Below are 1126408 nucleotides of genomic sequence, written 5' to 3'. Positions count from 1 at the left end.
ACTTTGCAATATATCCTGGCAACGTTTTAAAATATATATTTTATTTTATTTTTTTATTTATTCATTTTAGAGAGGAGAGGGAGAGACAGAGAGAGAGGAGAGACAGAGAGAGAAGGGGGGGAGGAGCTGGAAGCATCAACTCCCATATGTGCTTTGACCAGGCAAGCCCAGGGTTTTGAACCGGCGACCTCAGCATTTCCAGGTCGACGCTTTATCCACTGCGCCACCACAGGTCAGGCCTAAAATATATTTTTAAAATTATTAATTTAGAGAGAAAAAGAGGAAGGGAGGGGGAGAGAGAGACAGAGAAAAAAATATTGATTTGTTATTCCATTTATTCGTGCATTTGTTGGTTGTTTCTTGTATGTGCCCTGACAGGGGATCAAACCTACAACCTTGGAGCATTAGTACGATGCTCCAACCAACTGAACTACTAGGCCAGGGCTATCCTGGCACATTTTCCATGTAAATTTCTACAGATCCATCTCATTTTTTGTATCTGCTGTTGAGAATTGCAGTATATATGGTCAGCCTGTAATTGTGATTTATACAGTGCTTGAGGTTGAACATGTAAGTTGTTTCTAGCTTTTTGTTAGAATGAGACAAGGACCAGTTCTTGCATAGATATTTTCATGCACATCTATCTACTAGTGAACTTATCAGATAATTTCCTACCTGAAGCACAGTTAATTAGATCTATAGATCTGCACATTTTCAGGGCTAATAGACACTGTCTAAATGCTCCTAGTCCTCTTTAGACAGCTCCTGAAATAGTAAATATTCAACATTAGATTCAATATATTAAGAAAAATCCAGCCTGACCAGGCGGTGTGCAGTGGATATAGCATCAGATGCAGAGGACTCATGTTCAAAACCCCGAGGTCGCCAGCTTGAGCGCTGGGCTCATCTAGTTTGAGCAAAGCTCACCAGCTTGAGCCCAAGGTCACTGGCTTGAGCAAGGGGTCACTTGGTCTGCTGTAGCCCCCTAGTCAAGGCACATAGGAGAAAGCAGTCAATGAGAAACTAAGGTGCCACAACGAAGAATTGATGCTTCTCATCTCTCTTTCGGTCTGTCTGTCCATATCTGTCCCTCTCTTTGTCTCTGTCACACAAAAGAAAGAAAGAAAGAAAGAAAGAAAGAAAGAAAGAAAGAAAGAAAGAAAGAAAGAAAGAAAGAAATCCACACAAGAACTATATGTGGTCATTAAATATGATATAAAATCTTTAATGTCATGGAAAAATTTCCAGGGTAGATTGTTTATTTAAATTTCAGTCATTGGAATTATAAAAGCAATATATCCTGATTGTCCAATTCAAGCAACACAGAAATGTTCAAAGAACATGTTACTGCCTTACCCTTGGCCTCTCTAACTCTGCCTCCACAAGTGTGCCCACTGTTAACTTCATATTGTTTCCTTTGCTGATAAAAACCTTTATGGCCCTGGCTGGTTGGCTCAGCGGTAGAGCGTCGGCCTAGCATGTGGAGGACCCGGGTTCAATTCCCGGCCAGGGCACACAGGAGAAGCGCCCATTTGCTTCTCCACCCCTCCGCCGCGCCTTCCTCTCTGTCTCTCTCTTCCCCTCCCGCAGCCAAAGCTCCATTGGAGCAAAGATGGCCCGGGCGCTGGAGATGGCTCTGTGGCCTCTGCCTCAGGCGCTAGAGTGGCTCTGGTCGCAACATGGTGACGCCCAGGATGGGCAGAGCATCGCCCCCTGGTGGGCGTGCCGGGTGGATCCCTGTCAGGCGCATGCGGGAGTCTGTCTGACTGTCTCTCCCTGTTTCCAGCTTCAGAAAAATGCAAAAGAAAAAAAAAAACCTCTATGTGCTTGCATTTCATTTTTTATAAAAATAGGATCATACTATGCAAATTATTCCATAACTTTGTTTTGCCTCAAGCAACATATGTGGAAACATTTGGAAGGCAATACATATTAGCTCCACCCTTCTCTTCCAACAAGCTGCATTGTATTGAATGGTGTGTATGTCCTGTCATTTACCCAGACATTTCCAATATTCTCCTACCGATGAGTAATCAGGTGGTTTACAAGTTTTTTTCTACTAGAAACCACACTTCAATAAACATTCTCATATACCAATACACACACTTCTACATTCTGATACTCTAAAGTCTATCAGATATTTGTATGATCCCATTTTTGTTAATCTATTGATGTATCTTATCCCTAAATATTAGATAGAGGGGTTAATGTGATTTTTATCTAACTTTGCTATTCTGTTTACTAATATTCTATATCACCATGTATTTCTTTTGTGTTCTGAGAGAAGACAAATATCACTTTTAAAAGAAAGACAATGTTTTGAGGGTTGAGCTGAACTCTCCCTCCCAGTATTTTCTTGCCTCTCCCAGTTGTGTTTGACATGGTGTATGGTTTGAAGAGTGTTCTTTAATATATAGTAAATAGTGGATCTGGAATCCAGCTTTCCTGACATTAGGAGAGGATTCGGGCTTTTCCCATTTCACCATTATCATCTGACCAGTTCTACTGTTTAACTTGTGGGAAGCTCTTCAGAATTGTAAAGGCATCTCTTTTCCCTAGAATTTCTCCCTCCAGACCAAACTCCCTGTCCTTTCCTCAAATAACAGGGTTCTGTGCTCTCACCATTGTGGTATCTCTGCTCTTTTTGCTTCTTACCATGGCAACAATGTCCCCTTTAAAGTATGACTTTGTGTGTGTGTGTGTGTGAGAGAGAGAGAGAGAGAGCGCGCGCGAGAGAGAGACAGACAGACAGACAATGGAACAGGCAGGGACAGACAGACAGGAAAGGAGAGAGATAAAAAGCATCAACTTGGCCCTGGCTGGTTGGCTCAGCGGTAGAGCGTCAGCCTAGCGTGCGGAGGACCCGGGTTCGATTCCCGGCCAGGGCACACAGGAGAAGCGCCCATTTGCTTCTCCACCCCTCCGCCGCGCCTTCCTCTCTGTCTCTCTCTTCCCCTCCCGCAGCCAAGGCTCCATTGGAGCAAAGATGGCCTGGGCGCTGGGGATGGCTCTGTGGCCTCCGCCCCAGGCGCTAGAGTGGCTCTGGTCGCAACATGGCGATGCCCAGGATGGGCAGAGCATCGCCCCCTGGTGGGCAGAGCGTCGCCCCATGGTGGGCGTGCCGGGTGGATCCCGGTCGGGTGCATGCGGGAGTCTGTCTGACTGTCTCTCCCAGTTTCCAGCTTCAGAAATATATATTAAAAAAAAAAAAAAAAAAAAAAGCATCAACTTGTTGTAGCATTTAGTTGTTCACTGATTGCGTTCTCATATGTGCCTTGACTGTGGCTTCAGCTGAGCTAGTGATCCTGGTCACATCTATGATCCCACGCTAAAGCCAGCAACCCCCCCCCCCCTCAAGCTGGTGAGCCTGTGCTTAAGCCAGCAACCTTGGAGATTCAAACCTGAGTCCTCAGCATTCCAGGTTGATGCTGCATCCACTGCACCCCTGTCTGGTCAGGCTAAAGTATAACTCTTGGAATTGAACCCAGTTGGGAATAAAGCTGAACTTTCACCTTCCCTTTCCTAGAGTCTACTCCTCCATTAATATGGCCTTACACTGAATTAATGTTTCTGGCAGCCACATTGCTTTGTTGCCCACTGTTGATCTAGTAGGTTTTCCACATCTCTTTGTGTGTAGTTGGTTTCTTGTGAGAGAGACAGACACATAGGAAGGGATAGACATGAGAAGCATCAATTTATTGTTGTAGCAGTTTTTTTAGTTGTTCATTGACTGCTTTCTCATATGTGCCTTGACTGGGGGCTCCAGCTGAGCCAGTGACCCTTTGCTTAACCCAAAGACCTTGGGCTCAAGCCAGTGACTATGGGCTCATGTCTATGATCCTTTGCTTAAGCTGGTGAGCCTGAGCTCAAGCCGGATGAGCCTGTACTCAAGCCAGTGACCTTGGTGTTTCAAATCTGGGTCCTCGGTGTCCCAGGCCGATGCTTTATCTACTGAGCCACCACCTGGTCAGGTGTAGTTGGTTTCTTGACCCTCATTGTTTACATTAAAAAAAAAATTTAGCCTGACCAGGCAGTGGTGCAGTGGATAGAGCGTTGGACTGGGATGCAGAGGACCCAGGTTTGAGACCCCGAGGTTGCCAACTTGAGCGCGGGCTCATCTGGTTTGAGCAAAAGCCCACCAGCTTGGACCCAAGGTCGCTGGCTCCAGCAAGGGGTTACTCGGTCTGCTGAAGGCCTGCGGTCAAGGCACATATGAGAAAGCAATCAATGAACAACTAAGGTGTTGCAAAACGCAATGAAAAACTATTGATGCTTCTCATCTCTCTCTGTCCCTGTCTATCCCTCTCTCTGACTCTCTGTCTCTGTAAAAAAAAAAAAAAAAGAAAAAAAATTTACTGATTTTAGCAAGAGAGATAAACTGACTTGTTGTTCCACCCACTTATACATTCATTGGTTTTTTCTTGTATGTGCCCTCAACCTTGACACATCAGGCTGATGCTCTAATGAGCTACCCAGCCAGGGCCAAGAGTCTACATTTTTTTAATGTTTATTTTATCATGTTGGATCTATCCAGTTGTTCTGATCTTGTAGGAAGTTATCTGGATCCTGGTTCTGTATATAATAGATAATAAGCATTTTAGGGTATTGTTATTTCTCTTGCTGACAGCATCCCAATTTCTTTTGGGGGAACTGTCTTTTCCCACTGTGGGCAACCCTGGTGGCAGATAGTTCCGGGACCCACCACAGAAGCTGAGGAGTATAGAACCCTTCTCTCAGTGCCTCATGTGAACTCTCTGGTGAGCATCCTTTGGGGAAGTCAAGATGCCCTAGCAGGCTCAGAGCTGGCCCGGTTCTCTTCCTCAATGTCACTCCATTCATACCCCTGCAAAGACTTCCTGGCCTAACAGTGCTCAACACCTCAATCCAGGCAGCATCATCTGGCTGCTCCCTGGCTCTGTGTTTGGAGCCAGGAGCCCCAGTCCCATTGTGTTTCTAAACCAACAATTGCCATGGGTTTCGAGATTCCAGACAAAAACAAGAGATTATGATCCTTTTGACCAGAAGCCAAGAAGAAAGCTGATCTTAAAGAAGAGACTGGCTGGGGGTGGAGGTAAGTGTTAGTGGGGAACATAGAGTGCCAGGTATAGATGGGAAGTATCCTGGCTCCAAAAGGAGCTCCCAGAGTCAGGGGAGGAATGGGAAACATCAACTCAAAGTAGCTGCATCTCATTGTGCCTTGACTGGGCAAGTCCGGGGTTTCAAAATGGTGACCTCAGCATTCCCGGTGGATGCTTTATCTGCTGCGCCACCACAGGTCAGACTCACTGGTTGCTTCTTGTATGTGCCCTGACTGGGGATCGAACCCACAACCTTGGCGGATCAGGACAATGCTCTTAACTAACTGAGCTACCCAACCAGGTCGTATTTTATTTATTGTTCAGCAGTTGATGGACATTTGGGTTGTATCTACTTTGGCTATTATGAGTAATGATCAGTGAATATTTGTATATAAGTTTTTATGTGGATATGTTTTCATTTCTCTTGGGTATATATCTATCTAGAAGTGGATCATAAGGAAACTTTATGTTTAACTTTTTGAGGAACTGCCAGACTGTTTTCCAAAGTGGCTGCAACATATGATCTCCTTTTCACAGACAGAAGACTGAGGCCCAGACAGCGGAAGTGCCTTATGCAAGCCACACTAAGTTAGACAGCAGGAGTTTAGCCTCTAAATGGTCTGAACTCCATCTGCACTTTCCTCTCATCTCACTACCATCTATCTGTAAGGCTCACGCCCACCTAGCAGCAAATCTCTTCACATCTGTCCTTCCCAAAGGATTCTACTGCCATGTCAGGATCAAGTTTCCCTTTGAAGGATCACTTACAAGCTCTCTGCCAGCTGGCCCTGCTCATGGCATCGTCTTTTTTTGCTTTTTAAGCAGCTTTACTGAGATATAATTAACTTACCAACTCTTCACCCACTTAAAGTGTACAACCCAATGCTCATCACATCTTTTTAATTCTCTATACTTCAGGGTCACAAAGGTCTTATTTCAGTTTCATGAAAACAGCCACCGCCTTTTGGGACCTTACACACATTGTCACCTCTGCTTGTAGTCTTTCCTTATTTACTTCCCTGACTCTGTCTATTTCCTTGTGATCCTTCACATCTTGAAATGACACTTTTACTAGAAAGACTTCCCTGAATACCTAGGCTGGTTGGGTGGTCACTGGACAGAGGCAATACCTCCTTATGGGAACATTTGAGACAGTTTGGTTGATTAAAGTGTAAAGAGCACTGTTACTGTTTTCTTGCCTGCTACCCATGCCATTTTATTCTGGCAGCTGCACCCCTGACTTTAGGGAATCATCCCTATCCCACCTTCAATCCCTATAGTTGGGTGGGGCTAAACAGTTTCTGGAATGTGCATATGACCTAGATCAGGTCAATTATCCTGTTATTGAAATTTTCCAAAAATGGGTGCTTTCTCTTCACTGGTGTTACTAAGCTGGTGTCCCATAAGAAGACAGACTGTGAAGAGGAAAAAGCAGACTTGAGAAACTGCCTCCAATAACATTTGAAGCCCTGGATCCAGCTGTACCTGAAGCCAACAGACCATTAGGCTTTTTGGTTGAGTCCATTTACATTCTTTTTTAAAATTGCTTAAGCCAGGTTGATTTCTGTCACTTGTAACTGCAAGATTCCTCACATAATTAGTAATCCTCCACATCTTTCACATATGCATCTTTCCAAAGCACTACTTATAGAACACAAGAACCACACTGAAGAACCACACTGACTTGCCACTAAGTGCAAATTTACCCACTGTCCTCAAATCTGTCATTATTTTTCTGAGTTGCATTGTGCAGTTGACTGTCAATATTTAGCCTTCCATGAAAGCTTCCTTCTATACCATGACCAGTAAGTAGATATTTCAGATTACCTTAGCTGGTTTCGGGTGATAAGTCCAGGTTGATGGAAATGATAAAATGTTCAGTGATTTGGCCCAAACTGAATTCTAAGAAACACACAATAGCATCAATCCCTGAACTTGTGTACTGGTTCTGGGAAGAGCCTACTAAAACAAACTTGGCTTTTCCTTTTGACTTGCTGGTGCCAAGGACATGGGTATTCACCACCAACATGATGGGTCAGAAAAGTCTCACATTCTATCCACCCAATTTTGTTACACGGAAAAGACAAACTGTGTGGGGTAAGAGGAAGACTGAAATGCTCTGAGGATGCCTTGTGGGTGACCTTAATCACCAGTCATTGCATTCACTCCAATCTTGATCTTTCCGTATATACCACACTGCTCACTTCTCCTGGGTGCAATGAACGGTGGACATTTTTTTTCCTTGAGAGATACAGGAAGGGAGAGATGGGAAGCATCAACTCATAGTTACGTCACTTTTAGTTGTTCATTGATTGCTTCTCATATGTGCCTTAATGGGAGTTGGGGGGCTCAAGCCGGATGAGTCCATGCTCAAGCCAGTGACCTCAGGTTTTGAACCTGGGTCCATAGCGTCCCAGGTCAATTCTCCATCCAATGCACCAACACCAGTCTGGCTGAACTGTGGACATTTTAATGTGGGCCTTTGCTAGTTCTATTTCTTCTGGAATGCTTTTTTTTTTTTTTTTTTTTTTCTTTTTTCATTTTTCTGAAGCTTGGAAACAGGGAGAGACAGTCAGACAGACTCCCGCATGCGCCTGACCGGGATCCTCCCGGCACGTGGGCGACGCTCTGCCCACCAGGGGGCGATGCTCTGCCCATCCTGGGCGTCGCCATGTTGCGACCAGAGCCACTCTAGCGCCTGAGGCAGAGGCCACAGAGCCATCCCCAGCACCCGGGCCATCTTTGCTCCAATGGAGCCTTGGCTGCGGGAGGGGAAGAGAGAGACAGAGAGGAAAGCGCGGCGGAGGGGTGGAGAAGCAAATGGGCGCTTCTCCTGTGTGCCCTGGCTGGGAATCGAACCCGGGTCCTCCGCACGCTAGGCTGACGCTCTACCGCTGAGCCAACCGGCCAGGGCTGGAATGCTTTTCTGCTCTGAACTCTTTCAAGGGTTAGATCAAAGGTTAGCTCTCCTGTGAACCCTTGGTCTCTTAATATTTTAAGCAGCTATTTTAAATATCTGCATTTCTTATCAAAAGTTCCATGGGTCACTATGAATAGGCTTTGGAGAGTCTTTCAATACCCCTGGGATTATCTGAGAAATCTGTGTCTGTGCCCCTGTTTATTGCTCTGGAGGAGAGGGTCAGAGCTTCCATCAGATTCTCAAAGAGTTTCTGTGACCCAAAGATTAAGAATCACCAATTCTTATGTGTATCTCTTATGAGTTCAGTGAGGGCAAGGATCACATATTTTCATCTTTCTCCATCACTGTTCCACAATAGACATGCCAACTATTGTCAAGGGCTGACAATGACCCACAGAGGCAAAATTTTTCCAGGCAAAGAAGAGAAAACAGGACGGTTTAATTTGTAGAGGCAAGAGTTGTTTGTTCTTGATTACAGTGCTCAACATGCAAATTACATTCACCTCTAGGTACAGAAATGGCACCCTGCCACTTCCTTGGGAGTTAATACAGACAGAATTATTCCTGGGTAACCTTTGACTATGTGTCCGCCAGCAACTGCCCTCTCTCCCTTCTTAGTGATACGCAAACTCTCTCTTATGCAGAATAACTGGGAAATGCGGTCTTTCATTCAACTGAGAAGCCATATACAGTATAGCACCATTGATTTGTCAATGGATTTCATATATTCTGAACTCCAGAGTAAGACCTCACATTATTTAACCTGTCTTTAATGATACCAAAGGCACTTGAGAATCGAGCAGTGTCTCATGGTCACTGATTTTCACTGGACAATATTAGGAGACAGTGAAGGTTTGCTAAGTCTGTCCTGGCCCTGGGTATTGGTTTTGACATATTTGCTCTTTATGTCGTTCTGTAGGCTCAAAATGAACAACACAAGGAGCTTCACTTTTTGCTCATCGATAAATTGCAAAGTTCTTAAATTTTCCATAATGAAAAGGTATTATTTGTGTAAAGAAAGTTATACAAATATTAACAAAAAAATAAAGGTAAAATGCAGGGTATTCTGATACCAAGAAAACAGGAGTCTACTGTGGTTAGAAGTCAGGCTGACTACACATAATAATTAGGTATAACTGACAACGCCTTTTCCAAAGACTGTATTTTTGCTAAGTTTTATATATTATCACTAGTTTGCGTTTCCCCTCTTTCTCTTTCATTACTCTAGTCACCAGATGGAAAATTTAAAACATTTTTAAAATAGCTGTTTCTGGGTAAGTCACCCAGCACACTCCTTGTATTTCCTCTAGTTGCAAACATAAAGGGCTCAGACAAGAATGATCCCTGCTGCATATCCGCCAGCTCACGCATCCTCCTTTTTATTCCGAGAGGCTCCTGCTCAAACTTAAGTTACAAGGTTAAGTGCTATTCCGAGTTCCTGACATAGCTAATTCCTGCTTGGTCTTCAAAAAATAGAGGTCTGTAATTCCTTTTTGAACATGCCTTCAAAGTGGAGGTCTTTGGCCATGAGTTCCTCTTCGACATCATCTAGGGCCCACTGGTGATCTGTCAGCTCCAAGGCTTCCCACTCTGTCTGCAAAGGAAGAGAATGCCAGGAGAGGGAGAGAGGGGCAGAAGGGTGTTACTAAAAGCTGTGCTGACCTTTCCTAAATGCATACTCTGGGCAAGGAGCTGAGTTAGGTTATTTACATGACTAAGTTCATTTAATCCTATGAGGTAGGTGCTGCCACCCACCCCATCCATGCCCATCACCAATTTATAGACAAGGAGACTAAAGCTAAGAAAGTTAAATATCTGTTCAAAGTCACCAGAGTAGTAACTAATTACATTTCTCAAATAGTCTATTAATGCTGAATATTTTGCATTTAATTAGTGGCCTTTAAAAATATGCCTATGAAAGTTAACATGCAATACAAATATTAGCTCATGGGTATACTCTTAAAAAAGCTGTAATTCACCTGGCATAAAATTCACTGCTTTAATATCTGCAATTTAGTGGTTTTAGTATATTCACAAAGATGTGCAACAATTACCACTACCTAATTCCAGAATACTTTCATCACCAAAACAAGAAACTCCATATCAAATAACAGACACTCCTCTTTATCTCTCCCCCAATCCCTGTAACTACTTTACTTTCTGTATCTTTGGATTCATCGATTCTGGACATAATATGTGGCTTCTTGTTACAGGTTTCTTCAATTAGCATGTTTTCAAGGTTCCTCCCTGTTGTAGCCTGATTCAGTACTCATCCCTTTTTATGGCTAAATATTCCATTTTATACTTTTGTCTAGACATTGTACACATATACCAAAATGCTCCATCTTGTTTTTTTGATCATCATATGATGAATATTTGGATTGCTTATACTTTTTGACTATTATGACTAGTACTCTGAACATTCTTGTATGAGGTTTTGTGTAGATATATGTTTTTAATTTACTTGGGTATTTACCTAAGCATGGAATTGCTAGGCCACATGGTAACTATTTTTAACTTTTGGAAGAAAGGCTAAAAATGCTTTCCAAAGTGGCTTCACCATTACCACCATACATCAGGGTTCCAATTTCTCCAAATTCTTGTCAACACTTGTTATTCTCCATCTTTTTCTTTTCTTTTTTTAAACAGAGAGAAATGTTCAGAGAGGAACAGAAAGGGACAGACAGGCAGGAAGGGAGAGAGATGAGAACCATCAATTCTTCTTTGCGGCTCCTTAGTTGTTCATTGACTGCTTTATCATAAGTGCCATGGCTGGGGGGCTGCAGCCAAGCCAGTGATGTCTTGTTCAAGCCAGCGATCTTGGGGTCATGTCTATGATCACATGCTCAAGCCAGCGACCCGCGCTCAAGCTGGTAAGCCTGCATTCAAGCTGGCAACCTCAGGGTTTCAAACCTGGGTCCTCTGCATTCCAATCCAACACTCTATCCACTGCACCATGGCCTGGTCAGGCTATTTCTAAAATTTTTAATCCCCAAAAATCAAAACTCTGTACCCAGTAAGTGGTAAGACTATTCCTTTTCCCACTGCACTGTCTTGGTACCTTTGTCAAAAGTCAATTGAGCCTGACCAGGCGGTGGCGCAATGGATAGAGCGTCAGACTGGGATGCCGAAGACCCAGGTTTGAGACCTCGAAAACCTCAGCTTGAGCGCAGGCTCATCTGGTTTGAGCAAAAAGCTCACCAGCTTGGACCCAAGGTCACTGGCTCCAGCAAGGGGTTACTCGGTCTGCTGAAGGCCTGCGGTCAAGGCACATATGAGAAAGCAATCAATGAACAACTAAGGTATTGCAATGCACAATGAGAAACTGATGATTGACTGCTTCTCATCTCTCCATTCCTTTCTGTCCGTCTGTCCCTTTCTCTGTCTCTGTAAAAAAAAAAAAAAAAGTCAATTGATAGGGCTTACTTCTTAACTCTCAATTCTGTTCCATTGGTCCATGTATCCATCCTTATGCTAGTCCCATGTTGTTTTTATTTTATTTTTTTAGTGAGAGACAGACACAGAGACAAAGAGACAGGAAGGGAGAGAGATGAGAAGCATCAATTCTTTGCTGCAGCACTTTAGTTGTTCATTGATTGCTTCTCATATGTGTCTTGACTGGAGGGGGTAGGTGGAGGTGGCTCCAGTTGAGCCAGTGACTCCTTGTTCAAGCCAATGTCCTTGGGCTCAAGTCAGCAACTTTGGGCTTCAAGTCAGAGACTATGGGGTCATGTCTATGATTCCACACTCAACCTGGCGACCTTGGGCTTTCAAACCTGGGTCCTCAGTATCCCTTTGGATGCTGTATCCACTGTGCCACTGCCTGGTCAGGCAGTCCCTTACTGTTTGGATTACTGTAGTTCTGGGCCAGTTGGCTCAGTGGTAGAGTGTCAGCCCAGCATGTGAAAGTCCCAGGTTCAATACCCCGTCAGGGCACACAGGAGAAGCAACCATCTGATTCTCCACCCCTTCCCAACCTGTCTCTCTTTCTTCCCTTCCCACAGCCATGGCTTGAATGATTCAAGGAACTTGGCCCCTGGTGCTGAGGATGACTCCATGGCCTCACCTGAGGTACTGAAATAGCTCCATTTGGAGCAAGCCTCAGATGGGCAGAGGATTGCCCCCTTGTGGGCTTGCTGAGTGGATCCCGGTCCAGGCGCATCCCAGTCCAGGTGCACGTCTGTCTCTCTGCCTCCCCACCTCTCACTTAATTTAAAAAAAAAAAGTTTTAGCCTGACCGGGCGGTGGCGCAGTGGATAGAGCATCAGACTAGGATGCGGAAGACCCAGGTTCGAGACCCCAAGGTCACCAGCTTGAGCGAGGGCTCATCTGGTTTGAGCAAAAAGCTCACCAGCTTGAGCCCAAGGTTGCTGGCTCAAGCAAGGGGTTATTCAGTCTGCTGAGGGCCCGTGGTCAAGGCACGTATGAGAAAACAATCAATGAACAATTAAGGTGTTGCAATGCGCAACGAAAAACTAAAGATTGATGCTTCTCATCTCTCTGTTCCTGTCTGTCTGTCCCGGTCTATCCCTCTCTCTGACTCTCTCTCTGTCTCTGTAAAAAAAAAAAAAAAAAGTTTTAAAACCAAGAAGTCTGCCTGACTGGTGGTGGAATAGTGGATAGTGTGTCAACCTGGGATGCTGGGCTCCCAGGTTCAAAACCCTGAGGTTACCAGCTTGAGTGCAGGCTCATTTGGCTTGAGCACAGGCGTCACTATTCAGGGCACATGTGAGAAGCAATCGGTGAACAACTAACATGCCACAAGTACGAGTTGATGTTTCTCATCTCTTTCCCTCTCTCTCTATTCCTGTCTTTCTTTCTCATACATACACACACACACAGAAAAAAACCCTAAGAAGCCTGACTCTTCCAACTTTGTTCTTATTCAATATTGTTGGGCTATTTTAGGTCCCTTGCATTTCCATATGAACTTCAGAATCAGCTTATCAATTTTTGTAAAAAAGGTAGGTGGGATTCTGGTAGGGATTATACTGAATCTGTGGATCAATTTTGGGAGTATTGCCATCTTGACAATATAAAGTCTTCTAATCCAGGAACATGGATGTCTTTCCATTTATTCAGGTATTCTTTAATTTCTTCAGTAATGTTTTATAATTTTCAGTGTATAAGTTTTTACTTGATTTGTTAAATTTATTCCATAGGGTTTTATTCTTTAAAAAAAATTTTTTTTAAAAATTTTATTCATTTTAGAGAGGAGAAAGGGAGAGAGGCAGAGAGACAGAGAGAGAGGAGAGACAGAGAGAGAAGGTGGAGAAGAGCTGGAAGCACCAACCCCCACATGTGCCCTGACCAGGCAAGCCCAGGGCCTCGAACTGGCGACCTCAGCATTTCCAGGTCGACGCCCCATCCACTGCGCCACCACAGGTCAGGCATGTTTTATTCTTTTTGATATTATGATAAATGGAACTATTTTCTTAATTTCAGTGTCAGATTCTTTATTGTGTGTGTAGAAATACAATTGATTTTTTTTGTTTGTTTGTTTTTTTAGGGACAGAGAGAAAGTCAGAGAGAGGGATAGATAGGGACAGATAGACAGGAACGGAGAGAGATGAGAAGCATCAATCATCAGTTTTTCGTTGGGACTCCTTAGTTGTTCATTGATTGCCTTCTCATATGTGCCTTGACCACGGGTCTTCGGCAGACTGAGTGACCCCTTGCTCGAGCCAGTGACATTGGGTCCAAGCTGGTGAGCTTTTTTTTTTTTTGCTCAAGCCAGATGAACCTGCGCTCAAGCTGGCAACCTTGGGGTCTCGAACCTGGGTCCTTCCGCATCCCAGTCCGACGCTCTATCCACTGTGCCACCGCCTAGTCAGGCACAATTGATTTTTACATATTTGCCTTGTATCTTAAAACCATGCTGACTTGTTTTTTAGCTCTTATAGTTGTTTTGGGGGGCAGAGGGATTCCTTAGAATATTCTCTATATCAGACCATTTCCTCTACAAACAAAGACAGCTTTATTTCTTCCTTTCTAATCTGAATGCCTTTTATTTCTTTTGCTTGACTAACTTTCCTAGAAGTTAGAACCTCCAGTACAATGTTGAGTAGCAGTGAGAGTGGACATCCTTATCTTGCTCCTGATCTCAAAGGAAAAGCTTTCCGTATGAGTATGATGTTAGTTGTGGATTTCTCATAAATGCTCTTCAGCAAGATTAACCAGTTCCCTTCTATTCCTAGTTCTTATGATGAAAAATTATAAGATTTTTAAAAATTATAAGTGAGATTTTTCTGTACAAAAAATATACTGGATTTTATAAATTACAAAATCATTTCAAGAAAACTGAAATGATTCCAATGTACTGAATATTGAAAATGTATTGAAATATTCCAAGTGTTTACCTGGTACCTCTGATTGGACTGTTTTTACAGCTTCATTTACAGGGAAGATTAAATTTGGTGAGCATTAAAAAACCAGTAAAAGTATCAAGAATTTCCAATTGACTTAACAGATAATTCCCTCAGGAAAAAGAGACATATAAACTAAAATACATTTTTGCTGAATTTAAATTTAATTTTTTTTTCTTTTTTCTTTTTTTTTTTTTTTTTTTGTATTTTTCTGAAGCTGGAAACAGGGAGAGACAGTCAGACAGACTCCCGCATGTGCCGGACCGGGATCCACCCGGCACACCCACCAGGGGCGATGCTCTGCTGCAACCAGAGCCACTCTAGCGCTTGGGGCAGGGGCCAAGGAGCCATCCCCAGCGCTCGGGCCATCTTTGCTCCAATGGAGCCTTGGCTGCGGGAGGGGAAGAGAGAGACAGAGAGGAAGGAGGGGGTGGGGGTGGAGAAGCAAATAGGCGCTTCTCCTATGTGTCCTGGCCGGGAATCAAACCCGGGTCCCCCGCATGCCAGGCCGACGCTCTACCGCTGAGCCAACCGGCCAGGGCTAAATTTAATTTTATTTAAAGACTTTATTTATTCATTTTAGAAAGAGGAAGAGAGAGAAGGGGGAGGAGCAGGAAGCATCGACTCCCATATGTGCCTTGACCAGATAAGCCCAGAGTTTTGAACAGGAGACCTGAGCATTCCAGGTTGACACTTTATCCAATGTGCCACTACAGGTCAGGCCTGAATTTAAATTTAAACGATGGAACAATATATGCTACACTCACTTCAGGGAACCCATCTTTAAAATAAGTCTCTAGCCTGACCAGGAGGTGGTGCAGTAGATAAAGCATCGGACTGGGATGCAGAGGACCCAGGTTTGAAGCCCCAAGGTTGCTGGCTTGAGCACGGGCTCATATGGCTTGAGCATGGGCTCATCAGTTTGAGTGTGGGGTCGCTGGCTTGAGCGTGGGATCATGGACGTGACCCCATGGTCTCTGGCTTGAAGCCCAAGGTTGCTGGCTTGAGCAAGGGGTCACTCACTCTGCTGAAGTTCCCTGGTAAAGGCACATATGAAAAAGCAGTCACTGAACAACTAAGTTCCACAAGGAAGAATTGATGCTTCTCGTCTCTCTCCCTTCCTGTCTGTCTGTCCCTCTTTCTGACTCTGTCTCTGTCAAAGAAAGAAAGAAACAAACAAACAAAAAAAACAAAACAGAAAAGAAAAGATAACTCTCTAGTAATGCTTTCTGGAGCTTCAGTGAAGCTGGAAGAGGCGAGTGTACCTTGAAAGCTTTGTTGGTGTCCGCAGGCATGGCCATGGCTGCTCCAGTCATCTGCTCCTGCATCATCCGTGACTGGTCAGCGGCTGCAGAGACAGACGCACCTGCATGAGTGTCAGGCTCAACATGCCCCTCCGTATGCTTGGGGTAGATGGTCCTTACACAGAACTTTCAGATTCTTGGTAGTGAGTTAAAGAACCATATGATAGAGTCAGTGCCTGGCTGTACCTCGCACTGGCTATATGACCATGGAAAAGTCATTTTATCTCTCCTGAAAATGGGGATAATAACAGCAGCAGAAGATAACTAAAGAAAATGCTAAATTTTATTTCAAATTTAAACAGCAGCTCTCAGTTGAACTACTACTGTATGGCAAGTATGTCATTAAGTGCTTTACAGATCTAACAATAAACCCTGAAGTGAATTATTCAGGTTCCCATTTTTTTTTTTTTTTTTTTTTAAAGCTGGAAACGGGGAAAGACAGTCAGACAGACTCCCGCATGCGCCCGACCGGGATCCACCTGGCACGCCCACCAGGGGCGACGCTCTGCCCACCAGGGGGCGATGCTCTGCCCCTCTGGGGCATCGCTCTGCCGCGACCAGAGCCACTCTAGCGCCTGGGGCAGAGGCCAAGGAGCCATCCCCAGCGCCCGGGCCATCCTTGCTCCAATGGAGCTTTGACTGTGGGAGGGGAAGAGAGAGACAGAGAGGAAGGAGAGGGGGTTGGAGAAGCAAATGGGCACTCCTCCCATGTGCCCTGGCCGGGAATCGAACCCGGGTCCCCCGCATGCCAGGCCGACACTCTACCGCTGAGCCAACCGGCCAGGGCCTCAGGTTCCCATTTTACAACAGAGAACTAGAGTAAGTAACTTGCCTGAAATCCTAGCCATTAAGTAAGACAGCCAGGACAGGCACTGGTAGCAACTCTAGTCAATGAACTGATCAAACCAGGCCTTTCAGCTTCAGGTTTATAGGCTTACACTGCTGATGCTGGATCCCTCACCTGAGGGTACCAGACTTTGGGGGGCTACATATTATCTCCTATTACCAGGGAAAATGCAGATCTTCCACTTGACTCTGGAATTTTTATGACTTTCAGAATACGTCAGAAACTTAGTAAGTTTAAAGAATGAAGCATTGTACTTGACTATGCTAACAAATAGCATAGGCTACATGATTTTTCTGGATGGTTCATCTATCAGAGTATTTGCTTATTAAACCTGACATGCTCCTTACCATTATCTTGGCCCAAAATCAGAGAGTAAATGCTCCGAAGCCCAAAGACATTGAGGAAGTACCAGGATGCAGAACTTACCCTAAAGAAAAACGTGAAACAATGTAAATAGTTATGTCAGAATTTACATAGTTCACACTTTTCTAACACACAAAGTTGTCCAGAGTATGTAAAGAAATCCCATGGGATAAGCTATATTCATTCAAAGCACAACCAATGAAGAAATACAATTTGTTAGGACAGTCTTACAAATAGTTATAGCTTACTGCAGGAAAACTGCTACTTAAGACTATATAATAAATTCTCCTTCATTAGCAGGAAATGAACTCACAACTGGTATGCTTCCATTTAACCGGGAAATGTAAGCTTTGCTAAATTTTCCTTTCTATATAATGGGTTTTTATTTTAATTTTATTTTTGTTGCAGAGACAGAGAGAGTCAGAGAGATGGACAGATAGAAACAGAAAGGGAGAGAGATGAGAAACATCAATTCTTCGTTGTGGCTCCTTAGTTGTTCAGTGACTGATTTATCATATGTGCCTTGACCGGGAGGCGGGGGGGGGGGGGCTACAGCAGACCAGTAACCCCTTGCCCAAGCCAGTGACCCTGGGTCCAAACTGGTGAGCTTTGCTCAAACCAGATGAGCCCGCGCTCAAGCTGGTAACCTCGGGGTCTTGAACCTGGGTCCTCCGCATTCCAGTCTGACGTTCTATCCACTGCATCACATTATAGCCTGGTCAGGCTATAATGGGTTTTTAAACCCTTTGTTATTTTTAATTATAAAACCAACATACACTCGCTATAAATAATGAAAAAAAAATACAGAATTATATTGCAAAAAATACAGAATTATATAAAATAAAAAGTCCTGAATCCCATTCTCTGGAGGAAATTATAAGTGTTGGTGTGTTTCATATTTACAGGAAAGAATTAGAGTTGGTTTTCAGGAAATACTAGTAATAGTGAAGACTAGTTACTTGGAAAGCCAAAGTTTTTTTTTGTTTTAAATGTAGTTTTCATATTTTAAAAAGATTTTTTTCATTTATTATTTTTGGGAGTAGAGAAAAGGCGTGGGGACGGAAACCACCAACTCACAGTAGTTGGTTCTAGTATGTGCCTTGACTGGGCAAGCCCAGGGTTTCAAACCAGCATTCCAGGTTGATGTTTTATCCACTGTGCCACCACCAGGCACCATTCTAAGTTTTAAATTTTATCACCAAAGCTTTCCTTACTCTAGATTTCCCACTGTGCCATAAAATAAATATGCTTGGATATAATAAAAACTAAATGGAGTATCAGAAATGATATAGAAATGGCAAGAATCCACACTCTGTTCCAATACTTAGGTTGCACAACAGCAGGGGTCTATCCACCAAGCTGCAGGAAAGTAAACAACCTATCTGTACATAATGTGGTAGGTCTACAGCTAACAGTAAGCTAGTTGTAAACCCACGATCCAGTCTCCTTTGTCTACACAAGCATGCCAGTTACAGATGCTGAGTAAAGATAAAAAAGTTTTTCTCACACATAGTTTTTTGCTTAGTCCAGTGGTTGGCAAACTCATTAGTCAGCAGAGCCAAATATTAACAGTACAACGATTGAAATTTCTTTTGAGAGCCAAGTTTTTAAACTTAAACTATACAGGTAGGTACATTCCTTATCGAGGAGGCACCCACACATGGTATTTTGTGGAAGAGCCACACTCAAGGGGCCAAAAAGCCACATGTGGCTCGCGAGCCGCAGTTTGCCGACCACTGTTCTAGGTATAATAGTTAGTTGAGTTAGTGTATGCTTTTACAATTTTCTAAACCAGAAAAACATTGCCTAGGTATTTCTTATTTATATGCCATATTTTGCTTTAAAAAAGAAGTGGTATGTTTATTTCTTTGTTGACTCTCTAAATATATGGCCCTTGAAAGACCTGTGCCACTCAGATACAAATGTAAAATCAGGAGTATCCTCTCACTTTTCTGGAGGTCACTTGATAACATCACCTGGTGACTCCATGGCCCATTCTTTTCCTCCTCCTCTTGTCTGGCTTCAAATGTCAGTCTCTGGGAAGCCATAGACAAAATACTCTAGAGAGGCAATATGAAGAAGCACTGTTGGGTTCCAGTAGTGTTGTAAGAGCTTTACAGATTTTGGGTACAGAGCGGTAGCCTGACCTGTAGTGGGTGGCACAGTAGGTAGTGTAGACTTGGAATGCTGAGGTCGCTGGATCAAAACCCTGGGCTTGCCTAATTCAAAGTTCCTACAAGAAGAATTAAGAGTTGATACTTCCTGCTCCTACCCTCCCCTCCTTTCTCTCTCTCTCTCTCAAATCAATCAATAAATAAAAAATAGAATATTAAATAAGATATGAGTGCTGAATTTGGATAGGCTTTGTGGTCAAATTTCAATTTCTCCATTTATTTCATAGGGTTGCTATGAGGATAAAAATAATATATGAGCCTGACCAGGCAGTGGTGCAGTGGATAGAGTGTTGAACTGGGATGTGGAGGACCCAGGTTTGAGACCCTGAGGTCACCAGATTTAGTGCGGGCTCATCTGGTTTGAGGAAAAGCTCACCAGCTTGAGCCCAAGGTCACTGGCTCGAGCAAGGGGTTACTTGGTCTGCTGAAGGCCCGCAGTCAAGGTACATATGAGAAAGCAATCAATGAACAACTAAGGTGTTGCAACGCGCAACAAAAAACTAATGATTGATGCTTCTCATCTCTCCGTTCCTGTCTGTCTGTCCCTGTCTATCCCTCTCTCTGACTCTCTCTCTCTCTACAAAAAAAAAAAAAAAAAAAAAAAAAAAAAAAAAATATATATATATATATATATATATATGAGAAACATCTAGTACAGTGACTGGTATCAATGAAAAGGATTAATGTTATTACTAATAAGTAATGTATTTTGGGAAAATAATACAAATATCCACTCCCATAAGCTCCAGGGTATTGCTAAAAGGTTTGCTTAGACAAAGTTTCTGGTTTTATCTTTTAACTTTTTTGGGGCAGATACATCTACCCTTGCACTCCTAAGACCCAAGCATCTAGAGAAAAAAGGCTGACACACTCTCTCCTTTTGAAAGATTCATATAAAAGTTACCATAATCTACCTGTGTCATTTTGAGTAGAGTTTCTTCTTTTTTTAAAAATTTTTTATTGACTTTAGAGAGAAAAGGGAAGAGAGGGAGATGGAGAAAGAGAGAAACTTCAATTTGTTGTACCATTCACTCATATACTCACTAGTTGACTCCTGACCAGGGATCAGACCGGCAACCTTGGTGTCTTGGGACAATGCTCCAACCAACGGAGCTACTGGCCAGGGCTAGAGTGCAGTTTCAATGAGAAAAACTCCAAAACCTATTCTAGTGAAGTATGCAAGTTGCAAATCCTGTTCTTTAAAAGATACCAGCTTTAGCCTGACCAGGTGGTGGCGCAGTAGATAGAGCATCAGACTGGGACGTGGAGGACCCAGGTTCGAAACCCCGAGGTCACCAGCTTGAGTGCGGGCTTATCTGGTTTGAGTAAGGCTCACCAGCTTGAGCCCAAGGTCACTGGCTTGAGCAAGGGGTCACTCAATCTGCTGAAGGCCCGCGGTCAAGGCACATATGAGAAATCAATCAATGAACAACTAAGGAGCCGCAACAAAGAATTGATGTTTCTCATCTCTCTCCCTTCCTGTCTGTCCCTCTCTCTGACTCTGTCTCTGCCACAAAAAATAATAAAATAAAATAAAATAAAATATACCAGCTTTAGATTTTTGGTTGTGCTATTATTAAATCAGTTCTTACCAGGATGCATCTAATGTGAGTAATTCAATTCCTTGCTGTAGCATAGGCTTAAAACGAAGGGTCAGTGGAAATGGAACCTTTGCTGCAAAGAAAGAAAAAGTTCATAATCACTGCTACCTTCTTTATTTTTAGAACAGTTTAACTGTGAATGCATATATTCTTTCCCTGGAGAGGTGGGAACTCTGTACCATAGAGAGTTTGGTAAAAGATTTCCACAAGTAAATTTCTGTCACTTTCTGAAGAAATAAGTCAAATGTCATTCCTTGAACATCAGCTTCTCTATTGCTTAAGAAACAGGGACTCAAACTGAACTGTGACCTAAAATCTCAAAGGAAACCTGCACTAATCTGTTAAATCTAAAATGGACTATATATACACAGAGAACTACATTACTAAGAAATCAAATTAATTTAATTCAAATCAACTTATAAACAAATAGACTTCCCTTTATCCTCAACTAGAAAACTAAATTAGTTTCAAATACAAACTAGCAAGCTGCTCATTCCAATTCCTATTAATAGAAAAATGTTAACATTATGAACTTACAATCAGCTTGCACAACGAGCCATAAATTCATAGCAAATTTCTTTTTTTGTTGTTCAAAGGATACTACCAGTTTTCCCTACAGAACATTAACCCATGGTTTTACTACTTTGATTTCTCTGACTAGGGAGAAGGGAAAGGAGAACAGATGAAATAAATCTTGAGTCTTCTTGGTAGCGACTTACTTGTGACAAAGCCTGAAAATGTCATGTTGATCCAACCACCAATAAGAATCATAGGGAGAACATTTGTTACATTGCCTTTCATCATGTCTGTGAGCATAGTGGGATCTAAGACAAAAACACAAGAGACCATTACCTTTTACCACTGTTGGCAAAACTTCCTAATTTTCTGTGAATTTTAAATTTATTTGATAATTAAAGTAATACAAGTTCATGTAAAAAGTTCAAATGACATATAGACAGGAGATAGATGGTTCCTCTGAGCCCACTCTCTTTAACAGTTGTATATCCTTCCATCTTTTTATTTACACATGTACACACACACACACACACAATTGAGGGATACTACGCTAACTATTCTGCTTTCTTTTTTTGTGACAGAGACAGAGAGAGGGACAGATAGACAGACAGACAGACAGGAAGGGAGATGAGAAGCATCAATTCTTCGTTGCAGCACCTTAGGTGCTCATTGATTACTTTCTCATATGGGCCTTGACTGGTGAGGTCAGCAGACCAACTGACCCCTTGCTCAAGCCAGTGACCTTGGGCTCAAGCTGGGGAGCCTTGCTCAAACCAGATGAGCCTGCGCTCAAACCAGCAACTTCAGGGTTTCAAACCTGGGTCCCAGTGTCCCAGTCTGACGCTCTATCCACTGTGCCACTTCCTGGTCAGGCTATTCTGCTTCTTAATTTAAAAAATTTAATACATTGTGAATGCTATTTCTACATTAGCATTTCTAGAATATTTCTCTCTTTTTTTTTTTACAGCAATGGAGAGAGTCAGAGAGAGGGACAGACAGGAAGGGAGAGAGATGATAAGTATCAATTCTTCGTTGCGCCATCTTATTTGTTTGTTGACTGCTTATTCATTGATTGCTTTCTCATATGTGCCTTGACCAGGGGGCTACAGCAGAGCAAGTGACCCCTTGCTCAAGCCAGTGACCTTGGGCTTCAAGCCAGCGACCTCTGGGCTTAAGCCAGTGACCATGGGTCATGTCTATGATCCTACGCTCAACCCAGCAACCCCACACACAAGCTGGTGAGCCTGTGCTCAAGCCAGTGACCCCAGGGTTTTGAACCTGGTCCTCCATATCCCAGTCTGATGTTTTGTTTACTGCGCCACCGCCAGGTCAGGCAATATTTCTCATTATTTTTAATGTCTGCTTAAGAATCCACAATGTGATCACAGTCATCACTATTGAATGGACCTACAGATTATTTCTGATTTTTTTTCTTTTGTCTTTTTCTGAAGTGAGAAGCAGGGAGGCAGAGAGACAGACTCCTGCATGTGCCTGACCAGGATCTACCTGGCATGCCCACCAGGGGGTGATGCTCTGCCCATCTGGGGCATTGCTCCGTTGCAACCAGAGCCATTCTAGCACCTGAGTCAGAGGCCACAGAGCCATGCTCAGCAGGAAGGGAAGAGAGAGATAGAGAGAAAGGAGAGGGCAAAGGGTGGAGAAGCAGATGGGCGCTTCTCCTGTGTGCTCTGGCTAGGAATCAAACCCAGGACTTCTACACACTGGGCTGACACTCTACCACTGAACCAGCCAACCAGGGTGCAATTTTTTTTATTTTTGCCAATAAACAATGCTACCAACAACTACCTTGTACACAAGTCTGCATGTTTTGTGTTTCTGTAAGAGGAACTCATAGACTTTCTAGGTCAAGGAGTTAGAACATTGAAAATTGGACAGATACTGTCAGAGTGTCCTTCAACAACAGTGAGAGGGCCTAACTTCACATGACCTTGACAATAGCAGTTTTGGTCAAGCTTTTCAATCTTTGCCAATTTATGGGCTAAAAAGGACATCTTGTTTTAATTTATATTCCACAGATTTTAGTGAGGTCAAGTATCTTTTCATACACTTATTGGTATTTTGTTTCTTGTAGGTTTACTAAAAGACTTATTAAAATAAATTCTGGTACCTTCTGTATGAGTTTAAAATAGCTGGTTATCTCACCTAAAGAAATAGGTACTGAAATGAGTGAACAGTTGACATGGAATAACTTTTGTTTTACTTTAAAGATGCTGTAGTTTTCACCCAACTGGGAGAAATCTGTTAGAACAAAAATTGTAGAGTGGGCCAAGTAATCATGTCTGACAAAGAAATAGCCGGTCTGGGGAAGGAGAGAGAACTCCTCCTCACTTAAGCAGAAGCTGGGTAGCCATCTGTCAGCAATAGGAGCCAGGCACTGGGTGGGAGCCCCAGCTTTTCCAACTGTGCTCCACAGCGCCCTGGGTCCTGAGGAACAGCAATGGGAGAAACGCGGAGACAATGGCTCTAGCCTCCCAGAACCCCTTAGATGAGAGCTCTTTTAAAATCCAGTTTATATATTAAGGTTCCCAGAAGATCTACATGAAAAAGAGAACTCTACTTCTGTAGATCCCTGTACTTGATGATATCTAAGGTCCCTCAGATAACTATCTTCTATACTTTAACATTTATATCAAATGACATCCTTCCAACCCCCCTTGCTCTCCCACTCATGTTAAACATCTTCCTTAAAGATGAGAGAAGGGAATAAACATACCAGTCATAGGAGAAGGAGGCACTACCTTCCTTTTAGTTTTTTTGAAAAATCCATCCTCTGGGTTGTTGAAGTAATATTTTCGTGTCAGGAAAGACTAGTAGAAAAAAAGAACTTTTTAAATCTTAAAACTGTGACATAGCAAATTGTCAAATTATTCCCCAGAGGTTTAGTTAGAAGACCTTACAATATGCTGTTACACTAAGAGATGGCAGCCTATTTGGCAGCTGAGCTGACACTTTAGCTGAGTCACATTTAAAAACAATTTCCTAAGAAGGGCAAGGTCACAATGACAGCAAACACCACAGGCCACAGCTTAATTCCTGACTTGCCAGCCTTCAGTTTTCCCCAGAGTCCCCTTATAAAACATTGAGATATCTACTGCCCTCAACAGTGAATCATGGGGCTTTTCATAAAAGATAAGTGAGTACCTGTTTGGGAATGTATTTTCCATTTTCCCTGAGGACTCTGCTTCGAATTAGGACTTGACTGAAAAATACAACCAAGACAATGAGATTTTTAAAAGTGAAATACTAGAAGAAAATGAGAGAATAAAGTAGAAGACCTATTTAAACACAAGAGAAGGCCTATTTGGCAACAGTCCTGTGAGGAAACTTTTCAAACCACAAGTATCCTTAAAACCAATCTAACATATTTAACCCCAAATCAGGTTTTCAGAAGAGCATTTTTCCAGAAGTGACTGTGTTTCTGAACAAAGATTCTGAAAAAGGCACATTTGGAACACTCTGCTTTCTCTTGCTTTATGAGCTAAGGAACTTTTTCTGAGTGAAAAGAGTAGCAGTCGGATGTTACTCAGATGATTTGGGGGCAGGAAGAGGGTGGAAGGGTGAAAATTGAGAAAGAAACTTTTTTTTAAAAAAGATTTTATTTATTGATTTTAGAGAGAGGAGAGAAAGGGTGAGTAGAAGCTGGAAGCATCAACTCCTAGTAGCTGCTTCTCGTATGTGCCTTGACCAGGTAAGCCTGGGGTTTCAAACTGGTGACCTCAGTAGTGTTCCAGGTCAACACTCCCTTCACTGCACCACCACAGGTCAGGCTTTCCTTCCTTTTAATTTTATTTATTTATTTTTACAGAGACAGATAGTGAGTCAGAGAGAGGGACAGAGAGGGACAGAGAGGAATGGAGAGAGATGAGAAGCATCAATCATTAGTTTTTCATTGCGCGTTGCAACACCTTAGTTGTTCATTGATTGCTTTCTCATACGTGCCTTGACCGCGGGCCTTCAGCAGACTGAGTAACCCCTTGCTGGAGCCAGCGACCTTGGGTTCAAGCTGGTGGGCTTTTGCTCAAACCAGATGAGCCCGCACTCAAGCTGGCGACCTCGGGGTCTCGAACCTGGGTCTTCTGCATCCCAGTCTGACGCTCTATTCACTGCACCACCGCCTGGTCAGGCCTTTCCTTCCTTTTATAAATTGATTTGAGAGAGAGAGAGAGACACACACACACACACACACAAAGACACAGAGAGAGAGAGAAACATCGACTTGTTGTTCCACTTATTCATACCATCACTGGTTGTTTCTTATATGTGCACTGAGCAGGGATCGAACCTGCAACCTCAGCATGTTGGGACAATGCTTTAACCAACTGAGCTACCTAGCCAAGGCCGAAGAAGCAACTTTTAAGCCCACAGAGAAATGAGCACAGGGCTTGACAGGGCTGTTATCTGACAGACAAGAAATAGAAATCTCACTCAGTATTTAAACTGTAAGCTCTCAATAAATATTTATTAAATTAATAAATGAAATTATTTGTTGATATTTGAACATAATTGATCACTGAAGATAATAGAGTGCAATATGACAAGCAGGGGGCGCTTAGTTTCCTTAGCTTAAAGCCCCCTTAGGTTAATGGAAATCCTTCTTGAAGAGTGGGAAAAAAGATCATAGACAAATAAAAGTAGAAAACTTCGCTTGGCTTTCTCTCTACCTTCAGTATAAACCACCTGCTCTAAGCAGTTGGTGAGTACCCGTAGGGTCCCCTTGCCACTTTCTGAGTATTCTAGCTTTTTTCACATGCTGGGAATTCTCTAGTGTCCCTGTCCTTCACCAATTATATCCCATCAGGACTAACACCTTCTTCAAGCTCCGCCTTTGCCATGAGACTCTTCCTGATGCCTGGCACCATCAAGGAATTCTCTCTGGTTTTCCTCCTCCTGACCTTGTTGTACTGTTACTGTTACTGTACAGTTGACTGCTCCATACACAGACTTATAAAGGTGACACGTATTATATTCTGTTCCTTGGGAGCTGGTTTAAAACTACTCACAGTGTGGCCCATGTACCAACACTGGTCTGTGATAAGTACAGACACTGAGCTTATGGGTTTAGAAACGTTTATAATCATTTGACATTGTCACAACATTCAAATATGTGAATAAATATTTTATAAAAGCATCAGTCTGTGATAGATTGGAAATGAAAAAACTAAATACTGTCTGACCAGGCAGTGGTGCAGTGGATAGAGCATTGGACTGGGATGTGGAGGACCCAGGTTCGAGACCCCGAGGTCGCCAGCTTGAGCACGGGCTCATCTGGTTTGAGCAAAGCTCACTAGCTTGGACCCAAGGTCGCAGGCTCAAGCAATTGATTACTCGGTCTGCTGAAGGCCCATGGTCAAGGCATATATGAGAAAGCAATCAATGAACAACTAAGGTGTCGCAACACGCAATGAAAAACTAATGATTGATGTTTCTCATCTCTCCGTTCCTGTCTGTCTATCCCTGTCTATCCCTGTCTATCCCTCTCTCTGTCTCTGTAAAAAAAAAAAACCCACAAGAAACCAAAAAAACTAAATACTGGTCCTTCACCATGGATAGTTTAAACAGCATTGGGTCAAGAATGGGTAAAAATTTAAGCTCTGGATTTGATACACACACACACACACACACACACCCATGAGAAAGAAGGAAATCCTGCCTTTTACAATAACATGGTGAACATGCAAGACATTATGCTAAATGAAATTAGCCAAAGACAACAATGTATGATCTCACTTATATGTAGAATCTTAAAAAAAACAACAATGAAATGCATAGAAACAGAAAGTAGGCCTTGGCTGGTTGGTTCAGTGGTAGAGCACTGGCCTGGCATGTGTATGTCCCAAGTTCAATTCACAGTCAGGGCACACAAGAGAAGTGACCATCTGCTTCTCTCCCCCTCCCCCTCCTTTCTCTCTCTCTCTTTTCTCCTCCCATAGCAATGGTTCAATTGGTTTGAGCACATCAGTCATGGGTGCTTTCTCCTCTACCTCAGGCACTAAAAATAGCTTGGTTATGAGCCTGGCCCCAGATAGGGGTTGGCAGGTGGATCTTGGTGGGGTGCATATGAAAGTCTATTTTTCCTCTTCTCACTTGGAAAAGAAAAAGAAAAAAAATTAAAAGAAACAAAGTAGAATGGTGGTTACTGGGGGAAGGAGATGAAGAGATACTGGTCAAAGAGTTCAAGGCTTTAGTTATAAAATGAATAAGCACTGCAGATTAACATATAGCATGGTGACTATAGTTAATAAAATTGTGGCTTGACCAGGCAGTGGTGCAGTGGATAGAGCATTGGCCTGGAATGCTGAGGACCCAGATTAGAGACCCCAAGGTTGCCGGCTTGAGCGTGGGCTCATCTGGCTTGCATGTCGGCTCACCAGCTTGAGCGCAGGGTTGCAGGCTTGAATGTGAGATCATAGACATGACCCCATGGTCGCTGGCTTGAGCCCTAAGGTCACTGGCTTGAAGCCCAAAATCACTGGCTTGAGCCAGGGGTTACTGGCTTGGCTTGAGCCCCCTGGTCAAGGCACATGAGAAAGCAATCAATGAACAACTAAGGTGCTGCAACTATGAGTTGATGGTTCTCATCTTTCTCCCTCCCTAAAAACAAAAACTGTGTAGTACCTAGAATTTGCTGAGAGTAGACCATAAGTGTTCTCACAACCAAAAAAAAAAAAGTAACTATGTAAGGTGATGAATGTACAATTACTTGGACTGTGGTAATCACAAAATATATGTATATCACATCATCATGTTATAGACTTCATTTAGCTGTAAAATGGACTGAAATTATGATACATGCTACAAAATGGATAAATCTTGAAAATAAAGTCATCCTTTACCATATCGCGGTTAACTTTTCACGGTCTCACTGTATCGCGTATTTTTAAGTTGTATATATCTATATCTAATTTTGTATTGTGGGTTTTTTGCTATATCGTGGGATTTTGTGGTATATAGGTATTTTAATATATTTATTATTTTAATTATCTTTGTGGTAAAATAAGCATTTTCTAGAGTGTAGAAAGTGTTTAAGCACATAGGAAGTTTTTATAAGTGTGGAAAAGGTTTATGAAAGTGTAGGAAGGGTTTATAAAGCCTTAAAAAATATATAAATAATAAAATAAATATAAGGTAACTATGTCGCAGATTTTTCACCTACCACGGAGGGTTCTGGAACCTAACCACAGCAATAGACGAGGGACCACTGTATTATCTTAAGTGAAACGAACCCAGACACAAAAGAATTGTCTGAATCTACTTATATGACATTCCTTGAAGAGTCAAACCCATAGAAACAGAAAGTAGAACAGTGGTTACCAAGGGAGAAGAGAATGGGGAATTACTATTCAATAGGTTCAGAGTTCCTATTTGAGATGATGAAAATATTGTCGAGTGCACAGTAATGCCATGGAATTTTACATTTAAAATTAGTTAATGATAAATTTTATGTTATGTACAATTTTTTTAAAGGTAAAAAGGAAATACTAAAGGTCTTTCTCTTCTTTTGTATTTTTCTTAAGTTAGAAACTGGGAGGCAGTCAGACAGACTCCCACATGTGCCTGACCGGGATCCACCCAGCATGCCCACCAGGGGGCGATGCTCTGCCCATCTGGGGCATTGATCTGTTGCGGTGGAGCCATTCTAGTGCCTGAGGTGGAGGCCATGGAGCCATCCTTAGCACCCAGGCCAACTTTGCTCCAATGGAGCCTTGGCTGTGGTAGGGGAAGAGAGAAATAGAGGAGAGAGGGAAGGATGGAGAAGCAGATGGGCACTTCTCCTGTGCCCTGGCTAAGAATCAAATCTGGGACATCTACACGCTGGGAGGATGCTCTACCGCTGAGCCAACTGGCCAGGGACAATACTAAAGGACTTTAACCTGAGTTTTTCATATATAATGTCTTTTTTTTTTAAGTGAGAGGAGGGGAGATAGTGAGACAGACTCTCACATGCACTCTGGGATCCATACCGCAACCCCCATCTGGGACTGAAGCTCAAATCAACTGAGCTATCTTCAGCGCCTGAGGCTGACGCTTGGACCAACTGAGTCACTGGCTGTGAGAAGGGAAGAGAGAGAAAAGGGGATAGGGAAAAGTGAGAAAGAAAGGGGAAAGGGAGGGGAAGAGAAGCAGATGGTCAATTCTCATTTGTGCCCTGACCGGGAATCAAACCTGGGATGGCCATATGCCTGGACGATGCTCTACCCACTGAGCCAACCAACCGGCCAGGGCCATAATGTCTCATTTAAAGTGATTACCACTGTATTTGGCACATCCTAAGCAGAAAATTAAGTATATTGTTTTCCTTTTGCATGCTTTATCACTTGGATTAAAACTTCTGAAAGTAGGGTCTTGGCTTTGTCTTATTTTTACATCCCTGCCCATAGAATATAAGCACAGTGCAAGGCACATGGTAGGTTATCAGTACAGATTTGTTCACTGCAGACAACTCAGGACCACTACAGGCACTGGGATCAATGGAAATTCAGCTAAATCTCCTATATGCTGCTGAGCAATTCTGTAGAATTAGGGTTGAGAATCATAACCTTATGGCATTTCAACCCTGAATTAAGCAAGCTTAAATTATCCTGTATAGTCTAAACACTCAGTTTATTTTTTTCATTTATTTATTCATTTGAGAGAGAGGAGAGAGAGGAGAGAGAGGAGAGAGAGAGAGAGAGAGAGAGAAATGGGAGTATCAACTCCCACGTGTCTTGACCAGGCAAGGGCAGGGTTTCGAACTGGTGACCTCAGCACTCCAGCTTGATGCTCCATCCACTGCGCCACCACAGGTCAGGCTACACACTCAGTTTATTAAACTGAAATCTACAGGTGTATTCTCTGAGATCTGCAAATTCTACAAGAAATGTTTAATTCTGCATTTTCATTTCCATTAATATCTAAAAATAAGTCTTTGTACTGGTTATGAGGATAAAGCTTCTCTTTATGGTGGTAATTTGAAACTGAAAGGTATTTTCTTTTCTTTTTGTTTTTTGTTTTTTACAGAGACAGAGTCAGAGAGAGGGATAGATAGGAACAGACAGACAGGAACAGAGAGAGATGAGAAGCATCAATCATCAGTTTTTCAGCCCTGGCCGGTTGGCTCAGCGGTAGAGCGTCGGCCTAGCGTGCGGAGGATCCGGGTTCGATTCCGGCCAGGGCACACAGGAGAAGCGCCCATTTGCTTCTCCACCCCTCCGCCGCGCTTTCCTCTCTGTCTCTCTCGTCCCCTCCCGGAGCCAAGGCTCCATTGGAGCAAAGACGGCCCGGGCGCTGGGGATGGCTCTGTGGCCTCTGCCCCAGGCGCTAGAGTGGCTCTGGTCGCAACATGGCGATGCCCAGGATGGGCAGAGCATCGCCCCCTGGTGGGCAGAGCTTCGCCCCTGGTGGGCGTGCCGGGTGGATCCCGGTCGGGCGCATGCGGGAGTCTGTTTGACTGTCTCTCCCTGTTTCCAGCTTCAGAAAAATGAAAAGAAAAAAAAAAAAAATCATCAGTTTTTCCTTGCGACACCTTAGTTGTTCACTGATTGCTTTCTCATATGTGCCTTGACCGTGGGCCTTCTGCAGCCCGAGTAACCCCTTGCTCAAGCCAGCGACCTTGGGTCCAAGCTGGTGAGCTTTGCTCAAACTAGATGAGCCTGCGGTCAAGCTGGTGACCTCGGGGTCTTGAACCTGGGTCCTCCGCATCCCAGTCCAATGCTCTATTTACTGTGCCACCACCTGGTCAGGCTGAAAGGCATTTTCTTAAAATAAAACTTTAGATTTTAAAGTTAGTATTTCTCAAACTGGAGTTTCATATTCTTAAAGATCTTGTTAGGTATTTTGTTTTCCTTTCCAAAGAGTCAGTATATTCTTTAAGCTTGAGAACTACTATTTACATAGTCTATCCAGCCACCTCTGTGCTTTGGGATGATGCCAATAGAGCAGGGGTAGTCAACCTTTTTATACCTACTGCTCACTTTTGTATCTGTTAGTAGTAAAATTTTCTAACCATCCACCAGTTCCACAGTAATGGTGATTTATAAAGTAAAGTTACAGCAAGTTAAATTATAATAATAATTACTTACCAAGTACTTTATGTTGGATTTTCGCTGTTTGGCAGAATAAATCTTTATAAAACAACTTACTATAGTTAAATCTATCTTTTTATTTATACTTTGGTTGCTCTGCTACCGCCCACCATGAAAGCTGGAACACCCACTAGTGGGCGGTAGGGACCAGGTTGACTACCACTGCAATAGAGTATCCATTCAGGGCTAAAAACATCTTTTGCCTTGGACTTTGGCCAGTTAATAATCATGTGATCACCCTGGCCGGTTGGCTCAGTAGTAGAGCGTCGGCCTGGCGTGCAGAAGTCCTGGGTTTGATTCCCGGCCAGGGCACACAGGAGAGGTGCCCATCTGCTTCTCCACCCCTCCCCCTCTCCTTCCTCTCTGTCTCTCTCTTCCCCTCCCGCAGCCAAGGCTCCATTGGAGCAAAGATGGCCCGGGCGCTGGGGATGGCTCCTTGGCCTCTGCCCCAGGCGCTAGTGGCTCTGGTCACGACAGAGTGACGCCCCGGAGGGGCAGAGCATCACCCCCTGGTGGGCAGAGCGTCGCCCCCTGGTGGGCGTGCCGGGTGGATCCCGGTCTGGCGCATGTGGGAGTCTGTCTGACTGTCTCTCCTCGTTTCCAGCTTCAGGAAAAAAAAAAAAAATCATAATCATGTGATCTGCATCCTACCCAAACTCAAATGATGAACTGGTGGGGTACAGTCACACTATGTCAGAGCTGGCATGATCCAACCATCTCACTTAAGGGAGATGGAGTAATTATGACCACAAGTGTTGACTTTTCTTTATAGCAGTGGTTTTTAATGTAGGTGGTACTGCCCTCTAGAGGGCTTTAGGGAAATCTGTGGAACTTTTTTAAGTGTCAAAATGATGGGATGGAGAGAAACACAACAACGTATTCCTCAGTGCTGGGGACAGGTGTGCAATATAAAGAACTGTACTATGTCTCACACTGCTTCTAATATCTCACAAAATTGGTTTTCATTATATGAGTCTCAATCCTAATTCAATTTTTTGCAGTGGTTGGGAGGGGTGATTGTTATATATATTGAATTTCCAGATATGTAACCAGCAAGTAAATATAGGGAAAACTGCACTTTGTTTTGCTTAGAACTTTATCAAGAGAAGCTCATCATTTAGGAAAATCGCATCTAAACATTGCCTTCTGTTATATCTAAGTAGCTAACATACTGTATCAGCCTATAGTTGAATCTGTCCAAATATATAGGGATTTTATAGCTAGGTGATTGCACCTGACTTCTTCATTATATTTTCTTGGACCATTGTGCACAAGCACTTATGAAAGAGAAATTGTCTACGGCCATACCACCCTGAACGCGCCTGATCTCGTCTGATCTCGGAAGCTAAGCAGGGTCGGGCCTGGTTAGTACTTGGATGGGAGAAAGAGAAATTAATTTCCTTTTATTTCTCCCGATTGTTACACTAGAACATTATGTTGCCTTTTTTGAGTCTGGTATCATTCTGAACCAGCACTCTGAAATCACACAGTGAACCAGGAACAAAAATTGTGGCAGAGAATCTATGACAGCAGGAATTGTAGTTAAGAAAATTTAACTTGGGAGGGAGACAGATCTGGGTTCAAGTATAGGCACAATATTTTACTAATTTGGGGAAGGCTACTTAACTTTTCCAGGCTCCCTTTTCTTATTTTCCTATTTTTTAAAAAAACACATTTATTTATTGATTTTTAAAGTGAGAGGAAGGAGGAGAGAGAGACAGGAACATCAATCTGTTCCTGTAGATGCCCTAAACAGGGATTGAACCGGCAAACACTGTGCTTCATGATGATGCTCCAACCAACGAAGCTATCCAGCCAGGGCAGTCTCCCTTTTCTTCAAATGTAAAAGTGGGTTCAGGATTAACTATCTCTGTTAATTTGAGGGTAAAGTGAGAACAATTTATTGGCATCAACACGTAAATAAGTGCTTACTGAGCTCTCTCCACTTTACATCTTTCCATAGCCTTCCTTTCTGTGGTGAACTGACTTCTTGAGGTTACCCTGCAGGAGGTTGGTTCCAATCATTTGTGAAACCATTCAGTGGCTTTTGTAGTGTAGTGGAAAGAGCTCCAGACTTGGGAACCAAAACACTTGGTGTTGAATTCTAAATATTACCATGTGTGACCAGGAAATCTCTTAGGCCTTAGTTTCTATAATGGGACAGCATCTACCTAATAGTGTTGCTTTGAATCTTAAATAAGTTAATGAATATAAGTGCTTAGTACAGTGCCTGGAATAGAATAAGTGCTTAATAAATGTTGGTTTGTTATTTTTATTCTTAGCATAATCGGGAAGCACAACTGAAAAGGATAGAGGTCCTTCCCAAACTTCAGTCATTCTCATTCCATGGTTATTATTTTTATCTTATTCACCTAGTACTTTTACTATTAAAATCTTAGTATTTTCTTATATATCAACTTTTCTACTTATATAAATTTTAAAAGAAATCTTTAAATCACCAGCTAATGTAAAAACAAGTATTACTTGCCACAAATAGAAAGTATTAAAATAAATACAGTAAAAACAAAATTATTAAATTTTAGCTAGATATAGTTGCCTGTGGAAAATTCCGAGCCTGAGGCTTGCTCTTTGTTAAAAAAGATTAATAAATGCTATGGAAGTGTTAAAGACATAACAACATTTACCTGAGATAATCTCTGAAAATAATCAGGACTGACTGAAAATGCTTTGTATTTTAATATGGAGGGGCACATAACATGTCTATATACCACCTAAAGTCATCTCGAATTACCTCTCTTCACAGATAAATACTGTAATGCACATGAAGAAGCTGCCTCCACACCAGGAGGGGAAATGATAATTACAACCCCTCATATCTCTAAAGCAGTTTTATGTTTGCCAAGCACCACTGGAGCTTGGAAAAATGAGTATAATCACACCCATTTTATCACTAGTACCTGGATAAAACCACCGAGAGTTGACGACTAGCCTAACAATATTAATAGCAACATTTTTTGAGCACTTAATTTGTCCCAGCTAAAGGCTTTATAGATATCATCTAGAATTTAATCCCCATCCCTGCTCTAAAAGGCATATCTGCTACCCCCATTTAACAGATGACGAAATTGAAACACAGAGGTAACAGCCCAGGTCACTCAGCGAGTGGGGAGCGCGGCACTGAACCACGGTAAACTGACAGAATTCCTGCACTTTCTTGCCCAAGGTCACGGGGGAGTGAGGTCGCCGGATCCCGGAGGGCGCTGACCTGTCGGAGACTTGTTCCTGGGTGAGTTTCTTGTCGCTCTGCAGCAGGATGGACACGTAGTGGCGAATCATGCCCACGAAGAACGTGATGAAAACGATGGGAAGGACCACCCAGAGGCGGATGTTGGAATCGAGCAGCAGCTCCGGCCCCGCCATCTTCACCGAGCGCCGGCTCCGGGCCCGGTGTAGCTGAGTTTTTCTTCCCTCTGGTGCAGGGGCTCTGCCTCAAGTTCGCCTCCGAGCCTTCTCACACCCTCCGCCTGGCTGGCCCGGGACCCTACCGCAGCCGAAGCCCTGGCGCACTGCACTCAGCCAGCCGCCTGGCCGCCCACTTCCGGCGCGGAAGTTTGAAGTCATTGCGCCGCGCGCCTCGGCTACGTGATGTCAGAGTGGCGTCGCGCCGGGCGGGAAAATCGAAAACCAGGGTTGGCGACAGCTTGTCGTCGGGTGAGTGGAGCAGCGATTGTCGTCTGACTTGTATGCTCCGGCCGAGCTCGGCTTTTCCCTCCGGAATTCTGTGCCCTGAACCTCAGCTTCCTCATCCGTCCTGTCGTGGGATAGACCTTCAGGTACTTCCCTGCGTCGTTAAAATAACGAAACGAGGCCCTGGCCGGTTGGCTGCCGGTTGGCTGCCGGTTGGCTGCCTGTTGGCTGCCTGTTGGCTCCATGGTAGAGCGTCTGCCTGGCGTGCAGGAGTCCCGGGTTTGATTCCCGGCCAGGGCACAAAGGAGAAGCACCCATCTGCTTCTCCACCCCTCCCCCTCTCCTTCCTCTCTGTCTCTCTCTTCCCCTCCCGCAGCCAAGGCTCCATTGGAGCAAAGTTGGCCCGGGCACTGAGGATGGCTCTATGGCCTCTGCCTCAGGCGCTAGAATGGCTCTGGTTGCAACAGAGCGACGCCCCAGATGGGCAGAGCATCGCCCCCTGGTGGGCATGCCGGGTGGCGCATGCGGGAGTCGGCCTCCCCGTTTACAACTTCAGAAAAATAATAAATAAATAAATAAATAAATAAATAAATAAAAATAATGAAACGAAAAGGGCTTTTATCCCCAACCCCTACCCCAATGGCCTGGGCTGGGGAGCCGGCCCCCTCTTTCCATCTTGTAGGTTTCTCTGTTAACCAGAAGGTAGCATACGGTTAAGGGCATGTCCTGAAGTAAGCAGGCCCTGACTTCCCTTAGTTCTTCGGCCTGCAAAATGGGTGATAATGGTTATAACTATTAAAGGAGGCAACAAATGGAGGAAACCCTTAGTAGTAGGGGTGCCTGGTTAATAGCAAACGTGAGCTCTTATTGGTAGTCATTGTTATAATCAAGAATGTATAGGTGGTAGTTAAGGGGGCAGATTCTGGAGTTAGTATGCCAGCTCTGTTACTGATTAAGAAACTAATAATGGTACCTACCTCAGAAAATTCTGCGAGGAACTTAAGTAAAATAGTTCTTCTTAGCTATTAGTGTTTACCTGCCTACCAGCCATTCTCATGTAGCAAATAGTCTCAATTGTTTTTAATGCAAGATACTGTGCTGGGCTCTAAGGATACTGAGTGAAGCTGGGTTCCTTCTTTGACTGAGTCCCACAGTCTAGTATGATGTCCTGAGGGCTCAGTGGAGTAGCAAACTTTTTTGGGGGAAAGGAGGAACATTTTTCAAGGAAGATGACATATAATTGAGTCTTTAAAGATTAATAGGTTCTGGCCAGTTGGCTCAGTGGTAGAGCATTGGGCCGGGTGTGTTGATGTCCCAGGTTCAAATCACAGTCAGGGCACATAGAAGCGACCATCTGCTTCTTCACACCTCCCCCTCCCTCTTTCTTTCTCTCTCTACCTCCTCCCGCAGCCATGGCTTGTTTGGCTCGAGGGAGTTGGCCCTGGGAGTTGAGGATGGCTCTGTGGCCTGAGCTTCAGGTGCTAAAAATAGCTCAGTAACACAGCAACATCCCAGATGGGCAGAGCATTGCCCCAAAGGGGGCTTGCCAAGTGGATCCTGGTAGGGGCACATGTTGGAGTCTGTCTCTCTGCTTCCTCTGCTCACTTAGTTTAAAACAAAAACAAAATGAACGAGTAGTAGTTTCCAGGCAGATAAGCACATTTGGGGTTAAAAGAACACTTTAGGTAAAAGCACTGAGACCAGGAAGATTCTGGTTTACAAGATACACTAGAAATCCCTGTGGTTCTGGCACTCCTCTACCTTTGTAGTCTCATTTCTAACTCTACAAGCTTCTATCTGTTTCATGTTGAGTTTTTCTCTTCCTGGATGACTCTTCTCTTACCTCTTCTATTGCCTTTTTCCTATTTCAAGCCTCAAGTTCCTGCTTAAAATCACTTTCTCAATGAGATTATCCCTGAGAAATTGTCCCTACTTTATTCATCACCCCCACCCCAGACTAAATTTCCTTGTAAGCCCTCATAGCACCCATGCTTTTCTTTTATAGCATACAACTGTATAGTCATGTATTCTTTAATCACAGGGCTACATTCTGAGAAATGCATCCATGGGCAATTATATCATTGTGTGAACATCATAGAGTGCACTTACACAAACCTAGATGATACAGCTTACTGCATACCTAGGATGTATGGTATTATTGCCTCTTGCTTCTAGGCTAAAACCTGTATAGCATGTTACTGTGCAGTACAACACAAGATTAAATCAAGCACAGGAGAAAATGATGTAATTTAGCCGTAAACACCAATTGTATGAGGTTGCTGCTGTGTACATGGCTATTTTATAGCAAACTGTTTTATTTATTTATTTTATAAATAGAGCATACTATAAATAGCAATAAAAATTTAGTAAATACTTAAAACGATAACATAGTCACTTATCAAGTATCATTTATTGTACATAATTGTATGTGCTATACTTTTATATGACTAGCAACACAGTAGATTTGTTTATACCAGCATTATTACAAACATATTGCGCTATGACATTAGAACAGCTATTATGTTTACAGGTGATAGAAATTTTCCAGCTCCATTATAATCTATAGGACCACTGTGGTGTGTATGTGGTCCATCATCTGAAACATCCTTATGCAGGGTATGATTGTAGTTAAATAACTACATCAAGCCTGACCAGGCAGTGACACAGTGGATAGAGTGTTGGTGTGGGACACACAGGACTCAGGTTTGAAACCCTGAGGCCGCTGGCTTGAGCATGGTGTCATAGACTTGACCCCACAGTCACTAGCTTGAAGCCCAAGGTCGCTCACTGGCTTGAGTCCAAGGTCACTGGCTGGAGTAAGGGGTCACTCACTCTGCTGGAGCCCCCTGGTCAAGGCACATATGAGAAAGCAATCACTGAGCAACTAAAGTGCCGCAATGAAAAATTGATGCTTGTCATCTCTCCTTCTTCCTGTCTGTCTGTCCCTCTCTCTATTTCTGTCTCTTTTGCTTTAAAAAAAAAACTACATTAAACCTACTCATTATTATACTGTGAACTCACTGAGGTCAGGTATCATGTCTGGTTCATGTGTATAGTATTGGATTATTAAATTAAAGGAGAGGCCCTGGCCGGTTGGCTCAGTGGTAGAGCGTCAGCCTGGCGTGCAGGAGTCCCGGGTTTGATTCCCGGCCAGGGCACACAGGAGAAGCGCCCATCTGCTTCTCCACCCCTCCCCCTCTCCTTCCTCTCTGTCTCTCTCTTCCCCTCCCACAGCCGAGGCTCCATTGGAGCAGGGATAGCCCGGGCGCTGAGGTTGGCTCTGTGGCCTCTGCCTCAGGTGCTAGAATGGCTCTGATTGGGCAGAGCGACACCCCAGATGGGCAGAGCATCGCCCCCTGGTGGGCATGCCGGGTGGATCCCGGTCAAGTGCATGCGGGAGTCTGTCTGGCTGCCTCCCAGTTTCCAACTTCAGAAAAATACAAAAAATAAATAAATAAATAAATAAATTAATTAAAGGAGAGATATAGCCTGACCGGGTGCTGGCGCAGTGAATAGAGCGTCGGACTGGGATGCAGAGGACCCAGGTTCAAGACCCTGAGGTCGCCAGCTTGAGCGTGGGCTCATCTGGTTTGAGCAAAGCTCACCAGCTTGGACCCAAGGTCGCTGGCTCGAGCAAGGGGTTACTCAGTCTGCTGAAGGCCCATGGTCAAGGCACATATGAGAAAGCAATCAATGAACAACTAAAGTGTCGCAATGAAAAACTAATGATGCTTCTTATCTCTCTCTGTTCCAGTCTGTCCCTATCTATCCCTCTCTCTGACTCTCTCTCTGTCACTGGAGAAAAAAAAAAAGGGAGAGATATAGTTTGGGGTTAGAAGATAAAGAATCTTGAATGTCAGAGAACTGGGTTTTATACTTCAGCAAGAGGAAAGTGGTCTGGCTGAAAAGGCAACTATGTAAACAAGTCTTGAAAGCAAGGGAGTATTGACCAGATAGAGGAGTTGGAATTTTCTCAACACCTTGATTTAGATAACATTAGTGTAAACACTAGAACCACTTTGGTTTTGAAGACAGCAGTTTTCTTTGAGCTATAGCTTTAACTTCTCAGAATTTTTCTAGTTTTGAGAGGGTAAATTCTTTTCTCTCTTTTTTTTTTTTTTTGCTGTAGAAAGTAATTTAATTGCAGAAAACCAATCAAATGGTTTCCAAAAGAAGACTATCAAAATCTGAGGGTAATGAGAGCCTGACAGAAGATGCTTCTAGTAAGTGCCTACTCAATTGTTGTTTTATTTCCTATAACAAATGTGTGTGACAATACTTCATCTTTTCTTATGGATGAATACTATTCCTTTATATATATAGTACCACATCTTCTTTATCCAATCATAATGGAATACTAATCAACCATAAGAAAAGATGAAATACTGCATTTGTGACAACTTGTATGAATTTTGATAGTGTCATGCTAAGCAAAATAAGTCAGATGGAAAAAGCACGAGAACCATGATTTCACTCATATGCAGGCTATAAAACAGAAAGCAACAAATGAACAGATAAAACAAAAAACGCATAGACAACAGTGTGGTGGTTATCATAGAGGTAGGGGAATGATGGAAGGTTGAAGAGGTCAAATATATGGTGATGGAAGGAGACTTGACTTTGGGTGGTGAGCATACAATGCAATATACAGATGCTATTTTATAAAATTGTACACTTGAAACCTATACTTTTTAAAAAAAATTTTATTGATTGATTTTAGAGAGAGAAAGAGGTACTAACCAGCTGAGCTACCAGGCTAGGGTATATATACTCTTATTAACCTATGTCACCCAAATAAATTTAATAAAATAAAAATGGGTGAGGTACTTAAAAGAGATATGGAGTTCCTACTTTCCAATGCTAGGAGTCATCAAGGCTTATTGGATAGAACATACAGAATCTATATTAGGAGATTTGGGGCTGAGTTTCTGCCTCTGATTCTATGTATGACTTTGGGCATGCCCACAGTCTCCACCTCCGTAAGAGGAGTTAGTATAGAGCTTATCAATTGTACATTATCTAGATGCTGGGACATAAAGATACAACAAAGTCCCTATGCTTTAAAAAAAGTCTTATGATACTTACCTGGCAGGGGAAGTCCCATGATCATGAAGCACTCCAGGTGTGCTGACCCCTGTGTTTTCTTCAAATTTGGAAACTCAGTTGTGTAATTTATGGTAGTGAGAGACAGTATCCATGCTCTCCTTTGAAAGAAAGGGAAAAAAAACTTATGGCCCCCTTTCCTTATAAAAATTATGGTATAGATAAATGCTATGACAGTGATATGTAAAAGAAAGGCATCGCCTGACCTGCGGTTACACAGTGGGTAAAAACGTCAACCTGGAACACTGACGTTGCCGGTTTGAAACCCCGGGCTTGCCTGGTCAAGGCACATATGGGAGTTAATTCTTTCTTCTCCTCCCCCCACTTCTCTCTCTCTGTCTCCTCTCTCTAAAATGAATAAATAAAATCTTAAAAAAATATTAGGAAAAAAAAAAAGGCATCATATCAAAGCAAGCATACCAGAGGCAAAGAAACTGCAGACTCTGTCCATATGAAAATGTGGTTGCCAGAGGCCCTTAATATTCCAGTAAGAAGTTGACAACCTATTTTATTTATTGTACTCATCTACTAAGGACATTTTTTTTTTACAAAGACAGAGAGACAGGAACGGAGAGATGAGAAGCATCAATCATTAGTTTTTCGTTGCGCATTGCAACACCTTAGTTGTTCATTGATTGCTTTCTCATATGTGCCTTGACCGCGGGCCTTCAGCAGACCAAGTAACCCCTTGCTTGAGCCAGTGACCTTGGGTCCAAGCTTGTGAGCTTTTGCTCAAACCAGATGAGCCCGTGCTCAAGCTGACGACCTCGTGGTCTCGAACCTGGGTCCTTGGCATCCCAGTCCGACGCTCTATCCACTGCGCCACCACCTAGTCAGGCTACTAAGGAAATTTTAACTTATTACATCATTAAGGGAGAAAAGTAGATCATCATATTTCACTTCAAGTACCTGCTTGCTTCTGTTTGTTAATTATGTTTTATTAGTTCTCCTGGGTTAAAAGTCTTTGTATGAAACCAGTCTGGGCTTTGTACTCAAAAGATATGATGCAGGAGAACCTGCCCCATTCTTTCTATCCCTACATCTAATAGTTCTCAAACTTTGGTGTGCATCAGGATTATTACCTGTAGAGTTTGTTATAAATTCAGACTCCCAAGCCCCATCCATGAAATTTTGATTTCATAAACTATGGGATATGACCTAAGAATATGCTTCTAATAAGCTTTCTAGTTATTCTAGAGCGGTGGTCGGCAAACTGCGGCTTGCGAGCCACATGTGTCTCTTTGGCCCCTTGAGTGTGGCTCTTCCACAAAATACCACATGTGGGTGCTACCTCGATAAGGAATATACCTACCTATATAGTTTAAGTTTAAAAAATTTGGCTCTCAGAAGAAATTCCAATCATTGTACTGTTGATATTTGACTCTGTTGACTAATCAGTTTGCCAATCACTGTTTTAGAAAGCAGTCATTTGCAGACAACAGCTTGAGAAACGCTGAGTGCTCTAGAATATGTATGGAAACGTTTCCATGGTTATTGTTAGAAGTGGCACATTGTAAATTCTTCAAATGAAAATTAAATAGGTGAAAACAGTTCTATTTATTATTTTGTTTGTAAGCCACTATTGCTGACCATTGTTAGAAATAAAATTTTAGCCTGACCAGGCGAAAGCGCAGTGGATAGAGCATCGGACTCGGATGCAGAGGACCCAGGTTCAAAACCCCGAGGTTGCCAGCTTGAGCGTAGGCTCATCTGGTTTGAGCAAAAAAAACAAAAACAAAAAAAAACTCACCAAGCGGTAGAGCGTCAGCCTAGCGTGCGGAGGACCCGGGTTCGATTCCCGGCCAGGGCACACAGGAGAAGCGCCCATTTGCTTCTCCACCCCTCCGCCGCGCTTTCCTCCCTGTCTGTCTCTTCCCCTCCCGCAGCCAAGGCTCCATTGGAGCAAAAATGGCCCGGGCGCTGGGGATGGCTCTGTGGCCTCTGCCTCAGGCGCTAGAGTGGCTCTGGTCGCAACATGGCGACGCCCAGGATGGGCAGAGCATCGCCCCCTGGTGGGCAGAGCGTCGCCCCTGGTGGGCGTGCCAGGTGGATCCCGGTCGGGCGCATGTGGGAGTCTGTCTGACTGTCTCTCCCTGTTTCCAGCTTCAGAAAAAAAAAACAAAAACAAAAAAAACTCACCAGCTTCAACCCAAGGTCACTGGCTTGAGCAAGGGGTTACTAGGTCTGCTGAAGGTCTGCTGAAGGTCAAGGCACATGTTTGAAAGCAATCAATGAACAACTAAGGTGTTTCTATCTGTCCCTCTCTCTGACTCTCTGTCCCTGTAAAAAGAAAAAAAAAAAGAAGAAAACAAAAAAAAGAAATAAAATTTTATACTTAACAATAAAGAAGTCCAGGAGATATTACAGGAGCTAGGGGATAAGAGTGATCAGATATTTTGCTACAGTGTTTAGAAGGAAGAAAATAAAAAAGGAAGTATATTCATAATAAAACAGAATTTTAGACATTATCAACATGATGTACATGAAAGGACCGTAAGAATATTAAAGTTATTGGCTCTCGCTGGTTGGCTCAGTGGTAGAGCATTGACCCCACATGTGGATATCCCAGGTTTGATTTCCAGTCAGGGCACATAGAAGGAAGTGCCCATTTTCTTCTTCACCCCTCTCACTCTCCTTTCTCTCTCTCTATCTCTCTCTTCCCCTCCCACAGCCATGGCTCGGTTGGAGCAAATTGGCCCTGGGTGTTGAGGATGGCTCCATGCCCTTGCCTCAGGTGCAAAAATAGCTTGGTTGCCAAGCAACAGAGCGATGGCCCCAGATGGTCAGAAATCGCCCCATAGGGGGTTTGCTGGGTGGATCCTAGTCGGAGTGTGTGCAGGAGTCTCTCTGCCTCCCCATTTCTCACTTAAAAAAAAAAAAATATCTATCTATCTATCTATCTATCTATCTATCTATCTATCTCCTGACCAGGCAGTTGTGCAGTGGATAGAGCCTCAGACTGGGACGCAGAGGACCCAGGTTTAAAACCACAGGTTGCCTGACCAGGCAGTGGCGCAGTGGATAGAGCGTCAGACTGGGATGTGGAGGACCTAGGTTCGAGATCTCAAGGTCGCCAGCTTGAGCGGGGGCTCATCTGGTTTGAGCAAAGCTCACCAGCTTGGACCCAAGGTCGCTGGCTTGAGCAGGGGGTTACTCGGTCTGCTGTAGCTCCACGGTCAAGGCACATATGAGAAAGCAATCAATGAACAACTAAGGCAGGGGTTGGGAACCTTTTTGGCTGAGACAGCCATGAACGCCACATATTTTAAAATGTAATTCCATGAGAGTCATACAACGACCCATGTACATTACGCATTATCCAAGAAAAATTTGGTGTTGTCTCGGAGGACAGCTGTGATTGGCTCCAGCCACCTGCAACCATGAACATGAGCGGTAGGAAATGAATGGATTGTAATACATAAGAATGTTTTATATAGTTTACGTTATTTTTTTAATTAAAGATTTGTTTGCGAGCCAGATGCAGCCATCAAAAGAGCCAAATCTGGCCCTGGCCGGTTGGCTCAGCGGTAGAGTGTCGGCCTAGCGTGCAGAGGACCCGGGTTCGATTCCCGGCCAGGGCACACAGGAGAAGCGCCCATTTGCTTCTCCACCCCTCCGCCGCGCTTTCCTCTCTGTCTCTCTCTTCCCCTCCCGCAGCCAAGGCTCCATTGGAGCAAAGATGGCCCGGGCGCTGGGGATGGCTCTGTGGCCTCTGCCTCAGGCGCTAGAGTGGCTCTGGTCGCAACATGGCGACGCCCAGGATGGGCAGAGCATCGCCCCCTGGTGGGCAGAGCGTCGCCCCTGGTGGGCGTGCCGGGTGGATCCCGGTCGGGCGCATGCGGGAGTCTGTCTGACTGTCTCTCCCCGTTTCCAGCTTCAGAAAAATGAAAAGAAGAAAAAAAAAAAAAAAAAAAAAGAGCCAAATCTGGCTCGTGAGCCATAGGTTCCCAACCCCTAAACTAAGGTGTTGCAACGAAAAACTAATGATTGATGCTTCTCATCTCTCTCCATTCCTGTCTGTGCCTGTGTCCTTTCATGTCTGTGCCTATCTGTCCCTCTCTCTAACTCTCTCTCTGTCTCTGTAAAAACAACAAAACCCCCCCCCCCCAAGGTTGCCAGCTTGAGTGTAGGCTCCTGTGGTTTGAGTGTGGGGTCGCCAGCTTGAGTGTGGGATAACCCCATGGTCGCTGGCTTGAGCCCAAAGATGGCTGGCTTGAAGCCCAAGGTCGCTGGCTTGAGGGAGGGGTCGGGTCACTGGCTCTTCTGTAGCCCCCCAATCATGACACATATACGAAAGCAATCAATGGACAACTAAGGTGCTGTAAGGAAGAATTGATGCTTCTCATCTCTCTCCTTTCCTGTCTGTCTGTCCCTAGCTCTCCCTCTCTCTGTCTTTCTTGCTAAAAAAACCAATCATATATATATTATGTATATATTAAAGTTGTTTTTATTGATTGATTGACTGATTGATTTTAGAGAGGAAGGGAGACAGGAGACAGAAACATCGATTTGTTCCTCTGTGTGACCTGACTGGGGATTGAAGCTGCAACCTTTGTGTATCGGGACGACACTAACCAACTAAGCTATCTGGCCAGAGCAGAATGTTAAAATTCTTGCCTTGTTAGAATTAAGGTGTAGATATAAAAAATGACAAACTTTATTATTATTATTTTTTTGTATTTTTGTATTTTTCTGAAGCTGGAAATGGGGAGAGACAGTCAGACAGACTCCCACATGCGCCGACCAGGATCCACCCGGCACGCCCACCAGGGGCGATGCTCTGCCACCAGGGGACGATGCTCTGCCCCTCTGGGGCGTCGCTCTGCCGTGACCAGAGCCACTCTAGTGCCTGGGGCAGAGGCCAAGGAGCCATCCCCAGTGCCCGGGCCATCTTTGCTCCAATGGAGCTTTGGCTGCGGGAGGGGAAGAGAGAGACAGAGAGGAAGGAGGGGGGGGCGGGGTGGAGAAGCAAATGGGCGCTTCTCCTGTGTGCCCTGGCCGGGAATCGAACCCGGGTCCCCCGCACGCCAGGCCGACGCTCTACCGCTGAGCCAACCGGCCAGGGCCAAAAATGACAAACTTTAAAAAGTGAAGTATGTCATTCAGTAAAGTGCACAAAAGAAAGAATAAATATTTCAGTAAATTTTCACAGAGTGAGCACTTGTATAACACCATCCAAGTCAAGAATGAGAACGGGCCCTGGCCGGTTGGCTCAGTGGTAGAGCGTAGGCCTGGCGTATAGAAGTCCCGGGTTCGATTCCTGGCCAGGGCACACAGGAGAAGCGCCCATTTGCTTCTCCACCCCTCTGGAGGCCCCCTCCCTCTCTGTCTCTCTCTTCCCCTCCCGCAGCCAAGGCTCCATTGGAGCAAATATGGCCCGGGCGCTGGGGATGGCTCCTTGGCCTCTGCCCCAGACGCTAGAGTGGCTCTGGTCGCTGCAGAGCGATGCCCCGGAGGCGCAGAGCATCTCCCCCTGGTGGGCAGAGCATCGCCCCCTGGTGGGCGTGCCGGGTGGATCCCGGTCGGGCGCATGCAGGAGTCTGTCTGACTGTCTCTCCCGGTTTCTAGCTTCAGAAAAATACAAAAAAAAAAAAAAAAAAAAAAAGAATGAGAACGTTGCCAGCCCCCCAGAAAGCAATCCCCATCCTATTCCTAGTTGTAATCTTTTCTCCTTCTAGAAGTAAACACTGTTGCTGACATTATCAATAGGTTAGTTTTGCCTGTTTTTGAACTTTCAAATGGAATCATACATCATATATATTCTTTGACTCCTTTTACTGAGCATTATGTTTGTGAGTCATCCATTTATGTCATTTCTAGTTTGGAGTTATTTAAATAACTAAATAAATGAGAGAAGCTTTTATGCTTTTTGATGTAAAAAAAAATAAAAAGTCAAATTTTACTATACCATCAATTACAGTATAATTCTTCAGGAAACTATCAGATTTCCTCTTAGACTTACTGTTTTAGGGTTTACTTTTTTTTTTGTAGTGTTTTCAGAAATATATTTGGAGCAGATTAGGGTTTACATTTTTATCTTTGCTTTACTATTTGTCACATTCCTGTAATTTTTGTCTATTTTCAGGTGCCAGGAAGCAACCACTTTCCAAAAAGACACGGAAATCTCATGTTTATAATGAAGTAGAAGAAAACGACAGTGCCTTTGTAACGCTTCTTAAGACATCAGGAATTATTCTTAAAACAGGAGAGAGTCAGAATCAGCTAGGTGATATTTTAATCTAAATCTTTTCTTTGGGTATAGTGAGTCATGGATTTTCTAAATAGAAAAGCAATGAAAATTAAAAATGGAATACCATGTATCTTGAGACAATGATGAAATTGAAACTGCTTTTTAGAGACTTGTTACAGCCCTTGGTCCTGATAAATACATGTTAAGTAGAGTACTTACTTCTCTCCTCCCCTTTAGAAAAATATTATATACTAGTATTGCTTTGTGTTTTCTTGTGAAAAACTACCCAGAGCGCAATTAGTTATGTGTCAGAATAATTTTAGAATATTTATAAAGCCATATAAAGCATGTAAGTGCCTATTTTTTGGCATAGATTATTTTATCTGGCTAAGATTATGGCATGTCTTTTTTATTTTGTTTTTATTTATTTTTAAGAGAGAAGAGAGGAGATAGTAAGACAGACTTCTGCATGCACCCTGACCCAGATCCACCCTGTAACCCCTGTGTAGGGACGATGCTTAAATCATCCAAACTGTCCTTAGCATCTGAGGCTGATGCTTGGACCAGTCGAGCCACTGGCTGTGGAAAGCAGAGAGGGAGGAGGAGAGAAGCAGATGGTCGTTTCTCTTGTGTGCCCTGATCAGGAATCAAACCCCGGATGTTTAAATTCTAGGCTGATGCTCTATCCACTGGGCAAACCGGCCAGGGCCATGGCATGTCTTTTTTTAGAACACTTGGTAGCTATCCTCTGTGAAAGCTAAGTTTGTTTTACTGTGGGTTTAGAAGATTTGGCACTGAATTAGATTGTAAATATCATTATTTGTTTCATCAGATATGAAACTTAGGACTTAAGGAAAGTAAAACTATGGTAGGAGATGTTAAAAACTTGTGACCAGCTATTCTTTTTTCCTCATAGCTGTGGATCAAATCGTTTTCCAAAAGAAGCTCTTCCAGTCTCTGAGGAAACATCCTTCTTATCCCAAAGTATGTCTTTTCTCCCTAGTACTTTTACCTTTGCTGCCAGTATTGGGAATTTAAAGACACTGGCATAAAGTTGAATGCATTAGAATGATTTTTAGCTAACCCACAGCAAGTGTGAAACTAAAAAGCGTACTCTTACTGTCTTTCTTTCTCTTCTTTTCTTTTTTTAATTTCATTAAGATAATAGAAGAATTCATTAGTGGCCTGGAATCTTACATTGAGGACCAAGATATTTTTAGGAACTGCCTTTTGTCTTGTGAGCGTCTGCAGGATGAAGAAGCCAGGTGTGGACAGGAGGCATGGAGCATTGCTGAAATTTAGTCTTTTGCACTAACCAGTGGGGAAGGGTGGAGCAGGGTGGTGATGGTGATGCAGAGTACAATTTTTTGGAATTTCACTTTTGATTTATGGCTCTTTTCCTCAGAGTTTTATCCTGACCTGTAAATTTTTAAGTTTATGGTTATGAGACTAAGAACCAGAGTGTTTTCTAGAATGTGTTTCACCTGTGTTGATAGAAATTCAGCTCTCTACTTTTCCCTGGCTTAAAAGCCATCTTTTCATGTTCTGTATATCTTATCTACCAGTTTAGTTTTTCTTTAAAGACTATATATTTAACAAATTTTATGGAGAAAAAATAAGAAATACATTGAAACAAGGAAACCAAAATAGAAAACAAATTCCTTTTTTTTACAGCATGGGTACATCTTACTCTAAAAGCCTCATTAAATTGCTTCTGGGGATTGACATATTACAGGTGAGACTGGACCACTATTTTGTGAACATTTGTTGGGTGTGATTTGTGATGTATGCCCAAGCATAAGTGTCTGGAGCACAGTAGAGTGGGCCTAATGGGAGGGTGTGGGTTTGCAACAGTTTACTATAGTCCTGTTGCTGATATGCATCTGGTAGGGCAGGATCTGTGTCTTTGGCTGAGCTGATTAGCTCAATACATCTTGAAGTCTTATTTATTCCTTTGGCCTCTGTTTTCTCTTTCGAAAAGCTTCATTCTGTGTGCCGAGTCCCTTATATATCTCTACCATGCTCACATCTATGTCATTTCCCATTTAGCTCTTTATTATTAAATTTATTTTGCCCTTTTCCTTTCCTTTATCTTTTAATTTGCTGAGTAGACAATATATTGACAGTATGTATGTATGTATGTATGTATTTATTTTCAGTGAGAGGAGGGGAGGCAGAGAGATTGACTCCCACATGTGCTCTGACTGGGATCCACCAGGCAAGCCCACTAGGGGGGTGATACTCTGCCTGAGGCGATGTTCCACTGTTCAGCAACCAAACTCTTAGTGCCTGAGGAGGAGGCCGTGGAGCCATCCTCAGCGCCTGGGGCAAACTTGCTCTAGTTGAGCCATGGCTGCAGGAGGAAAAGAGAGAGCGGGAGGGAGAGAGAGAAGCTAGAGGGAGAGGGGGAGAGAAGCAGATGGGCACTTCTTCTGTGTGCCCTGACTGGGAATTGAACCCGGGACATCCACACACCGGACCAACGCTCTACCACTGAGCCAACTGGCCAGGGCACACTGACACGTTTTAAACATCTCAATTATAAAACCGTGGCCCTGGCCGGTTGGCTCAGCGGTAGAGCGTCAGCCTAGCGTGCGGAGGACCCGGGTTCGATACCCGGCCAGGGCACACAGGAGAAGCGCCCATTTGCTTCTCCACCCCTCCGCCGCGCTTTCCTCTCTGTCTCTCTTGTCCCCTCCCGCAACCAAGACTCCATTGGAGCAAAGATGGCCCGGGCGCTGGGGATGGCTCTGTGGCCTCTGCCCCAGGCGCTAGAGTGGCTCTGGTCGCAACATGGCGACGCCCAGGATGGGCAGAGCATCGCCCCCTGGTGGGCAGAGCGTCGCCCATGGTGGGCGTGCCGGGTGGATCCCGGTCGGGCGCATGCGGGAGTCTGTCTGACTGTCTCTCCCTATTTCCAGCTTCAGAAAAATGAAAAACAAACAAACAAACAAAAAAAACCGTGTATACAATGAAAAGTCTTCCATGCCATCCTCCATTTTTTCTCTTTTTTTCTCTCCCACTGTTTATCTTTCCGTATTCTTATCTCTTCCCCTTTTTTGGAAATCTTGAATATAATTTAGTTAGTTTAAATCTAAGAGCACTCCTGTTTCTCTGAAGAGAAATCTTACTTTCTTGCATGTTAAAAGTCTGCATTACGTGTGTTAACAGTTCTCGTCATACTTAATGATATTTTTGATTATTTATTTTAATAGTGCTTTGATAGACATTTTGCAATTTTTCAGAAGGCAAATTATTGATGTCTTTGTGTTCCAACAACTTAATATTCACAATTTAGGCAGTATTCATGTGGACATTCTTAAAACAAGAGGATTTCAATTATAGCAGGGATTTTCCTCCAAGAGCACTTGTAGAGAATTATGGCCAATTATACAGTTCTGTTTTGTATTTTGAGACCATTTCCTAATTCCCTATGTCTTCTTTTTCAGCCTGCCATTATCAAAACCTTATTTGAAAAGTTGCCAGAATTTCTTTTTGAAAGGTAAGTGGAGTTATTCCGGAATGCTTAGATTACCGTGGTATACTTGAGTTTTTCTGAAAAGATTACTGTGGAACATCATTGATTTCTCTAAAGGTCATATTTCTCATGATGCCAGATTCTTAAGTGGCTACTGAAATTTTACTGGGGTATCTTTTTTTGAAATTTCACTTATTAATATGAAAACAGTGCCAGAAGGACACACAATAAACTGATAATAGTAGTGATCTCCAAGGAAGGGAGCCAGCTGGCTAGAGTCACATATTCTCTGAATACTGTTCTTTACCTCTTTTTGTATTTTTTTTTTTGTATTTTTTTTTTCTGAAGTTGGAAACGGGGAGGCAGTCAGACAGACTCCCGCATGTTCCTGACTGGGATCCACCCGGCATGCCCACCAGGGGGCGATGCTCTGTTGCAACCAGAGCCATTCCAGCGCCTGAGGCAGAGGCCATAGAGCCATCCTCAGCGCCCGGGCCAACCTTGCTCCAATGGAGCCTTGGCTGCGGGAGGGGAAGAGCGAGACAGAGAGGAAGGAGAGGGGGAGGGGTGGAGAAGCAGATGGGCGCCTCTCCTATGTGCCCTGGCCGGGAATCGAACCCAGGACTCCTGCACGCCAGGCCGACGCTCCACCACTGAGAAAACCGGCCAGGGCCTGTTCTTTACCTCTTAAGTTTTATAATATACCATTTAAAAAAAAATTTACTTACCACTTTTTAAAAAATTTATGAGCCCTGGCCGGTTGGCTCAGCGGTAGAGTGTCGGCCTGCCGTGCGGGGGACCCAGGTTCGATTCCTGGCCAGGGCACATGGGAGAAGCGCCCATTTGCTTCTCCACCCCCACCCCCTCCTTTCTCTCTGTCTCTCTCTTCCCCTCCCGCAGCAAGGCTCCATTGGAGCAAAGATGGCCCGGGCACTGGGGATGGCTCCTTGGCCTCTGCCCCAGGCACTGGAGTGGCTCTGGTTGTGGCAGAGCGACACCCCGGAGGGGCAGAGCATCGCCCCTTGATGGGCAGAGCTTCGCCCCTGGTGGGTGTGCCGGGTGGATCCCGGCACATGCGGGAATCTGTCTGGCTGTCTCTCCCCGTTTCCATCTTCAGAAAAATACGAAAAAAAAATAAAATAAAATAATTAAAAAAAAAAAATTTACTTGGTTGAACCTGGTTAGCTCAGTCAAGAGCATCATCCCGAAATCACAAAGTTGCGTGTTCGACTCTAAGTTAGTGTACACACTGGAAGCAACCAAAGAATGCATGCCTCCCTTACCACTCCCCTCTCTCTCCCTTCTTTTCTCTGTCTTTCTAAAAATCAAGAAAATTTTGGCCCTGACTATAGCTTGGTTGAGTGTTGTCCTAGTGTGTGGAGGTTGTTAGTTGGATTTCAGGTCAGGTCACATACAGGAGCAGTTCCATGTTCTTGTCTCCTCTCTCTCTCCTTGCTTCTCTCTCTCAAAAAAAAAAAAATTTTACTTTAAAAATAACTTAGAGCCTGACTTGTGGTGGTGGAGTGGATGAAGTGTTGATGTGGAGTGCTGAGGTTGCTGGTTCAAAACCCCATGTGTGCCCAGTCAAGACACACAGAAGAAGCAACTATGAGTTGTTCCTCCCCAATCCTTTCTCTCTCTCTCTCACTCTTCTCTCTCTAAAATCAATAAATAAAATCTTAAAAAAAAAAAACTAATAGAAAAGCCTAATAGAAAAGTAGATAATGGTCACGAATAGACAATTCAAAAAGAAGAAATACAAGAGCACCAAATATTTTTTAAAATGCTCAATTTCATTAATAATCAAAGACAGAAATTTAAAACAATAAATACATTTTTTTTTCCATTCTCAGAAGATCTCCCTTGTTGAGGATAATGAACAGGCATGCTCATTGCTGGTGAACATATAAATTGGTTTAATCATTCTGAAGGAAGTAAGTTGTATATATCAAAATCTTATATTTAGCCCTGGCCAGTTGGCTCAGTGAATAGAGTGTCAGCCCAGCATGCTGATGTCCTGGGTTCAATCCCTAGTCAGGGCACATATGAGAAGCGACCATCTGCTTCTCTCCTCCCTCTCCCCCTTCTCTCTCTGTTCCCCTCCCACAGCCAGTGGCTTGATTGGTTCAAGCATCAGCCCCAGGTGCTGAGAATAGCTTGGTTGGTCCAAGTGTCAGCCTCATATGCTAAGTATAGCTAGGTTGATTTGAGCATCGACCCCAGACAGGTGGTGCCGGATGGTTTCCAGTCAGGGTGCATGTGGGAGACTATCTCCTCTTCCTTCACTTAAAAAAAAAAAAAACCTTAGATTTTTGCATACCTTTTAATGCTCAATCATATCTCCTAATTTATCCTAACGTAATAATTGTGAATAAAAGTAGTGATAAATAAGATTACTGTTTAAAGTAACAAAAAAGTATAAAAAACTGAGATGTTCAACTGTAGGAGGATGATTAAGTAAATTAGGTACGTCCACACAGCAGAATATCATATGGACATTGAAATTATAAAGAGGACTATTTAATACCATGCATTAATTTAAAAAAATTACAAATCAGTATTTACAGTTCAGCCTAGTACTGTTTTTAAAACATCAACATATACATACACGTATATGTGCATATCTTTTTATTTTTATTGATTTTAGAGAGAGAGAAAGAAAGGCAGGAAAATTGATCTGTTCCTGTATGTGCCCTGACTGCGATTGAACCGGCAACCTCTGCACATCAGACAATGCTCTAACCAACTGAGCTGTCCGGCCAGGATAGAGAGAGAGAGAGAGAGAGAGAGAGAGAGAGATATATATATATATATATATATATATATATATCTCTCAATAATGGATATCCTCTGGAAGACAGGATTATAGGTCATTTTAATTTTCTTCCTATGTATTTTTTCAGGGTTTTGAATATAATAATAATAAGCTTGGAGATTTACCCTCAAAAACTTGTGCTTTGTCTGAATGGCTCACACTGGATACTTTAGGTCCTGGCTAAATCTTTTTTAGCAGTTAAATTCAATGGTAGTAAACAGAGACTGAGAGTGCTGTCTAGAAAAGAAACTGGAGATGGTCCAAAATTTCAGATATAGGAGGTTGAGAGGAAGGCAGAGAAGGTCATTTTGGGGAAATAATAACAACTGAGGCAATGTTTTTTACCTATAAATGGTTTTCAATACTTTACAAACAATATAATTTGACCTGCCACATTTTCATAGCAGTATGCTTACCACATTGCTGCTTTTCACCTTTAGAAAATACTCATCTTACTCACTTTTTAAAAATTTGTTACCTTTTAAAAAAATTTTTATATACTGATTTTAGTGAGAGAGGAAGGGGAGAGAGAGAGAGAGAGAGAGAGAAAGGGATATTGATCTGTTCCTGTATGTGCTGTGACCAGGGATCAAACTGGCAACCTCTGTGCTTCAGGATGACACTCTAACCAACTAACCTATCTGGCCAGGGCTACCATTATTTTTTTAAATTGTTTATAACAGATACTCTCCAGACCTTTCTTTCCCTCTCTGTATACAGTCCCCAGATGTAGCCATGGTTAACTGTTTAGTGCCTCTTATTGCAGACATTTTTCTCAGGGTATATAAGCATATAGCTCATGCTTTTTTTTTTTGGACAGAGACAGAGAGCGAGTCAGAGAGAGGGATAGATAGGGACAGACAGACAGGAAGGAAGAGATGAGACACATCAATTTTTTGTTGTGGCACTTTAGTTGTTCATTGATTGCTTTCTCATATGTTCCTTGACTGTGGGGCTACAGCAGGCCGAGTAACCCCTTCTCAAGCCAGCAACCTTGGGTCCAAGCTGGTGAGCTTTGCTCAAGTCAGATGAACCCGCGCTCAAGCTGGCAACCTCAGGGTCTTGAACCTGGGTCCTCCTCATCCCAGTCTGACACTCTATCCACTGCGCCACTGCCTGGTCAGGCTGCTTATGCTTTTTTTGTTTCACATATTTGTCTAGCGCAGTGCACAAGGCATAGTAATTATTAAGTAAATGTTCATTAATGGCTAAAATGCTTGCTGTTGTGTAAGGCAGAAAGGCTAAGTTCCTTGTTCTTTTATCCTAACATTTCAGCACGAACAGTGATGGAATCAACATGCCTCGACTCATCATCAGTCAACTGAAATGGCTTGACAGAGTTGTAGATAGCAAGGTAGGCTTTGGGACTTCTTCTGACTCTGAGATTTAGAGACCACATTTTCCACACTTAAACAAACTTTTGGAATTCACAGGATGTCCCCCACCATCGTGTTCTAAACAGAAAAATTCACGTTTTTTAAAATCTATCCATTAACTTTTCAGCTTTGATAATTTAAGAATCGTAGGCATTTCACCCTTCAAGTTTCTCAAAAAAAAAAGAAATTTACCTACTTATGATGGCTAGCTATCATTTATCAAATACACTAAATATTTGGAAAGAAGTTTAGTTTTTCAAAGAACATAATTACTGTGTTTTATTTTTCAGAAGTGATGAGATTCCAAACCACTGCACTTCACTGTAAATGTTTTATTTTTTATTTTTATTTTGTTTGTTTTGAGGCTCCCATGTCAAACTGACTACCATATTAACCTGGCATTTTTTCCAGCCCAAGTGACCATTGTAGATGTGAACAAATCAACAGCATTTCACTTAAAACCATACACATGTGTTGTTGTTTTTTAAGGTACTTTTGCTTGAGTGTGATAGTCATCAGCTTAAGCTATCTCAAGAACAAAGAAGACATCATTATAACAATTCAAGGAGGTTCTATTAACCATAAGGAAAGGAGATAAACTGGGCTTTTTGAGAATGGCAGGCCTTGGGACTAGGAACAAAGGGAACCATTCTCTTAGCTTCTCTTGTTTTAATTTTTTTATAAACAGTAGTCTCCACTTATCTGCAGTTTTGCTTTTTGTGGTTTCAGTTACCTGTGGTCAACCATGGTAAGAAAATTTTAAATTTTCCCAACTTTTGAATTTTTCTGCTCCTGACATACAACTGTCGACACCATCATGACTCGATGGTCCAGGATCACCTGACACAGATAGATCCTCCTTCTGACAATATGTCAAAAGGTCAATAGTAGCCTAATGTTACAGCACAGCATCTGCATCATTCATTTCACTACATCCTAAACATGTAGGCATTGTATCATCTCACATCATTTCAAGAAGAAGGGCAAATACAATACAATAAGATATTTTGAAAGCAAGACCATAGTCACATAACTTTTATTACAATATATTGTAATTGTTCTATTTTATTATTATTGTTAATCTTTTACTGTGCCTAATTTATAAATTAAAAAGTTTATCATAGGTAGCCTGACCAGGTGGTGGCGCAGTGGATAGAGCATTGGACTGGGATGTGGAGGACCCAGGTTCGAGACCCTGAGGTCGCCAGCTTGAATGAGGGCTCATCTGATTTGAGCAAGGCTCACCAGCTTGAGCCCAAGGTCGCTGGCTCGAGCAAGGGGTCACTCGGTGTACTGTAGCCCCCTGGTCAAGGCACATATGAGAAATCAATCAATGAACAACTGAGGAACCGCAAAGAAGAATTGATGTTTCTCATCTCTCTCCTTTCCTGTCTGTCTGTCCCTATCTGTCCCTCTCTGTGACTCTCTCTGTCTCTGTCACACACACACACACACACACACACAAAGTTTATCATAGGAATGTATTATTAGAAAAGCCATAGTATATATAGGGTTTGGTATTATCCATGGTTCAGGCATCCACTGGAGATGAGGGGTGACTGAAGAAAATTTCAGAAGGTTTTTTATTTATTATTTATCTTACTTTTATTTTTTATTTTTTTTAGGTGAGAGGTGGGGAGATAGAGAGACAGACTCCCGCATGCCCCTTGACCGGGAGCCACCTCACAACCCCATCTGGGGCCAGTGCTCGAGTACCAAGCTATTTTTAGTGCTGAGGTTGACAGTGGGATCAGCAGAACTATCTTCAGTGCCTGAGGCTATGCTTGGACCACTGGAGCCACTGGCTGCAGGAAGGGATGAGGGAGAGAAGGGGGAGATGGAGGGGAGAAGAAACTGATGGTCGCTTCTTCTGTGTGCTCTGACCAGGAATCAAACACAGGATGTCCATACCGTGGGCCGACACTCTATCCACTGAGTCACCAGCCAGGGCAGAAAGTATTTGCAATTGTTATTTGTTATCAAACACCTTGGTAAAGTTGAATCTGTTTTGAGCCTAGTGCTTAAGGTCCATTTCATTTCAGAGTTCTTAAAATCATTTGTTAGGGCCTGACCTGTGGTGGCGCAGTGGATAAAGCATCGACCTGGAAATGAGGTCGCCGGTTCAAAACCCTGGGCTTGCCTGGTCAAGGCACATATGGGAGTTGATGCTTCCTGCTCCTCCCCTCTTCTCTCTCTCCTCTCTCTCTCTCTTCCCCTCTCTCTCTCCTTTCTAAAATGAATTAAAAAAAAAAAATCATTTGTTAGTTTCTGTCAGATATTCCAATGCTAAATCTACTTGGAAGAATATGAGTTCTGGAATCTCATCTGGGTTGGAATTTTAGGTCTGCCATTTGTCTATCATTGAGCAACACATATCTCCACATTTTAAAAATGGGAGTTGTTGCGGAAACCCCCTAAAGTTATGAATGTTAAATGAAATAAAGTATATAATAGACCAATTTGATAATATACATAATATATACTATCTACTCTACTCTTTTTTCTATTTACCATCCCAGTATGAAAATTTCTGGCTTGACCTGTGGTGGTGCAGTAGATAAAGTGCTGAACTAGAACGCTGAAGTCCCTGGTTCGAAACCCTGGGCTTGCCTGGTCAAGGCACATATGGGAGTTGATGCTTCCTGCTCCTCCACTCTTTTCTTTCACTTTCTCTCTCTCTCTCCTTTCTAAAATGAATAAATAAAATCTTTAAAAAAAAAAAAAGAAAATTTTGGGGTTAATTAGCTCTGAATTTTTACTTTGAGCTTGAGTGTGTGTGTAGATGTCATATTTTACACAAAATAATTCCAGGTCTATACTTCACAAGTAGGAAGTCTTTCTCTACTCTGGGAATAGGCTCCAGTTCTAATAGTCTCCTCCACTGCAGGATCTCACCACTAAGATCATGCAGCTGATCAGTATTGCTCCAGTGTACCTTCAACATGACTTCATCACCAGCCTACCTGAGATCGTAGGGGATTCCCAGCATGCTGACGTGGGGAAAGAACTCAGGTGAGTAAGCACCTGGTTGCCATCCTAAACAAGGCTCACTCCTGGGAACCTTATCATTGCAGTATGAAAAGAGTAGTAGTAATATGTTCCTTTTTATTTAAGAAGATGATACCTACCTATAATGAGTGGGCTTTGGCATTTGACTTGTTATTCTAATAATGAGTATGTATACTTTTTTTTTAGTGAGAGAGAGACAGAGGCAGACAGACAGGTAGGGAGAGAGATGAGAAACAGCAACTCGTAGTTGCATGTTTTTTAGTTGTTCATTGATTGCTTCTCATATGTGTCTTGACTGGTGGGCTCTAGCTGATCCAGTGACACCTTGCGCAAGCCAATGACCTTGGGCTTCAAGCCAGCGACATTTGGGCTCAAGCCAGCAACCATGGAGTCATATCTATGATCCCATGCTCAAGCTGGTGACCCCACACTCATGCCTATGAGCCTGCACTTAAGCTGATGAGCCTATGCTCAAGACAGCAACCTCAAGGTTTTGAACCTGAGTCTTCAACATCCCAGGTTGACACTGTCCACTGAGCAACCACCTGGTCAGGCTGTTTTCTTTTAAAGGTATATCTGTTGTGAATATTCGGCCTGGTGTATGAATTTGGTCTGTGGAGACTTAAACATGATCCCTTTGTTTCATTAGCATTTCCTCCACCCAAGAGGTCCTCAGTCATGACCACATCCAAATCATATGTGGAGCTTATTAAACATCTACATTCTTTGATCTCTAACCAAGTCATTAAAATGCACATTGTTGTATCAGATCCCATTGCCAAGACTCACTGCTTACTATCATTTATGTGAAAAATAGTAATTCGTAGAGCAATAATTAAGAAGGGGAGAACAATATGCTTATGTAACAATGTTTCTGTTTTAATGAAACTTCTTGTTTATCCTAGTAGTAGGAGTTTAAAAAAATTTGGTTTGTAATGCTTTTTTTTCTCTAGCTGTCTGCAAAGCTATCCAAAAATGTTCAGTGATTTCTTGCCTTTGTACTTTTGAGCAGGATACTCCTGCTGGGTATAGCGTTGTGCCATCCACTTTGCCTGCTTAATTCCAGCTTGTCCTTTTACATAGCCTTAGAATCTGTCACTGTCCTTTCCTTCTGTACCCTGTGCTCCTGTAGCATCCTGCACAGGTATCTATCATATTTATCACACGTCATTGTAATTGTAGGTTTTTTCCCCCCTTATCTCAGGAAGACTATACATCAAACTCACTGGTGGGTTACCTTTGGGTAGTGGGGATGGTGAGGAGGAAGGCATATTGTTTCTTTTCTGTTGTTTGATTTTTTTATAATGAGCATGTGTTTTTTTATTTATTTTTAATTTTTACTTTAGTATGACTTTTTTTAACCAGAAAAAATTTTAATGAAACATATAAACAAATTTGATGGGAAGTATGTTCTTTCATCTAATACTCCGAGTGATTTTCCCAAGTTGTTATCTGTCCAGTTCTATTAAAAGTTGTATGGCTTTTCTTTTTTTCTACCACTCACAGTGACCTTCTAACAGAGAATACTTCACTCACCGTGCCCATCCTGGATGTCCTTTCCAGCCTCCAACTTGACCCACAGCTTTTGTCTAAGGTAGGAAAGGCTCTGGTCTCCAGAAGCAGAGCTAGCTTTCTCACCTTTCACAACCAGTGTCAGTCAATTATTGCTTTGGAGCAGTTGTATGTAATGAAATTTTTCTCTTGAAACAATATTAAATGACATTTGATCTCTTTTGTTCTTTCCAATGAATTTCCTGTGCCATACTATGATAGAATCACTGCTCTGTTATAAGCAGTAAGTTTAAGTGGTAATCTATACTGCCTGAATATTTTCAAACTATTCCCCATAGGAATGACAATTTTGTGTGTGTGTGTGTGTGTGTGTGTGTGAGAGAGAGAGAGAGAGAGAGAGAGAGAGTCAGACAGAGGGACAGATAGGGGCAGACAGACAGGAGAACGGAGAGAGATGAGAAGCATCAATCATCAGTTTTTCGTTACAGCACTTTAGTTGTTCATTGATTGCTTTCTCATATGTGCCTTGACCATGGGCCTTCAGCAGACTGAGTAACCCCTTGCTCAAGCCAGCGACCTTGGGTCCAAGCTGGTGAACTTTGCTCAAACTAGATGAGCCCACGTTCAAGCTGGCAATCTCGGGGTTTCGAACCTGGGTCTTCCGCATCTCAGTCTGATGCTCTATCCACTGTGCCACTGCCTGGTCAGGCAGGAATGACAATTTTTTATGCTTTCCTCTAGCCAGTGGAAAATTCAGGTACCAAAATGTAAGATCATAACATGCATTTATCACAAGAAGCTTTGATGTTAACAATTGAGAGCTTGTGATTTGGAAAAAAAATAAAACAAGGTGTTTTTCTTCCTAAATTACATGTGAGAAAACTGAGTATGAGAAGTGATTTTTCTTTTTTTTTTTTAGCGAGAGAAAAGGAGAGAAAGGGAGGGGGAGAGAGGGACAGACAGACAAAGGGAGAGAGCTGAGAAGCATCAACTTCTTGTTATGGCACCTCAGTTGTTCATTGATTGCTTTCTCATATGTGCCATGACTGGGGGGTTCCAGATGAACCAGTGACCCCTTGCTTAAGCCAGCGACCTTGAGCTTCAAGCCGGTGACCTTTGGGCTAAAGCCAGTGACCCCACGATCAAGCTAGTGAGCCCACGCTCAAGTTGGTGACCTCGGGGTTTCAAACCTGGTCCTTAGTGTCCCAGGTTGATGCTCTATCCACTGTGCCATCGCCTGGTCAGGCGAGAAGAGATTTTTGTAATTTTACCTACCGAGTTAGTACTAGGTTGAAGTATTAATATGAAACTGTTTAAGGTTTTTGTGCATTTCATGTTTAGGTCCGCCAATTGGTAATCAGTAAGCTGTCATCAGTCAAATTGGACGACTTACCTGTGATAATCAAATTCATTCTTCATTCCATAACAGCCACGGATGCACTTGAGGTAACCTATTATTTCCCAACAAATACCAGTAGGGTGCTAGATCCTAGAGAGTGCAGAGAGAGTGGTGCCGTTGTGAAACTCAGCAATTGAAAAAGATTAAACTAGCCCTGGCTAGCTGGCTCAGTTGTAGAGTGTTGGCCTGTTGTGTGGAGGTCCCGGGTTCCATTCCTGGCCAGGGCACACAGGAGAAGCGCCCATCTGCTTCTCCACCCTTCCCCCTCTCCTTCCTCTATCTTTCTCTTCCCCTCCTGCAGCCAAGGCTCCATGGAGCAAAGTTGGCCCGGGCGCTGAGGATGGCTCCATGGCCTCCGCCTCAGGCGCTAGAATGGCTCCGGTTCCAATGGAACAAGACCCCAGATGGACAGAACATCACCCCCTAGTGAGCTTACCGGGTGGATCCTGGTCAGGTGCATGCGGGAGTCTGTCTCTGCCTCCCTGCTTCTCACATCAGAAAAATATAAAATAAATAAAAAAGACTAAACTAGATGAAGATAAATTATTTAATAAGTTCTAATGGTTCTTCTCATTCCCAAACTAATTGATAATGCTCATTAGTCCAGATGGTATTCAGGAGAGAGAGTGGAACTACTAACCAACTTTATTGTTCTGTATAAGCTGCTAAAGGTTATATCTGCTATTTCAGTATAATACCTCAAGTTCCAGAATTTTGAAGGGCATGACACTATTCTTTCATTAACTATTTTCACCAACTCTTCTTCTTTTCTTTCTCTTTTCGTCAAAGGGAGAGAGAGAGAGAGAGAGAGAGAGAGAGAGCGAACAGGCATGCATGAGAAAGACAAACAGGAAGGGAGAGAGATGAGAATCATTAACTCATATTTGTGGCACCTTAGTTCATTGATCGCTTTCTCATATGTGCCTTGATTTGGGATTCCAGCTGAGCCAGAGACCCCTTGCTCAAGCCAGTCAACTTGAGCTTCATGCCTGTTGGGCTCAAGCCAGCAACCATGGGGTGATGTCTATGATTCCATGCTGTAACTGGTAAGCATGCTCAAGCTGGTGACCTCGGGGTTTTGAATCTGAGTCCTCAGCATCCCAGGCCCACACTGTGCTACCGCCTGGTTAGGCAACTCTTTTTCAAATTGCCTTGTCTAACATTTAACAATTCTACTTCCTTAGTCTTTCAGGAGATTGTTACAGTTATCTTGAGAGACTGGATTGTACCTCCTATCTACTGTGCACAAGCAGAACACATAGCTAATATTTATTTTTGCAGGTAATTTCTGAACTTCGGGAGAAGTTGGATCTGCAGCATTGTATTTTGCCATCACGGTTGCAGGCTTCCCAAAGCAAGTTGAAAAATAAAGGACGAACAAGGTATAAGCTCATCAACTGTTACTATTCTTACTTTTACATAGGCAAGGAAAGTTTTTTAACATTTATCCTGAAGCCAGGGCAGTAGATCTTAATACTTACAACTATAAGTAATGGTGGTAATATTATATTCATGTAATACTGTACATTTTTTCAATTCATATATGTACATAGATACTGCTCACAAAAATTAGGGGATATTTTATCGCTTCATATTAATTTTGTAATATTACTTAATTTTCGTGAGCAGATATATGATTTGTGTGTGTATTCTCTTGGCTAGTCACATGAATCCCAAATAGATTGGCGTATGATTATTAGCCATTTTGCACTGAAGGTATGATTTGTTCCAAGGTACATGACTAGTAAACAGGAACCCAGATCTTACAGATTCCTCTCTGTTACGTAGAAGAATGATTTTTCCTCCTTCTGCTACTTAGTTCCTCAGGAAATCAAGAAAACAGCAAGGACTGTGTTTTTCTTCTCTTTGATGTAATAAAGTCAGCTGTTAGATATGAGAAAACCATTTCAGAAGCCTGGATTAAGGTGAGTGAGATCTTTGGAACTTTGAACATTAAAGAGGAAGTGGGTGGCAATTAGTGACAGATTTGTAAGCAAAGGTAAGTTGAAATAAAACTCTTAAAAAAAAGATTGTTTTTAATAGAAAAAATTTTATGACCACTAAATACACAAGGTAAATTAAACTTTTAAAAAGAAAAATTATTGCCCTGGCCGGTTGGCTCAGCGGTAGAGCGTCGGCCTGGCGTGTGGGGGACCCGGGTTTGATTCCCGGCCAGGGCACATAGGAGAAGCGCCCATTTGCTTCTCCACCCCCTCCCTCCTTCCTCTCTGTCTCTCTCTTCCCCTCCCGCAGCCAAGGCTCCATTGGAGCAAAGATGACCCGGGCGCTGGGGATGGCTCCTTGGCCTCTGCCCCAGGCGCTAGAGTGGCTCTGGTTGGGGCAGAGCATTGCCCCCTGGTGGGCAGAGCTTCGCCCCTCGTGGGCGTGCCAGGTGGATCCCGGTCGGGCGCATGCAGGAGTCTGGCTGGCTGTCTCTCTCCGTTTCCAGCTTCAAAAAAATAAAAAAAATAAATAAAAAAATAAAATTATTATAAGAGCAATGGAACTTGAGTGATAAATGTACTGAAACAATTTTTTGAAATAAACCACCTCTAGAGAAAAACATTAATTCATACAAGACTCTATTAAAGTGCATAAAAAGGAAATTTAAAATTTATACCAAAGGAGCATTTATAAATACATGAAGCCCATCCTCAATGTAATATAGCCTTGGTCTTAATATAGTCTGCTTCTTAGTAGTGCCTCATAAATAGTTTGTTCCAAAAGTTGAAAATTCCTAACCCTAGGAAGCAATTTTCATTATTCATAGCTGTAATGAATAATTTTGGCAAAAGAATAAGTCTTAAACCTTTTTTTTTTTTTTTTTTTTTTGCATTTTTCTGAAGCTGGAAACAGGGAGAGACAGTCAGACAGACTCCCGCATGCGCCCGACCGGGATCCACCCGGCACGCCCACCAGGGGCGATGCTCTGCCCATCCTGGGCGTCGCCATGTTGCGACCAGAGCCACTCTAGCGCCTGAGGCAGAGGCCACAGAGCCATCCCCAGCGCCCGGGCCATCTTTGCTCCAATGGAGCCTTGGCTGCGGGAGGGGAAGAGAGAGACAGAGAGGAAGGCGCGGCGGAGGGGTGGAGAAGCAAATGGGCGCTTCTCCTATGTGCCCTGGCCGGGAATCGAACCCGGGTCCTCCGCACGCTAGGCCGATGCTCTACCGCTGAGCCAACCGGCCAGGGCAGTCTTAAATCTTACTTTGCTAATTCTCTAAAGTCATCTCAGTCTCACAAAAAATAGCTAATTATTGTTTTGAATGAAAATTGACAGAAAAGGGATATTTTCAGACCATTGAAACCATAAATACTTATCATATGTAAAAATAAAACAAAATGTAAATTTTAGGATATCTTTAGATTTTAATTTTTTAAAAGACATTAATCATTTTCTGCAATGGTAGATTAAAATAATGAAAAGAATAACTTGTGGAGCCAACAGTTATACAGTTACTTTCTCAGGGCAATGGTAAGACCTGTGCAGAAGTGCTGAGTGACAGTCACGCCTATCACTGACATGCAGCTTCCTACAAAGTCAACCTGCTATAATTTTTTAAATACTCACTTTTAAAACTTGCTCAATTTTAAAACAAACATCATCGTGGAGTTAACGCATATATGCTTGTTTGGGTTTTTTTTGTGGTTTTTTTTTTTTTTTGTATTTTTCCAAAGCTGGAAACGGGGAGGCAGTCAGACAGACTCCCGCATGTGCCTGACCGGGATCCACCCGGCACGCCCACCAGGGGGCGATGCTCTGCCCATCCCGGGCGTTGCTCTGCGGCGACCAGAGCCACTCTAGCGCCTGGGGCAGAGGCCAAGGAGCCATCCCCAGCGCCCGGGCCATCTTTTGCTCCAATGGAGCCTTGGCTGTGGGAGGGGAAGAGAGAGACAGAGAGGAAGGAGAAAGGGAGGGGTGGAGAAGCAAATGGGTGCTTCTCCTGTGTGCCCTGGCCAGGAATCGAACCCCGGACTTCCGCATGCCAGGCCGACGCTCTACCACTGAGCCAACCAGCCAGGGCCAGAAATAAAACTCTTAAAAGTCATGCAAGTAGAAGTGATAGATGGTGGTAGTTTGGTTCACAAGAGAACAGGGCATGCTGAATAAGGTGAAACATGTTCTGCTAATGTGTTTTGATGTAGGTGACCTTTGTTTTTCCAGGCTATTGAATGCATTGCCCCAGAGTCTGAACACAAGGTAATGTTCATGTATTATGAATTTTAAGTTCTAAAATTAGTGACATTGGCTAGTGGGGTTTTTTTTCTGCTTTTTTTCCAGTCATCCCTTCTGTGCCTCCTCTATCTGCTTTAATAAAAATTAGCTGTCTGAGGAAGGTAATATGAGGGGTGACTTGCCAGATGGTCGTCCCTACTCATTTATTTTGGTAATAAAATCAGCCTAAAATATTCATAAGGGAAAATATTAACATTCCAAACAAGTATAGTGAGTTGTAGTCAAAGAAGCCAAGTCCCTACTTCTGAGAAGTTAAAGCCTGGATTCACCTGTGTCATCATTCCAGTCCCTGTATCTGTCTGATTGCCCTTCCTCCCACCTAAAAGAATTGTCAAGATAGTGTCATTCCATATTTTACTTCCCTTTGCCTGTGTAGACCAGACCAGAGTTAATCCATCCACTGTCAAGATAATGGTACTGAATCTGTCTTAATTCTGGAAATATTTTCTTCTCTCAAGAAGCCAGATGATTCCATTTCTTATATACTAATTAGTTTCCATTAAGGGTTTTATTTTTTAGTTGGAATCTGTTTTGTTTTGTGGGTTTTTTGTTACTTGGATTATTTAATTATTGGATGACTATTTTTAAAGCTTTTGAAATACTGAATTACGACCTGGAAATGCTGAGGTCACCAGTTCAAAACCCTGGGCTTGCCTGGTCAAGGCACATATGGGAGTTGATGCTTCCAGCTCCTCCCCCCTTCTCTCTCTCTCCTTTCTGTCTCTCTCTCTCCCTCTCTCTCTCTCCTCTCTAAAAAATGAATAAATAAAAATTAAAAAAAAAAAAAAAAGAAATACTGAATTAAGCAATGAAAAGGTCAATTTTTAGTGTGTGTGTGTGTAGTCAAAATACTCTTAACACAACTGTTTTATTTTTTGCATGACTCTTGATCACCTGCATACTTATTTTTATAGATTTCTAATCATTGTATAAATATAATTTTGCATTCTGATTTTTTCTATTGCTATTATATCATAAGCTTTTTGCATACTTCTGTATTGTCTTTAGTGTCATTTTTAATAGCTGTATTCTGTTTTGTTCCAACGATCCCCAATTTTGGTGTCTAAAAAGGGCCTTAAGTGATCAATGTCACAAGTAAATTTTTTTTAATTAGAACATATAACCTTCATTAAAATATCTTAACATATTAGTTTCAAGTGTACTATATAATGATTCAGTATTTGTGTATGTTGCAAAATGATCACCATAAGTCTAGTTAACATTCATCACCACACAGCTACAAATTTTTTTCTTGTTATCTACCCTCTAAGCAACTTTCAAATATATAGTACAATATTATTAACTATAGGCACCATGCTGTACATTACATCCTCATCAGTTATTTTATAACTTGAAATTCATACCTTTAAACTACCTTCACCCATTTTGTCCTTCCCCCACTCCCTGCCTTTGGCAACCACTGATATGTTCTCTGTATCTATGAGATTGGTTTTTTTGTTTTATGTTTATTTTTAGGTTCCACAAATAAGTGAGATAGTGTGGTATTTGTCTTTCTCTGTCTGACTTATTTACTGAGCATAATGCTCTAAAGGTCCATTCATGTTGTTGCAAATGGCAAGGTATATATTATGCCACATTTTATTTATCCATTCATCCATCGGTGGATGCTTAGGTTGTTTTCATGTCATTGCATTAAAAGTAGTGCTGGAGATGCAGACATCTTTTCAAATTAGTGTTTTTGTTTTCTTCAGATAAATACTCAGTAGTAGACTTGCTGGATCATATGGTATTTATTAAGGAAAATCATTCTTCTAAATTTTCCCCCCTATATTTGCATAGGTTGTATGTGTGTGTGAGTACAGGCATGTTCACTGTTATACATATATGGACTTTATATTGTTTTTACAAAAATGGAATTTTATGGCTCTGGCTGGATAACTCAGTTGGTGAGAGTGTTGTCCTGATATACCAGGGGTCGGGAACCTATGGCTCGCGAGCCAGATGTGGCTTTTTTTTTTTTAATTAATTTTTATTTATTTATTCATTTTAGAGAGGAGAGAGAGAGAGAGAGACAGAGAGAGGGGGAGAGAGAGACAGGGGGGAGGAGCTGGAAGCATCAACTCCCATATGTGCCTTGACCAGGCAAGCCCAGGGTTTCGAACCGGCGACCTCAGCATTTCCAGGTCGACGCTTTATCCACTGCGCCACCACAGGTCAGGCTAGATGTGGCTCTTTTGATGGCTGCATCTGGCTTGCAGACAAATCTTTTTTTTTTTTTTTAATAATTTTATTTTTTTAATGGGGCGACATCAATAAATCAGGATACATATATTCAAAGATAACATGTCCAGGTTATCTTGTTCAATTATGTTGCATACCCATCACCCAAAGTCAGATTGTCCTCTGTCATCTTCTATCTAGTTTTCTTTGTGCCCCTCCCCTTCCCCCTTTCCTTCTCCCTCTCCCCCCTTCCCCCGTAACCACCACACTCTTATCAATGTCTCTTAGTCTCACTTTTATGTCCCACCTACGTATGGAATAATGCAGTTTCTGTTTTTTCTGATATACTTATTTCACTTCGTATAATGTTATCAAGATCCCACCATTTTGCTATAAATGATCCGATGTCATCATTTCTTATGGCTGAGTAGTATTCCATAGTGTATATGTGCCACATCTTTATCCAGTCATCTATTGACGGGCTTTTTGGTTGTTTCCATGTCCTGGCCACTGTGAACAACGCTGCAATAAACATGGGGCTGCATGTGTCTTTACGTATCAATGTTTCTGAGTTTTTGGGGTATATACCCAGTAGAGGGATTGCTGGGTCATAAGGTAGTTCTATTTTCAGTTTTTTGAGGAACCACTATACTTTTTTCCATAATGGTTGTACTACTTTACATTCCCACCAACAGTGTATGAGGGTTCCTTTTTCTCCACAGCCTCTCCAACATTTGCTGTTATCTGTCTTGTTAATAATAGCTAATCTAACAGGTGTGAGGTGGTACCTCATTGCAGTTTTGATTTGCATTTCTCTAATAACTAAAGAAGATGAGCATCTTTTCATATATCTGTTGGCCATTTGTATTTCTTCCTGGGAGAAGTGTCTGTTCATGTCCTCTTCCCATTTTTTTATTGGATTGTTTGTTTGTTTGTTGTTGAGTTTTATGAGTTCTTTGTATATTTTGGATATTAGGCCCTTATCTGAGCTGTTTGAAAATATCATTTTCCATTTAGATCATTCCCTGTCTGTTTATTTTGTTATCAGTTTCCCTTGCTGAGCAAAAACTTCTTAGTCTGATGTAGTCCCGTTCATTAATTTTTGCCTTCACTTCTCTTGCCTTTGGAGTCAAATTCATAAAATGCTCTTTAAAACCCAGGTCCGTGAGTTTAGTACCTATGTCTTCTTCTATGTACTTATTGTTGTACTTATTGTTTCAGGTCTTATGTTTAGATCTTTGATCCATTTTGAGTTAATTTTAGTACAGGGGGACAAACTGTAGTCCAGTTTCATTCTTTTGCATGTGGCTTTCCAGTTTTCCCAGCACCATTTATTGAAGAGGCTTTCTTTTCTCCATAGTGTGTTGTTGGCCCCTTTATCAAAAATTATTTGACTATATATATATGTGGTTTTATTTCTGGGTTCTATTCTGTTCCATTGGTCTGAGTGTTTATTTTTCTGCCAATACCATGCTGTTTTGATTGTCGTGGCCCTTAATATAGTTTGAAGTCAGGTACTATAATGCCCCCAGCTTCATTCTTTTTCTTTAGGATTGCTTTGGCTATTTGGGGTTTTTTATAGTTCCATATAAATCTGATGATTTTTTGCCCCATTTCTTTAAAAAATGTCATTGGAATTTTGATGGGAATTGCATTAAATTTGTATATTGCTTTGGGTAATATGGCCATCTTGATTATATTTATTCTTCCTAACCAAGAACAAGGAATTCCAGACAAATCTTTAATAAAAAAAATAACGTTAAAAATATAAAACATGCTCATATATTACAATCCATTCATTTCCTACCGCTCATGTTCATGGTTGTGGGTGGCTGGAGCCAATCTCAGCTGTCCTCCGGGACAATACCAAATTTTTATTGGATAATGCATAAGGTACATGGGTCATTGTATGGCTCTCATGGAATTACATTTTAAAATATGTAGCGTTCATTGGCTCTCTCAGCCAAAAAGGTTCCCAACCTCTGTGACACACCAATGTTCTGAGTTCCATTCCTGGTCAGGGCACATATAAGAAGCCATTAATATAAAAAACTGAGACAATAAATTGATCTTGCTATCTTTCTCTCTCTCTCTCTCTCTCTCTCTCTCTCTTCCTCTCCCCCTTTCTTTCTCTAAAATTAATAAATTAAAAATGCATATTATTTTACTATGATTATCATCTTGTAGGTTTCCTTTCCTTTTTTTAAAAAGATTTTATTGGCCCTGGCTGGTTGGCATAGTGGTAGAGCATCAGCCGGGCGTATGGATGTCCCATGTTTCTCTCTCTCTCTCTCTCTCTCTCTCTCTCTCTCTCTCTCTCTCTTCTCCTTCTGTAACCATGGCTTGGTTGGAGACAGAGAGAGAGTTGGCCCCAGGCAGTGAGAATGGCTCCCTGGCCTCTGCCTCAGGTTCTAAGAACTCGGTTGCTGAGCAACAGAGCAACACCCCAGATGGGCAGAGCATTGCCCCCTGGTGGGCTTGCTCAGTGGATCCTGGTCAGGGTGCATGTGGAAATCTGTCTCTGCCTCCCCCCTCCTCTCACTGAATAAAAAAAAAAAAAAGATTATTGATTTTTAGAGCGAGGAGGGGGTGGTGAAGAGCAGGAAGCATCAACTTGTAGTAGTTGCTTCTCTTATGTTCCTTGACCTGGCAAACCCGGGGTTTTGAATTGGTGTCGTCAGCATTCCAGCTCTATCTAGTAGTGTGTCAGGCTTATAGGGGTTTTTTTGTTTTTTCTTTTGTGTGTTTTTTTTAAGTGAGAGGACAGGAGATAGACTCCTGCATGTGCCCCACTGGGATCCACACGGCAACCCCTGTCTGGGGCTGATGTTCAACCAAGCTTTATTAGCACCTAAGGCTGATATGCTTGACCAACCAAGCTATCCTCAACGCTTGGGCAAATGCTCGAACCAATGGAACCACTGGCTGTGGGAGGGGAAGAGGGAGAGTAGGGGGAGAGGGAGGGGAAAAGATGCAGATGATCGCTTCTCCTGTATGCCCTGACCTTGAATTGAACACGGAACATTAATACACCGAACTGGTGCTCTATCCACTGATCCAACTGGCCAGGGACAAGGTTGCTTTTATAAAACATTTTTCCATAGTGTCGTGAATGTCTTTGTCAAAATTATAGTCTCATTTTTAATGGCTGTATGATGTTCTGAAAGTGACTGTCATAAATGTATTCAACCTTTTTCATATTGACAGATATTTATAGTCTCCAGCTTTTTAAAAAGTAATTTTCCTAATATTGGAAATATATACTGAAGTTGGCAAGTGGTTTAATTTTTTTTTTAGTAAATGTGAAGATATTTAAAATTACTTCTGTAATAATGTCACTTTCATTTATATTCCAGTGTTTTCTTAAAAGATACCAGTGAATAATAGTTGTAGCACTTTATTTCACTGAGAAATATTTCTGGGTTTTGTAGAAATGTAAGTGATACTCCCAAGGGTTGAACAAATGAGTGTCACACACTCTGTGTTTTAATAGAAAAAAGTTGAGAGCTGCTATTTCGTTGTATATTGATTTATTAAGAACTATTTTCCTGTTGTATATTTATTGAAAATAGACTTTTGACCTGGTGATGCTTCTCATCATCTATAGCACCAACACTCAGACCAAGAAGTACATTGAAAGGGTGCTAAGAAATAAGATTCGATCAGACTGCTTTCAAGAACAGCTGCTGCATAGTACATTTTACATTCATTACTTGGTAAGTGTGAGAGCCTCAGACAACATTACTGTGAAAGATACAGAGAGGTCATTTTAACCTTTCCTACTTAGTGTAGGAATCTTGATAGCATAACCGTTGCTAAGTGTTGATCCTTGATAGGAAGCTCAGTATATTTCAAAGCCTAGTATGATTAATACTTACCTTGATGGACACATTATGATGTTAATAAAACCAACCTATGATTATTTTTCATCTTTTTAGTAAAAGGTCACAAAAGTCGTTTATGTTGAGCTTATTAGAGTTAATTCTTTTTTCTTTTTTCTTTTTCTTTTTTTTACAGAGACAGAGAGAGAGTCAAAGTGAGGGATAGACAGGGACAGACAGACAGGAACAGAGAGATGAGAAGCATCAATCATTAGTTTTTCGTTGCGCATTGCAACACCTTAGTTGTTCTTTGATTGCTTTCTCATATGTGTCTTGACTGTGGGACTACAGCGGATCAAGTAACTCCTTGCTTGAGCCAGTGACCTTGGGTCTAAGCTAGTGAGCTTTTTGCTCAAACCAGATGAGCCTGCGCTCAAGCTGGCGACCTTGGGGTTTCGAACCTGGGTCCTCAGCATCCCAGTCTGACGCTCTATCCACTGCGCCACTGCCTGGTCAGGCTTAATTCTTTTTTTATAGGAAGTATTTTAATTCTGGTTTTTTAATTATATATTTATATAACCTGATTTAAAATTTATTTTTAATTGTATTTATTTTAGAGAGGTGGGGGGAGAGAGAGAGTCAGAGAGAAGGGCGGGGAGAGGCGCAGGAAGCATCAACTCCCATATGTGCTTTGACCAGGCAAGGTCAGGGTTTTGAACTGGCAGCAACCTCAGCATTCCAGGTAGATACTTTATCTGCTATGCTGCCACAGGTCAGGCTATGTAACTTGATTTTTAACTTAAAATGGAAGGCTTTACAGCTCCCATCCAAAATTTCATTTTGATTTCAGCTCATTATTCAAGCTGATTGAGACTTTTGAATCTTAATTTGCATTAATCATTTAGTTGTCTAGCTCTGTTTATCTGAAACTTGACAAACTTGCCTTGTATATCTGTCCTGAGTAGCTTTTTAAAACCCTGACCTGCCCTGGCCTGATGGCATGGTTGGTTAGGACATTGTCCTGATATGCAAAGGTTGTGGTTTCAATTCTGGTCAGGGCACATACAGGAACAGATCAATGTTTCTGTATCTTTCCCTTTCTCTCTCTCTCAAATAAATAAATTAAAAAAAAAAAAGAACCCTGACCATATCAGAACCAGAGGAATACTGATAGAGACAAAATTATGCATCTATTGAACCATTAGTATTTAGTCATTCAACACTGTGACCTTAGGTGATCATTCCTATTGAAATAGAAACCATTCGAATTAGGATTGTGTAAGGTAGGAATGGTATTTTCAGGTGAATATTTAAGATATTAATGGTATATACCTTCTTAGAAAACTGGTGGTCAGTGGTTTGGGGCTTGACTTAGGAACTAGTGAAAATATGTAGTTGGATTTTTTCTTAGTTTTTTTTTTTCTTTTTTGGCAAGAGAGAGACAGACAGAGAGATACAGACAGACAGGAAAGGAGAGAGATGAGAAGCATCAACTCATAGTTGCATCACTTTAACTGTTCATTGATTGCTTTCTCAAATGTGCCTTGACTGGGGGGCTTCAGCTGAACCAGTGACTCCTTTCTCAAGCCAGTGATCTTGGGTTCAAGCCAGCGACCATGGGGTCATGTCTATGATCCCATGCTTAAGTTGGTGGCCCTACGCTCAAGTTGGATGAGCCTGTGCTTAAGCCAGTGACCTTGAGGTTTCGAACCTGGGTTCTCAGCATCCCAGGTTGATGCTCTATCTACTGTGCCACCACCTGTTCAGGCTGTGTTAGATCTTAAGATTTTATATTTAGAAATGGATTTAATGTTTGTAATTTTTTTTTTTTAATGAGAGGAGGGGAGATAAGAAGGCAAACTCCTGCATGCACCCTGACCAGGATCCACCTGGCAACCACATCATGGGCTGATGCTCCAGTACTGAGCTTTTTTTAGTGCCTGAGCCTATGCTTCAATGGAGCTATCCTCAGCACCTGAGGTCATGCTCAAACCAATGGAGCCACTGGCTGCAGGAGGGGAAGAGGGAGAGAGAGACAGAGAGAGAGAAGAGGGAGAGGGAGGTGTGGAGAAGCAAATGGTCGCTTTTCCTATGTGCCCTAACTGGGAATCAAACCTGAGATTTCCATATGCCAGGTCAATGCTCTATCTACTGAGCCACCAGAAGAGGCCATTATTTCTAATAGTAACCAAGGCAGAGCAGGCCTGTGTATCACTGGGGAGGCAATATGATTGAGTGAGGAAATTGGGATTTAGAAGATATAGATTCTAGCCCCAAATTGGTCAGATATGAACAATACTATTAGGCTTGTAATTTAACTTCTTTGAGCTTCAAGGTCATTTCTTATTTATATGTTGAATCTCATTGACCTGGGGAGAAAATTTAGCATGATGAAGGATTATTCTGAGTGAAACAAAGATTAAGGTTTCTTTAGTTAAAATGAGAGTAGGCTAGAGCTCTCACATTCCAAGAGTGTTAGCAACTCTTGGTGTTCTAGTAACTAAGTTTCTCCCACAGCTTTTTTTCTCTCTCCTCTTTCCCCTCAAGGTTCTTAAGGATGTTTGTCCTTCCATTCTGTCGCTGGCTCAGAATTTGCTGCACTCCCTAGACCAGAATATAATTTTGTTTGGCAGCTTCCTGTACAAATATGCATTTAAGTTTTTTGACACCTACTGCCAGCAGGTATGTTGAAATATTTATTTTGGAAAGGGGGGAACAGGGAAAAGGGAAGAAATGCAATTCTAGGTGACTTGCGTATGATCTGATGTTTATTTCTTGTTGGTTGGAGGCATTGAAGTAGAAAGAGCTCTGAACTGGGAGTTGCGAAATTAGTTCTAGTCCTATTCTTGATAAAAGGAAAAGGTTGGACTGGAGGATCAAACTATGTTTTGAGCTCTAAAATTCTCTGAGTCTAAAATGAAGATTCAGATCCAATGTGCTTTGAATAAACTATGGCTTAAAGGGCTGGAGTTATCAAGAAGTTTTCATAGTATAGGAATTGCAGTCTTAAAATGTAGCTACAGCCCTGGCTGGTTGACTCAGCAGTAGAGGGTCTGCCTGGTGTGTGAAAGTCCCAGATTCAATTCCAGGCCAGGGTACACAGGAGAAGCAACCATCTGCTTCATTACCTCTCCCCCTTCTCTTTCTCTCTCTTCCGCTCCCACAGCCATGGCTCAAAAGGTTTGAGCAAGTTGGCCCCAGGTGCTGAGGATGGCTCCATAGCTTCACCTCTGGTGCTCAAGTAGCTCGGTTGCTGAGCAGCAGAGCAGTGACCCCAGATGGGCAGAGCATCCCCCTATAGGGGGCTTGCCAGATGGATCTTAACCCCAGTCCGGGCACAAGTGGGAGTCTGTCTGTCTGCTTTCCTGCCTCTCACTTAATAATAAAAAATAAAAAATAAATTAGCTGCAAATATTTAACTACCAGTTGATCCTGGAATTGCCTAGGAAAAAATGTGGCAAAAAACAAATGGAGGAGAAAGCCTGAGGGCTTAACACATGAACATGAGACACAAAACTTAACAGCACCTATCCAAGGAGGGAGAGCTGTACTTGTAGGAAATGATTGTGAAAACAAATAACAGTGTCTTATTATGTTTTTGTTATATATATTATACCTATTATCAGCAATGTTAAAACACATTTGTATGGAACTTTTAAAAATGAAGACAAAAGTGTTAAATATTTAAAGCAGAGCAATAAATTCAGCTGGCATTAGCTAGCTATTGCAGTTGAGGAAGCCATGTAACTCGGTATGGAACAGCAGGATAGAGGAAAGGGAGGATGGCATCTAAGACTTTTTTTGGAACCATCTTATTGTCTTAAAAACATTATCATGACACGTTTGCTTGAAACACATAAGTTTAACAGATAAAAACTTTAGCTCCTCGAATACTACCTTTTCAGTAAATTTCAATAAATTAAATACAACTACAACTTAAAGGGTAATGTGTAATCATATGAGAAAGAAAGACGACACCACTGAGAAAAATCAAAAGGGTTTATTTCAGAGATTTATAACCTTTTTCATCTCATGGCATGCATAAACTAATTACTAGAATTTTATGGCAAGTCAAAAAATATTTTTTTGCCCCTCTTAAAAAAAAATAGGTATGTAGTTGTATTGGCTGTTGTCATTTTTTTACTTGACATTCTAAGGGAAAAGAGGTCAATGTCTCTGACTAAATAGTCAGTTATTGCATGCTTTGAAAATTCTTGTGGCGCACCAGATGAAAAGTGCTGGTTTATATAGTGTTCACTATCTAAGTTAATTATGGGAAATGACTGGATGGTAGTGTAGCTAGATTTGGCATAATCCTAAACCTCCTGAATCTAACATTAATGAAAACTAGATAATAAAATTAGAGCATAGGATAGAGTGGGTTGAGATTTTAACCAAGTTGAGATTGGAATGACCTCAAGACTTGAACCCCTTTAAGATGGTCGTACCTTATTTTTGCTTCACACTGCCCATTGACTCTTCTCTGTATAGGAGGTGATTGCTGCCTTAGTGACCCATATCTGCAGTGGGAATGAAGCTGAAGTTGATATTGCATTGGATGTGCTCCTAGACTTGGTAGTTCTAAACCTGTCTGCTATGAGGCTAAATGCTGTCTTTGTGAAGGTACCTAGTCCCTCAGTTGACATATATTGAATCATTTTTCTTTCTTGTGTATATCTGAGAGATAGCCACTATTTGTTAGCAACATTTATTTCGTACTTGAAATATTAAGCACTATAATTGGTAGGAGGGAGTAAGTAGGAGGTGAGGTAACAGGCAAAAAGAAAAAAAATAACTTGTCTAATTATTATGTGTTAATTCATTCAACAAATACTTTTTTATGCTTAACTATGTGCCAGGCTCTACTCTGGGTTTGTGGATATAAAAGTCAGTCCTTGCTTTTGATGATAGAAAATAAGACATATGATGAATTCTCTAATAAAGAGAAAATGATACATCAGAACAGGAATAATTTGGGAAACTGAGTCTTCAAAGAGGAGATAACATTTGAGTGATTTTTGGGAATAATTGAATAAGGAGAAGTGCGTGTAGGCAGAAGACAGTTTGAACAGAAGCAAACTGGCACCCAAGTCCATGGTGTGCCTGAGAAACGACAAGTAAGACTAGCATAGTTGGCAAATAGGATATGTGCTGAGAGGTGGTGGGGGTGAAGCTGGAAAGACGTAGGACAGGGCCAGATTATGAAGGGTCCCAAAACCCGTTCTAAAAGTTTCAACTTTATCTTAAAGACAATAAGGAACTATTTTAGGTTTCTAACAGGGAGTTGATATAATTAAGTCTGAGCTTTGAAAGATAATTGGGTAGGCCATATTATCTCCACATTGGGGATAAGAAAGCTAAGGCTTTACCCAAGGTCAAAAAGTAAGTACGGTAGTTCCTATGACTCCTTCAGAATGAATAAATAATATATGAAGGAGAAGCTGAAAAGGGATTATATGATATGGAATAAGGTCAAAGGCATAACTTTTAGCAGAGTATTGCTTTCATTAAGAAAAAGGAAAAGATAGAGAAAAAGAATAGGAAGAATAAGGAGGTATGTTAGGATGACTAAGCAGAATGTCAACCCCCCTGGGCTCTTAGCATAGCTTTAGAGAACCTGAGCTTTCCTGGAACAGATCTGTGTGTACCTCTTATAAGGATTGATTTTTTTTTTTTAATTCAAAAGGAAAAAGAAGTTAGTTGCTAAGCATATCATTGACATATTTTTCTTCTCAGGGCATTTTAGATTATCTGGATAAATTGTCCCCTCGGCAAATACGAAAACTCTTCTATATTCTCAGCACACTGGCATTTAGCAAACAGCATGAAGGCAGCAGTCACATCCAGGTAAGAGGCAGTGCGTTGAGAAAGAATTTTAAGCCTTTTTAATTGAAATGTGCTGAAAGAAATCACTCCAGTGTGTGCAGTAGTAGAAATAGAGTACAGCCCTGGCTTGGCAGCTCAGGGTTCGATCCCAGGTCAGGGCACATACAAGAATCAACCAATCAATGCATAACTAAGTGGAACAACAAATTGAAGTTCCTCTCTTTCTCTTCCTTCCTCTTTCCCTAAAATCAATCAATAAAAAAATTTTAAAAGAGAGAAATATAGGCCTGACCTGTGGTGGCGCAGTGGATAAAGCGTCGACCTGGAAATACTGAGGTAGCCGGTTCGAAACCCTGGGCTTGCCTGGTCAAGGCACATATGGGAGTTGATGCTTCCAGCTCCTCCCCCTTTCTCTCTCTGTCTCTCCTCTCTCTCTCTCTCTCTCTCTCTCTTTCTCTCTCTGTTGCTCCCTCTCCTCTCTAAAATGAATAAATAAATAAAAAAATTTTTAAAAAACCATAATATAAAAAAAAAAAAGAGAGAGAGAGAGAAATATAGCCTAACCTGTGGTGGCACTGTGTATAGAGCATTGACTTGGAATGCTAAGGTTGCTGGTTTGAAACCCTGGGCTTTCTTGGTCAAGGCACATATGAGAAGCAGCTACTATAAGTTGATGCTTCCTGCTACTATCCCCCCTTTTTTCTCTCTCTCTCTTACCTCTCCCTCCCTCTCCTCTGTCTCCTCTCTCTAAAATCAATAAAATCTAAAAAAAAAATAAAAGAGCCTGACCAGGTGGTGGTACAGTAGCTAAAGTGTCAACCTGAGATGTTGAGGACCCAGGTTCGAAACCCTGAGGTCACCAGCTTGAGTGCAGGCTTATCTGACTTGAGCATGGAGTCGCTGACTTGAGTTTGGGATCATAGACATGACCCCATGGTTGCTGGCTTTAGCAAGGGGTCACTGGCTCGGCTGGAGCCCCCTACCTCCACCCCCAGTCAAGGCACATATGAGAAAGCAATCAATGAACAACTTTTTTTTTTAAGACTGTTTTTATTCATTTGAGAAAGAGGTATGTGTCTTGACCAGGAAAGCCCAGGGTTATGAACTGGCAATTTCAGCATTCCAGGTCTGTACTTTATCCACTGCACCACCACCTGGTCAGGCAAATGTTCATATCTCTGTGAGTGATATCGTTATCATAACAATAGTAAGTCTTCTAATTCATTAACATGGGATATCTTTCCATTTATTTAGTAGTTCTTTAATTTCTTTCAGCAATATTCTGTAGTTTTTATATAGAAGTCTTTGTCTTGATTAAATTTATTCCTAAGTATTTTTTCTATTGCATTATTTTAGTTGAGCAGTAAACATTATGATAATTTACATATGCTTACCAAGCTACGATCCAACAGTAACAATAATAATAATTATTATTATTATTGAATGTCTACCGTGTGTCAGGAATTGTTCTAGGAATTTTCATAGTCTGTCTCTGATCCTTTCAAAACCTTTCCCATTTTATAAATAAAAAAACTGCGACTCAGAGAGAGTAAATGACTTGCCAAAGGCCACACAGCGAATGATAGAACACTTGCTATTCTAAGTTCTTTGGCTCCAATATCTGTAGGCTCTTTTGCTGTACCAGTTTCAGCATTTTGTTCTTTCCTGTATCGTTGTCTACTTGCAGGATGACATGCATCTGGTGGTACGGAAACAGTTGTCTAGTACAATATTCAAATACAAACTCATTGGTATTATTGGTGCTGTCACCATGGCTGGCATCATGGCAGCAGACAGGTATGCATGGAAATTCTGACTTCTGTGGCTCAAGGTCAGTTAATCAAGTTGCTGCCTTAAGAAATAAAGTATTACACGGTATAGATGTCATTGTAATGGTAGACATTAAAACCAGAACAAGAAAAATGAACAAATGTTAGTTGCTATTTTTCCATGTTTCCTTACAATCTTAATGCATATATCATATATAACTTTATAGAATTGTGATCATAGCCATTACAATCTAATGAATAAAAACTAGGGACTGCCAAGAAATAGTGTTCTAGAAATTTTTCTACAGAAGGGGAGCCCTGATTCTCCTGGGATGCATTTTTCTGTATCTGCTCTGTATAGGCACTACACAATATAGGGTTCTTCGTTGCTGTTATTCCCGTCTGGGGCATCATCTTTGAAACAAGTAAAGTCTTCCTATGGATTTTTTCTCCTTTTCACTTTGATTCCACAGTTGTAGCACCAAAGAAACATTTGAGTCTTTCCTTCTCTGTGCCTTTATATTCTCACATCTGTGAAAAAGATAATAGTATTTACTTTATAGAGTTATTGAGAGCATTAAAGAGTTAGAACAATGCTTAGTGTTAGCCCTTAGGATTATTACTAGTTTTAGTGTGCCCTTAAAAAAAAAATCTGAGTTAGCAATTGTTTTGCTCAAATCTACATTTTGTATAACCTAATTAAATACTCTGTGCCTTCATGCACTTTTATCTCCACCCCATCCCAGGGAAAGCGAGATTCTTAAATTTAATTGCCAGTTGTTATAAAATATTATAAAAGTGAAGCTAAAATTTCTTAATTTTGAAATAGATCTTCAAGTTTGACCCAAGGGAAAGCAGACTTAACTAATGAACAGTACACACAGGTGAGTTTTTATAATGTAGCTGGATGTGTTTATGAGTAATTGAGGAATTAATTCTGGTCACTATCAGTTTATCAAAAAGTGTGCTTCTTTTTTCAAAATATATTTTCCAGAACTGATAATTTTTATGATTTATACCACTCTTATGGCACTTAGAATCTATTGACTTGCGTTGCATTTCTTACCATATCTGTCTAATCTCCCTAATTTAATTAAATTGTAAGATCCAAGAGAGCAAGAAAGATAGCTATGTTTGAAGAACAGCAGATTGACCAGAGCATAGTCAATGTGTAATTGGAGAGTTGGAAAGAAAGCTATTTCAGAGACAGAAAACAGGGCATTGGATTTAAATAAAAACAGAGGTAGTCCTTACGGGTTTCTTAACCTAGAAATGACATAATCCAAGCTTTGCTTTAGAAAAATTAATCTGGCTGCATGTGTCTGATGGGTTGGAATAGAGGTGAAATTGGAAAGAGAGAAACTGGTTCAGAGGCTCAAGAAAACCTTAGGTGAGAGGGAATAAGACCTTTGCCAGTGAAATTGGAAAGAAAAAACTCTATAATGAGGTGAATGGTTTTAGGGAAGCATTGGCAGCCCAAGGGGTAAACCATTCTTTCTCTTTGGCTGCTCCAGGTGACCTCCTTGTTGCAGTTGGTTCATTCTTGCAGTAAGCAGTCTCCTCAGGCCTCTGTACTGTATTATGATGAATTTGCAAATATGATTCAAGGAGCAAAGCTGGCTCCAAAAGCCCTGGTAAGGCCAAGTATCTTTTCTTAAACGAAGCATGAGGGATCCTTTACTACATGTTCTTCAACCCCTTTCTCTGTGTGCTGCAAAAATAGGTTATTCTTTAAGCTTTCCCATATTCTAGGTGAGAAGGCTGATCTGATTTACCCTGTCCCAGGCCTCTCAGAGGCCTCCTTCACATCATAGTAAGGATGAGGTATTGATAATGTTCATGATATTGTTGATAACAACCATTTATTCTATGCCAGACACTATGTTAAGCACTTTTCATACATTATGTTTTTTCTATTTCATATAATGAGGCATGTATTATTATTATTGTCTTTTTAGTTCAGCAGTTCTCAACCTGTGAGTCGCGACCCACAGGTTGAGAACCGCTGTTTTAGATATAAGGAAACTGAGGCTTAGAAAAGTCAATAGTTTGGCCCTGGTGGATTGGATCAGTGGTAGAGTTCTGGCCTGGCGTGTGGATGTCCTGGGTTCAGTTCCTGGTCAGGGTACACAGGAAAAGCGACCATCTGCTTCTCCCCCCTTCCTTCTCTCTCTCCCCCCCGCATAGCGCCCCCAAACCCCACCTCCCACAGCCATGGCTCGATTGGCTCTAGTGAGTTGGCTTTCGGACTGAGGATGGCTCCATGCCTCAGCCTCAAGCACTAAAAAAAAAAAAAGGCTCCAGTTGCAATGGAGCAACAGCCCCAGATGGGCAAACATCGCCCCCTACTGGTCTTGCTGGGTGGGTGGATCCCAGTCAGGGCACATGCGGGGAATCTGTCTCTGCCTCCCCACCTCTCACTAGAAAAAAGAAAGGTCAGTAGTTTTTCTAGGTCTCCACAGCAAGTACAACCTGGGCTACCCAGCATTATTTGTTTTTGTTTCCTTGAAGGAATGGGTTGGGCAAACCATCTTTAATGATTTCCAAGATGCCTTTGTGGTGGACTTGTGTGCTGTTCCAAAAGAGTAAGTACTGTTTACTCACTGACTTGATTGTATTGCTAAAGAAATTACATATATCGACAACTGGTACAGACATCAGAATGCTCTTAACCTCAGCCAAATCTGGCCCATCCCCATAGCTTCTTTCATCCCAAACCCAGCACCCCCAGCTCCAGAATTGCAAAAATGTTCCCCACTTATTATTTCTCCTGCTTCTCTTTTCTCCTTATAATACAGAAATAGGAGACTGATTTGTTCTAGTGATTTCCCCTATAGGTTTACATACCCTTGAGGTGGGGCTTTACATCCTGGCTTCTCTCCACAGTGACTATCAATTTCCTGTGAAAGCTCTCTATGGACTAGAAGAATACAATAGTCAGGATGGGATCGCCATCAACCTCATGCCACTGTTGTTCTCTCAGGATTTTGCAGAAGTTGAGGGTAGAATGGCTTCACAGGAACCAGACCACAAGTCAGTACACTTTTTCTTTTCTAAAACTTCTGCTAAAGTTTTGAATGTTCACAGGGAATTCCACAGTTCTTGAAATCTGTGGGAACAATTGAAAAGAGTTTCTCCCAAGACAGGTGATATTTGGATGGGTTAGTGAGAATGGATCTGAATCCTTTTTTTTCTTCTTGGACCTTTTCATTGTAATTTTCATTGCCCCATGTTAGCCAGCTTGTCTCGAGGAGGCTGTTTTTGTTTCTGTCTCTTTTTCGCTCCCATAGACATTGTTGTCTACCTTTGCCATTCTCACTTGCTCTTTCCTAACACAAGGATATTCATTCTACTCACTTCTGCCTTCCTCCAGTTCAGCTCATTATTTATTTGCTGAGCATCCATTAAGATCCTTGTCATATGTTCCACTTTTTTTTGGGGGGGGGCAGAGAAAGAGAGACAGAGAGAGGGACAGATAGGAACAGACAGACCGGAAGAGAGATAAGAAGCATCAATTCTTCATTGCAGCCAGAGGTGGATTAAGGTTGGTTGAGGCCCCAGGTGCAAAAGAAAATTTTGGGCCCCTTAATAAAAAGAGAGAGACAGGGAAAATAAAAATACATGTTAACCATATTTTTAAAAATAAAAAATATTATGTACTATTAATGTTAAAATAGCACATATGAAACCAATCTTGGTGTCATTAGAAAAAAGTGTAAAATTGGGGTTTTGTGGGGCTCTTCAGAAGTCAGGGCCCAGGGAATATGCCTGGTGTGCCTGCCGTTAAATCCGCCTCTGGTTGCAACTCTTTGTTGTAGCTCCTTAGTTGGTCATTGATTGCTTTCTCATATGTGCCTTGACTGGAGGTAGGGGGTTTACAGCAGAGCGAGTGACCCCTTGCTCAAGCCAGAGACCTTTGGGCTCAAACCAGCAACCATGGGGTCATGTCTGTGATCCCACATTCAAGCCAGCAACACTGCGCTCAAGCCAGTGACCTTGAGGGTTTTTTTGTTTTGTTTTTTATATATATATATATATATTTTATTCATTTCAGAGAGACAGGACGGGACAGAGAGGGAGACAGACAGACAGACAGAAACATAGATCTGTTTTTGTATGTATCCTGACCGGGGATTGAACTGGCAACCTTTACATTTTGGACAAATGTTCCAACCAACGGAGCCATCTAGCCAGGGCAACCTTGAGGTTTTGAACCTGGGTCCTCTGCATCCCAGTCCGACACTCTATTCCCTGTTCTACTGCCTGGTCAGGCTCATATGTTCCACATTTATTTTGGGAAGAACTCCTTTAATTATAAAGTTGGGCTTCCTGTAAATATGGACTAATAGGCCTATAAAGCATTGTCTAGAAATGGATTTTTCCTTCCCAGATTGGTATCTCCGTTGTGCCTGGCTCCCTGTTTCCGGTTACTGCGACATTGTGTGGAGAGACAACATAATGGAAACTTGGAGGAGATTGATGGTTTGTTAGGTATAGAACAAAGTTATCAGATCCTTTTCTCTCTGTAACCTTTCTTTGATAAACTTAGAGTTGTGGTAGACCAGTACATGGTATGTGGGGGAGGAATTTTCTAACTTTACAAAAGTAGTATAGCAATAGAGTTCCCAAGACAAAATAATGCATATAGAATCCCAACATGTTAACAAATAAATTGTTATCATAATTCTATATTGCTTTCTGGTCCTTATCTGTATAATTGTTGCAAAGACTTCTTAATATATTTGTTGACTGCTGCATAACTGGAATTATTTTGAGACTTATCAAAGCTTAATCTTCACATACAAGTTAAAGGGGAAACTACATAGAAGGAGAGCTTGGGTTCTGTTGATCTGAACGAAAGGGAGTCAACAATCTCTTCTCCTCTTTCAGATTGTCCTATATTGCTCACTGACCTGGAGCCTGGAGAGAGGCAGGAGTCCATGTCTGTTAAAGAACATTCATTCATGTGTTCACTCATATATCTTACTCTCAACTGGTTCCGAGAGGTGAATGGAATTACTAGAACATTTTGCCTATTACCACATAGTTTCTCTCAAAACGAAACTTTTCTTGGTTCCCACAAGACTCCCTGAAATGTCTCTACCACACATTAACCCCTGTGTACTTCTCTCACTATTATGTTCCACCTCTTCCTAATTATATGTACCTTCTGATGTTGCCAAATAAAAACACTAGGATTCACTTAATGTTGCCCATGCTTTACTACCTCAAACCCTTCTCACAGTATTTTTACTTCTGGCTGGAATACTTTACCATCTCTACTGTGAAAATACTGTTCATCTTTGATTAAGTACACACCTAATGTGTTTTACGCTTCTTTTCTCATATAATAGTTCTGAGACTGTTTATTTACTTGAATTATCTCTTCTTCTCCTCAAAATTATGACATATAATATCCTCTTTTTACATATTGCATGTAATGTGTCATTAAAATTTATCAAACACCCTACTATGCCAAATGCTGGGCTAATTTCTTTCTTTACACTATTTACAGGTGATTCATACAACAATTACATTCCCATTTTATTTTATTTTATTTTATTTTACTTTTTTTTCCAAAATATTTTATTTTATTGATTTTAGAGAGGGAGAGAGAAGAACATTGATCTGTTCCTATATGTACCCTGACTGGGGATCAAACTGTCAACCTCTGTGCTTCTGGATGACGCTCTAACCAACTGAGCTCTCTGGGCAGGGCTGCATTCCCATTTTATAGTTAAAGATATAAAAGCTCAGAAAGGTAGAGCAGTGGTTCTCAAACTTTTTGAAATCGGGGCACATTTAAAATCCTACAAATAATTGTAGGTGCACTATATACAAATTTCTGAGAAATATGTTATAATAGTTAAGTCAAATATTAAAGAAAAAAATATAAAGTCCAAGCATGCTTTTATGGTAATTAAATGAAATAAATATGACAAAATTAAATTTATTCTCACATTAAGAAACATTTTTATGTTACATTTTTTGAGGTATGCTTGTTAGAATTTATAAAAAAGGGGTTAAAAATTTTTAAAAAGGACAAAAAAGTTATTTTTTATATATTTAGATACATTCATAGTAAGATTTAGTAAATATGGCAGATCCCGATGTGAATATGTTAAATAAGTTTTTTCATTCTTGTGTTTATGAGAAACAGCCTGATGTGTCCTAGCGATTTCTTCAATGTTTGGGCATATATTTGAAAGGCAAACTCTCATTTCCTCATCAATACATTGAAGAATTCCTCTATCTTTACTCCTAATTGTGTTGACTACAGAAAGCCCCCACCATACATATCATCTTAACTATACACCAAACAAAGGATAGAAGAAACTTGCCACCAGTCTTTCCGGGAAACATGGGGGGTAGTGTAACCAACCCAACACCACAGCTTACCAGCCTTTTGCAATCTAATCAGGCAAATGAGGTGGAGAGTTGGTTTTTGGTCCCCAACAGGCACATATTTCTCTGGAATACCATAGGGCGCACCTGGAAATCTTCTAGGATACACCAGTGTGCCCTGGTGCACACTTTGAAAACCACTGGGTTAGAGACTTGACCAAGTTCACACAACTAGTAAATAGTAGAATAAGACTTGTTTCACCAATGTGTGTGCTCTTCAGCCACTGTGCTATTCCACCTTGTCATTTAACTTATAATGAATAGAACTAGGATTAAAAGGCAGATTTGCACCTGACAAGGTGGTGGCACACTGGATAGAGCATCGGACTGGGACACAGAGGACCCAGGTTTGAAATCCCTAGGTCTCCAGCTTGAGCGGGGGCTTATCTGGCTTGAGTGCTGGGTTGCTGGCTTAAGCCTAAGGTCGCTGGCTTGAGCAAAGGGTCACTCGCTCTGTTGTAGGCTTCCCCCCTACACCATCCCCTCACCCCCGTCAAGGCACATATGAGAAAGCAATCAATGAACAACTAAGGTGCCGCAATGAAGGATTGACGCTTATTTCTCTCCCTTCCTGCCTGTCTGTCTCTTTCTCTGTGTCTCTGTCTCTCTCACTAAAAAAATAATAATAATAGATTTCCTGTTTTGGCCCAAGGCTTTTTCCTCTACAGCACTTTGTTGAGAACACTTTATAGACTAAACTCAAAGATCCTGCCGTTGAAGAGCATCTTTTGGCTCTAGATGAACAAGGTTAAAATCTGAACAGTTCATCCTGACCAAGTAGCTTAGTTGGTTGGAGTGTCATCCCAATATGCCAAGGTTTTAGGTTTGATCCCGGTCAGGCCATATACAGGGATCAACCAATGAATGCATGAATGAATAGAACAACAAATCTCTCTCTTTCTCTCCCTCCCTTCTCTCTTCCCCCTCCCTTTCTTTTCCCTTCCCTCTCCCTTTTTCTCTCTCTAAAATCAATAAATAAACATTTTTTTAAAATTTGAACAGTTCAAGGAATGAGAATATAATTTGTACTTTTGCAGGTTGTAAATGCCTTTTGCCAGCAAACATTACCTGAGATGAAGGGGAAGGTGCTCACCCGGTTAAAGCACATTGTAGAACTACAGAGAATCCTGGAAAAGTACTTGTCAGGTAAGGGAAGTATCCTGGTAGCCCTACTCAGACAGTAGCAGAAGATAAAGAATTTAGCTTTTAAGCCAGGCTCAAAGATAGCAATGAATGTGTCTATTTTCCTCCCATTGTTACTTATCTCCAAGAGCTCTTGCTGCTTAAAAAAATATAAAACACCTGGCGTGCGGGGGACCCGGGTTCGATTCCCGGCCAGGGCACATAGGAGAAGCGCCCATTTGCTTCTCCACCCCCCCTCTCCTTCCTTCCTCTCTGTCTCTCTCTTCCCCTCCCGCAGCCAAGGCTCCATTGGAGCAAAGATGGCCCAGGTGCTGGGGATGGCTCCTTGGCCTCTGCCCCAGGCGCTAGTGTGGCTCTGGCCTCGGCAGAGCGACGCCTCGGAGGGGCAGAGCATCACCCCCTGGTGGGCAGAGCGTTGCCCCTAGTGGGCGTGCCGGGTGGGCTGGGTGGATCCCGGTCGGGCGCATGCGGGAGTCTGTCTGTCTCTCCCCATTTCCAGCTTCAGAAAAATACAAAAAAAAAAAAAAAAAAAAAAAAAAAAAATATATATATATATATATATATATATATATATATATATATATATATATATATAAAACATTGGTTGGATTTTTGTAAAGTTACTTTGCTTCTTTGGAGGTCAAATGCATAGTGTCCTTTGATTTCCTAAACATAGTTTATGACCAGGAGTAAAGCTGAAGGCTCTTAATACCTTCTGACCATTATGTAAACTTGTCCTTTTAAAGTGCTAGCTTGATTCTCTGAGGAAAACATAGAGTTTCTCTCAAGTGCTCAGCTAAATAATTGTGTGTGAAACCAACTGTTCTGTGACCAAATATTATTAATATCTTTAGATTATAAGCTAGTTTATTTTAGTCTTTATTTACTTGTCTATTTTATATTATTATTTAGAATGGTTTTAAGTTAATCAATCAATTAATATGATATTACTAAAAGTTATCTTTGGCCATTTTCCTATGCCAAAACAGTTAAGGTCAGATGACTTGAATGCATCTTTTAAATTTATTTTTAAAGATTTATTTATGTATGTATGCATGTATTTTTAATGAGAGAGGTATAGACAGACAGGGACAGACAGCCAGGAAGGGAGAGAGATGAGAAGCATCAGTTCTTTACTGCAGCACCTTAATTGTTCATTGATTGCTTTCTCATATGTGCCTTGATCGGGGGCTCCACCGAGGCAGTGACCTTGGGCTTCAAGCCAGCGACCATGGGGCCAGGTCTATGATCCTGCTCTCAAGTCGACAACCTCGGGGTTTTGAACCTGGGTCCTTGGCATCCCACACTCTTATCCACTGTGCCACTGCCTGATCAGGCTAAAGATTTTTTTATTGATTGATTTGAGAGAGAAGAGCGAGACAGAGAAAGGGGGGAAGGAGCAGGAAGCATCAACTCATAGTTGCTTCTTGTATGTGCCTTGATCGGGCTAACCCAGGGTTTCGAACTGATGACCTCAGCATTCCAGGTTAAGGTTCTAACAATGTACCACCATAGGTCAAGCCTGAGTGCATCTTATATGAAGATAGCCATGCTTGGTAGTTCTAGAAACTAGGTTTTAGCCAATTGGGTGATTAGCATTCCCAGTCTAACAGTGGAATATGGTTGTTATGTACTGAGCTTCTGCCTGCTTGCTATCTATTTCAGGCATGCCAGACTGTATTCCTCTCCTTGCAACCTTTCATTTGGAAACTTTAGATGTAATGTCTCATACCAGTACTGCTGTTTCAGCAAAAGTAAAAAAACAAGAAATGACAGGTATGTTCTTATATCTTATTCTGTGTCCCTATATGGGCTGCATTGAATTGACCTATGAGGTGTTACATGCATCAAAGCATCAGTAATTGAAGAGATTATATAATTGAACCCTTTCTTTGGCATGGTTATAAATAAACTATAGTTTGGGGTTATAAAATTACTTCCTCTGTCTCTAGGTAGTTGTTTCCTAAAGGCAGTGATATCTAGCAAACATGATTGTTAATTCCTTGAGTCACTTTTCTCTTTTTGAAACATAGGAGGAAGGAAACGAAAAGCAGGAGGCAACAAAACATCCTCCCATGACACACTTTCAAAGGAGGATGGTTCAGAATGCGATCCTACACCATCTAATAGAGGCCAGCTGGAAAAGGTATTGGAATGATGCATATCCATGAAGGTGTGTGACAGCCCAGTGAGATTAACAGAGGGCACCTTTATTTGTCTGCATTTTACAGAGAAAAATTAGGAAAAGGAGAGGCACATAAACTTTTGTAGGCCTTACTGTCCCTGTCAGTAGCAGAGTTTACATCAGACTCCAAGTTCTTATCACTACCACACACTGTTTTTCTAATTATTTTCTTTAATGTTTTACTCCTTTTTTTGCACCCTAGCAGTACTTTGAATTCTCTCTTGTAGTAATTATCAGATTCTGATTTTTGCCTGACCAGGTGGTGGCACAGTGGATAGAGTGCTGGCCTGGGACACTGAGGATGCAGGTTTGAAATCCCAAGGTCTCCGGCTTGAGCACAGGCTCACCAGCTTGAGTGCAGGGTTGCCGGCTTAAGCATGGGATCATGGATATGACCCCAAGGTCGCTGGCTTGAGCAAGGGGTCACTGGCTCAGCTGGAGTCCCCACGTAAAGGCACATATGAGAAAGTAATCAATGGATAACTGAGACACTGCAACTATGAGTTGATGCTTCTCATTTCTCTCCCTTCCTGTCTTTTTGTCCCTGTCTGTTCCTCCTTCTCTCTCTCTCTCTCTCTCTTTCTCGCTTTAAAAAAAAATTTGTCTCCAATGTAGTTGTAGATATACTTATTTTAGCTTCTTTCTCCTGTCAGTCCCAGATTATCAGATTCTTGATGACTCAAGATAACATTGAATGCTTCATACAGTTTCTGGTACTTAATAAACAGTGGTTTTCTTTCATTGATTGAATGATTTTTATTGATTTTAATTTATTGTGTTTACATAGATTTTAGTGTCTCCCCGAATGCATCCCCCTCCGTATTAGTAGTTTTCTTTTCTTATAATTCTGTACCACTCACAAAATGGGTTTCATATGTTTGTGATACTGCCTGAACCACATGGATCCCAATTATTTCTGTTTTATAGCTACTGTTTATTGAATATTTATTACGTATGAGTCCTCTAAAAACCCAATATTAATTTTGTTCTTTGTTTTTTGTTTTTTGTTTTTTGTTTTAGCGAGAGAGATAGGGATAGAGAGGGAGAAGGACAGTAGGGACAGACAGGCAGGAAGGGAGAGAGATGAGAAGCATCAATTTTTTGTTGCGGAACCTTAATTGTTCATTGATTGCTGTCTCATATGTGCCTTGATTGGGGGCTACAGCAGAGTGATGACCCCTTGCTCAAGCCAGCGACCTTGGGCTTCAAACCAGCGACCTTTGGGCTCATGCCAGCAACCATGGGGTAATGTCTACAATCCCCCTCTCAAGCCAGAGACCCCATGCTCAAGTTGGTGAGCCCGTGCTCAAGCCGGCAACCTCCGGAATTTGAACTTGGGTTGTCTGCATCCCAGTTTGACACTATCTACTGTGCCACTGCCTGGTCAGGCAGTAGTATGGACATTTTAACAATATTAATTCTTCCAACCCATAAACACAAAATATCTTTCCACTAATTTGTGTCTTAATTTCTTTCCTCAGTTTTTGGTGTACAGGTCTTTTTTTTTTTCCAGTTACAGTTGACATACACTATTAGCTTTAGGTGTACAAAATAGTAGTTAGACATTCATGTACTTTATGAAGTGATCACCCCAATAAGTCTATACCTGTTTGAACACCATGCATAGTTATTACAATATTATTGACTATATTTCTATGCTGTACCTTATATCTTTGTGACTGTTCATAACAGGCAGTTTGTACTTCTTAATTTCTTTTACCTTTTTCACCCACCTCCCCCACCACCCATCTGGCGGCCATCAATTTGAAGAAGCCATATCTTTCTGGCCCCAAAGCTCATAGTGTTCTGTACCACACCATAATACCTTGATTTGTCTAATACATCCCGAAGTAGAAAACAACCAAGAACCTCAATCTGTGACCTATATCCCAATATTAAACTATGTGTTCTGTCTCAGGAATATTTGGGGACTTTGGAGAAAGAAAATTGGTGATATGATAAAAATATAACTTTTTGCACAAGATGAATGCATAATTGTACTTCATTATCTTCATTAAAAATTAAGCTAAATAGATCCTTATTTATTCTGTTGGTTATTGCTACTTTCCCCTAGGAGTTCAAAGGGAAAGAAGAAAAGACAGTGTCACTACAAGACTACCACTTTTTATTCCGAGAGCTGGATATGGAGGTTTTCTCTATTTTGCATTGTGGGCTTGTGACCAAGTTCATCTTTGATACTGAAATGCACCCTAAAGTAAGTGACAGTGATGAGATCTCAGAACTTAATCTTTCAGAATGTGCCTCAGTTTTGTTTTGTTTGTTTGTTTGTTTGTTTTTTAAGAGAAGGGGAAGGGTGGAGAAGCAGATGGCTGCCTCTCCTGTGTGCCCTGACCAGGAATCGAACCCGGGACGTCCAAACGCCGGGCCGACACTCTACTGCTGAGCCAACTGGCCAGGGCCTCAGCTTTGTTCTTATCTCAAAAAGAACATCATGACATTGAGAGAAGTCGGACTCTGGCTTTCAAAACCTTTATGTGTGAAAGTAATGATGAATAATCATCTTTGTCATCTTGATATTTATAAGTCTATTTTTTTTATAGTGTGTTAGACATTATAAAAGATTGTGCTAGCCTGACGTGCGGTGGCATAGTGGATGAAGCATCAACCTAGAACACTGAGGTCACTGGTTAAAACCCTGGACTTGCCTGGTCAAGGCACATATGAGAAACAACTATGAGTTGATGCTTCCGTCTCCTCCTCTGCTGCCTTTCTCTCTCTCTCCTCTCTCTAAAATCAATAAATAAAATCTTTTAAAGCAACAACAAAATTGGCCCTGGCCAGTTGGCTCAGTGGTAGAGCGTTGGCCTAGCGTGCAGGAGTCCCGGGTTCGATTTCCGGCCAGGGCACACAGGAGAGGCGCCAGTCTGCTTTTCCACCCCTCCCTCTCTCCTTCCTCTATCTCTCTCTTCCCCTCCCACAGCCGAGGCTCCATTGGAGCAAAGATGGCCCAGGTGCTGAGGATGGCTCTGTGGCCTCTGCCTCAGGCGCTAGAATGGCTCTGGATGCAACAGAGCAATGCCCCAGAGGGGCAGAGCATCGCCCCCTGGTGAGCATGCCGGGTGGATCCCGATCGGGCACATGCGGGAGTCTGTCTGACTGCCTCCCCAGCTTCGGAGAAATGCAAAAAATAATAATAATAAAATAAAAGCAACAACAAAATCATGTAAACGTGGTGGTCCTTACCTTAGTTACTAATAATAAGCTGTTTAGATTACTTTTGTCAAGTAGCACAGCACTGTTCTGGTTTGTAGAGGTCAGTGCTGTTTTCACTTTTTCGTGGCATTTGTTTAGCATCCATGAGATGCTTATCAAGACATTTTGTGTTTGCCAGTAATCTAGACATTGGCACTTTAGTAGTATGTACAGCATGATGCTTACCTTCAAATAGTTCATAATCTAATAAAGGAAAGAGGCAGAACTATAGCAGTACATGCCATATTGATGGTCTGAACCAAATTTCAATGAAACCGAAGAGAGAATGGACATGTTTCACAGAAAAGCTAACATTTTTTTTTTTTTATAAATAAATTTTTATTTTAATGGGGTGACATCAATAAATCAGGGTACATACATTCAAAGAAAACATTTCCAGGTTATCTTGTTATTTAGTTCTGTTGCATACCCATCACCCGAAGAGAAATCGTCCTCCGCCACCCTCCATCCAGTTCTCTCTGTACCCCTCCCCCTCCCCCTCTCCCTCCTTCCCTCCCCCCACCCCCCATAGCCAGCACACTCCTGTTCATGCCTCTTAGTCTCGCTTTTATGTCCCACCAATGTATGGAATCCTGCAGTTCCTGTTTTTTTCTGATTCACCCATTTCACCCCGCACAATCAGAAAAGCTAACTTTTGATAGGGGATTTCACCAGAGAGTAAAAGTTCTCCAGGTTAAAATATTGAGGAATAGCTTTGATTTTTACCATAGATTTTTACAAGAATGTAAGCCCCTTCAAAACAGACACAGTATCTTTTTTTTTTAATCTTCCTACATCATGTATACTTGGAGATTCACCCTGGCTGTATACTGAGTGAACAGTTTGAAGTAATAGTGTATTTGGCCCATTCTGTTTCTGATAGTGTTTCTGATATACATTCTGTTTTGATACTTATAGGGATACTGACCAAAGTTAACAGTGACAAAATATTAAGGGGAAATAAATATGATAGGATTATTTAATGAGCAGAGAAAAGGGAAATTCCCTTGAATTAGTCATTTTTTTATCTCAAGGTGCTTAGGAAATGTACCTCGGGTCCACAGCTGGAAGGATACACAGAGGCATTTATTTCTAGAGAAAAAGTATATCTTCCAAAACTATACTACCTGCTAAAATTTTACTTTAATAATTTGAAATTTTGTTTTACTTTAGAAATGCTTGATTTTTTTGGCTTATTGACATAGCGCAACAGCCATTTATTTATATGAGGTGGGGGAAATTTCCTCCTTTTTAAATAATGGTCAGATTCTTCACCCATTGGGAAGACAAAACATAAAATGTACTCCCCAAAATAGATGGCTGAGGCATGCTTAGTAGTCTTTTTTTATTCCTTGTGACAGGCTACAGAAATTGTACAACTTCAGCCCCCTGAACTGCTTTTCTTGCTGGAAGATCTCTCCCACAAGGTTGAGAACATGCTGACACCTTCTGTTGCCAAGAGAGTCCTCTTCCTCAAGGTCAGTATAGGCAGAATCCCAGCCCCTGGCCTTAGTGGTATCTGGAAAGAAGGAGGTCTTAGTAGTGAATAAGTTGGTACTTTTTCTGGCATTGTGTTTGAATCACTGGGTAGTATGGTGACAGCCTCATTGCCAGACTGTATTCACCTTGCTTTAGAAAAGAACTCTGAAACAGAGAAAAAAAAACAAAAAACACCCTAAATAGGAAATGTATTTCTAAATGCTCCAAGCATTCCTGAATCCTGTTCTGTCCTTGGGTTTTGGTGTTTTTTGTTTTTTTTTTAATTTATTTATTCATTTTAGAGAGGAGAGGGAGAGACAGAGAGAGAGAAGGGGGGGAGGAGCTGGAAGCATCAACTCCCATATGTGCCTTGACCAGGCAAGCCCAGGGTTTTGAACCGGCGACCTCAGCATTTCCAGGTCAACGCTTTATCCACTGCGCCACCACAGGTCAGGCCTGGGTTTTGGTTTTGACAGCCTCCCAAACTAAGTTCATGCCCAAGCTTCAGTGTAATAATTAATTGTCTAGAGAAGGCCAGAACTTTTTTTTGCATAAAAAAAAAGTTGTGCCATAGCATATGGTGAAGCAGTTGGATGATGCAAACAATAAAATGTGAAAGTTTTAGGTATAAACATTTAAAAATTAACACATTTAGTTCCTTGAGTCTTTCTTGTTTGTACTCACTATTTGCTCTACATTCTTATCATCCTAAATGATCTATTTCTGTGTGAGCTTTCTCGTAAGTAATTTGTGGATCTATACTTCTCAAATACTGGTCATACTTTGCATAAGCCAGTAGCTTTGTTATTTGATTAAGGAGCAAGATCCCTCTGTCAGAATAGTCTTAGACAAGCACTTAATTTGTCTATCTACCCCTACATGGTGGCATAGATTTAACTAAATCCCACAGTGAACTTTTAATATCAGAGAAGCTATCTAGCGTATTTTCCCCAGTAACTCTGAATTTATTATAGAGTAAAGGAAGCCAGAATATTGGATTGTCAAATCTACAGCAGAGATCCAGCCAAGAAGTTGCTCGTTGTATTGTTCAACTGCTGACCCCAATGTGTAATCATCTGGAGAACATTAACAACTACTTTCAGGTTAGAAGCTTATCTTATTATTACAGAGACACAGAAATCACTAAGTTAACAAGAACCTTCATTTTTGGCTAAGAAATGTTGAGGAAAATGAGGACAATTGCTGAAGCAATTATCCTAAAAGCTTATTTTCTTTTTAGTGCTTAGCTGCTGAGAATCACAGTATAATTGGTGGACCAGGAATGCAAGTTCAGGAGTACCACCTGATGTCTTCCTGCTATCAGAGGCTACTGCAGATTTTTCATGGACTTTTTGCTTGGTGAGTACATGGCAGGTACAGTAGGCAGAAATAATTCAGTATGTTCTTGCTTTTACTTGACAGTCACCAAGAAACTGAGGTATAAAAAAGAAGGAAAAGGCTCCAAAAGTCTTATGTAACTATGGTGCTTATTTTTTGGAGTGTTTTTGTCTGTATCATTTCATTTGATCTTGTACCCTCTGTGTCTTATGGAGTTGCTATTATTAACTCATTTGGAAATTAGGTGACTTAAAAAAAATTAGGTGACCTGCTATTGGCTAGCCTCTAACAAATCTAGCCATCTGATTCTTACCTGAGTTTGCTGGGGCAAGCTTTTTTGTATTAACAATGGAGAAATTGTTACTTAAGAAGTTGTTACCAAACAGCCTGACCAGGCCATGGTGCAGTGGATAGAGGATTGGACTGGGATGTGGAGGGCCCACGTTTGAAACCCCAAGGTCACCTGTTTGAGCGCGGGCTCATCTGGTTTGAGGAAGGCTCACTGGCTTGAGCCCAAGGTCGCTGGCTTGAGCAAGGAGTCACTCGGTCAAGGTACCCTCTTACCCCGGTCAAGGTACATATGAAAAAGCAATCAATGAACAACTAAGGTGCCACAACGAAGAATTGATGCTTCTCATCTCTCTCCCTTCCTGTCTGTCTGTCCCTATCTGTCTGTCTCTGTCTCTGTCACACACACACACAAAAGAAGTTGTTGTTAAACAAATTCTGGATAAATTCCAGATTATGTGGTAAAGAACTGAGCACAGTTGGAGCTGGGGTATTTGTGGGTGCCTTCATGGAAACAATACACCTTCATTGGGCCCCTGAAGGGTAGATGGCCTTTGAGGAAGTAAAGGAAGGGCCTGGAAAGCACAGCATGGATGAAAGCAGAGATGAAGGAAATGTGTTCCTTAAATTTTATGTTTCCTGGGCAATCTCACTCAAGCTTGAATTTGTGCTAAAATTTGTCTTCTGAGCTGCAGGCATTTATATCCAACTGCCTATGTAACACCCTCTTAAGATGTGTTTTTGACACCTCAGACTCACCACATCTAAAACGAAGTGTATCATCCTTACCACCACTCCTTCAGCTTTGCCTAGCTAGGTAAATGACATCACCAGCTATCGGAACCAGAAACCAGGAATTACTCTTTTTCCCTTCCTCTACTGTCTGCCTTTTCTCTCTCCCATATCTTTTCACAAAATCCTATTGATTTTTGCCTTCTATATAGCCATCTCATTCTTCCCTGTTTCCAAACTTCCAACATCTCTCACTGGACTAGATTAGTTTCATATTTGGTCTCTGCCTCCAGTTGCCATCCCTTCGTCCATTCTTTACACAGCAGAGTGACCTTCCAACACAAACTCAGTCTTATCCTATCCCAACTTTGGTTTCTGATTGCCCTTAGATATTTCTTGAGTTCAAAATGTTTTACCTAGCTTCTGAAAACTTAAATGAGAGACGGGAGGCAGAGACAGACTCCCACATGTGCCCAGACTGGGACACTAGGGGGTGATGTTTCTCGACAGCCGAGCTATTTAGCACCTGAGGCAAGGCCATGGAGCCATCTTCAGTGCCTGGGGCCAACTTTGCTCTAACCATTCAAGCCACAGCTGCAAGAGAAGAGAGAGAGAGAGAGAGAAATAAAAGAGGAGGGAGGCGTGGAGAAGCAGATGGTCGCTTCTCCTGTGTGCCCTGACCGAAAATTGAACCCAGGACTTCCATTTGTCGGGCTGACACTGTATCACCGAGCCAACTGGCCACTGAGCTACTGCTTCTGAGATCTGCCGTTTTTATTCGATCAGACTCCTGCTAGTCCATTTATTGTCTTATACTCTGCCCTTCAGCTCTACTGAATTAATTTCAGCACCCTATAATATAGCTTTCACCTGACTTCACACATACTCATTTTTCTACCAGGATCCCCACCTTCCTGATCCTAGTCTTTTCTAACTCATCCTTGAGATATGGAATTTCCTTGCCTGGATAGCTCAGTCAGTTAAGAGCATAGTCCCAAAGCATAGAGTTTGCCGGTTCGATCCCTGGTCAGGGCTCATACAGTAACAGATTGATATTCCTGTCTCTCTTTCTTGCTCTTTTCCCCCTGCCTCTCTCACTAAAATAAATAAATAAATAAAAATATTTAAAAAGAAAAAAAGAGAGATCTGGATTTAAACTTTACTTTCCCAGAGGCATCTTCTTTGACCCCCTAGGCCAGGTAAGCCTCCTTCCTGCCTCTCTGACCCCAGTTCTCCCCTTTTACTCTGGTATTCTCTTATGATAAAACTTACTACATGTTATTATAATTACTTGCTCATCTATCTGGCTTCCCTCCTGAACTGTGAGTTCTGTGAGAACCAAGACCAGTCATTGTTGTATCATCATTACTAAAGAACAGTGCCTGACAAAAGATTTTATTAGATGCTTCATCAAGGAAATATATGAATGGCAAATAAACATATGCAAAGACATTCAATAGTATTAGTTATTTAGGAAATGCAAGTTAAAAATCATTGCATTGCTAAGTTAAAAATATTTATCTTGCCTGACCTGTGGTGGCGCAGTGGATAAAAGCGTCAACCTGGAAATGCTGAGGTCGCCGGTTCGAAACCCTGGGCTTGCCTGGTCAAGGCACATATGGGAGTTGATGCTTCCAGCTCCTCCCCCCCTTCTCTCTCTCTCTGTTTCTCTCTCTCCCTCTCTCTCTCTCCTCTCTAAAAATGAATAAATAAAATTAAAGAAAACTGTTATTTAAAATATATATATATATATATAGCGTGTGGAGGACCCGGGTTCGATTCCCAGCCAGGGCACACAGGAGAAGCGCCCATTTGCTTCTCCACCCCTCCGCCGCGCTTTCCTCTCTGTCTCTCTCTTCCCCTCCCGCAGCCAAGGCTCCATTGGAGCAAAGATGGCCCGGGCGCTGGGGATGGCTCTGTGGCCTCTGCCTCAGGCGCTAGAGTGGCTCTGGTCACAACATGGCGACGCCCAGGATGGGCAGAGCATCGCCCCCTGGTGGGCAGAGCGTCGCCCCTGGTGGGCGTGCCGGGTGGATCCCGGTCGGGCGCATGCGGGAGTCTGTCTGACTGTCTCTCCCTGTTTCCAGCTTCAGAAAAATGAAAAAAAAAATAAAAATAAAATATATATATATATTTATATATATATATATATATATATATATATATATATATATATATATTTATCTTGCACTCTGGCCAGATAGCTCATTTGGTTAGAGCATCATCCCAAAGTGTAATGGGTTGCTAGTTCAGTCCACAGTCAGGGCTTATACAAGAACAGATGGATGTTCCTGTCTCTCTGTCTCCCTTCCTCTCTCTATTTCTAAAATCAGTAAATATTAAAATGATTTACCTTGCCAGGTGTTGACGAGGATGTGGAGCAACTGGAACTCTGGTGGGACTATAAAATGTTACACCCACTTTTTTTTTTTTAAGTAAGAAGAAGGGTGATAGTGAGACAGACTCCCGCATGCAGTCCAACCACGATCCACCAATGCCATCTAGGGCCAATGCTTGAATCAGCCGAGCTATTTTTAGTGCCTGAGGCAGACATTTGAACCAGTTGAGCCACTGGCTGTGGGAGGGGAAGAGGGCGAGAAGGAGGGGGGAAGAGAAGCAGATGGTCACTTCTCTTGTGTGCACTAACCGGGAATCAAACCCTAGACATTCACACACCAGGCCAGTGCTCTATCCACTGAGCCAACTGACCAGGGCCGACACTTTTAAAAACACTTTTTCAGTTCCTTAAGTTAGACATACACCTACCATACAACCCAGCCATTCCACTCCTAGGTATTTACCCAAGAGAAATAAAAACATATATCTGTATAGTCTTGTGCATTGTTTATATTAGCTTTATTTATAGTAGCACCAAACTGAAAACAACTTCATGTTGATCAAACGGTGAATGGATACATTGTGGTATATTCATGTTGTGGAATACTACGTGCAACACATGAATGAAAACAGAATTATATTCAATAAAAAGCAAGACCATAAGAGTATATATATGAAATTATACCAAAAAAGCATATAATTTTTAAAAAAATTATTATTATTATTATTATTATTATTATTCAGTGAGAGAAGGGGAAGCAGAGAGACAGACTCCTGCATGCAACCTGACCAGGATCCACTCAGCAAGTCCACTAGGGGGCGATGCTCTGCTCATCTGAGGCTTTGCTCCATTGTTCAGTAACTGAGCTCTTCATAGTGCCTGGGGCAGAGGCCATGAAGCCATTCTTAGCTGCTGGGGCCAACTTGCTCCACTTGAGCCATGGCTGCAGGAGGGGAAGAGAGAGAGAGAAGCAAGAGGATGCAGGGTGGAAAAGAATATGGGCGCTTCTCCTGTGTGCCCTGACTGGGAATCAAACCCGGGATATCCACATGATAGGCTGACACTCTACCACTGAGCCAACAGGCCAGGGCCATATAGTCTTTTTATTATTATTATTATTATTACTATTATTATTATTAGAGAAAAACATCAATTTGTTCCACTTTATTCAAACATTCATTGATTGATTCCTGTATGCGCCCTGACCAGGGATCAAACCTACAATCTTGGCATATCAGGATGATGCTCTAACCAACTGAGTTACCTGTCCAGAGCCAAATCATATAGTCTTTTTAGAGAGAGAGAGAGAGGAAGGGAGAAAGATGAGAAGCATCAACTCGTAGTTGCGTCACTTTAGTTGTTCATTGATTGCCTTCCATACATGCCCTGAGTGGGCGTACAGGGGGCTCAAACTGAGCCAGTGATCCCTTACTCAGGCCAGCAACCTTTGGGCTCAAGCCAGTGACCATGGGATCATGTAATTGATACCGTGCTCAAGCTGGGGACCCTTTGCTCAAGCTGATGAGCCTGTGCTCAAGCTAGGTGAGCCTGCGCTCAAGCTAGCGACCCTGGAGTTTTGAACCAGGGACCTCAGCATCCCAGGTCAATGCTCTATCCACTGTGCCGCCACCAGTGAGATTCATAAAGTAGGATAGTGACAGAAACACATCAGTAGTTGCCTAGCCTTGGCAGGAAGATTGAGGGAGGGATGGATTACAAGGGAATATAAAGAAATTTTGGGCGGTAATGGATATATTTATTATTTTCATTATGGTGATGGCTTTATGGGTTTACATGTAAGTCAACTGATCGATTCCAACATTTTATTTCATTTTTAAAATTTTTATGCATTGATTTGAGAGAGAAAGAGCAGAAGGTGAGGAGAGAGAGGCATCAACTCATTGTTCCTCTTAGTTATTCATTTAGTTGTACACTCGTTGGTTGCCTCTCATATATGTACCCTGGCTAGGGATCAAACCTGCGATATCAGCACACCAGGACAATGCTGTATCTACTGAACTACCCGGCCAGGGCCTCAAATTCAACAGTTTAAATACATGCAGTTATTCTATGTCAAGTTTACCTCAATAAAGCTGTCCAAAGAAAAAAGAAAAGAATCTGACTCATCATAGACCCTCAAAATACATTTGTTGAAAAGAAAAAAGACTACTTGTGATGTGGAAATGTTTCTAGAGGAACAGATCTAGGAGCTCAGATTGTGCTGGGCCTTGAAGGTTAGGCAGAAGAATTTGAAGATTGTCCAGGGCAGCAGTCTTGTAGTTTTTATGTCACACCCCAATATAATGAAAGTGTTTTAGGAAAATTCTTTTGGCAGCAGTGTTTAGGGAGATTGAAAAGGAATGCATTAAGACCAAGTGGTTTCACCATGCCTGACCTGTGGTGTCCCAGTGGATAGAGCATCGACCTAGAATGCTAAGGTTGCCAATTTGAAACCCTGGGCTTTCCTAGTCAAGACACATTTGACAAGCAACTTGTTGAAACTTGAAAGCAATGAACAACTAAAGTGAAGCAACTATGAGTTGATACTTCTCACTCTGTCCCCCTCTTCTCTCTGAAAATTCAATCAATAAAATGTTTAAAAAAGGAAAAGTTATCACTATGATCTCTACATATGGTGATAAGGGCCTGGCCTAGAAAAGGAAGGGACTGGCCTAGTCTGTGGTTGTGCAGTGGGTAGAGCATCAGCCTGGAATGCTGAGATCACTGGTTCTAAACCCTGGGTTTGCCCAGTCAAGTCAGAACAACTAAAGTGAAACAATTATGAGTTGATACTTCTTGTCCCCTCACCTCTCTATAAAATCAATACATAAAATCTTTTTAAAAAAGATCATCTAAAGATAGAGTAGTTAACACTTTTTTTTTTTTTTTTGTATTTTTCTGAAGTGAGAAGCAGGGAGGCAGAGATAGACTCCCGCATGCACCCGACTGGGATCCACCCGGCATGCCCATCAGGCGACGATACTCTGCCCATCTGGGCTGTTGCTCCCTTGCAACTGGAGCCATTCTAGTGCTTGAGGCGGAGGCCATGGAACCATCCTCAGCACCCAGACCAACTTTGCTCCAGTGGAGCCTTGGCTGTGGGAGGGGAAGAGAGAGATAGAGAGAAAGGATAGGGGGAAGGGTGGAGAGAAGCAGATGGGTGCTACTCCTGTGTGCCCTGGCCGAAAATTGAACCTGGGACTTCCACATACTAGGCCGATGCTCCACCATTGAGCCAACCGGCCAGGACCTAGTTAACACTTTTTTTTTTTTTTTTTGCATTTTTTCTGAAGCTGGAAACAGGGAGAGACAGTCAGACAGACTCCCGCATGCGCCCGACCGGGATCCACCTGGCACGCCCACCAGGGGCGATGCTCTGCCCACCAGGGGGCGATGCTCTGCCCATCCTGGGCGTCGCCATGTTGCGACCAGAGCCACTCTAGCGCCTGAGGCAGAGGCCACAGAGCCATCCCCAGCGCCCGGGCCATTTTTGCTCCAATGGAGCCTTGGCTGCGGGAGGGGAAGAGAGAGACAGAGAGGAAGGCGCGGCGAAGGGGTGGAGAAGCAAATGGGCGCCTCTCCTGTGTGCCCTGGCCGGGAATCAAACCCGGGTCCTCCGCACGCTAGGCCGACGCTCTACCACTGAGCCAACCGGCCAGGGCCCTAGTTAACACTTTTTAACAGGGAAGAAGGAATAAGTTCTTTATTGAGCACCTACTGTGAATTAAACATTGATTTAGCAATTTGACAAAATTATTCCTGTTTTTTTAGAGAAGACAGACTTATCTCTAAAATATAGGGAATGACCTTATCAGTTAATGACACAGTCAGTAGAGCGTCACCCTGAGTTGCTGAGGACCCAGGTTTGAACCCTGGGGTCACCGGCTTTAGTGGCATTGTAGACATGATCCCATGGTCACTGGCTTGAGCCCAAGGTTGCTAGCTTGAACCAAGGGGTCACTGGCTTGGCTGGAACCCCCCAGTAAAGACACATGAGAAGGAATCAATGAACAACTAAAGTGAGACAACTGTTAGTTGATGTTTCTCATCTCTCTCTCTGTCTGTCTCTCTCTATCTCACTCTCTTTCCTTGCAAAAAAAAATAAAAATAAAAATAATAATAATTAAAATGTAGGGCATGAACGAGAGCATTTTTCCTAAAACTAAACTTAGGTGTACTGTTAGGAAGGAAGGCTGTTTTAGGTACACTTCAGCTTCTAGTGTGATACTCAGAGCTGTGACTGAATTTGGCAGTTGAATACTTTTAGTACTTTAGTTATGCTTTTTCTTCTGTTGCCTTATTTATGGTACAGACTAGAGGTCAAGCTCGTCAGATGCTGTCCAAGTGATCTTCCTGAAACTAAGCTAAACCATCTTACTTTGACTTTCCCTTAGGAGTGGATTTTTTCAACCTGAAAATCAAAGTTTACTATACTCAGCCCTTGAGGTCCTTACTAACCGACTGAAGCCGAGAGAGCCTGACCAGCCCTTGGAGGAACTGCTCAGGTAGGTCTGACCACATATCCCAGAGTTTCTCAAGAAACTCATAGAAACAAGATTTCTTGGATATAACTTGGATGTCTCTTGGTGGTTGTGAGAGAAATTGGTATTTTTTAGCTATTTTTCCTCAGTTATATGAGCTTTCTTTCATATATATGAAATTACACAAAAAATACTCAGATAAACCGTGAAGCATTAGAAAGCATTAAAAAAAATCATTCTAAATCTTCATGCATCTTTCATCATGTAAAGTTTGCCTTTTCAGTTAATGACAATGACAGCACTACCCATCTATAGTCAACTCTTTGATTATCCTGAGACCTGCCGTTTCCCTGTAGGGTTGGGTAATTAGGTAGCAGCTAGTTATTGCTGATTGTCTATATACTTTGCCCAATCTTGGCAGAAAAGGAGCCTGGGTGGAGGACTAGGCAGTGGAGGAGGGAGCAGAGAAGATCTAAAGAGCATGGCTCCCAGCCTCCTACCCCAGCTTCCACCAGAATAATTGGGTCTTTCTCTCACCTGCCCTGATAGCCTAAGGCCCTAAGCTGTCTCTGGGTCTGCAATCAATGTTTATCATCTTGACCTTTAAGGCAGGACTTTATTTTATTTTAAATACAGTACTTTTAAATTTGTTTGACCTCCTTCCCACCAATCCATCAGAAGTTGACTCTAGTTTTATTTCAGTTACAATTTTGGATTAATTGTGGCTCCCATCTCCCATTACTTCAGTATTTTGAAATCTGACCCTATGTGGTGTATTTATTAAAAGCTCTGCTTTATAATTTTCTTTTACTTTGTCTCTGTGAACCCAGAATTTAAACATTTTTTAGCCTGGCCTGTGGTGGCACAGTGGATAAAGCATTGACCTAGAATGCTGAGGTTGCTGGTTCAAAACCTTGGGCATGCCTGCTCAAGGCACATACCACAAGCAACCAATGAAGTATCTACTTCTTGTCCCCCAATACTCCTCTCTCTATAAAATCAATAAGTACAATCTTAAAAAAAAAAAAAGGCCCTGGCCAGTGACTCAGTGGGTAGAGAGATGGCCTGGCATATGGACTTCCTGGGTTTGATTCCTGGTCAAGGCACACAGAAGAAGCAACCATATGCTTCTCTCCCCTGCCCCTCTCCCTTTTCTCCCTTTTCTCCCTTTTCTCCCTTTTCTCCCTTTTCTCCCTTTTCTCCCTTTTCTCCCTTTTCCCCCTTTTCCCCTCCCACAACCAGTGGCTCCATTGGTTCAAACATGGCCCCGGGCACTGAGGATAGCTCAGTTGGTCTGAGTAGGTCAGCCTCAAGCACTAAAATAGCTCAGTACTGAAGCATCATCCCTAGATGGGGTTGCCTGGTGGATCCCAGTTGGAGCACATGCAGGAGTCTGCCCCACTATCTTCCCTCCTCTCACCTAAAAAATCCCAACAACAACAACAAAAAACTTTTTAATGTGTTGCTTCAGGCCTTAAAGAGCAAATAATTGATTTAGGGTTATGCATATAAATATAGCCTAGACTAGTACTTGGACATCTTGGCATACATGACCCCTTTAAGGCCAGTATTCCACCCAATAGACTCTTTACTTCTCTGGCTTTCTCCATATAGAATTATAGTTCTCTGTCAAGGTCTTGAAAGAAGGTTGCTACTAAAGCACCTGAAAAGGAGGAGTCTTTTATTTTTTTGTATTTTTCCAAAGTGAGAAATGTGGGGGAGGCAGTCAGACAGACTCTTGTGTGCGCCTGACCGGGATACACCCTGCATGCCCACCAGGGGGCAATGCTCAGCCCCTCTGGGACGTTGCTCCGCTGTGATTGGAGCCTGAGGCAGAGGCCGTGGAGCCGTCCTCAACGCCTGGCCAACTTTGCTCCAATGGAGCCTTGTGTGCAGGAGGGGAAGAGAGAGACAGAGAGAAAGGAGAGAGAAAGGTGGAGAAACAGACAGGCACTTCTCCTATGTGCCCTAACCGGAAATCAAACCTGGGACTTCCACATGCTGGGCCGACACTCTACTGCTGAGCCAACCAACCAGGGCTGGAGGATTCTTATAAACTATCAAACACTTAAGTGGACTTGAACAACTAATGGACTTAGATAATACTTATGATGCTTATTTTATATTCTTGTTTACAGCCAGAGCTTCCATTACTTGCAGCATTTCCATCAGAGTATTCCCAGTTTCCAATCTGCTCTTTATCTTATCAGACTTTTGATGATCATTTTGGAGAAATCTACAGCTTCTACTCAGAACAAAGGAAAAATTGGTAATGGACCCTGATTCTCTCTTTTTCTTCATAAAAAGGATCAGTAAGTCAAGCTTGTAATCTTGGGGCTTCCTAGGACCTTGAATGTTTTACATGTAAATTCCCCCATAGGCCCTGGCTGGTTGGCTCAGTGGTAGAGCGTCGGCCTGGCATGCGGAAGTCCCAGGTTCGATTCCCGGCCAGGGCACACAGGAGAAGCACCCACCTGCTTCTCCACCCCTCCCCCTGTCCTTCCTGTCTCTCTCTTCCCCTCCCGCAGTCAAGGCTCCATTGAGCAAAGATGGCCAGGGTGCTGGGGATGGCTCTGTGGCCTCTGCCTCAGGCGCCAGAGTGGCTCTGGTCGCAACAGAGCGACGCCCCGGATGGGCAGAGCATCGCCCCCTGGTGGGTGTGCCCGGTGGATCCCGGTCGGGCGCATGTGGGAGTCTGTCTGACTGCCTCCTGTTTCCAGCTTGGGGGGGGGGGATAAATAAATAAAAAAGTAAATCCCCCCATAGCTGCAAATGTGCCTTATTGCTATACCAAGAAGGATATTTCCCCAGAAGGAGTTATGACTGATCCCTGGTGACATTGCTTAGTCTGAATTTAGTTAGTTCAGTTGGCTAATTTTGTTTGGCTTCTGTTAATTTCTGTCTTTCCTTTATTTTTTTCTTATTTTTTAAAATTATGTGAGACATTTGGCAAAAAAAGACATAAACTATGAGTTTAATAAAATGGAATAAAAAGGAGAAGTCAGACCTGTGGTAGCGCAGTGGATCAAGCATTGACCTGGAAATGCTGAGGTCGCCGGTTCGAAACCCTGGGCTTGCCTGGTCAAGGCACAGATGGGAGTTGATGCTTCCTGCTCCTTCCCCCTTCTCTCTCTCTCTGTCTCTCTAAAATGAATAAATAAAAATAAATAAATAAAAATTAAAAAATTTTTTTTAAAAAAGGAGAAAAGATTAAGTGTAAGGAAAGGCCTAGCCCCATCCGTGATTTTTTCCTTAAACTTTTATATCACGGAAAGGCCTAGCCCCATCCGTGATTTTTTCCTTAAACTCCTGGAAAGCAGCTCACTGATTTTACATCCTAATTGGCAGAGGGAAAGCAAAAAGAAAATGTAAAATAATCCTTTGTTATTCCCTATTGATTGAAAGGGGAGGGTTTGGTCTGATCTGTGGTGGTGCAGTAGGTAAACAGTGTTGATTTGGAACACTGAGGTTTCAAACCCAGGGCTTGCCTGGTCAAGGCACATATGAGAAGCAACTACCACGAGCTGATGCTTCTCGCTATTCCTTCTCTCTCTCCTCTCTCTTTAAAAAAAATAGTAGGGGGTTAGTTTGAATCTATGAGGTGGCTACTGCTTATTGGCCTGCCCAGGAGGAATAAGATTGGCTTTCCCACAGCCTAGCAGTGTTCCTTTTCTTTGTATGTATCTGTGTAGTTCATATTTGTGTTTGGTCAAAATTGGGTGAGAGGGTAGAACATGTTGGGTCTTAGACACAAATGTGTTTATTTTGTTTTTTAACATTTTTTTATTTTAGAGAGAGAGAGAGGAAGGAAAGAGAAAAACATTGATTTGTTCCACTTATTTGTGCATTCATTGGTTGATAGATTTTTTTTCCTTTTTTTTTAGAGAGAGAGAGAGGGACAGATAGGGATAGACAAGAAGGGAGTCAGATGAGAAGCATCAACTCATAGTTGCGGCATTTTTAGTTGTTCATTGAGTGCTTTCTCATATGTTCCTTGACCAGGGGGCTCCAGCTGAGCTAGTGACCCTTGCTCAAGCCAATGACCTTGGGCTCAAGCCAACAATCGTGGACTTCAAGCCAGGAACCAGAGGTCATGTCTATAATCCCTCACTTAAGCTGGTGAGCCGGCATGCAAACCAGCAACCTTGGGGTTTCGAACCTGAGTCCCCAGCATCCAGGCTGACTCTATCCTCTGTGCCACCTCCTGATCAGGCATTGGTTGATTCTTTTGTGTGTCCTAACTGGGGATTGAACCTGCAACCTTGGTTTATCAGGACAATGCTCTAACCAACTGAACTACCTGGCCAGGGCTCAAATATGTTTATTTTTGATAGAAGGGCCAGTGGTCCAATGGAATAGGACCCATAGCAGCTTTTTTTTTTTTTTAAGATTTTATTTAGCCTGACCTGTGGTGGCACAATAAAGTGTTGACCTGGAATGCTGAGGTTGCGGGTTCAAAACCCTGGGCTTGCCTAGAAAAGGTACATATGGGAGTTGATGCTTCCTGCTCCTCCCCCCCCTTCTCTCTTTCTCTCTACCCTCTTCTCTAAATTGAATAAAGGATGGGATCAGAGAAGGGAAAGAGATTGGTGAAATTATATATACATAACAGCATTATAGAGAGCAGAAAAGCAAATCCTGGCGAGAAGGGGGAAGGTCGTAAGGGGTAAGGAGGATGTTGATGGGAACATGGGGGTGGGGGTGGATGATTCGGTGGGACACTTGAATCTATGTAAACACAAATTTAAATCAATTTTAAAAAATTATTTCTTGCCTGACCAGGTGGTGGTCCAATGTATAGAGGGTTGGCCTGGGACGCTGGGGACGCACAGTCGAAACCTCAAGGTCGCTAGCTTGAGTGTGGCACATCCAGCTTAAGCTTGGGTTCACCAGCTCTAGTGCAGGGTCACTGTCTTGAGCGTGGGATCATAGACATGACCCCATGGTTGCTGGCTTGTCTGCAGCCCCCTGGTCAAGGCACATATAAGAAAGAAATCAATGAACAACTAAGGTGCTGCAACTATGAGTTAATGCTTCTTATCTCTGACCCTCCCTGTCTGTCTCTTCTTATCTGTCCCTCTCTCTTTTTCACCCCCTCCCACAAAAAAAGATTTTATGTATTTATTTTAGAGAGAGGCTATGTAGAGAGGAAGGCAGCAGGAAGGATCTGGAAGCAGTAACTTGTAGTAGTTATAGACAGGCAAACCTCAGCATTCCAAGTCGATACTTCATCCACTGCGCCACCATAGGTCAGACCATGACAACTTTTTAAAAATTGTCTGTTAGGCCAGGAACTTTATAGTAACTAGAAAATAATAGATTTTTATTATTATTAATAATAATCATCTCTGGAAGCCTGAAAAACAGTCAAGTGTATTTTCCACGCATGAGATAACTATTTTTTTTCACAGCTTCCCTGGCCAGACATTTTCTCTGTCGTGTGTGGCCAAGTGGAGAGAAAGAGAGGAGCAGCATCCCTAATGACCAGCTCCATGCTTTGCTGAGGTAAGGTGCTCAGTTTCTTTCTGTGAGCCAAATAGCCTTCCATTTTACCACTGTGGGGGTCCCTTATATGGTCAAAGACTGAGAAATTACCTAAGTTACAGAGAACTTAGAAGCCTCGAAACAGATTTAATTAACAAAATTTAGAGAAGGTGGATCATAAGATCCTCTTGTTCTGTTTTTAGTTGTTAGCTAGTTCCTTATTATTGAATCAAAGAGGAAGAGAAGAATCTCCAGTTTTATCCTGCCTTGTTAACCTGCGAATTAAATATCAATATTTATCACCTACCATATCTGAGACACATTCGCCACTTCTAAGGTGTTGAACTGTATTTCTAATTGAGACATCATTTTCTTCCTGTCATGTATCTGGAAACTTTATTTTATTAGAAAGCTTTTTTGCAAATGTCAGTAGTTATTTTAAAGCTTACTATCTGGTAATATCTCAAGAATGAAATCTTGATTTAGGAATTTCATAGCATGTGTTCATACCCCTATCGCTTTCAATGCAGCATCTACCTGGAGCACACTGACAGTGTTCTGAAGGCCATTGAGGAGATTGCTGGTGTTGGTGTCCCAGAACTGGTCAACTCTTCTAAAGATGCATTCTCCTCCACATTCCCTACCCTGACCAGGTAGGGAGCTTTCTCCTCTGGTTCTTTCCCTAAGTTAGAATCACACTGTTCAATATATATAATTTCCAACTAACTACTTTACTCTTTATCTGATTCTGATATAGATAGTAGGTGCAATCATTCACTTAACACATGGAATGTCTACTAGGCATTCTTTCTTTTTTTTTTTTTTTTTTTTTTGTATTTTTCTGCAGCTGGAAACGGGGAGAGACAGACAGACTCCCGCATGCGCCCAACCGGGATCCACTCGGCATGCCCACCAGGGGGCGACGCTCTGCCCACCAGGGGGCAATGCTCTGCCCCTCCGGGGCGTCGCTCTGCCACGACCAGAGCCACTCTAGCGCCTGGGGCAGAGGCCAAGGAGCCATCCCCAGCGCCTGGGCCATCTTTGCTCCAATGGAGCCTTGGCTGCGGGAGGGGAAGAGAGAGACAGAGAGGAAGGAGGGGGGGTGTGGAGAAGCAAATGGGCACTTCTCCTATGTGCCCTTGCCGGGAATCGAACCCGGGTCCCCCGCACGCCAGGCCGACGCTTTACCGCTGAGCCAACCGGCCAGGGCCTAGGCATTCTTTCTTAGGGACTCTCAGCCAAACTATGTGAAAGGATCTTGTTGAGAAATGAATTTTTAGTCATTACAATCTTAAAAGGCAATGAATATTTAGTCACTAAACTTTCATCCTTTAAACATAAGATTATTTTTCCAAATTTTAACCACCTTTAGAAGGAGAAAGTGATTTTTGTTATCTAATTCTGTATGTCTTAATGGATTTTGTGTCTCAATATTAATGGTTCTTATATTCATATAGAATTTACAATTTATAAAGTACTTTTACATTCTTTATTTCATTTGGTCCCTTCAAGGATTTTGTGAGGTGTAGGTATCATTAACCCTATTTTACTGATGGGGAAAATGAGAGTTAACAGGGGAACTTGCTCAAGCTTATACAGGCGATAAAGTAAATATGGAATAGAAAGCTAGAGTCAGATCCTCACTGCTCTTTCCATACCACCATACTATCTCCCTTCATAAAGTTAATTCCTTTGTTTCACAGGCCATCTTCTTGGTCTCATTTCTAAATTTTTATCGGTTCCTCATCCTCTTACAGTGGACCCCAGTGAGAGGACATTCAGAGAGATAGGGAAGGAAATGACTGTTGGTTCCTTGGCTTCTGCCAGGAAGTTCATTCTGACCAGTGCATCATTATGTGGGTGTGCATGCTCTTCCCCTCCTCTAGACACACCTTTGTCATTTTCTTCCGAGTGATGATGGCGGAACTGGGGAAGACAGTGAAGGGTCTTCAGGCTGGCACAGCATCAGACTCTCAGCAGGTGAGTTGAATAGTCCCAACCCAAGAAGTAGACTTTGAATTACAGTAAGTACTTGTTGTATTGTTGATGGGTTCTTGGAAACTTCACCTTTAAGCAAAACTTTGTATAACTAAACCAATTTTACCACAGGCTAATTGATATAAATTAAGAATTAAGTTCCTACAGTATATTTCCGGTCACAAAAACATTACCAAATTTCTAAATAAAGACCCAAAACATTTTCTAATATTAAACATTGAAATAGCCTGACCAGGCGGCGGCGCAGTGGGTGAGCATCAGCCTGGAACACTGAGGGCCCAGGTTTAAAACCCCGAGGTCACCGGCTTGAGCACAGGCTCACCAGCTTGAGTGCAGGGTCGATGGCTTGAGTGTGGGATCATAGACATGACCCCATGGTGGCTGGCTTGAGCCCAAGGTCAGGCTGAAGCTCAAGGTCACTGGCTTGATCAAGGGGTGACTGGCTCAGCTGAAGTCCCCCCACCCCATCAAGAAAGCAATCAAAGAACAACTAAGGCACTGCAACTATGAGTTGATGCTTCTCATCTCCCTTCCTGTCTGTCTCTATCTCTCTCTGTCTCTCTCTAGCTAAAAAAAAAAAAAGAAAAGCCTGATCTCTGGTGGCGCAGTGGATAAAGCGTCGACCTGGGAACACTGAGGTCGCCGGTTCAAAACCCTGCACTTGTCTGGTCAAGGCACATATGGGAATTGATGCTTCCTGCTCCTCCCCCCTTTTGGTCTCTCTCCTCTGTAAAATGAATAAATAAAAAAACCAAAAAACATTGAAATAAATATGAGCTCTTTTATGTTTAAGAAAGATTAATAAGCCTTACCAGTGGTGGCACAGTGGATAGAGCATCGACCTGGGATGCTGAAGACCCAGGGTTTTTTTTTTTGGTTGTTTTGTTTGTTTGTTTGTCTTTTTACAGAGACAGAGAGAGAGTCAGAGAGAGGAATAGATAGGGACAGACAGGAAAGGAGAGAGATGAGAAGTATCAATCATCAGTTTTTCGTTGTGGGACTTTAGCTGTTCATTGATTGCTTTCTTATATGTGCCTTGACCGGGGGGCTACAGCAGCCCAAGTAACCCCTTGCTCAAGCCAGCAACCTTGGGTCTAAGCTGGTGAGCTTTTTGCTCAAACCAGATGAGCCCCCACTCAAGCTGGTGACCTTGGGATCTCGAACCTGGGTCCTCTGCATCCCAGTCCGACGCTCTATCCGCTGCACCACTGCCTGGTCAGGCAGACCCTGGTTTAAAACCCAGAGGTCGCCAGCTCGAGCATGAGTTCATGTGGCTTGAGCCCAAAGGTCACTGGCTTGAAGCTTAAGGTTTCTAGCTCGAGCCCAAGGTCACTGGCTTGAGCAAGGGGTCACTGGTTTGGCTTCAGCACCCTCCAGCCACTGTCAGAGCATATATGAGAAGCAATCAATGAACAACTAAAGTGATGCTTCTCATCTTTCTCCTTTCCTATCTTTCTCTCTTAAAAAAAAAAAAAAAAAAAAAGGGAAAGAAAGATTAATAAAAGCAAGCAAGATAATTACTTTCCAACCCACTTATACCAGTTCAGAGTTGGGATGGCCAGAGCCTATCTTGGTAGCTCATGGCACAAAGAAGGAATCCACCCTGGAGAGGATGCCCTTCCACCTGAGGGCTCTCTCTCTCTCTCTCTCTCTCTCTCTCTCTCTCACACACACACACACACACACACACACACACACACACTCAGACTGAATCATTAGACATGCCAATTAAGTTAACATGCACATCTTTGAGATGTGGGAGGAAACTGGAATACCTGAAGAAAACATACTCAGACATGGGGAAATGTGCACAAACTCCATACAGAAAGTGGCCCCAGCTGTGGATTTTTTTCTGATTGTTACAACACAATGATGTTGAACGGAATGACATCATTCGAAGATCTGCTGTACTTTCTGTGTCCAGGGTTGTTCGTAAGCTATTTCCTTTGACTTATTGAGATCTAGGATTATTTTCAAAGATATCCTGGCTTAATTTCCTTTCCTGCTAGTTGAAGATGAGGCTTGGGCTCTGTTTTCTCTGGTTACTGTGCAGGGAAAAGCTTAGACTGCTCCATAAATTTTAGCTCTGGAAAAAATGTCTTTGGTTGCAGCGTCATGTGCTCAGCAGTATGCTGCTTGTGAACTGGCATGAGGTGAGCAAACCTGTTTGAGATGCAGTGGTTCTGGGCCTTGGTAGCCTGCTAACCAGAACTAAGCTAGAACTGCTAAGAGCACCAGCTAACACAGGGAATCAGAGAAGCCACAGGGAGCTGATGGCCAACAGGTATATTTCAGAGACTTTTTTCCACCTGGAAATTACTGAAAAGGAGTCATCTTATTAGAAAGACTCTATGAGGTACCCTGATGTTATCAAATATAAACAGACCTCAGAACCATCTTGGCGGTTCATTGGTTGCCACATCTTTCTGGAGGATAATTGGCTTAAGTCTCCAAATAGTTGTGTAATTCAAGAACCATGCATTAGTAGTTCAGAAAAAGACATATTTGGTTCTGATTCAGAAGTGACTATACATTTGTCTGTCCCCAGGTTCATGAAGAGAAGCTCCTCTACTGGAACATGGCTGTTCGAGACTTCAGTATCCTCATCAACCTGATAAAGGTGGGTGTGGACACTCCTTGACCCATCTCACTGGCTGACTGCAGAAACCAAAAAAGGTCCTACTTTCCAAAATGGACTCTCCCTGATCCTCTCCCCACCCTTCCTTGGGGACCTGCTCCCTCTGTCTTCTTCCCTGTGCCCCTACTCATCCTGGATAGCCTCTTCTTCTCTCCCCAGGTGTCTTTTTCTATCTTTCCTTTCCTCCTTATCATCTGTGCCACAATAGTACTATTTAATGGCTCCTTGCTCATGTCATTCCCCTCCACCACCTCTTTCACCTTGGGTCCTCTGTGATCTGGCACATATCCCACTATTTCCCTCTTCCAACCCTGAATGCCTTCTTTATCCCTCAACACACTACTCTGACCCATGCCATGATTTTGCTCGAGCTATTCACCCAGCTTAGTGTTCCTCTGCTTTCCACCTCTTATCCATTCTTTCTTAAGGCTCTTTGTCAAGGTTTTGGACCTCTACGATGTCCTCTTCTTAACATCCCCAGTTAGAATCAATTTCTTGTTCCTTTTTGCTCCCCCGTTTTCTTGAACTTTAATTACGATAATTACTTTATTCTACTTTATGATTAATTTAACTATTGATAGGCCTTCGTTTTAGAATTCTATATAACATCCAGAGCTGTGCTTTGCACAATGAGAAAGTTGGATGCTCAGTGGAGTAGACCTCAGCTTTGGTTTCTTGCCTTTCATCTCTCCAGGTGTTTGATAGTCGTCCTGTTCTGCATGCATGTTTGAAGGTGAGAGACTGACCTAGCCCTCCTTGGCTTTTATTCTCATTGTGGGTCTCTCTAGAGAGGGCCTTAGCTGGAAGGAATTGCTTAATACTTTGCTCACAAGCCAGAGTCTCCAGAATCTGTCCTAACAGATGGTATAGAAAAGACAGTGGATACGTTTTCCTATATAGTTGGATAACTAGAGAAACCAATTTTCCTAAGAGTTTGAAAACTTGCCTGACATGTGGTGGCATAGTGGATAAAGCATTGACCTATAATGCTGAAATTACCAGTTCAAAACCCTGGGCTTGCCTAGTTAAGGTACTTACAAGAAGCAACTATGAGTTGATGCTTCCTGCTCCTCCTCCATGCCTTTCTCTCTCCTCTCTATAAAATCAATAAATATAATCTAACAAAAAACAGAAGAAGAAAATTTTTGGTTCTAGTCTTAGAACTAGGAGTGTGTCAGGGCCAATGACTTTAGGAACAGTAGTCATTCCCTACCATTTCTTCCCAGGCAACATGGAGGAAGGAGTACAAGATCCCTCTTTATAAAGCCCATGGGTGGCTTCATGAATGTGAAAGCTGATATCCTCATAACTGCAGTTGGGCATGTGCTTTCTCAGTTCTTCCCAATTTTTTATTCTTGGAAATAAGTTGTCCTCAGAGAGCTGGGGTTCCCCTCTGTTCTCTGCCCTCGTTTATAAGCTGAACCAGGCCCATTGTTTATGTCTAGGGTAGGCAAATCTGCCTCATTCTGTTAGCAGGCCTGTTTAGTTTTGCATTAAGCCACATTCTCAAAATTAGCCTTTTAGACCCCTCCCAACTCTGTGTGTGTGTGTGTGTGTGTGTGTGTGTGTGTGTGTGTGTGTGAGAGAGAGAGAGAGAGAGAGAGAGAGAGAGGAAGAGAAAGAGATAAGAAGCATCAACTCGTAGTTGCAGTACCATAATTGTTCACTGACTCTTTCTCATACATGCTTTGACTGGGGCGCTCCAGCCAAGCCAGCAACCCCTCGCCAAGCCAGCAACCCCTTACTCAAACCAGCAACCTTGTACTCAAGCCAGTGATCATGGGGTCGTGTCTATGATCCCATTCCCAAGCTGGTGATCCGTGCTTAAGCCAGTTGAGCCCATGCTCAAGCCAGCAACCTTGGAGTTTCAAACCTGGGTCTTCAGTGTCTCAGGTCAACACACTAACCACTAGCCCAGCGCCACCATCTGGTCAGGCCCAGCTTATTTTTTTATACACAAAAATAGGAAAACCCTGGGCTGAATGATGTTATGCTGCCTCAGGGAGGGGCCTTTCGGGTGAAAGACCTCAGCTAAGATCATCACCAGTGTTTATTTTCTCTTCTTCAGTACGGACGTCTCTTTGTGGAAGTATTTCTGAAGCAGTGTATGCCACTCCTAGACTTCAGTTTTAGAAAACACCGGGTAAGAACTGAGCAGAGAACAAAAACATGCTTGATACATTTGTTCAGAAGATACATCTCTGTTGACTCCTAGGCTGGGCATGGGGGCAGTTTCCTTGTCGATGTTCTGGGCCACAGTTCCACTTCGGCATCTTTGGTCCACTCCAGCTATTATCAGAGATGCCCGTTTAGATTGAATATTCCAAAGTAGGCTGAAATCAGACTCACTCTGTCTGAAACCCACCTTCATACTTCTACTCCAGATCAGAGGTGGTTGTTCCTTTTAGCTTGATTTTATTCTGTTGCTACACTCTTGGGACCTCTTATATCAATATATATTTTGCTTATTCTTTTGTACTTATCTGGGTCTACTTTCAGGAATAATTTTTTTACTTATTTAAATATATTAAAGGAAGTTTATTTAGAAAGTCACAGAGGGCCCTGGCCGGTTGGCTCAGCAGTAGAGTGTCGGCCTGGCGTGCGGGGGACCCGGGTTCGATTCCCAGCCAGGGCACATAGGAGAAGCACCCATTTGCTTCTCCACCCCTACCCCTCTCCTTCCTCTCTGACTCTCTCTTCCCCTCCCACAGCCAAGGCTCCATTGGAGCAAAGATGGCCCGGGCGCTGGGGATGGCTCCTTGGCCTCTGCCCCAGGCACTGGAGTGGCTCTGGTCGCGGTGGAGCAACGCCCTGGAGAAGCAGAGCATCGCCCCCTGGTGGGCAGAGCGTTGCTCCTGGTGGGCGTGCCGGGTGGATCCCGGTCAGGCGCATGCGGGAGTCTGACTGTCTCTCCCCATTTCCAGCTTCAGAAAAATAAAAATAAATAAATAAATAAAAAATAAAAAAAGAAAGAAAGTCACAGAGGTAGAAGAAATAATCTTTAGGAAACAAGTTACAGAGGCAAAAGAAGTGTCCTTAGAGCTTAAGAGAAAGAGAGAGAAATGGCTGGTGTTGGGGAGGGGGCTATGAGAGGCCTAGGCGTGCTCTGGGAAGAGAGAGCACCAGGAATAATTTTTTGTTTAAAAAAGAATTCATGGTCCATGCAGCCCAGCTGGCCCACTTCTTCTACGACTCACTTCTACCTCTGTGACTTTATGGTGAACTTTTACTTGCGATTTGGGGGGACAGGGGAAAACTTGTTTCATAAACTCTTTGTTATAATGGAGTCTTGAGAGGTTTTTTTAGTCAAATGGGATCCAGGACTAGAATAGTGAAATTAGAATAGAAACAGATGATTTCTTACACTTTTTTTTTTTAAATAAATGCCTATTTATTTATTTATTTACAGAGACAGAGAGAGTCAGAGAGAGGGATAGACAGGGACAGACAGACAGGAACAGAGAGATGAGAAGCATCAATCATTTAGTTTTTCATTGTATGTTGCGACACCTTAGTTGTTCATTGATTGCTTTCTCATATGTGCCTTGACCAGAGGCCTTCAGCAGATGGAGTAACTCCTTGCTGGAGCCAGCGATCTTGGGTCCAAGCTGGTGAGCTTTTTGCTCAAGCCAGATGAGCCCGCGCTCAAGCTGGTGACCTCAGGGTCTCGAACCTGGATCCTTCCACATCCCAGTCCGACGCTCTATCCACTGCGCCACCGCCTGGTCAGGCTGATTTCTTACACATTTTTAGCAAGTTGAACTTTGCAAAGTACTCGCACAGTATTTGGTTGGTCTCTCATAACTAAAAAGAGAGGGGAGAGGACAGCTAGACATTCTTCTATTTAGGCCTAATTAAGATGATTATTGATAAATAGCTGGAACCTGCAAGGCTTATCCTCTTTGGAGCCCTTTGTTGCAAGGATATCTTGCATCTAAAATGTAATGAGAATATTTCAGATTGCATTTATGAATTTTGTTGGTTATAGGAAGATGTTCTGAGCTTACTGGAAACCTTCCAGTTGAACACAAGGCTGCTTCATCACTTGTGTGGGCATTCAAAGGTAAGAGGGAAAGCAGGGTACATCACCAGCCTGCTTGTTGGCTTCATCAATAGTTGTGATTGGGAGATACACAGGCTTCAGTTCCTTCTTCCTTTTTTACCCATCTAGAGTGTTTATTTCTAGGACTGTATCTGTCTAAGGGCAGTTTTTTCAAAGTGGTCAAATTCTTAGGCACTGGTTAAGATCAGGCAATCACCTGGAGAGGAGTTTTCTGCATCTGAAAGTCGATTCAAACTTCATAGCCCTATTTCCTTCTTTGGTGAGAGATATGGAATGTTGGTAGATGTGTTACTGCCACAAAATACATTGGGTAGGAGGAATATTATGTAAGTGAAGACTCTGCTAGAGACATGAGGTAGTTCTAAAAGTAGCTATCTTTAGTGTCTTTCAGCTGTGCTACTTGTCAAGGAACACATTTGTCTCTTGTGAGAACATTTTAGCATTAAAGGACTTTTCCACCTACAGCCTACAGTTGAATCATTGTCACTTTTTGTCTGAAGGAACACAGAGTTCTACAGTAACTGACAAACCAAATGATTTTTTTTAATTTATCTATTTTATTTATTTATTTATTTTAAAGATTATATTTATTGACTTTAGAGAGAGGGAGAACATAGGAAGAAGGGGGGAGGAGCAGGAAGCATCAACTCATAGCATTTGCTTCTTGTGTGTGTGCCTTGACCGGGCAAGCCTGGAGTCCTGAACCAAGACTTCAGCGTTCCAGGTCAAAGCTCTATCCACTGCGCCACCACAGGTAAGGCTAATTTATTGATTTTAGAGAGGAAGAAAGGGAGAAGGGAAAGAAAGAGAAATATCGATTTATTGTTCCACTTATTTATGCATTCATTGGTTGATTCTTATATATTCCCTGACTGGGGATCAAACCTGCTCCTTGGTATTATTGGGACAATTGAGCTGCCAGCCAGAGCATTAATTTTATTTTATTTTTTCTACTTCTTTTTTTTTTTTTTAAATAAATTTTTATTAATGGTAATGGGATGACATTAATAAATCAGGGTACATATATTCAAAGAAAACATGTCTAGGTTATTTTGTCATTAAATTATGTTGCGTACCCCTCGCCCAAAGTCAGATTGTCCTCCGCCACCCTCTATCTAGTTCTCTGTGCTCCTCCCCCTCCCCCTAACTCTCTCCCTCCCTCCCTCCCATGTCCTCCCTCCCCCCACCCCTGGTAACCACCACACTCTTGTCCATGTCTCTTAGTCTCATTTTTATGTTCCACCAATGTATGGAATCATGTAGTTCTTGTTTTTTTCTGATTTACTTATTTCACTCCTTATAATGTTATCAAGATCCCACCATTTTGCTGTAAATGATCTGATGTCATCATTTCTTATGGCTGAGTAGTATTCCATAGTGTATATGTGCCACATCTTCTTTATCCAGTCTTCTATTGAAGGGCTTTTTGGTTGTTTCCATGTCTTGGCCACTGTGAACAGTGCTGCAATGAACATGGGGCTACATGTGTCTTCACGTATCAATGTTTCTGAGGTTTTGGGGTATATACCCAGTAGAAGGATTGCTGGGTCATAAGGTAGTTCTATTTGCAGTTTTTTGAGGAACCACCATACTTTCCTCCATAATGGTTGTACTACTTTACAGTCCCACCAACAGTGAATGAGGGTTCCTTTTTCTCCACAGCCTCTCCAACATTTGCTATTACCCGTCTTGTTGATAATAGCTAATCTAACAGGGGTGAGGTGGTATCTCATTGTAGTTTTGATTTGCATTTCTCTAATAACTAATGAAGCTGAGCATCTTTTCATATATCTGTTGGCCATTTGTATCTCTTAGTCCAGGCCCAGACGGTTATACTAGTGAATTCTATCAAACATTCAAAGAAGACTTGGTTCCTATTCTACTCAAAGTCTTCCAAAAAATTGAAGAAGAAGCAATACTTCCAAACACATTTTATCAGAGCATTAATTTTAGATCCAGTTCCTATTACTTCTTCTCCTGGTTCTAACTTTAGAAGGTAATGAACAGGCCCTGGCCGGTTGGCTCAGTGGTAGAGCGTCGGCCTGGCGTGCGGGAGTCCCAGGTTCGATTCCCGGTCAGGGCACACAGGAGAAGCGCCCATCTGCTTCTCCACCCCTCCCCCTCTCCTTCCTCTCTGTCTCTCTGTCTCTCTCTTCCCCTCCTGCAGCCAAGGCTCCATTGGAGCAAAGTTGGCCCGGGCACTAAGGATGGCTCTATGGCCTCTTCCTCAGGCAATAGAATGGCTCTGGTTGCAACAGAGCAGCACCCCAGATGGGCAGAGCATCGCCCCCTGGTGGGCATGCCGAGTGGATCCCGGTTGGGCGCATGTGGGAGTCTGCCTCCCCGTTTCCAACTTCAGAAAAATACAAAAAAATAAAAAATAAAAAGAAGGTACTGAACAGTGGAATTTTAAGGACTCTTAGCTAAACAGGGCTATTCTATGTTGTTTAATAAAAAGTGTAGTGTATGTTCAAGAATATTTTAAGTAAATTTATTTATAATTGGTCCATAAAAGGTTATGAAGAGGAATCAAGAGGTGTTGATATGTATTCCAGCTTCTCTTAGCTTGAAGGACAGCAGCCATTCTCTTTGAAGTATACTCTGCTAAACTACTGCTGTTTACTGGAACATGTCTCTGGCCTATTATGGCATGGCTTCTCTTCTTACACTGTGTTCAGGATGTTGGGAATACACAAGTTTTTATATAGGAAATGTGGAAGCATGAGGAGAAACCCAGGTAAGTTAGGTGTATTTGTTTTCACTCAGATTCACCAGGACATGAAACTCACCCAACATGTGCCTTTGCTCAAAAAAACCCTGGAACTGTTAGTTTGCAGAGTGAAAGCCATGCTGATTCTCAACAATTGCAGGGAGGCTTTCTGGCTGGGCAATCTCAAAAACCGGGACTTGCAGGTAAGCCTGGGGCCTTGCCAGGGATAATCTCCTACTCCCTTTCTTTGTGAGAGCATTGGAAAGTATGTGAGGGAGGTCACCTGAGCCCTGCTCTGTCAATAAGACTGCTTTTCTCTGTGGTCTGGGCTTTTTTTTTTTTTTTACCATTCATTTGACAGGAGGGGAAGGATAAAATGAGAGAGGAGCATCAATTTGTTGTTCTACTTGGTTGTTCCATTTAGTTGTACATTCATTGGTTGCTTCTCATATGTGCCCTGACTGGGGATCAAACCCGTGGCTTCAGCGTGCCAGGACAACACTCTACTGAGCCAGTTGGCCAGGGCCTGGACCGTTTATCTCTTTTAAGTTAGGGTGCATTGCCTATGGGCCCTTGTCACAGGCAGCACCCCCCTTCCCAGCCAGCAAAGGTACCAAAATATACCACTGATACAAACAAGACCTTGGAGATAGAGGAGTCAGATCCATAAAACTTTGCTCCTGGTCTGACCTGTGGTGGCGCAGTGGATAAAGCGTCAACCTGGAAATGCTGAGGTTGCCGGTTCAAAACCCTGGGCTTGCCTGGTCAAGGCACATATGGTAGTTGATGCTTCCTGCTCCTCCCCCCCCCTTTTCTCTCTCTCCTCTCTCTCTCTCTCCTTTCTAAAATGAATAAATAAAAAAACAAACAAAAAAAACTTTGCTCCTAAGCCAAAGAGATACCTGTAAGCCCAACTGAGAGTAGATTCATAATAACATTTTTCTATATGGATAAACTTTTAAAAATTGTTTTGTGTTTTTTTCTAAACCACACTGTCTTATTCTTGAAATTGTTATCTGGCTAATTTTAAAAAGTGAACATTCCTAAGGTCTATCAGTTGTCTGACTAAATTCTCATGTTGCTTATAGTACTGCTTTGGAGTTATAGCATTTTTTAAGTAAAGTTCAAGCCCTTATTCATGCTTACATATCTGAGTTTTATAGTACTATATGAAAAAAATAGCACCCCATAGAATTAGTTTCCTTTCTTCACAGCAGCCATATGAAGTAGATACTATTGTTTCCATGAGAAAATTGAAGCTCAGAAAGGTTAAGTAACTTAGCTAAAGTCAGCAATAAGTGAGTGGAGCTAGGGTTTGAATGTAGACAATCCTGTTCCAAAATTGATGTTCTTAAACCATTTCAGTGTACTGTCCTTCAGCGTCTGCGTGGTCATTCATGATTGGTATGTTGGTGCTCATATACCTTCAGGTATTTGAGGAATTTTAGAACTATATTCAATATTAATTGTAAAATCTAGTATATTAGAATACAAAGGTGGACTTTTTATAAAAACTACATATTGTATCAGCCACATACATCTCAGAAACCTTAGGTTGATTTTCACTTTTCTAGATGCTGGATCACAGTTTGGTGCCTATGTTTGAATAGCTAGAATATATTCCTTTATATTCCCTGTAAATTAAGCATTTCTCCCCTGGAGACTCCAAATATGATCACTTTAACCCCTACCATTTGTCTTGGCCCTTCCACATTTAGGGTGAAGAGATTATATCCCAGAATTCCCAGGAAAGCGCAGCAGAAGACGAGAGTGTGGATGACACATCATCTCAGGTCTCCAAGAGCAAAGCATCGGAGGTATCTGTATAAGGCACCACATATGGCATTAATGTTGCATTTTTAAAATTATTCTGAGTTAGCTCATAAAGAATGAGGTTTCCCTACTTCTGTTTATGATCAAAGACTTCCATGCCTATCTCTATTCCCTCCAAAAATGCTTCTATGCTTATATGAGTTCTTTTTTTTTTTTTTTTTTTAATGTTTATTCATTTATTTATTTGAGAAAGGCAGAGGCAGAGAGAGAGACAGGAACGTTGAGCTGCTCCTGTATGTGCCCTGACCTGGAATCAAACCGGCAACCTACGTGCTACGGGAAGATGCTCCAACCGACTGAGCTATGTGGCCAGGGCAATATATGAGTTCTTTGGAGGCCAGATAAAAAGCCCACACAATCTTAAAATCACTCTTGAGTATCTCAAATTGTGGCACGTGTTACAGAGTTGAAAATCCCCTTCAGTTATAACCTATTTTCCCTGAATTCATGTCTAAAATCATTTGAGAGGGGAGAAAAGAAGAGATCAGAATGTTCCCTGGATGTTGAGAACAGTGAGTTAAACCATTTAAACATCATTTTACTGTATGAAATTGAAATGTGAATACATTTGGTGAAAGCACAGAACCAAAAGCTGCTATTAGGCCCTGGCCAGTTGGCTCAGCAGTAGAGCATCAGCCCAGCATGTGAAAGTCCCGGGTTCGACTCCCAGTCAGGGCACACAGGAGAAGCAATCATCTACTTCTCCCCTTCCCCCAATCTCTGTCTCTTTTTCTCTCTCTCTTCCCCACCCGCATCCATGGCTCAAATGGTTCTAGCAAAGTTGGCCCTGGGCACTGAGGATGGCTCCGTGGCCTCACCTCAGGTGCTAAAATAGCTCAATTGCCAAGCAACAGAACAACAGCCCAGACGGGTAGAGCATTGCCTGGTAGGAAGCTTGCTAGGTGGATCCTGGTTGGGGCGCATGCAGGAGTCTGTCTCTGTTTCCCTGCCTCTCACTTAATTTAAAAAAAAATCTGCCATTAGTGAGGACTGAAATAAAAGTAGGACGTCCTTATTCTTTTCTGGACTACTACAGATACTTTTGAAACTTTAAAGAAAACTAAAGAAAGATGTATATGTTTATAAAATTTTGGTGCAATTCAGCTGAGTTATAAACAGCATGAAGTTCATATCTGGGGAGCCTCTCTATAATGTAATTTGAGAGTGTTGCAGAAAGATCACCTAGTATAAAATTTTATTTTATTACATAGTCCTCTGAGTAGTATACCTCTACCTTGTGGTTTTTGGGTTTTTTTCTATTGATTTTAGACAAAGAGGAAGGGGGAGAGAAAGAGAGAAACATTAATCTGTTGTTCCACTTATTTATACATTCAGTGTTTATTTTTTTAGGGAAAAAGAAGAGAAGGAAGGACAGGTACAGACAGGAAGGGAGAGAGATGAGAAGCATCAACTCATAGTTGCGGCACCTTAGTTGTTCATTGATTGCTTTCTCATATGTGCCTTGACCGGAGGGTTCCAACTCAGCCAGTGACCCTGGGCTCAAGCCAGCCACCATGGGGTCATCTATGCTCAAGCTGGTGGCCCTGTGCTCAAGCCAGCAACCTCAGGGTTTCAAACCTGGGTCCACAGCATCCCAGGCTGACTCTCTTTCCACTGAGCCACCACCTGATCAGGCACATTAATTCTCATATGTACCCTGACCTGGGGATTGAAATTGCAACCTTGATGGTGTCAGGGTAATGTTCCAACTAACTGAGCTACCCAGCCAGGGCCTACTTCTACCTTTTTCTCTATTAGTTTATTGCTTTCTTCTAACCACCCTCCAAGATTAGAGTTGCAGACTAGAGAGAATTTGATGCTGGATTTCTGTTGGGATACACAAGAAATTTTAATTAAATATTTCCTTCTATATTAAATGCCCATTATAGCCTAACCAGTGGTGGCACAGTGGAGGTCCCAGATTTGGGTTTTGTTGTTGTTTGTTTGGTATTTATTTATTTATTTATTTATTTATTTATTTATCTTCTTTTCCAAGTGAGGGGAGGAGAGATAGACAGACTTTCACATGCGCCCCAACTGGAATCTACCCAGCACACCCCCTCTGGAGCTGATGCTCTGCCTATCTGGGGCCATGCTCGCACCAAGCTACTTTTAGTGACTGAGGTGGAGGTTCCACGGAGCCATCCTCAGCGTCTGGGGCCAAGCACTCAATCCAGTCGAGCCATGGCTGTAGGAGAGGGTGAAGGGGGGTGAAGCAGCAGATGGTTGCTTCTTCTGTGTGTCCTGATCAGGAACCAACCCAGGATATACACATGCCAGGCCAGTGCTCTACCACTGATCAAACCAGCCAGGGCCTGAGCTCCTAGGAAAGCAGCCAGTATCCCAGGAAACCAGCTTGAGTACAGCCTCACCAGCTTGAGCACAGGATTGCCAGCTTGAGTATGGGATTATAGACATCACCTCCTGGTTGCTGGCTTGAAGCCCAAGGTTGCTGACTTGAGCAAGGGGTCACTGGCTCTGTTGGAGCTCTACCCCCAACCCTGTCAAAGCATGTATGAGAAGCAATCAATGAACAACTAAAGTGACACAGCTATGAATTGGTGCTTCTCATCTCTCTCCCTTCCTATTTCTCTCTCTCTCTTGTGCTATAAAAAAAAAGAGTCCACCTGCCCTGGCCGGTTGGCTCAGTGGTAGAGCGTTGGCCTGGCATGCGGAAGTCCCGGGTTCAATTCCCGGCCAGGGCACACAGGAGAGGCGCCCATCTGCTTCTCCACCCCTCCCCCTCTTCTTCCTCTCTGTCTCTCTCTTCTCCTCCCACAGCCGAGGCTCCATTGGAGCAAAAGATGGCCCGGGCGCTGGGGATGGCTCCTTGGCCTCTGCCCCAGGCGCTAGAGTGGCTCTGGTCGTGACAGAGCAACGCCCCAGATGGGCAGAGCATCGCCCCCTGGTGGGCGTGCCAGGTGGATCCCGGTCGGGCGCATGCGGGAGTCTGTCTGACTGCCTCCCCGTTTCTGGCTTCAGAAAAATACAAAAAAAAAAAAAAAAAAAAAAAGAGTCCACCTGACCAGGCGGTGGCACAGTGGATAGAGTGTTGGACTGGGATGCGGAGGACCCAGGTTCGAGACCCCGAGGTCACCAGCTTGAGTGCGGGCTCATCTGGCTTGAGCAAGAAAAGCTCACCAGCTTGGACCCAAGGTTGCTGGCTCGAACAAGGGATAACTCGGTCTACTGAAGGCCCGCGGTCAAGACACATATGAGAAAGCAATTGATGAACAACTAAGGTGTCAAAACGAAAAACTGATGATTGATGCTTCTTATCTCTCTCCGTTCCTGTCTGTCTGTCCCTATCTATCCCTCTCTCTGACTCTATCTCTGTCCCTGTATATATAAAAAATAAAAAGAATCCACTGTGTTCCTATGTCACATACATGCAGTAGAGCAGAAGGGCCATGGCTTATAATAAAATTATGCAAATTTAGCCTGACCAGGTGGTGGCGCAGTGGCTAGAGCATCAGCCCGGGATGCAGAGGACCCAGGTTTGAAACCCCGAGTTTGCCGGCTTGAGCACATGCTCCACCAGCTTGAGCACAGGGTCTCTGGCTTGAGCCCAAAGGTCACTGGGTTGAGCAAGGGGTCACTAGCTTGGCTGGAACCCCCTGGTCAAGGCACATATGAGAAAGCAATCAGTGAACAACTAAGGTGCCACAACGAAGAATTGATGCTTCTCATCCCTCTCCCTTCCTGTCTTTCCATATCTGTCCCTCTCTCTGTCTCTCACTTAAAAAAATAAAATTATCCAAATCTGATTGTTGCAGAATGGCATAAATCAGTATCAAATGGTCTCCATCCATGGTCTTGGCTTAGAGATCATAATATAAAAATGAGGGAACCTGGCTCAATGATAGAGCATCGACCTGGCATGCAGGAGTCCCAGGTTCGATTCCCGGCCAGGGCACACGGGAGAAGCGCCCATCTGCTTCTCTGCCCCTCCCCCTCTCCTTCCTCTCTGTCTCTCTCTTCCCCTCCCATTGGAGCAGGGTTGGCCCAGGTACTGAGGATGGCTCCATGGCCTCTGCCTCAGGTTCTAGAATGGCCCTGGTTGCAGCAGAGTAACCCCCCTGATGGGCAGAGCATCACCCCCTGGTGGGCATGCTGGGTGGATCCTGGTCGGGTGCATGTGGGAGTCTGACTGCCTCCCAGTTTCCAACTTCAGAAAAATACACACACACACACACACAAAAATGAGGGAACGTTTGATTCATTTTTCAAATTAATGGTTTAAAACCTATTATTTGTTATAACAACAATACAGTACAGTTTAAATTTTGCAATATTGTAATTCATGGGGTCACCCAGATGAGTTAAAGTAGTTAATTATCCTTTGCCCCTTAGCATGGTGAAGAAGATGAAGCAAGTGATGGAGATAAGGAGCAAAAGAGTGATGAGAGTGATGATGACTCTAATTAGACCACAGAAGAACCGATTTCCCTCCTTATCTCTGCCAGCCTCTTATGATTTTGTGTTCAGAGTTTGAAATCTGCTGTCTACCTTACTCACTGGAAGAATCCTATATTGTCCTTAAAGAGGAGGCTTTATTGAATTAACTTAATTGTGAATTTCATAGATCATCTAACGTCATCATGGACCCTGGCTCAGAACTCCATTGTAGCATTACTTACTGGTTTGGGCAAACATGGCAGTGTTCTGCTGCAGAGTAGTCATGATTCTGGGCTTTGGGAGTTTTAAATTTTAGAATTTAGATTTGTACCAGTTTTACAAATAAAGTGTTTTAAGTTCTGCTTCAGCTACCTTTTTTTCTGTTCCTAGATTTCCTTCATTAGAAAAGAATTAGATGGAATTAAATTGGGTTTTCAGCAGAGAAATAATGAAGACTGGTGCCAACATCAGTTCTATCATTAAAATCATGTTTCTTGTTCTAAGGACCATCTTTCTTTGAGATGAGAAGATCCTTGTGTTCTTTTTGGAGTGATAAAATTTCTTGTCAATGCCCAATGAAAACAAAAAGGAATATTTTGGCTGCTTTAAAAAATTGTTTTTGGTTATCGTGAGTTATAAGACAAAGGGGAAAAGGCACCATCAAACTCATTCATGTTTTGTATATGTAATGTTTATTTTATTTCTACATTATTCTAAGTTATACCTATAAACTAGTTACAACCATGTACAAAATTACTTGTTTATTAGAAATAGAACATTAGAAGTACATTCCAAATAAAATGGGAAGTCTCACATCTTCTGCCAGAAAGCCCAGTTTCACTGCTGCTACCAAGTTCTTTCTTGATGTGCTATAAATATTGTTTAATATTTGTTAATATTTACCCACTTTTGTATTCTTCAGTGGTATTAGGATGTGGCAGGTTAGGTTTTTTTGTTGTTTTTGATTGAGGAGGGTGGGTGGGCGTGTTTTGATTTGTTTAATTTTTGTTTTTAAAATTGCTCTTGACCCCTTCATCCTCAGGTATATAGAATCAATTATCTCCTTCCTTGACACCTTTTTGTTTCCCCAGTTCATTGTGGTCTTAGATGTTTAAGTGAGTTCACACTAGGCTTATTTATATGGTTTGTTTAATGATTCTTTATCACATGTACATGTCAATGCTAATTTGATTCTTTTAAATGATTGTTCAACATTACAGTGGAAATCATTCTCCCCTGCTCTGTTACTGGCCCTTTTTTGGAAGGTAAGGGAGAAAGAGACTCCTTAATTGTCACTGCTTGACAGAAAAACAAAAAACTTGGAGCAATGCCAGTTTCCTTTACGTGGACAGGTTTCTGCAAGCTTCAGGCACATAGCAAAGGGCATAGTGTGAGGAATGGGAGTCAGATGGGGACCCCTTTACTTGGAATGTTGCAAGGCAAAGGTACACTTCTTGTACGTTGCATACAGCAAGAGGATAGAGCGCAGCATCTGTTTGCACATGGTCACTGTCATCTGAATCTGAGGTTCCTTTAGTCCAGTGGGCCACTGATGCTCCCGACTGATGATTTTGCAAAAGGCTGACTTGTCTGAAACTCTGAAGGTCCCAGTCCACTTTGGGGGCTGAGCCGTGATGACCCTGCCAAAGACTGAATCCACTCCATTGAGGCGGACAGGCTGAGGCTTCCTGACCAGCCCTTTCTTGTTGTTCATGGTTCGGAGCTCTGATGTATGGCAGGGTAACTTGGGACTCACCCCAGGTTCCAGGAATGGGCTGTCTAGGACTAGAGTGACCTCTTGAAAGCACAGCTGCACTTCAATGTCAGAAGGGGTGTTTGGGAAGCAGGGGGAAACCCTAAAGGGGTGCTTGGAAGAGGGTGTAGGTGTTGTATGCCGCAGCCATTGGAAGCTCTCATCCAGTGGGGTCCATGGTGACCAGAGCTGGTATCCAGCCATGGATAGTTCTAAAGGAAAGGAATCAGAACATGGAATTTCCCTACCATGGTTTTGGTGAGTGCATGGCTGTTCAAATTCACATCTCTTTGTCTCATAATGACTTTAACTTACTCTAGTTCCCAGGAACAGTGTCCATTAGATGTTAGAGTACCAGTATCTATAAAAAGTAGTAAGGGATGGTAACAAGTATTGAATCTGTCAAATGATATGGACTAAAACTTTATTCAACCTTATCACAAGCCTCTGAATGTAAGTTTTAACCCATTTTACAGATGAGGAAATACAGGGTGGGCAGAAGTAGGTTAATAATATTATATAGTAAATAATACAATAATAAAGTAATGTAAGAATAAACTTTCTTGTACTCAAAACTATAAACCTTCTTTTGCCTACCCCGTAGAGCTTTTCTAAATGGAGTATTCCAGTTCACCATTAGTACCTGTGCTGTGTTGGTAACTGCTAAAGACAAAATCTACACCTCTGAGGTTGCAGAGGCTACTGGCACTTCATGATGAGATGTTAATCGTGGTTAGAAGTTCAGAAAGGCCACATCTTACCAAATATCTGTGACTCTGAATTCCATGTACTTTATACCAGTGGTCCTCAAAGTATGATCCCAGAACTAGCACCTTCAGTGTTATCTGGTAACAACATGGTAAAAATGCAAATTCTTGGGTCCCATGTCAGACCTATAGAATCAGAAACTCGGGGGATAGGGTCCTGTAATCTGTGCTTAAACAAACCCTCTGGGAATTCTGATGCACCTACAGTTTGAAAACTTATCCTGTTCCTTTTAAAGAACTTCAGCTTTCACTATTCATAATTATGAAGACAGTCTCCTCTTGGCCCTAAAAATCTGTTTTCCAACACAAGGGAGCCATTTTCTCAGAGCCCTGAGCTACTTACATACCACCCCGGAGGAATTACACCAGCCTGATAGGGAAAATGGTCCCAAAGGCCAGTCTTTAAAAATTTCTAAAGATTTTTCTGGTTCTTGTAGGTGTGCTTTGTTTTTTGTTGTCTTATCTATGGGAAACCCACTGGGTAAGAGCTTTATTTTTCTTTTCCCCTTGAAAATAAAAGGCTGGGAAGGTGTTACTGACTCAAAATATATCCAAGTAGAATTTGGATTTTCCATCAGCCTACCTTAAAATTGCTAGTATAAAAAGGGTTTTCCTGAATTCAGGAGAAGCTAACATTTTTTTCAGCATGAGCTATCATGTTAAGGGACATAGCAGATCCTTTTTCTTTCTAGCCAAGTGTATTTCTGTCCCTTCTCTCTTCTCCCACAAAAGGGAACAGCTGCAGATTTTATTCCATCCAGGACTGCTGTGAAAAGTTGACACTTCCACCATAGTTTTTGAGACAGTAAAGTTCATTTTTTAAAAGGACATTTCAAACCAGAAAACCTGCCCCAACGATGGTTAGTATAAAAGAGATTTCCTTCAAGTGGTATGTCTCACCTGACCTATGCAGGCCCTTTTGCCTACTGAGTTCAAATGTCTGGACTGAATTAGAATGAGAAACTGACCCCCAAGGAATACTTACTAACAGCCTACCAAAGGCTTCTGATGCTTGAGATCATGACCCTAAGAACATACATCCGAGATCAGTGCTACTCTGGTACACTACCATGGCAAGGCGGGGTAGTGGGTGGTAATACCTCTTAGCATATGACAAAATAAATAAATAAATTTGATCCCATCACCCTTTTCCTGACTCAACTCCTAAGAGCAAAAAGAGCCAGAGGTAAAAAAATAATAATAATTTAAAAACTATTTTGTCAAATGTCCAGCCTAAGCAGCAAAACCAATATGAGATGAGAAGGGCTTCTGACAGGTCTTTCCACCGTTTTTAGCAAGCTTTACATAAAGATGGTTCACAGACTCCCACCTCTCGGTTGTCACTGTCATCCATTCCATGAGGGACTGAACCTAGGGAGTCCGTTCAAGTTGCTCTAATAACTCCCAGGTAGGGAACCCCTTGTTCTGACCAAAAAGGTTTCCCCTTCATACCATTCTTCCTGTTTCAAGAAGCCTGGTTGCCCAATTTCCCCACCTGGGAAAGGGGAAGGCAGCGTCAAAGTGCCACTGAGGTCCTTGTAAACTGCGATCCAGACGAGCTGAAGCTACCCGGTGGAAGGGTAGCTTCCCCTCCCAGCCAGAAGGGGCTTGTTTCCCGGGGGTCCCGACCCGGGGGCGGGAGCCAGAAGGCTCTGGCTGTGGAGGCGGAGGTGGAGGTGGCAGTGGGAGCCCAGGCCCGGTCCCACCATCCGGGCTGGGGGCTCACCTGCTGAACTCCACAGGCCATACGCTGCAGAGTGGCAGCTGCTGTTTCCGGGCCGCATCTTTTCACCACCAGGCGCCTGGCAACCGCCTTTGTGACCCAGGACCGTGGAGGAAGTTGGGGGCGGGGAGACCCAGCCGCTCAGGGGGAGGGGGCCTCGAGACCCCGTGCTCGGGGGCGGGGGCGTCTGGGCTGGACTCTCCACTACCATCTTTTTGGAACGCCAGGTCCAGAACTTTGCCTTCAGCAGTGCAGGTTCCAGTCCTGTCCCCTCGATTTCCTCTGCTACCTCCCCACAGCTGTGTGCCTTCGATTTAGTTGTACAAGTTGGGCATGTCCACTTCAAAGCGTATGGTCTGAAACATGCGTAAAAATCCTAGCACCTGTAGTTAGTATTAAAACTCTTTATCATCGATTCCGGCCAGGGCACACAGGAGAAGTGCCCATTTGCTTCTCCACCCCTCTGCCGCGCCTTCCTCTCTGTCTCTCTCTTCCCCTCCCGCAGCCAAGGCTCCATTGGAGCAAAGATGGCCCGGGCGCTGGGGATGGCTCCTTGGCCTCTGCCTCAGGCTCTAGAGTGGCTCTGGTCGCAACATGGCGACGCCCAGGATGGGCAGAGCATCGCCCCCTGGTGGGCGAGCCGGGTGGATCCCGGTCGGGCGCATGCGGGAGTCTGTCTGACTGTCTCTCCCTGTTTCCAGCTTCAGAAAAATGCAAAAAAAAAAAAAAACCTCTTTATCAGCCCTGGCCAGGTTGCTCAGTTGGTAGAGCGTTATCCAGATATGCAGAGGTTACAGGTTCCATTCCCGGTCAGGGTACATGGAAGAATTGACCACTGGCAGCATGAATAAGTGGAACAAAATTGGTTGTTTCCCTCTTTCTGTGTGTCTCTCCCTCTCTTAAAAAAAAAATGGTGGCACAATGGATGGAGTGTGGACTGGGATGGGGAAGACCCAGGTTCGAGACCCCAAGGTCACCAGCTTGAGCGCAGGCTCCTCTGGTTTGAGCAAAAGCTCACCAGGTTGGACCCAAGGTCGCTGGCTCGAGCAAGGGGTTACTCAGTCTGCTGAAGGCCCGTGGTCAAGGCACATATGAGAAAGCAATCAATGAACAACTGAAGTGTCGCAACGAAAAACTGATGATTGATGCTTCTCATCTCTTTGTTCCTGTCTGTCCCTATCTATCCCTCTCTCTGACTCTCTCTCTGTCTCTGTAAAAAAAAAGTTCTTATTAAACCCTACTCAGTAGGGTTAAGGTGGAGTTACCTAGACTTCTGTTCTGAGTCTTCATTTTTTTTTTTTTTTGTATTTTTCTGAAGTTGGAAACTGGGAGGCAGACAGACTCCCGCATGCGCCCGATCGGGATCCACCTGGCATGCCCACCAGGGGGCGATGCTCTACCCATTTGGGGCATCGCTCTGCTGCAACCAGAGCCATTCTAGCGCCTGAGGCAGAGGCCACAGAGCCATCCTCAGCGCCCGTGTCAACTTTGCTCCAGTGGAGCCTTGGCTGCGGGAGGGGAAGAGAGAGACAGAGAGGAAGGAGAGGGGGAGGGGTGGAGAAGCAGATGGGCGCCTCTCCTGTGTGCCCTGGCTGGGAATCGAACCTGGGACTCCTGCACGCCAGGCTGATGCTCTACCACTGAGCCAACCGGCCAGGGCCTAGACTTCTGTTCTGAAGGCTTTTGTTGCTGCATTGGAATGATCCCAATGCAGATTTATAAATGCTTGCCTATCAAGAGCAAAAAGAAAGACAAATGTGTTCCCTTGACTTACTGACCGAAAACCGTTCTCTGCTTTCTATTAAATCTCAGAAAAGATAATGCTGTCCCATTCTCAAAAAGCTAAAAAACTGACCCTTTCACCATATTGAGAGTGATCTGACAACTTTGTAAGAATCACTCAATTACCCTGGACTACTGAGTGAAAACGGATCTGCCCAGTTGATTTCTATATCCCTGGTGCCTGGAAGTGTGCAGGAAATATTTGCGGGACAAATTAACTAATGGCCCACCTGCCCTTCCCTTAGAACCCAAATGTTTCCCTTGCACTTTGGGAACTGTAGAACACAGCACACAAAAGAGCTGTAACTTTTTGTCTGGCTCTTTGGAAGAAGCTGAACTGGAGAGATGGAGGTGCAGAAACTGGGCATAGAGGAATGGGTTCAGGCTGAGAGCCTGGTTTAGAAGGCCAGATAGTCTTTTTTCTTTAATTGATTTTAGTGAGAGAGGGAAAGAAAGAAAAAAAGAAACATTGATTTGTTGTTCCACTTATTTGTGCATTCATTGGTTGATTCTTGGATTAAACTAGCAACCTTGGCATATGGGGTGTATACCCTAACCAACTAAGCTACCTGGCCAGGGTAGGTCAGTTGTTCTTTTTAAATTGTTTTAGGTGGGGGAGAGAGATGAGAAGCATCAACTTGTAGTTGTGTCACTTTAGTTCTTTGATTACTTCATATGTGCCTTGACTGGGGAGTTCCAGACAAGCCAGTGACCCCTTGCTCAAGCCAGTGACCTTGGGCTCAAGCCAGCAACCTTAGACTTCAAGACAGTGACCTTTAGGCTCAAGCCAGCAACCATGGGATCATATCGATGAATCCACACTCAAGCGGGCGATCCCGTGCTCAAGCTGGCAAGCCTGCACTCAAGCCAGATAAGCTGTGTTCAAGCTGGCAACCTCAGAGTTTTGAAGCTAGGACCCCAGTGTCCAGGGCCACACTTTATGCAACCACTGATCAGGCCCAGATAGTCTTGGTCTTGTCAAGAATTGACGGCCCTGGCTTGACCAGGTGGTGGCGCAGCAGATATAGCGTCGGACTGGGATGTCGAGGACCCAGGTTCACGACCCCAAGGTCGCCAGCTTGAGCACGGGCTCATCTGGTTTGAGCAAAACCTCACCAGCTTGGACCCAAGGTCACTGGCTCGAGCAAGGGGTTACTCGGTCTGCTGAAGGCCCGTGGTCAAGGCACATATGAGAAAGCAGTCAATGAACAACTAAGGTGTTGCAATGAAAAACTAATGATTGATGCTTCTCACTCTCTGTTCCTGTCTGTCTGTCCCTTTCTATATCCCTCTCTCTGACTCTCTCTCTGTCTCTGTAAAAAAAAAAAAAAAAAAGAATTGACAGCCCTGGCCAGTGGCTCAGTGAATAGAGCATCGGCCCAGTATATGGATGCTCTGATTCGATTCTGGTAAGGATGCCCAGGACCGATGTTCTAATCAATGCTACTGGCCACGAGAGGGGAAGAGAGAGGAGGGAGGGAGGGAGGAGGAAGACGCAGATGGTCACTTTTCACGTGTGCCTTGACCAGGGATCGAAACCTGGGATGTTCGCACGCAGGCCGACTATCCACTGAGCCAACTGTCTGGAGCTTAAAATGATGATTCTTGTAAGAGACTAAAATTATTTTGAATTACAAAACTTTGTATTAAGTTTTTTATTTTCCTCTTATTATTTTAAAAGCAAATAAAGTAGGGTTTTTTGCACAGTTGTGTTTTTTTTAAGACTTTATTTATTTTAAATGGGGCGGGGAGAAAGCATCAACTCCCATATGTGCCTTGATCAGGTAAGTCCAGGGTTTGGAACTGGTGACCTCAGCATTCCAGGTTGACACTTTGTCCACTGCACCATCACAGGCCACACAGTTGTATTTTTAAAATAAAAGTCCCCAAAGCAAAACTGTATAATCAAAAATTGTTGTCTGCCTGACCAGGCGGTGTCACAGTGGATAGGGCATCAGACTGGGATGCGGAAGAGCCAGGTTTGAAACCCCGAGGTCACCGGCTTGAGCACGGACTCATCCGCCTTGAGAATGGGTCCACTAGCTTGAGCACAGGTAGCTGGCTTGAGCCCAAAGGTTGCAGGCTTGAGCCTAACGTCACTGGCTTGAGCAAGGGGTCTCTCGCTCTGCTGTAGCCCCCCACCCCCTGGTCAAGGCACATATGAGAAAGCAATCAATTAACAACTAAGATTCTGCATTAAAGAATTTATGCTTTTCATCTCTTTCCCTTCCTGTCGGTCTGTCCCTATCTGTCCCTTTCTCTGTCTCTGTAAAAAAAAAAAAAAAAAAAAAAAAAAGCCTGACCAGTCAGTGGCGCAGTGGATAGAGCATCAGACTGGGATATGGAGGACCTAGGTTCAAAACCCCAAGATCGCCAGCTTGAGCATGGGCTCATATGGTTTGAGCAAAACCTCACTAGCTTGAGCCCAAGGCCACTGGCTTGAGCAAGGGGTCACTCAGTCTGCTGTAGCCCTACGGTCAAGGCACATATGAGAAATCTATCAATAAATAACTAAGGAGCCACAACAAAGAATTGATGTTTCTCATCTCTCTCCCTTCCTGTCTGTCTGTCCCTTTCTCTGACTCTCTCTGTCTCTGCCACAAAAACAATAACAAACAACTGTTGGACAGAGAGGGCTTTATTCTTCCCAGCTCTAAGGGATGTATTCTCAGAGGTTCCATCTGCCATCCCTGCTGAGTCTGATCTCCATCCACCTCAGTGTGTACCATGCACATATGGAAAGCCAGAATTTCCCCCATATAGCATGTTACAACATCAACTTGATCTGTTTCATTCGGCAGTCAACATTCTGGTTGCACTGTTTGGGTATTTTCATGACAATAGCCACATTCACTGTGCTGAAAGCCAATTTGATACTTTCTTTTTAAAATTTTTTTAAGACTTTATTTATTTTAGAGAGGAGAGAAAGAGAGAGAGAAGAGGGGAGGAGCAGGAAGCATCAACTCTCATATGTGCCTTGACTGTGCAAGCCCAGGGTTTCAAATCAGCAACCTCAGCGTTCCATGTTGATGCCTTATCCACTGCGCCACCACAAATCAGACCAATTTGATACTTTCAAAGCAGCCAGCAACATCACCATGGTGCACATGCCATATCCATAATTGTGCAAATGATGGGCCTAGTTCACATGACAGTAAAGGAGACTCTAATGATCACACAATGCAACTGACGAACTTCAAGAATTTGATTCCATACTGATTATTATACCTGGAGTCATTGACAAAAATACCCAAGTTCCATGAAGCACATGACCAACAAAGAAGACAGGGACCTGTTTGTCCTATACTGAGGCTGTCAGCCGTATGGAAGCACTCCTTGTTCCACCAACTGCATTACCAAAGGGCTTGCCTCTGCAACCTTGAATCTTCCATGGGAAATAATTCCTACATTGAAGAATTACTGTACTGGCAAATCTATAGCTTGAGGACTGCCTGACAGCAAACTCCATGAGACATTTAGGAAAAATCTCCAGATGCTCTGGAGGAACATTTTTTACTCCAGGACAGCATTATATCCTTGAATTGTTTGGAATTACAGGGGAGATCCTGAAACAGGTAAATAGAAAGGCAAACAACAAGAGAAGGGCTGAAACTGATTGGTCTATGGAAGACCATTAATCATTTCATTTTTTTTTTTAATTTATTTCAGAGAGGAGAGTGAGAGAGAGAGAGAGAGTTAGAAAAGGGGGAGGAGCAGGAAGCATCAACTCCCATATGTTCCTTGACCAGACATGTGCAGGGTTTTGAACCGGCACCCTCAGCATTCCAGGTCAACGCTTTATCCAGTGTGCCACCACAGGTTAGGCCCGTTAATCATTTCTTTTTTTATTTGTTTTTTTTTTTTTTTCTGAAGTTGGAAACGGGAAGGCAGTCAGACAGACTCCCGCATGCACCTGACTGGGATCCACCTGGCACGCCCACCAGGGGGCGATGCTCTGCCCATCTAGGGCATCACTCTGCTGCAACCAGAGCCACTCCAGCGCCTGAGGCAGAGGCCACAGAGCCATCCTCAGCACCCGGGCCAGCTTTGCTCCAATGGAGCCTTGGCTGTGGGAGGGGAAGAGAGAGACAGAGAGGAAGGAGAGGGGGAGGGGTGGAGAAGCAGATAGGCACCTCTCCAGTGTGCCCTGGCCAGGAATCGAACCCAGGACTCATGCACGCCAGGCCGGCGCTCTACCACTGAGCCAACCGGCCAGGGCCCCGTTAATCATTTCTTAAATTCTATAAATATGTGTTAATTTTCTGCTTTCTTCAGAAAAAAAAGAAAATGTAAACTAATCATGAATGCATGCTTTGTAAAGAGTTAGGCACTGTGTTTAATGTTTTATTTATTCTTTCTCAGATAATTCTCCCAACAATCCTAACCCATCCATGCTTTATTTCTTGTATGTGAAGTGACTCCTATGTAGTAGATTTATGATTTAACAGTGAGGTGCCAGGCCTGACCAATGGTGGCTCAATGAATAAAGCATGCATCAACCTGGAATGCTGAGGTTGCTGGTTCAAAACCACTGGCTTGCCTGGTCAAGGCACATATGGGAGTTGATGCTTCCTGCTCCTCCCCCTTCTCTCTCTCTCTCTCTCCTTTCTCTCTCCAAAAATGAATAAATAAAAATCTAAAAAAAAAAAAAAAGGTGCCCTGCAGATCTAACTTCTCTGATACATATGAACAAAATACTGACTTCCAACAACGTCACTTGGGAGTAGGGTCTTGAATGGCAGAGAGGACCTTCTGGATGTCTGGGGTTCAATATTTAAGGTTGATATTTGTTACTTTAGAAATAATTTATATGAATACCTAGGAGAGCTCACATAGACTAAACTGTTTTCAGATTGGTACAGTGAGAGATAGTGGAGACTGATATCAGCTGGTGAAGGTCCCCACTTAATTGGCTTGTGACCTTGAACTTCAATTTTCTGTTCCGTAAAATGAGAAATCTCTTCCTGACTTCGTTCTACAAGGTTTGTGAAGGTCCAGCAAGGTAATAGCTGTACAAACAGTTAATAGCTTATAAAATCTTTTTTTTCTTTATTGTATTTTTCCAAAACTAGAAGTGGGGAGACAGACAGACTCCCACATGAACCCAACTGGGATCCACCTGGCATTCTTATCACAGGGCGATGTTCTGCCCATCCAGGTGTTGCTCCGTTGTGGCTGGCTGGAGCCATTGTAGGGCCTGGAGCCATTGAGGCCCTCCTCAGCACCGAGGCCAACCTTGCTCCAATGGAGCTTTGGCTGCAGGAAGGGAAGAGAGAGAGATACAAAGGAAGGAGAGGGGGAGGGGTGGAGAAGCCAATGGGCACCTCTCCTGTGTGCCCTGACTGGGAATCAACCCCGAGACTTCCACATGCCGGGCCAACGCTCTACCGCTGAGCCAACTGGCCTGGGCCTTGTAAAATCTTTTGAGTAAAAGAATGAGTAATGATTTGTCCCCAGCTCCTGTTAGAAGACTGTTCAACCACATTTTCTTAAGTAACATAAAAGGCACTTACTATACAAATCAGATTGCAAATATTCCCTTAAGCAAAAAATCAAATTGTCCTTAATTCCACTACCTTAACAAACCAGATATTTACATATCTGGTGCATCCTTATAGTCCTCAAGCAGTCATAGGTTTTGCACAGTTGCACTTAACGAAAAATTTGTAGTACGACCAGGTGGTGACACAGTGGATAGAGCATTGGCCTGGGATGCTGAGGACCCGTGTTTGAAACCCCAAGATTGCCAGCTTGAGCATGTATTCATCCAGCTTGAGCGAGGGCTCACCAGCTTGAGTGCAGGGTTGCCGACTTGAGTGTGAAATCATAGACATGACTTCACGGTTGCTGACTTGAGCCCAAAGGTTGCTGGATTGAAGCCCAAGATCACTGGCTTAAGGTCACTGGCTCAGCTGGAGCTCCTCACTTCCATCAAGGCACATATGAGAAAGCAACCAATGAACAACTACAAGTTGATGTTTCTCATCTCTCTCCCTTCCTGTCTGTCTCTCTTGCACACTAACGTTAAAAAGAAAAATTTTTATTTTGTGTTTATTTCCAATTTATCGTCTGTGTTATGTTGCCACAGTGTTCGTAATTAGTATTTAAATAATTGCTGTGCCCTGGCCGGTTGGCTCAGCGTTAGAGCGTCGGCCTGGCGTGCGGGGGACCCGGGTTCGATTCCCAACCAGGGCACATAGGAGAAGCGCCCATTTGCTTCTCCACTCCCCCCTCCTTCCTCTCTGTCTCTCTCTTCCCCTCCCGCAGCCAAGGCTCCATTGGAGCAAAGATGACCCCGGGCACGCTGGGGATGGCTCCTTGGCCTCTGCCCCAGGCGCTAGAGTGGCTCTGGTCGTGGCAGAGCGACGCCCCGGAGGGGCAGAGCATCGCCCCCTGGTGGGCGTGCCGGGTGGATCCCGGTCGGGAGCATGCGGGAGTCTGTCTCTCCCCGTTTCCAGCTTCAGAAAAATACAAATAAATAAATAAATAAATAATTGCTGTAAATGGCTATGCTTTTGTTTAGTCATTCCCAACTGTGGAGATTTAGTTGTCTTTTTTAAAATATATATATATAGATAATGCTATAAAGAGTATCTTTGTGATTAAATTGCTATTTCCTTTTCAGTTACTTAATGAGATTAGGTAAAAAAAAGTTTATTTTTTTTACAACTCTTTTTTTTTTTTTTACAGAGACAGAGTCAGAGAGAGGGATATAGACAGGGACAGACAGACAGGAACGGAGAGATGAGAAGCATCAATCAGTAGTTTTTCGTTGCACATTGTGACACCTTAGTTATTCATTGATTGCTTTCTCATATGTGCCTTGACCACGGACCTTCAGCAGCCCGAGTAAACCCTTGCTCTAGCCAGAGACCTTGGGTCCAAGCTGGTGAGGTTTTGCTCAAACCAGATGAGTCCGTGCTCAAGCTGGCGACCTCGGGGTCTCAAACCTGGGTCCTCAGCATCCCAGTTCGACGCTCCATCTACTGCGCCACCGCTTGGTCAGGCACAACTTTTATATTAATTGGCCAATCACACCCACAACGAGTCTAAGCTCACAAATTTTCTGAAGGACTATATCAGTTTATAGTATGACCAGATTTTATGAGCCTATCAATTTACCCTCAATCTTTCCATCACTGGATATTATTGTTAACACACACACAGACACACACACATTTTATTCATATGATAAATGTATGGTGGAACATCATGCTGTTTTTTGGAATTTATTTATTAGTTTTACAGAGAGAGGAGGCGAGGGAGCCAGAAGTATTAATTCATAGTTCCTTCACTTTAGTTGTTCATTGCTTGCTTGTTGCTTGTATTTCTCGTCTTGATCCTGTAAGCCTAGGGTTTGGAACCTGTGACTTCAGCATTCCAGGTTACATTACCCACTGCGCCAGCACAAACCAGGCTTGCTGTGTTATGGAAAGGCTTTTTTTTTTTTAATGACTTGCATTTAATGTGGTTAGTTATGCCCAACTTATTGCTGATACAGATGGTAACCTAAGTCTGAAGCAGCTAAGGGAGGGATGGGTGACGGAGACCCACGCTAGCGGTAGCGACCCTCACATCCAGTGACCTTGTATTTTGGTGGGTTGAGGACTCTTGACGCCTGCGCATTCTATTCTCGTCGGAGTTGAAGTGACAAGTTTCAGGGGCGTGGTAGCAGAGGGTAAACGCAGGCGAGGACGTGACGTCGCGCAGGCGCACCACAATGCCAGTTGATTCGTGGGTGCCAAAGGATGGGTGTGGGCTGGCGGCGCAGGCGCACGGTCGTCCTGGAGGATCGAGGCGCTTGCGCAGTCGCTTTACTTAGGCAGCAGCCATGGCGGGACAAGAGGATCCGGTGCAGCGGGAAATTCACCAGGACTGGGCGAACCGGGAATACATTGAGGTCATCACCAGCAGCATCAAGAAAATCGCAGACTTTCTCAATTCATTCGGTCAGTGGGTGATCAGCGGGAGGCGGGATGGAGGGAGTCCTTGGAGGCAGTTTGGCCGAGGTGCTGAGAAGCTTTGAAAGGGCTCTCGCCGGGAGCCCTTAACTCCTGCTGCTTTTCACTTTCTCCTTCAGGTCCCACTTTCCTCCTCCCTCCCTGACCCTGAGGCCCTACTGGGCAGTTCCTGTAGGGTTATCCTGCTCCATGCTGAGCTCATCGGCCTTATTGCCATCATTCCGCAGCCATTAACCTGTCCTTTTCCCGGACATGTCAGGCAGCCCTAACTACTCTCTGCGTTTTATCTTCCATAGTGTCCCTGCTTCCTTTGTGCTCCGCTTCCTTTCTGGCTCCCACTTTACACTCAGAATGCACCTTCCAGAACATAGCCGTGGCCGTGTCGTTGCCCCTGACGGTTCCCCATTTTTAGGATCGAGTCGAGACCCTTTAGCGCCCCTTTACTTGCTCTTTCAGCCTTCTCCTGACTGTCCTTTCCTGTCTCCCGTTTGTTGTGCTGAAAGTGGTAGGAGATGAAGTCAGAAATAAAGCACAGCCTGACCTGTGGTGGATAAAACGTAGACCTGAAATATTGAGGTCGCTGGTTCAAAACCCCGGGCTTGCCTGATCAAGGCACATATGGGAGTTGATGCTTCCTGCTCCCCTCCTTTTCTCTCTCTCTCTCTCTTCTCTCTTTCTAAAAATGAACAAAAAATTTAAAAAAATCAAAAATTAAAAAAAAAAAAGGAAATAAGGTCCACGTTGTTGTGTAAAGCTATGGAAATCTCTGTATTGCTAGTATCCAGCCGGCAGTAGGTGTTCTATCTGCTTCTACCAAAATCTTCCAAGGCATGGCCTACTCTTGATAGTCTTTATTCTGTATCCTTCTGGAAAGCAAGCCTGTAACAGATTCCCATCCCATGGTCCGCAGGTGTTTAAGAGAAATTGAGTCCTGGCTAGATGTATGTAATCACAAGGTGTAGGGGGAAAAGGAGCAGGAAGCATCAGCTCCTAGCAGTTGTTTCTCTATGTGCCTTTACCAGACAGACCTGGGGTTTTGAACCTGAGACCTCAGTGTTCCAGGTCAACACTTGATTCACTGCGCCACCAAAGGTCAGATTTAAAAAAAAAAATTCATTTGTTGATTTTTTTTTTAGAGAGAGAGGAAGGGAGAGAGACAGAAACATCAACCTGTGTTGATGTGCCCTGTCCATGCTGGAACCTGCAACACCTGTGTATGGGGACAATGCTCTAACCAACTGAGCTATCCATCCAGGGCTAGAAATGTCTTTATTCTGTTTTATTAGCAAAGAAATACCTACTCTGGGCGTGACCTGTGATGGCACAATGGATAAAGCTTCTACCTGGAACACTGCAGTCACCAATTTGATACCCTGGGCTTGCCTGGTCAAGGCACATATGGAAGTTGATGCTTCCTGTCCCCCTTCTCCCCTTCTTTCTTTCCTCTCTAAAAATGAATAAATAAAGTTAAAAGAAAAAAAAAAAGGAAATACCTGCCCTGAGATTTTATGAAATGTCAGTCACATTTTGTGATTGATAGAGAATAAAGATTCTTGTTTTTATTCAGAGATTTCCAACAAGTCTTAAGCTGAGGAAATAGATACACAGAATTCCAATCTTCAGGAGCCGGAAGGAATGGCTTCTCTTAGCTTTTCTTCTCCTTTTTTTTTATTGAATATATTAGAGTGATATTAAATAGCATAATTATACAGGTTTCAAGTCACCAACTCTACAACACATCTTTGCACACCATGTTGTGTGTTCACCCTACCTATTACTCTTATTTTTCTTTTTTTTTTTTTTTTTTTTTTTTTTTTTTTTTTTTTTTTCATTTTTCTGAAGCTGGAAACAGGGAGAGACAGTCAGACAGACTCCCGCATGCGCCCGACCGGGATCCACCCGGCCCGCCCACCAGGGGCGGTGCTCTGCCCCCCAGGGGGCGATGCTCTGCCCATCCTGGGCGTCGCCATGTTGCGACCAGAGCCACTCTAGCGCCTGGGGCAGAGGCCACAGAGCCATCCCCAGTGCCCGGGCCATCTTTGCTCCAATGGAGCCTTGGCTGCGGGAGGGGAAGAGAGAGACAGAGAGGAAAGCGCGGCGGAGGGGTGGAGAAGCAAATGGGCGCTTCTCCTGTGTGCCCTGGCCGGGAATCGAACCCGGGTCCTCCGCACGCTAGGCCGACGCTCTACCGCTGAGCCAACCGGCCAGGGCCCTACCTATTACTCTTAAAGTGATTACAGTGGCCTGATATTTGGAATGGTTGCTAGGTGGTTTTTGAAGATTTTAGAAAGGGAATTTAGTTCTTTAAAGAAAAGAACAATTAATTACTAGTAAGAACAGAATTATGGCCTGACCAGGCGGTGGTGCAGTGGATAGAGTGTCGGACTGGGATGCAGAGGACCCAGATTCAAGACCCCGAAGGTCGCCGGCTTGAGTGTGGGCTTATCTGGTTTGAGCAAAGCTCACCAGCTTGTACCCAAGGTCGCTGGCTCGAGCAAGGGATTACTCGGTCTGCTGAAGGCCCACGGTCAAGGCACATATGAGAAAGCAATCAATGAACAACTAAGGTGTCACAACGAAAAACTGATGCTTCTCATTTCTCTTTGTTCCAGTCTGTCTGTCCCAATGTATCCCTCTCTCTGACTCTCTGTCTCTGTTAAAAAAAAAACAAGCAGAATTATGAAGCAAAATTAAATGTTAAAGTAGCGCTGGCTGGATAGCTCAGCTTGTTAGAACATCGTTCTTGTACATCAAGATTGCAAGTTCAATCCCTGGTCAGGGCACATACAAGAATCAGCCAATTGCTGGACCTGTGGTGGCTTATTGGATTGAGTGTTGACCCGGACACTGAGAACCCTGGTTCAAAGGAAACCCCAAAGTTGGTAGCTAAAGCATGGGCTTGCCAGATTGAGCATTGGGTGACTAGCTTGAGTGGAGGATCATCAACATGATTTCAAGGTCACTGGCTTGAAACCCAGGGTCGCTGGCTTGAGCAAGAGGTCACTGACTCAGTTTGAAACCCCCCCCCCCCCCCCCCGCTCAAGGCACGTATGAGAAGTAATCAATAAACTAAAGTGAAGCAACTATGAGTTGATACTTCTTATATCTCTCCTTCTCTCTCTCTCTCTTCCTGTCTCAAAAAAGATCCCAAACAAAAGAACAAAAAATCAACCAATTAATACATAAATGAATGGAACAGCAAATCCATGTTTCTCTTTCTAAAAATCAATAAAATAAAAATTTAAAAAAGTGCCTGACCTGTGGTGGCACAGTGGATAAAGCATCGACCTGGAAAGCTGAGGTTGCCAGTTCAAAAACCCTGGGTTTGCCTGGTCAAGGCACATATGGGAGTTGACTATTCCTGTTCTTTCCCCCTTCTCTCTTTATCTGTCTCTTTAAAAATGAATAAATAAAATCTTTTTAAAAATTTTTAAAAGTTAAAGCAATCTGAAATAGTTATAAAGCTGGTGAAGGCTGGCAATGTCACAATACAAGTGTTTAGACCAGTGGTAGTCAACCTGGTCGCTACCGCCCACTAGTGGGTGTTCCAGCTTTCATAGTGGGCAGTAGCGGAGCAACCAAAGTATAAATAAAAAGATAGATTTAACTCTAGTAAGTTGTTTTATAAAGACTTATTCTGCCAAACTTAGCGAAAATCTGACATAAAGTACTTGGTAAGCAATTATTATTATGTGCTTTAACTTGCTGTAACTCTGCTTTATAAAGTTTATAAAGTTACTTTCTTACTTTATAAATCACCATTACTGTGGAACTGGTGGGCGGTTAGAAAATTTTACTATTAACAGAGATACAAAAGTGGGCGGTAGGTATAAAATGGTTGACTACCCCTGGTTTAGGCAAATACCAACAGGCCAGAAACTGGATAAGTCATAAGGATATGCTTGAGTATATTATCTTGGCATTGGATGGCCCTGGATGGGCATGTATGGGAATGTATTTTTCCATTCTAAACACTTAGTATGACTTCTTGGTTTTGATGTATATCTGTGAGTCTTCTATTGAGGTTAGGATAATATGATTTGGTTGTACAAAGATTTAATACTTTACTTTGAGGAGGCATCTGGAGCTCTCTGAAAATGGCAGCAATACTACAGTCCTCATCCTGACTCAGAGAGTCTGTTGGCCATGTGCTTTGGAGAAGGGACAGCTTTTGCCCTGTGATTCCAGCTAGTAAGAGTAGAGTTACAATCTTTTGTGGTTTTCCCTTTAGTGTTGGAGCACCACCTGAACCTGAGCACATACTGTTATCACTGTTAGCAGTGATAACGTCCTAACACTAGGCCTGTACTAGGAATTGGTGAAGTTTCTAAAATTAGATTGTCACAGATGATAGTATTTTATTTTTATACTTTTATTCTGTTTCTAAGGCTAATATGTGCATAGAAATGTAATGAAAAATAGAAAATGTGATTATTTTTAGATCTCAGTTTTCTTTAAAAATTGCAATTTTTGATTAATTTTAGAAACATTGATTTTTTATTTTTATTTATTTTTATGTTTTTAGATGTTATTTATTAGGCCCTGGCCATTTGACTCAGTGGTAGAGCGTCAGCCCAACATGTGGAAGTCCCATGTTTGATTCCCAGCCTGGGCACACAGAAAAGGCGTCCATCTGCTTCTCCACCCTTCCCCCTCTTCTTTCTATCTCTCTCTTCTCTTCCTGCAGCCAAGGCTCCATTGGAGCAAAGTTGGCCTGAGCTCTGGGAATGGCTCCATGGCCTCTGCCTCAGGCACTAGAATAGCTCTGGTTACAACAGAGCAACGCCCCAGATGGGCAGAGCGTCGCCCCCTAGTGGGCTTGCTGGGTGAATCCTGATCGGGAGCATATGGGAGTCTGTCTTTGCCTTCCCACTTCTCGCTTCAGAAAAATACAAAAAAATTTTTTTTTAATTTATGGATTTTACAGAGAGAGAAGGGTGGGGAACAAGAATTAGTTACTTCACTTAGTTGTTCATTGGTTGATTGTTGTATCTGCCTTGGCCACGTAAGCCCAGGGTTTCAAACCAGTGACCTCAGCATTCTAGGTTGACACTATTCACTGGGTCACCACAGGCAAAGCAAAAAATTAATTTGTTGTTCCACTTATTTATGCATTCATTGGTTGATTCTTACACGTTCCCTGACAGGATTGAACCCACAACCTTGGCGTATTGGGATATACTAAAACCAACTAAGCTACCTGGACAGGGCCTTAAATCTCAGTTTTTATACTTTGCCAACAGATAGATATAACATGCCAGTTGTGACCCAGCTGTGTGTCAGATACTATGGAAAGGAATTATTAGGAAGAAATGAACATCATAGCCACTCTAAAGAAAGTTAAAATTTTGTTGGAGAAATAAGACTTACCTGCAAAAACAATTCAGGAGAAAGATTTGCCTGACTGATGGTGGACCACTGGATAGAGTGTTGATCTGAGATGCTGAGGACCCTGGTTTGAAACCTCAAGATTGGCCCTGGCCAGTTGGCTTAGTGGTAGAGCTTCAGCCTGGCATGTGGCTGTCTGGGGGTTGATTTCTGGTCAGGGCACACAGGAGAAGCACCCATCTGCTTCTCTATCCCTCCCCCTCTCGCTTCTCTCCCTCCCCCTCTCGCTTCTCTCCCTCTCCCTCTCCCTCTCGCTTCTCTCCCTCTCCCTCTCCCTCTCACTTCTCTCCCTCTCCCTCTCGCTTCTCTCCCTCTCCCTCTCGCTTCTTTCCCTCTCCCTCTCGCTTCTCTCCCTCTCCCTCTCCCTCTCGCTTCTCTCCCTCTCCCTCTCCCCCTCCCTCTCCCTCTCCCTCTTCCCCTCCTCCTCCCCCTCCCCTCCCCCTCCCCCTCCCTCACCCCTCCCTCTCCCCCTCCCCCTCCCCCTCCCCCTCCCTCTCCCTCTCCCTCTCCCTCTCCCTCTCCCGCGGCCATGGCTCGATTGGAGTGAGTTGGCCCAAGTTGCTGAGAATGGCTCCATGGCTTCTGCCTTACACAGTGAGAAGAGCTCGGTTGCTGAGCAACGGAGCAATATCCCAGATGGGCAGAGCATTGCCCCCTAGTGGACTTGTAGGGTGGATCCTGATCTGTGCACATGTGGCAGTTTGTCTCTGCCTCCCATCCTCTCTGAATTAAAAAAAAAAGCATAGGTTGCTGGCTTGGAGCATAGGATCATAGACACAACCTCATAGTTGCTGGCTTGAGCAGACTTGATTTTTATTTATTATTTATTTATTTAATTTTTGGCAACAGAGAGAGACGGACAGATAAGGACAGGCAGACAGGAGGGAAAGAGATGAGAAGCATCAATTCTTCGTTGTGGCACCTTAGTTGTTCATTGATTGCTTTCTCAATATGTACCTTGACCAGGGGGCTACAGCAAAGAGAGTGACCCCTTGCCCAAGCCAGCGACCATGGGGTCATGTCTATGATCTCACGATCGAGCCAGCAACCCTGCACTCAAGCCGGTGACCTTGGGGTTTCAAACCTGGGTCCTCCACATCCCAGTCCGACGCTCTAGCCACTGCACCATTGCCTGGTCAGGATGAGCAGACTTGATTTTTGATCATCAGGTAGGATAATTCTTATCTAGTCCTCTTTTGGGAGGGCATATTGGAACATGATAATTGGAGATTGCATGATTCATGATTGACATTTCTGCATGATAAGAAAGAAAAAAATGGCCTGACCTGTGGTGGCGCAGTGGATAAAGCACTGACCTGGAAATGCTGAGGTCGCCAGTTCGAAACCCTGGGCTTGCCTGGTCAAGGCACATATGGGAGTTGATGCTTCGTGCTCCTCCCCCCTGTCTCTCTCTCCCTCTCTCTGTCTCTCTCCTCTCTAAAATGAATAAATAAAATGTAAAAAAAATAAAAAATAAAAAGAAAGAAAAAAATGATTCTTGTAGGGTAAGGCTATGTGCAGAAGAGTTCAGATAAGAAGCTGGTAACTGGCATTTATTAGCAGTCATAATGTATACAACTGTCACCCCTTATCTACTGTTTCCCTTTCCATAGTTCAGTTACTTTCAGTCAACTGTGGTTTGAAAATATTAAATGGAATATTCCAGAAAAAAACAATTTTTAAGTTTTAAATTGTATATGGTTCAGAGCAGCGTATTGAAATCTCTTATTGTCCCATTCTCTTCTGCCCAGGACATGAACCATCTCCTTTTGTCCAGTGTATCTACGCTGTAGATACTATCTGCCTATTAGTCACTTAGTAGCCAGCTGAGTTACCAGATCCACTGCTGTGTTTCCATAGTGCTTGTATTCAAGTAACCCCTTGAATACAAGGTTGAGAACAGGTTGAGAACCGCTGAACTAAGTGGAACAGCAAGTTGATGCTTCTCTCTCTCTCTCCCTCCTCCTCCCCCAGCTCCTTTTCCTCTCTCTCTCACCCCATTGCTCTCTCTCACCCCATTCTTTTCTCTCTCTTTCTCAATCAATGGGAAAAGAAATTTAAAAGATATTTTGAAAGAGAAAGACCACATTCACATAACTTGTTATACTTGTTCTATTTTATTATTAGTTATTTTTATTAATTTCCTTTTTTTCTTTTTTTTTTTCAGAGACAGAGAAAGTCAGAGAGAGGGATAGACACGGACAGACAGACAGGAATGGAGAGATGAGAAGCATCAATCATTAGTTTTTCATTGCACGTTGTAACACCTTAGTTGTTCACTGATTGCTTTCTCATATGTGCCTTGACCACGGGCCTTCAGCAGACCGAGCAACCCCTTGCTTGAGCCAGCGACCTTGGGCTCAAGCTGGTGAGCTTTTTGCTCAAACTTGATGAGCCGGCACCCAAGCTGGCAACCTCAGAGTCTCAAACCTGGGTCTTCCACGTCCCAGTCCATCGCTCTATCCACTGCGCCACTGCCTGGTCAGGCTTATTAATCTCTTACGTGCCTAATTTTATTTTTAAAATTTATTTATTTTAGAGAGGAAGGGAGAAAGAGACAGAAACATCGATCTGTTTCTGTGTATGCCTTGACTAGGGATCAAACCAGCAACCTTTGCACATCTGGGTGATACTTTAACCCAGGGGTCCCCAAACTTTTTACACAGGGGGCCAGTTCACTGTCCCTCAGACCGTTGGAGGGCCAGACTATAAAAAAAAACTATGAACAAATCCCTATGCACACTGCACATATCTTATTTTAAAGTAAAAAAACAAAACGGGAACAAATACAATATTTAAAATAAAGAACAAGTAAATTTAAATCAACAAACTGACCAGTATTTCAGTGGGAACTATGCTCCTCTCACTAACCACCAATGAAAGAGGTGCCCCTTCCGGAAGTGCAGCAGGGGCTGAATAAATGGCCTCAGGGGGCCACATGCGGCCCACGGGCCGTAGTTTGGGAACCCCTGCTTTAACCAGACAAGCTATCTGGCCAGGGCTTATGTGCCTAATTTATAAATAAAACTTATGTATGTATGTATGTATGCATGTGTAGGGAAGAACATAGTATATATAGGGTTTGGTACTATCTGTGGTTTTAGGCATCCACTGGGGTCTTGGAATGCATTTTTTGTGGTTAAGGGGGGGGTCATCCTGACGAGAATGCATTATCAAGCATCCTCACAAGAATAACTGACATTTTCAGTTAAAGTCTCTTGATAATGTACACATAAATGACCCTCTGTTTTCAGATTTGTTCAGCTGTTGAATGCTTTCCCTGTATTTTGTTTGAACCAGTATGTATTTAATAGGCTCTGAAATATAACCAAAGTTTCTAGAGTTCCACATTTTATATTTCTCAACAGTGCTTATTCATAGAGTCCAATAGCATTGTGTTGTTCTTGGATTCTGATTATTACCAGGTTGACAGAACAGCCATCCAGGAAGGAACCCTCCCTCTCACCACCCACCCCTTCAGATAATTTTGGCTCTTTTTATGGGAAATGACAGATTGTCAGTGATAACATTAATGCTGTTACTGAATAGCATATATGATATGCATTTGAAATTCTAAAAGCCGGACTGAAAGAGATATGGTCCTGTTGGGCAGGCATGACAGTGTATTAAGGAAAGGAAGGGTGCTGGTATGCTTCCACTCAAGCTATACCTGGACATTAGAAGAAGCAGTACTGCACTGGCTTCTTCGCTCCATTAGTTAGGAATGTTGGCCTGAAACAAGATTATGGGTTCAATTCCCAGTCAAGGCACACAAGAGAAGTGACCATCTGCTTCTCCACTCTTCCCCATCTCCCTTTTCTTTATCTCTTTCTCTCCTACAGCCAAGGCTTCACTGGAGTAAGTTGGCCTGGGCGCTGAGGATGGCTCCATGGACTCACCTCAGGTGATAAAATGGCTCTGGTTGCAACAGAGCAACGCCCCAGATGGACAGAGCATTGCCCCCTGGTGGATTTACTAGGTGGATCCCAGTAGGGCACATGCTTCCCCACTCCTCACTTAAGAAAAAAACTATTTAAATAATGCACGACTGAGTGGAACAACAAATGCTTTCCTTCCCCTTCCCCCTCTTTCTCTTTCACAGGTCAGACAATAAAGCTATTTTTGAAAACAGATAATGAAGAACTCAACTGATGGGTCGTGGTGCAGTGGATTGAGCATTGGCCAGGGACGCTAAGAGCCCCAGTTTGAAACCCCGAGGTTGCCAGCTACCAGCTGAGTGTGGACTTGTCGGCTAGAGTACAGTCTTGTCTTGAGTGCGGAGTTGCAGCTTGAATGTGGGGTCACTGGCTTGAGTGAACACTGGCTTAAAGCCTAAGGATGTTGTCTTGAGCCAGGGGTCACTGGTTAAGCTTGAGTCCTGTCTCCCCCACCAGGCAAGTAGGAGAAGCAATCAGTGAACAAAGTGAAGCAACAAGAGTTGATGCATCTCATCTCTCTCACTTCCTCTCTTCCCTTCCTATCACTATAAATGAATGAATAATGAGTGAATGAATGAAAAGGGTAATAAAGAGCAGTAGTAAAGATGGATGAGTGGAAAAGGATCTAATATGGAAATAAAAAGGAACTAGAAAGTGGAAGAATTGGGGTATAAGCAGATTTTAAGGGATGCAGAGAATGAATGATGGCCTCAGTGGCTTAGAAAGATGGTAACAGTGTGCACTAGGACAGTGTGATGGGAAAGAGTACCAAACTGGGCCGTGAGGGAACTGAGTTGTTGTTGTTTGTGGGAGAGACAGAGAGAGGGACAGATAGGGACAGACAGTCAGGAAGGGAGAGAGATGAGAAGCATCAGTTCTTCGTTGAGGCTCCTTAGTTATTCATTGATTGTTTTCTCATGTGCCTTGACCGGGGGCTACAGCAGACCGTGACCTCTTGCTCAAGCCAGCGACCTTGGGTTCAAGCTGGTAAGCCTTGCTGAAACCAGATGAGCTTGCGCTCAAGATGGCGACTTCGGGGTCTCGAACCTGGGTCCTCCTCATCCCAGTCCGACACTATCCACTGCACCACTGCCTGGTCAGGCGGGAACTGGGTTTTGAACTCAGCTCTGCTGTGCTATTGTCTCATCAGTTACCCATGATGGCCCTCCACTTATCCGAGCTGTGGTTTATCCACTTGTAAAATTACGTAGTGGGATCACACTAGAGTCAATCTTTTGTTCAATTAATATACCAGAATCTAGCTATTTTTTTCAGTAAACTTTTATGTGCCAGGCAAGACCCAAGGTTACAAAGATTTATAGAGTATCTGCCTTTTTATTTATTTATTTATTTGAGAGAGGGAGACAGAAAGGGAGAGATTGGAAGCATCAACTCATAGTTATGTCACTTTAGTTGTTCATGGATTGCTTCTTATATGTGCCTTGACTGGGGGGTTCAAGACGAGCTAGTGACCCCTAACTCAAGCCAGCAATCTTGGGCTTTAAGCCAGCAAACTTGGGATCATGTTGATGATCCTGCACTCAAGCTGGTGAGCCTGTGCTGTTCATTGTTTATTGCTCATTGGAGACTGAGGTTTCAGACCAGGTCAATGCTCTATCCACTGCGCCACATCTGGTCAGGCTATATCTACCTTTGATTAACTCATTTTACTAGGGAAACAGCCATGTAAATAAATTATAAATTACAGGTACATAAATATTTAGTTTTGTTGCATGAACATTTTCTCTTGTCATTAAATATTCTTCAAACTGGTATATATATTTTTTCAAACTATAAGAGAAAGTTTATTGCCTGACCAGGCGGTGGCGCAGTAGATAGAGCGTCAGACTGGGATGTAGAAGGACCCAGGTTCAAGACCTCGAGGTCGCCAGCTTGAGCACGGGCTCATCTGGTTTGAGCAAGGCTCACCAGCTTGGACCCAAGGTCGCTGGCTTGAGCAAGGGGTTACTCGGTCTGCTGAAGGCCTGCAGTCAGGGCACATGTGAGAGAGCAGTCAATCAACAACTAATGTGTCGCAACAAAAAAAAACCCCTGATGATTGATGCTTCTCATCTCTCTCTGTTCCTGTCTGTCCCTATCTGTCCCTCTCTCTGACTCTCTCTCTGTCTCTGTAAAGAAAAAGAAAAAGAAAAAAATAAGAGAAAGTTTATTAAGAAAGTCTGAGAAGTAGAGGAAATGGACTCAAGAGGTAACTGGCCTAGGGGAAAGCGGAGAGAGAGTGGAAAGGCACAGGAGTGCTTCCATGTCCAAACTGGTCACTTTTTTCCATTGATTTGAGAGGAATGAGGAAGAGTGGGATTGAGAGAGAGAGAGAGGGAAAGAGAAGCATCAATTCATTGTCCCACTTAATTTCATTTACTTGTGCACTCACTGGCTCCTTCTCATGTACTCGGGATTGAACCTGCAACCTCTGCACGGAGCCACCTGGCTAGTGCCCATACTGGTAATTTGTAGGGGCTGTTTTAATAGTGTTTCCTAGATATGTCATACTTTATCAAAGCTTTGCTAAGTAGTAGTGGCGAACCTTTTATTTTCTTAAGTATTTATTTTATTGATTTTTGGAAGAACAGGAAAGAGACAGGAACATCTGTTCCTGTGTGTGCCCTGACTGGGGATCAAACCAGCAACCTCTGTGCTTTGGGACGATGCTCTAACCAACCAAGCAATTTGGCCAGGGCATAGTAAACATTCTTGATTGTTAAATTTTTATCCAAAGCAAGAAATGATAATCAAGGATTAACTATATTAGTAATTTACAAATTAGAAATTCCATCATAAATGTTTAGGTAAATAACAAAAAAGGGAGAATTATATCAATCTGGCAAAGACCTTTCATAGTTTCAAGTTGAAGGAGAATATTTAGATGAGTGAGATTTGGATATGATGAAATCAAAATTGAGGCAAGAGCCTGACCTGTGGTGGCGCAGTGGGATAAAGCGTCGACCTGGAACACTGAGGTCGCCGTTTCGAAACCTTGGGCTTGCCTGATCAAGGCACATATGGGAGTTGATGCTTCCTGCTCCTCCCCCTTCTTTCTCTCTCTTTCTCTCTCACTCCTCTCTCTCTAAAAATTAATAAAATTTAAAAAAAATTGAGGCAAGGTCAGGGTATAGGAAGATTTGTTTCAAACTGGGTGCCAAAACACTTTTGCCTAACAGCCAGGAAAGATGAGAAGGAAGATTGTGAGCTAAATGTTAAATTTACTGAGTGGGAGTGCATCTCAGAGGGTGGACATTTTAAACTTAAAAAGTGATGATTATTGAGAGATGATTGAGCAACAAAGTTGGAGGAAGTGGTAGGAAATAATTAGCATGTGTAGAAACCTTTTGCTCCTGTATGTTGAGAATGGTTATGGAAAGAGTAGTCAGGTAGTTTCTGTTAGAGATTTTTGCAGAATAAAAGGCATTTTAGGGAAAATCTAACTTTCATTTTGAGTGAGGTGGTGAAAGATTAGAAAAGGTAAAGCCCTAGCCTGGATAGCTTAATTGGTTAGAGCAGTAGTCCCCAACCTTTTTTGGGCCACAGACCGGTTTAATGTCAGAAAATATTTTCACAGACCGGCCTTTAGGGTGGGACGGATAAATGTATCATGTGACCGAGACAAGCGTCAAGAGTGAGTCTTAGATGGATGTAGCAGAGGGAATCTGGTCATTTTTTTTAATATTATTTTGTTTTTATTTTATTTTTTTATTTATTGATTTTAGAGGGGGAGGGGGAGAGAGAGAGAAAGAAAGAGAAAGAGAAAGGGGAGGAGCAAGAAGCATCAACTCCCATATGTGCCTTGACCTGGCAAGCCCAAGGTTTCGAACCGGCAACCTCAGTGTTCCAGGTCGACGCTTTATCCCACTGCACCACCTCAGGTCAGGCGGGAATCTGGTCATTTTTAAAAATAAAACATTGTTCAGACTTAAATATAAATAAAACGGAAATAATGTAAGTTATTTATTTTTTCTCTGCGGACCGGTACCAAATGGCCCACGGACTGGTACTGGTCTGCGGCCCAGGGGTTGGGGACCACTGGGTTAGAGCATCGTCTCAAAGCACAGAGGTTGCCAGTTCGATCCCCAGTCGGGGCACATATAGGAGCATCTCTGTCTCCCTGAAATCAATAATAAAATACTTTTTGATAGAGACAGAGAGAGAGTCAGAGAGAGGGACAAATAGGGACAGACAGACAAGAAGGGAGAGAAATGAGAAGCATCAGTTCTTTGTTGCAGCACCTTAGTTCATTGATAACTTGCCTTTTTTTTTTTTTTGTATTTTTCCGAAGCTAGAAACGGGGAGAGACAGTCAGACAGACTCCTGCATGCGCCCGACCGGGATCCACCCGGCACGCCCACCAGGGGGCGACACTCTGCCCACCAGGGGGTGATGATCTGCCCCTCCGGGGGCGTCGCTCTGCAGCCACCAGAGCCACTCTAGCGCCTGGGGCAGAGGCCAAGGAGCCATCCCCAGCGCCTGGGCCATCTTTGCTCCAATGGAGCCTTGGCTGCGGGAGGGGAAGAGAGAGACAGAGAGAAAGGAGGGGGGGAGGGGTGGAGAAGCAGATGGGCGCTTCTCCTGTGTTCCCTGGCAGGGAATCGAACCTGGGACTTCTGCACGCCAGGCCGACCCTCTACCACTGAGCCAACCAGCCAGGGCCTTTTTTTTTTTTTTTACAGAGACAGAGAGAGAGTGAGTCAGAGAGAGGGATAGACAGGGACAGACAGACAGGAACGAAGAGAGATGAGAAGCATCAATCATCAGTTTTTCATTGAAACACTTTAGTTGTTCATTGATTGCTTTCTCATATGTGCCTTGACTGGGGGCCTTCAGCAGACCGAGTAACCCCTTGCTCAAGCCAGCGACCTTGGGTCCAAGCTGGTGAGCTTTGCTCAAACCAAATGAGCCCTCACTCAAGCTGGCGACCTTGGGGTCTCTTGAACCTGGGTCCTCCACATCCCAATCCAACGCTCTATCCACTGCACCACTGCCTGGTCAGGCTCATTGATTGCTTTCTCATATGTGCCTTGACCGGGCGGCTACAGCAGAACAGAGACCCCTTGCTCAAGCCAGCAACCTTAGGCTTAAGCCAGTGACATTTGGGCTCAACTGGGTGGGGTCATGTCTATGATCCCATGCTCAAGCCAGCAACCCCGCGCTCAAGCTGGTGAGCCCAAGTTCAAGTGACAACCTCAGGATTTCGAACCTGGGTCCTCTGTATCCCAGTCCAACACTCCATCCACTGCGCCACCGCCTGGTCAGGCTCAATAAATCTTTTCTTTTTTCTTTTTCTTTTTATGTTTTTGCAGTGAGAGAGGGGGGGACAGACGGGGACAGACAGACAGGAAGGGAGAGAGAGAAGTATCAACTTGTCATTGCAGCACTTTAGTTCATTGATTGCTTTTTTATATGCCTTGACCTGGGGGGCTTCAGCCGAGCCAGTGACCCATTGCTTAAACCAGTGACCATGGGGTCATGTCTATGATCCCACGCTCAAGCTGGAGACCCCACATTCAAGCTGTGTGAACCTGCATTCAAGCCATCGACCTCGGGGTTTTGAACCTGAGTCCTCAGTGTCCCAGGGCAATGCTCTATCTACTGTGCAACCACCTGGTCAGGCAATAAAATTTTTTTAAGAAAAGAGCCTGGCCCTGGCTGGTTGGCTCAGCGGTAGAGCGTCGGCCTGGTGTGTGGGGGACCCGGGTTCGATTCCCGGCCAGGGCACATAGGAGAAGCGCCCATTTGCTTCTCCACCCCCACCCCCTCCTTCCTCTCTGTCTCTCTCTTCCCCTCCCGCAGCCAAGGCTCCATTGGAGCAAGGATGGCCCGGGCGCTGGGGATGGCTCCTTGGCCTCTGCCCCAGGTGCTAGAGTGGCTCTGGTCGCGACAGAGCGACGCCCCGGAGGGGCAGAGCATCGCCCGCTGGTGGGCAGAGCGTCGCCCCTGGTGGGCGTGCTGGGTGGATCCCGGTCGGGCGCATGTGGGAGTCTGTCTGACTGTCTCTCCCCGTTTCCAGCTTCAGAAAAATACAAAAAAAAAAAAAAAAAAAAGAAAGCCTGACCAGGCAGTGGTGCAGTGGATAGAGCGTCGGACTGGGATTCAGAAGACCCAGGTTCGAGACCCCAAGGTCACCAGCTTGAGCGTGGGCTCATCTGGCTTGAGCAGAAAGCTCACCAGCTTGAACCCAAGGTCGCTGGCTCCAGCAAGGGGTTACTAGGTCTGCTGAAGGCCTGCGGTCAAGGCACATATGAGAAAGCAATCAATGAACAACTAAGGTGTTGCAACGCGCAATGAAAAACTAATGATTGATGCTTCTCATCTCTCTTCGTTCCTGTCTGTCCCTGTCTATCCCTCTCTCTGACTCACTCTCTGTCTCTGTAAAAAATAAAAATAAAAAAATAAAAATTTACAAAAAAGAAAAGGAATTTTGCATAAGGAATGTGGGCTTCACAAGGTGTTTTATGTTCAAGTTTTCTCATTCTGAAAGGCCTGTACAAATACTGATGAAAGGTTAAATGCCCTCCTAGAGCAAGAGTAGTGATATGGCTTCCATTGACTTAGAAATGCTGACACCTTCCCTTCTCCCCATTGTGTCTGTTGCTTTCTTGGCCTCTGCTTACCCTGTTGAGATTGAGATTATTTTCTTCCTCTTGTCATTTTTTCTCTCTTGAAACTTTTAATTTGCCTATTAGCAAATGGCCATTTGTACAGCCTTGATCTATTAGTTTTCTATTGCTGCTATAACAAATTACCACAAATACAGAGGCTTAAACCACATAAATTTATTATTTTTTAATTTTTATTTTATTTTATTATTTTTTTTTTTTTCTGAAGTTGGAAACGGGGAGGCAGTCAGACAGACTCCCGCATGCGCCCGACCGGGATCCACTCGTCATGCCCAGGGAACGATGCTCTGCCCATCTGGGGCATCGCTCTGTTGCAACCAGAGCCATTCTAGTGCCTGAGGCAGAGGCCACAGAGCCATCCTCAGCGCCTGGGTCAACTTTGCTCCAATGGAGCCTTGACTGCGGGAGGGGAAGAGAGAGACAGAGAGGAAGGAGAGGGGGAGGGGTGGAGAAGCAGATGGGCGCTTCTCCTATGTGCCCTGGCCGGGAATCGAACCCAGGACTCCTGCATGCCAGGTCAACGCTCTACCACTGAGCCAACCGGCCAGGGCATAAATTTATTTTACAACTGTGTAGATCAGAAGTCCAACAGTGGCTCATTGGGCTGAAATCATGATGTCAGCAGGGTGCCTTCCTTTCTCGAGGTCTAGGAAAGGATTTGTTTTTTCGCCCATTGGCTTGTTAGTACACTTTAGTTTCTTAGATCTACAGGACTGACATCCCTGTATTTTTGCTAGCTGTCTCCTGAGAGTGTTCCTAGCTTTTAAAGGTCACTCGCATCCCTTGGCTCATGATCCCCTTTCTCCATCTTCAAAGCCAACAATGGCAAGTTGAGTACCTCTCACACTTCAAATGTCTTCTGCCTTTACTCTTCCTTTCTCTTCTACATTTATGGGTTTGTGATTAGATTGAGGTCATCTACACAATCCAGGATCTCAAGGCTCTTAACTTTAATCATATCCACAAATTCTCTTTTGTCATGTAGGATACATATTCACAAATTCCAGGGATTAAGATATAGACATATTTGGAAGCTATATTCTCTGCCTACCACATTTGGTAGAAAGTCTAAGTGGCTAAGACTTTAGCCACTGAGATACTTCTTACGTTGTCCTCTCCACTCCCTTCCTTTGCCCACCTGTTCTCATGTGTACTCTGTATGATACAGCATTCCTCTTTTTTAGCTTAGGGGTGTGTGTGTATGTCTGGAATGACATTAATCCTGAACATCAGTCTCCTTTTACCAGATATGTCTTGTCGTTCAAGACTCGCAACACTAAATGAGAAATTGACAGCCCTTGAACGGAGAATAGAGTACATTGAAGCACGGGTGAGTATAACGGGCTAGATGCTTCCTCATGAGGCTAGGCAATGGCTGTGCAGGAGAAAATGCACATTTCTACTTTTCTTTTCTTTGTTTTTTTTTTGTTTTTTGTTTTTTTTGACAGAGACAGAAAGAGTCAGAAAGAGGGACAGATAGGGACAGACAGGAAGGGAAAGAGATGAGAAGCATCAGTTCTTTGCTGCAGCACTTTATTTGTTCAGTGATTGCTTTCTCATATGTGTCTTGACCAGGGGGTTACAGCAGAGCGAATGACCCCTTGCTAAAACCAGCGATCTTGGGCTCAAGCCATTGACCTTTGGGCTCAAGCCAGCAACCATGGGGTCATGTCTTGGATGCCACGCTCAGGCCAGTGACCTTGAGGTTTCTAACTTGGGTCCTTCGCATCCCAGTCCAATGCTCTATCCACTGCGATACCACCTGATAGGCCACATTTCTACTTGCTGAAAAAAACCTAGAAGCAGAAATAGGTTTAGGGAAGTTAAGTACCTTATGTGAATTTAACCAGGTTTCTGAGACCCCAAAGCTGTCTTTTTTTCTCCCATTCCCTACACCTAGGATCTAAAATAAGATTTGTGTGTGTGTGTATATTTTTCCAAAGTGAGAAGCAGTGGGGACACAGACAGACTCTCGCATGTGCCAGACTGGGATCCACCCCGGCATGCCCACCAGGGGGCGATGCTCGGTACTCTGGGGTGTTGCTTCATTGCAATCAGAGCCATTCTAGCCCCTGAGGTGGAGACCATGGAGCCTTCCTCAGCACCCAGTCCAACTTTGCTCCAATTGAGCCTTGGCTGCAGGAGGGGAAGAGAGAGATAGAGAGGAAGGAGAGGGAGAAGGGTGAAGAAGCAGATGGGCGCTTCTCCTGTGTGCCCTGGCTGGGAATTGAACCCGGGACTTTCACATGCTGGGCCAACGCTCTACCACTGAGCCAACCGGCTAGGGCTTAAAATGAGATTTTTTTACACTTTCTAATCCTTTTCAATATTTCTAATTTTTAATTTTCCTTCAACAGGTGACAAAAGGTGAAACCCTCACCTAGAACTGTGCCAGGCTGCTGCTGGGAAGTTGCTTTACAGAACACAGGCCTACGTGGGAAAGGTCCCAGCAGCCTTCAGCTCCTTCCTCTCCTTAAAGAGCAACAGGGCTTACTCTTGTTTTTCTTTCTTTAAAAATGTGGCCTTTGGGCTCTGCCATATACAGCTGGCAGTGTGATGTGGCATGTGGGAGAAGTCCAGGGGAACTCTTGAAAATATTAGGCATTTTACCTTTTCAGTAACATTTTGTAGAACTACTTGTCAATATGTTTGAAGCGCTCAGAGCCAAAAGCCTAGGACCCTTTGTTAGGGTCTTCCCCACCTCCCTCTTTCTCTCTCAGACTTTCCTTAAAGCTCTCATTGCCTCTGCATTGATTCTGTAAACAGTCTTTGTCTCCCCCTACCTTTGTTGGGGGTGGCAGATAATCCTGGCTGAGATACTCATGCCCTGGCTAGAAAGCTGCCAGAGAATGTGGTTGCTAATCTACCAGTTTTTTTGTCCTTCTGGGGAGGTCAAGGCCAGACCCCCATTTTGCTTGAAGGGACATTTTCAGAGTTTTCTTTCTGTCACTTGGGGTATCTGCCTCTGATACTTATGTAATAAACTCCTCGACTTTATCTGACTGCTGTGATTGTGGGGGGGAAGGAGATAGAGATGGGACTCGCCGATTCCGCGGAAATCTAATGTATGGGATTATTATTCTAACATAAGAATTGCAGGTGTAGCTGCTTGATCAAAGCCTTGGTGGCTTACCTGTCGGAGCCCCTGTATTTGGACTTTTAGCTGACTAGTTTATCGTAGGAATCATTTGGTCATTCAGCAGACATTAGCTAAGTGCTTACTTTGTAGGTATGTTATGCTCTAATAAAAGATACAGTGTTGAACTAGGCATGATGCTTACAGTCTCTTGCAATACTAGCATTCATACAATTTAACTACAATCCAGGGTTTTAAAACCAAGGTTTGAAGCAAATAGTTTAAACAGAAGACTCTAAAACTCTGTTATAGGTTCCAAAGCTTGATATAAGCTTGTGCCAACCTTCTTCTAAAGGCTATACAATCACATAGAGGTCATTCAGTACTGCCCTTTTCCTTTACTCAGTCCCTCCCATCCTGCCGTGCTCACACTATAACTCTGGGTTTACGAATCGTTCTCCAATTTCGTGTCTGCATCCTACAATATACATGAGTTCCTGTTCTTATTGCCCAGCTGGATGCCTTGCAGAAGGCACGTGGTCAGTAAATACCAATTGAACCGATTTATAGAGCTCAAGCTGCTTTACACTTTAAAAAAAAATTTTTTTATTTATTGATTTTAGAGAAAGAAACATCAACCTGCTGCTCTACTCAGCTGTGCTTTCATTGGTTGGTACATTTAAAAAAAAAATTTCGTTGATTTGAGGCCCTGGCTGGTTGGCTCAGCGGTAGAGCGTCGGCCTGGCGTGCGGGGGACCCGGGTTCGATTCCCAGCCAGGGCACATAGGGGAAGTGCCCATTTGCTTCTCCACCCCCCCCCCTCCTTCCTCTCTTTCTCTTCCCCTCCCGCAGCCAAGGCTCCATTGGAGTAAAGATGGCCTGGGCGCTGGGGATGGCTCCTTGGCCTCTGCCCCAGGCGCTAGAGTGGCTCTGGTCGCGGCAGAGCAATGCCCCGACGCCCCGGAGGGGCAGAGCATCACCCCCTGGTGGGCAGAGCGTCACTCCTGGTGGGCGTGCCGGGTGGATCCCGGTCAGGCGCATGCGGGAGTCTGTCTGACTGTCTCTCCCCATTTCCAGCTTCAGAAAAATACAAAAAAAAAAAAATTTTCATTGATTTGAGAGAGGTATTAATTCATTGTTCCACTTAGTTGTTCCATTTAGTTGTATATTCATTGATTGCTTCTCCTATGTGACCTGACTAGAGATTGAACCCAAGATCTCAGCACACCAGGAAGATGCTTTATTCACTGAACCACCTGGCCAGAGCCCAGTTGATGCTTGTATGTGCCCTGACTGATCAAACCAATACCTTGGAGTATTGGAGACGACACTCTAACCAACTGAACTACCCAGCCAGAGCAAGCTGCTTTGTATTTTTAGAAGCCCTGTTCAATCTTTGGAAGACAATTGTAAACAGTACTTTCATTTAGCCTGACCAGTGGTGACGCAGTAGATAAAATGACCTGAAACACAGAGGTTGCCAGCTGGAAACCCTGGACTTGCCTGGTCAAGGTACCTAAGAGAGCGACCCCTATGAGTTGATGCTTCCCACTCTTCCTCCCTTCTCTCTCCTCTCTCTAAAATCAGTAAATAAAATCTTAAAATGGTAGCTTCATTTAAAAGTGGTGGTTTTTGGCCTGACCTGTGGTGGCGCAGTGGATAAAGCATCGACCTGGAAACGCTGAGGTCGCCGGTTCGAAACCCTGGGCTTGCCTGGTCAAGGCACATATGGGAGTTGATGCTTCCAGCTCCTCCCCCCTTCTCTCTCTCTGTCTCTCCTCTCTGTCTCTGCCTCTCCCTCTCCTCTCTAAAATGAATTAAAAAAAAAAAAAAAAAAAAAGTGGTGGGTTTTTTTTCAAGTACAAGTAAAAGTTTAGAAAGTCATAGAGGACCCTGGACCCCGGTGCACTGAGGTTGCAGGGTCTATCCCGGCTCAGGGTATGTGTGAGAAGCAGCCAATGAGTGCGCCATTAAATGGAACAAGAAGTTGATGCTTTACTCTCTCTCTAATCAATGGGAAAATTAAAAAAAAAAAAAAAAAGTCACAGAGGTAGAAAAAGCGAGCCAGCTAGGCATGGATGTACTCCAGAGAGAGCGTAAAAATGGGATTTTACAGTAGAAACAAAACTGACATCCTTTGCTTTGCTAAGTGCTGGTTTTTTTGGACATTATTGGGTGCGTGTATAGTGTTTTTAACAGTCACTTGAGTTTATTATAATACCTTTTCTATTCTTTCTAGGATAAAGAATTAAGTACTTCTAGAGTTCAGGTTTATACTCTGGTTTCTCTTCAGATTGAATAAATCTTTTGCCTTTTACTAAGTTCAGGTTTTAGGTTATCTGGTGCTCTGAAGTCAATTTAACAGATATTTATTGAATTCCTACTATATGCAAGGACTAGAACATGAGATAATAGGGGCAAAAGTGATGATAATATATAAAAAATTCTTCAATGAAATTACGTGAAAATGCTTAATAAATTTTTTATGGTCCTGTAGCTATTGGTTAATATATTAATATCAAAGTAATATTTTTTAATAAGTTAAGTGCCCTAAATAATACCTGTTGCTAATGGTAACCTGCTGCTTGTAAAGAGAGCAACTGGTAACATTTGATATGGGAGAGAAGTGGATCTGGCCTTTTCTAGTAGTATCTCCTCTGTCTTACCTGGCACTTTAAGGTGTCAATATTTTCCTGTTATCACACCCTTTATAAAATGAAGCCTTGGCTAAATCAAAGATATATAACTAATATTGTCTATAATTTATTGAGTGTTCCCATGGTGCTAGATATGCTAAGTGCTTTATATACTTTATTTAATCTTTAAGCCCTAAGAAGTAGGCATTTTTATCTCCATGTAATAGGTGAAGAACAACTTTAGAGGCTGAAACTTGTCCAAAGTCCTACAATGTAAGTGAAGGTACTGAAATTTGAACCTATACCTACTTGACTCAGACTGTTCTAACCATTCTGCTTCTGAATGTGGTATAACCAGATCTAAAACTTATTTTTTCATACCTTGTCCAGAACTGTTTCACTATATTCACATTAGATACTTTTAAGCACACCCATATATCAGGTCTACTGGAAAGTTCTGTCTGTTTCTATCACAAGTTTCGACACGTAAGCGCATGTTTATTTGGCGCATGTGTGCCTCTCTATTTTTTTTATTCATTTTAGAGAGGAGAGGGAGAGACAGAGAGAGAAGGGGGTGAGGAGCTGGAAGCATCAACTCCCATATGTGCTTTGACCAGGCAAGCCCAGGGTTTTGAACCAGCGACCTCAGCATTTCCAGGTTGACGCTTTATCCACTGCGCCACCACAGGTCAGGTGTGCCTCTCTATTTTTATCACTTAATGTATATATACTGATGTAGCAAATTAACTAAAACAAAGTTGATTCACATTAGTCTTATGTGTGAAGCAATAGTGTACCCATGGCTACTGATAAAGTTCATTTACGGTTCTGTATTGATACGAATTTCAACAAGGAAGAAATGCTACAGAAGCATGTAGAAATTTATTGAAAGTGTTTGGTGAAGGTACAGTTTCTGATAGGACATGCAGAAGATGGTTCGAAAAATTCAAAATAGGTGATTTCGGCCTGACCTGTGGTGGCGCAGTGAATAAAGCGTCAACCTGGAAACGCTGAGGTTGCCGGTTCAAAACCCTGGGCTTGCCTCGTCAAGGCACATATGGGAGTTGATGCTTCCTGCTCCTCCCCCCTTCTCTCTCTCTCTTTCTCTCTCCCCCCTCTCTATAATGAATAAATAAAATCTTTAAAATAAAAAATAAAAAATAAATAAATAGGTGATTTCGACTTTTCTGATAAGCCACGTTCTGGGTGACCATCTTTTTTTTTTATTTTAAAAAATTTTATTTATTTTAGAGAGGAGGGGGGAGAGAGATAGAGAAAGGGGAGGAGCAGGAAGCATCAACTCCCATATGTGCCTTCACCAGGCAGGCCAGGATTTTGAACTGGCAACCTCAGTGTTTCCAGGTTGACGCTTTATCCACAGCACCACCACAGGTCAGGCTGGGTGACCATCTTTGATCGATGACATTGTTAAGACCATGTTGGAACAAGATCCTTTTCTGACAACATCGGAGATCGCAGAAAGGCTTAATTCAGCTCAGCAAACCATTTCGGACCATATTCGGAAGATAGGATTGGTGTGGAAATATTCAAGATAGGTGCCACATGAATTAAATCAGAAGAATTTGGATGATCGAGTTGTCATATGCCCATCTCTGCTTGCTTGGAACAAAATCGAGCCCTTCTTGAACCGGATGATAACTGAGGATTAGTTTCAGTGGATTACCTACGAAAATATCATAAGGAAAAGGGCATATTGTGAACCCGGAAAACCTAACCCACCTCTAAACCAAATTTGACTGAATAAGAGAATGTGTATATGGTGGGACATTCGAGGACCAATACATTATGAGCTTTTAAAACCGAATGAAAAGCTCAATTCAGAGAGGTATTGTCAACAACTGGATAATTTAAAGACAGCAGTCCAAGAAAAGAGGCCGGTGATATTCAATAGGAAGAACATCATACTGCATCATGATAATGCCAGGCCACATGCTGCTTTGGGGACTCGTCAAAAAATTGCAGAACTAGCCCTGGCTGGTTGCATTCACCTGGCATGCAGGAGTCCCAGGTTCGATTCCCGGCCAGGGCACACAGGAGAAGCACCCATCTGCTTCTCCACCCCTCCCCCTCTCTGTCTCTTCCCCTCCTGCAGCCAAGGCTCCATTGGAGCAAAGTTGGCCCAGGTGCTGAGGATGGCTCTGTGGCCTCCGTCTCAGGCGCTAGAATGGCTCTGGTTGCAACAGAGCGATGCCCAAGATGGGCAGAGCATCGCCCCCTAGTGGATCCCGGTCAGGCGCATGTGGGAGTCTGTCTGACTGCCTCCCCATTTCCAACTTCAGAAAAATACAAAAAAAAAAAAAAATTGCAGAACTAGGCTGGGAAATTCTGTTGCATCCACCATATTCCCCGGAATTAGCACCCTCCGACTATCACTTGTTTTTGTCCTTACAAAATTTTTTGAAGGGCAAAAAATTCAAAAATGAAGAAGATATCAAACAAGCACTGGTTCAATTTTTCACATCAAAAGATAAAACATTTTTCAAAAATGGGATATACAAATTGCCCTCACGCTGGCAAGAAATCATTAATAATAATGGCAGTTATATTATTTAATAAAGTTTATTGACGGTAAGAAAAATTTGTATTTTGTTTTATTCCAAAAACGGACAGAACTTTCCAGTAGACCGTATATATGCACCTGTATTTGTCTTACATGTCTCCTCACCATCCTTTTGTAAAGGAGGCTTCATGGGTTTTCCTTGCTGTGCCTGGCAAACACTGCTTGCATTAATGTCTATATTGTCTAGTTTCACTTTCCCCAGCTTTCCCCAGCTTTCTTTCTCTGAAGGTTTAATAGTGCGTGATATTTTCTGGAAGTCCTGGCTAGGGAATTTAATCAACTCCAGCACTTCCTGTAGTTATCTCTGGGTTAGAAATACTTCTGAAGCCAAAAGAGACAGCTGTATCCCCTTCTGAAAGATCTTATTTGGTTAAGCTCCAGAAACTGGAATTTTACTCTCAAGTCATACACATCTTTGTTCACAGGTTATTGTAGTCTGCAAATAGTGTTATGCCAAACCATTTCTTTCATCCCCAATATGTCACTCGTCTTACGTAGTTAAGAGTTCTGATCACAGGCATACTTTATTTTATTGGTTCCATATAAATTTTTGGAATATGTGTTCTATATCTTTGAAGTAAGTCATCGGTATTTTAATCAGTATTGCATTGAATTGATAAATTGCTTTGGGTAATATAGACATTTTAATGATGTTTATTCTTCCTAACCATGAGCACGGTATATGCCTCCACTTATTCGTATCTTCCCTGATTTCTTTTATCAATGTTTTATAATTTTCTGAGTACAAGTCTTTAATCTCCCTGGTTAAATTTATTCCTAGGTACTTTATTTTTTTGGTTGCAACGGTAAAGGGAATTGATTCCTTAATTTCTCTTTCTGACAGTTCATTGTTAGTGTATAAAAATACCTCTTATTTCTGAGTATTGATTTTATATCCTGCCACCTTGCTGAATTCATTTACCAGGTCTAGTAGTTTTTTTACTGTGACTTTAGGATTTTCTATATACAATATCATATCATCTGCAAATAATGATAGTTTTACTTCTTCTTTTCCAATTTGGATGCCTTTTATTTCTTTTTCTTGTCTGATTGCTGTGGCTAGGACTTCCAGAACTATGTTGAATAAGAGTGGAGAAAGGGGGCACCCCTGCCTTGTTCCCGATCTTAAGGGGATTGCTTTTAATTTTTGCCCATTGAATATGATGTTGGCTGTGGGTTTGTCATAGATGGCCTTTATCATGTTGAGGTATAATCTCTGTATTCCCACTTTGCTGAGAGTTTTTTTTGTTTGTTTGTTTGTTTTGTTTTTTTACAGAGGCAGAGATAGACAGGGACAGACAGGAACGGAGAGAGATGAGAAGCATCAATCATTAGTTTTTCGTTGCGCGTTGCGACTTCTTAGTTGTTCATTGATTGCTTTCTCATATATGCCTTGACCGCGGGCCTTCAGCAGACTGAATAACCCCTTGCTGGAGCCAGCAACCCTGGGTCCAAGTTGGTGAGCTTTTGCTCAAGCCAGATGAGCCTGCACTCAAGCTGGCGACCTCGGGGTCTCGAACCTGGGTCCTTCCACATCCCAGTCCAATGCTCTATCCACTGCGCCACCACCTGGTCAGGCTTGCTGAGAGTTTTGATCATGAATAGGTGCTGGATTTTATCAAATGCTTTTTCTGCATCTATTGAAATTATCATATGGTTTTTCTCTTTCCTTTTATTTATGTGATGAATCACATTGATTGATTTGTGAATATTGGATCAGCCTTGCCTCCCAAGAATAAATCCCATTTGATCATGGTGTATGATTTTTTTCATATATTGCTGGATCTGGTTTGCTAATATTTTGTTGAGGATCTTTGCATCTAAATTCATCAGGGATATTGACCTATAATTTTCTTTTTTTGTGTTGTCTTTGCCTGGTTTTGGAATCAGAATTATGCTCACCTCATAAAAGGAGATTGAAAGTCTTCCTTCCCCTTGAATTTTTTGAAATAGCTTGAGAAGTATAGGAGTTAGTTCTTCTTTGAATATTTGGTAGAATTCACTTGTGAAGCCATCAGGCCCAGGACTTTTCTTTTTTGGGAGTTTTTTGATAACTGTTTTAATCTCATTTGTTGTAATTGGTTTGGTTAGGTTTTCTGATTCTTCCAGATTAATTTTTGGAAGATTATATGTTTCAAGGAATTTGTCCATTTCACCTAGGTTGTCTAGTTTTTTTGCGTACAGTTCTTCATAGTATTTTCTTACAATATTTTGTATTTCTGTTGTGTCAGTTGTTATTTCTCCATTCTCATTTCTAATTTTATTTGAGTCTTCTCTCTTTTTTTCTTGGTGAGTCTGGTTAAAGGTTCATCAATCTTGTTTACCTTTTCAAAGAACCAGCTCCTGGTTTCATTGATCCTCTGTATTGTTTCTTTAGCCTCCATGTCATTTATTTCTGTTCTGATCTTTATTATTTACTTCCTTCTACTAGCTCTGGGCTTTACTTGCTGTTCTTTTTCTAGTTCTTTTAGATGTAGGGTCAAGTTGTTTATTTGAGCTTTTTCTAGCTTCTTGAGGTATGCCTGTAATGCTATAAACTTCCCTCTCAGGACTGTTTTTGCTGTGTCCCATAAATTTTGAGTTGATGTATACTCATTATCGTTTGTTTCTAGGAATTTTAAAATTTCTTCTTTGATCTCATTGTTTACCCATTCGTTATTTAAGAACATGCTATTTAGTTTCCAAGTGTTTGAGTATTTTTCAGTTTTTCTGTTGTGGTTGATTGCTAGTTTAATGCCATTGTGATCAGAGAAAGTGCTCGATATGATTTCAATCTTTTTAAATTTGTTGAGACCGCTTTTGTGCCCTAACATGTGATCTAGTCTAGAGAATATACCATGAGCCCTTGAAAAGAATGTATATTCTGCTGTTTTAGGATGAAAGGTTCTGAAGATATCTATTAAATCGAGTTGATCTAATATGTCCTTTAAGTCTGCTGTTTCTTTGTTAATTTTTTTTCTTGAGAATCTATCTAATGATAATGGGGTATTGAAATCCCCTACTATTATAGTATTGCTGTTGATCTCGCCCTTTAAGTCCATCAGAGTCTGCTTTATATATTTAGGTGCTCCTATATTAGGTGTGTAGATATCTATAACGGTTATATCTTCCTTTTGGATTGCTCCCTTTATCATTATGTAGTGACCTTCTTTATCTCTAACTATAGTCTTTGTTTTAAAGTCCATTTTGTCTGATATAAGTATTGCTACCCCAGCTTTTTTTTTCCATTTGCGTGAAATATTTTTTTCCATCCCTTTATCTTCAGTCTATGTGCATCTTTTGATTTAAGGTGTGTCTCTTATAGACAGCATATGTATGAGTCCTGTTTTCTTATCCATGCAGCTACCCTATGTCTTTTGATCGGATCATTTAATCCATTTACATTTAAGGTTATTATTGATATGTAATTATTTATTGCCATTTTATTCTTTAAAACTGTATTCCTCTTTTGCTATATTCTTTTTCTCCTTTGATCTGTTTACAACAGGTCCCTTAGCATTTCTTGCAGCCTTGGTTTGGTTGTAGTGAATTCCTTGAGTTGTTTTTTTTTTTTTTTGTCTGTAAAGCTTTTTATTTCTCCTTCAATTTTAAATGATAGCCTTGCTGGATAAAGTAGTCTTGGTTGTAGGCTCTTGTTCTGCATTACTTTGAATATTTCTTTTTTTTTAATTTATTGATTTTAGGGAGAGAGAGAAAGAGAGAGAGAGAGAGAGAAACATAAATCTGTTGTATGTGCCCTGACCCAGGATTGAACCATCAACCTTTGCACTTTGGGATGATGCTCTAGCCAACTGAGCTATTTGACCAGGACTACTTTGAATATTTCTTGCCATTCCCTTCTGGCCTTAAGTGTTTCTGTTGGGGGCTCCTTTGTAGGTGATAGTCTTTTTTTTGTCTAGCAGCTTTTAATATTTTGTCTTTATCACTTAGCTTTGGTATTTTAATTATGATGTGTCTTGGTGTTGATTTCTTTGGGTTTCTCCTTAATGGAGTTCTCTGTGCTTCCTGAACATGTGAGATGTTTTCCTGCCTTAATTGAGGGAAGTTTTCAGCTATGATATGCTTGAACAAAGTCTCCATCCCTTGTTCTCTCTCTTCTTCAGGAACCCCTATGATGCGGATGTTATTTCTCTTCATGTTGTCACAGAGCTCTCTTAGAGTTTCCTCAGACTTTTTGAGTCTCTTTTCTTTTTTTCTGCTCTGCTTCCGTGCCTTTATTTATTATGTCCTCTAACTCACTGATTCGATTCTCCACTTCATCCATTCTGCTTTTAATTCCTTCCATTGTGTTCTTTATTTCAGATACTGTATTTGTCATTTCTGACTGATTCTTTTTTATTATTTCAATGTCCTTTTTTATGTTTGCTATCTCTTTATTTAGGTGTTTGTAATGACCATCTATTGTTGTTCTAATATCTTTGAGCATCTTAACAATCGTTATTTTAAACTCTGCATCTGGTAATTTGGTTATATCTGATTCATTTAGGTCCTTTTCTGGGGATTTCTCTTGGTTCATTTGTGTTGCATTTCTTTACTTTCGCATTTTCTCTGTGTAAAGGAAGGTTTTGGCCACTGGAGTCCACTGGGTATGGCCTCTGTTCCCTAGGTGTGGTCTGTCTGCAGGCCCGCCACCCCCTCTTCTGTTGCTGCCTAGGGCTTTTGGGTTTGGGCGTTGCCGATGCCTGCCCACTGGGGCTTTTGCTGTGGTTTCCACCTCTCCTTCATGGGAGTGGCTGTGATCACGTGCTCGGGTGCACAAGCCTTGGTGGCCTTGGCCTTTGCCCCACCCCCATGGGTGGCGTTATGCTCGGCCCTGAGTGCAGTAGTGAGCACCTTTGCTTAGCTGTGGGTCTCTGCCTGTTTCTGGGCTTTCGTCCTGCCCTTGCAGGAGGAGTCCATTTGTGGAACAGCTGCTAGCCTTGGCTCTACCAGCTGGGCAGTACTCCGTGCCCACGCTCAGCTCAGTAGTGGAACTCCGCCTGTTCTGGGCTTTTGACTCCACCCCCGCGGGAGGAGCCGGCTCCCAAGTCAGGCCACAAGCCTCAGTTGCACGAGCAGAGCAAGGCTGTGCTCCTGCACCCTTGCTCAAGGGCTGGTCTCCACCTCTTCCGGGGTTCCCGCCCTTCTCCTGCAGGCTGGATTGCAGGCTGCCCACAGCTGGGCTTGACCACTTATGCACGTCTACTCCTCCCCAGCCAGGCAAGACTGAGCTCACATGTAAGCCCAGTGGTGGCCAGCTGGCTTCCACCCCTGCCAACAGAACCGCGCCCCCATGTCCTGCCTCCAGCAAGCCCTCAGCCGTGTGGGTTGCGGGTGCTGCAGCTCAGACCCTAACACTACTGTAAACCCGAAAGCTTCCTCCTTCTAAGCAACTCTGCCCTGAGTGCCGCGGGAGAGCTTGTTTGGCTGGTGTCCTTCTTCCCTTTGCTGGTATTGCTGTTTCCAGGGGAAATATTCGCTTCAGATTTGGGAGTGACTTGTCCCAGGGGCTAGGGTGGCTGTCTCCCAAAATGTTTCTCCCTGTGCCTCCTAGATTACACTCTCTTCCTGCTACTCCGGTCCTCTCCTCTCTCCTCGTTCCCCAGAGCCCTGGGTGAGTGTTTGTGAAAGAGGTTTTCTGCGTGGTCCCTTTAAGAAGAATCCTGGGTCTGAGAAATCAGACTCTTTCTCACAAACAGTATCCTGACTTGTTTCCAGCTAAATACTGTCCTTACGCCTCTTCTAAGCTCTGGGGATGCAGGCTGGGGCTTTGTTCCTGGGACTCAGGACCCTCTCCTCTCTGCTAAACTCACTTCCCGCCACACGAGTCTCTCCCGGCTGCCGCTCACTCCAGGGAGCTGGGCAGCCCTCTCCGTGTTTCCGCTCTTCCTACCAGTCTCGATGTGGTTTCTTCAGTGTCCCTTGGTTGAAGAGTCCTCTTACTTTAGTCCAAAGTTGTTTTTTCCAGATGATAGTTCTTAAAATTATTTTGTAATCCACTTTGGTTCTGGGTGGTGGATGTTGGTACGTCCACCTACTCCAGCACCATCTTGTCTCTCTAACAGTTCTTTTTATTCTTTTTTCCAAATGAGAGGAGGGGAGACAGTCTTGCACACATGAGCCCTGACCAGTACCACCCGGCAGCCCTTGTCTGGGGCTAATGCTCTGCCTGTCTGGGGCCATACTTGCAACCAAGCAATTTTTAGTGTCTGAGGTTAGAGGCTCCACGGAGCCATTCTCAGTGCCTGGGCCCAATATGCTCAAACCAATGGAGCCATGGCTGTGGGAGAAAAGAGAGTGAAGGGGGAAGGTTGGAGAAGCAGATGATCACTTCTGTGTGTACTGTCCGGAAATTGAACCTGGGCCATCCACATGCTAGCCTAATACTCTACAACTGATCAAACCAGTCAGGGCCATAACATATTTTTTAAAATATTTTATGTATTGATTTTATAGAGGGCAGGAGATGAGAAGTAGTTGCTTCATTCTAGCTGTTCATTGGTTCTCATGTGCCTTGACCAGGCAAGCCCAGGGTTTTGAACCAGCGACTTCAGCGTTCCAGGTTGGCACTCTATTCACTGCATGACAAGCCAAGCATAACTTTTTTATTTTAATTTTTTTAAACAATTTTTTTTGTGTGTGTGACAGACACAGAGAGACACGGAGGGACAGATAGGAACAGACAGGAAGGAGAGAGATGAGAAGCATCAATTTTATGTTGCAGCACCTTAGTTGTTCATTGATTGCTTTTTCATATGTGCCTTGACTGGGGGGCTACAGCAGAACAAGTGACCCCTTGCTCTGCCAGCGACCTTGGGTTCAAGCCAGCAACCTTTTTCTTGGCTCAAGCCAGCGACCATGGGGTCATGTTTGATCCCACACTCAAGCCAGTGACCCCTCGCTCAAACTGGTGAGCCTGCACTCAAGCCAGCACCCTCAGGGTTTCTAACCTGAGTCCTCTGTATCCCAGTCCAATGCTTTATCCACTTTGCCATTGTCTGGTCAGGCTTAAAACAATTTTTAGAAAAGCTGCTACAATAGTACAAATAACTTCTATATAAAACATTTTTGAATTGAGATTTATTTTTAACCTCAAATCTGAACTCATTCAATGTGTCAATCCCCATGTGACTTTAAGCATAAAATGGAGCCTGACCTGTGATGGCGTAGTGCATAAAGCATTGTCCTGGAATGCTGAGATTGCTAGTTTGAAACTCCAGGCTTGTCTAGTCAAGGCACATACAAGAAGCAACTACAAGTTGATACTTCCCACTCCTCCCCTGGCTTGCTTTCTCTCTCTCCTCTCTCTAAAATCAATAAAATCTTTTTTTTAATTTATTTATTTTAGAGAGGAGAGAGAGAAAGTGGAGAGGGGGAGGAGCAGGAAGCATTAACTCCCATATGTGTCTTGACCAGGCAAGCCCAGGGTTTCAAAACAGTGACATCAGTGTTCCAGGTCTATGCTTTATCCACGGTGCCACCACAAGTCAGACCTAAAATCAATAAAATCTTTAAAAAAAATTTTTTTAAAGTAAAATGGGAAATAGTGCATTATGAGGTAGAACCCATAACAGTAAGATGTTCTAACTTAATAAATGATAAGTAAATCAGTTTGGCTTTGACAAACCTTTTGCCTAAAAACTTGTTCATTAGAATTAAGAACATTGTCTACTATGTATGAGGTGCTGAGATAAAATGTTGAGAAACACAATTTCTACTTTTTGAGCTTATTGTGTAGTCATTTACTATGTTTTCCCATGCAACCCAAAAGACAGGAAAATGACATTTGCAGAAAACACAAAGAACAGAGCAGTATCCACTTTATTTAATAGGAAAGGTATAGGCCAAAATTGTATGTCTAAATCAAGGGTTTTGATTTATGATCACTTAAAGTTTTTTTACCATTGCAAAATACATCACTACATATAGATTATAGCTACACACTAATGTTAGAAAAGCATTAAAATAAATGGCCTGGCCTGACCAGGCGGTAGCGCAGTGTATAGAGCATTGGACTGGGATGTGGTGGACCTAGGTTCGAGACCCCGAGGTCGCCAGCTTGAGCGCAGGCTCATCTGGTTTGAGCAAAGCTCACCAGCTTGGACCCAACGTCGCTGGCTTCAAGCAAGGGGTTACTCGGTCTGCTGAAGGTCCGCGGTCAAGGCACATATGAGAAAGCAATCAATGAACAATGAAGGTGTTGCAACGAAAAACTAATGATTGATGCTTCTCATCTCTCTCTGTTCCTGTCTGTCTGTCCCTATCTATCCCTCTCTCTGACTCTGTCTCTGTAAAAAAATAAAAATAAAATTTTTTTAAATACCCTTTAAAAAAAAATGGCCTGGACAAATAGACAAAAGACTAAAAACAGCAATAAGAAAACAACCTAACCCTGACCTGTGGTGGCACAGTGGATAAAGCGTCAACCTGGAACACTGACGTTGCTAGTTCAAAACCCTGGGCTTGCCTGGTCAAGGTACATATGGGAATTGATGCTTCCTGCTCCTCCTCCCCTCCCTTTTCTCTCTCTCTGTTTCTCCTCTCTAAAATGAATGAATAAATAAATAAATTAATAAGAAAACAACCTAAACAAAATGGACAAAAGCTCTGAACTGATGCTTGAAAGAACACAAAAAGATGGCAAACAGCTCATGAAAGATGTTCAACATTATTAGTCACGGAAAATACAAGTTAAAACTTCAGTGGATGCAGACCTGGTTGGTTTGCTCAATGGATAGAGCATCAGCCAGGCATATAGATGTTCCAGGTTCAATCCCATGTCAGGGAACACATGAGAGGCTACCATCTGCTTCTCTTCCCCTCCCTTTCCCCCTTCCCTCTCTCTTCCCCTATCTCAGCCAGTGGCTCAACTGGTTTGAGCATCAGCTCCGGGCAAGCGTTGAGAATAGCTCAGCTGGTCTGAGCATCTGTCTCAGGCGCTGAGGATAGCTCAATTGAATCAAGCATTGACCCAGATGGGGGTTGCTGGGGGGTTGTCAGGTGGATCCCGGTTGGGACGCATGCTGGAGTCTCTTATCTCCTCTCACTTAAAAACAAAACAAAACCCTCAATGGCAACTATATGATCTATTAGAACAGCAGTTCTCAACCTGTGGGTCATGACCCCGGCGGGGGTCGAACGACGAAAACACAGGGGTCACCTAAAGCCATCGGAAAATACATATTTATTATACAATACATTTTTTTTTTTTTTTTACAGAGAGTGAGTCAGAGAGAGAGATAGACAGGGACAGACAGACAGGAATGGAGAGAGATGAGAAGCATCAATCGTTAGTTGCGCGTTACAACACCTTAGTTGTTCATTGATTGCTTTCTCATATGTGCCTTGACCATGGGCCTTCAGCAGACCAAGTAACCCCTTCTGGAGCCAGCGACCTTGGATTCAAGCTGGTGGCTTTCACTCAAACCAGATGTGCCCGCGCTCAAGTTGGCGACCTCAGGGTCTCGAACCTGGGTCCTCTGCATCCCACTCCGACGCTCTATCCACTGCGCCACCGCCTGGTCAGGCTACAATACATTTTTAAATAAAATATGTATTTCTGATGGCTTTAGGTGACCCCTGTGTTTTGGTCGTTCGACCCCCGCCGGGGTCGCGACCCATAGGTTGAGAACTGCTGTATTAGAATGATTTAAAAAATTTAGCCCTGGCCTGACCTGTGGTGGCGCAGTGGGTAAAAGCGTCGACCTGAAACGCTGACGTAGCTGGTTTGAAACCTCAGGCTTCCCTGGTCAAGGCACATATGGGAGTTGGTGCTTCCTGCTCCTCCTTCCCTTCTCTATCTGTCCCTGTCTCCTCTCTCTAAAATGAATAAATAAAATTTAAAAAAAAATTAGCCCTGGTTGGATACCTGGGCTGGTTAGAGCAATGTCCTAAAGCACAGAGATTGCCAGTTGGATCCCCAGTTAAGGCACATACAGGAACAGATTGATGTTCCTGTCTCTCCCTCTCTCTCACTTCCTCTCTCTAAAACCAATAAAACAGCCCTGGCCAGTTGGTTCAGTGGTAGAGCGTCAGCCTGGCGTGCAGAAGTCCCAGGTTCGATTCCCGGCCAGGGCACACAGGAGAAGCGCCCATCTGCTTCTCCACCCCTCCCCCTCTCCTTCCTCTCTGTCTCTCTCTTCCCCTCCCGCAGCCGAGGCCCAGGCGCTGGGGATGGCTCCTTGGCCTCTGCCCCAGGCGCTAGAGTGGCTCTGGTCGCAACAGAGCGACGCCCGGAGGGGCAGAGCATCGCCCCCTGGTGGGCAGAGCGTTGCCCCCTGGAGGGCGTGCCGGGTGGATCCCGGTCGGGTGCATGCGGGAGTCTGTCTGACTGTCTCTCCCCGTTTCCAGCTTCAGAAAAATAAAAAATAAAAATAAATAAAAAATAAAAAAATAAAACCAATAAAGCATTTTTAAAAAATTTAAAGTGGCCTGACCAGGTGGTGGCACAGTGGATAGAGTGTCATACTGGGAATCAGAGGACCCAGGTTTGAAACTCCAAGTTCGCCAGCTTGAGCGCGGCTCATCTGGTTTGAGCAAGTCTCACCAGCTTGAGCCCAAGGTCGCTGACTCGAGCAAGGGGTCACTCGGTCTGCTGTAGCCCCCACCCCACCCCCATCAGGCACATATGAGAAAGCAATCAGTGAACAACTAAAGTGCTGCAACGAAGAACTGATGCTTCTCATCTCTCTCCCTCCTGTCTGTTCCTACCTGTCCCTCTCTGTCTCTGTCACCAAAAAGAAAAAAAAAAAGAAAAAGAAAAAGAAAGATTTTATTTATTGATTTAAGAGAAAGAGAGAGAAAGATGGGTGTGGGAAGCATCTGCTATTAGTTTATTTTCTGTGTGCCTTGACCAGACAAACCTGGGCTTTTCAACTGGTGACGTCAGAATTCCAGGTTGATGCTTTATCCACTTTGCCACCACAGGTCAGGCATTATCATTAAAAAAAAAAAAAAAAGATTAATATTATATGGTGAGACTATCAGTATTTGTTTTATTGTTGTACTGTGTTTTTAATTGGTCAAAAGATCAATAAGGCAAAATATATTGTCCTAAAAGAAAATTTAGAAAAGATGAGAAAGGGGAAATAATCACCAATTGTCTTAAAACATTAAAGGGCATTTTCTTCTATTACTATGTTTTTGCATTGTGAAAAGTGTACTGTATGACAGTATAGTCTGTAGTTTTTCTTAGTATGTCCTAACTATGTTTGTTTTGCTTTAAAATGATCTTTATAGTGTGACCTGAGGTGCTGCAGTGGATAAAGCGTCGACCTAGAACACTGAAGTCAATCGTTCAAAACTCTGGGCTTGCCTGGTCAAGGCACATATCAGAGTTCATGATTCCTGCTTCTCCCCCCTTTCTCTCTCTCTGTCCTCCTCTCCTTCTCTCTCTCTCTCCTTCTCTCTTAAAATGAATAAATAAAATCTTTATTTTTCTTTATTTTTTTCACAAGAGAGATAGCGAAAGGGACAGATAGGGACAGACAGAAAGGAAGAGAGATGAGAAGCATCAATTCTTCATTACAGCACCTAAGTTGTTCATTGATTATTTTCTCATATGTGCCTTAACTTGGGGGCAAGGAGGCTCCAGCCAAGCCAGTGACCTCTTGCTCAAGCCAGCGACCTTTGGGCTCAAGCCAGCAATCATGGAGTCATGTCTATGATCCCACACTCAAGCCAGATGAACCTGCACTCAAGCTGGCACCTCAGGGTTTCAAATTTGGGTCCTTTGTGTCCCAGGCTGACACTCTATCCACTGTCTGGTCAGGTGAATAAATAAAATCTTTAAAAAGCAAAGAAAGAAGTAAACAAACAAATAAAATAGAATGATCTATATACACATTTTTTGCAATGATGCAATTTTAAGGCCTGTGTTTAAAGAACTCTCATTTTATGGATGTAGGTGTTTCTGTAATATATTTTTCTTTTGACAGAGAGAGGGACAGATAGGGACAGACAAGAGAGATGAGAAGCGCCTGACTAGGCAGTGGTGCAGTGGATAGAGCATAGGACTGGGATGTAGAGGACCCAGGTTCAAGACCCAGAGGTCACCAGCTTGAGTGTGGGCTCATCTGGTTTGAGCAAGGCTCACCAGCTTGAGCCCAAGGTCGCTGGCTCGAGCAAAGGGTCACTCACTCTACTGTAGCCCCCCAGTCAAGGCACATATGAGAAAGCAATCAACAGACAACTAAGGTGCCACAACAAAAAGTTGATGCTTCTCATCTCTCTCCCTTCCTGTCTGTACCTCTCTCTGTCACTAAATAAATAAATAAAAATTAAAAAAAAAGAAAAGAGATGAGAAGCATCAATTCTTCATTGCTACATCTTAGTTGTTCATTGATTGCTTTCTCATAATGTGCCTTGACCAGGGGACTACAGCAGAGCAAGTGAATCCTTGCTCAAGCCAGCAAACTTTGGCTCAAGTCAGCCACCTTGGGCTTCAAACCGGCTACCTTTGGGCTCAAGCCAGCAACCCCACGCTCAAGCTAGTGAGCATTCACTCAAGCTGGATGAGCCTGCACTCAAGCCAGCGACCTCGGGGTTTCGAACCTGGGTCCTCTGTGTTGCAGTCTGTTGCTCTATCCACTGTGCCACTGCCTGGTCAGGCGGTGTTTCTGTAATATTAAACTGATACATTTCACTTCACTAGCCTAAGAGTACAAATGAGGGTATGTTTACATGAATCCTGCAAATTATAATGGCTCTGAGCCATTGTAATTTATTATTATTATTATTATTATTATTCTTTAGTAAGAGGAGGTGAGGCAGAGACAGTCTTGCATGTGCTCCCGCTAGGAATGACTCAGCAAGCCCACTAGGGGGTGATGCTCTGTCCATCTGGGGCCCTTGCTGCTTTGCAACTGGAGTCATTTTTTAGCGCCTGAGGTGGAGGTCATGGAGCCATCCTCAGTGCCCAGAGCGAACTTGTTCTAATTGAGCCATGGCTGCAGGAGGGGAAGAGGAGAGAGAGAGAGAAATGACTGGGGAAGGACAGAAAAGTGGATTGGCACTTCTACTGTGTGCCCTGACGGGGAGTCGAACCTAGGACATCCACATGCTGGGCTGACGCTCTACCACTGAGCCAGTCGGCTGGGGCTTGAGCCCTTGCAATGAAAAAGAATTTATTGATTTTATTTATTTATTTTGTATTTTCATATTTTTCTGAAGTGAGAATGAAGTGAGAAGCGAGGGTCAGCAGACAGACTCCTGCATGTGCCTGACCGGGATCCACCCAGCATGCCCACCAGGGGGCGATGCTCTGCCCATCTGGGGCGTTTCTCTGCTTTGGTCAGAGTCATTCTAATGTCTGAGGTGAAGGGCATGGAGCCATCCTCAGCGCCCAGGCCAACTTTTCTCCCATGGAGCCTTGGCTGCAGGAGGGGAGGAGAAAGATAGAAAGGAGAGAGGGAAAGGTGGAGAAGCAGATGGGCACTTCTGTGTGTCCTGGCCGGGAATTGAACCCAGGACTTCCACACACCGGGCTGATTCTATTCCACTGAGCCAAATGGCCAGGGCCAAAAAAATTACTGATTTTAGAAGAAGGGAGAGCCAGAGACAGGAACATGGATCTGTGCCCTGACTGGGGATCAAACCAGAAACCTCTGCTTCAGGATGAAGCTCTAACCGACCAACCTATGCAGCCTGGGCTGAGCAATTGTGATTTGATTAACAGGAAGTCCTATCTTTTCTTGTGACTTCACAACTTTTTTTTTTTTTTTTTTTTACAGAGACAGAAAGATAAATAGGGACAGACAGACGGGAACAGAGAGAGATGAGAAGCATCAATCCTCAGTTTTTCGTTGTGACATCTTAGTTGTTCATTGATTGCTTTTTCATATGTGCCTTGACTGCTGGCCTTCAGCAGACTGAAGAACCCCTTGCTCAAGCCAGTGATCTTGGGTCTAAGCTGGTGAGCTTTTGCTTAAACCAGATGAGCCCACACTCAAGCTGGCGACCTCGGGGTCTCAAACCTGGGCCTTCTGCATCCCAGTCTGATGCTCCATCCACTGCGCCACCGCCTGGTCAGGCCCTTCATAATTTTTTCATGTTGTTAATGTTCAATATAGCTGCAGGTCCAGAGTTACTGTTGGTCATGTAATTCTGCTGGAGGCCATCCAGATGTGCCATCTCTATGTAACACACTGCCAAGGACAGCCAATGGCAAAATAAGTAGACTCTGAGTGTTGGTTCTTTTATAGTTTTGTATGATTCCTCAGATTTACTCATTCTGTCATTTTCCCGCAAGGTACCAGGTGAGGAACCTCTCTGATCCAGCACTTTCTTCTGATCACCCTCTTCACACCTTTAAACAGTGCCTGGAACTTTTTTCTTTCTCTTGGAAGTTCATCTTTGACTAAAATGAAACCATCTGACCCCTGCTATATCTGTGCTGCTTCTGAGAGTCTATTCCTTGTCACTGAGCATTTACACAGTATTGTGTGCCATCTTACTTGATCATCAAATCTCCAGCCTTTCTGCCCTGACTGGATGATGCTAAGAGCATCATCCCAAAACACAGAAGTTACAGTTCGATCCCCAGTCAGGGCACATACAGAAATAGCTCAATGTTCCTGTATCTCTCTCTCTCTCTCTCTCTCTCTCTCTCTCTTTCTCTCTCTCTCTCCCTCCCCCCCATTCCTCTCGTGCTCAAATCAATTTTTTTAAGTGGTTTATTTTTATTTTTTTTACAGAGACAGAATCAGTGAGAGGGATAGATAGAGACAGATAGACAGGAATGGAGAGAGATGAGAAGCATCAATGATCAGTTTTTCATTGTGACACCTTAGTTCAATGATTGCTTTCTCATATATGCCTTGACCGCGGACCTTCAGCAGACCGAGTAACCCCTTGCTCGAGCCAGTGACCTTGGGTCCAAGCTGGTGAGCTTTGCTCAAACCAGATGAGCTTGCGCTCAAGCTGGCGACCTCGGGATCTCAAACCTGGGGTCCTTCCACATCCCAGTTCGACGCTCTATCCACTGCACCACCACCTGGTCAGGCTTGCTCAAATCAATTTAAAAAAAATCCAGCCTTCTATAGCACCACATGTATCTCCTTTGTTGCACTAGTCATAACTGCAAGTTTGTTTTTATTTCTGAGATTGATTATTCTGTTACCGTCCTATTGAAGTGCTGTTAAGGTTCTCTGCAGCACTTTTTTTTCTCAGCATTCTTAATACAATACTTAGCACAGTATCTTCACACAGTAGGTCCTCAATAAATATTTTTAGACTGTATGTGACTTGTTGGTACCGCAGTGGATAAAGCATTGACTTGAAGGGCTAAGGTTGGCAGTTCGAAACCCTGGGCTTGCCGGGTCAAGGCACGTACAAAATGAGACACAACTATAAGCTGATGCTTCCCGCTCCTCCCCCCACTTTCTCTCAATCCTCTCTAAAAATCAATAAATAAAATATTATAAAAAATAATGAATAAGGCCCTGGCCGGTTGGCTCAGTGGTAGAGCATCGGCCTGGCGTTCAGTGGTTCCGGGTTTGATTCCCGGCCAGGGCACACAGGAGAAGCACCCATCTGCTTCTCCACCCCTCCCCCTCTCCTTCCTCTCTGTCTCTCTCTTCCCCTCCCGCAGCGAGGCTCCATTGGAGCAAGGATGGCCCGGGCGCTGGGGATGGCTCCTTGGCCTCTGCCCCAGGCGCTAGAGTGGCTCTGGTCGCGACAGAGCGACGCCCCGGAGGGGCAGAGCATCGCCCCCTGGTGGGCAGAGCGTCGCCCCTGGTGGGCGTGCCGGGTGGATCCCGGTAGGGCGGATGCGGGAGTCTGTCTGACTGTCTCTCCCAGTTTCCAGCTTCAGAAAAATGCAAAAAAAAAAAAAAATTATAATAATGAATGAATAAATTAGTGGTTATATTTGCAGGGTTTTAAAAAAATTATTGATTCATTTTAGAGGAGGGAGAGAGACAGAAACATCAATCTGTTCCTGTATGTGCCCTGACTGGGGATCTAACCTGCAACCTTGGCATATCTGTACACTGCTCTAGTCAATGGAGCTATCTGGCCAGGACATACTGTGCAGTTTTAATATCCCAGAAATAAATGTCTCATTTCCCAAATTTCACTATAGTGTTCTGCACATAGTAGGTCTGATTATTTGCCCCAGCTCACCAGTAATCTATGGCTTTCACAGAGGCGGATTTAATGGCGGGCGCAGTTGGCGCATCCTGGGCCCTGATTTTTGAAGGCCCCGCAAAATTCCAACTTTACACTTTTTTCTAATGACACCAAGTTTGGTTTCATATGTGCAATTTTAACATTAATAGTACATAATATTTTTTATTTATTTAAAAATATGGTTAACATGTACAGTATTTTTATTTTTCCTGTCTCTTTCTTTTTTTGGAAGAGGAATAACATGTTTATTGAGTATTTTTCATACTTCATGCAGGATCTCCCTTTGTTCCATGAGGCAATCACTGCAGTCACCACCATTTCACCTCCCTTGAGGAAACTGAGGCATAGAGAAGTTTCTCAAAGTCTCACAACTGTTAAGTGATAAAACCTAGAGTCAAATTCTTGTCTATGTGAATCAAGAGCCAAACGCTAACCATTAGTATTCTTTAACTTCTCTTGTGCCGTGAACCCCTTGAGCAGTCTGACATGTCTATAGAACACTTTGCAGAAAAATGGTTTTTTTGGGTTTTTTTTGTTTTGTATTTTTCCAAAGCTAGAAACGGGAGAGACAGTCAGACAGACTCCTGCATGCGCCCGACCGGATCCACTCGGCACGCCCACCAGGGGGCGACGCTCTGCCCACCAGGGGGCGATGCTCTGCCCCTCTGGGGCATAGCTCTGCCACTCTAGCGCCTGGGGCAGAGGCCAAGGAGCCATTCTCAGCGCCGGGCCATCTTTGCTCCAATGGAGCCTCGGCTGCGGGAGGGGAAGAGAGAGACAGAGAGGAAGGAGAGGGGGAGGGGTGGAGAAGCAGATGGGCGCTTCTCCTGTGTGCCCTGGCCAGGAGTTGAACCCGGGACTTCTGCACGCCAGGCGGACACTCTACCACTGAGCCAACTGGCCAGGGCCAGGAAAATGGTTTTAAAGCATAAAAGAAAACATATAAAGTACAAAAAATTCTACTGAAGTAAAGTTATCAAAAGATTCTTTTTAAAATTAATTTTAATGGGGTGACATTGATAAATCAGGATACATATGTTCAGAGAAAACATCTCCAGGTTATTCTGACATTTGATTATGTTGCATACCCATCACCCAAAGTCAAATTGTCTTCCGTCACCTTCTATCTGGTTTTCTTTGTGCCCCTCCCTTCCCCCTCTTTTTTTTTAAAGGGCCCAATATTTTCTTCTGTGCCCGGGCCCCTAGCCGACCTTAATCTGCCTCTGGCTTTCAAGAATTGACATAGGTTGCCTGACCTGTGGTGACACAGTGGATAAAGTTTAGACCTGGAACGCTGAGGTCGCCTGTTAGAAACCATGGGCATGCCTAGTCAAGGCACATACGGGAGTTGATGCTTCCTGCTCCTCCTTCCCTTTTCTCTCTCCCTTTCTCTCTCTCTCTCCTCTTTAAAATGAATAAATTTTTAAAAAATTTAAAAAATTGACAGGTTAATTATATCTCATAATTTGGGGAAAAAATTTTGTTTCATTATAAAGATAAAACTAAATTCAAGAGAGTGGTGGTAGGATGGGGTAGGGTGTATATATTTTAGATAAATGTCATCACACTACACATTTAATTTGATAGGTCTTACCCCTCCCTTTTTTTGTGGCAGAGACAGAGTCAGAGAGAGGGACAGATAGGGACAGACAGGAAGGGAGAGAGATGAGAAACATCAATTCTTCATTGTGGCTCCTTAGTTGTTCATTGATTTCTCATATGTGCCTTGACCAGCTACAGCAGACGGAGTGACCTCTTGCTTGAGCCAGCGACCTTGGGTTCAAGCTGGTGAGCCTTGCTCAAACCAGATGAGCTCACGCTCAAGCTGGTGACTTCAGGGTCTCAAACGTGGGTCCTCCACATCCCAGTCCAACGCTCTATCCACTGTGCCACCACCTGGTCAGGCTCTTTCCCCCTTTAGTTTCACTGCCATATCCTCAATAAGCTTGCCCTCATTTAATGGGGTTGCCATTTTCCAGCGTGGTTTGTAGAGAAGAGTTTGCATCAGTCTTTCTTGTGAGGCAATTGAAGAAGCTGAAATTTTGTTCATATAGGTGGATATCATAAATCTAATCCTCTTCATTTTGCAGATTTATTTGAGAACCAGAAGTGTAGCCAAAAACAAGAAAGCTTATTTGCTCCCTTCTCCCTTCCCCCTGTTTTAAATGTGAGGGCTGTAGTGCTAGTCCTTGGGCATAACATTTGTATCTTTTTGCTGTGGGCCACCAGGTGAGTTTCCAGTAAATGGTAGGCCTATAGGAGTTCTGGACTTAGAGGCAGTGGATATAAAATCAATAGGAAGCAAACTGGACTGCGGAATCAGAACTGTGGGTTCTGCCCACTCTCCTAAGGAGTGTGAGCCCTGATCTGACATCCAGGCGACTGATGAGAGATAGGAATGGAAAACTCTTACTCTATATTCAATGTTCAGCTCAGATATAACCCCTTCTGGGAAGACTTGCTTGATTCCTTTCAGGTATAGCCAGTTCTTTCCAGCTATTCTCTCTTTTTTAAAATTTATTTTAAAGAGAGAGACAGGAAGGGAGAGAGACGAGAAGCATCAACTCATAGTTGGGGCACCTTAGTTGTTCATTTGATTGCTTTCTCATATGTGCCTTAACGGGGGTGGGGGAGGGGGGCTCGAGTTGAACCAGAGCCTTGCTCAAGCCAGCAACCTTGGTGTTCAAGCCAGTGACATATGGGTTCAAACCAGCAACCATGGGGTCATATCTGTGATCTCATACTTAAGCCAGTGACCCCACACTCAAGGTGATGAACCTGCCCTGAAGCCAGCAACCTTGGGTTTCGAACCTGGGTCCTCAGCATCCCAGGCTGATGCTCTATCCACTATGCCACCACCTGATCAACTATTCTTTTACACTCAATTTCACACTACTATAACAACATGTCCTGTATGCTTGCCTAGTAGCCCAAGAGCATTCTTGAGGGAAGAGACAGTGTATTTAACTCATTGTCATAATAACTGCTACTATTTGCTAAGTGCTTACTACACTGCTCACAAAAATTAGGGGATCAGGGAACATGCAGATACTCCAGTACTTCCAGCCTTTTGTATAGTGCATTTTCACCAATGAAATAAAAGTTGGTTTAACATCTCATTTACATAATTGAACAACTTTCTTTGACTTGTCGTTTGCTTTTTTGATGTTCTTGTTTAATAAAAAAAATCAAATGCTTCTATTTTTTTTAATCTTTATTATATGTGGCTTAAGTGTCTGTCGCCGATAGCTTATTGGTTGCTTGCGTAACTGTACTAGCCAATGGGGTGAAGTTGCCACGGCTGAATGCAAATTGAGCAGGTCAGGGGGAAGGTGAACATTTGTTTGCATTGGCAATCATCTGTTTTACATAAAAACTACGTCTTAATGTAATTTCTTTTAAGAATGCCTCCTAGCCTGACCTGTGGTGGCGCAGTGGATAAAGCGTCAACCTGGAAACGCTGAGGTTGCCAGTTCAAAACCCTGGGCTTACCTGGTCAAGGCACATATGGGAGTTGATGCTTCCTGCTTCTCCCCCCCCTCCCCCTCCCTATAATGAATAAATAAAATCTTAAAAAAAAAATGTCACTAAAAAAAAGAATGCCTCCTAGAAAATACAGCACTGAAGAGGAGAGAAAAGGAGCTAAAGCTGCACAAAAACGGCTTTTTCGACAAAAAGAAACCACTGAGCAGAGAAAGACAAGGCTTGCTTCGGTTGCAGAGCAAATGCGTCTTTCTCGGCAAAATGAGACTGATGAGCATAGAGAAACAAGGCTTGCCTCAGATGCAAGACAAAAAGCCTGTCTCGACAAAATGAGTCCCTTGAACAAAGGCAGGAGAGAAATGCAAAAAAACGACAGAGTAATGCTGACCTAAATGCAAAAAGGATTAAAACAGTTTCAAACGGAGAAACTTTAATTTTTGAGCATTCCTCTGGTGACATGAATATTAAATGTGAACACTGTCAGTCCTTAAACTTCAAGTTAGAAACTAATCGCCCTGGCCGGTTGGCTCAGCGGTAGAGCGTCGGCCTAGCGTGCGGAGGACCCGGGTTCGATTCCCGGCCAGGGCACACAGGAGAAGCGCCCATTTGCTTCTCCACCCCTCCGCCGCGCCTTCCTCTCTGTCTCTCTCTTCCTCTCCCGCAGCCAAGGCTCCATTGGAGCAAAGATGGCCCGGGCGCTGGGGATGGCTCTGTGGCCTCCGCCCCAGGCGCTAGAGTGGCTCTGGTCGCAACATGGCGACGCCCAGGATGGGCAGAGCATCGCCCCCTGGTGGGCAGAGCGTCGCCCCATGGTGGGCGTGCCGGGTGGATCCCGGTCGGGCGCATGCGGGAGTCTGTCTGACTGTCTCTCCCTGTTTCCAGCTTCAGAAATATAAAAAAAAAAAAAAAAAAAAAAAAAAAAAAAAAAAAAAAAGAAACTAATCGATTTGACCGTGGCAAGAAAGGATTTTCTCAATGTTGCAAGTACGGAAACATTGTAAAAAATGATGGAAAGATCTACACAAGAAATGTTGTGTACAAAGAGATCTTTGACATGTGAATTAACATTTTATTATTTAAATCACCTTTATTTATTGAGCTAGCGGTGGCTCTTAAGAAATGTACTGCCAGTGGTTTCCTTCATTGCACTCTACTTTAAGCAATTAAGCAAGTAGAAGGGGGAAACCCCGTGGGGCAGTAAGCAAAGGGGTGTCCTCGCCGCCTGCCCTGGGTAATTCAGTTTGAATTAGCAGACACCTTTGCACAAATCATTTTAATTACAATTTATAATATCTAGAACAGTGGTCATTTCGTATGGCAGCCGGGCTTTCTAGTTGCTTCATATTCATTTTGAAATATCCCCTAATTTTTGTAAGCAGTATATGTATGTGCTAGAGGCTGAACACTTTTCCATTTAATCCATGTTATGATAATAAGTACTTCTTTAAAATGACAATTTCATTGTACACCTAAACCTATATAATTTTACTAACCAATGCCATCCCAATAAATTCCTTTTATTTATTTATTTATTTTTAATTTTTTTTACAGGGACAGAGAGAGAGTCAGATAGAGGGACAGACAGGGACAGACAGACAGGAACGGAGAGAGATGAGAAGCATCAATCATCAGTCCTTCGCTGTGACACCGTAGTTGTTCATTGATTGCTCTTTCATATGTGCCATGACCGCGGGCCTTCAGCAGACTTGAGCAACCCCCTGCTCGAGCCAGTGACCTTGGGTCTATGCTAGTAAACTTTTTTTTTTTTTTTTTGCTCAAGCCAGATGAGCCCGCGCTCAAGCTGGCAGCCCCGGGGTCTCGAACCGGGATTCTTCCGCATCCCAGTCCGACGCTCTATCCACTGCGCCACCGCCTGGTCAGGCCATCCCAATAAATTCAATAAAAAAATTAAAATATGCCAATTTCAAAGATGAGCAATTAAAAGCTCAGAGAATTTCAAGAGCTTTGCTCAACATCACATACCTGAAGTTAAACCTGGAATCCATGTAAATGAATGCCTGACCTGTGGTGGTGCAGTGGATAAATAAAGCATCGACCTGGAATGCTAAGGTCACCAGTTCAAAACCCTGGGCTTTCCTGGTCAAGGCACATATGCAAGTTGATGCTTCCTGCTCCTCTCACCCCTCTCTCTTTCCCTCTCTCTCTCTCTCTCTCTCTCTCTCTCTCTCCTCTCCAAAATGAAATAAATAAAATCTTTAAAAATAATAATAATCCATGTAGGTGAATTTCAGAGGGCACACACTGCAGTGGGGAAAGTTATTCTCTTTTCAGTTTCCTGTAATCTATGTTTAGAAGGTTGGTTTGACAACTAACACCATCTAACAACTAACTCTTGTCTAAATCCTTTTAAATCATGAGCAGGGTCAGAACTTTTAACAGACAATAGATAAAATTTAATAACTTGTTTTGTTTTCTTTGAACTTAGTTCCACTGTACTCTTCTATGGCAAGGGAAAATGAATTTCTATTGGTGGTAATGATATAAAATTTCTTCTCAAACTTGTTTGCTTGCACATGCATAGAATACCTTTGAAAGGAACCGCAAAAAACTGAGATTCTTTTTAGGTGACTACGGGAACTGGGATGAGAGGGAAAAATTTAACCTTATTATCCACTTCTGTATAAAATTTTAATTTTTGTCACCCAAAATGGAGACAAAACAAACTTGATTAATGTGAAAACTATTAAATAATAGCGCAGATGGAAAATATGGCAAAATATCGCAGGAAAAATACGGCAAAACCATAAGGTCTTAAGAGAATGAACGAAGCTACTGGAAACAGAAGGGCAAAACCCTATTCCTAAAGTTAACATGGGAATGGGGTGGGTGGTCGGTCACCCACCGCCTCAGTAGGATTAGGCCCCTGTGGCTAGATGATCCATTGCGCAAGCGCTCAGCCTCAAACCGGCGATTTCTACGAGTGTGTACCCCAGCCCGGAACGAGAGCGCGCGAAACTGCACGTACGCCTGCCCGGGAGTGCGCGCGCACGCACGCATGACCCTCCCTGCTAGCAAGTGCTGCGGGTGTGGCGTGCGAATCCGAGAGGCAGAGGCTAGGGTTCTCTAGGCTCGGGGAGGTAATGCCCCGAAAGGCAGGGAGCCTGGAAGAGGTCGAAGCGATCGTGGAGGAGTACGGACCTGAAGAGTACTGCGGAGAAGAGTCGGATTCGGGGGAGTCCAGCCCGGAAGAATCCGATCGCGAGGAGGCGGACGCCGCGGAGGAAAATGGAGGCCGCGAGGCCACGGCCAGTGCTGCGCTCAGTGAACTCGCGCGAGCCGTCCCAGGTCATCTTCTGCAACCGCAGCCCGCGCGTTGTGCTTCCCGTGTGGCTCAACTTCGATGGCGAGCCGCAGCCCTACCCCCCGCTGCCGCCGGGCACGGGCCGCCGCATCCACAGCTACCGAGGTAGGGTGGCCCTTCGCCGCCCCCTTCGTCCCGCTGCTTATGCGCCTGCCCGCCGGTGCTGAGCTGTGCCCAGTCCGTGGCCTGTGGCTCTAGGCCTGTTAGCAACAATAACGGTGGCATGAACTCATAGAATCCCCTCCATCATCCAGGGCGGCAGGTGCTGTAGTCATTTTTATTACCTTTAACGCATGAGGAAGTGGGGCCCCAAAGAGGTGGTGACAGATCCAAGTTGACGCTACTAATAAGTGGCAGAGCATTCTTCTTTATAAGACTGATTAATTTGCATTTGATGGTGGCCTTTCCCCAACCCTCTTCCACATAAAGTTACCCTTAACGAAGTGCTCCGTCCCCTAATGCCCAGTTGTTCAGTCCGTGGTTGGGAGAATCACATTTTCCAATGTCTCCAGTGGGCCAGGCCCGTGAGGGGCCCTGCCTGCATGGAGAAAAGAGCTCTGTGGGGAGACGGATGAATGCATAGACACACGAGAACAAGCTAGTGTCAAAATTGCTGCAATAGGAAAGGAGCACACTGGGGTGCTGGAGCTAGAAGATGGCATCTGTCCGGTGGTGATGGTGGTGTGTACACACGTGTAGTTTCAACTAGGGAGAGCAGTTGAAAGGGAGTCCTGCAGAATGAATGGAAACTAACCAACCCAAGACAGCACTTCTAGGCAGTGGGAACCATATGGTCTAAAGGAGAAGAGGGTATAGAATGGTGGGAGAGGAAGCCCTAAAGCTGATTTTACCCCTAGGTAATTGGGACCATTTAAAGTTTCCTGGCAGTGACATGACATTGCTATATTTATCAATACGTTCTGAAAAGCTCACTCAGTTTGCAGAGTGGTTTAACTACGGGGAAGACTGCTGTTGTAATAACCCAGTGGCCTTATGTTGCCTAAGGAGGTAGTATTCATCCAGTTGCTTTCAGGAAGAAAAGTAGTCATAATCTGGCTTAGTTTTCAGAGCCATGGAGACAGACTCCTAGATTCAGAGAACAAACTAAGGTTGCCAGAATGGAGGGATGTTGGGGGACTGGGTGAAAAAGGTGAAGGGATTAAGAAGTACAAATTGGTAGTTACAGAATAGTCATGGGGTGTAAAATGCAGCATAGGAAATAGAGTCAATAATGTAACAACTATATATGGTGTCAGATGGCTACTAGACTTAAGGGAGAAGTCACGTAAATTACATAAATGTCTAACCACTATACTGTATACTTGAAATTGTTATATAGTAATATATATATATGTATGTATATTTGTATTTTTCAGAAGTTAGAAGCAGGGAGGCAGAAAGACAGACTCCCGCATACATCTGATGGGGATCAACCCGGCAAGCCCACTAGGGAATGATGCTCCCTTGCAACCAGAGCCATTCTAGCACCTCAGGCAGAGGCCACAGAGCCATCCTCAGTGCCCTGGCCAACTTTGCTCCCATGGAGCCTTGGCTGTGGGAGGGGAAGAGAGAGACAGAGAGGAAGGAGAGAGGGAAGGGTGGAGAAGCAGATGGGTGCTTCTCCTGTGTGCCCTGGCCGGGAGTTAAACCTGGGACTTCCACACGCCTGGCCAGCACTCTGTCACTGAGCCAACCTCTGTCACTGAGCCAACTGGCCAGAGCTGTTATACAGTAATATTGAATGTCAACTGAAACTGAAATATAAAAAGTTTTTTTAAAAAGGAAAAAACAGCCTGACCAGGCAGTGGTGCAGTAGATAGAGCATCAGACTGGGATGCAGAGGACCCATATTTGAGACCCCCAAGGTCCCCAGCTTGGGTGCAGACTCATCTGGTTTGAGCAAAGCTCACCAGCTTGGACCCAAGGTCGCTGGCTCGAGCAAGGGGTTACTCGGTCTACTGAAGGCCCATGGTCAAGGCACATATGAGAAAGCAATCAATGAACAACTAAGGTGTCACAACGAAAAACTAATGATTGATGCTTCTCATCTCTCTCCGTTCCTGTCTTTCTGTCCCTATCTATTCCCCTCTCTGACTCTCTCTGTCTCTGTTAAAAAAAAAAAAAAAAAAAAAAAAAAAGGGAAAAGGAAAAAACAGTTTCAAAACCATCCTGAGAGGAGCCTGGTAGATCTTTTTCCTTGAGAGTGGTATAATCAATAATGCCTCTTCAACTTTAACACCAAACTTTTCAAAATATTAAGTGAAGAAGAACATGGTTCTTCTAGGGATTAATGTTTTTGTGGTCTCCTACTTTATCTAGAAAACTTGTATCAGAACAGAGAGAAACAGACTTTTTGCCACACAATTAAGTAGCCAAATTAAGGAGTGTTTATTTTAAAGCTGGCGACCACACGGAGACCTAAGTCAATCAAATCATGCCGCCCAGAACACAGTTTGGGCCTAGCTTTTAAAGACAAAATTACATAGTGGTGTTGGGGTATGGGAAGGAGGGGGAGCTCAAGGAAGCATGGTACAAAAGCAATAAAACATATTCATTAATCTCACTAATAAGCTCATTAAATCTTACTGTCTTGTTACAATGTTTATCTGTAAGATCAATTTAAAGAAATATTTTTACACACTAAGATCATAAGCTCTGAAGATGATAACATAGTAGTGATAAATGTTTCACATGCTTAACAAAAACATTTCTAAACATTCTAGGATTTACCACCCATCCCTGACACATCTGCAATTTGGCAAAACTAACTTCAAGGCCAGGGGTCGGGAGTTTTAGACCTAAGTAAGTCCTGGGGTTACTTAGAGTTTAAGATGGAAGAGAAGCTAAATGAAGTCATTTATGCAGAGAGCCTTTATAAAGTTACCTGTTGCTAAAAGCCTTTTTTTTCCTATATTTCAAACTGTAAATAATATATTCAAAATTTATTTGTTCCTGAGTTAATATAATATAAATTTAAAAATATATTATTTGCCATGTGAATGTACTTAATGTCACTAAACTATGCACTTAAAAATGGTTTAAATGGTCAATTTTATGTTATGTATAGTTAACCATAATAAAGAAATTATGTACCAGTTTACATTTCTTTATTTTATTTTTTAATTTTTTTATGCAAGAAAGAGGAGAGAGACAGACAGACAGACAGAGACCAACAGGAAGGAAGAGAAATGAGAAGCATCAATTAACTCATAGTTGCGGCACCTTAGTTCTTCTATTGCTTCTCATACATGCCTTGACCCTGGGGCTCCAGCGGAGCCAGTGACCCCCTGCTCAAACCAATGACTATGGGGTTGTGTCTGTGATCCCATGCTCAAGCTGGTGAGCCCACACTCAAGCCAGTGAGTGACCTCTGGGTTTCAAGCCTGGGTTCTCAGCGTCGCAGGTCAATGCATTATCCACTTTGCCACCGCCTGGTCAGGCATCCAGTTTACATTTCTTAAATTTTCCCATCAAATCTTTAAGTTTTATGTCCCAGAAACACATGCTGTGTTTATTCTGAGATACCTCCTCACTCCTTTAACAGAATTTTAGGCCTGGAGGTTTGCTTTTCTTTCTCTCTCTCTCTCTCTCTTTTGCATATGATGTATTTGTTTCTTGGTTGGTTTTTGGGTTTTTTTGTTTTTTTTTTAAGAAATGGAAAGAACGCCTGACCTGTGGTGGTTCAGTGGATAAAGCATCAACCTGGAATGCTGAGGTTGCTGGTTTGAAACCCCGGACTTGTTGGGTCAAGGCACATACGAGAAGCAACTGCTACAAGTTTATGCTTCCCATTCCTCCTGCCACCTTTCTCTCTCTGTCCTCTCTCTAATATCAATAAATAAAATCTTTTAAAAAAAAGAAGAGCCCTGGTCAGTTGGCTCAGTGGATCAGCCTGGCGTGTGGAATCCTGGGTTCAATTCTTGGCCAGGGCACAAAGAGAAATGCCCATCTGCTTCTCCACCCTTCCCCCTCTCCTTTCTCTTAGTCTCTCTCTTCCCCTCCTGCAGACAAGGCTCCATGGGAGCAAAGTTTGCCCGGGCACTGAGGATGGCTGTATGGCCTCCGCCTCAGATACTAGAATGACTCCGGTTGCAGCAGAGCAACGCTCCAGAGGGGCCAAGCATCACCCCCTGGTGGGCAAGCCGGGTGGATCCCAATCAGGTGCATGTGGGAGTCTTGTCTGTCTGCCACCGCCACCGCCACCGCCATCACCCCCTCAGCTTCTCACTTCAGGGGAGGAAAAAAGAAGAAGAATACTCCCTCTCCCCTTTTCTTGCTCTCAGCCCCTCACCCTTCCACGGCCTACCAGTCATTTGAACACCCTTCCTCCCACCTTTTTTATTGTTGTGGGTTTTTCTTTTCTTGTTTCTTTTTTTTTTTAAGTTTTTTTAAATTTTATTTATTCATTTTTAGAGAGGAGAGAGAGAGGGAGAGAAACAGAGAGAGAGAAGGGGGGGAGGAGCTGGAAGCATCAACTCCCATATGTGCCTTGACCAGGCAAGCCCAGGGTTTCGAACCGGCGACGTCAGCATTTCCAGGTTGATGCTTTTATCCACTGCGCCACCACAGGTCAGGCCGTATTTTGTTTTTTTGTTTTTTTTTTTAAATGACCTTTTCCCCTGCACTTTGTTTTTTTATTTTGTGATGTTTACAGAATTTTTTTAAATTTTTATTTATTTATTTACTTTTTACAAAGAGAGTGAGTCAGAGAGAGGGATAGACAGGGACAGACAGACAGGAACGGAGAGAGATGAGAAGCATCAATCATCAGTTTTTCATTGTGCGTTGCAACACCTTAGTTGTTCATTGATTGTTTTCTCATGTGTGCCTTGACTGCGGGCCTTCAGCAGACCGAGTAACCCCTTTCTGGAGCCAGCAACCTTGGGTTCAAGCTGGTGGGCTTTTCCTCAAACCAAATAAGCCTGCACTCAAGCTGGTGACCTCGGGGTCTCGAACCCGGGTCCTCTAAATCCCAGTCTGACGCTCTATCCACTGCGCCACCGCCTGGCCAGGCTCTTGTTTCGTTTTGCTATGAGTCTACATTCCTGTTTGTAATAACTTGGTTTCTTTGGTTTTTTATTTTCAGTAAAGTCTCCTTATGCCAAAAAAAAAAAAATTTACACTGAGTATAAGGTACAGATCTTAGGGTTTGAGGTGTTTTGATAAATGGAGCAACATCTAAATCAAGTTGTAGATTAGAACTTTTCTGTCACCCTAGAAAGTAGCCTCCTGCCTCTTTCCACTCAGTTCTCTCCCTCCCAGAGGCAACCACTCTTCTGATATTTTGTACATTATAGATTAGTTTTAGTTTTATCTGTTCCTAGAGAACGTACATTTTCTGTCTCTCAACATAATATTTTGCCACATTTTTTTTTCTTTTGAGAAGAGAGAGAGAGAGGGACAGACAGGAAGGGGGAGAAATGAGAAGCATCAACTCATAGTTGTGGCACCTTAGTTGTTCATTGAGTGCTTCCTCATCTGTTCCTTGACTGCAGGGGCAGGGGACTCCAGCTGACTGGCCTTTTGCTCAAGCCAGTGATCCCGGGCTCAAGCCAGTGACCCCGCACTCAAGCTGGCAACCCCGGAACCTGGGTTCTCAGCTTCCTAGGCTGATATAGCATCAGACTGCCCCTTCTTGTTTTTAAGAAGCATGTATTTGAGGAGTTAGTGACCTCCTCTCTTAGTTTTCATTGTTGGTGTGATTTGCAATTCATATACTTTGCTTTTTCTCCGTGGTAAAAGATAGCGGTAGGATTTGGAGCCTCAAGTACATGCTTTTCTCTTTATTGGTCCTATTGCCTTGAGCAAGTCACTTGGTTTTTTTTATACCTGCTTTCTCATTTGTAAATGAATCTATTGTGAAGATTGAGTATGCTAGTATTATTGGAAGGCCTTTGTATGATATTTAAACAGAATGGTAAATATTTCAATGTCAGTCCAGGGAGATGAAGAGAAGAGATGTGTGGCCATTTAACAGCCTCTGTTTGTATTAACAGGTCACCTTTGGCTCTTCCGAGATGCGGGGACATATGATGGGCTTCTGGTTAACCAAACTGAGCTATTTGTGCCATCTCTCAATGTTGATGGACAGCCTATTTTTGCCAACATCACACTACCAGGTACTGATGTTTTATCTTTTTAAAAAGATAAGGCTGTTGGCCCTGCTGGTTGGCTCAGTGGTAGAGCCTTGGCCTGGCGTGCAGGAGTCCCGGGTTTGAGTCCCGGGTTTGATTCCCGGCCAGGGCACACAGGAGAAGCGCCCATCTGCTTCTCTACCCCTTCCCCTCTCCTTCCTCTCTGTCTCTCTCTTCCCCCCCTGCAGCCAAGGCTCCATTGGAGCAAAGTTTGCCCTGGCGCTGAGGATGGCTCTGTGGCCTCTGCCTCAGGTGCTAGAATGGCTCTGATTGCGGCAGATCGATGCCCCAAGATGGGTAGAGCTTCGCCCCCTGGTGGGCGTGCCGGGTGGATCCCGGTCGGGCGTGTGCGGGAGTCTGTCTGACTGCCTCCCCATTTCCAGCTTCAGAAAAATACAAAAAAAAAAAAAAAAAAAAAAAGATAAGGCTGTTGTAATAAGTAAGTAGAGAAAAAGCCACTTGCAGGAGCCAAGCCCTTATGGCTTGGGAAGGTATTCAACCTTTCTACATCCTATTCTCTACCACAAATAAAATGAAAGTAATATATTTGTAGGTCCTGTATTGAGCAGAGATGTTGCAGTGCCTCAGGAGCTCTTTGGGCTTGTTAGAGGTAGGCTAAATTAAAGTACCTGATTGTAGAATTATAAATGCATTTGGTTTCCCTGGCCTTAGAGCAGAATTATGCCCTGGAGTCTTAGGAGAAGAACAGATGTAGAGAATGAGATACAATGGCTTATTTCTATGACTTCTAGTATTGTATCTTTTTATTTTTTTATTTTTTTAGTATTGTATCTTTTAATATTATTTAACCTGGTCAAGCTCACAGTGCTAATCAGGGGTAAATAAATAAATACTGAAACCCTGAGATTGCCAGCTCCAGCATGGCTCATCCAGCTTGAGCGCGGGCTTACCAGCTTGAGTGTGGGATTGCTGGCTTGAACGTGGGATCATAAACGTGACCTCATGGTCACTGGCTTGAGCCCAAGGTCACTGGCTTTGTTGTAGCCACATATGAGAAAGCAGTCAATGAACATCTAAGGTGCCACAACGAAGAATTGATGTTTCTCATCTCTTTCCCTTCCTGTCTGTCTGTCCCTACCTGTCCCTCTCTCTGTCTCTGTCAAAAAAAAAAAATCACTGAATTGAACATTACCATCAGAGTGTACCATCTGTTTAAAACTCAAATGATTAGGCCCTGGCTGGTTGGCTCAGTGGTAGAGCGTCGGCCTGGTGTGCAGGAGTCCCAGTTTCGATTCCTGGCCAGGGCACACAGGAGAAGCGCCCACCTTCTTCTCCACCCCTCCCCCTCTCCTTCCTCTCTGTCTCTCTCTTCCCCTCCTGCAGCCAAGGCTCCATTGGAGCAGCGTTTGCCCAGGCGCTGAGGATGGCTCTGTGGCCTCTGCCTCAGGCGCTAGAATGGCTCTGATTGCGGCAGAGCAATGCCCCAAGATGGGCAGAGCATTGCCCCCTGGTGGGCATGATGGGTGGATCCCGGTCAGGCACATGCAGGAGTCTGTCTGACTGCCTCCCCGTTTCCAACTTCAGAGAAATAAAAAAAAAAAAAGAAAAAATTAAAACTCAAATGATTAGCCTGACCAGGTGGTGGTGCAGTGGATAGAGTGTTGGACTGGGATGCAGAGGACTCAGGTTCGAAATCCCAGAGTCACCAGCTTGAGCATGAACTCATCCAGCTTGAGCGCAGGGTTGCTGACTTGAGTGTGGCATCATAGACATGACCACATGGTCGTGGGCTTGAGCCTAAAGGTCACTGGCTTGAAGCCCAAGGTTGCTGGCTTGAGCAAGGGGTCATTAGCTCTGCTATAATCCCCCCGCCCCCGTTCGAGCACATATGAGAAAGCAATCAGTGAACAACTTAGGTGCTGCAACAAAGAACTGGTGCTTCTTATCTCTCTCCCTGTCTGTCCCTATCTATCCTTCTCTCTGACTCTCTGTCTCTACAAAAAACAAAAAACAAACAAGTGATTAGGGTGCAAATCTCAGTCCATTGAGATTTTGCTTCCTGGAAGTTGCTGTCAGTTTTGTTCAGATAAAGTCATAAAAATTCTTTTAGAACAAGAAAAATATCTGACCTGTGGTAGCACAGTTGATAGAACATCACTTAGAGACAGTGAGGTCCCAGGTTTGAAACCTGAGGTTACCAGCTTTAGTGTAGGGTCATAGATAATGACCCCATAGTCGCTGGCTTGAGCCCAGAAGTCACTGGATTGAAGCCCAAGGTTGCTGGCTTGAGCTGGGGACACTGGCTCGGCTGGAGCTCCCTGGTCAAGTCATGTATGAGAAACAATCAGTGACCAACAAAAGTGATGCAACTACAAGTTGATGTTTCTCATCTCTCTCCCTGTCTTTCTCTCTCACTAAAGAGTCAAACTAATATGTGTATATAGATCCTATTTTAAGGAAGTGTGTATACAAAAATGACACTTGATAAGTTAAATGTAAATTTTGCCTTATGGGCTACCCTTCAAGTGTAAGTTCCCCAGTGAGTAAAATCAGATTTCAGTTCCCCCAAAATCCAATTATACACTGGTTTTGTTATCTATTGCCATGTGACAACTACCCTCAAACTAATAACAACCATTTAATTTGTTCATAATTCTGCAGTCTGGGCTGAGCTCAGCTAGGTGGTTATTCTGCTCATTGGTGGTCCTTGGGGAGGCTGTCTTCTGGCAGGTTGGCCGAGGGCTGGGTTTCTCTCCCATGTAGTTTCAGTGCCTGTCCCTCTTTCTGTGGCCTCTCCTTCAGCTCAAGATTTCTGAGAGGGTAAAAGTGAAAGTTGCCAGGTTTTTTTAAGGCTTAGACCCAAAATTGCCGCAGTGTTACTTCACCCACATTCAGTTATAAACACATCACAGGTTCAGCCCACTTTCAAGGGGAAGTTATTACACAAGGTCATAAATACCATGGGGTTTCATTTGGGGCCATCACATTACATTCTGCCACAACACACATACTAATTTTTTTTAACCTGGAGTGAGGTGCATCTGTAGTAAGTGTAATTGCCATGATTGGCAAAACCTCTTGCTCATCCTCATTTCTTGGCTCAAGGCCTGCCTGATTTTGCTGCTGAAGATTCGGTTTTCTGCCCTTACAGTGTATACCCTAAAAGAGCGATGCCTTCAGGTTATCCGAAGCCTAGTGAAGCCTGAGAATTACAGGAGGCTGGACATTGTGAGATCACTCTACGAAGATCTGGAAGACCACCCGAATGTGAGGAAAGACCTACAGCGGCTGACACAGGAGCATATTGAAAATCAACAGATGGAAGAGGAGACCGTAGATTTTAATGGAAATTTGCACTCCTGAGTCTCAGCTTTTGAGGGAACTGACTAGTTTTAATCTAGATAGAGGACTGGTCACTTATTCTCAGTATCAAGTTATCTCATTCTTAGAGTAAAAAATGCTCCATTGCTTAAAAGAAAGTTAACTGACTTTACTAGGTTGTGATATTTAGGGACAAATATCACAAAATGTAATGCCTACCCTCTCTGGAAGTATTTCTCAAGGGAAAGTAGTTGCATTTTTTAACTTGTGTAAATAATTCAATGAGAATTTCAGCATATTCTTTGATTGTAAGAAAGCAATGTCGGCCCTGGCCGGTTGGCTCAGTGGTAGAGCGTCGGCCTGGTGCGCAGGAGTCCTGGGTTCGATTTCCGGCCAGGGCACACAGGAGAAGCGCCCATCTGCTTCTCCACCCCTCCCCCTCTCCTTCCTCTGTCTCTCTCTTCCCCTCCCGCAGCTGAGGCTCCATTGGAGCAAAGTTGGCCCGGGCGCTGAGGATGACTCTATGGCCTCTGCCTCAGGCGCTAGAGTGGCCCTGGATACAACAGAGCAGCGCCCCAGATGGGCGGAGCATTGCCCCCTGGTGGGCATGCCGAGTAGATCCCGGTCGGGCGCATGCAGGAGTCTGTCTGACTGCCTCCCCGTTTCCAACTTCAGAAAAATACAAAAAAAAAAAAAGAAAGCAGTGGCATGTGCTTTTAATTGCTGTGTAGGGGTTGGTGATGTGTCTGCCAACTGCTTTGAGAAAACAGATGTTCTCTAGGCAGGGACAAATCTGTCCTTTGAGACCCCAGTGCCATTCACATGAGCCTTCATCAGCATTTGTTGAATGAACAAACAGGTGGATACTTTGGTAGAAAGTATTTGGAAGGTTTACCCTTTGATGTCTATGTGTGTGTGTGTGTGTGTGTGTGTGTGTGTGTAGGGTGGGGGAACGGGATCTTAAAAGTGTGTATAGTGAATAAATGTCTTAAAGAGAGTCATTTTGTGCTTGCTTTGGCAGCTGATATACTAAAATTGGAACAATACAGAGAAGATGAGCATGGCCCCTGCACAAGGATGACATGCAAAATCATGAAGTGTTCCATATTTTGTGCAGTACTCTGGTGGGTGTCCTCACACCCTCTAATTAACTTGGAAGAACGATGAGTCAAAACACAATATGTGGCACTCAGTAGCACAATCATGATTTCTCACTATAAAATACTTGTGCAAGGCAATCTATGAAATGAAAACATAGCTGTGTTATACCTGGGCTATTTGTGCTAATATGTTAACTACATTTCCTTCATAAACTTAAATATTCTGAAATTGACTTATTTTTTTTTAAATGGAAATGATTTTTATCGAAAGGACTTTTTTTATTTTTATTTTTATTTTTTTATTTATTTATTCATTTTTAGAGAGGAGAGAGAGACAGAGAGGGAGAGAGAGGAGAGAGAGACAGAGAGAGAGAGAAGGGGGCAGGAGCTGGAAGCATCAACTCCCATATGTGCCTTGACCAGGCAAGCCCAGGGTTTCGAACCGGCGACCTCAGCATTTCCAGGTCGACGCTTTATCCACTGCGCCACCACAGGTCTATCGAAAGGACTTTTGATGATTTTCTAAATTTTGCGCTTTTTCTGTTCACTGTTACAGTGCTGTTTTACTTCTGTTTCTAAACCAGGATTAGCTTTTTATAATTACTGTGATTATAGCTTTTTTGAAACTTGCCCTCTGCACAGAAGCTGGGAGAAAATAGCTGTCCTCTTGTTTAGCTCTAGTATTAAGGGGAGATTACAGTACCGTAAGTTGGTTTTTGGCAAGTATGGATATTTCTGTTGTTTTTGTAAATCCATGACATTTCTGTTTGGTTCAGCATTTTTCACCAGGCAAGGTCTGGTGACACTTGGCACTTGGCTGAAGGAGAGGCCAAAGTGCTCTAAGCTCTAGGAAGTGATTGTTCACACACAGTGGATTCAGAGTGGCCTGAAACGTGTTATAGTTCTATAAATGTAGAAATACTATCTTATAGGCCTGACTTAAATCTATTCAGTACTTTTATAGGGCTTCTTTTTTGTTTTGTTTGTTTTTATTTTTTATTTTTTTTACAGGGACAGAGAGAGAGTCAGATAGAGGGATAGATAGGGACAGACAGACAGGAACGGAGAGAGATGAGAAGCATCAATCAGTTTTTCTTTGCGACACTGTAGTTGTTCATTGATTGCTTTCTCATATGTGCCATGACCACGGGCCTTCAGCAGACTGAGTAACCCTCCGCTCAAGCCAGTGACCTTGGGTCCATGCTAGTGAGCTTTTTGCTCAAGCCAGATGAGCCCGCTCTCAAGCTGGCAACCCCGGGGTCTCGAACCTGGGTCCTTCCGCATCCCAGTCTGATGCTCTATCCACTGCACCACCGCCTGGTCAGGCTGGGGCTTCTTTTTTGTAACAATTAAAATTCCGTAGAGAAAAATTTTCGAAAAGGCAAAAAGTAAAAGGAAGGAAAAGATCATTGTAGAAACAGTAAGCACAATTACCACATTTTGGATTTGTAACCCTTTTTAGGACAACTTTTAGTTGGTTTATTTTTACACAGTTGAGGTTATACTGTACATACAGTTTTGTATTCTTTCACATTTATCTTTATAACTTAAATGTCTTGTCATGGCATCTTTATAAGCTCTTTGTAGACATTACTACAGTCTTTCTTTAGTAAGTAATGCTGGTCTGTTTCTTGGCATCTTTAGTTCTTCATGCTAACCTGTGAGCATAGTTCCTAGGAATGAAACAAACACCCCACAGTTATCTTACTATACTTGAAGTTTCACCCAATCTTGTGCCTCTCTTCCACATTCAGCAAGATACTTGGCTTTTTAAAAAGCATGTTGTGGTACTCACAGATCTAATTTTGTGTGTTGAATTGTTCAGTATGAAAGAATTGCTGGTACAGAAGGTAGCAGTGTGAGTTCCAGAGAGGGATAAGGTGGGAATTTAAGGAAGTCTGTTGATGTTGGATTAGTTCAATGTTGGTTTTATTTTCTTTTTAACCTGTCTTTGTGTCAAAATGTGATTTCACATTCCTCTAGTTAAAACATGCAATTTGAGTACTGTGTTTTTTGTGTCGTCCACAGAATATTGAAAATCTGCAGTGTGATTAATATGTTTTTCATTCGAAGCCTTATGAATGTATTAAATGTATTAAGAGCCTGTGCTGTTTCTATTTTGAATGTAAAGAAGCTGTTCTTTAATACATTAAATGGTGCTGAGTAAAGTAAATAGGGAGGGTGTGTTGTGTTATTTTACCCAGGCTCTTCTTGAGTAGTATAAGCCATATTTATTTAAAGGCCTAAGATGGGGTGGGGAGTAGCAGACACTAGCAACTAACTTCATTCTAGGTCCCTTCTCTTTCCAAAGCTGGATTTAAAAAACCCAAAAAACAAAAATAATGGTTTTTTCCATCTTTATTTTTCTCATAAATATGAAATTATCACTGTAAAATAAATTTAAGCACTACAGAAAAGTATTAAGAAAAATATTTACAGCCTGGCTAGTGGTGGCTCAGTGGATAGAGTGTTGACCTGGGACACTGAGGTCCCAGGTTCGAAACTTAGAGGCCGCCAGCTTGAGTATGTGGTCATCTGGCTTAAGTGCAGGGTCACCAGCTTGAGCATGAGATCATCGACATGATCCCATGGTAGCTGGCTTGAGCCCAAAGTTGCTGGCTTGAGCAAGGAGTTACTGGCTCTTCTGGAGCCCCCTCCAGTCCAGGCACGTATGAGAAACAGTCGATGAACAACTGAAAGTGCTGCAACTACAAATTGATGCTTCTCATCTCTCTCCCTTCCTGTCTTTCACTTTTAAGAGAGAGGAGAGAGAGAAAGTGGGAGGAGAACAGGGAACATTAACTTGTAGTAGTTGCTTCTCTCTCGTATGTGCCTTGACTAAGCAAGTCTGCAGTTTTGAACCAGTGATCTCAGCATTCCAGATCAACACTTTACCCACTGCACTAGCACAGGTCAGGCTCTCTCTTGCTAAAAAAAAGAGAGAGAGAGAAAGGAAAAATATTTACATTGGAACAAAGTGAGTTTTTTTTCTATGAAAACAGAACCAACCTTCACAGACACCTCACTGAAGAAGATAACATAGATAACAACTAAGCATGTGAAATGATGCCTCACATTGTATGTCACCAGGGAAATGAAAATTAAAACAATGAGATAGGGGAGGAGAGGGAGGGTGTTGTGGGAGGGGAGGGGCACAAAGAAAACCAGTTAGAAGGTGACGGAAGACAATTGGACTTTGGGTGATGGGAATGCAGCATAATCAATGTCAAAATAACCTAGAGATGTTTTCTCTGAACATATGTATCCTGATTTATCAATGTCACCCCATTAAAATTAATTTTAAAAAATAGATTAAAAAAAAGAAAGTCAAAATCTAGAATTAAAGTTGTTACTTAAAAAACAACAACAATGAGATACCACAGGGCACCTATTAGGAATACCAAAATCTGTAATACAGCGTTGAATGCTGGTGAGATTGCAGAGCAACAGGAACTCTCATTCACTGCTGGTGAGAATGCAAAATGGAACAACCAGTTTGGAAGACAGTTTGGCAGTTTCCTGTAAAATTAAACATATATGATTCACCATCATGTGATCCATTTGTACTCCTTGGTATTTACTCAAGTTCAAAACTTAACTTCTAAAACCCTGCACATGGATATTTATAACAGCTTTATTCATAGTTACCAAAACTTGGAAGCAACTAAGATGTCTTTCACTAGGTGAATGGATAAACTATGGTACATCCAGACAATGGAGTCTTCAGGACTATAGAGAAATGAGCTGTCAACCATGAAGAAAAATGGAAACAAATGCTTATTACTAAGTGAAAAAGCCAATCTGAAAAGGTCATATACTGTATAATTCAAACTATACAATATTAAGGAAAAGGCAAAATTACAGAGTAAAAACATAAGTGGTTGTCAGGGTTTGGGAGAGTGGGGTGAATAGATCACAGGATTTTTTAGGACAGTGAAACATCTGTATGTTTCTATAGTATCATATACTATACTATTGGTATATACTACACTACATGGTCTGTGACATTATACATTTGTCCAACCCCATAGATTGTACAACACCAAGAGTGAACTTTAAGGTAAACTGTGGACTTTGGGTGATAATGATGTGCCAGTATAGGTTCATTAATTATAGCAAGTGTGTCAGTTTGGTGGGGATGCTGATAATAGAAGCGACTGTGTATGTGTGTGGGCAAGAGGTATGGGAAATTCCTGTACCTTCCTGTCAATTATGCTATAAACCTAAACCTGCTCTAAAAAATAAAGTACTGTATTAAAAAAAGATAAGTGTCGGCCCTGGCCGGTTGGCTCAGTGGTAGACCGTCGGCCTGGCGTGCAGGAGTCCCGGGTTCGATTCCCGGCCAGGGCACACAGGAGAAGCGCCCATCTGCTTCTCCACCCCTCCCCCTCTCCTTCCTCTCTGTCTCTCACTTCCCCTCCTGCAGCCAAGGCTCCATTGGAGCAAAGATGTCCCGGGCGCTGGGGATGGCTCTGTGGCCTCTGCCTCAGGCGCTAGAATGGCTCTGGATGCAACAGAGCGACGCCCCAGAGGGACAGAACATCGCCCCCTGGTGGGCATGCCGGGTGGATCCCGGTCGGGCGCATGCGGGAGTCTGTCTGACTGCCTCCCCGTTTCTAGCTTCGGAAAAATGAAAAAAAAAAAAAAGAAAAGATAAGTGGTTAGTATTTCACCAGTGCTTACATTGAGAAAGTGCTAAAAGGACGGGGTACTGGGCTAGAAATCAGTGCACTGAGGATATGAAATAGTTATTAATGTTTTGCACTCAAGACATAAGAATCCCAGTGAGCTTTCCAGATACTTTCATGTTAGGTTTCTTTCTTAGGATTCTTACCACCTCAGTCCCTCTCTGCAAGTCATGAGGCTTCATGTTCACCCTTCGCTATTTCCCCTTTATGTCGGTGCACCTAAACTCCCTACCCCAACAAAATATTTTCATGGGAGCCCCGCCCACACTCACCACTCCTCCCAGTAATCCATTGGCAGAGCACAGAAAAATTAGGTACACTTGTGGTAATCAAAAGGCTTGGGCAATAGCGCTGGATATTTAACAGGGAAACCCAAAAAACTTATTTCAGAACTTAGTCCCTGAACCTCAGGAAAACTTTTGTCTGTTTAACATACAAACAAATATCAAATAGCAATATACTCGCTCCCCAGACTTTAGGTAGAAAACATCAAAGATTGTTTTGTTGGGAGAAGTTAACAGTCCTAAAGGACTGGGGCTGGTCCACAGATGTTAATAAGAGACCTAAGACTGCAGAAACTTTCAGAGGAAATCCTAATGAACCATTTTATTTTCAGATAAATTGAAGTAGGGTTAATTGGGCAAACGATAGTTTAGCAGCAGTTTGCTTGGTAGGGAGTGACATGGGATGACATCTTCACCTGTAGGAGGGTGATCATTACCTAGGTACAACCCAAGCATGTTGAGAATACTCACTGTAGTTATTCATTGCTCAGAAGCATAGATAGGAACTAAAGGTTATTCTAGCCTACTCTGTCCTGTAGCAACGACAGAGAGTGGGGAGAATTTTGAGGGTGGTCTGGTGTGCCCCTGGGCCAGCAGTTTTCCAAATACTGGTTTATGATTTTTCTTTTCTTTTTTTTCTTTTTTAAGAGACAGAGAGAGAGAGGGACAGATAGAGACAGACGGGAAGGGAGAGATGAGAAGCATCAATTCTTTGCTGCGGCACCTTAGTTGTTCATTGATTGCTTTCTCATATGTGCCTTGACCAGGGGGCTACAGCAGAGCAAGTGACCCCTTGCTCAAGCCAGCGATCTTGGGCTCAAGCCAGCGACCTTGGGCTCAAGCCAGCGACCTTTGGCTTCAAGCCAGCGACCTTTGAGCTCAAGCCAGTGACCATGGGGTCATGTCTTTGATCCTACACTCAAGTCAGCGACCCCGCGCTCCAGCCAGATGAGCCCACGCTCCAGCGGATGAGCCCATTCTCAAGCCAGTGACCTTGGGTTTCAAACCTGGGCCCTCTGAGTCCTAGTCTGACTCTCTATCCACTGTGCCACCGCCTGGTCAGGCTGATTTTACTTTTCTTTTTTTTTTAATTTTTTTAAATTTTTTTATTTATTCATTTTTTTTTTAGAGAGGAGAGAGAGACTGAGAGAGAGAAGGGGGGGAGGAGCCGGAAGCATCAACTCCCATATGTGCCTTGACCAGGCAAGCCCAGGGTTTCGAACCAGCAACCTCAGAATTTCCAGGTCGATGCTTTATCCACTGCGCCACCACAGGTCAGGCCTGATTTTACTTTTCTTAAAAAAAAAATTATTTGCCTGATCAGGCAATGGCGCAGTGGATAGAGCGTTGGACTGGGCTGAGGAGGACCGTGGTTCGAAACTGAGGTCGCCAGCTTGAGCGGTTGAGCAAAGCTCACCAGCTTGGACCCAAGGTCGCTGGCTAGAGCAAGGGGTTACTCGGTCTGCTGAAGCCCCACGGTCAAAGCACATATGAGAAAGCAATCAATGAATAACTAAGTTGTCGCAACGAAAAACTAATGATTGATGCTTCTCATCTCTTTCCATTCCTGTCTGTCTGTCCCTATCTATCCCTCTCTCTGACTCTCTCTCTGTCTCTGTAAAAAAAAAAAAAAAAATTATTGATTTTAGAGAGAAAGGAAGGGAGAGAGACAGAAACATTGATCTGTTTTTGTATGTGCCCTGACCAGGAATTGAACCTGCACCCTTTGCATTGTGAGACGACATGCTAAACAACGCAGCTATATGGCCAGGGCAAATAAATCCCTCATTTTTTTCTCCTTTTTTAAAAAAAATGTTTATTTTATTAACTCAGAGAGAGAGAGAGAGAAGGAGAGACAGGAACATTGATCCGTTCCTATGTGCCCAGACTAGGAATTGACCATGCAACCTTTGCATTGTGGGACGACAGATCTGGACAGGGCAAATAAATTCACTTTTTTTCTTCTTTTTTTTTTCAGCCAGAGAGAGGGAGTGATGTGGACAGACAGGAAGGGAGAGAGATGAGAAGCATCAATTCTTTGTTGTGGAACCTTAGATCATTGATTGCTTTCTCATATGTGCCTCATCGGGGGGCTCCAACCGAGCCAGTGACCCCTTGCTCAAGCCAGCAACCTCGGGCTTCAAGCCAGCAACCTTTGAGCTCAATCCAGTGCCCATGGGGTCATATCTATGATCCCATGCTCAAGCCTGTGACCTTGCCCTCAAGCTGGTGAACCCATGCTCAAGCTGATGAGCCCATGTTTAAGCTGGTGACCTTGGGGTATGAACCTGGGTCCTCAGCCTTACAGGCCGTCGTTCTATCCACTGTGCCACCGCCTGGTCAGGCTTAACTATTTTTTATTTTAATGTTTATTTTATTAACTTGAGAGAGAGAGGGAGATGGGAACATCGATCTGTTCCTGTAGGTGTCCTGACTGGGGATTGATCTGGTAATCTCTGTGCTTTGGAACAATGCTCTATTCAATCAAGCTCTCGGCTAGGAATTTAAAAAAAAATTTCCACTGATTGAGAGAGAGAGAGAGGGAAAAAGGGGGTAAGGAGAAGAAAGAAAGTGAGAGAGAGAAAAAAAGAAGCATCAACTCATTGTTCTAATTAGTTATGCACTCATTGATTGTTTCTCACATGTGCCCTGACTGGGAATTAAAACGGTGACTGACCTCAGTGCACTGGGATGATGCTTGTCAGAGCACACCTGCTCCACAAGGGATGATTTAGGTGGTGAGATCCCCAAGGTGAAGAAAAAAGCATGAGGAGCCAAAGGCAAGGCAGTACATTTTACTTTTTTATTTTTATTTATTTATTTATTTATTTATTTATTTTTACAGAGACAGAGAGAGAGTAAGAGAGAGGGATAGACAGGGACAGACAGGAACAGAGAGAGATGAGAAGTATCAATCATTAGTTTTTTGTTGCGACACTTTAGTTCAGGGGTCCCCAAACTACGGCCCGCGGGCCACATGCGGCCCCCTTAGGCCATTTATCCGGCCTCCACCGCACTTCTGGAAGGGTATCTCTTTCATTGGTGATCAGTGAGAAGAGCATAGTTCCCATTGAAATATTGGTCAGTTTGTTGATTTAAATTTACTTGTTCTTTATTTTAAATATTGTATTTGTTCCCGTTTTGTTTTTTTACTTTATTTTTTTATTTATTTTATTTATTTATTTTTTTTTAATTTTATTTTTTTAATGGGGTGACATCAATAAATCAGGATACATATATTCAAAGATAACAAGTCCAGGTTATCTTGTCTTTCAATTATGTTGCATACCCATCACCCAAAGTCAGATTGTCCTCTGTCACCTTCTATCTAGTTTTCTTTGTGCCCCTCCCCCTCCCCCTTTCCCTCTCCCTTTTCCCCCTCCGTCCCATAACCACCACACTCTTCTCAATGTCTCTTAGTTTCACTTTTATGTCCCACCTACGTATGGAATAATGCAGTTCCTGTTTTTTTCTGATTTACTTATTTCACTTCGTATAATGTTATCAAGATCCCACCATTTTGCTGTAAATGATCCGATGTCATCATTTCTTATGGCTGAGTAGTATTCCATAGTGTATATGTGCCACATCTTCTTTATCCAGTCATCTATTGACGGGCTTTTTGGTTGTTTCCATGTCCTGGCCACTGTGAACAATGCTGCAATGAACATGGGGCTGCATGTGTCTTTACGTATCAATGTTTCTGAGTTTTGGGGGTATATACCCAGTAGAGGGATTGCTGGGTCATAAGGTAGTTCTATTTTCAGTTTTTTGAGGAACCACCATACTTTCTTCCATAATGGTTGTACTACTTTACATTCCCACCAACAGTGTATGAGGGTTCCTTTTTCTCCACAGCCTCTCCAACATTTGCTATTACCTGTCTTGTTAATAATAGCTAATCTAACAGGTGTGAGGTGGTATCTCATTGCAGTTTTGATTTGCATTTCCCTAATAACTAAAGAAGATGAGCATCTTTTCATATATCTGTTAGCCATTTGTACTTCCTCCTGGGAGAAGTGTCTGTTCATGTCCTCTTCCCATTTTTTTATTGGATTGTTTGTTTGTTTGTTGTTGAGTTTTATGAGTTCTTTGTATATTTTGGATATTAGGCCCTTATCTGAGCTGTTGTTTTAAAATATCATTTCCCATTTAGTTGGCTTTCTGTTTATTTTGTTATCAGTTTCTCTTGCTGAGCAAAAACTTCTTAGTCTGATGTAGTCCCATTCATTAATTTTTGCCTTCACTTCTCTTGCCATTGGAGTCAAATTCATAAAATGCTCTTTAAAACCCAGGTCCATGAGTTTAGTACCTATGTCTTCTTCTACGTACTTTATTCTTTCAGGTCTTTTTTATTTTTTATTTTTTTTATTTTTATTTTTATTTTTTTAAGTGAGAGGAGGGAAACAGAGAGTCCCATAAGCAAGCCACCCTGCAATCAATCCCGTCTGGGGCAATCAATCCCTTCTGGGGCAATCAATCTCTTCTGGGACTGATGCTCGCAATGCTCTAATTAGTCTAGCTACTTTTAATTTATTCATTTTAGAGAGGAGAGAGGAAGGGGGGGAGGAGCTGGAAGCATCAACTCCCATATGTGCCTTGACCAGGCAAGCCCAGGGTTTCGAACCGGCGACCTCAGCATTTCCAGGTCGACGCTTTATCCACTGCGCCACCACAGGTCAGGCTTCTTTCAGGTCTTATGTTTAGATCTTTGATCCATTTTGAGTTAATTTTTGTACAGGGGGACAAACTGTAGTCCAGTTTCATTCTCTTGCATGTGGCTTTCCAGTTTTCCCAGCACCATTTATTGAAGAGGCTTTCTTTTCTCCATTGTGTGTTCTTGGCCCCTTTATCAAAAATTATTTGACTATATATATGTGGTTTTATTTCTGGACTTTCAATTCTGTTCCATTGGTCTGAGTGTCTATGGCCTTGTCCTGTTGGCTCAGCGGTAGAGCGTCGGCCTGGCGTGCGGGTCTGAGTGTCTACTTTTCTGCCAATACCATGCTGTTTTGATTGTCGTGGCCCTATAATATAGTTTAAAGTCAGGTATTGTAATGCCCCCAGCTTCATTCTTTTTCTTTAAGATTGCTTTGGCTATTCGGGGTTTTTTATAGTTCCATATAAATCTGATGATTTTTTTTGCTCTATTTCTTTAAAAAATGTCATTGGAATTTTGATGGGAATTGCATTAAATTTGTATATTGCTTTGGGTAATATAGCCATCTTGATTATATTTATTCTTCCTAACCAAGAACAAGGAATATTCTTCCATCTCATTATATCTTTTTCGATTTCTCTTAACAATGGTTTATAGTTTTCATTATATAAGTCCTTTACATTCTTTGTTATGTTTATTCCTAAGTATTTTTTTGTTGTTGTTGTTGCAATTGTGAAGGGGATTATTCTTTTGAGTTCGTTCTCAGTTGTTTCATTGTTGGCATATAGAAAGGCTATTGACTTCTGTATGTTAATTTTGTATCCTGCGACCTTACTGTATTGGCTTATTGTTTCTAGTAGTCTTTTTGTGGATTCTTTGGGGTTTTCGATGTATAGGATCATATCATCTGCAAAAAGTGATACCTTTACTTCTTCTTTTCCGATATGGATGCCTTTTATTTCTTTGTCTTGTCTGATTGCTCTGGCTAGAACTCTAGTACCACATTAAATAAGAGTGGAGAGAGTGGATAACCCTGTCTTGTTCCTGATTTAAGGGGGAAAGCCTTCAGTTTTAGTGCCATTTAATATGATGTTAGCTGATGGTTTATCATATATGGCCTTTATCATGTTGAGATATTTTCCTCCTGTACCCATTTTGTTGAGAGTCTTAAACATAAAATTGTGTTGTATTTTATCGAAAGCCTTTTCTGCGTCTATTGATAAGATCATGTGGTTTTTTTTCTTTGTTGTGTTGATATGGTGTATTACGTTAACCGTTTTATGTATGTTGAACCATCCTTGAGATTCTGGGATGAATCCCACTTGATCATGATGTATTATTTTTTTAATATGTTGTTGTATTCGATTTGCTAGTATTTTGTTTAGTATTTTAGCATCTGTATTCATTAGAGATATTGGTCTGTAGTTTTCTTTTTATGCCATCCTTGCCTGGTTTTGGTATGAGGGTTATGTTGGCCTCATAAAATGTGTTTGGAAGTATTGCTTCTTCTTCAATTTTTTGGAAGACTTTCAGTAGAATAAGAACCAAGTATTCTTTGAATGTTTGATAAAATTCACTGGTATAGCCGCCAGGGCCTGGACTTTTATTTTTGGGGAGGTTTTTAATGTTTTTTTCTATTTCTTCTCTACTAATAGGTCTGTTTAGGCTTTCTGCTTCTTCTTGACTCAGTCTAGGAAGGTTGTATTGTTCTAGGAATTTATCCATTTCTTCTAGATTGTTGAATTTAGTGGCATAAAGTTTTTCATAGTATTCTACAATAATTCTTTGTATATCTACGGTGTCCGTGGTGATTTCTCCTCTTTCATTTTGGATTTTGTTTATATGAGTTCTTTCTCTTTTTTCCTTGGTAAGTCTTGCCAAGGGTTTGTCAATTTTGTTGATCTTTTCAAAGAACCAGCTCTTTGTTCTATTAATTTTTTCTATAGTTTTACTGTTCTCTATTTCATTTATTTCTGCTCTGATTTTTATTATCTCCTTTCTTCAGCTGGTTTTGGGTTGTCTTTGTTCTTCTTTTTCTAGTTCCTTAAGGTGTGAAGTTAAGTGGTTCACTTGGGCTCTCTCTTGTTTGTTCATATATGCCTGAAGTGATATGAACTTCCCTCTTATCACTGCTTTTGCTGCATCCCATAGATTCTGATATGTCGTATTGTCATTTTCATTAGTCTGTATATATCTTTTGATCTCTGCACTTATTTCTTCCTTGACCCATTCATTCTTTAAAAGTATGTTGTTTAGTTTCCACATTTTTGTGGGATTTTTTTCCTCTTTTTTGCAGTTGAATTCTAGTTTCAAGGCTTTATGATCAGAAAATATGCTTGGTACAACTTCAATTTTTCTGAATTTGCTGATGTTGTTTTTGTGGCCCAACATATGGTCAATTCTTGAGAATGATCCATGTACACTGGAGAAAAATGTATACTCAGTCACTTTGGGATGAAATGTCCTGTAGATGTCTATCATATCCAGGTGCTCTAGTGTTTTGTTTAAGGCCACTATATCTTTGTTGATTCTCTGTTTGGATGACTGATCTAGAGCCATCAGTGGTGTATTGAGGTCTCCAAGTATGATTGTATTTTTGTCAGTTTTTGTTTTAAGGTCAATAAGTAGCTGTCTTATATATTTTGGTGCTCCTTGGTTTGGTGCATATATATTAAGAATTGTTATGTCTTCTTGATTCAGTGTCCCCTTAGCCATTATGAAATGGCCATTTTTGTCTCTGAGTATTTTTGTTGTCTTGTAGTCAGCATTATCAGATATGAGTATTGCTACACCTGCTTTTTTTTTGGATGTTATTTGCTTGGAGTATTGTTTTCCAGCCTTTTACTTTGAATTTATTTTTATCCTTGTTACTTAGATGAGTTTCCTGTAGGCAGCATACAGTTGGATTTTCATTTTTAATCCATTCTGCTACTCTGTGTCTTTTTATTGATGAGTTTAATCCGTTTACATTTAGTGTAATTATTGACACTTGTGAGTTCCCTATTGCCATTTTATAGATTGCTTTCTGTTAGTTTTGTGTCTTGTTTGATCCTTCTCTTTCGTTTTGCTATCTTTTGTTTTTATTTGGTTGTATTCCATACATCTTTCCTCTGTTGCTATCTTTTTTATCTCATGTGCTTCTGTGGTGGTTTTTTCAATGGTGGTTACCTTTAAGTAATGAAAAGGGTTCCTACCCTGTTCATTGTAGTGCACTATTTTGTGAGTACTTTTGCACTCCATCGTCCTTTGCTACTGTTAATCTCCATCCTCTTCCCCCTTTGTTTTTGTTGTTGTCACAGTTTAAATTTGGTTTTATTGTGTTCTTCTTGGAGCTTTTACTTGTGGCTTTATTTTTTTTTGTTCTTTGTATCTGATTGGAGAACCCCCTTTAGTAATTCCTGGAGTGGGGGTTTTCTGATGATAAATTCCCTCATCTTTTCTGTATCTGTGAATGTTTTTATTTCTCCTTCATATTTGAAGGATAGCTTTGATGGGTATAGTATTCGTGGCTGAAAGTTCCTCTCTTTCAGGACTTTAAATATTGGGGTCCACTCTCTTCTAGTTTGTAGAGTTTCTGCTGAGAAATCTGATGATAATCTAATGGGCCTTCCTTTGTATGTTGTATTCTTCTTTTCCCTGGCTGCCTTGAGAATTTTTTCTTTGCCATTGGTTTGTGCCAATTTCATTATGATGTGCCTTGGAGTAGGTTTGTTGGGGTTAAGAAAACTCGGAGTTCTGTTTGCTTCATGAATTTGAGGCTTTAGTTCTTTCCATAGGCTTGGGAAATTCTCATCTATTATTTGTTTGAGTATGTTCTCCATTCCATTTTCTCTCTCTTCTCCCTCTGATATACCTATTATTCTTATGTTATTCTTTCTGATGGAGTCAGATAATTCTTGTAGGGCTATCTCATTTTTTAAATTTTTGAGTCTCTTTCTTCTTCTCTCTGTTGTGCTTCAAGTTGCTTGTCTTCTATTCCACTAATCCTCTCTTCTATCTGGCCTGTTCTATTAGCTAAGCTTGTTACCTCGTTTTTCAGCTCGTGAATTGAGTTTTTCATCTCTGTTTGATTTGTTTTTATAGTTTCAATTTCCTTGGACATATATTCTTTGTGTTCATTGAGTTGTTTTCTGAGTTCCCTAAATTACCTTTCTGTGTTTTCTTCTATATCTCTGAGTATTTTTAGGATTTCTATTTTGAATTCTCTGTCATTTAGCTCCAAGGTTTCCAATATATTATATTTTTTCTCCATAGATTTTTCCTCATCTATCTGTGTTACCTTCTTTCTTTTGTATCCATGATATTCGATTTTCTCTTCCTTAATGGCATCTGAGGGTGGTTTGTTGATAGTATTAATGAGATTTAATAAAGAATAAAAGTTAAAAAAATAAAAAATTGAAAAAAGTTGTTTTTTTAAATTAATAATGAAATAAAGAAAAATAAAATAAAATAAAAATTTTTAAAAAATTTTAAAAAAAGGAAATTATTCTCCCCCTCCTTTTTTCTTCTCGTCTCTTCTCCCCTCTTTCTTGAGAAAATCTTGTGGTGAACTGTGAATTATATTGTATTTAATAGAACAAACAATGCCTGTAATGGAGGGCCTGAATTGGGGAAAAGTAATAAAGGGGCAAAAAAATAAATAAATAAATAAAAATTTAAAAAAAGAAAAAAAAGGGGAGTATGGACCCACAAAAAGCAAATAATGAAAAAATTTGGATCAAGAATAAAATGATTTGCGTTTAGGTGTTGGTTGACTAAGAGTTATGATGAGAGGAATAAGAGGGAAACAGGAAAATGGGGGGACAAATTAAAAAATTACTATTGTATTTAGTGGAACAAGAGCTTGATAAAATGGAGAGCCAGGGATGGGAGCACTGCTAGTGAGTTAAAAAGGTGAAGTAAAAACCCCCCAAAATGCCACAAACATAAGTTTGAGTCCCAGATAAGATAATTTGTTTGTTATTGAGGTTTGAATGAGAGGACACATAAAGGAGAAAGGAAGAAACTAATATAGAGGGAGAAAAGAAAGAGAGAGAGAAAAAAAAAAGAGGAAACCACTAAAAGAAGAAAAAAGAAAAAAGAGGAGAGAGAGAGAGAGAGTTAAGGGTTTTGGAGTGCAACCCTCATAGAGAGAAAGGAAGAGGAAAGAAAAGATAATGTGAGATGTAACACTTATGGGTAGTGTAGTTCAAGGAGAGGAGAGAGTAAGACCGGCAGAGAGTTAAACGACCAAATTGGAGGAGGAAAAAAAAAAATCAAGAATGAGGATAAGAGAAATAAATGAACAAATATAATAAAATGGGATAGGTTATAAAGTCTGCGGATTATTCTTGATTTTGAGAGGTTATCTTCTTGCTTTTTCTTTTCTTTCCCTCTTCCTGGTTGGTGACTCTGTACCCCGGGTTCTGCCCCTTTGGCACGCTCAGGTAGAGGTTTGCAGTTGATAAGTCTCTATGGTGATGTCATGTATTGTGCTTTAATCACGTTGGCGGTTGAAGCTCATTAGCATTTATAGGCTCCGACAGTGAGAGAGTCCATCCATGTTCCTGGAGCCTCTCTCCTAGTCTTTCCTTCCTCAATTAGTAGCCTGATAATCCAGCTATGGGGTTGCTGCTGCCTCTGCCTAGATAGTAAGAGGCTCAAAGAGCTGGCCACTCCCCACTCTATTCCCACTTAGCACAGGGCTCTGGGTAAGGCTCAGTCAGTCAGAGCTGCTAGCATAATCAGCCGGGGCTTCCGCTCACTCAAAGACCTCTGGCTCTGCCACTCTGTCCAGTAACACAGGCGGGCACCCACTCCTGGGGCGCTTGGAGGAAACTCTCACTCACTATCTGCGCGCGCAGACCAGGATGTCAGACCGGAAGTCTCGCCCTCTGAGTGAAACCCCCGCCCGCACTGAAAAGTTCCAGCGTTGGAATTGGCTCTCGCTCCGTCCCCGTGTGCAGCTTTTTCAAGGCGCTGGGGCGGCCTGAGATTCTGCTTTTGGCCCACACAAAAGCCCCTGACTCTGCCCTTCTGTGGGATAACACGGGCAGGCACTGCAGAGGCACTCGGAGGAATCTCTCGCTCACTATCTGCACGCGCAGACCAGGATATCAGACCAGCGGCCTCACCCTCTAAGTAAAACCCCCTCCTGCACGGAAAAGTTCCAGTGTTGGAATTAGTTCTCACTCCCTCCCCGTGCACGGCTCCCCCAGGGCGCTGGGGTGGCCTGGAGATTCCACTTTCAGCCCACACAAAGGCCTCTGACTCTGCCTCTCTGTGGGACAACACGGTCGCACACTCCCGGGGCTTTGGAAGGAATCTCTTGCCCACTATCTGTGCACGCGGACCAGGAGTTCGGGTAAAATGGCTGCCCCGCTTGTCTTTCTTTGTCTGGGTTTGGCGCGAGTGTTAGCTGTATTGCCCGGGTTGTCACAGGAACAGTTTTTCCTCAGCTTGGATCTCTGTGCCACAGCCTGGTTCGGTCGTTTGTGCTGCGGCCTGGATCTATTCACCCCCTTTGCCCATCTTAGTTTCTATATTCTCAGTTTCCAGTGAAAGCCGCCCTGTTTAGGTTAGTGAGGAAGGCGGAGCATTTCTTACTCCCTATTTCCTTTGGGGTTTGGTTATATATTTAGCCAATTTTTCGCTCGATCATACCTTCAGGTGTATTGTGAAACATCTGGAGGCTCCAAGGATAGGTTTTTCTGTTTCTGGTTGAAGATCTTGTTGAGTTTTGGGGGAGATTTATCGGTATCGCTTCCTACCCCGCCATTACTCTGACGTCATCTCCTATTTTTTTTACTTTAAAATAAAATATGTGCAGTGTGCATAGGAATTTGTTCATAGTTTTTTTTTATAGTCCAGCCCTCCAACAGTCTGAGGGACAGTGAACTGGCCCCCTGTGTAAAAAGTTTGGGGACCCCTGCTTTAGTTGTTCATTGATTGATTTCTCATATGTACCTTGACCGTGGGGCTACAGCAGACCGAGTAACCCCTTACTCGAGCCAGCAACCTTGAGTCCAAGCTGTTAAGCTTTGCTCAAACCAGATGAACCCACGTTCAAGCTGGTGACCTTGGGGTCTCGAACTGGGGTCCTCCTCATCCCAGTCTGACGCTCTATCCAAAAAAAAAGGAAAGGTCAGAGTTCCCCTTTGGCACTTACTGATGATCAAGTAACTTTAATTCAAAGTAATCAATATGCCATTATAGGATATATTGGGGTGGCCTGTCTTGGGCCCCAACACTCCATTCATTACACTGGGGAACAATTTTTTTTTTCATTTTCTGTTGCATGAGGTTTTAGAACTGTTTCTATATATTTCTGCATCGCTGATTCCAAATCTGAAATCCGTTTTTTTGGTGCATGCTCTAGTTTTTATGCAATTTTAATTTCTTTTTGGTTCAGTCAATGGCATGCATTGGTTTTTAAATTGGAGTTAAGAGCAACAACACTTGGATTGAACATAACCACGAGGTAATTAATGTTTTACAAACATCACTTTTACATAATTGTAATTGTTTTTAAATGTAAAAACTTATTATCTGATAAAAACACCCTCTTATTTGTTTTAAGATTGAATCATGGTTTCTTCAAATAGGTATAAATGTTCGAATAGTCCTGACACCTTCTGTTATATATGTGGCTGTTACACTCTTCAACGTCAAAGGCACAATATTTCATCATTTATGACATGTGCATATATTACCTATTTTCAGTGGTTCCAATTGGTTATTCAACTCATCTGCTAGAAGATTATAATGACATAAAAATTGTCCTCGACTTTCTGAAGTATGAGGAGCAAAACTGGATCATTTGTGTGGATCTTAAAATGGTAAATCCTGCTAGGACAACAGAGAAGTTTCACAAAGTATCCTTGCTTTCTGTGTTTGTGGTACAGCCAAGCCCGGGAGAAACACTGGACACATAAAGAGTGGCCAAAACGTGAAGTTCTGGAAGTATTGTGAACGAACCTGTAGTTAATCGAGACAGGATCATTTTCCCTCCACATCACATCAAACTTGGCTTAATGAAGCAGTTTGTTCAGGCTTTGAATAGAGAAAGTGAATACTTTCAACATATTATTTCTGCTTTTCCTGCCTTGTCTTTCTAGATGATAAAAGCAGGTGTATTCGATGGACCTCAAATTCGAACCCTCATATGTGACAAAGAATTTGCCAGGAAGATGAATAAGGAGGAGAAAGCAGCATGGCAGTCTTTTGTGGCAGTTACAAAGAACTTCCTTGGCAACAAAAAAGCAGAAAACTATGAACTCTGGTTCAAAGGATGCTGTTGGCTTTCCACGACATTGGATGTAACATGAGCGTTAAGATTTACTTCCTGAACAGTCACCTTGATAAGTTTCCTGAAAATCTTGGAGCTGTTAGTGATGAGCAGACTCCTGCTGGAGCATCAAACAAGATTGTCCTGAACAAGTACACAAACACAAGAGCTACAAACGCAAATTTTTGCCTGGATAGAATTTAAATAAGTTTTGAGCAAATTTTATAATTAAAATAAGTGTTTTAATGTTCTATTTCAAAATTGTAGACAAATTCTGATGCAATCATATCTTTTAGTGTATTAGTGTATTTACTGCATTATATAAATTATTATATTTTCACAAAGATGATGTCCAAGAAGACATTCTACTTCATTATGTTAAATTAAATGTTGAAAATTTTACAATAAGATGAAAACCTAAAATCTTGAATTGCAAAGAAACTGTAGCTTGCAGAGAAAAACTAATGTCAGAATTGAGATCAGCACACTCAAATTAGGTAAGAACAAGTGTTTTTGTGGATGCAACAAAAATTTTGTTCCCCAGTGTTATTTTCATATAGAACATTTCACTTTGACGCTTCTGGGTGTTTTCTTTAAGATTTTTTTAATTCATTTTAGAGAGGAGAGGGAGAGAAAGAGAAGTGGGGGGAGGAGCAGGAAGCATCAACTCCATATGTGCCTTGACTAGGCAAGCCTGGGGTTTTGAACTGGTGACCTCAGCATTCCAGGATGACAGTTTATCCACTGAGCCACCACAGGCCAGGTGTTTTGCCCTTTCCTAATCTCTTTGAAAGCTGTAAGTAAATCTCTCCTCTGAAAGGTGTCCTTCTCGTATCCAGAACATACTTATCGCTAGAGCCACAGGTCAGAATAAGAAAATCTTAATGTCTCCTTTCTAACTTACCACTTTATTTAAATTCCACATCAATGAATACCCAAATCTTGCTTAGACTCTTCATTAGCACTTTTTTATTTCAGTGAGAGAGAGAGACAGACAGACAGGGACAGGTAGACAGGGAGGGAGAGAGATGAGAAGCATCAACTCATAGTTGTGGCACCTTTGTTGTTCAATGACCGCTTTCTCATATGTGCCTTGACTGGGGGGTTCCAGCCAAGCCATGACCCCTTGCTCAAGCCAGTGACCTTAGATTTATGTCTATGATCCCATGCTCAAGCTGGCAACCTTGGGGTTTCGAACCTGGGTCCTCAGCATCACAGGCCATCACTACCCACTGCACCACCACCTGGTCAGGCAGTATTAACATTTAAAAAAATTTTTATTTATAAAATTAAATTTAATGGGATGACATTGATCAATAAGAATACATAGGTTTCAGGTAAACATTTCTATAGCATTTGAACTGTTGATTGTGTATGTGCCCGTCACTCAAAGTCAAATCATTTTCTGTCACCATATATTTGTCCCTCTTTACTCCTTTCCCTCCATCTCTTTCCCTATGTCCCCCTCCCCCTGGTAACCACTTCACTTTTATCTATGTCCATGAGTCTCAGTTTTGTATCCACCTATATGTAAAATCATAGTTCTTAGCTTTTTCTGATTTACCTATTTCACAGCACTTTTTGTTGTCAATTTTTCACACATTTTTGTTTCTTTATGTAAATAATACAAAAGTTACCCAATTTGACCATTTCTTTGAGCTTCATTTTATGAATTGAGCATCATATTGTGATTCTCCTGTGTGCACATATTAAAATGTTTTTTCTCCTGTTAATCTAGTCTTATGTCAATTTTATTATTACTAATCCAGCCGTAAGAAATATCTAGAGAAGGGTAGAAGGGTAGAAATCCCCCTGCCCTGACAGGAGAAGATGGGGAACGAGGTTTTTCACTACACAAGAGAAGGAAAGAGAAAGGTGGGTTTTTTCTTAATTCACTCTCCTGTATTTTGTTTTTTTTTTAAATATTTTTATTTTTAACTTTATTCAGTTTTTTTTTTTAAAGACACAGAGAGAGAGAGAGAGAGAGAGAGAGAGAGAGAGAGAGAGAAGGGAGAGGAGCAGGAAGCATCAACTCTCATATGTGCCTTGGCCAGGCAAGCCCAGGGTTTTGAACCGGCGACCTCAGCGTTCCCAGGTCGACGCTTTATCCACTGCGCCACCACAGGTCAGGCTCTCCTGTATTTTGGACAATGATCCTGTACTGCCAGAAAAAACAATAAAGGTGTTTTTTTTTAAATTTATTTATTTACAGAGACAGAGAGAGAGAGTCAGAGAGAGGGATATATAGGGACAGACAGACAGAAACAGAGAGAGATGAGAAGCATCAATCCTCAGTTTTTCGTTGCAACACCTTAGTTGTTCATTGATTGCTTTCTCATATGTGCCTTAACCGCGGGCCTTCAGCAGACCGAGTGACCCCTTGCTTGAGCCAGTGACCTTGGGTCCAAGCTGGTGAGCTTTGTTCAAACCAGATGAGCTGGTGCTCAAGTTGGGATCTCGGTGTCTCGAACCTGTGTCCTCCGCATCCCAGTCCGACGCTCTATCCACTGCACCACCGCTTGGTCAGGCTAAAGGTTTTATTTATTGGTTTTGATGAGGGGAGGAGCGGGAAGCATCAACTTGTAGTTGCTTCTCATATGTGCCTTGACCATGTGGGGTTTTGAAGCAGCCTCATTATTCCAGGTTCAATCTCTATCCATGCACCACCACAGGTCAGGTGATTTATTTCTTGGGGGTGGGGGGAAGGGAGGGAGAAAGAGAGAAGCATTGGTTGTTTGTTTTTTTCCTAGGATTCACTCCTTCTCCAGTTGTACAGCCACATCCTTCAGCTGGCCTTAATGTTGACTCTGAATCTGTGTTTGGAAATAAATCTACCAACGTTATTGTAGATTCTGGGGGCTTTGATGAACTAGGTGGACTTCTCAAACCAGCAGTGGCTTCTCAGAACCAGAGTCTTCCTGTTGCCAAACTTCCACCTAACAAGTTAATATCTGATGACTTGGATTCAGTCTTAGCCAACCTTGTGGGCAATCGTGGCATTGGAAATGGAACCACTAAGAATGATGTAAATTGGCAACCAAAAGTAGCACCAACAACTGCTTGGAATGCTGCCACAATGGCACCCCTGTAATGGCCTATCCTGCTACACCAACAGGCATGATAGGATATGGGATTCCTCCGTAAATGGAGTGTACCTGTAATGACACAACCAACCTTTTTTTTATATATATATAGAGACAAAGAGAGAGTCAGAGAGAGGGATAGATAGGGACAGACAGACAGAAACGGAGAGAGATGAGAAGCATCAATCATCCTAGTCCGATGCTCTATCCACTGCGCCACCGCTTGGTCAGGCACAACCAACCTTAATATACAGCCAGCCTGTCATGAGACCACCAACCCCCTTTGGCCCTGTATCAGGAGCACAGATACAGTTTATGTAACTAGATAGAAGAGAATGGAATTATTCCAAAAAGACAAGTGTTCAAGTAGCAAATACTTACTTCCAGCAAAGTCTAAACTGTTGTCTCTAAACTCTCTTCTGTTAGAATGCTACAGTAACCTCGGGGGGTCCCATGAAGGAAATTGGGACTAGTTTATAGGAGAACGTATTAACACTGTTTATAAAGCCAAGAATTGCCATGATTGTAGACTAAGATTTCTTTTTGGTGACTTAACTCTTCAGTTCTGTCAACTTCTATTAATATCCATAATCAGTAACTTACCAAGAAAAGTTCTTATTTGGAAAATGTGAAATTTGTATTTGGAAAAGCTGTCTAGAGAGAAGAGCTGTATCCATTACTATACTGCAACAGGGTTTGGTGGAATCAAAACCACAACTCATAATTATGCAATATCTTTCTTTTCTCCAGTCCTCACAGATACAGAAACAGTAACTAAAGTTAACTTTTCTTTGTTTTAAAGAAAAATTATATATTCAGTTTACAGTAGACATTTGTATTTATTTATGATTATCAATTTATATAACAGTAATATTGTATCAAACAGCCTTATAAAAATGAGTATGGATGTACACAGTATGGGTTTTTTTTGGTTGTTTTTTTTTTTTTTTTTCATTTTTCTGAAGCTGGAAACAGGGAGAGACAGTCAGACAGACTCCCGCATGCGCCCGACCAGGATCCACCCGGCACGCCCACCATGGGGCGACGCTCTGCCCACCAGGGTGCGATGCTCTGCCCATCCTGGGCGTCGCCATGTTGTGACCAGAGCCACTCTAGCACCTGAGGCAGAGGCCACAGAGCCATCCCCAGCGCCCGGGCCATCTTTGCTCCAATGGAGCCTTGGCTGCAGGAGGGGAAGAGAGAGACAGAGAGGAAAGCGCGGCAGAGGGGTGGAGAAGCAAATGTGCGCTTCTCCTGTGTGCCCTGGCCGGGAATCGAACCCGGGTCCTCCGCACGCTATTGGTTTTTTTTTTTTGACAGAGACAGAGAGAGAGACAGATAGGGACAGACAGACATTCTGGACAGGGAGAGAGATGAGAAGCATCAATTCTTTGCTATGTCACCTTAGTTGTTCATAGATTGCTTTCTCATATGTGCCTTGACCCAGGGGAGCTACAGCAGACCAAGGAACCCCTTGCTTAAGCCAGCAACCTTGGGCTCAAGCTGGTGAGCCTTGCTCAAACCAGATGAGCCTGTGCTCCAGCCAGCGACCTTGGGGCTTTGAACCTGGCTTCTCTACGTCCCAGTCCGACGCTCTATCCACTGCACCACCGCTTGGTTAGGTCAGTGGGCGCTCTTTTTAAAATGAGTTTGATGTCCTTTACTCAAGGGAAAACAGTCTATGTATTGGGGGAGTAAAATGCCTCACAAGCTGTGGAGCACTCTTTCCTGTGTACTTTTTGTTGTTGTTTTTTTAATTGATTTTAGAGAAAGGGGAAGGGAGAGAGGAGAGAGAAAGAAACACTGATTTCTTGTTCCACTTATTAAAAAGTTTTGTTGTTCTTGTTCCACTTACTTATGCATTCATTGGCTGTTTCTTCTTGTATGCGCCCTAACTGGAGATCAAACCTGCAACCTTGACATATCAAGATGATTCTCTTACCAACTGAGCTACCTGGGCAAGGCTCCTGTGTACTTTTCTTATCAATGATGGAAGCTACCATTTAAAAAAAAAAGACTTTATTTATTGATTTTAGAAAGGAGAGAGAGAGAGAGAGAGAGAGAGAGAGAAGGGGGGAGGAGCAGGAAGCATCAACTCCCATGTGTGCCTTGACCAGGCAAGCCCAGGGTTTTGAGCTGGCCACCTCAGCATTCCAGGTCGATGCTTTATCCACTGCACAACCACAGGTCAGGTGATTGCTTCTCATATGGGCCTTGACTAGGGGTTTTGAACCAGCAACCTCAGCATTCCAGGTCAATGCTTTATCCACTGCTCCATCACAGGTCAGGCAATGGCCCTTACCATTTTTAAAGTACATTATCGGTGTAAGAAAGACCCTGGAGTAGGTGTTGTACATATATGGGCTGCCTAATTGACTTAATCCATTTTTCTGACTCACTATGCTAAACAGTGGGAAGGTTTTTTGTTTTTTAATTTATTGATTGATTTTACAGAGAGAGGAGGCGGGGCTAGGCAGGGAATGAGAAGTAGTTGCTTCACTCTAGCTCTTCATTGGTTGCTTGTTGTATGTGCCTTGACTGGTCAAGCTCAGGGTTTAGAATTGGCAACCTCAGCATTCTGGGTTGAAGCTTTACCCCACTGCACCACCACAGGTCAGGCAGCAGTCAGAATGTTTAGTCCCATTTTACAGATGTGTAAAGCAAGGGTTGAGAAATGAAAATGGTTTGTCCAGAATCACAAAGCCTGTTGGTGGCAGAACTGGAACTTGACATCAGGACTTCTCACTTTCATTTGTTTCCTTCTTTGGCAGGCATACTGCATAGCTGATAGTACAGCTGCAAAGTGGTACTCTAGTTTTTTATCTGCCCTCCATGCTGTTGCCTAACCTCTTGGAACCTATTTACTGGCTCATCAGCTTTGTAAAAATGGGATAATAACCATAGTATGGGCTCATGAGAATTACATAAAATAATTTATGCAAAGCACACTACTATAGATAATGGTAGTTATTATAATAAAGAGGCAGTCTGTAGCCAGTGGTCAGACTGCTAGGTTTCAAATCTCAGCTCTGTGGCTTAGTTTCCTCATCTGTAGAATGGGGGTAATAAGCACACCCACCTCATGGAGTCATTGTGAGGAATAAGTGAAATAACCCAGGTGAAGTCTATTTAGTAAATTCTAGCTATTATTAGTATAAGTTCTACCCTATTTAATAATTCACAGCCCCTCTTACCATACTCCTCCAATAATATTTATCACATTTGAAGATAATGCATATGCAATTAGCCACCCCCACTCTCTTTCATCATACTCTACTTTTATTATCTAATATTACTGATCATCTTCTATAATGCTGTTATTTACTTATTTTGCATTTTTATTGCTTACTATCTGTCTTTCTCCTGGGCAGGGATTTTGTTCAGAGGTATCCTTAGTACCTAAAATAGTGTCTGGCACATAGTGGCTGCTCAATATGAATTAGCCATTATTGTGATAAAGTCTGTCTTGATTAGTCCTCCCCCTGATAGCTCTGAATTCCTAATTCCCCTTAGTCAACTTGCCTTTTTCTTTTTGGCAATAGCACTTGCTGCCTTTTAACATACTATGTAATTTACTTAGTATTTTTATTATTTTTAAATATATTTTTGTTATTGATTTTAGAGAGAGAGAGAAAGGATGGGAGGAACACGAAGCATCAACTTGTAGTAGTTGCTTTTCATATGTTTTTGTGTATTTTTTTAGCGAGAGAGACTGATGGGGGGGGGGGGGCTCCAGCAAAGTGAATGACCCCTTGCTCAAGCCAGCAACCTTGGGCTTCAAGCCAGTGGCCTTTGGGCTCCAGCCAACAGCGACCCTGGGCTCAAACTGGTGAGTCCACGATCAAGCCAGTTTCGAGCCTGGGTCCTCTGAGTCCTAGTCCGACACTCTATCCACTGCACCACTGCCTGGTCAGACCTGGCAAGCTGGGGGCGAGGGTGGGGATAGGGGTGGGGGAGGGTGAGTGTTGAACCAGTGACCTCAGCATTCCAGATTAATGTTTTATCCACTGCAGCACCACAGGTCAGGCTGTATTCTTATTATTTTTTAAAGATTTTATTTATCGATTTGAGAGAGGCAGTGGCGAGAGAGGAACGAGAAGTACCAAGTCGCAGTTGCTTCTCGTTTGTGTCCTAACCAAACAAGCCCAGGGTCTTGAATCCGCAACCTCAGCGTTCCAGGTGGATTGAAAGTCCCATGAAAGCAAGGACTTTTACAGGTTTTCTTACTTATGTATCTTCAACACCTAGAACAGTGCCTACCCTATAGTATGTAATTAACAGAATATCTGTTGAATCAATTATATGTGGCAGAGCGCCCAAAGCACTGGAAGTGGAGTCAGAAGGCCGCCTAGGACTGCCACGGAATCCCCGGATGGCCTTAACCATATTTCCTCTCCACTTTGGACCTCAGTTTCCCCTTCTAGCGCTGACCCTTTTGGTTCCCAGCCGCTCGGTTCCAACCCGCCAGATGGCGTCGCGCCGTAGGTCGCAGTTCGGAGGCAGTGGTGCCCATTGCCCGTCCCACCCTGCTTCCCAGGAAGCAGGGCGGGGCGGGAGGCGGGGCGGGAGGCGGGGCGGGAGGCGGGGCGGGAGGCGGGGCGGGGAGGTGTAAGCCCACGGAAGGGAAGGCGAGTGCCGGGGCGTCTGGCTCATTTTCCAGCGAACTTCTACAATCGTCTCATTCTCGTCATGTCCTGCTACATCTACCAGTTGCCCTCTTGGGTGCTGGATGATTTGTGCCGCAACATGGACACGCTCAGCGAGTGGGACTGGATGCATTTCGGTGAGTCGGCCTCCTGGAGAACTCCAGGGACATTTTGGACCCGTGTCTCGTTGTGTGCTCGCGGGCAGGCCACTGCCCCTTCTCTGGACCTTAGTACGATCATCTGGAAGGTGTTTTGTGATCTTTAAAGATTTCTGCTGTCAATCTGTCGCTAAGTAATGACCACCTTCTCTGTGCTATGAGCAGTTACAGTAAGCCATCAGTGTGCCGTGCCCTTGCCTGGGATTGATTACTTCATTTATTCCTATAGCCTATAAAGTGCATGTATCTTTTTACCCCATTTTACAGAGGAGGAAATGGATTTAGAGGTCTAGAGTCGCTTGTGTGGAGTCATGGCTTTGTTAAGTGGCAATGTGTTGTTTGAACCCAGCGTATGGCTCCACCAAGGCATTGTAACTCCTTGGTGTGTTTTGTTTATTTGCGCGTAATTATTGGCTGAGAGCGCTTGGCACCTGGTAGAGGTTGTATCTATGGTTCTCAGGTTCCCAAGTGGAGATCTGCATTCCAGGTCTACCACATCTTAGTTGGTGATTTTGAGTGAGTTGCTTAACCTCTCTAAGCCTCAGCTTCTTCTTTATTTTATTTTATTTTTTCATTTTTATTTTTTAAATTTTCTTAAATTTTTTTTTTTTGTATTTTTCTGAAGTTGGAAACAGGGAGGCAGTCAGACAGACTCCTGCATGCCCACCAGGGGGCGACGCTCTGACCATCTGGGGCGTTGCTCTGTTGCGACCAGAGCCATTCTAGCGCCTGAGGCGAGGCCATGGAGCCATCCTCAGTGCCCCGGCCAACATTGCTCCAATGGAGCCTCGGCTGCTGGAGGGGAAGAGAGAGACAGAGAGGAAGGAGGGGGGGGTGGAGAAGCAGATGGGCGCTTCTCCTGTGTGCCCTGGCCGGGAATTGAACCCGGGACTCCTGCACACCAGGCGGACTCTCTACCACTGAGTCAACTGGCCAGGGCTTAAATTTTTTTAGTTTTTATTTTTTACAGAGACAGAGAAAGAGTCAGAGAGAGAGATAGACAGGGACAGACAGACAGGAACGGAGAGAGATGAGAGGGGCTACAGCAGACCGAGTGACCCCTTGCTCAAGCCAGTGAGGCTGGGTGCAAGCTGGTGAGGCTGGCTCAAACCAGATGAGTCCATGCTCAAGCTGGTGACCTCGGGGTCTCAAACCTAGGTCCTCCGCATCCCAGTCCGACGCTCTATCCACTGCGCCACCGCCTGGTCAGGCTCTTCTTATTTTAGAGAGAGAGTTTTTTTTTTGTATTTTTCTGAAGTTGGAAACGGGGAGGCAGTCAGACAGACTCCCGCATGCACCCGACCGGGATGCACCTGGCACACCCACCAGGGGGTGATGCTCTGCCCATCTTGGGGCGTTGCTCTGTTGCAACCAGAGCCATTCTAGCACCTGAGGGAGAGGCCACAGAGCCATCCTCAGCGCCCGGGCAAACTTTGCTCCAATGGAGCCTTGGCTGCGGGAGGGAAAGAGAGAGACAGAGAGGAAGGAGAGAGGGAGGGGTGGAGAAGCAGATGGGCGCTTCTCCTGTGTGCCCTGGCCGGAAATCGAACCCGGGACTCCTGCACGCCAGGCCAACGCTCTACCACTGAGCCAACTGGCCAGGGCTAGAGAGAGAGATTTTATTTATTAATTTTAGAGAGAGGAGAGAGAGAGAGAGAGAAAAGGACAGGAGTGACTTGTAGTTGCTTCCTGTATGTGCCTTGACCTGGCAAACCCAGGGTTTCCAACAGGGGACCTCAGCGTTCCAGGTCTAGGCTTTATCCACTCTGCCACCCCAGGTCAGGCACTGAGCCTCAGTTTCTTAATCTGTAAATTGGAGGTAGTTGTGAGGAATGAAAATTCTATGAAAACTACCTGACACTTAAGTGTCAGAGATTCTTGTAAGTAATAAGGTTGCATTAACAATGGTCATTCTAAGAGGGACAAATAAACAGTGATGGAAAATGATTTGACTTTGGATGATGGGCACACAACACAATCAACAGTTCAAATGATATGGAGATGTTTACCTAAAACCTATGTACTCTTATTGATCAATATCACCCCCATTAAATTTAATTTAATGAATAAAAAAGACAGTGATCATTCTTTTATTAATTTTTTTTTAGATTTTATTTATTCATGTTTTAGAGAGAGAGTGGGGAGGAGCAGGAAGCATCAACTCTCATTTGTGCCTTGACCAGGCAAGCCCAGGGTTTCCAACAGGGGACCTCAGCCTTCCTGATTGATGCTTTATCCACTGCGCCACCACAGGTCAGGTAAAAGACAATGATCATTATTAATTATTAGTTTTATGTTAAGTCAGTGCAACTCATGCAACTTTATTTTTAAAATAATAGTCTTTCTTTATTTTTTATTTTTTATTTTTTTCTGAAGCTGGAAACGGGGAGAGACAGTCAGACAGACTCCCGCATGCGCCCGACCGGGATCCACCCGGCACGCCCACCAGGGGCGATGCCCCTCTGGGGCGTTGCTCTGCCGCGACCAGGGCCACTCTAGCGCCTGGGGCAGAGGCCAAGGAGCCATCTCCAGCGCCCGGGCCATCTTTGCTCCAATGGAGCCTTGGCTGTGGGAGGGGAAGAGAGAGACAGAGAGGAAGGGGGGGTGGAGAAGCAAATGGGTGCTTCTCCTGTGTGCCCTGGCCGGGAATCGAACCCAGGTCCCCCGCACGCCAGGCCGACGCTCTACCGCTGAGCCAACCGGCCAGGGCCAATAGTCTTTCTTTAAATTTTAGATTATAATATATACAGCTTATTCAAGAGTATATTATATATGTACCTTTGAGAGAAATGAACATGTGTGTGTTTATTGATCCACTTTGAGCAAATAATGTATCTTTTAAGCCTGGCCTGTGGTGGCATAGCAGATAGAGTGTTGACCTGGAACAGTGAGCTCTCTGGTTTGAAACCCTGGGCTTGCCAGGTCAAAGCACATGCAACAAGCAAGCAATGAACAACAAAAGTGAAGCAACTATACTTCTTGCTTCCCCCTTCTCTCACTGTAAAATCAATAAATAAAATCTTCTTATTTTATTTATTGATTTTAGAGAGAGAGAGAGAGAAAGGGGAGTGGGGAGGAGTGGGAATCATCAACTCACAATAGTTGCTTCTTGTATGTTCCTCAATGGGGCAAGCCCAGGTTTCGAACTGGTGACCCTTGGTATTTCACTGCGCCACCACAGGTCAGGCAGAAGCTGTTTTAAACCAGTAACAAGCATAAGATAACAATGAGGGGGTTTGTTGTCTGCGCTGGTGAAGTGGCTGCCCTGAGGGGGCAGGAAAAGATTACATTTCAAATGTATGTTATCAAGTAAGTTATTGTAGATGCAAAATATGGCAGGTTCAATAAAAGCATTGACCTTTGGCCTGATCTGTGGTGGTGCAGTGAATAGTGTTGACCTGGAACGCTGAGGTCGCAGGTTCAAAACCCTGGGCTTGCCTGGTCAAGGCACATATGGGAGTTGATGCCTCCTGTTCCTTCCCACCTTCTCTTCTTTCTAAAATGAATAAATAAAATCATTTTTTGTTTTGTTTTGTTTTTTCTGTTTTTGTTTTTGTGGCAGAGACAGAGTCAGAGAGAGGGACAGATGGGGACAGACAGATAGGAAGGGAGAGATGAGAAACATCAGTTCTTCGTTTGGCTCCTTAGTTGTTCATTGATTGATTTCTCATCTGTGCCTTGAGGGGGGGGGGCTACAGCAGACCGAGTGATCCCTTGCTCGAGCCAGCGACCTTGGGCTCAAGCTGGTGAGCCTTGCTCAAACCAGATGAGACTGAGCTCAAGCTGGCGACTTCAGGGTCTTGAACCTGCGTCTTCCACATCTCAGTCCAACGCTCTATCTGTTGCGCTACTGCCTGGTCAGGCGAATAAATAAAATCTTTAAAAAAACCCCACATTGACCTTTGTTTCGGAAAAAAAAGTACAGCCCTAAGATGTGACTACCTACCATGAACTGCTTTTAGTTAGAAAGTTGGTTTTCTTGTTTGTTTGTTTGCTTGTTTGTTTTGAGAGAGAGATACACAGGAAGGGAGAGCGATGAGAAGCATCAACTCGTAGTTGCGTCACTTTTAGTTGTTTATAAAGATTTTATTTATTGATTTTATTTTATTTTTTTAAGTAAATTTATTTATTTTTTAATTTTATTTATTTATTCATTTTAGAGAGGACAGGGAGAGACAGAGGGAGAGACAGAGAGAGAGAAGGGGGGGGAGGAGCTGGAAGCATCAACTCCCATATGTGCCTTGACCAGGCAAGCCCAGGGTTTCGAACCGGTGACCTCAGCATTTCCATGTTGATGGTTTATCCACTGCGCCACCACAGGTCAGGCTATTTATTGATTTTAGAGAGAGGAGAAAAAGAAAAAAAGCAGTGGGGTTGGGGGTTTGGGAGGAGTGGAAGCATTGTCATAGTTGCTTCTCTTTTGTGCCTTGACCGGGCAAGCCCAAGGATTTGAACCAGAGACCTCAGGGTTCCAAGTTGACGCTTTATCCACTGTGCCACCACAGATCAGGCTACACGTGGCCCCTTTTTGTCTACAGTAGCTAACATTTATTGGCTTCTTGCCACATGTCACCAGAGTGCTAAGTGGGTTTTTTTTTTTTTTTTTTGTATTTTTCTGAAGTTGGAAACGGGGAGAGACAGTCAGACAGACTCCCGCATGCGCCCGACCGGGATCCACCCGGCACACCCACCAGGGGCGATGCTCTGCCCACCAGGGGGCGATGCTCTGCCCCTCTGGGGGGTCGCTCTGCCACGACCAGAGCCACTCTAGCGCCTGGGGCAGAGGCCAAGGAGCCATCTCCAGCGCCCGGGCCATCTTGGCTTCAATGGAGCCTTGGCTGCAGGAGGGGAAGAGAGAGACAGAGAGGAAGGAGAGGGGCAGGGGGGGAGAAGCAAATGGGCGCTTCTCCTATGTGCCCTGGCCGGGAATCGAACCCGGGTCCCCCGCACGCCAGGCTGACGCTCTACCACTGAGCCAACCGGCCAGGGCCAGAGTGCTAAATGTTTTATGCTTTATGTCCTTTTTTGTAAACATACTCATTTATGTGTATACATTTTTCAAAAATCATATAATTTGAACATTCCAGTAACCTGCTTTTTCCTTAAAATATATCACAGTTATTTCTCCTTGCCAAGCAGCATTCTTTAGCAACATGGATTTCTTTTCAGTGTGTATTTTTATTAATTTTTAAAATTGATTTTAGAGAAGAAGAGAGAGAGAGGAAATATTGATTTGTTGTTCCACAATTTATGTATTCATTGGTTGATTTTTGTAATGTGCTCTGACTGGGAATTGAACTTGCAACCTTGGCATATTGGGACAATGATCTGATCAACTGAGTTACCAAACTGAGCTATTAATTATTATTATTATTATTTTTTTATTAAGTGAAAGGCGAGGAGGCAGAGAGACAGATTCCCGCATGCACCTTGCCTGGGACCCACCAGGCAGGCCCCCTACAGGACAATGCTCTGCCCATTTGGGGCTGCTGCTCCATTGCTCAGCAACCGAGCTATTTCAGTGCCTGTGTTGAGGCCATGGAGCCATCCTTAGTGCCTGGGGCCAAATTGCTCAAAAACCATTGGAGCCATGGCTGTGGGAGGGGAGGAAAGAGAGAGAAAAAGAGAGAGTTGGGGGAGGGGAAGGGGTGGAAAAGCAGATGTGCTGCTTCTCCTGTGCGCCCTAATCAGGAATTGAACCCGGGACTTCCACACGCCAGGCCGACGCTCTACTACTGAGCCAACCGGCTAGGGCCCTATTAATTACTTTTAATGCATTAAAGTAACAAATGCACTAGGTTAAATGATGTAAATACTATGCCTGTGATAGAAAGAAGTATACCTTTCCCCTCCTCGGTCCTCAACCTCTCTGTTTCTCTCCCTAGAGACAGTCATTGGTAACTTGTCAGGGCTCTTCTGATAATGTCTCTTGCTACCTGATTTTCTAGACTTCACTGTGTTACTTTGCTTCGATGATATGTGATTTACCTGCTTTGAATATTTCCTGGGCAGTGCACAAACTTTGTGTAAGAGAGCCCCTCTAGTTTTTCCTATGTTGGCCTCAATTGTGAATGTGAGAAGAACTTAGGCTTCTAGGAAACTACATAATTTAGAGGGCATTCCAGGTCGACATTTTATCCATTGCACCACCACTGGTCAGGCACGATTTGTTTTGTTTTATTTTATTTATTTTTTGATTTTGATAGTATGTTTATTTATTTAGTTTTTTCATTTTTCCGAAGCTGGAAACGGGGAGGCAGTCAGACAGACTCCCGCATGCGCCCGACCGAGATCCACCCGGCATGCCCACCAGGGGGCAATGTTCTGCCCCTCTGGGGCGTTGCTCTGTTGCATCCAGAGCCATTCTAGCGCCTGAGGCAGAGGCCACAGAGCCATCCTCAGCGCCCGGGCCATCTTTGCTCTAATGGAGCCTTGGCTGCGGGAGGGGAAGAGAGAGACAGAGAGGAAGGAGAGGGGGAGGGGCGGAGAAGCAGATGGGCGCTTCTCCTGTGTGCCCTGGCCGGGAATTGAACTCGGGACTCCTGCACGCCAGGCCGACGCTCGACCACTGAGCAAACCAGCCAGGGCCGATAGTATGTTTATTAAAGCTGGGGATAGTGAAACAAGGAAGGACTTAAGAAAGAAGAAACAACAGGAGAGCCTGGATGGGGCTGTTTTGGCTGCCTGGAAATGTTACAGGAAAGAAATGAGCCCAGGCAGGGCTGCTTTGGCTCACTGGGAAGTTAGAGAAAAAGAGGATCCTGAAGACAGGTTCAGGACATTAGCCTGGGATGAGATGCCTCTGCCCATTGCTCCTCTGGTTGCAAGTCTCATAGGGACCCTTAGAGTTTAGGAGATGCACACCTGTGCAGTTAGAAGAGGGGAAAGGGCCCTGGCCAGATAGCTCGGTTGGTTAGAGCATCATTCTGAAGTGCAGAAGTTGCCAGTTCAGTCCCTGGTCATGGCACATACAGGAGTCAATGTTCTTTTTATTTCTTTTGTGACAGAGAGAGTCAGAGAGAGGGATAGGCAGACAGGAAGAGAGAGAGATGAGAAGCATCAATTCTTCGTTGCAGCACCTTAGTTGTTCATTGATTGCTTTCTCATATGTGCCTTGACCTGGGGGCTATAGCAGAACAAGTGACTCCCTGCTCAAGCCAGCGACCTTGGGTCCAAGCTCGTGAGCTTTGCTCAAACCAGATGAGCCCGTGCTCAAGCTGGAGACCTCGAGGTCTCGAACCTGGGTCCTCGGCATCCCAGTCCGACGCTCTATCCATGGCGCTACCGCCTGGTCAGGCAGGAGTCAATGTTCTTGTCTCTATCTCTCCCTTCCTTTTTCTCTAAAATCAATAAAATAAACATTTTTCTTTTTTTCTTTTTTTTTTTTTTTTACAGGGACAGAGAGAGAGTCAGAGAGAGGGATAGATAGGGACAGGAATGGAGAGAGATGAGAAGCTCGATCATCAGTTTTTCGTTGTGACACCTTAGTTGTTCACTGATTGCTTTCTCATATATGCCTTGACCGGGGGCCTTCAGCAGACCGAGTAACTCCTTGCTGGAGTCAGCGACCTTGGGTCCAAGCTGGTGAGCTTTTTTGCTCAAGCCAGATGAGCCCGTGCTCAAGCTGGCGACCTCGGGGTCTCGAACCTGGGTCCTTCCGCATCCCAGTCCAACGCTTTATCCACTGCGCCACCGCCTGGTCAGGCAAAATAAACATTTAAGAAAAAAAAAAGAAGAGGATAAGGGGAAGAAAAAGGGGGAAGGAAAAGGCACGGGTGTGCTCTCAGGAGGGAGAGTGCACTGAGTTTATTCTTTATTTTTATTTTATTTATTTTTTTGTGTGTGTGTGGCAGAGACAGAGAGAGTCAGAGAGAGGGACAGACAGACAGGAAGGGAGAGAGATGAGAAACATCAATTCTTTGCTGAGGTTCCTTAGTTGTTCATTGATTGATTTCTCATATGTGCCTTGACCAGGGGGCTACAGCAGACTGAGTGACCCCTTGCTGGAGCCAGCGATCTTGGGCTCAAGCTGGTTAGCCTTGCTCAAACCCGGTGAGCCCCCGCTCAAGCTGGCGACCTCGGAGTCTCGAACCTGGGTCCTCCGTGTCCCAGTCTGATGCTCTATCCATTGCGCCACTGCCTGGTCAGGCCTGAGTTTATTTTTTAAACAGCTTTATTGAGATATAATTCACATGCCATATAATTCACCTATTTAAAGGGTACAGTTCAGTGGCATTTAGTATATTCAGAGTTGTACATCTCTCTCTATGGTCAATCTTAGAACATTTTAATTACCCCCAATAGAAACCTTGTACCCCGCCAACCAGGCAGTGGCCCAGTGGATACAGCATCAGACTGGGATGCGGAGGACCCAGATTTGAAACTCTAAGGTCACCAGCTTGAGCCCAAGATCCCGGTCAAGGCACATATGAGAAAGCAATCAATGAACAACTAAAGTGCCCAACAAAGAATTGATGCTTCTCATCTCTCTCCCTTCCTGCCTGTCCCTATCTGTCCCTCTCTCTGTATCTCTCTGTCTCTGTCACAAAAAAAAAAGAAAAAAGAAACCTGTACCCCTTAACTGTTAACCTTTATACTCCCACACACACTTCTTGTTTTTCCCTTTTAGGCATTATCAAATGTCCATAATTGGACATTTTATATGAATATAGTCATATACTACATGGTGTTTGTGACTAACTTCTTTCATTTAACATGTCTTTTTTCTTCTTTTTAAAATTATTATTGATTTTAAAGAGACAGAGAGAGGAAGGGAGAGAGAGAATGCATGAAAGAAGCATTTATTTTATTGTTCCACTTAGTTGTGTACTCATTGTTCGCTTCCCATATGTGGTTGACCAGAGATCGAACCCACAACCTTGGTGTTTTGAGACGAGCATGTTTTCAAGGTTCATCATGTTGTAGCATGATCAGTGCTTAATTTCTTTTTATTACCGAATAATATTCCATGGTATGGATATACTGCATTTTATTTATTCAGTTATCAGTTGACAGTCATTTGGGTCCTTTCCACGTTTTTGCTATTGTGGATAATACTCCGGCACACATTCATATGCAAGTTTTTGTGTGGACATATATTTTCATTTCCCTTGGGTAGATCTTTTGGGAATGGAATTACTGAGTCATAGGTTTACTCTATGTTTAACATTTTGAGGAACTACCAGATTGCTTTCCATTTAATGGAAAAAAAAATCAAAGTGACTGAACCATTTTATGTTCCCACCAATATTGTATAAGGGTTAGTTTCTCTAAATCTTTACCAATACTTGTTATCAACATTTGTTATTGTCTTTTTTTAAAAATCTAGTGGCATGGGTGTGACGTGGTATCTCCCTGTGGTTTTGATTTGTATTTCCCTGAAGACTAATGATTCAGTTGCATATCTTTCATGTATATTGGCCTTTTGTACATCTTCTTTGTGGAATATGTCTTAACTTTTTAGGCCCTGGAGACCAGAATTGCTCAAAGTCGTAAGAGGCTTTCCATTGTGTTTAAGGATATAATCCAAACTCCTCACCAGGCCTGCCCAATCTGACACAATCTGACCCCAATGATTGTGCCCTCCTCTTCTGCTACATTATGTTGCTCACCCTCTTTCAGCCACACTGGCCTCCTTGGTCCAGACTTAGGGCATTTGCTCTTGCTGTTTCATCTGCCTGAGACATTCTTCCACCTGAGTTCCCCATTGCTGGCTTTCTAGTCTGTGTTAGTTTTCTTTTGCTGCTGTAACAAATTACCATATATTTAATGGCTTAAGAACAGCATAGATGTATTATATGACAATTCTGGAGGTCAAAAAACAAACAAACAAACATTCTGGTGATCAGAAGTTCTAAAGCCAAGGGGTTGGCAGAGCTGCATTCTTTCTGGAGACTCTGGGGAAGAATCTGTTTCCTTGCTTTTAATAGCTTCTAGAGGCTGCCTGCATCCCATGGCTTGTGGCCCCTTCCTTCAAAGCCAACAGTATAGCATTGTCTGAAAAAAAGGAGCCTGGCCAGGCGGTGGCACAGTGGATAGAGTGTCAGACTGGGATGCAGAAGAACCCCAGTTCGAAACTCCAAAGTCGCCAGTTTGAGCGCGGGCTCATCTGGTTTCAGCAAAAGCTCACCAGCTTGGACCCAAGGTTGCTGGCTCGAGCAAGGGGTTATTTGGTCTAACTGAAGGCCCGTGGTCAAGGCACATGTGAGAAAGCAATCAATGAACAACTAAGGTGTCGCAATGAAAAACTGATGATTGATGCTTCTCATCTCTCTCCATTTCTGTCTGTCTATCCCTCTCTCTGACTCTGTCTCTGTTAAAAAAAAAAAAAAAAGGAAAAAGAAAAAAGAGGCCTACCCTGCTTCATTATTTTCTATCCTATAACTATATTTTATTTCCTTTATTCCACTTTGACATTACCTTGTTTCTTTTTTGGTTACATCTCTCTCTTCCCAGAGAATGTAATGAAGATGGGGAGTTGACCCATCCCGTTCACTCCTGTATTCCCAGAGCCTGGGGACAGTACCTGGCCAAGGGCAGATATCAGTGACCACTTAAATGTATGATGAGCTGAAGGACGTATGAACGGTGGAGTGGTGAAGAAGTCAGGGTGTGTCCATTTCTTGCCCTACGGAGATGGCTTTGAACCCCATGGTCACCCAGCTCTCCATTTTGGATCAGTGGTCACTGGGCTGGAAGCTAGCCACCCCCCTGCAGTTGGCTGGTCCTTACCAAGTTACGCCACTCTTTGATTTCCTCTTCAGCAGAACCAGTAATTGCGATTGTCCTTCTAATCCTAAAGGGTCTTGGCTTCTGCAAATCATTTTAGAAAAGATTGTCCTGAGGGTTGTTTGTGGTCCTGGGGGATGGAAGTGGGAAGATTCTTAAAGTGACTCAAAATTGCACGGTCACAAATGTGCACTCTCTTTCATTTTGACAGTTCTTGGCAGATAACAGGGCTGCCTCCTGTTCATTTTCCTGATTGTAGCTCTATCCATTATTGCTCTTAGGGAAAAACAGGCTTCTTATAGCTTCCCCCGTCATCCCAGGTGTATTCTGAGGGACCCAGAGGCAGGGGTTCTTTTGTTGGACCGCTCCCCATCTCGCTTACACATGCAAGTACCAGTCTTCATGCAAAGCCCTGCCTTGTTTTTGCCCAGCTGTGGCTTGAGGCTGTCTCTAAGCCTTTAGTTTCCTCATCTGTAAAATGGGGATGAATTGCTGAGAGGCTTCAGAGACATGATGGTGGGGAAGGTCCTTAGCTCTTTTCCCCTTCTGTTAATCAGACAAGGGGCATTTGACCCTAGGGTGGGTAATTTCAGGAGGCTCTGTGCTTTGAAGAGGGCCAAGCTTTTCTACTACATCAGGTGAACTGCAGGATTCAGGAACTCAGACCTTGAGGGATGGTCTCCATGTAGTGTTAACCAGTGGGGATAAGAGCAGGTTTTTGTAGAGCAGGGGTCCCCAAACTTTTTACACAGGGGGCCAGTTCATTGTCCCTCAGACCGTTGGAGGGCCAGACTATAAAAAAACTATGGGCCCTGGCCGGTTGGCTCAGCGGTAGAGCGTCGGCCTGGCGTGCGGGGGACCCGGGTTCGATTCCCGGCCAGGGCACATAGGAGAAGCACCCATTTGCTTCTCCACCCCCCCCTCCTTCCTCTCTGTCTCTCTCTTCCCCTCCCGCAGCCAAGGCTCCATTGGAGCCAAGATGGCCCGGGCGCTGGGGATGGCTCCTTGGCCTCTGCCCCAGGCGCTGGAGTGGCTCTGGTCACAGCAGAGCGACGCCCCGGAGGGGCAGAGCATCGCCCCTGGTGGGCGTGCCGAGTGGATCCCGGTCGGGCGCATGCGGGAGTCTGTCTGACTGTCTCTCCCCATTTCCAGCTTCAGAAAAATACAAAAAACAAACAAACAAACAAAAAACTATGAACAAATCCCTAAGCACACTGCACATATCTTATTTTAAAGTAAAAAACCAAAACAGGAACAAATACAATATTTAAAATAAAGAACAGGTAAATTTAAATCAACAAACTGACCAGTATTTCAATGGGAACTATGGGCCTGCTTTTGGCTAATGAGATGGTCAGTGTCTGGTTCCATATTTGTCAATGCTAGCCGTAACAAGTGATATGATGTGCTTCCGGAGCCCTGATGCATGCGTCCCGCATCGCTGTGCTTTGTGGCGCCACCACATACAGCACACAGGATGCATCCTGTGCTCTCTCACTGACCACCAATGAAAGAGGTGCCCCTTCCGGAAGTGCGGTGGGGGCTGGATAAATGTCCTCAGGGGGCCGCATGTGGCCCGTGGGCCGTAGTTTGGGGACCCCTGTTGTAGAGTATAGATCAGGAGTCGGGAACCTATGGCTTGTGAACCAGATGTGGCTCTTTTGATGGCTGCATCTGGCTCGCAGACAAATCTTTAATAAAAAAATAATAATGTAAAAAATATAAAACATTCTCATGTATTACAATCCATTCATTTATACCCGCCCATGTTCATGGTTGCGGGTGGCTGGAGCCAATCACAGCTGTCCTCCGGGGCAACAACAAATTTTTATTGGATAATGCGTAATGTACACGGGTCATTGTATGGCTTTCATGGAATTATATTTTAAAATATGTGGCATTCATGGCTCTCTCAGCCAAAAAGTTTCCTCATCCCTGGTATAGATGGTTTAACAATTACAGCTAACTTTTTTTTTTTTTTTTTTTTTACAGAGAGAGAGAGTCAAAGAGAGGGATAGATAAGGACAAACAGACAGGAACGGAGGAGAGAGATGAGAAGTATCAATCATTAGTTTTTCATGGCGACACCTTAGTTGTTCATTGATTGCTTTCTCATATGTGCCTTGACCAGGGGGCTACAGCAGACTTAGTAACCCCTTCTTTGCTCGAGCCAGCGACCTTGGGTCCAAGCTGGTGAGCTTTGCTCAAACCAGATGAGACCGCGCTCAAGCTGGCAACCTCAGGGTCTCGAACTGGGGTCCTCCGCATCCCAGTCTGACGCTCTATCCACTGCACCACTGCCTGGTCAGGCTACAGCTAACATTTTTTTTTAAAAAGATTTTTTTAATTTATTATAGAGAAGGGGGGGGGAGGAGCAGGAAGGATCAACTCCCATATGTGCCTTGACCCTGCAAGCCCAGGGCTTTGAAGCAGCAACCTCAGTGTTCAGGTTGATGCTTTATCCACTGCACCACCACAGGCCAGGCACAGTTAACATTTTATTTTATTTATATTTTTCTGAAATGTAAAGTGGTGAGGCAGAGAGACAACTCTTGCATGTGCTCAACCAGGATCCAACTGGCAAGCCCACTAGGGGGCGATGCTCTGCCCATCCAGGCATCGCTCTGTTGCAGCCGGAGTCATTCTAGTCCCTGAGGTGAAGGCCATGGAGCCATCCTCAGCACCTGCGCCAACTTTGCTCCAATGGAGCCTTAGCTGTGGGAGGAGAAGAGAGAGACAGAGAGGAAGGAGAGGGGGAGGGGTGGAGAAGCAGATGGGCACTTCTCCTGTGTGCCCTGGCTGGAAATCGAACCTGGGACTTCTACACACTGGGCTGATGCTCTACCACTGAGCCATCTGGCCAGCGCCACAGCTAACATTTCTATCTCTTAATATATGCCAACCACTATTGCAAATGCTTCTTACATATAATTAATCTAGTCCTCTTAGCAGTCTCTGAGGCTGGTGCTGTTCTTATTTGTAGATGAGGAAACTGAGGCACCAGGAGAGGTGAAATGCCTTCCCCAGGCACACAGCAAGTCAGTGGTAGAGATAAGATTTGAAATGAGGCTTCTGAGACGGAAGTCTAGGCCTGGACCATCACTATCCTGCTGACCTAAACATGTAATTTTTTAAAGATGTTATTTTTATTGATTTTTGTTGTTGTATTTTTCTGAAGTAAGAAGCGGGGAGGCAGACAGACAGACTTCCTGTATGTGCCTGACGGGGATCCACCCAGCATGCCCACTAGGGGGCGATGCTTTGCCCATCTGGGCCGTTGCTCCATTTCAACCAGAGCCATTCTAGCGCCTGAGGCAGAGGCCATGGAGCCATCCTCAGCGCCCGGGTCAACTTTGCTCCAGTAGAGCCATGAGTGTGGGAAGTGGAGAGAGAGACAGGGAGGAAGGAGAGTGGGAAGGGTGGAGAAGCAGATGGGCACTTCTCCTGTGTGCCCTGACTGGGAATCGAACTTGGGACTTCCACACACCAGGCCTACGCTCTACCACAGAGCCTACCAGCCAGGGCCTTTTTATTGATCTTTTTAGAGAGAGTAGAGAGACAGAAAGCAGCAGGGAGGAAGAGCAGGAAACAACAATTCATAGTAGTTGCTTTCCATATGTGCCTTGACCAGGCAAGCCCCGGGCTTCAAACCGGCATCCTCAGCATTGTGGGTCAATGCTTTATCCACTGTGTCACCACACAGGTCAGGCATAAACACATATCTGGAAGATTAGAAGCAAAAGCATAAGCAGTGCTTACAAGACCTTTCAAGTGGGATGTCATGGGGAATTTGATTTTCTCCCTTTTTCCAAATGTTCTGTTACCTGTGTGTGTGGAGAAAAGAAGTATGGATGTAACAGGACCCTCGGCAGTGACTCACCCCCCCCCCCCCCGCCCCGCAGGATCCCTATCTGGTTTGGACCCTGTTTTAAAGGTGTGATTAGATGCTGTTAGGTCAGTACCTTAAGATATATCCCTTTCTCAGGGAGCTAAGATGTCCAATCTACATTTAGTTTCCATTTCTCCTACATTATCTGTCAGGACATGCCATCCACGGAAGCTAAAGGTCATTTCTCACACCCATGGAGCTCCAGGGGCAGCCCGTGTGCTGCTGGTTTATCATGCTATGCTGCCTCCAAGGGTGGCAGTTGTGAGCAGTAGTTTCCTCTGTTCTTTTTTTCTCTGCAGCTGGAAGCAGCCCCGGACCCTGCTGACATCACTTCCCACTGTCCTGGAACCCAGCCTGGGATTTCCAGTGACTAAAGTTGTAACTCAAGGAATTTTCCATTCTAACAGGGCGCCTTCCTAGAGTCTTTCTGTCTGCAGGAAGCTGGCTTTCTCAACCTCCCCCATTCCTTCAGAGGGGAGGGGATTGTGCAATATGGTTATGTCCCTCCTGGCTCTGAAGTCTAACATGGTATCTGTGGCTCGTAGGATCAATCCAAACTCCTAGCCCAGGGTTTGAGGCTCTTAGTTATGTTTTCCTGGGCTTCATTTTATCTCCCTTTCTTCACTCAGTTCATTTATGTTTGTATATTAATTTATTTATTTTTAAAGATTTTATTTACTGATTTTAGAGAGGGGAGAGCAAAAGAAAGAAAGATGCGTGGTGGACGGGCGGGGGTGGGAGCAGGAAGCATCAAGTTGTAGTTGCTTCTCATGTGTGCCTTGACTGGACAAGCCTGGGATTTCAAACTGGTGACCTCAGCATCCCAGGTCAACACTGTACCCACTGTGCCACCACAGGTCAGGCATGTTTCTATTTTCAAACAGCAAAGCTCCATGGGCTTCCGGTTTACTCACCACAGGCTCTCTAGAGCTCATCACAGGCCTGAAGCACAGTAATGCTCAATCGTATTTTGTTGAATGAATGAATGACTTGATGTGTTTCTTTTTTAAAAAAATTCTTTAAAATTTTATTTATTGATTTGAGAGGAGAGAGCGAGAAACATTGATTTGTAGTTCCACTTATTATATATTCATTGGTTAATTTTTGTATACGCCATGACCAGACATTGAACCCGCAACCTTGGCATACTGGGACAATGCTCTGGCCAACGAGCTCCCTGCCCTAGGCCTGAATGACTTCGATGTTCACATAGATTCTTGCCCTGTGATCTCTGAAACCCTAGAACTGAAGCATGATTATTTTATTCCTAGTTAAATAAAATGCCTTTCTCACTTCACCATACTCAGTGAAATACTTTGTGACCATTCATAAAGCTATTTGTAAAGAACTTGTAACAACTGGGAAAATGCTTATGGTATAAAGTTAATAAATGAGAGCAGGTTGCAAAATCTTTTTTTTTTTTTAAGTGAGAGGAGGAGAGCTAGTGAGATAGACGCCCACATGTGCCCTGACTGGGATCTACCCAGCAACACTGCCATCTGAGGCTGATGCTTGAATCATCTATCTACCCTCAGCGCCCGAGGTGGACACTCAGACCAACTGAGCTATCCTCAGCACTTGGGGCTGAGGCTCGAACCAATCCAGCCACCGGCTGTGCGGGGCGAAAGAGGGAGAGAAGAGGGAGATAAAGGTAGATAGAGGGGAAGAGAAGCAGATGATCACTTTGCATATGTGCCCTGACCAGGGATCAATCCTGGGACATCCATATGCCAGCCGACACTACATACTGAACCAACTGGCCAGGGTGCAAAATCTTATAGTCTAGTGACAACTGCATCCAGAACCACACCTACATCTGTGTGTGTGTGTGTGTGTGTGTGTGTGTGTGTGTGTGTGTGTAGGGGGGTGTTAAGAATTGAAAGTACTCTAATACGATGCTATGTAACTTGTTTTATTAGTTTTTCCCCTTACATTTCCCAAGTTTTCTTTAGTGAACAATCATTAATTTTAAAATAAAAAATGAGGCCCTGGCTGGTTGGCTCAGTGTTAGAGCGTTGACCCGGCTTGTGGAAGTCCTGGGTTCGGTTCCCGGTCAGGGCACACAGCAAAAGCACCCATCTACTTCTCCACCCTTCCCCTTCTCCTTTCTCTCTCTCTCTTCCCCTCCTGCAGCCAAGACTCCATTGGAGCAAAGTTGGCCCGGGTGCTGAGGATGGCTCCATGGCCTCTGCCTCAGGCACTAGAATGGCTCTGGTTGCAGTGGAGCAATGCCCCAGATGGGCAGAGCATCGCCCTTTAGTGGGCATGCCAGATGGATCCCTGTCAGGTGCATGCGGGAGCCTGTCTCTCTGCCTCCCTGCTTCTCACTTTAGAAAAATACCCCCCCAAATAAATAAATAAAAGAAAGAATGCATTGTTTTTAGTATTGCCAGTGGTAGCCCCCTGCTGCAGAATTGGCAAAGTGCTTTTAGATTCACAGGCTCTCTTGATCCTTATAACTGTTCTGTGAAGATGGTGGGCAATGGTGGGTTTGGCTCATTCATTCATTCAAGTTTCCTGTAACAGGGATGGGACTTAGAGGTGAGGAGGATGAGATGCCCAGGGTAAAATTTAAGGAGGCATAAGGAGGCACCTACTCTTCAGGCGTTGCAAGTGTTATTGGCGATATTGGCAGCAAAATGGTACCCGTTGTTACTGGTGAGGTTGCGCCTTAGTTCTTGAGTTCAGCAAAGAAAGAATTCAGAGTCAGGAACTCAAAGTATAAGAGAAAGGTTATTTAGAAAGTTCAGAGATAGTAGAAATGAGCCAGCAGGGCTGCGTAGGCTTAGGAAACAAGTTACAAATGCAGAAGAAGGGCTCTTGGAGTTGAGGAGAGAGGCAAAGTAACGGGCCTGGGGGGAAGAGGAGGTAGAAAGGAAAGGTGTGGGTGTGTCCCAGAGAGTGAGAGAGAGAACACATGCTGAGTCCTTGGGCTTAAAGATTTTAAAGGCTGAGAGTTTAGGGGAGACTCTCAATAGAATTATGCTGATGTGCCAAAAAGAGATTTATCTTCCTGACTTCATCTGTGTTTGAGTGGGGTTGACACAAATGTCACTAATTGGGTTTTTGCTACCTATCTCCCTGAGGAGGGTGTTTTAAGATATTTACCCTCCAGTTGAGGAGAAGTATAAGTCATTTTTTTCTTTTCTTTTCTCTCTCTCTTTTTTTTTTTTTTTTGACAGAGTCAGAGAGAGGGACAGATAGGGACAGACGGGAAGGAGAGAGATGAGAAGCATCAGTTCTTTGCTGCAGCATCTTAGTTGATCATTGATTGTGTCCTCATATGTGTCTTGATGGTAGGGGGGCTACAGTAGCGTGAGTGACCCCTAGCTCAAGCCAACGACCCGCGCTCAAGCTGGTGAGCCTGCGCTCAAGCCAGTGACCTCAGGGTTACAAACCTAGATCCTCCGTGTCCCAGTACGACGCTCTACCCACTGCGCCACTGCCTGGTCTCAGGCTGAACCATTTCTTAAGTGTCCTTGGTTAGTGAAGTTAGGATTTTGTGATTTACTGGATGGCTGTGAACTGCTTGGCCCTTGAACTGTCTGTCTCAGTTTCTCTATTCCACTTGTCCTGGCCTAATAGCCAGTCTCACAAGTGTATGTTCAGCACTGACAATGAGCCTCTCCTTAAAATTTTCCCCCTGGGCACCTCCCCTTCTTCGTCCTTGTCCTGGCCTTGCCTGCACTCTGTGTCAGGCACTGTTCTTTGTTCTGGGGATCTAATAGTGAACAGAACACATAAAACTATACAGGGCTTTTATTCTGGAAGGGGAGGCAGGCAGAGTTAGCCCACTATTACAGTTATGGAAACAGGCTCCACAGGGGAAGTGATTTGCCCAGAGCAAATCAGCAGCTAAAGCTTAAGGTCCCTGACCCACTCTATTGTAGGAATCAAAGGAGGACAAAAATGCCCAACTTGATGAAGGAAGTAGGATTTATTTAGCCTGTGGAGCAGTGTGACCCCAAAAGAGGCAACCAAACACATGTTCCACAAAGTTAGATTTCTTACATCTTATATACTTTTTACAGAACACAGGTTCACATACAAGGGGCTCGTGATCCCTTTGTCTAGTAGAGGTACACACATCAATCACACGACTCTAGAAAGGGAGGAGGTTTAGGTGAGGTCAGAGAATAAGCGTTGGAATTTGTAAATTAATGTCTTTTGGCGGGGGTGGGGCAGGCAGACAGACTCCTGCATGCGCCCGACTGGGATTCACCCCAGCATGCCCACCAGGGGGCAATGCTCTGCCCATCTGGGCTGTTGCTCCATTGCAACCGGACCCATTCTAGCGCCTGAGGCAGAGGCCATGGAGCCATCCTCAGCACCCGGGCCAGCTTTGCTCCAAGGGAGCCTCGGCTGTGGGAGCGGAAGAGAGAGACAGAGCAGAAGGTGAGGGGGAGGGGTGGAGAAGCAAATGGGTGCTTCTTCTGTGTGCCCTGGCCGGGAATTGAACCCGGGACTTCCACACGCCAGGCCAATGCTCTACCGCTGAGCCAACCAGCCAGGGCCAAATTAAGGTCTTAAAAACTTTTAAGAAAGGAAAGAGGAAGGGGTTTTCAGATAAGTTCTATCTTCCTTTCTCTGTACAGCAAGTGACCCTAAACACCCTTTTCAGAGAACTATAGAAAGTAGTTAATCCATAATTGGTTGACTCAGCTACCCCCCTGGCTCCTTTCCCTTTATTCTTGCTTCTTCCTCCTCGGGGATCTGACTTCTCCTTCCTTAACTCATCCAGTGGTCTTTCTAAAGTCTTGTGTGGCAGCCATGTTGATACTTAGGTTCAAGGGTTAATGTGCTGGTCCCTGTGGGTATTAAATAGAATCAGCATTAAACTTGATCTGCCTGTGTGTTCCTAGCTCATCCAGGTAGGGTGGATGGGGAAAATGTTATGAACAAAGCCCATAACATGCTGACCGTCTCAGGGAGGGGCTGCTTTTCTAACTCTGAGCAGATCCTCTCACTCGCCTTCCAGCCTCCTATGTGATCACAGACCTGACCCAGCTGCGGAAGATCAAGTCGATGGAGCGAGTGCAGGGTGTGAGCATCACCCGGGAGCTGCTGTGGTGGTGGGGGATGCGGCAGGCCACTGTCCAGCAGCTGCTGGACCTCCTGTGCCACCTGGAGCTCTACCGTGCCGCCCAGATCATCCTGAACTGTGAGTAACAAAGATGGCCCTATGTGGCCAGCCCTGAGTGTGTTTCAGCAGGCACTGTGTACTCTCTGTTCTTAAAACCTTTTTCTTTAATCTTAAAATTTGATGAAATAGTTTACCATCCAACTAAGAAATTAGTCACAGATGTTACCTCTGGTCATGGTGAAGCTGGAGGCCACACCCAAGTCGCTTGGATTTGTAGCCCTCACTCTTAGCTTTTCTCATGGGAACCACAGAATGAAGTGTTTGGGCTTCCAGGAAACACTGACATTTTATCTGTTAGCCTGTCTTCAGGTAGAACTTTACTCAGATCCCTGCTTTCCTGTTTGCAGCTGCCTCAATCCTCTCAGCTCTGAGTCTACCTTTGTTTCCCCACCCTCACTCTCTTCCTCTTAGCCTTGCTGATTAAAATTGCCCCAGGAAGCCTGACCAGGCGGTGGCGCAGTGGATAGAGTGTCGGACTGGGATGCAGAGGACCCAGGTTCGAGACCCCCGAGGTTGCCAGCTTGAGCGCGGGCTCATCTGGTTTGAGCAAAATTCCACCAGCTTGAGCCCAAGATCGCTGGTTCCAGCAAGGGGTTGCTCGGTCTGCTGTAGCCCCATGGTCAAGGCACATATGAGAAAGCAATCAATGAACAACTAAGGTGTTGCAACACGCAATGAAAAACTAATGATTGATGCTTCTCATCTCTCCGTTCCTGTCTGTCTGTCCCTCTCTCTGACTCACTCTCTGTCTCTGTAAAAAATTTAAAAAAATTTTAAAAAATTAAAAAAAAAATTGCCCCAGAAAGAGGAAGGGAGATTAAAGCCTGCTTTTACATCCACAAATCTTCTGGTGGTTATTCTGTTTTGAGAGTCAGGTTGTGTATTTACTATTGCTTTGAGTCCACAGGTAACACTTCTTTCTGTATCTTTTTTTTTTCTGGAGGAAAAATGTGCTATAAATTTCTGTTATTTTTTGGAGGCGAATATAAAAGGTGTGTGTAAAGCATTTTAAATTTCTGTATTCCAGCTGGTCTAAGGTTTAATTGTAGCATTAATTAAACCTTACTTTGCTTGTACTTGTTGAAGATTGTTTGTGACCTTGCTCAGCTGCATGGGGTAGTTTGAGAACCTGATTTCTACCCATCAGTTAAAGGGGGGTTTAAATAGATTTGAATAAAACAGTGCTTGATAACCACACATACACAAAGTCCTAGAAGTAAAGTGGCTTCCTCAGAGGCTTATGGTCTCCAGGTAGTATTATTACCTGTATTTAACTGAGGCCTTCTGAAGGGTTAGGCCTGAACCAAAAGGTGATGTGTGGGAGTCATGGGGGACCAGGGAGGCATCTATCTAGTCTTTTTGAAATCGTGTACAGTGGGTGGCTGCTGGTCTGACTGTGCAAAGCTGGGTATGTGGGCCTCTGTTCCTTGGTATATGTATTTTTAAATTTTACTTAATTAATTTTAGAGAGAGAGAAAGGGGGAGAGAGGAGAGAGAGAGCCAGGAGCATAAATCTGTTCCTGTGTGTGCTCTGACTGGGGATTGAATCGGCAACCTCTGTGCTTTGGGATGACGCTCCAACCAACCAAACCATCTGGCCATCCAGCCAGGGTCCTTGATATTTTCTGGGTCTTTATTGCCAAGACCATTGTTATTCAATTTGTCAAACTTTTTAATTTTTATTTTTATTCATTGATTTTAGCAAGAGAGGAAGGGAGGGGGAGAGAGAGAGAGAGGAACATTGATCTGTTCCTATGTATGCCCTGACCAGGGCTGGAACTGATAACCTCTGTGCTTCGGGATGATGCTGTAACCAACTGAGCTATCTGGCCAGGGCTAATTTGTCAAACTAAATGTCAAACATTAAGTGTTGGCGCAGCGTGTGGAAGTCCCGGGTTTGATTCCCGGCCAGGGCACACAGGAGAAGCACCCATCTGCTTCTCCACCCTTCTCCCTCCTCCTTCCTCTCTATCTCTCTCTTCCCCTCTCGCAGCCAAGGCTCCATTGGAGCAAAGTTGGCCCGGACACTGAGGATGGCTCCATAGCCTCCATCTCAGGTGGTAGAATGGCTCCGATTGCAATGGAGCAATACCCCAGAGGGGCCGAGCCTTGCCCCCTGGTGGGCATGCCAAGTAGATCCTGGTCAAGTGGGAGTCTGTCTGTCTGACTCCTCCCAACCCCCCAACTTCTCACTTTGGAAAAATACAAAAAAAGAAAAAAATGTCATAACATTTAGTATAAATTACTACAGAAGGCTTATTACCCAGCTACCCATTCTATCCTCCAGCACTGGCAAAGTGTCAAACCTCTGTCCCCTTTTTTTTTGTGACAGGGACAGACAGGAAGGAAGAGGTGAGAAGCATCAATTCTTTGTTGCAGTACCTGGTTGTTCATTGACTGCTTTCTCATATGTGCTTTGACCGGGGGGCTACAGCAGAGCGAGTGATTCCTTACTCAAGCTGGCAACCCTGTACTTAAGCTGGTGAGCCCGCGCTCAAGCGGTGACCTCAGAGTTTCAAACCTGGGTCCTCTGCGTCCCAGTCCGACACTTTACCCGCTGTGCCACCGCCTGGTCTGGCAGCATCAACCCCTTTTTACTCTTTTAGCCATTTCTTGGTAGTGTCCTGTATTAGCATTCCAGGTCCACTGCTGTTACTAAGGTCAGACTACAGTGGAAAGTATCCAACAGTTTATTTCTCTCTCCTGTGACAGTCCAAGCTGTCCAGGGCTGATAGGGCAAGCTCCATGGTATGGAGGACCAGGTTCTGTTTCATTGCCTTGCCATCTTGGACACCTGGCTGCCAACTCGTACCTGAAATGGCAACCCTGTGCCCACACATGGATATTCAAGCAGCCAGCAAGAAGGGCGCACCCGAAAAGCTGCACACCTAACTTCCTTCACAAGCCATTGGCCAGGACCTAGTCACATCATCACTCCTATTTGGAAGGGAGGCTGGGCAGTGTATGTAATCTTTAGCTGGGAGGTTATGTGTACAACTAAACCTTCTATCATTCTAGAAGAGGAGTGAATAAATATTGGAGGGACAGCAGCCTGCCACCCAAATGTCCACGTACACTTGTCTTTTCACACAGAAAACAGCTCACCCTTTCTCCCAGGGAAACAGGCCTAGGGTCCTCATCAGCTCCTTCCTTTAGCTCAGGGACTGGGATCTGAGGGTGATGAGTAGTTTTCTCTGTCAGTGGTGCCATTAGTACAGGAAATCATAGTCAAAACTCTCATTTGAGATGACAAACATGCTGTAGTACCTGTTAGAGTAACTGACAAATTGGCTGACAACAATTGTAAAAGGTTCCTTCTGCTAGGAGTTAAGTCCTTGGCTTGGTCCATTTAGCAGCCCCTTGTCTCCATGAACCAGTAATTCTCAAAGCGTGTTTCCCAGATTTTTGTTTATCACCTGAGAACTTGTTAGAAATGCAAATTCCTAGAGCATTTGAGATCTTGCTCCCCAGCAAGAGTTTTGCTCAAATAAACTCTTATAAAAATTCAAAAAAAGAAAAAAAAAGAAATGCAAATTTCTGGGCCTTACCTCATCTGCTGATTCAGAAACTTCAGGAGTGGGGCCTGATTCTGATGCAGATGATGGTTTAAGAACCACAGCTTTGCCTGACCAGGTGGTGGCGCAGTGGATAGAGCGTCGGACTGGGATGCAGAAGGACTCAGGTTCGAGACCCTGAGGTCGCCAGCTTGAGCGCAGGCTCATCTGGCTTGAGCAAAAGAGCTCACCAGCTTGGACCCAAGGTCGCTGGCTCCAGCAGGGGGTTACTCGGTCTGCTGAAGGCCCGCAGTCAAGGCACATGTGAGAAAGCAATCAATGAATAACTAAGAAATCGCAATGCGCAACGAGAAACTGATGATTGATGCTTTTCATCTCTCTCCGTTCCTGTCTGTCTGTCCCTGTCTATCTCTGCCTCTGTAAAAAAAAAAAAAAAAAAAAGAACCACAGCTTTAACACCTGGTGTTCTAACTTCTGGCTGTGTCTTAGGGGGTTGGGGGAGGATGTAGGCCTTGGGAGGAGCTCCACTGTTCATTATTCTCTGTGGCCTCATCTGAAGTAGGAAGTGGAGAGAGTCAGCCCTTAAGGAGGGCTACACAGCTTTCACAGTTTACTGTCTGTGGGTGTGGGTTTGGGAGCCTGAGGGGAGCTACATGTAGGAGCCAAATAATTACAAGCTTTTCTTGCACCAGGCCTGTGGTTTCTTTGGCAGTGCAGCCCTCTTAAACCAGAAGCTTCTGGTCTTTTGCCTTCTAATCAGTTCTTATTCAGCCTAGACATATCTTAGCCCTTAACCCTGGAGCATTTGATCTTTCATTTAGTGGCCTGTGCACTGGTCCTGCCTGCCTCTTCTCCTAATTTAATGTACGTACCTGGAGCAGTAACTTGGATGGGCAGGAAGCACTCTTAGTTTGACATTGCCTCTGGGCTCTCTGTGTCTGTCAGAGAACCCCTTCAGGGGTTCATTGGTGGAACTGAGAAAGGTGATTGGTGGTTAGAAAGGTTAGGGCCATCATCTTATCTCCTGCTGAGGCTGTCTCTTCAGAGCCCCTGAAATGGGGGTTTTTGGTCAACCTGGATTGTCAACTACAGGCTGAGTCTTCCTTTTAAACTGTGCTCATACATGGTCTCATGCCACTAGAGTTCATCTCTTTTTGTTGGAGTTTCCTGAAAAAGAAGCCACATACAGCAACATTCAGAACATTTTCAACTTCTCCCCTTAGTTACAGGTGCCCTCAGCACACTGCCTTCTGAGTGTCACAGTTGGGAATGTTTAAACAACTGCTTTGCTTTGCTTTAAGAAGAGTAACCAGCCTTCCAGCCTGCAGTGTTTGGATCCTTGCTGCTTGGAGCTTCACTCCTGGGTACTGAATTCTATATTAGTTATTACATTGGTTTGGCTATGATAAGAAAAGCCAAATACAGGAGCTTAAACTAAAACAGGGTTTCTTTCAATTAGTTGCACGTGTGTTGGCAATCCAAGGTTGATATGGTAGATTCACAGTGTCAGGGATTCAGGCTTTTTTTCTATTATTTTCTATTATTTTATGTGGCTTACATATTGTAGTTTGAGATACTTGCTTCTTCTTCTACTGCCATTTCCTCATTCCAGACAACAGAAAGTGGAAGGCACTTTCCTTTCCTTTGAAGAATATAATTTGGAAGATACACTAATCATTTCACTAGATTCTATTGGTTAGAACTTAATCACATGATCATAAGTTAGCTGCAAAGGAGTTCAGGAAGTATAGTTTTTAGTCAGGCAGCCATATGTCTAGCTGAAACTTCCTGAATGTAGGAAGACATGGGGAATAAGTGTTCTTTACCACATTAGTACTATCTCTAAATACTGTGCTTCTATTGGTTTTTTTTCTCATTTATTAATTTTTATTAATGCAGTTTATTTAGCATTAAATAAAAATGTTATTGTTCACTTTGTATGAGGCACTGTATAGGTATTTTCTTGCTTTTTATTGAATTTATCGGGGTGACACTAGTTAAAAAATTCTACAAGTTTTAAGTACATAATTCTGAACAAATCAACTGTATACTGTATGTGTGTTTACCTCCTTTTTCATATTTTTCTTTTTTTTAAAATATTTTATTTATTAAGTTTTAGAGAGAGGGGAGAGAGAGAGAGAGAAGGGGAGGAGCAGGAAACATCAACTTCCATATGTGCCTTGACCAGGCAAGCCCAAGGTTTCGAACCGGCAACCTCAGTGTTCCAGGTCGACGCTTTATCCTACTGCGTCACCACAGGTCAGGCCTTTTTCATATTTTTCAATTTAAATATTATTCACTGCCTGACCAGGTGGTTGCACAGTGGATAAAGTATCAACCTAGGATGCTGAGGACCCAAGTTTGAAACACTGAGGTTGCCTGTTTAAGCATGGGCTCATCTGGCTTGAGCATAGCCTCACCAGCTTGAATGTGGGATCGCCAGCTTGAGCATGGGAGTCATTGATGTGACCGCATGGTCAATGGCTTGAGCCCAAAGGTCACTTTGATTTGTTTTTGTTATTTTTTTGGATTTTTTTTTTTTTTTTTTTACAGGGACCGAGAGAGAGTCAGAGAGAGGGATATACAGGGACAGACAGACAGGAATGGAGAGAGATGAGAAGCATCAATCATCAGTTTTTTGTTGCGAGACCTTAGTTGTTCATTGATTGCTTTCTCATATGTGCCTTGACCGCGGGCCTTCAGCAGACTGAGTAACCCCTTGCTCAAGCCAGCGACCTTGAGTCCAAGCTGGTGGGCTTTTGCTCAAACCAGATGAGCCTGCGCTCAAGCTGGCGACCTTGGGGTCTCGAACCTGGGTCCTCTGCATCCCAGTCCAATGCTCTATCCACTGTGCCACTGGCTGGTCAGGCTTTTTTGGATTTTATTTATTGATTTTTGGGGTTTTTTTTGTTTTGTTTTGTTTTGTTTGTATTTTTCTGAAGCTGGAAACGGGGAGGCAGTCAGACAGACTCCCGCATGCGCCCTACCGGGATCCACCCGGCACGCCCACCAGGGGTCGATGCTCTGCCCATCTGGGGCGTTGCTCTGTTGTGACCAGAGCCACTCTAGCGCCTGGGGCAGAGGCAAAGGAGCCATCCCCATCCCCAGTGCCAGGGCCATCTTTTTGCTGCAATGGAGCCTCGGCTGTGGGAGGGGAAGAGAGAGACAGAGAGGAAGGAGAGGGGGAGGGGTGGAGAAGCAGATGGGCGCTTCTCCTGTGTGCCCTGGCCGGGAATCGAACCGGGGACTTCTGCACGCCAGGCCGACACTCTACCGCTTAGCCAACCGGCCAGGGCTATTTATTGATTTTTGGAGAAAGAAAGAGGGAGAGGGAGAAATAAGAGGGAGAAGCAGGAAGCATCTACTCATAGTAGTTGCTTCCTGTATATGCCTTGACTGGGCTAACCCAGGGATTCGAACTGGAGACCTCAGCATTCCAGGTCGACACTTTATCCACTGTGCCACCACAGGCCCAGCCAAAGGTCACTTTGAATCCCAAGGTCACTGGCTTGAGCAAGGGTCACTGGCTCTGCTGGAGCCCCCTGGTCAAGGCACATATGAAAAGAAATCAATGAACAACTAAAAGTGCTGCAACTACAAGTTGATGCTTCTCATCTCTCTCTATTTCTCCCTCCATCCCTCTCTCTTTTTTTTAGATTTTTTATTTATTAATTTTTAGAGGGGGGAGAGAGAAAGAGAGATAGAGAAGGGGGGGAGGAGCAGGAAGCATCAACTCTCATATGTGCCTTGACCAGGCAAGCCCAGGGTTTTGAACCGGTGACCGCAGTGTTCCAGGTTGATGCTTTATCCACTGTACTACCACAGGTCAGGCTCTCTCTCTCTTAAAAAAAATTATTCACTAACATCCTAGAAGACGTTTTGGCTTATACACACTTCTCCTTCCCAATACATTTATTTATTTGTTTGTTTGTTTGTTTATTTATTTATTTTTTAGAGAGAGAGAGATAGACAGGGACAGAGAGAGATGAGATGCATCAATCATCAGTTTTTTGTTGCAACACCTTAGTTGTGCATTGATTGCTTTCTCATATGTACCTTGACTGTGGGCCTTCAGCAGACTGAGTAACCCCTTGCTCGAGCCAGCGACCTTGGGTCCAAGGTGGTGAGCTTTTGCTCAAACCAGATGAGCCTGTGCTCAAGCTGGCGACTCAGGGTCTTGAACCTGGGTCCTCCGCATCCCAGTTCGATGCTCCATCCACTGCGCCACCGCCTGGTCATGCAAGAAGCATCAGTTCTTCATTGCGACACTTTAGTTTTCATTGACTGATTTCTCATATGTTCCCTGACTGAGGGGCTGCAGCTGAGCCAGTGACCCTTTGCTGAAGCTGGTGAGCCCAAGCTCAAGCTGGATGAGCCCACCCTTAAGCTGGCGACCTTGGGCTTTTGGACCTGGGTCCTCAGCATCCCAGGCCGTTGCTCTATCCACTGCATCACCACGTGGTCAGGCCCAATATATTTATATCACTATTTTTAGTTCCTCTATAGATGAGTTTTGCAACTTTTGACACATATTCTTTCATTGCTAATTCTTTTTCCATTAGCTCTAGGCATTGCCTCTTGATACTTCACTCTGTAAGATGATGTTCATTCTATTGCCTTTCTTTCACTCTCCTCTCCATTTCTCCCAACTTCTGAGTCTGCCATGGATGTTGTCATATCTCCAGGCTCTGCTGAGGCCACAGGGAAGAGCTGGATCTTAGATGAAGCCCCACTTTCTGGGGCAGGACAGGAAGGGGAATGCTGCCTTTGTGTCCTGGTTGTGATAGGGACTGTGTATATGGGGCATCTGCAGGGCAAGCTATTTCCCAAACTGTGTCCCTTAGGAGAGTGCTCTAGCAAGACACCTGTTGCAGACTAAGTGTTCAGGAATAAATAAACTTGGGAAATCTTATATGCTGTATCAGTGCCCCTACCTTTGGAGATTTGCAATATACACTAGCATATTAAAGCTCTGATAAGTCCTATAGCAAAGTAACCTATTTGGGCCAGTGTTTTTCATTTATGTTTGACTGTGGAACCCCTTTTCATTTGATACTTAGTAGTATTCCCATGGAACTAACACACTGTGGGAACATTGCTGTAATGAAAAGGTGATCATGGTGAAATTGCTGGGAGCTGAGTCTGGGGGTTTAGTGGTAGCACTTATATGATCAGGCCAGCATTCAGCATCAGAAGAGTCTGACTCTAGGCCCTGGCCAGAGGCTCAGTGGATAGACTGTCGACTTGGCCTATGGATGTCCTGGGTTCTATTCCTGGTCAGGGCACACAGGAGAAGTGACCATCTCCTTCTCTCCCCCTCCCTCTTCCCCTTCTCTCCCTCTTCTCTTCCTGCAGCCAGTGGCTTGATTGGTTTGAGTATGGCCCCAGGCACTGAGGATAGCTCAGTTGGTCTGCAAATCAGCTTCAGGCACTAAAAATAGCTCAGTACTCAAGCACTGGTCCTAGATAGGGTTGCTCAGTTGATCCCAGTTGAGGAGCATGTGGGAGTTTGTCTGTGTTCTCCTCTCACCTAAAAAAGAAAAAAAAAAAGTTTGACTCCAGGAATTAGCGCCAACCATCACCCTGGGGCTTAAAACAAGAGTGTTAATCCTAAATGGTATTTTTCCAGACTGCCAGGTTTAGGAGGGCCTGTGAGTTAGGCTTCAGAACCTATGTGCCATCATCTTGGGAGCTTAGGGGCAAGAATCAAGGGAGAGGCCAAAGTGTCAGAGCTGTGGCTTCCAGCTAAAGACAGTTTGTCTACTGTCATTGTTGAGTTCTGGAATTAGTTATTTATTTATGTATATGTTTTTAAAAGATTTTATTATTGATTTTTAAAGAGAGGAGAAAGAAAGGTGGTGGCAGGGGGAGCAGGAAGCAGCAACTCACAGCTGCTTCCCACATGTGCCTTGACCAAGCAAGTCTGGAGTCTCTATCTGGGAACCTCAGCATTCCAGGTCGACACCTTATCCACTGCACCACCACAGGCCAGGCTGGAGCTAGTTAAATGCCACCAAAAGCAGACCTGTTGATAGTGGCTCTAGCTCTGAGGATGAAGGCTAGAAGCCAGGTATGCCTTACCTGTGAGGTGAAACTCTCCCTTATTCCTCCCCATAGGGAGTTAGATGCCCAGAGCTGGACAAGAAACTCAATAATGAACTGAAGGAATGTGATATTTATCAAGTGCCTGCTATGTGCTAGGCACTAGGGACACAGCAGTGAAAATACAGTTATGGTATCAGACCTCAAGGAGCTTTCAGTCTAGTGTGGATGATGGCATGGAGATGCCTCACCAACCACAGTGTGGGGCTCAAGGAAGTGTAGGTGGGGGATGGGCAGACAGGTAGGAGAGGGAAAGATTTGATCTCATCAGGGAAGCTTCCCTGAGAAGGTGAGACTGAAGCCTCCATTTGGAGGATTAGTGGGCTAACTGAAGTGAGGGAACACACAGGCATTTCTAGGCAGAAGGGCTAACACGTGCCAAGGCTTGGTCATGGGAAGGAGCGATGTTTGAGGACCCAAAGAGAGACCATGGAGCTCTTCAGCTGGAGGACAACGGGAGTGTGGTAGACTTGAGACTGGGGAGAGGGCAGGGTCAGGCCACCCAAAGTTGCACAGTCTGTGGTCAAGTTTGCTTTCACGGGGAGCCAAGGGGAGATTTTGGAGGGCTTGTAGTATACTTGGGAAGTATCCCACTGTTCTGGTTCCTGTGTGGAATGGGAGCCTGAGTGGTTCTAGGTAGAGCAATAGGAGAGCAAGGAGCTTCTGTAATCTGAAGGGATTTGGGAGGTGACCAAGGTTTATCTTCTCATCTGTTACCATTCTCCTTGGAGTCTTAAATTTCTCAAAATTTTTTTGCCTGACCCGGCGGTGGCTCAGTGGTAGAACTTCAGCCTGGAATGCTGAGGACCCAGATTTGAAACCCCAAAGTTGCCAGCTTGAGTGCAGGGTCACCGGCTTGAGTATGGAATCATAGACATGCCCCCATGGTTGCTGGCTTGAGCCCAAAAGTTGCTGGTTTGAAGCCTAAGGTCACTGGCTTGAGCAAGGGGGTCACTGGCTCAGCTGGAATTCCCTGGTCAAGGCACATATGAGAAAGTAATCAATGAACAACTAATGTGCCACAACTATGAGTTGATGTCTCATCTCTCTCCCGTCCTGTCTATCTGTCCCTGTTTCTTTCTCGCTCGCTCGCTAAAAAAAAAAGTTTCTCAATTTTTGTGTAGTCTCTTCTTGGTTGTGCAGCTGTGACAGTTTCTAACTTTTAGTTTGGCATCTCATCCAAAGTCATTTCCTTCTTGGAGTTGAGCTTTCATTGGGTGGGGAATTTTGGGCTGCTGCCTAATGTGAAACAGAAAAGAGTAAATCTCTATCCTGAAGAGGCTGAGCTGTTGCAAGGGCCAGACAGGGCTTGTGTGTTTGCACTTTTGGATGCATCCATCCCTTTCCAACCACCAGAGAACACTAAAACATGGATAGGAGTCAGATCCTAAGGCCACTGGGGACTTGCCACTGGAGGTGGCACTGTGTTGGGCCAAGACCCCCCCAGGTTAGGAGTCAGTGTATCTGAGTGTTAGTCAAACTTGGATTTGGAACCTAATATATGCCAGGCAAGCATCTTATCTCATAAATCTTTATTTATTTATTTAATTTTTATTTATTGATTTCAGTGAGAAAGAAAGAGGGAGAGAGAGAGACAAGAACATCAAGCTGTTCCTGTATGTGCCATGACCAGGGATTGAACCAGCAACGTCTGCACTTTGGGACAATGCTCTAACCAACTGAGCCATCCAGCCAGGGCTCACAAATCTTTTTTTTTTTTTTAATTTTTATTTATTGATTTTAGAAAGAGAAAAATATCTAGTTGTTGTTTCGCTCATTCTTTGGTTCTTTTTCTTTTCCTTTTTTTTTTTTTTCTTTCTTGTATTTTTCTGAAGCTGGAAACGGGGAGAGACAGTCAGACAGACTCCCCGCATGCGCCTGACCGGGATCCACCCGGCACGCCCATCAGGGGCGATGCTCTGCCCACCAGGGGGCGATGCTCTGCCCCTCCTGGGAGTCGCTCTGCCGCGACTAGAGCCACTCTAGCGCCTGGGGCAGAGGCCAAGGAGCCATCCCCAGCGCCCGGGCCATTTTTGCTCCAATGGAGCCTCGGCTGCGGGAGGGGAAGAGAGAGACAGAGAGGAAGGAGGGGGGGGGTGGAGAAGCAAATGGGCGCTTCTCCTATGTGCCCTGGCTGGGAATCGAACCCGGGTCCCCCGCACGCCAGGCTGACGTTCTACCGCTGAGCCAACTGGCCAGGGCCTCTTTTTCTTTTTTTTAGTGAGAGAGAGAGAGGCAGACAGAGACAGACAGATAGGAAGGGAGAGAGATGAGAAGCATTAACTCATAGTTGTGGCACCTTAGTTGTTCATTGACTGCTTTCTCATACATACCTTGATTGGTGGTGGGGTGCTCCAACCGAGCCAGTGACACTTTGCTTAAGCCAGAGACCTTGGGCTCAAACCAGCGACCATGGGGTCATGTCTCTGATTCCATGCTCAAGCTGGTGGCCTTGGGGTTTCAAACCTGGGTCCTCAGCATCCCAGGGTGACGCTCTATCCAATGCGCCACCGCCTGGTCAGGTCATTGGTTGATTCTTGTATGTGCCCTGCCTGGGGATTGAACCTGCAACATTAGGAGTATCAGGTCGACACTCTAACTAACTGAGCTATCTGGCAGGGCTTATCTCACAAATATTGTTTATCCCCATTTTAGAGATGAGGAAACTAAGGCTCAGAGATTAACATGCCTAAAGTCACATAGTGTGTAAGTAATGGGCCAGGATGGGCAATTAGATTCACTTTTGACCCTTACTGGGGTAGGTCACTATATGTATCAAGTCTCACTTCCTCCCTCTAGACATTACCCTGTCTGCTTTTTAAAAAAAATTGATTTTAGAGAGAGAGGAAGGAAGAGAGAGAAACATTGATTTGTTGTTCCACTTATTTATGCATTTATTGTTTGATTCTTGTATGTGCCCTGACTGGGGATCAAACCTACAATCTTGAAGTATTGAGTAGACATTCTAACCAGCTGAACTCTCAGACCAGGACTTGCTGTGTCTATCTTTTTGTAAACTGGAAAGCTTGAAAACTTAAGAGATAGTGAGGTTTTTCATTTTCTTTTTTTTTTTTTAACAGAGAGAGAGTCAGAGAGAGGGATAGATAGGGACAGACAGACAGGAATGGAGAGAGATGAAAAGCATCAATCATTAGTTTTTCGTTGCTACACCTTAGTTGTTCATTGATTGCTTTCTCATATGTGCCTTGACTGTGGGGCTACAGCAGACCGAGTAACCCCTTGCTCAAGCCAGCGACCTTGGGTCCAAGCTGGTGAGCTTTGCTCAACCAGATGAGCCCATGCTCAAGCTGGCGAACTCAGGGTCTCGAACCTGGGTCCTCCACATCCCAGTCCGATGCTCTATCCACTGTGCCACCGCCTGGTCAGGCGATAGTGAGGTTTTTCTAAAGATATTGCTGTGTGGCCCAGGACAGGTCCCTTGACTTTCCTTTCACATATTAGTTATTCCATTAGGGAAAAGTGAAGCTTTAATCACTGTATGTATGGCCAGTATTTGTGGCCTCCATCAAAGCCGCCTGGCCAACGCAGGTTCAGATTTGATTCAGATTGATTGTAAAGAAACATTGAACCGAAAACTGATGGTCCATTTTCCTTTATTCTAGACTTGCACTCAGCAAGCAAGTACAAACAAACACACTGGGCTCCAAAACCCACTCATTCGGCACTCACAAAGCTACCGACTCATCTGAGTTTTCCTGGAATCAAAGGCTTCCACCTCACCAGTCTTATTCACCTCTGTTTCCCATCTCTTTCTCCTCCACAAACTGGCTTCTTCTTCCCCATTCTGCTATTTTGGCTGCCTCCTCCATGTGGCCTCCCTGCCCTGCCTCCATGGACTCTTCTTCTCTACAAGAATGTGGCCACTCTCCTCCAAATGGCCTCTTAGCTCCTCCTTTTAAAACCCTTTGGTGTGAAAGCCCTCCCTCAACACACATTAGCATAACCACGCCTCTTCCCAAGCATGAAGGCAATCACTATTATCACCTAGGCGATGGGCACCGCCATCTTTAACAAAAATACGGATTTTACAACTCATTTGCTCGACATTTGCTATGGGTTTCTTAGAAGTAGTGTGAGAATAAACAGAGGGGTATGTGCAGTACATCTAAACCAGTTCCCAGTGTTTTAGAGAAGAAGGGTAAGAGCTGGAGGGAAAGGAATGATCACTTTTTGAGCTCCTGCTCTGTGCTAAGATGTAACTGGGCTCCTCTGGGTTGCAAGTTTTAGACACATATTAAGATTATCTATTAATCTGGATTATGTTATGTTATGTTATGTTATAGTCACAGATAAAGAAAGCCTGAATTCTTAGTTGTTCGAGACAACAAAATTTGATTTTTCATAGTCCAGTACTGCCTTGTGCATTCTTGTTGCTGGCTGTGTCATCTAGAACTCATGGCTTCCAGGGTCACTGTGGCAGGAGAAGAGAAAGATGGAAGAGGCATACTACATCTTAATTGCTTTGTCTAGAAATGACGATAGCATTGCCACTTAAAATCCATTGGCCAGGCAGTTATGTGGCTCCAGTTTGATTGCAAGGGAGGCTGGGGTGCAAGAGGGAGCAAATGACTATTTGATAAGCACTGTCTTGGCTACAGATTATCTCAATTCAAGGGGCATTATGGTAAGCTTCTACCCAACCATGGCCTTCAAAGTTGCACATAGTCTAACCTTTGCTCAACTCTTTCACCTTTTATCTGCTACTTTCCCTCTCTTTCATTCAACTCAACCACATTTGAGGCGATACATCAAACTGTTTTCTACCTCAGGACCTTTGCCTATGCTATTCCCTGTCCTTAGAGTGCTGGCCCCTCCCCACCTCCCTTGCATTCTTCCCATAACTAGTCCTTTTCATCTTTTGGGTCTGTGCTTAAATGGTACATGTTCACAGAAGACTTCTCTGGCCACCTTAGATAAGTAAGTCTGTCAGGTACCCCTTTCTCCTTGTTTATTTTCTGCACAGAAGTCATCCCAGTTTATAATTAGATATCTCTCCAATGTCACCCCTGTTAAAGTCAATTTTCTAAATAAAGTTGTTTTTTTTTTAACTTTTTTTAGATTTTTTATTTATTTTTTAGAGAGAGGAAACAGAGAGAGAGAGAGAGAGACAGAGAGAGAGACAGAGATACAGAGAGAGAGAAGGGGGGAGGAGCAGGAAGCATCAACTCCCATATGTGCCTTGACCAGGCGAGCCTGGGGTTTTGAACCAGCGACCTCAGCGTTCCAGGTCAACACTTTTACCCACTGCACCACCACAGGTCAGGCTAAATAAAGTTTTAAAAAGATAACTTATTTAGCTAGCTTAATATCAGGGTCATGTCATGTGTTTGTTTGTTTGGAGGAAATCATGTCAATTTTGATATCAAATGGCATTCCCCAGTCCTTGACACAACAATTGAATAATGAGGAAGGATGAGTCATTTTAGCAGCTGTTGGAGTACAGGTCCAATGGGGAACCAGAGACAAAGTGAGCAAGTGATTGGGAAAACACATCATGCCTTCAAATTTGCCTAATTTTGTGTTTAGTTTGAATTGGAAATTTTAGACCAGGCGGTGGCGCAGTGGATAGAGCATCGGACTGGGATGCGGAAGACCCAGGTTCGAGACCCCCAGGTCACCAGCTTGAGCGCGGGCTCATCTGGTTTGAGCAAAAAAAAAGCTCACCAGCTTGGACCCAAGGTCACTGGCTCGAGCAAGGGGTTACTCGATCTGCTGAACGCCCACAGTCAAGGCACATATGGGAAATTTTAGGTGTGAGTGTGTACTTTGGATGCCCAGAAGGGTCTAGCCCAGGGATTAGGAAAGGAGAAGAGAGGGGCCTAGAAAGTTATGTTTGGCCAGCTAGCACCAGGGTTGTTTAGTTATGGCTGAATCACTTTCATTTGTTCTAGAAGAGATCCATATCAGCCACCCGAGTCAGCTGAAAACTGAAAATAAATGAATAAGTATTACATCATTGTTTAAATTGAGGGCTATGAAGGATGGGGGGATTTCCAGAGTGTGGCCACAGAGGAAAGACCTTGTCAGCAGCAGCTAGAGTCCCCTCTGCTCGTGTGTGTAGTGCTTGTATTGGCTGCTGTGTTAAATGTACCCGGGCAGCCTGGGAAGAAACCCCAGACCCCTTAGCCAGGTGCGCACCATGCATAAGCCTTTCAGACGAAGGAAGTGGGGCATAAACGGAACACAATAAGATAACTATTCTAGGTTTCGCTTATGTTGAAGTATAAGGCATAGATAGCAATTGGACCTTTTCCCCAGAGCTGTTATCTGAATTAAATAGGCCATGCATATGGGAAAGCACTTAGAACAAAGCCTGACCTAGAGTTAGGGCTAATGATAATAACAATAGTAAATAATGCTAACAGCTTATAACAGTTCAGCACTTCCTTATTTCATTCTCATGGCAACTCTCTGAGGTGGGGGTACAGTTCCTCATCTCATTTGTGAGATGAGACTTAGAAAGGTCACCTTGCCAGCAAGCCCAACTAACTGGTGAGAAGCATGTTGGAGTGCTGTGAGTCCATTTCTCTGCACAGCAGAAGTGACTCCTACCCCTTAGGTAGTGTGGGCTATCCTGAAAATACAAAGCAGAGAGAAAAAGAAGTTAGGCCTGTCACCTCCTGGAAACCTTGAAAGGGAGTACAGAGAAATGCTTCTGCTCCCCTGCCTCTGTCCCCTTGGTACCTGAAACTCAACCCTCATCACCTAGGGAACTTGCAAAACTTCTAGACTCTAATTTACTTGGTCTGAGAACCACTATGTCAACCCCTCCGCCCTCACAGCTACCAAAGCCAAAAGGTTCCCGATGCCTGGTTTAAATAGTCGTCCACCCAAATATTTTCTTCAGAGATCCTAAGTTAGCAATCAGAGATTTCTCTTTCTGTGCCATTCAGGCAGGGAGAGAGGACAAAGGACAGAGGATGACCATTTGTATATAGTTTGTGCCCTGACCTTGGGCCAGCTATTTTACATATCTTATCCCATTGAATCCTGGGATAGCTGTATATTTTTACAGTCCTATATTTTATAATGAGTTATAAAATTTTATAATTTTATAAATCTCAGGGGATTAACAAATTTGCACTTAGACACAGCTAGGAATTTCAGAGGCTGGATCTGGAAATGGGAGCTTCCCTACACTTACTCTTGGTTCTGTTTTTTTATTGCAATTTATGTTTTTGTGTTTTACAATCCTGCAAAATCACCTTTGTGTGGAATCTTTTTGAGACTGTAATTCCAGGGGGAAAAGAATGTTGTCCTGGAAGCCTGGGCTAGCTTCTATGTACCAGTCATAGTAAACTGATATATGGCTTGGCATTCACAAACAGGAAATTCAGAGGGAGATTAGAAGCTCATTATCACCCTTTCTCACGAACCCTGTGGCCTCCTTTGCCCTGTCCTGCCCTTGATGTTCTATTTTTATTTCCACAGCATTCTGGCGTACTTGCCTGATAGAGTAGGTATTGTATCTGCTCAACTATCAGAGACCAGGTTTCAAGGCATGACGGGCAGAGAAACCATACTTTCTCCTATTTCTGGTTTGTTTGTTTTTTAATTCAGTGAGAGGAGAGGAGGCAGAGAGACAGACTCTTGCATGCGCCCAGACTGGGATCCACCTGGCAAGCCCACTAGGGGGTGATGCTCTGCCTATCTGGGCTGTTGCTTGGTTGCTCAGTAACCGAGCTTTTCTTAGCACCTGAGGTGGAGGCCATGGAGCCATCTTCAGCGCCCAGGCAACTTGCTGCAATCGAGCCATGGCTGCAGGAGGGAAGAAAGAAAGAGAGAAAAAAAGAGAGAAGCGAGAGGGGGAGGGGTAGAGAAGCAGATGGGCGCTTCTCCTGTGTGCCCTGACCAGGAATCAAACCTGGGATGTCCACATGCTGGGCCGATGCTCTACCACTAAGCCAACTGACCAGGGCCCCCTTTTCTGGTTTTAATGGTGGGAAAAGAGACCAAAAAAAGTCCTGCTCTGTACCTTCCAACTCAGGTCAGATGTCAGCAACTCAAGAGTAGAAATGAAGATGTTTAAACATCTTACTTGTTTTCCACATCTAAAAGACATCTGAAAACCCACAACGTACTGAAATGGGGGTTTCACAGGAAACCAGAACTTCTCATCAGAATGTCACTTGGGCCTGACATGCGGCTCTGTCAGCTGAGCTCTGTGGGTGAGGTCCTGAAAGTATGACTAGCCTGAAAGGTGCTAACAGGCTTAGCTACCAGCGATAGCCCCTGCCAGTGCCACAGGGCAGTTTTTCCCTTCCGTGAGCACCCACCCCACCCCTGCATGTTTGCCTGTCCCCCACTGTGCCAGCTGTAGGCCATGGGATGTCATTGGAAAGAGCAAGTAAAAAAAGAGAAAAACTGGACTCTCCTTAGGATGAAAACATAATAAACTTTTATATTCCCTGTGAGTGGAGGCCATAAAGGTCAGCAGCCTCAATGTTCCTGCCAGATATGTCTTGACTAAGAAGCAAAGATCTGTGCAGAAGGAGAAACAAAGTTAACAGGAATGGGACACTGAGGTCAGGTCAGGCCAGGATGGTCACGTGTGTGTGTGTGTGTGTGTGTGTGTGTGACAGAGACAGAGAGAGGGACAGATAGAGACGGACAGACAGAAAAGGAAAGAGATGAGAAACATCAAGTCTTTGTTGAGGCACTTAGTTGTTCACTGATTGCTTTCTCATATGTGCCTTGACTGGGGGACTCAGTCGAGCCAGTGACTCCTTGCTCAAGCCAATGACCTTTGTGCTCAAGCCAGTGACTATGGGATCATGTCTATGATCACGTGCTCAAGCCAGTGACCCCGGGCTCAAGGCACTCAAGCCGGATGAGCCCACGGTCAAGTTGGCGACCTTGGGGTTTCAAACCTAGGACCTCTGCATCCCAGTCTGATGCTCTATCCACTATGCGACCGCCTGGTCAGGCAGGAGGATATTCACCTTTAACCTCGTTTGACTGATGTGGAAACAGGCTCAGCAGGGCCTCTTCTTCTGGGGTCATAGGCAGTTAGGGGTGCAGGTGGGACCTTCAGAAAGCTGGGGCAGTTCCTACAGCTGTTGTCTCGCTCTGCATGAAGTGGCAGTTTCAGGCTGCCTTCACCAGCAGGCCCGGCAGCCTAGCATGAGAGGAGCTGGGGCCAGGCTGTCGCTAATCTTGCACAGAGGAGCCACCTCTGCCTTTTTGCCTCATACACAGATGTCATGAGGACACCACTAATGTAGCCCTTTGAGGAACATGGGATCCTATCCTAGGCAATTTGTAGAGGGAGGGTGCCAGAAAAGAGGCCATCTCCTAAGCTGGGGTGGGGGAGAGGGACAGGAAAGATAAGGACACTGAGTGGCATGGATTGGTCTCCTCCTCCTGGGACTACACACTCTGGCAACAGGCAGCTCATAAATCAGCGTTCACTGCTGGTGATGGTTCACTGTCGCGTTTTGTACAAAGAATTGTGCTCTCCCCTACCTGTGGAAGGCAGCGGATACCTAATACAAAAACATGTGATTGCTGAGTGCTGCCTTTAGGGCCACCATTGGTGAAGAACCAGCTTGGAGGCTCCCAGTATCAGCCAGAAAGGCTGATGCGAGTTAGAGACAGGGTGGTGTGGTCCATGGATGCCCTTCTGAGATACCTGAGGACCCCTGGTGGGGAGAAATGAAATGTGTGTTCTCCAGGGACTATGGGTCAAGAATTCTGCCCACAACCCTGTCTCTTCGCCTTGGTTCTGGGAGGGCTTCTAAAGAGCTAACCAATATTTTATTTTATTTTATTTTATTTTATTTTATTTTATTTTATTATTTTTTTGTGTGTATGGGAGAGTCAGAGTCAGAGAGAGGGACAGATAGGAAGGGACAGACAGACAGGAAAGGAGAAAGATGAGAAACATCAATTCTTCATTGTAGTTCCTTAGTTGTTCATTGATTGATTTTTCATATGTGCCTTGACGAGGGAGCTATCGCAGACTGAGTGACCCCTTGCTCGAGCCAGCCCCTTGGGCTCAAGCTGGTGAGCCTTGCTCAAACCAGATGAGCTCACGCTCAAGCTGGCGACCTTGGGGTCTTGAACATGGGTCCCCCACATCCCAGTCCGATGCTCTATCCACTGCGCCACCGCCTGGTCAGGCTAACCAATATTTTAAAACTAGAACAACAACAATAATGAAGTTCCTGTGTCTTATTTTTATTTTTTTATTATTATTATTTTTTTTTTGTATTTTTCCGAAGCTTGAAATGGGGAGGCAGTCAGACTCCCGCATGTGCCCGACTGGGATCCACCTGGCATGCCCACCAGAGGGCGATGCTCTGCCCATCCGAGGTGTCGCTCTGTCGTGACCAGAGCCACTCTAGCGCCTGGGGCAGAGGCCAAGGAGCCATCCTCAGCACCCAGGCCATCTTTTGCTCCAATGGAGCCTCAGCTGCGGGAGGGGAGGAGAGAGACAGAGAGGAAGGAGAGGGGGAGGGTTGGAGAAGCAGATGGGCGCTTCTCCTGTGTGCCCTGGCCGGGAATCGAACCCGGGACTTCCGCATGCCAGGCCGACGCTCTACCACTGAGCCAACCGGCCAGGGCCCTGTGTCTTATTTTTAAAAAAAAATTTTTTTTTTAAGTACTGTATTTTCCCACATATAAGAAGCTCCCATGTATAAGACACACCTTAATTTTTAGGCCTAAAATTTGAAAAAAACATGTATTACATAAAGTTATTGAACTCAAGTTTTATTCATCATAAAATTCATATAACTCCTCATCATTGTCAAAACTCCCATCCATTAGCTTGTCCTCATCTGTGTCTGATGATGAATCACTGTCTTCATGTATTGCCTCATCCTCAGTTCCATCTAATGGCATTTGAAATGCCACACTTCTTAAATGACTGGACAACGATCTCAATCTTTAAATGTCTTTTATTTATTATATATATTGGGGTTTTTTTTTTTGTTTTTGTTTTTTTGTTGCTTTTTTTACAGAGACAGAGAGAGAGTCAGAGAGAGGGATAGACAGGGACAGACAGACAGGAATGGAGAGAGATGAGAAGCATCAATCATTAGTTTTTCATTGCACATTGCAACACCTTAGTTGTTCATTGATTGCTTTCTCATATGTGCCTTGACCATGGACCTTCAGCAGACCAAGAAACTGCTTGCTCTAGCCAGAGACCTTGGGTCCAAGCTGGTGAGCTTTGCTCAAGCCAGATGAGCCTGCGCTCAAGCTGGCGAGCTTGAGGTCTCGAACCTGGGTCCTCCACATCCCAGTCTGACGCTCTATCCACTGTGCCACTGCCTGGTCAGGCTCAATCTTGATATTATCCAGGATCTTTTCACCCAGGTACAAACTTCTTCTATAGTTGGTTTCTTCACTCTTCCTGCTGGTGTCAAATTGTCCCCAGAAGACTTCATCCATTGGTTCCATTCGTCTCTCATGGCAGCTTTGATTTAACTTTGAGGTTTAACAAACCTCTCAAGGGTTTGTTAATGCTGACATCAAATGGTTGGAGTTGGGATGTCAAGCCTTCAGGTATGACGGCAAGTTTTGTTTTTTGCTCTGCAGCAATCTTCTTTGTGTTTTTTGTTATGTGTGCCCTGAACTTGATCAAGCACCAATAGGGCAGGTTTGCATAAGAGCCCACCTGGTCTCCTTCTCCAAACTTTCTCAAACCAGATCTTCATCTCATCCTGATCCATCCAACCCTTGTCATGAACATGGACAATCACTCCTTGAGGAATGTCTTCCTTTGGCATTGTTTTGCATTTGAAAATCAGTATAGCAGGCAGCTTGGTTCCATTGGCACAACAAGCCAGAACAACTGTATAATGGCTCTTTTCATGTCCACTTGTCTTCACAGTTACAGTTTTCACCCCCTTCTTATCAACAGTTTTGTTACTTGTGACATCACATTGAAGGGGGACTTCGTCCATATTTGCAATCTGTCCCAACTCAAACTGATGTGTCTTCTGACATTGAATGACAAAACAATGAAAATCAAGGACCTTCTGCTCATTGCTTTCAGGCATCTTTTGGCCAAGTCTGGTGCATGTACCATGTGCGCATGCTTAGTCCATTATGTTTAATGAATCTGAAGCTCCAATTGTGTCCTCTTTTGAAATCAGTAACTTCTTTTTCATCAGCAATTCTTCTTGCCTCATGCTGAACCATCTTTGTGGACACAGGAATTCCAATTGCCTTTTGCTCTTTAATCTGTATCTTCAGTTCCCTCTCTAAATTAAATCAGGCCATTTTGATGAGAGCATGGCCTTCTTCTTCTGTGGTGTTTTCAGTAGGGTTTCTTCTTCCTGTAGCCAGTCTCAGATTGATTGCTCACTTGGAGGAGGACCAAACTTAACGTTCAGCAGCACGATTGCCATTCACTTTTGCAAACTGGATCACTTTTAACTTGAATTCAGCACTGTACAAAAATCTTTTCTGAGCCATTTCTGGGCAGAATGTAGCAAAACATAACCTACTGTAATATACTGGTAACAAATGCCAAACAATGAGCACAAAGACAACAAGCGTGAAAAAGCAGGAAACACAAGTAAAAATACTACACCACTATATAAGATGCGTCTAGCCTGACCAGGTGGTGGCGCAGTGGATGGAGCCTCGGACTGGGATGCGGAAGGACCCAGGTTCGAGACCCCGAGGTCGCCAGCTTGAGCGCGGGCTCATCTGGTTTGAGCAAAGAGCTCACCAGCTTGGACCCAAGGTCCCTGGCTCCAGTGGGGGGTTGCTCGGTCTGCTGAAGGCCCACGGTCAGGGCACGTGTGAGAAAGCAATCAATGAACAACTAAGAAGTCGCAACGCGCAACGAGAAACTGATGATTGATGCTTCTCATCTCTCTCCGTTCCTGTCTGTCTGTCCCTGTCTATTTCTGCCTCTGTAAAAAAAAAAAAAAAAAAAAAAAAGATGCGTCTAGTTTTTAGAGTCCAAATTTTTTAAAAGGGTGTCTTATACATGGGGAAAATACAGGTAAGTGATAGCAGTAGAGGCAGAGAGACAGACTCCCACATGCACCCCAAGTGACTGACCAGGGTCTACCGGGCAAGCTCCCTATGGAGCGATGCTCTGCCCATCTTGGGCATTGCTTGGTTGCTATATTTAGCATCTGAGGTGGAGGCCATGGAGCCATCCTCAGCACCCAGGCCAACTCCCAACTTGCTGGAAGCTGTGGGAGGGGGAGAGGGAGAGAGAGAAGGAGTGGAGAAGCAGATGATCCCTTCTGTGTGCCCTGACTGGGAATCCAACCAGGACATCCACATGCCCTGCCTATGCTCTACCACTGAGCCAAACGCCCCGCCCGAAATTTCGAAGTTTCAGTTTTGAGCTATGCTGTTGACACACAGTATCTTCTAGTTCTAATGGAAGTCTTCCAAAGTAAACACAGCTGGGAATTGATAGAACTGATTGGTTTCTATTCCAGGGCCTGAAATCTAAAGAGCTAAATTCTGCTACTTCTTTTCAATTAGCAATAATCGCACCTGGGATAAACCTCATTGGCTATGATACTGCTACTTTATAAGATTGGTTTATTTAAAAGAATAATTCCCTGTAGCCTTTCTTCACAGGTTCTCACCCCGTCTTCTGGCTTTTCAGCAGGCAGGGCCATGGTGTGGTGCCATCTGCAGAGGGGAGCAGGGCTTGGGGGTGATGGTAATGACCTTGGTATTTGAATAGTTCTACCCTAACCAGATGGGAGGGGACAGTGAAACCAGTCCTAGGTTTAAATCTATCAGCTGTTTGATTCAGGGAGAAATCATTTTACCTCTGGGAGCCCTAAGGTGCTAAAACAAAAAACAATAATTGTTAACCACCAGAGATTGTCCTGAGAATCAAATAAATCTGCTTGGTGCCTTACAAGTGTAGCACTGTGCATTTAGGTGTTAATATTGTTCTACTCCCAAAGCTTGTGTTTGAAAAGCTTGGTTCCATGGTAATGATTAGTGGTGTTTGTTTGTTTGGGTTTTTTTTTTAATATGTTGGTTTTAGAGAGAGAGGAAGGGAGAGAGAAACATTAATTTGTTGTTCCATTTATTTATGTTTATTGGTTGATTCTTGTATGTGCCCTGACCAGGGATCAAACCCATAGCTTTGGCATATCAGGTCAGTGCTCTAAACCAGTGGTCCCCAACCTTTTTTGGGCCATGGACCGGTTTAATGTCAGAAAATATTTTCACGGACTGGCCTTTAGGGTGGGATGGATAAATGTATCACGTGACCGAGACAAGTGTCAAGAATGAGTCTTAGATGGATGTAACAGAGGGAATCTGGTCATTTTTTAAAAATAAAACATCGTTCAGACTTAAATATAAATAAAACAGAAATAATGTAAGTTATTTATTCTTTCTCTGCAGACCGGTACCAAATGGCCCCCGGACCGGTACCGGTCTGCGGCCCGGGGGTTGGGGACCACTGCTCTAAACAACTGAGCACAGCCAGGGCACAATCGGTTTTGTTTAGAGAGAGACACAGTTTACCTATTGAGTGGTTATTACTGAGTACTCAAAGACTGGAGGCAGTTTGTCCCAGCACCACCTGATGATGCATGTGTGAGAATTAGCAAGTCGGAAGTCTTCCCTGGGGCTTTAGTGCCCCCATTTTTGTGGTTCTCAAATAAGGATCTACCTCAAACAACCAGAGAGTGAGTGGCCTTGAATGCAGGGCTGTAGAATTTGGATTTGATCTGGGAGTCAGGTGAAGTGTGCTCTTTATCTGGACGATGGGGTCATAAAGGCTTTAAGCTGGGAAGTGATGAGGCCTGATCTGTATTTTAGTAAGATGCAACCTGGGAGGGATCTGAAGGCCTCTCAGTTGGAGGCACCACCGGGGAGTGTGTGTGTGGGGGGGGCATGTAGGGGGTTGGGGGGTGGTGACACTAGGGCAGCGGTGGAGGAAGCTGCTTCATACAGAGTAGGCTCTGAGAAGCTGGGTGGAAGCCAGTGTGGACACATCTTTACAATACATTGCGGTTTCCCAAATCAATATAAAGGGGAAGTGATTGCTCTTCAGAAGGCAGGTGACCTCCACCCACGCTCCTTTGGCCAGCCCTGTTTACCCAGGCTGTGTGATCTTGGGGAAGCCACTTAACCTATGCAGGCCTCAGTTTCCTCATCTCTAACAGGGATGAAATGCAAAATCCTCGGGAGGATTTGATGTATGCAGTCAGTACTCAGTTGACGTAGCTGCTATTTTCAGAGTTCCTATCTATAAAACAGGGAAGGACGCATATGTATGCACTGCTTATGATAGGCGAAACTTTAAGACTAGCCAGAACTTTTCTATTTAGGGGCCCGACTAGGGACTTAGCAGGATGGATATCTTTAATTTCCATGTATTCAGGGGAAAGTATAGTTCACCGAGCACTTTCACGTCTGTGTTCTCATATTCCCCCTCAAGAGTCTGTGAGGCCTGACCAGGTGGTGGCGCAGTGGATAGAGCGTCGGGATGCAGAGGACCCAGGTTCGAGACCCAGAGGTCGCCAGCTTGAGCGCGGGCTCATCTGGTTTGAGCAAAAAGCCCACCAGCTTGAACTCAAGGTCACTGGCTCCAGTGAAGGGTTACTCGGTCTGCTGAAGGCCCGCAGTCAAGGCACATATGAGAAAGCAATCAATGAACAACTAAGGTGTTGCAATGCGCAATGAAAAACTAATGATTGATGCTTCTCATCTCTCTCCATTCCTGTCTGTCTGTCCCTATCTATCCCTCTCTCTGATTCACTCTCTGTCTCTGTAAAAAAATATAAATAAATAAAATAAAAATAAAAAACTAGGCTCCAAACTGGATCTTTAAAAAAAAAAAAAAAAGAGTCTGTGAGGTCGGTGAGCGGATAGTATCATTATGTCCATTTTATAGGTGAGGGAACAGGCTCTGGGAAGGAAAGTGACTTGCCTAAGGTAACACAGGAGGATTAGAAGTCAGGTGTTCTGACTCAGAATGTCAGAGCTGACCAATCTCAGGGATTGTCATGTGTACCCACTATATTTTACTGATGGAGAGGCTGAGGCTCAAAGAGGGAAGGAAGTCTCTGGGGTACACTGTCAGTTTGAGGCAGAGCCCAGACTAGACCAGCCTCTGGATGGCTATTCCACTTCACTGAATGATAATAACTTTCATTCTGCCTGTTTCAGGGAAGACAGTTCCTGAAATCAAGTCTTCTGTGCCAGATTTCCCGGGTGCTGTGAAGCCAGGAAGGCCTTGGTCAGCTTCTGTAAGAAACACCAAGGATGAACAGGAAAAGGGGCTGCCTGTGAGGCCAGTTACCTGTCTGGGCTCAGGTATTATTATTATTTTTTAAAGATTTTATTTATTGATTTTAGAGAGGAAGAGAGAGAAAGGTGGTGGTGGGAGGGGTGCAGAAACTATTAACTTGTATTTACTTCTTGTATTTGCCTTCATTGGGCAAGCCTGGGGTTTCCAATGACCTCAGCATTCCATGTTGAGCTTTATCCATTGTGCCACTACAGGTCAGGCCAGGCCCAGGTATTTTTAATTATAAAAAAAATTTTTTTTAAGCAAGAGAGAGAGAGAGGAACAGATAGACAAGAAGGGAGAGAGATGAGAAGCATCAACTCTTTAGTTAGTTGTGGCACTTTAGTTTGTTCATTGATTGCTTTCTTATACATGCCTTGACTGGAGGGCTCCAGCTGAGTCAATAATCCCTTGCTCAAACCAGTGATCTTTGGGCTCAAGCCAGCGACAATAGGGTCATGTGCATGATCCCATGCTCAAGCTAGCAACATGTGCTCCATCCAGTGACCTCAGAGTTTCGAACCTGGGTCCTCAGCATTTCAGGTTGATGCTCTATCCACTGCACCACCACCTGGTCAGGCTAAATTCAGCTTTTTTAAATGAGAGGAGGGGAGATAATGGGATAGACTTCTGCATGTGCCCCAGCCAAGATCCACCCAGTAACTCCTGTGTGGGGCCAATGTTCGAATCAACCAAGCTATTATTAGTGTCTGAGGCTGAAGCTTAGACCAGCCAAGCTATCCTCAGTGCGAGGGGCTGATACTTGAACCTATTGAGGCACTGGTTGCAGGAAGGGAAGAAGGAGAAAGGTGGAGAGGGAGGGAGAGAGAAGCAGATGGTTGCTTCTCTTGTGTGCCCTGGTCAGAATTCGAATGCAGGACATCCATGTGCTGGGCCAACACTATTCACTGAGCCAACCAGCCAGGGCCTACATTCAATTTTTTATTTGAAGAAAATTTATTTAAGTAAATGACTTATCTATAAGGATATTCAGCTCAGTGTATAATAGCAAAAAATTAGAAGCAGTAGTGAGGATGGTAAAATTAATGACAGAAGGTCATTACAATAATACTGTTAGCATATAACATAATAGTGTTACCATATTAACATGACAATACTATTAATGATTTGGATATGTATACATACATGAAAACATGATATATTAAGTTAAAAAAGTGAAAAAAGTCAGATAAAAGAATATATACCTTTTCTTTTTGTTTTTTTAAAAAATATATTGCCTGACCTGTGGTGGCGCAGTGGATAAAGCGTCGACCTGGAAATGCTGAGGTCGCCGGTTCAAAACCCTGGGCTTGCCTGGTCAAGGCACATATGGGAGTTGATGCTTCCAGCTCCTCCCCCCTTCTCTCTCTCTGTCTCTGTCTCTCCCTCTCCTTCTCCTCTCTAAAAATGAATAAATAAATTTAAAAAAAAATTAAAAAATATATATACCATTTTTTATGATTTTTATAGAAAGAATTCAGTAAACGAGGGCTTTCTGTGTGCCAGACACTGTTCTCAGCACTTCAACGATGTTGACTTAATATTTTTTAAAGTGTTCAATTTTAAAATTTTTTTATTGATTGATTTTAGTGAGAGAGAAATGGAGGAAGAGAGAGAAAGAGAAAGGGAAACATTGATCTGTTCCTGTATGTGCCTTGACTGGGGATTGAACTGGCCACCTCTGTGCTTTGGAACGATTCTCTCACCAGCTGAGCCATCTGGCCAGGGCAGATGTTGATTTATTTAATCCTTATTAGCTGTGAGTTAGGTATCATGAGTATCCCCATTTCACAGATGAGAAAACCTGAAGCGCAGAGAGATAAACAGCCTGCTAGGGTCATATGTATGGGGCCCAGGTATTTTACCTGTGTTTGCCTAAGCCGCCAGCATAGACTGGCCCTGCATGCCAGCTCTACGTCAAGAGCCTAACGACCTGTTTGTCTGCTCTGCAAAGGATCATGGCCTGGCCCTCACAGCCATGCAGTAGGGTGCTATCTACCCCTCCACCTTCCTCCTCTTCGCCAGTCACAGATATTCTTTGTTCTATGGCATATGAATAACTGAGGGAAAATGATTTGTTCAAAATCACATGAGTAGAAAGTAGCATCTGAGCAGTGTCACTTAAACGATTATGACCCTAACCTCTATACACACCACTATCCTACAGCCTTGACCAGTTCAGATTTGTCTCCATTCCTTCATGGCGATGAAAGGGCTCAGGGACAGTTTGCAAATGATGGAAGGGCTCACTCAGCCAATGATGACTTCCCTGAGGGGAACTGCTACTCATGCCCACATCTTTGTTCTCACCACCTCTCCCCAGGAGCTCAGCCTCCCTTCTGCCCTCCTACAACTTCTTGAATCGTGAGCCAAAGATCACAAATCCATGAAACCTCAGTTCATTAATGTAGATCCTGAAGTCAAGGTCAGCATGGGCTGAGAGGAACATGCATAGGCTTTTGCATTAGACGGACCTACATTTGAATTCCAACTCTGCTACTTTCTAGCAGAATTATTTAGTCTCTTTGTAGCTTAGTTTCATCATCTATAAAATGGGCACAAAAAGTAGAATGTATGTTGTCATGTTGTGGTAAGGAATCATACTTCTCAAGGTTACCACCATGTAAATGCTCATTAAATGCTAGCTGATGAACATTCCAGACATCTCAGATAGGTCAAGTCTGTAACATTCTCTGCTAAGGAGTCTAAATTATTTCCTGTAGCCAAAGAAAAAACAAGTGCAGACCTTTGATCAGCAATTACAGATAAGGGCAAATAGTCACAAAGCAAATGTGATACTGGTTGATGGCCAATGGGAAACATAGTAATAAAATAGGGAAATTCTCTGGGAATGTTGGTGGAATGGAGGAGATTACAGGTATAGCAACTTCTGTTTCTTAGTTAGGTGACTGGGAAAACAAGCGTCATATGTTTATGAGAGTCTTTGCACCAGTCACTTTCTTGAATGGCCCTCGGAGCATGTGTGCCCTGGCAGGTTGAGATGATAAATATAATCTGTAGACAGAGATAGGAAGTCGATTATTTGTCTTTGCCCAAAGTGCAAATAAGAGAGTAATCATTCATTTCATCTAAGAACCCAAAGCTTGTCTTTTCTTGGGAAAACCCCAAACTTCCTTTGGGCTCCAAAGTTCAAGCTGATTGATATCATTGTGGAGTAGAGAATGTGGAGGCAATGGTAGCTGGGGTGGGCATGACAGGTGGGAACAATGAGTGCCTATCTGCAGGCACCCTGGGCTGAGATCTTCTAGCCCTAGCCTCACAAATCACATTGACAACCAGGGAGCTGCCCACCCTGATAGCTGGGGAAGGATGCTTAACCTGCCAGAGCTTCCTGGCTGACTGAATGGTGGGGCCAGAATTCAGCTCAGGTGGGTTGCCCAGAGCACACATCTTAACCCGTATATAGTCTGACCCCCTTGCAGTAGGTGAGAGGAAATAAGGGAGAGACGTGGAAGGGGGAAATACTTGAGCAGATGAGCTACGGACAGGTTCTGAGCACATCATGAAACATTCATAAAGCTAGAATTCAGATAAATGGGCTCTGAGTACCTGAAATAACTCAAAACAACCTTCTTAGCTATAGGAAAGGCCATTGGGCTGTCAATAAGAATCCATTTACTCTTATTCTCACACAGGTATACTAGCCTTGGAGTACTCCAAACAGTACCAGAGACTGATCTTTGTGTGTTGTGCCTGTCATCTCTTAATCTAGACAAGAACTCTCCAAAGAATGAACTATTATTGCTCTTTTTACATTTGAGAAAGCTAAAGAAATGAGGCACAACTCACCCAGGTCAAATCTTTTAGTAATGTCAGAGCCAGGACTTGAGCCTAGTTCTGTCTAGTAAACAGAAAGGAGATGGGGAGGCTGCAGAGGCTGACCCACCGCCAGCCACAGGGCAGGGAACAGAAAACCCCAAATGAGCTATGGCACCTTTGTGTGTTTTATTCTCAGGCCTACAATGATTCAATGCAGCAAGATAGGATTTGCTGCATTCTGCTTTGAAAAGCAGACATTCTAGAAAGATTTTCTTAGGGAAAAAAATTTATTTTTGGTAATGTTTTGGCACACAAAGAGTTAACTCTTAAGAGAGTAATCATTCATTTCATCTAAGAACCCAAAGCTTGTCTTTTCTTGGGAAAACCCCAAACTTCCTTTGGGCTCCGAAGTTCAAGCTGATTGATATCATTGTGGAGTAGAGAGTGTGGAGGCAGTGGTGGCTGGGGTGGGCATGACAGGTGGGAACAATGAGTGCCTATCTGCAGGCACCCTGGGCTGAGATCTTCTAGCCCTAGCCTCACAAATCACATTGACAACCAGGGAGCTGCCCACCCTGATAGCTGGGGAAGGATGCTTAACCTGCCAGAGCTTCCTGGCTGACTGAATGGTGGGGCCAGAATTCAGCTCAGGTGGGTTGCCCAGAGCACACATCTTAATGTTTTAGAAATGACATCTATGTAGTCCAGTGTCTTCTCTGGCCCAGTCCTTCCATGAACATTTACAAAGCAAGAGCTAGTTCTTACCTTATGTGTCAGCCTTGCAGTAGTGGTCCAAATCCCATTCCTTTTTATTTTTTACAAAACCACAGGAATAAATAGACTCAGCCACTCCTTTAGTTAGTAGCCCTCATATATCACAAGAGCAGACCTCAGTGATCCCTCCAACCCAAGAGACCTGGTACAGCCCCCAAGTAAACCCCAGGCATCAAGTCAGACCAGAAACTCCTGGCTGTGTGAGGCCAGTGCTGACCCGGGAGTCACAGGACAAAGGAAGAGGACAAGGGACCATGCGTGAAGCTCTGCTCTGAGCCAGCACTGGGTCAGGGAGAGGGGAGGTGGATGCACATAAGGAAAGAATCAGGAGGGAAAGTGAGGTGGCCTGGAGCAGCGGTCCCCAGCGGAACCTGTACCCCCAGTGGTCCACGAGAACATGGGTGTTAGAAAAAACATGTATCACATGGACACAAAAATAGAAATTTTAAGGCTAAATACATTCTCTGTGAATTAAAATTGATTGAAAGAAAAACAAGTTCCTCAGTGAGGTGGCACAGAGACATGGCCAACGTTTAGGAGATGGATGACCGTGGTTGGCCAAGGGCCTTGGACAGAGGCCAAGAGAAGGCAGGACAAGGGCGGAGACTTCACCACTAGAGGAGCAGTAGCAGGGGCCTTCCTGCAAGGCAGGGTCCTTGTGCTGCTGGCTAGTGGGCACCTGTATTCCAGGTCACCTGTGGAGCAACAGCCAAAATGAACATGCAGGTATTTTCATAGGACAAATTCCTGAGATAAACAGAGAAGGAGCTGTCCTTCTTGTAGTCTAAGGCAGGCTCAGGGGTGTCCTTGGGGAGACTGATCTCCATCAGAGCGCCTGGGTGCAGATGGGGTGTGGCGTTGTGTGAGCAGCCGGGCCAGAGTCTCCACCAGTTATGCTGCCAGCAGCTGGTCTGTCAGTGCGTTGCTGATTTTATTTATTTTATTTTTCAATCTGGATTAATTGGTGTATTTGCCAAGGGTTTACTTCCAGTGTCTGAGCTATAGCTCTTACCCTGAAGCTCAGTTTACAGTTGTAGTGCCCTGATGGACTGAGGTGTATGTGTGTGTGTGTTTATTTTTAGTGCCCCATTCTGGGATTCTTTGATGCAGTGGATGTACAAACACAGTACCTTCTCAAGTGTAGTTCTTTCAGATGTAGCCGATGCTGGGAAATGGGGGGGGGGGGCAATCTAAAGAGTCTAGAAGCAGCAGCAGACCAAGGAGAGAGGCTCAAGGGGCCCTCCTTTTGGGTTCTGAGGGGATGAAAGAGCCTCAGGCTCTGTGTCAGGTCAGTTTTGTTTATCAGCTGCCTGGGTTAATACATAGTTTGGCAGTTCTAGTTTCGGCCTGGTACTATATTCAGGCTTCTGAATTATTTTTTAGGGCCAATGTTCCAGATTAATCACTTCTTTCCTGATGTCATAAGCCAGAAATATGGGAAGCAGGTGAATTTGGCCTTGCAACCGTGGGGTAAATATCAAGTGCCCTTGGAAGGGCCAGCCCCCACTTACTCAGAGCATCTGCAAAGAGTAGACGATAGTGGTACCTATTTCCAGGGTGGTTGTGACGGTTAAATAAGTTAACACAGTGAGTCATTTAGAACACTCCCTGACATGATGTCAATGTTTGCTAATTAAGTGTGCCTGGAATACTTACCACACACCTGGGCTTGCCTCTGAATGGGCCGGTTCCACTGCCTCGGTGCCCTCCTACTTCACCCACTTGTCGGAAGTGTTCGCCCATCTTTCAAGCCCAGGTCAATGCTCCTTCCTCTGTGAAACACTCCTTGATCTCCTAACATGTTATGGCCAGTCACTCCTGCCTCTGACCTCAGAGGCTGGTTATTGCGTGGTGGAGGTTGCGGAAGGCATGTAGCTAACTTGCCTGTGTGTTCTCTGATCCTGGTGAGGGAAGTGTGACAGTATAGGGGCTAGATGTCACACAGATGACATTCCGTTTGAAAGTTGGCTCTGCTACTTACTGTGTGGCCTTGGGCAAGTGGCCACATCCAGTGCCTTTATTTCTCCACTTGCCAAATGGAGGTCGTTTGTAGGACCAACCCATAGAGTTGTTATAAAGATTTATTTAGGTAGCACTTGAGGATTGTGTAGGCTGGTGCTTGGGGATGTCAGAAGCAGTTGTCATTATTGACAATAAGTGTTTGTGGAGTGAATCAGAGTCTAGCTTGGTCTGGGACTGACAGGGACCCCCTCTCTCTCTGTCCTCAAGCGGGCCACTTTCTGACCCACAGTCCCTTCTTTCCAGGTCCTGCTCCAGCTAGAGCCAGCCTCCTGCCTCCTCCTGATGATGCCCCACCCTCCTTGAAAACTGACCTTCCTGCTTCATCTGATTCAAAGGTAAATCCTCCACCTGAAAGCCATATCCCTGGTTTGTGACACTCCTTCTCAAAACTGCAATGTGTTTATTCCCTGAGACCAGTTTAGGGGATAGGGGCAAGGTGAAGGGGAGAAAGGAGACCCACTGAATTACTCTGAGTTTCTAAGACAGTAAGCACTGACGGTCAATATAGCTGGGATGGGGCTGGAGGTGGGGGGAAGGTGCACTAGTGAATATACATTTTTAAAGAACTTTTCCATTATTTGTGTTTAAATGAGAGCTGATAATTGGAATCCTTCTCCCTCAAAATATATTGGTTATAGTAGTCATTTGCTTATCAACTGCCTCCCCTCCAATTTTTTTTTTCAACCCACAAGGTATTTATGTTCTGGATTTTTAGTGACTTGGGTTTAGTACCATATATGACTTTTAAGGGTTTTAGGCACTTGTGCCTTCAATGGCCCTTTCTTCCATTAAAAAAAAAAAAAAAAAAAAAAAAAAAAAAATATATATATATATATATATATATATATATATATATATATAAAACCAAAAAGAAAAACAACACAAACAAATAAAAATTATATTTTACAATTGCATTGATATAAAGATGATTATAATTCAAGCTAGATTAAAAATGAGCCCTGTCTGACCAGGTAGTGGTGCAGTGGATAGAGTGTTGGCCCGGGATGCTGAAGGCCCCAGTGCAAGCTGCTCCTCCACTTGCTGTCAGGGCAAAGTGAGAAGCAATCAATAAACAACTAAAATAAAGCAATTACGAGTTGATGCTTCTCATCTCTCTCCCCCCTTCCTTTCCTGTCTTTCTAAAAAAAGAGAAAACATTTTCTTTGACTTTAAAAGGTGTTTTGCTTGTTTGTTTTGCGAGAAAGAGGGAAAGGGAGACAGGAAGGGAAAGATGAAAATCATTAATTAATAGCTGCAGCACTTTAGTTGTTCATTGATTGCTTTCTCATATGTGCCTTGAATGGGGGCTCCAGGCGAGCCAGTGACCCCTTGCTCAAGCCAGTGACCTTGAGCTTCAAACCAGTGACATTTGAGCTCAACTCAGCAACCATGGAATCATGTCGATGATCCCACACTCAAACTGGTGACCCCGTGCTCAAGCTGAATGAGCCCATGCTCAAGTCGGTGACCTTGGGTTTCAAACCTGGGATCTCATTATTCTAATCAACGCTCTATCCACTGTATCACCACCTGTCAGGCTAAAAGTTTGTTTTTGTTCTTCTGATTTTACAAGAAATTAAAATGTATTCATTGGCCCCTAAAAGTGTGGGCAAGGTGCCTGGTAAAGAAGCCAGCTCTGTGTGGGTCTGTAATGAAGCTGTCTAAAAAGGAGACTGTCACTTCAACAGGTTTTGATTTTCTTTGAAATTTAATCATACTCAAAGATGATAACTTGGGAGAATGATTACAGTATGCTGTTAAGTGAAAACACCAGGTATCAAAACTATGTGTACATTCTCATTCCAGTTTGTTAAATAAATTCTTTTTTTTTTTTTTGTATTTTTTCTGAAGCTGGAAACGGGGAGAGACAGTCAGACAGACTCCCGCATGCGCCCGACCGGGATCCACCCGGCACGCCCACCAGGGGGCGATGCTCTGCCCCTCCGGGTCATCGCTCTGCCGCGACCAGAGCCACTCTAGCGCCTGGGGCAGAGGCCAAGGAGCCATCCCCAGCGCCCGGGCCATCTTTGCTCCAATGGAGGCTTGGCTGCGGGAGGGGGAGAGAGAGACAGAGAGGAAGGAGGGGGTGGGAGTGGAGAAGCAAATGGGCGCTTCTCCTATGTGCCCTGGCCGGGAATCGAACTCGGGTCCCCCGCACGCCAGGCCGACACTCTACCGCTGAGCCAACCGGCCAGGGCCTGACACTGCTTCTAAGAGCATAAAAATATTTCAAAAATTTAAGTTTCTGTATGCCTGTTTGGAAGAAGGAAGTGATGAAAGCCAAGCTACTTTTCATATGCTTACAAATAAGCAGTCTCTGAAGCTGATTACAGAATTGTGCTTGGTTATATGAAGCTGCTTTCCAGTATGAGTGACATGTACAGGGCCAGGGGCACGTGCCAGGGGCACCAGCTTGGCCATTGACCAGCTGTGTGGTCTCACAGCTCTTTGACCCCCTTGGTGCTTACCTTTGCAAACTGAAAAACCAAAAAAGCAAACTTCAACCATTTGCCATATTTTTGTTAATTTCGAATTTCTCTCCAGAGTACGATTGTTATGCTCATTTTTGCTGATGCAGTTAAAGTTCAGAGAGGTTAAGTAATTTGTCTAAGGACACAGAGCAAGTTAGGGGCAGAGCTGGGATTTGAGCTGTCCCTATTCATGACCTTTTTTTCATTCCCCCTCACTGGATAAGATGATTCCTTCTAGCCTTTCAGCTCTGGTGTTCTAAGATCCCTGTGGTAGCAGGGAAAATAATATTTTCCTTGTTAATTTCATATTATTCTCAGTTTCTGAAACCCCAGGATATCAGCACCTCCATTCCTCAGCAAGAAACACCTCTGAACCTGGCTGGAGACGGCCTTTCCTGGAGTGAGGTGGATGTGGTTCAGGCAACCGATAACTTTAACCAAACCCACAAAATCAGTGAAGGGTTTTTTGCTGACATCTACAGAGGACAAAGGCAGGGCATGCCATTTGTCTTCAAGAAGCTCAAAGAGGTGAGTACTTCCTGGTTTCCAGTAAGGGGTGGAGACTGCCTGGGTGAGGCTGGATTTTCATGTTTCAGCGTCTGTTTTCCTACAGATGGCCTGCCGAGGTCCAGGATCAGTTGAAAAATTCTTACAAGCAGAGATGCAAATTTGTCATAGGTAAGCCTCTCCTATGGGAGATCTTTTTTAAATCATGCTGACAGTTAACTCTTATCAAGAGTGCTTTCTGTGCGGCAGGCATGTTTTAAGCATTCTGTGTATATAAACACAGTTTATCCTCTTGAGAACCCTGTAATGTAGCTCCTGTTATCATGCTATTTTACATATGGGAAAATTGAGGCACAAAGAGGTTAAGTGTCTTGTCTAAGACCACACAGCTAATAAGTGACAGCCAGAATTATTTGAACCTAGATTGATCTGGTTCCATAGTCCATACTTTTCCTATAGTTGCATATATATGTATGTGTGTGTGTGTGTGTGTGTGTGTGTGTATATACACACACACACACACACACACATACTTAAATTATAAAAGAACCTTGGCTCTCTTGGCCCAATGCCTTTCATCCAGGAGGAAGAGATATCTGTTTCTATCTCATTTTTTTTCCTTTTTTTTTTTTTTTTTTTTTTGTATTTCTCTGAAGTTAGAAACGGGGAGGCAGTCAGATAGACTCCCGCATGCGCCCGACCAGGATCCACCCGGCATGCCCACCAGGGGGCGATGCTCTGCCCATCTTGGGGCATTGCTCTGCCACAATCAGAGCCATTCTAGCGCCTGAGGCCATAAAGCCATCCTCAGCGCTCGGGCCAACTTTGCTCCAATGAAGCTTTGGCTGTGGGAGGGGAAGAGAGAGACAGAGAGGAAGGAGAGGGGGAGGGTGGAGAAGCAGATGGGTGCTTCTCCTGTGTGCCCTGGCCGGGAATCGAACCTGGGACTCCTGCACGCCAGGCTGACGCTCTACCACTGAGTCAACCGGCCAGGGCCTCTATCTCATTTTTTGAGATGGGCAGAGACTTACTGATTCCAACTGTAAGGGTGAATCCATCTTTTTTTTTTTTTTTTTTTTTTTTTTACAAAGACAGAGAGAGGGATAGATAGGACAGACAGGAACAGGAACGGAGAGAGATGAAAAGCGTCAATCATCAGTTTTTCATTCAACACTTTAGTTGTTCATTGATTGCTTTCTCACATGTACCTTGACTCTGGGCCTTCAGCAGACTGAGTAACCCCTTGCTCGAGCCAGCGACCTTGGGTCCAACCTGGTGAGCTTTGTTCAAACCAGATGAGTCCATGCTCAAGCTGGTGACCTCGGGGTCTCGAACCTGGGTCCTCCACATCCCAGTCCAACACTCTATCCTTTGCGCCACCGCCTGGTCAGGCAGGGTGAATCCATCTTAAAATCTTAGTGCTCTAGGGCAGGGTCTGGCATATGATGACCCGTAAGCTGAATCTGGCCCCTCCTATGTTTATATGGCTTGAGAGCTAAGAAGGGTTTGAAAGAAATAAAAAGAGTATTTCAGGACACATGAAAAGTATAAAAAACTCAAGTTCAGCATTCAGAGTAAAGTTCTGTTGGAACACAACCACACCTGTTTGTATCTGTATTGTCCGTGGCTGCTTTTATGCGATGGTGCACAGTTGAGGAGTTGTCACACAGAACATATGGCCTACAAAGCTGAAAATATGGACTAGCTTGCTTTTTACCGAGAAATTCTGCTGACCTCTGGTCTTGAGCAATAAGAGCCTACACAAGTCATCCTCAAACCTGCTCATTTTACAGATGGGGAAACTGAGGTTGGAGAAGTGAAGTGAGCCTCCCTGTCATAGAGCTGGGTGGGGACTGTTTGGAGACTTGGGGACTTGTCCTGGCTCTACCATCACTGACTGATGATGAATTGAACAAAGTAGATTGGACACCGGTCATGTGGTGTACACCAGCTGTCATTCTACTTGGGCAAGTCACTGTTGAGTTTCCTCTGTCAACGTGCAGCCTTGGGCAAGTTATGCGTGATAACTGTAGAGTATTTTAAGAAATAAAGAAAATTATAAATAAGAAAATAGAAATCACCTATTTTACATAGCACCTACAAATAACCATTACTGTATTAGTATTTTGATATATTTTAATCCTTTGATAATCTTTAATTCTTTCTCTATTCATACATGTGAGCACATTTATCATATACTTATATAACACACATTTTATGGAAACTGGAAGTCTCAAATCCCTTCCACCTTGGCATAGGGCCATCTTGGAGATGGCAGTCATTCCTTCACTCATTGATTTGGCAGATAGAAGTGGTTAAGGCCTTACTTGGCTTTAGGGAGTACAGGCCATGAAGAAAACACTGCCTCTGCTTTGGGGAAGTTATGGTTCCGTGGGGAAAGCAGTGTGTAAATAAGGAGTGTGAAAAGTGTGAAGTAGGATGGCCTGGGGGAAGTGGAAGAGACCAAAGGGGTCAGGCAGGAGGCCACTACAATAGTCCTGAGGAGAGTCCTTCAGAGGTAGAGGAGGGGGGAATGAAAGGGATTGCTTTTTTTAATCAAATTTTTTATGTCTTTTTATTTTTTTTAGAGAAAGAGACAGACAGACAGGAAGGGGGAGAGATGAGAAGCATCAGTTCTTCATTGTGGCTCCTTAGTTGTTCAGTGATTGCTTTCTCATATGTGCCTTGACTGGGGGCTACAGCAGAGCGAGTGACCCCTTGCTCAAACCAGAGACCTTGGATTCAAGCCAGCAACCGTTGGGCTCAAGCCAGTGACCAGGGATCATGTCTATGATCCCATGTTCAAGCTGGTGAGCCTGTCCTCAAGCCAGCAGCCTTGGGGTTTTGAACCTGGGTCCTTGGCATCCGAGACCGATGCTCTATCCACTGTGCCTCTGCCTGGTCAGGCTTTAATCAAAATTTTTAAATATTTTTTTTTTGTTTTAATTGATTGATCTTATATAGACAGAGAGAAGAACTGGGGTGGAGGAGCATCCATTTGTTCCACTTAGTTGTGCATTCATTCGTCACATCCTGTGTGCCCTGACTGGGGATTGAACCACAACCTTGGTGTTTTGGTATAATGCTATAACCGACTGAGCTAACTGGCCAGGGTGAAAGGGTGTTTTTAAATTATTATGATAGCGATTGGTGACTAATTACATGGGGGCAGTAAGGAGGTTTCTAGAAAACTGAATGGATGTTGGTGCACTTTGCTGAGATAATAACTATGGGCGGAGAGGGGGTTTGGGATTTGTTGAGTCTAGGTTGTTCACCTACCTAGAGCATGGAGATGAGAGACTTGGGAGCCTCCCTCATAGAGGTGGGAGATACCTAGAGGAGCAGACTGGAAGGTGAAGGAGGTGGTTCTTAGTGAAAAAGGCCAAGAAAGAGTGGTCAGAGAGGTAGGAGGAGACTCAGGAGGGACCTAGCAGAAGAGGGTTTGGGGGAAGAACTCCAGTCCTGGGAATCAAACCAACCTGCAGTCCTGTCCTGGCTCCACTGCTTACTAGTTGTAACCTTGGACAAGTTCCTTAATCTCTAAACCTTTGCTTCCGGAAGATGGTGAGATGAGGAATTGGAGCAGTGTTTGGTTACTCTTTCTATCTGACTCCTCACCCCTGCACTAATGCCTGCTTTCAGATGCTGCCACCCCAACATCTTGCCTCTGCTGGGCTTCTGCACTGGAAAGCAGTTTTACAGCTTGATCTACCCCTACATGGCAAATGGTTCTTTACAGGACAGACTCCAGTGTCAGGTAAGAAGCTGGGTCATGGTCACAGGACGGGACCAGGAAGCACCCAGTTAGAGAACCAAGAGTTAAGGACATATAGGAGTCCAGAGAGGGAGGGGCCATCCAGAGAGACTCTTTAAGAGAAGTTGGTCCAGGAGAGATAAGATCTAGCTAAATAGGTCTTCAGATAAAAACCTATAAAAATTTATTTGACAAGAGGTGTTTTTAGTTAAGTCAAGCGCAAGACAAAGTTATCCCATAACACTAATTTTATTCAACATTCTTTTGGAGGTGATAGCTAGTGCTATAGAACAAGAAAAAGTATTAAGAGATATAGAGTGTGGAAAAGTAGAGGCAAAAATTTTTTTTTAAAGCTACTTCTTTTTTTTTAATATTTTATTTATTGATTTTTAGAGAGAGAGAGAGAGAGAGAGAAGGGGGAGGAGCAGGAAGCATCAACTCCCATATGTGCCTTGACCAGGCAAGTGCAGGGTTTCGAACCGGCAACCTCAGTGTTCCAGGTCGACGCTTTATCCACTGCGCCACCACAGGTCAGGCGAGGCAAAATTTTATTTAACACTTTGAGTAGCGAGTTTTTTTCATGCTCGCTGACCCCACAGGAGTGAGGGGTTTTTTTTCAAAAAATGAAATTAGTTCCAGTTCCAGTTTTATTAACTTAAAATCATGTTTGTTTGATAACCAACTCATGGAAACAAGAAAAACATACATTTGCCTTTTTTTAATGTTGCCTTACACATTTTTAAAATAAACTGATCATACTCTGGATGGTCAGGAGACATGGGGATGTACATGAACGTTCGTACTACTCAAAGAGTTAAAAATGCCATTCTGCCTGACCTGTGTTGGTGCAGGGCATAAAGCATCAACCTGGAATGTTGAGGTCACCGGTTCAAAACCCCTGGCTTGCCTGATCAAGGCACATATGGGAGTTGATGCTTCCTGCTCCTCCCCCCTTCTCTCTCTTTCTCTCTCTCTCTCTCTCTCTCTCTCTCTCTCTCTCTCTCCTTCCCTTCCTCCCTCCTTCTGTCTGTATCTCTTTCCCCCTCTCTAAAATGAATAAATAAAAAAAGTTTTTATAATGCTATTCTAATGTATACCTATTTGGTTGTGTATTTGTGGAATATATCTCTGGAAATATAAAAGAAAATGGTGCTGTGGTTGACTCTGGGGAGGGGAACTAGGTCTCTGGCTAAGGACAAGAGGAAAATTTTTACTACACATCCTTTTGTACCTTTTGCATATTATACCATGTGAGTATAATACTTATTAAAAATTTTTAAACAATTCTCCCTCCCAGAAAATTTTCAAACAGAGGGGAAAAAAGTTATTCCACATGGAATTATTGCTTCCTTTGGCAGGGACCAGACAAAGCAGTTATTCATGGTATAATAATGATCTTTAGCTTTGCTGTGCTCTTCCTGTGTGCAAGGCACTGTGATAGGGCTTTACACAGGTCTCCTCCAGGCCTTGCCACAACCCAACAGGTTTTCTCCATTTTCCAAAAGATGAATCTCTGGCTCAGGATGGCAGGATGACTTGCCCAGGGGAACACAGCTGAGAAGTGTCAGGGCTGGGGTTTAAACTGGCTATACGTGAATCTGGATTTCAGAGTTTTTGAGAAGAAATCTATTGGCGAGGCCAGTTCTTAGAGGATGCGGGATCTAAGACAGACCTTGAATAATAAGTGGTGATTTAGCCTAAAGATTCAGTCTTAGAACAACAGTGGTAGCGACTAGGGACGGGTGGCAGACTTTAGCCCATCCCAGTTTTCATTAGCCCTTGTAAAGTCTTCCCAAACACACATAAAATGGGTATAAGGCCCATGTGCCAGGTGTGCCAACACAACTTCCATAGCTCCTCTCCCAACCAGCCTCTCTTAGAAAAGAATTCCAGAGCTGCCACTGTAATAGTCATGACAAAAGTAGCTGCTGCCTGACCAGGCGGTTGCGCAGTGGATAGAGTGTCAGGCTGGGATGCGGAGGACCAGGTTCAAGACCCCGAGGTCACCAGCTTGAGCGCGCTCATCTGGTTTGAGCAAAAGCTCACCAGCTTGGACCCAAGGTCGCTGGCTCGAGTAAGGGGTTACTCCATCTGCTGAAGGCCCACGGTCAAGGCACATATGAGAAAGCAATCAATGAACAACTAAGGTGTCGCAATGAAAAACTAATGATTGATGCTTCTTCTCATCTCTCTCCATTCTTGTCTGTCTGTCCCTATTTATCCCTCTCTCTGTCTCTGTAAAAAAATAAATAAACAAGAAGAAGAAGAAAAAAAAAAGTAGCTGCTGTTTGTTGAGTACCTACTAAGTGGCAGGCACTATGCTAGGGACATACCATACACTTCCTTGACTCTTTAGAACAACCTTAAAGCATAGGGATTAACATTTCCATTTTAATCCAAAGAAAGCGAGGCTCAGAGATATTGAGTTTTTTTCCAAAGTCACACAGCTCCTGCATGTCTGAGCTGGGATTTACACTTGGGTCCTTCTGATGTCAAAACTGGACCCCTGCCAGTAGACCATGCTGGTTGAGCCCTGTTGCGGAGGACAGGAACGGCTGGAGGAGAGACAGGAGCCCAGGACCCTGCTGTTGGGACTTTAAAAGGCACAGGTATCACTGTTTCTCCTCCTTTTCTTTCTTTCAGGATGGCTCAGACCCCCTTCCCTGGGCCCAGTGCATCAGCATCTTCTCAGGGCTGCTCCGTGCCGTGGAACACCTTCACAGCCTGGAGATCATCCATGGCAACATCAAGAGGTAAGGGGGGCGCTGGACCCCACCAAGGGCTCAGGCTGCAGGGATGAGGCAGACCCATATTCCAGCGGCCCCTTTCTCTCACTCGGTCTCTCTTCTTTTTACTTTTCTCCCCCCACTTCACCTCCCTTGGGTCTCTCTTTGTTATACTCTCAAAAATCAGTGTTTCCGATTGCTGCCAGCATGAATTGCCTACTTGTCACCACATTCATCTGTCTGAGCTAGTGTTTCCCAACAAGCACCCTATATTCCCTGATGGATTTTACTTCCCACATACCCAGCTGGTCGGTACCCGGTCCTTGAAGTCTGAGTCATATCTGCTTGAGATTTTGAGCTCTGTGCCCAGGGTCTTTTTGGAGACCAGCCCCATGCTTTTGTACCTGTTGATGAAAGCAGTTCATACCAGGGAAGCTTCCTGCAGGTTAGTGTGCACCATAGCTGTCAGGCTCCCAAACATCCAAGAGCAAGCAATCCCTGGCTAGGGATTGGCTGCGTGGGGAGAGGTTTCAGAAGATACCAGAGACTTCGGCAAAACTGAACTCAAAACCATAGAACTCACACTTCCCCAAAGTGCCTGTCCATTTGGCAAGGGGAAACCCTTTCCTCTTCTCTCTCCACTGATTCTTACTTGGTTGCACAAACAACAGTAATAACAGGAAAGGAAATGAAAGGACGAGAGGTTGTCCTACTTCACCAACCTGACTCGTCAGTTAGCCTCCATTTCTTTATTTCTTTTCTCAGCCCCTTCCCACACAGAAGCCTTAGCCCTAAGGCAGCACAGTTACCTGCTTACTAATTCATATTCTCTTTTCCTGCTTCATTTAATCATGATAAACATTTGCCTGGGTTGCATATCATCATTCTCAGTGACTTCTTAGTCTTGCATAGCAGGGATTGCCCAATTTACTTACCCACTCCTAATAGTGGAGATTAGAACTGGTGTCTTTTTTTTTTTTTTTTTTTTACACAGAAACGGACAGACAGACAAGAAGGGAGAGAGAAAAAGCATCAATTTGTAGTTCTGGCACTTTAGTTGTTCATTGATTGCTTCTCATATGTGCCTTGACCAGGGGGCTCCAACTGAGCCAGTGACCCCTTGCTCAAGTCAGTGACCTTGGGCTTTAAGTCAATGATCTTGGGCTTTAATTCAGTGACCATGGGATCATGTCGATGATCCCATGCTCAGACCAGCAACCGCACATTTAAGCTGGTGGTGATCCTGTGCTCAAGCTGAGTGAGCCCACGCTCAAGCTGGCAACCTCAGTTTCAAACCTGGGACCTCAGTATCCTAGGCCAACACTCTATCCACTGTACCACCACCAGTCAGACAGAATTGGTGCCTACTTTTAAATAAAACACTGAATATTTTTACACATATAGTTGAGTTTTTGCCCCCCCCCCTTTGGAGTACTTTCTGAGAATTCACTCTCATGGTTTAAATGATTAGGTTCAAGAATATTTTTATTGCAGCCCTGGCCAGCTGGCTCATGGTAGAGCATTGGCCCAGCCGGTGGAAGTCCTGGGCTCGATTCCCAGCCAGGGCACACAGGAGAAGCACCCATCTGCTTCTTCACCCTTATCCCTCTGTTTCTCTCTTCCCCTCCTGCAGCCAAGGGTCCACTGGAGCAAAGTTGGCCCGGGGCTGAGGATGGCTCCATGGCCTCTGCCTCAGACACTAGAATGGCTCCAGTTGCATTGGAGTGATGCCCCAGATGGGCCAGGTATTGCCCCCTAGTGGGCATGCCAGGTGGATCCTGGTTGGGTGCATGTGGGAGTCTGTCTCTGCCTCCCCGCTTCTCACTTCAGAAAAATAAAAAATTTAAAAAAAAAAGAATTTTTTTTTTTTTTTGTATTTTTCTGAAGCTGGAAACGGGGAGAGACAGTCAGACAGACTCCCGCATGCGCCCGACCGGGATCCACCCGGCACGCCCACCAGGGGCGACGCTCTGCCCACCAGGGGGCGATGCTCTGCCCCTCCGAGGCGTCGCTCTGCCACAACCAGAGCCACTCTAGCGCCTGGGGCAGAGGCCAAGAAGCCATCCCCAGCGCCCGGCCATCTTTGCTCCAATGGAGCCTTGGCTGCGGGAGGGGAAGAGAGAGACAGAGAGGAAGGAGGAGGGGTGGTGGAGAAGCAAATGGGCGCTTCTCCTATGTGCCCTGGCCGGGAATCGAACCCGGGTCCCCTGCACGCCAGGCCGACGCTCTACCACTGAGCCAACCGGCCAGGGCCAAAAAAAAGAATATTTTTATTGCTCTATTTTCTACAGTCTGGGCAGGTTCAGTCACCATGGATGCTGGCATTTAGACCTGAGTCAGCTGAGCCAGAGCTGGGGTCAGAACAGGTTCAGAAGGGACTGAGCCAACACAGCCTATAGGGTTGGCCAGCTGAGATTGATTAGGGTGGACACTGTGGGGAGCAAGATGGCCAGACCTCTTTGGCCATACTAAATACCATTCCTGAGGCTGCTGGATTAATCTCAGCTCCATCCTCATTGGCTGGTGGGTGTCGGCTTCCCTTTTAGGACTGGCTCAGAAACTCCATGTTAAGGATCTTCAGTGACCTTAACTTGCTGCGGCCAACACTGCTCACTGCCAAGTTGTTTTCCCAAAAAGGTCTCCAAGGAAACCTCTTCTTGTCCAGCCTAAAATGAGAAGGTTCTGTTTATTTTCTTTTCCACAGCTCTAATGTTTTGCTAGATCAGAACTTTACCCCCATGCTGGCTCATCCAGTGGCTCACCTGTGTCCTCTCAACAAAAGGTCAAACTATACCATGATGAAGACCCACCTTTTCCAGGCCTCAACTGCGTATCTGCCAGAGGATTTCATCAAGGTGGGGCAGCTGACAAAGCGAGTGGACATCTTCAGCTGTGGCATAGTAAGAGTTTCCTTCTCTGCTGAGTACTCATTTGCCCTTTCCATGGCTCCTTTGTAAGCACAGGCTATAGTAGAGGCTCAGATATGTTCTATGAAAGTACAGTAGGGGTTGGCACACTATGGCCCACAGGCCAAAACTGGCCCATGGCCTATTTTGTATGTAATTTTTACATTTATAAAAGATTGAATAATAATAATTTTAAAAAACAAAGAAGAGGATGTTTCAGAGATGTGGTGTGTGGCCCACAGAGCCTAACATGCTTACTCTCTAGCCCAGGCATGGCCAACATCCAGCCCGCATAATTAGTTTATGTGGCCTGTGATTAAATTTTTTTTAAAAATATTTTATTTATTGATTTTTTTTAGAGAAAGAGAGAGAGAGAGAAAGGGGAGGAGCAGGAAGTATCAACTCCCATATGTGCCTTGACCAGGCAAGCCCAGGGTTTCGAACCAGCAACCTCAGTGTTCCAGGTTGATGCTTTATCCCACTGCGCCACCACAGGTCAGGCTAAATTTTTAATATTCTCCGCACGGCATACTGTGGAAATGAAATAAGTAGTACTTTTAAATCGTTATACATAAATTACAATATCTTCAGTAATCTCCAGCTCAACTTATATTTGTGAACAAACTTTTTCTTTAATCAACCTAAATAAAAGTACAAGATCAAGATTGAATGATTTACATTTGGATGGTGTGTTAAGAATAGCTACTACGGCCCTGGCCGGTTGGCTCAGTGGTAGAGCGTCGGCCTGGCGTGCAGAAGTCCCAGGTTCGATTCCCGGCCAGGGCACACAGGAGAAGCGCCCATTTGCTTCTCCACCCCTCCCCCTCTCCTTCCTCTCTGTCTCTCTCTTCCCCTCCCGCAGCTGAGGCTCCATTGGAGCAAAGATGGCCCGGGCGCTGGGGATGGCTCCTTGGCCTCTGCCCCAGGTACTAGAGTGGCTCTGGTCACAACAGAGCGACCCCCCGGAGGGGCAGAGCATCGCCCCCTGGTGGGCGTGCTGGGTGGATCCCGGTCGGGCGCATGCGGGAGTCTGTCTGACTGTCTCTCCCCGTTTCTAGCTTCAGAAAAATACAAAAAAAAAAAAAAAATACAAATAGAATAGCTACTACAAGAATAGAGCCAGGCCCTGGCCGGTTGGCTCAGTGGTAGAGCGTCAGCCTGGCATGCGGGGGACCCGGGTTCGATTCCCGGCCAGGGCACATAGGAGAGGCGCCCATTTGCTTCTCCACCCCCCCCCCTTCCTCTCTGTCTCTCTCTTCCCCTCCCGCAGCCAAAGCTCCATTGGAGCAAGGATGGTGGCCCGGGCGCTGGGGATGGCTCCTTGGCCTCTGCCCCAGGCGCTAGGGTGGCTCTGGTCGTGGTGGAGCGACGCCCCGGAGGGGCAGAGCATCGACCCCTGGTGGGCAGAGTGTCGCCCCTGGTGGGCGTGCTGGGTGGATCCCGGTCGGGCGCATGCGGGAGTCTGTCTGGCTGTCTCTCCCTGTTTCCAACTTCAGAAAAATACAAAAAAAAAAAAAAAAAAAAAAAGAATAGAGCCAGATATTAAAAAAATTATATGTGATGCAAAGCACCTCAACAGGTCACATTAGTTTTTTTGTTAATTTGTTGTACTAAATTACTTACATTTATTCATAAACAAATTACATAGTAAAATTTTGTTTACTTACACAAATCGTTTTTGTATTTAACATTTTTTAATTTTAATATTTCATCTGGCCTGTGAAAAAAGTTTTCTTTCTAATCTGGCCCGGGGGCAAAAACTGTTGGCCACTCCTGCTCTAGCCTGTTAAAGAAGTAATTCGCCCAATCCTTGAAGTAAAGCCACTCAGGAGAGTCCAGATTTTAGGTGGCCACAGATATCATCTCCTGACTTCTCTGATTTCCATCCATCCATCCTTCTAATTTTCTATCTAGTTGTGTGTGTCCTTATTTGTTCATCCATCTGTTTTGTCCATCTGTCCATCCATCTCTCCAACCATTTATTTAACATTCATTCACTTATCGATCCACCTATCTGTTCATTGTCCATCCATCCAGCGCCCAGCCATTCATTCACTGTCCATCTCTCATCCTCATCGCCATCCTGGCTATCATTACTGTGTGTAAAATTTGTGTAAAATACAAATGTAACTAAAACACAATCCCTTCCCGAGGAATTCATGGTCTGAAAAATAGCAGTTTTCGTTGTATATTTCTACAGAACACCAATTCCTTGAGATCGCTGTAGGTTTGGTGTGTTTAAAGGTTTGTGGCCAAATAGATTTGAGAAATCTGGGTTAAGCAAAGTCAAGCAGATTTCTTTACCACAAAATTAATCAGAGAATTTAATCTGATAATTGTGAATTTACCACAGCTGGGCAAACACTGTGCTGTGTTTTCCAAATTAATTTGATAATTGAACCTTTTTTCCTTAGTATCTCTTAGCATCAGTGTTCCATGGAACCAGGTCTGGGGAATGCTGGCTGAGAAAACTGACAGTCTCTGGTTGACCTCTGCCAAAAGCAAATAGCTGTATTTTGGACCTTGCCCTCTTTCTTCCTGCACTTCCTCTCTCTGACCACAATCTTGTGTCTGTCCACCTCTCCTACTAGTACCCTCCCCCTAAGCCACCTTCTGTCCTCAGCCCTGCCCTCCACATATCAGATTCCACTTCCTCTGTCTCCTGGCTCATCAGCTCTTCTGGTTTCCTTGGCCCCACTGAGTGGTCAGTGCAGCTCAGCAGGCTCTCCCAGGCTTCTGCTCCTTTAAGACATTTTGGGACTGCCTGGTCTGTGGTGGTGCAGTGGATAAAGTGTTGACCTGGAATGCTGAGGTTGTCGGCTCAAAACTCTGGGCTTGCCTGGTCAAGGCACATACGAAAAGCAATCAGTGAACAACTAAAGTGGAGCAACTATGAGTTGATACTTCTTGTTCCTCCCCCTCTCTCTTTTCCTACTCTGTAAAACCAATAAATAAATAAATAAAATACATGATAGGACTGAACCCCGAAACCACCAGGCATGGATTTGGGTCTCAGCTCAGTTACTTTCAGCTGTGTAATGTAGGGTACATCACCTATAACCCTGGGCCTCAGTTTTTTTGTTTGTTTGTTTTTTATTGATCTACAAGAGAGAGAGAGAAACATCAATTTGTTGTTTCACTTTATTCATGCATCATTGGTTGATTTTTGTCTGTGCCCTGACCAAGAATCGAACCCGTAACCTTGGTGCATGGGGATGACTAACCAACTGAGCTACTTGTCCAGGGCTAGGCCTTAGTTTTGTCCTCTGTAAAATGGGAGTAATGATACATATGTAGATTAATAAGATGTTATATAAAATGGTTAGCATAGTACCCTGCACATACCAAGATGATGATGATGATGATGATGATGATTATAGTGGTTTATTTTATTATTTCTATCTTTACACCTTCATTCTTGATTTTGGTTTACAGTTGACTTCCTTATGCATTCATTCATTCAGTCATTCAGTGCCCACTGACTCTCTGCACTCTGTTTCTCAGCTCTGCCATTGACTAAGTATGATTTTGAACTTTGATTTCTTTTATGGGGAATACTACATTTCTCAGTGTTTTTGGTGAGCACTAAATGACCTCTGTAAAAGGCCCAGCACAGAGCCTGAAGTATGGAAGCAACAGAGGAAATGTTTATTTCCTCTTGTTTGTCCCTTCCTTTCTGGCAAGTGCTGGTGGGAGTCTCTTTCCAAATGGCTCCTGTCCACTTGCTGCAGGGGTGCCCGCAGCTGCCCCCTCCTGGTCAGTGCCAGTCTGTTATTAACCCAGTGGGCCCTCTCTACAGTGGAGGATTTCTTGGCAGTAAATGGGAACCTATTATGAATTGCTTCTTAGAGGGGTTGTGGAAGAGAGATTTGACATGAGAGGTTGGGAACTCATTCCCTATATTCACTACCACCAAGCCCCCATTTACTGAATGAAGACACAGGCTCATTTTAGTTACTTGCCCACTTGCATGTATAAGGAACAGTCAGAATTTGTCTTTTTTTTTTAGAGAGAAAGAGAGGCAGAGAGAGGGTCAGACAGACAGGAAGGGAGAGAGATGAGAGCTGTTAACTTTTTGTTGAGGCACCTTAGTTGTTCATTGATTGCTTTCTCATATGTGCCTTGACCAGTGTGCTGCAACTGAGCCAGTGACCTTGGGCTCAAGCCAATAACCATGGGGTCATGTGTATGATCCCATGCTCAAGCCAGTGATCTGCACTCAGTGTTTCGAACCTGATACTTCTGTGTCCCAGGCAGACTCTCTGTATACTGTGACAACGCCTGGTCAGGCCAAAGCCAGAATTTAAACCCAGACCTGACTATAGAGTCCTTAACTACCATGCTATTACCTATGTCAAGAATTTCTGTTCAAAGCAGGTTTCCTGTTTGCTAAGACATATACCACAGTTTGTTAATTTTGTGGTGGTGTATACTGGCTCAGGTCTGTGCTCCTTTAGTGAATAGATGAATTAATGAACAAATAATGTTAATAAAGGCAGATGGATGAAACATGCAATAGGTGTTGATGAGATTTTCTGCACAGAATATATATCTGCACATGGATTACAGTTTCCTGAGATTGACATAACAATGCCTGCTTATCATTTCTGATGGATTTTTAAATGAAATTATCTTTAAAATATAGTGTGTGTGTATAAATGTGTATATGTAGATAAATATAAAGAGATATGTGTACATGTATAACATGTATTATGTATATATGCATATATATGCAAATAGTTTATAGTTTATGTATATATACATATAAATGTACTTATAAAATTGATGGTAATACACATACATTTGGTTCCTATTCCCTTGCCTTGTTACCAATTAATTTGAACTTTCCACTACCAGCTAGGTGGCACCTTTAATGGAGGAAGTATAGTGATATTCTCATGTTGCGGATTTTGGGCATGTGTCTATGCTGGCCAGTGGCAGAACCAGACTTAGAGCTCAGACTTTTGTTACCGAGAAGAAGCTTCTCTCACCTGACCAGACGGTGGCACAGTGAATAGAGCGTCAGACTGAGATGTGGAGGACCCAGATTTGAGACCTCGAGGTCGCCAGCTTGAGTGCGGGCTCATCTGGTTTGAACAAGGCTCACCAGCTTGAGCCCAAGGTCGCTGGCTCGAGCGAGGGGTCACTCGGTCTGCTATAGCCCCCCGGTCAAGGCACATATGAGAAATCAATCAATGAACAGCTAAGGAGCCGCAACAAAGAATTGATGTTTCTCATCTCTCTCCCTTCCTGTCTGTCTGTCCCTATCTGTCCCTCTCTCTGTCTCTGCCCCCCCCAAAAAAGAATAAAAAAAAAGAAGCTTCTTTCTTTGCCAGAATCTCCTGCCCAACCTTGTGCATGATTGTGTAAGCTGCGCTAACTCCATTGTTCTCTCCAGGTGTTAGCTGAGGTCCTCACTGGCATCCCTGCAATGGATAACAACCGAAGCCCAGTTTACCTGGTAAGGGAACCAGTCACTTCTGTACCCCACCTGTAGCCAGCAATTACTTTTTCACAATAGTAGAATTTAGAATGTATAGACGGAACACTTCTTCTCTCTACACATCAGGCAATCAAATAGGGTTTATCCTCATATTGGTAAAAGTTAACTTAAGCCCTTTGAAATAGGTTTCTATATGTATAGTGTCATTTAAAAAATATAACAACAGCCTGACCTGTGGTGACGCAGTGGATAAAGCATCAACCTGGAAATGCTGAGGTTGCCAGTTCGAAACCCTGGGTTTGCCTGGTCAAGGCACATATGGGAGTTGATGCTTCCAGCTCCTCCCCACCTTCTCTCTCTGTCTCTCTCTCCTCTCTCTCTCTCCCTCTCTGTCTCTCTCTCTCTCCCTTTCTCTCTCCTCTCTAAAATGAATAAATAAATAAAAATAATAATAATCTCACCATCAAAAATTTAAAAAAATAAAAAATATAACAACACAGCTTGATTATATTTGGCACTTTCCAGAAATAATCTTTCTAAGTCATCACAGCATCCCCATAAGATTGATAGAGGCATCATATCCATCTATCAATGAAGAAAGCACGCTCTGAAATTTGCCTGCTCTGGAATTCTGAGTCAGTTCCTCTGGATTGCACATCCTGAGTGCTCAACCCCGACACTCCTCTGACTGTTGAATTCTCATGGCAGTTCCACCATATGAATTCAGTATTATCATCCCCATTTTACAGCGAGAAAACCAAGGCCAAGGTGAAGAGACTTGTCTCATGCTCCTCAGTGGTCATTGATCAAACTGTGATTTGAACCCATGTCTTTGGTAGAGTTCCAAATTTCTGCAAGTTCTGGTCTTCTTTATCAGTTTGAGAGGACCCCCTTCTGAGTTGATGTTGAGGCTATTGGAGCAGTTGACTTTTGTGACTGGGCCCCAAAAATATTCTCTGAGTTTTGGGGTGGGGAGCTGAAGGCCTCCCCAATCCATAGAAAGTCACAACTTATCCCTCTAATGAACTCCCCAAGCTCTGTCTCTTATGGGCACTGAGTTCCAGATACTGCAGAGGTCAGTTTGGGCAGCTCATGTGGTTTGTGTGGTTTGGGACAGTTTCTCATCTGACAGTTTTCTCGAAATGCACCCCTCAGCAGTCTTCTGGGACTCCCTAAGTGAATGTCACAGGAGGAGGCTTTTGAGAAATTTGGTAGAAGTTTCTTTTTTGTTAATGATTTCTAAAAACATGAAGGATAGCATTTATTTAAAAATCTGGGTTCTCTCCTCTTCTAGACCCAAATATGGTCTCTCATCATCTCCTTTTGTGGTACGTGCACAGTTAAGATTGCGTATGTCATGAAGATTCGAGTCAGATATGAAAGCTGCTGACACCTGGTGTGGTCCAGGTTGGGAGGACACAGATCTCTCCTACACTTGGGGGAGTGTTTGTGGACCTGATGTTTTCAGACAGAATGGGGTGGTTTCTAACAAAACATAAAATGTGGGTACCCTCTGATACAGTGAGGAAAGACAGATGGACAAGGATGCTTTAGCATTATTTATGATAGTAAAGCACTGCAGACAAGTGAAATATCTATCAATTGGGAGGTGATTAAAGAAATTGCAGGGTAATCATTCACAGAATGGAATACCATGATTTTTTTTTTTCTTTTAGTGAGAGAGGGAGAGAGAGAGAGAGAGACAAGAAGGGAGAGAGATGAGAAGCATCAGCCCATAGTTGTGGCACCTTAGTTGCTCATTGATTACTTTCTTATATGTGCCTTGAGCCTTGACTCGGTGGGGGTGGGAGGGCTCCAGCCAAGCCAGTGACCTCTTGCTCAAGCCAGCAACCTTGAGCATCAAGACAGAGACTATGGGGTCATGTCTATAATCCCATGCTCAAGCTGGTGAGCCTGCACTCAAGCCGGGACCTTGGACTTTTGAACCTGGGTCCTCAGTGTCCCAGGCCAATCCTATATCCACTACGCCACCACCTGGTCGGCCCGTGAAATTAAAAAAACTTTTTTTTTAAATTTATTGGTTTTTGTGAGAGTGGAAAGGAGAGAGAGAGAGACAGGAACATCCAGCTGCTCCTGTATGTGCTCTAACCAAGGATTGAACTGGCAACTTCTGCGCTTTAGGATGATACTCTAATCAACCGAGCTATCTGGCCAGGGCCTGTGGATTTTTTTATAAATAATTTTATGCATATAAGTTTATAAATATTTATAAAAATGAGGTTAAAGCCTATGATATGATAAATTTTGACACGTGTATATTTGTGACATTGTCAGAAAATCAAGATAATGAACATGGCCACTACACCAGAGGTTACAATTATCTTCTCCTTTGAATCCTCCACTTACACCTCTCCATCCCCTACAGCCACTGGCCTTTCTTTCTTTCTTTCTTTCTTTCTTTCTTTCTTTCTTTCTTTCTTCTTTCTATTTTGAGAGAGAGAGAGAGGAAGGGAGGGGGAGAGGAGAGGAGAGGAGAGATGACCTTTGGGCTGAAGCCACTGACCTTGGGATCATGTTGATGATTCCACACTCAAGCCAGTGACCTCAGGGTTTTGAACCAGGGCACTCAGTGTCCTGGGCGGTTGCTTAATCCACTGTGCACCGCTTGTCAGGCACAGGTTATGTGCTTTCTGCAACTGGACAGAAGTTTCCCATATCTGAAGTTTCATATAAATGAAGGCATTCAGTGTGTGCTCTTGTGTTGACTGGCTCTGTCCACTCAGCATCATTCTTCTGAGATACAGCCAGGCTGTTTGTGCTCATTTCATTTGATGCTGAGCAGCGCCCCATTGCATGGATATGCCAGTTTTTTTCCATTTACTTGCTGATGGACATTTGGGGTGTTTCCAGTTTTTGACCATTACAAATAAAGCTGCTAGGTAGCTTTGTTTGTGAATCTTGGTCTGGGCATGTGCATTTTGTTTGAGGTATTATTCACCCTTTTGAGGTATACAGAATGATAGGAGTTTTGATAAATGTAGACAGTTATGTAACTACCACACAATCAAGCTATGGAATATTTCCATCTGTCTAAAAAATTCCTTCACACCCCTTTATAGTCAATCCGCTCCCCCACTTCTAGCCCCTGGCAATTCCTGAACTAATTTCTGTCCATATGGTATTGTATTTTTTTCTGTGTCATATAAATGGAGTCATTGAGTGTGAGCTCATTGTTTCAGCTTCTTTAACTTAGTAGGGTGCTTTTTTGAGATTCACCCATGTTACATGTATTAGTGGTTCATTCCTTTTATTGCTGAAGAGTAGTCTATTGTGTGGGTGTATGACCATTTATTTCTTCCAGGTTTTGGCAATTCTGAATTAAGTTAACATAAACATTCTTATCAAAAAAAATAATGAGAGCCTGACCAGGCGTGGTGTATTGGATAGAGCATTGGACTGGGATGCGGAGGACCCAGGTTCGAGACCCCGAGGTCGCCAGCTTGAGCACAGGCTCATCTGGTTTGAGCAAAGCTCACCAGCTTGGACCCAAGGTCGCTGGCTCAAGCAAGGGGTTACTCGGTCTGCTGAAGGCCCATGGTCAAGGCACATATGAGAAAGCAATCAATGAACAACTAAGGTGTCACAACGAAAAACTGATGATTGATGCTTCTCATCTCTCTCTGTTCCTGTCTATTATTGATTATTGCTACTTTAATTTTAATACTTCTAAGGAAATCACTTGCTATTACTGTAATTACTGTATATAACTAAAATTATTGTAGCTATAGGCTTTTGTAGGAGAAAGTCTAGAATAATGTAATCCAACCTATTAGCAGAGGTCACCCTTGGAGAGTTGACATGGGGGAAAAGTTAACTTTAACCATTTATATTTTATTTAATTAATTAATTAATTAATTATGTATTTTCTGAAGTTGGAAACTGGGAGGCAGTCAGACAGTTTTCCGCATGTGCCCGACCAGGATCCACCCGGCATGCCCACCAGGGGGCGATGCTCTGCCCATCTGGGGTGTCGCTCTGTTGCAACCAGAGCCATTCTAGCGCCGGAGGCAGAGGCCATGGAGCCATCCTCAGCGCCCGGGCCACCTTTGCTTCAATGGAGCCTTGGCTGTGGGAGGGGAAGAGAGAGACAGAGAGGAAGGAGAGAGGGAGGGGTGGAGAAGCAGATGGACACTTCTCCTGTGTGCCCTGGCTGGGAATCGAACCCAGGACTCCTGCACGCCAGGCCGACGCTCTACCACTGAGCCAACTGGCCAGGGCTAAGTTTTTTATTATATACTTTTTAACAAAAAAATTTAGTAATATAATGTTTTTGTAATAATAGTTCATGTAGTTAACATTTTAAATTCAAGTAATCTGTGTACCTGGCTTAGAAAACCCAATAGCACAGGGCAGTGACTCTATACCCCTCTCTTTTTTTTTCTACTTTATTTTTTTAATTTTTAAATTTAATAAAAAATACATATATTTTTTACATTTAATATTATTATGTTTTAGTTTCAGGTGTACAGCGTAATGGTTAGACAATCATATTATATTATAAAGGGTTTCTGTGATATTTCTAGTACCCACCTGGCACCATACATAGTTATTACAATACTATGGTTATATTCCCTATGCTGTGCTGCACATCCCCATGACTAGTCTGTAACTCCCAATCTGTACTTCTCAAGCCCCTCACCTTTTTCACCCAGCCCCCCCATCACCTCCCCTCTGGCAGCCATCACTCTGTTCTCTGTATCTATGAGTTTCTTTTTGTTGTTTATTTACATTGTTCTTTATATTCCACATATAAGTGAAATTATATGGCATTTGTCTTTCTCTGACTGACTTATTTCACTTAGCATAGTACTCTCTAGGTAGGCATGGCTACTTCTTTTTTTTTTTTTACAGAGACAGACAGAGAGTCAGAGAGAGGGATAGATAGAGACAGACAGACAGGAACAGAGAGAGATGAGAAGCATCAATCATCAGTTTTTCGTTGCAACATCTTAGTTGTTCATTGATTGCTTTCTCATATGTGCCTTGACTGTGGGCCTTCAGCAGACCGAGTAACCCCTTGCTTGAGCCAGCGACCTTAGGTCCAAGCTGGTGAGCTTTGCTCAAACCAGATGAGCTTGTGCTCAAGCTGGCAACCTCGGGGTCTCGAACCTGGGTCCTCTGCATCCCAGTCCGATGCTCTATCCACTGCGCCACTACCTGGTTAGGCGGCATGGCTACTTCTTAAAAGCCTTTTTATTATGGACAATTTCAAACATACACAAAAGTGAAGAAAAGAATATAAGGAATATTTGTTTCTCTACCCCATCACTTATCAACATCATCCTTTTCTTATTTCTTTGCACCCCCAAAACCTTGTGTGTGTGCATTTTAAAGCAAATTCAAGATTCTGTTATTTCATCCATATAATAGTTTTCTGAATTTCCTAGTGTTATTTAATACTTATTCCATATTTAGATTTCTCAAATCATCTCAAAAAATTTTTTTTTAAATTTGGTTGTTTGAAACCAGGTCTAAACCATGTCCACATTTGCCTTTGGTTATGTTTCTTAAGACATTTTAATTTTCTAAATGCACCTGTTTCCCCTTTTCTTTCTGTATGTCATTGCATTTCTGCATAAAGTGAGTCATTTGTTCTGTAGACTCTCAACATCAGGTTTTGGTGATGATGTCCTTGTGGTATCCTTGTTTCTCTGTTTCGCACGTTTCCTGTACACTGGTAGGGAGCTCTAGAGACTTAGATTCACGGCCAGTGCTACTTCCTAGTGGTGCTGCGTACTTCCTGCAGCATCACAACATGAGGCATGTAGCAAGCTGGCCTACTTTCAGTGCTAAGCTTCTTTAGTGGGTTCCAGGGGACATGCTGATTCTCTCCATTACTAAGTCCCCCATCGCCCTGCCACTGAGTATTCTTAGCTTCTCTTGATAACTTGCTAGATGAGCTCCATGGTTTCGTTGAGTGTTTCAGGTGGGAAGAGTCTTTATCCATAATTTTCAAGGCAATCACTTTGAACAGTTTCTGCTTCTGTTTCAGTTTTGGATGGTAGTCACCTCCATGTCCGTAAATAATACAGTTCTGTTATTTATTGATTTATCAACTTGATACATCATTATATTTTTAAAAGAGGTAAACTTTTCTTTTTGTATTTTTTTTTTTTTTTGTAATTTTCTGATGCTGGAAACGGGGAGAGACAGTCAGACGGACGCCCGCATGCGCCCGACTGGGATCCACCCAGCACGCCCACCAGGGGCGACGCTCTGCCCGCCAGGGGGCGATGCTCTGCCCCTCCGGGGCTTTGCTCTGCCGCGACCAGAGCCACTCTAGCGCCTGGGGCAGAGGCCAAGGAGCCATCCCCAGCGCCCGGGCCATCTTTGCTCCAATGGAGCCTTGGCTGCGGGAGGGGAAGAGAGAGACAGAGAGGAAGGAGGGGGGAGTGGAGAAGCAAATGGGCGCTTCTCCTATGTGCCCTGGCCGGGAATCAAACCTGAGTCCCCCGCACACCAGGCCGACGCTCTACCGCTGAGCCAACCGGCCAGGGCCTCTTTTTGTATTTTTTTTTTTTTAAATGTAGAAACATTTTTTTTTTAATTTATTCATTTTTTTTTTTTAGAGAGGAGAGAGAGAGAGAGAGAGAGAGAGGGGGAGGAGAGAGAGACAGGGAGGAGGAGCTGGGAGCATCAACTCCGATATGTGCCTTGACCAGGCAAGCTCAGGTTTTGAACCGGCGACCTCAGCATTTCCAGGTCGACGCTTTATCCACTGCGCCACCACAGGTCAGCTTTTTGTATTTTTATGAAGTGAGAAGCGTGGGGGATGCAGACAGACAGACTCTCACATGCGCCCAACTGGGATTCACCTGGCATGCCCACCAGAGGGCAATGCTCAGCCCCTCTGGGGCTTTGCTCCACTGCAACTGGACCCATTCTAGCACCTGAGGCAGAGGCCATGGAGCCATCCTCAGCGCCCAGGCCAGCTTTGCTCCAATGGAGCCTTGGCTGCGGGAGGGGAAGAGAGAGATAGAGAGAAAGCAGAAAAGGAAGGGTGGAGAAGCAGGTGGGTGCTTCTCCTGTGTGCCCTGGTCAGGAATTGAACCCAGGACTTCCATATGCCAGGCCAACACTCTACCGCTGAGCCAGCTGGCCAGGGCAAAAGAGATAAACTTTTAATTATTTTTGTTTTATTTTTATTTTTTACAGAGACAGAGTCAGAGAGAGGGATAGACAGGGACAGACACAGGAAGGAAGAGAGATGAGAAGCAATAATTCTTTTTTAAAAATATTTATTTATTTATTTATTTATTTATTTATTTATTTATTTCTTACAGAGACAGAGAGTGAGTCAGAGAGAGGGATAGATAGGGAAAGACAGACAGGAACGGAGAGAGATGAGAAGCATCAATCATTAGTTTTTTTTTTTTCATTGCGCGTTGCAACACTTAGTTGTTCATTGATTGCTTTCTCATATGTGTCTTGACCGTGGGCCTTCAGCAGACCAAGTAACCCCTTGCTGGTGCCAGCGACCTTAGGTTCAAGCTGGTGAGTTTTTGCTCAAACCAGATGAGCCTGCGTTCAAGCTGGCGACCTCGGGGTCTCGAACCCGGGTCCTCTGCATCCCAGTCTGATGCTCTCTCCACTGCGCCACCGAGAAGCAATAATTCTTTGTTGCAGCATCTTAGTTGTTCATTGATTGCTTTCTCATATGTGCCTTGGCCGGCGGGCTACAGCAGACTGAGTAACCCCTTGTTCCAGCCAGCAACCTTGGGCCTAAGCCAGTGATCATGGGGTCATGTCTATGATCCCACGCTCAAGTGGTGACCCCGCACTCAAGCTGGTGATCCTATGCTCAAGCCGAATGAGCTTGCACTCAAGCTAGTGACATCAGGGTTTCTAACCTGGGTCCTCAGCATCACAGGCTAATGCTCAATCCACTGCACCACTGCTGTTCAGGCAAGAGATAAACATTTCAAAGGCAGAGTTCACATGAGAGGATTATGCAAAAGGGTATTAAAAAATGCAGCCCTTCAGTGGTAGAGCCTTGGCCTGTCATGCAGGAGTCCCGGGTTTGATTCCTGGCCAGGGCACACAGGAGAAGCGCCCATCTGCTTCTCCACCCCTTCCCCTCTTCTTCCTCTCTGTCTCTCTCTTCCCCTCCCGCAGCCGAGGCTCCTTTGGAGCAAAGTTGGCTCGGGCGCTGAGGATGGCTCCATGGCCTCTGCCTCAGGTGCTAGAATGGCTCTGGTGGCAACAGAGCGACGCCCCAGATGGGCAGAGCATCGTCCCCTGGTGGGCGTGCTGGGTGGTTTCAGTCAGTCACATGCGGGAGTCTGTCTGACTGCTTTCCTGCTTCTAACTTTGTTAAAATACAAAATACAAAAAACAAAAATAAAAATGCAGCCCTTGCCTGCCCAAGTGGTGGCGCAGTGGATAAAGCATCAGACCAGGATGCAGAGGACGCAGGTTTGAAACCCCAAGGTCGCCAGCTTGAGCGTGGGCTCATCTGGTTTGAGCACAGCTCACCAGCTTGAACACAGTGTCACTGGCTTGAGCCCAAGGTCGCTGGCTTGAGCAAGGGTCACTTGGTTTGCTGTAGCCCCCCAATCAGGGCACATATGAGAAAGCAATCTATGAACAAATAACGTGCTGCAACGAAGAATTGATGCTTCTCATCTCTCTCCCTTTCTGTCTGTATGTCCCCATCTGTCCCTCTGTCTCTTTCTGTCACTGTCACACACACACACACGCACATGCACACAAAATGCAGCCCTTGCCAGCGAGAATTTTTTAGTCTCCAGGCATTAGAGTCTTTTTTTTTTTTTTTTTTTTTTTTTCATTTTTCTGAAGCTGGAAACGGGGAGAGACAGTCAGACAGACTCCCGCATGCGCCCGACCGGGATCCACCCGGCACGCCCACCAGGGGCAACGCTCTGCCCACCAGGGGGCGATGCTCTGCCCATCCTGGGCGTCGCCATGTTGCGACCAGAGCCACTCTAGCGCCTGAGGTAGAGACCACAGAGCCATCCCCAGCGCCCGGGCCATCTTTGCTCCAATGGAGCCTTGGCTGCGGGAGGGGAAGAGAGAGACAGAGAGGAAAGCGCGGCGGAGGGGTGGAGAAGCAAATGGGCGCTTCTCCTGTGTGCCCTGGCCGGGAATCGAACCCGGGTCCTCCGCACGCTAGGCCGACGCAGGCATTAGAGTCTTGATAGAGTCAGGTATTTAAGTATTATTGGATCCTTAGACAACCTTTTTCTGGATAGGGAAACTGAGGCAGCATGGGGACTCTTGTTTTGTTACAAATATCACAACCCACTGGAATGCTGAGGTTACCGGTTCAAAACCTTGGGCTTGCCCAGTCGAGGCACATAAGGGAGGGAGTTGATGCTTCCTGCTCCTCCCCCCTTCTCTCTCTCCTCACTAAAATGAATTAAAAAAAAAAATCACAACCCATGTCTGATAATCTATGATAATCTTTCTTTCTAAATTGCAAATGTTTTGTATGAAAAGTTGTATAAAGCAATAAAAATTAATTTTGCTTTACATTTACTGAATAACCTCTATTAAAAATAATGAAATAACAAAAATTAAAAGATGAAACTTAGCCAAAAAATAAGTTAGTGTATACACTTTGTGAAAACATTTATGAGGCACTTACTATGTGCCCGGCGCTATTCTTGGTGCTAGGGATACAAAGGTGAGTAAGGTGAAGTTTCTACCTTCATGGGTGAAAATCCTACATCCTAAAATGTTTATTTTATATTATAAGAGATTGTCCCTGTAATTATTAATAAAATTGTTATTAATGTAAGTGCTTAGCATGTATTAAGTACTATATAAGTGATAGCTATTAGTATTAATTATTATCACTAATAGACTATTAAACGTTTACTGTGTCAGCATTACACTTTATGCTTAGATATATTTTATCATTTAATCTTTTTTGATTGATTTTAGAGAGACAGGAAGAAGAGAGAGAAACTCTAATTTGCCATTCTACTTATTTATGTATTTATTGGTTGATATATGTGCCCTCACTGGGGATTGAACCCACAACTTTGGCCTATCTGGATGACACTCTAACCAACTGAGCTAGCTGGCCAAGGCTCATTTAATCTTTTTGTTAGTCCTATTATACCCATTTTTCTGATGAACCAATTGATGCCTACCTAGAAAGGTTAAGCCACTGTATTTGTGGTATCTTTTGAGTGTACTGTGGAATGCCCTGTGCATGTAGGGAATTTATCAATTCTTCAGTTTTTGGCTGTTTTACTTGTTTCTGGGGTCCTTGGATTTATTTTTTAAATCTTGTTGGTGTTCTGCTTGACCAGGCGGTGGCGCAGTGGATAGAGCATCGGGCTGGGATGCCAAGGACCCAGTTTCAAGACCCCGAGGTCCAGCTTGAACACGGGCTCATCTGGTTTGAGCAAAGTTCACCAGCTTGGACCCAAGGTCGCTGGCTCGAGCAAGGGGTCACTCAGTCTGCTGTGCCCCCCCCCCCCCCCGCCGGTCAAGGCACATATGAGAAAGCAATCAATGAACAACTAAGGTGCTGCAACAAAGAATTGATGCTTCTCGCCTGACCAGGCGGTGGTGCAGTGGATAGAGCTTCGGACTGGGATGCGGAAGGACCCAGGTTCAAGACCCTGAAGTCGCCAGCTTGAGCGTGGGCTCATCTGGTTTAAGCAAAAGCTCACCAGCTTGGACCAAAGGTCGCTTGCTCGAGCAAGGGATTACTCGGTCTGCTGAAGGCTGCGGTCAAGGCACATATGAGAAAGCAATCAATGAACAACTAAGGTGTCGCAATGCACAACGAAAAACTAATGATTGATGCTTCTCATCTTTCTCCCTTCCTGTCTGTCTGTCCCTATCTGTCCCTCTCTCTGGCTCTCTCTCTCTCTCTCTGTCACACACACACAAAAATCTTGTTGGTGTTTTGAGAAGTTTTTGCAGCTCTGGTGTCGTCATGGAGGTGGGTGGGGCAGATGTGTTTGGATCCCACACCTCTGCAGCTCACTCAGGGGTGTTTCTTCTGCTTTTCCCACAGAAGGATTTACTTCTCATTGAAATTCCAAGCAGCAGCACCTCCAAGAAGATGGGTGTGGAGAAAATGATAGCCAAGGAGATCTGCCAGAAGTACCTGGCGAGGAGAGCAGGGAAGCTACCAGAAGACTGTGCTGAGGCTTTGGCCATGGCCGCCTGCCTCTGCCTGCGGAGGCGGAATGCCAGCCTGGCGGAGGTGAGCCTGCCTTTCAGCCTTTCCCCAGCAATGGGCTGTGCCCTGGGTCATCTGGGCCTCATTTTGGGGGGCCACATGAGTCTCCATTAGGGACTAGGTTAAGACTCAGGGTTGATCCCTTCATGAAGATGTGATCTCATAAACCAGGGCTGTATTTGGTTGCAAGGAGCAGAACCTGTTGGAACTGACATCAGCAAAACATGACAGTATGTGGGTAAGGGTGTCTCGGGAGCCTGAGGGCTGTGTGCTGCTGGCCTGAGGGGCCCAGGACCACACCCTTGGTTGTGAGCAGAACTCTGGCTGCTTTCTCGGAATCTTCTTTATTTCTTCTCTTCTTTCTTTAGGCCCCCTTTCTCTTTTTCGTCATTTTCTTGGTTAGGCGATATGGCCATATCCATGTATATGTTATAGGTCTACCCCTACGGAGGGACCAAGTCTTCACATCCCTATCCCAACATCTCAGTGAGAAAACCTGATTGACCTAGCTAGGGTCAGGTTGACCCCGTTGGCCAGTCAGGTAAGATGAGCGGGTGGGGTCCGGTATATAAGCCTTTGGTAGTCAGGGGGCCAACCCTTGAAAGGAGAAAGGGAGCATCCTCAGATTGTGGGCTAAGCAGACACCTCAGAAATCAACCACAAGGGGTAAAACATTTTTTAATGGATAGGGTATGTGAAGGTGGTTTCTATGGTAGTAGGTATAAGTTTGTCTACTACTGCTAGGTCTTTCAAGGACAAAATTACTGCCTGAGAGGGCTCTTAGAGAAAATCTAGCCGAGTGATTTTCAAGTGGTATCTGGCAAAGGCTCCTTGAAAGGACCTTAAGGTTTGCTGTTGGCAGCAAGAAAACTGTGGGGACCATGAGACACCACTTTAATTTTTCATAATTATATTGGGTTCTCAGTATTTTATTTGAGGAAAGGGATTGTGGTAGCTAAAAAAAATCATCAAAAATCAGTACTGTAGCCCAAGCGTCCCATTTTATAGGTGGGGAAGTAGAGGTGCAGGGAGAGGAAAAGATGAGGCCTCAGAGTGAGTTTCTGTCAGAGCTCTCTGGACTCCAGGCTCAGTCCCACGTCCATAGTCTTGCACCATGATGTGGCAGGAGCTAGAGACCTGAGTCACTGTACTAAGCCTGGGCTGTTCTGTACTCTAGACCTATGGTGTTCAGCCATTCATTCAACACAGTTGTGTGCTGGCATGGAGGATATATTGGTGAATGAGACCAGTTCCATTTTCCTGGAGCTCACAGACATTGCACAGTCATTGGCTATATGGTGAGCACTGAAATAGTGTATGCCAGGAGACCCACCAAGGAGGACTTTCCCGAGGACGTGATGCGTAAGCTGATAAAAAGCTGTCCAGGCAGAAGTAACAGTTTATGCAAATGGTTCGAGTTGAGGGAGAACCTGGCAAAGTCAAGAGCCTAGAAGTCAGAGTGTCTGAAACATCAAGTACATGGGGCAATGATGAGGCTTGTGATGAGGCTGCTAAGGAGGGAGGATAATAATAATAATAAACCTAATAATAAAGGGCTGTGCAGGCAGTCTGGGTTTTGAAGAAGTCACTAGGGGGTTTCAGGGGCAGGATATAATCAAATTTATGTTCTCTCTCTCTCTCTCTCTTTTTTTTTTTAGTGAGAGAGAAGGACAGACAGGAAAAGAGAGAGATGAGAAGCATCAGCTCATAGTTGTGGCACTTTAGTTGTTCATTGATCTCTTTCTCATATGTGCTTTGACGGGGGTGGGAAGGTGCTTCCAGCTGAGCCAGTGACCCTTTGCTCAAGCCAGCCCTGTTGGGCTTCAAGCCAGTGACCATGGGGTCATGTCTATGATCCCACACTCAAGCTGGTGACCTTGGAGTTTCAGAACTGGCTCCTCAGCATCTCAGGCCTATGCTCTATCTGCTCACACCACCTCATGGTCAGGCCAAATTTATGTTTTTAAAAAGATCTCTCTTCCTCGACCAACTATTCTTTCATGCAGGCTGTCATCCTTTAATTCATTTTATTTTTTTGTTCAGTATATTAAAGTACTCTTGAAGAAGCTGCTATAATGAAGAGACTTCAAAATACAGTAGTTTAAATGAGGTAGAAGATTATTCTCTTTAGCTTAACAGTTTGAATGTAGGCAGTCCAGAGCTGATGTGGCAGTGCCACCGTATTGGGACCCAGGTTCCTAAATTGTTGCTCTGCTGTCCTTACCATCTGGCTTCCTGTTTCAAAGTCCAAGATGGCCGTTCTAGCTCAGGTCATCACATCTGCATGCCAGCTATTGAAAGGGGGTTAACGGGAAGAGGAAGAGAACATAGCCCCTTCCTTTTTTTTTTTTTTTTAAGATTTTTATTTATTGATTTTACAGAGCAAGGAGAGAGTGGGGGGGTGGGGGGAGTGAGAAGTATCAGTTCATAGTTGCTTCACTTTACTTGTTCAATGGCTTGTTGTATGTGCTTTGACCAGGCAAGCCCAGGGTTTTGAACCAAATGACACTTTATTCACTGTGCCACCACAGGCCAGGCCTTTTTTTTCTTTTTTAGATTTTATTTATTTATTTTTAGAAAGGAGAGAGAGAGAGAGAAGGGGGGGCAAGGAGGAGCGGAAACCACTCAGTGGTTGCTTCTCACCTGTGCCTTGACCCAGCAAGCCCAGGGTTTTGAACCAGCGACCTCAGCATTACAGGTTGATGCTTTTTCCACTGTGACATCAAAGGTCAGGCCACACCCCCTTCTTTTTAAAGGTGTTACCTGGAAATGCACATATCACTATCTTTCTTACCCCAAAGTCCAGAACCTAGTTTTATGGCCATACCTTGCCACAAAGGAATGTTGTTTGTAACTTGGCAAGTATTTGTTGGGCATATACTCTGAAGATTTATTTCAAGAGGTGACATTTGATCTGAGCCTTGAAGGATGAGGAGGCATTTGCTCTGTACTATAAAGAGGATAGAGGACTTTAGGTATACAAAGAGAATGAAGAATGGTCCTTACCCCCAGTATTTCACAACCAAGCTAGGAAGATGAGAGATCAACTGGGTCATGGACTTTTTTTTTTTTTTTTTTGTATTTTTCCAAAGCTGGAAACAGGGAGGCAGTCAGACAGACTCCCGCATGCGCCCGACCAGGATCCACCCGGCATGCCCACCAGGGAGCGATGCTCTGCCCATCTTGGGGCGTCGCTTTGCCGCAATCAGAGCCATTCTAGCACCTGAGGTAGAGGCCACAGAGCCATCCTCAGCGCCCTGGCAAACTTTGCTCCAGTGGAGCCCCAGCTGTGGGAGGGGAAGAGAAAGACAGAGAGGAAGGGGAGGGGGAGGGGCGGAGAAGCAGACGGGCGCCTCTCCTGTGTGCCCTGGCCGGAAATCGAACCTGGGACTCCTGCACGCCAGGCCGACGCTCTACCACTGAGCCAACCGGCCAGGGCCTGGGTCATGGACTTTTAAGACAAGCAGGACTGGGTTCAGTGGTCAGCCCTGCCACTTACTAGCTGGGTAGCCTTAGGCAGGGAACTTAACCTCTTTGTACTTTTAATTATGTATACAAATTCATTGTGCATCATGTGTCAAATGTGCTTTGTAAATTGCAAGGCACTGAGGAAATGAGATTTATTGTTATTAAGGGTATGTATGTATTATGCCCTGTGTGTGTGTGAATGTGTAAAGAAGAGGCATTCCTTCCGTTTTTTTCTAATTCTTAGGGCATTTGTAGTTGAAAGTGACAGAAACTCAAATCAGACTCTTAGAAACACACACATACTCACACATACATAAAGACACAGAGAAAGAAATGGGATACGAACAAATTGATGGATGGATGGATGGATGGATGGATGAATGAATTTATTGGCTCATTTAACCAAACAGCAGATAAGACAGGCATTTCTAAGGCAGCTAGAACCAGGGTCGCAGTCAACAAAGGTGCAACTATCTGTGTCTGTGACTCTCCATCTCGTGCCGGTTTTACTCTGTATTGGGGCTTCATTTTCACCTACTATAAATGGGCCTTCCATGTGTGGTAGGAAGTCTGGCTCTGCCACTAGAAAGAAAAGGGGAATCATTACTCAATTAATTTTAGGTGGAAAAATTTCAGAGTAGGATTTTTTTTTTTTTTTTTTTTTTTTTTAATTTTTCTGAAGCTGGAAACAGGGAGAGACAGTTAGACTCCCGCATGCGCCCGACCGGGATCCACCCGGCACGCCCACCAGGGGCGACGCTCTGCCCACCAGGGGGCGATGCTCTGCCCATCCTGGGCGTGGCCATGTTGCGAACAGAGCCACGCGCCTGAGGCAGAGGCCACAGAGCCATGCCCAGCGCCCGGGCCATCTTTGCTCCAATGGAGCCTTGGCTGCGAGAGGGGAAGAGAGACAGAGAGGAAAGCGCGGCGGAGGGGTGGAGAAGCAAATGGGCGCTTCTCCTGTGTGCCCTGGCCGGGAATCGAACCCCGGTCCTCCGCACGCTAGGCCGACGCTCTACCGCTGCAGAGTAGGATTTTAATTGGACTGATTCTGTCATGTGCCCAAACCTGGACCAATCATTATGGTCAGAGGAATGTGATACTATGGTTGGTCTATCTTAGTCATGTGATTTTATCTATGGCTACGGTAGATGGGGCAAGTTTAGCTCTTCAAAGGAAGGATGCTGTTCTTCCAGGCAAAGCAACAAGCATTTGATTCATCAATGTCTCTTTCTCCTGAAGCCTGAGGGACCTGTTAGATCAGGGGTCCCCAAACTTTTTACACAGGGGGCCAGTTCACTGTCCCTCAGACCGTTGGAGGGCCAGACTATAAAAAAAACTATGAAAAAATCTCTATGCACACTGCACATATCTTATTTTAAAGTAAAAAAACAAAACGAGAACAAATACAATATTTAAAATAAAGAACAAGTAAATTTAAATCAACAGACTGACCAGTATTTCAATGGGAACTATGGGCCTGCTTTTGGCTAATGAGATGGTGGTGCCCCTTCCGGAAGTGCGGGGGGGGCGGATAAATGGCCTCAGGGGGCCACATGTGGCCCGCGGGCCGTAGTTTGGGGACCCCTGTGTTAGATTTTTGCTTTCAGAAAGAATTCTTGGTGAGTGCTCTTTTCTCTCTTCCTCAAGGTGTGTGGCTCTGTGGCTGCTGTGGAAAAGCAGCTCAGAGGTCAGGAGGCGTCGCTCCTTTGGGGTGGGCTTTCTGAAGCCACAGGTTCTTCCTCTAACACCCCAGAAGAAACGGATGATGTGGACAATTCCAGCCTCAGTGCCTCCTCCTCCATGAGGGCAGCTCGCTGGTCTGGGGTTGCTGCTTCGCCTGCTCCCACAGAGGATAGGGAAGGCAGGACGCAGGCCAGCAGGGCAGTGCAGGCTGACTCCTCCTCTGAGGCCTCTACCAGTGTGGATCCTCCCCAGGATGGTAAGTGTATGGAGGTCTGATTTATACGTCCCAAACACAACCCCTCATTTATTCCTTCCATCTCCCTCATTCATGCGTTCCTTTGGTTATTCAGCCATTCCTCGACCACCTAACTGCACAGAGAAACCTGGAGGAGTCATTCTTGATACCTCCCTCTCCCTCTAGCCCCCCGTGTCCACTCCATCACTCAGTGCTATCCACTGATCTAAGTACCTTTCAGGTCTGTCTGCTTCTCCACATCACAGCCATCCCCCAAGCTACTGCTTTCTTGCTTGGTGACTGCACAGCTGTCCTTTGTCCTCCCTGGTCCAATTTGGCCCCTCACAAATCATTTTTCCAGGGGCCAACCAGGGTGATTAAAAAAAAAAAATGAAGTCACCCCTTGCTTAAAGTCCTTGTGTGGCTCCCATTGCACTTGGGGACCAAGTCAAAGCTCTTCAAGATCAGCAAGGCCCTGTGTGATTTGTCCCTGCCTGCTTCTCCATCCTTACTTGGAGAAACTGATGGAGAATATCCTGCTCTACTTCATAACGTGAACCCATCCTTACCAACTGCGTGTGTGTGTGTGTGTGTGTGTGTGTGTGTGTGTGTGACAAAGACAGAGAGAGGGACAGATAAGGACAGACAGGAAGGGAGAGAGATGAGAAGCATCAGTTCTTTGCAGTTTCTTAGTTGTTTGTTGATTGCTTTCTCATATGTGCCTTGACCGGGGGCTACAGCAGAGCGAGTGACCCCTTGTTCAAGCCAGCGACCTTGGGCTTCAAGCTAGTGACCTTTGGGCTCAAGCCGGTGATGATAGGGTCATGTCTATGATCCCACACTCAAGCCAGAGACCCTGCGCTGAAACTGGATGAGCCCGTGCTCAAGCCGGATAAGCCCATGCTCAAGCCAGTGACCTCGAGGTTTAGAACCTGCATCCCAGTCCTCTGCATTCCAGTCTGACACTCTATCCACTGTGCCACCACCTGGTCAGGCCTTGCTAACTGCTTTTAATGATACCTTCTATCCAATATCTGAGGTTTCCTTCTGAAATAAAAATTTGGAAGGCCTCTTCAGTGATTTGTCCCCAGTAATTCTGGCTCAGTGAATGTCCCGGGCTCTGAGCATTCCTATTGCTCCTCCCTTGTGGGAGAGAGGAAGAAGGGAGAGTGTGTAAGTGCTCACTTCATCCCCACACTTCCTTTCATGAGGAGCATGGGAGCTCCTCTTCTCTGAGAAGTGGAGCCCGGTGGCAGCCCTGTAAAGGCAGAAATGGTGAGAATGCCCATTAACATTCAGGGCCTGATTCAGAAACCTGATTTAAGTGAGAAACTGTGACCAAGTCTGACTTTCTGAGAATTACAACAATAGTACCTATTTCTAAATTCCTTTTTGTTCAACTGGCTTTTTCTTTATTTAACTTTCTATTGAACATCAACTACAGAGAATTCCTGGAAAATTGAGATCAATGAGGCTAAAAGGAAACTGATGGAGAATATCCTGCTCTACAAAGAGGAGAAACTGGACAGCATTGAGCTTTTTGGCCCTTGATGAGTGGAAGAGAACTGAGGATCCTTGTCCTCAATTGGAAAGATGACTGTCAAATCAAGAAAAAGGTCTGAGGCAGAATCTAAGATCTCCCAGTAAACACAAACCAAACATCAGCTTCCCTGGGGGAAGATAAACTTCCAATTTCTGGAGAAAGTGAAGGGAGAAGGGACCTCGGCTTTTAGAGGCAGCAGTGTCCAGGAAGTCCTCCTCCATTCTGGGATTTGTTAGTCAGAACTGGTTATGAAAAGACTGAAGCAGAAACCCTGGTACGCGGGGCCCAGGATGTGGGCAATTTCGTAGTTCCAGGGAGGGTGTGACGTTAACCACCCCAGCAGAATATGTTACCCTGTTCTCACCGCTCAAAAACTGACAGAGTACTTTGAATGCTGGTGACACTTTTTCAAAGTTAAGATCTCTGGATCGTATTTGCCAGCAACCACCTACAAACTTCCATGACAAGATTTTTTTTTTTTTTTTTTTTGATAATCTCTTTTGACCTATCTATTGGGTAAGGCAAACTTCCATTTACTAAACACCTGTTCTTCTAGATTCTTTTTATTTTTATTTTTTATTTACTTATTCATTTTAGAAAGGAGAGAGAGAGGGAAAGAGAGAGAGGAGACAGAGGGAGAAGGGAGGGAGGAGCAGGAACATCATCAACTCCCATATGTGCCTTGACCAGGCAAGCCCAGGGTTTCGAACCGGCGACCTCAGCATTTCCAGGTCGACGCTTTATCCACTACGCCACCACAGGTCAGGCCATGACAAGATTTTCAACTTTTGTCCCCAGTGAAGTTCTTGACTTAAGACTTCTCAATGTCTCAAGTTTTACATGTGCCAGACACCTGGCAAAGGGCTCTGTAGGTTTTCTGCTTTCTCTGTTGGAACTCTCAAACCCCATAGTTATTTAATGTCCCTTACACCTTTATCCTCCCATTCCACTAATGCTAGTATTTTTAATAAAGCTTTTATTTTGAGAATATGTATTATTTATGGCTGGATGAAGAATCAGGAGAACTGGTTTCATATATGATTCTGCTGCTAATTAAGTCAATCATGTAATTTCTGGAACCTCAGTATCCTTGTTAGTAGCACTTGTTCATTGTCTCTCCCTGGGCTGTTGGGAAGAACAGGTGAGACATGGCTACAAAAGTACTGTACTTTGAAAATGCACTTGTCCTGTTTTATAAAATAAATAAATAAAGAGCCATTAAACATCGTATCTGCTCTGTACCCAATTTTTTTTTTGGGGGGGGTTACAGAGAAAGAGAGAGAGAGAGTCAGAGAGAGGGATAGACAGGGACAGACAGAGAGAGGGATAGACAGGGACAGACAGACAGGAACGGAGAGAGATGAGAAGCATCAATCATTAGTTTTTTGTTCCGGGTTGCAACACCTTAGTTGTTCATTGATTGCTTTCTCTTATGTGCCTTTACCACGGGCCTTCAGCAGACCGAGTAACCCCTTACTCGAGCCAGCGACCTTGGGCTCAAGCTGGTGAGCTTTTGCTCATACCAGATGAGCCTGTGCTCAAACTGGCAACCTTGGGGTCTTGAACCTGGGTCTTCCGCATCCCAGTTCGATGCTCTATCCACTGCACCACCGCCTGGTCATGCTATGTACCCAATGTTTATGCAGTTGGTATACTTCTGAAAAGTCCTGTTGCAGATCTTTTTGTAAAACACTTGCTCTTAGCCAGAAGGTCAAGAAAGAATCTTTTTTGTGAAACAAATGCTCTTTGATATTCAGTATGTCCTATTTTAAATAATCCTACTATAGTGATTTTTTTCCTTTCTGTTTTTGTAAAATAAAAATACATTGATAAAGTCAACAGATATCTTGTAATTAGTTTTGTGTCCAAATGAATTTGTTTGAAGAAGTTGCTCTGCATCCATGCAGTGGGGTATTGTGGGGTGGCTAAGAGATTGGGCACTGGCAGTTAATAGCTGATCTTGGGCCAAGTTAGGGAGTTACTCTGAGCCTATTTCTTTTTTTTTTTTTAAATTTTTTTTTCTTTTTTTCTTTATTCATTTTTAAAGAGGAGAGAGAGAGGGAGAGAGAGAGAGAAGGCGGGAGGAGCTGGAAGCATCAACTCCCATATGTGCCTTGACCAGGCAAGCCCAGGGTTTCGAACCGGCGACCTCAGCATTTCCAGGTCGATGCATTATCCACTGTGCCACCACAGGTCAGGCTCTGAGCCTATTTCTTCATGTATACACTGAGGATAATAAAAAGTACCTGTTTCAGAGTGACGTCACGGAAATGGCGCTGTGAGCAGCGCGTCCGACAGCTCTCCCCTAAATCACAACAAATTTATCAACTAGAAACAGAAAAATTTATCCTCGGAGCATTCCGGAGTTCCACACAAACTGAAAGCGAAAGGACTGTTATCACTTGAATCTGAGAGACGAGGGTGTGGAGGAAGCTACCACAGGGACGTTCTTTCAAACCGCAAGGAAGTGCGCCTGTGGTGAGTCAGCCCATATACTTGGGAACCGCGAACCGCCGCCGCGAGCCGCCGCGAGCAACCGCGCGCGCCCGGTCCGGTTGAGCACCGCTGACGTTCCCAGCGGCCCGCACACTGCGAGTGGGGATCGCCGGCCACCAGTGCCCGGAGCGCCCCATTCGCGTGCGTGCCTTGGGCATTCCACGCGCCCAGGGCGCCCTGCTGGCCCGCACACCCAGGGGGCTCCATTATCCTGCGCCTGGTGCGGTCCAGCTGCCAGCAGCGGGGCGAGCGGGAGAGGCTTGGGAGATTCTCTCCGTGGGCGGGGCACCTCACCCAGCCATTCAAGCTAACAATCAAGCATTGGGGGAGGGGTGCGCGCAGGCAGCCTAAAATACCTTCGGAAGCACAGCTGCGACCCAATCACTGAAATTAGCTTAACCCATGAAATCTGCGCACCCTCGGTTCTAATTGATAAGATCTCTCTCAGTTCAGCGATCCAAGACAAGAGGCGTGATATTTTTTAGTGCCTCTCGCTAAAGGGGCGGGGGCAACTTCTGATTGATAGAGCCTCCATATTCAGGGATAAATGCTAACAAGAAGGACTTGGCAGATAATAAGGTCTATACTACACTAGTCGTAAGCAGAGACTAGTGCCTCTTCTTCCCTGCAAAAACAGGCTACAAAGTGTGGAAAGCCTGGGTTGAGAGGTCCAACTAAATGATAGGCGCTGATCAGTCACCTTGACAACAATTGACTCCCACCCCCGCCTGATTACACTGGAGGCCCTGACTGTCAGAGCCTTTCCCAAAGCCTTGCACTGAGTGGGGATAGAGTGGGGATTTCCCAGCTCTTTGAGCCTCTTACTCCCCAGGCAGAAGCAGTTGCAGCCTTATAGCTGGATCACCAGGCTGCTAATTCAGAAAGGGGGGACTAGGAGAGAGAATCCAGGAAAGCAAACTCTCTCATCGTTGAACCTTGCAAACGCCAACAAGCCTTTACTTCCAGCAAGACTAAAGCCAATTATATGACATTGCCATAGAATCCAATCAACTGCAAATCCCTACCTAAGAGTGACACAGGGGCAGAGCCTGGGGTACAGAGTCACTGACCAGGAAGAGGGAGAGAAAAGAAAAAGGAAGAAGTTAACCTCTCAAAATCAAGAAAAACCCACAGACTTTACAACTTGATCCACTAATTTTTTTTTGTTGTTGTTGTTGTTTGTTTCTTCTATCTTTTTGCCTTTATTTCCTCCACCTCGGTCCTTCTATTCTCTGCCCAACTTATACTTCCCCTTTCTTGAACTACACTACTCATGAGTGTTGCATTTTATTTTTCTTCTTCATCCTCACCCTCCTTTAAGGTTATACTCCAAAACACTTAACTCTCACTCTCTCCTCTTTTGTTTTTTTTTTTGTCTTGCTTTATTTTCTTTTTTTCTCTTCCTATTTTATTTCTTCCTTCGTTTTTCTCTTTTTCTTATTTTTTCCTTTCTATTCGTTTTTTCTTTTCTCATTTTACTTTCCTCCCATATAATCCTCAATCACGAACAAATTAGTTAATTTGGGACTCAAGGCTTTTTTTGGCTTTATTTCTCTTTTTTGCTTTTGTTTTTATTTTTTTTTCTTGTTTGTTTATTTTTGTGGCATTTTGGGTCTTCCCAACCCAAGGTCTCCATTGTATTTAGTCTTCGCTCCACTTAATACAACTGATTTTTACTTATTATTTTTATTTTTTCTTCTTTATTATTCTTTTTTGGTCCTTTTTTCTGGTTCCCTCTTATCCCTCTCATTATATCTCTTAGTTGACCATCACTTACAAGCAAATCATCTTATGCTTGTCTAAGATTTTCTTCCCTTTTTTTTTTTTTTTTTTTGCATTTAGTAGGTCCCTACTCCCTTTTTTTTTGCCCCTTGAACTCTTCACCCCAAATCAGGCCCTCCATTATAGGCACGATATTTCCCTGAGGAGGGGAGAGGAGGGAAAGAGAAGAGAGAAAAAAAGGGGGAAATAATAAATTATTACTGTTTTTTTTTGTGGGGTGTTTTACCCTTTTTTTTTTTTTTTTTTTTTTACTTTTTACTCTTTATTAATTCTAATTAGTGCTATCAATAAGACCACCCTCAGATGCCGATAAGAAAGAGGAAATCGAATATTATGGATACAAAAGAAAGAGAGGTAACACAAATAGATGTGGAAAAATCTATGGAGAAAAGACTTAACATATTGGAAGCCTTGGAGCTAAATGACAGAGAATTTAAAATAGAAATCTTAAAAATACTCAGAGATATACAAGAAAACACAGAAAGGCAATATAGGGAGATCAGAAAACAACTCAATGAACACAAAGAATATATTACCAAGGAAATTGAAACTATAAAAACAAATCAAACAGAAATGAAAAACTCAATTCACGAGCTGAAAAACGAGGTAACAAGCTTAGCTAACAGAACAGCCCAGATTGAAGATAGGATTAGTGAAATAGAAGACAAACAACTTGAGGCACAACAGAGAGAAGAAGAAAGAGACTCAAAAATAATAAAAAACGAGAAAGCCCTACAGGAATTGTCTGACTCCATCAGAAAGAATAACATAAGAATAATAGGTATATCAGAGGGAGAAGAGAAAGAAAATGGAATGGAGAATATACTCAAACAAATAATAGACGAGAACTTCCCAAGCCTGTGGAAGGAACTAAAGCCTCAAATTCAAGAAGCAAACAGAACACCAAGTTTTCTTAACCCCAACAAACCCACTCCAAGGCACATCATAATAAAGATGACACAAACCAATGACAAAGAAAAAATTCTCAAGGCAGCCAGGGAAAAGAAGAGTACAACATATAAAGGAAGGCCTATTAGATTATCATCAGATTTCTCAGCAGAAACTCTACAAGCTAGAAGAGAGTGGACCCCAATATTTAAAGCCCTGAAAGAGAGGAACTTTCAGCCAAGAATACTATACCCATCAAAGCTATCCTTCAAGTATGAAGGAGATATAAAAACATTCACAAATACAGAAAAGATGAGAGAATTTATCAACAGAAAGCCCCCACTCCAGGAAATACTAAAGGGGGTTTTCCAACCAGATTCAAAGAACAAAAGAAAACAACACCACAAGTAACAGCTCCACCAAGAACACAATAAAACCAAACTTAAACTGTGACAACAAAGGAAAAAAAAGGGGGGAGAGGATGGAGATTAACAGTAGCAAAGGATGATGAAGTGCAGAAATACTTATAAGATAGGGTACTACAATGAATATGGTAGGTACCCTTTTCATTACTTAATGGTAACCACCCTTAAAAAAACCACCACAAAAACACTTGACTTAAAAAAGGTAGCAACAGAGGAAAGAAGTATGGAACACAAACAAACAAAAACAAATGATAGAAAAACAAAAGAGAAGAATCAAACTAGATACAAAACTAACAGAAAGCAATTTATAAAATGGCAGTAGGGAACCCACAAGTGTCAATAATTACACTAAATGTAAATGGATTAAACTTACCAATAAAAAGACACAGAGTAGCAGAATGGATTAAAAAAGAAAATCCAACTATATGCTGCCTACAAGAAACACATCTAAGCAACAAGGATAAAAACAAATTCAAAGTGAAAGGCTGGAAAACAATACTCCAAGCAAACAACACCCAAAAAAAAAGCAGGCGTAGCAATACTCATATCTAATAATGCTGACTACAAGACAGAAAAAGTACTCAGAGACAAAAATGGTCATTTCATAATGATTAAGGGGAAGTTGAATCAAGAAGACATAACAATCCTTAACATATATGCACCAAACCAAGGAGCACCAAAATATATAAGACAGCTACTTATTGACCTTAAAACAAAAACTAACAAAAATACAATCATACTTGGAGACCTCAATACACTGCTGACGGCTCTAGATCGGTCATCCAAACAGAGAATCAATAAAGATATAGTGGCCTTAAACGAAATACTAGAACACCTGGATATGATAGACATCTACAGGACACTTCATCCCAAAGCGACAGAGTATACATTTTTCTCTAGTGTACATGGAACATTCTCAAGAATTGACCATATGTTGGGCCACAAAGACAATATCAGCAAATTTAGAAAAATTGAAATTGTACCAAGCATATTTTCTGATCATAAAGCCTTGAAACTAGAATTCAACTGCAAAAAAGAGGGGGAAAAACCCACAAAAATGTGGAAAGTAAACAACATACTTCTAAAAAATGAATGGGTCAAAGAAGAAATAAGCGCAGAAATCAAAAGATATATACAGACAAATGAAAATGAAAATACGACATATCAGAATCTCTGGGATGCAGCAAAAGCAGTAATAAGAGGAAAGTTCATATCGCTTCAGGCCTATATGAACAAACAAGAGAGAGCCGAAGTAAACCACTTAACTTCACACCTTAAGGAACTAGAAAAAGAAGAACAAAGACAACACAAAACCAGCCGAAGAAAGGAGATAATAAAAATCAGAGCAGAAATAAATGAAATAGAGAACAGAAAAACTATAGAAAAAATAAATAAAACAAGGAGCTGGTTCTTTGAAAAGATCAACAAAATTGACAAACCCTTGGCAAGACTCACCAAGGAAAAAAGACACAGGACTCAAATAAATAAAATCCAAAATGAAAGAGGAGAGATCACCACAGACATCATAGATATACAAAGAATTATTGTAGAATACTATGAAAAATTATATGCCACCAAATACAACAATCTAGAAGAAATGGATAAATTCCTAGAACAATACAACCTTCCTAGACTGAGTCATGAAGAAGCAGAAAGCCTAAACAGACCAATCAGCAGGGAGGAAATAGAAAAAACTATTAAAAATCTCCCCAAAAATAAAAGTCCAGGCCCAGACGGTTATACTAGTGAATTCTATCAAACATTCAAAGAAGACTTGGTTCCTATTCTACTCAAAGTCTTCCAAAAAATTGAAGAAGAAGCAATACTTCCAAACACATTTTATGAGGCCAACATAACCCTCATACCAAAACCAGGCAAGGATGGCACAAAGAAAGAAAACTACAGACCAATATCTCTAATGAATACAGATGCTAAAATACTAAACAAAATACTGGCAAACTGAATACAACAACATATTTAAAAAATAATACATCATGATCAAGTGGGATTCATCCCAGAATCTCAAGGATGGTTCAACATACGCAAAACGGTTAACGTAATACACCATATCAACAAAACAAAGAACAAAAACCACATGATCTTATCAATAGATGCAGAAAAGGCTTTTGATAAAATACAACACAATTTTATGTTTAAGACTCTCAACAAAATGGGTATAGAAGGAAAATATCTCAACATGATAAAGGCCATATATGATAAACCATCAGCCAACATCCTATTAAACGGCATAAAACTGAGGACTTTCTACCTTAAATCAGGAACAAGACAGGGTTGTCCACTCTCTCCACTCTTATTCAACGTGGTGCTAGAAGTTCTGGCCAGAGCAATCAGACAAGACAAAGAAATAAAAGGCATCCATATCGGAAAAGAAGAAGTAAAGCTATCACTTTTTGCTGATGATATGATCCTATACATCGAAAATCCGAAGGACTCCACAAAAAGATTATTAGAAACAATAAACCAATACAGTAAGGTCGCAGGATACAAAATTAACATACAAAAGTCCATAGCCTTTCTATATGCCAACAATGAAATATTAGAAAACGAACTCAAAAAAATAATCCCCTTCACGATTGCAACAAAAAAAATAAAATACCTAGGAATAAACATAACAAAGAACGTAAAGGACCTATATAATGAAAATTACAAAGCATTGTTAAGGGAAATCGAAAAAGATACAATGAGATGGAAAAATATTCCTTGTTCTTGGATAGGAAGAATAAATATAATCAAAATGGCCATATTACCCAAAGCAATATACAAATTTAATGCAATTCCCATCAAAATCCCTATGAGATTTTTTAAAGAAATGGAACAAAAAATCATCAGATTTATATGGAACTATAAAAAACCCCGAATAGCCAAAACAATCCTAAGGAAAAAGAATGAAGCTGAGGGCATTACAATATCTGACTTTAAACTATATTATAGGGCCACGATAATCAAAACAGCATGGTATTGGCAGAAAAATAGACACTCAGACCAATGGAACAGAATAGAAAGCCCAGAAATAAAACCACATATATATGGTCAAATAATCTTTGATAAAGGGGCCAACAACACACAATGGAGAAAAGAAAGCCTTTTCAACAAATGGTGTTGGGAAAACTGGAAAGCCACATGCAAAAGAATGAAACTCGACTACAGCCTGTCCCCGTGTACTAAAATTAATTCAAAATAGATCAAAGACCTAAATATAAGACCTGAAACAATAAAGTACATAGAAGAAGACATAGGTACTAAAATCATGGACCTGGGTTTTAAAGAACATTTTATGAACTTGACTCCAATGGCAAGAGAAGTGAAGGCAAAGATAAATGAATGGGACTACATCAGAATTAAAAGTTTTTGCTCAGCAAGAGAAACTGATATCAAAATAAACAGACAGCCAACTATATGGGAACTGATATTTTCAAACAACAGCTCAGATAAGGGCCTAATATCCAAAATTTACAAAGAACTCATAAAACTCAACAACAAACAAACAAACAATCCAATTAAAAAATGGGAAGAGGACATGAACAGACACTTCTCCCAGGAAGAGATACAAATGGCCAACAGATTTATGAAAAGATGCTCAGCTTCATTAGTTATTAGAGAAATGCAAATCAAAACTACAATGAGATACCACCTCACTCCTGTTAGATTAGCTATTATCAACAAGACGGGTAATAGCAAATGTTGGAGAGGCTGTGGAGAAAAAGGAACCCTCATTCACTGTTGGTGGGACTGTAAAGTAGTACAACCATTATGGAGGAAAGTATGGTGGTTCCTCAAAAAACTGCAAATAGAACTACCTTATGACCCAGCAATCCCTCTACTGGGTATATACCCCAAAACCTCAGAAACATTGATACATGAAGACACATGTAGCCCCATGTTCATTGCAGCACTGTTCACAGTGGCCAAGACATGGAAACAACCAAAAAGCCCTTCAATAGAAGACTGGATAAAGAAGATGTGGCACATATACACTATGGAATACTACTCAGCCATAAGAAATGATGACATCAGATCATTTACAGCAAAATGGTGGGATCTTGATAACATTATAAGGAGTGAAATAAGTAAATCAGAAAAAAACAAGAACTACATGATTCCATACATTGGTGGAACATAAAAATGAGACTAAGAGACATGGACAAGAGTGTGGTGGTTACCAAGGGTGGGGGGGGAGGGAGGACATGGGAGGGAGGGAGGGAGAGAGTTAGGGGGAGGGGGAGGGGCACAGAGAACTAGATAGAGGGTGACGGAGGGCAATCTGACTTTGGGCGAGGGGTTTGCAACATAATTTGATGACAAAATAACCTAGACATGTTTTCTTTGAATATATGTACCCTGATTTATTAATGTTATCCCATTACCATTAATAAAAATTTATTAAAAAAAAAAAAAAAAAAAAGTACCTGTTTCATGCCCTGGCCTGATAGCTTGGTTGGTTATAGTATCATCCTGCTATGCAAAGGTTGCAGGTTTGATCCCTGGTCAGGGCACCTACAGGAACAGATTGATGGTCTGTCTTCTCTCCCCTTTGTTCTCTTTCTGAAATCAATAAATAAAATTTTAAAAATTAAAATGAAGTACCTGTTTCATAGGTTTATTGTCTAAGCAAGTGTCCAGTGTAAGCATTCAGCAACCCCCCCCAGCAAGGTTAGCTTTGTACTGATATGTAACAAAGCTAGGTGGACTCCAGCCCAGTGGGCAGTGATCTGTACTTACACCGTCTTAAGCTCTGGTGGCTGTGAGAATTGAAATAGTGTGTCATGTGTCCCAAGCATGACCTGGCATGTGGGAAACCTTACAATTATTTTATTTTCATTTTTTTTTAGATTTTATTTATTCATTTTTAGAGAGAGAGAGAAGGGAAAAGGAGCAGGAAGCATCAACTCCCATATGTGCCTTGACCAGGCAAGCCCAGGGTTTCGAACTGGCAACCTCAGTGTTCCAGCTCGATGCTTTGCCCACTGTGTCACCGCAGGTCAGACAACACCTTACAATTATGAGCAGGGTATTTCCAGCGCTCTTTGAGCAATAAAAGGCAGGTGCTAATCGGGTAGTGACTGTCCAGATACATTTGCATTTCTGTTTTTTTGGGTTTTTTTTAACAGAGACAGAGAGTCAGAGAGAGGGATAGACAGGGACAGACAGACAGGAACGGAGAGATGAGAAACATCAATCATTAGTTTTTCGTTGAGCATTGCAACACCTTAATTGTTCATTGATTGCTTTCTCATACGTGCCTTGACTGCGGGCCTTTAGCAGACCGAGTAACCCCTTGCTTGAGCCAGCGACCTTGGGCTCAAGCTGGTGAGCTTTTGCTCAAACCAGATGAGCCCTTGCTCAAGCTGGCGACCTTGGGGTCTCGAGCCTGGGTCTTCCGCATCCCAGTCCAACGCTCTATCCACTGCGCCACCACCCAGTCAGGCACATTTGCATTTCTGGACTAGGGTTTTTTATATATATATTTCTGGGGAGAGTCATTGAGAATCTAATGAAAGCTATGGTCCTTCCTCTTTCAGCAAGTTGTAAATACATATACAGCTATGTATATTAATTCCAAGGGTTCATGGGCACCACAGTACCTTTCCATGAATCCCCAGAGGTTTGGACTGCCTGACATTTTAATAAGTCAGTAAGATACACGTGACCAAAAAGTCCAAACAGTACAAAAGTTTATATGGTAGAAAAGAAGTCTTTTAACCACCTGGAACTTAGTCTCTTATTTCTTCTCCCTTAATAAACGAGGCAACCACTGTTACTACTTTACTAGTTCCAGAGATGATAAAAAAAATGTATCTTGTTGCTCAACTTGATTAGTCAATGTGTGTGTTATGTGCTGTTGAGCTGGCTCTGACTACTGGCAACTCTACAAATAAATGCTACTCAGAATGTCCTGTCCTCAACAGCCCGCTTGGCTGCTGTAGACTCATGTCTCTCTGTCTTCTTTTATGAAGCCAACCCATCTCGTATTTGGTCTTTCTCTTTTTCTGCTGCCTCCTATTTTCCCCACATTATTGTCTTTTCTAAGGAGTCCTGCCTTCTTATGATGCGCCTGAAGTAGGACAGCTTCAGTTTTGTCATTTTTGCCTTCAGCAATGTTTCAGTCTTAATTTGCTCTTGGACCCACTTGTTCATTTTTCTGGTGGTCCAGGGTATTCGTAGAGCTTTCCTCCAACACTACAAACAAATCCTTTGTTCTTACTTTCTATCCTTCTTTACTATCCAACTTTTGCATTCATACACACTAATTGGGAATACCAGGGTCTTGATCTTAGCCTCAGTCACTAATGACACATCTAAGCTCTTGGTGATCTTTCCTGATTCTTCCATTGCTGCCCTTCTGAGACTCAGCCTTCTCTTGATTTCTTGGCTGCAGTCTCCATTTGAATTGAGGACTGAACCAAGGTAAGCATTAGGCATTAGGAAAATGTAAATCAAAAGCACAATGGGATGCCACTTCACACCTGCTAGAATAACTAAAATTAAAAAAAAGAAAACAAAACACGCACAACATAAAAAGTGTAGATAAGGATGAGGAGAAATTGGAACCCTCATGCCTGACCAGGCAGTGGCGCAGTGGATAGAGCGTGGGACTGGGATGTGGAGGACCCAGGTTCAAGACCCCGAGGTCGCCAGCTTGAGTGTGGGCTCATCTGTTTTGAGCAAGGCTCACCAGCTTGAGCCCAAGGTCACTGGTTCGAGCAAGGGGGTCACTCGGTCTGCTGTAGTCCCCCGGTCAAGGCACATATGAGAAATCAATCCATGAACAACTAAGGAACTGCAATGAAGAGTTGATGTTTCTCATCTCTCTCTCTCTGTCTGTCTGTCCCTCTCTCTATCTCTGCCACTAAATAAATAAATAAATAAATAAATAAGAAAAGAAATTGGAACCCTTATGCTTTGGTGGTGGAATTATAAAATGGGGAGCTGCTTTTCCCCACATCCTCAGCTGCAGGAGGTCAAACATAGTTCTATATGACCCAGCAATTCCACAAGTAAATACCTAAGAGAAGTGTAAACATAAGTTCATACAAAAATCTTGTGCATGCACCAGTGTTCACAGCAATATTCAGAATATGGAGACCACCCAAATGTCCAACAGATGACTGGATAAACAATGTACTATATCCTTACATTAGAATATTATTCATTAAATTTATTTTAATTAAACATCCATTAAAAAGAATGAAATACTGATATATGCTACAGCATGGATAAACCTTGAAATGATTTTGCTAAGTAAAATGTATGATTCCATTTTTATGAAATGTTCAGAATAGGCAAATCAATTGAGATAGAAACAAGGAAAGGGTGAGGGGGGTTGAAGAGGGAAGTGGTAATGGTCACCAGACGTGGGGGTGATGAAATGTTCTAAAATTAAATTATGGTTATGGTGATGATTGTACAGCTCTAAATGTACTAAAAAATATAATTATATACTAAAAAATATTTTGTATGTTAAAAACCATTGAGCTATATATAGATGATGGTATGTAAATTGTATCTCAGTAAAGCTTTTAGAAACACACAAATATGCAATGGTTATTCTTAGGCATGTAAAAAAATGTTGAGGTTCCACTCCTCTCTCTTTTATTATTTTTTGCTTTACACAGGGTATTTCATTCACACTGTTTTGGATTTTGTGTTTTTTCATGTCTTTCTTGGCCATTCTTTCTCAACAGTACTTTTGGATCACTTTATTATTTTTGCCTGATATTCTATTGTAAGGATATTCTGTACTTTTTATAACTTACTTTAGTTGCTGCATATTGAGGTTGTTTTCATTCTTGTGCTACAAATAGTGATGCCTTCCAAGGATGTACCAATTTTCACGTCCATCATGACATATGGGAGTCCATTTCCCCAGTCTAATGGGTTGAAAACAACTTCAATTGTACTTTTTATTTTATTTGTTTTTAGAGAGAATCAATTGGTCTCATTTATGCATTCGTTGATTGATTTTTCAATTTTTTTCTTTTTGGGGGGAGATTTGGCAAGAGGATTTATTTTTTGGGGTTTTTTGTTGTTTTTTTGTATTTTTCTGAAGTTGGAAACGGGGAGGCAGTCAGAAGACTCCCGCATGCGCCCGACCGGGATCCACCCGGCACGCCCACCAGGGGGTGACGCTCTGCCCATCTGGAGTGTCACTCTGTCGCAACCGGAGCCATTCCAGTGCCTGAGGCAGAGGCCACAAAGCCATCCTCAGCGTCCAGGCCAACTTTGCTCCAATGGAACCTTGGCTGTGGGAGGGGAAGAGAGACAGAGGAAGGAAAGGGGGAGGGGTGGAGAAGCAGATGGGCACTTCTCCTGTGTGCCCTGTCCGGGAATCGGACCTGGGACTCCTGCATGCCAGGCCAACGCTCTACCACTGAGCCAATCGGCCAGGGCTGGTGATTTTTCAATTTTTTTAAAAAAGTATTTATTTATTTTGTATTTTTCTGAAATGAGAAGCGGGGAGGCAGAGAGACAGACTCCCGCATGTGCCCAACCAGGATCCACCCAACATGCCCAGTAGGGGGCGATGCTGTGCCTATCTGGGGTGATGCTCTGTTGCAACCAGAGCCATTCTAGCGCCTGAGGTAGAGGCTGTGGAGCCATCCTCAGTGCCCGGGGCCAACTTTGCTCCAATGGAGCCTTGGCTGCGAGAAGGGAAGAGAGAGAGAGAGAGAAAGGAGAGGGGGAAGGGTGGGAAGCAGATGGGTGCTTCTCCTGTGTGCCCTGGATGGAAATCAAACCCGGGACTTCCATATGCCGGCTGACGCTCTACCACTGAGCTAACCTGCCAGGGCTTTATTTATTTTCTTTGACTGAGACAGAGAGTCAGAGAGAGGGACAGATAGGGATAGACAGACAGGAAGGGAGAGAGATGAGAAGCATCAATTCTTCATTGCAGCGCCTTAGTGGTTCATTGATTGCTTTCATATATGTGCCTTGACTTGGGTGCTAGAGCAGAGTCAGTGATCCCTCAGTCAAGCCTGTGACCTTGGGCTCAAGCCAGTGACCTTGGGCTTCAAGCCAGCGACCATGGGGTTATGTCTGTGATCCCGCACTCAAGCCAGTGACCCCGCGCTTAAGCTGGTGAGCCAGTGCTCAAGCCGGGTGAGCCTTTGCTCAAGCTGGCAACCTTGGGGTTTCGAACCTGGGTCTTCTGTGTCCCAGCCTGATGCTCTATCCACTATGCCACTGCCTGGTCAGGCCATTGATTGATTATTTTAAAAAACTTTTTATTTATTGATTTTAGAAGAGAGAGAGAGAGAGATGGAAGAGCAGGAAGCATCAACGCCCAGTTGCTTTGTAGTTGCTTGAGTTGTTTCTCATGTGTGCCTTGACCAGGCAAGCCCAGGGATTTGAACCAGAGACCAGTGACCTCAGCATTTCTTTTTTTTTTTTTTGTATTTTTTTGAAGCTCGAAACGGGGAGGCAGTCAGACAGACTCCCGCATGCGCCCGACCGGGATCCACCCGGCATGCCCACCATGGGGCGATGCTCTGCCCATCCGGGGCATCACTCTGTCGCAACCAGAGCCACTCCAGCACCTGGGGCAGAGGCCAAGGAGCCATCCCCAGCGCCTGGGCCATCTTTTGCTCCAATGGAGCCTTGGCTGCGGGAGGGGAAGAGAGAGACAGAGAGGCAGGAGAGGGGGAGGGGTGGAGAAGCAGATGGGCGCCTCTCCTGTGTGCCCTGGCCGGGAATTGAACCCGGGACTTCCGCATGCCAGGCTGACGCTCTACCACTGAGCCAACCGGCCAGGGCCACCTCAGCATTTCTGGTCAAGGCTTTATTCACTATGTCATTTTGATTTTTTAATTTTTTTTTTTTTTTAGACACAGAAAGGAAAGGGGAGAGAAAAAAAGAGGGGGGAAGCATTCATTTGTTGTTCCACTTAGTTGTGGGTTCATTGGTTGTTTCTGGTATGTGTCCTGACCTGGGGTTGAACCCTCAACCATGGGGTGTCTGTTGGTGTTCTAACCAACTGAGATACCCAGCCAAGGCCACTTTTAATTTAAAAAAAAATTATTTTTTTTTTTAGTGAGAGGAGGGGAGGCAGAAACATAGACTCCTTCCTGTATGTACAACCAGGATTCACCTGGCAGGCCCCCTAAGGGCGATGCTGTGCCCATCTAGGCCTGCTCTGTTGCTTAGCAACTGAGCTATTTTTAGTGCCTGAGGCAGGGGCCACCTCAGCCATTCTCAATGCTTGGGCCAACTTGCTTAAACCATTGAGCCATGACTGCAGGAAGAGGAGGAGGAAGAGAGAGAGAGAGAGAGAGTGTGGGAGGGAGGGGTGGAGAAGCAGATGGTCACTTCTGTGTGCCCTGACTAGGAATTGAACCCAGGACATACACATGCCTGGACCAACACTATACACTGAGCCAACTGACCAGGGGTAATTTTTTTTCTAATTTATTTTAATTGATTTTGGAGAGAGAGGAAGATGCGGGGGGAGAGAGAGAGAAACATTGATTTGTTATTCCACTTTTTATGCATTCCTTGGTTCATTCTTGTATGTGCCCTGACCAGGGATTGAACCTGCTAACTTGGCTTATAGGGACTACACTTTACCAATTGAGTACTCGGCCAGGGCTTATTTGTACTTTTTAAATGATGAAGTAGAGTCATTTTTTAATACATAATTTATTTGTTTTTTGGTTCCTTTTTCCATTTTATCTTTTTTTTTGAGAGAGAGAGAGAGAGAGGGGCAGATTGGAAGGGAGAGAGATGAGAAGCATCAACTCATACTTGCATTACTTTAGTTGTTCATTGCTTGTTTCTCATATGTGCCTTGACAGGAGGGGGGCTCAAGCTGAGCCACTAAAACCCTTGCTCAAGACGGAGACCTTGGACTTCAAGCCAGCAACCATGGGATCATTTTGATGATCCTATGCTCTATGGCCAGTTGCCCTGGCCATGCAGGTTCACACTGGATTTGGACAGACAGTAGAGAAACTGTGAAGCCAGAAAATGGTGGGCCATTCTATTTATTAGAGTCTCGCAATGGCAGATGAGCAAGCAGGCAGGGAAAACCGCTTCTTTCTCTCAGGGCTGATAAGCAACAGGCTGGGGGAGGGGAAATCCCTTCTCTGACAAACAATAGCAAAAAATGGCCCCACCTAATGGCGTCAGGCAATCAGCAATCTACAATCTGCGCCCTGAAGGCGAGCACCTGCAACCTTACATAGACAATACACATGTGGAGCTGCCCCATGCTCATGCACCAATCAGGCAAAGTACAAGTGAGCAAGCCTAACATACTTGTTTGCCCAACACATGCTCAAGCCTGTGACCCTGTGCTTGAGCCAGTGAGCCTGGTGCTCAAACCTGTGACCTCAGGGTTTCGAACCTGGGACCTCAGCATCCCAGGTAGATGCTCTATCCACTGTGTCACCATAGGTCCATTTTAATACGAATTCTCCTATTGTGATAATTTTTACATAGTAAAGCTGTCAGAACTTTGTCAAATGTTACAACTATTTTTTTTTGTATTTCTCTGAAGATGGAAACGGGGAGAGACAGTCAGACAGACTCCTGCATGCGCCTGACCAGGATCCACCTGGCACGCCCACCAGTGGGCGACGCTCTGCCCCTCCGGGGCGTCGCTCTGTCGCGACCAGAGCCACTCTAGCGCCTGGGGCAGAGGCCAAGGAGCCATCCCCAGCGCCTAGGCCATCTTTGCTCCAATGGAGCCTCGGCTGGGAGGGGAAGAGAGAGACAGAGAGGAAGGAGAGGGGGAGGGGTGGAGAAGCAGATGGGCGCTTCTCCTGTGTGCCCTGGCCGGGAATCGAACCTGGGACTTCTGCACGCCAGGCCGACGCTCTACCACTGAGCCAACCGGCCAGGGCTACAACTATTTTTTTTTGTTTGGATGGTCTTTATTTCCACAAGTGAGAAAAGAAAATCATGAAATCTACATCCAAGGAGTAGGCAATGTTTATGCTTACTTTTAAAAAGAGTTTAGAGGCCCTGGCCAGTTGGCTTAGTGGTAGAGTGTCAGCCTGATGTGCGGGAGTCCCGGGTTCGATTCCCGGCCAGGGCACACAGGAGAAGCGCCCATCTGCTTCTCCACCCCTCCCCCTCTCCTGCCTCTGTCTCTCTCTTCCCCTCCCACAGCCCAGCCGAGGCTCCAATGGAGCAAAGTTGGCCTGGGCGCTGAGGATGGCTCTGGGGCCTCTGCCTCAGGCGCTAGAATGGCTCTGATTGCAGCAGAGCGACGCCCCAGATGGGCAGAGCATCACCCCCTGGTGGGCATGCCAGGTGGATCCTGGTCAGGCGCATGCGGGAGTCTGTCTGACTGTCTCCCCGTTTTCAACTTCAGAAAAATAAAAATAAAAATAAAAAGAGTTTAGAAATGCTGATATTAATTATTCAGATGCCACCAGATCATTTCAATGAAGAGCCAAAATCTCTATGGTAGATTATCAACTTGGCATTATTGACATTTTGGACTGGGTAATTCTTTGTTGTGGGAGACTGTCTTATGTATTGCAGAATATGTAATAGCACTCTTCCCTTGGCCTCTACTCTCTACTTACTAGGTTCTAGTAGCAGGCCACTCCCCAAGTTGTGACAATAAAAAGTATCTACAGAAAAAAAAAAATCTACAGACATTGCTAAATATACCCCTCACTAGGAGAAACAAAATCATATTCCAGTTGAGAATTACTGGCCTAGGAGAATTCTAAACTAATTTTCTGTCAAGGTGCTTTAATCTTATCAGCATTGTGGGCTCTAGCTAATATGCTAATATGATTTTATATATTTAATAGGTCTCAAGTTTTCTAATATATTGTCAATTTTGTGTAATTTAGTTATTTTTAATTAGGGCAATTTTGAGTTTACATTATATATTTCTCATATAATTTAAAAATGCCTGGCCTGTGGTGGCACAGTAGATAAAGCATTCACCTGGAACACGAAGGTTGTTAGTTTGAAACCCTGGGTCTGCCTGATCAAGTCACATATGGCAAGCAATCAATGAACAACTAAGGTGAAGCAATTATGACTTGATACTTCTACTCCCTCTTCCTTTTCCTCTCTCTGTAAAAATCAATCAATAAAAAAAAATATTTTTAAAGCTAAGATATAAGAATAGGCACTCATTATACAGTGGTTGAAAGTATGTAAGAAAATAAATAGAAGAGACAATAAATGTAAAAAAATAGGAGAGGACACATGTTCTTGAGGCTAGAAGCAATTAATTCTGTGGAGCAGGGATGATATATAGCAACAGCGGTATGAGGTATATCCTTATAGCTTGGCACAAGACGTTCCAGCTTCATTTTTGTTTGCTTGTGACTGGTTGATTTGGTTTAACTGTTGACTACATTTAGTTGGATGATTTCAAGATAAGACGAAGCATGATGTGCCTAGTCTGTGGTGGCACAGTGGATAGAGTGTGCACTTTGAATGCTGAGGTTGCTGGTCGGAAACCCTTGGACTTGCTGGTTAAGGCACATACAACAAACCATCAATCAATGAATAACTAAAGTGAAGCAACTATGAGTTGATGCTTCTTGCTCCTCAACTCTCTCTCTCTGTAAAACCAATAAATAAAATCTTAAAAAAAAAGATGAAGGATAAAGCAAATGTAATGGAAAGAGATTTTAATTTGCTTTCTTTTTTTTTATTTAAAAAACTTAATAGGATGACATTGATCAATAAGAGTACATAGGTTTAGTCCTGGTCAAATAGCTCAGCTGATGAGTGTGTCTTCCAGAAGCACAGAGGTTCCTGGTTTGATCCCTGGTTAGGGTACATACAGGAACAGATCAATGTCCCTGTCTCTCTCTCTCCCTCCCTCTCTAAAATCAGTAATTAAAAAAAAATTTTTTTTTTAAAAAGTACTGTATTTCCTCCATGTATAAGACACTCCCATGTATAAAATGCACCTTAATTTTTGGGCCTGAAATTTAAAAAAAATGTATTACATAAGGCTATTGAACTCAAGTTTTATTCATCATAAAATTCATACAACTCCTCATCACTGTCAAAACTCCCATTAGCTTGTTCTCATCTGTGTCTGATGACTCGTCCTCCGTTCCATCTTGGCCTTTTAAAATGCCACACTTCTCAAATGACTTGACAACCACTGTATAAGATGCACCCAGTTTTTAGACTCCAAAGTTTTCGAAAAAGTGTGCGTCTTACATTTGGGGGAATATGGTTACATAAGTTTCAGGTAACAAAAAAAATTTTTTTTTAAGATTTTATTTATTGATTTTAGAGCGAGGAGAGAGAGAGAGAGAGAGAGAGAGGAGTGGTAGCGGGAAGGTTGGAGGCGCAGGAAGCATCAACTCATAGATGTATCTCATATGTGCCTTGACTGGTCAATTCCATGGTTTCAAACCAGCGACCTCAGTGTTCCAGGTTGACATTTTATCCACTGTGCCACCACAGGTCACACCAGGTGCCCAACACTAAAGTAAAATCTTTCCGATCTTATACATTTGTCACTCTTTACTCTCTGCCCTCCCCTTCCCGCACCCCTACCATGCCCATGAGTCTCATTTTTATAGCCCACCTATGTGTGAAATCATACAGTTCTTAGCTTTTATTACTTATTTTACTTAGTATAATGTCCTCAAGGTCCATCAATCTTGTTGTGAAGACCTGTCTTTTGACTTTTAATGTTTTTTTGCCAGGCGGATATTTCAGATTTTTGTGTAGTCTCTTTTTTTCCCCTTGGCTTCTAATTTCTAATTCCAATTCTGTCACTCTCTGGATGTGTCACTTGATCCTTTCTGAGCCAGTTTCCAGTTCTGTACAAGGGGTGGTGATGTTGGTGTAGCTTTGATGAGTGTATCCGGATCTAAAAGCCGACAACGCTTAGCAGCAGGTAACAACTTTCTCGGATTCCGAAACCGGACACCTCCTACCTTCTCAAACCGCGGCCCCAGGAACTGCGTGTTGCCCAGCCTCAACTTGCGCTCTACGGAGCCACGTGAGTGGCTCCGCCTCATCTCGCTTCTGACCAATGGACGAGTTTCGTAAGGCGTAGAGTCCCGCCTCCAAGCCTCCTGACCAACAGGCGAACTCCGTCTTGCTCGAAGTCTCGCCCCTCGCCGATTGGAGCAATGGGAACCCTCGGTCCGGCGCAGGACCCGCCCCTGCCGCACGCCAGGAGGCGGGCTCATCGGAGGCCCGTGGAGTCGGGTCTCGGGCGGAGGCCTCAGGATTGGGGTGGGCGGCAAGCGGGCGGCCGTGGAGGGACGTCTGGGCAGCGGCGCAGAGACAGAAGGGGCGGCTGGGCGGGCCGGTGATATTCCGAGGCGGCGGACTCAGGCACCGCCGGCTCCTGAGGGGGCGGCTCGGGCCCCTTCCGGCCCGGGCTAGTCGGCGAGGCCGCGGGAGCAGGGCGGGCTACGCGCCGGTCCGGCCCTGCCCTGCGGCCCGCCATCGGCGTTCAGTGCTATGCGCCCGCTCTGGGGTTTTGGGTCCGGCCGCCAAGTGTAGACTTTAAAGCGCCTGTAGTCTTCTGAAGCGCTTTGACATCTCTGAAGGGCTTTGAATAGCAGCGCTTTGTAGTCCTGAAGCGCTTTGACATCTAAGTAGCGCAGTGCAAACTGGAGTGTTTGGTAATCGCGGAAACACGTTGTGGGCTTGAAAACCGAACCAAAGCTTTTAATAAATCTTGCAGCGTTTTGACTTCTTCGAAGCTCTTTGGCATCTCTGAAACCTAGAGAATTGTGATGGGCAGTGGAAAGAAGGGGGGAAGGTCAGTAAGACTGGTCCCTGGCTCTCACCTTCGGGCTTGACCTCGCCCAGCGGGCCCCCGGGGATGGTGGGAGTCTGAGGAGGGGCAGCTAGGCGGCGTGGTGTTGGAATCCCCTCTTTACCATGCAGGTGCCCATGGCGTTGGAGTGGCGCAAGGTCAAGTACCACTGGAGGAGCACTTTGGAAGGATGTTCCCGAAAACGCAGCTGCCTTCGGGAGACCAGTGATGTGGCCCCCTCCAGACGGGCATATCATAGCTCTGCGTCGCGTTCTGGAGGGGCTAGCAGCCCCAAGCGCCTAAAAGCCCTGGAGAACAATGTGGCCTGCACACCGATGTTGTCCTGGGACTCATCCCGTCGCAGAAATTCTTCCTCCTCTTCCTCCTCCCATTCCTCTGGCCCAGGTGTGGAAAGGGCTGCCTCTAAAGGCTGCTTGATTCGGAACACACGGGCTTTCCTGTCGTCAGGGGCATCCCCTCTGCGCCCTGCCAACCCCTCTCTAGAAGAAATGGCTTCTCTAGAGGAGGAAACCTGCAGCCTTAAGGTAGGTGGCTGCAATGCCTTGCAACTGGTAAAGCCCCTTGCACGTGGCTTGAGATATCGGGGATGGGAATTTTGGTGAAAGGAAACTAAAAAAAAGATCACACTCTTTAAGATCTGTAGGGTCTTCCTAGAGGGCTACTTCATGCAGACACAGAAGACCAAGCAAGCAGTTGGCCAGGGAGGTGGCCTAAAGTTCTCTAGAGAGGTAGTTTTCAAACTTGGCCTTACTTTGGAACTACTTAGAAATGTTTAAAATATTCAGGTTTGCCTCCCACCCTTATTTAACTGGGCTAGGGTGTGGTCTGGGCTTCCACATTTTAAATGCTTTTCTGGTCATTGTAATGTGCCTCGGAGTTGGAGAAGCACTGCAGTAGAATGTGGATTGCATGCTCAAGAGACACAGATTTGTCTATTTTAGTTGCAAATTTAAGGAATTGTGTCCTTGTACTTTGAACCACTCTGAATGGAAACCAGGGAATAAGAATTTGATTTTTAGCATGTTTTTTCACTAAAGTGGTTTCCAGCACATTGGCGTTGTGGTTGGTGGGGCGGGAGTTGTTCTGCAGGTTAAACATTTAGTTCCTCAGTGGAACACACAGGACGATTTCTGAGTATTTGCAAGTGGACTAAGCAGTGCTTCACAGAGGAGGTTTACATTCATTTTAGATTAACCTTTTTTTAAAGGGTAATAACATTTTCCCAGATTTTTTTTGTGAGCGTGTGAGGAAAAGTTAAACCTGAGTCTGTTGGAAATAAAAGCAAATTCAATTCTGTCGCTTGTAGCATGCTGTTTCCCCATCCGAGTAGAGTGAGCACTAGCTGACCTCACTGGTGGTACTGTGTAAGCTTCATCCACTTATTAAATCCGGACTTGAACAAATATTTATTGAGGGCCTAGTTTGTGTCAAGCAGTGTTCTAGTTGCTTGGGATTGATTCTCCAGTTAAAAAACAGATCACTGCCCGATTAAGAGTTTACATTTTAGGTTTTGGAGCACTGAGCTTTGAAAGGTGAGGAGTTCTGCATCTGGAAGAATGAGGAGGTCTTTATGTGGGGAAGGGAAATGATGGGCTGTCACTAGAGAAAAATTATTTTACAGAAGCAGTAAAAACTAGGCTGCAAGGAAAGTGGGTTTGTCTTGGTTTCTTATGTGGAACTGTGAAAGGAGGCTATGTTTGGCTGTTCTACTTGGGGAACAATTGAGCTAAGTGCCCCAGCTCAGGTGTTTTCACTGTGTGCCACGCAGAACTCTTGTATGGGCTCTTGGGGATTGTTTTTTATTTTAGCTGTTTACTTTTTTTTTTTTTACAGAGACAGTCAGAGAAAGAGATAGACAGGGACAGACAGACAGGAACGGAGAGATGAGAAGCATCAATCATTAGTTTTTTGTTGCGCGTTGCAACACCTTAGTTGTTAATTGATTGCTTTCTCATACATGCCTTGACCGCGGGCCTTCAGCAGACCGAGTAACCCCTTGCTGGAGCCAATGACCTTGGGCTCAGGCCGGTGAGCTTTTGCTCAAACCAGATGAGCCTGCACTCAAGCTGCCGACCTCGGGGTCTCAAACCTGGGTCCTCCACATCCCAGTCCAACGCTCTATCCACTGTGCCACCGCTTGGTCAGGCTCTTGTGGATTTAAAAAAAATTTAATAGTGACTTGAAAAGCTTTGTCTTTGGCATAATAATACTGAATATGACTTGTGTAGATAAGGTGGATATAGGTTTTGCTCATATAATTTAATCTTTCATTAACACTTCTTGATGTGATTTCAGTGGATTTGGGTACAGCATAAAATAATATCAATTGATGAAATTTAACTTCACTACCAACTACAAATAGAGTGAAGCCTGGTATTGGGGGAGCAGAAAAATTAACCTTGCTTATTTAGTCTCTGAGGTGTGCTGCATCCCTGGCTGAGGCTGTCCTGCAGATCGGGAACTCAAGATTTAGGTTGTAGCCTGTAAGCCAGGTGGGTCTGATCTTTTTAGGGACCCACCTTTCTCTCATTTAGCCATTAGGGGCCTTGTTTTGCTAAAATCAATTCTATGGTTAACCAAGGAGCAATTAATAGTCCGGGCCTGTCTCAAAAGTCTTTGGGTTCACTTGTGCTCTGCTTGGTCAATAAACATTTGAGGGTTATTGTGTGTCAAACACTGTCAGGGCTTGGAGCCATTAGATGGCTTCTCAGGAACACAGTCTTGTCAGGATGGTTATCCTGACCCGGGACTGTTTCACAATGTGATATGGTGGAGTAAAGAGCTCAGAATGGAGGCTGGAGAGCTAGGTAGGGGCAGATTTCTATGGGGTTTTATTAGCCAAGGGAATTTGGATTTTATTCTAAGCCATTAGAGAGCTTATACAGGACTCTACAGAGGGAGAGCAGATTTACATTTTTGAAAGATCACTCATGTTGAGTGAGGTTAGACTATGAGGATGTTGATATTATCCATTCTAATTGTTCATCTCTAGCACTGCCAGCGGCTCTCCCAGAGTGTTGGACAACAAGGTGTACAGTAATTTACTCATCTTTATGAATTACAAAATGCCCCTCTTACCTTCTGTTCAGTCCATACCTCTTCCCCTCTATCTCTGCAATCATGTGTGAACTTGTTTATCTAGTAAGTCCTGTCAGCAAACACTTGCTACTGACTCAGCATAGAGGTCTCTATTGCCAGGTCAGAGAATATTCATGGGAGAGATGTCTGTCTTAGCCCGTTTTGGCTGCTATAATAAAATATGACAGACTGGGTAGCTTATAAACAGAAATTTATTTCTCACAGTTCTGGAGGCTGGAAGTGTGAGATCAGGTTGCCAAGATGGTCAGGTAATGGCTCTCTTCAGGGTTACAGACTTTTCACTGTGTCCTCACATGGCAGAAGGGATCATGGGAAGTCTCTTGGGGCCTCTTTTTATAAGAACACTAATCCTATTTCTAGGAGCTCCACTTTGATGACCAAATTCCTTTCCCAAGGCTCCACCTAGTACCATCACCTTGTGGTCAGATTTCAACATAAGAATTTTGTAGGGACACATTCAGACCATAGCTAGACTGGAGCATTTTGGAGTCACTAGAGATTCCTGCTGGCCAACCTCACATTGTTTGTTCCCTGTCACCTCTAGGACAATTGAGAGATTTTTCTCAAAGCTTTAAAGGTAACTGATGATCTTTGTTTATAGAGAAGGTTACGTGTCTCTATTATGAACAATTTTACCTACTTTATATTTAGTCTATTATAATGTGTTGAATTTTATATTCACTATAGGAAAGGAAGAATGGAAGGGAAAATTTGAACGTTTCTAATGTGATAGACCTTGATCAAATATGATTCTCAATGTTTGACCTATAGAGACTCTCATAGAATACTCAGAGTCTTGTGAAGTAGTTAGTATTATCTTCATATATTCGATAACAAATATTTACATATCGATTAACAAATATTTGAGCACCTACTATGGGTGGGCACCGGGAAAATGAGTCTCAGAAAGGTTCAATAACTTGACCAAGGCCATACAGCTTGTACGCAGCAGAGCTGTGATGTAATCCCAGATCAGTCTGATCAAAGGCAAGGTTGTTTCCACTGCTGCCCTAGGGAGTCCTGCTCCTTCCTGGCCCAGCATTAGATGTAAGGGATGGAGAGATGAAGAGGGCAAGACCCTTTCCCCGAGGAGCTCTTCTGCAAAGTGACATAGCCCAGACGCACGAAACCATTGTGTGTCTTGGCTATTGAATCCTAGAGTTTTCGCGTGTGATCCTGTTGCCTGCCCTCAGTAGATGTCAAGTGTTTGCGGACAAATCTGTTTTAGAGGCTGGATGTACAAAGAATAAGGCAGTGATTGACAGACTGAATAATCATTCACCACAGTGCAGTGCATGGAGTGTTGTAACAGCAGTATTTGAAGTACCAAGGCTCAGGAGAGTGAGTGACAAACCAGAGTAAGTTCTCACAGGAGAGATATCATTTGAGTTCTGGTGGGAAGGAGGAGGAAAGGACATTTCAGGCAGTAGGAACAATGTGTGTCCAAAGTGTGTTAGGAAATACTGCTGGTCTTAAGTGCTTGGGACACTTCTGGTTCTTGTGGGTCCTCCCTCCCTTCTTCTCTAGCACCTTTCTCCATTCCCTGGAAGCCTGGGTGTATGGGAAAAGGTGAGAGAGGAAGCTAGAGAGGAAGGTCGGGAGCAGCCTGGGAAGGGCTCCCACTCGGAGGAGTTTGGGTTATTTTCTGCAGGCAAATGCAGAGCCATTGAAAGGGTTTGAGCAGAGGCATGGCATTGCCAGATTTTATTATTATTTTTCTAAGGATTTTATTTATTCCTTTAAGAAGAGAGAGAGAGGGAGGGAGAGAGAAAGAAAGGAGGAGGAGCAGGAATCATTAACTCCCATATTTGCCTTGACCAGGTAAGCCCAGGATTTCGAACCTGCGACTACAGGTTAGGCACATTGCCAGATTTTAGAACTCCAGCTCATTGTAGAGAAAGAATAAGCGTCGACCTGTAATGCTGAGGTCACAGGTTTGAAATGCTTCCTGCTCCTCCCCCCTTCTCTCTCTCTCTCTTTCTCCTCTTAAAGGAATAAATAAAATCTAAAAAAAAAAGGATGGGAGAGAGTAGGCTGGGAGCTTGTTAGGAACTGTTGAAATTGTTCAGGCTGGACACTCTCCCTCTCTCCCTTTCAGAGCACACCTGTGCCTTTCCTATCCTCCTCTTCCCCCCAGGTTCGTTACCTTTACCCTTTTCTCTCCTAAGCTCCAAGGGCCCCTTCTTTTGCCTCTGTAACTTGTTTCCTGAGCCCATTTCTTGTGCGTCTGTGACTTTCCTTTTTTTTCTTTTTTTCCAAGTGAGAGGAAGGGAGATAGATTTCCTCATGCACCCTGATTGGGGCCAATGCTTTGCCCATTTAGGGCTATGCTTACAACGGAGCTATTTTTAGTGCCTGAGGCAGAGGCTCCACAGATGCATTCTCAGTGCCTGGGGTCTATTCACTGGAATCAGTTGAGCCATGGCTGCTGGAGAAGAGAGAGAGAGAGAGAGAGAGAGAGACACACACACACACACACACACACAGGATGGGAAGCGGGAGGGGTAGAGAAGCAGATGGTCACTTCTCCTGAATGCCCTGAATGGAAATTGAACGCTGAGCCAATGCTCTAACGCTGAGCCAACTGGCCAGGGCCGTGATTTCCTAAAAGAAAAAAAATTCCTTCATGCTGGCAGTGATGAGAGCTGGAATGACATCTCTGCTCAATTTTTCCCTCTTGCCTACTTTCAGAGATGCACACAGTTCACTAAGCGGTACTGCCAGGAAAAACAAAATCTCTTTTTCAAAGCCAAATGGTTTGTTTCTGCTCTTACTTTTATTAATTAATTAATTTATTTACAGAGACAGAGAGTCAGAGAGAGTGATAGATAGGGACAGACAGACAGGAACGGAGAGAGATGAGAAGCATCAATCATCAGTTTTTTGTTGGGACACCTTAGTTGTTCATTGATTGCTTTCTCATCTGTGCCTTGACCGTGGGCCTTCAGCAGACCGAGTAACCCCTTGCTCAAGCCAGTGACCTTGGGTTTAAGCTGGTGAGCTTTTGCTCAAACCAGATGAGCCCATGCTCAAGCTAGTGACCTCGGGGTCTCGAACCCGGGTCCTCTGCATCCCAGTCCGATGCTCTATCCACTGTACCACCACCTGGTCAGGCTGCTCTTGCATTTTCTGCCTAATCTTTACCTTCACTGCCTTCTATATCCACTGTGTTTTTTTTTTGTTTGTTTGTTTTTTGGCTTTTTTTTTTTTTTTTTTTTTCCATTTTTCTGAAGCTGGAAACAGGGAGAGACAGTCAGACAGACTCCCGCATGCGCCCGACCGGGATCCACCCGGCACGCCCACCAGGGGCGATGCTCTGCCCACCAGGGGGCGATGCTCTGCCCATCCTGGGCGTCGCCATGTTGCGACCAGAGCCACTCTAGCGCCTGAGGCAGAGGCCACAGAGCCATCCCCAGCGTCCGGGCTATCTTTGCTCCAATGGAGCCTTGGCTGCGGGAGGGGAAGAGAGAGACAGAGAGGAAAGCGCGGCGGAGGGGTGGAGAAGCAAATGGGCGCTTCTCCTGTGTGCCCTGGCCGGGAATTGAACCCGGGTCCTCCGCATGCTAGGCCGACGCTCTACCGCTGAGCCAACCGGCCAGGGCTGTTTTTTGGCTTTTTAAAGATATACTGATTTTATAGAGCGAAGGAAGGGGAGTGGGAAGTATCAACTCATAGTTGCTTTTTTTTTTGTGACAGAGACAGACAGGCTGGAAGGGAGAGAGATGAGAAGCATCATTTCTTCGTTGTGGCACCTTAGTTCTTCGTTGATTGCTTTCTCATATGTGCCTTGACTGGGTGGGGGGCAGCAGAGTGAACGAGCCCTTGCTCAAGCCAACGACCTTGTGCTTTGAGCCAGCAACCTTTGGGCTCAAACCAGCAAACATGGGTCATGTCTATGATCCCATGCTCAAACCAGCAATGCCACGCTCAAGCCAGCAACTCCACGCTCAAGCTGGTGAACTCAGATTTCAAAACGGGGTCTTCTGCATTCCAGTCCGATGCTCTATCCATTGTGCCACCACCTGGTCAGGCGTATAGTTGCTTTAATTTAGTTGTTCATTGCTTGCTTGCCATATGTGCTTAGACCAGACAAACCCAGGGTTTCGAACTAACCTCAACATTGCAGGTTGAGGCTCTTTACTGAGCCACCACCAGTCAGGCTCTATTCACTATTGAAACTCTTCTTCAGAGGTCTTAGGTACCCATGGTCTTTGACATTTCAGCCTTTGATACTGTTTCTCAACTTTCATATTTTCCCTATTCTTCCGTGGTTTCCAGATGTTAGGGGGAACTTGAATTTGAATCCTGGTTTCTGCCTCTTTCAGTCCATTTGACAGCATCCCTCTGTAAAGAGGGATGACAGCTGTGGCAGCTCTGTAAAGTTTAAGTCCATATGAAAATATAAGATGTATATTCCTAACCTTTTTTATTCCTACAAGTAAAGTCCTGGTCTTTGCTACCAGGGTTTGTAAGTTGGTGGTCCATAGACTGAATGTGGCTTGATAGGTCCTCATAGTATTTAAAATTTTGGAAAGTTTACATTAAAAACATGTGTCTTGCCTGACCTGCAGTGGCATAGTGGGTAAAAGTGTCAACCTGGAACACTGAGGTCGCAGGTTCAAAACCCCAGGCTTGCCTGGTCAAGGCACATATGGGAGTTGATGCTTTCTGCTCCTCCCCCTTCTCTCTCTCTCTCTGTCTCCTTTCTCAAAAAAATGAATACACAAAATCTAAAAAGAAAAAAAAGATCTACCAGAAGACATTAAAAAAAAAATAAAACAAAAAACAAACATGTGCCTCATTCTGGCCAGATGGCTCAGTTGTTGGAGCGTTGCCCTGATAACTCGGGTCAGGTCAGTCCCTAATCAGGGAACATACAGAAAGATCAATGTTTCTCTCTTTATCTCTCCCTTTCTCTCCAAAGTCAATAAGTAAATTAAAAAAAAAAAAAAATACACGCACATGCTTCTACTCCAAACCTCTGCCTTGAACTTAAGACTTGAGTGACCTCCTCCCCTTTCCCTCTTTCTATTTTCTTTTCTGTTTTATTTTTCTCTCTGGCACTTTTCACTCTCTGACATATGTACTGCTTTTCCTCTGGTTTTCCCTTTCCTCACCAACTAGAACATAAACTCCGGGAAGCAGGCAGGTGTGTACATGTTATTGAATGCTAAACCCCAGATTCAGAACAGTGCCTGCTGGTACATAGTAAGTGCTCAACAAATATTTGCTGACTGGATGAAAAATGCATTAAATTTGAGGTTTCCTGTTTTACTTGAAAAACCAGAATCTATAACTCTGGATCTGTACTCCCAAGTGGCTTGAGGTGAGAAGCTGTGGTTATTTACAAGGTGCAGGGGGGCTCTGGCTGGTTGGTTCAGTGGTAGAGCTTCGGCTCGGCACGTGGATGTCCTGGATTTGATACCTGGTCAGGGCATACAAGAGAAGTACCCATCTGCTTCTCTCTTCTCCCCCTCCCCTCCCTCTCCTTCCCTCTCCCTCCCCCTCTCCCCTCCTCCCCCCTCCCTTAATGGGCTTGCTGGGTAGATCCTAGTTGGGATGCATGTGGGAGTCTATCTCTGCTCTTACTGAATTAAAAAAGTAAATGTGCAGGGGCTCCTCAGTTTGCTGTAGACCATGCCTTCCTATGTTGTTTTATATTTGGCAGGGGGAAGCAAAAGGAGGCAGCAGGTCCTAGAGGCAGGGGTGGAGCTTAAAGCATAAAATGAGACTAAGGCAAGGGTATCGCAAGCAGAGGAAATAAGATGTGCTAGTGACAATGTAAAAAAGGGTGTGATAGGCTGAGGATGGTGGATGATTGGTGACTGTCAGAGAAATGGGTAGTAAAGTGGGCTGGGAAGTTGGGGCTGTGTCCTGTAGGGGCAGACCCAAGGAGCCTTCAGGTTTCTTTTTAAAATATTACTAGATTTGTCTTAAATATGGAAGGATGTAAAGAAAACAAAAATGGCCCATTATCTCCTTTCCTAGGTAATCCCTATAGACATTAAAAAAAAAATGTTTAACATGTTAAAAAATTCAGAGGTTCAAAAGTGAAAGTAGCCTGACCAGGCAGTAGTGCAGTGGATAGAGCGTCGGACTGGGATGCAGAAGACCCAGGTTCGAGACCCCGAGGTCGCCAACTTGAGTGCAGGCTCATCTGGTTTGAGCAAAAAGCTCACCAGCTTGAGCCCAAGGTCGCTGGCTCGAACAAGGGGTTACTCGGTCTGCTGAAGGCCCGCGGTCAAGGCACATATGAGAAAGCAATCAATGAACAACTAAGGTGTCGCAACAAAAAACTGATGATTGATGCTTCTCATCTCTCTCTGTTCCTGTCTGTCTGTCCCTATCTATCCCTCTCTCTGACTCTCTCTCTGTCTCTGTTAAAAAAAAAAAAAAAAAAAAAGTGAAAGTAAGGCCCTGGCTGATTGGCTCAGCAGTAGAGTGTTGGCCCAGTGTGTACAAGTCCTGGGTTCAATTCCTGGTCAGGGCACAGAGAAGAAGCGACCATCTGCTTCTCCACTTCCCCTCTCTTCCTCTTCCGCAGCCATGGCTCAAATGGTTTGAGCAAGTTGGCCCTAGATGCTGAGGATGGCTCCGTGGCTTTGCCTCAGGCGCTAAAATAGCTTGGTTGCCCAGCAACAGAGCAGTGGCCCCAAATGGGCAGAGCATCGCCTGATAGGGGGCTTATTGGATGGATCCTGGTCAGGGCACCTGTAGGAGTTTATTTCTGTCTCCTCACCTCTCACTAAATAATTTTTTTAAAAATGAGAGAAAGTAAAAGCCACCTTTCCTGTGCATCTCCCCCAAAGTTAACAGCTGCTAACAAATAAGTACATCTAGGAAAAAATATTCCTATATAACAATTTAGATTTTTATATTTCAAAAGGCTTAGTGCTTTAAAAAAATTTTAATGAGTTTAGAGAGAGAAAAAGGGAGAGACAGAAACATCAATTTGTTCCTGATGTCCCCTGACCAGGGATCAAATCTGACTGGCAATCAACCTTTGGGTGTCAGGATGATGCTCCAACTAACTAAGCTATCCAGCCAAGGCAAGCCTTAATGATTTAAAAAAAATTATTTATTGATTTTAGAGGAAGGAGGAACATTGAATTGTTCCACTTACGCATTCGTTGGTTGATTCTTGTATGTGCTCTGACTGGGGATTGAATCCACAACTTTGGCATATTGGGGTGACACTCTAACCAACTGAGCTACCCGGCCAGGGTGGCTTAATGAAATATTTTTTTTTAGCGAGACAGGGACAGACAGGAAGGGAGAGAGATGAGAACACATCAGCTCATAGTTTTGGCACCTCAATTGTTCATTGATTGCTTTCTCATATGTGTGTTGACCAGGGGACTCCAGCTGAGCTAGTGACCCCTTAGTCAAGCCAGCGACCCAGGGCTTCAAGCAGTGACCTTTGGGCTCAAGCCAGTGACCATGGGGTCATATCTGTGATTCCACACTCAAGATGGTGACCCCGCACTCAAGCCCGATGAGCATGCACTCAAGCTGGCAACTTTGGGGTTTGAACCCGGGTCCTCAGCATCCCAGGTTGATGCTTTATCCCAGGCGTCCCAAAACTACGGCCCGCGGGCTGCATGCAGCCCCCTGAGGCCATTTATCCAGCCCCCCCACCGCACTTCTGGAAGGGGCACCTCTTTCATTGGTGGTCAGTGAGAGGAGCACTGTATGTGGCGGCCCTCCAGCGGTCTGAGGGACAGTGAACTGGCCCCCTGTGTATAAAGTTTGGGGACCCCTGCCACTGCACCACCATCTGGTCTGGCTAATGACATTTCTTTTTCTTTTTCTTTTTTTTTTTTTGAGAGAGAGAGAGAGAGAGATGGAGAATGACAGAGAGAAAAAAGCATCAACTCGTTCCACTTAATTGTGCCATCGATTGCTTCTCAAATGTGCCCTGACTGGAGCTCAAAGCAGTAACTTCAGGCTCTGAACCACTGCCCTCGGGATTGAGCCCTAACCGGGGCTCACACTGGTGCCCTTGGCAAAGTGACCCAGGGCTTGAAACTGTGACCTCAGCGTGTTCTGTTCACTGCACCAGTGGCGAGGGATTAATGATTTTTTTTTAAACAAAGAATATATATGCTTCTTGAGGGAAAATTCAGATAATACAAGAAGCATATAAAATAAGAGCTTTTGGCCTGACCTGTGGTGGCGCAGTGGATAAAGCGTCGACCTGGAAATGCTGAGGTCGCCGGTTCGAAACCCTGGGCTTGCCTGGTCAAGGCACATGTGGGAGTTGATGCTTCCAGCTCCTACCCCCTTCTCTCTCTCTGTCTCTTTCTCCTCTCTCTCCCTCTCTGTCTCTCTCTCCTCTCTAAAAATGAATAAATAAAATAAAATAAATTAAAAGAGTGCTAAAAAAAAAAAAATTAAAAAAAAAAAAAAATAAGAGCTTAAGCCCCTTATCCTCTTTTCCTATAATCCCCAAAGATACCCATTACAAACAGTTGGTCTTTCAGACTTTGTTTGCATATATACCGGTAGGCAGTTTTGTCTTTTTTTTTTTTTTTAATTTATTCATGATTTTATTTATTCATGGGGGGGGAGAGAGAGAGAGAGAAGGGGGGAGGAGCAGAAAGCATCAACTCCCATATGTGCCTTGATCAGGCAAGCCCAAGGTTTTGAACCAGCAACCTCAGAGTTTCCAGGTTGACACTTTATCCACTGCGCCACCACAGGTCAGGCGGCAGTTTTGTCTTTTTAAATATGAGATTACACTTGTTAGTTCTTACTGCATAGCTTGGACATCAGGGCTCCCTCATTCCTTCTGAAAGTTATATCATGTTTATTTAACCAGTACCTTTATGATGGACATGTCTTGCAGTAGACTCTACTTTTCCTCAGTAGGGGAAAAGGATTAACAAGCTTAGTGTGGAGTTTCTTGAATGGTTTATTTGAGCAGAATTTAATACAAATGAATCAGAAGTACAAGATGTAGGGCTGTAGAATGCCATGGGATAATGGTAAATCCAGGTCACAGCTGTGATGTTTGCCATGCACTGCTTTAGAGATAGTTCTGGGGGGAGATTTATGGAGCATTTGTATACCAAGCTGGGATTAGACTGGATCTGAGTTTCATAGCACATTAATATTGTGAGCCGATAATCTAGCTTCTTTCCTATGGACTCCTGGAATAGCTGTATGTGGAGGGGAAAGGAATAGGGCTGAGACTTTATCTGTATCTCTGAGGAGATTTGGGGTGAGGAGGTAGATCTCTTGATTGACCCTGGGAACCAAAAGTACCTTCCAACATCAAGGTTTTGATTTGGAGGAAGGAATTAGTAGAGAACTTTAGAAAGGCTCAGGGTATAATGGGAAGCACACTGCCCTCAGGAGTAAGAAGATTGGCATTCACTCCTCACAGGTCCTTGGGTTTCCTTGACTCTTAGCTATAGGATTGGGTTGGCTGGTTTCTAGGGACCCTTCCAGTACTAAAATGTTAACTTTTATTTTGCTTCTGTGTGTTCTGAAGTATATGATAGTCCTTTCCCACAAGGAGCTTGCAGTGTAGAGTTAGTAGACTTTTTTTTTTTTTTTTTTTTTTACAGGGACAGAGAGAGAGTCAGAGAGAGGTATAGATAGGTACAGACAGACAGAAATAGAGAAAGATGAGAAGCATCGATCATCATCAGTTTTTTGTTGCGACACCTTAGTTCATTGATTGCTTTCTCATATGTGCCTTGACCACGGGCCTTCAGCAGACCAAGTAACCCCTTGCTCGAGCCAGCGACCTTGGGTCCAAGCTAGTGAGATTTTTTTGTTGTTGTTCAAGCCAGATGAGCCCATGCTCAAGCTGGCAACCTCAAGGTCTCGAATTTGGGTCCTCTGCATCCCAATCCGACGCTCTATCCACTGTGCTACCACCTGCTCAGGCGAGTTAGTAGACTCTTGATCTTTCAACTCATTCCTTCCCACTGCAGCATGAGGATATTATCTGATAAGTGTGAGAAAGTGAGTATTAAGAAATAGCAGTTTAGTTCCTTTTATAGTGGGTGGAATGGGACCCATCACTCAGAGAATCTTTGTCTTAGCCACTGTCACTTTCCCTTTGATTGTTGGAGCCCCCACTAGTTTTTAATTTGCCAAATATTTCATGTATGAAATCGCCCTTTCATGACCTCTGTTTTTTCTTCCAGGTTAATTCCAAAGATAGTTCTCGTAATTCCACTAACTCTGAATTTGCAGCTGAAGCTGAAGGTCAGAATGATACAGTTGAACCAAACAAGGTTCAGAAAAGGAAGAGGGATAGACTTCGAGACCAAGGCTCTACAATGATCTACCTGAAGGCTATCCAGGGCATCCTGGGAAAGTCGATGCCAAAAAGGAAGGGAGAGACAGCCAGTAGGGCAAAATTGAACACAGGAGAGCGTCCCAGCCGTGGAGAAGGACCAGCCAGGAGTGTCTCTGTGTCTGCTCCTCAGAAAGAGAAAGAGTCAGCTCCAAAGGACAGAATGAAAGAGGAAAAAAAGGTTGTACCAGAGAGGAGCAGCCTCTGTGACAGGAGAGTGGTGATAGACCCTCAGGAGAAACCCAGTGAAGAACCAGTTGGTGACCAAAGGACAGTTACTGACAAGCACTCTCCATCCCTAGAGTTTTTGGATGACTCTGACTCTCATTTAGAAAGCCAAAAGGTGAGTCTTGCTCGTGCCAAGCATGGGGTTTTTAGTTCTCTTGATTAAATGTAGTATTTGATCTTTCTAGTTTGATCCTAAGTGTTACCCATTAAAGCAGCACTTTACTTAACTCAGGAATCCAGGCAACAAGTTAATGGTTTTCTTCTAGCATACTTTTTTTTTTTTTTTAATTTTTTTTTTTTTTAAATAATTTTTTTTTTTTAAAATTCATTTTAGAGAGGCGAGGGAGAGAGAGAGAGAGAGAGAGGAGAGACAGAGAAGGGGGAGGAGCTGGAAGCATCAACTCCCATATGTGCCTTGACCAGGCAAGCCCAGAGTTTTGAACCGGTGACCTCAGCATTTCCAGGTCGACGCTTTATCCACTGCGCCACCACAGGTCAGGCCTTCTAGCATACTTTTAAGAGTTATTAAGAAACCTCAATTCAGTGCTTTTTATTTTATTTATTTTTTAAAGATTTTATTCATTATAGAGGGGGAGAGAGAGAGAGAGAGAGAGAGAGAAAGAGAAAGAGAAAGAGAAAGAGAAGGAGGGAGAAGCAGGAAGCATCACCTCCCATATGTGCCTTGACCAGGGAAGCCCAGGGTTTTGAACCGGCAACCTCAGTGTTTCTAGGTTGACGCTTTCTCTACTACACCACCACAGGTCAGGCAATTCAGTGCTTTTTATTTTAAACACTTAAATGTTTGTTAAGATATGGATTTGCCTGACAAAGGCCAAAATAACAGTGACTTAAAGAAAATGGAAGTTTGGCTTGAGGAGGATGTCTCTACAGTGTCAGGACCCTGATGCCTTCTGTCTTGATGCTCTGCTGCCCTTAACACAGTTGCCATCTTATGCTTTGAGATGGCTCTTCTGGTAGGACTCAGTACATTACATTGACCAGTCCAGCCACAAGGAAGGAGAGAAGAGAAGAAGAAAATATACTTCTTCCCTTTTAAGAGCTTGGCTCAGAAGTTGTCCACATGGTGTCTTCTCATATTTATTGACAAGAATCTAGAAACTTGGCCAACACCTAGCTGCAAGAGGGTCTGGAACATTAACTTCCATCTGTGTTGTTATTAAGAAGAGGAGAGTGGCATTGGAGGGAAACTAACAATTTTTTTTATCACAGGTTTTTTTTGACAGAGACAGAAAGAGGGATAGATAGGGACAGACAGGAAGGGAGAGAGATAAGAAGCATCAGTTCTTTGTTGCAGCTCCTTAGTTGTTCATTGATTGTGTTCTCATATGTGCCTTGACTGGGAGGCTACAGCAGAGCGAGTGACCCCTTGTTCAAGCCAGCGACCTTTGGACTCAAGACTCAAGCTAGCGACCATGCACTCAAGCTGGTGAACCTGTCTTCAAGCCGAATGAGCCTGTGCTCAAGCCAGCGACCTCAGGGTTTTGAACCTGGATCCTCCACGTCCCAGTCCGACGCTCTATCCGCTATGCCACTGCCTGGTCAGGCGTGAAACTAGCAATTTTTTTTTTTTTTTTGGTGACAGAGACAGGGACAGATAGGGACAGACAGGAAGGGAGAGAGATGAGAAGCATTGATTCTTTGCTGTGGCACCTTAGTTGATTGCTCTCTCATATGTACCTTGACCGGGGATGGGGGTGAGGGTACAGCAGACTGAGTGACCCCTTGCTCAATCCATTGACCCCGAGCTCAAACTGGTGAGCCTTGCTCAAACCAGGTGAGCCTGCGCTCAAGCTGACCTTGGGGTCATTTTTTGTGTGTGGGTGACGAGAGACAGAGAGGGGGCCAGACAGACAGGAAGGGAGAGAGATGAGAAGCATTAATTCTTTGTTGCAGCACCTTAGTTGTTCATTGACTGCTTTCTCATATATGCTGTGACTGGGGGGCTACAGCAGACCAAGTGACCCCTTGCTCGAGCCAGTGACCTTTGGCTCAAGCTGGTGAGCCTTGCTCAAACCAGATGAATCTGTGCTCAAGCTGGCGACCTTGGGGTCTCAAACCTATGTCCTCTGCGTCCTAGTCCGATGCTCTACTGCGCCACTGCCTGGTCAGGCGAAACTAGCAATTTTTTAAAAAAATATTTTTTTATTTATTGATTTTAGAGGAGAGAGAGAGAGAAAGGATGGGGAGGGGGACAGGAAGCATCAACTTGCTTCTTGTATGTGCCTTGACTGGGTAAGCCTAGGGTTTCGAACCCGCAACTTCAGTATTCCAGGTTGATGCTTTTTCCACTGCGCCACCACAGGTCAGGGGAAACTAGCAATTTTTAACATAGCTTATAATTGTGGGGAAAAAGCATTCCTTTGTTCCACTCATCTCTGCCCACCCTTTTACTGCTCCTTAGAGGTAGTCTCTTTCATCTCTTTTAGCTCTTCTATTTTTTTTTTTTTTTTGTATTTTTCTGAAGCTGGAAACGGGGAGAGACAGTCAGACAGACTCCCGCATGCGCCCGACCGGGATCCACCCGGCACGCCCACCAGGGGCGACGCTCTGCCCCTCTGGGGCGTCGCTCTGCCGCGACCAGAGCCACTCTAGCGCCTGGGGCAGAGGCCAAGGAGCCATCCCCAGCGCCCTGGCCATATTTGCTCCAATGGAGCCTCGTCTGCGGGAGGGGAAGAGAGAGACAGAGAGGAAGGAGGTGGGGGTGGAGAAGCAAATGGGTGCTTTTCCTATGTGCCCTGGCCGGGAATCGAACCCGGGTCCCCTGCATGCCAGGCCGACGCTCCACCGCTGAGCCAACCAGCCAGGGCCTAGCTCTTCTATTATTTAACTCCATATTTCTAAGTAATTTTATACTGTTTAATGATTTTTGAATTCTAGACATTTGTAGACTTCCTGCTAAGGAAAATGAGAATTTAGTTTTCTACACTAACTTATTTCAGTGACGCCCATATCCATAACATATTTCTTCCCCTTCCTGTAGCTCCCTGTGTTGTAATACAATTTTTGGCTAAATCTATTTAAGATTTATTGTCACCATGTTTATAGCTGAGTCATCTAGTATATTGTGATTATATTTCCTTTCTTGTAAAAGTTTGTTTCTCTTGGAGGTCATTGTTAACTTTTGTTTTTTAAGATTTTATTTATTGATTTTTACAGGGGGAGGGAGTGATGAGAAGTATCAACTCATAGTTGCTTCACTTTAGTTAATTGATTGCTTGTCATATGTGCCTTGACCAGGCAAACCCAGGGTTTTGAATTGATGACCTCAGCATTCAGGGTGATGTTCTATCCACTATGCCACTACAGGCTAGGCTCGTTAACTTGTTTTTTTTCTTTAGTTTTCTTTGTACCTGTCACTAATTTATCACCAAACTGCTAATGCCATGAAATTCTTCTCAGTAGTGTCAAAATAAGCAATATGTCCAATTATTTTCCTTTGAGGTGTGCCTCCCTTAATTGTTTCTTTTGGATTCCTTCACCCTTTTTCCTTTTTTTTTTCAATCTCTGCTTTTTTATGAATATTGAAGGTGAATGCATATAATACATACATACATACTTTTTTTCTTTCTTTCGTTTTTTTTTTTTTGAAGCTGGAAACGGGGAGAGACAGTCAGACAGACTCCCGCATGCGCCCGACCGGATCCACCGGCACGTCCACCAGGGGGCGACGCTCTGCCTCTCTGGGGCGTTGCTCTGCTGCGACCAGAGCCACTCTAGCACCTGGGGCAGAGGCCAAGGAGCCATCCCCAGCGCCTGGGCCATCTTTGCTCCCATGGAGCCTTGGCTGTGGGAGGGGAAGAGAGAGACAGAGAGGAAGGAGAGGGGGAGGGGTGGAGAGGCAGATGGGTGCCTCTCCTGTGTGCCCTGGCTGGGAATCGAACCCGGGACCTCTGCATGTCAGACCGACGCTCTACCACTGAGCCAACCGGCCAGGGCCTTCATTTTTGATATACTTAATTTCTAAGAATATAGCTTTAGGTTTTTGAGTATTAAAATATCTTATTCTTGTTTTGAGGTTATAATACTTTCTTTTGTCTCTCTGAGCATATTAGTTATAGGTTTCTTCTGAAGTTTTCTTCTGCTTTCTGCACTACTTTTTCTCTGTGTTTCCTTCCAGTTCTATTTTTCCCTCCCAAAATATTTTGATTTCTACCTTTGTGTAGAGATTTTTCTCAGATGTCTTGACTATCTGTTCACAAAGATGAAACATTGGCCCTGGTGGGTTGGATCAGTGGTAGAGTGTCAGCCTGGCATGTGGATGTCCCAGGTTCGATCCCTGGTCAGGGCACATATGAGAAGCGACCATCTGCTTCTCTTCCCCTCTCTCTCCTCTGACTCTTTGCTCTCCTGCAGCCAGTGGCTTGATTGGTTCAGATAGTTTGGTTGGTCCAAGCGTCGGCCTCAGGTCCTGAGGATAGCTTTGCTGATTTGAACACTGGCCCGGACGAGAGTTGCCAGGTGGATCCCAGTCAGGGTGCATGTGGGAGTCTGTCTCACTATTTCCCTTCCTTTTGTTTAAAAAATAATAAAGATAAAGCATAAAAAGCCAATTGGAAGTTCTGAGTTCATGGGTGGGCTTATATCAGCTGGTGACTTCAACATAAGGTGAAGGCTTTGGGTCATTTTTGGGCTCTCAGCTCTGTAATGTGATCCTGAGAGGCTGTTTAGTGACCCCTGAGAGAAATCCTTCACTCTTCTCTGCCTAGGAGGCACACATCTGGCTGCTGGTGTTTGGGAATCAGATTGAGGGAGGTGCCTGGGTTTTCATTGTCCAACATGTGATGGTCCTTTCACTTGACTGTGTTACCATTCATTGTTCCTGATTATTCCACAGCCTCCTTGGTTTAACTTTTCCAAGCATGAACCTTAGTCTTTTGCTAGGTGGGGAAAGGACAGACCTATCTGCACAGAATGGGATCAGGGAGCTGAGGATTTAACTTTACAGCTTCCAACTCATTCTTCTGTTGTCATCTGAAACTTCATTTTCATTTTGAGAGGTCTGGTGCTTCCAGTTCCCGAGCCTTTCTGGGATTCTGTAGGGTGATTCAGCCTGTTTCTGGGTTTTTCTACTGCAGTGTTAGGGGCCATCTATGATCAGCTTATCCAATAACTTCATCTTTCTGCTTTCTAGCATCTAATTTTTATTTAATTTGCTTTGCTGTTTATTCTATGTTTTCTCTGTAGGTTTATGCCTTTTCAGATCCATGTCTTATAATTTTCAAAGGGTTTTTTTGGCAGGAAGGACAAAATCCACATATGTGATAACGTACTTGGAAATCCTAAGAACTGTAGGGTTTCCTCTCTATTGTAGGTCATCAATTTGTTTGGCTGCCTAGCATTCTGTTGTATGGATGACTTCTAAAATTATATACCCATACTTCTATTTGTCAGGACATTTAGATTGCCTCTGTTAGGAATGTACACTGCTCACAAAAATTAGGGGATATTTTATCTCTTCATATTCATTTTGAAATATCCCCTAATTTTTGTGAGAAGTCTATTTGGAGGTGGCATAATGTGGGTAAGAACATGAGTGTTGGAATCAGAAGGGGTGAAATCCTGGCTCTGCTACCTGAACTATGATCAGAGAAAACTCATTTAACCTCTTTGAACCCCAGTTTCTTCTTCCGTCTGAAAGGCACGGTTGAATATTATCACAATTAAGCAAACTAATATAGGATTCAGCAAACTTTTTCTTAAAGGGCCAGATAATAAATATTTTAGGCTTTGTGGGCAATATAACCTCTGTTGCAACTATTTAAAACTCTGCTGTAGTAGCATGAAAGCAGCCATATTTAAGTGAATGTCCTGTGTTCCCATAAAACGTTATTTATTTATTTATTTATTTTTATTTTATTTTATTTTTTTATACAGGGACAGAGAGAGAGTCAGAGAGAGGGATAGACAGGGACAGACAGACAGGAACGGAGAGAGACAAGAAGCATCAATCATTAGTTTTTCATTGCGACACCTTAGTTGTTCATTGATTGCTTTCCCATGTGCCTTGACCGCAGGCCTTCAGCAGACCGAGCAACCCCTTGCTGGAGCCAGTGACCTTGGGTTCAAGCTGGTGAGCTTTTTGCTTAAGCTGGCGACCTTGGGGTCTCGAACCTGGGTCCTCTGCATCCCAGTTCAACACACTATTCACTGCGCCACCTCCTGGTCAGGCCATAAAACTTGACACCAGCAGGCAGTATGTTGGTCTTGGCTGTGGGCTACCGTTTGCTGAACACTTAACTTTACTTAGTGCTAGTGTGTAGTAGGCCCTCAATAAACATAATTTTAAATTTTACCATAACAGTTTGAGCCTAAGGCAGTTTTTAATATAGCTGGTCTCCCATTTTCCCAAAAAGAAATTATGAAAATCTTTTCTTGGCCAACTTGACTATTTACAGCCTTTCAAGGGCTTAGATGACAATCATATCTCTTTATAGTATGTATTGAAGAAACTATTTTTTTCCCCTTTCTGCCATTTTTCCCACTCATTAATTTGATGAAACCTTTTCACATATGTTTTTGGCATGGTAAAAATTAAATTGCATGGAGAATTAAATACAGATTCCTTAGACCCACTCTGAACCTTTAATTACAATATCTCAGGGTCTGTAGGCCTTAAAAAGTTGTGTTTTAAAGCTCCCTGGATATTCTGATGTGAAGCTAACTATTAATGTTATGTACTATTGCATTATTTATTCTACAGAGTAATTCCAACAAATATTTATGAGCTCTCACTATATGCCAGGCACTGTTCTAGTTGTTCAGAAGACATCAGTGAAGAAAATAAAAATTCCTGACCTTGTAGAACTTCGATTCTGGCCATGCTAACTTGACTTAATGCAGTGTATAGTTGTTCTGGTTAATGTGGCACCTAGTGATGTAATACAACCATTTTATTTTGCTCTCAATTTGATGAGTCAGCAATCCAGAAAGGTCTATACTGGGCATACCTTGCTGGGGGGGGCTCTTACGTGGTTTCATTCAGATATTGTGAGGGCTGCAGTCTGAAAGCTGAACAAGCTGGACGTCCAAGATGTTCACTCACACATTGAGCTGTCGATGCTGGCACCTACGTGTAACCTCTTTAGCATGTGGTCTTGGATGGCTTCCCCAGAGGAGCAAGCTGAGCGAACCAGGGAAGCTGCAAGGCTGTTCTGACCTATCCTTGAAAGTTGCATAGTTTCACTACTCATTTTGTTGGTTATGAATAAATCACTAGGTTGGCCCAGGTTCAAGGGGAGGAGTCACACATCCCATCTTCAATTAGGAGTAGTGTTAGAATTTCTGGACACGTTTAACAGCTGCCACAACTCTGTGGCTTTGCACAGAGGTGGATTAAGGTTGGTTGAGGCCCCGGGCACAGAAGAAAGTATGGGGTCCCTTAAAAAAAAGAGAGGCCCTGGGCAGTTGGCCAAGTGGTAGAGTGTCAGCACGCATGTGGAAGTCCCAGGTTCGATTCCCAGCCAGCGTACATAGGAGAAGCACCCATCTGTTTCTCCACCCTTCCCTCTCCCCTTTATCTCTCTCTTCCCCTCCCGCAGACAAGGCTCCATTGGAGCAAAATTGACCCTGGCACTGAGGATGGCTCCATGGCCTCCGCCTCAGGCGCTAGAATGGCTCCGGTTGCAATGGAGCAATGCCCCAGGTGGGCAGAACATCACTCCCTAGCTGGCATGCTGGTTGGATCCCGGTTGGGCACATGCGGGAGTCTCTCTGCCTCCTCATTTCTCATTTCGGGGTGGGGGGGGGGAAACGGAAATAAAAATACATGTTGGACCATATTTTTAAATAAAAAATATTATGTAATATTAATGTTAAAATTGCACGTATGAAACCAAACTTGGTATCATTAGAAAAAAGTGTAAAGTCAGGGTTTTGTGGGGCCCTTCAGAAGTTGGCTCCCAGGGCATGTGCTCATTGCGCCTGCCATTAAATCCGCCTCTGGTTTTGCATTTTGAATGTATTAGAACATGTTGGAAATGAGATTCCTGGCATTGCTTTTTTCTGAAACCCCCAATACACAGAGCACTTTTTCTCCAGAAGGATCATACAGAAATGGGTGCAGGTATAGCATTTAGAGATGCTGTTTAGAGATGGCATTATGAGTTGATCCCCTGGGCCTGATTGGACTGTTGGTAGTTGTAACTTGACTCACTTCCTGGAAGTTTTAAGGAAACTAGTGACAGAGTGAGATAATGAGCCACTGTGAAGCCTTCACCATGGCCAAAAAACAAGCCAGAGTTATGTTCTACAGATGGCTGAGTATAGGAGTCTGTCTTCACACTGGAAGGCTAACCCTTTGTTGTTTCTTTTCTGCAGCCTAAAGAAAGGGAGGTGGTGATAGAGAACACCTCTTCTGGAAGTGACTGGTCTGACGTGGACGAGGTCTCCACGGTCAGATTCTCTCAGGAGGAGCCCATCTTGCTGAAACCCTCGGTAGTTCCAGAGCCTTCTGCCTTCCCCACTGACTATGTCATGTATCCGGCTCATTTGTATAGTAGTCCTTGGTGTGACTACGCCAGCTATTGTACCAACAGTCTCAAGCCTTCTAGTTACCCTTCCATGGGCAGCAGCAGCAGCAATGACACCCTGCAGGCTGGGAGGAGCAGCCAGGGCCTCCTGCGTGATTATTCCCCTAGCCCTACAGTGAGCTCCCAGAACAACTCCAGAGAGCTGGAGGAGACAGAGGAAGGCAGATCCCAGACTTCTCGCTCATTTCGTTTCTCCAGAAGTTTAGAAGATCAGGTGAAGGAGAAAAGAACATTCCAGGAGGAGGCACCACCCCGTTCTTGTGAAGGACATGCATCTAGCTCTCTGCCAAGGAGCCAATGGGAGCCAAACCTAGAGGAGGGCTTCATTGATACCCATTGTCACTTGGACATGCTTTATTCCAAGTTGTCTTTCAAAGGAACCTTCAGCAAGTTTAGAAGGATTTATAGCAGCTCCTTCCCTAAGGAATTTCAGGGCTGCATCTCAGACTTCTGTGATCCCAGGACACTGACAGATTGCCTGTGGGAGGAGCTGTTGAAAGAGGATCTGGTTTGGGGGGCCTTTGGCTGTCACCCTCATTTTGCACGTTACTATACTGAGAGTCAAGAAAGAAATCTTTTGCAAGCCTTAAGGCATCCCAAGGCTGTGGCATTTGGGGAAATGGGTTTGGATTACTCTTATAAGTGCACCACACCTGTCCCAGAACAGCACAAGGTAATGAAGTTCTCTTTAGCTTGCTTATAGCTTTTTTTTTTGTTTTTTTAATTTTTTTTATTTTAGAGATAGAGGAAGGGGGAGAGAGCAGAGACACAGGAATATTAATTGGTTCTTATATGTTCCCTGACTGGCAATGTCCGTGCTTCGGGACAATGCTCTAATGAACTGAGCTACAACTTATTTGTTTATTTATTTTTCTTTTAATAAAGTTCTTAGTTTATTAGTCTTAATCCCACAGTTAAGTCACTGGAGAATCTTTACTTGTCTTGTTTTCCTATCTCCAACTCACTTTTTTTTTTTTTTTTTGTATTTTTCTGAAGCTGGAAATGGGGAGAGACAGGCAGACAGACTCCCGCATGCGCCTGATCGGGATCCACCCGGCACGCCCACCAGGGGGTGACGCTCTGCCCACCAGGGGGTGATGCTCTGCCCCTCTGGGGTGTCGCTCTGTTGCAACCAGAGCCACTCCAGCGCATGGGGCAGAGGCCAAGGAGCCATCCCCAGCGCCCGGGCCATCTTTGCTCCAATGGAGCCTCGCTGCGGGAAGGGAAGAGAGAGACAGAAAGGAAGGAGAGGGGGAGGGGTGGAGAAGCAGATGGGCGCCTCTCCTGTGTGCCCTGGCCGGGAATCGAACCCGGGACTTCTGCACGCCAGGCTGACGCTCCACCACTGAGCCAACTGGCCAGGGCCTTTTTTTTTTTTTTAATAATTTATTTTTTTTTTAAGATTTTTTTTTTTATTCATTTTTAGAGAGGAGAGAGAGAGAGAGAGAGGAGAGAGACAGAGAGAGAGAAGGGGGGAGGAGCTGGAAGCATCAACTCCCATATGTGCCTTGACCAGGCAAGCCCAGGGTTTCGAACCGGCGACCTCAGCATTTCCAGGTCAACATTTTATCCACTGCGCCACCACAGGTCAGGCGATCTCCAACTCACTTTTTACCAGCACCAACATTGGCCTTTGCAGTCCCCTGACTTGCTTTATTCTGTTCTTGCGTTCCTTTTTCTGTTTTCTTGAGATCTTCCTCACATACAGGCCGTGTCTTACAAGTCTGTGTTTGGGTTCATTTTTCTTTACGTAATCCAAGGAATCATAAATCATGCCAAAGCCACTTGTCCTGCCACCTCCAAGGTGGATTCTGAATCCAAACACATAGAGGACATTTGGCATGGTCTTACACATTTTGGCTAGATTTTTCCCAACTTTCTGTCTTAAATGCTGTAGTCTTCCTGGAGTGAAGGACATCAATGACCATTTGTTTCTGCTAAAGTAGTCTGTTGTTTGTGAACTTCCTGCTCTGGATAGTTACTGTGTTCATAATGGCGGTCCACTTGCTGACAATTTTAATTTCTCTTTTAGTTGTTGACCTTGAACAACAGCCTGACCAGGCGGTGCCACAGTGGATAGAGTGTAGACCTGGGATGCTGAGTATCCAGGTTCGAAACCCTGGGGTTGCTGGTTTGAGCCCAAGGTTGCTGGCCTGAACAAGGGGTCACTGGCTTGGCTGGAGGCCCCTGGTCAAGGCACATATGAGAAAACAATCAATGAACAACTAAAGTGCTGCAGCTATGAGTTGATGCTTCTTATTTCTCTCTCTTCCTAGCTGCTGTCTGTCCCACTCTTTGTCTCTCTCTTGCTAGAAAAAAAAAATCTAAAAATATGGTTTCTCTATTTTGGGGACTAAAGAATTTAGAATTACCCTGGCTGTTTGGCTCAGTGATAGAGGGTCAGTCTGGTGTATGGATGTCCTGGGTTTGATTCCTGGTCAAGGCACACAGGAGAAATGACTATTTGCTTCTCTACTACTCCCCCTGCCCCTTCTCTCTCTCTGTCTCTCTCTTCTCCTCCTGCACCCATGGCTCAGTTGGAGCAGATTGGCCCCAGGTGCTGAGGATGGCTCCATGGCCTTGCCTCAGGTGCTACAATAAGCTTGGTTGCTGAACAACGGAGCAGCAGCCCCAGATGAGCAGAGCATCATCCAGTAGGGGACTTGCTAGGTGGATTCTAGTTGGGGCGCATGCAGAAGTCTATCTCTCTGCCTCCCCGCTTCTCAAGAAAAAACCAAAAAACTAAAAATTTAATTGTTCTTGTTCAGACCGTCTAGATGTCATTATTTATTTAATTTTTTTTTCAATAGATTTTTATTTATTCATTTTAGAGAGGAGATAGAGGGGTGGGGAGGAGCAAGAAACGTCAACTTCCATGGATGCCCTGACCAGGGTTTCGAACCGGGGACTGCAGCATTCCAGGTCAACACTTTATCTACTGCACCACCACAGGCCAGGCTTTCTTTCTCTTTTGAGAGAGATGAGAAGTATCAACTCATAGTTGAGTCACTTTAGTTGTTCATTCATTGCTTCTCATAGGTGCCTTGACCAGGGGCTCCAGCTGAGCCAGTGACCTTGGGCTTCAAGCTAGCAATTTTTGGGCTCAACCCATTGACCATGTGATCATGTCTATGACCCCACATACAAGCCAGAGACCCTGCACTCAGGCTGGTGAGTCTGTGCTCAGGCCAGTGACCTTGGGGTTTTGAAACTGGGTCCTCAGCGTCCCAGGTTGGTGCTCTATCCACTGCACCGCCACTGGTCAGGCTAGGAGTCATTTTTCAAATTCTTCACAAGCCATTTCTCATATATTTTTAAAAATATTTTTATTTATTGATTTTTAGAGAGGAGAGAGAGAGAGAAGGAGAAAGAAAGAAAGGTGGAGGGAGGAGCAGGAAGCAGAAACTCATACTTGTTGCTTCTCATATGTGCCTTGACCAGGCAAACCCAGGGGGTTTTTTTTTGGTAAATTTTTTTTTGTACTTTTTCTGAAGCTGGATACGGGGAGGCAGTCAGACAGACTCCCGATGCGCCCGACCGGGATCCACCCGGCATGCCCACCAGGGTGTCGCTCTGTTGCAAACCAGAGCCATTTTAGCACCTGAAGCAGAGGCCACAGGCCATCCTCAGCGCCCAGGCAAACTTTGCTCCAATGCAGCCTCGCTGCGGGAGGGGAAGAGAGAGACAGAGATGAAGGAGAGGGGGAGGGGTGGAGAAGCAGATGGGCGCTTCTCCTGTGTGCCCTGGCCGGGAATCGAACCTGGGACTCCCGCACGCCAGGCCGACGCTCTACCACTGAGCCAGCTGGCCAGGGCCAAGCCCGGGGTTTTGAACCAACGACCTCAGCATTTCAGGTCAACACAGGTCAACATTGTGTCACCACAGGTCAGGCAGTTATGTTTTTTGTTGTTGTTTTGTTTTTGAGAAAGGGACAGTTAGGGACAGACAGGAAGGGAGAGACACCTTAGTCGTTCATTGATTGCTTTCTTATATGTGCCTTGACTGTGGGGGGGGGGGCTACAGCTGAGCCAGTGACCCCTTGCTCAAGCCAGCAACTATGGGGTTATGTCTGATTTTACCTTCAAGCCAATGACCCTGTGCTCAAGCTCATAGAGTCAACCTCGGGTTTTTTTTGTTTGTTTGTTTTTTTAAAGATTTTATTTATTCATTTTAGAAAGGAGAGAAGGGGAGAGAGGGAGAGAGAGGGAGAGAGAGGATAGAGAAGGGGGAGGAGCAGAAAGCATCAACTCCCATATGTGCCTTGACCGGGCAAGCCCAGAGTTTTGAACCAGTGACCTCAGCGTTCCAGGCCAACACTTTATCCACTGCGCCACGACAGGCCAGGCAACCTCGGGGTTTTGAACCTGGGTCCTATGCCTCTCAGGCTAATGCCTGGTCAGGCTATTAGTATTTTTGTTTTTTTAATTTACTGATTTGAGAGAGAGGGGGGCAGGGGGAAGAGAGTGAGAAGCATCAATTTGTTGTTCTGCTTAGTTCGATTCAGTTGTGTACTCATTGGCTGCTTCCCATATGTACCTTGACTGGGAATTGAACCTGCAGCCTCATTGTGCTAGGACACCATTCTATCCACTGAGCCACATGACCAGGGCTGAATGCTGACACTACAGGTTCTTAGCTGCAAATTACTTGACCTCACTTGGAGCCTCAGTTTTTCAACTGCATGATGGGCTAAGAGTACCCACCTTAGGGTGCTTGTGAGAGTTATTGCAGTGGTCCCCTTTTTTGGGCCACGGACCGGTCTAATGTCAGAAAATATTTTCACAGGTCGGCCTTTAGGGTGGGACGGATAAATGTATCACATGACCGAGACAAGCATCAAGAGTGAGTCTTAGATGGATGTAACAGAGGGAATCTGGTAATTTTTTAAAAAATAAAACATCGGGCCCTGGCCAGTTGACTCAGTTGTAGAGCATCAGCCTGGCGTGCAGGAGTCCCGGGTTTGATTCCTGGCCAGGACACAGGTGGAAGCGCCCATCTGCTTCTCCACCCCTCCCCCTCTCCTTCCTCTCTGTCTCTCTCTTCCCCTCCCGCAGCCAAGGCTCCACTGGAGCAAAGTTTGCCCGGGCGCTGAGGGTGGATGGCCTGTGGCCTCTGCCTCAGGTGCTAGAATGGCTCTGATTGCGGCAGAGCGACGCGCCCCCTGGTGGGCATGCCGGGTGGATCCTGGTCGGGCGCATGCAGGAGTCTGTCTGACTGCCTCCCCATTTCCGGCTTCGGAAAAATACAAAAAACAAACAAACAAACAAAAAAACCCATCGTTCAGACTTAAATATAAATAAAACGGAAATAATGTAAGTTATTTATTCTTTCTTTGCGGACCGGTACCAAATGGCTCATGGACCGGTACCGGTCCGTGGCCCGGGGGTTGGGGACCACTGGGTTACAGGTTATAATCTACCTAAAATGCTTTGAGTGTTACCTGGCTTTTTAGTAAGACCCAGTAAGTCTTATCTATTACTGTACATTATACAGTATAGTTTATTTTATTTTATTTTAGAGGAGGGAAGATGGAGAGACTCCCGCACATACCCAGACCAGGATCCACTGACTAGGCAACCCCTGTCTGGGGCTAGTGCTCAAATCAGCTGAGCTATCCTCAGATCTAGGGCTGACACTCAATTCAATTGAGCCACTGGCTGTGGGGGGGGGGGGGGGAGAAGGGGGAGAGAGTTGGGGACTCAAGCAGATGATCACATCTCATTTGTGCCCTGACTGGAGATCGAACCCAGGATTTTTGTATGCCAGGTCAACACTCTATCCACTGAGCCATCCGGACAGGGCCTAGTATAGTTTAAAAGTACAGAGTTGGCCCTGGCCGGTTGGCTCAGCGGTAGAGTGTCGGCCTGGCGTGCGGGGGATCCGGGTTTGATTCCCGGCCAGGGCACATAGGAGAGGCGCCCATTTGCTTCTCCACCCCCACTCCCTCCTTCCTCTCTGTCTCTCTCTTCCCCTCCTGCAGCCAAGGCTCCATTGGAGCAAAGATGGCCTGGGCGCTGGGGATGGCTCCTTGGCCTCTGCCCCAGGCGCTAGAGTGGCTCTGGTCGCGGCAGAGCGTCGCCCCTGGTGGGCAGAGCGTCGCCCCTGGTGGGCGTGCCGGGTGGATCACGGTCGGGCGCATGCGGGAGTCTGACTGTCTCTCCCCGTTTCCGCTTCAGAAAAATACAAAAAAAAGAAAAAATACAGAGTTGGAGACAGTGGGGCTGCCCATTGGACTGGGTGTTCAAAATGGTCCTAACCCACGCGTGTTGTCACTTTGTCTTCTAGGTATTTGAGAGACAGCTTCAGCTGGCCGTGTCTCTAAAGAAGCCGTTGGTGATTCATTGCCGAGAAGCTGACGAAGATCTGCTGAGCATCATGAAAAAATTTGTGCCCTCAGACTACAAGATCCATAGGTTAGGTGGGAGCTTCAGCGGGCAAATGAAATGAATGCATCCTTTTGTCTAGGATGTTAGTTGGAAAAATGAAAACTCAGTAGGAGAGCATGGATAATATTACATCTTTATGTAGTATCTTTTCTAAAAATTATTAGGTTGAACCATATGAAATTTCTGATATTTAACATTTTTTACTTATAAAACTGCAACTTTACATGGATTGAGCTAATACTCTTAAATCACCAGTGAGCAAGGCGGGGGCTTTTCTGTCCTGCCAGGTGGCAGGCTAACATGGAGTTTCTGTTCTCAGAAATGAGGACTGTTGATGGTGGGAGAGGCTGCTGTGGAATCTAACAACCGCATGCAGGAAGACTCCGGGGCACCTACATAAACATTTTCTTTCTTTTTTTGAATTTGAAAGTTCAGCACAGTGCAGGATGTGTTTTACCTGAATGATATCTAGGGGTTCTTAAGTTCAGTTTGACAAAGTCTCTGATCTCTTACCATGTACCTGTCCTGGGTGATGGCTCAGCTACGGTAAACAGATGAATCAGCTGCTGACTCCTTTATTTGTTGTTTTTAAATTTTTATTTATTGATTTTAATGAGAAAGGAAGAGAGGGAGAGAAAGACAGGAATCTTGATCTGTTCCTGTATGTGCCCTGACCAGGGATTGAAGCGGCAACCTTTGTGCTTCTGGAGTATGTTTTAACCACCGAGCTCTCTGGCCAGAGCAGCTAGTGCCTTCTGTAGAGGGCGTGGGGCTGAGGTGGGCATAAATGCTGTGAGAGCCAGAGGAGGGGCCATTAGCTAAGCCTGACTGGAAAGGGGTCTGGGCGACTCTTTCAAGATGGGTGAGATGGGTTAACTGAAAGTAACAGGGAGTCTAGAACCCAAACCAGGTCTTGATGTGGCAGAAGTGGGTGGGCTGTCAGGTTTGTTGGGCCTGTAGGCCTCTGCCCTACAGGTACCCAAGCAGAGACGGAAGTCTGACCTCTAACTGGTGGCACACACCACAGATGAAGCACAGTCACTTGGCTCTTCTGGGTTTGTTGTTTTTTTATTGCTTCCTTTTGGGCTGACTTGAATTCTTAGGGTGGTAGTAGGAAGATTAGGGCTAATATAGCTCAACAGGGAGTTGTGGCTGGAGGAAGCCCTGAATTTCCAGATTGGTTAACAATTAAGAACATGAACAGCTATCAAATTAAGAAAATTTACCAATTTACCCATAGTCTCACTCCCTGCCTTTTTTTTTTTTTTTGGCTTTTATTTATTTTATCTTATTTATTTATTTATTTTTTTGTATTTTTCTGAAGTTGGAAATGGGGAAGCAGTCAGACAGACTCCTGCATGCGCCCGATGCCCACCAGGAAGTGATGCTCTGCCCATCTGGGGCACTGCTCTGTTGCAACCAGAGCCGTTCTAGCGCCTGAGGCAGAGGCCACAGAGCCATCCTCAGCGCCTGGGCCAACTTTGCTCCAATGGAGCCTTGGCTGTGGGAGGGGAAGAGAGAGACAGAGAGGAAGGAGAGGGGGAGGGGTGGAGAAGCAGATGGACGCCTCTCCTGTGTGCCCTGGCCGGGAATTGAACCCGGGACTCCTGCATGCCAGGCCGACGCTCTACCACTGAGCCAACCGGCCAGGGCTTTTTTTTTTTGGCTTTTAAAGATTTTTATTGATTTTACAGGGGGAGGAGGGGGAGCAAGAAGTATCAACTCATACATAGTTGCTAAAGTTTAGTTGTTCATTGGTTGCTTGTAGTATGTGTCTTGACTGGGAAAGTCCAGTGTTTCAAACTGGCAATGGCTGTCCAGGTCAATGCTCTATCCACTGTGCCATCACAGGCCAGGCCTGATGTTTTTATTTTTTGTTTCCTTTGAGTTCATTTGACTACATGGATGTAATTTTTACCTACAGTAGTTTGTAATCTTAGAGGAGCTGCAGTTTTAAATTCTGCTTCTCTTTCCATGTTATAAGCATGCCCTGTTCCTGTATTATTACTGTATCTTCTTGGACATTATTTCTGTATAGTTTTCTTTGTGTATATGTAGTAGCTGTATAGTATTGTGCAGTGTAATGGGTTATGGGTGAGCATTGCTCACCGAGTCATTTTGGGTCTTACTGTGTTAGAGCCAGCCTTTGTGTTTACTGTGGAGTCCTTCCTTTGCATGCTGTCTTCCATTTCTGGAAATTTATTCACAGAAAGTAATTAACAAAGGGTTATATGTCTAGAAGGAGTAGGGGTGGCTACAGAGGGAATTTGAGAATGCTAATCTGGACTTCTTCTCCCAGGCATTGCTTCACTGGCAGCTACCCGGTCATCGAGCCCCTGTTGAGGCACTTTCCCAACATGTCTGTGGGCTTCACGGCAGTCCTGACTTACTCCTCTGCCTGGCAGGCCCGGGAAGCTCTGAAACAGATCCCACTGGAGAGAATCATCGTGGAAACTGATGCCCCCTACTTCCTGCCTCGACAGGTAGGCATGTCTTCATGTTGAGTTGAGGCACTGAGGAGAGAGAGGGTAGGGAGGTGGGTGGTCACCCTTACAAGCTTGGCAGGGCCCGAGCCCCAGTGACTTCCAGGTCCCAGCCTTGGCTGTATAGATGTCTCCTTGTATTGCTCTGCAGGACCAAAAGTCTAGGGGGCTGAGAAGCTGAAGGGTAACCACTCTCTTCCAGGCAGTGCAAAGCCCTACCCTGTAGAGGGTAGTCCAAGGAAGCGTGGGACCCTGCTCACCCAGAGCCCCCCATGACTAGGACTCTCCCTGCACCTGCAGGTAAAGGGGTCTCTACAGGGCAGCCCCAAAGAGGTCCTTACTGGGGAAGGGCCGGGGAGGGAGTTCTTTGTAATAACTGCATAGGAGGCACAGCGATGTTCTGAATGCTTGATATCTTCCAGGTTCCCAAGAGCCTTTGTCAGTATGCCCACCCAGGCCTGGCTTTGCATACAGTTCGAGAGATTGCCAGGGTCAAAGATCAGCCGCTCTCCCGCACCTTGGCCACCTTGCGTGAGAACACCAGTCGTCTCTACAGTCTTTGAGGAGAGGGTGCAGGAGTCTCCTATAAAAGGTGATAAAATTCACATATGTTTTTTATAAATCAGGACAAAGTGTCTTTTGCTGCATTTTATTAATGTAGAGATTATAAACACAGAGTGATTTGTCTTGAGTGAACTTGGTTTGAAACATTCTTCCTTTTCTCTTCCCTGTTCTCCAGGACGACCAGTGACCTAACAACAAAGGTTGGGTTTCATCTCTGCCTGGGTCCCAGGGTTTGGAGAGGCCATTGGAATGGAGAAAATCAGGACAGGAAATGGGATTTTTTCCTTGAAACCTCATCTTAAGGCTTTTGTTTCTGGCTGGCGGGTGGGTTGGGTGGTGGGGTTCAGTGGAGCAGGCTGACAGTGGGGGTTTGCCTCCTGGCCACATGCTCCAGGGCAGTTAGGGAAGAAGAAAGGCTGGTAAGGTAGAAGGGTAAAACAAGTTTGCCAATCCCAGTCCCTATTCTCTGCAGCCTGTGTGTTTGAGCAGTTTGTGAATAAAGTTACCTCCTCCTTGGTGTGTAACTTGGTTGCTGGTTCTCAGTTCTAAGAGTGAACTCCCAGAGGGAAATCTCCTGTGGGGGATCTTCGCCAGAGATCTCTGCAGTCACCCCCTGCAGCCATGGAGTCGTCGCCCTCCCCTGGATAAGTCTTCAGTTTGGCTCTCGCTGTGTCAGCTCTGCATCGGCACAGGGGAAGGACCTCAACCGCTACTCTCACTGGTCCTACTGCCCTCAGTACAGAGGGGCAGAAGGGCACTCATTGTCCAGGGAAAGTCCTGGTTAATGGAGATCTGGACAGATAGGGGAACTCAAGCAAGAGGCCTTCTTGAGGAAAAGGACCCCAAAGAAGGTGTTCCCATTTACTGATGCCCCAGGGCTGTGGCTTGACTTTGTTAAACTGATAAGGGTCTGGTTTGGAGCAGTAGCTACCTGCTAGTCTGCTGTCAGGGTCCCAGCTGCCCTTTGTTCCATTTTTACCCCCTTCTGGAACACTGGACCAGAAATACTCATTTTGTTTCTTTGCATATGATGGATGGCCTCTTGTGTGCCCATCCCAGGTTGAGAGTAAATCAGTTCAATTCTCCAAAGGTCTGCTGGGGCCACTCAGCCAAGTTCTGTTGCCTTTGCAGAACAAACAGGCCTGGTGTTTATAAATCTTAAGTCCTACTCATGGTTTCCCTTGCCTTTGCCTCTGTCCCCTTTCTCTGTTGGAAATGAGAAACTCTCCTTTGACTTTTTTTTTTCTGAAATGAGAAGTGGGGAGGCAAAGAATCATACTCCCACATGCACCTGACCAGGATCCACCTGCCATGCCCACCAGGGCGTGACACTCTGCCCATCTGGGCCACTGCTCCGTTGCATCCGGAGTCATTCTAGTGCCTGAGGCGGAGGCCATAGAGCCATCCTCAGTTGCCTGGGCCAACTTTGCTCCAGTGGAGCCTTGGCTGCAGAAGAAGAAGAGAGAGACAGAGAAAGGAGAGGGGAAGGGTAAAGAAGCAGATGGGCGCTTCTCCTGTGTGCCCTGGCTGGGAATCGAACCTGGGACTTCCACATGTGGGGCCAACGCTCTACTGCTGAGCCAACTGGCCAGGGCCTCCTTTGACTTTTGAGCAGCTGGGTCATCTCACATTTCGAGCTATGTTCTGCTTCCTGCCTGTGCCTTGTAAAGGTGTATTCATTACAGGCCTTGGAATGTGACAGTGGTCAAGGGTTAGGTGTGAAGACACTCTACTTGGTCCAAAAGGATCCTGACCCCAACCTTCTACAGTGAGACAGGCCACCAAATTCCTTGTGTGCTTCTTGGAAGCTGATAGGTTAAAATTGTAAAATCCATCACTTAACGCTGGATTTCTCTGGCTATTTTTGGAAGGTGCATTTGAGCCTTGTAAGTTAGGAGATAATGGATTTAACATATTTCCTATATGGTGTTCCTGTCTTGCCCCCTGTACACAAGTTGCCGCGAAGTGGGCCTTGATTCACTGTCAACCTTCTACGGATTAGCTGTGTGCTGTCTGTGCCTCAAACTTGCCAGTGTGGGGAATCGGGGCTTGTTCTCTTGTTTGGAAGATTTGGGGAACTACTAAATATTTCAGAGTGCTTCATTGTCACCCAGGTGAACTGTAGTGTATCCATCTCCTTCACAAGCCCTGTAATTTATTAGTACTGCCTACATGGGAAACTAATGAGTCCTGTGTTAGAGGGTTAACAGTGATTAACAGTGATGACAAACTGGATATCTCGGCCTGTGCAGTCTTCCTGCCGAGGTAAAGCACAGGTGCTATATACTTTTATCTCTAGGATTCAGAATTACCATTTCTGTGCTGTGGGCATGAAAGCTGGTCAGCAATGTTTTGATTTTGGGTGGCTGACTCGATTGTTTTTGCTCTGCTGCCAGAATGCCTGTGTTACCCCTACCCCTGGCTGTCAATTTCTGAAAATAAAGGGATGGATTCTCAGCCAACTCCATGCTCTCTATATTTTATTTATTTATTCATTCATTCATTCATTCATTCATTCATTCATTCATTCATTTTAGAGAGGAGAGGGAGAGACAGAGAGAGAGAGAGACGAGGGAGGAGCTGGAAGCATCAACTCCCATATGTGCCTTGACCAGGCAAGCCCAGGGTTTCGAACCGGCAACCTCAGCATTTCCAGGTCGACGCTTTATCTACTGTACCACCACAGGTTAGGCCGCTCTCTATATTTGTTAAGAGTTTCCAGAATGAGAAGAGTGGTTCAGTTGTTGGCCAACTTCGTAACCTGGGAACCCAGAGGTCTGGAGACATTGTCAAGTGTGCGTGTGCCTCTGCACAATTCTACTGGAGATAGGGCATAGTACCTTCTTAAAAGTTCCGCTGTCTGAGCATTTTACACTTTGGGAACTCGGATGTACTGCTGTTTAGCCTTTAAAAACTACAAGGATACTTCTTCCTTTATTTTCAGAGCAGTGCAGTAGGAGGAAGAACTACCAAGCTCTCAGGTATGGTGTTGATGAATCGGTGTTACCATGAACTTTGGATGAGGAACTCCTCTGATGCCTAAGGCAGACTTTGGAGGAAATTCTTTTACTCCTTGCATTCAGTCTTCTAATCTGGTACTGAGGTATTGTTGAATACAGAAGCGCAAACCAAAAGTAAACCTGTGAAAAGGAAGGCTCTGCTCTGAGAATGCTAAACAAATTTGAAACCTATTTAAAGCCTTATCTTTGAGACTCAGTTATGAACTGTGCATTTTTACTGCCCCCCCCCCCAGGGACAGAGAGAAGCATAGATAGGGACAGACAGACAGAAACAGAGATGAGAAGCATCAATCATCAGTTTTTTGTTGCGACACCTTAGTGGTTCATTGATTGCTTTCTCATATGTACCTTGACCGTGGGCCTTCAGAAGACCGAGTAACCCCTTGCTCTAGCCCGCGACCTTGAGTCTGAGCTGGTGAGCTTTGCTCAAACCAGATGAGCCACGCTCAAGCTGGCGACCTCGGGGTCTCGAACCTGGGTCCTCTGCATCCCGCAATGCAACGCTCTATCCATTGCGCCACCGCCTGGTCAGGCGAACTGTGCATTTTTAGCATATTCCTTCACTTTGGCTCAGTTCCTTTCTGATTGGACACACAGTGGACTGCATCCACTCAGAGACAGTCTGTTTGTAGCTGGAAATCTGCCACTGTTGGCTTTTCTGGTGTTTTATATCTTTTCTATTTAGTTTGAGAGCAATACTATTCATTTACTGTCAGGACCTTCATTTTTGCACCACTTATTTTTATAAAACAAGGGCAACTAATTGAATAAACTCAGTCAAACAAAGATGCTCAGTGGTCGGCCAGCCTGTGATCTGTCAGGGTTTATTTGTTGGTATGTTGGGAAGTAGATTTAGATTAAGAAAGGTAGCTAAGCATGGGTCTCTATTCTTTTTTTTCATGTTGTCTTAAGGGAATTTCTGAGCACACACCTATAAGTGTACAATGAGTTAAATACATGTGCTACCATACTGATGTACCAGGTATATCCTAAAAGACAAAGTAAGTTTTTTTATAAGGAGATTTTCCTGCAGCACGTATCTTGCTCACCCCAGTGGTAAGCACATCCCACGCAGAGAACCTGAAGTTGGTGGTATCATTAAATGATGCTGGAGGAGCAGGTTTAAGGATTGTTTGAAATGCTGTGTTTTCTCAAGTGTGTCATTTGTTTCCTTTGATATCTTATTTCTGCCAATTGTTGGCTTGAAGGTGACCCAGTGTATTATAAAAGAAAGTAAAAAACGGACACAAATCCCTTGGCACTAGGAGTAAGGCAAGGGAATTAACACTGGGAGACACTACGCTATGAAAAGTGTGGACTTGAGCACTACAGCTCCGATATGAATGGGCAATGTATTTGCTGTGTGACCTGGGAAAGTTAATGTCTGTGGACTTAAGTTTTCTTCTTCCTAAGTGGCTTGTGAAAATTAACAGAAATTACATCTAAGTATTTAGAACAGTGCCTGGTCACAGTAGGAATTTGGTAAATGGTGGCTGTTAGAATAATTGAATGACTAATCTGTGCCAGGTGTCCTCAAAGGAGATAACTGTGTTCATTCTCCATAGTAACCCAGGGAGGTATATGTTTTAATTTGAGGAACCTGAGAAATGTTTTGGTTGGATCATATACTGGTACTCAAATATGTGTCTGAGTTTGTAGCCCATAGTTTTCCACCACATCATGCTGCCTGTCCTGGGTGAGATCTCCCAGTCCAGGGTGGGTGCTTAACATCTGTTTTTTGTTTTTTTTTTAATGATACAGGCAAGTGGGAGAGAATGCTTGCTGAGTCCTTTGGTGGTAGAGGTGGGGAGGAGAAAGTATTAGGTGACCCCCTCCCGCATTCCTGCCAAGGCCTGGCACCCATTCTCCCCCTGAATTCTTTCCTCCCCAGCACAGTCCATAGCTGCTGCTTTACCAGATCAGCAGCTGGGTTCCTAGGCCTTTGATCCTCCTCTCTGGCTATTAGAAGGCTGTGGGAATGGTTAGTGGTGATCAGGGTTGTGTCCCTACAAAACAGTGGAGCTGGGATGTGCCTAAGCTCTGGGACAGCATGTTAGTCTAGGCCTCTGTGCTAGGGGGCTGGGTCCTAGGGGCTGGTTGTCTGGGGGTTGTGGAAGGTTATTCCCCTCCACTTCTACTTCTTTCACTTCCTCCACTTAGTGCACCTGTTCTCCAACACCTAAAATTCCTTTAATGGTGATAACATGTTTCAGTGTGTGATCATTACTGAGGCTTAGGAGAAGATGATTTTGGAAGCAGGGACCTGATGAATGAAGTCACTGTGTAGTCATATAATTAGGTGTCTGTAGTCATCTGAGAGATGGAAGTGTGTGCATGTGCGTGTGTGCTTTGTATGCCATCTGCCTAGCAGATGGACGTGGAGTTGACCACAGAAGTTGTTCTAAAGCAATGGGAAGAAGGTGAGAGAAGAAACAGGATACCTTTTTCATGTGTTCACAGTTCTGTTGAGGGTCCCACCTGATCAGGTCTGAGTTTTTTGTTACATGGCATGCAACACCTGCTCTGTGCCAGGTGGGGCCCCCTGGCTGTGCAGGGTGCTGTGTGCTGCCTGAATAGTATCAAGCTTCCTCTAAGCCACTTCATATAGTCATTAATAGCCTGGGGATTTTGTTGAAATGCAGATCCTGATACAGTTGGGCAGGGATAGAGCCCGAGATTCTGCATTTCTAAGAAATTCCCAGATCAGCATCTAAGGGTGAGTGCAGTTCTCCGACTGACTACTCATCTGGTGGGTAGCTTGGGGGTGTGCCATATTGGTGAGGGAAGTGACGTTCTACCACATGCAGTTCCTCATGGAGGTGTGGCAGTTGGGTTCCATAAGTCTGATCAGTGGTTAGTGACTATAGGGGTGTACCGTGAGTGCCAGGTGCCAGGATTTTACCTGAGAGGATATTTGGCTCCTAGAGCCCTCTGTAATGGAGGTTTTTTAGAGTGCAGATGTTACCCCAACTCTGCAGAGGGTGTCCTGCGTATTTCTGTGAGGGGTTCATATGTCTGACGGGGCTGGTTGACAGTGCTTCTCTTTGAAGCCTTCTCTTGATTTACCCGTCCATCACCACCAGTTTTCAGAAATCAGTTTGTAAATATGTTTATGGTAAAGTATAAATGACTGATAAGTGACATTCCTCCTAGGAAGGCTGGTGTCTTCACTGGAATTAAATTGTGGAACTTAAGGATCGAGGCTCAATTCATCTGTGAGCTGAACGTGGAAATTTTTAGGACACCTACCTGATATCAGGGAAGTAATGGAGACAGTGGCCTGCTTTGCCCATATGAGGTGGTATCTATTTTGCCTGGCTCTCAATAGTAGACAAGGAGGAAGGAGAAGTTATTTGCCAAGCAGTGTGGCTCATCACCATTGTCAGCACCCACTAATGTATAACTTTAGACTCATGCTTTGGCATTCCCAGAATCCTGTTCTGATCTTGAATGCTAGTTCAGTGGATGTTAGCTCTGATCATGTCACCTGCATTTTCTTTCTCTCACTGCAGCTTTGCACTCAGGAATCTCTGCTATTTAAAGGAACTGTGTTTCTTCCCCTCCCCCTCCCCTCCCCCTTTCTCCTTCCCCTTCTCCTTCCCCTTCCCTCTCCTCATCTTCTTTTTTTTTTTTTTTTTTTTTTTTTTAAAATCATGGCTATTCCATGTTTTTTTAAATTATTTATTTATTTATTCATTTTTAGAGAGGAGAGAGAAACAGAGAGGGAGAGAGAGACAGAGACAGAGAGAGAAGGGGGGAGGAGCTGGAAGCATCAACTCCCATATGTGCCTTGACCAGGCAAGCCCAGGGTTTTGAACCGGTGACCTCAGCATTTCCAGGTCGACGCTTTATCCACTGCGCCACCACAGGTCAGGCCTCATCTTCTTTTTTTAACATGTATTTATTTATTACTTTTTTTTTTTTTTTTACAGATAGAGTCAGAGAGAAGGACAGATAGGGACAGACAGACAGACAGGAACGGAGAGAGATGAGAAGCATCAATCAACAGTTTTTCGTTGCGACACCTTAGTTGTTCATTGATTGCTTTCTCATATGTGCCTTGACCACGGGCCTTCAGCAGACTGAGTAACCCCTTACTTGAGCCAGCGACCTTGGGCTCAAGCTGGTGAGCTTTGCTCAAACCAGATGAGCCCGCGCTCAGGCTGGCGACCTTGGGGTCTCGAACCTGGGTCCTCCGCATCCCAGTTCGACACTCTGTGCACTGCGCCACCGCCTGGTCAGGCTCCTCATCTCTTTTCCTTCCCCCTCTTCCCCTTCCCCTTTTCCTTTCCTTCCTCTTTTGCTTTCTGTCTTTCCCTTTTCTCCTCTCCCCAGTAGTTAGCTTGTATGAGTTGGTCTAGTTTGGTTTTCTAAGGATGCACACCTGCATGTTACATATCCTTCTTGTCTCTTTCCATTGACCATAGAGCAGTAAGGTTTTTTTTTTCAGTGAACTGTGAAATTTTCCTCTTGGGTGAAATAATTCTCATTTTGAACATTTGGCACTCAGTTTGAATGTTTATTCAGCTCCTTGAGTTGTAGGAACAATCTGAAAGCCAGGTAAGTGCTTTTGAGGGTGGAAGAGAAAACAGGTGGGCCGGCCCTGTGGATGGTCACTTGTCCGCTGGGGCATCTGAAAAGAAGAAGCCAAGTCAAAAGTCTGTCTGCAATTGGGTCACCGCCATCAAAGATGGCGTTTCTTCCACAGTGGTGACTGCTGAGGTGGTGTATTGTAATGAGGGAAGCCTTGGACTGAGGCTCGGGCAGGTCACCTTGAAGCTCTGAGTCTTGGTCTCCCTGTCTGCACCACAGGGTAAGGGCAATTCTCCATCTCCCTCACGTGGTGGGTGGGGTGGGGTGATGCCATGTTGGTGAGGGACATGCTTTGCAGATTGTAGGGTGCTTCCAGAGGCAGGTATTGCCTCCTTGATCAGGAAAAAGTTGGGTGGTATCCTTATAAGGTAAGAGGCGGTTCAAATCAAAACCAAAAAAATTGCTTAACTGACTGTGGATGTAGCACCAATTCCTTTTGTTTGTGAAGTAAAATTACACAGTAAAGGGCCTGTAATACCAACTGATTTTATATGCTCATAGTGGGTGTTAGCTCCATCTATGGTTAATAAAATTGCGGCTCACTGGTAGTTTTTGGAACTTAGCACCCTTTTTGAATACAAAACCCTCTCCTAGCCACTCACAACTCCCAGCCCAGCCTGCTTCTGCCAATATTTGGGAACAAGGTATTAGAAGCTCTTTGAGAGGCAGGGTCAGGGAAGAAAACGTCTCACATTTGGGATTCTGAGGAAACTGAATTGACCTGATGCAGGCAAAGACTTACCATTTGCTTCTTCCCAAAACATGTCGTGAAGAAACTTCCCCAGGGCCTGGCCATGCTGGTGGTACTGTGCCCCAGACAGCTTGATTCCAACATCAAAAGGGGCATTGAACTAGGAGGCGAGCAGGGAGGACACAGGAAGGGTTAGGTTATACCTATACCCCTACACCCCTGCCCGAAATACCCCATCCCAAAGGAGGCCCTGGATTCTCAGGGACTCATCACAGAGGTAAGGAGGGAAATGGGCCTATGGGCCCAGCAGGTAACCACTGAGGGACAGCTCAGTCACTTTGTCTTCTTAGGCCTGTTCTTACTGCCCCTCCCCCCATCTTCAGGACACTTACCTTGCACTCTCTTCCTTTACCTCTAAGGAGGTTGCTGATAAAAACCACGGGGTCCCCTAGATCAAGCCCCCGCCCCCCCCGCCATCCCCCCGCCTTGCAGTTTGGGAAGATAGAAGGTTGAATTGCCAATGGTGAGATTTCAGGCCCTTCGAGGGAGACCTGGACGGTGGGCCTACCTGGTATACATAGCACTTGCCTAGGTATGGTCTCTGCCCCATCTCTTTTTCCTTTCCCAGGTGTTCTTCCTCCCATAGGTACAGGCCTCTGTTCTGTGCAGTGTCAGACAGGAAGCTGACTTTTTCCTTGAAAGATGCTCTAAGATAAATTCTTTCTTCCTCTGTTTCTGTTTCTTCCATAGGCAAAGCACCCCATTTTCCCTACTTTCTTGGCATTGTCTGTGATGACTATTGGTGCTAAAAGATTTGGGGAGCCTGACCAGGCAGTGGCGCAGTGGATAGAGCCTCAGGCTGGGATGTGGAAGACCCAGGTTCGAAACCCCGTGGTCGCCGGCTTGAGCATGGGCTCGTCCGGCTTGAGTGTGGGCTCACCAGCTTGAGCACGGGGTCATTGGCTTGAGCATGGGAACATAGACATGACCCCATGGTCACTTGATTGAGCAAGGGGTCACTCACTTGCTGGAGCGCCCCCTCCCCCTGCCCCCAGGCAAGGCATATAAGATAAAGCAATCAATGAACAACTAAGGAGCCGCAAGGAAGAATTCATGCTTCTCATCTCTCTCCATTCCTGTCTCTGTCCAAAAAATACACACAAAAAAGCTTTGGGGAAATGAGAGGGAGCTCTGTTTGCAGCCATGTCATCGTCTCCTCCCTTGAGAGCAGAGACTGTATCTGTATCTCTCAATCTAGCAGCTGCCTCAGTACCTGGCTGTGTTGGTCACTGAGATGTCTGAACATCTCCATGAGTCATTGGAGGGCTCCAGTCTCAGAACCTTTCCTAGTCTCGAGTGTGGCATCACCTGGTGTGGAGCTCTACCCTTTGTCAGGCCTGGGCTGAGCACCTTCCTCTGTTCTGTATCAAGTCCTTGGTTCCTCCCTACCAGGCAGGTGCCACTATTATTCCTATTTTACAGATGAGCAAACATGCTCAGGGAAGATATTAAAACAACAAATAGCTGTTTGTTCCTTTAAAACAGGGGTAGTCAACCTTTTTATACCTACCGCCCACTTTTATATCTCTGTTAGTAGTAAAATTTTCTAACCGCCCACCGGTTCCACAGTAATGGTGATTTATAAAGTAGGGAAGTAACTTTACTTTATAAAATTTATAAAGCAGAGTTACAGCAAGTTAAAGCATATAATAATGATTACCAAGTACTTTATGTCAGATTTTCGCTAAATTTGGCAGAATAAATCTTTATAAAACAACTTACTATAGTTAAATCTATCCTTTTATTTATACTTTGGTTGCTCCGCTACCGCCCACCATGAAAGCTGGAACGCCCACTAGTGGGCGGTAGGGACCAGGTTGACTACTACTGCTTTAAAACTAAACCTTCCCCACTTGTTTTCACCATGAAGGTGGAGTGAGTGGGGAATGGCATGATTGATTTTGTAGGGAATTTGGGCCCGTCTGTTACCCCCCTTCAGAAATGGTTTATTTTTCTTTCACCCCCGTGGCTAATGTGGGTGGTCAGTTCACCTGAACTTGATGTCTTAGGAACCACCGATCCAGGACCTGCTGGCTGGGACTGGGCGGCAGGGGTGATTGGGAGGCGTGGTGGCTGTTTGGGAGACCAGCTTTGGGTGACCTGACAAGGCACCCTTTTGCCTCAATGTCTCATCTGCTCAGTGGGAGATGGGTGGAATGGGGGAATGGGTAGGACTTGGTTTGAAAAGCCTTCTAGCTCTGTAACTCGATTTTAGGGGGAAACATTTGGGGGATGAGAGGGAGCCTGTGACGAGAGAGGTGAAACCCTAGGACAGGAAGGGCTTGGTGAACATGTCCACAGCTCTGCAGCCCCCACCTGCCTCGGGCACCCCTAACACCCTCCAGACCTTTCAGGCATGGTTCTATTTGGGGCAGTGTGGGCCTTTTCTGAGGTCAGCCCTTCTGGAAACGGGAAATTTCCCAGTTGTCCAGCCCTGCCGTGAGTTGTCAGCCACTGAAACCTTCCCCATCTGCGCCAATTTAGAGCTACTCTGGGGTGAGGACCAGTGGTGGGGCTCTGCAGTCTCATTAGGAAATTTCCCTGGTTTTAGTTTAAGGATTTGCAGGCCATCAAGTGGGACATGTGGTAGGTTGATGTCACAGGTGGTGTGAAGGAAGTGCCTAAGAACACTTCTAGGTTTTGGTGAGGGGTCAGAGAGAGCAGGGGTTGGGGAGTTCATCCTTGATGGGAGAAGAGGCTGGTGGGTAGTTGGAGAGGCCAAGGCAGGACACAGTTCACCTTCTCTCAGGCAGAGAGTTGAGCGAGAAGCACTGTCCACTCTGCTGGAGCCGTAAGGAGGAACAGGGGCTTTGGGGACTGAAGTCAGCCATGACCTCGAGTTCTACCTCTGCCACACTCTGGCAGTGGCACCTCAGGCAAGTGAGTTCATCGCCTGAACTTCTGTTCCTCATCTATGCAATGAGGGCAATAATATCAGCCCTCAGCAATACACTGACTGCCATTAAGTACCACCTGAGGGGCATTCTGGTTTCTCTGCAGGGAGGTGTCTGGCCACCTAATGCCCATGAGAACACTCCAGGAACACACACAGCCAGCCTTTCAGGAAGGTTACCTTGATACTCTATAAAACCCCTGCTCTCTCTCCTCCTCTCTGCCCCTCCCCCTCTGCTCCTCTCCCTCCCCTACTTCTCTCCTCTGTTCATGGCTCCTTGCACATTTACATTTTGTTGCAGCCAAGTTACTTCTCTTAGATATTTGCCTCCTTATGGGCAAAGACCTGGTAGAGCCCAGTGCACAGTCAACTATTTTCATGCTATTTTACTTTTTTTTTTTTTAGACAGAGTCAGAGTTAGAGAGAGGGATAGATAGGGACAAACAGACAGGAACGGAAAGAGATGAGAAGCATCGATCATTAGTTTTTCGTTGCGACACCTAGTTGTTCATTGATTGCTTTCTCATATGTGCCTTGACCGTGGGGCTACAGCAGACTGAGTAACCCCTTGCTCGAGCCAGCGACCTTGGGTCCAAGCTGGTGAGCTTTGCTCAAACCAGATGAGCCCATGCTCAAGCTGGTGATCTCGGGGTCTCGAACCTGGGTCCTCATCATCCCAGTCTGACACTATCCACTGCGCCACCACCTGCTCAGGCTATTTTACATTCTTGAGTAGCTAAGTGGACCTCTGTGCAGGCCATCTCCCCCGGCCCACATCCCCTCCCCTGCCAAGGAAGCATGAAACTACAGAGGAACCTACCCGAATTTCCATCTCATCCTCTGCCCCTTCTGCCTGATTTCTGTCTTGTGGGCGAAGCCAGCCTTCAAGGTCTCGGGGCTGCAGTTTGGCTGGTGGCTTCTTGGACTCCTTTCTCTGCTAGAGAGAGCAGGGGATATTTGGGGGCCTTAAGCCCCCCATACCTTCCAGAAGCAGATAGAGGCGTGGCCCTGTATTCAGACCCAGGGTCCTCCTTTGTGCTCCAGAAGGCTGCAGCCCAGAGAGGTTAAGCCACTGCCCAGGTCACACAACTGGCTGCTGTGTGGCAGGGCTGAAATGAGACACCCAGTTAGAATGTGGAGCTTTGTGGGAAGACATCTCACCTGTACTTTCTGGTGTTCTGGGCTCAGGAAGCTGGAGCCTGTCATAGCAAAGTCCACCCAGAGCACGCTGAGGAGCAGTAGTCTGCAGATGGTCACTGGGGCGGGCATGGCCTCAGCTGGGTTGGGACAGATGGGTCTGGAGGAGCATGTATCTCTAGGCAGCATATCCTCCCCTCCCCTCCTCTCTCCTCCCCTCTCCACCTTTCTCTCCCTTCCCCTCCCCTCCATTCCACTCCCCTCCCCTCCACTCCTTGTGCCTCAACTAACAGGAACCTAGTAGACAAGGTGAAGGACTTGGACCTGGAGGCAGCTCTGCCTGCCTTCCCAAGGTGGGAGTATATTGAAGGATGTGTGTGCTTTCTTCCAAGACTGGTTGTTCAGGGCAGGACCCTTGGTGGTGGGATTCCCCATATGGTTTATCTCAGTCCCCAAGGAGCATAAGCTCCCCTGTCAGTTTTCTTAACAGGGATGATGAAGCTGAGCCAGCAAGGTCCTCAGGAGATGTGGGGGATTGGGGTAGCTACTAAGCCTGGTTATGTCTGTGTAGCCAGGCTGCCTCAGGTTGTGCAGCCTCCCCTGGGTTCAGATGGGCTGTGAATAGCCGGTAAGTTAAACCCATAAGCAAACCACCCTGGCCAGTTGGCTCAGTGGTAGAGCATCGACCTGGCGTGCAGGAGTCCTGGGTTCGATTCCTGGCCAGGACACACAGGAGAAGCACCCATCTGCTTCTCCACCCCTCCCCCTCTCCTTCCTCTCTGTCTTTCTCTTCCCCTCTCGCAGCTGAGGCTCCATTGGAGCAAAGTTGGCCTGGGTGCTGAGGATGGCTCCATGGCCTCTGCCTCAGGTGCTAGAATGGCTCTGGTCACAACAGAGCAACGCCCCAGAGGGACAGAGCATCACCCCCTGGTGGGCATGCCAGGTGGATCCCGGTCGGGCGCATGTGGGAGTCTGACTGCCTCCTGTTTCCAACTTCAGAAAATACAAAAAAGAAAAAAGAAAAAACCCCACAAAACCCATAAGCAAACCCACAAAGAGTAAGACAGTGCTTACCTGGGATTCCTGGCAGAGGTGGTGCCTGGTGGATGGCGGGCCCTTATATAGGGAGCCCTGTGTTTGTTTTCCACCAGGGACCTCATCATAGTGCAGCTTAAGGTTGCAGGGGCTGATTTACATTCCTTGGGTTCTCTGTAGAAATCAACAGTGGAGGTCAGATGTCCTGAGACATTGTTGGGTTGGCGTGGGGTGGCCATCTGTTCCATCTGTCCCCAAGTGAGCCTGGCCCTGTTTGAGGTGGGAGGAGGAGAATGGCTGTGGGGGTCCAGACTGGCTTTGCTGCTCTGTGACGTTGGCTTACTCTGCTTTCTGAAACCCCCTTCCTCCCTGGATAGAACAAGATTACTGTCACTAGATTTCTAAGAGCTTTCTAGTTGAACACCTGCTGTTCTGTGACTGATGCTGCTCTGGCTTCCACAAACCTTTGGAGCACAAGGGGAGCCTGGCTCATGTACTCTTCCATCTCCCCAGTGAGGGAAGGCCCGTTTCACAGATGAGGAAACTGCTGTGAGGGGCAGCAGCATAAGCTCCTAACTGTCCTCCAAGGCGCAGGTATAGGGACTATTTTATCAGTGTCTAAACTTGTCATTCCTTCTGAGTGGTGCATAATGAGTCTGCTTGACTTGGTGTTTCCTAATATGTGGATTGCCCCCCAACCCACTCCTCCAGCCAGATTCTGAGAGGGAACAGATTGGACCTGGGGGTGGAAGAGCTGTGATCTATTACTGGCACAGGTGACTACTCATAAGTCAATTGGCCTTAGGCAGATCACTAATAATACCCCTAGCATCAGGACTGCCTCTCAGGGTGGCTTTGAGTATTAAATGAGGTGATGGGTGTGAAAATCCTTTGTCATTTGTAATGTAGCATGCAGATGATGAATATTTTTGTATCAGGCCCACAGTACTTGCAAGCATGTAGCATGGTGAGGTTTTCAGATGAAGAGTTAATTAACATGGGGAGTTCCTGACCTGTCTGGAGGGCTTCATCTAATTGGATGGGCAAGCAGTGACTCCAAAGGGCTAACCGAGTTGTCTGTACTGAAGTTCCAGCATTTCAGAGGAGGAACTCCCTGCAGGCTGGGGCTTGCTGTGAGAGACGGAAGGTAGAAATGGAGCAGGGCTTTGAAGGGAGGGCATCACTGCAAGCAGAGTGGTATGAACGAAGTGAGCAAACAGGGCACAGGTGTAGAATGTTTGGGACAACAGTGAGAAGGCTGGGTGGCTTGGAAGATGGTGAAGATGGCGGGAGAGGTCATAAGGAAAGGCCTAGAAGGCCGTTTAGGCCCAGTTTATGCACTTCCTTGAAAGTTGCTTGCACAAGGATTTGGGGCTTTATATGTAGGAGGGAGGCCACTGAAGGTTCTTGACAACAGAAGAAGTTGGAAAGACCTTAAAGACTTAGGATGCTGGACCTTTTATTTTACTGGAAGAACTGAATGCTAAGTGGGCTGTACTTTCCCCAAAGCCACATTGGTAGCAGTGCTGGGACTTCCACCTAGGTTCCTAACTCCTAATCAGTGCTCTCTGCTTCCTGCTTCCACAGAGAAGGTGGTGCACAGGAAAGCCAGTATGCTCCCCGCGGGATGGGACTAGGGTAGGGAACCAGTTAGGAGGGTCTTAAGGCAGTAGAATGCCACCCGACTTGAAGATCGACTTCGACTTCCAGGGCACTGGACCTGTCTGGAGCATCTAGGGACAGTGGAAGCAGGATGTGGGGGACTAAATGCCTCCTGCTGATAAACATCGCACAGCTGTGGTGGGGGCTGGAGTGAGCGACCCCCAGGAGTCTTCCACCAGATCAGCCGCCTGAGCTTAGACATCTTGGCTCTGGGCCAGAATGGCTGAAAAGGTGGAGAAGGGTGGGGAGAAGTCAGAGAAGACTTGAAGCTTGTTCACAGCCATACTCTACCCCCCATCAAAAGGGAAAAAACCCTCAAACCGCCAACTATGGTGACCAGGCACCTACCGAGATATGAAGCTTCTGCTTATTCCTGACCCTGAAGGCCTCTGAGGCAGGAGCTGCATGTTGATCTTAGATAACACCACCAGTAAGCAAACACCCACACTTCCCGTTATCTTTGGGGAAGAGAGGTGGCCTGTGTGATGGAAACCACCCTGACTACATACCGCAGAGGAGGCTGGTAGTGGAGGGAGGGAGAGCTGATGGATGGCAGAAGCTCACCTCCCACTCACAGTTACAGAGTGGGGACAGACCCAGGGTGGGTAATGCATGCAGATCGGCACCCGGAGGAGTTCGGAGGAAGACCATGGATTTGGGGAAAGAACCAGCTTCCCCTTGTCACTTTTCTCCTCATTCCTTTCAGTATGGGTGATACCATGGCCAATCAGGCACCTCCCTGTACCTTAGTAGGTTTCCTCTGGATTGCTTTCTGGTCAGTGATTTTCTGACTGCAGGGCCTTGAGGGCTGCCTTAATGAATGAATGAGAAGCACTCATCATCACTAAATTGCTATATGTAAATTGAGTCTTGAGAACAAATCTTAATGCACTTTCTACTGTAATTTCATTTGTACTGATACTTGGCCTACCAAGCACTTTTTTCATCAATTAGGCTAAAACCTTGGTCTGAATGAGACAAACTGTGGGTTGTAGAAAGAGGTGTTATTTTTTTATAGGACTTTTTGGTGGTTTCTTTTTTTCTTTTAATTCTGGCTGCTAAAACTTCTGGATCAGCATTGTTCAGTAGAAATATCATGCCAACCTTACTCATATGTAATTTTAAATTTCTCAGGAGTCACATTAAAAACATGCAAAAAGAAACAGGTAAAATCAATTTTAATAATATATTTAATCTAAATGTCCAAAATAGCAGTTCAACATATAATAAATATAAAAATAATGAACCAGATACTTGACATTGGTTTTGTTTTTAATAAATCTTCAAAGTCCAGTGTCCTATTTGTAAGCACACAACAATTCAGGTGCCACAGTTCAGTGCCCAGTAGCTAGCTGTGGCTTATGGCTACTGCACTGGACAGCAGTTGTAGACAGTCACGAGTGCTGCTCCTCAAACTTCCATAACCTTAGCCTTGCTCTCTTTCATCCCTCCTGCTGTCCAAACCAAGCCTCTCCCACTGGGGCTTCCCTGTTCTCCCATCGTGGGGCTGGAGCCCCAACAAATTGTCTCTTTCCTGTCTTCAGTGTTTCTCTCCAATATCTTCTTCCCTCAGCCTTAAGATATGCCCAGGTCTCCAATCCTGAAAAAGTCTGTTTTATACCAATCCTCCCTTTCCCCATGCTGCCACCCCCAGGTATAATTTCCTTTCCCTGTAGCCTGTTCCTTGCTGCGTACTGATGCCTCAAAACCCTAGAGCTTGACTTTCATTTCTACCACTGTGCAGAAACTGTTCTCACAGAGATGCTGGTGCAGTCTTAGTCTAGGGACCACTAAGAGCCATAGCATCTCAGGGTGAGGCCTTCAACTGCTCAGTGCAGACCTGTGCTGAGCTGTATCAAGGTATGGGGGGAAGCTTATGACAATGCAGGTCATTTTATACCTCATCTTCTGATTTTGATCCTAGGTCTGGAGCGGTGCCCCAGACTTGTATCTTAACAAGTACCGTATTTCCCCATGTATAAGATGCACCCTTTCTAGAAAAGTTTGGGGTCTAAAAACTGTGCGTCTTATACAGTGGTTGTAGGTTTTTTTACTTGCATTTCTCGCTTTTTTTGTGCTCATTGTTGAAGACAGTGATTCGTCATCAGACACAGATGAGGACAAGCTAATGGATGGGAGTTTTGACAGTGATGAGTTGTATGAATTTTTTTTTTTTTTCATTTTTCTGAAGCTGGAAACAGGGAGAGACAGTCAGACAGACTCCCGCATGCGCCCGACCGGGATCCACCCGGCACGCCCACCATGGGGCGACACTCTGCCCACCATGGGGCGATGCTCTGCCCATCCTGGGCGTCGCCATGTTGCGACCAGAGCCACTCTAGCGCCTGGGGCAGAGGCCACAGAGCCATCCCCAGCGCCCAGGCCATCTTTGCTCCAATGGAGCCTTGGCTGCGGGAGGGGAAGAGAGAGACAGAGAGGAAGGTGCGGCGGAGGGGTGGAGAAGCAAATGGGTGCTTCTCCTGTGTGCCCTGGCCGGGAATCGAACCCGGGTCCTCCGCACGCTAGGCCGACGCTCTACCGCTGAGCCAACCGGCCAGGGCGAGTTGTATGAATTTTATGATGAATAAAACTTGAGTTCAATAACTTAATGAAATTTTTTTTCTTCAAATTTCGGGCCCCAAAATTAAGGTGCGTCTTATACACAGGAGTGTGTTTATACATGGGGAAATATGATATTTCAGGCGGTTCCTTTATTATAAAATAATAAAATATTATATTATAAAGTCAGTTCCTAATTGTAAAATAATGCTTGCTCCCCGCAGATAAACATGCGTGCTCTCTCTCCTTCTCTCCATGTATATATTTTAGACTTTGGAAATTCTCAAACATTAAGAAAATGTAGAATACTATAAGTCTCTAAGCATCTCTCAGCTTCACATTTATTAACATCGTGCTTCATTTATTTAAACCCCACACTTTTGTTTTTTTGGGGGGGAATAATGTAAAAGCAAATCCTAGCAACCATGTAATTTCAACCTTAAAAACTTAAGTATGTATCTTTTTTCCTTTTTATTTTTGACTTAAAAAATTTCCCCTTATAGTTGTTTATTTTTGTCTTTTAAAAAAATCTCGAGGATTTTCATTTTTCCAAAACAGGTGAAAAGTAAAATGTGTTCATTGTTTATGTTGCAGCAAGCCATTGTAGAGGCAGCGCGCACCTGAGCCGCGAGTGGCCCCACCAATCTCCTTCCCCAGGACTTACACTTGGCACCAGGCCACCAGTGCTTTGAGCTGTGTCTGTGAATATCTGTGTTTTATTTTTATTTCATCTGTGTATACATTAGGAAGGTATGACTTAAGGTATCAGAAAAATATGAGAGGTCATATGGGTGTTACGCTTAGTGTAAAACTGAGTGTGTTTTGATTGTGAACAAAATAAAGACATTGTATGTGTGTGTTAACTTGCATGTGCTCACCATTCATACTCTTTACATCCAAAGAGACTCTTTTTTTTTTTTTTTTTTTTTTTGTATTTTTCCGAAGCTGGAAACGGGGATAGACAATCAGACAGACTCCCGCATGCGCTCGACTGGGATCCACCCGGCACGCCTACCAGGGGGCTACCCTCTGCCCACCAGGGGGCGATGCTCTGCCCCTCCCGGGCCAAGGTTTCATGTAAACAGCATACAGTGGATCTTTTTATTTATTTATTTTTTTAAAACTTTAATTCATTTTAGAGAGGAGAGAGAGAGAAGGGGGACGAGCAGGAAGCATCGACTCCCATATGTGCCTTGACCAGGTAATCCCAGGATTTCGAACTGGCAACCTCAGCTTTCCAGGTCAATGCTTTATCCACTGCACCAGCACAGGGCAGGCTACAGTGGATCTTTAAAAAATAAAACTATTCTGATAGTCTTTTATCAAGGACCCTTGTTTTTTTTTTAAAAAATTTAAATTTATTCATTTTAGAGATGAGGGAGGGAAGGGCGGAGAAGGAGCAGGAAGCATCAACTCCCATAGGTGCCTTGACCAGGCAAGCCAGGGTTTTGAACCGGTGACCTCAGCATTCCAGGTCGATGCTTTACCCACTGCGCCAGCATAGATCAGGCAAGGACCTTTTTTTTTTTTTTAAGTCAACAACTTTTATTATCGCTCACATATTTCATAGAAAAGAGAATGTGGCAAACGGATCAGGATGGAATAAAAAATGAAAGGCAGGTTTAAACAGGAACACGTGTTATTTACAACTGGGAGCCCTCCCCGAGGTCACGCACAGCAGCTGCACTTGTCCGATGCTCCTTTGCAGACACAGCCCTGTGTGCAGGCAGCAGGAACAGCAGCTCTTCTTGCAGGAGGTGCATTTGCAGTTTTGCACTTGCAGGAGCTGGCACAGGTGCAGGATCCACCAGTTGGGCAGGAGCAGTTGGGATCCATTTCAATCAGAGATGAGGTAGAAGTCCAAAACAAGAGGTGAGCAGGCACTGATGCTGGTGCAATGCGTGGTCCAGGGACCTTTTTTTTTTTTTTTTTTAAAAAGAAAAGACTATGTAATGACATATATATATATATATATATATATATATGTCTTTTTTTTTTTTTTTTTTTTTTTAAGCCAGAGAGACAGACAGGAAGGGAGAGAAATGAGAAGCATCAACTTGTAGTTGCAGCACTTTAGTTGTTCATTGCTTGCTTCTATACGTGCCTTGATGGGGGGGGGGGCTCCAGCTGAGCCAGTGATCTCTTGCTCAAGCCAGCAATCTTGGGCTTCAAGCCAGTGAGATTTGGAGTTAAGCCAGTGACCATGGGGTCATGTCTATGATCCCACATTCAAGCTGGTGAGCCTGCACTCAAGCCGGCGACCCTGGGGTTTCAAACCTGGGTCCTCAGCATACCAGGTTTATGCTCTATCCATTGTGCCACCGCTGGTGAGGCTGTAATGACCTATATTCTTTTTTTTTTTTTTTTTTGAGAGAGAGAGAGGGACAGGAAAGGAGAGAGATGAGAAACATCAATTCATATATATGTTGCAGCTCCTTAATTGATCATTGATTTCTCTCTCATGTGTCTTGACTGGGAGGCTACAGCAGAGTGAGTGACCTCTTGCTCAAGCCAGTGACCTTGGGTTTCAAGCCAGCGACCCTGCACTCAAGCTGGTGAGCCTGTGGTCAATCCAGAGACCTTGGGATTTCTAACCTGGGTCTTCCACATCCCAGTCCGACGCTCTATCCACTGTGCCACCGTCTTGTCAGACCTATATTCTTTAGTTTAAATCTACTAGATTGATACTTGTTTTCCATTTGTTTCACCTGTTCTTATTCCTTGTTTTTTTTCTTTTGTTGCCTAGTGTTGGATTATTTTTATATCATGTTATATTCATTATTAGCTTGTTAGCTACTGTTTTATTATTTTAGTGATTGACCTAGGATTTGGAAATACACCTTCCACAGGTACTGTATCATATATTCTCTAAGACTTTATAACAAAATACTTTCATTTCCTCACTTCCATTATTTATGCTGTTGTCACACATTTTATTTTTACATAAGCTGTAAGCCCACTATGTACTTTGAATAGTCAATATGTTTAGAGAGATTAAAGAAATTTTAAGACAGTCTTATATTTACTCAGATATTTACTGTTGTTTCTGGTGTTCCCTGTTTCTTGGTGTAGATGCACATTTTCATCTGGTATTACATTCCTTCTGCCTGAAGAACTTCTTTTGACATTTCTTGTAACACAGCTGTGCTGGTGACTTATTCTTTCAGATTTTATTTGAAAAAGCCTGTATTTCACCTTTGTTATTTTATTTATCTTTAAAATTTATTTATTAAAGTTTATGACCTTTATTTTTGAAATTAATATTTTATTGAGGTAACATTGGTTAATAACAAATTTCAGGTGTACAATATTATAATTGATATTTGTATACTTTATTGTGTTTTCACCACCAAAAAAGTAGTTTCTATTCATTAGTACATACTTGACCCCTTTCCCCATTTTGCCCTCCCTCCACCCCCTCCCGTTACCAGTATTTTGCCATATTTATGAGTTTGTTTTTGTTTTTAGTTTGCTTGCTATTGTTTTATGTTCCACATGTGAGTAAAATCATACGGTTTTTGTTATTTTCCATCTGACTTATTTCACTTAGCATAGTACCCTCAAAATCTATCCATGTTGTTGCAAATGGCAATATTTCACCTTTTTTCTGGCAGAGTAGTATTTCATTATACCTGTATATCTTGTATCTTAATCATTCATCTAGTAAGAGGCACAAAGGTTGTTTCTATATCTTGGCTATTGTAAATAATGCTGCAGTCAGCCTAGGGGTACATATATCTTTCTGAATTAGTGTTTTCATATTCTTTTTTTTTTTTACAGAGACAGAGAGAGAGTCAGAGAGAGGGATAGATAGGGGCAGACAGACAGGAATGGAGAGAGATGAGAAGCATCAATCATTAGTTTTTCATTGCGACACCTTAGTTGTTCATTGATTGCTTTCTCATATGTGCCTTGACCATGGGCCTTCAGCAGACCGACTAACCCCTTGCTGGAGCCAGTGACCTTGGGTCCAAGCTAGTGAGCTTTTTGCTCAAACCAGATGAGCCCGTGCTCAAGCTGGCGACCTCGGGGTCTTGAACCTGAGTCCTCCACATCCCAGTCTGACGCTTTATCCACTGCGCCACTGCCTGGTCAGGCTAGATTCATTCTTTTGCATATGGCTGTCCAGTTATCCCAACACTATTTATTGAGACTTTCCTTTCTCCGTTTTATTCTCTTGGCTCCTTTGTTGGAAATTGTTGCTCATATATGTGTAGGTTTATTTCTGGGCTCTTAATTCTGTCCCATTGGTCTGTGTGTCTTTTTGTCAGTGTCATACTTTTTTTTTTTTTGCGAGAGAAAAAGAGACAGGAAAGGAGAGAGATGAGAAGCATCAACTTGTAGTTTCATCACTTTAGTTGTTCACTGACTGCTTCCCATGTGTCTTGACTGGGGGGCTCCAGCTGAGCCAGTGACCTTAGGATTGAACTAGTGACCTTAGGCTCAAGGCAGTGACTTTTAGATTCAAGCTAGTGATCATGGGATCAGGTTGATGAAAAGTGAGGCAGTGCCATCCTGTTTTGATTACTACAGTTTTGTAGTATTGTTTGAAATTGGGGAGTGTGATATCTTTGGGTTTGTTTTTTTCTCAGGATTGCTTTGGCTATTCAGGGTCTTTTGTAGTTCCATACAAATTTTAGGTTTTTTTAATTTCTGTAAAAAATACTATTGGGATTACATCGAATATGTTGATTGGTTTAGGTAGTATGGGCATTCCAACAATGTAATTCTTCCAATCCATGAACACAAAGTATTTTTCCATTTCTTTTCCTTTTTTAAGATTTTTATTTATTGACTTTAGAGAAAGGAGAGAGAGAGAGAAGGGGTGGGGCAGGAAGCATCAACTTGCAGTGGTTGTTTCTCGTGTGTGCCTTGACTGGGCAAGCCTGGGGTTTCAAACCCGTAACTCCAGTATTCCAGGTCGTTTTATCCATTGCGCCACCACAGGTCAGGTGGGAGTATCTTTCCATTTCTTTGTGTTATCATCAATTTCTTTGAGCAGTGTCTTGTAGTTTCCAGTGTACAGATCTTTCATCTCCTTAAGTTTATTCCTAGGTGTTTTATTCTTTAAAATTTTTATTTATTTTTTATTTTTTTTTATTGAGAGGTGGAGACTCCTGCATGTGCCCCAACTGAGGTCCACCTGGCAAGCCCCCTACCGGGTGATGCTCTGCCCATCTGGGGCTGCTGTTCCGTTGCTCAGCAACTGAGCTATTTTAGCCCCAGAGGCGAGGCCATGAGCCATCCTCAGTGCCTGGGGCCAATTTGCTCGAACCATTTTGAGCCATGGCTGCCGGAGGGGAGGGGAAGAGAGAGAGAGAGAGAGGGAGAGAGAGGGAAGGAGGAAGGGGAGGGGGGAGAAGCAGATGGTTGCTTATCCTATGTGTCCTGATCAAGAATCAAACCTAGCCTGACCTGTGGTGGCACAGTGGATAAAGTGTCGACCTGGAATGCTGAGGTCGCTGGTTCAAAACCCTGGGCTTGCCTGGTCAAGGCACACATGGGAGTTGATGCTTCCTGTTCCTCCCTTCTCTCTCTCTCTCCTAAAATGAATAAATAAATAAAGTCTTTAAAAAAAAAAGAATCAGCCCTGGCCAGTTGGCTCAGTGGTAGAGCGTCGGCCTGGCGTGCAGGAGTCCCGGGTTCGATTCCCAGCCAGGGCACACAGGAGAAGCGCCCATCTGCTTCTCCACCCCTCCCCCTCTCCTTCCTCTCTGTCTCTCTCTTCCCCTCCCGCAGCCGAGGCTCCATTAGAGCAAAGATGGCCTGGGCGCTGAGGATGGCTCTGTGGCCTCTGCCTCAAGCGCTAGAATGGCTCTGATTGTAGCAGAGCATCGCCCCCTGGTGGGCATGCCAGGTGGATCCTGGTCAGGTGCATGCGGGAGTCTGTCTGACTTTCTCCCCAATTCCAGCTTCGGAAAAATACAAAAAAAAAAAAAAAAAAAAAAAAAAAGAATCAAACCCAGGACTTCACATGTTGGGCTGATGCTCTACCTCTGAGCCAACTGGCTACTGCTGGTGTTTTATTCTTTTTGTTGCAATAGTAAATGGGATTTTTTTTTCCATTTCTCTTTCATATAGTTTGTTGGTAGTATAGAGAAATAAAACAGATTTTTTTTTATTTTTATTACCCATATGTGCCTTGACCAGGCAAGCCCAGGGTTTTTTTTGAACCGGCGACCTCAGTGTTTCCATGTCAACACCTTATCCACTGCGCCACCACAAGTCAGGCTACAACAGATTTTTGTATATTGATTTTATATCCTGTGACTTTACTGTATTCATTTATTATTATAATTTTTTGGTTAAGTCTTTAAAATTTTTTTATATTTTAAATTTTTATTGATTTTGGGGGGTAGAGAGAGAAAAGAAAAAACAGCAATCTGTTTCTGTATATGCCCCTGACTGGGGATCAAACTAGAAACCTTTGTATACAGGGAGGATGCTCCAACCTACTGAGCTGTCCAGCCAGGGTCCTATCTTTCTTTTTTTTTTTTTTTTTTTTTTTTTCCCCTATGGCACGCCCACCAGGGGCTACGCTCTGTGGAGAAGCAAATGGGCGCTTCTCCTATGTGCCCTGGCTGGGAATTGAACCCAGGTCCCCCGCACGCCAGGCCGACGCTCTACCGCTGAGCCAACCGGCCAGAGCCCCAGGGTCCTATCTTTCAACATTTTGAATAAATCGTTCCACTCTCTCCTGGCCTGTCAAGTTGCTGCTGAGAAAGATAACCTGAAGGGGTTTCCTTTGTAGGTTACTGTCCCCCCCCCCCCCCCCCCCCCCCCCGCCTGGCTTCCTTGAGAATTCTTTGTCATTAACTTTTGACAGGTTTAAAATAATGTTTTAGAGGTTATTTGCATTGAAATAATTATTGCTAGCTTCTTGTACTTAAATGTTCAGTTCCTTCCCTATGTTTGGGAAGTCCTCATCAATTATTTTTTTTTTTTTTTTTTTTTTTTTTTAATTCATTTTAGGGGGGGGGAGAGAGAGAGAGAGAGAGAGAGAGAGAGAGAAGGGGGGGAGGAGCAGGAAGCCTCAACTCCCATATGTGCCTTGACCGGCAAAGGCCAGGGTTTTGAACTGGCAACCTCAGCATTCCAGGTCGATGCTTTACCCACTGTGCCACCACTGGTCAGGCCTCATCAATTATTTCTTGGAATAGGCTCTCTGTCCTCTTCTCCCTCTGGAATATCCATTAGCCTTGTGAAATAGTTCTTGTAGAGGTCTTTCATTTAAAAAAATCTTAGTTCTCTCATCTTTTCCACCGGATTCATTTCTCAATCTCTATTTTCGAGTTTGCTGATTCTCTCTCTCCTGTCTGGTGTGCTGTGTTTCTGGTCCTCTCCGACGCACTATTCATATCGTTTATTGAGTTCTTCAGCTCTATCTAGAATTTGTTGAGTTCTTTATTCTAGTTTTATCTCTCTGGTAAAGTACTCTTTGTGTTCATTTATTTTATTCCTGAATTCACTGTACTGCCTTTTTGAGTTTTCTCATCTCATTGAGTTCCTTCATTACTATTTTGATTTTTTTATCATTGAGACCACAGTCTTCCATGACTTCTGAGTTTAGTTTCTGGAGTATTGTCACTTTCTTTCTGTGTTACGTTGGTTGTTCATGGTGTTTGGATTATTTTATGCTGGACATTTGAACTAAAAACCTATCTTATTTAGGTACCATTTTGGTTTTAACACTTCAACAGGTTGGTATTTAGAAGTCTTTGTTTTCCAGAAGATGGTGCTATAGTGCAAGTTTTTGTTTTGTCTTACCACTACCTGCACCTCCAGGATTGTGGTTGGGGTGGCCCCACTGTAATCATGGAACTTAACCATCCAGACTGGTGTGTTCTCTCACTGTGTCCAGGTTGCCTAGGTCTTGGGGCACCACCACCACCATCGGGTGGAGGTGGTGTGACAGGTGGTAGGGAGGCAGATTTGCCTGTTTTCCTACAGGTGCTGGTGCTGCGGGAGGCTGTTGATACATCTCTGTTGCTATCAGGTTCTGGATACAGTTGGGGGAGTGAGCCAGATTCTAGGGTGCCAATACTACTGCTGCTGGGGAACTGTCTGCAGGACTGTACATACCCATCTTTCTCCCATTCGAACTTCTGTGTTTCCAGTATGCCCACCTCCAGACCTACTGATGTGTGGATCTCTCTGGCGTCCTAGTGTGTTGAGCAGTGAACCTTCTGTTGGGTTACAGAAGTCTGACCGGTTGTAAATTTACAGGGAGATACAAAGAGGTGGTCTCACTCTGCTGTGATGCTGATGTCACTCACTTTTATTTTTAGAAAGTATCTCTTAACTAGGTATATAAATTCTAGGCTGCTTTTTTTTCCCTTTCAGCATTTCAAAGATGTTATTAATTTTCTTATGGGTTGCATAATTTCTGTTGACATTTTTAGTTATCTGTCAGTAACTGTGGGGGATTGGTTCCAGGACCCTTGTGGATAAACAAAGTCTGCAGATGCTCAAGTCCCTTATATAAATAACATAGTGTGGTACCAGTGTGTAACCTATATTTGCATGTAGGCCACTGCAGGGCATGCCTACACCCCACTTGGTTTGCGTGAATTCAGCTTAGTGTTTGGTGTGTGGCAAATTCAAGTTTTGCTTTTTGGAACTTCCTGGGACTTTTTTCCTGAATATTTTCAATCTGTGTTTGGTTGAATCCAGATGCAAAACCCATGGATATGGAGGGCAGACTATATTTGTTCCTCTCTATGTAATATGCCTTTTTCTCAGATTGTTTGTATAATTTATTTTTTAAACCAGGAAGAATAGCTTCCCCCAATTTATTTTTTAAGATTTTTTTATTTATTTACTTGAGAGGAGAGGCAGAAGGGGGAGGAGCAGGAAGCATCAACTCCTGTATGTGCCTTGACCAGGCAAGCCCAGGGTTTCGAACCAGTGACTTCAGTGTTCTAGGTTGACACTTGATCCATTGCGCCATCACGTCAGATTGTTTGTATAATTTAAAATTTCAAGTTTTATTATGGGGTATGTAAGTGTTTAGTGTTTCTTCTTCTATGGAGGGGTCTCAAGTTTTCTTGGATTTTTAGGGTTCTAGCTTTGTTCTGGTTTGAAAGTTCTGGCTGTTCATGTATTTTTTTCTCTTCCTGCCTTTAATTTTTTTTCTTGAGATTCCAGTTTACACATTTTAGACTACTTACTATTGTCCCACAGGCCACAGTTGCTTGGTTCATTTCTTAGACCCTTTTTTCTGTGCTCATCTGTATAGTTTCTATTGCTGTGTCTTTAGACTTAGTGCATCTTGCCTGCTGTAGTGTCTGATCTGCTTTTAATCCCACCAAGGTCGATTTTCACTGCAGATACTGTTTTGTTTGTTTTGTAGATACTGTTTTAAAGTCCTATTCTGCTAATTCCATTGACTCATTTCTATGTCTATTACTGTTTTTTTTTATCTCCTGATGATGGGTAATATTTTCCTGCTTCTTTGCATGCTGGTAATTTTGGACTGGCTGCTAGACACTGAATTTTGTTATTAAATGCTGAATTTTGTTTTTCCTTTAGAGTGTTGGGCTTTGATCTGGCACAAAGTGAAATTATTTGTGGATCAGTTTGACCTTTTCAAGTCTCGCTTTTAAGATTCAGGACAGCCTTTTCTCTAGACCAAGTTTTAAGATCTATTGAGGTATGTTTTTCTTAGGACTCTACCGAACGCCCTATGTTTATGAAGTTGTTGGGAAAATGAACTATTCTCACTCCTCTGTGAGTTTCCAGGAATTTAGTCAATTGCTTTCCAGTCATGAAGTTTCACCCTTCATATACGCAGGTTAGAAGTTGGTCAAAGAACCCTTTTTACAGACCTTACTCACAAGTTTGTGCTCTCTGAGCAGTGACCTTGTCTCTGGTGCTCTACCCTGTAAGTTGTAGCTTAGCTTTCCTGAACTCTGATTTGTCCCTTCAACTCATGAGACCATTAGATGCTGGATTCTGTCTCCCTGACCTTTAGCCTGGCAACTGCCTCTAGGGAGTAAGCTGGACAGTTATGCTCCCTCACTTCTGAGGGAGCTGTCACATATCTGAAAGTAGCAGTTTTGTGTATTTTGTGTGCTTTTCTAGTTGTTTACAGTGTGAGGAAAATCACAGGTATTAATCCTTCATGTGCAGAAGTGGAAACCTCTTCTGTAGAACTCATGTGAAACTTCTAGTTTCAACAGTTGTTCTGTCATTGGCTTGCTGAGTTTTCTATTCAGAATGGATAATTATTTAATTATTTGATGGTAATTCTTGAGTTACCTGGCTCAAAGGATCATAAGAACTGCTCCCCTCGCTATGCAGATCCCATGCAGGTATTAAGGCTATGAATGTGTGGCACTACTTCAGATTCAGTGGTTTGAGGGACTACCTTAATGTTGTCTGGGGGTTTCTATTGCTATGCTGGTTGCTTTGTATTTTTGAAAGGATTATAAAAATCATTGTGGCTCCTACTGCCTTTTGACCCTTTGAGCAGTCTCTATACCTTAACCTTTTAGAGTTTTTATTGATTTTAGAGGGGAGAGAGGAAGAGAAAAAGGGATGGGGGAAGGAGCAGGAAGCTTCTACTCTTAGTAGTTGCTTCTCCAGTAGTTGCTTCTTATGTGCCTGACCAGGCAAGCCCGGGATTTTGAACCAGCAACCTCAGCATCCCACATCGGCACTTTATCCCCTGAGCCACCACAGGTCAGGCATATATATATATACCTTTACCTTTTAAATCACCTTTACATTACTCTCACCTGGGGTGGCAACTGCCCTGGAATAGTCACATAGTATTTCCAGCAATTAGCCCATTTTGTGGTAACAAATCTGGATTTTTCTTACTCCAAGAATGGTGAATGTGTTACTACTCTATGCATAAACTGTTGAAGGTGATAATTTTACATACCTCCAGATTATCTTACCTGGTAAGCTACAAAAAGAACTTATGGCCAGGAGCCCACTGACCTATCACCACCCAGTGTGACATGGAATTAGTCCCTGCTCATTCTTCACTTGTTGACAGTCCCTGGCACCAGCAGGAAGGCCAGGCCTGTCCGCGGGGAGCACAGGGTTTGTTAGGGAGGGCAGGCATGTCTGTAGAGCTAACTAGAAATCAGTGTAGTCTGTGTCCACTGAGAAATATATGCAAAGGTGCCTTCTTGTGCCTTTCTTTTCTCATGTGAATTATGGGGGGGGGGGGAGCCCTAGCTGTTTTCATATTGTTCCCAAAGATGTGGATATTGCAGTGATTTGGAAGGCTGAGTTGGCTCATGAGTTCTCACTTCAACACAGTAGATACACCGTTTCCCATTTTATCTATTATAATTTTTTATTTTAAAATGGGTTTTGCTACAGAATGAAGGATGAGAAGCAGGTAGAATAGGGATCCACACTCTTCTGTGCACAGAGCCTCCTGAGGTGAGTGGCTTGACCTTTTGTTTAAGTGTACTCATATCAACCTCTGGTTTAATCACCACTTCTAGATAAGCTGAGGAGCCCCCTCATTTCACCTTAAGAATACTAACTTCGGACCCAAGATGGATCAGGACCCAAACACTGGCTTTAGCAATGTGGCAGTGGTCAATCCTGAATAGGTCTCTGCCCTCTGTGCCAATTCCTCAGTAAATTGGGGGGTATAAACCTGCAGGTTTATTGTGCTGCTAGAGGTGTGAAAGAACCTGCCTGCTCACAGCAGGTCGTAGTAAGTGGTAGCTATTGTTGTGACTGCTGATTAAGATGAGGGTCCTAGGGCCTCTCTGCTGAGAGGTGATACTTGGTTCAGGGTTGATCTGGACCAAAACCAAAGTCTCCATCACAGGCCCTTCCTGTCACTGACAGAGTCAGTAAATTGAATGTATTGTGCCTTCTCTTCTGGCCAGTCTCTTAACTATTGGTATTTGGTTAGTACTAGCCTGCTTCTGATGGCATTTTGTGGGTCACCTACATGTACAATATTTGCTCATTTGAGTCTTAGAACCATTCTGCAGGACAGACTTTATTAGTCTCACTCTACAGAGGAGGATGTGTACTCAGAGAGTAAGTGGCAGAGCCAGGCTTACAGGCTGTAACTAAAGACCAAGTCCAGCAGTACAGTGCTCAGTGTGGGACCTCTGTTTAACAGAAGCATGGATGCTCACGCTGCAACAAACCAGCTTTGGGGATGAGGTTTGGCCAATGTTGACCAACAAGAGTCAAAATGAACTTTTTAGGGAGGATACTGCAGGGAGAATTATAAACAACAGGTTTAATTACTTTGGAAAGAAAACTTTCCAAATAATGCATAAAAATGGCCAAAAGCTATTTTAAAATAACAGATTTGAAGATCATTTGTACATAGTTTTTTTCCTTATAACATGAATGTTTTCAGCCAGACAGTAAATTACAAATCATATCAAATCATGTTAAGGCAGATGATCAATCTGGTTGTAGTTTAAACTATTCCTGGGAAAGTAATCCAGTTGGAGTTTGAGCTCTTCTTCTGAGCTGTTTGGTCAGTTGGTCGAGGAAGGGGCAGTCCGGAAACTGGCAGGTGGGGGAGCTGGGTCCCGCCTGTCTTGTCACTGCTCGTTCTGCTGGCCTTCTGTGACTGAAGCAGACACGGAACCCTGGCCCTTGTTGACATCACTGATGCACACCCACTGCCCGTCGACCGACTCCTTCCACAGCGTTACCTGCAAGCAGCAGACACATCATCTCACTGGATCCCTAATGAGGGCCAAGATCCCCATAAAGAACCACGGCTCACAGCCTTTTTGGTAAACAGAGGACTTATCTTGGTTCCCTCATTGAAATCCCATCAAAACAGAAGAAAAAGTGACATCAAGATGGTGACATGGGTAGTTGGAAACAATTTCACTTCCCCTTAAAAGAACTACTTACTATTCATGGACAAGAGACCACTAAGAGAATATGTGAGGCTGATGCATCCCCTGCACCAGCAGCCAGGAGAGACTGCCTTAGAAACGTAGAGGAATGGCCACATGCTAATTGTCCCACTTCTTCCCAGGCAGGTGCAGCACCGTGCTGAAACTACGGTTCTTCTGGAGGGGAAAAAGAGCACCACAAGAGCTGTGGTGTTGCTCACTTTGTGGGCGTCCCTACTCTGGTTTTGCCCCAAGGGGATTGCAGGTGAACTTATGGGGTCAATGACTGGGAGTAGATTGTGACAGAGAAAGGGGGAGGGACTTTCAACAACCAGAACTCAGATCTTGGTAGACCTACCTGCAGAGTCCAACCCCTGGCTTTCTTCATCAGTAGAACCAAGTCAGGGCACAGTCTGACAGGGAACTTGGTGGGTCCCCAAACAAGGCGATTTGCCCACTCTGGTGAGTCACAGCCCTAACTTCTGCAGTGTTCCCCCTGCAGAGATGGCTGGTAAGAAGACCTCAAATCCACATCGTCCACCAACTGTATGGCTGAGAGGAAGGTGGGCAGGACAGCTGCTTGCCTCCAAAGATAGTAAGTAGCTCCTTTCAGCCAGGAAACTCGGGGCACAACACATCTTGAGTCAAAGCCAGAAAGAACACCAGTGGCCTTAGGAATTGCTTTTCCCACTGAGCCAGGAAGGAAAACTAATTTGTAGCCTCTCTTATTGCTGAATACAGCTTTCAGACCAGGGACCTTACCAGAGCACACAGGAAACTATGAGTCCCATCAAAGAGCCCTGCTTAGCCTGACCTGTGGTGGCACAGTGGATCAAGTATTGACCTGGAATGCTGAGATCACCAGTTCAAAACCCTGGGCTCGCCTGACCAGGCGGTGGCGCAGTGGATAGAGCGTCGGACTGGGGTGCAGAGGACCCAGGTTCGAGACCCCGAGATCGCCAGCTTGAGCGCGGGCTCATCTGGTTTGAGCAAAAGCCTACCAGCTTGAACCCAAGGTCGCTGGGTCCAACAAGGGGTTACTCGGTCTGCTGAAGGCCCGTGGTCAAGGCACATATGAGAAAGCAATCAATGAACAACTAAGGTGTTGCAATGCGCAATGAAAAACTAATGATTGATGCTTCTCATCTCTCTCCGTTCCTGTCTGTCCCTGTCTATCCCTCTCTCTGACTCTCTCTCTCTCTCTGCAAAAAATAAATAGGCTCTGGCTGGTTGGCTCAGTGGTAGAGCGTCGGCCTGGTGTGCAGGGGACCCGGGTTCGATTCCCGGCCAGGGCACACAGGAGAGGCGCCCATTTGCTTCTCCACCTCTCTGTCTCTCTCTTCCCCTCCCGCAGCCAAGGCTCCATTGGAGCAAAGATGGCCAGGGCGCTAGGGATAGCTCCTTGGCCTCTGCCCCAGGCGCTAGAGTGGCTCTGGTCGCGGCAGAGCATCGCCCCTGGTGGGCGTGCCGGGTGGATCCCGGTCGCGCGCGTGCAGGAGTCTGTCTGACTGTCTCTCCCCGTTTCCAGCTTCGGAAAAATACAATAAATAAATAAATAAATAAATAATAAAAAAACAAAAAAAAAACCAACAAAAAAACCCTGGACTTGCCCAGCCAAGGCACGTATGGAGTTGATGCTTCCTGCTCCTCCCCCCCTTCTCGCTCTCGTCTCTAAAATTAATAAATTAAAAAAAAAAAAAAAAGAGGCCCTGGCCAGTTGGCTCAGTGATAGAGCATTGGCCTGGCATGCAGGAGTCCTGGGTTTGATTACCAGCCAGGGCACACAGGAGAAGCACCCATCTGCTTCTCCACCCCTCCCCCTCTCCTTCCTCTCTGTCTCTCTCTTCCCCTCCCGCAGCCGAGGCTCCATTGGAGCCAAGTTGGCCCAGGCGCTGAGGATGGCTCCATGGCTTCTGCCTCAGGCGCTACAATGGCTCTGGTTGCAACAGAGTGTCGCCCCCTGGTGGGCATGCTGGGTGGATCCCGGTTGGGTGCATGTGGGAGTCTGTCTGACTGCCTCCCCGTTTCCACCTTCAGAAAAATACAAAAAAACCCCTGCTTATAGCAGGGTTTACTTGGAACAGTGCTTTACTGTCTGTAGAGCAAAACAAGTGACCTCACCTGACCAAGATATTCAATGCATTCTTGCCTGATGCGGGTCCCCAAACAAGCTCTGGGTGCTGTCCTACTGTCTTGCCAGGGCAGGGAAGCTAATTCATAGCCTCACCCATTGCTGAGTAGAGTGCCCAGTCCTGTCCATGTAATAAGTCTAACTAGAGAATGTAGGGAACTAAGCCAGCAGTCATATCCAGCTGTTCTCAGTCAGTGTTCCCTCTCAACTCAAATAGCTGTTTTGCCCAGACAGAACCTAATAAGAAGCCCCACCTGCCCAAAGATATTACCAGCAGGTAGATCCAGAAACTCAAAATGAGCTGGTTGGTAAAGAACTGTCTCTTCCAAAGTGAACCTATAATGCCTTCAGTGTGCAGATGCTAACACAAGATATCAGGGTTCATGATGCCACCAAAGGAAAGGAATAAAGCTCTAGTAACCGATACTGAAGAAATGGAGATCAGTGAACTATCAGATAAAGAACTCAGAATAGCCTGGCCAGGCGGTGGTGTAGTAGATAGTCGCTGGCTCGAGCAAGGGGTCACTCAGTCTGCTGCCCCCCAGTCAAGGCACATATGAGAAATCAATCAATGAACAACTAAGGAGCCGCAGCAAAGAATTGATGTTTCTCATCTCTCTCCCTTCCTGTCTGTCTGTCCCTGCCAAAAAAACAAAACTCAGAATAATCCTTTTGAAGTTTAGTGAACTCCAAGAATACACAACTAAATGAGATCACTATAACAATGCATGAACAAAACAAAGTTTGACAAAGTGATAGAAACCATCAAGAAAAATAAAAAAACCAAAAAACCAAATCCAACAGCTGAAAATACAATAACTGAATTTAAGGAATTTTTTTTTTTTTTTGCATTTTCTTTTGCATTTTTCTGAAGCTGGAAACAGGGAGAGACAGTCAGACAGACTCCCGCATGCGCCCGACCGGGATCCACCCGGCACGCCCACCATGGGGCGACGCTCTGCCCACCAGGGGGCGATGCTCTGCCCATCCTGGGCGTCGCCATGTTGCGACCAGAGCCACTCTAGCGCCTGAGGCAGAGGCCACGGAGCCATCCCCAGCGCCCGGGCCATTTTTGCTCCAATGGAGCCTTGGCTGCGGGAGGGGAAGAGAGAGACAGAGAGGAAGGTGCGGCGGAGGGGTGGAGAAGCAAATGGGCGCTTCTCCTATGTGCCCTGGCAGGGAATCGAACCCGGGTCCTCCGCACGCTAGGCCGACGCTCTACCGCTGAGCCAACCGGCCAGGGCAATTTAAGGAATTTAAAAGCAGCCTCAACAATGTACAAGAAAGAACTATGAACTGTAAGACATAACATTTGGAATTATTTAGTCAGAAGAACAAGAAAGAAATGAAAAAGTATAGAATGCCAAAGGGACTTATGGGGACACAATGAAAAGAAACAATACAGTAGCCTCCATTGCCACTATCTACCCCCCAGTGGATGACAAACCACGGACAGTACTGAACCCCATACACATCTATGATAAAGTTTAATTTACAAATGAGGCACAGCAAGAGAATAATAATAGAACAATTGTGACAATATACTGTAATAAAAGTTACGTAAATATGGTCTCTTTTTCAAAGTGTCTTGTACTTAGAGGAAGCATGTTATGGCGTCTCTTTGGTATATACAAATTGTCAGCATCACTACACTCGTGCTTTGGGACCATTAAGTACAATAAGGGTTACTTCAATGTAAGCACTCTGCTACAACACAGCTACTGACAAAAAGGTGAGGAGGGTATACAGCATGGATACACTAGGCAAAGGGATAATACATGTAGCAGGCAGGATAGGGTGAGATTTCACTAACCCACATAGGCAATGCAATTTAAGACTTATGAATTGTTACTTCTGGAATTTTCCATTTAAAATTTTCAGAATGTGTTTGACTATAGGTAACTGAAGCTGTGGGGAGAAACTGGATAAAGGAGAACTACTGTATTCATGTTATGGGAATGTCAGAAAGAGAAAGAGACAGAATAAAAATCTTAAAAAAAAAAAGAAAATGGTTTTACCAATAGTTTTAGACCAAAGAGACAGAAAGAGACTTCCCAACCTGCTGAAGGAAACAGACATCCAGATCAAAGAGGCCCAAAGGATCCCAAACAGGTTGAACCCAAATAAGGTTACACTGAGACAACATTATACTTAAACTGTCAAAAGCTGAAAAGAAAAAATTTTAAAAGCAAGAGAAAAGACTAGTTACAGACAAGGAAATACCCATAAGACTTAGCAGGTTTGTCAACAAAAACTTTTTTAGGTCAGAAGTTAGGTAAGAATAACTTGGTTGCAGAGCCATGGAATAATGTCCCAGATGGGCAGAGCATCACCCCCTAGTGGGCTTGCTGGGTGGATCCTGGTTGGGGTGCATGCGGGAGTCTGTCTCTGCCTCCCCTCCTCACTGAAAAAAACAAATAGAACATACACAAAAAAACAGGTATTATAATTTTAAGATGTTTATATAAGCCTCATGATAAAAACAAAAAAGCAGAGTAACAAATAAGGATCCATGGATCTTCTAAACAGAGAACAAGAAAATGGCACCTGACCAGACGGTGGCGCAGTGGATAGATCATCAGACTGGGATGTGGAGGACCCGGGTTTGAGACCCAGAGGTCGCCAGCTTGAGCGCTTGCTCATCTGGTTTGAGCAAAGCTCACCAGCTTGGACCCAAGGTCGCTGGCTCGAGCAAGGGGTTACTCGGTCTGCTGAAGGCCCGCGGTCAAGGCACATATGAGAAAGCAATCAATGAACAACTAAGGCGTCACAACAAAAAACTGATGATTGATGCTTCTCATCTCTCTCCGTTCCTGTCTGTCTATCCCCATCTATCCCTCTCTCTGACTCTCTGTCTCTGTAAAATAAAAATCTTAAAAAAAAAAAGAAAATGGTTTTACCAATAGTTTTACCAATCATTACTTTTAAAGTAAATAATCAAAAGACATAAAATGGCTGAATGGAGAAGAAAAACAAGATCCGACAGTCTGCTGCCTGCAAGAAATTCACTTTATTCTGAAATATACACAGACATATAGTGAAGGGATGGAAAACGGTTTTTCAAGCAAATGCTAACCAAAAAAAAAAGACTATCAGAGCTAAAGGAGACATAAACAGCAATACAATAATAGTTGGGAACTTTCATACCTCACTCGCAATAATGGATTATCCAAACAGAGACTCAGAAAGGATACAGCAGATTTGAACACTATATACACCAAATAGACCTAAAAGACATATATAAACATTCTGACAACAGCAGAAAACACTTTTTTTTTTTACAGAGTCAGAGAGAGATGAGAAGCATCAATCATTAGTTTTTCATTGTGACGCCTTAGTTGTTCACTGATTGCTTTCTCATATGTGCCTTGACTGTGGGGCTACAGCAGACCGAGTAACCCCTTACTCAAGCCAGCGACCTTGGGTCCAAGCTGGTGAGCTTTGCTCAAACCAGATGAGCCCATGCTCAAGCTGGCAACCTCAGGGTCTCAAACCTGGGTCCTCCGCATCCCAGTAAGACGTTCTATCCACTGTGCCACCGCCTGGTCAGGCAATACAGTCTTCTTAAATGCACATGGGACATTAGTTTTAGAATAGATCGTATGTTAGGTCACAAATTAAATCTTAGCAAATTCAAGAATATTAAAATAATATAAACTACCTTCTCTGACTGCAATGGTATGAGAAACTGGAAGAAAATGGGAAAATTCACAAATACATGGAAAACAAACACTCTACTAAGTAAATTAAATTAAGTTGAAAGAATAAGGTATCTTGAGATGTAAAAAAGGAAAATAATACACCAAAAGTTTTGGGATAAAGCAAAAGCAGTTTTATGAAGTAAGTTTACAGCAATAAACATCTACATTAAGAAAGATCCCGGCCCTGGCTGGTTGGCTCAGCGGTAGAGCGTCGGCCTGGCGTGCGGAAGTCTGGGTTCGATTCCCGGCCAGGGCACACAGGAGAGGCGCCCATCTGCTTCTCCACCCCTCCCCCTCTCCTTCCTCTCTGTCTCTCTCTTCTCCTCCCACAGCCGAGGCTCCACTGGAGCAAAGATGGCCCGGGCGCTGGGGATGGCTCTGTGGCCTCTGCCTCAGGCGCTAGAATGGCTCTGGATGCAACAGAGCGAAGCCCCAGATGGGCAGAACATCGCCCCCTGGTGGACACGCCGGGTGGATCCAGGTCAGGCGCATGCAGGAGTCTGTCTGACTGCCTCCCCATTTCCAGCTTCGGAAAAATGAAAAAAAAAAAAAAAAAGAAAGATCCCGCCTGACCTGTGGTGGCACAGTGGATAAAGCATCGACCTGGAAACCTGGAAATACTGAGGTCGCCGGTTCAAAACCCTGGGCTTGCCTGGTCAAGGCACATATGGGAGTTGATGCTTCCAGCTCCTCCCCCCTTCTCTCTCTCTCTCTCCTCTCTCTCTCTCTCTCCTCTCTCTAAAAAAAATGAATAAATAAAATTAAAAAAAAAAACTTAGGGATGTAAAAAAAAAAAAAAAGATCCCAACTAAAACCTGCCTTAATGAACAACAACAACAAAAAACCAGCTCAAAATAAGCAGTAAGGAAGGAAATAATAAAGATTACAACAGAGAGCAGGAAATAATAAGGATCAGAGCAGAAATAAACAAAAAAGGTTAACCAAAGTAAGAGCCGGTTCTCTGAAAAGATAAAATCAACAAACTAGACTAACCAACCAAGGAAAAAAGGAAGAGGACCCAAATCAACAAAATTTTAAGTGAAAAAGACATTACACTGATACCACACAAATAGAATCATAAGAGACATCAATAACTAGACACCGACAAACTGGAAGGTGATAAAGGAACAGAAGAATTCTTAGAAACATATAAACCACTGAAACAATCAAGAAGAAAGAGAAAGTGTGACTAGACCAATTACCAATAAGGAGATTGAATCAGTAATAAAAAAAAAAATCTCCAATGAATAAAAGCCTAGGCATCACCAATAAATTTTACCGAGCATTAAAGAACAATTAATACCAATTCTTAACTCAAAAAAAATTGACGAGGAGGAAACACACCCAAATTCATATTATGAGGCCATCATTACACTGATACCAAAGCCTGAAAAGGACCTTATCAAAAGATTACAGAATATATCCCTCACAGATATAGATGCAAAAATTCTCAACAAAACACTAGCAAGCCAAATTCAGCAGCACATTAAAAGTATCATTTGTCATTTGGCCCTGGCCAGCTGGCTCAGTGGATAGAGCGACAGCCCCAGCATATGGACATCCCAGGTTAGATTTCTGGTCAGGGCACACAGGAGAAGTGAGCATCTTCTTTTCTCCTTCCCCTTCTTCCTTTTCTCCCTCCTCTCTTCTCACAGCCAATGGCCCAACTGGTTGAAGTGTGGCCCTCGGTGGTGAGGACAGCTTGCTTGGTTCAAACACATCAACCTCAGGTGCTAAAAATAGCTCGGTTGTGAGCATCAGCCCAAGACAGGTTGCCGGGTAGGTTTTGGGGCCCATGCGGAGGGTCTAGCTCCTCTCTCACTTAACAAAAAAGTATCATTCCTCATGGTCATGTGGGATTTATATCTGGGAAACAAGGATGGTTCAACATACACAAATCAATGTGATATATCATATTAGTGGAATAAAAGAAAAAATCGTGATCATCTCAGTACATGCAAAAAAAAAGCATTTCATAAAATTCAACATTCATAATAAAAACTCAAAATATTAGGTATAGAAGAAATGTATCTTAACAGAATAAAAGCCATACATGACAGGCCCACAGCCAGCCAACATCATACTCACTGGTGAAAGGCTGAAAGCTTTTCCTGTAAGAACAATACATGGGTGCTGCCCATTTTTACCCCTTTTACCAACATAGTCCTTGCCAGAGGAACCAAGAAGAAAAAAAAAGGCATCAGAATTGGAAAGTGAGTAGAACTGTCTCTATTTGCATATGGCATCATTTTATATATAGAACATCTTCAAGAATCCTACAAAAACTTTGAGATCTAATCAAAGAATCCAGTGAAGTTGCAGTATACAAAATCAGTAACATTTCCATATACTAGCAACAAATTACCGGAAAAGAAATAAAATAGAGCCCATTTAAAATAGCATCAAAAATAGGCCCTGGCCCGCTGGCTCAGAGGTAGAGCATTGGCTCGGTGTGTGGAAGTCCTGGGTTTGATTCCCGGACAGGGCACACAGGAGAAGCGCCTAGCTGCTTCTCTGCCCTTCCCCCTCTCCTTTCTCTCTCTCTCTCTCCCCTTCTCCCGTCCCCCCCCCCCAGCCAAGGCTCCATTGGAGTAAAGTTGGCCCAGGTGCCGAGGGTAGCTTCATGGCCTCTGCCTCAGGCGCTAGAATGGCTCTGGTTGCCATGGAGCAACACCTCCCTAGTGGGCATGCCGGGTGGATCCCAGTCGGGCACATGCAGGAGTCTCTCTGCCTCCCCGCTTCTCTACCAAAAAAAAAAAAAAAAAAAAAGGCCATCAAAAACAATAAAATACTTAAGAACTTAAGACTAACGTGGTAGCACAGTGGATGGAGTGTTGACCTGGAATGCTACTAAGGTTGTAGGTTCAAAACCCTAGGCGTGCCCAGTCAAGGCAGTACGAGAAGCAACTATGAGATGATGCTTCCTGATCCTCCCCTCCCACCTTTCTCTCTCTTTAAAATCAATCAATAAAATCTTAAAACAACCTTTACCCAAGGAAGTTGTTGTTGATGAAAGAAATGGAAGACAATACAAATGGAAAGATAGCCTATGTTTCTGAAATGAAAGAATATTGTTAAAATGTCCATATTACCATAAATCATCTATAGAATCCATGTAATACCTATTAAGATTCCAATGGCGGCCCTGGCTGGTTGGCTCAGTGGTAGAGCGTCGGCCTGGCGTGCAGAAGTCCTGGGTTCGATTCCTGGCCAGGGCACACAGGAGAAGCGCCCATCTGCTTCTCCACCCCTCCCCCTCTCCTTCCTCTCTGTCTCTCTCTTCCCCTCCTGCAGTGAGGCTCCATTGGAGCAAAGATGGCCCGGGCGCTGGGGATGGCTCTTTGGCCTCTGCCCCAGGTGCTGGAGTGGCTCTGGTCGCAACAGAGCGATGCCCCGGAGGGGCAGAGCATCGCTCCCTGGTGGGCGTGCCGGGTGGATCCGGTCCGGCGCATGCGGGAGTCTGTTGGACTGTCTCTCCCCGTTTCCAGCTTCAGAAAAATACAAAAAAAAAAAAAAAAAAAGATTCCAATGGCATTTTTTACAGATGTAGAAAATAAAATCCTAAAATTCACATGGGACCACAAGAGTCTGAACAGCTGAAGCAATACTGAGAAAGAACAAAGTGGGAGGGATCACACTTCCTGATTTCAAGCTATATTATAAAGTTTCAGTTAAAAATAATATGGCACTGGCATTAAAAACAAATAGATCAATGCAACAGAATCAAAAGCTAATAATCCTAAGGATATATGGTCAACTTGTATTTGACAAGGAAGGCAAAAATACTCAATGGAAAATAGTTTCTTCAATAAATGATCCTGGGAAAATTGGGCATACACATATGAAAAGAACCAAAACCCCAGTCTTACATCACTCACAAAAACTAACATGAAATGGATTACATAATTAAATATACCTGAAATCATGAAACTCCCAGAAGAAAATTTAGGAAAAAAGTTCCTTGATACGGGTCTTAGCAATGATTTTTTAGATATGACACCTGAAGCATAAGCAAGTGGGACTATATCAAAAGAAAATGCTTCTCCACAGCAAAAACACCATCAACAAAAAGACAACTGATGGAACGGGAAAGAATATTTGCAAACCATTTATTTGATAAGGAATTAATATAAAAAAACTATAAGTCAATAGCAAAAAATCATTCCAATCAAAACTGACAAAAAACCATGAATAGACATTTCTCTAAAGATACACATTATGAACAACTATATGCCAACAAATCGGACAATATGGATGAAATGGATAAATTCCTAAAACACAATCTTACAAAACTGAATCAGGAAGAATCACAGAATTTGAATAGAGAGATTATAACTAGTGAAATTGAAGCAGTAATCAAAACACTCTCAGTTAACAAATGTTCTGGACCAGATGGCTTCACGGGTAAAATGTACCCAACATTCTAAGAAATGACATCATCTTTCTCAAACTATTCCAAAGAAGTTCAAGAAGAGGGAAGACTCCCAAGCTCACTTTATGAGGTCAGTATTATCCTATTTCCAAAATCACATACACTACAAAAAAAAAAATTATAGACCAATATCCCTGATGAACACAGATGCTAAAATCCTCAACAAAACATCAGCAAACCAGATCCAGCAATACATTAAAAAGATCTGCCCTGGCCAGTTAGCTCAGTGGTAGAGCATCAGCCTGCTGTGCAGGAGTCCCAGGTTCGATTCCCAGCCAGGGCACACAGGAGAAGCGCCCATCTGCTTCTCCACCCCTCCCCCTCTCCTTCCTCTCTGTCTCTCTCTTCCTCTCCTGCAGCCAGGGCTCCATTGGAGCAAGGTTTGCCCGGGCGCTGAGGATGGCTCTGTGGCCTCTGCCTCAGGAGCTAGAATGGCTCTGATTGCGGCTGAGTGACGCCCCAGATGGGCAGAGCATCGCCCCCTGGTGGGCATGCTGGGTGGATCCCGGTCGGGTGCATGCGGCAGTCGGTCTGACTGCCTCCCCATTTCCAACTTCAGAAAAATACAAAAAAAAAGATCATACAACATGATCAAGTGGGGTTTATTCTGGGGATGCAAGATTGGTACGATATATGCAAATCAATAAATGTGATATACCACATAAAATGAAGGATAAAAACCACATAATTATATAAATAGATGCAGACAAACGATTTGATAAAATCCAGCACCCATTTATGATAACTTTCAGCAAAGTGGAAATACAGGAAAAAATACCTCAACATAATAAAGGTCACACATGATAAAGCCACAGTCAACATCATACTTGGGCAAAACTACAAGTGTCTCTCTTAAGATTGGGACCAAGAAAGGGATGTCCACTTCCACCATTCTTACTCAACCGTAGTACTGGAAGTCCCAGCCACAGCAATCAGATAAGAATAAATAAAAGGCACCCAAATTGGAAAGGCAGAAAAACTGTCATTATTTGCAGATGACATGATACTGTATATAAAGAACCTTAAATATTCCACCAAAAAAATCTACTAGAACTGATAAATGAATTCAATAAAGTAGCAGGATACAAAATACATATCTAGAAATCAGTTGCATTTTATATATACCAATAATGAACTATCAGAAAGGAAAACTAAGAAAACAATTCCATTCACAGCCTCAAAAAGAATAAAATACATAGGAATAAATATATGCTCACAAGAATTAGGGGATATTTCAAAATGAATATGAAGCAATAAAAAAAAAAAGCAATTGATTTTTTTATTAAACAAGAACATCCAAAAAGCAAACGAGAAGTCAAAAACGTTCAATTATGTAAATGAGATGCAAAACCAACTTTTACTTCATTGGTGAAAATGCACTATACAAAAGGCTGAAAGTACTGGAGCATCTGCACATTTCCTGATCCCCTCACTTTTGTGAGCAGTGTATAACCAAGGCTGTAAAAGACTAGTACTAGGAAAATTACTTGACACTGAAGGAAGAATCTGAGGAAGATAAAAATAAGTGGAAGGACACACAGTGTTTATGAACAGAAAGAATAAACATCATTAAAATGACCATTCTACTCAAAGAAATCTATAGAATCAGTAAAATTCTTATGAAGATATGATTGTTGTATTTCACAGAACTAGAACAAATATTCCAAAAATTTATATGGAACCACAAAAGACCCTGTCTAGCAACAGTAATCTTGAGAAAGAAAAACAAAGTTGGAGGAATTCTACTACCTGATATCAAACTATACTACAAGGCCATAGAAATCAAAACAGCATGGCACTGACATAAAAACAGACATATAGATCAATGGAACAGAACAGTAAGTTCAGAAATAAACCCAAGTCTTTATAGTCAATATTTGACAAAGCAGGCAAAAACACACAATGGGCTAAAAGTCTATTCAATAAAGGGGGTGGGAAAAATTAGATACATGCCCCCCCCAAAGAAACTAGACCTTTTTTTTGAGAGAGAGACAGACAGGAAGGGAGAGAGATGAGAAGCATAAATTCTTTGTTATGGCTCCTTAGTTTTTAACTGATTGCTTTCTCATATGTGCCTTGAATGGGCAAATACAGCAGAGTGATTGACCCCTTGCTCAAGCCAGTGACCTTTGGGCTCAAGGCAGTGACTATGAGATCATGTTTAAGATCCTATGCTCAAGCCGGCAACCCCATGCTCAAGCTGGTGAGCCTGCACTCATGCTGGATGAGTTGACACTCAAGTTGGTGACCTTGGGGTTTTGAACTCGGTCCTCATCATCCCAGGCTGACGCTCTATCCACTGTGCTATCACCTGGCCAGGTCAGAGCACTTTCTTACACCATACACAAGAATAAACTCAAAATGGATTAAAGACTTAATGAAAAGACAATGCACTGAACAGGAGAACATATTCACAGATACATCTGATAACGGGTTAATATCCAAAATTTATAAAGAACTTATAAAACACCAAACCAATTTTAAAAGAAAAAGGTTCTGAAGACATTTCTTCAAAAAAGGACATACGGATGGCCAACAGACATATGAAAAGTTGCTCAATGTCACTAATCATCAGAGAAATGCAAATTAAAACCACAATGAGATATCACCTGTCAGAATAACAACTATCAATAAATCAAACAAGTATTGGTGAGAATAGAGAAAAAAGGAACTATTGTGCACTGTTGGTGGGAATGCAAACTGGTACAGCCACTGTGGAAAGTAGTATGGAGTTACCTGAAAAAATAAAAAATGGGCCTGACCAGGCAGTGGCACAGTGGATAGTGTTGACCTGGGATGTCGAGGAACCAGGTTCAAAACCCTGAGGTTGTTGAATTGAATATGGGCTCACCAGCTGAGCACGGGGTCGCCAGCTTGAGCATGGAACCACAGAAATAACAACATTGTCACTAGTTTGAGCCCAAAGATTGCTGGCTTGAAGCCCAAGGTTGCTGCCTTGAGCCCAAGGTCACTGGCTCAGAGGAGTCCCCCAGGTCAAGGCATAAATGAGAAGCAATCAATGAACTAAAGTGCCTCAACTAAGAGTTGATGCTTCTCATTTCTTTCCCTGCCTGCCTGTCCCTGCCTCTCGCAAAATAAATAAATAAATAAACAAACAAACAAATAAATTTGAAAATGGAACTGCCTTATTACTCAGCAATTCCACTTCTGTGAACTTATAAGAAACCCAAAACAGTAATTCAAAAAAATACATGCACCTGTATATTTACTGCAGTGTTATTTACAATAGCCAAGATCTGGAAGCAGCCCATGTCCGTGGATAAAAAAGCAGTGGTGGCCCTGGCCGGTTAGCTCGGTGGTAGAGCATCGGCCTCGCGTGCAGGAGTCCCGGGTTCGATTCCCAGCCAGGGCACACAGGAGAAGTGCCCATCTGCTTCTCCACCCCTCCCCCTCTCCTGCCTCTCTCTTCCCCTCCCGCAGCTCCATTGGAGCAAAGTTGGCCTGAGCGCTGAGGATGGCTCTATGGCCATCCATAGATGGCCTGGCTGTAACAGAGCGACGCCCCAGATGGGCAGAGCATCGCTCCCTGGTGGGCGTGCAGGGTGGATCCCAGTCGGGAGCATGCGGGAGTCTGTCTGACTGCCTCCCTGTTTCCAGCTTCAGAAAAATACAAAAAAAAAAAAAAAAAAAAAAGCATTGGTACCTTTACAAAATGGACTACTACCTGGCCATAAAAAAGGAAATCTTACATTTTGTGAATAATGTACTATCATTAGAATTATATACAGTATTAGAATTAAATAGTAATAATAATGTAAACACAGACACTATTTTAACCACGTTGACATAGCTTCAGTGAGAGGATATGGGGTGGTCAAGTACAGTGATTAAAAAAAAAATTTACTTAATTGATTTTAGTAAGAGAAGAAGGGAAAGACAGAACATAGATCTGTTCCTGTACATGCCCTGACTGGGGAATCAAACTAGCAACCTCTGTGCTTCAGGACAATGAAGAGCAGTGATTTTTTTTTTTTAAGTGAGAGGAGAGGAGATAGTGAGGCAGACTCCCGCATGTGTCCCAACCAGGATCCGCCCAGCAACCCCTGTCTGGGGCCAATGCTCAAATCAACCAAGCTATCCTCAGCACCTGAGGCTGACATTCGGACCAATCAAGCCAGTGGAGAGGAAGAGAGAGAGAAGAGGGAGAGGAAGGGGAAGAGAAGCAGACAGTTGCTCCTCATGTGTGCCTTGACTAGGGGTCGAACCTGAGATTTCCACACTCCAGGCTGATGCTCTATCCACTCAGCCTACTGGCCAGGGCAAGAGCAGTGATTCTTTTTTTTTTTTAATTGATTTTAATTTAGTATGTTTATATAGATTCTATTGTTGCCCCGAATGCATCCCCCCTCCCCTGAAGAGCAGTGATTCTTTTTTTTTTTTTTTTTTTTTTTTACAGAGGCAGAGATAGACAGGGACAGACAGACAGGAATGGAGAGAGATGAGAAGCATCAATCATCAGTTTCTCGTTGTGCGTTGCGACTTCTTAGTTGTTCATTGATTGCTTTCTCACATGTGCCTTGACCGTGGGCCTTCAGCAGACCGAGTAACCCCCTGCTGGAGCCAGCGACCTTGGGTCCAAGCTGGTGAGCTCTTTGCTCAAGCCAGATGAGTCGGCGCTCAAGCTGGCGACCTCGGGGTCTCGAACCTGGGTCCTTCCGCATCCCAGTCCGACGCTCTATCCACTGCGCCACCACCTGGTCAGGCAAGAGCAGTGATTCTTAAAGCATGGTTCCTAGACCAGCACATCTGCATCATCTGGGAGTTTGCTTAAACTGAAAATTCTTGGGTCATAGCTCAGACCCCACTGATTCAGAAGCTCTAGGAGTGGGGTTGGCAATCTGTGTATTAAGAAGTTTAGTGATGTTAACATTTGAAAACTGTGGTAGAGAAAGAAAGCAGATCAGTAAGTAGGTTTTCTCAACATTAAGTAAACAGTGGAAGAAAGGTAAGAGCTGAAAAGGTTTACCCTGGATAGTGAAAATTAGGAGACTGCATTAAAAAATCATAACCTAATAAAAACTACCTAATGCTAGGCAAACAATAGTTTGATTTAAAAATAATTTAAGAACTACTGCTTTTAGGGACAGACTTTACTTACTAAATATGCACTGTGCAGAATGCTATGGACTGAAAACATACTAAGTCTAGTGAAGGAGTGCTATGAAGACAGGAAACAGTTGAGGTTTTCATAGACAACAGGCTTACACAGAAGAGAAGCATTAAGGCAGTGGTTCTCAAAGTGTGCGCCCTAGAAGATTTCTAGGTGCGCCCTATGGTATTCCAGAGAAATATGTGCCTTTTGGGGACCAAAAAACCAACAGGGTTTTTGGAGTTTAGATTTTTGGGGGACAGAGTTGTGGGGAATTGGCTGTAAGCTGACAGTCTGCCCAACCCCCACCTCACTTGCCTGATTAGGTCGCAAAAGGCTGTTAAGCTGTGGTACTGGATTATTTACACTACACCGATGTTCCCCAGAAAGACTGGAGGCAAGTTTCTTCTATCCTTTGCTTGGTGTAAAGTTATGATGATATGTGTATGGTGGGGGTTTTCTGCACTCAACACAAGGGTAAAAAGAGAGGAATTCTTCAATGTATTGATGAGGAAATGAATTTGCCTTTCAAATATATCCCCAAACACTGAAAAAATCGCTGGGACAAAGCAGGCTCATGTTTCTCATAAACACAAGAATGAAAAAACTTAACACATTTGCGCCGGGACCTGCCAAATTTACTAAATCTTAGAGAATGTATCTATATATATAAAAAGACAACTTTTTTTGTCGTTTTTTTAACCCCTCTTTTTTACAAATTCTAAAAAACATAAAAAATGTAACATAAAAATGTTTTTTAATGTCAGAATAAATTTAATTTTGTCATTTGTTTAATTACCATAAAAGCATGCTTGCACTTTATATATTTTTTCTTTAATATTTGACTTAATTATTACAACGTATTTCTCAGAAATTTGTATATATCATGTTCCTACAATTATTAGTAGGATTTTAAATGTGCCCCAACTTCAAAAAGTTTGAGAACCACTGCATTAAGGTATAGTGACAGCAGACACCTAAACATGGAATGTAGAACCAGGCACTTCCTTCCTGCCTTTAGAGCTGCCTGAGCTCTGGCCTGTCCTGGGTGCCACTGAACCTGGGTTCTAGTCCTAACTCGAGCATTCATTAGAAATAAAAGAGGGTTGGACTGGTTGTCCTTTGGGGGGTCATTACCATTTCAAAATTCTATGGCTTTGAGATGGGGCCTGCTAGATCTTTCAGGGACCACTTACCTGAAAGGGACAAGGTGGATAAACACTGACTGCAATGGGTCTTGAAGAGAGATTATTTGTACATTCATATGCATAGCAGAATTATTTACAATAGCCACAAGCTGGAAGGACCCGTGTCCATCAACATATACATGGATAAGACTTCCAGTCAAGATGGTGGAGTAGGTAAACGCAGTGCTCACCTCCTCCTCCAACCACATCAGAATTACAACTCAATTACAGAACAACCATCACTGAGAACTGAAGTCTAGCTAAACAGAATGTCTGTAACGGGTAGGAGGGTGAAGACACGGAAAGGGCAGGTCTCACACTCATGGTGTGGTGATTAAGAATCAGGAGGGGTGTCTTGGCTTCAGAGGCCTGCCTGTGGAGTGAGAGGTTCCAGCATCACCCTGGGCTCCCCAGGCAGGGAACTCGGTGGAAGGAAGAGGAGTGCCACAACGCCTGTGAAATGAGTGTGGATTGTGTCTGAGGCAGAGGTCTGCTGGAGACCTAGGCATCCTCTTGAGGGGCCTAGCAATGGACTCGCTGGCTCACAGACTCGCTCCCTGTGGGCTCCAGTGCAGAGGCTACAGCTGGAAAAGCACCAGGGTCATACGGGGAGAAAATAAATTGACTAGCTTCCAGGCAAGGGCTTGAGAAGCAAGGATAAGGGCAGCTTTCTCCGGGGACAGAGAACTCCTTTGTTGAGCACTCCTTTGATAGAGCAGGCAGACCTCGGACCACATCTGAGGTCTCCATTAACCTAATACTGTTCAGCCAACACTGGTGATTCTCTGAGACCCTGTCCCACCCAACTAGAGTGCTGGGCCCAAAACTCTTCCAGTGGCTTTTCTACACAAGGGCCTGCCCTGGCTCAAGCTGCAGACTTTCCCCAAATCTCTTAAAGGTCCGCAAACCTCAAACGAGCAGCGTCCATTTTATCTCTTGCTAAGCAGCCCCAAGCCTGGCACAAGCGGTGACTAGTCTCCACTTGCTTGTTGTGGCTTGGAATATAGCTTCAACTAAGTGATCACATGCCTGGCACAAGTAGTGGCTGTCCTTAGCTCACACTGTGGTTTTAAAGGACCTCCGGGACACCATCAAGCACACTAACAATCAGATCATAGAAGTACCAGAAGGAGAAGAGAGACAGCAACGGACAGAAAACCTATTTGAAGAAATGAATGAAAACTTTCCTAACCTGGTAAAGGAAACAGACATGTGAGTCCAAGAAGCACAGAGTCCCAAATAAGGGCCATACCAAGACATAATTAAAATGCCAAAGGTTAAAGACAAAGAATCTTAAAGTAGCAAGAAAAAAGTAGTTATGTACATGGGAGCTCCACAGGCCAGAGGGACTGGCACCAAATATTCAAAGTGGTGAAAGGCAAAGACCTACAACCAAGATTACTGTACTCAGCAAGGCTATCATTTAGAATTAAAATGAGACCAAAAGCCTAAGAGAAATGGCGCCATGAGGAGCGCTACCGATAAATCTCCCCCAAATTTCAACAAGTTCTTCAACCAGACAGAAAAATCTATCCTTGGAGCATGTGGAAGTCCCATACACTGAAAACAAAGGTATGATCGAGCAAAAAACTGACTTAATATATAATCAACACTGTAGGAAATAAGACAGAGAAATGAACACTCCACCTTCCTCATTAACCTGAGCAAGGGCTGCTTTCACTTGGAACTGAGAGAGAGTGAGGGTTAAGGGTGTGGAGGGAGCCAGGCTGCAGCACAGACATCCAAGCCCAGGAAAGAGCGTGTCTGCAGTGACTCAGCCAACGCGAGCTAACGGCAGCGCAGGACCCTGGCAAAGACGGGCGAGCAGAAGCCGCCATTAGCCCCAATATCCTGGTTGGCAAGCGTGAATAGTGTGCGAGAGGTTCCTCCCGGGCGTGGGCGCCCATGTTTCTGGACAGAGGGGCAGGGTCAGAGGCCTTTGCGTGGTCTATGACCAGAGTCTAGGTGTGGTCCCTGCACCCTGAACAGCGGCGCACGGGGAGTGCGTGAAAACGAACTTCCCTACGCCCAAACTTCTCTGGGCAGGTGAGGCGCCTCACCCAGCCATTCAAGCTAACATCCCCGGGAAGAAAAAATATGAAAGCGTTAGGCAGAGGGGCGTGCAAACAACTTGCAGTCTGTCTCTGAAGAAGATCTGCGGATCCAATTGCTGGAATTAGCTTAACCCACAGTCTGCTCACCTCCCAACTGACCTACGCGGCTCTGACAAGAGGCGTGACATGTTTGAGTGCCTCTTGCTATGCACATAGGGGTGGGGGCAACTTCTGATTGGCAGAGCTTTCATACTCAGGGCTATACATTAAAAAGAGGGGCTTGGCAGCTTTTAAGACCTCCTGTTCTGCAGGCAGCGACTAGGGCATCTTCTTCCCAGTCAAAACAGGTTACAAAGTACAAAAAGCCTGGGGAGAGTGGTTCCACAGAGTGCTGAGGCATACTGGACACACCTGGAGGTGCATAGAAAGGCACCTTGAGAGCAACTGGCTCCCAGACCCGCCTGATTACGCTGGTGGCTCTGACTGAGAGAGCCTTACCCAGAGCCCTGTGCTGAGTGGAGAGAGTGGGGATTTGCCAGCTCTTTGAGCCTCTTACTCTCTAGGCAGAGGCAGCGGCAACCCCATAGCCTGATCATCAGGCTGCTAATTCAGGAAGGAGGGACTAGGAGAGAGGCTCCGGGAAAATGGACTCTCTCATTGTCGGAGCCTGCAAATGCTAACAAGCCTCGACTGCGAGACTGAAGCTTAATATATGACATCGCCGTAGAGACTTATCAACTGCAAATATCTACCTAAGTATGCCACAGGGTCAGAGCCTGGGGTACAGAGTCACCAACCAGGAAGAGGGAGAGGAAAGAAAAAGCAAGAAGATAATCTCTCTAAATCAAGAAAAATCCACAGACTTTATAACTTTTTCCATTTTTTTTCCTTTCACCTTCTTGTCTTTATTATTATTTTTTTCTCTTCCACCTTGGTCCATTTATTCTCTGCCCGTCTTATTCTTTCCCCTTCTTGAACTACACTATCCATAAGTGTTACATCTCCCATTTTCTTTCTTTTCTTCCTCCTTTCTCTCTATGAGGGTTACACTCCAAAACCTTTAACTCACTCTCTCTTTTTTCTTCTTTTCCTTTTTCCCTTTTTCTTTTTTCTCCCTATTAGTTTCTCTTTTCTCCTTTACTTTTCCTCTCATTCAATCTTCAATCACGAACAAATTATTTTATTTGGTGCCTGACCTGTGGTGGCGCAGTGGATAAAGCGTCAACCTGGAAACACTGAGGTTGATAAAGCGTCAACCTGGAAACACTGAGGTTGCTGGTTCAAAACCCTGGCTTGCCTGGTCAAGGCATATATGGGAGTTGATGCTTCCTGCTCCTCCCCCTTCTCTCTCTCTCTCTCTCTCCCCCCTTCTCTCCTCTCTAAAGTGAATAAATAAAAAAATGTAAAAAAAAAAGTTAAAAAAATTTATTTTATTTGGGATTCAGATTTTTTTTCTTTGTGGCACTTTGGGTGCTTTTGACTCGCTTTTTAACTCATTAGCATTCCCTCCAACCCTGGCTCTTTATTCTACCTAGTTTTTGCTCCACTTAATACAATAGTAATTTTTCCCCCTTTTTCCTGTTTCCCTCTTATCCCTCTCATTATATCTCTTAGTCGACCATCACTTACAAGCAAATCATTTTATTCTTGACACAAATTTTTTCCTTTTTTGCATTTTGTGGGTCCCTATCTCCTTTTTTGCCCCTTTATCACTTCTCCCCAACTCAGGCCCTCCATTATAGGTAGTTTTTGTTCCATTTAGCACAATATAATTCATAGTTCATCACAAAATTTTCTCGAGAAGGGGAGAGGAGAAGAAAAAAAGAGGGAAACAATAAATTTTCTTTTTCTTCTTTCCATTTTTTTCTTTTTCTTTTTTTGTATTTTTCTGAAGCTGGAAATGGGGAGAGACAGTCAGACAGACTCCTGCATGCGCCCAACCGGGATCCACCCGGCATGCCCACCAGGGGCGACACTCTGCCCACCAGGAGGCGATGCTCTGCCCCTCCGGGGCGTCGCTCTGCCGAGACCAGAGCCACTCTAGCGCCTGGGGCAGAGGCCAAGGAGCCATCCCCAGCACCTGGGCCATCTTTGCTCCAATGGAGCCTTGGCTGCGGGAGGGGAAGAGAGAGACAGAGAGGAAGGAGGGGGGGTGGAGAAGCAAATGGGCGCTTCTCCTATGTGCCCTGGCCAGGAATCGAACTCGGGTCCCCCGCACGCCAGGCCGACGCTCTACCGCTGAGCCAACCGGCCGGGTCACTTTTTTTTTTCTTTTCTTTTTTTTCACTTTTTATTCTTTATTAATTCTCATTAGTGCTATCAACAAAACCACCCTCAGATGCCATTATGGAAAAGGAAATCGAATATCATGGATACAAAAGACAGAGGTGTAGCACAGATAGATGAGGAAAAGTCTATGGAGAAAAAATTTAATATATTGGAAACCTTGGAGCTAAATGACAGAGAATTTAAAATAGAAATCCTAAAAATACTCAGAGATATACAAGAAAACACAGAAAGACAATTTAGGGAACTCAGAAAACTCAATGAACACAAAGAATATATTACCAAGGAAATTGAAACTATAAAAACAAATCAAACAGAGATGAAAAACTCAATTCATGAACTGAAAAACAAGGTAACAAGCTTAGCTAATAGAATAGGCCAGACAGAAGGTAGGATTAGTGACATAGAAGACAAGCAACTTGAGGCACATCAGAGAGAAAAAGAGAGAGACTCAAAAATTAAAAAAAAAGAAAAGCCCTACAGGAACTGTCTGACTCCATCAAAAAGACTAACATAAGAATAATAGGTATATCAGAGGGAGAAGAGAGAGAAAATGGAACGGAGAACATATTCAAATAATAGAGAACTTCCCAAGCCTGTGGAAAGAACTAAAGCCTCAAATTCAAGAAGCAAACAGAACACCGAGTTTTCTTAACCCCAACAAACCTACTCCAAGGCACATCATAATGAAATTGGCACAAACCAACAACAAAGAAAAAATTCTCAAGGCAGCCAGGGAAAAGAAGAATACAACATATAAAGGAAGGCCTATTAGATTATTATCAGAGATCTCAGCAGAAACTCTACAAGCTAGAAGAGAGTGGACCCCAATATTTAAAGTCCTGAAAGAGAGGAACTTTCAGCCAAGAATACTATACCCATCAAAGCTATCCTTCAAATACGAAGGAGAAATAAAAACATTCACAGATACAGAAAAGATGAGGGAATTTATCATTAGAAAACCCCCACTCCAGGAAATACTAAAGGGGGTTTTCCAACCAGATACAAAGAACAAAACAAAACAAAACCACAAGTAAAAGCTCCACCAAGAACACAATAAAACCAAATTTAAACTGTGACAACAAAAACAAAAACAAAAAAAAAAAGGGGGGGGGGAGGACAGAGATTAATAGTAGCAACGGACGATGGAGTGCAGAAGCATTCATAAGATAGTGTACTACAATCAACATGGTAGGTACCCTTTTCATTACTTAATGGTAACCACCCTTGAAAAAACCACCACAGAAGAACATAAAGGTAGCAACAGAGTAAAGAAGTATGGAATACAACCAAACAAAAACAAATGATAGAAAAACAAAAGAGAAGAATCAAACAAGATACAAAACTATCAGAAAGCAATTTATAAAATGGCAATAGGGAACCCACAAGTGTCAATAATTACACTAAATATAAATGGATTAAACTCACCAATAAAAAGACACAGAGTAGCAGAATGGATTAAAAAAGAAAATCCAACTGTATGCTGCTTACAAGAAACACATCTAAGCAACAGGGATAAAAACAAATTCAAAGTGAAAGGCTGGAAAATAATACTCCAAGCAAATAACATAAAAAAAAAGCAGGTGTAGCAATACTCATATCTAATAATGCTGTCTACAAGACAGAAAAAGTACTCAGAGACAAAAATGGTCATTTCATAATGATTAAGGGGATACTGAATCAAGAAGACATAACAATTCTTGATATATATGCATCAAACCAAGGAGCACCAAAATATATAAGATAGCTACTTATTGACCTAAAAACAAAAACTGACAATAATACAATCATACTTGGAGACCTCCATACATCACTGACGGCTCTAGATCGTTCATCCAAACAGAAAATCAATGAAGATATATTGGCCTTGAAAAAAAAAAAAAAAAAAAAAAGATATATTGGCCTTAAATGAAACACTAGAGCACCCGGATATGATAGACATCTACAGGACATTTCATCCCAAAGTGACAGAGTATACATTTTTCTCTAGTGTACATGGAACATTCTAAAGAATTGACCATATGTTGGGCCACAAAAATAACATCAGCAAATTCAGAAAAATAGAAATTGTACCAAGCATATTTTCTGATCATAAAGCCTTGAAACTAGAATTCAACTGAAAAAAGAGGGAAAAAAAAGCACAAAAATATGAAAACTAAACAACATACTTTTAAAAAATGAATGGATCAAAGAAGAAATAGACGCAGAGATCAAAAGATATATACAGACAAATGAAAATGACAATACGACATATGAGAATCTCTGGGATGCAGCAAAAGCAGTAATAAGAGGGAAATTCATATCACTTCAGACCTATATGAACAAACAAGAGAGAGCCCAAGTAAACCACCTAACTTCACACCTTAAGGAACTAGAAAAAGAAGAACAAAGACAACCCAAAATCAGCCGAAGAAAGGAAATAAAATAAATAAAATTCAGAGCAGAGCCCTGGCCGGTTGGCTCAGTGGTAGAGCATCGACCTGGCATGCAGAAGTCTCAGGTTCGATTCCCGGCCAGGGCACACAGGAGAAGCGCCCATCTGCTTCTCCACCCCTCCCCCTCTCCTTCCTCTCTGTCTCTCTCTTCCCCTCCCGCAGCCGAGGCTCCACTGGAGCAAAGATGGCCCGGGTGCTGGGGATGGCTCCTTGGCCTCTGCCCCAGGCACTAGAGTGGCTCTGGTCGCAACAGAGCAATGCCCCGGAGGGGCAGAGCATCGCCCCCTGGTGAGCAGAGCTTGCCCCTGGTGGGCGTGCCGAGTAGATCCCAGTCGGGCGCATGCGGGAGTCTGTCTGACTGTCTCTCCCCATTTCCAGCTTCAGAGAAATACAAAAAAAAAAGAAAAAAAATTCAGAGCAGAAATAAATGAAATAAAGAACAGAAAAACTATAGAAAAAAATTAATAAAACAAGGAGCTGGTTCTTTGAAAAGATCAACAAAATTGACAAACCCTTGGCAAAACTCACCAAGGAAAAAAGAGAAAGGACTCATATAAACAAAATCCAAAGTGAAAGAGGAGAAATCACCACGGACATCATAGATATACAAAGAATTATTGTAGAATACTACGAAAAACTATATACCACCAAATTCAACAATCTAGAAGAAATGGATAAATTCCTAGAACAATACAACCTTCCTAGACTGAGTCATGAAGAAGCAGAAAGCCTAAACAGACCAATTAGCAGGGAGGAAATAGAAAACACTATAAAAACCTCCCCAAAAATAAAAGTCCAGGCCCAGACGGTTATACTAGTGAATTCTATCAAACATTCAAAGAAGACTTGGTTCCTATTTTACTCAATGTCTTCCAAAAAATTGAAGAATAAGCAATACTTCCAAACACATTTTATAAGGCCAACATAACCCTCATACCGAAATCTGGCAAGGACAGCACAAAAAAAGAAAACTACAGACCAATATCTCTAATGAATACAGAATACTAGCAAATTGAATACAACCGCATATTAAAAAAATAATACATCATGATCAAGTGGGATTCATCCCAGAATCTCAAGGATGGTTCAACATACGTAAAACAGTTAACATAATACACCATATCAACAAAACAAAGAACAAAAACCACATGATCTTATTAATAGATGCAGAAAAGGCATTTGATAAAATACAACACAACTTTATGTTTAAGACACTTAACAAAATGGGTATAGAAGGAAAATATCTCAACATGATAAAGGCCATATATGATAAACCATCAGGTAACATCATATTAAATGGTATAAAATTGAGGACTTTCCCCCTTAAATCAGGAACAAGACAGGGTTTTCTACTCTCTCCACTCTTATTTAACGTGGTGCTGGAAGTTCAAGCCAGAGCAATCAGACAAGATAAAGAAATAAAAGGCATCCATATTGGAAAAGAAGAAGTAAAGGTATCACTTTTTGCAGGTGATATGATCCTATACATCGAAAACCCCAAAGACTCCACAAAAAGATTACTAGAAACAATAAACCAATACAGTAAGGTCGCAGGATACAAAATTAATATACAAAAGTCCATAGCCCTTCTATATGCCAACAATGAAACATTAGAAACCGAACTCAAAAAAATAATTCCTTTCACGATTGCAACAAAGAAAATAAAATACCTAGGAATAAACATAACAAAGAATGTAAAGGACCTATATAAGAAAACTACAAAGCATTAAGGGAAATCAAAAAAGATACAATGAGATGGAAAAATATTCCTTGTTCTTGGATAGGAAGAATAAATATAATCAAAATGGCCATATTACCCAAAGCAATATACAAATTTAATGCAATTCCCATCAAAATTCCAATGACATTTTTTAAAGAAATGGAACCAAAAATCATCAGATTTATATGGAACTATTAAAACCCCCGAATAGCCAAAGCAATCCTAAGGAAAAAGAATGAAGCTGGGGGCATTACAATACCCGACTTCAAACTATATTATAGAGCCACGACAATCAAAACAGCATGGTATTGGCAGAAAAATAGACACTCAAACCAATGGAACAGAATAGAAAGTCCAGAAATAAAACCACATATATATGGTCAAATAATTTTCGATAAAGGGGCCAAGAACACACAATGGAGAAAAGAAAGCCTCTTCAACAAATGGTGCTGGGAAAACTGGAAAGCCACATGGCAAAAGAATGAAACTCATCTACAGTTTGTCCCCTTTACTAAGATTAATTCAAAATGAATCAAAGACCTAAATATAAGACCTGAAACAATAAAGGATGTAGAAGAAGACAGAGGTACTAAACTCATGGACCTTGGTTTTAAAGAGCATTTTATGAATTTGACTCCAAAGGCAAGAGAAGTGAAGGCAAAGATAAATGAATGGGACTACATCAGACTAAGAAGTTTTTGCTCAACAAGAGAAACTGACAAGAAAATAAACAGACAGCCAACTAAATGGGAAATGATATTTTCAAACAACAGCTCAGATAAGGGCCTAATATCCAAAATATACAAAGAACTCATAAAACTCAACAACAAACAAACAACCCAATAAAAAAATGGGAAGAGGACATGAACAGACACTTCTCCCAGGAAGAAATACAAATGGCCAACAGATATATGAAAAGATGCTCATTTTCATTAGTTTATTAGAGAAATGCAAATCAAAACTACAATGAGCCTGACCAGGCAGTGGCGCAGTGGATAGAGCGTCAGACTGGGATGCAGAGGACCCAGGTTCAAGACCTCAAGGTCCCCAGCTTAGCGTGGGCTCATCTGGTTTGAGCAAAAGCCTACCAGCTTGAACCCAAGGTCGCTGGCTCGAGCAAGGGGTTACTTGGTCTGCTGAAGGCCCGCGGTCAAGGCACATATGAGAAAGCAATCAATGAACAACTAAGGTGTTGCAATGCACAACGAAAAACTAATGATTGATGCTTCTCATCTCTCCGTTGCTGTCTGTCTGTCCCTGTCTATCCCTCTCTCTGACTCTCTCTCTGTCTCTGGAAAAAAAACCCAAACTACAATGAGATACCACCTCACACCTATTAGATTAGCTATTTTTTATTAACAACACAGGTTGGAGAGGCTGTGGAGAAAAAGGAACCCTCATTCACTGTTGGTGGGACTGTAAAGTAGTACAACCATTATGGAAGAAAGTATGGTGGTTCCTCAAAAAACTGAAAATAGAACTACCTTATGACCCAGCAATCCCTCTACTGGGTATATACCCCAAAAACTCAGAAACATTGATACGTAAAGAAACATGCAGCCCCATGTTCATTGCAGCATTGTTCACAGTGGCCAAGACATGGAAACAATGAAAAATCCCTTCAATAGATGACTAGTTAAAGAAGATGTGGCACATATACACTATGGAATACTACTCAGCCATAAGAAATGATGACATTGGATCATTTACAACAAAATGGTTGGATCTTGATAACATTATACGGAGTGAAATAAATAAATCAGAAAAAAACAGGAACTGCATGATTCCATACATAGGTGGGACATAAAAACGAGACTAAGAGACATGGACAAGAGTATGGTGGTTGGGGGGGGGGGAGGGAAAGGGGGGGGAGGGTCACAAAGAAAACTAGATAGAAGGTGACGGAGGACAATCTGACTTTAGGTAATGGGTATACAACATAACTGAATGACAAGATAACCTGCATATGTTTCCTTTGAACATATGTACCCTGATTTATTGATGTCACCCTATTAAAATTATTTAAAAAAATGAGACCAACTTACTTTCACCATATATAAAAATAAAGTCAAACTGGATTAAAGACTAAGACCTGAAACCATAAAACTCCTTGAAAACACAGGCAGGAAACTTTTTTTTTCTTTTTTTAATTATTGAGAGGTGAGGAGGCAGAGACAGACTCCCACATGCACCCCAATTGGGATCCACCCGGCAAGCCTCCTATGGGGCGATGCTCTGCTATTCTGGGGACGCTGCTCTGTTGCTCGACAACGTGCTATTTTAGTACCTGAGGTGAGGCTATGGAGTCATCCTCAGCACCCAGGGCCAAGGTGTTCAAACTATTTGAGCCATGGCTGTGGGAGGGGAAGAGAGAGATAGAGGAGAGAGAGAGGAGAAAGAGAAGGGAAGAAGTGGAGAAGTAGATAGTCATTTCTCCAGAGTGCCTTGAATGGGAATCAAACCCAAGATTTCCACATACTGGGCCAACGCTCTACCACTAAGCCAACTGGCCAGGGCCGGCAGTAAACTCCTTGACATCACTCTTACTAGCATTTTTTTTTTTTTTACATCTTCTTGGACAAAAGAAACAAAAGAGAAAATAAGACTACATCAAACTAAAAGTTTTTGAACAGTGAAGGAAACCATCAACAAAACAAAGAAAAACTACTAAATGGAAGAAGATATTTACCAATGATACATCCAATAAAGAGTTAGCATCCAAAATATCGTATATATAAGGAATTTGAGGCAGAGCTGGGAGCCCACCCCCAGTTTGCACCTCTGCAGGAGGAAGGGTGGAAAAAAGGGAGGAGGGATGACTACTGCCTGAACGCCTGCAAACCCGGGATGAGCTTGGCCTGCGCTGTGCTGGGCCGTGCTGTCTGGGAGGTGAGCCAAAAGCCTGGAGAAGGGTAGCGCGCCCCCAGGGCCAGTCCCAGAGGGCCTGATCTGCGTCTACAGCATGAGGTTCTGCCCATTCACTGAGAGGATGTGCTTCGTCCTGAGGGCCAAGGGAATCAGGCATGAAGTCATCAACATCAACCTGAAAAATAAGCCTAAGTGGTTTTTTTGAGAAGAACCACTTTGGTCTGGTGCTGATTCTGGAAAACAGGGCCAGCTCATCTACAAGTTTGCCCTAACTTGTGCATACCTGCATGAAGCATATCCAGGGAAGAAGCTGTTGCCAAGTGACCCCTATGAGAAAGTATGCCAAAAGATGGTCTTTGAGTTATTTTCTAAGGTACCACTTTTGGTAGGATGCTTTACTAGAAATAAAAATAAGACTGCTCTGGCCTAGAAGAAGGAATTCATAAAGAATTCAGCAAGCTTGAGAAGGTTCTGACCAATAAGAAGACAACCTTCTTTGGTGGCAATTTACTTTCTATGATTGATTACTTCATCTGGCCCCGGTTTGGACAGCTGAAAGCACTGGAGTTAAATGAGTGTATAGACCACACTCCAAAGCTTAAGCTTTGGATGGCAGCCATGAGAGGAGATCCTACATTATCAGCCTCTTCATTGATGTGAAGCCCTTTCGAGGTTTCTTAAACCTGTATTTGCAGAACAGCCTGTAGGCCTGTGACTGTGGTCACTGATAGGGGCAGGAGTCAACAGTGAAGATATGTCTGATATTTTCCTTCACTAATACGAATAATAACAAGCTTTTATTTAAAAAAATATATAAGGAATTCATATGACCTAATACCTAAAAAACCAAACAATCCTATTAAAAAGTGGGTAGAGGAGCTGAATAGGCATTTTCCCCAATAGGACATACAGACAGCTAACAGACATGTGAAAAGATGTTCAACATCATTAATCATCAGGGAAATAAAAATTGCAATCATGATGAGATATCACTTCACACTTGTTAGACGGCTATCATCAATAAATCAACAACAGATGTTGGTGAGGATGTGGAGAAAAGTAAGAGAACCCTTGGGCACTGTTGGTGTGACTATAAATTGCTACAGCCACTAAGGAAAACAGTATGAAGGTTCCTCAAAAAATTAAAAATAGATCTACCACATGACCCAGCAATTCCACTTCTCGGTATTTATCTGAAGAAATCCAAAACACAGATTTGCCTTATTTGTAATAACCAAGACATGGAAGCAACCTAAGTGTCCACCGATAGACAAATGGATAAAAAATATTGGTAACATATACAACAGAATATTACTCAGCCATAAGAGTTAAATCTTGCCATTTGTGACATGATAGGATCTAGACAGTATTATGCCAAATGAAATAAGACAAATACCATATGGTTTCACTTATAATCTAAAGAACAAAATAAATGAACAAACAAAAAAGAAACAACTGATGATTATCAGATAAGAGGGAGTTTTGGGGGCTGGGTGAAAAAGGTAAAGGGATTAAGTAGTACAAATTTCCAGTTACAAATATAGTCATGGATACGAAGTAAAACACAGGAAAGAGTCAATAATACTATAATAACTATGTATGGTGTCAGATGGGTACTAGATATATCAGGGTGATCACTCTAAGTTATGTAAATGTCTAACCACTATTTGTACACTTGAAACTAACATACGCCAACTGTAATTAAAGGACCAGATAAATGGATAAACAGAATGTGGTACAAATAAGAATTATTTAGCCTTATAAAGGAAGGAAACTATGACACATGCTACAACATAGATGATATGAATGAGGCCAGTATGCTAAGTGAAATAAGCCAGTCACAAAAAGAAATACTGTAAAAATCCACTTACAGGAAGTTTAGTAGCCAGAGTAGTCAAATTCCCAGAGAAAGAAAGTAAATAGTGGTTGCCACAGGTTGGGGGAGGGAAAATGGGGCATTGTTATGTATTTAACAGTGTTTCAGTTTGGGAAGATGAAAAGAGTTCTTGAGATGGACTGTGGTGATGATTCCATGACATGTGAATGTACTTAAATGCTACTGAACTGTACACTTAAAAGTGGTTAATCGCTCCACAGCCTGCCATTAGATGGGATATTCAACTGTGCTCTCCAGCGGGCAAAGTGAAGACAAATGGAACCCTGTCGATCAGATCATGGAAATGGGCTGTACCTTATTATCTCCACCCGAGACAGCCAGGATGTTAGCTGTGATGGACCAGCTCACATGCCACACAACATCATTGAACTTGTGCAGTAGTCTGGGGGTCCATGTATTGCTCGAGGCATCGTCACAGGTCCAAATGAACACACGGCCATCCTGGGAAGACAGGAGAGTCAGGAGATGGGGGCAGGGATCCTACACTAGTAACACTAGTAATATCCTCCCAATCTGGAGCCATATTGGACCTTTGCAGGAATAGGGAGGTGGAGTCAGTGCAAAACATACCCAAGAACTCTCTGGGTTTCCACAGCTTTAAGGGCCAATTTCTAGCCCAATACCCTTGCTTTTATGCCTTCTCCCTAGGAATGCTCTTCACATAAGAAACTCCCAGGTTTCTTTCCTCATACTGGTTTCACGTATGCACTTTGCTTTGGTAACTCTCAAATTTTCTCTGGGGTTTTCCTCATGTTTGCAAAGTCATTTCCTTTTTTCAGCTTCCTCCGGCTCTGTCTAGACTTGCTCAACTGAATGGGTACGGCTGTCTAAAAACCAAGCTCAGAGAATAAGAAGGGAGGAAAAAAAAACCTGTCAAGATGGAGGACCAAATAAAACAGGCACAAGTGACATAAAAGTCCTGGCTGCCTGGCTTAATTCTTGCTTAGAGTATTGGCAGTGTACAATTAAAGGCTTGTTCTTGCCCTGGCCGGTTGGCTCAGCGGTAGAGCGTCGGCCTAGCGTGCGGAGGACCGGGTTCGATTCCCGGCCAGGGCACATAGGAGAAGCGCCCATTTGCTTCTCCACCCCTCCGCTGCGCCTTCCTCTCTGTCTCTCTCTTCCCCTCCCGCAGCCAAGGCTCCATTGGAGCAAAGATGGCCCGGGCGCTGGGGATGGCTCCTTGGCCTCTGCCCCAGGCGCTAGAGTGGCTCTGGTCGCAACATGGCGACACCCAGGATGGGCAGAGCATCGCCCCCTGGTGGGCAGAGCGTCGCCCCTGGTGGGCGTGCCGGGTGGATCCCGGTCAGGCGCATGCGGGAGTCTGTCTGACTGTCTCTCCCTGTTTCCAGCTTCAGAAAAAATGCAAAAAATAAAAAATAAAAAAAAAAATAAAGGCTTGTTCTTGGTTTTACTTTTGTGATCTACCTGGGAAGAGTGGATAGTTCACGGTCTTAGAATTCCCCATTGCTCTGGCCCTAGTTTGGGAATACTTGCCAGAATTGCACCTGAGCACCTCCATTCCCTACTCACAAACGTCAGGAGGGGAGACTGCTTCACTCTTGGCTCAGTGGAGGCAAGCCACTTGTGGCTTCTGATCAAGGGTTCACTGCGTGATGACCTGGCTCCAGAGCTCCCCTATCTACACTGCTTCAAAGGTTCCTGTTGCCCTGCCCTTACCTTTCAAGGGCTTTCCACTAAGGGGACTGTGAGGGCTGATGGGGCTCACTCAGAGACAACACAGGATGGGTTGAGCTTACCTGGGAACAGCTGGCAATGGTGCTGGTGGGTAGACCAATGGATGGGGCCCAGGCCACGTCTCGAACCCAGTCACTGTGTGCTTCCAGCTTCTGCTCCTCCTTCCACTGGCCATCTTCCTCCTCCCTAATAGCGGAGATCAGAGGAGAATCAGGTAGCAGCCCAAATGCCCTTCCCACACCTTCATGCCCTTCCCACATCGTAGGCTCCACAGGGGCTGAGAAGCTATTCCATCTTTCTGATTTCATTTGCTGAGCCTGAAGAATTTTATCCAGTTCACCAGCTATAATGCAGTGTCAGCTCTAGCAGTTAGGAATTAGGTAAAGAGTAAAAGTGCTTCAGCAAAATGCAAGTATTTTTTCCCCCCAGATGTCCTGACATTGAAAATAATATTTTATGAGCAAGAGGAAAGAAGAAAGGTGATCCCATTTTTTTTTTCTTTTTTTCTTTGAAGCTGGAAACGGGGAGAGACAGACAGACTCCCGCATGCGCCCGACCGGGATCCACCCGGCACGCCCACCAGGGGCGACGCTCTGCCCACCAGGGGGCGATGCTCTGCCCCTCCGGGGTGTCGCTCTGCGGCGACCAGAGCCACTCTAGCGTCTGAGGCAGAGGCCAAGGAGCCATCCCCAGCGCCCGGGCCATCTTTGCTCCAATGGAGCCTTGGCTGCGGGAGGGGAAGAGAGAGACAGAGAGGAAGGAGGGGGGGTGGAGAAGCAAATGGGCGCTTCTCCTATGTGCCCTGGCCGGGAATCGAACCCGGGTCCCCTGCACGCCAGGCCGACGCTCTACCGCTGAGCCAACCGGCCAGGGCCTGATCCCATTTTTTTGTGAACTGTAACTGACTCATGGTAGGTAGGGTAGAAGGTGAGAAGCATTCCTTTGAGAAGTCCACCAACCTCACTTACTTCCACAACTTGATGAGGTTGTCACAGCCGCCTGAAGCAAATTTCTTGATGTAGCTGGGCTTCTGCCCTGAAGGCTGATCTATGAGGCTTCCAGGTACAACAGCAGGGGCCCAGCTGACAGCATTGCAGCCAATCTGTAAGGAGGGAAACTTGTGACTTTGTCCTTTTGTCTTGCAATTAGAACACAGTTTTGGTGGACCCTAGGCTGCTACTCATTTCCTCTCTAATCCTCAGGAATGTATAAAGTAGGACAGCTGTTTTTTAATTTTATTTTTTTTTATTTTTCTGAAGTTGGAAACAGAAAGGCAGTCAGACAGACTCCCGCATGCGCCCGACCGGGATCCACCCGGCACACCCACCAAGGGCATCACTCTGCCACAATCAGAGCCATTCTAGCGCCTGAGGCAGAGGCCATGGAGCCATCCTCAGTGCCCGGGCCATCTTTGTTCCAATGGAGCATTGGCTGAGGGAGGGGAAGAGAGAGACAGAGAGGAAGGAGAGGGGGAGGGGTGGAGGAGCAGATGGGCGCTTCTCCTGTGTGCCCTGGCTGGGAATCGAGCCCGGGAATCCCGCATGCCAGGCCGACGCTCTACCACTGAGCTAACCGGCCAGGGCTAGGACAGCTGTTTTGATGAACTAAGGATTAGCCACTCATAATTCTCCTTCAAGGATTACTAACAGTGTGTATATAGTTGATCCTCAGGTTAGACAGTCTTGACATACATTGTTTCGAGTTTACAATGCTTACTCCCATAAAAACTTTAAAAAAACTGAGAGGTGAGTGTTTTGGCCTAGGCCATTAGCACTGTAGTTACAAACTATGTGGGTGAACTAGTTTGGTTGCGTGCAGCAGAGTATGCAGTACAGAGTACAGTACATTTATGTCTTTTTCCTTTCTCTGTGGCTCATTTGTGTTTTTATGTTCTAGATTACGATTTTACAACTATCTTAGGATAGGGTGTGTTTCAACTTCATACCATAATTTGGGTTACATCATTGTCGTAGGAACGGGAATGAGTTGTAACCCGAGAACTCCCTGTATTTTTAAGCAATATGCATTTAAACTAATTAGGAATTCAAGAAACAGAACATTTTCCAAACATATGAAAGGAGGGCACAGATTTAGAAAATCATACATAGTAAATATATGGCTTAATGAATTACTCTAAAGCACTCTTGCAACACACCAGTTCAAGAAATAAAATTGCCGCCTGACCAGGTGGTGGCGCAGTGGATAGAGCGTCGGACTGGGATGTGGAAGGACCCAGGTTCGAGACCCCGAGGTCGTCAGCTTGAGCAAAGAGCTCACCAGCTTGGACCCACAGCTGCTGGCTCCAGCAGGGGGTTGCTTGGTCTGCTGAAGGCCCACAGTCAAGGCACATGTGAGAAAGCAATCAATGAACAACTAAGAAGTCGCAACGCGCAACGAGAAACTGATGATTGATGCTTCTCATCTCTCTCCGTTCCTGTCTGTCTGTCCCTGTCTATCTCTGCCTCTGTGAAAATAAATAAATAAATAAAAAAAATAAAATTGCCATTTAACCAAGAAGCCGTCATTATGTCCTACTTGAATCACAGCCCCTCTCCCCCTGTAAGTAACCATTATCCTGACTTTTAATCTTTTTGTTTTAGTTTTGTGATTCAAATGTACATCCTGACACTAAAGTTTAGTCTTGCTGTTTAAGTATTTTTGGGGGATGCTTTTCACATCTAATTTATAGATTTCTTCTCTGATCCTTTTTTCCTTACAATTTTTTTGTTGAAGAGTTCAAGTTATCTGGGGGAGCAGAAGCAGAAGGGAGAGCGATGAGAAGCATCAAGTTGTGGCACTTCAGTTGTTCTCATAGGTGCCTTGACTAGGGGGACTCTAGCCAAGCCAGTGACCTCTTCCTCAAGCCAGTGACCATGGGGTCATGTTAATGATTCCATGTTCAAACCAGAGACCCCACATTCAAGCTGGTGTGCCTATGCTCAAGCTGGGGACCTCAGAGTTTTGAACCTGGCATCTCACGCCCTAGGTCATCGTTCTATCCACTGTGCCACCACCTGCAGGCTGTCCTGTAGTTTCTTAGGCTGTTAATAATTTATGCCTCGCTTAATTCACTGAGCATTATAAAATGGTGACACTAATTCTATGCATTTCTTTGTCATTTATTACATGGAATACTCTAGATAGGAGCAGTTCCCCTCATTAATCTTTGTTTGCCAAGGGGTACAGATCAGATAGGAAAGGCAGAATATGTTTAATTCTTTCTGAACTCGTTCTTTGTCATTCCTCAAAGATGACTGATGCTGAAATTTATGAGCTCATGGATTTAACCATATTTGATGAGTTTCAGTCATTGCAATTATTCTCATTTTTGACACTCTATCCATCTTTGGCACTGTGAGCCTGTTCAAGTTGTCTCCTTTGATATAACCCTAGGATGTCAAAGTCTGACTTTCTTTCTTTTCAATCTGGTATGACAAGATGTCCAAGCTCATCTTGTACATTTCTGCCTCTGACCAGGAATTGCCATTTCCTCCAAAGCTCTGGTTTCCTTTAGTGAGAAACTGTATTCAAGACTAGAATCTGGTGTTAGAGATGCCCAGTGCCACATAATTATTTATCTTCAGTCTTAGAATAATACTGCCAATGTGACTACTAAAATCTCTAATAAAATGTTTGCAATGCTCTTCACATTCTCTCATTTTTTTTATAATTTTTTAAATTTTTTATTCATTTTAGAAAGGAGAGAGAGAGAGGAGAGAGAGAAGGGGGGAGGAGCAGGAAGCATCAACTCCCATATGTGCCTTGACCAGGCAAGCCCAGGGTTTCGAACCGGCGACCTCAGCATTTCCAGATCGACGCTTTATCCACTGCGCCACCACAGGTCAGGCTCATTCTCTCATTTTTGTTGTTGTTTTTTGGTGACAGAGACACAGAGAGAGAGAGAGACAGGGACAGACAGACAGGAAGAGAGAGATGAGAAGCATCAATTCTTTGTTGCAGCACCTTAGTTCATTGAATGCTTTCTCATATGTGCCTTGACCGACGGGCTACAGCAGACTGAGGGACCACTTGCCCAAGCCAGCGACCTTAAGCTCAAGCTGGCGACCTCCAGATTTCTAACCTGGGTACTCTGAGTCCCAGTCTAACGCCCCATCCACTGTGCCACCATCTGGTCAGGCTTCTCCAGTCTTTTTTTTTGCAGGGCGTGTTTGTGTGTGAATAGTACCAACATTAAAAAAAATGTGGATTTCTGCCTGACCAGGTGGTGGTGCAGTGGATAGAGTGTCAACCTGGGACATTGAGGAATCAGGTTCTAAACTCCAAGGTTGCTGGTTTCAGTGCAGGCTCACCAGCTTGATCCTATGGTTGCTGGCTGGAAGCCCAAGGTCACTGGCTTGAGCAAGAGGTTGCTGGCTTGGCTGGAGTCCCCCCTACCCCCAGTCAAGGTACATACGAGAATGCAATCAATGAACTAAAGTGCCACAACTATGAGTTGATGCTTCTCACCTCTCTCCCTTCTTGTCTGTCTCTTGCTAAAAAAAAAAAAAAAAAAAAAAAAGAAAAGAAAAGAAAAGAAAAAAGGGAAAGAATATTCTACCTGGCAAAGTTTATCATTTGAAATTGAAGGAGAGAGTTATTTCAGGACAAGCAAAAGCTACAGGACTTCATCATGATTAAAGTGGCTTTATAAGAAAAGTTAAAGGGATTTTTTTAAACTAAAGGGTGCTAATTAGTAACAAGAAAAGACATGGAGTATAAATCTCAGTGGTAAAGGTAAATAAATGTATAGTAAAGGCAGTAGATTAACCACTTATAGAGTTAGTATTAAGGTTAAAAGACAAAAATAATAAAAATGACCATCACTACAATAATTTGTTAAGAGATACAAAAGGTAAAAAGATGTAAAATGTGCCTGATCAGGCAGTGGCGCAGTGGATAGAGCATTGGACTGGGACACGGAGGACCCAGGTTCAAAACCCCGAGGTCGCCAGCTTGAGTGCCTGGTCATCTGGTTTGAGAAAGGCTCACCAGCTTGAGCCCAAGGTTGCTGTCTCGAGTGAGGGGTCACTCAGTCTGCTGTAGCCCCCCAGTCAAAGCACATATGAGAAAGCAATCAATGAACAACTAAGATGCTGCAACGAAGAACTGATGCTTCTCATCTCTCTCCCTTCCTGTCTATCTGTCCCTATCTGTCCCTCTCTCTGTCACAAAGGAAAGATGTAAAATGTTACATCAACACATAAAAGATGGTGAGAGTAAAAATGTAGAGCTTTAGACTGTATTTAAACTTGTTATCAACTTAAAATGTAACATTATATAGGTTGTTATATGTAAAGCTATGGGAACCACAAAGTAAAAACCTAACCTATAGTAAACAATATGAGTATGTCACTAAAGAAAGTCATCAAACCACTAAGAGCAAGACAAGAAGGAACAGAGAGAAAGTCCACAAAGTCACTAAACAATTATCAAAATGGCAATAAGCACATACCTGTCAATAATTACTAATCAATAGTTCAAATGCTATAGAAATGTTTACCTGAAACCTATGTACTCTTATTGATCAAAGTCACCCCACTAAATTTAATTTTAAATAAAAATTTTAAAAACATTTATTGATTTTAGTGAGAGATGAAGGGAGGAGGGGGGAAGAGAGAGAGAGATTAATAGAGAGAAAGGAACACCAATTTGTTCCTGTATGTGTCCTGACCGGGGTTTGAACTGGCAACCTCTGAACTTTGAGACGATGCTCTAACCAACTGAGCTATCCAGCCAGGGCTAATTTCTTTCTTCCTTCCCTCCTCACTCCCTCCCTCCCTTTCTTCCTTTCTTCCTTCCTTTCTTTTTTTTTTACTGAGAGGAGGGAGGCAGAGAAGCAGAGAGACAGACTACCACACATGCCCCGACTAGGAACCACTCAGCAAGCCCCCTACTGGGCAATGCTCTGCCCATCTGGGGCTGCTGCTCTGTTGCTCGGCAACTGAGCTATTTTTGTACCTGAGGTGAGACCATGGTGCCATCCTTAGCACCTGGGGCCAACTTGCTCAAACCATTCAAGCCATGGCTGTGGGAGAGGATAAGAGAGAGAGAGAATGAGAAAGAGAGAGAGAGATAGAAAAGGGGAGGGGTGGAGAAGCAGATAATTGCTTCTCCTGTGTGCCCTGATTGAGAATCGTACCCAGGACTTCCACACGCTGGGCTGATGCTCTACCGCTGAGTCAACAGGCCAGGGCTGCTAATTTCTAAATTAAAAAAAAAAGTAAGTAGACTGAATTCCCTAAAAGATATCATAGAGTAGCTGAATGCATAAAAAACCAAAAGCCATCTATATGAGACTGACCAAAGACTAATTTCAGATATAAGGACACATAGAAAAGTGAAAAGATGAAAAAAGATATTCCCAACAAATGGAAAACAAGTAAGTTGGGGTATCTACATTTATGTTAGACAAAATAAGACTTTAAAATGAAGAGTATAATAAGGGACAAAGAAAAGCATTACATAATTATAAAGGGGTCACTCCAACAAGAGGATATAACATTTGTAAACATTTATGCACCAACATAGAAAGACCTAAATATATAAGCAAATATTAACAAACCCGAAGGGAGAAATAGACAGCAATATAAGGAGACTTTATTATTTTTTTAAATAATTTTTTAAAGGCTTTATTTATTCAATTTTTAGAGAGGAGAGAGAGAGAAGGGGAGAGGAGCAGGAAGCATCAACTCCCATATGTGCCTTGACCAGGCAAGCCCAGGGTTTCAAACTGGCAACCTCAGCGTTCCAGGTCAACGCTTTATCCCACTGTGCCACCACAGGTCAGGCAACAGGAGACTTTAATACCCCACATACATCAGTGGGTAGATTATCTAAAGAAAATCAATATGAAAATATTGGCCTTAAACATATTCAATCGGATGGACTTAACAGATATATATATAGAACACCTCAGCCCTGGCTGGTTGGCCCAGCGGTAGAGCATCTGCCTGGTGTGTGGATGTTCTGGGGTCAATTCCTGGTCACAGGAGAAATGACCATCTGCTTCTCCACCACTCCCTCTTTCTCTCTTCCTCTCTCTCTTCCCCTCCTGCAGTCATGGCTCAATAGTTTGAGCCAGTTGGCCCCCCGCATTAAGAATGGCTCTGAGGCCTCTGCCTCAGGCACTAAAAATAGTTCTGTTGTTGAGCAACAGAGCGATGGCCCAGAGAGGCAGAACATCACCCTTAGGGGGCTTGCCGTGTATATCCCTGCCTGAGCCCAGGCAAGAGTCTGTCTCTCTGTTTCCCCTCTTCTCAGTTATTTAAAAAAAAAAGTGTACATGGAAAATTCTCTAGGATTGATATGTTAGTCCACAAACAAGACAATAAATTTAAGAAGTCTGAAATCCTATCAAGCATCTTTTCTAACCACAATGGTATGAACCATTTCTCAATTATGAGAAAACTGGAAAATTCACAAATATGTGGAAATTAAACATCATGCTACTAAACAACCTATGAGTCAATGAAGAAATCAACTTTAAGACAAATGTAAACAGAGATTCAACATATCAAAATTTCTGGGATGCAGCAAAAGCAATTCTAAGATGGAAGTTCATAGTGATAAATGCCTGCCTCAAAATACAAAAGAACCTCAAACAACCTAACTTTATACCTCAAGTACTAGAACAACAAATGAAGTCAAAAGTTAGTAGAAGGAAGGAAATACAGATAAGAAAGAAACTTATGAAATACAGACTACAAAGATGAGTCTAAGAGCTGGTTCTCTGAAAAGGTAAAAGATTAAAAAAAAAAAAAAATAGAAGAGAAAGGAATGCTTCCAAATTCATTTCATGAAGCAAGCATTACCCTGATCCTAAAACCAAACACACCACAAGAAAATTACAGGCCATATCCTCATGAACAGAGATGCATAAATCCTCAACAAAATATTGTAAAACTGAGTTAAACAATATATAAAAAGAATCACACTCCATGATCAAGGGAGATTTATTCCAGAAATGCAAGGATGGTTTAACATCCACAAATCAATCAAGGTGATAGACCACATTAACAAATTGAAGGATAAAAATCATATCATAATAGACGCAGAAAAAGCATTTAGTAACATTCAACATCTATTTATGATAAAAACAATAAAGTGGGTAGGACTATACCTCAACCTACTAAAGGCTATATGTGACAAGCCCACAGCTAGTACCATACTCAACGGTGTGTCTCCCCAGAGCACACCTGCCTGAATCTTCTTTCCAAGTGTACTTTTCTAAGTTCCAAGGACCCTTCCTTTGCCTCTGTAACTTGTTTCCTTAGCCAATTTCTTCTACGGCTCACTTTTACTACTTCTGTAACTTTTTCTTTTCTTCTCTTTTGTTAAGTGAGAGGGAAGATATAGAGACAGATGGACTCCTGCTTGCACTCCGACTGGGATCCAGATGGCAAGCCCTGTCTGGGGCTGATGCTCGAATCAACCGAGCTATCCTCAATGCCTGAGGCCGATGCTTCAATCAAGCAAGCCACTGGCTGCAAGAGAGGAAGAGAGGGAAAGAGAGGAAGACAGAGAGAGAGAAGAGGGAGGGGAAGAAAAACAAACAGATGGTCGCTGGTCACTTATCATGTGTGCTCTGACTGGGGATTGAATCTGGGACATCCTCACACTGGGCCAATGCTATATCCACTGAGCCAACTGGCCAGGGTCCCAGATCTGTAACTTTCTAAATAAACTTTCTCTTATAATTTAAGTTCATTTTTTGTCAAACTCAAGAACTGAGGTCCAACTTCACTGGCAACAAAACAAACAACAACTAAAAATATAGGGCATCCTTAGGTTACAACAGTATCGATATACGTTTCACGTTTAGACACTCACTCCCATAAAAACTTTAAAAAATTGAGACATGGCTATTTCAGCTTACACAAATAGCGTCATACTTACAGACTACATGGGTGAACTAGTTTGGTTGAGCTTGGTGGAAGAATATGCAGTAACGTGCTGTATGAGTGAGGGAGTTGGCTTAGTTGTGTTTTTATGTTCTAGATTATGATTTTATAAATGTGTTAAGATAGGTAAATGACTTAGGCTAGGGCGTGTTTTGACTTACAGCAAAATTCAGGTTATGTCACTGTCATAGGAACAGAACTGTGCCATAACCTGAGGACCCCCGTATACTGTTTTTAAAAACTAGTAACTTGTCTGACCAGGCGGTGGCGCAGTGGATAGAGAGTCGGACTGGGATGCAGAGGACCCGAGTTTGAGACCCTGAGGTTGCCAGCTTGAGTGCGGGCTCATCTGGTTTGAGGAAAAGCCCACCAGCTTGAACCCAAGGTCGCTGGCTCCAGCCAGGGATTACTTGGTCTGCTGAAGGCCCGCGGTCAAGGCACATATGAGAAAGCAATCAATGAACAACTAAGGTGATGCAACGCGCAATGAAAAACTAATGATTGATGCTTCTCATCTCTCTCCGTTCCTGTCTGTCTGTCCCTGTCTATCCTTCTCTCTGACTCACTCTGTCTCTGTAAAAAAAATAAAAAAAAATAAAAATTAAAAAGAAACATTTTAAAAACTAGTAACTTAAACACTGCCACATACACACACACACAAAAACCAAATGGTCCACAAAATATTCTTTCCTTTTGAAGGTTTTACAATGCACTATAATCATTAACGAATTTTTTACTATTAAACTTAAATGGATAATTGAGACAAACAGTTCTGAGATTATTCTTACACCACTGATTAGTTTAAGGCTGAGGTGGCAGATATTGGGGGGTAATATTCATTTAGCCTTCTGAACTTACTGGGCAGAACTGGTGACTTTGCCAGCTCCATCTGCCTTCTCATCCACTACTTTGATAACACCCACAGCAACTGTCTGTCTCGTGTCATGAACAGCAAAACAGCCCAGGGGAGCATAGTCAGAGAAGCTCTCAACACAAATGGGCTTGCAGGAACCATATCGACTATGGCAGCATCACCAGATTTCAAAACTTTTGGCCGTCTTGCAGCATTTCCCCAGAACAATGATTAATCTTCTCCTTCAGCTTAGCAAATGTGCAAGCAGTGTGAGAATCCAGCACAGGTGCACAACCAGCACTGATTTGGCCTGGATGGTTCAGGATAATCATCTGAGCTGTGAAGTTATCTGCTTCCATTGAGGGGTCATTTTTTTTTTCTTGTCACTAGCCACACTGCCACCACAAACAACTTTGAAAGACATGTTCTTAGCATTGAAGTCCACACTGTTCCCAGAGTTTCACTCAAAGCTTCATGGTGCACTTCAACAGATGTTACTTCACTTGTAACACTGACCAGATCAAAGGTGACTGACATTCCGGGTTTGAGAACACCTGTCTCCAACTCGACCCACAGGCACACTACCAGTACCACCGATTTTGTAGACATCCTGGAGGGACAGATGCAGGGGCTTGTCAGCTGGACGAGCTGGTGGCAGGATGCAATCCAGCTTCAAGCAGCGTGGTTCCGCTGGCACTGCTGTCTTTACAGTGAACTCTCCGTCTCTTGAACCAAGTGTGTTAGCACTCGGCTCCGGCATGTTGTCACCACTCCAACCAGAAACTGCTACACATGCTACTGTGTCAGGGTTGTAGCCCATTTTCTTAATGCACGTGCTGACTTCTTTAACGATTTCCTCATATCTCCTCTGGCTGTAGGGTGGCTCACTGGAATCTGTTTTGCTAACACCAGCAATCAGTTGTTTCACATCCAGTGTGTAAACCAGAGGGGCGTGCTCAAGGGTCTTCTCACTCAGTTGCAACACCAGCAGCAACAGTCAAAGCAGCACAGTCAGCCTGAGCTGTGCCTGTAGTCCTGTTTTTGATATGGTCTCTGTGTCCTGGGGTGATGGTCACATAATGCTTGCTGTCTCAAGTTTCCACAGGGAGGTATCAGTGGTGATACCACGCCCATATCCAGCTTTCAGTTTATCCAACACCCAGTGTGCTTGACGGAGCCCCTCCCCATCTCAGCAGCCCCCTTCTCAAATTTCTTGATGGTCCTTTTGTCGCTCCCACCACATTTGTAGATCAGATGGCCAGTGGTGGTAGATGAGCTGGAATCTGTGTGTCCAGTGATGACATGAGCCTTGTTAATATGAGCCTTTTCTTTTCCCATTTTGGCTTTGATTTAGTGGTGGTTTTCATGACACCTGAGTTCTGGTGGCAAATTCATTGTAAAAGAGCTAATCCTTAATTCTGAAGTAAAATAATTTATTTCTAATTCTTTCCTGAGTTCTATCACCTCATTCCTGACATTTCCTAATTTCGATTTATGCTGATTTTTTCATGTCTTATATAACTTTAAAAATGTCTCTTAGGTTGTTTTTTGACAGTTTGGTTCTGTTTTGTGGGCATGTTTTTCTTTCACTGCCTGTAGGGATGTCATTCTGTGCACTAAAAAGAATTTTTTTTTTGAGAGAGAGAGACAGGAAGGGAGAGGGATAAGAAGCATCAAATGTAGTTGTGTCACTTTAGTTGTTTACTGATTGCTTCTCATATGTGCCTTGATGGGGTGGGGCTCAAGCCAAGCCGGTAACCCCTTGCTCAAGCCAGTGATCTCTGGCTCAAGCCAGTGACGTCTGGGATCCTGAGGCAAAGCTGAGGATCCTGAGCTCTAGCTGGCGACCTCAGGGTTTCGAACAGGGGCCTGCAGTGTGCCTGGAGTACGCTCAATTCACTGCACCACCACGTTAGGCTGTGTAGTTTTTCCCTACCAGGAAAACTTTGCATGGGATTTCAACTTAAATACTTTTCTGTTATTTTTATATAAAATTAGTTTTCCCAATAAAGTTAGGTTCAGTAACACCTTCCAAGATCAGAATTCTATTTTTTTGTGTAATGTTAACAAATATAATGGCTTGTTTTCGGGATTTCTGGCTGTTTCCGTCCCCCACTTTGGTCCACATCCTCTCTTTCTGTGTCTCTATCTGGTTCAATTTTGATTTCACTCCCAGCAGTTTCTCCTCATGAGGGGCCCTGAAATGGAAGACAAGCCCAGGCTTGTCAAAAGGGTGAGACTTCTCCAATCCTTCAGTCTTTGTTATGGTGGAACCCTTGCACTCCCTGGTTTGATATAGTGCAAAACTCCGCCAGTTTTCCAAAGAAGATATACAAATCGCCAATAAGCATGTAAAAAGATGCCCAAGATTGTCACTAGGTAAATAAAAATCAAAACCACAATACCCCTTCATACCCATTTTGAACAACCATAACCGAAAAGACAGACAACAAATGTTGACAAGGATGTGCAGAAATGGAAACCCCCATACACTGCTGGTAGGAATGTAAAATGGTACAGTTCACGTGAAAAACAGTTTATCTGTACCTCAAAAAGTTAAGCATAGAGTTTCCATATGACTCAACAATTCCACTGCCAGGCATATACCTGGGAAAACTGAAAACATTATCTTCACACGACAACTTATATATGAATGTTCACAGCATTATTCCTAATAGCTAAAAATGTCCACCAACTGATGACTAAATAAAATTCACACAATGGATATTATTCAGCCATAAAAATGAACAAAGCATCAACATATGATATGAAATGAATGAACCTTACAAACATGCTAACGGTAAGAAGCCAGTCACAAAAGACCACGTTACTACTGTATGATTCCATTTACAGGAAATGTTCAGAACAGGCAAATCCAGAGACAGAAGGTAAATTAGTGGTTGCCTAGGGGTGAGGGTATGGTGGGATGAAGAGTGAGATAATTCTTTTGGGGTGATAAAATTCTGGAAATTAGTGGTGATAACTGCAAAATTTTATGAAGATAGCAGGTCCCCAAATAACATCATTTCATTCAATGTCATCTTTTTATGTTTATGAGGGGGAAAAAAAAAATCAATTCCTAGCCAAGGTCACTGTCCATGTAAGAGTCCTCTTCATGTCTATGTGGGTTTCCTCCCGCATCCCAAAGACGTGCATGTTGGATTAACTGGTGTGTCTAAATTGTCCCTATATAAGTGTGGGTGTGCATGTCAGTGTATCCTGTGATAAACAGCTGTCCAGAACAGGGGGCCTCCTGCCTGTGCTGTGCCCTGGGCTTCCAAGATAGGTCCTGGCCCCTGTGACCCTGCACTGGAATAAGCAGGTTGGGAAAGAATTATCTTACTTGCTTTAATTAATCTTTCTTAAAAGTATATATATATAACATTTATTTCAAATAAAAAAATGTTTATTTTATTGATTTTAGAGAGGGAGAAAGGAAGACAGGAACATCAATATGTTCCAGAATGTGCCCTGATCAGGGATTGAACAGGCAACCTCTGCAATGCAGGACGATGCTCTAACCGAGTTAGCTGGCCAAGACTTCAATGTTTAATACTAGAAATGCTTTGGGTCTTTATTTAGAAGTCTGAAATGTTTTTATGACCAGAAATATGCCATAGGAATTTAGCTTGTTTATATCAGTTAGTCTAGGGTAAAATTGGTTTCATTATACAAAGTTGTTTTTTTTCTTCCTTTTTCTTTTTTTATTATTGAAGCTGGAAACGGGGAGAGACAGTCAGACAGACTCCCGCATGCGCCCAACCGGGATCCACCCGGCATGCCCACCAGGGGCGTCGCTCTGCCGCCTGGGGCAGAGGCCAAGGAGCCATCCCCAGCGCCCGGGCCATCTTTGCTCCAATGGAGCCTCGGCTGCGGGAGGGGAAGAGAGAGACAGAGAGGAAGGGGGGGGGTGGAGAAGCAAATGGGCGCTTCTCCTATGTGCCCTGGCCGGGAATCGAACCCGGGTCCCCCGCCCGCCAGGCCGACGCTCTACCGCTGAGCCAACCGGCCAGGGCCTCATTATACAAAGTTTTGCTTCAAGTTGCAGTTTCCAAGAACCTATTGACAGTGTTAGTGAGAACTTACTATACAGTAAAACTTACAAAACTGTATACTTCAGGCCCTGGCCAGTTGGCTCAGTGGTAGAGCATCGGCCTGGTGTGCAGGAGTCCGGGTTCGATTCCCAGCCAGGGCACACAGGAGAAGCACCCATCTGCTTCTCCACCCCTCCCCCTCTCCTTCCTCTCTGTCTCTCTCTTCCCCTCCCGCAGCCAAGGCTCCATTGGAGCAAAGTTGGCCCGGGTGCTGGGGAATGGCTCTATGGCCTCTGCCTCAGGCACTAGAATGGCTCTGGATGCAACAGAGCAACACCCTAGATGGGCAGAGCACTGCCCCCTGGTGGGCATGCCAGGTGGATCCTGGTCGGGCGCATGCGGGAGTCTGACTGCTTCCCCATTTCCAATTTCAGAAAAATACAAAAATAAAACAAACCCAACCCCCCCCCAAAAAAAACTGTATACCTCAAAAAATGGTGAATTTTATGGTATGTGAATTGTACCTTAATTAAAAAAATACATACAAAACCCCCAAATGTCTCCCAGTTTCATCTGCTGTTCTCAAACAGACCAGCTCTGCCTTGCAGTGAATACGTGTTGGCTATTTTAGGAGCACTCCTCTTCTGAGGCCTGTCACCCACTGCTTCCTTCTTCCTCCTGCTCAGGCACCAACACTGTGTAGTCTTGGGGTTGGAAGTTCATTCTCTCCACTTATTTCTTAAGAGTCTGTGGAAATACCTTGTTACTGAGTTTTGTTGTGATGTTCATGAGGCTTATTAAGGTTTCGCTGCCTGGTTGTTTGCTGGTTTCATGTGGAGATGTAGAAAGATTGAAAAGCTAAGATGCCCCTTCCCACCATCTTGTTAGAAGCCTTTCAGTCTATTCATTTTTTCAGGTTAGTCAGACGGGGATCATAACAAGACCCTGAGATAAGCTCCTGGAGCTTTGAGGGCTGGGCTGGCCGTGGGTCCATGAACTGGGGAAACTGACTTGAAGTTTCCATCTGGGTAGATTTTAGAAGTGTTTGGGGCCATCGAAGCTGTGACTGCTACGCAGAGAGAAGGCAGGCAGATTCTTGGGTTCTAACCCTGGCACAGTACCTTCTCTAAATCACTTACTTTTTCTAAGTCACACTTGCCTCAATATTAAAGGGGAATAGGACTGCTTACCTTGCAAATTTGTACATTTGTTAGTTCCTTCTTTCGTTCACTAACACTCATGAGGATTACATGACAGAGCTGGAGCTCAAGAAAAAGTGAGTTTTCCCCCCACTCTCCACAGTGCTTTTTTCACTGTTTCAACCTTTATGTCCAATAACTAGAAGTACAAGAAACTAATTCCTATGATGCTTTTTATAACACCACTCAGTTTTAGGGGGTCCCAAAGACCATCACAAGGCATGCAACTTGAGGCATTCATTGCAGAAGTAGCAGGTAGGCAGGCTGCTGCTGCCACCTTGCCAGTGCCCTGGTCTTCTCCAACTTAGGAGCTGGCAAGGAGGAACCAGAGCTAACCTCTGGCCTTCCTGGATGCAGCCTTTATCTGGCTTTAGAGCAAAGAAGCTTGAAGCTGTTCTACCAAGCATGTCTGATTGGTAGCCCTTCCCCGGCCACTGCACAGCAGTGACACTACTCCTGCCCCTCTCTAGGGGGTTTACAGGAGACACATGGCAAGTCAACAAAGCTACCCTCATGGAGGCAGGGTCTGAACTTACAGTGTGAGCATTGTTGATCTTCTTCACTTCCCACTGGCCTTCCCCGGTGTAGGTCAGCAGGGAGATGGCCCCATCTGAGCTCCCACAGGCCAGGATTAGGCCATAGTCATGGGGGGCCCAGCACACAGAGTTTACTGCAGGAAGGAGGGAGGCAAAGTGAGCAACTCTGATTTTCCAGATTTATCATTTTACTAAACTTCTAAAAAACACTGCAGGAACCACTAGGAAGAAGTTTTTAACTTTGACAATTAAAGAGATTAAAATAAACTTACTACCTACTAACATCATTTCCTAAACTAATGTCTATCTTAACAAAGAGTAGACTACACAATAATCAGACAATAAAGACTGGCAGTTAAACAAACCTTAAAAAAACTGTACTGTTGCCTGACCAGGCGGTGGCACAGATAAAGTGTCAGACTAGGATGCAGAAGACCCAGGTTCAAAACTCTGAGGTTGCCGACTTGAGCACAGGTTCATCTGGTTTGAGCAAGGCTCATCAGCTTGAGCCCACGGTTGCTGACTTGAGCAAGGGATCACTTACTCTGCTGTAGCCCCCCTGGTCAAGGCACACATGAGAAAGCAATCAATGAACTAAGGTCCTGCAAACGAAGAACTGATGCTTCTCATCTCTCTCCCTGTCTGCCTGTCCCTATTTGTCCTCTCTCTGTCTCTAGCTAACACATACACACACAGGAAAAAAAAAGAAAAAAACTGTATTGTCTTTGCTTTTCTCATTTTGCTTTGGACTGGCTGTATGTCTTAGGGCCTTCCCTTCCATATGGATGACTAGCAAAAGAGCCAACCAAAACCCAGGGATACAGAAGCATCACACAGGAAAAAGAACCAGAGCACCGGCCAGAACTGAGGCCCTTCTCACCCCCCACCTTCTCTGCCACACTCCATGTACCTGAGGAGTCGTGTCCTGTGTGCTCATGCGTCTTCTCCCAGGTGCCGTTTTCCTCTTTCCAGATGATGACTTTCCGGTCATAGGAGCAGGATGCCAGGATATTGCCATACATGGGGTGGGCCCAGGCTACTTGCCACACAGGTCCCTCATGACTGCAAGGGGAGAGGGTCAGAGGAACCCACACTACTCTGCCAGCCACTTCTTCGGACAGAACTAAATGGCTTCCTTGGCAGGCAGACACAGTATTCTAGGAAAGAATTTCAAAGGGAGTGCCATCAAGTGTCACTGCCAAAAGGGACCTTCATTGAACAGTGAGAGCCTTGAGGCCCAGAGGTCAGAGAGGCTTTGAATGTGAGTGAGGACTCTAAGTTAGCCTCTCTGTTCCGAACCAGCAGAACACTCACTGGCCCCAGCTTGCAGCTAGCACCAACACCTACTGTCATCAGAGGCCACCGATCAATCTAGGTTTTACACCCACAAGTGCTCAGTATCTGTAGAGTGAATTGTTATTCAGTAAATTGTTATTTATTCTCCCAAATGGTCGACTTCTTTGGTCTTCCCCCCACCATTTAACCCCCTATACCCTCCACCACCCCTCCCAACCTCTTGGCAATCACCACACTGTTGTCCACGTCCATCAGTTTTTTCTTTTCCTTTTTTTGGTCAAAGGTCAACTTCTTGAGGTGGCAGTATGTCCTTTGTTTTGATTTTTTCTACTACTCTTTTAATTTGCTCAAAAGGCAGATCTCTCTTTTATCTTCTGATCTTTGTGTGTTCACATGCTAAGTATTGTCAGAGCATGTGCCCTGTGCCAAAATTGTTAATAGGCTCATCTCTCAGTACAGGGAAGGGTGGTCCCCCAGCAGGTGATGGGCCAGTTCTCTCAAACCCACTATCCATTCGCCAGCTGCTTTACTTTAGCCAAGGACCATCTTCTCTTGGCTTAGTCTCTTAACAGAAATATCAACAAGACTTCATTCATTGGGAGGTCATGATGGGAAATATTTGTGATAACTCACCTAAAGAGCTTGCTTGGTACAAGGAAAAAACAGTCAATGCTTGTCAGCTAATACTGCTGTCCTTGTTTACTCCTGCTCCCCAGGGTTGCAGACAGTCAATCTCCTCCTCCCTCTGGCTGGGACAATAGTACATTCTCAGTCCTTACAAAGGAGCTGCTAATGTAACTCTCAGCGGGCTCAACTGTCCTATACCTAGCATAGGCTTAACCAAGACAAAAAAATGGGAGTGTGAATTTATCCCTCTAATAGTTCCATCTTCCCAGCATAAGAAAAATAGAGCAGGAAGGACTAAGTGACAGGAGATGTGAGAGCGGACGTGACAGCCTCTGCCAGTGCTGGCAGCCAGGCCTCCCCCAAGCAGCTCCCTGCTCAGACAGGGGCTGCTGCACAGGGAAAGTGGCATTTGGCTCCTGAGTCACTTGGTTCTGGACACTCAACATGAAAGGACCATCCTTCCAAATGGCTACTAAGTTGTGTGTTCTTTAACTCAGTTAACAAGCATGAACTGAGCGCCTACTTGTCAGGGTTTTTTTAACTCTCTAGTACAGTCTGGTGAAGGTTATTGTTCTTCTTAGAATAAAGAATCAAATACATAGAGGTAGGATTAGAAATGAAGCCCAATTATATTGAAATACAGTTATGAAAACATTAAAGAACAATTTATGATACAGTGATATGTGTAGGTCTAGTGGCAGGTCTAACAACCACTTTAATTTCAAAGTAGTAATGAGCACCAATGCTATTTTGAGATAGCTATAACACCTATATAATGTGATATGAAAATATCTGACTTCTAAAGGTAACAAAGTGAATAGTACTGTAGTTTCTAGCCTATATCCATAATGGAAGGAAAGGCTAAGTATCAGTCATTGAAAATGAAGATGATAATTTCCAGCCCTGGCTGTTGGCTCAGTGGCAAAGCATCAGCCCAGCATGTGGCTGTCCCAGGTTTGATTTCCAGTCAGGGCACACAGGAGAAACGACTATCTGCTACTCCACTCTCCCCCTCTTTTCTCTCTCTCTCTCTCTCTCTCTCTCTCTCTCTTTCCCCTGCCTCCCACAGCCATGGCTCAATTGGTTCCAGTGAGTTGGCCCCAGGCACTGAGGATGGCTCCCTGGCCTCAGCCTCAGGCGCTAAAAATAGCTTGGTTGCCAAGCAACAGAGCAATGCCCCAGACAGGCAGAGCATCAACCTGTAGGGGGTTTGCTGGATCCTGGTTGGGGCACATGCAGGAGTCTGTCTCTCTGCCTCCCACCCTCTCACTTAATAATAATAATAAGATAATTTCTGCTTGACTAGGTAGTGGCACAGTGGATAGAGCATTGGCCCGGGACACCGAGAACCCAGGTTAAAAACCTGAGGTGGCTGGCTTGAGCATAGGATCATAGACATGACCCCATGGCTGCTTGCTTGAGCCCAAAGGTCACTGGCTTGGCTGGAGCCCCCCGGTCAAGGCACATATGAGAAAGCAATCAATGAACAACTAAGGTGTCACAACAAAAAACTAATGATTGATGCTTCTCATCTCTCTCTGTTCCTGTCTGTCTGTCCTTCCCTCCATCTCAAAAAAACTCCCCCTACAAAATAAGACAAAACAAAAAAGTGATGATTCTCCCCTTGCCCCAGTTTACCCACCCAAATTCTATCCATGGAGCCTGGAGAACTGTGGGACCCAGGTTAAAAACCCCATTTATTTGAAAGGCAGTGAACCAAGGGAAAGCAAAGATTCACAAAAATGACAGCTAGGATCTTAAGAATCTCAGTTGGGAGGAAGGGTAAATACTTGTACTCACTGATATCTGACATGGACAAATAGGCAGAATTATGGTATTTATATAATTTCCATTACATTCTTACATTACTACCCTTGAGTGACACTTAGATTATGCTAGTTAAACTTGGGGGAAAAGGGCAAGTTTCTACTTTCAGAAGTAGCAGTAGCTACTGAAGGCTTGCTGTGAGCAGCCTCTCCCTGGAAACAGGCAGCATCAGGTCATTTTGAGGGTGATTGGGTGAAGGCTCCCAGTGAGAAATTGACTCTCTCATCTAAGATCTTCTAGTGGGTATTTGGGTGGCAGAGCTGGGATTTACTCCTGGATCCATCAGCCTGGATGTCTGCTGAGGGCAGCAGGCTGTCTGGGACCCGGTGTCCTCTCTGCTAACTGCACTGCGGGGCTGCTCTGGGCTGGTTCTCAGGCTTTCCTGCCAGGCATGAAAAGCCCAGGCATTCTCAGACCTTGCCCGGAGTCGGCTGCACTTACCCCCTGAGGTCTGCGATGAGGATCTGCCCTCCATTGCGTACATCAAAGATTTTGACAGACCTGTCTGATGAGCAGGTTGCCAGCCGGGTGCCATAGTAGTCCATCTGGGCATCGTGCTGCAAAGGGAGGACAGCTCAGGAAGCCTGCAGGCTGGGTGGGCGGGGTGAGGGCAGTCACCAAGACAGAGAGTCGAGTTTGGACCAGAATCTACCTGAAATTAATCTAACCTCAAAGAATTATCATTATCAGGCAGGAAGCTAGCATGTCAGCATTCTCACTTCTCTGACAGGCAATATCTTGCCGAAAGGGACAAGACAAACCATATCCAGCTACTTTTAGACCCTTTACATACATGTGGAGGTCTTTCTCCATCCTGTTCTGCAGGGTGGGTAAGGGAGAAAAGAAGCTGGCCTAGCCTCCCTCTTCTTCCTCAGCCCCATCCCCACCCCTGACACTCCATGTTCAGAGCCTCTAGGGATGACACCTGGAGGTTTAGCTCAGCCTAGAAGCAAAAGCTAATGCTGACCCAAAGGAGCAGGCCCTTGTCTGCAGGCCCCAATCACGTCCTCCTTGATGCACATTTGGCCTAGACACAGGATTCCATTCAGACATTGGGCTCCTTCCTCTACCCATGGCCTTGGATCCTTTGTGAACCTTTCTTCCTGGGTTCCCACTTGACCTTCTTACTAGGAGTATGCCTAGCACCCCAGACTGTTCTCCCATGCCTTAAATGTTGCTGGTCCCACCACTGATACATCGACTCCCATGATGCTGTATGGCCATCCATACCTAGGGCTGATCCCTGCCCACAGCTCCTTGTCCATCTGAAGCGATGGCTCTTCTGAGCCACTATGCCTACTGCCCCACTGTTGGCTCTTCCCATTCCAACAGATGGCACTTTCTTCAGCTATCCCACCTTGGGGGTTTCAAAAACTATTAGCCGTCACTCTTGTGGTTGTCAAGAGCAATTACACCCTTTCAACAGAAGCAATCATTCTGTCTGCTTCAGCATTCCTTCCTTACCTCCTTACCTAAGGAAAACACCCTGATCCTTCTTTGGAGGTCAATCACCTCTACTATTCCTAATATGGATTCTTCAAAGGCAGTGCAGGTGTTAGACAGATATCTTCTCTGTAAATATTTCTGAAGCATTTCTCCTCTAGAGTGCTATCACACACTTCGGGGGGAAGTAGGGCACAGTACCTAACAGATTTAAATCCTATCTCCTCAGCTTATCTGTTGTGCAACCTTGGAAATTACCTACTCTCCTTGAACCTCAGTTTCCTTATCTTTAAATGGGGCTAATGATGGCATTCACTAAAAGGGTTGTTATAAAGGTTAAATGAGATAATGAATGAAACGTATTCAGTATAGGATCTGACACTTACTGAGCGTGCAGACATTAATCATTACTATTTTGCCTTATCTGTTCCTCAAATCAAACATAAGTAGGTAGTGCATACATTATTTTTCCCATTTTAGCTATAAGGAAATCAAGGCTGGCTCAGAAGAGTTAAATTGGCTAGGGAGTCTTAGATTAGATCTTCTTACCCATGGTGCCAGTCTCCAAGGAGGTTTGGTCCTATGGCTAGACAACACATGGCTGCATCCAGAGAATGTATACAACTCTGAGACCACACAACCTCTCAGAAGCCCCAAAGCAACCACAGTGGGAAGGAACCCTGGGAGGAAATGCTATAAGCTGACTGACCTGGGTCTTGCTCAAAGGCTGCCTGAACAACTTGGCCCTGCATGAAGCAGAGTTTGCATCTTTGCTGTAGGAGGTTTTAACCTCTGAACCTTCTCCCACAGCCCTGTCTTATACTGAGCCCTGTGTTTGTCTCTCAGGAAATATCCTCAGTTAATGATTTCTGGTCTAAAGGTCCTTGTCTGGCGTCTCTGTCTGTGGTGGTTCTACCTGGCTCTGCCTTGGGCTTTTGCCAAGCCTGCCCCCAGCTTTCATACTGAATCACCTTTCAACCCTCTCACCTTTTAACCCCCTTTTCAATAGAGGTAAAAAGTAACAGCAGAAGGAAGACAGGTAGAAAGACTGCTGTCAAACCTCTGCCCTTACTCAGCCTCCATCCCAGATCAGGTTACTTTGTTGAGAAGAGTGAAGGCCTTGAGCTACAAACCACTCCCAGGTTCCTCCCACCAGCGGGTGACCAAACTGCCACAGCCCTGCTAACTCAGAGGACACTGCTGGGAGACTGACTATACACCTGAGGCTACAGTCTGACTGGCAAAGGCTGCAGAGCCACACTGGATTCATGAATGTTTCCCTCCCTCAGAAATGCCCATGTCCACAGCCCATGAGAGAGGGTTAAAAGAATACTTACAATCATGTCCTCATGGGAGGTATCCACAGTATTAATTACTGACACCTGGAACCAAAGGTATCATTGGTAAATGAACTGATGACAATTAGAATGCAATCATTTTATTAAATCCATTATTTCTAAAGTTCTTGACTGCATTTGTTCATTCATTCACTCAGTAAATATTCACTCGAAGTACCTTCTCTTTGCCAAGTACTGTGCCAGGAACTGGAGATACAGACACAAATAAGAGGTACTTCTTGCCTCTGAGAAGCTTTCAAACAAGTAACCCTAACGCAGCAAGATAAATACTTTAATGGTGGTTTACACGTACTATAGGAGCCTGAAGGGCTGGAAATGTGCTAGACACAAACTGGAACTTAGATGATGGTGAAATTTGCCAGGTAGCACACGAAAAAAAAGTACAGTCCAAGCAGAGGGCATATAAGCAAAGAGGGGAGATGGCAAACAATCTTGGCTGCCTTTGAGGGTGAAGAGGAACCTTGAGGAGTAAGGACTGGTGCTCCTTTTCTGGATGACAGAGCCTCTGATGTTCCAGGCAGTGTTTTTGCATAATGAAGATATTATCTAAGACTTGGAAAATTTATTCAAGTTTCTCTTGAGGCTGGTCCCTTGTCCACAACCTGCAACAGATCCTAGACTGCCTACGGTTTCCAAGACTGAGCAGCTTGTTTGTCTGGAACATAGCTGCCAAGATCATCACCTTTCTATCCATTCCTTGAGGTCCAGCTCAAATTGTGCCCTCTTTCCTGAAGATCCCCAGATCCTCCAACTGGCTGTTCTCTGAATATCTGTAAGTCTGACTTGACTTTTCAGAAAGGTGGACACTGGAAAAGGATGGCTGCAAAGCAGTGCACAAGGTACACATCAACTAAACACAGGCTCTCTCGTCAAATTCTACATTCCTTAAAAAGTGGACCCCATCTTGGCCAAGGGAAGCCAAGAAGAGGATATAAAGAGTCTCCTACATGGGCCAAGCAATCCAGGTTACCAAGTGCTTTCACGTATGCACTGAGAAGGATAAGGGGCAGAGTTAATCAAAGATGTCTGACAGATGAAGGAACTGAAGAACGCCAGAGGAAAAGAACCTGCTCAAGTTACAGAGCTATATAAAGGTGGAGTTGGGAAAAGAGCTCCACCTGCTCACTCCCAGCCCACAAAACATCACACTTCATTTGGCTACCTATCTAGAACATAAAGCAGTTGTTACACTGAGTTCCCTAAATTAATGGCTGAAGGCAAAGTAAGCCAGAAAGAAAATTTACTGGTAGTTTCATACCAGGTCACCAAAGGACCTTTGAGATAACAGCATTTATCTTTAACCACTCTCAACTACCAACCAGAACTGGTGACCCATGTTTCCAAACGTGATTTTTTTTAAGCTCCTTTAAAAATAATTCTTTTCTCCCGAGAACCTAAAGTTGTTTGGTTCTTGTTAAGCAGTAAGTGGCAGCCCTCAAAACACACCAGCTCTGCAGAATCAGTTAATGAGTTAAAGATGCATTTAGAAAGAGCTGACTGTAAGAGCACAGGAGTCACCAATTCTCAGCGGTTGGCTAAGAAATGAATAATTTGAAACCTAACCTCTGTGCAGAGCAGGAACTAAACCCACTGTCCTGACACCTGGGTGCGCCTAGGTTCCCTCAAAACTCCAAGCATATGCATGTTCCTAAGAACAGTGGTTTACTGAACCCCTACTCCGTGCCACGCTCAGGCTAGGTGTTTTTCATTCATCAGTTCCTATTCATTCACTCAATGAGTGTGAAGTGAATGTACACTTTGGATTCCACAGATTTGAAAAACTGCGCCCCTGCCCTTAGAGGCTCATTCAGTTCATCCTTACCTTAATTTCCGGAAGGGCCCATTATACCTCGGGGCCCTAGCCACTGTTCCACACACATTAAGAAATAATGGTTAAGACGGTTCGAATCTCAGCTCTGCCACCTATCTGCTGTGTGAGAGGCTTCATTTTTAAAGTGTCGATAACAGCACCTACTTTACAGTAAGGGCTGTTACAGGCTGAGATTATGAACAATGCTTGGCATTTACTAAGAGCTCAGGACACAGTAGTTCACTCAATGTTCTTGGTTTTGTTTTCAATTGTTGGGCGAAGATAAGGAAAGGAAGGAGCTCAAGGCGCGGGGCGGCGCGGCCTGCAGAGTTCCGGGAGGTTCAGCGGCCTCTCCCTGCGAAAGGTGCCGAGTGGCAGGACCGGAGCTCCCCACACCTGGAAGCGGTGGAAGGGAGCCGAATGGCCCCAGCCCGAGGCTTGAATCGCGAGCGGCCCGGAACGGCCACGACCACGGCCGGAAAACTGCTCACAGTCCCCGACCCTAACACTCACCATGGCTACGGCGACGGCGGCGGCGGCAACGGATCTTAGCCTCAGACGTGGCAGCTCCAGGCGGCGCCACCGACAGCTCACTTCCGGCGCCGAGCTGGCCGGTCGGGCTGTGGCGTAGGAGCCTCCGGGCAGCAACGCATTCCTCTCGCACGAAGGTTCCGTGCCTTTCGGGAGCCGCGCCACACCCTCCTCGGGCCCGCCTCTTTCTTTGGGGAACGCGCGAGAACCATGGTGAGGCTGTCCTTTCCAAGGCTTTTGGTATCTGAAGCTCTAGCAGGTCTTCTCGCCTGATCAACCCTTACCCCCGCGCCGAGATCCTTACGTGTTAAAAAGGATTCATAGCTTCTTCACCCGTTTCCCTGCGCTTCTGAGTACGACCAGCCTTACGATGACTGAAGGATGATCCATTTTTTGGGTAGTGGGTAGACTGGTCCCAGTGCTTCCTTTTAGTTAGTCCCTCCTCAGGACCTAAGACTGAGACTAGGGACAGAGAAAGCTGCGGGAATGACCCCTACTAGAGGCTGAGCCCTCTCGCCCTGCCTTCTCCAAACCATGGGACCTCTGACTTCAAACTACCCCTCCCTACAGTTCTGGGATCCTGTGAGTCTGGCGCATCAGGTAGATTCCCCCAGGTAAGGAGGAATCTCAGCCTGGCTTCTGCGCTAAAGCCAGGACCCAACTCCCAGTGTCCCCAATTCTTAGGTCCCTGGCACAGTGAGAATGATGCTTTCTGGACAGAGCCTGGGGTTTTCCCCCAGGTCTGGTAGCCTTGGGCCCCTGCTGGCATTAAGGAACTTAGTTACTTAGGATGGAGCCTAGGTTCCCCTTGGATAAGTCACAGTCCCTCAGTTTCTTCTTCTGAAACTGGAGGGAAGAACCCTAGCTAGAGATGGTCACTACTGGAAGGATGTTAAGGCTCAGAGAATGTGATAGACTCAACCCATTCAGGAGCTTTGGAGAGGGGCCAAGGGAGTGGGGTCTTTCAGAACTCAGAGCTGGGCTTCTGGGGAGCTACCCAACCTCTCACCCCCACTCCAGCTTTCAAGACTCCTTATTACCCTCTAATGGAAAAATACTGCAGGGTGTGAGAGGGTGGTGCTTAGTGTGGAGCAGGGCTGTTGGGTCTCCTGTTTTAAGGAACAGGTCCTGGCCTTGGATCTGTACTTGCACCACTGATCCTCTGGGCAATAAGGTCATATCTTTCCCTCTGAGCCTCTCTTTCCTCGAGTGGAAAATGGGGACAATAGCATATTAGATATAATACAAATATAATGCATTGGGGCATAGTTGTTACTAAAGGAATTCCCTGGTGTAGGCATTGAAGTTGAAGAGATTGGGGATTTGGGACAAGTAATGCAATTGTATCTTATTCATTAAAGTAACTGCTGGGGGGGGTGTGGTTCTGAAAGGCATTATAGAGGTTTTGAGTGCCAATTCTGGCACTCAAAGACAGCTAAGTATCAGTATTCCATCTCCTACTTACTTGGTGAGTACACCCTTTACCACTTTGAGCTGCTGTCTCCTCTTCTGTTAAGTGGAAATTACAATAATGCCTCCTCTGAAAGTTGGTGTTGGGATTAAATGAACACTGGATGTGAAACTCTTTGAAGTTGGATGGGCCTATGATGCTTGATCTGGAAATCAGTTCTCCCTGAGAAGAGTTGGGATTTTGTGTGTTGTGTGTGCACGTGCAACCCTCAACTTTTGGACCAACACTGGGATTTAGAGTGCCAGGCTCTGCTCTGTCTCCCCCTGCCCCAGTAGGAGATGCCACCTACATCTTTTGTCCATATTTTCCATTACCTCACTCTGGTTGATACCAGACCTCAAATCAGGCCATCTTTGCTTTCACTAATTTGTGCCCCTGCCTCCCAGAGCCTTTGCACCCTGTCCTCCTTCCTGTTTAGGCCTCTTCCCCCAAAATCTTGCTCTCTGAGACTGTCAGCTGTTCCCCACAGAAGGTTAATGATTCATGGCAGGTTAAACTTGTCTCCCTCAAATGGTAGATGTTCGAAAGGTGTGACTTGCTGAAAGGAGAGAGACCAACCCCTGAGCTGTGCACCCTTGGGAAAAGTACCTTTCCCTCCCAGGGACTCAGTTTACCCCTGAGTTCCAATCCATGAGGGCGGGGACCAAGCTGTCTTTCAGAAAAAGACCTTGTGATGTGTACCGTGTCTGCGTTTCCACGTGTGCATTTATTGTTATTGCTCAGTATAGTGTTGAGAAGGCAGACAAATCCCATTAATTACAAAAAGCACAAGCAGAGATACAGAGAAATAAAGAGTGTACAATAAGAGCACAGTCACTTCCCAGCCCCAATTGTCCCAGAGCCCCCCAGAGCCTGGGCAGCTTGTGGAAGCTGGAGGCGGCACCATTTCTTCGCTACTCTGTTATAAAATATGTGCACACAAGAGTTAGCAAAGTGTGGCGACCCCCCGAGAGGAAAGGTTCAGAGGAAGAGCACCACAGGCATTACAAAACAGACATAGGGGGCTGAGAAGGGCAGTCCCAAAGCAGCCTCAAATATCTTGTTTTTGTGGAAGGGGTGATGGCTGATACCCATGGCCTAGGATCCCCCTCCCCCGACTTGGGCAAATAGGATCTCTACATCAAAATCAGGAGAGCTTGGATGTGAGGGCGATCTGGCTGCGACATCTGTCACCCCATTGATCGCTATGGTTGATTCGGCTGATCTGGCTGGCTAGGCAGGTGTCTCCTTCCTCCCTCACCGCTCCATGTGCATCCCTCCTGAAGCTGCACGCTCGGTCGAAGAGGATGACCTTCCCCGCTAGAGGAGAGGACCGTTCTTCGGTCAAGGGTAAACAAGTAGCTGTGCTCCCCTGCTAGAACCTCCAAACAAGTCTCAAAATCAGGAGAGCTTATTGTGGAACTAGGGAAGGATCTGGAAATTTTCTGCTGTTGACTGATTTAGGCCTTGGCTCTGGAAGACCCCAAAACCTTCAAGAATGTACCATCTCCCCATCCCTCCCCACCCCAAGTGGTGGGGTCTTGAACACTATGGAGAGAATTCTGAATGGGAAGCATGTCACAGTGAGCCCAGTTGGCAGCCTCCTGTGTGAAGAGCAAGAACAGATAGGGGGAGTCAGGGTGGTGAGAAGGTCCAGGCAAGAAATTTTTGCATCCCAAAGGACATATCACACAGTTGCTTAAAACTTTGGATAAAGAGCAAAAAGAAAGAAAAAGTTCAGAAATGAAAGACAGGAATAAACATTTCTCCCTAAGGAGAATTAGAAATATAAACTGGGCCACGCAATCTGGTAGCTCCAGGTCTGGGACAGACCCCTTTTTTCTGTCTGGACCAGGACAGATGAAGGGTCCACCTTGGCAAAACCAAGGTGGGTGACTTTGGGTCCCTAACTGGGATTGAAGGGGGAGGGATTGGTGGCTTCTCCTCATCACATCCTGGCTTAGAGAACAAAGGAGAGCATGGAATGAATGTTGGGCTTCCCTCAAGATTTAGGATGCCCTTTTGTTTCTCCTTACAGGACACTATTTAGTGACCCTGAGTGGACAGTATTTATAATGGTGAGAAGATGTTTGCACACAGAGTGACAAAGCACAGTATTGACGTGGGTAGAGGACTTGCAGAATTTTAAAGGTTATTGGGAAGAATAGATGTGAGAGAATAACCAAGAAATTTTGCTAAAAAAAAGAGTGGAGGATACATATCTCACATGTAATGAAACATTATATAAAGCAATAATAATTAAAATTGTGTGGCAGGTGCCAGATGAGACACCCAGAAAAAGAATAGAAGAGAAATTCCAGGAGTAGACTCAAGTCTATTTCAGTGATAAGTGTGTGGTAAAGGTGACATTTCAACAAGGTTGGGAAAAAGAGTGGCTATTCACTAACTGGGATACCCAGGGTAAGACAGGTTCAGAGTCCTTGCACCACTGCAGTCATTGTCATTGGTCTGATCTCAGAAGCAGGGCGCCCTCCCTCTTGCCAACTCTATGCTCTGTTTTGGACAAGAAGGCAAGGGGCCTTGGTGAGGGGTCGGTGGGAGCAATCAGGGCTGCTTCTGAGTTATAGGGCAAGTGCTGCCTGAATTGCAGGAAGGAAATGCCTCAGTTTCCTCCTTGCCTACCTCCAAAGGTGGGTGACTGTATAGCCCCAGGGGTCATTGAATGGGCCCTCTGCTCCTCTCTCGTCTATTGGGGGAGACAAGTTGGTGAGCTTAGACCTCAGAACTGAATCTGCTACCTCCTCATGGAGCCCTTGTCCAGAGGACAAAAAAGAAGCTAAGTGGATGGTGCAGCCCCAAACTAGAAAAAAGTATTAGTTACAGAATATATATTATTATGTTCTGTTTGATGTTGGTTTTTGCCTTTTTAAAAAGAAACGCCACAGACATTTCAGAACCGCACTGCAGGAGTAAGAAGAGTCAGCAAATTGAAAGCATTGCATAGTATTAAATGAACAGAGATGGTGAGTTCTTTATTTACAATTATTGTCTAGATAAAAAAATTCATAAAAACAGATGAATGGTCATAAATTATTTACCCCCTAATGGGGTGAACTGCCAAACGTACCCCATGCTGCTAGATATAGGACACAGAGTGCAAGCTTTATGTACTACAGTGAGTTTTGACAAATCAACCATTTCTTGTGTGTGGATGTGTGTACAAGTGTCAGAGTGAGGGTGTGTGCATGTGTGCGTGTGTATGTGAGCATCTGTCCTTCCTGACAAGAAAAGACCAACACTAATGTGGGGCATTCTTGGTAGCTTTCATCATTCCCTGTTCCCCGAGCTATGATCCACTCAGAGAAACCTCCAGGTTTCCTTGCCTCCAGGCTCCAAATAAAAAGGGAGCATGTTGCACAAGAGCAATTTTCCTGGTGTCATGGAATGAGGTGGGGACGGGACACAGACTGGAACAAGCTAGGAGAGGGGAGATGAAAAACCTTGAGAAAGGACACTACAAAAAACACCATGTTCCAGCGCTGCCCCGTGTTTCCAGGTGCAGGTCTTTCCTTTCTCAGCAGGCAGGAGAGCAGCGGGCTGGCTTTTGGTAGTGTTGTATTGGAATCCAATAAACCAACTGAGGGCTGGTCACCCCTTTGGGGGTGCAGTTTCCTCTGCTGGGTACATTCAGAAATATTTCTTCACGCCATTCAGGTGATGCTGTTGTGCAAAGAAGGTCCTCCTTCCAGGACGGTTTTACCAGGTGAAATGGGCTGGCTTGGGATCCCAAACCCTCAGGTTTATCCACAGCTGTCCAGATGTAGGCCCTCCCAGCTGACTATGGCTCTTTTCCCGAGTGGCTCTCATCTTGGGTGTGGAAGAATTCTCTGGGCCTGGAGAAGGGAAGGGGCGGGGCTGACACAGCAACCGCGGGAAGGGTCAGTATGAGGAATGAATTTCACAAGCAAGGCGGAAAGTGTTTGGTTTTCCTTGAAGCATGGGACGTCATCAATCATGGTATTCAAAATGTCTTTTGCACTGTACAAGTTTATGGAAAAAGATTGTATGCTGAAAAGTCTCAAAGCAAACTTTGTATTAAATACAAAAGTTCTTTTATGAAAAAAGCTGATACCCACAAAGTGCTTAGCAGTTAAGAGGCTGACATACAATTAAGTAAGCTCTTATTGAGTGGGATTACTAGTGCTGTAATTGTCTTGAGGGAAAAATAACCTCCTTTTCTCACCTGTGATACTGTAGGGTTTCAGAATGGCTTTCTTTCGGGAAAGCAAGACTTGCTGTTAAAAGGCTACAGTATATATTGCGACTACAGGAAGACAATTTGGTTTAAAAATCACACTGAATACATCTCAATATACACATCATAAGGTTTGTTCGGATCTAAATAGTGCAGAGAAAAAGGCTATTCTTCTTCAAAAATAAAAATAAGAGCCGCAAGCCATAACGATCCTCATCCAATACGCCAACAGCTCATAGGCTGCAATTTATAAGGAAATAAACCTCTAAATTACTAAAAAAAAAATCAACACAATAGCATTTATAATATTGCAATGTCACCTCAATCTCTATGCAGACAGTGCCAAAGAGAACCTCTTTTTGAAATGCTCTTAGTAAACCCAAGTGAGTTTCATTGAGAGAAGAGTCTTCAACCAGTGTTTTGCAAATCCCATCATCCTTAGGCCGGATGGCTGTTAGCTTTCCAAGCCCAGGAAGCCCTCTCTCTCCTCTCCTTTTGTCTATGGAGCATGGTGTTAAAGCCCTCAGGATGGATACGTGGTAGCATTTGGCTTCTGCCTTAGCCTCCTGTGGTCGTGACATCATTGAACGGAAATAGCAGGCAAAAATCAGAGCATGGCTATAGTAAAACATCAAGGATGCAATCCAGTGAAGTGTCTGTTGGGCTGAGCTGTTTTTATAGCATCTCAGTCACCAGTGTTCTTAAACCGTACAAATAGCCAAAGACATTATCTACAGGTTTGTAAACAAATTACATTCTTCTTTTAGGACATAAATAAGTTAAAATAGAGCAATTTAAGCAGAAACAAGGCAACATGCCGGCAAAGAAACTTTATATATCCATGTATATATATTTATATATATATAGATATATATATATCTACCTATCTATATGGACGTATACAGTCTTGAATAAGTATACGTTGATATAGATATAAAGAAATGGATATAACCTTGTGAGTGTCTATGAAGTTCTTCAATTCCGTTGGTGCAAATCTACTTAGGCGAGTTAAGCTCTGCAATTTCAAAAAGTTGTTAAATTAACCTATACAACTGAGACCATGCTTTGCAAGCATTTCAAAAACTCACAGACCAGTGGATTGGATAAATAGTCTCAGAAAAGAGTCTGTCTGCAGTTCCCGCCTAAGAAAACAAACAAAAACCCCTCCCCAACCCCCTAAAACCAAACAAGGGGAGGACTGGAAGTGCACAGTACATTCATGCAGGGGACATGGCGCTGGGCGGGTGCATGGCTGGTCCGTGTGTGGGCGAGAGCTGGAAGGGCTTGTTCTAGGAATATTGCTCACTCCCTTCAGCCCCCAGAGGAGATCCCGCCCCTTGCCTCAAAGTGAAAAACACTTCAAACAGCATCGCAGCCAGAAAAAGAGTCTGTTGGATGGAAACATTGGTTTTCTCGCCAGTATTTGGTTTCCTGTTGTTGCTTGTTGCTGCTTGAGTGGGTTGAGTGCCTGGATGGGTGGGTGCCCGGGAGGTGGGTGGCGGTGGGGTCCTCAGCTAAAGCGACGTCTCCAGGCTGTGGATGGGGCTCCCTGGACTTGAAGAGGTAGCTGATTTGCTTGTGTCGGTCGTCAGGTTGATCCCGCTGTCGATGGCGCTGTTGTTCTTGTTGAGTGACGATGGCGGGCTCGAGTTCTGCTTGAGCGCGGCATCTTCTTCCAGGTCGGTGTCATCGATGAGGGGGATGTGGGGCTGTGAATCTTCGATCCGGAATTCAGGGTGAGCCATGAAATTATGGATGGAGGTTCGAGACTCAGGCTTTTCTAGACCTTCATAGAGAGAGCTACGGAATGCCTTCACGACGCGGATCTGCAAGGGAAGCGCAGGGGTGAGAAGTAGTACCCGGTGTGTGTGTGTGCGTGTGTGTGTGCGTGTGTGTGTGCTATGCGTGCGTGCCGAGCTCTGGGGGGCTTGGTGAAGGGTCACGTGAGAGGGGGTTAGGGCACAGCATGTGGCTGGAATCCATATTTGCTGATGTTAATGAGCATGGACAGGAGGGAAAGATTGGAAGAGGGCTCAGGTTATGTGCATCCATGAGGTTTTTAACATTGCTTTGGTTTTGGTCAAAACTAAAATATTAGGACAGGAGGAATCAAGCCCCATCAAAGCGATGATGGGAAACAGTGGTCAGAGGAAGCATAGTCCACTCCGCGGGCACCCAGACCTAGGGAGAGACTGAGCCTTGTTAACTTTAAAGCAGGTTCAACCATGCAGAAGGGGAATGGGGCTAGGTGGGAACAGAATAGGAGGGAGAAGAGGCTATTGAAAAAATCTTTAAAAAAATCACACACAGTTAAGAGACCATATGCTATGGAACAGATAACATGTTGCAAACAGAAAAGAAACAGAAAGGATAGACAGATGAACCAGGATGAGAGAAGACACGAGGGCCAGACAACAGGAACATCAAACCAAAAGCAGCAAAGCAAACCAAAGCCAACTCAGGACTTTCTGGGGTGCAGAGCAGAGGCAGCCAGAAAGCACAGAGGAGCTGGCAGACTGATGACATTCAGGAGTGGGAGCATGCCACAGTGGGGTCAGGAACCACACGGCACACACAGACAAACACACGCTACACTTGGAAGCCTGGACAATGTGAACGGAGACCGTTTGTACCCAACGTTTCTTTCCTTCATGCATTCGGGAGGTAAACACTCGAGTATTGACTCAAAGCCCTGGCCGTCATTGGAGTTGGCTTTGGGGTCCCTTATTTCCTGGGGTATTTGATTTCTTTATTTGTTCTTTGAAAATACAAAACCAAAAAATGAGGCCAGAATCAGATGGTCAAACCTAGAATCAGTGGGTTCCTAAGGGGGTGTGTAACAGCTTAAAACCGCAAACTTTCATTTTTCTGTGTCTCAGTTGGAGCCTGTGGTTCTCTGAAGAATGGAAGGAGGTGGGGCACTGTGTCTTCTGGGCTAATGGGAAGGGCACTGGACTTGGAGTTAGGAAGACTCAAGTCTGAGTCCTAGCTCTGCCACTGCTGGTGCCTTGACAGTAGGTAAGCCACACTCCTCATTGGCCATCCTCTGTCCTGCCTCGCCACGTGCAGAGGAAGAGGACCCTCACTTGGAAGAGAGGGGTCCTTCCTCTGGATTCCTCCTAGGAGGGGGAGATGTGATGTCATCTCAAGGGGCAGAGAGGACTTAGGGGCAAATGTGCTTCCTTCTCTTTTCTCAGCCCTACCTCACAGCGGAGCCAGTGGTGGGGGAAAACAAGGCAGCATTGGTGTCTCCAATGAGGGAGTCTTAACCAAGGTGCCTGTGGTCCTGAGGGCACCCTGCATGGCCTTCCCTGCTGAGCAGTGGCTGCTCCCACACCACAGGCCTGGGTGGGACAGAGGACAGGACGAGGTCCTCATGTCCCAGGGTCTGTGGAGCTCTCAGTAAATCCAGGGCAGCTTGTTGGGGCACAGGTGGGGAAAGTGTGTCCATGGAAATGAATTTTCTTGATGACTGTGGCTGATGGTTTGAAGTCTCATAGCTCAGGGTTTATTTCACTCTTTCAGGGGTCAGTCCTTCTAAAGCATACCACATGTTCCTCTTTTATTTTAATTTAGAGTTCACAGAGGAGAACTGAACTTTGTCAAGAATATTTTTGGTCTTGTAGAAGATCTCATAGTTTTGATTTTTTTTTAAAAGTTCTTTTCCTTTGCTGTCAGCCATCACTTACTAGTTCTGACTTTTCCTTGTCTTTTCAAAAGCATATCTGTCCCTCTCCTTCTTATGTGCTCTGGGTTGGGGACTCCAGGGGGCCCTGCCTGTTGGAATCATGCTTTAAATAGGAGGCATCAGGTGCCTAGTGAGAGCCAGCCAGATGCTGTGCATTAGTGCTGGCATCTGTGATGGCCATTTGGTTGCCTTGAGATTTCTTTCTCCCTAGATTTCCTATTTGTGACTCTGTAGAGATTATTAAGTATTCTGCTCTCCTGGTAAGTAGTGGGCCATTACACTTTTCATTAAGTGGGAACAACAAAAAAGGTGTTGCAGGCCTCAATTTTCTTATCTGTGAAATGGGAATACTAATAATCATAGTAGCTGCCCAGCCTGTGCCCAGAATGTTCTGAGGCTGAACTGCAATAAGGCACCGGCTGGAACGCCTGGTAGAGGAGGAGGGATGGTGGCAGGGTCCTATTATGTGACTGACAACGCAGAGGGGACAACACACAATGAGATGCAGGCCCCTTGCCCTCCCCCTGGCATGGAGACAACAGAAAGAATGAACTGCTCTGGACAAGACTGTGGGGACAAGACTTTTCAGGACACCCCACCACGGCCGTGTCAAGTCTCCACTTCGGTTCTCTCCACAGCTGAAATGGAAAATATATGGGAAGAAAAAAACTCTTCCATCTCCCCTTCCTGCCTACCCTGAAGATGGGGTTTTGTGGTACAAGTTGCATTTGGGCATGGGGGTAAGGGGAAAGAGATGATTCAGGCGTTTTGGTTTCATTAGTACAAAGGGAGCAGGAGGCCCGTGCTCGTCGTCAGAGGGCTCTGAGGAAATGCAGACGCCCCAGTCTGGGAGATGGTTTAACATACTCGAATGTTTACCCGGCTTCAAGGAAGCCAAGAGTCTAGGATTGATTCACATTCATTTCAGGCTCAAGGTTAAAGACTCACAACCTCTTTTAATTTCACTCTCTCTTGCTGAACTCTGTGTCCAGGGTTCTCTAGCCCTCTAGGGAAACAAACACATGGAATATTCAGAAAGCAGAGAGGTCTAGGGTCCCCCCCCAGAAGCAAGCCATTGTTCTCAACAACCCAAGGCTACACTAAACTAGTTACCAACTTACTAATGAGAGGTCCAGCTTTCTCTCCTTTCCTTTGTTCCTCCCCCTAAGAAATGCATACTCCACGCCTAGCCGAACTCAGAACCTGGAGTCTGAAAGGGAAATGGGAGTCGAAGAGGCCCTTTCTAGAAGGGGCAGCGTCCAGAAAGTGGGTGGTTCTGGGGGTAGGCGTCTGATGCTCACAGCCTGGTTGGTTTGAAAGAGCAGGATTTTCACTGATGAACACAGAGCCTGCTACAAACTTGCTAAGTACAAAGGTGGCTTGAGGTGGCCTAGGAATTTGAGGGGAATAAGGCAGAGGGGCCTTGGTCCAAAGAGCTGAATGCTGATTTTGTCCATGATCACAGTGGATCTCCTTGTCCCCGACAGGCTGGTGAGAGTCAAGCAGAGAAACAACTTCCCTGGTCTCTGGACCCCAGAGTATTGGCTTTTTTTTTTTTTGCTAGAGGAGGCTGTGGGTGTGAGCACTGGATCCGCAATGTAAAGTCAACCTCTGTGGGCTCATCTGGGAAATGGTAAGGGGTGGTGGGAAAAATGAGGAACTCTGCAGTCAGACCTCTTGCCACTCACTTGCTGTGTGATCTTGGGAAAGTCAGTCCACTTCTCTGAGCCCCAGTGTCTTTCTCAGTTAAATGGATGTACTGGCAGATCCTCTCTCCTATTTCAGTTGGGAGGCATATGTGAAATGAAGGGAATAGGCAATTGCTTGGGAAGATGTTGGGTGAGGTTCAAGTATAAGGCATTAGGGGTGTGTTATTAAGTTTCTAGGAGAGAAAACAAATTCGTTTTTGGGTAAGTCAGAAGAAGAAAGCAAGAGAATAGACCGGAGTTCCCTTCCGAACATTCCAGATGCCAGTCTGATGGGACTGTCCTGTCGCTGCCTGTATTGGTCTGCCTGGGGCTGTCCATCACACAGTGGTGCTGTGATGTGTGATGTGTGATGTGGTGGGGGTTCCTTACCTCTTGTCATGAGTCAGAAGTCAGCCCAAGCATATACTACCCTCCCACTGGCCTTTGTGGCCAACTTGTGATAACCCAGGGGTCAGTGGTGTGACTCCTTTCAGAGCACACAGACCCCAGGCGTTGTTGACTCAGCTTGCACATGGCCACCTCCTCTGCTGGAGAACCCCCAGGAAGAAGACCGTGCTTAGAGGAAGTGGGAGGCAGCCCACCGATTCATCTTACCCCATCTTACTTCCTGGCTACCAGCTTCACACCTCCTTTTGGGAGGGAAGAAAGCCTTTTGGCTTCTGAAGGAACTCTGCGTGGTACCTAGGGGGCCCTCAGAGCCCTTGGAGACCAGAGAATATGATATTGTTATAGAAACTTTCAGTAGAGGAACTAGGGGATATTTATTTAGAGTTTGCATTGTGACTGTGTTGACCAAAATGTGTGTTGAAACCACAGAGGTCGCGATCCCTTTGGCCAGTACCCTTGGCCACAAGAACGGTTAGGCTTTTTTGAGACCATAGGTTCAAGAAAGGGTCCAGGAAGGGACCTAGAATTCCAGGCTAGATTCTATAGTAGAGGGCAGGAATGCAAGATTGTGAAGGAGGCATGATTCCTGAGAGAGAGGCAAGGTGGTGGCTGGAGGAGGGAGTTGTGCCTGACCAGCCCCTTTGGGTCCTCTGAGAGAATGAAGCACCAGGCTTATAGTTTTCTTTTCAAAGGCTGTTAAAAAGTCAGGGTCATCATGGGGTAAAGAAGATCAACCTGTGGCCTGGAAGGAGCTTGGCTTAGAGATAGGAGGTGAAGAGTGGGCAGAAACAGGCATTCACTGAAGGAACAGTGCTAGGAACTGACTGTCTCAGGACTGGCCCTTTTGGGTGGTTTTTATAAATGACAGAAAAAAAAATATGGGAATTCAATTGCCAAGCTTTGAGATGACTGAGCTCTTTCTTCTAGACTGTGAAAGCTGAGAGGAGGGGGGTGAACCAAGGGAAGACTTTCAAAGGCTGCCAGGCAGGAACGCCAGACGGGCTCTTCTGTGGCCAGTGCAAAGGGCCACACTTCAAGCAGGAGGCTGAACCAAGGTGGGACAAAGAACTGCGCGTGCATTCAGAAGCTAGACTTCCGGCATCAACCCAATGAGAGCGGTGCCGGTGTCACTGGGAGGGATGGCAGGAGCAGAGGGGAATGGATTCTTTCCCAAGTGGCTCTTAAGGTCTTAACTCTTTTGGTCACTGCACTTCAAGACAGATGGCGTCACTGAGCAATGCCAGAGGTAAGCTGATGCAGCAGTAGGTTAGCTGGGTGAGGGCTCTCTGCTGTGAAGGGGAGAGAATGGGACCAAAGTGTTTCCTGCTCTGAGAAAGCCTGGCAGTGATTTCCTAGCAACACTTCATGGAGATGTGACTCTGGACACCATCTGCTCAAATACGTCTGTGCTTCAGCTTGGCTAGTCCGGACTCTCCATCACTGGTTTTGTGCTATTGAATGAACAAGGAGGGGCTTTCCCACCTTTTCTGCATCCTTCCTGTCATCCTGCGTGCCTGGCAGGACTGCATCTACCGAAAGGTCATGGGACATGAGCATATGCCATCCACAGGCTCTCTCTGTGGCTTTCGCCTCCTGCCAGAAGGCCCAGATGGCATCATTCCCACCTAGCACACACGACCTCTCCTGCTCAGTGGACGGGGATGTATGTTATGGGTGTTCTGTGTTTGGGGGTAAAGGCACCTTATAAAGTATCAAAAGATGAAGTCTGGAGTCTATTCCTCCTCAAAGAGGTCCAAGAGCTGGCTAACACCTCGTGGCAATCTGAGAAGACCAGCATAGGGCTCTCTTGCAGTTTGGGAGGGGCTGACTAGAGACAAGGAAAGTGGGTCAGGTGGCAAATAGAGACTTTTTTTTTTTTGTCAGAGAGAGAGAGAGAGAGAGAGAGAGAGAGTCAGAGAGAGGGACAGATAGGGACAGATAGGAAGGGAGAGAGATGAAAAATATCAATTCTTCATTGTGGCTCCTTTAGTTGTTCATTGACTGCTTTCTTGTATGTGCCTTGACTTGGAGGCTACAGCAGAGCAAGTGACCCCTTGCTCAAGCCAGTGACCTTGGGCTTCAAGCCATTGTGACCTTTGGGCTCAAGCCAGCATCCATGGGGTCATGTTTATGAGCCCGCGCTCAAGCCAGCAACCTCAGGGTTTCAAACCTGGTCCACTGCGTCCCAGTCTGACGCTCTATCCAGTATGCCACCACCTGGTCAGGCTAGAGACTTCTTATTCCCTCTGGGACCTGAAGCCATAGGGGTTCAGAAAGATCTGGACAAGGCCAGAGATGACAGACCCAGGTCAGAAATGGTGGCGTGAGGAGATGAGCTTTGGCAGGAGGGAGATGATGGAGGAGTCAGAGTCCCAGGCTATCTCTCAGGTAAGGAAGTCAGGAAGCCGAGGGTTAGACCAGATCTCTCGGGGCCTTCTGGTACCCAGCAGAGATGTGATGCCTGGCCTACTGTTTCCACCTTAGGTTAAGCTGAATGGGTTAGAGACCTTGTCCCTTCCAGGAAGGGGTCAGACCTTCAACATGCAGGGGAAAGGGTGTGTAAGGCAGCTGATGCTGTTAGGTGTGCAAGGGGAGAGGGGAGAGGGTCTAACCACTGGGTGCAGGGCCCCCAGGCTGTGATCTCCTTGGGGATCCCAGACTGGCTGTGACTTCTGACCTACAGTAACCCCTCTCTTGGCTGGACCTTTCTGTGACTGATTGTGACCCCTGAGGACCTTGACTCACAGTAACCCTTTTCCTGACTTTGACTGCAGGCTGTGACCTTCTGGCCAACTCCGACCCTTGTCTTCATGGGTCAGATTTTTTGTGACTAAGTATGACTGTAGACTGAATGGGACATTCTGTGTCCCCCAGGCTGACTGCTCTCCCTTGGCTGCTCTGACCCTGTAGCTCATGGGACATTTAATTACTGAAACCTTCCTGACAGATGGCGATCTTTTGCTGACTCAGACTTTTTGACCACTTGTGACTCTCATAACCTCCTGATTGACTGGTTGTAAACCTGTCTCTGACCCCAGCCAACCCTGGCCCACCAAAAGACTGCCACCCCATGACTGGCTATGGGCTCCTGACCAATTGTGGCCCCTCAGCCCCCTGGGCCTGACCATGACCTGCAGCCCCCCATGTCCTTGGTGCCCGGCCCCTGCCCGCCTGCCCGCCCGGCGCTAGCGTCGGTGGCACCCGAGGCGGTAAGGATTCACACTCACGCCCAGCTGCAGCAGGAGGAAGGCTGGTCGGAGAGGAAAGAGCATTGGACAACGACACGTGACTAGGGCTAGAGAGATTGGCTACGTCCTGGCTCTGGCTGGTGACGGAGGACTGTCTCCGCAGGGCCCCCTGAAAGGAGGCCCCGCTCTTGAAAGTATTGACTACTTCAATCTGCAACGGAGGAGAGAACGAGACAAGTTGCGAGAAGAACGAACACAACAGCTACACGACTGACAGGCGTGATGCCACGAGAACAGCCGCAGCCACGGCAACAATGACAACGTCACTGAAATCAAAACAAAAAGTACCAGACACACTCCAAGGCTCTGAAAGACATCAGCTCAGTTCTGGGCCCACCTGGAGGCCCTAGGGTCCTAGGAGGACACAGGAGCCCAGCCTCTGTTCTGCTCCAGTGGCTCAGGGGCCAGGGGGCTGGGCTGGGGGCTGGGGGTGATTACACATGGTGTTTGGCAGCAAGGGCGGTGCTTAGCCCTATTTGGGACCCGGTCTGGAGCCTGAGTGGTATGGTGGGGGCTCTGGGTGGACAGACGTTGGCCCAAATCTCGGCTGTGCCACTTATAAGCTAGGTGATTTTGGGCAAGTCACCTGAGTGTAGTTACTTGTCCTTTATAAGGGGCAGTGCCACCTACCTGGCTGTGTTATCTGTGAGTGGCAAAGCACCTGGCTCATGTTAATGTTCTATAAGAGCCAGGCTGGACAGGCACTTGTGTTCACTCAAGAAACTATAGTCCTGGTATCTTGCGATCTGGAGACCTCCGAAAGGCTCTGTGGCTGTGTTGGTGACAGCCCAGGGCCATGTACACTGAGAGCTGCCCCAGAAGGCTGGGTGCTGGGTTCTTGCCAAGGAGAGCCCAGGCTGCAGTAGGTGGCTCTGGGTCTGAAACCTGCCTCTGTCCCCTCAACTCCATCTCTCAGAAAGGACAGTCTCCTAAACCTCAGTCATCTCTAACACTGGAGGAGGCATACCTACCTCTCAGCAGGCTGTGAAGGCCAATGAGATGATGTTAGGGAGAGTGCACTGTGGGTGTGAGGCAGCCCAGGGAGCTACTGTCTGTTATGTATATTAAGTGAACTGCTAGGCCGCCAGGCAAGATGGAGGTGGGGGCTTTGCAACCCTTCCCAGAGTGGTGGGGATGGCTGGCATGGGCGTGCCAGTGCACCTCTCCCAGGTGGTCAGGGTAAGCGGCAGACCCTCTCTTAGTTTCACAGGCCCCTCTGTTCCTTATCTCAGGGGCTGTGCCCCCCTGGGCAGAGGCGCTGGCTCCCGGGAGAGTCTGTGGCGTGCAGTGGGAGGGCTGCATGGTTGTGGCATTTGCACATGGCAGCCACGCAGTCTCCGTGCTGGACATGCATCCTGCACGTGTGCTCTGCAGGCATCTCTGGTGAGCACATGAGTGTCTCTGTGCACGAGGAAAACCAAGCTCTGTTCACAGAGCTGCCTGGAAACCTGCAAGCCCACTGTGGAGGAAGAGGGTGTGCGCCTGTGTGTAAGGCCCTGACCTCACAGGCTGACCCATGGCCCCGGGAGAGTCGAGGGCCACTCCCGGCCTTGGGCTGTCCCTTCTGGCAGCTACCCTGCAGCTCCGACTAGAGCTCTTCACTCACCTCAGCTCTCAGGGGCAACACCTCCCCTGCTCCCAGGGGCAACCCCCTGGACACCTCAGTCAGACCCCGTGCTGGCCAAGAAGGTCAGCTGGAACATTCCCGAGGGGCCTCTGTTTCTTTAGCAGCCCCGCGAGAGTGTATCAGGAGTGCAGGAGTAGGAAGAGCTGGTGAGGTGGTGAGAGCAGGCCTTGGAAGGTGGTGTGGAGCACGTACACCTCCATCACCTGCCAGCCTGGCCAGGTGCGGCCAGGCGCGGGCCCAGCCCCGGGAGCCTCCTGTACCTGGGTCTGTATCCGGTTCAGGCCTCGGAACCATAGGATCTGGCCCCTCCGCAGCTCACGCTCGGCGTGGTCGATCTCCTCCACATCCTCGTTGAGCTCTTCCTCTGGAATCTCTTCCTTTTGCGTGAGCCTGCCCGCCTCCTTGAGGAACTTGAGCCTGCTGGTCGGGATGGTGGCGATGACCTGCAGAAGACCCAGCGGTGTCAGGGCAATGGGTCTGTCACTCACTCAGCCTCCTTCCCTCCCGCCACCCCTACCTTGCTCTCTCAACCTCTCCCTCCTCTGACCCAATTACCTAGTTACATGTTCAAATCACTCCTTAACTCATCCCAATCCAATCTTTAAGTCTCTTATTAATTTACTTTTTAATTTACTCACTCATCCAAAGTCAAGAGACATAGCGGAAAATCTTGGCTTTTAGGCGTTGGGCAGATAGGACTTTGAATACTCCAGACCTTACTGGTCATGTGACCTTGGGCTGGTCATTTAACCGCTCTGAGCTCTGGCTTTCCCACCTGTGAAGCTGAGGGCAGTTCTCAGGGATGGGGGGGTAGAGCGAGATGGTGTGTCAGGTTGCTATGTGGAGTCTGGCTGGCCCCCAGGCTTCTGAGTTCACTCCTCCTGAGGTCACTGGGTCCTGGGTACCCAATGTGAGCAACAGGGCTCAGGGCCTGGGTGCCCTGAGGAGAGCCAATTTGGGGACTCTGGGAATGGTGGCCTTCCCAACAACGGGAGGCAATATAGGAAGGGGGTGCACCCCCACTCTTATTCTTCTTCCAAAGGGTTTGTCCATGTGCCTGAGGCTTGAGAGGCAGGCCCTATGGGGAAGCTGAGGTGGCAGAGGTAGAGGCCTTTACATTTCCTATCGGAACAGGTAGGGGCTGGCCTGGACACTCAGCTTCAAGGGTTCCCTGGGAGTGTAAGGTGGGCGTTGCCTACTGGCATCATCCTTAGGCATTAGGAGTCTGCTCACTCAGACACCTGGAGCTCTCTAAGGGAGTAGGCCCCAGTGGGATAAAGATGGCCCCGTTCTGAGAGTGCCTGGGAATGGGGCTGCTAATCAAACCTGGTTTATCCATTCCCCAAAGAAGCCCTGAAGTTTAAAAAAGTTTCTTTTGGATGAAACTAAACTTTCTTCTTTATCTTCTGTTAATTTCTGCCATTGGAATGTCTCACTCAAGCCTGGGAACAGCTTGGAAGTAAGAACATTGTCTCAGGCCCACTGGGACTCCCCTGCCTGGATGACAGAGCACCTTGGGGATAAAACCCCTTTGGTCCAGGATGTGGATTGGGGCATGTCTCATAAGCACCACTTCCTGGTCAGGAGCCTTTGAGCTGCAAGTTATAAGCACTGTGATGGGTGTGTGTGTGTCCTGGGACCTTGGGCAACAGTAGGAAATGGAACTAGTGGGAGAATGTTCTGGGGTCATAGATGGAAGAGCCCCTGCAGAGCCTCCAGCCGAAGGGTTCCTAAAGCCAGGAGGGCCTCACGTGCCCACAGACAAGGCATGGAGTGCTCTGTGTGTGTTCCCTGCAGCCCTTTGGAGGGGCCTCGGTGGTGCGGCTGCGCTCACTCATCTCCCCGGAGCACCTGACACACACCGCTTAACTGATCTTTTTAACAGCTAGCTGCCTTTAAGCTCTGAGCCTTTGTGGGCCATGGCACCCAGTTAGAGTCTAATGATATTGTTCTCATTACATTATTTTTGTTTTTTTTTAGCTTCTGTTTATGACAAGTGGTATTGATTTTCCATTCATGTTAGTAATATAAAGTTGTCTTGAAATAAATTTCACTTAAAACAAAACTGAGGCAACTGAAAGAAAATATTAAGTAAATAAAAGGATCAGTGGTACCTAGATATATGACAAAAACCACAGTGATGGTACCCAAATGACAATCATTTGGGACCCAGAGATAGGGAGGGCCTTGTCTAGGGCCATACCACAAGTCCCTGGCAGAACTGGGACCCATTCCTGGGGCTTCCAGATTTTCTGGCCGATGCTCTTTCCCTTCTCCCACTGAGAGGCCCCTCCTGTTACCCACCGGGAACTTACCTGGCCCCAGACGAGCTCTCCTAACCCGATGAATATGCACCACATCCACTGGTCCAGCTGCAGCGGAGCGCAGCTGAACGGCTTCCCCCCAAACTGCACGATCACTATCTGGAGGTCAAAGGGAGCAGAGACAGAGACAGACATAGAGAGGCCGCCAGGGGCCAGCTCTGAGGCCGGGGCTCTTGGGGCACTGCTGTGGGGCTCCACTTGCCCACTGCCCACCCCAACCCGGGTTAAGGTGGCAGCCTGGCTACCTGGATGGCAAAGGTGCCCAGCACGATGGTGCAGAAGATGGGGTTCCGGAAGATTCCATCGAAGACATTGCGCTCGCCGTGGATCTTGCGCGCATTAATCTCGTTGAAGAGCTGCATCATGACGAAGGTGTTGAAGATGATGGTGTAGTGCTCCGAGGGCGGCGAGTGCAGGGGCGCGTTCCTCCCGTTGTCGATCTGGAACATCTTCTCACCTGCCAAGTCGCGAGTGTGGGGGCTGGGTGGGCGGTGGGCCTGGCCTGGGGTCTCCTCTGAGCAGCAGGGTGGGCAGCTCAGACATGGAGGCATGCTCTGGACACCGGGGGTGGGGGGTGGTGGGTGGTTGTGAGTGTGAGTGAAGGGGTAACCAAACCCTTTATCCTCGAGGTGAGAAGGACCTTGGGTGAACTTTCTTCTACTTTTCTATGGAAATCTGATAAAGGTGGAATGCTGGATGTATTATCAGGCAACATTGCCTGATTGACAAATGCATCTGGACTGGGAAGACTGGGGGTAAACAGGAATACCTGGTGGCAGGCCATGGCTTTGGGATCCCTGCAAAGTGCTGCTTTTTGTAACTAAGAATGTCCCTTGCTGAGACCTCTGAAAACTCATGGGACTGTGATAAGGGATAGCGATTCTTATATGGAGGCTGAGACTTTTAGGCGTGGCTGGCTTGGGACCCACCCATGTTGCTGCATTCTTCTACACTTGCCCTATCACATGGTGGAGGACGGTGCAGTCCCCTGGGGTGCTGTGTGGACGCCCACTGATGGCATGCCTGAGTAAGGTGGTGCCAGGGGGCTTGTGGGGTGTCTGAGTGTGAGCTGTCTAGCTGAATCCAAGACCTCTGAGAGTAGGTGCTCAAGTGGGAAAGCCAGCAAGTAAGCCAGGGGTTGCCTTCCCCTCCTCCCCCTCGCCTGATAGCTTTCTCTGCAAGTCTCTCCTAGTTCTGCCTTCCTCTGGCGTCCTCCAAGGCTTTTCATGGTGATCTTTACAACAGTCCGGCTAACTCATCACCTTTGTAGTTTATGGAAGAGGACTGTCCTTTGAGGGATCCACGCCCCACTCGCATCTGTACTCTGGACTTTGAAGGCAAGGGCTCATTGATGTCGAAAGTCCAGCTTGAGGAGGCTGACGTGGAGGGAGTCTGCCCAGGCTGGAGATTCCCAGTTGGCTCTGACTTACTGTATGACCATGAGCAAGCCCCTTCCCCTCTCTGGGCCTCTATTTCCTTATCTCTTACCCAGGGATAGGCTTTGTCTGGGTCATCTCTGAAGCACCCATGGAAACCAGGCCAGTCTCAGCCCAAGTCAGACCTGGTTCTTTGCCAGGCTCCTCCTCACACTGACTGCATGTTCCTGGGCAAGTCACCTCACCTCTCTGTGCTTGGTGCTATCACTGTGATGTGGGGTGATGCAAAGGCGCCTGTTTCATGGAGTGCTTGGGCAGCCTAAATGAACAGGCTGTGAGAATAACTGGTGGATAGGCAAGTGTGCGGCGTTTCCCTGAGGAAGCGCCGCTGAGGATACCTTCCCGGGACAAGGATGATGTGAGAATGGGTCAGAGGAGGGGCCGGCCACTTACCCCAAGAGCCTCAGGCTCCTCTGGGGCTGGCGTGAGGGGCATTCACTGGCATTGGTCACTGCTTGGCACAGTGTGCACTCATTGTTCAGAGCTGTCATTAGTGCAAAAAAGCCTTGGTTTTGGAGTTGGCCAGATGCAGGACAGAGCCTGGCTCTGTCCAAGTCTTGCTGTGTGACCTTGAGCATATAAGTTCACCTCCCTGGGCCTCTATCACCCATTGGCAAAAAGGAAGGTAGATGTGAATCCAGACAGGTGGTCAAGGCCACAGCGTCCCCGGTGGGTGGGGTGGGGACTCACCAACAAACAGCAGGGTGAAGATGAGGGTGAGCTGGTAGACGGCGTGGCCCAGGATGTTCTTCATCATGGTCCGCGAGATGAGGGGCTTGTTGCGGCCGTACGGCTTCCTCAGAAGTAGGGTCTCAGTGGGCGGCTCGGTGGCCAGGGCCAGCGAGGCGAATGTGTCCATGATTAGGTTCACCCAGAGCATCTGCACGGCTTTCAGAGGGGAGTCCTGGGGACGACGTGAAGAGGGCTGTCACAGGGGAGGCCGGCCCCCCCTGCCGCTACCACGTGCCTGGTGTGGGGCTCATCGTTGGGGTCTCAGCAGCTTCCTGCTGGAGCCTTGAGGCCGCTCTGCCCAGTGGGGCTGCCCTCAACTGGCTTGTGCCCTGGGCTCCTGGGCAGGCACAGAGCTCGCTGCGGCTTTCCTTGCAGAACAGCCCAGACCTGTCCACTTTGGCTGACTTCTTCCCCAAGGACAAATGGATTTCCTCAGGCTTGATGGCCACCAGTTCTTTGCTATCTCCCTTCCTCCCCTCCACAAGTCTCACCTCCAGGCTGAGGCCCAGCCTCCCCCATCTCTAGATTAACCCCCGTCTCCTCTGTTTCACCCCTGCCCCTGCCCACTGCCCCTTTCCCCTCAACTATCAATGGCTCAAGTCTCTCCTAGCCCAACAGTGCCCACGACCCTGTCCTCTTCACTACCACTCAGTTTCTCTTTATCCTTTATCCCACTTTGACTTAAGCAATTATTATATCTCTATATATCTATGTTTCTGCCTCTCTGTCTACCTATCTGATTCTAAAAATAATATACTTTCATGGTAGAAAACTTGGGCAAATAAGGAATAGTAGAAGCTAAATTCATCAGTGATTGCACTACCTGTCCACAGTCTGAGACGGGGTCACGTGTTCATGCTGTTCTGTGCAATCACATCACGCAGTCAGCCTACCTGCCTGAAGCTGCTGAATCCATTTGTCCCCCTCCTTCCTCACACCTTGTGCCTTGTCCTTAGCAGCCAGACTCTGACCTTTCCATGCCCCCAAAGTGTCTTTCCCCAAGGTCACCAGTGCCTTACTTGTCACAGTTAAAGAATTCACTTTCCAGCCCCATCTCACTGGCCTCCCTGTAGCATTGGGCCACTGCCTCGTCCTTGCACCCCTGACCCCACTCTCCCTGTGCTCCTTCTCCTTTCTATTCTGTCTCCCTTCAGAGTGCTTTCCTCTTGCCCTGTCTCTTAAACCTGTGCTCCCTGTGCCCCCTTCCTGGCCTTGCTTTCTTTCTACACCTGTGCCCTGGCTGCAGGGGCCTCTTTCCAGCCTAGACCTCCTTGTGGTTTTAGCCTCACCCACTGGTGAAACACCTCCTCCAGGAAACCCACAGACCTCAAATGGCCAATAGCTTGCACTGAGCTGTTCCTTGACCCTCTGTCCTCTCCATGTAGCCCCCGAGGCCCCCTCTGTCTGCACCCCATGCACTCACTCACCCCCTGTATTTGGTACAGCCCCTCCTCCGGCCCACTTCTCCCACCTCTGCCCTGGCACAGTCACATCATGCTCCCCACACCCCGCAGCTTCTTCCTGCCCATCAGCCTTCTCTGATCACATGCACCTTGGGGTTAGGGTCCCTGATCTCCCCATCAAGGACTCTATGGCCCCGGCACCAACTCAATCTAAGACCTTAGGCAAACTGAGAGTCTTCTTGGAACCTCAGTTTCCTCATCTGGCATCAGCTGGTCTGGAAGCCTTGTATGAGTTGCCGTGCTATGGGAGTGTCCCCCAAACCACCACTAGAGGGAGCCTCTAGTCCACAGGCCAGGTGAGAAGGCTCTTGAGCAGGGGTCCCCAAACTTTTTACACAGGGGGCCAGTTCACTGTCCCTCAGACCGTTGGAGGGCCGGACTATAAAAAAACTATGAACAAATCCCTAAGCACACTGCACATATCTTATTTTAAAGTAAAAAAACAAAACAGGAACAAATACAATATTTAAAATAAAGAACAGGTAAATTTAAATCAACAAACTGACCAGTATTTCAATGGGAACTATGGGCCTGCTTTTGGCTAATGAGATGGTCAGTGTCTGGTTCCATATTTGTCACTGCTAGCCGTAACAAGTGATATGACGCGCTTCCAGAACCCTGACGCGTGCGTCCCGCATCGCTGCGCTTTGTGGCGCCACCACATACAGCACACAGGATGCATCCTGTGCTCTCTCACTGACCACCAATGAAAGAGGTGCCCCTTCTGGAAGTGTGGCGGGGGCCGGATAAATGGCCTCAGGGGGCCACATGTGGCCCGTGGGCTGTAGTTTGGGGACCCCTGCTCTTGAGAGTAGAAGGGACCCCTTTAACCCCTCTACAAATCTGTACTCCCCCCATCCTGGCTCTGACTCTCAGGGCCTCAGCATTGGGTGCTCCTATGTGTAGCCCCCTAAGGGCTCAGAATAAAACAGAGGGGAGCAGCGTTCCCAGGGCCACACAGCTCTTCGGGGCAGGGCTGGCCTCTGGAGGTTCGTGTGGGCAGGAACTTGTCTGCCCACATGGCCACTAGGAGGGCCAGGCCTCAGAATATCCGTTTCCTCCCCAGCCAGCCTGGTCAGCCCCTGGGGGAAGCAGGAGGCTGTGGAGCCATGATGGGTACCTGGTCTGTCCACATTCCGAGCCTCAGGTTCTGCCTCTGTAATGGGGGTCCTCACTGTTTCCTGCTTCATGGGGCTGGGTGAGGAAGCAGGGAGGCTGCAGATGTTGGGGCCTGTGGGTGGCTTCCCCTGAGTTCAGAACCCAGGGCTGCTCAAGACCCAGACTGAGATCCTTACAGACCCTGCTTCTCCCAGTGACAGAGTTCCCAACTCCTTCCTGCGCCCCCAACTGGCCCCAGGAACCCAGGCAAACAGGTCTCACCTGACACACTCTATGTCAGAACTAAAGCTCACTCGGCCCTCCTGGCTCCTTGCCCCCATCTGGCTGCGTGATCCCTCCTTGGGCGCTGCCCTGACCCTGCCTCCCTCTGGTCCTTTGTGCGGACAGCTTTGCCTTACCTTGAGGACCACCTCTCCTGACTCTTGGAGCAAGGCTCTGGATGGTGCTGGGTCAGGCAGACGTGGAAGTGAGGCCTGGCATATCCCACTTGCCAGATGTGGCAAACTTCTGAGCCTCATTTCCTCTGCTCCACAGGGCTCGTGCCTGCCCCTGAGCGCTGTGATACAGTTCCTGACCCTCAGCAGGTACCCCACTGATGGGGACAGCAACCTGGGATGCCCGTGTGGGTGTTCGCCCTCCGCTAGGCTTCAGCACGCTCTATCCTGCGGCCCCTCAGAGCACCCACCTGTGTGATGCAGGCACCTGTGAAGGCCACAATCACAGCCACCACGTTGACTGTCAGCTGGAACTGTAGGAACTTGGAGATGCTGTCATACACGTTGCGGCCCCACATCACTGCCTTGACGATGCTACTGAAGTTGTCATCTGTCAGGATGATGTCCGAGGCCTCCTTGGCCACATCTGTGCCTGCAATGCCCTGTGGGGTTGGGGACAGGAGCCTGGGTGGGTCAACCAAGGAGGCAAGCAGCTCTAGCAACACTGTCCTCACCCCCTACACATCCTCAGTCCTACAGAACCCCCCACATATATACACCCTGCTGCTAGCACAGCCAGATCACATGCACACAGACGCATATAAATATATACACTCGTGCCCTGGCCGGTTGGCTCAGCGGTAGAGCGTTGGCCTGGCGTGCGGGGGACCAGGGTTCGATTCCCGGCCAGGGCACATAGGAGAGGAGCCCATTTGCTTCTCCACACCTCCCCTCCTTCCTCTCTGTCTCTCTCTTCCCCTCCTGCAGCCGAGGCTCCATTGGAGCAAGGATGGCCCGGGCGCTGGGGATGGCTCCTTGGCCTCTGCCCCAGGCGCTAGAGTGGCTCTGGTTGCGGCAGAGCGACGCCCTGGAGGGGCAGAGCATCGCCCCCTGGTGGGCGGAGCTTCGCCCCTGGTGGGCGTGCCGGGTGGATCCCGGTCCGGCGCATGCGGGAGTCTGTCTGTCTCTCCCCATTTCCAGCTTCAGAAGAATACAAAATATATATATATATATATACACACACACACACACACACACACACACACACACACACACACTCGTGACATACCCACCCCCTGGGGCTAGCCTTCAGGAAGCCTCTCTCTAGCACCCCCCCTTCCTGACCCAGACCCATTCGTGCACAGAACCTCTGTCTGACCTTCTAGGGCAAGGGTCGGGAAACTTTTTGGCTGAGAGAGCCATGAACGCCACATATTTTAAAATGTAATTCTGTGAGAGCCATATAACAATGACCCATGTACGTTATACATTAATCAATAAAAATTTGGTGTTGTCCTGGAGGACAGCTGTGATTGGCTCCAGCCACCCGCAACCATGAACATGAGCGGTAGGAAATGAATGGATTGTAATACATAAGAATGTTTTATATTTTAACATTATTTTTTTATTATTAAAGATTTGTCTGTGAGCCAGATGCAGCCATCAAAAGAGGCACATCTAGCTCATTAGCCATAGGTTCCCGACCTCTGTTCTAGGGAGACCCTGTGGGACAGGCTGGGCCTCAAGAGCATTGGGCACATATGGTGGATGGTGGGTAGGCTGAGAGTAAACTGGGGGGTCCTGCACCACCAGCCTGAGACTATATTGTTCATGTTCCCATAAACCCATGCCCATGAACTCCTGCCAGACACTGCCCTAGGGCCACCTGCAAGCTGCACCTACCATGGCAAAGCCCACATCCGCCTTCTTGAGTGCAGGACCATCATTGGTGCCATCTCCTGTCACGGCTACCACCTGCCGCTGCTCAGTGTGTGTGCTGTCGATGATGCCTGTGGGATGGGGCAGGAGTGTGCTCAGGGCCCCGGCATGCTCCATGGGGCAGGGGCAGCCTGGCCAGTCCTGATCCCCAGGAAGACACTGCTGGGCACCGCCTCCTCTCTGGCTTCGGCCCTGCCATCCCAGTCCTCATGGACTGCCTCCCAGTCTTCCCGGCTCTGGGCTTGCCCATAGCTCCCACGCCTGCAGAAGTGTCAGGCTCCTTAGCCCAGTGCTGGCTTGCAGCCTTCCATGGTCCCTCCAGCACCCTCTCTTCTCTCTGTAACCCATGCCCACACTAGAGCCACCCTGGCTGGAATCGCCCCCCTTATGCCTGTGCTCCAGGGGCTCCAGGGTTTTGCCAGGGGCTGCCATGTGCTGCCCTAGCACCCCCTCTCGGAGGTCTAGTTGCACCTGAGGAGGTTTGGGCTGTGCCATTTGCCAATGACCCCTGACCCACAGAACTGGCCGTGATCTCTCTCCGGATATTTATCCTCAGTAAAATCTTCAACAAATAACAGAATGAATAGATGACATATGGCCTCTGTCACTGAGCTGGGACCAGTGGAAAAGGATGGGTGAAAGATATTGGGCATGTGTGGGATTTATGGGCAGGTCAGATTTGAGTATCAACCTTGATACGTCCCTCTCTCATCCTGCACATCAAATGCACCAGCCAGGCTTGGGGATCCTGGCTCTGAAATCCCACTGGAATCCTTCCCTTCTCTCAGTCTCCATCCCTTCTACCACCAGCAGCATCTCCGTGTCCCCCCACTAACCTTGGACTCCCCTTCGGGTCTGCACAGCAGCTCCTGGGGCTTTCTAACGCCAGAGTCTGAACCTGTCCCTCCGCAGCACCAGCCGGGAGTTGTGCCCTCACTGCCCGTCTGGCCTCAGAAGGACGCCTGCATTCTTAGCTCCAATCACGAAGTCCTCCATGGTTGGAATGTGCCCATTTGGGGTTCATGTCTTCTCTCACCCACTGGCCACCCCGAATCTGTGACTTAACTCCAGGGACGGCTCTTGGTCCTGCAGAGCTGGTTCCACTTGGACGTGTCTTTGCACAGACTCTTCTCAGCCACCCATCCCTGTCACCCACCTGTAGCCTCAGCTTGGAGGCCACATTCTCTGACGGCCTGAGGACCCCTGCCCTAATCAGGTCACTGCAGCTCCCTTCTACCCATGTGTTCCCCTGACCTGAACCTGGCCAACAGCAGCAGCCTGTGGAGTGAGGAAATGAGCTCCCTGACCGTGGGCACTGGGCTCCCTACCCCCCCAGCTCTCTGCAGCTGTCAAGTCTCCACCTGCTCCGAGGCCCAGCTCCGAGGCCTGTGCTCCAGGAGTCATCCCGGCGGCCCCTCCCCCACACAGTTCCGCTGCCCAGGACTATCCAGTCTCTGTCCACTTGGCATTTGAACTTGGCCTTTGAGGCCTTCATCCCTCTTGGCCTGCCTGGATGTTCCTCAAGGCAGGGAAAGGGCTGATTTTTTTTCTCTCTGTGGTTCCCCAGGCTGGCACTGACCTTTTCACAGCCCTCCGACTGCCCCAGTAGAGGGGGCAACTGAGAAGACACCTTCTGCCAGACCCCTGTCCACCACCTCCAGTGCTGGCATGGCCCTGCCACTCCGTTGACATGGCTCTGCCATTCACAGTCACCAGGGGCCTTCCCTTGGTCACTTTCTATGGTAACATCCCTGTCCTGTCTCTCTCCTGTCTCCCTGGACCTCTCAGGAGCTGGTCGCGCTGTGGGCCACCCCTTCTTCTTCACCAGGCTTCCTTCCTGTCCTCCCAGCACACTGCTCCTGGCTGTCCTCCCACCCCTCTGGCTGCCACTCCTTGGTCTCTACCGACAGAGTCACGGCCCATCGCTCAGGTGTGAAGGTCTTTGGCGTAGCTGGCTCCTCTGCCCCCCACTCCCAGCTCAGCATGCCCCACCTATGTCTTTATCTCTGGCCCGCTCTCTCTCCTGAGCCCTGACGCTATGGCTGTCCAGCTATCTGCCAGACATCTCCAATTGATGTCAGAGGGCCTCTAGCTTGGCCAGTCCTAGACCAGGTTTCCCCTCAAATCTGTCCCTTCTCTCACAATTCCTAACATCCAGCTGCCCGCCCAGAAACACCCGTGGCAGGCTGACACGCAGGTGGCTCTCAAGCAGTGCAGACGTATGGAATCCTGGACCCGGTATCTCCCTCATCCTCCCACCGCGTCCAAACAATTGCCAGGCCCAGGCCCTTCAACCACGGAAACAGCTCTCAGACCTGCTGACTTTTTGGTCTGCCCACACTGTCACCACCCTGGTCCAGGTGTCACCTCCCGCAGCTGGACAATCCTGGTGGTCCCTCTGCTTCCCATACAGCAGGGAGTGAGCTTGCTAAAACAGTGCCTCTTCCTTCAACGCCCTCCCAGTCCTCACCCTGAGCTGACAGCTCAGGTCACTGTCCTGGCGTTCAGGCCCCGCATGATCTGAGGCACCTCATTCTCTGGTCTCCTCCTCTAACCTCCCTCTCTTGCTTGAGGTCCTGGCCCAGCAAACTGAACTTCTTTCCACACCTTGAAAGTGCCTGGAAGTTTTTGCCTTTTGGGGTTTCGTAATGCAGTTCCCTGCCCTGCCTGAAACATGGGCCCTTTCTCCTGGACCGACCCCCATCCTACTGTCCATGGCCTGTGATCGACACGAGCAGAGGGTCCCAGATCACCCTTCTCTTCTCTCTTTCTCTCTATGTCAGGAAAACCAGCTACTTAATATCTGCTGGATATAACCTGGACCATGAATTCCAAGAGGGAAAGGCCATGGCTGCCAAGGGGAGGGCCCAGCACATAGTAGATCCTCAATAAGCATTTATCAAGACAATGAGTGAATGAATGAATGGGTGACTGAATAAGAAATGGTGATGGAGGCCCTGGCCGGTTGGCTCAGTGGTAGAGTGTCGGCCTGGCGTGCGGAAGTCCTGGGTTCAATTCCCGGCCAGGGCACACAGGAGAAGCGCCCATCTGCTTCTCCACTCCTCTCCCTCTCCTTCCTCTCTATCTCTCTGTTCCCGTCCTGCAGCTGAGGCTCCACTGGAACAAAGTTGGCCAGGGCGCTCAGGATGGCTCTATGGCCTCTGCCTCAGGCGCTAGAATGGCTTTGGTTGCAACAGAGCAACGCCTCAGATGGGCAGAGCATCACCCCCTGGTGGGCCTGCCAGGTGGATCCCGGTCGGGCGCATGCGGGAGCCTGACTGCCTCCCCGTTTCCAGCTTGAGAAAAAAAAGAAAAAAAAAGAAATGGTGATGGCCCTGGCCAGGTAACTCAGTTGGTTAGAGTGTCGTCCCAATACACCAAGGTTGTGGGTTTGATCCCTGGTCAGGGCACATGCAAGAATCAGCCAATGAATGCCAGCACAAGTGGAACAACAAATCAATGTTTCTCTCTCTCTCTCTCTCTCTTCCTCTCTTTCTAAAATCAATTAAAAAATGGGGATGGATTGGGGCTCTCCTGCTTGAATATATGCAGTTCTGGGGTTCTGTATTTCTGTTCCCAGGCCAGATCTGCCTCTGTTAATATCCTCTGGGAAAGGAATCCAAGATGTCCTAGGGATGACCTCAGCCAGAAGCCTTCCCTGCTCAGCCATTTTACAGAGGGAAAAATTGAGTCCTAGAGCGAGAGAAACTTGTCCAAGGACACAGAGCAAGTGAGTAGCAGAGCCAGGATTTGAACCCAGGGCTGTGTGACTCTGAAAGTGCCCAGCATCTGGCTACTTGGGTGGGCTCAGCAGGGGATGTGCCCTCTCTCTGGAGGGAGACACAGAAGGAGAAGGATGCTGGCTGTTGGCCTCATCGATCAGGTTGCTCTTCCTAGGATAGCCCATCCTCAAGGTCCTGGTTACAGATGTTGGTTAGGAGCTTCAGAGACCAAGCAGATTAGAGGTATCAAATTCCCAAGCTCTGATGCCAAACAGAACATAAATGAAGTGGGCTGAGTGTGAGACAATAGATGGTCTTAAATGTGAGAGGGCAGGGTCTATATAAATTCATTCAAATTCAACACAAAGAAGGCATTGTTCCACTCAAGTAAAACGTGTGTGGGCCCCATTCAGTCCTCAGACCATGAGTTTTGGCCCCTAGATAGGCAGCTGCATTGCTTCCTATAGGAGGTGAAGCCCAGAGAGAAGATCCATAACCTCCTCATCTCACTGTGGCCCTTAAGAGGCCTCCAGGGTGTCTTAAGGGGAGCCCCAGGCATAAGCCTTTTGTCCTGGAAAATAGCTGCAGGTGCCAGGCAGGAAGGCCTTGGAATTGCCCGTGCCCGCCCAAGTCTTACCTTTGACCAGGGTATGCTTGTCCGTGGGGGAGGAGCGAGCCAGCACCCGCAGCTTTGGCCAGATCTTGTCGATTCGCTCCTGCTCAATCTGGAGAGAGATGCAGGAGGGGGTGGGTCGGTGGGTTCAGGGAGAGAAACTGAGGCCCAGAGAAAGAAAGGGGCTTTCCTAGAGTCACCAGGCTCTTGAACATTGGCTGGCTTCTGGACAATCATGCAGCACCCATGCCTCCCAGCCCCCCATCCAAGCTCATACTTCTGAAGACCCTTTGCACAAGTCCACATACCTCCCCCTTCTCATTGCGGATCCTCTGGTTGAACTCCTTGCCCTCAAGGCACAGAAAGTCCTCCCCAGGATGGATGATGCCACACTTGATGGCAATAGCCCGGGCTGTGTTGATATTGTCGCCAGTGACCATGCGGACTGTGATGCCTGCCCGTTGGCACTTTCGGATGGCTTCTGGAACCTGGGTAGGAAGGCAGGAGCCATTGGGTGGGCACCACCTTGAGGAGGTCCTCCCTGCCTTCATGGATTCCAGAGTGAGCCCTGCTCACAGGCAGCTCCACTGTAAAGTGCCTTGATGACCAGGATACTAGTGGCACATAGACCATCTCCACCATTGCTGTGCCTATGGCAGGCATTGTTAATCAACTGCAGCACCCTCTGATTGAATACTGAGGTGGTCTCAGAATTCTTCCCTGTAAAGTCCCAGGCAGCTGCCACTTATCAACCATGATAGTCCATCCTTAGGATGAAACTAATGCTATCCAGACCTGGGCAAGGACTTTGAGAAAGCTCTATAAACACTCTCTCAGACCTGGCCCTAGGAGACTGTACAGAATACTCTACTACTGCACAGGATCTTGTCTCTGCTTTATCAACATGCACATTTCCTGCAAAGTCAATGATAAGCATGTTTATGTGTTTCAGGGTTTTTTTTTTTTTTTTTGTGAGGGAAGGCATTGCATTTGGGGGCATTTAGAGAATGTGACATTGGCTTAGAATAAGTGCAAATGATTTGTTTCATGTAAAATATGACATTTCCCTGTAAGAGTAAGAACTGCCTCCTGCCCTTTCTGTAATGATAGAGTGACATCTGGGCCAATGAGGCCAGAGCAGAGGTAGCCAATCAGAAACCAGCAAGGACTCACCACTGTCCCCATAGCTAGTTCCCAGCCCTATGCAGAGCTAGCTATAGATTTGGCCAGCGATTAGGATGTAAAAATCAGCCTGGAGCTGCCGGAACACAAATCAACATTACAGACACAGATCAACTGAACAAAATTTTTACCCATGGCCAGTGACCAATAATAAAATATAAGGCAATATTTGCTGCAAAAACTTTTTTTTTGAGCAGGAGAGGACATGTCAAGGGCAGAAAATCCTGTGTACTGAAGGTCCAAAGCTCTTTAGAATCTCAGGCCTGGAGGACCTGAGTCCCACCCACTGCTGAGAGTTCGAAGACTGTTTTGGGCTGAAATATGTCCCCCAAAGATACATTAAAATTCTCACCCTCAAGACCTCAGGATGTGACCTTTCCTGGAGATAAGGTCTTTATAGAAGTAATCAAGTTAAGACGAGATCATTAGGGTCATTAGGGTGGTGTCCTCAGAAAGCGGGGAAATGTGGACATAACACACATACAGGAAGAAGGCAGAGATCGGGGTATGCTGCTACGCGGCCAGGACTGCTGGGGATTCCAGCAGAGTCCCAGAAGCCAGGGGAGAGGCCTGGAACAGATCCTGGCCTCCCAGCTTCAGGAGGAACCAGCCCTGCCAACACCTTGATCTTAGACTTCCATCCTCCAGAACTGGTGTACAATACAGTTCTGTTGTTCGAGCCAGCCATTTTGTGGTATGTTACAGCAGCCCTAGCAAACACAAAGAGTTAGAGCAGGGGTCCCCAAACTTTTTACATAGGGGGCCAGTTCTCTGTCCCTCAGACCGTTGGAGGGCCGGAGTATAAAAAAAACTATGAACAAATCCCTATGCAAACTTCACATATCTTATTTTTAAGTAAAAAAACAAAACGGGAACAAATACAATGTTTAAAATAAAGAACAAGTAAATTTAAATCAACAAACTGACCAGTATTTCAATGGGAACTATGCTCCTCTCACTGACCACCAATGAAACAGGTGCCCCTTCCAGAAGTGCGGTGGGGGCCGGATAAATGGCCTCAGGGGGCCGCATGTGGCCCGCGGGCCGTAGTTTGGGGACCCCTGAGTTAGAGTGTTGGCCCCAAACCTCACAGTTGATAAGCCCTGACTGCTTGTCTCCTTTCTGCCCTCAGGTTTTTGAGAACAAGGATCGACCTTGGAAATATCTGGCTGCTGCCCACCCCTATCTACACCACCATCTCAAGTTGGGGTCATTGCCCAGCCTCTCCTCAGTCTCCACGCCTCTGGCCCTGCCCTGCTTCCCTCTTTCCCCTACACAGACCACCAGCGACATGCCGAAGTTCAGCCTGTGGTGTCAGGGACGCTTGTAGAGAAAATCCAGACTCCTGAGAACAACCACCTTGTGGTGGAGCGAGGAACAGGGAAGGAGGCCTGTTCAGCTACAGTTCCCTCAGAGACCTGCTCCACGGTGGCGGTAGTGATCTCCCTATCATCAAGGGACCAGCACAGGTGAGCGGACCACAACCTCTTCTAGGTGTATTTCCAGGCCCCCTCAGGGATGGGGTCACACAAGCAAGGTCTCTGTCTCATGCCACAGTGGCTGCTCACATAGCAAATGTGACCTCTTTTTATGGAGCCGGAAGGAGTGGGGATGTGGAATGTCCAAGATCCCGGTTACACAATTGATCATGTCCTCACAATGGCTGTAGCCTATCTCCTGTCGCAGAGGATAGGAAGGAACCATTGTTCTTTTGGGAACACATGCCTTATCTGGCTCTTGCCCAGAAAGCAATAAGTTAGGTTATGCTTGGTTCAAAGAAATTTGAGATTCTGGAGTTGGAAGGAGCTTTTGGTTATGACTCTGATCTCTGCTTATTGTCTCCCAGTTGTTCCTGACAGATGGTCGGTCGGCCTCTGCCTGAATGCCTCTGATGACAGGGTGCTCACTGCCTTCAAGGCTGATTGCTCCAGAGTGGAACAAGTCTATTATGTCCTTCCACATATTTCACATAATTGTTCTTTTTTCAGATAAGAGAGGGATTACTCTGGGTTAGACCAGTACTGTTGTATGCAGGTAGGGTCTTTGTCTTTTTGTTTTTTTAAATTTATTGATGCCTAATCAGGCGGTGGCGCAGTGGGTAGAGCATCGGACTGGGATGCGGAAGGACCCAGGTTTGAGACCCCGAGGTCTCCAGCTTGAGCGCGGGCTCGTCTGGTTTGAGCAAAGCTCACCAGCTTGGACCCAAGGTCGCTGGCTCAGGCAATGGGTTGCTCGGTCTGCTGAAGGTCTGCCGTCAAGGCACATATGAGAAAGCAATCAATGAACAACTAAGGTGTCGTAACAAAAAAAAACCCCTAATAATTGATGCTTCTCATCTCTCCATTCCTGTCTGTCTGCCCCTCTCTCTGACTCTGCAAAATAAATAAATAAATAAACAAACAAAATTAAAAAAAAAATTATTGATTTTTTTTTTTTTTTTTTTTACAGAGCCAGAGAGAGAGCCAGAGAGAGGGACAGACAGACAGGAATGGAGAGAGTTGAGAAGCATCCATCATCAGTTTTTTGTTGCGACACCTTAGTTGTTCATTGGTTGCTTTCTCATATGTGCCTTGACCGCGGACCTTCAGAAGACCGAGCAACCCCTTGCTCGAGCCAGCGACCCTGGGTCCAAGCTGGTGAGCTTTTGCTCAAACTAGATGAGCCCACGCTCAGGCTGGCGACCTCAGGGTCTCGAACCTGGGTCTTCCGCATCCCAGTCCGATGCTCTATCCACTGTGCCACCGCCTGGTCTGGCAGATCTTTGTGTTTAGTAAAGCTCTGTATAAAGGGCTCTGGGACCACAGAGGAGGATGCTGTTATTTAGGAGGAAGTGGGTGGGGAGGAGAAATCTGTGAAAGCTTCCTGGAGGAGAAGGTATTTGAACTGCTTCTGTTTAGCCAGCACTAACCGAGGCTCTGGTGCCTGGCACACTGCCTTGGCAGGGGCTACAAAGATGATTACTGTATTGTATTGTGGTCATGGCTGCAGAAGGCTGTCCCAGGAGCTGCTCAGGCAGAGAGGGAAGGAAAGGTGCTGCACACAAACTGTTGTGGGTGATGAAGGAGGGGCTGTGAAGCTGAAGACGGGCCTGAGGTCCAAAGGTGCTGGAACCAGGGACTTGCTCCTTCAGGCCTGGGCACTGTGGCATATTCTGAACTGGGAAGGAGGTGACTGATGCCGTGTTTTAGAAAGACTTCTGCTTCCAAGACTATCTCAGGGAGTTAGACTCTGCCTGCCTGGACCCCAATCCTCTGGTTCTCCCCCAAATAAGTCAGATAGGGAGAAAAAAGAGGAAACTAAATGGCCTTACATTTTTCTCTGTGCAGTGGAAGCTTCCCTGCCTTGGGATAGAGGGCTTAGGGCTTTGCCCTGGGGTCCCACCCCAGCCTTGCTTCCCTCATCTGTAAAATTGGGATCTTCCCCTAATCTTCCTTGCTTGTTCTCCCCTGCTGGGGGAGAGGAGGGATGCAGAATGGGTGTGTGGATGCAGATGTGGGGGTGGGTGCATTGGGCATCTGGGCATGAGGAGGAGCTGGTGTTAGGGTAATGGGATAGACAGGCACCCCACCATAACTCGGGTCAGGTATCTTAGGGGCCTGTGACCTGTCTTGAATGTGGGGGATTCGAGACAGACCTGGAACCCTCCTGAGCAACCACCTGAGGAACCTCCTGGCCACCTTGAGATACTCCACTTCCTTTCTGGGCAGTGGCTCTCCTAACCAGATACCTTTGATACCTTTGTTGTGCGTCAGTCCTGTCCTGCCTCATGCTCTTGTGTGCTGTGCATCTACACTTCCTCCTTCACCGATGCTTCTGTAGGCTGTGGCCTCGGGAGGGTGGGTGCTCTGTAATGTGGGGCATCGTGAGCCATCTCTGTGCTTAAGTCCCTGAAGTCTGATGTGGGACATGTGATTTTATACATAGCTGGGTGAATATATTTGGACAGGGACATGCAAACCCTTCACAAGTTAGCTCCAAGATCTGTTTCTGGCATTTTTCTCATAAATCCAACTGGTATATTCACTAGTCCCCAACACTAAGCATTCCTTCCCACCTCCTCGGCTTTGCCTGTGCTGTCCCGTCTGTTGGAATGTCCCATCTTTCATGAGAAATGCTCTCTACTCATTAAAAGCCATCCTTGCTTCCTCAAATCCAATGGGACACCTACTTCAATTGTTCTCAGTTCTCCCTTCTGTTGTTCACTCATTTATTTATTTGACAAACAGTTATGGAACATTTAATAGTTCTGGGCACTGAGGATCCAGAAATAATTAAAACTCAAGCCCCAGAGGCATTGATCAGGTTGAAATATGCTTTCTACATAGATAAAATAGCTGTAAAATTTTTAAAAAGATTCCTTCTTTTGCTAAAATTATCCTAAATATTTCTCACGGAGGAAAAGCAGCCAGGAAAGGGGTGCTTCCTGTTTTCATTAAATAAAGGCTTTCAAAATCTGCTGTTTCTGGTGACAGCCGTTGTCTGTGACTCCAAGGGCTCCAACGCCCCCAGATAACACAGCAAACCCCAGACTGTCACTCTCCTGATAGCTTTCTCTGCACTGGCTTCAATTAGCCTTAGAGTATGTATCCACCGTAGTATCTATGGTGGGGGTTTTGGGCAAACCTGTTTTTATCTATTTGTTTTGTTTTGTTTTTTTCAGGGACAGAGAGAGAGTCAGAGAGAGGGATAGATAGGGACAGACAGACAGGAACGGAGAGAGATGAGAAGCATCAATCATCAGTTTTTCGTTGCAACACCTTAGTTGTTCATTGATTGCTTTCTCATATGTGCCTTGACCGCGGGCCTTCAGCGGACCGAGTAACCCCTTGCTCGAGCCAGCGACCTTGGGTCTAAGCTGGTGAGCTTTTTGCTTAAGCCAGATGAGCCCGCGCTCAAGCTGGCGACCTCGGGGTCTCGAACCTGGTCCTCCGCATCCCAGACTGACGCTCTATCCACTGCGCCACCGCCTGGTCAGGCTGTTTTTATCTATTCTGTCCTTTGTCTTCTTCAGGGAGGAAGGCAATCTGAGACTTGCCCCTTTGACAGATGGGGAAACTCAGAGAAGACAGAGTTAGTTTTCCTGTGGCAGCTGCAAAATGAATCTGAACATGCTTAGAGGAGGTTAGAGGTAATCTAGGCTGTTTCCACTCCGGTTGGCCTCAAGGTTGCCCAGGAGAACTTGACACAGATCCACTCCCTGTAGGCACAGATATTCTCCAAGGGTCATCCAAGAAACTGATGGGGTGGCTACCTCTCAGGTAGGAACCAGGGAACCGGGGGTGGCATGGGAGCTACCTTGCCCTGTCTGTGTGATGGAACTTTCTGAATTTGTCTCCACATGCATAAATTACTTAGCCTAAAAAAATAAAAAACTACACCTGTCAGTCTCCTCAGGCCCCCCTCCCTCTTTAGTGGATTGTGAAATCAGTTTAGTGGGTGGTGATCAGTATTTAGAAAAGAAAGAAATACAAGAGAATGGGAAATACTTTAGTGCATCATATTCCATTGTGAGAGCCTCATTTTTGTTTTACTGAGTGAGTTTACTGAGTCATGACATAAAGTACATTTCTTATTACTGCAGTCCTGGCCAAAAGGGTGTGTGTCTGATGCTGCTTTCCCCTCACCTCAGGAGTGTTTCAAGGCAGGGTGATGAGCCAGGAACTCTGGGTGTGTGAGGCTGAAGGGGCAGTCTGGGGGTGGGAAGGACAGGGGAGCCACAGGCTGGCCTCATGCACGGTGCAGGGACAAGTCTCTGTGTCATGTAAGGAGATAACAGATCATGGCGAAGCCTGAACCCATTAGTAGCCGGCAATGAGCAGGCACCCCACAGGGGCTGAACACTGGCTTGTCTGTTCAGGGACGGAAGCAGTCGGCAGGCAAACACATGAGGGCTCTGTGCCAAGCACCAGGGCATTAACTGCCTTTGCTGTTTTAGGTTCTGGGTGGGAGGAGGAAGCTTGTATGTGTGTGTAAGGTGCAGTGGTAGAAGACTGGGGCTCAAGTCCCATCTATTCTCATTCATTCCTTTCACAAACACAAGCAACTTCTATAAGTTAGGCTTTGTATTAGGGGCTGTTATGTGTCACTGGACTCAGAATAATGAATCTACTGGGGAAGAGCAGAAAGGAAGGGGACCCACATTTATGGACCACCTGTCTTGTGCCGGACACCCTGCCTGTTGCTTGTATGTACATGATCTAATGCTTTACAGTGTGTGTGTATGTGTGTGTGTGTGTGTGTGTGTGTGTGTGTGTGAAGAATACTATTACTATCTCATTTAAAGATGAGGAAATGGAGGCTTAGAGAGGTTAGGTAACTGGTACAAGGTCACACAGCTAGTAATGCTAGGACTCTGGATCCCGGGTCTGTCTGACGCCCGTTGACCCTTCTCCCTGTGAAAGTCCGCGTTTGTGACCTTCTTGTTTCTTTTGGTCTTTGGAACCAACATTGGGGCAGAAACTTGGTGAGCATCTTGTCTATTCCCTTTCACTCGAAAGAAAACAGAGGTTCCAAAAGGAGCAGCGAATGGCTAGAGCCCCCCAAAATAGAGTGAGGGCACGTGGTGAAGACTGAAGTTGCCATTGGTGGACGAAGGTGGCCCCTGGGTCACTGTAACCAAATCCTACAGCCATGGCCAATCTGGACACAGCTGGGGCCTGGCCAGGGAATGAGGCCTGGACACAGGAGCTGTGCTAGTCCTTGGAGGAGGGGAAGGCCAACCCCTCCTATGCTTTTCCTATGCTTTGCCTTGTGTCCTGGGCTCTGCCTTCTGGGCCCTATGGGGTAAGTTGACTCGCTGTGTCTGTCCACATCTGTGATTTGGAGACATGGAGTAGCTTTTTCCTTTCCCCACAACCTCTCGCTGGTCTGAGCAGCCTGACTAACCACCCACGTCCCATCCTTCCTGACCCTGCAAATCCCCAGTGCTGAATTTTTGGGCCAAATTCAGCAAAAGGAGACTGAAGACCTATTGTAAGCTGAGTATCACGACCTATTGTAAGCTGAGCATCACATTAGATGAGCTTAGTACCTCACCTCCTTTGCTCCTTATGGGGAGGAATATAGTGTTGTCATTCTCCTTCTCTTCTACTTGAGAATCTGACCTTCTGCTAACTTGCTAGCTCTGTTCCCCTGGAAATCTGATAAATGTAGACTATCAGCTGTGACCCAGGCAAGCTGGCAAGTATGAGATGATCGGTAAACTGGAACTGGATGGGGAGAACTCTAAATGCTGATGGAGACACCACACTTGGGGTTTTCCTGAGTCTGGTGACTTTTGTTACTGGCCATCTCCTTTGCAGGGACCTAGGGATCTGGGCCTATGAATCTGTTACAGGAGATACTGGCTCCTGTGGGGTAAGGGCTTCTAAGGCAGGGCAGCCCTCACACCTGTCCCTGGGGGGGTGGGGGAGGGGAGGGTGGTTGGGTGAATGGCACCAGGTCTGCTGGCAGGCTGTGGGTTCAGCTTTATAACCTGGGGAAAGCGATGCCAAGTTTGGCCTATGCTGGTCTGATGAGTCTGAATGTTTAAGAGCAGGTAAGGAGGAGATGCTGGGGGCATCACAGGGTAACTGAGGTTCAGAGAGGTGAGACGACTTATGCCAGGTCACCCAGCCGACTAGACTCCCGGCCTCGACCCTCTTCCCTGACCTGCTGGTGGTACCTACCTCAGGCCGCACAGGGTCCTCGATGCCCACCACGCAGATGCAGGTGAGGTCATTCAGGATGTCATTCTCATTATCCCAGTCAGGCTCAGGGCTGCTGGGGAAGTCACGGTAGGCCACACAGATGGTGCGGAGCCCATCACAGGCCATGGGCTCGATCACCTTCTTCACCATTTCGTCCCGGTCACGGGGCCGGAAGACCCGGGCCTCACCTGCCGCATTAAGGATTTTGCAGCACCTGGGGGAGGGCAGGATGGAGCTGGGTAAGGTCCAGCCAAGGGCCCGAGAATCTTGGCTCTGACTAGCTCCTTCACCCTCCCCTTCCCCAGTGATGCCCAGCTGGCCGTGGTGGATCATTCAGTGCCTGTCCAGTCCATTTCACATAATGCTTCAGGGCTGGCCCAGGTCTCATGGGCCCCAGGCAGGGATGAAATAGGGACCAGTCAAAAAGAAACCAGGCAGGCTTTTAATATCTGCTCCAGTCCACTCAGTAAGAGCAGGTATACTTTGATCTATTTTATATTCACAAGGTTTCATCTTAAAAAATAGTTCCACAGCTAAAATGGCTTTGGAAGAGCATAAAACTTAGGCTAGTGGCTCTTTTTTTTTTTTTTTTGTATTTTTCTGAAACTGGAAACGGGGAGAGACAGTCAGACAGACTCCCACATGCGCCCGACCGGGATCCACCCGGCACGCCCACCAGGGGCTACGTTCTGCCCACCAGGGGGCGATGCTCTGCCCCTCCGGGGCGTCGCTCTGCCACGACCAGAGCCACTATAGTGCCTGGGGCAGAGGCCAAGGAACCATCCCCAGCGCCCGGGCCATCTTTGCTCCAATGGAGCCTTGGCTGCGGGAGGGGAAGAGAGAGACAGAGAGGAAGGAGGGGGGGTGGAGAAGCAAATGGGCGCTTCTCCTATGTGCCCTGGCCGGGAATCGAACCCAGGTCCCCTGCATGCCAGGCCGACACTCTACCGCTGAGCCAACCGGCCAGGGCCAGGCTAGTGGCTCTTGACCCTGCTTGCACATTAGAATGGTGTGGGGGAACATTGAATAAATAAATACCCATGAATGAGCTGAACCCCAGAGATTCCAATTCAGTTTGTCTGAGGTGAATCCAGGAATTGATGGTTTCTTTTTTTTATTGATTGATTGATTGATTTTAGAGAGAGAGAGAGTGATAGAAATATTGATCTGTTCCTGTATATGCCCTGACTGGGAATCGAACCCACACCTTTGTGCATTGGGATGGTGCTCTAACCAACTGAGCTATCTGGCCAGGGCAGAATTAATGGTTTCTTAAAAGCTCCCTGGAGAGATTCAAGGGTGTAGCCAGGGTTCAGGACCACTAGGCTAGACCAATCCCTTTAAGGTACAAGTGAGGAAACTGAGGCCCAGAGTAGGGGAGTGAGTTGCTTAGTTCTCTGGGCTTATTTCTGGTACATGGAGTCAAAGGAGACTGGCTAACAGTGATAATCACGACCATCAATCAACTTTATTTTAAGGGAAATGAAATAGATCTAACAGTGATAATATGTAGAACTTCCTACTAAGAGAGGAGGAGGAGGAGGAGGAGGGGGATTCTACAGGAATTTTTAAAAGTAAATAGTGGAAAAAGCACTGGGCAAGGAGCCCTGGAAGTGGTCTTGCTGCGAGATGGCGGGCAGGGTTCTTTCTGAGCCTGTGTGTGCCAGATGGCTCGTCTAGCTGGGCCTACAGGACAGTCTGAGCTGTGCCACCTCATGGTCCCTGGCTCCCCGGGCCCCATGCCCACTCACTGTGCCACCTACTTCTTGAGCAGGATCTCAGAGGCACCCTTGCTGTACATGCGGAAGCTCTCATCCGGCAGCTTGATGACTGTGCTCATGGACTTGCGCACGGAGTTGAATGTGTACACTTTGTACAGCTTCTCCTCCGGCATCTGGCAGCGCACGGCCTCGTAGTCCTGCTTCAGGTCCAGCACGAAGCCCAGCAGGCCACACTCAGTCTTGTTGCCCACCTGCCGAGGCAGGGCGCCCTCCTTCTCTGGAGGCTGTGAGGAGAGAGGTGGGGGGACTCATAGGAGGGTTGCCTCTGTGGGCCCCTCACCAAGCCCTTTGCCCTCCCCCTGCACCCTCAGCCCTCTGCATCCCAGACAGAATCCTAGGCTCCAGATGCAAGGAATTGTGCAAGATCAACTTTTCAAAAAAGTATGAGCTATTTGAAACATAAAAACCTGGTAGAGGATACTAAGACCAGCAGTTATATAACCCACCATCCAGGTTGTGGAACCTGAATATTATGGCGTATTTGCTTCAGATTTTTCCTTAAGAAGGAAAACAAGATGTAATGAACTATAGAAATGATCCCTGAAAGTAGAGTCTTGAAAATAAGATGTAAAGTTGAATCCCCTGTGTGTCTCTCTCCATCTGCATAATCCACTCCTTGTTCCAGAAAAACCTCTATCTTAAATTTAGCATTCATCATTACCTTGTGTGTCTTTATTCTTTTTTTTTTTTTAAAAACAATGGAAATTTATTTTCCCACAGTTCTGGAGGCCAGAAGTCTGAGATCAAAGTGTCAGCAACGTTGTTTTCTTCCAAGGCCTCTCTCCTTGGATGGCAGGTGGCTGTCTTCTCCCCGTGTCTTCACATGCCTTCCCTCTATACATGTCTGTGTCCTAATCCCCTCTTCTTATAAGGACACCAGTCATATTGGATGAGGACTCACCCTTATCAGCTCTTTAAAGAAAGCCCCTATCTCCAAATATAGTAGGAGTTAGGACTTCAGTATATGAATTTGGGGAGGACACAATTCAGCTCACAGCACTTTCAAAGAGGTCTGAATCCTGACCAGGGCAGAGCTCTACCTGCCTCGTCTCACCATCAGTAGGGATGCTATTCCCTACCTCCCTGCCCCCGGGATCATCCAGTAACTCTCTTGGTCTGCTGTAACTAAGCCAGGCTGGTATCAGTGTGGACTCGTGATTCTCCATCCTGGCTGCACCCAGAATCACCTAAGAAAGTTACAAATTCTTAACAATTTTTCAATTACCGTTTATATTCAATATGATTTTGTATTGATTTTGGGTGTACAGCATAATGGTTAGACAATCATTTTTATTTTTTTTTTTGGTATTTTTTTTTTAAGCTGGAAACGGGGAGGCAGTCAGACAGACTCCCGCATGCGCCGGACCGGGATGCACCCAGCACGCCCACCAGGGGGCGATGCTCTGCCCATCCGGGGCGTCGCTCTGTTGCAACCAGAGCCAGTCTAGCGCCTGAAGCAGAGGCCATGGAGCCATCCTCAGTGCCCGGGCCATCTTTGCTCCAATGGAGCTTTGGCTGTGGGAGGGGAAAAGAGAGACAGAGAGGAAGGAGAGGGGGAGGGGTGGAGAAGCAGATGGGCGCTTCTCCTGTGTGCCCTGGCTGGGAATCGAACCCAGGACTTCTGCATGCCAGGCCGACGCTCTACCACTGAGCCAACCGGCCAGGGCTGTTAGTCAATCATATTTTACAAAGTGGCACCCCTGATATTTCTAGTACCCAACCAGCACCCTATATAGTTATTACAAAATTATTGACTATATTCCCTATGCTGCACTTTATATCCCCATGACTATTTTTTTTCAATTCATTGATTTTTAGAGAGAGAGAGAGAGAGAGAGAGAGAGAAAGGGAGAGAGACAGAAACATTAGTTTATTGTTTCACTTATTTATGCATTCAACGGTTGATTCTTGTATGTGTCCTGATCTGAGATCAAACCTGCAACCTTGGTGTATTAGGATGACACTGTAACAAATTGAGCTACTTGGCCAAGGTCTCATGACTCTTTTGTAACTACCAATCTGTACTTCTTTTTTTTAGAGAGAGAGAGAGACAAAGACAGAGAGAGAGAGAGGAAGGAAGAGAGATGAGAAGCACCAACTTGTATTTGCAGCACTTTAGTTGTTCATCGATTGCTTCTCATATGTGCCTTGACCCAGGGCTCCAGCTGAAACAGTGACCCCTTGCTCAAGCCAGCGACCTTGGGCTCAAGTCAGCAACCTTGGGCTCAAGCTGGAGACCATGGAGTCATGTTGATGATCCCATGCTCAAGCCAGCAACCTCAAGGTTTCAAACCAGGGTCTTCAGAATCCTAGGTCACACTCTATCCACTGTGCCACCACTGGTCAGGCATCAACCTGTACTTCTTAATCCCTTCACCTTTTTTTACCCAGTTCCCCAGCATCCCTCCCATCTGCCAACCATCAGTCTGTTCTCTGAATCTATGAGTCTGTTTCTGTTTTGTTTGTTCATCTATATTGTTCTTTAGATTCTACATATAAGTGAAATCATATAGTGTTTGTCTTTCTCTGACTGACTTATGTCACTTAGCATAATACCATCTAGGTCCATCCATGTTGTCACAAATGGTAAGATTTTATTCTTTTATTTTTTATCTCTGTTTAGTATTCATATTTTTTTTTATCATTTTCTTTCTTTTTTTCTTAAAGAAGACCCTTTAGCATTTCTTGTAATACTGTTTTAGTGGTGATGAACTCCCTTACCTTGTTCTTTTCTGGGAAGCTCTTTATATGTCCTTTGATTCTAAACAATAGCTCTGCTGGGTAGAGTAATCTTGGTAATAGGTCCTTGATTTTCATGGCTTTGAATATTTCATGCTAATCCCTTCTGGCCTGCAGTTTCTGTTGAGAAATCAGCGGACAGTCTTATGCTAACCAACTGCTTATTTCTTGCTGCTTTTAAGATTCTCTCTTTGTCTTTAACCTTTGGCATTTTAATTGTGATGTGTCTTGGTGTGGGCCTCTTTGGGTTCATCTTGTTTAGAACTCTCTGAAGTTTTGGACTTGGTATGTCTATTTCCTTCATCAGGTTAGGGAAGTTTTCTGTCATTATTTTTTCAAATAGGTTTTCAATTTCTTGCTCTTTCTCTTCACCCTCTAGCACCCATGATGAGAATGTTGGCACACTTGAGTTTGTCCTAGAGGCTCCTTATACTATCTGTACTTTTTTGGATTCTTTTTCCTTTTTGCTGTTCTTATTGGGTGTTTTCTGTCCCTTTTTTCCAAATTGTTGATTTGATACTCTGCTTCACCTACTCTACTATTGATCGCCTGCAATTTATTCATTTTTGTTAGGGTATTTGTTGGTCAAATAAGTTTGTAAATATGATATATAGGTTTACTTGCTTATAGTTTGCATTGGGTGTGGGGCACAGGCTGTAAGCAGGCAGGGTCGTTATAACCTAAGTGACTTTCCCACCCTAAGTGACTTTGTATCAGAGACTTCCTTGTTTGTATATTGGATTAAAGGTTTTCATTTCTACACTATAAAATGGGGCAGACTGGGAGCTTGCTCTCCCTCTTGGTTCCTCAGATTAGCATTAGAGAGGAGAGCAGATAAAGGCCACATGGAGGAGGCCAGGAGAAGCAGTCAAGATGGTGGAGTGCTGAGGGAGAAGCCAGTTTGTGCAGAGTTTGTGCAGGGAGAAGGAGATGGGAAACAGAGGTGAATGAGACTGGTGAGGTTAGAAACCTTTGATTCTAGGAAACTTGGATAAGTCAGTAGCTTTGTGAGCACTGAATGAGTGGGTTTTGGAGCCCAGTGTGTGTTTTTACTTGCCCGCCGGGTGCAAGCTAGAATTAAAGCCATAAACACCAGTTTATGGCTCTGTTGTTTCATTACTGATTGTCCGAATCAAATGCGAACCTACACTAGCCAGGCGGCTGTGATGGTGGCTGCGGCTACTGTCTTCACATCTGGTGTAGTCTGTGGCAGGATTCGATACAGTCCAGTATGGAGCCACCACCACCATTGAGCGGTGAAATAGAGGACTGGCTGCTGTTATGGTTCCCCATGGCTGTCCTTTTGGGGGTCGTAGGCTGGCTGACCTTTACAGCCATGCATGAAGAAACTGAGAGCTTTGTGGTAGAGGCTGACTGGCACCTGCAAACCAAGCAGTGGAAGGAGCTGGAGCAAACGTGGGAGAAAGAGATGCTGACCCTGGAGCTGAAGCAAGCACCAGAGGAGGCTGACCAGGTTTGTGAGATTCACCTGGAGATGGAGCAGCCACTGGAGAAGGAATCACAGGTTTGTGAGTTGGGGATTGCCCTGGACATTGTGGAGAGCCAACAATGGCGGGAGGCCAGGGCTGAGGCTGGAGCTGGGGCTGCAAGTCCCACAGAGCAGAAGGCGGCAGCGGCCTGGGGCTCAAGCCCGGCAGCAGGAGCTGGTGTTTTCAGTTCCTCTTTGGAGGATGAGGAGAATCAGGCTGGAGTTGCGATCGGCAGTCTCCAGAAGGTGAGAGCCCAGCAGCCAGGGGTACTTACTATGACCCTGTGAGGTCTGTGATTTTGGTACATAGGGGTGGATTCCATCATGCTCTCTGGAGCAGAGATGGAAATGCTGACTGCCATTGCCATGTGCTCCTCTTTGGGACAGTGTAAGACCTGCCAGGATGGCAGGAATGAGGGGGGTGGCTGAGGCCCAATGTGCGTGGACTGATTCCTGGACTACGACCAGAATGGGCACTGGCTCCGTTCTTGGATGGACTTATGGATTTTGGACAATGTGAAATACCCTGATAGGGGTGGGGGGCGGCTTTGCTGGAAGCACTCCCTTTCCCCGGGAAGCTTTACCTATGGCTAGAAAGAAGGCTGAGGACATTTTGCGCTTTTGGCAAAGTGCTCAGAGACTGGTAAAATGTACCTTTGTAATTGTTGAAATTGTATGATTTGTCATGCTGTTGTAATTTGTGTAATGTGCCTAATTTCCTTGTGCAGGAATACCTGTGCTTTAGATTATGAAGCGAGCAAAAGAGGTGGAATGTTGGTCAAATAAGTTTATAAATATAATATATAGGTTTGCTTGCTTAGAGTTTGCATTGGGTGTGTGGGACAGGCTGTAAGTAGGCAGGGTCATTATAACCTAGGCCCTAGGGCTTAGTTTTAAGACTAAGCCTTTCCCACCCTAAGGACTTTGTATCAGAGACTTCCTTGTTTGTATATTGGATTAAAGGTTTTCATTTCTACACTATAAAATGGGGCAGACCGGGAGCTTGCTCTCTCTCAGTTCCTGAGATTAGCATTAGGGAGAGCAGAGAAAAGGCCACGTGGAGGAGAGGAGAAGCAGCCAAGATGGTGAAGTGCTGAGGGAGAAGGCAGTTTGAGCAGAGTTTGTACAGAGAGAAGGAGATGGGGAACAGAGGTAAATGAGACTGGTGAGCTAGAAACCTTTGATTCTAGGAAACTCGGATAAGTCAGTAGCTTTGTGAGCACTGAATGTGTGGGTTTTGGAGCCCAGTGTATGTTTTTACTTGCCCACCGGGTGCAAGCTAGTATTAAAGCTAATGGCCCACCAGTTTATGGCTCTGTTGTTTCATTACCGACTGTTCGAATCAAATGCGAACCGGCCAGGCGGCTGTGATGGTGGCCGTGGCTATGGGCTTTACAGTATTCCTCATTTCTGACTGGTTATTTTTTATGGTTTTCATACATTTCTTATGCTGTTGAAATTCTTACTAAGCTCCTTGAACAATCTTTTCTTTCTTTCTTTCTTTCTTTCTTTCTTTCTTTCTTTCTTTCTTTCTTTCTTTCTTTTTTAAGTGAGAGGAGGGGAGATAGAGAGACAGACTCCCACATGAGTCCTGAGCAGGATCCACCTCACAACCCCCGTCTGGGACCAATGCTCAAATCAACCGAGCTATCCTCAGTGTCCTCTGAGGCCAACACATGGTCCAATTGAGCTGTCTTCAGTGCCTGGGGCTGATGCTTGAACCAACTGAGCCACTGGCTATGAAGGGGAAGAGAGAGAAGAGGAGGGAGGAGAAGAGAAGCAGATGGTGGCTTCTCAAGTGTGCTCTGACCAGGGATCGAACTTGGGATGTCCGCACGCCAGGCCAACACTCTGTCCACTGAGCAAACTGGCCAGGGCTGTCCTTGAGCATTCTTATAACTGTTGTTTTGAACTCTGTATCTGGTAGTTTTCTTGCCTCCATTTCCCTTAGTCCTTTTTCTGGAGATTTCTCTCATTCTTATGTTTAGGACCTGTTTCTTTGTCTATTGATTTTGACTGCCTCCCCAGGTTTGTTTCAGTGTATTAGATAGAACTTCTGTGTCTCGCAGGCTTGTTGAGCAGACTTATGTAGTAGGACTCATGTAGGGCCATGGATGCAGCCTCCACAGTCACCTGAGCTGGGCGCTCCAGATGCGCCCCTGTGTGGGCTGTGTGCACTCTCCTGTTGTAGTTGAGCTTTGATTGCTGTTGGCATGTCACTGGAGGGACTGACTTCTCCAGCCAATTAAAATACAAGGACCAACTGCAACTATAGTGGAGGAGCTGCTGTGCAGGGGCCAACCCTAGGGAGCAGAACTTGCTTCAGAGGGCTTTGTGCCCACTGAGTCTGCCCTTTGAGTGTGTTGATTGTGGAAGTGGTAGTGTTGTAATCTGGCATGGTCTGAAGCTGTCCACAAGGTGCACTGGCTCTGGGGCCTCCTGGGAGGTGCAAGGTCAGCCACCACCTGTGTCCTGCCTGGAGCCACCTGGCACGAGCTATAGAGCAATCTGCAGATGGCTGCTATTTGTGCTGGGCTTGAAGGTATCCAGAAGAGGCCAAGCTGCAAACGAAGGCCAGCTGCTGCTATTGCTGGGATGGGGCCCACTTAGCAAGTGGTATGGGTATGCAGAAGCCAGATGCTGCTTGTTTGAGAGATTTTAGGAAAGTCTGAAGCATGAGGCAAGAGAGACTGTTTATATGGAAAAGCCACTGAAACGGCTTTGGTGGCACTAAAGTTGGGCGGAGCAAGGTCTCAGGGAATCACCAGGGCAGGGCTAACAGTGAGCCAGGTTGATGAAGACTCAGATATGGTGCTCACCTGCTGGTTCTTTCTGGAAGGACTTATCAAAGGAACAATGGCATTTGCTAGCACTTCTGTCTAGTAGAAAGCTGCCCCTCCAGGGTTCCCTGATGCCAGACAATTCAGTTCTTCCCTATATGTCCCCGGTACCTTTGGAGCTGCTGTCCCAGAGCTTGAGCTCAGAGTGAGTGAGTCTGAATAAGTTTGTGCGTGGGCCCTTTAAGAGGAACTCCTGGGGCTCCGGCAGCTCTCTGCTGCATTCAGCCTCAATTCCTGCTATTTTTTTGTTTGATCTTTTTGCTTTTTTGAGAGAGGCAGGGAGAGAGAGACAGGAACATGGAGCTGCTGCTGTATGTGCCCTGAACAGGGAATCGAACCAGCAACTTCTGGGACAACACTCCAACAAATCCAGCCAGGACTTAATTTCTTTTTTATTTTCAGAGAGACAGAGAGAGCAAGGGAGAGAGAGGGGAGAGGGAAGGGAAGCATTCATTTTGTTGTTCCACTCAGTCGTGCATTCATTGGCTGCTTCCCATGTGTGTCCTGACTGGGGATGGAACCCGCAATCTTGTTGTTTTGAAATGATGCTCTTTACTGACTGAGCTAACTGGTTAGGCCGGTGCCCACTGGTTTTTACAGCAAGAAGTTGGGGACTTCTCAGAAGTGAGGCATCTGAAGTGAGCAGGGCAAAGATCCCTGCTCCTCAGGGGGGACCTCTGCAGCCGAGATATCCCTCCTATTTTTAACCATCGCATGTGGGTGTGGGACCAGCCGTTTGAGTCTCTGCCCCTCCTTCCAGTCTCGATGTGGCCTTTCTTTACATCTTTAGTTGTAGGACTTCTGTTCAGCTAGATTTCAGGCAGTTATGAATGGTGATTGTTCTGTAGTTTAGTTGTAATTTTGATGTGGTTGTGGGAAGTTCTGAGTACTGTGTTTACCTAGGCTACCATCTTAATGGGAACCCTTACCTTGTGTGCCTTAACTTTTTATTTTGAGAGAGTTCTAGATTTACATGCAATAAGAAATAATACAGATAAATGTCATAATTTACCGAAATGCTCACCTCCAGTGTGACTATAGTATAACATCACAACTACGATATGAACACTGATATAATCTAACTGACCTCACTTAGATTTCACCAGTTTTACATGCACTCATGCATGTGTGTTTAATTCTCTGCAATGGTATCGCACATGAATTCCCCTGACCACCACCGTGAAGATACACAAAAGTTCATGATAAGGATCTCTGTGCTACCCCAAATTTAATAGCCACAGTCACCTTCCTTCTTCCCCCCTCCCTGGCCTTGGGAACCAGTTATCTGTTCTCCATCTTTATACTTTTGTCATTTCAAGCAAGTTATACACGTGGAATCATACAGGATGTAACCTTCGAAGACTGGCTTCTTTTTATTCAGCATAATCTCCTCGAGATCCAGGCAAGTTGTTGCATATGCCAATAGCTTGTTACTTTCCATTGCTGAGTGATAGTCCATGCTACAATGGACTGGCTCTTGTGATGCTATTTGTGTGTCTCAAAATGGTCAAACACTGGAAATTTCATGTAGTTCAATCTAATGTATATATGTGTGTGCATATGTGTAGTGCTGTTTGCATTCTGAAAGCTTCTTGTTTTCCTTATGTACCATTACATCTGTGAGAGTCATCTGTATTTATAGTGCTGGTTTTAACTGCTCTATGAATTCCATTCTGTGAATAAGCCACAATTCACTTCTCCATTCTCCTGCTCCCTCCTGTTTCCTTCTTTCCACTCATCAGGCACACTCTCTGTAAGCACCGGCTGGAGGGCCTGGCTGGCCCTCCACCAGGTGCTGGGCTGCATGAGCACACAGTCTCTGCCCCAAGGCTCTCAGTGAATCACCACTTCATCCCCCCGCCCCAGCACCTATCACTCCTTGGACGGCTGCCTGACGTGAGCTGCTTCACGCCTCTGTACCTGTGCCCCTGTTGTTTCTTCCCCTTCTCTGCTAGACAAACTCCTCTTCGCCCTTTAAGGGCCAGCTGAAATCGTGTTCTCTCTTTGAAAATTGCTTCGTGGGTCTGTCTTGCCCTGAGTGAAAGAGTTGTTTTCTTCTCCTGGTTCTCAGGGCCAGCACAGCCCAGTATACAATAGGCACTTAGTAACTGTCAGACCACTCTGGTAGGTTAACAAGTTAGAACAAGACACTTCTTTATGGATGCTTGTGGGATTAGCAGAAGGCTGTGGGAAGTTCCTATTTGCAGGTAAACTCACCTCCCGCACGCACCTGCACACACATGCATACAATCACTCATACTACTTGCACAAAATTAACACGTAGCCATTTGGATGAAGGTGGCATTGGGAGTAGTTACAGCCACCACAGAGAAACCCAAACGGCCTTGCACACAAGCCCTCTGCATCCTCAACCTCAGCCTCCCTCATATTGTTCAAAAGAACAGCCCTGACGGGAAGGTGGACTCTAAAAGATGCCAACATGGACCAGTTATGCGGGGGACAAGACAGCAATTGGACATGTTCCTTGTCTCCTGTGCTTAGGGATTAGGCCTGGAGAGCTGACCCGAACCCTGTGGGGTCATGGGCATTGATAACATGACCATCCTGAGACCCAGAGATTAATGGGAAGGACAGAGCCTTATTCCCTAACCCCTTGACCTCAGTTTCTTATCTATAAAGTGGAGAGACTGGAGTGGGTGATCTCTAGCTGAGAGAAGAATCTACGCATTGCCACACTTTCCCTCAGATGGGTCGTGGTGAGGCACAGCAAGCAAGGCAGAGCTGCCTGAGTGGCAACGAGGCTCAGGACCCCCTCCCAGCTCTCACGCCATGCCGGACTACACCTCCAGCATCACAGGCCTTGGAAAGCTCCCCACTCCCAAGCCTTTTGGTGGGATTTGATTTGAAAGTAAAAGAATCTTTGGTACAGCTTCACATTGCTGATGTTTGGGAAAAATAAATTCTGAGCACTTCCCTTTGTCTGTGTAGTATGCAGTTATGTTGTGCTTTTAAAATTTATATATTTATTTATTTTTTAAAACAATTTTATAATTAATCTTATTGTGATTTCCAGAGTTTTATGTATTTTCTATAATAGTTTTTTCCCCTCCACTAATGAAATAAAATGATGACATGGAGGACTTAAAAATGCCTAATTACTTATTTTCCCAAGAGAGCCGAGCTATTATGCCTGCAAAACACCCTGCATTTTATTACCCTCTGTGAAATATTTTAATTTCCCTCTAAAAGGATTTCAAACAATCCATGGTTACAAATGGCAGAGCTGCCTCCCCCAACAATTCAACGTAATTCAATTTGTTTTCATGAACTTGAGCTCTGAAATTGCATACGTGCATTATTACTAAGAAGCAGGGGCTCATCTTTTTGGCTTACCTTTTCTTTTTGGCTTTTTATCTCGACAAACTCAGAGGTTGTGCTATTGCTGTAGACCTACCAAGAGCCTTTTTGTCTTCAGGGCTCCAGTTCTGTAAGGGAGTTAAAGCAATGGGTATTGTTCCCCTTTTGATGATCAGGAAGCAGACCCAGGAGGGAAGTGACTTGTTCAGGGTCACAGATCTGTGGAAAGATAGGCCTGGGGCTTTCCCCAAGCCTCCTGGCTCCCTGGGTAGGCTTTGTTGTGTGGGCATTGAGTCCTTTAGGAGTGCTGGGTACAGCCACAGGTGTAACTTTGAGAGGACAATTTATGTTTCTGTTTTGGAATACTGGGGAGTAAGTACATCCAAGGTCAAGAAATGATGACTTGAAGAACTACAAGTTATAAATAACATCTGCAAAAATGAGATGAAATGATGTGCACCACCTCACACCCATTAGGATGGCTATCACAAAAAATAACACAGAAAACAAGTGTCGGTGAGGATATGGAGAAACTGCAACCCTATACACTGTTGGTGAGAATAAAACTGGTGCAGCTGCTTTGGAAAATAATATGGTCGTTCCTCAAAAAATTAAACATGGAATTACCATGTGATACAGTAACTCGACTTCTGGGTATATACCAAGAAGAACTGAAAGCAGGGACTTGAAAAGATATTTGTACACACATGTTCATAGCAGCATTATTCACAATAGCCACAAGGTGGAAGCAACTTAAGTGTCTGTCAATGTGAATGAATAAAGAAAGTGCTGTCTAAACATACAAGGGAATAGTATTCAGCCTTAAAAAGGAAGAAAATTCTGACACAGGCTACAACATGGATACACCTGAGGACATTATGCTAAATGAAATAAGCCAATCACAAAAGGACAGACACTGTATGATTCCACTGATGTGGTTTAACTAGAACTGTCAAATTCGTAGAAACAGAAAGTAGAATGGTGGTTGCCAGGGGCTTTGGGGAGGGAGACATAGGGAGTTAGTGTTCCATGGGCAGAGTTTCAATTTGGGGAGATGAAAAGTTCTGGGATGAATGGTGGTAATGGGTACAACAATGTGAATGTACTTAATGCCACTGCACTGTACTCTTAAAAACTATTAAACCCTGGCAGGATTGCTCAGTTGATTAGAACATTGTCCCAATACACCACGGTTGCGACCCAGTAAGGGCACATACAAGAATCAGCCAGTGAATGCATAAATAAGTGGAATAAAAAATGGATATTTCTCTCCCTCCCTCCCTCTCTCTCTAAAAATCAATCAATAAATAAAAAATTTTAAAAATTGCTAAGATGATACATTTTATGTTAAGTGTATTTTACCATAATTAAAAAAGACCCTAGAGCCCTGGCTGGGCAGCTCCGTTGGTTGGAGCATCATCCTGATATACCAAGGTTGCAGGTTCGATCCCTGGTCAGGGCACATACAAGAGTCAACCAATGAATGCATAAATAAAGTGGAAAACAAATTAATGTTTCTCTCTTTAGCGCTCTCCCTTTCTTTTTATAAAATCAATACATAAAAAAAGACCTTAAAATAGTCCCCCAGCCCTGTCCAGATGGCTTGGTTGGTTAGAACTTTGTCCTGAAGCTCAGAGGTTGCCGGTTCGATCCTCGATCAGGGCACATACAGGAAGAGTTCAATGTTCCTGTCTCTCTTTCTCTCTCCTTTTCCCTTCCTCTCTCACTAAAATCAATCAATAATTTTTTTTTTAAAAAGTCCCTCCTAGGGTCGCAACATGGCGACGCCCAGGATGGGCAGAGCATCGCCCCCTGGTGGACAGAGCGTCGCCCCTGGTGGGCGTGCCGGGTGGATCCCGGTCGGGCGCATGTGGGAGTCTGTCTGACTGTCTCTCCCTGTTTCTAGCTTCAGAAAAATGCAAAAAAAAAAAAAAAAAAAAAAGTCCCTCCTAAAAACCCAACAACTGTAGCAGAAAAAAATGCAGCAATTACATATGAAGTTTCTAAGACTATCTTTGAAAACGTCTTTTTTGTTCTTGTTTTGTTTTTGTTTTTACTGTGGGGGTTTGGAACAAGTCATTCCAAGATGTATCTCTGTGGTGGTGGTTTTTTTTTTTTTTGTATTTTTTTTGTATTTTTTTTTTCTGAAGCTGGAAACGGGGAGGCAGTCAGACAGACTCCCGCATGCGCCCGACCGGGATCCACTCGGCATGCCCACCAGGGGGCGATGCTCTGCCCATCCCGGGCGTCTCTCTGTCGTGACCAGAGCCACTCCAGCGCCTGGGGCAGAGGCCAAGGAGCCATCCCCAGCACCTGGGCCATCTTTTGCTCCAATGGAGCCTCAGCTGCGGGAGGGGAAGAGACAGACAGAGAGGAAGGAGAGGGGGAGGGGTGGAGAAGCAGATGGGCGCCTCTCCTGTGTGCCCTGGCTGGGAATCGAACCTGGGACTTCCGCACGCCAGGCCGACGCTCTACCACTGAGTTAACCGGCCAGGGCCTGTGGTAGTGTTTTGAGCGAGGGACAACTTTAGCCATAGGCTGAAGAGGAACATCTGTCCTTCCTTTTAACTACCTAGAACAGGGGTCGGGAAACTTTTTGGCTGAGAGAGCCATGAACACCACATATTTTAAAATGTAATTTCATGAGAGCCATACAACAACCCGTGTACATTACACACTATCCAATAAAAATTTGGTGTTGTCCCAGAGGACAGCTGTGATGGCTCCAGCCACCGGCAACCATGAACATGAGCGGTAGGAAATGAATGGATTGTAATACATCAAAATGTTTTATATTTTTAACATTATTTTTTTTATTAAAGATTTGTCTGTGAGCCAGATGCAGCCATCAAAAGAGCCACATCTGGCTTGCGAGTCATAGGTTCCCAACCCTTGTGCTAGAAGATATTGAATAAGGGGCCATGCTCTTTGACCCACCTGTATGACAGGGCAAACTTTTATTTACTACACATCTCCTCTTCTTATTCTTCTGCACTGACCCTTTGAAGCCCCCAAGGTGCATGACCTCATCCCTAGCTTGGGATGATTTATAGACCTCGATCCCCTTTTCTGTCTCTGAACCTCTCCTGTATGTGGGGTCTCTGACTCTGTTATGTATACAGGGTTTCCATACATATGTATGCCTTAAATTTGGTTATTTTCCCCTGCTAATCTGTTTTTTGTCTATTTAATTATTAGAATCTTGAGGGTGGAAGGTTTCTTTGACTCCCACCATGTTAACTAGACTTATTGTGGTGATCATTTTGCAATGTATGCAAATATCGAATAATGATGTTGTACACCTGAAATTAATGTGGTATTATATGTCAATTATACCTCAATTAATAAAAATCTTTTAAAAAAAGAATCAGCTGGAAGCTTTGGCTAGCAAAATTCCAAGAATAAATTTAAATAATAATCTTGTCAAGGGCATGGTAAACCTGTCGATGTAAGAAATGTCCAAACCCGTAGAGAGAATTTTTTTTTGTATTTTTCTGAAGTGAGAAGGGGGGGGGGGCGGGGGAGGCAGACAGACAGACTCCCACATGAGCCCGACCGGGATCCACCCGGCATGCCCACCAGGGGGTGATGCTCTCCCATCTGGAGCATTGCTCCACTGCAATTGGAGCCACTCTAGCACCTGGGGCAGAGGCCAAGGAGCTATCCCCAGTGCCCAGGCCATCTTTTGCTCCAATGGAGCCTCAGCTGTGGGAGGGGAAGAGAGAGACAGAGAGGATGGAGAGGGGGAGAGGCAGAGAAGCAGATGGGCGGTTCTCCTGTGTGCCCTGGCCGGAAATTGAACCCGGGACTTCTGCACGCCAGGCCGATGCTCTACCACTGAGTCAACCGGCCAGGGCGGTGAGAGAATTTTTATAAGCGTTTATCTGAACCAAAATGAGGACATATGCCTGGGAGCAAGATCTCAGATGCTTCTGAAAACACCTTTCTGCTCATTGGCTGGGTCTGGTGACCTTGCACCCCGACTCCTCGCCCCCCAGGCCTGATGAACCAGCCAGGCTCCACAGTAGCAGCAGTGAACAGGCTTTTTTTTTTTTTTTTTTTTTTTTTTACAGAGACAGAGAGAGAGTCAGAGAGAGGGATAGATAGGGACAGACAGACAGGAACGAAGAGAGATGAAAAGCATCAATCATTAGTTTTTCATTGTGCATTGCGACACCTTAGTTGTTCATTGATTGCTTTCTCATATGTGCCTTGACTGTGGGCCTTCAGCAGAATGAGTAACCCCTTGCTTTAGCCAGCGACCTTTGGTCCAAGCTGGTGAGCTTTTGCTTAAACCAGATGAGCCCGTGTTTAAGCTGGCGACTTTGGGGTCTCGAACGTGGATCCTTGGCATCCCAGTCCGACGCTCTATCCACTGCGCCACTGCCTGGTCAGGCTGTGAACAGGTTTTGAATACCGACTCTGCTCACCACTTTATTAAACTCCTCATGTGCATCATCTGGTTATGGGAGGCAGGCTGCTATTATTCCCACCTTATTACTGTTCACACAGAGGCCCAGAGAGGTGAGGTCACCCTGCTAGTAAGTGGCCGAGCTAGGATTTGACCTCAGGTATGCCTAGCTCTGAGCCCACAGCATATGCTCCCAGGTGGCCCTGCCTTCCTGCAGTAGTGTTGGAGATTGCTCATTAGCTAGGTAACTGGTTGGTGCTTGATGTAGAGTCCATGGCGGGAGGGGAGAGGGGCTGTGTGTGTCTTGGTTATCTCTGCCTCCCACTGTGGGGTAATCAAGGATTCAATGAATACTTTGGTATTTGTGTGTTGGGTGCTGCCAATGGGAGGCCAGATGGGATGGAATTTTTCAGAATGGTCATCTATAGGAGTTTCTCAGGTTCCAGGCCTCCTCAGGAGCATGAGGTGGCAGAGCCACGCCAGACAGCCACAGGGTCTCCCCCAGAGGCTGGAAAGGCAGAAGACTGGTGTGGTGTCCAGGACAACAGACAGGACGGGCTGAAAACCCTGGGGAGACACTCCTGGAAAGTGACCTCCTTGGGGTTCTTCTCTAGCTCACCAATGCATTGTGCTATGTGTGTGTGGTGTGTATGCGGTATACTGTGTAGGTGTGCAATGTGCATGGTGTCTGTGAGCAGTGTGGTATGTGCAGTGTGTATGTGTGGTATGTGTGTGTGGTGTGGCATGGTGTGTGTGTATGTGTGTGTGTAGGTTGAGGGGGTGGGATGTAGGGATTAACAGCTCTGTTAAAAACCAGAATTCCCGGCCCTGGCCGGTTGGCTCAGTGGTAGAGCGTCGGCCTGGCGTGCGGGGGACCCGGGTTCGATTCCCGGCCAGGGCACACAGGAGAAGCGCCCATTTGCTTCTCCACTCTCCCCCCCTCCTCCCTCTCTGTCTCTCTCTTCCCCTCCCACAGCTGAGGCTCCATTGGAGCAAAGATGGCCCGGGCGCTGGGGATGGCTCCTTGGCCTCTGCCCCAGGCGCTGGAGTGGCTCTGGTCGTGGCAGAGCGACGCCCCGGAGGGGCAGAGCATCGCCCCCTGGTGGGCAGAGCGTTGCCCCTGGTGGGCATGCCGGGTGGATCCCGGTCGGGCGCATGCGGGAGTCTGTCTGACTGTCTCTCCCCGTTTCCAGCTTCAGAAAAAAAAAAAAAATACCAGAATTCCCCAACTGGATTTATTTGCTTTAAACTCTTCTCCCAGAGGTGGTATCTGAAAACAAACAAATGCAAACAAAAAAAACACAGGCAACCTGAAACAGTTGCTGAATTCAACAAAATGGGCCTGCTATTTCACATACCAGAACTCTAGTTCCTACCCTACCTTGCCATCTTAATGCCAGGGGTCCCCAAACTTTTTACACAGGGGGCCAGTTCACTGTCCCTCAGACTGTTGGAGGGCCGGACTATAAAAAAAACTATGAACAAATCCCTATGCACACTGCACATATCTTATTTTAAAGTAAGAAAAAATGAGAATAAATACAATATTTAAAATAAAGAACAAGTAAATTTAAATCAACAAACTGACCAGTATTTCAATGGGAACTATGGGCCTACTTTTGGCTAATGAGATGGTCAATGTCCGGTTCCAATTTGTCACTGCTAGCCATAATAAGTGATATGACGCGCTTCTGGAGCCGTGACGCATGCATCCCGCGTCACCGGAAGTAGTACTGTACATAAGCGATGCCCGCTTTGCGGTGCCACCACATACTGTACACCACATACAGTACACTGACCACCAATGAAAGAGGTGTCCCTTCCGGAAGTGCAGTGGGGGCCGGATAAATGGCCTCAGGGGGCTGCATGTGGCCAGCGGGCCATAGTTTGGGGACCCCTGTTAATGCTCTGCAAAGTCACTTCCAGAGCTTTCCATGCCTCTGGTCCCCTGGCTTGGCCAGAGTCAGTGTCAGAGTGTGAGGCTTATATGAATATTCGGGTGAGCCTAGGGTCTGGAGCCAGGTGATCTGAGTTCAAGAGTCATTTCTCTGTTTCCTAGAATAACTACCTTTTCCTCCCTTCTTCTTGGTGACCTGCTCCTAAGATTTTTGGGGAACACAGGTAAGTGGATCCTTTTCATATTTGGGGGTTACTGGGGCTCTCTGGGCATGGAAGCCACCTCAGTTTAGGAACAAGGTATGCTGCAGACCTGGGTCTGTGATGAGGTGAAGTGTGGCTTATTTATTCAGGAAAACCATCTGCCAGGAGAGTCCTACTTGCTCCTTCCCTCAGAACCACTTCAAGGGCTCCAACGAGGTTTGTTCTTCTCTTAATAGTTTATGTTTTCGGAAATATGTTATAAATTTCCAACAACCTATCTCCACAAGCACCCATCCTCAGTTTAATAATTCAAATGTTAACCGTAGTGTCAACCTACTTTAAAAGAAGACTCATAAAATATAAAAAATTAAAGGCCACTTAGATGGTTTCAGTATGCAGAATAAAAGCGGGCAGAAAAGGAGGACGTTTTCCTGAGAATGTGCCATGCCTCCAGTCTGAGGAAGGAGCTCGTTCCCTCTAAAGTGCAGCTGTGGTTCTGAGAAGCAGCCGGGTGAAGGGGAGAACACCGTGGAAGTCTTGATGTTCAGAGATTTGGAGATGGCAAAGGAAATCTGAGAGTGTGCCAGGATTTCTGAGGCAGGGAAGCAATTTCTGACTAAAGAATGATTCACATAGCTTCCCTTGGAGGGCAAGTTTGCTTCCTAATGATTAGAAATAAGAATGGAAAGAAAGAAAACAAAACACTCCTGCCACCCTCAGAAGGGACGGGACATGGAGTTGATGGCCCTCTGGAGGACCCTCCCGGGTTGCTTTTTCTGACCTCTGTACCAAGAGCCATGGGGACCTATCACCCTCCACCCATGTCTGGAGTGGTTCTGAGAACTTATTAGGGGTTTATCTGCTGTGACCAAGTCCCCCAACCCTTCCCAGCCTCATCTCATTATTTCAGCCCAGGAGAGACATGCCCAGGCCATAGACTACTACATTTCCCAAATAAGCCATTTATCTTCAGGGCTCTGGGCCTCTGCAGGGCTGTGCCTCTGCTTCAATGCCCTTGCCCTCTGGCCCACTTGGTAAATTCCTCCAGAATTCTCTAGGCCCAAATCTGCGACTTGATGGTCAGAAGCTGCCTCAGGCAGGTTACCTGGTGTTTGTGCAGCTTAGTTTTTTAGTTACAAGATGGGAATGGTCATATTTGCCTTGATCACCCGGAAGGGGTGTGGAGGGTAAAGCAAGACAGTGGCTGGCAAAACAAACTACAGAAGGTAAGGCTCAGAAACAATCACAGAGACATTCAGAGTAATAACTGGTGTGGACTGAGTGCTTGCTACACGTCCAGCACTGTGCTGGGAGCTCCACACACACTTCTTTCTCATCTATCTTCACAGTGGCCCTAGAGCTGCCTTAAGGCAAAGGTGCAGCCAGGTGAGTTGGGCAGGGAGTGGTGGGGGCTCATTGGCTCTGGATCTCACAGATCAGTCAGCTTCTTATCTGCTCTGGGACTCTAGGCACGTTCCTTTTTTTGGCACGTTCAACTCCTCCCAGCTTCAGTGTCCTAATCTATGGATTAAAGATGTGATATTACCTACATGGGGTTGTTATACAAAGCAATATGGGGTAAGCATGCAGCATTGAGCCTGGCTAAGTAAATATTAGTGATTATTTATGTATAGTCTCACTTTATAGACTAGAAAACAGAGGCTTGAAAAGGTTAAGTACCTTGCCAGGGTCACACTCAGGTGGTGAGTGCTGGAGCTAGAGTTCAATCTTGTTCTAGTAGACTTCAGAGCCAAAGATCTTAAGCCACTTCCTGGACGAGGGGTCAGGGCATCTGGGCTCTAACTCCACTAACCCATGGGGTGACTTGGCAGAAATTCCTCCCATTTCCAGGTCTCAGAGTGAAGTGACTGTAAGGTCTGTGACTCCATGTGGACGACACCCACCCACATGACCTATCCTTGCAGATACTTGTCTCCTGCGCCCTTTTTTTTAAAGGATGGGAGGCGCTGTCTAATCGGGCAGCTCTGCACCAACAGACTGGAGAACCCAGGGCGCTGCAGAAGGAGTCAGTTCAGTAGGCTAGAGGTGCCAAGAGAGCACTAGTGGTGATCATGGGACTGGCACTAGGCCACATCCTACCTTTTTCTGCCACAAGAACAGGAAAGTAGAGGTAGGAATATAGTCCTGTCCTGACTTTTGATTAATTCATATTTATCCATCCATTTACTCCTCCATTTGTCCACCCTTCCAACCCACCCACCCACATCTACCCATCCTACTCATCTATCCACCTATCCCCATCCAGCCATCCATTCATTCACCTCCACCTGCCCAAACCTCCCTCTCTCCATCCATCTATCCATCCATCCATCTATCCATCATCTCTCTACCTATCCTACTCTTCATCTTATTGATCATATACATACACACACTCACCAATCAATTCAGTTACCTCATCTACCCAACCAGCACTTCTTAAGAGCCTAAGCCAGGGGCAACAGAGATGACTCAGCCCTGTCTCTCACTCTCAAAAAGCAGATTGCAAGAAGACACAGAAGAATTGGTGTCCTCATGGAGGAAAAATATAGCCCTATCCAGGGTCTTATTTTCCCAGGCCAGGCTCACTTACTAACCAAGGATGAGAGGTAGTATGGAAAGATATTGTGTGCCCTTCCTGCTCTGTCATGTCTTGCATGTTTTAGGATGTCCTGCAGTCCAGATTTCCCAGTCTGGTTTGGAGGAAGCTGGACCCTGCCCTGGACTGAGCAGCCCCTGCCTCTGCTCAGGTTTCCTCTGGGCTTAGAAGGGCAGTCCCTGAGAGTCCCTTTGCCCCAAATGGCTGGCAAATTCTGGATGTGAATCTGTCCCTCTGGACACCAGGTCTTTCTTCCCAAAGTCACCATAGGCTAAAGATGCCACAGGATTGGTTTCAATGACCAAGACACCTTACTCAATAGCTGTCCTTAGGGTAGCTGTAAGTTGACTTTGCCGCTAATTGGCTATGTGATTTTGGGCAAGACCCTTTCCCTCTGCGGCCCTGACATCTCTGCTGCCTACTTACTGACTGGTTATCCTCTGCATCGCTACAGATGGAATCACCTTCAATGGGAGATTTGACTGCTGAATAAAGACAACACTAATCATACTGCATGCTAGATGTGTGCCTAGCATTGTTCCACACATAACTCATTTTATTCTCACAATAATCCTACCATTTCCCCCCAGGAATTGAGGCATAGAGAGGTTAAAAAAATTTGTTTACACTCACACAGCTAGTGAGGGATTTGAACCCAGGCCCTCTGGCTCCAGAAGATGAGCTTTAACTACCACCCAGCCATACTGGTCTCTGCTGTCCCCTTCACAATAATGGCCATCAGCCCTCAGCAAGGAGAACCATGTGGCTAGGGTTCTTTTTTAGGAAACATCCAGAAAGAGAGACACAGGGGTCCTAGGGAACCAGTGTTTGAGGCACAGTAGGGCAGACTGGTGCAGAAGAAGTGAGTTGGCTTGTTTATAAACCAAGTCTTCTAGTTCTCAGATTCCCAACCTCTCTCTGTCGTAGCAGCTACACCTTCTCTACAGGTGTAGCTAAACGACTGACCCCTGTCCTTTCAGGTATCTGGATACAGCCTCAGTCAACCAAAGTCTGGAAATAAGACTTGAGCTTGCCGCCAGTGCTATGAAACACTGCGGCGATGGTGCTGCAGCCCTGCAGGCCGACCCCAGGACTCCTCTTGACTGGAACTGCATAACATGCATCTCAATGCAAGCCCACCTTACAGGCCTCTGCCCACGCAGCTGCCCCTTAGCCCAAAGCCTGCTCTGGGACGCACCCCGCTCCTACTCAGCTGGATTCGAAGGATAAGATCATTAACAGCTTCTCAGTTATTTTAGAAAGGCCTGGGGAATGAACTGAAGCACCACTCACCTCCCTTGAATTCCAAATTGGAGCTGGGGCTGGGGGTGGGGGTGGGAGTGCAAGGGAAAGACAAAAAAGTCATTATTTCTGACATCGCCCCCAGGGCTCTTTCTCACTGTCTGCCTGTGTTCTTGCGACCTAGTTTCTCCTGTGTCAGTGCTGCCTCCCTCAGCCTGCAGCTCTGGGGTGATGTGCAGCAGAGGTGCAGTTCTTGCAGCCCTAGTTGTACCGAAGAAGAAACTGCTTCCTCTTCCTCCCCCCACCAGCCCTCGGTCCTTGCTGCTGACTCATGTTTTCCTCTTCATATCAATAAAGCTGCTGGCAGCTCCCACAACCCAACCTGATCATGAATGTTCAAGTTGGCTCAGGGGCAGAAGGGCAGAGCGAGGGCACATTTGGAGGGTTAGCAAAGAGGCTCAGCTGCTCACCCAGATGCTCGCACTGCAGAAATGCCCTACATCTGGGTGCTGGCTGACCTCTGCATGGATAATTCTGTTTCTGTGCATCCAAATTCCAAACAGGCAACCTGTGCTTCTAAAGTAGAGAATACAGCATCATGAGCCTAGGCAGCTTAGCTGAGACAGGAATATGAGAGTTTTTCTCATCAAAGGTAGTAATACCACTACTATTATTAACAGCAACAGAGTCATTGGTGGTAGATTGTGAAATGGCCATGATTAGTGTCCTCTCTGAATCCATGTCCTTTGACATCTGAATTTGCAGTTCCTCCCTTTAAGAGCTGGAGTTTATTTACCCACTCTTTCAATCTGGGTAGGTTTCCTGATTTGCATTAGTCAATAGAATGCGGCAAAGTGACAACGTGAATCAGCCCAGTGTTAAAAGACAACAGGCCCAAAATGGAGTCATTTGTGCTAAGTCCACATCACCAAACTGAGACTTAAAACTTAATCTAATTGCAATTTCAGCCTCTCCCAGGAATTTAATCTTAACCAGTCAATCTGGAATTTTCTGATCAGCACTCGGGAGGAAATCCACCTGATAGACCCCTTCTATCGCCCATAGATACGTTTCCTAAGCCTGAAACAATCCACTCTTTTCTCTCTTCTGCCTATGAAAGCCGGCCATTCTGTACAGCTTCTCAGAGCTCCTTTCTACTTGCTAGAGGGGATATTGATTCATGAATCACCCAATAAAGCCAATAATATATTTAACTTTTACTCAGTTGAATTTTTGTTATTTAACAAATTTGGTAGAAGCGATGGGATGTGAAGCGAACTTCTGATGGCGTCCCAGGACAATGAGAAATATAGGTGTGATCCCCGCAAACCCTTTGACTTCATTGTCTTTCTTGCCATTTCTGAGGGCCTCTTGGTTCTGAGCTCTGCTTTCTTTGCCTCGAGCTCCTGAACTAACTGGCTTTCCACTGTTCCCTATTTGACTGGACACCCCAGTCCTTGAGTCTGTCCCAAGACCCACGTGGGAACTGTAGGGGCAGTTCACGGTTCCCTATTCATGTGGAGCCCCCAGCCTGCAGTCCCTGTTTGTTGAGGTCTGCTGTTCGACTCTTTCCCCAACTCCCAGATTCCATGTGAGAACTGTTGGCGGTTCTGCCTGAAGCTAGACTAGATCCAATTTTAAAAACCCTGTTCTGGAATTGAACGGAGTCTGACTTGTGCTGGACCAGTATGGTAAGTAAAAGTTGATGCTAATGGGACTCCTGGAAGCCACAAAAATTGGTAGGAATTTGTTGACCATTTAAGAGGTATTGAAATATCGGGGGACAGGGGAATGCTGGGTAAAGTATATGATTATCTAACTACTATGCTATATACCTGAAACTAATGCAAAATAATATGAATGGAAACTGTAATTGAAAAAAAGACGGACTCCCACATGCGCCCCAATCAGGATCCACCCAGCAATCCTGTCTGGGGCTGATGCTTGAATCAATCAATCTGTTTTTAGCACCTGAGGCTGATGTTCTAATCTACTGAGTATCCTCATTGCCTAGGGCCGACACTTGAACAAATTGAGCCACTGGCTGTGGGAGGAAAAGGGGGGGTAGAAGCAGATGGTTGTTTCTCTTGGGTGCCCTGACCAGGACTCAAACCCAGGATGTCCATACACCAGGCCAGTGCTCTATCCACTAAGCCATCTGGCCAGGGCCAAAAATATTTTTCTAATGAAAATAAAAAAGGAGCTATTAGAGCAGGGGTCGGGAACCTATGGCTTGTGAGCCAGATGTGGCTCTTTTGATGACTGCATCTGGCTCACAGACAAATCTTTAATAAAAAAATGTTAAAAATATAAAACATTCTCATGTATTACAATCCATTCATTTCCTACAGCTTACTTTCATGGTTGTGGGTGGCTGGAGCCAATCACCGCTGTCCTCTGTGACAATACCAAATTTTTATTGGATAATACATAAGGTACACGGGTCGTTGTATGGCTCTCAAGGAATTACATTTTAAAATATGTGGTGTTCATGGCTCTCTCAGCCAAAAAGTTTCCTGACCCCTGTATTAGAGCATTTGCCATCTAACTCAAAGACTCTCATGATAGGATAAATTGGTCACAGAACTGGTTAGATTGACACGAGGACAACGTGCCAACCTTAAGAAAATTTCCGAGCAGCAAGGTACGCTGTAAAACATTGCACAAGCCCAACCCAGCAGCATGTCCTTTTAAAGTATTATTTAGGCTTTGAGAGACCCAAGGGCTTTGCTTAAAAGAGATGAAATCCTTAAAATCTAAAGATTTAAGTGCACCACTTTACAGCACACCCGCTTATTTTATAACAAAGAGCTATGGTCCTGGAAGCTATAAATATCTACAAAAATGGCAAAATCTTACTAGGCTTGTTTTGTGTTCTGAGAGCTTGGGAACTGTCAGGTTGAAGGCCCCAAAATACAGCCAGACAGAAATGTGGGTTGTACTCCATTTGTGGCTAGGGTCCTACCAAACTACGGGTGGCCTCAGCTGTATTACAGTGACCATTAGAGGAAATGCTCTAATGAGATAAGATCATAAGCAGTGCACTTGAAAGTAATGGTTCTCAAATTGAACAAACAGAATGGGATCCCTACTTTAATTGACATGCGGAAACTTCCAAAAGTCTACAACATTCCAAAACAGCTTCATAGAAAGTTTCACTGCAAAAAGCCAATGAGAAGATTAAAGAGACAAGAGGTACCTAAAACAAAATTCTATAAAATGGACACAACTCTTTTTTTTTTTTTTTGACAGAGACAGAGAGAGGAACAGATAGGGACAGACAGACAGAAAGGGAGAGATGAGAAGCATCAATTCTTCATTGCTCCTCCTTAGTTGTTGAGTGATTGCTTTCTCATATGTGCCTTGACTGGGGGGCTACAGCAAAGTGAGTGACCCCTTGCTCAAGCCAGTGGCCTTAGGCTCAAGCTAGCGACCTTGGGCTTCAAGCCAGTGACCTTTGGGCTCAAGCCAGTGACCATGAGGTCATGCCTATGATCCCACGCTCAAACCAGCAACCCCTTGCTCAAGCTGGATGAGTCCGTGCTCCAGCTGGTGTCCTCAGGGTTTTGAACCTGGGTCCTCTGGGTCCCAGTCCGACGCTCTATCCACTGTACCACCACTTGGTCAGGCTGGACACAACTCCTACTGCTCCCCTCTAGCCTCCTTTTTTTGAGTACTTAGTCTAGTAATCCTCTGGCTGAACTTCCCACTCTGAAGAGGCTGCAAGACCAAAAACAAAACCCTGCCAAGTTAATGGCCTTACAGACAACTCCCCATCAACCTTCAAACGAGGGCCCCCATAGGAACACCTCCCCCTCCCCCGCCCCTGCCCCCGTCCCCAGAGAGTTGATGAGACTCTGCGGAATTCTCCAGTAAACGGCTACATTATTCCCTAAAACAGCCCAGGGGAAAGTAAATTTAAATTTAATTTTAAAAATCTTGCCAAATACTGGTAACAACAGCACTGGAGCTGTATTCTGCACTTCAAACCCCACTCGGAACCTGAAGGTGGGAACCTGGAAAAACTGACAGAAGCCAGTAAGGGTGAAGTTCTCACTAGAGTCAGCTCTCCCAGATCTCAGTCTGTAGTGCCCAGCAGAGAGAGGAAAAGAAAACTTCTTTCGCACCCTCTTTGCCAATCTCTCAAGTCCAGGGGATTGTTTAATACTGCCAAAAATATATACTGTTTTTCCTGACTAAACACTGCAAAGTAGTTCTGGGCAAATGGCAGAGCCTGAGAGAAAACGTTTAGGCCTTCTCCAGTAAGCTAAAATAATAAAAAAAAACCCCACGTACCCAAAGGGGATAAAAAATCCTCTAAAGCCCCTGCAAAGAACTTGTGGGTAGATCAATCTATGATGTCATTTAAGTTGCAAACCAATTCCTCAAGGAATTGAGAGCATCTGTCCCTTGTCTTACACAGAACTCTTTGCAGAACTGGAAATGTAGCTCCATAGGCAGTTCAAAGATCACCTATTTCTTTTAGCAATCCCCAAACTTCCCCTATTTATCTCAAAAGGCTTATAAATATTGAATTTGGGAAACCAAAGTCCTCGGAGGTACTTGCATTCCTTCCCTGTGCCTTTGAGATATATAAATATATATAAATATTCTACAGACTTCAGAGGTTATTCTTATCAAGAGAAAACAAAAGGGGGAAAGATGACTTGAAATTTAGGCAAATGAAAGAAATCATGTGATTTCTCCACAAATATCAGTAGAAAAAACATTAGCCATCTGAGCAAATAAGCTTAATTTATTCCAACTGTTCTTTTATAATTAGTGAGTTGTATTTCATTTATTTGTTTATTTATTTATTTATTTAAAGACTTTATTTATTCATTCTTAGAGAGGAGAGAGAAAGAGAAGGGGAGGATCAGGAAGCATCAACTCCCACATGTGCCCTGACCAGGCAAGCCCAGGGCCCCAAACCGGCGACCCCAGTGTTTCAGATCAACACACCATCCACTGTGCTACCACAGGTCAGGCGTGAGTTGTATATTATTATACCTGTCTTGTGGCTAAAATTTTAAAATGAGACTATAAGGTCTCTGTGTTGTCTATGTTTATGTGTGTGTCTCTACAGATGTAGATATGTGGCATTTTCTACCCCCTGATGCTATTACTAAAGTTAATGTGAAAAAGAGAGCTCTATTTAATTGGATTAAACAAGCATTTATATAAATTTAATACTCATAAAAGTTTTCAAAAATGTAATAGATACTAACACAATTGCTTTTCAGGTTCAAGTTATCTGGGAAAATATATGGTATTAAAGTTAGTATAAGTTTGTTGATTTAATTAAGAGAGACATGTCTTTAGAGTTCAAAGTTATCTGAATATAACAAGACATACAACTTGTTTTACCTGGCTTTACGAGTCAAACGAGTTCATGTTATTTCTTACATAATTTATCAGCAAGAAAAATTAGCTTGGGATGATGGTTGACTTTGTCTAATGTTTCATAAAGTTCTATGGGTATTCTAAACATAATAGTTGAAAACAAGTAAATTATATAGCTGTAAGTAGGATAAAAAGTTTTAAGGTGATCTTCTAAAATAGTTTCCTCAAATCTTTTATTTTTTTATTTTTCTGAAGTTAGAAGCGAGGAGGCAGACAGACTCCTGCATGTGCCCGACCGGGATCCACCCGGCATGCCCACCAGGGGGTGATGCTCTACCCATTCAGGGCGTCCTTCTGTTGCAACCTGAGCTATTCTAGCGCCTGAGGCAGAGGCCATGGAGCCATCCTCAGCACCTGGGCCAACTCTGTTCTAATGGAGTCTTGGCTGCGGGAGGGAAGAGAGAGAGAGAGAGAAAGGAGAGGGGGAAGGGTAGAGAAGCAGATGGGCGCTTCTCCTGTGTGCCCTGACCAGGAATTGAACCTGGGACTTCCACACGCCGAGCCGATGCTCTATTGCTGAGCCAACCGGCCAGGGCTTTATTTCTTTTTTGAGAGAGGCAAGGAGAAAGAGAGAGACAGAAACATGGAGCTGCTCCTGTGTGAGCCCTGACCAGGGAACCCAACCATCAACCTCCAGCTTAATTTCTTTTTTGTTTTCAATGACACAGAGAAAGGAAGGGAGAGAGAGGGGAAGGGGAAGGGAAGCATTCATCTGTTGTTCTACTCAGTAGTGCATTCATTGGTTGCTTCCTGTGTGTTCACCAACTCGATAGCGAACCTGCAACCTTGTTGTTTCTGGAAGATGCGTGTTTTTGTTTTTTTTTTTTTTTTGTGACAGAGACAGAGAGAGAGACAGAAGGACACATAGGGATAGACAGACAGGAAGGGAGAGAGATGAGAAGCATCAATTCTTCATTGTGGCTCCTTTGTCTCCTTAGTTGTTCATTGATTGCTTGGTCATATGTGCCTTGACAGGGAGGAGAAGGGGGTGCTACAGCAGAGCAAGTGACCCCTTGCTCAAGCCAGCAACCTTGGGCTTCAAGCCAGAGACCTTTGGGCTTAAGCAAGCGACCATGGGGTCATGTCTCTGATCCCACACTCAAGCCAGGAACTCCGCGCTCAAGGTGATGAGCCCACGCTCAAGCCAGTGACCTCGGGGTTTTGAACCTGGGTCCTCTGTGTCCCAGTCCAATGTTCTATCCACTGCACCACCACCTGGTCAGGCTCAGGAAGATGTTTTTAACCAACTGAGCTAACTGGCCAGGGCCCCCAAATCTTTTTGGTAACCATAAACTTTAAGGTTTTGCTAAGTTAAATAATGGGTTAAGTTAAATTCATTGAATATCCAGATAATTTTTAAATAAGACAAAATACTAAAAACATTAATTACTGAACATACATTTATTCATTTTGGCTTCCTTTTACAGAAGAACCAAAGAAATTTGGATCTGTTAGTAAAGATGTCTTATATACCACATTGAAAAACATACTATGAGAAAACATATGTGTCTAGAAATTATAAAAAGTATTTATAAACTTGCCAAGCTATAGAATGTTAATGTAAAAAAGTTCATAATTGCTTACTTCTTCATTTTAATTAGAAATTAAGATTTTTAAGAGGTATGAATTTTAATATATGTAACTAAAACTACTAGAAACAATAAGAAAAACATCTCTGTATGCAAGGAAAATAAAACGTGTTTTCAGTTTAAGAAGGTATAAAGAATGGAAATACATTTTGTTAAGGGACAAGAAAGTAATTTTTCCCAAAGTAAAACAGGTAATTTCAAAATGGAAAGGGGGAAATAAGGAACAAATTAAAAAGAAAGTTGTAAAGAGAGAAAAAGAGTAAGAGAATTTTACCTGTGTCTACAATTTGGCTAAAAATTAAATTTGTTTTAAGGGTTTAAAATAAACTTTACTGCCCTGGCCGGTTGGCTCAGTGGTAGAGCGTTGGCCTGGCGTGTGGAAGTCCCGGGTTCGATTCCCGGCCAGGGCACACAGGAGAAGCGCCCATCTGCTTCTCCACCCCTCCCCCTCTCCTTCCTCTCTGTCTCTCTCTTCCCCTCCTGCAGCTGAGGCTCCATTGGAGCAAAGATGGCCCTGGCGCTGGGGATGGCTCCTTGGCCTCTGCCCCAGGCGTTAGAGTGGCTCTGGTCGAGGCAGAGCGACGCCCTGGAGGGGCAGAGCATCGCCCCCTGGTGGGCGGAGCGGCCCCACCCCCACCCCCACCCCCGTGGGTGTGCCGGGTGGATCCCTGTTGGGCGCATGCGGGAGTCTGTCTGACTGTCTCTCCCCATTTGTAGCTTCGGAAAAATACAAAAAAACCCCCCAAAAAACAAAAAAACAAAACAAAACGAAAAAACTTTTCCATCAATAGTGTACTTAAGTAGAAACTAAAATTTAGTTTTCTTTCATATGCTAAAAAGATAAAGTGGGTTTTTTTTGGATTATTTGGTATGCTCCTAATAAGAGATTATTAAAGGTTTTCCTTTGACTTTTAAGTAATCTGCCTAGAAAAAACCCCCCAAAGATCTGTGTCTTGTCAAAATAATCACCTAAAGTCAGGTGGCTACCAGACTTATCACCGTGTAAGTTATATAAATAGCTAACCATTCTGCTATACTGAAACAAATACTGAATGTCAACTTTAATTGAAAAATAAAAAGAATCACCTATGGTCCCTGTTGTCTTTATTGAGTCTTTGATTACTTAAGTAAATCTAAGTATTCTAGTCTCCTCAATATTAAAAGAGCTGAGTTTTGCACAGAACTAAGTAACCTTAAAAAGTTGTCTAAGGTCTTTCACTGTCACTTTGGTTAAATAGATAAGAATTGTTTCACAATAACCTATGATCCGATTTAACCAAGTCTTTAAAAGTTTTTTGTATTAGGCCCTGGCTGGTTGTCTCAGTGGTAGAGTGTTGGCTCGGCATGTGTAAATCCTGGCCAGGGCACACAGAAGAAGGGCCCATCTGCTTCTCCACCCTTCCCCCTCTCTTTTCTCTCTATCTCTCTCTTCCCCTCCTGCAGCCACGGCTCCATTGGAGCAAAGTTGGTGCAGGTGCTGAGGATGGCTCCATGGCCTCCACCTCAGGTGCTAGAATGGCTCTGGTTGCAATGGAGCAATGCTCCAGATGAGCATAGCATTGTCCCCCAGTGGGCCTGCCGGGTGGATCTGGGTTGGGCACATGTGGGAGTCTGTCTCTCTGCCTCCCTGCTTCTCACTTCAGAAAAATACAAAAAAAAAAGTTTTTTGTATTTTTGACAAACTTCCCCCAAATCAAATCCTAAATGAAGTTCTTCTGGCCATGAATTAACTTTGGGATTTTTCCATAGGGTCCCTGGAACATCTTAAAACATTTATTCTCTCTTTAAAAAAGGAGACAAACTAATTAGGCTTATTTGATGTTAAGTCATATGGGAAGCATTTGTCAAATAAAAAGTAATACTAAGCCTTCTTTATGTTGTATCTGAATGGGTATATGTTATATAAGTGTTCCAGAAACTATGAACTTCTTGGAAATCTGATATGGCCTGATATAATGTCATTGGTCATAATTCTTGTTATCATCTTAAATTGTTTATTATAGAAATAACCAAATTTCCTTGTCAATTCCATTATAATTAATTCTTTTGAGATCTTTAATAATGGGCACTTAAAAAGTCTTTTGTCATTGACAGAGAGTTATTATTCTACTCTGATGCTTTTGTAAAAGTGTTCCTGCAAAAGTGCTTCCTCTTCAAGGAGATTCATGGAAAGAACTCTAATGAGTACAGTTTTCTGATAACTTTAAGATCTTAAAGTGAATTGGGTAAGAATTTCTGTAACTAGTGAAAAATTGGATTTAAGCAGAACAAGAGTTAATAATAGAGGACTGAATGAACTGAGGAGGAGGGTTATAATTTTTAAGACTTCTTGTTTGAAGCATTGTTGGTTCTCTAATTTTTTGCTTTATCAGATTTAAAGAAACTTTTTCTCTTAAGCTATCAACAATTTGGTAAGATAACCTATGTGATCAAAAGACAAAACATTACTCTCCCCCACCTTATCCCTCTAGAATTGTTAAACTTTTGAGTATTCTTTTTATAACAATATAGTTAGTTATTTGCGTAAGTTCAGTGAGAATCTGTTCTTCTAACAAAACACAATAGGAAATATTGGTTATATTACCAAGGCTTTGACCAGAATGTACTATTTGAGAAAGATGTGTGTAGACTTCCATATGACCAGATGATTTCACGCCAATAAATCCCATTGAAAAAATTGGCCCAGTACCTTGCTTACAAAGTTTCAGCAAAGCAATCACCATTCTTCCTGTACTTATGTAAATAATCAGGCCAGGTCTAATGCAAAAAAATTACTGTATTTCCCCATCTATAAGACGCTCCCATGTATAAGACGCATCTTAATTTTGGGGCCCAAAATTTGAAAAGAATGTATTACATAAAGTTATTCAACTCAAGTTTTATTCATCATAAAATGCCTACAACTCCTCATCACTGTCAAAACTCCTATCCATTAGCTTGTCCTCATCTGTGTCTGATGATGAATCACTGTCTTCAACAATAAGTGCAAAAACAAGCACGAAAAAGTGGGACATGCAAGTAAAAAAATCTACAATCACTGTATAAGATGCACCCAGTTTTTAGACCCTAAATTTTTCTTTCTTTCTTTTCTTTTTTTTTTTTTTTTTTACAGAGACAGAGAGAGAGTCAGAGAGAGGGATAGACAGGGACAGATAGACAGGAACGGAGAGATGAGAAGCATCAATTATCAGTTTTTCGTTGTGACACCTTAGTTGTTCATTGATTGCTTTCTCATATGTGCCTTGACCGTGGGGCTACAGCAGACCGAGTACCCCTTGCTCAAGCCAGTGACCTCGGGTCCAAGTGACCTCGGGTCCAAGCTGGTGAGCTTTTGCTCAAACCAAATGAGCCTGTGCTCAAGCTGGTGACCTCGGGGTCTGGAACCTGGGTCCTCGGCATCCCAGTTTGACGCTCTATCCACTGCGCCACCGCTTGGTCAGGCTAGACCCTAAATTTTTCGAAACAAGGTGTGTCTTATACATAGAGAAATGTGGTACTTTTGCTGTCATTATTCATGGAAAAAATAAGGGGTTAATTGTAGCAAGAAAAATTACGTTTGCATTTTTGTCTATATTAGATTCTAATCCTGTTAATTGTCTGAGCCTTTGTTATATACCTGTAAATTGGACTGGATCTTAATTAAATTCTGCTAGTTTCCTAAAAAAATTGGCTATAAGTATCCAAACTAATGTTTCCAGTTTTCTCCCACCCTCTGACTTGGAATCACTAACAACAAAGACTGCCGTTAAGTCTTCTTGGAAAGGACTATATACCATGTCATCCTCACTACCCAGATGGCAGGCTGACTTCACGGAGCTTCTGAACACATCTCACAGCAAAAGAAGGTTCCACCTGACATCTGGTCTTGTAGGAATGCTGGAAATTTCCACATCAAATTGATGAGGAAGAGAATTAGCTGGCATCTGTTTCCTCCCAAGACGCTGGGTCAAGACTTCATACTTCAACTAAACATGAAACCCTCTCTTCATCTCTTTCTTTTCTTTACTCTGACATTGGCCTTGAAAGATAATTCTATCATCCATATCTCCCAGGACATTGCTAAGGGGGTAACTTCTGGAATTTGGAACAACTTTTTATTTCAGGCTAGGAGATTTACTTTCAGCATGCACTAAAAACCTAATTGACCCCTGGCTTGAACGGGCAAGTGTAACAATCCCTGTGAATGAATCCATTAACAGTGTCACCTAGTGGAAGTGGTCTGTGCCCTGACAGAATTTATCTGTGGCAGTTATCATTTTCCTTGGGCCTATGGATGTCTAGATGGCTGGCACACAATTGGGTAAGCCTCTTAGGTTATCTGAGTCCCTAAATGTTTATGAACAAACTGAGACACCTCATTGGTCAACTCCATAGAATTTACATTTCTGAGTTAGAAAGGACATACCAGGAAGTGTTCATAACTCAGGATTCACTTCCTTTGACTGGACCCTACTTCCCTGATTAGCAATAAATGTAAATGTGGTTATGATTAGAAACCTCTCCTTAATTCTATTTTTTTTAAAAGAGAGAGATAGGAAGGGAGAGAGTTGAGAAGCATCAATTCTTTGTTGTGGCACCTTACTTGTTCATTGATTGCTTTCTCATATGTGCCTTGACCTGCTGAGCCTGACAGGGGCTCAGCTGAGCCAGTGACCTCAGGGATTTGAACCTGGGTCCTCAGTGTCCCAGTCTGACGCTCTATCCATTGCCTGGTAACGTCTCTCCTTAACTCTTAAAGATACCGCAGAATCCACTACTAAGATGACAGCTGCCCAAGAAAAATCCTCAGACTCTCTGGCCAAAGTTGTTCCTAGTAATAATATCCTCATCATCTTTGACTGAGCAGTAAGGTGTCTGCTGTGGCCAATACCACCTATTGTACCTGGATGAACACTTCTGAGGAAGCTGAAACTCAGTTCATAAGATCACTGAGCAGGCCACTTGGCTGAAAAAGGTGACCCCTTCAGTTGGGTCTTTACTTGATTTTGATTGGTTTAAATCTTGGGGACCATGGCTCCAAAGTACACTCTAAATATTGGAAATTATCTTGTTTACAATAGTCACAGCATTCTCCCTGGCATGTATTCTCTCAAAAACTTAAAGTGCATGCTTGCAGTCATTAATCAAGAAAATGATCTCCCCAAGACTGGAATGCCAGACAAGGAAAAAAGAGAGTGACTGACCTGAAATTTGTGAACCTGAAGTTGTGGCCTGTGAATATCACAGAGATTCAAAAAAATAAAGTCATGACCTGTGAATCACACAGAAGATCAGAAAAAGCGAGAAATACAGAATGGTAGCTGAGAGTGGTGAATGCCTTTAAATCTTACCACATCTCAGTTAAGCTGAGAGTCTGGTCAAAAGAAGGAATTGTTAGAAAGGAGATAACAGGTTTAAAATGGAGTCATTTGTACTAAGTGTACATCACTAAACTGAGATGTAATACTTAACCTATTTGCAGTTTCAGCATCTCCCAGGAATTTAATCTTAACCAATCAATCTGGAATTTTCTGGTCAGCACTAGGGAGGGAATCCACTTGTTAAACCCCCTTCTGTCCCCCATAGGTAGGTTACTTAAGCCTGAAACAATCCACTTTCCCCTCCTTCTGCCTATAAAAGCTTTCCATTTTGTACAGCTCCTCAGAGCTCCTTTCTACTTGCTAGAGGGGATACTGCTTGATTCATGAATCATTCAATAAAGCCAATAATATATTTAAATTTTACTCAGTTGAATTTCTGTTATTTAACAGCAGATAAGCCTAGAGGAAGTAGGACCACACAGAACAGAGATGAGCCGTTCCAGCAGAGGCCATTCTCGACAGCCTATAGTCCTGCCAAGATCAGGAGAGCCCCAATGAGACCAGAAGAACCACCCAGCTAAGCCCAGCTCAAATTGTTAAATCACAGAATTGTGAGCTAAATTAAATATATTTTTGTTTTGAGACACTAAGTCTTGGAGTAGTTTGTTATGTACATAATGAAAGAAGTTTTTTAGAACTGTTTTTTAGGAGGTGGACAATGACAGGATTTTAAAAAGACAATTAAGGGGTAAAAATTGAGATGGAAGGAAATGTGACTATGGATGGTGAACATACAATACAATATACAAATGATGTATTATAGAATTGTTATACCTGAAACCTATATAAATTTATTAACCAATGTCTCCCCAATAAATTCAATAAAAATTTAAAAAACACTCTATCATAAAAAAAGACAATTAACAATATATATGTTTTGGTCATACCAACATAATAGATAGCAAAGTCAAAAGAATGAAGTCATTTACTATCTGACCACTCCAAAATACTTCAGTAGGACTTAAAAATATAAATCACATTGCTCAACCTGCCCAGTGCTTCTGCATCACTCATGAACATTGCTCTCTGCAGTGGAGACTGTACCACTTACCAGAATCTTGGTGGTGTAGGCGCTGTTGATGGCAATGGCATTGACCAGCAGCTCCATGGTCTTGTCGTTGATGGAGCTGGGGTCGGGGATCTCCTTGTAGTGGACATCACCGATGTAAGCCTGTACTACCGTCATGCGATTGGTGGTCAGCGTACCCGTCTTATCTGAGCAGATGGCCGTGGCATTGCCCATGGTCTCACAGGCGTCCAGGTGGCGTACCAGGTTGTTGTCCTTCATCATTTTCTGGGGGGAGGGGTGGGTGAGAGTAAGAAGAGGGTGCTAGGGTGCTGAGGCACAGGGTGAACATGTTGTAAAAGGGAAAGGGCTGTTGCAGGTTGACTCTCTCGCTTTCACACATGCAAAGAATTGTGGTTGCTACAGCCTCTGACAGCTGGGCTCCTCTGTACTGCCCTGTCCCTTCCCTTTCATTAGCTGAGCCATTTACAATAGTTGATTAATTGACTATTGCTTTGTATTACAGAAGTAATCTACATTCTTTACAGGAAAAATAGAGAACAGGATAAATTAAGGTTGAGTCCTCTCTGATTACTTTATATATTTTTTCTTACACCCTAATATAAATAACTATTTTTTATTTACTGTGAGTTTTCTCAAATGTACCATTTTTCACTGGTACCTGGTTTTCACTGCCACTTTTGTTTAACCAAAAGTAAATACAGATATAGGTGTTTATAGACCTAGGAGAATATCTAGAAAAATATAAAAATATTAGTGTCATTATCTTTAGGTGGTAAAATTGTAGGAGATTTTTTTATTGTCTTCTTTTAAAAATAACTATTGATTCTACTTTACTACAGTGAATATCATAACTTGCATGATAAAAATAACAAATTTCTTTTAAATATAGACACATAACAAAGAAAAAGAAAACAAATCAGCCATGATGCTGCCACTCATAACTGATACATCTTAAACATCAACATCCTTTTTTTTAAAATTTGTAACAGGAGATGACGTCAGAGTAATGGCGGGGTAGGAAGCGATACCGATAAATCTCCCCCAAAACTCAACAAGATCTTCAACCAGAAACAGAAAAACCTATACTTGGAGCCTCCAGATGCTTCGCAATACACCCAAAGGTATGGTTGAGTGAAAAATTGGCTAAATATATAACCAAAACCCGAAGGAAATAGGGAGTAAGAAATGCTCCACCTTCCTCATTAACCTAAACAGGGCGGCTTTCTCTGGTAACTGTGAATATAGAAACTGAGGTGGGCAAAGGGGGTGAATAGATCCAGGCCACGGCACAAACGGCCGAATCAGGCTGTGGCACGGAGATCCAAGCCGAGGAAAAACTGATCCTGTGGCAACCCGGGCAATACAAGCTAACACTCGCGCCAAACCCAAACAAAGAAAGACAAGCGGAGCGGCCATTTTACCCGGTCTCCTGGTCAGTGTGTGCGCAGTTAGTGGGCGAGAGATTTCTTCCTAGGCCCCAGGAGTGGGTGCCTGTGTTGCCTCACGGAGAGGCAGGGTCAGAGGCCTTTCTGTGGGCCGAGGGCAGAGTCTCTGGGCAGCCCCAGCGCCCTGGGAAAGCCACGCACGGGAGGGAGTGAGAACTAATTCCAACGGTGGAGATTTTCCGTGCTGGAGGGAGTTTCACTCAGAGGGAAACGCGGCCGGCCTCATATAGCTGGTTTGCGCGCGCAGATAGTGAGCGAGAGATTCCTCCGAGTGCCTCGGCAGTGCGCGCCCGTGTTATCACACAGAGGGGCAGAGTCAGGGGCCTTTGTGTGGGCCAAAGCAGAATCTCGGGCCGCCCCAGCGCCTTGCAAAAGCCGCGCATGGGGACGGAGCAAGACTCAATTCCAACGCTGCAACTTTTCCCTGTGGTTGGGGGTTTCACTCAGAGCGTGAGACTGCTGGCCGGATATCCTGGTCGCAGACAGTGAGTGAGAGTTTCCTCCAAGCGCCCCGGAAGTGGGCACCCGCCTGTGTTACCGGACAGAGTGGCAGAGCCAGAGGTCTTTGAGTGGGCGGAAGCCCTGCCTGATTATGCTAGCAGCTCTGACTGACTGAGCCTACCCAGAGCCCTGTGCTGAGTGGAAATAGAGTGGGGAGTTGCCAGCTCTTTGAGCCTCTTACTATCCAGGCAGAGGCAGCAGCAACCCCATAGCTGGATTATCAGGCTACTAATTGAGGAAGGAAAGACTAGGAGAAAGGCTCCAGGAACACGGACTCTCTCATTGTCGGAGACTATAAATGCTAATGAGCCTCAACTGCCAACGAGACTAAAGCACAATACATGACATTGCCATAGAGACTTATCAACTGCAAACCTCTACCTGAGCGTGCCAAAGGGGCAGAACCCGGGGTACAGAGTCACCGACCAGGAAGAGGGAGAGAAAAGAAAAAGCAAGAAGATAACCTCTCAAAATCAAGAATAATCTGCAGACTTTATAACCTATCCCATTGTATTATATTTGTTCGTTTGTTTCTCTTATCTTCATTCTTGATACTTTCTTTCCTCCTCCAATTTGGCCGATTAACTCTCTGCCGGTCTTACTCTCTCCTCTCCTTGAACTACACTACCCATAAGTGTTACATCTCCCATTATCTTTTCTCTTCTCTTCCTTTCTCTCTATGAGGGTTGCACTCCAAAACCCTTAACTCTCTCTCTCTCTCTCCTTTCTTTTTTCTTCTTTTAGTGGTTCCCTCTTTTTTTCTCTCTCTCTCTTTCTTTTCTCCCTCTATATTAGTTTCTTCCTTTCTCCTTTACATCTCCTCTCATTCAAACCTCAATAACAAATTATCTTATCTGGGACTCAAACTTATGTTTGTGGCATTTTTTGGGGTTTTTACTTCACCTTTTTAACTCACTAGCAGTGCTCCCATCCCTGGCTCTCCATATTATCTAGTTCTTGTTCCACTAAATACAATAGTAATTTTTTAATTTGTTCCCCCATTTTTCCGTTTTCCTCTTATTCCTCTCATCATAACTCTTAGACAATCAACACCTAAAAGCAAATCATTTTATTCTTGACCCAAATTTTTTCCTTATTTGCTTTTTGTGGGTCCATACGCTCTTTTTTCTTTTTTCTTTTTTTTTTTTGCCCCTTTATTACTTTTCCCCAATTCAGGCCCTCCATCACAGGCATTGTTTGTTATAATTCACAGTTCACCACAAGATTTTCTCAAGAAAGAGAGGAGAGGAGAGGAGAGGAAAAAAGGAGGGGGGGAATAATTTCCTTTTTTTAAAATTTTTATTTTATTTTATTTTTCTTATTTCATTATTAATTTTTTTAAAAAAAACAACTCTTTTCGATTTTTTATTTATTTTTATTTTTTTATTTTTTTTAACTTTTTATTCTTTATTAAATCTCATTAATACTATCAACAAAACCACCCTCAGATGCCATCAAGGAAGAGAAAATCGAATATCATGGATACAAAAGAAAGAGAGGTAACACAGCTAGATGAGGAAAAATCTATGGAGAAAAAATTTAATATATTGGAAACCTTGGAGCTAAATGACAGAGAATTCAAGATAGAAATCCTAAAAATCCTCCGAGATATACAAGAAAACACAGAAAGGCAATTTAGGGAGCTCAGAAAACAACTCAATGAACACAAAGAATATATGTCCAAGGAAATTGAAACTATAAAAACAAATCAAACAGAGATGAAAAACTCAATTCACGAGCTGAAAAACGAAAGTAACAAGCTTAGCTAATAGAAAGGTCAGATAGAAGAAGGATTAGTGAAATAGAAGACAAGCAACTTGAGGCACAACAGAGAGAAGAAGAAAGAGACTCAAAAATTAAAAAAATGAGATAGCCCTACAAGAATTATCTGACTCCATCAAAAAGAATAACATAAAGAATAATAGGTATATCAGAGGGAGAAGAGAGAGAAATGGAATGGAGAACATACTCAAACAAATAATAGATGAGAACTTCCCAAGCCTGTGGAAAGAACTAAAGCCTCAAGTTCAAGAAGCAAACAGAACTCCGAGTTTTCTTAACCCCAACAAACCTACTCCAAGGCATATCATAATGAATTGACACAAACCAACAGCAAAGAAAAAATTCTCAAGGGAAAAGAGCCAGGGAAAAGAAGAATACAACATATAAAGGAAGGCCCATTAGATTATCATCAGATTTCTCAGCAGAAACTCTACAGCTAGAAGAGAGTGGACCCCAATATTTAAAGTCCTGAAAGAGAGGAACTTTCAGCCACGAATACTATACCCATCAAAGCTATCCTTCAAATATGAAGGAGAAATAAAAAACATTCACAGATACAGAAAAGATGAGGGAATTTATCATCAGAAAACCCCCCACTCCAGGAATTACTAAAGGGGGTTCTCCAATCAGATACAAAGAACAAAAAAAAAAACAGAGCCACAAGTAAAAGCTCCAAGAAGAACACAATAAAACCAAATTTAAACTGTGACAACAACAAAAGAAAGAGGGGGAGAAGATGGAGATTAACAGTAGCAAAGGACGATGGAGTGCAAAAGTACTCACAAAATAGTTCACTACAATGAAAAGGGTAGGGACCCTTTTCATTACTCAAAGGTAACCACCATTGAAAAAACCACCACAGAAGCACATGAGGTAAAAAAGATAGCAACAGAGGAAAGATGTATGGAATACAACCAAATAAAAACAAAAGATAGAAAAACGAAAGAGAAGGATCAAACAAGACACAAAACTAACAGAAAGCAAGATATAAAATGGCAATAGGGAACTCACAAGTATCAATAAATTACACTAAATGTAAACGGATTAAACCCACCAATAAAAAGGCACAGAGTAGCAGAATGGATTAAAAAAGAAAATCCAACTGTATGCTGCCTACAGGAAACTCATCTAAGTAACAAGGATAAAAACAAATTCAAAGTGAAAGGCTGGAAAACAATACTCCAAGCAAATAACATCCAAGAAAAAGCAGGTGTAGCAATACTCATATCGGATAATGCTGACTACAAGACAGGAAAAGTACTCAGAGACAAAAATGGCCATTTCATAATGGCTAAGGGGACACTGAATCAAGAACACATAACAATTCTTAATATATATGCACTAAACCAAGGAGCACCAAAATATATAAGACAGCTACTTATTGATCTTAAAACAAAAACTGACAAAAATACAATCATACTTGGAGACCTCAATACACCGCTGTAGGCTCTAGATCGGTCATCCAAACAGAGAATCAATAAAGACATACTGGCCTTAAACAAAACACTAGAGCACCTGGATATGATAGACATCTACAGGACATTTCATCCCAAAGTGACTGAGTATACATTTTTCTCCAGTGTACATGGATCATTCTCAAGAATTGACCATATGTTGGGCCACAAAAACAACATCAGCAAATTCAGAAAAACTGAAGTTGTACCAAGCATATTTTCTGATCATAAAGCCTTGAAACTAGAATTCAACTGCAAAAAAGAGGAGAAAAATTCCACAAAAATGTGGAAACTAAACAACATACTTTAAAAAAATGAATGGGTCAAAGAAGAAATAAGTGCAGAGATCAAAAGATATATACAGACTAATGAAAATGACAATACGACACATCAGAATCTATGGGATGCAGCAAAAGCAGTGATAAGAGGGAAGTTCATATCACTTCAGGCATATATGAACAAACAAGAGAGAGCCCAAGTGAACCACTTAACTTCCCACCTTAAGGAACTAGAAAAGAAGAACAAAGACAACCCAAAACTAGCCAAAGAAAGGAGATAATAAAAATCAGAGCAGAAATAAATGAATTAGAGAACAGAAAAACTATGGAAAAAATTAATAGAACAAGGAGCTGGTTCTTTGAAAAGATCAACAAAATTGACAAACCCTTGGCAAGACTTACCAAGGAAAAAAGAGAAAGAACTCATATAACAAAATCCAAAATGAAAGAGGAGAAATCACCTCGACACCGTAGATATACAAAGAATTATTGTAGAATACTATGAAAAAACTTTATGCCACTAAATCAACAACCTAGAAGAAATGGATAAATTCCTAGAAAAATACAACCTTCCTAGGACTGAGTCAAGAAGAAGCAGAAAGCCTAAACAGACCTATCAGTAGAGAAGAAATAAGAAAAAACCATTAAAAACCTCCCCAAAAATAAAAGTCCAGGCCCTGACGGCTATACTAGCGAATTTTATCAAACATTCAAAGAAGACTTGGTTCCTATTCTACTCAAAGTCTTCCAAAAAAATTGAAGAAGAAGCAATACTTCCAAACACATTTTATGAGGCCAACATAACCCTCATACCAAAACCAGGCAAGGATGGCACAAAAAAAGGAAACTACAGACCAATATCTCTAATGAATACAGATGCTAAAATACTAAACAAAATACTAGCAATTCGAATACAACAACATATTAAAAAAATAATACATCACTATCAAGTGGGATTCATCCCAGAATCTCAAGGATGGTTCAATATATGTAAAACGGTTAACGTAATACACCATATCAACAAAACAAAGAACAAAAACCACATGATCTTATCAATAGACGCAGAAAAGGCTTTCAATAAAATACAACACAATTTTATGTTTAAGACTCTCAACAAAATGGGTATAGAAGGAAAATATCTCAACATGATAAAGGCCATATATGATAAACCATCAGCTAACATCATATTAAATGGCACTAAACTGAGGCTTTCCCCCTTAAATCAGGAACAAGACAGGGTTGTCCACTCTCTCCACTCTTATTTAATGTGGTACTAGAGGTTCTAGCCAGAGCAATCAGACGAGACAAAGAAATAAAAGGCATCCATATCGGAAAAGAAGAAGTAAAGGTATCACTTTTTGCAGATGATATGATCCTATACATCGAAAACCCCAAAGATCCACAAAAAGACTACTAGAAACATAAGCCAATACAGTAAGGTCGCAGGATCAAAATTAACATACAGAAGTCATAGCCTTTCTATATGCCAACAATGAAACAACTGAGAAGGAACTCAAAAGAATAATCCCCTTCACGATTGCAACAACAACAACAACAAAAACTTAGGAATAAACATAACAAAGAATGTAAAGGACTTATATAATGAAAAGTATAAACCATTGTTAAGGGAAATCGAAAAAGATATAATGAGATGGAAGAATATACCTTGTTCTTGGTTAGGAAGAATAAATATAATCAAGATGGCTATATTACCCAAAGCAATATACAAATTTATGCAATTCCATCAAACTTCCAATGACGTTTTTTTAAAGAATAGAGCAAAAAATCATCAGATTTATATGGAACTATAAAAAACCCCGAATAGCCAAAGCAATCCTAAAGAAAAAGAATGAAGCTGGGGGAATTACAATACCTGACTTCAAACTCTATTATAGGGCCACGACATCAAAACAGCATGGTATTGGCAGAAAAATAGACACTCAGACCAATGGAACAGAATAGAAAGTCAGAAATAAAACCACATATATATAGTCAAATAATTTTTGATAAAGGGGCCAACAACACACAATGGAAAAAGAAAGCCTCTTCAATAAATGGTGCTGGGAAAACTGGAAAGCCACATGCAAAAGAATGAAACTGGACTACAGTCCTCTCCCCCCTGTACTAAAATTAACTCAAATGGATCAAAGATCTAACATAAGACCTGAAACAATTAAGTACATAGAAGAAGACATAGGTACTCAACTCATGGACCTGGGTTTTAAAGAGCATTTATGAATTTGACTCCAATGGCAAGAGAAGTGAAGGCAAAAATTAATGAATGGGACTACATCAGACTAAGAAGTTTTTGCTCAGCAAGAGAAACTGATAAGAAAATTAACAGAAAGCCAACTAAATGGGAAATGATATTTTCAAAAAACAGCTCAGATAAGGGCCTAATATCCAAAATATACAAAGAACTCATAAAACTCAACAACAGACAAACAAACAATCCAATAAAAAAATGGGAAGAGGATATGAATAGACACTTCTCCCAGGAAGAAATACAAAGGCCAACAGATATATGAAAAAGATGCTCATCTTCTTTAGCTATTAGAGAAATGCAAATCAAAACGGCAATGAGATACCACCTCACACCTGTTCGATTAGCTGTCATTAGCAAGACAGGTAATAGCAAATGTTGGAGAGGCTGTGGAGAAAAAGGAACCCTCATACACTGTTGGTGGGAATGTAAAGTAGTACAACCATTATGGAAGAAAGTATGGTGGTTCCTCAAAAAACTGAAAATAGAACTACCTTATGACCCAGCAATCCCTCTACTGGGTATATATCCCAAAACTCAGAAACATTGATACGTAAAGACACATGCAGCCCATGGTCATTGCAGCATTGTTCACAGTGGCCAGGACATGGAAACAACCAAAAAGCCCATCAATAGATGACTGGATAAAGAAGATGTGGCACATATACACTATGGAATACTACTCAGCCATAAGAAATGATGACATCGGAACATTTACAGCAAAATGGTGGGATCTTGATAACATGATATGAAGCGAAATAAGTAATCAGAAAAAACCAGGAACTGTATTATTCCATACGTAGGTGTGACATAATAGTGAAACTAAGAGACATTGATAAGAGTGTGGTGGTTACGGGGGGGAGGGGGGAATGGGAGAGGATAGGGGGTGGGGAGGGGCACAAAGAAAACAAGATAGAAGGTGACAGAGGACAATCTGACTTTGGGTGGTGGGTATGCAACATAATTGAACGACAAGATAACCTGGACTTGTTATCTTTGAATATATGTATCCTGATTTATTGATGTCACCCCATTAAAAAAATAAAATTATTAAAAAAAAAAGAAAAAGAAATAGATACTCTAAAAAAAATTTGTAACAAAAATGGAATCCTACTATACATCTTATTATTAATTTTCTAATGTATTCACCTCGCTTTATCTCTTTCCAGCTTCACACTCCTAGCTTCTTGAAGGTTCTTAAGTAAGTAATGCAAATAAAGTAATTCCCTAGAAACCACCACACTTCATGCAGGCCCTCCCATCATAGTGACCCCCAAAAGCAAGGAGAGACATGAAAATTTGCTAGAATAATAGTTGCTGAATCAGCTGCAATTCCTGTCTGGGCCTAGGGATTGATTCTTTTTGTTCTTTCTCCTCATTGTAATTCTTTATAACAAGGGTTAAAAAGAAGTGCAATTAGGATCCCTTTAGTAGCAGTTCATGTTACTAAAAAATGAATATTGGTGGGATTATATACTATTGCAGTTTCTCTTATTGTAACCTGTGATAATAGCAACAATAAAAGTATGTCAGGCCCTGGCAGCGTGTCTCAGTGGATAAAGCATTATCCCGGTGCACCAAGGTCACGGGTTTGACACCCAGTCAGGGCACGTATGGGAAGCAATCAATGAATACACACTTAAATGGAACAATAAGTTGATGCTTCTCTCTCTCTCTCTTACATTAATGAAAAAATTTTTCTAAAATCTATGTTGAATGGATGATCAACAGCAATTTGAATTTGCAACAGACTTTACAGTTTGCAAAGTTCTTCTGCACTTATTTTCTTGCCTGATGCTGTAAGGATCCTGTGAAACCTGTGAGGATTAGAGTAATCCATTCTGGCAATTGAAGAAGCCAAGGCAAAGTGACCTGACCAGATGCACACATCTAGTGAGGGACACATCTAGTGAGGGTTAGAACTGGGACTTGAACCTAGCTCTCTTTACCCTCATGGCCTGGATCAGTGCAGTAGGCTTCCACCCATCTGTACTTGCTGCTGAGGGTTTGTCTGCTGGGCTTAAAAATGCCTAGGCCTGTGCTGTCTAGTATAGGAGCCATATATGGCTATTGAGCACTGGCAATGTGGCTGGTCTGATGTGAAATGTGCCAGAAGTGTAAGATACACATCAAATTTTGAACACTTATATGTTTTTCTATTTTTTTTTTCATTTTTTTCCGAAGCTGGAAATGGGGAGGTAGTCAGACAGACCCACGCATGCGCCCGACCGGGATCCACCCGGCATGCCCACCAGGGGGCGATGCTCTGCCCCTCTGGGGCGTCGCTCTGTCGCATTCAGAGCCATTCTAGCGCCTGAGGCAGAGGCCACAGAGCCATCCCCAGCGCCCGGGCCATCTTTGCTCCAATGGAGCCTCGGCTGTGGGAGGGGAAGAGAGAGACAGAGAGGAAGGAGAGGGGGAGGGGTGGAGAAGCAGATGGGCGCCTCTCCTGTGTGCCCTGGCTGGGAATCAAACCCGGGACTCCTGCATGCCAGGCCGACACTCTACCGCTGAGCCAACCAGCCAGGGCTGAACACTTATATGAAAAAAAATGTAAAATATCTCACTAGTAATTTTTATATTGATTATACGCTGGCTTGATAATAATTTGCACATATCAAATAAACTGTTATTAAAATTAATTTGGCCTGTTTCTTTTAAAACATGGCTACTAGGGCCTGGCCTGTGGTGGCGCAGTGGATAACGCATCGACCTGGAAATGCTGAGGTCGCCGGTTCGAAACCCTGGGCTTGCCTGGTCAGGGCACATATGGGAGTTGATGCTTCCAGCTCCTCCCCCCTGTCTCTCTCTCCTCTCTCTCTCTCTCTCTCCTCTCTAAAATGAATAAATAAAAAATAATAAATGTATTTAAAAAACAAAACAAAACATGGCTACTAGGAAATTTAAAATCACACATGTGGCTCCCATTATAGCTGTTAGACAGCGCTGGTCTAAGTGGTCATCTCTTTTCTTTTGATGGTGGCTCTCATGGGAATAAGTCCAGGCTCAGAGGGGCCTCTCCTCATTTGGGATGCTGCACTAAGTTTAAAGTGACTGTACAAGTAACACTATCTAAGATGGCTAAAGGCACCAGGTGGCAGAGATACAAACTGCAGAAGGTGTGGAGGCCTAAAAATGTCTGCGCATAATTCTCCCAAACCAACTCTATGACCTTAAGGAGGAACAGCCCCCCCGCCCCCTACCTCCACCTGAGCTTAACTGGGTGGCTGTGAGGATCCTGACTCATGGCTGTGTGAGGGGCTCCTTTTCCAGGACCCGGGCCCTCAAGCCTCCTGTTGTGACCTGTTTGGGTTTTGCTTTGTGGGATGGAGTTTCTCTGTGAACCCTAAAACAAGGGGACGATAAGAGCCATATCCTTTACACAGAGCTGCCACTTTCTGGCACCTGCCTAGCGATCTCTTTTCTGTATGAAATTACATCAGCGAGCCCAGTCCAAATTCCAGCTTGGAAACTGATGCTCACTGTGCCCTCCAGTGGCTCTGCCAATGTCTCAGAGTAAATGCCTTATTTATAAACATGTTTAGGCCTCCACCTTCTCAGGGACATCCTGGCATTGGGACCCTGGGAAACAGGAGTGTAGCCCTCCCTATGAAGTATAAAAACCACAGGGCCAAAGGAAGAGAATGAGCCAGAGAGTGAGGACCTAGGGGTGAGCCAGGCTTGAAGTGCCCCCCACGAGGGCTGGATACACGGTGCCCATGGGATACCAGCACATTCAGTTCAGTGTTCGGGTTTTGAAGCAGTCAGCATGCAAGGGCCCACCTGCCCTTCATTGAATTGCTTTTAAAACCATATTTTCAGGCCAACTCCTGAGAGGAGGAGGCTTTCGTAAAGTCAGATGTCCTTTTTGCTTCGGGCTTATTTCTTTCAAACTTTAGGAAGCAACCTCTGAGATTAGTTGTACAAGTACTATGGCTACAGTGGGGCCTGTGCCTGGAATGGTCAGACTTCTGCCACCATTTGGTGGGGCGCGATGGATTTGGGCCTGCACAGTGATGTCTGCATTTTATTTTTTGTTTAAAGTTGAGTTGACTGTCAATGTTTAAAGATAAAGAGAGTTTATATCAACTCCAGATAGCTGGCTTCTCCCGAGGAAAACATAAAGATCTGGCAACACTGAGCCTGTGTCCCCACAAGGTGACACTTGGCTGGGCTGAAAAATGGTTGTCCTTTTAGCCAGAGTGTAGCTCTCCAGTTTGCCACAGGCCCCTGAAGACATGTGGGATTTGGGTTTCTGCATACATCCTCTCTGAGCTTCCAATGTGTCCAATCCCTTCTTCTTAGCTCTTTTCCCAACCCCAGTACTGGCCACTGCACACCCCCCCCACAGGCCCCAGTGGGGGGCAGCCAATCTCAGCTGCTTTCTACTTCTCACCTTCACGGAGTAGGCCAGTGAGATGGTGACGGCCAGAGGGAGCCCCTCGGGCACGGCGACCACCAACACCGTCACGCCAATGATGAAGAACTTGACAAAGTACTGTACATAGACGGGTGTGCATTCAGGTAGCCATGGCTTCTTGTTGACCACGAAGGTGTCCACGGTGAAGTAGAGCACCAGGATTATCACCGTGATGGCCGACATCACCAGGCCTGCAATATGGAGTAGGAGAGACCTGCTCAGGGGCTTTCCTGGGGGTTGGAAAGCGAGATATAGACCAAACCCTCGGCCAAAAGATCTCTGGGGTCAGGCCAACCCTTGCTCACATCCCAACTCTGCCACTTAGTTGCTTTACGGCCTGGGTCAAGTCCTTGATCCTCAAACAGCCTCAGTTGCTTCTCTGTACAATGGGGATGGATCCTTACTTGGCTTTATAAGGATCAAATGTGATTACTGCATGTAAAGTGCCTAGCACAGTGCCAGCACCCAGCAGGTGCTGCAGAAGTGTATGCTGAGTGACCATGTGAATAAGAACTGCTTGCGCAGTGTTCTCACACAATAATGATGTATAGTTGGTGCCGTTTATTTACTCACTCATTCAGGCACTAGGGACACAGCAGTAAAGAGGACAGGGTCTCTGCCCTTGGGAAACTGAGGTTCTAGAGCAGGAGACAGACAAGAAACAAACACAAACAAGAAAATTCAGACATGGATTATTCTGTGAGGACTCCAGGTGATGTGCTAGATTGTGACACAGGCTGAAGATAAGAAAACAACCTAAATGTCCACTGATAAATTGATAAAGGAAATGTGGCATATACTTATGATGGAATATTAGTAGCCACAGAGAACAAGAAAATTCTGCCATTTGTGACAACGTGGGTGGACCTGGAGGACATTCTGCTAAATGAAATCCGGCAGACGGAGCAGGACTTGTATGAGAAATCTAAAACAGCCAAACTTGTAGAAGCAGAGACAGAAATGCGGTTGTCAGGGGCTGTGCGGAGAGGGGGAATGGAAAGTTGTTTTTCAGTGGGTATAAAGTTTCAGCTGTGCAGGATGAATAAGTTCTGGAGGTCTGCTGCACAACATGGTGCCTACGGTTAACCAGGCAGTATTGTGCATTTCAAAATTGGTTAAGAGGATAGATCTGTTGAGTGTTTTTGCCCCAAAACCAAAAACAAAGACCTCCACAAAAACAAAACAAAATAACAACAACAAAACTACAAAAGAACACGAGGCAATTTTTGGAGATGGTGGATATATATTTATATTTGGTACCTTGGTGTGGTAATGGTATCATGGGTGTATGAATATGTCCAAACTCATCAAGATGTGCACATTAAATGTGTGCTATTTTTTGGTATATAAATTATATCTCAATATAGCTAAAAGGAAAAAAGTGACATGGGCAGGTAGGGAGAGGCTACTACTTAAATTAGGTTTGCTAGGGGAGAATTCCTGGAGGAGGTGATTTGTAAGCAGACAGATGGATGATGAGAAGGAGCAGCCAGGTGGTGACCTAGGGGAAAAAGAGTTCCTGGCAGAGGAAACAACTGGGGGCCCTTTTTCTGGATGAGGCAACTGAGGGGAGGCACTGTGAAGTTAGCAAACGCAGGAGGCTACCTGCTGGGGTACCCTCTGATCCCTTTTGCCAGTTCCTGTGCCCACCCCCATGTGCTGTAGGTGCTGTGCAGGTGCCTCTGAGACTACGCACACCTGCAGCCTCCATCAGAGGACTGCCCTTGGGCAACGGGAGTCTCCTGGTCAGCGAGTACCTGGGAGTGCACTCCACCCTGATTGGATGGCCAATATTCAATGGCTGATATGGGGGTCCAAAATCCTGACCCTTCAATGAAGGCAAGGCAGAGGTCTTTGGCTCCAGAACTTCCCATGGAACAGGTGGAGACTGGGATTTCTCCAGAAAGCTCAGCTGTATCTGGCTTCTTCTGTGGCCCAGTCACATCCCTTCCTTTTCACAGGTCTCACCTAGAGCACCCCCTTCCAAATCCCAAGCCACCCATCTTCAGCTCTGCTTTCAGGGGATTCAGCTCAAAAGAGAAGCAGAGGTGGGATGTCAACTCAGAAGTTCTTGACTCTGAACTGCGTTCTTGGCAGGGCCAAGGAGGTGAAGGGAGATGAGCGAGCACTTTGAAAGCCATGGGGTTGTTCTCCTCACTTTGTTTCCTGCCCCCAGAGCCATGTTTCTTGGGAGTCTTCTCGATGGCGGGCATGGAGGAAATCCCTGCACCCATTGTTACCCCACCCCTCATCCAGCTGTGGAGCCTCAGAGCCTCTTCTTGTTCTATCCCCGTCTGACAGTCGCAGGGGCAGGAAGCCAAGCTTCCAGAAGCCGGGAGCTGTCACCAGGACCCCGAGTGTCTAACTATAGACAGCCAAACCTATAATTTGCCTCCATTCTCCACACTGTGGTACCTATAATTAGAGCTGGGAGACAGCCTTGGAGGAGCAAGCAGCCAGGTGGGGAGGCCTTGGCATTTGCCACATCCTTACCCGGGAGAGGAGGCCAAGGCCACATCAGACGGACAGGGCTCACCTTGCAGCTGGGGTTGCTTCCTGGGCCATAGGGGCTGCCACCAGCCTTCACCTGCAGCTACCTACTCAGTTGGGAAGCCTAGTTTGTTGTACTGGGGACCCTGGTACTTCTCTTAATCTTTCCTCTGCACTGCAGCTGGGTGGTCATTATATACCCCAATGCATGCCTGCCTCCCCTGCTCAAACCAGGGTTCCCATTGTCCTCAGGATACAACCACCACTGCAGACTCCAGACTCAGCAGGATCTGCCCCCTTTCCAGTCACCACACGTGCCAGTGCCAAGCACTCTATGCATAAACTCCTTTAATGTAGGGACTACTGGGGATCCCAACTTCATAGACCAGGGGCAGGGGCTCAGAGCTGGGGAAGTTACTGCCTAGGTTCTCCCAGCCACAGCTGCACAAGCACGCAGGCAGTGTGCCTCACCATGCAGGCTATCAGCGTCACTCCTCTCTCTAAGGGCTGGCTGCATGCCTGCTGTAGGAGGACTCAGACTGCTGCTGTGATCAAGAAGGGTGGGTCTCAGAGACCGTCTCATGCAAGCTACCACTTTGCAAATGAGGCAACTGAGGCCCAGCTTGGCACAGGGCCCTGCCCGGGGTCCTACTGTGTGTCCCCATTCACACCCTGCACACTCACCTGCCTTGCCGATCTGCACAGCCAGCTTGGTGAGCTTGCCCTGGAGCACCGACTTCTCCTTCTTGTGCATGTTGGCCTTTTTCTTGTCATCAGCATCGCCACCCTCAGCACTCTTGAGGGGCTGCATCTCCATGGCAGCTGCCCCATCCTGCTGTTTGGCTGCAGGTGGCAGAGCACGTATGTGTACACACACAGACACACAGACATACACACACATAGGTCAGCCTGCAGGGTGGGGATGTTGGCCTCCACCCTGCCTACCTGGGGGACTGTGGTGAGGTACCCACTTCCTCGCCTGGATCCCTACATGGCTGGCACAGAAAGGCCTGTGATGTGTGTGGAGGGGGTCTGCCTCTTCCAGCCAGAGACACTGGTACCAGGGCCCCTGGCTGCCTAGGACCTGGAAGCCAGGACACAGCAGAGAGTGACATGGCTTTACCTGGGATTCCCAGGAGGAGTGGGCTGAAGTCCCCTCTGGACTTTCTACAAATGGCCTGTTGGTTTTTCCCACATTCAAACAAGATACAGAGGATTGGGCTTTACCCATTGGCCCTTGGGCCATGTTGTTGGGATATTAAGTAATTGAAAGACAGCAGGGACAAAAGAGCAGGCTTAAAAGATAAGAGTGTCCCCATGCATGGGTGGCAAGACCCCTCTTCATTCAGAGCAGGACTGACTGGTGGGCCTGGGGTCCTACCCATTATTTCCTAAGGATCTCAAAGAACCAGCTTCAAGTTTTCAGTTAAATGGGCAGTGTAGCTCAATGGCTAGGGAAAAGCTGACTTGCAGGTGTCCCATCCCCCTGGGTGATGCCTCCATTTGGTCTGGTACCACGTGAATCATAGTTACACGCCCCCAAAGACATCAGGCAGCCATAGCTACAGCCACATCTGTCTCTGCCATAGCCCTCAGAACTGGTGGGAAGGGGCCACAGGAACCACAGGACCCAGTTAATTCAAAAGGGTTACCTTTGCTCTGGCTGGCGTCCACAGTGCCATCCTGCATTTTACCTACACGACAAAGAATTTTAACAGACAACAGAGAACAGACAACACACATCCATCATCACAAAGACGCAACAGGGCCACAGACATTCATGTCACAGATGGAGGAAGGGCCAGGCCAACTCCGTCCCTCCACACAGGGACAACTACAGATGCCCCAGAGACAGAAGCAAACCTGGCCAGTATGCTGGCTGCAGGGTCTGTCTTGATTCTCTGGGGGCTTGGAGAGAGTGTTTCTGTGGAAATTATTTTGGCCCTAGGCATCATACAGATTAGACATAGCCTTGGAGGGTAAAAGGGACCAGGTTGGCTGGCAGGGAGCAGAGGAGTGAGAATTCTCAAGTCCCCAATGAGTAATTTGGTTGGTGCCTTTTGTGGGCTGAGAGGAGGCAAAGAGAAACGAGGAGAGAGAGAGAGAGACGGGGAGAGAGAGAGAGAGAGAGAGAGAGAGAGAGAGAGAGAGATTGTAGAACGGGACACAGGGAAAGTTTGGTTAATGTGCCCCTTCGTTCCTGACTCCAGGAGAAATACTACTACTTTTTCCTTTTCCTTCTGAAGGGGTATAAAGCCACAGCATGGACAACCCCATGCCCAGCCCCCACTCAGAGTGACCCATGCAAAGGGTGAGCAGGGGCTTCCCAGCGGTGGGCTCTGAGGTACCCCTGGTGTGAACAGGGGGATTGGTGGGAGTACCCTGGCTCCCAGGGGAATCTGCCAACGTCCCTTCCATTTGCACATGTGCTCTTCATTCTGAGGTTGACCAGCTTAGGCCATTTTAGATAGAAAAGGTTAGGTTGGTGGGCTCCATGGGTGCCCCCTACCCCTGGCCCTGCATACCAGGGCCCGATGTTGCCTAGTGCTGGGGAAAGGGCTGAGTCTGGGGCTCCCCGTCCATTAATCAAGGCTGCCTGGGAGGCCCTTTCCACAGCCAGATGCTTGTGGGCTCTGTTGCAGGGTGGGAGGGACTGGTGGCTCCTACCTGGTAGCTGAGACACCTGTTTTCACCTGACGGCACTGTGGAGAGGGAATTCCTCTGTACGGAGTCTGCTCACTGAGCTTACCCAGAACTCTGCCTGCAGGCCTCCCACCTCTGGAGGAGTCTGAGGAGGTTGGCCACCCCTGGACATTTGCTGCAAAGGTGATTCCCATAGCTCATGTTCTGAAAGAACCCATCTTGTGCCTTTCAGGTACATACACGACCTTCATGATATCATCTAGTCCTCACCACATCTCTACAAAGGTGCTCTTATATTTATACTCATTTACAGATAAGAAACTGAGGCTTGGCGAGAGAGATGGTCTGGCCGGGTTTCAGTGGGTAAATGGAGAGTGACCCTCAAATGTATGCATGCTTCCACTTAGTCAAGGAGAACACAGCCACCTCTGGGCCCCTCGGGGTTCAGAGAAGTGGCACTGGGTGGCAGTGGGAGGGCTGGGCTTCTGAAGCCCCTGTTTGTCACCAACTAGCTGTGTGGTGTTACCTCTCCCAGCCTCTGCTCCTGTTCTTGTAAAATGGGGATGTCAGCTTCCAGAGCACCTAAAAGCTGCCTTTAGTGATAACTATTGGCCCATTCAGCCTACTGCAGTTTGCAAGTGTCATCTCCTGTCAGTCTTCTTGACACCCTGTAAGGCGGGTGGGAGGGTTTTCTCACTCTTTTAACAGATGAGGAAACTGAGGCCAAGAAAAGTTCAGAGGCGGCTCCCATATGGACCATCCCGATAATAACTCCGTGGCTGCATTATCAGTTTCATAGTGTTGTCACCATCACCACACCCCTATTGCGGGGGCTCGAGTGGAGTGGGGGCAGTGGCTTTCCTGGGTCCCAACCCCCTACCCTCTCTTCAAGGAAAGTGCAATGTCCTTCCTACTGCTTCTCACAGCAAAGGCTCAGCGACCCACCTGCAGTTCAAAGAGAAAGGCCCTTGCTGCTCTATTGTAAAATTCTTTCTACTGGATTAAGAAATAAAATAGAAAAAGGCCCTTTAGAGGAAACAGAAACAAACTACAACAATTATTTTTATTTTAAAAAATAATTTTATGAACTGGGCTAAAGGGCACCAGAGGACTCCACTTCAATAGTTGCTTTTAGATGGCACAAAGGGGCCTTTATTTGTATTGCATACTATCAGAGGCAGTAGCTCTGTGTGTGCCCATTAACCCAGCTAGCAATTTCCTCTTTTATTTCCATATTGACCACGTGGCCAGAAAAATAATCATCGATGCATATGTTTGAGGAAGGGAGTGCTGATTTGGGGCAGGGGCTCTGGTGCAGATGGCCTGGTTCTCAGAAGCAAGGGACTTGCTGGGGGCTCTTCTCAGCTAAGTGAGTGCTTGCCTGGCCCTGGACCTGTGGCAGGGCAACCAGCTCTGGCCCCATGTGGGACCTGGAGGATGGGCTGGGTTTCAGGAGAGCTGGGAGGTAGAACAGGACCCAAGACAGGGAACTGGGTGGAGACTCAAAGGCCCCTCTGCATCAGATGCCGGATGCAGCTTTGCCAAACGTGCCTGTTTCCTTCATGCAGGCCAGGGACATGCATGTGAAAAGCAGGGATGTGGAGGAGTCGTGGAGCGGTGGCCTGAATCTCTGACAGACCACTAACTAGGAGGCCTGGGAGATGTCACCTATCTCCCCTGCTTCTCCATTTCTTCCTCCACGAAATGCAACAATTTTTTACCAAGGTGATGCTTGTGAAAAGCACCGCAAACTAATGTCTGGAGTTAAGAGTGATGTATTTATTATTAATCATGATTTTATAAGAGATGTATTAAATAGTGATTACATTTATAATCATAAAAGAAATAATAAAATAATAATGGCAATCATAAGACCTCCAAGATGAATGGAACACAACCATCTTTCAGTTGGGATGGAGTTTGGGGAAATAAAGGCGGGAGAATACTACCACTTAATTTGTTTTCTATCTCCAAGTCATCCTGATTTGGCTTAGAGGAAGGAGGGAATGGGAACGTTTAATTCTCACTCATCACACCTCAACTCAGCACCCCTCAACCTCTAACGCACTCTCTCTGAGTCTGGAGAGCTTGTCAGAACAAAGATTCTCATTCAGTAGGTCTGGGGTGGAGCTTAAGATTCTGTGTTTCTTTCTTTCTTTCTTTCTTTCTTTCTTTCTTTCTTTCTTTCTTTCTTTCTTTCTTTCTTTCTTTCTTTCTTTCTTCTTTCTATTGAGAGGGGGGAGATAGATTCTGTGTTTCTTTCTTTCTTTCTTTCTTTCTTTCTTTCTTTCTTTCTTTCTTTCTTTCTTTCTTTCTTTCTTTCTTTCTTTCTTTCTTTCTTTCTTCTTTCTATTGAGAGGGGGGAGATAGATTCCTGCATGCGCCCTGACTGGGATCCACCTGGCAACCCCTGTCTGGGGCTGATGCTCGAATCAACCAAGCTATTTTTAGTACCTGAGGCTGATGTGCTCCTACTAACCAAGCTATCCTCAGTGCCAGTGCCTGGGGCCACACTGGAACTAATAGAGCCATTGGCTGCAAGAGGGGGCAAGGGAGAGAAGGAGAAGAGACAGAGGAAAAGAAGCAGATGGTTGTGTCTTATGTGTGCCCTGACTGGGGATCAAACCCGGAATGTCTGTACGCTGGGCTGATGCTCTATCTACTGAGCCAACTGGCCAGGGCCAGATTCTGCATTTCTAACAAGCTCCTAGGAGATGCCCAGCTTTCTGGTCCTCTGTTCACATTTTGAGCAAGGGCTTAAAGCACCATTTCCCAAAGTATATTACAGGGGCATTCCAACCCCACAAAATTCAGCCAGAAAAGGTCCTGTAGCCCAGTCAGACTGGGAACCCCTGCACAGTTAGGTAACTCTCATTACACACCAGCATATTCAAGGCAGTGAGAAATACTGGCAAGAGGAAGACACAAATTCTATCCAGAGGTTCTTAAACATCTTTGATTATAGGATCCCTTTTTTTGGTGGGGGGAGACCTCTTAGTATCCTTGTGAAGTTAACAAAACACACCCTATTGGGAAATCCTGGATCAGGAAGAGAAACACACACTTTAGAGACAGCCAGGTCTGGGTTCAAATCTTGGCTCTACTACTTTCTACCTCTGTGACCTTGGGCTAGGGTCTTGATCTCCCTGAGCCTCAGTTTCCTCATCTTTAAAGTAGGAACCTTAAACTTTGTGTCATAGGGTTGTCATGAGGATTAAATGAGATGGCAAGCATGAAATACTTGCAAAGTACCTAGGTGGTCAAAAAATGTCAGTTCCCCATTTTTCTTGTAGTTTTCCTTGGGACACTTGTTTTCTGCTATAGTTTGGGAGTGAAGATGCCCCTTTTGGGGAACTGGCCAGCCCAGATGCAGGATCGTCACTCTGGGGGAGGCAGGATGCCACATCCTGTTTCCTTTGCCCCCAGGTTGTGGGTTTGCCTACATGGTTTCTCCCTGTCATCCCTCACCACCTCTCCCTGACACATGACACCTCCTACACCCCAAGCTGTCTTCCTTTCTCCCATTCCTGAAATAGACCCACACCCAAATTAGCCGTTCCTGGCAAGACACTGCTTGCAGAAGTGTCTTGCCCAGACCCTGACTTCTACAAGGTGCTTCCATCTTTGTTCACTTTGAATTTGGGTGGCTCAGCCAGAGGTCTGGGGCAGGATGAGGTGGGACAGCTCTCCACATTTTCCAGCAGTGGTGAGGAGTAAATGATACAAGAGATGAGGAACCCACAGCCTGGTGCCTCGTCTGCAGCAATGCTGGGGCACTGGCTTCATGACTGAGCTGGAACAGCTCTCACTAGTTCAGGAGCAGCCTGGGTCACTATCATGCTACCTAATTTGGGGACAGGGGACATATCCGAGTAATAGAAGCCTCATTGCTCTGAAGATGGGAGGGTAGAGAAATAAGAAAGCTTCTAAAGGTTTGGAGGCAAGTGCATGAAACTCCTCCCTGCCTGTGTGTGAGGAAGTAAGATGTAGACCAGGTACAGTTGGCAGCTCCCTCCCCGAGGGGGCCAGTCAGAATGCAGAGGCCCAGGACAAATGCTCCAGCACAGGCAACAGCGAGAAACACCAGTCCACATCTGAGGGACAGAACCAGGCCTGAGCCCAAGCGAATCCCCTGCCCGTTTTGTTCCGTGAAAGAGAAGAGGGAGAAATGTCTGTCAGTGGCTCAGCCATGCTATGGGGTGGGGCCTAGGAGCTGAATCCTGGTCTGGGTCCCCCTGCCTCAAGGTAATTTCAGAGTCGAGGACTGGAGCCTTCACTGGGGACCCAGACCCTGGATTTAGCCCAGGTCCTGACCCCAGGCCTTCTTCCCAAAGCAGGGGCCAGGAACGTACTTAGGAGAGGGCCATGCAGGTGGGATATTGCTTCTTGGGGCCAAATCTGAAGCCAACATCATCTTCCTCTTCAGGGCTCCACTGGGGGTCAAAGGCCCCACAGGAACCAGGACTATTTTGGTGCCGCAAGTGGGCGCGGAGCTGATTCCCAGTGGTGGCTTCTCTCCTAAGCGCCTGCCCCGTGTGAGAGGACGACTGTCCCGGAGCTGTCCATGCACATCCAAGATCTGTGCGGTCCAGAACAGGGAGAGGCCAGCCCAGAGTTGGGGGTGGGGGAGAGAGACGCCCATCCACCCGAGACCGAGAGCTCGCCATGGGAGACGTACCATTGACTAGGCTGGTATTTGCACTATCTGCAGCATTTGAACCTGCCGCACCATCGACCGCTGCGGGGGTGGGAGGGATGGAAAATGCAGTGTGTCACAATGGAGAAAAGCAACAATGCAGAACAACAACAATAAAGACATGAACCAACTTGTGGCAAATAACATGACTATCTTCTTAAAAGAAAATCTCTGTTGGAGATCAAGAAACTCAAATTTGGGGGTGGGGGGGTGAAGTGTTCTAATAGAGATGCCACAGAAGTCAGCAGGGAAAAAATTCAGACATGGAGGGTCTCTGAAATAAAACATGGAGGATGATCAATGTGGTTAGGTGGGATGGCACTGTTCTGTGGTAAGGTCTGGATGGACGCACCCCATTGGTCTAACTAACCAGATGGGCCCTATCAGAGAGGGTTCTGTGAGGAGAGGGGTTCTGGCTTCTCATTAGGGCCAGAGGGGTCCATGGCATAGAGTCAATTCAAAATATTTAAAACCGGTGTCCTGAGGCACTGGCTATTCCACTTGGGTATTGCTATGAGGACCACCACGTGTACTGGCAGAACATCCACCAAGGGCAGCGACCTAGTAGGATTCATGACCTTGACTCAGGCCACCACCCATGGCCACCTCTTCCTTCCTAATCAGCACTCAAAAAATTGCCTTGGTAACCCCATGTGAGATGCCCCACCATTTAAAAGGTGACATCAAACAAGTCGTATTCTGTGCATGAGACAGAGAAGGTACTAGTGAGTTTTCTTTAATTTAGAAATGAAAAATGAGATGAGATGGTCAAATTCATTCTTGCTCTTTCTTGCGGTGGGGGAACAGGTTCTGTGAAAGGGAGAGGAAAGAGACGGCTGAGTGAAGTAGACACTCTGTGAGCAAGGGGAAGCCAGCCAGGCTCTGTGGGGATGAGTTGGGGACCAGGGTTGTGGGGTCCCCTGGTGATGGGGCCCTGCATGTATGTGTGTGGGGATGAGGGACATAGGACATAATGGTGGTGCCACTGGCACTGGCCTGCTGGATGATGCACTAGAGGGGCAAGTAGGCAAAATGGGGTGCTGGCCTATCCTGTGGGGTTGACATCACCCAGGGTACAGCTGAGGGTCTGGTGGGGCAGAGCCCCTGCTCTCAGGGAGCCTTCTCTAGCTCTGTGCTGGGGTTGAGAGCCCAGGTTTAGCGGTCAAAGATTGCTGCTATTTCTAAAAGCCCCATCTACCCTGAGGGGTGTCTTACTGTACCTGGTAGCTGAAGGCCATCCCCCTTCTTCACACCTGTGTGATGATTTTTGAGACATATTAATGATGGAGAAGCACACACAGCCTCATCTGTGTGCACGCACGCACACACAAGCACACACACTCTCTCACACATCCATCCCGGCACGCCCAGGGTCATCCTGAAACGAGGACCCATGGTTGTCGGGCTTTAAGCAATGCCCTGATGGAGGTGACGGGATGACAGTGCTGAAGGGGCCCAGCCCCAGCTGTGCTGCGCATGGGGGCCTGCAGGGTGAGGATGCCCCCTATTTTCCTCGGCTATGTCACCTCCACATCCCAACTCTTCCTTCTACACTGATGCCCTCATCTTGTTGGGGTGCAGGTAAATGTTGAGTGGTGGACCCTGTCCCATGCTTCAGGGCAGGAGAGGCCTGTATTCCTATAGGCATTTCAAAAACACAGGTCAGGCATGTAGGAGCTTCTGTCCCTCACCCAAGCCCAGTAAGGCCAAGGAAATGGGCAAAGGCTGCTGCATCCTGTCCAACTGCTTGTGTCTGCCCAACTGCCTGCTACCTGGGGCCACAGCAGGCCACAGCTTCTACGTTATTGCACAGACACTGTTCTGACATGCTCTGGGTCTCTGGCCACGACTTCGTCCTCAGTTTCCACTTCAGCTCTCCCCTTGCTCTCCAGATACAGACCACACCTTAGTTCCATTGTCCCTACTGGTGTGGCAGCCATAATCTTAGGGGGATCCCACTAGAAAATGGATTTTATCCTCGGGGACATGTGCCTGGTTGACCTCTGAGAGCTAGAGGTAGCAGGGCTGCCCCTAAAACTCAAGGACAAATCACCTGCCATCTCATCTCCTTTCCCTGGACTCCAGAAAGTCTGGATGTTGGGGACCCTCCTCTGAAGCTTGGGGAAGGTGACAAGATAAAAGACTAAAGATGTGGGAGGGGGATGTCCTGACCAAGTGTGAGTGTTGGTGAGAAGCTGGCTGTGCTGGGGCTAGAGACCTGGGCTCTTGTGTCTTCTGAGCATCTCTCCTCTGCTCTGAGAGGCACTTGTACCTGAGGCTGCCAGCCTGCTGCTCTGAGGAGGGCGCAGGAGATAAGGACTCTTGTTTCCAGGGGGAGAAGGAGCCAGAACCCAGGCAAGGTGGCAGTGCCAGGGGTATCTGAGAGGGGCTCACAGCAATTGACTTAGAGCCACCTTTCCTAGAAGCTCCTTTGATCACATCTGGGGAGGATCTATGATGAGTGGGTTTGCCACTCTGGTCAATAGATTTGAGCAGAGTGGAGGAATATATTCAGGTGGGGATTCTATTCAATATCATGGGTGATGATGGGACCAGGTCATGCTTGAGGCTGGAAACTCAACAAATGCTCAGCACCCTTGGCCTGGCCTGGGAAGGGTGAGGAGGGCTTCCGTGACATGATTGGACAAGACAGAGACTGGGACAAGACCCTGGATATGAAACAGACAGAGCCCTTCTAGCATGAGCAAGGCCACGAGAATGTAAGAGGTGGCTGTTGGCACAGGGCATGGACATAAAAGGCACTCAATAACTATTTTGTGGAGTGAATGATTCAACAACAGAAAAGTGGCCTTAAGAGCTCCTCTCCTGGTCCACCAGGGGGTTGGGCTTACCTTTCTTGTCTTTCTTCTCTTCTTCCTCACCGCCGGCCCCCAGCAGGGTAAAGATAATGCCAGTCTGAGAGTTCACACCCACGGCGGTCACCACCATCCGTCCAGAGCCCTCCATCACGTGGGTCCCTGGGAAGGGGACGGGAGCCAAGTTACTATGGCACAGCTCAGTCTCCTCCCCAAAGCAGTGGAAGGGACTCCACCCAGAGTCCATTCCTGACAATTTGCCTGCGAAGTCTTAGGGTACTTCCCACGATTAAAGTTAAAACAACGAACCTTTCAGGATGATTTCGCCTTGAGACAGCACTGTGATGACACTGGGGCTCACACACTGCTGTACCTCAGATCCAGGGCCCCCCGGCAGCTCAGGCCCACGACCTACCTCCTTCCCCTAGAGAGTCCCTCCTCCCTGTATCCCTCGCTTTCTTCTCCTCTCCTACCCTTACAGCCCGAGCAGAGAGCCCTCTTCTTTTTCTTGTTGATCTAGAACCAGGACTCATTTTGCTTATTAATTCTATAACCAGCAAAAGAATGCCAGCTAAGCCATTTACAGGACTTCTTAGAGTGGGGTCCGTCCCTCTCAAAGATACGAGGAAAGAAACCAGGGTTCTGCGAATTTGGGTGAGAAAAAAATACGACATCTTTATTTTCACAAACATCTAACCGAAATGTAGCACTTTCCCCTGTTAGGAATGTAGGCAACCAGTCCAGGAGTGTCAGTGGTGCCTAGTGCCATTATACACATTAATAGAATTACAGGGTTTTTTCATATCAATGGCAGCTGTTGCAGATATCATGATACTCACCCTTATTTTTACAACTAAGGCGGTTATTAAACAGCGATCTTGTTCTGTAGTGTGCTAAGGAAGAAGCACATATGTTGCTATACCACACATTTTATTACTTTAACTGTGGCAATCTCATTGTTTTCCTTTGTCATCCAATGTATTTTGTTTTATGCATTTCTAAGTATTGTTCTGAGTAGGGGTGGTACATGATGACACCAGATTTCCCTAAGGGTCCACAGTGCAAGAAAAGTCAAGAATCCCTTTTCTGAGAATTTTAGATTTTTCAAACTGGATTCCAAAGGGCCCTGGATTTTTTTCAGGGTGCTGCAGGAGCAGCTGTGGAGGGTAAGGGAGGCCTTTGGTCAGAGTGGCCCCACTTTCATTTGTCTGTGGGGCTTCTCTGTTAGCTTTTTTTGACAAGAGGGTCCTGTTGCTACTGTAAGGCAGGCCCTTGCACTGTTCAGGTCAGGGAACAGCTCCTGGAGTCTGTGGCAGAATGAGGATAAAATGCAAAGGTAAACCCACTGAAAAAGTGGTATATTCATGTAATAAAATGTTATTTGGCCTTAAAAGAGAAGGGAATTCTGACACAGGCTACCACATGGGTCAGCCTAGAGCAGTGTTTTTCAACCACTCATCTGCAGACAGGTAGAGGATACCATTCTAAGTGAAACAAGCCAGTCATAGATAGACAAATACTGTTTGATTCCATTTACATGAGGCCCCTAGAGTAGCCAGATTCGGAGGCAGAAAGTAGGACAGCAGTTGCCAGGGATTGGGGGAGGGGAAGTGAGGAGTTAGTGTTTAATACGGACAGAGTTCCAGTTTTTCAAGATGGAAAAAGTTCTGGAGACGGACGGTGGTGAGGACTGCCCGACAATATGACTGTACTCACTGTCAGGGAACTCTATACTTCAAAATAGTTAAAACGGCCAATTTTACATTATGTATATTTTACCACAATAAAACAATTGGAAAAATATGGGGAAAAGAAGAAAATCTGATGACGCTGTGTCCTCACTGAGGAAACAAAGTGACCCCAGCGAGGGCGGCTGGGCCCTGGGACAGGAAACGGACAGCAGCTACGACAGGCCCGGTCTGACACCAGGCGCTCCCGGCCCTTTGTCTTCAGGCTGGTGCTGGAGACACACAGCCGCTGTGTCTTGCCCAGTAGCTTCCTCAGAACAGACGGGTAACTCACAAAAAGGGAGCTGGCACATGCAACTGACTGGGCCTGAGCGGTGTCGCCTACAGTTGGCTCAGGGCCCACCTGGGAGGCCCCCTCAGTCCTGCTAGCAGCCATTCTATTTAGTAAAGAATAGTCAGGTGCCCATTTTTCTCTGGTTTTAGTTTTTACCACTCTGGGTAGAAAGCTTTCTACAAAGCAGCACATACTTCTTTCTTCAACAGGGAAGTCGGAACCCAGTCCTGGGCTGGGGCAGTGTCTCGGCCATCCTCAGGCTGACAGTAAGAACTACATTTGGTTTTCAATACAGGCTCTGAGGAGCCCAATGGCCATGGACACTGACCGCAGCCCCAGTACTAAATGGCCCCGATGACTTGCTTGTCGAACTCAGCTCTACTTTTTAGAGTTTTTCCTCTTTCCTCTCAAGACTGATTGCCACTTCTCCCTATTTTCAGGGTGACTTGTCTCTAACACCTTCCTCTTTGTTTTCTAATTTGCTTCAGGCTTGAGGTCTACATCAAAAAAACACATTAGAATTGCATCTAAAATAAATGTCAAGAAGTTCTGAGTCAGGACTCGAAGCACTTTCCTTAAAGCCAGGAATCTATTTTCATTTTCCAAGAGGTTTCACCCACGCCTTCCCTTTCCTTCTAGGATCTGAACAGTATGTTGAGATTGTGTGTATCTGTGTGCGTATATGTGGTGTTCTAGCCGTTCGGCTTCCAATATCTCGGGACCTTAAAGTGCCTGACAGACAGATCCTCCCTAGTACGTTCCTTGAAGGCAGGTAAAGGTCAGTCTGTACGTCCATGAATGGGTAAACCAAGTCATGAAGGCTCCCAGAGAGGGTGTGAAACCAGGTGAGCTGCAATAGAACCCAGATTCTCAGTCGGCAAGCTCTTCTGCTGGCTCCTGGCCCATTCCCAGGGTTAGAGGACAGTGCTCTTTTGGGCAAGGAAAAGTGGGGACCACAGAATGAGCTCAGACACTGATGCCAGGCCAAGCAGCCCTGACGGCCTGGTGTTTTCCCATCACTGAAGCACCCTGGGCTTACCTACCCCCTAAAGGGCACAAACAGGGAGAACCAGGCCCAGTACCAGGACCCTGGTTATGAGGATAAGTTGCTGCTGCTAAAATGCTTTGCTATGCACCAGCTCAGCTTGTGTGTCGGTTGCCAGGAGGGGTTGTTAAATATCAGCAGTGTTAGACAGATGAGGAAACTGAGGCCCAGAGAGGTCATGCTGGGGTGGGGTCACTGCAGATCATTAAAGCTGAGAGAGGAACACACTTCACTGCATTCAGGGAGCAGATGGTAGCAGCAGGACCCGGCACTCCCTTCTGAAGGATACCTGCTCTGTGCCAGGCAGTATGCGAGGCCCTTCACACCTGTCATCGTGCTGGCCCTCGGTTTACAGAGGAGGAAGCTGAGGCTCAGGGGGAAGTGGCTTGCCCAGGGTCATAGAGGAAGAGGGGCAGAGTCAGGATATGAACTCTCTCATCTCCAAGCCTATGCTCCTTGTCACGTACCACCTATCCCTCCAGGATACAAGGCCCTCGCACCCTGGTCTCAAACACCCTTGTAAGACTTTGCTCTGCCTGGGTGGCAATGGAGACGCTGCTTCCTATCTCCCCAGGGCTTGGTGGGATGGAAAATGACACAGGGGGCCAAGTTCCACCCAAGATAATCAGACCCCTCCCTAAAAAAAAAAAAAAAATCACCATCTAATCTAATCATTCCCATCTCAGCAGGGAGCTGGCAGCTCTGTACTGGGAGGCAGTGAGGAGGGAGGAAGGAAGAGGAACAGGGAGGAAGCCTGTGGCCACAACTCAGGGGTCCCCGGTGAAGGCACAGCATGCCCCTGGCCTAGCCTTGGAGGAGTCCTAGGTTGTCCTCTAGGCCCCAGCAGTAGATGGGGCACCAATGTTCCCTTCTGGCCCTCCCTCTTCTGTTCATCAGCTCAGACACCCTCTATAGCTTCCCAAAGTCCAAATGCTTTGGTCAGCAACCCCTGGGCCAGACTCCAGCCTTCTTCTGGCCCGTGACCACTGATTTCTGCCCCATGGCCTCTGCCCTGGGAGTGTGCACAGCTCCCTGGGCCTTTGTGTCCAGTCCCCGCCCCCGGCCTTGCTCACACAGTTACCACTGCCTGCACGCCCTTCTCCTACCTCTAATCCAAAACCTCCTCCTCAAGATTTCCTCTTTCCTACTAGGACCTCAGGGCCTGGCCACCCCTCCTGCCAAAGGAAGAATTGACCCCCAGGCTGTCACCCCAGTTTCAGGTTCCCCTAAAAATGCTTAACCCCAGAGCCTGTGGCTATAATAAAACCACAGACACGCAAGTCAAAGGTTGGATGCCTAAATCTCGTAAAGGAAAACTGTAGGGATTTTGGGTAGGGGCCGAGGTAAGAACCCTTTGGATGTGAGGACCCTGGCAGGGCCTTGCACCAGAACCAAATTGTCCACGGTCCCTTGGGCACCATCCTGTAGCCCCCACTTCATGTAAGCTCCCATGGAACCCTTCAGAGTATACAGCATGGTGGGGGTGGATAGACTGGGTCCTGAGCTGAGGAGGACGGGACCTGGGAACCAGTCTGGTGTCTGCTTCTGATTTGCTGTGTGACCTGAGGCTAGCCCTCTCCTCTCTGGAACTCAGTTTTGTCCTCTGCAAAATGGGGAGGTCTCACTTAGGTCTCACCTCTCAGTGATGAAGTCGGGATTCCCTGGGGTCCCTGGAGACAAGGGCCATCTCTGGCTGGGGTAAGGCAGCCTCCATTAAAAGGCTACATCTAGGAAAGTCTGGATCTCGGTTTAGATGGGGCCAGCAGCAACCTGTGTGGACAGACTCCCAAATATGGAGCCTCCTGCCAGGGCCACACTTTCCTTCCTTCCTTCCTTCCTTCCTTCCTTCCTTCCTTCCTTCCTTCCTTCCTTCCTTCCTTCCTTCCTTCCTTTCTCCCTCTCTCTCTCTCTCTCTCTCTCTCTCTCTCTCTCTCTTTCCCTCCCTCCCTCCCTCCCTCCCTTCCTTTCTTTCTTTTTTGGCAGAGACAGAGAGAGAGAGCAAAGGACAGATAGGGACAGATAGGGAGAGATGAGAAGCATGGTCTTCATTGTGGTTCCTTAGTTGTTCATTGATTGTTTTCTCATATGTGGCTTGACAGGGCAGTTACAGCAGAGCGAGTGACCCCTTGGTGAAGCCAGCGACCCCGTGCTCAAGCCGGATGAGCCTGTGCTCAAGCCAGTGACCTTGTAGTTTTGAACCTGGGTCCTCTGTGTCCGTCTGATGCTCTATCCACTGCACCACCACCTGGTCAGGCATGGGCCACACTTCTCATCTGACGGACGGATATGGTGAAGTGCCCACTTTGTACTGGGCTGCAGGGCCTGAAGGGAGGATCCCCTGTAATCTGTGCCCTCCAGGAGCTCACAGTCTAGCTGGGTTTGAGGGCACACAGATCACTAACAGCCCAAGACTACATAGACCCAAGGGCCTATGATCTGAGCTGCTTTCTCCAGCTGTCTGCCACAGTTACTCTGTGAGGTAGTCATCATCTCCCCATTTCCTAGACAGGGAAGCTGCCTCGAGAGGTCACTTCCACACTCAACCTGAGAGCGCAGAGCTGGGGTCAAGTGAGGGTGGGACTCTAGCCTCTGTTCTTCCCACCTTGCCAGGAAGTCTTATGGGCAGAGTCGGAAGGCAGGAAGCCAGGTGGAGGCAGGAGAGTGGTGGGGGAGCTGTGTCAGCCATCCAGCTCCCACCCATCTGTGAGAGAGAAAGGAGCTCAGGCCCAGGGAGCACTGTGGCTTCTGCCAACTAGACGGCCTGCCCTGTCCCACCTGAACCTTGCTTTTGACCTGGTAGCAGAGGGTAGGCCAGAACCTTCCTGACTGTAGGCTTGAAGTCCATCTCTGCAGTAGACTTGCTATGAGCAGCAAGAAGTGGTCCCCACTGGCCTGGTCCAGATGCAGGCTGTCTCGGAGCCAAAGCCTCAGGCAGTGGCACGTTGAGTCCCTGGCTACAGAGCTGGAGGGGCCTGGTTTTACAAAATGAGGCTTCTGAGCCCAGAGAGGGCAAGTGGATTGTTGAGGTTGCACAGCACCTGAGGCACAGGTTAAGGTTTGAACCCAGTATTTCTCACTCTCCTGGTTTTGATTTCCCAGGCTTGTTTCTGGAGAGGAAGAGGGGTGAGGTCAGACCTTCTAAAAGGTCTCTTTCTGGGGGTAGAGATGTGAAAAAGGAATAGAAGCCATTTCTGGGGATTATTATTTGCTTCCAGACACAAGCACCAAAGAAAGCTATACGATTCCCTGCACATACTCAGTTCTCTCATCATTATTGTTATCAGTGTAGTTAACAGTAATAACGCACACTTGCAGAGCTCTAGAGAGTTGGCAAAGCACTTTAGTGCCCATGAGCCTGTCTCCCTCACAACAGCCCTGTGAGGTAGGTTTTGGTGCAAGCACACCCTCAAGCCCCTTCCACCCACCTGTGGCCTCTCTGGCTCAGAGAGGTTGAGTGATGGCCCAGGGTCACACAGCTGTGAGCGACGGAGCTGGGACTTGAACCCATGCTCTCTCTACTACACCCCACTGCTTCTCATGGAGGAGAGGCAGGGTGTGTAATGGAGAGAGTGAGGGCCGAGAGATTGGGCATTCCTGCTGTCATAGTGTCGTCCTAGGTTCCTTGGAGGCAGTGGCAGTGGTAACAGGTCCATCTCTCCGTGCCTGGCCTACCACTTGGTGGGCAGGGTGGGCAGCAGGCCCATGAGGGTTTGCTGATGTCCTGTTGCTGTTAATCTCTTGCTCTTAATGCTCTGGCTCCAGGGGTGATGGAGGAGGGTGGGGGTCCTATAGAGGGTGCAGCTAATGGGCCTGCTGGAACCAGACCCATCTTTTGAGGGTTTTGAGGACAAGGCCCTAACCTGGTCCCCTGGCCCTTCCATGGCCACACTGATGGCACCTAGTTGTTGGCTTTTTAATAAAATTTACCCTAAGACATTTCAAATAGGCCATGCCTTGGGTAATAAAAGTCATGGAGGCCCTGGCCGGTTGACTCAGTGGTAGAGCGTTGGCCTGGCATGCAGGAGTCCCAGGTTCGATTCCTGGCCAGGGCACACAGGAGAAGCACCCATCTGGTTCTCCACACCTCCCCCTCTCCTTCCTCTCTGTCTCTCTCTTCCTCTCCCGCAGCCAAGGCTCCATTGGAGCAAGGTTGGCCCGGGCGCTGAGGATGGCTCTGTGGCCTCTGCCTCAGGCACTAGAATGGGTCTGGTTGCAACAGAGCAATGCCCAGATGGGCAGAACATCACCCCCTGGTGGGTGTGCCAGGTGGATCCCGGTTGGGTGCATGCGGGAGTCTGTCTGACTGCCTCCCCGTTTCCAACTTCAGAAAAATACAAAAAAAAAAAAAAAAAGTCATGGAGTCCTTGGAGACAAGGTTGCTCATGGGGGCTGCAGGGCTGGGGGTCTCGCTCTGGCCCTGCCCTCTGTGGGGCCTTTCACTCCTGCTCTGGGCCTCAGTTTCCCAAGCTGCAAATAAAGACAAGACCAGGTTCTCTAAGGCTCTGTAAATCCCCCAAAAGGCTGCATAGTCACAAGTCTGGGCATTAGTTCTCGAAAGAGGGATCACTGCTTCTGTGAGACTGTCACAGGAAGTCATGGCCTAGGAGGGTTCAAAACCACTGGTCTTCCATGAAAGGCAAAAAAGAAGGCTGAGGAGCTGGTATGTGTTCAAGGAGGCTGAGAGGCAGGATATCTAAATGCCACATAGTGTCCCGCACTGGGTCCCAGCTGGAGGGTGCTGTGGGGACAGCAGGTAAATGTGAGCATGGACACATACTAGGCAGCAGCCCTGCATCAGTGGAGAGTGTCCTGAGCTGGCGCTGTGCTGTCATCACACACGCGAGTATCCTGTCCTTAGGGAACAGACTTGTGGTATGAAGGGGCCTGGGGCCATCACTTGTGTGTGACAAGGCAGAGGGAGACTCCTGAGAGCAGACGGGACAAAATAGTAAAAACAGTTGAGTGAGAGGGAAGGGCATGTAGGCACTCTTTGCACTATTCTTGCAATTTTTATGAAAGTTTGAAAATATCTTAAAACACACAATTAAAACAAAAGTAATGGGCCCAGGTCAGAGTTTGTGCTCAAGGGCCCGCCCATCTGTTTCTTGACCCACAAGCTTTAAAAGAATAGGGATTTCTCGCCAACACTTAACACTGGGAGATGTGCCTGAAAACCTGGATTGCTGGCTCCCCTTGCAAAGCGAACTCTGCAGCCGCAGAGTGGCACTTTTGTCGGCAGCAGCAGGCAGCAGCTGTGCTCTGGTTTGGCGCCTACACTCTCCTTGCCTGGCTCCGGGGATGTGTGAGTCTGATTCTTGAATGTTTCTACTCTGTCTGGGGAAGAACCTGACATGGGCAGGGAGGGGCCTGTCTCGCTGTCCTGGGGAAGGAGCTCTAGGCTTTTAGGATTTCCTTTGCGCCTGGAGCACTGTGGACATCAGAGGTTTTTTTTTTTTCTTTTTCTTTTTTTTTTTTCTTTCATTTTTCCGAAGCTGGAAACGGGGAGGCAGACAGACAGACTCCCGCATGCGCCCGACCGCGATCCACCTGGCATGCCCATCAGGGGGCGATGCTTTGCCCCTCTGGGGCGTCGCTCTGTTGCAACCAGAGCCATTCTAGCGCCTGAGGCAGAGGCCACAGCGCCTGGGCCATCTTTGCTCCAATGGAGCCTCGCTGCGGGAAGGGAAGAGAGAGACAGAGAGGAAGGAGAAGGAGAGGGAGAGGGGTGGAGAAGCAAATGGGCGCCTCTCCTGTGTGCCCTGGCCGGGAATTGAACCTGGGACTCCTGCACGCCAGGCCGACGCTCTACTGCTGAGCCAACTGGCCAGGGCCCATCAGAGTTTTTATGAAGGCTGATCTGCCCCCATTTGTCAGATGGGGAGACTGAGGTCCTGGGGGGGCAGTGGTCACAGCTGAAGCTGACGGAAGGCTGGAACCTGAGTGCTCTGTTCCAAACGCTGCCCTTGTTCCATGCGTAGCACCACACACTGCATCTTTAGCAAAAGACAATGGTATCCGTCTGTGCATGTGGTCCCCACAACAGCCCTACTCCCCTGCTGGATGGACACGAACATGGAGGCTCCAAGAGGTGAAAGGACTTGTCCAGGATCACAGGCCAGATGTGGCTAAGCTACCTGACCCATAACTGGAGTGTCTTTTGCCTTTCTAGGCTGAAGCAGTGTGCCAGGTGCCACATGGGCTTTCTGAAGTATCATGTGGGCCTTGCAGGCACCCCTAGCTGGTCCCTCTGTGTTTCCTGAGGGTCATCTGACTGGAAGGCCCAGCAAGGCCTCCCAGCATAGGGACAGGTTCTGAGGTGTCTGGTATGTGTAAACATGAGCATCCAAATGGCAGCTATCCAGAATTCAGAGCACCAGGGAAGAGAACAATCAAGGAAAACCCCCTGGAGGAAGCAGGCTTTTGCAGGACAGAAGGTGGGCAACACAGGAAGTGGGAAAGGGGAGGCATTCGATATGAAGGAAGAAAGAAGAAAGTGGATTCTTTGACACAACCTCATGAACTGGGGTCACTCTTTCATTTTACAAGTGAGAAAATAGACTCAGAAAGGGTAAGAAGCTTGTCCAGGGTCTCCCAACCAGTGAGGAGCAGAGTCAGGATTGGAACCGAGGCTATTCCAGCTCCAAGTCCAGGCTCTGTCCAAGCCCAAAGGGAAAGGGAACCAACTCACCATTAGCATTCCTCAGCTGGCAGTATGCTAGGAGGGCTTCACCTGTAGCATACACCAGGACATGCCTACTGTCCTCACAGGTGAACTGAGGCTCAGAGAAGTGAAGCAACATGTCCGAGGCTACATAGAAAATTTGTCCCAGAGCCCAGATCTGGTTCAGCCTGGCCCAACTCTGTTCTCTCTGAGACTCAGCAAAGCCTCTCTCCTCAGTCTGTCAGGCCTGAGCCCCTAAGGTGTGCAGGGCTAAGGGGTGGAGCTGGGCATGACCTCCTGATAACCTCAGGTTTGGATCTGGCTGGGTGAAAGGACTGATGTAGAAGTGCATCACAGCAGTCTGTCCTGGTGTCTACCTGCAAATGGCCAGAGATGGCAGAGGCCCATAAAAGTGAGAACCACTAGGTCTGCCTGGGTGGGGGGATTGCAGATGAGTTATGTTCTTCATTTATTTGGGATGATTTGCTCAGGGCAACACTCAATCAACATTATGAGGCTGTGCCCAAATGGGTCAAGCAGTGTGGATGTCACAGGCTGACATGTGGGTCCCAGGCAGTATGGGAGTGACTGCCAGAGGTGATGCCCAGAGAAGGCTTCGTGGAGGAGGTAGGCCTTAGCAGATAGGCAGAAGTTAAATGAGCAGTGCCAAAGGGAGTGGGCCATTAGGGAGGAGGGAACAGACTCAGCAGAGGCAGGACAAAGGGAATGGAGCCAGGTGGGTCTGTAGCACATTCAGAAGATAAGCAGGGTGTGGTGAATCCATGACTTTCATGGCTGGGAGAAGCACTGAATGCAGAGTCCAGTCAGTGCTTGGGCTTATCCTGTAACACTCCCACCCACACCCTGTGCAGACCTTGCTTACACACAACAGTGACAGGGAACTCACTACCTTACAGGCAGCCTCTTTTGTCCCGGAATCATTCTTCTGTTTCAGAGTTCTTTTCTTCCCAGTTAGATTGCTTTCCATTGGGTCGCTTTCTCACTGTCTTTTCCCATGAGCCTGTGCCAAGCCACTTGCTCCTCCTTCTCCTAATGCAACTGTGTTTCTGAATGTCGGCACTGCTACTTATAGCCAAGTTTCATTTTCTTCAATCTAACTCATCCTGCACTCTGATGATCTCTCTGTGGCTCTGACTCTTGCTTTCTTTTGGCCATATTTCCTGGGCTGGAGACCTCTGCAAACTTGATGGGCACACTTTCCATATTGCAACAAGAGGGCTCTGGGAAGAACACTAGAATCCTTCCAGATAACCTGTAATCCAAGAATCTGCATAAACTGGCTGAAATCTCCAGCACAACCCACTCCATCTTGTCCATAAGGACATCATGGGAGACTGTGGCTGCTGTCTCTTGACATCCAAAGGCCCAGAGTCTAATTTGTACCTTGACTTCCAGCCAGTTGTATAGGTTGAGACCAAAGCAGTTGCTTCAACTTGCACTTGGGACGTACCCATAGTACCTTTCTTCTTTCAGAGCTCACAGATCACCCACTCCTGAGCCAAGTACCAATGTGACCCCACCATCTTGGGCTTCACAGGGCTCTCCCAGATTCTTGCTAAGACTTGGAATGACTTTTGTCTGTCCCTAATTCCTTGTTCTTCCCCACTGAGGGCAGAGCTCACTGCTGAGTCTCCAAGGGCCTGCAGGTCTCAGCTCTCTCTTAGGATCTCTGGGTCTTCTGGGACATCCAGTTCCCTTGGGGACATCCTGCCACCCTTCCCTGATTATGAGGCTTCTCCTTGTCTAGAGGAAGGGACACAAACCATCCACTCATGCCAAGCACCTTCCCTCAACTTCCACTGATCCAGGTGACCCACCTAACCTACCTCGCCACTTCTCCCAAGAGTGAGCATCCAAATGGCAGCTAATTTCCAAGAATGCTTGCCTCTTTGCTAACCCTTTGGCCCAGAGGTCAGAACTAGGGCCACGGGGCCATGACCCTAAGCTCTAATGTGGCCCTAATTTTCAAGAAGGCATTTGAGGCTTTCTATTTCTTAGTCAGACCCCAGGGCCTTTGTACTTGCTGTCCCTCTGCCTAGAATGCTCTTTCTTATCATTGCTCTGGTTTTAGCTCAAATGCAATCTCCTCAGATATGCTTTCCCTGACCAAGGTTCCTGTCCTTTCCTCTGGGTCTCTATTTCATTACCATGGTATAATGAATAAGTTCTGGATAAATAAATGCCCAGCCCTGACTCTCATTCCCTTCTCCCAACCTACCCAGCAAATCTGTTGAACTTCCTTGGTGTATTTCTAGGATGCCCACACTCCCTCAGATTTCTGTGACTGTTACAGTTTGCCTCTGCTAGGAGAGCCCTTTCTCCACAACTCAGTTTGGTGGGATCCTATCCATGTTTTAAAAGCCAGTTCAATTCTACCTCCCCATTCCATTCCCTTCTTGGCTTTTGTACACCTTCCTCACTCTTCTACTATGGAATTAGTTGTTTGCTGGTCTGCTCATCCCAGCCTATGTGGGCTGGGGGCTCCTGAAGCCAGAAGTAGGTCCCACTGCTCAATCCAGGGCCAGGTCCAGAGTAGCTGATTGGAGGAGGTGTGCTGAGTGCTGCTGGACAGTAAGGCCTTTTGGCTGGCCCTGTTGGAGGGCTGGTGGTCACCTGGCTGCTGCCTCACCTCTGCAGGGTTTCCCTGCTTCCTCTCTTGCCCTCTGCAGCAGCCAGAGTGATGTTTCAAAAATATAAATGTGATCAGTTTGCTGTTTAAAACTATTCCAAAATATCCTCATCACATTCAAAAAATTTCCAAACTCCTAGCCACACCCATGAGGCCTGACATCTGGCCCCTCCACATCTCCATCTTGCTCACAATGTGTCAGCATAATCCTACTTTGGGCCTTTCCACTCGCTATTTCTTCTGCCTATTATACTTTACCCTGGGTAGTTACAAGGCCAGCTCCTGCTCATCATTCACTCCTCAGCTCACACATGGCTTCTCCTGACCTCCCCAGCCACCTGCCTCCCATTGTCCTGATTTATCTTTTCACACACCTACCTCCTCTAGAATTTTCCCAGTACCTGTCTTCCCTCACTACACCACAGCTCCTCAGGGCCGAGGCCACGTCTGCCTCATCCATTGCTATTTCTCCAGCAACCAGCCCAGTGCCTAGCACACAGTAGGTGTCTAAACAATTGTTACCTGACTCTTTCTCATCCCTGATGAGAACGGGCTTCAGTGTTTCACTTTTCAGAAAACTAAGTCAATAGAAGGTAATTCCACAAGGGCAGAAATTCTTTGTCGATTTTCTTCACTGTGCTATCCCTAGAGTGGTGCTGAGAACCTAGTAGGCTCCATGCACGTCTGTTGGGGAAAAGGGAGGAATTCTCACTTGGATGTGAGCTGTCCAGAGATCTGGAGCCAAGGATCAAAGTTTCCGAGACTCTTCAGGCTTATTTAGGGAACACTGGCACCCCCTTCCCCGTGGGGGGCAGGAACTGCCAATGAGAGTGAGCCTACTTTCGGGCTGCAGCTCACCTGACAGCAGCATGGGGTCCTTGTCCACAGACTTGCGCACCTGGTCAGATTCCCCTGTCAAGGAGCTTTCATCGATCTTGAGGTCATTTCCCTGGATAAAGAGGCCATCAGCAGGGAGGAGATCACCTGATGAGAGGAAGGTCAAGGGAGTCAGCAGGGTCTCAGGTGGCTGGAGAGGCTAGACTATTCCCTTAAAGTTATGGTTATAGGAGAAGGCTCACCAATGGCAATAAGCTGCCTAGAGCTCCCAGGGTGCAAGAACCAAGATGGTGTCCATCACAGGCCAATAGGCAGCTGAAGACTGGAACCAAGGCGAATGGTACAAGGCCTAGAGGTCTGCAGCTGGGCCCAACAACAATCCTAGCTCCAGTGGGCATATTCTTTAGTTTATTAAGTGGTTCTCTTGGTCTTGTGTGGTTTTGAGGCCTAGTTTTCTCAATGACTCATTCTCTCATTTCAATTATGATTTGAGGAATTTTGGAAGGGACTAATCCATTTTGGCTAGGCAGAGGAGACTTCAGGATAGGCACATTTTCCAGGGAAAGCAAGCCCCTGAGGGTTGAATGAGAAGGGGTATACTCCAATTCTCCCCCATCTTCTATCTCTACTTTCCCAAGGACATAGCTCATCTAAACCCCTTTGGCACCAGCCTGTCCACTTTCTTCATGGTAGTATCACAGGCTTAGAATGTTCACTCATTTATGTCCACTCCTCATTATACCCTCTCTAGCCCAACAACCATCTATCAATAGTCAAATCAGGGACAGGAAGCTGATTTTATCTCATAAACCTATTCTGAGTATTAGTAGTCCATGGAGGGTTGTGTTAGGGGCTTCTGAGGCTGTACCTAGGTGCTGAGCTGTGATTGATTAGTAATGTCTGCTATAGGTCCAGGTATTTAGTGGTACATGTGCCATGCATTTCTCATTTCTGAGTTAAATTGATTCTGAAATTCTACTCTCTCCAGAAAGTAGCCTTCTACTTCCAAAAGATCTCAGAAGACATCATGGCTTGGGATCAGCCTTCAGGGACCCACCCTTTCCCTAGGCCAGCCTCTTGGGGTCTGCTTGGACTGTTCCACCTCTGTCCAGAGGTCAGCTCTAGTACCTGGCTCTGTGGTTGGGACACTTACCATATTTGATTTGAGCGATGTCCCCAACCACAATCTCAGCCACAGGGATCTGGACCACCTGGTTAGCCCGGACCACGGTAAACTTCTGCTCCTGCTCAATGCGGCTCTGCAGGCCCCGGAATTGCTTCTCTTTGCTCCAGTCATTGAAGGCCGTGACCAGGACCACACAGATGACTGAGAGGAGGATGGCAGCCCCCTCGATCCAGCCTGCCTCTGCCTCCCCTTCATCCTCTGCCCCAGCCTGGGCCGTGGCGCATCCTGCAGAGAGCAGAAGGAAGCAGGTGGGGTGGGGTCATCTAGGCAAAAGGGGTCTTGTGAGCCTGGCTTTCAATCCCAGCTCTGCCAAGCCAAAAATATTGATAATCAGATAATCACAATCCATTTATTTAATGCATCTGGGTGCCAAGCCCTGTGCAAAGTGCTTCACACAAATCATATCAGAGCACTTATTCTTCCCATTTTTCAGATGTGGAAGCTGAGGCTTCTTAGAGAGGCCAAGTGCCTTGCCTAAGCTAGGACGGGAAAGTGGGGAGCTAGGGTATCTGGCTCAGAGCTTACTGTCTTAGCTACTTTGGTTTTCTGCCTTTATTCTAGCTGTGAAATTTTGGGTAAATGACTTCACCTCTCAACCTTAGTTTTCTTATCTGTAAAATAGGAAGAATATCCTTATTTTGGGGACCACTGTGATGGCTGAAATTGGATGAAGTGAGTTCCATGGCATCTCTAGTACAGACCTGGCACAAAGGAGAGGCTTATTAACAAGAAAAGAAAAAGGGAGGATGGAGAAGAATGGGTTCAATCAATATTGCGCCTGCTTTAGGGTCTAAAAGGCAGTTTTGTTGATGTCCTTTCCTTCCATTCTCCCAGCAACCATGAGGCAGGTCTCTAGGCTGGGGGGTGGGAACACAGAACTGGATCTGCTCTCTAACACTCTCTAACAAGCTAGTTCTAATCCCACTGATGTTCCTGTACAACCCTGGGTAAGTCACTGCCCTCCCTGAGCTACAGCATCCTCATCTGCAAAATGCAGGTCACTGAGACCACCTTCTGGGCTCAAGGAGAAGAAGGTGAAAGCTCCAGCTTGTGCTTGGCCACAGGAGGGTCTTCCTTGCACCTTGTTGGATTTGAGGATACCCACATTCCATCCGAGTCACTGGTGTGACCTACAGTGATCCTGCACCCCACATACTTCCCTCATTGAACCTCCCCCAGTCTGGGACCTCAAATTCCTTGAGGCCTGCCAGGCCCACCATGTGAAAAAGAGAAAGAAAAACACCACACACATTTAATGCAAAGGCCTCAGACTTGAAGGCAGGTCCTGGTCACACGGTGCTGAATGCTAGGGCCTTTCCAAGCCCTTTGACGCATTCTGTCTCCTGCTTCCCCACCAGGATCCAGACAGTGAGCAGAATCGCTTCTGTTAACAGGTGAGGAAACTGAGGCCCAGAGAGGTGAGGTAACACAGCCAAGGTGATTGCTGTCGCCAGGACTACCTCCTTTTTTCCTTTGAGGGTAGAGTAAGAGGGCTAGAAAACAGCCCTTTCCATGTCTGACCATCCACTCCTGGAAAAGTCAGAGTAGTTTTCTTCCATGGGGTCTGGGAAGGGGACTAAACTATTTATAAGATCTACTATAAGCCAAGCATTAACTTAAAGAGGGAAGCAGTTCAGTAGGGGCAGCAACTCACCTGGAGTCTCACACAGCAAGCAGATCTGGAGTTTGAATCCAGGCCTGGGCCTAGAATCTGACACTGGACCTGTCTTGCCCACTGTCCCTGAGTCTAGCGCCCCCCACTCCCTGGCACAAACTGGCCTCATGTGGAAAAGTAGAAAATATTTCCATAAACCTATGGCTGAACATCTGGAAGTCTAATTCAACCCCAAGGAAGAGAAAGCAGCAGTTTTAAGAGACCCCGACAGGAGCATCTGGGAAAGCCAGGGGTCAGAAACAACATGACAAGAAGGCCAAGTGGCACCAGCTCCCAGCTCCCAGGAGGTTCCAAGCTCAGCTGGTGCGTCCAGCCTGGGGATGGCGTCGAATCACTGTGACCCGGCAGCATATGTCACTGGAAAGTTCCACGTCTTTCACTGAACTAATCGTTCCTTGCAGGCTGGTTAATCACATCATTGCACGGGGCTCTCAAAGTTACTTTTCCCACTCCCTGCTTTGGGAATTTAAAGTCTAACTGGACAAGCCTTTGGTGGTAATGATATAATCGTGCTGATGATAACTGACATTGGGCCAGCCCTGAGTTCAAATCCCAGCTGTGCTACCTAAGTGCTGAGTGCCCATGAGCTAGCTACTGAAGCCCTTTGCCTTGGTTTTTCGTCTGCAGGATGTGGGTAGGCAGGTGCTCCCTCCGAGGTGGCTGAGAGGGCTGAGGGTGAGCCTTTACGTGAAGCAGCCACCGCAGGGAGCACACAGCAAGGGCTCAGTTAAAGCTGCTGCTCCCTGCTGCCCAGCGCTTGGCACACATTGCTGCACTCGAGTCCACAGTCAGCCTGAACAGAGCCTCAAGCCCCGTGTTACAGCGGGACCCAGATGTGTTTCAGACTGGGCTGCCTCTCTACGACCATGAATGACACCAATAAAACCTCCCAAACTGGAAAACACAGGTGAACCTTGCTAAACAGAAACCCAATACACAGAAATGCATTCTCTTGGACTCCGGGGGTGATTTGAGTTATGGAGCCCAGTGCTTCACTTTACAGGCCTTTTGTTAACCCTGCCTCTCCTACATACTCTGTACACAGGAAGGCTGCTCTTTCCCTGTTGTGTGCTTTGTCAATGGGCCCCCCATTAGTTACCAAGGCATTTAGGACACTTAAGAGACAGCTCAGGACAATGGAAAGCCTCAGGTTCTAGAACTGGAAAGACCTGGCTTCAAACTCCAGGCTATGCTGTGTGACCAAGCATAAGTAACTTGGCCTCTTTGAGCATCAGTTTGGACAGCTGTAAAGTGAGATGACCCCAGGGACTTTGTGAGCCCTGGACCTAGTAAGGGGTTGGCACATGGCACACGATAAACATTGGTCCTCTCCTGCTTTTCATGAGCTGCTCCTCTTGGACTGGCTTCTGGAAAGCAAGGCTCAGTAGCTGAGGGGGATTCACAGGATGTTGCCTTGACTCTCAGCCCTGCCTGCTGTCCTTGCTGACTCCATATCATGAGTCCTCTGGGCCCTGAGGGCACTCACTATACCAGCAAAAGCCCCTTAGCTTTTATCTACTTCTGAGAGCTGTCTGATGGTTACATGCTGCCTTGGAATGGCCAGAAAGTGGGGGTGTGGGTCTCTGGGTTAGGTCTCTAGCTATCGGGAGGCTCTGGACCCTGGGAACAACTTCTGCTGCCCCTGGTGCAATTAGGGAAAAGGTGCAGGAAGGGGAAGGAAGAGGGGGGTGGGCAGACCTTGCTGAGATCTCCTCTGGGGCCCCCTTGGACTGGGGCAGGGACAGGATCTAAAGACCGTGATCACAGACTCTAAGGAAACTGCAGCTGCTTTCCATGGACCTGGAGTTTTCTAGGGTGTGGCCTCTCACTCTGTGTGACCTTGGGGAACCCTCGTGGCCTTTCTGGGCCTCCCTCTGCTTGTTAACCAGTAAAATGGGGAAGCTACCTCCTAGGTGGTTACCAGGGCCTGGCGCGAATAAGTGCCCTCAAAACTGGTTAAGCCACAAACATTTTCTAAGCACCTACTATGTGCCTGTTACTTTGCTGACACTCTGGCACTAGGGGTGCTGTTAGAGTCAGGGAGTTGAGAGCACTGAATGTACCAATCTCAGCCCTGCCACAAATATACTGGGTTACTTCTGACAAGTGTCTGGAGATCTCTGAGCCAAGAAAGAAAACAGGGAAGGGTTGTAGATGCTGCAAGACATTCTGCAGCCTGTTAGTCCATCACTAGCATCATTTTTTACAGAACTGATGAAGCCTGTATCTGACTTGGCATGGGGGTGGTTCTGGCAACATAGATAGTCAGAGCTCAGAGCTCAGCTCAGGGCCTGGGTATTGGGGAGGCATAATTATCATCACGAAGTTCAGGAATTTCACTTTGTGGGGCTAGAGAGTGCACAGCTGCCCTCACTGACCCAGAGTGGGTCTGCACTAGTGTCTCAGCTGGAGGGAGGGAGGGGCGGTGAAAAGAACTAGAAGACTTGGGTTTCAAATCCAGCCCTACTGCGTATAAGTTGTGTAGCCTCAGGCAAGTCCTTTCCTATTTGGAGTCTTGGCTTCTACTTCTTGAAGATGAAGGTGATTGCAGCCATCTGTTTGAGCAGCTCTGGGGAGGAGGCTCCCTGTCATACACTGGAATCCCTATGTGTGCTCCCACTGCACCCCCCCCCCCACCAACACCTGCCCTCTGGGTTCTAATCTTGCACCGAATTGGGTCACATGAGGTTACTCACTCAGCTGGCACTGCCTCAACCCTGTCTCTTTTTGAGGGACAGGAGGGTTCAGACACCAGAATGTCTCTTTCTGAGTCATGGTTCTGTGCTTCCTAGAATGTGATGGAGCAAGTAATTTCCTATCTCAGGGTCTTGGTCTCCTGGATAATAATAGCACCTACCCACAGGGTTGTTGGAGGATCAAATGAACTTGTACCATAAAAGCTCTCTGCTAGTGGTGGCTATAAGTAGAGTAAGAACAATTGTTATGTTTTTGTGTTGCACCTTTGGCACTGTTCAAGTCTTATTCAAGTAACTATGTACACTCTTCTGCATTTTCTATAAAATGTCTGCAAAGAATGCTGCCCATTATTCATCTCTTATAATGTCCTATGCGATAGTACATCCGAGAATTCATTGTCAAGGGACATGTTATTGTCCTAAAAAACTGTTTTTCCTCTTGTTTATAACTTGAGTTATGCAAATCATACTAATTCTCTTTCTGCCTTGGCTTCCAGGAAGCTCAAAATCAAATTTATATCCAAATCATAGTAGCAAACATAGTTGGTTTATCTGCTTCCATGCCTTTTCAGTCTGGCTTTATATTTGACCTTACATTATGAGATATGTCATTCTTATGTGTTTAAACCCTCTTTGGAAAGAAGTCACACAGAAAAAAAAATCAACTTGGTAATATTATGTAAAATTAATACAGTTGACCTAAGAGACCTAGTTATCTGGTTTCCTGGGTGACCTGGGTTGGGAAGAGAAGCGGGGGAACAGGTGTTCGGAGAACCTTAGAGCCCACCTCTGCATTCGGGGAAATAAGGCTCATATAGTTATTTCTTACATGTCATTCTTTTTTCATTTGCTTGCCTGAAGCAGCAAACCTACTATGATAACCTATTTATGCAGCATCTTCAAAGAAAACATCAAGTCATAATTAATAACAAAGTGTTTATAATATCCTATTAATGAAAATCAGATTATAAAAATCAAACAAAATAATATTATCTTATGTGATCCCATATATCCCATAGTGTGTGTGTATATCTGTGTGTCTATCTGTCATACAGGGTTAAAAGACTTTGCCATCATAAAGGAAAGCAGTCATTGAGTTGCTAAATGTCTAGCCCTGAGCAGATGCTCATTTTCTGGAATTAAAGGTTGGGTGGAGGTCTAGGTTTTCCATTAGGAGTCCTAAGTCCTGACTTTGAAAAGAGTGGGTTTGCTCCAGAACCCTCTCAAAGTGAATAGATGGTGCTTCCTTTGCCCACGGAGCAGTGTCCCCACTCAGACCTGGAACAGAGTTCAAGATGCCCTCTAGAGACAGCCTCCTCCCGTGGGGACCTGTATTCAGCATCAGCCCCCACAATGTGTGCATCACACCGATCCCTCCCCAGGCTGGGGACATGCAAGGAAAGGAGCGGCACACAGACTCAGTCCTCACACAAGGCAAGATGCAAAGGATGAGATGCAAAGGATGAGACGCAAGACAAAGAAGCAGGGAAGGAAGCCCGGGGCAGCCACAGCCGTGGCAGCAGCAGGACCAGCACCTATTGGGCGCCTGCTACGTGCGGGGCTGTCAGACACTGCCCGCATGTCCCTTCATCACCTCCTCACAATAACCCTTCCGTGTTGGACCACTTGCCCTATTTTACAGATGAAGAATCTGAGGATCAGATAAGGAAAGTGATTTGCTTAAGGTCACAAGCTGAGAAGTGATGGACACAGGATTCTAACCCGGTGTGGGGGTTGGGGGCTGACTTCAGAAATGGTGTCTTCAACCATTTTCTTCTCTTTCCACACTTAGTGGGGAGAGCGTTAATGGAGGAGAATGGTTTTCTTGAGGCAAAACTTCCCATCCTTATCTTCTAGGACAAAGGTTTGCAAACTTTTTTTTTTAAAGGCCAGATAGTAAATATTTAAGGCCTTGTAGGCTGTCTACTCTTTGTTGCAGCTACTCAATTCTGCCTTTATAGTAAAAAGGCAGCCAAAGACAATATGAAAAAAAAATGGGAGTGTTCCAATAAAACCTTATTTTTACACAATGAAATATAAATTTCATATAAATGTCACATGTCCCAAAATAGTATTATTTTGATTTTTTCCAGCCATTAAAAAATGTAAAAACCAAATGTAGTTCATTGGACATACAAAAACAGAAAGTGAGCTCAATTTGGCACATGGGCTGCAGTTTGCAACCCCTGTCCTAGAATACTCGGCGCATAAATCTTTTTCATAGTTGCATGCTTCAAGGAGTGAGTGTCTTGGGGTTCCAAGGGGAAGCCTGGCTGTGGAGCTGAAGGGGGTCCCTCAGAGGCTGGAGCACCCAGAGGCCAGGGGACCTGAGCGGGATCTCTGAATGGGGCTGAAGCACTATCAAATCAAAGAGTGTGAATGCAGGCCACCAGGTAAGCAATCTGGGGGCTTTGTCTCCAGATGTGACAGTGCAGAGCCCTCAGAGAGCAGTCTGGACATATGTCCGGAGTCACCCTCACTTGGACTCCGTCCAACAGAATGAGACTTTCTTAGGGAGGGGCCTGGGCAGCAGTTTTTCTAACAAGCTCCATTGCAAAACCTAAGGACTCTTTATTAGCTGGGTGACCTCAAGCAATTACGTCTCTGGGCCTTGGTTCTCTTGTCTTTAAAATGGGCATAATCATGGACCCTACCACATGGGGTTGTTAGGAGAACAACATCTTAGCCCAGAGCTTGGTATGCTTAAAAAATGATTACTATAATTTTCACTACTGTTGGTCCAGCCCTTGCATTTCACCCATGAGAATACTGGGGGAGAAGGTTTGAGCCTGGGGTTCGGCTTGACCACTGATTAGCTGTGGGTGAGGCCCTGCCCCTTGGGCCTCTGGTTCCTCACCTGGAAGGAGCGGGGGTCGTTAGCCTTGAGTGCCCTCTGTTGCAGGGAGAGGAGTGGGGGGTCCGAGGGCCCCTTGTCTTACCTTCATTGCTCTCGCCAGGCGGGTGGTAGAAGGAAAGCCCCAAGGAGATGATGGCCGCGATTTCCAGGATGATCAACGTCACATCTTGCAGCGCTTCCCACACGAGCTGCAGGAAGGTTTTTGGCTTCTTTGGAGGTATAAAGTTTTGTCCAAAAATCTGCTTTCTCTTTTCCAGGTCTGGAGCGGTGCCTGGCAAACCTGTGGACAGAGGGCACAGAGGTTGGCCTGGAGTGCCCAGGAGAGACACACACATCCCCAGAACTGTCCCCAGTGGGTCTGGCCACATGGCAAGGGGTGGAGAGAAGGAAAAACAAAGCAGGAAACTTGCAGGCACCAGCCAGTAACTTAGTGCCCTAAGTTCCCCAGAATCTTTGAATGTGACGTTATTTGGGAAAATGGTCTTTGTAGCTATAATTAAAGATCTTGAGATGAGATCACTGGAATTATCCAGATAGGCCCTAAATCCAATGACAAGAGTCCTTGCAGGAGACCCAAGAGAAGACACAGACACAGAAGGAAGAAGGCCTTGTGGAGATGGAGGTAGAGATTGGAGTGACGCAGCCACCGGCTAAGGGAAGCCCAGAGCCAACAGAGACTGGAAGATCAGGGAATGGAACGTTCCCTAGAACTTCGGAGGGAGCATTGCCCTGTTGACACCTTGATTTCAGACTTCTGGGCTTCAGAACTGTGAGAGAGTAGATTTCTCTTGTTCAAAGCCATCCAGTTTGTAGTCATTTGTACGGCAGCCATAGGAAGAGGGTATCCACCATCATGCCCACCTTGCACCCACACCCTTATGCCTGCTTTGCACTTGCCCACCCTGTTGAGCACTGACTTGGAAGCTTCTACCTGGGATAGAATTCCAGACTGTGTTCTTAGCTCTCCGAGCTTCTGTGCCTTCCTCTGCAATTGGGATGGTAGGCATACATAACTCATGGGTGCTTATGAGCATCTCATGAGATAACTCGCACTCAACAAGTGTTGAGTGTTGAGCACCTACTATGTGCCTGGCATTGTTATGGACACTGGGATAGGGTGTCAAACAGACAGATTGCATACTCCAAGGAGCTGACCCCCAGTAGACAAATACTACATGCTCGAGTGGTGCCTGGGGGTGGAAGATGCTCAACTGATGCTAGTAGTTATAGCCCCACCTTATCTCAGGAATATTTGTGCCTTAGAACAGGCTCCTGGAACAGAAACCACTCACAGTGAAAATTCAGGTGTGTAACAGAGGCTAGATCCAGGGGAAGGGACCAGCTTTACTGTCTATTGGGCCCCTTTGAAGGTGAGTGCTTCCACTTGCTTCTCTCTTTCCTTTGATGCTAATCTGTGTCACCTCAAGCCACTGGTGTCATTTAATTTTCCCCTAAATAGTGCCGGGACCCACTTCCTGCCTTGCTCATGCTGTTCAGCGATCCAGGAAGCCAGCGAGCTTCCATCTACACTGGTGGCCGGTCCTCTAGGATCCTCTGCTGAGAAGCTCTCCCTTCCACCCCAGGCAGACTGCATCCTCCTGCTGTCACCTCTAGCACAGCCTGGACCACAGCGGGGCTTACCTGTTTTCTGACTTGTGTCCTTTCTGCTCCTTGGTGAAAAGACCAGTGTGATTCCTTCCCTAAGGGTCTGAGGCTAACCAACCACCTTAGAATCCTCCCACCCACTGGATGCAGGTGACATGCTCCAGCATTATGAGCCTGCCCTGGGGCGTCATGGTGGAAAAAGCAATGGTTCCCTGCAGCTGAGCAATGTCACTCCTGTCCCTGAGGCCAGCCCAACCACTGCTCATCTGTGGTTTAATGAAGACAGCTGGCGGTGGACAAGGAGGGGAGGGAGAGAGACACCCGCCTTATCAGACCCCTGGCCTCAGTCCACTGATGAGAGGGGCTCCAGAAAGATCACCAGAACAGCACCATTATGGGCATGCTAGTGTTAGAGCCATGGAACGTTCTGCTGCTACAGTTATGGGAGCATGTGGTCGAATGTCACACATGGGATTCTAACAGTCTGTCATTTGTTGGCTCATTCATCCATTCTTTCATTCAATGCATGTTTCTTGAACCTCCACTGTGAGGCCAGCCTGGTGCTGGGTGCTAGGGAGAGTGATGTGAAGGGAACAGTCCAGTGGCTCACAGATACAAGAACTCTGTGGTTCTGGAGTCCAGCCGTCTATGGCTTAAGTGTACAGGGAGACGAGCATGTCCCCATTTGGGACTTAGGTGCTGAGCCTCCTCTGACGCTGACAATGAGGCCGCCATCAGTAGCTTCCAAGAGCAGACTGGCTGAGACCCTGCAGGATAGCCTGGGGATGGCTGCTGAACCCACCTTGCCTGTTAGTGTGGGTAAGCTCTGGAGAGCCAATGTCTTGCCTGTGCACTGAGAGTGAGAGATCCCAGAGCTGGTTTATGCTCATTGTATAGATGAGGAGACTGAAGCCTTCCTGAGACCAAGCTGCTGCCTTGGTGCAGCTCCTAGGCCCTGGGAGCACAGGCTAGCCCTGTTCTAATCACACAAGATGTAGTATGAGTCTAGGAAGTGCAGGAAGGTTCGTCGTCTTTCCTCCTTCGTTCAATTCTATTCATAGCCAATGTCTGAATCCTCCCGCCTGGGCTTCATTCCTTCAACTAAAAGCTCTAGTTCCTTTGGGTTCCCTGAGGGGAAAGCCATACTCAGTTCTGGATACCATGGTGTGAATGGGTTTTAGGCTTTTTCTTGGGTGTGGGTTTTGATAAAGGAAGGAAGGGAAAACTCAAGAGGGTGGTAGGGAAGGGGGCTAGGGCCAGTCAACATTGGCCTGTTGCAGCAGTTTGCTGTGACACTGGCCACCCAGTTTCTTTCTCTAAGACCCAGTTTCCACATCTTGACAATAGGGAAGTTCAATAGGATAAGCGAGCCCTAAGAATCCAGAATTCCCAGGTCTGCAGACCCTGAAGTGGTCCTGCTGGGGTCTGTTCACATTTTGGGGCTCCTCATGAGGTTTGGTATAAGTAAATAAAGAGCTTCACTAAGAAGTTTTGTGGGGTGGGGTCAGCCCATTTCTTGGGCCCTCCTGATTGACTCAGATAGGCGAATTGCTGAATCTCCTGAGGGTCTATGATTCAGACGTTCTGGAGTTACAGTGTGACCTGTGGAACGTATGGGTGTTCTTTAGTTCTGGGAATCTGACCATGGCTCAGGGACAACGAGATCCTGGATTCCGGGACAGAGCAGAGGGCAAGGGTTGCAAATTTGAATAGCTGTGAGGGCCAGCAAGGTTTTGTGAGTAAAGGAGGTGGCGGGGGTTGGAAGGAGAGACAACAGAGAGTGGTAGAGACTGGGGCAAATGAAGAATCTCAGCTATTCTAACGGGGGAAGCTATTTCTCAGCTCCTATGGGGGAATGTGAGCCTGTGTGGCAGATTTTTTTGACCCCCTAAGAGGACAGGGACACCTAGAATTTGATGTAAAATCTTTCCAGTATAAACATTCGGGCCAAAAACAACACATCTGTAGCTGGATCTGGCCCCCAGGTTGCTAGTTTGAGACCACCAAGGCTATGGGTTGGGAAGGGGGAGGAGGCTGGAAGTGTGAGGGGACAGAGAAGAACAGCCTCTCCATCACTTCCTCCTCTCTTCTAGGCTGCTCCCTCCCTAGAACCAAGCCCTACTCCACACAGACTTCTGTAGCTCCTCTGTTTTTCAGAAATAACAGCTCACAGAATAAAAATATTTGTGTGTTCTGCTAGGGTTGTTTCCATGGTAGAAATTGTTAGGCAGTTTCCACAACAAAACCCCAGTATCCAAATCCAAGATGGGACCTCAAGTGTTGAGGCTCATATGGGGCAGCTGAGCTGGCAGATGGTGGCCGGGATGGCTTGCTCCCCTCTTTCTCAGAGGAAGGTGGGCTGAGCTGGAGCTGGGGTTTGGGTTCAGATGTCATGGGTTCAAATCCTAGTTCTGAGTAATTCTGGGTAAGTGACTCTTAGTGCCTCAGTTTACCCATCTGTAAAATGTGGACAACAGCAGGGCCTACTTGACAGGGCCTGGTGAGGCTTTAGCAGGATGTCTCGTGTAAGAGCTGCCTTGTCTGGCACCAGGTGGGGATATCGTAATGTTATTTTCCAGTTTTAGGTGGAGTGAGTCGTTCATTAACTACCTCCTGGAGGACGAAGACTGGACAGGTGGGATTTCAATAAGATGAGGAGGAGGGCAGTCAAGGTGAGGACAGGCACAGCAGATGGGCTGTGTGACCAAAGACAAGCCAGTTCTCTTCTCTGGGCCTCAGTTTCCCCACATGTGACATGAAGGATTGGCTTGGCTGGAAGCTGGTAGCTCTGATGCCTTGTATCCAAAGACAGTATTTTGAGGACCTACAGGTGGGATCATCGTAACTCTTTCCAGGAGTGGAATCACATAGTCTACCTGCCTTCTGGCTGAAAATGAACATGTCTCACTTGGGGAGCAGAAGTAACCAAGGCTGGTGTGAGAGACAAATGGCACTGGAGGATCAAGTTAGATAAGAAGCATCTCACCATTCAGCATATTAAAAATTAATACACTCCATCAAATATTGCTGGACAAGGCTAGTCAGGCCCTAAAAATTCAGAAACACAGATGCCTGAGAATTGATATTGGATGCTGTGTGGGGTTGTGTATTTTTAATTGAGTTTCTTTTTGTGCAAGAGGCAGAGGGCAGAGCACTGGGTGAGGAGTCAGGTTTGTGGATGAACTTGGGTCAGTTGTTTTACCCTTCAGAGACTCAGTTTTGTCATCAACAAAATGGGAGCAAAATAACCCCCAGACTGTGGTGAGCCATACAGAGGGAAATGTGTGTGAATGCTCTCCAAACTGCAAAGGTGTGGTAAAGGTGCTTTACAGTAATAAATACTCCATCCAGCATTTGGAGTCAGAATGTGGATGTTCTATAGTATTTATTACACAAAAGGAGAAAGCTAAGGGTGGAGTAGGGGGTGTGTATCTTTGGTGGTAAAGAAATCATTTGTTGTAATGCCTCCTGGTTGTTCCTGCATATTTGAAGAATCCTTACCCCAAAGTTCATCACTATCTAGCCTTCCCGGACACAAACTGTATCCCCTCCCCAGCCCTCCAGCTTTTAAGCCTTTGCCTCTGCCAGTTCCCTAATTCCTCTGAAACGCCTTCCTCTCTTTTCTTAGCCATTTTGGATCCAGCCTTAAGTTCTACAAATGGTAGCCTTGGGCCATCAGAGGGGTTTTGTTTGGTTGCCACTGTGTTTTAAACAAATGGAAATTTGTCACAAACATGAAAAACTCTTGCTATTCCACAAAAACATCCTGACATCTGGCTCGAGGGCATGAGCATGGACCTCTGGGAGCTGGAAATTGTGATAAAGTTCTCTGACCTGAACACTGGTCCCACCTTGGCTCTGGGGACCATTTCCTGCTAAGGGGGACAGTGAGCAACAGCTTAGGTTCTTTACAGCAGTGGTCTCCAACCCCCAGGCCGTGGACTGGTACCGGTCCGTGGGCCATTTGGTACCAATCTGCAGAGAAAGACTAAATAACTTACATTATTTCCATTTTATTTATATTTAAGTCTGAATGATGTTTTATTTTTAAAAAATGACCAGATTCCCTCTGTTACATTTGTCTAAGACTCACTTTTGACGCTTGTCTCGGTCACGTGATACATTTATCTGTCCCACCCTAAAGGCCGGTCCATGAAAATATTTTCTGACATTAAACTGGTCCGTGGCCCAAAAAAGGTTGGGGACCACTGCTTTAGAGGGTAGAGGAGAGGATTCCCTGGTAGGTGAGCTTAAGGCGGATGGATGATGCAGGTAGACAAGGAGTGCATGCGGAGGCTGGACGACTGACTGGCCATGGGTGTCCTGTCACCAGGTGTCAGGAGCCAAGGGGCTCAGGAGCCTCTTATTCAAAGAAGGCTGGGTTCCTCCTCCTCTATCCGGTCTCTCAAGGTTGAGAAAGTAGTTAGGACTGTATTAGATGGTATGCATCTGATCATCCACTTGCTCATTTAAACAAGCAACATATATTTACCGGGCACCTACTATGAGCCAAACATTGTTCTATATGTTGGGGATACTGCAGTGAGGAAGACTGAGTTGCCAGGAAGGGTTTCCTGGAGGCAGTGTAATTGGGTGAGCTTGGAAGAAAAAGTGAGGATTAATCAGGTGAAAGGGTGTGTGTGTGGGGGGGATGGGGTGGCGAAGAGGTCTGCAAAGGCATAAGAAACCTCAGAGGGCTTGAAAAAGCCAATGTGGCTGGAGCACCCCAGGTCTGCCCTTAGGGGAGGGGGCAGATGGTCCTCACAGAAGAGGACACATCTGCTGTGTGCCACAAAGGTTCATCATTGCACAGGCCTGTGGTGAGGGTGAGTGGGTGACCTAACAGAGACTTTGGCTCATGGAAATCGTTTGCTGCCCTATCCCCCTGCCTGCCTGGTAGCTCAGCACTGAATTTGCACTTTCCCTCTTGGAGCTGCAGGGCAGTGTCATGTGTTATGCTGGTGAATCATCCTCTTATGTTTTCTTTCTTCCCTTTGTCTGAATTTCCTCCTAAGCTGCTTAAAATCTTTCTGCATACGACAAACTTTCATAAGCTGCTTTACAGGTAAGACATGCATAGTTAGAATAAAAAGGGGCTACTGACGTAGGTAAAGGCACAGGGGCTGGGTTGGTCAGAAGGTCAGGAAAAAAGGGGCGAGACAAGAGTGGGGACATAAAATATGACTTACTTGCCCTGGTAATTGGGGGTAGGGCTTTGTTCTCTCTGTGTATGGGGCACTAAAACAAAGCACCTCATGCTGACAGGGTGGAATCAATGAAAAGTCAGGGCCTCTGGCTATTGGGAGGGCCTCAGGGTGAGTTTCTGGGACGTCCAGATGACGTCTGACCTCTTCTCCCATTTGTGGACCCCTTGAGGTTGAGCATCCTTGTTTCTAGCAAAGGGACTGGAGAGAATTTTTTCAACCCCTGGTGGGAGCAGAATGAACTTTACCCACGAAAGCTGCTGATAGATATTTGGGGCATTGTGTGGCTGAATGGACCTATTTGCTGCCTGAGCCAATGAGTTCAAGCAAAACGTAAGCACAGCAGTCACATCCTCAGACTCTCCATATGCTGCTCAGTGCTACTGTGAAAACCAGCTCCTCCCTTGGATGCTGGGGCAGGAGGCCAAGGCCGCAGAGGCCAGGGTGAGGGGGAGGGTAGAGGTGAGCTGAGGGCAGGCTGTTTCTAGCAGTGGGTGGGCAGGAACCGGGTCCTGGTTTCCAGAGACTTCAGAGCTGTGTTCAAGTCCCAGCTGCTCTTTGGTTCAGAGTTGGTGCCTTGCACAAACCATTTCCCACTCCGAGCCTCAGCGTTCACCTCTGTAAAACGGGATAAAAGTACTACAAGTGTCCTGTAGGATTGACGGAAGATTAGAAATATGATGTGATAAATAGTGCCTGGCTCAATGGGCCTTCATAAATGATAGATGCAGTTGTTATTGGTAACTACCACTACTACTAACTACCACACTCCACTAACTACCATACTACCACCACTGCTGTCGGTCAGGGCCTGGAATGTGCCTCCCCTATACTTCTGATGGCGTTGCCACTGTCTTAGGTATATCAGAATCCACCATCACAGCCAGGACACATACCTACCTTGGTCCTGAGCCTGGGTTTGACGCATCTTTAGTTGTTGTGTGACCTTGAGTACATCACTCACCCTCTTTGGGGGTGGGGGCTGGAGACTTAGGCTATCTCACTTGAGGATAGAATAGAACCAAAGCTCTGACAATACTTTGTGAACTGCCCTTTTCTATTGTAATCACTCCATTACAGGTACGTACCCTGAGGCTCAGGGTCCTTCCGTTGGGAAGGCAACTGAGTCAGGCCTCTTGCCACAGAGCTCAGCGCTCACACCTGCTCCACTCCAGCCTGATCCAGTCAGGGGTGGGCTGTGCCTGCTTGGAACAAATGCCCTACAGTAATCCTCCCTGATTAAGCTGACTGAGTCATTGATTCACACCAACCTGATCCTATCACTCTGGGACTTAGAACATTTCAGATGAAACAAATTGTGAGTGCTTTCCCAGGCAAACCAAAGGTGGCTTATGTGGAGCTGCTGCGTGCATTTAAAAAACAAACACGACTCAGACCAGGTGGTGCCCGTGAGCTCCCCAGAAGGCAGGTGTGTGAGGGAGTACAGGGGAGAGACTGTGCAGGTGTGCACACACTTGGGTATGACTCTGTGTCTGCACGTAGGCCTGGGCACATGCATGTATGTAGCACGGGGGGCTGCCTGTGGGAGGGGGAATCCATGTGTGTGTGCCCTGTCAGAGGCTGGGATGTTTGGGGAATTCACAAAGTTCAAGACAAAACAAGGAACGAGAAGAGAGACCAAGTCTGAGAGTTGCTGCTTTCCAGCTGTGTGACCTTGGGCAGGTGACTTCCCCTCCCTGGGCCTTAGCTTTCTCTCATGCCACCTGGGAATAGTGATAACATGTACTTCATAGAGTCAGTGGAGGAGGAGGTACATCTAATGTGCACAAACTGGCACCTGGCCAATGGTAAGAGCTTGGTAAGTATCAGCTGTTACTCTAATACTCTCCCCCCAAATAAATCCTGACTTGATTATGCATTAGAATTACTAGGGAGCTTTAAAAATATTAATGTCTGGCTCTAAATTTAGGGATTCTGATGAAATTGGGCTGGGGTGAGGCCGCGGCCTTGGGAGTCTTAAGAGCTCCTCAGGGACGTACAGTCAGGGTCAAAGACTGTGGTTCTCAGACTAGCAGTTTCAGCATCATCTTCACACGTTAGAGATGCAAATTGTTGGGCACCCCCAGACCTACTGCCTTGGATTGTGACAGACCTCCCTTGGAGATAGGAATGCAGGCTCTGGCTGAAGAACCACTGCCCTGAGGGAGAGGGAGAGAGAAAGAGCTAATTTGCAGGTGCTTTTTTTTTTTTTCTTCTTTTCCAAGTGAGAGGAGAGAAGATAGAAGACAGACTCTCACATGCGCCCCACCGGGATCCACACAGCAACTCTTGTCTGGGGCTGATGCTCTGTCCATCTGGGGTCATGCTCGCAACTGAGCTATTTTTAGCACCTGAGGTAGAGGCTCCATGGAGCCATCCTCAGTGCCCGGGGCAAAGTACTCAAACCAATGAGCCGAGCCACAGCTGCAGGAGCAGGAGAGAGAAGAGAAGAGAAGAGAAGAGAAGAGAAGAGAAGAGAAGAGAAGAGAAGAGAAGAGAAGAGGAGGGGGGGGAGGGGGGGAGAAACAGATGGTCGCTTCTCCTGTGCGCCCTCAGCTGGAATCAAACCCAGGACATCCACATGCCAGGTCAGTTCCCCATCATTGAGCCAATGTGCTAGGACCCTTGCAAGTGCTTTAAGCCACACCAACAACCCTGGCACATGGGGTTTACTGCAAGGCCCCGAGAGGGTAGCAGCTTGTCTAGCACACACAGTGGATGGGGGACAGAGCCTGGGCCTAGGTGGGTCTACTTTTCCCTTCTTTCTGCAGGGTTTGCCAGCTCCCAACGACCAGTTTCCCTTCCTGAAAGCTGCCCACAGTCAGGCTCACAACCTGCCTTTAGGCAGCAGAGGAGGGACCAAGTGCTGTGGTTTGAAACGCTGACAAATCCAGATTTGAGGCCAAGAGGGATGTGGGCATCACACTCAGACCATCTGCCTTCTGCTGGTGGCTGAAGTCTGGAGAAAGAGAAACTAGCAACAAGGTGGGAGAGAAGGGAGACCAGGAGAGACCAAGCAGAGTGTGGTTAAGAGCTCACACACAAGGTCGCTCTGACAGGGTCCTTCCACAACCATCTGTGGCTCCCCGTTCACAGCTGCCTTTAACTCCTGGGTTTTCACTGTAGCCTCTCTGAGTTTCCCTAAGAACTCTTCCCACCTTACCTCAGTCCTGCTCTGTTTATCCCACTGTCCTGCCAAGTAACTGGCCTCCTAACATACCTAGTATTTGTCTGCCTCTGTCTTGGTTCATCTGCTAAACCAGGATGCCCATCCCTCCTCTCTGTCAAGCTATTTAGTCTTCTGAGACCCAGATGAAAATTCACCACCACCTCCTGAAAGCCTTTCTTAATTTACCCAGCAAGAACAACTCATCCTTCTTGTCCTTCCCCAGTAGCATCTGTCACCTAGCTCATTCCTTCACTAACACATTTAATGGGCATCTCTTCTGTGCCAGGTTTTGGTTCTCAGGGTCAAACACCAACGGAGGCTCACCCTTTGCTGCCACTATCTTCTGGACGCTGATTTCACCATTCCCTAGAGGAGGCTGTTTGTGCCAGCACACAGTAGGCCCGCAAGAAGTCTCCCTTCCTCTCCTGCCTCATTGGGGACCAGACATGGAGATGTGGGTACTGAGGCCACCCAGAGGTGCCTGAACATCAGGGTGGCCATGTGCCACGTGAATGAACTTTTTAACAAGCATGAGCTCAACAATGCCACTGTGGGAAAAGAGCCCAGCATGGGCTTCTCTGTGGTCTGCATCTGTCTGGGCAGTTGTTCTAGGTTCAGGACAAATCTGATGGTTATTGTCCAGTGGGCATATGTTCATGCCTGAGTTTATGATCACATCATGATGTTGATGGTTCCTGATGGGTGGGGTGCAGAGTGAGGGGTGTTTCTTTGATAAGTGCACAGCCCCAGGTGGGCTTGTCTATGGATCCATTATGGGTGATAACATGTAGGAAGTGGTTATTGGTTCACATGCTCACACAAAGAACTGGCATTGGGCTACACACAGGTGCACGCAGATGCAGACGCAGCATCTGACCACTGGTGTGGATATGCACGACCACATCACTGGCCAGTTTCTCTGTAAACACGTGGGTGTGGTGTCCACCAGTTTCTGTGTGCATGGACATGGCTAGGAATGGGACCAGTTGCTTACAAGCACCCCAGACACTGTCCCTCTAACCATCTTGACACACACATGAACACAAATTTCTCCACTGCTTTAAATCCACCATTTGTCGTTCCTCAAGTCAGGCTGAATTTCCACTCCAGTTTCCACTGTAGGAATTCTTAGACCGACAAAACCTCTTAGCTCATGACTCCAAAATGTTAATGTGAGCAGGGAAGTGGGTCTGGGGAAGTGTGGGAGTGGGTGGTGGGGATCTGCTGGAAGGTGAGTGGGCCCTTCTTGAAGCTGTGAAAATATCAGTTACCTGTACCAAAAAAATAGGGGGGGGGGGGTCCAGTGGAGCTGGGGGCCCAAATAGGGTTGTCAGATAAAATATAAGACATCCAGTTAAATTTGAATTTCAGATAAGCAGCAAATATTTTATTTTGTGTAAGTTGTGTCTCATGTAATATTGGGGACATCCTACTAATAAAAGTATTAATTATTTTTTATATGAAATTCAAATTTAACTGGATATCCTCTATTTTTGTTAAATCTGACAACCCTATTCTTTTTTTTTTTTTTTTTTTTTTTGTATTTTCTGAAGTTAGAAACGGGGAGGCAGACAGACAGATTCCCGCATGCACCCGACCGGGATCCAACCAGCATGCCCACCAGAGGGCGATGCTCTGCCCATCTGGAACATTACTCTGTTGCGGCTGGAGCAATTCTAGCGCCTGAGGCAGAGGCCATGGAGCTGTCCTGAGCACCCAAGTCACCTTTGCTCCAGTGGAGCCTTGGCTGCGGGAGGAGAAGAGAGAGATAGAGAGGAAGGAGAGGGGGAAGGGTGGAGAAGCAGATGGGAGCTTCTCCTGTGTGACCTGGCCGGGAATCAGACTCGGGACTTCCACACACTGGGCCGACGCTCTACTGCTGAGCTAACTGACCAGGGCTGACAACCCTTATTCTTAAAGTTCCCCACCCAAGTCCTTTCCCCTTGGTTCCCCCACTGTTAGAGCAAGACGATTCCCATGGCCAGCCAGTCTCACCCTCCTATTTGATAGGTGGGAGAGTTGAGAGACGGCGAAATAACTTGGCCCAGATACAGGGTGATCTAGCTGATCAGGGCTGGACTCCTGATTCCTGACTCACCTAAGGCAGGGATAGTCATCTTGCTTAAGTGAACTTTAAAGAACTGAATGTTATTGCACAAAAATTATGGCCATTTCATATTCTCTCTCTCTCTGTCATTTAAGAGATTTGATTCAGAAAGTCCTGAGGTGACTTTTGAGAAGCCTTTATGTCATTTCCCTTGGAAAAATGGAGGATGGAAAAGCTGTTTTCTGCCCTTCTGTGCAGGGGTCGTGATGGTTGATCACTTATGTCATCGTGAAAGGAGCTTCCCTATCCCTTCAAAAGGGGGTGCTCTGCAGAGCTGCTGCCTGTAGCCTCCCAGGACCGCTCACAGAGGCAGAGAAGGTGGAGCACCAGTCTTCATTCCTTACTGAGACCTTGGGCAAGTGGCATCCCCTCTCAGTTTCCTCAACCTCAAAGTGGAGCAGGGGGGCAACCTCGCTCTGCCCACTGGGGTGAAGATGAAAGGAGGTGCAATATGGGCAGTGCCTGGCACACAGTTGGTATCTAGAATCTGGGCAGAAAATTTCTTTCCTCCTTTTGAACTGAAATGCCACCCCCACATTGCATTGGCAGGAGTGGCTTAGTATTCTTGTCTTCTCATTGTTCTGTGACCTTGAGTGATCCCTTCAAAATGCTGGACCCCACCGCACCCCACTACACTGGGGCTGTGTATGTGTGTGTGGGGTGCTAAATGCACATGTATGTACTCTTACGTGACTATCACTTTACACACTTGCATTTAATCCTCCTGGCTGTTCTACAGGGTTAGGATTATAAACCTCATTTTATGGGTGGACAAACTGAGGCTCAGAAAGGACAAATGACTTGCTTAGGGTCACACAATTAAACAAGAATTTGAACTGAGGTCTTTGAGGCTCCATAGCTGTACTTTTTTCACACCATGCCGGGCTGCCTTCTTCAGAACCCAGCACTGAAATAAAAACTGACAATTCCACCATTCTCCTTGTTGCTCTCAAGACAGTCTTTTGCTATAAACAGAGACTTGGCAATGGACAAGAACTAGCTCCCAGGAATGCCAAGCACCTGAAGGGAAATGGGAAAACCCAGTCACAAGGCTGAGTGTTGCTAAATATTTGTGTTGTCACTGTGGTGTGGGTTCCTTCATTAGCATAAATAAAAGTCTTATTATTATTATTTTTTACAGAGACAGAGAGAGAGTCAGAGAGAGGGATAGATAGAGATAGACAGAAACGGAAAGAGATGAGAAGCATCAATAATTAATTGCAACACCTTAGTTGTTCATTGATTGCTTTCTCATATGTGCCTTGACCGTGAGGCTACAGCAGACCAAGTAACCCCTTGCTCGAGCCAGTGACCTTGGGTCCAAGCTGGTGAGCTTTGCTCAAACCAGATGAGCCCATGCTCAAGCTGGCGAGCTCGGGGTCTGGAACCTGGGTCCTCTGCAGCCCAATTTGACGCTGTATCTACTGCGCCACTGCCTGGTCAGGCAAAAGTCTCTTATTTTGAAAGAATAAAATCTACAAGCCCTTCAATAGCTACAACATTTATAGAAAATGCTTTCTGTCTTTGAAAAGAGAATGGTCTAAATCAGTGGTAGTGAACCTGGTCCCTACCACCCACTAGTGGACATTCCAGCTTTCATGGTGGGCGGTAGTGGAGCAACCAAAGTATAAATAAAAAGGTAGATTTAACTATAGTAAGTTGTTTTATAAAGAATTATTCTGCCAAACTTAGCGAAAATCTGACATAAAGTACTTTGTAAGTAATTATTATTATATGCTTTAACTTGCTGTAACTCTGCTTTATAAATTTTATAAAGTAAAGTTACTTTCCTACTTTATAAATCACCATTACTGTGGAATTGGTGGGCGCTTAGAAAATTTTACTACTAACAGAGATACAAAAGTGGGCGGTAGGTATAAGAAGGTTGACTACCCCTGGTCTAAATACTGTGGTACAGCCCTGGCTGGTTGGCTCAGTGGTAGAGCGTCAGCCTGGCATGCAGAAGTCCCAGGTTCAATTCCTGGCCAGGGCACACAGGAGAAGCACCCATCTGCTTCTCCACCCCTCCCCCTCTCCTTCTCTCCTTCCTCTCTCTCTCTTCCCCTCCTGCAGCCAAGGCTCCATTGGAGCAAAGTTGGCCCGGGCGCTGAAGATGGCTCTGTGGCCTCTGCCTCAGGCGCTAGAATGCCTCTGGTTGCAGCAGAGCGATGCCCTAGATGGGCAGAGCATCGCCCCCTGGTGGGCATGCCAAGTGGATCCTGGTCGGACGTATGTGGGAGTCTGTCTGGCTGCCTCCCCGTTTCCAACTTCAGAAATACATACATACATACATACATACATACATACATACATACATACATACTGTGGTACATCCAGTCCATAAAATACTATGTGACAGTTAAAAAAATGAGATCCATGTATGTATACTAGCATAGAAGACTTTCCAAGACAAATTGTTGAGTGAAAAAAGCAAGGTGCAGAGCATTGTGTATAGTTTGACTCCATTTATGTATAACAGAAAACTCAGCAAAATAACAATAACCATTTTCTATGGGTACATATATATGTAAATGTGTATCAAAAGTCCTGTAAGGATCTGCTCCAAACACATGAAGGTGGGACCCTGAGGAGGGGAAAGGGTATTAAAATTAGTTGCAGTGGTCAAGGGGACTTTAGCTTTGATTGAAATATTTTAATTTTAACCAGGAGAATTGTGTTTGTGTCTTATTTGAATAATTGAAAATTTAATTTGGGGGGCTCAATTTGTATAATAAGAAAATATAGGTTTGTTTCCATATAACCTTTGAATGGAGTGATGTGAGGACAACCATTCCTGGGTTAAAATCTTGGCTTCACCACTTATTACCTGTGTGTACATCCACCCAAACAAACACTTATCTCAGATATGATCACTACCCTTTACCAACTACGCATTAGTCTAGATGGCTTCAGTAGCCATCTCACTGGTCTCTCTGCTCTCAAGCTCAATTCTTTCTATACCCAGTGGCCAGAGGGATGTTTTAAAAGTGTAAAGTGCACTGTTAATGTTAGGCCCTTGCTTAAAATGCTACAGTGGCTTCCTCCACACACAGAAAAAAGAAAAATCCCACAAAACTTTCCCTGCTGAGATCTGTACGGCCCAGCACAGTGTGGTCCTGTTTTCTTCTGATGTCTCATCCATCGCCCACCAATATATTCCAGTGACATCAGCTTCTTTCCTGTGGCTTCAATGCAAGTGCTTTCCTGTCTCAGGGACTTTGCACGTGCTGTTTCCTCTGCTTGGAATGCTCCTTCCCCTTTGTACCTAACTCAGCCTGTTCTTTGGGTGAATTTGCCCCTGCCCAGTAGGTTGAGCCCCCTTTTTAAAAAATTTATTTTTAATTTATTGGAATGACATCATTAGCCAAACCATAAAGGTTTCCAGTGTACAACTCAGTGCAATACCATCTACACACTGCATCGTACACCCTCCATGCCAAGCAAAGTCTCTTTCCCCTTCATTTCACTTCCTTTGCTCCCTTTCCCCCTGCCTCCATTCCCCCTTTCCCTCTGGCTATTGTCACCCTGTTGTATCTATGTGTTATGTATAGATGTTTTTTGACTAATCCCTTCACCTTCTTTCATATAGTCCCCTCACCTCCCCCACCCCGACAGCTGTCCATCTGTTTCATGTGCCCATGCCTCAGTCTCTGTTTTGTTCATCAGTTTATTGTATTCATTAGATTCCACATATAAGTGAGATCATATGGTACTTGTCTTTCTCTAACTGGCTTATTTCACTTAGCATAATAATCTCCTGGTTCATCCAGGCTGTCGCAAAGGGTAAGATTTCCTTCTTTTCTATGGCTATGTATATTCCACTGAGTGAGTGTACCCATCTTTTTTTATCCACTCATCCACTGATGGACACTTGGGCTGTTTCCAGATCTTGGCTATTGTAAATAATGCTGCAATGAACATGGGGTGCATATCTTCTTTTCAATTAGTGTTCTGGAATTCTTAAAATGTATTCCCAGAAGTGGGATAGTTGGGTCTAAAGGCAGATCCATTTTTAATTTTTTGAGGAAACTCCATACTGTTTTCCACAGTGGGTGTATGAGTCTGCATTCCCACCAGCAGTGGACATGGGTTCCTGTTTCTCCACATCCTTGCTAGCACTTGTTTGTTGATTTGTTGATGATAGCCATTCTGGCTGGTGTGAGGTGATATCCCATTGCAGTTTTAATTTGCATCTCTCTGATGATTAGGGATGCTGAGCATTTTTTTCACATGTCTATTGGCCATCTGTATGTCCTCTTTGGAGAAGTATCTATTCAGGTTCTTTGCCCATTTTTATTTTTTTTAAGTGTGAAGTGGGGAGGCAGAGTAACAGATGGCCCACATACGCCCTGACCAGGATCCACCTGGAAAGCATTGCCCGGGCAATGCTTTGCCCATCTGGGTCGTTGCTCCATTGTTCGGCAACCCGGGTATTTTAGTGCCTGAGGCAAGGCCATGGAGCCGTCCTTAGCTCCTGGAGCCAACTTGCTCCAACTGAGCCATGGCTGGGGGAGGGGGAGAAAGATAGAGAGAGAGAGAGAGAGAGAGAGAAGGGAGAGGCGGAGGGGTGGAGAAGCAGATGGGCACTTCTCCTGTGTGCTCTGACTGGGAATTAAACCCGGGACATACATATGCTGGGCTGATGCTCTATCACTAAGCCAACCGGCGAGGGCTTTTCGCCCATTTTAAAATTGGATTGTTTGTCTTCCTCGTGTTGAGTTTTATAAGTTCTTTATAAATTTTGGTTATTAACCCGTTGTCAGATGTATCGGTGAATATGTTCTCCCATTCAGTGGGTTGTCCTTTCATTTTGTTGACGGGTCTTTTGCTGTGCGAAAGCTTTTTAGTTTGATGTAGTCTTATTTGTTTATTTTTTATTTTGTTTTGCTTGCCTGAGGACATATATCAGCAAAAATACTGCTAAAAGAGATGTCTGAGATGCTATTGCCTGTTTTCATTTAGGGTTTTTATGGTTTTGTAACATATTTAAGTCTTTCATCCATTTTGAGTTTATTCTTGTGTATGGTATAAATTGGTGGTCTAGTTTCATTTTCTTGCATGTACCTGTCCAATTTTCTTAACATCATTTATTGAAGAGACTATCTTGACTCCATTATGCTCGTCTCCTTTGTCAAATATTAATTGACCATAAAGGTGTGAGTTTATTTCTGTGCTTTCTATTCTGTTCTATTACTCTTTCTACCTGATCTTATGTCAGTACCAGGTTGTTTTGATTACATAGACTTGTTGTATAGCCTGATATCAAGTAGTGTGATACCTCCCATTTTTTTCTTCATTTTCAAGACTGCTGAGGCTATTTGGATTCTTTTTTGGCTCCATATACATTCTTGGAGTATTTGTTCTAGGTCTGTGAAGTATGCCATTGGTATTTTAATAGGAATTGCATTGAACCTACAGATTGCTTTGGGTAGTACGGACATTTTAATGAGTCAATTCTTCTAATCCATCAACACGGTATATGCTTCCACTTGTTTGTATCTTCCTCAGTCTCATTTTTCAATGTCCTATGCCAGGGGTAGTCAACCTTTTTATACCTACCGCCCACTTTTGTATCGCTGTTAGTAGTAAAATTTTCTAACCGCCCACCGGTTCCACAGTAATGTTGATTTATAAAGTAGGGAAGTAACTTTACTTTACAAAATTTATAAAGCAAGCCCTGGCCGGTTGGCTCAGTGGTAGAGCGTCGGCCTGGCGTGCAGGAGTCCCGGGTTTGATTCCCGGCCAGCGCACACAGGAGAAGCACCCATGTGCTTCTCCACCCCTCCCCCTCTCCTTCCTCTCTGTCTCTCTCTTTCCCTCCCACAGCCAAGGCTCCATTGGAGCAAAGTTGGCCCGGGTGCTAAGGATGGCTCTATGGCCTCTGCCTCAGGCGCTAGAATGCCTCTGGCTGCAACAGAGCAACGCCCCAGATGGGCAGAGCGTTGCCTGCTGGTGGGCATGCTGGGTGGATCCTGGTCAGGCGCGTGCAGGAGTCTGTCTGACTGCCTCCCCGTTTCCAACTTCAGAAAAATACAAAAAAAAAAAAATTTATAAAGCAGAGTTACAGCAAGTTAAAGCATATAATAATAATTACTTACCAAGTACTTTATGTCAGATTTTCGCTAAGTTTGGCAGAATAAATCTTTATAAAACAACTTACTATAGTTAAATCTATCTTTTTATTTATACTTTGGTTGCTACCGCCCACCATGAAAGCTGGAATGCCCACTAGTGGGCGGTAGGGACCAGGTTGACTACCACTGTCCTATACTTTCCCAAGTACAAGTCTTTACTTCCTTGCTTAAATTTACTTTTAGGTAATTATTTTTGTTGCAATAATAAATGGGATTGTTTCCTTGATTTCTCTCTGTGATAGTTCATTATTGGTGTAAAAAATGCCATTGCTTTCTGAATCTTAACTTTGTATGCCGGTTGAGACCCCTTTTGAATGTTCTTGTAGCTCCCAGAAAATCCTTTTCACTTTATCATTATTTTAATAATTAATAATAATTGGTTTTCCTTAATACTTGGCTCCCCTGCTGACTCCAAGCTCCATGGAAGCAGGGAATGTATCTGTCTTGGTTTGATACATAGTAAATGTTCAATCAACATGTGGCCTCTCCTTGACACACTTGCATAAGAAGAAAGGAGGTAAGGGGAGGGCAATGCTTAACTCCAATGTTTGCTTTAAAGCATTTCAGACTTGCCTGACCAGCAGTGGGGCAGCAGATAAAGTGTCAAACTGGGATGCAGAGGACCCAGGTTTGAAACCCTGAGGTTTCCAGCTTGAGTATGGGCTCATCCAGCTTGAGCGCGGTGTCACTAGTTTGAGTGTGGGATCACAGACATGACCCCATGGTTGCTGGCTTAAGCCCAAAGGTCGCTGTCTTGAAGCTCAAGGTCACTGGCTTGAGCAATGGGTCACTTACTCTGCTGTAGCCCCCTGGTCAATGCACATATGAGAAAGCAAGACAATGAACAGCTAAGGTGCTGCAACAAAGAATTGATGCTTATCTCTCTCCCTTTCTGTCTGTTTGTCCCTATCTGTCCCTCTCTCTGTCACCAAAAAAAAAAAAAAAAAAAAAAAAAAAAAAAGGAAAAGGCGTTTCAGACTGAATACTGGGAACTAGCGTGGATACTTGGTGTCTCATACCTAAAACCCAAATAATGATGACACCCATGGCTACCCGAGCATTTACTCTGTGCTAAGCCTAGGCCCCATACAGGCATTATTCCATTTATGTCTCATGGTTTCCCTATTACTTCATTTTGTTACCCCATTTTACAGGTGGGGAAACTGAGGCATGGGGATGTAAAGAAACCTATCCTCTGAGTTTCAACTTCAGGCTTGTCTGAATCTATTTTTTTAAACATTCTTTTCTTAAATATTCATTTTAGAGAGAAGAGAGAGGTGGGGGGAAAGAGGGGGAGGGGGGGCAGGAAGCATAAACTCCCATATGTGCCTTGACCAGGCAAGCCCAGGGTTTTGAACCAGTGACCTCAGTGTTCCAGGATGACACTTTATCCACTGCGCCACCACAGGTCAGGCCCAGGCTTGTCTGAACCTAGAGTCTAAGTCTTAACCACTGCATCATACCCACCTCCCACCCCAGGACATGAACCTGGGTCTCCCACTGCAGAGAACATGTGCAAACTCTTCCCACTAGGCTGATCCTCATGAAGGAGGCTGGAAAGGCATTGTAGTAGCCCCATGTTATGGATGAGGAAACTGAGGCATGGGGAGGGGAGCAAATGCCTCTCTTTAAGGTGAATCACTGAAGGTGCCTGGACCTACTCTCTGGACTATCCATGCCAGCATGCTGCTTCCTTTGAAGAGGAATGTTTCAGACCCTTGAGCTCTGACATGCTCCTTGCACTTGGGCCACTTGGAAGGCTCTGATCACCTGGGAGGCTGGAGGCTTAGGGAAATCTGTGGAGTCACAGACCTGAGTTTGAATCCTAGTTCCATCAATTTCTAGCTATCTGACCTTAAACAAGTTATATAAATAGATCTTAGCCTCGGTTTCCTCATCTGTACAGTGGGGATCACTGGTAACTACCTTCTAAGGTGGGTACATGCATTACATGAGGCAGTACACATAATGCACTCAGCATGGCAGTTGGTGCAGAGAAATACTTTGATTAATGGGGAGGCCTTTACTGGTAGTACTATTATGATCTAAGGAGCTGTGACAGTGGTTTTTTATGTCCAGGGCCACAGCCCCTCAGTCCTCTGCGACTCCCAGCTATAGTGTGGTGGGTAGCTCCTGTGCACACTGGCGGTACTTCCTCCTGTGCCCACTGAATCTGTCCTCTGCTTCAGGGCTTCTCCTGCAGCTGGGAGTCACTAAGCCCCCCCCCCAAGAAAGGGGCCCAGAAGGGACAGGATTTACCCAAACCATAAATAGCAGGAGCTGGAAATCAGGACAAATGCTCCCGCCTTGCACCCTTGGAGGGGCAATTCTGAGGAGCAGCCCAGATGCCCGCTGCAAAGGTCCTGGCAGGACTAAGACCTGTTGCCCACAGCAGTAACCTTATATGGAAATTTTTCTCTTCCCTGTTATCCTCTCCTCACTCACTCATTCCTGAGACCACTCCCAAATAGACAACCTGTACCCCATCCTAAATTTACCCTACTTTTGAGGAAACCCAAATGAAGACATGATCTTTCTCCAATCATTGGCCACGTGACCTCCTGGGCTTTGCTTCCTCTTGACTGAAGGGCTTGGATTAGTTCTCAAAGGGCCCTTGTTGCTTGAACATTCGAAGATCTTCCTGCACACTTCTCTTGTAACCGCATCATTCATTCATGAAGCTATTAACCTTTTATGAAGAGCCTTCTAAGGCTGGGTAAGTGCTGCGGCCATGTACTAGGCAGAGGCTGCTACCTGACTGAGTGAGGGGGATAAACCTGCGCTGTCTGTGCAGCACTAGAGGGTGCAGGATGCCCGGCTAATCATGTCAATTTGGTGGCAAACCCCTTATCTTCTCTCTCTGCCCCTTTAGCATGCCTACGCTCTCTCAGCTTCGCTGTTCCACTGCAGGGCTGCCCTTCCAGCCCTCATCCTTCTGAGAGGGCTCACAGCACCTTCTTCAGGAAGCCACCCCTGACTACCCACTCTGATCTAACGGTCCCTTCTGCTGTCTTGTCCCCACGCCCCATAGAATTTATTAAGTAGTATTTTAACTTACTCTTGTGAATACTTAATCTTGAGCTCCTGAAAGGCACAGCCTGTGTCATTTCATTTTATATCCTTGATTATAGATTGCATACAGGAAATACTCACTCTGTGCTTGTGAATGAAGAAAATGGAAAGAGGGAGGGGAAAAAGGTGGGAGAGGGAGTGAGAGAGGGAGGGAGTCTGGGAAGAGGGAGGGAGAGGTAAGTGGGGAGGCAGGGATGGAGAAAGGATTGTTGGGTGTGACGACATCTGGGGCAACAACTATAATGCCCAATCACAACACACATATGAAAGCCCCTGGTTAAATCCCTCATCCTCACCATCACAGATGACGCTATGTCTATTCTATGCCAGCTTCTACACTACCTACTCTCACATGTATAAACTCACTTAATCCTCGAAGTGACTTGTTGTGGGAGGGACTGTCATCACCCCATTTTACAAACAACTAGTAAGTGCCTGAGCTGGAACTGAACCCAGGGAAGCCAGCTTGGGTCCTATTCTGAACTACTATATGTTTGGCCTTATTCATCCATCCATCCATCCATCCATCCACCCATCCATTCAATAAATTGTGACTGGCACCTCACTGCACCAGCATTCTACCAAGCACTGGTCATGTCCTGTTGAGGAGAAATGTCCGTTCCCATCCTCCCTGATTTTCTACACCCACTTGGCGGTCTAACTCTGTAATGCTGTTACCATATGCTTTGAACCATGTGGTCACAGCATTCAAAGATTAATAATAGCTCTTAGATGTACTACTTTCAAGTTGGGTGACCTGAGGCAAGTCAACTTCTCTGGGCCTTTTGGGCTATAAAATGGAGATATTCTACATACCTCAGAGGGCTAACGAGAGGGGTATGTGAGATAATGCATGGGACATAGTGCTTGGCATAAGGTGGGCATTGATAATTATTCCCTTAATTTATTAGTTAAAGTGCTTTAACTACATATAAGGCCAATAGCCTTGTCTACACTTTATGGAGGAGGACACTGAGATGAAGTGACTTGTTTGAGCTCATGTAGCTATTAGTGGCATAAACAAGATAAGAACCTAGGTCTTGAGACACCAAAACCCCATGACCTTGGCGTTTGTGGATATCTTTTGGGAATGGCTAAGAAATTGCACCCCATATCTACCATTATGTTGATGTTTAACCACACACTGTTGGGGATTCTTTTGTAACTTAAATATTCTGTATGTCTCTCCAATAACCTGACAAGGCCACCTCTGTGGCTGCCTGTGCAAAAGAGAGGGTTATCACTTCTTTCATTTCATGTGCCAGGCACATCCTGATTGGCAGGAAGCTGGCTATTCTCCTTCCTCAGGGGATCTGGGGTGGTGGTGCTTGATAAAGGACTGGCTAAGACTCAGTAACACCAGAGCCACGGTGACCACTGAGAAAACATACTCAGTGAATCCAACTGGAGCACCCATTGTTATCACCACATTGATCTACTGTTTTGTGGCAAAACCCACTGAAGTTTCTATCTAGAAACATGCCATATTGTCTCTTAAGTATTGTTTAGAAATGCCTTGTTTTGGAAGAGTATGCACTCCCTTTAGCAAACTGTTTCTGAAGTTCTGCTAATTCTAAACACCAGAGGAGTTGTGGGTGTCTGGTTTAGAAATCTGGTTCCCGAGATATCTGAGGATCCTGGTCAACTCCTGGGTGCCATTCCTGCTGGGAGAGAGGAAACATCCACGCCCCTGCTCTTGCCAGGTTGAAAGCAGGGACATTCAAAGGCTGGCTGTGATGCTGCTGTGGTAACTGGGAAGAGACTGAGAATATTCTCTCCCTTCAGTTGTTAAGCTGACTGTCTGTGGAGAAGGAAAGGTCACCAGCCTGGCCACCTGTGAAATCATAGATGGCTCTTCGGCTGGCTGTTGTCCAAGTCTGCCTGACTGTGAGCTCCATGAGGAGTTTGGAGGAGACAGTTCTGTTACCTAAAACAGAGCCCAGCACACAGTAGGCACTCAACAAATAGGTGTGGAATGAATGGCTGGCAGGCTACACAGTAGTAGAAAAGCATGCTTCCTAAAACCTTCACTAAATTATCAATATAAAACTAAAATCAGTTGAGAAAAGTTAGGCTTATCAGGAAAGTTATCAAACTGTACCCTCAGAATGTTGTTATTCATAAGAATGAAATGTTTTTGTTTTTTTTTAACTAATTGGAAGGAATAATAACAGGTGGGTGATTCTGCTTAAAAAATATTGTTTTCCACTGCTCCTACCTCTGCTCCTTCATTGTTCCCTTTCCTCTTTTATTCTGGCTGTCAGAGAGTGGCCCAGTTTAAGCTCCCCCTGTTGCCCCTAGAACAGGGGCAACAAATGCATTTCATCTTGCAAGTCAACTGTGGTTGATTAGTAGGGGCTACCTGGAGTTGAGCTCCAGGATTCTGAGCATTAGGATTGATTAGTGATGTCTGCTGCAGATGGGGGTTCAGGAAGTTGAGGACTTGCCTTCCAGTTATTTGCTATGTCTCTCACCCTGTCCTCTCTCTTCCTCAGTTCTTGGGCCAGGGTTTCCTGAGGCCCCAAGGTAGTCCTGCTTGATTGTTTTGTCCACGACTCCAACTTAGCAAGTCTAAGACCAACTTCTTGGTTTCCTTCAAATCTATTTGTTTTTCTTAGCAGGTTGGCCAACTTCTTTGGTAGTTTTTGGACTTGACCTTTCTTCTTCACTCTTGAGATCATCCCCTGAATCTGGGCTCCAACATCTCTCAGTTGGCTATTTCTGCAATGGCTCCTCAGTGGGTCTCCCTCCCAGTCCTAGCACCTTTTGACCCATGGTCTATGCTTCTCAGATTTCCCTTAAGTGCCCACTGTGGGCTGTTACTTCTCCACTCTGGAACTTGCAATAACTCTAAATACTCAACAAATAGTGTCTCACAGCCCTTGTTCTAAAGTTAACACCAATCTCACTTAATTATTTATTCATTCCCCCTTCATTCTGTGTTTACATATATTTAAAACAAACATTTTGTGATAGCTACATCCAAAATGTCAGCTATGTGTTGTCTCTTAAGAACACAGAGACAAATCACACATAACCCCTGCTTTGAGGTGTTCAAAGTCTGGGGTGAGGGTGGTAGAGCAGAGACAGACACAGACACCTCAAAAATGAATTCCCAACCAAGGTGATAAAATGCCACCTGAAGTGCTTCTTTTTCCATCTTTGGTTCCTTTTCCAGACCTAGGTCTGTGGCCTCTACTCTGGGCTCTGTCTCAGTGCCATCTTCTCCTAGAATATTTTTCTTCTCTGTCATAGTACCTACCATGCTCTGGTCAGTATGATGACCTCTTTGCTGCTACTTCTTTCCCACCGATTTGAGCTCTTTGCCTCATTTTTGTAGAGGGTAAATGGTCCAGCACACAGTAGGGCCCCAAGAAGAGTTGGATTGATTCAACTCCAGTTTTTCAGTAAATCTCTCCTATGTTCTTGCTCTCCTCGCTGACTCCCAACCAGATCTCTCAGACAGGCCATCCATCCATTTGCTTTGGTTCTGGGCCTGGGGCCAGACTGCCTGGCCCTGCCTCTTATGGGTTGGGTATGCTAACCTGCAGGTGCCTCAGTTTTCCCATACTTAAAGTGGGGATGATAATAGTGCCTACTTAATAAGGTTCTTGTGAAGATATAAGTTAATTTATGTTTACATGCTTAAAACAGTGTTTGGCACATGGTAAAAATGCAAGTCACTACTACTGTGGTCAAATAGGATTTTCCCTATGTACTGGGATGGGTCCTTCTCTTTATCTTCCCTTTGGGAGGCTGAGCTCATTTAATGTCTGTTTGGAACTGTCATTCTCTCCACCTTGGATTTTGTCTTCTTCATTGTGAGTCTCCTGACTGGATGGGAGGGTCTGGGTCTTGAGGGGGAGGTGGGGAAAGAAGGGTGGGCGGACTAGCCACTTCTCCCTGGAAAGAATCATTGCCCCCACTGCTCACTGGGTCATACCTGGCTGCCCAGCAACCATAAATGCACATCTCTGCTGAGGCTTGCCATTTTATGGGGAAACAAAATGTTCCCAATGAACCCTCAATTCATATCCCATTAAGTTCTGTTCAGTTTGAGGCCTAGCAACAAAACCAAAAGGAACAGAACAAAGTGCCAAGACATTTGGGGATAGGGCAGGGATAGGAGACTGAAGCTTGTGTTCTGGTCATGCCCACTGTGGGCTGGCTGGCTGGGCAATGCAGAGACCCTTACCCAAGTCTGGGTTCAACAAGTTGCTTTGTCAACTCCTTGTTGGCTGAGCCATCTCTTCTCAGCCTCTGTCAGTGTTCACCAGCTGGAGTGAGGATTTAGTGCTTGCTTTGCAGGGCCTTGGTGAAAATGAATGAGATCTTAATACATCACGTCACTCTTCTGTTCTTGGCTCTTCTGCAGCTGACTCACTTTAGAGGAAAAACCCGTATGGACTCCCATTGTCCAGCCCTGGCTCATTACTCTTGCTCATTCTTGCCAAATGTCCCCACACTTCCCAGCTCTGAGCCTTTGCCCATGCTCCCTCCTTATTCCACATGGCAGCCTCCCTTTCCTTCTCCAGGTCTTCTCTGCCTCCTGATCCCAGGGTCTCAGAAGATCTGCTGTTATTCCCAACCCCAGGCTCTTGCTTATTTCCTCCAGAGTCCTTACTACAATGAAATCTCAGTTATTTTTCCTTTTACTTTTTTCTTCTTTTTGCTTGCCACCTACACTTGAATGCAAGCCCCATAAGGGACTGGCATTGATTTTGTTCATGGCTGTATCATCCCATGGCCTAGAACAGTAAGTGCTCCAGAAACATCTATTGAAGAATTGAATAGCAAATGAAGGAGCTTTCCCAATGCCCAGTGCTTAGTAGGTGCTCATGAGCCTCTCGTTGTTAGTTTCATTGTAGGCTTTTCTGTAAAGGGGGTGGGTGCGCAACATCCTTAAACCCTGTACTGCTTGGTCCCAAATCTACTGCAGGTAATTACTTTTTTGGCTATACATTTCGAAAGATAAAAACACCAATTGACTGAGAAACATATCAGCAGAAAATCATCATCCCTGGCACTTTTCAGGTACAAAACTTTAGGACAGAGCTGTCATGATGTGCCCCCAAAGTGCTCTAAAATTCAAATACATGAAATAGGGAGAGGGAAAAATATCCGAGGTCTGAGGGCATCTGGAATACATTGCGGGGGATGGGGGTTTGGGTCAGTCAGGAATGTCACCTCTGAGACATGTTGGCAAGTGACCTCAGGTACACTGTGCCTCAGTTGCCTCATCTGGAAAATGGTGATAATACTGAAACGAGATGCAAGTCCTCTCAACCCATCCCAGTCCTCAGAATTAAACCTCAGGACAGGGACTCACCCCAGCCCTAGGGGAAGTCTCTATCAGCCTTCTATCTCTTGGCTGTACTTTTTTCATTCCCATGTCAGGGCCTGAAGCCTGGCTGGCTCCCTGAGATGGCAGTTGTTAGGATAATTTAGAAAAGCTTTGAGGGTGACAGAAAAGCTGGCAGTCCCAGATCAAACAGCTAGCCATAGAGGGAGCCTGTCCTCAGAACATCAGAGGGACCGTTTTGCAGCCTGGGCTCACACGAACTGCATCAGCATTCCAAACCCCAGCGTTCATTTGCTCAGTACTCTCTCCTTTCTGGGTAATTAGATATCCCAGGACTTCAAGAGGATGCTGTTGGCTTTATGCCAGCTCATATGTCCTTGAGGCTGGCAAGGGGATGATGGCAGGAGGTTCATCTCTGCTAGTCAGATCACAGCCCCTCCTGGGCTGGTACCCTCCCCCAGGATCCGATCTCTAAGTAGGAATAAAAGGGAAATACTTTTCTAGACAGAGGGAATGCAGCGAAGGCGGGCAGGGACTTCACCACCAGAGGTAGTGAAGACACTGCTGGTGCCTTGGCCAGGGTTGGATTCCCTGATACCTCCATGGTCCCCAAGCTGAGCTGGGTTGTGTGCTCTGGTTGGGGAAGGTGTACTGGGCAGTCCAGCGCACACATATTCACATGCACAGAACTATCACTCAGGTTTTCGTTTACATAGAGTTCTTGCTAGGTGCTGGGTTTTCAGAGGTAAATGAAACTGCCCTTGCTCTCAGGAAGCATAAAATCCAAAAGTCTAGGTTGGGGCCTGCTTACCCACCAGATATGCTACAGCTATCTGCCTCTTTCCAGTAGAAAGCAATCATTGTTGCCCTTTAGGAGTTGAGCCCAAGTGTGGTAATTTACAAAGTTACCCTCACCGTTCTACAGTTTGCCCTGGCAGGGTTTTTGTTTGTTTGTTTTTCTGCAATGGGCCTTGCGCCAGCTTTTTCTCCCATGCCTATTTCTCTGAGGTTGGGCCAGTTTGGTGACCCCTTTTTCTCACTGAACATCTGTTGGCCTCTTGGGACTTAGTTCTCTCCCAGCTGACAACACCAGCTTCTAACAGAGCAGGAAGATTTTCTCCCCTGACACTTGATTTCCACCAACATGCTTCAGCAAGGAAAGAGGTATGGGAAGGGCACAGGACTGGGAAAGTTAGGAGACTCAAAGACAAGTCCTGTCTCTGTCACCACTCACTGTGTGACCTTGCACAAGTCCTCTCTGAGCCTCAGTTTCTTTACCATAAAATGGGAGGCTGAAAATGCTTAGCTTCCAGGGCGGCCATGATACAAAAAGAGATCATAAAGGTTATAGGGCCCAGCAGAATGCCTGACAGAGCCTAGGACGTTAACAGAGGGGATCTAAAAACACTGGAGGGCAGAAGCCCCACCTCAGTCAACCATGGAAAGCAATTCTTAGGCATCCAGCATTTCAGTTAAGACTTAGGTTAAATGTCACCACCCCAGGGAAGTCCCTCTTGACTGCCCATCTAAGCTGTCCCTCCCCCTAGTTACCCTTAAAGCCTTTATCATTCTGATATTTTCTTTCTTTTTTATTTGGAAATTAAAATTAATGGGGTGACATTGATCAATAAGAGTACTTAAGTTCCAGATAAACATTTCTATAGCATTTGGACTGTTGATTGCCTTGTGTGCCCATCACCCAAAGTCAAATCATTTTCTGTCACAGTATATTTGTCCCTTTTTACTCTCCTCCTCCCCATCTCCCTCCCCCTGATAACCACTTCACTTTTACTTTTTTTAAAATAAGTTTTTATTTTATTTTTTATTATTTTTAAATTTTTTTATTTTTTATTTTTTACAGAGACAGAGTGAATCAGTGAGAGGGATAGACAGGGACAGACAGACAGGAACGGAGAGAGATGAGAAGCATCAATCATTAGTTTTTCATTGTGCGTTGCAACACCTTAGTTGTTCATTGATTGCTTTCTCATATGTGCCTTGACCGCGGGCCTTCAGTGGACCGAGTAACCCTTTGCTCGAGCCAGCGACCTTGGGTTCAAGCTGGTGAGCTTTTGTTCAAATCAGATGAGCCTGCACTCAAGCTGGCAACCTCGGGGTCTTGAACCTGGGTCCTCTGCATCCCAGTCCGACGCTCTATCCACTGCGCCACTGCCTGGTCAGGCCACTTTTACTTTTGATATTTTCTTGTTCATTTATCTGTTTCTGTATTTTTTTGTAGGACCCCTATAAGCTTTATGAGGGTAGGGGTCTTTGTTCACTGTTGTATCCCCAGCACTTAGGACAGCATCCAGCATCAAATAGGTGCTCAATAAACACTGCTTTAAAAGATGTATAAATTAATAAATGAATGCAGTAATTCTTAGCCAGGGGTTGGGACATCATACCCCATCAGAGAATGTGTTGTAATTTGGTGTGGGGGAGGTGGTGGTTAAGGGGGCAGGGCATCTATAGACTCAACATTATAATTATTATCACTGATTTTCAGTTACAATCTTTAATTTATTCTGGAATCCCAAGTGGTAGTAATGAAAGGTCAAACTCTATAGTTTTAAAGGAACTCTGGGACTCAGATCTCCTGTGGGCCTAGCAGCCTGTTCTCAAGGACCCTTCAACTGGGTGGTGGGTGGGTCGTGCCAGGTCTGCAGGCCACAGCAAGGAGTTTAGCTGTCATTCTAAGAGTGGTGGGAGGCACTGGATTTCAGACAGGTGGTGGCACAAGTTGACTCATATTTAATTTTACTCTGGCCACTGTGAGCAGAAGAATTTGGAGAGGGAGAGGATGGAAAAGAGAGGGGCTTAACATCTATTCTCAGTTAATTTTCTTAACAACCCTATAGATAGGCATAGCTAAACCTACATTTCAGATGTGAAAACTGAAGCTCAGAGAGGGCAGGTGATTTACCTGAGGTCAGCCATCAAGTGAGTCGAGGAGCCAGCAGTGGACCTCAGTCAGTATTCCATGTCCAGGCCCTGCCAAATGGCTCCAGGGCTGACAGCCTGCAACGACTGGGTCTGGGATTCCGAACCCATCCTTTTCTATATTGCATTTATTGAAGTGGCACTGGTTAATAAGATTATATAGGTTTCAGGGGTACAATCTATAACACATCATCTGTATGTTGCATTGTGTGTTCACCACTCCAAGTCAAGTCTCCTTCCATTACCATTATCCCCAGACCTATCTTTTAAAGCCCATGAGGCCCAGGCCCAGGGGCCCTTGAGAACATTGTTGGCCACAAGGAGGCAGTGAATGAGACCTAAAAATCAGAATCAAGTTCTCAGCCACCCCATTAACAGATCAGGTGTTTGCCTATCCCCAACCCTGTCCCTCTATCCCATATTTGGACCTGAGCTCCAGGGTGTTTGGGGCAACTGAAAACTCCTAGGCTTCTGGGCCAGAGTCCGAGTATCCCTCTGTGGGGAGCATGAAGTCCTAGGGATACCTCCTGTCCCCTTTTGACAGATGGTTAAGAGCACAAGGTATGGCCTCATCTAGACCCAGGCTTTACTCTAACAGCTGAGTGACTTGGGCAAGTTGTGGTGAGGTGTCAAGGAACTACAAAACTGTTGATACTGATATTTCAAAAAGAAGAGCCAGTCCCCCATACCCCTCCTTTCTGAAAAACAAAAAACAAAACAAAAAACCCCCCAAACAAACCTGTATTCTGTAACATTTTATATGCTTTCTAATAATCATCCTTCTGAGCATTTAACTTTTCTCTTTATCTTAGACTAAACATAAACATTTCATTTCCCACTATGGTGGCGACAAAGTGAAAACCCTAGAAGACTTGGGAATGTATTTGATATGTAAAACAACATTCATCCCTACTGTGTTGATATGTAAAATGACATTTATCACTACTGTGTTATCTTGTAGTCTTGATATGTAGGAATGTTTTTTCCTTTTAATAGATCCTATAGATAAATGTTGCAAGCTTATGTTGTAAATGACTTTTTATCGTGCACCCCCCTTCCCCCCAACCTGTATGTGGTCATGTCTATATAACCAGCCTGAGAGCTGTATTCGAGGCTGCACGATTTGGGTAAGCTGTACCCCGTGTAAGTCATATATGTGGCTGGCTTATTAATAAATCTCTTAAAATTTCATCTATATCCTGCCTTGGTGTCTCTATGTAATCTGCAGATTGAGCTACTTTAGAACAAAGTCAATCAGTACTGTGTGCCTTAGTTTCCTCAAAATAGAGACAATAGTGGCATCTCGGTATGCTGCTCGGTATGAGGTAGTCACCAACTCAGCTATTACTGGATGTCAGGGCAGCACATCTCCTGGGGCTCCCTTCTTAATTGGATTGCTTGGCTTGCCCTAGGCCAAGCCTTCTACTGGCCACCACATGATCCCCAATAAAGGGGAAGCCAGAGACACTCAGATTCTTGGGAGATGGTTTGCTTCTTCACCGTGGCCAACTATGGTCATGAGCCAGGTGCAGTCACAGGAAAGAGCTAGCTAGCATCTTCCTGGAGGGTCAGTGGGGCTCCCTGGTGAATCATGGCTTCACTTGGTTTAGGATGCCCATTGTGCTTAAGGTTGTGAGATTAGGCCTAAGCCTTCAGGGTATTTCCTTGTATTTCCCTTATATCTGGGCCACTCCCAACCCTTGAGGGTCCCCATTCATTCTCATCTACCCTTTGGGTACTCAAGAACAGTGGTCCCCAACCCCCGGGCCGTAGACCGGTACCAGTCTGTGGGCCATTTGGTACTGGTCTGCAGAGAAAGAATAAATAACTTACATTATTTCCATTTTACTTATGTTTAAGTCTGAACGATGTTTTATTTTTAAAAAATGACCAGATTCTCTCTATTACATCTGTCTAAGACTCACTCTTGACGCTTGTCTTGGTAATGTGATACATTTATCCGTCCCACCCTAAAGGCCAGTCTGTGAAAATATTTTCTGACATTAAACTGGTCTGTGGCCCAAAAAAGGTTGGGGACCACTGCTCGAGAAGACTCTGCCCTAAGATATTCTTCAACTAGGGATGTCTGCGTCCTCCTGGGAGAATTTCTAAGGGTAGGCTCTCAGGCAGTGACAAGAGGTTTAGTTCATTTACTTCCCTCCCAGGAAAAGGAAGGGGGCTGAGGTGGGGTGGTGGCGTGGGCTGGTCGTGGCTGCTCTGAGTCCCTGTGACTCTCCTGTTGGCTCCTTTGGTTTGCTGTTCTCAGGATTAAGCCTTGGATTCTTTTTAAAGACTGGAAATTTAAGCAATGATGACTTTAAAAAAAAATAAACAAGACATCATAAGAGAAAAAAATACAACTTAAAGAAATTATATGCCTGACCTGTGGTGGTGCAGTGGATAGAGCATAGACGGGGGATGCTGAGGTCCCAGGTTCAAAACTCTGAGGTTGCTGGCTTGAGTGTGGGCTCATCCAGCTTGAGTACAGGGTCACTGGCTTGAGCCAGAATCATCAACATGATCCAAGGGTCACTGGCTTGAGCCCAAAGGTCACTGAATTGAAGCCCAAGGTCAACGGCTTGAGGAAGTGATCACTGGTTGGGCTTGAGCCCCTCCCCCCCATCCCCTCCACTCCCCACTCAATGTACAACTAAGCAATCAATGAACAACTAAGGCAGGGGTTGGGAACCTTTTTGGCTGAGAGAGACATGAACACCACATATTTTAAAAATGTAATTCCATGAGAGCCATACAACAACCCGTGTACGTTACACATTATCCAATAAAAATTTGATGTTGTCCAGGAGGACAGCTGTGATTGGCTCCAGCCACCCACAACAATGAACATGAGCATGGTTGGAATGGATTATATTTTTCCATGAGAATGTTTTATATTTTTAATGTTATTATTTTTTTTTATTAAAGATTTGTCTGTGAACCAGAAACCAGATGCAGCCATCAAAAGAGCCATATCTGGCTTGCAAGCCATAGGTTCCCGACCCCTGAACTAAGGTAACACAACTATGAGTTAATGCTTTTCATCTCTCTCTCCATCCTCTCTTTTTCTCCCTTCCTGTCTGTCTCTTTGCCTCTCACTCTCTCTCAAAAAAAAAAAAAAAATTCAAAAAGAAACAAAAGCAGGTGTTGGGCCTGGCCTGTAGTGGCACAGTGAATACAGTGTAGACCTGGAAAGCTGAGGTCCCTGGTTTGAAACCCTGGGTTTGCCCTGTCAAAGCACATACCACAAGCAAGCAATGAATAACTAAAGCGAAGCAACTAGGAGTTGACACTTCTTGCTCCCCCCTCCTCTCTGTAAAATCAATTAAAAAAATATATCAGGTGTTAGGTTTCTGTATTCTTTTGGGAAATTAAGTTCCACCTACTGGGAAGAGTCTTGTTAGCTGTCAGTCAAGATGCTCCCCTCTACTTCCTGGCCCAAGGGTGGGCATGAGACCAGGACAGGCCACTCACATGCTTTGTCCTTGGGCTCGGAGTTAGGGATGTGCAGGTGCCAGCTCTTACCTGCCTGTGAGAACTGACTGTCACATTTTGAGGTATTTGTGGGTAGCTGCTTGTTAGATACAGTCTTTATTAGAATTAAGTGATACAAACTTATAAATTATATAAATTATATTTACTAAGGCAAAAAAGCCCCACAGCCATCCCTCACTAATTATTTTATTATGTATCCTTAGGCTCTATTCTCTTGAACATGCGCGGTGGAAATACTATAGGATGGTGTGCTACTGCACATCTCTTCCTAACTTCACATGTAATGCCATCGTGTTGAAGAGGCGGTGGGAGCATTTACACCACGAAATCAACACATACTGCAAAGGAGGACTCCCTCCAAACCCCAGAGAGCTGGGAGTTATGCCTGTGCCAGCACTGCTCTGCCTGGAACCCTGAGTGACATGGGGCCCGAAACAGCAGGAGATTTTCCCCACCCCCCACCCGCAAAGAGGCATCTGTTCTGTCAGTCCTGCCACTTATCCTGCCCGTCCCAGTTTCAGTCAGGAAAACATACCTAGGTTTTCCAGCCTTTGCTCCAACGTGGGGAGACCACCTGACTGCTCGCAGAGCTTTATGATGCTGCCCAGGCAACTTCTTTTGCTTACAACCAGCATGCCTCCGCTGGCCCACCTCCAGGGGCCATCCCACCAGTGCGGAAAGAGAAGTTGAAAAACCATAGCCCTAATCTCACCCCGTACCCCAGCACCGCAGTCTGGATGTTTCCTTTAAGTGTTTTCCCCTTGCATCTGTTTTTATGGAGTTGTTTCCATGTACCATGTCAAGCCCTGCTTTGTTCATGTCACATTATTTCATGAGCCTCCTCCACTCTGTTTCACATTCTCTGTAGCATCCATTTTTTGTAATGTTCCACTGGCACATGGCACAGCTGGAAGGGGCTTAATTACTCTCCTAATGTGGGACATTTAGGAATTACTTTAAAAAAATACCACACAGGGATGTGGTTTAAAAAGCACTGGTTTTGTGCCAGGTGGCTGTGTGAGCTTGGGCAAGATCTTTTACTCTCTGGGCCTCAGCTTCTTACACCCGTAATATGTTCATGATGATGATGATGATACTAGTAACAATAATGTGGGCTTCCTGCACTGTGTTGTGTGTGCTTACTTGTACCAGCTCATTTATTCCTCACAATGGCCCAGGAATCAGTACCACTTCCCAGATGAGTAAACAGGTTCTGAGAGGTGAACTTATTTGTGGGGCACAACACAGCTGGGATTTGGACCTAGGACATCTGCTGCTCAATGCTCATGCTGCACTGCTACTTCTTTTTTTTTCGTTAAAGACATTATTTAATTTTCAGAGGGGGGGGGAGGGAGAGAGAGAGAGGAGGGGGAGGAGCAGGAAGCATCAACTCCCATATGTGCCTTGACCAGGCAAGCCCAGGGTTTCAAGCTGGAGACCTCAGTGTTCCAAGAGAACGCTTTATCCACTGTGCCACCACAGGTCAGGCATGCACTGCTACTTCTAACGCCCACTGTGTGATGAGCTCTCAGAGACATGTGTCTATACAGAAGTGGGCTTGTTTGCCCTCACCACTGTCCTCATCTGTTCCCATATGTATGTCCCTACTTTATAGGAGAGAAACTGTGGCTGTAGGCACAGAAGTGATTGTCTCAATTAGAATGTTCTGGGTTGAATTGTGTCTGCCCCCCCCCCCCCCTTGATCTCAGACTTCCAGCCTCCAGAACAGTGAGACAATGCATTTCTGTTATTTAAACCACTCAGTTTGTGCTTCTTTGTTATTGCAGCCCCTGGGAACTACACAGTGGTAGGGCACAGATGGAGAGAGCTGAGGGTCTGGGGGGAGATGGGCAGGGAGGAGGGGCATCTGCCCCCTTTACTAAGTGCAGGGATGATTCTGGGGGCCCAGCCCTAGGTCAGGTCCTCACCCACAGTACGCTTGGACAGGTCCCTTCTCTCCTGGGCCTCAGAGTGTCATGTGCACCCTGGGATTGCTGGATGAAATGGTTTCTGAGAGGCCTAATCGATCTCTGGTCTCATGAGCTATGCATCCCCCAGGCCCTTGTCCCCTATGCCCTGACCTGTCCAAGCTAGTGTGTGTTTGGTGGAGCAGCCCCAGGTAATGTCCATTCTGCTGTTTTGTCCAGCAGACTTTTTTTTTAAAGATCTTATTTAATTTTAGAGAAAGGAGAGGAGAGAAAGAGAGAGAGAGAGAGAGAGAGAGAGAGAGAGAGAGAGAGAGAGAGAGAGAGAGGTGGGGTTGAGGGAGAAGTAGGAAGCATCAATTCATAGTCACTTCTTATATGTGCCTTGACCAGGCAAGCCAGGGTCTCCAAACCTGGTAACCTCAGCATTCCAAATCGATGCTCTACTGTGCCACCACAGGTCAGGCTCCAGCAGACATTTTATCAAGAGCTCGTCCAGCAGTCTGCCTTTGAGGCTGTTACTCCTTTAATGTTCTCCTTCAACTTTCCTGCAACCCCTATGTCTAACTGACTGTCTAGCTAGTGCTGGACACCCTGATCATACCCTACCTGCAGGCAGCCCTCTCCTACTTCTCTTCTACTCTGCCTGCTGCCTACTGATGTTCCCTAAGGACCTGTGCTTGATGAGCATCCCAGGTGAAGGCATTCCTGCACATTTATTTGGTGTACTCTGTGCTGGGCACTGTTCTAGGTGCCAGGTTACAGCAATGAACAACACAGGCTCAAATCTCTGCCCTCCCAAGGTTGACTCCCTCCACCCTCCCCATACAAGTTTGGGGCTCGTTAGTAGAGACAAGACTTCTCTATAGACATCTCTGTCATCTGGATGCTCCACCTCCAGGCCCACCTTCTCTTCAGGGTTCCAGGCCTGCTGTCCTATCCCCCAGGCCCTGAGAAGGCACAGTGCACAACACAAACCTTTCACCTCACCACTGACCTCACTCCTCGTTAGCTCATGCCTGTCACAAGCGGGAAGATGCTGTATTGACAAGTGAGTCTGCATTGACACCTCTCTCTCTCTCTCTCTCTCTCTCTCTCTCTCTCTCTCTCTCATCTATTACAGGCTGAGTCCTGCTGCTTGAAGTTCTCTCCTCTCTATCACCACCTCCCTGGCTGGGTCTAGTCCCGTCACCTTTCTTTCCAATGCCTGTCCATCCCTCCCTTCCCACTGGCTTTATCTCCCATTTTCAAATCAAACTTATTACTGCCTAACCAATTGTTTCTCTGCTCAACAACATTTGGGGCTCTCTCCTGCTTCTTAATTTAAGCCCAAAGTTTGTGACTTACACTTTGGAGTCCTAGTATAGACTCTGGAGTTGTCTGACTGCATTTAAATCACAGTTCTGCCACTCATTAGCTGTGTGACCATGGGCAAGTGATTCAACTTCCCTGTGCCTCAATCTCTTTATTTGTAGAAATGGGAATAATACTAGTGCCTACCTCATAAGGTTGCTGGGAGGAATAAATGAGGTGCGATGCATGTGAAGCTCTCAGAATGGTATCTGGAACATCTATAATGCTCAGTTACTCTTAATTATCATAACTTCTGGTTGCTTCCTCCCCTAAGCCCCAGCCAAATAGAATAATTGGCTCTTCCTTTTACATACCATTGTTTGCCTCTGTGCCTTTGTCTATACTATTCCCTCTACCAGGAGTGCCCTTCCCCACTTGCAAACCCTACTTACTCTCAATATCTTGCTCAATACTACTTCCTCCATGCAGCCCTCCAAGATCATAGCACTGGAAGGGCTTGTTTCTACCTCTCAATTCCATGGAAATTTGTCCAAAGCTATCCCACAGAAAGAGCCAAATGTCCTCTGTCCTTTGGATCATTTGTTGGGACCACAAAAATTTCCAGGGGGCCTCCCTTTGGGCTGGAGGTGGACACTGGCAGGTGGGTACAAGGGAACCATTTGCAGAGGCGCTAATTTCCACTGACTATAAATAACTCGGGTCTGAAACCACAGCAGGGGCCTGGATTGCGCCAGGAGGAGTAAGATAATCTTTGTGGGGTGAGGGGGGCCTGCATAAATAACTTACTTGCTCTGTCAGGGCATCTCGTGTGACAGGCGGACCTGGAGGGAGAGGCTGCTTCAGCTCTCTTGACCTTTGTGGGACCCAGGCTGGGTGGATCGTTGAGGTTGCCTAATGCTAGAGACAGTCCAGCCTGCATTACTGAGCAACATCTCTCACCCCTCAGCCCATTTGACAGATAAGAAAACGGAAGCTCCAGGGCAAAAAGTAATCGGAAACTTGTGTCCCCAGGGCCTTGGGCATCTGGGAGCCTAAGATCTATTGCCAGGGAACAAACACCCTTGGGCCTTTGGAAGGCAGTGTGGGTAGGGCTCCAAAGCCACCTGGAAGGCAAGCTTTGCTGGGCCGGGGCATGGGCTGAGAGGCCAAGGGCACTGTCTGGGCTGTGGTGGGGCCTCGGCCACACCCAAAGGATTTGGGAGGAGGACTCTGGGCCCGGCTGTGAGCTGGCCACGTTTTGGCCAGTCTGACACCTCCACTGCTGGGAGGCACTGAGGCAGTGGGTCTCACAGGTCTAGAATGTCTGAGCCTGGAGGAGCCTCAGAGATTACCAGACCCACCTTCCTTTTTGGAGTAGGGTTTGGATACGTTCTTAGTCAATAAGGGCCATAGTGAGGCTGGTCTTCTCTTCCATCTTTCCAGCTCAGCGTATCTTCTAACACAGGCAGGTGGAGGATACGAGGCCAGACCATGGCCAGGGGTGTGTGGCTGCAAGATGAACCCCCCCTGAGGGCCCCCCTGTGGGCCGGACACTCTCAGTGTGCTTTCTCACTTCATCAATAGACCAGTATGGGTCTTGGGAGCTGGAGATTACCCGCTCCATTTTACAGATATAAGCACTGTGGCACAGTGAACTTAAATAACCTGGGTCTCAACCCAGGCTTTAGACACTCTAGTTTAGCACCTTTCTCCTGTACCAGAGGTTTTCCAATTTTTTTCTTTTCTTTTGGAAAAAAGTCCCACAAAACACTTGAAAAAAATCTTACCAGATGCTTTACTGTGCAAAACAGATACAAAAGGAGGCTCTCTGGCATGTGGTGGGAGGAAAGGCCACTCAGCATCTCCCTGTCCCCTGACGTGCCTCTGCAGAACCCTAAACAATCCAGTATGAGAGTCAGCTCCCCAAACCTTCAGTTTCCCTGCACTCGGTGAACTCTTTGGGTCACCTGGCCCCTGGAGCAGCTGTACCCAAGGCCTTACCCTCATGGAGCTCACACTCACATGGACAGAACAGAAAAACAAACACTATTATCCAAGTTGAGAGTCTGCACACACTGCGTGAACAAACCAACTGAAACCCAGAGTCTACAAAAGTCAATCCATAGTCTGTGGCTGGAGTCCTTTGCCTTTTGAGATACATGCTAGGCTCCAGGCATAATGAATTCCTCACGTGTCCCCAGGCACAGCCTGGTTTTCACCTCAGCACCTTTGCTGAGGTTGTTTCCCTGCCGAGAACAGGCTCTCCTCCCTACCTCTGCATGTTCAGCTCCTCCCTGTCCTTGGAGATCTGGCTCAGAGGAAGCCTCTCCTGATTTTTTTCTCCAGTCAGGCAGGGGCTGACCCTTCCTTCAACCTTCAGCGCAGTCCCTTCAGCTGTAGAGTTACTTTGTCAACAGGTCATGTGCACACTGGGGAGCCAGCCTGTCTGGGTATCAATCCTGGCTGGGTCTCCTGTTAGTGGCGGTGCCCTGAGCCTCGATGGCCCCATCCATAAGCTGGGGATATGAACAGTTCCTGCTTCACAGGGATTTGTGAAGATCCAATTAGGTGACCTGCATCTGGTTTCATAGCTTGTCACCAGTATTGTGGCTGGCTCGGGAGTCTTCAGGGCAGGGGCGGCTTACAGCCCAGCTCTGCACCTCCCTGTGCAATCCTTTGGATTGCACAAGTCAGCTTAGATTCCCCTGTCCTGGGAATCTTTAGGGAGCACTGGAGGGGAAAGGGTCAGGTGGGCTTTCTCCCTCCTCCCCTCTGGTGGCCTGAGCCCCTGGCTGCCATCATTCCTACTGGACCCTGCCTGCCTCTGTGCCACTGGGGTTGTCTTCTGTTTGACCTCTATTCCCGCTTCTTGGATGGAGAAGGAATGTCCTAGAAGGCTGTCCCTGTCCCAGTTTCCCCACCTGTCTCATGTAGAGGCACACCATGCAAAAATCACTCCTGAGGAGCATTTGGAAATCTATTATCAGAAGAACAATGTGTCCCAAGCCTGCACACGGTAGGTGTACAACACATATCTACTCAAGAAATGAATATGTGTCAGCCTATGTCTCCACTTGGCATGACAGAAGCAGGGGAAGCAATGGCACATTCACTGAACACCTGTATCCTCTGGTCCTGGGAAGTGAGCACTAGTATTGTGCCACTTATAGACAGGGCAACTGAGGCTCAGAGGGATGGAGTGACTTGCCCAAGGGTCTCAATGGTAGAGCTGCGAGTCCAAGTCAATGCTCTTCTCGTTCCTTCTCTTTTCGAAGCACACACCAGGCACTTAGTGTTTAGTACATATTCATTCTCTAAAGCAAAGATGCTTTCACGGAGAAAACTTCCTCTCCAAGCCTTTGTTTCTTGCTCAAGGGGCAAGTGGGAGGACCACATGAATAGAAAGCATGGCCCTAATAAGTTTGCACACAGTAAATACAGCTGCCGAATGTCTTTGGGACTCAGGCTTTTGCATAGTCGGTCTGCCTAGTGAGAGGCCCACCTGTAAATGCTCTCCCCACTGCCCATATCCTCCACTCCCCCTCTGGGTGCGTGACTGTGGAAAGTACCTATCAGACCAGCAGTGTCATTCTTGGGACATGAAGTCCCTCTGGTCCTGCTGGCATCTACTCAGACGCCCTTGGTCAGGGGTAGGTCAGACCCTTTCCCTAACTGGTCTGCACTCTGCCAGTCACCCCCAGGTCAGCATAACTGTTTGCCGAGCGCACACTCTCCTGCCCCTACCTGGGAAAATGGATAGCTCATATTAATCAACATGTGGGTTTATTTTACTGATGATTCAGAACGATGTGCGGGTGGCATTCTGGAAAGCATCCACATGTGATTCACAGAAAGCTGTGCTTTTAAAGGATCTTTCTCCTCTGGTGGTGGTAGGAGGGGGGGGGGGGAAGGTGTATAAGCTCTGCAAATCAAATATGGTTGCTGATATTTCTTAAAAAATCATAGATACACATGTGTTGCTCAAGCCCATTAATCTGTCCAAATAAGCTACCTTTCTTATCTCCACTAATTTAAATGCAACTTGTCCCTTAAAGTCACACAGAGAGCTTCTGGTATAGAATAATAAAACAGCTGACAGTGATGTAGCACCTGCCATGTGCCAGGTACTAAGCACTTTACACATATTACTTTGACTCTCACAGCAACCTATGAAGGAGGCACTGTTATTACCCCACATCACAGATGAGGGAACTGAGGCACAGAGTGGTTAAAGAACTGGCCCCATGCTCCACAGCTTAGAAGTGGAGCCAGGATTTGACCATGAGACAAGTTGGCCACTTCACTGCTGGAACACTATATGTAGACCTACTTTGCCTGGACGGACCAGGCTATGCCGATTGCCCTGGTGTGGTTATCCACAGTGCTGTGGTTTGGCTATGACCATTCTGCATGTGGTGCTCCTGAATCCTGCCTTCACTCCTCAACTGCCTTCTCAATTCTATCCTTTCTCCCCACCAGGCCAAGCACTCCTCAAAGGCACTGAGCACCCCTGCTCTTCCACCATCCTCTCCACAGCACACAGTAGGGGCTTTCCACACAATAGGCCCACCAGCATGTATGTTTTGTGTCTCTTTTCCCCACCCTCCCCCAGTCTCCATGTGGTCTGGGTGGACTGACTGGCCCCCCTCTTCAGGGAACATGTGACTCAGGTCTGACCTATCAGCCTGTTACATTCTTTGGCCACAGGAATCGGTTCAAGTCTGGATATATGACTCCTGGTGGTCCAGTGGGAGAGTGTTCTGGTACTTAGGAGGAGACCCTGAGAAAAAGATGCCATTGACCCTGGGGTGGCTGGGATGGGAGGGTGTTAGCCTGAAGCTGCTGGGGCCCTCATAGGGTGAGAGCCTCCCCGAGAACAGTGGGGGAGAAAGATAATAAGAGAGGGATGGACGAAGCCCTCTTGCAGCACTGAAGGCCCCGATCTAGCCATGCCTGAGGCCAGAACAGTTCCTGGACCTTTCAATTGCACAAGCCAGAAAGTCCTTTTCTGCATAAGTCAATTTGAGATGGGTTTCTCTCAACCAGAATCCTAATAGAAATACTCAATAAATATTGAAAGATGATTAATTCCTTAATGGAAAACTTTCAAAGCACTTTCAGCTGACTATCTCCAAATGGCAAAGAGTGAAGTAGCACAATCCCCATTTTACAGGTGAGAAAAGTGAGGTGGTGAGAGTCTAAGCATCTTGTCTGTGGTGACAGGTGAGGCTGGAACATCTCCCCACTCTTCATGCTTTCCCCTCCGCCACCCCTGTGTGTATTTGAGAAAATGGCTAGTTTTCTCAGCCTCTTAAATACTTTGTAAGTTCTTCTCCTCTAGGCCCAGCACCTGACAGCATTCTAGGCCTTAAAATGGAGCACAGACCACTTCACATGAAGACCCTAGGGAGCTGTTCTCGTTTGTCTCTGGCCAGGCAGTGAACTCCCCACGTGGAGCCTGTATCTGAGTGGACTCCAGCTTCAGCCTGTCTGCGACACGACTGAGTCTGTGGCTGCCTCAGTTTTCCTGTCAACCTGTCAGGGCCCTAGTGATCTTTGGGGAAACAGACAATGAGATCACACAAACAGAAGACTCCCATCCGCTGCCTCCACACTCCCCCGTGTCCAGCTATTGGTGCCTCTGTGGATGACCTGAGGCCTGCCAGGTTGGGGGGTGTTCTCAGCTAACACTGCATTTACACAACACGAGGCACCATCCCTCCCACCCGTGACCTGCCCTCCTATCCCCCCTCAGCCCCTCTCTGTCCTCCACTCGGGCAGGCTGTAGGATTCATACAAAATTAACCAGAGGTTCCGTTTCACAACACTCTGAAGTATCCAGTTCCCACCCCACCTGCTGCTGCCCCATCTTCTTTGTCCCCCTTGCTCCCCCACCATAAAATACACAGTGGAGGAATTGCCCGATGGGACTTGTTTGAGCTTCTCCTCCAACAACCTGAGGTGTAGGTGACAGGAAGTGAAGGATGAGGTACGGAACAGCTCAGGGAAGTGCCACTCTAGACTTGGGAAACCGAAGCTAATTGTTCCATGGGTGACACAGGGTGTCCTGTGTCCTTCCGTCCTGCACAGGGAGGGGCACCAGGGCATCCCCCATCTCTTCTTTCTTCCTCTCTTCCTTCTGTGAATAATTTTGAGCCCTCAGACATTCAATAGGTGCTGGGGACACAGTGGAGAATGACAAATATCTCCAGGACCTCACAGGCCCCCGCAACACCCACTACCCATCTTTCCAGACTCATCATAAGTTCACCTATTCTGGGAAGCCTCTCTGATAGCACATCAACCCTTCATTGGTTACTGTCTTAGTAATTGTCTAATTCTTTCATGAGGGTGGGACCCATGCATGTATAACAATAGCAATGATAATATCATTTTGTAAGTGTGTAAAGTGTGCCACACACTGCACTAAGCCCTTCAAATAAACAATATTTGTGAGGTAGGTAGTGTTATTATCCCCACTTCACAGATAAGGCAACCAAGGCTCAGAGAGTTTACACTGAATTCTCCCAGTGTCCTTTAACAGTAATCCAGTTAGGACTTGAACCTGAGTCTCTGGGGCTATACTGTTCTAGGCTGGAAGGGTTTGGAAGGAAAAGGGGCAGCGGAGGGCAGAGGGAAAGGCATTATCAGAATGGAACAGACCAGTAGTGGAAAAGGAAAGAAACAAAGCTCAGGTCAGGGGCAGAGGCCACCCGGGCTCTCTCAGGGGCCAGTTTTACAGAACAGCTATCTCCAGAATTGGGTCTTTAGGTAGAAAATCCAACACTGCCAGGCTGTGGGGCTGAGCTATGGCCTGTGCTAGCAGCGGGTGGTGCCCTAAGTGGGAACAGATTTCTGTAGCTTTAAACCCCAACTATCACTTGCAGAGATCTTTTTGCCTAAAATTAGCTGGATATGAATGGAAAGGCTAATTTATGTGTGGCCTGGAGCACTTTCCTATAGTGGGACGCAGAGGCCAGTTCCTTGCTCACGTCAGCAGATTGGGGCAGGGGGCGTCAGGAATGGCCAACCTGAGTCCCTGTCTAGATCTGGCATAGCCCTAGATCACATGGTTCTAAGTTGAGAGCTGGGGCTGGAGGCCAAGCATTTTTACAAATAAGAAGAGGGTAAACAGGGCAGGACAAATGCTGAACATGAGAGAGACTAAAAAACAGTTCCCTGGTGGCCCCACCCTACACAGGCCCCCACCTTTAGAGGACTGTGCCCAGGTGCATATGCTTGGCTTGGGGCTGATGGCACACCTGGGTGTGGTGGCCGTCAGAGCTGTGCTCAAAGTCTACTTTGATGTGAACTGTGGTGATGATCTTAAGCCCTCATGCTTCCCATTTGTAAAATGGGATAACAACTCCTGCTTCCACATACAGATGTAATAAGGATGCAGAATAGCCTATTACGAAGTGTGGCACCATGTGGGGACACTGACCAGTGTTCCAGAAGAGACAGATCCCACCTTTTCTGGAGATTGTGACTGCTTTTTCTAGAGCAGTGATAATCACAGTGCAAACAAGAGCTGACATTCATTAAGCACTTAGACACTGGGAACTTAGACACTGGCCCGATCTCAGTGAATGACAATGTTCACACCCATTTTACTAATGGGGAAATGGAGGTGTTTAGTCTCTGGGGCTTAATCCTAACACACAGCACTGCCCATGTGCCAGGGTCTGTTCTAAGCTACGTTGTCCTCACCACAACCCTAGGAGGTAAGCACTATTATTATTCTCATTCAATGGGGGATAGTGAGGAAACTGAGGCTTAGAGGAGTTGAGTAGTAATTTGCCACAGTCCCACAGCTGGTAAATGGCAGGGTGTGGATTTGAACCCAGGTCACTCAAGTCTGGGGTCTGTGGTATTATGCTTTTCTGCCCCTACCCAAACCTCTTTCAGCTCCACCTGCATCCTGGGAGACTTTCTGGGGACTACTGCAGCAGAGGCTCTGGTTAATCCTACCACAGGCTTTCTTTCTCCTTAGACATCTTTCCCATCAGAGATTTCATTTGGTCCTCATGAAAAATTAGGAAACCAAAGCCCAGAGAGGTCAGACAAAAGGCCCAAAGGCACACACACAGCTGGAAGGTGGCAGAGCACCTGTCAGAGCTGTCATTATTATTTCCATTTTACAGATGAGAAAACTGAGTCCCCTTTCTAGCCAAACACCTCCTTTGGGAATCCTTCTCTGACCTTCACTGTCTACCTACCTCACCTCTCCTGTGAGCTCTTGGGCCCTTGCTATACTCAGTCTAGATTGTTTGCTGATTTGGTTGCTCAGACTTCTGAGCTGTTCCTTGTGGGCTGGGGACCTAATGACATGTCTCAGGGTTTTATGGGCAGTTATATACTCTCCTCTGTGTCAGGCACCAGACTGGGCATTGGATGTACAAAGAGGAGCAGGACAGGATTCCTGACTTCAGGAGCAGGACACAATGAGCCAACTGGTAATGGTCCTGCACAGTGGTGGAGCTCAGCAATGGGCCATTCAATTTCCCAGGATCTGAGAGCCTGCCAGGTGGCAGGGGAGGGTGAGTTTCTTAATTCGGGGTCCATGGCCTGTTTTCAAGGGCTTCTGTGAAGGCACTGAGAGTGTGAGCCACATTTGCTGCATTTTCTGTGGAGAAGGGCTACATCTTCCATCCAGGAACGGAGCCCAGAGATACTTAAGAATTCCTGACTCAAGAGGGAATCTCCTGGTCCTATTCACAAGGCAAAGACCACTGCCTCCTAGCAGGCTGAGTATGCCAGCTTGATGGCAGAGGTGAGCATGGGCCAGTCTGCCACAAACAGGTGTTCACACAAGGCTGGGGTTCAGAAGCTCCAAGGCTAAGACCACTCCCATTACAGGGCCACACGAGTTCATTTTTAAGACCTGAGCTAGGATCTCACAGTGAAGAGAGAATGTTTCCTTTATTCCCACCCTCCCTGCCAAAACTACCAAACACCAAGGGAAAAAAAAGTGTTTCTGAACTTCAGCCTGGGCTCAACATGTATGCATAACATCAGAGACAGAAGCCAATCTGGGAGGAAGGACCAAGCTAAATTAACTCTTCCTCCTGACCTAAGAGGGCCCCAGATGAAGAGGGACACAGATACCCCGAGCCACCAGGTACAGAGGGGTACAGGCACAGGTAGCCACTGGACAGATTGGCATGCCTCAGTAATCAGTTAGGTCTATAAGCAGCCACTATAGAAAATGCATTTAGTTAGTGCCCAGCCATGCCCAGGATTTAGGAGATGGAGTGAGAGGGACCTCCGGCCTCAGATTTGTTGTCTTTCATGGGGATAAGGATTCAGATGCTGCCTGCCTCCCAAATTGTGGTTTATACCTGGGGGAGGAATTGTCATCCACTCTCCTTAGAATAATATGACTGCCAATTATTCAGCCCTACTGCACATGCTCAGGCCTCCACTAAGCAGTGTGAGGTAGGCATTGGCCCCATTTTCCAGAGGAAGAAACTGAGGCTTGGTGCAGCTTGTTTGCATGAAATTACTGTATTGGGGAGTGCCTGGGCAGAGGCTCATACCTATGCTTTTGGGGTTCATTTGGGAACTCTTTTCCCTCGTGGTAAGGGGAAGGTAACTGTGGGGATGGAGACCCAAACTAAGCTCTGATGCCTAAGCTGGGCTGGCTTCTCTCTTCTGTGCCTCATGGCAGATACCCTGGGAAGTTGAAATCCTCTCCCTCTGGAGATCCCAGGCCTACCTATTTTGTCAATTGCAAGAAAGTTCCACACCCATGTCCAGGGCAAGACACACATGGTCATCTGTCACCGTTTCCATAATGACTCATCTTCCTGACTGTTCTGTCTGTCTAGCAGTTCCAAGACCTACAGCTGCCCCAGAGACCTGGGAGTCCCCAAGTCAGAGCCCGGATTTGGGACAGCCAGGCACAACCTGGCCCAGTTGCAGGATTTGGGGAGCTGGAATTGGTGCATGGCAGCGATGTTGTGGTTTCGTGCTGGAGCCCAGGCACGGGGGTTTCTGGGGCTATAGGGATGGGAAGCCAGGGGCTGGTGGCTGAATTACAGAATCCAACCACTGTAGATGGGATGAGGAAAGTAGGAACTCTGCCTGAGTTTCCACAAAGGCAAGAGTGATATGGTTCCTCTTCCCGCCCACCAGCTTCCCTCCCGGCCCCACCTTGAACTGGGTGCCTCCCAAATTGCCAGTCTGATGGGCCCACCCCCAGCATGGATGCAAGCAGCCCATTTGGGCTGATTTTGGCATCTTGTTTTTAGAACACAGCCTGTGACCCAGCTCTGTTCCTGAGGTTCTCTTTGTAGGTAGCCTGGATCAGACCCCAACCCACAATGGAAAGAAAATGGAAGCCCCATCCCCTGGCCTATCCAAAGGGGCTGACCCTCAGCTAGAATACACCAGAACACTTATATTGGCATTTCAGCCCATAGCCAAGACGTCTCTGTGGTTAAACAGTATGAATATTGCTCCTGGAGCCGACACAGACGGTGGTCACCAGGGCTGCCACCCTGGGCTTGATCTCCCACCTACCTTCGACAGGTGAGGTTTTGAGGCGCCGGCAGATGGCTTCGGTGTCCCCATAAGTCTCCTTGATCTTGACCACAGCCTCAGTGCCCCGTAGTTCCATGAGGGAGCGGAGCTCCTCCATCGTACACCCAAACTCGCCCCCATGGCTTGACTCATTTCTTTGGTTTTTGGAGTAAAAGTCGCTGTTGGTCATGTCACCCATGTTTGCCACAGTCCCTGCTCGGGTGGGCCAGGGGGTCAGCACTGGACAAGAGGCTGCTGGGTGATGGCTCTGTGTGGCTGTCCTCAGCACAACCTCACTGGATGGCTGTGGCTCCTGGTGGCCGACTCCGGGTCCCAGGGGGAGGGGGTGGCTGAGGTGGGCTGACAACAGCAGTGGTGAACTCCAAGGAGTATCCCTGGGTGCAGAGTGAAGTCCAGGGGCCGGAGGGGCTCAGGGCTGTAGACCCAGTAGTCTCCATTCAGCGGGGCCCATGCTGCTCCCCGGAGCTGGCATCTACATGGTCAGGGGCGGTGGCTCCTGTGGGGCAAACACAGTGTGGTGACAAGGGTCAGGACCTAGAAGGCCTCATGGGATGGGTGCTCATGAAGGTCCAGTGCATGTGTACATGCATGCCTACCCCAAATAGCACTCATATATCCTATAATGGGGGTTTTGTTCAACACCCCATAGCACACCAGCACATATTGCAAACCCAAACATACCAGCACTCTCCTAGATACCCCACGATATACCACCCCCAAGACATAGCCTGATGGACCTTCATAACACACCCCAACCCCCTAATTGTCCACTGTGCTGTGTAACAGACTGACTTCACAACATGTACCCTGGTGCACACACACTCTCAGACAGGGTTTGGAATATCCTGCAACATCCAACCCGCCTACTTTTAGGACCCACCCCACTGCCATACACAGACAATACACAAGCCCCACTTCCCCCACACATGGGAGAGCCACCCTTCCCTGACATGCAGTGTCACACACAGTCACACTTCTGTGCATACATCTAACATCCCCACCTCCTTCCCTCAAAAATTACCTGTGCTCACCGCCCCTCTGTGCAAACACAGACCCTTATTTCTCTCACTTTCCCAGCGTGTTTACACACATCTTATGCCTACACAATTTGAGGCATAACCCCTAAGTATAGATGCTACCCCTGTCCATGCCAACTATACCTGCTGATATACACTGTTCTCTTTACGGTCCATGGGGACACGGAAAAGCCACCCACCTCTACCCTTAGCCCCCAGCCACATTGATCAAGGCCCTCAGCTGGGCCAGAGAAGCTAACTCATGCATATTCACCAGGACATCACTGAGCCCACAGCTTGGCCCCCAGCACGAGCTGGGGTCCAGGGAGCCCTCACCTGGGGGCCTCACAGTCCAGCACCACAGACAGCGGCCTCCACGTCCCTCTGGGAGCCCAGGAAGAGGAGGGAACGCTGACTTCTCTCTGCCTGCCCAGCCACCCTTGCAGGAGTGTGGCATCTGCAGGGCTGCCAGGAGAGAATCCAATCTGCCTGGACACCCAACACCAGTGGCCAAGGCCCCGGCAAGCGTTGGGTGACAAAGGGCCCCTGCTGAGCTCAGTTGAGCCTGGCACAGGGACCGGCTCCACCTAGCAGCCTCAGACAGCTGGCCATCTTAGGTCCAGGAGAGTGCGGGGAGGAGGGGTGTAGGAAGCTGAGAATGAGCCCCCGCCCAGCCCCAGCTTCTCCCTCTTGTTCCCTCTTTCCTGCCCTGTCTCTCGTCTTTACAGTCCTTTCCTCTTGTACAGAATTTTAGAACTGGTGGCATTTTAGAGTTAATCTGTTTTTTTCCCAGTGAGGAACCTGGAGGTCAGAAAGGGAAAGGAACTTGTCTAGAGCCACAAAGAGCAAAAGCAGAGGGGCCCTGAGGTGTCGGATTCCCTGACTCTCAGCGGAGCTCCTTCCGCTCTCCCTAGGGGGCACTCTCTCCTTTCTCTCTGAAGAGTACAGCCTGGTGGCTGCACTGTGCCTGAAGACAGGGAAGAACACAGGATGGAATCAGAGCAAATGCAGGTTCAAATCAAAGTTCTCCCAAATCCTGCAGAACCCTGGGCAAGTCTTTTCACTTTGCTGAGGTTGTTTCCTCATCTGTAAGACAACAGTCATTCTCTTGCTGCTTCCTAATTTACTGGGAGTTAATTATAAACCATGTTCAAATCTGGTGTTTCCACCTGGGGTATGGGGCTTCCTGGACAAAGATTGGGGTGGAGGCTCAGGAGAAACCTGTCATGCTTTCCAGGGGGGCACTTGCACGGAAGGCTGCAGCAGGAATCCTTATTTTTACACTGGGAGCAAGAAACTGTGGCTTCTTGAGTAGGGGCTCAAGAAGCCATAGTTTCTGGTCAAATTCTGGCTCCTCCATTTCCTAGCAGAATGAGGAGCAAGTTAACTTTAGTTTTATTATCTTAAGAAAGGGAGGAGAAATAGAAGTATCTACCTCATAGGTGTTATGAGGCTTAAATTAGTTTATTTCATGTAAAATACTTAGAATTGAGCCCAGTAATTACTGAGCACTCAGCAGTTATTGTGATTATTACCAATCCACACCACTGCTTTATGAGATAGACAGTCTTATTATCCTCATAGATCATATGAGGAAACAGACCAAGAGAGGTGATATAATCCCGAGTGACAGAGTCGGGATTTAAACTCAGGCACTCTGAATCCAGAGACTTTCTCTTTATCAGGACACTGCCTCCCCTGGTGAGTCTCTCTCATGGGGTTCTTAGGATGCTTACATGAAATGCCATATGTGAATGAAAGTGCTTTGCAAACCACAGGGACATTCTAAACTCAAGGCACTGTTGTCTATGTGTCCCCTCGCTACCTGTGGCATGGCTTATGGCACTGATAATTACATCTGACAGCACAAGCTATGAGAATCATTAACAGTAATTATATTTGTGATGACAATAGTAGGCATGAGTTAATGGCCTACTGGTAATTTTAATCACTAATGTGTTAAGATAAACAATGATCTTCAACCATCTATCTATCCATCTGTCTATCTGTCTGTCCATTCATCTGTCCATCTCTCCCTCCATCCATTCATCCATCCATCCAATAACTGTTTTGGGCATCTACTCTGTTCAAGGCACTGAACAATCCAGCAATAGTCCCTGCTTTCCAGGAGTTAATAGTGGAGAAGAGAGACAATTAACTGAGTGATTTCTATATAACATGAGGGGTTTGTTATGACGAGGCCCCGGGTGCTGTGGACAACCAGAGCAGGAAAATCTGTTCTGACCGAGGATATCAGGGGAGATGAGTAGGGAATTCCATTTTTTCCCTCTTGGAGGTTAAGTAGGCCTTAAACCAAAATATGGACATGGAAGAAATGGAAACATACAATTATCTTTTAGTAAAAGGTCAGGAGGAACACAGTAAAGGACCTGTGTGAATAGGTATGGAGAGATGAAAGGGTAGGATAGCAAAATCAGTCAAAAACCAGAACTTTGCTCCGGTAGATGATCAATCTTAAACCTTCTTCTTTTGAGACTTCCTACTGTAGTGCCATTTCTGATGTGGCCTGTCCTCTGCCTCTGTTACCCCCTTGCTCCTGCATCTCGCCAGTGCATGCATGAGACCTGCTCTGTTCTGGGTATTTTTGTTTTTCCTTCTATGTTGCACTTTGGTACTTGACTTAACTGTGGGATCTCCTTGATCAGGGAGCTTGAAGTCCACTGGCACAGAAGTACTTGGATGATGCCACTCAAATGATATACTGACAGCCAAACAGAGCCAAGACCTGCTAGTTAGTGTAGAATCTATTAGCTGCCTGAACTCCCAGACTGGAACACTCTCCACACCCCAACCATCGCTGCCTCGACAATGGCCTGTTCTGCTCAGCACAGTGCCCTTTACTTGGAAGCTTTCCCTGACCACCCAGGGCTGTGTAAATGCTCCTGATTCCTGGACCTGCAGTAGCTTGGACCTGCTTAGCAGACTGCCTTCTCCAGGAGCTTGAGAGCGATGTCTGAGTGGGCAGTAGTCATGTCTCTTGTACCTCGTATGGTGCCTGGCATCTTAAAGGCACTGAAAAAATGCTTGATGAATGAATGAATATCTGGATTATCCCCTGGGTTACCCATCTATTGGAAGTCCTCAGACCTTAGACCTCAGTTTCTTCATATGTAAAATGAGCTAGTGATTCCTCCCCTGCTCATCTTACAGGTTTGCTGGGGATAAGGAAAGATATCACAACCTGTAGTCATACTGTTTTCTTCGAGAAGCACCCCTGCCCTTAACTGCTCAGTTCCCCTTAATCACAATGAGGAAAGGGTGTGAGGCTGGAGCAGGCAGCTGTCCCCTCAGCCACAGCTCACCAGACTCTGACATCCTTGCTGTCTCACCCAAATACCACCTGAGCTACTACTCTATGGCTGAGACATTTAATGAATGGTGTGACCTTGGAGAAGTCATCTAACCTCACTGGATAGGCTTCATCTGCAAACTGGAGTTGACCCATGTATCTAACAGGCTGCTGTGCGGACCCATGGAGACCCCTGTGTGTAACTCTTGGTGCAGCTCCTGGCTGGAAGCAGATATTCGACAACCCTGGCTTCTGTATCTCCCCCTAGAAACCTGTTATTAGCAAGTGTGTCTCCCTCATGGTTGTGATGAGGTTCATTTGCAGCAAGTTCTCAACACTGCAGTCACTCCTGCCTTAAAAAATGGGCACAGAAGCTGCTATAGACTGAATGTGTTTATTCCCAAAGTAGTATATTGAAGCTCTAATCCACAATGTGATGGTATTAGGACGTGGGGGCTTTGGGAGGTAATTAGGTCATGAGGGTGGAGCCCTCATAAATGGGATTGGTGTTCTTATAAAAAGTGACATGAGGGATGATCTTTTTCGGCCATATGAGGACACAGAGAGAAAACAGCAAGCCAGGGAGAGGGCCCTCACCAGGAACCCAATCTCCTGGCACCTTGATTTAAACTTCCCAGCCTACAGAACTGTGAGATATACAATTCTATTGTTTAAGTAACCCTGTCTATGGTATTCTGAGATAGGGGCATTGGTAGGGTATATGACCAGTTCTGGGCCCAAAAAGGGTAACACACTAAGAGTCACACAGTCACCTGGGGCCAGAGCACATCGAAAAGTTCCTCCTTCATTCCCAAGCTCCTGTAGCATGACCTTGATCAAGCCCTTTCCTCTCTGGGCCTCAGTTTTTCCATGGAAAGTGAAGGTATTGGATTAGTGTTCTCTGAAGTCCCTTCAGGCTCTGACAGTGCCAGGACCTTTCGAATCCAGGAGAATACTGTGAAAATATTAGATTTATGCATTTTGATTTCATCTTATTAGCATTTAAATGACTCTATATTGTCACATTTCAGTGACTCAAGAATAGGTTAGGGGCATCTTAATAAAAAGACTTTGCCAGGAAGGACGCTTACAGAGGCAGGAGCAATGTTTTTGTTTTGTTTTGTTTTGTTTTAGAGTTAATTTAACAAAGAAGGAATCTATCTTTTGGTGGAAGGATTAAAAAAGAAAACAAAACCCTAAACCAACAGCTTTTTAAGTCAAACTGAAGGATGGTACCTGGGACAATCAAAATGAATTATGTGCTAAAAATTACTTTTGAATGTTGACTCCTTCTGTTTTAAGATGTACTGATTTTAAATGTCACTTTAATAGGAATTTTTAAAATCACCTCTTTGAATCATCTCTGGTAGCCATGACAAATGTAGGGGACACAGGCCCTGTCTAGAGATCCCAAGTCATGAGGCCTGGTGCTGCCACTGGTTAGTTTTGTGACTCGGGCAAGGTTCTGACCCCTCCCTGGGCCTTGGTCTCCTCCTCCCCAAAGAGCCAAATTCACATCCTAACTCAAAGGGTTTTGTGAGGACTAATTGAGGTAGATCTTAGCCCAGTTCCTGGCACAAAGGAAGAACTTGCTAAGTGGTGACTGTTCTTAGGATGATAACTTGCTTACTGCCTCTATCCTCTGCTCAACCAGAATGTTCCCCCACACTGCTGTGCTTAATGCAGAACTCAGACTGATGGGGTCATACCCACAAGGCCCCTGGCATTGCTCAAAAGGCTGGGGACGGTCCACAGGCTAGTCTCCCTTCTACTCTCATTCTGACTAACTAGTTTCCTTGAGGTAGGACCTTTTCTTTCGTCTCCTGGATGCAAATTCTGGCCGTTCTGTACAGCCTCCTGTCCCAGGAGTGGGAACCCTCCACCTCAGCTATGACACAGGAAAATGGGTGAACTCAGCCAGCAGCCAGAGACAAAGAGACAACTGCTCTTCCCTCAGCTTTACTCAGACAGTTGTAGCCACTGCCTTAGATGCCCCTCTCTGGGGCAGGAAATGTCCTGTCTGTTTGTGAGCGTGTGCATGTAAGAAGAGAGCCTGATGGGTCTGCAGTGTCAATGTGAGTGTGAGTGAGGGTACGCACATTAGCGGGAGTGTGTAGGGTCACTCGGCGTGGATGTGCAAGGTCAGGGTGAGTGTGTTATGGTGGATGTTCATCATGGCTAGTCCGTGGTCTGTGGGCACATCTCTGTCAGAAGGAATGTGAAAAAGTTAGTGTTGGGTTGGGCCAGTAAATGACTGTGTGTCCCTGTGTTGTGCCAGAAGATGTGTGCTTAGTGTGGATGACCCCAAAGGACAAGGTTTGCTCTGTAGTTCTATTGACTCTGTCAGCATACGTGTGTGTCTGTTAGTGTGAGTGAGTCAGAGACATCTGTGCCCACACCTGCCCCTCAGTGTATAAGCCCCACAGTGTCTGTATGTGTGTGTGTGTGTGCATCAAAGCTGACAATGAAATCTCAGCTTTGAATTCTCACAGTTAAGGAGAGAGAACTGGGAAGGAGGAAGGGAACTGAAAACGAATACCTCAGAAGCGAATTTAGAGCTATTTTTGGAAAACTCCTATCCTGCTAACAGAAAAGGAAAATCTAAAAAAAAATAAAAAAGACCACAGAAACAGCCTTGCATCAGCCCTAAAGGCACAGATGGCAGAAGCAGGGCCAGAGGGTGGGATGTTAGGGGTGTAGGGTTTTTCGTGTGTCTGCTTATCCTCATGCCTGTCCTGAGACAGGGTAGGTCTAGCCCTTTGTTTCCCACCGGGCTCAGTACCCTCTACTGCTCCCTGTTCTTCAGAGCAGCTGCCAATGTTTGATGGTAGGGAAAAAACACATTTTCTAGTCCTCCAGGTATTTCACATAGCTATCATCTTTCCATCTATCTACCCACCAATCTACCCATCCATCCGTCCGTCCATCCATCCATCCATCCATCCATCCATCCATCCATCCATCCACCTGCCCACTTATCCATCTGTCCATGCTTCTATCCACCCCCTCACCCACACATTCATTAGCTGTCCATCCATCTGTCCATTTAGCTCTCCATCCTTTCACCCATTAAGTCAAACTAAGGAGGTGTATCTCAGGCCCTGCCCCAAGTCACTGGGACTTTGAGAAGAGCAAAGAGCTGCTGGATTCTGATCTTGGCTTACCACTGCTATTAACAGGACTTGCTTAGCACCTGTCTCCATGGGCTGTATGGTATCACTGTCCCTACCTTACAGGCGAGGAAGCTGAGACTCAGAGAGGTTACAGATGGCCAAGGCTATAGAGATAGCACTTGGCACAGTTTAAATACACTTGCTGTAGTCCAGAGCCTCCATCTTCCCTCTGTACTCCATTGTCTGTCACCAACTTGCAGAATAGCCTTGGACCAGATCCTTCTCTCCTGTGCCTCAGTTTCCCTTTTTTGTAAAGTGAAGGGGGATTTGGATGGATACTCAGTTTTGAAAGGCCATTGAAGCACCATCCTCAAGGATTCTCCCATCATCTGATACTTCTTTCTCAGGGCATACATACTTCATTGGGACTCCCTGTTGCCACGTCAACTCAAGAAGGAGCAGCCATCCCATCTGCAAGCTAAATATTGCTTGGCTGGAGGCAGAAGGAAGGAGAAGTGTCCTAGAACCCAGTAGTCATGAGCTGATCAAAGCTCACCTGCTGCCTTTGACATGCACTGCCCTCCTTGGGCCTGTGCAGGGTATTGTCTGCTTTCTAAGACTTGTACACTTGATGTGCTCCTTATTTAGAAATATTTCCTTTTTTTTTTTTTTGTATTTTTCTGAAGCTGGAAACAGGGAGAGAGAGTCAGATAGACTCCCGCATGCGCCCGACCGGGATCCACCCGGCACGTCCACCAGGGGCGAAACTCTGCCCACCAGGGGGCGATGCTCTGCCCCTCCGGGGCGTCGCTCTGCCGTGACCAGAGCCACTCTAGCGCCTGGGGTAGAGGCCAAGGAGCCATTCCCAGCGCCCGGGCCATCTTTGCTCCAATGGAGCCTCGGCTGCAGGAGGGGAAGAGAGAGACAGAGAGGAAGGAGAGGGGGAGGGGTGGAGAAGTAGATGGGCGCTTCTCCTGTGTGCCCTGGCTGGGAATCGAACCCGGAACTCCTGCACGCCAGGCCGACGCTCTACCACTGAGCCAACCGGCCAGGGCTAGAAATCTTTTCTTAAAAAATCTTTGAGAGTTTTCTGATGAAGCAAAAACAGTAAAATCACCATCAGATGGAGGCAGAAAAGTACTGCAGAAATTTCACTTTGTGCTGCATTAAGAAGGCTGTGGACTGTGGCTCTGCCTGTGGAGCAGCTGCTCTGAATCTTGTTCTCTGGCTTCAGTCAAAAGCCTTGGCCACCTCTCCGGCCTCTGCTCACCTGCCCTGCTCCCCATGTAGCTGCACTGACCTCCTGGAGGCCTCCTTTCTGCCCTGGCTGCCTCCCATCTCGAGATCCTAACAGGCTACAGTGACACTGTCCCAGTCTATCTTTATTTTCCTCCTTCTTTCCCGTGATTTACTAGCAGAGGCCTGAAGGAAGGACAAAAATGATAACAACAACACTTAGACTGCACCTACTACATGCAAGCACCACTCCATGCAGTTTGTTATCTCACTCAGTCCTTCACAACAACCCTATGATACAGTAACTGTTGGCACCCTGATTTACAGAGGAGAAAAAAGGGAAACAGAGAGTGCAGTGACCGGTGTAAGGATTTTGGTTAGGGAATAACAGAGTCAGATCTCAAACACACACAGATACTCTTAAGGGCCCCCCAGGCTCACTCACATCCTCTCTCCAACAGATCAGGCTCCTGCCCTGTCCTCTGGTTTCCACAGTGAAGCAGAGAGTGCTGCTAGGTCAGTGCTCTGGCCACACACAACAGGTTATTTGCTGGTTGGTGAGTCTTCAGGGTTCACCTCTGATTGTGGAGGGCTGGGGCTAGGGAGCTGTCTCTGGGGATAAAGTACTGATGGATGGATGGAGGTGGGTGCTTGGGAGGGACTGCGTGGCTGAGGTCAGAGAACTTGGTAACTGTAGGCCCCCACTCCCTGCAGGCTGAACAGCAGAGGCTGGGAATGAACGCTGTCCATGTGGTCTTGGTGCTGACTGACAGCCCTTCTGGGAAGGACAAAGAAGCAGGCACTGGGGAACTGTCTCCACTGGGAGCTGTTCCCAAGGCCACAGTGCTGACTGGAGGTATGGGGTGGGCTTTAAGAAGTGAGTGCCAAGGACCTGTCACATGCTGTGGTGCTGACATAGAGCAAAGAGTTATAAGTGCCCCAGAAGCTTTCTAGGATTGCAGTGCTAACCAACAGAGCTTGGGGTGCTGGGTGTAAGTTTACTGGGAGGGCACGGGAACTTTTCCATGAGCTCTGTGAACAGACATCGGGAGCTGACCTCAGATATTTGGTGCTGGCACCCAAAGCTGGGTTCTCAGGCAATGGAGTATCCTAGTGAGCAGGTGTGAGCCAGCAAAATGACATTATGCAAAAGGCCACTCAGGGCCACTTAAGTGCATACACAGAGGACTCACCTTGGCCCATCAGTGCTATCTGTCACTGATGCTAGAAATCTCACCATTAGTGATTCACTCTTTTGCACTGTGCACGGTCCTTTCCTTCTGGTTCTTGCCAGAACCATATTTAAGTGGTGGCATCTCAGTCTGAGTTTATTAAGTTTTTTCCTCTATGTGTTGGGGTAGGAATATTCACCCACAGGCATGCCAGTGGATGAGTCTAAGTTGGGAGATTACTTTTGAACAGCTAGTGAGTCCTTTGGGGTCCAGACCAGAGAAGCAGGAAGCTAAGATGTGGGGGAAAGTCATTCTTCATGGGCTGAGAATGCAGGCTTCTGACCCATGGCATTCTGACTGGCCCCTTGATCCTCTTTTCTTTTTTTTATTTATTTTATTATTATTATTATTATTTTTGCATTTTTCTGAAGCTGGAGACAGGGAGAGACAGTCAGACAGACTCCCGCATGCGCCCGACCGGGATCCACTTGGCACGCCCACCATGGGGCGACGCTCTGCCCACCAGGGGGCGATGCTCTGCCCATCCTGGGTGTCGCCATGTTGCGACCAGAGCCACTCTAGTGCCTGAGGCAGAGGCCACAGAGCCATCCCCAGCGCCCGGGCCATCTTTGCTCCAATGGAGCCTTGGCTGCGGGAGGGGAAGAGAGAGACAGAGAGGAAGGCGCGGCGGAGGGGTGGAGAAGCAAATGGGCGCTTCTCCTGTGTGCCCTGGCCGGGAATCGAACCCGGGTCCTCCACACGCTAGGCTGACGCTCTACCGCTGAGCCAACCAGCCAGGGCTTGATCCTCTTTTCACTGTCCCCTGAGTGCTAATGGTGACTGCCATTTGCTGAGTGGCTTCCATGTGTCAGGAGCTGTTAGGCTCTGAACACACCTTATCCCACAATAAGCCCACAGGTAGGCATTATTATGATGGGAAACTGAGGCTCAGAGAAATAAAATAACATCATGCCCACGGTCACACAGATAGCAAGTGGCAGAGCCGGGACCAGAACCAGGACCTGTCTGACCCAAAAGCCACCACCTTATGCTGCCTCTCAGATTGAGCATGCCACTTTCTGGATTAAAAACCATCACTGGCTCCCTGGTGCCATCCAGGCTCCTGCCTGATTGGCTCAGAGCCAGCCTCCCTGGGCTCTGGTCTACCTGAACTCCTTGTATTTCTGGACTACTAATGCATGCTCCTGCCTCCCACCCTTTGCACACATCGTTTCCTCTATCCAGGATGGTCTACACTTGCTTTCCCATTAATCAAAGCTTACCTCTCCAAGAAGGCCCAGCACGCTCACTTCTCTAATTCCCCTATTCTAAATTCCAACCCTCTTCCCACTGCCAGCCCATCATATGTGGTTTACTCCTCGATTTCTTACCCTCAGTCGAGTGAGTCTTGTCAACTCGTCTCCCCCACTAGATTGTGAACTTCCTGAGAACAAGGACTTCCCAGCCTTCTGCATGGTACAGGCCTCCACCAGTACTGGTTCCACGATAGAGAAAGCAATACGGCTATGGAAGGACACGGGGGACAACAAGGACATAGGGGACAACCCTATGATACAGTAACTGTTGGCACCCTGATTTACAGAGGAGAAAAAGGGAAACAGAGAGTGCAGTGACCGGTGTAAGGATTTTGGTTAGGGAATAACAGAGTCAGATCTCAAATACACACAGATACTCTTAAGGGCCCTCCAGGCTCACTCACATCCTCTCTCCAACAGATCAGGCTCCTGCCTTGTCCTCTGGTTTCCACAGTGAAGCAGAGGATGCTGCTAGGTCAGTGCTCTGACTACACACAACAGGTTACTTGTTGGTTGGTGAGTCTACAATTTGGTAGGAGGAGCTGGTGCTGAATGCACTCAGCTACACACCACAGCCTTATAGGCAGCAAATCAGCAAATCCTCACCTGGACCCTATGAAGTAGCTGCTACCAGCATCCCATTCCACAGATGAGCAAATGAAGGCTCTGCCAGGTTAAGGAGGTTTCCCAGGATCAGATAGCTGTTGGATTTGAACACAGACAGCTCGCCATCAGAGCCCCTTCTCAGAGTCACCAGCCTAACTCCTCCGCATGATGACTCAGAAGCCCAATGTGGTGGTGGCTTGGGCAGTGGGACACACTGAGGCATTTGGAGTCCAGTGGGCAGGTGTGTCAGCCCTTCTGGGCCACGCTGCCAAACCCAGTGTTAGGTCGCACAGAGGATCCCTGAGGGCTAGCCATGGTTCTTTTCTCCTCCTGTCTCTCTCCCAAAGCTCCATTTTCCACCCAAAGCTGGAGGTCAGGGACAAGGTCAGGGCAGGACACTCAGAATCCACGAGGAGGCAGGCCCAGGCTCAGGCCCAGGGACCAGGCAGGGTGCTGGGAACACAGGATGCCTCCCACGCTTAGCTTGTCCTCTGTGTTGGCTGTCCCAGCCTCAGAGCTACCCTAACGGCAGCCCCAGACCCCAGATTCCAGAATCTCACACCCTGAGGGCCTGCGGAATCTCTTTGGCTCCTATATTCAGCAGGTCGGCATGCTGATTAGTGGCCACCCTGCCAGCCAACTCTGCAGTCTTCCTCTGACTTGGCATGGCTGTCCCGGCCACTGCGGAGACAAACAGAAATCTGCCCGGCACCTTGAACAGATGGTGCCACTTCTAAAAATAACGCCATACCACACTCCCCGGTGCAGCCGAGTCCCGGTGACAGAAGGGGGTGCGGGTAGGGGTGAGGGCTGCTAGCTGTGCTCATCAGCCATCTGTGCAGGGACAGATGTGAATGCAGCTTCCTGGGGGTGCAGACCCAGGGGACCCCAGCCTTGCTGAAGCTGTGCAGAGCCATGGTCTGCTGGGAGGCTCTGAGCCCCAAACGAAAGTAAGCGAGGCCACAGTGTGTACCTAGAGCCTGGCTTCCCTCTGTCCCCATCACTGTGGCTGCCCCAGCAGCCACACCTCCACACATTGCATGGCTGGGACCCCTACCTGAACTGCCCTCTCTTCTTTGCCCATATGTTTCACCTCATGTCTGGGACCCTAGATTGGTCATCCCCAGTGTCATCTTCTCTCGGGAATTTCCTCCCACTCCAGGAGCTTTTCCTCTCTGGATTCTTAAACCACTTTTCATTTGACTCACAACTTAGCAGGGTCAGAACCCATTTGTTTGAGGGTCAGAGTCAGAGAGAGCTAGGCTAGAACCTTTGTTCTGCCGTCACTGAGTGGCCTTGGTAAAATCAAGGTATTTCTCTGGCCTCAGTTGTGAGACCTCCAGAATGGGGATAATAATCATTCCTCCTTCACAAGGCTGTTGAGAAAATAACGTGAGTCTATGCAGGGCCACAAGTATTTGTAAAGCTTGACAGAAAAGCCAGGAAAGGCCCGGATTCCCCAAGCTCACTTGCATCCAGAGACCAAAAGGGATCTCAGAGGTGAAAATCCCTGTGATGTCTAAGCCCCTTCACTACACCTGTATAAAGTCCTGCTTGTGCCTGTAGGTCTCCCTGGACAGGGGCTCATCCTTCCTTCCATGATAATCTGTGTCAGTGTCAGTGGTTATTAAGTTTTTTAGGTTGAGTTGAAATTTTCTTCTATTTTTATTGTTTCATAGTTAATGGACATGTTATGACTCATGCAGAATATCCCTGCTCCCTCTTTTCTACTGGAAGTTCATGTCCATGACTGCATAAATGTGTGTATATGGACCAGGGTAGGGAAGAATGTGTGCATGGGTATGCAACCAGGCATGCATGTACAGATGTGTGTCTATGCATGTCAGAGCAGAGCACGTGTGTGGTAATACATGGGTTGTGCATAGCCTGCTTGTCACAAATAGCTTGCCACTGTCTCTGGAGCTGTCTACAGTGTGGTCCTGAACCTTTGAACCTGGAAACCATTCCATCAGATGACTTTAGCTGTCAAGGAACACTACTGTTGGGGTTCACACTGAACAAAATGACAGTGATGACAAAATGGCATTTTATGAGTGTTCATAAAATGCTTTTCAGTTTGAAGTCCACAAAGAACCCACTGATTGTTTCTATTTCACAAGCAGGAAACTAGCGCTAGAAAGATTCAGGGGCCTATGGCAGGTCTCTCAAAAATGGACATCTTCGGCCTTGGCCGGTTGGCTCAGTGGTAGAATGTCAGCCTGGCGTGCAGGAGTCCCGGGTTCGATTCCCGGCCAGGGCACACAGGAGAAGCGCCCATCTGCTTCTCCACCCCTCCCCCTCTCCTTTCTCTCTGTCTCTCTCTTCCCTTCCTGCAGCCAAGGCTCCACTGGAGCAAAGTTTGCCCGGGCGCTGAGGATGGCTTTGTAGCCTCTGCCTCAGGCGCTAGAATGGCTCTGATTGTGGCAGAGCAATGCCCCAGATGGGCAGAGCATCGCCCCTGGTGGGCATGCCGGGTGGATCCCAGTCGGGTGCATGCGGGAGTCTGTCTGACTGCCTCCCCGTTTCCAGCTTTGGAAAAATACAAAAAAAAAAAAAAATGGACATCTTCAGCAAGTGACCTGCAGGCTCAAAATCCTGAACAGCACATGCAACTCCAGAGCTGGTCACCCCCAACCATGGGTGGATAGGCTGAGAGCAAGCCTTGCTAGAAGGTCCACCATTAGTTGTCCCTGTTCTACTGTCTTTTCTCTTTGGGCCTCAGTTACTCCATCTATAAAATAAGGAGCTTGATCAAGATGGCTTCCAAGAGACCCTCACTAGTGACTTATGATAAGTCTTGGATGCTGGGTCAGGCTAGAGATTAGGACCTCTCTGGCTCCTGTCACCCCCAACTCTGATGGGCATGTCTGTGCCCTCAAATCAGCCAGTTATCCTCTGAATACTGAGATACCTATAGGGGCGATTCCTAGTTTTAGTAATAAAAAATCAACTCAGAGATGCCTTGTGGACCACCTGCCATGCCTTAGCACAAGCTGTTACCTCCCTTCTGCCTCTCTGCCTGGTAGATCCCTATTCACTCTGCAGGACCCAGCTCAGAAGGTCCCTCCTCAGTGAACCCTATGCTGACCCCACTCTCCAGACACAATGAACTGATCCCTCCATGGATCTTGACTGCTCATGTCCTAGAGGGCAGGGGTTTGTGTTGATCCATATCTAGGAGCACCTAATAGACAGAGTTGGGGCCTACAGAAGTGTGCCAAATGGCTATAGGAACACACAGCCTGACCTCAGAAACAGAGAGAACAAGGTTGCCTGGGTCAGGGACTCATCCACTTTTTGACAAACACTTGAGTTTAACCACAAAGTCAGAGAACATGCAATGAGCACCTTCTGTGTACTCAACATTGGCCTACAGGAATGACTGAAGAGGAAATGAGATAACATTTCTGGCAGGAAGGTGGCCGTGTTAATAACAGCATCAGAATAGCAGTAACAGTAATAAAAAATAATCATAAGAGCAGCTAAGTTATATTACTGTCAAGTGCCACTCCTTGTATCCAGCTTTTCCCAGGCATGATCTCATTCACACCCATGACAGGCCCTGAGGTAGACACTCTTCTTCATTTTTCAGAGAAGGAAACTTGGATTCAGACGGTGGGGGTGGCTAGCCAAGGTCACATTAGAATCTGCATTAGAGTCTGAGTCCCAAGGCTGTACTCTTGACACTGGCACTCAATAGATTTCCAGGTCCAGAATCAGCACACATGGAGCTGCCCCGTGATGGGGAGACCAGTGGAGTGAAATATGGTGTTCACCAGGAAGAGAAACGCAGGGCTGCCTTGCTGCTCCCTGAGGTGGAGGACTGGTGCCCAGCATCCAAGCGGCATGGGGCCTGGAGGAGGCCCCCAGGATATCACTAGCTTTAGCATCCACTAGTAACCCCCAGTGGGGTTCTTCTCCCTGCACTGCTGACAGGTGTGAGGCGGGGGCTTTGGCTGACCTGGCAGCCTGGGTGTGAGGGGTGGGAAGCAGATGGCAGCCCCTTCCTGTGTTCGGAAGAAGTGGAGGGTGAAATCCTGGAGCCGTCAGCCTGACCGCATCACCTGCTGTTAGAAACAGCCCCCAGGCCAGAGGGCTGGCAGCCACCCCACATGGCTTTGCTGATGAATGCAGGCTCTGGGGAGGCATGGCCACCAGCCCAGCACTCTTGCATGGATAGCATCACTATCTTCCTATTAATAAGGATGGTTACTGGAAAGGGTTCTTCCCAGTATGGCCTCCTTTGTCTCACCTGTGACCGTGGGGCCGAGGGAGCAGGGTGCTCATTTTAAAGATGAGGAAACTGAGGCTCAGAAAGGACAAATGACACAGGTCATTCAGACACAGTGTTAGGACTTGAGTGAGGCAAGAAGACACCCCGGGTGCAGAATGCAAAGAGGCACCCTTTCTCGGGTTCCTGTAAATGCCAGATCCCTTTCCATGAGCTGTTTGCTCTGCTGTTTATGTTCACCTCAAGCACATACGAACCTACCTACTTGTCCCTCTCCCACCCAAACACAGGCAGAGATGGGAAACCTACGATGAGATTTCAAACCCACTTTGGTAACTTTGCAGATGATGCATGCAGCCTATACTTGGAATGGTAAAAGATGTTTCAAGCAATGTCTCAGCAATCAGTTACCTAAGCACTCATGGATTTCAGGGCAAACAGTTCATGTCTCACCCCTACTACCTGGCAGACTTTGCTGTGGGCCTGCTGTGTGCCTGGAGCCGTGGGATGCACGTGGACGGAGAGGAACTGGACATGCCCTGTTCTCAGGCATCAGGGCTGTGGTGAAAGCTGTGCCCTGTTCCCTCTGGAGTTGTGTCTAAACATTATGACAATTTAATAAAAACAATCACGATAAGCTAATATTTATGGAGCATTTTCTACGTGCCAAGCACCTTATCCATGTAATTTCATTTGACCCACATCACAAATCTATGAAGCAGGTATTCTTATTATCCCCATTTTGCAGAGAAAAAAAAAATCCTAAGTCAAAGAAAGGTAAAATAACTTGCTGAAGATCACTCAGGCAGAACACAATAGAGCAGGACTGGAGGATGGTCCGTAAAACATTTGTTAGGTGACTGAATGGAAACGTGGGAGATGTCACGCAGGGAGGCCAGGTAAACAGAAGGGTGACGCGATTTGTTAAGTGTAGCCATGCAAGTGCCTTGGGAACTCCAGGAAGTGGCATCAGGACTCCTGAGGGCAGTGCTAAGAGAGAGTTGGAATTCTCCATGTTTTTGGGCAAACTTGGGCTGCAAGCTTCCAGGAAGATGGTGATGGTAGCAGCCGCTGTATTAGTTAGCAGCAAGAGGAGGCTCCAGTTTCTTTCTAAGTCTGACCACGTGTTCTACCTATAAAAATATCTGAGGCCAGTGGTCCCCTTTATCCTGAGAAAGTGGGCTCTCAGACAGGCTGGACCTGGGCAAGTATGAGAAGAGCAGGGGCCCCTCCTGGGCTGGGCTGGGCAAGGGTCCCTGGCCTGATCCCCCCTGCTGGGACTCTGGCCTGCAGGAAGGGGGCTGCAGCTGGACACCCTGACACCCAAGCCTTCTGAGATCACGCCTTGATTGCCAGGCAACCATGTAGCTCAGGTTTCGGGAGCTGAGGACAGAGCCTGGTGAGGACGTCAGTATATAATATTAGATATGGCCCAGTCTAGTGGGGCTGTTGAGATACACAAATCTCAGACCTGGGTAGGGCCTGAGTGGTCCTGTGGTCATTTAGAAGATGGGGAGACTGAGACCTGGGAGAGAAAGGGTATTGTTTAAAGTGACCAGTGAGTTAGTGATGTAGGCAGAGTCATCTCTGCCAAGAAGGTTGGACTAGAAAAAACAGTTCAGAAACTAGTGGCAAGTGTAGCTGCCATGTGCAGGCACTGCACTAACGGCTTCTCCCACCGATGCCCAATTCATACTTAAAAATGCATGGTCACGTACAGACACTGTTTGCACATCTACAGTATTTTACAGATGGGGAAACTTAGGCTCAGAGAGGTTGTGTAACCTACTTGAGATCATCCAGCTGGTGAGTGGTAGCGGCCAGACTGGAACCCAGGTCAGTGTGATTCTGAAGTCAGCAAGCTTCACCTGGCCCTGGCCCTGCCCCCAGGGACTAAGAGGAGTAGAGCGAGGACTGAGGGGCCTGCCTCACAGCTGGCATCTTTGGTCTCTTCAGCAACCTCTGGAGTGGGAGTGGAATAGGAGTATTCTCTTCCTAACTCAACACCGAGGATGCTGCGTTCAGAGGGTTAAGTGGTGGTCCCAAGGTGACCTGAGTAGCAGGTGCAGATGCAGGATTTAAACCTATGACTCTCTGGCTTTAAGGCCTGGGCTGAACTTCTGTCCCAGGCCAGTGGGAGAGGCTGGGGCCTATGCCAGGCTTCCCAGTATCAGACATCTCTGTCCCTCTGTCCCCCAGCAGGTTGAGATTTCTGCAGCAGAGGAATCCACTCCCCAGCCCACAGAGAGAAAAGCCCCAGCACAGAGCCATGACTTTTGATTCCAGGATACTGGACCTCTCCCTCAGCTGCCCACACCCACACCTCCCAGCAACCTGAACCTGGCTGGACAAGCAGGTCGCTATGGTGACAGCACAATGGATACTGACCTGAGGACCCACTGGTGGCACAGGGGAGGGGCAGGCCTCGCCTCAGAGGGATGGATGGAGAGATAGAGGATAGGGGCCCTGGGGACCCTGCGGCGGCAAAGATTGCTCTGTGGGCCAGGCTGGGCACCAGATGCTATTTATAATTCTGCTGAATGGGCCCAATGACCTGACCTGCAGTCTGATGCTGGGAAGCCCAGCAGCTGCACAGAGGGGAGGCCACAGCTCAGGAATGTCCTTCTGGGCCCCAGCTCTGAGCACAGGGGTGAAAGGGAGCAAAGGGGAGGAAAGAATGCCCCCTTCCTTCTTGTCACCTCCATCTCCATTAACTTCACATCTACCCCCCTGCCCAGTCCTGCGTTCATCCCTGTGTCCTGGGCCTGGCTTGGAGGTGGGGGAGGGGTTGGGGGAGGGGGAGCTGGGAGGAAGGGGAAGGCATCAGGGCTAAAGCCTAGGCTCTCCTCTTAAGGGGGATCCGTGTGTGTGTGTGTGTGTGTGTGTGTGTGTGTGTGTGTGTGTTCTAGGATGACTCCCACTGGAGGGAGAGGAAGGGGTAGGGGTGGAGGGGAAAGAAAGGGGAGAAAGGGAAGCTGTAGGGCAGAGAGGAACTTGAGAGGCTGGGGTGGGATGAAGAGTGGGGAAGAGGGAGAGAGAGAATCAGAGGCAGACTTTAAAGGAGATAAAGTGAGACTAGAGGGAGGAAGAGGGAAAGTGAGGAGAAGGGGAGGGAGGTAGATAGAGGGAGGTGGCTAGATAGAGGGTGGAGGGGAGGGATGGAGAGAGGAAGTGAAAGAAAAAACAGGGAAAAGGAGAGGGGAAGGGAAGGGGAGAGACAGAAGAACTGGTGCAAAGGCACAGATGGAAGCCTGGAGAACGGGAGTCGAGAGGCAGAGGGAGAGGGCAGGGCAGAGCTTCAGAGCACGTCCTGTTTGGTCCTGGTGGTCAGGCTGCTGGCTCAGAAGCCAAAAAGCAAATATGACTCAGGTCTCATGGGGATGCCTCAGTGGCCTGTATGTGGCAGAGGAGAGGGCCTATGTCGAGGTGCCTGCACTGACTGCACAGCCCCTCACCCTGGGTAGGAGCTCGGGCCTGGACATCTCTCTTCCAGGCCATCTTCCCACCTGGGAACACAGGGAAGGTCAAGGACTGCTCCAAGGTTGCTGGAATCCATCCAGGAAAAGCATGGTGGCGGCTCCTGGGGCTTACCTGGCTGTATGGATATGGGTATGGGTTATTTTGGGAGCTGAGCAGCCAGAACACATCCCCCTCCTCCCTTGTTCAAGGGCCAGTGGCTGCTGACTCAAATATTCTCTCAAGGAAATTGTTACCCAGAAATCCAATGTCACTTCTTCTGGGAGGGCTTCCCTGACTCTCCTGTTTTAACTCTGCTTGCACAGGGCCTAGCTTGTACTGTTAGTAGGTGCTCATCTTGGGCAACCACAGGCAGAGCTTTATCTGCTCATCTCCCCCATCAGACCATGAGCTTAAAAATGGGCCGGGCAGGTTCCCCAGCACCAAACATGATATCTGACACACACAGGCTTAATAGCGGCACCAAGAACTTTATAGTAGCAGCATCGGCCAGTGTTTATTGAGCACTGATGATATCCCAGGAACTTTATAGACACCATCTCATTTAACCTCTCAGCAGCCCTACTTGTCAGTTTCATTAGCAGGTCCCATTTTACAAAGGAGGAAACCAAGGCTCAGGGAGGTTAAGTGGTTTGCCCTAGGTCTCACAGTTGGGAAGTTATTGAACCAAGATCTGACCTTAGGCAGCCTGATTTCAAAGCCCAATTGCATGACCACCAGACACACAGCTTCCCTTTCTCTACTGATTACTTCCATGCCTATACTCAGGAACCTTCTGTTCTAGACATCCAATCTGGTGCTAGCTCCTTTTCCTCTACTTGCCCTTTCTTTGTAGGTCTCATTCTCTCTTCCTTGATCTCTTGCTTCTAGACTCCCTTCTGCTGTCTTCTGATTCACTAATGCAATAGTTATTTATTTTTATTTTTTAGAGAGAGAGACAAAAAAGGTGTGTGTGAGAGCAGGAAGCATCAACTCGTCTAGTAGTTGCTTCTCATATGTGCCTTGACCAGGCAAGCCTGGGGTTTCAAACTGGCGACCCCAGCATTCCAGGTTGATGCTTTATCCTCTGCACCACCACAGGTCAGGCATGCAACAGTTATTTAATGAGCACCTACTGTGTGCCAGGCACATTGTGCTTGCTCCTGGGGAAGACAGATGGTGAAAAGTGCTTTAAAGAGAACAAGGCATTACAACCCGCAGCCAGGGACCTATTTTGCTGGATAGATGCACAGAGAGCTGAGACCAGTGCATTCCAGGCAGAGGAAACAGCACCGGCAAAGACCCTGAAGTGGGGAGGAGTGGGGCATGCGTTAATGGCTGGGGCTTGTGAGTGAGGCAGAGTGAAAAAGGGTGAGCTCAGACAAGGGCAAGGCTTATGCAAGGCTTCGAAGCCATGGTAAGGAGTGAAGATTATATTCCAGTTGCAGAGGGGCACCTCTAGAGAATTTTGGGTGGCAGATTAGCACAAAGTTTTTGTTTGTTTTAAAGATTCAACATTTATCGGAGGGTGAACTATTAAGGAGTGAGGAGAGTAGGGAGAAAGAGTAGCTACTGTGTCATCCAGGTGAGTGGAGACAGAGTGCTGACAGCAGGCGTGGCAGGGGTGTTGAAGAGACATGGGCAGGTGGGAGTTAGGACGTGCAGTCAAGAGCTGAGATGGGTGAAGGGATGGGGGAAGCATGGCTGATAAAGATTCTCCCTTCAGCAAGAGGGTGGATGGCGGTGCCATTTACTAGGATGGGAAGTTGGGGAAGGAGTGGGTCTTGGGGGTGGGTGGGTGGGCATGATAAAAATCCTGTTTTGGACTTGTTAACTTTGAGATGCTTGTGAGATGTCCAAAGAGAGATGCCAAGTGGCCAGTTGGATGACAAGTTGGGAGTATAGAAGAGAGGCTCTGGCTGAAGGTATAAATATGGGAATCAGCAGCTTAAAGATGTATTTAAAGCCATGGGACAGGGTGAGATCATCACAGCAGAAAGTACAGTGAGAAAAAAGGCTCAGAGATGAGTCTCCATCAGCCAGGTAGCCACACTGTCTGACCTTTTTAGGTGACTTCCCTGCTCAACAGCCTTCAGTGGCTCCCTACTGTCCTCAGAACAAGGCTCAAAATCCTTAGTCTGACACACAGGCCCTGCCTGCTTCTCCAATCTCGTTTCCTTGGATCCCTTCCTTGAATCCTACTTTCCAATAACAATAAACACCTTGAGAGGTTCCTCCAGGCTTTTTCCCAGGCAGTTCCCCCACAACCTGGAGTGCCCTTCTACCTGGAATTCACCTTTGGAGGCAGAGGTGAATTCTAACTCTTGCTCTTCTAAAGCTTTCTCTAACCTCCAAAGCAGACTTTACAAGACCTTCCTCCATGTTTCTATTGCCTCCTGGATATACCAGACTACTCCTGTCTTTCTGGGAGTCCCAGAGATATGGTGGGACACCCCTGCGTCTTGGGCTCAGCATGTGCGAGGCTCATGGTGAGCCCTCATGCTCACAAGTCTGAGATGTACCATCAGAGCTGGGGTGGGCTGAGCACGTGGACTTCATCACTTCCAGTCTGAGCCTGGGTTGCAGCTCTGACCACACTTGGAAGAAGGAAGGTTAACAGAGAGAGGAGGTGAGTAGGTGCAAGAATGGGGGGGCTATATGGGAATTTACTGAGCCTCCCACCTGCCATTGCAGTAGTGGGGGTGTGTGTGAAAAGATAAAAACAGGGAAAAAAGAACTGTGAAGTTTATCTTCCCTTACTCTTGCCTTGAGCTCGTGATCAGAGACTTTACTGTATAGGAAATGTAAGAGTGCATTGAGGACTTGGCCTGGAGGGGTCATGCAAAGCTCCTGCACACTCCTGGGGCCACTTTTATTGTCTTATGTTTAACGTTACCAGCTGTAGGCTCCTGATGAAAGCTCTCACCAGTGGGGAATGGGCATAGGGGAGGAGCAACTTGCCTATTTATTGAGTACCTTCTTGGTGTTGGGAACCATGCATTTGGTCAAGGGAACAAGTGGATTAGGCGAACCTGGGTTCTAATTCCAGCTCTGCGGCTTGCTACATGGCTTTGGCCAGGTCACTGCCTTGCTCTGGGCCTTAGTTTCTTCATCTATAAGATGGGGCTATTTTATACCCCTGCTTAGGCTTTGGGGAAGGTGATGTGTGACAATGCTTGTGAACCACTGAGCACAGTGCCTGTCACACAGCTGTCTCCTTTCACCTCTCTAACAACCTTGTTAGAGGAATGTTCGTGTTCCTATTTTTTGTACAGGGAAACTGAGGCTCAGACAGGCCCAGGTCACAGAGCTAAGATGGACAGAGCTGATGACTAAGAGCATTTCTACCTCTAAAAGTCAGAGGCCCTCCCATCTCATCATTCAGTTGGTTGACTCTGAGACCATGGGTTGGATACTGGGATCTCAAAGGTGATTCAGACAAAAGCTTTCCCCTCCAGAGGTCAGGCATACCCCCTTCCCCACTGACTCCTTTAGACTTCCACTTGGATAAGTGGGGGTGGGGCCTCTTGAATGCACAGGAGGAGAAAGTGGGAATTCCCGGCTCACAGAACCTGTTACTCTTTTTGGGACCAGGCAGGCAGCTTGGGTTACCCCTTTGAGCTTCAGGTTTTTAATTTACAAAATTGGCATAATCATACCTTCCACTGAAAGATAACCAGAAGGCTAAGCAGGAAAGCTTTGGGTGACCCTGGCGCCATTTTAGGGAGCCCCATATCAGGCTGTATTAAGCTGAGGTCCATGTAAGGGTCCTTTGTAAAGGGTGGATAGACTGACATTTTTCTGAGGAAAAAGCCTGTGGATTTCATCAGCTTCTCAAAGGAGTCCCCGACCCCTTTGTTCCACAAAGTCCCAGAATCACTATCTAGTGGGACTAACTCAACTCCCTGCTTTTCAGTAAGCGCCAGGTAGAAATAGCACAAGATGGCAAAGCCAGGAAACCCAGGTGTCTGGGGATGGTTAGAGAGAGCAAAGTTTGAGGCCGGGACTTCATGCTTGGAGACCCTCGGCAGGGTAAGACCACCCGATAATCACCTTTTGCTTCACAGCTTTCCCATGGTCCTATGATTCAGGATCCTGCAATAACCAACTCCCCTGCATGCCACCATGGTGAAGGAGAAAGAACACAAGTGCTGTTCTTTCCCAAGCAAAATACAAAGCTAATTTTTCCAGACAGCAGTTCCTGTAACTGCAACTGATCAGCCTCTAGTTTAGAGTAAATTAGATTTCATCTGACTCCCTCATTAGCCTCAGGGACAGGAGTGAAGGCAACAGAGCTAGACAGAGAGCTGTTATCACAGATGCACCCCAATTGTGGCCAGAGAAGTGAATGGATGGTCTAAAGTGTACCCCAGTGAGATGCCGCTCAGAGCAGGGACCGTGGGAAAATGCTCAGGGACTCATCTGCTTGGACATCTACATCTAGATATATTCTAGAAGTAGCCCAAAGTCCCTTAGTCTAGTTTGGTGGTCCATATGGTAGGTGACCCCCATTGTGAGCCCAAAAGGCAGATGGTAGCTTGAAATATGAACTGCAGGAGCCTCAACAGAGGTTCCCTCCAGTCCTGGCCTCATCATGAGCAACAGCCCGGAGCCTCCCAGCTGGCCTTTCTACCTGGATGTTCTCATACCTCATACTCAAAAGATCTTAAGTCTAACTTGTCAGTTGTTGTTTTTTATAGGTGGTTTTGTGTCTTCTTTGAAAAATCATTTCTTACTCCTAGGTGCTAAAACATTCTTCTATGTTTCTTCTAGAAGTTTATAGTTGTAGCTTTTTTGTTCAGATCCATGAATCCTCTTAATTCTTTTTTATCTACTTTCTTTTTATTGTGGTTAAATCTCCATAACAAAATTTACCATTTAAAACATGTTTGATAGTATAATTCAGTGGCATTAAGCACATTCACCTGTTGTGCAATTATCACCACTATCCATTTCCAGAACTTCTGCATCTTCCCAAGTTGAAACCCTTTACCCAGTCCCTCCTTTCCCTAACCCCCAGCAGCCACGATTTTACTTTCTGTTTCTAGGGTTTTGACTACTCTAGGGATATCATATTAATCGAATCATACTATATTTGTCATTTTGTGACAGTGTAATGTCTTCAAGATTCACCCATATTGTAGAATATGTTAGAATTTCTTCCCTTAAAAGGCAGAATAATATTCCCTTGTATGTTTAGACCACATTTTCCTTATCTGTTGATGGACATTGGGTTGCTTCCCCATCTTGGCTATTGTGAATAATGCTGCTATGAACAGGGCTGTAGAAATTTCTGAGTCCTCTGCTTTCAATTCTTTTGAATATTTAGCCAGAAGTAGAAGTGCTGGTAATTCTGACTTTAATTTTTTGAAGAACCACCATAAAAATTTCCACAGCAGCTGGAACATTTGATACTTCCACCAACAGTGCCCACTGTCTTAATTTCTCCACATTCTCCCCAACACTCGTTATTTTCTGTTTCGTCTCGTGTTTTCTAATAGCCATTCTAATGGGTGTGAACTAGAATCTCACTGTGGTTGTAGTTTGCAATTCCCTAATGATTAGTGATGTTGAGTATTTTTTCATATGTTTATTGGCCATCTGCTTATCTGCTTTGGAGAAATGTCTATTCAAGTCCTTTGCCCATTTTTGAATAGGGTTGTCTTTTATTTGTTGAGTTGCAGGAGTTCTTTATCTATTCTGAATATTAAGCCCATATCAAATATGTGATTTGCAGGTATTTTCACCCATTCCATGAACTATCTTTTCACTCTGTGGATAGTATCCTTTGATGCACAAAAGTTTTTATGTTTAAATTCAACTTATCTATTTTTTCTTTTGTTGCCTGTGCTTTGTTGTCACATCTAAGAAATCATTGCCAAATCTAATGTCATGAAGCTCTCCCTCTCTATTTTCTTCCATCTCAACTTGATTTGTGTGTGGTGTGAGGTAGGGGTCCAAAGTCAACATTTCTGAAATCCAACCTGTAAGCTTTCTCACCCCCACCTCAGTTTCTCCTGGGGTTCACTTGTCAGTATGTCAGAAAATAAGAGTCAACCCTGTCACTTTCCTCTCCATCATCCAAGTCCTGTTGACTTTGCTCCTTCCTGCCTTTCCTCAAAACCCCTCGTTTCCCTGCATCTCCGCAGCCCCGACGCCTGTTCAAGTGGTTCTCATCTCTGTATCTGGATGACTACAGCAGCCTCTTAACTGGTCTCTCTGTTGGCACTTGAAAAAGCAATCTGAACATATCACAACCTCCCCCCACCCAAGATGCTCTAAGGATAAAGAATATCCTTAGAGCACTCTTTAATGTGATATTCAAAGCCCTAGGTGGCCTGTCCTGGCTCCCAACACCCCATTTTCCTGCCTTTTTCTGGTGTAGTCACAATCCTCATCCTCCCTACCAGGCCTTTCTCTGTTTTGTTCTCTCTGCTTAGAAAGCTAATGTTGTTCCCTTCCCATCATCACTTAGTGAATTCCTACTCTTCCTACTCTAGACTTAATTCCATTTCCTCAGGGAGGCCTTCCCTGATTCACTTACTATATTATATTTTACATGTATTTGTGTGACTGTTGTATTAATGTTCAACACCAGACCACTGAAGGCAAGGCCTATGTTTTCATTGTCACTATTGTATTTCGAGGGCCTAGTATAGTATTTAGCACACAGTAGGTCATCTGTAAATAGCTTGGGAAGGAAGGAGAGATAAAAGGAGGGAGGAGGATAGATGCATGAGATGGAAAGATTGATTTCCTTTGCTATGAATGTTCTTCCTAAAGTGGAAAGCCATGACATTCATTGCATGATCTCCAGGAGGCAGGAGGTGACATCCACTTTGTCAATTTCAAATTTTCTGAGAACTTATTATGTGACAAATGCTACACAGACCCTTTCTCAGCCTCAGTATCTTCAGAGGGAAAGTGAGAAAAACACCACCCCCATAGTATTATCATATTAGAAGAGATAATGATATGTGTGAAAGTGCTGAACTCCAGAGGGGTGTTCCATAGATGACCTTGAGCCAGCAATACTCCCAAATATAGCTAAACTCTCCTAGGTTCTCTGTGCCTTAGTCTTCTCTTTATTAGCTGCCAGATCTGGGCATGGACACATCCCCAGAATGGTACATAGAGGACTGAGTCCCTTCTGAACCATGTAGTATTTGAGAACTGTTCCCAGCTATGTACCCTGGGAGAGTTAACTTAGCTACACCTGGATCTGGTCACACCTAAAGCCTGATCAGAGCAGGATGTGGGAGACAGGCTGTAAATTGACAAAGTCTTTATAGCCTAGGGCTTAGTTTAAGACTAAGCTCTTCCTCACACCCTTTTAAGACTAAGATCTTCCCACACCCTTCTAAGACTAAGATCTTCCCCACACCCTAGACTATTGCATGGTGGGGGGTGGTGCACTCTTATGAGGATTCCTGTTTATGCCTCAGATGTGTGACTTTGTATCAGAGACTTCTTTATTTGCATATGGCTCCGCACTATATAATAAAGCAGATGGGGGGGTTGCTTTTGCTTTTGCAAGCTAAAGGCGTTGCAGAAACCTCCCGATCCCATCCTTTTTCTCTCTGAGTTTATTTCTTCATTCTGTACCGTTCTCACTCAGGACCCGGACAATTAATAGCCATGCTGGTTCGTAGCAACAGGAACCTTACAAAAATGCTCATGGCTTATCTGCTTGTACATCCAAAACTAGACCCATTCTAGAGGTGGCCCAGGACTTAGTCCAATCTGGTGAATCAGGAGGCAGATAACCCCAGTGTAGGCCCATTGTCACCTACAAGCCTAGACTGTGGGCACTTCTCCCTTTACATGTGACTTCAGCCTGTTTCCCTCTTGGGCAAGGGAGACACCTTAGCTGCCCTTAGGCACCAAGTGAAAGCCAGAACATTAGAAGCTCTGGGACCCAAGCTGGACCCTAATGTTCCTCTGAGGAGATCATGGCCTGTCCTGGACCCAAAACTGAAGGAACGAGGAGTGACCATGGCCCCTTCAAGTCTAAGCCTCCCATGGTTGGTTGGGTGGGCTCCCTGCCGTCTTCACCTTTTCTCCCTCACACCTGGGGCCATTTGGACCCACCTGCAGGCTTCTCGCTTTGGGCCCAGCTGGTCCATAACTGGGAGGAGATTCAAAGATCCCAGACCTCTGGCTCAGTGTCATCTTGGCAAATAGGCTTAACTCTAGGGACTGACTCTTACCTTGTCCCTGACATAGAGCTCCCTCCCATACCCCAGTTCCTTTGGGGCTGAGACCTGTGTTCTTGTCTGTGTTCCTATCCCCACCTAGATCCCAAGCTTGATCTAGTCTTTCTCTTAAGTCCTTCTCAAGCTCATCTCCCTCTCTTCATCTCTGCTTCCACCATCAGTGTTCATCTGGGTGATCGTGTTAGCCTCCTCCTTGGTCTCACTGCTATCCCCTGGCTCCTACAACTCATTCTCCACACAACAGGATTGATATACCTAAAACATAAATTGGATCATGCCATTTCCCTGCTTAAAATCTTCCAGTGTCTTCTAGCACACTCAAAACTACGCCCAAAGTCACTGGGATCTACAAGGCCAGGCCCAGGTGTTCTGGCCCTTCTGATTTTCCTGCCTCCTCTCCCACATCTTTATCTCCCAACTCTCTGCTCCAACCACATTACACCTTAGTTTGCTCCCATCTGCCATTCCTGGTCCCTAGGACGGCATCACTTTTTTGCTATAGTTACAGATGGGTAGGAGGTCTGCCTGGGGCTTCTGGGACCTTCCTGAAAATGGAGATAACATAGATGCTATCAGAGTTAAGAAGAGATCTCATTTGAGCACCAGGGTACAGCCATACCTGATGCCAACTGCCCTGCTTTTTTTTTTTTCCTATTTGGTTAGTCAAAGCATATTTTTTTTTCTTTTCTTTTCTTTTTTTTTACAGAGTCAGAAAGAGGCATAGATAAGGACAGATGGACAGGTACGGAGAGAGATGAGAAGCATCAATTATTAGTTTTTCATTGGGACTCCTTAGTTGTTCATTGATTGCTTTCTCATATGTGCTTTGACCGGGGGGCTACAGCAGATCGAATAACCCCTTGCTTGAGCCAGCGACCTTGGGTCCAAGCTGATGAGCTTTGCTCAAACCAGATGAGCCCATGCTCAAGCTGGCAACCTCGGGGTCTTGAACCTGGGTCTTCTGCATCCCAGTCTGACGCTCTATCCATTGTGCCACCGCCTAGTCAGGCTCAAAGCATAATTTTTTCTTAGGCTAACTTGACTTGGCATTTATATTACTTACTTATGAAAGGAGTTCCAATTAATTTGGTTGGCCAACCCTTTTCAACTCACCGCATCCCCTTTTCTGTTACTCCAACGTGCAGTAGGTTCCTACCTTAGGGCTTTTGCCTATGCTGTCCCTTTGCCTGGTGTGCTCTTTCCCCGATGTCTACAGGTCTCACTCCTTAACCTCTTAGGGGCCTTGTTCAAATGTCACCTCTTTGGAGAGGCCTGTCCTGATCATCCCATCAAAAATAAAAAGCTTACCCATTTATTCTGTGTTATTACTGCATTTAAACAACACTTTTATCCACCACGTCTGTTATATATTTACTTATCTGTTTCTCTCCACTGAACTTGAAACTTCATGAGGGGGCAGAGGTTGCATTAGGGTGACCAGCTATCCTGGTTTGTCTGAGAAGCGTTCTGGGATGCAGAACTTCTGGTGCTAAAGCTGGTAATGTCCTGGGCAAACCAGGGTGTGTCGATCACCCTAAACTGCCTTGTTTGTTTTTTTTACCATAAAATCCCACTGCTCACATTAGTGCTGGACCATGGTAGATGCTCACTACACAGGTGAGTGGGCAAATAGGTGCAAGCCCTTGCCAGGTGGTACCCTGCAGTGTTTAGGTACACTGTTTAATTCCATCCTCATAGCCAGTCTGGGAGGTAGGCTCTGTTATAATGCCCGTCTCACAGATGAGGAGCCTGAGCCTTGGGCAGCTTGCCCAAGCCACACAGCTGGGAAAGTAGGACGGTAATATAACCCTGCTAACCTCCTGAAGACAACCCTTAATTGTTCTGCAATGCGTGTCTCCCAGTTACTGCCTGCTCTGCTCATACCAACTGACCCTTGGCCCCTGTTTGCTAAACAGGCCACATTTGGGCTCACAGAAGCCTCCCTATCTCATCCTACCCAAGTGGGTGAGAACTGGCCCAAGGGCAGATCATTCTTGGCCAGGCTGGTGATGTGAGGAGAGGGAGAGTGGGAAGTTCAGGGGCTGAACAAAGCTGCACTAAGGCTGGAATTTTAGAGTGTGGTGTCATTGTCCTTAAACCCTACTGGCTCTATGTCTCCCTCAAGGCTTGTCAATCACAGCAACCTTCTCAGCTGGTCCTTATCCCTAGACTGAGCTTGAGGGATCCTATATTCTGCTCACTCACAGGGGTCTAAAATTAAAACATCCTTCACTCCCTAGTTCAGGGAAAGTCCTCTCTCTGCCATCCCAGACCTGCCACTACCCCCTGTACTGTCCCTCCTGGTCAGAACAAGAGGAACAACATAGGAGGGGGTAGTGCTTCCCTAGACCAATTTGACTCTCATTTGATCCCTACAATCAACCTTGCAACAGGTGCTCTATTTTTTTTAAGTAAGAGGAGGGGAGATAGACAAACTCCCACATGCACCCCGACTGGGATCCACCCGGAAACCCCAATGCTCAAATCAACCAAGCCATCCTCAGTGCCTGGGGTCGATGCTCCAACCAATTGAGCCACTGGCTGCGGGAAAGAAAGAGAGAGAGAAGGGGGAGAGGGAGGGGAAGAGAAATACAATAGATGGTTGCTTCTTATGTATGCCTTGACCAGGGATCAAACCTGGGCCATCCATACGCCAGGCTAATGCTCTATCTACTGAGCCAACTGACCAGGGCAGGCGTTCAAATATTTTTTTGTATTTTTTCTGAAGTTAGAAGTGGGGAGGCAGTTAGACAGATTCCTGCATGCACTCAACCAGGATCCGCCCTGCATGCCCACTAGGGGGCGATGCTCTGCTCATCTGAGGCATTGCTCCATTGCAGCTGGAGCAATTCTAGTGCCTGAGGCGGAAACCATGGAGCTGTCCTCAGCGCCAGGGCCAACTTTGCTCTAATAGAGCCTTCGTTGCAGGAGGGGAAGAGAGAGATAGAGAGGAAGAAGAAGGGAAAGGGTGGAGAAGCAGATGGGCACTTCTCCTGTGTGCACTGACCGGGAATCGAACCCAGGACTTCCACACACTGGGCCAACGCTCTACCACTGAGCCAACTGGCCAGGGCAGGTGTTCTATTTTTATCCCTATTTCATGGATCAGGAAACCGAGGCCCAGAGAGGTGAAGTCGCTTGTCAAAGGTGACACACCTCATAACAGTAATTCTCAGAGACAGATTCAGGGCTGTCTTCCAAGCTCACATGTTATGTAGTCTACCTCATCTTGAGGTTGATGATGGAGATGACCAGGCACTTCCCATGCATTATTTCTCATTTCAACCCGCCTTGAAAGGTAGGTATATTTGTCTCCATTTTACAGGAAGATGGACAGCATAGGAGTGAAGTGATTGACCAAAGTCACATGGCACAAATGATTCCTAATAGAACATACTTAACCTTCCCTCTCTGCCTCCCTCCCTCTGTCCTTCTTTCTTATCAATCTACCTATGTACTTATTTAATAACCAACATTTACTGAGCATCAGTGATGTGCAAGGCCCTACCCACCCTGCCAACACTACCCAAGCTCTGAGAGCAGGCGGAAGTCCTGAGCTCAGGAGGCACCCTGGCTCTGGGCCCAGAGCAACTGGAAATTCCTTCCTGAGAGGCTGCCTGGATTCCAAACTGGGATCCCCTGGGTCGAATTAGCCATCAACTTGGGAGTTTCTCACTGGGGAATTCTCTGAAGGTTTCATTCTAGGATTTCAGCTGCTCTGTCCCCTGTCTGGCCACCAAGGAGCTGTTTTTCATAACAAAGTGGGTGGGAGAAAGGCCATGGGAGGTTTTAATAATTCTATTGCTGGAAATCTTCATGGTGGTGGAAAAGACCTGTTAGTTCACTTTCCAAACATCTCCCTGAAAAAACTCCCCAAAAGAAACTGCTGGACTGGCCCACTGCAGTCCAGGCAAATGCTAGAGTTGCCCACAAAAGAGCTCATGGGCCAGCGCATCACCATCATTCCCTGCACAGAGCTGGGCACCCAGAGGACCAGGAATCAAGAAAAACAGGGACCTCTTTCTCTTCTATATGCAAATAAAGATGATGTTCCTTTAAGAGTGAGTCAAGCCCAGAGTCTATTTTCTCTGCCACCTGTTTGCTGTGTGACCTTGAGCGGCCACTAGACCTCTCTGAGCTCAGTTCCTCCCTGTGAAAGGAGGAATGGGGTTCTCTATAAGGTCTGAAGCATTAGTGAAGTGTGCTGGCTCTGACTTTGTGTCAGTTCTGAGACTGAGGAAGGAAGGGTGCAGAGAAACTTTGGCAGCTTCTAAAGGAACCTGAGGCTTCCTGGGAGGGAGAGAAAGACCTGAACAGTTTGCAGGTCCTGGAGGACACGAGGTGATCAGTAGGCACCCTCCTCACTGCCTGGCCACCATGTGCCTCTCCCATGGGCACACAGCTTCCCCAGCTGCCTTTCCATGAGAGGAAGGGACAAGCTGGGGATCCACACAAAGGTGAGGATCCTCAGGCTGCCCTCAGCCTCTCCTCCACTTTTGTCCCCACAGCCGTTACCAAGGCTGCTGGCCCTGGGAGTGCCTGTGGCACTCTGAGCTCTCCACACCCACCTGTTACAGCCATGACCTCCTCTGGCCTATCTGGGCTAATTTCTCACTACCTGTTGCCCCACCTTGGGCTCTGTCTTCACTCACCAGCCAGGCTGATCTTTGCTCATTCCAGCTCTGACCCTGTACTGCCAACCCCCCTGCAGTGCTCCACAGCCCTAACTCTATGGCTACAGCAGAACCAGGGCAATGACCCATTGCACCATCTCCCTCTTCTCATAAAACCTCGCCTCCAAATGCAGGAAAATCCCCTTATACTTCAGTGGCTCTCAACAGAATACGGCCTTCACTGATGGCCCAAGAAAAATCCCCTGCAGGTTAGGAAATAAGGAGATTTCCTGTGCAGGCCTGGTTTGAGCCCAGCTCCTCACTTTCTGTAGACTTCTTCCTGGCCCTGAGCCTCAGTTTCCTCAGCCATGAAATGGGGATGAAGACACGTTGCTTGTACTGTTGTCATGAGGATAAGAATGAGATAGAAGGTCTGGGTGCAAAGCCTGGGCAGAGTTGACTCGGGACCCTCTCTGTGAAAGGTGCTGCGTGAGGGTTCAGGTTGAGTCCTGTGTGAGGGGAGGGGGCAGAGGCATGGGACAAGAGGCCGGAGACTTTAGGAGGCCGAATAGCCACTGTCATCCATGCCATCACAGAGGTGGTGTCTACTTTTTAAACTGAGCACTTACTACATGCCAGACACTGAGTAAAGGGTTTCTTATAGCTTCTTCAATGAAGTCCTGCCCAGGAAACTTAATTGCCTCATTTATAGCTGTTGAAATTGAGGTTCAGAGTGGTGAGGTCATTGGTTGGAGGCTGACACGATGATGCCTTTATCCTTAGGCTTTGGTATAGGAGGAGAGCAGTGGGGTGACAAAAGGAATCAGAAGAGGAAGAAGGTGATGGTTTTGCACCCCCTCCCGTGAGCGGGTGCTCAAGGCAAGTGTTGGGGGCTCACACCTGTAACAGCCTTCCCTGGCCTGGGAGACCTGTGATAGGCTCCTCCTCCAGCCAGTGGGTTCTGCTCCCTTTGCCTCTCAATGATCTCTTATTGAAGACTTTATAGAGCAGGCCTTTGTGAATTATGGCAAAGAAACCACATTTACTCTGCCTGTCTCCACATTTTCTCCAGAGTCACAGGTGGGGGTGGGCAGAGCCTTGCCCATCCTTCTGCTCATTCTGCAGAGAATCACAAAGACGGGCCAAGGGCCATCTGACATGGCCTACTGAGCGGCTTGAGCACAGGGCTTCCCTATCTGACCCAAAGGCCTGCTGCCCCAGGCTGGCCCTTCAGCTAGCGCTCTGCTCCCAGGTTCATGGAGGTACATGGGCAGGAGCCAAACCCGAGGCACCTTCCCCTGGTTAGTATCCTTCACCCGTATCATTTCCTGGTCTAGGAACCTTCTGTGGGTGCCCACTGGTCAAGTGTGGAGAATATGCTCATGCCAACGTGGGTTCAAACCTTCCTATGCCACTTACTTCCTGTGCAACTCAGTTTCTTTATTTGTAAAATGAAAATTTCATACCAACTGCCCAGAATTGTTGCAAAGATTGAATGAGATGGCAATCCCTTTTTAACATAGTAGTCAGCCAGGGCTGTGTATGTGTCTTTCCCTGCTTAGGACCCTTCAGTGTCAGGACCAAATCCAAACTCCATACCATGACCTACAAAGCCGCATATGATCTGTCCTCTCACTACTTTTTCTGCCTGGTCCATCTCTCTCCCTTTCACGGCCTCTGATCTTTGAATATACCTTGCTAGTTCCACCTCAGGGCCTTTGCAAGTGCCGGCTCCTTTGCTGGAATTGTTTATAGCCCAGATGCTGGCATGGCAGGTACTTATCATCTCAAACATCACCTTTCAGTGGGGCTCTCCCTGAGTGTCCTGCTCAAGCTGTACAAGGCAGCCCCTTCAATTCCCCTCTTAATTTTCTTTGTAGCACTCACCACAAGAATTATTTATTTATTAGCAGGACTTCCTCTGTCTTGCTCACCACTATAGTTGACCCTTGAACAAAACTGCATGGGTCCATGTATATGTAAGTTATTTTTTAAAAAAATGTGTACAGTACTATAAATGTATTTGCACCTCCTTATGATTTTTAAAATAACATTTTATTTTCTCTAGCTTACTTTATTGCAATAACACAGTATATAACAACGTATTTCCTCATTTATAAGACACACCTTTTTTCAAAAAATTTGGGGTCTAAAAACTGGGTGTGTCTTATCAGTAGTTGTAGAAGTGTGATATTTCAAATGCTATAGATGGAACTGAGGACGAGGCACTATATGAAGATAGTGATTCGTCATCAGACATAGATGAGAACAAGCTAATGGATGGGAGTTTTGACAGCGATGAGAACTTGTATGAATTTTATGATGAATAAAATTTGAGTTCAATAATTTTACGTAATATATTTTTATTTCAAATTTTGGGCCCCAAAATTAAGGTGCGTCTTATAAATGGGAGCATCTTATACATGGGGAAATATGGTAATACATGTAACAAAATTTGTATTAATTGATCTTTTATGTCATTGGTAAGGCATCTAGTCAACAGTAGGCTATTAGTAGCTAAATTATTGGGGAGTCAAAGGTTATATATGGATTTCTGACAGCATGGAAGGGGGTTGGTGTCCCTAACCCCCATGTTATTTAAAGGTCAACTGTATACCCCCTACTTCCTCAAACAGTGCGTGGCACATAGTGAGAGTTCATGAAATATATGCTAAGTGAACAAATATATGGAATGAGACTGAAACACAGTGGACTTTAAATGCATGCTGGTCCCTTTTCTTTTACCTGTTCCCAGCACTTCTCTGAAAGAGCACACGCACATATACACATGACCAAAATAAAATCCCAGGTGAAACTAAAGAACAAAAACTCCAAACAAGGAAACCCTGTGCTAGGGGTCACTAGGGTTCCAAGACCAGTCATAAGGCCTTGCCTGGCTTACCTGAGGGTCCCCACTGAGGCTGTAGGAAGTCAAGGTTGCTGAAAAGGGCAGAGGGCAATCTCTCAATCTCTCACTTCTCAGCATGAAGGTGGTGGGCATGAACCTGCATCCTGTCTCTGGTTCTGTGGTTCTGTGGCCCTGTGGAGGGTGAAAAATGTGTTCTATGGGCAGAGACTGGTCTGGTTCATTCATAACATACCCCAGTGCCCTCAGCTCAGAGTAAGTGCTCACTGAATACTTGTTAATAGATAAATGAATGACAGTGGGGGATTAGACAGCAGAAAACAGAAAGGATTGGCCATCAGTGTCCATGAAAGTTACCAGCTTGGGACACAGTGCCAGGCAATGCCCAGTGCCACCATCTCAGAGTGCCTCTAATGCTACTCACATCCTATCACGCCCCTGTTTGAGAACCTGCAATGGTTTCCACTGCCTCTGAAAAAGTCTGGATTTCTTAGTCTGGCATTCAAGGCCTGCCTGTTTTCCTCTCTTCTGCCTCTCTGCCTCCATCCATTCATCTCTATTCTCTACCCAGCCATCTATCCATCTGCCTGCCAATCCCATCCCTCCATCACTACATTCCTTTCCCAACCCACCCTCCTATCCATCCATCCATCCATCCACCCACCCACCCACCCACCCACCCACCAATCTACCCATCCTTTTATCCATATTTACTGAGTGCATACCAGATTCTAAATACTGTGCTAGGTGTTAGAGTCAACCCAGCTCTTCAATTCTATAATAAAATGATCTCACCAAATATCTATCTGCAAATCTTGTCTGCTCTATCTTTTAAACACATCCAAAACGCAATCACTTTTCTCTGCCTATACAGTCTTTACCCTGGTCCAGCCACCATATTCTCTCACCATGCTCACTGCAATAGCCTCTTCATTCATCTCCCAGCCTTTCATCTCCCCCAGCCTCACCCCTAATCTGTTCTCCACAGACAGCCAGAGAATCTCTTCTGCTGAGAACTGAAAATGAGAGAAAGCCAAAGTTCTTGCAATGGCCCATGAGGCTCTGTATAATCTATACCCTTCCATCCACGATCTCTGAACTCATCTCCTGCCCTCCCTCTCACTCACTCCCCTCCACTCCATTGAGCATGCACCCACCGGCAGGGCCTTTGCACTGGCTGCTCCTTCTGCCTGGAACCATCTTGCCCAGACAGCCACATGGCTCCCTCAGGTCTCTGCTCAAATGCCACCTTCTCAGGTAGGCCTCCTGGACTACCTATTTAAGACAACCCTCTTAATCTTCCTTCTTCTGCCTTATTTTTCTCCATACACCAAATGCTCTTTTACATGTCATCCACTTGCATTGTTGTTTATTGTCTATCTTCTCCCCTTGAATAAAAGCCATGAGGCAGTGAACTGGTCATTGAATTCAGTGTAGTATCCCAATGCCTGGAGCATAGTAGGACCTTCACTGATATTTGTGGAATGAAAGAATGGGTGGCTATTTCCATTTTTTTGAAGGACTTTCACATTCCTTCTGTCCATGGCTTCTAAACATGTTTGTCTGCTCATAATTATCTTCCTGGCCTCTCCTTAAACAGATTCATGGGTTCTCTCTGTGGGTTCCCTTCTCACCATCTCCATCCCTTTTGAAAGGCTCCCAACAAATCTAACATCAACTGGGACTCATCATGGCCTCCCTATTGACGCCCTGTCAGCTGGCCTGTCTCCCCTCTTTAGGGAACCTGCCCTCCATTTTGCCCTTGTTCATAGGACACCTGTCTGGCTCCTTCCTGTGGGCCTCCAACCTCTTCCTTCCAAACCATTATCCTCACTAGTGCTACAGGATCTTCCAAATGGCCAATCTTGTCATATCACTTCCTAGTTTAAAACTGTAGCCCTTGGGTTGGCCCGGCCACCTGTCCAGCTGAACACTTAACCCCCCTGCTGCCTGGAGCCTCTGGGCTGCTGGTGGTGGCTTCCACACTGCTCAAGCTGTGCCTTTGCCTAGAGCAGCCTCCCCACCTCTTCCCTTCCTTCTAGCTGGCTAGCTCTTATTTATCGTTTCGCTTGGCTGGCTGGCTGGTGTTCCCTGACAGCCGAAAGAAAGGCCTGCCAGGACCTTCCCCTGGCCTGGTGCTCATGTTGGTTTGTGATTACTGGTCTCCCTGATAGACTGGGCACTCTGGGACTGTGAGGCCATTGTTGTCATGGTTAATCTGGCTGCTCTGGAGTGAGCCTGGCCTTGGGCAAGTCACTGTATGTTACAGAGCCTCAGTTTCCTCATATGGAAAATGAGATAATATGTGACAGAGGAATGTGGTGTTAAATAAGTCCCGCGGAGCACTTAGAACGGTGCAATGGCATTGCACTCAGTCAGCAGGATTCTGACTCAGAAACTAACGCTAGGTAGGAGCTCCCTTAGCAGGTGCTCTGGCCAGCAGGTGCATCTGGTTGCCCGGGCCTCCCGGTGTGTGCTAGACCTGCGCCTGGTGGGGGCTGAGTCAACGGTGCTAGCAGATCACCTTGGACTTTCTGTGCCTCTATTTGCTTCAGTTGGTATTTAAAAATATGTCTTATTTGCTTTGGGGCTGAGGGAAATGTCTTTTCAAGTTCATGTTTTCTGCCCTTCTGTTCTCTCGTCTGAACTTTGAACCTGTTTTCTAACTTTACCTGCTGCCCTTATTTGCATGTGGCTTTTTAAAGCCAATCTTTTGCATCCAATCTTTTTATTTGAGCTCAGACTCCCTGCCCTTCTCTGGGTCTCAGGGCTACCTGGTTGGGAAGGGGGTGATGACGTGTCCTGTTATGCCACACCATCCACGTTGTGGGAGAAGGAGGAAAGTGCCAACCCCAGGTATGCTAGGGCCTCAGTGTGAGACTGGGGGCACAGAGAGGGCAGACTACAGCTGGTAGTGCCCAGACCAGTGTCATGTGCACTAACTTCTGCTGTCTCTCATTCAAAGCCTGCCGAGCCATCAGGGTGGTTATAGGACACTAAGGGTCAGAATAAAGTCATGGGTATGAATAAAATGATCCTACAGAAAAGAAAAGAACCCCTCTGAATTTATATCTGCCAGTAAATGAAAGAACAAGCAAAGGAAAGAAACAGCAAATTGCCATATTTCGTTGACTCTGAGTCAAATTGTTAAGTCACACCATGATTTTTTTTTGTACCACAAAGAAAGAAAAAGTGCTTTCAGTAAAACTAGGACTTGTCATCAGCTCCCACATACATCCTGATCTCAAGGGTGCGAAATGTGGAAAAAATGTACATTCCAGAATCGACAAAACAGGATATCAACAGGGGTTACATGAGGTAAATGTAGGGAGAAAAAAACTGTTACATTACTATAGACCCTTCTGTATCATTCCATTTGTTTCAACAAGCATGCATTATTTTTATAATTCAAATCACAAACATTTGCAGTTTAAAAAAGGAAAATAGGATTTTCCAAACCAGGTTGCTGCCTGGTTGCTTCATGGGTTTGGGGCACAGTAACTGGCAGGTCAGGGGGCCCTGCCGGGGAAGAAGGACTTGTAGGGTGGGGCAGGCAAGTGTCAGGTGCACTCTCTGCAGGGCTCAGCCCTGTGTGGGTTTAACCAACAGGAATTTCCCTTCATTAAGACCTGGTCCCCAACACCTGGCCTGTGGTGGTGCAGTATGAAAAGTGTTAACCTGGAACGCTGAGGTCGCCAGTTCAAAACCCTGGGTTGCCTGGTCAAGGCACATATGGGAATTGATGCTTCTTGCTCCTCTCCCCTTCTCTCTCTCTCTCTCTCTCTTTCTCTCTCTCCTCGGTCCCCAAACCCATCATCAAGGTGTCTTCAATATTGAAAGTACACAGAGGCACTACAGACAATGCAACAAAGCCCAATTTCCAGAGAAAGGGACATAGGAGAGCTCTTCCTCCTGCACTTCCCTCTGCTTTCTTCTGCCTTGTACTATCCAGCTGCGACCTGGTGTTACAAAATTTACAGACCTGGCTGTCTACTGTCTTCTCTTCACCTAGACTGTAAATGGCAGTAGACTAGAAATTGCATTTGTCTCATTAGGTGGCACCCCTTGCCCACTCTCTCTCCCTCCACTTCCTCTCCACAAAGGAAGGTGGGTGAACATGAAGTTCCCAGGCAACCTCTCACAGTCATTCCTCCCCTGTCTTGCAGATAACAGGTCAAGTGTGATGTTAAGGGAGGACAGACACTGCTTTCTCCTTCACAACTGCACAAAACAAACCCACCAACTCTCCATTCTCGGCCCTTAAATACAAGAGTGAATGGGACAGTAAAGCTTCCTGTCCTCAAGGAGCTGATTGTCTTGAGGGGAGACAGACAACAAACAAGAGATATATACTGAAAACAATGTCAATTGTGATAAATTCTATTAAAAAACAAGCTGTGACAGAAGAAGCTCCTTTAAATAGCCTAAGTGGAGAAATACCATTTAGCTTGATGGGAAGGAAGCTAACATAAAAGAAGAGAAAAAGCAGTCTTTAGGGAAAGAGCATGCACAAAGGCCCTGAGGCAGGGAAGAGGCAGTTTGAGGAATGGGAAGGAGGCCAGTAAGCTAGGGAAGAGTGAGTGAGGAGAGAAGGGTGGGATGAGGTGCCAGACCTTGAAGTGCTTGTAGGCTATGGAGAGGAGTCTGGACCCTAGGCATCATGGGGAAGACTATGGAGTTTTCATCACAGAGCACCACAATCTGGTTCATATTGTTAAAGAATCCATCTGGTGCTTTAGGGAAAACATGATTAAGGGCAAGAAAGGACATTGGAGGAACAACGAGGAAGTTCATACTTTTGTTTATTCATTGCATTTATTCAAAAATATTCTAATGAAATCTCCAAAAAACACAAAAATAAAAACAAATCAAGCTTATCAGCAGCACTGCAGCATGACTCCAGAGGTCCAGTGTCAGCAGTTTGGGAACTTACAATAAAGGGAGAGGCAGGAAGGTTTTCTGAAGAAAGAGGCATTTAAGAGAGGCTTTGAAGGATGGCTAAAGGGTGTTCTGGGGTTGGGCACAGCTTGGGCAAAAGCTCAGAGGTGGGAAAAGGGCAGTGTGAATGGGAGCTGTACTCCAATTCATACTGACCATCAATTACTGACTGATTTAGTGGATACAGTAACTAACTGAGAAAGGAGAAGTGGTGTGAAGGTGAATCGCGGAAGATGCAGAAGAGTAGGGAGGGGCCACATCACAGGCCCCACATCACAGTACTGAATGCAGGCCGAGGGGTCTGGGCCTTATCTGCTTGGCAATGGGGAGTGCTGGAGGCCTTGACAAGAGCGTCAGGCTAGATGACATTCTCAGAAGGGCCCCCTGGTGGCCATGTGGGGTCATGGAGGAGGCTGGGGAAAGATTCAGGGAGAGAGGAAGAAGGGCTGGGCCTGGCTCCTCCTTTCATTCTGATTGTATGATTAATAACAATAAACAGCTGATATTCACTGATCATCCTATTCAGGCACTAAGTTTTTTACACCTATTAAATTATTTAATTTGCACAAAAAGTGTATGAAGTTGGTACTATTATTTACTTCTCTAATGAGGTGAGGAGACTGAGGCACAGGGAGGTTAAGTCACTTGTTCAAGGTCACAGAGCTAGTAAGTGCTAGGTTTAGAATCAAGCCCAGACTCTCAGTCTCTAGGGTTTGCTCGTAACAACTGCCCTGTTCTGTCTCCTCCATCTTTGAGTCCACAGTTCTGCATTCTTGGAATTTGCCTTCCTGGCAGAGACAACCACATCCGGCCAGTATGTCCCTGGCTGCCCTCAGAGGCCCCAGGAATATAACTCAAATATATGAACTGACCGGCTCCCACTCATGGCGCTATTGCTAACCTGTGGGACCAGGGGCAAGTCCCTGGACTTCTCTGAGGAACCTGTGCTCCCATCTGTAAAGTGAGGATAAGAATGCCTTCTTCACAGGATGGACACAAGATGTGCATGTTGCTAGCCAGGGTGGTAATCATAGCAGTGACCAGGAATTGGGCAGGAGCTCACAGGGCCTTCCACTCAGGTCTTGCATAATCTCCACATGGCTACAATCATTTCCCATTATAGAGGTAAAGCAACTGAGGCTTAGAAATGAACAATAACTCATCCACAGGGATACAACGTGTCTGTGACAAAGATGAGGTTTGAACACTAGTTCTCTCAGTACTGCCTGGGAGGTACTTAAGAAATGTAAGTCCTCTCTCTCCAAAATGTGGGCCCAGTATAACTCCAACTTCATTAGGGTTACCCAGGTGTCTTTTAGGGATTGAGGATAAAAAGCAAGGACATAGTTGATTGCTGGGTCCAGGCCTGTTGTTGCCAAAGTGTCAGCCTCACGGTATCCTGAACTTGCCCCCATTTCCTTGTGGGCAGTTGTGTTGGGGACACTGGTCTGGTATGAATGGCCCTGTTCCTGGCTTGAGGTATGGCCCTCCAGCCATGTCCTTTCTCCTGGAGGGCTGGAGTGATATATGAGCATTGTGGGGTGACAGTCAATATTATGGACAGAGTCCTGGGCTTCTGGACTCTCCCTTGGCAAGCTTGGGGATAGGAGCCTCAGTCTTCCCATGAACCCAGCTCTTCTTGGAGACCCATCTCCTGCTCTGTAAATGGGCCCCTTCCCAGTTGTAAGAGGTGAAGGAGCACATGCGTGTGGAGAACTTAGCATAGAAAGTGCTCAGTTAACAACAGGGGCTACTACCCATGTTCATTGCAGCACTGTTCACAGTGGCCAAGACATGGAAACAACCAAAAAGCCCTTCAATAGAAGACTGGATAAAGAAGATGTGGCACATATACACTATGGAATACTACTCAGCCATAAGAAATGATGACATCAGATCATTTACAGCAAAATGGTGGGATCTTGATAACATTAGAAGGAGTGAAATAAGTAAATCAGAAAAAAACAAGAACTACATGATTCCATACATTGGTGGAACATAAAAACGAGACTAAGAGACATGGACAAGAGTGTGGTGGTTACCAGGGGTGGGGGGAGGGAGGACATGGGAGGGAGGGAGGGAGAGAGTTAGGGGGAGGGGGAGGGGCACAGAGAACTAGATAGAGGGTGGTGGAGGACAATCTGACTTTGGGCGAGGGGTATGCAACATAATTTAATGACAAAATAACCTAGACATGTTTTCTTTGAATATATGTACCCTGATTTATTAATGTCATCCCATTACCATTAATAAAAATTTATTAAAAAAAAAATTCCTGATACCTGATCTTGACTGGGCACTTAATGTTACTCAGAAAAAAAAAACACAAAAAAACAGGGGCTACTATTATTCCAGGTTGCCTTGGAGGCTGTGGAGAGGTTCAGGGCGACTGTGGTATAAAGGCTTGTTGGCTCCTTTCAACCCCGGCGTTTGTATTCACGTTAGCTGTTGCAGTCCCATTGCAGAGATTTGGCTCTGGAGTTCAGAGAAACTCCCTGGAGAAGCTTTTGGAGGTCCCAGGCCACAGCATGAGCATAGGGGTAGCCAAGGCCACAGGCTCCTCCTTAAACTGGCCTCATTTTATAGATAAGGAAACCGAAGCCCTATGGCAGTGATGGGCAATCTTTTGAGCTTGGTGTGTCAAAATTCGCCAAAAAACCAAGCATAACTTGGGGGGGGGGTGTCACTGCGAGAAAAAAACCCCATAATTTCGCGACATTTATAGTTTAAATAACAAAAATGTTTTGGCCTACAGACCTCCTGCACAGAGTGTCTACACTACAGCAAATGTTTTATCCTCGGCTACTACACCTGGCTGTGCAGGAGCCGAGGATGAAACGTCCTTCTCGGCATGTGGCCCCATACTTCTCTGGTATGCGGCTGCATGCAGCCGTGTGTCATCAAAAATGGCTACGCATGTCAGTGATGACATGTGTGTCATAGGTTCGCCATCACGGCCCTATGGGATCCAAAGACTGTGATTGGTGAGGCTAAGCCTTGGCCATGGAAGTTACTCACGGTCCAGCCCAGGCTGGCTGTCTGCTCTCAGCAGCCACCTTCTCTCGGGGCTGCCCGGGCTCCTCAGGGAGCTGTTTCTGGAGCTGATTCATCTCTGGGCCGACGAGGAGACTGGCACATGGCTGGCACACACCAAGTACTCAGCCAGTATTGGTTTTATTGATTTACATTCTCTTCTCTCTTCAACATCCTCTGAGTTTAGAAATCCAAAGTTTGCTGGGGGTGGGATGGGGAGAAGGGCCGCATTTTAATCTGAAGTGAGTCATGTAAATTGATAAATTTAGAGTGGCCTAAAGAGCTCTTAATCTCCTGCCTTCAGATAGTTGCTAGGAAAAGACTGGGTCTAGCAACCTTTGAATCACAAATACATATGACAGTGTGGACACTGTTCTGCCCCATCTGGGTACCCCTCACTAGCCTGTAATGCCTGTACTCCAGCTGCTGGGCTGTGCAACCTTATACCTGCCTCCTCTGAAGAACCACTCTGGAATTGCGCAGGCGCTGCTGCTAAACAGGCGTGCTGCTATGAACCTCCATCCAGATCCAGAGAGATGTGCACACACACACAGCCATGGGCTCCTTACCTCTAACCATGCCCCTTCCCTGTGACTTTGGTGATCAGTAAAGCCAGAGCAATTTTAAAGTTCCTGGAGGCCTATCTGCCCCAAAGACCTTGTTTCAAAGATGGGAAACAGGTATCCAAGTGACAGGTCCAAGGTCACTGCCGGTATTTGTCAAGGCCAGGCTGCATCCAGGTCTCTGATCCTCAACGCCTGCCTCAGTTCACTTTTGCGGCCCTGGCATTGCCTGGTGGCTGGACTGGCTGGTCAGATGGGACTTTTGCTCTCTTTAGGAGGGAGTTTTGCTGTGTCAACCCTGCAGCAGCCACCGAGAAGGCATCTGGAGTCCAGGAAGTGCTGGCTGGTAGGCTTACACGGTGGTGGGCAGGCTCTGCTGGCCTTGGGCACAGCCCAGCTCAGCCCCTTCCCCTGTACTCTGCCCCTGTGGTAAATGGGCAGAGCCATGAAGGAAGAATGAAACCACTTCTGGCAACAACCCTGACTCAGTGATGCTGCATCTGGCTGCAGCTTCTTTTAGAAATCATCCTTGCTTTGGCAAGAACCCCCTTCTCCATAAGAATCACAGAGTCCTAGACCAACATGGGCAAGGAGGCAACCCAGGCTGGTGCCTGGACATTGGGGTCTGGTTCTAGCACTGGGCAGAGCCAGCCCTGTGACCTTGGGTAAATCAGCAGGCATCCTGGGCCTCGGCTGCTCCAACTGTAAAATGAGTGTGGTCTGTATTGTTCTTTTATTAAACCCAGTGTCTATTTTAGCTACCATTTATTGGACTAGAAGAGACTCATTAGAAGTTCATCAAGTAAAAATTGCCTACACTCTGCCAAACACTGCCCTAAGCACTTTAATTTTATTTAATTCCCATAGCAATCCTATGAGTTAGACACTTTTGTTATCTCTATTTTACAGATGGTGGAACTAAGGCACAGAGAAGTTAAGAAACTTGTACTAGGTCACACAGCAACGAAGTGGTGGAGCAGAAATTGGAATCCCAGAGTCTGTGCTTCAAACTCTTCCCTGTACTACCTTTAATGTTGTTGTTTTGTTCCCCTTATTTTGAATGAATTTATTGGGGTGACACTAGTTGACAAAATTATACAGGTTTCAGGTGAACAATTCTACAACACATCTTATGTACACTGTATTGTGTATTTAACCTCTCCCGTAAGTTAAGTGTCCATCACCATGTTGTTGGTTCTGAGCTGCTAATTAGTAAGCATCTACTGTATACAGGCACTCTGCTGGGCATGTAATACACACGTAAATGTGCTGGCTTCTCATTGCAGCTCTAGAAGGTGGGTATTCTCATGTTCATTGTTTCAGAAGAGGACACAAAGGCTCCCAAGAGGTGCACAGAAATACCTGAAGTCCCACCATGACTGAGCTTGGGAGGCAGGTGGGAGACTGGCTAGTTCCCATCTGCCTGGTGGCCCTGTTCTAAATCCTTACAAGGTTTTACTTTATTTACCATATTTCACTGAATCTGAGATGCATCCATTATAAGATGCATCACTATTTTTGTATATATATTTTAGAAAAATGCAAGGTTGGTTCTACTGTGACTTGCCACTAGTTGTAACAGGCAAGCCTGTTTCAGAGACATCAAAAAATGCATCTGGGAATCCACACAACTCAGCTTTAATCACAACAACCCTGCAGGGAAGGCACTATTACTGTTACCATTTAGCAGTTGAGGGAACCGAGGCTTGAAGACGAAGGACACAAAGCTGGCCAGTGCCCAGGCCTTGGATTTGACGCTGGGCAGACTGGGCCCAGACTTGGTCTGGAACCACCATGTTACATCACTGCTAAGTCGGCCACATGGCTTGTGTGCCCCACTATGGACACAGATTAGAAAGCTAGGGAGACTCAGTCAGCTAGGGCCCAGCAGACCTTGCTTCGAATGGGCTTATGGCCCTCACCCAGCATAGAAGCCTCAGGCAAGCTGGGAATCACCCTCAACCAGCTTCCCAAGTACCCCCCACCCCACCACAGCCTCAACAGAAAACTGTGTCAGCTCATCCCCCTGCACCACTTCTGAGCGAGCCAGCAAGGTAGGAGTTTGAGGAAGCTCCTCTGGATGATGCTCCCCCTGCCCAAGCAAAATGGTCCCTGGGCCGGCCAGACACGGCCCAGTGGAGCAGCCCAAACTAGCATGGAGAATGCCACCACTTTATGGGAAATTGCTTGTGGGAGCCCCTGAGAGACCTGCTTCCTTCCTTCAAAGCTACGCAGCTCTTGGACCCAAAATAGGCTCATCTATCCACAGGTTCCTCCTGTAGACTCTGAACCCATGCTCCACTACAGCATGACTCCCAGGGTCTTTGCAAAAATTAAATCCAGCCCCTTGGGCTAGGACGACCTGTTCTGAGGGCATATTTAAGAAAGAGTTCTGGGGGTGTTTCCCCAGAAGCAGGACAGAAGCTTGACATATTTCAAATGTCTGATATAAGCAGGGCTCCATTGTGACAGGCATTTATCCATCACGTCACATGCAGTACCTTGTGAGGCAGCTTTCCTCAACCCTACTTTACACGTCAGATGCCACGCTCTGAGAGGCAAAACCACTGGCTTAAGGTCACACAGCAGTAAACACTGGCATTGGGATTTAATTTGATTAAATTGCTGATGGCATGAGAGGAGGTCATTTTAATACCAATCTCTGGAAAAGCCCTGAGCCAAGTGCTTCCTCTGCATTACTTCACCAAATCCTCACACAACAAACAGTAGTATAATAATAGCAACACTATTATTACCCCAATTTTATAAATGAAGAAACACCCTCTGAACCTTTAACTGGACCGTAACCCCAGGCTAGTCACTTCACGTAAATCCCATTTGCCTCTCAGAACAACTAGGAAGGTGAGTTTACCCCCATTTTATGGAGAAGTAAACAGAGGTTAAGTCACTAGGTCAACAACACCCAATTATTTAATGGTAGAGTGACTTATTAGTATGTGGCTTGGAATAGCAATTACCTTCCCATACGTTAAATGAAAAAATGTTTGCTAAGTGCTTGGGGATGGATACATTTTAACTCTTAGTAATAACTATTATGATTAGCATTTTAGAATTTGGCTATCACTCCACAGATTTGGTATTACTGTCCCCATTCTCCAGAAGAGGACACCGAGGTGACAGATTAAAGGACGGTGGTCTTTCAATCTTCTGCTGTGCAGGCCCCCTCATACCACCAAGCTTCCCTGCCCATCTCCTGCTCTTCTCTCTGTGTTAACACAGGGCTTACTGGAGTTCCTGCCCATGGGTTCCTGGCTATGGGTAGCCCCCAGCCGGCTCCAAAGAGGTGGAAAGGAGAGAGATCACCAGAGACCTGGGTTCAAATCCCAGCTCTGCCCCTCACTTGCTGTGTGACTTGGGCATCTTCTTAATCTCCCTGAGCCTTGGTTTCTTTACTGTAAAATAGGTGATAGTGAGGAAGAAATGAGACACTGTGCAAAGGACTTACTAGCGGCAAACAATAAATACTAGAGACTCTAGTGGGTTAAATAGCTTCTCTCCTCAAATTCATGTTCACCTGGATATCAGAATGTGCCCTGATTTGGAAATACATATATTTGTACATGTAGTTAGTTTAAAAATCTCAAGATGAAATCTACCTGGATTTCAGGTGGTCCCTCTATCCAATGACTGATGTCCTTTTAACAAAGGAGGGGACACAGAGACACACAGAGAAGGTGAGATGAAGATGGGAGCTGAGCTTGAAATGACGTAGGCATGGCAAGCGCTGCTGGCCACCACTGGGAGCGGGGAGAGGCAGGGGAGGGACTCTCCCTCAGGGCCTCCAGAAGGAACCAACCCTGCCGACACCTCGATTTCAGGCTTTCATCCTCTGCAACTGTAAGAGAATCAAGTTCTGTTGTAAGTCATCCTTTTTGTGGTAACTTTCTATGGCAACCACAGGAAACAAACAGTGGCTGTAACTGCTGTTGCAGACTTGCACTGCTTCAGCGCAGAACCCCAGAGCCAGCTGTCAGGACAGTCTGCCCTCACTGAAGACACGCTGCGGGCAGGATCACTCCCCCTCTTTCAAGGAGAAATCATAGACCAGGGGGCTGACATGACTTGCCCAAGGTCTCCCACCAGTGACTGAGGTGGGCCCAGAAACAGCTCTCTTGGACCTCAGACCAAAAGCCTTCTCTTGCATACCTAAGGCCCTTTGTAGCCTCAGGGACACCAGCTCTGGTCCTAAGCGCCACCTTCATCAGGCCCGGCCATCTTGCCCTCCACTCTGACTCTTCAGAGGTTCCTGAGTTGTACATGAGCTTCTAAGATCTTAACACTTCCTTCATCCATTGCAGGGCTCCCAACCAGAGACCCTGGTGAAGCCCCCAGCATACTGCCTGGCATCCAGTAGGTTCTCAGGAGTTGCTGTTGAAAGTGTCACTTACTGTTTATTGTTGTCAAGAAACAGCCCTATGAAGTGGGTAGCCTGGGAGCTATACTCTCATTTTACAGATCAAAAACCAAGGCTTGAAGAGGCAAAGCGACTAATCAAGGGCACACTTAAGTGGCAGAGGCAGCTAATGAACTCACATCTTCTGAGTCTCAAATCTGACAACTTTTAATCACTGAGCCATAAATATGGGCCACACCCTGAGCTTGGCACTTTATGTTCATTACTTCTCCCATTTGCCCTTCATAACAGCCTGAGAGGTGGGTACTGCTATGATCCACTTTACAGAGAGGTGAACTGAGGCTCCATCTTATCGCTGTGAATGCCAGGCCCTTGCCAACTTCTCCATCTAGTACCAGCTCTTACAGACACCCAACTGACTCTGTCCAGGGGAACAGTCTCCTTATTTTCTTGTTTGAGGCTCCCACTGGAAGGGAGAAATGAATTACTGCAGGTTCACTGTTCTGGCCTTGAAGAGGGCAGGAGACCCAGCCTCGCCTCCCACACTGCAGTGTGTACTCCAGGTGGAGGTAGGGGAGACAGTTGATCCACCACACGCCCTGGCCCACCACAGCGTGAGTGTGCACGTGGCACCCAGCACCTGTGCACTGGACAGCTCCACTAAGAGGGGCTGACAGGAGCCACATCCCACACCTCAGGGTTCCTTTGGACCCTCTACCTTGGCCCTAAACCTACTACTATGTGCCAGCTGCTTCACGTTATTTAAAATCTTCCAACATCTCTGCTTTAAATCTATCCCCCTTCTAGAAAAGAAAAGTTAAAGTTTACAGAAGAAGAGCTGTGTCTCTGCTGTCATATGGCTGAGAGAGGCTTCACCAGGACTCAACCAGAGGGCCTGATGGTTCAATCTGGAGCACCCCTCCCAGCCATGCTGCTGAGAATATAGCCTCATTTTGGGTTTGAAGTTTGACCCGCTCCCAGAAAGGCCTGATCTAGCTGTGTAGGGTGAGCAGGGCCTAAGGGTGGGATAGAGAACTGCCAGTGATTGGACATGTGTGCAGCAGGCTGAGGACCTGAGTTTCAGTTTCACTCTGGCACTAACTTGCCAGGTGACCTTAGTTTCCCCAGACAGGGTAGGAATGGGGAAAGAGCCTGATGTCCAAGTCGCCTCAGCTCTGAAAGCCTATAGTGCTCCTCCAAACCCTTCTCAATCACCTTGGTGCCCTAGGGCACAGAGCTATGGAGATATAAACCCTGGGACACCTGTGACAAGGCAGCCCCCAGGACTTCCTGAATCAGTGAGGAGGGGAGCATAAATCTGCCCCTCACCAGGTGATTCTTATGTCCATTAATGCTTGAAATCCACTAGTCTAGCGATTTTCCTTCCTTGCTTCCCTTCCTGACCTTGGCCAGTCATAGCAGCAAGGAGCTCATCTGTTCGGGCCCCAGGCCTTGGCGCCAATCACATCTCTGAGCACAGACTTCTACAGTGCTCAAGGTTCACAGACAACTGTGGCCTGAGTCAGGGCAGGACAGGCATGCCTTGATCACAGATGGAAAGACTGAGGTGCGGAGAGACAAAGTGAAAATTGCCCAAGGTCACACTGCAGGTCAAGAGTAGAGGCTAGGCCTGGTGTGCTTAACCCTTTAACTTGGAGTCAAACATCTGGGGAAGTCTAGGGGCCCAAATAAGCTGCTGTTGCTTCTTGTCTGGGACCTGAGAGAAGTTGGCAAGATTCCCTGCTTTCCAGAGAGCACAATGTGACCTTGCACCTGGCTGAGTCTCAGTTTCCCCCTAATAAATAGGCCCAGGCCAGGTAACATCAAAGTGTGCACATCTGCTTTGGCTTTCTAGGTGACAGCAATTCCATGAAGTAAAGGGATGGCAGGACAGGGCCGAACCTGCCTGGGAGGGCTCTGCCTTTACCCACAGGAGACCCTAGAGACCCTTTCTTGGATCCTCATCAGAAAAAGATCACACATTTTTGGCCTGTTGGTTCCCAAGATGTTGGCAACCCAAATTGGAACTGGACTCACACGGGAGGAAAAGGGAGGGTCTAAGAGGGCAGGTAGGGCGCCCGATTGCCTGGCTTCCATCTCTGCCATGTTCCAGCTGTGTGACCTTGGATTAGTATCTTCATTTCTCTGTGCAGCTTCCTCACCTGTGACATGGGAATAACAAGGCTATGCGAGGCCCCATGGCAACAATGCGTGCAGAGCAATCTGCTCAGTGAATATTTGCTGGGTTATTATTTACCCAAATTCCCTGACCCATACTTGTGCTAGGTGGAGAGAAAGGGAGAGAGCACAGTGAGAGAACAGAGGGAGGGGGCCAGCATTCCAGTCTTTCTATAGCATAAGCCACAGGCAGCTTTTCTGACCTTCTGTCTGGAGAGGACTTTGGAGAATGCTGGAGGCATCTCGGGCCCCATCTCTCAGAGATCCCACACCAATGTGCCGGTTTCCTGGTGCCAGAGAAGGGGGCCTGTGGGGTCCTTGCGGTCTGGGCCATGGGAAGCAGTTGCGCCCGCCCCCTCCTGTCTCCTTTCCAACACTGGGCAGCTTTCCCTGCAGAACATCAATAACCCAAGATGGCCTTGCTGAAAACAATCACAGCTCTCTGGGAATGTGGGTTGGCCCTCCCCTCAGGCTTGTGTGGGGCCATGCAGCTACTTGGGGGATAGTATTCTTCTGTCCTCCAGGGCAGACCCCTGAGGGACAAGCCTTTCTCTAGTGCCCAGAGGCACTTTCATTTCCATGAGATGCCTGGAGGCTGAGGGATGGGGGATGCACAGTCTCCACAGAAGTGTTGTATCTCTGTGTCCGGGGCCGTCTTCGTATGTGTGCAACCTATATTCACCTATGGGTGCATTCTAGTATGTGCCTGCTAGTGCATGGGCATGCGTGCAGCTGGCATTCAGGACCCCAGATGTTTGCGCTTGTTGTTTTCACACCTGTGCCAGCCCTCACATGGGCACACACCACATTTGTGGCTGCTGCAGGGCACTATGTGCAGGCCAATTTGCCCATGTGCAGCCCACTGCATTCCTATGTTAGTGCTACATGCATGTGTAGGGCATGTTATATTCATAGGTGTATGTGCGTGCATGCTGCATTCATGTGTCCACTGTATTTTGCAGGTGAGCAGGTGGTATTCAGAGATGTGAGCTGTATTCCCATGTGGTGGGATGTATCTGTGGGCATGGGTACTCCATATGAGTGTTTGTGACTGGAACATATAGTGTACTATATGGGTACTCCATATGTGTGTCTAGGATTGAAACATATAGTGCATTCCAATGTGCACTATATTTGTATATGTGCATCTGTGCAAATCTGTGGATGAGTATAGGCCCTTATGAGAATGGGACTGGGCATATGAAGGTGGCTAAATAATAGGGGCCATCAGCATCTTTCCTGGATCCTTCCCTGCAGGGTTCCCCCAGAGCTGAGGCCCCAAACCTGTCACTGCCCTTTCAAGGAAGTTAACAGGCGGAAGCTCTAGCAGTCTGCACTCCAAGCCCCCTCCTACTGCACATGTCAAAGGAGAATTTCTCCGGATGGCACCCACCACTCCTGGAAATGCCCCAAACATCAGCTCTGCCTCCTCCCAGCGATTTAGAAAGCAATGCAGGTGAAGAGGGGACCCCTTCTGCACTGGGCCAGGGGTGTGCAGCATCACACCAAGACCCTCTGCTGGCTGAGCTCACCTGCTCACTTACCCTTCTGAAGGTCGAGCCAGGCTGGGCCTTTATGTGGGGACCCTGAGACCCCTGGGGCCCTTGCTTGACTGGAGAAGGCCAGCCACAGAGAATCCTCCCCACACAATCTGGGTGAGCAGAGGACAGAAGTGGTGAGGAAGGGCCACTTCACTAGCAGGGAGTGGCTACCCACAGCAGCCCACCCTTGGGGAGTCCAGAGCCCCCTTGCTGACTTTCCCAATTCTAACCCTGCAGGGGGCAGGGAGGAGCCCCAGGTATCCAAGTGCTCAGCCAGAGGCTCCCTAGGTGGGCCAAGGAACTGGGCTTCCAGGCAGAAAGTGCCAACTTCCACCACCCAGCATGACTGCTGCAAAATGGCCTGGCCATCTTACTCCTGCTGCCCTCTCAGGGACCTGGTTCCCGCCACCACACACCCAGGCTGGCTGGCCTGACCTGGTGGGTCCCAGCACAGAGCAGCCCACCCCACCAAGGGACCCTCCGTGGGGGGCCTCCTGCTGCCTCTTTCCTGGGACCCTGGCTAGGGCAGGCAGGGGCACCCTTTGGTCCTCCGCGTTTCCCCAGGTCCAGCAGCTCAGAGGGAAGAGAACCTTGCCCCCCACCCCATCCCCGCCACTAGCTTGCCGGCCCTTGCGTAACATCCATTGGGGGCATTTGCTGTCCAGAGGCTGCCGGAATCTACCTGAGACCCCAGGCATCCGCCTGTCCGAGGCCCCCCTGCCCATGTCCCAGCACCCCAGCCCTCCCCCGCAACGCACAGACCCTCACACTAGTGTCTCCCCTATCAGCAACTCCCAATGCAGCCTCAGCTGCTGCCAGATAAACAAGCCCAGCTCGCACCCCCCCCTCCACGCTGCCACCGCCACCACCACCACCATCAGCACTGAGAAAAATCAAATGAAATGATACAAAATAAAATGGGTGAGGGAGGAAGGGGAGAGCGGAGTGGGGCGCTTTTTATTTTTTTATTTTCTCATGCTGGGGGATGCCGGTACTTACTTGGCTATGAAAATCAGCACAAATCCGGCACGGTTTACAGGCGGGCAGCCCCGGAATCGCGGTGCGGCAGCTGGTGCCGCGGCTGAGCCCAGCCAGCGTGCCCGGTCCCTCTGCAGACTGTACCATCCTGCCCGAGCAGGTGGGGGGGCGGGGGGCGGAGGCGCGGCGCCGGCTTCTAGGAGAGCATCGCACCGGCAAAAAGCGATCTCGGGGGAGGCAGAGGCCGCCCCTGCCGCTGCGCCGCCGGAGGCTGGGGGAGGGGGCGGGAGGCTGGGGGAGGGCCTCGGGCGAGGGCTTGTTCTAAGGGGGACAGGGGAAGAGAGTAGGGGGCCGGGGGGGGGTGTTGCGTGGACCGAACCACCACGGTGTTGTTGCGGTTTTAATTCCTCCCGTGGGATCATGAGGAACTTAAAGCTGGCAGAGTCCCAGGAATCTGCTCGTTCCCTCGCTCCCTCGTAGTAGGAGGGAATGTCAAGGGCATGGTGAGGGTAGGGTTGGGACTGAGTAGGAGGGGAGGGGACCCTCCAGTGGTGGAAGGGGTGGGGTAGTGATAGCAGAGAGGGGAGGATTTTCCTCAGATGGATCTAAGTCCTCCCCTTCTTTCTGGCCTCCTGTGGCTGGGAAGGAGAGCTGTCCCCCTCTTTTTGGTCAGGACAGCCCCATACCTGGAGGCAAAGGTCACATGGGGCTGGGAATGGACTTAACACAGACTAAACACATCTGTGGTCGCAGGGCCTGCAGAGTACAGTCTGCAGTAAATTCCCTGCTGCCACCTAAACGCTACCCCTGCAACCCAGCCGCAGGCCGGTATGCACCCCCACCTGCGGGGGCTGCAACCCTGGCAGAAGACCCCTTCAGGGGGTTACTTCTCTGCTGACAGGTACCCACTGGCAGGAATGTCTTCATGTGTCTTGTGCATCTACATAATCTAAGGGGACATCTGGATGAGTTGGGGAGTTGACTGTATTGGGGGACAATGTCCAGAGCACCCCATGGGCCCCCAAAGAGGAGTCTGTAGGAATGGAATCCCCTCAGCTAGTTGCTCACTTTTTCCTTCCTCTTTCCGGCAGACCGGCTGCCCCTTTAAATCTAGAATGGTGGGAGGACAGTCCTAGGAGCAAAGTTAGGAGGTCACAGTGGGTGAAGGGGCTTCTTTTAGAAGCCTCCCTCTCCACTGCCCTGACCCCTCCAGGAGGGGGTGCCCTACTTGGGAGGAGGGCACTCAAGGTGGGAGGACCTTCAGGAGCAGTAGCTCAGCGCACCTGTCAGTGTGGAGGGGGTGCATGGCAGGGTAGAAAAAAAGTTGCCCCAGGAGGCAGTTCCAGATGGAAGCTGCCTCCTTCCCCTGCCCCCACCCTCTGCCCACTTCTGAGCTGCCTGCCAGAGTGTCCCGAGCTGCTGCTCCAACCCTGGGCTGGCACAGAATATCAATTTGTCTCGTTAAGCTGAAAGTCTGCACTGCACCAAAATCAGAACCTGGCCAGTCAGAGGGACCGCGGGAAGCAGAGAGCTGAAAGCACCATCAGCGGGGCCCCCGACAGCAGGACCATGCTGATAACTCCTTACTCTTCACCCTTCCCCTTCCACAAGACCCATCAGAGTCCCATTCTACCCCTGGGCCAGGGAGAGTGGCCTCAATGCAGGGAAGATGCTGAGAAACTAAGGATGTCAAGCACTGGGTAGCCCTGAGCTCCTCTGGGGCAGGCAAAGCAGGTACCTGGCTAGGCTACCACAGCAGCCCAGGACACCTTTCAGAAAGGCTTGCAGCCCACCAACAGCCTGGGACAGGGAGCTCCCACATGGGCTCCCTTCTTGAGGGTGCTGATGGGGTGCTCCACTGGCTCCCCTCCAGGCAGATTCAGCCCCCATTCCAGGGTTGGGCCATTCTAAGAGTCCCTTTTTCTCCAAGACCTAGAGGCAGCCTCTGCCCCCTAGCATGGGGCCAAGTAAAAGAGTTCTAAGATGGCTGGGGTGAAGGTGATGAAGAAGGGCAGAGGGTAAAAGGTCTATTGCAGCTCACACGCAGTCTGAGCAAATGAGTCTGTGACCTGAATCCCACCATTATTATTGTAACATCATTGCAGGTGAACCACTTCCCCAGATTACAAAACAAATAGCCCCTCAAGGGACAGGTTAGGAACCACCATTTCAATAATAATAATCCCTCCCAAGTCTAGCACAGATCACAGTTTACAAAGGCCACCTGCAATATAGTAAATCACTTGATCTCCACAACTGTTGGTGTGGCTGTTGAACACCCAAGTTACAGGCAAGGAAGCTGTGTGTGGCTCAGAGGCGTGTGGTGGCCATGACAAGGCCCCTCAGCTAGGATGGGGTAAGCCAAACCTGTGACCCAAGACAGACTCTAAGCCCAGTGCTCTTTATGTGTGTAGGTCAGCATGGTGTGGGCTGGTGAGACTTGCCTGCTCAGACGCCCATTTGGGGTGAGCTGGGACTTTATCAACAGACACCAAATTCTCAGGAGCTCATGGAATTTGGTTTCCAGAATCTAAGATTAGAAGGGGCACCTGGTTAAGCTCCCATCTCCTTGGCATTCCAAGCCTTGTGTCCTTCTGCATCCATACCATAATTACAGGATATCCCCTAACATCTGAAGAGCCCAGATGTTAACTAACATAGTTGGAAAGTTTTTCCTTATGCTAGGCCCATGAACTTCTATTCAATCTCCAAAGTACAACTCAAGTGCTGCTTTCTCAGAAAATCCTTCCTGAATCCACCAACAGAATTAGTTCATGCCTTTGTCCTAACTCTGATCACACCATATTGTGATAGTCTATACATCTGTCTCCCTCATTGGGCTATGGCCACGTTAGCTGTCTCCAGAGTATCAGCTCCCAGTATGTGGTAGACGTCATAGTAAAACCTTGAATGAATCTCCTGCTGTGTTATTTTGATTCATCAAGTGCCAGAACTAGAAGGACGTTCTAGGACTCCTATGTAATTCTCCTATTTTACAGTAGAATAAACTGAGGCCTCAAGAAAAGGATGATTTGCCTGAGGTCATCCTTGAAGATAAAATCTGGTCACAGACACTTGTCCTCTGCTCTGCCCCCTGTACTTCTCCGTTCTGCAGCAGACATACCTGGGTCATCTGGCCTGTCGTTCCAGGATATGTTGGGAGGTAGAGGAGACTGGATGGCCAGAAGTATTGTGAAATCAGACAAACAATGGCGCTAGTGTTGCAACTCTGGGAAGGTTGGAAATGACAGGTCAGGGTTACCCACAGGGAAGAGGAGGAGAGAGGCAGGAGGCTGGCCAGGAGGAGTACTGATATCTTCTCCCTTCAGCATGATTTGGCTTATGGTGGAAACAGAACGAGGGTCAGAGTTGGGGGAAGGCATGAGAAATAGGGCAGGGGTGAGGGGAGAAACAGCCTCCTTTGGTTTCCAAATGCCGTTTAGTTGGACTGACCATGTTTTCTCCCTTGGATGATGTCCTAAAGCAGGGGAGTGTGGGGAGTGGAGAGGGTCAATCTGCTTAGCGATGGGAGTCAGTCTGATGGAGGCAATCTAGACAAAGGAGGCAGATGAGGTAGATCCACACAGGTCTGATGGAGTCAGAATTAGATGCACTCAGAAGTCAGCTGTGTCTTTTCTGTACGCTATGGACTCTCCATCGCTTCCCTATTGAGGGGAAGCAGGAATGAGGGCTACACCTGTCCTCACCTTGCCCAGATCACGGTCTTCTGAAACTTGGGCAGGGATCTTGGGGGCAGCTTTTGGGTCAGCTGCTGTTACAGAGATGCTGGCAGGGCCACTCAGGAGACAAGAATTTATTTCCAAAGGCTGTTCACTTCCCTGCCTTGTCTGACCTCCTCAAGTCACCCTTGGAGAAACTGGGCTTCTTCCCATTTTACAGAAGAGAAAATTGAAGGCTGGAGACTTCAAATGACTTACTTAGGAGTTACAGAACCAGTAAGGAGAGATAGCCAAGATTAGAACCCCCACTCTGCCCTGCCTAGAGTTACCCAAATGTGAGGCACAGGCTCAGGCTCTCCCTAGGCCCATGAACTGAGGTGCCACAAGATGTGTGTCTGGGGGGCCACATGGCCCTTTTTTTTTTTTTTTTTTTTTTTTTTTTTTTTTTTCCAAAGTTGGAAACGGGGAGGCAGTCAGACAGACTCCTGAATGCACCTGACCAGGATCCACCCAGCATGCCCACCAGGGGGCTATGCTCTGCCCATCTGGGGCATTGCTCTGTTGTGACCAGAGCCATTCTAGCACCTGAGGCAGAGGCTATAGAGCCATCCTCAGCACCTGGGCCAATTTTGCTCCAATGGAGCCTTGGCTGCGGGAGCGGAAGAGAGAGACAGAGAGGAAGTAGAGGGAGAGGGGTGGAGAAGCAGATGGGCGCTTCTCCTGTGTGCCCTGGTCGGGAATCGAACCCGGGACTCCTGCACGCCAGGCCGACCCTCTACCACTGAGCCAACTGGCCAGGGCCTCATATGGCCCTTCTTGTCCTAACTCTCCCCTCTGCCTCCTGGGGGCTCATCTCCACTCCCACCAAGGTCCAAATCTCCCTCAGCCAACCCAGTCTTGGACTGGGCCTTTGTGGCAAGACAGACCTGGGTTCAAATCCCAGTTCCTTCATTTACTGGCTATGTGACCTTGGGCAAATAATTTGACCTCACTGAATCCTAGTTTTCTCATCTGCAAAATGGAGACAATAATGCTTAATTGGCAGGGTTGCAAGTTACAGGAGAAAGGTGGCTGTAATTTATAGAAGAAACATGTCCCAGACAGCTCCTGGGAAGTGTTTCTTCCAGTATATCATCCCACTGGGGTATAATGGTTCTCATGCACCAACTGTTGGGGCTGGTCAGGGCTGGTCTCTAGGGCCCAAGCAGCTCTGCTGAGATTTGAACCCAGGCCATCCAATTCCCAGCTCCTCCCTGTGGTTCTTGTTCCTTCAATAAGGAGGGTGCAGGTTTGACTACTGGCTAACTGAAGCTACCATTCACATTGATAGCCTAATTTGTGTCTCATATGGTGTAAGCTTCACAATGTCCTCTGAGGTAGGTCCTATTTATATCCATATTTTACAGATGAGGGAACTGAGGCACAAGAGGTGAAACAATGTTGCCCAAGGTCATGGAGCTGGGAAATTGGGGCTTGAAATCAGTGCTGTGTGAGGCCTCACCCCTAGCCAGAAGACCTTTTTCTGTGCAGGGAGCCACAATGGAACCTGAATTTCCCCCAGTTGTGGGTGTGTCTTCTCAACCACACAGATCAGAAATTTCAGCCTGGAGGGCCTACCCTTCTAGCTGGGCAGGGCAGGTATGTCATGATCATTGATTTGTCACCTGTCTGAGAGGCCAGAGGCCAGCAACTGGGGCCAATTACAGAGCTGGCACTTTCTCTCCTGGGAGAACACAGAGCCTGAGGCAGGGGTCAGGAACCTATGGTTCGTGAGCCAGATGTGGCTCTTTTGATGGCTGCATCTGGCTCACAGACAAATCTTTAATAAAAAAAATAGTAACATTAAAAATATAAAACATTCTCATGTATTACAATCCATTCATTTCCTACCGCTCGTGTTCATGCTTGTGGGTGGCTGGAGCCAATCACAGCTGTCCTCTGGGACAACACCAAATTTTTATTGGATAATGCATAACGTACACGGGTCATTGTATGGCTCTCACGGAATTATATTTTAAAATATGTGGCGTTCATGGCTCTCTCAGCCAAAAAGGTTCCCGACCCCTGGCCTAATGAGTCAAGAGCTACTCTGGGAGAACTTCCTGGGAGAGGCTGCCTCTTCCAGGCCAGGTAAACACAGTCTCATCTACACTACTCCTTTAGGTTAATGTCTCCTTGTTAACAGGCACACATACCTACTGCCCTCTCCCATCCATCAATCCTAACTCCTTACCTTGGCCTTCCTGTCATTTTTCCTGCATCCTTCTCCTGCTTAACAACGCCCTGCACCATAAAGAGCTTTCATAATTCCTCTAAACCCCCCTTGTGCCCTCAGCATAAACCCCAAATTCCTTACCATAACTCATGAGGCCAGATAACTATTCTAGACCCCTCCCATTATCCTGTCTGATATCCCTACACCAAGCCCCCCTCCCTTGCTCCTCAAACACACCCTTGCATTTCCATGCCTGTTTCTTTGCATGTACCATCCATTCTGCTAGTGACGCTTCCTTCTCATCCTCCATTTTCTGCCTGGAGAATGTCTACTTTTACTTAAAGACAGATTCAGTAACTTCTCCTCCATGAAGCCTTTACTGATTTCCCCTCCATCACCCCTTCTCCACAAAAAGAGATTTTTGCATTTAAGTTTTTTATGTGCATCTGTCTTGTCCATTAGGCTGGAGGATTCTCTGGGGATTAGCCTGTTGTATCCCCAGTGCTGGGCACAGAGCCTCAATAAATATTGATTGAACTGCTGAGGTCAGGTTTGTTGAATGAAAAAGCAATTCCCTCAGTGGTTTTAAACTAGTATTTGTATCTCTCTGTGTCTCCAGAAATATTCTTTGCATTTGCTTGGAGATCCTGGCTTAAGAGTTGCTATATCCTGAGACTGTTGATGAACAGGGCTCCCTCTACATGCCCAGCTTAGGCAGGGGAAAGAAAGACCCCAACTATACTCAGAAACCCCTGTCCAGAGATATATCAACTGGGACCAGTGAGCCTGAGTCCAGGGATGGACTCAAGATGAGTTGGGTACCCAGGATGAAGCCCCTAAATATTCCCTCTACAGCCTGACATTTCACCATTACTAATTCATTTCTTTGGCTTATTCAGTCAGTAGATATATATTCAGCCTCACATATATTCCAATGTGAGGTACTGTGCTGGGTCCCTGGTTAACATTTGTGTCTGTGTTTTTGCTCTTGCAGGAGGGCTGACCACTTAGAGGAAACAGGAGGAGGAAAAGGAAACAGAGGGAACAGGGATGATGAATCCAGGAGTGTCAGGAGAAGAGGGAAGGAATCTGCCACTTGCTGAGCACCTACTGTATTCCAGGCATTTAACACACGAGCTGTCATTTACTCCTCACCACCAACCCAGAAGAATTTGGTGTTATCAGTCCTCAACTGAGTGGTTTGGCCAGGGGTGCACAGCTGTGAGATACAGCGCTGGGCATTGAAGCATTGTCTGCCACATGGCCTGTGATATATCTCTGGATGAGCTCCTGCTGAGGAGGCTGTAAGGACACAGCAGAGAAAGAACATTCCCAAAGAGGCTAGAAGAGGGGGTGACAACTGAGACTGCTGCAAGCTGACTGACTGGGTGGTTGGACACTTGCTGGGGCAGTAACCAATAAGAAGTTAGGGAATGAAATGTGGCCATCCCTGCTGACTATGTGTTGTCAGGGTGGGTGGGATGGAGTCCACAGGGGCAACATCAGCTGTCTCTGCTGAACACTTTCCTGTGTGCTAATGCACATTCTATGGACATGCACTTAACCTGCTATGTGAAGAGTATCACTCCCATTTTACTGATGAGGAAACAGGTCTGGAGAGTGTAGGGACAAATTCAGGATCACAGAGCTGGATCCAGAATTAGAACTCAGATCTTTCCTGGAAGACTAGCAGAGGTGCAGCAGGGTGTGGTCTTACCCTTTACAAGGTTTCCAGGAAGCCAGGGCTCTCAGAGGAACAGAAGCCCTTGCCGTGTCACTCCAGCTCCCTTCCTCTGGGATGCTTCAGGCCTCCACTGCACCCGAAGGAGGCAAGGGAAGGGGGGTTGGTGCCAAGAGCACTGGAGCTGGAACCCAATGGACCAGTTCCAATTCTATTCTCCCACGATGGGTTGTGCGAGCCTGAGCAAGTCCCTTATCTCTCTGGCCTCAGGCTCCTTATCTGTAACATAGGCATACTTCCAGCCTCTCTGCCTGCTCATTTGTCCAACAAATATCCACTGACACCTACTATTTGCTAGGTTCTATGCTCGGTGCTAAGAAAACAGCAGTGAACTCTTGAGAGAGTTTGAAGACAGATGTGAAATGAAATGAACACACAAACCAATGTAAATTTACACAGGGATGTGATGAAGGGGCAAGGCCATGGGAACAGTTCGTAGGAGGACTTGGATGTTTCTGGTGGGAGTAGAAGGGGGAATCACAGAAGGTTTCCCCAAAGGGTGGTGACTGCGTTGGGGTCTGCAGCCTAACCCTGAGCTCACTAGGTAAAAGTGGTGCTCCTAGAAACAGCATATGCAAAGGCCCTAAGGTTGGAAAGAGCTTAATAATTCTTAAGGGATTGAAAGGAAGCCCAAATGATTAGAGGGGAAGAGTGTGAGGAATGGGCAGGAGATGGGGTGGGAGCATTTTGGACTATGTTACAGATTTCTGTCCTTATCCCATAAATAGGAGGAAAGGTAGAGGATTTTAGGATTAAACAAGATGGAGGAACGTAAAGTCTTTGGTGAGGGACCTGTCACACGATAGAATTTCGCACTGTTGTCAGACAGCTGCACCACAGTAATATCACACCTTCCGTAGGCAACATGCTCATTCCTCTAACCATGACTGGAGCAGACTCTGAGCCGAGGACACATCGGCAAGCAGGAAAGGGCTCCCGTTTGCACAGAGCCACAGCCAGAGGACAAGAACATCCAGTAGATATTTATGGAGTCCCAAATGTGCTGGGAGCTGAGGGGAGCTACCTGAGAGAAGGGGAAACTGAGGCCAGGAGAAGTTAAGAGTCCCCACGCCCTATAGTCATGGGTGATTGAGATGAGAGCTGTGGGCTCAGGACTCTCGCTCCAGTGCTCCCTCTAGGCCCCCAGACTGCCCCTAATGGTAGCCCCGCTTGAGAGCTGATGGGCAGAAGAGATGATATTACTATTAATTATTACAAATAGCAGTACTGAGAAGTGGCATTGAGTGAACAATTACTACATGCCAGAAAATGTTTGTTTTAACAAATTTTCATGTCTTGGCTCCTTTAATTCTTATCCTTTAAGGTAGTCTGATTATCATTCCCATTTTAGAGATGATGACACTGAGGAACAGAGAGGTCACACAACTTGGCCAAGCTTGTCTAGCTGGTAAGTGGTGTAGGGATCTGAGCCCAGACATCTTCCTTACAACCCTGATGCAGGTCTAGGGAATGTTTGGGCCCTGCCGGGGTATCTAGCAAGTGGTAGAAGGAAACAGGGTGGAGGCGGGGTGCAGAGTCAGAGCTGGGCCTGAGGGAGGTTGGGTAATGCTAATAGAGCCTTGATGGCCTCCAAAGTTGTCCCACGGCGGGGGGCGGGGCACAATCTCCCCAGAGGGAATTCCCTTTGGGGTCTACCTGTGGAGCAGGTTTCTGTGGAATTGTGGCTCATCGTGGCCAGAAGGTGCTGCTTGGCCTCTCTGTCAGCCTTACCCTCTGTTTTACAGATGGGAAACCTGAGGTCCAGAGAGGGGCGGCCACCTGCCTTGGACACATTACAGCAAGGCCAGGGCTGGCAGGCAGGGGCTGGCTTCAGGAGAGCCTTTTGACACTACAACAAAAGTTCCCCATCACCCTTTGGGGCCACCTTGCTTGGAACCCATCTTCATCAGCTATGACTCCAAAGAGCATCTGCACAGGGGCCAGGCCACCCTCCAAGGAGACCCTGCATCAGTGGGGACATTCAGGCCTGGCTGTCCCACTTTGCAGTCCCTCTGTGGATGGGACTCCCCTCAAGGCTGGGCCAACTCTCTCACAAGACCAATGACAGGCTGTCTCAGGGGGTGGGGTGAGCACTAAATCAGGAGCCAGAACGGGTAGGACTAACCGCTGTGGCCCAAGGGACGTCCTGCTCTCCTCTCCCTGCAGCCTCCCTGCCTGCCAACCCCACAGGCTGGTTTGCAACAACGACATACAAGAAGGACATGGATGGGTCTTGACAAACTGAAAGCAGCCTCTCAGATACGAGGTACTGTTTTCCTTTGGGGGGATACAGCATGGTAGAGCAAGGGTTTGGAGATCAAGGAAATACAGGATTGAACCCCTGTTCTGCCCCTTAGTATTGGGTGGCCTTGGGCTAATCACCTGGCCAATGTGAACCTCAGTTTCCACATCTGTAAAGTGGGAATAATAATACATACAATTATGAGAGTGTTAGGAAGTTTAAGCGAATAACATGTATGTGTAGGGCACATAGTACAGTGCCCAGCAAAATCTGCCTTGCTTCTCCAGCACTGTTCTGCAAAGGTGGACAACATTTTCAAGGCATAGGAAATCTGGTTTTAGATTTCAAACAAAATGATAGAGAATGTGAAGATGCCAATGGTCCCTTTCTTCATTTCTTTAGCATTAATTGAGCACCTACTGCATGCCCAGCAATGTGAGGACTGCCTCCTAGAGCAGGGCTCCATAGGATATTCAGTTGCAAAGAAGGGAAGGAGGGGGAGAGGGCTTTAGGGCGCCCTGTGAGGTGCCAAGTGGTGGCTCTGTCCTGGGGTGAGGGGAACTGTTCCTGCTCTGCACCCTCCCCATGTAGGGGTACCACCAACCTCTCAGGGCCTCCCCCAAGGGTGGTAACCAACTGCTCTGGGATCTGCTCCGGGCTTCAGCTGCCAGTCACACAGAGAAACCCACCCATGAACCCCTACCTGAAAACACAGGCCCTACTCATTTACTAGAACTATCCTGGCTTGAGGTTAGTTGGTGTATGGCTGGGATATGGACTCTGAACTCACACACACCTGGATTCAACTCTAGGCTCCACCACTCACTGATTGTGTGACCTTGGGTAAGTCATTTCACCTCTCTGTCAGTAAGACAGAGATGTCTACTTTGGAGGATTATGCCGAGAATTAACTGAGATGCTACGTATATAATACTTTGAATTATTAATAATATCTTAAAATGATTCTTGAGCCCCTCTTCTCTTCCTTTGAAGCAAGGAGGACTTAAGTATTCTATGGTGGGAGCTTGGCATGATGGTAGTCTTTCCCAGTGGTATTCTGGAGTTACTTGTTGGCTCAGGAGAGCTGACTGTGCATATTGATGATTTTGTATTTGTTGGTAGCTTGCAAGTTGCCGGGTGGGAGCATTTACCCTTCCCCACCTGGCAACCTGACAGCTGGTCACTCCATGTTCCTGTACACCACTGAGCACTGGGCAGGAGCTCAACGCTGCTGTCCGGAGTCCCTTGACTTTTGTGTCCCAGGATCCCCTTTCTGCTCTGGTTTCCTTTCTCTCCCTACCCCACTGCCCTTGCCCACCCAGCACTGGGAACCTGCTCTTGGGTCGTCTTTCTTTTCTCCCACCATGGGGTTTGCCTCAAATCACAGCTCTGCCCAAAGGGATTTCAGTGTCAGATGAGGTGACTCTGGTGGGGCAGTGCCCTAGAAAACTTGGCTAATTACCTTCTCTCTCTCCCTCCCCCTTTGCCTCTCTCATTGCTGAGCCCTTTTTAGCTCAGCTTCCAGCATTCCAGCCGCCACCTGTTCACTCAAACTCTCATCCTGAAGGTTCCACACACAACCCCCCGTGCCCACCCCTCTGATCTTTCCACATCTCCCTCTTCTCCCACTGGTGCCGTAAGGCCCATGAGCAGTCAGTAGCCTATGGCTTTTGGAGAAAGGTGGCACCACGGTGGTCCTGGTCCCACTCCCTTCCTTCTCCCTGTATTCCTGGACAAGCTACTTGACCTCTTGAAGCTGTGCACAATAAGGACAGTGATACATATATTGGGGCTCTTGTCCATATAAATGACACTGTGCCAACAGCTTTACTAGCCAAGCTCATTTTTATTTCCTCATCTGCAGAATGGGGGCAATGAAGTGTCTCCTCCAGGAACTGTGTGGTTCCCAGAAATGGTTTTTGTGAAGTTGGCTCGCTGATTGTAAAGTTCCATGCTAATACTGTTATTCTGCTTTGAAGGGAAGGCTTGTTTAGATCTACAATTTTTAGATGTGTTAAAAAAAATACGCCACAGGTATGTTATTTATAGTCAGCTCCTGTAGAGGCTTTTTATCATTCTTCGCCTGCTCAGCTAAAAATAACAAATGACAAAGGTCATGTCTGCTCTCACCTGTCAGAGGACTCTACATAGAATAAGGCTTTCCATGTGCTGCCTCAGTGAAGTGAGAACTCTTCTGCCAGCCATCACCCCTGGAATTCCTCACCGGGTCTCGGGCTTCCTGCTGGCCAATGCTGGAGGGGTGAGGGGAGCTGGGGGGGGCTGCAGTGTCTCACTGGGCAGGTGAGTCCTGGTCTCAGTCACCTCTTCCCCCAGTCTGGGGAGGGAGATGGTGGTGGAACAGCCATAGATGGAAGTTCCAGGGTAGACTGTGGGCCTCAGTTTGTCCATATGCAAAATGAGAGGAGCGGAGTAAATAAGTGCTGAGAACTTTCTCTGGATCTTATCTCTCTTCCTTCCACCCTGCAGCAGGGTGGGCTCAATGAATATCTGCTGGCTCCTGATAATGACCATAAGCCTTGATGATGTGGCTAATCAGAGCCAATATTTGTGAAGTGCTGACAACCTGCCTCTAGGTACCTTTAGGGGGAGGAAACTCAGTGACTCCACGTACCACTCCCTCCCTCAGGAAGGAAATCTGTTGTCCTCCATCTGACATATGAGGAAGGGGACTGAGCCCCAAGAGTGAGTTTGCATGTGCATGGTACAGCTCCAGAATGTGACCAGCTGTCTGCTTCCTGAGCCTGTGCTTGGTGCCAAGCATTGAGTGGGGCAGGAGAGGCAGGAAAACAGACACACCCAGATCTTGTTTTGCCCATCGTTACTGAGGAAAGGATGGTCCCAGCTCTGGTGGCCCTCACACCCTACAGGGATTGGCAGTGGATGAACAGGGCCTGGGGTGGCCTGGAGGAGAATGTCTCCACTCCGCCTCATGGAGGTTTCAGTGAGGCGCTAATTTCTACTGGTGCTTGCCAGTTGCAAGGTGGATGGGAGAGGCATTCCAGGTGGCGGACACAGTGAGAGTCGAGGTGGGGTGGGGTACGAATTCTGGGATATCTGGGGAAAGGTAGATCTGGGAGTGGGTTGGAGTCACAGAAAGGAGGTTTGCATTTCATCTGCACCCCAGAAACCCCAAACCTCAGTAGCAATGTCTCCTGGTTCCATGTGTACTAGCACATACTTCAGATTAAAATAAAAAAAATCAACTCCCTTTTTTGAAAACATGTACACCTACTTAGTATCACCTTAAGCATTTGTAGCCACGAGACCATAGATTTGATTATAGTCGTATTTTCCTCCTAACATATTAAAATAAGAGCATACCTATTAAAATAGAAAGGACAAGCTTGTTCAATCTTCACAATGTTGGCCGCCTGGCTCTGGTTTTGGGGAACCGTGGCTGTGGCATGGGTCCGCAGGTAGGTTTAGGTGACTAAACTGATCTAGGTTACAGAATTTCTTGGCAAGTAGAAGGGGCTGGAGAGGTATTCCTGGGCGTCACCCCCTTCCCCCTCCCCTGTCCCTGTGACAAAGGTCAGGGATGCTAGCATGTCCCCTAGCTGAGCACTGCTTGTCACCCTCCTCCTTGGCTCATTCGGTTTCACCTGAGCCTGGCAGAGCTCACTCCTGGATACACTCTTTTCTCAGCCAAGAGCCGCTGCGGCTCGTTCTGACCTCAATGACTAACACACATTCCTGGCCTAGTTAGAAAGCCCCTCGCCTCTCATATTTATAGCCACTTCCCAACTCCTCTTGTGCCTCTGAGGGAGGCCTGACTCTTCTTCTTAGCCACCCTGGTGCTGTCCCAGCCCTGCTTGTCCTCACTGAGACAGAGGAGTGCAGCAGGGGTTTCATTTTGGGTGACCAGGGCAAGTGGCTTCTCCCCTGAACCACATCCATAAGAGGGGAGCCATCAGACCCCTGGGCTGGGCTGGCTGTGTGAGTCTCAGTGAGTTCCTGGTCCTGAAATAGGAGTAATGACACATGCTTGGGGAGTACCAACTAAGTTCCAGGCCCTGTTCTAAGCCTTTGGCATAAACAAACTAACAATTCTTACAGCAGCTCTATGAGGGATAGGCTTTTATCATCATGCCCATTTTTCAGAGAAAGAAACTGAAGCACAGAAAGGTTGGTAACTTGCCCAAGGCCACATGGCTATCTGGGATTCAAAATAGACTTCAGAGTCTATATTCTCAGCACTGTGCTGGCGTTGGCACAGAGGAGGTCCTCAGCCACACTGCAGACCTACCACCATATATGTTCCCTGCCTTTGGGATACCCTTAATTAGGTAAGCCTGTCATTCACTGCCATCAAGTGGCCGGGGGTGTGGTGGTGGCAAATAATAAAGGCCACGTGCTTGTCTTAGACATATGCCCCTTCTAGGAAGTTAGTGAGGACACAGCTAATGAGGGAACAGAGCAGGAAGAAGCTAAGAATCACAGGTGGGATTTGCATCTCTGAGTGACCGTGTGCAAGTGGCTTCTCTTTACAGAGGGGGATGCTGAAGCCCAGAAACATGAAGAGCAGGACGTGGCAGTAGAGCCCTCAGTTCCTCCCCTGCTGCCCCCACCCACCTCCAACTTCTCTCACCCTTGTATCTTAAAGGGAGAAAACATGCAATGAATTTATTCACATAAAGGTTTTAGGAACTTAGCCACGAGGAATATTCATAGTTACAAATGGGATTCCAAGGACAAGAGCACTAATACTGCTTGGTGTTTACTTTGTGTGCCAGGCATTTTGTAGTCACTTGTTCATTCAACAAACATAGGCTCAGCACTAGTTCCATAATGGCTGCCTATATATTATCTCATTTAATTCTCAGCAACTCTGTGAGGTAGGATTATTATCAGATGAGGAAACTGAGGCACAAAGAGGCAAAATCTCCTGCCCAAGGGCATTCACCCAGCAAGTGGCAAAACTGGAATTGAAGGCAGCACTTTTTGCTCACACTACACAGTTGCCAATGTGGAGGAAAGGGCAACCCATGGTGGGAGTTACCAAGAAGAAGGTGTCAACTACTTTGTCTCAGCACATACCTTCCCCTAGCAGCACCACTCTTTTAGGCCCCCAACCTGATCCCACATGGTCACCTTGGTGTGGTGCAAAGGAGCAGTTGGGAAAGTGTCCTGTTTTGCTGTTCTTCCTAAAATCAGCCCTAAGTGATAAAACCCTGTTCTCAAACTCAAATGAAGCTGCAAGCCGTGGTTTTTCAGGATCCCAGAATGGAAGAGTGGTGTCGGACTACCTGTCCTGCACCAGAAAATTGGTGGCCGACCCTGATTTAATTAGCTTTACTTTAGAATGATTTAGGGAAGCCTGTAATTAGCTTTGGGGCCCAGCGGGAGAGGCTGGGGGTGGGAGCCAGTGCTGGAGCAATAGAGATGGGGGTGGGGTAGAGGCTGGTTTAAACTCAGACTCTTGGTCTTGCCAGGTAATAGAAGTTGGACAAAACCCTTGCTTGCTGCCTGTGGAGGTGTGTAGAGAAAAATCCTCAATAAATGCAGAGAAAGAGATGGGGCGGGAGGGGCCGAGAATGGGCTGAAATGCTGCCTTTGCATGTTCACATGTGTTGGACCAAACGATATGACTTCTGCAGGCCACGTATCACCATGGGTTCAGAGCATGGTGACGTGGCTAAATTGCTACAGATAAACTCTCTAAGGCGTGCAGATAGCTATGTTGAGCCTCCAATGGTGCCAGGTGTTAAAGCAGGATTTTCCCAGTTAATCACAGGGCAAAACCCGTCCCGGTTCTGAGGAGGAGGCTCCCAGAACAGCGTCTGCATTGAATGTAGAATGGGAGACAAGCTCTCGCCTGACACCCCTACCAGCTTCAGACTTTGAGGGCACACACATCCCAAACTTGCCCCTCAATGGGCGCCAGCCTCAAAGGCCCCACCTTAGTGGGTTTCCTGCCAGAGAGAGAGAGACTGAGAGAGAGAAAGAGAGAGAGAGAGAGAGAGCCAGTCCCACCTTCCAGGAATTCAGCCTGACCTGCAGATATCAGAGAAACACCCATACATAAAATAGTTGAGTGGAAGTGCAGTTTACAGGCCATCCGTGAGGATCAGACATGGAATTTGGGAGCAGAAAGCCTTTCCTTCGTGAACTACCAACCTGAAAACAATCACAGACACTAATAAACCTGCAGCCAGTGGATGGTGTCAGCGATTAAGGACAGGTGTTTTAGTCCCTGAGGGCAGTTTGTTCCTTGAGTCTGAGTGATTTGTCCACAGCAGCTCATTTCTGAGGTGTTTTATGGATGTTGTTAACCCCGCCATGTCCAACCTACACAGGAGCAGTGTTGAAATTGTGTAAAGATACTGTGGAAACAGAGTTGACACTTCACTCTTCCTAGATGGATATAGCCCAGGCGCCGGTATTGTGCCATCTTAGATGGAAAGACAAATTGTGAATGCCTTAGGGCAGTGGTCCTCAACCCCCGGGCTGCGGACCGGAACCGGTCCGTGGGCCATTTGGTACTGGTTCACAGAGAAAGAATAAATAACTTACATTATTTCTGTTTTATTTATATTTAAGTCTGAACGATGTTTTATTTTTTTAAATGACCAGATTCCCTCTGTTACATCAGTCTAAGACTCACTCTTGATGCTTGTCTCGGTCACGTGATACATTTATCCATCCCACCCTAAAGGCTGGTCCATGAAAATATTTTCTGACATTAAACCGGTCCATGGCCCAAAAAACGTTGGGGACCACTGCCTTAGGGAATGCAGAATGTATGTGAATAGAGAAAGCAAAGGTGGCCATGAGCTCTACTTGTCAGGAGAAACAGCATTTACTGCTGCTTTTCAGAATGCCCACTACATGTCAGGGACCCTGCCAGGTGCTTTCACATACATCAGCCCTAACTCCTACAATAACTGCTGGACTAGTCCATTTACAGAAGAGGAAACAAAGTCAGAGAGGAGAGGTAACTTGCCTAAGGCTACATAGCCAGAAAGGGAAGAGTTTGGATCTAAACCCAAATCTATCAGATACCAGAGCTAGCTAATGTCATCTCATACTTTACAGAGGTGGGGCTGTGAGTGGGACTGGAGAATGAAATACAAAGAGGATTAAATGGGTGGGTATGAGGCAGATGGGAAAATAAAAATTAAATTAAGTTTTTAAAATGTATGCTGTGCACCTGTTGTGAGCCGGGTCACCGAGATGAAAAGTACACAGTGCTTGCTCTTCAGATGCTCACGGTCCAGGATGTGTGTTCTGCTAAGCCCTACTTGACCAGTAGCTGTCCCTATTCTGGGCACCTTGAGTGGTTTCTCTCTTGCTCCCCACCCCATGCAAGGTCTCCAGTCCCAGCCTTGGACTTGTTACTGATCTCACTTGATCAGGGGTCGGGAACCTATGGCTCGCGAGCCAGATGTGGTTCTTTTGATGGCTGTATCTGGCTTGCAGACAAATCTTTTTTTTTTTTTTTTTCTGAAGCTGGAAACGGGGAGAGAGACAGTCAGACAGACTCCCGCATGCGCCCGACCGGGATCCACCCGGCATGCCCACCAGGGGACAATGCTCTGCCCCTCCAGGGCGTGGCTCTGCCGCGACCAGAGCCACTCTAGCACCTGGGGCAGAGGCCAAGGAGCCATCCCCAGTGCCCGGGCCATCTTTGCTCCAATGGAGCCTCAGCTGAGGGAGGGGAAGAGAGAGACAGAGAGGAAGGAGAGGGGGAGGGGTGGAGAAGCAGATGGGTGCTTCTCCTGTGTGCCCTGGCCAGGAATCGAACCTGGGACTTCTGCACGCCAGGCCAACGCTCTACCACTGAGTGAACCGGCCAGGGCCTAGACAAATCTTTAATAAAAGAAAAATAATAACATTAAAAATATAAAACATTCTGTTTTCTTTGATTATATATACCCTGATTTATTAATGTCACCCCATTAAAATTAATTAAAAAAAGAAAGAAATTTAAAAAAGATATATAAAACATTCTCATGTATTACAATCCATTCATTTCCTATTGCTCATGTTCATGGTTGAGGGTGGCTGGAGCCAATCACAGCTGTCCTCCGGGACAACACCAAATTTTTACTGGATAATGCGTAACATACATGGGTCGTTGTATGGCTCTCATGGAATTACATTTTAAAATATGTGGTGTTCATGACTCTCTCAGCCAAAAAGGTTTCTGACCCCTGCCTAGATGTTCATGGACTCCATGATTTGCTTCTTCTCAGCTGCTGTTTTCATCCACTTCATCATAACAAGTCTCTGGGTGAGGCTCAGAGAGGTTAACCAGCTGGTTCAAGGTAACACAGCTAGCAAGTAGAAGAGCCAGATTTGATCCCACATCTGCCTGACTCCATAGCCTGAGGGCTTTTCCGTGATCTGTCTTCCCTGGGACCATTGTGACCATCTCTTTTCCACCTCCCAGGTTATCCCACTGGAAGTTACTTGCTTTGAGCAAAGCCCCTGCGGAAGCCAGTTTTGCACTTGTTAGCTGGAGGGAGGCAATGTATTTTGGAAACCACCCAAGAAAAAGACACTTGAGATAACTTTCTCCATAGCTCTTGATGTCAAAAATGCACTGAACCCTGAACAGGAGCAGGCCTCTGCAGGACTCACATCAATATCCGTTTGGCTGGGATTTACAGCTGACCGCGCACTTTCCAACTCATTACCTCATAGATCTTCACAGCGGCCCTAGGATGGGTGTCCTGAACCTCCTTTTACAGATGAGGAAGCTGGAGGCTCAGGAAGGGAATAGGTCTCCTTCCCCACTGGGGAATGACCTTGGAAAAGTCATGTTCCCTCCCAGAGCCTCAGGTTCTTTATCTGGAAAGATGGTGATGGTGTTGTCTTCCCAGGGCTGGTCTGAGGGTAAGGAAGGGAAAAGGATGGAAGGAGCTAGCACAGAACCTGACCCCACCTCCACTCCCCGAGAGGTGCTCTACAGTTGCTAGATGCACTTGATTCTCCAGACAAAGCAAAGATCACAAACCTGTAGAGTCAGGGTAAAGAAGGGCCAAAAGGGAAAAGTTCTCCAGCCACCACTAGGGCAAGCAGGCAAGCTGGCTGCTGCGGACAGCGAAACAATGGCAGAGCTGTACCATTTCATCCTCTGCGTGTGTCGTCTCATTTCATCCTCATCACAAACTGCAGGGGGTGAGTACAATTTTGATTCCTATTTGATAGACTATACAGTGCAGGTGCAGACAGGTTAAGGAAGGGGGACCCAAAGAACAGTTTTTTAATAGAAAAGAGAAAAAAACAACTCAAGGTCAAAGTATTACAAGCCTGTATATCAGCAATTTTCAACCTTTTTCATCTCAGGGCACACACAAACTAATTCCTTAAAATTCTGCAGCACACCAAAAAATATATTTTTTGCTGACAAGACAAGAAAAAGATATAATCTTGATTCATTCACACTGCACAGCTATCGTTGTGTTGGCTGTTGTCATTTTTTCATTGGACAATCAATCTAAGGGAGAGGAGGCTAATGCCCCTGACTAAATAGTCAGATATTGCCATGTTTTAAAAGTTCTTGTGGCACACTGGTTGAAAATCACTGCTGCAAATGAACTCTCTTCCCAAAATATACCCCTCCAAAACTTCTCTGCAGAACATGCCTCCCATCTTTCCTCAACCCCTTCAGCTTTCACTTAGCAATGTTTTTGACCATAGAGGTCACTGATTGTGCCCTTCCTTAGCCTGAGATTCAGGAGCCCCTTGGAATCCTGGCTCCTCACTTGCTGGTCCAGGGCTGGGGTCAGGCATGAAGCTGCAGCTCTGGACATTGTGAATCTTTGTTATGGCTTAGGAGTGGAAGTGGGGGGGCTGTGTTATATTCAGCTGTACCCCTGACATATGGTGCAGATAGCATCTAATTGACAAATATTGTATTTCAAATACGCTACTGGAAGAACCCTAGGCTGAGGGGGAAATCTCCCTTGAGTTCCCTTCTGTCGTCTGGTTCAAAGTCTGGTTGATTACCCAGGGACTCACGTTCACTTGCCTGCTGGATAGAGGAACTAGGAGGCTGCTCTTGGCTCCACGATTTGGTCAGAGACCAAATGGGCCCAAGCATTCTTCTCTGGGCCTCAGTTTCCTTTTCTCTAAAATGTGGAAGATAAAAAAAGCAGGGCTAGATTGGGGTAGAAACTGCAAACCAGCTACTTAAAATAAATATTTGTTTTGCTCAGAGCTTAAAATAAAATTGAACTAAGTGCCAACATTTAAAAATTAGGAGATTGTGCATAAGAATCTTGATTTCTGGTTTCTCTTAAAATATTGAAAGTGCTGCCCACTCTGGGGTTGGCCAGAGAGGGGTGAGGCCACTGAGATGGGCCGCTGGCCAGTTCAACCTTCTCTCATTTGACTTCACTAATGGTGGGTTCTTGCCTGGGTTCAGGAGGTGAGTGATTTACAGTGCTAGGTGAGTCAGGGCCCCTTGGGAAAGAGAGTGGACTTCTAGCCTGAAACCTTTCCCATTTATTTAACAAACTTTTGTTATATGCCAAGTGTTGTTTTAACCATACCAGGTATAGCCCTAAATTCTAATCATGTATCAGTAAATTATATCAACCTTGTAAGGTGAGTACTACTGTTATCACACTCCCTTTACAGATGAGGACGTGAAAGCACAGAGAGGTTCACTTACTTAGCCAAGGCCACTTGGCTAGTAAGTGGTGGCCTTGAGACCTGGACCCTGGCAGCCTGGCTCCTGAATCTGTGCTCTAGGTACTGTATGACACTCACCCCCTTTCCAGGGTTAGTGGCCAGACTTGTGGCTTTATCCAACTTTCCATGTCCCAATATGAAAACTAAATATCATCCTCCCCCAGTTCTCCTTCCCTCTTCTCCTAATTTATTAGTTCCCTCCTTCATATGTTAATTAGCTCCTTAATCCTATCAACAATTCTGTTAAGGCATAGGTACTACTACTATCCCCAGTTTAAGGTGAGAAAATTAAAGCATAAAATGGTTAAGTGACTTGTCCAAGGACATGCGGAGCCAGGGTTTGATGTAGGCCATCTGGCTGCAGAATCTATGCTCTTGGCATGCTTTATCTACCCCTGTAGACTTTCACCCACCTTGACATTCATTTATTCCCTCCTTTATTTCTTTATTCATCCATCCATTCAACACTCAACTCAGACCCTGTGTTGGGCATGGAGGACACCTGTAAAGTGCATTGAGGCTGGCTGGGGCAGGTGACAGAAGAGAAACTGCCCATAACCACTCCCTCTATGACTGGGGCCTGTGGGAGAACTGGTTTCCAGCTAACAGCCCTGGAGAGCTCAGGAGGAAACAACAGAAGGAAGTCGGGTGGCTTCCTGCAGGGCAAGTCCTCAGTAAGGCATTTAGAGAGTCAGGGAGACCACAGCAGCCCCCCACCCACAGCCCAGACCCCACTTTTTACAGCTGGAGCACTGACCAGCCTTAGTCTTGACTCTGCCATTGACCTTGTGTGGAGCCCTGCACAAGGGGCCTCCCCTTCCTGGGCCTCAGTTTCCCCATAGGTAAGATGAGAACATTAGATGACTAGAGGTCACAGGCCGGCAGTTCAAAGGTCCAATCCAGCCCAAGGACATATTTTGCTTGAGTATCTGCAGAATGCTTTTTTTTTTTTTTGGACAGAGAGTCAGAGAGAGGGACAGATAGGGACAGACATGAAGGGAGAGAGATGAGAAGCATCAGTTCTTCATTGTGGCATCCAAGTTGTTCATTGATTACTTTCTCATATTTGCCTTGACTGGAGGCTACAGCAGAGCGAGTGACCCCTTGTTCAAGCCAACGACCTTGGGCTCAAGCCAGCGACCTTGGTCTTCAAGCCAGCGACCTTTGGAGTCATGTCTATGATTCTACACTCAAGCCAGTGACCCCGTGTTCAAGCTGGTGAGCCCACGCTCAAGCTGGATGAACTTACACTCAAGCCAGAGACCTCGGGGTTTCAAACCTGGGTCCTCCACTTCCCAGTCCGATGCTCTATCCACTGCGCCACTGCCTGGTCAGGCCAGAATGCTTTTTTTTTTTTTTTTTTTTTAATATAGTTTTGTTTTAGAACAACTTTAGATTTACCAAAATACTGCTAAGAAAAGTACAAAGTTCCCATCTACTCCATATCCAGTTTCCCCTATTATTAACAGCTTATATTAGTATGGTACATTTTTCACAATAAGTCAATATTGAAATGTTAATATTAAGTAAAGTCCATACTTGCTTCAATTTTCCTTAGTTTTTGCCTAAAGTCCTCTTTTCTGTTCTAGGATCCCATCCAGATACCACATTATATTTAGTCATCACGTCTTCTTAGGCACTCTTGGCTGTGATAGTTAAAAATATTTAATTCCTTAGAAGGAATGTTTTGGGGTACTAGAAATACTCTAAAGTTTGATCTGGTGGTGGTCACATCTATAAATATATGTAGAAATCATTAAGTATTATATTCAAGATTAGGGCACTTAACTCACTTTAATGGATGCGAATCATGCCTTTACAAAAACAAAACAAAACAAACAAACAAGTGAATGTCTCTCTACAATTTGTCTCAGTCCTCAGCATTCCTTATTATATTTCACTCCAAATCTACCATTCTTTGGTATCATCTACTTGGCATCTGTAGTCACCACATGATATATATGTAAGCCACTTCTAGTTCATCCATCTGTACAGTGAGTCTACTGATGTTTCTTACCTGATGAGGTTGTAGTGAAGATTAACTAAGATAACATACATAAATTTTTAGCACAGTTCCTGGTACCTAATAAGTGTTCAATAAATGGGAACAATTACTATTATTGCTCATGCAATATTTGTATTATTTAACCAGGTACATACTCATTTCTCCTTAAAGCAAACCCTATGGTCCCCTTTCTCTGACTCTTGTGTCTCCATCCTTTCCTGCTAGGGAAGGTCCAAACTCTGATAGCAAATGGTGGAAGAGACAGAGACAAGCCTGCAGAAATGGCCCATATCAGCTAATGGAACCAGCAGACCCCGGAAGATGACCCATAGATCTAACGCCATTGTCCAAGGAAATTTTGGTAAAAGCTGAAGTCCCAATCCTCCCCCTTTTAGGTAGCCCCTTGTGGTGCAAGGAGTTCTGTAGTTCTGACATCTGCTCTCAAAAACAGCATTCTGTCTGCCTAAGGGGTTCCCTTTTGCCAAGGATCCTTGGGACAGTGGGGATGCTGGAGAGCTTTTGGAGGGGGCTGTAGAAATTATAGAAGAAGGCAACCTCTCACCCTGCTCTCTGCTGGCCCAGCCCTTTGGAAGATGCCAGCTTCCCCTGTGTGATGCCCCCAGGCCTATGCCCAGAAGCAAAGCAGTTAGCGCTTCAGAGGTCTCAGATGCTTTAGGGGGACCTTTTACAAGGAGAAACCAAGCTGTAGGCAGGACGTGCTGAGAGGCAATGAAGACCAATAAAGGGCAGTGAGATGGTGAGGGGAGCAGAAAGGATAGGGACAGGGATTAGGAGACCAGGCTGGGGCCCGTCCTGCCCTCTGACTTGCTGTGTGACCACTGGCAAGTCCCTTGCCCTCTCTGAGTCTCCATTTCCTGATATTAAATTTAACAACAGCAATAACAATACCACCCATAAATAGTAACAGTGATGCTGTTGATGGTGATAGTGATTTCGAATTTAAGTTTGAGGCACAAGGATAAGCCCTTTATGTGTTTTTAGCATAAGTTCATTTTTAAAAGTATCTTATAAAGTAAGTCCCATAATTATCTCCACTTCACATATGAAAGAAATGGGGGTCAAGGACTTTTCTAAGGTTTCCCAACTGAAAAGTTCAGACACAGGATTCTAACCCTGATATGTATATCTGTATGACTTAAAGTCTAAGGTCATAACCTAGGTTGTCTCTTTTGTAGTTGCACCTACAACATGGGCAGGTAGCCTAAAGGGTTTCTTAACTTTCCTGCGGCGTTGACCTAGTGGCCTCTGAAGGTCAGTCCCATGTTCATGGAGTAACAGGGAGCAGTGATGATGCTCAGAGCCATGGAGCACTTACCAATGCTAAGGGGTAGCATTTATCATCTCAATTGATCCTCACAAAGGCCAAATATAAAAAGTGCTGTTATCTCCACCTCTGTTTTATAGGGCAGGAAACTGAGGCACAGAGAGACTGAGGCAAATGTGCAAACTTGCACACAGGTGCCAGTATTTGAACCTGGGCAGTCCAGCTCCAGAGCTCTTGCACACTTTAGCAGCCCTCTGGAGAAAGGGCACCTATTGAGCTGTGTGAGCGTGAGACTGTCCCCTTAGTGGGGCTCCTCTTCAATTCCAAAGGGCCCCTGTGGACCAGGCCTCACCCTCCAGCCTCCCTCCCAGCCCAGGATTCAAAGGCTTGCAGGTCCCTCCCCTTACACTAAGTTGTTTCCACCTCAGCAACCCCCTGCCCTGTAGACCCAGGCCCCTAAAGGGACCAGCCAGTCCAGGGCCATGGGCAGTGCCCAGTGAACCCACCCTCCCATACCTGGGCTGGAGATGGTGATGAATCCCCTGGTGACCCCGCTGGGTCCCAGGCCTCAGACAGAAACCCCGATTCTGACCTCTCGGCTTCAGCACCAACAGCCACTGCAGAAATCTGCAGTCTGCGGTTACACCCTGTGCAGCGGCTACGGTGCCCGGTTGCGTCAGGCTGCCAGCAGGGCTGCCTCTTTTTGGCCTTGGGATCAGTGAGGGTGGGGAGGCCAGGTGGGGAGGGGCAGGGGAACACGGCTAGCCAGCAGGGGCTGTGGGCTGGCTTCCACGGGGCTGTGTGCTTGGCGAAACAGTGGCCTCTGCCAAAAGCAGTGTGGGTGGTGGGCATTTCTCGGTCACAACTTCCTCCTCGGCCACTGTTCACTTGACATTTCTGATCCTATCAGCAGTGCCCTGGCTCCAGTCCTGGCTACCTGGAAGTGCTTTTGTTCTGAGGACTCCCTGTACACTGGCTGGTGTAGAGTGGTCCCGGGAACATGAGGAAAGGGCAGTAGCCATGTGTGCATCTGGCTGGACCCAAGAATGGAGGCTTCTAAGGAATCAGGCCACGTGAGTGTGAACACGGGCAGAGGCCAGGTCAGGAGAGGTGGGGAGGGCCTAGGCCAAACCGTCCAGATCTCACATCCCTCAAAAAGCCTCCCCAGACTCCAGGGGGAAATGTGACACAGTCTCCTATACTCCCTGTTTCTTGGCTCCATTGATACTTCTTGCTTGCTCCCTTATAACATGCCCTATTCCTTTCTCTGGGTTCATCATCTCCATTGACCCTCACAATGGTCAAATATAATAAGTGCTGTCATCACATCCTCCATTTTATAGGGAACAGGAAAAAAAAAATTCTTGTTTCCCATGAAGCAGAGCCCACGTCCTTTCTCCAGCATCACTGGAGAAGGAGCATTTCCATACAAGTGGTTTCCCAGCTCCCGCGACTTCCTTTTCATGTGACGACGTTTGTTTTATTTTAAACATTTCAGATGTGAGGAACTCACCTCTGACTATTGTTTTCATTTTTAAGTGGATTGATATTTTGCTAATCACAACAGCTCCTACCTGACAAATAGTTGAACATCTATGCCACAAACATATCATTTAGTCAACGTAGCGACTTTCTTCACTTCCCAGCCTCTTTTGCTTTTTAAAACACGGTTTAAGTCACATGGGTACTAGATGCCTATGTGCCTGTTGAACAGGCTAGAGCAGGGACCACGGCACAGGGGACCTCTGTTGGGTGGCTGCTGGGTGGTGATGTGCGGCTCCCCCAAGCATGTGTGCCTCTGCTGCCCCTTCGCTAAGCAGCTCCAGACTGCTGCACTTTTTCAGCCTGTGCACCTTATTTTCCTGACTGTCTTTTCTCTGCTCTTGGCTTAACTCGCCAAGTTCTCCATGAGAGCAGTGTGTGTGTCTGCATCCAGTAGCTAACTAACTCCTCCCTTCCCTGTGACTTTATAATGTACCCCTACCCAGTGGCCCCCTTGCACTTCCTTTGCTCAGCAGGTGCTAAGTACCTACTGTGTGTCAGGGACTAGGGATAAAGAGAAAAGACCTGGACTCTGGGCTCAGGGAAGGATCATGACCTCATTGATTGATATATGTGCTCAGAGAGGTTAGATCACTTCCTTTGGATCACACAGCTAGGAGGAAACAGGGCACGAACATCAGACCTATTTGAGTCAAAGGCCCAAGCAAGCTCTTTCCACCACCCTACCTCTCCTGGGGAGTTTGGGGTTTAGTGGGAGAGATGGAACTAAACAACAAAAAACATGTCATGATACATTCTACAGAGACACATCTGAAGAGCTGCTGGACAGAGGATGAAGTGCTTAATTTTCATGGAGGTGGAAGTTACATTGGGGATGGTTTCAGAGGAAGTGAAAGCTGAGAAGGGTCTTTTATTCTCTAACTTAAGAAAACACGTAATTCGTGTTGTTAAAAATATATCTGAAGTAAGAATCAAGTAGTTTTGAATGAGAAGTTATTTATACATAAAATGCCTGAGCATGAAGTGCATGAATGGTGTGCCATCTCTGTGCTTTGCCACACAAAAGATCGTGAGGTCCCCATCCCTGGAGGTAACCAGGAAGATATTTAAAAGTTACCAGTCAAAAAGTCTGGATAAAGCTTGGTGCATTGGGTAGTATTGTTGAGGAGTTCTTTGGTTCCTTCTAACCATAAGATCCTACAAGTTTTATTATTCTTGACCTAGAGAAGGGAAGGCACATCCCTTCTTAATTCTCCCATTGACCGTGGGGAGAGGAGTCCTCAACCCCAGGCAGGCCAAGGCTGAGGGCAAGACCTGAGGGAGCTCAGTGGCACCTGGGAGCCCAGTAGCCTTTGACTCAGATACAGCAAATAGTTTTGAGCAAATGCCTCCAAGCCTATGGGTACTGGTTCCTTCAGCAACCCCCTTGGCAGCCCTGAGGCAGGGGCACCTTACCACAGTCATCCTGAGCCACCAGGACTGGACAGAGCGTGCAGCACTTGCCTCAGGTCACACAACAGCTCCTGGCAGAGCAGGCCTGTGGGTGTGGAGATTTCCTCTGACTCACTAGATGCTGGACTTCCTGCAGGCCACTCTCAAAGGCCCTACAGAGCTTTCTAGAACCCACGTGGTCCAAGTTCCTTGTTTGCAGGGGAGGAAACTGCAGCCCAGAGAGAGAAGAGGGAGAGTGACTGCTGGGGGGGCCCATATCACTCAAAGTCCTTTATAGACTTCCCTCATTCATGAGGTAAGAACCATCTCTATATTGTACATGGGGAAACTGAAACTGAAAAAGTGGCAAGATTCACCTAGGATCATAATGCTCAGACTTGGCAGTATTGGGATTCGAGCCCAGAACTTAGTGTGATTGTGCCTGGTCTGGTACATTCTGACTAGTTCACAGTGCGTTGTCCTCAGTGGTCATTGTGGCATCGGAAATATAGGTTGTTTGCTTTCAGTTCAAGCTATGTGGGAACTTCCAATATTCAGGGTAGGGAAGCTTATTTTAATAATGAGGATCTGGGCCCTGGCTGGTGGAGCATCGGCCAGGCGTATGAATGTCCTGGATTTGATTCCCAGTCAGGGCACATAAGAGAAGTGACCATCTATTGCTCTCCCTCTTCCTCTTCTCTCCCTCACCCCCTCTTGCAGCCAGTGGATCCATTGATTTGAGTATTGGCCCCGGGAGCTGAGAATAGCTTGGTTGGTCTGATCATGTCAGCTTCAGGTGCTAAAAATAGCTCAGTTGATTCGAGCATTGGCCTAGACAAGGGTTGCCAGGTGGATCCCGGTCAGGGCACATGTGGGAGTCCGTCTCACTATCTTCCTTCCTCTCACTTTAAAAAAAAGAAAAGAAAAAAAAAAAGAATGAGAATCTGGCAAGAACAGTAGTCTACCACAGGCCCCTCAGGGACCGTAGCCAAGCTGGGGATGCTGTGAAAGGGAGAGACTCCAGGTTTCTCTGTACTTCTGGACTTCCTGTATAGGCAAGGACTCAGAGTTTCACCCTAGAATGAAAGCTGAGTGACTCATCAGTTACATGGCAGCACAAAGAGCAACTGGGGTTCTCTGGTGGTCCTCGGAGCACTCAGGAACAATAGTTTTCCCTTCAAGCTGATGGACAGGAAGTGTCCCAGAAAGAAAGCCTTTTCTCCTGACCCTTGAAGATCATTGCTGGGAATGGCCCTGGTAGCCCCACTGCCCACCTGTTCAGTAATAGCCAGTTGCTCACCTGCCTGTCCTTGTGATCTTCCCCTGTGACCTCCTTGAAGGCTTCTTGTGTTCCCAGAGTCCAGCACATAGTGGGCTGCTGACAACTAGTGTGAATTTAAACCCACTTCCTCTTCATGTAAGATAATGGCCAGAGACCTATTCTGGAGTTTGTTAAAGTGAAGAGTCAACAGTAACTCTTCTGGAAGCTAAGGAGTCAATGATTTTGAGAAGCATGTTGCTCTTTTGGAAAATGATGTAAAATATTCTTTGAATATTTGAGAAATGTCATGAATGAACTGGCAGCCCATTCAGAATGAGCTTCCAACAATTATGACAATGTTACAGTTGAATTGTATCCCCTCCTATCTCAAATATATGTGGGAATCCTAACCCCTAGACCTATGAAAGTGACCTTATTTGGAAACAGCCTTTACAGAGGCAAGCAAGTTAAGATGAGGTCCTTGGGGTGAGCTCTGATCCAATACAACTTGTGTCCTTAAAATGAGGAAAACATAGAGACAGACATGCACAGAGGCAAGATGGTGTGAAGGGGGATCAGGGTCATACACTCAAAAGCCAAGGAACTCCAGAGGTTACCACCAAACCACCAGAAGCTTGGGGAGAAACCTGAACAGATTCTCCCTTAGGCTGCTCAGAAGGAACCAACCCTGCTGACACCATGGTGTCGGATGTCCAGCCTCCAGAACTGTGAGACAACACACGTCTGTTACTTTAAGCCACTCAGTGTAAGGTGCTTTGTTACAGCAGCCCCAGCGAACAATATGGATGACAAACTGTCTGTTCCCTGTGCTTGTGCAGTTTGGAGAGACTGACATGATCCCAGCGTAAAGGGGCACAGGGTGCTCACAGTTTGAGGCCATTGGCCCACTGAGCAGCCACTGATATCCTAGGCCCTCTGTTGGACACTTCAGGATGTCTCTCCCACTCAGTTCATCCAGTATCCTCTAAGAGAAGGGCTTCTTACTCTCATTTTAAAGAATGTGACACAGCGGGGGAGCGTTAAAACAGCTGCAGAGGATTGTACCACCAGGACTGTGAGTTGTGTGGCCAGGCTGTCACCATGCTACACAATCCCCCACCCCTCCCGTTCCCGGCAGAACCTGTGTATAGAGCTTCCAGAGCTAACAGGTTGGTAACAGAGGTTTGGGTGCATTGACCCAACCTCTTTGCTCTGTATTTCAGTCTCTGGCCAGGGGGAGGGCATACAGTTTTCAGCATTCTCTCATTGAAGAAAATAGAAAGGAACGAAATGTTGCAACTGCCTAAAAGGATAAGGGATTTAAGAGGCCTGGAGTAATTTTAAAGCCCTCATTTGTGCAAGCTTTCACCTTTTATAGAGCACTTCACACACCTTGTTCCCGCACCACCCCACACACTTCCAGCCAACTGCCTCTCATCTCAGGTGGGAATTACTGTCCACATTTGAAGGGGGATGGGTGTTAGTTATGGCAGCCTATTGTTCCAACATGGAAACTCTACCAATCAAATTTATTTATAAGGAAGGATGCTTGTAATTTTTATTGTAAAGGTATTTCCACTGAGGATGTTTTAGGGGTTACTGTGGCACAGACTTGGAGTAAGACATGTCCCATAAGTGTTCTCAGACTCCATTAACCTCTCTCAGTTCATTTTCTCTCTGGATGCTCTGAAGGGATTTCCCCAATCCCTGATCAAGGAGGTGACATTAGGCCACTTAGGCCACAATGGCTCATTTCTGCAGTTGCAGGAGAGTCAGGCTCCAATAGACCCTGCTTCTTTGGCCACTGGGGAGCCAGTAGGCTCTGGGGAGGCTAGTTCTGCCATTCATGGTCTCCCTTGGCTCCTGGAGGGCCTGCTCCCACCTTACACACCCACATCTCCAGGCCCAACCCAGGAGGGGTGCTGCTGAATGCTTGCTAGCAGTAGCCTCCACCCCAGATTTGGAAAGGCAGACATAGTCAGGCATCCCCAAACTACGGCCTGAAGGCTGCATGCGGCCCCCTGAGGCTATTTATCTGGCCCCTTGCCGCACTTCCGGAAAGGGGCACCTCTTTCATTGGTGGTCAGTGAGAGGAGCACTGTATATGGTGGCTCTCCAAAGGTCTGAGGGACAGTGAACTGGCCCACTGTGTAAAAAGTTTGGGGACCCCTGTTTAGTTGAATTGCTGGTTCCCTACTTTCTTCTACTTCCACTACTTTTCATTAAAATCCTAGACTCTGGAGCCAGACCTCCTGGGTTAGAATCCCATCTACTTAAGTGAGATCATACTCTGTGCTTCAGTTTCTCCTTTTATGAGGTAGGATAGTGGTTATGACTACCTTATGGGACTGAGGTAAAGACTAAATGATTAGTATTTTTTAAAGCACTTAGAATAGGCATATAGTTAGCACTGCATTAAGAGCTTGCTATAATCATTGTTATTGTTATTAATTCTTTCAGCCAACATGGATTGAGGACCATATGTGTGGAGTCAAGGTGAACCAACTTTGCTACTTTTGCTGAGTTTTCCTGGATGCTTTACTTAACCACTCTGTGCCTTGTTTTCCTCTACTGTGAAATGGGAATAATAAAACAACATATGTTGCAGGCTGGTGGCATGTTGTAATGTCTGGCTCACAGTAAGTACTTAGTAAATTCTAGGTACTGTTATTACTACTGTCGATATGGTGCTACTGTGGATGAATAAGGGGCCACATGCTAAACCTGATAAGCTCAAGGGAGGCCTGCAGGGTGGCTTTGTAAACTCAGAGACCTAAGTAACCACACTTTGGTCTGAAATTAAGATTTTCTAACTAAAAGCAGTTCATGGTGGGTAGTCATGTCCTAGGGAGGTATTTTCTCTAACAAAGGTCAGTGCTCACCTTAATTGAGCCTGTCTGTTGTCTTCTGCATCTACAATAACAGGCCTGATAACATAACTTTGAAATGTAAGAGTAATCTTTTCCTGTCCCAGTCAAAGCAGGCATCCCACCAGAGCAGAAACCACAAAACCTATCATTGTTATTATTATCATGTTAATTTTAACTCTTAATTATCTTATGCCTGTTTTATGTAAAACAGGTTGAGTATATACATTTTTTTTACTTTTTATCAGCTTTGCTTTCTCCTGCCTCCCTAATCTATCACCAGTGAATTTCATAACCACCCTACATCTTCCCCTTTGATTCTGATGTATAAAATAAGTGGTAAAACCACCCTTTGCTGGAGCATTTTCTCAATCTGTTGAGACTTTGCTTCCCGGAAATTGTCAACAGTTTGGCTCAATGAACTCATAAAAATTCTTACAGTTTTGGATGTGTCTTACTTGACACTACTATGATTCCTGGGTCAGGCCAGGCCCTCCACTGCTGCCTGTGAGAAACTTGTGATCACCTTGGATAGATCTACTAGTATTGGGGCCTGGGCAGCCCTTCCTATGCCTTCCCGAGATTCTCCGCGACCTCCCCCCTGCATTCCAGACCCAGAACTTTGACCCAGTCCTACCCAGAGACACCTCTCACCTGCCAGTCTTCTCCCAGCTGCAACATTCATTGGATTGCTAGGACCCTCCAATAGTTTTGCCACTGCATGTAGACCATAATTCAAACTTGCATGGGGTCCCTCTGGGCTCAGCCCAGTTGGCTCTGGTTGGGCATTCCTCTGTCCACATCACCTACACGTGGCCCTTGCTCAGCTCTCCCCAGCCCACTGCCCTCCTTGCTCTTCTTCAAGCCCTGGCCCTCTGTGTGGTTGGTTACTTGTACCAGTGAGAGCTCTGGTCAAAGTTCTCTCCTTGATGACTGCCTAGCAATTCCCACCCTGCCATCCTGTTTTGTTTTCTTTGCAGTGTTTGTGATATCCTGAGTCCATCGTCTTTATTTATTTGATCACCTGTCTGTGGGAGTGGAGTGTCAGCACCGAGGACAGGAGTCATTCTATTTTATTCTGAAGACACCCTGGGGTGAATAAGAGTGTAACAGCAAGTATACATAGAAAGTGCTCTATAAATATATACTAGTAAACAATAAACCCTGGCCCCAAGCATCCTTTAGGGAAGAGATAATGCATCTTATTATATAATAAAAGAGGCTGAACCCCACGGTAAAAATTCCACTATGCGGTTGCCAGCCATGGGCCTGGGAAGCCTTTCACCCATTCTGGGAGGAGGAGAGGGAAGATGTCACCTCTCCTCTGATGCGATGGCTCCTAGATGGCTCTCTTCAACCTCCTTCCCCACCGACGCCTGTCAAAGCTTCTGGGTTTAAAAGCCCATGTTTCTGTTCTGTATTATCAATTGTTTAATATTCAAGAGATGGCATTAAATAAATATGTGAACAATTATGTAATGTGTCTGGAAACAATCGAGTTAGTCCCAAAGTGCTTGGGCAAGAAAACTTCAGACAAGAAAAAGATCAGGGTGATCTCTGAGGGTGGAGGGCAGAGGCACACGGGCAGTCTGCCTGTTCGCTTCCTCTCCGATTTGGTCAGGAGTTACTCGTCTTCCTTGCCCCTACAGGGTAGGGTAAATAGAAGAGGGGCTAGAATCTTGGAATTGCATCCTGGCTCTCCCCACTCCTGGCTGGGAAGTGACTTCACTCTGGGTCTCAGTCTGTTCATCTGTGAAAGGGCTAAAAATGCCTACTGGGAAGAGAGATGAGATGATGACCCTGAGCTCCAGCTCAGACGATGTTCTTGTGAAAGGTAAGTTGGGTCTGATGTTAAAAGATAAGCAGTGTGAACTCTGGTCCAGGTGAGCCCCGGGGTGGGAATGGGGCATAGGGCACCGACTTTGAGGTTCGGAGGTATTTAATGTAAAGGTAAACTGAACAAGGCAATGGCAATAACAGACCCTAAGAAAGGGCTTCGGGAGTATGAAGGAAGATGTGCTTAATCCTAGCAAGAATCCAGAGAAACCTCCTAGAGCTGCCATTTCGGCCGTCTCTGGAAGGCTGAGGGGCAGCTTGATTCCAGAGAGAGCGCTGCCCCAATGAACTAACCTGCATCAGACACCTAGCATGCCCATTCGCTCAGCAAGCATTTGTTGAGCACCCATTATGCTCCAGCGACTTTGCTAAGCACTTAACATGGATCAACTTTGCCTGACCTTCACAAGGAGATGCTGCACTGCCCCCATTTTAGAGAGAACTGTATGAAGTGATGCTGTCCTCCTCCTCTGTGTTCTGTGCCATACTCCCTATGCAAAAGCAAAAGGGATGTGGGGAAATTTTCCTAAACCAGCACAACGGTGCATAAATAATTCACGTTTCCCAGCCAGGGTGGCAGAGAAAAGGTCACTGCTGTCAAGCCCTGCTTTCCTGCTCGGTTGACCCTCCATTAGCAGCCCCGCAACAGTGCCCTCTTCCCAGACCTACCCCACCCCCAGCAAAACTCCAGCCTCCCACTCACCCCTCCACGGGTTCTGGTTAAATGAAAGGCGTCGGGGTTTGGAAAGTGGGGCCCATGTCTTGCTGGCTCTGGGGACTGGGTGATGAAGTTCAGCTCTGGAAAAGGGAGGTGGTATTGATTAGGAATGGGTAACTAGATGGGGACCTGGGTCAATCAGGTGTAGGAAGGGAAGGGTGGTGTGGCACTGGGCTGGGGCCAGAGTTGGGTAGGGATGGAGATAGAAGAGAAGCAGAGCTGCCCCTTCCCCTCACCCACCCCCTAGGACTGACCCAGACAAATGGAGACCCAGCCCCTAACTTATCAAAACCTTCCAGGTGGGCTACATGCATCCCAGACCCTGTCTTAGGGAAGCAAGTCCACCTGCTAGCAGGGGTGTCAAGATGGGGTCTCTCTGTCCTCTGTCTGCTGGCCAGTGTGTCCTGCAATGGCAGGAGTGTGGTAAATGGTCATGAGTGGGTGTTTGGAGACAGAGACTCTGGGCTAAGTGGATTCACCGTTTTGAACCTCCATTTCCCCATCTGTAGGATAGAGATAACAATACCGCTTTTCACAAGCATTTGTGTGTGTATATGTGTGTGTGCATATATGTGTATGGGTCTGTGCAATTTTCTCATGTATGATGTATGTAGTTTTATATAACCATCACTACAATCAAGATACAGGACTACCCTGGCCGGTTGGCTCAGCGGTAGAGCGTCGGCCTAGCGTGCGGAGGACCCGGGTTCGATTCCCGGCCAGGGCACATAGGAGAAGCGCCCATTTGCTTCTCCACCCCTCTGCCGCACTTTCCTCTCTGTCTCTCTCTTCCCCTCCCGCAGCCAAGGCTCCATTGGAGCAAAGATGGCCCGGGCGCTGGGGATGGCTCCTTGGCCTCTGCCCCAGGCGCTACAGTGGCTCTGGTCGCGGCAGAGCGACGCCCCGGAGGGGCAGAGCATCGCCCCCTGGTGGGCAGAGCATCACCCCTGGTGGGCGTGCCGGGTGGATCCCGGTCGGGCGCAAGCGGGAGTCTGTCTGACTATCTCTCCCTGTTTCCAGCTTCAGAAAAATGAAAAAAAAAAAAAAAAAGATACAGGACTGTTCTATCACAAACTTCCTTGGGCAAACCATTTTAGTCACATTCATTACTTCTCCAACTTCAATCCTAAGCCCTGGCAGTCAAGAAATGGTCCTCCATGTCTAGAATATTGTTCTTTCAATGATGTTCTATAAATGGAGTCATGCTATATGTACCTTTTGGGATTGGCTTTTCTCATTCAGTATAATTCTCTGGAAAGCCATCAGGCTGTTGTGTGTATCAATAATTATATCTTTTTTTATTGTTGAATACTATTCCATGGTGTTGGTCAAATAAGTTTGTAAATATGATATATAGGTTTGCTTACTTATAGTTTGCATTGGGTGTGGGGGACAGGCTATAAGCAGGCAGGGTTGTTATATCCTACGTCTTAGTTTTAAGACTAATCCTTTCCCACCCTAAGTGACTGTGTATCAGAGACTTCCTTGTTTGTATATCGGATTAAAGGTTTTGATTTCTACACTATAAAATGGGGCAGACCGGGAGCTTGCTCTCTCGGTTCCTTAGATTAGCATTAGAGGAGAGAGCAGAGAAAGGAGAACAGAGAAAGGCCACATGGAGGAGAGCAGAAGCAGCCAAGATGTCAGAGTGCTGAAGAAGTCAGTTTGTGCAGTTTGTGCAGAGAGAAGGAGATGGGGAACAGAGGTGAATAAGGCTGGTGAGGTAGGAACCTTTGATTCTAGGAAACTTGGATAAGTCAGTGGCTTTGGGAGCCCTGAATGGAAAAGGAAGTGTTTTCCCACTGTGTGTATTTCTTGCCCACCAGGTGCAAACTAGGATAAAGATGATGGCCCACCAGTTCTTGGCTCTGTTGTTTCATTACCGTCTGTCCGAATCAAATGCAAACCTGCATGGGCCAGGCAGCTGTGATGGTGGCCGTGGCTACTGGCTTTACACATAGTATATATATATGACAGTTTGTTTAACCATTCATCCACTAAAGAACATCTAGGTGATTTCCAGTTTTTGGCTATTATGAGTAGAGCTGCTATAAATATTTGTGTACAGGTATTTTGCGTGTGGACATAAGTTTGCATTTATTTGGTATCAATGCCCATGAGTGCATTGTTGAGTCACATGGTAGTTGTATTTTATTTTATTTTTTTAAAGAAACTTCCAAACTTTTACAGAGTGGCTGTATCAGTTTATATTTCTACCACCAATGTATAAACTATCCAGTTTTTCAGAATCCTTGCCAGCATTTGGTAGTGTTATTTTTTTTTAATTTTAGCCATTCTGATAGGTGTGTAATATCTCATTATGGTTTTAGTTTGCATTTCTCTAATGACTAATAATGTTAAATATCTTTTCATGTGCTTATTTGCCATATATATATCCTCTTTGGAGGAATATTTCTTCATGCCTTTCATTTATTTTTTAATTGGATTGTTCGATTTCTTCTTACTGTTGACTTTTGAGAGGTTTTATTTTTTATTGATTGATTTTAGAGAGTCAAAGAGAAAAAGGAAGAGCAAGAGAGAGAAACATTCATTTATTGTTCCATTTAGTTGTGCATTCATTGGTTGACTCCTGTATGTGCCCTACTAGTGGAATTGAACCCGCTACTTTGATGTTTTGAGATGATGCTCTAACCAACTGAGCTAACAGGCCAGACTGAGAGTGGTTTTTTATTTTGTTTTTGTTTTTTTAAATATGTGTCAGATACCAGTACTTTGTCAGATTTTGTGGTTTGCAATTATTTCCCTCCATTCTGTACTTTGCCTTTTCATCCTCTTAACAGAGTCTTTTGTAGAACACAAACTTTTAATTTTTGTGAAGTGTATCATTCTTTTCTTTAATGGGACATGCTTTTGGTGTCAAGTCTAAGAATTCTGCCAAGCCCTAAAGCCTGAAAATTTTCCTCTTATATTTTTTTTACTAAAAGTTTTATAGTTTTACACTTTACATTAAAGTTGTGGTCCATGTTGAGTTATTTTTTTTGGGAGGGGACAGAAACAGAGAGAGAGACAGAGAAGAGGGACAGACAGACAGGAAAGGAGTGAGATGAGAAGCATCAATTCCTCATTGTGCCATCTTAGTTGTTCGTTGACTGCTTTCTCATATGTACCTTGAACCCCTGGGCGGCTACAGCAGAGCGAGTGACCTCTTGCTCAAGCCAGCGACCTTGGGCTCCAAATAAGTGACCTTTGGGCTCAATCCAGCGACTATGGGGTCATGCCTATGATCCCATACTCAAGCAATGACCCCACTTTCAAGCTGGTGAGCCTAAGCTCAAGCTGGTGACCTTGGGGTTTCGAACCTGGGTGCTCTGCGTCCCAGTCTGACATTTTGTCCACTGCACCACCACCTGGTCAGGCTTGAGTTAATTTCTGTATAAAATGTGAGAGTTAGGTAGAGTTTTTTTATTTTTTAACCCATCGATGTCTAATGCTTCAGAACCATTCTTGAAAAGATTATCATCTTTTCTCCTTTGAATTGCTTTTGTACCTCTGTTAAAAACTGGTTGGGCTTAATTGTTTAGGTCTATTTCTAGATTCTCTATTTTACTCCATTGATCTAAATGCAACTCTCTGTCAATACCACACAGTTTTGATTTTTGCATAATAAATCTTTAAATCAGGTAGCCTGATTCTGTTTTATTCTTTTTCAAAAATGTTTCAACTATTCTAGCTCTTTTTTTTCCTCATACAGATTTTAGAATCATATTCTCTATATTTACAAAAATTTTGCTGGGCTTTTGGTAGGAATTGAAAAGAACTGACATCGTAACTTTGCTGAGTCTTTCAATTCATGAACACACTATGTTACTTCATTTATTTAGGTATTCTTTGAATTCCTTCTTCAGTGTTTTATAGTTTTCAGCATACAAATCTTGTACACAGAGATGCAATAGATTTTTCTATGTTTATCTTGAACTCACTTACTTGTTCCAGGAGGTTTTTCTTTTTTTCTCTCTCTCTTTCTTTCTTTCTTTCTTTCTTTCTTTCTTTCTTTCTTTCTTTCTTTCTTTCTTTTTTGTAGATTCTTGGGATTTTTTTTTTAATGTCAAGAATAGAGTTCTTTTAAAATAGGGCATTTTTTTTCCTTCCTTTACAATTTATATGGCATGTCTTATCTTACTGCATTGGCTAGTATTCCTAGCACTACTTGAATATAAGTGGTAAGAGCTGACATTCGTGCCTTGTTCCTAATTTTAGGGGAAAGTACTTCATCTTTAGTCATTAAGTATTATGTTTGATATAGCTTCCCCCCCCCATGTTCTTTATCAAGTTGAGGAAGTTCCCCTGTATTTCTATTTTTCTGAGCTTTATATCATAACTTAGTGTTGAATTTTATCAAATTCTTTTTCTGCATTGATGGATATATGACCATATAAATTTTATTCTTTAGCCCATAACCATAGATTATATTAATTGATATTTAAATGTTGAACCAACCTTGCATTCCTGAAATTATGCCTTAGTCATAAAGCATTTTTTTTTTTTTACAGAGACAGAGAGAGAGAGTCAGAGAGAGGCATAGAGAGGGACAGACAGACAGGAACAAAGAGATGAGAAGCATCAATCATTAGTTTTTTCGTTGTGCGTTGCGACACCTTAGTTGTTCATTGATTGCTTTCTCATATGTGCCTTGACCACAGACCTTCAGCAGACTGAGTAACCGCTTGATCGAGCTAGTGACTTTGGGTCCAAGCTGGTGAGCTTTTGCTCAAACCAGATGAGCCCGCGCTCAAGCTGGCGACCTCAGGGTCTCGAACCTGGGTCCTTCTGCATCCCAGTCTGACGCTCTATCCACTGCGCCATTGCCTGGTCAGGCTGCATAATTGTTTTTATACATTGTTTAATTCTATTTGATAATGCATTGTTAAAGATTTTCACATTTATATTAATGAGGGATGTTGGACTGCAGTTTTTATTTTATTTTTTGTGCTGTTTTTGTCTGATTTTTGATATCAGAGTAATGCTAACTTCATGAATTAAACTGGAAAGTATTCCTTCCTTTTATTACATTTACTTAAAGACAATGTATAGAATAAATATTAATTTTTAAAACATTTAGTAGAATTCTCCAGTGAAACTATCTGGTCTGGAGATTTAATGCAATATATTAAATTTTAAGTCTACAATTTTATATTTTGTTTTCTACTCTTTCTACATATACTTACAACCATATCTGAAAGTATTATAAATTTTTGCTTTAAATGGCAAACATAATTTAGAAAGCTCAAGTGGAGAAGAAATGTTTATTGCATTTACCCATATTTTTACTTACCAGATTCTTCTTTTCTTCCTGATATTCCAAGATTTCTTTTTAAAAATTGTTTCTTTTCTGTTCATAAAACTTAGCATTGTTTTAGAGTAGATTTTCTAGCAACAAATTCCTTTAGTTTTACTTCATCTGAGAATGTGATTTTCCCTTAATTTTTTTTTTTTCTTTTTCATTTTTCTGAAGCTGGAAACAGGGAGAGACAGTCAGACAGACTCCCGCATGCGCCCGACCGGGATCCACCCGGCACGCCCACCAGGGGCGACGCTCTGCCCACCAGGGGGCGATGCTCTGCCCATCCTGGGCATCGCCATGTTGCAACCAGAGCCACTCTAGCGCCTGGGGCAGTGGCCACAGAGCCATCCCCAGCGCCCGGGCCATCTTTGCTCCAATGGAGCCTTGGCTGCGGGAGGGGCAGAGAGAGACAGAGAGGAAAGTGCGGCGGAGGGGTGGAGAAGCAAATGGGCGCTTCTCCTGTGTGCCCTGGCCGGGAATCGAACCCGGGTCCTCCGCACGCTAGGCCGACGCTCTACCGCTGAGCCAACCGGCCAGGGTGATTTTCCCTTAATTTTTTAAAAATTTTTTTACAGAGACAGAGAGAGTCAGAGAGAGGGATAGATAGGGACAGACAGATAGGAATGAAGAGAGATGAGAAGCATCAATCATTAGTTTTTCATTGGGACACCTTAGTTGTTCATTGATTGCTTTCTCATATGTGCCTTGACCATGAGGCTACTGCAGACTGAATAACCCCTTGCTCAAGCCAGTGACCTTGGGTCCAAGCTGGTGAACTTTGCTCAAACCAGATGAACCCATGCTCAAACTGGCGACCTTGGGGTCTCGAACCTGGGTCCTACACATCCCAGTCTGACGCTCTATCCACTGCACCACTGCCTGGTCAGATTCCCTTTCTAAAAAATCTTTTTGCTGGATATAGAATTCTTACTTGACAGTTCTCTTCTTTCAGCATTTGAAAAAATGTTGTGCCACATTCTTTAGCCTCCATGGTTTCTGATAAGAAGTCTATTGTCATTCAAATTGTTTTCCCCTGATAAGGGAGTCAGTTATTTCTCTCTCACTGCTTTAAAGATTTTAGTTTCGTTTTTAGTTTTCAGAAGTTTAACTGTATTGTATCTTGGTGTGGATTAACCTGGGTTTATTCTATTTGGAGTTTTCTTAGCTTCATCAATCTGTAGGTTTATGTTTTTTCATTTTGTTTTTGCCAAATTTGGGAAGTTTTTAGCCATTATTTTTTAAAGTACTTTTTCTGCTCCACTTTCTTTCCCATCTTCTTTCAGGAGTTCAGTGACACATTAGATCTTTTGTTAAAGTCTCATAAGCTAATTTTTTAAAGTTTATTTTACTTTGTTATTCAGGATAATTCCTATTGTTCTATATTCCAGTTTAATGATTCTTTCCTCTGTTACCTCCAGTCCACTGTTAAGCACACCCACTAAGTTTTTATTTTTAATTTCTCCATTGATTTAAGAGGGAGAGAGAGAAAGAGGAAGGGGAAGAAAGGAGAAAGAGAGACAGAAGCATCAACTTGTTGTTTCAATTTAATTGTGTACTTATTGATTGCTTCTTGTACTTGCCCTGACTAGGGGTCAAACCTGCAACCTCTGGTGCACTGAGTTGATGCTTTATCCATTGAGCAACCTGGCCAGGGCTTCACTGAGTTGTTTTTATTTTTTTTGACAGAGACAGAGAGAGTCAGAGAGAGGGACAGATAGGGCCAGACAGACAGGAAGGGAGAGAGATGAGAAGCATCAATTCTTCAAGGTGGCATCTTAGTTGTTCATTGATTGCTTGTTCATTGATTGCTTTCTCATATATGCCTTGACTGGGGGCTACAGCAGATCAGGTGACTTCTTGCTCAAGCTAGTAGTCTTGGACGCAAGCCAGTGACCTTGGGCTTCAAGCCAGTGACCTTTGGGCTCATGTCTGTGATCCCATGCTCAAGCCAGCCACCCCGTGCTCAAGCTGATGAGCCCACACTCAAGCCAGATGAGCCCACACTCAAGCTGTTGACATCGGGGTTTTGAACCTGGGTCCTCCATGTCCCAGTTCAACATTCTATCCACTGTACCACTGCTTGGTCAGGCTTCATTGAGTTTTTAACAAAATTTCAGATACCATATTTTTCAGTTCTAATTTGTTCTTCTTTCCATTTGTTCTTCTATATGTCTTCTATTTCTTTGATGAAACTTTCTATTTTAAAATTTGTTTCAAGTGTGTTCATAACTGTTCCTTAAAGCTTTTTTTATGATGGCTGCTTTAAAATCTTTGTCAGGTAAAATAATGTTTCTGTCATCTCAAGGTTGACATATACTCATTTCCTCTTTTCATTCAGTTTGATCTTCCTAGTTCTTGGTAAAGTAAATTTCAATTGAAGCCTAGGTATTTGGGAAAATATGTTATGAACATCTGGATCTTATTTAAACCTTGTATTTCAGCTGTTACTTCAGTGCAGGAAAGGGTTGGAAACTCCAGCTCTCCGTGAGGACTCTACCGATACCTCCATGGATGAGAAGGGTAGGAGTACCTTGTTACTACTCCACTGACACCATAAGTTCTGAGGGTGAGGTCTTGTTACCACCTAGAGGAGAATGATATTCTTGGCTCTCTAGTTGGCCTTCTCTGAAACCACCACAGTGGGGGATATGGATACCTCATTATAGCCTGATGAAGGTGGAAGTCTAGTTTCTCTACTGGATCTTTGCTGGTAGGGATGGGGGGGGGGGTCACAATGTTTTTTTTATGGTGTTTGGCTGAAGTAGAGCAGTTTTTGTCCAAAAGTATTGCCCCCTTTCTTGTCTTTAGCTAGAGAGAACAGGCTTTTATTGGTTAGTTTTTTACTATGTTAATTCTTGGGTCTTCAGATCCCTAGTGGCTCTGTCTTCTCTCTTTCTTTCAGAGTTTTCTAATGTTTGTCCTATATATAATGTCCAAGGTTTTTAGTTGCATTTGGTGAGTGGACTGAGGAGAAGTACCTCTACTCCACCTTCCTGGAAGCAGAAATCTACCTGAAGAACTTTGAACAAATACTTTCTAGCACCCTGGAGTTTTCCAGGATCATCTGTGTCTTATTGACATTCATATCAACTCAGATTTTCTGAAATGCTTTTGTCATTTCCTATGGATTTCAACTTTCTACTTGACTCAGCCTACCTGTCTGATAGGAGACAAGAGGAAGTTTGGGCTTTTAGATGCAATAAGGGGTGACTTGAAGCACAACTTCAAATATGTCAATTTGTTAAAACTAGAAACACAGTTGGGTCTTTTTCAGGCTCTGCAGGCTCAGACCTCTCAGGTCTCTTCAGGGGAATACAGGGATTTGAGCAGTGTTTCTAATCATAAATGGCTTAAGCCAGGGCTTGAAAGTTCATAACTTCGCCTCATTCCCCACTGCTGCTGGTTCCTCCTGTTGGGCTGTGAATTACCATTTATAAGGGGCTTCCAAGTCTGGGCTTCATGTCCTCCCCTCCCCAGCTCTGGGAGGCAGGAAGCACCCACCATTGTGTGTGTGTGTGTGTGTGTGTGTTGTGTCTGTTTTCCAGAGGGCAGTGACTTAACCAAAGCCACTCTGTTCCTCACTGGAAGAGCCTGGATCACACTAAGGCCTTGTGATTCTAGGATCAATGTCATTTTTGGGGCTCTACACTGTCTGACCCCAAATCTTATCTAATTTAGAGGTTCTCAATGTGTGGTCCACATACCTCTGAGGGTTCCTAAGACCTTTGCGGGGGGGGGCTAAGAAGTCAAAATTACTATCCTAATAACACTAGGATGCTAATTGCCATCTTCATTGTGTTGATATTTGCACTGCTGGTGCAAAAGCAATGGTGTGCAAACCTGCTGGTGCAGTGCAAATCAAGGAAGTGGCACCGGATTGTAGCAGTAGTCACTGTATTCATTATTGCCATACTGTTGTGGTACAAAAATGCTAGGTTCACTAGGAATGTCCTCGGTGAAGCAGGAAAAATGATTAATTTTATTAAATCTTAACCCTTGAGAACATGAAACGGTAAGTATTTACAGAGCATGTTTGCTGTACTTGAGAGTATGATGGGTGTTGGAGGAAAAGTTCTTGAGGTATCATTTGAGTTGGGAGCTGAATTAGATTCTGTTTTCATGAGATGCCATTTTTTACATAACGGAGTGACTGATTGACAAATGAGGGTATTCAGACTTGGGTATTTGGCAGACATTTTTTCAAAAATAAGCAAAGTAAGCTTATTGCTTCAAGGAAAACAACTGACAATTTTTGTTGCCAGTGTAAAATTTGAGATTTTGAAGTAAAAATCAGAATTTTGGAAAACTTATATCTGCTGTCATGAGCTTGAGAGCTTCACAAGATGTAAAAACATTTATGATGAGGTTAGTAGTGAGATTACAGATGTGATTTTAAAAATCTTATGTAAGAAAATGTGCAATCATTTGAAAGATCTGTATAACTCAATGAGCCAATATTTTCTAAATGACCAGTGAATGATGTTACAAAGTATGCATGGGCAACAGATTCATTGAAATGTAAGACAGAGAAATGGATTTTAATGAACAGCAGGAAAAATTCATTGAGATGGCTTCATATTCTTCATTGCAACTAATTTTTAAGATGCTATCTGTTATTGGTTGAATTGTATCCCCTCTAAAATTTACATGTTGTGGTCCTAACCTCCAGTACTTTGGAATGTGACTGTATTTGGAGATACGGCCTTTAAAGAGGAGATTAAGGTAAAATTAAAGTGGCCACCTAATGGACTGGTGTCATTATAAGTAGAGGAAATTTGGACACACAAAGAGACCCCCGGAAGCATGTGTACAATGGAAAAACCATGTGGGGTACAGCAAGAAACAGCCATCTGCAAGCCAAGGAGAGAGGCCTCAGAAAAAAACAACCCTGCTGCAGCCTTGAGCTCAGACTTCAAGCCCTAGAACTTGAGAAAATATATACATTTCTGTTGTTAAAGCCGTCTAATCTGTGGTATTTGGCCAGGGCAGCTGTAGTACACTAATACACTATTACTTGTTGAGTTCAGGTGTAGTATCAAATAAGAATGTCAACAATTATCCTTGAGCACATTATACTGAGTGAAATAAGTAAATCAGAAAAAGCTGGCCTGACCTGTGGTGGCGCAGTGGATAAAGCGTCGACCTGGAAATGCTGAGGTCGCCGGTTCAAAAACCCTGGGCTTGCCTGGTCAAGGCACATATGGGAGTTGATGCTTCCAGCTCCTTCTCTCCTCTCTCTCTCTCTCTCTCTCTGTCTCTGTCTCTCCCTCTCCTCTCTAAAATAAATAAATAAATAAATAAAATTAAAAAAAAAAAAGAAAAAAAAAAAAAAGAAAAAGCTAAGAACTGTATGATTTCACACATAGGTGGGATATAAAACTGAGACTCATGGACACAGATAACAGTGAAGTGGTTACCAGGGGGAGGTGAGTATAGGGAGGGATGGAGGGAAGAGAGTAAAGAGGGACAAACTGTAAGGTGAAAAATGATTTGACTTTGGGTGATGGGTGTACAACAGAATCAGCAGTTCAAATGCTATAGAAACGTCCACCTGAAACCTATGTACTTTTATTGATCAATGTCAATGTGAACTTGTTAAATTTAATTTTCTAAATAAAAATTTTAAAAAACCCAATTATCTGAAAATGTTATTAAAATATTTCTGCTTTTCCAACCACAAGCCTCTGTGAGGCTGGAATTTCTTCATATACATTAACCAAAACATCATATGGCAACAGAGTGAACGCAGAAGCAGATGAGAATCCAGCTGCCCTCAATTAAGTCATTAAAGAGATTGGCAAAGTGGAAAACATTACTCTTTTCTCTATTTTCTTTTTTGTTTTGAAAATACAGTTATTTTCTATAAAATACATTGTATATGTTACCACAGTGTTTTATTATTGATATTTTAAATAAATAAATAAATATTAAAATCTCAGTTTTAATTTCTAACACGGTAAATATGGAAAGTATTCACATAAGCAAAACTCTCTGGGATTCTCAAATCATTTTGAAGACGATAAAAGGGTCCTGAGACAGAAAGTTTGAGAATGGCTGATTGAGATCAGTGTTTCCCAAACCAGGGTCAATCAAATATACTATTAAGAAGGTTGGTATCTGTCCTTTGATCTCATGTTTTCTTTTCTTAATAATTTGCTTGATCAAAACTTAAACACATTATTTAAAAAGGAAACCTGTCATGACCATCAGTGGAAAACCAGTGCCACTCACCGCAAATCAAAGATGACCTCAACCAAGAAATGCAGCAAGACACCCTTCCATTTAGTGACCCTGAGCCCAGAAGTCGACTTGCTCTCTGCTCAGAGTTTAGTCAATGTTTAGGGAGGATGAGGCTATAATGAAAGTATACTCGTTCCTTTTGCTGTGATGTGACCTGGAAGACTGAAGAGAACCGAAAGCACACCGGTTTCCCTATCAGGTGATGGACTGCTTTTGCATACCACCTAATATCCTCCTAGGTACCATCAGAGACACACGTCTCACACTTATGGATGCTCAGCTTTAATGGCACAGAGACTGAAAGGTGGAAGAGCTGCTCCCTTCACAAACCCTGCCTACTCAAAGGTGGACACAGTAGAAGGCGCTACTTGTGCTCACAGGCCCAAGTTCACTGATCTCTGTGCCTAAGCTTGAGAAATGGCACACTCTAGCTCAGGCAAGCCTCTGAAATGTTATTTGTTGCAACTCTCCTGAGAAATCAAATCAGTTTAGGGCCTGTAGACATCTCAACTCCAGCTTGTATATACTCCAGTCTTGATTAAGTCCCCCTCCCAAATCTGTTTTCCCTCAGTTTCCTTTTCTAAGTGAATGGCACCATGGCCAAGAATGTTCCCAGCAACATTGTTTGCAAGAGCTGAACCCTGGGAACACCCCATAAGTCCACCAGCAGGAGAATGAATCAACAGACTGCAATATCTTTATGCCAGGAAATATTATACAGCAATGAGAATGCACCAGCTCCAGCTGCAGCCACCACATGGATGGGTTTGAGAAACAAAGTTGCCTAGAAGAAACAAGTCTTAGAAAGTTGCAGACTGTGTGATGCTATTTCAAAGAACTAAAACAAGAGCGGAACAAAAGAATAGGTAGTGTAAGCATACACCTACTGGATGAAAATGTTTAAGAAAAACAGCACGTGGGAATTCTATGTCCTTTCTGTTCAATTTTCCTGTGAACCTAAAACTGCTCTAAAAATACAGTCTGTGGGGGGAAAAAGGCAAGGAAATGATAAATACGGGATGGTGGTTTCCTGTGGGAGAAGCAGAGGCTGAGATGGAGACACTAACACAGGAATAGGCAAATGATTGGTGTCATTATGGTTCTTGGGTTGGGTGGTGGGTCCATGATATACATTGTATTATTAAACTAACATGTATGCTATATAATGTCTTATATATGTGTCAAAATATAATATTAAAAACATAAAAGAAAAAATTTGTAGTCTCTGAGCCAGTAATTTTGCTTAAGAACATATTCTAATAAAAATAATTAGAAATGCGCCTGATTAGGCAGTGGCACAGTGGATAGAGCATCAGACTGGGAAGTGGAGGACCCAGGTTCGAAACCCTGAGGTCACTGGCTTGAGTGAGGGTTCATCTGGCTTGAGCATGGGATCACAGACATGACCCCATAGTTGCTAGCTTGAGCCCAAACTTCACTAGCTTAAGGTTGCTCGGACACTAGCCAAGGTTGCTGGCTTGAGTCCGAGATCACTTTCTTGAGCAAGGGGCCACTTGCTCTGCTGTAGCCCCCTGGAGGGTCAAGGCACATGTGAGAAAGCAGTCAATTAACAACTAAGATGCCGCAATGAAGAACTGACGCTACTCTTCTCTCTCCCTTCCTGTCTGTCTGTCCCTATCTATCCCTCTCTTAGTCTCTTTCTGTCTGTCACACACACACACAAAGAAAAATTAAAAATGCAAACTGTTTCAGTCATAAAGATGTTCATCACAGTGTTTTTCCTTAAATTATGGCAATAATTTGGACACAGTCTTAATGTCTAATCCTAGGGGCTTAGTTAAATAAATTATTGAGAAGCCATAAAATAATTATGCATCTATCAAAAATCATGTTTTCAAATAATTTTCAATGACTCAGGAAATTTCTTAGTATCCTCAAGTGAAAAAAGCAGAGTAGAGAATGGAAATAAAAGAGGATCATGCCTGACCTGTGGTGGCACAGTGGATAAAGCATCGAACTGCAATGCTGAGATCGCTGGTTTGAAAGTACAGGCTTGCCGGGTCAAGGCACATATGACAAGCAATCAGTGAACAACTAAAGTGAAGCAACTATGAATTGATACTTCTCACTCCCTCCTCCCTCTCTCTCCTCTCACTGTAAAATCAGTAAATAAAATCTTAAAAAAATAAAATAGGATCCTGATTTTCCTGGCTCTAACAAGAAACTTACATTTATAGTATAAAAAAAAAACATAATGTTGAAAAATGTAACACTGAAAGATACAGTGTTCCCCAAAAGTCAACATTGGTGGTGTTAAGGTTTTTGGTTCTTTTATAAAATATCTCTGTATACTTCTCTGTTTTATATAGTAAATATGCATGCAGAAAAACATGCTAGCACATGGCATATCTGTAATGGAAGACCAGCTTGCCCATTTCCTAGCACTCCCACAACCCCTCTTCTTAAATGATTATCCAACTTCTTGTGATTAGTATCTGATAGGTACTCATGAGCCTGACTCCACCAGGGGACAAGAGAGGAAGGGAAGGAGACACCAGGCAGAACCTCAGCACACCCCCTCCTTCCCAGCTTTCAGCTTCTGGACTAAAGCCCCACTTAGGGTGCCCCCCTTGCCCACCTCAGCCTGACCCCACACAGCTCCTCTGTGAAGGGTCAACTACTGAAAATGGAGGAAGGGGCCAGGCCCCTGGGCTTTGCCTGGCTCTGCCCAGCCACCAGACTCTACACAGCTAGGGCCACTCAGTACCTTCCTGGGGGCCTGGAGGGACAGCACCGTGGACAGCTCCACTCCAGGCCCAGTCTTGGGGCATGCCGGGGATGGCTCCTTCCTGAGGTCTCCACTTTCCCATCACTTCCCCTCTCCAGAGATAGAAATCAGCTCCCAGAGTCACCCCAAACACATCTGCATCCTCTCCCACTATGAAGCCATCTGCCTATCAGATTGATGAGGAATGGTCTAGTCACCTATTGCCCCATTTTACAAATGAGGAGACTGAGGCTCTTAGAGGTAAGACTATGTATCTGAAGGCACACACCTGGCTGTGTGGCTCCTAAGGCCAGTAGGTTCTACTCCCCATGCTCCAGACCTGCTGCCCCATCAGCAAGTGCTATGCACTTGTGTGATGGCCTCTTTGAGTACAAAATAAACCAGCGCTCAGTTCTGCTGAGCCATGGGCCACGCACCAACTCAGAGGCAAAAATGTTGACTTGCTGCAGAAGGAAACATGCCTGCAGCTGGGAACTGAGCATGAAGAGGCCTGCACCTTCTCAGGCTTCCTTGGTTGGACAGTTCAATTATATGAGTATAGAGGGCAGAGGGACTGGAGTGGGCACAGTTCTTGGTGGATGTGGGGGAGAGCTATGGGTGGTGACTGCTCTGTCATCGGCCAAATGGAGGACCATGGTAATGCTTACCTCACAAGCTGTTGGGAGAGTAAACAGACTCACATGTATAAGTAAGTGCTCAATATATGTTAACTATAAAATGATACTGAAAACTGGGAAGTGATATGTGGCAGTACTTTATCATTTTTAGCATGCCTTATGACTTAGGCCAGCCCAATTATAATAAATAACTTTGAGTTGCATTGGAATTTAAAGTTTGCATTTCTCCCTACTTTTCCTTCCTCCTTCTATCCCTTCTTTCCTTCCTTCTCCCCACCCACCCAAACCCCTGACCTCTGCTCCTGGCCACACCCTGTGCTAGGCACTGGGACACAGAGATGACCAGATTCCGCCCCCAGGGAGCTCTTAGGGCCTGTAGGAAATGGAGAGGTAGACAAGGGAACCGTGTAGCTCAGCGTGGTAAACAACAGCCAACAGTAGTGTAGGGGAGCTTGAGGATGGACAACTGACCTTGCCTGTTAATGCTGAAATTGAAGGGAAGGAGCTACATGGCGCAGGGAGGTTAAGTCACCTGCTGAAGGCCATATAGCAAGTAAATGGTTAGTCTGACTCCAAATCCCATATGATTTCTAACATCTTGCTATGTGGTCACATCTCTTAAGAGCCCCAAGAAATCCCTAATAACAATCACTTTCATTAAAAAACAGGTCTAGGGACTCAGCCCAAGTGTGTTTTGTGGCTGGCTACCCACAGAGAACAGAGCATTTAAAGTTTCATTAGAATGAGCAAATAAAGACTTGCAAAAAATATAAAAGCAATAAATATTTATTTCAAAGGGAGCTCATAAGACACATTAACCTTTTCTGAGACTTAGAACCTAAGCAAATAGCAGAGATGGGAAAGGACACTTAACTGAAGAATAAAGACCACGTAGGAATCTAGAGTATTTTACCTTGTGGCAGGTTACTGTTTCTTTTTACAATCACCTCAAAATTAACTTAACTATGTAACAGTATCTTTATTTTTTCCTTTGTGGAGCCTCATATTATAGATCAGCTTTTTGTTTTTGGAAAGCCCACTTTTCTTTTTCTTTTTCTTTTTTCTTTTTTTTTTTTTAAGTTCTAGTGCAATTTGAGGTATAGAACTCTTATTCCTTCCAGGACACATTCTCAATGAAATGCTCCAATGAGAGTCAACTAGAATACAGGTTCTGAAATACAAAAATTCATTTTACAGAGATTTTGTCAAGACGTAATGTGTCCATTCCAGGAACCCAGGCTGCCTGGGCACCAACATCACATGCTCTTCTGATTATGGCGAGGATCAATGGATCAATGTCACCCCAAAGTCTACAGAATTAGTTGTAGAAGAATTTTAAATAGTAGGAAATCCATGCTGGGTGAGGTCATGGTGCAGACAAAGGGAAAACATTCACCATGGCTCTGGGGGAGAAGGAAGCTATACTACACAGTGGCCAACGCCTGACGCAGAGCACAAACCCCGACCAGGCCAGGTTGCTGGCAGGATGCCACTCAGCCGGCTGGTTCTTTGGCTGAAAGGTACAGTCTGGCTTTTCTTCACTCGGGTCAAGAAAGTTTAAGGCTTAGACAGGACTGAGGTGGGTGGGAACACAGGTGGGCCCTTTCTGTACTGTCCACTCTCCTGTATGGCTATTTCTCTCTGGCCTGGGCAAGACATCAGAAGAGTTTCATGAAGAGGACTACAGCTGAAAGCAGCCAACAAGCACAACCCCCCGAATGACTATGCAGATAGTTTCTACTCCACCTCTCCCCCAACATGCAGCCACCTGGAACTCAGCTCTGATTCTTAATTAGCTCATAGGACAGAAATAGATTTTTATCAGAAATCAGAGCTCAAACTTCTACCCCAAAAGGGGACGGAAATGCTAAGTTGAAAAAGAATAAAATGTATCATATTTACCTGTTTTGTTCTGTCTCTGGTTCCAAAAGTTAACTGAGATGGCTGGTGGGGGAAGTTTTGAGGGCCAGTGCAGAAAGCCGGGCTGTGAGTGTCCTAGTCCTGCGGCCTCAGGTACGTCTCAGTTTCCCCACCTGTCAAATGTGGACACTAGCCTCTGCCTGGACTGCTGGAAGAACATGAGGTTGGGACTGGACCAGCTCTCTAGGGTCTTCGGCAAATGGAAGTTAAGAACATTAACATTGCTTTTGAACAATGTTAGAAGTTGCATAAGAAGGGTAGCTGTGCTTATCATGAGGCCTGGTTTTGGCTTTCTGGAGCTATCCTGCAGCAGCATTTCTGTAGCTGGAGAGGGAACACCCTTCCCACGCCACCACCTCCGTGCTGGGTGGTGACTCATAGTGCTAGCAAGGGCCGTGGGCGGGAAACCACTTAGGCATCACCATGGAACCTGACAGATTTGTCCCTGTGGAGCTGCTCTGTAAAGAAAAGGGGAAGGGGAGGCCCCTTCTCCTCTCTAAGGTGAGTGGGGCACGGAGGGAATAGCTTTCATCAGCTGAACCCCCTCACTGCCAATGCTACTGGAAGCAGAGAACCTAAAGTATGTGCTGGCACTGGCTCCTGGGCTGGGGTGCAAATCCCACCTCACGGGAGCTTCTTTCGCTCTCCTAGGTTCAAAGACATCTCAAACACTGAAAGCAATACAAAATCATACTTTGAGTACCATCTTTGTGCTTGCTTTATTCCATCTTCAGAATCACTTCTTCTATGCTCATTTTGCAGACAAAGAAACTGAGGCTGAAAGTAGCTCACACAGCTCTGGGCGGTAGAGCTGGGATTCCAACAAGATGTTTCCAGTGCTCTGAAATGTGTCAGGAGATCCCCACACTGGGGTATGCAGGCATGTGAGAAGCAGGCAAATGTTCTAGAAATGTACCTGCTGGGGCCATGACAGCTCAGGGCAGAGGCATTTATTTATGACAGGTGCCATTTTTTTTAAAGGACTTTCTACATGTTGTCTCATTTATTTTTCTCAACAGTTCTACAAAGCAGGTGACAATAATTCTATTTCACAAGTGAGGAGGTGGAGGTTGAGTTGCTTCCTGGCTGTCTTAAGCCACCGCCCCTCTATGACATTTATCCTCCAGCTCTTCATCTGAACAATGGGGATATATAAAAATCATTGATGTCAGGGTTATATGAGGTAGCAGAAAGGAAATGCTTTAGAAACTGCAAAATGCTACTTGAATACTGAGGAGTATTATTTACTAAACTAGCTTAGTGGGGAGAGTGCAAGTGAGACAGAGAATTACAAGGTTCTGGATTCAATCCTAGATTTCTGCAGAGTGCTTAAGTGGCATTCTTCCCTGGACTGGAAGCTCCCGAGAGAAGGGATGATGGCAGGTTTTCCTCAGTTTTCTCCTGGTATGGCACAGAAAGGGTCCCTGGAAAATCTTGGCTGAACTATTCAGAATTAGTTCGGCTCAGGGGAAGAGACTAGAAGGGAATAGAAATAAAATCAAGGGCTGGAAATGACCTTAGGTTTATCAGAAAATCGATCTTCCAATTTGGGGACTCATTTGAGAATAAAAAGGATACTTTTAACAGTCATGATAAGCCAGGACTGTTCCAGGCCAATTGGGACATATGGTCACCTTATTTGTTGATCTGTACATTGCGGGGGAAACTGAGTCCCAGGAAGGGTACAGAGCTGGAATGGAACTAGGGTTCCCTGCTCCTTCCCAGGCCTGCTCTTAGAAGAGCCAGAACAGTAGCTACCAGTGGGTGGAACTTGCTTTTGAGAGCCTGTGCCTCTCTGGAAGGAACTGGGTGTTATGCATGTAACCCAAAGTTTCTGTTGGGTAAATATCAACTCCTGGGCTGGTTACTAAGGGCCTAAGTGGTTGCTAAGCAGCCACCAGTGTGACCTCATGAGGGGCTATTGTTAAGTGCTCAATAGGCATCCTTGAGTGACATTCCCCAACTCCCAAATCCCAGGGGCCCCTGGGGTTCTGTGAAAAGAAGACAGATTATAACAAGCAGGAGCAGTTGACAGACACACATTTGTTTTCTCAGGGTAGGGCGTGTGTGTGTGTGTAGGGGGGGGGCAGGTGGTGGATGCAGCCTTTCAGAAAAAAGCATAGGAAGGCTTGAGTACCCAGTGAGAGCCATCAGCTGATGCTACTGAAAGACTCCAGAAATATAGAATTAACTCCATGCACAGTGCCTGACCCTTTGTAATCTACCTGAATATACATCCTCTCAGTTTATTTAAAAAGCAGCTGTATGGTGGCCCTGGCTGGTTTCTCAGTGGATAGAGTATCAGTCTGGCATATGATGTCTCAGGTTCAATTTCTGGTCAGGGCACACATGAGAAGCAATAATCTTCTTCTTTCCTCCCCCCTCTCTCCCTTCTTTCCCTCTTCCCTTCCCACAGTCAGTGATTTGATTGAGCATGGCCCCAGGTACTGAAGATAGTTCAGTGGGTCCAAGCACATGGACCTCAGGCACTAAAAATAGCTCGGTACTCAAGCATTGGCCCCAGATGGGGTTGCTGGGTCGATCCTGGTCAGAGCGCATGTGGGAGTATGCCTCACTATCTCCCTTCCTCTCACCTAAAAACAAAACAAAACAAAACAAAAATACAAAGCAGCTGTATGGGGTAGGAGATCATAATGATCAACCCCAATTCTTTTTAAAAAATTTATTGATTGATTGATTTGAGAGAGAGAGAAACATCGACTTACTGTTCCATTTATTTATGCATTCATTGGTTGATTCTTGTATGTGCCTTGATCAGGTATTGAACCTACAACTTTGGCGTATTGGGATGATGCTCTAACCTAGTATTTTTTAACTTCCAGTCCTTGGGTGCTGCTCCACCAGAAATTGTGTGCTGGTCCATGATAGAGTTAAACAACAGGTTTAAAAACATTGCTCTAACCAACTGAGCTACCTGGCCAGGGTACCCCCATTTCTAAACATAGAAGCTGAGGTCCAAAGAGAAGAAAGAGCTTGCCTAAAGCCTCCCCCAATTGTCTTATTTTGCAGGTGGAACAATGGCCACTCAAAAACATCCATGTTCTAGCCCTGGCCGGTTGGCTCAGCGGTAGAGCGTCAGCCTAGCGTGCGGAGGACCCGGGTTCGATTCCCGGCCAGGGCACACAGGAGAAGCACCCATTTGCTTCTCCACCCCTCCGCCGCACTTTCCTCTCTGTCTCTCTCTTCCCCTCCCGCAGCCAAGGCTCCATTGGAGCAAAGATGGCCCGGGCGCTGGGGATGGCTCTGTGGCCTCTGCCTCAGGCGCTAGAGTGGCTCTGGTCGCAATATGGCGACGCCCAGGATGGGCAGAGCATCGCCCCCTGGTGGGCAGAGCGTCGCCCCATGGTGGGCGTGCCGGGTGGATCCCGGTCGGGCGCATGCGGGAGTCTGTCTGACTGTCTCTCCCTGTTTCCAGCTTCAGAAAAATGAAAAAAAAACCAAAAAAAAAACAAAAAACATCCATGTTTTAATAATCTCTGGAGCCTGCGACTAAGAAGGTTGCCAATGAAACTAAGGTTGCTCATGAGCTGACCTTGAGATGGAAGAAAATACTGGATGACATGAGTGGGCCCCATGTAACCACTGGAGTCCTGAAAAGTGAAAGAGGGAGGCAGACGAGTCAGAGTGCAATGTGAGAAAAACAGTGCCGGCATGAAGATGAAGGGAGGGCCTGTGGGGAACATGGCCGCCTCTAGAAGCTGGAGAAAGCAAAGAATCATGCTCCATGGGAGCCTCCAGAAGGAATGCAGCCTTGCCATGATGTTAGCCCAGAAGACTGGCACCAGACTTCTGACTTAGAGAAACGTTAGCTGGTGAATTTTAAGCAACTCAGTAGTGGTAACTTGTCATAGCAGCAATAGGAGACACACCAGGGTTAGAAATCTGCATGGTCTGAGCCAGACATTTAGCTTTTTGAAATTAAGTGATTTGGTCAAGGTCACAAAGCAGGTGACATAGACAGTGACAGAGATCTCTGGGTGTGGGTCAGATCTCCCGCAGGCTACTGACTTTGTATGCTGAGGTGCTGGATCTCATAGGCCACTTCTCTGCTGATTCTCACCATCCGGCCTGATGAGGACCTTGGACCCCAAACTCCTTCTTCTCTGTCTCTCTTGGCCAGAGGCAGACAGAAGGTGCTCTCCTACTATGTCCCACCACCAAACACAGATGGCCTGAAGCCAGACTCGCAGCCCACAGCCTTTGAGTCTCAGTGTTCTCATTTGAAAGCAGGCACAGCACCTCCATACCAAATGGTGAGAATACAATGTGAGAAGACAAAGGGAAGCCTGTGGTGCCATGGCTGGCACACAGTGGGTGCTCAACACCAGCTCTTCCCTTTCTCTCAGTCAGGCCCAGGCCCTGCCCTGGCTCTCTCCCAAGGCTACTGACTCTAACACTTCAGCTTCCTTCAGAATTCAAGGGCCTCATTACAGAAGGGCATTATCTCTGCCTGGCATACAGAGGCGCTAAACGAATGCTTGTGGAATGGACCACATGATCAACATCTGAGTGCTCCTCTATCCCCTCTTTGCCTAGAATGCTCCTATGTATGCATCAAGGTCCAGCTAAAATGTCCCCTCCTCCAGGCAGCCTTCCCTGACTTCAAGGTGCAAGGTCATGCTTTTCTCTTTGTGCAGAGCTCTGGCTTCCCTGTGGTACCCTGATTTTTGTGTTCAGGGCCCAAACCATGGCAGTGGAAACACCTAGGCTCCAATCTTGGCCCTGCCTGCATGATTCTGGGCCAGTTCTATGTCTTCTCTGGGCTTTATCTCTTCTGTTAAGTGGGAAAAGTGACAGAAACTCTCTTGTGGAGTTGTGGAGGAGCAGATGAGATGCTGCATAAGGAGGGTTTAGCACAGTGATGGCAGAGTGGGCACACAGCAAATGGCACTTGTTTTTATTAGAATAGTTATCATCTTAGATGTCGCCAGAGCAGGGAAGTGTCTGACTCTTCCCTTTGACAGAACTCAGATCTTAACTGAGCACCTACTATGTGCCAGGTTTTCCTTTAGCTTCAGGAGGACAGAGGGAACAAGATCTCTGCTCTTGATGGCTGACTTTCAAGTGGCAGGGGAGACAGACATTGAGAAATCTACACAAATAAAAGTAGACTGTATTAGGAAGGGATCATTGTGATGAAGCAGAAAAGGCAGGGCAAGGGGCAAGGTGACAGGGGAGCCTCTATTTTGGATGGGGGCTGGGAAGGCCTCTCTGAGGAGGTGGTGTTTAAGCCCTGACTGAAGACAGGAAATAAAATGAGCCACACAGACATGTGGGGAAAAGCACCTCTTGGGAGGGAACAGAAGAAAGGACAAAATCCCTGACAAGGGAGTGTGCCTGGCAGTTCTGATGAATAGCAGGGAGGCCATGTCGTGTGTGCTTAGAAAACAAATGCATAACTGAAATGTTATTATATACTATTTTATAAAAAATATTTAGTTATGCCTATTTTTTTTTGGAAGTTGGAAACGGGGAGGCAGTCAGACAGACTCCCGCATGCACCTGACCGGGATCCACCCAGCATGCCCATCAGGGGCGATGCTCTGCCCATCTGGGGCATTGCTCTGCCGCAATCAGAACCATTCTACCGCCTGAGGCAGAGGCCATAGAGCCATCCTCAGTGCCGGGGCCAACTTTGCTCCAATGGAGCCTTGGCTGCGGGAAGGGAAGAGAGAGACAGAGAGGAAGGAGACGGGGAGGGGTGGAGAAGCAGATGGGCACTTCTCCTGTGTGCCCTGGCCAGGAATCGAACCCGGGAACTTATTTTATTTTTTAAGTGAGAGAGACAGATAGGGACAGACAGGAAGGGAGAGATGAGAATTATCAACTCATAGTTGTGGCACCTTAGTTGTTCATCGATTGCTTTCTCATATATGCCTTGACTGGGAGGCTCTAGCTGAGCCAGTGACCTCTTGCTCAACCTTGGGCTTCAAGCCAGTGACCTTTGCGCTCAAGCCAGCAACCATGGGGTCATGTCTATGATCCCATGCTCAAACCAGCAACCCCACGCTCAAGCTGGATGAGCCCATGCTCAAGCTGGCAACCTTGGGATTTCAAACCTGGGTCCTTAGCATCCCAGGCTGATGTTCTATTAACTGCACCACCACCTGGTCAGGCTAGTTATGCCTATTTATTTATCATTTCTTATTCATAGGAAACTCATATTCATTGAGCCTCTTCATATATTGTGTAGTAAATGCTCTTAGCCATCCTCCAGGGTGGGCACAACTGTCCCCATTTTAAAGATGAGCAAAACTGCCCTGGTGGTTGGCTCAGTGATAGAGTGTCAGCCTGGTGTATAGATGTTCCAGGTTTGATTCCTGGTCAGGGCACACAGGAGAAGTGATCATCTGTTTCTCCACCCTCCCCCTCTCCCCTCTCTCTTCCTCCTCCCTTCCTGTAGCCATGGCTCAATTGATTCCAATGAGTTGGCCCTGGCTTCTGAGGATAACTTTGTAGCCTCTGCCTCAGGCATTAAAAATAGTTCAGTTGCCAAGCAACAAAGCAATGCCACAGATGGGCAAAGCATCGTTTCATAGTGGGCTTGCCAGGTGGATCCTGGTCCGGGCACATGCAGAAATATGTCTCTCTGCCTCCCCTGCTCTCACTTAATTAAAAAAAAAGATGGTCAAAACTAAAGCTCAGAGTGGTAAAGGGCTCTGCCCAAGGTCATATAGCAGTTAGGTGGCTAAGTCAGGATTTGAATTCAGAACTGTAAAATATTTCAGTCCCTGCTTTTTCTCCTGGACACGAGGCTGATACAGTAGTCACACCCTCTGATTCTTGCTCTGACACATTAGTCACTCCCAGTCCCAGGAGTGACTTGTCTCCTTCCTTCCCTGACTGGGTATTTATAACTGTATCTGCAGCTTCCCAGCCTGGGTCTCTGCTCTGAGACACAGAGGTGAGCAAGGGGTGCAGACTCTGAGTGGCCACTGTGGGCTCGGGAAAGCAATTCCAGTTTTAGGGGTCCAGTGATGTTGCCTGCTAAGGAGGTAAATAAAGATGCTTGAGAGCAGGCAGATGTCTGGGAAGTGTGAATTTTTAAGAACTTATAAAAAGTATGTTAGATCGTCTCAAGACTCTCGCCGCCTTTGCAGCAGCTTGGCTGCCTGGACGAGGCTGGATTCCCAGGGTCGTCGTGCCTTGGCAGTGGAATGGAAGGAGGCAAGAGCACCTTCCAGTAGGAGAGTAATGGAAAGAAGCGGCAGAGTGGTCTAGCACAGGGCTCTAGGAGAGACCAGGCTGCATTGGGATGGGGACAAGGCTGGGAGGGACAGAATTCCAAGAGGACAAGGTGCTGAAGCTGGCCTCATGGGGAAGAAATAGAAATGGACTGCAGGGCACAGACACTGAGGAGAGTGGTCACAAGTGGCAGAATGGGTGTTGTACCAGAAGACAACATTCTATATCATTATTCTGTTTTTATCCTTCTCCCACCACCACTTACTTCAGTAAATGGCAGAGGAGAAGTCTGAACTCAGATCTATGTGAGTCTAAGGCCCACACTGTTTTTATGTCATCCTCTGGGAACCAGAAGGTGGGCCACATCCCAAGGTGGTTGGGAGGATGGGAGTCCAGAATTCCAGTGGCAGGGCCAGGTATGTCTCAAAAATGGCTTAAGATGGTACTATGAAGGCACCATGGCAAGGAAGTAATATGGGGTCATTTCCTCATATGCAATACCAGGCAATATCAGGAAAGAGGGACAGCATCCTGATAAGGAGAAGATGCCCAAGGGTGAAGCAAGCACAGGAAGAGGCAGAATTGAGAGACAGAAAGGAGAACAAGTGCTGATGATTGTTCCAGCCCCTGGATCCAGCTGTACCTGAAGCCTGCTACCCCGGACTTTTCAGTTACTCAAGCCAATAAATGCCTTTTTGGGCTTAAGCCAGTTTGAGTTACTTTCAACAGAAAGATTCTTAACTTATATGGCTTAAAACTTTCTTGAAACAAAAAAAGGAGCACTGAACTCAGAAGAAAAACCAGGAGAAAGGTCGATGGAGAGGAAGATAATTGGTGTTTAAGGGTTTCAGTTTTGCAAGATGAAATAGTTCCATAGGTCTGTTGCACAACAATGTGAATGTACTTAATGCTACTGAACTGTACACTTAAAAATGGTTAAGATGGTAAAATAAAAAAATAAAACACAACAAAAAAACTGTATACCTATGTAAAAAGTAGAAGAACAGAAAGGGAGGACAGGAAGGCAGGAGAGGTGAGGGGAGAAGACTGGAGGAACAGAAAGAGGAGAGGAGAGAACAAGAGAGGAGAGCAACAGAAGGTGGCCCTGCAGCCTCCGGGAGGGAGGCCAGCTGCTCCTGTCACCTACTCTGCTATTTTTACACCTCATGGCTCTCAAGGTAACTTCACACCTGGTATCCCTGCCCTTCAAACACTAATTTGTTTTCCAACATTTATAAAGTGCTTTTCTTCCCTGAGAAACAATGCCTGCTTCTCAAAGTTCCTTATTTTTTGAAATGCAGGTATCACTGGGAGGGTAAGAAGCTGAATAACAGTGACCACTCATGGGTGTGATGTTTCTATTTAGTAAGCACTTTCACATTTGCATCCTATTGAAGCCTCTCAAAACCTAGTGAAATAAACAGGGAAGTTATCAGCCCATTTTACAGATGAGCAGACCCAGGGCACAGACAGATATGTTCAAGGTTGCCCAGCCAGTGATGCTGAGGTTTGCATCCAGGTCCTCTAATTTTTAATCCTGCTGAGTAGACCAAGGGGTGGGCACGGGAATGGGCCGGGTGGGAGCTTGGAGATAATTTGCAGAACTTATTGGCTTCTCAAGATTTATTCTGGGCTTGATTTGAAAGGAGGCACAGGGCCACAGATGACATCTCTGGCCATGTCTCCTCATGGGGAGCTCAGGATGAGGCCAGGGCATTCCATTTCCAAAGCAAAATTACTTGAAGATGTTGCAGGCAGTTTGAAGGATGGGAATTGCCTGACGCTCCTGCTTTCAAGTATCCATGCTGGGCGATTTGTTTTCTATTTGGGAGGAGTAAAGTTGCTCTGATTTAAGGAGTTGCTACTGACATGGATGCTGCTGGCCTCTTGCAGACTTTGATCATGGTGCATTTAACTTGGACTTCTCAAACCTAAGCAGCTGGTTTAGGCCCTTTCAAACCTAGCAGGCAATTAAATTTTCACAAAAAGAAGTAGAAACTCTGAGGATAACAAGATGGGAGCAACTCAAAGGCAGCAGCTGGGCTTCTAAATAAACCAGGGAAAACCACGGTGTCATGGACACCTTTTATGACGAGGTACCACAGGTGAGCCAGGATGGGGAAGCCTGAGGAGTGGGGACTGTGCAGTGGGAATGCTCCGAGCTTCTGAAGATGGCCATCGATAGCCAAGACCTGCCCTCTGAGGAGGGATGCAGCTCAGCAGGTGTTCAAGAGAGATGCTGACAATATGTGGTGCCTCACTGAGGCTCTCTAATGTGTTTGGAAAACCAAAGAAACCTCCCCATGGCTGGCCCCTCTTCTGAGTGCCAGGCCTTCATTGCTGAAAAGCACCTCAAATGTCTCATGGCCCCAAGTGAACCTCATCTTTCTCCGCAGCCTGCTCCTCCTCCAGCCTTCCTACCACAGAATATGGCTCCCACAGCCAACCAGCTGCCTGCTATCCATCACCTGTTCACACCTAGCCCACCACCCAACCTGATAGATTCCATACTCAGTACCTTTCATACCCTGTTCCCTACATCAGTGGTTTTCAACTACTGGTGCTGGTCTGCCAGAAATTCGTACTGATCCACAAAAGAATTAACCACCCTGATGTTGTATGAAGATTGTAGAGTCTGTGGGTCTATATGAGCTGCTATTCTCAGTCTCATATCTGGTCTGAGCTCATAATGAGCTGCTCACACTGTGGTGAGGACTCAGCCTCATTTTCCCTTTCCAGTCCTTAGGATCTCTCCTGCTGGACACTGGGGGAGTAGGGAAGACTCAGCAGGCAACAATGGTTGGATGTCTGAGTCCCTGAATCACTTCTAGCCTTGCCCTCTCCCCCCAGTCTCTCAATCTCTAGTTCCTAATCTCTACTCAGGACCCTTAGCCTTATCCAATCTGTGTCTTTTCTCTTCAGGAATGCTCTTAAAGGTCACTGAATTGATAGAAATGTCAGGTAAACATTCAAGAATCAGGCAAACATGTAGTAGATACTAGGATATTCATTGTACCACTATTTATGACAGAAAAATTGGCCCTGACTTGTTACTCAGTTGGTTAAGAGTGTTGTCAAGTGAAATGACAAGGTTGCAATTCAATCCCTGGTTAGGGCACACACAGGAAGCAACCAATGAATGTATGGCTGAGTGGAACAGCAAATGAATGCTTCCTCCCCTCTCTCTCCCTTCCTCTCTCTGTCTCTAAAAAAAAAAAAAAAGAAAAGAAAAGAAAGAAAAAGCCCTGGCCAGACAGCTCGGTTGACTGAAGTGTCATCCTGAAGAGCGTGGAGCTTGCCGGTTCGATTCGATTCCCCAGGTCAGGGCACATTCAGGAGCAGCTTGATGTTCCTGTCTCTCCCTCAAAAAACAAACAAGAAAGGAAACTACCTAATAACTATCAATGGGGATTAATTAAATAAATTATGGAATACCCACCCATGTTTTCTATAATGAATCTGATAGTTTTTACATTAGGTATGCCTGCAATTATATATGTATGCATAATAAATCTGGTTTCCCTCTTTGCTTTGGCTTCTAGAAAACTCAAAACCAAATATAAAGCATACAGGTCGTGAATTAACCTTCCCATGGTTTCATTTTGTTTTCCTACCATTGTTTTCTGATTCCCTAGCTCACTTCTCTTCAATCTTATTGCACTGTATAAACAGGCTGGCACAAATCCTTGAAGAAGTGATGATACATGCACTATATTAAATGGCTATGGCTCAACAACTAAGCCAAGAACTTTGCATATATTATTTTATCAATTCTTACACCAACCTTTGAGGAAGATATGTTCATTACCACTTAACAGATGGAGACACTGAAGTTAGAGACATTAAGAAATTTTTGAAAGGTCAACTGTTCAGCAATGGCTACACCAGGACTAAGGCCTATTTTTGCTGACCCCAGGACCTGGAGTTCTTACCACTATTCCATACTACCTCCTGACAAATCAATAATCCAGTCCAGCCACCATGTAACCACTTTGACTCTTCACTGTTTTGATGGCCAAGATCTTATGGGGCTTTCCCCCTTTATTCTCATAGGTGCGATGGCCTGGCATTGTTGGTTTGGACCCTTTTTGAATGTGGGTGGCCACCAGATTGCCCCTGACAGGGTACAGGAACTACACCAATCACTGCTTTTCAGACTGACAGGGAACTCAGAGGGCATCCAGGGCAACTCTTCCCTATTTTCAGGGGGTTTCTGGACCCTGACAAGTGATTGCCAGGCTTTCACTTGCATACTTTTTGTAAAAGGGACCTCACCACCTACCAAGGTAGCCTATCCACATTGGTTGGCTCAGGCTGTTGGAAATCATTTCCTTACACTGAAATTTGCCTCACTGTAACCAGATATCATTAATAAGAACAATGAACAAGAAAAACCAGGCTACCTTGTTATGACTATTTCATTTAATTCCTGTAAACAATTCTCCAAGGGCAGTATTAACATCCTTATTTCACAGAAGGGGAAACTGAAGCTCAGAGAGGCTAAGCAACTTGTTCAAGTATATACAGCTCTTAAGTAGTGGAGCCAAGTTGAGAACCAAGACTGCTTTTTTTTTTTTTTTTTTTTTTACAGAGACAGAGACAGAGTCAGAGAGAGGGATAGACAAGGACAGACAGAACGGAGAGAGATGAGAAGCATCAATTATTAGTTTTTCGTTGCGACACCTTGGTTGTTCATTGGTTGCTTTCTCATATGTGCCTTGACCGTGGGCCTTCAGCAGACCAAGCAACCTTAGGTCCAACCAAGCTGGTGAGCTTTTGCTCAAACCAGATGAGCCTGCGCTCAAGCTGGCGACCTCGGAGTCTCGAACCTGGGTCTTCTGCATTCCAGTCTGACGCTCTATCCACTGCACCATCGCCTGGTCAGGCCAAGACTGCTTTTGCTATTCACTTCCACCTGTGGAGCTCAGTTGCATCTACAGGAGACAAAGCAAACAAGCCCACACTCTGACCAACGTAGCCCTTTAGGTATTTGAAGGCTGATCTCTCATCTCCTGGACATTGGACATATGGTGAGGTAAGAAAGGCAGAGGTTAGGAATGGATAGGAAGGGAAGAGCATTAGTTATGGGAAAGGATAGCAGATGGTGACCACACTCTACAAGCCTTACACGAAGTGTGTTTCCATAGGACTGCCACTGCAGAAATTTCCCCCAAACCCTGGTGAGAAAGACACGTCAAGGATACAGCCAGATCTCCAATCTGCGTCCAGCTTTGGCTCTGACACTAAGAATCTCGACCCGGCCAGCTAAGACCATGTGGATCGGTCCAGTGGAAACAGACTCATGCTAACCAAACTCTTGGAGGCTGATTAACAACATCCATGGGTAGCAGCAGCTTTCTGCTGTTGCTAATCCGTAGTTTGCCTCCCTGTCCATGTGGCTTCCATTCTTCCATTACTATGCAACCAACTCCCTGCATTAAATTCCCTCTGTCAAAAGTACCTGGAGTGGTTTCTGTTGTTCCAATTGGCTTCCTGTCCCTCCATTTCTACATCTGAGCTAAGCTGGCTCCACAGGTGGCCTGATAGGCCAGCAGCCCCTCTTTCCTCCTCCCCAATGGGGGGGCATGTGCCTTGCCAAATCTCTCTGCCTTCTGCTCAATCCTGGCTCCAGGCTAACCTTGCCTTCCTCTTATTGCAAATCATTCCTTCACCCAAGCTCACCCCACCCAGATCCGGCATGAAAGACTTTCCATTTTGAAACTGCCTCTAGTTGGATTTCTTTCTCCACATACTTATTTTGTGCCAGAACCTCACAGTTCTGGGAGTGCCTTACAGCTCTTGTATGTGTCCTTTGTGCCTACAATTTCCAGGCTTCCACTTCATGCCAGTCCTGTGCCAAGGGCTCCATGAACATTATCTCATTTTGTCCTGGTGATAACCCTGCACCCCAACAATTCCAAGATGTGATAGATTTCCTGTTGTCCTTCCAAAGTCACTTACTTCTCTCGGGGTAACTGAGATTTGCCTGGGCATGTGGCTTCTCAGACAGATTACATTTTTTAGCCTGCCCAGCAGCTAGGTATAACCGTGTGAGCAAATCCTCATTAGGTGGCATATGAGTGGAACAAATGTATGTCACTTGTAGACTTTGACTTAAAACATCTTGGGTGTTTAAGTCAAACCTGGTTATATCCCCTTCCCTGTGAGCTGGGATGTGATATGCTTGGGACCCAGCTTCCACTGTGCTGATGAGAACATCCTATGCGGTGGCAGAGCAATAAAGTGAAGGGAACCTGAATCAATGAGTAACCTTGTGGATCAGAGCACCTGTCTCATGCTAGCGCAGCCAACTGTAATCTTGTAAAATGCTTCTACCTTGATTAAGCCACTGTATTTGGGGGTCTCTTTGTTATAGCAGCCAAGCCATTATTGCCCTAACACATTCAATGCAGGAAGCAAGGCGTGGGAAGGGGAAGTGACTATGTTCAAGGTCACACAGACCTCTGTGATTTCTGCTGTTATCTCTTGCTTGGGCTTAGTCACCAGGTTCTGACACTCAAATTCTATATGCCTCTTGAACCGATTCTTGCTTCTCTGCCCTCTCAGTTGTATTTCTGGCTCAACTCCTCATTGACTATTACAATAACCGCCTCCTGATGGGTGGGCTCCCCTATTAAATGCCACTACATTGCTAGGTGACTTGTCTTTCTTTTTTTTTTTTTATTTTATTTTATTTATTTATTTATTTATTTTTTGTTTTGTTTTGTTTTGTTTTTGCATTTTTCTGAAGCTGGAAACAGGGAGAGACAGTCAGACAGACTCCCGCATGCGCCCGACCGGGATCCATCCGGCACGCCCACCAGGGGGTGACGCTCTGCCCACCAGGGGGCGATGCTCTGCCCATCCTGGGCGTCGCCATGTTGCGACCCTCCTGGGTGTCGCCATGTTGTGACCAGAGCCACTCTAGCGCCTGGGGCAGAGGCCACAGAGCCATCCCCAGCGCCCGGGCCATCTTTGCTCCAATGGAGCCTTGGCTGCGGGAGGGGAAGAGAGAGACAGAGAGGAAGGCGCGGCGGAGGGGTGGAGAAGCAAATGGGCACTTCTCCTATGTGCCCTGGCCGGGAATCGAACCCGGGTCCTCCGCACACTAGGCCGACGCTCTACCACTGAGCCAACCGGCCAGGGCTGACTTGTCTTTCTAAACTCAGAAATGATATGACAGCCAGGCTTAAACAAACCCTTTGCCAGTTCCCTGGTTGCCTCGGGATGAGGTCCAGTCTCCTGTGGCATTCACAATTTACCCCTGATGTTCTCCTCAGTCTTCAGTCAGTGGAGCAATGATGAGTCAAACAGATCCAGGTTCGAAGTTTGGTTTTACCTATCCCTGACGGATGACTTGGGCAAGTTACTTTATCAAATGTAATATAGTAATTAAAAGAATGGGCTCTGAAGTCATACTGCCTGAGTTCTAATCCTACTGACTAGCTGTGTGACCTTGGGCAAGTGAATAAATCTCTCCGTACTTCTCCTTCCACCTTCCCTCATTTCATCCATCCATTCTTTTACCTAACTACCCACTCACCTATCCCTCTACCAACCCACCTTCCCATCTGTCCATCCACCCATCCATCTGTGTCTGCCCACCTACTGTGTCTATCCACCCATCTGTTCACCACCTGTCTGTGCACCCACCCACCCATCAGTTCACTCATTTGTCCGCCTACCCTTGTATTCATTCACCCACCTGACCATTCATCTGTCTGTTCACCTACCATGTCCATATATCTACTCGCCTCTCTGTGCACCCATCTTAGCCCTAGCTAATCAAATCCTATTAAGGAACAAAATGCTTTTTAGAATTTAGGGGCCACATGTTACAGCAAAAATAGATTTGCAAGCCAAAGTCCGAAAACCAAAGTTTCAGCTGGGCGAGTTCAGTAAAGTCTATTGGTCTCTTTGAGCTTTAACTTCTAGAATCACCACAATCAGAATATCTCCTGTGTTAGGAGAAGGCCAAATCAAACCTGAATTGGCTAATGCTGATTTTGTTCATGCTGACAGGGGAGGCATCGTGGGAAAAAGGCCCAGTCTGGCTTTGCAACCTGAGGACCCCACTTATCAGCTGTGTGGCCTTGGGCAAGATGCATGACTTCCTCTGAGTCTCAGTTTCCTCATCTGTAAAATGAATACTAGGGCCTGCTTCACAAGATAGTTGTGAGATTTTCATCAGAAAATTCATGCAAAGCTCTTTGCAGACGTGCTTCAGCTAGATCATAAATGTTAGCTAGAACATTGCGATTATATCCATTTATTGTTATTATAAACATGAGGAATACTTGCTGGGCTTGGGGAATGGGGATGTAGTGATAGAAAACAAACAATGACTGGACTGGGAACTCCATGACAGCCAGGACTGTGTTTTATCCATAGCAGATGCTCCAGGAATTAATGAATGGTTATTGAGTTTGTGGTGAGGATCAATCAACAAACTGTCCTGCTGCACTCAGAAGGTCAGTGAAGACAGAGTGAGTTGTGTGAAGAAGGAAGCATTGACAATTTTCTGAGAAGGGCTAAGATAGTAGCTCCTGTTTGGCCAACTCCCCAAATGATCCCTGCTCCCCAGGTGAATGGAAGGTAAGATGCAGAGGTCCTTTGATGCTGGGCCCAGGCTCTGTCCCTCGGGGGGAGTCAAGGAGAACCAGGGAGGGTGCGCTTGGTCTACTCTAGGATGGGGCCCAAGGCTCAAGTCATGCCAGCATCAGGTGCAGAACTGTTGCTGAAAGAAAGGCAGCCCTCTGCCACTGCCCAGCCCACAAAGGGGACACTGCGGAGGGTGGTCGGGGGTCTGCCTGGACCATGATGGTGGAGCTAAGCCAGCCTTCTCCCACCCTTCCACTATCCACACTCTCCAAAGGCATGTGAGTCCAGGAGGTGATATTCAAAGCAGGCTGGTCTTTTAGGCCCTTGGCAGGATCAGGGGTTAGGGATGACTTGTGGTGTGAAAATTCACACACCTGACATTCACAGGGAGAAAAAAAAAAAGAAAGAAAGAAAAGAGCACTTCCTGAATAAGGCCCAGAGAAAGCCTAAAATTTCTGAGTTCTAAAGAGACATGGTTCAGGTGGTTGAAGCTTAGGGAAAGTTTGCCTCCCACACCTCCATTATGACTGTTGACAATCAGTTTACTACCAGCTATTTTCGGCTCCCACTGCTTCAGAAATGTCCTTTTGGAAGAGGGACCTTGGGGAGCCATCGGCCTTCTGTTCGGTTTGAGAATCACAGATGATTTCCCCGATAAGAGCAGGCAACATCCTTTACTAGCTGTTCAAGTGATTCCGGTAACACATTCTGAACCTCAGCCATTTGTTCCAACCCTAAAAGATCTCTTTCCATTTATGTGGTTCCTGCTATTTAGAATGCAGACACACAGCCTCAGCTTTCCATTTTCCCTGCCTCATTTCTGTTTGAACAACAGACAGGCAAACTAAAACCCTGCCGACTGACCAGTGTCCATGGAAAAAAAAAAAAAGAAAGGACCAAGCTTTGCCATCAACAGGAAAAACAGGCCAAATATAACCACAGCCGCTATTTGCAGAGCCCTTTCCATCTTGACTGAGCCTCTGGTGAACTCTATGATGTGAGTTGCTGTTCTCTTTTTCCAGATGAGGAAAGTTAGGCTCAGAGAGGTAACATGAATTCCCTGAGTTTACACTCCAGGAAGCATCAGAGCCAGGTGTCAAATCCTTATGTGGCTCCAAAACCCACACTCAACCCAGAGTAATAGTGACAAAGGTGATAATCTTGAAAACAACAGCTACTCTTATTGAGCACTTACTATGTGCAAGGCACTGCCCTGGTCATACAGGTAGTATATTTGGATTGGCTCTACTCCTCTTGGAAGATGCAGACTATTTTGCAGGCGAGGAGACTGAAGCTTGGAGAGGTGATGTGACTTGCCCTGAGTCCCATGTGAAGTGGATGAAACAGGACTGACATGACTGCTTTTCTCCCTCAACGAGAGGTATAGATGTTATTAGATGGTACCCTGACAAACAGTTTTTCTTATTTTAGTAGTTATGAATTAGCTTATAGACCCGAAAAAATATCTATAACTAGAATGTAAACCCTGACCTCCTGGATATTTTCTTTATGACAAACCTAAGGATGATATTTAAATGATTAAAGTAAGTGAGTTCAAGGAAAAACATTAAGCTGAGTCACTCAGAGCCTTGAGGAGTGTCTGAGCTAGAAGGGGCTCAGGCTCAGCCCTCTGGGATGACAGCAGAGGAGGTGAGGCCCAAGAAGTGAAAGGTCCTACCAAGGTCAGCAATGCCAGGCTGGCGGGATTCACAGTACAGAACGCTCTTTGCATCCCCTGGGACTGTCTCTCCCTACTATTTGGCAAACACAGACTGGGATACATGGTTGGCCAAAGGACTCTGGAGAATTTCCAGGAGTGGAAAGAGAGGAAATAAAATTGGGAAGCTAAACTGGTGTTCTATTGGGGCCATTTGATGGCTTATTTGGATCACAGGAAGAATATTTAAAATTCTGTCTGACCCATCACATTGTCCCCAGGACACTTGTCATTTACTTTGGCCACCTGATGTCTGAACCCCTTCCTCTGTGTGGGAAGCTGCCAACCTTGTGACTCAGAGCCTACTTTCCCACTCAGCAAGCTAAAAATGCCTGTGACCGGCTTCCCCACCTTTTTGCTGCTCAGGGTCAGCCTCCATGCTCCAGACTTGGCATTGGGAGCTGGCCAGTGCAGAGGCAGTGAGTGACCTTGTGAGTGGGGTCTTCTGTAGGCTGGTTCTGCTGCAGAGCTTGGGACCCTGATTTTGGTCAAATAGCCCTGAGCCCAGGTCCTAGTCCTTCCATGTGCTTTTAATAAATTCCTTTCCTGCCAAATCATCCAGAATCAATCTCTGTTGTTTCCAGTCTAAAATCCATGCAGATCCAATACTTCATGGCTTACTTGCCCAGGGGCATTTACAATTACACTATCCCCTCCCCCATTCCCTGGAAAGACTGGAGGCAAGTTTCTTCTATCCTTTGTTTGGTATAAAGTTAAAATGATATGTTGATTTGCTAATGGCCTCACTTTGCCCTATAAATAAAGCAAGATGCTGTTTTAGGGAATGCTTTGTTCTTGCTAGCAGCAATTACAGGGCCCTCCTGACCCCGTATTTTCTTAATTCCACGCCGTTCCCACTTGGAACCTGGAATTACTAGCTGTGCTGGTTCGTGGCATGTACCCAGATATAAAAATAAATATAGTTCCTCTATTATACCATTTCATTACAAAAATACCACTCTTTTTGTTAACAAATCATTATTATATTTATTATTAACACATCATTATATTATTTTTAGATAAATACACTCAAATAAAATGAATAGATTTCTCAAAAAGAAGCATAATATTGAAGAATCTGATTCTGGAAGTGAGCAAAAGTTAAGTGTAAATAAAATAGGACTTGAAGGCTGACGGGCAGAATTTAATTTATAACATTTTCCATCACTTAACACTGAACAATACGATTGGATTAATAACCATTCATGGAAGCTTCAAGTGATTTTGGTTTAACATTAACAAAAGAAGAACTGGCAGCTTTATCCACTGATCGTGGATTGATGATTAAACATAAGGAATTATCTCTTGAAGCCTTTCGGATTTCTATAAAAAAAATATGTGTCAATATCTAAAAAAACTTTGAACATTTTACTACAATTTTCAACATCCTATTTATGTGAATTAGGATTTTCTACCCTCAACACAATTAAGAGTAAAAAGAGGAATTCTTCAATGTATTGACGAGGAAATGAGAGTTTGCCTTTCAAATATATGCCCAAACATTGAAGAAATCGCTAGGACACACCAGGCTCATGTTTCTCATAAACACAAGAATGAAAAAAACTTAACACATTTGCGCTCAGACCTGCTGAATTTACTAAATCTTACTAAGAATGTATCTATATATATATATATATAAAATGATTTTTTTGTCGTTTTTTAATTTTTTGACGCCTCTTTTTTATGAATTCTAAAAAGCATAACTCAAAATATGTAACATAAAAATGTTTTTTAATGTGAGTATAAATTTAATTTTGTTATATTTATTTCATTTAATTACCATAAAAGCATGCTTGGACTTTATATATTTTCTTTAATATTTGACTTAATTATTATTACTTATTTCTCAGAAATTTGTATATAGTGCGCCTACAATTATTTGTAGGATTTTAAATGCGCCCTGACTTCAAAATGTTTGAGAACCACTACTCTATCATTTCCTGACACTGAACCTCTTAATTTTAGCATCCTTTCTCAGTGAGATAGGCAGAGAATTCCCTAATCATCAAGTCCTCTTCCTTTTTGTTTAGCAGTTCTTCCCTCAAATTTACTTTTTCCTCTCACATTTTTCTATAGCTGCAGGAATTAACCAGGATGCACCTTTAACACTTTGCTATTATAAACCTCAGCTAAATATCCAAGTTCATTATTACAAGTTCTGCTTTCCACATAACCACAGGACACAATCCCACTAATATTTCTGCCCATGTATAACAAGGATCCCCTTTCTTCTAGTTTCCAATAACATGATCCTCTTTTTCTCCTAAGCCCTCCCTAGTAGCGCCTTAAAAATCCATATTGCTACTGACATTTTTTTCATGGTGCTTCTCATTTCCTTCGGAGTCACCACTAAACAAATTGTTAACAACCATATTTCTGTTAACAGCATAGTCAAAGCAATCAAGGGTTTTTCTATCATACTTCCCAAAATTCTTCCAACCTCTTGCCCATTGTCCAGTTTTAAAGCTACTCTACAATTTAGGTATTTGTAAAAGCAACAGCTCACTCAGGGTACTAAAATCTATAATTGTTTTTTTCTGTTGCTGTCATAACAAATTACCACACATTTAGAGTCTTCAAACAACACAAATGTATCATCTTACAGTTCTGTAGGCCAGAGTTCCAACATGGGTCTTCTCTCTAAATCAAGGTGTGGGTAGGACAGCATTCTTCCCTTGAGGCTTGAGGGGAGAACTATTTTCTTGCCTTTTCCAGCTACTAGAAGCGGTCTGCATTCCTTGGCTCATGCCCCTTTCTCCATCTTCAAAGCCAGCAAACATCACATATCTCTGACCCCTCTCGCAATCGTCACAGCTTTTTCTGAACACAGCTGGGAAAGCTTCTCTACTTTTAGGAACTCCGAGATTAGATTGAGCCCACTTAGAGAGTCCATGACAATCTCCTTGCCTCAGGTTCCTTAACTTTGGTCAAATCTGCAAAGTCCCTTCAGCCATGTAAAGTCCCATATGCACAGAGTCCTAGAAATAGAGCACTAACACCTTTGGAGGGGGCTGGCTATTACTCTGCATGTCATGTTACCTAATTCTTTGAGCCTCAATTTTCTCATCTATAAAATGGAGGTGATAACATCCCTCCCAGGATTGTTAATGAGGATTGAATGAGAGAGCCTGTAAGAAATGCAGAATTTCAGATCACACCCCATACCTACTAACCTAGAATATGCATTTTTAACAAAGCCCCTGGGAGACTGAGATGCACAGCAAAGTTTGAGACACACCAGTGTTAGGAATTTAGCATTAGACTGAGAACCTCATCCCCTAAAAGCTAATCCTAACTCTTCCATGAGTTCACTTTAAACCAGGGGTAGTCAACCTTTTTATACCTACTGCCCACTTTTGTATCTCTGTTAGTAGTAAAATTTTCTAAACTCCCACCAGTTCCACAGTTAATAGTGATTTATAAAGTAGGGAAGTAACTTTACTTTATAAAATTTATAAAGCAGAGTTACAGCAAGTTAAAGCATATAATAATAATTACTTACCAAGTACTTTATGTCGGATTTTTGCTAAGTTTGGCAGAATAAATCTTTATAAAACAGCTTACTATAGTTAAATCTATCTTTTTATTTTTACTTTGGTTGCTCCACTACTGCCCACCATGAAAGCTGGAATGCCCACTAGTGGGCAGTAGGGACCAGGTTGACTACCACTGCTCTAAACTAAGGGGCCTGTCCAGGTATTCTCCAAGAGTGCTTTGAACCAGGATATTGAACTAGACAGGTTTGTATGCTCATTACAACCTGATGTTTTGTGATTTGATGCTAATGGTGGAATTGCAGACGGCAGGAATTTGATGAGTGGGGGCATTTTCAGCAGGGGTGTTTCCTGGGAATCTTCAAGTCACATCACTAAGGTGACTACCCACTCTGCTTTGTGACCATGTGGTCAGCGTGGTTCATTCTTGATGCTTTTAAGAAATCAATGTCTTCCTAGCAGTCTGGGCTAGAGCTGTAATGGGTCCTAGTTGCTGTACTTGAAACAAGGAAATAGTTGTCAACTATCCCAACTGATTTTCCCCATAATTAAGGCAAGGATAAGAAGGTAGATTCCTCATTTTCTCTGGCTAAAATTATATGAACACAAAGGCCTTCTAGGTGGAGAATTACACATGGAAACCCCCTGGCGTGTGGACTAATAAACTGGCACAGGGAGACCCCTGCTGGAGCCCAGCCCAGTGCTCCATTGGCTGAGAGAAGGGCTTCCTGCTCCTTCCAAGGACAGACTGCTTTTCTCATTACTGCTCAGCCCCTTCAACTCTAATCCTAGCTCTGCCATCCTCACTCAGGCCAAAAAGGCCCCTCCCTCCATCTGCCATGCCCAGAGAGGCCCTCTTTGCCCACCCTGTCCTCTGGTCCTTAATGAAGATAAATTCTCACTGTCCTTACTTAAAGTGCATACAGAAAGCTGGGTTTAACTATAAACTTCCAGGTCAGCAAGCTGGCCTACTTCATTGTTTTCATTTATCCAGGGCCCCAAATGAAAAGAATTTTCTCCATGTTCTAGTTACCCCAAAAGCCCATTCTGAAACTGCAGAGGTTGAGGATGGGGAGGTGTTCTGGAAGTTGCTCATGCTGGGGTTACCCCAACTGAAGAGGAAGAGAATATTCCCAAGACTAATGTGGTACCCACAGGGCCAATGCTATCACTCTGGCTTCCCCAGCTCCAGTGAAATGGGCAGAAGCTGGGAAAGGCCCTAGCCTGGGGGTGGAGGACAACCCAGTGGTGCCAGGGACAAAACCTTCAGTAAGGGTGCAGGGGGATGGGGCAGGTGACCTGTGGCCTCAGGCCCCATGGACTTTGAAGGTCAGCTGTGCCACACAAGGCCAAGGAACCAGCTCTCTGTCTGGAGTCTCTAGTGGCAGATGGCCTGGAGAAGGGAGCCCTGATCTGGTTTCCATGAAGAAGTCCACTGAGCAAAGGTACAAGCAGGGATATGTGGTGAACAATCTGGCAAGTGCTAGGGGACTGACAGGGGGAAGCCTGATAAACTTGGCTGGGCTGTTCATGCTTTGCTCCCAAAAGCACTGAATGCCAAACTAAAAGCTTTGGATGGAGTTGTAAACTGGAAGAAAGCTGGAATCACTGTGGTGGGGGGTGCCTTTAGTTAAGTGCATCCTGGATAAATCCTCACTTAAAGGAAATGAGCTGGGCTCCTCCTCTGCACCCAGCAGTGTCCTGCATGACTTCCCATGGCACCCTGGCTACTCTTTTAAATGATCCTGTGAGATAGGAATTAGAATCTCCACAGTGGAACTATGGAAGATCATATGCATCATTGGCTCCCATTCTAGAGCTTGGTCTGGATTCATGCCTTTCGCTAAGTAACTTTGCAGTTACTCCCATTCAAGGAATACAATCAATTTCCCTTCTGTTGGCTTTGTGACTTTGGTCTGGCCAATAGAACAGGTATGCCAAATTGGACCATAAGAGGTGTTACAGGTTTCCATCTGCCCCCTTGTACCTCTGTCATCACCATGGGAAGAGCATTCCCCTCAATGAGTTTGCTGGCTGCAGGTAGAAGCTCAGAGGCAAAGGAAGCCAGCCTGGATCAGCCAACCCCCGCCTGCCTGCAGACTCTTTAGCCTATCAGAGCTAAGTGAATGCTTATGATTATATCTGGCTGGGGCATTGTGGTGTTTATTATGTAGCATTACTATGGCTGTGGTTAACTGATACACAGGTATAATAACAGACCCTTTCTCATAGAGTTGTAGTGAAGAGTCAATGAAAATAATCCACATGAAACTCTAAGACAAGAGAGTTTCTGTTTGGGAAGGTGAAAATTTTCTGGAGCTGGATGGTGGTGATGCTTGTGCATCAATGTGGATATACTTAATGCCACTGAACTGTACACATGGTTAAAATGGTAAATTTGACGCTGTGTATATTTTACCACAGTTTTAAAAAAATGTGCCTGGCACATAGGAAGCACTTGATAAATGTTAGCAATTATTAGAAGGCAGGAGGAAGCATGTGGTGATACTACTTATTCCAACTACTAGACAAAAGGTGAGCAATTAAGTCTCCCAGATGAATGGTTCTGGAGTGACTGTGCCTGACCTATCTGGTCAATTCCTAAAAGAAGGGACATAAACTCATTCATACTAATGGGCTGAAGGGCATTTGCAGCAGTAACATAAAGAGAATAATGTCAGAGCTGGAAGACTGTTTAGCAGTGTCTAATCCTCTCAGTGGGAGAAACTGAGGCTCACAGGGGCAACCAATGGCAGATTTAAAATTGGAAGCTGGGTCTCTTGACTCCTAGTCCAATGCTCTTTCTATTCTGCACAGACAAGGACACAATCAAGCTTCGTCTAATCACTAATGGTGGAATCTCAGGCACCTGCAGACAGGATTTGGGAATTGCTGATGCATCTTACCATGTGAGCATGACATCAACCAATGCACAAAGCAATTCCTGCCTGAGTGTTCCTTTGATAGAGTGATAGGGAGATAAAATGATTTTTTCTCCTCTCCTCCTTTTTTAAAATTAGGCTGAATACATTTCTGCATGGGATATTTACTCCAGCTTTAGATCGGGTTAATTAAAAGAAAAAAAATACATATTAAAAGGCCAATTTGATTACTGCTAAACATTAGTAATGCAATGAATAATTGATTGAATGTCTATGTTAATTGCTTCCTGAATCAGTGATTTTGCTACTGAATATCAAAGAGCTGTTGCTATTTTGAAATCAGTAATAATTTCATTGCACCAGGATGGCAGAGTGTACCACAGTGTCCTCAGGGGTTTAAACCTGCCTGTACTTTCTGTTTGCTCCTGTTAATCCTAACTTCTCTAGTTCTTGCCTGGATCCTTATCTACTACCCCCTCCTGAGACCAGTGGATCCCAAACTTTGGTCTTTCTCTGATTCCCAGGAGAGCTTGTTGAGATGCATATTTCTGCCCCACAGGTTTTGATCTGGCAGGCCTGGGAATCTGTGTTGTTGACAAGCATGTCAGAGGCTGGGTTGGGGGTTTCCTTTTGAAAAGAGCTGGTGAAGTAGATGTCCTATGAGACACCAAGCTCCAAACTCTGAGAACCACGGTTTCCTCTCATTAGGTTTCAACCTTCTGCTTCTTTGCTGGTGGAGTGCCTTCCAGCCCAACTCATTTAAAATGAATCCATTCTTGGCCTTCCACAACCTGCCCCACAACTGCTTTTCCTCTGCGAGCTGCCAGTTCAGCAAATAAGGGCTCTGCAGCCCTACTTGCTCAAACCCAGAAGCCTCTTCTATAGTCATTAGCCCTTCCCCAAACATATATTCAGCAGCCAGATTCTGCTGGTTCCTCCTCTCCCCATCACAAATCCTATTGAAATATTCAGTTGAGATTATAAAATGTTGGTTTCCAAGAGTTCTTTTTGTTCTTGCAATGGTCCCTTCATTGCCTCCCTGATTCATGGATGCATATCTTCTTTCTCTGAGATGTTAATTACAGTGCTTTTGGGAAGTTATCTTCTGCTTCCTGCATCATATCTATTTTCTCCCAGTTTCTTTTTTCTCCATTTGGTCCCTGCTTCCTTCAGATGCCTGATGAGCCTGAATGTCTATTTCCATTTAGGATAGAAGCACCAAATAGCTGACTAGGAGCTCTGTGTGTGTATGGCTGGGTATCACTGAAGGGTGGGCTTTACTGGAGGTGGCTGAGATGGGCTGTGTATTAGGAGACTCTAACATGGCAGTACCCATGGGTATTTCTCTGGGGTCTGGTAAATTTCCCTAGAGCAGAATTATCCAGTCCTCACCCTGGGGGATCTGTTTGGCTGCAGGCATTCTCAGAGCAAACTAGGCAAGGGGTTTTCCCCATATTCACTTCTTCTTCTGTTGACTCTTACTTCATCCTCCCCTTTTAGCATGGCCTCTAACACTGCCCCACCTTCAGCTATACTTTCAATACACTTTCACCCAGTGCATCAGACCAACCCCCTGAGACCGCTAGGTTCCAGCCACCTTGGTACTGGTTCTTCCTCCCCTCCAGGCCCTGCTGGCTGTCACCTAAAGGCCTGGCTTGCACAGCCCATGTTTGGGGAGTCCCTGCCACCCCCAAAGCACTTCTGTCCTTCTTCTGAGCCTCATGAAGCCCATGAGGCGGCCATGGGCTCAGACTCTGGAGCCAGACTGTCTGAATTCAGGACCTACCAGGGCCTGGCCTCTCTCAACCTAGTCTCCTGTGAAAGAAGCATAATGGCAGCACTACCCCCAAGAGGATGAAAGGGAGAATGTGTGGAACACTTAGCACAGTGCCTGGCTCAGGGCTAGATCTTCTTGCTGTTTTTACATTTCTGAATCAAGCATGCTCCTGATTCAAACTAGGCCTTCATTGGAAAGGAGGTTGCATGGTACAGGAGGGTGGTGGGCACAGCCTAGGCAAGGACAGGGTGAAGGGGTCTTGCTGCTTCCATCTCTAGGGATGAAGGAGGAAGGAGACCACCAAGTCACCAAGATTATGAGGGCCAGAGAAATAATTGTAGAAATACTGAGCAGGGGCCAGACCCCTTTCTTTCCTTGTAATGGAATTTTTTCTTGTTTAGTGCACAAACACATCCCATAATTCACAAATACATGCAATACAGGTGAAAGTTTTCTCTCTCCTCATCCCACTCTCTCTTCTATTTTCTTAGTAACAGAGAACTCAAAGGAAAATAACTCTAATCATTTTATGTCAACTCATTGTTAAATATTTCACCGAATGTCAGAGCTGGAAGTCCTTTTTAAGATTACTCAGGTGGGGAAAACTGAGGACCAGAGAGGCAAATGGGCTCATCCAAGGACACACAGTGATGAATTTCAAGGTGAGAGGACAGCAGGGCTTCCCAAATCCCAGTCCCACTCCCATGCCAGCCTCCTCGTGTCCCTCCTGCCCACCCTCCGACACTGGTTACCTTCCTGTCTCAGAAGCAGTAGCTGCATAGGAATTCTGTCTTTCTGGGCTCTCGTAACTGAGCCCCTCCCAGTCCTCCATGTCCTCACCAGTCAGGGGTAGGGAAGAAGAAGGTTAAGCGGTGAGCTACTCCTGGATGCATCTCCAGACAAATACTGGAGGCAGAGGTGGATTAAGGTTGGTTAAGGCCCCAGGTGCAGAAGAAAATATTGAGCCCCTTAAAAAATAGAGAGAAACAGGGAAAATAAAAATACATGTTAACCATATTTTTAAATAAATAAAAAATATTATGCACTATTAATGTTAAAATTGCACATATGAAACCAAAGTTGGTGTCATTAGAAAAAAGTGTAAAATTGGGGTTTTGCAGGGTCCTTAAGAAGTCGGGGCCCAAGGCACGTGCCCGGTGGCCCACCATTAAATCCGCCTCTGACTGGAGGGGCACATGGAGTTTGTTTTCTTTAAGAGCTTTAAAGGAGGTTTTGGCTTTTGTTTGCTTTCCTTTAAAAGTGCCATATTAAGAACAATGACAGTATAATTAATCAAGAGTCTCAGCTAATAGAGGGCAAGCTATTTTCTTTCTTTTTTCCTTTTTAGAGCAAGGAGAGAAAGACGGGGTGAGGAGCAGGAAGCATCAACTCGTAGTAGTTGCTTCTCATATGTGCCTTGACCAGGCAAGCCCAGGGTTTCTCAAATCAGTGACTTCAGCATTCCAGGTAGATACGCTATCCACTGTGCCACCATAGCTCAGGCCAGATTATTTCTTTGTGTTTTTTTTTCCTGCCTGAGCCTCAGTCTTCCTCACCTATAAAATGGAATTTGTGAGAATTAAGGGAGACAAGTGCAAATGTATCTGGCCTAATACTAGGTACACCATTGGTAATCAATAAGTGTTTAACCTTCTCTTTTTCGATGTAGGTGTATATAGTGTCCTCAAGTGTGCACTTGACAGAGAGAACTTGGCCATTCTGTTGGGTGTTGAAGAAGACACATGAAGCACACATGAGGCCATAATCCAGCTCAGCATAATGTTATTTATTACAAAAAATTATAAATCCCTCATTGTCCAGCAGCACAGAAATGGTTCAGTAAATTGTGGTACGTTGACTCGATGTTCTGGGCATGGCTATTTAAAATCATGATTCTAAGGTCTATAGCAATATAGCACTTATTTTAGTTGAGCACTTAATAGGTGCTGAGCCCAGTGCTCTGCATGCAGGATATCATCCCTTCCTCACTCCCACCGCAGGGGGTGGGCAGCATTATTATCCCCATTCTACAGATAAGAACATTGAAAAATGAGTAATTAAAAAATACAATGTGAAATTGACTGTACTTCATAATTATATCTTATAATAATAGAATGCCAAAAAAAAAAAAAAAAGGCCAGAAAGGAATACAAAAAAATTATAGTGGCCATACTTTATTTAAAAAACTTTCTTTTAACGTTGATTATTTTTTAAAAATCAGTTTGATATTGAGGTGGTGTAGAATCATAGAAAATAATCAGACAGACCTGATCCACACCCCAGCTCCGGCACTGCCATCAGGGTGACATTTAATGAATGAGTCTGTGCAACTGCATCTCAGTCTCCTGTCTGAGAAATGAGTGTGATATTTTGGGTGATTACTGTATTTTTAATTTTTCCTTACCTCTATTTTCTAACTGTTTTTCTGGTTTTACTATATCTATATTACTTGCATTAAATGGAGGAAAGATATTTAAATCTAATATCTACTTTGCCTGTTTTTAAGATTAAATTAGGTCACAAGTGTCAGGAACTTGGCAAAGCTTAAAATATTAATTTTAAAGATTAAACAGGTCTCGGTAGGGTGGAGAAGAGGAGGGCAGATCATTCAGGGTTGGGAGTCCTGAGGCCAGGGGAGGGTGTTATGGGGATGGGAGACCTAGGGGGGCAGATATGAGGGCAGGATACTTGACTGTCTGCCCCTGGTAGGGACATTGAAGTGGAAACAGCTCCAATTACAAACTAACTTGCCTCCTGGGCCTGCTTCTCAGGGCCTGCGGGGTTAGGACACCCTGAGGCCCCTCATGTCAACAGGCCCCTAATTAAACAACAGCATTTCTGAATCCTTGGTAAAGCCATCCCCTCCTGACTGTTCAGTGCCTGGCGTCACAGGACAGGTTTGTCTTCCATAGGGAGTACCTGAGAGGAAAGAATGAAGTCAGACTAGGTTCCCCAACTCTACCATTCAAGCTCCAATACCAGAAAAAGCTGTCTGAACCACAATTATGTGCTGGGTAGAAGGTGGGAGAGGGCTGAGCCTGTGGGCCCTGCTATTATGCCTATTTTGCAGATGAGAAAACGGAGGCAAATGGAGCTCAAGTGAGATACTGACCATAAAAGTCACTGGAAAAAGCACTGAGTATGGTACTAGTGCCAGGTAGAACTAGCTTTACAGTTGGCAGAACATAGAACCACTACACACACTCACACAAGTGGTGAGTATAGATCAGAGCCAAAGACGGGTATATATGTGCATATGTAAAAGTCAGAGAACACATATAAGGCTATGGGGATGGGCACGACAGAGACAGGTCTTGGTGGAAATTGAGAGAAGGAATAAAGGCACATTCCAACTGGAGGGAGGAGAGGCCAGCAGGAGCATAAACCTGGAGATGGGCAAGCTCAGGGAATGTTCTGAGGAGAGCGAGTTTCTCACATCAGGACATGGATGTGTGTGCAGAGAACAGGGAGGTTAGAAAGTCATGGTGGAGCTTTGTGTCTGTGGTGATGGTTGCACATAGAATTCCAGAGGTGTTGGGGAGTTAGGAAAGGTTCTTGAGCAAGAGGGTGGTATGTGAACACCAACTCAGGAAGATTTAGTGGAAGCAGGTGCTGGCCAGGTCACATCTGGGGTAGGGATGTTGGGGCAGGTGCACAAAAGATCCTTGTTCTTAGCACTAGTACTTGCAGGGTGGGGTTGGAATTTCCCCTGGGATGCCTGGCTGGCTGAGCTGTGGTGTTCCTGCTTTCTCTGGGGATGCCAGGCCAGAGGGAGACTGGATTTCTGACCAGACCACATGGGCTTATTTTTCCCAAATCAGTGACCTTCTAGGATAACCTAGAAGAGGGCTGATTACTTGAGGGAGAATCTGATGTCTGGAAACAGTCCAAAGTCTAGGTCCTATAGTTTGCCTGTGTTTGGTTCCAAACAGGTAGAAAAATTTTAAATCATCCCTTATTCACAAGGCATACATTCTAACTTAAATTCTTTGTATGAACTAATTTTCTCTGCACAACAATCATTCCATGAGAACTGCTAATGTGCTTATTTTACAGATGAGGAAGCCGAGGCTTTCCCCAGGACTGCAGCTAGCTGCTGGCACAGAGAAGTCTCACACCTGGGTCTTCTGACTGCATCCAGCCTCTAGAGGTGCCTAAGACCCTGTGCTGACTCCTTTGAGTGGAGAGACCTAAAGAAAAGGCAGAGCCTGAAGGGATCTTGCTGCATTCTTGGCAGAATATCCTCCACATGGGCATGGCTGGTCCTCACTGATTCCACCTTATTACCCAGGCTGAGTTCAACCAGAGTGGTTACGTAAAGGGCCAGAGTCCATTTGAAGAACTGGCCTGGGAGATGAGCTTGGTGTAACCTGGGAGGCCATCTCATGTCAATAGTTAATGTGTCCATTTTATTGTATGTTTGGCAAAAAAAAAAAAAAAAAAAAATTATATATATATGCCTGTAACCAGTGGTTCAGCTATGTCACTGGTTAGGAAAACATTGAAGTTCTAAAAAAAAAAAGTGATTAAAAGGTTGAATTGGGGGGAGGGGTGCCCAGGCTCTGGATGCACCACATGTGGTCCTTAGAATAGTAGTGTCAATATTGCCTGGAAGCTTGGTATAAATCCAGGATTTCAGATCCCAGCCCAGACCTACTGAGTGAGAATCTACATTTAACAAGGTCCCTAGGAGATTCATGTTCTCTTCATTTTAAGCACAGTGACAGGAGTTCAGAGAGGGAAGGTGACTTTCCTGCTGTCACTCAGCAAGGCAGTAACAGAGCTGGTCTAGGATCTTGGGCTCTTGGTGTCCCAAGCCCCAGCCTTAATTCCCAAGGCACACCCAGGGGACTACATGGCTCTAGAAACTCGAGGCTGGGCCAGAGCCAACCAGGAGTGCCCAACAGCCCCAGCAGTCCCATTAATCTCCTAACCTCAGAACGGGTTGTTTTCCTGAGAGGAACAAGCAGTGCCTTTGGGGACAGCAGAGCACTTGGGATGGGGACTCTGAGAGGGCCCTGGGCTGCAGAATGTAGACTGTGTCCTGCCAGCTTGCAAAAGAACAGTCTTTCCTGGCAAGCCCATGGGGACGCGTTCCTGGCAGAATGGTTCAGGAGAGCAGGGTTACCAGGGAGTCCACTCTCCCTGGGGATGTTGAAGGGGACCCAAGGTACTATGCCATACAGGAATGAGCAATGGCCTGGCTTGTCATTGCCACTGATGAATGTTCTGGTTTTCAACCATCTGGCTCATGTACAGAAAACATTTATAAGTACCTCTTCCATTCCGATTCTATTATGAGCTCCATGCCATGAATTCTGGCTACAACATAGTCCCAGAGTTCAGAATTTCACAGAGCCTGAATCTCTGCTCTGACATCAGTACTTGTGTGGTCTGGGACAAGTAGCCCAGCATCTCTAAGCCTCAGTTTCTGCTTCCATGAAATGAGTATGATTATACCTCCACCAGCATGGCTAAAATGAAAATGACTGATTGCACCAAGAGTTGATGAGGATGTGGAACAACAGGAACTATCACACATTGCTGGTGAAATAAAATGGCCATTTGGAGAAGGGTTTGGCAGTTTCTAGGGCAGCTAAATCTATCCTATGGCCCGACAATCTCACTCTGAATAAGAGAAATAAAAATATATGTCCAAAGACTTGACATGAACATTCATAGAGACTTAATGTGTAATAGCTTAAACCTAGAAACACCACAAACACTCACCCACAGGAGAACAGATGAACCATTTGTGATAGTCACACAGAAGAATACTACACAGCACTGAAATAGAATGGACCATGGATGCCCCAACAACATGGGTGAATCTTATAGACATGTTGAGCAAAAGAAGCCAGACCCAAGAGAGAATATACCATATGATTCTATTGATAAAGGTTCAAGAGTAGGCAGAACCAATCTGTGGTGATACAGTTAAAAAGTGCTTGCCTATGGGTAGGTGAAGGGGGGATCCATGGGGAAGGGGTATAGGAGAGCCCCCAGGGGATCTGGGAATATACTGTAACTGAATCTGGGTGGTGGTCACATAGGTATAAACAAAGGTAGAAAACCATCCAGCTGTACATGTGAGATTTCTTCATTTTACTCTGCAATCTTACTCAGAGAGAGAAAGAGAAGGAGCACATGTGAGAGAGATGAGAAGGGTTGTTCTTCCCTCACAGAGAATGACACTGCAGAAGAGAAAGTACCCAGCTCTTAGTGGGTACTTTCTCAATCAGTGATTGCTGCAATTAAATCATAGTCCAGTGGGGACATACCTCTTATTCTCTCAGGCCTTGGTTTCTTGCTCTGCAAAATGAGAATAAAGAGGGGATTCTTTTGAAGGTGCTTAGAATGAAGGTGGCCAAGGTGGGTGCCTGTGGAGCTTCCCTTCACTCTGGGATGCTCCCAGAAGAAGACCCAGAAAGTCTGCCCCGAAGTGCTGCCCTTTCCCATCCCATTCCATAATCATAGACCAAGTCACTCAATTTAGCTTGACAATGTTGTTAACACCCCCTGGCAGGTGGGAGTTCTGGGTGCCCTGGTCACAGAGAGGCCCCGGGGACTCATGAAGCCACAACACAGAGGTTCTGACAGCAAGGACAAGCTGAGGTCTCAACTACCTTGCATCTATGGGGGACCGTAGATCATGGGCCTCATGTTGCAGGCAGAGAAACCATGGCTCACAAAGGTAACAGAACTGGATGGTAGGAGAAAAGCGATCAAGTTCAGGTCAGTATGACCCTGAATCCTGTGTGCATCTCCGTGCAGCAACAGTGACTTTGGAATGCATTGAAACCAAAGGATGGCTATGTGATCCCAGGGGAGACATTTAGCCTCTTTAGGTCTCAGTTCCTTCAAGAGAACCCAAGTTCTTATGAAGGCAGGGATTCTGTGTGTCTTGCTATTCTGGTGGCCTCAGCACATAGCACAGTGCATGACACATAGCGGGTGTTCTGTAAATACTTGTCACTCGAGAGAATTGGTGGTTCTGTGAATGAGTATGGCATTCCAGACCAGCCTGATCTGGCCTGAACCGATAACTCCAGGCCCCTCTCATGACAGGCCTGCACCCAAACTCTCCATTGAGCCCTTCCCCACCCTCTGCTTCCTTATCTTTGGGTCTTATCCCAGTCCTTAGTACATTGCTCCCTGCCTCCCAATGCCACGTCTGCCCGCTCTTCACTGTTATGCCTGGGAGGGGAGGGGGAGCTTTCTCTTTTCTCATCTTCTACAGCATTTCAGAGATAATCATAGTAAAGGCTGCTCTACAGACCAGGTGTCATCAAACTGTAGCTTGTGGGCTAAATCTGGCTCTCTTCTGTGTTTGTAAATAAAGTTTTATTTGAACACAGTTACACTTACTCATTTATGTATTGTCTATGTCTGTTCACACTAAAACAAAGTTGAAAAGTTGTGACAGAAATTGTCTAATTTGCAAAGACTAAAATACTATCTATTATCTGTCTCTCTACAGAAAAAGTTAGCTGACTTCTGCAATAGATTAATTGCAGACTATGAAATTTTTCATTAGTATATTTTTACATCTTTGCAACAACCCTATAGGAGGTTGGGAACTACTGTTATACTGATTTTATGGGTGTGAAACCAAGGCTCAGAGATAAAAGGACTTGCCCAACATCATGCAAGTAAAGCGGCAGAGCTGGGATTAGAACCCACCAATGTCCTATATTCCAGGAAGAGATTCTAATTGCAAACGCAAGACAAACACAACAGGACTAGCCTGCATGTTGCACGTAGATTCTGGAAACATAGGAGAACTTCTGTAGATGAGGGTAAATGGGGCCAGCAGAGCCCGGAAGCCTCTTGGAAGAGGTGGAAACTGAGCTGAGTCATTCAGGATGAGAAGATTTAGCTGGATGGGGGAGGCCAGAGATCTGGTAGAGCACATAAAGAAAATCTGGATGGGTGAGCCGGTAACTGGGACAGTGCAGGAGCACGAGCCAGCTGGGGAAGGCTGGCTCAAAGCAGGGGTGATGGGGAAACCACAAAAGACACTTAAAATAACACATATAGGTGATTTATCTACAGGGCTCCAAAAGGCTGCCAAGTCCACAGGCAGGAGAAGGAGGGAATGCAGCAGAAAATTCCTTATCTAGGCATTGCAAGGAATTCCTAATTTCTTTAAAAAGACACAAACAAAGGTCAAGTGGCTCTTGGTAGGGCAGGTTATAAACAAGATTTTCCCTGTGGCCAAAATGTTGGCATCCCTCCCCTCCACCAACAGCACAGCTGTAGAATCTGGGCAAGCAATTTAACTCAGTGCCTTGATTTCCTCAGCTGTAAAATGGGGAATGCTGTGGACCTGTGTGAGGGTTAAAGGCATTGATATTTGCAAAGCATATCGAACAGTGCCTGGCACAGAGTTACTGCTATAGAAGGGTGTGTTAGGTAAATACAGAACACAAATAAGATCCAACTTTAGCAAATATCAGCTCCCAACTTTTTCAACCCAAATGATTCACATGCTGTTTGGAATTCGCTCAGTGCACAATATGGTTAATTTAAACACTGCCGCAGAGTGGTGAACCTGAACGGCATTTCAATGAACACAAACCTTATTTTTAACAAGACACACTTTGGCACTTGCAAGAACATTTAAAAATACTTTCCCCATTCCAAAGCAGCATTGTGTGGCAACCAGGTCCAGGGAGAAATCCTTACTTTTGGGGTCATTGTTTGCTTTGGGACCTGAGCTCTGGTGAGGAAGGGGCATCTGTCAGAGTTGCTGCAGAGCTTGTGGGTGTCACGGCTGAGAGTTAAAAAGAGATTCTGCAGGTCTTTTATTACTACCCCTGCCTAAGTTGACAACCATCAATCTGATTGCTTCCCTCTGGACTGGGGTTCTTCAGAGAGAGAGAGAGAGAGAGAGAGAGAGAGAGAGATTCTATATCTCTTTTCATTCAATAAACACACAGGGATACCTGCTATACTGTATCATCTTATCTGAGTCTCCATCACCTCATTGGGGCAGGCATTAATGTTGACATTTCGCAGATGAGAAAGCTGAGGCTCAGAGAGTTTAAGCAACCTGCCCAAGGTCACACAGCTAGCAAGTGTTGAAAGTTGAACTCAACACTGCCACCCTAGAAGGGGAACTATGAGGTTCCTCAGGAGAACCTTTCCCCCATCCTTGAAAGTCCATCCTTTAAATGACTGTGCATCCTTCCTGTCCTTCTCAGAGGAAGACAATGCTTAGAAACAGACCACTAACCTCTTCTCAGAGGTGTCAGAGAGATCACCTTGATGGATTGCATTTCTAAAATAAGAATTCCGGCCATTTCTCAAAGTTTGACAGAGAGAGACCTTTCAGAGAAGGGTGGCGCATGCCTCTGCTTTAAACACACATGACACCCACATTTGGTCCATGCCTCATGTCATGTCCTGCTCGCTGGCATTGGCCAGGCCCCTCTTCTGAAGTCACCTCCCCAGAGAGGTCTCCGCCGATCAGGTCTTCAACACACTCTTCCCCTAACCCTGCTTTAGTTTTCCTCATAGCCCTTGTCACCACTAGTTCTTTTGTTGTATATTGTACATGTCATATATCTATTTGTTGTATTATAAATACCATGTATTTATTTGTTTAGTTCTTGGTTGTCTCTCTCTACCAGAACATAAGCTCAAAGAGGGCAAGTTTATCTGTTTGTTTTATTTCCCCCATTGTTGGGTCCCCAGTGCCTAGAACTATGCTTGGTATGTAGTGGGGGATCAATAAATATTGGTTAAGTAAGTGAATGAATTTAATTACTATATATATTCAGTGCACATTTTATGCCTTATTCTGGTCTTTTTTCTTCTTTAAATAAAGTTTTTATTTTTATTTTGTGTGTGACAGAGACAGAGAGAGGGACAGATAGGGACAGATAGACAGGAAGGAGAGATGAGAAGTATCAATTCTTTGTGTGGTACCTTAGTTGTTCACTGATTGCTTTCTCATATGTGCCATGATGGGGGGGGGTGAGGGCTACAGCAGACCGAGTAACCCCTTGCTCGAGCCAGTGACCGTGGGCTCAAGCTGGTGAGCCTTGCTCAAACCAGATGAGCCCGTGCTCAAGCTGGTGACCTCGGGATTTCGAACCTGGGTCCTCTACGTCCCAGTCCGACGCTCTATCCACTGCGCCACCCGCCTGGTCAGGCTAAATAAAGTTTCAATTATATAAGCAATACAAATTCATAGAGGGAGATTTTTTTTAAAACTACAGATAAGCAGAGAGGAAAATAAAAATCTTCTGTAATCACACCATGCCACTCCTATGTTACTTATTCTCTGCCAGATTTTACTTATCCATAGTATGGATGTATCTTTTCACAAGCTCATTTATTCACAAATGGTGTATTTCATGTTCACTGTATTCCAGGTGCAGTGCTAAGCACTGGGCTCTTATAAACTCCTGCACTAGGGCAGGATTCCCAACCATGGCACTGTTGACATTTTGGGCTGCATAATTCTTTTGTAGGGGTTGCCATGTACATTGGCCCCTACCCTTTGGATGTCAGTAGCTCCTCCCTAGTTATGACAATCAAAATTAGAAATTACCACTAAGAAGAAAAGAACTAGAGATAGACCCAACTGGAAATAACCTTCCTTACTGTATTTCAAGACCAGATGGATTCCCCGAGTTTTCCATTGCTGGCAATGCCTCATGAGCCTGTGTATTAGATATTAGGAGGAACCTGGACATAGTAGCAAGTTTCCAAAATCCTGGCTTCTCTTCTGGGCATGGAAGAAATGAAGACTGGTGGGAGGCTGTGTGCCTGTCTCTGAGAAGCCAGTCCTTGGGAGGAGCTAGGAGCCCAGATGGATCAGGGCTGTCAAAACTGTCTAAGCCTGGCCTGGTCCTCCTGACCTCTGGTCCCATCTTCCTATTAGCTCCCTCTTTAGGGGATGAGACTAGTGGCCCAGACAGGCCATTGGAATGCAGAGGATAGAAGCCCCTCAGGGGCCAGCATGGCAGCCAGCTTTGCAACAGAAGCTCCTACTGGCTCTTTTGTTGGTTCTGACTCAGGCCTGGGAATACATAGATCACTAGGGCACAGCCCCTCAAAGGGCTAACAGACCATCAAAGGAGGCAGACAGGCTAAGAAGCAACTGTCAAGAGAGTCATGCTAGAGTAGAGGGAGAGGCAAGCCTGTGTGGAACCTAGTTTTCCTGTGGTGTGAGCAAGTGTTGACACCATTCCCACATTGGGGCACAACCTTCTCAGGATGGCCCAGGGGAAAGGCTCAGCTTCAGATCCACACTCTGGGCCAGCCCTTATCCTGAGGGGCCTCAGATCCACACTCTGGGCCAGCCCTTATCCTGAGGGACCTCAGAGACTTCTCTGGGCCTCAGTTTCCAAACCTGCAAAATGATATCATACACCCAGCACTTGATGAGATAATATGTGTAGAGCACTTAGCTCAATGCCTAGCACTTAATACCTAATACCTCCCCACACTTATCAGAATGGCTAAAATAAAAAAAGAATAAATGATAACAATACAAGTGCTAGTGGGGATGTGGAACACCTGGGGCTCCTATCCATTGCTGGTGGGAGCACAAAATGGGGCGCCCACCCTGAAAAAGAGTTTGCCAGTTTCATATAAAATTAAACATACGCTTATCAGATAAACCTGCAATCCCACTGCTAAGTATTCACCCAGAAAAAAATAAAAACTTATGTTCATAAAAAAATAAACTGGCTTTATTCATAATTACTGAAAGTTGAAAAGAACTCTAATGCTTCTCAGTGGATTACTGAATAACTGTATAAACAAACTCTGGTGTGACCATGCAAGGGGATGCGTCTCAGCAATGAAAAGGGATGAATTACTGCTACATTCTGCAGCTTCTCAAATACACTATGGTGAGTGAAAGAAGCCAGACTCAAAGGCTACAGAATGTATGAATCTAACAATAGGGTGTTATGGGAAAGGCTAATCTATAGGTCAGTGATTACCAGGAATTGAGGGGAGGGAAGAAGTTGACTGTAAAGTGACAAGGAGTAATTTTTTTTGGTGTATATGTGGGGTTGATGGAACTGCTTTATACCTTGATTAGAGTGGTGGTTACACAACTGTATGCATTTATGGAAACTCACAGAACTGTGCATTAAAAGAGATTACTTTTATTACATGAAAATTATACCTTAATAAAATAACAGGAAGAAAAAAGCCTTCTAAAATGTCCTTGGTTTAAAAAAACAAAAAACTTATGGACATGGACAACAGTGTGGTAATTGCCAAGAGCAAGAGAGGTAGAGGAAGGCATATAAGGGGGATAAATGGTGGTGGACCAGGACTTAACATGGAGGTTGAACACACAACACAGTATACAGAGATGTGTTGTAGTATCGGGCACCTAAAACCTGTATAGTAATGTTAATTAGTGTCACTAATAAAAAATAAAATAAAATGTCTTTGGTTTGCTCAAAGCTCTTGGACCACCTCTAACCAATCCTTCCTTCCCTGCTGCCTGGGACTGGTGTGTCTTCACCTCCTCCTGCCTAGCAGCCCAATCTTTTCCACTCAGAGATGGGGAGGGAGGCAGAGATGCCCTTAGGGCCACTCTGTCTGATCATGAGCATTCACTTCCCTCAGCAGCTGCCCAGGGCCATGGGAGCTATAGATTCTGTCAGTTCATCTGTGTGGAGACCTCATCACCCCTTCTCCCCAGGTGAAGTCACTGAGCTGAGGGGCAGGCGGCTGTGCTCACAACTCTGGCATCAGGAAAGAGGGTCTGCAGCATGTGCACCTGTGCAAGTACCTTAGACACAGGTACTGGGGACCAGATTTCAAAGACCATCTGGCCATGCCTACTAACATAAAATTTTGGCTCCTGGACTCCCCTCCTGGTCCCCACACTCCACTTGCTGCAGAGTTGTGATATTAGGCAAGTAGAGCTTCCTGCTGAAAGCTCAAAAGTGCCTCGTTATCCCTGGTGTCTTTCCTGGAAGACAGCTCAGTATGGGGAGGGGTAGTGGGAGGGGTGCCAGCCAGGCCTGAATGCAGAAATACCAGAGCAGGGGGCCTGAGCAAATTACTCCACCCCAGCACTAGCAAGCTGGGCAACGATGCCTGGAGCCCTCTTCTGTCTGATCCTCACTGTGCTTTAAAATAATTAGAGCCAATATTTAAAGTTGTGCTGTCCAAGACCACACACCAGCTGATCCCTAAAGCCTCTGTGATTGAGGGCTCACTGACAATGATGCCTCACACAAGGCTCACTCCAGTGGGTCCCCCTGGTCCCCCTTCCCTGAATCATCTGTCTTGTTCTCTCTCTACTAGATCTTTCTCATCAGCTTCCAAGCATGCTGTGCTCTCTCCCATCTTATAAACAGTCCTTCTCTTGATCTCAGGTATCTTCTCTTGCTCCACTTCTCTGTTTTCGTCTATGGCTACACCATTTCTACAGTGCTTACTACAAAGTGAATGAATAACAAATATTAGCACTGCAACAGTCCTCACAGCTTAAATTTTGCAAAATGCTTTATAACATGAAGTCAGTACTATTCCAGATGAGGAAGCTGAGGTCTGCAGTTGTGAATGCCATTTAACTAGTGTGATAGAAATCCATGTTTCCTGACTTTCAATTCCCCAGAGTTTTCATCATCTCTGGATCAGGGAAGACCAGAGGATTGAGGGGCAAATAGAATAATGAGGGCCTAGATCCAGAAGGCTTACATGCAGAGGCCAGGTTTGAGCAGGAGGAAGATCAGATAACCCCAACATGGAGAACGAGGTCTGAGGCCCGAGTCTTCATTAATCCAAGGCTCAACCAGGTGGTAGGCTGGGAAGATGAAGATACTCACAGACACTGAAGACAAGCAGTGCCAGGACTTCATCACACTCTTCCCAGACACCCTGTAATGTTACTATCACCCCAATTAACAGCTTAAAAAACTGGGCTCAGAGAGGCAAATACTTACTGCACTCAGCTGATTTGCCTCACTCCAATACAAGAAGGAGGAAAAAGGATGGGGAGAGATGAGACAAGATTAACCAATGGTTGATAACTATTGAAGCTGGGTAATGAGTACATGGAGCTTTACAATACTATTCTGTCTATTTTAGATATGTTTGAAATTCTCCATAATTAAAAGTTAAACATAAATAAGCCACCCAGATAAGTGGTGCAGTAGACATGGGAAGTCAAGCCTCCTGGCTCTCATACCTATGTGCTTTCCTTTCTCACCCACAGAGACTCTGCCCATCCTAGCTTTGTGCTTTTCTGTTGGAAAAGTTTCAGGCATTAAAAGGACCATGGCTTCATTCTTCCTCAATGAATATGGAAACTTTAGTAACAAATCTTACAGACATTTTTTGCTTACACTCCAAAGGTGTAAGGAAAAAAAGAACATTTCTTTTTCTTGGGGTAATGTCTAGAAAACAATGATGGTCATGTGCCTTAGACCCCACCTAAGACTGATGGTGTCCCCTTGGTGGTAATATCTGTTCAGTGCAACACACTGGAACCTGACCACGTGCTCCCATTTTCTGTCTGTCCCCTCTTAATGGGGCTTAGGGAAACATCAACGACCTGCTGTAGGTTAAAACTGAATTCCAAATTCACTTCATTTAGAAAAGAAATGGAAAGGACTGTGACCTAAAAATTCAATCCAAATCCACAGTCTTTGTTGGGTACTTACTAAATTCCAGCTATTAAACCCTATTAATTATGCAGATTAGCCACTTTCACAGGTGAGAAAACTGACACATAGAGTGATTTAGCTACTCACAAATCCAGGAGGAAATAGAGCTGGAAATTTGTACTAGGTTTGAAGGATCCCAGAGTCCATACTCTTATAACCAATATTCTGGCCCAAAATAGGATTCTCTGAGAGTTCTCTGCCCAGGGAGAAAAACATCTATTTAATGAGCATCTATATTTGTCTGGAACTGCATTACGTTCTTATGCTTCATTAACTTGCACAGTCAATAAAATATAAGCATTGTCACCCCCATTTTACAGATGAAGAAATGAAAGTTTAAGTGGTTAAAGTCATCAACTGGTTAGAGATTTTTAATTTAGGTCTGCCTGGTTCGAAATGTGGTTCTTTTCTCAGACATCAATTTATTTATTTTTCCCCAGGGGAGGGAGATAGATAGATAGATAGATAGATAGATAGATAGATAGATAGATAAGAGTTAGGAAGGGAGAGAGATGAAAAGCATCAACTTGTAGTTGTGGCACTTTAGTTGTTCATTGATTGCTTCTCATAGGTGCCTTGACCAGGGGGCTTCAGCTGACCCCTTGCTCAAGCGGCGACCTTGGGGTTTCAAACTTGGTCCCAGGTTGATGCTCTATCCCCTGCACTATCACGGATCAGGTAACCACAGCCCATTTCTAAAACAATGCAACTGGCATCAGAGGTGACAGAAATGTTCTGGAATTCCTCCGCTGGTCAGAACCCTGGAGAGCTCCAAAGAGTCTTCCTGCTGATTGGCTCCAGGATGCTGACTTCCTTTCGCTCCAAGGCTCTCATAGTCCCTCCCACTCTAACCAGGAAACTATTGTACGGTTGGCGTCTTCTGCTATAAGTGGGTCTTTAGTTACAGAGCATTATCAGGCGTCAGTCAGGGGGCTTTGGAGGATGGAGGGGAGGTGGAGGTCCTCAGGGTATGAGGTGGGGTGTTAGGTACTACTCTCAGATAAACCCCTTTTACCATTTCCCTCATTTGAAGTCATTCAAGACACTTTTTTACACCTCTAGTGGGCATCTCCTCCCCTAGGTGCAATGTAAGGTCATAATTAGTAAGGGGTGCTGTATGGGAGAGTTCTCAGTGGAATAATACATGTTCCTAGTGACAGACCATCTAGCAACTTATAAATGTTACCCTACTGTGCAGATAAGGAAACACAGGCTCAGAAATAATAGATGACCTGCCCGAGGTCACACAGCTAGGAAATCTCAGAGCTGAAACTTGAACTCTGTGACCATTATAGCATGTTGGCATGACTCATTTAAAGAACCCTGGACATCTTAATCAAAATTATGTTTACTAGATGCTTGAAAATTTTGTTTTGAGAGAAAAACAATAAAAATGACCATAGTTTATCACTTCCATGGAGTCAAACATCATTTGTTAATCAATAATAATGTGGTCCACTTAATAGAACAAAATCCAAGCTCTTTGTGTGGCCTACAAGGCTCTCCATAAACTGGCCTCTGCCCAGCTCTCTGACCTCATCTTCTACTGCTGTTTTCTTCCTTGCTGCTCCTTGAACTCACCAAGCTCAATCCCAACTCGATGCTTTTGCATCGACTGTACCCTCTGTCCAGAATTTTCTTCCCTCAGATCTTTACAAAGCTGCCTGCTTGTCATGCCATTCTCAGCTAAAAGTACCCCTCTTTAGAAAGGGCCTCCCTGACTACCTGAGACAAGTAGCCTCTCGTCACTCAATCCTATCACCTTGTTCCATATGCTCCCTGGCTCTCACCACTATCTTAAATTATCTAGCAGACTTGTTAGTGTATTATCCTTCTCTTCCTGTATACAGCCTATGTTCCATGAGGGCAGGGACTGTGTGGATCTGAACATCACTGTAACTCCTGTATTATGCACAGTGTGCCACCAAGAAATATCTGCTGAGTAAATAAAGTTCATTTTTTATATCATGCACATTTGGATTTTGCAGGTCTCGAAGGTGTCTCTCATTACCTCAAGGGAGATGCCAAGGCTTTGAAAACAAGTTCTTTTTTTTTAAATAAGCATGCCCCATATCACAGTTGTAGAGTGAGAAGCATTCGCTTTAGACTAGTTAAGAGTCACTCCAGTAGTTAAAAGAGCCTATATTTCTTCAAAGAGGAAAGAACAGTCCCAGGCAGGGTTGTGAATTCCTTGGCCGTCATTCATCCATGGGCTCAGTTTCAAAAGAAAACCAGAGTTTTCCGAAGGCTCCAATTATTTTGAAAGGGCATTTCTCTTTATCCTTTAAGACAAAAACTCTACAGTAAGCCGTCAGCAGCAGCCTAGGGACGGGAGAAACACACAGTCAAGAAAGCCTTCCTCCCCAAATGAAGGAGGCTGCAGGGAGTCTGAGAGAGCTCAGACATGCTTGGCTTTCCAAGGCATATCCTACAAGGAATCTCAGCAAGCCAGTGCAAGGCACAGCTAGGACACACACACACACACACACACACATTTCTTCAGGACTAAGCACTTAAAAACATCCTCTACAGCACGCAGCCTGCGGAATTCCATTGTGGCCAGGGCAGTCCAAAACCCTAAGTTGAGAAAGAAAAAAAGAGGCAGCCACCAACAGAGCTAAAGGAGGGGTCATTAATGCCCAAATATTTGCCACATGCTTCCACTCCCTTCTCACTAGCCAGCTGTGTGGCAGCTGAGTGTAATGGTTCAAAGTGTGGATTCCGGAGCTGGACTTCCTGGGTTTGAATCTCGGTTCCATCTCTCACTAGTTGTGACCTTGGATGAGTTGCTCTAGAGCTTGATGCCTCAGTTTCTCCACCTGCTAAAAGGGAACAACAGTATCTACTGCCTATAAGTAAGCCCCAAATACATCTTAGCAGCTGCAATTTTTATTGTTGCCATTGTCCTCAAGTCTTTGAGTCCTGTTCGTTTCCTTTGTCAAATGGCCTAACGCTACCAACCCTCAAAAGAACATGGCAAGAATTAAGTGGCAAAAGGACTTGCAAACAGTGAAGATCACATAATTAGGAGGGAAAGGATTAGATTTCAGGATGGGCTACTTGGAAAGGCATATATCAAGGGAAGATAAGTGACAAGCCCCACAAGCAAAGTAGACTCTTCAGAATGCACAGGCCTCCCTGGAATTCAGGGAAGGAAAAAGGTCCTCTGAGATGTATGTTCTAAAAAGGTCTCAAAAAAAAAAAAAAAGGTGAATCGAGCACAATTTGGGGTTAATTACACTGGCTCCAGAGGCCTGTGAGGAATAGAGTACTGCTTTAGTGGATGAAAACAGGGTTTGTGAGTTTAGCGTATCTGGGTTCAAAACCCAGTTACTCTGCTGCCAAACTGTGTGACTTTGAGCAAGTGACCTACCTTCTCTGCAGCTCAGCTTACTGGACTATGAAATGGAGGTAATTATAGTTGTTGCTTTCATGGATTGTTATCAAGATTAAGAGATAGTCTATGTTAAGCATGTAACCTAATAGCATAAACTTTGTTCTTAAATGACAAAAATAGGGGGAGGGGAGTGAACACAAAGAAATGTGGTTTCTATACCTCCCAACTGTTCACTGATAGAAAGAGAACCCCAAGCCTACAGGGATTTAAAATAAAAGATCGTTAGCCTTCTCTTCAACTTATTCCAAACTTATTTTTACCTCTCTGAGCCTTTGCCCATCCTCTAGGAGGATCTGTGGTTTGATAAAGTAGAAAAATAAGCAAGCAAATGAACAAACAAAAATCAGATCTGTACTAAAAAAATGATTGTTGATTGACTGCACAACATACTTTAACCAAGAGGATAGCATTTCCAAGGTGGCTTTCCTAGAACAAAGTAAGCAGGGGTGAGGACCTGTAGTCTTAGGCCTGGAGAACATACCTGGGGGAACACTGATGTGGTACCTGCCTTCTTGGCTTCTAATCTAGGAAGACATTTATCCCCTTCAGAGGAAAGCATATCTTATAACAGATAAGTGATCCCCCACCCCTACATTGTCACCAGACCCTCTGCAGAGGCCTGCACTAACAAACATCCTCAGAGAGGGACCCAGTGTCCGGGATTGCATTCCTTTCTCTAGTGGGAGCAAAGACAAGCCCTGAATACTCTGGGGCCTCAATACTTCTAGCTCCTGCTGGAGGAATCTTCCTAAACCACAGCTCTGCTAGTACACTGCCTTTGCTGAATAACTTCCAGTGGCTGCCCACTGCCTTCAGGGCAAAGTCTGGAGCCTGGGTGTGACGTTTAAAGCCCCTTAGAGACAGATCTTCACTTATTCTCCAATTCCAGGTCTCATCATTTCTCATCATTGGTTCCCAGAACTGGCCTCACCCACTTGGACACTCCACCTCCAAATGTGGGCTCTTCTCTTTCAGGTAGACTCTTGCTCATTCTTCTTGATTGCTGCTTCCTCCAGGAAGTCTACCTTTCTTGTGCCTAGACTCTTTCTTTTTTTTTCTTTTTTTTTTTTTTTTTATAAATTTTTATTAATGGTAATGGGATGACATTAATAAATCAGGGTACATATATTCAAAGAAAACATGTCTAGGTTATTTTGTCATCAAATTATGTTGCAAACCCCTCGCCCAAAGTCAGATTGTCCTCCCTCACCCTCTATCTAGTTCTCTGTGCCCCTCCCCCTCCCCCTAACTCTCTCCCTCCCTCCCTCCCATGTCCTCCCTCCCCCCCCACCCTTGGTAACCACCACACTCTTGTCCATGTGCCTAGACTCTTTCTAGCTCCCATTACAGCCTTATCCTACTGCACTGTGATCACTGAACTATGATTTTGTGTCAGTCTTCCCCTGGACTTACCTAAGGGTGGGCATGGTGCTGGCTTCATCTCTGTACCCTTAGCACTGTCCAGCACAGAGTAGGACAGGGGCTCAGGGAACCCCTGCTGATTAGATGAGCCCCAGAATCAACGTGTTCACAATAGACTTTAGCATTAATGAAATTATGTCACATTTTAGGTGGTGGCTTGGCCCTCAGGCAGAGTACACTTGACCTAAGTGTATTCATTCAATTATTCCTGAGTATATGATCTGTGTCAGACACTGACTGAATAAAACAGACCAAGCCTCTGTCCTCACGGAGCTTATGTTCTACGGGAGAGAGATAGCCAGTCCACAGACTTCAAATAAACAAACAAGATGATTTTAGTTAGCATGATGGGCAACATGGATTGTGGTGTGGTAGGGGTTAAGCCAGAATCTGGAGGGCTTCTGGGGGGGGGGGGAGGAGACATTTGATCCTTAATGACGTGGATCAAGGTGGAAGTAAGATTGGTAACTGGGCTGAGTTTTCCCTCAGGTCTCTTAATTCAGAGTTATGTCTGTGCTGTCTTACTGAACAGTGGACTGTTTCTGGGCAAGAAACCAGCATATGGCAGGCAGAGGAGATGGTATCAGAGAGCCGAGGGGCTGAGGCCAGCTGGAGTGGAAAGGCTGCCGCCCCTAAACAGCCTTCCATCGGCTCCTCCCTGAGCCCCTGCTAGGCTTATATAAAAAAAAAGAAAAAAAAAAATCTTCCTCTTATCCTAGGTTTAATTTCCCAAGTGTGTCCCTGAAGGTACCTTTAACCAGACAGCCAAGGAAGGTTGGTATCTTGCAGAATGAATTCCTTTGCACTGAACATTAACCAGCTCTTGACCAGCATGCAACTACTTGCCCAGGGCTCTCCTAGCTCCTGTGCACCATTCCAGCTGGGGTGGGGGCCCCTTGCCTCTCCTTTATCATTCCCCCTGGGCCCTGGGGCAGAGGGCTCTGGCAGCTTGCTCAACCCTGAGTCTCTGAGTATTTAATTAAAATGGAATCACTGCTCACCCAGGAACCAGAGGGTAAAACAAAAGGCCCTTTCATGGTGGGAACTGGCTCGGTGGCATTGGTGGCGTCGGCTACAGCTTTACTCACAAGCTTTTGGTTTCAAACTCCAGACCGGTTGGTGCTTTGGTTTCCCATCAGCAGGATCTGTAGCCCACTCCCTGCCCCTGACCCCACTCATGCCAACTCTGGCTACGACTTGGAAAGGGGGCTCTGAGGACTTGCACGCAACTGTCATGGAAGCTCCTGTGCACCAGTTACCTTACTCACTAAACGCCAACTGTTTTCCTCCCTGCATAGTTGTAGAGGACCTGGAAAGATGAGCTGGAATGAGCAGGGTAACCATAGAAAACAAAGAGAGGTCAGACAGAAGACTAGATGATGTGTTAAAGGCAGGGCAAAACTGAGCAGTTCCCAGGAGACAGGCTGGGTCTATAGTGACTCATCATCCAGTAGTTAAGGGTCCTATCCTGCAGTCAAGCAAGACCCCCAGATTCTAAGACCTGGACACATTCTGAGCCTGTGCAAGCCCACTGCTCTGAAAGAAGAGGTCCTAATGCACACAGGGATGGCACCCTGGGTGAGGGGAGGGGCAGTCCTGTGTGCTGGCAGCCTGCAGAGCCTTGCCTGTGTGCCCAGATAAGATTCTGTGTGTCAAGCTTGGCAGAGGGCAGAGAAAGTGACCACCATCTCCAGGCAGAAAAGGGGAAGGTGTCTGTCAAGGCCACAATTGGAGGTAAGTATGAACAAAGGCACTCCTGAAACACTTAGCATCAGCACTGATAAAAGTCTAGTTGGGTTGAACCCTGAGCCCAAGGCCTATGTAACAAGAATATCCACCTGGCAGGTAGGTCCCTGGGGCATTTCTTAGACCACTTCCAGAATATTCAGCATCAGCTTCCCTGAGAGGAGAAATAATGAAGGGTGAGAGGCCAGGGCTAGGAGTCAGGAAGTCTGGGGTCTGGCTTGTCTTTGTTCCAGACAGGCTGTTTAGACCTTTCCCTCTCTGGGCCTTGGTTTCCTCATTTGTAAAATGGAGGTCATAATTTGAACCCCTAGTGTGAAGTAACAATACACTAGGCGGTCTCTAAGACTCTCTCAATTGAACATTCTCTGTCTGCTCCTGGTTGTTCAGAGCAAATCTCTCCCTCTGCTCCCCACCCCCTCCTTGTTAAGGCTAGCAGCTGGGCAAAGCCAAGCAGGGACAGTCCCCGATGGCAAGGAAGGGCCGGTTCACTCCTGCACATACCATACAAGCTCACACAACAGCAGAGAAGGCCACGGGGGGACCCACAATTCCAGAATTTGGGCAAAGCCCACAGGAGGTTGACTAGAGTTCAGGGTTGATGACGGATTTAGCACAACTCTGGCCCATTTAGGAGCAATCCCAGTTCCCCTCCAGCCTACCAGGCTGGACAGGAACTTTCTTAGTTTTCTCCATTTCTCCCCACTAAGCCTGCTCCTGGGCACATAAATTCATTAATATGGGATTACAGGGATTACAGGCTGCCTCACCCTGAAGGTGACCCAGGGCAAATTTGAGGGGCTTCAAGATGTCCTTCCCACCAGACGAAGGGAGAAACCAAGGTACATGTATCTCTGGGAAGGCAGAGTGAATGCTGGGTTGAAGCCCCTTGGGGTGGCTCTGCCCTCTCCATCCTCACCAAAAGGGAGGAAGCATGAAAGCGTACTGACCTCCTAGTCATAGGAAGGGGGCTGTCTTGGAATCCTACCCACTCCCTGTCTTCTTTCGTGCCCCCTTGTGGGATTCTCAAGCCCAGATTTCCCATGCTCTGTCAGTGCCAAAGGGTTACAAAGACGTCTGGGCCTGGCGTTCTGCAGAGCATGGCCCCAGACCCGGAGGCTGCCGTGGAGGGAAGTTCAGGAGGCACTAAACGATGTTGTCCCATGATGTGGAAACAGGGTTCCAGCTTCCTTTCATTCCTGCTGGTTCTTTCCAGGAAAAATAACCAGGTCATAGCCAATGTGATTTTAACACCTACTTGCTGGCACTTGCTGACTCCCTTCCCTTCTAACAGAGATAGAAATGGGGGTGGTTTTGGGGGAACAGACCTCAGATCACAACAACTAGGTAGAATTTAACATTATGACTTAAAAATTTATTAGTATTTATTTTTTTTGATGGTTAGCTTCTATGTATGACAAGTGATTTCTATTCCATTTGAGTTGCATAATAAAGTTTATCTTTAAGATAATGTAATCAAGTAAAATGAAGAGTGGATAAAAGCAAGAATAAGTGGGTAGTAGTGCAAGTGTTTTCAGATTCAGTGAAAACTGAGAAGCAGAACACAAATGACAGCAGATAGGGAAAGCCGATATGGAGGACAAGCTCCACCCTGCACAGACATGGAAGCTGAGGCCCAGAGAGACTAAAGACTTGCCCAAGGGGAGCTCGTGGCAAAGCTGGGATTTAAACCAGGCCATGCTCGGTACTGCCCTTCAGAGCTTCCTTACTCTTCCATTTTGGGGGGATGTTTAATGTTTCTTCTTTCTAAACTAATGGGTGGATGGACAAGTCCTTTTCTTGACTTCTCAGGTCCCTCTCACAACTTTTCCCTTTTCCCCTCCCTTCCAAGCCCTGCAAAGCTCTATTATGGACCATTCTTGCTCTGGTCAAGTGGCAGAAACATGAATAAGTGAGAAAACATTGGGAGGTGTATTTAGAAAGGGCTCAGACCTGGATCCAACCCGGGGTGACCTGGCCCTTGCCAGCTGAGCACATCTGCACCAGCAGCTCATCTTCTCTGGGCCTGGCCTCCTTTCTTCTGTAAAAAATGGATGATACCACCACCCCTCTGGGGTCTACTGTGAATCTTAAATGAGTGGATGCCCCCAAATGCCTGTCACAGTGCCTGGTATATTTGGCATATGCAATAAATGTTAGTTCTCTAATACAGCAGTTTTCAACCTTTTTATCTCATGGCACACATCAGTTAATTACTAAAATTCTGCAACACACCAAAATATATAAATATTTTTGCCAATCTGACAAAAAATAGGTATAACTTTGATTCAGAGACACTGAACAGCTATTGTCATTTTTTCACTTGACAATCTAAGGGAGAAGAGGTCAGTGCCCCTGACTAAATGCTCAGGTATTGCATGTTTTAAAGATTCTTGAAGTATGGCACACCAGTTGTAAATTGCTGCTCTAATAAAAAATATTTTTTTCCCAAAGGGAGCACAGCAGTGCTGTGAATATCCTTGGCATGCTCAGTGACACTCTTGACAGCAGATGAGAAGTCTTAAAACCGCTTTAAAAATAGATAAGAAGTCATTTATAATTTGTACACTCATTGTTGAAATGCAAATGATGCTGCTAAAAGCCTGCTCTCCTGAGTGGGCTTGTTAAACCATCAATCTGCTTAGCAAATCCTTTTCTTCTCTCAAGTGCAGGTAAAACCCTGATGCAAGAGTTTAGGATAGCCAAACTCAGAGACTGGTGCTTGGGAACGAGGCATTATGTGCTAATTATAGGACCTGAGTAACCCATGTGTTCTCTGCCCTCCAATCAGCTGCCCACATCATGGTGTGTGAGTGGAGAGAATCGACCAGATTGTATGAGCTCTCAGACTCTTGTTCTGGCATTAAGGATCAATCTACCGTCTCCCTCTTCAGCCCTTCTAGGAAAATAAAACACAAACCAAAACCTGAGAAATAAACTTCTCAACTCTCAGACTGTAGAGCACAAAGATCTTCAGGGTACCTGGAAAGACAGTGAAATCAAGTGGGGATGAAATTTTGAGTCTTCAGCCTTCCCTCTCTTGAGAGCTGCATGTTTGGCCAGTGACATATCTTCATCGGGTGTGTCTCACAGACATCTAAACTTAACTCGGCCCAAACTAGACTTATCAATTCCCCTCTTACCACCCCTGCATACTTCTCATCTCCAATTCTTCACCTCGGTGAGAAGCACTCCGGAGTCACCAAGTGGGCCAGGGTACTGGTGAGGCACCCTGGTTTCCTCTCTCCTGCACTCCGTCCTCTTACCCCACAGCCTTGGTCCTGGCCAGCAAGGCCTTCTGCCTGGAGTCCTGTTAAGCATCCTGACCAACCTCTCTGCCTGTTGTCTCTCTCCCTCCAAGTCAGCCTCCATGTGGCAGGTGGAGTAATGGCCATAAAACAAAGTTCCCATCACTTCACTCCTTTGTCCCAAACCTCAGAGTCTACCCTGACCTGCCAGATAAAGTTCAAATTCCCTGACTCCTCTGCAGAGCAAGGGTTGGTTAGGCACCGCCCATGTGTCAGGTCCTGGCCCCAGCTATCAGACACAGCTTGCCGGCATACAGTAGAGTCTGGAATCCACCGCTCACCACCCACCCCCACCTCCACCTCACTAAGGTCTACAGTAGAGGCTGCAGACTGTAGCCCCAGGTATATTTTCTTTGGCTTCCCCAGTGTTTGCCTCATGTTTCAAAGTTATGAGATTTCATATAAAAATCTAGGTTCCTGGCATCTCTTGAGAACCCGGAAGACCTGGCAATACTGAACCAGCTTTCCTTCACAGTAACAATTGCCTGGAGCTGAGTCCTACTTCCCCTGGAGCCAGCAAGCACTTTCCTGTTGGCCACGGGCCCTCCGACTCCATATTGCCTTACACCCAGCCTGCTTCCCTCACTTAGTTTAGGTGCCTGGGTCCTGTGGATATTTGAACCAGCTCCTCCTGTTCCAAGTCCAGTTTCTCCAGTGCATCTGACTGTTCTTGCCCTGACCTTTTGCCTCTGCTGGTTCCTCTTCCTCGAATCCCCTTTCTTATCCTGTCAGATGAGACAACACCCCCCCCCAACTCATCGAAGTACCCTTATTTATTTATATTTCCATCTCCCCATTAGAATGTGAGCTTGCTCCATCTCTTTACAGTGTAACACACTGACTCTCCCACTACACAGGCCCACAGGAAATCACTGGTGAGTGGATGGACAGATGCTAACAGTAACAACAGTGCTGGCCTATGTGCAGGCTCTGGGCTATGCATTTCACATGTGCAAACTCATTTAACACTCAAAGGAACCTAACATGGAATACAATTATTATCCCCATTGTATGGATGGAGAGGCTGAGGCTGGAGTAGTGGATGCAAAGCTGGCCTGACCACCACCCCTGAGCAGTAGCCTCTTGCCACTCCTTTAGGCTCAAAGTTCTCTTTTCTCAAAGTCACTCCCAAAGGGGCCCATGCTGGGAGGAAACTGGACAATGGCTCTAGGAATCAGGTCTGAGGTGTCAGGAAAGAAGTGTCCATGTCCCAGGAAGGCTCAGCTTATCAGGAAGTCACAGGAAAGACTTCAGGACTACCATCCAAGGTGGTCCCTGGCATCTGGGCTGCTGTTCCTAATGGAGGAGTTAAGGGTTCAAGTCTAGGATCTGTCACTGTTGAGCTGAATAAGATGCCCCATGTCTCTAAAGCCTCCGTTTCCTCACCTATAACATGGAGGTAACAATTGTACCCACCTCCAGGGCTGGAGAAAATGTGAAAGGGGATGATGCAACCATACTCCCAGGCCCGTGTTTTAAAGATGGTGGTGATGACTCTTACCAGAGTCCCTGGGCAAAGCTGCAGTCTGTACATCCAACTCCAGAAGCTCAGCCCGTGACTGGGGGTGGGGTGGAGACAGGAGACTGCATTAAGATCCTGTGACGGGCCCTGGCCGGTTGGCTCATTGGTAGAGTGTCGGCCTGGCGTGCAGAAGTCCCGGGTTCGATTCCCGGCCAGGGCACACAGGAGAAGTGCCCATCTGCTTCTCCACCCCTCCCCTTCTTCTTCCTCTCTGTCTCTCTCTTCCTCTCCCGCAGCCGAGGCTCCATTGGAGCAAAGATGGCCCGGGCGCTGGGGATGGCTCCTTGGCCTCTGCCCCAGACGCTAGAGTGGCTCTGGTCACAATAGAGCGATGCCCCGGATGGGCAGAACATCGTCCCCTGGTGGGCAGAGCGTCGCCCCTGGTGGGCGTGCCGGGTGGATCCCGGCCGGGCGCATGTGGGAGTCTGTCTGACTGTCTTTCCCCGTTTCCAGCTTCAGAAAAATACAAAAAAAAAAAAAAAAAAAAAAAAAAAAAGATCCTGTTACGGCCTTGATGGCAAAATAGGACAGCTTGCACTTCAAATCCTCCTGCTGCCACATCAAGCTGTAGGTGTAGGCCCTTCTCCTTAGTTATCATCTGTGGGTGAACATGTGTGCACAGAGCTGTGCATATGTATGAGTGTGAGCATTGGGGGCATGGATCTGTTTGTGTATGGCAAGGCGAATGTATCTACCCTTATGACTGGTTTGGAACACTAACGCATGCCTGCATGTATGCTTGTGTGTTTGTATAACTTATATTTATACATAAATATATTTACACATAAATATATAAATATAAGCAAGTTTATATTTATACCGTCCCCATATGCCCACCCATGACTCCCTGAGGGCCTAGACAACGTCTGCCTAGGTCACTGCTACATCCCCAAGGCCTGGCCCAAAGTAGGTACTCAATAAATAAAGGTATGACAAAGGAGTCTATGCACATGGAGATACTGCCCCTCTTGCTGTTCTCAATCTGTTTTGAAAAACACCTACTTTGATAATTCTGGGACAGATTTTATACTGCTTTTTAAATCTGTGATAAAGTTGTTTGTCCTGGTGCTGTTGACCTGGGGGATCCCCCGCAAAGCTGGGCACCTCCAGACCTCCAGCTCCAGAGCTTTAGAAACACTAACTAATGTTTCTAGTTCTCCTAACCCAAGGTCTTTTCTAAAGCCAAGCAGAATCCCTGGACTCCCAGGAGAAGGGTCCGTAGGTAGAGGCAACACTCAATTAGCTAGCCTCTAGTCACATCTCCCTTGCACCTCTGCCCCACCCTGTCCAGGCACCTAGCCAAGACACTAGGTCATTCTACATTCCCAATTTAAAGCTTAGGCTCTGAAGCAACCTGCTCAGTAGCATTCCTATTCAATATTTGGAAAATCTGTCTGCAGTGGGGACATGACACCTCTTTCTCCTACTTGTACTCAGTATTATTCCTAAGCAGCGAAGATGAGGCTAAGCATGCCGCAGCTGCAGGGTAAGTCCTTCCTGCCTGACTGCTATCACAAGTTCAGTATCTACACGTGGAGTGCCAGGAATCTGGCTTTGACTAGGAATTTCCAGTGGTTTCCCATGGAGCTCATTTCCTCTCTTCCTCCCCCCTCACCGGCTCCTTCCTCCCTCATCTCCTCTCTCAAGAGGCCCCATTGCCCACCCAGTCCCCTATTCACTTTGAAGTTATCCAGTCCCCTCCTTTTCCCTCAGAGTTGATGCTTCACCAGCCTCACCATTAAATCTCAGAAAAGAACAGCACTGCTCCCCCGTTCCCCACCTCCTGACTCCACTGTCTCAGTTTAAATTACTGGCCTCCATGACCTTGAGGTCATGTTTTTCTCCTCAGGATCTCCCCATGTTACTCCTCACCCTGTCCAAACCATACCTAGACTGAGTTTTCTAAGATGCAAAAGTGACCACGTCATACCACTGTTTTAAAATCTTCAGTGCCTTTCACCTGCCTGCAGAACTGGGTCCAAACTCTACCTGGCATTTGAGTCTTTTCATGATGTGGCCCAGTTGGTCTTTTCTGCTAACTTTCTGTAGCCTCTGCTCAGGCCTCCTGAGCCTGTTAACACACACTATTATATTTTTGTATGTTCAAATCTCTTTGTAGTCACTTATAAATCTTGGCTGCCTTTTGAAAAACTCCTACTTATCCTTCAAGACCCAACCCAAACGATCCCTTCTCTGTAAAATCTTCTCTAGCACTCTGGAGCCCAGTTAGCATATTCCTAACTTGGGCAGACCTTCTCCTTTCATATATCACATGGCACTACAATTATCTGACCAACTATCCGCTTGGCAAGACTAGAGGTACTCCCAGGTAAAAGCCTCAGTCTAGTGCTTCTTGAACCCCCTGGTTTCCAGCAGGGAGCCTGGCATGTATATGGCCCTCAGTAAATATCTGGCAAAGAATGAGGGAAGGAGCTCAGGTCCTTCGGGGAAGTCCTGTAACTGTCTTGCTTTGGGTTTGAGCCAACAGCAACCTTCCTTCCCCAGAATTCTGGGCCTCCTCTAGTGCAGACAGAGCCAAGTCCTGCTGCTACTTCATAGAACCACCAGGAACGGCTCTTGAGCTGTTTCCTCCTTCGACCTCGGCAGCAACAGCTTTATCAGCTTTATTTTTCTAGAAGTCCCAGAGCCCGTGGCTCCTTCCCAACCTCCACTGTACATAGCACCTGCAGCCCCTCACTTACCCTTTCCAGTGTGTCCCGGGCCAGCTATGCCAGGGGAGCAGGCCTCTCCCGTGCCCTGGGCTCTTCTGCAGGGCGAGCAGCTGTCTGGAGCTCTGGCAGCCAGCATCAGAGGCAGACAGAGCCACTGCTGCAGAGCCCGCAGCCACCCCCACCCAGGACTGCGGCTCTGGCAGCTGCAAGGAGCCTCCCGGCATTGATCAGTCCTGCTACTACAAGCCGCCTTGGCATGCCTGGCTGAAGCTGGGAGCTTTGCGAGTGTGCGTAAAAAGATAGAAATTTTAAGAAAAACCTAAAACAAAAGGTCATTGGTGGGGGTGGACAGTAAACCATTTGCCAACACAAAAATGCTACTGGACAGGGTGGAGGAAGGCCCTCTGACCATCTAAGTAAGGGGAGGAGCTGCGGAGGAAGTTCCAGGTAACTGAAGGTGAACCTTATGAGAGCTAGCTCTTTTGCCTACCAGGTTTTTGGTTTTGTTTTAATAGGAATGAATATAAAATTCACAACATAATGTGCAGCAGAACTCACTTGTAATTTCAGCATCTTTTGATGTCTCAGGGCTGATGAAGTGAATATCACTGGGACACTGCAGTGTCTTTGGACTGTTCATGGGTGAGTGGTCTGTTTGGCCAGACAACGAACGGCCCATAGTGCTAGGTCATTCCTCAACAAACTGAGCTCCCTCCCTCTAAACCCTGCCACACTGTGCTGCTTTTGATGTCATCTCACATGCCCAATGGACTCATCACAGTTCTGGAAAAAGCTGTGACTCAGTCTTCCCTCTCTGACCATTCCTGGTTCGTTTCTTTCCATCCCTCCTTTTTTCTTCTTGTAACTCTCTCATCTATCTGTCTATCTGGCTGTCCATCCATCCATCCTTAGAAAAAAAGAAATCTACTTATTCTAGGCTCTGGCCTGAGCCTTCCTTCTAGCCCTGACCAATCAGTCTGTCCTCTGGGCTCCTAAAGCTTCTCATTTACTTTGCTTATTTTTTGAGTGGCCTCATTTAGGGATATTTCCAGGACCTTGGGGCTTGACCAGTACTTGATCAAAAGATTCTCAAAGTGGGGTCCAATGTGAACTATATTTGGGCTGCACAGAGGATGGTGAAGAAGATAAAGGAGCAGCTAAGCCAGCTGAGAGATCAGCTCAGGGTCAATGTCGGCCCCAGACTCAGAGACCCAGCCCAAGGGCATGCACATTGGGCAGCAGCAGGCAGACTCCAGACCCAGGTTTGGGGTCCCACGGACACTGCTTCCCATCCTGCTCCTCGTGTTTGTTGACTGGGTCATCCAGGGTAAGCTGCTTGGCCTTTCTGAGACTCAATTTGCCTGCATGTGAAATGGAGAGAGTGATTCCCACCCCTTTCAGAAGCAGTGCTAGTCCAGAAGTAGCACGCACAAAGCTCTGGGCACGGCACTTTGCACCAGCAGCTTTTTGGGAGGCATACTTTCCTCCCTCCTAACTGCCCCTCTCAGGGGCTCATGGAGGATATAGAGAACTAGGTAGGGAAGTTCTAAAAAGTGGTAAAATATGACCACAGCCAGGAACCAGTCAAGCACTGGCTTTTTAAGAACTGGCCCTGAAGCTGCATGTTAGGCTGGGTGGGAGCAGGAGGGGGCTGGGCATCCCTTGACTCATTGCCATCTGCCTCTAGATCCCAGACATTTTCAAACCCATGCTCCAGCCCACGTTTTGAGCCCCTTTTACAGTCATGCATGTGTGGCTATGGCAGGACGTCAATTCCCTGTAGCCCTTATCACTAAGTGCTTTTCTCCTAGAGGCTTTCCCCACACAACCTGTGACTAAACCACCACCACGCTGCTGCAGAAGGAGGATGAAGAAGTAGGGTCATGGACTTCCAGGTAAAGTGACTGGCTTGACAGGTTCCAAATTGACAATATTCCAGGCCTCGCTTGCTCTCCAGCACCAGATGGAGCAGGCAGTCCCTAATACCCTTCTTAAAAACAATGGTGAGTCTCCATCCCCTCAAATCCATATACCCTGGGTCTCATTCCTCTTCCATCTCTTCTGTTTCTCCTTAGCTCCTTCCCCCCTTCCACCTTTCTCTCTCTTCCTCCCTCCTGCCCTCCCTTGTTTTTCATGGTGTATAAAAAAGCTTTAGGGAGGTAATATCAGCACCTACTAGAGGGCAGCTTGGCCCATCCTCTCTGATCCTGTCCACTCCTCTGAAATGGGAGGTGTGGGGAGGGCCCTTCCAGCCTGGACTTGCCATGCGTCTGTGTTAAGCCTGGCAGAGCCACACATGCAGCTGGAGGGACCAGCGGAAGAGCTCCCTCAGTGATCATAAAAGGTCACAGAAGCACATCCCGCCTGGCTGGCCTCCTGCTCCAGGCCTCTCAATCAGTGGCATGCAGCCTGACTCAGCCAAGATGTGCCCATTTCACAGGAGAGAAGCCAGGCCCCAGGAGTTCACACATGTAGCTCTATAGACCTGAGACAGTTCAGGATAAAACAGTTGCCAAATCCCACCTCTGCAGGAAGGCACTCTCCTGATTTTATCCACCTGTCTATTAGAACTGGTGGCTCCCATCCATTCTTGACTCCTGTTTCTGTGGGACATTTCTGCTACATGCTTTCTTTGCAGTGTTATTTTTAAGTCATGACTGTACACCCTGACTATTGTGGGCAGGGTCCACTGCTCCTGTTTTACAGAGGAGTTACGATGAGGGCTGTGAGCAGAGGCATGCCCCTGCCTTGGCTTTGTGTATGGTGTTTGGACTGTGGCTGAGGGGGCAGGCAGGGGTGTGTGGGATCCATGCCTGCCTCTCTGGCACACAGCCCTCCCCTGGGAAAGTGTCCTCATATATCAGCTTCATCCAGCCTCCACCCAGCTCTCCTCTTGGGGTCTCCCTTCCTTTGATCTGTGTCCCGACCCAGGTTGGGTGGTGTTACCCTGCCCTGAAAGGTTGAGACATCCTGAGGGGTCAGCAGCCTGTTGAAGCCACACAGCAGGTGACCCAAGCAGACTTGTGTTCTAGAGGGAGAATAGGTCCCTCTCCTGATGACTCATGGAATTCAAGACCTGTTCTCCTATTCTAAATGAGTCTGCAGCCCTGGCCGGTTGGCTCAGCGGTAGAGCGTCGGCCTAGCGTGCGGAGGACCCGGGTTCGATTCCCGGCCAGGGCACACAGGAGAAGCGCCCATTTGCTTCTCCACCCCTCCGCCGCACTTTCCTCTCTGTCTCTCTCTTCCCCTCCCGCAGCCAAGGCTCCACTGGAGCAAAGATGGCCCCGGCGCTGGGGATGGCTCTGTGGCCTCTGCCTCAGGCGCTAGAGTGGCTCTGATCGCAACATGGCGACGCCCAGGATGGGCAGAGCATCGCCCCCTGGTGGGCAGAGCGTCGCCCCTGGTGGGCGTGCCGGGTGGATCCCGGTCGGGCGCATGCGGGAGTCTGTCTGACTGTCTCTCCCTGTTTCCAGCTTCAGAAAAATGAAAAAATAAAAATAAAAATAAAAAAAAAAAATAAATAAAAATAAATGAGTCTGCCAACTCAACATAGACTTTTCTGTCTCTGAGTTCTCATTTCAGCCTGTCCCCTCTCCCTACTTATCTTTACTTATAAAAACCCTTTCCAATCTGTATTAACTTCTATCTCTGGCAAATCATAAAAGTAACTCAATTGCTCTAACCTCAGTTTCCTGACCTGTAAAGTGGGGACAACCTCAGTACTGAGAGCATTAAATAAGATAATGCATTTCAAGGGCCAAACTTGTTCCCAGACACATAGAAGGCAGGCATTCAACAAACATACTTGTAGTTGTTAGGCCTGCTCCTGGCACCCCCAATCAGAAGTGATTTCTTCTGTCTACATTTTTGTCACCCCACATCCCATTTTCCACACTGTTATACAGCACAGGGACTCTCATCCCTCCTCTCCCATCTCTCTCAGCTCCCAGAAGACGCCTACCACCCCTAGGCCAAAACTGAGCCCACAGTGAATGCTGGGCCATTCCTTCTGGCCTCCTTAATCCACATAGCCCCTCGGGGGTCTCTGCTCCATCTCTGCTTCCTCGCTGACCTGCCCACCTTCGTTCTATCCGGCTTCCATCATCTCCCCTCCCTCTCCTGGAGCCATTCAGCCCCATCTTCAAGTCCAGTGGCCATTTCTTAGTCCTCCCCTTCCTGGACTTGCATCAGCTAAACAATGAGGGCTGTAAGCAGAAGCATGTCCCTTCCTTGGCTGTGTGTATGGTGGTCAGGTTGTGGCTGAGGGGACAGGCAGTGATGCTCACTCCTCCCTGTGGTGGGTGACCGGGGCTTTCCTGGGTTCTCCTCCTGCCTCTCAGGCCATTCCCCTTCTGCCTCCTCTGCCGCTTCTCCTCTCCCTGACAGTTAACTGCTGGACACCTGGGCTCTTTTTTTCCTCCCTAACTTTTTCCAGTGTTATCTCATCCAGTATCCGAGTTTGAAGTATGATCTATGTATGTACTGCTCACTCCCTGAGGTCCAGACTCATAGATCCAATTGCATACTCCACATCTCCAATTGGATGTCTTACAGCCAACATGGTCAAAACATCACCCTCATTTTCCCCTACCAAACCTGCTACTCATCCCCCCACCCCTGGCCTCTAGTCTTTTGCTAGAGTTAATAAGTGGCACCAGCATCTATCCTGCTGTTTAAAATAGAATTTGACTGGCTTTTGTCCCTGGTTCCTGGAAGGGAGATTCTATATCTTTGGGATTTCCCAAATGATAGAGATGTGCTGGTTGTTTGGAGCCCCCAGGACCACACATGAGTTTATGTTGACTAGGTAAGTCACAATGGGGGCTGATCACCAGAAAGACCAACTAAGGAGTTAGAGGATGGGGCTTTGTGCCAGTCCCACCTCCAGGAAGAGAAGGAAAGGGAGGATGAAGATTGAGTTCAATCACTCATGCCTACATAATGAAACCCCAGTAAAATCTCAGGAGCTCAGCAGAGCTGGGTTGGTGAACAATGGATGTGCTGGGAGGGTGGACATGTCCCTAGTGAGACTCTGCCAGACCTCATCCTATGTTTCTCTTCATTTGGCTGGTCTTGATTTGTGTCCTTTATAATAAAACTGTAATTGTAAGTATAGAGAGTTCTGTGAGTCATTCTAGTAGGTTATCAAACCACAGGGGTATGGGAACCACAGATTTGTAGCTGGCCCATCAGAAATGATGTAGCTTGGGGACCCTACCTGCCGCTGGCACCTAAAGTTGAGGCAGTCCCTGGGGAACTGTGTTCTTTAACTGGTGGGGTCTGTGTTAACTCTGGGTAGTTAGTGCCAGATTTAGGTTTCAGCACCCCAGCTGGTGTCAGGATGTACCTAAGTGTTACCCATGATTCCTCTCCTTCCCTCACTGTCCCCAGGCATGCACTGTAAGAGTGAGTCCAATCAGCTGAACCTTCCCATGCACTCAGAATACAGGGTGCTTTGCCCCACCTCCAGGGCTGCTGTCCTGCTCTGGCCCCATCTTTTCTCACCTGAGTTACTCAAGTAACTTCCTTCCTGGTGCCTATGCTTCCACCCTTGTGCCCAGGGGGCTTCTGTTAAGGCAAGTCAGACTGAGTCACTCCCCTGCCTGAATCCTCACATGCCCCCATCCCACCTGGAATGACGGCAAAGCCCTCACTATATGTCTGCCACCTCACCTCCTTTCCTGACCTCACTTCTACCCTTGCTCCCTGCTCCAGCCATCCTGGCTCCTTCATATTCCCCGGACAGCCCAAGCCTCCACCTGCCTTAGGGCTGTGCTTTCGCCCTTGCTTGGAATGTTCTAGGTTCTCATTCCTTTCATTTTAGTCCTAAAGGTCACCCCCTCAGAGAGGTCTTCCTGTTCACCTTATATATAATAGTCTCACTCCAGCCCCTCTCCACCCTCTCCTCTCACTGGCATTATTCTCCCTGAGCACTTTTATGGTGTGTCATACATGACCTTGTTTAATTGCTTATCATCCATCTCCCTTAGTAGAATCACAGCTCCCTGAGGGCAGGGACCACAGCTTGGTTTGCTGCTGTATTCCCAGTACTTGGCTCAATAAATATATGTCAAATGAATAAGTATGTGCCACCAAGAAAACTGGCCAGGTGCAGTGAAAGGTTTCATACAAATGATCTGGTGTTTCATGGAATCTCTTGCTTTGCAGCTAGCTGGTTGTTACAGACTTATTTGCATAGATGTGGATGGATTCACAATAGGGCTCTATAGTTTAAACAGTTTGAGAAAGGAAATAAAACATGCTTTGTTAGCAGGTAACAAACAGATGCTCTGAAAGCAAACTGTGGCACACCATTTACTTCAAAAGTTACTGAGAGAAAAAAAAAGTTACTGAGAGAAGACAAAAATACAGTTGAGGAAAATGCACTGAGCGTGGAATCTTCTAACTTGGGTTTTAGTCTTGTTTCTCCCATTTCTAAGTTGTGTGACTTTAGACAAGTGACATCCTCTCTGTGAGCCTCAGTTTTGTTTCCTGCAGAATGGGAGAGTGCTAATACCTCCTGGCCTGTGTCCCAGAGTCACTGCCAGGGCCCTCTGAGAGGCAGATGAAGCAGACCCATCAGGTGTTACTTAGTTTACTCCTGTGTAAACCTCTACCAGGGCAGGAAGTCCCAGGTCATTTGGGCAAGAAATAAAGAGTTAGTACTAAGCAGATCTCTAGGAATAATGGTCAATTGTCAGTCAGTCTCCTAGGAATGGTGCTGTGAAAAGAAATTTTGCTGAATTGGATAAAAATGCTGAAATCAAACTGTCACATATTGTGGGGCCAGGTTTTCTCAACCATCCAGCCCCTCCACAACTCTAGGATCCTAGGCCCAGTCCTGCAACCCAACCCAGGCCTCTTCACCTCTCTGGACCTTGAGACAGACTGAAAGGCCTGACATCTCTGTCCACCAACTTGCTGGGGTTGCTGTGAGTCAGAACCCTTCTGAGGGGCTGGCAGTAGGACTATAGGGGCTCAGAATGGAGTGAGTTTGGCAAAGCCACCCCCAAATATCTCTGCTGATGTCCTCCTTTCTTTCCTCACCTAAATCCAAAACCTGGAGTCATTCTTGACTCTCTCTCCCTTTCTGCCCATGCTTTGAATATCATTTTTTTTCTGACCACTTCTCACCACCCACAACCACCAAGTCCAGGTCACCACCATTTCTTGCCTGAGCCACTGCATCAGCCTTTTGACTGGCCCCTTTCCTGCTCCTAGCCATCTACTCCATAGCAGCAGCCAGGGAAGTCTTTTAAAAACAGAATTCTGTTCCTATCACTCCCTGACTATAACCCTCCAGTAGCTTCCTGATGTTCTTAGGCTAAAATCTAAACCCTCCTGAAAACAGTAGCTGTTCTCTTTCCTTTATCTCTGTCCTTTTATCTCATCAGCCTTCCCCTTTTCTCTCTATGTTTAAGTGAGGCTCAGTTTCTGTGTTTCCAATGTTTCTCCCCACAGGACCTTTGCACAGGCTGTGCCTTTTGCAGGAATACCTTTCCCCCTTATTTCAGCTTCCCTTTTCTTCGCCTTCAGTTTGGTCCATCATCAAATATCTATGACCTGCTCAAGTAGATGTACTCTCACATGTTTTCCAATTTTCACCTTAAATAAGCACTTCCTCAATGAAGCCCCCCTTGATTTTACCACATTCTTCCACCATTGGGCTCTCATAGACAACTAGCTTTGTACTATTCATTGTGTTATAATTATTTTTTTATTATCTGTTTCCTCTATCAGACTGGAAGCTCCATGAGAGTAGAGACCAAGTCTGCCTTGCTCATGCCTCTCCTACCAGTGCCACATTCACAACATAAACCTGATAATTTGTAAAATTTTATAGACTCACTTGGAATCATATTTGAATCTCTTATGCTCCACTTACCTCTGCAGCCCACATCCCATCACTATTCTCCCTTACATCATCAATCTTGCCCCACGGACAGTTGTTGAGCACCCACTTCTCAGTTCAGTGAGGTACAGCAGCAAACAGCAGGATGTGCATACAGAAACCCTAGATATGGTTTGCCCATGTTCTAATGGGGGGCAAGCCCAAGAGAAGGAGTGACTTTCTGGAGGTTAAGAAAAGCATCAGGGCAGAGGGGCTCCCTGAATGGAGGCTTAGGAGTTTGTCATGATGGGGTGAAGTAGAGGAAAAGGCATGGACAAAGACCCAGAAAAATGAAACAGCACTAACAGCATCTTCCCAAATCTTCCTCTGGAGTTCTATTTCCAGAATGTATATCTAGACCCTCATCCCAGCACTTCGGCAAAGCCTCCTAACTAGATTTTTCTGATGCAGTCTCTCTTAGTTCTGTCCTCATGCTGTTCCATCTTTGCTCAAGAACCTGCTGTGGCTCCCTATTACTGTTCAACTTAAATCTAACGTGCCTGCTTCCAGTGCATGCCTGCTTCAGCCTCTCCCTATCTCTCGCTCTCAGTGGCTTTTTCTCTCATTACCCACTGACATAATCAATATTGCTTCCACTAACTCAACCACCACAACCTTCCATACCTGACTTGCTCATCCTATTATTCTCCTCACCATTAATCAAAATCATTTTGGAATTGATGCTAAGAAAAATTATTTTTGAAATTTGAGTTGTCACTTCCAGAAGCCCATTTGAATGATTTGTTTATAGCTAACTCACTGCTGCTTAGCCTAGTAGAAGTGCATGAGAGCTTCTTAGTAAAATTAATTCTTGTGGGCTGAACTCTCTTGCTCTGACCTTGAGCAGCCAGTCTGTGATGGATGGGCTCGGCCAGGAAGTGTTGTGTTTTTGCTCTTGGGCCCTGCTAGAGAGGGGAGGGGCACTGCTTGCATTTGGTATCCGCATTTACCTCCCTGGGGATCTCTTAAAGGTGGGGACAATATCTTCTTCATCTACATCCCCCCACTCCCACTCCAGTTTCAAGCTCATTGGTCTACACAGTAAATGACCACAGTCATCAGGAATAGACTACCCCTGTTATGAGCCAAGTTCTGTCCCCAAAATTCAAATGTTGAAGCCCTAACCCTAGCATCTCAAAATGTGATTGTTTTTGGAGATAGAGTCTCTAAAGAGGTGATTAAGATAAAATGAGGCCATTAAGATAGGCCTTATCAAATATGACTGATGTCCTTATAAGAAGAAAAGATTAGGACACAAACAACACAGACAGAGGGAAGTGCATGTAAGGACACAGGGAGAAGGTAGTCACCTCAAATCTGGAGAGAAGGGCTTCGGAAGAAACCAAACCTGCCAACACCTTAATCTCAGGCTTCTGGCCTCAAGAACTGTGAGGAAATACATTTCCATTGACTAAGCCATCCAGTCTGGTACTTTGCTATCGAGGCCCTAGAAAACTAATACAGCTCCCAAAGACAATTGTTTCAGAACACAGTTCCAGGAACGGACCACATGACATTGACATTGGCTCTGAGTCAAAAAAAGTTTTGAGAAAAAGAACATTTTACAATGAATAGTGCCACTATATATAGCTGACTGGCAAAATATACACATACATACACATATTGATGGGGGCAGAGAATTTTTTCTTAATTGTACTCTTTGTAATAATAAACACAGTGAACACTCCACTGTGGGACATTTAGAAATGCAGAAAAGCAAAAAGAAGAAAATAAGTTGGCTGTAATCCTCTCACATTTAGATAACTGCTTCTCCAATTTTCTCCTTCCTCACCCTTCTCATTCTCTCTCCCCTCTTTCTTCCCACTTTGCTTACCTATGTTCTTCTCTACCTAGTTTTTAAAAATGTACTTAGGATTAATTTTGGCAATTGCCTTTTTATTTAGTGCTGCACCACGAATATTTTCCCCTAAATTAAAAATTCATCCTGGTCCTGGCCAGTTGATTCAGTGGTACAGTGTTGGCCCGACATGTGGATATTTGGGTTCCATTCCTGGTCAGGGCACATAGGAGAAATGACCATCTGATTTTCCATGCCTCCCCCTCCAAGCCCCCTTTTCTCTCTTTCTCTCTCTCTTCTCCTCCCACAGCCATGGCTCAATTGGTTCAAGGCACTGAGGCCCCAATCGCTGAGGATGGCTTCGTGGAACCTCTGCCTCAGGCACTAAAATAGCTTGGTTGCTAGCATAGCCCCATATGGTCAGAGTATCGGCCCCAGATGGGGGTTGCCGGGTAGATCCCAGTTGGGGTGCATGAGGGAGACTGTCTCTCTATCTCCTCTCCTCGCACTTGGAAAAAGAAGACAAAAAATTATCTCACCTTCATATTCAATGGCGGCCCAGAATCCTCCACTATATGCATGTGCCCTGATGGGTTTCCCCAAACCCCTGCTATTGGATATTCACATTGTTTCCTATTCTTAACTAATAGAAACGATGCTGCAATACACTTCCCTGTAGATAAATTTTAGCATAGGGCTTGGTCTCTTTCCTCGGGGCAAATTAACTAAAAGTGGAATTACTGGTTACTCACATTTTGAAAGAGAAAATTTTTTAGAATTCTTAAAATGTTCTATAAGGTTATGCCACTTTTGGGGGTGTAACAACTTCTGATCATACATATTAAAAGCTCCCCAGAGTCTATGTAGTAATTTTCAACAATATTAAAACATTAAAAAACAAAGAACAAAGAAAACCTAGGTTTTCTGGCTACAGTCAATGTCAGAAAGTGATATCCATCCCTGGCTACAATGAAGTTCCCTTCAGGTCAGAAGCTTCTGACTTAGACAGGGCAGGAAAGGAGGTGGTCTGGCTCTAATTCAAAACTCTATGGAGTGGGGATGCATTTTACAGACAGGGAAACTAAGGCACTGAGAGGCACAGTCACTCACTTGCCCAAAGCTAATTTGGGAATGAAGCAGTCAGGACTGAAATTCAGTTTTTCATGGCTCCAGCAACCCAGGGTTTAACCATTATGCCACACTTCCCTGGGGCAGGGTCTGTGGGGACAGGATGACTCCAGGATGTCTCCCAGATCCAGCCTTGATATCCAGTTCTGCCTTCTGATCTCACTGGCAACATGAGGTACTGGGTGTGCAGGTCTGGTAGAGGGAGGGTTGGAGTGTGCCCCAGGGGTGCACGAGCCAGCAAGGCCCACCTAACCCCACCAGGTGATGGTTCACAGGCCCACTGACCATTTGCTTATCTGAATCACAAATTCTCACTGACGCATTGGCCATATTGGAACAGCTACAGTGGTGTGACAGCCTAGAGAAGAATGTAGAAGCATGTCAGAGCAATCATATAAAGATAAAGGGAGGAAGAATAAAAGCCTGTGGCCATAAGGAGGTAAAATTGTGAATCAAGGGTTAGCTGTATTTTCCAACTTTTAAAAAAAATGAGGTTGCTTTCACAGGTGTGTGGTAGAAAAAACAAGGTATTTGAATCAAATGGACCTGGGTTCCAATCCTGCCTCTTACCAGTTGTATGACCTTGGGGAAGTCTCTTCACTTCTCTGAGCCTCAGTCTCCTCACCTGCAGAATGGGGATAAGTATTCTATCTTGTTCTCAGGATGAACTTAAGTAAGAGATTCCCGTCATGTTCTTAGCTCTGTGCCTGGCACAGGACAGGGACTCTGCAAATACCGGTTCCTACACAAAGTCACACCTTGCTCAGCCTGGGAATGCAGAGAGAAAGTAGACAGATCCTGCTCTGGGAGAAACAATTATATCCTGAGATGACAAGTGCTTTAACAAAGGGAACAAACCAAGTCCACACTATTTTCAGAAAATCTGGCTCTCTAGCTCATGACCACAGCAAAATCAGAGAAGGAGGGCAGTTTTACTTTTGATAGATCTTTACTCTTTCCCTAGTATTACCTTTTATTTCTCCATCAAAACTTACCTGTCCCAAGTCCCAGTTCCCCAAACCCTGATATCTGCTGGGGCTAATCTGGTCAGATAATTTCTAAAATAAACATGAGCACCCATGGGTTGCTAGACCACTCCAGGTAGCACTTAGAAAAAAGAAATAAAGTACTGCATGCTTATTACGTAAACTCGGAAAACATAAAGCCCAAATTACCCATACTCTCATAACTTAGAAATAACCACTACTAACCTACAGATGACATTTTGATTGAAACTTTCAAAGCTTTCTCATCCTCTTCCAAGAAGTGACACAGATGGTGGCAATTTGGGTGCTATGACAGGTTGGAGAGGAGGGGGTGCTGGGTGAGGAAGACTCTACCCTATCAAACACTGGAGCAACTGCTTATTCCACCTCGGAGTAAATCCGGCTCCACATACACACACCCCTGAGGGCCTGGGCCTTTGGCAGAATTCCCAAGCATTCTCCCAGGCAAGGGGGCTGTGTCTCCAAATGTTTGTTTGTAAATGGTGAACCAAGAGTCAATAAGCATCTAAGACAGTCCTCTGTAGGCTCCCAGGCTGGGACCCAGCCCTCTGCACCATGTTCTTCCTTCCCAAGTCCCCCCTCCCCCGCAAAAAAACCCCACCTATGAGTGACTTTTATGATAGCCACACAACCCACACAGGAATAGTACTCTTTCTCTCAAAAGACCATTCACTAATCCAAGTGCACCTCTATTTTGTCGACTACCACACCAAAGTAAAGATGACAGCACACAGGCTCTGTGGGGTCTAGGAATGGGAAAGTCACACATGCAGAAAATACGCCCAAACTGTAGCTTTAGATCCACTTGGGGCTTCCCTCTTCCTCCCCTGCGGCCCCCAGGTCCACAGGTTTTTTTGGGGGTAGCTGCTGAGAGCTTCAGTGTTGGGAAGGGAGTTAGGGAGGCTGAGGTGGTCACGGCAGCAGGGGTGGGAAGATCAGGGGTGGCTGACTGTATAGACGGGAGGTTTACAAACCACTAACAGCTCTGGGACCACTAAAGATGCTGAAGTGTGTGCACAGCTGTAGGTAAGGATGCTGAGTTGCTTTAACACTCACCTGTCTCCTGGGCTGCTCTCAGTCTGGCTCCTGGTGTGGAAAACCTATAAGCAAAGGAGATCAGAAAGGCTCATCAGAGGAGCTTATATTTTCTAGGTCACACACTGGTGGCCAGGCATCCAGATCTGGCTTTCAAATGTAATATTTGTTTAAAATTTAACAATTGAACTGATCCCAGTACTTAAAAACTGGGTGATTTCATACAAAAATCTTGCTTTCTGACTCCTCCAATTGGGGAGAGCTGTACCTCTGGGCCATGTACCAGCAGGACACCCCTAGGACCAGAAATGCTCCGCTATCCAAACCTGTATGTTACCTGCCCCCACCTTGCCAGAAGCTTGAGTGTGCATCCTCTGCTCTGGTGTCTGCCTCGGACCTAGAAGCCTGGCTTGTTCCCCTTCGGGCCTGCCTAGGCTCTCTTCCTTCCCTTCCTTTTTCCTGCTCCAGACATATAAACTGAGAAGTCAGGACCATCCCTTAGAGAAATGAAGGGAAAGAAAGTTGAGTCAGACTCCAGACGAAGTTTGCATGGAGAGCCCTGCTGCCTCCTCCCTTTCCAAGATCACTGCTCCTCAGCTGGGGGGCTGAATCAGATAGGGCCCTGAGCATTTAATAAAGGACACCTTAACAAAGGTGTGGGCAGGAGAGGAGCTGAAGTGAGGGCTGCTTTGCTACCACCCTAGTCTGGAAGTGGGTGAAAGGAGGAAATGGTTTCTAGACCCAGGCACAGAGAGGGCTGCATGGAAAAGACCCCCAACAGACTTGTCACCTATGGTCAAGACATGCAGCCAGTTCAAGGTGACTCTGAGGGAGAGATCTGGGAGACTAAATACCCTAACAACTCTCCCCCTCACTCTGTATCTTGCCAGAGCTCCACATTGGTCCAAGTCATCAGGAAGCCAGAGGGATAGGGAAGGCATGGATACATATAGGCCCCCTCTGGGTAACAGGGCAGGTGAAAAGGGGGTAAGGTGGGTCTTGAGGTGCAAATGGTAGATGTCCAGCACAGTGGTCCTGCTCCTGTGCCCTTTTCACCCACAGGAGCCACATCCCTTAGGCCCCAAGGCAAGGCTAACCAGGTCCTCCCAAGTGTCGGGAGCTCAGTTCCACCCTAACAATAATTATTGGTGCTAACATTTGCTGAGCCTCTGTCCTGCTCACCTGGCCTGAACTCGAATTTTCTGCCCCATTCTCTAGTGTCTGACCCTGCCCCCAGCACCTGGAGCCTGGCCCAGACCCCAGCTTCCCCTCACTGCTCCTGCCTGTTCTCTTCCACAGGACACCCTTCAGTTTCCTCTCACTGTGGAGGCAGGCTGTCCCCTTCCCAGAAAAACAGCCCAGCTCAGAGTTCCCAGAGATCCAGAGCAGAGCTACAGGAACCCATAGGCACAAAACTGACAGGCAGTCACAGGACACATGGAGCGGCCAGCCGAGCGCTCCCCTCCCCAAGTCTCTTCTGGGAAAAGCACTGGCCTGACAAGAGGCAACCACGTGCAGGGTTTCATGGAACCCAGAACTGGCAGTGATCCAGGAGAACATCTGCTCTGGTACCTACTTTGGACAGATGAGAAAACTGAGGGCAGGAATGGGTGGGACTTGCACAAGCCACATAAAGGGGATAATGGCAGAACCAGTGCTTTGCCTGCTAGGCTGTCCCTTCCTCCTGCCTCAGGACACGTGAGGGCCCAGCTGTGTCAGGAGACTGATGTTAGGCTGAGTTTGCTTGATTTTACAACATTAAGGGATCCCCAGTTCATTCACTCCTCACCTCAACTTCCTGAGGCAGGCACTGTTAAGATTCCTGTGTTACAGATGAGCAAATTCAGTCCCTGAGAAGTTATCTAACATGCCTTAGACCAGCACAGTCGCTAAGTTCTGGAGCAGAAGTACCAACATTGACAGCAATAATAATAATAACACTGACCAGGGTGCTTTTTTCTTTTTTTAAAATTTATTTTATTTTTTTAGAGAGACAGAGAGAGAGAATCAGAGAGAGGGACAGACAGGGACAGACAGACAGGAAAGGAGAGATGAGCAGCACCAATCATTAGTTTTTTGTTGCGCATTGCGACACCTTAGTTATTCATTAATTGCTTTCTCATATGTGCCTTAACCAGGGGCCTTCAGCAGATCAAGTAACCCCTTGCTCGAGCCAGAGACCTTGGGTCCAAGTTGGTGAGCCTTGCTCAAACCAGATGAGCCCGTGCTCAAGCTGGCAACCTCAGGGTCTCGAACCTGGGTCCTCGGCATCCCAGTCCGACACTCTATCCACTGCACCACCGCCTGGTCAGGCCAGGGTGCTTTTTTCATGCTGACCCTGTGTTGAGGTCCTTGAACACCTTATCCCATTGTTTATTTGTTTGTTTTACTAGAGAGTTTCTATTAACTTTTCTACTTGGCTAAAACATATATATATAAAAGGGGCCAAGAACACACAATGGAGAAAAGAAAGCCTCTTCAACAAATGGTGCTGGGAAAACTGGAAAGCCACATGCAAAAGAATGAAACTGGACTACAGTCTCTCCCCCTGTACAAAAATTAACTCAAAATGGATCAAAGATCTAAACATAAGACCTGAAACAATTAAGTACATAGAAGAAGACATAGGTACTCAACTCATGGACCTGGGTTTTAAAGAGCATTTTATGAATTTGACTCCAATGGCAAGAGAAGTGAAGGCAAAAATTAATGAATGGGACTACATCAGACTAAGAAGTTTTTGCTCAGCAAGAGAAACTGATAACAAAATAAACAGAAAGCCAACTAAATGGGAAATGATATTTTCAAACAACAGCTCAGATAAGGGCCTAATATCCAAAATATACAAAGAACTCATAAAACTCAACAACAAACAAACAAACAATCCCATAAAAAAATGGGAAGAGGACATGAACAGACACTTCTCCCAGGAAGAAATACAAATGGCCAACAGATATATGAAAAGATGCTCATCTTCTTTAGCTATTAGAGAAATGCAAATCAAAATGGCAATGAGATACCACCTCACACCTGTTCGATTAGCTATTATTAACAAGACAGGTAATAGCAAATGTTGGAGAGGCTGTGGAGAAAAAGGAACCCTCATCCACTGTTGGTGGGAATGTAAAGTAGTACAACCATTATGGAAGAAAGTATGGTGGTTCCTCAAAAAACTGAAAATAGAACTACCTTATGACCCAGCAATCCCTCTACTGGGTATATACCCCCAAAACTCAGAAACATTAATACGTAAAGACACATGCAGCCCCATGTTCATTGCAGCATTGTTCACAGTGGCCAGGACATGGAAACAACCAAAAAGCCCGTCAATAGATGACTGGATAAAGAAGATGTGGCACATATAGACTATGGAATACTACTCAGCCATAAGAAATGATGACATCGGAACATTTACAGCAAAATGGTGGGATCTTGATAACATGATACGAAGCGAAATAAATAAATCAGAAAAAACCAGGAACTGCATTATTCCATACGTAGGTGGGACATAAAAGTGAAACTGAGAGACATTGAGAAGGGTGTGGTGGTTACGGGGGGGAGGGGGGAATGGGAGAGGGAAAGGGGGAGGGGGAGGGGCACAGAGAGAACAAGATAGAGGGTGACGGAGGACAATCTGACTTTGGGTGATGGGTATGCAACATGATTGAACGACAATATACTCTGGACTTGTTATCTTTGAATATATGTATTCTGATTTATTGATGTCACCCCATTAAAAAAAATAATAAAATTATTAAAAAAAAAACATATATATATATATATTTTATAAATATGTATAAATATATATATACTTCTGGTTTTATTGAGATACAACTGACATACAACATTGTGTAAGTGTAAGGTGCAAAATGTATCGACCTCATACACTTAATAATAATCAGATCATTATATATCATTACCATCATAATGTGTTACCTATCACCTCCATCACATCACATAATTATCTTTTTGTGTGTGTGTGTGGTGAGAACATTTAAGATCTACTCTTTTAGCAACTGTAAGTGTATAGCTCCCCTAGTTTTAATCAGATAAGACTAGCCAGGTGGTTATCCAGACGCCTCCTGACTGTTTTGCTCCACACACTGACTTTCTGACTCGTTGTGGGCCTCTTCCTGATGGCTCCGGGTAAATGAGCAGAAGCTCAGAATTGGCCACCTGTCACACCCAGTACCCTTCCTGTGATGTTCAAAGGGCCTCCCCAGCCTTAGGTGGGTCTGCCTGCTCCCCACCCGAGGCCCTGAGCTCATGTACATGGTAGCATGGTCCTGTGTTGTGGGCAGTAGGGCTGATGCCCCTTTCTTCCCCAGCAGGGACTGTTGGGATGAAAGATTGATGAGCAATCTGTCTTCATTGGTGAATTTTTAATCACAGAAGAAAGGAGACCCTGGCCCCTGGCCCAAACCAAGAACTGCAGGCAGGGTGCTTCTTGGGAGTCAGCACTGTTAAAATTTCATCCACACTGACAACAGCTATGAACCCTGGATCCAAGTTTTTTTGTTCATAAATAAAGGTGAAGGGCTAGAATGGGAGTAATTGCTGGGAAAAACTGCCAGAACCCCAGCACAGAAAGTTCTGAAGTGACATGAGGCTGGCTGAGACCAGGACTCCTAAAGCTCTTGGGAAAGTGCAGGCACAAGGGCAGGGGTATGGGAGTGTGGGGATGATGTCAGTTGTCAGTCTATGATTCTTGCACTTCTACATTGAATGTGATTGCACCTCACACCCTGGATCATCTTACAGTCAACAAACTGAGACAGGGCTGAGCGTGGAGCATGGTCGCCAGGCAGGCGCCTACCCCAGCCTCGCAGACCAGGCTTCAGGTCAATGTCCTGGGAGAGAAGGGTACTGTGGGATTGACCATGACTTAGTTCTGTCTAATTCCATAAGCCAGACTCTTAAAGAGAAACAAAGGCCTGAGTTCGAGTCTCTAATCATTTACTGGTCCATGTTCTCAGGCAAGTCATTTCAATCTTCTGAGCCTCAGTCTTCTCCTCCATAAAATGGGGTTAGAAACAACTACTAAGTGGTGAAGATGAATGAGGAGATTCAGGGAAAACATAGAGTGTTGTATGCCCAGCCTGCAGTGATATTCTTATAAACATTAATTGTAACAAGGAAGAATAAACCACCAGTTCTGCTCTCAAATCACTTATAAACTAGTGGAGAGCTCTCACAATGGCTAAAAACAAAACTCACAAGGAAAAATACAAAAGCATAAATGATTTAACAGAATACCCAGGGTGAGACTTAGGGTGAGGGATCATTTTGACTTGGGGGAGGGGGCGGAGAATCAGGAGAGGCTTCTATGAAGAAAACCTGGAAAATAAACCTGCAAAGAATACACGTGCATCCTTTGTGAGTGCAGAAACTAATCTCTTTCTGGTGGGAAGCCTTCCCCAGTCTGAGCTTCTCTCCAGACAAATGAGGCATCAATGAGTACATATCTGATTCTCAGTGATACTACTGTTTAGTCAACAAAGTCATGAGTCACTCATTGGTACCCAGGGCCCCAGACTTTCCAGCTCATATCCCACCTCTTCCAGGACTCTTCCCAGGGCCTGCTTCAGTCCCACTCTTCTCATGTGCCACTAGCACTCAAAGCTCAAACCACCTTAAAGAGCGTTATTGTGGGGGAGGAGTCCTGGGTTTTAGCTTGGCCCCTGCTCCCTGTAAGACACTGGGCAAGTGCCATCCTCTCTATGGGCCTCAGTTTCCTTATCTGTGAACAAGGGGGTTCACTAGATTAGAGTTTCCCAGAGGGCACTGGGGAGCACTAGTCTTTTGAGAGGCTCCCTGAAACATGGTACCCCAGGTTTCATGCTGAAGCTCTCACCTCCCTTGTAGATTTCACAAAGCAATGAATAAATACACCAAGGCTCTGATAAGTCCTGTAATATAGAAACCAGTTTAGTTCTGCTTGACTCAGCATTTCCCTAACTACCTTGACCTTGGGACATTTCTTTGAGTAATGTCTATTAACACACCATAAAACTAATACTTCTTAGAACCCACTTTAAGAGGAAATGCTAGCCTTAAAGATCTCTTAGGTACCTTGCTGCTCTGTCAATAAGAGGGTTTAATAAAAAGTCCAGGGTGTGGAATTTCACCCTCTGGGTAACTTTTCCAAAATGTCCTCTTCATTTCTGGCCAAGAGGTGAGGGCGCCCTCCCTCAGCTCCCACAGCAGCCACCATATCTTCATCTCCATCACCACAACCCGTGCACTGCAGCCATGGTATGTTTCCTGCAGTGAACCATAAGCATTTGAGCAAGGGACCATGTCTGGACACTGATGGGTCCCAGTGTTTGACAAGCTCAGTGTCGGAAACACACAGTGTGGGCCCAGCAAATATTTCTGAATACAGAAATGAGGTTTAAAATTTTTGGCAAACCTGACCTGTGGTGGTGCAGTGGATAAAGTGTCAACCTGGAAATGCTGAGGTCGCTGGTTCGAAACCTTGGGCTTGCCTGGTCAAGGCACATATGGGAGTTGATGTTTCCAGCTCCTCCCCCCTTCTCTCTCTCTCTGTCTCTCTCTCCTCTCCCTCCCTCTCTGTCTCTCTCTCTCTCCTCTCTAAAAATGAATAAGTAAATAAAAATTAAAAAAAATTTTTTTGGCAAAAGCTATAGTGTAGCCATGCCATGTACCACACGGGATGCCAGCTTTAAATAACCTACAGGACTCTCTTTTCCATGCTTGTTAGTCGAACACCAGCCTGATGGATGGAAGGAAGGAAGGAAGGAAGGAAGGAAGGAAGGAAGGAAGGAAGGAAGGAAGGAAGGAAGGAAAGGAGGGAGGGAGAGAGAGAGGGAGGGAAAGAATAAATTGTAGGAACCACACAAGAGAGTATAACTATTACCTGGAGAGGAAAAGTACTTATTAAGGCAAAGCCCAAAGCTATGTTTTTAACCTTTCTCCACTCTGGGCTTTTCTGACTTGGCTCTTCAGATCTAGGAGTGGGGGCTGGGGGCTACAAAGACTACCTTTCCCTTCTATGGGCCCCAGGTGGAGCCAAGGCCAAATGAAAAAGTGGGCTTTTCTGTGTCCTCAACAGAGCTGGCAGGCGCTTTAGTATTTCAAATATCCTTCTGAAATCTGAATCCAAAATGGAACATTTTTTTCAAGTAAATAATACCCTTGATGTCAGTGTTGATGCAGCAGGCTCAGCAGCCCCCAGAAACCCAGGGATGAGGACGTGCAGGGAGCCATCGGAACACAAGGTAACCCAAACCCGTATCTTCTGGCTCCATTTACCAGACCTGCCTTCCAGGGGCATGAAGAGTTAGTGAGATACTTTAGGCATTGGCATATCTGTGAGACATATATTTTTCTGATTATACCTGATAATGCAGTAGGGAAATTCAGAAAGACCACACTCTTGGGATCCTACTATCAAGGGCTTTAAGGACCCTTGATCAGGGTGAGGGGTGGTGGAGACAGGATGCAGAAGAGAAGTCTGGTGTCTGAAGGCAAGATTAGAAAAGGTCAGGGCCCTCTCTGAGTGATGGGCAGTACCTGACACCTGCTAAGCTCCCAGATGGGCTGGCTTCAGATTTCCATATTGGTTTCCCTCCTCAGTAAGGATTTGAAGCAGATACCACCCGGTTTGAGTTACAGAATCCAGCTCATGGCTTTCTGACCCTTCTGGGAGGCTTGCAGGGGAGGTGTGAGTTCTCAGGAGGGGCCAGGCCCAGGGCACATCGAGAGGACTCAGAAAGAAGTGGCCAGGACCGCATCTGACCTGAAGCTTCTCCAGGGCAATGTTTCTGTTTCTGGGGCACAAGGTCCACACTCATGGTCACTCACGGGTGACCCTCATCTCACCATCACCCTGTGAAACTGAGATGCACCACAGAGAAATCACTCCAAGAGGAGAGTCCTAGGTTACCTTTACTACCTCTCCAACACTTGCTACATTCTCTCCTAACCAAAGAGAACAGACCTCTACTGGTGGGAAGCAAGATCTACCTACCTAGAATTTAACAACACTAGCAGTTTGCTTCCTTTAAAAAAATTTATTTTTACAGTTTTCTATTTATGATAGCTGTTACCATATTCTCCCCTTATGGTAGCAATAAAGTTTCATTCTGAAATTTATTTTGGGGGGGAAATGTGAGCTCATTTGAATAAAGACATTAAGTACTTTTTAGTACAGGTGACCTAATCTACTGGTGTGGAGAGAGGTGTATGAATGACTGAAGTCTGGGAAATACTCATCCAGTCCAATGTGCCCACGTCACACATAAGTACACTGAGTCCAGAGGGGAGAGCCTCATCCAAGCACACATGGCCAGTTAATAGCAAGAGCTGGAATGAAGAACTCAGGGTCAGGTTCTCCAGACTCTTTCTGCTTGTGAAGCCCTGCTGTGAAGACCTCCCTTTATTATGGTCCTCACAGTGCAGGGAAACGTAGCCTCACAGATCTGCTGCCTACAGGGTACTGAGGTTCTGCAGAGGCCAGGGCTGAGCCTTACTCATTGCTTTATCCCACAAAGACAGTCACTGAACACCAGTTCTGAGAATCCAGTATAAAGGAGGGAGGGAGGGAGGGAGGGAGGGAGGGAGGGAGGGAGGGAGGGAGGGAGGAAGGGAGGGAGGGAGGGAGGGATAAATGGGTGAATGGGTGGGTAGAGGGATAGTTGGAGAGATAGATAAGTGGATAGATGGAGATAAAGATAGAGAGGGAATGGGTGGAGACATAAATAGTCTGATGACTTAAGGTCTCTCTCCCTACTTCACCCATTCGAGGGTACTTTCATTCTGTTAGAGAACTAGCAGACTTTCTCTAAGACAAAAGAATTAATGCTGAAATTTCATATACCACAACAGATGGTAGAGACAACCTTCCCTATCCCGTTCTGCCAGCGAGACCTTGAGGCAAAGGTGAGCGACACTGCCCAGAAGGCCAGAGCCTCTGCTTCTCATCTTGCTTTTGAAACTCTGGGGGTGATCAAGTAAGTTCCATTACCTCAGCATCCTGTGGCCCCTCCAAGCCGTCCAGAGGCCAAAGCCTCCCCAGGCATCCCCAATGCTGACTGTAGGCACTGAATCTATCAGGTGGATTTTGCTTCTACAAAGTGATAATAATGCAAGGCAGCCAGTCAAGTCTCCCAGCAAGAACAGAATCAGCAAGGAGCTCTGCCTTGTTCTGCCTTTAGAATCAGTGTATATATCGATACAAAGGAGAAAACATCAGAATGGCTGGTGACATAAGGTCAAGTCCTCAGTCCCCTAAATGATGTATCTCTTTGCATATAAAATGATCATGTACAGGGTGTGGATAAAGCAAAGGTGAGAAGACAAAAGGAGGGGCCAGAGGGAGAGGCTCAGGGCACAGGCTCCTGGGTCAGCCATGCCTGAGTGCAAATTTTGCCCTTGCCCCTCCTTAGCTATGTGACCATGGGTCAGTTCTCCTGTCTCTCTGAGCCTCATCATCATCTTCCTCTAATATAGGGGACATATTAGCTCTCCACTTCACTGGAATGGATGAGAAAATTGAAGATATATATGGTTAGGGGGCTCCACAGATGTTAATTCATCATCCTTTTGTTTGTGAACTGCCAGGGAGAGCCTGGGTTTTGTCCAGTGGGATTTTCCCCAGAAGGCAGCATAGGGATGGAGGTTTGCTCACCTAATAAGCATTTATTGAGCACCTGCAATGTGCCAGGCCCTCTCTTCTGCTCTGGGGAGTCACTAGTGAGCTAAGGCATCCCTAGTGTCTGGCCATATGTTGTTTAAAGTCTGGCAAGAGGTGGGAAGATGGTCATTTACTAAATGGTCATTCAAATAAATGTGAACTGTCAGGTTCCATAAAGGAGCTCACTTTGTCCTGGGCAGGATCATCAGAAAAGTGACTTGATTTGAGACCTGAAGGGTGTGCTGGATGTGATCAGGTGAAACTATTGGAGGTGGGGGATTGGGTCACAAAAACAGAAGCTTAGCAAGTACAAAGACCCTGTGGCAGGAGAGGCACAGCATGTTCAAGGTTCTGAGAGGAAACCAGTCTGTTTACAGCAGAGAGTGAGAGACAGTGTGGTGCCAGGGAAGCTGGAGACGTGGACAAGGGTCTGGCTGCCCAGAGACTCATGGGTCAGGAGCAGGGCTTTGGGGTTTTTTCCCTGGGAAAAATGGGAAGCCATTAATGGCCATGAAATGAAAGGAAGGGTGAGGGATACAGTCATTATGAAGTGGAGAATGGACATAGAGAACCTAGAGGAGAGGCTGAGAGCCGTGAGGCAGCCATGCCACTGTCCAAGGAAGAGACAATGGTGGCCCAACTGGGTAGTGGCCAAAGAGTGAACAGCAGACAGTAACAGCCCTCATCCAAGCTTTGGCATATGCAGGGAAGTAATGCTGGTGAAGTACACTAAAATTTCCCCTGTCCCTTTTCATTGTGCTCTCACTCTTTCTCTTTTTTTTTAAGTGAAAGGAGGGGAGGTACAGAGACAGACTCCCACATATGCCCCAACCAGGATTCACCTGGCAATTCGCATCTGGAGCCGATGCTCTGCCCATCTGGGGCCATGCTCACAACTCAGCTATTTTTAGCACCTGAGTTGGCCTCAGAGCCTGGGGCCAATGCACTTGAACCAATCAAGCCATGGATGTGGGAGAAGGAGAGAGAGAGAGAGAGAAAGAGAGAGAGAGAGAGGAGGGGGAAAGGGATGGGTGGAGAAGCAGATGGTGGTTGCTTCTTCTGTGTGCCCTGACTGGGAATTGAACTTCCACATGCTGGGTCAACACCCTCCACTGAGCCAAATGGCCAGGACCTCAATGTGCTCTCTTAAGGCCTTATGAACCAAGGCAGGCTCTCCCCAGAGTCCTCGGCACAAAAAAGACTTCTCTGAAGTAGGATATTCAAGCCATCGTAAGGTGATGCCATTTACTATGTCCAACCACAGACTTTAGAGTTTACAACCACCTTTCACAACCTTTACCATATTTGATCTTCATAACCACTGCCAAGATGAGAGAACATTAAACCCCATTCTCTCTTGACTCCCTTTTAAAGAATGAAAACAATAATAAATCATAATAACTATTGCTATACAGTTAATTTTTATTATTAGCAGTAGTCAGGTTTTACCAAATCTCCACAAACACTGAATTAGTGAATACTCAACACTGTTCTTAGGGAAAATACAGGATTAGGTTCTTGCAAACCTCTATTTATAGCCTCTTCATTGATTCATCAATACATAACTTTGCTTTATGTGTGTTTCTGTATAAAGACACCTTATTTAATATCTACTGTTGACTCATTAACTTTGAGCAAAGCTCACCTAACACATTTATTTTTCTCTGTAAGACACACCACAGCCTTTTTGTCTTAGGAACACTAGACAGTAGGAGAATTTAATAAGTAACATGGAATCTGTGAAGAATGACAAATGACTGTATTTACCATTCATTTGTTGATTCAACACATTTTCATTGAAGGCCTCTCATGTGCCACATGACCTTTGGGTACTGGGGTCGCAGAGCCTGCGCCCCTGGGGCTGAGCATGTGCTACACACCAGGGACCATACAGCCTTGCCACATGCATCATCTTGCCCCACCGCCCTGTGGTAGGGACAGTTACCTTCCAGCAGAGATAAAGAGCTGTGGTTGCAGGTGGAGTGCCCCAATTGTGAAGTGACCGGGAGGGATGAAAAGCAAGGGTGTTTCTTCTGGAGTCCAGTTCCACACCCCCAGGCACACCCTCATTCTAAAAACTGATTTCACCCCAGATTCCTTGAAATCCTGTTCATTTCCCCTTTCTTGCCAACTAAGCAGTTCAGCTCACAAACTATGTTAATCCATTGCATAAATTCATTTAAAAACAATATTGCTAAGCAATGCAAAGGCAGAAATCCTATTATCCCCCATGTGGGTATCAATATGGTAATACTGTGCATTGAGGAAGGGCTGAGCCACTTAGTGGCTGACTGTAAACACCTCCGAATGTTAGAGCAGAGCATCTAGCCAGGGCAATGGATGAGCCTGAGGACAGAGTGACTACTCGCCATGGCAGAGAGTTGGGGGTTGCTCTTTGCCTGTTGGTTTCAATGTGAGTCTCTGGATCCTCATAGACAACAAAGGGTAACCTTTAAGTGGTGGACACATTTTAGTGAAAACCAGCTTTATGATCCTATTTAACTTCCCTAAGTCCCAAAGATTGCATTTAAAACACTATAAAGCACTTTCATATCCATTGGCTGACTCCACTTCCCTACAATTGAGAAGTAGGTGGTGCTATTAGCCCAGTTTAGAGATGTGAAAAGTGAGGCTCAGGGGAGAGAGAATTACTTGGCCAGTGTCACACAGCTGGGCAGGAGGCAGAGTGGGAATTTGACCCCATATCTTTCCTCTCCCAATGGCCCAGTCTTTCAACTACTTCCTCAGGTTGAAAAAGAATGGTTTCTTCCTTTGAGTTGATCACTTCCAAATTGGAAAATGTGTTTCAGAGGAACAAAGTAGCAAAGGAGGAAGTAATGGTTACTTGAACAGCCCCTAAGCTACATGGATTGGTTTTTGCAGCCCAGCCCTGCCTCTTGTCAGTTGCATTTCCTGGAGCAAGTTACTTCCTCTCTCTGTGTTTCAGTTTCCTCATCTGTAAATCTGTAAAATAGTACCTGCCTCAGAGAGTGTGTGTAAGGAATAAATAAGTCAAGTTTGTAAACTGCTTAGCACAAAGTTTGCCATGTAGTAAATGCTATATAAATAATTGTTAAAATTAAAAAAATGATAGGCGTAAATCAGAATGGGAAACCAATTGCCAACTTTGTTGTTAGCCTAAATTTTGTTTCTTAATTCAATAAATTATATGTTGATTTGTTATAATTAACATTACTGTTAATAGCCAAGTGACAAGTTTGTCTTTCCTGCTACAACTCTGTATAGAAATATTGTTACCCTACTTTGTAGATGAAGACAACTGAGGCTCAGAGAGCTGAAGTAACTTGCTCAAGGTCACAGCTGATAAGTGGCATAGTCACGATTCAAATCCAGTTCCATCCAGCAGCAAGGGCTGTGCTGTTAGTCACTCTGCCTCCCATGTCATCTGTGGTACCCAAGCTCCTGCTGGGACTGGCTCCTGGAGGTTCAGACTTTGGGAGAGAAGGTCTTTGCCAAGGGTCTTCTGTGGACACAGTGGGACAGACCACACAGAGTGGACCCCACTGCTCCCTCTCCTGGTCCTGTACAGGGCAGGCTCCATACCACGAACCATGGGCTCTGCCTTTCTTAAAGGGGAAGCATTGGGTCCCCTGCATTCTGAGTGAGAAGGAACAGAAATGGTTCCAAGTCAAAAACAGTTTCAAGATTAAAACTGAAGGCCATTCTTCAGAAGGTGTCAGCGATTTAACAAGACTTGCTGTCAATTTCCCAGTTTGTTTCTTATAGGAGAAGTTTCTGGAGGGCTGTATTTCTCACCCTACATGGTTTGAGCCCAAAGCTAAAATATTGTTTAACATCCAGAAGAGAGAATGGACTTTAAAGTTAATGTGAAACAGGCCCATGAGGTCCCCTGTCTGGATCAGGAGGTTTGGCTCAGCCACTGTCTTTCTGTGTGACCTCAGGAAAATCCTATCCTCCTCTGTGCCTCTTGAGCAGTGGGCAGCAGCCACAGGTTGAATCTAGCTTGCAGATGATATTTTGTTTTTGTCTTGAAAAGAGTTTTAAAAATTAGAAAATTTACATATAAAACTGCAGATTTCTGCATTTTCTTAAAAATGGGAGTACCTGGCTCTTGGACCCACATTCCCACAAGGTGAACTGTTGGATGGTATTGAGTGTGACTACTCCCTGACACAATGAGATGGCACTTGGATCCTCACTGAATCAACCTGGGACCTTCCAATATTAGGTGCTTATTACTTTAGTACTTTAAGTTATATATTGTTACCTGCAGGCAAAATGCTCCTTCCTGGTATACAAGGCAACTGAGGCCATGTGACTTGCTTATAACCAACTCACTGTGAGCTGGTGGTGGTCGCTGCATGGTGAGACTGGTTTCCATGGTTTTAATATCTGCCATGGAGTGCTATGGTTTCCCAAGGTTACCCTGCTGGGGCCCCATCCAACTCAGCCTTGGCCCAAGCTTCTTCTCTACTCAAGAAGTGTGCCTTCCATGGCCTCTTACAGAAGCTCTAGGCCAGTGCCCAACCAACTGAACAGTCTCCACAATACTAAAAAGAACCCTCAAACCTCCTCTCTGTGGCCTTGAGAAAACATGTCTTTTGGAGTCACTGTGACATAAAGAAAATAAAGAGTGCAACTTTTGGGAGCCTCCAGTCATAGGCTTTGAGGGCTGAGAGCCCAGCACAGGTCACTTGGCTCATCCCCCACCCCACCCCCTACAAGAGGTATGTCCTGTCTTCTTCATGAAAGGAATGAACGTGATTGTCTTTTGTACCCTGAATCCATGTCAGACCAGCCAGCTCACCCAGAAGGAACCTTGTTACTGCAAGAACCTCTCCAATGAGCCCCTTGGCACCCAGAATGTTGCATGAGTGGGTCATGCCTTTGGTTGTAAGACTTGCCCTCTGTCAGAAAAAATGACTCTGCTTTCCCAGGAATGAGCTTCAGATTGCATTGTCAAGGGGAAGGCTTGGTCAAGAAGCCTTGTTGTATGTGAAGCCAGGACCTTTGTCGGGAGGCTGGAAGGTTTGAGTTGGGTGGGTGAGGGAGACATGTGGCATGTTACTCAGCTTGAGGCTGTCACAAAGGAAAGGATGATGATCCTTCCATGTGCTTTCAAGGACCCCTCGTGTAGACACTAGAGAGGGAAAGGACCTACACAGCAGAGGACAGGGCCTTCCAACACTCATAGGAGCACAAGGTGAGTGTCCATAGGAATCACTGAGTGCTCACCGGCCCTGGTATGCAAGATGCAATAGGGCGTGGTGGGGACTGTGGGAGCTTGGAGAGTGGCCACTGCTCAGCTCAGGTCTGCCTGAGCTTCAAAATCTTCAAGAGAAGTTGTAAATCCAGGCTTTTCCATGACATCTCCCAATTTGGGGATCTGGGTAACTGATTCCAGTTTAGAACAGTAGGTAAGATCAGATAATATACACATAATTAAACAGGTGTCCACAGAATTAGCCAAAGACACCCCCCCACCCCCTGCTGCCAAATTGGAGACTCTCATTTAGAGTTAGGAGTGTTGCAAGTCAAGAAATCGGGAAGCAGCTCCAGAAGCCACCTGCAATTCCCTTCCCTCCACTGATGACATCTGAGGACACCAGACAACACGGCTAACTCTCTGGCTGTTAGATGTGCACACAGTGGTGGAGCTGCTTCATCTCACCCTTGTGCCATTTTTTCCTGTGTCCTGAGACTCTGAAGCCCACATATGCCTTCCCCCCTCCCTCTCCAGTGTTTTGAGCACTGGGCATTGCAGGGACAGAAAAGAATCAGAGGCTGATGTCTAGCATAGTCTGCTATGATTTAGCCTTGGTGGAAAATTCCACTGGCTCCTCTTAGGTAGCATTTTGCATGCAGTGACATTATAGCAGCCACAGGCATCCTTCTATAAAGCCCTGCTATTTCCTGACAAGAAGGCACCCTCTTGGTCATCCTCATCAATCCCTGCCAGCTTTTCACTGACCAGGCCAGGCCTGCCTCTGTAAATGGTCCCCTCAGGTGTTTCACTGAGCTGCTCTTGCCTTAGCTCAAAGAGATTCTTGCAGGCAGAGAGGCTGTTAGAGTCATTCCCAGGTCTTCCTGCTGGGCTCTTGGGACACGGGCCGGGGTGGAAGACCACTTGGAGCCACCCAAATCAATGCCTTAGGCCCCAAAACTTGTACAAGTGCTCAGAGACTCAAACTATAAAACTGAACAGCTGAGTGACCTCCCACAATTTCAGCCTTAAGAAGGGGTTAAAAGTCTTCCACCTACTGACCCAATGGGGGTTAGGATGTGGGTGAGTCTGATGTGGATGTGCTTTTCCAGTGTAAAGCCTAATTCTTCTTCCTGTGGCCCATGAGGGCTCTCCTAGCATCAACCCCTTCACTCTTGCCAACACAGTCACAAGTTGCTTTGCCCACCCAAATGCTCCCTGCTTCTGAGTGCCAGAGACCTCCAGACAAGAATGTGAGGCGACATTAGGGAAGGCTGGGCCACTTTCTGGGAAATGCACAGGGCTGGTCTTGAAGGGCTTGCTTCATGTTCATACCACCTTTCTGGGGCTGGAGGAGGTTAGGACATGAGCTCACTCAGGTAGAAGGGCCCAGATGCCTAAAACCCCGGGGAGATTAGGAATAACTTCTAGAAACAGAGATTGTTCTTTAAAAAAAAAAATAAGGCTGGTTCATTGCTTTCTTGATTTAAACTGCTCAGGGGACTCCTACTTTCAGCCAAGATGGAGTAACAAAGACCAATTTACTCTCATGCCTGCATACAAAACAATAATTTGTTTGCAACTAGACACTAGACAATGACAGTAAGTGACAACTGAGAAATGGAAAATAAGAGGTGAGCCCAGTGACTGCCTCAAGCTTATTGCCTTAAGAGGTTTCCAGGCCACTGTTCAGGAGGGAAAACCCAGGTGGAACCTAGTGAACTCCTTGAGTTTAGGAGATGGAGTTGAGAGTCCAGAACAGAGAACTAGAGAGATGAAAGCAGTGCAGAGAGAGATCTCTGGAGATCAGCAGAGGGTCTCTATATGAGGGAACTGCCTAACACCAGGGAAAGAACCATCCAAAAGGATTAAAAGGAACAAAGCCTGACACTCAGGCAGTGCTGGAAGTAGTGCCTGCTGCCACCAGACAGACTGGCAAACCTCAGGATTTGTGGGACTTTGAGTAAAGTTCTCACAAAGGTCTTGCCTGAACAAAGGGGAATAAAGGGGCCTACACTGAGCACCGCTACGGTCCCATCTAACAAATATTTAAAGCCAGATCCCAAAAGGATCAAACTACTTCTAAGTAGCTTAACTGCATCTCAGACAAAGCTCAAGAATATTGATAGGAATACAATAATATCTAGTACCAAAAAAGTTAAAATGCAGTATTTGGAATCCAATAAAAAATTATCAGGCATGCAAAGAAGAAGGAAATTACAATCATAATGTGAAACTCAATCAATCAAAACTACCCAAGATGTTAGAATGAGCAGATAAGGACACAGTAATAGTTATTATAACTGGATTCCCTATGTTCCAAAGTCAAGTAGAGATAAGGAAGATATAAAAAAGACACAGACCTAACTTCTAGAAATGAAAACTACAATGTGTGAAATGAAAAAGACGCCTGATGAGGTCAACATCAGACAGTGTGGAAGGAAAGATTAGTGAATTGAAAACAGCAATAGAAATTAAAATGAAACACAATGAGAAGAGAAAATAAAAAACCGAAGGGGCATCAGTGAGTTGTGGAACAATGTTGAGTGGCCTAACATAGGTTCAACTGTAGTCCTTACTGGAGAGAAGAAAGTGGAGGGGGTGCAGAAAAAAAATATTTGAAGAAATAATGGGTTGCCCTGGCCGGTTGGCTCAGCGGTAGAGCGTCGGCCTAGCGTGCGGAGGACCCGGGTTTGATTCCCGGCCAGGGCACACAGGAGAAGCGCCCATTTGCTTCTCCACCCCTCCACCACGCTTTCCTCTCTGTCTCTCTCTTCCCCTCCCGCAGCCAAGGCTCCATTGCAGCAAAGATGGCCCGGGCGCTGGGGATGGCTCTGTGGCCTCTGCCTCAGGTGCTAGAGTGGCTCTGGTAGCAATATGGCGACGCCCAGGATGGGCAGAGCATCGCCCCCTGGTGGGCAGAGCGTCGCCCCATGGTGGGCGTGCCGGGTGGATCCCGGTTGGGCGCATGCGGGAGTCTGTCTGACTGTCTCTCCCTGTTTCCAACTTCAGAAAAATGAAAAAAAAAAAAAAAGAAATAATGGCTGCAAAATCTTCAACATTTGATGAAATCTATAAACCTATACCCAGGAAGCTCAAAGAATCCCAAGCACAAGAAATGCACAGAAAACTATACCAAGGTTCATCAAAATTAAATGTCTCAAAAACAAGTGATAAAGAGAAAATATCAAAAGCAGCCAGAATAAAAGATACATTATACAAAGAAACAAAGATAATGATGACAGATTTCTCATCATGGTGAGAAACCTAAGTGAGAAGACAGTGGGGCAACACCTTTAAAACACAAAAAGAAAAAAACCCTGTACACTAAAATCAAACATCTTTCCAAAACAAAGGAAAAATAAAGACATTTTCAGACACACAAAATCTGAAAAAATTAATCACCAGCAGATGTGTACTATAGGAAATGTTAAAAGAAGCCTTTGAAGGAAAATGACACCAGTGGGAATATAGATTATCATGAGGAATAGAGAACAGTGGAAATAGTAAATACACAGGCAAATCCAGAATATTAAAAAAAATACTCAAAGCTTTAAAATAGATATTGACTATTTAAACCAAAATAATAAAAAAAAGTAGTGTGGTGTTTACAACATACACAAAAGTAAAATATATAACAATATCAGTACAAGGGTCTGGGGGGAATGGAAGTATACTATTATAAAGCATACTATATGTAACAAATTATATAACATGTCACTTGAAGATAAGCTGTGATAAATTAAGGATCTATTCTATAAATCCTAAAGACACCACTAAAAGAACAAAACAATAGAGCTAGTAAACTAACAAAGGAAATATAACAGAATCATAAAGCTATTCAATCAATTCAAAAGACAGCAGAAAAAGAAAAAAAGTGGGGGGGAACAAGGAACTGATGGGACAACTAACAAGATGAGAGATTTAAAGCTAACCATATTTATGATCTCAATAAATGTAAGTGGTCTAAGCAGCCCCAAGGAAAAGGCAGAGATTGTCAGATTAGACTAAAAAAAGCAAGACACAACTCTATGCTGCCTACAAGAAACATGCTTTCACATAAGTACAAATATGTTAAAAGCAAAAAGATGGAAAAAAAAAAGATACACCATAGTCAAAACTGAACTTGTACAACTTGCAGCCCAAATAGTCAAAGACAAGAGAATGTGCTACTAACAAAAATTAAGCAACAGGCTATTGAGCATTGTAACAGGGGATACAAGAACCTAAGAATCTCAGAGTTGGAAGGGATCTTAGGGTTGTAAGTGTGTACTAAGCTAATCAGTACTCCTGCCAGCCACATGAGGCCGTTTGCCTCCATGAGTGTTTTCTAAACCAGTGTTTTGTCCTGCACCCCCTTCTCTCATCTCTCCTGGGAGACACACTGGAGTGTTCAGTGATGGTTGCTCAGATTCCCGCTTCACCTCGCGCAAAAGGAGTGAGTGGGAGGTCTGCGCCATGCCTGTTCACAGATGAGAAGCAGTACTGACCAGGGAGCAGGCAGAAACCCAAGTCTGCATCTTCCTCTTGGCCAGCCCAGTGGAAAGGATGAGTGAAGGCTGCTGTGGGGCGAGAGGTCAAGATAGAAACTTTGAAACAACCTCTGACTGTTGTATTTGTCACCAATGCTTACTTGGGAACAAATGAGATCAGAGAAGCAGCATTTTCTCATCCAGATACACTCTTTAGGAGCAAAGAAGATGGTCTTCATCTTGCTCACAGGACAGTGGAGGTCACAGGGAGCATCTGGCACTACTAATTACCCTTTTCCCTGACACCAGGCACAGATTCAAAACACCTGCCGGTCAACAGCCTTGGGTCACACACCCATAATCAGTCAACAGGTTAATCTATTAACCCATTTCAGGATGAGGAAACTGAAGCTCGGAGAAAGCGATTTGCCCAAGGCATTGAGGACTTCCAAGTCCAGGACACCTCCTAACACACCCAGATAAAAAAAGGTGACAGCTAGAAATTAGCATGATAATAAGAGTAAACGGTAAAAAAGATTACCAAGCACTCACCTTAGCCACTGAGCTGGGTCCTTTAGACACAGTATAAAATTTAACCCTTGCCACACAGCCAACAGAATTTACCCTAGACTAATTTACAAGGTGTGGACAAAGGTTGCAGGAAGGATGTTAAGGCACCCAAGGAAAAGCAGTTGGGTGGAAGGTTGCTATCTCACCTAGGCCTGAAGGGACAACGAGGAGAAAGAGTGTCATTGGAGCCCAGTGACAGCTAGAGCCATGGTGGAGGCCTGGTAGCAGAAGGAGTGAGGAACAGATCCACTCCCCCTCCTCCAACCCTCCCATCTCCTGCTGGTGCCTCCCATTGATTGAACCCTAACTAAAGTTAGTAGGCAGAGGAGCTCAGGGGACTAATCTCTGGGGGTCAGACTCCTATGTCACAGAGCAGGGTGGAAATTGGACCTGGGTAGGGCCAGAGGGTGATTAATCATCCTGGTTTTCCTAGGGACTGTCTGTGTCTTAGCACTGATAGTCTTGCATCCCAGGAAACCCGTTAGTCTCAGACAAATCAGGACAGGGGTCACTCTGGTGGAGTGGCAGATGGAGAGGAGCCAGCACATGGGTAAAGTTCTTATCACCCTGTACAGATGCAGAGACTGAGGGATAAGGGGCTGAGTCACTTATCCACACAGCAAGGCAGGGTCAACCTTATGTCTCAGGTACTCTTTCACCCTACAGGGCTTGCTGTAGGGTGGGAAATGATTTGGCCGTTATGCCAGAAGCTGGGACAGAAGGACTCACGTGACCCTTGGGGAGAAGACAGTGCAGCAGCTCTTTTGAAAATTGGCTTCATCCTCATGCTGTAAACTCTGTGGAGGGGGCATAGGAGTTGGCAAGAACATGGTGCTGGCCTGGGAATACTTGGTTTCTCTAGGGTTCATCCTGTGACATGCTCTCCCAGTGGCTGTCTGGGATCTGAGGAACTGTGGGAGGGCCAGAAGGCAGGAGAGGCTAGAGGCTGCAGGAAGATAGCAGTGACCTTCCTGGAGATTCCTGGGAGGCTCAGCAATGGAAGAGGAAGGCAATTTATAACCAAGAAAAAGGGTGGTAAGGCCTGGATGTCCTCAGCCTGCCTTCCCCCAATCCCTGCCTAGAATATTCCTGGCTCCCACTGTCTCTCCCACGGCTCTATAAGTGGAGAAACAAGAACAGTGTGGGGGCTTGCTTTTGAGGAAATGCTGGAGAGAGGAGGATCAGGTCACAGCACAACAGAGAGATTCACAATGTTTGAATGACAAAATGAATTTGGAAGTGTCAACTAGAGGGGGGACTTGGAGAGCATGTGTTTCTCTCCTTCCCTTTCAATACTATTGATCAATGATCTGGATAAGAATGTTAATGGCTTCATGGCCAAGGCAGGGAGGACTGGGGAAAGCATAGGGTTAGAAGCAACCTCAGAGTCTCAGTTGAATCCAGGGAAACTAACAACCAAAAGAAAAAATGTAGGAGACTGCAAGTTGGCAAAGCCCTTGCAGTTTAAGGCTTAGCCAAAGGCTAAGTTCTTCTGCCACACCTCCATATTGGCTTCTTTTTTTCTCTCTCTCTCTCTTTTTTCTGAAGCTGGAAACAGGGAGAGACAGTCAGACAGACTCCCACATGCGCCCGACCGGGATCCACCCGGCACGCCCACCATGGGGCGACGCTCTGCCCACCAGGGGGCGATGCTCTGCCCATCCTGGGCGTCGCCATGTTGCGACCAGAGCCACTCTAGCGCCTGAGGCAGAGGCCACAGAGCCATCCCCAGCGCCTGGGCCATCTTTGCTCCAATGGAGCCTTGGCTGCGGGAGGGGAAGAGAAAGACAGAGAGGAAGGCGCGGCGGAGAGGTGGAGAAGCAAATGGGCACTTCTCCTGTGTGCCCTGGCAGGGAATCAAACCTGGGTCCTCCGCACGCTAGGCCGACACTCTACCGCTGAGCCAACCGGCCAGGGCTCTTTTTTTTGTGTGTGTGTGTGGCAGAGACAATCAGAGAGAAGGACAGACAAGGCAGACAGGAAGGGAGAGAGATGAGAAATATCAATTCTTTGTTGAGGCTCCTTAGTTGTTCATTGATTGATTTCTCATATGTGCCTTGACCGGGGGACTACAGCAGACCAAGTGACCCCTTGCTCGAGCCAGCAACTTTGGGGTCAAGCTGGTGAGCCTTGCTCAAACCAGATGAACCAGCGCTCAAGCTGGCAACGTCGGGGTCTCAAACCTGGGTCCTCCACATCCCAGTCCAACGCTCCATCCACTGAGCCACCGCCTGGTCAGACTCCATATGGGCTATGAAACTGAGTATTTATACTCGTCCTGTCCCCCCACCTCACTTGTTTAAGTTGCTAGAGGCAATTTACATGCCCTTCCTCTCATCCTTTGTTTGTTCTGATGTTGGTTGATTTCAGTTATGCAGGGTGGAGGATTTTCTGCACTTGGGAGAATTCTTGGGTTGCCTTGGAGATGTGTGACTTTGTATTAGAGACTTCCTTATTTGAATATGGCTCTGCACTATATAATAAAGCAGACCAGGGGCTTTGCTTGGGCTCTTGCAAGGTATCTTGGTGTTGCAAAGAGACCTCCTGATCCCATCCTTTTTTCTCTCTAAGTTTATTTCTTCATTCAGCATCATTCTCACTCAGGACCTGGACAATTACTAGCCATGCTGGTCTGTGGCAGAAGCACATAGAAACAGAGCAGGATCCGCTACAGCAGGGGTACAGGTGGAAGATGGGGCAATATTGCTTTTGCAGACAACTGTCGTCTCGACAGAGTCAAAGGTGGAACACTGCAGCCAAGAAAGAGAATCTCACCTTGGACTGGTTGATGAGGGAGGCAGTGTCTTGACCTGGGAATGCAAACTCAGGCCTTCTAGTGGCAAAGAAGATGGTGAGTGAAGAAGGATGAGTGGGGACCACAGCAAGAACATAGGCACAGTGTCTGGCCTGTATAAAACTCAGCAGAGCTCTGTGCTCATATATCATCAAAATAATACATTTCTATATTTAAAGAATACATGATTTTTCATAACTCAGGAGGTCCACTCCTCTGGAAATTATCACAGGTATGCACGGAGATTTAGCTAAAAAGAGATGCAGTATGAAATAATGCCTGAGCCAGTCTGTTTTGAGTAGTTGTCCTGGTGGGCTGGGTGTTCCACACTTATGACTGCAGAGGATCCCTGCAGCACCAGGGTCAGGGAGGGAAGCAGCTCCGGTGCCCTGTCCCCTCCCCATACCACCCATGTATGGAGGAGGCCAGGCAAAGGTGTGTGGTCACCTGGGGCCAAGATCTTGCTCTCTAATGCAATTTTCCTCTAACAGGAAACACAGATCCTTGGACATAAATGGTTGACTTCAGGGCTGGGTTCAGGGTCAAGGTGAGGCAGGAGGAACATCTTGTTATGCCAGGTTAAGGAGGTACTTAACACACACACACACACACGCATGCAAATGGAGGTCTGTCACAAAGGCGCAAACACCAGCTTGCAGGAGCTCCCACTGGCCAATTCTGAGATGATTTTAGCACCAAAGTAATTAAATACAGTAATGAATTATAAGCCACTGGAGGAAAAGCAAGAATTCATATATTGACATAGATAAAAAAAATTGAGCCCTGGCTGGTTTGTTCAGTGGACAAAGTGTCAGCCCAGTATGCAGATGTCCTGGGTTCAGTCCCTGGTCAGGGCACACATGAGAATTGACCATCTGCTTCTCTTCCCCTCCCCCTCTCCCTTCTCTCTCTCTTCCCCTCTTGCAGCCAGTGGCTCAATTTGCTCGAGCATTGGCCCTGGGCACTGAGGATAGCTCAGTTGATTCAAGCATCAGCCCTAGACGGGAGTTGCCAATAGATCTAGGTCAGGGTGCATGTGGGAGTCTGTGTCTCTATCTCCCCTCCTCTCACTTAAAAATAAATTCATAAATCAATGAATCAGTGGGGAGAAGGGAGAGCTCTTGCTTAAAGTGCTACGACATACCTGGTAAATGCAGTGAGTGCGGGAGTTGCAAAATCAGCATTTGGAAACCATCATAGTGAAGAATGGATCAGGAGAGAGTTATCAGTGGATACTAAGTCTAGAGAAAACTGTGGAAAAGCAGGATATTTACCTGGTCTTTGAGTGTCTTTCCACAGGTTGGAGATAAATTAGGATACAGAAAAGGAATTAAACTATACCTTGCCAGGTAATCAAACGTAATGTCTCCAGAGTGGGGCTCATGGGTACCATGAGTCTCTAGGCCTAACGTCCCGGGAAAGACAGCATGGCCCAGGCAGTATTCCGGCCAAAAAGGCATAACTGGAAGCTAATCATGAGGAAGTATCGGATAAACCCAAAATGAAGAACATGCTATGAAAAAGTAAGGGGACTATCTATATTCTTTGGAAAATGTAGGTGTCATAAAAGTCAAAGAAAGGTTGGGTAAATGTCCAAAATTAAAGGAAACTAAGGACAAAGAAATGCAATATTTGACCTTAGGCTGGATCCTGTACTGGAGAGAAATAGAAGAGTCGATTGATAAAACTGAAACAGGGCAGCAAATTAGATTTAAAAATTATAGCACCCATCAAAAGTACAAGCAACAAAATAAAAAATTAATAAATTGGACTTCATTAATATAAAACTTTTGTGTATCAAGAACATGATCAAGAAAGTGAAAAGACAACCTACAGGATGGAAAAAAAATATTTGAAATCATTTATCTGAAGAAAGTCTGGTATCCAGAATATATAAAGAACTGTTACAACTAATAAGAAAAAGCAAACAACCCATCAAAAAAGGGCAAAAACACTTGAATAGATATTTCTCTAAAAAAGATGTACCTATGGTTCACAAGCACATAAAACTATACTAAACATCATTAATCATCAGGGAAATGCAAATCAATACCATACTTTATACTCACTAGAATAGCTCTAATGAACAAATAAACAAAAAAATAATAATAAGTGTTGTCGAGATGTGGAGAAATTGGAACCTGTGTATATTGTTGGTAAAACTGTGAAATGGTGTCGTTATTGTGGAAACAGTTTGGTTGTTCCTCAAAAAGTTAAACATAGAATTTCCATCTGACCTAGACATTCTACTGCTAGGCATATGCCCCAAAGAATTGAAAACAGGTATTCAGCCTGACTGGTGGTTGCACAGTTCTGGAATGCTGAGGTTCCAGGTGAAACTGAGGCTGCTGGCTTGAGCCCAATGGTCACTGGCTTGAACAAGCGTTCACTGGTTTGGCTTGAACCCCACAGTCAAGGCACATATGAGAAAGCAATCAATAGACAACTAAAGTGATGCATCTACATGCTGATACTTCTCATCTCTCTCTCTCTTCTATTCCTCTTTCTCTCTCACACACACTCAAAAGAGAAAAGAAAAAAAACAGGTATTCAAACAAATACATATACACACATCTCCACAGCAGCACTATTCACAATAGCTAAAAGGTGGAAACAGCCCAAATATCTATCAATGGATGAAGTGATAAACAAATTGTGGTATGTTATGGAATGTTATTCAGCCATAATGGAATGTTATTCAGCCATAAAAAGGAATGAAGTGATGATGCATGCTACAATGTGGCAATGCGGATGACTCTGAAGATAATATGCTAAGTGAAAAAAGCCAGACTTAAAGGTCACATATTGTATAATTCCATTGATATATCTAGAATAGATAAGTCTATAGAGACAGAGTACAGATAGATGGTTACCAGGGGCTGGAGGAAGGTGAGAAATGGGGAGAAACTGCCTAATAGGTACAAGGTCTACTTTTGGAGTGATGAAAATGTTTTGGAACAAGACAGAGGTGGTGGTGACATGACATTGTGATATACTAAATACCACTGAATTGTTCACTTTAAAATGATTAATTTTATGTTATGTGTATTTTACCTAAATAAAAAAGAATTATATCAGTGTTGATTTTATGGAGTGAATAACTGTACTGTGGTTATGTAGATGAATTTCCCTGTTCTTAGGAAATAACACATTGAAGTATTTAGGAGTAAGGGGATATGTTGAATCCAAGTTACTTTCAAATGGTTTAGGAAAAAATCTTATGTATGTAGATAAAACAAAAGGAGAGAAGGAAGGGAGAAATGGAGGAGGAAAAGAGGGAGAAAAGGAGGGAGAAAAAAAAGGGAAGCAAGAATCTGTGTAAATGGTATAGCAAATGGAGAAAAACATCAACAGTAGGTGAATCTAGATACAATCTATAAATGTTCTCTGCAATATTATTGCCACTATTCTGTAATCTTTAAGTTATTTCCAAACAATTAGAAAAGGATGTGCTCAAAAGAATCCAGGAGAAAAGAACATTACTGTGGCAGGTTGTAGCATGCGAATATGGAGAATGGATTAAGCAACACCATTGGATTAATGTTAAATTTCCAAACTTTGATAACTGTACTGGCTTTATGTCCTTAGGAAATGCACACTGACAAGCTTAGAGGTAAAGTGTAAGTAGGTCTGCACCTTGCTCAGAAGATGTTCACATGTGTGAGCACACAGAGCATATGAGGAAAATGTAAATAGGGGTGCTTGTGAATAAAAGTGTAGAGTGTTCTTTTATTTTCCTTGCAATTTGAAATCACATCCCCCCAAAGTTACAAAAAAACCAAAAAACAAAAAAGAGGCCATAGTGGAGACAGGTGTGATAAACAAGGTCTGCAAACTGGGTTTTTATTTATCTTTTCTAATACCACCCTGGATGAAACCTGTATACTTGGTCCACACGTCCTCCACAACATTCTCCATTTTTCCTTCATCTGTGCCTAGTTCCTGGGGGGACAGTCTGGTTTTCCTTTCATCCTCATGTGGCTAGAATATAGAGTCGAAGGGAGGAATGGGAGGTTTCACCCTCCTGTGTTGTAGCATAAGGCCTGCAGCATTGTGGAGCTCACAGGATCTTTGCTGTGGCTCCACTGAACCTGGGATAACACACCTGACCTTCAGCAGGATCCCTGTTGCCAAAAAAAAAAAAAAAATCCTTGATGCACAGAACCTTGCTCAGGGTAGCTTGGTAGGTGCTGTCTATCACAGGCAACCAAGGGGCCAGCAGACCATCCTTCCCAGAGACAAGCACCCAAAGCCCACCCTCTGCTTTTCTGGATTCAGATGCCATGGCTAATCAGGAGCAGAGGGCTGCCATGTGACAGGCGGGGAGCTGAACTGGCAGGAGATGGAAGAGCAAGAGTGGGGTGTTGAGAAGGTTTTGGCTGATATCTCTGCTTGTGAGTTTGCCCTGATGAGCTGGGTGACATTGCCTATTCAGGGACATTGATGATCCTCCTGAAACCTATAAAGACTCCTCGGTTTCTGCAGATCACACTATTTTCTGACCTTCTCACTTTGTCCTGGGGATGCCTGAGAGGACACAGATGCTGCAATGATAGTCCTGGCTGTATCACTTTGCTACTCAAATTCTCTCTGCCAGGAATTTCATCTCTTCCTGTCTCAAACTTCCTATCTAAGAGACCCAGCTCAAGCCCTTCCACCTCCCAAAGTCAGCCTTGATGACCTGAGCTCATTAGAATACCCCACTACTCTGACTTCCCATGGCCTTCACGGTTCCTCCCTTTATCTTTTAATTCCTAATATAGTTTCTACTTGTGACTATTTCAATATGTCAGGCCCATGGGATATCTATCAGCTGTTTCTTCATTCACCCTTTCTTCACCCTCAAAAGTCCCTACCCAATGCCACCCACCCCGCAAATACTCAATAATGCTGGCGGACTGAATTGAGGGAGCCAGATGAGTTACGTAATGAGAACAATCCTCGAGAAAGATTTTTCTGACAGCACCATAAAGGATAGGCTGGAGAAAAACCAACAACAAGTCCATCAATCATCACGCATTTATTGAGCGTCTCTTGTGTGAGCCACTCTGCTAAGAGCGTTGGAGAATTCAAAGAGAGATAAGTCACCCTGCCTACTCTCCCCACCCCCACCGGAACTTTATTCAGGTTGATGAGACAACATGTGGGGAGTTACATAATAATACAAGGCATGAAGCACCCTGCAAATCAACAGCATCAGAGATGGGGCACAGCAGGATGTGATTAATTGCTAGGTGAATGATAGACTACAAAGAAACATTATATGGTGCTGTGATTCAGAGAAGCCATGGGGTTTCAGCACATGGTGGGTGATGAGGGTGAGGGCAAATGAGCAGCCCCTTCCATAGGGTGAGGGTTTGGAAAGGGCCAGGATTGAGGCAAAAGAATTTGGGTTGTGTCAGCCCATAGAAAGGGTTTCCACCGAGAGATGAGGAGAAGACATGACTGACAGGGGAGATGGGCCTGCAGAAGTGAAAGCAGGGAACAGGAAGTGCGCTCAGGGGCCTTGGGTAGGTGAGTCTAGGAGAGAGGAAAGTGAGTGGCAGGAGTTTGGCAGGCTGCAGCAGATGGGAAAATGTCCTTATATTGGACTGAAATCTGAACAGCCCTCATCTCTCTGTTTTTCTTCTCTCTCACCCCCAATCATCTGGATTCAAAACCTATCATCACAGAAGCCAAGGGGCAGAATTCCATGAAGAGGATGGGTGGGATGTCCCCACTATGTTACCACTGCTGTTGCTGGGAAGTGGGAGGATGGACACGAAAAGGCTCCCCTGAGTTTGTCCATGACAGGCCAGGGGCCCTGCTAGGCTTTCAGAGGATGGAAGTAGAGGGTGAGCAGCAGGTGTCAAGCTCTCTTTAGGAAACTCTAGGCTGGAGAAGAAAGGAGAGGTTAAAAGATGATCCGTGGACAGTGAAAGCATTAAAGGAAGGAATGTTTTTCCTCAGTAGAGGGAGCCTGAGCACATCTGAGAAGAAAAGAAGTTGATGGTGGGTCAATAAAAAAGTGGTCAGATGGAGAAACAAAAGTCAGGTGTGAAGTCCAGGAAAGGGCACAAAGGAGCCACCTGTTCTCCCATAGGGAAAGGAGGGTAAACAGGTGTAAAGGGAAGATGATGAAGTTCACATGCAAAGGTCCTCATCACCCACTTCCAAGCTGCTCTCTGCTTTCCTCCATGACGTGTTCCCAAAAAGACACCACGGGGAAGCAGAGGACTAGCAGTGGGGCAGGGGTGCCTTTTGCTGCAGACAGGAGCACTTGGGAGTCTAAGTTGGGAGGAGAAGGTTGAAAACAGTCTTCTCAGCAAATCAGCAAGGAAGTCAACTTAAAGACTACGAGGTGACTGAGGCAATGAGAGGTGCTGAGAAGATGCCAATAGTAGCTATAGCAGCAATCATGACTCAGCTCTAGCTGCTGACTTTCTCCAGAAGATCTGGACCAACTGAAGAGAGGGACTGTGATGGTCCATAGGCAGGAGGCTCTCCTCACACAGGCATTTCATGGTCTATGTCTTGCTGGCCAGTCTTCCCTCAGGAAAGAGTCACCTGTATGCCCTAAATCTGTGTTTGAAAACCATACTGGATTTGTGCCTGCTCAGGATGCCCAGCCATTTCAGGGAACTAAGCCTCACTGCCTTCTACCCACATGGTTACTCAGGGAGCTGCCATGACCCCACACCCTGGCAAAAATGACTGGATCAGGGTTAGGCACCTGACTCCACCCCCTGGCAAAACTGATTGGTTCAGGGGTAGGCACCTGACCCAACTAGACCAATTGGATTTCTTCCCTAGGAGTTCAGAATTTGTCTTGAGAAAGAGAAGTTAGTTTCTTCTTGTGGCCAAAAATGAAGACTGCTAAACTCAGGAGTTGTTGATGGCTGGGTGGAGTGAGGGACAATAGAACTGAGGGTAAGAACAAAAGATGAAAAACAGATGAGAAAGAGACAGAGAGAATAGGCAGAGTCAGAGAATTTTCTAGGTTTCTTGGTACTCTATCTACATTTACTATCTAGAATGATCTCATCCAATCTTAAGACATTCTCTATGCTGGTGACTCCCTAACTTATACTTCAGCCTGGACCATTGTATCCACCTGCCTGCTTGACATTTCTTCTGAGACTTCAAACAGGCATCTAAAATTTAATATATATATTCAAAAGCCAAACTCCTGATATTCCTCCTCACCCTGCCTTTCTGATCATCTTTTCCATCTCTGTTAAAGACAGCTCCATCCTCCCAGTTCTCAAGCTCAAAACCTTGGCATTGTCATTGAGTCTTCTCTCACATTCAGTCCACCTTTAGGAAGTAATCCAGAATCTGACCATTTCCACTGCCACTTACAGTCTCTTTCCACCACCATAATTTCTGTCCTGCATTATGACATCACTGGGCTCTCTGTTTCTACCCTAGGCCTCCTCCTAACAGGACTCATCCTGTTCAACCCAAGTCACATTATGTGACTCCTTGTCTCAAAACCCTCAATGGCTCCGCATTGCCTTTGGAATGAAAGCAAAGTCCTTGCAATGACCTTGCATCGTCTCACACCATCTTGGGTTTCCTCAGACATCCCCTCTGTAGATGCACCTTCCTCCACCCAGCATTGAAGTTGAAAGCCATCACAGCTTGGGCCCCTCTCCTCTCCTTGCCCATCCACATCCATGGTCTTAATTTCTAATCATCCACACTTCTCAGAGCTCCAGCTCCGAACTGACATTTCCTCTTAGACAACTCAGAACCACTCACACTCAATGTGACCCAAGCAGAACTCAGAAATCCCCAAATCCCCCAAATGTGGTCCTCTTCCATGGATCCCTGTCTCAGAAAAAGCACCCTTCTTCCATCCTATTGACGGGGGTTATCCTGATACTTCCACTTCCAAATCACCCTCTTCCTCATCACTAAGTCCTGTTGATTTTCCTTTCTTTCTTTTTTTTTTTACAGAGAGAGAGAGAGAGAGAGAGAGAGAGGAGAGAGAGAGGGGGGGGATAGAAAGGGACAGACAGACAGGAACAGAGAGAGATGAGAAGCATCAATCATCAGTTTTTTGTTGTGACACCTTAGTTGTTCATTGATTGCTTTCTCATATGTGCCTTGACCGTGGGCCTTCAGTAGACTGAGTAACCCCCTGCTGAAGCCAGCGACCTTGGGTCCAAGCTGGTAAGCTTTGCTCAAACCAGATGAGCCCGCACTCAAGCTGACGACCTCGGGGTCTCAAACCTGGGTCCTCTGCATCCCAGTCCGACGCTCTATCCACTGCGCCACCGCCTGGTCAGGAAAGTCCTGTTGATTTTCCATCCCTGGATTTTCCCAAATATCCTTAACTTCTCTGTACCTCCATCTCATCCTGTTCCCAGCCCAGGTGGCCACTCCTCTACTCTGGACCATTGCAGAAGCCTCATCACTGGGTACCCTCACATCCCCTCTCTGTCAGTCCACTCTCCACACGGCAGCCAGAGATGGATGTAATTATGTTGATCCAGCCCTTGCTAAAACCCTTCACATAGCCTCCCATTGTTTTTGTTTTTTTTTTGTATTTTTCTGAAGCTGGAAACGGGGAGAGATAGTCAGACAGACTCCCGCATGCGCCCGACCGGGATCCACCCGGCATGCCCACCAGGGGCGATGCTCTGCCCACCAGGGGGCGATGCTCTGCCCCTCTGGGGAGTCGCTCTGCCGCGACCAGAGCCACTCTAGCGCCTGGGGCAGAGGCCAAGGAGCCATCCCCAGCGCCCGGGCCATCTTTGCTCCAATGGAGCCTTGGCTGCAGGAGGGGAAGAGAGAGACAGAGAGGAAGGAGGGGGGCGGGGTGGAGAAGCAAATGGGCGCTTCTCCTATGTGCCCTGGCCGGGAATCGAACCCGGGTCCCCCGCACGCCAGGCCGACGCTCTACCGCTGAGCCAACCGGCCAGGGCCGCCTCCCATTGTTTTTAGGGTATTGACCTGCACAGTCTAATGCAGTAGCCATGAGCCATGTGGCCATTTAAATTTAAATTAATTAAAATGAAATAGAAACAAAAGTCTAGCTCTTCAATCATAGTAGCTACATTTCAAGTGCTCAGTAGCAACAAATGGCTAGTGGTTATTATATTGGAACCACATATATAGAACACTTCCATCATCACAGAAAGGTCTACTAATACTATTGGTACAGTTAGAACTCCCTATGGTCTTACACACACCGCATAGTTTGGTCCCTGTCCACCTATGCAGACTCATCTTGTGTCACAATCCTCATCTCTCTAATCCAGCTCTTCTGACGAACAAACTCTCTCTTAACACAGGCCCTTTGCACATACTGTTCCCTCAGCTTGGAGCACTTTTCTCTGTATTATTAGACTTATGAACTTAGGGGTGCATGGATGGATGGAAGGAAGGATGGATGGATAAACGGATGGATGGATGGATGGATGGATGGATGGATGGATGGATGGATGGATGGATTGGTGGGTGGGCAGGTAAATGGGTAGATGAAGGTAGTGATAAATTTAGCTAATGTCAGAGATTATAATGATTTGTCCAATTCTTTACCATTAAGAGAGTTCTTTAGCTTGATGCCATCCAACATTTCTTCCCTTTTACTCCTTGCTTCAATTTGGCGCGCTATCTTTTGATGCCCACATAACCTTGTAAACCAGGAAAGAATGCATAGATTGTGATAGTTCCATGTTTCTGGTCAAGGTAATGGTGGTTCCACAGTAAATCAATATAATGGCTTTCTATTATGACTTGGTTTCCCATGGAGCCTAGGGCTTCAAGGAGTGAATATTCTGGTCAAGATAATGGAGTTATTTTAAAAAATCATAAATGAATAAATGGCACTTCTTATATCCACTCCATGCCTGGATATGGCCTGGTTGGTATGTATTGCTTCTGAGGGCTGATCACCCTACACACTGTCTTGAGGAGCAGATGCTCTGGGCCATCCTCAAATAGAAAGTTTCTATCATTTCCAGGTGAAATCTATCACCCATTCATAATTACATAAAAGAAAATAAAGCATGGGAAGTTCCCTCTAGGAGTCAGACACAAGGTGAAGCTACAAGGTAAGATCATTTAAGATTCACAAAGCAGACCTGTCCCATTTCTGGTTATGTTCACTTTAGCAAACTAGACTTTGGCTTTAACTTAGTCACTTAAGTTGTTATAACCTCGTACCCTGACATTACAGGGTGACCTGAATCCAAGGATGTCTTGACTGCATAAGTACTTGAAGGAATGCAGCAAAAGGCAATGTCCTTGGTGCAGCCACTGCTGTACTGCTGCAGCCACTATGGAGAACACAGAATGGGAGTTCCTAAAAAATTAAAAGTGAATCACATGTGTTTCAGGAATTCCACTCTTAGATATACACACAAAAGGTTTGAAAGCAAGAACTTGAACAGATACTTATACAGTCATGTTCATTAGAAACAGTATGTACAAGAGCCAAAAGGGAGAAACAACCCAAGTGTCCATCAACTGATGGATACACAGATATGAGGGAATGCAAGAAATGTGGAATATTATTCAGCCTTAAAAAGGAAGTTCTGACATGGGCTACAACATGGAGTGAACTTCAAAGATAGTATGCTGAGCAACAAAAGGACACATACTGTATGATTCCACTTTTAGTAGGTCCCTAGAGCAGTCGGGCTTATAGAGACAGAAAGTAGGACGGTGGTTGCCTGGGGCTGGGGGTGAGGTGGGGAGGGGGAATGGGACATTAGTGTTTAATGTGTACAGAGTTTCAGTTTGGGAAGATGAAAAGTTCTAGAGATGGATGGTGCTGACGGTTGTAACTACAATGTGAATGTACTTAATGCTACTTAACTGTATACCTAAAAATGATTAAAATGGTAAATTTTATGTTATGTATATTTTACCACCATACAAAAATAATCAATAAAAAGAGGGGGGAAAGGTGGTGCCCTCTACTGGGTATTTCTAAGGTAAGCACTCAGCAACAGGCAAGCCCAGTTCCTATGTGGGGACCTGTGTTCAATGGGTGTGCCCCCAAAGAAGTTAGGGTGGAAGGCTGGAGGATCACACAATGACTCTGACATTGCTGCTGTCCATCACCCTATCAGCCCAATTTTCATTAGCTGTGGGCAAATTTGCAGCCTAAGCTGGTAACTCCTTATTACTCAAATGATAATGTCCATCAAGGCCTCTTCCTAGCCTTTGGTCCTTCCACACACACCAGGAAAATGCAGCAATTATTCTTGAGGGCCTACTAAGTGCCAGGCATTGCTAGAGGCATTTGAGATAAAGAGCTGAGAGAGACTAGGTTTCTGTACTCAGCTCACATTCCAGTGGAGAGATGTGAGATAGACAAGGAAACAAGCCCGATGACTTGGAGTTATTATAGGTGTTACAAATGAATCCAAAAGAGCAGTGTGCTGGGGTGTGACTGCTCTAAGTCACAAGGAATTGAGACCTCATGGATGAGAAGGAGCCAGCCCTGTGAAGATCTAGAGCAGCAATTGTCAACCTTTTCAATCTTGTGGCATATATAATCTAATTACTAAAATTCTGCAGCACATCAAAAAATAAATATTTTGCCCATCTGCCATAAAAAAGTTTAATTTTGGTTCTTTCACACCAGATGGCTATTGTGTTGGCTGTTGTCATTTTTTTTTTTTTTTGACAATCTAAGGGAAAAGAGATCAGTGCCCCTGACAAAATAGTCAGGTATTGCATGTTTTAAAAATTATTGTGGCTCACCGATTGAAAATCACTGATCTAGAGAAAGAAAGTTTCTTCCTCTAACAGAGAACATAGTAAAGACCCTGGGGCAGGAACAAGTTTACAGAGGTCAGAGAACAGCCAGCCAGGGAGCTGGAGTGAGTGAAGGGGAGCAGGACCGCAGAGGAGGGGAGAGGCTGGTTGGCCCAGATAACCAGGGTTAGTCAGACATGGAAAGATGTTTATATTTTTTTCCAAGCGGAAGAGGAAGTCACTGAAGGGTTTCTTTGGAGGAGGTTTAGTGAGGCATGATCAGATTTATATTTTTAAAAGACATTTTTATATTTTACATTTTAAAAAGCCTATTTGCTGCCTGCTTCTGTTTGGAGAATAGATTAGAGGAGCTTGAGGTAGAAGCAGGGAGGCAGTCAGAAAGTACGAAATGATGAGGCTGGAAGAGGGGGACATAGCACTTGTGCTTTCCCAACAAGCAGTCTTTCATACCTCCATGCCTTTGCACGTGCTGTTCCCTCTTCCTACAATGCCATTCCCACCATCTCCATCTGAAAAATTTCACCTGTGTTTTCACAGGCTGCTCAGTGTCAGCCACACACCATCTACCCTCATACCCAGACACGATAACTTGCTGCCCCTTCCTCTGGCCTCATTTGAAAATGGACCTCTCTCTCTGCTTTAGCCCTTATCACATACATGCTGTAGTGTGGAAAAAAAAAACCCTGGGTGGCCCTGGCCGATTGGCTCAGCGGTAGAGCATCGGCCTGGTGTGCGGGGGACCCGGGTTCGATTCCCAGCCAGGGCACACAGGAGAAGCGCCCATTTGCTTCTCCACCCCCCACCCCCTCCTTCCTCTCTGTCTCTCTCTTCCCCTCCCGCAGCCAAGGCTCCATTGGAGCAAAGATGGCCCAGGCGCTGGGGATGGCTCCTTGGCCTCTGCCCCAGGCGCTAGAGTGGCTCTGGTCGCTGCAGAGCAACTCCCCGGAGGGGCAGAGCATCGCCCCCTGGTGGGCAGAGCGTCGCCCCTGGTGGGCGTGCCGGGTGGATCCCGGTCCGGCGCATGCGGGAGTCTGTCTGACTGTCTCTCCCTGTTTCCAGCTTCAAAAGAAAAAAAACAAAACAAAACAAAAAAACCCCTGGGTTTTGGAATCAGACCACAACTGGCCCAAGGCCCAGCTCAGCCACCTCTGGCTGGGGGATATGTGAGAAAACAGCTGAAATGCTCTGAACCTCAGTCCCTTCATCTGCAGAATGGGAAAACAGTTACACTTATGAGGATTTCTGTGCCCGTGATATATAAAGAAAGCGCACCCTGGGGAGAACAGTAAGGGAGAGGGGAAGCAGGCCGAGGATAGGAAGGGAGCAAGCAAGGGTGTGATCTCAGGCAGAATGCCCCAGGGCAGATCCAACCACTGCTGGTGGGTGCTTGGGGGCAGGGGGTAAATCCCACTTACAGCTGCCTGGCAGGGAAGGGAGCTGGACTCTCACAGCCCCCACCCCAACAGTCACTGCCTAAAGGCCTCTACACCAGAGGGGACAGGAACTCCCAGGCCTTTTTGGCTTTCTGCAGGGGTTGGCAAGGCAGTTCCTGAGGGTAGGCAGCTGAAGAAGAGTCACGAGTGCAGCCAGTGGAGCAGAAGCTCACCCCAGTGGGGAGGAGAGTACAGATGCAGGAGAGGTGTAGCAAAAACCTACCCCCTCCATGCAGAGTGGAGTGTAAGAATCGGTTATCTCACTTAGGAGACTGTGGTCTCAATGAGGACAAGATTGGGTCCCCTCCATCTTTACTCATGGAAGGACATTACTGAGTGAGAGAGTGAGTGCACTGTGGTCAAAAGTATTGTTTTACAAAGATACCAAGTTACCCCAATGTCTGTGTGCCAGGCAAGAAAGTGAGCATTTTATAAGGGGTCTTGTTGATGACATCTATCCTGAAAGGTCAGGAATAGCTTCGCACTATTCCTGGGGGAAACTAGGCGCAGCAAGTCATGTGAAGTTCCAGAGCCAGAGAATTCGAACCCTGAGTGTTTCTCTCTGGAGCCAGCACCCTGAGTCCTTCCATCCTGTGCACCTGTCGTCTCCTTGGCAGGTTTCTTGGGGGGAAAATCACACCTCATTTTCTCAGAAGCTCCCTGGAGCCCCATGGCTGTAAGGATTTGATTTGTCCTAACACTCCTCACATGGCCCCTTCCTCCCAGAGCAAAGCCTCTCCTGCCTTGCCCCCACCCCTAGGGCAGCTATTTACAAAGGCCAGAGCTCCTTTTCTGAAAGAATTGTGTCCTGGGCGACAAATGAGCTTCAACAAGGGCACTTCTGAAAAGCTCCCTGGTCATAAGATTCAGCTTCTCTGCAGGTTAGACCTTTCTCTCTGCCTGACGTGACCCCACAGCTTTTCTGGGACTTAGGGACTAATCCTATTTCACCAAAACTCTTTTGTGAGCTTCAGACCTGGGTCTGTAGAGCATATTTTTAATTTGCTTTTTCTCAGAGGTAAGAGAGATGATAAAAGATCGTTGGAAACACAAGAGCAAAGGTATTTGATCTCCTTGGTGCCTTGAAAAGCAAAAGAAATGGAGAAGGCCACCTTTGCCTAATTTGGGGAAAAAGAAAAAAAGTTAATCTTTTCCTCACAAATTTTAGTCTTTTTTCAGTCTCTTGCATCTAAGGAAAGGGCATAAGCAATTGTACAGATGCCTAAACCAGAAACCTGGAGTCATCTGGACATCCCTTCCCCCTGCTCACCCCATCTCCAAGTCCTGTTATTTCATTCTATGCCCAAATTGCTCTCAAATCCAACCACTCTTCATTCCTGTCACTGCTGCTGCCCTCCTCTGGGCCTCTTGCCCAGAAAATTGCAGTGGCTCCTCCCCAGGATTCCCTATCCACCTCAGCACCTCACCACCTGACCTTTCAGGAATGCAAATTGATCTGTGTCACCTCACCTCCTGTTCCTCAGCTCCCCTGCTTCAAACCCATGAAATCTACCTTTGCATTGGGGATGAAGAACAAATTCAACAGGGGGTTGGCCAAGCTCAGGTCCATCCCCACACATCTTACCTGCATTACTCCCCCTCCTTGCTTTCAGGCCACAGGCCCTTTGCACAGGCTAACCTCTCTGTTTCTTCATTCTCCCCTTATCCTGACTAACTCCTCCCTGTACCAGAGGCTGTGGCTCAACATCATTTCTTTAGGGAAGCTTTTCCTGACCATGCTGCACAGGCTGCACCCCTACGATCCTCCCACAGCTCCATGTATGGAGCGATGCATCTCTCACCAGATACCTTACACATAACTGTGTGATTCCTTGATTAAGGTCTGTCTCCCAGCTGGCCAGAGAAGGTATCTCATCTGGTTCTGCTCATTGTTGTATCCCTAGCACATATCCGGTGCCTGGCACCTAGCAGGCCCTCAGTAAATATTGCCTGGATGAGTGAATGAAAGCAAAGATGTGTGGAAACTTGTAGCTGAAACCACTTTGGTGCTTGCCAAAGATTAATTTCTTTCTAAAATTTAGGTTCCACATCCTCTTATGACATCTTAAATTTCTGAAGGAATGATAGGCATGGTGTCATCTCTTGCTTTGGGGGTCCCACCCACTCAGCACAGGCATCTGTAGGTGTCAGAGCTGGCAGCAAAGAGAAACCAATCACAGAAGGAAAAACAGACTGAGGGCTGCTGCCTGAAGCCACTGGTGAGGGGCTCAGCTTCTGGCCTCACTGTGAGGCAAACCTAGTGAGGGATTCTTCAGGATAGAAGGAACTTCCGAGTGTTTCCTAAATAGCTTCTACTAGTCATCCCACAGAGAAAGAAAGCAAAGGTTAGATATGGGTAAGGACTTGCTTTTTGTTGGAAGAAAACTGTGGCAGAGCAGGGATCAAATCCAGTTCATGCTTAGAGCTTTCCTGCTGCACATGGTACAGCAGGATGCTCTGCCTGAGTCCAGAAACATACTTACTTAGAGGGATTTGGCTGGTCAGGGACTTCCCCTGTCCCATGCTGCTTCTAAAAGCAGAAAGTTGGCAGCAACTGAGAGAGACCATCAAAGAGTTTGGGGAAACAACTCTTCTAATTGGGTGTAAAAACATAAACACTGTGGCCTGTGCCCAATGCTAGACACAGCTTCTCTGAACCCAGAGCCCTCTCCATCCCTCTCTAGGAAGCTCTCCCCTTCCTTGTGGGAAGCCCAGGTGTTGATCTGCACAGAGCTGCCAGCCAATAACCAGTGCCTTTTCCTCCTTCTTGCCAAGTCCCACCGAGCTCTCAAACTCTCCAGTCTCCCCTCTTTCAGGCAACCCCCCAGGTCACTATTGGCAGTCCTGCTCTCACTGGCTCCCAGTCCCTGTGGCCTCTTATTTATACTAGGACCATCCATGCGTATGTCTGTGCCCCCTCCCGCAAGTGGAGGAACTCTGGGTGCATCTGATGGCCTCCTCTATCCACTCGGCATCCTTCAAGATGGCCTGGTGGAAGCTGAGGAAGAGTGAACGGATGAATGAAGGAGGCTCCAAGCCCTGGCAAGGTCTTGACCATCTTTCTCCACTCCCTTCCTGGCTTGGGGAGGTGCCTGCATCTGTTTAATCTTGCTGCCCTGGGGGCGCCCACAGCGGAGGAAGGGCACAGGTTCCCACACTCAGATCCGCTTTCTCCGGAGCTCTTTGGGTATGGCTAGCCGGGAGGGTCTCTCACCCCTTTAGGAACACAAAGTTCTGCCTGAACTACTCTCCCAGCTTTAAAATTCCATCACCTGATGTTTTTCAGACTTCCCACTTTAGTGGGGTTACCAGGCAACCGGGTCTATTCCCTTCACCCCCACATTAGACTCCTGTGAGGACCCAAGCAAAGTTTTCAGTCTCACTGGGGCTCCAACAACACAGGGCCCTAGAGACCCAAGGACCAGCTTGGCCTCTGGCTAGCTGTGTTGTTGAGCAGACTCTTTCTCCTTCTGGGCCTCAGTCTCCTCACTTGGACAATGAAGGAATTGGGCAGGACCATTTCACAGGTAGTTCCTACCTATACCTACTCTTTGCTGGGCATTGTCCAGAAGTTCTTCCAATGACCAGAGAAATTATTTGTTCTCTTCACTTTATAGATAAGGAAACTGAGGCAGAGAGGCAAAGTCACTAGTTCAAGCTCACCTAGCTAGTCAGTGGTGGGGGGACTTTCAGTCTGTGCCTGTCTCATTCAGAGCTTTGTTCTCAGACACAATACGCTGCATATGCTGCCCTTAGGTGACTCTGAGACATCTCTGGAGGTTGGAGAATCCAGATGAGTTCCTGAGGCTGACTTTTCTTAGTACAAAGTCCACAGAGATAAGGCAGCAGGGCAAAGTGCCTTAGAGCAGTGGTCCCCAACCCCTGCGCCATGGACTGGTACCAGTCCCTGGGCCATTTGGTACCGGTCCACAGAGAAAGAATAAATAACTTACATTATTTCCATTTTTTTTTATATTTAAGTCTGAACGATGTTTTATTTTTTAAAAATGACCAGATTCCCTCTGTTACATCCGTCTAAGACTCACTCTTGACGCTTGTCTCAGTCACGTGATACATTTATCCATCCCACCCTAAAGGCCGGTCCGTGAAAATATTTTCTGACATTAAACCGGTCCATGGCCCAGAAAAGGTTGGGACCACTGCCTTAGAGCATGGCCTTTCTGGGTTCCATGTTCCTAGCATGTCAACCTGGAACATGTCCACATCAGGAAGTCCCATACCACCTGAGCACTCAGCTGGGTCAAAACAGACCAGACACTTTAACTTGTCCCCTGTCCTTTGGTCTTCACATAGAGCCCCTGAGCTCTGCAGGGCACCTCGACTGGTGACCCCATTCTATAGACCTGGAAATAAGCTGAGAAAGGGAGGCCCTTGCTAAGTTAATGTGTGCCCCAATTCAAACCTAAATCCTTTGACTTCAGATCCAGTGTGCTCTGAATAGGTGCTACATACAGACAGAACAGGATGAAGAGACAGGCAGACATAACCAGTGGCTAAAAACTCTATCAAGTTAGGTCTCTCTCCAGCCCTCCAGATAAATTCCAAGTTTCCTTCCTCACAATGCAAAATAAACAACTGACACAACCTAATTAGAGGGAGGAGAACTCTGAGTGACCTGTTTTCAAATCAAGGGCTGTATTTTACTTTTAAAAAGAAATAGCTGAACTAGGATAGAAGTGTGGGTGTGGGCATGTGTGGGGGAACTCTCAGGCTCCCTTGGTGCCATGTGACCATGTATGGCAGCACTGAGGCTTCTGTAGGATGGGAGGGTGATCCTGGGTGCTCATAGCAGTTCACCAGTGCCCTGCACTTTAGGGTCAACTCCATGCTTCTGTGCATTTGATTGAACCCCCATGTCAAACTTGAACTATAGGTCTTATTACTATCTTATCACCATTAGGTGCAAGTTCAGAGAAGTTAAGTGACTTGGCCATGATCACACAGCTTGAGAATTGCAGAGGTGGGATTCAAACCCAGACTGATCTCCTGATCCACGCTCTAACTGCCACATCTTCAGAAGTGAAATTCTATGGCTCTACCAAGATAATCAATACTAATAAGAATATCAGTGATAATATTGAGCAATTAAATCATATACTATGTGATCACCATAAATTCACTCTCTGCCTCCAGGCATGCCCCTGCCTCAGGGCCTCTGAACTGGCTGTTCCCATTCCTAGAAAGCTCTTTTCCAATTATTCTCATGGTTCCCTCCCCTCTTGCTTAAGTCTTGCTCAAATGTCACCTTCCTGGCCCCTTATTTAAAATTACACCACTTCTTCACTCCAAATTCCTGATCCCTCTGTCCTGTTCTGTTTTTTACCAATGGCACTTATCATCTAAAGCACTCTGTATTTTGGTTGCTGTTTATCCCCATGAGAATTTACCCTTGCTCAAGGAAGGCCTCCCCATCTGCTTCCTTCCTGATGTATCCACAGTCCTGAGCACCAAGCACAGCACACAGTAGGCACCATATAGGAGGCACTCAGTGGGTCATGTTGATCATGAGTGTTCACAGCAATCTGAGGACAGAGGTACAGTTTTATTCTTCTTTTATAAATGGAGGTGTTAGAGAACCTGTTCCAAAGTCACACTGCTTGTAAATACTAAATTCAGCCTCAGAAAGCAAACATCCAACAACTGAGATACTAAGACTATCATGTGGGGGGGAGGCAGAGCTGAGACCCTTTTCAGAATGTGGGGGGTGAGGAACCTTTGAAAGCCACAGTCCTCCTAAGAACAGGGTGTAGGGCTATTTGCCAAATGCTTTCCTTTTCTTGTCTAAAAGAGGACTCAGTTTGGGACTCTGCTCAGGACACTACTGGTGTTTTTGAATCCAGAGCCACATCTTTGGGGTGATGGCATGGAGATGCTGCAGGATTTTCTTGAGCAGGGCTGGGTCACGGCAGGTTGGCTAATCTCCAGAGCCCCATCTGGCCTGTCCCCATGCCCCATTCTCACTCTGCTTCTAAAGGGCTCTGCCCCTCCCTTCCTTTCCCCTCTCCCAGGTCCTCCCTGATCCCTGTGTCCTGGACTCACCTCCTCCAGGTCTTTAAACTGTGGATTCTAATTTTGGCTTATGTCAGAGTCACCTGGGGAATTACAAATGAGGGGCTGGGCTCCACCTCACACTCTGGGTCCCTGAGCTGAGTGGGTCCAGGTACTTGTATTTCTGACAAGCTCCTGGGCAGTTGTAAGGTGGGTGATCCACAGACTGCCCTGAACAAGAGCTCCCAGAGAGACTGTGCCTCCCATCTTTGGCCTTGGTTTGCACTTGCTTCTGTGCCCTGGAGATGAGTCCTCATTTTACAACCAGGCTGTAACCCTATAAGAGACAGGGACATGTGTCCCACTTCTGTCTTCTAACTCTGACCCTGAATGCTCAGTAGGTGCTCAATAAATTCTTGAGGGTTGGCTGAGGTCAGCCCCACTGGGAGGGATGACTAATTCACAAGGTAAAAACTTCGAGAGCCAAAATTATCCCAATAGGCAGAAACCCTGGGCCATACTGAGAGAGAATGATACTCAAGGATAGGGGAAAATCAGGCATGCAAATTCAGACAATTAAGTACAAATCAGTGGGGGAATTTGCTTGGTAATAGTTCATACATGGAAGCTTTGAGAGGCATATTTAACAGAGTTAATAGGAGTTAGCAGTGTGATGTGGTTGCCTAAAACAAAACAAAACTAGGTTTCATTAAAAGAGATAGAGTATCTAATCAAGGGAGGTGACAGTGCCCCTCTTTTTTGGACTAGCCAACCTGAGTTGGAGTGTGATATTCAGCTTCCTTGAAGAGGAATATTGCCAGGCAGCAACCACTCTCACTCTGAAGATAATGACTGAGATGGTGGTTTGAGGTTGCAGGGAAGAAGGGGAAGCTAAAAATCAATATTCAAAGAACAAAGTAAAAATAGCAAAACAGGGAAGTTTAGCATGGAGAAGGTAAGTCCTGATACTAGTGTTTAAGTATCTAAAGGAGTCTTGAGTGGAAGAGGGCCTGGGCCTTTTTAAGCTGCACCAGAGAGTGGAAATAGGATTGATGGGTGGAAGCTCAGCAATGAAGAATTAAATCTGATATTGGAAATAAATACAAAAACTAATGTTTTCCAACAACGGAGTTGGTGCCTTCTGAGGCAGTGACTTCCCTGTTACTAGAAGCATCCAAGCAGAACTTGCTGGCCTTGATGCAGGAAGTCTGTGAAGAGTTTTTTGCATCATATGACCTCTAAGGTCCCTTCGAGTCTGAGATCCCAGAATATTTTAGGTTTAAATGCAGTCATTTCTCATCTGAATGGTTACCCTCTGGGCAGCAGGTATGACCAGCAGGCCAGCCTGAAGTCCACTGCCCTAGAGATACCCCCAAAGCCAGGATCCCTCCTGTTTTCTCAACGAGCCTCAAGCACAGCAGAAAGTACACTAGGAACACAAGCTCGTAGTAAAGGAGATGGCATGGTGCAGGAGAAAGAGGCGGAAAGCAAAGTGTCCCAAAAACTGGCTTCAGTTCAGCTACCAACTTGTGGGTTTGGGGCCCTCTCTGTGCCTCAAAATATACAATGGGAAATGTGGGCTTGGTCAATGCATCTCAAACTTCATGTGCATGTGGACCACCTGGGCCCCTTTTTGAAGGGCAGATTCTGACTCAGTAGTAGGTCTGGTACCCATCCTGTTTTGAATTCCTGGTTCCAGGAAGCCCTCTCTGAGATTCATTATGTAATGTTCCCAGGTGACACTGATGCTGCTGATGGTGGAGGGAGGGGTGCACTTTGAACAGTAAGGATCTAGCCATTTCTAGTGTCTTTTGGACAGTCTGGGATTCCAGAATTCCTGCTCCTTCCTCTGCAAAGAAAGGAAGTGCTTGGGGCAGGTGCCTGTGTGATTTACAAATGCCCCTTCTTCAAATTAGGAAACTGATGGAGATGATCCAAAGCTGCTTAGTTACTTGAGGTGAGAGTAAGGTGACCAATCATCCTCCTTTAGGGGGACAGTACTTCTTTTGTAAGTTCTGTCCTCCCTCGAAAAGTGTCCTCCTACATGTCCTCCTTTTTGATATTGGAAGACTAATCTGTAAATGTCCATATTCGATCAATGCAGAGTCGATCACTTGCATTTGATGTGATGTATTTGTATCTAAATAAGTACTTTTTTCTTACAATTATTATTAAAAATTAATAGGTATGTAAGCATAATTACAATATAAAAGGTTACAAATGTTTTATTATGCATTTATCATATTATAGTGTATTATTGTTGTAATGAATAAAATGTTTCTTTTATTTACGATATTATTTTCTTCAATTTATTTTTGTTCTTTTCATTGTAAAAAAGTTGGTCACCTTAGGTGGGTGACCCAAGGATGTTGGTAGTCAGGGAGGAGTTCCTTCACTGAAGGAAAACACATCACCTGGAAGTCCCCATGATGCATTATTCCCCTAAATCCTGAGTAATGGAGAAGGCAGAAGTTGCCGAGACCTCTGCAGGAAGCAGTGTGGGCAGGGGGCCCCGAGACACTGCACTATTTGTGCAAATATCTGTATTTGCTTGTTACAGAGCTTCAGAGCAAAAGCAGAATGATTTTATACATGCAACAGACAAAGCAAACATTTGATAAAGTGTTTAAAGCCTGCAAGGTTTTGGAGATCCTTCGAGATTCTAAGTCCCCCCTGGTTCAATCACCCACTTGGGTTTCTGCTGAGAGAACCATGAACAAATGAGATGCTGAAAACCCAGGTCAGCCCCAGCTTTCCCAAATTCCCTGTGGCAGTCCTGTTTCCAATGCTGTAAGCACAGTGGATGCACTCATGGGTTCAGGAGAGGCCCTTGGATTTTGTCCACAATAGCTGGACAGTGCGAGGCACACTTTATTTGTGACTCTCTGCTCTGATGATGTGGAGGAAGAGAAAGGTGTTGAGAAAAGACCAGGCAGGTGGGGCTAAGTTTGGTTAAGAGCTGGCTTAATGGGCTCCCTCAGGTGTCTTCCAGTTACTATGCTTCCCAGGATCCTCAGCCCAATGGCCTGGTCAAGAAAACAGCTTTGCATCTGGCACCAAGCAGTTTGGATTAATCATTATCCAGGCCCTTCCCATCACTTAGAGTGGGACCTCTGGCATGGGCCCAGGCCCAGTTGCTACATTTTAAAGGTTTGCAGATTACTGACCAGTGAGCAATGATCTGACCAGGGTGTGCCGAACAAGATTAGTAGGGTCATAAATTTTTATTAAAGGTCACTAACAGCTTTATAGAAAGCACTGTAAAATGACACTTGTTTTTATTAGCACACATCCTACCCCTTGACAGAAATGCCTGGACTGAAGCAAAGCTGGAGGACTTCAACAACAGAGGGCCTTTGATTCAAGTTCTTATAACCCATGATGGGGGTTGGGGGGTGGCACATGATCCCAGGATTATTCAAAGAAGGCCTGATGGAAGTTCAAGGCTGTGATTTGAAGAGCTGGCATGGGGCGTGGCTTGGCTCCTGCCTTTGCCACATGCTGATGGTGACTGAGGCCAGTCTTTGCTCTTCCCAGAGCCTGTTTCCTTCTCTGAAAAAACGGGGTCATAATGTGCCCTCCAGGAATGTTGAGAGGGTTAAGATATGTTGTGGTTGCCCATATGAACCAGAGGGAACCTTTGGCACTTCCCGTTTTTCCATCACCATTGCTTTTATTTCTCAAGAATTTGCCAGTTGTCTGAATAGACTTGGTTTACCAAGAGGTAAAGACAGACCTGGGTCCCTGTATTGGAAAGGGTTAACCTCAAATTCAGCCTGGAACACCTGACCCTAGGTGCTCCCAAATGGAGGGTGTCTTGGTAGCCTGGAGGGCTTCAAGGGCTCTCATATCAGCATCTAATTTTATGTGCTTTACTTAAAAAAAGAAGAGGAGGAAGAGGAGGAGGAGGAGGAAGAGGAAGGAAGGAAGGAAAGAAGGAAGGAAGAAAGGAAGGAAGGAAGGAAGGAAGGAAGGAAGGAAGGAAGGAAGGAAGGAAGGAAGGAAGGAAGAAGGAAAGAAAGAAAGAAAGAAAACCTTTGGAGATGGAGAAAAGACTGAAAGAAAACATGCAAAAGTGATGGTATCAGAGGCGTTCAGGTGCTCTTTTCCCTGCCATTTCCCCAGACTTTTGTAATAACATAGGTGCTTGTATAGAAGAGGGGGGAGAGTAGGCAGGCAGACCCAAATTCAAATCCCAGCTTTCCTTTCCTGGTGGTGAGACCTTGGACAAATTGAATAAGTTTCTGAGTCGGAGGTTTATATACAAGGGGGTAAGACCACCTGCCCCAGGGAATCCATGCAAGTGTAGAGCCATTTGAGGGGCCTTTCCAGAATCCTCTCCCTCATCCCTTTGCAGAATTTACTCTCTACCCGGTTGGTTCTGGCAGCCAGCTAATGCTCAGGAGAGGAGAATATGTCTGAAAATGAGGTCAAATTAGAAGAAACAGAACAGAAAAACAGAGGGAGAGAAAATGGGTCAAAACTTTTAGGTCCTGGGTCAAACCTGACCTGAAGCTGATATCCCTGGATTGTTCAGATATGTGGAGCAATAAATATCCATTTTAGTTATTTGGTTGAATTTGTATTAATGAAGACCCAAACGATTCATGAGATTGTATATATTGCATATTAAATGCCTAAGAGGCAAGGGACACTGTGTCATAATTTGATGATTGGTAGATTTTCTTTAAAAAAAAATAGATCAGGACCCGGGTTCGATTCCCGGCCAGGGCACATAGGAGAAGCGCCCATTTGCTTCTCCACCCCTCCGCCACGCTTTCCTCTCTGTCTCTCTCTTCCCCTCCCGCAGCCAAGGCTCCATTGGAGCAAAGATGGCCCGGGCGCTGGGGATGGCTCTGTGGCCTCTGCCTCAGGCGCTAGAGTGGCTCTGGTTGCAATATGGCGACGCCCAGGATGGGCAGAGCATCGCCCCCTGGTGGGCAGAGCATCACCCCTGGTGGGCGTGCCGGTTGGATCCCGGTCGGGCGCATGCGGGAGTCTGTCTGACTGTCTCTCCCCGTTTCCAGCTTCAGAAAAATGGAAAAAAAAATAGATCATATTTTTCTCTACTTCTCGAATTTTTATTTCAAAAAATTTCAAACCCCCAGATTTGCCAGAATATTTCAATGTATGTTCACCTACTCTTCACTTACTTCACCAATTGTTAATATTCAACCCCATCTATGCTGTTTCTTTCCTTACTCTCCCCACCTCCCTCCCTTTCCCCTGAGACATCAGTCCATTTCAGTTCTAAATACAGTACTTGAACATGAATTTCCTAAGAACAGAGACATTCTCCCACACAATCACAACTTCACCATCCTATTTCCATCCCAGGAAGTTCAACATTGACACAGTGTATCATCTAATCCACAGTCTTGTTTCAATATCCCCAGTTGCCCTTGGTCTTTATAATTACTCCGTTCTACTCAGAATCATGCATCATGTTTTGTTGCCATGTGGCTTTCATTTCCTTTAATTTAGAAGAGTTCTCCAGACCCTTTCTTTCTTGCAATGTAGATATTTGGGGGAAGTCCCTTGCTTGGATTCATCTTACTGTTTCTTACAGTGAGATTCTTAGTAAACATTTTAGACAGGAATACTACATTGGTGATGTTGAGGGAAATAAGAGTTAATTGTAGTAAACATTTTATTAAATCTCACAGAAATACACAAAAGTGACCAGGTACTGAATTTTTATAAACCGAACACACCTATGTGTCCAGCCTCCCTGGGTTAAAATAGAAATGGTCAGCCTCTCAGAAGCCCACTTCATGTTCCTCCTGGTCTCCCTGTGAGTTCTGTCATCACAGATTAGTTCTCCCTATTCTTGACCTTCACATGAAAGGGATCAGTCAGCAAGTTCCCTCTGGGGTTTGCCTTCTTTCATTCAACATTGTCTTTTTGAGATTAAGGCATGTTGCTTACACATATCTGTGGTTCACTGCATTTATGATTATTGATTTATTATTTTCATAGGAATAAAGAGTGAACTAGGCTTCATATGTTATCCATTATAAGAACAAATTGGAGTGTCTGGAGCTGTTCTGGCCCTCAAACCAGCCTGGCCTACTACTCACTGGGTCATGTCCTTGCTCGTAAGTTGAGCAGCAAATACTTTCAGGGGTCCAGGCAAGCCCTGGGTGCCTGATGAGATGGTTCTGTCCTACTCTCACACCAACTTTATCTGAGTCAAACCTTGGCCTTGGTGCCAAATTGGACCACCCATCCCATCAGCCTCTGGATTTGCTGTTCAGAAATGTAAGGCCCTGGTGACCTGCTCTACCTCCTTTACTCACCAGCACGTCACCTGGGGCACTCCAGCCACACTGGCTTTCTTTCAGTTCCCATCTCAGGCCTTTGCACATGTGAGCTCTGCCTGAAATGCCCTTTCCTGACTCTTCCTGTGATCACATCCTCATCTTTTGGGCCTTAGTACACATGCCACTTTCTCAGCGAGGTCTTCCCTGATGATCACGGTAAATGTTGGTTCCTGGTCACTCTTGCCCATAGAGGTGCAGATTTGTGAAATTATCTATTTTCTATCCATCTCTTCCACTGGTTCTATGAGGGCACAAATTGTGTTTGAGCACCAGATCTGGCACTTTCTAAGTTAAATGAATAAGGAAGAAAGGAAGGAGAGAAGTAAAGAAGGAGGCAGGGGAGGAGAGAAGCCGGCTCTGGTCTCTAGACCTTGCTTTTTCCCTGGACCTCAGCTGTCTCCTCCTTGTGGGTCCCAGCCACTTCTGCTGCCAGGGGTGGGGTACCACAAAGCCCTGGGGAGCCCTTGGCCACCTGCAGTGGTCTAACAGTGGTCTAGCCTCAGACCCTCCATGAGGGAGGCCATGACAGATGGCTGACAGATGGGCTACTGCTCCCATAGGAACACATTGCCCTCCCAATGGGATCAGCCCCTTGCTCACATTCAGGTAGTGAGTTTAAATACAAATCCTCTGTGTGGCATGGGGGACAGAACCACGTAAGACTCCTGGTGAGGATTAAACTGGTGGCAAAGTGTCTCCAGAGGTCAGCTTGACTCTATATGCCTGGCACTCAGTAGGAGGGCCATGGGTATTTCTCCAAGGAATTGACTGACCTTTGGCCCATGGATCACTTGAGAAAGCCATTTTCCAGGAGGGAAAAGTGAGGATTACATAAAAATTGAGTTTCAAGGCAGTTTTCTACAGTGTTATTATTGTAGTTAAAGAATGCAAATACATATAGGCCCAAAATAAAGGATTGCTTAAATACATGAGGTAGAAGCTGACATCCATTTTAAACTAGGTCCTGGGTGACTATGTATTGGCAAGGAGTGATGTGTGATGTAAAGAAAGGTTATAAAATAGTGTAGTAAATATGATCCTATTTTGTTATCAAAACAATATTCATGATAATTACATAAAACATACTATGTGCCAGGCCCTGTTCTAAGTACCTTCCATGCATCCCATTTCTCCTCCCACAGCCCCATGGGACAAGTACTAGTGACACACCCATTTTAGAGGTGAGGAAACTGAGGCACAGAAAAGTTAAACAGCTTGTCTCAAAGGTCACATGGCTGGTAATAGGGATGCTAGAATTAAAAACTAGGCTTCTGGAAGTAGTGAGAAAACTTGTACTCCCAAGGTAGGCTGGAATTTGAATCCCAGCTCCACCCATCTGCTTAATGTGTGACCTCAGCTAGCCAAGTCACTTTGCTGAGTTAAAACAGTGAAACAATAGCACCAACCTGTGGTAGGCAGAATTCTATGTGGCCCTCAAGTTTCCCACTTCTTGGTGTATACACCCTAAATAACTTCTTCTTAAGTGTGGGCAGGGCCTGTAGGTATGATGAAACATCACTCCTGTGGTCATATTAGGTTATAGAGCAAAGGTGAAAGGATTCTGCAAGTGTAAATAAGATTCTTCATGGGTTGACTTTAAGTTATGCCAAATGGTATCTTGAGTGGGCCTGACCTAATCAGGTGATCCTTTAAAAGAGGGTCTACAGTCTCTCTCCTGCTTGCCTTGGAGAACCAATGAGTTCTACAGCTGTAAGAAAATTAGTTCTGCCAACAACCATATGAGCTTTGTGGAGAACCCTGAATCACAGAGGAGGTCCCTGCCCCAACCTGGATGTCAGCCTAGTGGGACCCTGAGCAGAGGACCCAGATAAGCTTTGTCTAGACTCCTGCTCTATGGAGACTATAAGATAATAAATATGTATTGTTTTCAGCCACTAAGTTTGTGATAATTTGTTATGCAGCAATAGAAAACTAATAAATTATGTCACAGGGATGTTTATTAGAACACATGCTATTTCTCTCCCTCCCTCCCTCTCTCCCCCCCTCTCTTTCTTCCCTCTCTCTCTCTCACACACACACACACACACAGTCTATGCCCAGCTATTTTATTTCCTTTCTCAGGGTATCTCTAGGATGGTCTGTTCAGCACTGTTCTTCCATTAGACCTAGCACCCCAGCCTGGCACCCCTGTATAGGCTTGAAGGAGCTAGCAGGGTACCCTCCCCAGGATAGGCTACCATCATCATGTTACCCCTCACATACCTATGCATGGTAACCAACAATTTATTTATATAAATAAAAGGAGAAGATATCCTTTCTGGATTCCAGCTCTTGTCCAATTTGGGAAATAATTAGAAAGGGCAAGGCTGCAGTTGAACTTGAAGGGGAGAGAAACACTTGCCAACAGGCACAAGGAGATGTGTACAGGAATGTCACTGTAGATTTGTCATTGTGAGATATCAGAGGAACAAATCCATTGTCAGATCTCTACAGAGTGGAATATTATACAGCAGTAAAAGTGAACTAGAGCTTCCTGTATTGATGTGAATATAACCTCAAATGAAAGCAAGTGCAGAAAGATATGTACAGTATGATGTCACTTACATAAAGTATAAAAACATGCGTATAGCTGGAACTATTAAAAGATGCCTGGAGGATGATAAACCTCAAAATCAGGATTGTGGCACTTCCAGGGTGGCAGGGTACATGTGGAATAAGCAAGAAGAAAGCTTTGATTATATTAATAATATTTTATATCTTAAGCTTGTGGTGAGTAAATGGTATAAGAATGTTAGTAGCATGTCAGCTCCATGAGGGAGCTTTGGCTTGTTCATTGCTGGAGCTCCAGCACCCAGAAAAGTGCCTGATACACAGTAGGTATGTGATAAACATTAGTTGAATAAATAAATGATGTTGGTTACATTATCCTCAGTTAGATCCTGAAATCTTTAAAAGAAAACCTTCAAAATCCCCTGGTACTAGAGATCCCATTGCCAGCCACAAACTTGCTCTGTGGCCCTGGGAGAGATCACTGTCCCTCTTAGGGTATATCTACTTTGGCATCTGTAAAATGGAGCACTGAATGAACTGGCCTCCATTTCCTCCTGTGGTCTCTGAGGATTCCGCAGGCCCAGGTGAGTGGTCAGACTCAATTGGCCCTCTATTATATAAGCTTAAAAATAATACCTGCCTCTCAGAGTGTGGTTATAAAGATTATTTGAGTTTATATGTCTGAATATGGCAGGTGCCTTATAATTCTTACCACATAGGAGGTGCTTTGTAAATGTTATCAGTTGTTATTGAGGCTGTTTTTCATAGTTGTATCCTGAGGACCAAGCACAGTACTGGCACCTAGTAGGTGCCCCATAAATGTTTGTGTGAACAGGAGAGGGAGGCAGGGAGTGGGTCATCATAGATCAGTGCAGGTCTCTGTCCTTAGGAAATTTCCCCTTTCGTTGAAACTAAAATTACGCATATTCTTTGCAGGGCTTGCATCAGACTTTGCTGGGTTGTATGGCATGAGCCCCAACTCTGGCCTTTGCTAGCAATGTGACCTTAAACAGACTGTTCACTTCTTGATGCTTTAGTGTTATGAAAGTGAGAATCATAACTCATCCTCAACCTACCAGTCAGAGGCTATGACCCATGTGACAGCCCTTTTAGGTCTCACTCTGTGTCCCCCAAATGCAAGAACTATGGTGAGTATGCTAATGACCTCTCATTGGTTAGCAAATGCTGGTTTTCACATATGCTCAACAGAGCTCCTTAGAAATTACAAGTTCCCTGGAGAGCAGAGGGTGGTCTTAGGACTCATCAGAGGCTGACTGTGTGCAGGTGGGATATCCCAGTCAGCAGATTTCCACAGGTTCCCCAACCCTCCCTGAGTGACCACATTTCCAGGCTGGGTGCCACACTGGAGTCCCAGAGGCCTAGCCCCAGGTCATTTGTTCCTGCAGCCAACATGATCACAATCTCTCCACTATGTGCAAGGCACCTCCCCGTTTCCAAGGTGCTATCACGTCCTGTGCACCCCCCACTAATGCTCACAACAAGCTGGGTGCATGTCTCCTTATTTCACACAGTGGGGGTATTCATGTGCAGAAGGGTGAAGTGTCCAACTTCCTTCTTTCCTTCCTCCATTTTTCCCTCCTTCTCTGCCTTCTTTCTTTCCTTCCTCCTTCCCTCCCTTCTTTTCTTCCTCTTTTTCTTCCTCCTTCCCTCCCTCTTCCATTCACACAAACATTCATGGGGCACCTGCTGGGTGCCAGTACTGCACTTGGTCCTCAGGATACAAATATAAAAGCAGACTCAATAAGAACTGGTAACACTTTTTTAAAGACTTTATTCATTTTAGAGAGGAAAAGAGAGAGGGAGAGAGAAGGAGGGAGGAGCAGGAAGCATCAACTCCCATATGTGCCTTGACCAGGCAAGCCCAGGGTTTCAAACTGGTGACCTCAGCATTCCAGGTCAATGCTTTATCCACTGCACCACCACAGGTCAGGCTGAACTGGTAGCATTTATAAAGCACTTACCACATGGCAAGAATTACTAGGTACCTACCATATTCAGAAATATAAACTCAAGTAATCTTTATAACCACACTCTGAGAGGTAGGCACTGTTTTCAGGCTCATTGAACAGAGGGGAAAACTAAGACTGACAAAGTTAAGGAATTTGCCCAAAATCATACTGCTAGTAAATGAATGAATGAGAATTCAAACACATAGTCTCACTCCAAAATCTGCAAAGGTAACTATTCTGCTAATCTGGTCCCTACCTTGTGAGTTTGCAGTTTTGTATGGAGAATTTATTATTTCCAGGCCCAAAGTAGATACTTAGGAAATAGTTAGATAAAAGGATGATTGGTAGTCTAGGGGGAATCACAAATGCTTGAGGCAGTTAGGAAAGGCTCCCTGAGGAGGAGGCATTGGAGCTGGGCATCAAGGAATGAGTAGGAGTTCACCAGGACTCCTCATCCAGATTTCCTTTATTCAACAAGTCACATTGATTCCCTAATAATCAGAGACTGCCTTACTAAGATCTGCCACTAGGGACTTTTCATCTGCCTCTATCACCCAGTCTGAAATCCTCTTTGCCCTACATCTGAGAGCAAGTTTGGAGCACTGGGTCCCATTCAAAGGCATGTATTACCTCAGAAAATAGGAAGGGCCCCAAGATTAATACCTATGTCAGGGAGCATGAATCAGAGAGGTACAGAATCAGATAGAGGCCAGGAACATGAGCTCTGGAGCAGACAGACTTGGATTCAAATCCCAACTCCCCATTAAACTCCTGTGTAACCTTAGGTAAGTTACTTAACTCCTTTATGTCTTAGTTTCTTCACCTGTAAAAAGAGATAACAACAGTGCCTACCCTACAGGACTGTCGTGGTGATTAAATAAGTCAGTAGAAGTAGTTACAAAGCACCATGGGAAGTGCTTAGTGAGCATAGCCTATATTTTAAATTAGTATTTTAAATAAAATAAAATAAAATAAATTAATTAAATATTCTAAACCTGAAAGCTTTCTGGGGAGTCAGAGAAGCTAAATGCAGATCCACGAAGAGAAGAGACCGAGCTGAGGGGTCCCTGTGGACTCTGAGTATGAGGACTTCCAACTAGGGCAGAAGCAGGGCCAGGTAGGGTTTCAGGTGAATAAATCCAAGAGAAATATAAGAAATTCCAGAATCCTCTATACCCAGTTCTGGCCTCGTTAAAGAAGTACTATGGAAGGGAGGTCTCAAAAGTCAGTTCATGATCCCACTGGCTTCTGACAAGCCAACCACAGAGTACCTGGCAGGAAGCAGCTTTGCAACTGGAATGAGAATTGGAATGGGAGACCAACCTGTTCTTTGTGTGCACAGTTCTTAGACTGTAGACCGTTAAGTGCTGTCCACACATTAGCTCTCTCTATGAAATCTGACATGCTAAAAGATGGGGGCAAAAAATGAATGTGGTTACTAGCAATGATCATGCATATGCCTATTGAGTCTTTGCTGTGTGCACTTCACCTCCATGATCTCATTGGCCTTCACAAGACCCCTGCCAGGTAGGTTCTGTTATTAGGTCCTTTTTACACATGAGGAAACTGAGGTTCAGAGAGGTTGAATACTATGGGGTTGTCCTGGGATTTGAACCCAGGTTCAGGTGGCTGCAGGGCTTATGCTCTTAAATCATGCTCTGTGAACCCTAGGATGAATCAGAGAAAGAGATGCAGGGGAAATGTGAGGGGAGATACTGCTACTAAATTACAATAGTGAAAAACTTCCTCATGGGCTGGGAAGACAGAAATGGGTGTCAGTGGTCGTTAAAGACAAGCTTTGCTGACTTCATGGATCTGCCCAATATCTTCATGTAGGATAGGGATAAGGGGAAGTACTAAATAGCAAATATGAACTCCAACCTTAAGATTCTCTGCACATCAAAGCAGTCTCTGGGAGAAGCATGACTTATTCTTTTTGGCTGCTACTGCAGAGAACATCACTGCCAACCCCCCTTTTCAGGTTGGTGATGTGTCATCCAAGAAAATGTTTCCTTACTTTATTTCTCATTTTGACCGAAAGCCTTATCACTCAATTTATAATCCTACTGACATTTTACCCTTTCCAGAAACCTCATCTACCCTTGCAGTGAGCATCTACTGTCTGCAGAGCCCAGTCTTCATCAAAAAATGATCTCTTCCCCAATCTATAGAGCTTTAGTGAAGTGGTCAATCACTGTGCCTCTCCTAGCCAATCACAGCAGCCCACCCTTCTGCCCACGGTGATTGGTCTAAGGGGAAGGCACATGACCTAATCTGGGCCGACCTCAGCCCACCCATGAGATTTGCTTTGTGGACTGGACAGGAAAGGAAAAGGCTGTTCTTTGTCTAAGTTTGTGAACTGGCTGTAAGAACAAGGTCAGGCCAGAATTACTGGTGGCCATCTAATTTACCATGAGGAAAGAACCCCTGAGAATGAAGCCAACACTGGAAGCAGAGCTGAGAAAAGAAGAGGAAAACCAAGCCTTAATAATATGATTTGAGCCTCGGGATTCAGCTGTACCTGATGCTGGCACCCCTCTACTAAACTCTGCTGTTGTGTGAACCAATATATCCTTTTTTTCTTCCCTTTAAATTAATGTGTTGTGATTTGGCCACTGGCAACTGAAAGACTCTATTAAATACCACCCTCAAAGGATTCATCAATTAATTGCCTCATTCATCAATGATCTATTTAGTACTCACTCTGGGCCTGGCACTGATATGCTATTGGCTTAAATGGAAATTAATGAAGATTTATCATCTTAGGATATTTGTGGCAGTGGGGCCCAGGCTCTGAAGGCAATTTCTACAGAGAAGTGTTCAACGTGTCTAGGTCCAGGTCCAGCTCTTAGTAGCAGGTGTGTAGCAAATGATGAGCACAGCAGTGACTGAAACAGGGATCACACTAGCAACAAAGGCTAATGGAGTGTTTGGCAACAAGTTCTAGTAGTAACTGGATGGCTATTTTACTTGGGAAAATGACAAAATCAAGACAGCTATTGAGCTTCTGTTGTTGTAAGGTCATTATGGAAGGTCACAGGGGAACAGGAGAAGGGAAGCTAGGCCTGAGAGATTGTGAAGGTTCACACATTCGAGAGAATTTACCAGAAGCTAAATTGAGCTGTGGAATCACTCAAGACCATGTGACAGACTCTCTAAATCCAGATCACCCATGACATTATGTTCCTCTAAGATTCCTCTCTGAGAGCCCATTTCCTCTCCTGTAAAGTGGGTATATTAATTCTGAGACAAAGTGGGTATATTAATCCTCAACGGTCTAATTCAGAATGACTACAAGGATCAAACGAGGCATTCTGTAAATGGCAGGGCTCAAACCTTGTTTCTCAGTGAAAGCAGGTACCTGATGAAAAATAAAATTCATACTATGGGGTCAACCCAGTCAGTGTGCTGGCTGGGACCAGACAGGTTGCAAAGAGGCACAGAAAAAAACAGATTATCTTCAAACAGGTGACTGAAAAAGCAGAGAGAAGCTGTGAGTTGTGTAGAAGTGACTCTTGGAAAGCAAGCACTGCCATGTGTCCAATGGAGATTCTAGCTGAGGTGTCTCCACTTCACTATGAGATTACTAGACCTCAGCTAAAGGTTTCCTCTCCTGCCTAAGAGTTGTGTATATTGCAGCCATGCTCACCTCGGTGCAGGGCCACACGCACCTGGCTGAGAAGGCCAGTAGGGTTTACATCAGCCCACTGTCTTCTTGTCAACTGGTGTGCCCTGGGGCTGCTTCTGTCCAAAGGGGCACCTTTTCCTAATATGCACAAAAGTGCCCTATGCTCTAGTGGTGGGTGTCTGGACACACAAATTCACACACGAATGCATACACATTTGACCTTTATGATGGAAAATCTTTGGCAACCAGAATTCTTGTTCCACTCTTCACTGATGTGCCCTTTAAGTCCCAATTCAAAGGCTTCCAGTTTCTAAAATTAGTTTCTTTTTATATAGCATGTGGACTTTTTAGCTAAAGATACCAAAGGACAACCTTCAATCAAACAGGTCTATCCGGAGCAGAGGTGACTTTGTTTTAATGAGCCACTCCTTCTCCTCTTATGGCTAACTTGTAAAATGATTATTCCATCCCTTGTTCCTTCCTGTGTCCCTTGTCTTCCTCCCCCTTCCTTTTTGCTTCCTACCGATCTAGAACCTTGTAGTTGCCCCCATTTAAGCCACGTGGGATGGGAACTTTGATTTGTTTAAGCAGAGAGTGGTTGATGCCTCTCTGATAAAAGGCAGGCCATCATGTGTATGGTTTTCCAGAAAAGCACCAAGGGACCAGTCAAACTCTCTACATGGTCTCCTCAAACCGAAGCTAGGCTTGTGGAGGAGAGGGACTCTGACTTGGGGCTCCTCACGAGTATCTTTGACAAGTGTCTCTGTAGAATAGAACCACTTTTGTCTTCTTAAAGAGAGTAGTTAGTGAGTGCTCCTTATGTTCTAAGCATTGTGCTAGGTGCTTGTTGCATTCTCAGTAAATGATTTTTTAATTGATTTTAATTTATTGTGTTTACATAAATTCAAGTGTCCCACCATACACATCCCCCACCCCTGTGTTCCCCTCAACATCCCCCTTGTCCCCCTCCCCACAACGCCCTCCCCCCTTCCCTCCAGGATTTGCTTTCCTGCTCTCTATAATGCTGTGTTATGTAAATATAATTTCACCATTCTCTTTCCCTTCTCTGATCCCATCCTCTCATTCTCTTTCCCTCTGTCCGCTTTCCCTCTGGCCCCTTTGATCCCACCTGTGCCTCTATTCTGTTCCTCAGTTCACATTGTTTATTGGATTCCTCAAATGAGTGAGGTCATATGATATTTTTCTTTCTCTGCCTGGTTTATTTCACTTAGCATAATAGTTTCTAGGTCCATCCATGTTGTTGCAAAAGGTAAGATTTCCTTCTTTTTCACAGCCGCGTAGTATTCCATTGTGTATATATACCACTGCTTTTTAATCCACTCATCCACTGACGGACACTTGGGCTGTTTCCAGATTTTGGCTATTGTAAACAATGCTGCAATAAACATGGGGGTGCATTTCTTCTTTTGAATCAGTGCTTTGGTAGTCTTAGGATATATTCCTAAAAGTGGGATGGCTGGGTCAAAAGGCAGTTCGATTTTTAATTTTTTGAGGAATCTCCATACTGTTTTCCACAGTAGCTGTACCAGTCTGCATTCTCACCAGCAGTGCAGGAGGGTTCCCTTTTCTCCATATCCTCGCCAGCACTTATTCTGTGTTGTTTTGTTAATGAGTGCCATTCTGACTGGTGTAAGGTGGTATCTCATTGTGGCTTTAATTTGCAGTTCTCTAATGATTAGTGTTGTTGAGCATTTTTTCATCTGCCTATTGGCCATCTGTATGTCCTCTTTGGAGAAGTGTCTATTCATTTCTTTTGCCCATTTTTTGATTGGATTATTTATCTTCCTGGTGTTGAGTTTTACAAGTTCTTTATAAATTTTGGTTATTAACCCCTTATTAGACATATTGTTGAATATGTTCTCCCATTGTGTGGTTTGTCTTTTTATTTTGCTCATATTGTCTTTACCTGTGTGAATTATTTTAGTTTAATGTAGTCCCATTTGTTCATCCTGTCCTTTATTTCACTTGCCCGTGGAGATAAATCAGCAAATATATTGTTGCGAGAGATGTCGGAGAGTTTACTGCCTATGTTTTCTTCTAAGATGCTTATGGTTTCACGACTTACATTTAAGTCTTTTATCCATTTTGAGTATATTTTTGTGAATGGTGTAAGTTGGTGATCTAGTTTCATTTTTTTGCGGGTAGCTGTTCAATTTTCCCAACACCATTAGTTAAAGAGACTGTCTTTACTCTATTGTATGCTCTTACCTCCTTTGTCAAATATCAATTGTCCATAAAGGTGAGGGTTTATTTCTGGGTTCTCTGTTCTATGCATTCTCAGTAAATCTTGACAACAACCCTATTTCACAGATAAGTAAACTGAGAATGTTTTCTTTTTTGTTGTTATTTTGTTTGTTTGTTTTAGTGAGAGGAGGGGAGATAGTGAGACAGACTCCTGCATGTGACTTGACTGGGATCCACCCAGCAACTCTTGTCTGGGGCTGATGCTGAAATCAACCAAACTATTTTTAACATCTGAGGCTGACATGCTGGGACCAACTGAACTATCCTCAGCGCCTGGGCTGACACTTGAACCAATTGAGCCACTGGCTATAGAGGGGGAAGAGGGAGAGAAGGGGGAGTGGGAGTGGGAGAGAAGCAGATGGTCACTTGTCTTGTGTGTCCTAACCAGAAATTGAATCTAGAATGTCCATACACCAGGCTGACACTCTATCCACTTAGCCAACTGGCCAGGGCCGAGAACATTTTCTAAACAGTAGTTTCCATGTCCTCAAGACATAAAACTAAGAGCAAAAGCTATTAGGCTCCATTCACGGGAACTTCTAGTTCTGGAAACCTGGAGGGGGGTGATGGTGGTACCAAAACCACCTAACATATTCATTTTCCAGATGGAGAGATTGAGGCTCAAAAAGGAGTCTGGGGTGCTAGAGAGGCAAAACCAAGGGTTGGAAACCTGTCTTCTAAAAGCACATTTGGTACTGAGAACATAGGGCCATGGATGACACCTTATGCATGACCCAAAGGGGTGGTAAAGAGAAACTGCTTCCACATGGAAGCCCTCCTAATACACATATGCCTTAGGAAATAAAGAGCATGAGTTTAGGGACTCAATTCTGCCTCATACTGGTGACCTTCTCTCTGATTGGTAGTTAATCCCTCTGCACCTCAGTCTCCTCATATTTAAATGGGAACAATACAAATACATTTCTCAAAGTATTGCTGTGAGGATTAAGTGAGGTAATTTACATTAAATGCTTAGCATGGTGCATGGTATATGCCAAGTGCTCAAGTATTGTCTAGTTGCATCATCTTTCTAAAGAACTCTCTTAATGCTTCTGTTCCAAATATAAGATGAATATGTGAATCAAATATAAGATGCTTTCCAAAAAAAAAATATATATATATAAGATGCTTTCCAATGGCATTTCAGGCCAACACTTTCTTCAGTTAAGAATTTTCTGGGAACAACTATTGAGGAAATTTTCTCTGATCAGAATTTTTAGTCTCAGTTGAACAATATAGAATGAGATGATAAAAGAATGGAAATAAAAAGGGTTATTGGGACTCAAGGCATCTGTCAATTATTAGCTGTGTGGCTGTACAAATAAATATAATAATGGTCAATAGGCAATATTTATTGAACACTTCCTATGTGCCAAATACTTGCACTGATTTATATATACATGTTTACATACACACACATATATAATTATTCATATTATATACTCAATAAATTCTCACCACAACCCCAGCCTCAGTTTCTCCAACTGTGAGAGAGGCCAGTGCACAGTGGCCCTCCTTGTGGGGTTACTGAGAATGCCCAGAAGACAAGATTTATGAAGTTACTTCTCAGACCCAAAACAACAAGGTCTGGTCCCTGCTACCAGATGTCAGCCATTCCCTGAGGACCTCCAGCCACAGAGAGGGCCCCAGTGGCCCTCTGTGGGAAGGACACTTCAATTCCAAGTTGTGCCTGCCGCTAGAGAATCTGTCATCAACAGCACATTTACTCGAGAGCACAAACCTAGAATAATGGGCATGACTTACTTGTCAACACTCTTTTTTATGTCCTTTGCCTTAATTTCCTACTGTTCAAGATCAGCAGGAAAACCATTTTATTCAGAAATTAGTCTGAGTCCATTTTAGTTAGACTATCCCTATTGGTTTGTGCCAAATGACTTGAGTCCTCTAAGACAGCTGCCAGAGAAAGTTCTTTCTTAGAGGGGGACCAAGTTAAGGCAAACAAACCTCCATGTCATCATGATTTATCCCTCACCAAGCCACCTATGGCCAGAAGAAGAAACCAAACCAGTAAAGTCATTTTACAAAACCCACCAAAGGCTTACTCACCAGAATGCAGGCCATTAATTTCCCGTGGATATCAGATGGGCAAGATGGAAGCCCTGGCTTGACTGAGGACAGAACTACAGTGAAGAGAAAAGGTGATGCAGCCCCGAAAGGTATCAGTGTGGCCCTCAGTTTAAAAAGGCAAAGCAAAGGGATTATAATCTTCCCCTCCACTGTACTGATGTGGAAGCCACCTGAACTAATGTTCATGCTGCAATTACCTAATGTGAGGTGCTGGGGAGAAGGGCAAGTCCATGACCAGTGGAGGGGATCCACTTTGAGCTGCATGTCAATGTTGTATTTGAAGATTCAACACCACCTACCCATCTGTCAGCACTATTCAGCTAAAGAAGTTTCTTGGGCCTTCCTGTATATCTAAAAAAAGAATCAAACTTTGAGTTATCTGGTACAAATCTTAATATATTCTACTAGGTTCATCACCTTGACTACTCTGAGCTTCTCTTAGAAAATAGCCCTGGTTTGGGGAGGGGAGCAAATGAGGTCAGAACTGGGATTGAGACTTGTCTTTGCTTTTATGAACTCTGCACCTCAGTTTTCTCATCCATGCAATAGAATAGTAATGTCAATTTCAAAGAATTGTTAGTAATATTAACTAAGATAAAACCTCTCAGAATAAGATAAATCACTGTTTCCCAGATTTAGAGATATACTGGGCCAGTAAAATATAAAAAAGCAAAACAAAACCAACCAAATAAACAAAAAATAATATTAGGCAAATGAAGTTAGTGATGGCAAATACAAAAGCTAAAAAAAATTCCTTTTGGCATCAGCATCACAGAGAAAGGACCATTTTAACACAGAAAGAGTAGGATAGTGGTAATCTCAGAACAAAAGGGTCTCCTTTTCTCTTAGCTTTATAGAAAGCTCTCCCACCATCTCCCAATTCCTAGGACCAGAGAACCCTGCTGTGGACCAGCATTGGCCCTCACACTGTTGCCAGGAAACCACTTAAGATGATGTAGTTTGCACATGAAGGAAGCCCGGTGGCTATAGTGCCCTTCCTTATTCATCACTGTCTGCCATGTTGTTAAGATATTTGGTGCACATCCTCCACCCAGTAGTGAGCTTTGTGTGGGCAGAACCCAGGTGCTTGACAGAGTAGGTGCTCAATGAGGGTGGGACAAATGAGAGAAGAAAGAACATCCTAGAGACAGCAGAAGGCTCATCCCAGAGATCAACACTGAAGGGTGGAGGGACCAATGCACGCCAATCCACTCCTGCCATCCCCCCATCTACAGAAGATTCTGTCCTCACACTGCAGAGCAGACACAAAAGTTCTGCAAAAATAACATTCATGTAAAAAAAAAACCCCATCAAGTCTTTATTTTAAAAGCAAAGCAGAAAAGGGACTGGGAGGGAGCTAAGTCCAGCTATGACTTTGTTCACCATCTGGGACACAGAAGAGAATACAACCCTCATTCAGGAACAAGGCCCCTTCAAGAGCAATAGGAGGCCCAACACCTAATCCACAGGGGAGCTGTCATTACTGTGGAGCCTTGGACGGTCATCTTCTTAACAGAGTACTCACACATGCTGGATGAATGGATGGATGGATGCACAGGTAGATAGAGATAAATAGGACTGTTCATAGATATGTATCTCTGTAATCTCAATCTCTTCTTACAAAAGGTACTACTGTTTCCATTTTACAGATGAAGAAACTGAGGCTTCTGAAATTTAAGTCATTTGTTCTAATCACTCACTCAAGCTGTTAAATGGCTTTAAACTCTCTACCTTTTAATGATAAAACTGTGTGAAGCAGATGCATACGACCTTTCTCAGAACCACCCCAGAGACAGAGAAGTGGGGCCCAGAGTCCATGTGCACACAGCAGTGCTGAACAGGGAGAAAGAGAAGGAGCCGGTCTACTCCCAGAGGAAAATCATTCACTCAGTTATAGTGAGGTCATGGCTTAATAATTCTCATCTGGTTATGAATTCAAAGATGTCCAAACCCATTTTAGAAAAGCTTTTGAATCAAGTTTTTAAAACTCAACTCATAATCGCCTGTTGTGCACCTCTGTGTTTATTGCTGAATCCCAGATACCTAGTACAGTATTGACATAGTTGCAGTCCCACAGGTACCTGCGGGGTCCTCACTGAATTGTTCACCCCATGTGGAAGGCACTTTTTGAAGGCCTACTCAAGGTCTCCAGTTCTTCATGACCAGATCCTTTCAAGTCAAAATGGGAGTATTTCCTTTAACACAAGAATGCAGCCTGACCAGGTGGTGGCGCAGTAGATAGAGCGTCGGACTGGGATGCGGAAGGATCCAGGTTCGAGACCCCAAGGTCGCCAGCTTGAGTGTGGGTTCATCTGATTTGTGCAAAAAGCTCACCAGTTTGGACCCAAGGTCACTGGCTCCAGCAAGGGGTTACTCAGTCTGCTGAAGGCCCACAGTCAAGGCACATATGAGAAAGCAATCAATGAACAACTAAGAAGTCGCAACGCGCAACGAGACACTAATGATTGATGCTTCTCATCTCTCTCCGTTCCTGTCTGTCTGTCCCTGTCTATCTCTGCCTCTGTAAAAAAAAAAAAAAAAAAAAAAGAATGCAAACAGCACAGGCCTTTGAAGGGGGCAGGGATTCTGATCGAATTCTACTTGCTGGCTGTGTGACTTCCAGAAGTTTCCTTAGCTTCTTGGAGCCTCAGGGTCTCATCTATGAAATGGAGATAGAGATAGCTCTCCATCATAGGGCTGTTCATAGTGTGACCTTCTTAAATAACTACACAACAGCTCATGCCATGAAAGAAAGCAGTCCAGGCTATGAGTACCAGGAGGTGGGTCTCCAGGGCTACCACGTTAAGCCACTCTCCCTTTGCTGATTTCTAGGCCCCACCCATGCCAGAAGCTGTGGGAAGACAAAACCAGCAGCCCCACCTGGGGAGGAGAGGCCTAGATGCTCGAGCTGTGGTTCTCTGGACCCACCACTGCTAAGATAGCACCTAAATCTTTAGGGCCTTGGGCTTAACCTTGAGAGCTCACATTTATTTCTCCCAGTCCTGACACAGTCAAACTCCAGGAGGGAAATGCACAGGTTTATCCATGAAAACAAACTGGTGCTTTTCAGAGAACCACCACAATGAACACAGGTCCATTTCCATGATGTGGGATCCAGCTGTCACCGAAGACCAGCACCAGACATCACCAGGAGGTGATCCCACCATGTGACTGTACTTAGGAGATGCTCAGCAAGAATCTGATAATCAATGAATATTATATTTCCATTTCTCTGTCCCACACATGGACACTGAGGCAGAAGGACGGAGGTTTTCCATCCTCCTATGTCTGAAGAGGATGAACCCAGCAATGCCAAAATCCACAGAATCACACAGCAGCTCACAACCAAACCTTGATACCCTGAGGCCACATTCTTCCTAAGAAGAATGAAGTGATAGTTTTCTTTATAGATAAGGGACCTGATGTCAGTGAAGGGGTTACAGGTGTCAGGAACTTTCCCATACAGGATCTTCCTTAATCTGCTAACAATGCTACCTTCCGGTCCCCACTTTATAGTTGAGAAAACTAAAGCCCAGAGACGGTGAGTGACAGTTGAAGTGAAAAAGTGAACCAGAAACTCAGGTCATTCTGAGCTTAGTCTGTTTCACTGGCCGGCTCCGAGAAGGTTTTGATGACTCATATTAAGTCAGAATGAGAGAAAATGAGGCTCCAGCTTCACAGTAGCTCTATTTCCTTTTTATTAATTCAAAATTTGCATATTTTTACAATACATACAAAACTTGAGGAGCTTGGAGTTAGTGAGCAAACAAAATTAAGCCGTGATTTCGATGTCTGCTTGAAGGGCAGACAGAGTTAACACACAGATGCAGGCATTAGGATCTGCTTTGGCAGAAGGAGCCTAAAATAGCTGCTGTCTTATTCTCTGCTTCTCTCTCCACCCATCATTCATTAATTTCTGCTTTGTGGGCGCCGAGACTCACGGGCTGCAGACAAGTCGTCTGGCCTTGCAGCCTTTTTCTGCAACATAGTGATAAATGATTCGCAAGAACTTGGCAAGGAAACTGATGAGGGGACATGTGAGGTCATGATCACAGCGACTTGAAGCCCACATTTTGGGGGATCCCTGGGTTTGAAATGATTCCCTGGGTGACCCCAAGGGCATCTTCATGTTTCAGCACCTTGCCTGGCACTTGTTTGTAGTCCTCTGATGGGGACCACAAGGTGTGGCAACAACTTGTGTGCTGTGGACTTCTACGATGCTGTTTCCCAGTGACACTGAGTAACCTGCATGCCTACTTCCTCTTCTTGAGGATGGTGCTAGGTCAAAACCATACAGCCAGGACCAGTCACAGGCTCAAACAAGGTCCTTAAGATATGTTTAGTAAATGAATGAATGAGTGAGTGAATGAGTGAACTGTTTTGAGTCTTTGTGTTCTCGCTGGTTAAGTTATCCTACCATATAAGCTCTCACAGGGTTTAAAGAAGATGAACAAGCTCTTTTTTCTTACCTTAAAAGCTAAGTGCTTGTACAAGTGTTATTTGTGATAGAAAATTCAGCACTTGTTTTTTAAAAAAGTCTCAACTCGTAACAACTCAGCAAACAGTTCCCAAGCGTTTTTTCTGTGTTCTGTTCTAAACCACACATAGGGGTTATGGCGATAAAGAGACACAGTGGGTTGCCGAAGCCCCCCTCCCATTTGAGAGTGAGGAGCCTTCCCTGTGGACCCCAGGATAATGGTGGATTCTCTAATGGGCTGAGTGGGGATCACAGCGGAAAGAGAATGCACTCCAGCCCCCCAAGGCACTTAGGCAGTTTCCAGGGAATTTGTGTTCCATAACAGACCCTTCTGCTTCCAGCCAGCTGTCTCTGTGTACATAAAAACTTACACGAGGGACAGATTACATAGAAAATGTATAAACACCTATCCCCCCCCCCAATAGGATTGACAGGAGGATTAAATGAGATAATGCAGGCAGGTGTGTGTGACACACTGGATCATGAACCACAGAGGTGTGAAACCATTCAACAACCTACCAGCGTGGACAAATAGGACCTAAGACTTGACAATAAACTGCTTTTTGAGGTTGTAGGTTATGTGTTCATGAGGACAAAGTTGAAAGAAAATTATATGGTATCTTCAAAGTCAAGGGTCTTCAGTCAATAGTTCACAGCTCCCTTGAGAATAAAGCCAAAATATCATTGCTAAGGACCTCTTGCTCTCATTGGCCAACCTATAAATGGGTACAATTATCTCTTTCCTTCAGCAGATATTTTAGTGCCTCCTATGTGGCAGGCCTGCTCTGGTGTAGGGTTACTGAAAGAATAGAGCAGCTACTACTCCCTGCCCTTATGGGCCCTACAGTCTAGTGAGGTGGGCCAGCTTAATGGTCAGCAAAGTGCACGCAAAAGCTTAGCCCTTCCCGTATTTGACTGTAGTTTATTGTTCTTCCCACCCCTACCCCCATTTTTCTTTTTGTAATTGATTTCTATAGCTTCATACCATTATAGTCACAAAAGATGCTTAATATGATTTTAATCTTCTTAAGTTTGAGACTTGTTTTGTGGCCTAACACATGGTCTATTCTGCACATGTTCCATGTACACTTGAAAAGAATGTCTATTCTGCTGTGCTTATATGGGATGTTCTGCAAATATCTATTGAAGTTCTTTTTTTTTTTAAAACCAATAGCATACTAAATGCCTGATTCTGCTTCTTTCTCTTTCCTTACAGTGATAGTATCTAGAGATAGAACCATATTAGTACACAGAGACATGGATCTACCTCATTTCTTTGCTTCTGTTACATGGAATTCCTCTGTACATCTACTCTGTGGTTTATTTAATCATCTGTTGTGGGAAAATCACTAAATCGTGAACCCTACATGGGCAGGGACTTGAACTATTTTATTCATGGCTATATCCCCAGAGCATGGCATACTGCCTGGCACATAGTAGGAGCTTAATAAATGATTATTAGGTGAAAGAATACATTTGGGTTGTCTCCAATGTTTCAATATCAAACAGTGTTCAGTGACCACCTGCAAAAGCCTCCCTAGGCACAGGATCTCTGATGGACACTAACAATAGTGTGGACATGCCCAGCCACAGTGCCTGTGTAGTTATGTTTAACTTCTTATTTGGAAATGATTGTAGATTCACAGGAGGTTTCAAGGAAATATACAAGGAAGACCTTCACACCCTTGCCGCAGCCTCTCCTAAAGTTAGGATCTTGCCTAAATAGAGTATAGTATCAAAACCAAGAAAGGGACTTGGGTACAACCCACAGAGCTTATTCAGCCTGTACCAGTTATACAGCCATTTGTGTATGTGTATGTGCTGACATGTGTAACTCTAAGAAATTTTGTCATATGTGTACCTTTGTGCACATACCACCACCACCACCAAAATATTCAACTGTATCACTATCCAAAGCCTCTTCCTACTCCCCCTTTATGGCTGCATACCCCTTTCCCCACCCTTCACCCCTAACTACCACCAACCTGTTCTCCATCTCTGTAATTAAGTCATCTCACTAATGTTGCCTAAATGGAATCATGTAGTGTGTAAGCTGTAAGAATAGGCCTTTTTCACTCCATGAGGTTCATCCAGGTGGTTGCTTATATCAATAGTTCATTCCCTTTTATTGTTGAATAGTATTCCACCAGACAGTTGTATCAATGTGTTAAACCCTTATATATATATTCCAAATTCTAACAAATGCTGTAGAATTGCCTCCCTCAAATGGGCCATGGGATGGAAACACTGACCAGCAGTGTATACAGTACCTACGTCCCATGTACTCTCCCCAATACTTAAGAGAATCACACTTTAATGTCTTCCCATCTCATGAGTGAAACTGACCTCTCATTGTTCGGGGACATACATTTTCCTGAATCCAGAGAAGACACTTGTGAAAAACTCTTCACAGCAAGGGAATCCTGGGCTTCAGGTGGATTTTTCAGGAAGGATGGCCACCCACTATGACAGTGACAGCCCTAAAGGTCAACACTGATGCTAGTTATCCGTTGTGCAGACTGAAGTCATCAATGGTCCCAGTTAAAGGCCTCCCTGGATCCAAGCCCTTCCCAATATGATTTTGCCATCAAGAGATGTCATCATATCTCCTCATCCTTGAATTTGCATGACCTCTTGATTGGCTTTGGCCAAAAGCATGCATTGGAAGTAACGCTGTGCCAATTCTGGACCTAGGTCTCAAGAGTTCTTGTGTGTTTCTGTCCTCTGTCTCATATAGCCCTACTACTGCCACGTAAACAAATCCAGATGAGCATGGAGTGGAGATGAGCCATTCCAACTGAAATCATCCTAGGCTAGCCAGAGCCAGCCAACCCCTAAATATGTGAGAGAGCCCAGCAGGATCAGCAGAGCTGCCTATCTGACCAATGGCTGACCACAGACATGTGAGGGATCCCAGCCAGAACCAGATGTACCATCCAGCTGTCCTGTAGATTTAGCAGCAATAATAAAAACGTATTATTGTTTTAAGACACTGAGTTTTGAGCAGTTTGTTATGTAGCAGTAGCTAACTGATACATAGTGCAAGAGAAAGTCAAGTGCATAAGTACAGGAGTCTCTGGAAAATTAAGTTTCAAATACTTATTTCTATATGCAAAAGTCCCAGACAAGGTCCTCACTCAATCCTAGGCCCCCAGCGACGGACTTTGAGTAAGGAACTTTAACAACTTCTGTCAAAGACAGTTTCCATCTTAATATGACAGTGGGTGAGAAACACAAAGTGGTGAGACTGCCTCCTCCCCAGTCTCACCCTATGAGACATGTTTTTTTGCAGTTAAAAATACTCTTTTCCCTCCTCTCAAACATGGAAACTGTCCAGGGTCAGCCTCCCACACACTTCCACTCGATTTCTGACTCTGGTTATAAAACCTTGTGCCCAAAAATAGATTTCAAGGGGATTTCATAGACATGTTCTCAGGCATAATTGCAGTGTTTCTGCAAACTTTGGAGAAATTCAATTTCAGTCTTTGAACACTCTTCAGAGCCCCCCCCCCACTCCCTGGTATTAAGCATCAGGAAGAGCTGTGATTGATTCCTTTCCCTCTGGTTCTCCCACAACGAGGGCAGGTGTCAGATGCAGCTGTTCTCAATGCGCTTCTGCCTCATTTGGTTTCAACCGTTCACCTCTGTGCCCGCCTCCAAATTGCCTAGCCTGGGGTTTGCACACCTGCCTGGTCTTCTCTGGCTGCTGGCATCCTCTGGCTCCCCCTTGCTCTTCCTTCCATTCTCTGTCCTTCCCTTCTTTGCTTCCCCAGAACAAAGACCTCCCCCCTCTCCTTTCTGATCTCTTTTGTCATCGCAGCCTCCCCCTTCCACCTCACACAAGTGCGGGGTTTGGAACAAGGGAGGATGCTAGAAGTCAATTGGCCCAACCTCCTTAGTTTACAGATGAGGCTTAGAGAACCAGGCTTAGAGGGATGATGTCAAGGTCAAATGTGGAAGTGGTAACCAAGGTATAACTGAAACCCAGAACCTCCCAGCAAGAGAGCCACCTCTAGATCTGGTTACCCACCAAGTTCTAAAATAATAGCAACAACAGTATTGATAATTATAATCACTCCATTTATTAAATTCTTATTCTATGCCAGTTCCTGGACACACACATCATAATTGAAACTGAGGTATAGAAAAGGAGGCCCTGGCTGGTTGGCTCAGTGGTAGAGCGTCGGCCTGGCGTGCAGGAGTCCCGGGTTCGATTCCCGGCCAGGACACACAGGAGAAGCACCCATCTGCTTCTCCATCCCTCCCCCTCTCCTTCCTTTCTATCTCTCTTCCTCTCCCGCAGCCAAGGCTCCATTGGAACAAAGTTGGCCCAGGCGCTGAGGATGGCTCTGTGGCCTCTGCCTCAGGTGCTAGAATGGCTCTGGTCGCAACAGAGCTATGCCCATCGCCCCCTGGTGGGCGTGCTGGGTGGATCCAGGTCGGGCGCATACAGGAGTCTGTCTGACTGCCTCCCTGTTTCCAACCTTAGAAAAAAAAATACAAAAAAAATATAATAAAGAAAAGGGAAGTGTCCTGCCCAAAACCATAGCTATTAATTGGTAGATCAGGGATCTGAAGTCAGGTTCAATACCAAAGACAATGGGTCCTCAAACCCACCCTGAATCCTTGTATAAACACCTCTTCCATTGAGATTTTTCTCCTGCATTTTCACTGCACCAAGTCTTTTCTAGGCCCTCCTGTCAGTTTCCAGGCTTCCCTTTCCCATTTACTCCATTCACACCATTACCCACTGGTCTTAGGTGGGCCCTTTGCAGAAGGAAGCCAGCTTTTCAGAATGGATCTGCTTTCTCAGCTAAATGCCACCACTTCTTGGCTCAGAGCTATTGGACAAACAACCTCACCCTCTGAGCTTCAGCTTCCCCCTGTACATAGAGACACAGGAAGGATGAGACAAAACAAGTACAAGTATGATGCCCAGCACAGAGTCGACCCTCAGGAAAGAATCCCCCTCAGCCTAGTCAGTGTCTTCACTGCCTCAAATCCATTACACTCACATCCACTCTTATAGTAGTATACAAGTGCTCTTCTCCACCATTTACCTCTGCCCTTCATGGTATCTGGTCCTTAATACGCCGTGTCTCACTTTTCTGGGCACCTATTCTACATCTTTTTTTATGTCCTAGTGTTTACCCACAACTAAACTGCAACATCTATGAGAGCAAAGCCATTCCTATACCCTCCGAAATACCTAAACCACCACCAGACTGACAGTACTGGCATTTCTGGTAACACAGAGAATCCTAAAATCTTCAGGTCTGATGGAGTCTCTACAAATACCTATGGATTCATTTCATTTCATTCATTCATTCATTCAAGAAGTATTTTCCCCAATATCTACATGTGCAAAACCTTGTGTTTTCCTACAGAGGGGAAGGAATAAGCCCCAATCCCTTTTCCTCTTATGGCTACCAGCCTACCAGGGGAGCCAGGAGGGTGAGCACACAGTTAGGTGGACTCAGGGAACTGCCTCCCCAGTGGCCATTCCCTCCTCCTTCCTGGCTGGCAGAGTCCTGACTTGTCCCCAACTGACTCAGAGGTAAGTCCTGGTTCTTTTAAGCCCCTGGTCCCATTCCCCTGTCTGTGACTGGTTTAGGCCTGACCAAGTGACACAACTCTAGTCAATGAGACACAGGGGAAGTTGGCTGAGACTTCTTCCCTGATAAAAAAAAGACAGGGAGTCAGCCTAGCGTGCGGAGGACCTGAGTTCGATTCCCGGCCAGGGCACACAGGAGAAGCGCCCATTTGCTTTTCCACCCCTCTGCCGCGCCTTCCTCTCTGTCTCTCTCTTCCCCTCCTGCAGCCAAGGCTCCATTGGAGCAAAGATGGCCTGGGCGCTGGGGATGGCTCTGTGGCCTCTGCCTCAGGCGCTAGAGTGGCTCTGGTTGCAACATGGCGACGCCCAGGATGGGCAGAGCATCGCCCCTGGTGGGCGTGCCGGGTGGATCCCGGTCAGGCGCATGCGGGAGTCTGTCTGACTGTCTCTCCCTGTTTCCAGCTTCAGAAAAATGCAAAAAAAAAAAAAAAAAAAAAGATAGGGAGATGCCCTCTGCCTTTTGGCATTTGGGCACTCTGACATCTGCAGGGGATGCTTGGGAAATGGAAAATTCTTCTGGTTGATGATGGCAGAGGAGAATAACAGAAAGGCCATGGGTTTTGACGGCATGGATGAGCTACTGAATTACCCAACTGCAAAGTTTTGATCATGTGTGATAAGAAAGGATCTGATTGTTTGTTAGTTGAATCAGGGAATCCAATTCATGAAAGCCAAAGGGAAACTCCCTGGTTCAACAGTTAATACACAATGGTTAATGCTCTGGTAATGCCATGCAGAACATTTCTTTCTGTGCCCTGACCCTCTCTGTCTTGCTTTCAGGGGTGGCTGGGGGCTCATAGGGAACTATTTCACAAAGAAGTCACATATGACCAATCTTTCTTTCCAAGAGTGAGGAAGCATTGGCCTTTCAGATGAGATGGCATCTGCAAAGCCTGGAGGCATGAGCTGGCCCAGGGTGTGTGCAAAGGAAAGGTTTAGGGCTGTGAAGAAGCCCACATACTGTAAATGAAGATATCTATCTGCTCCTTTCACCACATTCTCTCCAGGCCTCACTTTGCTCCTCTGTAAAATGGGAACAGAGACCTTTTTGCATGGTGGTAATGACACAGATAGAACTGTGCACACAAAAGTGCTTGTAACTGTCCTGCTCTACTTAAATCATAACTGCCATCTGTATTTTGCCTTTGCTCGGAGAAAGGCTCATCTATAACTGGGGACTGGGGTCCTCTAAAACCAGCTTCCTCCACATCCTCTCCTCTCTCTTTCACTCCCTTCAACCTTCCAGCCCAGCTGCAATCTCCCATTCATCTCTCTTCCTTCAGATCATTTGCAGGTTTCCCTTAAGCAAGAAATGATTTCTTTTTCTGATTATAATACAGCTTTCTTCTCTTCTTTCATCCAAAACAATTTTGCCTGATTCAGCAACTCTATTTCTAGGAATTCATCCTCACGAGATGCCTGGACACATCCCAGGGTTCACATATAAAAAATTTTGTCACCGTGTTGTTTATAATAGCAAAATTCTGGACACAACCTAAGTGCCCATCAGGAAGTGATTTATTAAATCAATTATTGCAGAGCTACTTATGAAAAACAAAGTACAGGTATATTTATTGATATTTAAGATGTCCATACTCTATTATTGAGTGAGAAAGATATAAAAACACACCATCTATTTAGTTACCTATCAATTTTAGAGAAATGTCTAGAAGGACATTTGACAAAATGTTAATGGAGGTTGACTACTTTATGGCATTTTATTTGAGTTTTGTGTTCTTTATACTTTTCAATATCATTATGTAACACATCTATGATCAAGGGGTAAACTAGTTTTATTTTAAAAAGGCAAAGGCAAAAATATAGAATTTCACCTAAGATCTAAGTCATGTGTGATGGAATTGAAAATTTTGCACTAGTCTGCTAACCTAGATATTCCTTGATTCCCACCGTTTCTCGGAAACCTTCTACTGTGGCAAGCCCACTACTATGCCAAGCCACGCTCTAAATGGCTAGAAAACGCACCTTGAACAGGAATCTCATTCTCAGTTTTAATTATGCCTTCTGTGCCTCACAGAACAAGCCCAGTGTCCCCCTCCACCCTTGGCATTCATTGGGTGCCAGATGTCACATGCTAGACAGAGCATGAGTAAAGGCATGGAGATGTACAACCACATGGCCCATTTCAAGGATGCTGTGGATTTTTTAGGCAGAGTACAGAGCACAAGTGGAGACAAAAATAGATGAAGTCAGGGTGAAATTGGAAAGGCCCATATATGTCAGCTAGAAAAACCAGCCTTCACCTCATAGGACAGTGGTTTTGTGCCCATAACATCTTCTAACATTAAAATTTCTGGCATCACACTTGAAGGAATTAAAAGACTCATGAATATCTCTAAACAATTGTGATTATTTCAACTCACTCCCTACCTGTATCAGTCAGGATGGGCCAGGTTATGCTGCAGTAAAAAATAAGCCCACAATGCCAGTGGCTTAAAGCAAAGGCTTACGTCCCAGTGATGCAAATATCTATCATTGATTGGCTGGAGGCTCTGCTCTGTATCATTCTCACTCAGGAATCAGACTAAAGGAGTCTCCATCTCCATGCTATCTCAATTGCTAAGGGAGGTAAAGGGAAAAGTGATAAATAGCATGATGGTTATTACAGCTTCTACCCAGAAATGACATGTCACTTCTCAAAGTTCACCACCAAAACAAGACATACAGCTACAACTAATGTCAAAAGAGGTGAGAAAGTTCAATTTATCATGTGCCTAAAGATAAAGGAATTGGAAATGTTTTTTTTGTTTGTTTTTTTTTTTAAATTTTTTTTTTTTTAAATTTTTTTTCTGAAGCTGGAAACAGGGAGAGACAGTCAGACAGACTCCCGCATGCGCCCGACCGGGATCCACCCGGCATGCCCACCAGAGGCGAGGCTCTGCCCACCAGGGGGCGATGCTCTGCCCATCCTGGGCGTCGCCATGTTGCGACCAGAGCCACTCTTGCGCCTGGGGCAGAGGCCACAGAGCCATCCCCAGCGCCCGGGCCATCTTTGCTCCAATGGAGCCTCGGCTTCGGGAGGGGAAGAGAGAGACAGAGAGGAAAGCGCGGCGGAGGGGTGGAGAAGCAAATGGGCGCTTCTCCTGTGTGCCCTGGCCGGGAATCGAACCCGGGTCCTCCGCACGCTAGGCCGATGCTCTACCGCTGAGCCACCGGCCAGGGCTGGAAATGTTTTTATATCACTAATGACTCACCAAATCACTATACTGTATTAAAAAGACTCTTCCTTTTAAGAAGAGGATGAGTTGGCGGATGAAGATAAGGGCAAGGGAGGAAAATGATATTTAGGATATCAGGCTCTTTGCTAAATATTTCACAGCTCTTAATTCTTAAAACAATCATATGCACTTTTTTATTGCTGAGGAAATGGAGGCAAAGAGATTTTAAGCCACTTGCTCAAAGTCATATACCTAGTAAGAGGTCTGTCCAGAATTTGCTCCTATGCACTCCTAACCATCGTTATATTACTGAACAGTCAACAGTGAATCAGTGTCAATAAAAATACTCAGTTATTTTGGAATTAAATAGGTTACTGTTTGCATTGACTTGTTCAGAAAGTACTTTCTTAGCTTCATGTTTTTATCTATCCCTGATGGCAACATTTGGGAAATTCTATTCAATGTGTATCTTTCTCCAATGCCCATCCATTACACATGGTGCCTCTTATATCCCACCTACATGTTGAACCCTCTATGCACCTCCACCCTTCACAACTCACCCAGTTCTATGATATGACCACCAGGTGTTCATCTCAACAGTTTGTTCCCTCAAATAGCATCAAAAGCAGATTTTTGTAGTTGACCACATGTTGAAAGCCCACCTGTGAGTTTTGGTGAACAGAAATCACTGCTTAGGCAAGGTAGCCTCATCCTAGGGTCTTGTTGTTGGGGTGGGGAGAGTGACTATTTGTGTTTTATTAAAAAAATCCATTCATTCAGTACACATTTATTAACCACCTACTATGTGCCAGGGCCTGAGGATGCAAAGTTTAAAAAGACCAAATCAGGCCCATCTTCCAAGAAGCACAGTGACAACTGGGCAACAGATGCTAAAGCCATTTCCCATTTTTAAGTATTGCCTACTTCCCCTCACCTCCATCCTGACCAGAGCCTTACACATCACTGCTCCCCAACCTCCCAGCCCTATGAAACTAGAAAGTATCTGATAGCAACATCTTTACACCAGTGGGCTGGAAGCTGATATTGAGCCAAATCATAGGCTTGCTGTGAAGATTGAAAGATAATAAAGTTATGTGAAAAGTGCTCTGTAAGCTACAAAATTATGATGATGGTTTACTCCCTTTACTTTTTTTCTAGAGCAGAGTTATAGCTAAGCCATATCCACTAGAATGTGAACATGTTATATAGGGTCAGAGTGCCTGTCTCATTTAATGTAGCAATGCTGACATCTAGAAAGTGCCTACTGTGTGCCAGGCATTGTTCTAAGGACTTCACTTGTCTTAATTTCTGTCATTCCTCACAAAAGTTCCCGTGTGGTAGGAACAGTTAGTGTCTTGTTATGCATGTAAGGAAACAGAGAGCTGAAGCCACCTACCCAAGATCACAGACACAATTGGAATGTGATGGTGCCAGGACTATAAGCCAAGCAGGCTGGCTCATACAGGAGATGCTCTTGTGTTTTCTCTTTACATGTAGACTAAACAATTGTTGCTGTTGTTGTTTTCTCCTTTGAAAAGACTTTTGATTCTTCAGAACTGATGTTAAAAGGGGAGTTCATTCTTATGTTAAATCATAAACACTCACCCACTCTTTGGTTCACTGTTGTTGTACATTGAATTGTGTCCTCCCCAAAAGATGTGGGAATCCTAACCCCAAGTACCTGTAAATGTGACCTTATTTGGAAATAGGGTCTTTGCAGATGTAATCAGGATGAGGTCATACTTGATTAGAGTGGGCCCTTTTCCAATATGACTGATGTCCTTATAAGGAGGGAGAGATTTGGAAATACACAGAAAGAAGACAGAGGCAGAAATGGGAGTAATGTAGCTACAAGCTAAGAAACAGCAAAAATTGCTGGCAACCCTCAGAGACCAGGAAGAGGTAAAAAGGATTCTTCCCTACAGGTTTTGGCGGGACTGTGGCCCTGCTGGCACCTTGATTTCAAATTACTAGTCTCCAGAACTGTGAGAGAATAAATGTCTGTTGTTTCAAGCATCTTAATGTGTGGTAATTTGTTACGGCAGCCCTAGGAAACTGATAAAACTGTGTACTGAGCATCTGCTATGTTCCAGACTCACTGGGGGCGACGTTAAATGAGACAGGCACTCTGACCCTATATAGCATGTTCACATTCTGGTGGATATGGCTTAGCTATAACTCTGCTCTAGAAAAAAGTAAAGGATAACCAAGTAGTGGTTTGAGTAGCAGGAGAAACAAATTCTAGCTCAGTCCCCTTAAAATGCTGTGTGACCTTGGAAAAGTTGCTTTCTCTCTCTGGGCCAATATTTTTACTTTTTCTGTGAAATCAAGAAGTTGGCTCAGATACTTCTCAAGGGGTAGCTTAGCTCTAAAGTTCTATGGCTTGCTGGGGTGAGGACAGGTGGGAAGGAGCAGAGAGAGCATAATTCCATACCCCTCCTTACCACTTCCTTTATCCCTTCGAGTAGTGAGGTTTTTTCATGCTCGCTGACCCACAGGAGTGACTTTTTAAAAAAAGAATAAAATTAGTTCCATTTACAGTTTTATTAATTAAAATCATATTTGTTTGATAACCAATTTATGGAAACAAGAAGAACATACATTTACCTTTTTTTTTAATGTTGCCTTACACATTTTTAAAATAGAAATTTTTGTATGGTCATACTCTGGATGGTCAGGAGGCATGAGGACGTACATGAACATTCATACTACTCAAAGGGTTATGGGGCTCTTGCGCTCTAAGGCACTATTTCCTGCCCTAATCACCCCAGTACCAGGTAGAAAAAAACTAGGGACAACCCCCATGCCCCACAGCCATGAAATGATTCAAATCAGCCAATGCAAACCCTCCTTTCCCAATCCTTCCCGAAGAAACCACAATAAAGGCTCCTGTTCATGTTTTCCCCTGCTCCCTCTGCCTCCTGACCAATTCCAGTGCTTCCTCACAAGCCGCCCCCCCATTGTGTGGTGTGCCCCTCTTCCTGGGAGCTGTAAGAAACTGTTTCCAATGGCAGTCATCTCCTGATCTGTTGGCCTCACCTTACCTGAATCATAGTAAGACCTACATTTAAAAACAGAGACAATATCACCTATCTCATAGCATTGTCATGAAAATGACAGTAGATACACATGGAAAACAGTCTCACAAGGCATCTGGCATATGGCAGAGGCTTGTAAAGTGTACTTTCTTTTTTCTCTCCCCACCCTCATCTTTCCCCCTACCTCTTCCTGGACACATCTTCCTTTTCCTCCCAAGATTGGCAACATAATTTGTGAGACCCACTGCAGAATGAAAATGTGGGGTCCCCTGTTCCACCATTATTAAGCATTTCAATATGGCAACCACAGAGCATAAATCACATGTGTGGTCCTTCTCAACACAGGGCCCTCTGTGACTGTACAAGTCACACGTTCCTTCTTCCTTTCTACCTTCCATCAAGTTTTCTTCTGCTTCCCAAACCCTAACAGTTGATTCCCCCTTTTTTGGTTCTCTACTAACGGATTCAAATTTTTAGATATCATAAAGCTTTAATAATTCCACTTCATTGGGGAGGGAGGAAAGGAAGCCAATCTAAATTAAAGAAAAGTCTGAGAAATAAGACATTATTTAAAAAATACAGTTTATTATTCCCAGATTTATATGGTGACAGAGATGACATGGAGAAGTGGGAAGGGGAGGAAATTAGAGTTTTTTGGATGTGAGTTAACAAAGACAAAAAAATTCAACTTATAACAAGCATATTCCTTATTTGCAAATGATGCTACTAAAACCCTCTTGCTTAAGTAGGTTAATATTTCTCTTGTTGGTAATCACTTTGCCTGGTGAAACCTTTTTGCTGCTACAGATACTGGTAAAATTCTTCTGCAGTGAATCTATAAAACAAAATGATTTCCCTGACCTTGCAGGCAATCCACAGTATAGATCAGGCAATAGAAAATCTTCTCAAAGGGAAATCCAGTACAACAGTCTCTCTGCTTCTGGCCCACAAAATAGTCCCATCTTTAAAGCATCCTCCTAAAATGCCAAGCTCATCGAGTTCTATAGCACACCACTCCTGCACTTAATCTTCACTGACTCTAACTTCAGATCTAACTTATGTTCAATCACAACTGGATCCAGACCTGTTTAGAGGTGGTATCCCCAAACAGTCCAAATCCCCCACACCTGGGCCTGGGATGCCCTCCCTTCAACCTGCAGTCTGTCAAATCTCAACTCATGTCTCAAGGTTCAGATCAAAGGTGCCCTCTCCAGAAAGCTGCCTCTGATTCTTCTGAGCAGAATATGGGCCACCCCCTGCCCCCATGGCATGTCTACTACAGTATTTGTGTTGCTGCTTAACAGTTGTCTGTTTGCCTCTTTGAGAAAGAAAGAGTGCCCTTGCACCCTGGGTCTCACCCATCTCTGGTGAGGCAGTACAGCCCAGTAGTTAAGTAGCGGGGATGGCCCCAGGTTCACTAGTAACCAGATGCATGCAGATGGTAAACCAGGTTCAAAACACTGAGGATGATAACCCAAAAGGGCTTAGCATGGAGCCTGGCAAAAAGCACGCTCAAGACACATGAACATCAATGAACAACTAAGGTGTCGCAACGAAAAAGTGATGATTGATGCTTGTCATCTCTCTCCATTCCTGTCGGTCTGCCCCTATCTATCCCTCTCTCTGACTCTTTCTCTCTCTGTCCCTGTAAAAAAAAAAAAAAAAAAAAGACACATGAACAGTTCTCCCTGAACACTGGTGTAGAAATAAGAGGTCACAAGATAGCCACACATCCCAATTTGGTTGAATAGTCCTGATTTATACCTGTGTTCCTGGTGTTATTACTTCTTGTTCTCAAAAGTATCTCAGCTTGGATGATTATATGGTCACCCTAGTTGGAAAGAAGCCTGTTTTATTTAGCATTGTCCCTGATACATCAAACAGTGCTTAGCACATATTAGGTACTTAATAAAAATTTGTGAAATGAATACATGTGTCTCCAGTGCCTAGCAAATGTCTGGCACCTGGTAGAAGCTTCATAACTGCCCGATATGGCACCTCTTGACTGAGAGAAGGCATGGATCAAGGCTTGGTGAGTGAGTGAGTGAATGAGTGAGTGAATGAATGAGTCCTCCCCCATCTCCTCTGTTGCCAATAGTACTTCTGGGGGAAGAAATGACATCTCACAGAGAGAGGGAGAAGAGTGTGGTCAGATGGAGGTGAGGATGATGCTCCTCCCATGATATGCATAGAAAGGAGGTTTTTTCCTGGGGCCACAGCAGAGTCCTGTCTTCACTTCCCAGGTAGAAATTAGGGATCGGTTTCCCCTTGGAAGCATCAGGAAGCCTCAGCTGAGGTTAGCCTGACCAGTGGGCCAGCAGGCTCTTGAGTGTGCTGGAACTCTTCCCTTCAGCCAACATTCCCTATAGAACACAGGTGCTCAGGGTTCCAGCAGGTACTGCCTGTCCCCCAGCAGCCCACAGAGCCACAGGGTGAACCCACATAAATCTAGGTGCCATAAGCAGAAGGCAAAGGATAGAAAATATATATTTTTCTCTTCCAGTCTCAGAAAGGAAATTTTACATGTTGTAGCGAAAAAATTTTGGACATAGACCATGCACTAGGCACAATGGTAAGAACCTGAACATTAACTCAGCCATCAGAACAGCTCTATGAGGTAGCTACCCCCACTTTACACATTGAGAAAATGAGTTAGGGAGGGGAAATGACTTGTCAAAGGTCACAGAGAAAGTAAGAGTCAGCGTGTTCCCAGAGTTAAATTCCTCAGGTGTAGGAACCAAACAGAAATCCTCTCCATTCCTCCCAATCCATTATAAAAAAGCCCGGTTCTTGCTCCTTTGGGTCTGGCTGTGTGACCTTGGGTCTGGCTCAACCTCTCTGGGCCTCACCTCCCTTTCCCAAAGCCAATGTTCTAGCAGGCCAGGACACACCCCAAGGCCAGAACATCCCTTCCTCCTGAGACCAGAGGGCTTCAGGGTAGCCAGGCCCTGGGTGAGTCCAGATGACCAGATACATACTGATCTATCCTGGGGGCTTGGGGCTGGAATACCTGCCTGAGCCCACTCTCTGAATGAGCCTTTACTGCTAGATTGAAAAAATCAAGCTGCAGACCTAACAGCCCAATTGAGTGTGGGGCTTCACAGCTCTTGAATCACCAGGTGAGGGACTCCCCTGGGGACTCCCCCCAATTCTTCTGGGAGAAGGGCTGTGGGCAGGATGAAGGGCTCAAGGAAAAGGCAAGGCTGAGGATGCGAGAGCACTTCGTGGAGGGTCCTCCAGCGTGCACACAGGCTCTTAGGGGAGAAACTACCTTTGGGGACGAAGAGCCCCCAGCCCAGGGTCACAGTCCACAGCTCTGGTCATGTTCCTGACTTGCAGGAATCTGGGCCTGGATAAAGAAGCAGGGCGGGGGGTGGGGGGGACACTGGGGGGAAACCAGGCAGAGAAGTCAGAGTCAACTAGGAAGGAGAAAATTGGAGAGTTCTAGCGCCCTAGACGCCCCCCCAGTTCCAAGGCTTCTCCAAGCCCAGAAAGTTTGCGGGCCAGTGGCGCGCTGCACGCCCCTTCCCTGTGTCCGCAGGCGCTGGGTCCGAAAGCGCCCACCCAGCCCGCGCCGCCCGCCGCCTGGTGCCCGCTCAAGGTCACTGCTGACAAGGCGTGTGCCTTCGCGGGGCGAGGGGACCCACGACAGACTCCAGTGTGAGCTCGGGCTCTGGCCGGGCGCCTCTGGAAGGGAAGCCGGGGGAGAGGGGAGGAGGCCCAGAGCCCTGGACCCAGCACCCCTGCCTCACCTGCGCCGGCTCCGCGAGCGAGATGCTGCTGCTGCTGCTGCCGCCGCTGCCACTGCCGCTGCCGCTGCCGCCGCCGCTGGTGCGCGCCCGGCCCGGCCCCGCTGCGGCTGCGACTCCTCTGCCGCGGCTGCCCGCGCTAGCCTCGCCCCGCGGCCCCTCCGCCGCCCGCCTGCCTCCCTCCCTCCCTCCCTCCGCCGCCTCTGCCTCTGCCACCGCTGCACTGCGCTCCGCCCGCCTCCCTCCCTTACTCCCTCCCCTCTCCTCTCCCACCTCCCGTCTCCCTCCTCCCTGCTCCCTCCTCCCCGCGCTCCCCAAACTCTGCGTGGAGAGCACCGGGCAGGACCCGAGGGCGCTTTCCCGTTCCCTCCCTCCTCCAAGACCACGTGCAGGGCTGCTCGGTGCCAGGGGTCTCTGGCCTCTCCTTGGCGTTTTCTTCAGGTACCTACATCAGAACCTGTCCCATAACCCACTCCACCACCCTCACCATCAGCCCGGCTCTTGGAGGCACCCCTTTCCACCTTTTCCCCTATTCAGGGTGACCCAATTCCCTCCACCCCCAACACAACTGGAACCTGTGTGGCTAGGGTCATACAGTGTGGGATGAATTGAGGTGTGGAGACCTAGCTTTGGTGGACTCAGATTCTGAGAAAGGATGGGGGTGGAGCAGGGGCACCTGTTGGCCCCAGCTTCCAATCTGGCATGGCCTAGCAGGCCTGGAGGAGCCCAGGACAGGGTCCCAGCCTTAGAAGGCAGAAAGCCTAGGAACACGCTGAAAGCACCTCCCCAAAGCAGGTTTCCCCTCCTTGGCACAGGCCCCAGGTCGCTAAAGAGCCTTGCTCCACCAGGAAGCCAGGCCACCTGACTCCCAGCGCCTTGGCCTGCTCCATGCCATCAATTAATCATGCCTGCTTTATTTATTTATTGGCTTTATAAAAAGCCAAATGCACTGCTCTGCTGGCAGGAAGAGAGAAGGGGGTGGCAGCCAGGGAGGGCTGACCAAGGTAACTCCCTCTCCCCAGATCTTAGTTTAGACTTTAGAGAATGAGGAGCCTTGGGAAACACTGGGCTCAGGGTGTCTGAAACACCTGCTTCCTGGGAATGGCAGGGATCTTGCCACCATTCATGAAACCAAAATTCTTCATGGCCTGTGCTCTTCAGCTCTGGGATGGGACAGAAGATATTCACTCTTGGGGGTATATGCATACAAGGAAGAGGGGGAGCCCAGGAGGTCTGTGACCAGAAGGAAATCCAACCGGTGTGAGAGGAGGTATCTCCAGGCTCTTCTTGGCTCAGAGCACTCCATTCTCACTGCTCCACACCTGGTTTGGCAGGCGGCTGTACAACTCCTGCTGTGGCTCTGTCCTTTCCCTGAGGTGCCCAGAGGACATCTCTCCATGGATGCCCCACCAACCCACACTTCCTCCCACCCAGCTAACAACACTGCAGTACCTCCAGATGGCCAGCTCCAGGTACTCCATCACCATGTCCTTACTGATGCCCCCTTCCTCCCCCCTGCAGTCTCCTGGAATATGCTCTCTGCCCTCTGTTGAAGGGATCTCCTCTTTTCTAGATTCTCATAATGGCATCATCCTTGCCTCATCTTACTTCCTCACGAGCCTTCATGAATCCAGACACAGATCATGTCTGCCCCTGCTCTAAAATCTTTCATAGCTCCCCAAATGCCCTCAGAAGCCCCATAGTTTCAGGCTGCTAGTTAAGGCCTTTCATGCTCTGGCCCCAGGTTCACAATGCCCTTTCCACTCCTTTCCTACCTTGGTTCACAAGGTCCCTCCCAGATACCACACCCAGGGGTGGGATTCAAATAATTTAACAACCAGTTCTTTGCTCTAATGACCATTTTAAGTATAAAAAAAGATATACCATAAGGTAGTATATTGTTTCATGCATTTAATACTTAAATAAGAATAGAAGAGGTACACAAACTAGATTATGTTATGTTAAATTATTAATGAAAAAATATTAAATAATTCCTGACAAAAAACAATAAAACTGTTATTTAAGATATTTCCATAGTTTCTTGATTGGTGTCCTCCCTTGCAACTTTTTTCTCCAATGGACAGATGAACATTACTATGGGCATTTAGAATACACTGTTGTGCAGATGAACATTAAAAAAGAGTAAGGGATATAAGTTTGTGATTTCCACATTGGGCGGCTGCCCAGGAGCTCACCTTAGAGAGAACCCTGACCCTGACTACAAGTGCCATTTTAACAACCAGTTTGCCTAACAACAAAAAATTAGATATCGGTTTTACCAAACCAGTGCAATCCAGCTGACTCCCACCACTGATTACACAATGGCTGAGTCTTTCTTTTTTTCCTTTGATGAAAATGCCTTTCTCCCAAATCTCAATCAGTCACTGCCCAGTCATAGTGCCACGGCTCAGCTTTAGTTACTATCTCTTTTATGAGACCTTCAGAAACCAACCGGCAAGTTAAAAAGGCAAAAGGAATGGGCGTGAAAAGCTGAAAAATGTGAGGCAACTCAGGGCAAGTGTGACACTACAAAAGTCCTAGTGACAAAACTCATCAGCTGTGTGACCTTGGACATGCCCTTGACCTCTCTTAGCCTGTCAGTTAATCTGTTAAAAGGGTGACAAATTCCATAGCCTCCTCGAGGATAAGCATGCAACAAATGGTAGGCAGCTCTAATTATTTTTGAGCACCACAGTGTGCCAAAGCTCTAGACTTTGCAAGGATGATTGGGTAGGGGCTGCAAACTCAAATGCCTTAAAGACCTGGCAATACTGAGTAAGGTGCACTGATATGATTGACGGCTCTCTCCCCTGGAATCTACCAATAAGAAAAAGCAGCAATGTATGTGGTGACAAATAGCTGACACTGGCTGGGTTTGGGGAGGTGATAAGAAGTGGTGGGGACTGTGGCATATGCCCTGTTATAGCCACTACTTAGTTCCACTTGACTGTGGCCAAGCAGGGATGTGAGCCTAGACTGCCAATTTTCTATTTTTTTATTTTTTAAGAGAAGCTGGAAATCTGAAATTTTATGTGAATACTCTTTTTTCTTTTTTTCTTTTTTTGTATTTTTCTGAAGCTGGAAACGGGGAGAGACAGTCAGACAGACTCCCGCATGCGCCCGACCGGGATCCTCCCGGCACGCCCACCAGGGGGCGACGCTCTGCCCCTCCGGGGGCGTCGCTATGTCGCTCTGTCTCGACCAGAGCCACTCTAGTGCCTGGGGCAGAGGCCAAGGAGCCATCCCCAGCACCCAGGCCATCTTTGCTCCAATGGAGCCTCCCTGCGGTAGGGGAAGAGAGAGACAGAGAGGAAAGAGAGGGGGAGGGGTGGAGAAGCAGATGGGCACTTCTCCTGTGTGCCCTGGCCGGGAATCGAACCCGGGACTTCTGCGTGCCAGGCTGATGCTCTACCACTGAGTCAACCGGCCAGGGCTTCTTTTTTCTTTTAAGAGTTTATTTATTGCTTTTAGAGAGAGGAGAGAAAGAGAGAAAGCGGGGTTGGGAGGATGGAGAGGAGCAGGAAGCATCAACTCATATGAGCTTCTCATATGTGCCTTGACTTGACGGGCAAGCCTGGGGCCTTGAACCGGCAACCTCAGCATTCTAAGTCAACACATTATCCACTGTGCCATCACAGGTCAGGCTTATGTGAATACTCTTGTTCTTTAAATGTCATCAACTAATTAAAAAATTATTTTTAGAACTCTGAGAGGACCAAATACAATATAGCTGTGGTAGGTCTCTGGTCAACAGCCTGGCAGGTTATAATCTCTAGGTTAGCAAGAGGAAGATCAATGTTATCTATCTACAAACAGACACATACTCTTTCTCTCTCTAGCAGAATGTGATCATGGCCACCTCAGAGGCACAAAGAGTCATGGGAAGTGGAAGTAGCTCCTCAGTGCAGCCAACAGGATGGTGGGGAGGGGATCAGCTGAGACATGGGGATCAGAACCAGAGTGGAAGGCCTACTATACACATGGGAACTTAGACAAAATACCTCTCCACGAGGAGTCTCAGTTTCTGCATCTGATAATGGGAAAAGGGAGGGGGACAGGAAGGAATTACTCAAAGGTGGCCGAGGTGATGTGAGGCAACGAGTGTGTAAAAACAGGAGGTTTCAGTGGCTACACAGAAGTGTATCTGAGAGGAAGGGATCTGCAACAAACTGCACACTCAGAGAAGTCCCACTTTACTAAAAACAGGGCCCTGACAGACTCTTGAAACTTGAAGACTTCTTAAAAGATGAAACTGGCAGCAATTTATAAGGGAAATAGCCTCTTCTGGGGGAAGAAGAAGAGATGGGAAGTGACTGGTGCTTGGTGAGCTAGTGAGCATGTATCTCAGTTCATAAGAAGAGAAAGAAGCATGGGTGCCTGCTGGCCTGTTAGGCAGGGGTCAACAATGATCAATAGCCAAACTGGGAATGATGGTGTCATCTCAGGACCTGTGAAAGTCCCTCAAAAGTATTTTTGTTGGGGCTGGGATTAAAACTGACTTTACTTTCCAATTTCCCACAATGACCATGCCTTACTATTTTAGTCACAAAGTCATTAAATGCATACACTCAAAAGGATCATCCTGCTAAGCAAAAAGGAGATGTGGAAATAAATCAATGAATAAGACGGTTATCAGATAGAAACCACCTTGAAAACAATACTCTTTAAGCTATACTTTTACCTCACCTACCTGAAGAACTTGTTAGCAGAAACTATAAAGAGATTCCTGGGGCTGACTCATGTCTCCAGAGTTGGAATCTTTAAGGGGAGGAGGCTGGAAATGTGTATTTGACACCTACTCCGCCACCCCCATCCAATGATCTAGAAAGTTGGGCTGATTCTGAGCTGAGCAGGGGATAAAGGAAAGAACAAGCCAGATGCCTCCCATTAAGGGTCTAAACGCAGCCAGGAAAACCCAACTCTCCCAATACAAGGCACACTTGAGACACAAAGTGCCACCAGTGGAGATTTAACAGGGATTTCCTTTGGGGAGGATGTGGGCAGAGAGGAGAACAGTCTACCCTATATAGACCCTGTTACACTCTTATACAATAACTATGCTCCCATGTTTAACTTGTGCATTTATAAAATTTAAATAAGAAGGAAAAATACCAAGTGCTGAGGCAGCATGTGGGAGGGGCAATCAATTCTCTAGATAGTGAGTGAGGAAGACTTCAGAAGTGGAATTTTAGCTGGGTTTTGAAGCAAGAGTACAAATGATAGAAACAAGAGCTATTTAGAGTCCATGACTGCCCTGGCTGGTTAGCTCATTCGGTAGAGCATTTTCCCCAAAACACCAAGGTTGCAGTTTTGATCCCTTGGTCAGGGCACATATAGGAAGCAACTAACGAATGCAAAACTAAGTAGAACAAGTGAATGCTTCTCTCTCTCTCTCTTTTTTCCTCTCCCTTACTCTAAAAATCAATCAAAAATATATTAAAGATTAAAAGAAAAAGAGTCAACGACTATTCTCAGTATTTTAAATATGCTGATTTTATGCTCCCAACAATTCTATAAGGCAGGTATTTGTTAGCAGATGTTATTGATGCTATACGTTGCTGTCTACCTACCAGGTACACTCAGCTCCTAGCTTCTCCTACCTGCTCCTTTCTGCAGATATTGCCTTTGGTTGATGGGAATACCTAGGTGGCAATAACCTCTATCAAGCAATTCACCCTTCAGTGCTCCCCCTGGGATCAGGCTCAGGGTGGACTTCTTTGGAAACCACATCTTTCCCAAGTCCCTTCTCCCATATCCCCTACAGATTTCTCCACAGAGCACTCCCTCAATTAAATTCCATGAATGCCTATTTCAGGCTCTGTTTCTGGGGAAACTAGGCCTCAGATCATTTTCTTATTTCCATTTTGCAGCTGAGCAAATGAAGGCATGGATTAACTAAAACACTGATCTAGAGAGGAAGAGCCAGGCCAGCTGCCTCTTCTCCATCCCCAGGAGGACTCCTCTAAGAGGAGGAGGGAGCAGAAGCAAGGGCTTGTCTAGGAGAGACAACAGAGGTAGGATATGAAAAGTGGAGGTGAGGGATTTGATGTGGCTGAAGTGTGGGTGTGTGAAGGGTGATATGGGGTTGAGAGGCAGAAGGGAAGATGACCATTGATGGTCTTGGGTCTCATACTGAGAATTCGTCCATTCATTTATTTGACATGTGTGTACCTACGGTGAGCCAGTCTCTTACATAATGTGCAGGATTCAAAGATGAGTGTGTACAAATCCTTTTCCTCAAAAAAAGCTGGTAGAATGGGAAGGGGGTCAAGAAAGGGATAGGTCCACACAAGCTCAGATTTGCACCAGACCCAAATGCTAAGAAAAGCAAAAGTAAGTGCTTTTAGCTGGGTTCTGTAATAACAGTCGGTAGACACAGAACCCCTCCTTGAAGTAAAGGGAGGAAAGACAGAAATAAGGGAAATGTGTTCAACTCTACTTCTGCATGAAAGAGAATGACCCTTGGGCTGAACATTGACCAACATGGCAAGAAGGGACAAGACTGAGTCTTGTATGGACTGTTTATGAAGATGAAATTCACTACAGACCAGGAGCCTATTCTGTATTGTGGTTCTGATGATGCAATCCTTCAAGTTCAGATGGGGGAAATATCCATCTGACTTGGGAGCCAAGTGTTTGATGGAGAATGCTAGGGATTCAAATCAACTACGGGTTTAATATATGCTAGGGATGGCTGCTGGGAAAGCTAATGCAGTTGGAGGCAGGAAATCTTGTCATGTCAGGAACTGCAGAGAATGCGGGGGAGGGAGAGGAGGAGTGCTTTCAGGCTGTGCCTATGGACTATGATGTACTCTGTGAGACTATGGAGGGTAGAGTAGGGCCTCCCAGAGGTCAGACTGCAGCCCTGACAGTGGATGGCCTTCCTATAAAGCTAGGCTGAACCCTTCCTTCCCTGAGTCAGAAGGTACACCAAGTAATTTCTGGGATTTCTTCTAGCCTGGACTCAGGAAGGGATGGATCTAACCTAGACCTTGAAGCATGTTAGGACCTCAAACGAGTGTGAGGAAGAGGGTGTGGGTGAGGAGAGCAGCAGAGCTTTGGGAGGGAGGAGGAAGGGCTTTTTGCCTATAAATATGTGGTCTTTAAATGTCATCTTGGGAGAAAATACAACAACCTTTTGATGGTGAGATTCTGAATGGCATCTGAAGAGGTGCTGGCTAGTGCCTCACTACATGCCCTTGGCAAAAATGTGTGACAAGTTGCCTAAGAATTTCTGTCTGATTTGGGAGCTTTAGCCCACATGTGGGACAAGCCAGATCTCCTGTAGAGTTAATACCCTGAGAGCAGCCCTCACCAGCATGGTGTGTAAGTTCGCCAGCCTCCTCAACCCTCAGGCAGAAGAACTCTGAGCCTCTAGTCTACACCAGTTCCAGACGATCCTGAGAGTCAGCTTCGGCTATCACAGTGGTAAGCCACTTGGTGACACATTTTTGCTGGCCTCCTTCCCTTCCCTGCCTCACTTCTGTTTTCCCTATGGTTATTTCTTGGAATCATCTCCCAAAGTAATTACCTGAGCTTGAATTCTGGTCTCAAGGTCTAATTTGGGAAACCCAAACCAGGAGAGCATCACAATTAAATGTATGGGCTTTGCAGTCAGAGGGCTCAGGTTCAAGCCCCAGCTCTGGCCTTTACCTGGACCAGGTACTTAATTTCTCCAAGCTTCCATTGCCACATGTTTAAAATGAGGGAGGGGTAATAACTGTACCCACCTCATACATGTCTTGTGATCATTCATTTATTTCATAAATCATCATTAAGCACCTACTGTGGGCCAGGCACTGTTCTAAGCTCTATGGACAGAGAAGGGAACAAAGACTAAATGTTTGAGCTCTTAAAGTTTATATTAGTGAGGAAATTAGATACTAAATAAACATAATATGAAACAGTAATTTAAAAGAACAAGGAAAAAATGAAGCTGGCTAGAGAATGAGGTTATTTTAAATGTTAGTAAATAAATAGATAATTCACACATGTTGAATGTATTGCATGGCACACAGTTAACATTTAATAAATAATTGCTATAAAATCTTCACCATCGTCCTGATCATCACCTTCTCTCCTTACCTACCCCTGACATTTGCTCATTGATTTGGTTGTGAAATACATGTTTGTTCCTCCTCAATGCCACACCCTGGGGTAGGTGTTAGGAATACTTTGATGAACAAAACAAACATTTTCTTGACTTTTCTGTACTCACAGTTTGGTGGAGGTGAAGAACAACAAATAAAAACAAATACTGTTATATATATTTGCATCCTGAAATAAGTACTTGTAAGGGGAAATTATGAGCACTACGAGAGAAGGAATTCAAGTAGGTTTATGCAGTCAAAAAGGTTTCTTTGATGAAGGAATATTTAGATTGAAGACTAGAGTTAATAATGTGCAGAGGTGAAAAATATTCAGGAATATGAGAAGAGTATGAGCTAAGGTCCTAGGATGGGGAAGGAGCAGAACAAGAGGAAGAATCAGAAAGAAGTGTGGCTAGAGCAGAGAAAGCAAGGGGGTTATGGATAGGGGCCAGACTATTCTAGGACATTCTACCATTTTTTGAGTGCTAATCAAGATGTCAGTCTCTGTTTTAAGTACTTTATAAATATTATTTCATTAAGCCTCAAAGCAACTCTTTGAGTTGAATATCTTTATACCCAAAGAATCTGAGGCTCAGAGAAGCAAAATATCTTGCCAAAGTCACCCAGTCAGTGGTGAAGCCAGCATTTGAATCCAAATTTGACTCCCCTGTCAAACTAGAATAATAATCCCCATATCTTAAAACCAATAGGAAACAGTGATTCAAGATGTTTCTCTTGGAAGGAACGGGGTTTCAAAAGGTACCCAAAGTCTCTCTACTATTTCTTGGAAATGCATACCAATCTACAATTATTTCAAAATAAAGAGTTTAAGTAATTAGAAAAAAAGTAATAGGGAGCCATTGAGAGTAACTAAGCAAGAAGGTGACCAGATCAAAATGGCATTTTCTAAAAGTCTCATTGGCTTCCCTGAGGACCAGAGGGGAAGCAATGAGAAGACAGGGAGATGATGCAGATGAGAGATGGTGCTGGCTTGGAGCCCACATACAACAGTGGAGGTGGTGGGAAATATAGGAAATTATGAGATGTTTGGGAGGATTATGGTGACTGGCCATGGGAATGAGGGGCAGGGAGAAGACAGTGGAAGGCCAGAGAACCATACCCCAATTCTCAGCACTGTGTCTTTGTGTCTGGCTTCCTGGGAATCTGACGTGCTATCACTTCCCTGAGGCTCAGTGATATCATAGGTAAAATGAGAGAATGAGGTGACCTAGACAGGCTCAAGATCCACCTTGGCTTGAGAAAATGTCACACTATGCTAACCTCTGCATCAAGAACACAGAAAGTCAATCCAATGCACACCCCATCATATTTAATGCTACATTTTCTTTTCTGTATCACTGCAGGCTTCCTACTGAAAATGAAGCTATCTAAGGAACAGATAGAAGCTATCTTGGTGCTCCCTGGCACCTGGCAGAGGGTCTGGTATGAGGATAGGCTCCAAAAATGTTTGTTAAATGCTGATTAGCTCTTAAAGTGGCCTAATGTTTAAAAAGAGCTGATAGCCAGGAACTAGCCCGAACTTTCAAAAATATCTCTAGGGTACACAGAAAAAGTTGTTTTGTTTTGTTTTTTTTCCCCATTGCAGAGTTTTCAGGGTGGAGTGGACACCAAGAGCAGGGCAAAGTGTCCTTGTCATCTTGTTGACATAAGAAAGAATAATGGAACTCCAATTCTACTTTCTCCACAAAGGGAGGGTAGCTCCCACTGGACATGAAACAGTGGGGTCAGTGGGGCTTGAAATCCAAGAGAGGAGAGGCAAAGCCAGTCCCTGGGGGCTTTTGAACATCCAAGATCTGAAGTGAAGCACTCAGTCCTGAAAGTGCCCAAGTTCATTGCAGAGCCACCAACTGGGTCCTAAGACATTTGGGAGGACTCGGGAAAATGCGGGAAGGCTAGAGGCAGGGAAGTTGTGTCTTCATTTTCAAACAAGAGAAAAATGGAACATCCAGGAATCTGAAGTTCTGTATGTTTGAAGGCTATCGCCATGACAAGAGGCATGAATGTTCTGTTGGTGAACTGTTCTGTGCCAGGTCCCACCCCAAGCACTTCAGGTTCATAGTCGTAGAGGCAAAGGCCTGTTTTTAAGGAGCTTGTGGTCTATCAGGAGTCAGAGACATATTATGCATTAAGAGCAGGGTGGGAGGGAGGTTTTACTTGTTTAAGGATATCTTGGAAAGTTTCATAGAGGAGGTGGATTTAAATCATATTCATTTTAATGACCCTCGATCATTAAACCAGTTTGGTACTGGCACATGAAGAGACAGGTATACCAATGGAACTGGATTAGAAAGTCCAAAAATAGGCTCAAATCTAGACAGGAAGTTGGTAATTGATAAAGACAATATCTCAAACCAGTGGGGGGCAAATGAGCTCATTAATAAATGATGTTGAGAGGAATGGGTAGTCCTTTGGAAAAAGATATGATTGGATCCATATACCATACCATACAATAAATGGGTCAAGTGGATCAAAATTCTGGTGTAATAGCAAAAATATGAAGGCATAGATTATCCAAATGAAGCTTGGTCAAATCCCTTCAAGGCCTTGAAATAGGTAAAGTCTTCCTGTCATTCAAAATCCAAAAGCTGAAAAGATAAAATCGGTACATTTATGAAGATTTGAAAAACCTTTTAAATTTCTGTGTGGAAAAACAAAACCATAAGCAAACTCACAAGAGGAAAATGAAAAATTGGGGGAAAAGTGTATCTCATATCACAGACAAGGGTAATTGCTGCTATATATAAAGAACTTCTAGAAATGAAGATGGAAAAGACTAGCAACAGCAACATTATAAATATGGGCTAAAGACATGAACAGGAACTTCCCCACAAAAGAACCCAAAAGGCTCTTAGACATATGAAAAAGCTGCTTAATCTCACTCATAAGAGAAATGTAATTTAAAAGTATATTGATAATCCATTCAAATGTCTGTTGGTGAACTTTGGGGAATAGGTTCTCTTAAGCATTGCTAGTAGGAGTGCAAATCAGTATAACTCTATGAAGAGAGAGTTGCAATAATTGTCAAAATAACAAATGCAGCTACTCTTTGACCCAGCAATCCCACTTGTACAAACTATTCTACAGCTACACCAGCCCACACATGGAACACTATTCCTGTAGTATTGTCCAGAATAGCAAAGGGCTAGAGTGACCTCAAATGTCTATCAGCTGATCATGGTAAATGATGATGGAACATTTGCATGATGGAATACTCTGCAGCTGTATAAAGAATGAAGAAACTCTGTATACAGTGATTGGGAAGGAGCTCCAGGCTATATTGTGAAATAGAAAAACAAAAAACAAGTTGCAAAACAGTCTATATCAGCGTATGTAGCATTCTACCATTTTTTAAAATGGATATATTGAGATATACTTTGTCTACCATAAGGTTCACCTATGACAACTCAATGTATATTTATAGAGTTGGGAAACTATCACCATAATCTAGCTTTATACCTTTTTCATCACCCTCAAAAGAAGCCTTAGCACTCTACCTTTTGTATAAGAAAGGGGAGTGGCAAGAAAATAGACATACCCATATATGTATACACATATACACCTATGTATTCACACAAAGACTTGCCCACGCTCATAAATATTTGCATGTGTTTGCATAAACTCTAGAAAGGTACATGAGACACACTAATACAAGTATGACTTGGGATTGTAGAGTTGTGTGATGTGGCTGGAGCTGAGTGTGTGTGGGAAGGGCTGGTGGGAAATGAACTGAACTGGGACAAGCCAGATGGAGCCAGATTGTTTAAGGGCTTAAATACCAGGCTAACAAGTTTGGATTTTATCTCATAAAGTCTGGCACTGTCCAACAGAACTCTCAGTGATGAGGGAACTATTCTGTATCTGTGCTATTCAACACAGCAGCTACTGTGGCTATTGAGCATTTGAGATGTAGCTCACATGATTAAGGAAGTGCATTTTAAACTTTATTTAATTTTAATTAACTTAGATCTAAATAGCCACCTGTGGTTAGTGGCTAATGTATTAGACAGCACAGCACAGACCCTGGGGAGCATTGGAAGGTTTTATAGGTGGGGAATGACATGGCTTGATTTCTGTTTCAAGGAGTTTGTGAGTACTGGAGACGATTGGTGGAGAATGGCTATCGCAAGGTGGTACGGGGCGGGGGGAGGGGGCTGACTCAGACGCTGACCCAAAGCAGGGGCCCAGGGATGAATAGGAAGGAATGTATTGGAGGAAGTTCTAGAAGGGGAAGTAGATAAGATGATGAATGATGAGAATGAGAAAAGTGTTGAGGATGACTCTGCAGTTCTAGCTGAAGTAGCTAAGGGTGTGGGGTGGTCATGAATGGAGAGCTCCTAGAGTGGGTGCAGCAGGTATGGGCAGGACCACTAATAAGCTCACATTGGGTCTCAGAGCCTCAGAACAACAGAGTTCCTGCCATATTCTGGCCACTGCCCACCTGTCCAGGCTCATCTTCTCCCACTTCCCTAGCTTCAGCTAGTGCCATTTATGCTGGCCTCCTTTCTATTCCCCAACACACCAAACTCCCTCCTACTTCAGGGCCTTTGCACTTGATACTCCACTTATCACCGGGTCTGGCACATAAAAGGGCTCCAAAAAATATTTGATGATAAATTAAAAAGGACTTCCTTCTGAGCTTCAGTTTCCACATCTGTAGGAAAGGGGAAATTGAGCTCACCTTGCAGTGCTGTTGTGAGTACAAATGGGCTCTTTTTGGTAAAACACTAAGCATGCTCCATATAGGCCAAATCCCTCCCCCTTCAGTTTCTATAGCAGGGTGGTGGTGGTGGTATTGGGGATGTTTGGGTGGAGGTGGAGACAGGAGAAGGAGATGGCGGAGGGTTCTGGAATGGGGACCAACCTCAAGAACAAGCACAGAGTCCCTCACCCCCATGTTCACCCAAGACTGAGCCAGAGGCAGGCTCCTCATTAGGAGGAGAAATGCAAAGTTTGCCAATACCCTGATTATGACTACATAAAATTATGTATAAATATAGAGGAGAAGAAAAACATAGAGAATGAAAACAGTTCTGTGTTTTATTTTAATTTTTTTCCCTTTAGTGCTACTATATCCTTCCAAGAAAAATAAATCAGAAGAGAATGAATTGTGATGGCCTCTGTCCTCTTAGGCTTCCTCTTGTCCTTTATGCGCAATATGGGCATCTTCTTTCAGATTCTGGAATAAAGCAAAGCTTCTTCAACATGAGAATTACCAGGACCAAATCTGGTATTTCTACTGACACGCATGATGAAATCTGAGATGCGACCGAATCTGGTATTTCTACTGACACGCATGATGAAATCTGAGATGCGAGCTAACATGGGGGACACTGAAAGCCTTTCCCACAGGCACAGAGGGCCCCTGGTTCATTCTGGCTTTCACTGGATGATTCACCTGTTTGCTGAACTACTTGTGACACCAGGCCCCCTGCTGGGTGGAAGAAGACACTGACACCTGAGACCTTCCCCATATAGAGCTCACTAGCTCATGTGAGAGAAACAAGGCAGGACTGACAAAGTATCCTTACCTTACTTAGTCCAGGCACAGCTACAGTCTTCTGGGAGAAGGCTAGCTAGAGTTCAATCTTAGGTGACAAAGAGGAGTTTCCTGGGAATGTGTGTGTGTGCGTGTATGTACTTGTGTGGGTGCGAATGAGAGTGGGAGGAAGGGCCTACCTGATAGCAGGTACAGCAAGAGCCAAGGCAGAGATGTGAAAAGCAGCATAATGAGCGGAGGCAACTGGACCACTCTGGAGTAGGAAGTCGGAAAGCTTGTGTAACGGAAGATGAAGTGGCATCCGCCTGAGTAGAGGCCAGACAACCACAGGCTTCAGAAGCCACATGAAGATGGCTGGATCCCATCCTGAAAGTAACAGGGAGCCGCGGGTGGGCTTAAGCAATGGGACGTGATCAGAGTGACAGAGATGCATTTCTTTAAGAGCTTCTGCAACTTCAAGCCCCTCCCTGCAACCAATACTCATAAATGCACAGGCCACATTTGTGGATCCAGGAACTGAGTTCTGTCCTCCAGGTTCCCACGCTTCTCTGGCAGTGGCTGCCACCTATGACCTGATATAACACAACCGGAAAAGTCTTGAGTTCAAGGCTTCAGGTTCTGTGAAACAAATCATTGACCTATTTCTTATGCCTGTGAGAAATTTAATAAAATATGTGCCCCTATAGTTTGTCCCAAGAAAGATGAATCAGACAGAACTAGGGCATCTAGGTGCTAGCACCAGGAAAGCAGATGTAGAGTCAATAGAAAAGTGAACATTCTCATGGTCAGAGTGCCCAGTGACCAAATGGTTTTCCTTAAGTCACTCAGGAGGGCTGCCTAATGAAGCTGTCTCTCCAGGTTTTCAAACAGCCCTGGACCAGGTAATTCAATCATATCAGAGGATTTGATCAAAACCACAGGGCTTTCCTAGATAAAAATGGGTCATCCCCTCCCCAACTCCATCACTCTACTCCAAATTGTGGTCACTCTATTCAGAACAGAGCCTCTTAAAGTTTTGCTAAGAGAAGATGACAACCTGTTAACAATACTGAACTCACATGTTAAAGGTAGTTTGTTAGATACTGAGGATGTTTCTCTCTCTTTTCTCTTGTTTTTCTTTCTACTGTATATATTTATTATTCCCTCTGGGATTCAAATAGACCAAAAAATAAGTTGACAGGGAAAAAAAAACTCTGAATAATGAGTTCTCTATGGAGTGGAGGAAAAGTTCATTTTAAAAATGACCTGAAAACATGGAGAGACAATTCTCATTTATCAAAGATGAGGCAAAATATAAAGGACTCTCTTGAGTGTCCAGGGACATTTGTGAAAGGCAGTCAATAAACTGAGTCGCATTTATAAGGCATCTCCTATCTCCACCTCTCATTGTAAAAGGAGCTGTTGTTCCCAGCCCAGTGCTTTCTTCCTGAACAATACCACATGAAGACAGCCAGCACATGTATTCCACTGGCCACTTCCAGGGTATGTCTGACCCTTTACATCCTTTTCTCCCTACTCATGTTTTTGCATATTCTCAGGTCCCACCTCTTCTTTGTCTTGAAGCCCCTTGACCATTTGTGCTCATAGGACATCTGGACCATGGTGGAGAAGGCAGTAGGTTTGGAGTTAAAAAACAAGCCTGTGTTTGAGTGCTGGTTTTGCTACTTGGTGGCTATGTGAACTTAGACACTCAGCCTCAATTTCCTCATCTGCTAAGTGGAGTTAGTAATTTCTGCCTCCTGCAGCGTTGGGAGGAGAGCATGAGAGAAAAGCTGGAAAAGCCCCTCATGCAGTGCCTGGCACACACACTGCTCAGGAAGCCAGGATGGGATTCTCAAGGGCCATCTCTGGTCAAGCCGTGGCTTTGTGGCATAGCAGTTAGGGTGCTGCAACTAATCCAGGTGCTCCCCTGCATTTTCCTTTGACTTGGGGCTGCATGACTAGCTCTGGCTGATGGATTGTGAGCCAGGGGATGTGTATATTTCTAGGCTGGTGCAGATAAGAGCTGATACACCTCCTCCTTCTCTTCCCTCTGTGCTGTGGAGACTTGTGGGGCCATAAGTGCAGATGACAGAACCAGGAGGTCACTGAGTCACCAGATGGAGAAGAGATTTTGAGTAAATAAGAAATACATCTTATTTAATACTAAGCCACTGAGTCATCATAGGTTTGTCTCTTCCATTAATTAATACCAAGTAAATCAAACAACATTTATTGAGCAGTTATATGTGTCTATGTTTATATATATATGTATGTATCTATTTTTCTATCTATCTATCTATCTATCTATCTATCTATCTATCTATCTACCTACCTACCTACCTACCTACCTACTTATCTACCTACCTATATGCCAAGTATTGTACCAGGTACCCAGGATACAGCAGTGACCAAGTCACATACAGCAGAATCATGTACTGTGGTAGTAGGGAAGACAAGGCTTTAGGTGGGTGAATGCAGCAGAGTCAAACTTTGCCTGGAAAGATCCTTTCTGTTATGATGGTTTAAGTCTAGTAAAGTATGAAAACAGTGAACCAGACAAGAGGGAGAAACAAAAGGGAAGTGTGTATACAGGGGTCTGGCTGTTCTAAGATTCTGATGCAACAACTGCAGGCCTAAAGGTGGTAAAGACTCTTGTGCATAGAGGTAAGGGCTTGTCTTCATGGCCAACTGTTATGTGAAGGTGGTCTAGAGCCTCTCACTCTCATGGGTGGTTCTGTGGGTGAAGCTCAGGTAAGGCAGGCTCAAAGTTGGCATATAAATTAAATTGATAGGTCCTGGACAGTTGGCTCAGTGGATTGAGCATTGGCCTGGCATGTGGATGTCCCAGGTTCTATCCCCAGTCAGGGCACACATGAGAAGTGACCATCTGCTTCTTTTCCCCTCCCTCTCCCCCTTCTCTCTCCCTTCTCCTCTCACAGCCAGTGGCTCGATTAGTTCGAGAGCCAGCCTTAGGTGCTGAGGATAGCTTGGCTGATTCAAGTATTGGCCCCAGATGAGGGGTGCCAGATTGATCCCAGCTGGGGCACGTGCAGGAGTCTGTCTCTCTATCTCCCCTCCTCTCACTTAAAAAAAATAAAAAATAAAAGAATAACTTAAATTAATAAAATGTAATTCTACACCATTGTCTCTTTCCTCAGAGGGATCACAAGCAGTCATCACTGACAAGAAAGATGCAATCTTTGAGATGTTACCATGCAGTGCATTTTCTTTGTGGGATTGGGTCCATGAACCATTCTGTGTGTGTGTGTGTGTGTGTGTGTGTGTGTGTGTGTGTGTGTGTGACAGAGACAGAGAGAGGGACAGATAGGGACAGACAGACAGGAAGGGAGAGAGATGAGAAGCATCAATTCTTTGTTGCAGTTTCTTACTTAGATGTTCATTGATTGCTTTCTCATATGTACCTTGACTGGGAGGCTCCAGCAGAGTGAGTGACCGCTTGCTCAAACCAGTGACCTTGGGTTCAAGCCTGCGACCCTTGGGCTCAAACCAGTGACCCCGTGCTCAAGTTGGTGAGCCCGTTGCTCCAGCTGGATGAGCCCACACTCAAGCCAGCGACTTCAGGGTTTCAAACCTGGGTCCTCTGTGTCCCAGTCCGATGCTCCATCCACTGCATCACTGCCTAGTCAGGCGGATGGTCCATTCTATGTCACTGCAGTGGAGCCCTCATCCATCCAATGACCATTTTTATGAAAGCCTACAATATGCCAGGCCTGTTCTGGGAACCAAGGGATGAAGAGAAAAAAAGGCAGCATCTCTGAGACCCAGATGCCCAAAGTCAGCTGTGCTAAGATCAGAGACAAGCATAAGCTTGGAGTTAATCAACATCCCATCATGCCCCATAGGTGAGCCTAAAAACATATAGATGGTGCTATGCAATTTTTATTCAAGGCACAGAGTCGACAAACAAACCTAGAAGCTTCGTGCCTGCCTGGTGCTTGCTTCCTGGTTCCCAAAGAGCTTTTCCATGGTGAGAGTGCCGTCTCCCTTTTACAAATGGGAAGCTAACACTTGGAGAAGTCACACAGTCAGTTGAAGAGAATATCAAGACCCAAGTCCACTTCTCTTAATTCCTAACTTAATTCCTGGCTTCTTTCCAGTTTACTAAGAAGGAAACAAAACTTCACACCCACCTGAGTAAGAGGAGACCAGTCCTGCTCCCAACACTGCAGCATCCTGTTTACACAAAGGAGCGCCCACCCTGAATTTAGCAAACAGGGCCACATCTCCACCTCTCCTCATGTTTCAAAGTGCTGAAGGGGCCCTATTTTCTCCCAAGCATCCTGGAGGCACTGGGACATAAGGCATTATTTGCAGACTGAATACATTAATCATTTAAAAGCCGAGATCCAGTTTGGAGAGTGGTTGGGTGTCCACTCATCCATCCTCCCAAAGGACACCCCAGATCGATGTTTGCCTCAGAGTCAAAATTGGAAACACAGCCGGCCTTACCAGGCAGGCCATTATTGGTAGCAGCTAATGTGAACGGATTTGGAGATCATAAATTCTGGATGGGGACCAGCTCTCTTTGGTAAGTACCCAGTATGCATAAAGCATGCAGAATACACAATGCACCTTCACACTTGTTATCTTGCAAAATCCTCCCAGCAACCCCCTGGGGGACAAGTCACATCAACTCCATGTGCAAATGAGGATAATGAGGTGCAGAGAGCCTGAGTGACTCACACAGCCAGTCAGTGGAGCACCCACAACAGTGATGCCCCCTTGGCTGCTTTTCCTGCAGTCTATGCTCCTGTTGTCTTTGGGTTAGCCACAGAAGAATTCAACAAAGGTCCTTCCTACACCTGCCCCCATTGCCCTCACCCATGGGTCAGGTATGATATTGCGACATTTCCTGCACATAAGGTTGTGCTGTTGGTGCACATTACATGTATTTGGAGATCAATCTATCTGCCCTCCACACCACAAAGCCATGAACTACCGGGGACATGGGCCCACAATGAAATGACCTCATCCTACTCTACTCTTTCCAACTTCTTCCAGGTGAGCCCTGAAACCCCTTGGGGCTGTGCTTTAGAGAGAATAGTGGGACAGACTGAAAGATGGTTTGGGGCCAAATGCAGGGACCCTGGGGAGAGGAGCCAGTGGGCAGGTAATGGGCAACTAGGATTTGAGAGGATGGAGGTGCTGGTTCCAGTTATTTTGTGGGAAGACCCCTTTGGCTGCACTGCAGGGGATGGATTGGAAGGGGTGAGAGTACAGGTGGTGGGCAGTGAGAAGCGGGGGCATCAGCCAGATGGTGTGGCCTAGAGGATGGAGGGTCAGACAGGCTGTGGACAGGTGCTAGAGAAAGCACTTGACTGGATTTGGTGTTTATATCTGTAGGGAATGAATGAGCAGAAGGAGCTAAATATGATGCCAACTTCAGTTGCAACAAAGGAAGAGGGGAAGACTTGTATAAAAGCAAATTGTTTTACTTAAGTATGTTTATTGAGCAGCTACTCTTTCTCAGGTCCTGAGGTTGAGAATTTACAATCTAAAGCTATAAAACTCTGAGAAAGCAGTCGGTTTATACCCATTATCACATAGGTAACACTGGGGCTCAGAGAAGGATGGACTTTGACTCAAGCTCACACAACAAAGGAACCTAACTGGAGTCACACTCAGATCTCTGGACCCCCAGCCCAAGCCATCAATGTCACCCCAAGGCATGCTTCTCAACACATAATCTGATGGGACCCAAATATGGGTTTCTGGAGGCATCACTTGGTCTTAAACCTAACCCAGTGGGCTCATTCTTTACAGCTAAGCAAAGATCCAGTGTTTGCGGACTTTAGTGCCATCACTCTGCTTGCTGGGTGCAAGATGGCTTTGCCTGAAGGTCTCAGAGAATCAATTCCCCTTGCATAGGATGCCAGCCCTGCAGGGTCACTGTTCCATCTCCTCACTGGGTTTTACTGGCCTCCCTGCTCTTGATTCTTCTCATTCCTCCCTTGGAGCTGGATTCACCCAGTGTCTCCCCCAGTGCATTCCAATAACCTTTAGGGGCATTTCTCTTGAGTAAATGACTTAAAAAAAGAAAAAGAAAGAAAGAAAGAAAGAAAGAAAGAAAGAAAGAAAGAAAGAAAGAAAGAAAGAAAGAAAGAAAGGGAAAAAGAAAAAAAAAAAGCTGGGCTATTACATAACCCACCAAGGTGAGCTTAACCAAATTAAGTCCTCTAGGACAGTGGTCCCCAACCTTTTTTGAGCCACGGACCGGTTTAATGTCAGAAAATATTTTCACGGACCGGCCTTTAGGGTGGGATGGATAAATGTATCACGTGACCGAGACAAGCGTCAAGAGTGAGTCTTAGATAGATGTAACAGAGGGCATCTGGTCATTTTTTAAAAATAAAACATCGTTCAGACTTAAATATAAATAAAACAGAAATAATGTAAGTTATTTATTCTTTCTCTGCAGACTGGTACCAAATGGCCCACGGACTGGTACTGGTCCGCGGCCCGGGGGTTGGGGACCACTGCTCTAGGACACAAACAGATTTCAGCACCTGTGGTTATTGAGGTAGTATTTTCTGAACCAGAGATCAGGCTACTTGGATGGAGGAAAGCCACTTCAATACTTTAGGCCTCAGGTTCCTTATCTGTAAAACGAGGGAATAGCATCTGCACATTACACAGATCCCTGAGCCGGCCATGCAAGGAAGGGTTTGGAATCCAGCACACTGTCAGGCCTCAGCAAATGTAGCCATCACTATGACGTGCTGAGACCACTGTGGAGATGCAGAATGCACACTGAAATGTTGGCTGTTCTATGGTTCGTGGTGCCATTTCTTACACTTTAGCTTGACTAAAGGCCATCTGAGGAGACTGTGAAAATCTACAACCTACAGATTGTTAAATTTTCCTGTACCCTGACCTCAGAGTCTGGGATGGAGTCTGAGAACCTACGCTTTTGTGAATTCTGTGTGGATCCCAAAGGCCATGCTGTAAAAAGGTACAATGTAGGTCAGCAGACGTATCCTCAGGTGATCCCAGAGCAATGAAATGGCCTTTGAAAAGCAGATCATGCCAGGCCAATTCCACATCCTTCTGTGATGAGGTGACAGGACAGGCAGCCTCTGGAATATGCTCTCCATTGAGGGGGTAAGAAGGAACAAGAGAAGACAGGACATTCAGGCCATGCAGATGAATCACACCTGGGTGCTAGGACACTTCCTCACTTGTCTAAATGATAGATGGGTGTGGCTCTGCCTTAATACTGCAGGCCCAATGAGACAGTCACCTCTGTTTAACTCAGCTCTGCTTCAGGTTCGTTTTCTCATTTACTCAATCAACAAACAAAACTTGAGCCCCTCCTTGGTGCCTGGACTTAAACATGACTTAAACTTGTCATTTCTCTAAAGCAGCTGTTAAAAGGGTTATTTTAGAGGGTTGCAGTGAGGATTCAGTGAGATAATGCATGTGAAGTGTTCGGGCCAGGGCCTGGCCCACTGAATGTTAGAAGTGGCCCCTTTTCCTGTAGCATGTGCTTCGTATGTGCAATCTCATTAGTCCCTCCCAACCCCTACCACTCTATATCCCAGTAGAAATGAACTTTTCGGCTCTCTCTTGTCTCCAGGCCTTTGCAATGCTGTTCCCTCTTCCAGTAATACTCTTTCACCACATACAAGCTCCCTTTCCACATACATATACACCAATTGGGCAATTTGTCCTTGAGATCTCCAATGTCACTTCTTCTGGGGAGCCTTCCCTGATACCCCACCCCAGGCTAGATGAGGATTCCTGCCATGATCTCCTCCTATAAGTGTTTCTCAGCTTCAGCACTTCTGACATTTGGGGCTGTACAATTTCTTTTCCCAATTATTAGCTATGGAGGTTGACCTGTGTATTATAAAATGTTTAGCAGCATCCCTGGCCTTTATCCACTAGATGCCAGTAGCACTCCCCCAAGTTGTGCAACCAAAAATATCTCTGGACATTAACAAATGGCGTGGGAAGCAAAATCTGCTCTGGTTGAAAATTACTGGGTTAGTACCTTTTTTCTTCATCATGAACACACAGCCTAAAGGTTACTAGGTGTTCAACATCTGTCTTCCCCAAGAGACTGTAAGCTTCATGATAGTTGGAGCTGGGACTGCCTTACTCATTGGTAAATCCTGAGCACTGAACTCACTTCCAGGTAGAATAGTATTCAAAAAATAGGTCTCGGGGCCCTGGCCGGTTGGCTCAGTGGTAGAGCGTCGGCCTGGCGTGCGGGGGACCCGGGTTCGATTCCCGGCCAGGGCATATAGGAGAAGCGCCCATTTGCTTCTCCACCCCCTCCCCCTCCTTCCTCTCTGTCTCTCTCTTCCCCTCCTGCAGCCAAGGCTCCATTGGAGCAAAGATGGCCCGGGCGCTGGGGATGGCTCCTTGGCCTCTGCCCCAGGCACTAGAGTGGCTCTGGTCGCGGCAGAGCAATGCCCCAGAGGGGCAGAGCATCGCCCCCTGGTGGGCAGAGCGTTGCCCCTGGTGGGCGTGCCGGGTGGATCCCGGTCGGGCGCATGCGGGAGTCTGTCTGACTGTCTCTCCCCGTTTCCAGCTTCAGAAAAAAAAAAAAATAGGTCTCGGATGGATGGATGGATGGATGGATGGATGGATGGATGGAGTGATTTTCCCTAAATCAAACTCCTAGAAAAATGGCTCAGCTGGACTTTGAACCTGATCTCTGTCTGCGGACCCTATATTCTTTCTACAACACCATATGAGGCTTTTGATCCTGCACTAGATGATGACATTTTCCAGATCTTAGTAATAACAGCTCATGCTCACTGAGAGGCCACTAGAGGTTGGGCTCTAAACTGAGTGCTTTTCTTCTCTTTTCTTTTCTTTTTTTTTTTTACAGAGACAGAGAGTCAGAGAGAGGGATAGATAGGGACAGACAGACAGAAACAGAGAGAGATGAGAAGCCTCAATCATCAGTTTTTCATTGTGACACCTTAGTTGTTCATTGATTGCTTTCTCATATGTGCCTTGACCGTGCGTGGGTCTTCAGCAGACCGAGTAACCCCTTGCTCAAGCAGGCGACCTTGGGCCCAAGCTGGTGAGCTTTGCTCAAACCAGATGAGCCTGCGTTCAAGCTGGCGACCTCGGGGTCTTGAACCTGGGTCCTCCGATCCCAGTCTGACACACTATCCACTGCGCCACCACCTGGTCAGGCGAGTGCTTTTCATTGTTTATCTTGCTAAATCCTCAGCACAACTCTATCGGTTAGGTCCTGTTACAATCTCCATTTACAGACAAAAAAAAAAAAAAGAGTCTCACGTAGGTTAAGTGATTTTACCAAGTCAGGCAGCTAGGAAGGGCCAGTGCCAGAGGCTCCCTCTGCAGGAGATTGTTTATAGTCTGCCATAAGAGCAGATGAAGCCTACTGAAATCAGAGCCAGCTCACCTACCTGAATTCATGACCCAGATGGAGGGACCTAGAGTATGCTCATGAAAACTTCAGATGACGCTGCCTTAGGGAGTAGTTGCTAATACTCTGGGAGAAAGGAAGAGAACCTTCAGAGTGCCCCTGGCCTATGGAAAAACATGATCTGGCAAAACCAACCAACCAAACAAAAACCCTGGACAAAATTTTTGGAGATGCAAAAGCAATGACTTTGACATTGGTAGATGTGGAAAAGCAATTTTAATGAGCTCAGCCATAGAAGAAAAATACCCAGGGGTCACAGATACTCACAAGCTGAGTCAACAATATGGTGGTGTTGCCATTTCTAAATGGTTCCTTCATCCTTTCCCCAAGCAGCACCAAATTTTCTTTCCCCAAAGTCATGTAAAATTCACTCCTGCTTCACAACCCTTTATTGTTCCCCTCTGCCTTCAGACCAAGTCCAAATTCATCCCTCCCAAATAGCTCACCCCTCCCAATCTTTATGAGCTTAATTCTTCAAACTACCATATGGACCCTGTGTAAGTTGTGGTTCTCTAGAACCAGTAAGATTACATAGGAGGTTACATATATACATATATATATAATATAAATGTATATGTATATATAAGATGAGATTTATTATAGAAATTGGCTGACATGATTATGGAGGCTAAGAAGTCCCACAATCTCTGTTTGCAAGCTGGAGACCTAGGAAGGCTGGTGGTATAATTCAGAGTCTAAAGGCCAAGCAGCAATGTCTCAAGGCAGGAGAAGACAAGTCCCAGCTCACAGTGAGAGAGAAAACTGACCCTTTCTCCATCTCTTTTGTTCTGTTTGGACCTCAAAGGATTGGATGATGCCCATTCACACTGGGGAGGGCAATCTGATTTACTCAGTTTAGAAATTCAAGTGCTCATCTCTTCTGAAAACACCCTCACAGACACCCTCAGAAACATGAATTTTACCAGCTATCTGAGCATTCCTGAGCATAGTCAAGCTGACACATAAAATGAACCATCATAGACCTCTTGGTATAGACAAGGTAGTCTCTTGAATGTTCCTTAAACTTGCTGTGGTGGATCAATGGTAATTTTAAAGAGAAACACAACAATCTCTCACCCCTCATGCTCTTCTTATAATGCAACTTTGACATTTCTCCCATTGGGAAGTGGGGTTTATGTCCCCACTTCAAACTAGGGGCTTATGCATCCCCTTCAAACTAGGTGGGCTTTGACCAATCAAGTTAAGCAGAAACAGTATTTGACTTGGAGGCTTTGTCATAAAAAATGATCTAGTTTCCACCTGGGCCTTTTTTTTTTTTTAATTAAGTTTCCCATTGATTTGAGAAAAAAGAGAGATGCATCAATTCATTGTTTCACTTAATTGATTCATTTAGTTGTGTGCTTATTAATTGCTTCTTGTACATGCCCTGACTGGGGGGTCAAACCTGTGACCTCTGGTGTGCCAGATCAATGCTTTATCCACTGAGCAACCTGGCCAGGTCCCCACCTGGGTCTCCTTAGACATTCACCTGTGGACACCAAAGCCATTATGTGAGCCAGCTGACTGCCCAAGGCTGCCACACTGTGGGGAATGGCCCAAGCTGATCCATGAAGACAGATTATGGAAGAGACCCCGAGCCTATATAAAGAGAGAGATGGAGACAGAGAGAGAGAGAGAGACCCTGCCAGCCAGATCCCCCACTCCCATCTAGCTCAGCCACTGACCCATTGTGTCTGTATGAAAGACCCCAAACCAGAACCATCTAGCGGAGCCTTTCCTGACTTCCTGGCCCACAGAAACCACAAGAGATAATAAATTATTTGTTGTTATTTTAAGACACTAAATTTTAGAGTGATTTATTACACAGTATAGTAGGCCCCTTTATCTGTGGTTTCACAATTACAGAAATAAATGACTTATACATTTTAAATTGCATGCCATTCTGAGCAGTGTGATGAGGTATCTCATTTTTTTATTCTGTCCTGCCCAAAAGTAAATTACCCCTTTGTCCAGAGTATCCCCCTGTAGATGCTCCCCACCAGTTAGTCATTTAGTAGTCTGCTTGGTTATCAGATCAACTGTTTCAGTATTGGAGTGCTTGTGTTCAAATAACACTTATTTTATTTAATGGCCCCAGCGTGCAAAAGTAGTGATGCTGGTAATTTGGATATGCCAAAGAGAAGCCATAAAGTGTTTCCTTAAAGTGAAAATGTGAGCGCAACACAATAAGATATCTTGAGAGACCACATCGACATAACTTATATTACAATACATTGTAATAATTCTCTTATTTTACTATTAGTTATTATTGTTAATCTCTTACTGTGCTTAATTTATAAATTAAAATTTATCATAGGTACATATGTGTTGGACAAAACTGTATACAGAATGGGGAAAAGTAGGTTTATAGCTGTTCGTATGGAAAATAATACTATAGTTAATAAACAATAATACAAGAAAAAAGTCTGTTTCACATACAACTGTATACCTACTTTTGCTCCACCCTATATATAGGGCTCAGTAGTATCCGTGGTTTCAGGCATCCACCAGGGGTCCTGGAACATATCCCCCATGGATAAGGGGGGACAACTGTAATAGATAGAACAGTTGCCATGCCCATTTTCACCTCCACAGCTTTTTTTCACTCAATTCTTCCTGCCTGGTATAGTCTTTCCTTTTCTTTTTTCCTTTTGGTTACTTCTTCACTAAATTCAATTGTCTTTCTTTGAAGCCCAGCTCAAGTCACTCCTGCAGATGTCCCTGAATGCTTTAGTTCTTGGCCTTACTCCCTACATTAATTCCCAGAGCATCCACCATCCCTCCTGTTCAGCTGGCACTTAACAGATGGATCTCTTTTATAATCATCATCTTTTCATGTTCATTTTCCAGCCCATCTTCAGGGGCCATATCTTTTTTTTTTTTTTTTTTGCCATTCTCACAGCCCCATAATACTAAGTAGATCCATAACTCAGTACTGCCTGTGGTGCTACAAAGGCTGTAATGCCCCATACACCATGCTGCAAAAGAGTTCTCCTGTGTTCAATGACAGGACTGATGTTTAAAGGTCACAGAGAAATCAGAGAGAATGCAAAGAGGACATTGCAGATGACCAGAGGGAGAGATTACCAGGTTCAGCAGGTCTTCCAACAAAAAGAGATGGGGGGAAGAACAGGAAAGAACAAGGGTCATTTGTCTGAGAGAAGAAGGCTACAAAATATCTACATGGGTTTCAGCTAGTGGTGGGCTGGGCCAAGGGGCACAAAGTCTTACAGACACATAGGTTATAGTTCTAGGTTACACAAATAACATAGGACAAATAACATACAATTTCCTGGGCCTCATCCCAGAACTGTGATGAAGCCCATAATTCTGAAATTTATTTATTTATTTTTTTCTTTCTGAAGCTGGAAACGGGGAGAGACAGTCAGACAGACTCCCGCCATGCGCCCGACCGGGATCCACCTGGCACGCCCACCAGGGGTGACGCTCTGCCCACCAGGGGGCAATGCTCTGCCCCTCTGGGGCACCGCTCTGCCGTGACCAGAGCCACTCTAGCGCCTGGGGCAGAGGCCAAGGAGCCATCCCCAGCGCCCGGGCCATCTTTGCTCCAATGGAGCCTTGGCTGCGGGAGGGGAAGAGAGAGACAGAGAGGAAGGAGGGGGAGGGGGTGGAGAAGCAAATGGGCGCTTCTCCTATGTGCCCTGGCCAGGAATCAAACCTGGGTCCCCCGCACACCAGGCCGACGCTCTACCGCTGAGCCAACCGGCCAGGGCCAATTCTGAAATTTTAAGAAGCATCTCAGCTGATTTTCAATAAGAAATTTGGAAAGTATTACTCCATGTTGAAAAGACAATGTATATACTGTATTTTCCCATGTATAAGATGCTCCCATGTATGTATAAGACGCACCCTAATTCTGGGGCCTGAAATTTGAAAGAAATGTATTACATAAAGTTATTGAACTCAAGTTTTATTCATCATAAAATTCATACAACTCCTCATCTGCACAAAAAAAGTGAGAAATGCAAGTAAAAAAAATCTACAACCACTGTATAAGATGCACCCAGTTTTTAGACCCCAAATTTTTCGAAAAAGGGTGCATCTTATACATTGAGAAATATGGTAAACTAGAACAAATGTTACCAAGCTTTCCTTTACCCATCCATTCATTTATTCATCAAACATTTAATGAGCACCTACTATGGGTCAGGCTGTTTGTTGGGTGCAGGAAAATGAATAATGAACAACACAGATCATTTTTGCCTTCCAGAACCTACAGTCTAGGAGATAAGACTTTAATGACTTAGTGACACAATAAGTGCTGAGAAGAAGTCAAAATTATTATAAGCATACTAACAGGAAACCTAAGCAAGACTGACTTTTTTTTTCTCTTTGCCCATACAGCCTCTGAAGCCCCTTTTCGCAGTATATGACCTAAATTCTGCCAATCAAATGCTTCTACCTAGGAGTTTTACTATCTGGAGTGAGGGCCCAAAAGGGCGGGGACAGAGGGTGATTGATCCCGCAGTTAAGCACACATCATTAGTCCAGTGACCATGGCTTCTCCTAGTGATTGCAGCCTTTGTTAGTTATCTATTGTTGTGTAACAAATCACCCCCAAACTAAGCAGCTTAAAAGAGCAAAGACTTATGATCTCCTACTTCTTGTGGGCCATAAATCCAGGCACTGCTTAGCTGAATCCTCTGGCTCAGGGCCTTTCATGAGGCAGCAATGTGTCAGCTGGGACTCCAGGTTTAACCAAGAAAGGATCAGCTTCCAATATCACTCCTATGCTTGCTGGCAGGATTCTGTTCCTCATAGGGATTTGGACCGAGGGCCTTGGTTCCTTACTGGCTGTTGGCCAGAAATCTTTCCACAGGGTCACTCCACTGAGCAGCTCTCAACATGGCAGTTGTCTTCCATGAGAGTGAGCAAGTGAGAGAGCAAGAGAGTGAGCAAGAGGAAAGCCAGAACCTTTTTGTAACCCAGTATAAGAATTAACATGCCCCATCATTTTTTATAGAATTCTATTCATTAGAACTAGGTAACTAAAACCAGCACACACTCAAGGGAAGGGGATTGCATAAAGGTGTGAATACTTGGAGGTGAGGATTGCTGGGAGTCATCATAGAATCTGCCTACCTCACACCCAGAGGGTCCTGCGGTAGAGGTTGGGCTATTTCTAGTGTCCTCCTTCCTTGATCTCAGCCTACTACCCAAGGACCCTTCTACAACCTTCCAGGAGATTCCTTACACTGCCAGATGTCCTTTTCTGCTTAAGCCTTTCCTGGTTTCTGTCACTAGAAATCAAGAATGCTAATTGAACTCCTGGCAGGAACAAAGATGTGTTGTCCTATCAGGCAAATGAGCAGAGAGAGGAAGGCTGTATACTGGGTGGCTTAAAGCACCAGAAATTTATCCCCTTTTTGAACTGGAAGATAAAAGTCAAAAGTCAAGGAGATGGTAGGATCATGCTCTCTCTGAAACCTGTAGAAGAGAATCCTTCTCTGCCTCTTCTAGCTTCTGGTGGTGGTCATCAATCCTCAGCATTGCTTGGCTGGTAGCTGCTGTACCTCAATCTCCACTTTCATTATCACATGACATTCTCCCCTGTGTGTCTGTGTGTCTTCTCTCCTATAATAATCCAGTATGATGGGTGTCCAGTATAACTTTATTTTAACTAATTACATCTACAATGACCCTATTTCCAAATCAGGTCACATTCTGAGGTGCTCAAGTTAGGATTCCAAGATACCATTTGGGGGGACACAATTCAACTCATAAGAGATGCCAAGAACCTGACCAGGTGGTGGTACAGTCAACAGAGCATCGGTCTGGGATGCAGAGGAACCAGGTTCAAAACCCCGAGGTCACCAGCTTGAGTGCAGGCTCATCTGGTTTGAGCAAGGTTCACCAGCTTGAACCCAAGGTCAAACATGGGTCACTTGGTCTGCTTGTAGCCCCCTGGTCAAAGTACATATGAGAAAGCAATCAATAAACAACTAAGGTGCCTCAACAAAGAATTGATGCTTCTCATCTCTCTTTCTTCCTGTCTGTCTGTCCCTATCTGTCCCTCTCTCTGTCTCTTTCTCTATCTCTGTCACATACACACACACAAAGAGAGACACCAAGAGTCAGTAGGTACTCATCAAATATCTACTGGATCAATTGATGAATAATGTTGGCAAAAAAAGGGAGTAGAGTTGGCCTCAACCTTGGAATAAGCTTTCAGATCCAGGATTCATTCATCCTATCAACTAATATTTATTGAGTACCTACTGTGTGCAAGCTGCTGTTCTAGGTGCCCCCACTGAGGTTACATTCTAGTGGCAAAAGCAGATAATAAATAAATATATGATCTAATGGTGAGAACCAAGAGTAACCAAGAAAAATAAAGCAGAAAGGAAGACAGAGATCACAGGATGAGGGTGTGGCCAGGCAAGGCCTCTCCATGGAGGTGACATCTTCCTCCATTCTTGAACTCTTGCCTATAGCTGAACTCACTGACAACACATAGGAGAAGATAGGAAACAAGTGTCTGGGACCAAGGGCTGGGCAACTGGATATGTGTGGGGGGCTAGGGTAGGGCGCTGGGGGTAAGACAGGCCTTGGCCCAAGAAGAAGGTGGAAGCCCAGTTCTCAGAAGGGGACATATGATCAGTGTGAATGCAGCAGGATGGTTAACTTGCGACTGGCCCCTCTTGGTAGGTAACAGGCTCGGAGGGACTATGGTACAATAATAATAAGAATGAGGATGATTATATCTGTCTATTCCTGCATGCATTACATAATTTTATTTACTCCTCACAACAACCCTACTAATTACTGTATTTCCTCATGTATAAGATGCACCCTTTTTTGAAAAATTTGGGGTCTAAAAACTGGGTGTGTCCTACACAGTGGTTGTAGATATTTTTTACTTGCATTTCCCACTTTTTTGTGCTTGTTTTTTCACTCATTGTTGAAGACAGTGATTCATCATCAGATACAGATAAGGACAAGCTAATGGATGGGAGTTTTGAGTGATGAGGAATTGTATGAATTTTATGATGTCTAAAACTTGAGTTCAATAATTTTATGTAATACATTTTTTTCAAATTTCGGGCCCCAAAATTAAGATGCATCATATACATGGGAGCATCTTATACATGGTGAAATATGGTAAGTAGTATGACTATTCCTATTTTATAGATGAGGAAACAGAGGCTCCAAAAGAAAAACAACTTGTCCCAGGTCTCTTGTGTCCCCCGAGTCTCACAGTGACAGAGATTCAAAGTCAGGCTTATCAGATACCAGCATCTCAGATCCAGAAACAGCTGTATGTGGGCAAGGTGGGTTAAGAGAGCTAAGGTGTGAGCAGTGGGAGGCTTCCCTAGTAGAGAATTCCAGGCATGATTTGTGTCACCAGTGTTTTAGTTTACAAGGAGGAGAAGCTGATCTCCATGGTGATGTAACAAAAAGCAAATACTAAGCTTTAGTTTAAGCTGTACTCATCTCAACTGATCATGTATGTGATCATGGGCAATGACAAAAAGTAACAGATGGAAAGAATGTTAGAGCATGTGCATTACTGGGTATCAAGATATATATTAAAGCTAAGAACTATATGATTTCACACTTAAGTGATATATAAAACTGAAACTCATAGACATAGGCAAAAGTGAAGTGGTTACCAGGGTGAGGGGGTATGGGGGAAGGGACTAAAAGGGGCTAATATATGGTGACAGAAAGTGGTTTGACTTTGAATAATGGGCACACAACACAATGAATAGTTCATATATTATGGAAATGTACGCCTGAAACTTATGTGTTCCTGTGGACCAATGTAACCCTATTAAATTTAATTTCTAAGAAAAAAATATTTTAAACTTGTAGTAACTGAGATAATGTAGTATTAAAACACAGGCAAACACAAGTTGACTTCAGCTCTAAATGTAAAAGTAAAACAAAGAAGTGCTATTCAAAATAACGAAACACAGAAACAACCTAAAATTCCAACATCAGTAGGACACATAAATATATTGTATATATTCGCGCATCTTTGAAGAGAAACACATTACCACTCTGTACACCACATGGGTGAATCCCACAATCACAATGCTGAATGAAAGAAGTGGAACACAACAAGACATATCCCATATGATTCTATTTACACAGAATTCAAACAAGCAAACCTAAGTAATATTGTTAGAGGTCAGCATGCCAGTTATCTTTGGAGAAGAAGGTGGAGGTCATGAATAGCAAGGCCATAGGGAAAGCATCTGGGATGCTGTTACCAGCATCTATTTATGGACTTTCGTGGCAGTTACAGAGGTGTGTTCACTGTGGTAATTCATTAAGTTATACATGTAAGGTTTGTGTACTCTTCTATATGTATTGCAATAAAGTAAACAACAATTTATTTTAAAATGTAAACAACAATTTGGCAAAGGATAACAGCCTTAATATAACCTGTAAGTTGATAAAGTGTAACAGCTTTAAATATGAGATAAAAATCAGTAAGAAAACACTAAGACTTCTCCAAAAGGAAACTGAGCATAGGAGATGTGAACAAATGGTAAAAGAGGCATTACAAATGGCTTTGTATATCTTTAATCTTGGTAGTAAGAAAACAAGTTTTAAAAAAATTTTTAATGAGAAATTTAATAACAAATAATAGGGACTTACTTCTGCTTCTGGCCACAATGAAGTGATTTACATATAAGTGTGTACGTGCACACACACACACACAACCACCTTAAACAATTAAAAAAAGACAAGATTATAGGAAGTAATATAGGTTTTTAGGTATTAGACAACAGGAGCGCAGTACAGTGATTCCTGGGAGAAGGGTGACAGATGATGGGAGCCCTGTAATGCCCTGGCTTACTTTCTTTTTTATTTCTTTTTGTATTTTTCTGAAGTGAGAAGCAGGAAAGCAGAGAAACAGACTCCCGCGTGCACCTGACCTGAATCCACCCAGCATGACCACCAGGCAGTGATGCTCTCCCCATCTGGGGTGCTACTTCATTGCAACCAGAGCCATTCTAGCACCTGAGGCGGAGGCCATGGAGCCATCCTCAGCACCTGGGCCAACTTTGCTCCAATGGAGCTTTAACTGTGGGAGGGTAAGAGAGAGACAAAGAGAAAGGAGAGGGGGAAGGGTGGAGAAGCAAATGGGCACTTCTCCTGTGTGCCCTGGCCAGGAATCGAACCCGGGAATTGAACCTGGACTGATGCTCTACTGCTGAGCTAGCCCACCAGGGCCCCCCAACTTACTTTCTGGTAAGCATTTCCAGGCCAAGGAACAGATAAAAGGAACTCACAGGGAGTCTGGTAGTCTCCTTGAATTGAGGGGGTAGAACTGAGAATTCACGGAGCTAAAGAAAGTTAGAATTTACAAGGCAGAGTACAGAGAATAGAATGCTGCACAGAGAGGACCCTGGAGAGCTTTAGAAGGTTTCCCTCAAGTCTTAAGGTGAGTACTGATTAGCAAATACATGTGAGGAAACTGCCAAGAGGTTGGGAAGGAGCCACTGAAAAAGAGTGAAAAGAATAATTCCCAATACCCCAACTCACAAAGGGTCTGTAATGGTTTGTATTCACACTAGCCAGAGTGGAAGACCTTCTAACATATAGGGCATCAAGTAGAGTACTTAGAAGGCAATTTTCTTAGTAGTGGGGCCAAATTAGGCCTAGAATAAAGAATGTTTTGTTCTCTCATAACAAAGCTTAAAAGAAAGCCTCAAAAGTATCAAGCTGTTTCCTAGTAACTGAACTGCATCAGAATAAAGTTAAAGAATATTCAAAGAAAACTGAAGAAATCCATACCTAACTTTAAATCTACAATAAAATGTTCTTTTAATTACTATGCATGCAAAGAAGTAGAAAAATGTGACTCACAGTGAGACACTCATTCAACTAAAACAGATCCAGAAATAATGCAGATGGTAGAATTAGTAGAATGATTAGACTGGATAAAGAAGATGTGGCACATATACACTATGGAATACTACTCAGCCATAAGAAATGATGACATCAGATCATTTACAGCAAAATGGTGGGATCTTGATAACATTATAAGGAGTAAAATAAGTAAATCAGAAAAAAACAAGAACTACATGATTCCATACATTGGTGGAACATAAAAACGAGACTAAGAGACATGGACAAGAGTGTGGTGGTTACCAGGGGCGGGGGGAGGGAGGACATGGGAGGGAGGGTGGGAGAGAGTTAGGGGGAGGGGGAGGGGCACAGAGAACTAGATAGAGGGTGGCGGAGGACAATCTGACTTTGGGCGAGGAGTATGCAACATAATTTAATGACAAAATAACCTAGACATGTTTTCTTTGAATATATGTACCCTGATTTATTAATGTCATCCCATTACCATTAATAAAAATTTAATAAAAAAAAAAGAATTAGTAGAATGACAAAACAGCTACTTAAAAAAATTAACTGTATATATAATAAGATAAAGAAAAACATTGGCAGGATGACGTCAGAGTAATGGCGGAGTAGGAAGCGATACCGATAAATCTCCCCCAAAACTCAACAAGATCTTCAACCAGAAACAGAAAAACCTATACTTGGAGCCTCCAGATGCTTCACAATACACCCGAAGGTATGGTCGAGTGAAAAATTGGCTAAATATATAACCAAATCCTGAAGGAAATAGGGAGTAAGAAATGCTCCGCCTTCCTCACTAACCTAAACAGGGCGGCTTTCTCTGGTAACTGTGAATATAGAAACTGAGGCGGGCAAAGGGGGTGAATACATCCAGGCCGCGCACAAAAGGCCGAACCAGGCTGTGGCACGGAGATCCTAGCAGAGGAAAAACTGTTCCTGTGGCAAGCCGGGCAATACAAGCTAACACTCGCGCCAAACCCAAACAAAGAAAGACAAGCGGAGCGGCCATTTTACCCGGTCTCTTGGTCGGTGTGCAGTTAGTGGGCGAGAGATCTCTTCCTAAGCCCCAGAAGTGGGTGTCCGTGTTGCCCCACAGAGAGGCAGGGTCAGAGGCCTTTCTGTGGGCCGAAAGCAGAATCTCTGGGCAGCCCCAGTGCCCTGGGAAAGCCGCGCATGGGAGGGAGCGAGAACTAATTCCAACGGTGGAAATTTTCCGTGCTGGTGAGGGTTTCACTCAGGGAACCGCGGCCGGCCTCATATCCTGGTGTGCGCGCGCAGATAGGAAGTGAGCGATTCCTCCGAGTGCCTCGGCAGGGCGCGCCCGTGTTATCGCACAGAGGGGCAGAGTCAGGGGCCTTTGTGTGGGCAAAAGCGGAATCTCGGGCCGCCCCAGCGCCTTGCAAAAGCCGCGCACGGGGACAGAGCGAGAGCGAATTCCAGCGCTGCAAATTTCCATGCGGTTGGGGGTTTCACTCAGAGCGTGAGACTACTGGCCAGATATCCTGGTCTGCGCGCGCAGATAGTGAATGAGAGTTTCCTCCAAGCACCCCAGAAGTGGGTGCCCGCCTGTGTTACCGGACAGAGTGGCAGAGCCAGAGGTCTTTGAGTGGGCGGAAAGCCCGCCTGATTATGCTAGCAGCTCTGACTGACTGAGCCTTACCCAGAGCCCTGTGCTGAGTGGAAATAGAGTGGGGAGTTGCCAGCTCTTTGAACCTCTTACTATCCAGGCAGAGGCAGCAACAACCCCATAGCTGGATTATCAGGCTACTAATTGAGGAAGGAAAGACTAGGAGAAAGGCTCCAGGAACACGGACTCTCTCACTGTCGGAGCCTATGAAAGCTAATGAGCCTTGACTCCCAACGAGACTAAAGCACAATACATGACATTGCCATAGAGACTTATCAACTGCAAACCTCTACCTGAGCGTGCCAAAGGGGCAGAACCTGGGGTACAGAGTCACCGACCAGGAAGAGGGAGAGAAAAGAAAAAACAAGAAGATAACCTCTCAAAATCAAGAATAATCTGCAGACTTTATAACCTATCCCATTTTATTATATTTGTTCGTTTGTTTCTCTTATCTTCATTCTTGATACTTTCTTTCCTCCTCCAATTTGGCCGATTAACTCTCTGCCGGTCTTACTCTCTCCTCTCCTTGAACTACACTACCCATAAGTGTTACATCTCCCATTAACTTTTTTCTCCTCTTCCTTTCTCTCTATGAGGGTTGCACTCCAAAACCCTTAACTCTCTCTCTCTCCTTTCTTTTTTCTTCTTTTACTGGTTTCCTCTTTTTTTCTCTCTCTCTCTTTCTTTTCTCCCTCTATATTAGTTTCTTCCTTTCTCCTTTACATCTCCTCTCATTCAAACCTCAATAACAAACAAATTATCTTATCTGGGACTCAAACTTATGTTTGTGGCATTTTGGGGGGTTTTTACTTCACCTTTTTAACTCACTAGCAGTGCTCCCATCCCTGGCTCTCCATTTTATCTAGTTCTTGTTCCACTAAATACAATAGTATTTTTTTAATTTGTCCCCCCATTTTTCTGTTCTCTTATTCCTCTCATCATAACTCTTAGACAACACCAACACCTAAAAGGAAATCATTTTATTTTTGACCCAAATTTTTTCCTTATTTGCTTTTTGTGGGTCCATACCGCCCCCCACCTTTTTTTTTTTCCTTTTTTTTTCTTTTTTTTTTTTTTGCCCCTTTATTACTTTTCCCCAATTCAGGCCCTCCATCACAGGCATTGTTTGTTATAATTCACAGTTCACCACAAGATTTTCTCAAGAAAAAGGGGAGAGGAGAGGAAAAAAGGAGGGGGGGAATAATTTCCTTTTTTTAAAAAATTATTATTTTATTTTTCTTTATTTCATTATTAATTTTTTTTAAAAAAACAACTCTTTTTGATTTTTTATTTTTTTAACTTTTTATTCTTTATTAAATCTCATTAATACTATCAACAAAACCACCATCAGATGCCATTAAGGAAGAGAAAATCAAATATCATGGATACAAAAGAAAGAGAGGTAACACAGCTAGATGAGGAAAAATCTATGGAGAAAAAATTTAATATATTGGAAACCTTGGAGCTAAATGACAGAGAATTCAAGATAGAAATCCTAAAAATCCTCCGAGATATACAAGAAAACACAGAAAGGCAATTTAGGGAGCTCAGAAAACAACTCAATGAACACAAAGAATCTATGTCCAAAGAAACTGAAACTATAAAAACAAATCAAGCAGAGATGAAAAACTCAATTCACGAGCTGAAAAACGAAGTAACAAGCTTAGCTAATAGAACAGGTCAGATAGAAGAGAGGATTAGTGAAATAGAAGACAAGCAACTTGAGGCACAACAGAGAGAAGAAGAAAGAGACTCAAAAATTAAAAAAAATGAGATAGCCCTAGAAGAATTATCTGACTCCATCAAAAAGAATAACATAAAAATAATAGGTATATCAGAGGGAGAAGAGAGAGAAAATGGAATGGAGAACATACTCAAACAAATAATAGATGAGAACTTCCCAAGCCTGTGGAAAGAACTAAAGCCTCAAGTTCAAGAAGCAAACAGAACACCGAGTTTTCTTAACCCCAACAAACCTACTCCAAGGCATATCATAATGAAATTGACACAAACCAACAGCAAAGAAAAAATTCTCAAGGCAGCCAGGGAAAAGAAGAATACAACATATAAAGGAAGGCCCATTAGATTATCATCAGATTTCTCAGCAGAAACTCTACAAGCTAGAAGAGAGTGGACCCCAATATTTAAAGTCCTGAAAGAGAGAAACTTTCAGCCACGAATACTATACCCATCAAAGCTATCCTTCAAATATGAAGGAGAAATAAAAACATTCACAGATACAGAAAAGATGAGGGAATTTATCATCAGAAAACCCCCACTCCAGGAATTACTAAAGGGGGTTCTCCAATCAGATACAAAGAACAAAAAAAAAAACAGAGCCACAAGTAAAAGCTCCAAGAAGAACACAATAAAACCAAATTTAAACTGTGACAACAACAAAAAGAAAGAGGGGGAGAAGATGGAGATTAACAGTAGCAAAGGACGATGGAGTGCAAAAGTACTCACAAAATAGTTTGCTACAATGAACAGGGTAGGGACCCTTTTCATTACTCAAAGGTAACCACCATTGAAAAAACCACCACAGAAGCACATGAGATAAAAAAGATAGCAACAGAGGAAAGATGTATGGAATACAACCAAATAAAAACAAAAGATAGAAAAACGAAAGAGAAGGATCAAACAAGACACAAAACTAACAGAAAGCAAGATATAAAATGGCAATAGGGAACTCACAAGTATCAATAATTACACTAAATGTAAACGGATTAAACTCACCAATAAAAGGGCACAGAGTAGCAGAATGGATTAAAAAAGAAAATCCAACTATATGCTGCCTACAGGAAACTCATCTAAGTAACAAGGATAAAAACAAATTCAAAGTGAAAAGCTGGAAAACAATACTCCAAGCAAATAACATCCAAAAAAAAGCAGGTGTAGCAATACTCATATCGGATAATGCTGACTACAAGACAGGAAAAGTACTCAGAGATAAAAATGGCCATTTCATAATGGCTAAGGGGACACTGAATCAAGAAGACATAACAATTCTTAATATATATGCACCAAACCAAGGAGCACCAAAATATATAAGACAGCTACTTATTGACCTTAAAACAAAAACTGACAAAAATACAATCATACTTGGAGACCTCAATACACCGCTGACGGCTCTAGATCGGTCATCCAAACAGAGAATCAACAAAGACATAGTGGCCTTAAACAAAACACTAGAGCACCTGGATATGATAGACATCTACAGGACATTTCATCCCAAAGTGACTGAGTATACATTTTTCTCCAGTGTACATGGATCATTCTCAAGAATTGACCATATGTTGGGCCACAAAAACAACATCAGCAAATTCAGAAAAATTGAAGTTGTACCAAGCATATTTTCTGATCATAAAGCCTTGAAACTAGAATTCAACTGCAAAAAAGAGGAAAAAAATCCCACAAAAATGTGGAAACTAAACAACATACTTTTAAAAAATGAATGGGTCAAAGAAGAAATAAGTGCAGAGATCAAAAGATTTATACAGACTAATGAAAATGACAATACGACATATCAGAATCTATGGGATGCAGCAAAAGCAGTGATAAGAGGGAAGTTCATATCACTTCAGGCATATATGAACAAACAAGAGAGAGCCCAAGTGAACCACTTAACTTCCCACCTTAAGGAACTAGGAAAAGAAGAACAAAGACAACCCAAAACCAGCCGAAGAAAGGAGATAATAAAAATCAGAGCAGAAATAAATGAACTAGAGAACAGAAAAACTATAGAAAAAATTAATAGAACAAGGAGCTGGTTCTTTGAAAAGATCAATAAAATTGACAAACCCTTGGCAAGACTTACCAAGGAAAAAAGAGAAAGAACTCATATAAACAAAATCCAAAATGAAAGAGGAGAAATCACCACGGACACCGTAGATATACAAAGAATTATTGTAGAATACTATGAAAAACTTTATGCCACTAAATTCAACAACCTAGAAGAAATGGATAAATTCCTAGAACAATACAACCTTCCTAGACTGAGTCAAGAAGAAGCAGAAAGCCTAAACAGACCTATCAGTAGAGAAGAAATAGAAAAAACCATTAAAAACCTCCCCAAAAATAAAAGTCCAGGCCCTGACGGCTATACCAGCGAATTTTATCAAACATTCAAAGAAGACTTGGTTCCTATTCTACTCAAAGTCTTCCAAAAAATTGAAGAAGAAGCAATACTTCCAAACACATTTTATGAGGCCAACATAACCCTCATACCAAAACCAGGCAAGGATGGCACAAAAAAAGAAAACTACAGACCAATATCTCTAATGAATACAGATGCTAAAATATTAAACAAAATACTAGCAAATCGAATACAACAACATATTAAAAAAATAATACATCATGATCAAGTGGGATTCATCCCAGAATCTCAAGGATGGTTCAACATACGTAAAACGGTTAACGTAATACACCATATCAACAAAACAAAGAACAAAAACCACATGATCTTATCAATAGATGCAGAAAAGGCTTTCGATAAAATACAACACAATTTTATGTTTAAGACTCTCAACAAAATGGGTATAGAAGGAAAATATCTCAACATGATAAAGGCCATATATGATAAACCATCAGCTAACATCATATTAAATGGCACTAAACTGAAGGCTTTCCCCCTTAAATCAGGAACAAGACAGGGTTGTCCACTCTCTCCACTCTTATTTAATGTGGTACTAGAGGTTCTCGCCACAGCAATCAGACAAGACAAAGAAATAAAAGGCATCCATATCGGAAAAGAAGAAGTAAAGGTATCACTTTTTGCAGATGATATGATCCTATACATCGAAAACCCCAAAGAATCCACAAAAAGACTACTAGAAACAATAAGCCAATACAGTAAGGTCGCAGGATACAAAATTAACATACAGAAGTCAATAGCCTTTCTATATGCCAACAATGAAACAACTGAGAAGGAACTCAAAAGAATAATCCCCTTCACGATTGCAACAAAAAAAAATAAAATACTTAGGAATAAACATAACAAAGAATGTAAAGGACTTATATAATGAAAACTATAAACCATTGTTAAGGGAAATTGAAAAAGATATAATGAGATGGAAGAATATACCTTGTTCTTGGCTAGGAAGAATAAATATAATCAAGATGGCTATATTACCCAAAGCAATATACAAATTCAATGCAATTCCCATCAAACTTCCAATGACGTTTTTTGAAGAAATAGAGCAAAAAATCATCAGATTTATATGGAACTATAAAAACCCCCGAATAGCCAAAGCAATCCTAAAGAAAAAGAATGAAGCTGGGGGCATTACAATACCTGACTTCAAACTCTATTATAGGGCCACGACAATCAAAACAGCATGGTATTGGCAGAAAAATAGACACTCAGACCAATGGAACAGAATAGAAAGTCCAGAAATAAAACCATATATATATAGTCAAATAATTTTTGATAAAGGGGCCAACAACACACAATGGAGAAAAGAAAGCCTCTTCAATAAATGGTGCTGGGAAAACTGGAAAGCCACATGCAAAAGAATGAAACTGGACTACAGTTTGTCCCCCTGTACTAAAATTAACTCAAAATGGATCAAAGATCTAAACATAAGACCTGAAACAATTAAGTACATAGAAGAAGACATAGGTACTCAACTCATGGACCTGGGTTTTAAAGAGCATTTTATGAATTTGACTCCAATGGCAAGAGAACTGAAGGCAAAAATTAATGAATGGGACTACATCAGACTAAGAAGTTTTTGCTCAGCAAGAGAAACTGATAACAAAATAAACAGAAAGCCAACTAAATGGGAAATGATATTTTCAAACAACAGCTCAGATAAGGGCCTAACATCCAAAATATACAAAGAACTCATAAAACTCAACAACAAACAAACAAACAATCCCATAAAAAAATGGGAAGAGGATATGAACAGACACTTCTCCCAGGAAGAAATACAAATGGCCAACAGATATATGAAAAGATGCTCATCTTCTTTAGCTATTAGAGAAATGCAAATCAAAACAGCAATGAGATACCACCTCACACCTGTTCGATTAGCTATTATTAGCAAGACAGGTAATAGCAAATGTTGGAGAGGCTGTGGAGAAAAAGGAACCCTCATACACTGTTGGTGGGAATGTAAAGTAGTACAACCATTATGGAAGAAAGTATGGTGGTTCCTCAAAAAACTGAAAATAGAACTACCTTATGACCCAGCAATCCCTCTACTGGGTATATACCCCAAAAACTCAGAAACATTGATACGTAAAGACACATGCAGCCCCATGTTTATTGCAGCATTGTTCACAGTGGCCAGGACATGGAAACAACCAAAAAGCCCGTCAATAGATGACTGGATAAAGAAGATGTGGCACATATACACTATGGAATACTACTCAGCCATAAGAAATGATGACATCGGAACATTTACAGCAAAATGGTGGGATCTAGATAACATGATACGAAGCGAAATAAGTAAATCAGAAAAAACCAGGAACTGCATTATTCCATACGTAGGTGGGACATAAAAGTGAAACTAAGAGACATTGATAAGAGTGTGGTGGTTACGGGGGGGAGGGGGGAATGGTAAAGGGAAAGGGGGAGGGGGAGGGGCACAAAGAAAACAAGATAGAAGGTGACAGAGGACAATCTGACTTTGGGTGACGGGTATGCATCATAATTGAACGACAAGATACCCTGGTCTTGTTATCTTTGAATATATGTATCCTGATTTATTGATGTCACCCCATTAAAAAAATAAAATTATTTAATAAAATAAAAAAAAAAAAAAAGAAAAACATTGGCATATGTAGGGTATATATGAAAAATATAATATATATTTTTGAAACTCCCGAATCCAACATTTAGGGATTGTCTGTGATATTGATAGGATTAATATTGTTAGCTCCAACAGAATATTAATGAACTTTATGAATATCAATAAAACTATCCAAAATGAAATACAGGGAGAAAAAAAAGTGAACAGAGCATCTGTGAGCTGTGAAACAAAGGGCTTAATATTCATAGTCTCCAAAGCAGAGCTAGAAAGAGATTGCAGAAGGAACTGAAAAAAAAAATGCTAAGAAATAATGGAGAAGCATTTAAAATTTTTGATGAAAACTCTTAATACAAAAACCTAAGAAATACATGCACAGGAAACATTTACAATTACACCATAATTAAACTTCTTAAAACTAGTGAAAAAAGGGGAAATCTTTAAAGTAGTGAGAGAGAAAAAGCACACATTTTGCACAGAAAAACAAGGGAAAGAAAAGAATAACAGCAGATTTTTCATAGAAAACAATAAAAGCCAGAAAACGGTGGAACAACATTTTTTAAATTTTGAAAGAAAAAAGTGTCAATCTATACATAGTAAAATAGAATTCTATACATAGTAAAAACATCTTTCAAACATGAATGATAACAAACCAGAAAGATTGGTGAAGATGTGGAGAAACTGGAACCCTAGTATATTGCTGATAAGATTTAACATGGTATAGCTGCTGTCAAAAAGTGTCTGGCAATTCCTCAAAAGCATAAATATAGAGTTATCATTTGACCCAGCAATTTCATTCAAAGGTATATACCTAAGAGAACTGAAAACAAATTTCCACACAAAAACTTGTATACAAATGTTCATAGCAGCATTATTTGTAATAACCAAGAGTAGCCTGATCTGTGGTGGCGCAGTGGATTAAGAGTGGACCTGGAATGCTGAGGTCACTGGTTCAAAACCCTGGGCTTTCCAGGCCAAGGCACATATGGGAGTTGATGCTTCCTGCTCCTCCCCCCTTCTCTATCTCTCTCTGTCTCTCTTCTCTAAAATGAATAAATTAAAAAAAATAATAACCAAGAGTAAAAACAAACCAAATCTTTATTAACTGATGAATGGATAAACAAAATATGGAATACCCATACAACAGAATATTATTCAGTCATAAAAATGAAATACTGGCAGGCCCTGGCTGGGTGACTCAGTAGCCCAGGGGTTGGGAACCCTTTTGGCTGAGAGAGCCATGAACGCCACATATTTTAAAATGTAATTCCGTGAGAGTCATACAACAGGGGTCCCCAAACTACGGCCTGCGGGCCACATGCGGCCCCCTGAGGCCATTTATTCGGCCCCTGCTGCACTTCTGGAAGGGGCACCTCTTTCATTGGTGGTCAGTGAGAGGAGCATAGTTCCCATTGAAATACTGGTCAGTTTGTTGATTTAAATTTACTTGTTCTTTATTTTAAATATTGTATTTGTTCCCGTTTTGTTTTTTTTACTTTAAAATAAGATATGTGCAGTGTGCATAGGGATTTGTTCATAGTTTTTTTTATAGTCCGGCCCTCCAATGGTCTGAGGGACAGTGAACTGGCCCCCTGTGTAAAAAGTTTGGGGACCCCTGCCATACAACAACCCATGTACATTATGCATTATCCAATAAAAATCTGGTGTTGTCCCGGAGGACAGCTGTGATTGGCTCCAGCTACCCGCAACCATGAACATGAGCGGTAGGAAATAAATGGATTGTAATACATGAGAATGTTTTATATTTTTAACGTTATTATTTCTTTTATTAAAGATCTGTCTGTGAGCCAGATGCAGCCATCAAAGAGCCAAATGTGGCTTGCGAGCCAAAGGTTCCCGACCCCTACAGCAGACAAAGCATCAACCCAGCATGCCAGTCAGAGCATGTTTAGGAAGCAATCAATGAGTATACAACTAAGTGAAACAAGGAGTTGATGCTTCTTTATCTTATCTCCCACCTCCCTCTCTCCCCCTACTCCCTCCCTTCTTCTCTCTCACTTTCAAATCAATGGACATTAGAAAAAAAATAAAGTACTGATATATGCTACAACATCAATGAACCTCAAAATCATGCTAAATGAAAGAAATCTCAGATACAAAAGACCACATATTATATGTTTCCAATTATATGAAGTGTCCAGAGTAGGCAAATCTAAAGAGACAGAAAGTAGATCAGTGGTTGCCTAAGGCTGGGAGGAGGGGAGAATGATGAGTGAATGAGTACAAATGGGTATAAGGTTTCTTTTTGGAATGATAGTTGACTTGTACTCTGAATTCTAGATTTTTTAAAGGTGGACTTTATATGTAAATTATATCTCAATGAAGCTGTTATTTTTTAAACAAACAACAAAGGTTAGATAAAGACATTTTTTAGAACACAAGAGCTAGAAACTTGCATCAGAAACCTCTCAAGAAATATTAAAGGAACTCTTTTAGGCAGAAGGGAAATTATAATCAGATGGAAAATATGGATCTACACAACAGAATAAAAAAGTACTGGAAATGAGAAACAGATGAGTTAATAAGAAATATTGTTTTTAAATCTCTTTAAAAGATAATTAACTGTTTAGCCTGGCCAGGCGGTGGCACAGTGGATAGAGCGTTGGACTGGGATGCGGAAGGCCCAGGTTCGAGACCCCGAGGTTGCCAGTTTGAGCGCGGGCTCATCTGGCTTGGGCAAAAGGCTCGCCAGCTTGGACCCAGGGTCGCTGGCTCGAGCAAGGGGTTATTTGGTCTGCTGAGGGCCCACGGTCAGGGCACATGTGAGGGGGCAATCAATGAACAACTAAGGTGTTGCAACGAAAAACTAATGATTGATGCTTCTCATCTCTCCGTTCCTGTCTGTCTGTCCCTGTCTCTCCCCCACTCTGACTCTGTCTCTGTAAAAAAAATAATTAAAATAAATATAAATAATTATTAAAAAAAGATAATTAACTGGTTAAAGTAAAATAATGATTTACTGTGGGGGTTATAATATAAGTAGAAATAAAATTCATGACAGCAATAAGACAAAAGCCAAGAAAGGGAAACTCAAATTTTAGGACTTTTACATTCCATGTGAAGTGACATATTTGAATGTCAACTGTGGTAAGTTAAAGATATGTATATGGCCCTGGCCGGTTGGCTCAGTGGTAGAGTGTCGGGCTGGCATGTAGAAGTCCCAGATTCAATTCCCAGTCAGGGCAATTAGGAGAAGTGCCCATCTGCTTCTCCACCCTTCCCCCTCTCCTTTCTTTCTATCTCTCTCTTCCCCTCCTGCAGCCAAGGCTCCATTGGAGAAATATTGGCCCGGGCACTGAGAATGGCTACATGACCTCTGCCTCAGGCGCTAAAATGGCTCCAATTGCAGTGGAGCAACGCCCCAAATGGGCCGAACATCACCCCCTGGTGGGCATGCTGGGTGGATCCTGGTTGGGCGCATGGAGGAATCTGTCTGTCTGCCTCCTCTCACCTCTCACTTTGGAAAGCTACAAAAAAAAAAGATATATATATAAACTCTAAAGCAGGGGTCTCAAACTCCCGGCCCGCCCACCAATTTTGTGCAGCCCGCAGACTGGCCCGCAGATTAATCCACGAAGTTTGATTAGTCTGCGGGCCGCACAAAATTGGTGGGTGGGCCGCACGGCTGCGAGTTTGAGACCCCTGCTCTAAAGCAACTGCTAATGGGTATATAATAAACCAACAAGGAGATAAAGTAGAATGATAAAAAATATTTCAGTGGTAAAAAGAAAAAAAAGGGGGAAATGAATTAAGAATTGGTAGGACAAATAGAAAGTGAATAACAAGATTGTAGATTTAAACTCAATTATATCCATAATCACATAAAATTTGCCTGACCAGGTGGTGGTGCAGTGGATAGAGCATAGACTGGGATGCAGAGGACCCAGATTCGAAAACCCTGAGGTCTCTGGCTTGAGCATGGGCTCATCCAGCTTGAGTGCAGGGTTGCTGCCTTGAGTGTGGGATCATAGACATGACCCCATGGTCGCTGGCTTGAAGCCCAAGGTCACTGGCTTGAGCAAGGGGTGGTCACTCGCTCTGCTGGAGCCCCTAGTCAAGGCACATATGAGAAAGCAATCAATGAACAACTAAGGAGCTGCAAAAATGAATTGATACTTCTCATCCCTCTCCCTTCCTATCTGTCCCTATCTGGTCCTCTCTCTGTCTGTCTCTGCCACACACACAAACGCACGCACGCACGCACGCACACGGGCACACAAATTTAAGTGGCATAACACCCCAGTTAAAAAGCAGATATTGTCAGAATAGATAAAAAAGTAAGACCGAACTACATGCTGCCTACAGTAAACCCACTTGGAGTTTAAAGATACAAATTGGTTTAAAGGAACAGGGTAGAAAAGGACCTGCTGTGCAAATACTAATCTAGAGAAAACGGGGGTGGCTATGTTATTATCTTGTAGTGAAGCAGGATTCCCCACGGCATCCTGGGTAAAATGTGCATTCCTGAGTTCTACCCAGGAATGGGACTACCCCACAGGCCTGGAAGGCTATGGGTCTTAAATGCCAGGCTGACGAGCTGATGTGGACTTCAGCAAGCAACAGATTTTTTTGAAGGGTGTGAAATGCATGGGTGATGGTGTTGCAGACTAGAGCCTGAGACCCAGTGAGGCGATTGGGTGATGGAGGCTTGGAACTCTGCAGGGGCAGTTAGTTAGCAATGTGTAGTGTGTTTAAGAGACCATAGAGGTGGGGCTAAAAGACAGGAGGTGGAAGACAGAGTAAAGGGAGAAGAGAATTTGAGCCAGAGGGACTAAAGGACAAGTCCATGGCATAAAGATAGGAAAACAAGGAGGAGGAACAATTTGGTGGGTGGGGAGATGCTAATCCATTTGGCATTTACTGTGCACATATTATATGACAAGCCCTGAGCTGTTGGCATGGAGAGTTCAGAGATAAGAAAGCTTTACCTACTCCCTTTGAGAGCAAAATAAGTCTGCATTACCAGTACCTGTATTATTCTAACCTGTATTATGAATCTCCAAGAGTGGTGTGGAATGTAGCATTGCCCAAACTCATTCAACTATTTGAAGAGCAGAAGCATAATAATGGTTATAAATTATTGAGCACTTAACTGCATGCCAGGTACTTTACCTATAAGAGCTTTTAGGGTACACATTTACTTTGCAGTGCATCTCTGAGATGTGAAGCTTCCCCCTCCCAAAACCCCATTTGCATGTGTATCTCATTCCTATAAACATTCATCTTTCCTCGACAATAAGGTGTTGGAAGACAGGATAAATTTCAACTCCTATTGGAAGGAATGAAGTGGCAACCCAGACAGAGAAAGCTATACCACTAGGTGAGCTCAACTGACTTAGGGTCTCTAACTGGGCTCTCTACCCTCTGTGGCAGATCCAGGAATTCTCTCATCATTTCCCAGGCCATTGGCTACATGGTGGTTAAACCAGCGGTGGCAAAGTGAGCTGTGGAGGATAGCCACCCACCTTCAGTAGTGGTCTCCCTTGTTTCTTTCCCTGTGAGGCAGTGGGGCTATTATGTCCATTTTTCACATGAGGAAAGGCTTAAAAGGGTTGAGTAACTTGCCCAAGGAAACACTGCTAGTAAGTGGTAGGATCTGAACCCAGGTCAGTCTGACTGCAGATTCCAATCCTTGAAGCACAGTGAGGCTTCTCAGGGCGGGGGAGTCAGAGCAATGGAGGTTGCAAAATGCCCCTCTGGAAGATAATACATTTAGTTTTCCTCCCAAAGAGGGAAAACAGGGGCAGGAACATAAGATAAGCTAGCACTGTCTTGTGTGAGAAAGTAAGAAAGTGTTCAAAGAATGCTGGGGGCATGTTAAAAGGACATTGGAGCCAGCTTGAGGGAGCTCCCACTGGTCAAACAGGATATAATTTGAGCATCAAAATAAACATTCACAGAAATGAATTATAACCCATTAAATAAAGTGGGAAACTATGAGTCCATATATAAATCAGTGAATAAATGGAAAAGGAGAAAGCTTTTCCTTACGGTTGGATTGCCAACGGATACATTTAGAAGAAATAGTGGGGTCAGAGAATAGCCATTTGGCAATGGTCACTATAATACTTGACTCCTGGAAGAATCATGAATAAATGCTAAATACAGTAAGTGCAAGTTTGATGGGGAATGGATTATTCACATAATTCCAAAGTACCTGCTCTACAAAATACTTCTTGGTAACAAAGGGGAAAAAAGAAAATTTACTGCAGAAAAACTTAGCAAACACTGCTTTACCTAGTGATCAAATCCATGTGACTAGTAATAGGACAAATAGAAGCTGTGTGTACCTAACAGCATGCAACGAGAAGAGTACATCCTTTCTGTGATATTCCTACCAAAAAATGGGCAACCTGAACCCAATAATGAAGAAATAACAGCCAAATTGAAGTTGAGGGATATTCTACTAACTGGCCTGTAATCTTTGAAGTGTCAAGGTCATGCAGGCATCAGAAAGACTGAGGAGCTATTCTAGAATGAAAGGCGCGAGACTAAAGAGATGTGATCCAGAGCAGGATCCTTCGCTATAAAGGACCTCTCTCTGGGGTAGCTGGGACATGTGAATGAGGTCTGAAGATTAGTTGATGCACTGATTCTAATTTCCTGATATGGATGCTTGTGGTGAGCTAGAGAATGTCCTTGTTTGTAAGAAATACAATAATAATAATAATAATTGGGGTGATAGGGTATCATGTTAGCAGCTTACTTTCATATGGTTCAGGGCGGGGAAAGCTCTTTGTACTACTGCTGCAACTTTATGTAAATTTGAAAGGATTAAAAATAAAACAAACAAATAACAGCAACAAAAAAATTGGAACACCTTTTTGGGAAACTTTTCTCAGATGTTATCTATGGAAGGTGTTTGCTGGTGGCAAGGAGGAGAGGAGAGAACTCGCTGAGCAGAGCCAAAGGTTGTTCTTCACCCTCTCAGGCACAGGTTTCTGTGAGGGCCCTGGGTATCCCAGGAAGGCCTAGGGCTGACTCCAGAGACCTGGGCTTGAGACCAGCCTCTGTTTGCACACCTGCAGCAACACAGAAGGCTCACCACCTCTGCTGTATGTTGCTTGTCATTGTTAGCAAGTTTGTCCTCTGGTAATGCACCATTTAGCTCTGAGGGAGGCTGACTTAAGCATCAGGTCAGTTTTCCTGGGAACTGTTCTGATTACGGCAGCCACCCATGGCGGGGCTTTGTAGTGATGGTGCCCCCTTGTGTCAAAGAAAAAAGGTACAGCTGTCTCAAGCCAAAATCATTCCAGGAGAGAAACATTTTTTCTCACCTTCTTCACCCAACATTGCTCTTCTTTGGATATTTAGTCATTACTTTTTCACTTTATTTGTTCATTGGTTTATTCATTTAAGCAACCACTGCACTCCAGGTAACTATGCTTGCACCTGGGAGAACAGACGTGGGTCATTCTTAAGCCTTAACATCAAAGAGCTCTTAGTCTGATGGATAGACTACCACATTACAGCAGGATCTGACCTCTGCAAAGGCAAGTGCAAGGGCTCTGGGAGCACCCAAAACAATCAAGGAAGGCTTCCAGGTGAAGGTGACCATAATTCAGCTCCTTTCTGCTCCCTGCTGCCCCCAGTCTAGAGCTTTCCAAAGCTTACTGCTCGCTCCTTTAGGGCTTCTAGCTCTGTCTCAGCCTGGCTGACAAACGGCAACCCTCCCAAGGTCCTATACCTGGACACAGACACATCATGGCTCAGTGTCCCTCCAGGGAGCCCTAAGGCAGAACTTCCCTGCTGGTAAGAATATTGATGACTCTTAGTTTGTTTCAGTCATTGTGCTCAGAACTGTACATTACATCATATAATCCTCACAACTACCCCAATAAATACTGAGATTATTCCTCTTTTGAGGATGATCAAACTCAGGCTCGGTGAAGTTAAGGAGGAAATCTTTCTGATCACCTTGCAGTCACTGAGTCTACACTGAGTGTACAGCTAAACATGGTTGTATCCATCTTCCCCACCTCACTGCTCCTACATTCTATCAAAGGTCAGTTTTGGATCCCAACACCAAGCATGCTCTAGGGCAGTGGTCCCCAACCCCTGGGCCGCGGACCGGTACCGGTCTGTAGGCCATTTGGTTCCGGTTAGAAAAAATAAATAACTTACATTATTTCTGTTTTATTTATATTTAAGTCTGAACGATGTTTTATTTTTAAAAAATGACCAGATTCCCTCTGTTACATCTGTCTAAGACTCACTCTTGACGCTTGTCTCGGTCACGTGATACATTTATCCATTCCACCCTAAAGGTCGGTCTGTGAAAATATTTTCTGACATTAAACCAGTCCGTGGCCCAAAAAAAGTTGGGGACCACTGCTCTAGGGGGCCTGACTCAGTAACTATTTTATAATGCTAAACTACTGTTGGACCTCTCACCTCCCTTAACAGAGATTGGCTGAACCACGAGGTGGTAAACTGTGCTAGGGAGGGACACATTTATACTTCTCTGTAACCCCAAGTTCATCATCCTTAGATACTCAATAAACATCTGTTGCTTGAAAGAAACTGCCTCTTGTTTTAACATTTGGTATCAGTCTAAAGCCATTAGAACTTTATTTCCAGTGCTTATGGCTGATTTCGGTCTTTTTTTTTTTTTTTTTTAAGTGAGAGGGTGAGAGGTGGGGGGCGCAGAGAGACAGACTACTGCATACACCCTGACCAGGACCCACCTGGCGAGACCACTAGGGGGCGATGCTCTGCCCAGCTGGGGCTGCTGCTCTGTAGCTCACCAACTGTGTTATTTTAGTGCCTGAGGAGAGGCCATGGAGCCATCCTCATTGCCTGGGGCCAACTTGCTTGACCCATTCCAGCCATGGCTGCAGGAAGGAAAGAGAGAGAGAGAGGGAGAGAGAAGAGGGGGTAGAGAAGCAAACAGTTGCTTCTCCCATGTGCCCTGACCAGGAATCGAACCTGGGACTTCCACACGGCAGGCTGATGTTCTACCACTGAGCCAACTGGCCAGGGCCAAATTTTGGTCTTGATATATGGCTAGAATCCTCATGTAAGGCTACAGGGGATATTAAGCTGGCCATTATGGGGCAATGGTGAACACTCTTCTAGGGCTTGCTTCATGCCTCACTTATAACATATCATTGATTCCTCACAATGGCCCTTCATGAAGGACTGAAGTCTCAGAGAGGTGAGAGTCATGGTACCCTGGGCCCCCTTCAGGCCCATTCTCCAGGACTCCTGACCTTCTTTCTGTTGCTCTCACACACATACTCTTCCGGTGTCCAGGCCTTTGCACTAACTTTTCCCTCTGCCTCAATGCCTGTCCTCCAGAATCTTCTGACCGGCTCCGACTTGTTATTCAGGTCTTCAATCAATGTCACCTACTCTAACTACCCTACTTCCCCCCACATGCTGCTCTCTGTCTCATCACACTGTCCAGCCTTCCTCGCGGTACTGACCATGATCTGAAATCCTCATGCATTCCTTTGCTTGCTCATTAACTTTATTTCCTATAAGCACGTGAGCTCTGTGAGGGCAGGGACTCTGCCATTAGTACCCCCAGGGTCCAGAACAGAGACTGGCACAATGTAGATATTCAATAAATATTTGTTAATATATCAAACTACTTGGGAGCTCTGTCTACTTGACCTCTGATGACCCTATGACCCCTGCTCAAATAATCCTTTCACTGCTGCCACTATAACTATGACCCTAATTACTGGTAGTGATACCTGTAGCCACTCAAGTATTCAAGCCATCCTATTGAGTTGTCCACACTTCTGTTTACACCACTGCCATCCCCAAAGACATTATTACCCATCATTAAGACTCTTATTTGATAAAGACTAAAGCTGTCATGATTGCTATATTAAAAGTTGCCCAAAACCCAAGGTTTTTATTATATCATTTTATAAATGAAGGGACAGAAGCCAAGAAAGGTTGAGTGACTTTCCCAAGTTCACACAACTACTAAATAGCAGTGTTGGAATTTGAACCCAGGTCAGGGTGACTCCCAAGGTTCCACTCTCAGCTGCTGTGTCCTGGTAAAGAGCACAGCTTTTGCCAGCATTAGATTGGAGTGAGCATCAGAATCCCTTGGAGGGCTGGTTGAAACAGATGAGTTGGTCACAGTCTCCAACTGTATGACTCAGTGGGTCTGGGGCAAAGCCTGGGAATTAGCATAGCCAACACATTCCCAGGTGAGGCTGCTGCTGGAGTCTCTCTGCAAGAACTACTGACTAGGAAAACTTTGTCTCTAGTTCCAGAAGTTCATGGATTTCCTGGAGCCTCTCTGTGCACTTTGGGAAGGAGGAGGGCCCGTGGACTTCACCTTAAGAAACACTGTTTAAAGAAACGATATAAGTCAGACCCATGACATCCTGAGGCCAGGAGTTTTGTTCAGCAAGATTCCATTAAACAAGGGACACCCAAGTCTTAGTCCCTATTCCCCTTGCAAACCTGACTCCTCCTTAATAAAATTAATTATCTGACCTTGAAATGCACCATAGCTGACATTTCATGGAAAGGTCTCCGCTTGTCTTACCGACACAAATGACAGGGCCCGGAGCAGTTTCTCTTGGATATTTCATGTCAGTATTTTAATAATTGTTGAGCAGAGCCTTGGGAGCCAAATACAGAACTAGGACAGTTTTTTCTAAAATTACTTGGTTTCCAAATCCTAAAGCTTGTGGGCATCTAATACTGATGGGTCCAGAAGGCTTCTGACATAGTTTTCCCCAAGTGTGGATTTGGAATTTTGTTCCAGTAGAGTAAATGCACTGACATTCTCCTCCTCCTCTTCTGCCTCATCTCCTCCCCCTCACATTCCTCCTTTGCCCTCCTCCCTTTACCTTCTCCCCTTTCCCCTTCTTCCTCATGTCTCTCCTTACTTGACTTCTCCGTCTCCCTCCTCCTGTTTCACCAACCTCCTCACTGAAACCAAGGATCAGATCCAGCGGTTGAAAACCTGCCTGTTATCTAGCACTGGGGGCTTCGACCTTCCTCCTTGCTCTGGGGGAACCTACACACCATCTGCCTGGCTGCACGGGCCTGGAGGGTGCCTGGGCTGGGAGCTCTTGGGCCAGTGGCAGGCCAGGCATCCCAGGACAGTCACAGAGTCTGGAACCTTCTGGGAGCTTGTCTGGCTTCCTCTCCCCATTTGGCAATTTCCCCTTCCAGGCACACACCTGGCAGAGGCCTACAGTTTGGTGGCTGGGTGGAGCTGTCATTGGCCCCAGCACAGACCAGCAATGAGGACTCAACGCAGCCTTGGAAAATAAAAATCAGATCATGTTACAACCTGCTCCCCACTCCCCACTGGCCCCCACTGCACCTGGAGGAGAACAAAAACTCCTCAGTCCAGCCAGCCTCGCTGACCCCACCTCCGCCTTCTAACCTCAGCCATGCTGATCTCCTAGCTATGCGCCAGGTACGATCCTGTCTCAGGGCCTGGGGTGGCACCTCCTCATCCCCTGGTTGCTACATTGCTGGTTCTTCACATGATTCAGGTCTCTGTTCAAATGTCCCCTTCCCAGCCACCCCTACCCCTCTCACCACAGCCTTATTTTTTCATAGCACTAGTTATTACCCTCATATTCTAAGCTTGCTATGTGTCTGACAAGCACCAGGTTTGACTTTTGCCCATCATTGTATTCCCAGCACTGGGGTCATAAGAGATGCTTAATCAATCTAAATGAATGAATGAATGAATGCTACGATGGAGGAGACTATGTGTGTTAGCTGGATGTTTTTATATTTTTCTCCTCACTCCCATCCTGCAAAGTGGGAATTACTGGCCCTCTTTTTAACGTGATGAAGGTTTATCTAAGAGAGGAGATTGACTTACTCAAGGTCACACAGCAATAGGCAACCTGACCCAGGAACCCAAGTCTGTGTGTGATTCCAGGCCTGTGGATGAGTGGTCATCTGATGATAGCTCAGGTTGGGCTCAGTGCTGGCGAGGGTGGCTCCCAGGAAGGAACAGTCTCATAGTGACAGAGTATAGGTGGGAGCTCAGAACTTGGGGGTTAAGCAGCATGGGATGACTGTTGCACAGGATCTATGGAGGGTCTCTAGAGAGAGACTGAGGGCCAAAGCGGGGCCCTAGGCAGACCTTTGGGTAGGACTTATAACAAAACCTTCGTCCCCTAGAATGGGTAAGGACTCTTAGAGACTGCCTGGGACTAGGGCTGGTCAGACTGGGCTGGCCCCAACCTTTTTAAGCACCCCCAACACACACACACAATGTATGAAGCTGGCTGGTGACATGGTCCTGCCCACTTGGGATGGACTTGAGCAAGGCTAGTATAAGAGATAGGGTGTCAAGAGATAGGGTGCCTGCAGAAGCCACTGTCAACTTCTGGCCAACAGAGGAAGTGGCAAAACTCTTAGGGAAGGAAGATGCTTACTGCTCAGCAGCATTGTGGAGCAACAGGTATGCTGAAGAAAATCATGGGTATCTTGATTGTGAGGGCAGCTCAGGGCCCAACAGTGCTCCCAAGAGGTAGGCAAGAGAGAGTGGTTGGAATTTCTCCACTTCAGGTGTGGGGTGAAGAGCATCCTGAGGCCTCTGTCACCAGGACAGCTGCATCCTGATGAAGGCTGGAATAGGACACCAAGGTACCTCAATGGAGATGAAAAATATTAGAACCAAGAGGATACAATGCAAGGTTTTCCAGGATTACACAGACCTGGACATCTTCCAGAGGCAAAAAAGACTGAGATGATTCAGATCAGAGTGACTTGACTAGAGCTGGGATTGGTACTGGACACAAGCATAGGAAACTGTAGGCAGAAGTAGCAAGACCCACAACAGCCTGGCCAGTAGTGGAAGCTGCCCGTTCTTTCTAGACCTCCTTGAACATATGTATGTCTGCCTCAGTTTCCTCATCTGTGAGATGGGACAGTGATCCCAGCGTTAAGGGTATGGTGTGCACAAGGCAACTTAGACATATGAAAAGTCCCATCACAGTCCCTGATACAGAACTCATGAGATGCCTTTTGAGAGGAAAGTACCTGCTTGCCTCTGAGAAGCTGCTGTGACTCCCTTTTGAGAGCTACCTTTCCAAAAGCACTTGCAGAACTGAGCTGGAGTACTGGTTCCCACAGCACTGACAGAGCACCAGTCATGTGTGCACCCCACGACAGGCACTTGAGACAGAAAGGTGAATCAACGTCATTACTGCCTAACAGATCACACAGCCCGGTGGAAAGGAGAATTCAGGCAGAAAATAATGATATCAAATTCCAGTCCTTTTGAATATATTCAAGAAATGCAAACCTCTGCTCTTCAGCAGTAGATTTAATCTTTGACCACCTTCAGTCACTAGGAGCCAAGACCAGTGAATAAGGTGAGTGACGGAGTTGGGAAATTCTGGCAGACATGGGCATAGGCTCTGGCACCAGACCTGAGAATCTTCCCCAGCTGTGCAAGTGCCCTGACTTCTCTGTGCCTTGGTCTCTTCTGCTGTGAAATGGGTACACTAATGGAACCTGTGGCTGGTGGTGAAGATGAAATAAGATTGAACATGTGAAATGCTGAGTGAACTCTGTGCTTGTTCCTTGGTGAGGGCCATTACAGCTCCAAGCCTTCCTTATGAATCAAGAGGGTATGAGCACAGGGGTGAGAGAGGACTTGGGATGGGAGACGGGCGTGAGAAGAGGAGAGGCAGTGAGCCTGCCAGTAAAGCCTCTTCCACAATCACTCTGGGATGCACTGTGGGGGAGACACTGGTGTCCTTAAAAGCAGGACAAGCCTGCCACCCAGTGGTGCTGGGTGCCACCACAGGAGTCAGGCAGAGCAGCTGCATCTCCTACCTACCTAGCTCAACCCGTGTCCCCCAGCCTGGGCCTGGCTCCTGGAAACCTTGATGGCCTTTAGGATTCGAGGCTACCACTCTCCCTCCCCATCAGAGAAGTCTTCCTTACACCCGATCCTTCAGTCATCAGATCACAAATCAACAGAGGGACTTGAGACCCCAGGAGGGAAGCCCTGCATGTGCCAAGAAGGTTGAGCACAGCTGGAGTCTCTACAGTAGCTGGTGGGCAGGGGACTCGATGTATATCAGGCACCCGTTAAAAATGACATTTGTGAAGATGAGGTAGTCACAGCAAGGTGTTGGTGCTCATCAAAAGGTGAAATCAGCTGGAAGATAGCTCTCTGCCTGATCTGGCCTTGACAATGAGGGCCTGTTCAGAAGTATTTGGGTTGTGTTAGAGGCCTGTACATGACTTCTCTGGGGATATTTTTATTATAATTACAGAGCATATATTTTGTTATTATAGTTCTATATTATATTGAATCATATATTAAATATTTTAATTGTATTCCTATTTTATGATTAATAGTGCTTACTGCCTAGCACTGTCCTAGGAGCTTGACACACATTATCTCCATTGAGACACACTTTATCTCATTAATCTTTACAGTGGCCCCGTGACCCAGGAACCATCATTTCCACCATTTTGCAGATGAGGATCCTGAGGCACAGAGAAGTGATGTAACTGGTCCAGAGTCATAGTGCTAAGACAAGTCAAGGCCAGGATGTCAACTCAGTTCTCCTGGCCCCAGACTTGTGCTTCTAAGTCCCAAAGCCACAACAACTTCCTGGAATTATAGGTGTCTTCGGGTCATCAATACAAATTCTAGTGGAAAAGGCACTTCCTTAAGAAAAATTAATTTTAAACGTTCTACTAAGAAATAGTTTTACAGATACTCTTCTTTTTTAGGTGTTCTTTATAAATACAGGCATGCCTCAGAGATATTGTGGGTTCAGACCACCCCAATAAAGTTAGTATTGTAATAAAGTGAGTCATAATCTTTTGGCTGGTGGAGGATCTTGCCTTCAATTTGTAAAAAAAAAATCTATGAAACACAATAAAATGAAGAATAATGAAATGAGGTACACCTGTAGCTCTGTAGAGCTTTAAAACATGGGTTAATGCTTTGGCTCAGGCTACCCCACAGGGATCCAGGAGACCATGACATAACATAATGAATGTGCAAGCAATCTAAAAACTGAAAAGCATTTTGCTATACAGATGATATTATTATGATTTTTTTTCTTTTTTTTTTTCTTCTGTATTTTTCTGAAGCCGGAAACGGGGAGAGACAGTCAGACAGACTCCCGCATGCGCCCAACCGGGATCCACCCGGCACGCCCACCAGGGGGCGACGCTCTGCCCACCAGGGGGCAATGCTCTGCCCCTCCAGGGCGTCGCTCTGTTGTGACCAGAGCCACTCTAGCGCCTGGGGCAGAGGCCAAGGAGCCATCCCCAGCACCCAGGCCATCTTTGCTCCAGTGGAGCCTCAGCTGCGGGAAGGGAAGAGAGAGACAGAGAGGAAGGAGAGGGGGAGGGGTGGAGAAGCAGATGGGCGCTTCTCCTGTGTGCCCTGGCCGGGAATCGAACCCGGGACCTCTGCACGCCAGGCCGACGCTCTACCACTGAGCCAACCGGCCAGGGCCGATATTATTATGATTTTAATGTTATATGGTCAATTGCTTTCTGAATTTCTTCTGTGAGTGAGGCTGTTGCTAAGGGGCTTGGTCACTGGGCTGCAAGAATCTGAGAGTAGCCTTGACTGTAGGTAACTCTCCTACAGCCCCCAAAACAGTGAAGAAGGAGTGTTGTTTCCCCAATGCCTGCTTCCTTGCATCCATCATTAAAATACTGATAGCTCTCATCAATATGCTTTTCAATGCAGTAGGCATCTCATCCCATTTTATAGATGAGGAAAACTAAGGTCATCTTTCCCAACATCCTTCAGCTTGTAAATAGCAGAGTTCAGACACACCAGAATCTCCCTCTTTCTATACCTCCTCTCACCTTTCCCTGCACCCTTCTAGCCCCCATCTTTCACAAAGGATGGAGACAGGAGGCAAGAGGCGAGGCTGGCATGAAAAGGCAGCCTAGCAAAGACCTCATTTATAAAACCAAAGCGAGGCCTGAGGAAAGTTAATTGAAGTGAATGAAATCCCGAAAAATTTAGCACTCAATTTGAGAAACTATTTTTGGCTGAACCAAGATGAAAAGACAAAAGACAGTGCGCCTGAAATTGAAGAGAAACTAATTTGGAAGACATAATAGGGAGCAAACTTCTCAAATTTCCTCAGAGCCCAGGAGACAAGATTATTCAAGAAATAATTAGATGCTATCCTGGGGGTACTGAAAGCTAAAAATGAAGAGGAAAAAAATTGAAAGCCACCAGAAAGGTCATGGGCTGCTCTCAATATTTCTTTCCTTTACAGATTTGAAGATGCAAGGATTAATTTGCGAAAGAACAATAAAGCCGTACAAACTAATTGTAGAGGAAATTGAGTTGGGAGAATCTAAGCATCTTGCCCATCTGTTCAGGATGACTGCTGGGAATTGCAGCGCCAGGTGTATTTGGAGCCAAGAAAGAGTGGGCAGTCCCTCCTGAAGATGGCTGGAGGAGCTTAAAGGTATGTGCCCTGGCTGAAGGGTCAGCAAATTCTTTTCTGTTAAGGGCCAGATAGTGAATATATTCAGGTTTGAGGGTCAGATAGTCTTCGTTGCAACTACTCAATTATGCTGCTGTAGTGAGAAAGCAGCAGTATATCAATAAGGGGATGTGGCTGTGTGCCAATAATACTTTATTTACAAAAACAGGTAGCAGGTCTCCAGTTCATAGCTTACTCCATCTCCCAACCCCCAGATTACTGCACCTGGTCTTTCCACTTGTGGCCAACCCTCTTCCTATTTACCCCAAAACATTAGCTATTAGAAGAATCTTTCTAAAACCTAATTGTGATGATGATAAGAAGAAGAAGGAGGAGGAGGAAGAGGAGGAGGAGGAGGAGGAGGAGAAAGCTGCTGGCATAGAAACATTGAGTACTTAGTATGTGCTAGGCATGGTTCTTAGCACTTATATGACACCTACTATCTTCACAAAGGTACAGTTTTACAGATGAGGAACTGAAGCCCAGAGAGGTTAAGAAATTTGCCCAAGGTTACAACTAATGAGTATCAGAGGCAATATTTGAACCCAGACAGTCTGGTTCCAAAGTCCATACCCTTAATCTGCCACCACTATAATCTGCCATCTCTAATATGACTGGCTTCAAATTCTTCAGTAGCTTCTCACTGCTGACAACATCAAGTTCAAATTCCTTAGCTCAGCAAACAGCGTCATATGTGACTTGGTACATCTCAGCTTTCTAGCCTCATCGTTCTCCAAGTCTCGTCCCTGCCCCATGCATCCAGAATGGCTTGGAGAGTCCTATATTTTCATGTCTTCGTGCATGCTGTTCCTTTTACTTGAGAGTCTCTTCTCCTCCTTCACTAACACCTATCCTCCACCTTCCAGGCTCAGCTCAAATGTCATCTCTAAACAGCTCTCCATGACCCTCTTGTCTATTCCAGGTTGATCAAGTCACTTCCCCCCTTTTGATCCTAGTTTCTGTGCCTATAAATTGGTGTAGAGTAGTGGAAGAAGGGCTGCTTCTCTACTCACCACCAACACTTTAATATAAATTAGCCCATCAGATTAGCTTGGTTTCCTAGGTGCAACTTGAAGAAATGAGAAATAAAAGAATTAAGTTCAATTGTAGAGAAGAGAAAGGTTGTATGCTGTATGACTGAACAGTTTGATTCCTTTGATTCTACCCAAGCCTGGAGAGCAGTTCTGCTTGTTTGAGGGCTTGATAACTTGTGTCTCCAACCCATATTCCTCCAGGGAATGGGTCAGAACGGTCTGACTGAGCTCTGTCAGACCGTTCTCTGTTTATGGGGAACAACTGCTTCACTTGTACCCAGGTTCCCATATTCCAAGAACAGTGAAATTTTCCTAATTCCATGGTAGATGAAGAACTGCATTTGTCAGGCTAGGAAGCTTGATTAAAACATTCCTTCAGAATACTAGCTCCTTCTGCTTTAATTCTGACCTTCCAATGAAACTTTGACCTATAAATTGGTTTCCATCCATTCAAGTATGATTCAAATCTGTTATTCTCCAATGCACTATTCAAAACTTTTTAACCTTTTCATCTATCTTTTCATTTTAAAGTAATTTGAATTAGGAGTTCTGACACCTATCTTAGCATTTTGTCCTTCCATCCATTCTTCCATTCATCATTCCTTTCATCCATCTTTCCATAGAACCTTCCATTTATTCTCTACCCATTTCATCCATTAATTCATTCAAAAATTGGTTGAGAACCCATTGTAAGCCAGGCTCATTACTAGGCATTAGGTAGACAGTGGTGAACCTAGCAGGAAAGAACTTAAACTTGTGGGACTTATAGAAAACAGGGAGCAAGTGTTTGCTCTGCCTGGGGAATCTCCCTTCCTCTGCCATTATTTACAGGAAACTCTGGGTCCCGTTTCCAGAGTACCCAAGTCTGCTGCTGACCTTTCTCACTTCCCCTCTCCTCCTCCTTTATATGTCTCTGTTGCTCAATGGTCTGCATCTCCTTTCTCCCTGAGGGAAAGATTATTCTACCTCCCTTTCCAGGCTAAGTCCTCTCTTACCTCACCTCAGTCTTCTTGGTCTCATTCTGACCTACCTTTTGTAGTGCCTTGCCTTACCATTAATCATCTTATTAATCATCATTCATATTACTGTTTATTTGGTAGTTATATTCAACAACTGCCACCCTGGCCTGAGCCACTGAGAGCTCTGGCCTGAACTATTGCAATATCCCCCTCACCCCAGCCCCCGCAGTCATTTCACAACTCAATATCCAAAGTCCTTCACATGAAATACCAGCCAAAGATTGACATTTCTCTGCTTCAAACCTTGTAGTGGATCCCATTTCAGAGTAAAAGCCAAAGTTCTTACACTGTCCTACCCAGCCCCACATGATCTCTGATTCTTCTTCTGCTGCTCTCCCCCAACTCACTCCACCCCAACCACAGTTTCTGTTTCTCAAATACACACCTACCTCAGGGCCTTTGCACTTGCTCTTTCTGCCACCTAAAGCTCTCTTCTTCCAGATCTCACCTGGCTCACACTCTCACTTCATTAGGGACTTATCGAATATCCCTCATCAGCAAGGCTTTCTCTGACCATTCACTAAAGAATAGCATCCCACCCCTCCCCATCTCTATTTCCCTGTCTTATTGTTTCACATGTCATATTCTACCACTGGACACATCATATATTTTATTACTTGTTGTTATCTTCCCCCCATTAGAATACAAACCCTGAAAACAAAGGCTTTTTCTGTTTTTGTCCACTGATGTGCGTCCAGCACCTAACAGAGTTCTAACACAAAGTAGGTACTCAATATATACTATGGGATGAATGAGTGCATGAGGGAATAAATGCCTACTTCTCTACTGAATGTTTTCCCTCAGCCTAAAAATGTCTAAGTCTCTATTTTTAAAATAAATATAGTTCCTTGCCTATTTAATTTACCACCTTTGTTTTTCCTTTCACAACAAACCAGATGCATAATTGTTTTTTACATAATTGCCATCAATGTGCATGTACTATTCTGAGTTCTTCTTTCCCACCTAACCGTTCCCTGCTCAGGCTGACAAATGGTCCAGATGCAGGTGGTTCAGGGCAGTGCTTCCTAGGTTTTCACCATTCTGCTTCCACTCCCCAACTTCTGCCACATCCAGGCACCCCCCTCTACACTCTTAAATTTCTTTCTTTAAAGTAACTCACTTTTGGCCCTAGCCGGTTGGCTCAGTGGTAGAGCGTCAGTCTGGCGTGCAGGAGTCCAGGGTTCGATTCCCGGCCAGGGCACACAGGAGAAGTGTCCGTCTGCTTCTCCACCCCTCCCCCTCTTCTTCCTCTCTGTCTCTCTCTTCCCCTCCCGCAGCCAAGGCTCCATTGGAGCAAAGTTGGCCCGGGCGCTGAGGATGGCTCTGTGGCCTCTGCCTCAGGCGCTAGAATGGCTCTGATTGCGGCAGAGCGATGCCCCAAGGTGAGCAGAGCATCACCCCCTGGTGGGCATGCCGGGTGGATCCCGGTCGGGTGCATGCAGGAGTCTGTCTGACTGCCTCCCCGTTTCCAGCTTCAGAAAAATACAAAAAAAATAAAAAAATAAAAGAAATAAAGTAACTCACTTTTTATGTAAATGAAGCTATTTAAATAGGAAGCTTATAATACTACCATAAATGAAAAATCAGTATGACTCCCCTAATTAGGATATAACTGGAAAAATAAAGAACAAAAATAATGTGATTAAATTCTAGACAGAGACTGTCACCTGGGCTGGGACCTCCCCTACCACCTTACCTTTGCCTTTTGTGAAAAGAGATCAGCACATGTCAGAGAGACATTAGAGACCCAGGATGATGATGATGATAGTTATTAATTCTGTATTGTATACTTAAAATTTGCTGAGAGAACAGATCTGACACACTCTCACACGTGAAGAGGTAACTATGTGAGGTGATGGATGAGTCCATTAACTTGTGATCATTTCACAATGTGTATGTATATCAAATCAAAGCATTATACAATTTAAATACATACTGTTTTTTTTATGTATTTTTTTTAATAAATTTTTATTAATGGTAATGGGATGACATTAATAAATCAGGGTACATATATTCAAAGAAAACATGTCTAGGTTATTTTGTCATCAAATTATGTTGCAAACCCCTCGCCCAAAGTCAGATTGTCCTCCGTCACCCTCTATCTAGTTCTCTGTGCCCCTCCCCCTCCCCCTAACTCTCTCCCTCCCTCCCTCCCATGTCCTCCCCCCCCCCACCCTTGGTAACCACCACACTCTTGTCCATGTCTCTTAGTCTCATTTTTATGTTCCACCAATGTATGGAATCATGTAGTTCTTGTTTTTTTCTGATTTGCTTATTTCACTCCTTATAATGTTATCAAGATCCCACCATTTTGCTGTAAATGATCTGATGTCATCATTTCTTATGGCTGAGTAGTATTCCATAGTGTATATGTGCCACATCTTCTTTATCCAGTCTTCTATTGAAGGGCTTTTTGGTTGTTTCCATGTCTTGGCCACTGTGAACAGTGCTGCAATGAACATGGGGCTACATGTGTCTTCACGTATCAATGTTTCTGAGGTTTTGGGGTATATACCCAGTAGAGGGATTGCTGGGTCATAAGGTAGTTCTATTTGCAGTTTTTTGAGGAACCACCATACTTTCCTCCATAATGGTTGTACTACTTTACAGTCCCACCAACAGTGAATGAGGGTTCCTTTTTCTCCACAGCCTCTCCAACATTTGCTATTACCCGTCTTGTTGATAATAGCTAATCTAACAGGAGTGAGGTGGTATCTCATTGTAGTTTTGATTTGCATTTCTCTAATAACTAATGAAGCTGAGCATCTTTTCATATATCTGTTGGCCATTTGTAAATACATACTGTTTATTTGTTAAATATGCCTCAATAAAGCTGGGCGATAAAAAGACCCAGGAGCTCCCCACTGAGGCTTCTATTGGAGGCATTAGCCCTGGAAGGACTTGGAGATGCACTGACATTCTCACAGTGTCACTCAAAGGCATTTAATACTCCCAAATTCATGGTTCTTAATGTCCTGCTTGTGTTCCCCTAAACTCAAACTCATTTTCTGAATCAAGCACAAGCCTCCCTTTGGATTCTGGAACAGTGGCCAGGAGGCTGGACTGCAGGGCAGCTCTGAGGCAGGTCCCTGCCCGGGTCCAATCTTAACAAACTCTCAGAGAAGTCACTCCTGCTCACTGGAACTCAGCTCCCTCACCTCTAAGAGAAGCGGTTGACCTGGAAGTTTTCTGATATTTATAATCTGTTAGGACTTTATGTGTATGATTTAGTGATAAATCTAATATACCAACCAATCAATATACCTTTAAATATTCAACCCATAACTCAACCCATTATAGAACATTTATATTGTTTCTTGTCTTTCACAGTTCTAATGTCCACTACTACAAATGTGTTTTTTTTCCATAAAGCATTTTCTCTATTTTTTATTTGTTTCATAGTATTAATTTCCAGATTTGGTACTCCTGGATTGAAGTATATGGTTCTAATTCCCATTGGTTAATGCCCTCTACCCTTGAACCAAGGCTTGAATCATTTTAAAACCAATGTTATATTTCACAACAGAGTGACTGGGACTGTTCTGAAATGGGCCATGAATACCAACAGTAAAAATATCTGAAAACTTTTTGGGCATCTTGGGTAGTCTTTAAAAAGATGTGAATTTAAGGGGGAAAGCTGGTCCAACTTCAGGCAATGCTGTGACGTGGCTCAGAGCTCACTCCTTGAAAGCCCCAGTGCCTCAAACCTTCTCCCTCGCTACCCGAATCTTGATTCCTTCTTGTTGCCAATTATCTGACACTTAAACCAGTAAAGAATTTTGGAGAAAGAAACTTCTTCCCCTTGCTTATTCTCCTTTGAACCTGTCAGTTCACCCACTTTCCTCTAATGAAGAGGGCCACAGCCCTGGTGTCTCTCCTACCGCCCAAGCTAGGAATCTGAAACTGCACACAAGACCAGCACTCTCAGAGATCACTCTGGATGCTTGGGATTGTTTTATTATTGGTTCTGTAGAAGGATGTGTGCTTTTTTCTGTATGACTTCTCAGCCTCATGCAGCAATGGGAAGATGTCATTCTACCAGAATAGTCATATCCTTCTCCCATGAGCATGCCAGCTCACTGAGGGCAGGGATGTGTGTCTATTTTTTTCAAGGTTGCATTTCTTATATCTAGAGCAATGCCAACCATATAGCAAGGGTTCAGTGCATTTACGTTGAATGAATGGATATTGCAACCAAGTTCCTCCACTTTGATTTGAGTCTGGTGTAGGAAGTGGGGTCAACTTATCCCCAATTGGCAAGAAAATGTTTTAGCAACATGAAAGCTTATGGAGAAATAGAGTTTTCTAGTCTGGAGAACATCAGAAGTATTCAAATTCAAATTAAACCTGTGAATAAAGTAAAGTCAATGACAATAATTTTTTAAGATTATTACAATGTGCTTCATTGACCCCTGGAAGAAGGAGACAGTCTGAGGAGTAAGGTAAAAGGGAGAGAAAAAGAGAAAGAAGAAAGAGAAAAAAGAAAGAAAGGAGAGCGAGAAGAGGAGGGAATATGTGACTTGATGGACAAATGCAATCAAAGAATAAAACCCCAAAATTTCCAAACCTCTGTTGAAAACACTTGCGTGATAGGTCATTTAAAAACATTGGGAAGGAAAGGTAAAACCAATTTTTTAAAAATAGTTTTCAAAGCCAATTAAAATAAATTTCCAAATGTATTCCAGGGCGCTGTGGCAAAGCTGCCCTTGAGCCCTGGATCCTACCATCGGGAACCTATGGCTGAAGAGCCGGCATCCAGGGGACAGAGAATCAGTCAGGCTGGGTCAGGACCTTGGAGAGCGCCAAGCCTGCGCGAAGCTGAGAGGAGTTCAGGGTGCGGGGGAAACCTGGTCAGCCTGGAGAAGTCTCTTTCTTCCCAGTCTCCTTCTGGTGCTTTCCACTCCTGGCTGCAGTTTTGTGTTAACCAGGAATGCAGAAACGGACACATGGAATCTTGAAGTGGAAAGAGGCTGTACCTGATCCTCCTCTGAAATTTCAGCCTCAGATCTTTTTCTTTTTTTTCACCTGATCACCCTTGTTACCAACTTGAATCCTGTATTTGATTTTAGAGAACATTGGTACCTGCTCTGCCCATAGTGTAGGTGAAAAAACCTAGCCCCAGAGAAATGAAATGAACTACCTAAAGTCACCTCAAGACCATGCCTCAAAGGGAGAGTGGATGTGCTAAAGGCTGGGAGGGAGCTGTTAAACTAAGACTCCTCCCCAGAAGGCAGTGCTGGATACTTTGGGATTCCCACAGGTATCCCGATCTAATGGCCCCAGACCAATAAATCTGAAGTTCTTTTTACTTTATCTTTCTTTTCTTCTTTTCTCAGAAGAAAGCTTACAATGGAGGAGCTACTCAAAACAAGCAGAAAAAAAGGCTTACTTTCTCTGAGTGATCATCACTGGACAGAGATAAGGACTCCTTGCTAGCTGAATATGTTTTGAGACCCCACTCTGTCCAAAATTGTCTTCAGTCTGGCCTAGCTAAAAATCCATTTCCTTCTGGGACTTGTCACTGCACAGCTGATGGGCTGTGAATTCAGGAGGAGTTGGGAGACCTGATGAATAGAGCAATGCAAGGTTAGTGGGGTCCTGGTGCCAACTCTCTAAAGCAAGAATCAGAGAAAGAAAAAGCCCCACTCAAGGTCAATAACAAAGACACAGCCTCTGTAACTCAGGGCTGTGCACAGGGACAGAAAAACTAAACTGCTTCAGACCCTGGAAGAGAAACCATCTCAAAATAAAACCATCAGCACTCATATCCTGGGGCCTGCAGGACTCGTGTGTCTGTATTGTGTTTTATCCATGGTGTATGCTATCTCCAAGTGTTCCCTCACCCAGGTGTGATGAGGCAGAAATTCTTGAAGATGACAGTCTTTCTTCTGTTTTCAGCATTGTCTCTTTTCCCTGTGCCCTTATTCAGAATGCCACTAGTGCCTCAAAATGCAAACCTTCCAAATTGGTCTATGGTAGTGTACTAGTCAGAATTCTAGGGAAAAAACAGAACCAGGATAGATAGGTAGATAATGTGTGTGTGTGTGTCAGAGAGAGAGAGAGAGAGAGAGATTATGAGATTATGTGCAATTGACTCATGCCATAACAGAGGCTGAGAAGTCCTATGATCTGTCACCTGCAATGTAGAACATGGAGAGCTGGTAGTATAATTCAGTCAAAATCCAAAGGCCATAGAACCAGGGGAGCTGATGGTATAAATCCTAGTCTGAGGGCAGGAGATAATGAAATTAAATGAGACGTCCCCATTCAAGCTGTGAGGAAGAAAAAAACGGGTGATGGTGGCAAATTCCTCCTTCTATTCTCTTTCAGGCCATCAGCAGATGGGATGATGTCCACTTACACTGGGAAAGGCAATCTAATTTACTGATCCCACTGATTCAAATGATCTCTTCCAGAAACACCCTCACAGATGCACTCAGAAAAAATGCTATATCTGGGCACCCTCTTGGTCTAGTCAAGTTGACACATAAAATGAACAATCACAGGTAGGAATGTTAACACCAACTGCACCCCTTCAACAAAACTGTAAAGGGCCTTTTCTCTCATGACCCTGATATTGGTGTTGGCCTAGTTCCATTCTCAATCTGCACTCAGCACTTTCCCTTCTAATAATATTATTGCTGCATGATCTATGTGAGTGATTCATGCCATATAGGCTGCACATAAGAACCACTCACAGAGCTTTTTAAAAACCAAAGCCAAGGTCATACCCTTGACCATCATTACATCAGAATCTCTGGGGATAGGCTCAGGCCCAGTACTTTTAAAGCTCACCAGGGGATACCAAGGTATAGCCAAGGTTGAAAACCATAGCTCTCCTGAGAACAGAGAGTAGAATTTTAACAACCTATCTTTCCACTGAGCTGAGCAAAGTGTCTCACCCTCAGGAGGCAGTATGCATGTGCCTGTTGTACTAATGGTGGCAGTTACACTGTGTTCCATTGCAAAAACAAACAAACAAACAAACAAAAAACTTACAGGACCCTAAATGGCAATGCTTATCCATCTAAGGTTTACTGCAGGAAAAAAAATGCAAGATAGTAACAGCATGACCTAATGCACAGCATGGTGACTATAGTTAATGATAATGTGTTGTACACTTGGAATTTGCTGAGAGTAGATCTCAAGTGTTCTCTCTCTCTCTCTCTCTCTCTCTCTCTCACACACACACACACACACACACACACACGGTAACTATGTGATGTGATGGATATATTAATTAGCTTGATTGTGGTAATCACTTCCCATTTCGCACGTTTTGTACATAAAAACATGTTTACACCTTAAATATATACAATTTCCATTTGGCAGTCAAAACTGGGAAAAAAGAAGATAGTAACAGTATTAGTATCAAAGTAAGAATATGCATCACAAGCAATGGTTGCCTTATAGCAAGGGATGTCAAAAAGCCAGTGAGAGCTCTAATTGTCACACTGACATGGCATAGCCATATTGCATGTGCTTTTCCTTTTAGATCAGGAACCACTAAAGCAAACACACGAAAGATTAGAACCAGGGAGCTCAAGCTGGAGTCTAGATCAGGGCTTTTCAAAATGCGCTGGTCACATGGCCAAACTCTGTGTAACTAGCCACGGCAGAGCTCTCTAATGGGCTCACTAAAATCAGACACACATCATTAATCTCATATCAATAAATGCAGACAAACTGATATTTCAGAGCACCTTGAAATTCCTGGCAGACCCATGGGCATAAATCACTATCTTTTATGCGTTCACCAAGGGTCAATGCCATGCAGGTATAGCTGTTACTTCAGTAAAACAGCTCAGGCCAGTTTCCAGGCCTGCTGCAATTCACCCTTACAGCATATCTGTAAAATGAGTTAGCCTCCAGGCCTGCTGCAATTCACCCTTACAGCTTATCTGTAAAATGAGTTAGCCTCTTTCTCCTTACACCTTGATACTCAGAGTATGGCCTTGAACCAACAGCACTGGGTAACATGGGAGGTTGTTAGAAATGCAGAACCTTATCCCCCACCTACCTCAGATCTACTGGGTCAGAATCTGCATTTCAGCAAGATCCTTGGTGAGTCCTATGCATGTTGAAGTCTGAGGCTCCTGTCTTAGAGCTCACCACACTGGTGCCACTTTCTCTTCCTACCTTTAAGGCCAGCTCTGACTGCAGCACTAATGCATGCTAAGACCAGTTTGATCTATATAAGAAGAGAAGAGAGCCCCTTATTGTGTGCCAGCCCTGGGACCCCAGCCCCATCATCCCAAATCAGGCAGAGCAGCCCAGAGTGGGGAGAGTACAACTGTATACCCTGCTCCCCTCCACTGGGATCCCATTATTACTGGGGACTGGCTGACCTGTGCTGGTGGTAGTTTCTAGGGGATCAGAAGGGCACTACATCACTGCCCTTCTTCTATCCAAACATGAATTCAGACAAGGTCAGGTTAGAGCTGCAGTTGGTGCAGTGTTGAAGGGGAAATCACTATGACCCATTGACTATTACTCCTCCTTCTCACAGTATCAACATCTAATAGTCAATCCCCATCTTAGAGTCACCTGACTACTAGCTAGCATCTATTTGGCTATTAGCTACATGTCAGGTGCTTTATTCATATTCACCCATTCATCTACACCATCCCACAGAGCAGATGGTTATCTCCATCCTACAGATAAGGAAACTGAGTCTTAGGTCAGGTATTTTGCCAAAGCTACTCAGACTGAAGAGTCAGCACCAGGACTTGAACTCAGGTATCCTGTTGCAAAGACCCCACTGCTAATTCTGACCTTACTTGTCTTTGAGAACTGGCCCATCCAAATGTACTAAGGTTATAGGAGTGGACACAGCAGATATAATCCCTGACATTGTGGATACTACAGTCTTAGGGGAGTAATTTCTGAGCATGGGCTGTATGTCTGCCTGACACCATACTTTACTTATATTCAGTCAATTATTTTTATGACAAGCCTAGAAAACAAGGACATGGTTATACCCATTTGAAACACTGAGGCAGGGCTCAGAGAAGTTAAGTAATTTTCCCCTGGATCACAGAGCAGGGACTGGCAGGGTGTAGAAGAGGTTGGGTGCCTCAGTGACAGCTGAAGGGATTATTCAGCTGTGTATTTGAGTACCTGGGCATTTTCAAACTTCCTGGACTCCTTGCCAGCCTTCCAGGGCTAGAGTTGTCTAGGCTGGTGTCCTCTTTGCTGTACTCTGAAATTCCTCAAAGGAGTTTTCCTGTCCTCAATTTGCTGCATAGTTTTGATCTCTCTGAGCCATTATGCCAACTACCTGGCAGGGTCAGTGTGATGATCAAGTCAGGCCAGGTAAGAGTGTTAACAGGTGTGTCCCAGGTATATGTCAGTGACTTCTCTCAAATCTTGGGATGGCAGTAAGGTCAGGGGAGATCCGTACCCCCCCCCCCTCACTGGGAGAACCATTAGCTTATGGAGCACGCCAACAAGTGGCCCAGGCCTGGAGATGCAGCCCCTTTGGACCCTCTGTTGGTTGTTAAGCATCTGAGTCTGAGTCAATTCCAGCATTAGTGCAATATTTGCCTTAACCGCGTGAGGGCAGCCCATACCCGTGCTATGCCCAGGTCTGGCCACAGCAATTCTAGGGCAAGGGGCTCCTACTGCAGCTCCCAGAAGGAAGGGCTCATGCACAGAAAGCCGGGGAGCTGAGAATTGTAAAGCCTTCCACCCTTATAAGATAGGATTACTTAGGAACACTGGAGACAGATAGGAACTTCCAAATCTTTATTTTAGCAGAACTATTTTAAAGAAGGGGAACCAAGGCAGAAGAAACAATCAAACTTTTTATCACATCTGAATATATTCAACCTGGTCCAGATGATACCTCAGACCCCAGGGGATGCAGTGACCCTAAACGTCGTATCTCCTAGGATCTTCTCTCCTTCAGCCAGCTTTTCCTAAGCACACCAGCTTCTTCCTCCCTCCTCTATTAATAATCCACTTTACACAATTAGGAATGTAATAGAAATTCCCATGCTTTCTACCATGTAAAAACAGAGAAATGAACTTTGTACCTCCCCTATCCACTTCTATGCCACAAACAGACATTAATAATTTACTGTTGGACTTTTTTCCCAACAGGTCCATGGCTGCCTTAAATGCCTATCAGACATCAGCAATTGACTGGCATTGGCAGGTGAAATGAAACCACTTTGCCATTTTTCTTGATATAAAATTTCAATAAATATTGGCTAGAAACATGAGTTGTTTTGTTTCCCCAAATAAAGTTATCAATCCTTTAGAAATAGGACATGTATTACTCTCTTCTGTATTCCAACAAAGTTCCCAGCATTCTGGAGGAAAGATGTCCTTTAACTCCCATCTTGGCTGGAAAGGCAGGGTGGCAAGGTGGGCATGTTCTCTAAAATAAGACAACCCTGACTTCTAGACACAGCACTGCCACTTATAAGCTGGGTAATCTGGGGCAAAGTGACCTCCATCCTTGAAGCTCGGTGTCCTCTTCAAAATTGGGGAGCATTCTGATTTCCTTGTAAGAATATTGCAAAGATTCCATGACCCCAGGTAGGCAGAACCCCTAGCACTGTGCCTGGCAAAGGGCAGGCACAGGACTTGTGTTATTAGCTGAGTGCTGACATGGAGGAAGGAGTAGGTGAGCCAAGTCTATGAAATTACAGGCAGACTTACTTGCTCAGTGGAGCCACACAGAGTAAAAAAAGAGAGACACTCTCCAGTGCCTAAGACAGATGAGTGTACAAGTACTTGTCATGTCACCTGGCAGCTAATACAGGTATTTGTTACAGCAAAGATGGCGATAGCAGGGACAGAGCTAGATCAAAAAGGTTAGCCCTGGCCAGGTAGCTCAGTTGGTTAGTGTCTTCCCAATATGCCAATGTTGCAGGTTCGATCCCCCATCAGGACACATACAAGAATCAACCCCAGGTAGGCAGAACCCCTAGCACTATGCCTGGCAAAGGGCAGGCACAGGTCTTGTGTCATTAGCTGAGTGCATTAATGCATAAATATGTGGAAAAACAAACTGATGTCTCTCTCTCTCTCTCCCCCCTTACCTCTCTGTCTAAAATCAATCAATCAATAAATATTAAAAATAGAAACAGTTTAGGTGAATTTGTGTCTGGAAAACTAATGGTACCCAAGAGAGAAGGGAGTTGAGGGCCTCACCATGCTAACGAGCCACAGCAGGACAGGTGTATCTGGGAAAGTGCCTATCTGCAGGTGATGAGGAAGAAGGCATGCCTGACAGGTATTAAAAAATTCAATAGAATGGGGCAGATGAGACATTCCTACCTAGTTTCAGGGCAGATAGCAAGGAGAAGGTGTCTGGTGGGTATCCCAGCAGGTGAATAGAAAAACACAGCCACCTGAGAGAAGGCCATGGGCAGGGACCCGGGCAGGTAGGTGGTAGACAATTGGCACCCACTGAGTGTGGAAATGCAGAGGAAAGTCAAAGAAAAACAAGAGAGTGAAACACAACAGGGGCTTGGCTTTAAGAAGGAGGCTTCATTCAGTTCAGCAGGCAAACTAACATACAAGGTCAGGGAGCCTGGGCCATCCATGCCTTTACCCAGAATTAGCAGTCAGCTGGGGGCTGTGAACCCACTCCCTAGGCTGCCCTCATTACTCTCAAGGTGCCCTGGCCTGCCAGCCTGAGGAGCTTCCCCAGCAGTGCTCTCTGGCCCAGCAGAGCTGTACAAATGTCGCTTGCCTCTCCTTGTCAGCGCTGTCAGAGCATATTTGTGGCAGCAGTGTTCATGGATGCCTCAGGAAGTCCACGAGGCCGGGAGCTTCAGGGGATGGTCAGATTTAGTGATGCCTGATATCTCCATGACATCAGGGGACTCATTCCCTGGCCGAAGCAGGGGAAGACGTGGGAAGAAGTGTGACTGGGTGGGTTTCCAAGGGGAATTAAAAAGAAATCTACTCAAATGCCACCACCTAGATTGCACTGGGACTTCTAAACATGTCCTAAATAGAGTAAGAGCTGAGATCCCTAAGTGCTCATCCTTAATTCTGTTATGAAGTTGCTGTGTGCTGCGGAGGAAGTCACTTGGCGTCAGTCTCCTCATCTGCAAAGTGAAGATAGTGACTGACACCTGCCTTGACTATGTGAGCAAGCTCTTCAGAGAGCAGAGTGAGTGACCAAGGGTAAGAAATGCATGTTTTCTTGGGTGTCAGCTCTGCCTGATAACGGTGTTGAGATGGATCCTAAAGCTGTGGCCAAGCCAAGCCAGAAGGAGTGCTGATTGCTTAGCTCTGTCTGCCCTGAGTCCAAGATCAGAGGGGACCCCTCCTATGCTGTACAGTTGCCAATTTTCTCCTATATGGTTGTAATATATCCTTATTTCCATTTTTTCTTTAATCCAAAACCATCACCACTTTGACAAGAGGCCGATGTGTAGGAGGCTTTTGGTGTTTGTCTCTCATCCCCCTTTCTTTCTTTCTTCCTCCCTCCTTCCTTTTTCTTTTCTTTCTCTTTTTTTTCCCAGGTAGTATTACCAGGTGAAGTAGTAGACTCAGGCCAGATTTCAGGATCAATAACATCCAGCCAGCTCTGAAGAGCAGCGGAACTGGAAAACGTTGGATGCACTGAGGGCAGCGCACCAAGATAGATGATGGCACAATCACCAGGAGCCACAGAGGTGGAGCAGAGGCCTGCTCTCTGAGTAAAGGTCAGGGCCACCAGAGATTCAATCAGCAGGGGCCGAGGAGCAGGAGGAAACTCAGCCACAGTGAGCAAGCCCCTCAGTAACAGCGGCAGCCTGGGAGCGTGGAAAGAGCACAGGCTCTGGTCAGCTCTGTGACTCCACAACTGTGTGACCCTGAGCCATGGCCTCGCTGAGCCTCAGTGTCTTCACCTGTAAAATTGAGATCACAATTCTACCTCAGGCATGTTGTGAGGATTAAATGACAAGCTGACAGTGTCCCAGTGTCTCATGGCACTCCCTCTCCTGACAGCCTTGGGGTCCCAGGTCAACCCCTGCAGACCCAGCCCACTGGCTCCATCCAGGAGACCCAGGACCAAAGACATGGAGTGGGCTGTCAAAGAGAAGAAGTATTCTCTGGTCATCAATCACTGATGGCCTCTCTTGTCCCTGTTCCCAGGCCCTGACATGTTCCCATTATTCCATATTCCAAGTTGTTCTAGGATTTAGACCTATCCCTGTCCAGGGATTTCTAGCTCTTTCTGATACCATATGGGTATGGTGCTGGGAGAGAAACATGTGGTTCCTTTCTTTGCAAATTGTTCTAGAACTTTGGAGCGCTGACCAGGGGGTGACAATGATCATCTATACATCTACTGGGCTCTGCACTCTCTCTCAGGATCTCCCAGTACCTGATATTTAGGCAGCACCAACATTACTGTGCTCTAAATATGTCTCCTGTGGTATGTGCCCTTACAACCTCCTTGTGGAGGGAGGTGAAGAAGAGTGGGCAGACTCAGGCCCCTACAGTCCAGTCCAACTGGGCCACTTTTTGGCTCAGAGAGCCCTGGCATTTCTTTGAGCCTCATTTTCCTCATCTGTAGGTTCTCTCCTGTAAGGTGGTTATAGTACTAAATAAGGTATTGTGTATATATGAAAGAGCTCTGTAAATTGCAAAATACTGGATGTGCATTACCTTGCGTCCCTCCAGAAATTCACAACTCAAAGTAAATCCCAGAGACCTATTCTGGGCAGTGACTGGGGAGTTGATGGTCCTGCTTCTCTGAGTCACATCACATGGTCATCCCACTCCCAGTACTGCCTCATTTCCAGCTCTATCCAGTAATTAAATAAAAACTTTCAATTCACTACAGTAATGAAATAAAAACTTTCAATTACACTAAATCACACCATGTACTTTTAGGCCTCAGGACCTTTGCTCAAGTTATTTATCCTGCCTAGAACGCCCTTTCCCTCCCCACTTGGCAAACTCCTTTGCACCCCTCAAGACCCAATATTAATGTCAGTTTTTCTGGGAAGCCTCCCAATCTGATAGTTCTTCCCCCAGGCAGAGCAGTGTCTTGCTCACTAGGCTTGAAAAGACCTCTACTTTTGCATGTTGTATTAGAATAAGCCTGGACCAGCATACAATAGGTGCTTATCTAGTGTATGGACTTGCACCTATTACCTTCACTCTTTACTTACCCAAGACTGGCCATGTGTCTGGCTTTCAGAACTCAACACTGGCTTCCTCCTGACTGCTTACAAGCCCTTGATTCTTCATTGGCTTAGCCCATGTTCCACCATCATGGGGCATAGCTGTACCGAGGCAGCCACAGGGTGCTGTGTGCCTATGTGTTGGGGTGTACAGGAACAGAGAAGCAGTGGTCACGGAGGAGCCAACCCAGAGCTCTGAAGGCTGCCCATCACCATGGAGACAGGGCCCCATGGTTCCAGCCAGGCCTGGGCTGGTCAGTGAATGAATAAACGTGTCCCATTTTTCTGCCTTTGTTCAGAGCCTCCCTGGGGCTTCCTGCTGTCAGCCCCAGCTGTGCGGAAGGCGGAATTTGCCTGATATCGCTGAGCTGCCGCCTGGCAGCGCAGAGCCTGGCCCCGGCCGCCCCAAGCCAAGATTCATGCCCAGCTAACAAGCCCCACTTTGTTCCTGTGGGAAAGTTCAGCCCCTCAGGAAAAAGCCCTCTCTCCGGCCGGCCCCTGGTCTGGGGACTTGGTGAGGCAAACAAAGCTCCATCCACTGGCAACGATTCACAGGCTCCAATGTCCACCTCCGTGCCCGGCGTGATGGCAGATCTGCTCTGGGAGGCGGGACTCTGGTGCATCCCTTTTTTTCTCATCCGGGCAGCCAAGATGTGAACTGTTAGGCCAAAGGTCTCACCACCTGCCCCAACCTCTGGTTGTAAAGTGGAGGCTATATAAGAGGCAGATGGGCCTAGGCTGGGGGCGACCTTGGAAGAACTCAGCTGATGCCCACATGAGGCCTGAGGTCAGTGTGGACTGCCTGACCCCTATAGCTGAAGCCCAAAAGTTATGCAGATACTCTGACCCAAGTTTGGTGCTGGGTGGTGTCCTGATCCTACCTGTGCCCACATGGGTGGCCTTGGCCTCATCATGTCACCTCATCAGCCCCAAGACAAGGATGCTGAGGCTGGCTGCCTCCTAGGATATTATTGATATTGACAGTGATAAGGAGTCCCACTTCACTTAGCGTGAATTCTGTGCCAGGCTCTCTGCAAAGGGCTCCCACAGGTTATCTCACTAGAAAGATTTTTTTCAGAGAGAATCTACCAGCTCAGATGTCTGTAGGGAACAATAGGCAGGTAACATGAAGGAATGAGGCAGCCCAGGGCAGGACAGCTGCAGGTGGTGGACAGTGTGGGCATGTGGAGATCCTGGCCCTATCTACTAGGTCTTCAATGACTAGGTACAGCTGTTGCTCCTGCATGAAAATGTGAGTCCAGCCTGGCCAGATCTTTTGATTGTTTTTAAAGGGAGTTGGAAATCTGGAGTTTGATTGGAAATTTCTCAATTTATAAAGATGCAAAACTAAACAATATATTATTTACATCTACAGTAAAACTGTGAAAAAAGTATGGGGATGATAAACACAAAATTCAGCATAGTGGTGACCTCTTAGGGGTGGGGGGAGTCAGGCTGGGCAGAGTCACCTGGAGGCTTAGGAGCCTTAGAGTTGACCTATTTTGTAAGTTGGGAGGTAGGTAAACAGATGTTTATCACATGATTCTTTATGCTTTATACATATATTTTAGGTTTTTCTTGGAATGCAATCCATGGACTCCATAGTAAATTATTTTTAAAACCAGCTGGAGGCCAGACAAAACCTACTTACATGGCACATCTAGTCCCTAGCTCTCCTGTTTGTGACACCTGGTTTATGTAACATTATTCCCATTTCATAGATGAGGAAACTGGGACTTCCAGAGTTTCAGCTACTTGTTCAAGGTCACACAGCTCTCACTGACAGACATGGTTTGGGTTCTTTCAGAAGCAGAGCCTGAGACAAATGTCTCAGGGTAGGTCATTGAGAGGTGATCTCTGGAAGTAGCTGGAGGTTGGGAAGTGAGACAGGGAAGGGAAGGAAGCTGACAGAGACTATGTCATCAACAGTGGCCCCTGTGGGCAGCTAGAGCTTAGCTCTGCTGGGGGCCTCTGGGAGTCAGAATAGAACATGCACCTCCAAGCTCTTGCTGTATTGATGAGGGCTCTAGGAATTTATACATTCTTCCCATCAGCATTGGTTCAAGGCTGCTCCAGGAGCTATTAGTTCCCCTGGCATTTCTGGCCTGCTGTTGGTGAGGACAGAGTGGCTCTGGGGCAAGAAAGAGACCTCAAGAAAGGGCTGCAGGGCTGGCAGGTGGAAGTCATGAAGGTGTAAACTAAAGGGGTCAAGGTGAGAGAATAGAGCAGGACACAGATGGCAGTCTGCTGCTGTGCCTGGGAACCCAGGTGGCTGGGCTTCCTACACAATGATGTCATTTACCTGCTCAAATTCTCTTGCCTGAGTAGCTCCCTACCCCACACCTACTGAAGATGAATCTCATGAGGAGTAGGAGAAAAGTACAGGCAGATGTGTTTTCAACACTGTCCCACATAATCCTCAGATACACTAAAATCTAGGTGATAAAGCCCATATTCTTAGACTGTCATTCAAAGTCACCACCACACTCAGCTCCCAACCTTCTCTTCCTGCTCCTGTCCCAGCCCCAGTCTACAGTGCCCTTAACCTGCTCGATTAGCTCTCCGAGGATCAGCTGGCCCTGAGAAATGCAATGCTTGCGGAAAAGTTCATGTGCAGCAATTTCAGACTTGTGGGATTTAAGAAACTGTCTAAACTGAGGATTTCTGAAATTACTCCACTTATCTCTTCTTGGCCTTAAGATTGCTTTTTATAAATTGAGATGATGGAAATGTTTCTCTCTTCCACTGAGAGTCATAAAGGGAACCAATTTCTTTCCCTTACCCAAAACACAGGCCTTAATTTTCCATTTCCTCTGCAGCCACAGTAAAGCTGTTAATCTCTAAACTTGAGCTGATAGTTCCCAGTATGGACATCAAAGGAATCTAAATGCTCTTCCTGCTTCCCTGGGGTTTATCTGAATTTAACCCTGTAAAACAGATGTGGGCAACTTCAGCCTTAAGACCATAAGAGGTCATTTTAAAATGAGAGACATTTTTGCACTCTGATGTACACATTTATTGATCATCTACTATGTGCCAAGCACTGTGCTGGACCATGGAGATGCAGAGGTGAGTCAGCATCAGCCCCAACTTGAGGAACCTCTGGGTGACTGAGGAGACGGAGTGAATTATTTCTTTACCATACGGTACACACAATGACAGATAGGGGGATGTCCAAGGAACAGGGTGTCACTCTGACCCTGGTGGTCTGGCCATGCAAATTACCAAGGGATGGGTTACATACTCAGTCACCCTACCCAGGGACTAATAAAGAATATGGTTTTGGCAGTTTCTACATTAGCCCCTGCCTCACTCTTTCTAAACTCATTTCTAAAGACCACTGATGAGAGGAATCTGAGCACAAAATGTTTCACAGGTTCTTCCTCTGTTTTATTCCTGACCTCTTAGGGTTTCTGCAAGCATTGGGGAGAAAACTCCAGTTGGGAGCTAAGGTGTTGTTAATACTCTCTGTTCAACAGGAAGGTTCCGGCAATAGCAGGGCTTAGTGTAAAGCTGGGTCCAACCAGAGAGCCATGTTATTACCCACATCAGCCCCTAGGGGGTGCACATTTCATCATTCCTTTGGAGAAGAAAGGGACAAGATTCAAGAGGTGGAAGAGTGCTTCCCTTAAGTGAGTCTGAAAGTTCACCTTACACACCTTAGGACAAGCTCGTTTTAAGGGGCAAAAGGGTCCATGGAACACCAGTGCCTATACGCCCTTTATGAAAAGGTTTATGATCTGGTAAGCCTGAACACATGTGGAGTATTGTGGGGGTCTCAACAGAATAGATGGAGATCGACATCAAGACACTATTGACCTTGTTAAAGAGTCTAATGTTTTCTTAAGGACAAAGGCCACAGAAATGTTCTCGTTTGGTGTGGAGTTCAGAGACAAATTTGGTGATGTTCCAGTGTCAGCCCCAAGGGTGAGGGCGAGGGTCTCTGGCACTGCTAAGTCCACAAAAAGAGCTGAAGTCTCCAGTGCTACCATTTATGTGGCAGGAAGCTTCTGCCAACATCAGAACCTTGAGTCATCAGGTTCTTTGTGGTCACTACATTTCTCTGGTTCATCTAGACTGTGCTGAACATTCTGGCTATAACTAGTCTGCTCAATACATGCAAGAAACTGCTACAAATCAATCCTAGCCCCTTCTGAGTACTGGCTGCTGGATCAAGCCTATGAAAAGCCAATTCCTCAGACTTATCATCCCCTTAGAAATGGTTCCCAAACTTGGTGCCATGGGAATTTCCAGGGAAACTTTATGGAATACCCACATCCAAGAGATGCTTAGGCCATTGGTCTAGGGCAGTGGTTCTCAAACTTTCTGTAGTCAGGGCACATTTAAAATCCTACAGATAATTGTAAGCACACTATATACAAATTTCTGAGAAATATGTTATAATAATTAAGTCAAATATTAAAGAAAAAAATATAAAGTCCAAGCATGCTTTTATGGTAATTAAACAAAATAAATACAACAAAATTAAATTTATTCTGACATTAAAAAACATTTTTATGTTACATATTTTGAGTTATGCCTTTTAGAATTTGTAAAAAAGAGGGGTTAAAAAATAATAAGACAAACAAGTTATCTTTATATATAATATATAGATAGATAGATAGAAATATTCTTAATAAGATTTAGTAAATTTGGCAGGTTCTGGCATAAATGTGTTAAGTATTTTCATTCTTGTGCTTATGAGAAATATGAACCTGATGTGTCCTAGAAATTTCTTCAATATTTGGGCATATATTTGAAAGGCAAACTCTCATTTCCTTGTCAATACATTGAAGAATTCCTCTCTTTTTACTCTTAATTGTGTTGAGGGTAGAAAATCCTAATTCACATAAATAGGATGTTGAAAATTGTAGTAAAATGTTCAAAGCTATTTTAGATATTGCCACATATTCTTCTTTTATAGAAATCCAAAAGGCTTCAAGAGACAATTCCTTATGTTTAATTATCAATCCAAAGCTACCGCAGTGACGCTCATTCAAGCCGCGAGGGAGTGCGCCTGCGGTGAGTCAGCCCAAATACTTGGGAACCGCGAGCCGCCGTGAGCGGCCGCCGCCCCGAGCCGCCGCGCGCGCGCCCGGTCCGGTTGAGCACCGCTGACGTTCCCAGCGGCCCGCACACTGCGAGTGGGGGTCGCCGGCCACCGGTGCCCGGAGCGCCCCATTCGCGCGCGTGCCTTGGGCATTCCATGCGCCCAGGGCGCCCTGCTGGCCCGCACACCCAGGGGGCTCTATTATCCTGCGCCTGGTGCGGTCCAGCCGCCAGCGGCGGGGCGAGCGGGAGAGGTTTGGGAGATTCTCTCCGTGGGCGGGGCACCTCACCCAGCCATTCAAGCTAACAATCAAGCGTTGGGGGAGGGGCGCGCGCAGGCAGCCTAAAATACCTTCGGAAGCACAGCTGCGACCCAATCACTGAAATTAGCTTAACCCATAAAATCTGCGCACCCTCGGTTCTAATTGATAAGATCTCTCTCAGTTCAGCGATCCAAGACAAGAGGCGTGATATTTTTTAGTGCCTCTCGCTAAAGGGGCGGGGGCAACTTCTGATTGATAGAGCCTCCATATTCAGGGATAAACGCTAACAAGAAGGACTTGGCAGATAATAAGGTCTACACTACACTAGTCGTAAGCAGAGACTAGTGCCTCTTCTTCCCTGCAAAAACAGGCTACAAAGTGTGGAAAGCCTGGGTTGAGAGGTCCAACAAAATGATAGGCGCTGAACAGTCACCTTGACAACAATTGACTCCCACCCCCGCCTGATTACACTGGAGGCCCTGACTCTCAGAGCCTTTCCCAAAGCCTTGCACTGAGTGGGGATAGAGTGGGGATTTCCCAGCTCTTTGAGCCTCTTACTCCCCAGGCAGAAGCAGTTGCAGCCTTATAGCTGGATCACCAGGCTGCTAATTCAGAAAGGGGGGACTAGGAGAGAGAATCCAGGAAAGCAAACTCTCTCATCGTTGGACCCTGCAAACGCCAATAAGCCTTTACTTCCAGCAAGACTAAAGCCAATTATATGACATTGCCATAGAATCCCATCAACTGCAAATCCCTACCTAAGAGTGACACAGGGGCAGAGCCTGGGGTACAGAGTCACCGACTAGGAAGAGGGAGAGAAAAGAAAAAGGAAGAAGTTAACCTCTCAAAATCAAGAAAAACCCACAGACTTTACAACTTGATCCACTAATTTTTTTTTGTTGTTGTTGTTGTTTGTTTCTTCTATCTTTTTGCCTTTATTTCCTCCACCTCGGTCCTTCTATTCTCTGCCCATCTTATGCTTCCCCTTTCTTGAACTACACTACCCATGAGTGTTGCATTTTATTTTTCTTCTTCATCCTCACCCTCCTTTAAGGTTATACTCCAAAACACTTAACTCTCACTCTCTCCTCTTTTGTTTTTTTTTTGTTTGTTTTTTTTTGTCTTGCTTTATTTTGTTTTTTTCTCCTCCTATTTTATTTCTTCCTTCGTTTTTCTCTTTTTCTTATTTTTTCCTTTCTATTCATTTTTTCTTTTCTCATTTTACTTTCCTCCCATATAATCCTCAATCACGAACAAATTAGTTAATTTGGGACTCAAGGCTTTTTTTTGGCATTATTTCTCTTTTTTGCTTTTGTTTTTATTTATTTTTTTTCTCTTGTTTGTTTATTTTTGTGGCATTTTGGGTCCTCCCAACCCAAGGTCTCCATTGTATTTAGTCTTCGCTCCACTTAATACAACAGATTTTTACTTATTATTTTTATTTTTTCTTCTTTATTATTCTTTTTTGGTCCTTTTTTCTGATTCCCTCTTATCCCTCTCATTATATCTCTTAGTTGACCATCACTTACAAGCAAATCATCTTATGCTTGTCTAAGATTTTCTTCCTTTTTTTTTTTTTTTTTTTTGCATTTAGTAGGTCCCTACTCCCTTTTTTTTGCCCCTTGAACTCTTCACCCCAAATCAGGCCCTCCATTATAGGCACGATATTTCCCTGAGGAGGGGAGAGGAGGGAAAGAGAAGAGAGAAAAAAAGGGGGAAATAATAAATTATTACTGTTTTTTTTTGTGGGGTGTTTTACCCTTTTTTTTTTTCTTTTTACTCTTTATTAATTCTAATTAGTGCTATCAATAAGACCACCCTCAGATGACGATAAGAAAGAGGAAATCGAATATTATGGATACAAAAGAAAGAGAGGTAACACAAATAGATGTGGAAAAATCTATGGAGAAAAGACTTAACATATTGGAAGCCTTGGAGCTAAATGACAGAGAATTTAAAATAGAAATCTTAAAAATACTCAGAGATATACAAGAAAACACAGAAAGGCAATATAGGGAGATCAGAAAACAACTCAATGAACACAAAGAATATATTACCAAGGAAATTGAAACTATAAAAACAAATCAAACAGAAATGAAAAACTCAATTCACGAGCTGAAAAACGAGGTAACAAGCTTAGCTAACAAAACAGCCCAGATTGAAGATAGGATTAGTGAAATAGAAGACAAACAACTTGAGGCACAACAGAGAGAAGAAGAAAGAGACTCAAAAATAATAAAAAATGAGAAAGCCCTACAGGAATTGTCTGACTCCATCAGAAAGAATAACATAAGAATAATAGGTATATCAGAGGGAGAAGAGAAAGAAAATGGAATGGAGAATATACTCAAACAAATAATAGACGAGAACTTCCCAAGCCTGTGGAAGGAACTAAAGCCTCAAATTCAAGAAGCAAACAGAACACCAAGTTTTCTTAACCCCAACAAACCCACTCCAAGGCACATCATAATAAAGATGACACAAACCAATGACAAAGAAAAAATTCTCAAGGCAGCCAGGGAAAAGAAGAGTACAACATATAAAGGAAGGCCTATTAGATTATCATCAGATTTCTCAGCAGAAACTCTACAAGCTAGAAGAGAGTGGACCCCAATATTTAAAGCCCTGAAAGAGAGGAACTTTCAGCCAAGAATACTATACCCATCAAAGCTATCCTTCAAGTATGAAGGAGATATAAAAACATTCACAAATACAGAAAAGATGAGAGAATTTATCAACAGAAAGCCCCCACTCCAGGAAATACTAAGGGGGGTTTTCCAACCAGATTCAAAGAACAAAAGAAAACAACACCACAAGTAACAGCTCCACCAAGAACACAATAAAACCAAACTTAAACTGTGACAACAAACGAAAAAAAGGGGGGAGAGGATGGAGATTAACAGTAGCAAAGGATGATGAAGTGCAGAAATACTTATAAGATAGGGTACTACAATGAATATGGTAGGTACCCTTTTCATTACTTAATGGTAACCACCCTTAAAAAAACCACCACAAAAACACTTGACTTAAAAAAGGTAGCAACAGAGGAAAGAAGTATGGAACACAAACAAACAAAAACAAATGATAGAAAAACAAAAGAGAAGAATCAAACTAGATACAAAACTAACAGAAAGCAATTTATAAAATGGCAGTAGGGAACCCACAAGTGTCAATAATTACACTAAATGTAAATGGATTAAACTTACCAATAAAAAGACACAGAGTAGCAGAATGGATTAAAAAAGAAAATCCAACTATATGCTGCCTACAAGAAACACATCTAAGCAACAAGGATAAAAACAAATTCAAAGGGAAAGGCTGGAAAACAATACTCCAAGCAAACAACACCCAAAAAAAAGCAGGTGTAGCAATACTCATATCTAATAATGCTGACTACAAGACAGAAAAAGTACTCAGAGACAAAAATGGTCATTTCATAATGATTAAGGGGAAGTTGAATCAAGAAGACATAACAATCCTTAATATATATGCACCAAACCAAGGGGCACCAAAATATATAAGACAGCTACTTATTGACCTTAAAACAAAAACTAACAAAAATACAATCATACTTGGAGACCTCAATACACCGCTGACGGCTCTAGATCGGTCATCCAATCAGAGAATCAATAAAGATATAGTGGCCTTAAATGAAATACTAGAACACCTGGATATGATAGACATCTACAGGACACTTCATCCCAAAGCGACAGAGTATACATTTTTCTCTAGTGTACATGGAACATTCTCAAGAATTGACCATATGTTGGGCCACAAAGACAATATCAGCAAATTTAGAAATATTGAAATTGTACCAAGCATATTTTCTGATCATAAAGCCTTGAAACTAGAATTCAACTGCAAAAAAGAGGGGGAAAAACCCACAAAAATGTGGAAACTAAACAACATACTTCTAAAAAATGAATGGGTCAAAGAAGAAATAAGCGCAGAAATCAAAAGATATATACAGACAAATGAAAATGAAAATACGACATATCAGAATCTCTGGGATGCAGCAAAAGCAGTAATAAGAGGAAAGTTCATATCACTTCAGGCCTATATGAACAAACAAGAGAGAGCCGAAGTAAACCACTTAACTTCACACCTTAAGGAACTAGAAAAAGAAGAACAAAGACAACCCAAAACCAGCCGAAGAAAGGAGATAATAAAAATCAGAGCAGAAATAAATGAAATAGAGAACAGAAAAACTATAGAAAAAATCAATAAAACAAGGAGCTGGTTCTTTGAAAAGATCAACAAAATTGACAAACCCTTGGCAAGACTCACCAAGGAAAAAAGACACAGGACTCAAATAAATAAAATCCAAAATGAAAGAGGAGAGATCACCACAGACATCATAGAAATACAAAGAATTATTGTAGAATACTATGAAAAATTATATGCCACCAAATACAACAATCTAGAAGAAATGGATAAATTCCTAGAACAATACAACCTTCCTAGACTGAGTCATGAAGAAGCAGAAAGCCTAAACAGACCAATCAGCAGGGAGGAAATAGAAAAAACTATTAAAAATCTCCCCAAAAATAAAAGTCCAGGCCCAGACGGTTATACTAGTGAATTCTATCAAACATTCAAAGAAGACTTGGTTCCTATTCTACTCAAAGTCTTCCAAAAAATTGAAGAAGAAGCAATACTTCCAAACACATTTTATGAGGCCAACATAACCCTCATACCAAAACCTGGCAAGGATGGCACAAAGAAAGAAAACTACAGACCAATATCTCTAATGAATACAGATGCTAAAATACTAAACAAAATACTGGAAAACCGAATACAACAACATATTAAAAAAATAATACATCATGATCAAGTGGGATTCATCCCAGAATCTCAAGGATGGTTCAACATACGCAAAACGGTTAACGTAATACACCATATCAACAAAACAAAGAACAAAAACCACATGATCTTATCAATAGATGCAGAAAAGGCTTTTGATAAAATACAACACAATTTTATGTTTAAGACTCTCAACAAAATGGGTATAGAAGGAAAATATCTCAACATGATAAAGGCCATATATGATAAACCATCAGCCAACATCCTATTAAACGGCATAAAACTGAGGACTTTCTACCTTAAATCAGGAACAAGACAGGGTTGTCCACTCTCTCCACTCTTATTCAACGTGGTGCTAGAAGTTCTGGCCAGAGCAATCAGACAAGACAAAGAAATAAAAGGCATCCATATCGGAAAAGAAGAAGTAAAGCTATCACTTTTTGCTGATGATATGATCCTATACATCGAAAACCCGAAGGACTCCACAAAAAGATTATTAGAAACAATAAACCAATACAGTAAGGTCGCAGGATACAAAATTAACATACAAAAGTCCATAGCCTTTCTATATGCCAACAATGAAATATTAGAAAACGAACTCAAAAAAATAATCCCCTTCATGATTGCAACAAAAAAAATAAAATACCTAGGAATAAACATAACAAAGAACGTAAAGGACCTATATAATGAAAATTACAAAGCATTGTTAAGGGAAATCGAAAAAGATACAATGAGATGGAAAAATATTCCTTGTTCTTGGATAGGAAGAATAAATATAATCAAAATGGCCATATTACCCAAAGCAATATACAAATTTAATGCAATTCCCATCAAAATCCCTATGAGATTTTTTAAAGAAATGGAACAAAAAATCATCAGATTTATATGAAACTATAAAAAACCCTGAATAGCCAAAACAATCCTAAGGAAAAAGAATGAAGCTGGGGGCATTACAATACCTGACTTTAAACTATATTATAGGGCCACGATTATCAAAACAGCATGGTATTGGCAAAAAAATAGACACTCAGACCAATGGAACAGAATAGAAAGCCCAGAAATAAAACCACATATATATGGTCAAATAATCTTTGATAAAGGGGCCAACAACACACAATGGAGAAAAGAAAGCCTCTTCAACAAATGGTGTTGGGAAAACTGGAAAGCCACATGCAAAAGAATGAAACTCGACTACAGCCTGTCCCCGTGTACTAAAATTAATTCAAAATGGATCAAAGACCTAAATATAAGACCTGAAACAATAAAGTACATAGAAGAAGACATAGGTACTAAAATCATGGACCTGGGTTTTAAAGAACATTTTATGAACTTGACTCCAATGGCAAGAGAAGTGAAGGCAAAGATAAATGAATGGGACTACATCAGAATTAAAAGTTTTTGCTCAGCAAGAGAAACTGATATCAAAATAAACAGACAGCCAACTATATGGGAACTGATATTTTCAAACGACAGCTCAGATAAGGGCCTAATATCCAAAATTTACAAAGAACTCATAAAACTCAACAACAAACAAACAAACAATCCAATAAAAAAATGGGAAGAGGACATGAACAGACACTTCTCCCAGGAAGAGATACAAATGGCCAACAGATATATGAAAAGATGCTCAGCTTCATTAGTTATTAGAGAAATGCAAATCAAAACTACAATGAGATACCACCTCACTCCTGTTAGATTAGCTATTATCAACAAGACGGGTAATAGCAAATGTTGGAGAGGCTGTGGAGAAAAAGGAACCCTCATTCACTGTTGGTGGGACTGTAAAGTAGTACAACCATTATGGAGGAAAGTATGGTGGTTCCTCAAAAAACTGCAAATAGAACTACCTTATGACCCAGCAATCCCTCTACTGGGTATATACCCCAAAACCTCAGAAACATTGATACATGAAGACACATGTAGCCCCATGTTCATTGCAGCACTGTTCACAGTGGCCAAGACATGGAAACAACCAAAAAGCCCTTCAATAGAAGACTGGATAAAGAAGATGTGGCACATATACACTATGGAATACTACTCAGCCATAAGAAATGATGATATCAGATCATTTACAGCAAAATGGTGGGATCTTGATAACATTATAAGGAGTGAAATAAGTAAATCAGAAAAAAACAAGAACTACATGATTCCATACATTGGTGGAACATAAAAACGAGACTAAGAGACATGGACAAGAGTGTGGTGGTTACCAAGGGTGGGGGGGGGGGAGGGAGAGAGTTAGGGGGAGGGGGAGGGGCACAGAGAACTAGATAGAGGGTGACGGAAGACAATCTGACTTTGGGCGAGGGGTTTGCAACATAATTTGATGACAAAATAACCTAGACATGTTTTCTTTGAATATATGTACCCTGATTTATTAATGTCATCCCATTACCATTAATAAAAATTTATTAAAAAAAAAAAATCCAAAACCCCCACCATATATATCATCTTAACTTTACACCAAACAAAGGATAGAAGAAACTTGCCTCCAGTCTTTCTAGGGAACATGGGGGGTAGTGTAAACAATCCAGCACCACAGCTTAACAGCTTTTTGCAACCTAATCAGGCAAGTGAGGTGGGGGGTTGGGCAGACTGTCAGCTTACATCCAATTCCCCACAACTCTGTCCCCCAAAAATCTAAACTCCAACAAAAACCCTGTTGGTTTTTTGGTCCCCAATAGGCACATATTTCTCTGGAATACCATAGGCACACCTGGAAATCTTCTAGGGCACACCTGGCACACACTTTGAGAAGCACTGGTTTAGGGTGTGGCCTGGGCATCAGGCTATCTTTAAAATCCTCCCCAGTTGATTCTAATGTTCTGCCAAAGTTATGAACACTGACCCAGAAGCACCAGGCAGTGGGCCATTTGACTATTTCCTTTAAAACCAACAATGCACTTTCTATTAAAGGTTCTGAGAGCCCTTGCAGTAAAGACCCTCATTTAACCCAATGTTTCCCAAACTTATTTAACAATGGAACCCTTTCATCTCCCAACATTTATTGATATCAGGGAAAGTGGCATCATCTGGAGCAAACTTCAGGACATCCTGGGGACAGAGCATTCTACAGTGTACATAGGGCCATAAGTAGTGAAAACAATGGTCTATAGAAGCAAAAATTCATTCTGACCATTGCCCACGATGAAGGCTATATAACTGGTCAAAATATTTGCTCCTTCTCTCTACATTGACCTCTGGCTTGGCTGTGTGACTTACTCTGACCAATGAAATTTGATAGAAAGCACTATGAGCCGTTGCCTGGTACAAATGAGTTCTTTTTTCCTTTTATTGTGAGATAGCAACATCTCAGATTCAGGCTGTTCTGCCAGCCTGGGTCCTACAGTGAGATACATGAAACAGAACCATAGCCAAGTCCCAGTGGACAAGTAATGTGAGTAATAAATAAATCTTTGGCCCTGGCCAGTTAGCTCAATGGATAGAGCATTTGGCAGGCATATGGACATCCTGGGTTTGATTACTGGTCAGGGCACACAGAAGAAGCGACCATCTGCTTTTCTCCCTCTCCCCCTTTTCTCCCTCTCCATCTTTCCTTTCTCTCCCTCTTCCTCTCCTGCAGCTAGTGGCTTGATTGGTACAAGCATCTGCCCTGGGCGCTGAGGATAGCTCCATTGGTTTGTGTCAGCCTCAGGTGCTAAAAAGAGCTCGGTTGATTCTAGCATCGGCCCCAGACAGAGGTTGCCAGGTAGATCCTGGTTGGGGCACTATCTCCATGAAGGAAGAAAGGAAGGAAGGAAAGAAGAAAAGGAATAGCCTTTGTGGTTGTAAGGCAGAGAGATCTTGGGGTTACTTGTTAAGATAGCATAACTTAACTTATGCTGACTGGTTACCCAAGGAAATGGTGCTGGTAACATGCTTATTCTTACACAAAGTACAGAGAAGTTAGGCTGAGTATTCGGATATCCTGTATTATTTGAATTTTTGCTCAAGCATGTATTTCGTTAAAAAAAACCCCAAAAACCTGGTTTAAAATTCCTTCAAGTTTTACCCTCATATTGACCCTCATAGATGAAATCTTCCTTCTGCTCAGGCTGGCAGGTCAATTAGAAGCTTTAAGTACATTCTTTGCTCAAGAAAGACAACAAAATGCCTTTCCCAGAGGAGATGCCTAACCTTTTAAAATATCCTTTCAGAACTTGGATGTGCAGAAGGAAATGCTTTGGGAGACATGGCTTTAAAACCAGGAGATGTTATTTTTGGTCTCTGCCCAACAGAAATAGGCTCTGGGTCACCCACCTGGAGGGGAAATGGCTCAGTCAAAATGTCAAGGCATTAACTTCTACAAGACCTTTCAGTTTCCTGCTCTGGGTACAATTAGGCAGCATAGAGTAATGTATATCTACCCTCCGGAAAGATGTCCAAAAACAGCATGGAGTGCATCCTTTTACTGGTTCATTTAAGCTGGTTGGGTTGACTCCCTATGAAAACATCTCCCTCAATCACCTCTCATGGTGCCTGTAATTCTACCATTAAAACTTTATTCCTCTGGCCTCCACAAATGCTCTGTTACAGAGTTTATCAAAGTGGAACCTGTGAAGCTATTGATTTGTAAATAGGAATGTGTGATTGACATCAGGTTTGAGGCTCTAAATCACGGGTCCCCAAACTTTTTACAAAGGGGACCAGTTCACTGTCCCTCAGACCATTGGAGGGCCGCCACATACAGTGCTCCTCTCACTGACCACCACACTTCCAGAAAGAGGCGCCCCTTCTGGAAGTGTGGTGGGGGGCCGGATAAATGGCCTCAGGGGGCCGCATGTGGCCCGTGGGCCAGGCCGTAGTTTGGGGAAGCCTGCTCTAAATGGTAATGTTATGGGATGTAAGTGAGCCACAGGAATCTCTGGGAGCTATTCCTTCTGGAACCAGGCAGAGGTGAGGCTAAGACAAGAATTAGCCTGGCACCATAGACCTGGCCAGGGCTCAGCAGTGAGTGTGACTGGTATCCAGCTGGTATGTTCTGGGGCACATAAATCTACTATTAAAATACTAGAATAGTCCTTTTACATTGTAACTAACTAGCTGTTGTCATTTTGAATTAAAGCTTTAATGGTGGAATCCCAGGCCCTAGCCGCTTTCTAAGGGCAAATTCCATCCCTCTCATCCCTTATCCAGCAACCAAAAGAAATGGAGCCTCTTGGTCAACAGACAACTTAAAAGTAACTTTTCCCCCAGATGAGAGCAAGGCTCATAGGAACGGAACCGAGGTGATGGGCATCAAAAAGTGGAAAAGAGGTTAAGAGGAAGGCGGAGGAGGGAGGAGGCCAGAGGTAAACGTAAGCCTCTCTGTGTGCAGAGGAGCTGCCCTGCACTCTGCAGGGAAACGCAGCAGCACTGAGCTGTTACTGAGAGATGGGGAGTACGAGGTCTATTGAATGCTTGTGCTCAAAGGGTTTCTATCAATACCAAAGCAACCAAAGTACTTGGGGTGAAATATCCGAGTGAGAGGAGGGAAGCCTTCTAAAAGACCCTAAAAAACTGAAGAGTATCCAGAATATATAAAGAGCACCCACAATCAGCGGTAGAGCATCGGCCTGGAGTACGGGGGACCCGGGTTCGATTCCTGGCCAGGGCACATAGGAGAAGCGCCCATTTGCTTCTCCATCCCCCACCCCTCCTTCCTTTCTGTCTCTCTCTTCCCCTCCCGCAGCCAAGGCTCCATTGGAGCAAAGATGGCCCGGGCGCTGGGGATGGCTCCTTGGCCTCTGCCCCAGGTGCTAGAGTGGCTCTGGTCGCGGCAGAGCGACGCCCCGGAGGGGCAGAGCATCACCCCCTGGTGGGCAGAGCATCGCCCCTGGTGGGCGTGCCGGGTGGATCCCGGTCGGGCGGATCCCGGTCAGGCGCATGCGGGTGTCTGTCTGACTGTCTCTCCCCATTTCCAGCTTCAGAAAAATACACACAAAAAAAAAAAATTAAAAAAAAAAAAGAGCACCCACAAATCAGATAACAGCTAGCCTAATAGACACCTGGGTAAAAGACTTAAAGACATACTTTACCAAGAGAATGTCCAAGTGACCAATAGGCATATGTAAGGAGGCTCAACCTTATTACCGTTTGGGGAAAGGCAAATTAACACCACAGTGAAATCCCTCTACACACCCACCAGAATCACTGAAATGCAAAACAGATGATACAGAAGTTTTCAAGGATGCGGAAGGAGTACCTGATACTTACATATGTTGGAAGAGTATGGATGGATCTCACTAATGTAATTTGAAGGAAAGAAGCCAGAGACACAAACATTACATATGTAAGATTCTGTCCCTATAAAGTTCCAAGGCAGACAGGTAGGACTCAGGACTGTGGTCATGCAAGCTGAGGCTTGGAAGAGGCTGGGAAGGGCACAACGGGGGCTTCTGCGATGCTGGTTAACTAGAAGCTTCTTAACCCGAGTGCTTTCACGGATGCCGTCACCTAGTGACACCCATGAAGCTAACCATTTACAATTTGTGCATTTTTCTGTATGTCTGTAATACTTTAGTAAAAACTAAGGGGAAAACCTTCAAGAAGATGTTTCCATGTTCACCCCTCCCCTCATTTTCACATATGTCTGAGGGTAGAAAAAATATCAAAAGATATATCTTTGCCTGGCTACATTCTCGCTTTTTTCTGAAACACTGTAGGAACAGTATCTCTAATGTACGCCTCTCATGAAAGTGCTTGTTGTGCAGAATCTCTGCATGGACAGGTGAGAGGGCTCACTCTGAGAATGGACTGTGTGCCCCTTCAGGCTCATATGTAACAATCGTTTACCCAGCATCTGAAGTGTGCCAGGAACTTTCACCTACATATCTCCTGTCACACTCCCAACAAACAGTGCAGGACAGATGATGACCCACACTTTACAGGTAAGGATGCCCTTCTCGGAGAGGGTGGACAGCATTCATGGGGCACATGGCCATGTGCTAGAACTGGGAGGTAAGCCCTTAGACATCTGGCTCTGTGTTCCTGTCAGGTCACAGCTACCTCTTCAAATTGGACCAAAAGTTCTGAAACTTGAAAGGAAAGAAAATTCTGAATCAAGTACCATCTTTCATTAATTATAAATTGTTTCCCTTCCATCCATCTATTTCTGTTTAAGTCACACAAACACATGTAGCCTGCATGTCAAAGCAGTCTGCATGTGGGCCTGAGGATGAGGTGTCCCAGGGGCCACAGGCTGTTGGAGTAGGTTATGAAGAAAGACAGACTGGAACCATGTCTACACAGACTAAGTTGTGCCTGTGGTTTCCTTCTCTAGAACAGCCCAGACCTCCTGCCCAAGGGCCTGAGTCTGTGGATGCCAAGCCCTGACAAAGCTGGAGAGCAGCACTCCGTCAGAGCTTGAGAAAGTGGGGAAGAGTGTTCTGAGACTGAGTGGTGGGGAGACAGAATGTCCAGGATCAGGTGCCAGCACCAACCTCCCAGAGGTCCAACTACTCAAGTTCCTCCACCCGTAAGCTGGTGCAGCTCTTCCTCTTATCTCCTGCGATTCCCAGGATCCCCACTCCTCTCCTGCTGTCCTCAGAAAAAGAACCACTCACTCTCAATGTGTTACGTTGGCCAAGACCCCATCTTCCTCTACGCCTCATTGTTTTTATCATGAAAATGGGAAATCTGGACTCTATGGATTTTACAGTACCTTTCAGCTTTTATATTTGGGAGTTTCTCAGGCCTCATTGAAACCAAAATACCCAGGCCCATCTCTGAAGACTCAAGATGAAGTCCAGGTTCACATTGGACTGGGGCCTCTGTATGTTTCAACATGATCCCTGAGCAACTCTCTGATGCTTATATAAAGCTGCCCCTCTGTGACCATGGGTCCCAACATGACTAAATTATTTTAAATGCCCCCCCCCCAGAAGATCTCTATGAGTAGAGAGGCTTAAGTAAATGTACTGGACTCTAGTGAAGACAACTTCTGCTGGCCCAAGCTCCCCTAATTAGCACCCACCCCTATTTAACTGTGCCTCAGTCTCCCTATGTGTGAAGTGGAAGTCATGGTTTTGTGGAGCCTCTAGTGGGCAGGCAGAGGCACAGCAGGTTCCTGGATCCCCATCAGAGAGAATTCATGGCTGTATCTCCAGGACAGAGCATGCGCTGGAAGCAGGGAGGGAGGCAGCCCAGCCTCATCTCATAAATCACGAGCCAGGAAATGCAGGGCAGGCACCCTTGCCTCAATATATATTACACATTAGATGCTTCACTGGTGTCCCACAAGGGAGCTTTGTGAAGTAAGGGGCCAAGAAGAGGGGTGGGAAATTAACATAAATAAAACCATGGGCCAACTCCCCCCAGGTCCTCCAGCTCCACAAGTCTCATGCAGGGACTAGAAACACAGCTTCTTCTTCCTTTTTTTTTATTGTTGTTGGAGGGGGAGCATTTGGCTCTGGGTTTGAGGGCACACAAAAGGCCCTCAAAAGGAGACAGAAATCTATTACCCGCCTGGCCAGAAATCACCCTGCTGGAGGCTGGACTGAGGCCAAGGGACAAGAAGCCATCCCAGGGGGCCTTCGGGAGGCCTCTTTGAGGGGAGAAAGGGTGTTGCCCATCCAGCCCCCTGAGGGCTTGCTGGCTCCAAAGAAGGCCTCCCAGTGGGCATTTCATTCCAGGAAGTCTGGAACACTAGCTTTATTTTCATGCTCCCTACAAGCAAGGGGTCTAGTTGAGGAATCACTCGGGGGCATACCTGGGGAGCAGTGAAAGGCCAGCACGCGGGTAAGACCCTGGTTGAGGGCTCTGGTGAGGCTGAATGCCTAATCCTTTGCCCTCCACCAGTGGTGGTGCCTTTGTCTATTTCATCTGACCAGAACGGGGTGGGGGGTTGACTCTTCTTGACAAAGATGCCATATAAATGTCAGGAAGCCTTGGCCAAACTTTCTTCTGCCTGATTAAGAATGATACCCATTTAAGAAGCACTCACTCTGTGGCAGGCACTGTGTTAATGCTGTGCATGTACGGGAGGCAGTTTTGCCTAATGGTTAAGAACCCAGATCTAGCATTGTCTACCTGTGTGACCTTGGCCACAAAATTTTACTTTTCTGGGCTAGGATTTCCCCAACTACAAAATGTGGATAATGTGGTTGCTTTGAGCATTCAATAAAACCATGCATATTAAGCGCACACAATCTGCGCTCCTCACATAGCAGTTATCTGTCATCTCTTAGGTTACAACAACACGAAAAGATTTTAATTCTGTATTGGTTAGGGTCATGCCAACTGTTACTACAAACAAGCCCCCACAATTGAGTAGTTAAACAAATGTTTTGTGCTCACATGCTCCAATGCTGGTGTTTCTGGTTGGCATGCAGCTGTCCTCCACATGGTGATTCAGGGACTCTGGAGTCCTCAGCATCTAAGAGGAAGTTGAAAGTGATCATGAAGATATTGCACTGGCCTGAGGTGACACACATCTCTTCCATTCATATTCCACTGATGAGAACTAGTAACTTAAGTGTGAGGAGTCCTGAGAAATGCTGTCCCTGGCTGAGCAGCCACTATCTAACTCTGTTCTACGAAACAGGGAGCACAGGTCATATCCACCACCTATCATTTAAGGATAAAGAAAGATGCTGACTCTCTCTCTCTCACTCTCTGTTTTCAGTGTGTGTGTGTGAGAGAGAGAGAGAGAGAGAGAGAGAAAGAGATGGAGGAACAGATAGACAGGAAGGGAGAGAGATGAGAAGCATCAATTCTTCGTTGTGGTGCCTTAGTTTTTCATTGATTGTCTTGACCAGGGGGCCACAGTAGAGGGAGTGACCCCTTGCTCAAGCCAGCAACCTTGTGCTTCAGTGACCTTTGGACTCAAACCAGCAACTGTGGGGTCATGTCTATGATCCCATGCTCAAGCCAGGAACCCTGTGCTCAAGTTGGTGAGCCCTCACTCAAGCCAGTGACCTTGGGTTTTAAAACCTGGGTCCTCAGCATCTCAGGCCAATTTTCTATCTACGGTGCCACCACCTGGTAATGCAAGATGCTGAATCTCAAACATGAACTCCCTTAGGCAGAGAATCTTGTCCATGGCCATGCTGAGATCTGAGCACCTATCTGTCTGCTTCCTAACCTCAGGTCTTTGTATTTAACAGTCCTGTCTCCGCCAGTGGCATTGAATTTTCTCCTGTCTGAGGTAGGTCCTTCAACTCATGGGAAGGAAAGAATAAAGACCTGACTCTGCAATTGTGTCTGCACCAGCCACATGAACCAAGGAGCTTCAAAGGTCTTAGTAGATACTGAAGTTTGCTACCATTGGGATGGCATAAAATGGAAGGAACCCAAATGATAGCCAATATGTAAGGTCCCAATGAGCAAGACCCCAGCTGACAGCCATACTCCAGTCCTGAAGGTGGTGGTGGGGGAGTACAAGTGTGGGGAGAGTGAAAGGCTGAGTCCACTGGGCTAAATCAGCAAATGTTTCCTGGAGAGATCATCCCTAAACTGGGGGCAGCCAGAAGAACCTAGCCAATGGATATCTTGGTTTGGTTAGCCCAACAGCAGACTGAAGGTGAGGGTTTAATTATAAATCATTTATTTGGAAGGTGATCTTAGTAGGGGAGGGAGTGGCTTTTATCAATCACATGACCTCTGTAGGCAACTATAGACTGGGCTTGCTGTGAACCTGCAGGGGACAGTGTAGAACCTGCTTCCAAGCTATGCTAACAGGGGTTTTATCCACCAGGTCTCCAGAGGAGGTCCTGTCATCACACAGATGGGGTCCAAGTGGTGAATCCACAGCACCTGTTACCTAGGTATTATCCTGGAGCTCAGAATTGTGGGGCACAATTCTGTATGTTGGTGTCAGGGCCATAGGAAAACCTTCTGCTTTGGTCAGGATTGGCTTAGAAATGGGGGTGAATCTATGTGCATGGTGGGCAACAAAGAGCCAGGTATGACCCCACAATGTGGGAATGGAGGAAAGTAACTGTATCCTCCGAAATGAGAGACAAAAGCATGGAGGAAGGTTGAGGTGCCCTAGCCACTGCCCCAAGGCTCACCACCTGCAGGACCTGTCTATTCCTACTTTCCCTCTGCCCTTTCCAAGTCCATATCCGGACTGCCTCACTTGCATGGGGAAGAGAGAGTGGAGGAGGAAGCTGAGAGTACATAGAAATTCACTGGCAGCACAGTAGGGCAGCCAAGGTGGCACCCATGTGAGCCTGGCCACCAGATGGCCAAGGCAGCTGCCTCTGAAGGGAGCACTGCCCCATGGAGTCAGCTTAGCCCAGGGGTAAGGCCTCTGAAATCACATCTCTGAAGTCTACTCACTCCACCTCTGCTTCAAAGGGTTCCATGGGAGACAAGACGGCAGCCAGATGAATGCCCAAGTAAATGCATTGAAAGGTAATTAAGTGTAATTTCCCTGCTGGAAATGCAAAGGCAGCCAGGAGCCAGTGGGAATAGCAGAATCTACCAGCCAACTCTTGGTGTCCCTGAATTGTAGCCAGAATTTTTGGAGAGTACGGGGAGTAGTAATGGATGCTAGGCAAAAGCTCATGACTTAGTCCCAGCAGAACTGCACAAGAACACCCAGGAGATACTTCCATGTTTTGTAGGCAAGAAGTGCAGGCTGAAACCCAGCACTATGAGTACCAAAGATCCTTAGGGGGCTAAAAGGGAAGGAATGCTCTCACTGTGGTTGGGGGATCAACTTGGAGAGAGCATGAATGTCAAACATTGAAAAGGGACTGAACTTTCAACCAGACATGACTGGGGTTGAATCCTGGGTTTATCATTTACAAGTTACCTAACTTTGACTGAGTGATTTAATGTCCTGAGCCTCAGTTTCCTTATCTGTAAAATGTTAACTATGACCGCCTTCTAGGGTAGTCAGGAGAATTAAATGGGAAAAGCTACAGAAAATACCTGGGACATAATAGGCACTCAAGTATCATTTATTAAAGAAGACTTATTGTTGTGATATAATAAGACTATTAGGAACTCATGGAGTAGCTACTATGTGCCAACAATGCCAAATGCTCTATATATTTGCTTGTTTATTCCTCTCAAACAGGAAGCTGGGGTCGGGTGGAAGTGGAGACTGGATGAACTAGTTTAGCCAGAAGGGAGAGTGCAGGCAGATGATCATCAGGGAACAGTGGGCATACCACACATGGGGTTGGTTGTAGCATCTATATCCGAGAGGGGGGCAACTTTGTGTGGGGAGCAGGAAAATTTAGGTTGCAGTGATACTTGAAATCTAGTCGGCAATCAACATGGCTTAACTGAGATGCCAAATTGGTGAGCTGTATGCCTCACTTTGTAGCTTGTGTCTCTGGTAGACATAACTAATCCATCACAAAAAGATCCCCTGGAAGTCTCCAAATCCTTCTCAATGAAAGTTGCCAAATGATGTTAAATCAATTTGCTGCCTTTGTACTCATAGATGAATCCATGGAGAGGAAGTAGGTGTGAGAAGTGGGAGTCCTTCCCCTGATACTGGGAGTGTTGCTCCCTCACCCCTCTTTTCTTTTTTTTTTTTCTTTTTTTTATTTTTCTGAAGCTGGAAACGGGGAGAGACAGACAGACTCCCGCATGCGCCCAACAGGGATCCACCATGCACGCCCACCAGGGGCGACGCTCTGCCCACCAGGGGGCGATGCTCTGCCCCTCCAGGGCATTGCTCTGCCGCGACCAAAGCCACTCTAGTGCCTGGGGCAGAGGCCAAGGAGCCATCCCCAGCGCCCCGGGCCATCTTTGCTCCAATGGAGCCTTGGCTGCGGGAGGGGAAGAGAGAGACAGAGAGGAAGGAGGGGGGGGTGGAGAAGCAAATGGGCGCTTCTCCTATGTGCCCTGGCCGGGAATCGAACCCGAGTCCCCCGCACGCCAGGCCGACGCTCTACCGCTGAGCCAACTGGCCAGGGCCTCACCCCTCTTTTCTACACCTGTCTTTTGTATATTTTTGCTTCCACTCATCTGAGCCTATTCCACTCAGGGTTATACCGTTGTAACTTAAATTCCTCCATGCTTTTTGTTTTGTGTGCATTTTACCTGATGTTCTGTGTGTTAATGCCTTCTTACAAACCAGTCAGTGAGTCAGACTTGACCGCATTTACAGATTTTCAGAAAGAAGAGAATTGTGAAGATCAAAATGTCAAAACCATTCTTGAGATTGTTTGAAGTGGCCAAGTCTTTTCACTTCATGTCTAAAAGGCTTTGTTCAATGCCTCTGGCCTCTGTTTCCTGTGGGTGCATCTTCCTCTTATATTTGATCATTACCTGCCCAGAATGACTTCTGATTCTTATCACCACTGGGAATCAGATCCAGGAGCTGGTGAGCCAGCTGTTACATCACTGCAAGTACCAGTCAGAATTGATGTGGAAAGGTATGTGCAGTCTGCAACCAGGACAGATGGGGAGGTCAGAGGCCAAGGACAAGGGACCAGAAATAATAAGCTGAGGGTGCAGGGCCACAGCCACAAATAAGAATCTGATAGGGCAAAACTGGACTGGGTGTTGTGAACCAAGAAGACTGCAGTGTTGGGATGATGTTTGCAAGCAAAGCCCCCAGGGCCAGTCTTCACTGCGGACCTCTCTGTGAAGCCCAGTTCCACCAAGCAGTCATGTGGGTGTTTATGAGAGCAGGGCCCAATAGTTCCATATGCATGGCAAGTAGGTATATCACCTGGGACTGTTCATCACTTTTTCATTTGTGTATATCTTGTCTTGTGAGCCTGACTGTGAGATTGGGAAAGAGAGGTGCAGGGTCCCTGTCTTCTTTTTTTAATCCCCCAGGGACCTAAGTACAGAAGATAGTGGAAATAACCATGACTTTAGATTTGGCTGGAGCTGGGTTTCACACCAGCTCTGGTATTTGAGGCTGTAACTTGGGGCAGGTTACCTACCCTGCCTGCAGTCCAAGAGTTCATAAGATATATGGTGAAAGGCTGTTCTGAGGACTAAGTGAGATTATATATAAAACATAGAGTATCTGTGCTGCACATGGTAACAATCCATTGTCCAGTCTTCCTAATCAGTCAGTAAATGCTAACTAATTATTTTTCTTGACTAAATCCCTTATTTATTTGAAAATGTCAGGGCATAAAGGCATCGGGAATGTTCTTGTCCTTCGAGTAATTTCTATAATTTGAGGGTGGAAAGCAGATGCAGGGAGTGAATGGTTGTAACAGGTACAGCAATATTATTCTGAGATACCATAACTCACTTCAATTATCATCTTGCTTTCTATGCTAGTTTTCTCTGGCTGCCACAACAAAGCGCCACAGCCTGGGTGGCTTAAACAACAGAAATTTATGTCTCACAGTTTTGGAGGCTGAAGTTCAAGATCAAGGTGTCAGCAGGGTTGGTTTTCTCTGAGGTCTCTCCTTGCCTGTCCTTTTCACATAACTCCTTCTGTGTGGGCACCACTGGTGTGTGTGTCAGTTTCTCTTCCTTATAAGAGCACCAGTCCTATTGAATGAAGGCCTCACCCTTATAGCCTCATTTTAACCAAATCACCTCTTTAAAAACCTTATCTCCAAATAAGGTTATATCCTGAGGTTTTGGGGGTTGGCACTTCAACATATGAAATTTGGGGGACACAAGTCAGCTGATACCACCTTGCAATCCCACTTATTACAGTAGAATGTGGGGTTGTGTGAACAGCTCCCTGAGGCACCCAGCAGACTGAGGGCTCCCACCATGGTACACCTTTGCCGGTTACAGCATCTGCCAGACAGGCCGGGCAGCAAAGTTTCCCTCATGCAAAACTCAGGACAGGCTCTGCTTTCCTTCCCCTGGGTCTTCCCTGGAGCCACTCTGACTCCTCAGTCCATGGGGTTTCCCAAAGAGCAGCAGACACCTTCAGGCCAAAATGAGAGGCAAGAGCAAGGAAACACCAGAGGTGAAGTCTTCTGTCTCATGGCTCTTGGGCACCCCTAATCAGAGATTCTACTCCTGGGTGTGAGGATGCCTGGGCAAGAAAGGAAGCAAGCAACAGCCTCTCCTGCTCATTCACCACATCCGGGGAGGAGGGCTGTCATGGATCCCAGAGTACTCTTGCCTTTATTATTCCCTCCAGCTGAGGTGGGAGCTTTGGATAGACCATGGCTGAGAGATGCAAGGCCTGTACTGGGGTTCTAGCTCCCCCACTTTGGGGAACTTACTCATACTCTCTAAGTGGTGGTTCTGTGCCTTTAAAATGGGGATTATAGATTGTTTTGAAGCCTAACAAGGGTTAAAGATGTGGCTGGAAGGCCTATGTCTTGTGCCTGGGGAGGTGCTCGATATTAGAGCTAATCTTCTTAAAGTGCTAAGCAGGTTGCATGTCTGCCACCATGTGGCCTTCAGTAACTAAGCACAAATACTCACCTAGAGTGGCACATGAGGCCCTGCCCCCTTGGGCTGAACCTTCCTTCTCAGACACATCTCTTCTTATCTCTCAGCTGGCAAATTGCTCCTTTGCTTCTGTTCCAGCAGTTATCTCTACCTGGATGCCCTCTGCCCTTCTTCCACCTGGCCTTCCCTGCCAGCCCATCCTCTGGTTTTCTCTGCCCTTTAGTATGGGGATAATGGTTTTGGGAGCAGACCCCAGCTCCTATTCTAGTGCCATTATAGACCAGAGAGGTAACCTCAGCCATGTTATCAAAATAAACTAGCAATTAAAAAGAACTCCACTTTCAGAATATGTCTGGGGTTAATTCAGACTCACATTGTCCTACCTCTTCCTTGTCCATCTCCACATTCAGCAGAACAGGGGCCTGGGATGCTTGGCAAACCTGAGTCACCGAGGGCAGCTTTAATGGCATTTCCTAGACAAGCAGGTGGCATAACACACCACCTGCCACCTTGGGGCTGAGATAAGGGGACCCATCACTGACTGAGGGGAGTTTCAGGCCCTTGTGTCAGTGCTGAGCTGTTCTTTATGGATTTTAGCTCCATGGGACCTCTCAGGGGCCCTCTGCTCTGCTCACTTAGCATGTTCTCTCTGGGATGTCTTAAACACTTTCTTGATTTCATGCCCACCTAGTCTCCAAGGAATGCCCAGATCCATATTTCCCACCCTGACCTCTCCCACAAACTCAAACCTACATATCTAAGAGTTGTCTGGACACATCCATTTGGATGTCCCACTGTAAACATAACCTTAATATGTTTAAGTCTTCATTTTCTCTCCTTGCCAATTGACTCTTTCTCCTGGGTTCCCTAACTCAGGGTTGGGACATCTGCCCAGCAACCCCAGCCAGGTCATAAGTACCACCCTTAACTATTACTTTTTACTCACTGGGTCCTGCCAAACCCTCATAGCTTGCCAAATGGCTCTCTCATCCCCCTTCCTCTCCCTCTCCCACTGGCATCTGTTGCCAGGACAACAGTAACAGCCTCTTCCCTCACTACTTTTCCCCTCAATTAAAATCTTTCTCCTCACTGCCATGCAGCAATTTCCCAAAGCACAAATATCCAATCCAGTCTTCTGCTTACACAAGTTCAAGAATTCTAGCTGATGAGCTGCATGGGAGTTGGGATCTCATTTGCCACACGGTACTGGGAGGAGACAGATGGCACACACCCCTAGCTGGGTAATTGAGGAAAGCTTAATAAAGGGACTAAGGATAGTTTAGGCAAAGTTCAAGGAGAGCAACAAAGACAGTGCAGTGCTCAGGATGAGTATCAGCAGTAAGATATCTCCAGCAGAGGCCTGAGGGCCAAGGAGAAAGAGCAGTTTCCTTGACCTCAAGAGAGCTATCTGGAGAGGGTGAACTGGTGGCAGCTGTGGCCTGGGAAATTCAGGCACTGTAACCCCACAGTGAGGGAACTGGGAAGTAAATGCCCAATCTCTCTTTCCCTTCACCCTCTGGTCTCTTGTCTGTGCTTTTAATTTGCCACCTCTAACCAGAACCCAGAGGACACAGGTCAGCCTCCCAGAGCACAGAGAGGCTCAGACAAAGGTGCCTGGTGGATCTGAAGGAGCCAAAGGAAAATCCCAGCACATCACTATATCCCTGGCACCCAGGGACTAACCACACAGTTCAATATACCAATAAGTCAATAGATGTTGAGTCAAATGCATGTGAGGAGGATTGAGGCCAGGTTTCTTGGTCAGGCACTTGGAGACCTTCATACATCTGACCCAAACTCACTTCCATATGTTCTACACTCAAATTGTGGTAGTCACTGGCTTGAGCCCAAAGGTAACTGGCTCAAAGCCCAGGGTTGCTGGATTGAGCTGAAGGTCTCTGGCTTGAGCAAGGGGTCACTGGTTCATCTGGAGCCCCTTGGTCAAGGCACATATGAGAAAGCAATCAATGAACAACTAAGGTGGCACAATTATGAGTTGATGCTTCTCATCTCTCTCCCTTCCTGTCTGTCTCTCTCAAAACAAACAAACAAACAAACAAACAAACACACAAAACAACAACAAAGTAGGGTAAAATTGTGAGATATGATTATTCCTAATGTCCAAACTGAAGGCAGTGAGTTTTTCTCTCCATTGCCAAAGATGGTTAGGTTTTTTGTTTTTTTTACTTACTGATTTTAACAAATCAAATCTTATGGACTTGAGATCAAACATTTGCTTACTATATAATAAAAACACCAAGGTAAAAGACCCAAAGGTGCTTCAATTCAGACCGAAGCAAAGCTAAACACAGTGAAGCTGGCACTGAGAGAAAAGTTCTCCTTGACAATGAAGTGCGCCAGCTTGCAATACCCACTTAGCTTCTCAAGCATAGTACACTAATAGAACTGAAAGCTACTGTTTGGAAGCGAAGTTTACAGTCCACTTACCGATGAAGAGGCATTTTACGGACACAGGCTATGAAACTTGTTTTCATTTTGATGTTTTAAAAATCTAATTTCCATGCAAATAGGAAAGGATGTGTTTGAGAGTATCGACTTCGGGATTTGTTTGAGCGTCAAGCGGCATGACTAATATTTGAGGGGTTGGAAAGTGTCCAAGGACACTTAAGAAATTCCAGTATTACAAAAGAAACCAAATATGTTGTGATTAGAGTATTCACTGTCCAAAGCAAATAAATGAGCTGGCTCAGAAGAGGAGCCGCTTTGCACTGCCCATTGGCTTCTGAGCAATTCTGTTCTCCAGAATCTGAAATCATATAAGAAGACTCATTGTAAAAACTTTAGTTAAAAGTCTCAGTTATTCACTTTTTTTAAAAAAAAATGGGTTTAAAATATTCAGAGGGAGAAAAATACAAATGTTAGACCTCAGGGGCAAGGGCCTGCTAATAGAAGTTTTAACAAGTAATTTGTTTTTGCATTCCATGATAGTGAGCCTGAACTTGAAAAGTGAAGAAAAAGAAGAAGGTAAGGATAGAGATGCCTGGGATTTTTCTCTTGATGAAAAAGAAAGAGTCAAGAGACTGTGATGTGAGGAAGTTGGGTATATAATTCCAAGTTTTAAGAAATCGTGTTTGAATTTACATATACCAGAATTTGGCTTTGTCCTCAGGTGGAAAGAAAAGTTCTTGTATTTGAATGGGGGTGGGGAGTGGGGGAAATGAAGCAGGACAAATAGCATAGGAAGTACTCAAGTTGAAATTGTTTGAAAAGGGCTATTACCTTGTTCTACCTGATAAGAGCAAATGAATGGTTAAAGGCTTTTAAAATGCTCCATTTGAAGTCCCCACACAGAAAAGCAAAAAGTTGAGCTGGGGACCAAGGAGACCCACAAAGTCACTGTGTCTTCCTAATGTTACCCCAAGGACCAACGTGAATATTAGAAACCAACTGAAGTGTAATACAAGAAAAGGTGCAACTTGGAATTTTCCCTATCTTATTCTAAATCCAATATCAAAATTTTTTATTTTATAGGCCCTGGCCGGTTTGCTCAGTGGATAGAGCATCAGACCAGAATGCGGCCGTTCCAGGTTCAGTCCCTGGTCAGGGTACACATGAGAAGTGACCATCTGCTCCTCTTCCCCTCCCTCTCCCCATTCTTTCTTCTCCTCTCACAGCCAGTGGCTTGATTGGTTCAAGCATTGACCTCAGGTGCTGCAGATAGGTCAGCTGATTCGAGCATCAGCCCCAGATAGGGGTTGCCAGGAGGATCCTGGTTGGGGCACATGCAGGAGTCTGTCTCATTATCTCCCCTTTTCTCACTTAAAAAAAAATCTTTTATTTTATAGTAGTTAAATAATAATTGCTATTGTTTTTACAAAGAGATTCTCTCTCTCTCTCTCTCTCTCTCTCTCTCTCTCTGTGTGTGTGTGTGTGTGAGAGAGAGAGAGAGATCTTAGTTACACGCACTGAGTCTATTGCCCAAAATCTACAGTAATCACTATCTCCTAGTGGGCATTTCTATAATTGCATGCCTGTGTCACTGCTCCCTTGGCAAGGGCAGTGAGTTTGGTTTGCCTGCGATTCTTTTCTGATCCGTTGTTTGTCTTGGGGACATAATACCAAATACTTCAAAGGTTCAACTTAATAGGCTTTTAAAATATCCTTATCACATGCCTGCAGCCTCCACTTTGAAGTGGAACCTTTGGCTCTAGAAGGACATTTGTGTTTGTTTGTTTTCTCCCCCATTTTGGGTAATGATTCTTCTGATTTCTCGATTTCTTTCTTCTTTCCTGATTTCTAGGTATACAACACCTCTTCTCTGTCCCAAGGGGAGAACCACATTCATTAGCATTAAGTCCCCTTACAGGGCCAGAGAGCTGTTGGTCCTTCCTTCTCAGATAGAAAAAGCTGGCTGTACCTGAAAGATCTGTGTCTTGAAATCCATTAATCTGAATTTTTGTTTCATTCTCTTTTTTGCTCCAAAAACACCTAGCTTGCACTTCTATCCCTGGTTTAGTCTAGTATCCTGGTGACCACCTCCAAGTTTCTTCCTTCCGGACAAGAAAAGAGGCCTAGAGGGAGGAATGGGAGAAACCTGTGTTAAAGGTGGAGGGGAAAGAAGGGTGGACATGAGTGCGGGAAAGGTACAGAAAAGGGAGAAAAGAAGGAGAGAGAAAGCAGGAATGATGGGAAGGGAGAGAAAACATGAAGCTATGAAGAAAAGAGGACAAGATAGTGAAAGGGTAAGGAGGCAAAGCTTGTGTCCACCGGGCTAGAAGTCACCGGGGCCCTGATACCTCAGTTGTGACACAAGATGAGCAACTGAGTAAATTAAGGTCCCAACATCTGCCCCACTCTAGTCAGAGATTGTGGCATACTTGGTGACTCTGGGAACCCAGGACAACCCCTAGTCCCTAAGATGGGAGGGACAGGCAAGCTTTTAGTCAGGGCCCAGAGAGTACCCTCAATTAGGTGAATTCAGCTCAGGGACATGTAGCCCTTCCTGCCCCTCACTTGGTTTCTGACCCTGACCTTGCTGCTACCTCTAACCCCATGCCCAGATTCTGAAAATGTTTTCTGATTTCTGATTCATGCATTATTTTTCTGGTCTCACCCTCCAGGAAGCTCTTTGAGTATCCTGGGTGACTAAAGGAAGTGATTTCCAGCAAGGTGTCTTCATCACCTAAAAGCAGCTCAATTCCTGACTACTCTGGACCTGGTAATGCAAATATGTACAACCATTTTCCTTGGGCCCTGGGAGTCTCCTAGCAACCTATGGTTTCTACCTCTTCTTAGCACAGCAGATAGGCTTAGCAAAAGAATGCCTCAGGCATTTTAAAATATGTTCCCACCTTGCTAAAAACCAACTTTCTTCAAACATGCACTTAACAACATGGAAAGTGTTGTCACATACCACCATAAGTTTTTCTCCATAAGTGTGGGGTCAATTCCCTGGCTCTGCCCATTGGTCACAGTGGGTGTGTTGATATGCTAAAACAAACACTCTCTGTCTTTCATGAGCTAACATTCATACTGCTGTGAAAAGAAAATGTTTATGCTATCATTCCTTGAAATATACAACTTGCCAAAATAAAAAAATAGTAAATCTGAATAATCCTATATTCTTATTTTTAAAGACAACTTCCACATGTTATAAACACCTGTTTTACACCATCATATCCCAAAAATAAAAATGGAATGTTTCCTAACATTTTATTTTGAGACCAATATAGCCCTAGTACCAAAACCAAACAAGGATATTATCAGAAAGAAAGAAAGAAAAAAAGACAGAGTAGGCCAATATTGTCCATAAACAGCAATGTGAAAATTCCTATAAAAATATTAGCAAATTGAATACAGTGATATATTTTTTAAAAGGATAATATATCATGACTGAATGAAGTTTATTTGAAAAATGCCAGAATGGTTTAATATTCAAATATCAATCAATACATTTCACCACAATAACAGAAAAATTATATCTCAAAAAACTTATAAAAAATTAATAAAACCAACTCCTATTAATAATAAAAATCTCTTAACATTAGAAATAGAAAAAAGTTTTTAAACTAGGTTATGAGAATGCAGAGGTTATACAGAGGTAACATCATAGTTATTGAAATCTTTACCCCTGTGCTTGGAAACAAGATAAGGATGGCCATTAACTTGCTCACAACCTTAGGGGCAAAGCAAACAATTAAAATTAATAAATGAAGTTGTCAAAGTCACTAGATACAGGATCAACATAAAAAGCAATACATTTAAAAGGATTTAAATAATATAAATTATGTTCTTGAACTACAATGGAAGTCAGAAATCAGTAACAGAAATATTTGGAAAATCACTAAATATAGGAAATTAAGCAACACACTCCTAATTAACTTATGGACCAAAGAAAAAATTACAAGAAAAAATTGCAAAATATTTTGAATTGATTGAAAATAAAAACACAATGTATCAAAATTTGTGGGATGCAGCTAAATTGTGCTTAAAGGAAAATGTATAGCAATATCTTTATTATATGCGGCTTAAGTGTCTGTCGCCAATAGCTTATTGGTTGCTTGTGTAACTGTACTAGCCAATGGGGTGAAGGTGCCACAGCTGAACGCAAATTAAGCGGGTCAGGGGGAAGGTGAACATTTGTTTGCATTGGCAATCATCTGTTTTACATAAAAACTACGTCTTAACGTAATTTCTTTTAAGAATGCCTCCTAGAAAATACAGCACTGAAGAGGAGAGAAAAGGAGCTAAAGCTGCACAAAAACGGCTTTCTCGACAAAAAGAAACCACTGAGCAGGGAAAGACAAGGCTTGCTTCAGTCGCAGAGCAAATGCATCCTTCTCGGCAAAATGACTGATGAGCATAGAGAAACAAGGCTTGCCTCAGATGTAAGACAAAAAAGCCTGTCTCGACAAAATGAGTCCCTTGAACAAAGGCAGGAGAGAAATGCAAAAAAACGACAGAGTAATGCTGACCAAAACGCAAAAAGGATTAAAACAGTTTCAAACGGAGAAACTTTAATTTTTGATCATTCCTCTGGTGACATGAATATTAAATGTGAACACTGTCAGTCCTTAAACTTCAAGTTAGAAACTAATCGATTTGACCGTGGCAAGAAAGGATTTTCTCAATGTTGCAAGTACAGAAACATTGTAAAAAATGATGGAAAGATCTACACAAGAAACGTTGTGTACAAAGAGATCTTTGACATGTGAATTAACATTTTATTATTTAAATCACCTTTATTTATTGAGCTAGCGGTGGCTCTTAAGAAATGTACCACCAGTGGTTTCCTTCATTGCACTCTTAAGCAAGTAGAAGGGGGAAACTCCGTGGGGCACTAAGCAAAGGGGCGTCCTCGCCGCCTGCCCTGGGTAATTCAGTTTGAATTAGCAAACACTTTTGCACAAATCATTTTAATTACAATTTATAATATCTAGAACAGCGGTCATTTCATATGATCGCTGGGCTTTCTAGTATGCTTATATTAGAAAAGAAAAGGCCCTGGCCAGTTGGTTCAGTGGACAGAGTGTCGGACCAGTGTGCAGATCTCATAGGTTTGGTCCCTGGTCAGGGCACACATGAGAAGCGACCATCAGCTTCTCTTCCCCTCCTCCTCCCCCTTTTCTCTCTCTTCCCCTCTTGTAGTCACTGGCTTGATTGGTTTGAGCATCTACCTTGGGCTCTAAGGATAGCTGGGTGGGTCTGAGCATCGGCCTCAGGCACTGAGGATAGCTCAGTTGATTTGAGCATCATCCCCAGACAGGGGTTGCCAGGTGGATTCCAGTCAGGCCATATGTGGGAGTCTGTCTCACTATTTCTCCTCTTCTCACTTAAAAAAAAAATTCAACAATTTGAATGAAATAGAAAAATTATTCCTTTTTTTTTTTTTATTTTTCTGAAGCTGGAAACGGGGAGAGACAGTCAGACAGACTCCTGCATGCGCCCGACCAGGATCCACCTGGCACGCCCACCAGGAGCGACGCTCTGCCCACCAGGGGGCGTTGCTCTGCCCCTCCGGGGCGTTGCTCTGCGGCGACCAGAGCCACTCTAGCACCTGGGGCAGAGGCCAAGGAGCCATCCCCAGCGCCCAGGCCATCTTTGCTCCAATGGAGCCTTGGCTGTGGGAGGGGAAGAGAGAGACAGAGAGGGGGGGGGTGGAGAAGCAAATGGGCGCTTCTCCTATGTGCCCTGGCTGGGAATCGAACCCGGGTCCCACACATGCCAGGCTGACGCTCTATCGCTGAGCCAACTGGCCAGGGCCTGAAAGAGTATATACAGTAGGATTCCATTTCGGTAAAATTCACAAGCAAGAAAGAGTGATCTACACAGTGTTGCAAGTCAGAATAGTAGTCTTCTTAGGAGTGGTAGTGACTCCTAAGTGACCTTAGAGGGTACCTAAGGGGGCTTCTAGTGCTGGCCCCCTTACTTGATCTGGGTGCTGGTTATAAAGGGTTCACCTTGTGAAAATTCACCTAGCTGTATAATTAAGATTTGTACACTTTTGTATGACACATTTCAGAGAAAAGTTAGCTTCCTAGCAGGAGGAACAGCACAGATAGACAGCAGTGTGATAAATCATGACTTTTCCCCTCTTGAAACCAATGGCTGTAGGATGATGATCTTAGCATTACAGACCTGCCTTAGTTGGCCATTTAATTGTCCTTAAAATTAACTTTATTATGCCTTGAGGACCTGACTTTGGTCCTCAGCTTTCTTCATTCTCTGCCTAGATAAAATGAAAGCTTTTTGAAAGCACCAAAAAAAGGAACTCTGGATACCACTTGTCTATTTATTACTCACCCTTAGTTATTCATTGTTTTTCTATGGAACAAAAATCAGCAAACTATAGCCCATGGGTCAAATCAGGCCCATGGACTGTTTTTATCAATCTTTATTTATTTACATATGTCTACAGCTGCTTTGTGATACAACAGCAGAGGTAAGTTGTTGCAAATAACAGTGTAGGCTTCAAAGTCTAAAACAATTGCTACCTGGCCCGTTGAGGAAAAAGTTTGCAGACCCTTGGTACAGAGCATCAGTGGTGCTTACCACAGCCATCAATCTCATTTATCCCAATGTGTTCTCTCTCCATGTCAAATTCCCGAGGCACCATGCCTGGTAGTGCATTTCCTTCCACAGGCCCACCCTTCCAATTTCCCACTCATGGCAGTCTTGACAATTGTACTGTTTCTGCTCAGTCAGGCACTGGTAATTGGGCCCTCTTGCCATCCAGACCATGAATAATCTAGCTTCAAAAGCACATCTTACAACCTGCTTACTGAGACCAGTCTGTCATCAAATGTTAGAGGTTGGGTGTTGCAAAAGTAGATGCACAGCCTGACCTGTGGTGGCGCAGTGGATAGAGTGTCGATCTGGAACACTGAGGTCGCCGGTTCAAAACCCTGGGCTTGCCCAGTCAAGGCGCGTATGGGAGTTGATGCTTGCTGCTCCTCCCCCCTTCTCTCTCTGTCTCTGTTTCTCGCTCCATCTCTCTTCTCTAAAATGAATAAATAAATAAGAGTAATACAAAAAAATAAATAAGAAAATAAAAAAAAGATGAGAAAAAAAAATTTTTTTTAAATAAAAAAAAAAAAAGTAGATGCACAGATGGAGTTTGGGGTGTAAGATGTTTGTGAGGGATCAATACCTGTGAAGGAAGAAGGAGAAAGCAGGGTTGGGCAGAGGGAGAAGTGGAAGTCTGATGAAAGCTGGATGAAGCCTTGGTTGATTGGGGGATATATCTGGTCCCACCGTGACCATCCTGAACATTCTGAGCATCCTGAATTGGCCAAAATTGCTGGACCTTTATATCCTCACCTCACTTACTTGCTAGATGCAGACTGCCCTGGGAAGGACATGACCTCAGCAAAAGGGTTCTCTCCAGTGGAAGCAAACACTGTAGGACTTAAAAGCTGGAGGCAGCTTGCTGATTACTGTACCCTCCCCTTCCACTGAGTCCTCCCTCAAAGGGGAGAGCAAGGCTCTGAAAGGTGCCCAGGGTCACAAAGCTAGGGAGTGGCAGGACTGGAATTCAGATTTAGTACACCTGTCTTTTAATCTCATTTCTTCTCCCCTCTAGGCCACCATCTCTTGTAAAGTGATTAACAAGTGCTATAATATTTTATTAATAATCAAAGACAAATAATGGCCAACCAGATCTTCTGACCAGCTTGAGCTAGCAGGAGTCATGCTTGCACACACATAGGGACATGCATAATTGTGTGCTCACTCTGTGTCCAGCGCTGGGCTAAGCACTTGGTATGGATAATACCCCAGCAGCCCCTGAAGTAGACAGATTATTCTGCTCACACAGGGAAATTGACACTTAGGAGAAGTGAAATGACTTGTTGAAAGTCAACTGTCACACACAGGTCTATTTAACTATAGCATAGGACTTCCTCCTATTTTGGAGTCTTAACAAAAGCAATTACTGTGTTAATTTGTGTCTTCATAATGTAGGGAACTGTATAATTTTAAGTTTTTTGAAATATTTTAAATAGCCCACAAAATCCCTTCATTGCCTTTACTGAACCTCAGTGACTCAGGCACACAGAATGAGACTCACTTGCCCATGTTAATGACAGGGCCGTGAAAGGCAGGCTGGAGTGTGTCCAAGTATGAGGAGCACAGGGATGATGCTCATCTGATTTTGGGATCTCTTTCTCTGTCTACTGGTTTTGTCTCTTGATTTCCCCCTGAAGATCCTGCATTACAAAAAGAAGCATTTACTTTATTTTTTTTTAATTTTATTTAATTTTTTTGTATTTTTCTGAAGTTGGAAACCCAGAGGCAGTTAGACAGACTCCTGCATGTGCCCGACCGGGATCCACCCAGCATGCCCACCAGGGGGGGGGACGCTCTGCCCATCTGGGGCGTGGCTCTGCTGCAACCAGAGCCATTCTAGCGCCTGAGGCAGAGGCCACAGAGTTATCCTCAGTGCCCGGGCCAACTTTGCTCCAATGGAGCCTTGGCTGTGGGAGGGGAAGAGAGAGACAGAGAGGAAGGAGAGGAGGAGGGGTGGAGAAGCAGATGGGCGTTTCTCCTGTGTGCCCTGGCCGGGAATAGAACCCAGGACTACTGCACACCAGGCCGATGCTCTACCACTGAGCCAACCGGCCAGGGCCGCATTTACTTTTGTTTTGTTTTGTTTTGTAAAACAGCATGGACTTTGGAATCAGGCAGACGAGCATCCAAACCTAGATTCTGCTCCTTACTTGCTGTGTGACCTCCACTAAATAGCTTTACCTCTCTGAATCTTAATTTCCCCAACTCTAAGGTTGGCTTATACCATTTCTATGCCGGGCATTGTTGTGAGGGAATGCTTGGAGCACAGCATGCACTGGCATTCTACAAATGATTCTTGAGCTCTGGTCACCATAGGACCCCAACTTCTTGGCCATTCTAGTAAATGACTCTTGTTTTCAGGCCAACACAAGAAGATCACCCTCTCAACACAGAAGTTCTGCCTCAGTTCACATGTGAGGTCCCTCTTTTTCCTCTGTGATTGCTGGAGAATACCCACTTCCTTGACTCCTGGCCACGTATGGATTCTTCCTATGGCCTCTGAAGAAGTACTTCTTAAAAAGGTGGGAAGAGCCTGACCTGTGGTGGCGCAGTGGATAAAGCGTCGACCTGGAAATGCTGAGGTCTCCGGTTCGAAACCCTGGGCTTGCCTGGTCAAGGCACATATGGGAGTTAATGCTTCCTGCTCCTCCCCCCTTCTCTCTTTCTCTGTCTCTCTCTCCCTCTCTCTCTCCTTTCTAAAATGAATAAATAAAATTTAAAAAAAAATGGTGGGAAGAAGTTGGTCTCTAGAGCTGGTTTGGATTTCACCTAAGTCTCCTTTTAGCTGGACCCTGGGCAAGTTTCTTAACCTTTCCGGGCTTCCAATATCTTATCTGTACAATGGGGATAACAATCACACTGAATTCACGGGATTGTGGTAGGAATTAATGAGCACTGGACATGAAGACTCCTTACACACTGACTGGCATATTGGAGGTACCAAATGGATGTCCATCCTCTTTTTCTTTTGGTGTTCTCATGTATTCTAAGTCAATACTTTCACCAGAGATCCCTAAAAAGTCCTATCTGAGCCAAGGCCTTTCTACAATTCTAGTAACGATTGCTATAGGTATTTAAAAAGACAAAAATTGGGGATTCCAAGATGGTGACAGAGTAGGTGGATGTTCCAACTGCCACCTCCCAGGACCAAATTGAATTACAACTCAATTTAAGGATAATCATCTTGAAAAACCAACTTTGGACTAAACGAAGAAGAGTCTATAACCAAGGATCATAGAAGAAGTCACAATGAGACTTGTAGGAAAGGCAGAGATGCAGAAAGAGCTGCCCTGCTCCCAGGAGCGAGAGGCAGCAGAGGGTCTGGAGGGACTCTCACTGCAGGAGGTTCGCTCTGAGAGGGGAGGGACCTAAGCTCCAGGCCAGACACCCGAGCCTAGAGCCCCAGAGCCTAGAAGAGGTGCCCACATAGGATTCGGCGACAAAAAGAGCCAAGATTTCTGTCTGTGAGAAAGAGATGGAGCTCTCAGAGACACAGGCTCCATCTTAAAGGGCCACTGCAGAAAATCTCATTCACAGCCACTTACTTGGGGCTCCAGTAGAGGGAGGGCTGAGAGAACTAGAGTTACAGGAAGAATGAGTGAAGTTGGTGGCCCAGGGAGAGACACCGCAGGGGACAACCACCGGAACCCCTGTGCTGAGTTCTCATGTATTCTAAGTATCCAATACTGCAGTCACATCTTTCTTGGGTGGAGCTGTCCCCTCTGTGCAGCATCAGCCTGGGGAAAAGGAACTGCCCCACCCTCAGGAATTCTCAACAAAATATTAGCAAACCAGATCCAGCAATACATTAAAAAGATCATATATCACAATCAAGTGGGATTTATGGGATTTACTCTGGGGAGGCAAGACTGGTACAATATTCACAAATCAATAAATGTGATTCATCACATAAACAAAATGAAGGATAAAAATCACATGATTATATTAATAGATGCAGAAAAATCATTTGATAAAATCTAGCACCCATTTATGATCAAAACTCTGAGCAAAGTGGGAATACAGGGAACATACCTCAACATGATAAAGGCCATATTATGACAAACTGACAGCCAACATCATACTCAATGGACAAAAATTAAAAGCAATCCCCTGAAGATCAGGAACAAGATAGGGGTGCTCCCTTTCACTAGTATTATTCAACATAGTTCTGGAAGTCTTAGCCACAGCAATCAGACAAGAAGAAGAAATAAAAAGCATACAAATTGGAAAAGAGGAAGTAAAACTGTCAGTATTTACTGATGACATGACGATACTGTACATAGAAAACCCTAAAGTCTCAGTGAAAAAACTACTAGGCCTGATAAATGAATTTGGCAAGGTGGCAGGATATAAAATCAATATTCAGAAATCAGTTACATTTTTATACACCAACAATAAAATGTCAGAAAGAGAAATTAAGGAAACAATCCCCTTCACTACTGCAACAAAAGTATAAAGTACCCAGAAATAAATTTGACCAAGGAGGTAAAAGACTTGTACTCGGGAAATTGTAAGACATTGAAAAAAGAAATAAAGGAAGACACAAACAAGTAGAATTGTGTACCATGTTCATGGATAGGAAGAATAAATATCATTAAAATGTCTATATTACCCAAAGCAATCTATAGATTCAATGCAATTCCTATTAAAATATCAATGGCATACTTCACAGATCTAGAAAAAATATTCCAAAAATTTTAATAGAACCAAAAAAAGAACCTGAATAGCATCAGCAATATTAAAAATGAAAAAAAAAGTGGGAGGTATCACACTTCCTGATATCAAGTTATACTACAAGGCTGTTGTAATCAAAACAGCTTGGTACTGGCATAAGAACAGGCATTTAGATCAATGGAACAGAACAGAGAACCCAGAAATAAACCCACACCTTTATGGTGAATTAATATTTGATAAAGGAGGTGAGAGTAGACAAGGGAGTAATGACAGCTTCTTTAATAAATGGTGTGGGGAAAATTGGACTGGTACAAGTAAAAAAATTAAACTAGACCACCAACTTACACCATTCACAAAAATAAACTCGAAATGGATAAAAGACTTAAATATAAGTCACAAAATAATGAAAATCTTGGAAGAAAATACAGGCAGTAAACTATCTGATATCTCTTGTAGCAATATTTTTGTCAATATATCTCCATGGGCAAGTGAAATAAAGAACAAAATAAACAAATGACACTATATCACACTAAAAAGCTTTTGTACAGCATAAGATACCATTAACAAAATAAAAAGACAACCCACATAATTGGAGAACATGTTTGCCAAAATATCTGATAAGGGGTTAATAACCAAATTTATAAAGAACTTCTAAAACTCAACACCAGGAAGGTAAACAATTAAATTAAAAAATGGGCAAAGGACCTGAATAGACACTTCTCCAAAGAGGACATACAAATGTCCAATAGGCAGATGAAAAAATGTTCACTGTAACTAATCATCAGAGAAATGAAAATTAAAACCACAATGAAATACCACCTCACACCTGTTAGAATAGCTCTCATTAACAAATCAACACACAACAAATGCTGGTGAGGTTGTGGAGAAAAGGGAACCCTCCTGCACTGCTGGTGGGAATGCATACTTGTGCAGCCACTCTGGAAAACAGTATGGTGTTTTCTCAAAAAATTAAAAATGGAACTGCCTTTTGATCCAGCTATCCCACTTTTAGGAATATATCCTAAGAATACTGATTCAAAAGAACATATGCACCCCCATGTTTATTGCAGCATTGCTTATAATAGCCAAGATCTAGAAACAGCTCAAGTGTCCATCAGTGGATGAGTGGATTAAAAAGCTGTGGTACATATACACAATGGGATACTACGTGGCTGTGAAAAAGAAGGAAATCTTACCATTTGCAATGGCATGGATGGACCTGGAGATTATTATACTAAGTGAAACAAGCCAGGCAGAGAAAGACAAGTATCATATGATCTCACTTACATGTGGAATCTAATGAACAAAAGTGAACTGAGGAATGGAATAGAGGCAAAGGCAGGGTCACAGGGAACAGAGGGACAGCTGTCAGAGGGGAGGAGGGGATGGGATCAGAGAAGCTAAAGGGATTAGTTAAATTATATACACATAACACATAGATACAGATAACAGGACAGAAAATCCCAGAGGGTAAGGTGGTAGGGAGTCAGAGGAAGTGGGGGCAAAGGTGTAATGGGGGGCACATTGTTGAGAATGAGGGTATTATATTGATTGGGACACTTGAATCCATGTTAACATAATACATTTTAAAAAGTTATTGTAATAAAAAAATTTTTAAAGACAAAAATCAACAATGACTTTCATAATAATGATGGTGGTGATGATAATGGCTGTATTGTATGAAAAATCAGTCCCAGTTCATGTCCCATGCTGTTTATAGCTTAGTGAAGAAGGTGGACACTGATCCACAAACCACAAGCTCTGGGAATGAGAGGTTCATGTGGTAGCTCAGTCACTTCTCAAAAGAACCCTCTGAGATGGATACTATTACTATACTCACTTTTCAGATGAAGCAATTGAGATTCAGAAAAGTTACAATTCTTATCCAGGGTCATCTAACTAGTAAGAGACAGAATTTGAATTTGAGCCCAGGTCCTTCTTCCCATGGTCTAAATGTAAAACAAATGTAGGGGTATGGCAAATGGATCTTATCAAACTTCTAAAGGATAGAATCCCTGTTGGACAGAAGCTGACCATTAATATTTTCAAGTAAGAGTCAGCTTCAGTAATCAGTACTGTTATTTGAAGCATATCTGAGGAGGGGGAGGGAGGACAGACTCCTCCCCCCCACACACAAAGAAGCCAGGGCCATGATGCTTCATTTTGAAAAGCTGGATCTGTCAGAGTCATAAGTTAAAGGTAGAGGACACTAAGGTGGCATGTGGTCTAACCCCTCTATTTCAAAGGTAAGTAAAATGAGGCTCAACGAAGGGAAGAGACTTGCTAAAGATTACAAAAAATCACTAACAACTGGTTTCTCCCATGTCTATATATCAATCCCAGGGAAGACTCTGGTTATTTTGGGTTACATGCTCTCACAATTGTATCAACCATCATTGTGGCCAGAGGGCAGCTTTAGCTTCTTGAGTGATAGTCACACCAAAACCAACTAAACACCATTGTTTGAATTGCCACAAGACTGGCTCCTTCTTGGGCAAGAATGCTACCTTGGGCAAGAATGTTACCACTCCAGAGAGGCCTTCCTTAACAGCTCTACCAAAAAGAGACCCCCTCCCCTGACCCTGTTGCCCTTTTTATTTTTCTCCATAATACTTATTATTCTTCTATATTATTTCTTTCTCTTTCTTCACTAGAATATAAAGAAGCTCCCTGGAAAGAGGGGCCTCACCTGATTTCTTAATCACTGCATCCCCAGTATCTAGGACAGGACTTGCCATATAAAGATGCTTGATAAATACTTTTGAATTAAAAAACAATGAGTAGCCTGACCAGGCGGTGGCACAGTGGATGGAGCGTAGGACTGGGATGCAGAGGACCCAGGTTCGAGACCCCAAGGTCGCCAGCTTGAGCCTGGACTCATCTGGTTTGAGCAAAGCTCACCAGCTTAGACCCAAGGTCGCTGGCTTCAGCAACGGGTTACTCGGTCTGCTGAAGGCCCACGGTCAAGGCACATATGAGAGGGCAATCAATGAACAACTAAAGTGTTGCAACGAAAAACTGATGATTGATGCTTCTCATCTCTCTCCGTCTCTGTCTATCCCTCTCTCTGACTCTCTGTCTCTGTAAAAAACAAAACAAAACAATGAGTAGAGGAGGAGTTTCCCAAAAGATGTGGATGAAGACAAAAGGGAAAACATGCTGGACAGACATTCAGCAACACCCACAATAGCCGCTATGGAATTCATAGCATTTTATTTTAGAAAAATTGATAAAGTAAATACCTTTTCCATTAGAAAAAAGAAAAGTCAGTGGGAGCCTGTGATCTTTGGTTTCTCATCTATCTCTCAGACTAGCCTGGGACCTTGAAGGCAGAATGGAACTTATTCATCTCTGTTTGCTTGGCACTTACCAGAAGCTGGCACGTAGTATGTGCTCAAGGGTATTGGATGAATAAGCCCAAGTGTAATATCTTAATCTACATTCCTGAAATGTTAATTCAGAATTATGCATTCTACTGTCTAATGTAAAAATGCATCAACATGCATTGTAATTAACTGAGGGATCTTGTTATAATGTGGGTACTGATTCAGTATGGCTGGGGCAGGGGTGAGATTTCACATTTCTAACAGGCTCTCAGATGCTGCTGGCATGAACCACAGTTTGAGTAGCAATCTCAGCCTATTGGCAAGATATCTGTGGGCATCTCACTAACAGAGAGGTGAAATAAAAAGCGAAGAAGGGCTTTCCAGAAAGAAAAATGTTAGGAGGATCAGGAGACAGGATTTTAGCCCCAGGTCTTCAATGTATAAACCAGTGAACTTGGACATATTTTGGCACCCCTCTGAACCTCAGTCCCCACTGCCAGATCACACATAGTGTTCAAGCTGCTACAGAGAGGGCAGCGGTCTGGTGAAGGGAGGGGGGTGTCTAAAGCTGAAATCAGCCCTATTGCTGCCCTGAAATTTACACATTAACATGCTTTGCAAGGATGTGAAGAAGAGTGAAGAGTTATATACACTCTAGAAAACAATCCCTGAACTCTCACAGCTGCTAGCTGGCATGCTGATGGCAAACGTTATGTTCAACCCTACTTCATAAATTCTCACCATCCACATTCTAGTTGTTCTCAGTTGTCTAAGGCTGCTCTCTCCCATTAGCTGGACCTCTCTTTTATATTATAAGGAGCTTCTGATTTCTGAATCTCATCCCACCCTCTTACTGAAAAAAAGAACACGTACACAACAAAAGACCCTCTTATGCCTTTGTCTATGCCTGACAACAATAATAAAATGACAGCTTAACATCAACTCTCTGCCAGGAGTATAAATAAGACCCCTGACCTTGATTACATTGGTAAATATCAATGACAGCACACGATACCCAGACAAGTGTCCTTCTAATAGTTATGCTATAATTAGTTTACCTTCATTTCTGGTAAATAATGCCATCTTTTCACTTAGGGTAGCCATTCAAAGTCTCTTTTAAATACAAATATAAACAAAATGATTCAATATAATGGAAAAGCAAATGAAGTAACACTTAACACCAATTAGAATGGCTACAAAAATAGATAAGAAATGGTGAGCACATGAAGAAATTGGAACCCTCAAACACCACTAAAGAGAATGTAAAATGGTGCAGTTGCTTTGTACAACAGTTTGACAGTTCCTCAAAAGGTTAAACATAGAGTTATCACATGACCCAGCAATTTTTCACTCCTAAGTAAATACCCAAGTTGGAAACACATGTTCATGTAAAGCTTATACATGAATATTCAAAGCAGCATTAGTCACAATAACCAAAAACTAAAACAACACTAATGTCCAACACTGATAAATGAATAAAATGCAGAATATCCATACAATGGAATATTAGCCATGAAGAGCAATGATGTACTGATACATGCTACAGTATGGACAAAGCTTGAAAACATTAGGTTAAGTGAAAAAAGCCAGAAAAAAAGACTACATGTTTTATAATTTCATCTTTATAAAATGTCCATATTGGGCAAATTCATAGGGATAGAAAGTAGATTCATGGTTTCCTAGGGCTGGGTTGGGGAGAAATGGGGAGTGATTGCAAAAGGGTACAGTGTTTCTTTTTGGGGTGATGAAAATTAGGGTATTTAAAAACTGATGGTGGTGATGCTTGCACAATTTATGTGAATATATTAAAACCACTAAATTGTATGCATTAATGAATAAATTATATTAATTATAAATTAATTAAAATATTATAAACATATATAAGGATATGAGAAAGCAATCAATGAATAACTAAGCATAACTATGAGTTGATGCTTCTCATCTCTCTCCCTTCCTATCTGTCTGTCCCTGTCCTCTCTCTCTTTCTTGCTTAAAATAAATAAATAAGGAAAATAATAGTTACTACTACAGATGGCATATAAATATAGAAAAGCATTAAAGGGACAGAAATGGCAATTACAAGTTTGGGGAAAACTTGATTAGATTAGTAATCCTTCTAATAAGCATATGAAGTCAAAGTTGTTTTTTCCTGTTGTCCAGGAAGCTGGACTCCAGCTGTGAAATTGCTCATCCAAGGACAAAGAGTTTCAGGTGGATTTAACCCTAGGTTGCTGACTCCAAAACCAGTGTTCTTATCTGACATGCTTCTTGGGCCTCCAGCCCTTCAATTCAGCTCTCACCCATACTTTTTGATGATATCCTTCCCCTACAGTACCTCTCTGAGACCTGGGTTTGACCTATACCAATAAACATCACCTATGGCTTTTTCTTGGGCTTGGAGCCCAAAGAGAACATATCAGTGCCAGTTTCTAGGTAGTGGGAAAGAACAAGGTCATTGAACAGAGGGAGAAACTGAGGACCAGTTCACACAAGTAGAGACACCATTGAGATTCTGTGGAGAGGTCTTGGCCAAGATGACCAAGATGTCTACCAAATATCAACCCTTTTTAATGTAAAGTTATTGCTGAAAAATGACTGCCATACCAGGGACTACATTTCCCAAATGTCCTTGCATCTAGGTGGTCTCAGTGATAGTCAAACTTCAAGATGATTCCCAAGGACCCCTTCGCCTGTTATCCACATCCTTGTGTACTCTCCTCCTACAAAGAATAGGATTGACCAGTGTGAATGTACTTAATGCCACTGAATTATAACTTAAAAATAGTTAAAATGGTAATTTTTTGTTATATATTTTTTATCACAGTCAAAAATGTCATCGTGTCCCTAAAGAAGTTAATCTCTCTGCTGTCCCTCAATCCCAACTAAGTTTCTGTGCTGAGGGCTTTGGGCTAACGCTTTTTCTAGCCATTATTTGCAGACCAGACTCCTGTGTGGATAAAAATAATAGAATCCTTGTATTTAGGATACATGTACCCAAAACAACAATGGTTTAAACAAGGTGGGCAGTGTAGGGTTGGCATGGTAACTCTGCTTTATGCAAGTCACTCAAGACCCAGGCTCTTTCATTGTATTCTGTCATCCTTAGAGTGTTTCTTTCATCCATGTGGCTTGAGATGACTTACTATCACATCTATGTCCTAAGCAGGATGGTGAAGAAGGAAGGGAACAAGGGACGTACCTCATCTCTTTAAGATATTGTCATTTTGAGTCTCTGTCCTCGAACTGAAATGCAATTGCTGCCTGATGTATTGACTGTCCACTGCATTCACCAACAGAATGTTCACTGCATTCTGTCTTGCATGGCAGCCATGGAGGTAACCCACAGAGATCTTGGAAACCCATGTCAAATGTGATAGAGACACACATGTGTGAAACCTGGGTTCCTATATCCCTGCATGGAAGGTTACCTGACAAACATTTGCATAAGTGAGAAGAAACCTCAAATGTGTAAAAGACCTGAGATCTCAGACTTTACCATTGCAGCCACCAGCACTCTCTCAACTAACACAGAGCTTCATGACAGGAGCTTGGGAAGTCAGATAACACAATAAGACTGAGGTCAGGTTGGGCAATGGAAAGAGGGATTTAGCACCTGGAGACCCAAATACATTCAACCTCTTTCAGCCTGATTTGCTCAAATGTAAACTGGAGATGATAATGCAAACCACACACCATTTTTGGTGTGGACTGAGTGAAGGAATCTGCAAAAAGGCAGTTGACAAAGATCTGCTTGGGGCAGCAACAGACACCTGTCCCCTTGCCATTCTCCAAAGAGGAGAACAGATGGGCAGTTAGAAATGGGCATAGCACATTGTAACTCAGTTTTGATGAGAAGCAAATGGCACACTAGGAGGTGCCTAATCTTTAAGTCACAGCTGAATACCCATCCTTGGGCAGGAAAATTGCTGACTTGGATTCTGTAACAGCTATAATTTGAGGTCTCATATAGCTCCCTGAGAACTTACTTGGTTGGGATTCAGATTCAGTTTTCAGAGTGGTCCAACTTTTTCCCCAGGCAGACCAGGAATGAAAGTCTGAATTTCCTCCCATTATATCTCAACTAGAAAGCACTGGTCTAGAAAAGCTGGGACACTCAATGCTCTGGCAAAAGCAGATGTGCCAGGGGCCTAGCAGAGAACCTAGCAGTATGAAGAGGCTTAATGCCACAAAACAAAAAGTGGATGCTCTACTGTGAGTTATGTGAAAAACTAGGCATATTTAAAAGCTCATGTCAGCCCACAGCTGAACTAAAGGCTCACATCTGAATGTACTGCCCTGCACTGCTCCAGCTTTTCTAGACCAGTACTAATAAAAGTGTAATGCAAGTCGCATAAGGAATTTAAAATGTTCTAGTGGTCATATTTTAAAAGTATAAAGAGAAAGATGAAATTAATTTTAATAATGTTTTACTTAACTCAATAAATGTTCTGATCATCAATTCTAATGTGTATGTGTATGGGTGTGGGGGGGAGGGTTCCTCAGATACCAGCTAGGTGTCCTACCATTCAACTCAATTCTTACACTTTCTACCAGGAGATAGCATCAGATTCCACAGGTTAAAGGCTCAGTCTTACGAGTGCATAAAAAGCTGTGGTACATATACACAATGGAATACTACATGGTTGTGAACAAGAAGGAAATCTTACCCTCTGCAATAGATAGCATGGATGGACCTGGAGATTATTATGCTAAGTGAAATAAACCAGGATAGAAAGACAAGTATCATACGATCTCATTTATATGTGGAATTTAATGAACAAGGTAAACTGAGGAACAGAATAGAGGCAGAGGTGAGCTCACAGGGAGCAGAGGGATAGCTGTCAGAGGGAAGAGGGTAAGGGGATGAGATCAGAGAAGGTGAAGGGATTAGTGAAATTACATATACATAACACATACATACAGATAACAGGACAGCAAATCCTAGAGGGAAAGAGGGGAGGGAGTTATGGGAGGGGGACAAAGGGGATGTAATAGGGGGCATGTGGCTGGGGGTGAGAGTGTTATATTGAGTGGGATTCTTGAATCCATGTTAATGCAATAAACTAAAATTAATAAAAATAAAATAAAAAGAAATATAGCAATAATCTACAAAGAACTAATAAAAGAATTATGCAACCCCAAAACACACAAACAAAAAGGCTCAGTTCTACAAGACTTCCCTTCTCCCTACACTTCAGATGCCAATTGCAAGTCCAGGTTGTTACCTGTGCTTCTGACCAACAGGCTCTAAATCAGAGGTTCTCACGACCCCTTCCTTGGGTTTGACTGCTTTGCTAGAGTGGTACACAGAATTCAGAAAAATAGTTTACTTACCAGAGTATTGATTTATTTTAAAAGGATATAACTTAGGATATTTGATCATCTTAGGATGATCAAATTTCTTATAAATCACATCACACCCACCCAAAATATTATCATTTCAACATGTAATCAATATTAAAAATATTGATGAATAATCTCACATTCTTCTTTTTTATACTCTAAGTTATATCCTTAGGTGGAAGAGCTACATAGGGCAAAGTACAGGGAAGGGGTGTGGAGCTTACACGTCCTATCTAGGTATGCCATTCTCCCTAAATCTCCATATGCTCACTAATCCAGAAGCTCTCTGAACCCAGTCCTTTGGGTTTCTAAGGAGGCTTCAATACATAGGTATGCTTGATTAAATAATTGGCCATTGGTGACATTCAACCTTCAGCCCCTTTCCCTTCCTCTAAAATCTGGAGATGGGGCTAAAAGTTCCAACCCTCTATTAATGGTTGGTTCCCCTGGCAACCAGCTCCTATCCTTCGTTTTATTTTTTATTTTTTTCCCCAACAGTCACCTCATTTACATAAACCCAGCTACGGTAGAAAGGGGCTGGTTATAAATAACAAGACACCCATTTCACCTTTATAGCACTCAAGGAATTTCAGGTACTAAGGACAAGAGACCAAATATGACAGATGCTTACATTGTTCTTTCACTCTGGAATTTCCAAGGGTTTTGGGATCTGTGAGCCAGGAACCATGGATGTAGACCAAATACTTATGAGAAATACATATTTTGTCATTCAGATGATCAAACTTCTTATAAATCACATCACATCCAAAATATTATCATTTTAACATGTAATCAATATTAAAAATATTGATGAATAATCTCACATTCTTCTTTTTTATACTCTTCAAGATCCAGAAAGTGTTTTACACATCTCATTTAGGAGCAGCCACATTTAAAGCACTTGTAGCCACCTGTGCCTCATGGCTACTCTATTGCAAAATGCAGTTCCAGGTAATTGGCACACCAAGCCCACTGGGAACTTCCACAACTCCATATTTTTGCCTATAGTGTGCCCTCTGCCTGGCTCCTCTCTTTTTCCAACTTGAACTCCAACTCATCCTTCATGGGCTCTGAGTTCCCATAAGACTGTCTATCCATCTATCCATCTCTCTCTCTTTTTGTTTTTTTTTTACAGGGACAGAGAGAGTCAGAGAGAGGGATAGATAGGGACAGACAGATAGGAATGGAGAGAGATGAGAAGCATCAATCATCAGCTTTTCGTTGCAACACCTTAGCAATGAGAAGCAATTAATGCTTTCTCATATGTGCCTTGACCTCTGGCCTTCAGCAGACTGAGTAACCCCTTGCTCGAGCCAACAACCTTGGCTCCAAGCTGGTGAGCTTTTTTCTTTTTTTGCTCAAGCCAGATGAGCCCACCCTCAAACTGGTGACCATGTGGTCTCGAACCTGGGTCCTCCACATCCCATATCCATCTCTTTTCAAGTGCTCTCCACACCAGATTATTGTTTGTTATCTCACTGAAAGGCCAAGACCACTTCTGAGCCTTCACCAGCATTTAGTACACTGCGTGGCACACATACAGCAGACTTGCCAACATAGTTGTTGGTTTTAGAGGTAACTGTGGGTCTCTCTTTGGGATGAGGATATTAGGGCACCAGGAAAACTTCTTTTTTTTTTTTTTTGTATTTTTCTGAAGTTGGAAACGGGGAGGCAGTCAGACAGACTTCCGCATGCACCCGACCGGGATCCACCCAGCATGCTCACCAGGGGGCGATACTCTGCCCATCTGGGGGCGTTGCTCTGTTGCAACCAGGGCCATTCTAGCGCCTGAGGCAGAAGCCATGGAGCCATCCTCAGTGCCCGGGCCAACTTTGCTCCAATGGATCCCTGGCTGTGGGAGGGAAAGAGAGTGACAGAGAGGAAGGAGAGGGGGAGGGATGGAGAAGCAGATGGGCACTTTTCCTGTGTGCCCTGGCCGGGAATCGAACCTGGGACTCCTGCACACTAGGCCGACGCTCTACTACTGAGCCAACCGGCCAGGGCCAGGAAAACTTCTTTAAAAATTCCCCCCATTACGTTTTTGTAGTGAGTCATAATAAAGAAGTGGTAGAAAAGATTGATTGGGTGGCACTGTTACCAAGCAAACACTGAACCACAGAGCTATGATTTGGGGATGTATATATCTTATGTTTTCCATTTGTGAAGTACTTATTTTTCTTTTTTTAAAATATATTTTTAATTTATTGATATAACATGGTTTGCCAAACCATGTCAGGTTTCAAGTGTACAGCTTAATATAATACCATCTACACTGCATTGTGTACCCCCCACCCCAAGAAAAGTCTCTGTCCCCATTTCTCCCCGCTTTGGCCTCTTCCCCCCTACATCCACCCCCCTTTTTCCTGGCTATTGCTACTCTGTTGTCTATATCTATATGTTATGTATTATATATATGTTTTTTGGCTAATCCCTTCACCTTCTTTCTTATGATCCCCTCCAGGGAATATTGAACAACCTGGATATATACTGTATTTCCTCATGTATAAGACACACCTTAATTTTGGGGCCCAAAATTTGAAAAAAAATGTATTACATAAAGTTATTGAACTCAAGTTTTATTCATTATAAAATTCATTCAACTCCTCATCACTGTCAAAACTCCTTAGGCATCCCCAAACTACGGCCCGCGGGCCGCATGTGGCCACCTGAAACCATTTATACAGCTCCCGCCCCACTTCCGGAAAGGGGCACCTCTTTCACTGGTGGTCAGTGAGAGGAGCACTGTATGTGGCGGCCCCCCAACAGTCTGAGGGACAGTGAACTGGCTCCCTGTGTAAAAAGTTTGGGGACCCCTGCTTGTCCTCATCTGTGTCTGATGACGAATCACTGTCCTCATATATTGCCTTGTCCTCAGTTCCATCTATGGCATTTGAAATGCCACACTTCTTTTTTATTTTTTTTTATTTTTTATTTTTTCTTTCTGAAGCTGGAAACGGGGAGAGACAGTCAGACAGACTCCCGCATGCGCCCGACCGGGATCCACCTGGCACGCCCACCAGGGGCGACGCTCTGCCCACCAGGGGGCGACACTCTGCCCATCTGGGGCGTCGCTCCGCCGCGACCAGAGCCACTCCAGCACCTGGGGCAGAAGCCAAGGAGCCATCCCCAGCGCCCAGGCCATCTCTGCTCCAATGGAGCCCTGGCTGTGGGAGGGGAAGAGAGAGACAGAGAGGAAGGAGGGGGGGTGGAGAAGCAAACGGGCGCCTCTCCCATGTGCCCTGGCCGGGAATTGAACCCGGGTCCCCCACACGCCAGGCCGACGCTCTACCGCTGAGCCAACCGGCCAGGGCCGAAATGCCACACTTCTTAAATGACTTGACAACTATCTCAATCTTGATATTATCTCAGGATCTTTTCACCCAAGTACACACTTCTCCTATAGTTGGTTTCTTCACTCTTCCAGCTGGTGTCAAATTGTCCCCAGAAGACTTCATCCATTGGTTCCATTCGTCTCTCATGGCAGCTTTGAAGAATTTGTTAATACTGACATCAAGTGGTTGGAGCTGGAATGTCAAGCTTCCAAGTATGATGGCAAGTTTTGTTTTTTGCTCTGCAGCAATTTTCTTTGTTTTTTGTTCTGTGTGCACTGAACTGATCAAGCACCAATAGGGCAGGTTTGTGTAAGAGCCCACCTGGTCTTCTTCTCCAAACTCTCTCAAACAGGATCTTCATCCCATCCTGATCCATCCAACCCTTGTCATGAACATGGACAATCACTCCTTGAGGAATATCTTCTTTTAACATCGTTTTGCATTTGAAAATCAGCATAGGAGGCAGCTTGGTTCCAGCAGCACAACAAGCTAGAACAACTGTGTAATGACTCTTTTTATGTCCATTTGTCTTCACAGTTACAGCTTTCATCCCCTTCTTATCAACAGTTCTGTTACTTGGGACATCAAATTGAAGGGGTACTTCGTCCATATTTGAAATCTGTCCCAACTCAAACTGATGTGTCTTCCGACATTGAATGACAAAATGATGAAATTCAAGGACCTTCTGCTCATAGCTTCCAGGCATCTTTTGGGCAAGTCTTGTCCGTGTCCACATGCTTAGTCCATTCCGTTTCATGAATCTGAAGCACCAATTGTGTCCTCCTTTGAAATCAGTAACTTCTTTTTAATCAGCAGTTCTTCTTGCCTCATGCTGAACCATCTTTGTGGACACAGGAATTCCAATTGCCATTTGCTCTTCAATTCATATCTTCAATTTCCTCTCTATATCAGGCCATTTTGCTGACTTGCCTCTCATGGCCTTCTTCTGCTGTGGCATTTTCAGTACGGTTTCTTCTTCCCATAGCCAGTCTCAGATTGATTTCTCAGTTGGAGGAAGACCAAACTTATGTTCAGCAGCATGATTTCCATTCACTTTTGCAAACTGGATCACTTTTAACTTGAATTCAGCACTGTTTGAAAATCTTTTCTGAGCCATTTCTGGGCAGAATGTGGCAAAATGTAACCTACCATAATATACCAGTAACAAGTGTGAAAAAGCAGAAAAATAAAAATAATCTAAAACCACTGTGTAAGACGCACCCAGTTTCTAGACCCCAAATTTTTCGGAAAGAGTGCATCTTATACATAGGAAAATACAGTAGCTACAAGGCACTGGATATCTGGGGCCAGTAGGGCGTGGCATTTTACCAGCTGGGTAACTCAGGGTTAGTGCTGAAATCTGTAATAAGAGAATCAGGGCCACCACACTGCACAAGTCCAGAGTAACCCTGCGAATGGTGCTGCTGGAGTTGAGCACACAACCTGTGTGGCTAGATGTAGTGGTCCTGAAAGCCCTAGCTGTGGGTAAATGTAAATGTTTGTGGCTTCCCACTGGCTTTAGACATCTGAATCAGGATATTGAATCAGAATATTGAAGAGATTAGATATAAACACAGGGAAATTCAGAACATGAGAAACCATGTGCATTCACACACACAGATGCTGCCCAACTCCAGAAGAATACAGCTCACAGTCCAAGTGTGAAATCACTATTTTGGAACTTGGACAGCATTTTCCTATAGGGCCCAGATGGGAGCTGCTGTTCCCAGAGTGGCATCCAGGACATAACGATTAAGTTTTGAGCTAATGTTCCTGGGCTTAGATGAGGAAGAGGTTGTGAACTTCCTCCTTTGTCCTCTCCTCTTTATACCTAGGTCAGATAGGGAAAGATAACTTTCATGTAGGTGAAACCATTAGCTAGAAGGGGACTTAGTTAGATCTGGCAGGTCATAGAATATAAGTCAAAGAACTGGGTTTGAACTCTGGCTCCACTGTTTGAGTTTGCACAAATTGCTCAATCTATCTAAGCTTCATTTTCATTATCTATAGAATAAAGATATTACCATCCCTATTCTCTAGTAGTGGAATATAGAAAGGCACAGTCTGTGATAAGTGTATCAGTCAGCTTTTGCTGAATAACAATCTCAAAATCTCAGTGGCATATAACAATGAGCATTTATTTCTCACTCCTGTAACTTGGGTTGGCTCTGGGGAAGCTTCAGGCTGTGGGTATGAGGTTTGAGGGCATCTCTTCTTCATTGTGTCTTTCTGAGGCCCAGGTTGGAGAGACAGCAGCTACCTGAGTATGTTCTCATCATAATGTCAGCAGATAAGAGGGCAAGCCCAACTATGAAATTACATTTTAAACCACTGCTTGGCCAATGTGAATCACATAGCCAAACCCAAAGTTAAGGCCTGGAGAAGTATAATCTTCCCACCATGGGGCCACAGTAAGAGTGAGGATGGGCCCTGGCCGGTTGGCTCAGCGGTAGAGCGTCGGCCTAGCGTGCGGAGGACCCGGGTTCGATTCCCAGCCAGGGCACACAGGAGAAGCGCCCATTTGCTTCTCCACCCCTCCGCCGCACTTTCCTCTCTGTCTCTCTCTTCCCCTCCCGCAGCCAAGGCTCCATTGGAGCAAAGATGGCCCGGGCGCTGGGGATGGCTCTGTGACCTCTGCCCCAGGCGCTAGAGTGGCTCTGGTCGCAACATGGCGACGCCCAGGATGGGCAGAGCATCGGCCCCCTGGTGGGCAGAGCGATGCCCCTGGTGGGCGTGCCGGGTGGATCCCGGTCGGGCGCATGCGGGAGTCTGTCTGACTGTCTCTTCCTGTTTCCAGCTTCAGAAAAAAAAAAAAAAAAAGAAAAAAAAGAGTGAGGATGGAGAACACAATTATGTGGAAGTGAAGAGTTGGGACCAATCATTCAATGTATTACAGTATGCAGACAGGATTACCATCCACTTATGCTCATTCATCCAAACATTCCTGTGGAAAATAAGATAGTTCTTCTAGTATTTCCTTTTTTAAAAGAAGGTTGCCCTGGCATTGTGGCATAAATAAGCAGATAGAGTAAAGACTTACAGAGATTGCTAAGAGCAAGAGAAGGGAAGTGTTACCTGGAAGGAATGCCTATTCTTCTATCTTAATTCTGGACCTACCAGTAACAATCTTTCCTGGAACTGGCACTGAAGGCATTAAAGGAAGAAGGTTTCTACAGTAACCTAGCCAGGTCCTCAGTCCAGTGTGCAAAGGTTACAAAATCATGCTTAAACCTGAAAGTTATGGTTATCAAGGGGGACTAAAAATTTATAGGGTGAAAAATCATTTTAGAATTCATGAAGAAGGTGAGCATTAAATTGTGCTTAAAAGAATGAGCTGTGTCTGATGAACAAACTAAGACTCATGGATATAGATAAAAGTGAAGTGGTTACCAGGGAGAGGGGAGCAAAGAGGGACAAATATATATCCTACATAAGTGGGATATAAAACTGAGACTCATGGACATAAAATAAAAGTGAAGTGGTTACCAGGGGGAGAAAAGTAGGGGAGAGAGGAGTAAAGAGGGACAAATATATGGGAACAGAAAATGATTTGACTTTGGGTGATGGACACACAATGCAATTAAGAGTTCAAATGCTATAGAGATGTTCACCTGAAACCTATGTATTCTGATTGATCAATGTCATCCCATTGAATTTAATTTCTAAATTAAAAAAGGGGGGGAGCTTTTAAGAAGGAGAAGCATGTGAAAAAAAGTGTGTAAGTCTCACCAATGCTCGGTGGCTCAAAACAACAGACATTGATTATTATAGCTCCTATGTCAGGAGGCAGGAAGTGGGCTGGGCTAGGTTTGCACAGACCTCTGTGGGTCACTGGGGCCTCTGCTTCAGTCTGGGTTTCTCTGGGGCATCTCAGCTGGGGGCAGTTCTGCTCTGTGTGTATCTCTGTTTTGCTCCTGGAGCAGTGGATTAACCTGGACTATCCTTCACATGGATATGGCAGAAGCAGAAGACGACAAGAGCAGAGGTAGTGCATTATCCCTTCTTCCTCATTCTGCTGACCAAAGTAAGTTGGTGCTGGCAGGGAGAATGGCATGGAGACAGGTAAGGGTGAAGAACTAGAATAATTATTGGAAACATATCAGAAAAATGTGTGGAGGTAATAATGAGTCAAGGTAAGACAGAAACTGTGTTTTCAGAGACTCACGACTGGGAAACCCCAACTCCAAGTCCCCTTGTGGTCTCCCTGCCATGTCCAGGCCACCTTCCACTTCTGCATCTCCAGTGGTGAGGAGCTCAACACCTCCTGGGGCAGATTTTTCAGACTGGAGGACTTGAAGGAAGTTCTTTCTGGTACCTGATGCCTTTTTGTTTCCTCTCTTTGATTCTGGCATGAAGGTTTTCGGTTCAGCAGCCATTCACACAATTAAGAAGAGTGCATTGGTCCAGTGGTCCTGGAGTCAGCACTAAGTGGAGCAGGACCATCACCCCTGCAGGAGATGCCAACTTTCCCTAACTGGGAAGACATACTTGACACCTACCTTTTCTCCTTCATCTTCCATATCTAGCCCTAGGTCAAATCCAGTGGTTTTACCCCCACCCATCCTCATATCACTTTACTCCATCTTCTTCTCTCCCTCTCCACTGCCATCTCCCTTGTCTGAGCTGTCATCGCTTCTCACCTGGACTACTGCAGTAGTCTCTCCATTACCCCCATTCTGCCCCATAATCTGCTTTGCAAGTTATGACCACGGTAGTTATCTTAACAATGCAAATATGCTCATGTCACCCACTGCTAAAAATGTTTTGCCTTCAGGCACATCTTGTTCCACACTCTGCACCCAGCCTCAGCCTCCACAATAATTTTTCAGGACCCCCCACTCCCTCTGCTTCCAGTTTGTTGTGCCTGTCCCTTCAGGCTTCAGCTCATCTGATTGCTCAGGGAACCTTCTTTAGTCTTCTTGACAAGATCAGATCTCTCAGTAACAAGCTCTCGTAGCACCACAGATCTCTTCTTTGTAGCACGTACCATAATCTCCAAGCCACCTCTTAATTTCTGTGATTACTTATCTAGCATCTGCCACCACTACTACTCCATAGTGGGGGGCCAGTACACTGGCTGGGTGTGGGCATGGGGGTGATTTGTAGTGCTGGCAGATTCCTGTAGTTTAAATACAGCCACAGCTGATTTCAGGCACCAACAATTGTGGCTCACAAAATGCCTGAAAACTCAATAATTGGCTCTCATGAGTTGGTATGAGCTAGTTCCAGTATACCACCAAGGCAGGCCTTGCAAATGGTTTTGCACCCTCTGACCAATCAAGTGCCTGGAAGATAATTGAAGGGCCATAAATATTTGGTGAACGAATGAATAAGCAGTACTGAAATTTAAATGAACCTTCAGGACAGCAATTGCTGTTTACAAATGCACAAGAAAGGAATAAGGGAGTCATGTCATTCCTGTTCTCTGAGATATATTGATATTTAGATATTCACTTAAACAAACATGTCTAATTAGGCACAAATCCAAGTGCTTTACAAATACTAACTAATTTAATCTTCATAACAATTAAAAGGTAGATACTATTAGTACCCTCATTTTACAGATAAGGAAACTGAGGATCAGAGTATTTTGCCATGGTGGTACAGCTGGACTTTGAACCCAGGAAGTATGACTGCAGAGCCTGCATCCCTAACCAGCATGCTGTGTTACATCAGGATTAGCTCTGGAATGAGACATGGCCCCTATTCTCCTTGCTGATCTTCAGGTCATTGTATCTCAACAAAGAAAGAATTAGATGATAAAGGTCCAGAGAGGTGCCAATGTGATGGGGGAGATGTGGGCTCTTCTGGATAAGGACAGAGTAAACAGATTAAGGCTTTTCAAAAGATGGACTTTAAATACTTACTAAATTCTAACGAAGGAAATTGACTAGTTCAACTTTCATGAAGAAAAATATTAAAACTTGAGGGGTGAGTTTGGGATGTTAGGAAATGCACAATGTTCTTCTCCAAAAGTAGTCTCACTTCACCTCTAAAACCACCCTAAAGTATAAATATAATCAGGAGCATTTTAATGAACTGAGGATACCAAACCTCAGAAGTTAAGGAATGTAACCCAAGGTCACAGAGTATCCATTGGTATAACTGAGCCCAGGTCCCCACCAGAGAATGCCCTGCCTCTCCTCTCCCTTCTCACTCTGGTTCAATGCTACTTCTTAAGCAGGTCTCATAGAATCACAGCTGCTCAGAGGAAGTCAATTCCTGGAGCTAATTATGCTGAACAGCAGTACAAGGTGAAATGTAATTAGATTCAAAGGAGGTTTACACAGATTCTTGGGTGATAGCCTAATATTGCAACAATAAGAATTGGGAATGTATTTCTGACATTTGACATAGTTGTCCATTTAACAAATGGATTCCTACGCACTAAGTGTCTACTGTACGCAGGGATTGTCAAGGTCAAAGATGAATTCTTTCCTTTATTACCCATTCTATATGCAGCAATGAGGATCACCTCAAACGGACATTAAAGTACTGATGTGGAGTTTTAGCATGGGAGAAAAATGACATTAATATTGAAGGAAAGGCTGAGACAATCAGACTGTGGAGTAATTCTGAAAGCCAGGGTCAGCAATTTGATTTTTATCCTGTAGGAAAAGAATGGCTAGTGAAGACTTTTAAGTAAGGGAATGACACCACCACCATCATCATCACAATAAAAATAATAGCTACTGTTCACAGAGCAGCTACTGCATCCAAGGCTTTTAGCTCTTCCACCTACCCAATGAGGTCAGAAATAAATAATATTAACCCCATCTGGCAGAGGAGGGGTACAAGGCAAGAGATACACATGAGGGGCAGAACCTGGATCTGAACCAACATCTACCTGAATTCAGTTTACTTTCACCCTAACACTCTTCAGGATCTTTGCTTTTGAACACACCCAGAACAGCATGTGGGGACATAGACTGGAGAACCACCAGCATTTAGTTGAGGAAGTCATGAGGAAGACCAAATTTAAAAGGAGAGAGAGGAAGATCAGAGAAATAGGGAGAGAAATTGCAGCTGAGGCAGGCAATGTTCAGAAAATTATGCAAATGTGAATTTTAAGAAAAAAAAATGGAATAATGGTGCAGAACGTTACCTCTAGGTCAGGTAGGATGGGGCTGGACAAGGAACTGTAGGATCTGCCAAGTTAAGAGAGCTTCTGGGACTTCACAGGTAGCATTTTCAGAAGAGTGGTGGTGGTGGGTGCCAGATTGCTGTGGGCTGAGGAATGAGTGGGAGGTGAAGACAGGGCGGCAGCCTGTAAACTTACTCTTTCAAGAAATATGACAGTGAGGGAAAAGGGAGGAAGGAGGCCTGAAAGGGGAAGGTGGTGGCAGGAAGGAGAGAGGTGGGGAAAGAGTTGAGTAGTTGTAAGTCAGAAAGAAAGGAAAAGTTGAACACTACAAGACAGGGAGGCTCTCCCTGAGACAGCCCCAGGGGGAGCTCCAAGGGACAGATGGGGAGCACAGTGGGTGGCTTAGCAAGAGCTCACTGGCTGGACTTCCCAGGGCCGTGAGAAGACTGAGGTGGATCTTATTATCTTTGCGGCCCCTTGCAGATCTGACATTCTCTCCCTTTTCTTCCTTCTCCCTTCCTCCCCTTCTTCTATCCTTTCCTTCCTCTTTTGCTCTTTGAGCAACTTCTATGTGCTAGGTCTTGTACTAGGCTCTGTGGCTATTATAATAAACAAAAGAATGTACAGTGGGACCAAAGTAGGTTTACAATTTTTTGTATGGAAAATAATACAATACTTAATATGTAATAATACATGAATAAATTCTGTGTTTCATGTATTCACAATTGTAAACCTACTTTTGCCCCACCCTATATATCATCCTCACAATTGAGTGGGGAGACCAGCATTAAACAAGAATATGTACAAATAGTGTACGTGTGTGTCTACACATTGTATGACAGTATTGACAACTGCTATGTTCACTGAGCACTTCCAATGCTTTAAGCACTTATAAATATTTCTCACCCCATAAGAAAGGCAGATCAGAAAACACAGGCATAGAGTGGTCGGAGGACTTCACACAACTAAGCTAGGTGGAGAATGAGATTCAATTTAGATTTGCCTGCCTCCTGACAGGAGCACTGAACTGCCACACTGTCCTGACTCACTGGCTTTAGAGCAGTGGGCACTAGGATGAACAGGATCTGGAGGTGTCCCAGCCTCGGGAAGCTCACAGTTCCTGAACACTGGCAAGAAACCGAGAGTTCATTTTCTCCCTTTTTCTTCCGAGCGTGGTCCCCAGACCAGCAGCATCCGCAGTCCCGCGGCGCTGGTTAGAAACGCAGCAGCTCCGGCCCAGCCCGACCCCCTCGACCAGAGACTGCAGTTCGACCAGACCGCAGGTGCTTGGCGTGTACGCTGAAGTTGGAGGAGCCGGGCGGAGAGCCCACTTCTCTTATTAAGATGAAACCCCGCGGTCCAAGCGTTTGGAGGTTACAGAGATGGTGGGACGTCAAGGCGTGTTGAAGGAGCCCAGCCTAGGCCCGAGTGGGCGCTCCCACTCCTGTCCTCGCAGACCGGCGGCAGGACCCCGAACCGGAAGGGCACGCAGGGCGCTCAGAGCGCGCGAGGTGCTCGAAGGCGCTCGGCGCGCGCCACGCTCTGGGCGCGCCTGAGGGCTCGCAGGCTGCCGGGCCGAGCCGGCTGCGGCGGCGCGAGCGTCCTGAGGCCCGGGCGCAGCGCCGCGGCCGGTCCCCGAGCCCAGCCGCCCGGCCCGGCCCCTCAGCTCCACCCCCTGCCTCCCCCTCCCGCCCGCTCGCGCCTCCTGAAAAGCCAGCCCGCCCGGGGCGGCGGCGCAGAGCTGGCCGGGCGCACGAGGCAGCCAGCGCGGCCATGACGGCGGAGAAGGCGCTGCCTCTGGATAACGGGAAGGCTGCTGAGGAGGCGCGGGAGTCTGAGGCACCGGGGGGCGGCGGGGGCGCGGCGACCGCGCGCGACCCGCGCGACAAGCGCGACAAGGCGGTCCACGAACGCGGCCACTGGAACAACAAGGTGGAGTTCGTGCTAAGCGTGGCCGGGGAGATTATCGGGCTTGGTAACGTGTGGCGCTTCCCTTACCTGTGCTACAAGAACGGAGGAGGTGAGGCGGGCCCGCGGCACTGGGGAAGCTGCAGGGAAGGAGAACCAGCCGGTGGGGGCTGGGAAGCTAGCAGTGCGCGCGAGACCCCTCCCGCGCCTGAGTGTAACGGGACCCTCGGGAGAAAGCAGGCTTCGGGTCACCTGTCGCGCTTACCCCTGTAAGGCTCACCTTCCCAGTGCGCATGCGCGGGTGCTCTTCGCACCCGACGCGCAGCCTGCTAGCACGTGAGGACTTCTCCGCCAGGTGGATTCTGTTCCAGCTGGAGGTGCCCTGTTCTTCGAAGCTCTTGCGTTTGCGAGCTGCACTGCTTTTGGCGGCAGGAGACAGACAGCCCCTTCGAGCCTCAGCTTTCCTAACTGGAAACCTCCATGAAGAAAAGGGGCTTGGTTTTGAGCATTTACTGAAATGTCAGCTCCGTACTCAGCATCCCATTTCATTCTTAGAGTCATCTCACCCATTGTGCAGATGAGAAAATTAAGGGTCAGAGAAGTCACTTGGTGATAAAGGTAGCATTCTGACACCAAAGGCCTTGTTTTAAACTGGGGTTAGACTGACGACAGGGAGGCTTCTTTGGTTAGGCACTGCTGTTTTGCTTTCCTGCCCAGCTTTTGCTTCGCTCTTAAGGTTCTTTCTAGGGCCTCTCTGGTGGAAGAATTGGACTCGGGCAGTTTCTGTTACTTGTCTCACAATCACCCACAACAAATAGCAACAACATTGATTTAGTGTTTAGGAGCTGCTTAGAGCTTGGGGGTGGGCGCCAGGGAAAGGAAGATGATGAGACAATCCTTTGTAGTGACAAGGTATCCAAGTAAGTTTGGTAGAGATGTAGCAGTGAATTCTCAAATCTCTCAGTTCAAGGAGTGGGCTCCAGACTTCAGCAACCCTGACCTGTCATTATCATCAGAACAGCCAGCAGGACCAAGGCAAGGAACCTTATAAAGCTTACTGGGTGGCATAGTTTCCCCTCCAAAAGTTTGTTTCTATGTATTCTTCCCTGTCTTTGCTGTTACCCTGCCCCTCCAGACCAGATCCCCAGACCTCAGTGAAGGTAGTGTAAAGTTGGCTGGCAGGGACCATGCTGTTAGATTGTGTGGAGCAAGACCTCCTGAATGAGCAGCTGCAGGGAGAGCAAACAGGGTATTACTTGGCCTGAACCCTTTCTTTGGAGACATTGATCCTGAAGGCACAGGCTGCTCTAAGTCTCCTCTACACTGGTAATGAAGTGGCTGCTGGTATTGTTGGTTTGGCAAGGGGCAGAGTGGGAGTGGACTCAGGGACTCTGAACGTTCCCTGCACCCTCAGCCACGAATCCCGCCTCTTTTTTTAGATTCAGCCTTCATAAGCTGCCATGTCTGCTTAGAAATCAGTGAAAACCCTTTGGTATAGTCACAGACAAAAGTTGTCTTAGAATAATTTTTTATACAGGAAGTTTTTGTGCCCAAACTAAAAGCATTCTTAAAAGCAGAAAACAGAGTAAGTTGGGTTAATTACAAATTTTGCCACAGATTAAAGAAGTTGTAGTGAGTAAAGTTTAAAAACGAGTCTTCTTTTTCTCTCTAACTTACCAAGAGTTTCCTTGGGTACACAGATGTTGTGGTTTAATTGAACTATATACTTATGGATTACTAGCTTTGTGGATATGCATAAGCCGAAGACTTTTAAAAAGTGTCATTTTTTAGGTTTGAAAGGATTCACAGGTAAATTATAGCATATTAGGGAAACTGCTGCAACTTGTTTAATCACTTAGATTTAAATGCAGCAAACAGGCCCTCTTATTGCTATTCACGTGCTTTTGCCTTCTAATATAGTTGGGGTATCTGCTTATCAATGATTTGCCTTTGAAAAAAATATCCACACAGCTCTACTCAGAGATTCCAATAGTAGTGTAAAGTATTTCTTTCTCAATGTGAAACTAAAAATAGTGTATTGCCCAGAAAAACTAAGAGCCTTTCAAAATATGGTAGATATGGTTCTACTATCAGGATTGATCAAAATTCTTGCTACTGATCCTACAGTTAGAGAGTCTTCATTTAGCAAAGAGCAATTTCGATTAAAGCCTTCATTTGTGAGATAAGATGGTGGACAATGGCATGTGTTTTCATGCTTTGTTATTAGAGAATGAGAAATTTGGAAAAATCCCTTTCTGGTTGTAATAGCTCGTTTTCACCTCAGTTATTTAATTTGTTTCACAGAAAGGCATAGGCAGTGGCTATTGTGTTTAAAATAGGAGCACTAAAGCTTATGGTGGTCTTTTCTTAGATTGATCCAAAGGCAGCCTTTCTGGACAGAATCTTGATGCAAACTCTTTATAACTCAGCTTTATACCTGAGCCTCAGGTGTAGGGGCCTGATACTGCTCATTGCATATATCCTTAAGAATGCTTTTCTGATTAATCCTTGACCAGATAGCTCAGTTGGTTGGAGCATCGTCCCAGAGTGTGGAGGTTACTTATTCAATTCCCTGGTCAGGGCTCATACAGGAGCAGCTCTATGTCCTGTCTCTCCTCTCATTTCTTCTCTCTCTCTCTCTCTCTCTCTCTCTCTCTCTCTCTCTCTCAAAAAGTTTTTCTTTATGGAAAAGATGTTTTGCAGGTCACTTCCAAAGTAAATAAGAAGGGGTCCTCTCACCTGGCCTTTTGAAGTTACTTTAGAAAAACAAAGAAGGATGCAGCATTCAGGGAGGGAATGAATTTGACCTGTGTTGGAGGGTGAGATGTAAAATAAAAGAATCACCAGGCAGTGGTTTAGTGGATAGAGTGTTGGCCTGGGACACTAAGGACCCAGGTTTGAGACCCTGAGGTCACTGACTTGAGCGCAGGCTCATCCTGCTTGAGTGTGAACTTACCAGCTTGAGTGTGGGATCATAGACATGACTCTATGGTTGCTGGCTTGAGCCCAAAGGTCACTGGCTTGAGCCCAAGGTTGCTGGCTTGAGCAAGGGGTCACTGGCTCTGCTGTAGTCCCCTGGTCCAGGCACATATGAGAAAGCAATCAATGAACAAATAAGATGCCACAATGAAGAACTGATGCTTCTCATTTCTCTCCCTTCCTGTCTGTCTGTCCTATCTGTCCTCTCTCAGTCTCTGTCTCTCTTGCTAAAATAATAATAATAATAATAATAATAATAATAATAATAATAAATTATAAAATAAAAGAATCAAGCTAATAAAACATTTTTTTACATTATCATCTTATCTGCACAATAATTCTGTGAGACAAGTGGCGCAGATTAAGTAGTAAAGCCCCATATTACAGAGGGAAAAGTTGAGGCAGGGAGATATGAGGTGGATTACTCAAGGTCGTAGGTGGCAGAGGGCACAAACCCAGGGCCACATTTTCTGACTCTGGTCCTCTTTGCAGCAACCTGAGCTCAAGCTTAGAGAACATTTTTTATTGCATGTAGTAGGTGCTTATTAAAGATTTCTTGTACTCAACATAAAATAGTAGAAGAAATTTTAATCTCATTCCCATATTTTGCACTCTTGCAGGGGCATTCCTGATTCCCTACGTGGTATTTTTTATTTGTTGTGGAATTCCTGTTTTTTTCCTGGAAACAGCTCTGGGACAATTTACAAGTGAAGGTGGTATTACATGTTGGAGAAAAGTTTGCCCTTTATTTGAAGGTAAGGATTGAGTTAATCAGAAAACAAAATGATGCCTGGGTGATGTCAGGCTATAAAGAGTAGCTGAGACTGTTTATTATAAGGTGGACAGAGATTCAGATAGCTCCTTTTCCTTGTTCTTTCAGGCATTGGCTATGCAACACAGGTGATCGAGGCCCATCTAAATGTTTACTACATCATCATCTTGGCATGGGCCATTTTCTACCTGAGCAACTGCTTTACCACGGAACTCCCCTGGGCCACCTGTGAGCATGAGTGGAACACAGGTATGGCCCCCAGGAAGGGTCTCTCTGCTGGTCCTGCTGGGGGACCTGGAATTGGGGGTGTGTCTTTGTCCTGGAGATCAATCCTGGCCTCTGGCCTCTGGCCTCTCTCTCTGAGTCCAGATTCCACTGAAATTGGAGGTCAGTTCTGTACTGGGTCTGGGTTCATTTTCTGGGTTGTAGCCCTGAAACCTGAGCTAAGCCCCGGTCCAGGAAGTGGCACGGGTAGAAAATGGCGATGCTTTTTCCTAACTTTGCCAAATCAGGGATTGAGCCTTTGGGGGACAAAGTGGGGGTGTGAGGGGTTCTACTGTTTGAATGGATAACTTTTTAGATGACCTTAGATTCTAATATACTATTTTCTTTTTAATTTGTCATCTATTAGGACTGAGTCATAATCCAGAGAAGGCAAATACATTCCAGCTCCTATCTATGATAGCTGTGCTTACAGCAGACATCACTAATTGATTGCAGAGTCTAGTCTTGGCCTCAGAACTCTTCTCAGCAGTGCTCCAGGCAGCCACTGCCTTTTGACTGAAATTGGCATACTTGCTTTAAGCTATTCACCATCCATTTGGTTAGGTTGTCTCTGGGAGTGGCCTGTCATCCTGAAGACTGAGCTGTAGTAAGATTAGGTGGGATGTCAGTCACCTACAGGAGGAATAGCAGGCATTAAGCCTAGAAAGTGTTATAAACTAGTTACTAGTCCTGCATAGCTTTGCCCTGCTCTATAGCCTATTGCATTTTGTGGAGGTTTCACTGTCTCTCCTTAGGACCCTGGTTCTTAACTTTTCTTTGGCCAGGAGCCTCATAGAGATGTTCATCAAGGTAAAATACAAGGATGTATTCTTGGAGGCCCATGAACACTCCATGATAATTTAATTGTGTGTATTTATTTTGAGAATACTCTAAAAATACGCACATGTTCTGGATCTTCTGTGCTACCACTTTATAACTGAGGACAGTCAGGATATTTCAATGCTTGACTTTGTGCGTGTTTATAATTGAAGATGTATTCTTGGTAAATAGGATGATGGCAGCCAAGAGAAAAAGAGCAGAGATTTAATTTATAAATGGTCCATTAGTACTAAATGAAGTTCCAGTTAGGAATGCCACAAATTGTAGGAGTAAAGATTTTGCAAAAGCATGAGCAGAGAAAACTGGTGGTAGAATTGAGTCTCAAATTAAGGAATGGAAGAAAAGGCTAGCCGAACCCTGTAGACTCTGCCTCCTACCTGTCAGTCCATTTTTCTGTTGAAATCCATTTAATATCACATAATGGCATTATCTTCCCACTTTATGCTAGCAATTTAAATTTAGTTGGTATTTAATTAGTATTTAATTCTGATTTTATAGTTTTATTAATGCCATAATTACAAAGACTTTATAACTCATTGTTTATTTATATACGATTAATGATTATCTTAATAAAAATGCCATGTCAAACTTGGATGTCTGAGAAATTTTTTTTACTCTAGGAGAAAAACTTTGAGAAACAATTTTAGAGAATCTTATGGAAGCCAAGGGCTCCTTTCCCCAGAAAAAGGTACAAGGGCACATCCACACCTTTTGCCTATAATATCAGGTTTCCAGACTCTTCTCAGGACTTCTGTGGACCCCACACACCACCTCCATTCAGAATATGGTTAGCACTTGCTGAGTGGAGAGGGAAGCAGGCAGACAATGTGCAGAAATTTCCCCAGTGGACTGCAAAACTTTTCTTCCTTTGGTTTGCACTACCTTTTTTCTAAAGGCATGTGAACACTGGAGATATGTGAAACAACACATATATGAGGTGCTTCCTGCCTGCAGAGATTGCAGATACAGTTTGGAGGGATGTATACACATGAAAAGTGCCAGAGTAAAGCGAAACACTGGCTTCATATCCTGGCCACTGTGTGGAGGATAGGAACCCTGAAGTGGGTGGGTGCAGGAGGCCCTGACCTTGGTAGCTTACTGTGTGGTGGCCAAGGTGGCTCTGTAAACAGAGGGGTGCTGTAAAGAGGCATGGGTCTCATGATGGTAGACAGAACTTGACGATGACCATGGAAAAGGAGATGGGGCCCTGGCTGGCGTTGATTCCTGATTCTGCCCCTAACTGGCAAGTGGCTTGTAGAGGAGGGAGAGGGTATGGTTTGGGGAGTCCCTTGAAAACTTCTGAACCTTAGATTTTCCTTCTTCAAAATAAAGAATTGGAAACAGTGGTTCCTTGGAGGCTCTTTAAATTCTAACTTTCTTAGAATTCAGGTAAGGGAGATCGGGGAGGCTTCCTAGGGGACAGGTATACTGGTTGATCTGGGCCTTAAAGGCTTGGATGTTTTTACTTGAGCTTCAAATCTCCCCTGGTCATGAAGTTTCCTGAAATGAGAAGAGGCATTCAGTAAATTCTTCCTTAGGTTGATTGAAGGAGGGAAGGAATTATGAAGAAACCAGGGATTCTTTGGACATGTAGTCTCATGTCAATTCATCCAATCATCACATATTCATCCCCACATTACTGCCAGGGCCACTGAGCAGGACAAGTAAATGCATGAACAGACCTTTGATGGGGAAGTAGAAAAAAGGAGAGGAGATTTGGGAACAGGCAGGAAGAAAGAGTGTGACAGGTCACATTGAGTAAGAATGAGAGAGAAAAGGCTCCCTGCCCCCAAAACTTTTGAATCAGACCAAACCTCTCAAACTGTTTGTGGTTTATTGATTTTACTCCTAATGTTCTTTGAGGCATGTTTACTTGGGACAGCAAGGTAAAACTCCCTGGTTGCTCCATTGGCTCTGAATATTTTCCAAGATCCAGCCCTTGTGGAGGTTAATCTTATGTTTCTTGTCTTGTTTCCACTGTAGAGAAGTGTGTGGAGTTCCAGAAGCTGAACATGAGCAACCACAGCCATGTGTCCCTGCAGAACGCCACCTCCCCTGTTATGGAGTTTTGGGAGTAAGTGGAATATGACTTGTCTCCCTTGGCTTGTGGGGGCTCCATCCTGGTTCTGCTCAGTTAATATTTCCATGACCCATGGGAAAAGTCTGACCCTAACTCAGTTCGCACTTCCTGGCTTCCATCGGCATTTGACAGCATTGGAAGCCAGAATGGAGCTCTTTAGAGGTTTCCCAAAGGGACAGCTGAGAGAAATGCCTTCTTATTCTTTGATGACATGTCAACATACCTAGCTGCTTATTAGGGCAAAAAATTCTTGGTAAAAAGATGGACAGTTTAAAAATTCATTTTTAAGAAAAGAAGATGTTTTCAATAAGCCAAGTTAAGAGTATATTTAGCCTGGAAAGCAAAATCTCCAGGGGAACAGGTGAGCTTTCTTTCAGTAGCTGAAGTGGATGAACTTGAATGGATAGAGGTTATGAAGAGGCAGGTTTCAAATGTGCTTAAGCAGGAGCTTAGTCTCACAGCATTTTCTGTAAGTACTTTTGAAGGTTGTGAGCACTCATTCCCAGAAGTGTTTGACCAGTGTAAGGCCGCTACTGATTGTTGTTGGGGAGATGTCTGAATCCATGGACATTACAAACAGTAATTGTATGGGTGGGCATTTCCCAGGAGATGGGTGTTTTTCATCAGTGTGCAAAAGGGGTTTGACGTGGGAGTTACAGGGCTGCCACGTATGGTTGTACTGGTTGTTCACTGAACAACCCTAGGGGAGTGTCATTAACACTGAAATGCTGATTAATAATAATGTAAAAGGGCAGTGGGTTTTATGAATGATTTTTATTTTTTTCCCAAGTACCATTTCTTTCCTTTCCTCTCTCATGCTGAATTTATGTTTATCATTCTCATGTTAGTGCTGTATGTATATACAAAATCCAAATAGTACTTAGGTCTTTCTTGCATGTTTAAAAATTTTATATTAATGATATCCATTACTTACCTTTTTTACAACATTGTGTTTTTGTTCAATACTGATTTTGAGATGTATCTCTACTGATACATGGAGCTTTGGTTCATTCATTTTTTTCCTGCTATGTAGTTTCAGTGTATAAAAAGACTACATTGTATTTAGCGAGCTCCTCTGAATGGGCATTTAGACTATCTCCAGTTTCCCACTGTTATTAAGCACGCTGAGTGGATGCATGCCTGTGCTTCTCTGTGTGCATGAATGAAGGTTTCTAGGCCATATACTTAAGAGTGGAATTGCTGGGCAGTAGGGTGCATGCATTGCCAGTTTTATCGGATAGTGTCAAATTGCTTTCCAAAAGGACTACTCTATAATTTTTTCTCCAAACGAATGTGTGAGAAATTCTACTGCTTTGCACACTATACAGCACTTGGTCTGGTCAGAGTTCTTAAGTTTTGCCAATGTAGTGGGTATGAAATGGTATCCCACTATATTAAATATGCATTCCTCTATTTACTTGGGAGGTCAAGCATCTGTTCATGTTTTTTATTTCCAATTTGGGTTTCCTTTTCTGTGAGCTTACTGCTCATATTCTTTTCTCTTTGGATAGTTTGTCTTTTCTCATAAGTAGGAAATCTTGATGTATTCTAGATATTAGTATCTATGCTGCAAATAGGTTATATAATGTGTGGCTTTTTTTTTCTTGCTTATTTATGGCATATAGGAGTTTCAGTTTTATTGAAGTCAAATTTGTCGATCTTTTTGGTTTACACAGCTGGCGTCTTAGGATATATTTTCTTACCCCAAAGTTGTAAAAATTTTCTTCTAAGAATTTTATGAAGTTTTCTTTTTTCACACTTATGAATATAACCTACCTGGAATTTTGTTTTTGCATATAACAAGGTAGGAAACTAATTTTTTAAACATAACCAGTTTCTCCAGCAGTATTTACTGAATTGTTCATTCTTTCAGTATTGATTTGTAGTACCATCATTTACATATTGGGGTCTGTTTTGGGGTTTCTCTGTTCTGTCCCATTGGTCTCTTTTGCTAATCGTGTGTTGATACTACACTTATAGTTTTCGTGTAAGCCTTGAGCTGGTAAGAAAAGTCCCTCACTTCGTTTTTTTTCAAAATTGTTTTAGTCTTCCAAGTGAATTTCAGAATCAGCTTGTCAAGTTAAAAAAAAAAGCAACAATAAAGAATGAACCAACTCTGGGAATTTTGGTTGAGAGTATATTGAACTTATAGGTTAATTTGAGGAAAATGGACATCTTTCTGTTTGAGCCTCTCTGGTCATGAACATGGTATAGCTCTACATTTATTTAGGTCTTTTAAAATGCTTGATGGAGTGGTGCTTTTTAAAATACCTGATGGAGTGGTGCTATTTAAATGCAGTCTGCAGAGTAGCCATATTAGAGTCACCTAGCTAGAAATGCAAATTCTCCAGCCCTCACCACATCTAATGGATCATAGTCTCAAATAGAGGATCCATAGAATATTGTGTTAAAGAGGAGGCTGCTTTGGTGTGTGGGCCTGTGTGGCCTTTTTCAACCCCGTCAGGCTATGATTTCTCAGAGGTCTGTCACCAAGACTTCTTTCGGACCTGTGCATCTGAGGATTGTAAAACATGGTCTCTGTGCTCCCTTAGAGAACCCATCCTAAAACCCCACACTCGACCAAATGTCTGTGTAACTTACCTGTTGTTTTGCACCATTCATTTCCCTTGTAACATATGGAAAACCACAATTAAGCCATTTTTTATACAGTGTGTTTGTTTGTTTTCTAAATTCCCCAGAGGCAGTCATGAAGCAGCACCTTCTCTGGTTTTACTCACTGTTGCTGCTCTATAGAGACCCCCAGTGAATGATTGCAGAATGGATAGATGCATGAGAGGAAGGCAGGCAATATTTTCTAGAAAACGCTAGATAAGAAGAGTCAAAGTGGGCCCTGGCAAGAACTCACCTTGTCACTCAGCTCCCCAGCAACTGTACTGATTACTTCCAGAATCCCTTTACAGTATCCATATCACCCACCCATTTGGACCCTGAGATCAGGATCGGACAGCTAGTCTGTGTCTTCAGGTGTCACTGGGCCTTTTTGCCTGTGACTTGGTCATTCAAGATGAAAATCCTTGGGAGGAGGAACCCATGGCTCTAGTTTTCTATTCATACTGCATTTATACCATTTTTGCAGCATTGAATTCTGCACTGTAAGAGTACTCAAATACTGGTGTAATACTTGCCCCTTCAAAAGATGCTTTCATCAGACAGCTCCACTTCATCTTTTCCCCAGAGAAGAACTTGGAAGGTAGAGACTCAGGGAACTGTGCAGAGCATCCTACAAAAAACCATTTGAGGCCACATAAATTTGAGAAGGGCTTGAAAGCTATGCCCTTCAGTAAGAACATTTGTAATCTTTGATTAACTCAAATTCCCAAATGTATTTTTTAATGAAATCATTTGGACTCTTTCCCCTCCCCCACCCTCACCCTCAGTCCCTGAATGCTGGCATTACACTAAACACAGTCTGACAAATACTATGCTAGGAGAAAGTTCTTCCTTAAGTTCAGCCAACAGTTGACTTCCAGAACTTTGGATAGGACAGGTTTATTCCTTGACAGCACTTCAAGTATTGGATTAAGTTTCCTCAAAAACGTTTCTTCTCCAGTTCTCTTTGCTGTTTCCCTCTGTGGCTGGCTTATGGATATCCCACCTCTGTTCATGTCATCAGTGGGCTCCTTTTGTCCTTTTTCACATGCCTCTAACTCTGGAACCTCATTCAGGGTCACATTACTTGGTCAGAGTAGACTGCGTTGGCTGGCTGTATGCTCATTCATTTGGCAAATGTCTGAGCTCCTGGGGCACATAGGAAGGATATTGCATTTTTGGAGGAGGCAGAAGTGTAAGATGCCATTCTAGCTCTCTAGACACAGGGGCAAGACAAGCCTGCACAGATAACCATAAAAACCTTTACAAGGGGTTGCTTCCCTGCCCATAGCCATCCAAGGCTTCACCTTGACCTTGGGCATCTGCCCCCTCTCCAACTTGAAGCTTCATTTCCCTTTTCAGGGTATAATTAAAATTACCATCTTAGCCAATGAGAACAGCTCAGGCCCAGAGTCAGTCCTGGATTCTGGCTCAGACTGGGTACCTATGGGCAGGAATGGCTTATGTCCTCATATCAGATTTCAAAATTAGGCCATCCTGGTTTCCTTAGTAATTCATTATGTGTCTGGTATCTGTACATTTATCTGAAGATCTTTTCAGTTCTAAAACTTGAACTTGTGTCCTCTAGTGGGTTAGAATTCTATTGTGTGTGTAACCAGCATTGTAGCATCAGATAGTCTTTGGCCTGTTTTCACTTCCCTTTCTCAGGCCCTCGAGTCCCTTTGGTCTAGGTTTTGTAAGCAAGTTCATGCTCATGATGTATATAGTTGAAATTACTTTGGCCTTGGCTGGTTGGCTCAGTGGTAGAATGTTGGCCTGGTGTGTGGATGTCCCACGTTCAATTCCTAGTCAGGGCACACAGGAGAAGCACTTATCTGCTTCCTCACCCTTCCCTCTCTTGTTTCTCTCTCTCTCTCTCTCTCTCTCTCTCTCTCTCTCTCTTTCTCTTCCCCTCCTGCACCATGGCTTGATTGGAGAGAGTTGGCCCTGGCTGCTAAGGGTGGCTCCATGACCTCAGCCTCAGGCACTAAGAAGATCTCCGTTGCTGAGCAATGGAGCAACACCTCAGATGGGCAGAGCATTACCCCCTAGTGGGCTTGCCGGTTGGACCCTGATTGGGACTCATGCAGGAGTCTTTCTCTATGCCTCCCCTCCTCTCACTGAATAAAACAAACAAACAAACAACAAAAAAGAAATCTCTTTTGCATGCTGTCCACACAACAAATTTTGTTGAGCACATGTGTGCTTCGCCCGAATTAAGCTCTAAGGGGTATTCAGTTCAGAGGATGAGGTCTTATCTTTCTGGTTTGTGTACACTGGAGGGGTTTTTAAAAATTTGTTTATTTCTAAATTATGTGGCCACTTGAACTGATGATTTTCCTTTGGACACAAACTGGGGAGGCAGTGGAGCAGGAGGAAAACATTGAGTCTCTCTGTGGGCCCAGGCCTGTCCCTGCCTTTCTCTCAGACTCCTCATCTCTCACGCCATTTTCCTCCTCTTCACTGGCCTACTTTCCATCCTTTGTCCATACTGGGCTTGTCCCAGGCTCAGTCTCAGCCTTTTGTGATTCCGTTTGTTTAGAATATTCCTCACCAGATCCCTGTGTGTCTGACTCCTTCTTATCATTGAGTCTTAATTCAAATATCATTTGTGAAGTCCTTCTGACATTCAGCTGATTCAACTCCCTGTCCCCCTCAATCCACATCACTCTGTTTTATTGTCTACACAGTTCTTAGCTGAAATCCTCATGTTTCCATTGACCTGACTGTTTTCTTCTCGCCCTCCATTAGTGTATAAGCCCCATGCCAGCAAGGACTATTCTGTTTTTTTCTCTGTTATCTTGCAAGCACATTCTAGGTGCTCAATAAATATTAGTTGAGAGAGACAAATTAAAGAGTAAATAAATGACTCTTTCTTAACCCCTTGGAATTTGGTTTTCTTGTCTATAAATTGGAAATGATAGCACCCGCTGCAGGGCTGAGAACAGAATTAAACAAGTCTTCACCAGTACCAAGCCCAGCGTAGCTTAGGCCCTTTGGGAAGTTTTGAATTCAGAAAGAGAATGTTCATGATTGACTCTACCATTTGTGGGATGGGGATTAGCCCTGTTCCCTACCTTGCCAGCCTCTCTGAATTGCTGTGAGGATGAAGGGAGAAAACATACACTAAGAACTATGATGGGTTATAAGTGGGGTGCCCAAATTAGTTCCTGGTACTGAGGCTTGGTGCCCCACTCAGCTCTTGCCTCTGCCAGGACTGATTCATAGCCTTATGCAGAGTTGGCCTTTGTGCCAACTGCAGGATCAGAAGTGCTCTGCAGCCCTGTCTCCTAAATCAAAACCCAATACTTCATGGCATCATCTACTTCTGCAAGTTTGGATGGCCCCCCTCCCAGTATAGCACCCCATCACAGCAACAGTATAGACTTCAGCCAGCAAGTCTGGAGCCCAGTTTAAGCGGTGCTTCCTCCACTTGCCCAGTGTGCAACCCTGGGCAGCTTGGATAGCCTTCCTGAGCCTCTGCCAGGTCCTCTGAAACTGCGATGGTCATTGGACCTACCTCTCAGGGTTGCCCAGAGCATCAGATGAGGCCCATATGCTTTGGATATGCATATGGCCCATATACAGGGTACATGTTCAATATATGATAGCTCATTTTACAAGGAAGACTTTAGTGAGATATTTGAAAATCTGCATGGGTACTTTTCAACATTCTTAGAGAAAACTGCCAAGTCTGTTTGCCCTTCACAGTAGTATGGAAAACTAACTCTTTGTGTATTTTCTTCCCTTGAATGTTCTTTTAGCATTTTCTCAGCACCTACTATGTTCTGGGCACCTTATTAGTAGCTAGAAAGATGAGGGGATGCTTTCTATCCCTGAAGAAATACACAGCCTGGTGGGGAAAGCTGAAAAGTAAAATAAATAAATAAATAAATAAATAATAAAGAGAGTTTTTGAAATATAAGGCAATGCTATCTGTAGGATGTATGGAGCCAAGATGGGGATACCCAGATGTCTGGGCTTTGATGAAGGCTTCAAGAAGTTGGCATTGTTTAGCTGGGTTTTGAAGAATGAATAGAAGTTCATGGGATTGATGGTGGAGTGACTAAATGGCATTACAGGTAGAGAAAATAACATAGGCTAGAACCCAGAAGACCTGAAGTTGTTTGTTGAGGCTTGCAGACTTTATCTGCAATGCTCCTGCATCTGGAACCTGAGGGATGAGGAGGACTTTGCTGAGGAGGTAGGCAGGAGCCAAAGTTTCTGGTCACATATCTTTATTGAGTACCTACTGTATGTCAAGTATGGTTGTTGATTCTGGGATACAACATGAATGAAACAAAGACTCTCCCGACTGGAGTTGACAGCACGGGCAAACCAAATAAGCAGAAAGCATTAAGTTAAGTTGGGATCAGTCTCCTGAAGAAAAAGCAAGCAGGGCATAGAAAGTGTTGCAGTGCTAGGGAGGGACATTCTGAGGAGTTGGCAGTTGAGCAGGGACCTGAGAGAAGTGAGGGAGCTAGCTGTGAGGATGTCAGGGAGCAGGAAGGGCAGTGACCCTGAAGTGGGAGGATATTTGGGGAAGAGCCAGCAGCCAGCGAGGCTGGAACCAGTTGAGAAGGACCTCAGTACTTTTCTAAAGGGCTAAAAATGATCCTGTGGGATGCCTTCAAAGGCTACAGCGTCTGTGGTGTAATCTGACTAGGTCTGGAAGTAAGACATCCCTAGGCTGCTGGAGGGGCAGGGTCGGGGCAGAGGGGCACTGGCTTGGTCCAAGTGCCTGAAGCTGATATCTCTGCCAGGAGAGAGGGAAGGTTGGGTGGTGCCCTCACCTGTCAGGGATGATGGGTGGAATCAGTCTTGGGAGGATGGTGGGAATTCTGCCTGGCCAGGCTATGCACTGAGGTGAGAAAAGTATTGCCCCTCTGATCTCGTAATGCCTCCACAATTACCCACTCACGCTAAGATACCTTCCACCTGCACACTTCCTCCATAGGCTTTTCCTAATAAGGGAGGATTGGAGGCTTTGTCCAAATGTGCCTAAACTCTCACAACTTTTAGATAGCCGCAGAACTTGGCAATAACCCTCAGTACTAGGGCTGCACATATGCTTTGTCCCCCAAATTCCACTTCTGAAACTGTTCTACAGGCATGACTACACTAGTTATATACAGTTGCCTACACTCAACCATGGTCTGAAAATATGAGATGGGAAATCCCAGAAATAAACAATTCTTAAGTGTTAAATTGCACGCTATTCTGAGTAGCATAACACAATCTTGTGCCATCTTGCTCTGTCCTGCCCGGGACGTGAATCATCTGTTTGTCCAGTGTATCCACACTGTAACACTCCCTACCTGCTAGTCTCTTAGTAGCTGTCTTGGTTGTCAGATCAATTGTCTCAGTATTGCTATGCTTGTGTTCACATAACCCTCATAGGAGCCTCACGCTATGTCACAGTGTTGACGCCATTCACCTCATCTTTATCATGTAGGCATTGCATAATTTCACATCATCACAATGAGAATGAGTACAATACAATAAGATATTTTGAGAGCATTTACATAACTTTTATTACAATGTATTGTTATAGTTCTCCTATTTTATTATTAGTTATTGTTATTAATCTCTTACCATGCCTGATTTATAAATTAATCTTTATCATAGGCATGTATGTATAGAAAAAAATAGTATATGTGGAGTTTTGAAATTCATGATTTCAAGCAGCCATTTACTAAGGGTCTTGGAATGTATCATCCATGTATAAGGAGGGGTTATTATTTATCTTATAAATATGTGTCTTAGTCTGTTCAGGCTGCTATTACAAAATACCATGGACTGGGGGCTTAAACAACAAACATTTATTTCTCAGGGTCTGGAGGCTGGGAAGTTCAAAATCAAGGTGTTGACAGTTTCAGTGTATGGTGAGGACTTATTTTCTGGTTCACAGAAGGCTGTCTTCTCACTGTTTCATTATGTGACAGAAGGGGCCAGGAAGCTCTCTGGGGTCCCTTTTATAAAGGCACTAATCCCATTCATGAGAGGGTTCCACCCTCACGACCTAAACACCTCCCCAAAGTCCCATCTTTTAATACCATCATTTGAGGGTTAGGATTTCAACACGAATTTTAGGAGGACACATTCAGTCTATTGCAAAATGGTCCCCCCAGCCCCACTCCCTAAAAGATCATTCTATTAGTAATTGATAGTCTCTTTCTGCTAGTATTTTCCTGCACATGTAATACCATTCTTCTTATTTCCCTACAGTGATGTCGCATCATTTATCTCCTGGGCGGGTGGATTAAATGAAGTAATGTACTTAAAGGACTGTGCTCAGGGCCAGAGTACACAGTGGGTGCTTAATAACAAAGTGTGACTTTCTTTTCATTACTCTACCCATTAGGACATAAAAGGAACCTCAGGCAAAACTCTTTGGTTCAGTAAATCGCTGCTTCCCATTTGTGTGTGTGTAAAACATCCGCTATTTGTCTGGGGAGAGGGTGTGGTTTTACATACGAATATCTTTAGTGATCAAGAATGGATAATACTCAGAAACTAGAGGCATTTTTATACACCAACAATGAACTGTCAGAAAGAGAAATTAAGGAAACAATCCCCTTCACTATTGCAACCAAAAAAATAAAGTACCTAGGAGTAAATTTAACCAAGGAGATTAAAAACTTGTACTTGGAAAATTATAAAATATTGATCAAAGAAATCAAGGAAGATAAAACAAATGAAAGCATATACTGTGCTCATGGTTAGGAAGAATAAACATCATTAAAATGTCTATATTACCCAAAGCAATTTATAAATTCAATGCAATACCAATTAAAATACCAATGACATACTTCAAAGATATAGAACACATATTCCAAAAATTTATATTGAACCAAGAAAGAACACGAATAGCCTCAGCAATCTTAAAAAGGAAGAATAAAGTGGGAGGTATCACACTTCCTGATATCAAGTTATACTACAAGGCCATTGTACTCAAAACAGCTTGGTACTGGCATAAGAACAGGCATATAGATCAATGGAACAGAACAGAGAACCCAGAAATAAACCCACACCTTTATGGACAACTGATATTTGACAAAGGAGGTAAGAGCATACAATGGAGTAAAGACAGCCTCTTCAACAAATGGTATTGGGAAAATTTGATGACTACTTGCAAAAAAATGAAACTAGACCACCAACTTACACCATTCACAAAAATAAACTCAAAATGGATAAAAGATTTAAATGTAAACCGTGAAACCATAAGCATCTTAGAAGAAAACATAGGCAGTAAGCTCTCCGACATCTCTTGCAGCAATATATTTGCTGATTTATCTCCATGGGCAAGTGAAATAAAAGACAAGATAAACAAATGGGACTATATCAACTAAAAAGCTTTTGACCAGCTAAAGACAATAAGAACAGAATAAAAAGACATACCACACAATGGGAGAACATATTCGACAATACGTCTGATAAGGGGTTAATAACCAAAATTTATAAAGAACCTATAAAACTCAACACCAGGAGATAAACAATCCAATCAAAAAATGGGCAAAAGAAATGAATAGACACTTCTCCAAAGAGTACATACAGATGGCCAATAGGCATATGAAAAAATGCTCAACATCACTAATCATTAGAAAAATGCAAATTAAAACCACAATGAGATATCACCACACACCAGTCAGAATGGCGCTCATCAACAAAACAACATAGAATAAGTGCTGGCAAGGATGTGGAGAAAAGGGAACCCTCCTGCACTGCTGGTGGGAATGCAGACTGGTGCAGCCACTGTGGAAAACAGTATGGAGATTCCTCAAAAAATTAAAAATGGAATTGCCTTTTGACCCAACTATCCCATTTTTAGGAATATACCCCAATAACACCATAGCACTGTTTCAAAAGGAGAAATGTACCCCCCCCCCCCGTGTTTATGGCAGCATTGTTCACAATAGCGAAGATCTGGAAACAGCCCAAGTGTCTTGTCAGTGGACGAGTGGATTGAAAAGCAGTGGTACATATATACAATGGAATACTATGGGGCCATGAAAAAGAAGGAAATCTTACCTTTTGTGACAACATGGATGGACATGGAAACTATTATGTTAAGTGATATAAGCCAGGTAGAAAAAAGAAAAATATCATATGACCTCACTCATTTGAGGAATCCAATGAACAATGTGAACTGAGGAATGGAATAGAGACAGAGGAGAGATCAAAGGGACCAGAGGAAAAGATAACAGAGGGAAAGGGGATGATAGGATGGGATAAAGCTGAAGGGAAGGGGGAAAGGTGCTGTGGGAATGGGGGTAAGGATAAAAAAAAAAGATTGGATAATAGATCATAGTACTTCAGCACCTACTAAGCCCAATTGCTGCTACTCCTTCTAGTCCCATTTTACAGACAAAGAAAGTGAGTCACATTGAGATTTAAGTAACAAACCCAAGGCTAGTCAGTGGAAGCAACAGAATTCTGAGGCAGGGAGAGAGAGGTTAAGAGACTTGTTCAGTGTGCCTCTCTTGGCTCGTGGAGCCAGACCTGGGCTGAGAGCAGACCTCTCTGATCCCCACCTGCCTCCCTCTGCCCTTCCATACTCCTCCTGCCTGTCTCTGAAATGCCATTAGCTATCTGTTTTATCTTGGGCAGAATCAGACTGGCATGTCCCTCCTCACCGCAGCCCGATGGATCTAGGCTCTGGAAGGAAGATTTTTTCAACAGATGGGGAAATACAATATAGAGGGAGGGTAGGAAGGAAAATCTAATGAGGAATGACTGAAGACAGGCTCCAGTGCCCAGCAAAAACAAAATAAACACCCGTCAGGTTGCGTTTTCTCTGGATTGCAAGGAGTTCCTTTAGGATATGACTTGAACTTTGTTTTTAAAAGAATGCAGTTGTTTCCAGCTGAGCCAGGTGTTGGGTATGAGACTTGCAGATGCTGATCTGCTGGGATGACAGATGTAAATTGAAGTGTACAGCTTATGTCCCTGCAGCTGGCAACACAAAGTGTTAATGAACAACTTTAATTCAGGCTCGGGCACAGAATAACAACAGGGCTGTTACCAAATTTTAGTGTGTTATCTCAATTCTAGATTATTTTTAATAAAACCATGAGAAAGTATATAAAACTCCCCAGATTTACACAATCTCTCTCCCCCCCCTCTCTCTCTCTCACACACACACACACACACACACACACACACACACACACGACTTCTGTTCCATGCTCTCCCTGGAAGACATCCAGGATGGGAAGAAGCACCAGACCTGGGGGTTTGACTGTCCCACTTACTGGCAGGGACACTGCATGTGATTCTGAGTCTCTGTATCCTCATGGGTGAAATGGGTATATCTCTCCCATCCTTCCAGGTGCCATCAGTATGAAGTGACAGTGGTAGGGGAGAAGTAACTAGTCAATGTTAACTTCTCTAGCTCCTGCATCTCATTCATTCTCAGCCCATCCACCCTCCCCACACCACAGCTGAGGTGGATAAGGAGATACTCAAAGAACAGAGGACTCCTGGTGGCATACATGGGAGCTGGCAGCAGTGCCCCACTCCCCACTCCGGGTTTCCTCTCCTCAGGCTTTTCCTGATGGCACGTGTGCCCTTACTGCTCACTGCCCCTCTGTGGCAGACAGTGGCTCTTTGCCAGGAGCCAAGGGGAGTTTCCAGCGGGATGGAATACAGAGCTGCTGCACCATGAGAGCCCGTGAGGCTGGGAAGGCGGGGGCAGCACTTTCGGGCTGTACTGATGGGGAGAAAGGGTCAGGCATCTGAGGGTCCTGGACCCCAGTCATGGGACAGTAGGCCCTTTTCTCTGTGTGAGATCCATGCTCTGCACATGAGAATGGACTGCATTCCAAACCTGGGGTGGAGTCCCTTGGGCTTTGGCAGCCTCTGTTTCTCAGCCTGCCCTATCTGCACTTTGCCTCCTGACCTGTTTGCACCTCCCTGCTAGGCACAAGTTTACAGGCCCTCCCCCGTGTTCTGAAGCTTTAACATTCCCCACTTCTAGACATACTCTCTTATTCTCAAGTACCTCCTCTTTCCCAGACCTCACCCTCCAGCCATGGAGGGCCGAAATAGGCATTGCACCGGGATCAGGAGACCAGGGTGCCAGGCCAGGCTCTGCAACTTACCAATTTGTGATCCAAGGCAAGGTACATATTACCTGGAGCCTCAGTTTCCTCAGAACAATGGGAGTAAAACAAGATAACATACACAAAAATGTCTGTGCTATTTTCCAAAGTGTGTGTTCTGCATAATGTTAGGAAGTATTGCTTTGGAAAAGCAGACAGTTGGTGGAGGACACTTCCTTCTTAACAACTTTCTAATCATTTTGAGGTATAATCATCAACTGCAACCCTTTTAGGTATACAAGTCAAGGATTTTGAGTAAATTTGCCAGGTGTGAAGCCATCACCAAATACATGTTTAGGACATTGCCATCACCTTAGTTAGATCCCTCCCGTGTGTTTACAATTAATCTCCTTCCGACCTCTAGATAACCACTCATCTACTTCACTTCTCAGTAGATTGGTCTACCCCAGACATTGCATGTAAATGGAATCGTTAATGTGTGGTTCTTTGTCACTGTCTTCTTCCACTTAATGTTTTCAAGGTTCACTCATGTTATAGCATATATCACTAATTCATTCCTTCTTGTGGCTAAAAATATTCCATTGTATCAGTATGCTATATTTTCTCTGTCTATCCTTCAGGTGATGGACAATTGGGCTGCTTAGTTTGGAGCTATTATGAATAGCCTAGGGATAAAATTGCTGAATTTTATGTTTATCCTTTTAAGAAGCTGCCAAACTATTTTTCCAATATAGCTAAATTATTTTTCATTCCTACCAACAGTATATGAGAGCTCCATTTTTCCACATCTTTGAGGACACTTGTTAGTGTCTATCTTTTTTATTATAGCCGTCCTAGTGGGTATGAAGTAATAGCTCATTGTGGTTTAATGGGAAATACTTCTAAGTACATTTGGGAAACATTGGGTTACACAAAACTCTAGAGGTATCTTTATTTTGGGAATTCTTAGAGAGTTTAATATTCTCTTGGGTGTTGAGACTCTAAGGAGGACTACAGTGTACAGCATTTTCTCAAATGAGGTCTCAGTGTGACCTGGGAGCTTGGGGTGTCTTGAAGGATTAGTGTTTTGGGGAAGCATTAGACTAGGGCAGGGATCAGGAGACACACAGCCAAATTCCATCTGCTGCCTGTTTTGTTAAATCAAAATTTATTGGAAGACCACCACATTCATTCATTTACAAATTATCTATGGAGACTTTCACAATGCAAGGATAAATTTGGACAGTTGGGACAGAGACCATAGGCCTTGCAAAACCTAAAATATTTACTCTCTGGCCCTTTACAGAAAAAAGTTGCTGACCCCTGACCTAGTTAGTGCCTGGTGCACAGTGAATACTTCACTTAACCTTTGGATTGGGGGAGAGGCTAATCCCTAAGGGTAAGGATATGGGTGTAGCCAGGAAACTTTTGTGAGGCTTTGTATTATTTGAGCTGGTCCTTGAAGGACAGATAGAATTTTAAAAGCTTGGGAGAACTGTGAAGGACATACCTGGCAGAGGGAACAGTGGAGTGAATTCTGGAAGGTGGAGAAGTGCAGGATGTGTTTGGGGACTGGTGGGGACTTCTTAGTGGCCTAGGAAGAGGATTTATGCAGTGATAGAAGAAATTGAAGCCATAGCTCTAGACCCCTTTAGGCCAGCTTAGGTTCCTAATTGTACCCCCTGAATGACGTATTTGTTTTCATCTTCCCCAAAATGGGATAGTGGGCCCAAGCTCTGCCTCTGAAATTCAACAGATGTGGCTTCAGGTTCTGCCTCTGCCTTTCTGGGTATATTACTTCCCTAAGCCACAGTTTTCCCATCTGTAAAATGGAATAATAGTTGCACTCACATCAGGGGCAAGCATGAAGGAAATGTAAGCTGTTGCTGTCCATGTTATTCTCTTCATACTCTCAGGTGGTAAACCCCCTGAGGGTGGAATATGCCTGCTTTACTCATCATTGTAGCATGGCGTTAGCACCCTGTAACTATCTGCTGAATGAATGCAGGGTGCAGAGGCCTCAATTTCTTGTCTAGGAGGGTCCTTGCCCTGAGTCCCCTGCTAGGTTTAGGGCTTCAGCTGTGGGCTTTGCAGGAGCAGGTTCTGTATACAGAGAAAGTTGGAGACATGCAGTTCTTTCTTCCCAACGAAGTGAGCAGAACCCCGAAGGCAGAGGGATTCTGGAAGGGGTAGGAAAGGCACATTTGTTTTGGTGATGGGCTGGTTTTTTTGTTTGTTGCTTTGGGAGACCAGAAAGGAAGACTGAGCAAGGCTATTTATAGCTCAGCTCCTCAGCGCCAGCTTTTAGAGCGGTCTCTGCGTCCCTGGCAGCACTTTCCTCTGTGGCAGGTTAAAGAAAGGTGATGTGTTTGCCGGATCCGTGCTGGACATTAATATGAGGCTTCCCCAGGCTTCACCGGCAGCTGTTCCCACACGGCCTCTCCCAGGCTCTGTGGTGGCTGACTGGGGGGAAGGAGGTTGAGGGGCTTCTCCCTCTCTGCCTCCTCTGGTCAGACCACCCCTGGTTCTGCAAGCTGGAGTGTCTGGGAGGGAAGCTCCAGGTGTGAGAGCGCTCCCTTCCTTCCTTCCTTCCAGACTCAGCCCTCTGTGTGTAGGAGAGACAGAGGGAAGTGAGGTTGACATCCCAGGAATAGGAGAGGCTTTGAGCAGCAAGCCTCCTGTCTCTGGCGTCAGTTTCTGGAGAGGCAGTAGGTGTGTGAGGATCAGAAGAACCTAGTTTCAGGCCCTAATCTGGGCAAATTGCTTCACCTCTCTGGGCCTCAGTTTCCCCACTTGTAAAATGAGTATTAAACTGCCTTCACCATGAGAATGAATGCCATGAGATGTGAGGGCTCTCAGGTGGCACCTGCCACAGTCCCCTCTACAGACAGCTCCTTGTTCCTTCCTCTGAGAGTCTGTTAATATGAACAGAGTTTGCTTTAAAACTCACCTCTTGGTTTCCCCAACTCTTTCCTTCCAGTTCCTGTAGAAATGATGTCTCCACCTGTGGACTCTTTCCCTGCCTCCGTCTCTGGGACTTCTACCCCCTTCTCTTCTCTCTTATCCCTGATTCCCTCCTTTAATGGAAAGTTTCCCCTCCCTTCGGGCTCTTTCCCACTAACAATCCCTGTCTCACCAACCTGAAAACAAATGTAAGTAAAACAGCTCTTGTCCCCTGTGGTCCCTTTCGGTACCATCATCTCTGACCTGTCAGAGCCCAACTTCCCAAAAGAGCTGTCTCACCAGGCTCTTGCCTCCCATCTCCCTCTCACCATACCGTCTGAAGTCTGCCTCTGCCCCCTGCCAGACAACCAGCTCTCCTTGCCCTGCCGCCAACCCCTCCTGATCCCACATCTCACAGCCACTCTTCCTCTCACCAGGCCTCTCTGCAGCCCTTGGCAGATGGGCTGCTTCCGCTTCTGGGATGCTCCCCCTTCCCCTGTGTTAGGGGATGCCACCTTCTCTGGCTGCTCCCTGCCTTTCTATTCACCCTTTTCCATGTCCTGCAAGGAGTCCGCCCTTCCTCTCTGTTCTATAAATTTGGGGTTCCAGGGGCTCTGCTGTAGACCCTCTCCTTCCCCTTTTCCAGCGCTCCCCAGGCAGCTTCTTGCTCTCCCAGGACACCCTGATCCATCCTTTCATATCTTTTCTGAACTTTGCATTTAGAGACCCACTTGCTTTGGGGCATTGCAATTCCCTGGGGTCCCACAGACATCTCAGAATCATCTTATCTAAAAGATTGATTTTTCACCTTTTCTTCTACCCCGCTGGACAGTTACTCCTGCTCAGCTAATGACCTGCCATCCACGTAGGTACAAACCTGGGTGCCAGCCTAGACCTCCCTCTTCCCTGCTTCCTGCCACCTGAAACCTCTGCTGCTCTCAAACCTGCTAGTTCCCCTCCAGGACGATTCCCCTACCTTAATCCAGACCCTCCGTGTTTGTTGCCCAAATTCAGGCAAAGTTCTCTGCAGTAGATACCCTGCTCCATCCCACCCTTCCTGTCCATTCTCCCCGCGGCCAGAGAGTTTTCTGAAACATACATCTGATGGGGTCTCACCCCTGCTTGACTCTTCCACGCTTCCATCAGCTTCAGGATGAAGCTCCCGCTCCTCGTAAGGCTCACAGTCTAGCTCTGGCTCACCATTCCAGCCATGTCCTCACCCCCTCACTCACTGGCTTCTGCTGCACTACCTAACACATCATGTCCTGCTCTGGCCTCACTGAGCCTCATTCCAGCCTCCTGGATTTTGCCCTTGGTGGCCTTTCTGTCCTCAAATATCCCCTTTCTCTTTGCTAATTCTCTCTTTTGCTAACTACCCTATAGGCAGGAGCCACCTCCACCTCTACGTTCTGATGTAAGCCAGATCCCCATTGAGGAAGGGTCCCCTGCTTTTCTCTATCATAACCCTCTTCATGCCATGCTCTGTTTACTCATCTGCCTTCCTCATTAGAACACAAGCTCTTTAGGGACCCCTGGGCATAGCACAGTAGCTAGCACACTGATGACACTTTAATAAGTATTACTTATATAAATTAATAAATGCATAAAGGACACATACAGTATACCAGTGGTTTTCAACTGCTGGTCTGCAGACCTGGTCTGCAAGAAATTTTGTACCAGTATGCAAAAGAGTTAACCACCCTGATGTTGTATAAAGATTATAGAGTTTATAACCATTGGGTCTATAATCTTCTTACTACATCAGGGTGGTTAACTCTTCATGGAGCAGCATGAAATTTCTGGTGGACCGGCAGTTAAAAACCATTGCTGCATACTACTTTTACCTAACACACAAAGACATGCAAGATAGCTTTGGGCATGCATTTACTATAGCTCTAACTTAAAAATAAGAGAGGAAGGTGGTGATTTTAGTATTTATAGGAGAATCTAAGTTAATATTGTGGCTGAAAGTGTGAGCTCTAGAGTCAGGATCCCTGGGTTCAATTTACAACTCTGTCTGTTGTTAGTGGTATGACTTTGGGCAAATTATTATAACCTGTGTGTTTCTCAATCTTTGAAATGATGATAATAATTGTACCTACCTCAAGGATTGAGAGGCTTAGATGAGTTCATGCTTGAAAATCTGTAGAAGGGAGATATCATCACTCCCATTTTACAGATGAGGAAGCTGAGACTCAGAGAAGTGATGCCTCCTACACAACATCTCACAGCTGGGAAGGAGCAGAGCTGGTAATTGAACACAGCCCTTCTTCGTATGTGCCAGGGGCTGTAGAAACACAGGTGTTATTCCTCTGAGCTCTGAGATTCAGCCTCTGGATGGGAATCTCCAGAAATATTACACTCTTATGGCCTGAAAAAGATGCTTCATGAAGACTCTACTTTTGTGCCTGGCTTAGAGTAGGTAAACAATATTTCTCGAGTAAATGAATCCCTCCAAAGGCCCCCATCTAGTCTTCAACATTTCCCGCTCCCTGCACGGTATTGGGAGGTCTGGTCCTGGATCCTTTTGTTGCCAGGGTGTTGGCAGCAATCTCTTCCTTATTCAGACCTTTCTTCTGTCCCAGCACTTCATGGGGGTAGGTCATTAAGAAAGCTCTTTCCCAGGAAGAGCTGTGCCTTCTCCAAGTCCCCAGAGCTAAATGCCCAGCCCCCATGCTCTCAAAGGCTGCCCTTGTAGGTTTCAAAACAACCCCACAGCTCTGCAGGCTGAGAACCTGGCCCCTGAGCCCCCTTTCTTTAGAAACCCAAGGTCCATGGCTAGTTAGAGTCAGCGTGGGTAAAACCTAAAGAAAATAGTTTGAGGATGTTTTCAAATAGTGTCTGGTGAAACAAAAGAGCAGTTTCTTTTGTGTGGCTTTTAGTAATCTGCTTCCCATTCTAGGAATTATGGTAGATTGTTCAATTAAGCAAGAGGGTGCCAAAGCAGGCTGTAATGACTCAAAAGTTTGCAGTATCCAAAATGTGGAATAGAGGGGACCATTAGCCAGCCTACTCCTGTCTGGTCTGCCCCCTTCTTTCTCCCTCTATCTCTGTCATTTTCAGCTTGCTGTTTCCCAGTTCAGAAAACAATGACATCAACAAGAAGGCATGTGTGTGTGTGTGTGTGTGTGTGTGTGTGTGTGTGTGTATTCCTACTAGCTGAGGACCTGCGTTAGTGTTTTTTGGTGAAAAAGTCAGAGGCTGGAGTGGAGTGGGACAGAGCACAGCCAGGACTCTCCATCTGTAGTGGCACACTTTCTTACCTGCTCTGAGTTGTCGCTTCTCATTCACCAGCTGATGATTTCAGGGTGCTCTGGGGGGTAGTTTGTAAGATGAGTGAGTATATGTTGTCTATAAGGCTCTTAATCTGGAGATAAGGGAGTCAGTGAGCCCCCTGCATTTCCTACAGAATGTTGGGGGGAGCATCAGGGTATTTATCGGGGGAGAAAGTAGCTTCTCAAAGGATCCCTGACTCCCAAGTCCAAGTCTACTCCTCCCTCCCCGCACCAAAAGAAATAAATAAAGGTTGAACACTAATCAGGTAAAGCTGGTAGGTCATTCCTTCCTTGCAAGGAAACTCTACTTCTGTGGGGATCAAGCCTTACCATGCTTGAGTAATCCTTGGGGAAACATGTCAAAATGCAGTTTCCCAGGGGCTGTTCCACAAAGATTCGGACTTCAGTGGATCTGGGATGGAGTACAGGAATTTTGTCTTTTGGCAAGCACCCCACAATAATCGTGCTCTGGGGCCCATTGCTCCTTTATAATAATAGATACTCTTTAGGGTTTCATTTAGGAAATCCTATAGTTTTTAAATTAATTAAAGCCAGAGACTACCAAGACATAAGAAGGAAATAAAGTAATTGTTATAACTATGTAGCTATCTCCATTCCTTCTCAAATAACTTGGACTTCTTTTGTGTCTAACAAAAGGGGTAGGGTGTCACACAGAGCCCAGGCCAAGGGCAAGAGCTATACCATGTGTACCTTTTTATCCTCAGGACCTAGTGTTAACATAATAGCTGGCACAAATAGTTGCTCAATAAATGCATATTAATGTGGATGTTCCCACTTCTGGCTACAGGTCTGACAGCTTGTTTCCTGTTGAGTAAATCCATGGTCTCACACAGCCTGATTTTGTTTGGGGGCCTGCCTGATTTCTCCTGTGGCAGTTGAGGCTGGAAGGAGCCTGCAGACCAGTACTAATTGGTGTCATTGAGTAATTAATGCAGAATCAGGCCCCTACCGGATTCCCAGGGAGACAGACACTGAGGGAGGCTTTCATGCTTAGTGGGATGGGAGCTGCTTTCTCAAAGGACGTTCCCAGAGTGCTGAGGCAACTGGCGTGGTCTGGTAGGGGTGGTTTGGCAGCCGGAATGGGGTTCGTGGAGCAAGCTTGGAAGGGGTTTGTGTTGGTGCCCTGGTTCTGCACAATATGGAGCGTGGCGAGTTTGACTTTAAAGAAACACAAACCCCAGGCATGGGCTCTGGGAGCCAGACCTGTGTCAACTCTGAAGAATTGATGGGTTCTGAACGACGGCCGTAGCTGGAAGCATTGGCTCAGTGCATCCAGGGGCCTCTCTTTTCTGTGGCCTGGGCTCTGTGTGACACCCTACCCCTTGGCATGCTACTCTAGGCTCCTGATGATGCCTCTATTTACCTTTTCTGCTCTTTCCTTCATGGAATGAATGCTCTAACATTCCCCAGGTATCCCATGCCCATTTTCTGGCCTTTGCTCATCCTATCCCCTCAACCTAAAACAATCTTTACACCTCCCTCTCCTGGCTCACCTGCATCATCTTTCACAGTGGCCTTAAATCTTACTTCTTCCAGGAAGCTTTCCCTGGCCCCCTCTAGCAGTCAGGATAGGTTGGTTTATGCTACAGTAACAAATGCCCCCAAAGACCTCAGTAGCTTAAAGCAGCAGAGTTCATTTCTCACTCGCACCACACTCTGACACAGGGTGGCAGGAGGGTCCATGTGGTCACTCAGGAACTCAGGCTTCTAGAGGCTCCATCTTGACACATGCTTCTGTCATGGTGGCAACAGTAGGGAAACAGGACCACATCACCTGGCTCTGAAATCTTTTGTCTAAAGTGGCAACCCTTGAGTTCAGCAGGCCAGGGTGTTGTGATCTTCTGAGAGAGGAACCTGAGTGTTTATGGGCTATGGTTATGGACAGGACTGTGGTCTCCCAGGACCCTGAGGTATGCTGGAAGCATCTTGGTCTAACCAAAGGCCCTGTGCTTCTACCCTCATATCCTTACCATGTTGTACCATAAACTGTCTGCTAACCGGGCCCTCTTTCCCCCCATGCCTCCATGGAGTGACTCCATGAAGGCAGGGGCTGGGTCTTATTCCTCTCTGAGGTCCCCACATCCAGCCCTTAGTTTTGCTCAAAAGATGGTGGGTGAATTGAGGGTGGTGGATAAAGGAATGGGTGGGCTGTCCTTGCCTCTCTGCAACACTAGCTTTGCTCAGGGTTTGGTTGGGGCAGACCATCTACTGCCCCTTTGACTCAGAACCCTTTCTTCTGCAGGCACCGGGTCCTGGCCATCTCGGATGGGATTGAGAACATTGGAAATCTCCGCTGGGAGCTGGCCTTGTGTCTCCTGGCAGCCTGGACCATCTGCTACTTCTGTATCTGGAAGGGGACCAAGTCCACAGGAAAGGTAAGAGGCACATCTTTAAGCAACTAGTGTGGATGGGGGGGGGGGGAGCATGAGTTGTCCTGTGTGAGCTCACAGGTGACCCAGAGAGTTCTAAGGAGGTCATGTTGCAAAGGGAAGTAAGGGGAACACTGGACAGGGGGGTCCACTCAGGAGCCCAGAGCTAGAATCCCAGTTCACCTTTTATTTGTCACACAGCTCGGAGCTAGTCACTTCTACCTTCTAAGCCTCAGTTTGCTCATCTGTGAAATAATAAAGCTTATCCTGCCTTCTTATTGAGTTGACAGTCACACAGGGAAAAGAGAGTTAAAGTGCTTCAAAAACCAGAAAGTGCTAAGCTACTACCATGTATTTTTTTTGTAATTAAGATATGTGCTCTAGGTGTGTGCTAGTGCAGGTAATACTGGCTGCCTCCACAGACCCACCCCAAGATCTCACCTACCTGGGGTCTGTGCAGGGAAGGGCAGACAAGTCCATCTTGTTGCTTTGCTGTGTCATCTGCACTATGTGGCCTCCAGGGTTGGCACCTTTTCAGTAATTGGAAATGAAAGGAGACAGTTACTATTAACTACCCTGGCCTGAAAGTTACCATGGCTCTTCCAATCATGCCTGCTGGCCCGACCCGAGGCACAGTCTCCCCTAACTGTCAGGGAGGTTGGGCAATGTTGGGGAACACAGGGACGTCTGTGAATACAGCCATCTGTGCCACAAGGATCAATAGAGATTATAAATGTGTAGCTCATGGCTAAGTCCAGCTCTCAGATGTGTTTTATTTTTTAAGGAAAAAAAAATTAGTTTCCAACATTTAGAAATTAGGAAATTTCACGTGGAAAAAAGAAATAGAATTCTTGCATGCCATGGCAAATTGAACGATTTGGCCACACTGAACTTGTGTATCTACATGGCAGAATGTGGCTGAACTAGCAGCAGGTACCTCCTAAGGATATGTGGTTGGCTACAGTCCCCACCACTCCCTATTGCCCTTGATCCTGTGACTGAGAATCAATGCCATTAGTTTCTTCCTCCGTACTTGTGGAAAAGAAGAAAATGAAGCTTTTCTTATACCTGGGACACTCTAACAGACTGCATCACTCCTTGCCTGCCTGCTTCTAGTAGGCAATTGCTCATAAACTTGATTGTAAGCTACTGTCTAGGTCAGAGGCTGGAAACAAAACCTCTGAGAAAACAGGAACTGGTAAACTCTGAGCCCTTTTAAAAAAGAGGGCCCCTCAGCTCCCCCAGTGGTATGTAAGAGCAAGAGGAAAGTGCTAGAATGTTGGATGTGGAAGGACCTACAGGAGGTAAGTTAAGAGGGCACAGAAGTTAAGAGGGCATAGCAGTAAGCCCCGTGCTATGGGCTGTTAGGAAGCAGAGACCTGTATGTCCCTTCAGCCAGGATGCTTTTGCTGATCTTGGCTTTCTCTAGCTTGTATCATAAAGACAATAGGATTTTTCTGGTTTTTCAAATATAAAAATCATTGCATTCTTGATCTACTTCTTCAGACTGCATACACATTGCTCCTGTTCCCTTCCTTTCTGCCTTTTCTGGTTAAGAGGAAGAGAATGACTGAAGGGTTAAGAGTCAGGATCTGAACTCAGGATTCACATCTCAGGTCTGTCACTGGCTGTTACCCTGGGCACATCACTTAACTTCTCTGATCCTTAGTTTTCTCTTCTGCAAAACAGAGATTGATAACTGAGCATGCCTGTGGGGTAGTTGGCAGGAGGAAGTGCACAGTTGCACATTTAACACTTAGTGAGATGTGTAACTAATAGCAAGAGCTGAGTAATGGTTGATTTGAAACTCGTTACAAAGGTAAAATTTATCCATTCAAGAAACAGTTTCTGAATATCTACTCTGTACCTAGCATTATTTAGTGGGTATCCAAAGATGAGTAAAGCACAACCTCTCTGCCCTACTCAGCTAACAGTGAAGATGAACTGTGAACCATAAGGCTAAGGGAGGAGGTGTTATTATGGTTGGTATTATTATTGCTTCTCCAATGATTACACATCCTCAGGAGCTGATACCCAGGCCAGTGGAGCTTGGCTAGGTGGCGCTGTGTGTGGTTGCAGGAGCCCTGCTTAGACAAGGTTTTGTGCATACATGTGAGTGTCCATGTGCATGTGTGGACTTGAGCGCTCAGGCCCAGCACATGGGCCATGGCAAAATGTGGTTCCACTTAGCCCTCAGGAGAAAGCTCAGTCCCACAGTGGGGCCATTTGCCATTGGCTAGGCCACTGAGCCTGTGCATTAGAGAATTTTTTTTTTTTTTGGTCAGGGAATTATAATGCAGGAACAGAGTTTCAAGGAAGGACTAGCAGGCTAGAATCTTGGACATTACAGAAGAGACATATGTGAAGGGAGGGGCCATTTCTTCACAGCCTTCTGCTCACTCCACACACTCTGCCAGGGGTGTCTCATCTATATTAGCAGATGAAACACATGAACTGGGGAACTAGATATTGCCTCTGCTTTCCAGATGGAGACCCTAAGGCTGAGAGGTAGAGTAGCCTGCCCAGAGTTACATGGAGACTTTGTACCTCATGACTGACTGACCCACCTTGTCTGTCTGTGGACTTGATTAAAATGTAGAACATTGTGGTGTTTGAGTGATATCCCTTCACATACCTCTCTTCACTTTTTCTCATTTCTAGTAGAAATGGTAATGACAGCAGTAGTGGTAACACTTGTAAATTGTGATAGGTAATAGTTATTGAGCATGTCATAGGCCCAGTGCATTCAAACCTCGAAACAACCCCATGAGACAGGGGCTAGCATTATCCTCATTTTAAAGATCAGAAAATGAAGGCTTGGAGAGTTTGAGTAACTTGCTCAAGGACCCTCAGGTGGGAAGCAGAGTTGCATATCTCATGCTCTGGATGAGTGTACCCTCATGCCTGTTATTTGTGACATGGGGACAATGACAATTTCTTATGGGCTGGTTCTGAAGAGGCAGTTAATGAGACAGCTTAGTACATAGTAGGTACTCAATGGTAATTGGTTGTAGCTTGATCTAAATGTGCTTTTAAGGGAAATGCTGAAGTCAGATGAGCCAATTAAGCATTTTTCTAAAGGCTGGGTTTCCAGGGCTCTTTCTGTGTTTCATGCCCAAGACTAGGGTTAGCATCCAGGATGAGATGTGGCTTGCTGGCCTTGTGAGCTTCCTTAGAGACCCTGTGATTCACACTCACCCTTATTTGTTGAATGAGAAAACTGAGGCTCAGAGAGAGAAAGAAACTTGTCCCAGGCCACACAGAGAGTAAATGTCAAATGTTGGGTCAGGAACTACAGCCTGGTGGCCTGGGTCTCCAGGTGTGTATAAGTGACAAGGTTCTGTGGGTCAAATCTGACAGTTTTGGGAGACAAGGAGTCCCTAGATTGGTACAGGGGCTCTTCAAGAGAGGGTCTGATGCTTTTGTTACCATTTCTTGCCTCACCTTGAACATGAGCCCAGCGTCCAAAGGTTTTTTTGGTTATATACAAAAACAGCTAAAAACACAGGATCATATGAGTCTTCCCGAGTGGGCAGAGGTCGCCCTGCCTCTTGCCTGCTGGACCCTAGCCAGGGCTGCCTTCGTGAAGCTGTCCAATGAAGGAGAATCCTATCTTCCTACTAAGCTCTAGCCCACTTCCTATATTCAGACCCCAGCAGAAATTTCTGAAATCTTATTAATTCAAGAGATAATTCCTAGCCTCCTTCTTTCTCCGAGGTAAAAACTATAACCTTGATTTTAATTCAATTTAACAAGCATGTCCCCAGCTCCTGGAGGCACACATTTCATGCTCAACTTTTCGGCAGGCGATTATCTAAGTGGGGATTTGGGCTCACGTCACAAATAAGTAGATCGCTGGTGAGGCTGTGGCAAGATCCACAGGGGAAAGCCTGGCAGTGCTCTCCAGTGGCCCAGCAGGCAGTGCATTGGCTAGAGGCTGCACTGGCATTACATCCCCTCCAGGGACAGCCTCCACAGGTGTCTTTCAGCTCCATCCTCTCCTGTGCTCTCAAGGGCTTTACAATCTTCTGATATCACAGAGGCTGGCATTCAGGATCTCCCCAGGGTCAGAGTGAGTAACTGTTAGTCTCAGAAAAAGCTATTCTGGGCTGGAGAGATACTAACTAGGGATCAACTTCAGTATGTAGCTGTTGGTTACTGAATATTTGTAGAATGAATGAATTCTACCTGTTCCATGGGCTCTCTACAAGGTGCTGGGATACAATGGAGAGGACAGTTGATAGTCTTGTCTCCACACAGCATGTAGCCTAGGAGGGTGGACACAGACAGACAGACAATTTGCAGTTCAGTGCATTCATACCAGCATGAAACAATAGAACAGTTAGAGAATCAGATCCTAGGTAGGTGGAGATTCTAATGGCTGCAAACTGGCTGTGAAATATTAGTAGCATATCGGGTGGGTAGCACCTTGGTTTTTAAATCCAAACCCTATTTTACAGATAAGAAAGTGGAGGCCCAGAGAGATTACAAAGTTTGCCCAAGGCCACCGGGCTTGGAAGGACCAGAGCTGGAATTCAAATCTGAGTCTCTCTGCATTGCCTATGGCTGGTCCTCATCTATTCTAGTGCCTCCAGTGGGAGCTCATGTGCAGGTTCAATGTGAGCATATTGAGTGTAGTTCTGAGCACATGGTAGGTGGCTCATTAAACTTTTTATTTCCCTGCCCAGTGCAATAGCTTTAGTTTTAGTTCTACACTCTCCTTAGACACTATTGAAAATTCCAGACATCTGGATTCAAAGAACATGAAAACCTTCTTGATTGTATATTAAGTCCTGAGAAAACAGGGGATTCTGAAATGCTTGCTTTCTTTAGGAGGAAACTTTCAGGCTGTTTGTACCTTGTCATCTTCTGGATGACAAAGAATATCACTCTGGATAATTGGAAGACAAAGAATTGAAATCAAGTGACTAGAGAAATCATGAAGATATCTTTGTGGTTTTCCTTAGGTTGTTTGTTTTAAAAAGAACTTTTAAAGAGCATATTTAGGTTTATAGCAAAATTGAACAGAAAGTAAAGATACTTCCCATATGCTTCCTGCTCCCACACATGCTTAGCCTTCCCTGTTATTAACATACCTCACTAGAGTGGTACATTCATTATAACTGGGGGACCTCCATTGATGTATCATAAACACCAGAGTCCATGGTTTACATTAGGGTTCATTCTGGGTGTGGTATGCTCTATGCATTTGGACAATGTATAAGGACATGCATTCACCACTGTAGTACCATGCAGTATAGTTTCACTGCTCTAAAAACCTGCTGTGCTCTGCCTGCTCTCTCCCTTCCCTGTCCCCTCGTAACTACTTATCTTTTTTACTGTCTCTGTAGTTTTGCCTTTCCCAGAATGCCATGTAGTTGGAATCATACAGTATGTAGCCTTTTCAGATTAGCTTCCTTTATTTAGTAATATGCATTTTAGTTTCCTCCATGTCTTTTCATGGCTTGGTAGCTTATTCCTTTTCATCATTGAATATTAGTCCATTGTCTGGAAGTACCACAGTTTATTTATCCATTCACTAATTGATGAACATCTTGGGTGCTTCCAAGGTTTGGCAATTATGAATAAAGCTGCTATAAACATTTGTGCACACGTTTTTATGTAGACATAAATTTTCAACTCCTTTGATTAAATACCAAGGAGTATGACTGTAGGAGCATGTTTCTTTCTGTAAGAAGCCACCAAACTGTCTTCCAAAGTGCATGTCCACCAGCAGTGATTGAGAGTTCCTGGTTCTCTGCATCCTCACCAGCGTTTGGTGTTGTCAGTGTTTTCAGATCTCGGCCTTCCTGATAGGTGCCTGTGGTATGGTATCTCACTGTTGTTTTAATTCTTATTTCCCTGATGACATGTGATATGGAGCATCTTTTCATGTGCTTATTTATATATCTCTGGTGACATGTTTGTTGGCCCATTTTATAATTGGGTTGTTTGTTTTTTTTATTGTTGAGTTTTAAGACTTCTTTGTGTATTTTGGATAACAGTCCTTTATCAGATGTGCCTTTTGCAAATATTTTCTCCCAGTTTGTGGCTTGTCTTCTCACTGTCCTGACATTGTCTTTCACAGAGCAGAAGTTTTTAATTTTGAATAAATCAACTATTTCTTTCATGGATTGTGCCTTTGGTGTTTTATCTAAAAAGTCATCATCATACCCAAAGTCAGCTAGGTTTTCTCTCATGTTATCTTCTAATTGTTTTATAGTTTTGTGTTTTACATGTAATTCTATGATCCATTTTGAGTTAATTTTATGAAGAATATAAGGCCTGTTCTAGATTAATTTTTTATATATGGATGTCTATTTCTTGAGAAAAATATCTGCTCTTTGTTTTTTTGTTTTTTTTTTTTTTTCATTTTTCTGAAGCTGGAAACAGGGAGAGACAGTCTGACAGACTCCCGCATGCGCCCGACCGGGATCCACCCAGCACGCCCACCAGGGGTGAGGCTCTGCCCACCAGGGGGCGATGCTCTGCCCATCCTGGGCGTCGCCATGTTGCGACCAGAGCCACTCTAGCGCCTGAGGCAGAGGCCACAGAGCCATCCCCAGTGCCCGGGCCATCTTTGCTCCAATGGAGCCTTGGCTGCGGGAGGGGAAGAGAGAGACAGAGAGGAAAGCATGGCGGAGGGGTGGAGAAGCAAATGGGCGCTTCTCCTGTGTGCCCTGGCCGGGAATCGAACCCGGGTCCTCCGCACGCTAGGCCGACGCTCTACCGCTGAGCCAACCGGCCAGGGCTGTCTTTGTTTTTTTATTCATCAACCAAATTAATCTTACCCATCTCTGCCACCAGCTTCTCCCTCTGATCTCATAAGCCTGAAACCAAGTTATTTTTGATAACTTCTCTCTTTATGTTTCATCTAATTATTGACCAAGTAAGTCTACTTTTGTGATCATCCTGTTAAACATCCTGTCCTCTCCATTTTTGTTGTCCGTCTATCCACTCACCCAACCACACATTTAACAAATGTTGTCTTTAGTACCTCCAAGAGTGAAAATTGCTCTTAGAATTTCCCATTTATATAAATATATCCCTGTCATGCAGAATGATACAAATGAAATGCTTTGTATTCTAACAATAATTACAAGTAAATTCAAAGTGTCCTTGTCTTTATTTTAGCCTATGACAGCATGTGAAGCAATGTTAGGATTTTGTTGACATTACCTGAATCACCTATGCATATTTCTTGAAGACTGAAAAAACTGGTCATTACTGTGTCCTTCTCTTGTAACTTTGCCAGGCCTTACTCTTGCTAATCCAGGGATTGGCAAACTATGGCTGGAGGGCCAAATCCAGCCCATGGCCGGTTTCTATAAATAAAATTTTATTGGAACAGGGCCACCTTCATTCCTTTACACATTGTCTATGACTGCTTTTGTGTAACTACAGCAGTTGAGTAGCTGGAACAGAGACTGTGTGACCCACAAAACCTAAAATATTCACTGTCTGATCCTTCACAGAAAAAGGATCTCTACATTAATCTATTACTAATTCATGTTGACTCTTTGCCATTTAACAAGAAATTGACATATGAACTGCTGTTACCCAAAGCATGGACTGTTTCAAACACTGATAAGTGCTAGGGATGGTTTGTAATGGAGAATTTTTCTGAAGGATCCTTGAAATTTCACCCCAGCCCTTTTAGCCTCCAAATGTTCTATTTTTTTCTACCCAGATTCTCACTTGCTATGGATGTTAGTTATTCACTCATTCTTTCACTTATCCAGTAAGTGTTTATTGTGTACCTACTATATGCCAGGCACCAGGCTGGGGGCTCTTTTCAGTGGTGAGTGAACCAGACCATGGAGCTATGGCCTGGTGGAGGGGATGAAGAATAAACAAGTCACAGAAATACTGTGGACAGGAGAAGGGGAGCTGTGAGAAAGAAGAATGGGAGCAGGAGACACTGAGAAGGAGACACTGAGAAGGGTATCCATTTGTGTTTGAAAGGATGGGAAGGGATTGGCCAGGTGAGCAGCACATATGAGGCTATCAAGTGGGAAGGACCTGGTAATTTGAGAAGCGAAGCATGTTGGGACCCAGATGGACCTGATGGTGGCATGCGATGAGGCAGGGACATCAGTAGAGGTCAGACCACGCAGGCCATGGATTTTATTCTAAGTGCAGTGAAGAGCCACTGAAATCTTTTAAGCAGGGGCAGCATGACCTGACCTTTATCTTTAAAAGTTGGGTCTGGTTGCTTTTTGGAGAGGCTATTGGAGCCCTGCTGGTGGATGAGCAGGGAAGAGGTAGAGGTGGAATGGAGAGATGTGATCAGATCAGAGACATCTTTTGCTGTGGTATCATTGTTCTGCGGGACCTACTGCTGCCCAGGAGACCTCACAGGCAGGGAGCAGGGGGCTCGTCCAGCTCCAGCCTCTGGTCTGGACACCATGCCCTCTGAGGGCAGCCATCCTTGCCCACCAGATAAAGTGCCCCTCATGCTGCCCACCCTCCCTCCCCAGCTGGCTCCTGGGCTTTGCTCTCTCCTGCCTGGTTCCTTCTTCTGTCGTCTTCTTGGTGGTTGATTTATGGATTTTTCCCCCTAGTTTCCTAGTCTCCAAGAGCAGTGGTTGAGAGGGGAGGGTGCCGCAAAAACAATTCTGGTCCCTTCCCCGCCTCCTCCTATTGCCACTTTAAAGGAAGCTGCAGGATTAGCTGGATTTTAAGAAGAATCCTGCCTTTTCACTGCTTTATGGCTCTGTTTTCATTCCTTTCAGAGCTCTAGGACACCAAGGCAGGAAAAAAGAAAACACACACACACACACACACACTCATACAGAAACAGCTGCAAATAACTTTGAATTGCCTTTTTTTCTTTCCCTTCCTTCATTCACCAAACAAGTAGAGGAATTTGAGGTGGCACAAGGACTCTTAAATAGCCGTGTTGTTGTTGTCTGCATGATGATAATAGTGAAAGCAAATGCTTAAGTGGCACTTAGTTTTACCCAGGTCCCCTGTTCTAAAGCCCTTACTCCATTAACCCACTGAGTCTTCACAGCAACCCTATGAGAAGGTTGCGATTATTATTATCTCCATTTTGCAGATGAGAATACAAAAGTTTACATGGCTTACAAGCTTGCCCTAAAATCATGGGGGAATTGAAGCCGTTTGGGGTCAGTGAGAGCCAGGGTGGGGCCCCTTGGCAGGTGAGGCCGCCTGCTTAGCCAGCCTGCCCTGCAGCTGCCAGATGGAGATGCAGCCTTGGAGGGGCCCTGGAGGCTCCTCCCCTCAGAGTGCCTTTTCGCCCTCCCCCCACCGCCACTGCAGCGGGTTGGAGGTGCCAGCTGGGAAACCGCAGGAACCCCGCACAGAAAATTTATTCTTCAGGAGCACCCTATAAAGTGGCTAATGGATTCAATGAGGCATAAAGCAGGAGTGAAGGGGGCGGGGGAATAAAAGGGAAAGATGTGTGAAAAGGAAGAGAACAGGCTCAGGAAAGGAACTGGGCAGTGCTGTCTCTCGGCCCTCAAGTGGCCTTTGTTGCAGCCTGAAGCAGGCAGGGAACGGCGTTGGTGGGGCTCTCCCTGGCCGGCTGTTGTCTGCATTCAGAGAGGAAACTAGAGCGTTCATGAGGTGCATGCAGAGAGCCCAGGCAGCCGTGGAGAGATCCCCAGAACCGGAGGACACCCAAAGCTGTAGCCGCCCAGGGGCCTTTGTGCTGCATTGGGCGCACTTCTCCCACAACTGGTTCAGGGAGAACCGTAGATTGTCACATTAAGTCAAAAGAGTTTAGCATCTTGATTCAGCCTTTTCTTTGGCCTTGAATGACAGCGCTTCACCTTTAGCGGGAACCCTGGCAGCGAGGAAGGTTCGAAAGGAGGGAAGCTTTGCGACTCAGTAATACCGTCTTTATTAAAGCACAAAGGCCCCCCAAAGTCCGAGTGGTTGCTGGGTAGGAGGGGTTCTTCAGGGCTGGCCACCTCCTGAGAAAGCCTGTAGGGACACCGAGAAGGGGCCCTGTGGAGGGAGGTGCTGTTAACTCTTAGGGAACACCTCCAGCACCTGGCACTGTGTGCAGCCCGCCCACGCGCCTGGGTCTCCCTGGGACACGGAACCCATCCTCTTCTTGTGTGGCAGGCCCAGAAGAGTCAGTGGCTTTGCGCTCGTTGCCAGACCTAGTGCAGTGCTGCTAGAAAACAATGCCAGAGATGAGTGAGGTGTTTACTTTGTGCCTACTGAATTAGCACTATGCTGGGCACTAAAGGAGAGGATTAGAAGACTTGTTAGCTGTGTATCCTGCCCTCAGAAATTGTGCCAAGAAAGTGAAGACAGAGATAGCAATAAGGAAGAATGGCAAGAGCTAGCTAGCATTTGGCATTGAGTCCTGCCCCACCACTGACCGGCTGACCCTCACTGGCTATTCATGTCACTTCATCTCTTTGGGCCTCAGCTTCCCCTTCTGTCAAACTTAGCCTCACAAATGCAGTGACAGGTGGAGGGTTGTGCTGGTGTCACTAATAAGAGAATGATTGAGTTGGGAGTGGGGGCTGGCAACCAGAGCCCACTGGAGGGGGAGGAGGGCATGAGGTCAGCATGTCCAGGATGCTCTGGGCAGGGATTGATGTGATGTGTGGGCCAGCTCTGACAGATATGGTGGGAACAGTCCCAATGAGGCATTTAGGAGAACAGTGAGAGATGATGGGGGCCTGAGCCGAATGTGGCCCAGGTGGCCGAGCAAGGGGCTGGCGTGTTAGAGAGGTGCTGGCTTGCTGTCAGCATGGAGGCATTTGGCCAGCTCACGCCAGTACAGTAGGAATTGATGGGAGCTGCTGTCTTCCTCCAGAGTGCTTGCTAGCTCCCTACTTCCTCCCCATCCCTGTTGCCTCCTGTGTGTCAGCATTCAACCAGAGCAGCAGAACCAGTAGGAGGTAATATATTAAGAGATTCAGTATGAGGAATTGGTGATTGTGGGGCTGTCTGGGCAAGTCTGTAGGACAGGATGGAAGTCTCTGGCAGAAGCAGAAGTTCTTCATTAGGGAAACCTAAGTTCTATTTGAAAGGTCTTCCAACTGATTGAATCAGGCCTGCCGATAGCCCTTTCTTAAAGTCAACTGGTTATGGACTTCAATACCATCTACAAAACACCTTCATGACAATACCTAGATTTGAATGACTGGGGACTGTAGCCTAGCTACCTTGCACATTACCTAGAGCCTTGTCATCACCTTTACTCAGGTGTGCCCCACCTCATACCTGGGATGATGGCTCAGTCTTTCACCCTGCTATGCTCCCTACTCCCAGCCAGGCTGCTTGTTTACCACTGCCAAACACAGCTTCCTTAACTATGGCTTTTCTCCCCTTCTTTTCCAAGTGAAAGGAGGGGAGATAGACAGACAGACTCCAGCATGTGCCCTGACCAGGATCCACCTGGCAAGCACCCTACCAGGTGATGCTCTACCTGTCTGGGCCACTACTCCGTTGCTCAGCAACAGAGCTATTTTAGCACCTGAGGCGAGGCCATGGAGCCATCCTCAGCTCCCAGGGCCAATTTTGCTCAAACCATTTGAGCCATGGCTGCAGGAGAAGAAGAAAGAGATTGGTGAGGAGGGAGAAGCAGATGGTAGTTTCTCCTGTGTGCTCTGACCAGGAATTGAACCTGGGACTTCCACACACCAGATGGACGCTCTACCGCTGAGCCAACCAGCCAGGGCCAGATGGAGATTTAAGTCTATCTCACTCACCCCAAACAATGATACCCTCACACCTGCCTCTCTGTATCTCCTATTCCCTGACAGTCCTTCCTGGCGGGTGAATGGCAGCACCTGGCCTTATTCTAGCTCCTGCTTACTCATCCACTGTTGTTTTGCTCTACCCTGCTGTCTTGCTCCTCCAGAAATCTTTGTTGGCTCTTCCTACCTCATCCTCCTCGGCCTTCTTTTAACTCCCCATGGCTCTTGCAGGCAGCAGTATCCAGCTGACCTGAGTTTGACTCTCGTTGTCTCATGACTGATGTGCTTGTGGGCCCCAGGGAGATTTCTTACCCTGAAAGACAAATATTTATTAAGCATGTCCTGTGTACTGTGTCTAGTGCTGAGGACTGCAGATATCCACTCTAAACAAGTTTAGAGGCTAGAGGGTAGACAGACAAGTAAACAGGCAGTTACAGAACATCCCTGTACCTGAGATAAACTTAGGTCAGAAAGGCAGTGACATCCAAGCTGGCCATGAGGTATGGATGGTTATTAATTACCCAAAGACAGAGGAGAAAGGAGGTTCCAAAGGCAAGGAACCATGGACAATGGTCAAAAGCTAGCTGTATTCTTTTCTTCTCCTGTGTCTATTCCTCTTTCCTTTCCCTTTCTTCTTCCTTATAAATGCTGAGTGAGCATCCATTGCATATAAGGGCTGTTATACATTTCTTTGTCCCTAGGGTGAACCACCTAGTGCTGGAATCGGGTCCTTTGTTGGTTAAATCAGTCAGCCAACAAGTGTGTTGCCTATCACTTGCTAGGACTTTATCGATTGAGCTAAAAGTTTCATAGTATTTCCTGGAAGTCATACAACCAAACCCTCCTCCCACCCATAGCCAAGGAAACAACAGAGGAAAAACCTGCCTCATGAGAAAGCAGTGGAAAATGATGTAAGGTCAGTAGGAGTTGTATGTGATCACATGTGAGGTTGTAGGTACAGGACCCATTCCTGAGGAAGAGAAGCAAATGGAGATGATGCCAGGTCCAAGGGTTACAGGGAGATGAAAATGGGGACAACGAAGTTATGGAGTCAGACTGACCCAGGTTCAAAGCATGAGGCCTCCCCCGTGAGCTAAGGAAACATCGTCTACAGAGAGCTTACGTGCACCCAACAATGGGCTCGGCACATTGCAGTCATTATTTAATTTAACCTTCACAGCAGACTGTCAGGTGAGTGTTAGCAAACCCACTGTGAATGAAGATACTGAGGCCCGGAGAGGTCACACAGTACAGGAGCAGTCAGGATTTGAAACCAGATCTGCCAAGGTGGATTTCCCAAACCAGAGATTTTTCCCACCAGGGCATGTGGAGCCCTCAAGTGTTGGCTGTCTGCTAGAATGGTACTGCAGTGGATTGAGCTTTGGCCCAGGATGCTGAGGGCTCCAGTTTGAAACCCTGAGGTCACCAGCCAAAGTGTGGGCTCATTAGCTTGAGTGTGGGATTGCCAGCTTGATTGTGGGGTTCCCAGTTTGAGCACAGGATCATCAACATGATTCCAAGGTCACTGGATTGAGCCAGGGGTCACTGGCCCCCTGATCAAGGCACACATGAGAAGCAATCAATAAATAAAGTGAGGCAACTACAAGTTGATGCTTCTCACCCCCTCCCCACTTCTCTCCCTTTCTCTCTGTTTTTTCCCTTCCTTTTTCTTAAAGAAAAAGTGTAGGCTCCCTTCCTTGCCTGGGTCAACATTTGCTCATCCATAGTCCTAGTGCTCACCATGTGCCCAGCACCATTTGTGGGAACTAGACAGGCAGAAGAGAGAAAAGTTGGGCAGACATCAGAGATGGATTTAATGGTGGGCGTACCGGGCACACGCCCTGGGCCCCGACTTCTGAAGAGCCCCACAAAACCCCCAACTTTACAATTTTTTCTAATGACACCAAGTTTGATTTTATATGTGCAATTTTTAACATTAATAGTACATAATATTTATTTATTTAAAAACATGCTTAACATGTATTTTTATTTTCCCCGTCTCTCTTTTTTTAAGGGGCCCAATATTTTCTTCTGCGCCCGGGGCCTCAGCCGACCTTAATCCACCTCTGGCAGACATGGCTTTGAATTATAGTTCTGCCTCTAGTGTGACCTTGGGATTTCTTTGCTTCTGAGCTGATTCCTCAGGGACAATACGAACACCTGTTTCACTGGGGCACTAGAAGGCTTAGTGAGGTGATGATGTAAATACCTTTATGATGCTCATCGTACAGTAAATATGCTAATCACTGTTGCTTTTATTGCTCATCATTTTTATAAACATATTCTTCCATTTTAAAGATTTCTCAGTCTAGAAGGGCAGGAGATTGGATTCACTCACCTGAAGATAATTAACATGATTTGGTGATATAGATTAACTGTCAAAGAATAGCATGGTCAGTGCTGATAGGACTTTGGATAAGGAAGTTGCTATGTCCCAGAGTGGTCTGGAAAGACCTGCTGGAGGAGGTGGGATGTGAGCCGCACTTTGAAGGAGAGCCAAGTGAGGGAGCAGAGCTGAACCTCCCAGTGGAGGAGGGGTAAGAACGGGGAAGTCGAGGGTGGCCGTGAAGGTTGGGAAGCGCTGTGCTAGGCCTGATTTCAAGTTAGGGGAAGCACAAGGCCAGACTGCAATCCTGTGGGCAGTGGGGAGCCACTGGGGTTTTTGACCAGGGATGTAATTGGGGAAAGTAGAGGGGGCATTGACAAGCCTCGCATTGTGCTCTGTGCTGTGGCAGCAATTGTCTTCCTTTCTGTTTGACAACTCCCCATGTGTAATGAACTGGAACCCCCAGTGAGAACATTGGAGCAGATGATAATTCACTCTGCAGAAGCCATACACAATCTTTATCCTGAATCACAAGTATGTGGTGTCACAGTTAGGACTGACCATAACAGTACTGACACTGGGAACTAAATGCTCACTCCACGCCAACCCTGACACTAGGTCCTTCACAAGCCCCCAGGGCTGCTTACGCCCCTCACAATGCCAGTACCCCTTGTTTTTTATGAGGATTTGAAAACCTCATTCACCACCCTGAAATGCAATTCATAAATAAGCTACCTGCACAGGTAAATTCAAGAAAATTGATATAATACCCAACTATACTTTAAAGGAAAAGCAAAAAGGAAGGAACTTATAGTAAAACAACATGTGTTTCACTATGTAAATGCTCAGGCACACCACAAACATCATGAGGTAGGTGCTGGCCCCTACCTGGAATGATCATTTGGAAGTAAGACAAGAAAGACAAGGTTCCGCTGAATACTGTCAATACTTTTTTTTCTATGCTTTATATCTTGAAATTGAGCTAACCACACATATTACTATAGAATTACCACAAGTGCAAAGACTACAGATGTGGACTGATAGAAGGGTGTTGCATTGGTCCCCAGATTCTACTCAGAGTCCATTGCTGTTAGTGACACGATTTTCTGCAATACTGAACAAAGTGTGGGAAAGTACTGAATAAAAGAGAGTACAGCCTTTCCTCAATTTACACTGTAATTGCATTTCTGGGAAACTCAGTTTATATTAAGATGAGGTAAAATGTGCTTTGAGGTTATATGTAAAATAGTGTTAGATTCTAGGCTTTAGAATTATAATCAGTTCCCTGCCCCCCCCCCCCCCACGCACACATACACGAATGTCTGGCAGAACATTTGGAAATCATGAGGAATAGGGAAGTTTTTATTGTATGGGAATTGTCCAAAGCATTCATTGCAAGATTACCAGCTTTCCTAACTCTTGGTCATTAATGCTGTACCTGTCTTTGTAATGAACTGAAATGGCCCAAAATGTCTCCAGGTTGCCCCTTAGAAGACAGGAGTGCTTTTGTGGCATCCACTAATTTACATTCTATCTAACCTTCACAACAACCTTCTGAAGTAGATATTTTCATTCCTACTTTGTGGTTGTCATATGAGGCTTAACAGGGTGATGTGACCTGCCCAAGGTCACAGAGCTGGGACTGAAACCCACTCTACTTTTCTGCCTCATTGTAGCATTTAATACTGCATTAGTGTTTTGTGGGACCATGTGCCTTAAGATTAATTAACCATGTATTTATTAAACATCTCCTGGGTTCTAGGTACCCTGATAAGTCCTGGAGACATAGAAGCAAATATCCATGATGTGGTCCCTGTGCAACATGTGGAGTGGTTGAGAGAGAGAGAGAGAGGCTGATTGAGAGAGAGTTCAGCTTAGAAAAGGCATAGGGAGAAGTTTAGTGTGACCAGCACAGGCAATCCTTGAGAAGGAATAGAGAGAGACAGGCTGGATTGGTGGTCAGGCGCCAACTTACAAAGGGCTTGTGGACTACTAGCCTAGTTATATGTTGAGGAGCAATAGAGTCAACTAAGGATTTAAAGAAGAGGGGTAATAGGAGCAGACTTTTTTAGAGAAAGGTCACTATAATTGTGGCAGGGGGAAATGGGTAACCGAGAGTCAACGTCAGATTCCATGTTGCAGTAGTTCAGTTGGCAGCTTTGAGATGGAGAGAAGAGAGCGAACCTGAGAAATAAGCAAGTGTGAATCACCCCTATGACTGCATTTAGAGGGTGAAAGAGAGAATTCCTAGATGAAACCCAGGTCCTGGCTTGAGTGCTTGGTGGTGCTGTTAAGTGAGCTGGGGTGATGAGATAGGAGGAGAAAGTTTAGTAGGAGTTGAGAGAGATAGGTCCCCCAAAAGATGAGAATCCTCTGATTTACCATATTTCAAAGTTACGCCATTATATACCAGAGGTATATAATGCTTCCATTTAAGGACATTTACCAGAAGCAAAAATACTTCTGGTTAATCTGCTCTATATTGCCTTAACATTATTCCTGTGTGAAATGTGAAGGTTTTTGTTGTTTTAAACTTTCTTTATCGCTTCCCAAGGCATTGGCAGAGTCTTCTGTCTGCTGGTATATCATTTAAATTATAACAGCAATCAGTTTGCATGTACTGCAGTAACAACATAATAACAGCTTCATCTTGTGGGTATCTTCCTTTCTTAAATCCATAAAGTACTTGGTTGTTTTTTTTGCAAGAAAATATGGAATCATGATTATTTCTCCAGTGATGTGCCTTGCTGCAGAACCATAGTGTAATCTTTTAAAAGGACATTCTAAACATTAAAGAGCAGTTGGCTTAAATGAAATTAATTTAAAATAAAATATTTTAACCAACAAAGCTCGCGACTCAACTGAAGTGCTGATAAGAGCATCTATGAGCTAGGTACCTTACACTCAAGGAGCAGTAACTACACTGTGACTACCACCTGGGCGGGGTGGGGGGAGGTATTCTGATTTCAGAGATAATAAGGTACACAGTTCTAAAAACATGCATTGTAGAATTAATGGAATTAAAGCTCTGGGAACAGGTGGGACACCCAGGCAGAGGGGTAAATATGGGACTTGGGGAGCCCAGTGAGGAGGAACCTGAAAAGAAAGCTGGTTTTCTGGGAAGAAAAAGCCAGGATGGTGAGGCCTGGAGGAAAGGAGAGGAAGAGCCAACTGGAATTGGCCACGCCTGGTGAGAGCAGCAGGGGTGCGGCGAAGAGGCAACAGGGCAGTGGAGCCCGACTGTGCCTTCAAAGGCTTTATTCAGGAAATGGGGGTGAGAGAGAGAAACTGAAATCAAAGATGACACAGTGGAGTTGTAACTTGGGTGACACAATTATCCAAGAAAGGGACACAGAAAGAAGAGCAGTTTGGAGGTAGAAAATAATGGTTTTGGCTTTACATATGTGAAATTGTATACTTTGGTAGGAAATCCAGATGGACATACACAGAAGGGAGTTGAAAATACCGGTCTTAAACTCAAGAGATATCGCTAGGCTGGTGGGAGAGATTGAAGATCATCAGCACATCAGTGGCCCCTAAAACCACAGAAGTATGTAAGAAATGCCAGGAGAATGAATAGAGAGAGGATGGAAGTGGGATGACACCAGACTTCTGGGAAACAGCTTAGAAATCTGCAGGGAGCAAACCTGCCAGAGGGCAGGGCTGGCTCCTGGTCTGTGTGTCCTCTGTTTCTACCACAGTATCTGGCACATAACAGATGCTAATTAATCAAAGTTGGCTGGGTGATTGGTTGATTTGTTGATGGAAAAGAAGAGTGAAGAAATGAACCTGTAAAAGATACTAAGAAAATTCATGAGAAAGGGAAGCAGAAAACCAGAAGCGTCTAATAAGGGAAAGTTTTAAAGCTGGAAACTGAGAGAAAGGCAAGTGCTAAGAAGCTGTTAGGTTTGACTTAATAGAGGGGCCTGCTGAGAGGAGAGGTGGGAGCAAGGTGGATCACCAGGAGGCAAGCATAGATTCTTCTTCTTTTTTTTTTTCCTTTTTTTCTGAAGCTGGAAACAGGGAGAGAGTCAGACAGACGCCCGCATGCGCCCGACCGGGATCCACCCGGCACGCCCACCAGGGGCGATGTTCTGCCCACCAGGGGGCGATGCTCTGCCCCTCCGAGGCGTCGCTCTGCCACGACCAGAGCCACTCTAGTGCCTGGGGCAGAGGCCAAGGAGCCATCCCCAGCGCCCGGGCCATCTTTGCTCCAATGGAGCCTTGGCTGCGGGAGGGGAAGAGAGAGACAGAGAGGAAGGAGGGGAGGGGGTGGAGAAGCAAATGGGCGCTTCTCCTATGTGCCCTGGCCGGGAATCGAACCCGGGTCCCCCGCACGCCAGGCTGACGCTCTACTGCTGAGCCAACCAGCCAGGGCCCTCCTTTTAAGAAATAAAGAGATTTTGGCCCTGGCCAGTTGGCTCAGGGGTAGAGCATCGGCCTGGCGTGCAGGAGTCCCAGGTTCGATTCCCAGCCAGGGCACACAGGAGAAGCACCCATCTGCTTCTCCACCCTCCTCCTCTCCTTCCTCTCTGTCTCTCTCTTCCCCTCCTGCAGCCAAGGCTCCACTGGAGCAAAGTTGGCCCGGCGCTGAGGATGGCTCCATGGCCTCTGCCTCAGGCGCTAGAATGGCTCTGGTTGCCCATCCCCAGATGGGCAGAGCATCGCCCCCTAGTGGGCATGCCGGGTGGATCCCAGTCGGGCGCATGCAGGAGTCTGTCTGACTGCCTCCCCGTTTCCAACTTCAGAAAAATACAAAAAAAAAAAAAAAAAAAAAAAAAAAAAGAAATAAAGAGATGTGTTGCTCAGGCAGCTTGGGGAAGGGCCCTAAAGAGCCCCAAGTCTTTGGTCTGTGGGATGGATGGGAGGCAGTCTGTCTTAGAGATCAGGTGATGCTTGCAGAATCCCGGCAGCTCCTTGCTTTTTCTGGCTGTAGACACAGTCCCCGAGCATCGGCTCTCTCACCCCTTGCCACACATCTGTCGCCATGAGTGTGTGAAAGACTAGAGTAAGAGAACTTGAAGTGGTGCTTCTCTCCTGATAGCCTCCCTGAACTAGTAAATCCCTGCCTGGGATTTGATGGTGTGCTTTAATGGTGCCCTTGGTCACCATAGCGACACCAGCCTTCTAGTCCAAGAGAGATGGATGGGGTTTAAATCATTATTAGCCAAAGCACCAAGTCTGTTTTCTAGGCAATGAATAAAGCTCCTAAAGCCAGTGTAAGCTTGTGTTGGCACTGAAAATGGAATATTTATGTTGCTCGGGCTTGTTTGAGGATTTGTTTTCATTTTCTGTGGTCTTTATTGTGAGCTGTGTAAAAATCAATAGCATTGACTCTCTAGCTAATATTAATTTACCATGAAATAGGCTTAAACAGTAGACTCCCCCACCCAGTGATTTTTAGATATCCTGTGGACAAGAATTTGAATTGTGTTTAACCATCTTAATGACCGTAGTTGTTATTTAAGTATCTTGTCACTTCGGGCCCAGCTTCCCTACCACCTTGTTTCTTTCCCTGAAGGTGATGTTCCCAGGCTGAAGAGCCCTGGTGTTCCGTGTCCTGACCTTGTTGCTCTAAGGAAATTTATTTGCACAGTACATTCTAACCCAGGACTCTTTGGAACAAGATGGATAGCCTGTCTCCCTTCAGCTCTAGGAGGACTTCTCTAGCCATACCTCATCTCTCTGTGTTCCAGTACATTACCATGCTGTTCGAAAACAGTACAGGGCCTGGCGCACAGTAGGCTCAATAAATGGCCAATGAATTGCATTAAACAGAAAGTTCTTTACTCTTAGATGGAGAAGCTCAAGTGAGGACAGGGATGGTTTATGCCAATGGCCCACTGCAGACACATGCGATTATAGCCTGTTTTGTTCCATTCATTCTCACTGGGTTACTGAGGTCTGAATTTATCACTCATCAACTGTTTACAGCCATACATTTACCATCCACACATTTAAGAACCCAAGACTCAAAGAGATTGAGTTAATCTGCTATATTATTATTTCCATTGTGCAAAAGAAATATCAAGACCTAGAAAGACAGTAAATTGCCAAAAGTCAGTCACATACATAGACATGCCAAAGGCTAGATTTGAACTTGGTTTTCTTAAGTCAAGGCCCCCTCCCATATCTGTATGCCATATTACTCAGCTGTAGGCTATAGAAGGAGCATTTTATCTGACTTGGATGACCTAGTGCTGAGTCCTGGAAGACACTGTATTTGAACTGGGCTTGAAGTTTGGCAAGATTTTGGTAAAGGACCTTCCAGGTGAAGGGGATGATAAAAACAAAGGCCTGTATGCAGGAAAGTGAAGGGTTTGATTAGGGAACACTGGAAAGTATGGTGTGAGATGAAGCTGCTTGGATTACGAGGATACTTGCATTCCCAGTGGAGCTGTATAGTGGTTGAGTGCAGGTTTTGGAGCTTGATGGATCTGCTTGAATCTAGCCTTTCTTAGATCTTTACAGTCATGGGCCAAATATTCAACTGCTAGGTGCCGTAGTTTTAGTTCTGTGATAATAGTTTCTGTTTTGTGGCAATGGATAACATAAGAATAAAACATGTAGACCCAATAATTATTGTTAGTCCCATTCTTATCAGGTATATCCTAAACTTCCATTTCTCCTGAACTAAGCATTTTTCCTTCTTTGGCCTCTGCTACTAACTAGGATGTCCATGAGTACTAAAAATAAAGTCATGGCATCTCAAGGTTGGAACAGGCCATGGATGGGTATAGATAATCTTTATGGCACAGCCAGGAGCAAGAAGAAGGAAGAACAAATACATCACGATTTCACTTACATGTGTAATCTAAAAAAAAACAACAGAACAATTGAACAAATAAAATGGAAACAAATCCATAAAGAACAAACTGATTGTTGCCAGATGGGAGAGGCTGGGGGGATGGGCAAAAAAGTGAACAGGATTAAGAAGTCCTGGTCTTTTGAAAAGGATTGTGGTTGACAATGGGCTGTTCTAGAAAACACTGTGGTTGCTGCGAAGGACCTCAGAGATCCATCTAGTCCAGGGTAGTCAACCTTTTTATACCTACCACCCACTTTTGTATCTCTGTTAGTAGTAAAATTTTCTAACCGCCCACCAGTTCCACAGTAATGGTTATTTATAAAGTAGGGAAGTAACTTTACTTTATAAAATGTATAAAGCAGAGTTACAGCAAGTTAAAGTATATAATAATAATTACTTACCAAGTACTTTATGTCGGATTTTCACTAAGTTTGGCAGAATAAATCTTTATAAAAAATAGTATAGTTAAATCTATCTTTTTAGTTATAGTTTGGTTGCTCTACTACTGCCCACCATGAAAGCTGGAACACCCACTAGTGGGTGGTAGGGGCCAGGTTGACTACTGCTGATATAGTCTTTTCCACAGATATGGGAAATATTCTTTCTACTGACAGTCCACAGGATGATTTTGGTGTACTCAGATTTAAAAATATCAAATCATATAATGAAACAATATTGCCTTTTTAATGTCCCTTAAGGTGAGATACAGTAAGTAGTACAGTATGGTGCTGGCTTATTGTTTGCTGCCTCTGTGACAGTTGCTACTCTTGCTGTTCAGCAAAGAAAAAACAACACAGACTCAGAGGCTTGGGCTAAAATATAATCACATATTATTTTTATTGCATTTATTTTTGTATTTACCTTCTATTTATGCTAAGAGATAATGGCTTTCTGTTTATGGTGTTCAGTTTTCTTATTATGTATATTTATTTAATGTAAAAGAGTATATTGATGTATAAAAAGAATTATGTAAATATTAGAAAATTGAGTCATGCACATTACCCTCTCCTCCCAAAAATAAAGAATTAGGGAAAATTGGACAAGAGATATTGAAGTTTGAGTTAGCTTTCTCCTGCCTCTTTGTAAGTGGTAAATGCCAGCCTAGAGAGGGTATGGAACTTGCCCAAGCTGCAACACATTGGATCTTCTGACCCTGTGGTCCTGGGTTCTTCCCCCACACCACTCTGCTCTCCCAGTGCCTTTTGAATAATACTCATCTTTGCAGTTGACCCTGTCATCTTGGAAAACTTAGGGAGGATCAGCCCTTCCACAACTTTTGTGGCATTCCCAGGGATCAGTCTCCCTGCTATGAAATAAACAGCTGTATCCTGGAAGTAGGGGGGAAATACCCCACAATTCCAGTACTGGAATGCAAATGAGCAATTAGTGTCAATTAAAACAGGATGCTGTGTAATTACCACCAATTGTGCTAACCTTTATATTCAGAAGGACTTGACCGGCTAAAAGGAAATTAAACAATAGTAAAGAACTCTCCTAACCAAGGGGTGTGCTTAGGATGGGAGCCTAATTTCAGGGCCACGAGGCCTGACAGATTAAACCCTCCTTTCCCCAAGCCCACCTAGGTGTGAGCCACCACCGGCAGAAGCCAGGAACAGCCAAGCTTCTCAGTACCTTGTCAGTGACCTTATTGTGCCCATCACCAAACATTGCATATAATTTAGCATAATGCCTGAGCCCTGCTTGGCTCTTCTAGACCAGTGGTCGGCAAACTCATCAACAGAGCCAAATATCAACAGTACGATTGAAATTTCTTTTGAGAGCCAAATTTTTTAAACTTAAACTATGTAGGTAATGCCTGCATGTGGTATTTTGTGGAAGAGCCGCACTCAAGGAGCGAAAGAGCCACATGTGGCTCACGAGCCATGGTTTGCCGACCACTGGAGACTCAGACATCTTGAAAGGAACACTGAACATTGCTAGGAAGCACTTTGAAGCTGAATTTCCTTGCCCTCCATATCTGAACTATTCTTTCACTTAAAACCAAATCTCTTATGATTCCCTTATAAACATCACTCTTAAAATACGTATGATTCAATTTTCTGAATCTTGTTTTATGTGGATTCAGTATTTTATATGGACAGTGCACAAAGTGGTGTTCTGAAGATCTGCATTTTAACCTCAGGGTTCCAGGACTCAGCCTGCTTATTTGTGTATCCTTTCAACAAAGACTGATTGAGCACATTTCATGACCATTTATTGTCTTAGATATAGCAGGCAAAGTGAAAGACAAAACTCCTTTCCCTTGCAAATTTTGTATATTAGAAATCTTAGTCTTGTGAGGCAATAAAGCAGCTGATGAAAAAGAGCTATAGTGCTGGAAAGATGCTGAAGTGACTAAGGGGATGAAGGTGGGATACGATTCAGGGAGGATGTGGTACTTTGGCCTCTCAACATTTGGGTAAATGGCATAAGGTTAAGAGGATGAGACTAAGATACTGCAAATTGACTGTTCTGGGCCTTGGCTGCTGACATATAAAGTAGTTATGTCAATGATACGAAAACTGGAAGATACAGTCCCTGACATTGAGGAGTCCTCAAACTTGTGAGGATTCAGACATACGCAGGACTAACACCATGGGTGACCCAGGAGCTGGGGCTGGATATTATGGACAAAGAGAGGCATGACAGGCAAGGAGGCATGAAGGAACCTGGCATGCTCCCCAACTCGAAGAACCTGGCACAGTGGAGAACAAGTAGATTGGGAAGGGTGGTGACTGGTCGGGCCACAGTGAAAGTCACAGCTGGGCCAGGATTGGAACCCAGGGTCATCTGCCTTAAAGCCACATGTGTGCAATACCCTACAGCCTTGAATATGGGGCTAGGCGTAGGGAGGAAGACTCAGAGGAGCAGGAATATGCGTGCCAGGTTTGTGTGTTTGAAACCTGGGCCACAGTATGGACAATGTCGGGCTGTTGCATGATGGAGAAGAAAGGTGTCAAAGGGCCCTGATGATGGAGATGAAGAGGGGAGTGTGATTTCAGAATATAGTTGGAGGTCAAGTTGGCAGCACTTGATACCACTGGTTGAATGTGGAAGAACCTGAGGAAAGAGCTGAGGCTATTTCCAGCTCGAGTACCTGGAGGGCAACCTGGCAGTTCCTAGAAATCCCAGGGGACAAGATTCTATGTCCTTTTCCACATCCTTGGCTAGTTCCACATCTTCCCTGCCTCACTTAGCCTCTCTAATTCCTGCTTATCCATGGAGACCCAGCTCCAACCCTCTGTCAATCAGAAGGCTGAACCCCTTCCACATAGACCCTTCTAGCCTGTCTCTCTGGCTTCTGTATGTGTCATGCCTCACACATTCAGCAGTTCCTTGAGCACAGCACCTGGGTCTTACCATTCTGAGGACAGAGACAAAGGACCTGCAGGAGACTGAATGCATACATGAGAAATAGATGAGATCAAGGGTAGGCGAGAGTGGGTTTCTTCCCAACTGATTATGGAGGTTGCATGGAGTCCTGTGTAGAGGGTCTGAGGCTGCATGCAGGCTTAGCTGCAAAGAATGTTGTGATCAATAAGTGATGTACATAATAAACACAAAAAGGACATGGCAGTATGCATGTGATCTATGTATACTCTCTTGATGACAAGATCTGTGTTGTTTGGGCAGTCTACAACTGTTCTCAGGAAAAAGTCAAAGATGATGCCCAACTGTCTGGGTATGGCTGAGGGAAGAAACAAGTTAGAGGGGCTTTTAGGAGCACTGGGACCAGCAACAGATATAGTCTGTTCTCAGCGTTGCATTTTCAACTTTCACTTGTGTGCATTACGTAATGATGCCCCCAAACCACCTTTTGTACCCTGACTCAAGGCTCTCAAACCTCAGCTTACAAAGTACTTTTTCTAGCTAATGCCTGCCAGCCAATGGTTCCATTTTGGCAGCCTAATTCATTGTCTGCACTGTGGTCTTTCGGCATTTCATCTACAGGTTTTATTTCCATTATGGTTTTATAAAAGAAGAGTATAAATTATCACACCGGTGGAGGAAATATAGTCCTTCAAGTGTGATGTAGCAGCAGAGCATCCATTTAGAACTCTAAACAATGAAACTGCTTCAAAATCATCATCAGCAATTTCATAAATCACGACACTGTGGTCCCTGAGAAGCAGTCTGCTGTATATGTTGCCAGGGCATGGAGAAGGTCCATTTGATTAGGTTTTAAGTGACCCTTTAATGACCCAGTCCACTCAAAACAGACTGGTCAGATAATAACTAACCGGTTTAGTCACATTAAGGTAGTCCCACAGATGAAAGAAAAATTTTTATGACTTTCAGTTTTTCTTACATTCTCCGCAGTAAAGTTATTTTCCTTAAATTTGTGAGCATTGGAAGTTAAGATAGCTACATGCCAGAGCTATCATTAATCAGGTCCTGGGTAGTCTGCATAATTAATCTTTTGCCATTCAACAGACATGAAAGTGGAAATTATTCAGTGAAAGCAATAGATTTTTAGCCTGACTTTTCACAGATATAAACTGGTTAACCAGGGGTGGAGGGTTCATTTTGAAGGAAGGGAATTAAGGATTTACATGAAATTCTGAAGATCTTCCTAGACTGTGCCAACAAAGCTGAGGGAAATGGAGATTTTATAGAATGTTAGTCATCTGAGTAGAAACCATCAATCCTATTGACTGCTGGCCTCTGATTTTTATTATTAATATCAAATAATATCTCATTATTATATATTTGACTTACGTTCACCTTTTCTGGATTACACTGTATATGACAATAAGAGATTGCTTATAGTGATCACATGACATGATTGATCTGATGCTTGATTTTGGAAATGGGTGCTAAAAGTGGTGGGGCAGAACTCTGAGTGGGCTGAGGATGGTGCTGTCATTGTGGGTTAGGGACAGTGTCTGGGTGAAATACTCTAGCCTACAGCCTGTATCAGCAGGACCCAATGTTACCACCTCCTGCTACCTCTTGTTTCCCAATTTTGAGGACTGGCTTTAAGTCACTGCTTTGTCCCTTAATAACTGAATGACTTATTTTTATATTTATGTTTGTGTTTATATATAGTATTTTACAGTGTAGTTTGTACTTTAAGTGCAAAGAAATAGAAATAAGTTGTTTTGTAGTCTTTCTGTCCATTCAGTCCCTCCAATGTTATGTGAAATACTGTATTCAGTGTTTCTATTTCAGCTTTTCTAGGATGTTAATTTATATAAAAGTAAAATGAATAATAAAATAAAAAAAACAGGAGGAAGTACTGTGTAACTGTATTCATTTCTATTGTTCTATGTAAAGCACCTGGAGTATAGTAGGAGTTTATTCTCTTCCTCCTTCTGTCCCCATTCCCCATGTCCTAACTCTGACTCATTCTTTATAGGCCGACACCTGGATCACTTCGTTGGAGATGCCCTCCCTGACTGCCCCTATAGTTATCTGCTCCCTTCTCTGTGCTTCACCATTCTTTGCATTCCCCTGATTACATAATGCATTAATTATCTGTCTACCTGAAAGTCTGTCTTTCTACCAGTGGGGAAGCCTATTGACGGAGAAACTTCCATCCTGTGACTCATTCTTATTTGTACATTCCAGAGTATAGCTCAGTCTTCGGGTACATAGGAATATTATTGATGTGTGAGTGAGTAGGTGGACAAGTAAGTAAATGAATCAATGAATGGATGGCATGAAGGACTGAATCACTGGTGAAAGAAAACCTTGCTTGGAAAGGGGTAAGAGGCTTCACTAGCCCTGGAGAAATTAAGATCATAGGTCTTAGAGCACAAGTTTTGTTTGTTTGTTTTTAATCTGGGGAATCAGAGTCTACACCATCCAAAAGCTGTGTCTACATGTATACATGTCCTTAGAGTCTCAGAAATGTCTGTGGCTCCCAGATGTTAACAAGTTGCTGATCTAAACAGATAAAACAGGTAGGTAGAGGAAGGAACCAAGTGGTTGGTGGAGAAAATGAGACAAAGGAGAAAAAGTCAGAACTAGAGGGGGCACTGAATCCTGCAAGAACCTCATGTCAGGGGCATGGCCCCTAGGACAGAACTCTAATAGACTGTGAAGGAATTGCTCTGTCTTTTTTTTTTTAATTTTTTTTTATATTCGTTTTAGAGAGGAGAGGGAGAGACAGAGAGAGAGAGAGGAGAGAGGGGGAGGAGCTGGAATCATCAACTCCCATATGTGCCTTGACCAGGCAAGCCCAGGGTTTCAAACCGTCAGCCTCAGCATTTCCAGGTCGACGCTTTATCCACTGAGCCACCACAGGTCAGGCCTGCTCTGTCTTTCTAAGCACCTCTTTGTGAGGAAACTTAGGGAAGATTTTGGTTTTTTCACTGTCTTAATTCTTACACTAAATCTATGGACTGAGGGAGTCTCTCAGGCTCATTGACTTCAGTTACCTGCCTCCAAGCAAACCAATTTGAAATTATTCCAGGCAAACACTGGGTCTTCCATGCCCCAAAGAGCTCTCTTTTCCCCCCTTCTGTTTCCTATTTTATCCCATCCTATCCTTGGCTATGAAAACTTGAGTTTCATGAAGAACAGTGTTCTTTAAAAATGTGGATCTTGGCCCTGGCCAGTGGCTCAGTGGACAGAGCGTTGGCCTGGCACATGGATGTCCTGGTTTTGATTCCCTGTCAGGGCACATAGAAGAAGTGACCATCTGATTCTCTCCTCCTCCCTCCTCTCCCTCCTCTCCTTCAACTCCCTCTTTCCCTCTCATAACCAGTGGCTCAGTTGGTTTGATTGTCAACCCCAGTGCTGAGGATGGCTCAGTTGGTCAGAGTGCATCAGCCTCAGGCACTAAAAATAGCTCAGTACTCGAGCATCAGCCCCAGATGGGTTTGTTGGGTAGATCCTGGTCAGGGCACATGTGGGAGTCTGTCTCTCTAGCTCTCCTCCTCTCACATAAATAAATAAATAAATAAATAAATAAATAAATAAATAAATAAATAGAAAAAAAACTTTTATGTGAATCTTAGCCCCTTGGTGAATTATGATGTGAATTTAGAGGGTCATGACCAGCTTTTATAAAAAAAAATGAAATAGAGTATGATATGTAAATGAAATAGCATATAATAGAAAATATTGAATGTATCACATGTAAGAATAAGTATAGTTTTGTGACACTTTCTGTTTTAGCTCAATGTTCTGATATGCATATTTCTTTCTATGTGTTGTGGTTAAAAATATCTTTGAATAGTAGTGTTATCAAGCATCACTGTGGATACTCAATGAATATTCATGGAAGACCCAGCCCTTGAGGGGATGGTGGTGAGAGAGGAGGTGGAAGACTAGGCTGTGTTAGGGCTTCACTTCTTATTGCACAGGGAATCCCTTTGCTCCCATGAGACGTTAGGGACCTGCCACGTTCGACACCACTGTCACCCTTCTTGATTCTTGTCTCTTCTCTCTTGGGCAGGTTGTATATGTCACTGCGACATTCCCCTATATTATGCTTCTGATCCTCCTGATCCGAGGCGTCACGCTGCCTGGGGCCTCCGAAGGCATCAAGTTCTACCTGTACCCTGACCTCTCCAGGCTCTCTGACCCACAGGTAAGAGTCGTTTGCTCAATGCACAACTGCCCACCACCACTAGGAAGCTTTCGGCAGGCCCCTGGTGCCAGCCACAGAGACTCCATGGCTGGCTGAGCAGTTGGAAGCCTGTAGACTCCTTCTCGAATTATACATTTCAATGCATAGATTAAATTTATAGGAAATTAAATATAGTGAAATACAACCACCAAAACATTAAAAAAGACACATTTATGACATGGTACTAATATATGTACATTAAAGAGCAAGATCCAGCAAGAGATTTGATAATTTCTGTGATTTCAGAGAAGCAATGGAATAAATGATATTTGAAGAATAAATGATACCATTATAGGAAAACATCTGGGATTTCTACTGCTAACAGTATTGTGGTTTGTTGCCTGCAGTCACAATTGAGGGAAATGTTAAATTTCAATTAGAAGTTAGTGAAAATTAAAACACACTTTTTCTTCTACCCAAGATCACAGATCTCAGTAGCCTGCATGCCAGGAAGAGGAACTGTTTTCTTTTGTTGTTGTTGATTGATTTTCTTTGTGGGAGTAGCTCACAGAAAGAAAGAGTTGGTGAGAACTGGCTGGCATATTAGTTGTCTTTAGTAAGATATTGGCTATTCTGAAAAGTGAGTACATGGTGCTGTGCCTGAGGTGTGTTAGACAGGAGATAAAAACAGAGCCCGGGGATTCTCAACTTCTGCTACCTGTTAGAAGCTCTTGGAAAGTTTTTGAAAATCCAAATTTCAGAGCACAACCCAGACCAATTAAATTAAACTCTCTGGGGCTGAGTCTCAGGTTGGGTATTTTTCAGAGGTCCCAATTCCAATGTGTGAATAATGTTCTCAAGACGTTTGAGTGGGTGAGCAGTAACCCGTTTTTCTATTAAAACAAAGATAGATCAGCCTGACCTGTGGTGGCGCAGTGGATAAAGCGTCGACCTGGAAATGCTGAGGTTGCCGGTTCGAAACCCTGGGCTTGCCTGGTCAAGGCACATATGGGAGTTGATGCTTCCAGCTCCTCCCCCTCTTCTCTCTGTCTCTCCTCTCTCTCTCTCTCTCTCTGTCTCTCCCTCTCCTCTCTAAAAAAATGAATAAATAAATTTAAAAAAAAGATAGATCATACAATAGAATGTAGAATCTGCATTCAGTAGAACATGAGACTTGCAAGAAATTTTAAGTCTGTGGCTTCAGCCCCTGTTAGGTGAACTCGGATGGGAATGTTCGTGGAGTGCTAGTTAGTGTGACTCAGTGTACGCTTATCATGTTGCATTAGTGTGCACAGTGGAGTGGCAATGTGTGCTCACTTCTGTCCCAGTTTGCTGTGCCATGAGGGGCCCCAGGCTCAGGGCAGCACCGGGCACCTGATGGTAGCATCCTGAATTGCAGGCAGAATCCCTAGGAAGAAGGAAATTAGCTCCTGACTGTCGGCCTTGCCCACTCCATCCTCTGGTGGCACAGGCTCACTTGGAGAAACAGTTTTGGAAAACATATCTTCAAAATCACTGGTCTATGTGTTTCTGTTAGATATACAAACTCTGCCTTAATTCAGGATAGATTTCCCATTGTTTCCTCTGCACACAGGCTTCCTTATCCTAGTCCTCAAGGTCAGTCAAGGTCCTGAGTATCACTCAGTTTCCACAGTGGCTGATCATTGGAACACCAGGAAATGTTAAAATGCAGGTTCCAGGCCCCAGGCCTGGAGATTCACTTTCAGGGGTCTGAGATAACACCTGGAATTCTAGTGATCAGAAAAGTTTGGGGAAACTCCACTGACACCTTTGACCTTGGAGCCCTACACATATATACATGTGTGCAGACAGCATATACCACCCACACCCCGAACAAAGGTGAGGCCAGGAGTTCACCATTCAGAGTGTCTACCACAGTCATCCCAGCTTCCTACCATCTCCTTCCTTTTGGACCTTCGCTCCCAGGCCAGTCCTTTTCTACAGTACCCGCCCTCCTGCCACGCACATACACTCTCTCACTCACTCACTCTCTTCACAGAGCTCACTCACAGAGGTCACAGGACTCAGAAGCTGTTACAGTCTCAGATGTGGTTTATTTCCCTCACCAGTGAAAGAAAAACACACATCAGGCGGAGCCTGGAAGAGTTCACACGCAGGCTTCCCCTGTTCTCCTGCTGGGCAGAGCTGCACAGAACTTCTTTATGCTTCCAGCATCAAAATGCAGCAGCACATGGGCAGTATTCCTGCCCAGAGGAGCCTGCTCAGGACCCAGAGTCCAGGTTTTTAATGGGGGTGTGGAATTAACTGCACAGGTACTTTCTTCCTGATGATCAATCACAGTCCTCAGAATTTCAGACTCTCTGAAAGGAAGCAGGTGTTCGCCATAAATCACATTGTGCACAGGCAGTCTGGTACAGCAGAATTCAATGCCCTAGGCAGACAGAACAACCAGATCACTAAGTACCATAGAGAACATCTTAGCCAAGTTCCCAGATAACAGTCAAGAGATAATCTTCCAACATCATTCTGTTGGAGAATGATGTTTCATCCTACTCCACAATCCTACTGGAGAACAAATCAGGTATGCTATGGCAACTTTCCTGCATACCTGCAAAACCTAAAATATTTGCTGTTTGGCCATTTCTAGAAAGAGCTTCCTGACCTATGAGCTGGGAAGCCCTTGGATGCCTATGAGGTGATAGTTGACAGGCTTTGACCCCCATATGACCGCTCACTCCATCATTTTTGCTCTCTGCCTCTGTCGCCACCAGCCTGGTCCAGGCCACCACCATCTCCCATTTGACAATTACAATAGTCTCTTAATTGGTCTTCCAGAAATAGCTCTTGACCCCTCTAGGCCACTCCCCAATAAGCAGCAAACTGATTTTTAAAATATAAATCTGATTATCACCTCTTTGCTTAAATCCTTTCTGGGGTTCCCTGTGGTCTTTTGAATAAGATCCACATTGGGGGGGGGGCGCCAAGATCCCGCATAAGCTGCCTCCTTACTACATCTCCTGTTACTATTTCCATCTTTCAGTTTGTTCCAGATATTGGCCTCCTTTCTGCCTCAGGCCCTTTGCATGTGCTGTTTCTCTGCTGGGACCACACCTTTTTCTTCCTCAGACCTTCCCTTTCCACCTTGTCAACGAACACCACTTATCCTTTAGGACTCAGTTTAAATATCACTTTGTCAGGTGAATCTTTCCCAACTGCCAGCCATGCATCCCCAGTATTCTGTACTTACTTTCCAAAGCCCTTATGTTTGCAATGAAATAAATATATCATATATATATATATATATGTGTGTGTGTGTGTGTGTGTATGTATGTATTACATGTAAAAAATTATGTTATCTGTTTAATGTCCATTCATTTGCTCTACAGATATTTCCTGAGTACCTACTCTGTATTAAAGATTAGTCTAGCCCTGGCCAGTTAGCTCAGTTGATTTGAGTGTCATTCTGAAACACTAAAGTTGCAAATTTGATCCCCAGTCAGGCCACATACAGGAAGTGACAATGAACGCAGATCTAAGTGGAACAACAAATGAATGCTTCTCTCTCTCTTTCTCTCTCTTCCTTTCTCTGTCTCTCTAAAAAAATCAGTCAATAAAGATTAGTCTAGGTATTGGGCATATAGCAGTGGACAGTGAACAAAACAGTGATCCCTGTCCCATGGGGCTTATATTCTAGTTGAGGAGCGAACAAAATTAAATTGTAAAGCGTGCAATCCTTGAGATGATACCCAGGACCATGGAGACAAAATACGGCAGTGAAGAGAGAGTGCTGGAAAGAGAAGACTGCAATTTCTAACAGTACGGCCAGAGGGCCTCGCTGAGTAGGCAGCTTAGCAGCATGAATCATCATGGCCCATCACTGTTTCCCTGGGCCCTGACCAGTTTGGTGCCTGTTACATAATTAGTGCCCAATAAATGTTTGCTGAATGAATATAAGAACCAGTACTTTCTATATGTACTATATGTACTATAAGAAAGTACTTTTGATTTTTGATTAAAGGTTCTGTTGCTTTAGCAAAATGACTGAAAAACCTCCAGCTTACCATATAAGTGAGCTGTACTAATTCTTGATTCACTATCGGTGTTGACCAGGAAATATATGAGTGTGTGTGTGTGTGTGTGTGTGTTTCTCCAAAAGTAACAGTGATAGCTGACTGTCCTGGGCAGAAATAAAGATAGTGATCCCAAAGGGAAAGGAAAACAAGACTCCGTGTAGCTGGTGTCTTTTGGAAGCTGCGTTGTGTTGCAGAAAGGGCCCAGCATGGCTGGAAAGGGAGGTGGGAGAAGCTCTGAGCCTGCTGTCACTCTGCATCAGAGGCTGAAAGGTTATGGTGGGATGTAGAGTCATGCTGGGTCTGAGAAAGGCTCTTGATGGCTCATCAAATTCTGGAAGCTGGTGCCTCACTCAAAGTTTGTCTCAGTGTGCTGAGGGAAGGCACCCTGTGAACAGGACAGTAGAATTGTAGTATCCTAGCTAGAACATCTACTTAACAGAAAGAGAGATCCAGGTCAGAGATGCTGACCTCTTGCTTGTTTTGTTGGTCATGTAGCAATTTAACCCTATTAAAACTGAGGGTTCCTGAGTTCTGGGTGGGAGAACTCTTAAATGAAGGGAGGGGAGGTCTTAAGAAGAAAACAATAGATCCACTCCTTCCAGTTCCAATGGTTCCCATTTGTGCATACCTCAGACCATGAGAATCAGGAGGGCACAGGTCTTAGTTCCTGCTCTCCCATTATTGGTGGTGTGGCCTCAAGCAAGGCACCCCACCTCTCTGGGGCCAAGTCCCTGATTTCCTACAATGAAGATCGCAGGTTGTACCTGCCTGCCCCATTAGATGTCTGTGAAGATCAAATATGATGACACAGTTGATGAAGGGGCTTTTTAAATTTTTATTTTATGGTTATATATTTATTTTAATGTGCTTCAGAAAAAAAATTACATCAAAACCATAACTTCATAGCTATTATTTTGGGGGATGCAGTCAGGGCTGAAAAAACATTCTGGGATAGTTGTTAGATCTTCAGGTAGTCACATGGTTCCCCTTGTGAGGCATGATTCTCAAAGTTAGAGAAAGTAGGTCAGGAGAGTGTTTGCTGGAAATATTTTATTGGGAGGTCAGTAAAAGGCTCGGTTTTGTGTATCTTGGTAGCATTCTGCTTGTCCAAGTCCGGATTTTTTTTTCCTGAATAGTCATCTCTAGTTTTCCATTTGTACTTCGGATTGCTCCAGGAAGGAGAGTTCCCAGAAAGTGTCCCTAGGCCTGTGGGTTTGGCTGGTCTGAGACTGTGAACACTCTTGTTTCTTGGGGATGATCTAGAAGTTGTAGTATTCAGGCTGCCTGCAGCTAGGAGGGACGAAATGGTTGATTCTAGAGCCATTGTGGGTGGAGAGATGGAAAGGAGATGTTTGGGGACGGTGAACCCCAGGGAGGTCAGAGGGCTGTTCAGAGGGTGACTCTAGGACACAGTCACATCTCCTGCCTTCAAGCCCCATCAGTCCCCTGGGCTGTTCCACTCGTCCCTGGGGGCTGGGAGGTAGTCTCAGGTGGTGAAATAAGCACACAGTGTGTAGAATAAATAAGACCCCCCCTCTTCCCAAGGAGCCCACAGTTGGGTGAGATCAGAGCTTCTCCCCCTTTCTTTGGGATGTCTGAGGGTGGATAGCTGATGTTGCAGGCATTAGACAGAACCCCCAAGTTGCCTGGTCTCTCCTGCAGCCTGAAGAGCCAGCCCCATCCCAGGGCTTCAGTGATAGCTGTGCAGGCTGCATGTTACCATCAGAGCTTTACCTCTCTACAGACACATTTGGGTTTTACGAAGTCTGGGGGTAGGAAGGCTGGTGCCTGAGCAAGCAGAGGGAGGAGAGGCAATTAATTACCCACAGGAGAAAGACAGTCCCAAGGGTGCCTTCCTACCCCATAGGTTGCTTTTCTCCCCGCATCCCAACCAGAGTGATAAGTAACTCAGTGCAGCTCTGTGGCCTCTCCCCATCCAGGATCTCCATTCCAGTTCTGGCCCCAGCTCCCCTTCTGACTGCTTACAGGGTCTCAGACACGCCTATTTGCTGGTCATTTACATTTCTAAAGAGACAAGAAGTGCCTGACTGGGCCAGAGCTCCTAGGGCCTTAGACAAGGGAGCATTCGCTTTGAGGGGCTCTCCTGGTCTCTCTGGGCTTGTGTGGCAGGGATTCTACATGAAGGCTGATTGAGCTGGAGGGTGGTTGAATTCATTGTGACCCCTCTGTCACCCAGTGAACTCCAGAAAGCATGGAGAGAGAGCTCAGCTGCAGAGGTCCTGGGAGTGAGGAGAATAACTTCCTCACAGTATAACTGTGAGGTCAAGAGAGTGTGCAATGCAAGTCGTGTTAAGGTCTAAAGGGCTATGTGGTGAGGGGTTCCTCACCACCTTGTTTAAAGTCGCGCCCCTTTAGCCCTGGCCAGATGGCTCAGTTGGTTAGAGCATTGTTCCAAAGCAGCAGAGGTTGCCGGTTTGATCCCTGGTCAGGGCACATAGAGGCTGAATGTTCCTGTCTGTCTCTCTCTCTCTTCCTCTTCCTCTCTCGCTAAAATCAATAATAATTTTTTTAAAATAATTAAAAACAAAAGTCGCACCCTTTTAATCCCATGCATCCTGTCCACCTTCTTGGCTTTGGTTTTCTCGGTGACACTTGCCGACATCCTAGACACTGTCCATTTTGTATAAGGGTGGAGAATTGACCTCTTATATTCCCTGTTAGATCTCCAGTCCCTGGAACTGTGCCTGCCAACAGTAAGAGCTCAGTAAATCATTTTTGAATGAAAGGACGGTTTCTGGCAGAGCCTATGTCACTTTACAGTGGCGTAGCATACGCTGCCCTTATCAGTGTGCAATCCAGAGAAGGGAATTTGGTATTGAGGGTAGGAAATTTGAGTCACTCCAGTGGCCAACTGGGTGGCGGTCAGCCTGTCCCTTTATCTCTGGGGGCTCAGGGCTCCCACCTGACCATTGGTGTAAGACTGTTTCCCACACAAGGTAGCTATGAAGCCAGTGTACATGTGAGTATAAAGGCTCTTCTCGTCATTTTGGGTGGCTAGCCCAGGGCCTGGCATGCACTAGTGCTCCAAGGACACTGGTGGGTGTTCCTCTTTTGCCTCCATGTCATTGGTGCTGGGCAGGATGAGTCAGGACCCCACAGCACCAAGAGCAAAGCTTTGAACTCAGAAACGAGCACCTTTATTGTGGATCCGGTAAATTAAGTTTCTCATCAAAAACGTGAAGTGACACATCAGCTTGCCTTCTTTGTTCCCTGGCAATTTGCATTCGTGGTCTGTTATAACTCTCTAAACATCTATTTGTCTTCACTGTCAGCCCTGTGTTCTCTCTGAAGTGTGAAGTGCTTCTACTCAATTTTTTTTTCTCCTTTAAATTTTTATTTTCTGTCTTTTCAGTCTTTGGGGAATGGAGGGGCTCTTGCAGGAAATGACATTTTCCCTGCCCCAGATTTTTGCCACTCTCTCTCGTCATTGTGTTTCAAGTGTGTGTTTTTTCAAGGCAAGAACAGAAAGGCCTGTCAGGGATCCAAACCGTGGGGTCTGCTTTCCCAGGGCAGACACACGTTCCCGAAGTCAGCCTCCTCTATAGAGGAGCCTGGAGCCTGCAGCTCAGACGTCTAAATCCTGGGAATAGGGTACAGTGATGCTCAGACACCTCAGAACCTCAAATCTCCCTTAACTCCCCACCTGACAGAAGGACAAATCAGGAAGACAAAGCCCTGGTGTAAAACCCTACCTGGTGAACCTTGTGGATGTGACTGTGAAGCTGCTGCCACCTGGTGGCAGTGTGCTCTGATTCCAGGCAAGGACCCAAGGAAAAATGGGTCTCTTGGCTTTTGGACTTCCCAAATTAAAATGTACAAAATGATATTGAGTTAGAAACACTGGATATGTTTTTGAAAATATTGCGATCCTCACTGACATAGAGACCACCCCCAGGGACTGAAGAATCTCCCAGGGCTTCAGCATATTTGATTCTGGGGTAGGGTCACTGCTCTACTCAGTACCAGGCACTGGGGGTGCAGAATCAAATCACAAATGCTTCTGTCCTCAAGGAGATGACAGTCTCTTGGGAGAGACATATCTTGAAGTCAGTGATAATGGTGGTGAAGGGAGGTGTCAGGGTTGGAATTCCTCTGACACAGTGTGCTCCTGTCAGTCATCAGGTAAACGCCTCATGAGTAAGTGATGCATTGCTAATCTAACCTCCTGTGCACTTAAAGGAAGGCGGTGAATGTTGCTTTTTTTCTTGACTGCTTGAAATTCCTTAAGAGTTGCCTGTCTGTGAAATCAGAATTCGTGTACACACCACTGAGATTCTGTGCATTGCCGTGGTGCCTCATTAAATTCTTTCAGCCACTGCCTCACTCAAGGTGAAGTTTTGTGATTTTTATTCTCAGCGGTTTTAGCAGCACCTTCCTAATTTGCAGTCTCAGTGGTGGAAGAGCTGCTTGAAGAGAGTGGTAACACTAGTTATTATTTCTTGATGGCCGATTCTGTGTCAGGACTGGTGCTTGATAAATTCATCATTTAAGTGATCTGATTTATTCAATCAGCAAGTAAGTTTCACTTGAAAATGACTATGTTCTAGACCCAGGGGCTAAGTGCTATGTAGTTAAATTATCATGACCAATAAAGATAAGTTTGTAAGGTCCTATCTCAAAGGTGCTGAGAATTTTAAAACCTATTTCCTAAAGCTTTTACAGATGAGGGGACTGAAGCTCCAAGAGGTTAAAGCACTTGCCTCATGCTTGCACAAGTAACACTTGAACCAGGTGAGTCTGACTCGGCCACGTAAAGGATGCAATGCTGGTCTGTATCTGATTTTTCTGGGCTTGCTCTGGCTTTGCCCAGCCCTGGGCTGGCAGTCCTGGCTATGGAGTCTTTGAGCATCCCAGACCTACATAAATGCTCTGCAGGAATCCTAGAGTCTTAGCATTGGGTGGGTTTAGTCCCCGTCAAGTACAGGAGTCACTTCTGTAGTAACCTGGTCAGCCACCGGTGGGTTCCTCCTATGACAGGGAAGCACTTCACCTCCGTGTTGGAACAGTTCTCTACTCTCCTGGTTCCAAATGTTGAAACATTCCTTGATTCTTTCATTTGCTAATTCTTTCTTAACTTATCTACTCTAAATTTGTCAGTCTTCCACTTGGAGAATATCCACCAAGGTTAATACACTAATTTAAATGGAGCCGAAACAACTGAGGCACAAGGCAGAGCTCCTCTGGGTTAATAGAATTCCCTTCAAGGCAGACCTCTGACACACCATTACTCTGTTCCTCACACAGAAGACTGAGGGAACTTGGAAAAAGGAATCCCTGATCATGCAAATTCCTGCTGTTGTCCTTTGAATGTATTTTTAATGCTTTGAATATAATTATAAAAGCCACTTTAATGTCTTTGATCAGCCAAACATTTTCTTTAGAATATGGATCACATTTTCCTGGGGTTTTTTTTGCATGTCTGGCAGTTTTCAGTTATAAACTGTGGATTGTGATTGAATATTGTAGATGCTGTGTTGTACATGCTCTAGATTCTGTTATCTTCTTCTGAAGAATGTTGGTTTTTATTTTAATAAGTAGTTCAATTCCTGGCCGATTACCTTAAACTTATATAGGTTCAACTGTAAGTTACTTAGTGCCAATCTGTGGAGATCCCAATCTGTTTTCCAAGCTCCTCTAACTTAATAGGACTTAATAGGATTTCTAAACTCTGTCATCCTCGTAGATTTTTTTTCATGGATTGCCTTTAGGCTTTATTGGGATGAGTCTAGAGTAGTTCTTACTCTAGAATGGTGGTTCTCAACCAGGAAAGTTTTGCCTCCCAGGAGACATTTGGCATTGTCTGGAAATAGTTTTGATTGTCACAACTTGGTGTGGAGAGCTACTGGCATCTATTGAGTAGAGGCCAGGGATGCTGGTAAACATCCTACAATGCACAGGACAGCCAGCCCCACAACAAAGAATCATTCAGCCCAAAGTATCCACAGTGCCGTCGTAAGAGAAACCCTGCCCTAGGTCATGGTTCCTGCTCCTAAAGGGAGGTCTTTCGGTATCTTATCTTGGTACCATGGATGAATACTTAGTGTTGACCAGATCCCCTACTCTGGCAGGCTGAGAGCCCCAGTTCCCTGCAGTACTCTTTACCTGGTAGTGTCCAGCCTCTAGTGTCTCTTGCACTCTCAACTATAACAGCAGTATCTGGAAAACCTTGGGTGGTTTTACCCTGGATGTTTACAATCCAGCCATCAGCCAGAAGCTTGGGGGAGACCTTCAGTGGATATCTGGGGCCCCTGCTCTGCACAGCTACCCATTTCTGGTACCCCACATTATAGATTCGAGCTATTTCAGCTGCCTTACAGTTTGGTCCTGTTTCCTCAGCTTGGTGAGACTGTGTGTTTGGCTTGGACTCCAGCTCATGACCCCAGTCAGAGGGCTGGGCAAACCTCCCATTGGGGATTTCATATCTCAGGGGTAGCAGTCTTGCTCTGCATTTATCCACTGCCTGAAAATGGTTATCTCCTGTGCTTTGTTACCTCCTGATTGTTGTTTATGTCAGGAAGGCCATTCCTTTACCAGCCACTCAGTCAGTCATAACTAGAAACAGAAGTCTGACTCTCCTGCTTACAGCACTTCCCTCCTTAACCCCCAGCGGCTTCTGCTTGCAATAGGGTTAACATCCAGACTGTTCATCATGGCCAAGGCCAAGGAGCCCTGTGTGGCCTGGTCCCATCTCTCCATTGGCCCTGGATATCCCAGGCTCTTTCCTGTCACAGGTCCTGCCTGCCTGGATCACTGTTCCCTTAGACATTCTCCTGACCAGCTCCCTCTCACCCTGTAGGTCTTGGCTCCAAAGTCAGATCATCTCTTTCCAGATGAGCTCAAACATTCCCAATAAACCCCTGTTTTGTTTTAGTCACAAGGCTGCTGTCTGTCTGACATGTGTTTTCATTTGTTGACATGCTACTGTTAGTGTCCCCCAGTTAGAATGTCAGCTCTATATAAGCAAAAAAAAATGTTTGTCCTTTCGATTGTGGACTCCCTGATACTTACAGCACATGTTAGGCTCCCTTTCAATACTAGATGGGTGTATGGGTAGATAGTAGGTGGATGGATGCATAGATGAGTGGGTTTGTAGATGCCATATCATGGTTTAGATAAAGGACAGAAAACAGAGGACAAAATTAGTATTTCTAACTGCTCATCCCAGATAAGACATTATGAAATAGGTAGCCGTTAATTTGGTCCTTGAAGGATGGGGAAGGAAAGGCTCTTTGGAGATAAGCAAGTACATACATGAATGGGGGGCTGTAGGACAGGTTTTGTGACAAAGAATCATACATAAAACATAAGGCTTACAGCAGGCTTACGCCTCTTCATTGGGAACTGTGGGTGCCAAACCCAGAGTTTAAGACTTCATTAAGTGGTCAGTAGGGAGCTATTGAACCTTTCTGGGCATGAGATTGACTGGCATGAACAAAACTGTAACTTCAGAAGATTATTTAGACAAGAAAGGCCCAGCAGAGCTTGGCAGCAGAGAATGTTAGAGTCAAACAGAGTGTCATTTAATGCCTGCCTCCTTCACTTATTGGGTGACCCACCCTCTCTGAGTCTCAGTTTCTTCTCATGAACTTCTAGAGAGCAGGATCCAGCCTTTTACTCATCTCCTGTTTCCTCATAGATGTGATAAGCTTAGATGAAACAGCACATGTACTTCTCCAGGGGCAGAGAAAGAGCAAGGAAACAGAGTGAGTTTGGAAGTGAAGAGACAAGTAGAGGGATATCAAATGGCCTTGGTTTGAGGGTATAAAGCAAGAAAAGAGTCTCCTGTCTGCCAAGGATAGAGAGGTTTTGCAATGTCATAGAAGATGTGAGAAGCAACCCTCCAGCTGTGATGTCACAGGTTTATGGGCAGATGTGACTGAGTTAGTGCCATTTGTGAGTTTATCTAATTACTCCCAGTAGCCTAAGAGGCACCACAGAGAAAAGAGATAAAGAAATGCCAGCAAATATTCAAAATGCACCTACTGTGTATCAGGCCTGATCAGGCATGAGGGATGAATCAGGGTGTTTGCCCTTAAGAATTTTGTACTCTTGTAGGGGAGAGAGATGTCAGCAGGGGTGGGTGCAGCAGGGGCTGGTGAGAGCCACAGAGTGGTGAGCCCAGCTGTACAAGCACAAGAGAGGAACAATTGCATCCCTGTCTCCAGGGATTTAGGGTTTGTTTTTGTTTGTTTGTTTTTTAGAATTCTAACTTTATGTTCATTCATCCAGGAAGTATTATTGAGCACCCACTGTGCTCAGTAATGCCACCCTGGTAGCATTATGCTAGATCTTTACTGTTTTTTTGTTTTGGGGTTTTTTTTTTAGTGATAGAGACAGAGACAGAGAGACAGAGAGAGGGACATACAGGGACAGATAGGCAGGAATGGAGAAAGATGAGAAACATCAGTTCTTTGTTGCATCACCTTAGTTGTTCATTGACTACTTTCTCATATGTGCCTTGACTGGGGGGCTACAGCAGACCAAGTGACCCCTTGCTCAAGCCAGTGACCTTGGGCTCAAGCCAGCAACCATGGGGTCATGTCTGTGATCCCACGCTCAAGCCAGCGACCCCGCACTCAAGCTGGTGAGTCTGTGCTCAATCCAGATTAGCCCGTGTTCAAGCTGGTGACCTTGGGGTTTTGAACCTAGGTCCTCTGCGTCTCAGTCCAACGCTCTATCCATTGCGCCACCGCCTGGTCAGGCTTTTTTTTTTTTAATTGATTTTACAGGGAGCAGGAGGATGACGAGATATAGCTGCTTGTTCATTTGTTGCTTGTCATATGTGCCTTGACCAGACAAGCCCAGGGTTTTGAACCGATGACCTCAGCATTCTAGGTTGATTCTCTATCCACAGTGCCAACACAGGCCAGGAAGGTCTTTGCTTTTTAAGTGAATCAATAGAAATGTACAAAGCATCTACTCTTGCCAGATACTTGCTTGGCTCTGTGGAAGTGGGGTGGAGGGGATAGATAAGTAATGTGTTCTAGGGCAGGAATTTTTAATTGTGGGAAGGTCTTTGACCCTCATTCCTAAAGTTGGACATAAAATTATATATGTTAAACATACTCTTTTTTAATTAATAAAAATTTTAAAGGCAGTTTTACTTTTACAGAAAAGTTAAGCAGAAAATACAGAGTTCCCATATATCTCCTGACACCTATCCCACAGTTTTCCCTTTTATTAACATTTTTGGGTACATTTGTTACATCAATTGATACATTACTGATTAACTAAATAAGTCCCTAGTTTACATTAGGGTTCACTCTTTGTGTTGTACATTTCATGAGTTTTGACAAATGCATAATGTCCTGTATCTATCATTACAGTATCACGCAGAATAGTTACCCTGCTTTAAAAACCCCAGGACTGGCCCTGGCCGGTTGGCTCAGTGGTAGAGCGTCGGCCTGGCGTGCAGAAGTCCCGGTTCGATTCCCGGACAGGGCACACAGGAGAGGCGCCCATCTGCCTCTCCACCCCTCCCCCTCTCCTTCCTCTCTGTCTCTCTCTTCCCCTCCTGCAGCGAGGCTCCATTGGAGCAAAGATGGCCCGGGCGCTGGGGATGGCTCCTTGGCCTCTGCCCCAGGCGCTAGAGTGGCTCTGGTTGCAACAGAGCGACGCCCCGGAGGGGCGGAGCATTGCCCCCTGGTGGGCGTGCTGGGTGGATCCCCTTCGGGCGCATGCGGGAGTCTGTCTGACTGTCTCTCCCAGTTTCCAGCTTCAGAAAAAAAAAAAACAAAAAAACCCAGGGCTCCACCTACTCACCCCTCCTCCTTTCCCAGGATGCAGCAACCACTGATCTTTTTGGAGCCTTTTCAAGTTGGCTTCTTTCAAATATGCATTTAAGGTTTCTGCATGTCTTTTCTTTTTATCACTGATATTCCATGGTTTGGATGTGCTATGGTTTGTTTATTCATTCACCTGTTGATAGACATTTGGGTACTTTGACATTTGGCAGTTGCAAATAAAACTGCTATATACACCTATATGCAGGTATTTCGTTAGCATATTTTTCTTCAAAGGAATTCATTCACTCCCAACAATTGAGATCCCTGTAGAGCTTTCTACCAAAGATGAAGATACAGTGTGGGGGTTACCATCTGACTGCTTGGATTCAAGTCATGGCTCGTTTGCTTAATGACTGTGTAACCTCAAGCAAATCTGTTTGCCTTTCTATGCCTTGATGTCCTCATCTGTGAAAAGGGTTGTTGTGAGTCTTAAAATGAAATAATGCTCATTAATGGTGTGTATAGCTTTGTGTCTAGTGCATAAGAAATGCTCAATAAATGTTAACTATTATTTTTTGAGATGACTATATAATATTTTATTTTCTTGACCAAAACTTCAGGCATTTTTGTGGCTCTGCATAGCATGTACTTATTTATCCCATCCTGCTCTCACAGAGTATGCTTTTAAAAGCCTGTAGAGAACAGATAGGGCAAAAAGATAGGATACGGATTTGATTGTAAGCTATTATTATGCTAGGTGTCATTGTGCATATAAGCAGAGCTAACTGACATTTTAAGACAACTGTCTAAAACTTCACGGATCCAAGTGTAGTCCCCAGATCAGCAGCAGCAACAGCTTTCTTTAGGAGCTTGTTAGAAATGCAGACCCCATGCCCCATCCCAGTCCTGCTCCATCAGAGTCTGCGTTTTGGCAACATCCCTACTGATTTGTATAATATAGAAGTTTGAGGAGTGCTGGTCTGAGAGCATTCAGGGCTGGCTGAGACCTGTCAGACACACCAATGAGGTTTGTGTTCGGAGGAGGAGGGGTGGTGGGCCCAGTAATGTAAACAAGAAGGATTTGCTGGATGTTGGGGCCACCCACCTGCCTGAGCTCACACTTCAGGGCAGAGGAAGGGAGCGGTCACTCCAGGGATTTCTGCAAAGGGGGCCTGTTGCTCATGGGATCATTTGGGAATGGGATTGATCCCTTCAGGATTGCCACCCTCTGGAACTATATACATTTCCAATACAGAGGCCACAAGCCACCTAACTACTGATATTTAAAGTAATTGAAAGTAAATAAAAGTTAAAGTTCAGGTGCTCAATAGCTACATGTGGCTAGGGGATACCATATTGGACAGAGCTGATATAGAACATTTTCATCATTGCAGAAAATTCTGTCAGAGAATAAAGGCAGAGAGGCCCAAGAAACAGGAGAGCTTGTGGAAACTGAGATTCAAATTGTACCCATTACTTGGAAATGGAGCAATGGCCCCTGGCTCTCTGAAGGCATGCTGTTGTGCATTTCCTTCCTCTACCCCTCAGGCACCTGGTTATTTCTAGAAGAGTTCAAAGAATGCCCATTGAAGAATCAGAACCAGAACTGTGGCCACATGTGTCGGGCAGAAAGGACTGAAGCTGGAGGTACCCCCTGTGAAGCACTGAGAAGGGTGTGAGAGCTGCACCTGCAGCGACCTCAGGCTGGGAGGAAAGGGTCTCCCCCCAAGGACAGTGGAAAGACAGAAGATGTGGCACTGAGTTAGATTGGCTATTAACTAGTTTTGTCTTCTTTCTAAACAAGAAAATACTATGACACAAATTTTCCTCCAAATTCTATACTTCCCCATTGTTTTTACTATTTGCCACTTTTTCATATTACTTTGTAACTTTTCAGCATTGATACTTACTTGGATTTCACAATGTGTTTACAAATATCTTTGCTCCCTACTGTTTTCACTCCTTTCTACTGGATTAAATTTCCTTCCTGTTGAAATACATCCTTTATTAGTTCTTTCAGCAAGGCCTGTGGGAACTAAAGTCTCTTAGCCTGTATATTTATTTTACTATAACTCTTGAATGGTAGTTTATCTAGATATGGAATTCTAGGATGGTAATTTTAAGGTTACAATTTCAACTCAGGTGCCCACATTATAGGAGCAGTGTGTGGTCATATTCATATTTGGCACTTCCTTCTTGCCCTGGGCTGAGGGGCAGTTTTCTAACATCTTATCCACTATAGGACAATAGTTTCCTGGCTCCTAGCTTTTTGTAGTAAGCCCACTTAGCTTTTGGTCATGCCTGTGGGGCTATATTTAAATCTCAACCTCTTGGGCTTCTGTCTGCTTGGATATTCCCATGGGTTGCTGGAACTGTGCCTTCTCCTCATCATTTAGCTTTGAGTTTTCTCACTTCTGGCATGTGGGAAGAAAACTTTCTGTCTTTCTTTAAAAGCAGGCTATGAATTTAAAATGATTACTATATTTGTTTTTCTTCATCTACTAGTCTTGAATAGGACATGCTTAATGTTCAAGCAGTACATTGATATTAAAGGAAATAGCCCTTAGTCATTTCATGCTTAATTTAACAGCTATTTTATTCACAAAGTCATGTTTGTAGTGATTATTTCATATCTGATACTATCTACAAATATATTTTCTGATAGTAAATTTGCTTCTGATACATGGAATAAAATCATATGATCAAGATATTTAACAAAATGCTCTATAGAGCTCATTTATATTTCCTATTTCTAACAAGTCTGAGAGTCCATGGCTAGGCTCACTTTCTTCTTTTTTGAATGAGTGGCTGAGTCCCAGAGAGAGGACCTGACTTACCCATGGCCACAACTGGTGGACAACTGGACTAGAACACAGAACTTCCAACTGAAACATGTTATCTTTCCACCCCTTTGAGCCTGTTTTCTCATTGGGAAGTAAAGAGGTTATATTATATATGGAATCATGTCCTGACTCACTAGCATATGGCCTTGGGCACATTGCTTAACCCTCCCTGGGCTTCCATCTTAATAAGCCCTATTCTCTCTACCTCAAATGACTATCAAGAGTATCAAACAGGCTGACACATACAGACAGGCTCTAAGAAACACGAGGGCTGCAGAGAGGTGCATGCAGTTCTGATAATTAAGATTCTCTGACTGCTTCATGCAGCTCCTCCTTGGTTAGGAAGTGTGCTTTGCAAATGCAATGTGTTCTGATGATTTCTGACCAAACGTAGATTGGAGCAATGAGAGCAAGGACTTCTTCTGTCTGTAAGCAGCAAGATGATGGGGCTTTGATACATCTTAGTTTGCAGGGATTGTGACATTTGATGTTCTTCTCTGTGAAAACTCACTGGTGTGTGAACCTAATGTTCCACTTCCCTCACTTCTCATATGCAGGCCAAGCGCTGGAGAGCCCTGCAGGGCAAGTGCTGAGTCTCCCGCCTAATGTTCACAAAGAGGTCAAACACAGCTTTGTCTCCTTGATTAGAACCTTGGAGATGTCCCAAATGTTAAAGGCAAGTGGACACAGCTTAGCCTCCAAAGAATATACACCTGGTCCTTGCACTTCCCACCCTGTCCTGCCCCCATGTGACAATGTTGCATAGGGGGAAGTGTTCTGGTTCAGAATCAAGGACCCCAGACTGAACAGACTTTGTGCCTCCTTTTGCCAGAGTTCCTTCAGCCATAAAAATAGGGCATCAAGTCAAGTCACTGATTTTCTATCTTGACATCATATGTAGCCCTTTATTTTTCTTTCTCCCCTTTTGGCCCTTGCCCTTGGACTATTTCATGCTGACAGGAAGTTCCTATTAGCAGTTGTATGTGTGTAGTTAACAAAGCGTGGCAGATCCCAGGGATTCTTTAAAATGTCCATTGTGAAAATGAAACCCAGAAAGAAATGAGGTGATTTATCTGTGGTTATGTGAATGGTTTTATATTATAAATTATCTGAAAGGAGAAATTCACATATTTCTAGGGTTATGGATAATAGTGTAATAAGATTTCTCAAGGCCATGAGAATGAGTGGGGGAAAGGATCAGATGAAAGTCATTTTAAGCAAGTATGTAGTTAACATCCTTAGGGAGATAATTCAAATTACACTTATTCATCATCCAAGACACGGACAACATCCTTTCTTTTCAACCAGACCTTTCCCACGGTGGCTTGCACTGCTCAGCACATAGTAAGTGTTCACTAAATGCTTGTCATAGAATGAGGTCACCTCAGCACTATACTCCTGGCCAGGACAGTGGGTGTCATGGTAATTGTTTATACTCAAAATAGGTGACAGAGTAGAGAAGACACAGAGTGAAAGAAAGAAAGACTTCTCTGAGAAAGAGAGGCGAGGAAAATAACATTCATGTCTCCTTAGTGAATGCCTCAGAGATAGAATTTAAACGAATACATAAAATTGTGCAAAGCGTGACTGGAGTATGTGAACTTATACATTCTTGTGCACAGCTCCTCCTTCGACCTTGAACCCTGGAAGAATTCCCTCATCCAGAAGGGAACTGTAGCTGAAAATGAGGTTTAAGAACTACCCAGACAAATTCATGAATTGAAGATGGATGAAGGAATCCAGACCTGTTTTTCATCTTGGAGGTGATATCAAGGGAGAGATAGCTGAGTCCAGCAAACTCCTAGGTTTTATGGTTGGAAACTGAACACTGGCTTTGGCTACTGACTGTCACCTGTGCAGGGCAGGGACTTCCTCACATTACTTCCACTGATGTTCCCGGAAGCATTGCCCTCCCCTTTTTGCAGCTGTGACTCATCTCAGTGAGCCTGCCAGTTCCCACTGCTGGGATGGGCGCCTCCTCTCTGTTATCTCATTGGTTCTGTCTGCACAGGGGACACCCACCACCTACATTCTGCCATTGACATTTTGCTGTGTCTACATCATCACAGATCTTCTCAAGCCTTCTATTCATCTATCTGATTTTTTGTGTGTGTATGTGTGACAGAGAAAGGGACAGATAGGGACAGACAGGAAGGGAGAGAGATGAGAAGCATCAATTCTTCATTGCAGACCTTAGTTGTTCATTGATTGCTTTCTCATATGTGCCTTGACCAGGGTGCTACAGCAGACTGAATGACCCCTTGCTCAAGCCTGCAACCTTGGGGTCAAGCTGCTGACCTCAGGGTTTCAAACCTGGGTCCTCTGCATCCCAGTCCAACACTCTATCCACTGCGCCACTGCCTGGTCAGGCTGATTTATTTTCTTGATACATTTCAAAGTAAGTTGAAAACATCAGCACACTTTCCTGTACCCTAAACACTTCAACATTCATGCCTTGATTTATTTTTTAAACTATCATTCTTGGTTTTTGTGGCACAAGCCCATGCCCAGAGAAGTCACCGAGGGAGATGTGAGGAGTGAGGACAGCCCCCTCTTTCCTCATGGCTTCGCCCTGAGCTGATGCCACAGTCCTGGAACATCATTTGGGAGGGAGTGCTGTGGCCGCCTGTCCCAGGTCCCATTAGTCCACCGGTGAGGTTAGGCAGCTCTCCCGTTTCCTCCCCCTCCAGGACCTCACTGTGGTCAGGAAGACAGCTTCAAAGCTTGCAAGTGGGAGGCCTGCTGTGCTGTTATGCTCAGTCCCTCACCCCATCCCCAGACCTGCTCTGCCCTCTGCCCTGGGCACTCTGGGCTTGCAGCTTCATTACTCAGACTCCCCAGGATCTGGCGTCATTTAAAGCTGTCACCTCTCCGTTCTGATGAACAGAGGAGAGGAGGTCTGGATCAAGCCATGTGGCCATGTAACTATGAAGGTTGGCAAGGATGCTGAGAGGTAGAAGGAAAACAGTGTATGAGTGGGCTCAGGCAGGTCACTGAACTTCAGACACCAGATTTATTTGGATGCTGGGCCTCTGAAGAGCTGACACGAGTGTGCCGCTCTGCCCACCCTGGACGTTCTTCTCTTGTTTGAGATGGTGGCCATCTCCTGGGAATATAAAGAATGGATGTGGGGTCAGACAGACCTGGGTTTGGGTCTTCCACTTACTGGCTGATTGATTGGGGGCCACTTCTATAGCCTCTGGGGCCTCAGCATTCTCCTTTGTAAAGTGGAGATAATAGTACCTCACTGAAGGTATTGTAAGGATAAAATGACATGAATAGTTGGCTCTGTGAGCTCCCAGCAAAGACAGTGAAGTCTGTCAGGATTTGAAGGCCAGGTTTCCTGCCACTGAAATGATATAAGAGAATCCACTCTTTTCTTTGCTTAGGAGCAAAGGGCATCTTTGCATCCCCAGGTGTTGCTCATACGGGCAGCTTGCACAGTTCCTCTAAGGCCCAGGTAAAGGTGGCGAGTTTCCCCTCAGTCCTCACCCCCAATGCTGCCCAGAGGCCATGGTCCCAGGGAGATGGAGAGGCCCTGAGTGAGGCCTGCAGAGGCCACAGAGTGGGCCTGAGAGAGGAGATGTGAGTTCCTGAGTAGGCCAGGTGTCCTGCCCTTCATGAGCCTCACATGAGGGCAGGGAGGAGGCTGGGGCTTTGGAACCAGTTTCAAATAGCTGACTTTTTTCTGTTTCCCCCCTGGGACATGCCTACTCAGCCCCCAGACCCTTCAAAGATGCTTTCTCAAGCCCAAAGTAATGACCCGTCTCTGGCCACTCAGCCCCTCCCTCCGGATGTTCATGTTCTGAGCTAGGTGCCAGCGTGCACTCTACATGCATCTTCTCATCTCCAGAGCAATGCCAGCAGCTTGGAGCTGTTGTTATCCCCACTGTATCCATGAAGAAGCTGAGGCTCAAAGAAGTGGCCTCCCCCAGCTTGCCCAGCAGAGCTAGCTCTCAGCTAGATCTGCCTGATTCTGTGGTCTGGGAAGGTCCTTGTCTGACTTTGTTTTTCCTCCTATTTTGCTAGATTTCAAGCTCTCAAGCAGGGGCTGGGATTTTAATTATTTTTACATTCTCCATGCCTGGCAGACATATGATGCTCAGAAAATGTTGCTGAGGGGAATTGACTCACTAACTGTTAAGTCGCTACAGCAGGAAACCTCGCAGAATTTTGGCCATAACTTCCAATGCAGTGCAGGAGTTTTCTCATTCTGTCCCTGACTGCTTGGTTACCTCTAGCAGTAGGGAACTCATCTCAGTGCCCAAGTTCTCAGCCATGAAGGGAGCTCTTCTGCTCCTGGTTGTGACTGTCCCTACTTCCTAGTCACCACGATTCCCCGTTAGGAGGCTCCTGAGGCAAAATTTGAATGCCTCCCTTTTCCTATCAGAATTCTATTTCACATGGACTGAGTAGCCTCTTCCCACATCCCTACTTTGGCTACCACAGGCATTTTTCCACTCAAACTCTGAGCATCTTCCAGCCAAAAATATAGAGATGAATGAAATACTAGCTCTGTGAATTCATGAGTCTGGGGAGGTGTGTTCCATCTCCTCTCTCAGTCCTTTGCTTAGACGTATTCCTGCTGGGCAACTTCATGTAGACACTACCTCTAGGCATTTGTTAATACCATTTGCACCACCAGAATATTCTTCCACTTCCTTCCAACCTTCCAGGCCAAGATTAGTGCCAAAAATCCATTGAAAACATCTATCTCCATGACTGTAATATCATTCTCCTTTCCCTTTATAAAGACCCTTGCATTTGACTTGAAGTTTGTCCCTAGTGTGGGGCAAGAGCTTAAACTCCACAGTGTCATAGTGTCTCATGGACTTTCAAGAATATAAAGTTGAGCCTGACCTGTGGTGGCACAGTGGATAAAGCGTCGACCTGGAAATGCTGAGGTCGCCGGTTCGAAACCCTGGGCTTGCCTGGTCAAGGCACATATGGGAGTTGATGCTTCCAGCTCCTCCCCCTGTTCTCTCTCTCTCTCTCTCTCTCTCTCTCTCCCCTCTCTCTCTAATAAAAATGAATAAATAAAATCTAAAAAAGTAAATAAGTAAAAAAAAAAATTAAAAAAAAAAAAATAATGCTATCTCTGTCAAGCATTTCCTGCCTGCCTGCCCTTGTTATTGGAATAGTCATTTAAAAAAAAAAAAGAAAAAAGAAAAAAAAAAAAAGAATATAAAGTTGAAACAAACTAAGGGGAAAAAGCCTCAACTGACCCCAAAACACATCCTTACTATATAAGCCTAGGATGCCCAGGCTAGGAGACTATTTCTCGCAGGTTTCAGCTCACATGATAACTCTGACAGGTGATGGACTTATTCCATGATAGCTGGACTGAGGACAAAAGCATGCTGTGATTGATTAGCAATATCTGCCATTGGAGGAATGGGAGTGAGGTGGATTAACAATGTCTGTCACAGGCAGGAATGGTGGTGGGATTTGTGTGTCATATATTTGTAACTCCGTTGCAATCCAGTTTCCTTATTTTACAGTAGAAAACTGAGGTCAAGAGAAACTAAATAATTTTCTCTAGGGAGAACACACTGGAACTTTCAGGGCAACCTGAAATTGGAACCTAGTGTCCAGACCTCTCAGCCTAGCACATTCTCTACTTGGCCTGGTAGCTAGGACTCTGGTAGCCTTGAATACTCCCTTCCTATATCCTGGGGACTCTAAACATCTGTGGGCCTTCAACAGATAGTTGTGAATGCTTACCATATGCCAGGCAGGTGGAAAGTGCCAGGGTTGTCTCAGTGTTAAAAAACAACAACAAAACAAAAAGATTAACATCCCTGCTCTCATGGAGCTTCTGTTCAAGTTGGATGAGGTAGACGATAAACAATGAACATACTGTGGTTAAATGTATTTACTTCTCTATCTCCAGGCAGATGCAGAGGCAGTTGCCTTCACCAATCATAGCTGTTTTCCTTTTTGTTTTCCTTCCAAGGAGTCCTTTCTACAGACTGGAGTATACACGGTGGCTCATAGAGCAATCTGGCGCACCCTTTCTTTCCCCGGTTCTCTGCCTCGAACCAGCTCCCTGGTAATTAGAGAAGAAAAGTGGTTACGGTGGGAGATGGTGAGGCTTCATTTCAGCTGCTTGCTCAGTAGACACAGGAGACCAGGCCAGCTCGGGGTTTGGTTGGGAGCTAATGTTTTGTTTGCCCCAGAAGCCCCTGGCTTTGCACTCCCTAGTGATGGGGTTTGGGTTTTGCAGCCCCACCAACAATGCCAGCTCAGTCTCCCCCTGCCTCAGTGGTTTTCAACCAGGGCTAAGTGGGGCTACTCCCCAAAGATCACTTAGAAATATATGGGAGTATCATTCCGGCTTCCACAATGACAAATTTCCTCTAGTATCTAGAGAGTGGGAGCCAGAGATGCTAAACCTCCTACAACAAATAGGGCATATCTTCCCAATGAATTGTCCTGTCCAAAATGCCAATAGTGTCACCAAGGAACACTGTCGGGAAGACCTTGTCCTAACATGTAGTGCCCTGGACTGTGTGGACAGTCCTGAGAAAAGCTCAGAGATGAGAGTGTGCCATATTTGGGCCTTGCCCACGCTTTCCATGGTTCCTAACCTCTTCTCTTTAGTACTTTAGTAAACTTGGTTTCAGCTGTGCCATGCAATAGATTAAAGAGGAGGCGTGACAGCCCCCGGGACTTTACCACACAAGGCATGGAGGTCATTACCATTGTCCCAGTGCCAGTGACAGCCTGTCCACCCCTCTGTGCTCTGTGACTGGGACACGGCTGTCTAGCCTCTGGGCAAAAGCCCAGCCACAGTGACCCCACTGCCTGCTCCACACAAAGGGCCACCAGGGTCAGTCTACACACCCAGGCTCCCTCCGCAGAACTGAACAGCTCCTCACCGCCCGCAGTGCAACCCTTCAGCCCAGTGGCACTTTACTGGCAGGGCCTCTGGCAGGGCCTGAGTCAGCCCCCAGGGCTAGCTGCCCAGGGAAGTGCTTGGCACTGGAGCCAGAGGCTGCAGGACATATTTCCAGTGGGGCTTCCAGGCCAAGAGCTTCTGCCCCTTCCCACCACTGTTCCTGTTCGCCCTGCTGCCTGCCCAACACATTAGCATTTAAATATATCCAGAGTCCTCTCTCCCCCAGCCTGCTCCCCACATTGAGTCCACCAGGGAGGGAGCATTTGAATCCTCCTCTCTGCACCTCCCTTCCCTCATAATGGCCATACTGTATTCATCAGCTTCTGTATGTGGCATTAGCCAAAAGAAGGAGTGAAGGCGCCTAGCAACCCGGAGGGGGCTGAGAAAGAGGTGGGAAGGAAGTGATTTTCATGTAATTATTCACTTCTACAAAAGCCGTTGTCAGGTACACACTGGAAACACAGCTGTTGTATTATTCTCCTAACCTACTTTTAATCTTTTGAGAATTTTTACCAATATAAAAGGCTAAAAGAAAGAGCTTAGTTCAGCCATTTTCTGCTAGGCCATATAAGTTACGTTTTTACCTCAATCGAAGGCTCTGCTTACAATAGTTGTGTTGTGTGTGAGTGTTTGTGTGTCTGTGTGTGGCTTTCTGTTTGAAAAGAAAATGTCAAAGGAAAAGTCTGTGGGGCATGAGCCCCAGGAGGACCACCAAGCCCTGTCCTGGCTACTTGGATTGCGCCACATGCACTGTTGGGTATGGAGGTTTTCACACATCTTCTTGGCCGGACACTGGGACAGCAAGGAGCTTGGGAGCAGTGAGATGCTGGCTCCTTCTGCCTCTCACTACTACAGCCATGCTCGCGGCCCTAAGGGCAGATGATGGGGGCACTGCTGTGTTTGGTGCTGCTCAGAAAAATGATTGGTTCACCTGGTATAGTAGGGGGGTTGGTATGGTGGAAAAGATATAGGTGCTTGTTTTCATGGTAAAGTTGAGAAGCGTTAGCCACTCAAGAAATCGGATTATGGGAATCATACCAGGTGCTCCACTACACATCATATATTCACATATCTTACATTCTTGGACAAGGAATTGAGGCTCAGAGCAGTGAAGTAAACTTGCCCAGGGTTACATACAGCAGGTAGGTGGAAAAGCAGGGCTCCAACCCAGGTCTGTCCGCCAAGGCTTGGAATCAGGCACCTGACAAAAGCCATCTCATTTCACTTAGTCCCCTCTGCATGGTGCTTCAGCACTTCTCCCGAGGTCAGGCCAGGTTCCAGAGGGCAGCTCCAGAGGTTCATTTGTCCCCTAGTCCAAGGGGACTCCTTACACAGTGGCTGGTGTGTATGTCTCTCCAAAGCTAAATGGACAAGCGACTTCACTTCTCTGGGTGTTAGTTTTTCATCTATAAAAAGGGGACATGTAATAATAACACCCTTTGAATCTAACCCTTGTGAAGTGCTTAGAACAGCCCTGGGGTGTCACAGATGCTGACAAAGGTGAGCTGGTGTCATTGTGATTATCAGTGTCACTATCATCACACACCTCCTTTGCTGGTGCTTTTGTGGCCGGATGGGTTAATGCTACATATGTCAGAGCCCTCAAAGTGTCAGTGCAGCAAACACCAGCACCAGGGTGCAGAGATGGAAATACAAGGCCCTCCTGTTGGCAATGGCTTTGATGATGAGCAGAGGCGCTGCCGTTCTGCTCTGACAGGTGGCTCTGTTTGTAGACCTGAAAGCACATATCTTGGGGAGCTTCCTTCTGTAGCCTGTGCTGCCTTAGACACTGTACATAATCAGTGCTCAGCTCTGATTCTCTCTCAGCTCCCTGAGCAGCAGCTGCACCTTCACGGAACCCTTGCTGCCCTGCACCCCCATCTCTTCCAGTCCCCTGCTCGGTTCCCTCCAACAGATGTGCTTTTAGCTTATCTGCCCTGTGTATGGTCTGTCCCTCCTGCTAGAATGGAAGCTCCCTGAGAGCAGGAGCTTCTGGAACTCTGCCTGGCACATAGTGGACACTCAGTATTTGTTTATTGTGAGGGAAAAGGGGAAGGGGCGCTTTTCTTTTAGGTGCTTGAAGATCAGATGCTGGGGAGAAATCAGTGTTGATTGAGCCCCTGCTATTTACTAGAGCTCATGGCTGGCTTTCTGAGAACTTTTCCAACGCTCTCCAAGAGCCAGATACCGGGTCGAATCTTTGTTTCACACACGTCATCTTTATTTAATCTTTTGTGTGTGAGAGAAAGAGAGGTAGGTGCTAACCACATGTGCACAACGACCTCACCTGACCTCCCCAATCAGGTAAGTCACTTCTCTTGAACTGAGAAAAAGTCATGAAGCTTTTCCCCCCAAATGCCCTAAACTTCTAAGAGATTAGACATTCTACTTAGTGGTCAAAGTTAGAATGTGGGGAGAAAGTAAAGAGTGTTTCCACCTATATACACAGAGGTCTCTAATCTGAGGATAATGCTGCCCACTTCAGGGCAGCTGTGGGTCACAGGACATAAGAAGCTGCCTTGTAAACTGTAAATTGATGTCTGTGTGGACTGGGGCAGCATAAACTGAGCAGCTATCATCATAAATGTAGCTTCTGAGTATAAGTGGAGAAGAATTTGTACTTGTTCATCCATCCTTCTTTAACTCTCCCAGCTAATATCATTGAAGACCTACTCCATGCAGCCCTGTGATGGGCCCTGAGCATCTAATTATAAAGGCAGGTTACATCGAGCCATTGCTTTCTACTCCTACTTTACACGAGGGCTCATTGAAATAAGTTGCCTTGAATGAGATGAAGTTGCCCCAAAGCTGGAGGGTGGGACCACCTCTCTTCTATAGGGGCTCCACTCCCTTGTTCCCATGCAAATCTGTCCTGCAACTGAATGTGGACTGCCCACAGCCGGCTGGGCCACGCTGCCAGAACGCCCCCCATTCATTGCGGAAGAACATAGGGAGTGAACGTTTCTCAGCCACTGACCCAGCTTCCTTAGGGTTTGTTTTGTGGAAACTATTTTCTCTTCAAAATGTGTTGAGAAATAGGAAGCCCTTTCTGTACTGAGCTGCCCCCTTTGTAGAGTCTTGGGACATGCTGGTCAATGGGGCTCAGTTGCCTGGTCTTCCTTTCATTGAGGTGGGGTTGCCTTTGTCCTGTTTAACTTGACAGCCACAGAGCTGTTTAAATCTCAGCTGAGGCTCCAGGCCTGCTTGGCATACTAGGAGGCCTCAATACTTCTCTGTAAAGCCTGGAACCAGAATGCCTTGGGTCCAAACTTCACTCTCTCCCTTAATAGCTATTAGACTTTTTATCGGTCTATTTTCTCATATATAAATGGGGGTGATAATACTTACCTTAGTGACATGGTTCTGTAAACTATGATATTGTGTACATGGAAGCCTTGAGTGCACAGGAGGTTTTCAACAAATGTTATCTCATGTTTCCCAGTCTCAAGGGATTGCCAAACTCGTAGAAAGGGCTCATGAGTGCTCTTCCAGCCTGTTTTATTAGCCTCTCATTTCTATTGTCAAATCATTCCAATGGCTACCATGATTTTGTTTGATCTCTGGGTGTTTGTGGAATACCTGGTGAACAAAAAAGTAGCCTTAGATGAAATAGACTTGGGATAATGCCTGTAGCAGAAATAATACTATGTGTTCACCTACCATTTGTTGTTTCTCTTCCTGGGTAAATGAGAAGACTACATATCCCAGACTCACTTGCATTTAGGTTGGTACCATGTGACTTAATTCTGGTCAATGGTCTGTGGGCAGAAGTGACATAAGCACCACCACCCAAGCCTGGCTCTTAAAAACTTCCAAAGTAAACCTCCAGTGTTCTGTTCTTCCTGCCGCATAGGCTGTTTTGACATGGAAGTATCATAAGGCAGGGTCACTAGAGCCCACTCACGATCTGCATCTGGCTTTGTATGGGCAAGAAATAAACTTCTATTATGCTAAGCCATTGAGATTTGTGGCTTTATTGTTTAATCCAGCATAGCCTATCAGTAATTATCTGATAATAAACATTCTTGATGAGCTGATTCATTCTTTTCTAGACTGAGGGGAAAGGCTGACAGTTGGGGCCCTGTTGCATTTTCTCAACTATAGGCATATGTTTGAGAACATAGACACATATTGGTAATGCCAGTGTTTTAAGGAATCTAATGATACAGACTCCCTGTGAAAACATAGCATACTTCTTTGTGAGCAGGTGTGGACAAAACATTAGCAGCAATAATATCTGCCTGATATCAACTCTGTGGGATGAGATGAAGATGAAGGCAAAGGGAATTCAGAAGAATGAGATCCAGGAAACCTCAAAATCTCTAATGTGTACTCACCCTTAGGAGAAAACTCTGGGAGTATAAGCTTGGTGGAGCTATTTGAAGATGCCAGCCCAAACTAGGAGGGAGCTTTGCAAGCTCTAGGTCATAGGTGAATGTGGAAGAATGGGGGAAGCTTGAGCAGAGGTCTGAGCCCTCGGTCTTCAGGGACTGACCAGCTGAGGCTCCATGGCCAAGAGAACCACACATTGAGAAGAAATCCCTGGAAGTAGAATCCAAACTGAGGAAGAGAGAGACACTAGAGGACACAATAAGAGAAATTTTGAATAAGAGTGGAGGAGTGGAATAGAGAGCAATTTTAGGAAGTATTGTTTGCACAGTCATAATATTAAGGACTTTTTGGTAATACCAGAAGAACTATGAGGATAAAAGAATCTACCCTGAATTATCCCTATTCCTCTACACAAAACACTCTTCTAAGAGTACAGAAAAGTGCATCTCAACCTGCACATGAGCAACAGAAAAAGACTGTGGTCAAATCCCATGCAAAGCTATTATAAGAAAAACAATTATGGCCCTGGCCGGTTGGCTCAGTAGTAGAGCGTCGGCCTGGCGTGCAGGAGTCCCGGGTTCGATTCCCAGCCAGGGCACACAGGAGAAGCGCCCATCTGCTTCTCCACCCCTCCCCCTCTCCTTCCTCTCTGTCTCTTTCTTCCCCTCCCGCAGCCAAGGCTCCACTGGAGCAAAGTTTGCCCAGGCGCTGAGGATGACTCTGTGGCCTCTGCCTCAGGCACTAGAATGGCTCTGATTGCAGCAGAGCGATGCCCCAAGATGGGCAGAGCATCGCCCCCTGGTGGGCATGCCAGGTGGATCCTGGTCGGGCGCATGCGGGAGTCTGACTGCCTCCCCATTTCCAGCTTTGGAAAAATACAAAAAAAAAAAAAAAAGAAAGAAAGAAAAGAAAAACAATTATGAGCAGAATAACATTCCTACAGATAATGAGTGCATTCCACAAAGATAGACCTATCAAACATCTAAACACTGAAACTTAATGTTTTAAAATTGCTAAAAGAAATTAAGCCAACAGATGCTTTGAAACAGTACCATAAGTGAACTTGTTAGACAAAAAGAAGATTTGAAAATATGGTTTATGAAAGGAAAAAATATTTCAAGAGCAATAACTAAATAGAAGGAATAAAGGAATGAATAGACATCATGGATATCATATGGTAAATAGAGGACAGAGGGAGGAAAATAATCTTCAGAAATGAAGAAGATTATTTTTTTAAGATGCAAGAAAAGGTGATAGGTATAGAAGATTGACAAAGAAGATCCAACATACAAACAAGTCCCCTAAAGAAACCCAAAGCAATGGAAGAGAACATAAACTAAAAACAGAACCCCCCCCCCCCCGCCAAAATATGAGAGAAGATTTGAATTTGCATCTTGAAAATATACACCATATGCCTGGAAAAATCAACCCAGAATAGTCAACATTAAGACATGCTCTAATAAAATTATTGGACTTTAAAGAAAAAGGAAAAATCCTATTTGTCATTCAGCCAAAAAGAGTAAATACTTTATAAGGGGAAATGAAGTGTCATCAGACTTGTCTACAGCAACACTAAGCAACATATTCACAATTCTCGGGATAAGAAAAAGAGAACCAAGGATGTTATATACAGTCAAGTAAGAAAAGCCACAAATCAGATATTAAGAACATGCAAGAAACAGGGAAATATTATTTCCCATGAGCCTTTCCAGAACAATTTCCTAGAAAGCAAGCTATAGGCTAGAGAGGTATAACCATAAAGGCTAGGGTAAGCATTAGATTTATAGTCGACTATATATAGCACTCATACTAATTAATAGCTGTGAGGGGGACCGGATTTAATGCTTGAATGTTTTGTTAATGCAGATACAGTATAAGTATTAAAAATTAGGAGAGAATGAAATGTGTGTATGAAAAGTAGAATAAATTCACAGGTTGCCTTTAAGTGTTGACTGGAAACAAATGGGTGTTTTTTAAAATTAGATGCTAGAGGAAAGGGAAGGATGAGAAGTAGAGGCTACTGGGTAATTTCAAAATTCCTTATGGTAGGAAACCAGCAGACATTGCCAAAAAGGGGGAGGGCTAAGGGTATTGTGTAAAGGTGTTGATTTAATGGTAACCATCAGAATAAAAATGGCAGGCTTTTTCCTACAGAGGTAAGGAAGCAAGAGGGAAAATAATCACTCAGGAACACATTCCCCTCTCACATAAACCTCTAGGCCCAACATATCCCCATTGCTTCTCTAGTCTTTAAAGGTTTGCCTTCTCCAAACAGCCTTCTCTGATTGCTGTAGCACATGCTCATCTTCTCCTTCATCTACCACACCTAGGTACCAGGTGCCTTGTTCTCTGAATGTTTTATCTCACCTGCAGGCAGAGATGGAGTGCTATATATAATGGTATAATACCTTTTCAAAGTCTGCCACAGGGTTCTGCACACAGAAGACACTTATCAAATGGTGGTTCATTAGTAATCCAGGATTGGTTGAAGGATTTGGGCTTAAAGCCTCTGGACTTTTCTAAGAGCTTAATGTTGCTATTTGTCAGAATTCTTTTCATTTGAAATGACAGCAATTCCATTCAATTGACCTAAGAAAAAGAGGCCTCTGAGGTTGAAATGTTCTAGGGTAGGTCTTATTTCAGGTATGGCTGGACCCAGTGACTCAAGTCACATCACCAATGTCGTCTTTCTTTGCTCTAGATCAGGGGTAGTCAACCTTTGTATACCTACCGCCCACTTTTGTATCTCTGTTAGTAGTAAAATTTTCTAACCGCCCACCAGTTCCACAGTAATGGTGATTTATAAAGTAAGGAAGTAACTTTACTTTATAAAATTATAAAGCAGAGTTACAGCAAGTTAAAGCATAAAATAATAATTACTTACCAAGTACTTTATTTCGGATTTTTGCTAAGTCTGGCAGAATAAATCTTTATAAAACAACTTACTATAGTTAAATCTATCTTTTTATTTATACTTTGGCTGCTCCGCTACTGCCCACCATGAAAGCTGGAATGCCCACTAGTGGGCGGTAGGGACCAGGTTGACTACCACTGCTCTAGATTCTGCTTTCCTCTGTGTGGGCTGTATTTTGAGTCAGGCCCTTCTCTTCCCTCATGGTGAGGAATGTATCCCATTTGCAATGACTCCACTAAAAAAAACCTAGAACAGCTTGACCAGGCGGTGGCACAGTGGATAGAGCGTCAGATTGGGACATGGAGGACCCAGGTTCGAGACCCCGAGGTTGCCAGCTTGAGCATGGGCTCATCTGATTTGAGCAAGGCTCACCAGCTTGAGCCAAAGGTTGCTGGATTGAGCAAGGAGTCACTTGCTCTGCTGTAGTGCCTCCCCCCCCCCATCGAGGCACATATGAGAAATCAATCAGTGAACAACTAAGGAGGCCCAACAAAGAGCCTCAATGAAGAATTGATGTTTCTCATCTCTCTCCCTCCCTGTCTGTCTCTATCTGTCCATCTCTTTGACTCTCTGTCTCTGCCACAAAATAAATAAATAAATAAATAAATAAATAAATAAATAAAATTATGTCTTCAAAGAACACTGAAAAAGATAAAAAAAATTTTTTTTTAAGTCCCAGAACTGAGTTTCATTGGCTTGGTTTGTATCATGTGTTCATCCCTGACCCAATCATTGTGGCCAAGAGAAAGGCTTTGATTGGCCAGACATGGATCATGTGAACATCCCTGAAGCTATCTCTGAGTGGGTAGAGGTGGTTTCCCAAAGGAAACTTGGGGTGCTATCACATGAAAAGAGGAGATGAATGCTGGATGGACAGAAACAACAAATGTCTGTTTTAGTGTTGACGTGTGTGCTCAGTGATCAAATGACAAGAAAAATTCCCTGAAAGTAAAAAACCATGGTAGGGGCTCATCTTTGAGACCGTGTGAATGGAAAGCTGTCTTTGGTGTTTTCAAGTTGAGAGTTTATTTACCATGTTGGCAGAGGGTAGGGGGACCACTTGTCATGGGGCCCAGTTTTGATAGAGAAACCAGCTCTCCACAGGGCTGGGAGCTCCTCTTTCTGGCCTGGGAGGGGGACATTCCAGTTTGCAGAGGCATTAAAAACAAGCATGAGACTCCAGCAACGCTGAGCGTTCCTGCGGGCATCACTTGTGATATGGTTTTGTTTCCTGAGTCAGCAGCTGTACTGTGTTTTGCTTCGCCATGTGTTTTACTGGCCTTTAAGGTTTGAAAACCCCATCATTGCCCCTGCACCTTGGAACTCATCTTTTTCAAGGCAAATTACATATATTTTCTCTCTTGGGGATTTGATGGCCAACACAGGTTAATTTGGGTCAAGGGAATCCACTGAGATAGCAAACAAGGAAACAGAGGAGAAGGACTTAAAAACATATTCAGTCTTCTCCTAAATTTTCAAAACTTTTTTCTGCACTGGACCCTTCCTATCAACATTTAACCTTCCTCCATTTAAAGTTTCTACCATTTAAAAGAAATCCTCCCCAAATTTTACTAACCATTTCACTACCACCTTATCTTCCAATTCCCCCTTAAGGCAAAATTTCTTGAAAAAGTTTTTTTATTTCCTCCTCCTCCACGTTCATTTCCTCCTCATATTTCAACCCACTCTGGGCCCTTCTCACACCCAGCACACACACTTAATGAAAGAGCTCTCCCTGAGATCCTCACTTAGCTCCAAGACCCCAAACCCAAGGACCCTGTGTTAGATAGAGGAGGGGAAAGCATTTGTTTTGTAGGTTGAAAGGCAACAATAGTATCTTCAATTCTGATATTTGTTGAATTATTTAACAAAATCAAGCAAATTCAGGGAAGACAGACCCATACCATGTAATCAGATCCCCAAGAAAGAGGAAAAGGGAGAGTTCTAGGACCCAGGGGGCACTGGTGCTTTCTTCAGATCTCCAAAGTGCTACCACAGGGAAGGGATAGGTGTGGTCTGGGTGGTTACAGGACTAGAAACACAGGAAAGAAGGAAGTTTTCTTCTAATTTTTAAAAAAGATTTTATTTATTGATTTTATAGGAGAGAGAGAGAAAAGAAAGAGAGGGAGAGAGGCGCAGGAAGCATCAACTCATAGTAGTTGCGTCTCGTATGTGCCTTGACCAGCCAAACCTGGGGCTTTTTGAACGGGCAACCTCAGAATTCCAGGTTGCCACTTTATGCACTGCGCCACCACAGGTCAGGCAGATTTCTTTTCATTTTAAGAAATGTTTTAATGGTCAGAATTATCTAAAGAAGAAGAAAAGGGCTACATAATAAGATAGTGAGCTCCCTGTCACTAACAGTAATCAAGTAGAAACTATTCGGTCAGAAGTACTCAGAAGAGAGCCTTTGTAGGGAGGAAAGTTACACCTGAGGATTTCTGAAATTCTGGGACCTGGGTAAGCATGCTTCTCAAGAGGAGAGTCTTCATGAACTTTTACCTGCCACTCCCAGCTGTGTGGTCTTGAGCAAGTTACTCAGCCTCTCTGTCCTTCAGTTTCCTCAGCTATAAAAGGGGCTAATAAAAATAACCACTGCATAGGGTTGTGTGAATATTCAAGTGCAGTAATGCACACAGGACTCAGCACCAGTGCCTGGCACACTGTGTTGAATAAATATTTGCTAGTATTTATATTTAGTGCAAAGCCCTGTTTTCCGGATGACACTTGATTCTGAAACATCAGTTTCATCAGTTGCATTTGGAATTTCGTTGTGAGTTTTCCTTGGTAACTTCTAGGAGCTCAAACGGAGCTTGGGAGAAAGTATCAGAGAAGCCACTGTAATTCCTGTTTTACATGTTATGCTTCTACAGCAGTTTTTGTCAGAGGGGAACTTAGAGAATAAGAAAATAGTTTCCATATGCACCACATAAGAAGCCTATATGCATGTCTTTTGAAAGGTGATAAGGATTTGATGGACCTACCTTCTTCCTGCTGTCCCTTCCATGCTGCTTCTTATGCTCCGGTCAGCTAGGCTAGTGCTCCCCTGGAAGGAACCCTATGACAGTTTTCTCATGGTAGTCTTAATCACAAAGAAGAAGAATCACTCATTTGGTTTAAAGATGACAATGAGCATGCTCCAGATCCCAGGGGCCTATGTTCCATATTGCATGAATCCTCTCAATACTCCTGAAAGTGAAATTTATTTTGCCACTTTGCAGATGAGGAGACTAAGCCTCAGGAGGTTAAGTACATTTTCTATTGTTACGCAGCTAGAGCAGGGACCTAAACATCCAAGTTCTTAATATTCAATGAACTATTATCCATAACCTCAGAAAAATTCTAGGCTTAATTAAGGAAATTTACATTTAACCAACTAGTCTCTAAGAATAGAACTTCTAAAAAGCACATTCCTAAGGAGGTTAGGAAGTTTGGTTATCCCTTTGTCTAGTCTTACTGGAAGGTGGGTGTGGCTGAGGGATTTTGGAGAACAGGGCCACTGCCCATCTGACTTCTCTCTGTGCCAACTTCTTTGTGCCTTTCTGCAGGTCTGGGTAGATGCTGGAACGCAGATCTTTTTCTCCTATGCCATCTGCCTGGGTTGTCTGACTGCTCTGGGAAGTTATAACAATTATAACAACAACTGCTACAGGTGAGCATTTCCCTAGCCCAGCCAACTTTTCACCAAACCCGAGAGCTCTCCACTCTGCCTCGCTAGCTGGTGTCTGTCTTTCCAACTTGCAGGGCCAGACAGATGGGCTGTTTCTCAGTCTCTCCCTGCCCCAGGGTCAAAGAGTAGGCCGTGGAGAAGCTAGGAAAATAACAAATGTGATCAGAGTATATTCCAACCAATCGACTCTGGAATCTTTCCCCCCCTCCCCGAAGTGAGAAGCAGTGGGGAGGCAGACAGACTCCTGCGTGCACCCAACCAGGATCCACCCAGCATTCCTACCAGGGGGCGATGCTCGGCCCCTCTGGGGCATTGCTCTGCTGCAATTGGAGCCATTCTAGTGCTTGAGGCGGAGGCCATGGAGCCATCCTCAGCCCCTGAACCAACTTTGCTCCAATGGAGCCTTGGCTGTGGGAGGGGAAGAGAGAGATAGAGAAAAAGGAGAAGGGGAGGGGTGAAGAAGCAGATGGGTGCTTCTCCTGTGTGCCCTGGCTGGGAATCAAACCCGGGACTTCCACACGCCAGCTGACACTCTACTGCTGAACCAACCAGCCAGGGCGACTCTGGAATCTTACCCAGGCCTCCATCTCATCCTTTTTCCCAGGATAGATAAGTGACTTGCCTGAAGTCACATAGCTAGTAAGTAGCAAAATTGGGACTTGAACCCAGGTCTTCTGACACCAGGGGCCTTGTTCTTCTGCCTTCTGTTCATAAACCTGCTTCCTGCCCCTTCTCATTTGATGGTAAGGTCATTCCTGACCCACCTGAAATGACCAGTGCCCTGCTTGCCCCTCAGACTGATGGGCCTCCCTGTCTGGCCTTCTGCAGCTGGCCACACCCACACCTGGAGGGGACTCACGGGGATGTGAGCCCGAGGCTGTCTAATTTGACTGCCTGGCCTCTCAGGCTAGCAGTCTGAATTCTGCTGCAAGGCTGAGACTCACAGAGGGCCAAGGGCTTGGCCAAGATCACCCAGAAGTGCATGGTGAAGAAATGTACAACCTGGTCTCTAAGTCGAGGTCCATGGTCTGTTTGCTGAGATCTCTGCACCCTTGGCTTAGTGCCTGGTCACAGTAGGTGAATATTCAGGGATGACTGAGCAGCACATCTCCGTCTAAGAGTCCAAGAGCTCCTTATTCAGGTATAAAGACTCATGTAATAATGGCAATGAAGCGAACCCTGGTCATAGATTATTTGAGAAAGGGAGGCTTTTCAGCAAATAGTTCTGAGACAGAATAAGTATTTGGGGAAAATAATCAGAATAAGTATTTGGGGGAAATAATCAAGGTAGATATATTCATACTCTGTCTCATATATGCACCATAATAAGCATCAGATTGATTAAAGACTCAAATATTGTTTAAAAGGAAACTATTCCAAAACTAGGAATAAAATTTCAGTGTGTGTAATTTTCCCTCCACACCAAGCAATTCTCAAACACAGCTGGGTGTCTTTCAATTAAACTCAATTCTGTCACCATCTACCCAAAGATAACATCAAATTCCACAAGGAAAGGGCCAAGTCCTACAAGACTACAAGACTGCCCTTTCCCCCCCTTGAGACACCAACTTTAAGTCCAGGTTGTCATCTGTGCTCTGAATGACTAGCTATAGACTGGAGGTTCTAGTGACCCCCACCTTGGGTTTGATTAACTTGCTAGAACAGCTCACAGAATTCAGAGAAACATTGTACTCACTAGATTACTGGTCTGTTATAGAAGGCTGTAACTCAGAGACAGCCAGATGGAGGAGGGCAAGATACGGGGAACGGGGATGGAGCCACCATGCCCTCTATGAGTGTGCCGCTCGCCCTGAACCTATGTGCTCCCCAGCCTGGGAGCTCTCTGAATCCCTTTCTTTTGGTGTGTGTGTGTGTGTGTGTTTGTGTGTGTGTGTGTGTTCCTTACATGGGCATGATTGATTAAAGCATTGGCCATTGGTGATAGAACTGAATGTCTAGGCTCTCTCCCTCTCTGGTGGTCAGGGGGCAGCATCCTCTCAGTAAGCTAGCTGCATGATCACCTTATTAATCCATTTATTAAGTCAGCCGTGTGCATTGTGTGTATACTAAGTGTGAGACACGGGACTTGGTACCTTGGGAGATACAGACAGAATGGCATAGTCCAAGTCTGTAGTTTGTAACTTGGGGAAACTGAGGCTCTGAGGAAGTGAAAGTGAAGGGGCTAACATGCTGAAAAGAAAGGCTGTTGTGGAATCCAGTACACAGTTAGGCAACAAGTTGTGTTGTTCCTGAGGGCCTTCGAGCAGAGAGGTCATTAGGTATGGCTGGGCAGAGGCATACTTGAGAGGTGGAAGGTCAGACCAGGTTGACCAGAAAATCCTTTCTACCTTCATGGCATTCACGAGGAGGTGGGTCTGGGGGGTGAGGGATAAAGCACTCTGTCAGCCACAATACAAAATGGTAACCGTGGACAGAGGAGAAAGGTCATGGGACAGGGAGAGCAGCACAGTAGACCTTACGTCCAGGTACAGTGTGATCCTCCTTGGACTTTGGAGAGGATGCTGTCTGCCTACAGCTATCAGCACAGCAGCAGCCTCATGCAGGCCCTCTGTGCTGGTCCCTGTGGGAGCCACCTGGTCACTGTCTCACCTCCAGCTAGGCTGTCAGCTCATGAGGACACTTGCTGGGTCTTCTTGTTTGCCACCATCCCTCAAGCCTAGCATAGTGCTGGCTGACATGGAAGGAAGCTTGGAAGGGCCCCACCATTATACAGATGGGGAAACTGAGGCTCAAGGGTAAGTCGCTTGTGATCACATTGCCAGTGATGGAATGTGGCTTTGAACATGGGCCTTTCTGGTTCTTGCACCCCTATTTCTCACTACCAGGAATGACCAGTCTTTTCCCAACTACAACAGTGGGCACAGATTTGTCCAAGACTTCCTGCTGTCAGGCTGTGTCTCAGGACAGCAGCAACTTTCTTTCCCACAGAGCAAGTGGGTGAATATGCCAGTCACCGATGATCCCTTCTGCTTCTCCATCCAACAGGCAGGTTTCTCCTCCTTCTATTAGCAGAGGAAACTCAGTCCCCTAGGTGACATTGTCAAATCGAATTGTTCTGCAAGCAGGTTTTCCCACCACAGAGGGAGTAAATTAGTACCCTCTCTTCTGACAGCGTAATAGCTTCTGGAGGTCTTCAAAGCTGGCTCAGCTGCTGCCAACTTCACAGAACTTGTTACATAAGCTTTTCACCTGGAAGGTGCCATGTAAGGGAGAAATTAGAGGGATAGGGACAGAACAAACCAGGTGGGGAAAATTGTCACTTAAGAATGCAGGCAGATATACTCCATCCCCTGAAGGCGTGGGTACTCTGAGGGTAGGGTTGTGAGACACAGGGCTGGAAGGGACCTCAGTCTGCTCAGAGCCTCCCTGTGGTGTGAGAAAACCTCTTGTGAGGCCCCTGGAACAAGATGGGGGCTTTGCAATAAGGGACATTTGTTTTTCAGCAACCATATGATGCCCAGAGACAACTGTTCACAAGTCGGGATTTGGAAGTCTTGATTGTTAGGGAGCATACTTTTTGTGTATCTGCTAGAAAAAAGCGTGGGCCTTGGTGTCTGAGATAGAAGGATGTGCATCTCCACTACCAACTGACTGAAACCGGAGTGTGTGCTGCTCCTCCCTCAGCCTCTGGGTATCATGACACAGTGTTCAACACACCCTAGCACATGACTGGACACATTGCGGATCCAAATTATACAGAATTTTAGAATGTAGAGTATATGGAGAAAGTGCTTTTCTGACCAGTGCCACCTCATTTCCTGCTGCTGAATAAGTCAGGGTCAGGAAACAGTCATAAAGAACAGATTTATTCCAATCCTAGGATTAACTCTGCCCTTACCCTGGAACAAGCTGAACTTCTATTCAAGAAGCACACCAGGCTTGCAGATAAAATCCTCAGGCCTACCAGCCCATCCTGTATCCACAATGCCGGAAGAGTTCTTTAAAGGAACCTGTATCAGTCACTCACTGCCACAACAATGTTGTGCAATAAACAACCCCAGAACTCAGCGGCTTACCACAACCAACATTTGTTTTTTATTGTGCCCAAATCTGCTATTCAGCTGAGGAAGCTCTCCTTTGGGCTGTGGATTGAATGGGTTTGGCTCCAGAATCCAGGACAGGCTCAAGTCTGGTGGTCCATGTGGGTACCTTCTGGGTTCAGGCTGCAGGAACAGCAGTTCTCCTGAGGAAGTTCTTCTCATGGACAATCACAGAAGGGGTAAAGGACAAATTAAATCACACAAGTATATCTGAAGCCTATCTGCTAATGTCCATTAGCCAAAGCAAGTCATGCAACTAAGCCCAAAGTCAGTGGGGCAGGGAGATAAACTTCACCCCGAGGAAGAAGGTAGGGGAAACAACGACTTGCTGGAAAGTGATTTAATCTATCACAAGGCCCAAGAGTCAATAGATTCAATCTATCCAAGCACCTTGTCTTCTAGCTGGTGCTATCAGGACCGGAGAAGAGATATTGCAGGGAGATTGGAACCCTAAGCCCCAGTCTAATGCTCTCACCACTATGCTCTTGATTCTCAGAGTCATTGCAAGACAACAGGATGTTACAGTCACCAACATTTGTGTACCCGTTGGTTGTATTACAAAAAGTATGGTATCAGGAGAAGAAGAGGTGAGTTCTCTTCTTGAGTCTAGTGCTCACATGACATTGGCAGAGAGGCTGAACAAGCTGGAGTGTATTACAGATCATGAGCAGGGTGTGGAACTGGTAAGGGAACTGGGACGTTTAACTGAGAAAACAAAAGCTCGAGGGGATAGAAGGCTACTGTCTTCAGAGTCTGAAGGAGCCCCAGGTTACTTGGGAGGGTAGAACTAAAATTCATCAGAGAAGGCTGATTTTGGTCAAACCCAACATGAGAACTTCTTACCCTGTAAGCAACAGGAGCCTTCAGGCAAGGGGAAAGCACCCTGGAAGGAGGTGAGCAGAGGCCGCTGGCCACCACCACAGGGACACTCCAGGCTGGTCATACTTCAAGCAGGGGGTTGGACAAGTCACTGGGGAACTTCTCCCTTTGAAGTAGAGCATTGCACATCTTGTAAGATTAACTCCCAAGTGCACAATCTGCAGCAGCTGAGATCCTGAGAGGCTCATTCCCTGCCTTGGCCTCATGAGGATGCAGGACTCGAGGTGGGAGGGGGTGGGACTTGAGGGATCCATCTTCTTCATCTTGGCATAGTCATTTGTAGTGTGATTTCTCCTGAGTCATGGCTGCTTACTGGCATTTCTTTGCTGGTGAGCCTCTCCCAAAGTCAGGGGACAGTCGCTGCTTCGATAATCTCTCTGTAAAGGGCTCAGCCTGGAAAGAACAGCAAAGCAGGGACTTAGCAGGGACAGAGTGAGGTCTGTAGGGTGCTGCTCTGGAAAAAAAAGCTTGCTGGTGGAGTGGGGTGTCTTCTCCCGTGGCTGTGGGCAGCTTCCAGTGTGAAGCTGGAAATGCTCCCCTGGCTGAGAAGTAGGGTTTCTCAGAGACCTAGTCTGTCCTCCTTTTTGAGCTCCCAGAAAATCAATCCTTTCCTGCTTTCCCTCATTTTCTGGGCTACAAGGGATTTGAAGGAGCACTGGTTTGTCTCCAAGTGTTTCCTTACTGGTTGTGTATTTTCCCACTTGCCAGCCTCCCTCCCTTCCTGCTTCCTCTCCATGCTTCTCATCTCTGACCTACACATCTTTTAAAAGTGCAGCAGGAGCTGTGTGACCATAGGCCAGCCACTTAACCTCTCTGAACCACAAGGATTTCATCAGGCAAACGGTGCTGTTTGTACCTTCACTGCCTTGCCTCTCACACAAGACAGCCATGGTGCTCAGACAAAATGTTCCAGCCTGTGCCACCCACTCTGACCTGAGCCCCTCTCACTGCTTTCCCACAGGGACTGCATCATGCTCTGTTGCCTGAACAGCGGCACCAGCTTCGTGGCTGGCTTTGCCATCTTCTCGGTCCTGGGCTTCATGGCATATGAGCAGGGGGTGCCTATTGCCGAGGTGGCAGAGTCAGGTAAGTACCAAAGGTCAGGGAGGCTTTGAGTGACGGTTACAATGAAAATATTATCTTTCTCCTCAGCTCAGTCTCTTGGGTCAGGTCTCAAGCATGGCCCCACTGTCTGTCCTCAAACAAGAATCCCAGGAAATACCTGGGAGGGAAACCTTGGCACATCCTCATTCCAGAATCCAAGGCATTGCCAAGTTGTGTAGATTCTGCTTCCTCAATGCTGCTCCACTTCATCCACCGTTCCCCATCCCAACTATCTCCCCACCAGCCCAAGCCACCATCACCTCTAACCTGGATGAGTCGCTGGCCTTTCTGCCTCCACTATGACCCCTCCATTCTATGTACTACCCTGCAGAGTTATTTTTTCAAAAATGTAAATCTGAACATATCCTTTCTAATGTAAAGCCTGTCTTGTCTTCTCAAAGTGCTGAATTCTTAGCATGGTCCCAAGGCCCTGCATTGCCCAGCTCCTGTGGCCTCACCAGCCTCACCATCCACTTCCATTTCCCCATGCTCACTCTGCCCCACCTCAGTGGCCTTCTTTCACTTCTGTGACATAGCTTACTTCCTCCTACCCCAGAGCCTTTGCACTGCTTGAAGAGCCTCTCTCTTCCTCACCCCTTTCTAGATGTAGATTCACCATGAGTGTGACATCTTTAAGTATAGATTGATGTGTGTTTGTATCAAACACACTATAGGCAGGGTTATTGCTGCTGAGGTGATTGTGCAAAATGGTAAATAATTCTTCCTTTGATTTGCATAATGTTTGAATTATGGAAAAATGCAATGCATATTTAAAAGGTACAAAACTAGTTTGTGTTTACCTGACAGAGTTAGATTTTAATCTCAGATAAGTCTAAAAAAGATTTTTACCTTCAAGAATGTCTAATTTGTTCAGAGCACCACAGGGAGCCTAGCCTCTCTGCCCCTTATCTACTCAAAGCCAGTCATGCCCTCATTCATTGTGACAATCCCAGGAACCTCTGGGACCACACTGCCTCTGTTGAGAACCCAGGTCTGGGGTGTGGCTGTTTGTGTCTGGTGTGCACACCAAGCTGGGCAGGGTGGTAAGTGTGGACATCAGAACAGAAAGCTGATTGCTGAACTCTGCTCCATGACCATTTAGGGTCCACCTTCCTCTAGGTGATGTATATCAGTGATAGAGACAGTCCTTGCTGAAACCAGGGGTCCCAGCTAGGCCAGAGGATATTAATATGATCAATGTTCTCACTAGTCAAGTGCCCTCTCTGGACAGGAACTGTCTCATGTGTTCCTTGGCTCAGCCTTTCCACATAGCACTTTTGCTACCCCTATTTTTCAGATGAGGAAGCTGAGGCTTGGAGAGGTGAGGCCACTTACCTAAGGTTACCCCGACTTGAAGGGATAGAGCTCGTATTTAATCCCAGCCATCTGGCTCCAGAGCTCATGCTCTGACCATGCCAGCCTACTACCCATTTGGGGGAAGGCACCTGGGACTTCACAAAACTTCCATTCTCACATTAAATCAGTGGCAGCCACATGCAGAGGGAGTGTTACTTTCTCTGCAGGACTTTTGCCCTCACTGGGAATCCACTTCCTCCTCTGGGAAATGAACACCGTAATTCCTGTGAGTTAGGATATCTAAAGCACTACTACTCTTTTTATTATTATAGTTGACCCTAGACCATCAAGGATTTGAACTGCTTGGGTCCACTTATATGTGGATTTTTTTCAACAAATAGCCCTCTGTATTCCTGGGTTTTCCATCTGTGGATTCAGCCAACTACAGATTGAAAACAGTATTAAAATTTTGTTTTTATCTTTTAAATACAGTTGCATGTGTGCAACATAGTGATTAGACATTTATATAACTTAACAAGTGATCACCCCAAGAACATCTAGTACCCACCTGATACCATACATACGTATTACCATATTATTGACTATATTCCCTGTGCTGTATTTTACATCTCCACGACTGTTTTTATAACTAGCAATTTGTACATCTTAATCCCTTCACCTTTTTCACCACCCCAACCTGCCTCCCATTGGCAACTATCAGTTTGCTCGCTGTATCTATGAGTTTCTTTCCTCTTATTTCACTTAGCATCATACTCTCTAGGTACATCCATGTTGCTGCAAATGACAAGATTTTTATTCTTTCTGATGGCTGAGTAATATTTCATTACCTATGTGTGTATGTGCGTGCATGCATGTGTGTGTGTATGCATGCCACATCTTTATATGTCTATCGGTGGACACTTAGGCTGCTTGCGCATCTTGTCTATTGTTAATAATGCTACAGTGAACATAGGGATGTATGTCTTTTCAAATTAGTGTTTTGGATTTCTTTAGATAAATACCCAAAAGTGGAATTTCTGTGTCTTACAGTACTTCTATTTTTTAATTTTTGGAGGAATATCTACACTGTTTTCTATAGTGGCTGCTACAATTTATAATTCCACCAACAGTGTACACATTACCTTTTCTCCACATCCTCACCAATACTTGTTTGTTGATTTATGAATGATAGCTATTCTGGCAGGTGTGAGGTGGTATCTCATTGTGGTTTTAATTTGCATTTTCCTGAGGGTTAGTGATGTTGAGCATCTTTTCCTATGTCTATTAGCAATCTCTGTGGCCTCTTTGGAGAAGTGTCTATTAGGTCATATGCCCATTTTTTTTATTGTTTTTTGTTTTTGTTTTGTTTTTTGGTGTTAAGTTGTATGAGTTCATTAAAGTTTTGGCTATAACCCCATATGTAACATTATTGTTGAATATCTTCTTTCATTCAGTCGGTTGTCTTTTCATTTTATTGGTGGTTTCCTTCAGTGTGCTAAAACTTTTTATATAGTTTGATTAGTCCCATTTGTTTATTTTTTCTCTTGTTTTCTTTGCCCATGGAGACATAGCTAAAAATATATCTATATATTACTAAGAGCAATGTCAAAGAGTTTACTGCCTATGTTTTCTTATAAGAGTTTTGTGATTTGGGGATCTTATGTTTAAATCTTAGATCCATTTTGAATTTATTCTTGTATATGGTGTAAGAAGATAGTCTACTTTCATTCTTTTGCATGTGTCTGCCCAGCTTTTCAGCTTCATGTATTGAACAGACTATCTTTACCCATTGTATATTCTTGCCTCCTTTGTCATAAATTAATTAACCATATAGGCATGGTTTTATTTCTGGATTATGGATTCTGCTCTATTAATGTATATATCTTTTTTTTATGCCAGTGGCATGCTGTTTTGTTTACAATAGCCTTGTAGTAAGTATAGTTTAGTACCAGGTAGTGTGATACCACCCATTTCGTTCTTTTACCTCAAAATTTCTTTGGCTATTTGGGTCTTTTGTGGTTTCACATAAATTTTAGGATTATTTGTTCTAGTTCTGTGAAAAATGTCATTGATGTTTTTATAGGGGTTGCACTGAATCTGTAGATTGCTTTGGGTAGTATGGACTTTTTTTTTTAACAGAGACAAAGAAAGAGTCAGAGAGAGGGATAGATAGTGACAGACAGACAGGAACTGAGAAAGATGAGAAGCATCAATAATCAGTTTTTTTGTGGCGACACCCTAGTTGTTCATTGATTGCTTTCTCATATGTGCCTTGACTGTGGGCCTTCAGCAGACTGAGTAACCCCTTGCTTGAGCCAGCGACTTTGGGTCCAAGCTGGTGAGCTTTTGCTCAAACCAGATGAGCCCGTGCTCAAGCTGGCGACCTCAGGGTCTCAAACCTGGGTCCTTCCGCACCCCAGTTCGACACTCTATCCACTGCGCCACCGCCTGGTCAGGCAGTATGGACATTTTAACAATGTTAGCAAAAATAGCATTTTTGATTCTTGATTGGGAATCTTCATATGTGGAGGGCTGACAGTATACATTGTTCTATGCTCTTTTCATTTTACATAAAGAACTTGAGCATCTGCAGATTTGGGTTTCTGTGGGAAGTCCTTGGATCAATCTCCCATGGATACCTAAAGATGACTATAGTTAAGTTTTGGGGGAGTCAAAAGTTATACCCAGATGTGTAGTGGTGGTGGCAATGTAAAGTGACACAATATTAACTCTAGGTAGATTTTGATGAGTTACAGATGCATATTGTTGGCTCCACTGCTTAGAAAATAATAAAAAGAAATAGAGCTATAAAGCTAATAGATGAAATGTAATTGAATATTTAAAATTATGATTAGCCCAAAAGAGGGCAAGACAAACACAGGAAAGTAAAGAAACAAACACCTAAAAAACTCACAAAGGACAAAAAGAAAACAAACAAATAAGAAACAGTAGACTTATACCTAACTGACCATATCAAAAATTACAGTAAATGTAAATAGACCAAATACTTCCATTAAAAGGCAGAGGTAATCAGAGTAAATAAAGTAAGACTCAACTATAAGCTGTCTGAAACAGACACACTTTAAATTTAAAGACACAGATAAAGTATAAAAAAATAGGAAAATATATGCAATACAGACAATAAGCATAAGAAAACTGGTTTGGCTATATTAGTATTAAACAGAGTAGACTTCTAGTCAATGAGAATGACTAGAGAGAAAAAGGGACACTTCATAATGTTTATAAAAGGGGCAATTCATTGGTAAGACATACAATCCTTAAAGTGTTTGTAACTGATGAAAGAGATTTAAAATATAATATGCAGAAAAGCTGACAGACTAAAAAGTGAAAATAGACAAACCGACAGTCATAGTTGGAGATTTTGACAACTCTCTTTCACTAATGATAGAACAACTACAGGCATACCTTGGAGAGATTGAGGGTTCAGTTCCCAACAACTACAGTAAAGCAAGTATCACAATAAAGTGAGTCATAATTTTTCTGCTGATGGAGGGTCTTGCTTTCAGTTTATAAGAAAAAAAAAGCAATACCTGTGAAGTGCAATTGAGCAAAGTACAATAAAACAAGATGTGCCTTTATACGAAATATCAATAAAGCTCTAGAGATTTGAATATTATCAACCAAGTTGACTTAATTGACATTTATAAAGCACTGTGCCCAAAAAGTGCAGAGTAAATTTTTTTTAATGCATATGAAACAGTCACTAAAATAGAATATAAACTGGGCCATAAAGTAGGTCTCAGTAAATATCAAAAAATTGAAGAACTCCTTGGGTACTAGGGAAATATAACCCACAATGGTCAACTCCTTCCATTTACATTCTAGTAAAAACATTAGCTTTCAAAAATAAAGATAAAATCCTCAAGGCTTCCAGGCAAAAAATGATTAAATATCTTACAAAGACAAAAGAATTAGTTTGCCATCATGCTTTTCAAAGCCAAAAAACAAAACAAGGCAACTGTGGAGCAGCATTTAAAAAAAAAATACTCAGAAAATGAAATATGAATCATGTATGTTTTTTTTCGTGAGAAGCGGAAAGGCAGAGAGACAGACTCCTGTGTGCACCCTGATCGAGATCCACCCAGCAAGCCCCTTACCTGGCGATGCTCTGCCCATCTGGGGCCATTGCTCCATTGCTCAGCAACCGAGCTATTTTAGTGCCTAAGATGAGGCCATGGAGCCATCCTCAGCGCCCAAGGCCAACTTGCTCCAACCGAGGTATAGAGGGAAAAAGAGAGATAGCGAGAGAGAAGGGAGAGGTGCAGGGGTAGAGATGGTGCAGATAGATGGTCACTTCTCTGTATGCCCTGACCAGGAATTGAGCCCAGGACATCCACATGCCAGGCTGATGCTCTACCACTGAGCAAACCAGCCAGGGCCACAGATTTAATATCTAGTCATTTCATCAAATGTGGAGAATATAAAAAACCATTTTCAATATACAATAACTTAGAGACTTCTACAGTCTTTAGTCTTCTGGCTAATCTATTTGAGGATGAACTTCATCCAATCCAATGCCTGGGAAAACTTCAGAAAAAGAACTGATAGTGAGTGCCTGAAAGTATGTAAGTGTCCATGTAAGACTAAGACAGAGGTGGGGAGGATGATAGAGGACTAATGTAGAAATGCTGTGCACTGTTACAAAATAGAAGTCATTCAACCAAAAAGTGGAAAGAGAAAGCAAGAGGAAAATAGAAAAAGCTCATTGTTGTAGGGTGGGCTGTATGTGGTGTTAAAAGGTGGGGGGTGGGGGGGCGGACCTGGCGAGGAAGATAGTAAAGGTTCAAATAAAAAAACAAAGCCCTAAGAACATTTTTAAAGAGAAAACTGTAGTAAACACATTTATCAATACAAAATAAAAGAATGATAAAATTAAGTCCACTGTTAAACACAAAAATAACAAGAGTGATCCAAAAGAAAGCAGAAGGAAGGAATTAATAAAGAGTAAAGCAGAAATTAATGAAGTAGAGAATAGAGAAACAGTAGATCTAGTTAATGAAACTCTGAGTTTTCAAAAATTAAAATAGGCAAATTACCAGGTGATCAAAAATAAAAAAGGGAGAACACACAAATAACAAAATAATAACTGACAAATGAAGTAATTATTGAAGCAGAAGAAATTTTTAGAAATCATAAGACTATTTTGCAATTCTCTGTGCACATGAATTTGAAAGCCTAGATAAAATGAATATTTTCCTAGGGAAATACAGATTGCCAAAATTGACCCCATTTGATTTGGAAAGCTTAAACAGGCCAATTTCTATAGAATAAACAGACAAAGTTATTGAGGATACCCTGGAAAATAAACACACCAGGCCCAGATGATTTCACAGAGGAATTCTAGTAAATCACTATAAATTATTTCAGAGCATTGGAAAGGAAAAAAATCTCTCTAACTCCTTATGTGTATAATATCGATGCCTACAACCAGGTAAAGACAATACAAAGAAAGAAAACTGCAGACCAATATTACTCATGCATATTGATATGAAAATACTAAGTAAAATGTTAACAAATTGAGCAGAAAATCACTTTAAGAAAGTAGTGTACCATTTCAAGGTAAAATTTAGTCCAGGAATAATGCAAGTTTGGTTTAATGCTAGGAAACCCATTAATATCATATACCATATTAATAGATCAAACAAAAAAGTTACAAGATTATCTTCATAGATGTTGAAAAAGCCTTTGACAAAATTTAACACCCACTCATGATTTTTTTTAAAAATTGAAAAAATAAAAATTTAGTAATATTTTATTTTTCAGTTTTATTGCCATAATTAACAGATTAAAATAGTAGGATATATATTTGTTTTGTTTTTAGCTTTTTTTTTTCCAAGTGAGAAGCGGCAGGGGGGGGGGGCAACAGACAGACTCCCACATGAGCCTGACCGGGATTCACCCGGCACACCCACCAGGGGGCAGGGGCAATTCTCGGCCCCTCTGGGGCATTGCTCTGCTGCAATTGGAGCCATTCTAGTGCCTGAAGCAGAGGCCATGGAGCCATCCTCAGTGCCTGGGCCAACTTGTCTCCAATGGAGCCTTGGCTGCGGGAGGGGAAGAGAGAGATAGGAAGGAGAGGGGAAAGGGGTTGGAGAAGCAGATAAGCACTTCTCCTGTGTGCCCTGGCTGGGAATCGAACCCAGGACTTCCACACACTGAGCCAGTGCTCTACTGCTGAGCCAACTAGCCAGGGCCATAGTAGGATATTTAAAGTATACATCACCTTACCTATCTGTCTTTGGTGGGGGGTGAGAACATTTAAGTCTACTCTCTTAACAAATTTCAATTATATGATACAATATTATCAGTTATACTTACCATGTTATGTATTAGATACTCAGACCTTGCTAATCTATAGCTTAATTAATAGTATTGTACCAGTGTTAATATTCTGACAATTAAATATTGAATGCTTTCTCCTAAAATCAGAAACAAAACAAGCATGTATATTATTTCCTCTTCTGTTCCATGTTAGTACAGGAGATCCTAGAGAATGCAATAAGGCAAGAAAATAAACTAAAAGCATTAAGATTAGAAAGAAAAAGTAAAAACTGTCTTTATTTATAAACATGATTGACCACATAGACAATCCCAGGAAATCTACAGAAAAAAATTATTAAGTGAATTTATATCACAGGATAAAAGGACAATAAACAAAAATTGATTATATTTTTTATATGCTAGCAACAAACAATTGGAAATTTTTAAATGCTCTTCACAAGGCATCATTAAGAAAATTAAAAGGCAAGCTTCAGACCAAGAAAATATATCTGTTAACACTTCTCTGATAAAGGATTTATATCTCAAATATACAAAGAATTTTCACAACTCTAAAAAGGAGACATCCCATATTTTTAAAAAATGGACAGAGATTCAACAGGCCTTTCATAAAAGAAGATAAATGAATGGAAAATAAAGATATGTGAAAATACTTCACATAGTCATCAAGGAAATACAGATTAAAAGTATGATGCTATATAACACTTTACACCCACTATAATGACAAAATTTTAAAAATAATATCAAGTGTTGACAAAGATGTGGAGCCACTGGAACTCAAACATTGCTTGTAGGAATGTAAAATGGCACAACTACTTTAGAAATTAGTTTGCACCCTGTCCATTTGGTTCAGTGGATAGAGTGTTGTCCTGGCATGTGGAAGTCCTGGGTTTGATCCCTGGTCAGGGCACGTAAAAAGTGACCATCTGCTTTTGTCCCCCTCCTACTCCCCCTTCTCTCTCTCTTCTCTCAAAGCCAGTGGCTCAATGGTTTGAGAGTCAGCCCCAGGCTCTGAGGATAACTTGGTTGATTGGAGCATCGGCCCCAAATGGGTGTTGTCAGGTGGATCCTTGTTGGGGAGTATGCGGGAGTCTGTCTCTTTATCTCTCTTCCTCTCACTTGAAAAAAAAAAAAGAAATTAGTTTGTCATTTTTTATAAAGTTAAATATAAACTTGTCATAAAGCTTCTCTTAGGTGGAAAAAAAAAGGAAAAAGATCAATGGTTGCTCAGGGCAAAGATGGGGAAGGAGGGTAAAAAGATTGCAGAGGGGCCCAAGCGGATGATGGAAATGTTATTTTGACTGCAGTATGCTTATCTGGGTGTATACTCTTTTCAAAATTCATTGAACTGTACACTTAAAATGAGTGCTTACTGTAGGTAAATTGTACTTTTAATAAGGCTGCTTTTAAAGTTAAAAGAACAGAGCTAATGTTTATTTAGCATACACTTTTTTAAGTGCTTTCCATGTTTTGCATTGTCTCACTGACTTCCCAAAACCACCTCATTAGGTAGGACTTCGTGATCTGCATTTTTTTCAACTGAGATGTAGCTCACAGTAGAGAACAAGGATTTGATCCCGGCCATCTGGTTGCAGAGCTTGTGCCCTTGACCACTGTGCTACAGGACTAGAACACTAGGTAGCTCTCCCTGACATTAATAAAGCTTACCTCAGGACATCTAAACCAAGCCTTCTATTTGGAGCAGCCAGAAGAGGTGAATGTGGACTGAGGAGATAAGGGGAGGAACCCAAAAGAAGAAGCAGCCTGGGTAGATCAGTATTTGTCCAAGCCTGGACTCCTAACTACCTGCACTGGAATCATTGAGTCCCTAATCCCTGCCTCACCACGGACTGACCAAATAGGAATCTCTGGGTTGGACCTGAACCCCTCTGGCCCTGGTGATAATAATAAAGACAGATCTTTGCAGAGAAAGGTCTGTGTGTCAGACCAACCTGGGTTTGAATCCTGACCCTTTTAGACCCTGGCTTACCTCTCTGTGCCTCTGCTAGCTCATCTGCAAAATGGGCATCATCATAAGACCAACCACATAAGGTGGCTGGGAGATATAAATGACTTGAGTGAGAATCAGGCATAGCACCTGGCACAAAGGAAGCACTCAATACACGATGGGTTAAAATAACAATTAAATGAGAGACTAAGCTCCACCCCGCACCTTTCTCTCTCCTTCCTCTCCAGGCCCTGGCCTGGCCTTTATCGCTTACCCCAAGGCTGTCACCATGATGCCTCTCTCCCCACTGTGGGCCACCTTGTTCTTCATGATGCTCATCTTCCTGGGCCTGGACAGCCAGGTAAGGTACTGACGGAAGGGGTAGCCCAGACCGGGAGGGCAGGGAGGCTTCAGGGCCTAGCCGCTACCTCTTGGTCCTGATTGTCAAGGTCCTGCCTACTGTCTCCACCCTGCTTTCCTGCCAGCATACCAGTCTATCCCCTACGTGGTCTCCATAATCACTCCCAAACATAGCTGCTCGGGTCCCTCCAAGTCTTCCCCAAACACTGTTTTTCTTACCTGAAATTCCCAACTCCCAGTTCAAGTTTTTAAAATACTGTTAAATACTTCCATACTGGTAAATACTTCTGCCCAGCAGCACCACCTGACAAAGCAGAAGAAATTCTCAGAAGGTGGGCTATAGTTAGTGATATCTGAGGGCCCACCTAGCATGTGTCCCTGTCCCAACCAAATCATGGAGGACATAGGGACACAGAACAGCACCTTCTTTCTTCCTCCATCTCTGTATTGAGGCCACCATGACATCACCAAGGCAGCTGCACGGGTCCTCAGTACCACCACCAGCCCCCAGTCCCCTCACATCTCCTGCCTGCCTCCGTTCTCAGTTCCTATTGGGCTCTTTCAGGCCCAGCCTCTACTTGGCAGCCTGCCTTCCTCGATGAGGGTATATAGTTAGAACTAGCAATTTACCCTTCATCTCACACAAATGCATGCACTTACATCCTCTCACACTGTAAAACTCCCTCCAGCCTGCCCTCCCAATCCTCTCCCTGGGTTTTCAGCCAGAATCCTGTGCCTTCAGTCAGTCATCACTCCCAGAAATCCACCCTTTGCCCTGCTGTTCCATCGCAGCTGGTTCCTCTCAGAGTCCCAGAGAGGGTCCTCCAGCCAGAGCCTTAGCTCTGCTGTCAGACTGGGGTCTTCTGGTGAGGTGCTGCCATCACGCATGACCTTGTGCGAGTCTTTTAGCACCTAAGCCCTATGGCTGGCGTGTCTGTCAACCCAGCAAAGTCCAATTTCTTCCCCTGGATGGTTTCTCAGAAACTGCTAAGCCGAGCTGCTGAAGCACCAGGTGTTTCTGCTGATAATCTTCCCTCCATTGTCATTCATAATCTTCCCTTCCATTGTGGCTGACAATCTTTCTTTTCATTGTTGCAGTGAAGGCCTCTGGAGGGGTCTCAGCTCACGTGTGCCTGTGCACGCACACGTGCGTGTGGGGGGGGGGGGATTGGGAGAGGGAGAGGGAGAGGGAGAGGGAGACAGGTCCAACGGGGCAGAGGAAAGTGGGAGTAGGGCCTGGGCTCTGTGAGTTTCTGGGCTGAACCTGGCCAGCAGTTGGACTGAGATACTTACTGTGTTTGCCATGGAGGGCAGATGCACACCCCTATGCATGCTGTACTTGCTTTGTGCCTGGGCTATGTCCTAGCTCTTTGTCACGATTAACTACATAGGCTGGGGCTTCTTTTCTTATCCTCATTTTGCAGATGAAGAAACTGAGGCTCAGAGATGCCAAGTAACTTACAGAGACATGCACCCAGGTCGTAGGCCACACGCTCTAATGTCTCTGTAGGTTCAATCCTGGGTGAGCACAGAGATAGGGCAGCTTGGCAGCTAGGAGCCAGGGCTTTAGAGTCAGGGCTGGGTTTGAGTCTCAGCCACACAACTCTTGCCAGTTGTGCCACTCTGGACCAGTCACTTCCTCTGTGTGCTACAGTCCATTTGCACAATGAGGATACAAATGCCTTTCCTGAGGAGGTAGAATAAATTATAAAGAATTTGGGGCCAAGAGATGGTTCCAGGGACAGAAAGCGCCCCACATAGTGACCAGCAAAAATACCCTTTCCTCTACCCTCCTTCTCTCCCTCCTGGCAGTGTAGCACAGTGGTTAAAACCCAGCCTCTGGAACAAGATTGCCTGGTTCAAATCTAGGCTCTATCATGTAATACCTCTGTGATCTTGGCAAGTTGCTTATACCCCTAGGCTTCTGTGTCTTCAGTTACAAAACAAGGATAGTAATAGTACTCACCACATAGAGATTAATCAAATCAATATCTGTTGACTGCTTTAACAGAGACTGGCAGACAACAAGCACCACATGTTTGCCATTATTATTTTATTACTTATGAAACATTTTCTGGGGATCTCCTATGTGCACTGGAAATGAGTATAAGAAGGTAGATAAAAGCAAGCACAGGACCCTGAGGGTGAGGGGTGTGGCCTGGGCACAGTGAAGAGGGAAGGCCTGTTCTGCACAAGTTGGGGCACGAGCAGGAGAGCAGCACAGGGTGCTGGGAAGCCCAGGGAGGGCTGATTGGGGTGTCAGGATTTGGTGGCTTGGTGTTGATGGGTCAGTTGGAATGGAACTGATATTGTGTGCCTGGCCCTGCTCAGCATAGTGAGATCCAGATGCTTAGTGGCTTGAGCTCTATTGTCTGAGTTGGCCAAGGCTCAGAGACTCATGTAAGGCAACACAGGGGCTGGGTACTGGCTTAGCTCTGATTGCCTTCACTCAGCAGAGCAAAGGGCACCAGACGCCAAGGGTAGGGGACTATCAAAGTCCTGGAGAATGAGCAAATCCCACCCATCGAGACAGACCACAGCCTGCTGCCCACAGAGCACTCAGCTGTCAGGACTCCTGTGTTGCCTCTCAGTCAGGGCCTGTGTCTCATTTAAGTCATTGACCCCAGAATAAGGCCCATAACAAGGTCCTAGACAAGCAGCATGGGAGAGAATGAGTACCATCTTTAGAGTCAAAAGACCCCAGTTTAGGTCCCGACTCCGCCATGTCCCCACTGAGTGACCTTGGGCAGGTTGCTTCCCCTCTCCAAGCCTTGTGTCCTCACCTGTTCCATGGGCATGCTGGAGCCCCGTAAGTGCTGGGACTGCTGCTCTTGTTCCTGGGCCCCTGTCCATGAGAGTGTGGCAGTAAGATCAGCCCAGGGCATAGGGTGACTAGGGTTTATGCTTGCTATGTTTGCTACAGCCAGCCACTATAATGCTCTTTATTCTTGGGCTTCACCCCACTTTATCTACCCTGCCCAGTTTGTGTGTGTAGAAAGCCTTGTGACCGCCGTGGTGGACATGTACCCCAAGGTCTTCCGGAGGGGCTATCGGCGGGAGCTGCTTATCCTGGCCTTGTCCGTCGTCTCCTATTTTCTGGGCCTTGTGATGTTAACGGAGGTGAGTGATGGGGACAGTGTAGCACAAGAGTGAGATGCCTGGGCTTTGGGTTAGGTAGGTCTAATGTCGTATCCCAGTCTGAAATGGACTAGCTATGTGACCCTGGCCAGGTTCTAGTACCTGCTCTGTGACTCAGTTCTTCCATCTTCCCAGGGAGGTGTTGTGAGGGTTGCATGCAAGTTCTCATTAAGCCCCAGCACAATGTCTTGCATGTGTAAATTCTCAGCTAAAGGTCACTACTGCCATTACCAGAGGGAAATAAAGCTCACAGAGGGAAATTCTGGTATTCTCTGGTATTCTGGATGCATGGACCACCCCTAACAGTAACAGGCTGAAAGGGACAATGTCAACTACGGACACCTCAACTAGTTACTATTATTAGGCTCAAGTTTAAAGCAGATTTTTGTGGAGCATCACTGAGAACATACATGTGATGACATGTGGCATCTTCAGACACTGTGTTCTAGCTTCAACCTTCCTATGTGCCTGTCTTCTCATCCTTGATGGGCCCGTGGGTGAGGAGGGTTCCCCATGGCCCCCAAATTAAGACTACTTCATAAAATCATGGTTCTCTCCCCTTCTTGCAGCCAGCCATCCTAACAAATACTTTCTCAAGTACCTTGGAAAGATGACATTCATATCTTTCTCCCTGTGCTCAAAAAATTAATTTAAAAAGCAAAGAAAAGAAATCTGTTGCCTAGAGACAAGAAGAGGTTTATAAGAAACATGGAAACACAATGAGAGAACTCAGAAACAGTCAAAGCAGCTGCTGTGGTACTAGGGGCAGCCCATTGAACCTCCTTGTCTTCTACTTCTTAGCCAAGTGCCTCCACCTCCTGGAAGCTGCCTCTGCTTTCCTTCCCCATGGCACTTTGTTCCAAGCTTAGCCCAGATGCTCACCTGTCTCTTCCACCAGACCCTGAGGTCCACAGAGAGGCTCTGCTTGGCTCTGTGCCCTCGAGGCCTGGCTGGGGTGGGCACTTGCTTCCAGGTGACTGGTGTTATTACTGTTCCCAGTCATTGTCACATTAATGGGAGTGATAATCAGCATTTGAGCAAATGAATGGTGTGCACTTCTCATTTCCATCTCGCTTTTCCCCAGGCAGGGAGACCCAGGGATGCTGTGAGCAGGGCCTCATTAAGTACTGATTAATTACATAAAGTAGAGTCTTTTGTCACACACAAATGGGGGGGGGTTAACCTGAAGTGTTAAAAGAGGCTGATGAGGACAGGACTGCATGGGCAGCACTGGCTTGGAGCAGGCAGGTGGAAGATCTTCATGGGCCTCTGGCCCTGGGCACCGCCAGCTCGCAGAGCCTTCATACCCACCCCCCACCTGTGGCCTCGGGTCTGTGTAAGGGTGCCTTGCAGTCCCCAGTGCGTGGCAGGGAGCCAACACTTGGCTGCTGGCGATCATGACTTCACATGCCAACCGTCTGCCTCCATAAAGGAGTATCTTTGTGCAGCCTCACAGGAGAAGTTCAAATCGCCAAATAGGCTGTGTCAGCCTCAGCCTTCACAGTAATTGCTGGCAAGTCTTCTCCCTCGTTTATAGACATTTAAAGCTCAGCTCAAGGGAAAAAATAGGCCACCAATTTCTTACGTTCCACTGAGGCAGTATAGTGGGTGGTTAAAGGCATAGCCACCTGGGTTCAATTCTCAACCCCATGACTGGCTAGAAGGATGACCTTCAGCAAGTGCTCTTACTGCTCGGTGCCTCAGTTTCCCCACATGAACATTGGGGATAACAGTAGTGCCTGCCTTGTAATAGGCCAGCTGAGTGTACACCTCCCAAGCCTCCCACTGAACTTAGTCATCACAGATTTGTATATTACAGAGCTGGCCCATGTCATTCCTACATCCAGAAAGGTGGACTGCACACTTAACTGGGTGCCAGGCCCTAAGCCAAACCGAGGATACAGCTGTAGACAAGCCAGTCACACTCTGTCATCCATAGTCTCTCATTCTACACAATTCAGTCTGCACTTACAGGGGAAATAAATTCTGAGTTCATATAAACATGCTGTGGAGAACCAAAGAGAGAAGGAGGCTGTCAGGGAGGGCTTCTTGGAGAAGGTAGCATTTGAGCTGAGCTTTAAAGGAAGCTATAAGAGAAAGCTTATACTTCATGATTTTATGAAGTAGTCTTGATATAATAGCATGAGCAAAGACACAGAGGTGAGACTGTCCCTCAGTGTGTCCAGGAGGGAGCAGCTTGAGGGTGGCTGGTGGTAAGAGGTATGAGGCTAAGTGAGAAGGGCAGTCCCGACAGTCAGGCTTCATCAAGGAAACCAATGGGTAGTATTAAACTGCGGAGTAAAATGGTTGGATCTACATACTAGAAAGGTCCCTGTGAAAGCTGGTCTGAGGATTGGAAAGGGTGAGGCTGGGGTGGAGGTAGGAGGCCGGCGGGGAGGCTGTTGGAGCCATCAGAGAGAAGTGCTGAGACTGCCCAACCTCCAGCCACTGGTTTTCTGTGTTGTTTCTGGCACTGGGGGGCAAAGACAAGAAAGGCCATCACAATCCCAGCAGTTCCCAGAGGGTGCCAGGTACAGAGGGTGCAGTGTTCTAGGGACTGGGGAGGAACAGTCTGCCCTAGTGGAAGTGACTTCGGGCTTATGGTAGGCACAGGGCAGAGCAGAGGCCCTTTCTAAGGCCTGCCTCCCTATGTGTCTGTCTATCCCTCTGACCGTGTGTCCGTCCCTCTGACCGTGTGTCCATCCTCCTGCCCCACAGGGTGGCATGTACATCTTCCAGCTCTTTGACTCCTATGCTGCCAGTGGGATGTGCCTTCTCTTTGTGGCCATCTTTGAGTGTGTCTGCATTGGCTGGGTATACGGTGAGTAGAGGCCAAGCCCGCCCACCCAGCAGAGGCCCACATCAGTGTCCAGGACACAGGTGCCTGGGGCTGGGGTGGGCTCAGGTTCTCTGTAGCTTCTCTCCGTCCTCCTTAGCGACTCCTTGGCCCTTCCCACCTGTCAGCATACCATCCTGCTCTTATATGCCCACAATACAGGGAGGGGTTTCAAGCTAGGGATTATGACCTTGAGCCAGTCATTTTGCCCCTGAGACTCAGTTTTTCCATCTGCAAAATGGCATCCTCATTACTATGTCGCTAAGTAGGAGATAATGTAGACAAAGCAGGCAGCAGAGTGCCTTGCTCTCAGTCACTACCTGCCTTCTGGTCCTCTAGTCCTGGAATGAGTTGTGTTTGATGATGATGGACATTCCCACTGTGAACTTGACTCGGAAATAGATGTCCCTGCAGGTTACTCGCTCATTAGCAGCCCAGCCAGGCCCTGGCCTTCATGGACCTGAATCCCGCCTCCATGCCAGTCAGCACCTTGCCCTGCTTCCCCAGGAACCACTTTCTACCTTTGTCCCAGAAACTTCTCATCACTGTTTCCTAGGCCTCACTGCCAAAGTCAGGAGGGGTCTTCACGGTATCAGACCAGAATCCCTCCTCCTATAGTTCATCCCAAAATGCTACATGTTGGTAGTTTTAAGCAGTAATGAATAAGGTCCCTGCCACAATGTGTCTTGTGAGCTGCGGAAAGCAAACACTCCTAGCCTTCCCTCTGAGTCATGTACAGAATTCTTGGGTGTGTATGCCTGTCTGTTTTATTCTGGACAGGAAGCAACCGCTTCTATGATAATATCGAAGACATGATTGGCTACCGACCATTGTCACTCATTAAATGGTGCTGGAAGGTTGTGACCCCCGGGATCTGTGCGGTAAGGGCCCACCAACCCATCCACTTTTCTACTCCAGAGCCTCAGACCTAGCCCAGCTGGAACTGAGGAGGTGACATCATCTGGGTGATCCTGACACCTGGGTTGGTTTTATGGGGACAGTCTCTGGGCTTGGTGAGGGAGGGGCCTCCTGGGATCCCAGCTCTGCCACCAGCTTGCTATGTGACTATAAGCAAGTCACCTCCCTTCTCAGAGCCTTGAATTCTATCTGCAAAGTGGGCAGCTGTGACCCTACTCTGCGGGGGCCCAGGATCACTTCGGTGACATTTGGCTTTGTTAACTACAAAAGCAGCACAACTGAGGGTTAGGTAGGGGCTCACGCTCTGCCCTCAGACCAGACCATAGAGTCAGAGGCCTTTGTGAGCTGATGTTTAATTAAAACACAACGCATTGCTCTTCTTGGCAACGGAAGTATCTCAAAGCATCTTCACAAAACATTGTAGATGCTTTGAAACCAATCCTAAGAAGTAGCTAGGAAAAATAAAAATTCCTGACTAGGCAGAAGCTGAGAATGAGGCTCCTGGGTGCGGTCAGGGAGTCACTGCCCAGTGAGGTCCCAGTATCTGTGAGGACCCTTTTCCTGTGTGTCTGGTGTCTGATGCTGGGGGGGGGGGGGACAGGCCTGAGACTCTTTTGGACCAGGACAGAGCCTTGTGTCTTCAAGGCCATCACATGGGGTAGATCCTCTCTGCTCCTGGCCTCCTGTACACTGGCCCCAGGGACCTTTCCCTGTCTCTCTGCAGGGCATCTTCATCTTCTTTCTGGTCAAGTATAAACCTCTCAAGTATAACAACGTCTACACCTACCCGGCCTGGGGCTATGGCATCGGCTGGCTCATGGCCCTGTCCTCCATGCTCTGCATCCCCCTCTGGGTCTGCATCAAACTGTGGAAGACGGAGGGGACGCTGCCCGAGGTGAGACGGGGAGGGGTTGGCACGAGAGGCTCAAGGTGCAGGGTGGGGCTTGGCTCTGCCTTCGGACATGCTGGTGAGCAGGGTTGAGTCCATGGGTACCTCTCTGGGTCTCAGTTTCCTCAGCTGGACAATGGGTCTGATGAGAACAGGCCCCCACGTGTCTCTCAGGGAAAGTTGTGGCCAGATTCTCCTTGACAGGTGTCCATCTTGACCACTATGTAGAGGCATCTGTGTGAGGCCACAGGGTTGAACCTGCTTCTCTGAGTTCAGCCTCAGCTTCCTCATCTGTAAAATGGGAACAGTGGCAGTCCTTAACTTAACAGAGGTTTTTGTAAGAATTCACTGAGTTCATGTAGGGAAAGCACTTAGACCAGGACCTGAAATAGAGAGTGATCAAGTGTTAGCTCTCATTGTTCTGTTAATGCATTGAGGGCCCCATTCCCAGGGCAGAGGAAGAGGAGCTGACATTAAGGGACTGACACCCATCCTATGTCAGGGCCCTGTGGGTTCTCTACATGCTGTGTATCCTTTAGTCCCCAGAACAAACCAAGGTGCTGGCATTGTTTTTGCATTTAATAGGTTGAAAAACTAAGCTCAGAGAAATGTTCATTCAACCAAAAATTAGTGTCACTCAGCAAAAAATTAGCAAGCCAAAGTTTTATTGTGATGTAATCGATATACATTGTATTAGTTTCATGTGTACAACATAGTAGTTAAATATTTGTATATATTTTGTGAACTGATCACTACAATAAATCTAGTTAACATCCATCAACACATAGTTTTTTTTTTCTTGTGATGAGAACTTTTAAGCTCTACTCTCTTATCAACTTTCAAATATACAATACAATATTATTAACTAGTTACCAAGCTGTATATTACACCCCCAGGACCTATTTATAACTGAAAGTTTGTATCTTTTGAACCCCTTCAGCCATGTTGCCCACATGCTAATGTGGCCTCCATATTTGTGAACTAGGTTGTTTGTTTTATTTTTTTAGATTCTACATATAAGTAAAATCATACGGTATTTGTCATCTGCTATCTGACTTATCTCAGCATAATGCCCTCAAGGTCCATCTATATAGTCACAAATGGCAAAATTTCTTTTTTTATGGCTGGCTAATATTCCTGTGTGTGTGTATGTGTCTCACAAATTCTTCATCCATTCATCCACTGATGTACACGTAGGTTATTTAGGATACTTCCATGTCTTAGCTTTTGTAAATAATGCAGTGACGATCATCAGTTGCATACATTTTTCTGAGCGAGGCTATTTCTTTTCTTCAGATAAATACCCAGAAGTGGGATTGTTAGGTCATATAAGTATTTCTATTTTTAATTTTTTGAGGAAACTCCATACTATTTTCCATAGTAGAAACCAAAAATTTTAAAACAGTTGTATTGAAATATATTTAGATATGATAAAGTTCACCCATGTGGGGTGTACAACTAATATGTTTAGTAACTTTTAGCCTAGGGCATCTATCACCACACATCAGTTTTAGTACACTGTCATCATCCTAATAGGATCTCACATGTCCATTCACAGCTAACCCTGTTCCCACAGCCAGAGACACCCACGAATCTCCTTTTTTCCCTGTGGATTTGCCTGTTCTGGACACTTCCTCTCAGTGGAGTGGTACAGTATGTGGTCTCTCAGTGGCAGAATGAATTACAACCCAAGCTGTCTTATTCCAGAGTGCTCACTCTCTGTTTATCATCCTTTCCCACCTGCTGGCAGATCAGATGGTTTGAGTCAGTTTCTCACTCATTTAGCAAACTGCAGTGTGCCAGACACTGTTCTAAGCCATTTGCAAACACTGAGCCACTTAATCCTCACAGCAGTCCTGTGAGGTGGAGGCTCTTACTGTCCCCATTTCACAGATGAGGAAGCAAGAGCACAGAGAAGTGGAGCAACTTGCCCAAGGGAACACAGCCGGTGAAGTAGGAACTCTGGAGTCTGTGCTGTTATGCTCTGAGCTTTATGGCCTCGTTCCTCTGCTGGACTAGCCATACTCTGTTGCAAGCGCCTGTCTCTGCCCCATCATTATACCCCAGGGATCTTAGGGGTGACATGGTCTTCCAGGACAAGGTCAGAGGGAGGTGGGACTGGGTGTGTGTGTGCAGACACCCAAATGTGATTGCCTGCTCAGAATCAGCTTCCTTATCCTGTCTGCCCACCAAGGGGACTGGGCTCCAGAAAAAGCTATGCATCCAGCCAGAAGGAGCAAGCCTGCTTGTGCTCCCAGAGCAAGTCCTTGGCACCTGCAGGCAATGTAGGTCAAGGGCAGTTGCTTAATTCTGATTTGGGACCAAACATACTCAATGGGGAGTACATCTGCATCTCTAACACCTTAGCCACTGCAGGCCCCTGCCCAAACTTTCATGGCCTCTGGAATTCAGAAACGCCAGTGTTTCCCTGAGAATCCTCCAGAGATTCTGTCAGGCCTGGTGTGGAGGAGGAGGGAGGAAGGAGGGGCTCTGTGCTGAGCCCCCTCCGTCTCCCTAAGCTCACACACCTGCTTGCACAGAGAGCAGGGCTTATTAAAGATGGCAAAGCCTCTGGAAGTGGGCAGATCTGGTTGCCACTCCTTCCTTGCTGGGAGAACTTGTGTCTACCAGTTAATCTACCTCCATTCCCAGAAGGGTCTGCCAACTGACAGGAAGGATCTGGGTGAGAAAATAGAGTCAGTGGTTCCTACCTCAAAGAATGGCTGTGGATAGACATTCTGTGCTAATCGGTGGCTAAGTCAACTGACCTGAGCTTTCAGATAATCCTAGAAAGCAGGTACCTTTGTTATCCCCCTTTGATGCATGAGGAAAGTGAGGCACAGAGAGGTTAAGTTTCTTTCCTCAGATCTGGGGTTCAAACCCATACACCTGGCTCCCAAGCCCGTGCTCTTAACCTCTGTCCTGTGTTTAGAGCCTAGTGCCATGCCCGGCACACAGGGAGGTGTTCAGCACAGAGTCTGCCTGTTAATCCCACTTGAGCAATGTAGGTTCAGCCTCTTAGGCATGGCAGGACCTGAAAGAGAAAACAGAACCCTTATCATGAGAAATCAGTCACCCAAAAGTCTCCCCAGCCTTCCTGGGGAAAGGGTTTATGCCCAGAAAAGACCTCTTAAAACCTGGCCTGGTGTCTCCTCCAGAGAGAACCAGAGGTGCACACAGGAAGCTGAGGTGGGATCCTGAGGCAGGGCTGCAGCAGCACGGGTAGTGTCAGGAGTCTGCCCGTGGCCTCCACTTCCTCATCAGTATAGTGGGGACGATAGCCAGTCCATCTGTGCCCAGCCCAGTGCTGGCTACTTTACATGGTGGTGTTAGGCTATGGCTGTGAGCACTGGTGTTAGTGAGTGTTTGTATCTTCAAGTTGCAGCCCAGGGAGCACATGGCACACACCACACGTTCCCCTAGGTGGTGACAGCATGATGGCCTCCCTTTTGTGGGACAGGCTTCGAGTTATCCAGCAATCATATAACAGCCCTAGAGGAGCCTTAGCTCTCCCTCACAACAGCTCTGCCAGAAGGTGCTATTATCCCATTTCACAGATGAGGAAAACAGCTCACAGAGGTTACATGACTTGCCCAACTCAGACAGTGAGTGGTCACTCAGCAATTCAGACTCCAGTTGCACTGTCTCTACCAGAGGGAACAGATGGAGCTGTTGACCCTGATAGCTTGCTAATCCTAGTCACCTGCAGTAGGCCAGGTACAGGCTGAGCGCTTCAACATCTCCTTAACCCCTCACCAAATGCTGGGAGTAGATATCTCCACTGTTCCCATTCTCCAGAAGTGGAAACTGAGGCCAATTGATCATCCAGGACAGAGCCTTAAGGAGCAGAGCTAGAGCCTGGACCTTACTCTGGTGACCCATGCCCCCCGTCCCCGTGTTCACTGTGAGGCTGGGAGAGGCCACGGCAGGCCCCAGGCCCCTGGCAGTTGCTCTCAGACAGCTCTTTTCCTCTCCAATCACCTAGAAATTCCGGAAGTTGACAACCCCCAGTGCGGATCTGAAAATGAGGGGCAAGCTTGGGGCAGGCCCACGGACGGTGATGGTTAATGACTGTGACACCAAACTCAAGGGCGATGGGACCATTGCAGCCATCACAGAGAAGGAGACGCACTTCTGAGTGTCCACCTGCCACCTCGGATGCCTCTGCTTCCTTCTCCGTCCTCGTGTGTACAAATGAATACCTGAGAAACATACTTCACCTAATGATAGAGGCTTGCTCGTTTTGCACATGACTTATTAACCAGTTAATTTTAAGGTGGCTGTGTACACTCTGGTTTAAAGCCACATTCCCCTCCTCGCCCCCAATTATCATGTAAGTAACCTTATGAAGAGTTAATACTGTACAGGAACTAGCAGTATCTTCTTGTGCTAGGACAGTTTTAACCAGTGTTTTCTAGCAGTTGAGAAGAAATGTATCATATGGTCAAACTTTTACACTCGGGCTGTGGGCAGGTGGGGTGGGAGCGATGCCTGTCCTCCTCTTGTCAGCTTTTTAACCAACCAGTCCATGTCCCATGTTTGTCCCCGACCATTGTTGCCATCTGGCTTCCACACCCTCGGGGGTGGGGGCACTTCTCCTTCAAACCCACCCTTTCCCGTCCCCAACCTCTTAGCAGTGGGTTTGCAGACAGCAAGGCTATGTCAGAGAAGAAAAAGTCCCACCAGACAAAGGACTCTTGGATTGCAGGCGCCCATCCACCCGGATCCTACTAAGTGACCTTGGGCACTCCCTTCTTCTCCATGGGCCTCGGTTTTCCCTGTCTCTTAAATGGGAGGGCTGGATCAGGTCATCTCAAAGTCCTTTCCAGCATGGCAGCATCCCTTGGGGATTCCTGCTCATGCCTCACTGGCTTGCAGACCTGCCATTCATCTTGGAATCTTCTGAAGACTCTCAGGCAGTTTTCTGTGCACCCACCTCCTGCTGCATGTTTTAAGTCAAGTATATCATGGAAGCAATGTGGTGGTGATGGGTGTTTTCCCCAAAACTCAAGTTTGATTTCATTCGTGAGCAGTTTGTTCTCTGGAAACCAGCCAGGTCCTGGCCCCCACGTCTGTCTCCTCCTGGTCAGTCTGCTCTGGTCCTCAGATCTGCCTCTCCATCCTCAGTGGAGCTGGCTGGCGTTACCTGGGCGCTGGTTTTTAGGCTTAGGAAGCAGCCTCTGTTCTGCTTGTACCTGTTTGTCCTGCCACTGTCCAGCCAGGATCTGCATTGTAGGACTTCCCACCAGCCTGCCAGGGGAAGGAGCTATAGGCAGGCTTGGAGCCTGGTTTCATCCTCTTGCCCCTTCTTCATGCCCCTACCATGTCTTCTCCCTCTGCCTGTCCCAGGCAGGCCCTCCTCTCTCCCCCACCATCCTGATACCTCTCAATTCTCTCCCATACTTCTTGTCACCAGCAGAACCTTGTCACCAGCAGAAGCTTCTTCCCTACGTTTTTTTAAGGAGCCATCCCACCTTCATCTTTCCCAGGGTCCTGAGAAGCCTCAGCGCTTACTGGAGAGGAGACTGGGCTCCCTGTTCCTCCTTGGTGCAGTCCTGGGTCTGGGAGGAGGCTGGCTCGCTTCAGACCTCTCTGGCTGACATCTCTCTCTGTCTCTGTCTCTGTCTCTCTCTCTTTCCCCTTTTTCTTTGATTGGATTTGACATCAAACCTCTGCCTTAGATTCTGAGTCATTTGAGGACAGGGAAGGTGTATTCTTTATCCTTTTCCTTTATGTTCCAAATTTTATTTGGTGGAAATGCAAGCTTTGTCCAAACCAAGGCTTTAGTTGTCTGTAATGAACCTGTGTATTTGATTCACCTGAGTTCCCAAACTCCCAGCTTCTTTGCTATGGGCAGCTCCCCCTGCACCCGTGTTTGCTAGAAGGGATGTCCAGCACCACCCAGGCAGGCTGGACGCCTGGTTCTGGTCCCCCTTTTGCACACATTGCCCAGGTCTGCCTGGTCTCTCCCTGAGCTCTTTGATCTGGTGGACCCAGGAAATGGGCCCAGGAAGATAAGGGCTCAGCTGAGCGCCCTGCTCCTGTCCATTGTTGTCTGCTTTTCTCCCAACAGGTCCTGGGGAGGGCAGCTCCCCGCTGCTGCTGCTACTCGCTCTCCCGCACGGCTCTGACAGATGCACAGCCCACACCCCCACTCGGCATGCACTGCATTGTACAGACATGCGGCACTCACCACGTCACTCACTTAACACTACTAACGGGACAGGGCGGAGGGAGGACCTTTGTTCCTTTTTTTTTTTTTTTTTTTTTTTTTGTAATTTCTTACTAGTGTTTGGGTAACTGTGGGGGTGGGGAGGGAAATGTGGGGGTGGGAAACATCATTGTGAAGACTTTTTTGATATCCATTAGAAACAATACATCCTTTCTGAGATATTTACAATATTATTAAAAATGAAAAAGGTTGTACTGTTTTTGCATAATGAACGTTTTTATTGGGTATTCAAAAGGCATACGATTGTCTGCTTACTCATTTTTAAAAATTAAAGGAATGAACAAACTATATATGGTTGTTCCCAGCAAAGTGGTATTCATTGGGTTTTTCTTCCTGTGTTTTATAACCTCTGTGAGCATCTCGATTTCTTATTTGGATGTTGCAGTCTCAACATGAGATAACAAATTAGAAACACTTGGGTGTTGCAGGAGCCCATACATTCTTTTGTGTATTTGCTATGCATTGAATGTTTACTGTGTGCTAAGTGCTTTGCAAGTTATCTACTTAATCCTCATAACAGCCCCATAAAGAAGGCACTTCCCCCACTTTATTTATTTATTACTTCCCCCACATTACAGATATGGGAAATTGAGGCACAGAAAAGTCAGGCTGTTGGCAGTGGCAAAACTGGCACCAGGTGGCCTGACCTGTGGTGGCGCAGTGGATAAAGCGTCAACCTGGAACACTGAGGTTGCCTGGTTCAAAACCCTGGGCTTACCCAGTCAAAGCACATATGAGAGTTGATGCTTCCTGCTCCTCCCCCGTGGTGTGTCCCTTCTCTCTCTCTCTCTCTCTCTCTCTCTCTCTCTCTCTCTCTCTCTCTCTCCTCTCAAATGAATAAATAAAATCTTTTTTTAAAAAAAACTGGCACCAGGTGTTAGACTGGTGGAGTCAGACCAGACCTTGGATCAGCAACCTCAGTCCTTGAGTTCTAGCTAAGAAAGAATTCAGAGCCAACACTTGAACTATAAGGGAAAGTTTATTTAGAAAGCCACAGAGGTAAAAATAAATAAATAAAGTGATTTGTAGAAGAAATGGGCTCAGGAAACAAGTTACAGAGGCAAAAGGAGGGCCCACGAGCTTTGGAGAAAGAAAACAGTACAGTTGAAAGAAGATTGGAGCGGGCGGGTGTGCTCTAGGAGAGAGAGCACGCACTGGGGTCTTGTCTTGAGGGTTCTAAGGGTGGGGATGTTAGGGGAGGTCTCAGGGGAGGACCTCAGTAGAATAGTCATCAGCTGCCCAGGTGTGTCCTTTCAGGTTCGTGGACTGACTGGTTGGCACACATCGCCGGGCATTAGTCAGTGCAGCTGGTCCTGATGTCAACCATAATGTCACTTGTCTGGTTTTGCCACTTTTCTGGTCCTAGAGCTGAAACACAACTGAGGCACAGATGTATTTTTTTTTTTTTTTTGTATTTTTCTGAAGCTGGAAACGGGGAGAGACAGTCAGACAGACTCCCGCATGCGCCCGACCGGGATCCACCCGGCAAGCCCACCAGGGGTGAAGCTCTGCCCACCAGGGGGCGATGCTCTGCCCCTCTGGGGCGTTGCTCTGCTGTGACCAGAGCCACTCTAGCACCTGGGGCAGAGGCCAAGGAGCCATCCCCAGCGCCCGGGCCATCTTTGCTCCAATGGAGCCTTGGCTGCGGGAGGGGAAGAGAGAGACAGAGAGGAAGGAGGGGGCGGGGTGGAGAAGCAAATGGGCGCTTCTCCTGGGTGCCCTGGCCGGGAATCGAACCCGGGACTTCTGCACGCCAGGCCGACACTCTACCACTGAGCCAACCGGCCAGGGCCACACAGATGTATTTTAATGTGAGTCAGAACCTCATTGTCCTGGGGGCTTAATGCTTATGAGCTATTCTCCTGCACCTTGTTAGTTTCCCCTCTAAGGGGGTCTAACCCACATGACTAGCACCATGCCAGGGAAGGGTCTGCACTGCATGACCATTGATATGAAAGGTCAGGAGATCTAAACTGCATGACTAAGTAACATGCTAGGAGAGGAAAGGATACTCTGGGTCCAGGTCCTTGTTTTCCCAGTTTCAGTTTTGCCCATTGCTGGGCACCTGGGGTTTTCCACCCTGATGACCTTCTGTACCTGGCCAGTTGTCCTTGCTCTGCTCATGACTGTCTAACTGCCTACCACAAAGCTACTTTCCCAGAGTCACGCTACTAGTAAGCAGCAGGATCAGAAAGAGGAGTCAGGTTTGTCTGACCTCAACACTCAGTCTCTTAATCACTGTTCCTTACTGTGTCTTGTGCTGCAAAGCCCCAAAGCAGGCGATGGCCACTTCACAACAGCAACAATAACTGCCAAAAAGCTCATGCCCCTGTCCTTGCAGGTAGCCCTGTATGTCTGAAGCAGGCATGGTGGCATAGAAGAAGAGGAAGATGTGGAGCATGTTGCCCAGGGTTGGCTCCTGCACCTGCCAAAGCCAGCTTCAGTTTTCTCATCTCTGAGGATCCTGTGAGCTCCAAATATGAGTGATAAAATTCTGTTATTGTCCTGAATGAATTGTGCCTGAGCTCTAAAAGTTTAGTATTCGCAAACTTAGACAAAAATCTCTAAATTTGTGTCTGAGATTTCCAAAGGGTGGCTCAAGACCACAGAGTGTGTCCTGTCCTGCTAATTGATGATACAGTACGATCGCCTATACACAGTATCTGCTCATTCTTGTCTAGTCAACTCTTTTGCTAAAAATCCCTGATTTCGGGATCCACCAGGACCTGTTTTGGTTTCTTACCCTCTCTGAGTTGGTAACATTGGCTCATAGGGGAAGCATCCTACAAAGTTCCAGTATTCAGAAAATATCTGACTCACTAGAGGGTCCCTGCGTACTTCATAACTCCATAGAGGCACAGAGACTGGTGCAATCGTCTGTCTCCTGCCACCATTCCCTCCTTGTCTGAAAGTGTATTGTCTTAAGCAGTTGTCAGCAGCAACACTTGAAGAGGTGGGGTCATGGAAATGTGGGTCTTCGTTGTTCTAGCTGATCTGCCAATTCTTAAACTTACTAAATTGGTAAGATGAGGCATTCATTTACCCAGTAAACCCTACAGGTTGAGTGTTAGCTTAGCAACCCCTGCTGGCCAAGCCTGACTCTGCAGCCTAGCTCTGTTAGGCACTGCAAATAACCAGATGAGAGGGAAGCTCTACAAGTGAAGTCAAAGGTTACTTCAGGCCTGAGAGGTTCTTCTCAGCAGTGTGAGAGAGGATCAGGCCCCAAAGAGCTGGCACTTTCTGCTGAGAGCTTCAAATTTTGTAAAATAGGGTCATGTTCAGCAGGTTTTTTACTGAGAGATTCTACCTGGTTTCATAGCTAGACCTAGGATTGGGGATATT

At 45.2% G+C, this 1126408-nt stretch overlaps 11 protein-coding genes, 7 non-coding genes and 5 pseudogenes across 37 annotated transcripts; 13 read left to right on the top strand and 10 right to left on the bottom strand.

The window, feature by feature from the left end:
• Window positions 1-8417: 8417 nt before the first annotated feature.
• Window positions 8418-34831, bottom strand: EMC3 (ER membrane protein complex subunit 3). Of its 3 annotated transcripts, none has more exons than XM_066245955.1 (8): window positions 34477-34831; window positions 24331-24388; window positions 23903-23996; window positions 21372-21476; window positions 20644-20725; window positions 16862-16941; window positions 15629-15729; window positions 8418-9592 (listed from the first exon to the last, which is right to left on the bottom strand). In XM_066245955.1, the coding sequence occupies exons 1-8, from the start codon at window positions 34629-34631 to the stop codon at window positions 9464-9466; spliced, it is 804 nt and encodes a 267-aa protein (XP_066102052.1). In that variant the 5' UTR covers window positions 34632-34831; the 3' UTR covers window positions 8418-9463. The 3 variants fall into 3 exon arrangements, with proteins under 3 accessions (XP_066102052.1, XP_066102054.1, XP_066102053.1); XM_066245957.1 differs by having other exon boundaries at window positions 8418-9588; XM_066245956.1 differs by having other exon boundaries at window positions 15629-15711.
• Window positions 34832-34849: 18 nt separating this feature from the next.
• On the top strand, window positions 34850-124706 carry FANCD2 (FA complementation group D2). Of its 4 annotated transcripts, XM_066245942.1 has the most exons (44): window positions 34850-35044; window positions 39028-39121; window positions 46087-46227; window positions 47108-47175; window positions 47353-47456; window positions 47866-47926; window positions 49641-49693; window positions 53760-53838; window positions 56748-56872; window positions 58376-58463; window positions 59723-59827; window positions 61062-61162; window positions 61600-61705; window positions 63946-63981; window positions 69771-69914; window positions 72567-72701; window positions 74511-74642; window positions 75756-75866; window positions 77533-77642; window positions 78444-78498; window positions 79129-79248; window positions 80126-80199; window positions 80501-80647; window positions 82005-82105; window positions 82505-82620; window positions 85057-85165; window positions 86828-86938; window positions 87196-87308; window positions 89422-89562; window positions 91922-92038; window positions 93014-93142; window positions 93280-93398; window positions 101130-101240; window positions 103355-103485; window positions 106628-106721; window positions 107231-107353; window positions 108587-108680; window positions 111247-111318; window positions 112031-112069; window positions 113405-113479; window positions 115325-115399; window positions 118166-118312; window positions 119828-119926; window positions 124296-124706. In XM_066245942.1, the coding sequence occupies exons 2-44, from the start codon at window positions 39058-39060 to the stop codon at window positions 124368-124370; spliced, it is 4350 nt and encodes a 1449-aa protein (XP_066102039.1). In that variant the 5' UTR covers window positions 34850-35044; window positions 39028-39057; the 3' UTR covers window positions 124371-124706. The 4 variants fall into 4 exon arrangements, with proteins under 4 accessions (XP_066102039.1, XP_066102043.1, XP_066102042.1 ...); XM_066245946.1 differs by lacking the exon at window positions 46087-46227; XM_066245945.1 differs by lacking the exon at window positions 101130-101240.
• Window positions 50419-50494, top strand: TRNAG-GCC (transfer RNA glycine (anticodon GCC)). Its single transcript has one exon. It is a non-coding gene; the product is annotated as a tRNA-Gly (tRNA).
• A 1054-nt stretch (window positions 124707-125760) lies between the features above and the next one.
• On the bottom strand, window positions 125761-128645 carry FANCD2OS (FANCD2 opposite strand). 2 transcript variants are annotated; one of them, XM_066245961.1, is made up of 2 exons: window positions 128587-128645; window positions 125761-126305 (listed from the first exon to the last, which is right to left on the bottom strand). In XM_066245961.1, exons 1-2 carry the CDS (start codon window positions 128642-128644, stop codon window positions 125761-125763), a joined length of 603 nt encoding a protein of 200 aa, XP_066102058.1. In that variant the 5' UTR covers window position 128645. The 2 variants fall into 2 exon arrangements, with proteins under 2 accessions (XP_066102058.1, XP_066102060.1); XM_066245963.1 differs by lacking the exon at window positions 128587-128645 and adding an exon at window positions 128279-128310 and having other exon boundaries at window positions 125761-126304.
• Window positions 128646-138157: 9512 nt separating this feature from the next.
• Window positions 138158-157278, top strand: BRK1 (BRICK1 subunit of SCAR/WAVE actin nucleating complex). The gene is made up of 3 exons (XM_066245535.1): window positions 138158-138314; window positions 155529-155611; window positions 156639-157278. Exons 1-3 carry the CDS (start codon window positions 138197-138199, stop codon window positions 156663-156665), a joined length of 228 nt encoding a protein of 75 aa, XP_066101632.1. The 5' UTR covers window positions 138158-138196; the 3' UTR covers window positions 156666-157278.
• On the top strand, window positions 144877-145000 carry LOC136314825 (U8 small nucleolar RNA; annotated as a pseudogene).
• Window positions 157279-185192: 27914 nt separating the features above from the next.
• VHL (von Hippel-Lindau tumor suppressor) lies at window positions 185193-198175 on the top strand. Its single transcript, XM_066246054.1, is given in 4 exon segments — window positions 185193-185409; window positions 185411-185591; window positions 191483-191605; window positions 194733-198175. Coding segments are annotated over 4 exon segments (660 nt in total). The 5' UTR covers window positions 185193-185265; the 3' UTR covers window positions 194945-198175.
• Window positions 195912-196014, top strand: LOC136314793 (U6 spliceosomal RNA). Its single transcript, XR_010727375.1, has one exon. It is a non-coding gene; the product is annotated as a U6 spliceosomal RNA (small nuclear RNA).
• Window positions 198176-221596: 23421 nt separating the features above from the next.
• On the top strand, window positions 221597-311152 carry IRAK2 (interleukin 1 receptor associated kinase 2). 2 transcript variants are annotated; one of them, XM_066246051.1, is made up of 13 exons: window positions 221597-221766; window positions 241383-241565; window positions 267305-267451; window positions 274245-274336; window positions 276791-277000; window positions 277086-277150; window positions 280622-280736; window positions 283377-283486; window positions 286164-286359; window positions 291764-291826; window positions 302826-303017; window positions 308112-308403; window positions 309827-311152. In XM_066246051.1, exons 1-13 carry the CDS (start codon window positions 221673-221675, stop codon window positions 309931-309933), a joined length of 1866 nt encoding a protein of 621 aa, XP_066102148.1. In that variant the 5' UTR covers window positions 221597-221672; the 3' UTR covers window positions 309934-311152. The 2 variants fall into 2 exon arrangements, with proteins under 2 accessions (XP_066102148.1, XP_066102150.1); XM_066246053.1 differs by lacking the exon at window positions 241383-241565.
• Window positions 261676-261751, bottom strand: TRNAA-GGC (transfer RNA alanine (anticodon GGC)). Its single transcript has one exon. It is a non-coding gene; the product is annotated as a tRNA-Ala (tRNA).
• Window positions 311153-327495: 16343 nt separating the features above from the next.
• TRNAI-GAU (transfer RNA isoleucine (anticodon GAU)) lies at window positions 327496-327571 on the top strand. Its single transcript has one exon. It is a non-coding gene; the product is annotated as a tRNA-Ile (tRNA).
• A 3087-nt stretch (window positions 327572-330658) lies between these two features.
• On the top strand, window positions 330659-365350 carry TATDN2 (TatD DNase domain containing 2). Of its 2 annotated transcripts, none has more exons than XR_010727282.1 (8): window positions 330659-331249; window positions 331378-331791; window positions 344527-345021; window positions 353244-354128; window positions 359741-359868; window positions 362141-362324; window positions 362527-362624; window positions 362747-362882. XR_010727282.1 is itself a non-coding variant. In XM_066244692.1 (8 exons), exons 2-7 carry the CDS (start codon window positions 331384-331386, stop codon window positions 362885-362887), a joined length of 2241 nt encoding a protein of 746 aa, XP_066100789.1. In that variant the 5' UTR covers window positions 330659-331249; window positions 331378-331383; the 3' UTR covers window positions 362888-362916; window positions 363064-365350. The 2 variants fall into 2 exon arrangements, 1 of the variants encoding a protein (XP_066100789.1); XM_066244692.1 differs by lacking the exon at window positions 362527-362624 and adding an exon at window positions 363064-365350 and having other exon boundaries at window positions 362747-362916.
• LOC136314357 (small ribosomal subunit protein eS24 pseudogene) lies at window positions 355060-355446 on the bottom strand (annotated as a pseudogene).
• Window positions 365351-370408: 5058 nt separating the features above from the next.
• On the bottom strand, window positions 370409-375440 carry GHRL (ghrelin and obestatin prepropeptide). 2 transcript variants are annotated; one of them, XM_066245063.1, is made up of 4 exons: window positions 375307-375440; window positions 374966-375082; window positions 371244-371352; window positions 370409-370541 (listed from the first exon to the last, which is right to left on the bottom strand). In XM_066245063.1, the coding sequence occupies exons 1-4, from the start codon at window positions 375412-375414 to the stop codon at window positions 370522-370524; spliced, it is 354 nt and encodes a 117-aa protein (XP_066101160.1). In that variant the 5' UTR covers window positions 375415-375440; the 3' UTR covers window positions 370409-370521. The 2 variants fall into 2 exon arrangements, with proteins under 2 accessions (XP_066101160.1, XP_066101161.1); XM_066245064.1 differs by having other exon boundaries at window positions 374966-375079.
• A 6720-nt stretch (window positions 375441-382160) lies between these two features.
• On the bottom strand, window positions 382161-382436 carry LOC136314322 (metallothionein-1A-like; annotated as a pseudogene).
• Window positions 382437-392495: 10059 nt separating this feature from the next.
• SEC13 (SEC13 homolog, nuclear pore and COPII coat complex component) lies at window positions 392496-449400 on the bottom strand. 2 transcript variants are annotated; one of them, XM_066245003.1, is made up of 9 exons: window positions 449296-449400; window positions 446952-446996; window positions 444613-444728; window positions 441332-441483; window positions 440422-440555; window positions 425868-426001; window positions 424962-425085; window positions 423499-423645; window positions 392496-393191 (listed from the first exon to the last, which is right to left on the bottom strand). In XM_066245003.1, exons 1-9 carry the CDS (start codon window positions 449296-449298, stop codon window positions 393078-393080), a joined length of 969 nt encoding a protein of 322 aa, XP_066101100.1. In that variant the 5' UTR covers window positions 449299-449400; the 3' UTR covers window positions 392496-393077. The 2 variants fall into 2 exon arrangements, with proteins under 2 accessions (XP_066101100.1, XP_066101099.1); XM_066245002.1 differs by having other exon boundaries at window positions 449290-449390.
• TRNAS-GCU (transfer RNA serine (anticodon GCU)) lies at window positions 403855-403930 on the top strand. The gene has a single exon. It is a non-coding gene; the product is annotated as a tRNA-Ser (tRNA).
• Window positions 406945-407020, top strand: TRNAA-CGC (transfer RNA alanine (anticodon CGC)). Its single transcript has one exon. It is a non-coding gene; the product is annotated as a tRNA-Ala (tRNA).
• LOC136314550 (glutathione S-transferase omega-1 pseudogene) lies at window positions 420366-422035 on the top strand (annotated as a pseudogene).
• A 4325-nt stretch (window positions 449401-453725) lies between the features above and the next one.
• Window positions 453726-969982, bottom strand: ATP2B2 (ATPase plasma membrane Ca2+ transporting 2). 10 transcript variants are annotated; one of them, XM_066244337.1, is made up of 28 exons: window positions 969863-969982; window positions 961421-961499; window positions 787480-787523; window positions 652361-652498; window positions 617153-617669; window positions 570468-570665; window positions 563125-563382; window positions 561993-562118; window positions 548793-548918; window positions 547161-547193; window positions 545923-545982; window positions 540254-540295; window positions 539286-539444; window positions 536088-536302; window positions 523990-524232; window positions 489834-490075; window positions 488050-488284; window positions 479509-479688; window positions 479225-479312; window positions 474830-474936; window positions 473398-473589; window positions 470089-470302; window positions 468208-468419; window positions 467954-468061; window positions 465899-466081; window positions 463987-464162; window positions 459619-459673; window positions 453726-456805 (listed from the first exon to the last, which is right to left on the bottom strand). In XM_066244337.1, the coding sequence occupies exons 5-28, from the start codon at window positions 617349-617351 to the stop codon at window positions 456494-456496; spliced, it is 3963 nt and encodes a 1320-aa protein (XP_066100434.1). In that variant the 5' UTR covers window positions 617352-617669; window positions 652361-652498; window positions 787480-787523; window positions 961421-961499; window positions 969863-969982; the 3' UTR covers window positions 453726-456493. The 10 variants fall into 10 exon arrangements, with proteins under 10 accessions (XP_066100434.1, XP_066100425.1, XP_066100426.1 ...); XM_066244328.1 differs by lacking the exons at window positions 459619-459673; window positions 463987-464162; XM_066244329.1 differs by lacking the exons at window positions 459619-459673; window positions 463987-464162; window positions 652361-652498.
• LOC136314778 (small nucleolar RNA U3) lies at window positions 490327-490407 on the bottom strand (annotated as a pseudogene).
• On the bottom strand, window positions 734482-734557 carry TRNAT-AGU (transfer RNA threonine (anticodon AGU)). Its single transcript has one exon. It is a non-coding gene; the product is annotated as a tRNA-Thr (tRNA).
• Window positions 969983-1001890: 31908 nt separating the features above from the next.
• SLC6A11 (solute carrier family 6 member 11) lies at window positions 1001891-1121048 on the top strand. Its single transcript, XM_066244666.1, has 14 exons — window positions 1001891-1002220; window positions 1005708-1005842; window positions 1005968-1006108; window positions 1008947-1009037; window positions 1030178-1030310; window positions 1058531-1058665; window positions 1092984-1093087; window positions 1099007-1099131; window positions 1108942-1109054; window positions 1112036-1112173; window positions 1114910-1115012; window positions 1115808-1115908; window positions 1116670-1116840; window positions 1120820-1121048. The coding sequence occupies exons 1-14, from the start codon at window positions 1001974-1001976 to the stop codon at window positions 1120970-1120972; spliced, it is 1890 nt and encodes a 629-aa protein (XP_066100763.1). The 5' UTR covers window positions 1001891-1001973; the 3' UTR covers window positions 1120973-1121048.
• Window positions 1121049-1126408: the final 5360 nt, after the last annotated feature.

Source organism: Saccopteryx bilineata, chromosome 10 (assembly GCF_036850765.1).
Source record: "Saccopteryx bilineata isolate mSacBil1 chromosome 10, mSacBil1_pri_phased_curated, whole genome shotgun sequence".
NCBI lineage: Eukaryota > Metazoa > Chordata > Mammalia > Chiroptera > Emballonuridae > Saccopteryx > Saccopteryx bilineata.
Note: the sequence above shows the minus strand (reverse complement) of the source record. Positions and strands in the feature narration are given on the sequence as shown.

What these genes read in the sequence shown, in the direction of transcription:
- EMC3 (XM_066245955.1), bottom strand. Translation starts at nt 34,631, where the DNA reads ATGGCGGGGCCGGAGCTGCTGCTCGATTCCAACATCCGCCTCTGGGTG. An exon ending in ATTTTCAGGCTTTGTCACAA is followed by an intron (nt 20,726 to 21,371) that starts GTAAGTCGCTAC and finishes CTTTCTTTGCAG; the next exon opens with CAAAGGTTCCATTTCCACTG. An exon ending in ACACCAACAAAGCTTTCAAG is followed by an intron (nt 9,593 to 15,628) that starts GTACACTCGCCT and finishes CTTCCTTTGCAG; the next exon opens with ACAGAGTGGGAAGCCTTGGA.
- FANCD2 (XM_066245942.1), top strand. Translation starts at nt 39,058, where the DNA reads ATGGTTTCCAAAAGAAGACTATCAAAATCTGAGGGTAATGAGAGCCTG. An exon ending in TTTCAGAAGCCTGGATTAAG is followed by an intron (nt 61,706 to 63,945) that starts GTGAGTGAGATC and finishes TTGTTTTTCCAG; the next exon opens with GCTATTGAATGCATTGCCCC. An exon ending in ACATTCCCTACCCTGACCAG is followed by an intron (nt 107,354 to 108,586) that starts GTAGGGAGCTTT and finishes CCCCTCCTCTAG; the next exon opens with ACACACCTTTGTCATTTTCT.
- FANCD2OS (XM_066245961.1), bottom strand. Translation starts at nt 128,644, where the DNA reads ATGCGGCCCGGAAACAGCAGCTGCCACTCTGCAGCGTATGGCCTGTGG. An exon ending in TGGCCTGTGGAGTTCAGCAG is followed by an intron (nt 126,306 to 128,586) that starts GTGAGCCCCCAG and finishes CCTTTCCTTTAG; the next exon opens with AACTATCCATGGCTGGATAC.
- BRK1 (XM_066245535.1), top strand. Translation starts at nt 138,197, where the DNA reads ATGGCGGGACAAGAGGATCCGGTGCAGCGGGAAATTCACCAGGACTGG. An exon ending in AGACTTTCTCAATTCATTCG is followed by an intron (nt 138,315 to 155,528) that starts GTCAGTGGGTGA and finishes TCCTTTTACCAG; the next exon opens with ATATGTCTTGTCGTTCAAGA. An exon ending in TAGAGTACATTGAAGCACGG is followed by an intron (nt 155,612 to 156,638) that starts GTGAGTATAACG and finishes TTCCTTCAACAG; the next exon opens with GTGACAAAAGGTGAAACCCT.
- IRAK2 (XM_066246051.1), top strand. Translation starts at nt 221,673, where the DNA reads ATGTCCTGCTACATCTACCAGTTGCCCTCTTGGGTGCTGGATGATTTG. An exon ending in CGCCCAGATCATCCTGAACT is followed by an intron (nt 241,566 to 267,304) that starts GTGAGTAACAAA and finishes TGCCTGTTTCAG; the next exon opens with GGAAGACAGTTCCTGAAATC. An exon ending in AGTTACCTGTCTGGGCTCAG is followed by an intron (nt 267,452 to 274,244) that starts GTATTATTATTA and finishes CCTTCTTTCCAG; the next exon opens with GTCCTGCTCCAGCTAGAGCC.
- TATDN2 (XM_066244692.1), top strand. Translation starts at nt 331,384, where the DNA reads ATGGCGTTGGAGTGGCGCAAGGTCAAGTACCACTGGAGGAGCACTTTG. An exon ending in CTCATTTAGAAAGCCAAAAG is followed by an intron (nt 345,022 to 353,243) that starts GTGAGTCTTGCT and finishes TCTTTTCTGCAG; the next exon opens with CCTAAAGAAAGGGAGGTGGT. An exon ending in CTGTCCCAGAACAGCACAAG is followed by an intron (nt 354,129 to 359,740) that starts GTAATGAAGTTC and finishes TTTGTCTTCTAG; the next exon opens with GTATTTGAGAGACAGCTTCA.
- GHRL (XM_066245063.1), bottom strand. Translation starts at nt 375,414, where the DNA reads ATGCCCGCCCCAGTGACCATCTGCAGACTACTGCTCCTCAGCGTGCTC. An exon ending in CAGAACACCAGAAAGTACAG is followed by an intron (nt 375,083 to 375,306) that starts GTGAGATGTCTT and finishes TGCTCTCTCTAG; the next exon opens with CAGAGAAAGGAGTCCAAGAA. An exon ending in GTTTTGGGAAGAAGCAAATG is followed by an intron (nt 370,542 to 371,243) that starts GTAAGTCTTTGC and finishes TCTTCTTTTCAG; the next exon opens with ATGCCCCAGCGGACAAGTGA.
- SEC13 (XM_066245002.1), bottom strand. An exon ending in AACCTCATCAAGTTGTGGAA is followed by an intron (nt 425,086 to 425,867) that starts GTAAGTGAGGTT and finishes CTCCGCTATTAG; the next exon opens with GGAGGAGGAAGATGGCCAGT. An exon ending in CCATTGCCAGCTGTTCCCAG is followed by an intron (nt 423,646 to 424,961) that starts GTAAGCTCAACC and finishes CTGTCTTCCCAG; the next exon opens with GATGGCCGTGTGTTCATTTG.
- ATP2B2 (XM_066244337.1), bottom strand. Translation starts at nt 617,351, where the DNA reads ATGGGTGACATGACCAACAGCGACTTTTACTCCAAAAACCAAAGAAAT. An exon ending in CGGATGTGGGCTTTGCCATG is followed by an intron (nt 473,590 to 474,829) that starts GTAGGTGCAGCT and finishes CCAACCCCACAG; the next exon opens with GGCATTGCAGGCACAGATGT. An exon ending in CAGGTGCCTGCATCACACAG is followed by an intron (nt 470,303 to 473,397) that starts GTGGGTGCTCTG and finishes CGTCGTCCCCAG; the next exon opens with GACTCCCCTCTGAAAGCCGT.
- SLC6A11 (XM_066244666.1), top strand. Translation starts at nt 1,001,974, where the DNA reads ATGACGGCGGAGAAGGCGCTGCCTCTGGATAACGGGAAGGCTGCTGAG. An exon ending in CCAGGCTCTCTGACCCACAG is followed by an intron (nt 1,058,666 to 1,092,983) that starts GTAAGAGTCGTT and finishes GCCTTTCTGCAG; the next exon opens with GTCTGGGTAGATGCTGGAAC. An exon ending in CTGCATTGGCTGGGTATACG is followed by an intron (nt 1,115,013 to 1,115,807) that starts GTGAGTAGAGGC and finishes TATTCTGGACAG; the next exon opens with GAAGCAACCGCTTCTATGAT.